The sequence below is a fragment of the Botrytis cinerea genome, chromosome 2 (assembly GCF_000143535.2).
Source record: "Botrytis cinerea B05.10 chromosome 2, complete sequence".
NCBI lineage: Eukaryota > Fungi > Ascomycota > Leotiomycetes > Helotiales > Sclerotiniaceae > Botrytis > Botrytis cinerea.
Genome location: NC_037311.1, coordinates 495685 through 1509538, shown reverse-complemented (window position 1 = coordinate 1509538; position 1013854 = coordinate 495685). Strand labels below are relative to the sequence as shown.

Here is a 1013854-nt window from a genome sequence, read left to right as displayed (position 1 = left end):
TCAATTGATCAGGATTCTGCCCCACCGGTATCCTTGACACCACATCAACATCTAAGACCGGAGCCCCCCTTAGAACCTGCAGCCAGTGAGGAGGAATCGTCTCAACAACCCCCCGTCACGGATCTTCCTCCGGCGTTGAAGCCGTCAATTCCTAACTCTCAAAATATTCTTGGTCAATCATCAGAAGAGGAAGAGGAAGAAGAGCGCGAGACAGATCGGTCTGAGACTCGAAAGCAATCACAAATACAATCACAATTGTCGTTGGAGATACCTGATTCATATGCTGTGAGCGATACACCTCCCAAAAGGTTAGTTTATCGGTCCCTATTTTATGGAATTGTGTTTCGCATTATTCTTTGAGACACGTTCATGCGATCAAAACTTACAACATCATTTTTAGTTCTCAAACCCAAGGCGTGGACGCGCACATTAGTAGTCAAGACCGTGCTTCTTCTTTGCCTGCTGGTCAATCTCAACCCGAAATTGTGCTTTCCGAGTCTCAACGTTCTCAATCACTCCCCTCGGCCCCAAATAATAACTCAAGTTCAGAAGAGACTTGGCAGGCGGCACAAATCGTCACTCAAGTTCCCAGAACTTTATCTCAAGACCATTTCTGTGGAAATCCCGAGTCACAAGGCTCTAAAGACCACGTGCAGGTTGACAATACCCAAGTCTCGAATCTTGCACCCACGAGTCCGGAGCTCAACCATCACTATCTTTCAGAGTCTAACTCTGCATCAGGAAACCAGAGCAACAACGGTAACCGCATTGCCCTCATTGAAGATCATCAAACGCAGCCATCCGGCTCCGAGCCTTCCGCAGGGGCGCAAGTACTAGAGAGCATCGAGTTCGAAGCAGGCCTTTACAACGCCCAGTTAGAATCTCAAGAACCGCTATTTTCGCAAGATCAGGCAGACTTGGCTTGGTCTAGCAGTGGTGACTTGCCAGCGATAGCTTCGCCTTCCACTAAGATGTCAGCTGTTTCTCATCTTGCCGTCGGTGAGAGGAGGGCGAGGTCAACAAAGTCTAGATCTCCATCGACCTTGCCTCCACGAGTAGCAACTGCACCGCCAACCTCCTCATCTAATCTTCCATTACCCATGCGGGATAACATTACTGATGTACCGAAGCCGCGCAATCGAGCAACTTCCATGCCAAGAGCTTCAATCGAATCTCCAAGCATGAGTCCAAACATTTTGACTGTACGCAAACTGGGACGAAATGAGTTTATCATTCCGCTGCCAATGATGAACCAAGTTCGTGACGTATACGATACTACCGTCAGAGATAGAAAAAATGATATTATATCTTTCCTGGGGGAGTCGCCAACAGCAGCAGATTCAGAAACCATGGATTTGATGATCGAGGAATTGAAATTAATATGTGATCATCAAGATTTAATAGTGGAGGAGTCTTCGACTCAGAGTCTAGATGACAGTACTCAGGCTAGATATGCTGTAACTATCAGCACCAAGTTCTTGTTTGTTCAACAATTCTTGGACTCACTTCGATCAACTAAGGTTCACGTGGTGATATTAGCACGAGAGATGATCCTACCGATTCTCGAAGCACTCTTCAGATTTAGGGAGTACAATTACAGTCGCCCCGATATTTCTGGGACACCGGAAAAGGTTACAAAAGATTCAATGCAGATCACGCTACTTCCCACATGGATTGATGTTCGTGATTGTCTTGTCGCTCCTGCTTCCGTGGTTTTGGCATTTGATTCGTCGTTTCCGACCTCTGAAGTAAGAGATGAATATCACCAGATTCTGCCTCTCGACCCCAAAAATCCAGAAAAGCGCGTACCTTTACTATGGCTTGTCACCACAAACTCTGTCGAACATATTGAACTGTGCATTCCTACTAGAGGATCATCGAGACGCAAAGATAAATTAGTTCAATACATCACCCAAACTCGAAAGGTTGTCGGTCGTTTAGATACGACTATCTACCCTGAACCACAACAGGCCGCCATAGCAGCTGCGGAGTACATTCTTGAAGATCCGATGGAAGTTTCCTGGCCCATAGTACCCATGCCAGATATCGATATTCCCTTGCCTGGCTATGGAGCTTTCAACCGTCAATCGGACTCACTGACACAATCTTTGTTCTCGCCAGCTGCACCAACAATACAACCTGGTTCCAAGCGACCGTCTGTAAGTACATTCTTGCCTTTCTTATCTCATAACACGATACTAACTATTTCAGAATTTTGATGCTGTAGACGAAGATACTGCGTTCAAGCGCCAGCGACTTACACCCACAAGACAGGGTAGAGAGCTTGATTTGAATACTATGAACGGGAACTTGGTGGAACTCAACAAGGAGTTAAAAATATTGCGTAGTCGATGCGAGGATTACGAAGGAAGTATAAAACGAATTCAACCAAAATTCCAGCGAGCTCTTGACGAGAGGGCCCGATTCGAACACGAAAACGCTCAAGCCGTGAAACGTCTATCGGAATATGAAAAGAAACTCGAAATACAAGGTAGTGCAGTCACAAAACTTCGTGAAGAAAATGCTTCACTTAAAAACGAGCTTGCCGTTGCCCAAAACTCTCTTGTCACCTCTGCTGTTCCCTCCGTAGCTGAACTTCAAAAGACGAAAGACGAACTTTGTACTGCACAGGCTGAAATTGAACGTCTCAAGAAAAATCACATGAGTGCAGAAAAACGTGCTGACTATGCAACGTCTCTCTATCAAGAACACTCCCAACAAAACCATGAAATGCGCAACCAACTTGCAACGCTCCAATCCGAGCGCAAGGGCCTTCAAAGCGAGGCCTCCGCCGCTCGTGTCGAGATTCAAAAAGTCAATCATGATGGAATCATACAGCAACAACTCGATTCCATCAATGATCTCAAGAGAGAACTTGCCGAACGAGAACGAATGCTGGAAAGCGTCAGTAGACAATTGGAATCATACCAGAACGGACGTAGAACAACGCGCGGTACAAGTGTTCCAAGAAGTCCAAGAATGAATACCATGAGTCCGAGACCAAGAGTAATGGGCAACATGGCACCGGGAAGCAATACAGCTAGCAGGGGAAATAGCCCCACGCCTGGTGTTTTTTCCGGCGATCTGTTTCCAGGCGGTGATGCGGGGAGGAGATTCGGCGCGCATTTGCAGTAAGATGGATGGATGATTTGCTCAGGAATAAGTCTTCAAGTCCGCCTTTAGATTTCGCGCACAAGATCTACTGTTAGTGATGAGAATATACTAGATATTACTCAAACCAAGCTTTGTACATGGAGGACACTAGAAGGGGAAGATAATTTGCAGCGCGGCATGAACTCGAAATTCCGAGATGAAAACACAAATGGGCTGGAGGAAGAAGGTCTGAGATATTTACACATGGCGTCTTCTGCAATTTCATGATATTTGTTTCTATTTCTGTGTGTTTTTCTATTTGCTTGCGATTTGGTGGAGTGGGAGGAAACATTGTTTTCGCATATGCTTTTGCGTTGCATGTATCGGTAGCTAGGGACGTATACCAATACTTCATTGGTGTCAGTTAGTCAATAAGATAGCTGGGTGGACTGGATATAATGAGCACCTTTCATAATCACAATACCTACTCACATACCCAACTTGAACTTTTGGCAAGGGGGTAAGTGTTTGTTGGTGCTTTGCGATACTATACGCTGCTATGGAAAATTTCAGCATGTGCGAGCTCCAAAGTTTCAGGATATCCAATAATTCAGACTGCAATTCAACAATATAAGGTTTCGGATATTCAAAAGCAATTAGAAATCTGAAAATAATTCGATGTTTCAATCAAATTGAATATCTTAATTGGTTTGGAGATTGGATAATCTTCATTATTAGACTGCAGTCCGGACTATTGGACACTCTGCTTCCAACCCGGTTACATAGCACGCTCTTGAACTGACACTAAAGCCCGTATACATTATTTATTGTCCCAATCTACCATGGCAAATTGTTATGATTTGCCCTAAATGTCTATCTAGCCACGCTAATTCACCCCCAGTAAGCTGCAGAGATATTATTCTTCCCTCTGATCCTGTACTGAAGACCCAACCATCCAGCCAATTGTCCCAGTCCATATCAATAATTCTCTTTCGAAAAGTCCCTTCCCACTCCGTTTGTATCCGCCGTACCAACTCCGACCAGCATAATGCTATCCTTTGCTCACAGCGCCATAAAAAAAAACGCCTATCCATCAAATTGAAAAGTGATGGAGCAATACAACCCTAAGCAATTGTAGTATGAGATGAGCCGAAAGTTAAAATGCAAAAAGACTCATTGGGTATGCCATAAAAAAATCTAGAACGCCGTCGGCTCCCGAAAAAAAGAAACGTTTTGTTAAGTCGTAGTAGAACTGATGATGTCTCAACGCCTACACTGAGCAATCATCTTTATTTCTGCAGGATCTCGCCCAGTCAATGATTTATTGTTTAAAAAGTTTTCCATGGCAGGATCTTGAAAGCGTTTTAAGGAATCCTTTGTTTCAGAGCTAGTATTTCGTCGAGCGAAGTTTGCCAAGACAGGTGTTTTGGTTTTTGAATGATCATGCTTTCGCAGACTAATTGCCGGCGGGGAAGGCGGAAATGGTTCAAGATTTGAGAAACTATCTTCAGGCTGATCCGAAGGCATCGGGTCATCACCAGTCAGATCCACCGCGTTCTCATTGAATTTTGACCCTGTCCATGGTGCCAAATCCGAACCACGCTGCTCTGACGATGGGGAACGTAAAACTGTTCCATTTCGTCTCAGTTGTATATCACTTTCCAATTGTCGAGGCGAATTAATACCAGAACGCGATGGACTTTCCATAGCTTTGACACATTCCTCTCCGCGGGATTCGCGCGCAGGTAGAAGTCTGGACACTTCGCCTTGTACAGCTGCCTGGCCCGTCGGTTTGCTGATCAAGTTGCAAAAAGCACCAACAACATTAACAGCATTGCCAAGCAAACTTTTACCACTTCGAGATTCTTGTCCAGTCGGTTCCTCGCCCTTATGAGACTCTTCTTTCTCGAGATCAATGACAGAGGCCTTCCTCCGTGGGGTTTTTGCCAACAAGTGATGAGCCATAATTTCCTTTAGTATTTCTTCGTCTTCTTGGGAATCACGGATCTCAAGGGGCATAGGAGACTTCGAAGTATTAGCCACAGTATGAGTAGTTTGGCGGGGTTCTCTGTTACGACCTCTTGACCTAGATTGCTCTTCAATTGGCTTATCATGTATAACTTTAAGAGAAATTGATGTAGGACTCTCTTGAGATTGTTCTTGAAGAGTATCCTGGCTGTCACTAATATTGATAACCTCCTTGGCTTTTGACAACGATTTTGGAAAATCCCTCGTCTCTGTCAAGGTATCATCACAATTGTGACGTTCATTGATAGTAGAGGTGTTGGCAATAGACTTTTGTTGGGCAATACTTGACTCAGATCCAGAGACTGTTTGTGGCTTTGACAGCTCAGTCTTGTTGGCAGTCGTGAATGGAACATCCTTCCCCCGTTTAGCCTTTTTGGCCAATTTAGCCATTTTGGCTGCATGTGCTTCTTGAACTTGCTCCTCCTGAAGCTCAAAAAGAATATTGCGGATCTTAGTACGAAATGCAGGTGTATCATTCCGATCACCATCAACTTCGTACTTGTTCTCCATGATATCTTCGATAAAACTATCAGGACGTTCAAAGAATTCCTCAATGTAGCTTAGCAGGTACACGCCACAATCACAAAAATTGCCTTGTACAGGAAGACCTTTACCCAGATATCTTCCCGTAGCATTGTCTTTGTCCTGTGTTTTTGCCGCCATACCAATGGGTTTAGGGGGTGTGATTGACATTTTTTTCTTCGCTTTAATTTCGGCGACCATGTAATCTTTTAGGTTGCTACAGGTATTGGGGTGCTTCAAAGCAAGCGAGTCAAAGGTGATGATTCTAGGCTGCTTTGGGTCATATGCGCGAATTGGGGGAATTCTTTTGCCCTTTGCCGTGAAGTTTGATTTTGCCGGTGGCGAGCTCGTTTGTGCTAAATCAATCACATTTTTGCCAGACTTGTCTACAGCGGTACCGTCCCGATCCATTTCCAGCGAAGTAGATGGCAATCCTTGGTGACTGGGAGGGGAACTCTTTGCATTTTCGAGATTTATTGGAGCTCCGGTCTCCTCGCCATGTGCTAATGACAACTCTCCAAAGCTATTGTCTACACTAGTCTCATCTTTATCACTTACAGATCTCATGGGGGTAGACTGCGGTGATTTCGAGGGTGTAGTGAGTTTGCTTGCGTTGCGAGACTCTATTTCTCTATCGTGTTCAGATTGCGCACCATTCTCGGTAGGTTGCGACGACTGCCTGATCTCCAGGTTCAGAAGTCTGGGTGCATTGCATATGATCGCCATATACCAATGAGCGTTCTCATTGACGGGAACAATAATATAATCGTAAGACAGGAGGTCAACTTTCGCTGTCCATCTCTCAACAGCCTCATAGTTGATCCCTTTCTTGCCTTTTGCAGCCTTGGTTAAGCTTGCGTAGAAAAACGTGTTATGAACATAAACACGAGTAGCCAGCTCAGGATGGTGCTGCTCGAGCCAGAGAAGATAGAACATGATAAGATTATCGTTCAGAAACTCTCCATCGTCAAGCCTATGAATGTCTTGCTTATCAACGGTAGCAGTCTTCTTACCGCTCTTAGGATATACCACAGATTTCTCCCATTTCTTTCCCCAGGCCCTATTGACATCTGACCAGCGTTCTGGGCTGGGGGTTCTTGCCTCGGGGATCGGGTTGTATGACTTTGGCCTGTCAGAGCTTCGTAATGAAGCACGAGTTTCATTAGGTTTGCTCGATGGTGTGTAAAATTCAACGGGTTCAATTGAATCGGAAGTATCATTCTTATTTTGTTGAGAGGGCGGCATCTGCATCTTTTCATGAATTTTCTGCCTCTTTGCTCTTGAGAGATTGTGATGTTGATCATGCTGATCATGCTGATCGTCGTGCTCGAGAAATTGGGTTCGCTGTGCTGTTCGTCTGTCTTGATTTGACGACAAAAGTTGAACATCTTCAGGCTGGCTTTCGGCTCTGCTTCGTTTTTTAGCTGCTTGGTCAGTTCTCTTGTCGAGGTTTTCGCGGGTACGATGAAACCTTTGATCAATTTCAGAACTAAATCATTCGTTAGCTTGGGATATCAACAATGAGGATCAAGATTACTAACGATTCCACCCATTTGACTTCAACGTGTTTTATGAATGGCTTGACCAACTTAAGGAAATTATCAATTTCCTGATTTCCGGAAAATTCTATGAGCATGTCGGCGTCTTTCATGGGGCCAGACTTCTGAGGTTTTCGGATGACCAATTTACAAGAATCGCGTCCAACTGTTATTTCATGAATAGTACTTGCTTTGATAGAGAAATCTGAAATTATCCCCTTGTCATTCACAAGACTAATCACTCCAGATTTATCCAGAACCACGCACCACTTCTGTATTTTACCTGGCCGATGCCAATAAAAAGTTGGTGAGAAGACACTTCGAACTCCAAACGATTTCCCGTGGTCCCGTTGTTGTAATTTTTTGTCATCAGATGTACCATTGCCCCATTGGGTCATGTCACCCCTTCTATCAAGGCTCGGTTCCATGTCGATATCATCCTCAACGTCGTAGTGATTGACTTCCGGGGTTTGCCGTGATCTATCGGCCTGTTTTACATGCGAAACTTCGGGTGGGTTCCCTAGCGAGAGCTCATCCTCACTGCCGTCCGCTAGTTGCAACTCTCCCAATACACGTCTATCTTGTACAGAATTGGGTGGAATGCGCTTTTCGAGTTGCGAGTTTGAGGCATACGACGATTTCTGGGGCTCGATTGCTCTTACCTGTGGAGCTTGGTGTGCGGCTGCAAGGTGTGAATTGCCAATAGGCGGAATTACAACTCGAGGAACGATTTTTGAGGTAGAGTGTGGAGCTTGCAGCTCATCTTCTTCATTAGCTATAGGGTCTCTGATGTCCTCCAGATGTGAACCGTTTGTAAGTCTCTTAGCGTTGGCGGTCTGTTGTGCTTTGAAACCAGCATTTCCGTGAGTGTGAACCTGGCTTTCTGAATGGTGGTCAGAGTTAACTTTATGCCTCTTTCGCTTTTCCTTCCGCGGCTTCACTAAGTTATTGACCGCTTGGTATTCAGCTACGGAGTACTCCTGAAAAGACTTGAATCTTGGGCAAATGTCATTTTTTTGGTGAGGCGAGCTATTGTACTGACTCTGTGTAGGTGTCTGGCTCACAGGTCCCTGACCCTGATTTGCTTCATGCTCAAACTGATCTGGCCCACCGACTGTTCCATTGCTTAGAAGTGTTTGTTCTGTTCTTTGCTTCTTGTTGGGTCGTTCGGGTTGAAGATTGAAGGGCTCGAGTGACCGGGCGTGTGAATGTGAAGGAGTATTTTGTGCATTTCCCAGCCTATTCACAGGTTTTTTGCCTCCTTGTAAAGCAGATTTGGTCTTCTCATTGTCAGCTAGAGGGCAATACAATTTCAGCGTGCCAGAACATACCATCTTTGCACCGGTCTCTTTGAATGCTTCGGAGGATTGCGCCGTTCGAGAACTGTACATTTTCTTCATTAGTAAAAGAACGAACACTAGACGGACTGCCGAGGAAGTCTATACATTCGGGTGCTGGTATTTTTCCAGTAACGATTCGCAAACCTCCTATACATTATTTTAGCACGTACTCAACTTGAAGTGTGTTCGTCTGCTAAACTCATCATACCACTTGACCGGCTGCACAATCTTGCTTGAGTCCGTACTTCCCTCCTTTGGCGCATCATCAACCAAAGTTATTGGACTTCAAGGATTAGTTATGCGCCAAAGCAAAAAAGGTGTGACTTATGAATTATTCAAAGGGGGCATACCTGTGATCGTCTAAGCTATCAAAATCATTGATGTGCTGAATTGTTGGTTTCTCGTCATTCGCATTACATATTTCGATGTTCGCAAGATTGGAAACTTTTTGGAAGTGGATGTTCTGCAGGCGGGCGCGCGCATCAAATGTTAGCTAAAAGCAGCGGGGCTAGCCGGGAGAGTTCAATGATAGTCAGATAGCGTGTATGTGGTGTGGTAGCCTTGTGGCTGAAATGCGATAAGATCATGGCAAAAGAAGACGACATGAGCAAACTTACACTTGTCTCTGGCTCTCCCAAGTCATCTATATGGGAGATGGCAGTATTCGACCCCAATTTTGGCTCAACCCTTCTTTCCTGAAACGTTTTGTCTATCCTAACCTCATAGTGTCCATCTGTCTCGGAAACATGCTGAAGATTCATTCGGGGGTGATGGATTGCTGAGACCGTTGATTTCGAGCTGACAGATTCAATATCGTCGACGAATGATGGTCTGGGAAGTGATATATGCGCTCCTTCACTGCTGCGCTTTTCATAGATACACCGTTGCTGGCTTGGCTGGTGGATGTTGTTGTTGGTAGTGGAGACTTTTGAGTTTGATTCCAGAGGTTGAATATCTTCATATTTAAGTGAGGTACTGGCAATAATCAAGGCTCGCTTCTGAGTGGTCGTTTTTGAAGTTACTTCGGCGTCATCAGATTCCGAACCATTCATGACCACAAGATTCATCGCCTTCTTCTTGGAGGCTGGTGTTTCGTATTGTTTAAGAATACTATCTATTTCGTCCGTATCTGAATTCGGACTCGAGATGGTGCTGTTGTCTGCTTCTCCAGAACTTCTTGTTCTGTCACCATTCTCGAATTTCCTCCAGATTGGCGGCTTGAAAATGGGATCCATACTGCCCAATGGTCGTTCACCTCCTATTTGTAGATTTTCTTTTGGATTCCTTGGACAAGTTGTTCCTCCTAAAGGAAATTTGTTAGCGGTGAGCCCATACTCTTTGAAGTTTGAAGGAGATGCACTTCTTCCTTCTGCATATATCGCACAAATGAAATTGGTTGTCATTCAAGGTATTGGCTTGACAATGATGTTCTCTCCAGTAGCCCGTTGTCTTTCTGGAGATTTCGGGCAGGAAAGTGCAATTTTTGCTCTTGCAAACCTTTGAAGTGGAAGGTTGTAAGGTAAAGGAAGGTGGGAACAACACATGCTGTCGCAAAAGACCGCCCTCCAGAGATAGACAAAGTTGAAATGAAGAACTTACAGCCAATTTCTCGAAAGGATTTTCTATTCTAGAAATCAAATACCTTGCGAATGCGTGGTCCTCCAAGACCGTCAAAAGATACTTGAGACGGAAAACAGCTAGATATTTTGACTTGTCGCAAAACACAATATTTCTGAAGTTTGTGAAGTTGAAGATCAAGCAATTAAGAATGGCAGTAAACCCTTCCGGCAAATATTCAGAGTGAATACTTGCTGTCACTCGACCAACCACCACCGTCTCTTGGTTTAAATGGTCCAGATGGGAATATAATCAATCCAACACCCCTTATCATCTGACGGGACACTTTTCAACTTTCGATATCTTTAATAATTTAATTTTCAGTTCTTTGATATCAAAATCTGTCTTTTCACTGTTCAAATCTAATAAATCATTGTGATGATTCCTAAGATATTTGAATCAATATCTTACAAGGTATTTCTCAGTCCATTTTTGTAGTGTCCTGTAAAAGCGCAGTGAATGACTCTAATTCAATAGCTACTCTATCATAGTCCTTAACGAATATGAAAGAGGCTAGCTCTTTTAGGTAGCCCTTATATAAGGCCTACTATTTCCTGTACATAGCTAGCTCTTTAGACAGAATGCAGTATTGACAGTTAGGACCTACAATCGTAGGTGCTACGTCATCCATATCCTTCTCATACAAATAGTTCCATTAGTCCGTACACCCACTGGTGGAACAACCAAACACAGTTCCTGGTAATCAACAGAAAATCGCCAAGCTGCACAACCTGTTGAAGCATTTTGCAATACTGTAACTGAATCTAATTGCATTTCTTGCATCATATACACATTGCGCGTAGAGGAAGAGATACAGAGACAACGCCCCATAGGTCAATACAATCTCACGAAATATGTGTTGAACGCAAACAAGTTAGCAAGCATGAACTGGTTGACCTTAGATATATAACCACTAACCAACAGTAGCACGTCTAGGTTGAATCCTCATGCTTGAAAATGAGAACTATGAAATGAGTCATTTATCTATAAGAATATTCATGTATCGAGTCTCTAAAATCGTTTTGCTTGACCTGTCTAACAATGTCTCCACACCAACCCTAAATCAGGTCCCCTATGGACATCTGTAGGATACATCTTTGAAGCCTAACTGCTTCATATAAGGTTGCCTGTACATAGTTCAAATTTCAAGAAGTTTAAGACCGTCTTAAACTCATGGTCTAGCCTTCCATAAGTTTAGAGCTATCTTGACCTTGAGAATTATGACCTGAGCCGAAACTGTTTCTGCACAATGGTATGACTTGATGTTTTCTGAACAGCCCTAACATTAAAGCTCCCTAATCCCCTCCCCCATCCTCAGCCACCATCTAATCCATAGTTTTTCCCCCATAGAATTGTAGACTGGTATTAGTAACAAATATCAAAATCCTTCTTATCACTGAATACGATGGCAATTGACAGGTCTTTTCCAAACTGGTGGGTGGTGGATTGTGATTCTTAATACAGCTGTACAGATAAGAAAAGTCGCAATTCAGAGTCATGAAGCACTCCGTCCATCTATCCTCAGCATCATTTTCCCTCCATCTACAAAAGCTCTTCCGTCCTTCACCATTATCATCATCTATTTAGACTCTGGGTAGAGGTCCTCCTTCAAGCTGACACCCAACTCCTCACGGAGAGGCTTAAGTTCCTCCAAATATTGGTCGTATTGGCCACGGTTCTCGACCTTTGCCTTGATACCTATGTATGATGATGTCAGCCCTATACCCCTCCTCAACTATGCCTAGCATCCACCCCACTTGCGAAGTACAAAATAAACAGTACATACCCTCGAAGATTCGTACGGCTGTAGGGTAATCGTTAACTCTTCTTGCGGCTTTCAATGCGGCAACGACGACGGATGGGGAAGGCACGAGATCGTAGGCAAAAGCGTTGTTGAGGTTTCGCTATACAAGAAAGATCATACGATAATTAGCACTCTGTAGGTATACGTGTAGAGAACGTGAGGAAGAAATAAAGTGATGAGGACTGCACATACCTGGAGCTCGAAAACGTCTTGAACTTGCTCGAATTCCTTCTCATATCTATCCAGTCATTAGCCAATTTTGGAACTTCATGTTGATCTCCCTTCGGCTCGTTTCGGTTGTGCAGAAACATGCTCAAATACGAGCAATATGCACCTCCAATTGAAGACCGACATACCTAGCTGTAAATTCCTCGAAACTCTCCTCGTGGTGACCGGCTTCTTGCCCGTCCTTATCGGCAGACAAACTACGGCTTGTGGTGCTGAAACAGTTGGCAGAGGTTGCGCTCATTGTTGGGGCAGCACGAGGAGTGAAGCTTCGGAGTCCATTGGATCTGAAAATGGCCGATGGCTGCGCGCGCGTAGCAATACGCAGAATTCTAGTTGACGACATTAGGAAAAGCTGTTGTGGTGAGGTTATTCGGTATTTCGTGGACTTTCGACGGGTTTGAAGTCAAAATTGCACAGTTTCGACAATTTCCAGACCAAGTCAATCCATGTGCTGTGATTGGTTATGAATATTGCTTAGTCATATGCTCAGCACCCGAGGCCTTGAATAATGTTGATGTCAGGTCATTCCGTCTTTCGAGTATCCCACCTCTGCTTACCTACATGTCTAAGGTATATTTTTGCTCTTTCTTATATGTCATATTACGTGGTGTTTGATCTTCAAAGTGATCAATTCGAATTCATAAGAATCGTCAGGGCTTGACATATGACTGAATAGCACTTCTCGGGAATCCGCGGCACAGGTGACAGATTCGACTAACTCATAGTTATCCAACTTGACAGATTAACAAGGCATCAATACCATGGAGTGTATGGCTAGATTGCCAGCATCAAGGTCATCGTCTTCATTTTTGTCATGACACAGCACGGCTCTTTTCCTTCATCGAACCAGCATCGGGTGTTTATTTCAATGGCATTTTTGGAACACACTCTGAAGTATCGAGACTATTCCCCGAATATCCCGGATCTCCCATCTCGGACAATAGAAATACGTGATCTTTCAATCCACACTACTTAGTCTCCTCCATTGACAAAATGTTGATGTCTTTAACCGGCTATTGTGATGAATAGTAGATGAAGTTTATGATGGGCCGAGGCCACCATCAACACACAGCAAAGCGACACATTCTGTACGGGCTTTTCGGTGCCAAGGGTGCGAATGTTGTTTACAAGCTCAAGCTCCATAGCACTCCGAGCATCTCCACACGACGGAAAGCAAGGCGACTTGACCGATTAGCATGGGGTCTACATCGGTGAATGATTGAAGTGTGTGGTAGGAAGGTAGTGACTCGCAATCGATGGTTCTCGAGCTCTTACGCCATCTGAAGCAGCTTCTACGAATTTTCTCAACCCACGTCCTTCCCAGGTAACAGAGATTACCAGGGCGCTCGTGATGGCTTTCTGCTAATTTCAATTTCTAATGTTGTATGCTATTAACCCAACTCCTATCGGGGTTTCTAGGAGCTCGGTAACTCGCGAGAGGAAGGGTTTGGGACACTAAAGTTTACTTGAGCCGCATCAACTGCCACATATGTGTGATGGTAACGAGATTACAGCTAAGTAGACAATAGAGAATCTATGAGATCTGTTTTCTTTGGTACTTCTGAACACAGGGTAACCTAGGTGATTGCATTCGTGTTATGACACTATTTTTAAACTGTCGCCAGATTGTTGATCTAGCTACTCGCTATGTATATGTATACCCTCTAGACAGCCAACTAATATCACCAGATGCCACTGTCGGTCTCTTCTATAGCTAAATCATGCGAATGCCATGTGACAGATGGAAGCTTCTACGGAGTCAACCAAGTGTCCACCCTTGTTCCCTGAATTCTGAGGTCGACTGTCAAAGTTTCAACGGCTCTTATACGCGGACGGAAATCCAAACATGAAATTGCGAAAACGCTGTTGTTAACATGAATTGGCATTCACCAGCCAGTCACAGTTGACGGTGCATTCCCACCTATGTAGCTTTTGACAATTCTAAAAGAACCATTGGTTACAGCCAAATGCTTGGAAAAGTCGGTGATGAAATGATACGTAGGAAAAAGCATGTAGCATGTGAAATTCTTCCAAATCCAATCTCGGTAATGTCTCCCCGTTCCCGACCCCTTTAAGAAAAAAAGTGAACTAGTTCTAGTTGACAGTTCTTCATCTGTTTTGGCAGGAACACGTCAAAAAGGAAACTTTTTCTTTCCCTTCACTTCCCTTTACTTCAATCTTAAGACAGTTCCTATTTCTCTTTAAGAAAAGACTTTTCTAGAATTGATTCTCAAGATCCTTTTGACCGTTTCTCCAACATTCTGGTGCATCGTTATTCTTCTCATTAGACGGGGGTTTCTCCTAAAGGATATTAATTTATTCACTTCTAATCCCTTCATTCGTCATTCATTCATTCATTGGGTTTTCTAATACTTTTATGTCTTGAATTCGCCCAGAGATACTCAATTCCTCGTGGTCGTCGTCCTAATTGATACAAGATCATTGTTTATAAGTTGCATTTTCGCGCTGTAAATAACTTCTCTAGCGAATTTCCACTTCTTCGAAAAGAACACGCGACATCTACATCGCACTGTCGCAGATTCAATTAAAGTCAACATCCCGTCCATCACAATCGCAGTTTTGTCGCTATGTCGTCAAGTGGATTAGATATGAAGGCATTTCCCTTCCCAACAATTGACAAGCCATTCGGCGTGGAATTATGGCCCATCTTCGATAAGGTATTCACCGCGGTGAAAGGTTACCATCCCCAAGACTTCGATTTCCAACCACGAGTTACACCTATGTCGACATTGAAGGAGAGTGGCTTCACAATTCTGGCATACTATGTAATAATATTCGGTGGAAGGGAGTTAATGCGAAATCGACCAGCCTTCAAACTCAATGGTCCTTTCATGATTCACAACTTTTACCTCACGGCTATCAGCGCCATCCTTTTGGCACTCTTTGTTGAGCAATTGGTACCCACAGTCTACAACCATGGTCTTTTCTACGCCATCTGCGATGTCAGAGGTGGTTGGACTTCTCCCTTGGTTATTCTCTACTATGTAAGTTCTGCTGAGGACGAGATCGAATTGATGTGAATGTGCGGCTAACATGGAGTAGCTCAATTACCTCACAAAATACCTCGAATTGATTGATACCGTTTTCCTCGTCTTGAAGAAAAAGCCATTGAGTAAGTACCCGCGGCTCTGCGATCTATACCTGGTGTAAATGCTAATGTTTTGTGCAAAGCTTTCCTTCATTGCTATCACCACGGTGCCACTGCCCTCTTGTGTTACACTCAACTCATTGGATTGACTTCGGTGTCGTGGGTCCCAATTACTCTCAACCTCATGGTTCACGTTGTTATGTACTGGTACTATTTCCAAAGCGCGCGTGGAATCCGCATTTGGTGGAAGGAATGGATCACCAGACTCCAAATTATTCAGTTTGTCATTGATCTTGGTAAGGCTGCACAAATCCCCAATCAGCCACAAATTACAATTTTCAGCTTGCTAACAGACTCTTCACTTCACAGGCTTCGTTTACTTTGCATCCTACACCTACTTCACATCAACTTACTTCCCCAACATGCCAAGTGCAGGCCACTGCGCTGGTGAAGAATTTGCGGCTTTCGCTGGTATGGGTATTCTCAGCTCTTACCTTTTGCTCTTCATCTCCTTCTACTTCGCAACCTACAAGAAGGACGGAAAGCGCCCCACAGGTCGCAAGGCTGCTCGATCCTTGGTCGATGCCAAAGTTCCGGATGTCGCCACACTTACACACGGAAAGATCAATGCAGGCCCTGCAAATGCTCGTGCAACAGGTGTAAGCCCAGCTCGTCCAGCGACCCGCTCCCGCAAGGCATAAATCTGCACTTCGGGATACGACTCTACACAATCGGTACGACCGCGATAGTCGATCCGATTATGCGATAAATGATAATGGATAGTCAACTCGCAGCCTCTTTTGAAGCGAGTGCACAAACTTCTTTGAGAATTAAAAGTTTCTCCTTGTATAATGGTTTTTTTTGGGTGGCACGACACATAGTGAGACGTGGCGTCGCTTCTACAACCTTTTTTTATCTATGTTATGGAAAGAAATACACATAAGTAACGAATGCCATTGCCGAGCAAATGACAGGATGGGTGGCTTGGGCGGACCTAGAAAAAGAGCAATTCAGATTTCAACAACCCTATTTTAAAACTTAGTACTCCCTTCTTAATATTCGTTTCTTGTATGTTGTAGGGCAATGGTTGTTGGTTGTCATTCAATGAGTTAAGACATCGGCGTGTGGGTGCGGTGAATGGGAAAATGAAGTGAACGATAGCATAATAGACAGACGAAAATTTCATGAACCATTTACTTGTGTATGGGTGTACTTGTTTATATTTATAGCTTGTGATTTTGAATTTCTTGATGGTCAATGAAGATGATAGATGAGTGTGGGAACACAGTGAGGGGAAAACAGGAGATTCAAGGAAGTCAGTTGACTTGACTTGACTTGGAGGTTAGTATGCGTTGTGGGTAAGTTGCAAGCTAGCTGTAGGCTGTTATCTCTATTATATATGTATGATATGGTGGGTATATATTGAATGTGCTTTCGTGGGTGTCTGCTGTGTATTCTTGCTTGATATATGGACGGTGTTGGATTATGGATGGGGGCCATCGAGGAGGTGTGTATTGTCTAGGTGAAGATTTTGCTGCTCAGTGGGTGTTATATATGATTTGTATGCAACACGGGGGTCGTTGGTCGTTGGTGATGAGTGATCAGTGATCAGTGATATTTTGGATGTGAAGGGGGCGAGATGTATTTGGATGTGTTTGGATGTGTTTGAATATTTTGATATCATGTTGAGTTGAGTTGATGATTTGACGGGTTGAGGTGAATCGAATAACCCACATCCAATCCATCTCTAATGAAAACCAAATGTTCAAGCACCATTCATCCATAAACATGACACATCATGATCAAATATTGCAACTCCCCTGTGTGGGGTCTGGGAAATCCTCGCGTGCTAGAGGGGATTTTCATGTGGATAGATGGATCTTTGGGAGTTGTGGAATAGACTTGAGGATGGGCGGTGGATGGAGAGCTTGTCATTGTTGTGGAGATGGATTATTTTGGGATCTGGATTGGGAATATTTGAAGGCGAATGTGGGAGGGGGGAGGGTCTACAGGTGGATGCTTGGAGGGAAATAACTTGACGCAATGGGGGAGCTTGCTAGATTAAAGTGAATTGGAACTTGCAATGTAGAGGATGGAGCGGTCGAGGACAGAGCGCTTTGCGCGATGTTGGTTGTTGTTATTATGACGTGCGGTGGTTGAGCGGCTGATTTGATTATTTATAGATATTTGGTATGAGGGATGTGAAAGCGGGACGGAGAAGAGTTGGGGTTTGGGGTTTGTGATTTGGGATTCGAGGTTCAGTAATAACATGTATCGTTCTACGCTGAATGAAACGTTAAACATCCCTCGTAAACCGTATATACATAGCAAGCTCTATGGAGACATATTCGACACGGTGTCCTCTACAAAAGACATATGTCCCCAAAAAGTATAACCTACGAAATCATACTTAAGCTATCAACAAGCTCCTTCGCAGTGCCGCATCCAAGTAAGCACATCTTACATCAAGATCTAAGTCCATCATCCCAGTACCGTGGTTCGGGTATATGTATGTAAAATCATGCTTGAGAAATGGCTGCTTATGGTTTGCATTCACGGAGATCATTTTGCCATCTTACTCTGGAGTCTTTCTTAAACTCCGCTTATAGCTGAGAGATGGTGGCGGTATAAGCGAGGTGTGCTTACACACGATAAGCATAATGATAATGACGCTGCTGATGCGATTCAGATCTTATTTTAGTATCTTGTCCTAGCTAGTGAAACTGTATAACATAATGAGTGTGGAGGGGTAATTTTTGTAAGAGGATTTGTATGTTCGGCTCAGCTCGGTGGTATGGGGTAAGGATACATGGTGAGAAGTCCGAAGGAAGGGAAAAGAATTTGAGATGCTGGGTTGGTGACGTTGAAGATAGAAAGATCGACATGTGAAATTAGATGTTATATTATGTTACGTTGGACGGCAAGCTCGAGGCTCGTGTTGGTAAGGAAAGACATGGAGGCAGTGATATACATGGAGATACGACGATCAGAAAAGAACAAACTGTTCCCCTCGCAAGATATTCATAACACTGATAAGAAAAAATTGGAGTCTACGGACATGATGACAACGGCCAGTGACAAACGAACTAACCATGTCTCTGTTGAATTGTGATGAGCGTTGGCTCCAAAAATACCCCATGTGTATTCCCAGAAACGTTGACGTCAGACCGGGGCTATTAACGTCAATGTCTCTTATATTTTTCTCAAACTGTTGGAAAGTCTCAGAAGCGAGATCTATGTATAGTTACATAAATCCCCCGATTTTCAGCCTGTTGTTCGTAAATTTGTGCCTCTCCATCAAGGTGGGCTGACAGTGGTGATAAAACATGTAATACCGCATGCGAAAAAAATAATTCAGGAAATTCAAACGTTGTATCCATGAAATCCACAGGTACTGATATCCAATGAGAAACAAATTCAGGCTCAGGTTCAAAGTCAAGCAATCAAGCACTCGCCCGTCATCTTGCATGGATTATGTTAGGTTTAACCTCTGCTTTCACGTCCCGACGCTCCATAATGTGATTGGTGAGTGTATTGATGCAGGCCCTGCGTACAGTATATTGCCGAAGCCAAGGCGATAAGTCGCAAATGCATAGAGTAGCGATATAATATCGGAATGTATTTTCAAAGTGGATGCTCCACGCTTCCAACGTGGACACAACACGGTGGACTCGTGCTGTGGTGCGAAGTGAGTGCTCGTGGGTAGAGTGTGAAAAGTCGGTTTGTGTAGCATTGAGAAGATTGACTCTATCGCCTTTAGTATGGAATGCCGAACTCTCAAAAGGTGTCTAGTCAGGTACTAGTGAAGAGCAAATCGATTATCGCAATTATAAAAGACGATCACCATTTACTACCGACTGTGGAGAATAGATATCCATAGACATCATCCATTAGTACACAGACAATTTGGAGCGATTTCTCATCATCTCATGACAAACCATCAAGTCTGTCCAGTCTGTTCTCCTGAATCCCGTGACTCGCGAGTCGTGAGTTCGTATTTGATAGTCAGTGAGGCTGTGAGCGTGGGTGTGAGTGTGAGTGAGAGTGTGAGTGAGAGGGAGAGGGAGGAAGATGGAGGAGAGTGAACTGGATGCATTATGATGGATAAAGCTTAGCCCGCCAGGTCTATGCTATGATCCAGGGGTTCAAGCACTACTAGAGTTAGCCTTGTAACAAAGTTAATCTAGTGCCACGAAGTATAGTATCTACGTAGGGTCCCGTGGCTCCATACGGTCAGAACCTTAACCTTTTCCTTCTTTTCTTTTCGTAAGCGTTGGAAGGAAAGCTGTCAGTGTGATTTTGAGGTTGGCTCAAGCATCAAAACGTACATATTGCGATATCTGAACGATAGGGGTGCACAGATTAAATGCAAAGGAAATGCTCAAGGTCCACGGACTTGGGGCTGTATGAGACTCTGATAGGAATCATTGGAACGTCTCATGATGGGTTTCTTGGATACGGGAGTCGCATTATTATAGAGGTTCCATTCAAAAAAGAGAAACAATTCTCGTAGCGAAAGTTTAGGAACAGAAACCGTATCGGTATTGGCGTTTACTTCTCTCGAGAGGCATTTGCTGTCAGCCTGTTGCTCTTGCTCTTGCTGTTTTGTTTCGTTCCGTTTTGCATTATATGCACCAATGCAGCACGATTATGTGCGTGCTGTATGTACGTGCGCTGAAAAGTGCTGTGCGATTCGATGAAGCAAAGAGCAGAGAAAACGGCGATCGGCGTTATTTAATCATTTATGACGATGAGGTTGTATGTGCGGATTCCTCAAGGAAGTAGGAGTTGGTGTGTGCTACTCTAGAAACTGGAGTGTGATGATAATCCTACCTCCCAAGACACCAAGACTGGCTCTGCATGTATAGATACCTGGGTATGAGGTAGGTAGAGATCTAAATCGTGGAGAGCATATCTATGCAAATGCGAATTTGAATCAATACGAAACAGTCAAACAGATGAATATGGCAAAACAAAAACCGTTCAGCTTGTTTAGCCTTATCTTCAAGCGGTGTGGGATATAAACTATTGAATGCATGGTGATTTATAGAGAACTACTCCCAAGCTGCTCTAGTACTAAAGAAAATGGTGTGGTCCAAGAAAGCGGCGGTCTCAGCCTGAAGATTCACCAAATCTGAGATTCACCAATCAAAGCTTATTCGAGAATAGTCTTGAGCACCCAGTAGGTGGTGAGGAGGTAGTCTGAAGAAGGGGCTAATAAGATGCTTCCTGTAGGAAGCTGGAAAACCTGGGTGATATGGGAGGATACGACGTACCGACACAACTTATGAATAAAGATCCTAGAAACGTGCTCGAATATTATTTATTATATTCCATATAACGTTACTCCGTATGCTTGCAAAATCTCATAAATAGTTCATGGATTTCAACCAGTCATAAAGAGTAGATCGAATACTGATATCACACACTCCATGAATCGTCGAACCAGGGAGGAGGGAGACGGGAGATGGATCGAGTAAGATGCTGTGGAGCGGGATGATGTGTGGATGTGTGTGGAAGTGTGTGATATCCTGTTGTGAGTTTTTTGGTGATTTGGTGGCTGGTGGTTAGTTGGATGGTTGGGTGGTTAGATGACTGAATGGTCGAATGGCTGAATGGATGGAATGCTCGCAGTTCGTTCTAAATTCAAAATTCCAAAATGTAAATTCCAAAATCTAAAATCTAAAGCATAAATCGTAGTAGGATAGATGTGTCGCAAGCGTCTGTGTGTACGAAGTATAAGCCCACAGCCCACAGCCTACACGCCCCCGAGTGAGGATTCTTTGACTTTTGATTCAAAAGGATTAATAATAATCATCATGCATCTTGTCCATATCGTGGACATTCTCGATATCTCAATTGGCTGATATGCGTGTACGGAGTATGAAAAGAGAAAACTTTGATGAAAGCGGAGGGAACGAATGGTAGCTAGGCGAGCGTAGGTAGATATCCAAGAAGCCCCCTTGCAAAGTATGTCTGTCTACTCTGTACTGCAGATAGAGTATGAGGATGGAGATGAGGATGAGGATGATAAGTACTATGAGTAAGAGTGCGAGTATGAGTATGAGTATGCACACAACACACACAATTAGCATTATCAAGCCCCCCTCCCTGCCCCCCAGACCACAGGCATATTTGACATTTGGATTTGGTGTCTACTTTTATCATCTTGCATGAACAACAACCACGCAACATACAATCTAAAAAAACTTGAAATATATTATTATTTTTACTTTTTCCTTGCCTCTTTTCTAGCTAAATCGGTCTTCTTCCTTGACTTACAAGTTGCCAACATTCATCATCCAGTTTCGATGATAAATTACGGACGGTACAGATCTAAACACTCATCCGCGTCTATATATATATGATGTGCAAATACTTTTCAGCGACTAAGCAGGAAGTCAAAATATCACCTCATTATAACCTCAGCAGATCAATTCAAGACTTACTTATGGTTAGATATATTTCTTGCACGTTTAGTAGAGCCTAGTTGCTACTTGCATTGCCTATCATTATCATAACATTGTCATTGTCACGGCTCTCAGCCTCTGTCGACTCCAATTTTATAAAGATTCAATTACCCCATCTTTGAAAACAAATTTTAATTTAGAAAATCCTTTTGTGTGCTCTTGAATTTATATCTATCGTATCCTCCTCCTACTCCTCCTCCTCCTCTTTATACGGTACTACCTTGGTTGGATACCTCTCAAGCATACTCCATATATACGCCTCGTTATATACCTAGCACACACCTCTCCTAAAAATACCACCTACATACATCATCATTCGACAAACTTCATTTGAGTACTTCGTACAATATCAATACTCGAGGTAGAAATATATTATCGAAGTTCACCCAAAGTCTTTTTCCGGGTCCTCGACATTGCCGCCCCATTTATTTTTAAAAAAGAATTTCCAGCTATCCTTTTTTTTTTCTTGGTCTCCCCCGCGTTGGCCGCCAATTACATATCGAGGTTTCGCCTTTTGCGAAAGGACATAAACTTGAAACGATGTACGTTCTCAACTACCACCCAAGACCAGGTATAACCACTGGTCTTCCCTCCTAACATAATTTTAATGATAAGAGAAGCCTTTATCTGACTGGACTTTCATATATAGCTTGACGTATCCCCAGATAGACAAACTTGCATATCTTTTATTCCAATATTACAAGAAGTTTCACACGTATACACATACACACACACATACATACATACCGATTACTTAAATTTACTTGACTCTCCTGCCAATTTTATTATATAAAGCTTGCATGGAATTAGAGTATTCGAACGTCGCGAACCATTGAACTATCCCTATCCTTTCATATCTCCTCAACGCATCGACCTAGCTGTCTACCCTACCTCGTCTATTCAAAAGTACCAGGGACGAGGACCCACAGAAGCACTTTATATCCTAGACGAATAAGGATATTTCGTGCCGAATAATAAAGACGTTTGATTCGTTTTAATAATTTAGTCCCTTTATTTTCCCGAATTCAACATGCCTCTTATGAAGAACTTGTTCCCATCTAGGGAATTGGAAATCGAAAGACCAAATTCAAGAGCTTCACAACCCTCGAATTTCGCAACTTTCGAATACGACGACGATTCCAATCTTGAAAGCGAAATGGAAGCTACACTGATGAGTAGGCCAAGGCCAAAGAAGAAGCCTAGCATGCCTAAAGTACCTACTATACCCCAAAGAAACAGCAAAAGAACTTCCAAGATGATGAACAATGTTGTGTCGGAATTGAAGTGTCTGGATGGGTTTGAAGCTACCAAAGAAGTGGTGGAAGAAAAAGAACCCGAAACTTCAGATCCTCATGAATTATACCTTTCGAGCGAAGAAGATGCTTCACTGTCAGACACAGACTCGCTGGTCGATTTCGAAGCTACTCCTCCTTCTGATTATGATGCTTCTCGAAGTTCCTCCCGTGCGTCTGCTCAAGTTACTGCGAGAGTAGTCTCCTTTACTCTTGTGTCAAGGCCACGAGTCATAGAAATCCCCCGTCCTTCAAGCTTTCACTCGAATCCTACGTCTCGTAATATTTCCCCTGTGGCCGACTATCAAATTCGTCATTCAGTCGCAGATATCGCATCGTTAGCACCACTCCCTTCGCCACACCCACCACGCCGAAGCTCTAGACAAAACTCGCCATTACGAAACTCCGCCCGTCGCCTCTCCATCTCCTCTCTTGGTTCCCTTTCCAAGCTCAACACGAATCATCCCAATGCCTCCAGCGCAACCCTTTCACAACAACCCTCCAAACTCAATTCCAGCACTACCTTCCTGCAACCTACCTCTGCCGCCTCGAATTCCTCTCCACAGCACGCTTTCCTCTCGTCCGATCCATTCCCCTCACCCATACCTTCTCCACAAACCGAAGCCCTTCCAGTCCTCCCCGAACCAGAACAAAGCTTCCAAGCTCGTCGCCCAAAATCAATGCATCACGAACGGCCCAAAACACCCAACAGTCTCATGGAAGGGCTCCAAGGGCTCACTCGCTCCTTCACCAAGAAGCGACCCAGTATGCCGAAACTAAATTTGTCATACACTGCTAGTTCCGTGCCACCCGCTCACAGCAATACTTCAAAATCATCCTTAACCCACAGCAATGCGTCTAAGACAAGCTTGCTCACAGTTGAAGAGCGGACACCTAGGGATAGCAAATTCGGCAATATGAAAAGATCCTCCACAGCACCTTTATATGTGCACGAAGAAAAAGAAAAGACAAGGAAGGCACGGGAAACACAATCGGCAATCGACGAGAGGGCACCTGTAAGATACGAAGATATCATGAAGAATGCCATCCGCGAAGCCCCGCCCAAAACTCCAAGTACTCCACAAAGTACAAGTAGTCCAGGCTTAAAGGGCTGGATGGGCATGGGAATGGGAAACAGGAGGAAGAGTGTCAAGAAATAGACACTCAAATCTCTCCAATCGACTACATTTTTTTTTGTTATTTTTTTTTGTCCTTTCGACACCATGATACGCTCCACTATACGATACGATCTTCACATTCGTACACTCGTTCGCCCATAACAATAAATTGGACGATCTCTCTTTTTTTTTTGGCAACCGGAGTTATTAGGATGGGATTACCGGTACAACACAATGACCGCTACGGAGGCTATCTAACTATTTTGCTATTTGTTTTTTATTTGTTTTCCGCAAGGCGTTCAAGGTTGGGATTTTGGGAGGGGATACCTTTGCTTCTTACTACTTGACTATCTCTGCCAGCGCGCATTGCATATGTTTACAATATCTCGTTCCTGTTTATTTTATTACAGTTGATCGATTGATCTTTTTTGGATGGATTCTGGTGTTGGGGAGGCAAAATCCTAGATGGAAGGAAATGTGTAATTTTTACTCGGGTTGGATAGAGTCCAAGAGACTTTGGGAAGGAAGGAAGGAGGGAGGGAGGGAACGAAGGAAGGGAAGAAGGAAGCAGAGAGACGCATGAGTTGAGATGAGATGAGCTGAGATGAGATGAAATGGGATTAGCATAGCACAAGCATAGCATAGCAAAGGAGTAGCATGACAATTTACAACTGCCATTCATTCATCGAATTGAGCAGGTTTTTTCTTCGCACACCTATGATCACCGTTCCATTTACCTATTCCATATACATTTCAGAAAATCCCACGAAATCTTCCGGTCCACGTGGTACCAACACACCCAAATCCCATGCTTAAAATGCCACGACGACATCAACACCCAAGGAGATGCGGACCGCAACTTCGGACATCCGGTCGGTCAGCTCGAGGAACATGGAACGAAAGTCACACCAAACGTGAAGACGACCCCACGTTCTCAAGGCACATTGCAAATGCATATCCAACCCGATTTTCCTCGAAATCCTCGGAGAATTTGGTTCTCGTGTTGTGTTTTTGCGTGTGTGGATGTATGTATGTGGATTCTTGTACCTAATACAGCATGTATGTACCGGTACAACATCATGCCATGTCGTGTCATTTTATGTCATGCCATGTAATCCTCTGCTACGGTGAAGATATTCCTCTGTGCATTTTTGTACTTACACATATTAATGTATGTATGGCACAACACGAGTTTATATATATATATATATATATATATTTCCCCCCCAAAATCATGTAGGTACGCAGGTAGGTAGTACGACACCCTCCCAACGCTGTTGCATCATGTGTCTCAGAATTTGACAGATGCATATTACCGCTGGTGTACTATGCATGCTGTGTGTGTACTATGTAGGTACTATGTAGGTACTTCAAAACCACGCCTCCATCGTACCCAACCAACTATTCGGAATTTGGTGTTTGCTCTCTTGTCATCTCCTCTCCTGTCCTCTCCTTTCATCTCATTCTAATCCAATCCTCATTTGCCCTCCAGCTCTCATCTTCCATCTCCCGTCTTCCATCTTCCACCTCTCATCTCTCCAATCCATTCTCGCGACTCGGGGTTACACCCCACCCCAGCACACCCCCTTGTAAGTATATCAAACCTCAACTCCATCCGTCTCCTTTACAAAGAGAAGAAAAAATCCCATCATCGCGAATCGCCACCCCCCATTATCCATTGCGTTCAACATCACAAATGCCAACCCTTCTATTCCCTCATTCTTAACCCCCAAACCCTACACCCATAATTTCCTCTATATTACCACACAGACCAAACACGGTATTGCTCTTAGACTTTTCGCGCACGTTCTCTTTTCCTCTCTGACGCTAAAACGAGATTCCCCCAGTCAGGTACTCAACAACGTGTGTATGCAACTATACAACTCGACATATAGGTACCCTATCTCTACTCTACACAAACAAATTTATGTAAAATGGCAAACGGCCGAATCTAATTGGACACCCGCAGTAAAATGAGCCAGGACGAAAAATATATCTCCGCATCCCATTCCGCCAATCACATAAGCCTCTCGTTTTCGTGAATAGAATCTTCGCTAGTTTCATGTGTATGGATGAAGTCCCCTGGTAATAATGTGGGGAGCTACAGTATTATCTATGAGCATACTTGGCTTACATGTCTGCATGTAAGCTCATATCTACCAAGGTATCGCTCTCTTTGGACAAATGACCCTCCTTTTAAGTGGAGCTCTCGAAATCGATATCTCAAATCTTAAGCCTCCTAAATAGAAATAGGCGCTTCACTCGGAGAATAAATTCAGAAGCCTCTCCTCCCTTATTTAAAATTTTCGTCCGATCTTAAATGTGATGTGCATCTACGCGTCGATATATCGCAAAAATTTGCCGCTTCCAGTCTAGCTGCTAGATTTAGGTTTATGGAGACCTTTTCTTCACCGACGGAACGCAATATACCTGAAGCGTGATGTACCCCAGGATTCAGGGATGGCGACGAAATTAGACGTCTGACAATCAGGAGGTTTGGGAGGTTCTTCCAGAAGGGTTTCTCCCAGTCCCAGCATCGTGTCCCACTGTTCAACGGTTCATGTGGGTGATCGTATGGTGTGCGGCCATTATGCGGGTGATGTGATGGGTTGCTGTATCGTATGCTGGCCATCCATCCTTGCGACGCTGGGTGGATCGAAGCGCGATGTGAAATGACAGATCGGACTCTGAACCACAGAGCCACCCATCTCAAAGTTAAACTTAAATAGCATGCGTCATGTCTATGCAGGTATTATGCTCGTACGAAAAGATGATGTCTAATTTTTCTGAAACAGTTGTCGATGGCGAAATTGGGAAGCCGTGGATCTGAGATCTGTCTGAGATGGGTATTTCGGAATATGGCTGTGTGGCGTTGGAATCAGGGGTGTGATATACTTCCCGGCGATGTATGTGGCACGGTTGCGTGGGAGATACGTCGTTTCCGCATTTACCCTATGTCCCTCGGTTGGGTTATTGCAGAAGGGATTTCGTGAAGTGTTAGTCAGAAACTCATTACTTCTACGAGAGTCTTCCTCAGATTTCAAGTCATTCCTAAACCACCAACGGCGATCCGAATTGGAAACCCTTTCACTCGGAAATTGTGATCCCGACAGTTGGAGATGTTGACATGGGCCCATTACGCTGAAGAAAGCTGGGATATTCTAATCTACTGCCGAAGGACGCTGAAGTCTGCAATCTATATGTTCATATACACAATGCGAGGGAGTATATGGCATGGTACATATGCTATCGATAGTGATTTTCCCTCTATTTGGCGTCCGCTGTAGTGCTGGAGAAGTTAAGCGACATGCTCTAGACTCAAGTACCGCACACAGTATAAAGAAAAGCTCGTGCTTGCTCAACAACCTGATCGAATAGTCGTTCGTTCTCATGGCGCGCTGATATATTTCTGAGCCGCATTTTTTGCTTGGGAAGAAGTTATCAATCAATGTGTCCAACATCAAAATTGAGTCGGATTCATTGAATTCCACGAAGACGATCAAGGTGACTCTGGTAGTTTAGCAATGAGAGAATACATGTTCAAGATAGTTCTACCAAAAGTTTCAGATTCCATAATAATGTTATTCACTGATCAGTAGCCAATATCACAAACCGTACAATACAGAGATCCATTTGCGTCTATTCACACTGTTCTATCGATAGGATGTATCTTCTTTGCTCACTCTTGAGAAGAGAACCCGGAACTTTACATGGACAGATCCCTCTATCCGTTTATGATTCCAGATTACAGAAGCTGATTGAAATGCTAACTTGCGCTCTAGACCAATTCCATTCGGCGACGAACTCTGCTAGAAAATTCGCAATTGTATATAGTGAAGCTCGAGGCTGTCCTCCCAGCGGTGCTGGAAACATGCTCGAATCCACGACTCTTATTATTTGGAAGCCCGTCCCACGTAAAATGGTATCGAGCACCGTTTCCACTGCACAAGTTTGAGCCGTGTGGAATTGCGGATCTCCAACAACACGAATCCGATCTTCGAGCTACCTATCGCTACTTTCGACAGTTAAGGGTTCTAGTTCTGAAGCAGGACCGACCAACGTGTTCAATAGTCCGGACTGCAGTCCAATAATAAAAATTATTAAATCTCCAAACAAATTAAAATATTCTAATCATTTGAGATATTGAACCATTTTCAGATTTCTAATTGCTTTTGGATATTCAAAACTGTGTGAACGAAGTGAATAACTTCAATTCAATTACCACTGTAATATAGCAACTGTAATAAAGCCCTAAGCGAATGCGAAAGAGACTAGCTCTTTCTGTGAGCCTTTATAAGGCTTACTACTTTCAATACGTAGCTAGCTCTTTAGACAGAATACAATTAGACATACAGGACCTACGATATTCGTGGGTGCTACGTCTTCCGTATCCTTCTCGTACCAACAAAAACCTTATATTGTTGGACTGCAGTCCGGAATATTGGATACCCTAGAACCAATCTCGATTTCGACAGTCTTTATCAATTTCAGTTCCAGTAAGACATTACAGTAATCGATGAGCTCCATGAACTAACATCGCTCGGCCTGTTACTGTGGAAGAGTCGTACCCGGTTATTGTAGGGGGAGTATTGGGTAATGCAGACGACAGCTCAAGAGAAAAAACCCAATATGCCGGAAGTGTAAGCATGACCGAGGCGCTAACGAAGCTACCATCAACGGGTACGCCAGAGGCAAGCGGGATGTATAATATCATGGTTTTCACATGTGTCCTTCTTGCTTCGCTCATTCACCCCACATTCGACAGGTCTTCATTTTTAGCAAGAGCCTTCTCGAGTATCAATGACATTGACGACCCAATCGATAGGCATCCCCTTGAGAAACGCTAGATCCGAAAGACCGGGACGCTCAAGAGAAAGTCCACACTCTGGGTTGCACAGCCTAGACATATGGAAAAAATGCAAAGTGCCCAAAGAGGTTTTGGCCAACAGCTCGTATACGCAACGAAATTCGACAGGGCTGATGCACATATCGGGGTGTGTAATTGATGATTGAATGGTACTCACGGCTTTCAGAATAGGCTCACGTAGCAGATAGTTTATTTTTGGATCACTTGCACTAATTATAGTCATCTTCGTGGGGATCATCTGAACCATATTAATTCGGACTTGCTGCTGCATCATGGACTCATTCGCCCCCCACCCCCCGAAAATATGGCAGAAGACCTGTGCAGCCCCAACAGTCACACCTTACAATACGGGTCAAGTTATTGTAGGCCCTTCTGTCACCGCGAGCCCACACCAGAATTGAGCACGCTTTCACCGCATAGTGTTTTTCCTGAAGCAAGCGTAATAACGCGGTTACCAAGTGCAGAATTTGGTGCTGTCTGATAAGCCCCATCAAGTTCAGATCCAGGAAGGGCAAACTCCCAGACTCGTCGAGTTTGAATTCGATGTAGGCTCTACACCAGCTTCGAAAACAAGGATGGAGGAAGACGGGTCTTGAAGCTCTGCAAGGCGACTCGCAAGCGCACAGCCTGGAAGACCGCCACCGATAATAATGTAAACTGATTCTGTGGAGACCCCCATAATTCAAAACTTATGACAAGACACAAAGAACTACTAGCTAGAATAAAGAGAGGACATGTGGAGGAGATGTATAGTACATCTCAGCTAGAAGCTTAAGATTTGACGCATGTGGCCATCTTCAGTAATGGGGCATTATTGTTCTCCTTCGAGGTTGGTGCTGAAGCTTTGAAGAACATTCCCATCCTGCAATTCTGCACGTCCACTAGTACATGCACGTTGTATTGCACAATATCGAAAAGGCGCTAGAAAACCATACAATATACCATAAACTGAGTAAGACACAGTCTCTTCGGCAGTTTTGCAAAGAAATTCCACATAAGCGAAAGTTTGACTCTATTGGGGACTAAATTGATGTCGATTCTTTTCATACCAACTATCCAATCTGCATGGACACTTTGTTCCTAAAGCGATGTGGCACAATAGGGTCTCTTAATTTCTTAAGTCATGTTTGCGAAAGAAAAAAAAAATAACAGATAGCCTCCATTTGTTTTTCCCAGCTCATGCCATTGTATTGCCTGCTCAATGCATGTGAAAAGAGATAACAAAGGCAGGTCCGGTTTGATCATCCGAATAGACCTTGAATTTCCCTCCTGCGCAGAGAATTTTACTAGTATATTCATTCGATAGCTCTTGTTCCCGCAGATAGCTTTAAGAGTAACCTTCACCGAGAGGTCTTTCGAAGGCGTGGGACGGATAGGATATCCACCACGTGATACACAACTCGCTTCCCCTCTTCTTCTCACGTGATTCGCCTCACGACTTCGAGAAAAAGAAACCTCAAAAATGTTTAAAAACGCAAAAATAATCGCATGAGATCAGAACTCTCTGACGGGGAGTCGAACCCCGGTCTCCCGCGCTTTGTCAGATGATGACAAGCGGAAATCATGACCGTTAGACCATCAAAGATGTTGTAATTGTTGAAGATGGGAAAGGTTTTTAGAAATATGTTCCACTGCGTGTGGGGCAGATGTAAAAAGACATGATGACTAGTGCGTTTAAACCCCACGGTGATAATGCGCCAAGACCCAGAGAGATGTTGGTTGTTATCACCGAAGGGATTGGATGGGATGTAAACTAGAATAGACCCACAGGTAGTTCAATCGCCGCTAAACTGGAACTGCAGTACTGGTGGTAATAGCTATTAACAGTCTGGTTGACGACAACTTGTTCCAAGTCGTGACAATATGTAACAGACGCTGGATCATTGAGCGGAACTCAAACATAGATGTTTGTCATTGACAGTGAAAGTTCCAAGATATTAAAGATAGTATTCGATATGACGTGCTCAAGAAACACTGACATGGCCACAAACAACAAGAACCGAAAAACGAATGTGCTGCAGTGACTCTAGGGTTCAAATGATGATGGGTTCCAGACAGTGGTCAGATCCTCTAAGCGTAGGTATATACACTGTTGGCCAGACATCATCATGTCTTTGAACTCGAGGCTGTATTGCGAGGGGGTTAACAAGAGGAAGTCGCATAAGACTCGATTATAGTCCCATTCATATCCAGAATCTAGTCACTTGGTGCTATCATCATGCTCAGAACATGCAGTCTTCAATATATGTCGACGGTAATAGGATTGAATGTGTGAAATCGTAATTTTGGAATTTATAGTCAAAGTAGGGGGATAGATGGAAAAGCTTATCATGACAATGACAGTCCTGATCGTCGTGCTTTAGCACTCAGATGTAATACCTCGAAATGAATAATTTGGTACAGAGTGATTCTTGGGTGGTGAAAGACAATAGTGATCAATGAGGTCCCCGCAATTACATTTGAGAAAGGACAATATACGCTAGCGCATATTCGGACTGGCTCGTACACTGGGTAGCTTATCGTGGCCTCAGGCCTTATCAACGGAATTCGCTAAACGAATTTCTCCCACAAGTTTTTTTCGAAGAAAATTAAGTTCGAAGAACATCAACACCTTTCCGACAACCAACGACAACCACGACACAGGTCATCAATTCGTCGAGATGGCTTCCAGACCTACCGTTTCCGTTTTGTCTGCCGATGGCAAGGCCACCGGCACCACTATCCCTCTCCCAAAGGTACGAATACCTCGATGCGAAAGAATCAATATCAATTTTATGGAATTTGGCAATAAAATATGGAACATTTGGAGGATTGAAACTGACGGCAATTGAAAATTAGGTCTTCACCTCCCCAATCAGACCTGATATCGTTCAGACCGTCCACACTGGAATGGCCAAGAACAAGCGTCAACCATACGCTGTGAGCGAGAAGGCTGGTCACCAAACCTCTGCTGAGTCCTGGGGTACCGGTTAGTACAAAAATTTGATAATTATGGATGATTTTGGCAATGGATATAATTGGGAGAAATGCGCGCGAAAATTTGAAGGACAGAGTTTTTCATATTGGGAAGAATCGCTCAAGCTAATTGTGGTCTCTACTCAGGTCGTGCTGTTGCCCGTATTCCTCGTGTCTCTGGTGGCGGAACTCACCGTGCTGGTCAAGCTGCTTTCGGTAACATGTGCAGATCTGGACGTATGTTCGCTCCTACAAAGGTCTGGAGAAAGTGGCACCAAAAGATCAACCTTGGACAAAAGTGAGAATTTGCTCTTCAAAAAATTTCCCGGCTTTAGCTAATTTTATACAGGCGATTCGCAACCGTTTCTGCCCTCGCTGCCTCCGGTGTCCCAGCTCTCCTCTTCGCCCGTGGTCACCAAATCTCCGAAGTCGCTGAAGTTCCTCTCGTTATCAACTCCGAGGTCTTCGAGGGTGCTAAGATCGCACGCACTTCCGCCGCTGCTGGTCTCCTCAAGACTGTCGGTGCTTTGGCCGATGTTGAGAAGGTCAAGGGATCCCGAAAGCTCCGTGCCGGTAAGGGTAAACTCAGAGGCCGTCGTCACAGACAAAGACGTGGACCTCTCGTTGTCTATGACGGAAACGCTGATGGAAAGGAACTTGTCCGTGCTTTCCGTAACCTTCCAGGTGTTGAGACCTGTGACGTTTTCTCCTTGAACTTGTTGCAATTGGCACCAGGTGGACATCTCGGACGTTTCATCATCTGGTCTTCATCTGCTTTCAAGGCTCTTGACAACATCTATGGTACCACCACCGCCCCATCTGCCCTCAAGAAGGACTTCCTCCTCCCATCCAACGTTGTCTCCCAAGCCGATATTGGACGTCTCATCAACTCCTCCGAATTGCAATCCGTTATCCGTGCTGCTAGAGGATCCGCACTCACCAAGCGTGCTGGTGTTCAAAAGAAGAACCCATTGCTCAACAAGCAAGTTCTCTTGAGATTGAACCCATACGCTGCCGGATACTCCAAGGAGAAGATCGGTACCAAGGGATTGGATGCCGGTAAGCCTGAACGTATTAACAAGACTCAATACGCCCAGGTCTTGAAGGAGGATTAAGCGTTTGTATTTCTGTTTTCAAATTTTCAACGAGGGATGGGACATTGTAGGCGCTTATGATAGCTTGATGGCTTCAAGCGGGGTCTTCATAAGTAATAAAAAATATTACGAATGCCTAAATTAAAATAATGACACCTTTATTCCTCTTGGGTTGACTTCTACTGTGATTTCTGTAATGGCTTCTGTAAAGTAATTTATTGTGAGCAAGCGAAAGGAATAAATGCTCAAGAAATCCTTCTTCTTTGGCTTCCCAAAATTTCCATGCAGACGGGACTCATGTTTCAATTAACATTGAGAGCCGTGAGAGCCACATGCTTTCGCCTCTTGGCAGCCGCCTGCGCTCCACTTAAAACAAAATCTCAAGTGCCCTCTCACACAATCCCTCCCACCTCTCGACAGCCTCTCCCCTTTCACCCATCTTCGCCCTCTATTTCTTCAAAAAGTTTTCTTATCAATGTCCTCTTCCCCCCCCCCCAAGTAAACTCTCATATCTCGGTATCACTTTCCCATGCCCGTTTGATATTTACAGCCAAACATCATAGCTAGATAGATAGGAACTGGTTGTAATCTACTATCAAATTGGGCCAATCTATTGCCCCCCTTCTATTCACTGAGCTCGTCGTACCTACTGAGTCCGCTACACTTTCTGGGTAGGATGCGAGAAATCCATTGAAGAATGTTATTAGATAGCAAATACTACAGCGCAGAAAGAACCTTTGGGATCAAAGGGAGCGGTCTGAACGAGTTGGATGTTGGAGGTGTTTTGAGCTCAGCGGCCGCGAATGAAGCAGATGTGCCTTACTCCTATACTTATCCAGGTTAAGATGCCAAGTGAGGTTATCACCAACATGGTTTTGTGTTAGAATCAGTATATATTGAGCGTAGATTGCGAAGTTGCATGAGGATTTCAGTCTTCCTACGGCCGATGAGATTGGACTGTTTGAAGTTGTGATGATGTACTAAAATGGCGTAAGTTAGTTGTCATCTAATAACAAAACAACTGGATTTACTAAGCTTGAAGAAATTGTTCCAGCCTTGAGCAAACTGAAAAGAAGGGCCAACAAATGGGTCGGCAAATCCAGTGATGGCAAATCCAGTAAAGCGGGAAGAGACAGGAAGCCCACAGCGAAACAAAAAAATGGATGGAAAGAGAAATGTGAGAACTGGAAGAAGACACACATCAATTTTGACGAAAATGAAAGAGTCATTCACTCACATGTACTTAATTCTAAACTTTACATTGCATCCCGGGGAGTCAAGCCACCCGAGAATCCCATGCCATCTCAAATTCTGCGCTATCAGCCCCTTTCATCCTTTCATTTTGCCAAGCATCACAATGTCTTTTTCTTATGAAGATGTTCATTCAATAGATGCTTTTCGTGAACTATCACGTGGATGCCTAGTACACAGACAAGGGTTCCTTAGACGTCCTGCACCCCGCATTGTACTGCACATCATATGCATGCACCCCTCCCGCCATTTGGTTCTTATTGTCAGGTATTGGATAGGTTAATGGACTGGTAGTGAATGAACCATCAACACACCTTCAAAGAGTTTCATAGATCCATACGGGTAGATGCATATGGCTAGAATCTGCCCGTGTTTCCCCTTGAGGAAAGGCCGGAAAGATGGTACACTACACTAGTCTGAGGAAGCGACCCCGAATACTATTCTTAAAGCTGGGGGTTTGTTCGAAACACAAACACAAACACAGTCACAAACTCCAATATCACACACACATATACACATATACATACACCACCAAACCTATCCATCCAATATTTTGACAACCTTGCCATCCTCGTCTCCGTTACAGATAGTCATCAGATTTCTCACAATTCATTCAAGAACTTCATAGTTCATTGCAGCCAAAATCATTCGCCAATCACCAACCCGGCCTGATCGAAAATGCGTCGTTTCTACAACTATACCTCTCCAGTGAAGTGGAGTCGGAGTAGTCAACAACCTCACCAAGGTTCCCACCTAAGGGCATCTATTTTGACTCTGAGATCATTTACGGTTGATGCTGATAGTAAATCACCAACCAAGGTACATCCCACCCTGTCCTTAGTCTGTCCCTGTTCCATCCCCACATGTCATTACTCTACATTACACTCTTTCCACATCACCACATCACCACACTTTTCAATCATCCATCACTACTTGCACATCATTGTTCATTGTTTCCCATGTAATACTATTTTATACCATTCAAACACGATCATGAGTTTATATTATACTAATAATCATTTTAGAACAACTTCGAACAAGATTACCTCCTTAAATATCAAGGTCGGATCCCTCTTCCACGCAAAAAGTTCGAGAGAGTCCCAGCAGGGCAAGGCCTGCTCTTTGAGATGTTGCCGGATACTTCCAAAATGATTTCCAAGAAACTATTGTTGGAAAAATGGGATAAACACGTTGATAAACATTCAGGTGAATCATATATTACAAACAATTCGGAGCCATTTGATGGTCAAAGCGAAAGATTGTTCAAACTGGAAGAGGAGTTTAGAAGAGAACAACAGAAATCCACAGAAGCACAAGCAGAGTTTAAAAGAGAACAACAGAAATCCACAGAAGCACAAGCAGAGTTTAAAAGAGAACAACAGAAATCCACAGAAGCACAAGCAGAGTTTAAAAGAGAACAACAGAAATCCGCGGAAATGAAAAGAGCATGGGATAAGGAAAGGCAGGAAATCAATATGGGAGAGTTTATCAGGGCCAAAATATATCTTGTCAGACTATCGCATGAAAACAATACGAAGGTTCGGATAGATCTATCACCACTAGAAAAGAGACTAGCAGAGGAACGAAACAGAAATGCTCACAGACTTGATTTGTCAATATCAATCAAGCAAGTCACCCAGCACAAGTGCTTGAATTTGGGTTTGATTTTCCAAGCTCTCTATGGAATTTCTCAGGAGGAAGTCAAGAGCCTCTTGGAAATGGACAAACAATGTGGTGGAATGTTTCAAGTGGAGAGTATTGTGGGATATCATGGAACGCTCTATGCTCGAAAAATACCCAGCGGATTTCTCCAACCATTCAAAAAATGGCTGGAAGCAGTTCGAAAGGTGAAATCCCAAATCGATGATACAATAGGACTAGACGCCTGTCAAGAAGACACTGTAACAGCATGCTCGGCATTGATTTCTAGAGTTGATGATACACTTCTCCAGGAAGTCGGAAGACTGGGTCAGATTTGCAAAGAAAGATATGAGGGCGACAACAATCAATCAGGAATTAGAACCCATGGCCACGACGAATCAATCATGGAGGACTTGAAAGAAAGAGGGCTTTTGTCAAAGTTTAGGGCGATCTAGGCCAGGGGGAAACAGGACAGTGTGAGTGTGGATGTGGAAACATATTTGAAGTAGGAGAAAGTAGTTCCAATGAGTCTAGCTGATGGCGTAGAGAATAAGAAAGGGGCGAGAAGGGTGAGGTTAAAGCATCTGGTGGCATTTTAGCTTAGGGTACTTTGAGTAGTGCGATTTGACAGATCTAGAGAGCAATTCCATGGACCATGGGGAGATGCAATACTTGCCTGCCAAAGGGCTTTCATACACACAATCTCAAATATCCAGATAAATCATTATGACGAAAGTAATTGTTGAATTCAAGGTCCATAGTGATGTGATATACCTAAGTACTTGTGACAGAGAGAGCGGCTAGCATATAATGAATAGATTACACAAAGATTGTCTATACACACAGGCAATCTACAAATAACCTAGCAAAAATATTGCTCTACTGGTATCTGAAAGACCCATGCCTGCTTTGCAGATGCCTATTGTGCACCCTGTTCATGGAAGTATCAATACCCAAATTCAACTTCGTGTCTCAGCATTCTATATCCTAAAGTCTAATAGATTACTTTAAGAACTATGACAGTTTCAACTTGTCAGTACACATTATTAAGCATGATATGAATGGCGTCTTTAAAAGACCTTTGAAACTCCTTGAATTACTGTTTCGAATAGCTTGCATAAAAGCACAAAAGTGTTTGATGCCATTCTCGCCAGCTTGGTAGCACAACTATCAGGACCTTTCATTTGAAACCCAGACTCTTGTGTGATATTTTGCCTGGAAGCATGTCTTTTGTATTTGCGTTACAAGCGGATGCCTCTGACATATTTCTCAAATATCCCTAGATAGTGCTATGAGTGCACAAGCTCCAGAGCATTCAGACTAGCTTGGTAGACCATACTTTCCACTGTAGAGTCACGGCCCATTTCTTTGTCCGTGAGTGAGTGAACCTTGTTCTCACGACAAAGGGAGCGAGGAAAAGTACTGAGCAATGCATTGTCTCTTGCGGGACAACAAAGAGGATAAAGAATACAAAGGAATATACAGAACAGCCCCAAATTTTCGTCAAGTGTAGGAACATTGCGAGAACAACTCAACGAGGATGCCTATAAATGTAGTCTTATTATATATCTATCATATGTCTCTCCATCCACTCCAGTTCAAACTCATCGACACTACAACATCAAATCTCCCAACAACGCCAACCAAAGCTTCAACATCATCTTTAGTATCATTATTTCTGACAGGAAAGATCTAATCAACCAGCAAGATGTGTATTCACAGACGTATGATCTTCACTCAATGCGGGCACACCCGCTGGGGCAGTGAAGTAAAAGTCTGTAATCAAAAACTCGCTTTTGACACATCGCCAACCACATCCATTGACTGCGACACGATGTATTCTCACCCATTACATACTATCAAACTTATCAAGGTGTGCAAGTCATGTCAGATCAAGAGAAGTAATACAGATAAAATCGCGGAAAAGTTGAGGCAGGCGTTGAAAGACATCAGAGAAAGTGTCGAGAGAATGGAGAAGATGCAAAAAGTGGTTGCGACCGCAAAGAAAGCAGAAGTTGATACTGATGTTGATGAAGATTTGGCGTCCTTGGAATCATGGGATTGAAAGGCCTCTGGCAGGTCATAGAATCATAAGATTCAGTCAGATCGCTGGCAGATCTTGTAAGATAGAAGAGGAGGATCGGTACCCACCGCAAGTTCAATGTCTTGCCGAGCAATACAAAATTACATTGAAAACTAAAATGAGAACGCAGAATGTTACAGTGCAGATGGATATGAAAGTGAATGGCATGCGGTCCTGGACGTGAGAAACGCATTGATGCATACTGCATGATTATAGATTCGCCTTTTATAGAGGATTATTTGGGTGTGAGAATGGAAAGGCCCACCCAGGTGACTTCACATGTGCTCTGCCCAATGTAGGCCATGTTTTGTGCATAGGCCATGTAGTTGAAGATATTGGTGTATATTTCCTTTTGGGATTCGCTTCCGCTGATCCAGAGTCTTTTTGATATAGTACATTGATCCCATCCCAACATATAGAACAGGCTGTGTTACTAATGACAACAGCTTGCCACATATATCTGCAATATAATTGCAAAATAATCCCACAGTGGCCTTCCCTCAATCCTAAGACTACTCACACTATAGCCTTAGTCGCAATTCCAGACAACCGAAAAGTGTACATGATCTTAATACCAGGAGATTGAATCTAACCCTCAATTTCCTCCACCGTCTTGACTTTGAGCTCGGCAATTCTCAATATGGTGTACTTGTGCTTGCTCTTCACGGTCTTTGTTTTTCTATTTCTCCTTTTTGTCTTCTCTTTGATCCTCATTGGTTCGGCTTCGGTGCCCATAACTCTCGCTCTGCATTCAAATATCCTCTCATCAAGATAAGGCGTTCCTTTCAATGTGTAATCTCTTGATCCAATACTTGAAGCGGTGTTGAGTCGGAGAACATCGCCAGGAACCACGCCGGGCATACGGAATGGGAGTCGTACTGTATCTCCTACAGTCACAAGGTAGGGCCGACTGTAAATGTGTGTGGTTATGAAGTGTGATTGTTGGGCAGTGAGGAGAGGAAGCATCTCCTTGACTGAGGGAGAAAGCGATAGCGGGGTGACGCTGGGGGAGGGCGCAGCCGGTGCCGAAGATGCGATGGAGGATTTCTCTGGCTTTAAAGATGCCGCGGATAATGGGCTAGCATGGCTGCTCTCGATGGGTGATTCGACATGTTGTGTTGTAGAGTTGAAGAACCGTGCTCGGCTTGGTAAAAGGAAGGTGGGTGGAAGTGTTGCACTTGGTATCCGTATGTCCAACAAGGACTTTCTCATCGTTCTGCTAAACATCTTGAGGTCGAGAACGTTGCAGATTCAATCAAGTCTTTTGATACCTGAATTCTACATTGCTGAACTTGTTGAAGCTTGAAGTTCGATGACTAAGCGAGATTTTTATTTTTGCGCTAAGAAATTTGTTATCGATAATCATGAGCCTCGACTTAATAATTTTTTTGAACCCGTAAAATTCCACGATCACCCACTATAATAATTCATCATGGTATGTCTGTAACTGTGTATCAACACTGGAAAATACTAATTGACCATTAATAGCCTCAAAATGAGTATATGGAAAGATGGCGCAAGCTACATGGTCGCCGCCTCGACCATGAAGAGAGATCGAGAAAGAAGGCAGCAAGAGAAGGTCATAAAGCATCTGATGATGCCCAGAAATTGACTGGTCTACGTGCGAAATTGTATCAACAGAAGAGGCGTCATGAGAAGATTCAAATGAAGAAGCAAATCAAGGCTCATGAAGAACGAAATGTGAAATCTTCTGCGCCAAACGAACCTTCGACCAAACCCTTGCCACAATATTTGCTCGATCGATCGAATCCTACCAATGCTAAGGCTTTGTCGAGCGCAATCAAGAACAAGAGAGCAGAGAAGGCCGCTAAATTTAGTGTGCCTTTACCTAAAGTCAGGGGTATCGCAGAGGAGGAAATGTTCAAGGTGGTGAAGACTGGAAAGAAGACCGCAAAGAAGAGTTGGAAGCGTATGATCACCAAGGTATGCTATTCTGACCCATTGATGTGTAGCAATTTGATATGTGAGGATGTGCTGATTTTGATTCCTCTTAGCCAACTTTTGTTGGACCAGACTTCACAAGAAGACCTGTCAAATATGAGCGATTCATTAGACCTATGGGTTTACGTTACAAGAAGGTATGTACTTTCTAATGCGCTCAACCTGACAGAGATACTAATTATGCCTAGGCAAACGTCACTCACCCAGAGCTCGGTGTGACTGTGCAGCTACCTATCATCAGTGTCAAGAAGAACCCACAGAACCCAATGTACACCCAACTGGGTGTTCTCACCCGGGGTACTATCGTTGAGGTTAACGTATCTGATTTGGGTCTAGTCACAGCTGGAGGAAAAGTCGTTTGGGGTAGATGGGCACAGATTACTAACAATCCTGAAAACGATGGATGTGTTAACGCGTAAGTTTATATCTATCCAATAGAGTTAACAGACACTAACTCTTCTAGTGTACTTCTCGTCTAAAACTTCCTTCTGTCATTAAATCTGCATTCACGCATGGTGTTTAGGCGTTGTAAAAACGGAAATGAAAAAAGGCTAGTGTGCTCGCTTTCAAATTTAGATGGAGGAGGCTGGCTGTGCGCCGTTTGGTCAGCGAAAACCAAGTAAAGTTAACATTATAATAAGAATTTATTTTCAAATGATTTTAACATCAAATCTCACTCAGTCTATCGATAAATTATGTGATAGATTATGTGACTGTTGACATCAGGATTTAACGCGTAACCCCTTTAGGCAACTATCGTAAGGCCTTTATTATATCCCAAACATAACTTTCGCAAGGCATTTTGTCAATCTTGAATATAATCTTCATCCCAACATACAATAATATGTCGTTAACGCCAGCACAAATTGAGGCAAGGGAGCTTCTAGCACCTATCAAGTTCCACCAAATTTTCAAACTACCGGCAACAGAAAAGCACGCAGAGCTCAAGGTGTCCTATGCCGTCGCAGGACCATCAGATGAGAATGCGCCGACTATTCTCTTTGTTGTGGGAATGCTAGGAATCAGATGGCTGGCATTCTCCTTTGATCATGTGGCCATGGAAGAAGGAGTGAGAATGATTTTTATTGACAGGTGAGTGTCATCGCTCTTTACGTTGCAGGGTATCTGTGTATCGTCTGATATTGGTTTCGCTCATCATTGCGTTGTCCAGAGTTCAAGGAAATATAAATTTGTGCGAATATGTGGCCAGGCTATTGAAGACACCCTCGTTCCCAATTTGATACCCCTAGTATCGGTGAGCCTAGTGGCGTGTAGGTGATGAGTCGTAATATCAGTCAATTGAAGAATTCAATAACAGCATGCCTATGAAGCTACAGAATTGTCTAAACTAATGCCTCCCTAGACCTGGTTTCGGGGGCTCTACTTCCGTTCCACTCCAAGATCGGTTGCCCATCTATCTGGAGACTGTTCCTCTTCTCCTTAAGCATCTGAACATTGAGCACGTTTCTCTTGCAAGCCATAGTGCTGGGACTATATACGCTCTCAACATCATTGCCACCCTCCCTCATATCATTTGTCCGAAACGTCCCAGGATCACCCTGCTTTCTCCTTGGGTTCATCAAAACTTATCATCGACGACCTTTCTTCAGATTGCTTCAAAGCTTCCCAATACTATGATCAATCATTGGGGTTCGGTTATGAATTTTGTTCTGAACAGTGCTACGCCGATGATAGCAAGTTCAGGGTCGGTTTTTTCTACTTTGAAATCTTCTTTTTCTCCTGCGGCAACTGGGGTTGCAATTCAGGAGGCGGCCGAACAGAAGGTTCGAGAGGCGTATGGTGTATCGAAAGAGACAAAAAGAGAGATGGATAGTCTGATTTTTAAATGGGCATTTTTGGAAGATACGACGGGTCTAAATGATGAGGCTCGATTGTGTTTGAAGAAGACAGATGACTGTAGCTGGAATGCTTGCGAGAACTACGAAGAAATGGTCAAGAACTTGGTAGAATTGTGGACCCAAAGGGTTGAAAGGAACCAGAGTGCTCGGCTGGATGTCAAAATTTACTTTGCCGAAGAGGACATAATGATTGGTGAGAAGGGAAAAAAATACTTCCGGAATTGTTGGACTAGCGAGGATTGGACTGCGGGAATCGCAGTGGACTGCGAACAGTTGAAGGGTACAGATCATGACAGTGTCTTGGACCCTCTCAGGAGTCTACGGGAGATTGCAAAAACAGCGAGGCAAACATTAGATTGAAGGCCGATACTGGCCCCTACGACAAATGGCACTCTCACCTGGCATTGTCATAGAGTGTGGGCGCTATAGGCATCTTGTGTATCCGTATGCACATATCATTAGACTTTGAAACAAATTAACGCATGGGAGGAAATGTTTTCGTCGACTATGGCACAGGTGTATTCTATTGAAAAAATAATAGAGTTAAAGAGACGCTCAATGGGCTATGACCTTTCTCTAATCTATTAAGCCTTGGATGCAACAATCTCTGTAGAAGGATTAGTATTTGTCAAATGTCAACGGTGAAAAATTACATACTCTCAACATCAGCAACACTTTGCTGTAAGATTTGTTGCAAGACCTTGGGGTTCTCGAGTTCCTTCTGGATCTTGGAAATGATGCTTTCTGAGAGTTCCTTTTGTTGACGGATCTTGACTTGTCCCTCGTATCGGACCCATGAGTCGAGAACAGACTTGGCCTCAGCAGCGAGAGCGGTTTGTTGCTCGAGTGCGTAAGCCTTGGCCTCGAGTTGGGCAGTTTCCTGTAAGTTGCGTTAGTTAAACTTCCCCGCAATACCCCATTCTCCCCCGCCCTACATACCTTAGAAACCTCGAAAAGAGTCTTGGTGATATCAACAACGCTGCCCAATTGCTGGACGCTCTCAATTCTAGTCTTGACGGCCTCAGTGTGGTCTGCACGGGCAGCATTCAAGATGTTCTTGATCTTATTGACTTGGCCAGTGGCCCACTCAGAGTACAACGGTCCACCAAACTTAATGACGGATCCCCAAATACTCAAAAGACAGAACATAGCAACAGTTTCTTCGTTGACGACATAGTACTCGTTGCTGAGGGCGTATAGGGAAACTCCTCCAGCTGCAGAAAGAATGGCAGTCTTGGAAACGAGAGAGTTGCCTGGGAGAGAGTCAAGGAGCGATTGCGCCTTCTTCTTAGGGTCCTCTGCTGGTACATTGGAGGAAGATGATCGCGAGCTCGAGATCGATGTGAGGGCCGGGAGGGTACGGGAAGAAAGAGCTGGTCGAAGACGAGCGGCCCCTACGTTGTGTCAGTCAATTGCGGCCAGCAGCAATTGTGGCGTATTTCTCATGTCCATATGTGCCACATACCTAAGGCGCTTCTTGTCAATAGTCTTGATGCCATTTTGATATGAGGGGAGATATTGTACAGCAGCTCAAATTACTTGAAAGGCTTGAGACGAGGTTCTTTCGGAATTCGCTTCCCACCTCACTTTGAAGTTTCTTATGTAAGGGTGCCTGAGGACCCAACAAATAGTTCGGATTTATCTCGATAAGAGAAATAAATTTCTAGAGAACTGGTAAAAGTAAATTTCGTCACATATTTAACAATGCCTGGCGCAATTCTTGAGTCGAAACGCCCTTCAAAAAGGAAGAGAGCTGTGTCAGACAAAGGGCCTTCGAAACGCGCACGATCTGAAGATAGTGAAGAAGATCCACAGGCACAGATTCTCCTCCTAGAGAGCGAAATCTTCGAGTCGAAGAAGCATTATAACAACATTGCAAGGCTGATTGGCATTGCGCGAGATGATTCTGAAGGTGCCGATGCGTCGATCCTGTCCGCGGTATCGTTATGCCGGGTTTTCACGAAATTGATAGTAGTTGGGGGTTTACAGAAAACCAAAGAGAGTTCTGCGAAGGACGCAACTGTGATCCAATGGCTCAAAGAAAGATATTCAGAATACAAGATTATCCTCCTTGATATGTTGAGCCAGGAAGATACTGCATCTACAGGATTAACTCTTTGTATGAGAATGTTGAAGATTGAAGGGCAGCACCTGCGAAACGGTCAGGATTACTGCTTTCCTACAGGCCTTCTTACGGATATGGTTCAGGTTCTCATTCGTCCTGGGAGTGATAGTACTGTTAGGAAAGAGTTTAGTGATAAGTTTGTTGAGGAGTACGATGATGTTAGATTTTACACGCTTGAAGCTATAGAGTAGGACTGCCTCCTATTTACGTATTCCTAATTGCTGACATTTTCAGGAAACTGGTTACTTCCCTCGAAGACAGAACCTTAGGCAATGATTCATTTGATACCGTCTATGAGATTTTAACATCGATATCATCAGTTCCTGAATCCAAGGACGAACTCGAAGATTTTTACATTCCCGCACCGAAGAAAAAGTCCCACGCACTCTACTCCTTAACGGAACATAAGAAGCGAGCGCAAGGAGCATGGTTAGCCTTGATGAATATGGAGATGGTGAAAGAAAGAAGGAAAATGATCCTTTCGAAAATTACCGATTTCATTGCGCCATGGTTTACTAAACCCGAACTTTTAATGGACTTCCTGACCGACTCATACAATTCTGGAGGATCAACTTCGTTGCTATCACTCTCTGGCGTCTTTTATCTCATCCAGGAGAAGAATCTAGACTACCCATCATTCTACAGAAAGCTTTATTCGCTACTAGACACGGGCATCTTGCACTCGAAGCATCGCTCAAGATTTTTCCGACTTTTGGATACCTTTTTATCATCAACACATTTACCAGTAGTACTGGTCGCAAGTTTCATCAAGAGGTTGTCCAGACTCACGTTGCACTCCCCTCCATCGGGAGTCGTTGCGGTTGTGCCATGGATCTATAATTTATTGAAGAAGCACCCAACGTGTTTATTCATGATCCACCGAGAGACTAGAGGGGCTGAAGCGAAGAAGATTTTAGAGGAAGAGGGGCTTTCCGATCCATTCCTGATGGACGAGGAAGATCCAATGTTGACCAATGCAATCGACAGTAGCTTGTGGGAAATCGTCACGCTGCAATCACATTATCATCCCAATGTGGCAACACTTGCCAAAATCATTTCGGAACAATTTACCAAACATTCATACAACTTGGAGGATTTCCTGGATCACTCTTACGGAAGTGTAAGTCAACATATGCCTAGTGTGCAGCAGATTTACTAACAATGTGATATAGATGCTTGAATCCGAGTTAGCGAAGGATGTTAAGAAGGTGCCTGTTGTTGAATATGAGATACCCAAGAAAATATTTATGAAGCATGATGCAAATGCTGGTTTGGAAGATTCCCTACCTGTGAAGTTGTGGAACTTCAGTTAGATCCTGCGAATTTCAGCGTTCCTAATTCTACATCGAAGTATCTTTGCTCAAAGCTATCGTGAGAAATGGCGTTTCTCTGTGTAATCACCGAGAACAAATTGAAGGTGGAGCAAAACTAATGAAGGGGTTCATATAAATCTCACATACAATTTCGAAGCTGGGCTTCCTCGTTCAACAATAATAATGGGGAAAAAGCTCCTTTTACCCCTCAAATGTCTACGTTTTCCGAAAACTATATGAATAGCGAAGTGTACATTTCAGGTATCGCGAACAATTACTTGACCTCACTAGATCATTTGTATAGAAAGCTCTAGATAAACATGTCCTTGCGTGATAACCTTGCATAGAAAACTAGTCCAAATGCGCCCCTTTCCACGGCATAAACAATTCAAGCATAGACATCCAGGAACTCAAAAGATCTACGGCAGCGACAATCTGCTATTCTGCGACAGAATAGGCCTTGCATGCCTTGTAATTGAACATTGAGCAATACTTAATGGCAGCGATCCTTGGCGACCGTTGCGGCTGGAAAGCCACACACTGCATATTCATTCAGTCGTAATTTCATTCAGTCATCACAAGGCTATATACGCAGACAACGCTGTTTCTATTCCAAATCACAACCTCAGATCTTTGAACTAACATGACAAAATGCCTCTTCTTGATTTACTAAAGAAAAAAGATAGAACCGCAGGAAATGATGCGCATTCTCCACGCGCCGATCCAGAAGCTGGTCCAGTTTTCACATTCATGAGAAGTGTAAGGCTGCTGCTACACACAGCGTACCAACTCATACCTTACTGCTACAACATGGCTAACATGACACAAGGATACAAATACACAAGAAGTAATATCACCACCAACTTTCTCTTCTTCGGAATCATCCCTGCAACCCTCGGTGTCAGTGAACAAACCGAATAATGAATTGCGAAGTAGTCGATTGTTTGGAGGTCGGCCCAGGAGTAACTCGCGCGAATCTGGAAACTCCGGCACATCTGGCGCATCGGTTTCTTCACATGTTAGTGATAGATCTACGTCGAGACCAGCACACAATAGCAAAAGAATATCAGAACGTTTTGGTTTGCGCAAGCATGAGGTAGGATCGTCGCATGTTCCTAGTGATTTACCGGAGATTACAGTGGAAGAGGCTGCGATAGGTGATAAAAATGCGGAGGTACAATGGGAGAAGAGAGCTACAATATTGGCACAGCAAAATGAGAGGTCAATAAGCCGACCAGGCTCATCTTGTGGCAGTCCACCAGATCGTAGGAACAGGAGTTCTGGCGAAATCCCGAGGGCATTAATTCCGGGAAGAAACCCTTCGGGCGTGGTTGCCAGCAGAAATGTGGATGATGATCTCCAGGAAGCTATTCGACTTCATGAGGAAGGGCACTTAGAAGAAGCCACAAAGCTATTTGAAAGATTGGCAGACCCTCATGGTGCCAATAATGCTCTTTCTCAAGTCTTATATGTAAGCTCTATTTGGTTCATTTCTATCCCAATTTCACCTGACATAGACTTGGTGAAGCTTAGCTAGCGCATCAACTCGATCAACTTTGTTTTCTTGGAATTTGCCGGAATTCCCAACAAAGATTTTCGATCAGGGGCACACTCCGGTCCAATTGCTAATATTTAATACAGGGTCTTGCTCTCAGGTACGTCAAGACGACCCTTCATGCGGCCTATATCACGCCGCCTGATCAAAGAATCAGTCTCTTCTGAATCTTTATTGCTACCATTTCGGGGCTTAACTAACAGTATAGACATGGCTGGGGATGTCAAGCCAGTCCAGCCGAAGCCGTCACGTACCTTTCGGCAGCAGCATCAAATGCAGCAGCAAGTATGTACCTACCCTGAGTATCCCGTCACGTTTCACATAGGTTCTTTTCTGTCATGATCTCTCATATTGGCATAGCGCTGACTTCGTGGACAAGTCGAGGAGCTTGCGCTACAATCCGGGAAAATGAAAGGGGGAGCTGCCAAGGGGGAGCTTGTCATTGCGATCTATGAGCTAGCAAACTGCTTCAGAAATGGTGAGGATATTCCACTGAGTTGTCAGCTTTGTTTCTGGTAGCTTCCTGCCACGATTCAAACTATTTGTTGATGATTTTTATACGCCCTTTGATCGTCAATGATAGCATCAAAAAATGAATTCCCTAATCAAGCAATACTGACATTTTTGGTCTTTACTAGGCTGGGGAGTCAAAAAAGATCCAACAGCAGCTCAGAAGGTAAGTGGACTCGAATCATTGGGTCGCGGAGAAGCCCGCTTGTACATTACTAACGTCGCTGTAGTACTACCAAACTGCTGCAGAACTTGGAGATACAGGTATGCATAAATCTTTCGCGAAAACTCAATTATCAGGCCATTCACTGACATTACCATAGATAGTATGAATGAGGTGAGCCTACCAAGTTGTCCTTCCAACTTGGAATGCAAAAATCTGCCGACAGCCATGTCGGGCTAAAATGTTGTGGTACATAGATTTTGATCTAGGCAAACTAACTATTCATCACAGGTTGCACGATGTTACTTAGAAGGATTTGGTAAGTGTCTTTATGTCTCCCCAACAACCAAGACCTTGAGCTCGTAATCTTCGCGTTTGCCTGATCTATTATACTGACCACTGCGCTCTCCAGGCTGTAAAAAAGATAAAGTAAGTTCGCCCGTGGTTCGCCAAAACTTCATATCCATCCACTCAGACACCAGTCTCGGATCCAACAAACAACTACTGTGGCTTGCGCTGTACGCATGGTTGCTTTACGTCGCATTTTGGGCAGCAATGGGGCAACCTTTCATGCAACTTCAACCGAATGCTCAACCCCTTGCAAACTCTTGAGATATTCCTAGCCAGTCATAAGATGAGGCTGATGGTTCTTTCTGGGTATGGTTTGCGTTACTATTGTCAATGCTAACTCAAATTTCTTGCAGTACCGAGCAGCGTACTATCTTCGCAAGGCCGAAAATGCGGGTGTAAAAACACTGGGTAATTCTTGGTGAGCTTTCCCTTTCCCTTGTTGAATCCATTATTTGCAGAAACCCCTTCTGGAAAATCTCCGCTTTGTGTGAATGACTTGTCCCAGCCTGGTTATCTTATGGTCTATATTCTTTTCGGCGGCAGTCCCGCTCCCCGTCATTTAGTGATGGTTCGTTCGTTCATTGTTTTAATAAGTGGGGTACGACGATATGCGTCCACCACCTTCGTGCATTTTAGAGGTACATTGGTACGGAAAATCAATTGGTTCTCATTGTCTCTTGGGCAATGTCGGTTATAAATGTACCCTTGTAAAGAGATGTTTGCTGATTTTTATTGGTTATAATGAATGTAGGATTTGGAAGGATAAATACAATCCTAAGAAGTAAAAATCCAGTTACGGAAGTTCTAGATAATAAGAACTGGGAGTGGGGCAACCCTTTGGAGATACTAGATACCTTTTTGGACGAACGACTAATGAGTTTGGTTCACGCGTTCTTGCTTGTTTTGCTTCGCTAAGCTTCGGGTCGGATCGAGAAAACGAACGGTTTTTAGTTACTTTAGTTACTCCAGTTGGATTAGGGGCTTTTCATCGTGTACGGGCCTGGCATTGGCTAATATTATTCGTTGATCTTTTATTTCCATCAGAATGCTAACGGTCACATTGGATTGGTGTCTCGGAGATCTTGACGTATCGCATGGTGTCTGAAGTGGGCTGGCTTATTCATGCCTCTATTAATACTAGTTCTTTTAATAAAATTTCAACATTCATCGACTAAACCTGATTTCAACTGTTCTCTTTTTTCACGCCTTGATTTATCAGGGTCTTGACTTAGCTCGGTTTGGCTTTGGTTTTAGTTTACTTTAGTTGAGTCTTGTGCTGCAGTCAGCATTTACCTAATTAAGTAATTAAGCATGAGTACGAGTAAATTCATCAGACAACCCCAAATCAACGCAGGTCAGGTGTAGTCATGACTGAGACATACAGGAACTGGACTCGTACGCTCACGAGGTTTTGTCTTAGCAGTCTCTGTCCTGCTGAAATGTCCACAGGTGGCACAGCACAGCAAAAGGCTTTGTGTAATCCATTATGGCGGGGCGTCGAAGCATTGGAGTGGGAATTTTTCGAGCTTCAGTTTCAGATCCTGTTGAGCTGCCTTATCTTATGCCTTATTTATTGGTATGTAGCTGTAAGTGGGTTGCATACTGTATGTATTTACATGATCTACAATGGGTCTTGGCTCCTTTCTCTCTCTCTGAATTTTCTCATTCGTTCACACATTCAAAGTATGATGTATTAGTTCGTTCGCACATGGTACCCCAGGATCAAAGTTAGGACGTTTCATCTTGTCATGTATGATGTAGAGATCCAATCCGAAGAGTCAATTCGGAAGAGTTTTCACTGGGCTATCTACGTACGTATGCGAGGCTGCGAGCGATGGGAAAGGCGTCATATACGTATGTATTTTATGTGTGGCACGACAACTCAACGCCGCAGTGCAAATTGTTGGGTTGCTGCGTAGGTGGGCTGGACGCTAAGTGCGGGAAGGATGGAGGATTTTCATAGCGTTGTTGGAGGCTTGGAAGTGGCCCGGGTGTGAGAAAATGTGATATGCCAGGATGGAATATGATATAGTATGACGGCAAGGCGGTGCAGCGAGCTTGAGTGCTTAAAATAGCCGCAGCAATTTTTCTTCAAAGGGTTTCGATTACATTTTGGGCTCTTGTATCATATTGGGAGCACTAATTATGAGAGTACTAGAACCATCTAAATCTCGGATCGGTTTATTTCTTGGGATGGATGGGGCCCGACTATGAACGAATGAACGGTATGTGGCTGGAATACGGCACGGATGTCCGTCTACTTTCGTCTGGTCTAGCCGTTATGTTTTACATCAACAATACGTATAATTCCACGTGATTTAAATTGAGTCGTTGAAGAATTTTCGCTGTTGCAGGTTTTTGTCATTTGTGACATGTGTAGGCACTCGTGAAATTTTGCATGGTGCATTTACATGATGGTATTCGCGTTTGGATATGCATTTGTGGCGAACTCTATGTCAAGTTGAAGAAAAAAGGGTCTTGCATATTATGTCATGTATATGTCATGTACTGCTATGCTATGTACTGTCATGTACATGTCAAACTTACGGCAAAAGTCCATGTATTGTGATGTTATGTAAATGTAAGACCTAAAGAGGTTATAATTGAAGATACAAATGTTATGTCATGTTAGTATGTGGAAAAGAAATCTATATGCTATGTCATGCGATGCGATGCGATGCTATGCTATGCTATGCTATGCGAATGTAATGCCATGCGATGCGATGTATACCGGATTCGACCGCTGCTAAACACTTTATCTCTATCTACTAGTGTAGACCTGCGGATCTTGGTCGAAGTTACGAAGCTGCGAAACAAAACTTTGCAGTAGCATAAACCTACAACTCCATATTCCCTTTGCCACTCCATCTTAGAGGTTAGATGTGATCCCATTGTAAGCGGTGAAGAGTATCTACTGCACTCTACTGTGATCTACTGCAGATGTATTCGCGATAGTGGGGTCCTCGATCCTCTCGAGTCTTGAGTCCTGAATCTTGACGAGGGAGAATGGGAGCATTGACTCGGCATTAAACGGAGGGTAATGCGGCTAGGGTTAACTTTTGGAAAGTGATAGTCTAGAGACGATGATGTACATGTATACTATACCATATACATGTGAGACGGAATCCGAATTGGGCGACACACCTTTGCATACATACATACATACATACATACATCTACATACCATACGGCACTAGTCTCCGGAGCAGAGTAGTGGGGTCACTGGTGGAAATCATGAAAGACACTACCTACCTAAGTAAGTCATCAGAAAGATGTGGGGAGAGCTCACACATGCAGAAATGGAGTTCCACAAACTAACACGACCCTTGGAGCGAAGAATTTTTACTTTTTGTTTTGAAAGATGAAACACCACGTATTTCACGGGGTAAAGAGTATGGGGCGCGATAGAAACAAGTGTGTTTCAGAAATGATGGGGTAATTATTGGACGAACGTTTTGAGAACCTGGATGGGAAAGGGAACGGAATACTTGGAAGGGAGTTTGGATGATTGGTTGGTAGTTGGTGGTTATTGGATCGTCTGATTCACGAGTGGAGTTGAGGGAAGATGGAATGCGGGTAATATTGTGGGGCATGGAAGGAGGGAGAGAAGGAGATTGGTTGTTGCATTCTGAGACAGATCATGCGGATTTGAATGCTGTTTGGTGGGTAGATGGAGTTTGGCACGGAGATCGATGGATAGAAGGAACGATAATCGGAACATGAGTAAACATACGAGAAAGGCACGGGCAAACATGGAGACAAGACTCAAGAGAAGCTCCACTATGTCTGGTCAAGTACGTGCCCATTGAATCCGGGGGTGAGACCAGAGGAAGAAACACAAGACAAACCTTGAAGGTCTTTCAAGCAACACAATCTACAAACACAGCAGTAATCAGTCACAAACAAGTATCCGTATCACTGTCACTAACTAGGCATCATTATCACAATCAAATCACGCAGGGGGAAGAGTTTGAACATGAAATCTTATGTATTATTGACCATTTTCTTGCGTGTTTTTTTCCTATCTGATTGTTTCATCTCATCTCATCTCATCTCATGCTACGGTATATGTGGCGTGAAGTAAAAATTAAATACAAAAAAATGAGTTTCTAGTCAAGTAACTCATACCTCCCATTCCACGATAGACAACACAAGCCAAAAGCAACAGATAGGACCGTATTAGGTACAAGAAAAACAGCCCCTCGAGATATAGAAAACGCTGCACCAAAATGACATATCTGAAATCTGTAAAAGGAGATTTTTAGAAGGAAATCCCGATGATCTGATCGTAATCGGTCGATGTGGTGTGTTTTAGATCTTTCGATGTCTCTTCGATAATACCGCGAGGCAGAAGTTTCATTCATCTTCATTCATTCATCAGTCATGATTGCATGTCATTGCTCATCGTGAGTGAGTCTTGGAAAAGAAATCGCGAGTAATCGTAAAACGTAAAACATTTTGAATTGGTATATGGATAGTACTGGATAGGATTTGTGTGTAGGTAGATGCGAAGATAGTCATCGATCGTGTATTTCAAAGCAAACGCTTCAATTTGGAACAAGCTTGGAGAGGGGTATGTATTTGTATTTGTATTTGCGTAGAGTGTATCTTTGTCGTTGTAGGTAGGTATTGATAAAATAATATTCATGAAATAGTTCGTGATAACGTAGTCGTAATGAAACTTTTGAGTGATAATGTATAAGGAAAATTGGTTGCTAGTAATAGCTTGTGGTGTGCGATGTGTAATGCGTAGAGTAGCCACCCCCTTCCGTTCCAAATGCCCGTTTCCAATCCAAATAGAGATCCATCTCCTCCGAATACCCGTCCTCCATCCCCATCCGCCCAATTTGCAAAATATATGGATTCCCATTGCTGTCCAGCTGCGACCTGATGTTCGTCTTACGCCTGGCGAAAATAATAACAATAACCAATAAGAAATTAAGAAAAAATCCCAAGTTTGATGACCCGTCGCTAACTATGATCGATGATGACGATGATGCAGTAACAGAGAGAGAAAAATAGGAGAAAATGAAAATGAAAATAACAAGAACACGATTTGGAGACCATCCGTAAACCATAAAACCATAAAAACCATGAGAACCATTAAGCCATAAAATAGAAAATTCAAACGCTCGCTGTTTCGCTCATTAACAAATTGAGACATTAAGAGAAGATGCGTGAGCAACAAAGTCTCTGTTCGCAATGAAGCCGTAAAATCGTAAAAGCCGTAAAGTTTTTATTCGAAAAGTCAAAGAATTTGGATTGTCGAAGTAGAGTTTTTTTGGATGACATATTTAGGTTGAAAACTTGGAAAAGTTTAACCCGATGAGGTATCGCACTCTTCTGGACCATTCCTGGAGTTACATTCCGAGACAAGCTTAGCAAAATTCCTGACGACCTCACTTGGAACTTGATCCCACAATAATGATCGAGTGTAAACCTCTGCGGCCGATTTCTTAGAATTCGATCGCATGGCAGCAAGTGATTCACCGAGATTCTTTCGTCCTTGAGATGTCGATCTTGTGGCGGGAGAATTGTCGAGGAAATCTTGAGAAGTCAACCCATTGTATTGTGCTGCAGACAATGAAAAGAGTTGTTCGTTGTTTTGTTCTTCTGTTGGTTGTGAAAGACTGTTGGCAAGATCTCCAAGAGTTGATGATGTGACGCCGACCATTTCGTTGCCTCCCAAAGAAGGATTTTGAGTAGTAGACCAGGATCCAGATGGGAGAGGTGCAATTGCGTTGGCAACATCAGAGACAGCAGAAGCGGATTGTTGAATGCCAGCATCCTTAAACACGTCTTCGAGGAGTGTTGCAGATGCAGCACGAACGTCATCCGACATTCTGGGAATGCTGGGAGAAGAACCCTTTGAAGCGACAAAAGCACCAACAAGGAGCAACATCAAGAGGAGACCTTGGGCAGCAGGCTTCTCTGGCTCGCTAAGAAGGGAAGTGTCGACCTTCTTGGCGGAAACCAGTGAATTCTCAACCTTAATCTCACTTTCCATGGAAAAGTCATTCAGGAAGGAGATGTTGTCCCAATTGCCATCCATGTTCAGACCATCAATGTCAGAGTAGTCGGCAGAGAAGCCAGTCGAACTGGGAACAGTTGACATGGCAGTGCTTTCCATCTTTTGCATGTGCTCTGTGAGGACGCTCACTTTCTTGCGGAGGTCGCCGGTTTCGAGGGTGTGAGTTCGCACCATCTCTTCCTTCTCCATCTGCAAGCTCTCGATGTATTGTTGGTAGTGTTGCTCTTTACGAGCCCACTCATCCAATGCAAGTTTTGCTTCGGCCAAGTCCTCCTCGAGATCGTTAATCAAAGCAGTATAGTGCTTCTTTTCGTCCTCAAGGCGCTCAGTGTGCTGCTTCTTTCGCTGACGCGAGTCAAGACTATAGTGATGATTAGTCAATGGATGTGAAAAATTGATCAGATGATGCACTTACGCTGCTTGTCGGTTTCTCAACAAACGTTTTTGCTGTTTGAGCTCCTTAATCTCCTGTTCATCTGTGGATTGAGAGATGAGTTGATCGATGTTGGTGAGATTTCTCTCGGCTGGAATATCGAAACGGGCATTCTTCTTTCGGATACCATCACCCCTTCTGGACATCTCAGGATGCGATCGAAGAGTTGGGCTGTGTGGGCGCATGCGCTTTGGAATACGATGATCCATCTCTGAAACGGACCAGTCCTTTTGTGGAGATGGATGACTTGAGCCATTGGCGGAGAAGAGGGGCAGTTGATGGTTTCCAGGGTTTGTGAATGGTGTTTGAACGGGACGTTGAAAGATAGGAACATTGACCTCATAATCAGATGGAAGCCCATCGTGACCTTGCATTGGTGTGCTCATCCCCGAACCATTTCCCATGCCCCAGCCGTGATTTGAATGTCCATATGTTGCGTTTTGTGCAGCCTCGATACGCATGAATGGGTTGTTGCTGTTGTGCTCGACAAAGGGATTGTTGGATGCCATTGGTTGCATGTCGACGTGTTGCCATTCATCAGCCTTGGGGGAGAACAATGTCGAAGATACTGCAAAGGATTCTCGCCTGCTATTGTCCATGGGTGGAGACATTTCTAAGCCGGAATCTAATGCAGAGTGATCGAGGATGTTATCATCAAGAATGCTTCCTTCGTCCTCTTCAAAGTAGTTATGAGGTTGAGTATCGACAGATAATGACGATTGTCTGTAGTAGTTGTGCATTGGGAAGGCAGCCATAGCAAAGAGGTTCCTGCTGTGGTCTGTTGTGAAGGTGGGTTGGTATTGTGGTTAAGGAAGAGGTGGGTTTGAGTGAAGCGAAGTTATTTTCGGATGAGATGGGGTAAAACAGATAGATAGTGGCGGTGAGAAAAGATAAATGTTATCGATAGATCGTTCAACAATCACGAAAACTTGAATTATCGGGGTAGGGAGAAGATATGAAAAAGATGATTTCGTTTTGGGCGGATTAATCAATGATATGATTGAGTGAAGGGTCAAATCACTTGTTGTGTTTTTCTGTCAAAGAAAAAGACAAGAATAACAAAAGAGGTGACTGTTTATGAGGATGGTAATGTTTGATATGAATATTTGAGGTGGAAGTTGGGTGGGAGATGCTCAGTTGATATGTGAGGGACAAGAGTGGTGGGTGTATGAGTGGGTTGAGTCTGGGTTCCGATGCAATTCGGGCGAGACAAACAGTGGGAAGGGATTGTATGGCTTGATCTGAAGTGGAGAATGGAGGGAGGCACAAAAGACTGTAAGAAGTCTAAGTCTGTTGGGTCCCTTTTTGGTTCGAGTGGTCGTATGGGTCGTATGGTGGTAGGAGTGGTAGTGCAGAATTGCAAGCAGTTGCAGTTGCAGTAAAATGTGCAGCAAGTAGTAGAACTTGAGCTTGCAGTCGGTGCAGCAGACAAGAGAAGTAAGAAGCACGTTAGAAAAGTAGGTCAAGTATGCAGGTAGAAATAGAAGAATGTAGTTGGTAGATATGCGTTAGATAATGTGGATATCTTGGGAGAGGGGTCTGGAAATCTGGGAAACGGATAATGAGGTGAGAGCATGAGATGAATGGGTCGTCGCGGGTGTTTTTAAAAATAAATAAATAAATAAATAATAGTAATAATAGTAATAATAGTAATAATAGTAATAATAATAATAATAATAATGATAATGAGACATATATGATAATATCCTTCAAGGGCCTAATTCTTCTTATTCTTCTTCTAGCTCTTCTTAATCTACATTAGTGCGATGCTACGATACTACGACACTACGATACTAACTAACGTATTACGAGAGCTTGTTTTTGGTTGTTTTCTTTTTACCCAATCTTTCACCCATGATATGATATGATACTAGGTATAGCTACTTTTGGAGGGGAATGGTGAAGGGGTGAAGGGTGGAGTGATGCGATTAGCATGGTTACAATATGGACCCTTCTCTCTCCCTCTCTCTTCCCATCGTACTACACTTCTTTGAGTAATGCGTGAATAGATGAATGGGCCAAATAAAGTATTTACCTTATAATTGAGTAATAAGTGGATGAAATGATGGGCAATGGGCCATGACGGCGGGTGGGGAAAGATTTGTCGTATTACCCGAAAGTCGAAAGTCTCAAGGAACCTAGAGATCAACTTGTGGAGACTTCTAGCCTTTTGATTTATGAGATGCTTTATGCTATTCTGCTTTATTATTTCATTTGATTATTATATACGTTACTATAATTTATTCTTATTTCTTTTCACCCCCATTACTCCGTCCATCAAGTAACACAGTATATCTTCATGGGTCTGTATAGGTCTGTCTAATCACGTCTTCAAGATCTCGATGATCCATTGTTCGCGATACGTAGATTTCCAACCCTGTGCACCCGGAGGATATCATTCACCATATGGAAATTGTGTGCATGGGGTCGTACTTTACGGTGCGGTACACTCGCACACGCCAAAAACAGAAGAAGAGAAAAGAAAACAAGACGGCTTCTTTCCCCTTTCGACTAAGTTTCAATTCCAGCGGTATGAAAGCGGGAAAGGCAAGGCAAGTGCGGGTGCTAACGATTAGTGCTTGCATTTCCATTGCATAGTAGCATGATAGTGCCTACTCTTACATCTTAGATGTAAATCTTAGATGGGGAGAAAAAGAAGTCCAAGAGATCCAAAGAAGATAATTGATTCTCCATTAAGCATTCATTACAAAGTGCATTTGAATTCAAGGCAATCGAATCTTAAGATTTCCCGCTCAAAGCCTTGAATAAATTGCATTTGATCAGTGATCAGTTGAACCCAGGCAAATCAAGATGTTGCATACGATACGGGAGTGAGGGATGATATGATGAGGGAGGGGTTCAAGCTTTGATTGGATTATTCATGCTCTGCTCCGAGGTAGTGGATTAGATCTGACAGGCTGACTGATTACTTAAACTACCTAGAGTAGATTACCATCATTAAGGTTACTTTGACAAGAGATGCTCGACAAGATAGAAAACAGTTCCACTATTAATCGGCATTCGGTTATCTCTCTTTTCTTTTTTTCTTTCGAATATTCCAAAAGGCGACGGAAGATATTGCAAAAAGGCAATAGACCCGTTAGAACTTGGCCTCAGAAATTTCTACTTTAGAATGCATTTACTATTACAACTTACATTGGTAACACTGTAGTGAAAAAGATTAGCCTGCCATTTAAGCTTGAGGGGGTTTGTCTTAGAACCCTGAGCTAATTGTGAACTAACCATAAGAGAATTCAGATGATTTTTCTCCATCAACCGCTTCCCGCTCTCAAATACATCGTGCCTAACAAGTTATCTCGTGTGGTTTATATAAAAAATGGGCACTGGATCAAAACAATCCATCTCTAATTCTCTACAGCTCTTTAAAAAGTGCCCATGGGAACGCAAAGTCAGCATGGTTGTCTTGGCTCCTTCCTATTCCCTGCTCACATCAGGTTGGGCATCTATGGAGTTATGCTTGATTCTGAGGGCTTGCATCAAAATCCCCAAAAGAAAGCCGCCGATAGGTTATATCCTCACGTTTTGCATACGATTGTTTCTTTACCCTTGTTCATCGTTTCTACACTTTCTCATCATTGGAATAATCTGTTAAACTCCGGCTTCCCGTTGATACTACCAGGGCTTGGCTCGTAACGAGAAAATGATGGTCCTTGGACACCAATCAAATGTTTTGAGGCAATCGGTGATACCCTCGAAAATGGTCACTTCGAAGATCACGCGTCTTGCTCTTGTGGGAGGAAAAAAGCCCTTTGGGGTATCATTTGTTTACTTTCATCTTTAACCAAAGGAATCGCTAATTGATCCTTCAATTGTGGCATTTTCCCTTCGCTTAATCTTAAGATTCTCCTTCATGATCATCTCACTCATGGTCGCTGCTGATCAAACCGTCTAGATCATGAGGAAAGCACGGGTAATGGATGGTAACGAGGTAAACCGTAACATACGTTTAGATGACAACATCAAATTAAATGCCTTCTTCGAATCTCATCTCATACCACCATCCCCACCTTTTTCCCAGTTCTTGGGCCTTGTCATTCGGCAGCAAGTCCATTCATCACGACTCATGAATACTTGTACTGTCACCATACTAGGCCTCCTCAAACGGTCGCAGAATGCAGTATCTTTGTAAGAGTGTGAATGTGAAGCCTCAAATGATAGGTGATATTCCAAGGTTCACTTCTACCTAATCTACCTAATCAAATGATCGTAAGCTCTGCGTGCCCAAGTCAAGGTAGGGCAAGCAATTCATTGGCAAATCAAGCCCTCAAGTCTTTCGGTAGCTTTCCATGACACAGATTCAGACCATTCATTACCGCACAAAGACCCAACCTCATGGCCTCGTCTCCCGCTACCTGGAGCCTGCCGGCAGGCACCTTACGGAAAGATGGACGGGTACGAAACCGATTTTTACTTACTGCTATACAAAAGAAGGCCGCAGGGTTTAATCCGGTACCCTAGTATCTGTCATTTCAATCGGTGTGAGCCCGAGAGCCTAGCAGCCCAGTTCCAGCCCTTCCTAAATCGAACTGCCGTTATTATACATCTTGCCTCTCATAGTACGGAGGTATCGGTACATCACCTACCACCCCTAGCATTTAGGAAAAATGATCTCTTAGGGCGCATGAATGAATTGCGCGTATGACGGCATTTTCAATTTTGTTTCATTCTGGATATTTTCCCTTGAGGAATAAATTTCCCGATGGACCTTCAGAACCTCCTCTGTGAAGTGGGTTTGACCTAAGGAACTCTCCAGGATGAAGGGGATCTAAAGTTTTAACCGACTACGATGATGCTAGTACAGACACTTCTAAGATTTCTTCTAGAATGTTAGAAGAAGACTGAATAAACTTCGGATAAACAATCATATTTCATACATATCCTCTTTTTCTTAAGTGCGAAGGAAAATGCTCAGATGCTATTATGCTACATACAGCTGAATCCCATCTACAGTACCTGGGGTCCTGGATGTACCTGAGTGGGGTGCACTTGGCTTCTTTTTCGGAGTAGGCGTTCCAGGTTTTGCTTACACTGGCAGTCGCGCCATGGACGCGTTACAATTGAATCATGATCTTATTGTTTTTTTCTTTTAAGGTTCGATTGGAAGAATTGAGGGGGCTGGGAATTTTCTTACCCATGATTCATGATTATCATATCACAACAGTTATGATTTTCACAAAAGTGTTTGTTTGGTGAGATAGTGGTGGAAATGGAAATCGAGATTTCATTTGATTCAAAATCTTCTTCTTCCTTCAGAAACGCGGTATCCTCTGTAATTCTCAGCCCACCTAAAGTGTATCTTTCATCTTGGCTTCTCCAGACATTCAAACCTGTCAAATGGGGCTACCCGCGCAGCCGCGGCCGACTTCCTCCCAAGCTACAGCCTCTTATTACTACACAGCTTTTCAGTCTTATATTTACCAATTATCTAATATTTACCAATCACCAGCTTCCAAGCCTTTCCAAAAGTTTCAAAGATGTCAAGGTTGAGGCAGAATTTTCATATAATTTTCATACGAATTTTTGTCTTCACATTCTTCACCGCTCATCTATTTTAGGACCTGATGTCGAGATCCGGATGTTCCGCCTAGGATTCGGGAACCGAACATCCAAAGACCCAACTTTGAAGGAAGAGAAAAGAAGAGCGAAGCCACTAATTACGAAGTGTACCAAAGTACTGTCCCATGAGTAACTTGAGAAAAGTGAAGCCTGATCTGAGAAGGATTGTCGGTCTGTGTTTCAGACTTTGAGAAATGATGCAAGTGAGAGTCAGTATCTACTGAGAGTCAGGTTTTATTTCTGAGGGATAGGCGTGAGATGCTGTTGAGAAGGGTCTTCTCGAGGGCCTCGTAAATCTTTCCACTTGATATGAACATGGAGGGGAGCCAGATACAGGTCTATTGAACCGTTAGAACAATGCAAATTTGTCTAGCATGAATCAAAACATGCGGTTTTAACTTACTCACCAGGTATGTTAGCTTCTCGCCTCTCCCTGGCATTCTCAATCATCAGATTTACCACCTCCCCAACTACTGTACATACATGTGGATCTATCTGCCAACCCCATAACAGACGTCCCATATTGTAACAAGAGCTCCTATACAGACCAATGACGTACTTGCAATATAAGTTTATTGTGTATAGATCGCTGGAACCCTCGACGGATAAAGTATAATTCGACAATTTCACTAAATAATAGAGCATGAATGACAAGCAAATTGCGAAATGCTAAAGTGGGTTCATCCGATCTGAGAATTTCGAGAAGAAGCTCAAAGCTCGAAGAAAATCCCCGAGATTCGCCGATTAGATTAAAATTGATCAGAGGATTTTCGGATTTTCACGAGTTATCGTATCGTATCTACCGATATCGTACTTGTCGGCTTTAAGTGTTGTGGGTCGTGTTGGTTGGGGACGGATGTCAATTTTCTTTCCCAATTGAAATGATTGATCGATCTTCCAAGTGGAATGCACTCTCACCCCAGCCAAATCCATTCAATTGATATCCATTTCAAATGAAGCTAAGAAATTTTGCACATAATTTTCCAGCATTACAGTACCGAGTACGGAGCACAGTCCTAGATGCAAGAGGAGTAAACCCATATGGCATAGGTTGTCGAACTATGAAATGATGAGTGATGGTGCGGTGAAGACATCTCGGTGCAGATAGCCGTTCGCTACTGTTTCGCTACTGTAGTGTTGATGGGAAGCCGCAGCTCCACATCGGGTCTTCTACTTTCTAAGCTACCAGAGTTACCAAGCTACCGGAAACGTGATGTGTGGGTTCCCGGTGTTGACCGCTTGGTGGCCTGTCTATCGCCGCGGGGTTGTTTTTCAACTTTTGTTTTGTTTACTTTGGTAGTATAGTGACGATGATGATGGTGGCGTGAAAATTTTGAGTAACTAGAATGTATATAGGCGAGGAGAGGGGAGGGGTATTCAGCTTAGGGGGGTCTAACCGGGACTAGGTTTGAGGGGAAAAGTTCCGGTGTTGACCGCTTGCCGAACTGCGAACTATGGTTTACAGTATGTCTTGAATTTTACCTCATGCTTTACTGTCGCGGGGAAAGTCTACTTGGGTGTGAGAAAACTCTTCACGAATTCCTGGGATTTTGATGCTTGACCGCTAAATGAGCCGTCCTCAGCCGGCACATACCTCTGATTGAAACCAGAAAGATTCAAAACTGTATGGGGTCTAAATCAATCTTGGGCTTAACTTTTTAGAGAATCATCCACCTACTTTGATTACTGATCTATTGACTGAAAACATCCATAAATTCGTCTAGGCAACTAGAACGGGACCATCAGTCAGCAGGCTGTGACAAGATTCAATGAGCTATATCAGGTTGGGGCAGGTGATTTGACTGTGACCAGAAGTAAATTAATGGTATTCATCGGCGCATGACATATCTCCAACGCTAACATTCGAAAGATCACGAAGGAACGAGAACCGTGGTATCCGATGAGCGCATATTACGGCATCTTCACCAAACAGAAATGAAACCTCACGAGTGCGAGGAGTTTGGGATCACCAAAAGCTGCTCCAACGGTCATCAGGGTCTGAATCGGTCCAAAGCTTATGGATCGTATGGATCGTATGGAGAGGATGTGGAACATGTATTCAAAAATCTCGAACCCCGTGTATCGAGGATCAAATGAAGATGGGAATAGGAGGGGCTGTGAGAAGACCGAGTTAGCATTGACAGAAGAAATTTTTTTGAAAAAGATCACAAGAGATGAACTAGAGCGACAAAGCCCGAGCAAGCGCTACGATCTATAGGGACTGGTGGATGGATCTCAAGGCTTCGAGGTCTGGCATATGAGTATGGGTGCTGGAACGAAAGGAATATCAATGCTATGGGTGGCGGCTTAATGGGCTGTGCTACTTAGAGATAGATAGATCTAGAAGCGGCGACTTGTATTTCTAGGCACCCATACTATTTCAGGAAATGAGCATCAATCTTGATCTTCAAATTTGCCTCTTGATGCTATGAGCATATCCGTATCACAAACGAAACCACTGTTGAGTGTTCTGACCGAACTCAAACGGAGCTGGGGTGAGGGGTATGCACCGATAATTCGCTTGGTGATCTTCAGTCGGTGCCAAACAGGATAATTTTCGTTCACCATACGTCTCTCTTGTATTTTGATAATGAGACCTTATGATCCCCAATCGTAACGCTTACGGCTTCTTCTTTCTTCGTTATTCGACGATACCCTCCTTTCCAAATCGATCTACGCAACTCGGAGAGCGGTGAAGAAATCAGAAAAAGCGCTTGGCGATTGGAGCGGGGAGAAAATCAGCTCCACTCCAATCCACGAGCACCGATCAAGGTAAATTATCTCGTTAACAGACTGTTTTGAAAGACTCTTACCCATAATGACGAACTGCTGTACGTTATGGAGTTACGAGGCTTGTTGAGTATCGTACAATAACTTGCAATAGAGTTTGCTGTGTGTCAGTCTGGTAGTTGGATTTTGATAAAAAGATTGGAAGAATAGTTATCAAGTCTAACTGATTTTGAGACCTGCATGTACTATAGAGTGAAGCATAACGCGGAACCTCACAATCATGACAAGAAATGGTATGCGAGGACCCTTGAAACGTGGGGGGGAGCCTCAATTCGGATATCCGAAAAAAGACCACTGCATTGGTACGCTGCAAATTCCTGCAATAGTAAGACATGCACATGCCATAGGCGCAGAGATCACTAGATAGTGGCAATTTGCCTTTCAACAGAGAATCGCATCGCTCCCACGCACGGATAACTTCAGTGGCATGAAAATGGGGTCCAGCCCAGAACTGCGTGCTTTTTACGAAAGTATGTGCGACGTACAGTACAGTGCATTAGCGGTGGCGCTTGAAAAAAAAAACTCACTTTATCCATTGCCACTTCAATATCTTATCTTTTTATTCAACAGAGCCCGTACTGTATCATTTCCGGAGTGCAAATACAGCCTCGAGACAGCCTGAAGACAGCATGGTGGAAGTCGCAATATTGAAGTAGAAGTGGAAATCCGAACAGGAATGGAAAAATAAAAGAGCTTCACCGCCACCACTAGATATGTATGCGGTATGCAACATGCAAGATTTTGCGAATGGGTCTTGGTATCTGCCAGTAATTCTCGTGATCGGCCGAGGTTCGGTTCGCATTGGGACAGGGTATTAATATATTTGTTACATTGTTTATGTACTGCAGCTGTGTCGAAGTGGAGTATGTCCTGACTTTCGCCTATGATTGTACATGACTGAAGCATGGGAAAGAGGAACATTGGTGCAGTATTTTGGATGTCAGAAATAATTTCAAACAGCATCCAACTGAAATTCAGTCTATAATAAGTTGAGACACCACCAAATGTATACGGCTGGCGAGGTAAGGTTACCCTACCAGTGCTTACTGGGCACTCTCTCAGTTTCATGTTACTTCAGGTGATCTTTGCATACATGTAAATCGTAAGTCTTTTCATGGCGTATATGTCACAGGCAATGAGAGATTCGTAAAAGCTGTGTGAATGAGGAAATGCTCTTCCTTGGCATGATTTTCGTGACTTTCTCTGGCCAGTTGAAACGTACAGTCAATCGATTAGAGAGATGTTTCTTGCACGTGGATGCATCCCAAGAATCAGATATTGGTAATATCCTCAATATCAACTGAGACTTCTCCACTACGAAATGTTCTTTGCACACTATTGCGTACAGTCTTGAGTACTTTGCTCCGCTCATATCTTTCGCTTTTGCAGAACTGCAGCTGGGCAAAGGATTTTCTCGTCGAAGAAGCAAGTAAATCATAATGGGTGCACAAACCAAGGACTTGTGAAATTCTCACCACTCCAATAATGTAGATGCATCAACCATCGAATGATTCGCCAAATGAATCAATAGATCCTGTTGTTGGTTCTCAAATCGGAACTAAAAACCGAATATCGCTTTGGACAGATGGAAAAGATAACAGATCATGGCGAAACAGATCAGGCAAGGATGAATCAGCAGGAAATCGAGATCAACAATGGAGACGGCATTCATGTAATCTTGTATGTATTTTTCTTTCCTATTCTTCCTTTAACACTATTTTGAGGTCCCAGTCCGATTAGCTGAGACATGAGAATCTTGAAGTTAGAAACACAAGGAGATTCGAGTCCGGGTATCCCAAAAATGTTTTCGACGCCTCTAATAACCCTAGTAGCAAGAGACAATGTAGCTTCGACGCTGCTAGCGGTTTGGAGACGACAGCAAAAAGGAAAAAATAGAAAATGTTTTGAAGATCTTCGTAATGAAGAGACCACGCGGGTCATTGAAAGGTGCTCCAGAATCGAGCCTTACATTTGTTAGTATCAGGAAAATTGCACGTAATCTTGCTGTGCGAGAATTCCAGGTTCCTTTTCTCCATCTTCGTCGCCAAAAAACTCCTCATCAATGGCATCTGAATCAACGTCATCGCTATCTACCTCATCTTCTTCATCGCTCGAAATATCACTCGATTGATCACCGGGAGAAGATTCACCAGTAGCTGCATTCCTACGAATAACACTAGCCTTGATGCGGTGGGGAAGTTTGCATCCTTTCGTAGTGCAAGTACCTGTGTTGCTGAAATCCGGGCATTCGTGAACGTGTCGCTCTGTGCAAGTAGTTCCCTTGTCGCAATATCCATAGATTCCGAAAGACCGGCAAACCATTGCTGTCGGCGAAACACGAACATGGGTGTAACGACAATCCGAGTTTGAACAATTGCCCTTGGCAAAATGCAAGCAATTCGGTGTTCTTTCGGGGGTAAGGTCGTGAGACAGGTCGCATGAATCTCCATTAGGACATTCACCTTTGAGAAGGAAAGCTTTACATACTCCAACTTTTGAAGGGTCGTGAATATATCGGCATTTAGGACCTTTGTTACAAGTACCTAAACAATATGTGGTTAGCTGTAACCCAAGTCGCTCCTCCTCCAAAACTCAAAATAAAGGAACAATTTGAAATGTGGGAAGAAAGGAGGTACCCGTATTGGTGAAGGATTTGCATGGCTCATTGATCTTAACAACTCCGTGCTTCCTGCGACCGAGTTAGTGATTTCACACAAGAAATGCAATTGTGGAACCGCATTCTATTGAGCCATACCTAGTGGCTTTGATTATCCCTTCACGATACATATTTCCATTCTTGCTTCTATAGAATTTGACACCTCCAATTAAAGTAGTTTTGGGGGTAGTGTTTGCGGAAGTAAGATCACCTGAAGTAAGTGAGCATGGAACAAAAATTGGTACCACCTTGTGGCTTGCTACAGACGATGAGTTCTCACCAGGGGCTTTCACAAGTTTGCTACCGTTCTTTGTGACAATGAATCGAATTCCGTTGACCGTAACCTCATAATTGGTTGTTCCAGTAGGTTGAATCATAGAAGAGCCTGAACTCGCGCTTAGGCGCTGCAAATGTCTGCTGAGCTTTAACTTCTCCCGCTCATCCCTTTGTTTAAGTTTCTGTTTTCTAGTTTCCTCAATGGCTTTAACGCGAATCTGACTATCTTTCTCAAAATATGACTTGTTAATTAACTGGAGATGGCGATCGGTTTTTGTGATGTAGCCAGCAGAGGATGATCGCTCGTTCTCATCTGCAGATGCAGTTACGTTTGATGAATCCGATTGCGATGATGGAACGGAGGTACCACCGTTTAACACAAGCGTTCGATGTCGCACGATACCAGCACCGCCTCTTCCGCCTCGATATCCTCTAGCAGAGTATGCGCCCCTATGACTACCTCGACTACCTCTCCAGCTACTGTTTGCATAGGGATGGTATGCATAAGCCCCATGACCTCCTCGATTATTTGATTGTGGATGGTAACCATTTGTAGGCGAAGGGGCATGTGTTTGATTATATGGATCGTTTGACTGGTTATTCTTATGTTGATTAATTTGACCTAAACGTTGTATTAGCTTATGCTCAACTCTAAAAAAGAAACAAAGAATGTTTGTCTTAATGACATTGATAATGGGGCACTCTACCAGCTAGACGACTGATTTGTTCTAAGATGGCTTGATCTTCTGAAGCCATGGTTGAATGTTCCTATCGGTTAGTATATGAATAACTCTCTGGTGTATTATCGAGGCCTTGAGATAGTATTATATCACAAGGCTTATTAAATCGTCAGTCAAATGAACCTCTGTTTGTTCAAGGAAGGATTATTGTAATCAGTAAGAAGATAGAAGAGTAGTAGTGCCGTACAAGGTACAGGATTTGTCATCAAACCACAAACGCCATTGCTAGCGTCAATCGGCAGTCTGGTTCAATTATCCGACAAGGCTGCGACTTTTCAATATCATCATTGATTGAAAGGCAAGTAACAAAGAACTGTTGATCTAGTATTTGTTCTTCCTAACAACCAAAAACTCCCTACCTACCAGTAGAACGCAAAAGGAATCCTCAGTTCCAGAGAAGGACGGCATCCCGTTTTGGCGTTTAATAATCACCACATACATACAAAATGGCAGACGCAGTCATCAAGCCCGATCCAGAGGCAGCGGTCGCATCACCCAGGTTCATGGAGGATGATGATATATATGAGGATGCTGGTGATATGGCGATCAATGAAGACCCTAGTTTCCAAAAGTTATGGTTAGGTCGTGTTCCAAAGTACGTCTGGGATGCATGGAATGGAATGAGCGAAGATCTGGACGAGGAGATACAGATTGGTACTATTCGCAATTGTCGAGAGAGAATGCCTGATGGTACTGTTAAGGTATGAGAACTATAGTTTACATTCAGAAATTGAGCTAATATGAGCTATAGGACTCCTATTCCATGTTACTAAATTCCAATCTTGCACAGCACCAGACTGTTCCTAAGGAATACAATCTTGATATTACCAACTCGAATGTTAAGAATACTTTCGTTTTCTCGGAGCAAGATCTCCCAGGATTCAAATCGAAATCAAGACAAAAATTCGCTTTGGAGACTGCAAATATGCCAGCAAGACTAACCCGTGGAAAGATTGAGAAGCCGGCAAACAAACAACCATGGGATCCCAATAAGAAATTCCAACCTCAATTTCGGAAGGCAATCCCAAGTATGTTGACATAATACTCATCAGATCGGACTTCACTGACAGAATTCTGATAGAGAGAACAAATCTTTCCGGCAGGGTTGTGCATGAATTGAGTTGTATTGCCGTACAAAATGAAGAATCAGACCGTCTTCTAGCCATCAGAACTTTGGAAGCTATGAAACCCAAAGTTGGTACGAAATTTCTCAATGAGGATCTTGATGTGGGTCAAGGCTTTATTCAGCCTGGTACCATCAAGGCTTCCGATGCTTACAGGAGCTTCATTGTAAGATATACGATTCATACCTACACTACCTGGCAAAGTTTGTGCTAACTCAACTAGAAAACTAAGAGTTCCACTGCTAGTGGCAAGCCACAACTTACGAAGGCCGCTCGTATGCCAGAAAATGAGCTTCTTGATAAGATCTTCGAATGTTTCCGTGAGTATAATTATTGGTCTATGAAAGCACTTCGTGCCAGACTGCAGCAACCAGAAGCATATCTTCGTGAAACACTCGAGAAAATCGCTTTCTTGGCAAAGACTGGTCGTTTCGCAACACAATGGTCATTGAAGCCTGAGAACAGACCTGACAACTATGAGGTTGCTGCTGGCGATGCCATTGCACCCGGTGAAGATACAGACCTTGGCGACGATGACGAAGATGATGATGAGGATGTCAAGTTTGAAGATGTCTAGTTTTGTGACTGATCTTACAGTATGTATTCTACGGCGTTTTAAAGGGGTAGGTCGCATAATGACGGTGTCATTCACATGGCCAGGTTGACGTACGGGAGAGCATAATGATATGGCGTTACAGTTGTCCTTGGTGAATTTAGGTTAGTTAATGGAGGAACTCATTTGTGAGCAGAGATCCTGAATTGAGTTGTAAATTATCATAATAACAAAGCAAAATTTACGAATGATTTATGTTCCGAGTACTGACCTATTGAAAATGATCTCGGAGAGTATCGTTCTGGATAATCCGATGTGGCATTCGATGACGAACGAACATTGAGTTTCTCAAAAACCCATTATAAACTTGTAACAATTTCTACATAGCTGTCTATAACCGTACATTTGAACACTCACATAAGACTTCTATTTTTTCACCATTCAATTGTAAAAGTATGCTGGTAGAGGCTTGACCCTTTCTTTGATCTGCCAGATTGCAAGCCATTGGCTTTCGCATTCCGTAATTTTGCCTGGCATCCACCTCCACTCACATCAATAAGAATTTCAAAAAATGGTAAAACTCACAGAAAGGATTGCTATCAAAGCAATTACTCCTAGTCCGCTCTGGAGCTTCAATAGAGGGGTTGGAATCTCGGCCAGCTTTGCTATACCCCTGCGACGATACCAATCTTCGTTATCAATGGCGTCCTTTCCCCTCAAACGCTCCCTTCCCAGGCCGCCGTCGCGTAACTACCAAATACCTATACGACTCTTCTCGACAACTCGACGTATCGAATCGTCCCCCAAGTTTACATACGGTATATCAGCATCGTACTGCGCCAAAGAGAACCGCTACGACCCTACCAAGAACCTCACACCCTTCAATTCTCATAATCCTATTCCCGTACCTCTCAAGCCTGCCAGCCGCCGGCCAGCCTCGGGCCAAGATGCATTTTTCGTGGCGCCCATATCTAATACCTCAGATATTGCTCTCGGAATCGCAGATGGGGTAGGGGGGTGGATTGATTCGGGTGTCGATCCTAGTGATTTCTCACACGGTCTATGCGAGTACATGGCGCATACGGCATCGGTGTCCAATACAATAGATGAAGTTCCTATTTCTGCGAGAAGGCTGTTGCAAAAGGGTTACGATTTAATTTGTGCTTCAGGCAAAGTGCGTGCGGGGGGAAGTACGGCCGTTGTAGGACTTTTTAACTCTGGGGGGAATATGGAAGTTGCAAATTTGGGAGACAGTGGATATATACAATTGAGATCGGGAGCTGTGCATTCGGCGTCTGGATTTCAGACGCATGCTTTTAATACACCGTATCAATTAAGCTTGGTGCCGGAAGCGGTGATAAGACAGGCGGCGAAATTTGGGGGACAACAATTGATGGATTTGCCAAGAGATGCAGAAGTTATGAGTAAGGAGTTGAAGCATGGGGATGTGGTTGTTTTTGCTAGTGATGGGGTTTGGGATAATCTGAGTGGAGGGGACGTACTGAGAATAGTGAGCAACAGAATGCAATATAACGGAGTTTGGGTCAATGGGGCAGGAGGGAAGGGGACCGGGGTGGGAGAAAAGCTTGGAGAGACAATAGAAGAGAGCGACAATGCATCGGCAAGTCTGAGTCTACAGAGTTCTTTAGCTGTAGATATTACCGGGGAAGCTAAGGCGGCAAGTCTTAGTTTGAGGAGGGATGGTCCATTTGCAAGGGAGGTCCAGAGGAGATATCCGGATGAGAAATGGAGCGGTGGGAAGTCAGATGATATTTGTGTAGTTGTAGTGGTGGTCGCAGAGGAAGGGAAATGAGCGCAAGATTAAGATGACAAGAGATGGAAACAGGAGTTTCAGAAACAACTGTTTGTATGATATGGTGGCGGTACAATACGAGGGCAATTAGAAGGATGGGGAGAGACTGACATTGTGTTGTATATATACCTCTTGCATGGACACAGGCGGGCGGCCGACATCCTTAAACGGTCATTTAGATTGTAGAATGCTACACAGCGTGTAATGATTTACAGTAATGGTCTACATACAATTGCCTTACTACCGCTTCCAACCTGAACTGTTTAATAAGTTTGGGAGATGGCTAAGAGGACTGCTAATATGTAAATGTTGTGATGTTTGAACTTTTTTCCTACAGTGCATTCCCTTTTTTGTTCACAGGTTTTATATATTCCACCAGACAGTCAGTATGTTATTCCATCACCACCACCAGCCACATAGTCCACAAACCCAGCATTTTCACCCTCCCTTCTCAATAGATATCCGAATCTTTCACTGTTGTTACCAACCCATCCCGGGATATCACTATTCGCCATCAGTATTTCATAATCCTCACCCTTCCTATCCCATAAATCCAACCCTTTCCTGACTCTATCCACTATTCTGGCTTCACTCCTAAATACCTCCTGGTTCAAAGTTGTATGCGAAAAGCTTGCCATCTTATTCAATATCTCCGCAATCGTTGAAAAGCAACTCGAACAATGCCAAGATGCATTCGCCAGATTTCTCTTTTGGAAATAGTTGAAGAGCCTGAAACCTCCTTCTCCATTTCTCAGGTCGGCTGGGAGAATGGTTTTTGTAGGACCGGCGTAGATTGTTGCTTGAGGATGAGGCCACTCGGGACCTTTATGTAGAAACTGAAAACCATAGTAGTAGAAGCGACTGCTAAGCGTGAGCCGCTTGTTAAAATCACAAGCTCGTAGGAGGTCAAGAGTCTCGGGACGTGGGATCTCGTCAATGTCCGAAACGAGGAGGACATCTCCAATGTTCGCAGTTTCGGTGCCGTTGAGCCGTGGTATCACTTGTGTAAACATAGCGTTACGTTGGTGATCTTCATAGTCCCATGTTCGTCGAGAAGTTAAGGGTCGGTTCTCAAGGAGATGGTAAATTATCTTCGGAGAAAATTGAGAAAAACGTGACTCGTTGTCGAGAAATAGAAGAGGTTTGGAATGCCCGGTGAAGGTCATATTAGATTCAACTACGACAAAGTAATCGACATGGTCTGCAAGAGTGTGAAGACGGATCTCGAGCCAGTCAAGCTCTGAGCTCAGCATGAATAGATCATAGACCTTTCGGGGTCTTTCAGGTTGGTATTGACGCCAACCTTGCGCCTCACATACATTGTGGCGTGAGTTGGTTATCTTAGAAGAAAAACCAAGCTGTGTCAGGTTTAAACTGCTGTAAAGGAATAAATTCAAGACTAGCACAATCGCAACACAAGATATTAATTTTCGAAGCAAAGCTCCGGGAGTTCTTCTCACGAGAGCTACCATGATCCCCTAGGTACCGAATGATGCTGATCATTCATCCTCTCAAGTTGAGAGAACTGCAACTGATGTATCAAAATAATACCTATCGATCGAATGACTGAAATAGAGCAGGTAGACGTACAACAGTCTACAATAGTCACCAACAAAATAATATGGCGACGCGCCGGAGACGTTTGCGCAGCAATGTAAAGAACCGAAAACAATAGGGAAAGAAACCAACGCCTCCAGTAATGGAGGCCTTTGACTGCGCTTACCTTTTATCTGTTAACTACTTATGATGGAAACTGGAAATTGGAAAGAACAAGTTAAATTGGATTCACTGCCTCCTTTCAACAAATGATTGAGACAGGGGAAATAGAAAACTCTAAAAACTCGGTTGAAGAGCTACTTTGGACAACCTAGTGCAAAAATCTTACTAATCTCATCTCACCCATGTTTCTTGAACCACTACGTACCGGGAAATGCTTTCGTATCATCAGAAAATCATTCGCTCATAATTGAAACCTCTATCATGGGCTGTCCACAGCTGGGCCTCTCAGCTCATTGATTATGCCGCTGTTGGTGTATTTCTTTCATCTTTTGAAGACTTCCTGAGGAGGACATTCAATAGTCCAGGTGGCAATCGATCCGACTGGTCGGAAGGATTGAGTCCGCTGAAACAATGAGTCTGTTCAAGTTGTTTAGTCAATCTTGTACGCTCACAGGTCTCCAAACACCGAAAGGTTGCTTTCAGTATGCCAGTCTGGGGTATGGGGATATTCTGTTCTTAAATTATCCTGTGAGGCTGGAATGAGTACTCCAGCATGATCTAAGATCATATAGGCGGCGGTTCCATGGTTTACATGCCTGATTATAATCTCTCATTTGGCAGTGATTATTTTTCACTCGACCCAACCTATTCGCTGGTATTGCTGTTTCCTCTTTGAAGCTCGTATTTACCACCCCATGATGAGCAACATTGTTGCAACTCAGTGTTTGCCGTCTAGAATCTCGAATGATATTCTTAGGATCATCTAGAAGCGTGGGTATATATATCTCAGGCCAACAAAAACTGTGCAGCAGTCTGTAGTACCTGATGGCCAACTTCTGAATCTGTGCTTTGAGATGTCTTACAGACATTTTTGGCGGGTGTTGTAGAAAGGCAGAATTCAAAGATGCATATAAAGGTTTCTTGTGTACTTGCTCCATTTTGTTTCAGCAATTATACCTTTGCCAGTCCTTCAATATGCAAAATCAGTCCACATCTCACTTACTACCGTGCCCCTCTCAACCTTCCTTATCTCTCAGTACAATCGGAGATGCATCTAAGTCTTCGAGAGAACTTTCATTCGATTTCGATTTCACGGGTGCATCATAAGATTCTTTGACCCAGGTGGATGCAAGTCAGCCATACCAGCTGGTAGAAAATTACATCAGCTACAAAGGCGGGTTATTTTTTTTCTGATGGGAATCACGGAATCTTTTTCCCTCTAAGCCTTTTTGTTTTCTGCCCTTCTATGTATCAAATAGCCAAGCATTTGCAGGCCAACATCGGGTTGTTAAATCATCATTTCAGTCTATATGTGTGTACCTGGACTCAGTCCAGCAATCGCCTTGGGCCTCGCCGACAAGATTGGAAGACGGGGCATCGTGGCCCAGAAGCTTGGCTGGCAATACATGTTCTATATCCTCAGTGTTCCTGCCTTCTTCTGTCTCGTTCCAGTTTATTTCTTCCTTCCCGAACCTCTAGACAATCTTCAAATACCAACAACTCCTTCTCCCAAATTGAAAATCCAAAAAAAGAATCTATTGACTCTCATCCCTCGTTTCCTTCTCGGTTACTTAATCCAACGCATATTCTAAGAACGTTGGGTAACAGAAATTCGATGTCAGTTGCCACAATTAACGGCATCCATTTCATAGCTTTTGTTTATATGCAAAAATCTATATCGTACTCTTTCGTAAAAGTGTATGAATTTAGTCGGATACAGGCAGGCTTGGTATATATATTCTTCGCATCAGGTTCTGCAATTGCACCTTTTCAAGTGTCCGATCTAGAAAACAAAACTCGGGACCATGTACGCAGTGATTGGGGTACCTGTGATGGGGATCATTAGATATTGATGGAGTTTGAATGGGCATTGAGTATGAGTTTCTCATCTTCTCCCCTAATGAATGAGTTGATACTTGAATTGCTGAGAATAGTTGAGACATCAAGATGTTTTATAAGCCAACCAATGTCCTGAGAGAACTGTTGCTAATTATGTTTTGGCTACAGTGAGTCTCGGCCCCATTAACATGCCAATTCTTTATCGGAGCAACGATGACCATAATTTTTGTTGTGTTTTGAACTCCATTACTCATTTGTGTGAAAGACTACACATAAAATGATTGCAATTAACATCTCCACAGACCTGCCTAGTTCTCACCATTAACCTCAAACCAAAATAAGCTTTAGCAGCGCTAGCCGCTGTCCTCATGATAAGGTATTTCTTAGCGGCTGCAGGACTAGCTGTGGTAGAAACTCTGATCAAAGGTAGGTATTTACATACCAAGCCCATCTCTTACCTATAACCCATAAACAAGCAATTGATCACGAAGCTCCCAGATCTTGAACTGGGCTGGGACCTTCTCTATTTTTGCAGGAGCCTGCGCGGCGTGTATGGAATTAGTGTAGATGGAGATGCGGCAGGGGTTGAAGTGAAGAGAAGGGAATGTGAGGATAATGGGAGCATAGAAAAAAAAATTGGATCCAGAGGAGAATATAGAATCAGACAGAACGAGAAGAGCAAAGAACAGAAAGAGTGGAAATCGGTGTTACTAGCTGAGAAATTTTAATGATAGACGATATCAGGAGCTTTCTATTTTATATAGTTAGATGATATCATGTTACTGATCTTCTCGGGGTTATGAAAACTTGATAGTAGTGAAAGTTCGTTGGCTGAGCTGTAGCTATAGTTTTATCATGTTGTTTTCTAGAACGGGGAAAGTAAGCCTGGGGACATCTAGCATTACAAATTGCACGAGAAATCAGTGTCCAAGAATGTTTGTTGGAACTGGCTCATCTGAATAGTGATGATTAGATAATCATGATGTTTTGCACGAGGATCCTGATATGTGGCTGAGAGCATAGAACTTCTATGATAGAAGTCGAGGTAAGTATTGATATTTACCGATTGCCGAGTTAAAATTCTAAGAGTGTATTAATTCCGAAATGTGAGTTGCGGATGGGGCACAGGAGGCGCAGGAGAGGTATTATTTGAAGTTTTCTGGTTGTTGGACAACGTTGCTTTGCCCCGTACCGTGCCGAGAGTATGCAATGTTAGTGATCGGGAGTTAGACATTTGGAAAATTCCGAAACAGACTGAAATCTGCCGAACCATAGTCTATGTCGTACAGATGCATGCACGGATCGTGGCTGTGATATAAATGGGTGCTAATCAAAATGGGTAAAGGCATCCTTTGAATCTCTCAGCCGAAAATGATGAGTTTTATTTGAATTCACGGAGATGAGGATGAGCTTCAATAAACTTGGAGAATTCTATTCATATACCTGCAATGAGAACTTTACGATGGACAAACACTGCAGATTACGCATGACTGTGAAGGATCAATTAATTCTACTGAACCCCGGATATCTCTAACTTAGGTGCTTATGACAAGCTTCAAAAGAGGCGAAGACGTGCTATGAATAGCGTGAATCCTGTAGTACACCATCAGGTTACACTGACCTCATGATATGTAGTGGCGATGTGACGATATTGATGATGCTGATGTTTCTGGGAAATTATGATGACTTTGATGATTCCGGGAAAATTGAAGGGTGCGTGGGAAGTTGCAGAGGAGTGGAAGTCTGGGGATTGATCTATACGGCACAACAGTATTGGGCCGCAATATAGCCAAGCCTCAATTTGATAGTGGGAGACTACTTTGACCTGCCTCTTATGGTAATAAACGTCTACAGTGTTGATATTCTTAAGAAACCACGTAGAAATAGTGCTTCCCATATCATTTGATGGGCTGTGATACACACAGGGAGAAGGAACGGGAAGGATGTGAATGCACGATTTGTCGAGCTCAGATGGTGAGAATGTTTGATGTTTTATGTATGTGAAGTGCTACGCGTTATTGGCAAAAAGGAGAAGGCAGTTGAGTTGAGTGGTTGAAAGTATCAACTCATGGACGTTCTACAAGGCAATTGTCTACTAGGTTGATAGGGTGACATGGATTGATAGATATAAGGCACGCACGGTGTTTTGTTTGTGTGGTGGTTGACAAGATCTTCTGGGTCTCATCAAAGGATATCAAGTTTCATGCATCTATGGTGGGGGCTCATCTGGATGCAAAAAATACATGGGCAAACACATATGCGACTCGTGTTGTAGCTGCCAATCTGTTGGCGTTGAGGGATAGGCTTACGCGGAAAAGACCAGATGGAAATGCGAAGATCAAATCCGAAATGTTTGATGTTTCCATCAGATCTTGGTGTTTCAGAAGAACGTGACGTTTTCCTTGGATGTTTGGATGTCTGGATCCTCTAGATTCTGATTGGAGCATGGAGAGCGAGATGAAGAAAAGGATCCTGGAAGTATAACTTGTTCCGTACTTTTTTCTGGCTTCATTCCCTGCATGAGAGCAAGCCGATATGCTCTTTTGACTGGGAAAAAATTGAGGGATGGAGCAGAATCATAGATTCTGAGTAGACATACGAATTTGTATGTATGCAGATCAGATCCCGCAAATCGCTCACATGTTCGACGAACCCCCCTTTTCTATGATAAAGTACCACGTTGCCGATAAGATGTGCATGGGAACAATCAGAGAGGAAGTGATACTTTCTTGCAACATCTTTCTACTGGTGATCATTCCACCTTTAGCCTTGCATATATTTGATTTTCCTTAAGCAATCCGAGCACGATTAAAAGATTCGCTTAATCCCGACCAAGAAATATCTTGGCGGCTTACAAAGTTTAATTGGTCCACTCCTTCAGGAACCATCACAACCTCAAACACTCTTGTCAAGCATCCGATTTTTGACATGAATAAAGAGTCCTTACTGGCTGCGCCATCCATCTCCCTATTCCCCTGTCACAACAATGTTTCTCGAATCTTGAGCTAAATCCCACACTTCAGATCAAATCATCCCAGTGGATCCTGGCTTGCCTGGGGAGAGGGAATCTCGCTCGCTATGAGAGTGATCCATCTAGTGTGTTCCATGCCAATCTTCATCATCCACTGAATCCTCCATCGGTTTCTCGCTCGCACATACATGCCCTTTTCACTCACACCTCTACAGTCTACCCCTCTCTGCTCCTATAAGTGTCCAGGATGGCCTGGTACATTGACCACCTAGTTCTCGAAGCTTACCCCCCTGCTATGAAGTCTACAGGGCATTGACTATCTACGGAAACGCCATGAAAGAACTGAACTGTTTGGGACAAAGAGCTCTAGAGACATTGAAGGAGAATCCTTCACATGCGTGCTTTTCTTATAATATCTCTTACCCTCTTTCTTCAGTCGAAGAGCTTTCGCGTCGCTTTGTCAAATTTCAAGCATTCAGCATCACCGTCACTCCTTACGCGGTGTATTTTCGTTCTATTTCTGTCATCTTTGTTCTTGTATTCTTTACCTCACCTTTGACAATTGTGTGGCTTATCTGATAATTTCCATCTATTCACTAAAAACTTTGTTGAACAGCAACCTTTCTTTGTGCAGTCATTGTCGAGTCACAATATACGACAAAAGCTATTGTCTTCGTGCCTCACAATAACATAAAGCAAGAACAATTGCAATACAAACTCAGGGGTTTCGTTATAATTCATGATATCCGTTTGATTCAAAAGCATTTCAGAAATCACGTTCAGATATTCTACAAACCACTTCAATACTTCCATTCACAATTCCACAAATTTAACCTTTCAAGTTTTTTTTTTGGAACAACCACACGAAGTACAGTCAATCTTTACAAACGCAATCATGCCTTCAGCTCAAGTCTTCAGTCGTATCGGAGCTGCGTTGATTCTCGCTGCCGGCAGCGTGAATGCCGCATACACTCTTGCCGATTCATATGACCACACAAACTTCTTCTCGGAGTTCAGCTTCTTCTCTGGCGCTGACCCAACCAACGGTCTTGTCGCATATCAGAGCGCTTCATCTGCCAACAAAACTGCACTTGCTGGGTATACCAACAACGCTGGTGTCAATTCTGTCTATCTCGGAGTAGATCACACCACCTCACTCTCAGGAGCTGCCGGAAGAGCTTCAACTCGTGTTAGCTCAAACAAAGCATACACACATGGCCTGTTCATTGCCGATATTGCCCATATGCCAGAGGGATGCGGAACTTGGCCTGCTCTTTGGAGCTTCGGGCCCTCGTGGCCTACGAATGGAGAAATCGACGTGATTGAAGGAGTCAATGCCGGAACTACAAATCAAATGACTCTTCATACCTCGCAAGGGTGTGTCATGAGCAACAGCGGATCCGATACTGGGACAACTCTCGTTGGTTCAGATTGCAACGCAGGAGGCGGAAATACAGGTTGTGGCCAAACAGTCAAAAACACAGCAACCTATGGTCCAGCCTTTAACGCAGCGGGAGGTGGGGTCTATGCTTGGGAATGGACATCGTCCTACATTGCCATCTACTTCTTCTCCCGTACAGCTATCCCAGCAAACATTCAGTCTGGCAAGCCAGATCCCGCCGCTTGGGGAAAGCCGATTGCTAAATTCTCTGGCAGCGGTTGCAATATCGACAGTCATTTCAAATCGCACAACATCATTCTCGACACCACATTCTGCGGAGATTGGGCTGGGCAAGTTTGGTCAAGTGGTGGTTGCGCAGCTAGTACCAAAGCTGCCACCTGCAATGCTTATGTTTCTTCCAATCCAACTGCATTTAAGAATGCTTACTGGATCATCAACTCGATCAAGGTCTTCTCAAGCTAAGCTGCCAAGGAAGACGTCACTCCTATGGCATCCGAGTTATGGAGAAGTTGATACCTCGGAGATGCTCTTTTTCTAATTCAATCGTTTCTTTCTTTTCAATTTTACACTTTGATACTTGTCCCTTTTACACTTCACACTATGTTTTCATGAATATACCATGTACTTTAGCTTGCATTGATAGATTCTCTGGCGTTTAGCAAGGAAATACCACAATTTCATTTGCACCTTTGGCAGTTTTGGCAATCACATGTATGTATGAGGCGTAAGGGCGTTTTGGCTCAAAATTACCTACGGGATTGATAAATGGTTTACTCAAGATACCTATCGAAATTGGAGGATACCTTTTTTTACGTACATGCATGGTAGAATATATATATGTATACCACTATTAGCACAATGCCGTTTTTTTCTAGTCATGATTCCCTTGTGATATTCCGTGATATGTGATTATGAAAACCTAGATTTAGATCGATACTATTACTTACCAGACCAAGCGAAACAAGAATCAGATGAATATATAGACAATTTCAAATGTACGATTTTCTCTCCATCTTCATCTTCATGGAGGTGCCAAGCTTTTCCATCCAAAAAGGTACAGGCCAGAAATCTACAGGGTAGAATTAGACCTTGATCCAAGCTCTAGGCCTTCAAGCATCAGAAATTTAGCGAAGATCGTCACTAATAAACATCACTGAATCCTTGACCGTAAAGCTTCACTCCAGTATTTATTTTCCCTGTGTGTGCGAAGTAGACAACAATCTTTACTTTACCTCACGCCAACCGCATTCATTCGAATTACAAATTCTTTACCACTTGCAGCTTGTAGAATTCCTTGGAAGTTATCACAATGCATCCTTCCAGACAAGCTTACGTGGAGGAGGCCAAAGAAGTAAGTTGTACCCCTCCAACCTATAATCATGCACACAAATGAACCTCAGACAGATGAACAATTGCACCTTCACAAGCGGCAGCTAACCTCCACTTCTCTTCACGCAGGATACAGGTATAGATCTTGCAGATGTCCCTCTCGATCGTGACTATGATATGCCATCTGCAACCGCTGGCATTGCTCCCGAACGTGCCAGCGCAATTCTTTCTCAATTCGATCGCAAACGTCGCGCAGCCGCTATAGCGGTCCCAACCGACGATGGGCGCGTGCGCGCACGACTTCGAGAGATGGGCGAGCCTATCACATTATTCGGAGAAGGACCAGGTGACAGGAGAGACCGATTACGGCAGTTGTTGACGATTGAGAGTGAGATGAAGGCGGAAGAAGATGGAGAAGATGAAGATGGTGATATCGAGATGGGAGAGGGGGGTAAGGATGAGGAAGCTGAAGAGGAATTCTATACTAGGGGGACGAAAGAATTACTAGACGCGAGGATAGAGATTGCGAAGTTTTCGTTGCCGAGAGCGAAAAAGAGGATGGAGATTCAGAAGATCGAGAAGGATATTCCATTGAGGACTCATATTAAGTTCAGACAAGGAGTGAAGGAGAGGCTCAAGGACTTCGAGCTCCAGGGAAGTCAGATGGCGGCCGAGAGACCAGTTAGTATTGTGAGAATCTCGCCGAATGGAGAATTGGTCGCTGCTGGAAATTGGGGAGGTGGAATCAAGCTACTTGGAATACCGGATCTAGAAATTAAAAAGTCACTGAGAGGCCATACAGATAGAGTGGGTGGAATTTCTTGGGCACCAGGTGCCACAATAGAAGGATCGAATGTTTCCCCTGGAAGCGTCAACTTGGCATCAGGAGGAGCAGAGGGAAAAGTTCATTTATGGAATCTGGAGCAAGATACACCTGTTTCAACACTTGCGGGACACAATCAAAGAGTTTGCCGAGTGGAATTCCACCCATCGGGGAAATATGTCGCATCCGCATCCGAGGATACGACATGGAGACTATGGGATGTTGAAACTACTACAGAACTTTTACTTCAAGAAGGACATTCAAGAGGTGTTTTCTGTCTGAGTTTCAATGGCGATGGATCACTTCTAGCAAGCGCAGGAATGGATAGTATTGGACGTATTTGGGATCTCCGAACAGGCCGTACAGTTATGATCTTAGATGGACATATCAAGCCCATCTACGCGCTCGACTGGTCTACTGATGGCCATCGTGTTCTATCTGGATCTGGCGATGGCTGGGTCAAATGCTGGGATGTGAGGAAAGTCGCAAGTACCGGGGCAGTGGGTGCACATCGTAGTGTAGTTTCTGATTTGAGATGGTTCAAAGGGATGGATGCAGAGTCATTGCCCGAGAATGATGAAAAGGGAGCAGTGAAACCGAGAAAAGCGGGAACATTCTTTGTTTCCAGTGGATTTGATAAGGACGTCAAAATCTTTTCGGCGGATGACTGGGCGCTGGTACAGAGTTTAAGCGGACACACAGGGAATGTGCATAGTTGTGACGTAGGTGCAGATGGCAAATGGATCGTAAGTGGAGGATATGATAGAACGGTGAAGTTATGGGGAAGAAATAACGGAGAAGGTGTTTGAACGGCTACTTCATCAAGTACGAAGGCGTTCGGAGACAAAAGTACAAGATTCTTTTTACGCATTCAACTTGTTAGACTGGTTAGGGATTAGCTTCCTGCATACAAGAACGGCGCATCGGTGGATTGCTTAAAGCTGTAAGAGAAAATAGCACAAGGCGTTTTGGTTTGGATACCCGGGATATGCATGCATGTATATGGAGAGAAAATGAAAATCAGAAGAGCGTCATGGGAGCTGTGAAGATGAAAATGTGCGCTATACCTAACTCTACCTGAGCTTGGTATCCAAGATGACAGATAGTGTTTGATCATGGATGGCTTTCTTGAACGAAAGTATCCATTTTCCTAGTCACTGCACCCTAATAGGTCGTTTTCAAACATTCACCAGATGGCGCTCCATAGAATTCTATACTATATACCTACCTACATCTTCGGCAATACTGAAAAAAGTAAATAGTCTAAGACTTCATCCGATGTCTCCAAAGAGTATTTCTCAAAAGCTGCATCAGTTCATAGAACATAGAAGGTAGATATCCATCGTCGCTGCCAGAATTACCACTCCGCTGTGGATACCCCATCCGATATCATCTCGACGAACAGAACATGATCACTCACTGAACTCGCTCCAACCCACTTTAAACAGAAACAACGGTGCCAGTTTTCTGCAGTGAAAACATACCTCACATTCTTCTCGTCCAGAATTTGAATACCTTGTCATTCAAGCGTAGTTATACGACTATTTAACCCCATGTAGTATTCACGTATAAAAGACAGTACAAATAGCCAATGAAAATATATCAATATTCATAATACATGTAACTATATGGTAAAATGCAGTAAGAAACCCGGGTAAACCTTATTATATGCAAATCACTATCCTTGCAAGATTGCCAACCTTAAAGACTCCAGATCAAAATGGGTATCGATCGCATCGCTCATCCCATCGAATCATTCCCATCCATCGAACCGGAGAATCCTCCCTCGAGTTTACTCCTTAATGAATCGAACCCGGAGCTTACCCGCAAGTTTGCTTAAGTTTCCATAATGCGCCCTATTTCCCTCCTGGCAGTGCCAAATCCCAGTAAATATTTTCCCACGCGCACAAAAATTTCAGCTCCCCTCCATTCTCAAGCATCCTAAACACAGCACATCTCCCTCGGTTCCCCTCTCCACACAGCATCTGCTACAGATCATTCCCCTATGCGTCATTCCCTTCTCTCCCCAGTCCTCCTTTCCTCCCACCTCTTCCCCCATCTCCGTATTCCCCCACCCTCCAAGACACTCCCTGATACACACCCAACAAGCTCTCTTCCCACAGCCCTCACAATTCGCAAACGCATCCAATTCCTTCTTCACAGTCGGTTTGCGTCGACATATATGACAAGCTCGTAGATCCATTCCAGATCCACTCTTCTCTTTCTCCTTTGCCTGTTCGATCCTAGATTCGGGCTCTGAGGGCAAATATTCAACTCGAACCCGTTTGTTCAGACTCATTTTCGAGCGGGGAATTAGGTGTCTGCGTTCGGGTTCGTGGTGCGTGGCGTGTGGATAGAGATTGTGTGAATGTGAATGTGAATGGAGGTTTGAATGTCTAGGACTACTTCAAACATTAGCTGACTGCTCACAACTGCCCTGCCTCTAATACGCTTGATATTGTTGATATTCAAAGAACGACCCGAAAATCAATCCGCAAACAAGTAGCACATACCTATTAATCTTCATCTGCACCTCCTCATCCATCACATCCGCAAAATTCGCAACGTCCCTCCGTCTCTTCAGTAGATTCACAGCTCCATTTGGACTCATGTGGAAATCCATAGATGGAACATCCCAATCTTCTTGTGCAATGGATGGCATGTTGTCTCTCTCCTCGAAACACAATCTGTAGTTCGCCCAAATCTTTATACAATTCCTCGAAGATTCTCGAATCGCAAATGACAATCGCAAGTGGTTATCAGTAGATAAATCTAGGCGGCAAGATCGGTTGCTGTGCGATAAAAGATGATGAAAGGCTGAGAGGGAAAGAAAAAATGAAATTAAAGATGGTGAGAGGGCGTAATAAGCTGAAGGTATTGTAGGTAGATCGAGATCAAGAAACGAATGTAGTTTGTGTAATGAAGGGTTGAGATGAGATTCCGTTGTTTACAATCACAAGAGAGCTTCATCGGAATTTGATCGATACTCGCCGACCCGAATCGACAGGGATCACTCACTCTATATATTTTTGCCTTCATATTGTTTCACTGTCATAGATACTGTCTAGTACCATTGTTCATATTTGGCAATTGAAATATACATTAATTGTAGGAGTGTTCCTGCATAGGTAATCCCTAACTTATTCTGGTCTATCATCTACTCTGCATTTCTAATGTAGTAGTTATTCAATATTCATAACCCATGCTACTAAATTGTGTCTTCTTTCCTTTCCTTTCCTTTCCTCTGTTTTCCCTATACCTGTATCCATAATATCATAAAAATGCATCATCGTCATCTTCTCCTTCACGTTCCTGACGCACTGATGAGCTCCTGAAAGTTACTCCAAGCACAAGAACAGCCGCCTGTTCCTCCATCAAAACCTCCAAGCGATGAATCACTAGTATTCAAGAAAACACTCGGAGCCGGATTGATAATCTGGCCTCCAAATGCTCTATTCTCTCCATTGACCACTCCACTGGTCGCTATAATCCCTTCCCTGTCATTCATACTATAACAGTACAACAACTTCCTCCCAGGATCCCCTCCATGTCGATCGGTGGTAATAGTGATCGGATAAGGGAATGATCCAGGCTGCGAGAAGTCCTGTCCGGCAATGACAGTAGAGGCACCCGTCGAACTAGTAGCATTGTTGAGTCTAGCAGTTCCATTCATCCTGGTCCACATCTGTACTAAGAAACGAGTCTCGCCCCATGTGCAACGGAAATTGGCTTCCCCTTCAAGAGCCCCGCCATTCTGATCAGCAGGAACTTCACCGTTGGAGGTATTAGTATCGTTGAGTAATGAGAGAGACTTGAGGAAGATAGTACGATTGAAGTAAGTATAGAATCCATAATGCTCAGTAGGAAGCCCTCGATCATATAAACGAATTGGCTGTTGAATGGGATATGGAAGAAGGTTTGCTGGAGCCGCAGTGCCATCGGGATTCAGACTTGGGGCCGGGATACCAGTTGTGATATTCGGGAACAGATTTGGATCGGTATTGTTTGAGTCTGCACGCTTCACACGATTGTTGATTGGTAAAGTAGTGTTTGTAGTGGATAAGAAGGATATATAGAAAGGTGTTGATTCTCCAGCTTTATTGGACGAAACTATCCCATCTGTGGTATCTCCCAAAAAAGCTTCTTCGGCATATGATGGTGGCGGCGGCGAGGGGTTGAAAGTAACTGTTTGACGTGCTCTCAATATCAAGTCCCTGATGAATTTACCAGCAGAAACGGGATTACCGACAATACTGCGTGTAGAGAGGTTCTTGTTCCCTGTAACATTTGCAAAGGTTGCATTTGCTGCACTACTATTGTCCCATTGAATCTCCAAAAAGAAATTGGGCTGATTTGGTAGATTTGGTGCGACGGAAGCTTGTTGCTCTTTTGGTAAAGCACAGCTCCATTGCGTAGCAGGGAATACGCAACCAGTATTCGCCACAATGTTCACTGGAGCAGCCACCGTCGAGAGCCCAGCGTAAATAGGAGGAAAGCCAGTGAGGTTCAACCATTGAGATGGTAAAACAACATGTTTTGGTTTGCGGGTCAACGTCGTAGCAAGGGCTACAATAATGATGATCAACAAAATCAATGCAATGGTTCCGCAGCAATACCATCTCCGTCTTTTTCGGCCTTCAGGGCCTTGCCTACCTTTTTTAGGTATGCATTTCTTGAATAATCCACCCAATTTGCTAGCCATGCTGTCTTCCTTTTCGTTTCTTTGACGTTTCGATTCTGATTTTTTGGCGGCCTTAAGAGCTGCTTTATCTGCCATTTGCTCGAGATATTCTTCAGTCATAATCAAAATTGTTGGTGTTGTCTGCCTAGCAGGCCCGGGGTATGCAGTGCTCTGATTGATTCTACCACGCGCAGGACTCAGTGGAACCTCTGACAGCTGAATACCGGCTTGAGGAGCCATCTTTTGCTCGCTTTCTGGGGATATGGGACTGGGAGAAGTAGGATATTGTAAAGTTGAAGCTACTGCTGAAGCTTGAGCAACCGCTGGTGCATGTGCTGGTGCTGGTGCATGTGCTGGTGCTGGTGCTGGTGCTGGTGCTGATGCTGGTGCTAATTCGCGTGAAGAAGGAAAAAAGGCTCGATATTTCCTGACTTTCTTTGGTGATTCAGTGTAAGGTGGTGGTGGTGGTGGTGGTTCAGTAGTGTTATTCACAATAAGTGTTCTCGATTTCAACCCTGAATCACTTGAGTCCCCATCTTTAATCATTCCCGAGTCGTTGTAAAGATCAATGTTACTATTTTGGTACTTGACAAAGGGATTATTGCTTCTGAGTTCTTTTGTGCTATCGTTTGAAGATGACAACGAATTGTCTTTGTTGACCAAAATAGAACCTCTTTGTATTGAATTTGAAATACCCGAATGGTCATGAGGCATTGTAGAATTCGTATAATACTTAGAATCCGCGGTGGCAGTCATACCAATGGCGCTAGCCAATGAAGCATCTCCCACATCGCCCGAAGCTGAACGAACAAAGGGCAAAGTAGCTATCGACGGCTTCACTGGATGCCTCGTCTCTTTGTAAACTAAACCAGGAGAAACCTGCTTTTCTGACCTGAAACCCAAGGGAGTCACATCCCACCAAGCATCGGATGCATTGGAATTCGATCTTTTGATAGAAAGAGGGGAAAAAAGCTGTTCCCACGACTTTCGCTCCATCTTTGATTCCTGAACTCTGGCTGCTGCAACGTTTAAGATAGGTACCTCCGGGATACTCGAAATCTTCTTCTCTGGATATACCACTGTGTTCGACCGCGAAACGAATGGCGAAGTGATGTAATTCCACCATCCAGAACGAGTCCGTGCAGCAATGGTGTCGATACTTTCATGGTTGTCCACTTTCAATTTGTCTGCAACATCGATTGCACGAGCACTTCGCACAATGATTGGATGCTCATCCTCTTCATAAATAATACAAGACGACAGAACTCGGGTTGAATCTGGTTCGTCATCCCATTCAGTAGTGGCATCCGAATCGGGAGAGAAGTAACTATGCTGGGCAGCCACTCTTCGCTTCTCCTCTTCGGCTAAAGCCGCTGGCATTTTCGGCAATGGTGGCGCCCCCTCTTTGAATGGGTCATTAGGGCTAGTTACTGAAAAGGATGTTGATAAAGTTCGTGCTCGTGAAACATTTGATGCAGTACTGTAAGGCGACCACGCAGAGACCTCGTGGGCAGGAGTGATGACGATAGATGGCGTTACCAATTCTCTCCCTATCGGTGTTTCATGCCCGTAACTTCCCATCATTGTTGAAGCGATTGAAGTTGATGTTTGCGGGGTGGTTACATGATGAGCTAAACGTGCAGATGGGATTGAGATGCCGATAACAATTGGTCGATCGTTAGGAGACAAGTCGTCCTCCAACTTCAGGGCTGCTGGTCTCAAAGACCCTCGTCGCTCTGCCAGCGGATATACATTCGGTGTTTCTTTCTGTACTGTTTCCAGAGCCTCAGTCTTAGTCTCCTCGGCAGAGTTTTCGATGGCTTTGCTTTTCTTGTTCTCCAAAGATTTCCACAAAGTTCCGTTTGGATGAGCCGAAACATTTTCCAGTTTCCTGAGGGTGGCCAAATCAACAAAAACTCCATTGGATCGAGACGGCTGTGAAGAGATCGCTTGAGGTTGAGGTCCATGGTGTGTTGAAAAGGTTGTTTGGACTTTGAGGCGGAGATTTGCATGGATCTTGCGCTGTCTTCCTTTTGATTTTTCTCGCATCGATCTCGATATGGAGTTTTTTCTCTCCCTGCGGCTGATTGTGCGCGTCACGTTTCCACTACGACTGGTAGTGATATTTCTTGAGGGTCTCGACTGCTGTAGCTCCTCCGATGAAGCGATCGAATATACATCCTCGTCTTTCCAAGAATCATCATCTTCGCTTTTCCCGTCAAATATGGTTTCAAAAGGATTTTCTGTCAGTACTGTGGAAGGATCGTTCGTAGATAGAGCTGGCGGTCTCTCAACAGGAGATTTAGATATGATCTTGTTTTTGGTATTCATGGCGAAATGGTTGCAAAAATTGTCAAAATTGTGGTGAGAAAATGGATTGAAAGTGGAGACAATGGGAAATGTCTTGATTTTTAACCAACGATGGTCGTTCTTGCTCTAGGTGGTATAGTTGCAAATAATCTCTCTGACTTGAGGAAGGTCGAAACGTCTATTAATTATACGTGAAAAAGAAAATGCCCAAGGTCCAGCCTCCTCATGGTCATAAATAAGAGATGATCTGAGAATTACAAGGCCAACAATAAGATTCGGACAATAGGAGAATTTAGACAATCGCTTTTGAGGACTCAACAATAACAAAGAATGATGAACGAAAGTGAACGTCTCAGAACAGACAATAAGCAAAATAAGAAGCGAACGAATCTGTGACAACATACAATAGAACTACACGTATGAAATGAATGTATGAGTAGGCAGGAGACGGAAGGATAAAAAGAACAACGAAACGGGAGTGATGTGATGATACTTCCCATATGAAGTAGACCTACAAATTAGCCATGAAGCACGACCTACAATCTAGACTCCAGACTTGAAATACCGAAATAGCAAACTTTTCTAATTCGCTCACAGTCGCCACGATTCGTTACAAGGCTTAATGGTAAAATCAGGTATGGACCAGTCGATTGGAAATTGTGATCTCTTGCTGTAACTTTACGCGCCGACAAGAAAAGTTTGATATGTGGTGATTGGCTGGCGCGTTAAATGAGAACCTATCCATGGAATATTGCATGACGATAACTATCTGATCATTGTTACGCAACGCAATGATGTCTTCTATGATTGGAAGGTATTATCTGGAATTCTCGCAAGGAAATAGATGGGCCTCGCTCAACGTTTGGAGTTGTTGAAGGATGGAAAAAGAGGAGAGAAAAGATGGGGGAAGGTGATGATCTACTTGGATTATTTTTTAGCAATCAATAAGGTGCGTGTTTATCGATATCAATCATTACCACATGATGAAGCTAACTATTAAAGTGCCGAATTTACTAAAACCACGACGCCAGGATAATATCACCCCATCACATCTTCACGACGAACTTATGCACCCCTTCATGCGGAGGTTTTGATTATGAAACCTATGGCACTCTCTATCTGAATGATATCTACCTGATGTGTGTATCGATATCTCATTTCTGTATCTGAATCAGTGTAACTCTTCGTTACAATACAAGTTATAAGACCTCGTCCTCCATCGGTTGGAATACATGCCTTTACCAAGGTTTGAAACCTGTGTACATAAAGCAACGGGTCTCAAATTCATATGACATGATGTCTCTGATGACAGCCGTTTGGTAGAACTAAGTTCATATCGGAACTTTACAATTCGTTTTCTGTGAAACAGAGGTTCTCAGGCAATGACGTGTAAAACATCGACGGGAGAAGAAGTGTGGTTGCGAAGAATGGGAGGAAAAGTGTACTGTCCTTTACCTTCTGGATATTTGGTACCTTACTATGTAAGTCTCAGAGTTGTACTACCGGGGTTCCTTCCTCTTATTATCACAGATCACAATATCTAAGAGCAAGAACTCGGGATCGTTTTGAGCACTTAGCTGGCTAATCGTCCCTGATTGATGTATAGAAGATAGGATATTAACCTCGAAGCATTTACTGCTAAAATTGCAAGATTATTATGTTGTCAAGTTGATCTAGCATATCAAAGCCTCACTTTCAAGTTGCAACCCTCCCTCTACTCCCACGCAAACACAATGTGAACAAATGGAAGTATTGTTCGTGAAATAGCTATAGTCTGTCCATATTGTCCTAACTATCGAACCCAATTCTTCAGCACCAAGTTTCCAACAAGCTTAGTCTAATAAGCACGCTTGGGTATCGCTACCATGGAAATAATCTGTGGCCCGTTGTAGGGAGGAGGTGGTACATCATATCGACTTCCCACTTTAAAGAAATTCCCGGGTGGCGTATCAACCACAGAGCACAATCCTTGCGCAGGCCAGAAATTGGCCCCATTAGATTTCCCATTCGCTGCGCAAAATTGTAGACACGTTTCAAAGTCATTCGTCATCAACTCAGGGCCCTGCACAGCTCGGTATATGCCATGGGAAGTGGTCGTCAACCAAGGATGGGTGTATACCATCACTGAACGCTGGCAGTAAATTCTGAAGTTTTGCCCATTGCGATTCACAACTTGCTGGTTGGAAGCTGGGCAAGAAATCGCGGGAGGAGGAGGTGGTGGTGTGATGCAAGAGGGGGACGTGCCTGAATTGGTGATCCCGTGTTAGATTTGCAACGGGGACAAAAGGAGTGGGCAAGGAAGATAGCATGAAAAGGGAAGAGGAAACTTGCCATCCCATTTGAAATTTTGACCTGGTGGGCAACAGCCTTGCTTTCCACTAGCAGATTGGACCGTGTTTGGTGGCAGGCAGCAAGTTGTAGCGCCGGTCTGAGCTTGTGCATATCTTCATTGCCTATGTTAGCTTTTCGTATTTTTTCTCACAAGACTGTCTTGTAGCTTTCTCTAGCTAGGATAGAATTAGAATCTTACTCTGTTCCAAGACAAACTGTATTCGAAGTGTTAGATATATGAAGGTGAAGATAATAGGCGGAGATACGCACTACTTATAGCTGCAGTTTCGCACTCGCCCTGGAAAACACCATTTGCATCATTTTTAGGGACGTAATTTGGTCCCGCGGTTCTCTTGCAGAAATCCTGGATTGAACAAATGTCAGATCATTCTGTTTCTGTAGCACAAGTGCATAGATTTATATTGTCTGGAATAGAAAGGACTGGTATACCTCAGGCGTCTCCAACTGAGCAGCTACGAAGCTTGCAATGGTGAAAACACTAAGTATCGAGAGCTTGAATGGTTTCATCGTGAAGTAGTAGATGAAGTCAAAAGATAGAATCCAAGTAAATTTGGAAGTTCAATCAGTCACCAAGGGCACGCAGGTGTAGAAGTATGTTTTTTCTCTCAATATTCTTGATTAAGAACAAGTCAATCTGCTTGATATGATATGTATGTACCACATGCCCCGATTTCTGCACTTTGCAGGAAAGAGGCGGGACCAAAACAATGCACCGTAATAAAGTGTCACCACCTTCTCACTTGAAATGAGTAGCACGACGCATTTGATTATTGACATGATTCGCAACCCCGCAATGTATGTAGGGAGACTATATCGAGTCCCTGCCTCAAAAGCATTCCTATCTCACAGTTTGAGGACCTCGCCGACCATAACATTTGTCTGCGAGCTGCACCAAGCGGCATTTTACAGGCCTCTTGGTGCAACTTTTGCTGTTTTGGCATAGCTGCACTATGTTGCTCTGTCTTAGATACAGCTTTGGCGCAAATATGTTGTAGCTGAAGATGCTGTTGTGGCTGCCTGCAATGTTGGAATCGGTAGTTTAAAATACGTAACATCTAAGACCGCGTAATGAATGTTTTCACAAAGTAGTACAGACGTACGGTACAAGTATGGGGTAGCGTACTAATTTCCCTGTACGAAGAATGGCATGCATTATCTGTTGCACCAAGGCTTGGTACTTCGTGCCGATCCGGCGCGTTCCTCGGAAATAGGTTGAGACACTAAAGATATCATATATCTGGTGATACTTGTGTGACTCAAATATGAAATAGATGTGTAGCTGAAGTCAGAGAAATAAGTATGCTGTATTTATGTGCTCACACGGAACTAAGAAGCGAGGAGTAAGTAAGGGGGTATTATTACATTAGTGTCCTCCTCCCGCGAGGATCGGGACGATCATGAGATGGCTGTTGTGATCGATTTGAGACGGTGGCACATATGCATGAAGATGCTTTTTCTCCGAAAACCACTATGTGCAGCAGAAATTTAGGTGATGTTGGGAACGAAACGAGGCGCTTTTCCCGTTGGGGCGAGGCGTTTTCTCTGCAAGCGAGATCTCGTGATATCTAATTTTCACCTCACCTCTCTACGTAGGCGAAAAGACCCGGTCAGAATTGGGTTACTGGCATAGTTTCAAACAAAGCGGTAAGATGGTTGTATCAACTTCAGATTATCATTGAAATTCTAGCCTGAAGTAACCCTCATCTTTCGTCTCCAAAGATACGACACCAATTGTCCCTACCAGCCTGGCCCTCCCCACTTCCCGAAAAGCTTTCATAAGCCAAGATAGTAGCTTTTCACTAAGTCCTCTTTGTAACAGGAATAGCACATAAGAAATCACCTCCTGCAGGTGCTGCTCCTGTTGGAGGACTCTGGTGTATAGAAGCCCAAACACAATTATCGGTGGGATTGCCATCGTCATAGAAGTTGACACCTTGACAGAAAGGTGAGGCTTTGGCAGCTAGATATCAGAAATCAGTATTTTATCTCACGGTCCAAAAAGATAATTTGATGACTCACAGCACTGCTCCATGCACTCCTTGAAATCTTTCGCACTCGAAACTCCCAAGTTTGCATTTGCAGCTGTATGACCCAACGTACAATAAACCTTGTACTCAACTCCGCCCACCGTGGTTTTCTTGCCTTCAGCAGCCGGACATTTATCTGGGAAGGGGTCTGGTGTTGGACATGATGGGCATGGGCAGGGACAAACTGGCTCCTCGATTAGATGAGCACTATCAAATGGATCAACTGTTACGGGTACGGCGTTGTTGCCATGAGTTCGTAAGTAGCAGATACCAGTAGCTTGATTCCAGATTGCACGGACACAGGTATCGGTTCCAGAGCAGCGAGTCATGCAATCGCCCAATGAAGGTGCGGGTGCTTGCCCCAAGTCGTTTAATCCGTGATTAACAATAAGCTTGTTAGACATTGATCAAAGATGAGGTGAAGAAATTTACTCACTCAGTTTACAATAGAGCTTGTATTTCTTGCCTCCGGCTGTGAATTCTTTTCCGTCACCCTTAGGGCAAGAAGGTGTCGGGTTCTAAGACGTCGATTTCAGTCTAGAAACTTCACTACCGTTATCTCCCAGAATGAGCACTTACCGGCTTGCAAGAACAATCACAGGTAAACACGTCATCGTCATTTGCACAGCAGCTACCTGTTAAGGTCTTTGGATCGGCATGATAGAATTTACCTGGAGCGCAACAATCGCCTTTGTTCGTCGTGGCATCGAAGGAAAAAAGACCTGGAGCAACGCAACATGCTCCTTCTGTCTTGACCACGGGGTCAACAATGAAAGTTCCCTATAAAATTTTCAGTGAGATTCATGTTTTATAAAGCCCAATTTAAAAGAAGCCTACCTTGTCTTTACCGCAGCATCCAGGCTTGTTCGTTTTCGGATCCTAGAAGGTTTAGAACGTGAAATCACGACCATACAGAGACATCATCTCTTACGGTGTATGGTCCCCAATAACAGCTTGTGACTGGAGGCGCAACGCATTGTCCAGTCGGTTCTATACGCCCAATAAGAACAAGACTGATAATTCATCTAGGGAGAACTTACTGCCAGTCGCATCGAACTGCATGGCTGAAAAGTTTGTCAGAGAGCAAAAATTGAGGTTATTTTACCAACTCACAAAATTGAGATCCGGCCTCTGTCATAAATTAGTCTATCATTGTCTGAGAATCTTGAAGTGATGATCTTACTTTGCTTGCATACAGCATCCCATTTTGCCTTATCAGCTGGAGTTGGGTCGACAGCAAGAACTTGACTTGTTAGGAAAGTAAGAGGAAGCAAAAGCTTCGCCAAACTGTGAATCAACATGTTAAAATTGAATATTCAGTCCGTGAAGTTAAATTAAACTGTTAACAAGATCTTTTGTAATTTTGAAAAGGAAGAGAATATGTCAAAGTCAACTCTCCAGAGACTGGTCATAGGCTATACAAAATAGAGATGGAAAAGAAGGTTGCCTGGCCAATAATCTATCAAAAGAGTGTCTTTCAACGCAAGTCTCAAAGTCCAGACTATGAACTGTAACATGGAGATGCTTGTGGAACATTGATTAATATTGCATCTTGTAAAGCTCCGAGAGAACCCAGTTGTGGATGTATGAAGACAGAAAAGGGAACCGAGTGTGTTTTACAACATGAAAGGCATGCATGTTTCTCCTAAAGTTGTTCGGAGCGACATTCCGTGGAAGCGATAGAAATCGTGACATGTTGACTTAGAATTGAAAAGGTATGTGGACATACGTTGAGCTACTCCTTACTCTAATTATGTAGTCAAATATTGATTTTCATGTATTTCGGTGATACTACTTGTGCGGTTCCAGCTCAAGAAATGGGGCGTACCTGAACCAACCTTGTTGTGCGACAATAGCAATTTATGGCCGGCTGAAGGTGTCTTGAATTGCAATGCGGGGAAACATTATCCTCTCGGCTGGAAAAGTGATACCTTTCATCGGAGGATAAACTTGTACCTGGTTTGGAGAATATAGTGGCGTCACGGATGAGTACAATGATGCATGAACATATATGGAGCTAATCTGAAGAAGAAAACGTATTTACCTTAGAACAGCTGAGGTCCATGTTCCATTTCTTTTGTCATTCGAACAAAACAAATACTCTTATTCTTTAAATTTCCATCAAGTCCAACTTTGAAGCTGAAGTTCTGATCTACACGCTTGCGAGATATATCCTCGCCTTGATCCTCTTGCCATCTTTTTTGAGTCATATTTCATCGACAGCCATGATGGGCCTCAGTAGAAGTACGCTCGTTGTACTCTTTTCCCTCTTTTTCTTGTTCCAACCATTCGTGAACGCTCAAGATCAGGCTCAAGGACGACCAGGAGCAGCAGCTCCTGCTTCAGCACCCGCGGCTGGCCGACCTGGCAGCGCACCTCCTCCTGATCAGGTGCCAATTCAACCAGCGGCTTCAGACCCTGCTCCTGCTGCTGGCAGACCTGGCGGTGCATCAAGCCCCGCGGCCGGGGATCCTGCAGCAGGGAGACCCAAAGTCTATGCCTGTCCGGCAGACAACGGAGCAAGATATACAACCGCAAATGGAGTAACTTTCGAGTTGAAATGCGATCACGGTACAACTGCTAAGCCTCTTGATGCTACGACCACAGCCACACAAAAGGAATGTGCAGATTATTGCTCAACCCTACCAAATTGCCAGTCTGCCGATTGGAATATCAATAGCAAAATGTGTGCAACAAAGCAGGAGGTATGTATATTGCTGAAACTTTGAGTATGATTGCAGTCCGCTAACTTTGATGATAGTACATACCGGTGAGTAGAACTACGCCAGAAAGAGGGTATCCTTTGCCTTCATTTACTGACAAGAAAAGACATTTCCCCTTCCAGGAACACACACCTGGTTTCCTCTCGAAGAGCGTAAGCAGCGTCCCGACACAGAGTACCGCACACCGCCCGAATGCCCCGTGCCCAAGGTAGCCCTCGCAGAAAGTGTGACCGCCAGCGCAAGTTTCACAGTTGATGGCGAGTGTCCAACCAGTAAGCGCATACTTAAATATACATGAATCATCTTATTCACTGACAACCTCAGATAATGGAAAGATCTTTTTGACTCCACAGGGCACGTACTTCCAGGTAAAGTGCGGCTTCGAGAATACAGCTGAGATCAAGACCCCTGGAAGCCGACCACTTCATGACTTCGCCGAATGCATGACTGCTTGTGCAGATATTCCCGAATGCAAGAGGTATGAAGCATAGTCCAAAACAGTTTTAGGATGAGACTGATTGCAATAGTGTAACGTTTGCTAATGGAAAGCCCGACTGGGAGTGTAAAATGTTTGAGGCTGGCGTCGAAGCTTTAACTGCAGATGCGACGAGTACTTAATCCTATTACCTGTCTTAATTTGGTGGAAGCTGATTATTCTTTACAGGCAAGAAAGCATCCGCAGTCGTCATTGACCCACCAACATCTGCAAAGCAAGACGACCTGACATACCTTTGCTCAACAGAATGCCCAAATGCTGATGGACAAACATGGGATTCTCCAACAGGTCAAGTGAGTGTCTAATGAGAGAAGACGAAGTTTAAAACTGCGACTGACTATTTTCAGCGATTCCGTATGGACTGTTGCAAGCGCCATGGAACGATCCCTATCGGTGATACACAGGCAGGCTCTTTAGAAGAATGTATGAAGATTTGCGGATTCACATTGGCATGTCAATCTGTCGATTTCCAAAAGGACACCGGAATGTGTTATTTTGGGAAACATTCGGGTGCACCAACCATTGCTGCATCTGGATGGGCTTCTGCCTATGCAGTTGGCTGTGCTGGTGCTTGCAAGAAAGAGGGACGTTGCATTGCGTAGGCGCTTGAAGTTGAAATTGAGATAGTGTTGTTTCCAGATCCCTACCGTGAGTTTGTTGTCACTGCTGGATGTAGAGACTGAAGGGAAATGGTCAGTTCAGATGAATTAGAGTTCTTGGATGTAAAAATTGATGAAGTATGATCATCCCACAAGGGTATGGAGGTTTGGCTATTATCATGTCACGTGAGATCATATGATGTGCATATTAGTGGAAACAAGCCTGCTCCTTGGCATGTGGCCAGTGGGAGATCATTTTTGAGAAGCCCCTGTCCCCTCTTTCTCGATTTTCGTATTTGAGTATTTGGTGGTAATCTTCTCGACCTCCGATTTGCCTATCCAGCTGCAAATAACCTTGGGCTACTCTCTCGTATTGGGTGCTCTGGAAGATAAGAACAGATGGTGGACGTAATGACAAGCTTAGCAACACTCTGGGTGGCGCATCATCTGCGACGGTGACGGTGACAGTGTTATAGACATGCTCGTATTGTTCGCAGTTGCCGTATCAAGCTCACCATCTCGACCGTATGGATTCTGGATTCTTCACCGTTGAGATGCCAATGTGTCCAGCTCCAAGACCCACTGAACTTGCGAGATACACAGACTGCTTTGGAAATTAATAACGGATGCTGTGTTGACTTTGTATCCATTTCCAAGACCTGCCTCGCCAATGTCAGCCCTAGGACATGTCGTCGTTCTGTTGCTTTAGATGAGTGAAGTATTAAAACGGGTGTAAGGCTCAGCTCTAGATGTAAAAGATCCCATCATCACTTCGTCGTGTCTTCAGCAACAAGTGTAGCAAGCTTCGCCACAGTACTCCTATGCACACCAAGGATATCTGTTCAGATATTCACCGCTTGCGTATCCGAAGTGCAGAGCGTGTTTCCATAATTTAAGGTACAATAACCTTTAAAGGAGAGGAATAAGGTTAGCCTGCCTCCCCAGCACACAGTCGACAGATGAGACGAGGATAGCTGCACCAAGGCAAATGATAAGAAATTGCTATCGGATCTCCAGTTTATCCAGCAGCAGCAGGGCCACCAGTGGATCTAGTCGCAGCAGTCAAGATATAATAAGGCGCAATGTAATACTAGATTAATACTAGATTAACACTAGATTACCCCTATCAACGAAGCGTAATTACCCAAGACAAAATTAATTTCAGATTTGGGGCCATTTCATTAATAACTGGAGAAAGAGAAAGAGAAAGAGAAAGAGAAAGAGAGAGAAAACGAGAAAGGATTGTGAGCTGCAGGAACAGAGGAACAGCTACATATATCTACTTGGGCAAATAGTCCAGCACACGGTGTAATCCATCTCTACTCTCCTTTCCTTCTTGCCATCCCATCTTGACGTCTTGCTGCGCATCTACTCAGACTATTCACACGTACACACATGTATATCGTATCCAATTCTTCCACGTAGGACTGCAAAACGCAATTCAACAAAACGCTCAAGCCAGTCGTTCTCAAAGCAGACACAAATTGACATAGAGTACACCTTCCCTTATCTAAAAACATAACACGAGAGAACGCCAGAACGCCAAGAACCTCAGGACACTTTGCATTCGGCCAACGAATTCAATCAATAGAAGTGGTCGCGAGTCGATTTTTTTTGGAAAGCTCGAGTAAGGCCTTAGGAACGGGCTAGTTATAGTGTCTCAGTAAACTTATTGTTTATTTATTTTTTTTGACTTTCTTGGGTCACTTCGTCAAGCTGGCGTCCTCCGGTCTTTCTTCTTTGAAATCCTCCCACCAACATCATCGAAAACGGTCATCAATACACATAAAGACGGGAATTGAGCCTGAAGAACGAACTTCCTCCCATACCTCCACCCGGGTGTTATCACCTATACCTGGAACACCGATTGGTTCAATGTCACTATCGCGAAGTCCATCTCCAAGACCTGGAGGAGGATGGGCTAGTCCAGGCCTTTCAAGCCCTTATGCCAATGTCAGTGGAAGATCCAGCCCAAATAAAATGCAAAGGACAGGCGGAAATGGAGGTTCGGTGACTTGGGAGTCTGCGAGAGCAAAGAGCGAGGAAGTCAATGGTTATCCTTCATTTTCAACCAAAAACAATGGCTTCTTCAATCGACACATCAGAAATATATCAAACAGTCTGCCGCATTTTCACATGGGAGGCGATGGCAGTTATGCGGAAAAAGAGAAATTGGGGCGCGGACGATTCTTAGGTTCCTCAAAGCTGGCACGCATAAGAAACGCTCTTGCGAGAGTCAGTCGCAAGATGAGGATGCGATTTATGATTGTTTTGGGGTTTGTAATGATGATAATTCTTTTCTATTCTACACGTAAGTCAATTCATCGAGCAGGGGAACCGCGAGAAATTCTGACCTCGAGATAGCTTTACATTACTGGTGGCGCCGAGCAACGCATCTTGGAGGGGGCAAAAAGTTCGTTATAATACTGGCAGCAAATCAAGGAGGTGGAGTTATGGAGTGGAAGGGACCAAGGGAATGGGCAATCGAAAGGGACAGCGTGAAAAACAAACGCAAATACGCAAACAAATGGGGATATGAATTGGAGATCGTGGACATGAGCACCAAGAAGAGATACGCACACGAATGGAGAGAGAGTTGGGAAAAGGTTGACACTATCCGGAATTCCCTGAGGAAATATCCTGAAGCTGAATGGTAATTTGGACTCTGATATGCAATAAATGAAGGTTACAAGCTAACACTGCGCAGGTTTTGGTGGCTCGACCTCAACACCTTCATTATGGAACCTTCCTACTCCCTCCAATCCCACATCTTCAACAGCTTAGCCAAAAACACCTACCGCGATATCAATGATTACAACCCACTGAACATAACACACCCTCTCGAATCTCCCTATCTAGATCCCGAATCGCGTAGCAAAGTCGGAGACGGTCAAACAAGCTCTATAAACCTTATAGTTCCACAAGATTGTTCTGGTTTCAATCTCGGTTCTTTCTTCGTCAAACGCAGCGCATGGACTGACCGCCTCCTCGACGTATGGTGGGACCCTGTCGGCTACGAACAAAAACACATGGAATGGGAACATAAAGAACAAGACGCGCTCGAATTCTTGTACATCAACCAACCTTGGATCCGTCCTCATACCGCATTTATTCCCCAGCGCAAAATCAACAGTTTCCCACCTGGAGCATGCTCGGATAATGGAAACGATACGCGCATTCATTATGATGAACATGATCGGGATTTCTTGGTGAATATGGCAGGTTGTGAATGGGGACGTGATTGTTGGGGTGAGATGTACAATTACAGGGAGTTGAGTAACTTCTTGAACAGAACATGGTGGGAGAGGTTCAAGGAGGATCTGGTTATCAAGGCATGGCAAAAGATCATGGGAAAATCGAAGCCAAAGGATGCCGCGAATGGCAGTTCATAAGATTATGATCGAATTCGGATGGAAGGATAATTGGCGGATGAATGAGTTTGAACGGGAATGTCCCATTACGGTTACGAAAACGAAAAGACAAAAATCACCCTTTTCTCTGGATATACTATATTGTCTTTGCGTCATGAGGAGATGCAATTAACACCTTTAATGAGAGCATTTGTAACGTGAGTACTGCTATCTGCCCGTCTGTGGCTAGCGAATTGGCGTCTGGGTCTTCTTCCTCTTCTATAGATTTTATTTAGGCATATGCTTGTCTTTTTATTCTTCTTCTTCTTCTTCTTCTTCTCTTCACCGGACTGTATAATTGTCTGTTGGAATTGTGAAAAATTGGTGGGAATAGAAAAGTTTCTGTGTATATTTATTATAGAAACACAGCGAATATTACCCACTTTTGTTGATGCTCACCATCATTTTGTCTGTGAAGATGTCGAACGAGTTTGTTCCATATATGTGATGCGTATTATGCGCGGCAGTGATAAAAATTTCTAGAAGTGTGTTTTTATATGGTTGAAGTAGGTAAGTTGATGGTTCATGGAATTGCCGTTGTGTTCGTGTTGGGATACTATGGAGAAGCTTGGCATGTCTAGGGATATAGAGATATAGAGGTGCAGATGGTATGCACAGAGAACTTGGGTTGTAAGTGAGTTGTGGATTCACACCATGTAATGTAGGCTTGGAGATATAGGGAGGTTTCATAGGATTTGAGGTAAGTGAGGAATAGGGGAGACGATTTGTAGACGATGGAGAAAAAGGTCCGTGAGAATTATAGAGGTTTGTTGGGGAAGGAAGTGCATGTTGATGAACAGCATAGCATGGTGTATATGGGATGGGGTCTATCGTAAGATACATGCGCGCAGAGTGGCGAGTGTGAGTTTGATGGGAGTTTCGTTTCTGATCATCTATACATATCCTCTTTCTATGATAATAATAAGTGTCTAGACGAGTATATATTGAACCATCAAGGCGCAGCCAGATTCACCATATAAATATTCGTCAATAGAAGTACTCGCAAGACTTTAATTCAAGCTCCCCCGGGCCACAAGGGACTAGAACTACCAATGTGCCCAAGTCCCAATCATATATACATTACGAACTTCTTTCCAACATGGCTATTCTTCTTACCAAAGAATGAAAATCCCACATTCAATGAAACATCCGCAACAAAGGCTCCTCCGCTTCCTAAACATGTGGTCTGCGCTAGTCATCGAGGTGGCTGCCAGTGGGGTGTGCGAACCAATGAGGTATTCTTCGACTTTGGATAATTTTGATTATTGCATTCTTCAACTGTGTGATATCGGAATCTATCTTTGCATTATTCAATCTCGAATGAATCATTGTAGCAATTCTTAAAAAATGAAAAACCGATATCTCAAACGATATTTGTGAGTCAATTTTGGTAGTGTCCCGTCAGTCAGTCCATACACCTACTGGCAGGCCTTTGAATGTTCCTGGGAAGGCTTCAAACCTGTTGACGGAGGAGAAAGGGGGGGGGTTACGTATGGAGAAAATACGGATTGTAGGTTGGTTCGGAATTGGAAGATGCCGGATAGAGTTAGCAATAGGATGTATGAGAATTCGAGGTTATAATCTGAGAGGTAGAATATGGGGGGAGGGGAATTAGTGGATAGGGTTGGGATTTAAAAAGAGGGTTTGGGGGGAGGTGATGATCAAGTAATGGAGGAAAGAATCGGGAGTAATATGGGTTCAAAACAGAGTTTGGAAGGGCGTGAGAGATTACAAGGACTGCAATCTACAGATTGATCAATCGCTCCATGTTTTCAATCAAGCTATCGAACCTCCACCTCAAATTCAATATGAATATCGCTGCCAGTCGACACATTAGACGAGTCAGCTCCATTTGGAACATCTGATCAATTAAAGATTATAGAAGACATAAGTTCTCATGGCGATATGAACAATTACATGGCTAGATGGGACAACAGTCTATGATTGAGATACCTACGTCTTGAAATAGTTCGCCATGGCGACTGATGCTGAAACTATCATTAGTAGCCTCTTCTCGATCTTCTGTTGAACAGACTGGTTAGGTTCAGAGCGCCATTTCCACCCATACGCAAAAGAACAAGTAGATGAGAACGAACCGGAGTTGTGAATTTTTTATTATACAATAGGGAACTGTAAAGAGGCTTCGTTGATTGCTCGAGCCGGGTATATCTAAATTTTGGGCATGATTTACCCTCAAAATGCTTTTACCTTAAGTTTCCGCCTCTAATCTTTTTTTAAATGTTCCTTAAGAACATGCGTTCAAACTTCTAGCATAAACATGCAGGTAGCGCTTTGTATTCTCGGGCCGCTGCGACCTTGTATTGGAATCGTTGAGAGGAAGTGGAGGAGCATCCTTTCGGACTAGATGTGATGTGTTGATTTGATCGATTTGGGTTGATGAGGCAGTATTTTTGCCACATCTCAGCCACCTCATGAAAATAGTTTCTGAGTTGAGCCAAAGCCAACTTCATTTGCCGTGTGTTGAACGACTGATTCAGCCCGACGCAAGTACTATCGCCTGATGTCCGTGTTGGGAATATCTCAAAGTCGTAGTCAAAAACGATATAGAATGCGAAGAACCCATGGCTTCTACCCACTTCCCAATGCCCGTCAAACTTCCTCAATGCACCATAACAACCGGCTTGCCCTTCTCCCACGCATGCAAACTATCCCTCACATTGACCCAATATCTCAACCGGACCGTCTCTCTCCTTGCCGTCTCCATATCCCCAGACTCCAAAGCCTTCCCTACCACATCCTCACTCTTAACAATTCGCTCCTCATTTCGAGCCTTCAATCCATCCAAGTCTCCCTCTTCCTCCGCCTCCTCCATTTCCTCTCTTGTCTCCAAAACTTCCATCAATAACTCATTATCCCCCTCTTCCCCTCCTGTCTTTCCAGTCTCATCATGTACATCTACTCCCTGAAGTCCCAACAGATATTGCGCACGCAACAGAGGCGATTGTAATGTTTTGTATGCCTCGTTGATTAAAGCACTAGTAGCTTCGGCGCGGGCTTTATTCGATGCTGAGTGTAAGTCTGGGTGTGCGCTTGCCTGTAGACGGAGAAATTCGTTGCGCAGCGCACGAACGTCGACGTGGAAGGGGCCGGAGGGTGGCGGGCCGCGAGGAAGAGTGAGGGGGAAAAGATCGTAGTGGGTTTGCGGGGTTGAGGCGAAAGGAGGAGTCGTTTGTTCTGGCGAAGCAGATGGCGAGGGGTTCGTGGACGAAGATGCGTTTCTGCGGGAGGAAATTGCTGCCGCAGCTTGGAAAAGAGGGTTGGATTGCTGGTGGCAGGTTTGGCAAACGAGAGCTGTGTGGCGAACGATTGCAGGTCGAGTAGAAGCCGTCCTACATGAGCGCATAAGACTTCGTGGTATCATTGACGATCGCATGGCAATTTGGTGTAACTTTGCGGGGATATGATTTGTTTGCGATTCTCAAGATTTGAGAATGTCAAGTGAAGTTGACCTTTGATGATTAAACAATAATTTGGTGATGACGTAATGAGCCGTGCGCTCGTCTAATCTCCCCACCTTCCCTGAGTTTAACCTAAAAAACCTAGAAATCCCATGTCCCCTCGTCCCCTCGAGGTCCCTTATTTGTATTCGACCCCTCATAATTCACACTCAATGTAATCACCTTTTACTCGAACCCATGTTAAACGCCATCAGCCGAGTCGGACTAAATGCCCTTCAAATTACAAATATCTCTCTCTCCTGTTTTTCATATATAAGAGGAGATTAAGTATTCAAAGAGAGAACCGAGCTATAGAGCCCCATTCAGTCAAATCTAAACACCTTCGCAATCCGAGCAATCTTTGATACAACCTTCTGCATTTTCGCCGCAACGGTTGATTTACCAACTGCGTCTCCAGATACATAGCTATATTTTCCACTCCCCATTTCCCAAGCAGCTCCCTGCATTATTCTTCGCCCTCCGCTCTTCTTCGTACCCGAAGTCTCTAAAAGGGGAGACGCAAAGCCCCTAAAGCACCCAACGCATCATCTGACTCCAAATCTCTTTCTCTCCATATTCAACATCTCAATATCCTTTGCAATATCTTCATCAAACACCCAGCCCATTACGTTAATCACCAATTCAAGTTGGACTCTGAATACACAATGGCTAAGTCATTTCATAAGTTAGCAAGAAGGGTGAGGATCCACCAAGAGATATGCGGATTAGCAGGATACTACAAAAGTTGACTTGGAAATATCTTGTAAAATGTTAATTTACATATTGTACAAACCAATATAACGATTTATCAAAGTTTGAATTATGAAAAGGCAGAAACTGGCATCAAACAACTGAAAAGGTAAATTATTAAAAATATCGAGAATTGAAAAGTGTTCTGTCAATCCATACACCTACTAGTGGACTTGGATCAGAGAGAAGCCGTGTATGTACATGAAGTAATCTATGAAGCCGTAAAACAAATGGATGTTGGTGAAAGGGGAAAGCAGAAGACTAGACTATGTTTTAACTCGAATAATAAAGTAATCCAAATAAGTAGAATCATCTTATCACTACCTTTACACAACCTTTTCGGGAACAGTAAAAGACAAAAAGCACGAATAAATTCAATCAACACCGAATCATGGAACGCAACTCCAACTTCACATCACGAAATTCTTGCACAAGACGCAGGATTTGAAATTTAAAATTCTCATTCATCTCTCCTCCCTCCTCCCCTCCTCTTAAATTGATAATAGAAACTAAAACTGAATTTGGTATATCCTACAAACTCCCAAACCACAACCAAGGGAAAGAGAAAAAAGATACCCAAAACGCCATTCTTTTCCTATCCATCCAATCATACAATACTTTAAACACATTAATTACCGCCTAATCTCTTTTTCTATGATGCCACCTGTCTCTGAATCTTCGAGCAAGGTAATGACAATAATAGTAAACGCCGAACACCTTCTATCCAGCTCACAAACTCCATTTGCTTGCGTTAATCATCATGATCCGTTCCAATTCGTATTTTCAATGTGTTCAATGAAAATCATGTCCCACCTCTCTCGGCCTTCCGTAAACTTGCGAAATAGCCTTTAGGCCAGGAAGTCAAGAGTTCTCCTTCACTAGGCACTCTTCCTAGTGCTTCGCATTTTTGTATAACATTTTGCAAAATTCTGCCTAGCAATTCTTCTGACATGGGAAAGTGTTTATCCAAATCGATTTCTAACGGATTCAAAAATGTGTCGTTGTCCCCTAATAGTTCTTCTGCCGATGGTCTTTTGTGCTGATCTCGGTTCAGGCAGTTTTTGAGGGTTCGAATTAAAGAGCTTGGAACCAAAACACCACCCACACCGTATGCTGGATATTCGATCTCATAGCTGAAGTTTATGATCGCTTGGCAACGCTGCAGTTGGTTTTGAATATGACCAAATGGAGCACGACCATAGGTCATTTGATAAAGTATACAGCCCAGACTCCATATATCGGATGGTTTCCCGAGTTTCATGAGTTTTGGTTCGTTGCGATTCCTCCCATCAGAAGCGTTTGAGTCCATGAGGGATTCAGGGGACATATAATTTGGAGTACCAATTTGTGTTTCACGATGGACGTTTACAGTTTCTTCTGTTTGGATTGCGTTGGCGATTCCGAAATCTATCAGCTTGAGGCGGCCTTGAACAAGCACAAAGTTGTGAGGCTTCAAATCAGAATGAACAATATCGTAAGCGTGAACAGCTTGGAGACACTCAAGCATTTCTTTCCAGTAGTAGCGAACAAAATTGATGTCCAACTTGGCCTGCTCAGATTTCATGCGCAGATTTAAGATTGTGTTCATATCCAATTCTCCCATCTCCATAAGCTGGGTGAACGTTAGTTAACTTGCCCTATATAATAAATGCGAAGAACAAAACCTACCACACTAAGGACTCCTCTCTCATCATTCAATTCGTAGTCATATAAGTGAATTACTCTTTCTACTGAGCCTAGCTTCTTTAACAAGTCGATTTCGCCCTTGAAACCACGTATAGCCGATTCATCTGCATCTTCCAAGGAAACACGCTTCAATGCGAATATTTTCGAGTTCTCTGCCATCACTCGGTATACTTTCGAACTACCCCCACGCCCAATGACATCCAAACGTGTGAATATTTTCCCATTGACCTTCAGCCTATTTCTTCGGTTATTGGCGTGAGATGTAGTAGCGGCACCCGCAGTACTGGTCGCGGCCTCTAATACCGACATCTTTGGTGGGGGTGGTGCAGGTCTTCGAGGAGTATTCTGACTCCGGACAGCCAGAGGACGTCTCTCCGGAGACCCATTGGCACGTATATCGAAGCTTTCTGGCCGAGTTTGCTTTTCCGCACTATTCGTGTTTGTTGAAGGCTGTTTATTCCGCCTAAATGTTGGAGGCGCATCATTTTCTTGATCATAAGTTGCAGGAACACCTGGACGTGGAGCTGGTATCTTGAACACGGGTTGTTGCTTCGACGCAGAGGGAACGGAGCGAGGATCAGATCCGCGAGAACTAGATAAAGTGGGGGGTGGTGGCGACCTAGAATGCAGGGCTGAATTTAAGCCGTTCTTCGAGCTAGGACTGCCTGAAGAGGCGTAGTCTCTGTACGAGGAGATGGGAGCCCGCCTAGCTAATTCTAACTCTGGCGTTGGACTTTTATTCTGGCTTTCTTGTTCCCCATATTGCGATTCCTGACTTTGAGGTTCTTGATTAGATCCGACTTCATTGCTGTTTGCATTCTCCTCCATTGGGCTCTGTTCTTCATCTGACTGAGATATCCGTGGTCGTCCTCTGCGAGCCGGGCCTCTCATGAATGTTCCAAAAACTTTGGGAACTGCACCCCTCTTGACTCTCATCGAACTTTGCAATCCTACTTCTTCGCCATACCTCGAACGGCCTACGGTAGAGGGATTGTATCTCGATACACTTCCCTGGCTCACAGCTAGATGTGACCTTGTAACTGTTGAAGGATATTCATATTGCCCTTCATTCTCATACTCGTTTTCCTGTTGTGGGGATTCTGATCTACCAGAAGGTCTTCCGGAAGAGCCAATTGAAGTTCTACCGATAGATACTCGTACGGTTCGAGGTACTGGTGCTGGCGTGCTAAGATCTAATGCGCCTGCTTCCGTTTTTGGTGCTGCTTGCTGTTCATTGTGCTTCTGAACCGCACTGGATAATGAAGGACCTCTCCGTAGCGATGTAGAGCCAGGCGTGCCACTCACTCGCACAACTCGTCGTGGATAGGTAGGGCTATTTTCACGGCTCCCAAGCGGCGATTGCTTCCCCCTGGTAGATGACCCCAATATACCCGCACTCTCCACTCTTGTGTGTGATGTTTGAGGGTGCTCTGGTGTCGTACGAGCAGCGATTGGGGTTTCAACAACTGAGGCCTCGTCGTCTAGTAAAGCTTTGGTTAGGGCACTCAATTTCATCGGCATTGGAATTTCGTCGTCGGAGCTGTCGTTGAGCGAATAATGTCGAGCTGCTTCTGTATCTGGACGGGTAGAAGACGGTCGGTTAGGAGGCTGTTTGTATGCATTCCGTGAGGCAGGTCTTCGGATAGCTGCGAATTGACTCGACCCCATTGGGGTTGGTGAAGCTGTCGCCATTGAGGCGATGTGATGGAAATTCAGCAGTGAATCGAATGTCGATATTTGGTCGATATGAATCAAAAATTATGTAATCTGGCTCCAATTTATTACATCCTCTTTTCAAGCAGAATAATGACAGAATCGGGGGAAGATGCGCGTAAAAATGGCGCGTGAAGTTTTTAAGATGAGGTTGGGTATTTCTAGGTTCTTTTTTCGCGGGTGAAATTAGATTTGATTGTTTACATGGCAGGGCAACCGTAACCCGGGTAGGCAACCGGAAGATCCCGCACACTTTAGAGCTTCCTTCTGTTTTTGTACACATTTGAACCACGCTCCAAGCTATTGTTTGATTTATGAAAAACAATTAGAAGCTGTAAGTTGCTTTCAATACATCTGTGAGGAAGTCTTATCAATTTTCTACTTCCCCAGCAGTCGTTCCATCAAAGGTTTCCCAGACTCGTCGTTACCACTGTCCGCATCCTGCGAGTAAACAGAGACACTGTCCCGGTAACAGATACACTCCACAAAATACTAACAAGGCGGGGTACTCGACTGATCCTCCTATCATCATCATGCTCATTATGAGTCCGGCTCACATCCTGTGCTTTGGCAATTCATTGACACATGGGTGGCCATCCAATCATCCATACGCCCTTGCATTGGAGGATACTTTCCAAACCTCCTCGCCCTATATCTCGATAAAAACAGATGTTCGAGGATTGCCTGGAGATCAAGTTGTCAGTCCCCCTGGACACTACTTACCAAGACTAGATATCTTGTGTGAGTGACTTCCTGTTCTATATACTGGCTGTGTTTGTGACTGTGGTTCTCTTGGCGGGGTTGATGCTGTGAATACCTATATGCCCATATAACATGACTAACCGGGCCCAGATAATGAGATTGAAATACCTTATAGCTGGATGGTCATATTAGGAGGCACGAACGATCTGACTCAAAATCAAGATGTCGATATCGTCTTTGAGTATCTGATGAAAGTCTGGGATTACGCCCTTGCTCGAGGAACTCAAGTCTTGGCATTGACTATCCCAGAATGTGGTAGTTGTGGACCAGAACTCGACCAGCGAAGAGATTACCTAAATGGTATGATTCGTGCTCATCAAGCTGAAAATTTGTGAGTGTGTACTTTGTGAGACCCTGAGGTGAATGCTGAATCGCATCTAGTCATGTACTGGATCTTCATGATGCTATACCATATTGGAGAATGCCAGAAGAGGAACGTAGACGAATCTGGACCGATGGCTTACACTTCACAGAAGAGGGCTATGATCGGATGGGGGCTTTGATTGGTGTTGAACTTCACAGATTGATGTCTGTTGAAGAATCGATAAATGAACAAGGGCAAAAACCTCTGATGCTCCAGAATAGCTAGTATCCCGAGGAGCGGTCGATAGGTATACAATATCTTGATGATCGATGAGGCTAACGACTTGAGTCAAGAGGCTCAAATGTAAAGAAAATGCACCGTTATAACTGAAAAGGGTAGACAATGTAGTATTAGTCGTGCTTTTAATGATCATATTGATCTATCTTTCATTATTATCATAAATGTCATGGTGAACATCGTCACTTTGAACTCCTCTATTGGTATGCAGTGACCACACCTAACGCCAGGCTTGTATCGTGTAATTCATTTGCATCATCCCTATTCTCATACCACCAGATTTGCAGCGACAAAATCCTAAACCAACATTAGCGGTGCCAACGGATGATGTACAATTTTACTCACCGGATAAACTAGCTGCAACTCAGAAGTCACTTTCTCAACTTCTTCGGCCAAATTTTGAACATTAGCATCCCATCTTCTCAGTTCCCTTCCAACAATCCCTTCGGATCTACCGCTACCTTTCTCCCCAGTAGCTTCTCCACCCTCGAACCAAATGACCCTCTCTACTTGATCAATCCTACCGACTAATCGACCTTGTTCAATCATACTTGCGGTAGTTTCCTCGGCCTTGTCTCCATCAAGATCCAATATCTCTCCAAGAGCCTCGAAGCGAATGTTGTTGTATAATCTCGACGCAGCCCTTAGATTGTGCTCCACAACTGCCCTTTGCAAGACAGTGGTACCATCCGAGGTCTTTGCGAGTTGATGTGTAGCCAAACCTTCTGCAAACTTAGATACTTCTTCGGGAGACAATAAGCGATCTAGGAACATCTTCTCTAAAATACTAAATTCGTCTAATCCAGCAGCTCGCTCATCCTTATACAACCTGCCTAAAGCACGGCTTCGAAGGGGACCAGCAGGTGCCAGAACAGCACACTTAATGGCCATACTGAGAGTGTGCAAACGCTCTTCCTCGGCGATGACAGGCAAGAAACTGATATCCTGGTAACCTTGAGCAGCGGCTAAGAAATTCCTCCTGGCATCATGGATACGTGCTTGACTGAGTTGAAAGTGCAGGTTCAGATCACGGTCCTCGACTGTATAAATAACGTTCTTGGCTTTGTTCAGGTATTGCTCTGCGAGCGTTGTATCGTCCACCTCGAGATAGTTGCGAGTAATACGAATCCAACAACGAACTTTCTCCTCATTTGTGACTTTTCGTTGCGATGATTCCAGAACGATGCCAGCTAATATTTTGGCAGCTGCAAGGTTATCTTCGTCGTCTTCGTACGCTGTGGCCATCAGCTCACGTATTTGCGCATTTTGTTCTTCGAATGAGGATGCTTGTTCACTAAGTGTCGATAAGGCATGTTGACCGACTGTGACCTTGGCTTCATTGTCATTGATGGCTTTGAGTGCATCGACAAATGACACGATAACAGATCGCGTAGCAACTATGCCTAAAGCATCTGCAAATATGGCATCGAATATAGCGATTAAGTCGTCAGGTAACTCTGCTGGTGTAGATGTGAATTGAGCGTTTGAAAGGAGGGTGGTGTAGCCTTGTTGCTTTTCCTCTGAGCTTGCAATCTGCTGCAGAGCTTCTGCTATCTTTTGAGATACCATGATCAATAAAGTTACCTTGATTGTCTTAGCACTGTGGAATTGTGCCAGAAAACTTTCAAGTTTATATTACTGCTCAAGGCTGAGGATCTGATGGTTGTTAGGTAGATGAAGCTTGAGGTGGGGTAGCCGGGGAGCTTCTGGAAGGGTGGAGGGTGGAAGGCTACTACTGTTAAGCTCGGATATTTTATGGGTTCGCCTGAGACAACGAAAGGACCTATCTAATCTCTATGCTCTCGAGATGCTGTACTAAATTTACTTTCTTATTTTCTTATTCTCTTATTTTCAAGAAGACCTGCGAGACTGGCACTACAACAGAGAGAAGTTGGGTTCAGATAAGTCACCGAGTATTGTGTTAATTAACACAAGTCAGATTCCTTTTTGATGCCCAATAGCCTCAGTTTGGAAGACCACATTGTTACAAGTGTAGACAATATGATACAGACGATATTTTGCTCAATGTCAATACTCCTGACTACTTCATAGATCGCTCAGTATGTTACTATAGCGGCAGGCATAAGATACCGGTGTTAGTAGAGCTTCATCTGCTTCATTGGGCGAGAAAGATGATTTCTTAAGATACCACTGTCTTGATTGTTCGATGCTAGGGATCGAGAATGGCGACGGACAAAGCACCATCACAAAGTGGTAGTTAGTCCCTATAATTTTTCAATCTCCATAACTGGTCATTTCATAGTTGATAGACCGTTCACGATAATCTGCGCCAAAATATCAAGGAAATGACGTGGATTTGATGGAACTTGGGCTGGTAAGGAAGATAAAGCGGAGAGAGAAGGATAGAAGAAGAAAATGGAAGGACGAGAGAGGAGATTAGAATTCAGAAGGACGCAGTGAAGTTTGAGTGGATGAGGTTGTCTGAATGATAGTATTTCCTTTCTGCAAACTTTGATGTCATCATTCGTGCGTTTCATGATGCGGCTATGATCACCATACTTTTGACTCTGTAGATGAACGGGGTGTTTTTAGTGAGGCATCACTTTTGATCCTCTTTGGAAATCCTGCCCTGGACGTTTACAAGAAGACTACTTTGTTTCGTCAAAGGGATAAAAGACGAAAATTGAAAACGTGTCTGTGACTGATCAAGTGGATGAGTATCATATGAATGGAGTTTATGTTTCCGATTCCTTCCTTCATGCTGATCGCCATTCATTACACGATGGATCGATAGCTAATGGGCGAGTATCCGAACCTGCAGCCAAGCGAAGTTTTGTTTAAGTTGATGGAACAATATTCTAACGGTTTATGCACCACCTTCTGGATTCACGTTGGCTCCGTTTTCCACCCTTATGATTGATAAGCTAGCGGAGCGTAAGACTTGAGTAGAATTGAGGCTTTTCACCCTATGCGATATTGAATGATGCTACTGCGGGGTAGAGAGGAGAAGGGGGAAAGGGGCGGGATATAGGAGCAAAGTATGTAAAGCCATTATATTTCACATCATCAAAGGGTTGTGTCAAACCGCATCTGTCTGTTTCGGTTTTCTTCTCACTGTCGTCTTTCAATCATCACGATGGCCTCGATGTCGGTTTTCATATCAACAAGTCATGCAGAGAAGATGAACCACTTCTAGAACTGGTGATGGAAAACAACAATAACACTAAAACCGCAGCTCGACCTACACTAACGGGTGATGAATGTTCTATCATCGGCGAAGATGAACCACTTCCCTTCGCTTCGATGCTTGACCAGAACAACAACAATTCCGCCGCCAACTGTGCTATCAAAAATGTTATCCCTGATCCCTTGGATCCCCGGAGGAATTTTAGTTTGAAGATGAAAAACGTTGGGAATGAGGATGTAGAATATATCTCGGTCACTACCTCGTTAGTACATGAAATCAGCGATGATGGTCGACTTCTTTTCTGATTTTTCTTAAACAACCAGAACAACAACAAAGGGATCCGTCCTTGTCAGAAAAACGTTCAATCATGTCTCGATATCTTGTATCCTACGAATATTGCTCTTGGGCCCAAGTTTCCTGGGAAGGATGCCAATGATGATATGGATAATATAACCTCAACAGTGATAGGGGTCGGAGACAAATAAAAGCGAGTTTGAGAGATAAATGGTAGTTGTAGATTAGAATTATAGATACTAGATTAGAAGCAAGATTTGAAGATGCTCTTGTGGGAGTGGACCTTGATATTGTAGAAACCAAAGGTTTATTTTGAAGACATAGGAGCCATTTTTGTTATTTTGAAGAGGGGATTTTACCAACTAGAATTGTATTCTCCCAGAAGAGATGATTCCAATAGTATTCTCGTCTTCCTGAAGGTAAATCTTGAGGCTTCAAAGGGTTAGATATTAGCATTTCTCCGAGGCTGTTCAAGAATAGTTCCTGTGATTATATCTATCGAGAGGGATCTGGAAACACGTACAAATAAAAAGCTGGGGGATGTCTCTTGATATGCTGTTTTTAACGAGGCTGAGAGAGATAGTGGTGATCGAAGCAATGAGTTATTGCAGTTTTTGGAGAGATGATGAACGAATCCCTTGTTATCCTAGGAAGAAGCCTTTAATCATTTACTAGTCTAACATGCATGTTAAGCCTAAAAGCTCATCGGATTCGATATTTTTATATTTGATAGATACAATCCTTGGGATTGGGTGATATGAATTAAGTTCAATATTGTGTTTAACAAATAGCATAAACGTTATGAAGCTTACCTACATAGATATTATCTCCAACATGTTGAGTATGGTATGAGACATTCAACGATCAGGATGCACCCTAGATAAGTCGTTTTGTCTATTGAGATTCGCTCGTACGTAGCCGCGAGCTTGTAATACAGCTTCTTCTACTCTTATTCTCGGGGCCATGTTATCTGAGTCCATCATCAGACAGAAACCGGAATGTAAAGTTCAAGAACAGCAAAGAAACGAAAACAGTCACCCGATTGAAGGGTTGATAGTTGGATGCTATTTTATATCATTCTCTCATGCAGTGACAATGAGTGTGCTGCATGTTACTTGTTGTGTATACACTTTGAAGAATACTCCATAATGCAATGGTATAGGAGAGGTTGTTGTTCGGAGTCCCGCAAACGACTATAGAATGTACTCCGTTCAGCACGAAGTATACAATCAAAGCGAGCATTAATCCCCATATATAACTCATCTTATTGATTTCATCACAGTCTTGCCCCATTCGCTGCTCTGAAACATAAGAACATATCCTTCTAGCTTCCCTGGCGCATTTGACGTGCAGTAGTACCGTTGCTAGGGCAGTGAAGTGTGAAAGACTAAATCTCATTGGGCAAAGAGGAAGCAATGTAAACAAACAATCCGGATCAATCCAAACGTTTCCCCTCACAGCCTTGTTGAGTTCCCCTGAATCTCCAAGAGCCTTGCCTTACCTACCCACCTATGCATGTGTATATCTGGTATATACGAGTACAACAAATGTGATTGAAAGAGTGACAAGCAATAAACGTAACACATATAAGTTATATACTTATTGACATACATATATACCTACCTATACATCGAATCTCAATGTTTGTATGGAAAATCTTGTTTTTGTTAGGCGAAACCGTATTCATCATAATAAAGTGAACACGGCAACGATAATGATAATAGAAATCGCGAATCTGTAAACATACAACTATCCATCTACTCTCTTCCTTCCTTTCCATCCTCTCCCCTTCCACAGGAAACCTCCTCTTCATATCCACAATTTGCCAACAACAATACGGTACCGGATTCATTGAAGTTCACGCAATCTGAGACACCTCCATCCCTCATAGTCGACCACAACTTTCTTCTTTGCATCAACCTGCATCTGTTGTGTATTCCAACAGAAACCATCGCAACCTCGAAAAAATGTCACTACAATCTGCTTATAAGCAGTTTCTGGCTGCCCCAAACCCCTCCTTGCTCACAACTGATGCTTCTCTCCATTTCATTACAACTCTGATCACTGTTCATGGAGCTTCCGATGTCGTCAAGCATTTAAATGGACAAAACCACCAACTGGAGAAGAAGGAGGAAACCTTCTTAAATACTGTAGAAGGACCCTCCTCCATCGCCGCAGAAATCCACACAACCATTGAATTCAAAACCTCCGGAGGATCCTATTTACCTGGACTGGATGACAACTTTCTCGCTGATCGCACCGTCACCTTTCCAATCGTAAGTTTGGTGCTGGATGTTTTTGGTATACCGCATACTAATAGTGGCAGATCCATATCGTGAGTTTCGATGCCAACGGAAAGATCCAGCAAATTCGACAAAACTGGGACCAGGGCTCACTTCTTAAATTAATTGATGTTATCGGAAAGACTGGACGAAACTGGCCAATCCGGGATGGAAAGGATCAGATCAAGCTCATTGCATCAAGCGTCAAGAATACTGGTATGTCAGACGTTTCTTCGAACATGGACCCGCTCGCTCGCGCCAGAGGTAATTCCAAGAACGTGTTGCGCGACCCGCACGCAAGCCTTTCCTTGTTTACTCCCCGTGAAGATACTGGATCAAAGTCCCGTCCGGCCGAAGTCCCTGCCAGTGTATCCGCAAAGCCAGCCCCTCGGGACTATCATGATCTTTTTGTTAACAAGAATTCCTCGACAGTAGACGATGGCCCTTCTCCCCCCAAAGCAGGCGCTTCCAAGAAATTCGCACCATCTCGACTCTTCGATGCCGATGAGGAAGAACATACACCAGATAGCCCTATCCGTGAGAAGTCCAAGGATGTCATGTATCGCCCAAATCCAGCTAGGTATGAGCACTTCGATTTCACCGATGCCCCCGAGGGAGAGGAACCCGAGCGACCACCAACTGGCAAGGGTAGCAAGGGTCAACATAAAAGTCAATGGGGCTTTGATGATTTCAAAACCCCACAAAAGGTTGTTCCTACTAAAGTTCTTCGTGCAGCTGAAGTTCGTCATTGGGGTAACAGTGATGATGAAGTCTTGGATAGTCCAGTCAAATTCAAGAAAACCGAGAAGCCTCGCAAGGATGCTCAGACACATTTTGAATTCCAAGACGAAGCCACTCCTCAAAAGGATCGTCGTATCGTTGAAAGACCTCGTGGACAGGGGAACAACAATGGACTTGGGCTTTACAAGGACATTCTATTTGATGAGAATGGAAGTGAAACGCCAGCAAAGAAAAATACTACAGGTCTTGCAAATGCCAAGGACAGAACCAAGGACTTTAATCCGCATTTCAGCATGGCTGATGAATCACCAGTAACTGGACAGGCTCCTCCTACTCACATGGCAGAAGATAGAGCCAAGGCTGTGAAGATGATGGGTGCTAACTGGGACACGTACGATCAATCACCTATTGAGAAGAATGCCAAAAAGGAGAATGATCCTGCTTCACCAAGTCGCTCCACTTCTACCAAGGAACCATTGTCTGAAATCAACAAGACTTCCCAGCGCAATCAGCAAAATACTGGCATCAAGACAATGGGTGATGGAATGGGCGGTAGCAAAGGTGCAGGCAGAAGTTGGGGTTTTGGAGATGATTCTGATGGCGAGGAAGCCGGTGGCCTCAACGGTGTAGGAAGCAAATTCCGCAACGGTCGCCCTGGCAAAGCCCAAAATCAAAAGGCTACCGGTGGTGGTTTCTGGGACTTCTAAGGTATAAACACCGGAACAGAGTTGAGCTGTTGGTTGGCTCGTTGAGCACGTGTTACGAGAGATGAGATTCATGACCAGACAATATTGGCTTCGATTTTTCTTTCTGCTCTTTGATGCGGTAGAATTAGGTGTTGACAAGGTGTTTTCGATGTTTGTCTGGTTTCGTTTTTTTTAATTTGCATTTTTTTGAGTGTGTTATCTTCTACTTTGAGGGAATGGGGAATGGGGAATGGGGATTGGTTTATTCGTGTTTCCTTTCAAATACGCATGGTGGGTTCATTGCAGTTGAGGAGTAGAGGTGAGGCGAGGCGAGGCGAGAGCATATCAGCTGGGAACGAAATCCGTTGAATGTACATGTTAGTATCGTGTATTCTTTTGGTAGCTAGGTTCGTGGCGAAGATATCAAGAATGCAATGGATCTTTTTATTAATTTTACGGTGATATTCTGATTGGGTGGGTTTGCTTGTATTGGATGCTGGATGTGCATTCGTTCATCGGGTGTCATGTAAATCAAACGCAAGTGTAATAACAGTGAAATTAAGATAATTCATTACTCTTAAGCTCGTAGGTACGAGGTAATTGTTTACCTGCCCTGCCCTAAGTGCCTTCTCTCTATCGTCTATCGTGCTGTGCAAATGGCAATGCCAATGCAAATTTCAAAATCATCTATCGATCTATCGATCATAAATTCGCCCGCCTGTAGGATTTCTTCCTTACTTGACTTCTTGAATCTCGTTCCTCGCTATCTATGCTCAACGCTCGTTCGCAATCAAATACCATCTTCTATATGCACGCACGCACCCGCTAAATATCATGAATTCTCCTTTTCTTTCTCTCCCCTCCTCTCTATTCTATACAACCCCCCCTCCCCCTCTTCCCAACCTAATCTAAATTCCCGTAAAGGCCCGTCGAGGCGGTCCCCCAATCTTCCCCGCCGTCGGCAAATCCCCCCTATCTCTCACACTATCACTCTGCACCGCCTGCGAACTCACCACTCCGGACCGCGGATCAATTCTCCCCCCTGGACTTGCGTTTGCCGTCGAATATCCCGATGCTTCGGGGATATCTCTCAATTCACTACTGTGAATGTCTCGACTATGCATATCCCTACCCTGCGAATGCAATCCCGATTCCAGCTCATCCAAACTCGTTCCATCTTCATCCACGGGTCCACCTCCACCGGAAAATTTCCCTCTTCCGCGCGAGAAGAAGCGATTCCGATGCGTGCGCGTGCTATTCGCCGACGTGACCTGTGCGAGTTGCGAGTCGCGGGACTCCCGTGTGGATTGCCGCGCAAGAGACTCCTCGCGGTCTCGGGATTGATTTTCGCGGCTGGTTCGTGAGTGAGGACCGGGAGAGGCAGAGGTGAGGGTTACGTCGGGGACGCGCACGCGTGGTTTGTCGTCGAAGACGTCGCCGAGGTCCATGCCTGAGGACATGCCTTGCATGCCGAGGGAGAAATCGACGCGTTTGTTCATTGCGGAGAGGGATTCGCCGCGGCGACGAACGTTGGATTGGGAGCCCGAGACGTGGCGTCGGAGGATGGAGGGGTGTGTGTTGACGCCTGGGGCGTTCTGGGGTCCGGTTTGAGGTTCGTGTTCACCCATGTGTGAGTTTTCGCGGGCGAGAGATCCTGAGCGGGGACCTGGTCCAGATCCTAAATCAGAGGGTTCGGGGTTGGGGTTGTAGGGAGGTGGATAGGAACCATTGAGGAAGACGGGGTTTTCTTGAGTGAAACCTGCGAGACGTTGGCGTGGACCTTGGATTCCTATATCTTCCATTGCGCAAATCATGGCGATGATGAATTTGTTGCGGCGTTGGAGACGCAATAATTCGTTTTGCCAACTAGATTTGTAGAAGAAGACGACGTTGAAGGTGATGGAGTAGTTTTCGTAGATGGTTGTTACTTCGGTGATGATCTTGCCTTGGTACTCGCGCTTTTCGGATTTGACAAACTTGACGAGTTCTTCGCGCAGTTGTTCGAGTTGCTCGATGGAAGTGCCGAATTTGACGGTGATAGGAACCGCTTCGGCGAGACCTCCTGAACGACGCTGATTGAGGATAAAGAGAGTGTTGAGATAACTGTTCGGGGCTTGTACAACATGACCTTCCATCTTTTTGAATTCGGTGAAGAGAAGTGAAATTTCCTTCACGAAATAATCATCTCCTTGTAACTTGGCCCCAGTATTTCCGTAGATTGTAACTCGGTCACCAACATCGAAAGGATGCTTGACGAAAACGAAGATGATGGATTGCAAGAACTCTTGGGCAGTTGCGGTAAATAACCAAGAAAGAGCCAAGACAGTAGAGCCAGCTGATGTCAAGACACCAGATGCAGAAGTAGAAATCAAAGAGACGAATACCAAAATGGTAATGACAACAACGATGAATAAGAGTATATCGTCGAGTTTGCTGACGACTGAGTCCAGATCCTTGAGGGAAGCGGTGATTGCTTTGCGTTCTCGTCCAATTTCAACGCAAACTGTTTCGAGTTCCTCCATCGAGATATCACCGTTCAGATCTTTATCAAACATGGCAAATGCTGCCTCAGCTTCTTCTTCGTTGTCAAAAGCTAGTGTTAGATCCTCCGCCAGGATAGTGTCCATGTCGTCGTGCACAAAGGTTCGGTAAAGTCTTCGAGCAAGTACTTGAGATCCGGTTGTCGTGTTGAGAAGTTGAAGAATTCTAGAATGTACAATCAGCATAGTCATAATCTACAGCCTTAAGAATTCTTACACTTGATGTGGGTGAGTACTTGATGTTACAGCTCTTCCCGTAAAGTCTCCGGCTACTTTACCAGCTACGTCTCCAACCTTGGTAAAGACATTCTTCGCATTTTTCTGAGCCTTGTTGACATAAGCCATCGGAGTACGCGCACCCGCTGTGCCACCTGCGTTCCCACTACGGTCCATGAAATCCTCATCTTTCTCAAGAATCTTTTCCTTGGAATACTTGTACAACTTTACTAAACTCTGGATTTGAAATTTGTTGATCTCGATTCTGTCGGCGTAGGTTCGTAAGTGAAAACTGATGGCAATGAGTTGAATGATGATTTTCTCGACAAAGTTCAAGGTGGCTCCGACAAGCACAGATACAATGATCTTGTTGCAGGTGTTTTCCCAACTGCGAGTGCCCTTGTTTCCATTAAGATGGTGGTTCTTCATGGTTGGGAGAAAGGAAATTTCAACAGCCAGCCACCAAAAGAACAAAGTCGCTGGAACCTCTAGTGATTTCCCTAGATCCCTCCATTTCTTGTTATTATTTGTAAATAAGCTAGAAACGATTCCCATTGGATAAGGAATGCATTTGGCAATAATCTATTCAGGGGTAATTAGCGAGGTTCGGCTTTGCAAAGTATCTATCGATCACTCACTCTTGCAAGCCATAATGTCAACCAAACAATCTCTAACCAGATACCAAACCAAAAGAGCTTGACACCCCCAACCGTGGCATTTTCGAAAAGAAGGAGTCCAAACAAAACAGGGATTAAGAGGAGCAACGTCAACGGCGTGATGTAGACGAAATATCGAACCAAGACGCTAGAGCCGTGGACCTTTTTGAAGAACTTTGCAAGTGATGTGGCCGGATGTGCTGGCGGTCTGTATATTTTCGTCTTCTCATGTATAGGGGTAGTATCAACGTCGAAATCATCAATAGGTTCTCTATTAGGCCCCCTGGATCTCGACCTCATTGATTTACCCATACTGCTGCCATCACCCTTTTCTTCATTCGAGATCACACGTTCTACCCGAAGCATTTCAAGGTCATCGTCAAGTCGCCGTGACTGCTCCCTTTGTGCAGCGGCAGATAAGGGCGATTGATCTCTTCTGCTCAGGTGTTCCGGGTCATGGGAAAAACTCGTGGCAACTTTCAAGTGATTGTTGTCAGCGTATTGATCTTGATGGTCATGATGGTCATGATGGTCATGACGATATTCGTATGGATGTTCGTCTCCCAAAGTTCCATCTTCGTCAGACGAGCGACGTTCCTGGCGAAAAGGTTCCTCGTGGTGAGTTTGGTGAGGGTCGGCTGGGAATGCTGGAAAGGAGAATTGTTCCTTTTCTTGGATTGGCGTTGACATGATATTGAGAGTTTTACTGGAAACAGAATGAACGTTGAACAGATTTCCCAAAAGTCGTGCTATGGGGTAGATCTGTTTACAAAACTGGGCCCAGGATCAACCCCACGATCTCATGGAAGATAAGGGGATTCGATCAATAACAGATCTGTGAGGGATCTTGACGTGGTGCAGGTGATTCCAATTCAGGGATTGAAATCTCCGTAGGCAGATTAATTGGAGTTGGGAGAATCGAAAGCTATACCAGACGTTTGTTTGGTCCCAAGGTCGATCTGAACAAATTTGGCTGAAGATCGTACGTTCTCGACGAGGCGATAGGAGTTTATGAAGAATATATGGGGATTCGAAAAAGAAAAGGGAAAGTATATACGAAGGAGGAAGAGAGAGAAACAAGAAAAGGGACCAAAGCGAAAGTGACGAGATGATGATGACGATGGAAGTGAGCGTGAAACTGACAATGACAGTGGAGAGAGATTCGTCGACAGTGGAGAAGAGAGGTGGAGGATGTAACGAATGGAAGAGGGAAGGGAAGGGAAGGGAAGGGAAGGGGAGGGGAGGGGAAAGGTTTGGATGATTAAGTAAGGTATGTAATTGAATATGAATGTGAATGAATGAATGCGAATATGAATGTGACTACCTATGAAATATGAACCAAAATCGGAGCAAAAATAGAAATGGACGATCGGAAGTTGATGATTTGCCTTTCAAGATACATAGTACAATCAATCAATGCCAGAAAGATAGACTAACAAACAGAGCGTGCAGACAGACCTACCCTTTCTACCCTTTCTACCCTTTCCACCCTTTCCACTCTTTCCATACCAACCTACCTGGGTATCGAATATTGAGATTTGATAGGAAGATCTCCTCACAAACGCATTTCCCGATGTCCTCAATCGGGGAGTGTCCATAAATACCAATATCTATCTTCTCTTGATTGGGCGTTGCGAGTCTCTCCCGAGTCCCGAATGGAGTGAAGGTTTTTTTTTTCTTTTTCTTTTCTTGCGCCCGTTCGTCTGCTTCTTGGCAATGGGTCGGGTTCTTGTCAGCTACGTCATGTTGATGCTAGGGGTGTGCGAGGGATGTACGAGGGATGGGCATGCGAGGGTGCTTAGATAGGACTAGCGCCCCCGTTCTCAGAATGAATGGATGAATGGATGAATGGATGAATGAAGGTGTTTGTTCATTCAGAGGAGAGAAGGGGAGAAGGGGAGAAGGAGAGAAGGAGAGGAGCAACGAGGCAGGCGAGTAGGATATCGCATCACATCACATCACATCATCATATAGCAAGACTCCATCCCATTCATTCTACTCCCTCCCACCATTGTATCTATCCATCACAGCATTGCTGCACACACCCGTCTCACTCTAGCGCGTCTGTCTGTCTCACGACACACACAAGATAGACATGAAAGTCAATTGTGTTTCTAGCCGAAGGGACCCCTAATTCCTACACCAGTCGTCGTTCGTATACATGCTTTCCCAACACCCTGAATCATGAAAGGTCGATACACCACCAAGCACAGAGTCATCCAGTCTCCCAATCCCTCCCTTGAGCCTTGAGCCTTGAGCCTTGCGCCTTGGCAGAGATTGAACGTCCAGTTAAACGTTAAACTGGTCAGTAGCAAACCCAATTCCAGATCCCGATCCATTAATAACCCATTCCCTACCCAGCCAGGGCCGAATAGGTCGCACTGTGGAATCAAATGTTTCATTGAAAATCCCCTGTCACCGTCTCGTGTGTGCCTTGAATTAATCAACCACCCTGCCCACTGCCCACTGCCCACTACCTCTCCAGGGCCCCGGATTGAAACTGGGAAAGTCAAGCGTGCCCTGCAATTCCTTATCTTGAATCCACCCCCTGAATTTCCCAGCCGGAGAAAAAGTCAAGACATCAAAGGAAAATAGATAAGCAACAAGGTTACCTTTCAAACAAACTTTGATATCAAGAAGCCAATTAATAAACAAATGTATCAATTAATAAATAAACATATCCATCCATCCATCAACCCATCCATCCATCAACCACTCCCTCCCTCACCCCCCATTCCCAGACCACAAACCAAACCAAACCAAACCAAACCAAACCAAACCAAACCAAACCATGGACCACTCGATTGAAGATCGCATCCCAAGAAACACTTAGCACAGCTTAGCACGACTTATTAGCACGACCTAACAGCTTAGCAAAAGCCATCAATGCAAGCCTCCATCACATTAGTCTTCTAGACTCCTCGTCCGTCCGTCCCAGCCAACCAGCCATGGCTTAAGCCAAGCGAGCACTTATGAACGGTTGCTGGACGGCCCGGTATGTACGATACGATACGATGGGATGAGATATGATTTTGTGAATGAATGAGTGAACGCTGCAAGGGGGTTTGATTATACCATACCATACTATACCATACTACTTCGTGTACGATCTCGTTGGATTCTCTTCTCTTTGTCTCTTGTGATTTCTTCTCTCTCTTTCCTCTCCGTTCTCTCAACATCATCCGTCATTACCTCCTAGGTACCTCCTACCTAGCTAGACCTAGACCTAGTACCATCCCTTCTTATCGATACACCATACCATACCATACCTACCATACCAAACCAAACCATTCATCTCCAATCTCCCACTTCCAATCTCAACAAAAACTCTCACCCATCCCCTCCCATCCATACCCTCCACCCCTACACCTCTCAAATTCCCACCTCTCAAATTCCCAAATTCCAACACCCCCCGAGCAGCCTCCCCCTCTCAAAGTTGGGGGATCGATCAAGCCCCCCTCCCCTCCCCTTCCCTCCTCGGCCCGTATAAATCTGTCGATCAGTGCGTTGGCTCGCCTCGCTTGCATACCATACCATACATAGGTACGCCATACCACATACCACATACCACATACCACCATCCATACACACACACACACACACACACACACACATACGGAGAATTCGGACACAGAGAATTCGATCACGAAATCCATCTCTCCACATTTTCCTTTTCCCGTTTCCGTTCTCTTCTCATTTCGTGATTTCCCACTTGCTCTTGCTCTTGCTCTTGATCATTATTGGAATCAATCGATACCGGCGGTATCGATAATGCGAGACCGAGACCGAGATCCAGACCAATGGTAAGTGGAGAGAGATCTACTAGCTATTATTGATTCAAGTGACTTGCTATCACTCGCCCCCCAAAAAATGCACAATCTAAGATTGGGAAGCGTGCATGCATAGGTACCATATAATGGGCAAGTAATTACTACAATGTCAATTCTGTAGTAGCTGTAATTTTTACTTTGAAACATCACTCAATATCAATCTCAATCTCAATCTCAGCTTCAATCATATTCACATGAGGATTCTTTAGACTGCTAAATCAATTGCGTCTATCATTGCGGCTTGACAAATCAGCTATCTATGCCTAAAAAAAATGCTATGTATGTGCTCCCAGACTTCCTTAAACGCCTTCTGGCCGTAGCCAGTAAGTAAAAGCTTCATCATAATTGATTCCGCTTGGTCGCGAATCTCTATTACACTTTTGTCCAATCCACCTCCACACCTCCTAAACCCATTTCTGCACAGCTGTACCTCCTCTCTTGAATTCTGGCATTTCACCCAGGACCTGACTCTTCTCGGTATGTTCTTTGTTTGGAAAAGTGGTTGCAAGTACCCAAGCTCGCTCATTGCTACCAGCATTTGCTTGTGCAATGAAGTCATATACATCGCCTACAGTTTGCGTAGTGTTGAATCGAGCTGGAATACGAGTGCCATTTGCCAACTGAAGTCTGAGGGTGAGTGTTGGTTGTGATTCATCGACCTGGACTTCTGGGGTTGCTGTTGAGCCGGCAGTAGGTGCAGGCGCTGGCGCTGGAGTGGATGCCTGCGGAGTGCTGGAGCCGCCCGGCGTAGGGCTACCAAGTCTCTGGCCTGATCCACCAAAAGGCTTGTAGACTTTGGGTGGAGCTTTGTAAGGTCCATCATGTTTGTGCAATTGAACATCAACAGGTTGAAGATGCCTAACATTCATCAAGTGTAGAGGAGCACGGCCACTTTGTATCGCCTGCAGGTCTTGCGCGTTTGCAGGGTCGTCGAATCGGCGAAGTGGGCCATCTTCAACACTGAAACCATCCTCCCAAAGGTGTAGAATTCTTGTCACAAGCTCGGAAGAAGCTGCAGGAGGATGAGGATCGGGAATTACTTGAGAAGGAGCATCATCACCACCGAGAGTTTGCCCACTGCCACGGAATCGAGATGGTGCAGCTGCGGCTGGTGCAGATGGTTCTCCAGTCTCTCTCGAAGAATTTCTGTAAATGTTAAGAAGGGTAGTCTAGAAGATTCAAAAGGGAAACTCACGCTTTGGCTTGCTTAAGAATATCACCAACAATTTTTCTCGCATCGGGTTTTCTCGAGGGGTCTTGAACAGCTAATCCTGACTTTTCACCACCAGCGAATAAATCTCTTGGCTGTTCATCTGGTTCATAATCTGGATCACTGTCGTCGTCATCGTTCATACGATCACCATGGCTCGAAGATCCTTGATTTAAAGAACCAAGAGTTGTGATGCCTCCACGTCCCCCAGCTCTACCGGCTGCGGCAGTTGGTTTTGCAGGTTTCTTGCCATTATCGGGAGCAGGTCTGCCATCGAGTGTTCGTGGCCCAGTATAGTTTGGTGGAGTTTCAGTTTGATCGTTGTTACCGACTGGTTCTGAGGCTCCTGTATCTCCTTCCTCTTGAGCAGTGAAGAATTCTGTCATAGCTGATGCATAGTCCCATTGATTTGCGGAAAGGAATTGTTGAGCCTAAAATTCAAAAAAGAGAGTCAGCGACATGAGATCATTATCGATGCTTGAAAGCATAATGATTTTGGGGGGGTTTCCCTGGGTCTATGATCGTACCTCTGATGGGGAAGCATTGGTGATTGCGCAAAATTGAGAGATCAACTCATCATGATTACTGGTGTCCGCCATGATTGTTTTGAAGTATTGACGGCGATGATACTTGAAATAGGTAATTGACTGAAATGTAGACGTTTTTTGAAGAAGCGTCAAGGGATCCTGTGAAAGTAGAAAGTAATTCGTAGCTTGATGGTGAAATATTATAGAAAGAAACAAACCAACGAGGCAGCTTGGGATGACGTTCTTCTTTGGCGGGCGAGGCGGGGCTGAATCTTCTACATTTATAAGAAAAATCGTCAAAGCTTCGGTCGGCATTGGATTATCATGCTCCGTGATACCAAAATTAACGCTTCTGAGCGGGAAGCAACGACATTGTCAAGCCCCTACATTCTCCAGTACAGCAGACATATCAATACCTATAGTTAAAGACTATACGGAAGAGAATCTATTGTGCTACTTGAAGTAATACTTCTCATTTCGAAAAAATGTCTTCAGAGGAACAGCTCAACACTCTCGTTGAATCCGGGATAACGATGCCCTCCGACTCAGAGCAATACTCTCGCAATGAAGATGAAAGTTCTCCTTCACCATCCTCATCAGATTCTCCACAGATGATTCTTTACTCCCCTCCTACAATCTGGGGATTGCTTCGAGGTGCCGCGATCAATCTTGTCTTGCCATTTGTGAATGGACTAATGCTGGGATTTGGAGAGCTATTCGCCCACGAAGCTGCGTTCAGGTTGGGATGGAGTAACACCAAGGTATGACTTTTCCATCGTTACTTTTCTTTAGATTCAAATATACGTAATATAGGATTGCGTTCTTTGCATTGAAAAGACTGTGTGTTATCTCATTGTATTCGAAGATTTGTGCTAATTACTTGATTCGTGTAGGTTTTCCCACTCACACGAAGATCTGTAGGACCAGGGATTGAAGTCAGAGATAGTCCAATTGAACGCAAGAGCAGAGAAGGCAACTTGGACGACTTGACAAGCTTGGAATGAAGGAAAGATCACATAGAACGTATACAAGACAATGGCGTTTGGAGTTATGGCCGACGCTTTTCTGGAAAGAAGAGCAAACAGGGCATGGCGAGCATTTCAAGAATGGAGAGATGCAGCAAGCTCAAGCAAATCTAGCAGAGCTGCTGAGGAGATCTGACAGCACATAGATGTGATTCTTGCCGGTTCATGGGAAACGAATAAAAGAATTGGGTGAAAACTGATCGTACATCAATCTATCCGTAGCCCATCTCACAAACCATACCACAAACTCATAAATTTACCACACAGATAGATCAATTTATGACAGCAAACCCAAATGTATAGTTCTACGAGTGAATATCTTGACATTAGATCTCTGGGATCATTACTGTGGTTGTTGCACCTAGATTAGGTGGTAAACCATCCAGGAATGCACTAAAATGTTATTCAATTTATGCAAAGACTTATGCGAGTTTTCGCGATCAATAATTTTTGCGATACTGAATCTTCGACTGACGAGGGGAAGAACTAGCCATCACCATCCACATATAATAAAATGATACCCAGCAGAGGGCTAAGGTGTTCGAACCAGGCGGTGGCCCTGGGTAGACGGCGGATTGAATCATATGGGATTAGACAGGTATTTGCTTTTCTCATAGCATAACTAAGCACAACTGGGACTTTGCTGATTTCTATAAGTTCTCTTCAAATGTACATCGCCCCATTAGAAATAATACATATCTCTCGAACAAAGGGAACAGCACTTTATTTTCGCAGTCAATTACTCGATCATCCCTCTCAAAAACCAATACCTTGGTTCGAAATGCCGCCTCCATACGTTTCGCATCAACCACGCCCTCCGCCGCACCTATAAATTCCTCAATCCCCTCAGTCGAAACCTCCACACCCGAGTTCAGACCTACCCCGCTCGATGTCACCCCGGATGTCAATCCTGATATCCTTTCCGCGCCCGAACACATTGGTTACCTCCACTCTCTTGGTCTCGACTATGGATGGGGTCCTACAGCTGTCATGGAATGGATGCTGGAGCATATCCATGTCCTCGCCGGAACTCCCTGGTGGGTATCTATCGGTCTCGCGGCTGCCGCATGGAGGGTTATTTTGTTCAAGCCCTTTCTGGATGCCGCAGAGAATGCATCTCGAATGGCTACAATCAAAGAGTTTACTGCTCCCGTCCAGGCTCTGATGATGGAGGCGAAAAAGAAGGGAGACACAGCGGAGATGATGTTGCATAGAGCAGAATTACAGCGCATATACAAACGAGCGGGGATTTCGATGTGGAAAAGTTTTGTGCCGGCAGTCCAGATTTTCATTGGGTACGGAACGTGGAAATTGTTGAGGCAGATGTCTGATGTGCCTGTTCCGGGGCTGTTGGATGGAGGAATTCTGTGGTTCTACAACTTGAGTATCCCAGATCCTTATTTCTTATTGCCATTGGCTACAAGTGGAATCTTGCATTACGTTTTGAAGGTTAGTTCAAGTTTTTATATTTCATTCTGCTCATTCGCCCATGCCCCCCTCCTCTTGAACGTTACCCCCTGAAGAATTGACGAGCTAATTGGGGCCATAACAGAAAGGAGGAGAAACCGGTGTCAGTACTCTCACACCCGGAATGGTGACTGCAATGCAATGGGGTATGCCTCTCCTCTCTATGATCTTCACATCGTTTATGCCCGCTGCTGTTCAATTGTCGTTCTTGGTATCTTCCTCGTTCTCCTTTGGCCAGGCCACACTTTTCCGCAACCCTAAGTTCCGATCTTGGGCAAATATGACTCCTATCCCAACCCAGAACCTATCAATCCCCCAAAGTACCCTAAGGATGAGAGAAGTTCCAGAAGCTGGGGGAGAAGCTACTCCCGGAAAGAGATTCTCATTGGATGGCAGTTTGGGAAATGTAATGGACGGATTCCAGAGCGCCAAGAAAGGTGTTGTTGATATGGCAAAAGAAAGAAGAGCAAAGTCAGATGATGCATCAGCGAAAGCTAGAGCTGCTGCTTACGAGGAAAGGAGAAAGAGAGAGATTGCGGAAGAACAAAATGCTAGAAGGAGAGAAGAAAGAGAGAGAAGACAATTGGAGAAATCAGGGGGAAGAAAAAGGGGTAGAAGAGGGTGAACGAGCACAACATACCGGGCCATGTTGATCAACTTTTAGATTAGTGATGTGTAAACTTCACCAGTGTGATGATGAATGCGTCAATGTAAATTATGTCACAAAATGTTTGCAGATTGATTGGACTGAGGAGTTTCTCTGCTGATGCCACAGCATTTGTATCTATGTATCAAAATGGCAACTACTAAAGGATAGCAAAGTGGTACGGGTCAGCCTTGAACTTTTATGTGCACCGGAAAATTTACGCATATCAGATTTCCAGAACACAGTCTAAGTCCAGATTGAGTGTGGAGTTTGCTGTCGAACAATGATTCTGCGATAGATATCGTTGGTTTAATAGGGGAAAGGTTAGATATCATATATCTCTATGCACGCGTGGAGGAATTACATGTGTGACTCGAAAAGCGAAGTACATATAATTACATTTTTAGCAGAGCCTAGATCAAAAACCACCTACTGACGATCACTTTGGATCCGTTGATTCGGATTTGCCTATATGAGATAGATGAAACTTATGAAAATGTCTGGAATAGGAAATACAAAGGATATATTTTTCTAAAGAATATCAAAATTCGAAGAGTAAGGTTCGGGCGAGGATGATGTGGCTGGATAGTTAGATGAGAATCAGGTGCTGAGGAGAGAAGTTAGAGTGAATGGAAGGCTTGACGAAGAGAAGAAAGCTACTGCGTCTCGAGGAAGGACAGTAGTGTACCAACAGTACGGGCACTATCCTCACTATATCAGAAGATACTTCAAGTACAAATGTGATTTTGAATACCTACCCACAAGCCCTTCCTATTCTCACCTGCCACCCGAACATCTAAAGCCCAGCTATGTTTGCTTTGAATTTGTAGAAGTTTATTCGGATATGGACACGGGTTCCGCTTGAGCTATGCATACAGTCTGCATCTTGACTGAGAATCTGGTTCTTAGCATTTTGATCAGTAAACACTGGCTCTCGGGTGACAGTCTGCTGAATTTCCCTTGGGCACGGTGTGGGCAGTGTTAGATGAAGCCTTTGGTGTTCGAGACTGAGCGGAATTGAGCTATGCCCCTTTGTGATAATATTGAGCAATGGAATGATTGAACTGTATCTATCTGTGCACATTTATGTTATATGGGCGATACTCGATCAACCTGGTCCATTGCCCATCTATGCCCGTCCATATTCTTTGATTTGGTGCAATAGCATCTGAACTAAGTGGACTGGAGATGCTCGTGTGCCTTTGGTTCACTAAGTAAAGGCAAAACTGAGATTGTCCGAATATGAACTTCCAGCTCCGCGTTAATTCGGTGGGGTGCCAAAGTAAGCAGGATATATACAGCTGTCTGCTTGAGATTTCAGGGGAGTGTAAACGAAATGATACGTGGATGAATCGAAATGGAAATTGTGTGAACGCAGTGAATGGCTTCAATTCAATGGCTACTGTACTATAATCCTAAGCGAATGCGAAAGTGACTAGTTCTTCCAGTAGTTTTTATTTAAGATCTACTAGTCCTGGTACATAGCTAGTTCTTTAGACAGAATACAACTTGAAATTTAGGACCTACCATCGTAGGTGCTCCGTCATCCGTATTCTTCCGTTACAAACAGAAATGTAGGATGTAAAACTATTAACATGCCTAAGCAGCGTAAAGTTTACATGACCCGTCATTGAGCACATCTTGATTACGACCGGGAAAAAAGCTTCATGATTAAGACAAGGCGTTTGTCTATATGCTTGCCGAGTTGTTAATGACACAAATCGCAGAGTGCTGTTCACGCATCTTTCGATTTGAACTTTGGTGGGAGAAAAAATGGGACCCCTGAAATTGATCTGCTATATATGTTAGTCTTATAACTGGTTTGTGCACGGCAATTGAAATATCTTGTCTTCATTCACATCATACATCATACAATACTGTCCTCCTTTTCAACAATTTCTGTGCCCAGTGTACTACAATTCGATACTCTCCACTTGAGGGAAGACGGAACTAGTTCTTTAATTGCTAAAACTTCGCGGAATGGGCGTATGCCGTGTGAGAAACTACATGGAAGCCCCGAGATTCAACATGCTTCATGTTTAGTCTCTAACTTGTGGCCGATCCAAGCTCCTGGAGGAATAGCCTCCAGAGAGCACTTGAACATATCTTTTACTTCACCTTCCCATCCATGTCATATAATAGAGTACAAAGCTTGTAGTTTATATGATTGTACATCGTCTCAGCTTGAAGTTAGTTCGTCTATGGATCAAAATATCAATGCCGCGGTGACATGCCATAATCTGCACAACAAATTCAAGAATTCGATAGCATGAATGTTGACTTACTAGACGGCAGTTCCATAGATCAGGGTCCTCAATTTGAATATTGTGAGGGCAGTCTTCTTCCTTTGGATGCTTGTGATCATTATGTGATATGAAATAAAGCTCTGAAATGACGGCCAGAAATAGCACCTGTTAAGATGTGATCTGACAGTGTACTTCCGTTTGACAGTAGATATTGTTATTTCATCTCCAGTCAACTCAAACTGTCCATTGTGAGGGAGAACTAGCGCAGTGACAGTATAATTTTTGGTCCCGTCTTTCAGGTTCATCAAATGTGTGTAACCTGGGGCATGAGAGAATAGTGGGGGTGATGTGTAGGAACTATTCTATTCTTGTTTCAACTAGAAATTATATTGCAAATACAAAACGAAACCCTGGTCGTTCGCGATGGTATTCCCAAGAAGGAGCGGTGTCTGTGATTTGACGCAAGAGTATCCATTTCTAATATTGGACGCTAATATGAAAAACCAGGCCATCTAGGAGACGAGGTGTACAGCCAAAACTTCATAAATATCTACCAACAACAATCCTGTTGTTGAAGGGTGAAGAAGCCACAAAAGCCTGCCAAGAATTGTGCTTCCCGATAGAAGGCTCCCAAACTACTAGAAGGAATCCACTTGTATCCTAGGCCTGGTAGTGTAAAGGTACTAGATCAAAATTGAATATTAGATCTATCTATGTACGTACATCACTTATACCGCTCGCGGGTATATTCAGCCATCCATCCACGAATTTCCTGACATTGGAATGAGAGGCTTATACTTTTCTGCTCTTTCTCTGTTCAAGTCCGCAACGTCCGGTAGGCCAATTTCCTGATCATTTTCTAACGGCAGGTCTAGATTATGCGAATCCAGAAAGGGTATAGATCTCCTGTGACCTACCCAATGGGTACCAAGGTACTGCGAAATGTGAGTTTGTGATATCTTGGGCGATGCTAGGCGAACGCCGCCCGCACTTCCGGTCTGGAAAATGTAGCAAGATTGACATTGAAGGGCCGTTACCACGAGGTCGGGAAGATAATGCTTGCATCTGCAAGGAGAGAAAACCATAATTTAATTTCCATCTTGGTGGAGTTTTATGCCAGCTTCTCAGTGGATAGAGGTGGGGCTAGTTAGGTTTGCCAATTATTCATCATCAAAAGGGGAGGCGGCCCCAACCCGTATCAAGACACACCCAGCATCCGCTAAGTCTCAAGTAGACGTAGTACAGAACAGTGCATTGAGATACTTTTCCAGAAGCTTTGCGATTGAAAGCCGATCGAACTATCATGGAACATATTGCCAAAATCCCCGAACTCAAAAGTCCCACGAGACGCGTGTTGAAGCCCCCGCGAGCCGTGTACTGGAAGCTTTCTCGGAACTTTTGCAAAGATATCTGGTTGCAGCACGTATGGGACGGCAACCAGGGGATATATCTAAGGTATCAAACCAGTTGATTATACAGTCCTCAAAAATGGGCCCTGAAATGTAAGGGAAGGGTGTTAATGTGGACTTCCTAATTCGATTGTGACACACATTTAAAAGAGCTATGTACTATATCTCCGGATTTCCTCATTGACGTTATCCCTGAAGCGTGACAGCAATGGGTGAAACATTCGTAGTACATTATGCAACATGTATAAGTTACCTCGGCTGCTTACTCTAGACGAATTACAAACAGACGATCATGTAAGGAGCGGGAGAAAAAAAGACGAAAAATTACCTGTTTCCGCTTCCCCTCGACTTTGCACAATAGATCTGCTGGTGGTTCTATCAACCCCTGTCTTTACTGAAATAAAGAAGCGAAAACTCTGTCTCCAGATTTTCTCGCACTAGCAGAACTGCAAGGTTCACATCTTGTGACTGCAACTGGATCCGGATCCGGAAAACATTCGCATGAGTTCTATTGAATCAAGAGATGATATCAAGGCAATACCTAGGATTCAAAAGATCTGCTACTCAAGTAGTTGGGAATCATTCAGGCCAAGAAGGGGGACGGACTCGTTGTTATCAGCCTCAAGAATCTTCAAGTCTGTGTGCCAAATCTGCAAATGGTGAAGATACCTAGATACCTAGATACCTCGGAAAGCATGGAAATGAAACGAACCAAATCTCGTATTTACCCATACCCTTTCACAATGCGGATTAGATCGGAAATACGATCCGCACAACGGATAATACCCCGATCCGCGAGGGGCGAATTGGAAGTGCATTCGTAGGGGTCCACGTAAATTTTCAATCTACCCTATGCTCTATTTCTCTCGACGGGTTTAATATGCGGCATGCGATGCTTCTGAGTCGTAATTCTCCAAATTTTCCAGTCAATATGACTCAACATTACAAAGATCAGCTTGTTGACGAGATATTGTGGCGGCATGGCAGCTGTCACCCAGTAGGTCTCCCGTCTCCCGTCTGGCACCAACCGTGCGATACCCAAACAATGGCCAAGAGTCTATGGAACTCCAGACAAGAGAGATAAATGCTCGATTGGCTCACCGCAACAGACCGCACATCAGATGGCCTATAGGAAGTCCCAAATCTTATTTCGACGCTGACGGACTGATGGGTTCCCTGGGGCAACGGCATAATTTATGCCTCTGTATTAGGATATTGGTAATCACTTACGGCAGTTTCTCAAGGCTAAATGCCAGGAATTGATCAGCCAAACAGAAAGCAAATGCCGCGCAAAGTAGCTGGGTTGATCTCTTGCCAGTTGCGTCCTATCAGAAAGCTTAAGAGCCTGTCATTTGGATCAATATAGTAATGATGTGGCGCACTAAGTAGGTATCGCTATCGGTCCCTATTACATCGAAGATTATGAAAACGATTGATATAATCCAGCAAGCAAGCCAGCCAGCCAGCTTTTGATTTGGATGGACAAACCTTGGTGTGATCATTGCACAAATTGGTGATAGCTCAAGCTAAAACTCATTATATCTCTGGGTCCTGGTTCATTCAGTCTTGCACCTCAAGCACAGGCAAGCTACCTTGATCCCTACATTTGGATGCAATTGTCATTAGAGGTAACGCATATGAACTTCCGAAATCGTCACTAAATTGTGGCTGACGATTGTAGCATCTAGTTGAGTGGCCTATTGACAGGTGGAACTACCCTGACTAGCCTTGACAAGCAGGTCGGTAGCACACTATTCATTTGCATAGGACTTGAGATCAGCGTATCAGATTGTCAATTCCATGTCCAGTGCCGATACCTAGTAAGTGTTACCACATGTTACTACACAGCGATGCCAACAGAATCTAAGAACAGTATTGTCTTCCTATTTGGGACGTCTCCGAGGATTAAATGGTAAACTCTGCAACGCTTTGATCACGTCTTGCTCTCCCGTCTTTCCATGCACAATAGCAGATCTACTTTCCCAAATCCACTCTGGGGCAAAGTGACCGAGAATCTAGATGTACACCTGAACTTCATTTACATACCTGGTTCCTTGTGTTGAAAGGATCATGAATGCTTCAAATGTGGTCGTGGGTCCCCCCGATCGAAGGGTTACACAAATAAAATTCATTCTTTTGGGTCCTGTACACCCGAGGGGTTCATTCGGATTTGCCAGACGCATATTATCTACTAGTCACCGCCCACATTAGGGTTCGAGTTTTGACGTTCAATCCGTCGTCGTGTTCGTGGAGAAATTGGGGGAATCTTTGGAGGCCACATTAGCTGCCAGTGCTACTTTCAACACAGCGGGTTGTTGCTACTGCCAACTGAAAAAAATGGAATCTTTGGAGTTATCGGTCCGGGCGGAGTCACATCAGGACAGAGGGTCACAAATTCAAGGAGTCGTGATACTGTTTATTGTGTTAACTACACTGTCCGTTTGGATGCGAACATATTGCCGAGCGGTTGTTATCAAAAGTTTTGGTTGGGATGATACGCTTGCTGTTGTTGCTTGGGTTCGTTTTCTCTTTTGGTTCTGATACATGCTTGGAATGGCTATGAGGTGTCCTGCTTGCTAACTGGTTTTTGAAAAGGCATTTTTTATGGTATATTCTACATTCGCCCTCTCGGCTGTAACTTATGGAAGTGGTAAGCATATTTGGGACATTCCAACTGAAGATGTCCCAATCGGTCTCAAGGTAATTCAATTCCTCAATTCTTACTTGATTATGATGTGGCCCCTCTTTCCCATACCAACAGATCAGGCCTTCGGCATCGACTACGAAAACAGCAATGGGGCCCCTTTGTTCTGAGAACATTCACATAACAAAGATATCCCGGACTCCTAAGCTCACTTGGCTAGGCCTCCTTCCAAATGACACCGTTCTCTTGTTGAGCTTTTTCTGACATCTGAACAGTATTGGTGGCTATGCGAGCCAGTCTATGTCGTCTCCAACATGGCCCTTAAGCTCTCTATTGCAGTTTTCCTCCTGCGCCTTTCGAGCGTACCACTCCATCGCTACATCATTCTCGGCACTCTTGTGATGTGTGAAATCGGTGGCATCTTCTACTTTCTTGTCTTTATATTTCAATGTCAGCCTTCAAACTATTTCTGGACGAAGTATACGGGCGGAACAGGAAAGTGTATAAATGCCAACGTTCCGGTCGATGCGGGATATGCATATAGCGCTATAACCTGCGCCACGGACTGGATTTTGAGTTTGATCCCGATATGGGTAGTGTGGAATCTTCAAATGACGCCTAGAGATAAGATCAGTGTGGCAATTATTCTATCCATGGGTGCTATGTACGTGCCTTTTACTTCTTGTCACCATCCCAAGCCTCGTTTTCACTTAGGGTTCTGGAGGATTAGCATGAAACTTACATGATTATCACACAGAGCCTCTACCGCAACCATAGTTCGTATTCCATACCTTCACGATCTTTCAAATATAGCCGATTTCCTCTTCGCAACTGTCGATGTAGCTATCTGGTCAACTGTCGAAACAGGTATCGGCATTACGGCTTGTTCAGTCGCTACTCTACGTCCTCTCTTTCGCAATTTCTTTGCACGCACCAGGCTTTTTGGTAGCTCGACTAAAGGTCCCAGTAACATTAGCAAAAACTGGGGTGGGTATGGAGATGCTAAAAGCGGTGGATACATCAAGCAAAAAAGCCAGAACACAAATTTGGGAGGTTCGAAAATGGGTAGCACAGGAAGGGATGCCGACGATTGCAAACTCAGAGACGACATTCCTTTAAACTCGGGTGTTACAACAACTATTGCAACGGGGAAGCAGAACGCGACTAGCGATGTCTACGATTTTTCCTCGGATGAACAATCACAGCATCAAGATGATGGGAAACCGCATGAGATCGATTTAGAACTTGGAAACCCTCGGGGAAAGCCACATAGCAAGCGGATATCTAAGCATGTAGGCAAATTCAGTGGAGGGAAAGGGGCAAATAGAGACACAAGCGATGCGAGGAGTCTCAGTAGCGAAGAGGATTCTGTTTGGGGAATGGGCATCACGAAGACGACCAATACAAAAATCAGCAGTGTTCGGATGAGTAAAATACATGGGGGCAAAGGATCGTCAGCATTATAGTACCCTTTTGGTTTGGGTTGGCGATGTAAGATTATAATATAATGATGATGAGCAGATACCTCGACAGGATCGAATTGGACTTAACTCTACGAATTTTGATACAATAATACAACACCATTAGACCGACTGCGAAGTCATTGCCCGTGAAGCCTGTGCGCCTTATAGTTTCAAACCCCCGGTCGTTAGTACTTCTGAGAAGTAGTTACACTGACTAAAGTGGTGCTACATTGAAAAACTTCAATTACACCGGTACGGCAAGCGGGCAGTTTGAGATAGATTTTACCTGCAGGCAGTCTTCCCGCATGTAAGCGGTCCTCAACATACTTAAGAATTGCTGTACCACCAGGTTTATGCCTTTTCAGTACCGTTGTGTTCATTGTGGGTATCTTGGCCCGAGTACACAGTGGTGCGGGGAATACAAGAGGCCAATTACATCGCTGTGTTCCATCACTTAATGCCACAAGGAATGTTCAGCTGCGGATGAAGATATGCTCATTTGAGGGGTAATGAGTACTTGCTGACTTGGCTTAAATGGTGAGGTTTTCCTTTCGAATAATGGTGTTTCGTTAATTGTATTCGCATTGAGCTTGTTCTTTGAACTCCGATTGAACTGCTTGGTTTTTTGTGAGGATTGAAAATGGTGTTAAATAATACAGACAACAGGATGGATTTTGTGGTGAGATTGAATTTCATCTGGTTATCGCTGAAGTTGATGATAAGATATTCATAGCTGACATCACCCCAGACCTTCCAAAACACAATTGATGGAAAATTGTGCAAAACAACACAAAATAGACATGGCATCAATCCAGCTACTGGCGAGCCCAATCCTGCAGTTCCACTCTCCACCATCACGGAACTTGATGAAGCTGTGCGTGCAGCGAAGACAGCTCAAAAGTCCTGGGCTCGTACCTCCATCACAGAGCGTCGCGCTATCACCCTCGCATTCGCTGATGCGTTCGAGAGCTACGAATCGGAATTCGTTGATCTAGTTATCATGGAGCAAGGAAAAGCTAAATTCCTTGCTCATGACGAGTTTGCTCGCGGTTTAGCCATGATTCGAGAAACCACCGAGCTCTTGCTTACTGAGGAAGTTGTTGCAGAGACCGACACCATGGTCGCAAGTGTGAGATATGTCCCGATTGGAGTAACGTGTGGAATAGTACCTTGGAACTATCCGATTCTGCTTGCGATGGGAAAGCTAGTGCCTTCGGTATGGGCCGGGAATGCAATTATCATAAAGCCTAGTCCCGACACACCATATTGTGGGCTTAAGATCGTGGAATTAGCAAACAAATTCTTCCCTCCAGGAATAGTGCAGGCCTTGAGCGGTGGGCACGAATTCGGACCCATGTGTACAATTCATCCTGGTATTGACAAAATTGCATTTACTGGGAGCATCGCAACGGGTAAAAAGGTCATGGAAAGTTGTTCTAAAACTTTGAAGCGAGTTACCTTAGAATTGGGTGGGAATGATTCGTGTATTGTGTGTGAAGATGTCGATATCGCATCCGTGGTTCCTCAGGTACGTTAAGGGCATCCTTTTCTGATAATGTCATCTACTCCCCTCCCTGAGAGGTTTGAATTTGAATAATCACAATGTGAAGGACTTGGAGTAGAAAGAAGCCGTTCTTCCACTCCAGACTGAGCTAATAGATGCATCAAACAGGTCGCTCATCTCGCATTGATGAATTCCGGTCAGATTTGCATGGATATAAAGCGTTTATACGTCCATGCAGACATTTACGACGAGTTCATGTCGGCCCTCGTAGCTTATATTCCCAAACTAAAAGTTGGACCTGGGGCTGATCCCACAAGCTGGGTGGGCCCGTTGCAAAGCAAAGCGCAAATGGACACTGTACAAACTTTCTACGACGACATCGTAAAGAACGGACTTAAAGTCGCTCTTGGGGGTTCAAATGATGGCATTAAGGCGAACGAAACATTGAGCAAAGGTTATTTTGTCCAGCCAACCATCATCGATAACCCGCCCGACACCGAAAGAATCGTACAGCTTGAGCCCTTTGGTCCCATTTTCCCTGTTCTTAAATGGAGCGGCTCTGATGAGGCTATTGTAGACAGGGTCAATGATACCAATACAGGATTGGGCTCCTCGGTCTGGAGCAAAGATGTCACGAGGGCTGAGAAGATGGCTCGGGAATTACAGGCTGGAAGTGTGTGGGTGAATGCTCATTTTTATCTTAGTGCAAAAGTTCCGTTTGGAGGATTCAAGAACAGCGGGATTGGAATGACATGGGGATTAGTGGGATTGAAGCATTGGTGTAATACACAGAGTGTCTGGTTACCCAAAGCGAAGGCCAAGATTTAAACGATTCAATAGTAGAAGACAACAAGAAAGTTGATTCGGAGAAGAGACTAAGTACGTAGAAGCAACACCGACTCAACTCGCCTGCTGCTATATACTCTTGTATGCCATGCACTTTTCTAAGGTTCAATTTATGTAAGATTTCTGAACTTTTAGAAATAAGACCCAACGCGGCTTTTCCATGCTATATCTTGTGGTTTGTTGTTATCCCTACATTGGGGGTTGACTATATAAACATTTGTCACTTCTGGTACTTGTCTAAAAATCTTGATTTACCGTTGGATGCAAAGATATTCTTCTAGACATTGAATCTTTAACTAGATATGTGCAACGGCTCTTTATTCATGTGAAAAACAACCGCAGCTTCACACAGGAATCTTGGCTGTAGTGATACGCAGGAACTGCAGGAGGAGATAAGGAGCCGCATGTTTGTTAAGAAGTCGAACTTGGCGCAATATCTAGGTATTATCCATTAAAATTATACCAAAAACGTTCCTCAAGAGCTGCGAATTAAATAGAAGTAAGTTGAACAGCCCCCAAAAATGGCAGGTAGCGAACGAGTTCACGGAATCTGATCTAGCAACTGATTTTGAGAAATTTATTTGTCATGCAATTTTTATGCTACCTTCAACTTTGGACACCAGTAAGCCCGCTAAACAGATGCCACATAGCTGACTACACAGTCATTGTGTGAACGCAGTGAATGACTTCAATTCAATGGCCAATGAATTAAAAGCCTTAAGCGAATGCGAAAGAGACTAGCTCTTTCTAGTAGACCTTGTATAAGGTCTACTATCCCCTGTATATAGCTAGCTCTTTAGATAGAATACAATTAGATATACAGGACCTACGCAATAGTGGGTGCTACGTCTTTCTTATCCTACTCATACAAACAGTCATGTATCTCAAGTGAAATGTTTATTTCTCGTTCGAAAGCTCCATATCCCTTTCAGAGCACTTACTACGAACTAATAATACTGCTCATTAGTCTCAGCGTGTATCATTGAGCTTAGAAATTTGCCTCAGCTTTATTTCTATACAAATGTGCGTTTACTGCAATTGTGCGCAATGCTATCTTACACATATTCAGGACTATCAAGCAAAAAGCCTGTGGGCTATTGGTATTTTCTCGATCTCAATCTAACAAAATATCTCTTACAACTTCAGCTTGGAACCAAAAGTTGCGAGCGAATCAGCTTCTCCTGGCCACAACAACATATACAGATTAAAGATTATATTTTAATAAGATCTTGTGTCAAAAGCGAGGAGGGTTTTGTCATAGAAATCTTCTCTTTATTTTTGGTCGTCTAATTCTGCCAATACAACGGGGTTTCACTTCCAAAGTGAAGAGTAATCGTTATGGTTCAAGCTCACTTTCGACACTAGGATATTTTTGCCTCTCAATACTATTCTATAAAGTTTATAGTAAACGAGAGCCTACCAACAGAATAACTTTTCGCCATTCTTAACTCTGGATATCGCTTAGTAGCTTCTGTTGGTAACTTCGTTTCAATTACAAGACTGTGGTTTTCGACACTCACTTCCATCCTAACTCTCGCTGCCGTATCGCGTTTTCTTTACTCCTCAAAAAATCTCAATTATACAGTAGATTCTTTTATTCAACTTGCGCTATTAATTGAATGACCAAGATGATTTAACTATCTGCACAACCTTTCAATGTTTGACAACATTTGCGCACTTATTCACCTTAACGATTTATCGATCGATCATGAATTGATTGAGCTGACTGCTTGAATTCACCCAATCAAGGCAAGTCTCCTCTTTCCCACTTTGAATGAAGCGAAATATAATCTACAAATGCCTTGCGATTTTTCAATATCTTGTTTCATTTGGTTATTTCGAAAAGGTTTCACTCTCTGGTGAAAAAGGGAATATTTCATCCAAAGGTCACTTAAGCAGTTATTCTCCGCTACTTTTGTTGTCATCGACAGTTATTGCAAATTGCAATAGCTTTTAGCAAGCCTTGTGCCTACTGTTGTTGAGTTCTGGCGACGGGCAATTGATGGTTGATTGGATGTTAGTACTCCATGTCCCGCTCTTTTGCTAGTGCGGATGAGCACACGCCTCTGAAAACACATTGTTCTTACTTAGAATACTTCACAAGAGTCTAAGATTCAGATGCAACTACAATTTGGACTTTTAATTGATACTATAAGAATTCAGTAGAGCGGCGTGGTAGCAATATTTGATGAGCTCTTTCACTGTCGAAATTTCGTGATGCCGTTTTCGCTTAAACAAGGAGAATCTTGCTGGTGTCGTGCTGTTGGCCCGGGGCTCCTACTTGAGTGAGTACGCCCTGTTGTTGAATTTCTAACCATGAAACACTATGGGATGAAGATTTCCCATATTATTTACTCTCGTTTCACATATATCGCCTTTTAAGAAGTTCTTGATAATGACAATAATTTGAACTTACGTCTTGCTGTTATCCTTCGGGTCTATGCTTATATCGCTGTCACCATTGTCAACACCATCGCAGCCGAAATAGCGGGGATGTAGTCATTTTGTTGATCAGGGTGAATCAGAATTCTAGCGGTTTTCTTCAGCCCCACTTTCATTTCCTCTTCCCTCCTCTCTAAGATTTCCTAAGCCTCTATTTAAGGATCGGCTTTCATCCTGAGAGGGTGTGAGTCTCTGAGAAGTAAAACCGTATTCCAGCACTCAGAAGTCTTCGTCACAGAAGAACAACTTAAGCATCTATCCTTATATCTTACCATACTCATGCGAACCAACTACTGCCAAATTTCTTTTGGAGATAACTGCATCCTGATTGTCTTATCCTTAGACCTGCGCTATTCAAGTCTTCGATTTTAAGCCTCTTATCTCCTATTGTTTTGTTACACCCACCATTCTGAGCCTTTGTTGGCTATCGGTTTCAGGAAACTTGCATTCTGCAGCACCCTCGCTTCATATTGCAAACAAAAAGTTGGCCGCAAACACGTATATTCACGTTGTATTGGTATTGAAGATGTCTCTTTCGATATTTGCTTCCTTAAAACACTATCTTGTGTTCCTCCTATGAGCCATATCTAATCCATTTCTATCTAGGTCCACTCCAACACTCAATATTACCTGACACACTCATATATTGTTAGCAAACATACCGATTTCTCTTCATTACTTGGTCATTTAATCATCTACCAACTCACTCCCATCATATCATTTTCAACTGAAATTATATCAATAATGTCCGAGCAGACCACCCCACCTTCTCCTAACAAAATCGACTTCATCGACACTCCTCCCAACTCCCCATGTGGTCACGAAGCCGTTATTTCGGGTGTCTCTCCCCTCGTAGTCGGAATTTCGAACCCCGAGAAATTCAAGAGGAAAGTGGCGCTGATCTTTGCGTCGCTTTACGATGAAGAGCCTACTTCTAAGTACAAGGCAGAGCCTAAGAAGACGGTTGGACTCGCTTCCCCACTATGGAAAGATCCAACTCTTGAGCTCATTCCTGTGAATGAACAGAAAGCTGCAGACAGCAGGGAAGCATTCCAAAATTCAGAAGTTGATCTACTTGAAGTGATCGACGAGCATCCCAAAAAGGATTTGCCCCAATCGCTGGAGCCTACAGCGACTGAATCACCCGAGAAAGCCGCAGAGGTCATGTTAATGGCTATTACAGAACCAGGACTCACTGAAGCAATGACCTCTCCTTCAACCAATCCTGATACGGGCCTTACAGTATTAGTTGATCCAACCGAATCCATCCATAGCGCCAACTACACTTCTGTGACTGAAGTCTCGCAAATGGAACACGCACCTAACACCATCAAAGGGGAAGCCGAGAAGATTAAAATCCGTCACGAATGGACTGGAACATGTCAATTTGACCTTATCACAGAAAAATCTATTGGACTTCAGAAAGAGGCAAGTTTCACACAAAATGTTAAGTGCGGCAACTAATCATCCATTCAACAGAATTTGCTCAACGGTCTCATTCTCTACCGCAAAGCACTTGTTCATGACATGACCATTGCGCCCCATGATCCCTTCATCTACATTGATCTTGCTAATCTAGACTCCACACTTGCCTTCAAAGACACTTCATCCCATTACGCGTATCGCGCTCTTATTCTTATCAAGGCTGGGCTTCAAACCGTCACTCCTCAACAATCCGAGCTCTCTCGCTTAGTATACACAGCTGTTGCAACTCGGCTTTACACGAGCTCGACGGTAATAATTATTGACGAACTACAATCGATGTGTCTTCGAGCTTATCGTTGTTTGGTCCAAGGATTAATGCATTGTGCGGCATTTTGGGATGGCTTGACGGTTGTCAAACTTGGCCTGGAGGATTTTCCTAACGATTTCGAATTACTCGATCTGCAATCATTGTTGCTTGAATCTTTCCAGAATAGACATGAGGAGACAGTGGAAGACGCCAAGAATGCGTCAGTCGTCAATATCATTGCAAGTAGTCGACCAGGATTAATTTATCAGAAGAAATACCCGTGGATGGCCCCAAAGCTCTTTGTTCGAACACCCCGTTTGGTCAGACAAGTCAACTCTACATTCAACTCTCTCAATGCAGAAGTCCGACCTGTGGATTTCGGATCTCCAGGTATAGCATCCAAATCCAAATCACTTTCTGATCTTCCTAAGAACGCAGACGTTGGGCCCCTGGGTATTTTTGCCACACGTGATATCGAAGAAGGAGAATCAGTCTTAGTCGATAAGTCATATGCATGCGTTTCAAATATCCCACCTTCGACTGGACAATTTTGCGACGCATGTCATGCTCATCTTGCTCCCCCTTTCGTACAACCAATCCAGATCTGTCGACCATCATGCGGATGTAACATATCATTCTGCTCCAAAGGCTGTCATGATCTCGCCATCGGAAGTTATCACAAGATTCAGTGTGGTATCGATTTTTCTTGGCTCTACAATACTGGCATGTATCAGAGTGAATGGGACCCTAGGATGTTTTTGCGCGTAATGTGTATCGTTCTAAGCACACCTGGCTGGTCGAAAGATTCGAGCCCACAGAAGAACCCTTTGCAGCATCCACTACTGGCAAGGCTGACAGCTAATTACGCCAGTGATGACGAACAAGCCATTCATAGCCAGAATTGGTGCTACCAGGAAAACATAGTCGCACCCACCCGTATTCTCTGTGATCTCGGTATTAACATTTTCTCACCAGTCAAAAAGATACATGAAGGAAAAACCAAGTTTCTGGCAAACATCTGGACTCCGGAGCTGATCCAGACAATGTACTGGCGCATGTTGAACAACGCTAATAGTAGCTCAATTGACATTCCTGGTCTTCAACTGGATGAATCATTCCGTTCCATACGTACACCCCAATCGGGACCTGTAATATCGCATTTGATCGTAGTCAGTCCCAGCTATTCGTTCTTCAACCATAGTTGCAGACAGAACGTGATCTGGAGAGGCACATGTTCAAACGGAGCTGAAGACATATCAGCACTTGTGGCTGGGGATGGACCAAACCAAGAGGTGCTTAAACCTGGAAGTAGTAGTGTGAGTTGCAGGGCCATGAGAGATATTAAGGCAGGCGAAGAGTTGACGATCAGCTACGTGGGTGATTGTATGGGGGGTTACAGTCCCGAGGAGATTGAAAAACAGCCCAAGTTAGCTATGGGACAATTAGCAGATGGGGCCATAAGTCATAAAAGAATGGCTGTTCGTATGAGCTTGACAAAGTGGTTCAGTGATGCTGGGTGTGGCTGTGGACAATGTGCCGAGGAAAATGACTCGGGAAGAATGCCAAAGATGGTAAGGGTTTGATGAGGAACAGGATATCGGAAGGAATTGCTTATGGGGGAGTTACTAATGGGAATTTATTACTTATGGGAGCGGTGTTCATTGTTTCGATTAAATGGCGGGATTGACATGAAACTTGCGTCGGATCTAAGATTGAGATTGCGATCATCGAAATTGCGACTATTGAGCGATGATGTTGCAGATGAATCAGAATAGCAAACCCAAAATAAGCACCCTGAGATAAATTGCGTCCTTAAATAGAGTATGAAAAGAATGATTTAACGAAAATGGCGATTAAGTTTTGATACGCGTGCTTATTAAACGCGGTAAATTTACGCTTAGGGTTACTAGTCTGATAAAATGCAACTTTCAAGTGTCTCCCTTAGCCAAAACTTCTTGTAGGGGACGACAGCAGAGGCTCTCTCATAAGAAGTGAAATTGACTATAAAGATTCACCCTCGCCCTTCTGTTCCCGTAAGAGTTGGAAAAACGACAACGCTAAGCACACCCGTGCATCCAGACAAATGGTTTAACATACAAGAAACGATGAGGATGCAAACCGGTTTGTATGCCTGATTGTACAGAACAACACACAAGTTTTGTATGTATCATGCTACACAAATCTCTGTTCAACACCCTTCTTGAAAACTCTCTACTTCAAATCCTAAGGCAGTTTGACTGCATGGCTAAAATGAGATGCATAGCTTTTGAGAGGGATCATGCGCACATCAACGTTCTATCAACATTCTATCACCAATAAATTGCGTTCGAAGAGCGAGTGTTAATCCGTGATCGCTGTTTATGTATCAAAATGGCATTTTCAGCTCTTATTTTCTTTTGAAGTAGGAACTAGCCATACGAGTGAGATCTTTAGTCAAGGAGAAGGAAAGCCATTCACCAGCGCCCGCAGGGAACGGGATAGATTTGAAATTTTTAGAGGGTCAGAAGTGGAGATGAACTGAATGAGGAGCATTGTTGAAAGTAGACTAGGGTGACAGAGAGAAGCTATCAAAAATACAAAAAAGCCAATGTGCAACTCTAGAGTTCTTGGCAATTCAGACCATAGTATCAGTGTTAATACAACGTGCTGATGGTACCACTAGCGCTGAATTACCCATCATCAATATTCTGCACCGGCAAGTAGTATACACTTGTACTGCTACTCAGAAAAAGCAGGCGTTACAACGGGTTCCACGGAAAAGTCAGAAAAAAATGTTGTCAATTTGAAGTAAAAATCGCGTGATCTTCTCTGTAATGGGTATGATACATGCATTCTTATTATACACCCTTAATTGACGCCATTAAGCCATCTACCTATAGTAAGCCTTGCTTTTGTAAATCATAGTAAACCTTCTCAGGCATAACGTTTCCCTCTGCATCCTCCATTTGAACAACGCCAGTTTCTTCAGCCTTTCCTTTCTTCTTTTCTCTTTGCAATTTATCCCACAGCTTCAACGCATCGTCAATTCCCGTGATCTCGCGGAACAATGTGGTATTTGTGATTCCCAAGCACTTCAATCCAAAAATATGACGAGCCTCATTAAAATGCTTATCAAAAGCTCTTCTGCCCATGTAAACATAGTCTCCACAAATCTCACATCTGAACTCAACACCGAGTCCATGAAGTTTGTAAAGCCAGAAAGGAATAGGTTTGCCATCCCAGGCCAATGGTAGCTTCAGTGGGTTGTAGACCTTGTCATCACTATCTGATTCGCTGTCCGAATCTCCCTCTCGAGGTGTTGCAGCTGTCTCGGAAAATAACGCATCAAGCTCCATTTGTCGCTCACGTTCGGTCATACCCTGCTTTCGTTCGACGTTGACTCGAGTATCACTTCTTTCCTGTGTCATGGCAGCTGCGAGACGTCTTACTCTGTATTCTCGCTCCGCTATGGCACGTTCCTTCAGACGGGATGTGGATAGTGTTGGTTGTGTGGCACCATTGCTGTCCTCTCCTGTTTCGGCCATTCGCGCTGCTCGCGCTTCTGCGGCTCGAACATGCTTCTTTCCTGGTAAGTGACCCTTATACACGTTTTCATTCTTAAACTCCTTCTCACAATCTGCGCACCATATTCCAGATGCACTTGATCCATTAACGGGTGCTGTAATCTCAAGTTTCCATCCGGGAACATCATTATCTTTCCATGCCTTTTCAAAATCTTCCTCAACGCTCGCAAACAATTTTTCCAAATTCTCCAATGGCCTTGTTCGGCGCATGAAGCTTTCCAGATAATTTGCTAGTTCCCCAACGTATGCGAAGTATTGATCGGTCATCTTATCTGGACGTTTCACGGGACACGTTGGAGGTGCGAACGAATCGAAATTATCCAGGTATTGTAGATAGGAAAGACGTTTAATATTAGGGAGATTTAAGAATAATTCGTGAATTGTAGTGAGATCTAGGAATCGACCAAATGCTTCCTCTCCAGTGAACATGTTATCGATTTCTGATGTAGCAGTCTCCCCTTCCATAGGTGCTTTCTTCTTGTAAGCCTTTTCAAGGTTCTCAACAGGTTCATTCGGGTATCTTTGATGGAAACTCTTGATTTCCCCAAGCTGCTTGTAGAATTCTTCCAGTGGTTCGCCGGTCGATATGGATTGGATCTCTTTACTTCGTACTCCATCTACATCTTTGTATATGTCTAGTAAACGTTTGGACTGGTCTTGAATTCGATCCAGGAAGTGCCCGACTTGATGGTCTCGATTCAAACGTTCTCGAACCTTGATAATAAGTTAGATTGGTTGACTGATGAAAGGCAAATGGCTTCAATTCTTACCTGTTTTGGATCTTCAGCTACTCTATCAGCGATACCTTGCTCAAGCCTCTCAAGATCCTCGTGGAGGAATCTTTGCTCTTCTAATATCATTTCGAAGGATTGGTATCAAATCAACCGTTAATGGTGGTTCTGTTCCTGCCGCGAAAGATTGATAAGATAAACGGAGGAAGATCAACGACACGATGGATGAATGTTCAAGTTGTTTTCGATGATTCTAGTTCAGGTTCTTGAACTTTTTGCGCCAACCAATCATTTCGCGTGAGTCCACACACGGCCGCTAACTTTAAATTCTGACGCTAAAATTTCAGAGCTTTGTCGCATCTTCTGAAGGCGGAGAAACCTCAATGACTTTCTAAGAAATAACTTTGGAATTTCATCCATCGACCTCAATCTCAATACCCAAGGGAAAAATCAAACAGCAATCATGGCCGAAGGAATTGATAGAAAGATGGATGATCGCATGGAGTTTACAACTTCTGCAGATGTTACCGTCGCGCCAACTTTCCAAGATATGCACCTTAAGGGTAGGTTTATGTGTATATAGATCTGGTCATCAGGCTTACAATTATATAGAGAATTTACTCCGTGGTATCTACGCATATGGTTACGAATCCCCTTCAGCCGTTCAATCCCGTGCGATTGTTCAAATTTGCAAAGGTCGCGACACTATTGCCCAAGCCCAATCTGGTACTGGTAAAACTGCAACCTTCTCTATCAGTATGCTTCAAGTCATCGATACAGCTGTCCGCGAAACTCAAGCCTTGGTTCTGTCACCTACTCGAGAACTTGCGACTCAAATTCAATCCGTCGTTATGGCTCTGGGAGACTACATGAATGTACAATGCCACGCTTGTATTGGAGGTACCAATGTTGGAGAAGATATCCGCAAGCTGGATTATGGACAACATATTGTTTCTGGAACACCAGGTCGTGTTGCTGATATGATTCGTCGAAGAAATCTCCGCACTCGTCATATCAAGATGTTGGTTCTTGATGAAGCCGATGAGTTGTTGAACCGTGGATTCAGGGAGCAGATTTACGATGTCTACCGTTATCTCCCACCTGCGACACAAGTCGTTGTCGTTTCCGCTACCCTCCCATACGACGTTCTCGACATGACTACGAAATTTATGACCGACCCTGTTCGCATTCTTGTCAAGCGTGATGAGTTGACTTTGGAAGGGTTAAAACAATACTTCATTGCCGTAGAGAAAGAAGATTGGAAATTCGATACCCTTTGTGATCTATACGACACACTCACTATTACTCAAGCCGTTATCTTTTGCAACACGAGGAGAAAGGTTGATTGGTTGACCGATAAGATGCGCGAGGCCAACTTTACTGTATCCTCCATGCACGGAGAGATGCCTCAGAAGGAAAGAGATAGCATTATGCAAGATTTCCGCCAAGGAAACTCTAGAGTCTTGATCTCTACGGATGTTTGGGCTCGTGGAATTGACGTTCAACAAGTTTCATTGGTGATCAATTATGACTTACCAGTTAACCGTGAGAACTATATTCATCGCATTGGTCGAAGTGGTAGATTTGGAAGAAAGGGTGTTGCGATCAATTTCGTGACCAGTGAAGACGTTAGAATTTTGAGAGATATCGAGTGTAAGTACTTCCCGTCCTTGAATCCTGCCGCGCAGTGCTAATTTGTTTGAAACAGTGTACTACTCTACTCAAATCGACGAGATGCCAATGAATGTTGCGGATCTCCTTACTTAATTTGTTTAGCCTAATTTAGTCGAGGGAAGATGAATGAAGAGAACGACGGTGCTTCATAAGCACGTCAAGAAATAAACTTGCGTGGAGGAAACGGGATATGTCCAATAAAGTGAGGATTCTCAGCGCCCGCCATTAGAGTGTACTAAGCTAACATGTTGAGTATAGAAAACAGATTGACACAAATTCACAAGCAATTTCTTCCAATGGATGACAAAAGGAAAGCTTTTAGATAAGGCACGAATTCTAAAGTTCTACTAATTTCGATGTAATCAAACTTAACATTATGGACATCACTATGCTTCGCCCCCTCCTTGGCCTGTTCGTATCGCAATAGATTTGAAGGAATGGTCACGAACGTCGCGATTGCTCTACCCAATGGTTTCTAACACCAAGGCAACCAAGGGCTGGGGGCAATTTTTGTTAGTCGCGTGTAGTAGACTGGGGTCGGCTAAAGATATCTAGCCATGAAGGAATGATTCATCGTCCCACCAACATGGACCGATGGGACGGCGACCTAGTACAAATGTCCCCTCTTCTCACCTACCTACCTGCCTGATGGCTGCATTATCGTACCCCTCCAACACGTATGAATTGTATGTGACGCATGTGATGATGCACCCTCTATCCTACACAGCCTAACGTGAAGCGTGCAAACATAGACTGGATTGAAGTGACGGATTGAGTTGCAGTGACTGTTTCACGGGTTACGAACAATTTAAAATGACGACGATGCAGACGAGCGTCGAAAGCTTAAGATGTAAAATGGAGAATGATTGATTCATTGATTCATTGATTCATTGATTCATTTCCTCTGCACTCCTAAATAGGATGTACCCTGGTCTGTTTGGTCTCTGCTGTGGACGGATTTCGTGCATATAAACGCTTGGCAATTTCGGACATTATGGGATTGGTGTGGATGTGGATGTGGATGTGGATGCATGGTGAGTGAGTGGTAAGTGGTAGGTAGGGTTTAGGGGGATTGAGGTAATGAATGATCATGTAATGTAATTTCCAGTACTATTTTTTACTTTTTTTCCTTTTCCTGTTCAGGGATGAATTTCATCCATTGTGAATCTTGTTCTTGACATGTGAAGTTTGTGAGGAGGGTGGTTTGGTATGAAGTCTCTAGGTGTTGGGGGTGTGGAGAGTGTTGGATGATGATGATGATGATGATTGTTTGATTGTTTGGATGATTGGTGGCTGATGATTGATATATGGATGTATTTTGTGTGATTCATCGGTATACTGTGTTTTGGAGGGAGGGAGGGAGGTAGATAGGTAGGTGGGTGCTGAGTGATAAGTGAGAAATGGATGAGTGAGATAGATGTACGAAATATATAGATATATAATTATATAGATATATAGTTATATACTTATATAGTTATATAGTTATATCAATTCATGGAGATTGTGATGTGATTCGATATGATATAATGGTCCGGAGAAAAGTGATGATCGATCATAGATAGATAGGTACAGTGATTGTTTGAGCTGCGAGGCTTGGCTTGGCTTGGCTTGGCTTCTATTGGGACTTGGACTTGGACTTGGATTTTCTTTGGAGGGTCGCTTGGCTTGGATGAAGTAAATAAATATTTCAGATGAGATTTCAGATGAGATTTCAGATGAGATTTCAGATGAACGGAATGGGAATGGGAATGGGAATGGGAATGGGAATGGATGGACGGAGGGAGGAGATGATCATTAGGTTACCACTTGTCTCTGTGATTTTTTATTGATTTTTTATAACTTATATATTTTATTATTTTTATTATTATTTTTTATCTTTCTTTTTTTCCTTTTTTTAATATCATCCGATTTTGATGTTTGATGTTTGTGATTTGATTTGATTTGATGTGCTCGCGCGTGCAATGCAATGGGATGGGATGGGATGGGATGGGATGAGTATATTTAGGGTCGGTAGGTACTAGGTAGGTAGGTATCTACGCACATCTCAAACGTGGAAAGGGGTTTGCAAAGGGTTTGTTTGGGCTTTGCAACCGCCGGCCGGGGTGGGCCCGGTGTTGTGTATCATAGTAGGTGGTGGGAGTGAGTAGTGTGGTGAAGGAGAATCGACGGAGCAGGGGAAAGGAGAGGATGGGATGGGGTGGGAAGAAAGGGACTGCGACTGTGAGGGGAGATATGTGAAGAATGGAGATGGAGAATGGAGAATGGAGAATTGATTTGTCGAAGAGGCTGAAGAGGCTGGAGATGCATGTTTGGTTGTTTGTTTGTCGGTTTGCCGAGGAGGTGGAAATATTCTACTGGCGATATCGATAGATAGGTGGCTGCGCCTTTGTTACTGTACTGTACTGTACTCTGAGGGTCTGGTCATTTATATGCTGTTTGGTAAAATGTCCAAAGTCCACAGTCCACAGTCCACAGTCCCGCGGAAAAACGTCAAAACATCATTCATTCGGTCACAAGTTATAGATGCAGATGCAGATGCAGATGCAGATACAGATACAGATATACCATGTCGGTACTCGTTCAAGCCTAATCCGGAAGAAGAGAAGTGCAGTCTGTGCGGAGAACGATGGACGACGGGATGGGTGATCTGGCTTGCTTTGGGAGCTGATTGGTCTTGGGGATCGTTTCAGGTTGAATTGCGGTGGGAGGGGGAGGGAGGGATGGTGAGGATGGTGAGGATGGGAAGGAGAGGATGGATGGATGGCTTCTAAGGTTCTTGTTGGAGAGGTTCTGATGGATAGTGTGCAGTTGTTTGCTTGGTGGTTTATTTTGTTATTTTGTTATCTTCATTCTCATTCTTATTCATTCTTATTCATTCTCATCCACATCCACATCCACATTCCCTTTCCCATTCCCATTCCCATAATTCTACCGATACCGGTTGGGTAACAGACATCAGAAAATACAATCCCGCACACTAATAAGTCTCGTATAAACAACCCACCACGTCGTCGGAATCGTCATCGGAAAAAAAAAAAACAGTCCACGCAGCAGAACAGGAAGAAGGCATTTCTCTCGATATAGAAAATACGATACCATCTCCACACAATTTAAACGGATGGAGATCCAAATTAATTCCAGGACACCCACGCCCAAGCGGTTTAATGCATGCGTGCAAGTGAGAGCGAGGCGTTTTTTTCGTTTTCCCCTGAAAATCACTCTATCCTTCCGTCACATCCTGCTGCCGATTGGTGTGTCTCAGGCTAGGGATGAACTAACAGGAACCACGTCCAGGGGTCGGAACTCGTTATTTATTTTTGCTATTGGATCCAATTGATTCATGTCAATCCATTCCTATCTGTGAGAGTCTAATTACAGTGTATACTTGGGATTGGATTGCGTGTGCCGGTCTGCCACGGGTGGGAAGGAAAAGAAGAAGAAGAAGGAGCAGGAGAAGGAGAAGGAGAAGGAGAAGAAGGAGAAGAGAAAAGAAGAAAAGAAATATCATGCCAGCGTTCAACCGCCCGAACTTGTCGGTCGGTCCCAAAGGTGTGGATGGATGATTGATTGCACACGGTTCGATAAAATGGTACCCTATCACACACATACATGCATGCATGCATCCATCTGTCTATCTATCTAGTACGCACTCGTCCTCCTCGATCATTGGATGCTTATTGGCGAGTCCTTGTAAAAACCCAGAGAATATGCAACGACGACCGACCCCTACTTTTCTTTCCCTTTCCCTTTCCCTCTACTCCTGCTCCCACCGTACGTACCGCTGCACCACGGTGTCGCCGCACAACATCCATCCACGCATAACCAATCGTCCAGCTGCTGAGGATCGAAGAGGCCACACGCGTAATTGACACGATCTTACTTTCGGTCTATTCTTCTCTGTAATTACCCAAAAGTGCCGGATCCATCTGTAATGTTAGGACGATGGAAACCTCCCCACCTCTCTGTGCAATTTGAACCGTTTCGCCGTTTTGGGGCGTGCGATCTGCTCATCCGATGCCCATCCGTGTTGGCCATTCCTCATCACCCACCACACGTGCACCTGCGCATTACTCAATCGGTCAATCGTTTCGTCCATTCGCCCATTCGCCCATTCGCCCATTCCGTTGCGCGGTCTGTACGAAGCAATGCAATCATGGCATCCTCGCTCATTTCTCCATCGAGTAATATCCCCCTTCTCCCTCCCCCTCCAACCTTCAAATCCCTCACCCTCCCTCCCTGCCCCCCTTGGCCAATCTTGCCCGCGCTATCCTTGGCACGCAAGTGGGCATCTCCCCCCTCGTAAGATCTCTGTGCCTGCTGCTATGGGTTGGGTGTATGGGCCTTGAGTTGACACTTGAGATTGGATTGGGTAATGAATCCTTCCACTCTTCTTCCTCGACCAAACTGCCCCATCCGGCCTAGTCCCTTTCCACCCGCCCCTTCGACCCTTTCTTTTCTTTTTATTACATCCCTCCTCCTCCACGTTTTTTCCTTCGCCTTCCACTTTTTGTTTCTTGCCTCGTTCTCCACCGTCGAAAGCTCACTGTCGTCCGTCTCGACAATTACATTCTTTCTTTTCAGGAAACATACTTCACGCTCCTTACCCTTTCGCTTTATCGACTCTCGCTCGTGGCAAGGTACACGTCTAGAGATTCTTTGTGTGCATACCATATCATTCGTTGCTTTTGATTCCTGTACTTTCCTCATATCGCATCGCACTTCGACATCTTGACCGCATTCCTGTGCAATTCTGCGCCGTCAGAAATTGGTCTGTTTGCTTATCGTGAGGTGGGACGGAAGAATTTCGAATTCGAGGTTATTCATCAACGACTCCAGTTCGCAAACTGATTGAAATCGCCAACCCTGCATCCTAGGGAAGAAGAAGAGACATCTGTTGGATTTATTGAATCAATATTCATTGGAGAGGGACAAATATTGTTGTGATTTAAAGTGAATCATCTACAATCAAACGGTTTGATTTGAGGAATCCACTTGTCGCTGCGCCAATTTCCGACCGGAATATCAACTCTACCAACAAATCCCTCGACCAGGAGACCAAACAACAACTACAGCCAAATACTCAACCACTTCCCAAGAACGTCTCTGATCTCTAGAATCTTTCGTTCTGCACATTCTTTTGTGGTTCTTCATTGCTTGCAAGAAGTAATCATTTACATAACGTCACGAAAACAAAAATAAACTAAACTAAATTCGATATCGATTTTTTGGATACATATATTCAAAATGCGTGGACACTCTTTCGTCGAAAAGGCAGCCATCTTGGCGGGGTTGGCTAGCAGCGTTGATGCTTTCTGGCGTTTGCCATGTAGGGCTAGAAGTGGATTGGCAAGAGTTGATCCCTTGGTCAATCCGGGGACTGTCTCTCCCCATGCACATGTTGTTCATGGATCTAACGGTATGTTGACAGTGACCTATTTGGCAGGGGGAATACTGATTTGATATGGCGAATAGGATTTGGAGAGTCTTCAGGTTACGAGGAGTTAATGGCCGGAAACTGTACTTCATGTGAAGTTTCTCAAGACAAATCTGCATACTGGACTCCCTCACTCTATTTCATTGATGCGGCTACGGGAGAGTATAAACTAGTTGAACAGGTTGGGGGTATGCTTGCGTAAGTCTCTCACTTTCATTCTTTGCGCCTTGAAGATTGCTCGCAAATCTTGTGGCTAATCCTTCGCAACAGGTATTACCTTCTTTATGGAGATAATGTAACTGCTTTCCCCAAAGGCTTTGCTATGATTGCAGGGAATAATGATCTCCGTAATTTCTCCGACTATGTTGTTCCTGATATTGAAAAGTCACTCTGGCAAAGCACGCCTCCATACAACACCCAAGCTTTCCTTCGACAAGCTGCTCTCGGCTTCAATTGTTTGAACTATCCACTCAACAAGCCCGAAGGATCTCTTTACCGTCATTTCTTGCCAGATAAGGCTTATCTCGATACAAACTGTCCCGATGGTGTCCGAATGGAACTCATGTTCCCATCATGCTGGAATGAGACCGCAGGCGTAACTGCACCAGATGGAAAATCCCACATGGCGTATCCTGATCAAACCATGACTGGTACTTGCCCAGAGGGATTCGATACTCGTCTCGTCTCGCTCTTCTACGAAACTATTTGGGATACCGCAGCCTACAATACAACTGATGGACAGTTCATGCTTTCTAACGGTGACCCAACTGGTTACGGATATCACGGAGATTTCATCATGGGCTGGGACGAGGAATTTTTGCAAGAGGCTGTTGACACCTGCACTAACGCTTCCGGAGAAATTAGCGACTGCGCAATCTTCGATATCCAAGATGTAAGTGTTTATGGATCTTGTAACTTTACACTTCCATCGGCCTTGGATGATGAAGATGTTGTTGGACCTATGGCGACACTTCCCGGAAACTGCCCCATTCAAGCAGGACCTGGTTTAGCTACTGCCATGGCTGGCACAGCCACTACCGCTAAAACATCGTCAGCAGCATATGGAACTTCGTCTGCCAAAGGATCAAGCGCGACTACTACAACCAGCTCATCAGCTGTGGTGCCAACTCTTTCCTACTCGGCCGGATCAACCATTGGTAAGCTTACTAATCTCACTGTTTATGATTATCATTACAACTATCGTGCCTAATCTTGTTTTTCGATGCCAACACTTAATTCTTTTTGTGCATCCGTTCTATTTCCTATTTCCTAATCTAATTTCAACTTCTCGTCCTCCAAAACTCTTATCTGTTAGGCAATTATTGACCCTCCGGTTTTACAGTCGCTTCTCTCGGAGAAACCTACGCACCAGGTGGTGTCTTCGCAGCCGTCGAATCCGGAGTTTCATATTCAGCCTCTAGCTCATCTACTGCCGCCGCAGACGCAATTGCAGCAGTTTCAAGCCCAGCAACTACTCTTCTCACTACCCCAGCATCTTTCTACTCGACCTCTTACTCAACGACCACCGCTATCTCCCCACTCAATGAAAAGGTAGAAGTTGATGAAGTGGTCTGGGTCCAAGAAGATGTTACCATTACTGTTACCGCGACTGCAACCGCGACTGCAACTGGCGTTGCTAGAAGAAGACATTTGCACGAGCATCAACATGCAAAGAAGAGAGGAGGTCACTTTGCCTAGACGTACACGCTGTTTTTGATTTGATTTTGTGTTTTTATTGCGTTTTTTGTATTCTCTCAACGCAGCAATTTTGCTTTTTTCATGACGGATTGATAGACTGGAGGGGAAGGGGTTCGGGGACATGGACATTGTAGCGGGGAGGCAGGCCTAACTGATAACATGATATGTCCTTGCAACTCTTGACATTTTTGGCGATTTTTTTTGACATAGATAGAGAAAGAAGGATGAGATACCATTTGCATGCAAATTTCCATACGATATCAGCGATACCAAAAGATGGTGAGGAGGGAGATCGGTAGGAGGAAGAATTGGGGGAGGCGATGTTTTTAAACTCAACAATACCATTGCCTGAGATGAATCTCAGGATATAGACTACCTGCTTATTATGCACTGTTCAATGAATGCTTGACTGATGAATTGAGGGGGATTGGAGTATGAATAAATCACTCCTCTGTAAATTGAATTGGGCCTTGAAGAACTCCTATTAAAATGGCTATTCTATCCAATAAGGCTTTATCATTCAAGGGAGTCCCGAGTTGGCAGCCTACATAGCAGGGGATAATTCGACATCCCACCACAGGCTTGATTAGTCAGCATTAACATCATTTCATATACTTTGTACACTGTATGTGTCTTGTTCTTGTTACCTTGTCGAGATTCTAAGTGAGCAACATTGTAAATGCTGATATTTATCAGGGAAATAGAATTTGATTATTTGCTCTTTCTCTACCTAGGTATCTCTTTCTCTTCCTCTTCGGGGGCTACTGATGCGGAGAGACAGACCTTTATATTTTTTATATGTGGATAGATGGATGGATACTTCTGGCGGTGAAATCGCCGTTAACCAGTTTCAGCCGGTTGGGCCACCAGTGAGTGTACGGACTGACGGGAAACTGCAAAGACGGACTTGGAAATCTCTTTTACAATATCGGTTCGCACATCTTAGAAATCGTTACAATGATTTATTCGAGATTGAATAATCGAAAGATAGATTCTAACCTCAAACAATTGAAGAGTGGAATTGTGAAAAATTTCGAGAGTTGAAAAGTGTCCCGTCGGTCCATGCACTCAGTGGTGTGGTGGATACAGAGATTGCGGAGAAATGGAATTGGATAAAATCCGCCGTATTAACCTTACCCCGCGCAATTTGTTGATCTTTAACACGCCGGATAAAGTATCTCTCCAGTTTAACCTTGCTGGGAGGACTCCGAGTGGAGGACTGGCTTCTTTTTGATGATATTCCTGGAAAGAATGATTCTAACAGACTGGGGTTATGACGGTCGAAAATCTTCACGGAGAATCATGGCTAAATTCAATCGATGAAGCTAAGTTTGTGGAGATGCAATCTGGGAGGTACAAGATGCCATGCGATCCCATGGGTTGACTTGGTGCAGTCTTCTCACGATGTTTGTGTTTTCACGTCTTCAGCATCTTTCTTTCTTCGTCTCGGTGGTCTTCCCATTCGCATCCGCGCTTTCGAATACGGATACCTCGTTGACGCTCTTGTACCAGAATAATCTGAATGCTTCGGATGATGTCAATCATGTGGGATTTATTCTTCTAGATCCTTACTCCCCCAAAGATGCACCCGCCGCATGTGGCGCGTTGAACGAAACGCTGCTCACAAGTCGCACTATCAAAAGCCATACGTCGGATTTTCTCCTCCCGCTCTCATATCAAGCATATCGTGGTCGCTCGTCGGCTTCTCAGTTGTACATTATTGATAATGGAGTTATTTCCTACGATGCAGTTCACGGATTGAGCTTCCCGAAATCGACGTCTGGTAATGCTAAACTGCCGGTTCTCTGTACTCAGTCTAGCGAGGAAAGTCAGCCCGGAACAGCCGTTGCTACAGACGCTAATGAGGTTTCGCTTGCCGCGGGTGGGAATACATATATTGGATTCCGCAACCAGAAATCGTTCCGCTTTCTCGGTATCCCGTATGCGGATCCGGCCGCGAGATTCGTCTACTCCACGCCGTACTCGGCGACCGGCAAAACGATCCAAGCAACGGAGTATGGGGCGCAGTGTCCGCAAGCTGGGGGCGGGAGCGAGGATTGTCTGTTTGTCAATATACAAACTCCGTATATCCCCAAGGCGAAATCGACAAAGTATTTGAGACCGGTCATGTTTTGGATTCACGGTGGTGGGTTTGTGGGGGGGAGTGGTGCTGACCAGTTGAGTGATGGGGGGGATTTGGCGAGTAGAGAGGATATCGTCGTTGTGAATGTTAACTATCGACTTTCGGTTTTTGGGTTCCTGGCGATTCCGGGGACTAACATTACGGGGAATTACGGAATTGCGGATCAAATTAATGCGCTGGAGGTAAAGTAGCACATCTGATTTCTATATATTGTTATGGAGCTAATGGAATATCAGTGGACAGTGAAGAACATTGCTGCTTTTGGAGGAGATCCAAAAAGAATCACAATCATAGGTGAATCCGCCGGTGCAGGATCTGTCCGCACACTTCTAGGCTCACCACCCGCAATCGGAAAATTCCAAGGCGCAGTAGCCATGTCCAATCTGGGTGGTGGCGTCGACCTAGGTCTTTCCGGCGACTACGCAACCACCTACTCTACATATCTCAGCATCCCCGAATCCTACGCTCTCGCCGGGCAAAACATTTTCCTCGCAGCAGGATGCAACCAGGCGAGTTTGTCTGCTCAAATTGCGTGTTTGAAGAATGTGCCCGCTTTAGCTTTAGTCGCGGTCGGTTCTGAGGCACGATATGTCGTCCAGGATGGTCACTATGTCAACACCTCCGAACTCGACCTCGTGAATCGCAATGGAAGCACCGCGCACGTCGATGTGATATTCGGCGTTACGGCCAACGACGGCGCGTCCATCGGCACCAGCTACCCGTCCACCCCCGTCACATCCGAAGTCTCCGGCATCGCGGCCTCCCTCGGCATCTCATCTTCGTATGCGCAATCCATCATCGACAGCGGCCTCTTCCCCTTCTACGACACGGGCAATCTCACGCTGGACGCCTTCAACGTGTCGCAGCGCGTGGCCACCGATAAAGATTTCCGCTGCGTGGACCAAGCGACCGTGTACGCAGGCTCCCACAACGGGGTTTTCAAATCGAGTTACTTTTACGAGATGGGTCGCACGGTCGCGGGCTGGGATCCGAATGGGCTTGGGGGGCCGGCGCCCTCGCCGGGGTTTCCGGATGGAAATCCCAATTTGCCGTATTTTCGATTTCATGGCGCGGACATGCCGTGGGTGTTTGGAGCGTTTAATACTGGGTTGCGGTTTAGAGATGAGCGGGATTGGTGGAGTGTGCAGTTGAGCGTGGCGTATTTTGGGGCGTTTGTTAGGAGCGGGAATCCGAATCCCGAAGAGGGGTTTTTGGAGAGTAGAGGGTATGAGGTTGTGAGGAAGGGGGTGGAGGAGACGGGGAGCTGGAAAGAGGTCGCGGTGGGGGGTGAGGAGGGGAGCATGATGGTGATTGATTGGCCCGCGAGGGTGGAGGGGTTTGCGGAGTTGGAACAGTGTGGTTGGTTGGGGTATCCGGTGGATTATTATGTCAAGGGGGGGATTTAGTTGATGTATTCTTATTCATTGTTGGGATTGGAATATGAAGGGATTTGAAGATTTGGTGGAAGTGATATATATATTTGTGTGTGTGTATTATATTATATTATCTCAAGTGCTCTAGCACCTCAGGAAATCCCGATATCTTTCAGACTAGCCTGATGGTTTTCCTCTCCCATCCCACCCCGTCGAATTTCTCCTGTATGGACACCTCATCAACCTCCGATTTCTCAAACGCTGTAAAGTTCAATCTCAAAAGTCCTACTCTTTCATACGTTACAATTCCATCCCTGACAATAACCTTGTTTCTATCTCCATCTCCATCTCCACCCCTCCTCCCCACCATTCCCCCCTCCGCCTCTTCCTCCACCTCCACCTCTCTCAAAACCAGCAAGTCCGCAACCCGACTCACCTTCCACTGATCCGGATCCTCGGACTCAAAATCCAAGTCTCCCGCGAGATACATGGCGAAATAGTGATCTTTCCGTTTTTCAAATTCGCCCATGCCGGAATTCTGCACGTCGTCACTTCGGGGTCCGCAGCATGGACAATCGAAGATGGGGGATTGTTCGAGCGCGAGATTGATGGTGTATTGGGGGAATTCGGGCTGGAAGTATTCGCAGAGGTGGAGGAGGCTTGTGAGGGAGGCTTGGAGGTGAAGCGAGAGTGAGATTGTGTTTGTGGGGGATGATGATGATGATGATGGATGGGAGAGCGAGGACGAGGGATCATGTGGTACAAGGTGCGGGGTATACGTATCGATCCAAGAAGAATGAACAGCGCGTCTATGCAGAATCGAAGGGGGGTAGCTAGTATACATATGCGAAATCGATCCGTGTACACTAGCCCAACTCCAGCTTGGGGCGTGGACGTCCCGATCTGGAGTGAGCAGAGAATTTACGCGGGCCCATGCGAGTCCGTATGCGATATCTTTTGAGAAGACCCCAGAGAGATTGTGGCCGAATGTGTCGTTGTCTATGATTTTTGCGAGGAGTGAGAGGGCTGGGGATTTGTCGAGGGGAGAGCGGAAGGTGCTGCTGGAGAGGGTGGAGATGATTTGGTACCAGGTTTCTAATCTCTGTGCGTATTCGTCTAGGTTTGAGTGCTGGGTATTATCTCCTGCAGTGGGTTCTGAGAGATGTCCCGGCGCGCGAGAAAGATATTCCGTCACGTAAGGTTGCGTGAGGGGTTTCTGATATGTGCCTCGGATCATGCCACTTCCGTACTGTTTATCTTCGACATTCGACGCTTCGAATTTCCAGCCATCGGCACACTCCCAGATCAACTGACGTTTTGTGAAATGCAACACTCGGGGTGCGAGCATTCGCTCAATAAGTGCCCAGCCTGATGTTGAGAGAGGAGAGGAATCGAGATCTGCGTGGTTGCGGAGACAGCTCAGGCGGAGATAGCGATCTTTGTTGATACCGAGGGGAGGAGAATTGAATATCGCTCTTTCTTGTATCAAGCCTTCGGCGGGAGATTGTACGTTATCGGCGGATAGAAGGAGAGTTGCTTGGCTGAAGATTGATATGAGAGTGAGTGGATCGTCTGACACGTGACAGAGAGCGGCGATGTAGATGTACTCAAATCCTAGGCCTCGAGTAATAGTAAATGCATCTGCAAAGGCTTTAGGAAGCGAACTTGGATCTAAAGACTTTCCTGCTGTGTCTAAGATAGAGAGGGTTTCCAATGTGGGACCTTCCCTGGTGTTTTGCGTCTCCTCAAAGGAACGAGCGCTCAATGCGAGATAGTCTATAGATGCCAACCCAGAAGTCTCGACAAGCATCGGAGGAACTTCAACATCACTTGATATCCTAACAAGTCTTTTCGGTAGAATCTCAACCCCATTTCGAGGAGAGCGACAAACTTCGTGATTTCTCCCACAATCCCTCATCCATTCTTTAATCCCATCCAACCCATCTCGCCCATCCAAACTATGCGGAACCTTCCTCACCCGATCCACAGGTAAATGATCCTGTCCCTTATTATCCAACCTTCCTCCCCCCAGTTCCCCCTCATAGTCCTCTCCCGCACAAACATCAAACCGCATATCCATCCTCCCCCACCTCTTCTTCTCAACTCTACCCACATCCCTCACATCCAAACCATGCATATACAAAAACACAATCTTATTTTGTAATTCCTCTCTGCGATTCGCGTAAAGCGAAGAATGATGGAGGATAGTTATGAAGTAGAGACATGCTTCACAATGAGTCGAAGAAGAAGAAGAAGAAGAAGAAGAAGAAGAAGTCGCAGGATCAATAATCCGCTGACTTTTCTCGAGCAGGGAAGTATAAGGACCGAGAAGTATATCGGCATGCGGGTCTGTGAGATCGATGGAGTTACATTGGGGACAGAGAGACATGGTGGTTTTTGGATTTGGTATCTATGGAGTTGGGATGGAGATTGGGATTGTGTGAGATGGATTATTGATGATGTGGTGTTCGGAAGCTCTAGGCGTCAGTCATGCTTACTTTGATGCTGCTTTAGGTCACTAGGGGAGTGGACAAGTAGCCTCGCTTATATTGATCAATTGGATTGTTGTGTTTTTATACATTGTATTTGATGGGTAGTGAGTGATATCCATTCTGTTGTGGGAAATCGAATCGGTGCTATCATACCATTGGAATTCGTATGAGCATTGTCTAAGAAGAGAGAGAGATCTCAAAGAATATCTGTAGAAAGTCAGTGTGATATCACTGATCAATGAGATGTCTATTCCCCGCATTTTGAGAGGTGGGAATCCTCGTGATTGTCGTGGGAAAACGTGACAACACTATTGCTTACGTGGTACATCTCACATATCTTGACTAACCCCAGCTAATCATAGTTTTCTTTGCTAAAGAAAATCAAAATTTGGCAAACCATTCCTCTTCTTTAAAACCTCTCTATTGAAGGCGCACTCTGTAATCTGTACTGTGAGTCTGATTTCTCCTAGTTGGCCACTAACAAGAACCGACTATTATTTATGATTGCTAGTCAGGAACGCTCAGGGGCACAATGGCCTAACTAAATCGAGCCAAGTGAGGGACCCTGCCCACTTATCTTCACGTGGTTGAGTCACGATTATTTTCTTGGCAAGCCGCATCTATTTCCACAACCCTTTCCTATCGTGGATAAAACTATTGAAATGTTGCCCAGTCGAACCAGTCGAGCCAGTCTCAATGAGAACACAGGAAACGTGTTAGTCTTACCAAGTTTAGGAAGTGCATCGACAATATTTTCATTGAAGATTTCTTTACTGTACCACGCTCCAGTCACATAAAACTTTGCGTCTGTCGAAGTTGACGGCTAACGCACGATACCAATGCCTCTCTTAACACTGAAAGTGGCGTCTAGAACTTGGGTCTGGCAAGAGGCTAGTGTGCTTCCATCGCTATAGTACGGACTTCATTTTTACCCCCAGATTTCCCGGTAAAGTCCCAGTCCCATTTGGGAAGCGAAATCGCTTGTTTCTATTTTGACTGTAGCTTGGATGGTGTTTTTATCCCACTCACATCACCTTCTTGAGCTTGTGTCTGCAAAATTTTCCTATTCATACGCCTTGTCAGTGCGTGCTCGATTACACACACGGGTTGCTAGTGTAGCATTTGTGAAGTGTTCCTAGATCTAAACTCTTAGTTCTAGCTTGACAGACATAAATCGCAATTAAGTATTTCAAGTCTTAAGGTCTGATAGACTACGCTTGCAGTAGTAGAGCAAACTAAGATAAAGCCACTCGTCAAATCTTCCCTCTATCGAATACGCTATGTGTGTCCAATTTGGCGATGAAAAGCTTCAATTGGAGGAGGATGTTTTCGATATGGGCTTCAATCATTTCCACATTCAAGTTATCGAATCTCCGAAAAATCTATCAGGGCGCCCATTTCATGGTTTGTGTCCACCTGCACGTTATTTCGAAGTTTATTTCTGACTATTGACATATTTTGAGGGGAAAACGGATGATAGCATCGAGTCTGAGCGGCAGGAAAGTGAAAGAATTTTGAGATTGGTGATAGACGCATTGCCGATTGCTATCTATCACAGGTAGGAGGAAGATTCTATATATTAATGCTTCAAACCAGCCAATCTTTTCCCCTTTATACATAATTTCATGTACATTCTATAGATCATTCATTAAAATTTCTTGTTATTCAATATGCGGTCTTCCTTGATAACAGTTGCTGCCCTGATGGGCATGACTTTTGCAACACCGGTGCCACAAGATATCGATTTTGCTATGGTCGAAGCCGCGCCTGATCCCGTTACTACTGGCCCTCCTGTTGGTGTGACTGCTCAATCTGTCACCTACGATGCTTCGACCGCCATCGTTGCTGCTACTCAAGCTGTTGCATCTCAATCCGTAGCAATCAGTGATGCTGCCAATGCCCCCAAGATTAAAAGAACAGCGTGTCAAGCTCAGCCAGCAGGTGCTACTGGAGCTCCAGCATACACTCCTGATTCCCCGTCTGCTTTTTTAGGCAATCCTGGATTCTCTGATGCTGCTTCTGCTGCTTCCACTCCAGCTGGATACACGCAATCTTTCAGAAATCTCAAAGCGTCCAACAAGTAAGTACGCAAACTTACTATATCTGAGAAACAACCTAATGGTCGCTTAGTGCCTATGGATATATGGGTTTCACTACTCTTGAAACCTATGATTCGGAATTGTGTGCATCGAAATGTTCTGATATTAATGGATGCATGGCCTTCAACCTTTGTGAGTTCACATGTTCAATTCGAAAGAATAATTGCAGCCACGTGCTAACATGCATGTAGACTTTGAGCGTGATCCAAGTGTTGAACCTGGAGCATCATGCGAGGATCCTGCAAGTGTTACAATGATCAAATGCGTGTTTTGGGGTGGCCCGGTCTCTACCGAAAATGCCTTGAACTCTGGACAATACAGAGATAACTTTCAGGTTGTGATTGCTGGATCAAATGGCTATACGAATAACAGCATTGCTCCTATCCCTGGTTATGGAGATGCACAATTTCTGGGAAATGCTGCTATTAATGCGCCATATGATACACAAGGGTTAGTAACAAGAGAAAATCTCTCTTTAAAATTGTTGCAATTGTCACAATCATCGCTAACGTTTTCATAAGATGCAACACGTACATGGGTTCAACAATATTTTCTACTGGCCCCTTCGATGCATCTCTCTGTGCCGCTTACTGTAGCGCACAATCAAAATATAACCTTGAGCACCCTCCGTCTGATGGAAGTCCAGTAAAGACTTGCCAATTCTTCAACACTTATCTCCTTTATGTCAACGATCTTTCTCACACACAAGGCCAATATTGTGCCATTTACTCCGAGGCATGGGATTCCAGCTACGCAACCAATGTCGGACAATACCGTGGATCTGATCATTATCTCATTGGACTGTCATATACCTACACTAACGCAACCAACCCAGGATTGACATCTGGAGATAAGACATGTGCTGTTGCTCAAGCATCAGTTGAGATCTCCTACTCATCTCTCCAACCTTATTGCAGCACCTTGCTCGGCTTCGCAGCTGATACTGTCACCGCATCAACTACCATTACCTCGATATTTACATCGACCGTGGTCTCTCAGGCTACTATTACGGAAGCCAATAACCCTCTTACAGAAAGAGCCGACGCCCCAGCGCATCTAGTTAACGGCACCCCTCTCATACCTTTCATGGCCGCTAATAACACCATCACTCCAGTAAAGCGCTCCGTTGCTACTACGCCAGCTGGACTTACTAAATACCCTGGAACTGTTATCTCATCAGCATGCTCTGCACAAGCTACCAAACCAACTATCGCTGTTACCGTTTACATAACTAGCTACGTCTCGACAACCACTTCAACTACCACCACCTCTACCACCACCGCTACCGCTAGTCCTATCCCATCATTCGTTATTGCCTCCGGATCCGATAAATCCCAATTCGTAACTTACGAAGACACGGGGAGTTTCAAGATCCTGAAATTATCTCCCATCACCGCAAGCACCGCAGCAAGCTTCTACCTCGATGGTCAATCCCTCTACTCGTCAGACAAGACCCGCATCGCCGATACCGACGGTGGTTCCCGCTCATCATACATTTTCATGGACACACTCAGCACTGTCGGAAATTTTCCATTGATACAATGTACATTGGGAACATATGACGCATCGGTTGGTGGATATCCTCTATCGTGTATTGGCGGGGGATCTACTCCCCGCCCCGTCTTGCAAGTTGGCGATTCGAGCAGGTTGGTACTTGCGAGTAGTTTGCAAACTAATGGTAATATACCCACTCTATATGCCATTCCAGCTCGAGCGAGCAAGAGACAATGCGCGAAGGCGCGAAGGAGCACGAAGGTGTAGAGATGATGTTCTTAATGAGGAGAGTGGATTTTATTGCTCGCAGAGATTCGGAGCTACAGGATTTTTAATTATTTTTATTCATGTATCTAGGTACGGGGCTGTGATTTAGTCATAGAAATTTCCTTCCATTGTTGGGATTACAATTCAGACTATTCGAAGACCAGCAACTTGTTGTTTCCCAATTCAAATACAACTATTTTCTCGCATGCAAGAACTCATATGATAATCTACTTATTGAAGTGATTGAATGTATCCACTTGCATATCGACTCCCAGCCCATTTCATGCCTCCCAGACATACCCTAAAACGCCCATGATGCGAAACGCAGCTCCATATATTACAACGTCTTTAATTCTTCTCTCGCTTCCAAAATTGTCTTGTTCAATTTATGATCCCCCGCATTCCGAACCCTTTTCCCGATGGTGGGCCCTAGAAATTCTTCAAGCTGCTTTCCTTCGTCGTCATCTAGATCCATCATTCCATTCACTCCATTGCCATTTGTACCGTTTGTACCATTCGTGAGTGTTTCAGTTTTTTCAGAGAGGCTCATCACCGCTTTCATTATTACCGCGATTAACATCTGTATCTCCTTATCATCACCAGTCCTATCGGTTCTCAACTTGTTCAACACATAATCAAATGCGCCCAAGTTTGGTAGAATCAGAGCTCTAACACCATCGGGACCTCCAATTGCTAAAAGTCCACTGATAGCTCCATAATATTCTCCGGGAGAGCGTGTTGGATCTAGGAAGAATTTCAGACACGATCTTGCCAACCTTGCTCTAAGTTGTGCGTTTGATTCCGTGTACTTCTTTGAAATGATGCCTATGAGAGATGCAGCCGTGTCTCGCAATTGATATTTTTCTTTCAACTCTTCTGGAGCTCCGGTGCCAAGTTTACGGCCAACAAGGCATGTAAGAATAGGCGGGCAGAGACTTGATATGTAAGGCTCGACGAATAATTTTTTGTTTGATACAAGGACATGTGCCAATTTCAACATTGTCTGTAATACGAAGAGATTGCTCAAAGAATGAGTGACCTTCTCAGCAATGAAGTGAACGAAGTATGGGACCAGTTGTTGAAGACCCGTATCCGTTTCCACACTTTTCAACGCGGCTTCTCGTAACGTTACGACTTCCGGATCATCGTCATCATCAAGAATAGCTTCGCGTATCTTGTCGAAGAAGAGTATTAATTCTTTCGACACAATATGTTTGACTAAAGGCTTGACCGTGACATTATCGTTACCAGCCAGAGCTCCAAGATTGGGATTCGCACCAGGACCTTTAGGCACAAGGTCATTTGCACGAGCTTCTGCTGTTGTAGGATTTTGTGGAATTGATGGTTGAACGCCTTCAACCGCAAGCCAATGTGCTGTTTTCATTAGCATCATGCCATACCTAAGCTTTCCATGATTTCTTACCAGTAAATGACATATCTCTGGGGACCTTTGGCAAAGGCGCATTAATCAATTTCTCAAAATCGACTTCCTCATCCTCAATGTAGAAGAGCGGTTGGCCAGGACCTAAGCTTGCCTCCCCAAATCTCAGTGGTCTTGTAGATTCGTAACCATAAAGTGGCTCGACGTCCAATACTTTGAGTGCTTGTGAAATATCCTGTGTGCCCAATACTGTTCTCTTCCCTTGATGCATAAATCGCATTGCTTCGACAATGACCTGGCCGACTCGGTATTCAACTTCTTGCGACAATGCCCTCACTGCCTCTTCGCCCAATTGTGAGATGCCGACTGATTCGGCAACATCGCGAACGTTGTCCGGGTTCCATACCAATTTAGGATCCGCCATGTTGACTTAGTGAGCTACAAAGCTACGAGGAGGATGGGACGCCGACTTCTGTTGAATGATGGATTTGTTGCGACTGGCAGTAGAATACTGTGTACCTACAGCTGGAAGTTTATAGGTGCAGTTAAAAAGAATAAGAAATCGAGAGGTTGTTGAGATGCTAACATCCGTACGAATAATTGTTGTGGTCGGCGCATTCGTTGATACGGTTCGTGGAATATTCTTTGACAGCTACTTGTAGTTCAGATAGATTGTCAGAGCTAAAGCACAAGGCTGACCTCTTTCGCGAGGCTACTCATCTAATTCATTCTACTCATTTCTGGTGTATTATTCACATCACTTCATTGCATTGAGTTGTGACCACCCTATCTTACATCAAAGGTTGGAATGGGTTTTTGATATGCTTTTATCAAATTAATTCGGTGACAGTGACAGTGACAGTAATACTTTTGCGCGAAGGACACGCCCCCACATCGCTCCCCAGGTCGCGTCGTGCAACACGTACCCCGCTGTCTTCACCCATCCATCACAATTTATTTACCTTCTAAGCCTGCATCCTCTTTCTCTGGCAAATATCTTGCAATATGGCAGTTGCCAACATAGACCCCTATCCTTACCGTGTGTCTGCAGACCCAATCTCCCGTGGCTCGTTCATATTGATTGAAGGACTCGACCGAGCTGGAAAAACAACCCAAGTAAAGAAGCTATGTGATAAGTTATATGCTTCTGGGCGAAATGTCAAGCTCATGCGATTTCCTGGTATGTACTATATCAATAATTTACAACTGTAGCAATTTGTTCCTAGATCATCACCCTTCCGATCAAAGGGAAACCTTCAAGCTCATAATTTAAGACAGAACAACCGCAATTGGGCAACAGATAAATTCCTACCTACAATCCTCTACTGCTCTCCCAGATCAGTCAATACACCTTCTTTTCTCGGCAAACCGATGGGAGAAAGCCCAAGAAATTCGAGATTTGATTGCCCAAGGGTACACAATCGTTTGTGATCGTTATTACTATTCCGGAATGATTTACACCTCCTCCAAATATTCAATTGATTCCCCAAATCATCTTTCCCTCGAATGGTGCAAAAATCCCGAAATAGGACTGCCGATGCCAGATAGGGTGATATTTTTGGACTTAGAGCCCGAGGAAGCGGAAAAGCGAGGCGGGTACGGGGACGAGAAATACGAAACAAGGGAAATGCAGAGAAGAGTCAGGAATGGATTCCTATCATTGCAAAATTCAGCCGTCCCAGGGTTCGAGCAGGAGCAACGTATAATGAAGGCCATCGATGCAGGCGATGGTCTAGACGAGGTTGCAGAGAAGATATGGCATGCCGTGAAGGATATAGTAGAGCAGATAGAGAAAGGAGAGCATGGAGAGTTGGGTGTTGTTCGATGATAAGGATAAAAGAATGGGGAGAAATTAACAAATTATTGAACGAACGAATTCGCATTAAAAACAATAGATGTAGACAGCGATGTAAACAATTTGGAAGGACATACTGGTAGAATGCCAGTGCAAGTGCCCTTTCAAGTCATATTTCTTGATTTGAAGGTCAAAGACCCAGGATAGATAAATATCCAGAATAGACGTAAATGGCGTTAAGACCAAAGAATGAACGCCCTCCCATGATGGTGTTGAAGACCATTGTACCTCTTTCCAAAACGCCTAATTATGCAAATGCAAATGAATGTGCCACCCCTTTCCCATCTACCTATCGTCTGTTCAAACCCACCAAACTGAAAAACTCATTTCTAGTCTTCTCTCTCTTTTCTATGCAACCCAGAACACAACTTGTAATGGTTGTAGCACTTGTTTTCTCAACTCCTCGCATAACCATACATAAGTGGCTCGATTCCATAACAACTGCTACACCTTGTGGCTTGAGAATTTCCATCACAGCATGCGCAACATCTTTTGTAAGTCTCTCTTGAATTTGTAATCTGCGCGAGAACATATCTGCAATTCGGGGTAACTTCGAGATACCGATAACATTTCGATCCGGAATATAGCCAATGTGCATCTACATTTCGAAGGAATTAGCTTTCATTCCTTCAAACGCTCTGCTGAGAGTAAACATACCTTTCCGGTGAATGGAACCATGTGATGTTCGCACATACTGAAGACCTCAATGTCTTTGACAATGACCAATTCATTGTGATCTTCATTAAAGATTGCATCATTAACAATGTCCCTAACATTTTCCTGGTATCCTTTTGTGAGATACAGCAATGCTTTTGCATAACGTTCTGGCGTGGCCAAGAGACCTTCTCGATCTGGATCTTCACCTATACATTCGAGAATTGTGCGAACTGCGCCGGTCAATTTTGTCATTCGGATGGCTGCTTGTTCCGGGGATTCATCAAGACGCTCTCGTGCGCCTTTACCTGGGATAAAGTTAGCTATGTGATCGAAAGAAACCCGGCATTCTCGTCATTTGATGCATGCCGTGAATTAAAAGATGACGACATACTAGGACGGCTTAATCCATCAAAATCGATGACTGGACTTGGACTTCTGGAGACTTCAATTGGAGTTTCTTCTGGAGTATCTGCAGTTGCCTCATCTCTTGGATCTCGGGCAGGTTTGGAGCTGACGCTGTGTCTTCTGTGTCCATGGCCATTGGCCTTTGACTTCTTCTTCTTTTTCTTGCTCACTTCCCCGCCTTCCCCATGATTCTCCAATTTGCGTTTGGAGCTTGCGCCATTGAATTCTTTATTCTCCTTCTCTGCTTCCTCCTTGCTCCCCTCTAAATTGGCGAATTGTACCATTGCGAAATGTCAGGAATTGAATGGAGAAATGCGTTTGCTTGTATTTGATAAGGCGGGAAAAAAAAGTCGATAATAATATGTGTAAATGGGGGTCGATTGGAATCAAAGAAAATTTACCCGTGAGAGATTAGGTATTGTTCTCCGAGATAGGCTCGATTGGCTGTGCGACGTAACGCTAATAAGTATCTAGTAATTTTTGCTGCAGCTTAGAGCACAGATACATGGAGGCAGGTAGGGGTTCGTTCAGCCTTGCGTGAGCTGAAATGTTACCTCACCAATCTTAACAAAAGGAACAACGGAAATGTCTTATTATTAAATATCTAGCAATCGGGTCTCACTCTTATTCATACCTGCATTTACAATATTTCCATCCTCGAACAAATCTATACGTCTTCACGAGAATTTATACAACTCCAACCGTTTTCCTGTGTATAACACGCAGGACTTATCAAGTGTACGGTGCCGATAAGAGCTTCAGTTCCTACGGCTACTTACGACTTATCAATTTAGCACTGGTTATTAGCTCAAGAATCAAGTGCGCCAGTCAATATGGCGTCTCCACCAGGACCGACAGAATTTCCTCACAATTCCCTTTCCCTCGCAATACCTCCTAGTCCACTGCCACTATCTACAACTACGACATCGCATACACGTCGGGCTTCCGAAGTTATATCGATCAAACGCCGGAAAGCAAGTATGATATCTACTACCTCAACGCACTCTGCGCATCCTTTGCGCCAAACTTCGTTCCCTCCCGAGTCTACTGTTTATACGCCTGGCTATGAACGCTCTCCAAGTGTTGATAATATGTCTCTTGTCAGTGGAAGCGTCGCGGGTGGCCAGTCGAAAAGAAAACGCGCAAAGAAGTCAAAGGGTGGAAAGAGTGATTTTGAAGGATCCAATGTAGGCGTGGGAAAATCAGAAGGTCCTGCCTCAAAGAAACGTCGGACATCCAACGGCAATATCGAAGAAGAGGAGGAAGATGACAATAATGTGGATCAAACAATGACATCGATGACGTCTAGTATAGAAGAGAAGCAAAGGGACATTCAACGGAGAGCTTTATTGGCAAACCATTTGGATCCAGAACAATTCGAACGTTATACCGCTATGCGAGCTGTAAAATTTCCCGATGCTACCGTTAGGAGAATTGTGAACCAGACTTTGTCGCAAAGTGTACCGGGCACTGTCATTCTGGCGGTTAAGAGTGTAGCCAAACAGTTTGTTGGAGAGTTGGTTGAGAATGCAAGAAAGGTACAGGACCAATGGATCGAAGCTGGAGAACCAAATTCTGGATTAATAATTCCGCCAGCGGAGAACACGACTATGGTGAATGGGGAAGACAATGCCAGTCAAGTAAACGTAACCAAGGAGACGAGGAGAGCACCTTTGCAGCCGGATCATTTGAGGGAGGCATTGAGAAGGCTGAGAGAGGGAAATGAAGATGGATTGGCTGGACAGCTGAATTTATGGCAATTGCAACAGCATAGCGGAGTTGAGAGGTTTGGTTCTAGGGTCAGGGGGAAAAGGCTGTTTAAATGAAGAGTGTCTGCGTATCCGACTGAGGGTTTTCATCATGCATTTGAGCGATATGGAGTTGGGGCTTCAGGGAGCATAAGAAAGTGTTATTCATTGGAGTTAAGGATGAAACATGTCATCTGGACGGATCACAGAGATAGACCATGAAAAACGAAATCCAATACAAAATTCTACTAATCATATCAATCACAAGCGCTCCTGTTATGGCTTGTGAACCCACAACTTCATTTGAAAGTCAATTTGAAGTAGCAACAAGCAAGATAGAGAATGATCTCAATATTTGACTGTGGGAAAGCCATCCACTAAAAAGTGTATTGTAATTGATAGTGAATGTCCAAGGAGTATGCTCATAGACCTAGGTATGATCTTACTAAAAGATTCCTACAGAACGTTGTGTACCTCGACTTGTCATATATAACTGTCACTTGTTGCATATCTGAGTCTCGGATAATTGCTTTCAAGTTCTCATGAAATGTCAATGGACCGACCACCAATCCCCATGGCTTGGCTCGCATCTGCCGATTGATTTGATCACATGAAGATAAGAGGCTTATCTTACATCTTATCAAGACTGGAAGCAGCTTCCCTTTTGAGGTTCGAGTGTGTAAAGCTATGCGTAAGTGAATTGAAGGCGTAGTTCACAGGAACCCCGCTCAATCAAAAGATGAATTCACCCGGGAGAGTTTTAAGGTATTTTAGGACCTCGCGGCCTGCAAGTCTTTCTTCAATAAGCAAGTTCTACAGTCTATTTTGAAAAACATCAGTAGCTAAGATCTATCAAAGACAACATACGACCCCTCATAAACCCCATTCCTCACCCCGCGCCAATTCATTGCACTCGATCGAGAATCGCATCCTTCAGTATGGCAACTAAGGAAAAGCAATTGGAAACAAGTGACCTGAAAGGTCTAGGTGGAACGACTGATCTATCACCAACTCCGGAGCCTCACCATGAAATCAATGCTTGGTCTGGTCCAGGACAAGCAGCATTCGATTTCCGCAGTAAGAGCTTCACCCATTCTGTCCAAACTATTACTGACATCTTTGGCAGGCGATGTGGTAACTACTCCAACCAAATCCATGTTAACAGCTATTCAAAATACTACCCTCTTTGACGATGTCTTTGCTGAAGACCCAACAACCAATTCGCTCGAATCCTATCTTGCACAGATTACTGAGCATGAGTCTGCCATTTTTGTTCTCTCCGGTACCATGGGCAACCAAATTGCTCTCCGTTCTCACCTCATTCAGCCTCCCTACTCTGTACTCTGCGATCATCGAGCCCACATTCTCGAGTGGGAAGCTGGCGGAACTGCATCTTTGTGTGGGGCTCTTGTGAAGGGAGTTGTGCCTAGCAATGGCGTATATTTGACTCTAAAGGACATAGAGAAATCTGTCACTATCAGTGATGACATACACTCATGTCCGACAAGGGTTATAAGTTTGGAAAATACATTGGCTGGTACGATCATGCCGCTCGAGGAGGTCAGGGCGATTTCAGGATTTGCGAGAAAACATGGCATCAAATTACATATGGACGGAGCTAGAATTTGGGAAGCTGTTGTTGCTGGAGCGGGATCACTGACAGATTTTACGAAGGAATGTGATAGCGTTAGTTTGTGTTTTAGTAAAGGATTAGGCGCACCAGTTGGAAGTATGTTAGTGGGCAAAAAAGATTTTATAAAGCATGCTAGATGGGTTCGGAAAAGTATTGGAGGAGGACTCCGCCAAGCTGGTGTTTTGACCGCGGCTGCGAGAGTTGCGGTTGATGAAACATTTGGAAAGGGTCCAAATGGAGAAGGGGGTCTCTTGCGCGAAAGTCATAAGACAGCAAAAAGAATCGCGGCTTTGTGGGAAGGATTAGGTGGAAAGTTGCAGCAGCCAACCGAAACTAACATGGTGTGGCTGGATTTGGCAGATGCGGGTGTTTCGGCGGAAGAATTCGGAGAATTGGGAAAGGAGAAAGGCTTAAAACTTTTTGCTGGTCGATTGGTGGTGCATTATCAAATCGGAAATGAGGCGGTGGAGAAGCTGGAGGAGATTATGAAGGTTATTCTCGAGAAAAAAGGAAAGGGAACTATTGAAGTTGCGAATAAGAAGCGAAAAATCGGAGAGAAGGATTATGGCACCTGAGTGCTGTTCATGCATATAAAATGTCTTATTGGGATTTTTTGGAGATATAGGCAGATGCCGTTCTCGTTATATATCCCCTTCATATATCTGATGGTCGGAATACCTATGTATGCAAGATAAATAGTCTGTAGCTAAGCTGGGCTAGTGCAGGCGAAATCTATATTAGACAGAGAAGATAATTTGACGAAGAATTGTCAAAATGAAAACAACAAAAACCAGAAATTCAATCAAAGATTGCCATGTCAGTTTCTCTTTTCTTCTCTCCTCGATCTTCCTCGCGACGACCACAGGATTGCGTTGGATATCTAGCTCTGTAATTGACAAGGTTCCCGGAGAGAGAATGACGGGATGTGATTTCGAAGTATCGGAATTTGGATGAGAATAACATAGTCTTGGTCTAGCTTTATGATAATGGTTACTATACGCAAAGAGATACTCATCCGATTGATGGTTGGAGTGGGAATCTAGTAAATACTGGAATTATGTGAGATGAGAGAGACGCAATAGTGTCGTGCCCAAAAGTGCTTATATGTAGTTTCAAGTCCAGGGAAATTGAGAAGGTTGAAGTAAGGTGGATGCTTTGAGCGTGCTGAATCTAGCTTGTGAATACGAAACGGAGTACATGGCACCCTATTGGAAAATGAGGATGTAAAGACTAGGAACACGCTGGGAGTTTGTTGGGTTGACCCTTTGTTGGGAATCACGGAGTTGTGATTGCGTGAGGGAAGACATATGTGCTTCTCATACTGCATCCCTCATGCTGGGGTAGATCGAAAAAGAACAACCCGCTCTCTGCTCGGAGAATGTAGGGTTAAGAAATAAACATTGGATCTTCTGAATTGTCAAAAGATTCCATTCTTCATATAAATTGACATGCAATCATATCTTTGTTATACAGACACCTTCACTGGAGAGGTTTGCGGTGCCACTAAATGTCTTCCTGGCCATGCCCATTGGTATACTGTCCAAGTATAAAACACAATTTCGCACAAATCCTCTCTTGACCTATCCATTTGTTGCTAATTCGAGACTTGCTCGAAAGTCTAGGAGCGCTTCTCCAGGATTATGAGAAGAGCTCCAAAGGAATTTGTTTGAGAAATTCTGAAGCCTAGCTTCTGCTCAGTGATCCAGGCAAGGAATATATCACATGAGCTAGTATCTTCAAACAGGTTCAGGGAAAAGACCAATCTTTCAGTTCAAGATAAATATCCGGATCACACAAAGTCATCAAGAGGGATCGTCGAGATCTCGCTACAAGCGAACTGAAATTATGACAATATCATGCCTTCATACAGATGCAATTCGAGGATGAATATACACCTAGGGTCCAAAAACCGTTGTGACGCTCGCCGCTAAAGTAAGTACAGCTGCAGGAATAGTAATATGAATCATTTTGTTGTATTTGGGAGAAGCTAGTTGCCATTCAAAAGAGAACTTAGGGAAATCTTCATTAATATATGGATTTCCTCAGGTAATCAAGTCGATCAAAACAGCTGAACATCAGACTTGAGTGGTGATAGTGTTATGAGTGTGTACCTGAGTACCTGAGTACCTATGTTCCGTTCCGAAAATGGGCAAGCTAACTTGATTCGGTCTTAGCGTAATTTTACTCCAAAGCCTCGGTCCCAGAATCGATCGGTATAGATTGCTCTTCAGGTAAAGAAGAGCTCAGAAGACTATTGTAGATTTTATTTTATTTAATTATTTGGGAGTACGATTATTCTATTCGAAGTATATTGTTAAGTTATTTGGAGAGAACTGAAAGAAGGGAGAGAACCAGCTGTCAAATACGACAACTAATAAAAATAGCTACCCAGCTCAAGCTACCAACCCTATACCGCAACATTTACGACTTGACAAAATAATTGATTTAGGATGTCAATCGCAACAAGCTCTTCGAGCAGTGCAATGGGGCTCCCGTTGAAAAATAAGAAACGGAAAAGAAGACATCAGAACAAACCGGCCATCTCTGCGAGATTGATTCTGGATGAGCATGTGAAAGGGGATATCGGAATCATATCTGGGGATTTGGCAAAAGATCTGTGTCTAGGACAGAGCGGTGTACCTGATGATACCGTTCATTACATTGCGATCTCTCCTTGTAGCCCCTCGACAGCAGTTGAAGACTCGACGTGGACTGTTGTTCCTGTTCGGTCCTCGAACAATTTGGCAACTTCCACTGTGCAATTCTCACCCGAAAACCCAACTTTACAAGCATTCGCGGAAACTTTGCAGAGGGTCGCGCCTTCCAAATTATCGAGCAACAGTCGAAGCGGAATTGAGATACGCGTCCTAGACATAGTACCTTTACCCTTAGAGACAGTGTTTGTTACGATCGAGGCGGAATCTGCGAAGAGATTAGAAAATGGAGAAGGGACATTTCACGGAGAACATCCACAGATGAATGGGCATACAAAGTCACTTAGCAATGGAACAAGACCTGAGGATAAACTGACCAAGGCAATTCGAGAAGCCTTAAGATCGCTGAGAGTTGTGCACACGGGAGATTATGTTCAATTACCTTTACAACCTCATCCAATCACCCACGTTCCTCCCCCTCCAGCAAAAGTCACCCTTAGCGAGCCTGTAGGACAAGGACTACTGTCACCTAAAACCAAAATAATCGTCACCCAGACTGGACACTATGCAAAAGGTTCACGGAAACACACAGTCATCCCATTAAATGGAGGGTTGAACCAAGTGACGGAAGAGGACGAGGATACAAGTAATGACCAATTCTATTCCGCTGCGGAGGACAGATACAAGACCGATACTGCTTTTGAAGGCGAATCTGATTATGTTACAGAAACAGACACCGAGATTGAAAGTAGTGCCGACAATGACAGTCTTTCGGATGACTCCATGGAAGATATGATTTCTCTTCAAGTACCCGTATTACCATCTCATAATGCCAGCGGAATCTCGACGATACAGCCCGGATCTCCCCAGACGGTTATTCCAGGCGGACGAAGAGCAACCGGTATTGCTACCCCCGGCTCTGTATTCTCCTCTTTTACCGCGACTACTCGTGCAGGTGGACAAAGTGGAAGATTGTTCAAAACGCAAGGATTAGCAAGACCGCTCTCTGACGAAATGCTGCACCCAAAGCCTAATAGTGATGATGACGAGGAGGCAAGAATATTCGTTGATATTAATTCTCTAACTAAAATCGGATGTTTCTCAGGAGACTGGGTGCGGTTAGAAGCAGCTGCAGAACCACCTGCCAATGGCGTTGGGCTTTGGGGACTGGGGAGCTTTGGAGATGTAGAGGAGGAGAAGCCCTGGCGACCTGTGAAAGTTTTTGGTCTACCCGAAAGCTATTCACATCGCCCCATGACCAAAATACCACGTAGCAAACAGGAGGGCCGAAGGTTGTCGTTCTTTGAATCACAAGTCCAAAAACCAGCAAGCCCACTGGCTTATATGTCTCCTCTACTTCTTGCGAACTTGGAAAACACATCATACTGTCGCATTGCACCTCTGAAACGATCGCCGCAAATATTGAAGACACCATTAGCTAAGATCAATAGCTTTTCGAATCCCCCCATAGCAAAAGATTTAACTCTCATGAAGATTTCAACACCTGCTTCAAATGAGCGCACTTTGCAAAACGCTCTCTTTGCTGGACTGAAAAAGTATTTCTCTCAAAAGAGGAGAATCATAAGGAAGGGTGATCTCATTGCCGTTCCGATTGATCAAGGTCTTGGGCGAACTTTACAATCGTCAACAGGCGAAGACTTTGAAATCGATGAGATGTTTTCACATGCATCATTGGCTGAGGCAGAACCAACTAAATCGGCCAAGACTACTGCTGCAGCTTGGTACAGAATAAGCTATGTTGGTTTGACAAAGGATAGCTCAGATACCAATGATGAAGACGATATATGGGGTGGCGTTGTCTCAATCGACGCATCAAACACACGTATGATGCAATCGGGTAGTGAGAATAGTCGATTACCTGCAACTATGGAGAACTCTTGGGAGTATTATCTTGGTCTGAAGTCACTTTCTAAGACTGACCTCGAATCCAGCGCAATACCGGAAGTTAAAAAACCACATGTCACAACTTTACAGCGGCGTTTGAGAGAGTTGATTGCCGCGGCTACAAGCCCTAGAGCTATGCATCTGAACTTACCACCGCTTGCAATTCTTCTTGTCTCCACCCAACGTAGCATTGGAAAAGCAACGCTAGCAGCTAATGCGTGCGCAGATATTGGTTTACATACGTTCAAGCTTGATGCTAAAGATGTTATCAACGAAAGCGGCGGTGGAAGCGACGTTAAAACTGCTGGATTTCTAGAGGCACGCGCTGAAAGAGCTATGAATTGCGGTCCCGCCTTCTGCGCACTTCTCATACGCCATATTGAATGTCTTACTGCCGATAGAATGGTCACTACATTGAAAGACATTCAAACTGGAACGAGGGTTGTGATTGCAACTACAACCGAGGTAGACAAAATCCCAGACGGTATTCGAGGTTTGTTCACCCACGAACTCGAAATGACTGCTCCTGATGAGTGGGAGCGGGAGGGAATACTTCGTGCTATCATTGAAGACCAAGCAATTTCTCTAGCACCAGATGTGGATTTCAGCTCCGTCGCCGTAAAGACCGCTGCCCTTGTAGCTGGCGATTTGCATGATGTTGTGGATAGAGCTCTCGTGGCGCGTAACTCTCGGATAGAAGCACTCGCAGCTGCATCCACAAATTCTGAAAATGTTGTTACAGTTCGCGATATTTTACTTTCTGCTGGGCCAGCAGGTCGTTGCCTTACCAAAGTCGATTTCGATGTTGCAGTAGATTTTGCAAGGAAGAATTTTGCTGATGCGATTGGTGCACCTAAAATTCCAAACGTCGGTTGGGATGATGTTGGTGGACTGTCCAATGTCAAGGAAGCAGTAATGGAAACTATTCAATTGCCTCTGGAGCGACCTGAACTATTCGCCAAAGGCATGAAGAAACGATCTGGCATTTTGTTCTACGGTCCTCCTGGAACCGGAAAGACTTTACTGGCAAAGGCCATTGCCACGGAATTTAGTCTCAATTTCTTTAGTGTTAAGGGACCAGAATTGCTGAACATGTACATCGGTGAATCCGAAGCCAATGTTCGGCGAGTCTTCCAGCGTGCACGTGATGCACGACCCTGTGTTGTTTTCTTCGATGAGCTTGATTCTGTGGCACCCAAGAGAGGTAACCAAGGAGACAGTGGTGGAGTGATGGACCGTATTGTATCACAATTATTAGCCGAGCTAGATGGCATGTCCGATGGAGACGACGGTGGTGGAGGAGTCTTTGTCATTGGTGCAACAAATCGACCGGACCTTCTCGATGCAGCCTTGTTGAGACCAGGAAGATTTGACAAGATGTTGTACCTGGGAGTAAGCGATACCCACGAGAAGCAAGAAACTATTCTAGAAGCTTTAACGAGAAAGTAAGTTATCTAACATTTCCTCACCTTGAAATACACTAACTCAGACAGGTTCACACTTGCTCCTACGCTATCTCTTGCTCGTGTTGCTTCTACGCTTCCTTTTACATATACAGGTGCCGACTTTTATGCACTTTGTTCGGATGCTATGCTTAAAGCTGTGACTCGCCAAGCATCCTACGTGGATTCACATCTCGCCAAACTTAACTCCGAACGCGGAAGCGAGGGTAAAGGAAAGGTTTCAACCGCTTACTGGTTTGACCACTACGCAAAAGAAGATGATCTTCGCGTAGTCGTACAAGAGGAAGATTTCGAAGCTGCAGGAAGGGAATTGGTTCCTAGTGTTAGTGCTGGAGAATTGGAGCACTATGCGAGAGTTAGAGGCCAATTTGAAGGCAATAAAGATAAAGACAAAGCCGCGCAAAGACCCAGCTCATCGAGTAGCTCAAGGAGCTCGAGGAAAGGAAAGGGAAAAGGGAGGGCAGATGTCAAAGGCAAAGGAAAGGCCAAAGATATGGGTGACTGGGATGAGAACGCTGAGGATGGTTATTATAATGGCACTGACGACGAACAACTTAATGGTACTATCAGAGTGAAGCCAAAGGGAAAGGAATCTGTGCAAGGATTGTTCCAAGATGGAAGCATGGAAGATGAAGAAAATCTATATTAACGATGTATAAGGATACACAAAAGCGTATGCATTCGGAGAGGAAGATAATATATAATAGATGTAGGACAGCCAAGTATATGCCTTCAACCGTGAAAATCGAACTGAAATCACACTCAAAGTCTTTCCTGGGCATGATGTTCTCTGTTTTGCATGCTCAGATTGTTTGTTGTGGAACTCAGTCCCTTCAAACATCTCCATGGTTTTGAAAATTGATTCCTGTCATGATTTCCAAACGTCTCCCGATGCGAAGAGATAACTCCAAGAGCACTGACCCCCTGTCAAAAACATAAGCTTTATTTCAACATGTCAAAACGCCAATCCAAACGCCACATAACTTTGCTTATCCAACTCTCGAGCCACTCATGCACATATCGGTCATGCACGGTTCATTGAGTACTCGGTTGGTTCAGAAACATGAATTTCGCATCGTTTTGTAATTGTAAAGGTAAGGGTATCGCATTTCCTCCTTTTGTTTCACGAGCATTTCTCTCTTTGCGTTTGTGAGGCTGTTCTCTGTTTCGACTTGCTATTCCCTGTTCCTTTCTCTCCATTGTTTTGCAAGGCATTGCTCGCATCTCTGGGTTTCAATTGGTAGGTTGAATTGTTCGAGTTGGTGTTTGTAGATTACGAGAGACGGGGGCAGGGGATATAAGGATCGTCGATTTCCATGATTTTGAGAGCTCCACTCGAGCCAATAATTTGAATGACTTCGAGGTTCAATTCGAAGAAATTCGAGTACGTACGATATTCTGCCATGCCTAACGAACCGGAACCCGAATCCGCCTATGCGGACCAGGCTGCGAAGCTCTCTCATGTCGACCCTGAGGACGATCATGATGGCGCTGGAACAGCGATGAGAGCGGACTATCTGACGGCAAGAGATACAGTGGTTGTTACGGAGGGTGGAGGTCGATTGCCTGGGCCTCCGTTGGAGGAATCTGAGAGATTGAATGGACTCAGGAGGCAGGCGAGAGGAGTTGGTGGTAACATGATTAGTGAAGTCGAACGGTCAGAAGAGATCGTAGGCGAAGAGAATCGATTGGCAGCGGGCGAGAAAGCGAAAGATTCGCATGATGTTGGAGGGAACGACGGGCAAACAACAGGCCAAGGCTCTCTTCAGAAGACTATGCCACCCTCGCAAACACATCCTTTATTCCCACCTCTGCCGCTATACGGCCCGTCGTCATTCACAAGAAATTTACAATGTTGGACATTCAGGACTACTAGTTTTTTCATTACCTGTGCAGTTCTGGTAACTATTATGATGGGAGCGGGAGTTATGACTGTGCCAGCTATTTTTAGTTATTTATGGTGTAAGGCTACATTCAGGGATCCATGGCAAGGGCGGGTATTCTACGAAGAAGAGAAATTACGAAAAAGGAAGAGGCAAGAAGAGGAAAATCGTTGGAAGAAGAAGAACCGCCAAAAATTATCCAAGGAAAAAGTGAATGATATTGAAGATGATGCGGGGCAAGGGGATTTCGTACCAACGGAGGGAGGTAAAGATCCGCTGGTTTGCGATGTGGGATATTATGCACGAAGGGTGGGACTAGACGTCGAGGAACTAAAAGTTCAGACAGAAGATGGATTTGTCATTGTCCTTTGGCATGTATACGACCCAAGCGAATATACGCCCATGACGGCGGAGCAACGAGCGGCTCGGGGCCCAGAATTGTTCACTGGTCGGGGCCCAAGTCGACCACTTTCTTCAGATCATAATCGCCAATCAAAGTATCCCGTCCTAATGATTCACGGTCTCTTGCAATCATCTGGTGCTTATTGTACCAATGATGACCACTCCCTGGCATTCTATCTATGCAAACAAGGCTATGACGTTTGGCTCGGCAACAATCGATGCGGATTCACGCCAGAACATACACTTCTTGACTATGCTGATCCTCGCATGTGGTCTTGGAATATTCGACAGATGGGTGTTCTGGATTTGCCAGCACTTACCTCTCGGGTTTTATCCGAAACTGGCTTCCCCAAACTAGCCCTCATTGGTCACTCTCAAGGGACAACTCAAACATTTGTCGCGCTCGCAAAAGAGCAACGGCCTGAACTGGGTGAAAAAATCAGCGTATTTTGTGCATTGGCCCCAGCCGCATATGCGGGACCGCTTATCGACAAGGGTTATTTCAAATTCGTGCGCCTGATTTCTCCTTCGTTCTTTCGCATCATCTTTGGCATTCATGCTTTTCTTCCGTATATGATGGTCTTCCATAAGATTATTCCAGGAAAGATTTTTGGTACTCTAGGATATCATGTATTCCACCTTTTGTTCAGATGGAGTGATGCTAGATGGGATAAAGGAACCCGAGATCGATGTTTTCAATTCGCTCCTGTGTATGTAAGTGCGGAGAGTATGCGGTGGTGGCTAGGGATGGATGGCTTTGCAAAGCACGGGTGTATATTATCAACGAAAGAGGAGAGTATGCAGGAAGATGAGGAGGACAGATTAGAGACATTGGAGAATGAAGGAAAGAGAGAACCTAAGAGGAGTAGAGCTTGGTACAATGAGCAGGTACCCCCGTTTGCATTATGGGTGTCGGGATCCGACGATTTGGTCGATGGAAGAAAGCTACTCCAGAGATTTGAAAAAGGAAGAGAACCGTGTCTGAAGATCGTGCATCAGAAGGTGATAGAGGAGTATGAGCATTTGGATGTTATCGTATGTACTCCCCACGATTTCCTCACTTTTCATTTATTTTCACCTGATAGCGTACATTGTCTTTCATATTATTTGTAGCCTAAACTAACATATAAATTCGATAGTGGGCCGTGGACGTCCTTGAAAAGGTAGGCCGAGAGGTCAAGGAAGTGATTTGGAAGACGTGTTCAGCACCGGACCGAAGCAACTGTCGTGTTCCGCTTGGATGTGAACGAGTAGGAGTTTGGGATGGCGTAGAGAGGTCCGGTATTTTTGAGAGTCGAGATTTTGCAGAGAGTTGTCAAAATCAAAGTGACAGTGACCTTACCCTGTGAGCAGGGGTCGAAGACTGTTCGAGTATATATGACAAAATTAAGGCGACAGGCATCTATGAGAACAGCTAGGAGAGGGGGGGGGTCATCTCTTGCATAAATTATGACGGCGTTCTCGGTACTACTACTGTATAAACATACTAATATAATGTGGATGGATAGAAATGGAAAGAAGCAAATGGCGCAATTGTCCTCGAGACTTATACTATCTATATTTAAAGATCTATAGCATCATAAATCATTTAATTGGCGGTATTTTAATAGAATGTATTTATTAACGAGGATAGTCTTTTCATACTTCTATTTTTTGATTAGTGTTTATGTCTTATGCAAAACATGACACATTTATATATTCTGGCTTGCTGGGATTCTCAAGGTGTAAATTTTTACTTATGCATGAACCACACAGAGGCGTGCTTGGAGAATCAATACTAAAAACAAGACTAACCAAATGCTATCACAGAAACAAATTTTACTTTCGCACAGCAAAGCTCATCACCTATCAAACATCGGGTGGGAGGTTTGCAAAAAGTCTGATTTGAAGGTTCTCGCTAAACATTACTAGATCGTATCGTCTCGATCGTTTACCAACCACCTCACTTTTTTATAAACTTTCATCTTTCGCATAGCATTGAACATCTGGGTTTTTATTATAGAATTCGGCATTGCTCATTTTGATATGTTGACTTTTGCCGCTTTAGCGTATTTATTGATGGTTGACGCGGTCAAGCAGTCGATGTGAATATTAATGGCCGATGAAATACTCGATGACTTTTATAGAAGATTTTAAACTGGCTCCTGAATGCCGATAAAAGGGTATTGTTGTATTTTTGGACAGAAATGCTATTGTCGGAGTGGATCTAGATTACTGATTGATACATATTGATGCCACTCACTTCAAGCTTACAGCTAGTCAGTTATCTAGGCGGGCTACTGGTGCGCGCGTAACACTTGATTGGAAAGTGATCATTCTATATTGTCTGATCAGTAAGGGTGTTGAGATATAGATTTTTCATATCGATGGTTGATATGATAGTTTTTTGATGATAGTGCAATTCATTTAATTGAAAATAGCAGAGTAAATTGAACATTTTGACTTTGGTCTTTTGGTACCCATACACCATCTGTTTCCTTAGATTAAGCTGTATGCGATGTATATTATATCTAATCGAGCAACGAAGTGAATATCTGGATTTTGACACGATTCATGTGAATGGTGTCTGAAAAATCCGGCCTTCGAAATTTAAAAACACGAATATCCGGGCCCCCTTTGTTCTCTCGCTAAGGAAAAACAGAAACTTGAGATTGTCGAATATTGTTGCGGTCATAGAATGATTGGTCTCAAGGTTAATTATCTCCATAGAAGGGTTTTATTCTTTATTAATCGAGAATGACTAATCGATTTTATGTTTTGAAGATGAAGATAATTCTTGTGGAGAGTGCGCCTATATTTCTTTAGTATCTGCAGCTGTTTTCAACCCGGTGGACCTTAATGCAAGGAGATTAATTTGTGTTGGAAATCTTTCGTGAAATTCTGGCTCTTCGGAATAGAAATTTAGATGAATGAGGTCATGCTTCGTTCGCGATTCTCTCTGTTTACTTGCCTACACTCGCTAACGTTGCGAGGCTATCAAATCTGGATCTGATACGAAAAAAATCAAATTATGTAAAGAGGTTTTGAATATACCAAGCAACTCTATTTGTCATTTCTTCTAGATCTTAGCGTTTTCACGGAAATCAGCACTTTTTCTTGCGGTATCAATAGTTCGCCATGCCACATTGTCTTCATTTTGTTGCACGTCTGAAACCCTCTTCCAAAATCCTCTTCCGAAATCCTCTTCCGTATTTCTGTAAACGGTCGCTGGCACGTAAACAAACGCCTAGTATTTCTCGTTCGGTCTCATTTTATCAAAACAATTTTTCCAATACATAGCGATAGAAGCGACAGGGTAGAACTAACCCAGGCTACCTGATGTGAGTGGGCAGAAGCTAGTGTACTCGGGCGTCGATTTATGTTCTGCAGAAGTCCGGGTGCTTGTTACAACACCAACGCATTCTGCATCCAACAGTTCATCAAAATCGCGGATGTGAGGATTAGTTGATTCTTCAAGGGGTCAAGCTAGAAGAGGATGGGACGGCCCTGACTCAAAATCGACGATTTATCATAAAGTCTTGCTTCGCCCGAGTGCTCAATTCTTGGCACAAACCATGCAGACACCTTTCTCGAATGTTTGTAACAAAGTAGCCGTCACGGCCAGTGGCAGCGATTCAATACTAACATCGATGCACAGCAAGGTTATTTCTCTCGAAATTCAAAGCTTATGTATTATCAAATAAAGATCTAAGTACCATGGAACATTAGTTTTGTAGGGGGGGATTAGGGCAATATGAAATCAGAAACCCTACAGCTTTTCTTATACAGCAAATACATAATCAAGCTTGTGTAGAAGAGGTTCCGTCACTATGAATAGCCACATTTCTTTACATTATCAGTTAGAAGAAACCCGTCAATGAGAAAACTTAATCAAAAGCTCGAAATTTAAATCATGCATAAATGTGACGCCATACAAAGAATAATTACTATTGTATAATCACGTGGTCACATGGATCACTATCAGAGAATAGTCCACTTCAGATACGTTTAATTTAGGGGAAGTTTACAATATGCTCGATGCAACTTGCATGTACCCCATATTTACGACGGGAAACATCGATGTTCACCATCTTGCAATATTTTTGATCTATCTTGGAGAACACTTTACACAATCGGCGTCACCAATCTCGGTCAAAAAGTTTGTAAATTTGGTCTACAATTCATCATGGAAGCATTTCTTTATTCTGTATGCAGGCAAATTCGCAAGTTTGCTTCATCTTCTACAGAGAAATATTTACAGAAAGGTTGAGAACGCTATCTACTTGAAATGTCAGGAATCCGGCCTCAAGACTGCGGGGTCTCTTCCATCTAGCAATAAACCAGAACTCGCGATTCCTTACTTCACGAGAGTATATCATACCAGAAATCTCGGTAAAACTTCAAATCATCGAATTGGAAGTAGCAACGCAATATGACCGTAAGGTACCACTAAAGGTCTTCTGGTGTCATCAAAAGGAATGAGAAAGACGTGAATCTGACCCCATCTGACCGGAACTTTTTTTCTGCTGCCTGTTTTTCTAAGATACTCCTAATACGAAATTTGGTTGGAGATATCTGGTCGGCTGCTGTGTATTGGTAGATAAGGTGAAAACAACTTGGTGGCGTAACATTTGGACCTGGATTGAAATCCGAGAACTTCTCTGAGAAATCTCGTCTTCTTGTATTGATGACTACCTGCCATCCACGTTAGATGAACTATATTTCCCATCCTTGCATATTTTCTGGCCTATGTGTGTAGTCGGTTTGTGGTTGCCATGGAGAAAACGAAGGGCTGGCCCATGATGACTCGGAGGATGGGCCACTTCTTCTTTCAGACCCGAAAGATTCGTGTAGAGACAAAGGAAGTGCGGTTGTATAATTTCCATCTATCGCCTAAAAGAAGTTAGTCGTCGCGAGATTGCTGATCTCAAGTTATATATGTGCTTACAGTTGTGTTCTGCTGAGTTTCAAAATCCTGTGTTTGAACAGCAGGCATTTGAAATTCATAATGCGACTGATTAGGTAGATTGTCGGCTTCTCGAGGTATCCATAAGTTTCTCTCTGGGAATAACGGCGAGTGGGGTTCATCAAGAACTGATGTATAGTTGAAGGGATATGAGTTCCAATCATAATATGTATGGCCCAGTTGCTGGAAAGAAAGGCTTGGCTGTTGGGCATTTATGCTTGGAGGTGACAGAAGGGATTGGTAATTGTAATTGAACTGTTGCACTTCCTGCGTGAATAGGTTATCCATTGCCTGGCCCATTTGCTGGAAAGATGTTGTTTTTGGAGATTTCTGTCCCATTTGACCCATCTGCTGGAAAGAATTTACACTCTTATGCTGTTTTTGTGCTTGGCCCACTTGTTGGAAAGAATCTTCCTCTTCAGCCATCTGGAACTGAGCTTTTTCATCAAAATCAAACTGATATCCCTCAGGGGTTTCAGATGTTCTTGATCCACTGCGTTGATCTTGGCATTCTACCACATGTCCTTCCCAACTTCTTGAATATTTATGACCCTTTCGTCTAGTTGGCTTCTTCTGAATGACTTTAGAAGCTAGTGGTTTTGGATTGGCGTGCCCGACTCCCAACTTTCCAGCATGTTTCTTATGGTACTCTTCAATTATTTTATCAATGCTATTTTTCTCTCTGCCAGGGTAGGAAGTTCTCGATTTCATTGTAGAAGATGGAACCTTCTTCCTGTGCTTGTATTCATGCCTATTGTCCCTAGCTAATAATCCAGAGAACGATAAAGAAGAAGATCGTTCGGGCACAGTTGGTTGTCTTATGGTATCGGTGAATATGTTGAAAGGGGGCGATGATGTTGCATAGGTGGAATTATTCTGTTCATATCGTGGTGACATGCCAGAGGAAGCAACAGTAGGATATTGAGCCAAAGATAGTGATGTCTGCTTAAGACCATTAGCTGCTTGTAAGTTAAGTGAAAACAGGAAGTATTTTGTACAGTAGAAAATTGAATTTTCCCAACACTCCCCTCGACTTCTGTAACAATTGGCACTACCGACAGAGTTTTTGCCTCTTGCTCTCTTTCCTTTCTCCCATATGAGAAACAAACGTTTTCAGAGGGTTGATCTTCGTCATAGATCATGGAAAACTCCTCATCTTCCTTGGTGTTGTCTTCTGGAAGAACGAGGAGGTTTTCTGTTGACAGGTTGTGGAACTCATCATCGTTGTCTGCTTCTGACAGATTCAAGAATCCCTTTTCTCCCCAGATATCATCAAAAAGTTCCATGGCTTTTTGAGAAATTCTAAAGTTGATCACAAAGAGATTTTTGAGGGAGTGGAAGCGGAATTACTTTTGACGGTGGACATCCAATGAAGATAGAACTGATGCAGGCTCAATCTACTAGCTAAGGATGGAAAAAATTCTCCTCTCTCAAAAACTCAAGAAATTCACCTTTATGACAGTGATTAATAAACTTTATTGAAGGATAGTTCATCTCATACATCATCGATTTTCTTTGTGAGATGACAAATGACCCCCTGACCTGGTGGAATTCTGTCAAAAATCAAAAAATCTCAACTATCAAGCGCTTTTAATTCGAAACATTAGTCTCATTAGACAGATCGATTTATATCTAATTAAATTATAATTGTGACTTTTAGCTCTTGAGAAGGCAATTAGACTAAATTTGAGACCATTGGAGAGCCCCCATATAAATGAAATCCACTCGAATTAGCTCCTGCCATTCATCCAATCTTTAAATAATCCTGAGTTCAATTCTTTCATGTAAAAATGTATAGTCTCTGATCCACTCTCCTCTTTATTTTCGCTTTCTCTCCAAGGTATTTCTTCGTTGTGATATCATTCATGCTTGAATCATGGACTGTATCAGACATTTTAGTATCACTGAGACTCATAGCTCCCGTCTAGATTTACCAGATTGTGACAACTTCTTAGTAGATTCGATTGGAAGTTCGTCTGTTTTATTCATGCTATCTTTCTTCACTAAATTAGCTTTGCTTGGCTCGTTTCGAAGTATGGTCCCCTTAGACTCACAATGGCTTTTTTTCTCCGTGAACTGATTGTCACTGTGCTTTTCAGATATGATCATTATTATCGAGTTTCAGATCACGAGGCTTTGTAGATAGTTTCTTTGGATTTACTAGAGATTTCCTAGTGATTTCGAATGTTTCATTTGTATCAGACATTAAAGAATTTAAAAATACCTCTTCCAAACTATCTCTAAGTGTACAAGTATCTCAAATATACATTCTTTGTGTCTAGACAAAAACAGACCCACACCTCAACCTTTGTATATTCTAAAACGCAGCCACATACCCATGGCTTAACAACCTGCTGCCCGAACCCTTAGAACTGAAACCAAGCATTTAACCAGCTTCTTCTTTACATGATATATAACTCCAGCAGTATCTCAATGGACTAGAAAACGAGACATACTGACCTGCTTTACGATGTCTCTGATGTCGCAATAGCTCGGTATCTCCTCTAGTTGGTCGTGCACCATTTACGTTGATTCCTTTCATGAGTAGAAATAATGCATCCCCGCTGGATGGATATATATATCTGCCAGGTCCCCTAGGCTTGCGGTGTGGTCTGCTTTTATGTTTCTTGGCCAGAAAGCGTGTGACCCAGGTTCTGGATAGTTTATTTGGTGGCTTGTTTGGCTTGGTTGAGTTAGGCCGACCAACATCAACACTATTCTCCCGGTCTTCAAGCGATTGCAGTGGATTGCTGAATAGATGCACTGCAAACTTAGACTCGTCTCCTCCAGAACTTCGCCCTGTCTGGTTGTTTTGGTAGCCAGATAATTCCTCTTGGAGAACTCCGTCGTAGAAAAAGTAATCCTTGTCGCTCAACTTCTCTTCACAATCGAAATATTCATCCCAGTCTTCGTCTCCATCCTCGCCGTCATCTTCAATTTCTTCATCGGAGTCTTTCAGAAAGGCAGCTTCCAACTCAGACTCTTGATCATTCGCCTCCATTTCTGCTGTTGATTCCACTTGACCTGCACATGTGCTGGCATTGTTTCTTTGACCGCCAGTGAGAGCCTGCTTGAGGGCATGCTGAAGAGCTTCAAAGTTGAATCTGCTGTACGTTTCTAGACTCCCCCATTGTCCAAGAATGTCTGGCATTTGAGATGAGTTTGATCTGGCTATTTGCTGTGGTGATTCTGATGTTTCTGATGCTGCTAGTATATGTGCTTGGCGCGGTCGCGGTAGTGAAATTGAGGTCAGGAAATTTCTCGGTGATTGCGTTCTGCCAATCTAGTAAATAATCAATATAGATCCACAATAATGAATTATGAGGGCACGTTTTTTTTGCTTACCGAATTTGAAACTTGCGACAGACGCGCGTCGTCTCTCATCTCATTCTCCTCCTTTGCGATCAGTTGTTTGAGTTTTGCAATTTCTCTATCTACCCACTCAGCTTCCAACTCAGTATTATGGGACATCGATCAAATATAAAAATCTTGAGTAATAATTGCCTTTTCTCTTAAATAATTTGGTCGGTTAGAAGGGGGAGCTGTGAAGCTAACAAGGTCTCTTGAACCTCAGAGTTAAGCAGCTAGATATAGGTAATATCGTTGCTCACTGTACGGCTCTATAGAAGTGGCTACGGCTTTCATGTATTAATAGCAGGAACACAATTTTTGAAGAACTTGACCGTACCGGTGATTCTCATCAGAGTTCACTGGCCCCGAGGAAGGTAAAAGACAATAGCAAATGGCATCAAACTTTTAAGCACTACAAGTCATAGACAAGAACATGAAAACTGTAACTCGCTGGTTGATTGAGCTAATATTTAAGTTTAAAACTGCATAATTCGCTTTGTGTACATGCACAACTGATCATGAATATCCTTGAAACTGCAACTCAAACTCCAAGGCACAAAGCTGCAGCGCGTACTGTACTCCAACGAGAAGACCACTGCTTATGATCACATGTCCACGAATTTCCAAAGTCAGACACTGTATCTTGAGCCTGCTTGAGATACGTCAAGCAATATCGTAGGTTAGAGTAACCTGGCCTAGGCTTCCTCGTATTACCAATTCTCGAATCCGCGGCCAAATGATTTCGTGGCTTCCCCTCTGCTATCTTCACCTCCGCATATGACAGTTCCATCCCCAGATCTCTAAATTGCAACTTTCTCCAGACACGCTTTCCAGCGTTATCTTTTTTAGATTTTGCCTTGTGCTTCTGTCTTCGATGAGGGTTGATTCCCTTCTGAGAATCTTTGAAACGGCTCACCCAGTTTTTAGTGGGTCTTTCGGCTGTGAACTCTTCATCGCTGAATTTACTTCCTCTTACAGTTCTGAATCGAAGAGAAATCGAGATAAAACGATTTTCATTTGCTCCGCTGATTTTGCCTGTCACATTTACTCCCCCTCGAATTGCAGGATTTGCGTGCTTTACTGGATCCGTAATTTTGTTCTGCATTATCAGTTAGTCCAGAATTCTATCGAAAACTCAAGCATGAAAGTTATTTCAGAGCTCCAAAGTTTCCACTCCATCTACCAGCTCATACTATTGAGCATTATGAAAGCATTTGAACATTGTACCTACCAAACTTTGCCGAACATGGGGATCATTATTTGAATTTTCTGTATTGTCTCCAGCTAAGATGCCACCTGCACTTGTAGCGTTTTCCGTCTTGAATAGACCGTCTGAAGTCGGACTTACTATCGAGTTGAAGTGATTCAACGTGTTATTGTCGTCGTCGGACGATAAGTCATAGCTTTGACCGGTGCTAATTGTCGACTGCAAGTTTAGATTGTCTTCGATTGCCCTCTCTTGTCCTCCCGATTCGTTCGGCACATTGGGTTCGTTGCTGGAAATCGAATTAGAACGTCTCGGACAAAAACGGCGAAACCATTTTAATTCTAGACGTTTCAATATCACAAGAGGAGCCCACCATGGTGACGGCACTTCGTTTGGACTGTATGAATGAGGTAGCGCTCGATCTTCCTTGGGAACATGCTGACGGCGAATGAAACCATAACGCGACATATTTTACTAGACTGGTAGTACTCTGCGCTTTTCGGTTGCTCTTAATAAATGGTGGATGAGTTGTACTAAAAAAAGTTGAAGCTCGAAAACTTAACAGTAATTAGTGATGTAAATAGGATAATATTACTCTTGGTAACTAAGAAGATTTGGCTTGAAAATCTGAGATCTGTACATAAAATTCCAACTGTCGAGCTTTTGGCAATGACGATGGAAGGTTGTTGCTCTTTCAAGGCTATTTATCCACCATAACCTGGACATCATGCTCCTGCCGTATTTGTTGTTAATGAGTTGGAGTGATGTACCAATAAAATGACTTGGCTAACATAAAAGCATTGTCGAGAAGCCGTGTTGGATTAGATATCGATTTGTTGTACAGTAAACTCTGGGCAATCAAGCATTGGATCCGGTTATATTTTGTGCTGTAGAGAACTTCGATACATTTGGCCATCACGATCTACCTAGCTTGGTTGATATGCAGTAGAATTCAACTGGTATCATTGGTACCAGGAACTTTGATATTGGCAATACATGTAGGTCTACAGTTATTGAACTCTCCCAATTTGATGCGTAGATTTGTCAGCAAGATATCCTCGTACAGGCCTTTCAGATTGTTGGAAGGATGTTGTGTGACACGTATTAGAAGAACTTTCTTCAACTTTACTTGATTCTCGAGCGAAATTGTGCAAATTCAATACCCATTTTCGGGTTGATGGTAACTTGATCAAACTGCACGTCGTCAGATAAGGGGATGAAATCATTAAGCGAGTTAAAGTGGGTCCATTGAGCTGCTATTCGACTAGTACAAAAATGGCCTCCGGATACATGTGATGAATGCTGATGAAAAACAATCAAATAAGTCCCCCACCCAATCCATGTCTTGTACGAACGAGATTTCCTATGAAATTACCAGTATTTCAATCACTTTCTGACATCCATTTGTGTACCGACGTCAGCCTCCGCACCATAATCATTTACCGCTACCAATGTATTCTCCAAATACTCATCAAAGATATCATATGGAGTCCAGCATCTTCGGAGAGATGATGGAACTTTTGAGATCCGTCGCCACCATATGCCTGGCAATTCTCTTAATGTTTCTTCCGCGCGCGTAAAACGTGTGTCATGCATGCGAACCTTTCTAGCGTTGATCCTGGTTGCGTAACGAGTTGGATCATCGAAAAATGGCATCTCTGAGGCTGAAGAGATTCCAGGACTTAGAGTGAACATTGGCAAGAGTTTCAAGACTGGTGTTGGAGGTGGTGAGTATGATGGTGGCGATGATGGTGAGCGAAGAAGTAATGGCGCCACATCTTCAGTAACCCTCAAACTGTCTCTCATATCCATATATTCCTCGTCAACATACTCGGACTGCGATGTTACCTTATCTTCATAAACTTCGTTGCGATCTGATGAAGACATGATGAAATCGTTATTGAAAATGGAGTCGGTGTCACGAATGGGATCCATGTTGAAAATGGAGTCGGAGTCACGAATGGGATCCATGTTGAGAATGGAATCGTCGTTGCCCATAAACTCGGAAATATCCATCAAATTGATACCCAAGATATTTCCAAAAGCTCCTCCAACGCTACCAAAATCATGCGCTTCCACTTCTATCTGACCATAGCCCTCATTTGTATTCAAAACTTGATTATCATTGGCTGCCTCAACTTCTGCCGTTGGATCTTCGACGTTTGATTGCTCAAGAGATGGTTCGAGTGATAGTTCTGGATTGATACTGGAATTGTTGCGATCGTTGTGCGACATGATTCAAAGGAAGGCTCTGGTAAATTATCGGGTTTTCTTCAAGAAAGTTCAGTTTGTTGTCCTTAACTGGCAGCATAAGACAACCAAGTTATCTGTCAAACTTGTTAGCATAATACGACGACGATTTCATTAGTGGGTAGTTTTTGCACCTTATGTTCGCCAGCCGTCTTGTTGATTTTGTGGGTTTTGCTACTTCGAGGATTCAGGAGAGTTTAAAAGAGAATATTGAGGGGTTTGTGCGAGAATCAATATGTTTATTCAAATAATTCTCGCTTGATAATGGAGTGAATATGGAGAGGTTAATTGTAGTCTGTAAATCATCCCTGTGATATCCTGCTCCAAGTCGGTGGAGTTAGATCCCTCTTTATGATGAACAAGATTCTTTCTGTAGTCTTATATTTTGAGAATAATGCTTTATTCACATGATGGAAATGATTGCTTGGATTGATGCAAGACATAGTTTGTGGTATTTATGAAGGGATTGGAAAATTCATAACAATATTATTGAAAACAGCACCACAAAGACACCAAAGTAACAAGCCATATGAAAGTCAAAAGTCAATACACTATGTGTTTGGAGGAAAGATTAATGGAGTGAATTGAAGTTTAAAATTCTCAATTTCCTATCCTACTGGCTTAATCCATGAGCATCATTACAATCCGAAATATCCTAGAATAAAATTTCCATTTTTTTATATCTGTGCCTTATGCCATCACCCAATATCTTCCTTGAAGTTCTTTTATCCAACATGAATTTTGTAGAAAACTATCATCCAATTTGCATCACGCGGTGCACTCTCACACCAACCACTCCTCCAAGCAACTTTTCATGCCATCAAAGTTCATGTAGCTCAGCGTATCTTTGCGACCATCGAAGTGGGCTGAATTTATGGCATCGATGCCTCAGTGACTTCTCTTTTGCAGTTGCTAAATGAACGCTTATTGTGATCCCGTAGCGTAGAAGCCTTCTATTGCGAGCGAGCAAAGTATTTTTTATTAGGAAGTTTCTCGAGGGGCGCGCTTTGGGGACTGAAGCTGGTAATGGTAGTGTTTCTCCGCATTTTTTGGAAGTTAAGGACTTGATTGGCGCCGATGGGAGTGGTGTTCTGCCGGTTGTGTTGGATGTCGAAGGCGGAATTGAGGTTGCGTCGCATGGAGATTCTAGAGGATTTTGATTTTGTATCTCTGCTTTTAGCTCTTCTATGATGTTATGTAATATTGTTTGCTGCTCTCTGAGCTTCTCTATCTCTGTCGCATTGGTTCGATCCATTTTCGATTTCGAGTTCAAGTATGAGTCTGACTTGTGCTTTGGCGGTTTCTTCGAATTGTCGTGGTGGGAGAAATTTGCAAATAATTTGATCAATGAACTATCTATTGAAGACTATCTTGAAGAATACTACCAGCTTCTTATATATCTAGCATTATTAAGTCTATGCTTGGTGGGGTCATCTACGGCTAGCTAGGTAGTCTTTCTAGTCGATGACCATTTAACACTAGGGGTTAGTTCACTATTTGCTATCACCACAGTATAACTTATTTATAATACGAGCTAAAGTTGTTCTATCTAGTCTGAGATTTAGTTTGTGGTATTGATGATCTAGTCGGGTGTCTTCACACGACATCGATCAATTGTCATAATTTATGGGATATTGAGAAAGCATGAGCACACATATCTCAATACATCCCCGTAAACCTATCTATGATTCAAACTCCTTATCATATATGTTGCAAGTCTATGATGTGCCAGTACGAAGTTATGTATATTTTTAAATTGTCCTAAGCTAAAGGATGCCTCCCCTTGGATTAATTTGCCCCAATTTTCCCACGATACCTTCCTTCAAAACTAGCTGTGCTACCCAATTTACTGGAAATTCCATCAATCCTATTGTAATACCCCGTCTAAAAGAATGTAACTTCTACTGAAGGTAGGAGTGAACGCCCATCTCCTAGTCCTGTTAAGCTTGAGTTTACTCACTCTCTTCACTTTATTAATCTCTCTCGCCTAATAAGTATCCTTGACATACTTTCCCCCACATCCAAATTTTCTTCTCACTTTTCCGCTGCCTTGCTCTCCGGCTTTCGGTGTTCCGTCACACCATTCGCAGTAACAATCTTCAAACATGTGGGAATCCTGGCTAATAAGAAAACGGCATCTAACCATCTCCAGACTCACTTCCTTCTTTGGGATACGATAGTAGTTGGAAGTATCAATCAAAGTAGCAGCATAACGGCTCTACGTAACGTCTTCGATGAAACTTCGCTGTGCCTATATTCGCGCTCAGCATATTCTTCCTTGAGTTTCGTTTCAACAACATAGCCAGATGACTTGGTCATAGATTCAGGCTCTTTATCTATAGCCATATTCTCATCAGTGGTTGTGGAATTCGTTGAGGATCAATTTCTCGTTTCAAGGATATGATTGACTGATTACGAGAGTTTGTTTGAAATTTTTACAGTTGAGAATACCTCTGAAAGCCCTTTTTGTTTGGTATTGGAGCTTGTATACTATTCGGGCTGACTTTCTGATAGAGCTAATGAGTACTAATCACTGAGCTAGACTGGAACTATTTAAAACTTAATCTGACAATCACGTGTGCAAAGATTTTCGTGACGTCCTAGTGTTCAACCCCATATTTTGACTATTTATCCTCACCAAGTTTGATGAAGCAGTTCTTTGAATCTAATTGACCAAGGAAGACATAATGAGGCTTTCATGAAGAAATCCATCTGAAGTAGACTGGTTGGTATAGTTTTAGTCTACTTTTCTGTCATAGGCAACCATTAGATCATTGTCAATTTACAAAAGGTATCACTATAACAGTCAATATCAGAAGTTTCACAGTTATGATTCTCGAATATTGAATAGATCTGTTTTTATTCAGTATAATTATTACTTTTTGGTCTCTCGCTCTCATCCTGAATGCTAAATGATTAGATTAAATTCAAATTGCAAATACGATTAGGAGCCACCCAGCTATTGGCTCAGGATTAGGTAGATCTTGGTGAGAAGCTCATAGTCTAATCTTCTTGGAAAGAGGATATAGACTTATGATAACGAGCATGTTTCTGAGTGCCATATCTGGCCTCAAAGTTCGAAGTCTCTTCGATTCTCACAAATTCGCCGAAATACTTAGACCGCTTGCCAGCTTCCCGGTCTAATGATATGTGGACGACGTGATCTTTCAAAAGGTCTGCAAGCAATCATTGATCGCCAAAGTCCTGGTTGAGCCGCAATGACAGTCCGAGCCGAACAACCCGTCTTTTCAATTCCATTCAAGCCATGCATTGTGTTTGTATCGTCGATCTTGACAAACCCGGAGTCGCATCCACAAGAGCTACCTCCTTTGCAAGTTTCATTTGATGAAACCATAGCTTCCTCGGTAGCCATCAATACGAAGCTATCTTCGACAGCAGAATCAAAATCACTATCAGCATCCTCTTCATATGTGCGAGCGCCCGAGTCTTGGCTCAATTCGGTCGCCAATTTTACTGCATCCCATTCGTAGATATCAGCATCTTTTTCTTCTTCAATGGTTTGTCCCTGAAAAAGACTGGGATGCTTCAAAACATTGCCAGATTTTGTTCCACATGCACCATCTTCTTGCTGTAAAGGTCTTGAAAACCAATCATCACAGAATTCAAGTGGTTCATCACTGCCCTCGACTGTATAGCCCTCTTCCTCGTCTTCCTCAATCTTTCCAACTGCCTTATCAAGGTCGACATAGTTCGCGTTGTTTTCATAATTAGAGATCCCTAAGATTGAGGATCTACGAGCAGCTCTGAGCTTTTCTTGTTTCTTCTTCTTTTCTTCTGCTGCAATAGCTCTTGCGCCTTCGTGGGTATACTATTTGTTGCGAGATTAGTTAGCTTGTGATCAAGAATGAGACCAATCGGCTCTTCCAAACATCTTTAAAAGAATTAACTTACTGGACATGGTTTTACTGGTTCAGGGTAGGACCAAGAGTCGTGTTCTTCATCTGGATCCCCAAAATGTCTGAGTTCATTTTCTAAACCTCCAACAAGAACTGCGCCATCGTAGTCTGTATTTGCGACAGTGCGCCATCCAATAGCGCGCAAGATTTGAGGTGCGAACATTTGATTGGTATGTTCTTTTTTGAATGTGGTTTGTTTCTAAATTGTTTGCGCCTGGAGTTTTGTGGATAGAAACTGAGAATGAATGAATTTTTTGGAATTGTTCGAGGGTGGGAAAGTAGCTTATATATGAAGAAACATTTCGTACATTCAAGGTGATGATATTGGTACATTGGTAATAAAAAACCGTAAACACCGCAATAACAGTCAAAACCGTAAGCGCACATTAGTGTCCAGCTTTTAAATCTACAAAAATGAAAAATAGTGAATGAAAGTCACCACCGTACGTACGCGCGATATTGTTACGGTCAATCTGCAGGAGATGAGATAATAAGCTAAGAGGAATTGCAATGATCGTTATCAGCTAGGAAGGAGCAGATGATAATGGGAATTTCTCAAATTACAGACTTTCTCGAAAATCATAAAACTAACTATATCCATCTTCACCTAAGATCCTAACTTCACCATGCCGTCGTTCTGTCTCTGTGTTACTGTCTCCCAATTCTAAGGAACTTGAAAATTGGCCTTTGTACTTATTAATCAGAAATACTTAACTGGAGTTCATCTCTAACTCCAACGGTGAAAATAACTGCGCCAGACAAAAAGGCTTCTCGTCACATACCATCTTCCATGTACACAGCCTAAATATATCATCCAGATTCTACTTCGCGGATGACTGTCAAACAGTATCTTAAGTTTGATGGTGTCCAACCCCAAGTTGTTGGTTCCTATAAAACCAGAGTATCAGTACTATGTATCAGGGCGAGTCTTCAGGTGAAATGATGGGAATGGATTGTTGTGAAAAACTAAGGCAATGGAATACGTGAATTTAGTTTACGAAGTCAAGAAAGATGCAGACTTACCGTGCTACGATAGAAGACTCTTGAAGGATGAGCTTCATAGTCGCTAGCCTTTACTGTTGTGAAGGACTTCTGAATGCGAACGACATCTTTTCCCATCAATGGGTGGTCAATTTGAACCTCTTCCTCAACCACCTCGATCTCGGTATCACAACTGTAGCACGACTCAGTGTCCCAGAAATTCATGCCATCCAGTTCAGGAATGCTTTGATTTGAATCGATACTTGGGTCACGATTGACCACTTCAACAGAGGCATCGCCCTGCCAGTTATCAAGAGTAATCTCTGTGACTGCGGTAGTTTGGCTATGATCTTGATCCTGCGGTTCTTCGTCTTCAGGAATGGTATCGAGAAATGTGTCCGAGTAAGATTCTTCGGCAGAGGAAGATACTGCTCTAGGAAGTCTAGATGTCATGGCTGCACCTAATTTCTTTCTGTTCTTGGGCAAGAGTGTCTCATCAGGAGTAGTGACTACAGCGGCGCTATCATCATTCGACACTTTTTCGAATTTCAATGCATAGTCGTAGGAATCGATTGCATATTCGTCGTCAGAGAAATCAAGAGTCTGGGTCATCAAACGTTAAAGGCGCATTCAAACAGTTTGTGGATCATTCTTACCTCATAATCTCTGAAATCATATGCTTCTCCCATGACTGTGTCTCTGTCAAATTTAGATGTATCAACAAAGTTTATAGTTGCTAGATCATCGATGGATTGCTCTTCGAATTCGTCGTTGGCTTCGTCAGCCCAAGATTTGGTCATTGGTGGTAACAAGTTCGCTAAAATTAAAGACATGGGTGTAAAGCTTTTATTTGGTGGGTTAGTGGTAACGGATGAATATATCTGCGTTAGATATAGTGGTAGTTGTTGCGATGTAGATTTTTGATCTACTAATCAGCTGTGGTAAGTTATTGTAATTAGTTGTTTGAAAGTAGAAACTCAGTGGCCTGATACTTTTCTTTTAAAATCTTTGATTTCAAAACTTTGGCTTGTTAGTGAATTATCTTATGTCTATTTATGATTTGATTCACGTAATGAAAAATTTGAATATGTACAGGTAGATGTGAAGCGGCACATTAACACTCAACCCTACCAGCTGGAATTCGTAAACCTTTCTACTTGAGTGGTCAAGGAGCTGCATATCTACAACTTATTGGTAGGCAATTTATGTTATGAGACCGTATGAAGCAAATAATCATATATATGGAACGGCTTTATGAAACCATATTCATGATTCAGTATTAAGGAATGTTCTACAAATCAATGTCAGTGAGTATACGGCTATGATTTCAAAAGTCTTCTAAAAGCTCAAGGTACGGTTTTCTTAAATCACAGCAGATGCTTACTGAGACTCAAACAGAAAATGAAGAAAGTATGGACCAAATTCCGCTATCTGACTAATAAGGTGGCCTGGAATGCGTCGTAGAATGTGATAAAATCACTGATAATACACATTGTAACCGTATATTCACATCTCCAATTCCATCTCTTTATCCGGTACCATTTTCAATGAATTCTCATCCGTGGCCTTGTGAATTCTTTCCACATTCTCTCCATATTCTCTCCATATTCTCTCCTCTCCGTATTTTTTATGCCAAAATGACGTTCCTCAACGGAGATTGGGTCTTTACTCTCCACTTTCCATCATCTGGCGATGATTTCGCTTCTTGTGCCTCAAGTTCCGCAACCTATTACACTGTCAGTTTCATTATGCGTGGCTATTTTTTGTCATAAAAAGCTTACCTTTTCTTTTGCGGCCATCTCTCTACCCATGTTTTGAATTCCGAATTTCTTGTAGAATAAACATTTGAGTAAGCTGATTCCACAATCTATCATTCCACTGATGTTAACCTGAAAGTCCGTTACATCATTGAAGGAATTATTGAGATTGATTGCGTCGCTTGCGAGGTCTGGCAGCTCGCCGGCGGCGACCTAGTTCGTCTTCTGTTAGTCGCTTTGCTTCAATGAGATAGTAAGACTTTTACCAGCTTCCATGGAAGCTAGCGAAAGACAGATGAAAGGGGAAACATGAAAGGCTCGAGTAACTTACTGCCTCGTTGGTATCATCTACCCAATTGAACGTCATCTCTGCCCTCCGCTTCTTCGCTTTTCGTAATTGTGTATTGATGAATGCGAAACTACTATCGGAAATGATTGTGAAGTAGAAATCTGAAGGTCTTCAAGAAAATGGGAAACAAGGGTTTAATATATATCACTCTTTTACTTGAAGTGATAAGACTTGGCCAGTCTAGTTAATTAGTATCACCAAGAGTTCGGTTATTGGAGCTTTTTCAAGGGGCTAGACAACATTAGTGGGAAAAAATGTTTTCGCTTATTGATCTAGTATACACACCGACAGGTCTAGTGTCGTGCCTATGGAATTAATATAGTATAGAGTCAATGAAAGAAATGACATAATGTGGAATTCTTGTCGCTATTGTTCCGGTAGACCGGCGCTCCTTGCCCCTGCCATTGGAAAGCTTTGGTTCCTGCTTGGTTACTGCGGTTCGAGGATTAGAGTCTACAGCATGTTGAAGGGTAATCCTTCACTATCCAGTGATTTCATGACGTGTATCTTGTATTTTGTAGATTCTCCAAAGGCTTAGCATACAATTGAAAGTCTTTATGGGACCGGGTGGGTCTCAGGTCTAGCTCGATTTCAAACAGCTCACTTACACAAATTATTGTCCAACGTCTCAAAACAAACCCACCTAAGCTCATGCATCACACTTCATCAAAGCTTCCGAGCGTCTATTGAATACCACTATAGACCAGTAAAGCCCATCAGAGCCGGCAACAAATGTTGACATGAGAATGAACAGAACCCCCAAAACTGAGAAAACTGCAGACGAAGTGCTCAATTTCTGCAGCGATGAAAGAAATTCGAGTGTTTACAAGTCTTCAAAGATATATGAATCTTAGATATAGATATAATAAGAATACTCCGAGAAAACTATATAAACCGTGAAGAGATACGTATGAGTCGATGGGTAGATAGCTACCTATGCATATTTATTTCCGTCACAAAAGGTCGATTTCCATTAGCAAACATATCAAGCACAGCACATCCATGAACTATCTAAGTCTTGAACAAAGCTTGAAATGCTTCTCAAATTGAGTAATTCTTATCTTTTGTGCCAGCCTATGCCTTGCTATACCCCAACCACATCATCAATCTTCTCATCTGTGTCCTCGAAATCCATCTCCAGCCCTAACCGCCGAATCTACCGCACCCATAAGATCCTCCAAAGGATTTCAATTACTAGCCCCGGTCTCACCACTACCCTCAGTTCTTGTTTTTCTGTCCTCCTCAACCAGAGTCCAACATTTCCTCAACGGACTCGGGTCGGCACAAAGATACATTCCATATTTTTCATCCGCTTCCGTTTGCTCCGTTTCCGTGTTCACGATCCCATACACAACTAACAGAGCCTCATTCTTTTTTCTCACTCGTATCTCCTGTCTTTTTTGTCTAGCCTTATCGCGGTCTGATAGCTTTACGTTTTCTGGTGTTTCTGGTGTCGACTCGCTACTCTCGGGCATAATCAATTGATCTTCGAGCGATGCCATTGCCGTGCTAGTTTCGAGCTGATCTCTCTTACGTTTGGATGGGTTTGGTTTGGATAGATCAGGTTCTACGAAGAGAGGAAGCTTCAGCATATTTTCGTCTTGGATGGTGATTATGGTGAGTTCTGACTGGAAATTGATTTTATACCAGATGAAATACGAGAAGTGGATGAAAGCCCACCAATTTCCGGAAGTCCAATCTTTGTATTAAAAACGTCGAGTTCTGTGAATCAAAATGATGTTTTGGTGAAAGTTTGTGTTTTTTCTAAGTAACTTGCCATGTACTTTTATACCCCGTTCTTCGACATTCGAGGCTACTGTACTGCAGCTCAAATTCACTACTCCCATTAAGTAACATCTCATCCCAATCTTCTAATGTCTTATTAGATTTGCCATAGTTTTCTCGAACCACTCTCTGGTAGTGAATACGGTTGCCAGTGATTTGAAGAGAATGATTTGGTGAACTCTGGGGCACTAGTTGCTGTACACATCCACAAAGAACTTTCCAATTTTGACCTAAACCTATCTATAGTACATAAATCTGTTGTCCCATACAACTTGGTTTATCTATGGCCTGAGTAACTTTATGAAATTCTAAGATCAAAGAATACTATAAGAACATTATTCGTTGTATTCAGTTGGTATACTGGGGGATCGTCAATTGGAAAAACCTTGAAGGACTATAAAGTGGGAATACTTGTTCATTTATACAGTCGTAACAAGTAATATATAATAGTTATTATGGAGAGAAAATAGATACAGCGCTTCTGATCATTAACTCATGACAATTCCACCATCAATAATCAACGTCTGCCCTGTCATATAGTCACTATCTGGACTTGCCAGATAACTAACACATTTTGCAACATCTGTTGGAACGCTCGTTCTTCCAAGTAAGATAAGTTCATCAGTATACTTCTTGATTGTCGCTCCTCTTTCAACACCTTTTGTCTTTCCCAGTTCCTCGTCAATCAAATCCCACATGGCAGTTCCAACTATGCCCGGCGCATACCCATTGACAGTGATCTTATGTTCTGCCATTTCCATAGCAAAAGCTTGAGTGAAACCTCTCACGGCAAACTTTGAAGCACTGTAGTGGGAAAGCATGGCGAATGGCTTGAAAGCAACGATACTAGGAATTTGCTCAACAAATAATCAGGTGGTTTAGTTTCCGTTTGCTTTGAACATACCTAGCAGCACCAATTATCTTTCCACCTCCACCTTGTTTAATCATCTGCTTTGCAGCAGCGCTGTAGCAATTGAAAATCCCAAAGACATTGACGTCGAACATCCTCCGAACTTCATCCTCGGATAGTGATAATAGCGACTTAACCTGTGCAATTCCGGCATTTGCAATCATGACGTTCAAGTTTCCTAGATTCTTGACTGAAGCCTCAATTAGACCTTCGACCTCAGAGAGCTTGGACACATCTGCGGTGTGCCCGTAGGATGCTCGACCCATGCCCTGGATCTCTTTAACCACCTTTAAATCGCTTAGTATTGTGCAGAGCATCAAGAGTTTCTCGAATACCAACCTCGTCGATGCCCGCTTGATTTGCAGGAATATCATTTATACAAACGTCAAAGCCGTCCTCAGCCAGCCTAATTGCAATGGCCTTGCCACTATTTATCTGTTAACTGATTGAAACTTCCGGAGGAGCTTCTGAGACCTCACATTCCCCTTGCAGATCCCGTAACAATCGCCGTTCTCTTTCCATAATCTCTGGTGACTGCCGTGCTGCTTGCCATTTTAACTCAAAGCTGTGGTTCGAAGCGAGTTCTAGGGATTGTATAGACAGTAGATGTGTTTCGCTGAGAAGGTTGAAGGAGGACTTTATGATCTATCTGAAGTTCCAGCAGGAGTCGTGAGCAACAGCGCGGGGGAGCTGGTAATACAATAACACCACAAATGCATTCCGTACGCCCATGAAGTGATTCTGCCAGATGTAGAGAGAGGGGTAGATAAGATACGCGGGGTCAATTATCTACCCCACACCAGCCCCATGTTACATTGTAGCTTCCTATTGGTCATTAGCTGTCGCACTGCACCTGTGCGTGGTATATCTCGGATTACTTTGTCAGAAATGCGAGCACTAGTCATCCCTTGGAAGAGTGTATGGCGCCGGTCAGCTGAAAATAGATGACTTGTGACGATCCTATCTTCCAATATTATCTTTTTAATTGTGGAGGAGAGGCGCCATTCTCGAAGCTAGAGAAAGCCCACATGTACTCATAGAGTAATGGGTTTGAACCCAGATGCAATAAATAAGACTGCCATGCTTCCCTTGCATACCAAGAAAACGAGAGTTCACCAAGCGGTTACCCATTGTTCTACAACTCATTTGTGCCGCGAAAGTCGTTACACCGTCACCTCGAGGTTCTCAACTCCAATCATTACATTCTCCACGTACCAACGACACTCCATAGATCTGACTCTTCTCCCAGAGTCCAGATTCACCTTCCAAGTTACCAATCTTAGTTCAAATAGCAGTATCGTACCCTGTGTTTACTCTCACGCAAGACTCGATATAATACCACAATCCTCTCTCGAGATGACTTCACACTTTTCTTTACCCTATACTGTGCTAACCTCGCAGCTTTCGTAACGTCCAGCAACACGCACCCGCCAATCGACAAGGCTTCCAGAGTCCAGTTGAAGACTGACGAGAAGGATAACTTATACACGAGCGAATCCACACCGATGGTATACCATCAGCTGGGTCGTCGACGGATCCAGCAAGCGGAGCAAAGATGCCAAGATCTCACTCAATCCAATAGTCCATTATTTACTGAAAGATGCCTTCAAATTCTCAGATAAATCACTTTAATGCCAATGGGCAATAAGTGAATGAATAGATACGGTGCCCTACAATCTTCTTATAAATCTTTGGTGCAGGAATTCTCACATCAAACAGATGTAGGAGGATCTTTCCGGCAACTGGGCCATGGTCCATAGACACCAGAGAGATGACGCACCACCTATCCTCAGCGTTTTAACGCAAACTAGGGACCGAAAGGCCTAGGAATTATTGCTGAGAAGAGTGAGATGAAAACACGATGAGAGGGAAAATATTGATTCGACAATAAATATTAAGTATTGGACAAAATCTTATTGTCGTTTTGTAGTTTCTGCTGTTGCGTTCTTCCTGTTGTTGCTTACCCTGATCGTCCCGTATCATTCTCAACTTCTGCCAATGGTGTTTCCAAGAATTTTGGAATTTTTCTCAGACAGTTTTCACAGCTGAGATATATATATACATATACATAATCATGCAACAAATTCAATATTGAGCAGCCTTCAAAAGCTCCACGGAACAATGCATCCGAGAATAAGCAAAGGCAAGCCAACTAACTGTACATACATACCCAAGCAGCTTACCCCCAACTCTCCAGATCGACCACTCACACCCCACCGGAAGAAATAAAACCCATCCACAAAAGCGTTCCCAAAATTACAAGGCTCTCCAAACATCAGCCGACATCCACGCCACACATCACGAAGTTTCATCTCATCGGAAGCCAGCCTATTGGAGCTCACCCCCAAATCCGAACAGGCACACCCTTGAAACATTGCCAGCCCTGTTTCAACCCACTAAAGAAACCCGGACCCCCTTCCGTGAGAGGCTGAGAGACTACCAACCACTCTTTGGGGATGCTAAACCATGGAAGCTAAGTCAACACTATCGAGAGGCCATCGACATCATTGTGCAACCCTTTTTCCTTTATGGGAAGTTCTCGCATCCGTTCTGCTGACCCGGCCGGTACTGGTCCTTTCGTTGCACGTCTGTAATTTAGCTCCATCTATTTATGTACTAGTCTCGCTATTCATTCGCTCGACAGCTGAAAGAATGATTCAATTCTCACCCGTCTCGCACGTGCATGGTTGGTTAAATATACTATATTAATCTTATATATTTTCTTCATCTATAACTTGGCAGCTGAGTCATCGGAATCGAGAAGATTTGTAAATGCGGCGTATACTTCTTCAGTAAGATCACTGGCTTGTAGACTTCTACCCTTTTTGGCGAAGGCTAGCCTCGAGCATTCCTATCATAAATTAGTATTTGCCAGTGGAGTTCCTTTCTGGGGACTCTTACTCTTGTGATACTACTGCCTCCGAACGCCGCCAATGCTAATGATTCAATGTCATCAATGTCTCCCTCGTGGTCCCATAATCTGTCCAAATACGCCTTCCTCCACCCCAAGAACGTTGCCAGGCTCCCAGTCAACGTATCACCTTGTCCACCACTCCTCTTCAGTCCTCCTTCAATATCACTTACATACGTCTTCTCCCCATTAGAAATATAATCCTGCGCCCCTTTCTGCATAACTGTGACCCCTCCAAACGCCCTCGCCAGCTTTTCCGCCCCTTCCGACCCATCCAATCCTTCAACATTTATGCCCTTGCTCTTACAAAGTCTCCCAAACTCTACAACATTCGGTGTCAATATACACTCCTTATACCCTTGCACCAGTTCCGGTCTCGTCTGCACCAGCTGCAGCCCATCCGCATCTAGGACAAATGGCATGTTCCTCTCCCTCGCCGCCTGAAGAACCTTCGCGCAAGTTTCCTGCATCAACTTATCTCGTCCCAATCCCGGTCCCACCACTATCACATGTAATCTCGGTAACATATCAATAACGCTCTGAGCGATCGAGCTCGCCGATTCCGTCATCTTCGCATGCGAGGATTGTCGCATCAGCGGGTGGACCATGAGATTCGGAGAGTAGGTCTTGATCACTTGTGCGGCGCCAGGCTCGCAGATCACATGGCTCTTTATATATCAATGTTAGTTAGACCGCCATCGATGTGAGAGATGGTATGGAAACTCGTACCATGTCTGCGCCGAGTCTTGCACTAGCCATAGCAGAGAAATATGGCGCGCCGGTGTAGTCCTCACTGCCCCCAATAACAGCTATCCTGCCCATTTGTCCTTGCATGTGTTAATTAGTTATATATTTACACAATAATAAAGATGTAAGTACCTTTGTGAAATTTACTCAACATTGGTGGCACGATCTTCTTGACTTTCGCCAGAAGGTCTTTTGTCGCTTTCGACATGGCTTGTTTGTCTTCTGACATTTGAATCTTGAGAGACAGTCACAAATTTTTCGTAAGTAGGTCGATTGAAATGTATTGTCGTTGCAGAGATCGAGATTAAAAAAGGTGGTGGTGGTAGGAAGAACGTTGAGGAATGGAAGAGGGGTGGAATGCTCTCTCTCTCCCTCCATTTCATGATGACGTAGGTCGTCAATTATCTCCTTATCGCCAAAATTTCCACACTTTTCGGCACCCCAAATGGTAACCTCCTCCTCTATGGCAACACCACCTATATATCGTTCCACTCCATCTCCTTTTCACATGACCAATGATTCTCTTTAACACAAGGGGAAGTTCGCAAGCTGGTGCCTCGTGTTGCAAGATGCACTCTCATCTGTTGAAATCGCTACAATTCAGGTGGGTCATGATCACACGATTTATCTATTTGAGCACAAAAGACGACGGAAGGTTATTTATTTACTTTTCTGCTTCTGCAGTTGGTGTCAACAGCCCATATTCGAGCTTGTTATATTATCATATCACACGGGAGTCGATTATTGCCTGCTTAGTGAGTACTATTGCAAGCAAAATGAAATGCTTAGATAATTTAGCAAGCGTATCTTGAACCTTTATATCGCCTCGAAGAATATAAAGTTTCTGTCAATGTTTCAATGAAGAAGCAATAATAACTGATATCACCGCTTATTCTATGATCATGCTGCTATCCTTCACTCCAAACAAGCCAATGCCCATCATTTTTCCTCTCTAGGCGCAAAACCACACGCATTCAATATCTAAAGCAATGAAACCTCAAGATTTCATTCAGTAACTTTCAGAAATCGCGGCATAATTGGATCAATATCTAAGACTTGAGGACTTGACCAAGAGCTTGGCCATCGTTATAAAACCCAACACCGTCCATCTGTGCTAGCATGGTTAATGCAGGCTCGATGAGAGTGTTAGAAACCTTCTTTGCTGCTAGGTCCTGAAGTGTCCATTGTACTTCTTCGCCAAGCTCGAGTGTCATGTTCTGTTTAAGAAGGTGGTTCATCGCCATAGATGTAATGGAAACTTCTTGCCAGTTCGTCTCGACGTTAAGATCTTTTTTCTCCTCTTGGAAAACATACACCAAGATTTCTTGATCTTTAGCCTGCAATTCATGGCCACGAGATTTATCCACCTCGGTGATATTCAGTGTAGAGTTGCCATCCGGACTAACATAACTTCTAGTCTTGCGAATTTTAAGATGATAGATAATGAATTGGTCCATGATATGCTTTGGGAGTTTAAGGGCGTGATTTGGTTTGTCGTTTCCAGGACTGAAAATGGACGTCAGTTTGATTCTTAATCAACTGGCATTTCAAACTTACGGAATATAAAGGGTTCGTTGTATCTCTGTAGCTAGATCGTCATAACCAGGCCAGTTACTTCGGATATCTTCTTCGTCTTCGACTCCCTCGACATTAAGCTGCAGATCCCAGTGACGCATTGTACCATGGACATACGTTCTGCCGTATCTTTTCAACACCACAATATGAGCTTCAAAGGTCTCTGCGTCGATCTCAAGGGTGAATAACTTGTCAGTACGTAATTCTAGGCATGTGAACTCGTAGGTAACTTTCCACTCAGAACACTTTTCGGACCAGAGACGAACGCCTTCACTGTTCTTAAGATTAGAGAGGAAGGTAGTATCGGCTCCCAATGATGTCAGGATATTGGTGAACGTAACTTCTGGGCCATCTCCCTCTCTAATTTTGCCGCCAGGTATGGGATACAGATGTGAAATGATGAATTCCTCGTCATATGGTTTGTTCTGATCCTCTTTCGAAACAATCTTCACAGGCAAATTACCCAGTAAGATTCTACCAAAGTCTATATGCACCTTAACCTCGCCCCGAAAACCTCTCGCTGGCGACATCAAACCACCAAGCATTACCTCGAAATTTTTCAGGAATAACTCCTGCGATATTGGCACAACAGGCGGATTTGATACTTCTTTTTTGATTGATGCTTTTTGGCCCATGGTCTTATGGAAAACTCGAGTACTTTTCTCATCATCTTGTTGACGGCGAGGTTCTGTCAATTGGGTTTCGCGACACGCATTTGACCCTGAAGAGCCCACGCTTTGGGGAGAGGGTAATATTGGCCAATTGTTAGGAGACATCAAAGGAGGCCTCGAACCTGGGAGTTCGGGAAATGCCTTTGAGTTTGAGAGGTCATTACTGGGAGTCGATGGGGAATCTGATATCGAAGCAGGTGCCATATCTATCAGGCTCTCAAGATCCTCGGACGGAAGCTGTGGCAATTCCAGCGACCTCAGCGAGGACAAAAGGGCCGGTGGCTCTAAGGCTGTAAATTGTTGAGCGTTTAAAGCATCAAAGCCCTGTACCTTATCAAATATCCTCAAATTAGGGGACCTAGTTGGACTTGAGCTGATGTCAACAAGCGTGTTCTCTGTAGCGTTGTGTCTCAATGCGTTCCAATCAGAATTCGCCAATTCCGCATCAATTGCAGAATCAAGAAGACATGAATGCATAGTGCTAGGCTCGGTAGTAACTCTATCCGGCGAAAACGCCCCTATGCATGAATTAACCCAGATCTTGGCTGGCATTTCGAACCGCACGTACCGTTTGACAGGTTTACCTCTGAGTCTGAGGGAATACCTCTAAACTTTGCCAGAGTAAGAGGCATACTAAGGTTGGCTGTTGTCTCTTGATGAATCCTGCCATTCCAGCTTTCGGCATTCGGTCGCTCATCTGCTACATTCGAATCTAATTCTGAAGCCATTGCTAAGCGAGCTAAAGAATTCAGGCCCGTGTCAATGGTACTTCTCCAGTCTAAGACGTCCAGCCCTTTCGAAGCATCGGTAGTAGTGGTGGCATTTGCTACCCAGCCCTCAATATCAACGCATGTTGAACTGGTGACTTCATTATTTGACTTCTCGTCTTCTTTTTCTCGTCTCTCAATTTCCTTGTTATATCCACCAGGAAAGTATTTCACGGGATCATCTCCTGAACCTCCTCGAGATTTCCAAACAAACCCAGCCCATGGTTTTGTTGCGGAAATTTGTGTACCTGTACTTGGGACTGTAGGAGTGTACTTGCCAATTTTGATCGGAATAAATGCTACTTTAGCTGTATTCCATGGACAAGCTCTGACTGTAAATCTTGTCAATAGATATCCAGCAGGATGCTCCTGTTCAAGGAGAGTAGTTTCGAGGTATTTCTTCTTGATCTCTGGAAAGGCTTTGAGGATAAACTTGCACGATTCTACCTCTTCTGTATAGAAAATATGATGCTGCGAGGCATATATTGACTGCGCATGTGATCAGCTTCAAGATAGTCAACGAAAGGGAATATCTTGGGATTTCACTCACAATGTACTTCGCAATATTGTCGAGTTTATTGATAACTAAATCAACACTGCCACGCTTGTCCGATCCTATATAAACCTTCGATTGGCTAGGTGACTTCACAATCTTGCTGTCTGTCATGGTCTGCAACTCCAGGACTATGGCCAGTTTCAAAAACTCATCAATCAGTTCTTCTCCGTGATAGATCCAAATGTCGCGATAAGTATACTTCTTGATAGCATCTGGATAAAACGTGTCATCTGAAGCTGGGTTGGGCGAGCGTGTGTGTTGAGACGGTTCGTACTGATCGACTTTCACGATCAAATCGCTTTGAAACTAACAGCATCTGAGCAATTATCACGATAGCATATCGTATTGGAATGGTATACCTCAGTTGACCAGTCGCTATGTGTATCATCTTCATCATCGTCATCCTCGGAATCTGCTTCCCTGTCACCACCCTCCTGTACAACTATCGCCTTCGTGATCTGATTCAGCTCTTCTAAGAGGGGTATGAGATGTCTTTCTGAAGAAAGCTTGAAATAATGATCCTGGTCGAGCCATTGGATATAACCGTCCTGGTCTTTTATCAGTGACAATCTCTTCAAATGCCAATGGCCGCAGTGTATTGATGTAAGAAAGCATGTGAAGCCTTTTAATAATGAAACTCATCTGCGCTAGATTTGTAGATGGGAAGACATTCTAAAGACCACACTTCGAATTCATCTCGAAAGCTTGTTGCTATATGAAAACGAACTTTTGAATACATGGCAGCATAAACAGCGCGGTAAAGTATTTTATATAGATCAAGAAAGGAAGCCACCACTTACTGCGCGCATTCGATCTCTTTTCTCCGCGAAACGCTTCTCAACTTCCATGACTCCTGCTGGCTTGAAGTGCCACTCCGAAGCAATAATGACCGTTGAGATTCCACTTCTCGCAAGAGTTCCTAGATCACTGGTATCTGACATAGCATCAGTAGCAGCTGAGCTGCGCGCAGCACTTCCTTTGATATCTGCGCTCATCGTTGGAGAGTCGCTTTTGGCGGTAGACCTTACTTTGTTTTCAGCAAGCAAACCCAGAGTCCCAATAACCCCGTCGAAAGGAGGTGAGGGGAGAGCGAAACTGAATGCGAAATCAGATCCACATGACAATTATTTTGAAGATGAATTTGGCCTAAGGGAACATGTCGTTTTTGTGTGCGTGGGGCAATATTGGGACGGGAAAAGAAACAAATTTGGCGAAGTGAATGAGGTAGGAAGGCAGACAACAGACGACATCAAGAATCGAGCTAGTGAGAAAAAGCGACCTCGTCAAAGGAACTGAGGCGTTAAAGATGATGCCGCAGAGCATTTATCAGACGAACAATGACAATGGTTTAGGTTCGTGTAATTTTTACATAGATTCGATTGTTTGCTTGCCAGTGACACGGGTACCTGCATGCGCCAGTGGCTGCACGACTTCACGCTTTTGTTGCAGGCTGCACACAGTACCAAAGTAAGACGAACCGTCAATAGAGATAGAAGAATTGGCAAAATTATACTTTCCTTCTGCATCAAGTTATGATTTAAGATCAGAGCAACTATTGCACAATGGCATCATTAAAAAGAAAATCTAGTTCATTCAATCATCATCAATAACCCTGGCAAATCTAACTCTGATGAACTTCCCAGTGTTTGCCCCAATGTACAATTCCTAGATATGATGATCTGATGTAGACACAAGAAAGAAACTCCTTAACACCCTGGGCTTCGTGGCCCAAGTTCAACCCGAGATACCCTAACCACAGTGTCTAATGTACAAAAGCGCAGAAAATACAACTGTATCCTGTTTCTCCAATGCAATGCAGTCTCTGATGTCGCTGGATCGCTCGAAGAGAATATCGTAATTCAATGTAATTCGAAAGTAGATGGATGATATGAGTATGTGTCGAGATCGCGGGGTTCAAGTGGAAAGAAAGTTTTTGGAGTCAGTGAAATCTTTACGAATCCGAGACTTGAAATTGGTAATTGAGCTTCTTATTCAGCATCTTTGACGTGTTTTTTGACATTGAGGGCCCATCTCAGCTCCCCAAGAACCTTTTGCGTCTCTGCCATAATCTCCTCGTTGGCCTTCTGCTGTTTACTTGCATTTTCTTTGATATCTGCGAGAGACTTCTCCTTCTCTGCCTTGTACTCCTCATATTTCCGATCGACGTCATCCTTTTCTTTCTGCAGTGTTTTGAGCTGCTCGGCTTGCTGTTCTGCGAGGCGTTTGAGCATGGTAATCTTCTCATCGTCGGCTATCCTTTCCTTCACAATCATTTTGATCTCCTTCTCTAGCTTCGCTACGGTCCGATTGGCGGACTTTTCCTGGTCCTTCCAATGGTTGGTCATGACATTGTTTCTTCCCTCGTATAGCTCCGCCCGGCTCTGGGCTTCTTCGACCTTTTCTTTGCATTCATTTTCTAATTTCTGCATCTCAGTCTTCCAGAACAGCTCACCCTCAGTCGCTTTCTCGGCCTTGTGTCGTTCCGCATCAATTTTTTCTTTGGCATCCGCGAGCTGTCGCTCCCTCCTCTTTAGAACCGTTGAATTCATAGCAGCATCACGCAACTTCCGCTCCCATTCTTCGTTTTCTTGGACGAATCTGCTCTCGGCCAGTCTTGCTTGATCGAGAGCCTCTTCAGCTCTCAGCCTCTCAATCTTGACATCGCGCTTCAACATGTCATTTTCCTTTGTAAGTCGCTCGATCACTCTCCCCGACTTTCCCAAGTTTGCCTTCCCAATAGCTGAATTAAAGTCTTCACCATCGTTCGCGGGGATATCTTCCACAACATGTACATTGCTACTCGAGTACTTGGTAGGGCCAAATTCGGTAGATATACTTCTGACAACTCCTCTGGGCATTCCTGTCGCGGATGGATTCTGTCGACTAAGTGGTGGTTTCGAACCATTTATGGAATTATAGCTAGCTTTTCTTGGGGTGGTAGGTGTAGTAGACTCGTTTTGTGATTGAGGTTGCGCAGTTGGACTATCGTCGTGAGAATTTGGACCAAGTCGAGAGTCATCAGAGGGTACGGATCTAATTGTGCCCGTCGAAGATTTGAGTAAGGAGGGATCCGTGTTTAAATGAGGCATGTTCATTGCGCTGGAAGAAAGTATCGTGAGAGGGGCATGTGTAGGACTTTGCATCCTGCGAATATGGGGGGACTCGAAATCTGGGAAGAATACTGGTTAGTCATTGTTCAAGATTGCAATGAGTAGCAGACTTTTGTTTACTAAGTCGAGAGAGGTTTGCATAAAGAGACCAAAAATTATTCAATGGGCCAACAATTGTTACCCTTTTCCCGGCGTTTCCAATTCTTCATTGACATGTATTAAAATTTAAGGTGCAGATCATGATATCTTGCGATAAGAACTCTGGATCATAATTAGAAATGCAAGCTTACCAGTACTTGGAGATTCCGTGTGAATATGGGTATTCCGTGTCGAAGATGTATCCACTGGAGGAGTTTCTGCTCGAGTTGGCATTGCTCATTTCTCCTTTTCGCAATCTAGGATAACCCTATCAAACCATACACGACTTCCATGAGTTGTTTGGAGTTCTATGCAGTCTTTTATGCGTGCAACGAAACCGATCCTACGAGTGAGCGTCTCTCCTCTCGTGGGGTAATGAATGTAACGAATGGTGGGAAGAATGAAGGTTCTACCCAAGTGGGCTGCTGGGTGTTTAATTATAAAAGATATCGACAATGCAATGTAGTCAGTCGCCTTGTAAGAGTTACGGCCCGTTATGTTTTCGCAGTAGATGCTCTTCGAGTTTAAGTTTACCAGATAGTGGATGGAAAGCCCGTATGGCAATCAAATCTCATCCAATGAATCTGGCTGACCGAGCAACGGCTCATAGAAGCCCCAGTAATGAAAGGATGAAAAACGGCCTAACCTGTCAATGCCGGTAGGGGGTTGAGAATGCCTCGCAGGTATGGTTCCATCTGCTCGCCATGCTACTCGTACTTTGGCTACTTTTGCAGTACAGTGCTAGATGCTAGCATGTACGTCAGAGAACATGAAGTGGAGCGAAAAAGCTATTTTGATGTCGGGATATGCATGGCGGAAGGGATACATGCTACTGGCACCTGGGTAAATGCTCTTCTTTTATACTTAGCTCTGCTCCTGGGATATCTGTCAGTGTCAGTCAGTGCCAGTGTCAGTGTCAGTGTCAGTCATCCAAAGGTTGGTGACTGATATTCCCCGTAGGTGATCCTGATGTCTTGACTCTGAGTCGCGTTTTTAACGGGTAGCTAGCTAGGTAGGTACTGGGCAGGTGAAATTGGGATTTCCCTTTCCCCTATCATTCCATTTCGTTTGCCTAGAGCTGTATTGCCCTCCGGATGAATAATCCTTACGTGATTACCTAATCAAAGCATGAACAGATAGAGGTCGGGTTTCGAATAGATCTATCATATATTATCATCAACTATGAAGCTTCCTTGCCATTTATTTCCAAAGTTCGGTGTTTGAAACTGTGGCACCTTAGGAATTTTAGTGCATTGCTTCCAATAAGTGTTCTTGCGTTCTAATAAGCCTCAATATCAATAGCCTCTACCTGAGTCGATAGTTTTCCGCTAACAAACCTTTTACAGACAACCATCAGTATTTTCCAATGCCGCCCGGGATACTCAAAATGCTCTTCTGAGAGTCTTGTTTTTCTTTCCTTTCCTTTTCTTTTCTTCCCCCTCTCTTCTTCCGTTCTTTTATCCCGTCGATCTGAACCAAGAGTCGTGATATCCATCATTTTCAACAAGATGAATTGGGGGGTTCCAAAGATTGAGCACTACCCGGAACGTCTTGATGCACCCCAGATTCTACTTCAAAATCCAAAGATACCGCCGGTACTCGATTGACTATGTTGCGGGTACTCTGGTCCTTATATGGTATCATTTCGAGTGAAGAATGTGCGGATTGAGGTCAACAGAATTGTCTAGAAGTATCATGGTGGAGCGTGAAGGTTGGTACAAGCTAAAATGCCGGTGCTCTTGGGCATCGGATATTTTCGGATATTTTCTTCCTTCACAAAACCGGATATTTAACAGCTTCACCATTGGCCCAGCGGCCCAAAAATTGAATACCGCCACTGGAGTAGGAGATCTCTTCCATAGATTTACTCTCCAGTATCCATTACCAGGCTGTCGTGTTGAGATATTCCGCAGATTATAGTGCTGTCTATGCCCTACATTCGTCATGCTAGATGTTGTAATCAATCTTTTTGCTTTGTTGCCCGGATATTTTATCACTTTGTAAGCTTTGTATCATCGGGCATTTTCTCAACATGATATATACAAGCCAGTTCATTTCCAGTGCGAGCTATCTTAATACGTTCCTATCAGTCTTTCGTATGTCTATTTTCATTGACACATTTTGGCCTTGGATTCCCACAGGATTTGCGTGATACGATGAGTTCAGGATATATAAGCGAGGTAAGTAAAATCTATCTTTTGTCTGGCTTAATGTGGCCATAATAATAACCTTATCCTTTTCTCGACTCAAGTCAACTCAACGAAGAGTGACTAGAAGAAATTCAACTGACGGCTTACTCTAAGGGTGAGAAAACCAACAAACAAGATAAACCGTTGCAAAAGTTACCCGTATATCGTCCCGAAGGACGTTCACTTGGAGTCCTCTTTGAGGACATCACCGTTCATGGTTTTTCTGCTGGCGAGCAACGTGCTCAGGACCTCTTACGAATCTTTCAAGATGTTTTCATTAACTGGCCGACAGGCTTGCTGCGCAAAGCAATACGCCCGGGCCGTCCCATGCATGCCACAAGAAGATTGATACAAGGAGTTTCTGGTGTTTTACCCCCCGGTGAAACTCTCCTGGTTCTTGGGCGTCCTGGTGCTGGCTGTTCGACTCTTCTCAGTGTACTCGCAAATCAGCGTGCGCAATACGTAGATGTTGAGGGTAGTGTGCAGTATGGCGCAATCGGGTCGGATGAGATGAAAACCCTTTACGGCTCCGAGGTGGCTCTTAACAATGAGGACGATATTCATTTTCCTATATTAAAAGTTGAAGATACCATGCAGTTTGCACTACGTCTGCGCAGGCCAAAGTCCAATCGGGACACAGATGCCGAGTTTGCCGAACACTGGACTGACGAAATCCTCGAATCTCTTGGCATCAAACATACAAAATCCACAATTGTTGGTAATTCTTTTGTTAGGGGCGTGTCTGGTGGCGAACGCAAGCGTGTATCATTGGCTGAAGTTCTCAGCGCTGCTCCTGCTGTCGTTACATGGGACAATCCGTTGAGAGGTCTTGACAGCTCATCTGCCCTCAGCTTTCTACGTCTTCTGAAAGGCATGTCGAAGGCTACTGGAATGTCCAATATTGTCACAGCTTACCAAGTATCTGAGAGTATTTACAGCGAATGTTTTGATCGCGTTCTGTTATTGTATGATGGGTATCAAATTTATTCGGGCCCTGCTGGCGACACTGCTAAGCGTTATTTTACCGATCTCGGTTTCGAATGTCCTCCCCGTCAAACGACACCAGATTTCTTGACAGCTATTACTTCGCCAGATGAACGCCGTGTCAAAGTTGGGCATAGTCCCCCGCCACCACTTGATCCTGCTGGTCTTGCTAATGCATTTCGAAAGAGCTCACATTGCCAGAGTCTGCTAGGAGAGATTGGCCAATTCCGAGAAAAGCATTGTGACTTGCTGAGTGCCGCAGCCTTCAAGTCCGAAGTGGCTGATTCCAAGCACAAGTTTACTCACCCAAAGGCCCTCGCGCTCAGGTCGTTCCCTACTCAGGTCATGGTTGCTATGCGACGACATTATCAACTGGTCTGGGGAGCTCGGAAGTCGCTCGCCATTATTCTTGCTCTAAATGCAGTCAACGCTCTTATTACAGGCTCCGCATTCTATAAGAGATCTTTAACAGCGACTGGAGCATTCGAGCTTAGCGGTGCTGTATTCTTCGCCCAAATATATTTCTGTCTTAACGCTTTGGGAGAGACAGTTTCCACGGTTCATTCACGAACAATTCTCCAAAAGCAGCACGCACTAGGCATGCTACATCCGGCTGTTTCGGCAGTTGCTCTCAATATTGCCGAGTTACCGGTGTGTTTCGCGCAGACTGTTCTTTTCACCATTCCATATTACTTTCTTGTCTTTGCGAACCCAACAGCAGCAGGATACTGGTTTTTCGAGCTTTTAATCTTCGTGTTCTATGCCAGCCAGTTGGCGCTTTTCCGAATGCTGGGTGCATGGTCCCCGAATGTACCGGTCGCTCTCTTATTGGGTGGTGCAGCCATGCCTGTCGGGTTGAGTCATTCAGGTTATGGCCCAACGTGGCCAACATTGTTGAAGTGGGATTCTTGGATCCGTCGAATCAGTCCAAGTCCATATTCACTGGAAGCAACAATGGGATTTCTTATGAAAGATGACACTCTTTACTGTACCTCTGACCAGTTAGTCCCGAATGGAATAGGATACGATGTAGGTAGCAAATACTCTGAAATATCTTCTGTTTATTGGTTTTTTTTTTTTTTTTTTTACAAGACAGAAGCATCAAATGAAGCTAATAATCTTAATAGAATATAACGATCGCCAACCAAGGCTGTCCTATCTCAGGGAGCACCTCAGGATCTTCCACTGTACCAGGCTCAACGTATCTACTTACCCATTTCGGTTATCGACCATCCAATGCGTGGCGTAATTTTGGGCTCGTCTTAGTCTTCTGGGTTATCTATACAGGTTTAACAGCTGTTGGTTTGACTTTGATGACGAAGAATCGGGGCGGAGGTGGCGCAAGTCGTGTATTCAAGCGAGGAGCTGTCATCCCTGACGCTGTTCGTGGCGACGAAGAATTGCGCGAAAAAGAATCTGATCTAGAATCTCAAGGAAATCCAGTTGCTATTCATCCTCAGGGAAATGCCCAGAGTCTCAACGACTCTAACAGTACTCTGTCCATCAATGCCGCTAAATGGACTGAAAATGCAAAAAACAGTTCTAGAGTAAGTTATTTCAATTACCTATACTGCGAGAAAAAGAAAGTTTCCTCTAACACGAGATAAAAGCCTTCATTTACCTTCTCAAATGTCTCGTATCACGTCCAAGTCGATGGAGAGAACCGACAGCTACTCACGGATATAAGCGGATATGTCAGGCCTGGTCAGCTTACAGCCCTTATGGGAGTGTCTGGGGCTGGGAAAACAACTCTTCTCGACACTCTTGCTCAACGCAAGGATACTGGTATCGTGACCGGCGACATGATGATTGGAGGTCAGCCTGTCGCCAATCTAGGAGCAAGATTCTCTCGGGCTTGTGGATTCTGCATGCAGCAGGATGTTCATGATTCAGGAGCTACAGTCCGCGAAGCTTTGATCTTCTCGGCGATGATGAGACGCCCATTGTCGGTATCGAACCAAGAGAAGGAGGCGCATGTTGAAGAGGTCATGGACCTGCTGGGGCTTAAATCAATCGCCGATGCCTTGATCGGCGTTCCGGGAGAGGGAGGTCTGGGAGTCGAGGAACGGAAGCGAGTCACGATAGGTGTGGAGTTAGCCGCAAATCCTTCCATGTTGCTATTTCTTGATGAACCAACCTCTGGACTTGATAGTCAAGCTGCATATTCGCTCGTCATGTTTCTGCAGCGTATTGCAGCTTCTGGAGTACCTATCATCTGTACAATCCATCAACCTTCCGCAGTTATCTTTGAAATGTTCGACCATGTCCTTCTTCTAACAAGGGGAGGACGCACTATATATTTTGGCGAAACTGGTAGTAACTCAAGCGTTGTTGTAGATTACTTTGCTCGCAATGGCACTGCAATGGATGAAACTGCCAATCCAGCCGAGTTTATATTGGATACTGTGGCTAGTCCTTCGGGAAGTGATGAGTGGTCCGGAACATGGAATGTTTCACCCGAACGTCGCAATTTACAAACACAAATAGAACATCTAAACTCTTCGGTCAGTAGTAATCTGGAGACCTCTACTGCAGACGAAACACTTCCATGGATACATCAATATATCACTCTCACATCTCGTCATTGGTTAACTGTATGGCGCAACGGAGTTTACAGTTTTAGCCGTCTGGTAAAAGCTATATTCATGGGTCTCTTTTTATCATTCATCTTCTATCAAGCTTCAGACACAGAGCAAGGAACCCAAAATCGTCTCATCGTTCTCCTACTTTTGCCATGGGTCATTCCCGCTTCCGCAGATGATATTCAAGCAATCTGGTATTCCAAATGGGCACTCTACACCGCACGTGAGCGCTCTGGTGTTGGTTATCATCCACTTGCTCTATGTGCCGCTCTTGTCACAGTAGAGATTCCACTCGCCATAGTAATCTACACAATATACTTTCTCTGCAGCTGGTTCACTATCGGCCTATCGGGGCCTGGGTTCGGTTACCTCTTATTTCTTGCACTCGGTATATACGGACTCGGTTTTGCCTTGGCAATCGCCGCGCTGGTTCCAAACAGCGAAGTCGCTGGGTTTGCAAATAGTCTTGTGTGGTGCGTCCAAACAACTTTTGGTGGAATGGCTCTTGTGCATAGCGATATGCCTTCATTTTATTCGGCGTGGCTTTTCTGGGCCGATCCACTACGCTACTGGCTGGGATCTGCCATTTCGAATGGAGTCCATTCTGTTCCTATCATTTGTTCTGCCAGCGAACTGACGATTGTTCAGCCACCTGCAGGGCAAACATGTGGTCAATATCTCGCGACCTATCTCTCTGGAACCGGGATGGGTGGCGCGAGCATGGGATATCTCTCCAATTATAATGCGACAGAAGACTGTGGTTATTGTCCTTATCAAGTGGGAGACGATTACGCGATTTCGTTTTCGTATTTTTATAGCGAGAGAGTGAGGGACTGGGGCATCTTCACCTTGTTTTGTTTTAGTACATTAGCGATCGTCTTTTTGGCTAGTTGGTGGAGGTTTTTAGATTTGAAAGGTCCTTCGCTAAAAGGTTTTGGGTTGGGGAAGAAGAACAAGTGAATGAATTAGAATGGCATGAGTTAGAATGGACAATAGAAAGGTGTCGGCGTTAGGAAAGAGGGCTAAGTTGGTCAGGATAGAATATGAACATTAACAGATAATAGAAGTATATAGTAATTAGATTTCCTTTTTGTAGAATTTCAGCGTATCTGACAGTAAACCTGGTATTATTTCACGAAGTGAAATAATAATCTCCAATTCACTGTTATCAACCCAATGCTAATGATGTCGCCCCGCAGAATGAAAACTCGCCCGATACTTAATCGCGTACATGCGAGGGTAATGATGAGATCCCACAAATTATAATTATATTGTGAGCTACACACCTTTCTTTTTCTTTTAAGAGCCTGCCCTTGAGAATCCTCTTTCTTTTTTTTTTTTTTTTTTTTTTTTTTTTTCATCAGCTTCTCCCCTTTGCGTCACTGAAGGAGAGAGGGGAACATTCCTTCCTTCCTCCCTTCTCATCCCTCTCCCCAATATCAAGGTGTTTCAAAAGCATAAACTATCCATCACTCTAAACCCCGAAAATCTGACGAATACGGTAAATCCACCACCCTCTCGCAATACGGAAAGCCCCTTCGAAACTTACATGTAATCATTTAATGCAATACCTAATATTGACAGATCATCCAAGAAAAAGTCCCATGGTATCAAGGAGCTCTTATTGAGTTCTACAAATTTACAATCCGAAGGTTGTATTTTACTTTGACGATTTATGTTTTTGATTCGTATAAAAATAATGTGAGCTGAGTGTACGACAATACTCTTACTTAGTTTGTTATATACAGATAAAGAAAATTCAAATTTTAATGTCCATTCTATACTCTATTTTGTATGCTAATTGAAGATGCAACTTAAATTACATTGTTAATCCATAGATTTATTGCAGTATATCCACATTATGCCAGAAAGATCATGTTGTTCAAAAATAGACGATAGATATCTCTCCTTAGAATTTTCATAATAAGTGGATATATTATTCGAATAGCAGATACAGCAAGCCCCCAATTACATGATCCATGCCCACATCTCACAGCAAGCCCCATGGTACACCATTCCCATTCGACATGCCATGATCCGAAAAGATTTGACCGCTGACATCAGCCCACTGATGCGCACCTATATTGACATCGTCGCTTGCATTCTCATTGGCCGCAGCTTCGTGCGGAGGTACTTGTTGCGATGTTGATCCATCAAAGCTATAGAATGGCATAAAGAGAAAGTCTGAGTTTTGTGGAAAAGCTTGAGTTGGGTATTGCTGAGGCTGCTCAGGTTGCTGTATACTCTCATAATCTGAATAAGTGGGGAAATTGACATCAGAAGCATCATCAACTGGACCCGAAGCGTTGGCTAAAGGTGTTTCGGTGGCAGAGTGAAAGGTCGGTGTATTTGCAGTTGTGTTTGCGAGCCATGGAAACTGTCCAAGTAGTGTATCCAGCTCATTATCAATAGCACTTACAGTCTCAGTGCGCTCCTGAATAGGGTTGTACAATGGCACTGTACTATAAGTAGCTGCTCCGTTGCCATTAGGTCCATCACCTGAGCTAGGGCCTTGTGCGGAGCGAAAAGCATCTTTGGCCACACGCATTATGCGTGAACTTAGAGTCCCCCCAATCTTAGGCCCAGGATGCTCCATGAAACTCAAACAACGAAGACCGTCTTCAACAGCTTTAAATGTATCTGCGACGTTACCAGCGCAACTCTTTTTAGGTCCACCAATAACATCATAGAGCAAGGTAAGACAAGCACCCACGATATTGTAGGCGACTCCAGAATCTTGCCTCATCGAAGTTGCACGCGTATTATAGGTGTCAAGCGCGAGGGCAATGATTTTTTTCGATGCGCATATGGCCTTTTCGACAAAGCCAAATATATCCCTGTAGCCTAACTCCTGGGCTGCAATTAGAGCCTCGGCTTTTGATGCATGTTTGGATAAGAAGACTAGTGCTGGACGATGAATAAGAATAATGCAATGATAGTAGTGTAACCCAAGATGTGTACGTTGAACTTCATGCCACAGATGAGGGCTCGGAGGCATTGTAGTGTCAAAAAAGTGCAAAAAAGGGGGAAGGTCTCCCATTACTTTTTCTAGGGCTAATTCACACTCGCGGGTGACATCGGGTATGTTGGAGGAATCAGTTGCAACTCCGCCGTAAAAGTATATACCACTATTGATACGATCGGCCACGCGACCTAGGGTGGCCATAGCACGGACATATGCCATGTCTGTAATTTCTCCTGGGTTATCATTCTCCATCTCCGAGCTTGGTGGATCTTCGGGAAAGGCAGTGTCAATGAAATCATCTCTTAAGCAGGATGCCCGACCATGAAACAGAGACACAAGCTTTTCCGTCGAGTAAAGATTCCAAAATGTTACGCGGAGACGATGCATGTTGGGGCGGGTACCGTTGGCGACCTGGGCCCTATTCATGCCTAGTGCAAGTGCATTTAGGGCTGCATGACCCACGTAGAGGTAAGAGTCATTGGGACGCATTAATTCGATAGCATATATAGATTTCAAAAGAAGTAGGTGAACACCCTTGAGGGAAGCGTCCTCGAAAGTCGAGCCAGACAGCATCGCACGTGATGACAAGTAGGATGCCCATCTAGCCATAACCTTAGCATCTTTGTCAGGTGAAAGACTAGACATTACGGCACCAATCGCAAGAACCATAAGTACGATGTTTTTCCGAGTTAACCTGCTACTATAATAGGCGTCTCGTTCTGGTGGTGGAGGCTCCCAGAACGATTCCCAATCTTCGCGAATTTCGCGCAATTGAAGGAAAGGCCATTGTGGATGAGCAACTTTGAAGTAGGTTCCAATGAAACAATCTCCAAGATCCTTACTTAGATGGACGGGCAGAGATGTACCGCTCTCATTGTGGTGTTGGTATTCAGGACGCTCGGGTGGGAAGGCAAATTGGTCCAAGCCCCAAACGCGCATCGCCCCTAGCCGCTCATTATTTGAATTCTTGGTGCGATAAATACACTGATAAATGCATTGAAATAAAGCCAAGTTGGATGCCGGTCCATAATACTGAAATGCTCCTGAGCCAGTCTGGCATACTCCAATACCAGACGAACGTAGCTCTCGGCGTCTCTTGACTGCAAGTGGTCCGTTGTTATCAATCGCCAATGGACGATGAGTTCCTGGACGTATCACTATAGGTGACGCTGTTCGACCATCTCTCGATCCCGGATTTTGTGTCTCCTCAAGAGAGTCCAAATCAAGGCGAGGTCTCTTTTTCTTCCTACCCCGTGACTTCAGGGGCGTATATGAGCACTCTCGATTGTGCTTAACACACGAGTTGCATGGTCTATCACCAGAACATTTTTCCTTTCTATTTCGGCAGTTCTGGCAAGTATTTAGAGTCAGTAAAACAAAGCCAAACGAATTGACTGCGGATATACTTATGCATTGGCTACTCGGTCCACTGCCCCCTTGTCTCTTCCTCTTTCTATACTTGTACCACGATCAAGGGATGTATCTGCAGACGAGGCGGCCTGTATTGTTCCATTAGGCGTTGACAGACTTCTTGGTGCTGTGGAAATTCTAGTATCCATCTGATTGAGTTAATGTTCGGTTCGTGATACTCACGTCTGCGATTTTCTTCAGTTTTATCTTCTTCGATCATGATTCAGGACGAGCACAGCTTACTAATTATACACGTGATCCACGTCAACGCAATGGGTATCAATGGCTCCGCTTCATCTATTAGTCGTTGCGGTGAGGGAACACAACACAAACTTTATCGTTTATATATATACCAGAAAGCATGAGCCTAGGTACCTAGATAGGTATATCAACCTTGGTGAACTTCTTGAATTGATCATAGTTAGAACTGCGATCTAACTGAAATGTTTAAAAATTTATGTACCATCCCGCATCTGCTTCTGACTCCCGGGGAATTCCTGATCATACAATAATGCGCGTATAGCATTTTTTAACCCCTAGCCCAGTCTTAACTCATGTCCTGTGAAATCCTTTGTACGCCGGTTGATGCTGGAATGCGAGAATTGCTAAAGTACAAGAAGAGCATGTAAATTGAAATTAGAAACGTGTGCACCTAAGCGCTAATGATCATGCCATTCGATTTCGTTTCTTCGACATCGCTTTTGAGTCTCTCCTCAAATCCTGGGCGCCATTTTTTGAGGTACTTGGCGGCGATAGGTTTCGCATTGTCGTCTTCCAGGGTTATTAGTATGACTACAATGAAAGAAGGAAGGAAGGAATGAAATCTTACAAGTGTTCCAAATATCTTCAACTGCATCGAGAGCCAGGTCTCGAACAGGTGGCCGCATCATAACCAAATAAAGGAGACTGGTTAGCGATAGATTGACCATTGTTGGGTCTTTGCAAAGCCCTTTGATTTTGTTCAACACCTCGAGACTCAACCCGGGAATCTCGCTTAAGAACCGAGTAAGGACTTTGTCCTTCGCATCAAGATAGATTGAAATTCCATCTAGAACCTTGAGTGTCCATTTCTCATAATGTAGCACCGCTGAACCATCTCCCAACTTCATTTGTACTTTATCATTGTACCATTCTTCGCACAGCCAAGCGACAGCGATGTCGATTCGCTTTCTAAAGTCTTCCAGAATGTAAACAAGCAGTGATTGTCGAATAGTGTTACTCAAGGATAATCGCTCAGTATCTGCCGACTCCAACTTGACAGGGCTAGAGGACTCTTCGAGACCGGCCCCAGCACGCGTTGCGAGACGGGTAATGATAGTAATCCATGCATCTCGATCATAAGCACTAGCTGCTAGTCTGTTTATTCCAGCTTTTGCCTTTCTTGCCGCGGGCTCTTCTAAGGTCTGCATCACACCGAAGACTCGAGACACAGTACCTTGGCCAACCAGAGTCACTTCCTCGGCATTTAGAGACGGAGGAGTGGGCAACGTGAACGGTCCAAGTGCTACATTTGCAACCTTTTCGATATCCACTTTAAGTTCTTCAGGTGGCGAACTGTCTAATTTGTTCAAAATTTGTTCTGTATCTTCGGCATTGTAGAAATCAGGTTCGTAGTCATCGTCGTCCTCCTCTACGCCCAGTGGAGCTGTTTCAGGGTTGATTTCTTCGGGCTTAGGCTCTGAGAGAGCTTGAAGTCTTGCTTTCACGCCCTAATTGCCAGTTGAGTAATCGTGCGAACATATCATTGAGTTTGGGGAAACTTACGCTTATAGCCTGTTCAATAGTGTCCGTATCTATCCTCTGGAGAATTGTTATACCGATCTTGACGACGAGGTCTTCCGATAGAAGTGCAACGTCAAAACCCTTTAGGGCTTCATCAGTCGTGATAGTAAAAAGCTCGGCGATTGTGTGATTTCCAGGTGCTAGTGGTGGTATATGTAGTGGAGCAGATTTAACTTGCGCGCCTAGCTTTTGACGTTTGGCGAGATCTTGGGCGTCCACAGGTTCTGGAGGTCCACGCTTTCTATTTCCCTCGTCAAAGATTTCCGTTTTAGAGCGCATCATTCGTTCGACATATTGCTGGATTCGCCCATTGAGTGGATTGTGAGGGTCCCTACAACCATCAGCTTAGAACAAGCATATTTCACAGGGACAAAAAGACATACCGCTTGCTGATATGGATAAGTAATGATCTAGTAGTCTTTTCCATAGATTTAACCATAACACGCAATTTGGGAGTCATTGGAGAATTGGCTAGTTTCAGAGGATTGAAGTTTAGAAGAACATTCAGGATTTTATTTGCAACATGGGGACGGGCTCGGATTAAGATGGAAAGGGAATTCAAAGTTGCATCAACAAGTACAGCATCGCTAGACATGTCAGTTTTTAAATGGGGGGAGGGGTGAGATGCAATGAGCTCGACATACCTAGAGTTCTCTTGGAAGACGCTGAGGAGTCTATCGAGAAGACCTGACGCTTCAGCTTCAAGGTTCCGAGGGGGGAGAACGGTATGGTTCGGAGGCACCATAGATAGTGATACCTGAAGAGGATCACCGCGCTATACAAAAAACAACATTAGCATCTTGCCTTTTGGGAGGTGCTAGGTACCTCTCATACTCTAGAATCTGCATCGGGTCCTGTTGTTTGAACCAACACAACTCTCTGCGCAAATTTAATGCAGCATATCCTAATTCCTGGCTTCGCAGTATCCCACATTCGAAGTATTCGAGTTTTAATTGCGACCATGCGATCCCAGGTCGGTATGTCGTAGGAATTGTTGATACTATTTAGACACACTAGTTAGAACCAGCTCTAGATTCCGCAGCCATTGCTTGACGCCATCCAAAGATGTGAAGATGGGAAAATGGCAAGAACGTTAAAATCTAAGTCATAGCTATGAAGGGATAAAAATTCAACATACATCCATCGAACGACAAGCGGGTAGATGCTAGCTGCTGTTTGCACTATACTCTTAACTACTGCACTGTCTTCGTGCGGATTCTCAATCATGTCCTTCAATGTATCAAGTACAACCAGGCTCAGTGTTTCTTTTTGTGACGAAGGTATGGTTGGACTTGAAAATGTCTCTGCCAGGAAATCTGCGCCCCATCGTCGTAATTCTACTCTCGCGGATGGACCAATAATTGGTAGTATTCCTTGAATGATCTGGGTGTAGTAGTTGGCATCTGAGAGCACCAGTTTTCGAGCATCGTTCAATTGATCGATTTGTTTTTCAACAGTCAAGGTAGCCATGACGATGATGATAACCTTTAGAAGCTGCGGGGAAAGAAGTCGAATGTGATCTACTATAGATTGTACTGTGCAAGCTGCATGTGAGAAAGACTACACTGATATCCACTATATTGAGCTGTTGAGTTTGTAGTCGAATTGACTCCAAACCATTCTGCGAAGCTGTTGTTGAGAGAATCAAGGTTGACAAACAAATCGTGTTTCTTTGATGTGATATTGGCTGGAGGTAAACGCGACCCTTTTTAAGTTGCGCGATATTGGCAAGCACCAAATCTCAGTCGCACTGTACTGTGCCTACCTAGTACCTTCTAGGCATCTTCCAAGGTAGCCTTATCGATAAGGCTGGATCTCACAAATTCCATCACTTGGGAATTTCTTTTTGGAAAGTGGCGCCATTGAACAATATCAATATACCAATTGACAAAAGATTACAATCCAAGATGCCGTTGTGAGTTTATATATTATTTCTAGAAAGTCGAATGCGTCATATTAATAAAGGGCCATTATAGAGTTCCCAAGTCTTCCTACTACGATAAGAATTACAAACAATCTGCTGCCCTTATTCGAGCGCGAAGACCATATCTTGTTAAGAATGCTTTGACAGGGGCGGGCATTGCTGCATTTGCTCTTGGAGTTTGTAAGTGTCTGCGAGAGTGTTCTAAGCCAGTTCAGAGTAATGACTATCTACAGTTGCTTTCACTATCAGAGCAGTTTCGCAAGACGACTTTGAAGATGTTAAAGTACCAGCCGCGCCAACCACGCGGGATTCTTGAGTGGAGTGTGACGATATAACTGAGACCAAGAATGGCTCCTGTGGGCTAAGTTCTATAAACGTGGAGGCAACTTCATAGTGCCAAAATCGAGCGGACTAGGGGCTACAAAATCACAAGTAGATGCAATGGTTATCACAGGTTCAATGGGAGTTGTTTGGATGAAGGAAGACTCTTGAGGATTTCAAGGGCTTCAGGTCTGTAGCTTTTTGGATTTGAAGCCACACGTTATAATTACAGATGTAGATAGTATTATTGCAATACTGCCTAAAGGCTGAAGGGAATCATATACCATCAATGGTAACCATCCATATCCCAGAACGCCGAATCAAATAAAAATGCTTTTCTGCCGTAACACCCACCATGCACCTTGAACCATATATTTGCGCCCTCGTAATCATTAAAACTTTACTTGTAAAACTCGAAGCCTGAGTTTGATTTTCTGGAGATGCGCGAGTCACTCACGGTGGAGATATGCGGGTCATCTCTTGTACCACGTCCTGTAGTCCGGCGCGTGGTGTCTGGTGGATTTGATTACTGGAGACGGGAGGAGCATGATGGTTATGCTGCTCGTTGGAGATAGATAGCAGTGGGTGAGGAGGTCTAGTTTGCTTTGGCGACAAAGATGGCTGTCGACTGCCCAATGGTGATGGTACGATGGTATGTGAGTGTGAAGTATTAGAAAAAGGATTGTGTGGAGAAATTCGACCACCAGACGTCATGTATCCATTAGTATGCTGTAGTACTGATGTTGACATATTAGAGAAGGTTCCTGAAATAGGGCCGCCTTGTTGATGAGAATGGCGACGGGGCTGTACTTGAACTTGCGACAAAGGACTTGTGGTTCTTGGTGTATGCTGGGCTGAAGTCTGACGCTGTATTAAGTGGGAGTGAGAGGGATGCTGCGGGTTTGCCCAAGGTGTTTGCTCAATGAATTGTTCTTCCGCTGGCCTATACCGCGATGTTGACCTTGCTGTTCGCAATGCTGCAAACTCTTGCAGCGAAAAATTTGCAGGTTGGTGCACATGTCTAGTCCCCTATGAAAAGCCCCGTCAGCTTACCTGTCCCATTTTGGACAAAGGATTCCTTTCTGGACTAAATCCAACCATGGCTCCCAAATAATGCACTTACTCCCATTGCATTAGTTACACCCATCTTCTCAAAGTCCTCTTCAAGCTCCGCAGGTGTGGCTTGTGACATTGAAGGAGCGGCTGGAAATCCGACATGTTTTGCGATGCCTGAGAGAATAGAAACCTCGTTGGAGTATGCTACCTGGTTCTGAACCTGTTGCGATCTTCGAGTGGGATAGTTTAGAGTGTACTCGGGTACGCCGGTTGAGTAATTCCTTCGGTCATGTTGTATTTCGTACCATTGTTTACCTAGTTGCTCCATCTTGGTTTCTCGAATTTCTCTTGCTTCTTGTCGATATTGAATAAGAATCTGGCTCCTCCTCGCAACAGCATAAGTTTTGAGAGTCTGTAACTCATATTCACGTAGTTTCTCTGCGACACGAATTCTCTCATCTCTCCGTGCCTCGACAGGCTTCATCTGCTCAAGAAGATCGGGGTGCGTTGGATGGTCTTGTCGGAGCATAGCCTCTTCTCGACTTATTTGCTCGAGGCGCGCATCGTATAATCTAGAAATATATCAGCGAATGAAACAGTGATCAAGAGTGTAATCTGACCTGTCCCTAAAAACTGCGAAATCCTTCTCAATACCTCCAAGTTGATCAAATGCGCTTATCTTTTTCTCCACTGTTCAAATCTGCGTTAGGATAATTGTGCATATTTAAGTCTAACCAGCTGCGACACACTCACATTCTTCTTCTGTCTTTAATACGAGATCTGCCTCATCATCTTCCTCATTGTCTACTTGGTCCTCTTCGCCGTTTCGTGTATCGTCTTCGCCATTAGTTATGATGCCATTCTGCAAGCTGTCTGACTCGTCTTCAATATTTGTACCATTCTCCACAGCCTTTTTCTTCTTCCTTCCTCGTCTTTTAGGTGACGCCGGTATGCCAGCGGTTTCGATGGTGTCGTCATCGGGAAGCATGGTCTGTGTCACATTCACAGGAGCCTGCTCCTGTGGCCCATCACCCTCTTCGCCTGATATATTGCCACTTATTGTATTTGATGCATCTTCTTCTACAGGTAATTCATCGTCGATCGCAAAGTCGTCGCCTTGGTTGATTATAGAGCCTGTTCGCTTGGGTAAAGGTTCATCAAAATCATCTTCGAGTCCGCCGCGGCCCATTATTGATCGTTTGCGTTTTCTTGAATCAATTTCAGAAGTCGATAACGCTCTTTTTCCTTCGCCCGCAGAATCTTCTAATGACGTACGAGCTGTCGCTGACTTGCGATCCAGCTCACCATCATCATGGTGAGAACTTTTAGGGCTATCATTGGAAATTGCAATATCCTCGTCAGATAACTGATCTGCGTCATCTTCGTCATCTTCCCCCTCATCTGCCATGATCTGGTTGTGTAGTTTGCTTGGGCTGCGCTCATTCGAATCGGCGCCATTACGGGAATTAAGAACCACATTCTTTTGCACTCTCAGCTTGTGCGGGGATTCTTCCAATCGCTCTGTCTCTGCTTCAGAGTCGTCATCCTCAGAAGGGTTACTAAGGTCGTCTGATGCTTCGGCATCGTCGTCATGATCTTGCTCGCCATCTTTGTCTTCAATATCACTCAGACTGCTAGAGCGATCTTCTTCCACCTCGAGATCACTAAGCTCGTCGTCAACCGAAGCTTCGTCGGGTATGATAGAATCAACCGCTGGCTCAACGTCAATTTCACCACTCATCTTCAGAGTAAAATTATTGTTACAGAATTGTTGTGGTGATTGTATTGCCATTGTCGCAAAACGAAGCATTAGGAATCAAGGTATAATTATCGGTAGATCCTCGGAGCGTGGAAGGCGGTCACCAGCTGGTGGCAGTAACAACCCCACTGATCCCTGCAAGCTGCAGCATTTTTATTTTTTTATTGAATTCCCGAAATCTCATTATCTCGGGACGACGAAAGGTAGCATATTACCTGCACCACTTATTTCCAACAAAAAAACAACTCAATCGCAATGGGCAAGCGTAGTCGGAACGAGAATACCAGCGTGGCGGAAAAAGCCAATGGTAAAGAAAGTGCTGGTAAATCAATTTTCACTGAAAACAAGGCTGTCGACCCTACTCTAGCCTTGCTATTTGCATCAAGTGTAAGTCTTGAAAATTCTGGCACCGCGCAATTTTGCTGATAAATTCTAGGCTGGTCCAGTACAAGCTCCTCCAAAATCTAGATATCAAGAAGCACCTTTGCCTCGTAGAAACGTCGAATCGCAGGAGGGAGAATCGTCCGAGGTTTCTGACGATGATGAAGACGCCGAAGATGTCGAAATGGGCGAAGGTGACGAGGAATTAAGTAGCATCGATGGCGATCTCGAAGATGCTGATATTTCGGGTCTATCTGCTGAGGATGATGATACCAACGAAATACATGACGAGGTACCCGAATTGGATAAATTCATCGAAGCAAAAAATGAGAAGCCCGAACGAAAACGTAAAAGGAAGACCGATGAGCCAGATCTTGAAGGAAAGTACCTTGAGAAGCTGGCCAGGGAAGAAGAAAAGGAAGAGGAAGAACGCCAAGCCGAAAGACGATTGAAACGCCAAAAGTTAGCTGCAGAGCAAAAGCCGGTTTCAGACGAAGAGATGGAGAAAGATGGCTCTGATGAGGAGGACGAGGATAATGCTGAATCTGATAGCGAAGCTGAAGCTGAGGATGATACAGAAGAATCCGGTTCCGAGGAGACAAGCCACAAGAGAAAGACGCCATCCGATGTTCCTCTACATGAATCCCTCGTACCAGATAAGGATGCTGCCGAGCTTGAAAAGGCATCCCGTACTATTTTCCTTGGAAATGTAGCAAGTTCTACTATATCATCCAAAGCCGACAAAAAAATACTTATGTCTCATCTGTCCTCTTTCATTGATGATCTCCCTCCTCCCCCAGCTGGCAAACCATCTCACAAATTGGAATCCCTCCGCTTCCGTTCCACTGCCTACGCCACTGCCGCACTACCAAAGAAAGCTGCTTTTGCTAAAAAAGACATTATGACTGCTACAACAAAAAGCACAAATGCCTACGCAGTCTACTCTACAGCATTTGCAGCCAGAGAGGCCGTTAAGAAACTCAATGGAACTATAGTACTAGATCGTCATCTTCGCGTAGATGGCGTAGCGCATCCTGCGAAAACCGATCACCGCCGATGTGTCTTTGTTGGAAACTTGGGGTTTGTAGACGATGAATCTCTTCTTGAACAAGATGGAGAAAACAGCCGCAAACGTTCGAAAATACCTTCTGATATTGAAGAAGGCTTGTGGAGGCAATTCGGGAAGGCTGGTGAAGTAGAGAGTGTACGTGTTATTCGCGATGAGAAAACTCGCGTTGGAAAGGGTTTTGCTTATGTACAATTTACCGTAAGCTTCTTTCATCACTCAAAAATATTTGAGCTCTTACTAATGCAGAGATATAGGACGCAAATGCAGTTGAAGCTGCCCTACTTTTCAATGAGAAGAAGTATCCGCCGATGCTTCCTCGTGTCCTTCGTGTTGTCCGCGCCAAAGCTCAACATAAACAAGTCTCATCCCGACCCACAGCTCGTCAACCTAAGTCGTCAAAAACCTCCCAAATATACAATCCAAAAGTTGATCCAAATCAGGCCTCTTTGCAGGGTAGAGCTACCAAACTATTAGGGAAAGCTGGTGGCGCAAAATTCAAGAAAACCGGGGCCAACGACACGACTTTGGGCTCCAGGGGAGACAAGCAAGTCAGTGGAAGCGGAGAAGCCAAGGGTGGAATGGCCGGTATCAAAGCACCTGAGAGTTTCGTTTTTGAGGGTTATAGAGCTAGTGCAAGCAAGGGTAAGCCAAAGGATCTAAAGTTGGGAGGAAAGGGTGGTGGAAAGAAGAAGGGTAAACCCAGAACGAGATCGTCAAACAGAGGTGCCGAGTGGAAGAAGCGAGGATCGAAGTAAGCTTATTAGATTGTTTAGATTGTAATCAGAATAATGATGTAGTAGAGTAGTATCAGTGAATCAAATACTTATGAGAATTGCAACTCTTCGGTTTAGTCTTGACGTTCATCTTTTGAATACAAACCTATACATGTAAAACCCACCCAGCCAAAATTGAGAGCTGCTGCACCCAAAATGTTGAGTGCTCAGATTGCGACTTGCACGATTTGCAATGAACTGCTATTCAATCGTCACTCCAACTTCTCTTGCTCCAAAAGTGCGGGGCATTGTCTGTGATGATACAACACACGTGATACCAATCAATTTTCATGGACTTTTTTTTTATTAAATAACACAAGATTTTCTTTTCCGCATCCACATTCTTCTGAACCCTGATCTCAAGATGTCTGGCTTCAGCTTCTCATTTGCAGGCGATGACATAGAGATAGACTCAGCCCAAGATGCTCTTCCATCCGTCTCCAAACAAGCTGCAGAAACCGGTTCCCTAGCACCGCGGAAATCCAGCGGGGCATTTCCGGTAGCAGGACAACCACTTTTACCTCCGACTTATCACACTTTAGAGGAATTTCTAAAGACATTGCCATCTCAGATTGCTTATTCTACGCTGGTTGTTAAGTTGGATGATGGTAAGGAGATTGGCATTCCAAGGAGGGAGTTATGGGATGTTAGAGCGCAGTTGATGGCGGAGGATGAGGGAAGTGGAGACGGTCTTCTGGGTTTGGGGAATGATGATGTGAAGACTGGGGTCTATGAAGGAGGGTTCAAAAGCTGGGAGAGCTCGGTGGATTTGGTCAAGGTTCTTAGTGGGAGGACTATTGTTGGGGAGGGGAGGAGGAGAGTTCTAGAGGTATGTGTTATTTTCATTGAGACTTTACTTGCGGCCAAGTTATCACGAGTGATTATATTGACAAACCTGATAGCTTGGTTGTGGAACTGCTCTTCCATCTCTAGCAGTCTTCCAATGGTTCCTAGAAAACACAACTTCTTCCACATCCGGGTTGGAGCTTGGACTTGCAGACTACAATCCTACAGTCCTACAGCTCGTCACTTTACCCAACATTCTCCTTTCCTGGGCGCAAACCACAAAGTCCGAGTCTTGGGAGGCAGAAGGCGAACTCGATATCGACGAAGCACTCATCTCTGAATTCATCTCCGCGCTGACTTCTCGCAACATCAATATATCGCTCTTCTCTGGTGCTTGGTCTCAAGACTTTGTCTCTCTGGTCACTGATAAGCTTCATCTATCATGCGAGAACACAATCATCATTGGAGCAGAAACCATATATTCTCCTGTTGCTTTGAAAGCTTTTGCTGAAACGTTGATGGCATTACTTGATTTAAGCACAGGGCCGAATAAGACGGCGTTGATAGGGGCCAAAAAGGTGTATTTCGGAGTTGGCGGGTCAATAGAAGATTTTATTGAAGATGTCACAGCGCGTGGGGCTCAAGTTACCCAGGTTAGGGAAGAGTCAGACGGTGTTAGAAGAGCTGTTATAGAGGTTGAAAAGGCAGGCTGAAAATCAAATTCGTAATCAAACGTTATATTCATCAAGTTCTCTAGCATTGGTGACAAATCCTCTACGTGTTGATAGGATTGCGTAGTAATTTTTTGTTAGTATGCTCAAGTAACTTTGCTACTCGCCTAGATCATATTCTGCTATGATGGTGACTTATATTATCACATTTCTCAATAGATACCGGGGTGTTTCAAAAATCCGGATTGTTTTAACCACCCTCTATTCTTCTTACTTATCATCCCCATTCAAGGCCAGGTGAACCTTAGCCGTGCTCGAATAATAGCCCTGCTACCAAGTCCTCCAGCCCTTCGATGCCATATCATAATCTTCAAGTTCCAAAATCTTACTATTCGGAGCAGTTCCAACGCGGACCTACTCCGACTTTATTTCGACCTAGAGTCATAATGTCGATAACTCGATATTGTATTCCTCAAATGCTTCGTACATAAAGAGAGATCAATTATGAAAGGTCTTTTCCATTCATCCAATTCCACAGGACACATCCAATTATCCGTTTTGAAAATAGAACACTTTTGTCAGAATCCAGAAGAGCATCAAATTCCAAATTACATGCTATATCCCCAACTAGCCCATAGGATTATCCTCGACACATCCTACACCATCAGCAGTACAATGGAATGGATCCGGTTCGTCCAAGCGATACAAGCCTATAGTAATTCACAAAATAAGAAGCTCTTCTAGATTAGCGACCATATATGCCCATGCCTCACTTACAAAGAAGGGAGATCTCGAGGCAAAACAAGCAACGACAGAACATAGAAGTGGAACTCCAATCGTCAACACCGACGTCAAAATGGCTTCCGCCAAGTGAATCAGCCTTCAGGAGAAGAACAAATCCAAATCCTCCAACAAAATATCAAAATATCAGAACATTTAACTCAACGCTTATCAGGCGCTGAGATGTTCCCCACATCATATGACTATACAATACAAGTAATCTACACACATGGCTCTGCTTGGGCCCAAATGTACCTCAAGAGTCTGGAATTGAACCAATGAGCCACGATCAAACCACTTGCGTCGGTCGGTTAGTATTCTAGTTCTACGTTTTATTCGACACTTTATAGACTTGAATGAGAATTCTCGCCTGTGTTCTTGTTGGGTAATGTAAGTGTATCTAGTACGGGAATTCAATAGCAGCAGGCGGATGGGTTGAAGAGCCGTTTGGATTTCTTGTTACAGATGAATGTTTGTTTTCGTCATGATTTACATCAACCTTTAGTGGTTTCTGCTTCGATCAATTAAAACGCCATCCTTGTATTGTGCAGACAGCTGCGACGGGAAAGGGGTAAAGAAAGGGCGGGGTATCGTTAGCAAAGATAATGAGGATTTGAAAAGTGAAGAGCTGATACTCGCACTGATTATGATTCCATCAATTGTAAAGAGCCGGTTCACCCTGCGATTCAAGCCCATGTCCGCAAGTAGATTATTGACAGCAAAAATAGTATCCATCCGCCGTTATATGCGACAAATCGGTAGAGCCGCTTCGAACCACTCTCAAGTAACTTTCAGCGGCAGATGGGCCGCTTCAAGCACGAAATGACGGGTCCTTATCAGAGGAAGATTCCCAGCCCATGCCGCATATCCCTTTCAGCTCTCTGTTCTTGAAGACAGACAGATATGCGATGGCAATACTGTCGCATCACGGGTGGATATTTAAGTAAAGCTCAATGAGCACTTACCTAAGTAATAGGTATTCGCATGCTTTTCCTCATAATCTCACAGCGGTACCAGCGCGCTTTCACCGCTTCCACCGCTTTCAAACTTTTCATCCCACATCGATCACTATCAGTTCGAAGAATCTTCCTCGCCATTAATACATGGATCATATGCATGATTGCGAATGCTTCTCTTCCTGCATTCTTCACATTTGTGGTCCGAACTGTCTTCAAATTTTGCGCATCTTTTCGTGCGAGGGGTCCTCCGCATTGTTGAGGTCGTGAGAGAAGGGCACTGTCAAACGCAGACTGCAAAATTCTATGGCTCGTTCCGTGAGAACAACATCCGCCAATAAGGAATTAAGTTCTGCCAGTGCAGCTTAGATGAAGATTCTAAAGCAACTCTCATCGGCCACATTTTTCACAATGACGCTACTTTGAATACATCTGACCGGAGTTTGGCTCATCTTGTGGAAGCTTTAGCTTCAGGCAGAAGAAGCGCATAGCCCTGACAGACGAAGTCACCGATCACTTGATATATCTGAATATAATACCATGCGGATTCAATGGGAAAACCCATTACTTGACATGAGTAACTTGCGTCTATATCAACAATTCGATTCGTCAAATAACAATTGACGTCTCTCGCTCAACTGCCAAGCATGTGGGCGAGGGCCAAATATGAGACTGCGGAGAATAAGCTGCCAATACTTCAAGCTAACGTAACGCACTGCAACAATGCATATGTACAACCTACAATTCACGCAATACAATGCATGCAGTACTCTATTGCGCTGCGCATTACTAGCAAGCGCCCATGCACGTTGGATGGATAAACTAAACCATATAAGATGTGCTATCTCGGCTTGAACGGCACATCACAATAACGTCGGGCTCATCAAGTGCTAAGGATTTGAAATTACTGCTCAATCCGCTGAGGGTTCATTTCATCCTTCATTTCGCACACGCCAATCGGAGAGACACACCCCCGGATTGGGTCAGCTACTTGCGATAGGCGTACATACCCTCCAGGGCCAGCCTTATGCATGGCTTGATGTCAGCCATTCATCGCCAAGAATGCCCAAACGTGCCATGCCCGCGATGTGCTCACGCCACTGAAGTGATGGCGCAAATCATGGATGGAAGGAAGGAGCCGCCCTGTCGGGACATGCGGGTATAGTATACGACAGCAGGCATCCACCTCCGTCATCTTTTGTGAGACAGTTTGATAGACGAGCAAAGTATATGCTTGATGGACGTCTCCCACTTCGAGGTCTACGCACGTGGGAGACAGTGGTTCGGAAGGGTTGTCGAAGCGAGATTGGATCAACTCAGAGGAATGCCTAAGTAGATTGGTGTATAAGCAATACAGTTCAGGTGATGGATAGATTATTGATCTATTTGCAAGCTCTTACCAATGATGTATGTCACAAAACATCAAAATTGCAGGAAAGAGAAAAAGTCGGTCCCCGTACAAATGCAGGGACTACAACCGCCTCACCGATATTATTCCCAGAACATGCATTCATCCAGATTATCGGACGCCCCACCCGGCCGCTAGAGCCAACGCTTAATCCAAACTCCGAAAAACCTGTGAAAAGTTGAGAGACAAGAACGTGTTGCTTTCTCGCTACATGATTGGTTGAATCTAACCTCATCTTTCAACAATGAAGGGGAAACACCAAGATATTGAACGCGAGTCCAAATTTACACTCGAGACGAAATCCGCCAAGTTCTTCTTATGCACGACAGAAAAACTTTTATCTGACAGATTCCTTCGATGGAAAATGTACCGGCTTGGAAAGCTTGTGCTAGTTAGAACTCATCCAAATGCGTAAGGGGGGAAAATATCGCGACAATGACCATCCACGGTATCAAAAGACCATTGCAAAATGATAGCTATAATATAAATTAATTATCTGGGGCACCCGCACATGGTCTCTGATGCCACTCAGTGGGGGATAGTCACAGTATGAATAATAGTGCACAGCAGGTAAGTGGAGAAACATGCCGTTTCCATTCTTGACAGGAAGAATGACAATAACAATTTAGTATGAGACCCCCATGAACATTGATTCCAAGCTAGGGTATTGGTTAATAGATCCGAGGAAGTGTACGCTCACTGCTCATTCGTGTCTCAAAGCAGACAGCCTTGAAAAGCTACCGTGGCTCCGTGTTGTCCGATTTGGATATTCAACTCAGGACCAGAGTGGGGGGACGTGGCCTTAACGTTGACGGATTTATCAATCAATATCACAATTGATACCTTCTAGATAGGATATACGTATAGGATCATCGACAAGCTTCTACTTACAGCATCGGAACTCTTCAGCCCGTCAAGTTTGAATCCAATTATACGTTTGCTATGAAGTATTTGGTATGACAGCACTCGATAAATTCCGAGAAATTTCCCTAGCATTGGGTTTCATGGCAAACTAACTGGTTGTTGGAAGTAGCGTACAGAGTACGGTACCGATCTGGGTAAGCAACTCATGAATTACAAGCGAAAGTTACCATAACAATCTAGACCAACAAGTAGCTGCTCCATCTCGAACCAAAGAAGCAGTTATTGCATTAGCTGTATATGCTCCATAACCTTAAAGCGATTCTAAACGGCCCAAACTATTAGAATTTACTATACGAGTAAAGGCAATTTGTCACGAAAGTCTGTTGCTACCTACCCCGTAAGTAGACGCCACTAGACGGTGCATTGATTTATTTCATTATCGATTCTCAAATAATCGTCTCAACTCTCCGTTCTCACGCGACTTTATTTTATCTCTAGCAAGCAAATTCCTTAGCTCAATTGATATTCGCATCACAACCCAATCAAACGGCATGCCCCTTCATCTTCTTCGTGTAATTCCCTGTTCAAACTCCAAGCCCGCCTTGAAAATTTGGATTCGACTGGCACGTGACGAGACATGGCGTACGCATAGAAAACCGAAAACAAAGGTCTTTCAAAGATGCCTGCGATGCAGCAATCACTTTGCTCTCCAGATGGGAACGATCATACATACCTGCGTAGGGAGGTAATGGACATGTGGCAAATTCAATCACCGTCCCACTCCCGCCCCAGCCATATAATAAAAAATGAACAGCGAAACGGCCAGAACCACAAAGACAAGTCAACTCGATCCGATAAAAATAAACCCACCGGAGGGACTAAGCCCCTCTGAGCTACATTGATTTTCCTCGGTTTCCTCCAAAATCCCACCCAGATTTCTGAAGAATCCACTTTGCCCCGCCTGAAAGTTTGATGACCCACTTCGGAGTACTCCTACTTTATCCATTTTTTTCATGCTACCAATCTAGGATACCTACCTACCTGGTACATGAACATGGACCACCGTAGTGAAAAAAAAAAGGTAGGTTATGATCTAATTCTCTTATTTAGTCCATCTCCCCCTCCATTTGCTCTTCCACTTCCTTTTCTCTACATCGACAAATTTCTTCATTTCCCCCTTCATTGCCCAAGCAATAAGGGCTTCGTCGTCAAATTCCTCAGAACTCTCACCATTTGAGGTCTCTGTCGCCAATCCTCAAAATGGCCAATCCTGTCCATGCCCATGAGCATCACAACCCTACCAACATGGGCATAATTGGTCTTCCTCATGGCCCGGAAACCGGTGATGACCATGTGTCGATATACGATCTGGGAGCTGATGAAGCTGTTTTCAACGAATTTCTTTACCCTGATGATATTTTCACCGCAGAGCATGTTTATTGGGCAGATCTCAAATTAACAGACAAAATCTCCTTCATCACTAGGACCGAGGGAGCTGATGCGAAGAAAGAGGTCAAGGCAATTTTGGCTATGATGAAAAAGGACCCCCTCAGTCCTGTCAGTTGGTATTTCAGCAATGCTGTTCTCCCTGGTGCTGGTTTGGGTCTTGAAGGGTATGTCAACTCTCGTGATTCATAATTTCAATACTAATTATGCTTTCAGATACGTTCTCTTCTCTATCGGAAACTTAGGACCCCTCTTCTCAGCTGTCTGGCCGCAATGCTGGAAAACTTTTGAGGTTTGTAGTGAGCAATGGACTTATGCTGTCACTTACTTGGAAATTATTGGTATCATTGTTGGTCAAATCTTGGTCGGATACTTGGGTGACAAGATTGGCCGTCGTTGGGGTTTGATCCAAGATGCTGTCATTATGTTTCTTGGTCTGGTCATGCTCATCGCTTCTTGGGGTACGACTCTTAATGGTTGGGTTATTTGCTATGCCTGGTCATTATTCTTCTACGGTATTGGTGTCGGTGGTGAATATCCAATGACAGCCACTGCTGCTATGGAAAGCGCTACTGCATCAAACCGCCAAACAACCAAAATGGACAGACTTCATCGTGGCCGCAAGGTAACCATGGCCTTCCTTATGCAAGGTTGGGGTCAGTTCTTCAATCAAGCCATTCTGATCCTCTTGCTTCTCATCTTCCATCATGGAAGCGGAAACCCACCTTACTCCCAAGTTTCAGCACAATGGCTTTTCAGAGTCTCGTTCGCCATCCCCGCTGTCGGTACTCTCTGGCTTGTCTACTACCGCATGTACAAAATGCCTCTCATCTCCAAAGGACTCGACATTGCCAAGAAGACCACAAACGTCACTGGATACGACAAGGAGTCTCTGAGCTTGACAGTTAAGCATTTCTCGGGACGCTTAATTGCCACAGCTGGAGCCTGGTTTTGCAACGATGTCTTCTTTTACGGCAACAAACTCTTCCAGTCTCAATTCATCAAGGTCATCTCTCCAGGCTCAACTTCAATTATGGAAGGATGGTTATGGAACTTGTGTAACGTCGGAGTATCTCTTGCCGGTTACTATTGCGCATCATTCCTCATCGACAACAAGCTCTATGGACGAAAGTGGATGCAACAAGTTGGATTTGCCTTGGATTTCATTCTTTTCGTTATCCCAGCTTTCCATTACGCCCACTATACTAGCATTGCGGGTATCAAGTCATTCCAGGCCATGTACTTCTTATCGTCCTTCTTCAACCAATTTGGTCCAAACAGTGTCACTTTCCTCGTCGCTGCGGAAGTTTTCCCAACACCTATCCGCGCCTCCGCACATGGATTTTCAGCAGCTGTTGGTAAATTGGGCGCTTTGTTCGCATCGGTTCTCTACAATTTCATTACAACCCAGCAAAAGTTCTACATTGTCCCATGGTTCGGTCTTGCTGGTATGCTTCTCACTGCCGTCTTCCTTCCAGATACCACCGGTCTCGATCTCAAGGAGCAGGAACGAAGATGGAAGTATATCAGATCCGGTAGGGAATCTGAATATCATGGTATTGCTATCCATCCAGCACATTTGTCCTTATGGGAAAGATGGATGAAGGCTGGCAAGAACTACGATCCTAAATTGGATGCCGGAGACAAGATTCTTGAGATGCGCCAAGAATGGGAACTCAAGCAAACCGAGAAGGGAAAGAATGAGGAGGATGTTGGAACTTACGACGATGATTGGAGCCAGGAAATTCACCAATATTTCCGTTCTGATAACAGCCCGAGAAGAACTCGCGCGCCGACTCGTGTAGAGCCAACCTCTGAATCTACGAGTGATGAAATTACGAGAGAGAAGTAGCTAGACATCTGTTAATGTCTTGAGTTTTTTACGGCGTTTTGGGTCGGTATTTGGAAGGGAGATTCCCCAGAAACTTACACAACTTGATGTTGAAAAAGTTTTTTATTCATATAAATATTTACTTATACGATCATACTGGCTTACACGCCTTGGGTGGGATGAGATATATAGAACCTAATGATAAAGATTTGAACTTACAATGATTGCCGTCTTTCTTGTATCGAATAGATGTGATTTGTCCTTCACTCAAGCTTAGCTAAATGTCATGCATGTTTTAGGGCTCATTCGGATCGTTCTATATTTGATCAATATTTCAAACGGCAAGGACATTTAAATTGTTGAAGCTGATATAGTTGGAGCAATGAGGACGCATTGAGTTGAGTTGAAATACCCAAATATCATCAATAACATCTAGAAAGCTACCATTGACTACAATATAGGGAAAATTGAAGTATGTACCATTTTGAATAACTACATGAGACTCATCAATATTGTATTGAAGGACATGAGAATTTGGGCCGGCGAGTGCACGGCCCCGTTTGGTTTGTGCTGATGGCCTCTCTACATGAAATGGAGCCTTTTTGACTTGACTTGACTCAAACATACAAACACTTTCTGAAGTTTAAAAACCGGATGATAATTTGACTTTCTTCTGTATCGACTGGACTCATGGAGATCAGTAGTGTCATCGGGATCGGGGCTTGGTCATCTTTCATGTATGAGATGAAGATATGCAGCCACAATCACGTATCGCCCCCAAAACCTCACGATAAGCGTTCGAAGTACCTTCTGTGTTTGTTTGAACATACATGATGGTGTCTCCATTGAGATGATATGGTTACCTCTATTGGCTTGTTGTACACGTATGCATGTAAGACTTACATTACATACCATCAGTGCTTCATCGAGTACCTGTTTGTGCGGCTCTGGGCTACAAGTCGTATGTAACCTGGAAGATGGTTACATACCTATTTAGCCTTACATTGAGGCTGCTCACGAGATAAGCAAGAATTCTCAAGACTTCTTCTGTTTATCATTGCTCTACAATTACTGTTCAAATCTAACCAAGATCAATCGATTAAGAGCATATCGCTATATTTCTTTACATATGGGTCACTTGTATCTTTAAGTACGTCAAAGATGGCGACTAATGGTGGAAGTGATCGGCCGAGGAATTTGGAAATCCCATCGGTTCAATTGAGATCGGTCAAGACCTCGATTGGCGACAATGAGGCTCAATCACTGAACTTTGTGCCACATAGCAGCGCCGGGACATCACAAAATGACCATCTGGGATCAGAGATAGATAATTTACCATTCAAACGATTTCCCTCTGTAGAACGGGGGCCAAGAACCACAGAAGTCGAGTGAGAAGATTTTCTGATCCCCAAAAATGTTCATGACTAACGAAACAACAGCATTGTCGGAGTTCCTGCCATTGGAGGAGATCCAGAGATGACATGGATGCCTGAAGCTAAATTCGCACAGGACGGACCCTCTCCACTTGATAGTGGTAGCGATGTGAGGTCGGCATTTATGAGCATGACGCCTGTGTCACCAGCTTACACGATGAAACATTTGCCTCCGTGGATTGTCCGCGATATTCGTAGCCGAAGGGATCTGAGCATGGCTCGAGTTCTTTTGTATGACCATGGGGACCCGAAAGACGGTGATACATTGAAGCAATTGGCCACTAGGCTGTTGGATAGCATTAGGAAGCTGAGGTCAATTGAGGTAGGAAGAGCACGGTATCGGTCGATACCTCAACTCGAACTGTTGCATCTATGTATTTACCATAAACCCTTACCTGACATATACACAGGATAAAAATCGTCCCCTTTTTTTCGTCTGTCACAGTACCGGGGGGCTAGTGCTCAAAATGGCTTTAACCGATGCTGGGAGACCCAGAGATCTAATTCTCAATGATTGTTATGGTATCACTTTTTTCGGTATGTCCAAATAAGAAACCATCTAGGGGCTTGCCCATTTATGTAGCTAACCTCGATCATAGCAACGCCACATAGAGGCTCAAGTTACTTATCACATCCAGGATTTTCTGGCAGTATCCGCACGATCATGGGTCTATCACGGGAACTCCCAACATCCATAACAAAGCAGCTGGAACTAGATCACCATTCCCTGAAGCAAATCGGGAAAGACTTTAAAGCTTTAGCCACGGAATTCAAAGTGTGGACCTTTTTCGAGACAATAGATTCAAATCTTACCGGTCTAGATCAAGGCAAACCTTTCCATGCACCTATCACATCTATTAAATCGGCAATACTTAATCTACGTAACGAGAGTGTATATCCATTGGTGAGCAATCATAAAAAGTGTGCCGCGTTCGGCTCCGCAAATGGGCATACTAAAGAAGATTATTTGGCGGCGTTAGCCGCTTTGGTCAAGCAGGCTTGCAAATTGAGCAAAATCGCCCACTTTGAACTGAATCTCAAACAGAGAGTGGAGGTGGAGATAAATGGTTTTTATGAAGGCACATCTACAATCCCAACTAATGAGCCCCTAATCAGAGTCTGGTCAACAAACAAATCTATGTACGATTTTAGACGAAATGGTCCGACCAAGCTTTTGAAGGAACGAAGGGAAGAAGTATCAGATGCCCCAAGGGCCGGACAACATTTACGTCACAATAGCCGCGCTCCATATTTGCCTATAGATAAAATCACTTCTGATGCCAAGGTTAAGGGTGATACATTGACTCCTAAATTTTCGTCGAGATTGAACCCTTTTAAGAAAGGTTCAAGCCCTTCTCCCCAGACTCGACGAGCGTCAAAGATCAAAGCCAAAGAATTACCAGATATCATCGGGAGTAGAAAAACAGGATCAGTTCAGTCTCCACCGGCTTTGGTAAATGATACTTTTACCTTAATCTGTAAAATTAGACTAACAATTGATATAGATAATGACCTTGGATGTGGAAGATAATGCAGGTACCGTTCCGGAAGAATTAGGAGCGTCTATAAAAATGCACAATTCGCCCCCAACCGTCCAGTTAAATTCAAGCGATCCTGATATTACTAATGCCACGTCTCGTACATCGTTCGAACAGCACTCAACATCTCCCGACCATGAGTTTAGCATTGCGCGGGGCTCACAGCCATCCATTCGAAAGTCGCGAACTGAGAACGACGAAATAGCGACCAGACCCGGGCCTTTACGCAGGCACAGCGAATCTCTGACGGCTCAAAGTTCTTTCTTGAGTCCATCCCGTGCCGGTCTTCATCAAGATAAGTCCTCGTCGTCTGCAGAGCGTGAAGGAAATGAAAGCTTTCTTTCTCCCATCGCGCCTCATTTACAGGACCCCAATTTCTCAAACCTCAAGCTTACATGGATACACGTACCTTTCAACAATCCTACATGGGTTCCAGTAAGCTCTAGATTGCCCAAAGTATCACCATTTACTGACTGGAAAGGATGTTCTTGAAGCAATATCATTCGAAAAGGGGCCAGATGTCCACAGTAAAATGTTAGATCACGAGCACTGGCATTCAAAGCATGTGCGTGGAAGGCATCAAGAACATCATCATTCTTGTTTCTTAAAGCCTCATTGTTCTTTTTTTGGTTTAGAAAGTGGGAAGTCTATTTTCCTATGTTAGATACGTCTACTTAGGCACGTTTGAACTAACATTACCATTAGCACCGCCAGGCATTGACTCTGTTAACACGAATCACATTCAAATGTGCTTATATTTGCCTTATCTTCACTTCGATACCTATAAGGTCCTTGTGAAAAGGAGACATTTCGTAAAACAACGAATCGAGCAAGGTCGATCGAGACCTGTTCCTCAACAAGTGTCAAAGCTTGACTCGCTAGAGATTCAAGTCCTCTGGCAGTATCTGGGGCACGACCCTCCAATAAATGCTCGGAGGACACTAGATCAATTTGGATATCCAAGTCTTCTCGATACAAGGGCGAGAGATGATGATCAGATGTTGTATAAGATGACTAAAGAGCGACATTTTAAGTCAAATATTGGAACAATTAACACTGCTGACGGACAGGGCAATGCAGCTCAGATGATGAGGCCAGCCCAGGGAAATGAAGAAAAAGATGCAGTCGATGGAAATAGTGACGATCCCGACAACCCAAGCGATAGCGATCCAATGCCTGGTGACGACCTTCTGGATGGGAATGTTCTCATGGTTGATCAGCTCTGGCTATGGGTTATTGATGGTATGTACATCTGAGGGGTGGAGCTTCAGAAACTAAATATGGCGATTAGGGTCTGTTGTTACTTTCTTTCCTAGGGTAAGATACTTTCACACTGAGATTTCTGATGTGTCAAGCATTTCACTAATTTTAACCTAGATAACTGGACTGAAGACGGACGGAAGACTATTTCAACAAGCCGACCTTCGAGACAGCATTTTTAATGAAGTCAACGCTGATCTCACTTCTCGCTGTGAAAATGCGTATGACCTTGCAGCCTGTGAGCAAATTTTTTCTGTTTTAATATTGCCCAAAATCCAAATTTTGTCTGAATATTTGTTATCTTACGAACTCTCTGTGTTTTAAGCAGCCTCATGTCCCTTGCTACTTGCCTTAGAGGTTGTTATTCGTAAATAGGTAATTACTGACCCCTAAATTCGTCAGTGGTCGCCCTTCATGCAGTCACTATCTTGTTCGAACGAACTTCACATCCTAATCTGGAGGTCTTCCGAATATTTGAAGAAGCGATCAGTATTCTGGCAAGTTTTCTCGTGAATGTCTTTATTCTTCTCTCTCTAATTAGACAATTAGACAGAAAAAATGACAACATCCTTCAAAGATTTCCGTGCACAAGGTTTCCGGGCCAAAGTAGATGATAATGACGACCTTAAGACTAGCTCTATTCGTGCCAAGCATGTACTTGAAGGGAAAATTGCGGAGGAGCAAAATCGTGAAAACACGTCCGCTCTTCTGGAACTGCGGGATATTGAAGATGAGCTGAACACTCTAAAGACCTTGTTCAACAGTCAGATCACAGAGATTAGAATCATGTTAGATGTTTACACGAAGCAAAATCTGACGACAAATGGGCTGATATTCTTGAGGAGTGCTGAGGAGTACCTCGTGGAATACACTCAGCATGTAGAAAAAATGACGGAAAATGCAAAGAACACCAGAGATGATGTACAGATGCATCCCCTTTTATTGAAGAACAACCACTAAGATGATACAGTTTGACAAGCTGCTCGGCATGATACAGAGACAAGCACAGGTGAGTGAGGTGCCGCAACTATCTGATCAGAGGTACTAATTGTCAATACAGGTGGATGAGGTACGTCTGGCAAGATACCAGGCTGATCTTGCCAGTGCGCAGAGTAGATCTGTCATGATATTCACAGTGGGTTCCTCCATATATTTGTGATGAGCTGAATTAATTTGTATTGAGAATAGATCTTCACAGTCATATTTGTATGCTATATACAATGACATCCATAATTTTTGAACTAACCTCTTGCTATTAGCTGCCACTTAGTTTCTTCACAGGTCTTTTTGGGATGAACGTCCGGTGGGTTATTCTTTCCCTCTCAACTCATAATTTTGGCGCATCATAGGCTGACATCACATTAGAGAATGGGGCGGTGGTGATTACCTTCCTCTTCGCACTGTAGGCGCAATCGCAAGTATGAAAAATTCTCCCCATTCGTTCCACAAGATAGAATTAACAGAGGACCACCCCAACAGTCCCAACATCCTCTGCTCTTATAACGCTTGCACTTATCATTGCCTGGAGCATCCGGATTCGTCATCTCTTTGATTTTATTGGACAAAAACTTTCAAAAATCTACAGTAGTATACGCGTAAATATCAACAAAGCGATCGACGGAAATCCTGAGACCGAGAAGGACTCCGGAAAAAGAAGCAAGTTGAAAGTGTTAAGGGAAAGGAAAAAGCAGAGAAAATCGGAAAAGGAGCAGACGCGACTGCATGATGAAGATTGGGATTTCTGGGAAAGTCATAAAGAGCGTAGGGAGAAGGACTATAAGATACCGAATAAAAATCGGAAGAGTGGGTTCAGAGCGGAGATTGGTAGTGAGTAAAAGCGATAGTTAATTCATAAATCCTTATATACATTTCATGCGTTATCTTTGTTGGCAAGATGCCATATTCAAACGGAAAGGACTCTCGTTGCGCGAAAACTCGCGCCCTTAGCATTTCAATGCAGTTACTTCAAATCTTCTCAACTTTATCTAATGATATTACACCATCAATTTTACTCAGCTTCAGGCCCAATCATTTATCTCAAGCATTTACTCCACAGTAGTAATTCGCCATTGTGTACGACCATAAACCTCCGGCTCATAGCATCTCCTCCGGCAGAGGAGGACAACCAAAGATAGCAGTACATTAAAAAGCTCCCACCTTGGAATACACTTCCTTTCCAGCATAGCGTTATGTAGCCCTGAATCAGAAGAGCCCAAGTATACAACAAAATAAGTTGTTAGATTAGTGACGCATTTACAACATGACTCGATAGAAAGCGCGACGGACTTCTATGTTTTGAGCTATCGTCTGAACTATTTACATATATTTATATGAGATCGTCTGATTTTGAGTAATGAATTTGATATCATTTGATACATGATTCAAGAGAAGAATTAGGATTGAGATATCAGAAGAGCCATCGAGTATCAAGATATACGGCAAATTACACTCATGTCCTCCAAAGGCCATTGGATTACTCTTATGTCCTAAAATTGAAAGACAATCTACTCCTCTCGTTCCACCAAGATTGCAAGCATGCCGGAAAGATTCTCGTTTTTTTTTTTTCGCACCCACTCTGTGTGGAAGATGAAAAGCTGCCAGAGTAAGTGCATAGAGGATCTATAGCTGGAGTCTGATCACATATTTTTGACAGTATTTCATGAAAATCCCACTTGGTGTATGGATGTCGGGGGCGCATGCTGGTCCAAGAATGCAGCCAGTACAATGGCAAATGGCTTGGACGGAAGTACGGCAGAACATGTGCTTCCAGCTGATTGGAATAGAAGCATAGTCTCCAGGTAAATGAGGGCAGACGCACGGCGAATCAGCGTCTCATCTTCCACAGATGACAACTTCTCTTCCCGACCAATAATTTGAGTCTTTGAAGAACCATCCACAGTGACTGGCGGGCAAGACGTATGTGGTTTCAAAATCGCCATCATGAGATTTCCCAAGACTGTGTGACCACGATCGCTGATGAAGAGCTTGCGCACAGAGTTGAAAATGCCCATATGGTTTTACCAAGTCGTTGAGAATATTGCAACATGTCTTGGGCCCTTCTGAGAAGCTGGTTGTCAGATGTAAAGGGTAGGAATTGCGGTTCTGCAAGACAGTGCTTTCCATTCTGGGTAAAATCTTCCGAAAGAGAGCCGGGTTGCTGGTGTTCTAAAGAGCATAGGAATTCCGCATAGGTACCTTGAAAAGCATAGGTATTGTGAGATATCCTGAAAAGTGCAGGTGATTTGAAGAGCAGAGATCCTGTAAAGTATTCTGGAGACCAAAGAAATTCTGAAGAGCGTAAGTATCTTGATGAAAACATATCATTGGCGGACGCCACAAATAATGTATTCATAACGCTGAGTAGGTGAAGAATCTGAGGGGTTAAGCAATGGATATCCTACCATAAGTAAAGAATTCTGTACATTGTAACTTAGACTGTATGAAACCAATTGATCCGGAACATTTATGTCAAACGCCAGTTTTGAGACTTGCCAGACATATTGTCCTTTCTCATTAAAGTGAAATATGCTCCGAGACTACAACCCCTGGACGCAACTACTAATTATTGTATATAGCTATCCCATTCCTACCAGTTCTACATATGTTCAGCCTTCTTCAATATCTTTGTCATTCCCAATCCAAATTCGAAGACCTTAGTTGTGACTTGCACTAGCTATAGCACAATGGCTCCCGTGAGAGTTAAAGACAAAACGAGACCAGAGCAAGGTATGCCACTGCCATGGTATGAGTGGCACACTAAAAAAGAAGGCAGAAGCTGTTCCAGCGAGGTTTATAGAAGAGGTCTTTCGACAGGTGTGTGCAAATTGACAGCAGGAAGTCGATGCTTTCGCTGTTCAGATAATGTGACCTGATGGACATTGAGGCGGGGATTATAGATACGGACAAAATGGCAATGGCCACCGATAGGATATCACAAGTTTGTAGAAGAGTTCCATAGAAAAAAATGGGAACTGCCCAAGATCAAGCATAGTTAAAGTGTATTTCATATATTTCACAGCAAAGCAATGAAGAAGGTTGATATTCTTGACGTAATTTCATATTTGCCCATTGCTCGCTATTTATTATAGCTGTGTTTCGACCGTAGTCAAGCAGTAGGTTGGTATCTCAGGCTTATGTGCCATAATATCCCATGCAAATATGTGAACCATCCATCCTTGATAACCGGTATGATACAGCGTAAATGTATCCGAGTAATTTACTTAAGAGGAATGAAACGGGAAGAGTGGGTAGCACCGATACCTGGTCTTCCGTGCTTAACTGGGCGGCTGTTTTGATGTCAGTACATGCTTCCAATGCGAACATCTCCAAGCTTTCGCACAGAACGTAGTAGGGATTAACTTACTAAGAGATAGAGAATTCGGCCAAGTAGTGACCAACCATCTCAGGCTTGATTTCGACTTGGTTGAACTCCTTTCCGGAGTAGATACCGATAACGCTGCCAATCATCTCTGGGACGACGATCATGTCTCTCAAGTGAGTCTTGACCAAATCAGGCTTCTCGTTTGGCTGAGCCTCTTGCTTGGCCTTGCGGAGCTTCTTGATGAGACCCATAGGCTTGCGCTTCAAACCACGGTTGAACCTACGGCGAGCACGGGCGTGGACGACATCGCGGAGTTGGTCGGAGGAAAGGTCGAGGAGTCTATTCGAAGAATATAGGGTTAGCTACTATGAGATCCCCTTTGATATTCATGTTGTGGATTTGTTAAGGTAGGCATACTGGTCGAGGTCGATTCCACGGTAGGAAAACTTGCGGAATGCTCTCTTTGCCTTGATCTCGGCAGCCTTTTGGGCATCCTATTGAATTGAGAAAATTGATTAGCCATCCATTCTACTCAAAATCGCCTCCATAATTCTGGAGAACTTGGATTCAGAAAATCCCAAACAAAGTAATTAATTGCTCACATATTCTTCGTCGGCCATCTTTGCGGTTGGGTTCTTTCAAAGGTTGTCGAAAGGATGGAGTTGTCGTGAAGGAGTTGTTCGCCGCCAACTGAGTCCAAGTGCCAGAAAGTTTGCAAATTTTGGTCTCGCTTAGATTTCGGCGCTAAAATAGGGCAAATATCCCAGATGACCTCTCAGCCTCGTCCTTTTCCCATGCAAATATCGATACCGTATCAAATCAAGGATGGCAAGGGTGGTGGAGGGGTGTCAGATAGTAGATAATAGGATTATGGATGGCCTTGATTGGCCTCTGAATTTTATGTAGATTATAATATGGGGTTTTGGTACGGCTTCTAGACAACCTTGATTACAAAAGTGAAGACTTCCGAGTAGTATATTTTGGCAAGCAGTCAATCACAGATGTTCAATGAGATTTTTTGCATTTGCATTTGCATTTACATATCACATCGCATCAAATCACAGCACAGCACATCACACGATGTAGATGATTATCCTGCTAAGACACTGCTGATGTTTGAAGAATCACGTCTTTATTGCTCTATTTTGCATGAATATATGCTTGTCATGGGAACCTTCGCAAGATAAAATCCATCCCATATGGCGTGCAAATAATGGGCGTAGCCCGCACGATTTCTCCCAGAAATCTCGAAATGATGTTCCGGCAGGTCGAGAGCGTCGAGTTCGTGGGCAAGTCAATTGACTGCTTAATCGAAAAGACCGAAACCCATGTCCTCGTCGGACTCTTCCTTCTCTGTTTATTGTGTTAGTGGCTTTTTTATTAATGAGAATATAGCAAAACATACCCTCAGCCTTCTCCTCAACCTTCTCCTCAGCAGCGGCACCACCAGCGGCGGCAGCTCCACCAGCAGCTGGGGCAGCACCGGCACCACCAGATGGGACGGATGCCAACTTGGAGGAACCCTCAGCGATCAACTAGATATCACGTCAGTTACTGGTAAATGTGCGCATTTTTCTCGACTGTGCTAACCTCGTTGATGTCCTTTCCGTCAAGCTCCTTGATGAGAGTGTCGAGACGCTCTTGGTCGATCTCAATTCCAACGGACTCGAGAACGGTGGTGATGTCCTTAGCGGAAGGGGAGGCCTTTCCACCGATGGTGAGGAGGAGGTATGCTGCGAGATACTTCATTTTGAATGCTATGCGCAAATCTTGTCAGTCAACTATTTCAATGATCTTGGTGTGCGAAACAATACTGTGAAGTATTCAATGTGAGGAGGATCTTACATTTATTTGTTTCGTTAAAGAACAGGTATATCAATCGATTTAACCGCAAGAGACGGAGACTGAAATTTCAAGTTCTGAGAGTTTTGAAGTTTGTGAAAGATTCGATTGTGGATCTCAGATTCGATTAAAATCAAAAAGTTTCTTGTGTGGGCGACTGGCGTGGCGCTAAGCTACTCCTGTAAAGTCTAACACGTGATAACGAAATGGACTTAAATCCTTGCGATTGTCTGCCCGTTTGCTTTTCACACGGCCTCAACAACAACTCAAAGGAATAACACGAATACAACGATTTTACCTGAAGGCGCAGTTATTTTTTATCTGGCGCTTTCAAATTTTATTCCTGCTGTTAGCACCATACTTATCAATTTGCATGTGCTGATGCACTACAAGAAGTCGGAAATCCACGCGATTAGCGTTTGAGTTGTTCATCCATCATCTTCTGATTCATTCTTTCAAAATTTCAGTGTATCACAAGCACATCATTCAAAATGCCGGTACGTCTGCTTTGCGCATTTGCTTATACTCTAGATGACCATTATACTGACTTGATCAAGATCGGTGATCTTCTCGCCCAGATTTCGGGGGGGCCAAGTTCAGATTCAACAATGACGATGCCGACCGCCACTCTCCCACCAAAGCGAAAAGCAAACGATGATTTGAGGAAGCCGGTTGACAAACTTCAAAGGCCAAATACTGCTACTATATCGAGACCAATGAACCAAGCGCATCGTCCTACAGCTGTTGATACGAGTATGGGCAGGATGAAGATCGACACGAAACAACAAAGGCCAACTCCGAACTCGGCTAATACCGCCAACACCACATTCAAAAACGGTCAGCCAACACCACCTCCATCTTCCACCGAATCAGGAAAACCTCCCAAGAAAGGTTCATATGCGGAAATTTTGGCACGGGGAAAAGCTGCACAGGCTTCTTTGGGTCAGGTTGGAAAGATTCAACACAAACGCATCGAGAAAGCACCATCCAAGCGAGAGTCGGATAAACTAAGGACCCAAAAGGGGAAGACCATCCAAAAGGGACTAGAACCAAATTCCAAATTTCAAAGGACTGGCCAGGTTCCCGCTCGGAATGGACAGAGTGGCACGAATGGTACGAATGGTGCGAAGTCTGTTGGTGCCAAGGCTCCGCCACCAGCTGTTGAAAAGAAAGTCAAAAAAGCTGCAACAGCAACAACTGGATACACCGGGACTGCTCGCCCAAGACCAGGAGGTGGCGGTCCAACTGCTAACAAGCCCAGTGCACCTTCATACTCATCTCGTAATAGCAACGACCGATATAAAAATGGTAGAAAGAATCTCGATCGCTACTATGCTACTGATGAAGATGAGGAAGAAGACGACATGGAAGATGAAGTTGAGGAGGATGACTATGCATCTGATGTATCATCTGATATGGAAGCAGCTACGTTTGAAGTAGATGAAGAAGAAGAAAAGGCTGCTGCTATCGCCAGGAAGGAGGATGCTGAAGCTCTTGCCGAAGAGAACAGACTCAAGAAGGAGAAAGCTGAAAAGCGAGCACGACTTGCAGCTATGGCCAAGTCCAGAAGATGATGAATCGGTTAGGGGTAATGGCTATGGTTCTTGGGGATTTCTACGGGTGGGAACTTGTTTCAGGAATGCTATGGATGGATGCATTGTTTGAGTTTAGCGATATGGAGTTTTGGGGATGGGAAGACGAGATATACAGGCATTGCAGGCGTAACATACTTGGAAGCTGCTTTGCTGCTTTTCCACTTCGGTGGTAGTCCTACTTTCTATGCTTTTCAGCGCATTATGGTCATTAGAGGAGCCTATTATAATGAGGGACACCAATAGCGTGTACATGATTGTTTACTCTAATCCATCAAAAATCATGATTATCTCTAGTCGATCGAGCTTGAAACATGTGATGGCATTCGATTTCAAGATATCACTGCCAAATCAATCCATCTTTCCACTCAGCCACGCATACACGAATTGGTGGGCCATCAAATGCAATTTCAGTCAGCAACATTCATATTTCAGTTTTGCTACTATCTCTTCTATATGTCATCCTCTTCATTTGTACATAAGTTTGTATTTGTCCTAGCGTTAACACCCTACGCAGAGCTCGCGGTTTACACTCTTCAACCTCTAAGGAGATCAGGGCTAGACAACAAGCACAAAGAAAGTACACAGTTCTCAATGACAAAATACATATATTCATTGTACCATAAAAGACGAGTCAAGAAAACAAACTAAATTGGTATCATAATGCCCCTTCATCTCTCTCCTCAAGACTTCAAAACTTAAAATCCACCATGTCCTCCTCGTCCACCACCACCGTGTCCACCTCTCTCTCCTCCAAATCCTCCTCCGCCATGGTGTTCACCACCTGGCCCGCCAAATCCACCTCCACCTTGATGGCCGCCTGGTCCTCCAAATCCACCTCCTTGGTGTCCGCCTCCGTGGTGGTGCTCGCCACCGAATCCTCCTCCTCCTTGGTGTCCGCCCGGTCCGCCAAATCCACCTCCTTGATGTCCGCTACCGTGATGTTCACCACCGGGTCCTCCGTATCCTCCTTGTGGACCACCAGGACCGCCAAATCCGCCCTGTTGGCCTCCGTATCCACCTTGGGGACCTCCGTTACCGCCCATGTGGTGTTGTTGGGGAGGAGGACCTTGGTTCTATTTACATGTTAGCATTTGTATCCCAGGAGTCCTCAATACTCTTGGAGAGAGGGGTAACGAACATGCTCGTGCTCGTGCTTTCCCTCGACCTTGTGGATTACTTTGCTGATGAGTCCCATTGTGATTTATGTATATATAATTGCGAGGTTTGCGTAGGATTGGTTATTGTATAGCTGAAGATGAGGAATTGAGTTTGTATTTGTATTTGTATTTGATGAAATAGCTAGCAAAAGAGGAGGAGGTATACACTACTTTATATACTGTGTACCTCTCTCCGTTCCTCCAACCCACTTTAATAACCAGATCTCAGCCTTCCAAGATTCATCATACATACCAGGACCAACTTCTTGAATTCCTGCTTTTTGGCTACTTGTCTACGCACGCATAGCATACACTCATTTCTTTCTTCCCATTGACCCTGATTGATCGAGTGATTGATTGCACGCAAGCACCCCTGCCACAAAGCTTAAAGTAAAGTAATAAGGCTAGACGCGAAAACAGGACCCCTCAATCCCCATGCAAATCCGGCTAGCAGTGCCGCAGAAGCAGATCCAGACATCCTCATCCCAGCATCCAGCTCTCGTGCACCCCCAAACACAGCTTTCCTGACTAATAAATACGTATGGTACAGCCACAGAGAGTTAAGCCTCATGACACGACGGTGTCGTGGTTAGAGTCGTGCAAGTGTCTTGGCGGTGGGGATTAACGCGCGGCCGAATATTCTGCAGAGCAAGCTCTGGAATACGCCGCGCACAGCACGAGTAGAAACCGAGGATCCGGCTGAGAATCGGCAAAGGGGAACGTCATTGTCACGTTTTGAGATCATGGAAAATGTTACGTCATGCATTGAGTGGTTGCTTTTTGGGTCGGACGATCAGATTGACGATGAAAAGTTACGCTTTGACATTACGAAGTTTCGATATATGTAGACAGACAGGTATGTGCAGAAGACAAAGTCGTGGATTGAATTCGGAAGCCAAAATATATGATATTATTAATGTCTAGCGATCAAATATCGGTGAGGCGAAGAAGTGGAACAGATGGGCGAGGTTTCCAGCCGCGACAGTGGACGAGAATAGAGTCTTCGATGAACAGGAGTTTCGCCTGGCGAGACCCGAAGATCCATTTAACAGGGGACAAAATAGTTGTGCCAGTATATGGATTAATAGAAGCATCCCTTGCGATTAATATATGTAGATGTTAATTTTAGTATTACATATTAAACCCTCAACTCGTGCCCGAACGACCGTTCATTCCTACTATACATTTACCATAAAATGCCGACTATGTTTCTAGGCCGTGAAACTGTGTCGTAATTGCATTTGGTATCCCAAAAGAAAGCTTGCGTTTTAAAGATGCTTTTTCCCACTAATTCCTGTTTCCGAATACGCCAACGGCCCCCAAACTCCACGATACTCGAAACCATATCGTATTCCGATACTCTCAATTTTTATAACTTCCAAAAAATTGACTTTTAGTCTGGTGGCGGTGCAGCATTCATAATTTTAGCCAACATGTCGATGTGTGAGATGAGATTGCCATTGAATCCCTCTTCCCGCTTTGGCGTCCCTTCTGTATGCCAACAAGAACCCCATGTATCCTCATCTAACCTTCCCTCAGAATATGCGATCCGCATTGGCCAATCCATCTTTGGCCACCACTCTTCTGGCAGTAAATTGAAAATTCCTGTCACTTCTCTCTTGGCAACACCTTGGAGCCACCAGATATCATCCACAATACGTGTCATAGCAAAGAAACACGACACAATAACCAACGCACGAGGATCCTGTCTCTTTAGTAGATCAATATAACGACGTGTTGCAGTAGCCGCAAAACTGAGAATTCGTGCTCGCTCTGGTTTTTGATGAGACCAGTTGAGCGTAGCAACAGCATGTTCGTATGCCTGCTTTGTATCTGCATCCATGGAAGTATCGTCCGGGCTAGATACATGGTCGATACCCTCGAGTAGAAAAGCAAAGAACCCTCGGCGCTCAGGATCAAAATCTAGTATTAACGGAGGCTGCCCATTGATGATCGGAAAGATTTTGGCCGAATTTCGTAGCCAATGCCAGGAAGTTATAACAATTGTCTTAACTCCCTGGAAAGAATGAAACCAAGCGAGTGGTAGGACGTAACCACTGTCAGAATCGCCATCAATTCCATTTTCGACACAACGAGACGCCGATGCTTGGAAAGCGATGAGAGCAGCTGTGCAGAAAAGTGCTTCTGCATTGCTTTGAGATGGGCCTTGGCTCAAAAGAGACGAATATTGAGCGAGCGCTGATGCCATATAACTATGTGATGCACGTGCAAGACTTCGATCTTCGGGCTGCAATATGCGTAAATGTAAAGCAGAAACAGCGAGGATAGCATCCATTAGATATGGGGAGTCATAAGCGAGTGATGGTACGTCCACAGACCAGGCAACGTCCTGACTTTCATCATTAGAAAGAGTTTTCGAGGTCGTTGCAGTGTAATGATGCATTAGCCTGAGCTCAAGTGATCGATCACGCATCGAGTTCCCGTGAGCTCTGACTGTCATGGTAGGGGACCGGTAGAAGGGCGTTAGCGAAGAAGTGGTAGACGCCGGTGATGAGACTTGGTTGAACGAGCCTTCGGAACTTTGATGGACAAGCGTTGGAGGTTGGAAAGCTGGTGAATCAGGTGATGAGGGAGCATCCCCGAAATCGCAGGAAACGCCTGATGGTCATTGTCAACATGTATTCTACTCTTCAGTGAAGATATACGGACCATGCTTTTTACAATTTCCACACAAAGGATGTTTTTCGTCACACTAATTCAAAATTAGCACGTGTTCATGACTGTCTCTGGAATCCAGTGAGTGTGGTGTGGCTGGTTACTTTGATTTTCCTGTGCTTGCATCTCTGACAGCCAGCTTTGGATTTTTTATGCGATCTTCTTGGTGGCATCTTGTATTTTTCTGCTTGTTGAAAGACTAATACGGAAGTTGTAAGTTATCAGGGGTGGCGACCAAAATGACTATTTCGACAAATGTTCATATTGAAAACGGATGGTCTTGGTTCAATTGATTCAATGGAAGGATGTGTGAATCTTTGTTTGGTGGGTGTTGGAGAGATATTGGTCAAAAGCAAAAGTAAGTGACTGATAGATATCGAAATTTCATCCTCTGGTGTTCCGATTTGCGATTTGCATCAATTGTTTACCATCGAGCGCACCAGCGGTTTAAGTGTTTTAGTGTCGGGGCTTCGGAACATCGAAGATTGAGGGCACCCCTGCTGCATCTGGCTTGCTCGATCGTCTATCGACGATCTAATTGGTTGCTGGCGGAGGTTAAGTTTGTCAGCATCTCAGCCTTCTCCTGTATAGAACAGTTCCGACAAGCACGGGACATCAGGTGATTGTGCTGAGATGAGAGACAGTCACGTGGTAGTACAGACAGACAGGCAGGTAGTAGGAAGGGAGGTAGATGCAGAACTATGCTTGACTGGGTGTGTCTTTATTGAATCTACTCACCAAACTGTCATTTGACATCATTGAGCGACAGTCAAGTAGCGATAAAAACACACCTTGATGATTACTAAAACCTCAGAGATAGATCGCATCTCTCCTTTCATCCTCTACTCTATCCCTCTCTCCATCCATAGGCATCACAAACGACTTGATCCATTACATCTTTCGTCGTTGACTATATCTTCAAACTCAACATCTTTACACGACACAACACACACACACACAACACACAACATCCAGATCTCATGTCCTTTGCACTCGAGTATTGTATTCTCGTCTGACTACGTAACAACCTCAACGACCTCCCTAATTGGGATTCCCATAACCTAAAAGGTATATGTGCGTACCTTGGTAGCAACACCACGAAAAAGATTGACAATTGCTAGCGGCTGCATATAGAGTAATACAACATCAATTTGTCATGATATCTTCATGGCATATGCATTCTTTTCATTCCGAAACCCGCACATAAGCAGCCAAAGAACCCTCCTGCCTCTTCTTACCTAAACCTAGATCTTTTGGGAACATATGGCACATTTGGAACATTCCTCCTCTCTCATCTTGATGAATTGCGTGCTTTAGCCTCTGATTCAGCATCTATCTATATCTACGCCCTTTGTTCCTTACAAATGAAGGGCTAGCTCTCGTCACGACATTCATCCTTCGAACATTATTACCAATTTGACCCCATTACCAAGACTCTCTTACATATTTTCTTTTTTTAACCCTTTTACTAAGTACACTAAAGGAAAATCTATTAAGTCGGAACTTCCCCGCAATTTTTCATCTTGTATTTTTTTATACTTTTCCATCAGTCTTCCATCAAACTTCTTTTTATCTTTTTGTTGTGTGAAATTATTCGAAAAAGAAGAAAAGGAAAACGCAAAATAAATTCTTCACCCCGCACTACCCCTCCAAAATGACTGTCCCAAGCTTCGATCACCCTATTGAAACTCCTCCACGAGCTCCTTCTCCAGTTCATCGATTTGGTACTCTAGCAGTCCATGCTGGTTCCCCTCATGATCCTGTCACCGGTGCCGTCATCGAAGCCATCTCCCTCTCTACAACCTTTGCACAAACCGCCGTCGGCAAACCTGTAGGCGCATACGAATACAGCAGAAGCTCCAACCCCAATCGTGACAACTTTGAAAAGGCTGTCGCAGCTCTCGAACACGCCAAATATGCGCTAGCTTTCTCCTCTGGCTCTGCTACCACTGCCACTATTTTGCAGTCTTTGGCCGCCGGCTCGCATGTTATTTCAGTCTCGGACGTTTATGGTGGAACCCACAGATATTTCACACAGGTTGCTAAAGCTCATGGCGTGAAGGTTACATTTACACCAGAGATTGAGGTCGACGTTGTGGATCATATCACACCCGAGACAAAACTCATCTGGATTGAAACACCCAGTAACCCAACTTTGCGACTTGTGGATATCAGAGCCGTAGCTACAGCAGCACACGAACATGGCATTATGGTTGTAGTTGACAACACCTTCATGAGTCCATATGTCCAGCAACCATTGGACCACGGAGCTGACATCGTTGTTCACTCTGTTACTAAATACATCAATGGACACTCCGATGTCGTGATGGGAGTAGCCGCTTTCAACTCTGACGCTATGAAGGAAAGATTGGGATTTCTACAAAATGCCATTGGTTGCATCCCTTCGGCATTCGACAGTTGGCTTGCTCACCGTGGCTTGAAGACATTGCATCTTCGAGCCAGAGAAGCTACAGTTAATGCAACATTAGTAGCAAAGACATTGGAGGCCTCACCACACGTTATTGCTGTCAACTATCCTGGCTTAGACTCCCACCCACACCGAAAAATTGCTCTTAAGCAACACAGAGATGGTATGGGTGGTGGTATGCTTTCCTTCCGTATCAAAGGAGGTTCCGCTGCAGCAGAAAAGTTCTGTCAAATGACTAGCATCTTCACATTGGCAGAGAGTCTGGGAGGAGTTGAGAGTTTGGTTGAAGTTCCTAGCAGTATGACCCATGCTGGTATTCCCAAAGCTCACCGTGAGGCCATTGGTGTGTACGACGATTTAGTCCGTATCAGTTGCGGAGTTGAGGATGCAGAGGATCTGAAAGCGGATGTTCTGCAAGCCTTGGAGAAAGCTGTTGTTTGGCCTAAGATCTCTAACGGCTTACAAAGCCATGCTTCTTAAGTCCTGGATTGGGGTTTGAACTTTATACTTGTTAGAAGAGCCGCATGCAAATGGATTTGCGAATGCGAATGTGTGGGCGCTGGCGTTGGGGCATATTTCGAATACCTCTTATCTCTCGGAATGCTACATCTAGATAAACAAATTTACATAGATTTATTTGCATGATTTAGTCTCGTGGGTTTCCTTTTCAAGGCTTGGAAACTAGACAAAATAAAAACTATAACACAATCCTAGCTACCATCATCAGACGAATACTCCGTGAGCAAATGCAAACCCTTCAACAGATAGGACATCTCTTGACCTAGATACCCAGAACAAACTTCACCCCTTTACTAACATTATCCAAAAATTCATCTCCACCCTTAATACCGGGAAAAAGCCAAAAGTAATGCGGTACCCCTTCATAATAATCACTCTTTGTCGTGACACCCTTATCCTTCAACATCATTTCCAACACCTGACCATCATCCCGCAACGGATCCTTTCCACACGTAGCGATATAAGTCGGAGGAAACTCATCCAAATGACTCGAGAGCGTCACAACTAATCCCCAAACAAATTAGTCCATCTCCTCGCATCAAATCAAATCAATCAAGCATCCCAGAAACCCCAGAAATACATACAAACTCTCGGGTCCAGCGGATCCGCATCCACGGCTCCGAAAAACGTATTCATCGTATCTAAATCTATAATGGGCACGTCGTGCGCATTCTCATCGTAGGATTTGTAGTGATTTTTGTAGGCTGCGGGAATAGAAGATGGGTGTGCGGTTACGGGGACCATGGCCACGATGCCTTTGATTTGTGATTTTTTACCTGCGCCGATGAGGTCGTGTGCTACGGTAAGAGCTAGACCGCCACCGGCGGAGCTGCCAATGGTGAAGAGTTGGGATTGGGAGGCGTGGAGTTCCGAGGCGTGTTTGTAGGACTAGTGGAGGGGGAGATGTCAGTTAGGTTGGGTTGAAGAACAAGAGTGCGGAGATCATGGATAAAAAAAGGTGGGAGCGAGGAGAGATAGAGATAGAGATAGGGATAGGGATAGGGATGTTATATGCATACCCATTCAAAAGCCTTCACGCAATCATCCAACATAGTCGGAACCTTGTATTTCGGACCCAACCTATAATCAACACTCACGAGCACACACGGAACACTCTTTGCAATATATCGACACCATACATCTTCAGAATCGAGGCTTCCAACACAATATCCACCTCCGTGAAAATATACTCCTAGGGGAAGGTTCCCATTCTGAGGGGCGTTTGAAGGCGTGTATATACGAACCGGAACGCCGTCTGCGGAAGTATCACGAGTCTGGACTGAGGAATCGGGAGGGGGTCTCTCAGCGTCGAGCGCTGCGAGTAGGCGGTTGAATTGCTCTTCGATGTTGGCTGGATCACCTACGAGAAGAGGACGTGTACCGAGGGACTTTTCAAGCTGCGAGAATCAAAGTTAAGTATGGAGTTGAGGAGGGCGAGGGATTATCACAAGGAGCTTGTCATGGCGGATATAAAGGGTCAATTACCTCGAGCCATTCCGGTTTATAATCTGCACCTGATGAATCTCCCATTGTGTGGCTTATCGTTGTAGTTTGCAAGTTCAAGGGGGAATGGGAATAGGAATTTGAAGGGTCGAGGAAGTCCTAGGGTATGAATAGAGCATCTAAAACATCACAACAAATGATCCATGAGCAATGTAACATATTATATACCTGTAGGGTTTTGTAAATTACAAATACTTGAGTTCAAAGACGGGACGAAAGAATCTATAAGCATTAGTTACCTGCCATGCAACCTTCCAGCGTGTCACATGCTGCTGGTACCCCTCCAAGAGCTTGAAATGCAATGCAACCATTCAGTTACTCGGACTAGCGCAAGACAATATAGCCGAGGTGAGAAACTCGTTGCACGGACACATAGATGTACTTCACTTCACTTGACTAACTACGAGGGCTTGTTTTTGATGAATGCCGGGTCCGTGCACGAATACATTTCCTCACCAAAGCAAGCACAAATTCACCTATTTTGAAACTCAATAGTAATTGAATTAAAAATAATATTCGCAAAATGTTTCCGAATTTGAGTAATTTTTCATATCGAAATTTATATATAAATTTGATAAATTTGATAAATTTCAATTCATAATGCTCATAAAGTTATATATATTATAAAAATCACATAGTAAATATTGGAGAGTTCGGTTATTTTGCCCGGTCTTCATCAAAGACACGCCCTCGTATATACACACTTTTAGATGATTAGTACCTAGCTGCAAGCTGCTCAGTGCGGGGTAATTTAGCGGCAACCTTACAACTACAACTCTGTGCTATTCAAGTTCAGAAGTACATCTCGGAATCGTGGTTATTAGTGATATATTCCATAAGCCTTACTTTGATTAGTTGCTTGGGAGAATTGGCCAGTTAGTCCCAGGGATCTAAACCCTCTGAGTTATCTGCCTTCACTTCCTGCGCCAAATAAATTGCCCTAGCGTGTAATTTGGTTCGGCTTACACCCAAAAACTCCCAATTATTTGAGTTACATAAGCCTTCAAATGCGAATAAATGGTCTAGCTTAGGAAAGTCTCGAATATAGCACCACAAGACACATCAAAGTGATAATTTTAATTATTTATCTATATTGAAATCATACAATTCGGTTTCCGCCGCCACTGGGCTTTTCTGACTTTATCCCGAGTTGATTTTGCCTCTCAAGTAAACACGTGAGACAACAGGAAAATGGAAGATGTTCATTTCCTAAGGGAGCAATCATAAGAGGTTAAGCACCTGTGTTCGAGAGGTATACGGACAAATAAATAACTCATTTGGAAAGCCTTTTACTAAGTGCCGGTTGTATTTCTCTGAAAGCTCCATCATTCGACATTCCCAAGCTTATTGGCCCCCTTGCATATTCAAGCATCTTCACACAATTCTGAGAAATGTTTTTTGTTTTGTTTTTGAAACTCACGTTCTAGCCTAATTGATTAAATTGATGCCCACCGACTCTATTACCATCCCACAACACCACAGAAACCATGATACATTCAATTTGTTGACTCTCAGCAAACTTGCCATCGATTTCGTGCCCGTCAGCATGTAAAACTTGCACAAGGGTATCAAGTACTGTGCTTCGTGTGGGATTTGATGAAAATTGTCATGATATGAAAAAAAAGTTTGCTTTTCTGGAGTGAAATGTAACTAATACAATGAAAAGTCTGCGCGAATAAAGAAATCTCGAGGGGCCAACGAAGTCGCGATCTCGAAGGACTGTAGAAGTGTACAGGTGAAAAGAATAAAAGGAAACCCCCCTCAACTCTCTGTCGGTTCCTCCCCAATCAACTAAATTGAAATACAAAGCAAGAATTACAAGGTATAGACTACCAAGCATGAAAGTTCCGGGTATCAGACTTTTGATGAGTACTTGCGCTTTGCCGATAGTGGTGGATGAAAGTGAAAACATCAAACTCATCAAACAACGACTTTTCCCTGATCTCCTCAATCTGCTCCGTCACATTGACTACCAATACATATCGAGTAGGTGCTGAGTGTGCATGATATGTGACAGATTGCAACCGACTGAACCCAGAAAAAAATGTCTCCAAAAAAGATCAAACCTCTCCATATTCGGGTGCGTCGGCGTAATCATTTTCCTCAGTTTTGGTTTCGCTTTCTTCTGCTGGTGGTGCACCAGCAGAGGAGTTCTCTGGCATCAAACCCTTCTCCTTGAGGTACTTGATAGACTTCAAGATTGTCAAATCATCCTTGGCGGTGTCGTTAAGAATGAGACGTTGAGCAATAGTCATCTTACCACCATTCAACTCCTTCTCTCGCAAAGCTTGGTTGCGGACGTCTAGGTCGTGAACGAAGCGGCACTTGCCCTTCTTGCCGCAGGTGCCACCAGTAGAATAGTACTTGCAGTGACGTTGAAGCTGAGCTTTTGTTGGTGGCGCTCGTGCGTGCACGATACCGGTAAACCCATTGTTGCGCGATGTCATCGTTTCCGGCTTCCCCGAGTCAGAATTAGATGAAGAATCATCATCATCACTCACTTGACCACGATCTTCATCGCCCTCGTCGCCATTTTCACGCTTGCGCTTTCCACCGGACATCTCCTGTTTGATCTTACGTTCAGCTTTCTCAAGTTCTAGTCTGAGCTTCTCGGCCTTGCGTTGCTGTTTTTCGAGTTTGGTCTCTCCGTCATCCTTTTTGATGGGCTTTGCTTCAGGCTCTTTCTTGAACTTGTGATTCTTGTTTTGTTCACGTTTCAAGCGAAGCTCCTCAGCAGCAGCTTCTCTACGAGCTTTCGTAGGGAAGCGGCTTTTACGCTCAGCGAGCCATGCCGTGAGATCTGCAGGTAACCTAAAATTCATTAGCAAAAAGAACAAGAAGAACTAATCTTCTGGCCTGCAAAAACATACTGTGGAGTATCGGGACCAAGCAAAGTAACCAAACGAGCTTCTTCGTCAACATCATCAATCTCATCATCGCTATCCTCATGATCCACACCGTTTGGTGTCAAGCCAAGAGTATTTGTTCTGCGCTTCTTCTTATTCTTCTTCGCATTGTCTCCTGCACCTGCAGGCTTGAAATGCATTGGAGGAGATTGTGAATTGCCATTGAAAGAACGATTGTTGTCGCGACCGCGAAATTGAAAATTATCACCGCGACCTCTACCTCTAAAGTTCCCATTTCCTCTGCCCCGATTAGAGCTCGAGTTGAATGAATGAGAATCATGCGATGGACGCTGTCCTCCATGACCTCCATTAGAGAAGTTTTGTGGGGGATATGCTTGATAAGCAGGCTGAGAAAATGGAGCAGGGGAAGTCTGATGATTGGAATATTGGGGAGTAGGAAAACCATTGCCCGCTTGAGCCATATGATCTCCACGTTCGTTCTCAAATCCCATGCGGATCGGAGGACCCATGAGAGGTGCTTCATGACCGCCACGGCCATTGTTGAAACCGCCACGACCACGACCTCTATTACTATTATTATTGAACTGATGCTGTCCTTGGGGTGGACCTTGCCATTGTTGGGGTGGGCCACTAGGGTGTGGTTGCTGAGAAGGTGGTCCGTAAGGTTGTTGAAATGGTGCAGGCTGCTGTGGACCATACTGTGATGGTGGTTGTTGATTGAAGCCCTGTGGGGCATAATTTGGATGGTAGTTCTGCGCAGGGAGAGGAACTTGAGGTGGTGGCTGGTGTGCTTGTTGAGGCGGACCGTGATTGTGCTGAGGTGGACCATGCTGACCCTGTTGTTGCCACTGCTGAGGATAATTATTGGGAGGGCCATTATGACCAGGGCCTTGAGAGCCACTTGGTGGTCCTATATAAGGTGCTGGATTATGCGGATTGTATTGGTCACTTGGAGGACCCTGTATCTGTGGAGGGCCATTGTAACCATTTTGATGTGAGTGAGAAGGGCCATTGTGTCCGCCTCTCGCGCCACCTCTTGGAGGGCCGTTATTGCGCGTCTGCTGATATGGAGGAGGCTGTTGATACCCATACTGAGGGTTTTGTTGAGGATATCCACCAGAAGGTGGTCCCGAAGGAGGAGGAGGGGGAGGAGGAAAGTTGTATTGCTGCGCACCAGCCATAATGACGTCGGAGTTCGGGTTATGGTTGTTGTGTTGATAAGGCTGAGGTTGATCTGGAAGTTGACTTAAATAATGTGAAATCTTCAGAACATGAATATTCTGTGCAGGAGGGGCGTGGTTGATTACAGGGTGACTGTACTGAACAGCTGTTGGCCCCGAGGTTGAAAGTTGTCGCAAACCGTTTTGTGCTGGTGGTTGGATCTTCGTTGCACCGTATCGCCCAAAAGGATTGCCGGGTATTGTAATGGGGGCTAGTACGTGTTAATTGATGAAACCCGATGGCTCCAGGAAAGAATTATTGAAAAGGGATGATGAAGCAAGATGGAAAAGAAAGCTGCCTCGCGCAATTATGATTTGGCCGGGAGGACATCTCTCTTATTATTTAGTGTGGAAATTGTCGCACAACATGAGCCAATAGAAATTCTCCCAAACTAGGGGAATCTGGGCTGGATTATGTAAGGCGCTTTTGCATCGATCTCTCGATCATGAACTTCAGAGCGAAAAGGTGTTGAATGGATTTTGGAAACACCTGAAGAAATAATAACATACCCATTTTGAATATTTCCTCCGTTGTTGAGGATTACTTCGGAACGAAGTTGTCAAGAATAAAGTTGATCTGGTAGAAGAAGAAGAAGGAAAAATTGAGGCAGTCGGAGAAGATCCTTTATTTAGATCCGAGTTGAATTTTGTTCGATTTATCAACTTATATAAAAGTGAATATTCAGAGGCAGCAAACCACCTTGATCTAGGTAGTCACGTTACATTACTTCATTCCATTCTATTACATTGTTCTATTTCCTCATAGCATCAGTCGTACAAAAGGAAAGAATCATCCTAGGGGAAGGAGCAAGGCACAGAAGCAAAAGCATTTTTTTTTTACCTAGCCAATAGCCGGGTATATCATCATGTTCATTCTCGTAAGTCTTTCTTCTTCAACCAGATGGGGAAATCAAATTCTAACTTTTCCAAAGACCAAAATTGCCGATTTAGTTCAGATCGCGCCTCAAGATTTGGGGAAAAATGCTAGTCAAGCAATTGAGGATAACATCAACCTTAAATATGCCAACAAGGTGATCCAGAAGATTGGTCTTTGTATCTGCTTTTATGATCTTCTCTCGGCTTCAGAGGGTTTGATTGGTCATGGTGATGGTCTTGTAAATGTCAATGGTATACTGTTCCTGGGAGTCATCGCAGTGTTTTATGTTTTGCTAACCACCCGGCAGTTGAATTTCGCATCGTCGTGTTCAGACCTTTCAAATTTGAAATCATGACAGGAAGAATCAGCAGTTCTATTGAGAGTGGTATTAGAGGTTAGTATATACGCGGGGCCGCCGATCAAGCTTCGCTGACAATATCAAGTTCGCACTCACTTCTTTGATGAAATCTTCGTTCCCGCAAAAATGCTACCAGAGGGCTCACACTTGTAAGTCGGCCGCGCTCGTTCTTTCTCCAATTGGGTTACTAATAATCACCCAGTAACCACAACGAGCAAGTTTTTGTCTGGGAGACTGAAGAAGGTACACAACTTTACTTCGACAACCAGGAAACAGTGCGATTTCGGGTCGACTCTGAGCAATGGAATGATCAAGCACCATTGGGTCCCGAAAAGCAAGATGACAGTGAGGAATCACGAGTAATTGAAGCGCCTTACAAGATAGTAGCTTCGATGGAAGAAGTTGGATTGGGACCTTGCTTATGGTGGGACTAAGGAGAAACAGATGTTCGAGAAGTTTCAAGGGGGGGCAAATAAGTTGTGTGGAGCAACATCATATGCATTTCTGGAGTTTAGGAAACAGTCTAGGGTCTGGAGTTCATTGAAAATCGATAGGCTCTTAGGGCTGCCTTCAGGTATATTAGAATTTGGAAAAAGAAATCCCGACAACTAAGATTGGCGCTGGTCCAAGAACTTTTGAATTCATTGTAGTGACACTGCCTTCTACATAATAGGTTGTGCAGTAATATTGTTCAAAATTCTGCAATACTTTATGGCTGCCAAAATATAGAGTCAGATTTCACCCCGCGCATAAATATGCTTTCGTGATTGCAAGAAGTTTTGTCACCATCTTGGTAACCGTAAGACAAGCACGCATACGAACTTTATACAATGAAAAACTTTGTTTGGAGCAATATGTACGGGTATTTTGTAATTCGGTCTTCAGCGCTTCTTTTCTTCGTTTTCCTTGTTGATCTTCTCATAATGTGCTACCAACTTCTCCATATCTCTAGCTCTGTGGCCTGCTGGGACATTCCATGGGGATCCTGTGTTAAATTGTCTGTAGCAAATTAGCTTCTAGAGCAGAGGGATCGGAGATATTGAGACCAACTCAGGGAATCTAAGATTGACATGTGCACTGCCCACATCACTTTGGAAAAGGTTGCGGTCGAAAGCAGCTTGCTCGAGCATAGAAACATGGAGCGCATTTCTTGCAGCCCACTTCTCTTTATAGTGTGAGTAGCTATCGATCAGCTTCGCGAGACCAGAAGGAGATCCGTCGGCGGATGGTTGGGCGTATTGGTAAACTCCAATCGAGATGGGAATAGCTGCGAGGACAAGGAAGAAGCCGGTCTATATCGTAATTAGTCGTGTGACTTATATAGGAGACAATCGAAAGCTCACTCCGAAAGACTCGTTTGTTGGGCCAGCATGATGATGCCCATGTTCTGTACTCGATCCAGCGAAGTGATGGACTTCATCACCAGTCTTTCCATGTTGTGCAGACGACCATCGTCGCGGAACTCGAGTAGACACTCTTCCAACTCGATCGGCAGATTGAACTGCCTTTCTCCTGAGCGCAAACATTTTGTCGTGTATTAATTGACGTTTAATATGTCATTCCTGGAGGTCGTTATGTTTGGATGTGCCTCCAAATGATGACCTTTGATGACTAATAGGGCCTCAGGCATTTGCTAGAAAGACCCCACAAAATTTCCTGATTGACCGGCGCGGCGAAACAACTAAATGATAAATCTGTACTTATTTGAATGCCACTTGTCCTTACGATGACTACAAATAACCCAGCAGGTCACCATCTTGTTCTCATTGATGCTTTAAATCTGGAAAGTGAATCAGAAGACTCAAATTCAGCAGAATCTCTTGCTTCATTAGAAAGTGATTCCGAAGAACGACCACCCGAGAAGATACTCGCTGAAATAGTGGGGAAGAACAACCACATCTGGTATCTCGTCAAGTGGAGAGATTGTCCTCTTTTATATTCCAGCTGGGAAGGAGAAGCGTGTTTTGAAAATTATCCTTGGGTTTTCGATCAGTGGCTAGTTAATAAGCAGGGCCAAAAAGAAGGAAAAATTCAGCCTTTTGACTTGCAAGCTTTCGATCAAGCCTGCAAGGACCTCGACCTAGCAGAGAGGCAACGAAGAATTCTGAGACGGTTCAGAAGAAAAGCTAAACGACTTCTATCGATTGTAGCTGATTGAATAGCTCATTCGAAAAGAGTTATTATTCTATTCGATATACATCTCATAATCAATTATAAATTAAAATGGTTAGTGTAGGAATACGCAGCATACTGGGCCTAGCATGGCTCAGTCTTCCAATATTTGCGAGGGCATTCTCGATGGATCCAGAAGCCTCGCCATCCGCAAATACCGAACTCATATGTCCTACAGACAACCAAGCTGAATGTTACCCTCGAATCTTTCAGCCAACGAGAGACTTCCAAATCATCAAGCCTGGACAAGACATTCCACCAGGCCTCCACGTTCGGCTAAATATATCTTCTGGCTTGAAGGAAGCTCGCTTAAATATTCCAATGGAAGGGGATGATGTCACGCTGGAGCTTGACATACCTACAGAACAAGCCATGGTCGTCGTTGAAGATGTCGAAGTTGAAACCTCGGAAGATCCCCAACCACCCTCAGACGCACCAGCCTACAGTGGCCATGGGAAGATACAGCCCCCACCACCCTCATCATCTGACTTTGAATCATTCCGAACGTCTCTTGCCTCATTGAAAGGGCAAGATGCTTCCCTCGACTCGGCTCTGATTTCTCTTTCGGAACTGTCACACGACATTTACTACGGATCTGAACTTATGGCCGATGAGGAGGCAGTTTCTGCCCTGATATGTCTCATGGCCATGGAGTCCTTGGGATCTGGAGATGAAAATGATCATTCAGCTTCCGCCATTCTCTCCGGCTCCCTACAAAACAATCCTACTGCCATCAGCTCCCTTTCCCTGTTTCACGATATCGTCATGAAACCTACTTGTCCTATCCTTCGTGAAATTGGATTAAGTCTTATTCCCGCACTCCAGAAAAAGCTGTCAGCCTCCACAACATCACCTTCATCTCTCAAATCTCAAATTTCAGCTCTCAGTGGCCTCTTGAAATCGCCAGAAATCCAAAAGTCTTTCCTTGAGCAAGATGGTACTTCATACCTACAGTCGGTCTTCTTGAAGTCTGGATCTCAATATGACGTCGTTCGAAAACGTATTGTACAGCTTCTGATGGACAATTTCCTAGATGAAAGCATGGGGGCGCGGCTGGGAGTTTGGCCGAAGATGGATGTAATCCAGAAGGGGAAGAAGGATTGCAATGGTGATGTTGTCAATGATGAATGCTGGGCTTGGTATGGAAAAGAGTTTTACGGAACGGAAGGTGGAAGAAAAGAATGGGTAAGCGAATTCTTGGAGAAGATAGGTCAAGGTAGTCAGGGTGGGGAGAGGGATAGGGAATTATAAATACAGATGTATTACACTCCTGTTTATGTATGACTTTATATACAAATTTTAATTTATGACCACTCCACTTCCAGAGGAACCATAGCTGGCAGTCTCATCATGACAAACAGTCACTTGTGCTGCATTGCATTGTGATGCAAGCTTTTCCTCCTAATGTGAAAGATATGCGAAGAAACCGGCTTTCTAGCCATCGGAAGTAAAAGGATAGGAAAAATATCACGATATACTCACTTTGGAAGTGACATCTAGCATACTCACGCCCCAGGCCACGCCATGTCTTGCGGCCAATTGATTCTGAGATTTCACAGAACTTTCGAACAGCTATACATGATAGGTTATAAAAGTCGAAGATGATTAGAGGATATCTCTAGAAATTCATCTTTAGTGTTTCAGATTATGGTTACAAGACAGGCTGCCTCCACCGCACTCAAGTAGGAATATTGTCTCTATCATCGCTGATCGTTGTTTGTTTCAGTGCAGAGCTCCTGGTGAGGAAGTTGACACTCGCACTCAATTGGATGTTCTGGACCGTGCCCATTCGATTCATGTGCCTGAGGCATCAAATGCGACATCATCACTTTTGGGTGGTGGTCAACTCCATTTTCGAGACTCTGTAATTTACAAGCTCTCTACGATATCGAACCTTACTTATCAGCTGCCAGTCTGCCAAAATGTTGTTCTTCAGGTGAGTGCGATCCCACAAACAGCTTTGGAGTTGCAGCAACTAATAATTCTCCTCTACAAATAGCTTCTTTAAAACCTTAGTAGATCACGAAGTTACGGTCGAGCTCAAAAATGATATTCAAATCAAGGGCATATTAAAGTCGGTAGACCAATACCTAAACATCAAGCTGGATGACATACAAGTGGTTGAGGAGCTGAAATACCCACATCTGGTCAGTAATTCAACATGGACGACAGCAACGCAATGAAATGCGACGGGCTCTGTGCTTCGAGTTTTGTGATGCTGATGATGCGCGCATAGTCATCGGTCAAGAATGTTTTCATAAGAGGAAGTGTCGTCAGATACGTACATCTTCCTGGCGGCGTGATTGACACAGCACTTTTGGAAGATGGTAGGTCTCTATATTGTCCGAATACTACGTGCGGAGACTAACGATCATTCATAGCTACTAGGAGAGAGGCTGCGCAACAGGCGACCAAAGGAAAATGAACGCATACACTTAGAGCGGAAGATAATAGTTGATGTGAATGCTTTTCCTTCGTGGGAAGAATATACGCTACAGATGATATTGAGAGGGCGGATGGGGAGAGGGGCTTGATCAACAGGATAGGCACTGCAATTGGCCAACTCAGACCATTCAATGTGTTAATGAAGATTTATGAGAAAGCAAATACGGAAAAGCAACTTTGGCAATACGTTGCTTCGAATTGCTTGGGTTGCAAGGAAAAAACATTAAAATCTCATAATTCACCCCAACTTTGCTGAAAGTCCCTCGAGAAAGACAACACAGACAGCTCGAGATGTATTATATAATGTGTGTTTGTGCTTCCATGAAATTCAAAAATCCAAGGGAATTTATTGGTTCTGCTGCCCCTCCAAATAAGTGAATATTTTGTCGCTTTGTGTCAGGTGATAGCGTGGACCGCGCACTACTTTTCGTGATTTCTTATCAGACCAACTCCAGATGAATCGCCTCTAGACAATCTATCTTTCTTCGGAAATACTTCTACAGGTTCAAGTAATCCGCCAATAACTTCTGGCCTATAGCAATTAATTTAAATCAAGTCGGGACTGCCTCATTTTTCAATGTCTTAGACAAAGCAGCGTCAGCCTTGCCCTCCACACTGCGCTGCACTGCATCTTGAAATACAAACGAGCAACCGCCGATGGCAAACGTTGACAGTTCACACTCCTGGTACCGCACAATTGTAAAACACTATGTTTCGGAACCCTCGAGAGAACTTAACTAAATCTACAGAATCCCATTTGAAACCCTCCACAGGTAGACCTCCTACGCCACCCGGCACTCCCTCAATTCCTCGACCGGTAATTACAATGGCCCCTCGAAGTACGAACAAACCGGCCACCCCGCGACCTGCCAAAAATTCCATTATGTCTGCTTTCGACAAGCAATCATCGAAGAAGAGTGCGACAGTAAAAACGCCAGTGAGAGCCAATGGCACCATCCTGAATTTCTTCAAGAAAGTAGACAACCCACTCAAAGACGATGACTCTCTTTTTGTAGCGCAAAGATCTGGCGTGGCATCACATTTTCCTCCTCGCGAACTCAGTCCAGGCCTGGATGAAGACGATTTGTACGGAGCTAGCGAAGAATTAATTGGTGAACGTTACAATGAGACCGAAAGGTCGGTCAAAAAGCGTAAACTTTCAAACAGTTCGAAAATTGAAGACTTCGAAACCAGTCTCACAACACCTTCAATACCAACTGAGCCATGTAGTCCTCCAGTCGAAAGTCCTTTGCCAGCTGAAAAATCGAAACCTGCAATCAGAGCACCACGTCGATCCGGGCCGTTCTTGGATGATTCCGATAGCGATGGAGAGTTCATGGAAGCCCCCAAGACTGAGAATCAAAAACAAGGACGAACACACGTAAAGGACAAGGAAAATGGAGATACTTTAAAGAATGGCATTGCAGGATTGAACATTGAGAAGGAGCCGATTGTCAAAGATGCCTCTGTCGTATCATCTACCGAGATACTCATACCTCTAGAAGGTAGCGTTTTCAAGCCCAGGAAGAAAGTTCCGGTTGCGAGAGCTCAAGCGAAATGGGAAGCATTACAGCCAAAAAGCACAAGGACCATATCATCATCGGAAGATGAGGAACCAGAAACGTTGAAAGGTTCAAAATACTTCGACGGCACGAGCAAAGAAAAACTAGAGTCGGAATCAGAGTACGAGGAGCCCGAAACAGTACAAGTCTCAAAAAAGGCTGGTAGCAAGGAAAAGAGCAAAGGAAAACGAAAACGGAAGAGCAATCCACTTCCAGAAGTTCCAGCCTTAAAGCAGGAGAATAAAAGTGTAGATACATGGGCAACCTTTGAGGATATGGGTGAATTTCCTGATGAAGATCTGAATGGTGAAGAATTTTTAGAGCGCAAATGGATGGAGGAACAAAACAACCTAGAGCCCGATGAAGCGCAGGAAGATGAAGATTCATTCAATGGATTCGACGACGATGATGGCTTTAATAGCAATGCAGGAGAAGGAAGTGTCTCCGCTTGTCCTCTGTGTGGTGCGGATTTGAGCAGTATTACTCCAAATCAAGCCTCAATGCATGTCAATGCGTGTTTAGATGGAAAACCCATACCTCTACCAACAAAAATCAAAGCAAAAGCAAATTCAGAATCAAGCGGTGCAAAAGTGGTAATGCCCGAAGTTGCTAGAAACCGTTTTGCCAGGAAAGCAGCAGTCCCAAGACCAGGACAGGTGAACCCAATTGATCTCAACAACGAGGGAGGATCTGCATTTTCCAAAATCATGTCAGGCCACGCAGAAGATGCTGCTTGGGCTAACGCTGCAGATAGTGAAAAGTCGTCTCGAGGAAAACCTGCATACCAGAGGACTTGCCCATTTTACAAGATCATGCCTGGGCTATTCATCTGCGTTGATGCATTCAGATATGGCGCAGTTAAAGGCTGTAATGCTTACTTCTTGAGTCACTTTCATAGCGATCATTACATTGGTCTAACTTCTACCTGGTCACACGGTCCTATATATTGCAGCAAAGTTACTGGCAATCTCGTCAAACAACAACTGAAAGTAGACCCAAAATGGGTTGTATCCATTGAGTTTGACGACAAGTTAGAAGTGCCCAATACACAGGGCGTTTCAGTAATAATGATTCCAGCTAACCACTGTCCTGGAAGCTCGCTTTTCCTCTTCGAGAAGACTACTGGTGGTGGCCAAAGGCCTAAAGTTCAACGCATTCTTCACTGTGGCGACTTTCGAGCTTGTCCGGCGCATATTGCCCATCCCCTTCTAATGCCTAACGTTGTTGACTCAGTCAATGGGAAGACCAAACAGCAAAAGATTGATGTCTGTTATCTTGATACTACATACTTGAATCCCAAATACTCATTCCCATCGCAAGACGACGTTGTAAAAGCTTGCGCAGATATGTGTGTCAGCCTCAGTAAAGAAAAGGCAGAAGAAAGTGATGCATGGGAGACAGTCAAGAGAGAAAGAGCAGGATCCAAGATGACCAATTTCATCAAACCTTCTCTAAAGATTGAGGCTGAGGACTCTGAAACCCCAGATACATCTTCTAAAAGCAAGGAGAAAGCTCGAGGCCGCTTACTTGTTGTTTGTGGTACCTACAGTATTGGCAAGGAACGCATCGTACTTGGTATAGCTCGCGCTCTAGATTGCAAAATTTATGCAACTCCCGGGAAAATGCGTATCTGTGCCGCTTTAGAAGATCCCGAACTTACAAGTCGCCTGACATCAGACCCTCGAGAGGCACAAATTCATATGCAGATGCTCATGGATTTACGGCCCGAAACTTTACAAGACTACCTTACTGGCTATAAGCCTCATTTCACACGTGTTGTGGGGTTTCGACCAAGTGGTTGGAGTTATAAGCCACCGAATTCTAGATTTGTAGATTCTCCGCCGATTCACACGATTCTTACTGCTGGAAATTGGAGATCGGAATACAACATGGGAGAGTTGGTACCGCAGAGAGGAAGTACAAAGGAAGCGCAATGTTTTGGAGTACCGTATTCTGAACATAGCAGTTTCAGGGAGTTGACGATGTTTGTTATGGGTTTAAGAATTGAAAAGGTGATTCCAACTGTCAATGTCGGTAGTGAAATTGGGAGAAAACGAATGAAGATGTGGATTGATAGGTGGCTTACGGAGAGGAGAAAACATGGGATACTGAGATTTGGAAATGGGAAGGAAGAGGGAATGGTTCAGTGGTAGAGGGCGGATTATTTGGATATTAAATAGCTTCTTCAAGATTTTAGTCCCAAGTTGAAGGGTCCCAGGATGAATTGTAGCAAGCTGTCTGATGTGTATTTTGGGCAGACCTCGACAAACAGTGCTTAGGTAAAAGTATAAGAGGTCAGAGGGATGAAGAATTGTAGTGGGTTACTTGGTTATGAATTAATGACAATGATAGATTAGATGATCTTGTGCACATTTAGTTGTGTGTATTTTTTGGCATTTGACTTTGCTGCCACAGGAATCATCAGCCTTTTCCCTCTTGCTTAAAGTGCTAAATCAATTAGGTATATTTTTGGTGATTAGGGGTAGCGAGCTCCTCTCACATCTCGAAGAGCCAATGAAAAAAATGCAACCACAATCTCTTTACGAGTATCTTGACTTCTTGGCCAACTTTTAGTTATATTCCGATCGATACAGGAGCTTTCATTCTTAGTACATACTACACAGTTGCGAGTTGAAGCTGATAATATTGTTTGGTAGTATTTCAATTACCTAGATATAACAAACTAGCTGGTAACATAATTTACGAAAAATACTAGATACAGTCGTTTCTATAATCACTGTTTACTATTAGTATTACTATTTATTAAATCCGAGTGATCAATGACTAACCATCTATCTATCTAGCTAACGTACATTTATCGAATTTCACAACTCCAACAACAATAACAATATAAAACTGTACATGATATTATACATAACCATTACCTATCTCCATTCCCGAATTGATGATATAAAAATCGGTCCCTTTCATAAAACTTCACCAAAAAAAAGATCACGAACCTAGGTACATACAACCCAGCAAGTTCCATTACCCGAAGCCTCGGGATCCCCCTTGTTTCTCACCCCTGTGTTTCTCCCAAATTTCCCCCCACACAGCCATCTCACGGCATATTTTCCCCATCTTTTGTGATGCCATGATTTTCGCTGCGGATTTTCAGGGTACGCCGCGATCGGCGGTCAGATGCATACAGATGATGGAATGATTGTCAGGAACTGCGTTGGGGATCCTGGTATTTATGGACCGTTTTGTTCGTTGGATTCGGGGGTTTCATGGGAATGGGTGATTAGGGGTATGGGGGTATGGGGATGGGTGGCTAGATGGATGGAGGGATGGATAGAGATAATGTGGATGAAATTTGGAATGATGGTGATGATGACGATGATGACGATGATGATGGCACGCATATGTATCATGTATTATGTACCTATGTACTATGTACTATGTACTATGTACTATTGATGTATGTATGTATGTATGTATGTATGTATGTATGTACCCTTGTCTGTTGATTTTTGGATGATTGATTATGTGTGGAATTCTGGTTTGAGCTTATAGACGATTTATTACTATAGCCACCTGGGTAGGTAGGGAGATACTAACTAGATGCGGGGTGATCAGATGAGAAATTCTAATTGCCAATTTCTATGCATATTTCTTCTCAGTACATGTATCGATACCCGTCAATCTATTCAATCGCCATCAATATGCATCTATAGCTACGCAGCAACTCCACATATCAAACGCAAGCAGGAAGCCAAAAAAGGGGGGGTTCTAATGACAAGTAGTCCCATGACCAATATTATAAATCATATATATACATGTATATTTGAAAAAGCTCTGATAAAGTGGGGGGGGGGGAGGGAAGGGGATTTTGTCTTAGGTGTCCGGTACGGAGTGTTGTGTCTTGACTCTTGGACCCCGTCTAGTCCGCCTCATTTGTCGATCGACCTAAACGTTTCAGGACATTTCTTGGGGTAACGTGGCGTGCATTGCATGGGAAGGTTGGGATGGAGTAATCGACGAGCTTACGAGCTTGCGAGCTTGCTTACCTATCTGTGATGTGCAGAGTGCTCGTAGGTCGGTGTGCTATGTATGTATGTATGTATGTATGTATGTAATATGTATGGCACGCGAGTCCAATTTGTGGGGTTGCAATTGGGAATGCGGATGTGGATATGGGGTGGTGGTCAGATGTCTCATGTGTGTGAAAAATGAGGGGAGCCGCAGGGAGCGAGGGGGGGCTCGAGAGGGAGGAATGAATGGAGGAAGAAAAAAATTGACATGTCAAATGAATTCCAATTCCAATTCCAATAGACAGACGGATGAGCACGATTTGGAATTGATTATAGAAATGCTCGACGGATCGAAAAGGAGGCTGAGCGATGCATCTCCCTGCGTACCGAGTTCGCTAACGGGCTAGCGCGCTCTCTAAGTGAGCGAGTGAGTAACAGAATGGAGAAAATATCTACCTCCGAGCTAGGTGTCTCCGTATGCGCGCGTCTTTGCCATGCCGAGGTTGAGCTAGCTACCTAGCTAGTATCGGAATGACTGGCGCTCTGGCGCTCTGGCGCTGTTCTTAGTACTCTACCCCGGATTTGTAGATACGTGATCATGTACGATTGGATGCGACGAAGAGACCGACTACAAGATAGAGATAGAGAACGAGAACGAGAGCAAGAAGAAAAAGACGAAGAAGAAGAAGAAGAGCATCAAAGACAAAAAAGCAAAACAAAAGCAGATGCAAATGCAAAAAAAGAAAAAAAAAGAAAAGAGGAATGAGTATGCCTTTACGATTGTTTCTACATGTCCTTTCTCCCTATCAATTTCTTGATCATATGCTCCATGTAGTCTAGTATAATCTCATATATACATACACATACACATAAACACAATCTTGCTTGCTTGCTTGCTTGCTTGCTTGCCTGCCTGCCTGCGTGAAATCTCTCCCCAACTCCCATCTCCATATTCCATCCTTCCCCCTCCCCCTCCCCCTCCCCCTCCCCCTCCAACTCCAACTCCAAACCCAATCCCAATCCCAACCCAATCCAACCTTTCATCTTAAACACCACCAAAAGAAAAAGAAACCCCAACCCCCAATCAAAAAAAGACCAACCAAAAAAAATCCCCCCTAAACAGGACCCCTAAAATCCACACCTCCCTCCCAAAATCGCCACATCCACATCCACATCATCAACATCAACCCAGCCAGACAGACATAATCCTAGTAATCCCAGCACTGCACTGCACCCTTACTGCACTAAACTACACTACACTACACTACACTATACTAACTACACCGGACCATCAACACAATAGAGTCAATCAATCAAATCTTCAACGTAGATCAGCATGCAGAGAAATCCAACAGAAGAAAGGGCGCAAATGCGGGATGCAGGATGTGCGCATTCTAGAAGTATAGGAGGCGACAAAGGAAAAGAAATTAGCACAACGTACTCAGGTTTCGATACTCAAGTCTCATAGGATGGACCATAGAAATCATAGGGGAAACTCTAGGAATGATTGTAAAAGGATGAATGAAAGAGGCTGCAAAATTTTCTCATCTAGTGTAAAAACATGACGACACTTCATCAAAGCCGATTTTATTCCTCACATACCATCAAATCACAACATAACCAACCAACCACATTACTTTGCATCACATAGCTCAAGAGATTATTTGCTTTGTATATTTTTCATTATTGTTGACTACTGTATTGGTGTATATACTCAATAGTTCGCCAATTTCTTTCTCTTCTCCTTTTCCTCCCTAGGCATGGCGTTTGCCAATTCGCATTATTGCGAAAATGCAGTGAGGTGTGCATTTATATAGTGTACTTGCGCACAACCCATGGTCCTCATCGTACAGTGTAAACCCAATTTTTTCCTCCTCGCCAAAAGACAAACCAGTCTCTCCTATACCCAGTGAAAGCCCATCCCCCCAATCGTTATGAATTTGCCCAAGCCCTTTATGTGTAACCCATTGCCAAAGTACAATCTTGGTCATCATCCCCAAGCCCTGACCCCATTAAGAGCAAAAACCGTTCCCAAGCCAAAAACGCCGACCAATCCCAATTGTGGTTCCTGAACCCGGTGTGTAAATGCAGCATCTATATGTGCTTTAATATTATGTACAAAAGTCGCCGTATATACGTCGACATTATATTTCGATCAATAATTGTATCGTGTGCATGAGTTGACCCTTGGAATGACAGTGAGACTTTCGAGAACCGTTGTGCGCTTCTGAAAATTAACGCCTCCATCCGACATTCCAGATGACATGTGCGATGTCCTTTGCTGTATTTACAGTATCGACAACTTTTCCAAAAAGTCCTTCAGATACAGCATCATCTTCGTCTTCTTCATAGGGCATAAACATGCCAGATGGCGTCCTTCTCATACCGGAAGGCTCCTCGTTACCGACAGAGTCCGAGGTGCTCAGACTGTGGAATCGATCTTGCGCAATGGATACGCTATCTTTTCTATGGGCAAAGGAATTGGGTGGTTGCCAATCGATATCATCATCGTCTTCATCATCACCTAGAAGCATTCTTGTTGAAGGTTTCGAAGGCTTCAATGTATCTTGAGAGGGTGACGGTGACAACTTTCCTCCGTGAAAAGAGCCACTGTGCTTCATGGCTGTTTCCTGGGGCTCGGGGGTGTCTGCTCGGTATTTGAGCGTTGTGGACGGTAACATTGCAATGGTTTTGCTGTCAGTCATGGAGTTGACTCTTGAAATTATCCTCTTCCTCATTGGTGGAAGTTGTCGTTTAGAAGTGCTTTTCTTCATCATGATAGCTCCATCATCGGAGTCACTATCGTCAAAGTCTTGGGTACTGTAGTCCAGCTCGTCGTCATCATCGCCCTTGACTTCCAAGGCTATACATTGCGATACTTGTTCATTAAAACTAATGTGTTTCTTTTCAGTACCAGGGGTGATTAGTCCTGACGAGGTAACCGACGAACGCATACTTAAATCAGTTTGTTCTGATTGTCTACTTGCAAATTCATAGGGAACGTAGTCAGATGAAGCTCTGATTATACCAGGGCGCGTGTCTCCAGATTGTTGTGCCTGGACTGCTGCTGCAGCTTGTTTGAGTAATGAAGATGATGACAGCGACCTCTGGAGCATGATTTCGGACATGCTTCGTTTCTTGAGAATTGGCTTCTTTTGCAAAAAGGAATTTGATTTCGATAGCCTGCTGCTGCTCACAGGAGAAGTATCTGGGGCGTTGAATGTGGTGGGTCCAGCTTGAAGTGGACCATATAGCCAGGTCACGTCACAATCCTTCAACCTACAGAATGTTAGTCATTTTTTCGATTTAATCTGTTCACAGTAGTAGGAGTGAAATCATGGAAACCTACCAATTAAGTGTTTCAGGCGAAACAGTCTTGAGTTTATATTTTGCCTTCATCCAAGTTCTCCACGAAGCATTTTCTAGTCGTTCATGATTAGAGTATTCACCCCCCTTTGACACAATAAGTTTCCACGATGCCCATATATCCTCTTCTTTCCAATTGTGTGATAAATAGTCAACGTGCCGCGAAGGTTTCGCTTGTAGTGCAGTGTCATCCTCGGCATGTGCTTGTGGTACTTCTGGGGACCCGGGTCGAGAGATTACAGAGGTATCATTTGAAATGGGTGAGACAGCATAGGAATCGCCGGTGTGTGGACTGGTCGGTGGCTCTAAATCTTCAATTTGATCGCAATATCCTGTATCTTCATAGGTGGGAAAGTACATTCGATCTTCATCGTCTGCATCGTCGCAATGATCGAGCGACAAGCTGCTAGCTGGTGTTGACGAGTATGAAGGAACGACAGAATCGGCATGTAGGGTTTGTGGAGACGACGGTGCCGAAGAGGCTGAGGAATTACTGGGTGAAATTACTGGGTTGAATTTTACGCTGTTTGATCGAGATAGGGACTGTGAATATGGCGACGGTTGTGTGACGAATTTGGGCTGGGAGTGTGATCGACGAAGAGGACTTGACGAAAAGTAGGAGTTTTCTTCCGAATTGAGGACGACCGCCATTTCTGCGATAATACCTTCCGGTAGAAGCGTTGGGGTAATTGGTGGCGGAGTGTGTGGTTTAAGGTCAGAACGACCTGTGGTTGAGATGGATGGGCTCCTCTTCGTTTGACTTCTGTACCGTTTCCAGATTTGCTGACTTTCGATTCCGTTGATTCAACGGTTGTATGATAGCTGTGGTGTCAATCATAAACCCGAGGACGTCCAAAATAGTGAGAGGTTGTTTGCGAAAGTATGTGTGGTTGGGCGTAGGTTGGTAGTTATTATAGTAGGCAGGATTGAGTTGCAGTCGGAACTCTCCACAATTGATGTTTCTGTCGATGGATTGACGCGAGCTGCAATTGATTTGGCGGTATTCCAAGGATACAGCAGGCTATCGATTGGAGAGGAAAACGGTTGCTTTGGTGTTTGTTTAGGTTTGGAGGTGATAAGAGAAACGAGTGAATGTGGAGAATGGGGGAATGGAGACTGGAGGGTGGAAGAGGGAAGAGGGAAGAGGGAAGAGGGAAGGTGGAAGATGGAGATTGGGAAGTGCAAGTGGAAGTGCAAAGTAGCGAAATGAGAAATGAGAAATTGATCGAGGTGACGGAGGAAAGCAAAGCAGAGCAAAGCAGGAGAGGATTGATTTGAGCAGAATTTATTAGTTGGAAAGTCTTTTTCTTTGGAGGAAGTTTATTCTTGTACTAGGGATAGCAGCGTAAGTAAAGACAAGAAAAGCAGAAGTTCTCGACCCTTGGAATTTAGGAACTTGGACGCTCATCAAGTGGCTTTGGTACGGAATTTTTCTAAATTGAAAAGTGGGTGGGAGGTGGAGAGTGCGTGGGTGGGCTGCGAATGGAATGAGTGGATGGGCGTGGAGTGAGGCGTGCGGCGTGGATCTAGTAACCGTCTGTGGGTTTTGATAATGCATCTGACGAGCGTGCGGGCGAGGGGGTGTGTGGAGCGAGGAGCGAGGCGTGAGGAGCACGAGGTGGTAAGGAACAGGCAGGAGTGATGTGACAGTTGATGTGAGTGATATGAGATGTGCCATGTACAAAGTACAGAGCGGTGTCGTACAGCGCAAGAACAAGTGCGAAGGAGCAGCAAAAGTGGCAGCCAGCTTCCAAGGTTGGCTGTGCGTTTGTCTGTTCGATTAGGCACTAACGAACCCAGTCAAGCCTTCTGTACAGTGCAGTGTACATGACGAAAGACGTTAGGTCTCTGTCTCGTGCCAAGAAAGGTTAGATCTGCTACATGGACGAGAGGACGCCGTTGATATATCATATGCCTAGGTCGGGAGGCTGTATCGCATCGACTGTCTACGGATGAGCAGGACTGAGAGAGAGCATCGAGCAATAGTAGGGTAGTGAGAGCTATTGCATACACTCTGCATCATCATCATCATCACCAGCATCATCACCATCGCCATTCACCCATTCACCTGCCTCCAATTGATTTCATTACTTAAGATTAGGTAGGTACATGATGATACATACGGCACCACCAAGATACAGCAACGCAAAATTACATACGTAACTACGACCTACGACCTACGACCTACGACCTACCCACCCACCTAGCACCTACACGTTCCAGAATTCCTTCTCTCTCACCACCTGACTTTCATTCCGCCCAATGAGGAAGCATCTATAAAGAAAGGAATGTTAATTTAAGATTACCAATTCCATGATGAATATTCGCATTCCCTATCCTAATCTTGTGGAATCTGAGACAGAGAACCCAAAGAAATCCGCTGTGTCAGAGCATTCCCCTCTGATATACCCAGATATCTCTCTTCTCGTGAACTTTTAGCTTTTGATTCCTCCGCAAGAACCTTGCCATCAGTCGGCTATAGGCCTAGGCACATACCTAATCCCCAATAGCATCAACTCTCTCCGTCGTTTTGTCTCTCGGGAGGTATGGACTCTAGCCAGAGGCTATCCTATAAGCTTTTTGATTCCTGGAGAAGAACCTTGGAGGACTGGGGAAACGAAACACTTTCAAACATTTATCATTTGATGTTGCTTCTTGATAGGTAGGATGGGCCAACAGACAGTCGCCTCGATACGAATCCAGTCTAGAGAGAGGGGGAGGTTGTCTCGATTGCTATCTAGGCCTGAGCGTTGTGAGCGAATTGATTCTCTCGGCCTTGTCCATTGTTTCTACGCAGTAGTAGCTTATCTATTAGATAGTCTCGTATAATAGCTAAGCTACCCATTGGGATGCTAGCAAAGCTGCTCTTTGATACATCGATCAATGTGTGGAATGAACACGTTTTGGGATGCTTTGTTACCTTCTGCGACACAGGCAAATTCCGGTAGATTACGTGTACTTGTGCTACACTGCAGCGACTCTACCCAACGAGTCTTGCTGAGTAAATTCTATACTTTGGACGCACATTGAACTACATGCTGATATCTCTCGTCTGCTTTTGCATCGCCCGCATAACCGCATCAAACCACTCACACTCCTCGCACCTCGAGACCTCTCACATTTTGCATCCTGGTATCTGACAGGTAAGAAAACGCCTATAGCGTTGTAGACGGGGACAGATCAATCGGACAGATCAATCCTTCCAGACCGATATGGTGGAAGCGCATGCTCATCCACGATCAACCACCAAGGATTCCATGTTCATTTGCTACCAGGTTGATGAGGTATCACCTCACTCTCAAATGCTTAATGCCGAACCGTTGCTACAATGATGGAAGCTCAATACCAGAAGATAATGAATCCGGCCGCTACCTCCTGCCTGCATCCCAACATACCAAGCTCACTAATCTCACTAGGCTGGCGCTCAAGATGAGGAGAACAACGACAGACAACATACACTTCAACTTACGAACCCGATTTCCCGAACCTAGAATTCTCCGTGGTTGTGCCCATCCGCCAATCACATCTCGTTGCTCATCACTCTGCGGGACAATGTGGGGATCATTGGAGACGAGCAACGCCGAAGACTCACTGGCTGCAGCAGTAGGCTGGTGGCTCGGAGAGAAAATTCTCGTTGCCATTGCCACTAAAAATGCCAATTACCCCATGAGGCGATGGCTCAGATTCAAGATAGCCCGGAACGACAGGTTAGTTTTCCAGTTCCTAGATCTCCCCTGGGAATATCAAAAAAGAATCCATGTTAAAACCTCTGATATTGCGAGTGTTTTGCCGAAGTTCAGTCTTATTTGGGGTCTGCTGTCTATAGCTACCAACCATGCTTCAACTGTCTCTTCGAGCAGCACAGCAAATATCAAGACAATGCTGTTTGGCCTCGATTGCTCCAAAATATATCAGACCTGTTAGAATCAAGGTTACCCCTTATTTCCTATTTCCAACTTGAAGAATGTACAGAAATGTCCAGCATTCTAGTCAAAGCTTGTTCCATGATGGGAAAAGTATGTTTTGGAGTAGTTAAGTGTATACGGTAGGTTATCCCAGAATTCACTCATACTAATTATATTCGCCGGAGTAGCTGGAGCAGCTGGAGTAGTTGGTCACGCAATAATCTTATCTCAGAATACTTCATTCGCTCGCTTTGACAGAAACCACATGCAATGGCTTTAGAGTGGCAGCATGTAAGAAGTTAGAATGTCGGCTATCTTCAAACTTGGCCTACACGTATATACCTAGGTCCATTGCTAAGGAATCAAAGTGCAAAGTATAATTCTTCGTTGGTCCGGAGAAATTGCCAACGTGGTTTCAAACAGTTCTGCTTCGTTGACTGTGTTGTAATCTTGGATTCAGACCGTTCTTTCCTGCTTCTCTCCACCACACGCTGCAAGTATATTGTCGGCATTGAGAGTTGATAATTTTAGATTGTTCCTTTCGGCGCTTCTTCTACAAATATGGGCCTAGAATTGACTGATAGGAAACCGAGCCCGACGGGAGATCGTCCATTTCCAACTTCCAAGAAATATGCAGCCTGTTAACTGCATCACCAAGGAGCCATCAATTTTACCTCGGGTTTGGCCGATGAAGTATTTCTCAGATCGTAGTTGTCCGAAAACAATCACATAGTAGTAGTTTCACTGCCGCATTGCTGTACACGAAGGTCAACGATGTCCATACCGAGCCGGTACGCATTGTTTTTTGCTGATGATCTGGACGTGCAACCCGTGCCGTCGACCAACTTGCGCTGTCATCTCTGCACAGCCCTACCCAAATATGGCATCTGCATGATCATTGACATCTATGAAGGATCCCCCGGGGCTTCTACCGCCCTCATATGTTTTGTCGGCCCCTTCGACATCAATCCATCTAACTATGGTGAAGCAAAATCAGGTTTCAATCGTTCTTTTCCACATGACTTAAACACTAGAGAAAGTTAATAGATATGTGGACACCTGTGAAGGGTTTAGAATTATCAACGTCTGGATCCCGATCAGGACGTCAAGAACAAGCATCAAACTTCCTGCAGCAAGTATTGAATGCTCAAGGTGATGAGAGCTCGATATGGAAATACGGAGTGAACATTGGACGGGCGTATACAACGTGCGGCACTTTGTCATATTAATAATCGCTTCATACAAGTCGTCAAACGCGAGTTGTATTTTTGAGTATTCGTAGTGACATACACACATTGATGATTGCACATCCCGCATTTCGAAAAAAAGTGGTTCTAAATTTAACAAGTCCCCTACAAAGCTTGAAAATTGGTTCTCAGCTACTCTATGGGCAGCTTGTACAAGCCACCGCGTGGACTCTCTGGATGTGATTTCTATACAAAGCACAACTTTACGCGTGCCGAGAAGTCTCTCTCTCATTACGTTCTACGATATACAGCTTATCAGTTTATCGGCTGTCCGTTAACGACGTCGACACAGCTGCAACTGACAATATCCAATGAGAAGAAGGAGAGGCGCCCAAACCTAAACTATAACGTCGTAGAAGCAGCTATATTCTTCCATTGGCATTTCAATGCATGTTCAGACACAACCTGACTCATATGCCCGAACATCTTTCGCCATCAGTCCGTCGGTGCAGCACATAGCCAGCAATCAGAAGTTGTGGTTATGTTTGGGGAGGGGCGAACAATCAACAGAACAGCTGACCTGGACGACTTTTCAAGAAAGACTGGATCTGAACAGGAGTCCCTAGCAAGTCCATAGTTGTGAATGAAAATTTCAACGGTTGTGCTGCAAGATGTCGGGAGCCCGGTAGATTTGAAAACTTATTTTTAAAATAGAAGAATTGCAGTTACATCCGCCCGATGATAATCTCAAAGTGGTATCCCGCACGCACAGCACAGTGAGGAAAGAGTTAAGAAGAATTTATCCGGCCGAATTGTGGAGTCTTGGGCCAAAATCTCATACAGTAGTGTAGTACGGAGGACATGGGCGACATGGCGCAAGTGTTTTCCGTCTCATTTCTATATACAGCGCGACAGAGTCGAGGGTCGAGGATTGAGGATTGAGGATTGAGGATTGAGGGCTGAAGCAGGGCATTCAATGGTTGCATGAACAGACTATCAAGGGTTCAGAGGGCCTCGACGAGTCCACGGTCAAGTGGGGGGTTCGGTTTGGGGGGTTTGAGCAATTGAACCAGTGAACCAGTGAGCCAGTGAGCCAGTGAACCATTGGCCAATCGATAAGTCGCTCAGAAGCTCAGAAGCGCAGAAGCCATCCACACCAAATGCAAGAGCAAGGTTTCGGATTCACCTATCTAGGTACTGTTTTTCCACAATTCAATCAATACCACCTTGATACCTTGATACCTTGGGTCCTCGGAGACTGTGTGAACTGCGCCGGTAGTGTGTACATTGTACGTAGTCGGGAGACAAGGCACATGAAGTAACTGCACTCACACGTATACACACCAGCATGTACGCCTTATCTTCCTCCTCTCCTCTCGCGTGATAAGAGTAAAATGGCTGTTATGGTGTCATCAAACATGACAATTGTGTGGATTAATCATTCCTGGTGATCTCCCCAACAAGCAGTAATGCCGTTCATAGCATAGCTTACACTCGAGCTCTCGACTATCTCAATTGCTGCAGTAGTAGCCAGCCTTTTCCATGCAGCTTCCACACTACAGCGAGGTAGTTGCCATTCATGATTCATGTGCTTTTGTGCTCTTGTGCTCTTGTTTACAATCGCAGACACCTGCCCATTGCGACCCCTCGCCCACACCGCGGATATATTCTGAGAGAATTAATCTAGATGGCCTCGCAACCCCAGCATATCAATCTGGGTGTCCTCATACCCCCAGTAGGCATATCAAGCCCGCGCTGATCTGCCCTTACCCGTCACACATCCATCATATGATAACGGGTTCGCTCTCTGCGCCGTGCTACGAACTCCTGGCAACGACACAATCAATATAAATCCCCTGGAACTCACCATGGTCGTGATTTGCAAAGACGTTGCACGCCAAATGTCTTGCATGCACGTTCACTCATTTGACATATACAGTACTGGAAAGAGTCTCTCCTGGATTTCGTATGTTTGTAGAGAGGAACTCATTTACACACCGCATGTGGTTTTAAGCAACCGACGACGCTTTCGGCAATCAGTCCCCTACCATGTGAGAGAGGTTTCTTGGAATGCAAGTGGCTTGCCTATCACATTTTGCTTTGATGGCTTGATAGATGTCAGTTTAAAAGGCAGTTCCTTCGGGTTTGTCCCTTTTACCCCACTGTCTGGAAGTAGTCACCCTCGCAATCAAAATCAAGCAGCACAATACCACCAAACGATCTCGAAACCACAAACTCAACACCAAGTATTCATACACAAACACAGTCCTCAAATATCTATACATGAAATGGAAGGTTCCAGCCCCCTCCCCCTCACCCCCTCAAATCTTATCTCTAATCTCCTCACATCAATATACCACCTTCATCCATCCACAGTCGTATCCCACCCCCCTCGTATCTTAACTTCTCCTCACATCATTCCCCAATCGTCCATCGTCGCATCGGGAACACTCGGAATGACACGTTATAGTACATGCATAAATTAATGACGGCGTAGTAATGGCGCGAAGCTTATGCAAGCCCTCTCTGTCTGATGCAAGCCGCGAAGTATCGCTGCAGCCACTTTCACATGATACGGGCTCTGGAGACGATGAACGTCGTTTCTGGGACCATCGTCCTCTTTCAGAACCGGACACGGATCTTCGGGATATAAGTTGGTTCATCTTGCTCAGATTCAATTGTCATCTGCATGGATTATCAAAAAAAGATCTGGGTATATGCATATCAATGTTCCATCGATTAGGAAAGCAACGTTTAACTTGCCAATTCCCATCAAGATTGAGTAGGTAGGTTCCAATAACCAAGTTTCTCTTTCTGTATGTGACCGCACCACTTATTTGATCATCTTCTGAGAAGTCAATGGGACTCTATCAAGCATCTCAGTGAAGTATCAAATACATCTCATCTATCACGGTGTGGTATCCCAACCCTACCTGCTTCAAGGGCTTTTCTTCAGGGGCTTTTCTCCAAGGGTCCTTATCTCAATACATCGTCTTCTCCTCGTCTATGTACAATGATGTACATGATACATCATACATGGTTCATGATACCATATCTTGCATCGGGCAAAAACAGCAGTCGAACATGTACCGAATAGACGAGCCAGGTACCTTGAATGTCACAACATACGGATATACAGGTACCTGTTTCCCCGGGTCCCAAATGAGATTGCGGACAGTGCAGATGCAGGACCGGGATGCCGAAGAATCGGATTTGGAAAATCCATTGATATTTTGCGGTCGTGGGAGGCATATCGCAATCTCTTTTGCTCTGGATGGAGTTACATATTCAATATTGGTCCGTCTACTCATCCCTATCCCTGTATACGATTCCGTAATCGACCCGTGAAAGGCTTTGGGTCCAGGAAATATCGAAGCCATAAGACACGTTCTCCAATAGAGCAATAGATGTCGAGATAAATTGCAAATACACGTGAAACACAACACACCACAACACAATACATCATACCATACCATACCTCACCATACCATACCAAATCATCCCACATCCACAATCCCACATCCACCCAAGAAAGATCACACAGAAGATCAAAACCGACAAAAGAAAGAAGGCAACAAATCAAGCCAAACCCTCAAAGAATACGAACAGCAAAGCCACACACACTGTATCTCCATGTCGTGCTCCCTCCACACTCCATAGCTATTTCACCTCCACTACATGCTATTCCGCACATGCATACCTAAAATACATACCGATCCATGCTTACATACCTACATGCTAATATACCTACATACATACATACATACATCTATACATACAATACCACCATGCACACACACACACACATAAAAACACACAAACAATATTCCCCATCTACACACCCACCCGAGCCATAACAAATGACTAACACCCCATCCATCCATCCATCCCACGCTGCCGAACACCCACACCGTTACACCAAGCGTCTACGCAGAAATAGTGGTCTGGCCATTCCCTCGCGTTTGATCTGTAGATTCCGGTTGGTGAGTGCAGGGAGGAAATCATGCAGTGCGATGTGACACGCGAAGTAGGTACATAGACTTGGTTTCGGACATTAAAAAATCTTAAAATGTACACTGCATGTCTTCTGTTGCATATGTACATATGTGTATGTTTTTAACCGAGAAGGCGTGGTCTAATAGTGTTATTGTTATTATAGGTAGGTGAGCAGTGCCCATTGTATATGTATATTTTTAACCGAGAAAGCGGGATATTGTTATTGTTATTGTAGGTAGGTGAGCAGTGCCCATTCCATTGTATTCAAGAGATGTAGCCTCTACGAGTCTGTAATAGTTTTTCTCTCTTTCTCTCGTTCGATTCTCATGCTAGACCCAGATATGTAGAGTCTCGATAGGTAGGTCGATGACCCATTTCCTAAAAATCTAACTCGCACAGCTAGTTCGCTATATTCAACTACCGTCTACCCCCTCCTCTCTCCAAAGGCTACCTCTTCTGGAATTCTGAAGCTAACACAGAACATTCTCTTCTTCGGTGCCACATCTCTCACATCCCAAACCTTGGTCTCATACTTATCGCCCTGCTCAATCTTCATACCCAATTTCTCGCTCACCCTTTCACAAATTTCTATATTAGCCGCCTCGTTATCTTCGTTCTTGGCCGCAAAACAATGGACATGCACCATTGGTAATTTTGTTTCGGTGTGTGGAGCAAACAGGTGTTGAGATTTATGATAGACGCCATGGAAAGAGGGAAGGAAATCTATGGCGGTGGCAGGGAGGTTCATTACGAAATGGGAGATGGTGTTGGGAATAGTGAGGATTTTGGGAGGTGGAGGTGGTTGACTTGACGGAGGAGCACTACGCGAGGGACGTTTTGGAGCGATAGTAATGGTGTTTTGGTTTGTGGCGGTGAGTTGGAGGATTTCGTCGGCGGCTTGGTGGATGAATTTGTGGCCGTCTTCGTTAAAGGGATGAACGAAATTTTCGACCTGAGAATCGTTAGTTACATGAGCTTTTGTGATTTTCAGTGAGATTGAAGAATGGTGTTTTGATCAGATTATAGCGCCTTGTCAAAGGCATTCTCATCAAATTAGTCCAACTTGTGGTTTATGTTGACCGTCGTGATATTGAATCATCATGAAAAAATGAGGCAAGATCTTCAGCAAAAGGGAGACATACCTTATTCCTAATGACCGCATCTTTCATAGCCTTATAACTATCCGGATTCAGATCGTTTGCCCACACAAAAACCCCTTTCTTTCCCGCTGGCAAGGCGAATGGACCCACCCCCGCCATAACGTCACAAACGACATCCCCAGGTTCAAAAAGATCCACCAGTCGCTTATGTTCCGTTTGCAATCTACTATTCCAATAAACTTTCGAGTAATCGAATCGGAACGTGCAATCCCCTTCGCGGATTTCAACATTCATGTTGTCTTCACCAGCGAGCACTTCGTACGAGAAAGTCCGATATTCAGACACGGTGCCCACGTCATCAATTTTGTTGATGACCGTACGAATGGTGGGATTTTTGTCCATAAGAACTGCCGCAACGAGAGATTTATATGGAAGATATTCATCGTGTAGGTTGAGATGGGCTGATACTGTTAGAGAAGTTCAGAAGATTGGAAAGAGGAGTATTACCAACATGCCCGACGATGGCGAAGCCGACTGGAATTTCTCCTTGGGCGTCTTCAGGAAGAATAGATTTCATGATATCGACTGTAAAGATTAATTCCTATAACTGCAATCGGAGACTAGAAAATGGCATACTATAATTCCAATGATCGTAACCCAAAGTCAAATCAAATGGGATGACTCCCAACTCCTGTGCCTTTACAGCTTCGTGTAAAATTGGACTCCAAGTGGTAGGATCTGCCAAATAAAATCAGAATCCCGTTCTGCACTCTTTGAGAAATCTGAGGTACTATACCATCATGTTTTACTTTAGGATTCAGAAGCAAACACTTTCCACCTTTCGCCGCAAAGTCTGGATCTGGATCCGATCGTATAGGCGCGACTCTATCTTCCAGCAACATTTCTTTGCTTTTCGTCAATTGCGATCGGCATTTCGATATAATTTTATTATTCATAAGTCTCGCTGCAGAAATTGATATTGTTTTGGAAAAAAGAGCACGATCGAGTACTCCCGCTGCGGAGCGCACAACGGGTGGGCGAAACAATGACATTTGGTCGTTAGATGTTATTGTAGATTTCTATATAAAATATCAGTAAAGCCATTTTTCAAAAGGAATGCATACAAACCTCCATAATTTCATATCGTTTTGTCATTTCTTGTGAAGGTTTTGATTTTGTGTGTAGGCGATTCATAATTTCGCACAAGGCTGAAGCGAGATATTTTAGATCATAAGCTAGTGATCAGGCTGCGCGAGGCTATGATCGAATCAGGTGGTGATGTCATGAAAGGCTATATTCATTGAGATTTCCCGACGCGTTGAGTGCTGTTGTGTAGCTCTATAAAGAATTGTATCTCAAAATGTCGACAGCGAAAAGAACGATAGATTCCTTCTTCAAACCGCCGGCAAAGAAACCACGAGTATCAGAATTGACAACAACAGAAGAAACGAAATCAACAAGAGAACTTTTGGTAAGTATCATACAACAAAACAGCTCCATTTTTGCCACTAATCGTCGAAGGAACGCGAATTCACGCGTCACTCAACGTATCCATTTCCAATACCATGTCTTCCTTCATCCATATCTTCGGAGCTGTCTTCGTTTCCATCTACGATTGGCAAAGAGATAAACGATCAAGCTGATCTCGATCTTCTTTACTTCGAGCCTTATATTCCCAAATATCTTGAACGTCAGGTGTTCCAATTTCTTCGTTCAGAATTGCCCTTTTACCGTGTAGAGTATGATATCAAGCGAGGAGGTATATCGACACATATCAAAACTCCAAGGTAGACCTTCCATTTTCTGAATGCAAGTCAATCACTAAGACTCGAGAAGGTGGACCACGGTATTCGGTCTCGATGAAACATCTAAGTTCAATGACAATGGGGAACTTATTGATGCTAACAGCGGCAAGAAAATCGAGAAAGAGCGATGTTACACCAAATATCCACCTCGCCCAATCCCTAAATGTTTAGATGATTTACGACTTTCCACTGAAATGGCGACGGGCTGCAAGTTCAATTTCTGTCTTGTCAACTATTATGCATCTGGATCGGATTCGATCTCATATCAGTACGTCAACAGTACACAGGTTTTGCTGTCGTCCACATCTAATTCTATGCTCTGATCTCAAGGCCCACTTTTCCTCTTCACCAGATATACCGTTTTCATTTCCTAATGTAACTTCTGCTCCTCATTTTCCTTCAAAACGCTTCTTTGTTAGGACATACTGACTCTCCGACTTTCAACAGTAGTGACGATGAAAGGTTCTTGGGCCCATTGCCGGCTATTGCAAGTTACTCGCTTGGAGCCAGGAGAGATTTCCTCATGAAACATAAACCTATCCCGCCAAATGATAACGCCCCGCTTCCGCCGGAAACAAAACCTATCAAGCTGCCACTTGCAAGCGGGGATATGATATTGATGCGAGGTAGGACGCAGGCAAATTGGCTTCATTCTATCCCCAAGCGTACAGGGAAGAATGCTGATGATGGGGGGAGAATCAATATTACCTTTAGACGTGCTATGATAAAGGGTGGGACAGAGAACTACTATAATTATAATGTTGGCACTGGACCTGTGTATAAATGGGATGACATCCTAAAGGAAATGAGAATATGGAAAGAACTATGATTGGATTTATTAGAAGTAAACTTCACCCACCATCCGAATTTATATACTCTCTCATTGTAATGGAATCTAATCTATCTTCCGAACCTCATCTGTGCGTTACCATAATTATATAACGCTTGCAAGAAAACTTGATATCCAACTCCGTGATTATCTTGCACGTGGAAGATTTCTGTGAGTCGCAATTGCCATGGTGGATATCCGGATAGTTCGATCGTTGGTCCAAACAATATTAAGAGATTTGGCTCTCCCATGATGCTTTCCGTAATTTCGGCATCAATGAGCTCTTGGCTAATATCATTTGACTCAATTTTGCCTCGTTGAGACATCTCTGTTAGCGTTTTGGTCAAGTCAACCAATGAATCCCGGCCATCTTCATTCGAAAGAAGTAACACCGAAATATGCTGTAAAGAGCCAGGAAGTGTATCAGACGTCGACGTAGCTGATGAGGATTCCATGGATGGTACATGGGGAGCTCTCATAGACAACGCTGGATGATCTGGTCCAAAATATGAGGCCAATTTTCTCACTACTGCTCGATGCGTTGCTGGTATATAACCTTTAAGGATTCCTGCACTCCATCATTAGCACGCCTCCAATCATATCCTTCTTTCCATAATACAATCACATACCAGTCTTTTCATACACCGACAACATTGGAATTCCTACGCATGCACACCATGCTGTGATCTCTGCTACCTCATCGACTAGAGCCTCTAACCCCGCCCCTCCTCTTGCACCGTCTTCCAGATTCAATATGACACTGACATGCTCGGGTAATCTCTCTAGCCCCTTTACATCCTTCTGTATCAATCCTGGCGTCCGATGATGGTAAAATAAGATCGCAAATATGCGATCCTTAACCGCATGATATGCTTGCCTCAATCTAACATATAACGAGAATACTGCATGCACAACAGCGTATACTAATCCGTGCAATTGGAAACGAAAGAAATTGCGAATGCCAAGATGAGAGCGGGATTTGGGAGATGACGACTTGGACTTGGACTTCGATTTAGATCTACTTTGGCTTTTGATTGATGAAGTTCGCGAGGGTAGATCGGAAGGGAGCAATGGCTAAAATATAATTATAGCGTCAATGTGTGGACGAGTGAATTGAATGGGTACCTGCAGGTACACAACGACAGGGCGAAATCAAAACTTACCTCGATAAGCTTTCTTCGTTCTTCTGCCGTCAATAAGGTGTGACCACCTTTTGCATCTTCGCGGTACGCCTCAATTGCTTTAGATTTACTAGTCATGTTGATAGTGACACAAGAAGTGTAAAGAATCCCAAGTTAATGGATAGAAAATTGGGGAGCGAAGTGTCCTAAAATATCTCTAGAACATTTGAAAGGCTGGAATTCATTACGAGGCCACGATTTTTGATGGTCCACAGATCTTCAAGGTTCAAGCGAGGCTGACCTTTCCGCGCCTCCGACCCATGTTGCTGATACATTGTTCCCATAAGTCTAAACACACTTCACATACAAGCTTCATGAAATTCAAGTATGGCATCTCTTAATAGTGGCTCAGTGAGATCACTATATCCAAAAGGGCCAAGCTTCACTTTGGAAAACTTCTCAAGTAAAGACTTCATAGTGAGAGATTTTGTGGAAGAACTGTCCGAAAGTGCGATTCCGATAAACAGGCGCTCTGGTCCAGCTCAACCTGCATTTGATGCCAAACCATTCATAAGGACATTTGAAAGTATTTATGCTCACTTTCTCAATGATCAATACTCCCGAATGCTGATGAGAATCCAGGTGCCCTGCAACAGCTTGCGACACTTTCAGATGAGCTAGAGGAGAAGGAAACTGACCTCCTGACATCTGTTCGGCGGGCCGAGATACAGCATGATCAAACATTAGACACTTTAGGGCGCAAGCTGGATGAGTCAATTGATTCCTTTGAATCGCTCGATATAACACTAAATAACCCTAATGGCACGAATGGCGCAACTACAGATCGATATGGGCGACCGGAGGCAGGGGGAAATATTGCGGTCCAAATCGGAGAAAGACTCGAGGACTTAGACAAGCAGAGACGGCGTGCGATGGATGCCAACTTCTTAATACAATGCTGGATAGAAGTCAGCGAGAATGGGTCACTCATATCTTTGGAGGATATGATTAGACGGCAAGGTGGAGGGGAAAACAAAGTCAGATCTGCTGTTATCGCCAGGCAGCTAATGCGCATGAGCCAGAGATTAGATCCGGCATCTTGGGCTAATGGCTCGAAAAAAGCCAATGGAATTACAAACGGCATTGTCGGATACAAAGGCCATAATACTAGGGAAATTATAGAGAAATTCTCGGAAACTTTAGAAAAGGATCTTTTGAAACAGTTTGACAACAGTTATCGGCGCCAGAACTTTGATGATATGCTCGAGTGCGCAAAGGTCTTGCACGATTTCAACGGTGGATCTAGTGTTATTGGTACATTTGTCAATCAGCATCAATTCTTCATCGACCGAAGTCAACTTATTGCAGAGGAAGTCACAACCGACAATGAAACGTGGGAAATGTTGGCCGATCCCGACTCTGAGCCCCCAGGAGTTGAACCTAGCTTGCAATCTCTCATTGATGAGATCAGAGCTGTCATGCAAGAGGAATCTTTCATTATCAAGCGAGCATTTCCATTCTATGAAGTTGTTCTCATCAAATTTATTCAGCGCATTTTCCAGCAATCTATACAGCAGCGTCTAGAGATGGTGCTTGAAAAGGCCGACACTATTTCTTCTTTAGCCTTCCTTAGGTCGTTGCATGCCTCAAGAACTTATATCAATAGCTTAATCGAAGACCTTAAAGCACATGGTCTTACAGAGCACCCCGAACCTTGCACAGCTCAAACTGCACAAAGTCTAGATCAGCAATTAGACGAACTATTCGTTCCATATCTGGTTGGCAATTCATATATTGATCGAGAGAGGAAGAGTCTAGAGGAGCTCTTCTCTTCATTGCTCTTTAAGTTTACTATCTACCATTCGCGGCGAAAGAAGGTTCCAACAGGTTTCATGGCTTCTTTAGCCCAGCAGGGAAGTCAGCTGTTATCCTCGGCAAAGGATGCATACATCGATCGTCTCGACTCGTCTGAACTCACCCCCACTCAAAAGGCTATGATGTTACGTGTTGCTGGCCTTCGAGACCTTGATAACAATAAGAATGAGATTGAAGTCACAGATGAAGATGGTGTGATAAGTGTCGCGAATGCCAAACGTATGCTCAAATGGCTTGCGGAAGGTGTGCGACGAGCGTTGGAGATGGGAAGTGGAAGCGACACACCTAAAGATGTCTCGGCTCTTCTAAACCTCCTACTTAGCAGCATGGGTGAGGTGTATATCGAGACAGCACTTGAGGCTGCTGCCGATCAAGCTGCCGCTCAAGAGAACATCAAAACTGAGCCTGATTTGGCGTATCTTCCCTCAGTGCGACCAGCAGTCATAATTACAAATGTGATGTCGCGGTTCATTAATACGGTACTCATACGCCTTGCAGAAACAAACACCACTGTTCGACGTGGAATGGAATCACAGACCAAAGCAAGTGTGGAGAGAATCGAAAAGAAGGCTAACGACATCATGCGCAGTACCATTACTGTGGTACTGAACTGGATTACAAGGCTGTTGGCAGGCCAGAAAAAAACGGACTTTCGACCGAAGGATAGCGATCTCGGTTCAATTGAGACCTTACAAACTGCGACCTGTCTTGCTATCTGTAACTTTCTCCAGCGTGTGGCTAAGAATGCCGCACAAGCTGTTGATGGGCAGAATCTCGAGGTGTTTAGCTGTGAGCTCGCGATCAGCATTCGAGACATGCTGTTTGAACACTTTAAAAAGTTCCAAGTGAATGCTACTGGTGGTTTGATGGTTACGAAAGATATGTCAAGTTATGTATCCGCGCTGAAAGACTGGCCATTAACAAAGGATATCACGAGCGAAGTGGAAATCCTTGGTGACATTGGCAACTTGTTCATCGTTGGAGCAGAAGCTCTTAAAGAAAAATCGAGAGCCGTGCTTGCAAGTGGGGCCAGCAAGAAGTTGCAGAAAGCAGACTTCAAAGCTTTTGTATTGAAGAGAGACGATTCGGGAAGCGTAGGAGTTCAAAGTGTGCTTGCAGGATTATGATACCAAACTCGAAACGGATGTCAATTGGAAAAGTAGGCGTTCGGGTGTAATCGGGAAAATATGGATGAACAAGAGTCATCTTATATGAGAGGACCTTCTTCGCCGTTCACCATTATCTATAAAGTTGTACAATATTACAAGATAAATATGTTTGCCGTACGTGATTTGCTCAAATATAGAGTTGAGAGGTTCTTCGTGATCATACGAGATCCGTAAAAGGATCCTTCTACGTGACCTTTCTTGGCCCATTACATTTATCAAATCCCGCCATATAACGCCGTTGCAATGCCCAAACTCCATTGTAATCCTTTAATATCGTACAGGCGGTCTTCGCCATTGACTCATGGCAAATTGAACCCAAAGCCAGCCATACAACTCTTGTATTTTTCCACCATACTTGCGCAAGCTACTTGCGGATCCTTGGCCGTGCTGAATAGCATACATTCGTCTCGAGCAGCTTTCTCATCTTTACATACACAGCATGGCTTTTCCAGAAACTACTTAGCTAATGTTCCAAATTGTCAATCATGGAAAGAAAATGGGTCCGTACCTTGGGCTTTGCAGAAACTTCGCCAGTCGGTTTAAGATCTACGCCCATGTTTGCGCTGGTGGCCGATGTAGCTAGTTTCAAGATCAATGACTTGCTCACTCCAAATGGGGCAAGGAACTTTGAAGTAGAGAAAGAGACATACGCATGTTGATTGCAGATGCTGACATGTTCATATGTCGAATATCGTCTTTTAGAAGGCTTTGTAAATAGTACATGTACACTTGGTTGTAATTTTGCCTCTCAATTTGTTGTGGTTCGTGGAGCGTTTGTATATGGATTTATATATTTGGATTTGTATTTGTAAGAAAGCTCCAAAATTCCATCTCTCACATCACATCACGACATTATCCCGGGTCGAGCGGCCGTCTGCGGCCGATATGTCGGTGAAAAGTCTAACCGATCCGTGAATCGACCAAATCGAGATTAGCCTTTCTTAACCCTGAGCATTTGAAGGCCTGCAGCTGCAACCCCCACCACCTAAAAACATTGCCGCATCCATCAATTTCAACAATCTGCAACTAGATCTCTTACTTGCAAATTTTTGTTTTTTTCCTATCTCTTTCGAAACTTGTTATACCTGTGCAGCGTTAAGACTCAAGATGACTACCGCAACAAAAATCTTCTCGCTGGAAGGAAAGGGATTGAAATTGGATTCCGCCGCCGATGTCGAGCCGCATATTAAGACACTGAGGGAGATGAAAGATGTGGAGGAAGTGAGATTTTTGGGAAACACCTTGGGCGTTGAGGCTTGTAGGGTGATCGGAGAGGTTTTGGGAGAGAAGACAAATCTGAAGGTACGTCGGGTCTTCCATCATCAATTTCCGTCTTAATCCCCCAAAGCGGCAGTTTAGATGCCTAGAACGAGTGGACAAATATAGTTGCTGACCTCTATATCAAGATTGCAAACCTGGCGGATATATTTACTGGACGATTGCTTAACGAAATTCCACAAGCTCTTTCATCTCTCCTTACTGCCCTGCTCAAGCTCCCAAATTTGCATACGGTCAATTTGAATGACAATGCCTTTGGACTCAATACTCAAGCTCCACTCGTCGCATTCCTTTCTTCGCACACTCCACTTCAACATCTCATCCTCAATAATAATGGACTGGGACCTCATGCCGGTGTTTTGATTGCAGATGCACTTAGCGCATTACACGCAAAGAAAGTCGAGGCACGTGCGGCAGGAAAACAAGTTCCAGATTTGGAAACTGTCATTTGCGGACGCAACAGATTGGAGAATGGAAGTATGACTGCTTGGGCAAAAGCATATAGCTTGCATACCGGTGTAAAGGAAGTCAAGATGGTACAGAATGGCATTCGACAAGAGGGAATTAGTCACTTGTTGAGTGAAGGTTTGAGATATGCGAAGGGCATTGAGATTCTCGACCTACAAGACAACACTTTTACAATTACGGGCTCAAAGGCTTTGGCTAGGGTCGTAGGAGGATGGGCCAATATCCAGGAGTTGGGTGTTGGAGATTCCTTGTTGGGTGGAAAGGGAAGTGTCATTTTTGCAGAGGCTTTGAAGAAGGGCAGAAACACCAAGTTGGAGATTTTGAGGTTACAGTTCAACGATATCGGAGTAAAGGGTCTAACAGTCTTCACCGCCGCTGCGAAGGAGGCTCTACCAAAATTGAAGAAGATTGAGTTGAATGGGAACAAATTCGACGAGGATCATGACTGCATTGTGGAATTGAAGGAGTTATTAGAGGAAAGAAAGGAGAAGTTGGCGGGTGAGATAATCATTGAGGATGATTGGGGTCTTGACGATTTGGAGGATTTGGAAGGAGAGAGTGATGAAGAGAGTGATGAGGATGAAGAAGAGGAAGAACAAGAGGAGCAAAGAGAACAATTAATCCACGATGCAGAGGAAGCTCAAGAAGGAGAACCTGTTGCACAAAGAGAGGACAAGGATGTCGATGACCTCGCAAAGGTTCTTGGCAAAAACCTCCAAGTCTGAAACTGGTATTACGATTATGAATCATGGATTTTGGACGATTTTGGCAGAAATAGATATTCAGGGTTGGTGTGGCCAAGAAATGGTTTGGTTAGATGGGTAGAACACGTTGAGGCAAAGGAAGGGGAGAATTCTGGCGGAGCTCTTTGTGCATACCCCCACTCATGTTACTGAAGTAGAACCTTCGGTTTTCTGTTTCATGCACATATGCATAGCATGGTATAATTGCTTCTTTCTTGATGAAAGTTGGCGTTGCAAGCATTCCCGTAGATAGATACTTTTAGACAGGTAAAGAATTGAACATTTCTTTGCCATCCAAATAAATATCTTTCGTTGTTAATTCAATTGTCTTGTCATCCGGGTATTGTAGTGTTACAAGAAGCTCATATCTCGATAAGCCTTCAATACCTCAAAGATCATCGAGGCTTTTTCACATCATCTTCAATTCGCCCGTATGTAGGCATGTATGTCATGTCTGCTATCGAATTCCGAACTCGGTAACCAATCAAATTGAATACATCTAATTCGTTACCGAATTGACTTTTTCCAATACAGTCATCATTTTTCAAGCCTCCATCTAGATCTTTTGATTATATATCAAAATTCCATAAAAACCTCCAGGGTCTGATTACTCATTTCATGTGGAAGGAGAACCATTTGAAGACTTTATGCGATATAACGTGGTTTATCAGTGAGTGGGTCATATCAGTGAATGGGTCATTTGAAAATACATCAAAATTAGGCCTTTTTCAATATTCTTATTTTAATAACTAATCATTATTTTGAAAAAAGAAAAGAACTTTCAATGATAATAAGAGATTAGCTTCTTATAAATCTAATTTTTCTATAAATATTTTTATTATATTCTAAAAAAAAGTAGAAATTGTCACGATTTTCTGTCAGGGTTCTGTAGTAGGGAATATGTCGGATAGATTCTCAATAAGGGATAAGGGCCTCAGGCAGTTAAGTGTGTTCCAATTTGGTCAAAACTAATCATATGCCCTGGCCAAACCCGGGCATATGCTGGGCTCTATATAGTTGCCTATTTACACTAATTCCTCTTTACTAATTAATTCAATGATACTTCGATTTCTTTATATTGCATTATTGATATTTAACTTTTCAAGTTAAATCGTAGCTCTTTTGAATAAGAGTTCTATGCTTACTTAAGCTGTAGATCCTTGGCCCTCGTCCCGGGCTGGTCCGGGCTCACCCCGGCTTAGTAAGTGTGTCCCCGTGACATAAATAAAGAAAGTGCACGGTTACGCACAGACGAATTTTGTATATAAAATGAGATGACCCATTCACTGATAAACTACGTTATAATACAGATTCCATATTTATGTGATGATTAAATCGCTAGGCAGAGCCAATAAATTCTAAGTTTTAGGAGGTACCTCGGCCTTTACTCGCAAAGTGGGAGACTTGACTACTTTTTTTTCCTTTGTTGATATATTTATGACTCCAAATTCTGAACTTGTCAATCTCTTTTCTTTCCTATCTTACTTTTTCATCTTGTTTCACTTCAATTGAAGAGATGGATCCTTCTGGTGCAGGAACATGTGCGCAGATTGCTAGGCAAGATGCTAATCGAAAGCTTGATGATATAAATGCGATGCCCGTTTCTCATGAATCAGGTGGCACGAAGACTTTTGATCCAGTGGATGTAGAGACATCGAAGCACAAAAAGGGATGGAGGAAGATTGTCAGGAATTTCACTCCCTCGTATGTTATTTTCTTCCATGGCATCGGTATCAAAGGAAAAACTCTCAGAGCCAGGACCTTTGCCACCTTCTTCTTCTTTCTTCTCACATTCTAACATACCTCTAGATGGTTCTCTGCAACAATGGGCACGGGAATCGTATCTATCCTGCTTCATAACCTTCCTTATAATGGTGCTTGGCTAAAATATATCTCTGTCATCATCTTTGTATTCAACATTTTTCTTTTCTGTACATTTCTTGCTATTTCGCTAGCGAGATATATATTGTATCCGCAAATATGGACGGCCATGATACGGCATCCCGCGCAATCATTATTTCTGGGAACGTTCCCGATGGGACTAGCGACGATTATTAATATGATTGTTTTTGTGTGTGTGCCGGCTTGGGGAGGATGGGTAGTGTATTTGGTGAGTTTTACTTACCTTTTACGATCGTGAGGGACTGGGGCAACATGAATGAGAACTAACTTTGTCTGTGAAGGCTTGGACTTTGTGGTGGATAGATGCCATTATTTCTGTAGCTACTTGCTTCTATCTTCCTTTCGTAATGTATGTTTCCCCTTTCATTCTAATTCTCTGAATTATTTGACTAATCGCTCTTGTAGCATGTCTCTCCATAAAGTTGAACTTTCAACTATGACAGCCGCCTGGCTTCTCCCAATTGTTGCCCCTATCGTTGCAGCTGCTTCAGGGGGCATTGTCGCTTCCGTCCGTAAGTCCAATTTTTATCTTCTCAACTACACAGTTCTTGATATTTCGATCCGTCTGTTTAGATTTTGAAATCTCCTGAATTTTCTTCTAAATTTGGATTGCAAAAGTTCCCCCAAAATCCATCGCCTAACAAATGAACAAACAAAAACTTACACCTCCCAGTCCCCAATCCTCAACACGCCCTCTATACCGTCTTAGTCTCCTACATCCTCTTCGGAACCGGCTTTCCCCTCGCAATGACAATCCTCGTAATCTACTTCCAACGTCTCACCGTCTACAAGATCCCTCCTCGAGAAGTAATCGTTTCGGTCTTTCTGCCCCTCGGTCCCCTCGGCCAAGGCGGTTTCGCACTCATGCAACTAGGAAAAGTTTCCTTGACCCTTTTCCCCCAAACCAACACTCTCCCCGCTATCCCAGCCCCCGGTCCCGGTCCCATCTTCTATACTCTCGGATTTCTCTTCGCTCTCATAATGTGGGGCTTTGGTCTCCTATGGTTATTCTTCGCGCTGGCGAGTATTTCCCGATCGCGATTTCCGTTTAATGTGGGGTGGTGGGGATTTACGTTCCCGCTGGGGGTTTTCGCAACATCGACTGTGATGATTGGAGCAGAGCTTCCGTCGAGATTTTTCAGAGTGCTAGGAACGGTTTTTAGTGTTCTGGTGACGGCGCTGTGGGTAATGGTTGCGGTGGGAACGGTCAAGAGGGCGTTTTGGGGAGGGTTGATTTTCGCGCCTTGTTTGAAGGATGTGGAGGGGGCAGAGAGGGAGGCGAGATTACATTTTGAGGGAAGTGGGAAGGGGGGGAAGAAGTCGGGTAAGGAGAGTGGAGATGAGAATGCGAATGGGGTTACACAAAGGAGAACAGGGAATGCAAGTGCAGTTTAGGGTTAGCGAGCATTTGGCTTTTTGCATACCTTTTTTAGGGGGTTTTTCTCTCAACCTTTTTTTTTTTCGCATTAGATTGGTTGGTTGGGATGAAGCTCGCGCTTTTTGTATGGATATTTTATAGATGAATTTTATTTCTAGAGAGCCAAATCAATGATAATATATGAGATATCAACAACTAAATATACACATACCCACTCTCCATACCCATTTTCCGGACCACGAAATCAAAATCAACATAAGTAACAAACGGATTCGATCTGACAAATTGAACTCGAGTATACGGAAGATGCGACGTGAGTAATGTCTATATACTTTGTAATATCAAGATATCTACGTATCTATCTCTGCGTGGGTATTGATTGAATCTCGAATGAATACCAAATACCGAATACGTGTAAAGAGAAAGAATTAAAAATACTCTGAATTGAGCAGTGGGATTGTACATCTCTATCCATTCTACCTATCGATCCATCCATCCATCCATCCACGTATCAAATCCCATCTACCAACCATCCAGAACCGGAGATAGAAATTCCTTTTCTCACTATTCATCACACGCACACACATATATATATACAGAAGCCCACACTGCACATCATGTTTTTGAGACTTGAATTGATTTATATATAACATAACATACCATACCATACCATACCATACCATACCATACCATACCATACATTACCATACCATACATTACCAAATTCCAAAAAGCAAAGAGGCAAGCAGACTCCAAAGAGACAAGAGACAAGAGACAAGAGACAAGAGACAAGAGACAAGAGACAAGAGACAAGAGACAAGAGACAAGAGACAAGAGACAAGAGACAAGAGACAAGAGACAAGAGAAGAGACAAGAGACAAGAGACAAGAGACAAGAGACAAGAGACAAGAGACAAGAGACAAGAGACAAGAGACATATAAGGACCCCCCCCCCCCAAAAAAAAACAGAATACAAGAATTGAAAAAAAAAGAGAGAAACCCCAGGATATTCTACATATCCTCTTCCAACCCACCATATTATATCACATCCTACTTCCCAATACCACCCATCCCTTTACTCACCTATTCGCCAATTCATCCACTAACTAACTAATTATACTACATCTATCTCTTTCTCTTACTTATATATATCTATCTCTTTATATCTTTATATCTATAAACGACTAAATAGATATACATACCTACAAAAACATATAATTTCTGCACCTCTTTACATCATTATCTCATCTCATCTCATCTCATCCCATCTCATCTTATTTCAAATACGATATAATATATATATATATGTATATGATAACTATATAATAACCGTGCTAACTAATCCCAATATACATACACATATACATCTCCTATATTCAAAACACAGTCTATCTATCTATCTATCTATCCATCCATCCATCTACTCACCTACTCAATAGCACATTGATTCCCACTCGAGTAATTTATATCACAAATCTCTACTTTCCATTTCCATATCCATATCCTCACATCCCTCTCCCTCCCCAACAAAAATTCGACAAGTAGAGAACCCATCCATCGAAAAATCAGAAAAGTAGCAAACACCTGAACCCCCCCTGAAATCTATCAAATATCCAGATTACAATTAAATCTTTCCTGAAAACACACAAAACATACAAATGATACCCAATAGCACACTACACTACACTATATCAATCTCCCGCCCAAACACACACACACACACACACACAAACAATAAAACTGCACAAAACCAAACAAGGAGGATTCACACAAGCAGCACAATCACAGTAACAAGAAATCCTATTATCCATGAAATATAGACTAGCTGACAAGATCCTCAGAATCCTACACTGAAGATAATAAATCAAATATACATCTCTAATTTCTATTCACGCATCCCTCTGCTTACCGTCTACGTCATTTCCCTAAATGTTTCCTCTTATTTGTTCTATTCCATTCCATCTCTATCTTCCCAAACTCGTATGTGTCCACACTCACCGAGATAACAAAACACATCCATTTCCCATTTATAGATTAATAGTGTAGTCAGAAGACATGGCTACACTCGAACGATTCGTGGTATTTTGGACTTATTAATGTCCTTCTGGTATTCCACTGCTGGAACGCGAAATCGTATGTTTCTGGGTATGGTTGAGAGGAACTGGACTGCGAGTAGTTGTTTTGCTGCTTCTGAGATTCGGGTACTCGTGGCTATAGCAGAGAGAAGATTGACATGGGGTGGGAAGTAGATATTTCAAAATGAAAAGAACAATGAAGGGTGAAAAAGAGCTGGAGTAAAAAAAAGGGGATAGAGAATGAAGAGATAAATGAAAAATGAAGAGCAAAGACAAGAGAGAAATGAAACGGGGGGGATTGAGACGAACAGAAGTGAAGGGCAAGATGAGAATACACTGCGTTCAAATCACAATCGACCGAACAAGCCGAAGGAAAGTGAACAGTTGACTACGACGGATCACCTAACCACCTGGTGAAGTTTCTCGGTATCATATCGTCGATGTAACTATCAGAACATCGCTTGGAGATTAATCATCTATTCTGGCATGGCTGATAAACAACCTCGTGTATGTATTGCCACTAAATTTCCGAGCCAAGTTCAATATTCGGAAATAATCAAATATTTTCCGTATCCAATAACACGTTAATCGGAGGAATTCAGCATGCCATTCAAGAAAGTCAAGGAATCTATTCGTGCATATCATTCGGGTGAACTTGCAAATGTAAAGAAGTCTGAAACAAATTTCGAACATCATCAAAGTCCTTTGGTGTACGTTACTTTCGGACACGTACCGAGTGATTGTGGTTGACCCAATATCATTGATTAGATATTGTCTCGCTTCGAGACTTGTCTAACATTGATAGGACCAACTGCTGTGATCTAGATTTAATGTCCGTGGCGTTGAAGAAATCACAAACACGTGTAATTTAACTTCTACTCCAATCGGAGCAACTTTGACAACTTTGGCAGCGCACTGTTGTACAAATCGATCTCCATAATGAATTAGAAGCAGTAATCTGAAGCCACTCCCAGGTCAACTTCGATCGACAAAGGGGTGACGTTAGGATGATGCGGGTTACTAGTCTCGACTATCAAGAGGCCAGGTTAAACCGGTAAAAGTACCAAGAGAACTCAAGATTGTTTGCAGCATTCATGTACCAAGCAATAAGAGATGTGGACAGAGTGGTCTGGGCCCTCCACAATCGTGAAGATGTGACATCAACTCCTATTCTTTATCAAACTTTCGGACAGTATGAAAAGCACAGATAAATTAGGGATTAAGCGCCAGGTACCCGGAACGAACCCAATAGCTTCTGTATGATTCATGAGACCTAACCACAGCGCGTATTGCGATATCAGATATGTCTTGTCTTAGCCGCCGAATAGAAAGGGAAACAGAGCCATATTGAATGATGATTGGCTCTCGGCGGAACCGAAGCCATTGGAAATTGATCTGCACTAGTCTTTTTATGAAACTAGGTGATATTGCAAGTGAGAAATGGATAGTACGTTTCCAGATAGTACATAATTCTGCGAACGAGTGGTGGTGAACTTGCATCTACTGGACGCTTGAACGATGACACGACATTATGCGGTGATGAGGGGAGACTACCGGCAGAGGCGTGGAGACCGCAGGGAAGACATTGCATGGAAGCGCTAGAAGATTAATAAGGGAAATAAAAAAATATGTGCACTCCCGTAGGCCGTACCGTTAGGTACTGTGCGAGAGGAGTGGGATTGGCATTGGGACTTTCCCCCGAGGATACCTCACCTGAACAACAACGGAACGTTGTATTCTCCATATCACCAAAAATTCAATAATATTACGAAATCGTACACACGCAAGGAGGTGGGCATGAACAGAACAGAAATAATCGGATCTCCTAACCATCGGGATTCGGAAATGATATTCAATGAAGAATGCGGAGTGTAGTAGCATAGCATTGTAGTAGTCATGTAAAGTAGTGTGCGATCCAAATTGGTAGATGATGTGTTATCGAACTTTCAATAAGAGGGACCGTGAAGATGTTTGGTTCAAGATGGGCAAGTTGGGTAAGCGAAGCAGCGGACGCTGATATCCAGGATGATGCTAATCTGATTGATGTAACATTAATCTATGTGGATTATGGATATCATTTCCTTCAACCGAAATTTCAACATTTCTTCGTCTCAACCAGGACGGGATGCGTGTAAGATGTCAAATAGGCTAAAGGTTGAAGCATGACAATGTCACACACAATATGCCATTGACAGCGGGGAACTTACTGATATGAGGATATATGGGGAGGGGGGGAGGGGGGATAAGGAATGCTAATAAGGACCCCATACCTATAGCAATGGGAGATGGGAGATAGCTGTTGATGAGAACTCAATGGGGGATGTTGATGCGGGACAGTGGCCGGCGTTCCCGTTTGCTCGTGATGTTTACCAACGGGAAGGTATTAGTTGCGTAAGAGCGAGAAGAGCGAGAAGAGCGAGAAAAGCGAGAAAAGCGAGAAAAGCGAGGCGACACCAGGCAAGATGTGAGGCAAGAGGCAAGAGGCAAGACGAGAGGAAAAGAGAAAAAGAGGAAAGAGCGTATGGGCAAGGATACGAGACCAACAGAACGGTCACAACTTCCGAAAGAAGAAGGAGTCACAACCTTTCGGCCTTATAGTGGCTTCACACGTGCAGATAGAAAAAAAAAATAACCAGGAAGAATGATTGGGGAAGAGGGTTTAAAATGTCGAAAGCGAAAAAGAAAAGGAGAAAGGGCTTGAAAGGGCTCAAAGAGGAGGAAGATTAATAATTAATACGCTTCTCCACCAGTAAGAAAATAGTATGCAGCCGGATTTCTTGATTGATTGATATTTTTAAATTGGTCTGGACTTTTTGATAGACGAAAACACAGTATCATGTACGAGTGTGTGGTTTGTGTGATATGTATGGCATGATTTTGGTCGATGGATACCTTTGTCTTGCCCGCATCGGATTGTGCAGCAACTGGAGTAGTCGACCTTCCCTCTCTTCACGAGATGCATTATCATGGATAGATAGAGAGATGGATGGATACATACATACATACATACATACTACATACATACATACACACACACACACATACACACATACATGAGGTACCTAGGTACTTGCGTCGCATTGCGATGTGAAACTATTGAATCTGTTGACATGAAGAGAGAGAGACCATAGATCATCGATGCCAGCACTGCATAATCTTTCCCTCCACGTTGACGATGATACCATCTCTTTCTTACCAAGGTACGGACCAAGCTACCACACTTCTCGTTCCTTGATACCCAACGCTTCCAACCCTCCCAACCCTTTCAACCCTCCCACGGGGATTTCACCCGTTTTGACCTTCAAGGCTCACGGACGGTTATCTACACTCCGGACCACCGAATGTCCACACCGACCGAAGATTGCAGCAGGATCCGACCCATTTCCATTTTTTTGGGTGCTGGCCCCTCATGCCATGCTTCATTCAATATTGCAAGGCTTCAATGACTGACAGACAGATACGCACGCACGCACGCACGCACGCTCACACATTACACACATATACCACACGCATCCTTTCTCTCGTAATACGTACCGTACCGCACCGCACCGCACCACCGTACATACCATACTCCACCTACACCGACTTTTCTTGATCCTGATTCGTCATCATACGGGATCATGGAACAAGCAGGGAGGAGAGGAAGGGTGTCGTCGATTGAATGGAGACTGGAAAGTAAGATTGAGAAGAGCACGAGATTATTGGCAATGTCCCATGCGAGTTGGAATTGAAGGTCGAATGAATGTGCTGTGCCTGGCCCAAGGTACCTGATGTCGTGGGTGGATGGAGTTGTGATTACTATCGTCGTATCAGGTCATGCCATGGCCGTGTCGCTGAGCAGCAGTCAACGGTTGACGGTTGACGGTTGACGGTTGACGGTTGACCAGCCATCTCTTTTGTTGATGTAGAAAGCATTTCCAATTAGATGCAAATAGAGTTTTGATTAAAGCACCTAGAGAGAGACGGACGTTTACAGCCGCAGCAGACATCCATACATACCTACGTGCTCTGTACAGACACACACAGGCACATGCGGGTCAGCTCGAAAGATGGCGATAATGTCACGAGTCAAGAATGAAGATCATTTATTCCCGTTTTCCCCCTCTCTCCGGCTCTCCACCACTGAGTCTATCGTTTATCTCACCCCCACCAAGTACACATGCTACCTTTTATTTCTCTTCTCACATCAAGTCAACTCAACAGCCATGAGAGCTTTCTGCCGTCCGTCCTTTGCACCGTCGGTGGTGGTAATAATAATAATGGCAATGGCAATGGGGGCAATGTCAATCATCATAAATAATAAGTGTGAATAAAAGTACGGGATACGAATGGCTGTACCCAATCTAACCCCCAAAAGAACCAACTACTCCCAACCACCACCCACCAACCATTTTATTGCTTTTGATTCCCTCTTTTCCATGCACCAATGGGAGCTAGGGAGTTAACGGCTCGTTCCTTTGCCCTTTGCCTTTACCCATTTATTATCCATTTACCATCCATCGCCCTTCATAATACGAACCCATGGTGGAATGGCTGCGTCGATGTTTTTCAAGCTGGGAGGCTATCACTATCACTCCAAGTGACCCCGAAAAGATTGCATCAATGGAAGCCATTCTCCACAGCTGTCTGTGCAGTGTGGTCTACGATGTATGCCTGTTGCATCTCGACAGTCCCAGGCCGGTCTGCAGGTTGCCGGCCCTGTTGGAGAATCACCTCCAAGGCCAAAGGAAAAGAAAAGCGAAGAAAAGAAAAGAAAATGCAGCAGAGAGATGTTCTGGCCGAGGAAGCATGGCAATGACGGACCTTGGGATCTCAGACCTTGGCCCTTGGATGCACCTTGGACTTGGACCTTGACCTTAGACATTAGACATTAGACATTAGACCGCAGACCGTAGACCAGAGACCAGAGACCAGAGACCAGAGACCATGCCCTCATGCCATGCCTCACACCTTATTAGACCTTGCAGCCTCGATGTTGGCGTGCAAAATATTACCTCAGACGATAATCACAACAAGCCAAATAAATCAAAATAATAAAATCAAATAACTTATTAAAGTAAAACTCAAGAAAAAAAGAAAATGCTGGAATGTCAACCGCACCATGCCCGATCCGCTCTAGCTTCCTTTTCTCGCGCCATCCACTAAGTTGCTCATATCTCGAGGTCCCCAATCAAAACCTTTCATCTCCCCCTTCCTTCATCATCAACAACGAATCAAACAATTTCAACGCAAAACCACTCTCCAAAACGACCCATTTTCATTTTCATCGCTGTTACCCCAAGAACACCAAAGTGCGCAAGATACCAATCAGACGTATTCGAGTATTTTCGAGTCCCTTTTTCACGACAGCGAATCATTTCGCTGCAATCCCCTTCAATTTCTGGCGATTTTGCACAATTGGATCTTCCATCCATACAGATTGTCGCATCGCATCGCAATTGTACACAAAAATCCCAAAATAACCTTAGCCATCGACACAACATAAAGGTTATTAAAGAAAGAAGCACAAGCTTTTGGCGAGTTTCCTTTGCGTCAATCCAATCCAATCCAATCCAATTACGCTCGTGCTTTTCTCTCCCGTTGTTCTTCACTCGGTTTATTGACGTGAATTGGTATTGGCATTGGTATTGGTATTCGAATATCACTTTCTACCTGTCTATCTGATGTGTATGTGCCGATAGACGCGCTCGATTCCCAAGGGAAAACAAAGAAAGACTCCAATAACGTGTCAGATACTACTACTACTACTACCACTACCACCACTACCTTGTATCAAACATCGTGGGATTTTTTTAAAGAGGGGTGGTGACAAGCCAAAGCAGAACACTGCCAATCATTCATCGTCTTCCTCCACCAGCAATATCATCGCCATAGCCCTATCAACAGCTCCAGAGACCGCAACGCCAAAACAATTGGCCATAGCCCCGATCCCGTGATTCATTCTACCTGCGGGAAGGATTAAACAGAGCTTGCCATTGAATTGATCTGAATTGATTCCACGTCGCGTATTGGAAGGTGAGTTTCTTCTCTAGTCAAACAATTTGATACTTCAAATTTCACATCCACCGTCTAAAAGTTGTTTACCCTCGGCTTTTGCTCTTGATTTGTACTCATTGTCGCGGCGGCGTGTCACACTAGCATCAAAGCTATGGGTACACAATAGAAGCTAAAGCTAAAGAGTACTTGATCATTCGAAGCAAAGCAAAGGAAAGTAGGCCAAAAGCAAAGCAAAGTGGGAAACTGCTTATACTATATATATACAAGAAACTTCTAGGATAACTAACTAACATTTACTTTGTCAACTTCCTTTAGCCAGTCAACTTGAAGAGTCACACAACACTCACACACACACACATTCGCACACACACACACACACATACACACACCACACGCATTAGATCGATCTATACCAGGATTCTGATTTCAAATTCACGTATCAATCCACCTCACTACTGTACTTGCTTGGTTTATGGAACCGACCCGACCCGAACTTTGGTACAGCAATACGATTCACTTCCGAGCAAAGTTGAGGTTACCTGCCGAACACTCGACCATCCAACCCAGTTTAGCTCATCCCAGCCCCCCCCCTTCCCATTCAAACTCATTAACCTTACCAATCATTGAGTCAATATCATAAGGTACAGTACCCCTCAAAAACATTACAGCCGCACTGCTCTACTCCACGTCAAAGCTCTCTTATCGCAACTTGCAAGGAAGAAAAGCTCTTCTTTGCATTTATTTATACATAATACGTACAACTTACCTACTTACACATACACTTATTAGGTACATCAAGGGTCCAACGCGCAACACAAACCACCAGTTTGTTACTTGATTTGAATTTTTCAATTCAAAGTACGTCACGTCGCCTAAATTAGAATAATATTCCCAATTATTATTCCATTATTACCGGTAAAGCTAAAGAAAGCTCATACACAAGGTAAGCGTAGCTCTTGCATGACCTCCACATGCATTGCCAGCGCATCACTGGTCAAAGGCAAAAAAATCATTACATCGGGTCCCAAACCCTTCCCCTCTCTATTATTCCAATCATTCCATCTCATTCCGAAGCTTGATTCAATTTCGACCATTCATCATAACTAATTTGTTTGGTTGGATAGTCCTACATTGCCAAAAGTCAATATTTACTGGAGAAAGCTTCCTTCCTCTACGAGTGGCTCGCGAGATAGCTAGATACCACAAAAGGTTGTTCAACGTCCATCTTGAATAACTTCAACCCGATATTCTCACGTGGGGTGACCAACTTTCGAGCCTAATACGCCGCACGCCTCACTCGAGCGCCTTTCGTTTACATCAGCTTGCATATGCTGTGCTGCGGTCAATTGCGGTGTACACCTACCATATTGCTTGCCAGCACATCCACGCATACCAAGTCGACGGTTGACGACCAGGCTTAGGCACTAGCTCAGTGACAGCCACCTGGAACCTTTGCGACAGCATTGCCAACGCGTTAATCCGAGTCATCGAATTTTCGGATTTTCATCATAATACTCAACTCCAATTCATAACGTACTCGGCGAACTCGATAGCACTTCTTTCGTCGCTTTCTACACCTATCAAGAACTATACCTTATTGCCTCAACGCGCCCCAAGCTTCACGCAACCGCGACCTAGACAGTCGAGATCTCCACTTCTTTACCAAAAATCTCTTACGGGATCAAATCTGTACAAATGATGGAGTACGCGCATTATTCACAACCGCCGCAAGGCCAGCATAATCATACGCAGGCGCATATTCAAGGTGGATATCCAAATTCTGGTCAGCACCCAAATTCTGGAGCTCCAATTACTTCACCATCTCAACAACAACCAGTCCATTCGCAACATGCCGTTCAACAATCTCCAATTCTTTCTTCGCAATCGCAGCAAGGAGGTCCCAATGCGGGACATATGCAGCAACACACACTGGGATATCAACCAGCATACGTACCGCAGATGAACTTGCAATATGGAAACAATCCCATGAATACCCAGGCGGCAGCGATGGCAGCAACCAATGCTGCAGTTGGTGGTAACTACCCTTACAGTATGCCGGACTCAAGCTTGCCGCAAACATCGCCAAGAGTTGGTGCCGGTATAAATGTGAAGAAGGAAAGAGTACCGCGGTCACCGACACAGGCTGCCATTAACAACCAAGTTGCTCAAAATCGACGTATGAGTGTACAACATGTTGGCAGTCCCGCTGTACCCAATGCGCAACCTCTCATGAACCATCGGGCATCAATTTCAGGACCTCCTATGCCGGCACCTCCACCACACCCTCAATCTCCCGAACTCGTTTCCGGAGCAGTTGAAGAGTCACCTTTATATGTCAATGCAAAACAATTTCATCGCATTTTGAAGAGACGTGTTGCGAGGCAAAGATTAGAGGAGGCACTTCGATTGACTTCAAAGGGCAGAAAGCCATATTTACACGAGAGCAGACATAATCATGCAATGAGAAGACCCAGAGGTCCTGGAGGTCGATTCTTAACAGCAGATGAAGTTGCAGAAATTGAGAGAACAAAGGGCGATGGTGGAGATGAAAATGACAAACCATTAGAAACGCCGGCTAAGAGTGTCTCTAGTGTGAGTGCCAGTTCGGGAACTAAGCGAAAGGCCGACTCCGACAATCATACTCCTACTAAGAAACCTAAATTGGTCGCTGCAGCTAGAAGCAGTGCTGAGGAAGATGATGAGGATGAAGATGATGCAGAAGATGATGGATGAACATGAGATTTAAATGTCTTTTATAACATTCATCATTTCATCCACAGCTCCAATTGTTTATTTATGATATCACGACAGCGATTGTTTCTTGACCTGCTACTGTGTTCGTAACACTTCATTACTTCATTTTAGCGATTCTAAGGGTCTGGTTTTTTTTTGTTTTTTGTTTTACGTATGGGTCATTTCCTGCTTTTCTTTTTGGATATGAACAGGTTTTTCATGTCACAATGTGAGGATGTGCCGGCTGGCAGGAGTTTTCTCACAGATTTTCAGTTCGGATCTCTCGGGTGGCTTTTACATTTGGTGGGATGGAAGGAATGGAAGGGATTCATTGGGAGGAAAGGGATATCATATGAGGGAGTGGTAGGATGGACACAAGACGAAAGTATGAGACAATTGAGACGAGGGAAAGAATTCAGATAAAAATATGAGGCAATTAGGGGAAGGACTGCATATGGACGGTTTCTCTTGAGAGAGTGTGGCTACACGGGACATTCGCTTCTCTTTACATTTTTCTTTTTGATTCCCAATTTTATGAACGTACAGTACAGTGGAGCTTCCCTTTTAAACTTCAACCTTGCGAGAGACCAAAAAACCAGCGAAATGTTACTTGTTTTTTACCAATTTCTACCAATGTTATTTTTTCTTGTAATTTCTGACAATGGGCGCTTTTTGATATGTTACTTACTTATGGTTTGGTGTTGGTGTTGATGTTGATAGGGAAGCTATGTGAAGGTATCTTCCCTTGTTCTTTGCAGGATGTTTATATTGAATTTGAATTTGATTGATGGCTAGGCTATACAGCGTATATATTTGCATTTCGCCCATTATGTGTTGTGTTGTGTGACATTGCGGTTGCTAGATTTTCTCAAAGTTTTAGGCTCCTGATGAGGGGTGAGATAGTTTAATATTACACTTTTTTTTGGTGATTGTTATGAGCTTTCTTTTTGTTTCTGGGTTTCTGAGACTTGATGGTGATGGTGAGTGTTGTGAGAGTTGAAATAGAGATAGTATAAATAGGTAGTTGTGGAAAGAGAAAAGAGAAAAGAGAAAAGAGAAAGGAAATTGGGATGGAGGTGAACGTGGAGAGAGGAATTATGTATGTGAGGAGATGGGAGTGAGAAACGCTAGTTGCGAGATGTGGAGAGATGGGTGGGGAAATCATAGGGGAATGGTATGGAGAAGAGGGAGGGAGGAGGAGGAGGAGGAGGAGGAGGGAGGAGAATTGTGGTGGATTGGTGATTGGAATGAGATGAGATAAAATGGTATGGGATGGGATGGAGGGTGAGAGGTAGAGGCAGAGGGCTTGCTCTTTTGGATCTTTTGGATCTTTTGGATCTTTTGGATCTAGGATCTGAGATATGAGTAGGAGTAGGAGTAGGATTAGGAGTAAAAGCAGGAGCAATATCTCCCCGGATCTCTTCATTACGCGTCGATGTGAGCAAGTGAGTAAGAGATGAGATGAGATGAGATGGAATAATACAATACAATACAATACAATACAATACAATACACAAAAGAGATACCAACGACTGTAGTTAATTACTCAATTTTATTTTAAATATATAGTCTGAGTGAGATAGTTTACGAATGAAGAAAGGAGTGATGATGATTTTTTATCTTGGATTTTACTTTTTTTGATTTTGATTTTGATTTTTATTTTTATTTTTATTTTTATTTTATTATATGTAGATAGATATAGATATAGATGTGGATGTGCATGTATTTCAGTTACTCACGCCTACACTCTCAACAATTTTTGACCGTTCAAATTTCAAAGTTGAATAAAAGCTAGAAAATAATAAGAAATGCAAATAAGTCATCATATCTTATCTGATCGATTATCAAAATCCTATAGATTTTATCATCTGCGATTGTAGCCGAGTTCGAATACCACTGCGCTGCATGGGCATTTGTTGATTCATTTATTCATTCATTCATTCATCGATCCATTCATTTCTTTTTTCCTTCCAGCTTGGGAAAACTTCCTCTGTCTTCTCTCCTCTGTTTTCCCCTCCCCGTCCCACCCCAAAAAGAACCAAAAACCCCCAATAAATATATTCAATCACAAACAGCTAATGTGATCGATCATTCATCTACACCACCCCCAATTCCCATCCCCATCCCCATAACAATACCATGCAAGTCTCTCAATTCAGCTATCTCACCCTCTCAGGTCCATTCCGCCCCGTTCATTCCATAATCCAGCAATATATTAACATAAAAATATGAATGAAGCCTCAAGCCTCATATCGCATTCCATGACTAATCCCGTCAAGGATAAAAGCCAGAGTTATCTCACTCTCCCTACGATGACGGAATTTACAACATCGCCGAATGGGTCCATGCGGACGCAGATATCGAGATGTTGGGTGACTGCTGGGGTTGTGACGTCGAAATCCTATATATTTTTAAAAGGTGATTAGCTTGTTGAAGACAATCTTCTTTCTTCTGGATTGAGATCGTGTGTCTTATATCCCATGTTCCATAATCCATGATACCAAATGGAATATACAAATCCTCAAGTGAGGAAAAGAGAAGAAGAAAATGACATACACAATAAAGCACACTTCTAAGCCCCCACGCCCCCCTCATAACTAGCAAACTCCCCTTCCTCATCTTCCGCACCACATTTTGTAAAATCTTTTCTTTATCCTCCTGAGTGCCTCCCACCAAAGCCGCAAACCACACGATATCATAACTCGAGAGATCGAGATCGTTAGATCCAGCCAATGACGTAATAAATTTCATTCCGGTGGATGGAAGTCCACCGAGTGATTTGCACAGGGCTTGAGCTTGGGTATTGGCAAGGGGATTACTGTCGATATTGGTGATGGTGGTAGCATGGTGTGAGGTAAGGGAAATGGATGAAGTGGGTGTGATGTTGTATGTCATGTGGTTTGATGAGAGTGCAGATAAGATGCAGAGACTAGTGAGCGGCATTGGACCCGAGCCGATAAATGCAATGTTGGTGGATGGGGAGAGGGTAAAGCCCGTTGAGGAAATAGCAGCGAGTTCGAAACGCGTTAGGTGCTCGTAGTTTTTGTCGTAGGGGAAGGTGGAGAGGATGCGATGGGCTGGTTGCTGTTAGTTGTGGGGGAGGAGGTTACGAGACACATGAGACTTGCCGTCATCATAGGTTTCAGTTCCACAGATGGCTTTTGCCCAGTGGGACTCCATACATGCTTCAGCGGTCGAACAGATGTCTCGGAGCGTAGGTAAAATGCTGGAAATTCGTGGGTCATTAAGTACCTACATATCTATTAGTCGAAAGCTGCCATTCAAACCTTAGTGACAGAACTAACTAGTTTTGAAATCAGGTCAGGAACAACGGTGATACACGTTCCCACAAGTTCCGAAAACAAAACATTGGTTACAGGAGAAGGGCTGAGATCGGTAAGTTGGGATAGCTGTGTATAAAGAGAGAGAATTTTCAGGATGTAGAATTCGGCTTGTGGATTTGGGACGCCGTTGGTGACTTCCGTTGTTTCAAGAACGGGACTGAAGGAGGTACTGCTGCATTTTGAGGATGGGGGTGTCTTGTTTTCCCGATAGATTGAGCGGATGGGGGATAGTAGAGAGCAGATGGAAAATTTGTTCATGATCGATTTTTCGGAATTTCTTGAAAACAATTACTTGTGCGTAAGATCTGGAGCTGCAAGATAGTTGCGAATTAGAATGTGGCAACTTAACAGTTATTAAGGTGCCAAGTATAATAGAAGGGGTATTAGAGAGTTAGAGCCGATGAGGAGAGCTCTTGGAGGTACGGGGTGACCATCAGCTTCAATATTATTCGTCGACTAGTAGAATTGTATCTGATAGGAAGCAATCGAATGTAGAGCCATGTGTCGGATATTCACATGTCTGCGTATGAAAGTATTGAAGTGTTATTCATTTAATGTACTATATGTGGGAAAGAATCTGAATCGAAAGTGGTGATTAGGAGATATTGCAAGATTACATTACCATGAATTTCTTTGCGTAGTTTATCTTGGACAATGTTCTTACAAAGTACTTGATTTTGAATCATGAGATTAAAAGAACGCAGAAATGATTTGAACTCGTAGATCCATAGAATTTTTGCTTGTACTTTTAAGTAGCCATCAAGGTGTTTCCGGGCTCCATTTACATGTTTAACCGGGTAAGGCGACGAATCTAAAGCGTTGGATTGTTAAGATTATGGTAGTAAACCCACTTGATGTGCTGCTAGGTAATTGGGAAGATGTGTGAATCGATTGAATTGGAAGACTTTTAATGTGAATGTGATCTTTCCATTTGCAGCTTTATGTGGAGTGAATAAACAACGAGGGGGCATGATCGCCCAAGCCATGCCAGAAGCTGATGGATTTTCCATGTAGCAAAGTTTGCACAATACCCTTGTATTGTTTCATTTATGAGGAAGGTATGATAGGTTCCAGAACTTGGAAAATGTTCGTTGTAATAAGGGCAGGCGCTCCCATGAAAAGGAATTTCGAAACTCAAGGCAGCATCCTAATTATCGAGATACCCAAGCGGAAAGAGTGTCAACATCCAATGTCTTAAACACTCGTTGGATCTCTGTGCAAGTAACAAGAGACGCAAGTACACAGTGAACAATGCGTTTCTAGCACTGGTGGACGGTTGATGACATGGTCACTTGACCCTGAAAAGGACGTTTGAAATTCCACGACCAAGAGCAACATTGAATGAGGGGCGATGAGAAGAAGTTGATGATCGTCACGTCCGTTATCCTTCCCATACGATGTGCACATCTGGGTCATAGTTTCGTAGTTGCTTTACCTTGCTCCAAGATACTTCGTCGTCAATGTGATTTTTCATCTCTGCCATCGTCTCACCTGATTTGTGCACTAGCATGGATCTCTTCGAGTTAGCCCGAGGAAGTTATTAGGAACTTGTTGCCTCTAGTCCTGGTCGCCATTTCCCAATAAATTATCGACATAATTCATGTCGACGGAACATATTGATCAGTACAACTGGCGCGAGTACTCTTCTTCAAATTGAAAATCTTCACATCAAGCGATCTACTGAAAACAGCATGGATTTCACAGCAGGATTGGCATCGTGCTATTGCTTTGAATGCCCATTCCTCATTGAATCGCCTAGCTGAGCACTTCGGACACTGTGAAAGCCAGAGGTAGTATAAATAGCAGCCTGTAGAGCCAAGAAGCCATAGATACGTGCATGATTAGTCTCATGTATTGCAATATAAGAGGATCGAATTGCTTGTCGTGATTGCATTGCGGCGGCATCCTCTTAGGTGGAATTATCAACAGGCGAGCGACCCAAGTACACCACACATAAAGCTGTTGCTCAATGAGTTTGAAATACTTCGTTAGAGCTAAACATCTCATTGCAAAGAGGGAGATATTACATCGGCCTATTGTAAATGGGCGATCCAAATGACAGACATTTGATTGTAGGCAGAGAGCACAATGATTTGGCGCAGGCTACGTAGTGTCTTGCGATAAAGCGTTGCGACCATGTCTTATACTCATTAGAATCCTATACAAAGTAGATGTGGTCCTTGGATTACCAGAGTTGTTCTTTGCCTGGATTCCAATTGCAGACCTAGTAAGTTTTCATCTAATTTTTGAACAAAAGAGGTAACGTAACAAAAGATAAATATCAACTCACACAAAAGTAAAATATAGACATTTTATAATCGCGTAGTACTGTGAGCTGAGACACATTTGATTTGTAGAGCTATTGTTTGCATTTCCTAAGGACTCAATATTCCGCTTTTACAAAAAGCTGAAGAGGGCAACAGTGTCGCAGCGCTTGTAGTTTGGATGGGGGAATACTTTATCTCTGTTGCCAGTCTTGTTTCAATTTGAAGGGGTGACCAGTTTAGAACATTCTATTCGATTTTAGGTGCCGAATCGGTCTCATTGATAACCTGCAAGAGCTTCGCAAGGCTTTCAGATTTCCAACACCGATGATGATGATACATCGAAACGCGGCCCAAATTCTGCATAGATGACTTGCTTTTCCCTTCTTTCCTTCAGACCACAGAGATACAATATCAACCATCGTCCATCAATTGGTGTACAAGAGGGGAAAGTTCGAACTGTACAGAGGAAACATTCCATGACTACCATTGGATTTGATCCACGCTGGGAGTTTGGGTCGAAATGTCAGAGTCAACATAGATATTTCGTGCGATGTAGTACTTTATAATGCTACCAACTTACTCTACTGCGTCAACGAACCCTCATTCTCAAGCCCGGCTTGCTAAAAGCATAGGGCTGCGGCCATATACATAGAAATTACTTTCATTTGTATGTATTAAGACCGGGTGTAGACTGACTAAAAGTACCAGAAAGTAGGTTACTGGAGCCGCAGAAATACAAGAACTCTCTTGGACTGGACATATAAGCCAACTTTTCTGACATGCTGATTTGACTTGACTTTCTGATTGTCTCCTTCGAAATAAATGTTTGACATCGCAAATAGTAATGAAAAAAGTCTTATACCGAACATTGTAAGTCAACTCCCACGACTTGATGGCCTGATAGGTACCTACAGAGTACATAAATCAGAGACTGATAGATCACGTGGATCATAAGGCTAACCTCACTAGAAGCTTCAGCCAATCATACTGTCAAATTCTACTTCAGCTTAGCTTATATAAGCGCTCGGGGTCTCTACGATTCCCCCATCCAAAAAGTTAAGCCTTGTCTGTAGAAACAGAAACCATAGAAATATCAGAAGTTCAAATCAACCAGGACGAAGAACGTTTTTAATATTTACGACATCACGACAGACCTTTCATTTCGGAACTTTCTATCATTCGAAGCCCTCATTGTCTCTCAACTATTGATTAAATAGTTAATTTAATATTCTTCTATAACCGCTATACTTTGCCAGCCTTTTCTCGGAAGCCTTCAATTCAAGACGCGAACTACTTTTGGGAAGCACGCCGGTTCTGTTTGCACATAAATACCAGTACTTTTCCAGCCTGACGATAAATTCTATTGTAATTGGTGTTATATTCTCGCGCTGCATGAAGTAATTCCCGCAAGAGGCTTGCGCCAATGCGAATTTCGCTGCTATTGCAGCTATGGCTTCCAATAATATAGAGGTCCTCGTTCAGAGGTTGAGCTCTGCAGACACTGGTATGCTTCTGAATCCCTAGACTATTTCTTGACGCCATACTACTGAGAATATTTCGCTACGCAATTTGGATATTCTCTTGCTAATTACAATGCGACAGATCTCAAACTCAAGGTCGATGCTGCTGTCCAATTGCGCGATGGCCTCGAGCATTACATCACCGGTCCCATATACCCGGCATTCTTAAGGAAGCTCATGCCAATTTTCATAAATTGCTTGAAGGGTCCTCCTGTATTTATTAGCACTAACTTGGAGCAGGTAGGCATCATAGTAACGAAATGTGTGACGCAATGCTCATTTGGAATTTTAGAAACTTAGATGTTGCGTCCTGGAGATACTTCATCGACTACCAACAAACCCCCCGGAATCATTCGAGCCATATGCGGTGGAAGTGGTGGATCTTTTGATACTTTTAGTTCGAACAGATAACGAGGAAAACGCTACACTATGTGTAAAGACTATTATGGACATCATGCGAAGTCAGACCAAGGTTCTGCAAGACAAAGTACAGACGTTCCTCGGTCTCATCCAAGATCTGTTTGACCAGATGGATTCAGTCGTTCGTGACCAACTCGATAATGTAGCCACTGGATCTAACCCGACTGGTGTTCCGTCCACACCTGGAAGTTCGCAGACATTCCAGAATTCCCCTCGGCCTGGCTCGCCTGTTACCACTGGAGACATTGGTCAAGATCCACAACAGCAGACGCGCAAGCTACTGAAAGGCATGCAATCATTCAAAGTCCTTGCTGAATGTCCCATCATTGTTGTATCGATATTCCAGGTTTATCGCAATTCCGTGCCTCAGAATGTCAAATTATTTATACCGCTCATTAAAAGCGTGCTATTACTCCAAGCCAAACCACAGGAGCAGGCTCATATTGAAGCAGCAAAAAGAGGTACAATATTCACAGGTGTTAGTCCGGATATCAAGAACCGAGCGGCTTTTGGTGAATTCATTACAGCGCAGGTAAAGACTATGAGTTTCCTAGCCTATCTTTTGAGAGTTTATTCGCAACAGCTCACGGATTTCCTCCCCACACTACCGGACATAGTAGTAAGACTGTTGAGGGACTGCCCCCGAGAAAAATCTGGAGCTCGAAAAGAGCTACTTGTGGCGATCAGACATATAATCAACTTCAATTTCAGAAAGATCTTTCTCAGAGTAATAGATCAACTTCTTGATGAAAGGACGCTTATCGGCGATGGCTTGACTGTGTATGAATCGATGCGACCCCTAGCCTACAGCATGTTAGCCGACCTTATCCATCACGTTCGAGATGCATTGGAACCCGGTCAGATTCGGAAAACAGTTGAAGTTTATACTCGGAACCTACAAGATAGTTTTCCTGGAACAAGCTTTCAAACCATGAGCGCAAAGTTATTGCTCAATATGGCTGAATGTATTGCAAAAATGCCTAGCAAGACAGATGCTCGCCACTATCTAATAATGATACTTAATGCCATTGGAGATAAGTTTGCAGCCATGAATCGCCAGTATTCCAATGCAGTCAAGCTCTCGAAGCACTATTCCCAGCATACAATCGATGCTGCCCCCGAAAATTATTTAGCAGATAAGGATAATCCACCAGACTGGGACGAGATTGACATTTTCTCGGCAATGCCTATCAAGACCTCGAATCCTCGCGACAGGGGTGCAGATCCAGTAGCCGACAACAAATTTCTGTTCAAAAATCTTATGAATGGCCTAAAGAATACATTCTACCAGCTGAAGGCCTGTAACGGCGGTTCGCCAATTGAGCTATCAAATGCTCCTCCGCATTGGGCAGAGGTCTCGCACGGTTTTTCTGCGGAAGAAGTTCAGGTCATCATAAAGCTTTTCCGAGAAGGAGCTTACGTATTTCGATATTACGAGATTGAGAAACCTGCGACAGAATCGCAATACTCTTCGCCTGTTGAATTCATGGCAAATCATTACATGATATCTAGCAGCAAGGAGGAAAAGGATCTCCTTGAAACTTTTGCCACAGTCTTTCATTGTATAGATCCGGCCACATTTCACGAAGTGTTTCATGAAGAAATCCCCAAGCTTTACGAAATGATCTTCGAGCACACAGCTCTTCTCCATGTTCCCCAATTCTTCCTCGCTAGTGAGGCAACTTCACCAAGCTTTGCCGGAATGCTATTACGATTCCTTATGGACCGCATTGATCAAGTTGGTACCGCTGATGTCAAAAAGTCATCAATTCTTCTTCGACTCTTTAAGTTAGCTTTCATGGCCGTGACTCTCTTCGCGAACCAGAACGAGCAGGTTCTGCTGCCACACGTTGTTAACATCGTAACAAAGTCCATCGAGCTTTCGACAACTGCCGAGGAGCCTCTGAACTATTTCTTACTTCTGAGGTCACTCTTCAGAAGCATTGGAGGAGGAAAGTTCGAACATCTTTACAAGCAAATTTTGCCTCTTTTGGAGATGCTACTAGAAGTCCTCAATAATTTACTTATGGCCGCTCGCAAACCAGCAGATCGGGACCTTTACGTAGAACTTTGTTTAACAGTACCAGCACGATTAAGCAACCTTCTGCCTCATCTCAGCTATTTAATGCGACCTCTCGTAGTAGCTCTACGCGCAGGCTCTGATCTCGTTGGTCAAGGTTTGCGAACCCTGGAGCTATGCGTGGACAATCTTACAGCAGATTACTTAGATCCAATAATGGCGCCAGTCATTGATGAACTGATGACTGCATTATTTGACCATCTTCGACCAAATCCATACAGCCATTTCCATGCACATACCACCATGCGTATACTTGGAAAACTGGGAGGTCGCAACAGAAAATTCATGACTGGTGCCCCCAATCTTAATTTCCAGCAGTTTGCGGATGACATCGCGACCTTCGACTTGAAGTTAATCGGCTCCAAGAAGGAGAAAGCTTTCCCTGTCGAGATAGGAATTGACCTCGCAATCGGGAAATTGATGGAAGTTCCCAAGGGTGCAGCTGCTAAAAAGTCAGATCCCTATTACAAGAAGCAAGCGCTTGCTATGGTAAAAGCCCAGCTCAAGTTGCGACTAGGCGCAGATAATCTTCCGGAGGACTTTCCTCGTCTCGTAAGGCTCCAGGCACAAGACCTTCTTTCAAAAAAATCGGATGCAGATCTTTCACTTTTCGAAACACCCGTCAGGGACCGGTCTGAAACTAAGAAGACGCAACAAGATGTCATGCTAAAGAAACTTTTCAAGGCTTGTATCTTCGCAGTGTCCCTTCCCGACTTCTCGACAGAGGCTACTGCTCTTCTGTCCAACATTTGTAAACATGTTACGATTATCGAAGTCGCTAGATCATTAGGTGACATGAAAGTGAGAATGAAACCGTTTGATGTTAATGCAGGAGAAGGCCCTCCTTGCATTGACAGCAAAGTTCTGGGAGATGCCATCGTCGAATCTCTTGCTTCCGATTTGCCTGCTGTGCGTGATGCCGCCAAGTTTGCTGCCCAAGAGGTTTACGATTCGACAACGACCATCTTTGGGTCCAATCGCTTCATTTACAGATTGTCTTTCTTTAGCCATTTGAGTAATGTCTTCTGCCACAGCTGTTACCAGGAAGAGTGGTTCACCAAAACCGGTGGTAGTTTGGGTATTAATCTCATGCTCACAAAATTTGATCTTGGTGATAGCTGGATGTTGGAAAAACAAGTTGAGTACACTAAAGCTCTTATGCATGTTGTCAAAGATATGCCCCCCGATCTGCCAGCGAAGACTAGAATTGCTGCCCAGGATACACTAGAGCTCCTTCTGAAACGATGCGCCGGCAAATCTTCTAAAGCTGATCTTCAACCTTCGTCACAGCCTGGACAACCTTCACGACCGTCCAAGCTACTTCAACTGTGCAATTTTTTCAATGCTGAAGTCTACCACATGAATGGTCATGTTCGTGAAACCGCGAGGAAATCCCTCGAGATTATCGCTAAGGAGATCGGGGTTGAAGTGTACGAGCTTCTTGCCCACCAGCAGGACCGAATCTTGGCTCCAATTTATAATAAACCCCTCAGAGCCTTGCCATTTGCAACCCAAATTGGATATATCGATGCCGTCAATTATTACATGAGTCTGAAGAACGACTTCCTTGCCTTTGATGACACTTTGAACAGACTGCTTATGGAGTGTCTAGCGTTAGCTGATGCGCCAGACGAGTCGCTAGCGCCCAAGCCCACCGAATATCGAACACATGAGCATATCGTCACTCTCAGAGTCTCTTGCATAAAGACATTAACAACTGCCATGGGATTCGATGACTTCCAAAAAGGCCCGGCAAGTCCTACCCGAACTAGAATTGTCAGTGTATTCTTCAAATGCCTTTATTCTAACTCCAAGTCGACTATTGAGGCGGCCAATGATGCGCTAAGAGTCGTCTTATCACATTCCAACAAGCTTCCCAAGGATCTTCTTCAAAACGGCCTCCGACCGGTATTAGCAAATCTTCAAGATCCCAAACGATTAACCACTCATGGTCTCGATGGGCTAGCACGATTGCTACAACTTTTAACAACATATTTCAAGGTTGAGATTGGTGCTCGCCTGTTGGAACACATTAGAATTCTTGCAGACCCAAACTCTTTCCAACGTATTTCGTTCACTCTTGTAGAGCAAAACGAGCAGATGAAAATTATTGCAGCTGTATTCAACATTTTTCATCTCTTGCCTCCTGCAGCCGAGCAATTTAAGGAGAAACTTATCGAGACTGTTTTGGAGTTGGAAGAAAAACTTCGTAGGACACGCCATAGTCCTTTCAGAGAACCACTATACAAATATATCAATCGGTATCCTAAAGAGGTATGGGCCATGCTTCTTAGCAAGATCGAGGACCAAAAGTATGGGAGGTTTTTGGCGCAAGTTTTAGGCCATCCCGATAGTGCACCGCTACGAGCAGTCGTGGTTCGTAATATAGACTCTTTAATAAAGAGCTGCGGAGATATGGGCGCAGAGAACAGAGAAACTCGATATGCAGCCGTCATTAATGCTATCAATGTCATGCACTCTATCTGTAACTTCAAGGGAACCGAACTTTGGATGGATAAAAAGGAGAACTTAATGTGGTTCAGGCTAGTTGGCAAGAACCTTGAGCAGCATCTACGCACCAATACTCTCCCACAAAATCTTCGACTGGCAGCAGAACAAGCAGGTCAACAACTTATGATCATCTTTACAAAATTCCTGGAATATAACCCTCGTGATCTAGATTCGTTCTTCAATCTAATCGAGTCCGTAACAGCTGAAGATTTCAAGCCTAACCAGCCAATCTTTGATTTCATTTACAAGTCTATAGTTTGCAGCGAATCGATCGACTACCGTAAATCCATTGTCCTGCGGAGTCTGGAAATCTACGTCAGTAAGGCTGCAACGCAGAGAAACAAGACGTTCCTCCTGCACAATCTTGTCAATCCAATCATCGCCATGGATATCATGCGCAACTTCCAGCAGCCATTATCAGCCAAGAGTCCCCGTCTCATAGACAGGACGATTATCGAATCGATACATACTAAAGTTTGGAAGGTCGGACTGCCGGATCCCAGTGATGATCTCACACAGCCAGGAATCGATCATACTCGGATGGAATTGTTGCAATTAACAGCCATGCTCGTGAAATACAATCATTCCATCCTTCAGGAAGCCAGGAAAGACATCATTAAGTTTGGTTGGGGCTACATCAGACTCGAGGATGTCATCAACAAGCATGCCGCATATGTCGTTATCGGATATTTTATTGCACACTACGAAACACCTGCCAAGATTGTTCAGCAAGTGTACTTTTCTCTTCTCAAGACAAATCAAAACGAAGGACGAGCCTTGGTCACTCAAGCATTAGAATTGATTGCACCAGTCCTGCCGAAACGTTGCAATGCTGTACCTGGAGATCGCAACCCCGTATGGGCTGCCGCCCCACGTCGCATACTGGCGGAGGAAGGCAACAATGTGCAACAGATGACAAGCATTTTCAATTTCCTTGTGAAACATGCAGATCTTTTCTACGAATCTCGCGACAAGTTTATCAATCTCATAATTGGCTCTTTGCGAAAAATTGCGTTACCGCAAACAAATCCAAATCCATCTAACGAGAGCAAAAAATTGGCACTGCATTTGATGACATTGATATGGCAATGGGAAGAGCGCCGCGTCCAGGGCAAGTCAGCTTCTCCAGAAAGATCTTTGTCCGAATCTCCAAATACAAAGAAAAGAAAGCTCGACAGTCTCAACGAGGCTCAGACTTCGTCTCCATCACCATCCAGACCTGGAGCTGCTTCTGCGAATGATAAGCCTGAGTATCAGATACCTTCTGTGATGCGCGCAAAGATGATCAAGTATCTTGTTGAATTCATTGCCTCACTCAATGAAAGATACCCTCTGCCATCTGCCCGAAGCCGAGATATAGCAACGTCTCACGGACCAGCACAACCAACTCCTTCTGTGGAAATCTGCAAGAAATCTCTGGCTTTACTTTGGAATTTTTTACAGCCTCAGTACTGGGGTGATCTTGACATTGATCTTTTCCCAAATGTTACGAAAGAAGTCCTCGCAAGTGACAAAGCAACAGCGGCACTTGCAAACGAACGCCCTGATAAAGACAAGCCGGACGATAAGTTCATCACGAACATTGTCAATACACTGCAAGTTGTTCGGATTATTGTCAACGTAAAGCCTGTCAAATGGATTCTCGAGAAAGTGCCAGAGGTCCAGCATATTCTAGAGAAGGCACTGAAATCTGATAACCCAGAGATTCAAGATTGTTTGCACGCTGGTAACGAGAAAATTGACGATGGACGGAAATTGAGTCCTCTGCTCAAGCGTATTTTAGAGGCAGTTCCCGATGATACTCCAATGGAAGACGCAGACGCAGAGTCGGAACCGGAAGCCTCAACTTCTGAGATCATAACTTTCCTATCTGCTATCGCTACAGAGACGCTCCAAGCTAATAACTACATATCTGGTCTGAACATTCTCTGGACTTTAGCGCAGAGAAAAGCATCGGAAATGGATCAGCATATTCAGCAAGTCATGAAAGCTTTGCAGCAGAAATTGGCGCGTGAGCATGTAGGCCACTACCAAGCACTAACGGGCCAAGGTGCAATTCCTGCCGCGATGCGACCTGGCGAGGTTGAACCTGTTGGTCTCATGACACCGTATGACCTGGAGATTCAAACTGGGCTTACTCTCAAAGCCATCGATATAATATCCTTACGTATGGATACTCTTGCTGACAATCGTCGCCCATTCCTGAGCGTTCTCGCAACTTTGGTGGAAAAGTCTTTGAGTAATCCATTATGTCTCAAAATCCTAGAAATGGTAGAAGGCTGGGTTTTCAAGTCAGATGGCTCCTGGCCTACTTTGAAAGAGAAGACTGCTGTACTGCATAAAATGTTGACTTTTGAGCAGCGCACAGATCAGACGTTGCTAATGAAGTTCTTGGAACTCGTCATCCGCATCTATGAAGATCCGAAAATCACGCGCACTGAGCTGACTGTTCGCATGGAGCATGCTTTCTTGATCGGCACAAGAGCGCAAGACGTGGACATGCGAAACCGATTCATGGCTATATTTGACAGAAGTCAGTCCAAGACGGCAAGCACAAGACTGAATTATGTCATCATTGGACAGAACTGGGATACTCTTGCAGACTCTTATTGGCTAGCGCAAGCTTCTCAATTGCTTTTAGGTGCTGTGGATTCTAATCACTCCATCCACTTGCATTCGGATGATTTCAAGATGATGCCTGCTTCAGTACTCTATGAGACTTATGCCAAAGACAATCGAACTCCTACTTTGCCACAAGACAACAGATTTGACAGTCTAATGGCATCTCACAGGCGCTTTGTTGCGGAACTGGGAGATGTCAAAGTAAGAGATATTGTTGAGCCTCTGAGCCAACTTCAGCATCTTGATCCAAACATGGCTCATGAGATATGGGTAGCTCTATTCCCAATATACTGGATTGCCACGCCAAAAGATGAACGAAGCGAACTGGAACGAGGTATGGTGACTCTACTCACAAGAGATTATCACTCGCGTCAAATCGATCGACGACCCAATGTAGTGCAATCTCTCCTGGAAGGTGCAGCTAAAGCATGGCCCGAGTGTAAATTACCACCTCACGTACTCAAGTTCTTGGCAAAGACCTACGACGCTTGGTACACAGCCCTCGTACAACTTGAAAAAGCTGCTATTAAACCTGAGATTGAAAGTGAATTGGTTCGGGAAAGCAATCTCGATGCCCTTGTAGAACTGTATTCTGGACTCCAGGAAGATGATCTTTTCTACGGAACTTGGCGCCGCCGCTGTGCATATGTCGAGACTAATGCTGCACTCTCATACGAACAGAATGGAATGTGGGATAAAGCTCAAACTATGTATGAACATGCTCAGATTAAGGCACGAACGGGCGCACTTCCATTTTCACAAGGAGAGTACATACTGTGGGAAGACCATTGGGTTTTATGTGCCCAGAAACTTCAGCAATGGGAAGTTCTTCAAGATTTTGCAAAGCACGAGAATTTCCCAGACTTGCTTCTTGAGAGTCATTGGAGACAATTTGACATTTGGCAAGAGGCTGAGAGTCGTGAATCACTAGACAATATCATCAAGGGTGTCATGGATGCTCCGACGCCAAGGAGAACGTTCTTCCAGGGTTTCATGTCTTTACTCAAGCTACATAAGAAGACTGAAACGCAAGCAGATTTCAACAAAGTTTGTGACGAAGCTATCCAGCTTTCAATCCGCAAATGGCACCAGTTGCCCAAACGCATCACCAACGCTCACATTCCATTACTTCAAAATTTCCAACAGCTTGTGGAATTACACGACGCCAGTGTTATATGTCAAAGCTTATCGCAGACCACCGCTGCCAATCTGGATGTCAAATCGGGCGAATTGAAGCTTTTATTGGGAACTTGGCGTGATCGACTACCAAATGTTTGGGATGACATCACAGCTTGGCAGGATCTTGTCACATGGAGACAGCATATTTTTGCTCTAATCAACTCAACCTACTTGAACCTTCTTCCTCAGCAAGCTCCGAATGCCAATGGTGCGTCATTTGCCTACAGAGGTTACCATGAAACTGCCTGGATCATCAATAGATTTGCACATGTAGCCCGCAAGCATAATCTACCAGAGGTTTGCATAAATCAACTGAGTCGGATTTACACATTACCAAACATAGAGATTCAGGAGGCTTTCCTCAAGCTCCGAGAGCAAGCAAAGTGTCACTACCAGAACCCTAACGAGCTGAACAATGGCTTGGATGTCATCAATAACACCAATCTCAATTATTTTGGTCCTACCCAAAAGGCCGAATTTTACACTTTGAAAGGCATGTTCCAGGAAAAGCTCGGTTTACGCGATGAAGCATCCGAGGCTTATGGAATGGCATTGTTTTTTGAGATCAAGCTTCCAAAGGCTTGGGCTGAATGGGGTTATTTCAATGATCGCTTGTTCAAAGCGAATTTAACTGACTACACGTTTGCCAGGAATGCGCTAAGCTGTTACTTGGAAGCAGCCGGGCTGTTTAAGAATGCGAAGTCTAGAAAACTTCTGACAAGAATTCTCTGGTTATTGAGTCTCGATGATGCTGAAGGTACACTTTCGAAACAATTTGACGAGTACAAGGGGGAAACACCGGTCTGGTATTGGATTACCTTCATCCCTCAACTTCTTACAGGTTTGGGACATAAAGAAGCTGCCAAGGCACATCTCATTTTGTCCAAAATTGCAAAGCAGTACCCTCAGGCGTTGTTCTTCCAACTCAGAACAAATCGTGAAGACATGCTTGCAATCAAGAAGACACAGGAAATGAAGGAGGCTAAGAACAAGAGAGCCCAGACTCAAGCCCAAAACCAGGCATCGAACGGCACCTCTAGCATCAAAACGGAAAGTGCCAATGGCGCAAGATCTGAAAGTGCCTCCGCATCACGGCCTGGGACTGCAAGTGCTGAGGCTGCTCCTATCAAAACAGAGCCTGGAGAAACAAATGGAAATGCTGCCAGTACAAATGGTGTTCCGGTCAACGGGGCTCCTGCTAATGGCGCGGCAAATGCTTCACAAGATGTCACAGCATCCCAGCCACCTCAAAAGAGACCTCCTTGGGAGTACACCGAGGAACTGTTGGGAACTTTGAAAACAGCGTTTCCATTATTGGCACTTTCCATGGAAGCGATGGTTGATTCTATTCAAAAGAACTTCAAATGTCCACCTGACGAGGATGCATACAGATTGATAGTAGCCTTGCTCAATGATGGGCTCTCTTATGTTAGCCGTACTCCATCGTCGTATGCCAAGGACACCAGACTGCCGCCAGCGACAGAAGCAAACATCACTCGCTTTGCAGAAACTATTCTCCCCCCTCACATTAGAACGTCGTTTGAACAGGATTTCGTTAAGCATAAACCTACAATGTTCGAGTATATTCACAAGCTTAGGATATGGAGAGATAAATTTGAAGAGAAACTGGATCGTCGCACCCTGACAATGCCGCTTGAAGGGTACAACTCTTATCTTATCGATTTCCGTTTCCAGAAACTTGATGAGATAGAAGTCCCAGGGCAGTATCTTCTCCACAAAGACAAGAACCAAGACTTCGTTCGCATTGAACGATTCATGCCTGATGTGGATCTTGTGCGTGCAATTGGGGTCTGCCATCGTCGTATTAGGATTCGTGGCCATGATGGAAGTCTGCACCCCTTTGCTATACAGCACCCTGCGGCACGACACTGTAGACGAGAAGAACGCATTTTGCAGTTGTTCAGACATTTCAATGGTAGCTTAAGCAAACGAAAGGAAAGCAGAAGACGCAATCTGAACTTCCATCTACCATTGATGATACCTCTTGCACCCCATATCAGAATGGTGCAAGACGACCCAACCTACATTTCGTTACAGGGAGTGTATGATGATCACTGCAGGAGAAATGGAGTTACTAAAGACGCGCCAATTGTGTTCAACATGGAAAAGCAAAAGCTCTTATTCGATCAGAAAGTAAGTTTCATGGAGGACGGTACTTTCCAAGTTTCTGTAACTGACTTTGCCAAGCAAAAGACAAGCATCGAACAATCCGCCACTGCTAAGCTTGAGACTTTTGCTGCTATTCAAGAACGATATGTTGGCCCAACACTTGTTCTTGGATATTTTACGAAAACCTATCCATCGTTCTCCGAATTCTGGCTGTTCCGAAGACAGTTCTCTTATCAATATGCAGCTCTTACATTTATGACGTATATCCTACATATGCATAATCGTTATCCTCACAAAATCACAATTTCACGTGCCACAGGAAATATTTGGGGATCTGAATTGATGTCGTGTATGGCAGCAGGCAAAGCACTTTTCCACAATCCCGAGCCTGTACCATTCCGCCTCACTCCCAACATTCAGACCCTTATGGGACCATTGGCTACTGAGGGTATTTACAGTTGTGCTATTATGGCTATTGCGCGATGCCTCACTGAACCTGAGTTTGAACTCGAACAGCAACTCTGTCTTTTTGTACGCGACGAAATGATATTCTGGTTCACGAGCAGCCATAGAACTACCACCAAAGACACTGATTTGAGGGACGCTGTTCAGATAAATAGCGACATGATCGTTAAGAGGGCATTGAGTATAGCAAAGTCGCCAGAAGGGGCGTTACCTGCTAACCAGACGGTCATTGATTTGATTGCCAAAGCAGTAAATCCTATGAACCTTGCGCAATGTGACGCTTTGTGGATGCCATATCTATGATCTTAAGGGTTGGGATTCTGAGATGTGAACACGAAGGGGAAGGAGAAGGAGACTGAAAGGGATGGGCTCTGTTTATTTTCTCAAACGTTTTAGGCGTTATTGGCTGGTGTGTGTAGGAATAGAAGCTTGCTTGGCTAGTGAGTGTGGGGGGAATCTGAAGGTTTACTTACGGTTGATTTAATCGTTTTTCGGCGTTCATCTTGGGACAGATGCTGGCGAGTTAACGGGAGGCATAAAAGTGATGACAGTATAAACTTAAATTAGGGTGGCATGACATAATATTCAGGAGAGTGTTTTTTTTTTTAAATTTTTTCAGTAGGAAAATGCACATGTAGATAGTATTTTCGTAGCCCTTGCCATGAACATAATGACGCTTGTTAGAAGCGACAATCAATCAGTTTTATTTTTTGTGACAGTGACGTTTCATCCACTTACTATCGAAGCACGACGCTTCAATTCCACGCGCACAGTCACCAAAGGCAAAGTCGCCTTCCAAGACTCCAGACAATCTTACATTGCTGCTAAATAATGTCTCATCATATGTAATGAACCTATGCCCGATCAAGTCACATATAATTGAATCTTCTTCTTTTTCCATACCATGCTTTCGCATGAAAAAACAAAAAAACAAAAAAAAAACATATCACTTCATAAGCTTCATTCATTCAGTATCAAATTTTATCTTCATATTCCATCTTCATTTATCCATCCTATCTAGCAAGGTATTCAACCGAGCGAACAACATCCAGAAGTTTCCTAATCCAATTACGAGACTCATTGTCATCTCATGGGATGTGGAGTTTACCAATCCCTCGTCCACCGCCCATGCAAGCTATGCAGACAATCCCATAAAATCCCATCAATTCGCCCCATGACTCCCAAGTATTGATATTTTAAATATTCCCCATCACGCCTTATCTATCGTCCTGGCATCTTTAGAAGTTATACCTCTTCGTGGAATTTATCGTTTCCGTTATACAAACTGTTTGATTGTGTTTTCTTTTCTATTTCCCATCATTGTACACATCACATACATGTGTGCAAAAAGCCCCTCAGATTCGTGAATCACTTTCTCCAAGTGATCTAGTACTTCATCGTCTAAGCATATATCCCAAATTGGGCAAGCCACCCACGATTCTCCTTACAATCTCATCCTGCTCCATTTCAAACTTGGTTTTTGAGTCATGACTTGTGTAGGCAGGGGCCAAAGGTGAGGGTGTAGATTTAGGAGGAGGAGTAGAGAAGGTAACAGTTTTAGGTTTTGGTGGAGCTGGATAAGATTGTGGTCTTGGTTTTATGGTTTGTTTGGATAGTAATCTAGGGGCAGGTCCTGTTGCGAGTGCGGGAGAAGGAGTTGGCGCATCAAAGAAAGAGAAATCGACTGACGCCCATGGATCCTGCACGCTAGTTGAGGCAGGTTGTATCGAAGGACTCGGTGGCTGTGACCAAGTACTTGTGGTGGGTGGGGCTGATACAGAAGAGATGCTAGGGGGAGGAGGTTGAGACCAAGTATCTGTAAAGCTTGTATTTAATGGTGAGGACAAGATCGGTTGGGGCGAGCGGTCAGAAAATGCTGTGGCTGATGGTGCCGGTGACGGAGGGGGTAGCGCAGTTGATTGAATTGGCACTGGAGTACTGGCGGGCATAGACCACAAGTCTACAAACGAAGGATTTGAAGATATAGGAGATGGAATAGTACCGGATAGTTGTGGGGACTGCAATGTTGTAGGGCTTTTAGGGAGCCCAAGAATTTGTTCGAGTTTTGATTTTCGATTTAGACCAAATCCAGATTGAAGTTTTGTAATCTGAGGATTTGGAAGAGTAGTAGAGTTGGTAAGCGAATCTCCAAGGCTCATCGACTTCTTATGCCTCAAGCCTCTGGTGGGAAACTTTGGAGCCTCAGTAACAATGGGCGAGGAGACCATTTCGCCCCATTCATCATCGTCGTCATCGTCATCTGAATCTGAATCGGTAGAAATGAAGGCTAAACTGGCAGGTTTGCCGTTCAAGCTGTTTGTAGATGGGGGTGGCATTGATATAGGTCGGGGTTTCTTAGCCGCTTGGGCAAAGCTTGGAGGTGGTTCTATTGGAGATTTGGGTGCTGGGCTTGGTAACGCAGGACTTAATTGCCCGAAACTTCCAAAAGTAGAGTTCATCGGGAGGGTGAAGGTCTTCATAAAAGATCCTGTGTCTGGGGGAGTATTACTAAAGCCAGAAGCGGCCTGCGTTGCTGGTGACGAAGCCCATCCAAACTGTGCCACGGGAGGCGGTGGCGGTGGTTTTATATTAACACCTGAGTCCACTGAATCCGTCGAGCTGTGTTCTCTCGGTTTCGATGATGAACGAGACTTGGACCTGGATCGATCTCGAGTAACCTCTTTCGACAATTTCTTAGGAACATCAACTGATTCCTTAGCAGCTACCTTCGCTTCGAGCTTCACACTCTTTCGTTTTGAGCCAAGAATTGTTGCTAATGGAACAGGTGGTGCATTTGGATCATTCCAGCCAAAAAGAGAACCACCTTTGCTTGTACCCCCAAGACTAACATGCCCATTGTTTCGATCTTCTTCCATCCATCTGGCCACTGTCTTTTGAGTCTCTTGCTTAACCTGAGATGGACCCCATGAGATCCGAACATAGTTTTCATCGTCTCCAGTATTGTACCTTCGCATAGTACCATACCTTGATACTCTATACCACATCTTTCGTTCTTCGGTAGATGCGAAAGTATCAGCAATGATAGTATCGGGTATAAAAATCTTTTCAACTGCTTCGTCGTAATCTTCATTGGCTTCCCCGAACAACGTCTTCACAGATGTCAGGTCGATAGAGAAGTCAACGGGTCCTGTCGGTCTTTTCGGTAAGTCCGAAGATTCGTTTTGTGGTGTAGCCAATTCGGAAGAAATGGGCTGCTTAATCGAATCGTTATTTTCCACAATTTCTTCACCATCATCCGAAAACCCCTCCTCAAAATCTCCAAAATCTCCGAATTCGTCATCATCTGGCTCCTCGGCATTGGAGCTCCCTTCTACTTCATCATCCTCTGAAACTTCTGACTTTGTTATAGCAACATGTTCGTTATTTTGCTCCGTCGGACCTTCGATTTCCTCCTCTACTTCAACATCTTCCACAACAAGCTCGTCTTCTGGCTTGGCTAGGTCATCTAAGTCTTCGACTGGCTCCTGGGTAGTCGGCGACACAATTTTGGTAGTTCGAGACCTTTTCGGTTCTTCATCTAGAGATGTCCGCGGTGACTCTGGCAGAAATTCGTCATGATGACTTATATCAGATGGCGAAGAAGATGGTCGCGAAGATTCATGCTCGAGCACCTGTGTCGATGGCAGAACAGTGTCGTCCGATCCATGATGTTCTTCCTCGACGATTTCGGTGCATAGATCACTCTTGGGTTCTAAATCAATGCCGAGTCCAATTGCTTCCTCATTAATTGTATCAATTCCACCTATTGCCACTTGAGCTGTTTCATCAACGGGAAGTTCTTCTGGCTCGGATTTTGTCTCGTCGGAATTCTCGGGTTGCGGCACAATTGCCTCGAATACCTCGGGAGACTCTACTTCAGAGTCCTCATCAGTGGCTTCTTCGACGACCTCTTGAAAGGGCTCTCGATTTGTAGTCGTAGCCCCTGAATTAACCTTGTCTTTAACGGTCACAGACTCCTCAGAAGAGACGGCGGTTGCCCAGGGATCCGGAGAGGGTTGTCGAGCAATTGCAACAGGTTCCGCCAGGAGACTCGGTGATAATTTCGGAACTTCACGCGCAGGACTCGGAGAAGAATTGCCCCAACCAGGCGATAATGATCCAACATCATCCTTTACTACCTCCAGCTTTCTTCCACGATTCGGTGTATCCCATTGTTCTGCTGCGCCGTCCAAACCCAGACCCCCTTTCTTTTTCCCCGTGTCCTCTCCCCAATCCCCAAACCCATCGTCCGAAGTACCCCAAGTCGCGTTAACGTTATTTCTTAAAGCTTCACTCGCCTTTCCAACCCGACTTCCATCTGCTACATTGTCAATGCTCCGAGTTCCCAATCCATCGTCATTGTTCAATTCGTCGGCCCACGGTGAGCCCCAAGGGTCGTCCATATCCATTCACATCCCCCTTTGAAAGCCTCTTTCATATTGATATTCTTTCGACCATCATCCGCAGATCCGTCCGTATATAGTATTTATGCTTATGTTGACTAGGAGAGCGCAATTTCGTGTATTGTAGTATTGTTACTCGTATTAATTTCGAGCTCCAAGGGTTCAGGGTCATCAATTTGACAATTCATCCGTTGTAAGACCCGGCCCCGTAACGTTGCTAAAGCCTAGGAATGCACGCTAAAAGCGTCATGGACCCAATGTCAGGTTAGTGATGGGTTTTCAGCGGATCAACAGTAATTGATTAGCAACATCGGATTGATAAGCGATAAGAATTTCATCATTCTAACTATCGATGTCTTGATGATATTTCAAATGTTGCGACGATGACTAGAACCATACATTTTGCCATTTTAATCTGATTTTCATATATCTCCAAAGATGTCTCTAGATAAAGTGAAACACATTGTTCTTGTAAGTATGCTAATACAATCACAGTACTCATCATCAATTAACAACGAACCTCGCAGGTCCTCTCCGGTAAAGGAGGAGTTGGAAAATCCTCCGTCACAACCCAACTTGCCCTCTCCCTATCTCTCGCCGGATCCTCTGTCGGGATCCTCGATATCGACTTAACCGGACCCTCCATTCCCCGTCTCTTCTCCCTCGAATCTGCCAAAGTAACCCAAGCACCCGGCGGCTGGATTCCCGTCCCCGTTCACCCCTCCGACCCCTCTTCCTCCATCGGTGCCCTATCATGCATGTCTCTCGGCTTTTTACTGCGAGAAAGAGGCGATGCAGTAGTATGGCGCGGACCGAAGAAAACAGCTATGGTTAGACAATTTCTCACAGATGTGCTATGGGGCGAACTTGATTACCTTCTCATTGATACCCCGCCTGGTACCTCGGACGAACATATTTCGTTGGCGGAAACACTTCTCAAGAATGCATTTCCGGGTCAAGTCGCCGGTGCGGTGATTGTGACGACGCCGCAAGCGGTGGCAACGGCAGACGTGAGGAAAGAATTAAATTTCTGTACGAAGACTGGAATACATGTTATCGGAGTAGTGGAGAATATGAGTGGGTTTGTGTGTCCAAATTGTTCGGAATGTACAAACGTATTCAACAGAGGGGGTGGAGAGGTTATGGCCAAAGATTTTGGAGTACAATTCTTGGGAAGAGTTCCAATTGATCCTCAATTCGGAATGTTGGTAGAAGCAGGCAGAAAACCAGTATATCCGGAAGGAACGCTGGTAAATGGAAAAGACATGAGTGGTGCCCAAAACGATGCTAATGCTGTCGGGGATGACGGGCTTTTGGTAGAGAAATATCGGGACTGTTCTTTATGTCCAATATTCCAGGACATCACTAAACAAGTCATGGATGCTGTAGAAGGAAAAGTTCCAAAAGAGGCATCGAGTGCTTGAGATTTAGTTTGGCATGGTAGGTGGCACAATTGCTGGTGTTGGGGATTTTGAGCATTTACACGGCGGCCGCTAAAAGGACAAAGCTGGCGTCCAAAACGGATGGGTTCGAATGATTACAATGAGTGCCTAGGTATTAAATGATTATACGACCGGGATATTATGATATGAATTGGACTATCACGGTAGATATCGTCATTAACGTCAAAATAAATTGTCATTTGAACTATGTGCATCCTCACCTAAGCCTATTCAGCGGAATAGCAAGTTATTGTCCGATCGTATCACAGACATTAACAATTCACCAATCCGAACTAATCATTGCGGATTTCTCCCATGCGCCTACCAGCTTGTGTAACGTATCGCTCGGGGCTAAATGCTTAAATTCATAGCAAGCACCCCCTATGGTTCTCGCTTAAGAGACACCTCGTGGAAAGACTCGGTCGGCTTGAAAAGGGTAACATCTCTGATTTGCTCTTGAATCTTCTGTAATTGTCTCAAGACTTCACAACAAGCACACGTGAATTATACCCTGTAACACTATCTTATATTATGTGTTCGAATATCCAACCCAAATCCAAAGCGCCTCTTCATGTTTCAACTATCAAATATACCACCCCCTATATTACCAAATCATCATGAATCCAACCATCTAGCAAGCCATATTCATGCCCAAATTTCTCACTTCACCCTCCATAGCCCCCGCATTATTTGCCTCGACATCAATATCATCCAAATCCTCCTTCTTCTTAATCATCCAGAAAGCCCTGACTGCCTCTGCAAATCTCAAACTACTCTTCTCCACCTCCTCTTCCTCCACAGCCGCAAAGCACAATCTGAAATATTGCCAACCCCTCTCCTCCGCAATCTCCGGAGTGGGACTAAAGATCGTGCCAGGAGCCGAGAGGACGAGATGGGGTTTCATGGTTAGGAAAATCCACAACGCTCTAGCCAATTTGGACCCAGGCACTTGTTTGGCCAATGGGTGAGTGTCGAAATGCATATGGATCCATACGAACATTCCACCGCGTGGCCAGTCGAAAGAATACATCTTGGTCTTGGTAATGACCGCCCATTCGGAATCGGAGATGGCTTTGGAAGTACCTTGCTTGACAAGGTAACGACCATCTTCTAGAGCTGCACACATTCTATTCATTCGTCTTTCGTAGGTGCCTCTCAAGCCCTCTAACCAACGCACCCAACCGTCAGTCTTCCAGCCTGTGAATGCAAGTTGTTCACTTCTGGATTTCTTGCTGAAATCAGCAGAAGCAGCTTGAGGACCCATGACCAATTCCGCGATCATTGCTTGAACGAACCCAGACGGCGGCGAAGTGGTGCATTCCGTGATGCGTAGAAGACGCTCTACAATAGCTGGCTGTGCCGTTATCCAACCGAGACGACATCCCGGAGCTACCGTTTTCGAAAATGTATCGAGGCGGATGACACGTCCGTCGTAATCGAAATTTAGGTATGATGGGACGAGACTGTCAAGATATGGGTAACCGGTGGAGTTCTTGAACGTGTGCACTGGTTCTGGCTCGGGTAAAGTCTCATTGCGAGCTTCTGCTTGCAGTCCGACGGCGGATGGAAATTGGAGGTACCAATATGGATCATCTTCAATAATCATTACATCATACTTACTGCAAATGGCGTAAAGTTCTTTGCGTCTTGGAATGGACAGAGTACCACTGGTGGGGTTTTGACCAATGCTATTTTAAATGGTGAGTATTAACCATAACAAGAAAAGTAGGACGGTACTTACGTGATGGTATACATCATGTGAGGTCTTCTACCCTTCGAATCATCCCAATTCTCAAGTACATCTTCGAGACTGCCAGGGCCCGTGGGGATCATGCCCTCAAGATCGATCTTAACCGGAACAACCTGTATACCCCCTAAACCACGTATTAGTACAATCTCCCCATTTTTGCGCCTCGTGAATACTGACGTGGTCTACAAGCCTGAACCGCAGTCATATAAGCGAACTCTTCACAAAGTATCCCCGGCCTCTCTCTAACCCAATCTCTCTCCTCACTCCAAACATTACTCAAAGCCTCAATCGCCTTGGAAAACCCATCCGTCGATCCACACGTCAAGAGAATCTCGGCCCCGCCCTTATAAGGAATATTCGGATGCAGATTCTCGCGCGCAAATTGTCGGACAAAAGAATACAACGGCGGATATCCCTGCGCCTGACTATATTGCAACGCCGTCGTCAAATCAATCTTCTGCAGCGGATTTGGCGCCGTCGATAAGTGGGGAATTAGCAAATGTCTCGAAGCTTCCGCCGACGACTTTTTGATCGTCGTCGCGGCGAGCTTCTGGGAAAGCTCGTCCGCCCCATGGGGCTCATTCGGACTGGGCGTGAATCTTTCCGGCTGTGCTATCTGGGCTTCTAGCGTATCGTATGGGAAGAATGCCGCATTGGGGAGACCTGAGACAATCGATTAACATATTGGTCGACGTGCAGTAGCTAGCAGCGTTGTAGTGGCGAATGCCAGCGTGAACATTGAAGCTTACCTCCCGCCAAATTTCCTATTCCGGGGATCTGAAAGAACTTGTAGAAACTTTTCATGGTGCTCTCCTGACGTGCCACCGTCACGCGCGAGAAATGATGGCTTAAATCCAACGGAGGCCTGGCGTCTTCATCTTGCTGGGACATGTTCTTGATTCCATTCGCAAGAAGGAACTCCGGGGTTTCCATTCCATTCGCCATGATAGATATTGGTAAAGATGCAAGTATTCACAATCAGTTGTCAAAAAAAATCAGTACTCACAACAGATCATAAGATACGATCTATGAAGAAAAGGAGAATGTACTTTCGAATTCTATCTACCTAGATACCTCCTACTTCGTACCAATATTTGCTTACTGATAACGTATCAGTGAAATCCACAGGAGTTTACAAAGCAAGATCTAGGGGTTCCCACTATGATTAGTTACACCGAATCGATAAGCTTTTCCGAAAGACCGTCCCTTATTCCGTTACTCCGCCGAAGCTTAAAGGTGGAGAGGCAACATTGGGGCATTTAAGAGAGATGCTCCTTTTCATAGTAATCCATTGAGATACGTATAAGTCCCGAACTCTAAGTTATACGTTTTAGACTACGACAGAGCGACTTGGAAAATCAGTAAGCAAATCTAACACATCAATTCACAACCTTTCTAACAAGAGCAAATGCTGTCTAAACCCCGAGTTTCTTAATCGTCACTTTCGATAAAGGTGCTATGTGGTGATTGCTCTATCTAACCCTGTCTATTCGCAATGTCCAAATGTCTGCAAACGGCGAGCCACAGAAAGACGCCATTATGAAGTGCAATCATTTAACCGTTCTTTCGAACTCGGCATCCATGAATCTTGGTGACTCCAATCCAGCCTTACTTAACAGCGATGCCCCAAGCAGTAGCCAGTGATCGAATTGCTTCACGATTGTACCTTTTGCCATTCTCGAGAATATCATCCATCATCATGAAAGTATCTAGAACGGCCGACCGTCAGTGCTTTCCTCGTGTGTAGTCGAAGACCAAAGTAAAACCCAATTGAGGAGTGAGAAGGATGTAAAAGAAACATGCAGATAGACTGTGAAAATAGGGAGTGCACGAAAAGAACCGATTATACATACGAGGCATTCCCTTCATACAAATAACTTCAGCATGAGAACCTGCAGTGATCATCTTTTCCCCATAAGCTTTACCTTCATCTCTCAAAGGGTCCATCTCCGCCGTCAAAATGAGAGCCGGTGCCAACCCCTCAAAGTTAGTCGCTAGCATAGGGGAGACTTTCCAATTCTATCACCCACTCGTTAACGTGTGAAACATTAAGGGGTAACGAAAACTTGCATTATAAGTATCCCGATCCCTCTCTTCCCCCAGAAATTGTGCCGCAAAATATTCCATTCTAGCCACTGGCAACGGCACTGTAAATTCCATCTCCCTATAACTAGGGTACCTATTCCATCCCTCCTCCGTCAGCTTTCCATTCGCCCCATATCCATCCAAGTCCACAGCCGGCACGCCCAACAACTGAAAACTCAACGGCATTCCCTCATCCCTACAAACAAGGCTCACGACCGCCGCCAACATACCCCCCGCACTTATCCCTCCCACCGCAAACCTCTGCCTATCCAAATTTCGCTTCTGAACCATCTCATCCGATTCAATCCATTTAAAAGCCTCAATACAATCATCCACCGGAATGGGCCATTGATATTCCGGCGCCAACCTATAATCCACATCAAAGACCACACAACCCAATTCCCCAACCAATCTCTTACAAAACTCCATATCCGTTTCCAAGCCCCCGAAAACCCATCCCCCACCGTGGAAATTGATATACACGGGTCTTGGCTTTCCTTCGTTAATAGTTGGAGCTGGTTCGAAAATCCTCACTGTGATGCTGTTCTTTCCATCGCTAGATGGTGTTACTGGACATTGAACATCAGTGATAGAATGTACGTCAGGTGCTATAGCACGCCCGTAAACGATGTTGTATTTGCGAGGATTGGCTCTAAACTCCTTGATTGGAATTTGATGGGTGGCCAATCGTCCCGCTGAGTAATGCGCATGATATTTTGCGAAGACGGGGTCGAACCGGGGAAGAAGATCAGGCGGAATACTGTTTATCAGAGGTTGGGATATGGCTGCTGGTTTAATGTCTGTGGAAGGTGAGATATCTTCCCCTGGAAGATGAAAGACGTTTGGGTAAGGCATCTGTGAATGAGGCTTCAATTGTCTTGGAGAACACTGGGTATCATAGAAAACGGTATACAGAATATTAACTGAGTATCTATTGGTATATGAGATTGATGAAGAATGCAGTTGTTGCCTCCTCCCCGCGCCACAGATGTGTTGTCGTTATCAAAATGTTCCCCGCAGATGCTTATCGGATGGTTCGGATGATTCCGCCACTAAAGCAATTCTGCATGACTGCCGGTTTGCATGCATCGGAGGTTATTGATGCAGTGAAATGACACATCCAATGTGTTGTATGTAATGGCCTCACGATTTGTCAACACTTCGCTGTCAATAAACTGGAGCCATGCTTTAACTTTGACAACGGAAGAGAATAAATCTCTGTCTGTTCCCAATAAGCCGCTGAGCTCAAAACGAACTACACTTGACCTGCGCTGTTGAAATTCTTGGCCGAACAAGTGTACTGCCTTGCTAAGGAATGGTCGTTTCCCCCGGGGAAGAAGGGTGCATGGAGCTTGGCGGCCGACTTCATCCTAGAGCCTGTGTTAGATGGCGGCATTCTGAAAAGTGACTTTGAATTGCCCATATGGACAAGGGTTAAATAGCACAATTTGACCAACACATTTTGAGCTCATGACGGTCCGAAAACTGTAACTATCCCGTCGGTACCAGCACAGCACCATTGGTCTCCTTTGCCATTTTCTTTCCAGGCAATGGCACTGATAACGTTCGTACGCTCTTTCTCTTTGCCATCCCGACCAATCTTTTTCTTGCCTTCGACTTCCGAACCCTCAACTTTGATCCTGTGCAAAACATTTCCAGTCAAGGTTTCCCAAACCACCACTTCTCCATCCGGTCCCTTGACATTCTCATTCCCCGACAGCACCCACTTCTCATTACCCCCAAAGCAACTTCTGACTCTGAACTCCTCATTCTTAAATCCCTCATCCTTATAAGTCTTCAAACATCCTCCACTCTCCCTATCCATCAACCTGACACACCCATCCAAGCTCCCCACCAGAACACCCCTCCTATCCCTCGTCCTCATCAAGCTCGTCACACTCCGCCCAATAACATCAGTCTCCAGCCTCCCAGCCCTAATATCATACCACCTGACCCTCTCATCCACACTCCCACTAACAATCTCATACTCCCCACCCCCATACCCCTCATCTCCGCCCTTCCCCGCCAAAACAACACTAACACTATCCCTCGCATCCTCCATAACCATCACCGGCTTCATACTCCCCGCTCTAATATCCCAAATCCTCACGCTCCTATCAAACCCTCCACTAATCAACAAGCTCTCCTCGCTGCCCGCAAACACTACACTATTAACCCGAGACGTATGTCCATTGTTCCCCCCAAACTTTCGAATCGTCTTCGCAGTCTGAACATCCCAGAGAAACACGCTGCGGTCACCGCCGCATGAAGCAAATGTAGCGTTTGTGGACGCGACTGCAATAGAGAGGACTTCATAGCCATGCGCAGAATAGGTTTGGATCAATTGGCTAGGTTTGGGAGGTTGATGGGGAGCGACAGGTTGAGAAGAAGCTGCGGATCGCAAAGGGTTATATAATCGGATATTGCGATCAGCAGAGCCCGTGAGGATATACAGCGAAGGAGAAGATGAGTATGTTAACGCGTGCACCGGTCCTTTGGTAATTCATTAGTTTTGACGATTCCCTGGTGGATGCGAAGGTTCTACACACCATTGGATCCAGTAAGTTGCGTCAACGGCTTGGAAGGAAATTCCATTCTTGCTGTAGAAGGTTCATCGCATCATGGTGAATTAGATATCAAGTCCTGAGGTCATGCACAAAAAGATTCAATACTCTCGTCGCATGTCATGAAAGCATCATGAGAAATTCTGATACTACAAGTTCATTCTGCCTGCCTGTTTCTCACCGCCAAAATCTAGAATTTTGATGCCTCGTATGCAAGGCTTCAGCATTCACAACGACATCCATGGATGAATTACTGAATTGCTAGATTTCATATTTTAATGTTTGCCTCTAATTTATAATCTAGACTAACGTGTTTTATCACCGAGTGGATCATATCACCGAGTGGATCACTTTCACTTCAATTGTTGATCTCTCACTTCAATACGCGTTTTATCAATCAATTGAAATGCAATCGAATAATAAAGAAGCTTGAATACTCTTAACTATTGAAGCTATTCAAAAAGATAAAAAACTTAATATTCGAAAAACTACTAAACTATATAATTTACCATATACAATACTCAATTATAGAATAAATAGTTTTACCCCCTGCATCGAAACTCAAACAAATTGTTATAATCTTATATAATTAAAAAAGGAAATGATTATTCAATATATACTTGATATAAATTCAAAAGGATTTCCATTTAAATTTAAAATAATAAAAGATATAGTAAATCATATTCTTGAATCAAAGAATACAAAACGTGTTAGAAAGTTTTGGATGTATCGATTTGTAAAGCGTTGAATCGAATTAAAAACGTATTTTAATCGTATTTATAACTTTCAAAAAGCTTTTTACAAAAATCCTAAACTTATTGAGAAATGGTTTCAATTAGTTTCAAATATACAAGCGAAATATAATATTCTCGATTGTGATTTCTACAACTTCAACGAAACAGGCTTTATAATGGATATAATATACCCCGGAATAGTAATAACTAATGCTGAACAAAATAGTAGAAGTAAAGCAATACAACCAGGCAATAAAGAATGGACTACAGCGATTATATGTGGTAATAGGAAGGATAAAACTATACCCCCATTTCTAATAATTCAAAAACAGGTCCATCTTTCCAATTGATATACCGAAACCGATTTTCCTGCGGATTGGATTATTAAACCTACATCTAATAAATAAACAAATAACGAAACGGATTTAGAATGATTGAAATACTTCGATATCACGGGAATAGCTACGTCACTTGGTATCACTGTGGTAGGGAATAATAATAATAAGTAGTAATATGCTAGATTGACTTGAGGATTGATCAGAAGGATCAAGCCTCATATATATACCTAGAATAGGCGATGGGATCACCTGAATTGGTAGTTGTGATCTCCTTGTAGATTGTGGATATGATCACTATGAGCGGAGCTCTTAGTGATTAATTTGATAAGAGTGTATACGTCTACAAGGGAGATCGTAGTGATCAATATAACTTTGCAAGAAGTGTGCGAAGTTACAGTCACGTGAGATCCACGTGGTATTACGCGGGATATAGGTTTTTTCCGTGACATTCGATAAATATACTAAGAATCGAAGAAAGGGCAAATATCGAATGTTAATACTAGATGGGCATGAAAACCACAAATCAAAAACTTTTCAAGCATACTATAAAAAGAACAACATCATATATTTATATTTACCACCACATTCAAATTATCTAATTCAACTATTTAATATAAATTGTTTTAGTAATCTAAAACATTCATATAATAATCAAATTGATAAATTTATCAAGGCACATATCAATCATATCTCAAAGATTGAATTCTTTATAGCTTTTAAAACTACATACAAAAAATCAATTATCTTTTAGAATATAAAATCAGGGTTTCGAAAAACAGGTTTAATATTATTTAGCTTTGAAGTTATACTTTCGAAGTTAGATATTCGAATTCGTACACCTACCCCCCCCTCTTTCAATCTAGATCAATAGATCTCTCAAACCCCTCGCAACCCAATTGAAGCTCTTTCTCAATCAACATTAATTAAATCTCGAATAACTTGTTATCAATCAAGCTCTCCTACACCTATATTTGAGACTGTACTAGCTCTAGCTAAGAATACAGAGAGATTAGCTTATAAGAATACACTTTTAAATATAGAGATTTGTACACTTCGGGTAGCAAATAAGGCATTAAACAAACATCAACACACGAAAAAAACTCAATTACATCAAAAAGAAATACTTACTAAATAAAAAACTCTTAATATATTATCTCAATAAAAAATTGATATTCAAATTCAACACAACAAACATCAAAATAAAAAAAATCCTATTAAAGAAACATCTTCTAATAAATACTATAATAAATATAGAAAATCAAATCATAATTCAAGAACTTATCAAAACAATATAATAGATCCTAGATTATTAGATTCTTAATAGTTTTAATCAATTGATTCAATTGTTATTGAATAATATAAATTTAAAGTAATAAATTGAGGTGAAAGTGATTTACTCGGTGATATGATCCACTCGGTGATAAAACACGTTATATATAATCTATAGTAAAGTTTTGGATGTAGCAGGGGTTCTCTCAAATTAGACTTCCATCAAGTAATAACATTCTCACAATATTCTGTCTAGTACACCGCACCTGAAAGTTTAAATGGGTGATTTCCTTCTGGGACCGTCGCTATTGAAAAGGGTTGAATCGTATTTTCCAACCATCCATGCGGCAAGAGGTATTCAGTGCAAAGTGAATATCGAGCGAGTAGGTAGTCACTCCTTGATACATCACTTCTAGACTACGCCATTTCTCTCACCAGCACTCCTCCATCTTCTTAATCAAGAGCTCGAACCTCTCGGGGTTTCTCCTTCGCATATCCGGCAATCATCAACAAAGTTCGTTTTGCAGCATCACCTGATCGGCACTCAAGCCGCTCCCTCTCCTCTATGTATGGTGCGCTACCTGCTCCTCACATCTAGCTCCATCCTAACTCCCGCCTCATTAGAGTCAATACCCACCAACACCAACACCCACGCCAACGCCAACGCCAACGCCAACTCCCTATCTTAGCCTCCTCTCTTATCTACCCGACTGCACATCCCAATCCAGCTCTCCCTCGCCTTCCTCGTGTTAAAAAAAAAAAAAGCCCACGTCAAAACTCCGTCTCCCAACTCCCGTCCCCCTAACCTTAGCACCTCATCTACCGCCTAAGCGTCGGCACCACTACCGAGTCATCTGCCCTGCCCCAATCCCAGATCCATACACCCACCCATCCCAAACAAACAATCCCGCTCTACGTGTCCTCCTTCCCCCCCCCTACAAAAATCCCAGCCCACCGGTACACACTAACCAGCATCTCCACCCTCACTAACCCAAAGCGCGTCGCATTCTCGCAAACTCTAAAAACGAAGTGCTTTGCCATCGCTTCCGCGCTCCAAAGGCAGTTAGAGCGTTCAGCTGCCGAGCGGCTCCTGCATATCCCATGCTCAGCTCGGCATTTCTAGAAGCCAGATGGATATTGGTCTAGGAGATATTTTGTTTCTGGTGTGTACCTTAGCACCTTGGCTCATCGGTTGCATTTATCCCACTGGCAAACGTCAGAATCAGTCGATCTTGACGTAAAGCGTATAGACACGGATGTGAAACTCGAGGGACGTAGGAGTGTGGCAGTGGTACCATTAGTGGTGTACGTAGTGTAGATAATTTGTGGGTTTGTGGGGTGCTAGGGAAGTTGGCTCTCCACATTGAAAGATCATCGATTTTGAACAGATTGAGTTGGAGAGGGACGGGGTGTGCTCGGGTTTGGACGGTTAAATGTTTGAAGGGTGGACAGTGGAAGTGTTTGAGACGGTGGTGGAAGGATCAGATGTTTTGTGAGAATATTACATGAACTGGTGAAGATGTGCTCCTAGATGTTGAGTCGCCGTAATCGAGAATGAATACTGTGTTGTCAGTTATCAGTAGCCAGGTTGAAGAGCTGAAGAATGCAGAATATTATGTAGTTTGTATATACACAATCCATACAGAGTATGACTATTGGGACAAGATGAAACAGATTTCGATGTGAAAAATAAAATGCTATTGATGTAAATTGATTGAGAACTAAGAACCCGGTATGTACTGTATTCCATACCTATGCCGCTGCCTCGCTATGCAAGATGCTTTCATAACCATCCAAAATGCAAAATGCAAATGCATAGCAATCCCAAACGCCTCTTGGTATCATTCCATTCTCCTTTAAAGGACCCATCATCAATATAATAAAAATGTAATAATGTACAAGAACCCCTCCTAAAATACATTTATGTTTATGCATAAATGCCATCGTTCTCACGAGAGAAAGTTTTCTCCAACGGTTCTCTCATCTCAAAAATTCCAGCGCTTGATTGTTTAGCAGAAGCCGACCAACTCCTGCGATCAATATCCATCAAGTCACTCACTCGTCCCGAGATGAGTGCTTCCTGTATCCTTGCCATCTGCCAAAACTGTGCAATCTCGGAAATAACCGATTGTGCACCAGAGAAGGAGTCGATGATGGAGGGTAATGAAGCTTTATGTGTTTTAGCCGAGAGGATATCGACTGCAGAAATAATAGCATATCCCACGAATGGCGAGGAGAATTTGATGGAAGTAGTTGAGCTTGGCGATCTCATGCCGGTAGATTCACGACCATTCGCCACAAAATCCATGACTTTCAAGAACTTCTTCGCTTGCTCCTCGGCTATAGAAATGTAACGAGAATGTTGTGACTCGTCAAGGTTGTAAGGTTGAACATATCGATGGAGCTTCATGAATGTGTTGTAATACACTGCATGCATCGTCATGTAGATGCCCAGTTCTCCACCACCGGACATTCTTTCCATCGATTCCGCTGGGAAAGCAAAGCGGTTTGGCAATGTGCTTTTCCAACTTGAGAGACGTTCCATTGTAGATCGGTAGAACTCATTGAAATCAGAGCCCCTTATTGGTTGCGGTCGTTGTGAATTGCTGTATATGTTGGACATAACATCACCCCAAATCGTTGCAGCATTTATTAGATATGCCATTGGGTTCAAAGTCCGTGGATAGTCTAGAGATCGCGGATTTGATACCTCAAAAAGAGGATTTTGAACATTGACCTGGTTCTCAAAGCTCTCCTCATCGCAAGGTAGACGAAGGTATACGTGTTTTGGGTCAATCATGCTTAGGTGTCCAGAACAGAATCCGTTGAATCTATCCATGAGATAACAACTCCAAAAGGTTCGTCTTCTGCATTCGGCGTATCCACTGAAGTTGAGCCCGAAAGGAAAACTCTTGCGGTAAGCATCGTCGCTCTTCTCTATTTCTATGTTCAACTTCAAACCTGTCGCGGCTCTCACAGCGGACCCACAGAAATCCCATGAATCGTTGGGATTGTTGATGGCAAAATAGTATAAAGCCAACAACAAGCGAGCCTGAACCAATTGAATTCCAACGTGGCGCCTGTCGCATGCGTATCTGGCGACTTCAGCATATCGTGCAGCCAGATGCTTGTGTTGAGATCGAGGTGAGAAAGCTGCTCCAAGGGCAAGTATGGAATATATGAGCATAACATCATTCAAAGACTTATCCTTGGTAGAACGAGCCCAGCTTGTGAATTGATTTTTTGGAAACATGAAATAGGCTGTCTCTGGAACATATTTGAAGAAAATCGACAAAAGCTCGACGGCGAGATCTGTGTTTGCAGAGTGGAACGGGTCATTTTGCCACTCTGCCTGTAAGGTATGATCACTCAATCGATTATTCGCTGGCTCCGCCCACGCAGCCCTCGGAGATGTTGGGTCTTGAACAGAAAGTCGTGGTGAAGCTTCTGATGCTACTGGAGTGTAGTCACTATAGCCGTTGCGCTGTCTCTTGGTATGCTGCTCTACTTCCGGGCTCGCTCGGCGTAAGTTTTGTCGCGGCGAGACTGAATGGCTTTCTTCACGTTCCTCGACTCTGAAAGATTCACCGTCAGTTAAAGAAGAACCTGGCCTAGGTAGGCTATCTTCCGAGTCAGCTGGCGGCGTGTCTGGAGAGTTGTGACCTCCTCGGGGACTGTTGAAAGACTACCATCAGCAAAAGTGGGATAAATTATGAGGCAGAATTAGATCTGCACAAGTGACATCAATGCTACTTTGATCATGGTAACTTACGCATTCTTAAACTTGCACACCCGGCCAAACTTGTCACATTGCACACATCTAGGGTAGTCTGGATCGCATTTGATCTTCTTTTCCCTACAAGTGATGCACGCAATTGCAAGTCTCTTTCTTGGCTTCCCCGCTTTGGTGACTCCCCAATGAGCATTCACATTCTCTCCATCAATAACTGTCTTGCAGTGAGTTCCATCGTCGTAGAAATAGCACATTCCTTCACCCGCAACGTCGGCTTGCCTAACGAAACGAGGTAAAAATTGAGTTCCTGTCCAGATCTTGGGTCCAAGACCATCCTTGACCGTCACAGGCTCGCCCATTACATTACCAGCAGGTGTGGGAAGGTAGTTTCGTGGAGCTGGGGCATGATCACGATAGAATTGTCTAGACTCGTGTTCAGATCTAGAAACCTGATGTTGATGCCGGTACTGGTCAGGATGAGCTCTCAGAGCTGGAAACTGATCCTGGCGAGGAGACTCTGAGTGAGGTGACCAACTATTGCCCGAAGGCATTTGACCTTGTCGTGGGTCATGGTGCGGGTATTGAGGTGCGTATCGGGGAGATTCTGGCATCGATCCCACATTGGGACGGTTAGATGGAGCAGGATAGCCTAGCCTGTCGAGCGAGTCTGGTCGAGAGGCGTGTGTGTACTGTCGTGGAGGTGCTGAACGTTGAAAGTTTGCATCAAATGAGCGGTCTTGATGTAGAGGTGTAGTAGGTAGACGGCCATCTTGAGGGGATGAAGATGGAAAGATTGGACTCTGTCTTTCAGAGTATGGCGACTGCGCAGGTCTACTTGGAGGTGGTGCACCGCCAAACAGACTAGTTATTGATGGGAGTTGCTCTCGAGGAGCTGCACTATGGGCTGGTTGGTACATGTCACCTCTCCTTCCGTGGTCGAAAGGTCCTTTGAGATCAGAAACGGGAGAGCGTGATAGCGTAGTGTTATTGTCACTTCTCTCGCGCAAAATGTTTACTTGCTGCTCAGAAGTATTGTGAAGGGGAGGGTAATCCTTGGCTGTGTTTACCAGTTCGTGAGAAGGTGAGGTGGGCGGTTGGGAGAATATCATTCTTGAGAGTGTATACTCAAGCTTGGGATTAGACGAGGGTATATGGTTGGTCTTTAAAATTTGTACAAGGGCGGTATAGATCCTTCCCTTTAAGGTAGCAATGTGGCACAGACACGGTTTGTGTCAAATATATCAGGATGCTGTAATTGCTTCGATACTGAACCAATTCAGCTGACCTCGAGTAAGGGTCGTCGAGCTGTTTTCAAAACGGCAGTCGCAACGAAGCACCGCCAGTCTTATTTGGAGAGGCAGGGACAGTGATTGGAATATATCGTGGGTTTGGTGAGGAAGCACAATGTAACAATGACACGAGGAGGACCCGAATTGAGAGTTGAGATGTGATAGGTATCTTGGTATCAATGAATCCTGTCGGCAATGGAAAATTGAACGTGTGGCTCATGCTGTGACCACAAGTTCGGACAAACCCATTATTCTGGAAGCAAAAGCTCGTGCGAGGGTGGTCGAAGTATGCTTGGTAGTGGTGGTAGTGACAGCAGGTGTGTTGTAGCAGTCCTGTGGTAGACGGGTGGTATTTGGAGCAGGACGGACGGAGAGATGTATAGCAAGCGTTAAAAAGATGGAGTCAAGGATTTAAACCTGGTAATTGCAGAAGGAATATGCAGTTCAGAAAGCCGGTCCCAAAAACAAGGGCTTGTTTGAAGAGCGGGCCTTTATAAGTTATGTGTATATGTGGGAAGAGGTTGAAGGGAACGGGCGAAAAAAGCGACGAAGATGCTCTGTGAAAAAATTGGCGTGCAAGAAAAGGTGGATTGTGAATATATGTGACAATTAAAGATTAATTATCTGCTGCGTAGATTTAAAGGAAGAGACCAAGAAGAGGCTAAAAAGACTAAAACGACTAGGGGACCAAGACTGAATCGATCTAGAAATCCACACAATCTCACCATCACATCGAATCCAAGCTTTTTATTTTATTTTTATTGAGGAGGGAAAAGCGAGCAGAGTGGTCGCATGTCCGGAGCAGTGCAAGGAGTAATCAAGGAGTAATCAAGTCCTTAGTAACGAATAATCCTCTAGTACCGGTAATCGGGCCAGGAGTCAGAAATTACCAGCATGCTAGCACGGCGGTAGTGTGGGAGTGTGGGAGTGTGGTAGTGTGGTAGTGTGTTCGAATAAGTTCTTAACCATCTAGCTGCTTTTCCTAGTCCGAGATCACAGTCCATTCCATCGCCATGTCCATATCCATATCCATATCCATACCAGTCCATACCAGTCCATACCAGTCCATACCAGTCCATACCAGTCCATACCAGTCCATATCCATATATCAATCCACACCCACACCCACACCCACCCTCATCCATCCAGCCCGGTTGAGCCAATTTGGACGCAATAATATATCATTCGTCCCCTCGCGCGGTTCGGCATCAGGATAACTGGGTCGCCCGTCGACAGGATGAAGGGAAAGGGCCAAAAAAAAAAAAAAAAGACGGTGCAAAACTTCGAACTTGTGGGGTATGCAAAGGCAGTGATCCCTTTACGTCCACGGAGCTAGGGTTGGATCCATGGTTCCGTGGCGGCTCAGAGGTGCTGTGCAATGGACAAATGGGAAAATAACAACAAGAACAATGGAACAACAGAAAAATAAACAAAGAAACCATCCAAAGCCCCTTGCCCTTGGTCTCTCATTCGGTGGTCATGGGCGATGGGTGCTATGGAGCTTGGGGACTAGTTCCAGACTTAGCGGAATCCTCCATTCAGATTAAGTTTACACGGATCTGAGATTGAATGTGCACACGAATACACCTGATAAATGCGAATGCCGAATGTGGAAAAAATGATATTGCAAACTTTATTTGCATTTGGGGCCACCGCGGTGCCATGTTCTGCACCAAGCTTCTTGAGAGAAATCTGAGATAGAGTGGTATTCAATTTTGGGAGGGGGGCGTAACCGGGGGATGGGTAGTCTTGCACAGCAAGGAATAAAGCGTGGCATGGCAAGGTATGAGGGAGGCCAGCAGCAGCTCGCAAAAAGGAAGAAATATTGGGAAGGCCAAATATATTGATTTAATACCGTCCAATCAGGGAGGGAAGGCTTTCCTAGCTTTCTTGCTCCCAATCTATCAATCTATCTATCAATCTATCTATCCATCTATCTATCCATCTACCCCTTCCTGTGTATGGTGGCATGTCTCGACGTAGCATCGGGCGTGTACACTCACACCAAAATAGACGTGCTCACACGAAGAAGAGTCAGTTCGTTGGCTACATTGCCCACACGAGACAGATAAACGACGGCGCCAACTTCAAAAAAGGAACGTGTCTTCCGCATCTGTTTGTCTGCCGGCAGTGTTCACATTGATTGTCCATTGTATCATGGTCGGTCTACCGGTGCACCCACTGTCCACTGTCCACTGCTCATCACCCATCGCCCATCGCCCATTTCTTGCCCAGAAACTGATAAGATCGTTTAGCGTCTTATGTCAACTGTAACGATTGGCATGCACATACACTTTGCAGCTGGAATTATTCAAACATGCATAAGTCACTGGTGCGTCGGCTATTAGAATGAAGTTTGACTCATTTAGTGCCGTCTGGTAAGCTGTGAGCGACATGATCAAACCCACTGACGCCGGCACCCTCTTAAACTTTCTCGTAGTCGGTAGCTGGCACACTTAATAGTCCGATGCGCGTTTGGCTTCTCAAATGGCAAGAGGTCTGACACACTTTGTCATCAACTAGTAGCAAATACCGGCCGATGCACGCAGGGGATCCTTATGTTGAAGTCCATCCATCGTGTGAATCCAGCCGTACGTTGCTGTGGCATGGCGAGATCTCATTACATGACAATTTTACTGTGTGTGATGGATGCACTCGTATCGCGGACGGAGGAGACAATGTGCTCCTCGGCGCGAGAGGGATCTTCCGTCATAATTAACGAGTGGTGATACTTCGATGTCCGGTACCAAATAACGGCACGCGGTATATTAATTCTTGCCTGTCATTTGGCGTGCTCGTTGCGGGCTCCAGAAAAAAGCTGCAAGTACCCAGCTACCATTCCCACTGCCGTCCGTCCCCATAAATTTTGAGTTTGTCAATGTTCATCTCCATCCATCGCCATCTCCATCGGTTTCCACTTTCCCCTTTCGCACCATCATCTGCCAAAACCCCGGGGGAGAGCAAAGTGGAAGGGCAAGTAGTGGAAGTGGAAGTGGAAGTGCAAGCGAATGCGAAATTAGTGCTTGCGCAGGTGCTCTTACAAGTTAGCAAGTATTCAGGTTCATGGGGGAAACGCCATCCACTTCCCGTCGCCTCACGTCTCCATATAATGCTTCTACCCGACCTTCTTTGGCACGGGAAATCGGTACGCCAGGATTTCTTACGGCCGTTGCATTTCTAGATCTATGTGCATTGTACTTGCCAGAGGCGACGTGGATGTCTGCCTACCTAGGTAGGTCATAAGATGGGGAGTATTTTGGGGAAGGCGGAATGGGCACAGGTAGGCAGGTGGTTAGAATGGGCTCTCGCTCCGTCTGTTCTTCTCTATCGTCCTCGACCACTATTGATTTTGCAACATGCCTCTTCACTCTTATGGATTGTCATGCAGAAATCGCTCGGTGATGGCGAAAAGGGAAACCTGGATGAAACGTTTGGCTACTTTGGGCAGACACCAAGGGACCTCTTTGCTTATTGCTCATGATGGGGATTTCTTCCTTATCCAAGTTGAGTAGTACATTTCGGCATCTTGCTGCATTGGGATTAACAATCGTTCTACAATCGTACCACCTGCAGGTTTACCCCCCTAACCACCAGGACGGACGAATCCACCAGCAACCAGAACGGTTGGTTCTATACGACGTATAACATCCATGCCGCCCACAACCCGCTACCATGCAATTTCCAATTTACGAACGGAATGTACAACGTAAGATCTTGCAAGTTGCAACAAATCCCCTGGGGCTCATCTCCAACTCCAACTCCAACTCCAACTCCTACTCCGTGCCCGTTCCCTCGGTACTTAGAACGCTCGGTCCCGACTGACTATTGGGAAATAATGAGTAATCCGCACTTTATCTTTTGGGTGGAAGTTCCGAGATTTGCAGTAGAATTCCACGCAGTCTTCACGTCTGGACGAGGGTGCCATACCTTCTCGCACGGAGGAGACAGGGAGGAAGGCTTCCAAGTTCTCACACATGCCTGGGTAGGAGGCAGTCTGTTCAAACTTCATAGTACAACACAATACAACACGATACAACACAGCTCCGTACATACCCACTCACTCATTACAAAATCCTGACAGCTGCTGTTCAATCTCTTACTCAGGGTCCTACAAATGACATTGGTCGCCGACTGTCCGCTTTTTTGTCGTCATTGCACAACCTTTCCTTTTCTATCCACCGATCCCACTCGTAGTCTTGTAGCACACATGAGTAATCACCGGTCATCGTGCTTCCGAAATGAATCTTGAAAGAGCCGTATAAAACAGTGCTGAATAATGATAGGCACGGGTAAGTAGGATCTACCAAAGACATGGTGGAAAGATCGTCGCTGAGCAGTCTGAATGCAGCCCTTCCTCTCATGGCCAATAGACAGTGTCGCGCACACCTATCTCTGCGGCCGTATATCACCTATGCGATCACAAGAAAAAAGGCCACGACATTTGATTCACATGTTCCGTTTGACCTTTGACAACAAATCTCGTCTCAAACATTTAAAACAATATCTTGCTTCCCAAGGCAACGCTTCGATAACTTGGAATTATGCAGGTGATGCCCTTTGCCCTGATCAGGGACGTGCTCCGACGACCTCCAACTCGTTTAGGCTTAATGTACTTGGTAAAACTTGTCTGGATTCTACACGCAAACGAGAGAGAGGAAAAAGAACGTTTGACTGATCCACCCAAGTGCTCAAAGCCTCAAACATCCCATCCATCAGCTCCCGGCTGATCGTCACAAATGGTGAAATGTCAATCATGAGTACAGGTAGAAGCGAGCAAAAGAACAAGAAGATGCAAGCGTGAGATACCAGAAGAGCCGCGCTTCAGGGGTTTCGCAGGATCATCTCAAGCCACCAAATGCTAAAAAACGCCAACGGTGAAAAGAGTGCCAAGAGCGATTCGTCTATTGAAAAAAAGCAACCACAGTATTTCATTTCGGTACATGTCCCCTGTTCATATAGACAATTTCCTTTCTTTTCCTCTCCCAAGAGCCGGACGAGACGCATATTTCACATTTCCGGATTCGGATCCGAGTGCATATCTCTACAGTGCCGCAAACGGGCCGCAGCATGACCCCCCTCCCCATATTGCTTGTTGCCTCCTCGCAACCATAACCTGTTCGGGTAATCTTCAATCTCATCCTGGGACACGACCTTCGTGAAATTCCAACGACTCGTTTGGTGTAGAACGTGGTATTCCCGCAAGAATCCGTGGAGCCAACGATAGCAATCTTACTCCAACGGCTAAGCGCGGTCAGCAAGAAGTATGCTCTGTTCTGAAAATGATCAAATCCATCCATGCCAAAGGAATATACCGAAACTGATATCCAAAGAACTGGTAGGATGACCCGACTGTGCCTCTTGCCTGCAGGGACAAGCGCCGAGGTTTGGTACCAACCAAAATTATCTACACTCCTCACTGCAGATAATATGGAGAAGCAGTTCGGGTCTGGTGCCAAGCCTTCAGGGGTGGGAAATGGCCCTCCATGGGTGCCACGAAGTCAACGATAAGGCCAGTCACAATGCCGTCGGACGTGCTTGCCGAATAGCCCGGGAGGGGTCTTTGAAATACCGTTGTAATTGAGTTGCGGTACATCAGAGTGGAGTGGAGAGTGAGCCATGTGATTTTGCTCATGACAAAACCAATATTAATGCCAACATCGAGAAGGAGCACTAAGAAGGCATAAACATTTGGCAATCTTCCTTCAGTACGTAAGTTTTCCTCAAGCACCCAAGTAATACCTTCCACAAAAGTTCCATCTCCAACAGGTTCCATGCCTTTGGGCTTACTTTCTCTGGGGCTCAAATCGCATTCAACGAATTAGGTTGGGCACAGCTCGAAAGAACAGTCTGGTCGGCCTTCCACAAGGACTAGCATTGCATTCCTGCTGACTGCGAGACTCTTGGCATCCATGTGCCGCACACATCCAACGTCACGAAAGGTCACACATATTGTCTCGGGATTCTCGAGAACGATATATTACCATAAGCCGCCTAGCGGGGCTCAATACTACTCGCCTAGAAGAAAAATTCGTGAGGAAATTTGATTGGTCCAATTACGAATAGCCGGTGAGCCTGTCAGCTTTGAATCTTCAGAATCACCCTTCCGTGTCATGCAATATTCTAAAGATAGTCCCCAAATTTCCAATCCATCGAACAGACCCAGACAATGGGTAAACAACAAGTGGTGCAGATCGAAGGGGGGGGTCTCATTACCGGCCGTTGCACGAAAAAAGTATGAACTTTGTGCAATCGAAACCGAGAAAGGCAGGTCGGTTAGGTGTTACCAACACCTTGGGTCAGCTTCAAACAACACCTGGGTATTTTATTAATTGAAGTGTAATTAACATGGATACCATTGGGACTCTGTGATTTATTTAGGTTTCGAACCAGGGGTGACGCAACTGGGGGTGAATAGACGAGAACAAAGAAGCCCTGGGGAGCGGAAGAATATCCGAGCTCTCTACGCGGAGTGAAGGCCGGTGGGTAGGTAGAACTCCAGGGAATCCAAAGTCTAGATCCTGATACGCACATCGCTTATTAGCCCCAAATGCCAAAACAATACCAGCATTCCACAGGCCACTCGTTAAAATTTTCCTCAAGTGGGAAGATTAATAGCTGATCCCACGTTTTTCCTTTTGACTCCATGCGGATCGTGAGGCAGATGGAGAGGGGGGGACGACAGTTGTAAGCTGGATTCGAGGGTGGTCTAGCGTCATTGAGGCTGCAAAGTGTAACCCAAGACTGTGCAATCTGCACTGCACTACCGATGAGGGATTCGGATATGCCGTGATTCGTATAAATCCTAGAAAAAGAATAGCTCATTATTGGTGCGAAATAACGCAGCGTCATATTATGGGCGAGCGGCCAATGAAAGAAAAGAGCGAAGAGCGAGATTATGGGGAAGTGCTAATCGAAATTTCTGGTATCCTTGATTTAGCGATGGCAATTTTACGCCTGTGAGAGAATTTCATGTCGAAGAATGGAGACAGTGACAGGCCAATAGTTCAAATATGGGACGAAAATTCCAGGAACCTAAACTTCTCGATACTGCACTGTATCGTATGGTTTCGTGTACCTACTTTCGGGGGGAACCAACAGTTATCCTCGCCGAGATTATGGATGGGGTGGGTTTGGGTCGTTAGCAGAGAGAATCGAACGATTATTGCCTTGACATATGGATAACATCATGCGAGTCTGGGTGAAGAATGGGAGACATTGGAGACATTGGAGAAAATGGAGAAAATAATTCCGGGAATGTGTAGATGGTTTTTTCCTTTCTCCTCCGGCCTCGACTCATGAACAATAAAGTCACAATGACATTACCGTATAACTCATGCATACATACATGACATCGTATACACACACATATTACATGTCTAGGTCGCACATATACATGTGATGTATCTCACTACTCATACATATTCATGTTATTCATATTATTCATGTTGTGCCCCAGCAGTCAGTGCCTACATCCGGTTCTACACGGTGTGTTGGGATCGGCTCAGTCTATTGTCCGAATTTGCATAAGCATGTTTATCTGATGGCTGGGCACGATGCTGGGTGACAGTGGGTGAATTATTATGTTATGCATTAGATGGAATAGTATAGTTTTTCTTTTATCCTTTGGGGGGGTTTTCCTCACTTCTGCTAATAAGGTCCAGGATGAAGTCCTCCGGTAGTAGGCAAAGCTACATGGTTTGTTTTCTTTTCTTGGGTTTCGATGTCGGTGATACCTCGTACACTTGCAGCTCGCAGCCGGCATAGTCATAAAATCGTCTAATCGTCGCTTTCGTTCCAACTTCCCACACACCCCTTCCCAGAGATAGCAGAATAATAAACATCGCTCATTAAATTTGTATGGCTCAGGAGGGTCCCAAGGGAGTGGTTACATTTATCCATCAATATTCTACAGCCAGCCCACAATTATTTGAGAATTCTTCCTCCGCTTCGAGCTATTCTTCCGTTTTACCCTCCATTTTCCAACCGCGCGTTTCAATTCGATCGTACCCTATCGCATCACTCGGACGTTAGTAGCTGCGGGTATACAGATACGGCATCGACTAGGAAGGTCTATCTCTTCTCATGCCGTGCCACTAAAATGCGCTCCAGCCTCTCACGTCTCTGTTTATACTGCTGCCTTGTCATGTTGGTACGATGATTCTTGGGAGGGCAAAAGTTTGTGGAGACGAGAGACAGCCCGGCATCTACTCCCGCGCTGCAAAGACCACTTACGGAGCAAGCCTCATGATTAATTTAAACCTGTACCTACCACCTACCTTCTTGATTGCCTTCTGATTAAATTGCCATCTCTCTATCTGTCCACCGTGTCCGCGTTCGCCACGAAATCCACCCCTCCTCCCCCCCCCCTCAAATCCATGTTCCGTGTAGGAACCGGGAAACTCTCTCGTGAGTGCAGAGTGGACCTTCATTCCCTTACAAACATGTTCGTCCTTCACATGTTCATGTTACCACCGATGGGGACGTGGCCCGTCATGCCACATGGTTTTTACGATCTTTAGCGGCACGGCACAGCAATAACAATCTTGCGTGATGCTGTCAGCTGCGTGGCAGTCGAACGGCACAGCAAAAGTGGTGTTTGGGAGAATGGGCAAGCCTTCCCTTTGACTGGTGATTGAGCAGCCCACGATGACACAATATTGCAATCCTTCCTCATTCGATTTTTCATTCTTTTCAAGGATTTTTTTTTTTTTTTTTTTTTCCTAATTTTTTTCTAATTTTGTTCCATGTTTTCGGGAAATTGTAACGGTGACGGGGATGGGATTCTAATTGTAGTGTTTTCGAGCATGTCATGGAGAGGCAAGGGATCAATAGTGTATAGCATAAGCTTCATTTCGACCACGCTGTGATGTAGCATTGATTAAGTACTCAGGAGGCACAATCCAGTTGATTTGACGTGAGATGTTTATATTTACGATGCCGTAAGCACGCGTGCATTACGAGGGGGGAGCCCTCTCTGGTTCCGAATTAGAAACATGGGGGGAGGGATCCTTCCAATCGAGAGAAAAATCACAGAAGTTTTCTAGAATATCCTGCGCCGCTCCCAGAGGATTTTCTTCTTCTTCTTCTTCTTCTTCCTCCTCTTTTTCTCCCAGGTTTTTGGGGTTCGGTAAATGCTGGAATGCTAACGAGGGTTTCACCGCTCCTTGTTCCTCATTCGCTGTCCCCGGGAAATAGAAGGATTCCTTCGTGTATCACTGCATTCCATCTATCCCTCCCCTCGCGTGCAGGCATGCTATATGCATACACCGCTAATATACGGCATACAAAAGTGTAAGACGGCACATTTAACACACAAGATGGAAGACAAGGAAGTATCGTGGTCTTCACGGGGCGTTGGCCATTCTTCCTCGGCACAGTCTGCTGATGGGAAGGGCATCGCGTAGGCAACAGAATGAAGGATTCCTCCACCTTCCTCTTTCTCTCATGACTGCGTTTCCCTCATATCGTGGTATTCTCGTGCTGCCCTTGTCGGTTGCATTCTGCTCCCGATGAAAAATCTGCGCCGCATGTAGATCGTGCTGAAACGTAGACATATATATATATATATACATACATGTACGTGAAAGCGGTTACTAAGATGGTTTGAATGGATGGCTACACGGAGATTGTATGGACTACATAATCTTCCTTTGAGAATATTATTTTTATTTTTCAAACGACATTGTGAAATCCTCTTCGGCTTCAACTAATGACGAAAATAGCTAAAGCCTGCGATCATAGCAATTCAACGTTTGTTGTATCCACAGTGATCTACATCCCTCACAATGTCTCTCCTGTACGCACATATATTATGTATGTACACTGTATGTAGAAGGGCGATCGTAAAATTTTCTATTTCCATCATGAACGCATCAGCAGGCAAACTAATTTAAGCCTCGTCAATCCCGATCTCCACCACGTTACCATGTACCGGATCTACCAGTTGCAAGCCCTTCCAAGACTCGCTTCATTGCCACGTCCTCTGTCGCATGGCGGTTGGTTCTTGCTTTGTGCTTTGAGTACCTGCGATCATCACTCCGTTTCAGTCATCTGGTCTGGCTGTCGGTCAATCTTGATCAATCCCATGTGTCGTCGTGCACGCAGATCATCGTTCCCATTGATTTTCGACGCTCTTCCGATCCAAGCGCTGCTGCGCCTAGAATGGCTGAGACACCGTGGAAAGTTTAAGTTTGGGTATGATGCAATCATGTATTGGCTGATGATCTAGAATCTCTAGTTGGTAGTTTACGAACCCCCTCTTCTGCTCACTCCTGTGCCGCACTCCCACGTCATAGATTTCAATCTCGTGGAGCCTCATTCTTATTGCGTATCTGTATGTATGTATGTATGCTGTGGGTTATCTGCTTAGCCGGTTTAACTCACATATATACTCTACGCGCTCGCCCACTCGCATAATTTCTTCTTTCGTTGCTGAGTGCATATACATACGGCCAATGATGAGGTGAAGCTTTGCTGTGCAAATCATCATGCACTACTATTTTCTCTTGTGGTGTAGAGGGAAGCTTGGATATTGGACCTTCTCTGAAGTAGATACTAGATCTGTGGTGTTTAATTTGCAACATTTGTTCGTTTGCAGCGTTCGATGTCAAATCGGCCCTGGCTCATTCATGCAGTGCGCTGCCCCCTCCCTCTCCCCTTCCTTGCCCCTTCCATCCCATCATCGTTCCATCAATGTCTCAATTTCGTTCTAGACGAGACTTGCGTGTCAGGGAGGAATACACCCTTTGCTTTCGCTTTCGTGCATGGCTTTGGTTTTGCTGGGGGTGTACGGTCCGTAAAGTGAGTCAGTCAGTTAGTTGGTCGGTACGGTACGGTACGTACGGTATGTTGATAACGTGTTGGAAATTGGCGAGCAACAGGAGTCGTCGTATATTCCTCCGAAGATCACGTTTCGGAATTGGGTTGAGCCACTGTCTCGCTGATACCTGGAGGAAGATGCTGACAGTGGGCGAGGGATGTCATGGGTGTTCGTGTTGGGCATGTTTCCTGATGGGTGTGCGGATTTACGGTGGATGTTGTGTAGAGTATGGGTGTAATAAGATGCTATCTGTATGTTCTTGGAGGAAGTAGAGAGGAGAGAGACCCTTCCATTTTCTGATCATAAATTTTACCGTAGTATCTTAGTTCTTAGGTTATTGGTTTAAATTGTGCAGATAGATATTAGGAATAGTAAATCGAATGACGTTCATCTCAATCCGCGAACAAAGAAATGTGTTTGCTCCATTTCTCTAGCTTCTTGATCATTCAATTCAAGCTAGAAAATTACATCAATGTAATTCTGACTGTAAGAACTTTCAGAGGCTACCTTCTCGTCTCGTCTTTATCTTCACATTTCAATAAGTGAGCTCTCGCTAGTGAGTAAAACTTGAGTGAATATCCTCACATCAGCTTCGTATATACTGAATTTTTGTATTCTCTCCTCATATTTCCAAAGTGGAAATCTTTCATCGAGATAGCAAGAACCCTCTGGTTTCTGATTTACTAAATCTGGCTTCCTGTATGCTTTTGCTATGAATGTCGACTTAGTTTATTGCATTGCACCACGGTCTAACCACCACACTATCAATAAGTGATCTCAAAGGAATGAACAAACGAGGCCTAGATCTATAAGTGCTCTGGATTATCTGCGTATCTCCTGTATGACGAACGAAGTATAGGGAAAGAAGTTTGTTAGCGATCAGATGATAGTTCAATGTATCAAGATTAGGAGAGTTTTCAAAATTGATGTAATATCTCTTTACTACACCTTCCAGTGAGCTCCATCAAGCTTCAATCTTTCCAATTCGCATACCAAGTTTTGCCGTCACTAGCACTGCCATCTACATTTCCATTCCCATTTTCTTCGTCTACTCGTCCGGTCTATCTTATGAAAAGATGTAAAAAGACATAGGCACAAATAGATTGCAAATATATGTATCTTGAAAACAAGAATATGTACTTCGTCATCTGATATACCCCGTGCCTGTCTACTCACTGCACAGCAGTTATTTGAGCTCATATATAGTTTCAAGCCTCTTCTCTTGTAACAGCATCATACTCTATTCAATACCATGGGCAACAGACGAGAAACATTCCAACTTATTGAAATCCTCCATTCACCTAAATTGTCTCCATTCTCTAGCTTTCTATCAGTGACATGTAGGCACACAGACACAAAGATAGTGTCATCAATTCATCAGCAGCCGGTTGTTCTCGTCGAGGTTCATATGTATGAGGTTGAACTCCAAAACTAGCTGTGAAACAGATTATTATCCCGAGTGATACGTATAATATGAAGGACTGAAGTTGGCTTCTCGCATAGTCGAAAGGATCAATGTTCAAGGCGGAGTCAAACTCACAAAGAATTCATACAGACATGTGAGGAAAGTTATTGTACCATTTGCATTTGGAAGAAAAAAGATAGAATATTTTGAAATCATCCTCTCATGCCCACACAGAACCTTATCATCAACTACCCCAATCATCCCGAAAGGGGGAGAAGTTATTCAATAATTCACTAAACCAATCCTATGACGCAATCGTTCAACTTTAGACAAACAATAATACCAATCTCCTTCCTCGAACCATGTTCTAACATTTAACTCAATCTGCATACATCTCCCCGAAGAAACCATCATCAGCAGCAGGAGCAGGCTTCGGCTGAGTCTTTGCCGGCTCCTCCACCACCGTCTCAGTTTTCTTCACCTCCGAGTTCCCACTCTTCGTGCTCTTTGTCGGAACTAAACTCGAACTTTTCCTCGCGTCCGTCGTAGCGACTTGTAGCGTACTAGCAGCCGATGATTGTCCTTGAGCCGCCACTTTGAAACACATACATTCACAGGGGCCCGTATGTCCAGATGCTTTCTCTGAATCTTCGACGGGATGAGCGTGCATTTCACCTTCGGAAAGCTGTGCGGTTTCGTATTCGAGTGCTTTGATTAGTTTGTAGATTATGCTTGCTAGGCCGGCGCCGGCAATAGGGCCGACCCAGTAGATCCAGTGGTAACTTGGGAAACTTAAGGTTACGACTGCGGGACCGAGGGAGCGGGCTGGATTCATGGAACCGCCGGTCCAGAAGACGCCTTGTTTTTATTAGTATGAGTCTGGTAGATCTCTTGGGATAGATCTGGGCCAGCATACCGGCTAGTTCCCCTATGAACACAGATAGTCCGATACCCAGAGGTGCCAAAAATGTCGCCTCATGCTTTTCGGCTGCGAGCATCAGAACTGTAAAACAAAGCTGACATGTAAGTATCATCTCAACAATGACTCCCTGTGCTGGACTCATGCCAGGCTTAAGTGTAGTTGCCGTATGTAGACCTCCATGATATAAACCATAAGCCATTGCAGAAGCAGCAATTGCACCCAAGCATTGTGCTATACAAAGTAGAACACATCGAGTCAAATCGATTGCACCGACAAAGAATAACGCGATAGAAACCTTTCACAGTCAGTATAAATTCCACAAATTTAAACTTAGATCACTATCGTACTGCGGGATCAAACAACCCTCCACTAATACGGAAGAAAGTCCACGCGTTGACCACCAGACTTATTCCAGCCCCAAATGCTATAAACAATATCTGAGTTGTGCTAATCGATTTTGTCTCGTAGCTAACTTTGTCGCCTTTATTATCATTTGCCGACGCGAGAGCGACTTCGGCTGCGGAAAATGCGATGAATAGAAAAGCAGTTGTGCCAATAAGTTCGCCGATCACAGCAACAACATGACCTCTTACTTTCTGCGGAATGGAGGAAAAGAATTTGGTGAAGACTTTTTTGAGCGGATCAAGACGGGAGAGAGCGGTCTGGCCGGGACCGGAAATATTAAGTGTAGGTTGGCCATTTAACGTCGTGACAGACATTTTTATGGGTGATAGGTTGGTGGATAAAAATGTAGCTCATAGGTCTGCGAGTTGTAGAATTCACAAGTAGTTGAACTTGGAGAGATTCAAGATCTGAGAATTTCATTTCTTGCTCGTGTTTGAATAGATGGCTCCTTCCTATTTTCATAGGGATATCCCGAGACCATAGCAATGGGTGTATATTCACAGGACTGAGAAGGGAAAGAAGGAAATTATGTAAAAGTTGAAAGTCAATCTTGCATTTGTTTTTGGTCGTCTTCAGAAATGAATAATTCTGTATAAATGTGAACTTTGGAATGCTTCGTATGTAGCACTCTTCACGAAGGAAAATCCCTTCTGCACCAAGAAACACCATCATCATAAGATACAGTTTGTGACTTTCACTTGCTGGAGAAAGAGATAGGATCCAAACATACTGACCTGCAACAGGCTCCAAATAATTACTTACCAAATCAACCCTCGAACCTCACAACTTCTCCCGAGAAACACTCACCTTTCTATACATTTCCTCCTCAAAAGCAGTAACCAATCGATTTGTCTTTGGGTCTCCAGGTGGAATAAGCTGTGAGCCCCATATACCGCACATTCCATCTTTACGGTTGATCCACCATTGAAGATTTGGATATCCTCCCCAAGCAATTGAGCCTTTGCTTCTACCACCAATATCTTCCAGATTCATGATACCTCCGAGACCCCAATCCGCTTTCAACCCCTTGGGAAATGCACCAAAAACTTCATTAACTTCTGGGACCGAAAGGGCCTTCATCAAGCCTTTTCTTGAGGCTTCACTCAGCTGCGGCTTGAACATCTCGTCAACAGTTTCCGATTTTAGTAGTTTCCCATCATTGGCACAAATACTTTGCAAACACTTGAAATAGTCGACGGGACTTCCGAATGTCCCAGCGCCTCCTTGGCAGTCTTTGGTAGCTGGATCAAATGGTACTTGACTGGTATATTGGGCTTTACCCGTGGCATTGTCCGTCGTTCCATACCGAGTGATGCCTCCTTCTCGTTTACTCATTGCGATTAATTTTGAGAAAATCTCTGGGTGCTGGGTCGGATGAAAGGTTATGTTTTCTATGCCAAGAGGCCCCCATATGTTCTTTCTGAAGTATCTTTCCAAGGAGATGTTGCCATTGACTCTTTCTACCATCTGGCCAGCCCAATCAATACCAACTCCATAGTTCCATGACTCACCAGGGGCAAACAGAAGTGGGAATTTAAAGCGTTCTTTGACTAGAATTTCTCCGTCTGTGGGCATCGGCGAGCCTTCACTGATATATTCTGTGTATCGTGATAGCAACGGATCTTCAACGTACTTAGTTATTGCCTTCAGCCTCTAAGACTTAGATTGCTTACCGAAAACATCGTATGAAAGTCCGGATGAGTGGGTTAAAAGATGTCTTAGTATGATCAGTTTAATGCCTTGTATTGATTTAAGATACCGCGAGGACAACAAACCGAAGTGTTATAGTTTTATGGTTATCTATTAAGACTGGCTTCCCGCTTTCTTCATCAAAACCTGTCAAGATCTGTACACCTTTGAATTCCGGTAAGATCTCAGTGATATCACCATCGAGATCCAAAAGTTCTCGCTCAACACATTGTAATGCCGCGATGGTTGTGAATAGTTTTGTGCAGGAAGCAAACCACATGACACTGTCCAAATTCATGGGCTTCGAGGGATCTTTAAGAGACTGAGACCCGAAGGCTTTGGCATAATAGAATTTTCCTTGGACATGTTAGTCACTGAGATATATTGACTTCAAAACGAAATGAGAAGACATCAAATGAGCCTTGAAGACCATATTGAATAGGTATTCGAAGACTAATGTGCTCGTGTCCACACTAATGAACACCAATTACCAACTAATTTGTTGAATCAATGAGACATGCATACCAGAGCTATCCCCCCCTACTAGAATTGCACCTGCAATATCTCTGCTACTGCAAGCTTCTCTGATTATGTTCTGAAAGTTCGACATCTTGTCGTCGAGCCTAATCAGATGAAATGCGGCCCAAGAGAGTAGGAGACCACGGAAACAAATACTGCAGACAAAGATCGGTAGATGCAACGAACAAAAAATAGCTCATTCGGGATATAAGAGAAGAGAAAACCGGTGTCTAGATATCCTATATACAACAATCTGTCGTTTGATCGGCACAAGGTACCTCGGTGTTGCTGCATTTCTCCATAAACAGCCCCGCGTGGAGACATCCAGGCCTCGGAACCAGACACGAATGATACCGAAGAGGGTGTCGCCCAATCTCTTAATCTGATTGAGACATAGGGAGAGGGAGAAACCTTGGCACCATTTGCTGGACTTGGAATATTCGCCCTCGAGCGATAACCACTCAAGTCGGGCGATCTTGCGAAACTTCAGGAATAATGTTTCAAAAACTAATCCGTCGGACCGTCAATAGTCGCCACATTAGGCATCGTAAAGAACCAGTTACCTACTACACAAACGAAGCGGTCTCCCGTCCGATGAAGCATTGGAATAATGCTATACAATACATATGCTTGGAAGGAATTGAGGATAATGTAAACCGATATTCTACCTGGGTGTCGCTTTCCAAAAACACTCCTGTTGGTATATGTAATTCATGAGCCGTGCCATATTATACTCTAATAATTTGTCATGTTTCCCAAAATCCTACCAAACGCCCTGCCAATGCTTGCCTGCTTTAAACTTTCAAACATCATAAAGACACTTAAATACAATATGTCAACCGTTACCGCCATCTATATTCCTTTTGGTCCTTCCCAGTTCCATCCTCGTTCAGCCCATACCGACATATTTGAACCAGTTTGCCCTGCAATCCTCCTTGTGTAGCCAAGCTTCTCCGTCTGTGAATCGTCCCGCCTGGCAACCTTTGCATTTTGGCGAATTAGGGCAGTTGAAGTAAGGGATGTGCTGGTAACCGATATCACGGAACCTGTGAAGAAGGTCAGTTATGGACACAAATTTCACGTAAAAGGCTCGAAACTTACCAATGAATTTTGCTTGAATCTTCAAAAAGTGCCAGAGCAATACTATGGACTGGAGCATCTCCCCATCGCTCATAGAAGAAACCTCCAGCACGATCCAAATGGTTGAAGTAGTCCTCATATGCTTGACTGCGCCAGAAATCCATGTTTGCAATCTCGAAATTACTCCAGAAATGGCATGTAGAGTAGCCATTTGCATTCCGATTATGTTCTGGTCTGCGCTTACTATCTGTAACCCAATTCATTGCATTGTTCTCGTGTATGTACTCTGGATGTGCGGCCAAAAATTTTGTGGTCTCGGGCCATAGGGATGGAATTGATTGAGGCGCATCGTAAAGATTGATGGTAAATCCGTAAGTTTTGTTTTGATCTTGCATATATCTGAACACATCATAGTCGACATCGCAGAAAAAATGGACCTTTGGCTCGACACGCCAGTAAAACTGCATATCTGCCATGGCTGGATGCTTGTAGAATAAACCACTATTCCATCGGCACATCTGATGGTAAGATGCCATGCTGGCATATTGAATATCATTCTCCTTCAGTATCTTTGCCGATTCTTCGAAAAGCTCTGGGTCGATCCATGAGGGCATCTCCCAATGTTCTTTGGGGATTTCTTCTGTTAGGACTGTTAGAGTTGACAGATGTCATCAGAGGCAGGGCTGCGTACCATATCTGCATTCTGCCTTCGTTTCTGCAGAAGTTCGACGTTTGAACTCCTCTGAAAATGGTACGTCATTGAAAAATGTCCACGGGTAGTTAAACTTGTGGTTCCACGTTCTTTCCAAATCTCGCATAGCCTGAACCATACCATCAACCTCTTCGTTGCGAACCAAAGATAAAAGAGTAGCGTTGATTCGACTCGTTCCCTCGATGCCTAGTCCATAACCCTGATCAGCTCTCCATAACACACCTTCTGGCTCTCCAGTAGCTATATAACTTGTTAGCAAGATGTTTGAAGCAATTGGCATTGAAGGAGATTCGGCGCATACGATCTAGGTTAGGATCTCTCTCTATGTTGGCAAGTGTGTCACCAGGCCCAAGTTCTGGTTTTGGTGGACCGAAAACTTGATATAAGAAAAACATCCATAATCCTATGGCTAATAAGCCTAGGACTCGAATTGGGCGTGCTACAGCCATATTGATGATTGTTGGCTTCAAAAAATGTGTCGAAATTCTAAAGTCATTGAAGCTCCAGTGCCGCGTAAGATCATGGAAAATAAACCGACTAATAACTAAAGACCCTAAAAAAGGGGATGGGATTTGCCTTGTCACACCTGCAGGCTAATAAAACAAGACACCAGGTATATTCGAGCAGGTAAGGTTTTGGCTAAAGCGATAACAGCCTTGTATTCAAGGCTGAGTGGTTATCGCGTCTTCCCTTTCTGAAGCGCGTACGCAATAATAAATATATACCAGCAATATTTATGTGGATTGTAACATTCGATGAACCTCACCAGCGAACATCATTGATCGGGAGTGTATAGATTTTAGTGTCACTTACCACTTTGAGTGAATCTTCACCCAGTATAACATTGATCAAGAGTTTATGACTGATGTCAGAGACAAGCTTGCTAATCAACTGATACAATGGCACATCTTGCAAAGCTGGGAGCTTTAACGGATGAGCTTGTCACAATAATCACTTCATTCTCCCCACAGGTAAACATCTTCGTTTTTGTTGGATCGTCTTCTTCACTGCTTCAACATTCTCAGAATCAAGGGGCTGACCAGTTTAGTCTGATCCTGCGAGGTTCAATACTTGTCGAGAAACTGCTCTCCGAGCACTCAGGCATGGTAATTACAATCGAACGAATCAATTTGATATTCAGGATAGACTTGAAGGTCTAGACGAAAAGTTTCGAGTATACAATGAGGATCCACTCGCAGATGCGCTCAAGGAGCGTTTGCAAAAACTACCTGAACTAAAATTGAAATGGACATCCGAAATTCTACATTTACTTCTTGAATTATCGAATAAGCCAGTTTCCAAGTCGAGGATTGAAGATCTGGAGTTGATCAAAGTATTTGATCCTGAAACTGAACCCCCTTTAAAATGGCGAGATCTTGTTGCCGAGGACCCTTTACTACGCGAAAAAAGTATCTGGAGGAATGTCGATTTCGGGGCGGACAGTTCTGATGATGAGGATGATGGCTTTAGGGATACTCGATCACAATTGTCAGAGTCAACTAGATCAACAGGGGAATTGAGTTTGGATGATGACAACGCTAGGAGACCTCAAGATTTCATTGTGAATACGCTCGAGGAGGACACCTTGAATAAGTTGAAGAAGGCACAATTTTGGCAGAAACCACCGAGCGTGAATGGCGTCCAGCTAAAAACTGTTAGAAAACCTATCACCGAACTTCAAGGGGTCCGAGAAATTCTCTTCATGTTTGCTGGATCATTGAGTTCTCTTTTCGAACCAAGCCCTCGTGATTCTCAGGTTATTAAACCCCTGAAGGGTTATACCTTTAAGCATTTGACTCCGGAAGGTTATGATATGCTAATGGAAACCTTCGCGGTTCAAGGCTCAGCATTAGCTGTTCTTCGGGCCTGGGTAGAACAAACTCAAAATGTGCCATTGTTACAGGTTCTGCAATCGTCTATTTCACAGCGGCTTATGGATTTGGACACTAGGCTATCCAACATCCAGAGCAGATTTGTCGCTCCATCTAAGGATGTTGTTGTGAGTCTTCTCAGTCTACAAAAAGAATTGGCAGATTTTACCAAACCTCTTAGCAGACTGGCCGATATTATCAAGAGAGTTGAGCATGATCCATATGCCCATGCTTTTCGGTATCTTGAGTTCCTATACGACGAAACTTGTACCTCGCAAATGGCTGGAGATGATAATATGTACTCATTCATGGGTAAGATGTTCTTTCAGTGCTTTCAAATCTACCTAAGGCCAATACGATCATGGATGGAGGAAGGTGAGCTCAGCAGTGGGGATAACGTATTCTTTGTCTCTGAAGTTACTGGAAACTCAGATCCGTCTTCAATTTGGCAGTCTCGCTTCAAGCTACGCAAGACTCAAAGTGGCGTACTACATGCTCCGAGTTTTCTTCAAACTGCCGCAGAAAGAATCTTCAATACTGGGAAAAGCGTTGTTGTTCTGAAGCAATTAAATCAATTCGAATCGGTACGATTGAAGAGGAAGATAGAACCCAAACTCGACTTCGATTCAGTATGCAATACCGCGAAATATTTCTTGGCACCTTTCTCCGAGTTATTCGATGTAGCTTTCGAAAAGTGGATCAGAAGCAAGCATCATCATACCTCAAATAAATTGCGTCAAACTCTGTTTGACTCTTGCGGTTTGCATAATGCCCTCGATGCATTAGCTCATGTCTACTTTATTGCCGATGGTATTTCTTCATCCAGCTTCATGACATCTATTTTCGATAAGTTAGATACGTTAGATTCTTCCTGGAATGATCGTTTCCCATTGACAGAGCTCGCACAAAGTACAATTGGTTCCCATCCATCCATAATCCCAGAACGACTTCGATTGCGAATCCGGCCTCTTTCGCAAAGGAGTCGAGATATCAATAGATGTCGGAGATCAGTCAAGGTCCTCTCCATAATCGAACCTATATATCACCTCTCTTGGCCTGTTCAAATAATACTTACCCCACAAACAATCCCCTCATATCAAGCAGTCTTTACTTTTCTCTTCCAAATTCGTCGTAGTTCTCACATTCTCTCCAGAGAACGTCTAGTCTCCGATCGTCATAGTTTAACCAGCACCAACGATGAACGTTCCCTCTACTACTCCCTCCGAACCCGTCTTCTCTGGTTTTACTACACTCTATACTATTACCTCACATCCTTAGTAATAGAACAACGCTCTCAAAAAATGTATCAAAATCTTCGAGAAGTCGAGGATATTGATGCAATGATTCATGTCCATACATTGTTCATCAAGCGCGTCACCGATGAATGTCTCCTCGGTAGTAAGCTTGAGCTGATTCACAAGACTATCATCAAAATACTTGATCTGGGTATTAGACTAGAAGATGCACAGGCCGCAAATGCGGCTGTTAGTAAAGAGACAATGGAAAGACAACAGGAGATTATGAACCTATCACTAGCGTCCCTAGATTTGCCACCAACACCGCGAAAATCGACAAATATGAGGATGAGTATGAGGATGAGTCTTGCAAAGCCAAGAGACGAGGACTCAGAAGATGAAATGGAGGTGGATTTGAGTATTTTATCACCTGGGTTCGAAGATCGTGATGTCGAATCGTATGCGCAGAAGTTGAGGAGTATGAAAGGAGAATTTGATAGGTTAGTTCGGTTCGTAGGGAGTGGATTGAGAGGGGTGGCTAGGGCGAGCGGAGGGGAGGAGGCCAAATCTTGGGATGTTTTGGGGGAGATGATCGAAGGGGGTCTGCATACATAGGTCTGCATACATAGGTCTCAATTCATGCACTGTCTGGTAAATGTTTACTCGTGTGGTTAATGTTGAAACCGGAGTGAAGCCCAAAAAACCATGGATATTCGTTTCCGTCGATTAGGTAAGCACGCCTGTTATGTACACCAGGTGGTACACCAGTGCTCTTTGGTGGGGTTCGCCGCTCAATTTGGTAAGTGCGGGGCAGGGGAATGCACACCAACCGTACCAACCCAACCCAACCTTATAGCAAGTTACCTGGTACAGACAGCGATTGAACCCACCCACCGACCTCCCTATGCTCGCTATGCTCTTTCCGCCAAGGAAGCTGTTGCTGCCCATCGTCAAATGATCGAGCGATCTGATAATTGGGAAAAGGATCCATATAGTAGTCGTAGTCGTAGTCGTAGTATCTTATCTCCCCTTTCTACGGTGAAGAAAAAAAAAACATATAAATCCCGCATCCTCAACCCTTTCACTTCTGTCTTCGCTGTCTCATTCACCTCGCCCTGTCTTCTTCATTTTGGATGCAGCTATTGTTATTCTCGTAGAGCTTCTATAAAAAGTTCTAGAACTCCTGGTAGGTCGTCGAACCGTTCATGTCAATTAAATACGAGCGCTGGTGCGGAATAAACTGACCAATGACGCATGATGTCTTAGACCTTACCTATACCCAAAACAAAAAAAAAAGTTTTCCAATTCCAAGCAACCAACGCAACAAAATCCACACTTCACCTGCTGAAGACCCATTCCAACCACCCCAAAGTCTTCGCATCTGCTACTTTGCTATTCTTTGCAATTTCAATGAATACGTATCGTTATTGAAATTGCAATCTTTGCAACCCAAGCCACAGTCAGTGTTAGGTACACTTGACTGCGAACACAATTTCCCTATCAGTACTTTAACAATTCTCTATGAGCACCAAAGATCTACTACGCTTCCTTTCCAAACCAGCAAAGTAAGAATTTCCGTTTACCTCTTCTATCTGCGAGTATATTCCTCACCAGTTCAATGCCTTCTGCAGCTTCTATTCTGAACATTGGCCTATCATCGCAAATGTACTTCCCCTGTGAATGGAGATGTGAACAGCCAGATGATTTGATTAGTAGGGTCTAGTGACTCGTGAAAAGCAATTATTCACTTGATAAAGCGGAGATTGATTAAATTTTCTTTTTGAATCAAACCAACCTTCTTTCATTCTGCTAATACTCTCCTTTCTCTCCTCCAGGCCCAGATAACACCAGCCACGCCCCCAAGCACTCAAACAAATTCCAATACTCAAAACTGCAGATACTACTCGTCTGCTAGACCCGATATCTTTTCACGGTATCGGCATCTATCAGAGCGAGCTCACCGAATCCAACATTCCTTCGGTTAAGGACTTTTTCATCCCTCTTTGCACCCGACCCCCTTAACGTCTCCTACGTGACGTCTATATTCTGAAAATCTTGCTGGCTTCGCCAGCACATCTCATATCCCACGGTTCTGTGGGCCTTCTCTTCTCAGTCGAACACCGCAAGGTTCGTCTGGGTGGCAGATAGTGCTTCACAGTACTTTGCCAATTAGCAAAAGCACAAATATCCTATCATTACCAAACACAAATCCAATATTACGTGCATTATCGCACCCTCACGTTAGAAATGGTCAACCTCGAAATCCCATCCCAATATACATTTTCACCTTCTGAAGCTACACCTCAGCTCACTATCAATCGCGATGCTACTATCGATCTCGATTCTAGCAATGCTTTTGAAGGTCCGTATTTCGAACACTATTCTGGAGGAGACATGAGCTGACAAGACTAGGCCCAGAAAAGCTTCTAGAAGTTTGGTTTGCTCCCTCTCCAAAGGACTTGCCTATTGGTGCTAAAGAAGATGGACTCAAATCCGTCTCAGCCGAAACATGGACAGGAATGCTAGATCTTGTAAATTGCAAGGTCTTGTCAGTCGTAGAGTCTGAGCACGTTGATGCCTACCTTCTCTCTGAATCTAGCATGTTCGTTTTCCCTCACAAGCTTATTCTCAAGACTTGCGGTACCACTACCTTATTGCTTGGACTTCGTCGAATGTTACGAATTGCGGCCGTCCATGCAGGTTTCCCGGCCCAAGATTGTAAATCTCCTGAGGACGTTAAAACTGCTGCCAAACCCTACCGAGTCTTTTACAGCCGAAAAAACTTCTTATTCCCTGAGAAGCAGCAAGGTCCACATCGTAGCTGGAAGGATGAAGTCAAATATCTCGATGACATGTTCTTGGGTGGTAGCGCCTATATGGTTGGCAAGATGAATGGGGATCACTGGTATCTATACTTGACTAATCCTAATACCGATCTTACACCACCTCAAACCCCGGATGCAGAAAGATCGATCACGGAGACTAAGGTCTTGAACATGCCCAATCAACCTTTTTCTTCCTTGGATGGTGATTCTTCCCAAGGACCAGATGAAACCTTAGAGATTCTCATGACTGACCTTGAGCCAAACAATGCCAAACAATTCTATCTTGATCACGCAGTTGCAGCTGCGGAGACTAAGTATGCCAGCCGGGCCATTGCAGCGCGAAAGGATGCAGAAGACAGTCTTGGTGAATTGAGTCGAACCGATTTGAGCATCAGTGGTACAACAGCTGGAAGCACCAACACCGATGAAACTTTCGACGTTTTTAGCAACACATCTTCCGATCACAACGGAGGTCTTGTCACACCGGATGATGAGGTTTCTTTCCCCGAAGAGCTTGGAACTGAGGGTCACGCTCTTGGTACGGTAGTCTCCGAAGCTTGCGGTCTATCGGATGTCTATCCTACCTCGAAGTACCCTGATGCACGTGTTGATGCTTATCTCTTCACTCCGTGTGGATTCTCAGCCAATGGAGTCATTCCCGCTCCTGATCAAGCAGGTGCTGCCACGCACTACTTCACGGTCCATGTTACGCCTGAGCCTCAATGCTCATATGCATCATTCGAGACCAATGTTCCTGGCTGCCAAACTGGTCGTGAGACGGCTGACATTATCGAGCACGTTGTTGATATCTTCAAGCCAGGTCGTTTCAGTGTCACTCTGTTTGAATCGAAGAACAATTCAGCCGAAGGAAGAGAATTGACATTACTTGGTGATTCTGCCTCGGCCATGAAGAGTGCAGGCGCCGCTCGCTTGAGAAGTGCCAGAATGGAAAACATTCCCGGGTATCGTAGAGTTGATAGGATCGTACACGACTTTGACGGCTACGACCTCGTCTTCCGTTATTACGAGCAAGCTGGTTGGGAAGGTAAAGCTCCACGATTGGGAGAGGTTGATTAAATTGCTGGGGGATTGCACGACCTATAAATTGTTATTTTTATCACTGGTTTCAGTTCAATGTTTATTCTTTTCATCTCTGGCTAGTCAAGGTGCTCATTGGAGCCTACACGTCAACTATCTTTACCCTAGCAACCGTCGACATGCATGCTGGCATTGAACAAGTATATGATTATCTCTTAGCGCAAAATGAATATACAACCTTTCACTCAGAAATCAAGAATCAGTATGACACATTATGCACACCAGAAAATCAAGCACAACATTAGATAGCATGGCATCTGTGGCAAATGAATGAACACCAATAATTATGCATGCATAACGTGAAAGGGCGAGAGGTCGCAGCAATTGCGACCGTATTCTTGAGCAGGTGAACGTGAACGCGAACGCGTAGAAGGAATATTGATTCTGATTCAGTAGCATTAGTATAGGAACGGCATGTTAGTGATGGAGGAAGTATCCAACTCGAGTATATCAAGAAAAAGTAGAATCATTTAGACAATCAATTGATGGAAATGAAGAATTGATCAGATGTTTGATGATGCGAGGAGAATAATATGATTGCAGCCAAAGCTAAAGCTGCAGGAGTGTAAGAATAGAAACCGCCATTTTCGTTACTTTCACGGATCGCGTTCTCATGCAAGTCATTTTTCACGATTCGAGAACGAAAAGAACACGAAGAATCGCCATTTCTCTCCCATCTCTTAATTGAAACGCGAAAAGAATCTTAGACTTTGGGTGAGTCGTGTTTTCTCGCGATGGAAAAGGTTTCACTTGGATTGTGCTATGATGTGAGATTTCCCATCCCTTTCCCCCCTCTGGCGTGGAGAAAGAAGCACTAGTTCCGACGGGCGGGCGAATGACAGTGCGGGATTGAGATTGCATGATTGAGATGTGTCTCGCTTGTGGATTGGTGATCCCAGCTGGGCTTACGATTCTCACGGTGCTATCCTGGTGGGAACTTGGGAGTGCGAGGGGTTTGGGAGGGCTTTTCGGAACGTTTTCGAACCTTTTATCAGGGAGGGGATGCGGATTGGTCGGTTTTCGCGTGGGCTACGCGCTCTGGTGAGGGATGCGTGGTTGAGTGGTGGGAGGTATTGGATTTAGATTTAGATTTGGTTATGCAGAGAAGATCTGAGTAGATGGGTGATTGCTGGAGCTAGGTAGAGACAAGTACGTATCGGACAGGTTAGTGCCGTGGTAAGGTTTGGAAATGAGGATAGGTATGTGTGTGCTCGTAGATGTAAGGGAAGAGGAGATGCTCGAATTGATGAATTGAGTGGGTATGTATGTATGTGTATGTATGGACGTATGGATGGATGGATGGATGTGCTAGGTGTTCGAAAAGGGCAATGGAAACGAGGGGCTTTCCAATATAGACCTGTACCCCCCCTACTCTTCTTCTCTTTTCGTGTCCCTCTCTATCTATCGTGTTTTGATCTTCTTGATTGTTTGGATTCCGAACTCGATCAAAGTTGTCGTGCCTGTGTGAGGGGAAACCATACTGTTTACTCTCCATCACCTCTCGAGCCTCTCCAGAGTCCATTGTACTCTTCGTGAAAAGCCATTGAGTTGCTGCTAGCTCAAGTAACTTGACATAATAACCTTCACCTACTACATCGTAGCACCTTTCCAAACAGGACGAAACGATCCAAGCAAGGCTAAAGAGCTTTCGAATCTCGAATCTCGATTTGCCGACACAGACACAGACACACTCTGCACACCCTGCACACACACTGGATTCCCATCTCCACTTTATTCACCACTTTCACGAACGCGACTGGTTTCTTTTTCTTCCTTTTCCTGCCACCACCTTTTTTGAAATCCTTCCTACGAAATACTCGAAGCACAGCATCATAATTAATTATCTACTTCTATCCAAATCTTGAGAAGAACATTCTACTCACCTACTCAAACCCATTGACAACAATTGCTTTACATATCGTCCGAGAAGGAAAGAATTCAAGAAAGATAAACAACCGGAAAACCCGAGTTCAATCCCTGTTTCAACAGAGCTCGCAATCATGACTTCACATATGCCAATGGGAACGGCTAGACAACCATTCGCCCCGTTGAATAGTTCACGTCTCCAGAATATGACGAGCATCAAGAATCGTCAAAATGGTATGCCTAAAGCCCACTTCATCAGAATAGCAGTACCTGTCTCTCGACTGCTACGATTCACTCTTTCTTACCTACTTGACATGTATGAACACTATACTTACATCCTACCTAGCTCCATCACCCCATAATACCTCTCCTAAACGCAAAGCTACATCATTTGAATCCGATGATGATTCCGAAAATGTTGATCCTATATTCTTCGAATCTCCCAAGCGATCCAAGGCTGTTGGAGAACCTAAAGATACATACTCAAAACCTCCAACCTTTTTCTTAACCAAAGCACCTCCCTCTCCTACCGAAGCAACACTCACCTCTCCTCTCAAACCTACCAAATCCACCACTCAGCGAAAGATTCTACAATCTCGTACTCAAACACCAAAAGTCACTGCCACAGCTCCAAAATCTACACCCCTTACCGCTCCAGCAGGTCGTTCACCCACTAGAAAGCGCGTCGGAATCCTTAACAATCACCGTCGTGCTTCCAGTGCAATAACCCGCGTTGATCCTCCCAAATTCTCCACCTCAAAACCTAGCGGTCTCAGCTTCTCAATCGATGCTGCTCTCTCAGGAACAATTCCATCCTATGGCGCACGCCAACGTCAACGTCAAGCTCTCTCTTCCAAGGGCACAAAGGCCCAAACCTCTCATAAAGAAATCCCCTCCTCCCTTCATGCACCCGAAGGCAAATCATCCTGGTTCTTCCAGATTCACGAAGACACTGAGGAGGAACATGCTACCAATCTCATGGAACACAGTACTGGCATTCTCGATATCTCCTCCGACGAAGAAACTCTTACGAGATTGAGAGATGAGAGAGGCAAAGAAAATGTTCCACCTCTAGACGATATTTCTCAAACACGCACTTCGCTTACTGCTTTCGCTTCGAGTTCTTCCACGTCTGTGTCTCGTAAAGATGAGATGGAAATTAGAGAAATGAAAATGAGGATTAAGATGCAACAAAAAAAACGAAGGGAAATGGAAGAGGGTGCTATTGATGTTGATAGAGCACCATTGGGAGAGATGAGGAAAGAAGATTTTTACGCAGAAGGTTGTGATGAGAAGAGTGTTTTTATTATTCTTCCAGACCCTGAACCTGAGGCATCGGTCGAAGAAGAAGAAGCTGAGAAAGAGGCGGAGGCTCCTTTAGAAGAAGAAGAAGAACAAGTCCCAGAACCACAATCCACAATCCCATTGCCAGAGCCGGTATCCAAGGCTTACACGCCTGGGAAAGGAAAAGGAAAAGGAAAAGGAAAAGAAATTGATATCGAGTTTCTCATGCAGAAGAAAGTGGTGGAACCGATGGAGAAACCTGAAGCGGATTTCGTTGTTTGGGAAAGTGGAAGCGCGAAGGATGAAAATGAATGAGTTGAGTCGTTGAAAAGGGATTGTGTATGAGTTTATGAGGTTACGTGTATGATTTTCTGCGAGCGCGCTTTGGGATTGTACTTGGAGGAGTTAATTACTTGTCTGTAGGCATGTTTGGTTGTATATGGATGGATGGGATGGTTGCAGGTTGCTTGTTTGCGTGGTTATATTTACATATATTGGCTTCTTATCGTGTTGTTTCTATCTATGGTTCGGTCTGTGTTTGGGTTAAGAAGTTTGGGATATCTAGGAGGTGGATTCACTATATGGAAAGCTATTTGATATTGCTCCTGCTACTACTATTGGAAGAACCAAAAAATAATAAGTTGATCTTATACGTACAATGTTTATTCAATTTGTTTGTGTGTGATTTCCAGATGTGATATTTGAAAGGTAGTGAGTGAGTGCAGTGAAGAAAGGGTATATGGAAGTATAGTGGGATTTGTACCTGTAGAAGATGTATTGTGGTTGGAAGGGGATAGGGAGGGTGGAGGGTGGGTGCTGGTGTGTATGTTGTATGGTATAAGCGGAAGCGAGATTTTTGATGCGTTGTGGTTGTGGGTGTGCTGGGGGCGGGGTATGGATTCGCTTGGTGATAGGGGGAGGGGTATGGAGGGGTAGAAAAGAGAGGGGAAGAGGGGTTGGCGGGGTGGAGTGCGGTGGATATAGAGGTCTAATGATATGAGGGTGTGGAGATGGGAGGATGTGAGGATGTTGGATGTGTGTACTTGTATGTTTGTGTATGATGCAAGAGATATATTGAGAGGGTGTGGATATGGATGGATGGATGAATATGGATATGAATAGATGGATGGATAGGGTAGGAAATAAGGAGATTGTATGATGTTGTGTTGTATTGTGTTATATTAGTGTAGGTATAGCTAGATATGATTTTGCAGTTGTGGTTCTGTAGCTGGCGAGGGGAGGGGAAGGGGAAGGGGAAGGTTAGGGATGGGGGGAAGAGGGTTTTCTTTCGTGCTTGTATGGGAGTTAGAGTAGATAGTAGTAGTAGTAGTAGTAGTAGTAGTAGTAGTAGTAGTAGTAGTAGTAGTAGTAGTAGTAGTAGTAGTAGTAGTATTGGGGGTTGATTGGATATTTGGTTTTGGAGGGATGGGTATTGGTGTTGAGATTGAGATTGTTTGGATTGGATTGGATTGGATTGGATTGGATTGGATTGGATTGGATTGGATTGGATTGGATTGGATTGGATTGGATTGGATTGGATTGGATTGGATTGGATTGGATTGGATTGGATAGGATGAGTATGGTGATGGGTGGGGTGGTAGACTGACGAGGTGAATTCTGGAGGGATGAGAGAGAAGGGGGTGAGTTATTGATGATTAGGCGGCGTGGTGAGTGGGTTATGCTGGGTAGGTAGGTAGGTAGACATGGATGATTGGTTCTGGATGGTCGTTTAGGGAGGAACTTTTGGGGAGCAATACTACACTGTACTGTACTACATATCTTCTGATTTGGAAACATGAGATAGCTTATGAGAAAAGCTAGTTCGTATACGAGATTCGTTTTCTCTCGGAGGACTTGGGGATGACGGTTCTGTGTTTCGGTTGGTGGATGTGTGGATGGATGTGTAGGTGAGGTGGTGGCTAAGCTGATGTAGGATTAAAGGATGGATATGGTATCCGGACATTGTTAATCAGCAAGAAAGAGCCTGTGGCTATCTGTCTTTACTGGATACTGGATGCTGGACTTCGTTCTGAGTGTTGGAACCAAAATTCTTCGAGTCATTGCTGTTGCGATTGTGGATGTAGGAGATCTGAATTGTATGTTTTGAGGGCTTGACGGGAGGTTGTGAAAAGGCTGGCTACGTCTAATTTCAATACTTGTAAAGCGGGCTTGCATATAATTTCTCCCACACGTTTCGAACTGTTTGCTCCACGGTAGAATGCTGCGTTTGCCAAAACAAAGGTGCGATAATGATGTTAATGTACGGATGTTTGTGTGTGAGTTGCAACTGGTCTGTCTCCTCTTGGTATAGCTCATGGACTGCTTGCTTATTTACTTTCAACTCCTCAATTCACTCAGAATCCACTTCCGAAACTACACTTTCATCCCATGCGCTTCCATCCCATCCCGCCATCTCCATTTGCATCCGCATCCACAAAAACGATGCAACTCTTCGATCAGAAGTCTTCTTGCTTCTTCTCCCACCAAAAACAAAATGAATTGCAAAAACCATAACCGGTAAAAGGTTCAGCCAGAAGCTTCATCTATCTCCCAATGGATTCCAATACGTAAAGTAGGATGTGGATCATTGTACCGAGTCACAAAGCTGTCCATATTCAATGATATTCAATACCATTGCGCCACGGACGTTGGTATGTTCAAATATTGGGGGGGAGTGGTGTTTGGGATTATATTTGAGGAATAAATGGTTGGGTGATGGGTTACTTTGTGTGAAAGGAATGAGGGTAGAGAGTGTATTTGAGGGAAATAGTAGAAGAATGGTGAGAGGTTTTAATCATGATTTTCTACTAAGATGGTGTTTGAAAAGTGATTGCGAAGAGGGATTGCTTGAAAGGCAGTATTGTAGAGATTAATCTAGTTCTACTAAGGATGATTATAATCCACTTGACAATACATCTTACAGTCTGCATTTTACAAATTGATGCAAGGATTTATTACAAATTTGACAACGAAATTGTACAATTGTGGCTTGATGATATGAAGATTGAATTGACTGAGAATTTTGGAGGTCGAAGCAGTATTTGATGAATTTGTACACCCATCGTTATGTGTCCCTGTTCCCACAGATGCACCGTCAATGGTATGCAACACACAACTTGTGAGTCTTTAGTAAGTATTTTACAATATGTATTCTACATCCGTATCATTCACACATGTGATATACACATCTATGATATACCAAGAGGCTTCAATATTCTCTCCCGCGCCACTCTTGTTGCAACATCACCCCCCTTCTGTAATGCGATTGCTCCAATAATAGCGTACAATGAAGTAGCTAGTACAAGCTCAAGACCAGACTTCTCGAGATTATCCTTCTGCAAAGGGAATTAGTAGCCATATGGAACACACTTCGTAAAATAAGACTCCAACTTACCATTCTAGGTTCCCATCGAATAATATCTGGCATGCCCATCTGAGTACCCAAATTCGCCAATCTCTCCTTGCTTAAAATATCATCCACCTTAACATTGGTTAAGTTTGGCAAACCGTCCAGGGCAGGGTGTGAGAATGGCACCTCGACTTCTGTTCCCTGGCCGTCTGTTTCCTGGGGTAATTGAGTTTTTGTCGCAACCGGCGATTGTAATAAAGCCAAACTTGTCTGTAAGTTCAATATCCTACGTCCTGCACATTATAGACTCAGTATAGGTTCAGCCATTCGCAACGTAAATCAGGATACGCACCGAAATATGCCAGTCGATCATTGAATCCTCTTCTTCCTTGATCAAAACTCTTATGTGTAATCGCAAGCCATTTTACTTCGTCTGTAAGTACTTCATCTCCTCCCCGACCTAGAAATTGGATATAAAATCGATTTAACCTTTCTGGATCGCTGTTGACTTCCCATGTGGGTATGTCGTGGTTTGCTCTCGGGTTGAATGGTAACTTCATCTGTGGTGGTGTGTATGACCATCTTGGTCTTGCCCCTCGTTCTTCATTATATTGGGTATCTGATCTCGAGGCGGATATTGAAAATTGTCGGGCGGTATTTGAGCGGGAGGATATGGGAGTGGCGCATGAGCATCTTTGACCTGCTTGCCGGGTCAGGGATCGAAGCGATCGAGTGGTAGTTTTGGAAGCCATTGCTATGTATAATTCGTGGTCAATCGTCGTGCAAATACCCCCCTCCTCTAGCAAAATAATTCCTCGATGTTGAAAGCTCAAGATTTCTGGAAACTTTATGTAGACGCTAAACCATTTTTGGTATAGACTACGCTTCACGTCCGTCAATGTGCCGACTCGCCGACGCGTCTTACGAGAAACGACTTCATTTAAAATCCCATGAGTTCTTGAGTGATTTAACGCTGTTACACTCTTAAATTTATGATCATGAAATTCACGAAATAATTTACAATATCATTTTGCTATGGCTACTCGAGGGAGTTTTGGTTCAAAAGAATCAATTGTGTCTTCCGTTCTCATACAACGACTTGCTTCTGTCCTTCCCAAAGACGTCACTTTTAAGATCTACCATCTATCTACCCCTCCAACCAAAACCTCATCATTGTATTCTGCACCACCGAATAGTCGACCAGATAGAACCTATTGCGAAAGTCATTTCCTTACAGTGTCAATCCGAACTCCCTCAAAACACGATGCATCTGAATTACTCGAAGTGTTGGTTTTTGCAATAGAAATTCTGATTTATTCCACCGCATATGATACTACATTTTTTGTTTCAAAGGCCGATTCGACTGGTTATCTTCACCTTCTAAATCTACCCAAAGGAACGCCTTCTCCCATAAGGGATATCAGTGCTACATTCTTACAACACTTAGTCGAGCAGCATCAAAGGGAAAATATTCGAAGCACTGTCTCCCTTTTCGCACGAGCTCAAGATCAATATCTCTTTCCAGGGAGCATCGAATATAGCGGAAAGCATGTGTTGGATGACAGAGGCTTGGTGCGCTGGTGGTGTCGTGTTCTTGACCCACTGATAGAGAAGACGGAAACCTCGAACGATTTGCGAAAATCCCAATGGGATTCGGTAAAAGGCTTTTTAATTGTGCCTGGGCAGGACAATTACGAGACCAGGTCATATCTTCCAGCAAGAGCAAAGGCACAGACTGCGCAGAGCTCATGGACCATTGGACACCCACTCCGACAAATCTCAAGACATTCAGATGATGTTCCTCCACGATGTTTGGTCCCACATTATCCTGACGACCCAAAAGCAAGATTCTTAGACGAATTAGATGATGAAATAGGAAGAGGAAAGGATGATTCGAATGGACAATGGAAGAGTGTGAGAAATATTGATCAATTTTGGGAAATGATGGCATACAGGCAAGAATGCTCAGCCGGTCGACTTGTTGGATTCATATGGATTGTTTTTACACCACCGGTTCGACATGATCATGGAGATCTTGTAATTGGCAACAGCCAAACTTCAACATTAGCTAACGATAGCCAAGAGCTCAACTCATCGTTTCTATCCGTTCCAGACACTACACCAGCCGTTTCCACTCCAACGGCATCTTTGACTAGCTCGAATCCAGCTCAGCAGTCACCTTCGAAGCAAAGTGATATTTTTTCAGTCATTGAGGAACCTAATCAATTATTAAAGACTTCCGTCCAACGGAAGAAGAAGAAATTATCTGGGCTTATCATTCCCAGACAGCCACGAATTAAGACTGAGAATAAAAATTACTTGTTAGAAAGACCTGAGAGCACCGCATACTATACCTGGAAACCAGAAGGTCGTGGTCAAGTTATTGTTGACGAAACAGATTATCATCGAATCAATGAATTACTGCTTCGACTCGACTTTGCAGATCTAGACCTAGCAAGTTCGAGCTCGAAAAGATGGATCAATGAGGTTCGTTCAGGTGCTGGAAGCATGGGCGATGCATGGGGCCAATTAGTCACAGGAACCAAATTAACAGAGATTACAAATAAGACGAGTGGCGCAGGAGTAACAACTCTTAATGTAGGACTCGTGCGAAAGAAAAGGAAATCAAGCACAGATGAGCCTCACGAGCCCACTCCCCCCGTGACAACGACCCCAAAGGTCAATGTTCTTGGAGCTGGTATGATTAGAAAAAAGGTAAAGAACTAACGTGGTTACCAACGCGCCTGGTGTGTGCTTGGTATAGTTAAAGGTCTGCATTCAAACGGAGTTGGATACACGTGGTGTTCTCAAGATATGAATACCCAGGATAAGGATCACGGATAATAGAGGCATTTATCATTTCACACTTTTATACAACACTCACGTGAATTCGAAACACAATCGCGAAGTACTGATGCAGTAGCTTCCTAACAGCTCTAGCCAAATGCGCCAGCCCTGTAGATCTACGTTCCCCCAGGTCTGGCACAGCCTTCCCCTTACTTTATTTACGGATCCGTAAAGAAGAACCTTAAGAGTAGCTGATGAACTTCGGGATTGCAACAAAATTGTCGTTTCATCTGACCCCATTTTTGAAGCGGTAAAGTATGTAAGCGAGACCTCCTTTACTTCGCCACATAATTCGGGTGCACAATTGGTTCATTCGTACACGGATGCCATGTGACATTTAATCTTTTCTACGCTCCAACCAATGACAGATTAAGACTTAATTAGTCAGCTACACTTTCTATCTCGAGGAGGGTTGTAGTATCTCACAATCTGCTTAGACCATTGCTGTTCCCTTCTTCGTATATGAACCTAGATTTCTCGATGATTTTGACTTTCCTAGTAGCGAACATTTTCTCCATTCTTTCTGTGATACCCCGAAACATTTTGTATTGACTTTCCTTGGCTATTTTTACTTATCCGCGTTGATTATACCATCAAACTCTCCGTTGTCTGAACAAAGACGATGCTATTCTATAGCCTCATATTCTTAACATCTACAGTCTTTACTATTACGAATGCCCTCGTTCTGAGTGCAACGACTACACATTCAAGACCTATTGCGGCTCCAACGATTTTGCAGCGTGATGCGACTACCACTGCTTCACCTACATCCACAAGTTCACTTTACTTCCTAACAACGAATTATATTACCATTGCGGGGGTAACAAATGCACATGTGACTATTCCAGCTAAAACGGTATCTTTTGCAGTTCCTACCTGCATACAAACACTTGCGCCGGACGAAAATGGATATCTGCCTCCGGGTACATGCAACGCTCTTTATGACTACTATCCTAGTTCTACATCAGCTGTAGCTTTCGCTGGCATCTTTGGGGTTCTTACTCTAATTCACATCATACAAGCATTATTTTATAAGAAGGTATTTGATGTTTTATTTTATCCCAATCCTTAACACTGAAATTGACATGTCACACAGGCATATAGTTTCTTCATAATTTCAGCGTCCATATGGGGTCTCACAGCCTTCATACTTCGCATTGAATCCACTTACAATCAACAAGACAACGCTCTTGAACTCATGTCTTCCATTTTCGCTTTGACCATCTCGCCCATGATCAACGCCTATTACTTCATTCTCTTGGGACATATTATACATCACTATCTCCCAAGTCGCTCTCTTCTCAGTGTTCGTGCTCATTTCATCGCACTCCCGTTTTTAGTATTCAATGGAGCAGCCTTTGTACTAGAAGTTGTGGGTGCAACAATGATGGAAAAGAGGAATTTTGAATGGGAACGGAGGAATGCCGATCATGTTCATATTGGAGGCTTGGTTGTGCAGATGCTAGTTGTTTTTGTGTTTTTGGGCGTGCTTGTGAGGTTTTGGAGAGAGATGAGTGGGCTAAAACGAAGAGGTGTCATGGGAATGGGGTGGAAAGGTCTATTGGTAGCAATGTTTGGAGGCTCAGGTCTCATTTTGGTAACTTCTCTATCCTTACTTTGAAATTATTTTATCTAGATGGTAGTACTGACACAAACCACACAGATCCAGATATTTTTCTCCCTTGCTCGATTCTCTACTGGAGATAAGACATCCAGCACCCTCTCCACCCATGAATTCTATTTCTACATCTTTGAAATAGTCCCGGCAGTTTTAGCTATTAGCACTATGAATGCACTTCACCCTGGTCGAATCATGATCGGAGAAGAGAAAATGAAAAGCCTTTGGAGTGGTCTCACGAGTTCTTTGCCTTGCCGTAAAGCGAGAAGTAAAGTGGGAAGAAACAAGGATATAGGCTCAATAACTGGCTCGAGGGAATTTATTGGTTTGGGTGAGGCGGAGTTTGAGGGCAAGTTTGAGAAGAATGATGAACCGCCGAGGTATAGTCTTTTGTGAGCTGGAATTCACTTGGTGTTTGCAAAAACTTGTAGAGACATTGCTTTTATTCTTCTTTTTTATTTTTTGTTTATTCGACTTTTTGAATTCTCTGCAGGATTGCGATATATTTTATGGCCTAAGGAATATTCAAGGAATGCTTGCAAAGTGATCCGTGAAAAACGAGTGATGGTATCATATATTGGCCCATTCATGTCATAAAATCTAAATTCGGAATTTACTAAACATCCTTGTCCTACAGTTGATCACTTGTATGCCCACCAGCACTGAGTTCTTTGTGTATCAGACTATTATATTTCAAGCAAAGTCCCATTATATTTTGTAAGCTCAATCTATCATCTACCCGTGAAGTCGAAATGCCGAGCATAAAGAAAAGGAAGACTGGCAGTGTCTATATCGAGTCTGATGAAGACGCCGATGACTTCGAAGTTGACTTTGAAGCCATGTTTAACTGCAGCGGTTCCAAAGAACCTCGAAAACCTATCATCTTGAAGCCAGAAATAATGAATTATATAGTGAACGGTAACGAAGTCACTCAGCTATGGGGACTCCCGAATCCCTGCAAATGTGAAGCCCGCCACAATACTGCAGACGTCATAGTCTCCGCTATCGAGTTCTGGAATCCTTTCGCACTGTTAAAGCTGTTGGATCTTAGCGTATCTCAGTTTCACTGGAGGGTATCTGTTGCTGGTATGGACTTTTGCGTCAAAAAATCATGGCAACTTGTACAGGTATGTGTCCTTCCAATTACTACTTGCAGCCTTTTATACTGAGAATAAGCTAGGTCAGGTCAGACAAACTGGTCCTATTCTATCTCGTTCATAAAGATCTTAGATGGCAGCTATTGGGATCTGAGAACGAGGGCCTTGAGAAGATTTACATTCCAGATCGTAGTGAAGAAAACTGGCAAGAGTGTCAAATTGCGAGAAGTTACTGAAGATTGGCTGATATATTGGGTAACCACCTCCCCTGGCACCAAGAAAATCTTAAGGAAATCAAATACCGTTGCTACACCACTACGAAAGATAAAAAGTGTATAGAAATCCACGGATTAGAGGCTGCTGGTGAAAATGCAACTGTGGCGGACAAATGCTCGACTCCAGAGCAAATACCTATACAGTCAGACACCGATACCAAAATCAAGACCGTGACGGCGAACACCACTAACACCGAGAAAACGGATCAAGCCCATCTGCAAGGAACAAAGAAGAGAAAGTGTGCAGTGGAATGATTGGCTTCATGAGCGGACTTCAGCGGACATATCCAAGATAATCTGCTTAGGAAGTAATCTACGGAATGGAATGGAATGAGACAAAATCATTATGCGGACCTTCGTTAATATCTGGTAGTATTCAATCAAAAGTTGGGGATAGTGAGCAAGCTTTGATTTGGCATTATAATCTGTGACATCCATGACCATTTTTGCCCAGCTTTGCACATTTGATTATTGAAGACCGGCTGTCGCGACGATGCTAATCCACTCGGGAATGTGCATGTTTGAGTCTTGAGGTTCTTCAGGCACCAGTAAGGTAGATGCTCGTTTGTTGTTTTTCAATCTGTGTTACGTCCCCTTTGAGCGTTTTTACCATTTCATGAAGGGCTTGATTTTTCATGACTCACAAACAGGGCTGGGCTAAAGGTAGTACTGCCTGGATTTCTGTGAGAATATGTGTAAGAGAATAATTACATAAAGAATATGGGAATTTTAGAGAACCGAAACCAGCTAGAATCAATGTATATGAAGTGAATCATGTGGTCAATCGATCATCCCTGGATTCAACCTATCAATAGTATCATTTGATGCCACAATAGATGAATCGGAAGCATAGAGATCTCCAATGTGAAGATGCTTCGTTTGTAGAATTATGCCACTTAGAAACTTTGGTAAAGGGATGCACTTTACCGAGATGAACAGGGGTTTCATTGGTTGGATATCAAGTCACTGCACTCGACACTATCTGTAATCGCAGTTGGCAGAATTCCTTTACTCAATATGTCGATGAATCCCACCTGGACTCTTCCGATTATTACAAGCAACGTAGCCACAATGTGTCTCGCCGAAAACGTCTATAATGATATATGAACCACACTACAATCGGGGAGGTTGACCAAGGCCCATGAGTATCGGTAGGCAAGAATGCTACAAATAACATCTAGAGGAGTAACGAGAACAGAGTCAATCGTAACCTTCACCGCGTTTGCCATTTCTTGTTTGATAATACGAGGAATATTCTCGGAGCCATTAGCCCGAAAACTTGGTTAAAACCTAAGCAGTCTGTGTCATCTATATGCTCAAATTGAAAATCAGTTGCCCAGCTAAAGGCATGTCGAACGGCCGGAAGCCTGCATGGGCACTGCGACCAATAGGCGAAAGCATCTCGCCAGTAATTTGCGCCCAGTACTCAAAGCCTTCACCAAGATCGATCCATCTGTGGGATCCCGCAGTTCCTCTACCTTCGGAGCGCAGAGCGACTTCCAATACCCTGGCCGTTTGTATTTTGAAACCGTTATCTAGCTAATTGAATGTAAACCAATATATTAAGTCTTCAATGACTTGGTGCAATTTGTTCCTTTTCCTGAAACAAAGCTCAAAAAAATTCAAGAGGCTAAGGAATATTCTCCAAATAAATTCTTCGGAATTCTTTAGTGATATAAAACTACATAATACCGCCACGTTGGTTCCTTTCTTTCATTTACCATTCACATTTAAGACGGCGTCCTCCATACTTCATTTCATTGATCTATCTCACGCAAAGCCCAGTCTAACTATGGAGGACGAATTTTGTAAAAAGGTTGACCTAAACCTCAGTATAAACATCAACCTCCTGGCAGATGCTCCTCAAGGTCATCCTCGTCTCCTCAATGTCAAAAAGCCTCAAAAAAATCCTATCGCCCCAAAAATCGAGAAGCACAAATCAAGGCGGATTGAATTCCCAGAAGGTTTGTCTTTGGTCGATGTCCTGGTAACTATACTCTTCGACTGGAAGCCGGCAGCACTTCATCACCTCCTTAACGTCGAAGATGAACAATTTTATTGTGCAGCTAAATTGGAACGCACTTTAAGATATGAATCGTGGGATAGATTCATCGTAAACCGCTTGGCCAGTATGTTCGAATTGTAGTGAGTCCCTTGATGAGTAATGCGGCGAAGAGATTTGACTAATCGCAAATCCAGACTGTGGGAATTGTTCCGGGTACAGAGGTGTCTTATCGTATTTGCAATAATAAAAAATGGGAGATTATAAGCGCCCGAAACTACGACACCGACAAAAATTGCACGTACTTGGTTCCTTCAGACCCCTTAAAGAAATGTGCCTGCGAACAGATTGAGAAGAAAATGGCTCAGCTTATATTTCAAAAAATTTTGGTCGATGTTGTACTCCAAGATAGGATCTTTCCAGTTTTGATCTACGAGCCTGAAGCTAAGAGTAAGAAGGGGAAGGAATCTAAAGGATGTACTACAAGTGAACCCAACGATGTCGAGCTGGAGCCAAATACTGGGAGCAGCTCTGATATTCTGATGGAAGGAAACCTAAATGCAAAGGTCGCCGAGCTCGAAGCCCAGGTATCGGCACTGCAGAAATCGATCAAGGAGCTGACTGGTCCAGCAAGAAAGAGGCGTCGGGAAGATTAACTGGAGAGTGTTCAGAACATCAATTTAGAGCGGGAATAGTGTCTAAGTTGTACCATGTAGCCATAATTGAGCAGTGATATGAACGTGCATGGTCCAAGAAATGTAGATTTTAACCGAAGGAAGGTTGCCCATGTGCTAGAAATTCTTAGTGGTGTGGATACACAATACTCACCAGGATGGATCTGTTATAGATTATGTTTGGCTACCCAAGACTTGGAAACATATGCTTTAGATCCCAAAGAAATTCGCCTAGGAAAAAGTAGGCCTCACAACAATTTTGCAGTGTCCTCGATTATCTCCAGTACCCTGAAGGTTCAATTACAATTTTGTGTTTGCTGTGATAACATGGTAGGGACAAAGATTTAGGGCAGGAATATTACATTGAAAAAAGCTTGCGCGAGGTATAGTTTTTGTGGGAACTCGCATTAACTAGAATTCAATAGTTACGTGATATGGAATACAGACCGAAATTAAAGAGGTCCGAGATAGAGCAGACGAACCCCGGGAATGTCATCAAGGGTCTGAAGTTATGGAGTAAGATATCACAGGCAATAAAGACAATTTCAGCAGCGATAAGAATTCAGCAGTTTCAGTCTGTGAAAAATATCAGAATTATGTGGGAATCTATAAACAAGATATTGAACAAACATCCAATCTATATAGTGAAGACTTCTCCGTTCAGTGATCTACTTTTGACCTTACTTGGCCCCTTTTTCATTTCTGTCCAGGTCCCATTGACATTCCAAGTGCCTGCCTTTGTGTAATCCCAACTTCTAGACCCTTGCATATATCCAAATCTAAAATATTCAGGATGTAGTAAAGGAGAATTTTTATACCAAACGAAATGCTTATCACTTGCGAATCCTTCATCTGTGTATCCTCTGAAACGCTCTACATCGTTGACTAGCACACTGATGCCATCAAATGGGGCAGGTGGTGGAAGCCAGGTGAAAGATATAGAAGAAACATTACTACTCATTGAAATCTCTGGAGATGAAATATGTGGTAGCGCGGAATTGTGTTTCGCATCTCCCTGAAGTGCAGCAGGAGTTTGAAGCACAGGATCAAATCCCCACCGTGCAATGCCGTTGATGAACAAGCCGACCAACAATCCTTGGTAGAGAAGTGCAGGTCTAGTCTGCATGGAAGTTCCCGGCAGCAGTAAAAGAGCAAGTATATAATGATGTATTCGAAGGCTAAGGCCGGGTAGTAGGAGAGATATGAGTATAGCGGTAACAAATATCCCATACAAGCCGAGAAAGCGAATTAAACGGCCCTCCATACGAAAGAAGAATACTTGTTTCACGATAATAATGATAAGGAATATGATGATAAGCGCCAGAGCAAGTTTGGCACCTGGCTGTTGATTGATATCGTGAGCATTCAACCGTTGAATAGGGATCCACTCAAAAGTGTAATTTGAGAGTGTTCCAACCCAGCAGCCCCCGAGCCATAATATAGTCTTCTCAATTTGAGCCGTGAGCCCAGTCAAGGCACGTTCGACGCCCATATATTTATATATGACAAAAGCGCAGAAAGCTGCAGGTAGGAACTTCCCTAATATATTTGAGACCAGTTCAGTCATGGTGTTAAAATTAGGTGGATCAGAGCCGAGACCAGTATGAGCAAAAAGCCCAGTGAAGATGGAAAAGAAAAAGAGACCGGGTGATGTAGTAAAAAGCGATAGCACTACAGTGAACGTGAGAGAAACAAATAGCAGTGACCAGCGCGAATCTTTGGCCTTGCAAGTGATTCCTTTCTGGAAAGCAAATGACGATGGGAAGGTCGAATCAAAACCAATGCTTTTAATCCCATGCCTGTTCGAGCTTTGATAGTTGTTGTGTTCTCCAACCAGCAATACGACGCCGCAACCTCCTTTGGAATTGTCGATAACCCCAGCATGGATTGCAGATCCGCAGATGAAGCTGTCACTGCGGTAAATTGCAGTAGTATCATCGTCTGTAGGTCCACCAATCACCAATGGCCTGTAGTTGATTTCTTGCGCCCCAACAGCTCGCGGATTTAGCACCTTTGCGCTGGCGCAGTTTGCGGGACATTTAAATGCAAATCCACTTCCGTTGAAGGGGCGACAATCGTTTCCATTCAACCCACACTGGTTCCCAGCTACCCAATATGTATTGCCACATCCAATATCGCTAGGGACTCCCCATTCCTCTATCGCGGTAGCAAGTGTACTCTGGCGTAAGACAAGAGCGAAAGTCAGAATCCAACAAAAGTAATATGCTACGAGAAGCGATATCCTATGTCTTCTCTTGGGTATGTATTGATCTAAAAGTCGTAATGGTGCTTCCTGTAGCCATGGAAACCAAGGCTTAATGACGTTTATGCGGGGGGGATCTGGCCCTTTCGCCCAAGTAATGGCTTGTTTACTGACACGTCTGACCGGAGTAGGAATCCATTTAAGGTACCGATAGGAAGACTGATCTTGTAAAAACCGAGGGGTAGGAGGAGAATCATCATCTGATATTTCGTTCATGGGCAGAAGCTGAGTGAGTGTAGGGTCTTCAATGGGATCATCGGGGTGGTCATTGTCGGTGAAATGCTGCCTGTTATCGACGCGACCATTTCGGTCTCCCATGTTGTCTTACTTGAAAACCCAGAAATGAAGGTAACTTGATCCGAAATTCCCGAGGGTTGTGCCTGCTCGACTGCTTTTCCTTGACTATTGTAGCAAATTGGGTATGTTAGTCCTAGGTTCAAATAACAACTGAATGCTTGTGATAATCTGAATTCATTCAAAAGCGGAAAAAAGCAATGCAAAAGAGAGTCAATGTACGATGAGTGCCGCAGTAATGGAAGTATGCTTTCGAAGTACTCCTCCCTTCCCGTCAGACTTGAGAAATGTAACATTTATCGCACGGACATATGTCCGATAAGGATAAGCTGCGGTGACAATAGGGCTAACCACTTGAAGACTAGTGTCCATATTATGTGCTAGTACCGTTCAAGCCTTCAGTGTGGGAAAAATTATATTCTGGTCAGATAATGTGATATATCTGTTCTCGACGCCAATATACAGTTCTTGTCCAAAATTACACATTTTGAGATGTTTATGAAACCTGCAAGTGCTTGTCTCAAATTTACGGACGCTCTGTATATAATCTGAGGGTTGCTGGCCTGCAGAAAACTCAGTATCTTGGCGATATCTAATCGACCTCTTTGCTCATACTACTTATTTCACTTGACGAAATGTCCGCCATCAATATGGCTCCCAAAAACCCTACGAGGCTCGGATTTCAAATTTTGAACACTTTGGATCACAATGCCTCTGGACCAAGGCTCGGAAGAATTACTCTGGAAGGACGGAAAGATTTGGAAACCCCGGATTTTCTAGCAATTACCTCTAGAGGTGTTATACCTCATATGACGCCAGATGTAATTGCAGCACATGCAAAAGTACCGGGTGTTCATTTTGCATTGGAAGATTGTAGGTTTCACATCATGTTATCACGTGTTTATATTCGTTCTGATCTTTTCTAGTCATAGAAAAGAGTAATAAAACAACCATATCTCCTATCTTGAACTGTCCTGGAGCAGAACCACCTCTTCATGCTTTTACGGCCTTGTCCAGATCTACCATATCTCTTTTGGCACCAAGACGGACACCTGCCGTTACAGCCCCTAATGGCAACAGTAATACAGCTATTTCTGTATTTACATCCACAGGATTTCAACCTCTGTCTAACAAGTCCTACATCGATTCAATCGCAACTTTACGCCCAGATATCGCTATTGGGCTCGCGGATGTCCCCTATAGCACCATAGCAGGTGCAAAACGCACCGCTAAGATGGGCGATAGAAGTGGGCAGTGGTTGGCTCAGCTCTTGGCCGACAAAGTCGAGGAACAACCCGTTTTTGCACCAGTATTGCCCATCGATTATCAAAGCCAATGGGAGTACATAAATTATGTATCTGACGAACTGGTGGATGAGGTCTCGGGTTTAGCTTTCTATGATTCAAACTTACTCCCAGAAATTCCAGAGACTACAGCCATGTCTTTACTCCCTCGCCTCTCGTTAGATGAGCCATCATCTCCTCATCATGTACTTCGTCAAATTTCGCTCGGAATGGACATTTTTACCATTCCGTTCATCAATTTTGCAACGGATGCTGGGATCGCATTAACCTTTGAATTCGCATCTCCTGCCAACTCTCAATCTCCAAATGAAACCGGTTCAGTCCTTCCGCTGGGTATTGATATGTGGACTGCAGCTCATGCTACTTCCTTGCTTCCTCTTTCTGAATCTTGCAAATGCTACGCATGCACTTCCCACCACAGAGCATTCATTCAGCATTTACTTTCAGCCAAAGAAATGCTCGGGTGGGTCTTACTCCAAGTGCACAACCATTATGTTCTTTCGGAGTTTTTCACGTCGATACGAAAGAGTATCAAAGAAGGCACATTTGAGAAAGACTGCGAAGAGTTTGCCAGGAAATACGATAGTGAGCTACCAGAAAAGAGTGGACAAGGACCAAGAATGAGAGGATATCAGTATAAAAGTGAGGGGGCGGGAGAGAGGAAGAAGAACAAAGCTGCCTGGAATAATCTGGGATCTGACTCAAAAGCCACTGGCTCAGAAGTTGCGCTGGTGCCGGATGAGAGCTCGAAAGAGCTCGAAGAAAAAGGGTTTGCGGAGAAATTGGAAAATTAGACAGTGGTTGGCATCATAATATTTTCAGTCTTGTATCGATCAATAAATAGATATCTGAATACATAAAAGGCCATCAAGCATTCTCTATTCTGAATTGTATCTTTAATACATCTCTTGGAGCTCTAGTCAAAATGTTTCTTCGTAACATTTCCAGAGCTACCCGCACCTAACTTAGCTCCTCCATGGGCATCAAACCAGTCCAAGAACTGGAACATGCTTGCCTTTGGAATACGTTCCATAGAAGTCTGATTCAACCACTGCAATCCAAACTTCACCTTACTTCCCGAGAACCACTCAAAATTATCGAAGATAGCCCAGCCAAATGCACCAGTAACATTGACGCCTGAATTCCATTAGTAAAAGTCAGATCAGGCACCAGCAATGGGAAACTTACCATCAACAACCTTTGCTGCAAGAATATTGTCCAAAAACCCTCTATAATAATCTGCTCGGCGTAAATCCCACAGGACCTCACCCAAAGTGCCCATCTCCCCTTCAAATGGCTCGGCAAACCCGAACTCACTAACCACGATATCCCCTACTGTTGGGAACAACTCTTTCGTGATAACATTCAAGAACTGACGGATAGCAGCTGGTGTACTAACCAACCAATTGACTCCTTCATCGGCGGCAGGTCCTAATGGGAAGCCATCTGCGGCAAGTGAACTCGAACCTGCGCATTCTGGGAAAGAAGGATGCGAAGAATTCGACGCGCAGGCTGCGGAACCTCCCGGAATGGTGGTAGCGAGAAAAGCGGTATAACCATCTATAGCGAAGAAATCACAACTTCCTTTAATCAAATCCTTTTCTTCCTGAGTGAATTGCGGAAGTAAGTCTCCCAATGTTTCTTTTAACATGGAAGAATAATCACCGTCGCGCCAACAGCCGTTGAACCAACCCAATGCAAATTCAAAGTTGCGGGCTACGGAGTCGACGTCTCCTTCTGAGGAAGTGTTGTTGGGTGCGTAAAAGTTGCCGGAGTTTTTGAAGGTTATGCGACCGGTACCGTGGAACTCCTCGTGGTACCATTTGGCTACTTTTGCATGAGCGAGGATGCTGTAGTGTGAGCAGGCAATGCGAGCGGGGAGACCGCCAGTGATGTTGTGGTAAGCGGGGTAGTTGCCTTTGGTGTTTCCGGCAGGATAGGAGGCGTATTGCCAGTTACAGTATTGAGCTGAGGATAGAGGTCAGTAAGAGAGATGTGACTTTCGAGAGGGCACCATACGTTCATTGAATGTGTACCAAATTGGCACATATTTGTCATATCTGGTGATGACAAACTTAGCATAATTGAAGAAGTCGTCCACGATTCGCTCGTCTGTCCAGGCTCCATATGAATTGAACAGGGCGAGAGGTGTTTCTGGAAAATTATTAGCATGCTAAAATCTGATCTTTGCTATCATGAATTACCCCAATGGAACAACGTAACGACAGGCTTGATCCCATTAGCGACCATGCTAGCAATAACATCGTCATAGTGATCAACACCCTGTTTGTTTACAGGTCCGTTTCCGAATGGGAAGAATCTCGGCCTGGAGATTCTCGCATTAGCAGCCAAACTCGTCGTGAGTTCTGGATTACACCTACCAAGAGAATGATGGAGAGAAGTATGGAACTCCCAAACTAGCAAGACGAGCAAAGTCTTGTTTGTAAAGCCAATAATGACTAGCCACGATATCACCAGTGGAGTTGTCTACGACGGCCCCATAATCACGATGTGCGATCAGATCCCAAATCGAGGGGCCTTTACCTTCATCTTTCGCGGCTCCCTCGATTTGATACGAACTGGCTGCTAAGCCCCAAACGAAATCGTCAGGTAGACTTTGGTTATTCATGGATGTATCGTAGGTTGGCACCTGCAAGTATCAGATATGTGGTCTTCAATGGCGACTAACTAACATACTAAAGGGTGAAAGGATCCTGGACGAGGATACGATGAAGGTTCTGGTGTTGGCTCCACTGTCGTCGTGATTGGTCCTACAGCAATGGATCCGACTTGGTTCCATAGCATAGCCAATTCCTCATTAGTGTACTCATAAGTCAATGTTGTCGTCGCGGCGGAGACATTGTAGACCTTAGTCGACCAGGTATTGGTGGCAGTGGCAGTTGGAGAGCTTGTACAATGCGCCAACTGAACGAAAATTTGAATGCCAAATAGGCAATTGATCTTAGATGAAAGCATCATTGCAAAGGAAGTGCATTCGCCTGGCGTAGAAATTCACATCCTTTCACAAGCTGCGAGATTGAACTTTATAGTTTCTTCAACCAGCATTTCCGGAGCTAATGATGATCTCATATCGCCCGGTTAAATACATACTGCAGGGGGGACAGCAAGCTGAACACTTTGTTTCTGGTACGACTTACATGTAGTCCATGTCTAGATATGAGCCGATCGATACACGATGGACGTTTAAATTATTTCAAAGCAGGGGGTTAGGTGCATTCGGGATGGCGGAGGGAAAGCCCCCGAAGCTTTAATTGAATCAAAGTTCATAGTATATTAACACGCAGGAGATGCAGCCATTCAAAAGTCGACGTGATGATTTAGATAACCCCGCACATATCTTGGCATATGGACAATAGTTTTTCCAAGTTGAAGCAAGGTTTGAGGAGCCACTGTAGCCCCGCCATTATATACGGTGTAGAGAGATTTATACTAGCTACAGATGTACACATCAAATTTTTGCGTGGAGACAATCCACGATGTGTTCGGTGCTTTGAAATCTAGAAAATCGTGTGCAGGAATTGAAAAAAACAACAGGGAATCAACATGTCTTTCGGCATGTGTTATTGAACAGTAGTACGATATTGGTCAGGAGTTTCCAATGGAAACTCCGCATCGTACGCAAATGTTCTTAGCAACCAGCTTGAAAGCTGACATATATAGATCATAAAATGAAACAACAACGAGATTAATTTCCTCGAGGTCGAGATTAACGACAGATCCTTCCTTCTCAGAACATATGGTATGACGATACCAATAGCATAACGCTATCGGTGTGCCATGTCCCTAGCGCTACCACTTTGAAGATCAAGCAGCGTTGTGGATTGATGCTCATGAAGAGGAAAGAAAATTATTGTCGCGAAAATTTCGTTGATATAGGACCCGAGTCCCTGAATCACGTGCCAGATTTCCTTAGTCAGAGAAGTCTTTGAAATTCTCGAGCTTTGATTCGTTCAATTTTCGTAAGGACATAACCGAGGCGCCGGAAACCGATACCTTCCGCATCAACGACGATAATATCAAGATCCTGGTGTCATTTTATCCTTTGTGCAATTCATCCTTTTCAATTGTTCTGTGACAACTTCAAGGACATAATCAATTTAATCAAAATGTTTTCACAGAGAGCAACTCAACAATCGCTGCGCCGGCGTAAGTTTTCCCTGACCAATCTGCAAACCACTATCCACCTCATACCCCAGATTCTATATTTTGCTCATCTGCTAACAATCTTTAATAGTCGCTGCTGGCCAGCCATCACTTATCTCACAATTGGCAATGAGGAAACTCGCGGCACCTGCAGCTATTGGCGCATCAATGCAAACTAGGTTTGCCTCCCAAGACAGATACCGCAAGCTTGACAACAACTAACATCTTGCAAGACCAGTAGCCACCCAAAAGTTAACCCCAAAAGATAGCTACAACATCCTCGTCGAGCAACGCAAACTCCGACCTGTCGCACCTCATCTCACAATCTACCAACCTCAAATCCCTTGGATTATGTCTGGTCTCAACCGTATTACTGGCTGTATTCTTTCGGGAGGTTTCTACGTTTTCGGTGCTGCATATCTTGCTTCGCCTTTATTTGGATGGCACTTGGATACTGCCAGTATGGTGGCTGCGTTTGGAGCTTGGCCCCTGGCGGCAAAGTTTCTGGCCAAGTTCACATTGGCCATGCCATTCACATATCATTCTTTCAACGGATTAAGACATTTGGCTTGGGATATGGGAAAGACTTTCAAGAACGCTACAGTTGTTAAGACAGGATGGACAGTTGTTGGTTTGAGCGTTGGTAGTGCTTTGGCGTTGGTTGCTTTCTTGTAGGTTAAGGTTGGGAGGGGCAATTTGGAGGGCTTGTAAGAAGAACAAATGAAGCATGGGCAACAAACATTGGTCTTTATGAGGCACTTGCAGACATATGTTGAACATTAATCGTGTTACATATACGTTAATGTCCTACTGGCCTGGGTTGCATCAGTCACCAAGCTAACTTACGCGTTTGAAATAATAAAAGACATAACCCCAAGATCCCACCTTCATCAGCAGTCATTCTTTTTAGAGCCATCCGTTCAGTAAGATAAGAATAGGGTACTATCACATTCAGAGTCCAGCGACCTATACCAGGCAATGATAGCATTGTCAAGTAGCAATTGGGTTGTGAAATTTGCCTCCCTCTCAATATTTCTGGAGACCAATGGAGGCCCATTCAACGTCAGAAGGCACAATCCTGAGACCCAGACGTTTTGCATCGTTCAATATAATCTCGGGCGAGAACATCGTTATCAAAATGACTAGGATCCTTCTCCTTCACATAAAGTTGTAGAATAAGATCTGTGTGTGCTTTATGAGCATTCTTTGGTATTGGTTTGTTCTCAGGGATGGTAGAGTTGGCTTTTTGATTCCGTCCAATTGAATCATCCAAGCAATCAATCTTGTATTGCTTCTAAATCCATGATCCTTCTCCTATGCCATGCTCGCTTACAAGCGTTGATTTCGATAATAGATGTATCGGGGGAGTACCCATTTCTATCTTCTCTCATTCCTCGCTCGTCCCTCTCAGAGCCTCCCGCAAACCTCGTGGGTCGGCCGGTCATGGGACTGTAGTATCGCACATCTCATCGTTCCTCCTGTTCCGATTACTCTCATTCCTCGTTTGCGCTGGTATTTTGAATGAAGCCTTCATGATCACTAGAGATGCAACGTCTCCATCTTTATTTTGAGGTCGTGGAAAGAAAATTTAATTAAACACCTCAAAAGGAAAAAAGTCACCACGTCTCATAATATTTAAAAATGACTGTAAACCCACAGTTTAATTACTGGAATTTAATCGGCACTGCTATCTATGTAGTGAGTGTGCACTAGAGAAAAGCTAGATTGCGAGAACCAAACCATTCGTAAAGTAGATCGACGTTTATTTTCCATGCTACTTGGTTTCCAAATTCTTCGCTCTCTCCTTGAGCTAGATCGCTTATTTACCTAGCTATTTGCAGCAGAAAAGAAAAGAAAAAAACAGACCGGAATCGAACACTGGCGAAACCCATTCAGCAATCAAACTATATTCCATTTTATTTTTTAATTTTATTTTTTAAAAAAAAGATCAAAAAATCAAAAGCTTGGATAGTATTACATCTGAAGACTATTCGAGGGATCGTCTAGTACCATTATTTTTCATGGTCATATTCGTAATGGATTTGTCACAAAGGCAACCCTACCATTTTCACTATCAACCGCATTATACCATATCTCACAACACTCTAATAGGGAGAAGATTGGCTCAACTAAACTTACAAGTATCCATCGGTATCTGTCGCTAGATCTATCTATCTATATATATACATGTATATACATATCCACATAAAACCCTTGACGCGCGCGAAGCACAATTTGGGAAATAACGAATGGTGATCAATACACATATACTCGTGCAGAAATTCAGCCTCGCTTCAGATCACATCTCATTTTCCCGCTGAAGAGTCATTCACGTATCTAGGTTCCGATCTGTGGAATCCGACCAAGCTATTCGAGAGAGCACGTAGATTGATATCTTGATGTAAAGTATTCCTGTGTTTCGTTTTCAGTGATTATTCGGTATTTACTGCGTGTAGTCGAGCTCGATGACAACTCTCTCTCTCTCTCTTTAATAGCAACATCATCCAAGCAAACCAAATGAAAACAAGGATCACTAATATCAATACCAACACCGACACCAGCAACCAATCAATCAATCGATATACACGTCTGGCGAGAGCAACAATAACAACATCCCACACCCCCTCGGAAAATCACGAAATCTACCCTCATCTCATTTTTCACAAATCTAGATAGATAAGACATGAAGATTCCCAGTGCTGCTAGGAATAATTTTATCGTCTATCCCTTGTCTTCCAGCTCAGTCATACGACCAGATTTGATTGTACATGGTGTTGTGTTCTCAAGAGGAAGAGAAGGGAATTGAGGTAGATATTCTTATATTCTTTGATTTTATTGTTAACGCAGTGGAATAATGCATACTTATGATCCTTGAGGTACCGGGTTTATCAATGGTATATACTATCAAGTTGAGTGTGGCGTGGAGAGCAGAAGAGGAAGAGAAACCAGAGACAGAAGATGAGATTTCAGACAGGGAGTTTAAGTTTGTTTTTCCTTTCTTCAAAGATTCCTAGAAAAGATCAATTCTTTACATTTAGTTTCTCGTCCGCAAAAGAATATATCAATTGAATGTTCCTGGGGATATTGGGCGGAGACTGAAAGATTATGTGGGTATTGTGTATTTGGCTTGAAGGGTTTCGATTGAGGTTTGGTTGTTGTGGATATGGATTTGATGGATTATTGGGGTGGGAATAGGGATTTATAGAGTACTTGATTGAAACTATCTGCATGACGATGATGAGAGTCGAGAGGAAACGGATAGTGAGAATGTTGGGTTTGTAATGATAGTGATATCAAATATGTCGTATCTGCTATATAAGAAAGCAGAAACAAAAAGGGCGATGGTAAGAATAATCAATGACAGTAATAAATCTCACCTAGAAAAGACGAGAATAAACGACAAACAGCTTAAGAGAAATTTCATAATTTAACCAAGTCAAATGGATTGATTGGAACAGCTGATAAAATAGGGTTACTCTGTCTTCTGCTTTACCACAGCTTTTGGTATAGTTTCTTTGATCAAGACAGGATTGTTTATACCGAGTTTGTCGCTTTATAAATCTTTCCAAATCCGTCCTAGGGGAATTGATGTGCCAACTGCGAGTCATCTTGTACCGGTAAAATTGATAGGACATGAAAGGCAGAAATATCAGAGACCAGAGCCACACGATGCGAATCCAAGGAAAGATAGCATTCTGTTGTAAGTTCAAAAGAAGATCTTTTCTCTTTAGAGGAGATTGGAATTCCACCTGCAGGCGATAAAGTTCCTCCATAATACTCGAAGAAGAGTATCGTATTGAATTGCAGAAGTCTCTCGCTTGAGGGCGTCGAGGTTTTTAGTACACTTACTTACTCAGTTGGCCTCTCATTCCCCGAATCATCGTCTTCCCCATTGACAATCCATCATACTATGGGTTGTCGTTGGAAGGTGTAGAGCACACGTCCTTCTACTCAGATCATGACGCCTCCAAGATATCAGATTCATGGGATGTGAACATATAGGTCAAAGTCGAGGTTTGACGCCAAGCCATCACGTTATCAATTTATATGATAGCGTACTTGTAAGCTTTCAGACTTAGACAGCCCACCGTTGCGATGATGTAGTTTGAAAGCAAGAATGAAATCCAAGATGTGGCACTGAGGTAATTACTAGGTAGGTGGTGAAAGTTGGATGATCTCGAAACCTTTGGTTCTCGAGCAATTATGAATAGAAATCACAAGGCTTAAACCCCCAAACTAGATTCCTACAAATTAGGAGAGCATGAAGATCCATAGAAATCGAGAACAAAAGCTGTTCCAAAGGTGGCTCGACCCTGAAGCTGTTGCGCGTTTCGATTTTCGGTGGAGAAGTACCAAAACCGGCATCGCAAAATGACGGTCGTTGGATGAAATTCGTGCTCTTCCCTGTTGATGGAATCATGCATGCGCTCCCGGCCCTTGAAACAAATGGAGCAGGGAATTTCGAGTTGCAGGATTGAATGTGTTGGATTGTGCATGTTTCTATGTCTATCTGCCTAGGTACACTTTGAGTTTGCCTATCGTTCAAAAGTTGGAGTAAATCCGTGATGGGAGTGTATACAAATTCATGCATCCTGTGAAATCTCTCGGCAGAGCTTGAACTTCAATGCCATCAGATCTTCAGAGTCTGGACAATCTCCAGCTTACCCGTTTATTATTCATCATGCTAGTCAGTGCAGTGAGGATCAGCATGCGATCTGTGAGTGATAATATGGAGCCATCATTGCGTCCACTTTTTCAGGTTATTTTTGAAGAAGATCCGTGACGCCGTGTCTCTACGCTTGAATGGATGAATGGATAAGCATAAACCGACCACTTTTCGACCCCGTCGAATAGATATATATTTCGTATGGAGTAGAGGATGGCGAGGGGCTTTGAATGGGATCTCGGGAAGTAGTGGGCTGTTGGTGCACTCTTCCCATTATCCAACGATGCCGACGTAGCAGCAAAGCATGAAGTAAAGTATATTAAAGTACCAACTCACCCAGTAGATATATATGATGAGGTCAGCCAAGGGGCAAGAAGAGTCCTCCTTCCATTTTGAAGCCATCTTTCTACTCGCACAATGTAAGTAGCGGCTTAAGATTGCAACTGCACCTTCCAGATCATAAGAATTTCCCTGTAGATCTCGCCAATCCTTTCCTTCCCATCGGGTACGAGCGACCTGGTTGCTTCTATTTGAAACAAACTTTAAGGTTACCACGCCCTTGCTGGATACTCCCCGAGAGAGCAGTCGGGCTGGTGAAGCCTCTGATTTTTGCTGCACTGCTCGGTGCCCATCTGGAAGAAATCTCCATTCTCGCCAATTGGATTGTACTTCTTAACGGCATATCGTTTGAGTGTATGCATGTATGGATGCCTGTGGTCGCAGTGGCGCCGGGAGGATTCAATGGCTGCACGAATGGATGCTTGAAGACGGGAGACTACCTTCATAAATGGCTGATGTTGCTGCCACCTGGAATTGCCGCCGACGAAAAAAAAGAGAATGCGAAAAGGATGGGAAGAGCAGCAAACCAACCGTTGAATCAAATTGAGATCGCGAGCTGAGCAGATCCTTTACTCAAAAGGAGTGTTTGTGAAATGAAAGGTGACATGCATATGGCTGCAGGCGATATCTGATAATGCCCCCAAGTACACACACAGTAGGCAGCTAGCTGTATGACACCCAACATCCCAAAATTCGGATGTTTGAAGAATTGTATCGCAAGGCTGATCGTGCCAGCCAACATTGTATTGCCATTGGCTTTTCCGAGGGATTGACGATGCTATGTTCCCTTGAAACCGGCTTGATTGAGCTACCGCTGCCTACATCTACATCTACATCGTGGTGACTTTGACTTTTGTTAGCTGATTCCCCACTGAAAATCTTAAAAGGTCCCTGAACTCTCGACATCATTCACGAATCACGAATCGCGAATCACGACTTGTCACTCAGAACTTGTCTTCATCTTCATCCTCATCCTCATCTTCATCATCACAACACAGATACAGCAGAGTAGCTCTTTCTCCCAACCTCTCAATCGCTCAACCTTCTCCTCAGGCTTTTGTTCTTGCTTCCCGTTTCTAACCACACGGTGCCCCTCTACTTCCCATTGCTAGCATAAGTTTCGCTCGACATTTCTTGGTGTATCTACGACTCCACACGCTGATCATACAAACACCCGTTTGGTGGCGATCCAATCTCTCCAATATTAGATCTTTCAATCCATCTCGTTACAATTACACCTGGAACGCCAATTCGATTCCATATTATATTGATCCTCTCCAAATCTCCTGTACGGCTTTGTTTGTTTTTGCACCCATCTCAGACTGATTGAATTGCACGTATCACAATCGTCCCATCCCGTACAGGATCTGAAATCGGGTGGCGTCAGTGTCCTCACTTGGGGTGCATTTTCCCCTGCAGCAAGTTACATCGATCCAATTGCGAAAATACCTGTTTGAAAAGATCCGCTGGTCCAATCAAAAGCACTGTCGCCGGGGATTCAAACAATCTATCCAGTGTTCTACAGATCTGATTTAGAAGGATAAGTACCATCCATTGACCAAACAGAACAGTACATAGATGAATTATTTCTGAGTTCTCCCTTGTTTTGTTTGGCTCCAATACACTAAAGCTACAGTGAGGTTTGTGAGGTTACCATGTTAAGACCACTTCGAGGTTTAGTGGCGGGCCTGTTACCAAGTAGCAATGAACCTAATTACGAATTGATCCATGCAAATGGAACTGCCAACGACGATACGTTTTCCCATTTAAAACTATCTTTCACGAGATTCCTCTTCTTCCTTATACCTTCGCCAATACAACGACGACTTCAACCGGCCCATTTCAAGCCTCAAAGATTGTACGCAACGTCCTATCTCGATGGACTTCGTGGAGTCGCTTCCTTGATAGTGTTTTTCTGTCACTTTACTGAGGGAAATGTGCAGTTTATGATACCTTCATATGGCTTGCCCATAGGTGACCCGGTTCCATCCTCTTTCATGCAGCTGCCTTTTCTTCGAGTGCTTTATAGCGGACGGCCCATGGTTCATATCTTCTTTGTCATATCTGGATTTGTTCTCTCGTTGAAGCCGTTGAAGTTAGCTCGAGCCCATAATTATGCCGATCTTCAAACGACCTTGTCATCATCTGTCTTTCGTCGAGGAATGCGATTGTTCTTACCTACCACCGCCTCTACGTTTTTGGTAATGACATTCATTCGCATGCGTTTGGTTGAAGTGGATGGATTTGAGACATTCTCACAACAGTTTATGGATTGGCTGCATGCAATCTGGACGATAGGTTATTCATGGGATTGGGATAAGATATGGTGGCCAAAGTACGATGTTCATGTTTGGACTATTCCCATTGAAATGGCTCAGTCCATGTTTCTCTTCGTCACCATTACCGGCTTGGCGAGGTGCAAAGTATGGGTTCGCCTCTTTATGTTCGTTGTCATTATGCTATACAGTCTCAAGTGTGGCCGATGGGCTGCGTTTGAATTCATTGGCGGGGCGCTGGTGGCAGAAGTGGGACTTATTCAACAAGCGCGGGCTGAACGAAATCCCAACAAAGAGATGCCAGACTCGGACGAAGAATCTTCTGGTTCATGGCAAACGTCAGTAGTTTATGCATTCTGGAGTATGAACTTTGTCTTTGCCATGTGGATAGCGGGATGGCCAAACAATGATGTACTAAGAACTCCTGGGCTCAGTGAGATCGCACCTTATACGATGGAGCCATACTGGTCTCAGAGGCGACAGGAGGAGCAGGCATTCTCTTGGTTTGCATTGGGGGCCATGCAAGTTGTCTTTGCTTGCCAACAACTTCCTTTATTGCAAAAGTTCTTCACATCTGGCCCAGCGCAATATCTTGCAAACATTTCATATGCACTGTACCTTATGCATGGGCCGTTCCTCGACATATTCGCTCACCGATGGATGCCAGTTGTTTGGTGGGTAGTAGGTGGGCGTGAGAATAGTGGTGTGTGGACACGAACGTTTGCTTGGTGGGGTGGAATGCTTGGGTTAGCAGTACCTATATTTTGGGCATCAGATGTATTTTGGAGGGCCGTGGATATCCCTTCTGTGGAATTTGCAAAATGGTTAGAAGGGAAATGTATTGTGAAGGAAGATTGAGACTCATTGCGATACGGAGTGGGATTGAAAGACAATTTTGGGAGCATTTACAAGGCGTCATCGATAATATTCTGGGATTTAAAACGGGCGTGTGATGGGACGGATGAATGGATGGAGAAATTCCAGGGATTTTGGGGGGGGGGAGATACGGAATAGAAAGTTTAAATGTCGGCGGTACCTATCACAATATGTTTCTTAGCGGGAGTTGGGGGTTACACGGTAGAAGTCGATCTGGATTCGCCTCAAACATGAATATCTAAGAAGAAATAAAACTTTATCAGAGAGCAAAGGTGTGAAGTGCAGTGAAGTGCAGTGAAGGTGTGACACGGCAACTCGGTGAGACATTTATTGCTTCTTTCTTATTTGGAGATAGTACCGAGGCTTATCGGTCAGCTGAAAGGCACAGAAGCTTATTCTGATTGTGTGACGATCCGTCCCGACACGGGCAATACAGCTAAGGCGGGGATGCTGGACGGCTCGTGATTTTATGCCGCTGAAGATGGCAATCCAGGTGATTTGTGTACGCCACCGATCAGCCAATGAACACGAGTGCGTATCAAATTAAGATTCTTCGCACAGTTGTTAATTTATTTTTTTCGTGACCAACAACCCAGGCAATTGAAGATGTGGAATCAGCTGAGAATGAATGGAGGTGGATGTAAGAGGGGCTCTTGAACACGAAGCTAACTCAGCCAACTCCGGACTTTACTTTTACTCCTAGCGTTGGCCGGCGTGCAGATTTTGACAAGAGGTGAGAAGGGTCATTTTCGGTAGGTAGCACCAGCGATACAAGCGGGGCGATCATCAATCGTACAGACTAGGGAGGTGATGGGTTATGTTACATTTGCATCACGCCTTTGCAATCCTACATACTTGTCTCACAGGGAACAGACTGAGATGATCTGGACCTTGGGTTGATCATCAATTAGTTTCTAGCTGAAAGTCGCAGTTCTGCGGCAGCGATGGATCGGTATGTGAGTCGTGATGGGTGGATAAAAGGGCTGAGATACCTGGCCATGTTTGTGTGGATCATGATACCTTGCTTCTGGGTCGTACGGGATTGTGTATAAGAGCTCTAGTCAGGGTTATTATAGGACGAGTCCAACGGGGTTTGCATCTACCATTACGCACTGCATCTTCGGGTATTCTTTTCTTGCAGTAGTAACACGATTGGTGTAAGGCTGTGAGAGGGTATATTCCTTTGTTGGGAGAAGTGCATGAATACCGGGCACCATACGGCGGCAGGGTATCAAATTGCTATGTCATCTAGAGGCGAGGGGGATTTAAATATGGAGGGTGTCAACGCGGGGAATGGAGCGGACGAGAAAAATTTTGTGAAGGGGAAGAACAAGTTGGGTTCAAAATACAGAAATTATTTTACAGGGAAATTTCAAGGGAAATCTAAGAAAGGTGAGAAGTTGGATCAGAAAGATCCACGAAAAGAAAATACTCGATCGAATTCAGAACCGACACCGAGACTAGTACCAATATTGAAATCGACGCCTGGCTCAACGTCAGAACCAACATCAGTACCAACACCTCAATCACAGCTTCAATCACAGTCACATTCTCAACCAAAATCTCAACCAAGAACCATAACCACAGTCACAATCATGCCTCCTAAATCATCTCCAACCCAACCACGTTGGATCTCCGATATTTCCAAAACAACACCGACGATAGTCTCCGATATCGAATCCGCAACTCATAGTGTCCATTCCATCTTTCATGACCTCAAAACCATCACCCCAGAAGATGCAAACACACTTCTCCAACTCTTTTCCTCTCAGATCAAGGGTGTCCAAAATGACAACACGCTCCTTCTTGAGAAGACGGTGAAACTCCTGGCGTCTCAACCGGAAGACTCACAGATTGGAAAAAGTCTAACAGCAAGTTTTGTTAATACGCTATGGGATGCCTTGCCGCACCCACCTGTGAGGAGTTTAGATAAGAAGTTTATGTATAGAGATGCGGATGGAGGAAATAACAACATTCTGATGCCGGATTTAGGAAGAGCGGGGACAGCATATGCAAAGAGTGTTAAACCTGAGAGAATGAGAAAGAAGAACCTGCCGGATCCCGGGGAGCTTTTCGATGGCTTGATGAGGAGGGGCGGATTGGATGGAGAAGAGGACTTCAAGGGAAGCCAGACTGGGATCAGTAGTCAGCTGTTCTATCTGGCTACGATTATTATCCATGATCTTTTCCTTACGGTATGAACATATATTTCTTCTTGGAATTCGTTATTTGGCACTTTGGGAAATAGATTAAGAACTGACAAAATGGCAATAGGATCATGAAGATATGACGAAATCGAAGACTAGTAGTTACTTGGATCTCGCACCTCTCTACGGCTGTAATCAAGAAGAGCAAAATGCGGTCCGAACATTCGAGGATGGTAAACTCAAACCAGATTGTTTTTCTTCGAAGAGAATCTTAGGATTTCCCCCCGGTGTGGGAGTCTTCTTGATCATGTTCAACCGATTTCACAATCATGTGGTTGGAATGCTTGCTCAGTCAGTACTCTTCATTTATCCTGACGCCCCTTGTTGGATATAAAAACTGACTAAAACCACAGAATCAACGATAATGGCCGTTTCACAAAACCCAAAGCAGAGGCGGCAAAATCTGCATTCGATAAATACGACAACGACCTCTTTCAAACAGGTAGACTCATTACTTGTGGCTTATATGTCAATATCGTTTTGAAAGACTATGTTCGTACGATTTTGAATCTCAATCGTACAACTTCAAAATGGGATTTGGATCCAAGAGTCTCTGAGACTAAGACCCTCTTGAACAAGCCTGCTGCGGAGGGTGTAGGAAATCAAGTCACTGCTGAGTTTAATTTGAGTATGTTTAACCTTTTTGAAGCGTTCAGACCCCATGATAAATATACTAATTCGGCAAAAAGTCTACCGCTGGCACTCGGCTATCTCCCAAAGAGATGAGAAATGGACCAACGCAGAATACGCTAGACTATTTCCTAATAAGAACCCGACTGATGTCACGCTTCCCGAACTTCTCAGGGGCCTCCACTCAATGGAAGCAGACCTTCCTGTCGATCCATCTCAACGCTCTTTCGCAGATCTCAATCGTTTGTCTAATGGGTCATACGATGATGAATCGCTCGTATCAATTTTCGAATCCTCAGTAGAAGATCTCTCTGGTGCCTTTGGGGCCACAAACGTCCCACCTATCATGCGCTCTATCGAAATCCTCTCTATTCTCCAAAGTCGCTCTTGGAATATGTGCACCCTTAATGAATTCCGTTCATTCGTCGGATTATCACGTCATACATCGTTTGCGGATATAAATCCCGACCCTGTTATTGCGAAACGACTCAAAGAATTCTATGGGAGTCCTGACGATGTGGAATTTTATCCGGGAGTTGTGGTTGAAAAAATTAAACCACCGGTGGTACCAGGTAGTGGTTTATGCACTGGATATAGTATCAGTTATAGTATTTTGAGTGATGCAGTAGGGCTGGTTAGGGGAGATAGATTTTATACTACAGATTACACGCCGGAGAGTCTTACTAATTGGGGGTTAGTTTCATCCCCCCCTCTCTCTTCTCCCGTTCTCATTGTCTCCTATTTCTAAGAAGATCAAAACAAGTTACTGATATGATAAAACAGATACAATGAAGTACAATTCGACACAGACATCGACGATGGTGCTGTACTTTACAAATTAGTCCTTCGAGCTTTCCCAAACCACTTCCAGGGGAACTCTATATATGCACATTTCCCATTCGTTACACCTGAGGCTAATCTTAAAATCCAAAAGGATTTGGGGAGAGAAAATTTGTATAGCTGGGATAAACCTAAGAAGAAGGCAGATACGCCAACAGTGGAGAGTTGGGAAGAGTGCAAGAAAATCTTGAATGATAAGGCTAATTGGAAGGTTTGTTTTTTCTTTCAATCTCAATTTTTGGGATTATAAACATTCGGAAGGGTTCATAAGAAGGATAAATATTAATTATGGATAAAATAGGTAACATGGGGTCCACCAATTGCCGTCCTAACTTCACAATCGCCCTCCGACTCAAAGACTACAGGGCCGCCAAAAATACCTCCGTTCTGTCTCGCAGGAGATGAATCCATAAATACAACCTCGCGCTCTCTTATAATATCATCTTTCCACGATCTTCCAACCGGTCACGGTAATAAGAATGATAAAGAACATCCTGATTGGCAATCTGCAGTTGCGCAATTCTACACAGTTAACACGGCCGATTTATTTGATAAACATAAAGTTCTCATTCCAACTGTTAATGCGTACAGCAATGCTAATGGCAACGGAAGTACAACAAAAAATGGAGCTGCAGCACCCAAAAAGACGTATAGAGTGGACGTCGTAGCTGACATATGCAATCGTGTCTTCACTCGTTTCGCAGCCGGCGTGTTTGATTTCCCCCTGAAACTCGGAATGGGCAATACTGTCGACGTCAACGTAACTACGGATATTGAAGACGGGTTTACCGAAGAGGAACTGTACACGGCGCTTTCCACTGGTTTCATATGTATTTTTAACAATTTTGATGTTACAAAATCTTTTGTGGTGAATCAGGAAGCAAGAGCTGTGGCTAAGAAGTTAGGTGATATTTTGATGGAGAATACGAAAGGAGGCGGGATTGGAGATGTGGTGGAGGGGCTGAAAGATAGACTGCACAGTATAGTTCATGATGACGAGACGGAGAGACAGACTGAGGAGAAAGTTCTAAAGGAAAAGGAAAGATTGGCGCTGAAGGGGTATGGGAAGGCAATGCTCCAGAGATATGTGGACAAGGGAAAGAAAGCTGGATGGGGAGTTGAGAGGGTAGTATGGGAACAAATGTTTGTGCTCCTGTTATTTCTTCGAAGATTCATTTATCTTCCGCTTTATTATCATGCTAACTCAACTATACAGTCTTCCCACCTCGGCAGCTATGACGGCCAATCAGTCACAGCTTCTCTCCCAAGTCCTGGGCTATTACCTCAGTGATGCCGGATCATCACACCTACCACAGCTCTACACTATTGCCCATGAAACTACCAAGGAGTCTGATGATTTACTCTTGCACTAGTATGTTCCCCTTTCCCATCTCTTTATCCTTCTTTTTCCCTTAAAATAGCCCCAATCTACTCCCAAAAAATGATTAAAAAAAAAAATTGAACATACACTAACACGATCCAAAGCTTCCTCGAAGCAGCCCGACTTCGCGGCACCGTCGCACTTTTCCGTCTCTACTCACCCTCGCAATCCACTTCTCAAGCCACCACCACCACCAACCCCGCCCCAGGAACCGTCGTACTCCTCAACCTTCCCCTTGCCCACCAAGACCCCACCGCCTTCCCCAATCCCGAAACCGTGGTCCTCGACCGAAGTCTCGACTCTTATCTCATGTTCGGGCACGGCCCACACGAATGTCTCGGCCGCGATATCGCTTTAGCGGGGATGGTGCGCGTGTTTAGACTTATCGTCGGGCTGAAGAATTTGAGACTCGATGCGGGGTCGAGTGGGTATAGTAGGAAGAGCGTGGCGGGTGAGGCGAAGGGAATGAAAACTGTGGAGACGGAATATGGGATTGCGTATTTGGATGACGAGTTGTCGACTTTGGGACCGTTTCCAAAGGGGTTGAGGATTTGCTGGGATGAGTAGGAGAGGGGGTTCGGGTTTATTGTTGTGTGAGGTTTTGGGAAATCATTTGTCTGTCTATTGATCTATCTATCTCTTTTTTTATTCATTTTCTACTGGGAAGGAATCGGGAAATTGGGAATAAGGTTATCATAGTATCCATTATCTAAGAGTATTCTGTCTTTGATTTGATTGGCGAATTGTCAGAAATTCAAGGGATTTCTCATTACTATATTCTTTTTCCTCTCTAGAGTACGTATCCGCGCCAGTAAATTTGATTTCGGGATTTTGTCGAGTAGCCTGGATATTCATTGTGTGCAGCATTTATTGGAGTTGTGTTGAGTTGTGTATACTGATTTTTTGAACGTGTGTAGATGTGGATGTGGATAGCTATTTATAGGTAAGTAGGTAGGTAGGTGGGTAGGTATCTTTTGTATTCATTCTGCACACTTTTTGATGACACGATACAGAAAGAGAAAAATAGAGGAATAGATAAATCAGTGGTTTTTATCACTTGCTCGTGTTTGTGTATCTGTAGTGGAGATTGGGGGGATTGTATATCAGTGGGCAGAATGGGTAGAATTTACGAGGGGCTCGGCTGTGGTGGAAATATTTTCCATGTTGAAATTTTGTTCTGCTGGTGATGGTTGTGGTTGTTATTTATATCTGTTGTTGCTGTTGTTGTTGTTGTTGAAATACGTAGGATTCATCGATCTGATTTATGAGTATTTTTATCACTCATTCATTCATTCATTCATGCATTCATTCATATATTCAAACCATCATCATCAGCATCAAGAATTTTCCACACCTCTTTATTCATACTCATATTAATTTAATTAATAAACAATTTCAATCCCATAGAATCCACGCGCATGATCTCTATACCCTTAACTTAATGTTCATTTCCCAGGCTATAAAAATCATGGTTTTAGATTCGTTCGGATGGGGGTAGGTAGGTAGTGCTTATGAAGAATTACTGGGGTTTGAATTTGTCGCTATTTACTTGTTTGTTTGTTTGTTTTTTTTTTTTTGCTTGCCTGCTTGCTGGGCTTTTTATATAGGGATAGAATGATGTAGGATTTGGTGGGTTTGAATTTGAGTTTGAGTAAGTTTTGATGTGATAGATGAGAGATGATAGCACTTGTGTATTCCGGATGCGGGATTAGATATAGCTATATGCGTACGTATGCGGATATTTTCCAATTGGAGTCATGATATGTGTTGAGATTGTATAATAAATATGTTGTTCAATTATGGATGAGATTCTTCACGAGTGACTTTTTGGGAAGAGGCCATAGCTATATGGGGATTACGCAGTCATATTTATTACCCACTCTTGAAGGTTTATTGGAATCAGGATTGTTTGTCTTCAGGACTGGAAGTACGGAAGTTTTTTCCTCTCCAGATTTTGTTGATGACGAATGAGTGTTGTGATGATTAGTGTTGTCATTTTCGTGGAGTCTAATCGCAACGACGATATTCGAAGATATCTTTTCATTGTCATCTTATGCGTCAAGGCTGTGCTGAGAAAGTGTATGTGTCTATGATAGAGGGATATTGCAGATTCTGTTTTACGCCAGAGATTATATACGCTCGTATAAGTATAGCTGTTGATGAAAAGATCCTGATTTTCTCACCCATAGACCCATTTTTTGTTGTGTTGAAATTTCTTGAATTGGTTTGCTGTTTAAGGGAGCTGGTGTTTTTATACTTGGCAAAGTGAGTGAGAATTGATGAAAAGAGGTTTGGTGGAAGTTTGATATATTCACTCAGTTTGATTGATAATATCGAATTGAAACTAATAGTTAAGTAAATATGTGAAAGAATAATAGAGTGTTCGATTCGTGACATCTTTTTTTTTTTCTTTCTTTATTGAAGCAGTGAGTTTTCTTATCGACGGGTTGCTGGGGTTTTAAACCCGAATTCTTTGAAATCGGGAGGAGTATGAGCCCTCGAAGAGAAAGGGGGAAGGAATGTTCGGGGGTGTGATAGGGTGAGCAATGAGCAGTGAGTTGGGAAAGGGTAGGTGACTCTTTAGCGAGATGAAAACCAAGCGTCATAGAAATTGAGGATGAATTCTTTTCCGCATGAGGCAAGTACTAATAGTTAGCATCATTTAACCAATCTACTTCTGAGTACCTAGATAGATCAAGCGATTGCGATTACTGTAAAAATGAAATAGAGAACGGTTACCAGAAAATACGATTTTGACATAGATTCGTCAATATTATATACATTATAAGTAGTAGCCAAGCCCATTTTAGATACCATAACCTCTAAGTAAAAACGCCACTCCCAAACAAAACCCGCTATAAACATGCGCTCTTAAATTCATTTTTGGTCATAACTCATTAGGCGTTACTCATAAAGATTTTCATCCCAAGCCTGTGCACTCGGTATCCAGTAGTCGGCCTCATCTCTAGAATTTAACATTCAATTTCCATCCACCACCATAACCTCTTGCACACGCCATTGCAACTGCGCTAGAAGCATAGCACAGACCAGTAAACAAGATCAAGCCCCAGTAAGAGCCTCCGCAAGCCTCAATTAGAGCGCCAGCGATTGGAACACCGGTCAAACATCCAATACTGACAACTGAATAACAAGTTGCGTAATATCTGCCATAATCCTTGGTGTCGCACAGTTGGCCTACGCAAACTGGGGTTAAACCGACATTGCTACCGCATGCAAAACCAAGTATTATGGCGGTGCAAATTAAACCCGCGTAAGTGTTTCCGAAAGGGAGCCAGACTACAAAGCAGGCAAACACGGTAAGAGAGAGTGCCATAATAATAGTGTTGAAACGGCCAATGATATCGGCTACCAAGCCTGGGAGGAAACGGCCGACAACAGATGCAGCAGATAGTATGGACAGAGATTGATAGGAAATACCTGCATCAAATCCTTGATAGAGAGCGTAAGATGTGATATAGGTGACTGGGATAAAAAATCCCCATTCAAGGAGGTATACACCCAATACTGTGAAGGCGAAATCTGGCTTCTTGAATATTTTGATATCTGGATGAGGGCTTTGAGCGGTTCGAGAACGTGGAAGACGAGGCTTAATGAGGAGGTTGGCCAGAGTGGTGATGAAAACGAAGATGAAACCCATTACACGCATTGTCCATGAGAACTAAATTGAAATTGCTTAGCGATGTACTTTTTAACGTGGGAAAGTTTGGAGAGATTATACTTACACCAATCTTTGGAATAAGATTTTCCAAGAGAAGTGGAAAAACAATGCCACCGACAGCACCACCAGTGGCTGCAATTCCAGTCGCATTTCCACGTTTTTTATTGAACCAGTGGCCAATTACTGCGACTGATGGAGTAAAGGTCAGCGAACTTGCAAAACCACCGAGTATACTGAATACAGCGATCCAATGCCAGTACTCTGGGAACGGTTAGCTTTGCACCATCTTATTTTTTGGGTTCGAAAACCTACCAGTACACTCCCCAAAGAGGAAGATTGAGAGAACAAGTAGAATGCTTCCTGGCAGAACCAAATATCTTGGCCCATAGACGTCGAATGCAGGTCCAATGTAAATACCGCCAACGAACAAAATGAATGAGTACAATGAGAAGATCCATCCAATTTGCGAATCAGAATAAGATGCCAACTGGTTCGTAGCTAAGTAAGCTTGAAATGAGCCTGTGGAATTTGCAATGCCGAAACTGCAGAACATGCCACACCATGACCCAAAGACAACTAGCCAAGCTTGCAATCCGCCCTCAGGGTACTTATAATCATCTTCAGAATCCGAATCAGATTCATCTATCAGTGGATCAGGGAGTGGAGTAACAGAGACAATGACTGTTTTCTCTTTCTCTGGACCGAAGGCTCCGGCTAAGGAGCCCTCGTTTGCATTCTTCTCAAGATCTATTGTTGGAGCGGAGTCTTGTTTGACCTGAGATTGGTCCATGGTATACCGGTCAAGATGTTTCGAGGATTATGTGATTGTCTATGGATCTTGATTTGAAGAACTCTGTGCCTAGCAACAGATATAGTGCTTCAATAATCCAATGCAATTAGAGAATAAGGGTACAAGATCCAAGATAGTGGTAAGAAGTATGAGGCTGAGAGACGTTCTGTGTGCTTTTGATGAGGGTGTGATGATTTATAGTAAAAAGACAAAGGGGACAACGACTTCATATATGAAAGATGCGCCAGGGTGATTTAGATTGAGTGAGTATGCTTTTTGGGTTGTCCATGCCCAACGTTACCACTGGGCTTGACTGACTGCCATACCTTTCGAGATCTAGCCCTCTTCCCCAGAGCCGACGGCAAATATGTTCATGGTGTGTGATCACTACAAAGCTCCATTATGGCACACACTAATAGCTTGATGATGCTAGCTTGCGATGGCAATACACTCAAAAAGTCTTGCCAACTCAAAATCTGGAACAAAGTCCGCAGTGCCGACGCAGTACTTAGAACGCTCTGGAGCACAGCGTTGGGCTTATGTCACTCGTGATACCCAAGAATAACGAAAGGAGTAGACGAAATTGCGCAAAGGAGAATAAAATTTGAAGAAAAAAAGAAATGATGCTCCACCATTTTGCGGTCAACGGGGAACCTCTACTAGCTCACCGTGAAACTTGAACTTGTCAGGCGTTGCGGGGCGGAAAAGGTTTCCAAATTTGGAAAAACAATGCGGATTTCACTAGATCATCTCCATCTTGACGGTACCGACGGTATCCGTTTTCTGATGGACAAAGTCAAAAAGCTGATGTGAAAATACTGATGTGCTGGAGGTGACAAATGGATTGTTGTTTGAAAATGGAAAGATCGTGAAGGGGGAAAGTAAAAGAGAATGATTTGGCGACGCAAACGAGAATTAGCGTGGAAATTCTCGGCAGAAGTTTCTCCGAAGAACCTTTTCTACAATCTCCACCTTCACCTCAACTCCATCTTTCCTCATCTTCATTCTTCATTCTCAATCACGAATTCCTTCGATGCTCCAAAACATTCGCAACTCTAAGAGCATCTGTTCAATAAAATCCATGAACGTGTCGATCCCCTCTCATGATCTCGATCAAAGCGTCGTTTTCCTGAATGTCTCGTATACCAACGTGTTTGATAAACCACCACACCGAGGGACAGCGTTCTCAATGCAGTACCTCGAGTACATGCAGGGACCATGTGAATTCGTTCTAGAATGATTCGATTGGGCTGGAAAGCTTCTTTGCAGATGAATTTGGAAGCAATTAGCAAATGGAAATTACATATTCCATCTTATGAAGCATTAAGATGGATCCGAGTCGTGCACAGAGCGTTCTTCTTGTGGGGATAATTGACATCCCGGTTGTCATAACTACGGTTGGATCCGAGATGTCTGTCTTCTCCACTTGTCCACTTAGCTCTGGGCACATCTATCACCTTGAATGCGAATCCAATGTCTGAATATGCTCACATGGCACGCAAATGACCCTATCGGTGTAGCATTACTTACCAGTGTAAGGTTAAAGTTGCTTAGTATAGTGGAGAACAATTTTTTTTTTTACCAGCAGAAATGCATATCGACCGGCAGGCGACCTGAACCTTAAGAGAAATATGCAGGAAAATGGAGTCGTTCTTTTTTTCATGGTTTGCTACAGCCTACAGGTACGGAGGAAGCGGACGGGTACCTGGTCAGTTCTCATCTCTACTTCGGGATTATAAGTCCCAACTGCAAATCCACAATTTCCACAGCTCACTCGCGCATCTAAATATATATACTGAAGCTTGGGCCAGGTGAAGTTGCAGACTCACGCTATCCACGGAAAGAATCCAAGCTCTGAAACGTTAGAAACGGATAGGATATCTCAAAGCTGGATGGTGACATGTGCTGTCAAGTTCTCAGTACATGAACAGTGCCATTAGTCCTACTTAGTATTTTTGATGTAAGTAGTCAAAGTGAAATGTTGATGAAGGAGATATGTTGCATATCTCAAGGTCTCTAGAAACCTGACGTTAACTTTAGTGGGCGTCGTAACACCGTAGTTGACGAGCTGTGCAATTTTCAAAATATGGGCACTACTCATATCTTCAATCGTGCAAACATCTCTTGATTCTGTGTTCCCTCCAGCCTCATACCTTCTAACCAACCGTTTGATGAATGAACCGAAATTCTTCGTGCAGAATCAAGCCCCTTTATTCGCCAACTCGACTTTCGCATAATTTGTTGTATCTCCAAATGCAGATAATTTAGGACAAAGAAGACCTTACACAGTATGTACTATCAGTCAAAGAACAACAACCCTTTGAGTAGAACTATCATCATGAAGAATGATAAAAGTTTTACTTTTCAGATGTTCGATTCTTGTTCATCTTCATGTTTGCAACTTATGGTAATATCCATGATCAAATTCAACAACAATGAAAAAATCAGCAAAATTTAACGAGTATGCAAGCAACCGAGCAAAGTTGATCGCTGATGAACATAAGTACAGAGGGGGTGAGTCTTTCGTTCACCTTTCAAATCAGATATGATAAACTGACGTTGTAGACCATGATTTCATTACATCTCTTTCGCCTACAGCCCAAGCTGCCAATACTATAGTTTCTCGCATTCAACAATTCAACCGGCATGTTCTTTTTCAACCAGTTTGGCAAACGCATAGCTTACGTCCAGGTTCTGGTTTCCCTCATATCAAAGAATCCATAGCAAGGACAGCTCTATTAGAAATAATCAAAAAGTTACCAAAGGGAGCAATTCTTCACGCCCACCACGTTACTTGCGTCTCGATGGATTTTATCATTGACACGATGATAAAGACGCCGGGCATGTATATTAGCGCCACAAGGCCCCTTGACTCATGGTGGGCGAAAAGAGAGAAGAGGATAAAAATAAAATTCACATACAGTTCTTCGCAACCTAGGCAAACTAGAAACTCGGCGAACAATCTTTGGGATCCTGATTATGTATCCGACTCACTTGTTCCAGTCTCTCTAGCAGCGTCGACATTCAACAATTACACACCCTCTATGGAGCATTACGAATATCGTATCCCAGCTCCTTTCCAAAGACATCCTCCTAAGGGCAAGTCTTACTTTATTACCTGGTTAAAGAATCGATTAATGGAGACAAAGTCCCAGCGTAAAAATGTCAGTGGAGGTGTCAATGAAGCTTGGAATACATTCCAGAGTGGAATAAAGCTACTTAATACGATGATTCATAACGAGCCAGTTTTCAGACCATTCCTTAGGCAAATTTTTGAAGGATTGGTCGAGGACAACGTTAAATGGATAGAGATTAGGATGATTTTCAAGGTTGACTTTCAATTGGAATGGAGTGACGCACCGTCTGGAGAAATTGAAATGGCAAGAGTAATTTGGGAAGAAAGAGAAAAGTTTGCAATTACGATGAAAAAGAAAAATAAAGAATGGTGGGGGCTGCGGGTTATCTGGACAGGCTTTAGACTATGGAAAGATCAAGAAATCAAAGCTGGCATGTTTCCCTCCTGCGTATCTCTAGAAAAATCTAATTCCACCCAATAGATATGGTGGCTTGCATGCGTGTGAAGGAACGATATCCAGATCTGATCTCAGGCTACGACCTAGAGGGACAAGAAGAACTCGGTCGTACGCTTGAAGATCTCATGCCTATTTGCCTCTGGTTTAAGGAGCAATGCAAAAACCGCAAATTAAACATTCCATTCTTCTTGCATGCTGGAGAATGCTTGGGTAATGGTGATGTAAATGACCATAACCTTTAGTAAGTATACTTGAAGCCTATTTCGCGTCCCCGAATGCTCATCATTGGTTTTTTTTTTAGCGATGCGATTCTTCTTGGCACTCGACGTATTGGTCATGGATATTCACTTCCTAAACACCCGCTGCTCGAAGAAATTTGCAAAGAGCGACAGATTATGATTGAGTCCTGTCCACTCTCAGATGAAAGTTTGAGGTTAACCCATTCTACGAGTGCTCATACTTTACCAATGCTGTTGGCAAAAGGTGTAAATGCTAGTTTGAATTGTGATGACCCATTTCTATCAGGTCAAGAAATGGTGGGTGTTTCGTTGGAATTCTTCATGTGCCTTTGGTCATGGGATAATCTAGATCTGGGAGGTCTGGTACGTGTAATTCCTCTATGGACTGATTTTGTCCCTACATAAGAGCGTGCAAGCTAATTTATTATAAAAGGGTCATTTGGCACAAAACAGCGTTAGGTGGTCACAGTTTGAAGATCAGACTGACAAAGATTGGCAATTGGGCATCCGATTAGGTGAGAGTTCAAAGAAAAGATTAAAGGGCCAGAGAATGCGAGAGTGGAAGGAAGACTGGGAAACATTTTGTGCTTGGATTGTTGAGAGATACGGAGAGCCTTGGGGAAACGAAGATGCTTTTAAGGCTACCATGAAAGAGAGAGTGGCAGTGGTAGAGGAAAACAAGGCGTATGAAGATGCGGTAGAAAAAGACCTTGATATAAGAGAAAGGCGATTCAAGAAGAGGAAAGAGGCGGTAGTAGAATGGAGAGAGAAAAACACAAAGAAAAGGAAGTTCATTGCCAAAGCGAAGGAACTGATGGTCGAGGAAAATTTACAGAAAAATATGTCTAAAGGGTTGAAAACCCCTCCTGACAGTCCTGATAAGACTCCAAAGATGGTGTTGAGGAAGCTACCCAAAAGTTAGAACTGCATCTCGGAAGTATGATCAAAGCTAAGTGCATTTGAGTTCCCGCTCAACATGTCAAAGTCAGGAAATAGTAGCAGGTCAGTGGTAGCTTTTGTGCTATATATCACTACACATTTTATAGTTAAATTAGGATACACGCCTAGTCAGAAGGAATTCCAGCAATGAAAATACGTGATCTTGCACCATTCGACGACCATGGAAAGTAGGAGATAGTTCGAGCAAAGGAGTTCGAAATGGATACTTTGCTTGATCTGAACAAGTGTCAATATAATAAACACTAGTGCTATTCATCGAGTATCTACCCAAATAGCTAGATCTTAGGGCAGGAACGGGCCGGAATTTTAGCTTCCTCATCTAGGTGCCGTTACTTATCATTGCGGGGTATTGTGGGTTGTTATCATTGATATGATCCACACAATTTGATTTCCAAGCCGCACTCCAAAATTGAGAGAGTTTCATTTGATACATGTAAGGCAGACTTTGATAATGATATCATTTGATTTCGTAAGTAGATACTTGTAAGTAAATTTTCATTGTATTCAAAGTACAGATATGACGACGATAGCGACCAGGAGCCTGGTAATTGTACTGTTCCAGCAGAACCTGCGACGCCTAAGAAAAAGAGAGCCTCTTCATCTTTTCAAAGGAAAGCAGCAACATCCAAGACAAAAGGTGTCAAGGTCAGAACCAAATACACATCCGATTGATGAATAGCTGGTGGACGCATTCCTGTAACAAAGTCGACGGCTTTTCACTACAAGATAGGACATCTAGGGAATGTCTGTCCTTAATGACTGGCGAGATAATTTCTGTTAATTTCATAGTTTACTACAAATTAGCCAAATACATCAAGCCTGTGCCTTCAGCGCAGCCAATGTACTCAGCATCCAGATCTCCTGATTTCAAAACACACAGTTCCACAAACAGAACCGACTTTCCCTTTTCTAATTGTCCCCCGGGTCCATAAAGATTCATAACCGTTTTTCTCAATTCCACATGACCCTTATGCGAACGGCCTGCTTGCTCAAAATGGGATAGGTCCAAAAAATAAGCAAGTTGATTCGTCTCTGCAATAGCTTCGGTGTCAAGCTCTAAATCTGCTTCGCCATCAAATTTTTCATTCAAAATCTCTGGGGTGGGGTTCTCATGGCTTATGTGTGTTGTAAATGCCACTACGCCATTTTTGTTGCGCTCAGTGTCGAGATGAGATATCCAGGACTGGGCATGTGGATTTATTTTCTTGAGCCAGGCTTCTGTTTCTGCGGGCGGGACATTTGGTTGGCGCTGTCCTTCACGGACGAAAACGAGATTGTCGGGTGGACTGGAAATGGTTACTCTCCCTAATTTCATTTTGGAGCTACGGGTGTTAGGTATCTCGATAGTTTTTCTCGTGTCGTTTGGTTTCGCTTTGGTAGGGGTGATATAAGCAGAGGTAAATGTATCTTTAGGATCAGTGTGGGAATCTGGTGTTTCGGATAGTCGATGACGATATACGCCCCAATATCCTTCGTCAGAGCTTTGTTTTAGGGGAAGTAGAGTGCCCATCGCTGAGGCGACCGGCTGGCTTGAGGCGAACATGAAGCGCGATTTCGGGACGGTCATTACTTCGCGCCAGACGCCTGCGTCTGGGGGGAGAGAGTTCCAAAATTCTTGAACTAGAGAGGAGGCTTGGAATGATTGGTAGGAGGAACAGGACAGCCAGTAGGCGATGAAAGTTGTGGATTTGGGACTATGACGAGGAAGCCCGTGACTTTCATCTTGAAGGTGGTCGACACGGTTGGCGGATGAAGAGAGCAGTTTGTAGAGGGTGGAGACGAAAACTGCTTTTTCTGGCGTAAATTCTTCGTGCTGCACGCCGAAAATTCCATAAGTAAAGACATAGTCTTTTTCGTCCATATCAACAAGGAAAACCATGATGGGCAATGTTTATGAAGCTAATAGTAGTAAATGGTGGCGTGGGAATTCACACTTGTCTCCAGAAATCATGCAAAGTCTTGGCTTTTGAGCATCCAAGAAAATACTAACATGAAAGAAGTATGGAAGGGCCTGAAAGACTTCTTATATTTTTTCACTGCACCTGAGAAGATTCCAGCATATATGGGTGCCCCTTAACTTCAGCATGACTGGCTCTTATCTTCATGTTGCGGATGTAGTATCCGCCTGGATGACATGGCCGTGTAATGATGATGACATTAGTTATATAATAAGGCCACTTTCGGGCCAACTGATCTCACTTAACTGCCGAGATAGCCTATTGCGATTGAGCGTGATCAGTTCCGTTCAACACACAGCGTCGAATACGTCAATTCTGCGATGGTTTCTTTGTTGGATGCAAGAGATCAGAAATCAAAAAAGTCGTTCGGAATATGTGCGGCAACGGCATATTAGTCGTAGGAAGTTGCCGGTTCGCTTCAACACCATTGCTGTCTAACTAACCACTTTTTGCGTAGCTCGAAAGCTCAGACCTTAAGTTTATTACTACCTAGTACCTGACTGACACCGGCACTCCGTAGATAACAACAACGACATGAAAAGTATTCATAGTTGCAACAGTCAATGCTATACATTCTCAGATACCGGGAACCTGCTTTAGAATCCAATGCCAAGAGAAGGGTCTCTATCAATCATTGACCTTGCTTGCTGACCGCGGAAACAATTCCATTGCAAATTTCAAACGTAAGTTCAATCAGGGGTAGGAGACAAGGTCATTCTCCTATGCATGTCGTATCGGTTACTAACAAATTTTATTCAGTCCATTGTCCTGCGTAGCATATTCCAACTTGCAAGAACTCTATCCTACGTGCGGGTTTATGTTGTGTATCCGCAATCATGGAATCCATGAATTCCAATGAGCAAACACGTCTCCGAATCAAGATTGCTTGTGAAGAGTGTCGGAAGAATAAACGAAAGGTATCTGTTGACACCCAAATATGTACTGGGGTACTCCATAGCATCTCGTACTGATTGTGATTAGTGTCAAGGCCAGAGACCAACGTGTGCCTTATGCGAGAAAGGAGGGAAGCTGTGCTATTATCCCCCAGAGATCTCGCGAAAGTATGTTCCCAGTAGATCGAATCAGTCAAACCACAAGCCTAACCAATGTGTATAGACGCAAACATTGTGATGATGTTTATGTCCGTAGTCTTGAAGACAAAGTGAAAGCTTTGGAGGCTCAATTGGCAGCTTATCAGAGTTCGGAGTCTCAATCTAAAGAGTATATGGGTCACGAGATTTTGCCCATATCCAGTCCTGCTACCACAAGTTCTCTTGCTTATGAGTCTGAGGCCATAACTCCAGAGAACATTGATGAGCCCAATGATCCGCGCTCGCAGGTTGCAATGGAAGAGCTTGCTTCATTGATGTTAACCATGGATATCGAAGAGAAAGGTGAACCGTCATTTACCATCCCAAGGAACAAGTCCACCTCTAAACAAAATTCAATTCCTGGTGAGATCTTGACTCCTGATATCAGCAGTCATGATCAAAACTTGAGTAAAATCGGATTCTACACTGAAACACGAACACACCTCGTTGAATGTTTCATGGCTGCATTCAATATTTATCATCAGTTTATAGAACAAGGAGAGTTGCAGACCATTCTATTGGAGACCACTTTCTCAATAGAGTTGGATTTCGGCTTCCGTAATCATGCTTTACTTTCCGTGGGTGCCTTTCTTTCTCCAAAATCGGATGCAAAGGAGTTGAGTAGTCACCACGCCACATCTGCTGAGAACATCCTATTGAGATCTATACGGGAGTATCCAAGTGACTTGGTTGTTCAAGGACTTGCATTGTTATCGTGGCGAGAGCTGATGCTGGAGAATAATAGCATGGCCTACACTTACATAGGTATTTATTCTCTTATTTTTGCTCGGACATTTATTGACGGAACCATTTTAGCCATGGCCACAGGCTTGATATTACATCTTGGACTCCATGTAAGCAGCCTCGGATCAGGGAAGTCGCCGGACTTGACATTGAATCGTAATTCCTCGGCCGATGACTACGTTCGTAAGCGCCGAATAAGGTCATTCTGGGCTTATTTCTCGGTGGATCGGTAAGTCTACTTCAACACAGACTACAATATACAATGATGATAACATATATTTGTAGCATGGTAACCTCAAGTCTTGGAATGAATTGCACCATACACTGGCAACGTATTCGAATTTCCTCATTTTCCAGTGCCTTGGACCATTACCCGTCGCCTGATGAATTAGCTCATGATAAGTTCTGCCAGCTATGGCATCTTTGGGACTCTTTCATGGATCAAAGGCAGGTTTTTGTATCACAATTAAAGAACAATCAGCTCACACTATTAATTAGGTATGCGTTTGAGTGGACCGGTTTGAAAGCCAAGCAACGGCAAAATCTTTTGAAGCGCGCACACCAAGCACTCACAGATTTCTATGCCGGTACCGATGATAAGCTAGCTCTGAGTAAGACTAGCATGCCTCAAACTTTTCTTCTTTTCCAGTTAGCATATCACACTGCAATATTGCTCATTCATCGCCCCTTTTTAAACGAGCCCAAAGGCTCAGAAACTCTAAGCTTTGCCCTAAGATCAGCGACAAACGCTGCTGCCTCCATAGCTCGAATTATTCGAGCATATCGAAAATTTTGTGGTTTTGCTGATGTTAATCCCCAAGTTATAGATTACATCCTTAGTGCTGCCGTAATTCATTTACTGAATGCAACATCTGGCCGCAACTTTCTAGGGAGACAATCTGCCAATAGCCTGCAAAGTTGTTTGGATGCCCTAGTCGAGATACAGAGTACGTGGATGGCACAAGCAAGCAGAGCGATACGAGAAATTCAAGAGCTCGCAGCCAAATGGAAAGTGGTATGGGCGTTACCATTACAATTTAGCCAGCGCGTACCAGAAAAGGAGATTCGTCAAGATCGCATTCAAATTATGGCACCGATGCCAGAATGCACAAACGTGCTTACTAGTAACGCTCAAATGCCCTATGTTTTTGATACGGGCGAATTCGCGAATAGGCACATACATCCTGGTTTCAATAATGATTTTGGGGCTCTGTGGGATCCAAGCTTGTTTGAAAATGCTTTGGAGCATGTCAATCTACCTGAGCACATTGCGTATCAATCGAGTCTTGAATGGCTTTTCGACGAAAGCAATCCTGGTTTTCAATAGTCGTCTGGGAGATGCGAAAGATAAGAAATTCCCCGATATGTAGCGAGAAGTCAGGCGAGGCAGTCATCAATTGTGCTTACAACCAACCCGAGTAACTTATAAGATATACAGTTTGGTGGTTTTGCTTCTCCAAGGAGAACGTAAATCTTCAAGCGGAATTAATACCGCGGAATCCCTATCTTTGGCAGCACATTAGCAGCCAAGCTACTGTCTTATCGGCTAGCGGGATCTTCATCCGCATGATAAGCACTATCGAATGTGGGGAAAGCTAGGTATATTGTATCTGATTGTGCTTTGGAATTTCTTTTTGGGGTATTCATGTACAACGTTACCTGACACAATCTCACCAAAGCCATGGGGTTCCGCGATATCATAGGTTTCAGGCGTGGGATACATAAGGACAAGGAGGATGCTAACGGTGGTATTCAATTTCTTCGTCTTACAATCTCTTTACCAAAATTTTCCATAACTCTACTCAGACCATGACTATATCAACCTCCACCAAATATCGCGTAGCTGTTACTCAGCATGAACCAGAATGGTTTGATTTACAGAAGTCGGTGGAAAAAACATGTCGTATTATCACAGAGGCTGCAGAAAACGGTGCGCAACTGGTCACATTCGCAGAAGCATTTATTCCAGGCTATCCTGCGTGGATATGGTGAGAAGTTCTGATGTCTAAAATTACATTCCATCTACGATACTAACTGAACAGCAGGACTCGCCCAGTTGACCCAATACTCTCTACCACATACATTAAGAACTCCCTAGTCGTCGATTCTGATGAGATGAGAACCATCCAAAATTGTGCTGCGAAGTATGGAATTGTCGTCTCTTTAGGATTCTCCGAAAATGACAATAACTCATTGTACATTGCGCAAGCTATCATCGATGGCGATGGCACTATAGTCATGAAAAGAAGGAAGCTAAAGGCTACGCATATGGAGCGCACAATATTTGGGGACTCTTCTGGAGATAGCCTTATGAATGTTGCTTCGACTCGCGTTGGAAAGGTTGGAACTCTAGCTTGCTGGGAACATTGTCAACCGTTGTTGAAATATCATACTTTACATCAAAGGGAGCAAATTCATTGCTCGGCATGGCCACCCATTGTTAATCATACTGGTGGACCTGAGCTATGGTCAATGTCTCTGGAAGGTAAAGAGATATAATTTCTCAATTGCAGGGTGTCGCTAACACATATTCTCTAGGGTGTCAAGCCCTTTCTCAAGTATATGCCATTGAATCTCAAACTTTCGTTCTTCATACCACCACTGTCATCACAGAAAAAGGAGTGAGCGCCAATTCTTCGGAAGGAGGATTGTTGATGTCGGCGCCAGGAGGTGGTGCTTCGGTCATTATTGGACCCGATGGACGAGTCGTTTCGACGCCTCTCGAATCCACAACTGAAGGAATTGTCTATGGAGATATCGATCTTGATCAAGCGCTATTTGCGCGCAGCTTCTTGGATATTTGTGGACACTATAGCAGGCCGGATCTTCTATGGCTTGGTTGTGATACTCGTGAACGCAAACTGAGGGTCGAGGAGAAGCTTGAAGTTACGGAGAAGTGGTGAATCCTTGCTGCACTGTCTTTTTAAATGGAAATTCTTCACAAATGATTAGCTAATATTTATTTATGTTTACAACTAGTTATATAACTGGGTTTAAGATGATGTGATCTCCTATTCAATGCTAATCTGCAGTCAATAACTCGCGATGGGTTGAGCGTGACATTTTTTCTCGTTGCCATCTGTTACAGGTTTTAAACACCTCTCTCTCCTAATTACCGAACAAATGACGATTTTTATTAATATGAACCGATTTCTTGACTAAAGTCAGATGTTTCACGGAATACTGATCATTTACCTCCCATTAACTAGGTCTATCTCATGATTGTTCGACATGCTGAGCTCGTAATTCAGAATATCCCCACTGTCACACATCTCTCGCTCTTTGGAGACTAAAAGCAATTGAAATACTTGAAGAGTTATTGGTTTATTTATCAGGATCAACTGTACGACACTCTCTCTAAGATTTGAAAATGTGGTTTCCGCAAATGGACAGCTGCAGTTCCAAAAAGCGGGATTATATGTCTAAAGAGCTCTTGAGCATACATGGCAATATGTACAGCTGCTCATACCCAGATTAAAGCAATCAATTCCGATGACGTCCATTTACCTGGTATAGATTGTCTCTCGTCATTGGTTTGTGGCCTCTCGAATCCCAGCTAATTTCTTCACACATGGAGACTTGTCGTATTATTTATCTATTCCAGGCCAAACGCTCCTCTTACCGAGATTCTGAATATTTTGCTCTTGGTGTTGTGTTCAAGTGGCACTGATAATCCAATGGCGATTGGTGGATGGTATGCAGATGCATCGTAACAACGCCAGGTTCATGCCACGGGCTAATTTACCCCGCTCCCCCTTGTCTACTTTTGTGAAGGGGCAATAATGAAAGAATACCTAGCATATCAATCAACTTTCTACTACGCTAGTTACACCTCCGTATATAAATTGTTGCTCGTCTTCAGTCTTTCGTTATCTTTTGTTTCTTTTATGGTCAGTTGACCATCAAGCCGAGTACTCTCAATGGCAACACAAAGCCCCACGGAAACTACCCCACTACTCAACCCACCACCAGAACCCCAATCTGAGATCCTCTATCCCAATGGCGATACCTCGACTACCAATTTGGCTGTCCCAGACGATCCCTCTACCCTCTATGTATGGATCCTCATGATCGGACCCTTCCTGTCCGCCTTTGTAGCAGCTGTTGATTCCTCCATGATTGCTACACTATCATCACCTATAACCTCCTCATTTGGTTCATTATCTCATCTTCCATGGCTTGCTTCTGCCTACTTCATAGCCAATGCTGCGGTTCAGCCTTTGTCTGGAAAACTTACTGATATTTACGGGAGACGGAGCGGTCTTGTACTCGCCAACATTGTGTTTGCATTGGGAAATTACATGTGCGCAAGTGCGAAAACGGAATGGGTATTGATCGCCGGTAGAGTGGTAGCAGGATTAGGGGGAGGAGGAATTATGGCCATTGCCACTTTTCTCTTGTCGGATCTAGTACCTCTGAGAGATAGGGGTATGTGGCAAGGCATTGGAAATATGATATTAGGCGTAGGATCCGGTATTGGTGGTGTGCTTGGAGGATGGATTAATGATTCTCTAGATTGGAGAGCTACATTTTTATTGCAGATTCCCGTCACGCTGTTGGCTACGATATGGACATGGTTCACTATACGTATACCCACTGTAGATGATGGAGAGGGAAAACCAAAGCTCAAACGGATTGATTATTTGGGTTCAATCAGTTTATTCACAACACTCGTTACATTGCTTCTTGGTATGAGTGCTGGAGGTAACACAGTATCCTGGACCAGTCCTATCGTTCTAATCAGTCTTCCTCTATCCTTGATATCCCTCTTGGTTTTCATCATCACCGAACTCAAATACGCCAAAGAACCAATCATACCCCTTCCTCTCCTCTGTGATCTATCCGTTGCAGGCGGCTGTCTCACAAATGCCTTCTCCTCCGCCTCCCGCTTTGCGATGATATTCTATCTTCCCCTCTTCCTCGAAGCCCAAGGCTACACCGCCACAAAAATTGGCCTCCGTCTAATCCCCGGCTCAATCGGTACAGCCATCGCCTCTATGATTGCTGGAATCATAGTGAGAAGTACTGGGAGGTTCTACAAACTCGGTATCGCATCCCAAGTCATCTATATTCTGGGAATGGCATTTATCTGTACATTTACATTACGCACATCTGCTTGGCCACCCTTCGTCTGTTTCTTCATCATTAATGTTGGATATGGAATTACGCTTACTACCACCATTCTCGCGCTTTTGTCGTCGGTGACAGCGAAAGATCAGGCGGTAATTACATCCGCACTTTTTGCCTTTCGTTCAACTGGAACGGTACTGGGGATTTCAGCGGCGGGACTCACGTTTCAAAATGTGTTGGGCAATTTATTGTGGGAGAAACTAGGGGGTATAGACAATGCAACAGAATGTATCCAGCGAATCATGGATGATTTCAGGGTCGTCAATGGCCTTGAGGAAGGCCTAAAAGAATTGGCTTTGCAAGCTTATATGGGCGCTGTGAGAGCTGTTTTCTTCTTGATGTTGGCATTGGGAGGATTAGCTTTGGTATTTACACTGTTAATTAGGGATCGAGAATTGTCCCAGAGAATGGCACGATGAGTGGCTACTTATTTCCCGAACCTGATTGCAATATTGAATTCATCTGAAAGTCAACATTGAATCAGACACGGAGAGCTCACATCTAATCTATCAGTCTAGAATATCAGACAACAATACCAATCTATCCCCGTTTATGAAAGCTGGGAAATATAGATATCAACTGTTTATTACAGCCGGGAATAGCGGTACACATTATTCAAACTCAAGTCTGAACCACAAATTATTAAATCCATAAATCTAGAACCCCCTTTGAAATATCCAATAGCATTCATATGAAATAGTCCCATCTTATGCAACATTTTATATAACCAGAACAGCATTCTTCGCCAGAGACCACCAACTCTGAAAGGCAGAATCTCTATCCCATCAAATGCGTCACGTCAATTAAATATATCCATCTATCTTCCAAAAACTTCCACATCACATACTCCAGTCAAACTGATCTAAACAACAAGCACACGGCACATTGGCAGAATTCCAAACATGAGAATCAAGACACATATCATGCTTCTCCAGCTGAAAATTCTCATCCGCATAGCAATCATCTTACTATACTCAATTAAGCAGGCCCATGCAGAAGTTGCAGCAGGAGAGAAAATTAAAAACTCCCCAAAAGTTTCCTTGCTTCGGAGGAAGGAACTATTTGGGAAACGCATGGCGCGGGGGTAGGTTGGTAGGTACTTCAATCCGGTCTTCGTGGTATTCCAAACATGCACATGGGCTCGTGAGTCTTCCATCCATCCCACTACAAAATGGAAGCAAATAGGTAGATGATGTATCCCAGATCTGTGAAGCACAGTTTCTAGCAATCAATGAATCGGCTACTGAAGTTTGAAGTGGTCGAACCCCACGATTTGGCTGGAGTAAAAGCTAGATATTCATAATCATGCCCTACTGATCTTGATTCACGCATGCCTAAATATGTGATGCTGCTATTCATCATACTAATAGCCATAACACACATACTCGTGCATCTATGCAATTGTAAGACTTGATTCTTATCCATACAAAAGTAAGGAATAAGAGCGATGTAACACTGGTCGTAAATGATTCTCAGATTATCACGCTTAAACCTACTTCACTGAGCAATGCGAAAGAGTTGGCTTAGGCCCAATAGAACACGTATTGAGAATTTCGATGGATAGCAGTAAATTTACTGTGGATAACAAGCAGAAGATTGAATAGTACACCACTTAGTACCATACGAATAATAGATATGAGGCAAATACATTGCTTTTTTTTTTTTTTTTGAAATGCTCGCTATGCTGCATTCGACACAAGTAACTTCCGTCATCATCATAATACATCCCTGTAATCCACATGCCAATATCTCACTATATAATGTAGCATATACCTAAAGTATTCGCTCCATAGACTTCTTATTGTATTACACTAGCAGCGGCTCTACTCTCAAAACTTCTCGCAGATTCGAGAATGCCACCACTAAATACTATTAAATGGGCATGTGCCGCCCATCTGATCAAAGTTTTCTGTGCCGCTTATTTCCAAATATGTCTATTTTTGGGCCCATCTCATATTCGAAGTCATCATCCGCTTCGAGCTGTGCCCTATCCTCCAATAATTGCCTGCGAGTCATTGGTTCCAGCATGTCAAACTCAAGACTCAGGGATAAATTATGCATATGAGTAATAAGATCTGAGCTTCGTGTAAGGCTCGGTATAGTTGAAAGGGGCTGGGGCGCCATGTTTATATGTAGATCATGCTGCTGTCGAGCTTGGAAGTATGGTAATAAGGCTTTGGTGCTATCCTGATCTTCGTGTGCATCGAGACGATAAAGATTAGTCTCGTGATAATTTGGACCCTGAACTGCACCAATAGCAGGATCTGGATTTATAGTTATAAATTTACTCTGAACAAAATGGTTTGAAATCCCAACCCCTGTGTCGGGGAATTCTTGCACAACGTGGTTTTCTGGAGGATCAGGCTCCGGATGGTGCTTGATTAGCCGGGGACCTCTGAGATGTGAAAGAAAATGATTATTTTTGCCAGGCTGGACCCTTGATGAATCATCAGGCTCTTCGATGTCTGAATTCTCCAGTTCAGGATCATCCTCGCTTCGTGTCAATAAATGAACTTTTCCTGTAGCATCGCCAATAATGAGTTTGGAAAAGTCCGAAGAAAATGCGCCGGCACCTATTCCACCAGAAGCCGCGAGTAATTCACGAACAAATGCCTTCCCGGGCGGTCTCTGTATGTTCCAGGCTTTGACTCTGCCATCAGAAGCACCGGTATAAAATCGGTCAGAAGTTTCTCCCCAAGCAGCAAACTTAACGCCGGTGTCTGCAAGTTCACGAGGAATATCATGATAGGGATTATCAAGCGATTCTTGAATTGGTCAGCAGATGAATTATAAAAGGAAGTTCCAATTCTCACCTCCATGCGGAAGAACGTGAATTGCATCGTCACCAATTGCTCCAGTGTCCCAAACATAAGTATTGCCATCCGTACAGCTAGCCGTTACGTAGCACTGATGAAAGCTATTTGGCCTGTGATTATGTTAGTCGCTGGATTGAAGATTGGAAACACATATTTACATGACTGTTAATTCGTTGATATCCATTGCAGGACAATCAAGAACTCTAATTGGATAGAAAGCGGTATAATTATCATTATCAGTCCTTGCTGCGAATAATCTAACTTGTGTTTTTGCCTCGCTTTTGAAAAGGCCGTAAGACGAGGTGGCGGCGATAAAGGTTGGTTTGGTAGGATGCCAGACAACTTCAAACACATTCTGGGCACGGGCAGAAGCGATAGGAACCTTGGAACCATCAGAGGCATTCCACAAGCATAACTCTCCGCTGTTTCTCTTATCTTCTGGGATATCAATCTCATCATTACTAAAGGAACGTGGTGAGTAGCCAACGAGTAAAAGATTTGAAACACTGTCTGCTCTGCCCCATTGGACAGTAGCAGGGTAGTATGCCCATAAATTGTTATCGTGCAACTCACGTGCTTGCTCGGCGGCTTTCTCGCCATTGTACGTGTGGAATGTCGATTCACTTATATTTTTTGTATCGAGGCGATAGATACGAACAGCGTTATTGTAAACATCAGATGCTGTAGCAACGAAATCATGGTACTCCGAGGTTGTGACAAAATTGACTTTTCCTTCGTGCGGCCAGGTCCCCAATATATCCATGGAAGATCCAGTATCAGATGGTGACACTTTCCAGACCTTCACAGTTCCATCAAAGCTTGCAGTGAAAGTGAGACCACTATTGTGACTGTGAGATATTGCTGAGATAGAGGTATAGATCCAAGGATCCTGAGTTTGCCTCATAGAGTCAAGAGCGTTCTCAACATTGTCTCTCACATTCACGATTGGCCGTGCAATCCGATGATCTGGCATTGCATCCAAGGTCTCTTTGGAAACAGAACCAACTACCAAGTTACCTGGTTTGTTGTATTGCATATTGTGGCTATCAGAATGTGCAGTAGCACCACATACAAAAGCGTCACTACTTGTCCAACTGATGGCCCAAATGTCACCGCAACAATCTGTCCACTCAACCTTTCTTTGCAATGAGTCCTCCAGTGCAGAATTGATCTCTCGCACGTATGATTTATGACCGCCGCAGGATCGAATAGGGGCCATGCCGTGTATTTCACGTTGACCTAAAAGCGCAGAAAACTGTCTAGAGGACCTTTTAGGACCTACCATAAGGGTTCTTGAATTCATCGATACTTCGCCGTTGGCGGCATCTCTGAGAAAAGCAGCCAATGATTCTGGTCCACGACTCTGAATGAGGCTCTGACTGGGATCTTCACATGGTTGCGATATCAATAATGAGACCAATTCAGGCACTTGCAGAATTTGCTTTTGCATTAGTAGTGCCATGCTTGGCTTCCCTCTTAGTTGTGTTTGAGATTTCAAGAATTTTCGGACAATCGATAGTTCTTCCTCACAAAAGTCAATGTGGTAGACGCGCCCGACAAGTACCTCTCTTTCTTGTTCAGAGACGCGTTGGAGGCCACGACGGATTCTCTCACGAGCCCTAGCATCGATATATGGTCGCGGCTGTCCATCAATAGTTAGGCGAAAAAGAGCTGTCTCATGAGAAGATGCCATATTAGCTATATCAAGGTCTGCTTCAACATGCACATCGCTCCTGTCAACTTGCTTGAAAGTAGCAAGTTTCCCACTGTCTGTCTTGGGTAGAGAGCCATCTTGCAGAAACTGAACATCTATTGAAGGAGAATCTAACTCTGTTTGAACAGGTTGAGTTCGAGATCGCGAGCCTCTTTTCGGAAGTGAAACATTATTTGTTCTCTTGGCTTTTCGGTTATCCCCCGGAGTGCTAGCAGCATCAACATCATTGCTGAAGGATGTTGCTGGGCCCAGACTATATGCAACAAACTCGTCTACGTAATGCTTTACTTTCTTTGATATCACATTCTCATCCTCGCGCGACAATCCATATCGATTGAGGTGTTCAAACATAGGACTGTCCACAAGTACGCTAGCAACTGAAGTTCCAATCTCATGGAGTTTCTTGGGGTCTATTGTTTGCTTGTGTCGCACCATCGCAGCATTGATATGAATAAATACCTGATCATGTATTGTCTCCAAAAACCTATCATTGGCCTGTGAAGATACAGAAGTAGGTTGAGAGACGGGAGATTTCGAAGACTCGCTGGTGCTTGAGGTGGCTCGTTTAGGAGCTAGTATAACTGACATCGAAGCTCGTCGAGGTGTAAATTCTTCGTTATCCCCAGTGTGTCTGTTGTAGTGATGAGTAGAGTTCCGCTCTGTTATTCGTCTTGTCGACCGTCGAACATTGTGGGCATTTTCAATCGTAGGGAGCAGCTCTTGATAAGAGATGGTTTCTTGGAGTTGTCCGTCGAGATGTTGAGCGTAGTCCTGGTCGGCCATTCCCCTCTTTGTCCATCGCCTAGGGGCTACATCTTCAATTGTGGGCTGCAGAACCTGATTTGAACTAATCTCCTCAGGGGCCCTCGAAATCCGCCTTCTCTTCGGAGCATGTTCTACTTCAAAGTGTGGCTCTTGTTTAGACAGTGTGCTAATGTCTTTGTTCCCTTCCCGATCCCTTCTTCTAATCGCAGATACATCGGATGATAGTGTCATATTTCTGGACGGAGTATATCTTGTTGCGACTGTAGCGCCTGGTAATATCGGCGCATAAGTGAATCCATTAGAGGTAGGCATTGAAGCTCCTTTTGACTCTGGGTTCTTTGGTAGGATTGGCGCAGAGTGTCTGTCTGAATGAGAGTTCATATACGGTCGTGATTTTCCAGTTGAAGGCGCTGGAAATGTCCCAGGGATTACGAGGCCATGATTTGACGGCAGCAAAAGAGGCGCACCTGGTATTTCCTCGTCGTCTCCTGTCAAATCGATCACCTTGGCACTAATCTTTTATAAGTCGCGTGTGCAAAGTTGGAAGGAAATAATGACTTACGGTTGTCGCGTCATCGGAACCGTGGCCACGGAGCAAGAATCAAGACGCGGTCCGAAGGGAGATGTCGAGGTCCCATAATATACGGCAGAAGCAACAAAAATTGGTGGAATTTAAGAGTTGAATCCGAATTCAAGGGTGTTTGCGGATGTACATCAAACAATAGAGCTAATACTGTTTCTTAGCCAATGCCTTATCGTTATCGTGGGATATCTCTAGCAAAGGGAATGGAATCACCGAATGCGGGGATCACCTGATCTTAACGAAACTCAGCCTTGCTTTTACAGATGCAAGGCTGACACATCATTAATCTCACCACAAACTACTAGGGATATCACCCACTAGGTATTGCTTGCCTTCCGGCCAGCTTGATATTTCCATGCAAGTTTGTCGATTTGGTGACATTTCACTGGCATCATTGTACACATACAAACGTTGACGCAAAATAAAGTCTTTATACCATGATGCTACTTGGCTTGGCTTTACGGTTTCCTTGAGAGACATAAACTTGCTGTTAGAGATAGATAAATGTAGCGACACATTCACAACTGATCCCTTTTCAGAGCTGCTTATGATCATAAGGTTAAGTATAGTCTACATTAGAGATAGAAGTGAAGGGTTTTTGTATAGCACCAAGAATTCGAACATTGACACTCTCATAGATCTCACGGGATTGACTCACCAATCAGAGCCTGTAGGCTCAAGGTAACGATTAAAGCGTCTCACTGTCATAGTTCCATTGCATTGGTATCTCATGGTAGATAGTTCTAGTATCTGAAGAGTTCTAGATTACAAAGCCAAGGGGTGTGCCCAGCTGTCCTTGTTCTGTATTCTGGGAATGATTTGAGTGTCGGATCAATCCTTTAAGCTGGAACCTCAACCTCCTTGCTAATGTCCAATTCCTCATGTCTTCGGAGATCCATTGGCTTTCCAAGGAGTGGGACGACGTATGGGTCGAAAGTTTGCCAGTATGGGTTCTCGAGATGGTATTTTTGGCTCTGTAATTGTAGAATTAGTATCATGTTAATAGAGATATGGCACATGGGACTAGAGTGCACATACACTTTCTTGTTCGAATCTCTCTACAATGGTAAATGCTCTAGGGTCGTGGACATCTTGCATGACAATCCAGTCAACTGTTTCCTTGTCCTGCTTGTAGACTCGGGATGCTTCAATGAGCTTGGCCTTGATGCGGGGTATAGACTCTGGGTGCTCGTTGGCATAGAGGTGAACGGTCAAAGTGTAAACCATTTTGAAGATGATTCTTTGTCAAGGCTCTGCGGAGTGATTGACGAGATATAGCCTGTGGATGTTTTTGAGGTTAAGAGTCAAGTTGTCAGTTTGTCAGTTGGTAAATTTAACACTTCTTGTAAAGGAAAGAGAAGTTTTGGAGGGGCTGCATCGATTAGGCTTGAGCTTGTAGCTTAAATGTGGAACAAGAAAGGAAGGGCCGATGAATGGAACCCAAAATCATGTATATAGAAAGTATATGTATCCACCAAGTAGACGTCAACCTGAACGCTTTTTGCTGTCCCAATTCGAATTTCTGGCGAGCTGCAATTGATCAAAGCTCCAAGGAAGCGGCATATATAACATATCAAAATCATGATTCACGCTTTCCAAACTCCTGAGACAATTTTGAGTGATATAATCACGTGACAAACGAAAGCTTTGTCCCTCGTCATCGTTGCCGCTGATACTCCGTAGGGCGTGCTAAATTGGTCCAAGTACCTTGTACCGTTCGTTACTCGACGTCACATACACATAGATTCCGAATCCACAAATCGCAAATGTAAAATCATACTTCTCAGACAAGTACCCAGAATTTACCTAGATATCTAAGTAATACGTACGGCGAGATTATTGATATGAAGTCCAATACTTCTCAAGTACCAGAGCTTCCTGGATACTATTACGGTACCTTAACCTTATCCGAATATCTTCGCTTTACACTCAATTGACTAAAAATACTCTTAGATAGCGAAAAGAAGAAGTATTTTAAGATACAAGCAAATGCACCATCAGGTTCTGCATATTCTTCTCACGACGTGAAGAGACGCAAGCTTGACGACGAGAACAGCAAAGCCGAATCTCTAAGAGTCCAGCGAAATGTTGGTCGTATCAAGAGAGCAAAGATTCTTGAGTCTCCAATGGCTGGTGCTATTTTGTCTAGGGAATTTGGAAAGCCTTGTTTAAACACTGTTGCTGCCTCCCATTATGCTCAAAGCCTCTCTACAGCGTTTGCGGTTGATTATTACCCACAGGACAACCGAGCAAGCGGCGCCTACCTTTTCGACGTGAGCGGATATACTAACGTGTCTGATCCTAAAGTTCTCATGTCTTATGGTACGTTTAATTCTTCAGCGTTCCGATTCGAATTTGACAACTGGATGGCCGTTCGGGCTTGAATGCTTTTTTCTTCGATATCCCAAGCCAAATTGATATCCAAACTGTTACTTTGGCGTGCGCTGTAACCTGTTCATCGTGCAGAGCTATTACAATTTCATTCATGAATTACTTCTCAACTGACAATTCCTAAGCTGCCAATAACACAATTTTACACCTTTCATACGACTATGGAAGAAAGGCAAAAGACAAACAACGAGTACCAAATGTATTCGGTTCTCATTTTAGATTTCAGAGGTCCTACAACCTGGGTTTTCCACCGGGCCAATCCACTTCCATCAGTGCTAATGAGTCAATTGGGCACGTTGTGACGACGTGGTCAGGTGTACCTGCCTCTAGAGCAGTCGTAGTTAGTCCGTTTCCCCCGCCCGAACTTCGACGTAAGTCATTCCAGAATTTGTTTGCATGTGAATAGATTGAAAGACCAATATATTCATTACTCAAGTTTGCTCACCCAGACTTCTACTCTTGATATGTAGGTTATATGCGGACACAGTTAACATTACCTCAGCTCATCCTATGAAATCCGACATCCATCTCAGTCCTGGGACCAAGCGAGGTCCAGTCGATGTCCTCTCATCTGCCTCAGCGCCTGCAATTTCCCCGGATGCATTTGTCATTGGTACGAGCAAAGGTATTCTTCGGATCAATCAAAATATGGACATGTCCTGGATTCGGACTTTCAACACAAAGGACCACTATTACAGCGATGTATTCGCAGTGCAATACCATTTAAATCACAAGGATATCATCCTAACGGGTGAACGAAGAGGTATTCTCAGTCTTTTAGATCTCCGAACATCCCAGTCTGGGCCCATCGCAAAAATTCAACACACAAGCGGCATCGCGGAAATCAAGTCTCTCGATGAACACCGCGTTCTTGTTGCGGGCTGTGCATCCGATCTTTGCCAATACGATAGACGATTTATCAAGCCAAATACTCACCTCTCTCACACATTAAAACACACTAAGAACACTACAGCTCCTACAACGCCTTATCTGACTTACCCCGATTACCGAAACAACGGCCGGCTGAACATTGAGCTAGACATTGACCTAGAGCTTGGTATCATTGCAGTGGCAGACGACGTTTCGCCAACCGATGCCGAAGCAAGGATCAAGATTTTCTCTCTACACGGTGCGCAAGTTTTACACGAACACACGATTCGAACCGATGTTCCCAACATGGGTTGTGTAAAATTCGTACAGGATACATTCAACGAACCCAAAAGTATCTGGGCAACGTTTGCACAGAGGATCGTGAGGCTCTCCCTCGATGATAATCATAATATCCCATCTTTCAAAGCGAGCACTACTTGGCTATCAGGAGTATGAAGAGTTTCGAAACTTGCTCAAAAGATTGATACATAGAGAAAGGAGTGATGGAATATCTGGAAAATAACACGAAGTTCTATTACTGCACATTGCACAGAATACTCCTACACATTACCTCCTTGGATACCCGGAGTTTCAGGAGTTGCGGAGAGCATCGGAGCCTCAAAAAAAAAGAAGAGAATTAAATACGGAGTTCTGCTACTTCATCTATTCAATTGTTGGACACACTACTTGCACATCAGATGCGATATGTTCTACGGAGTTGCAGGAGTTGCTACTAGTTAATTGCTTACTTAGAGAATTGGGACCTTACGTGTAGGAATATGGATTTCCTAGAGATTATGGAGAATACCTATTGGAGTTCTGTCATTTCATTTCATTTCATCCACGTCCATGTTTCTTTCACATTCTGTATATCACTCACTAATTTCCTCATTGGTAAGATTTGACGAGGAGAGGAGAGAAATGGGAAGGGAAGGGAAGGAAACAATTAAGAAAGGTGGGTTTATACGCTGGCGTAATCTTGATATTTCCTGGCTCCATGGCGGTACATAACTTTGTGTATACCCCGCATTAGAAGGGCTCCCATGGCCTACATACCTCTATTACTCGTTAACTACTTCCTATTTGTGGTAATATCGAATGGAATTCTTGACAAACTATGCAAAAATCTCCAAAAATTTTAGTAGTAGCTGTAATCATTCCAACACCACGGCAGAGAGCACAGTAAATCCGACTCACACAAGTCAAACATAGGCATCCAATAAAACACTTTCTTACGAATATGACAACTATAAGATCGTGAGAAATTTCCAATCATCGCTATTACACACTTTTATTTCCATGCGTTTGCATGAAACGCTGTACCCAGTATCCATGTCCAATGTATGATAACCATAACCGGTCCCAACCATCGTGATATCTTCAACTTTCCATATTACTTTCTACGTCACTATCTATCTCTTCTCTCTGTCTTGTCCTACGTACACCGGACTTCCATCCTTTATGCAAACTATCATCTTCCACAGACGCTTGCTGTAGCCATCAAACAAAAGCTTGAGTTGATCCAAGTCTCCAAATTCCTCCTATTCGTGTTCCTATACACTGTTTCCCAATGTCATTTCTGTTTCTGCACAAAAAATTTAAAGGTCAAGAACTCAACATCCACCCAACATTTTCAACATACATGATAAAGTCGAAGAATTTAAACCGAGGGGCATCACCTCGCTTCTCCCATATCGTTCAGTTTTGCAAAATAAGTGTTAGTATTCGAAATTATTGAAGACGTTTTCTTTTGCGATCTTCTTCCCTTAACATTTCTTCCTCGTGTTCTTCTGCGCGTTCTGCAGTTTCGGCCGGGTTTAGAATATGTGCCATACTTCCTCGCCGAGTAGGGGGTCCCGAGTTATCTCTGAAAAGACCTGGTCTTTCTCTATCCTTAGATCCGCCCCAGGACCAGCTATTTAGATGTTCTGCTGGGTTTCCGTTTGTGTATGGAGGAGTTGTTGGACGAGACATGCTGTGGCCATGTGTTGCTCCGGCGAGTGAGTACATGCTAAAACTATCGCGAATTCGTTGATCCTCGTTGGCCATGTGTGTTGCTGTTCTCTTGGGAGACGATGGATATTGTGACGACGATTGGCCTGACGCGAAAGGGGATGAGGTGGGTTGCCATCCGACTACGTTACGAATATCAGCAGAAGTGTGGCGGCGTGACAAATTAGTTGGTGGTGATGATGCATTAGCGAGTGGGTGGGGTGGGGGTGCGGGTGCGGGTGCGGGTGGTGGCGCTTGGGCTCTCAGTGAACTTGGTGAGGGTTGTCCCGTACCTGTACCTCCAATCGAGCCATACCCTCTACGGGCAGAGAGAGACAAATGTGATGGAATAGGAGGTCGATGGAAATTTTGGCGAGGTGGAACTCCAAGGAATGACGAGCGACGAGGGTCATCTTGGGGTACCTGGCGAGGCGATGGGGGATTGTCCAATGTCAAATTCGAGAAATATGGTCGGCTACTTGAGGTGGGGGGTTCGTTCACTTCTTCCATGCCTCTGATGGTTCCCAGTTGTCGCTGGATTTCGTCTTGCATAGTAGCAACTGTAGTGTGTCAACAATCAAGACAGTGGCTTGGAAGTTACAGAATACATACCATCGCGATGTAAACCTGAATCTGCACCAGATAAAGAGGCAATCATCCTAGACATCTCATAATTCATCTATTCAAAATTAGTCATCGCTCCTTCTTGTTTCAACGCCGATAATAGTTACCTGTAGGACACGAGTCAGGATGTCCATTATACCCTGGTGCCTAACGTGGAAAAATTGTTGATTCTCGGCTTCTCTCGCCTGTTTAGCATGCATATCAAAAAGACCATGTTCCAATTGTATCAATCTAGACTCTGTTGATTCCTGGATTGGTTGAATTGGCTCCCCTGGAGTTCCAGGCTGCGAAAGCGGTGGTTTAGGGGCAGAGTATGAGTCTCGATGAACGAGAGATTGTCGCGAAGCCCGTCGTCTAATCTCCCTCAAACCAACGACATCTCCGCGCTTGAAACTGTTTTGTCCATGTTTAAATTCCCATAGCGGCGTTTCCGGCGCATTTTGGTGGAAGACATCGCTGACTGCATTTCTATTAGCGAGAATAACCGATGAGCAAATTGGATAGCCAACCTTTGTGAAATCCGTACATATTGAGCTGGCGTACGAATGAGGAGATGTTGGTATGTTTAAAGTATTGCCTACAACTCATGAGCAAAGGATACAGCCCGAAGTGCGTCCGTCTACTTACGAAAGGACTTTTGAAAAGTCGCTGGATGGCGACATTACGAAGCTATCCTGGGTAGCAGACCAGGAGATGAGATGTCGAATATTAACATCTTCCAACATACTGGCACACAATCAGTATTTGAAAACTAGTGATAGGTTCTCTTGAGCTCCAACCTGTATAGTTTGTGAATAAACGCAGTTTGCACTACTTTTGGCTGAATACCTCCCCCAGCTGCAGCCGCGGCAGCTGCACTAGGAGTCGCCAAGCTGCCTGAGCTGGGTTGATCATCCACAATCATGTGTTCTTGCAAGCCGTTTGCTTCGTTATCGGGACTTGTCCTTGAGGGGGGTCCCATTATCGCGCTACCGGGAGGCGTAACATCCATTGCGTCGCCAGATGAAGCGGGGGGTTGTAGAGTGGGTTGTTGAATGATTGGGACTGTTCGAGCGGGAATTTGGCCTAGACTGGGGCCATTGATGTAGGAGTGTTGCTGCCCTCGATCATCCATAACATCCATCTTCGCGATATCTGAGTACTGCAATGTATCTCAATCTCGTGTGTAATTAATAGGAATCGGGCTTCTAGACACGTCGTGCTTGATTAAAACCAGAACAGTAAGGCGGCGCAGGTGAAATGCGATAGGGGGGAAACACACCTCATCGCATGCGAGAGTTGACGGAGCTCTGAATTGGCAGAAATTCAGATGATGATGTTAGAAATGGCTTCTTTGTCCGATGCTACTTGCTATCCTGCAACTTCCCGAGACACCTCAGCCTCGCTGCACGCTCAAGTGGTAACAGATGGCAGGAGATGTGATCTCCGGTGATATGCGAGTCTTATCGAAACAATCTTGAGTACGACGACAATTAATCTGGATGCTATCAAATAGAAGTTGAGCAGTGTGCGGGTGGACTATCTCATCTGGTGAGTTGTGGTGTGAAGTCGTAGGGAGGACCGTTGAGCAAGTGCCGATTACAGATAATGAGATCCGAACCTCAATGTGAAGAGACTGCTTGGCTGATTGAGAGTCCAAGTGCGAGGACGGCAGGCGAAGAAGATGTCAACAATGGATGTATATAAAATGCTACAGCCGAAACTCGGATGAGCGTCTGGAAAGGGATTTGGACGTGAATAATCGTACGAAGCGTAGGAAATGGAATAAATGTGATAAATGTGATAAATGTGAATGTCAAATGTCATTTGCAGATCTGGTAGAGCAGATGTGGATGTGGATGGTAAAGAACATTGAATGATGTTTAACCAGGATAAGCTATACCGGATATGAATGAAGAGCCCCGCTGGGAATTTAAAAAAAAAATACTTTAGTTCCCCGATATCGTCTTGGGTCGTTCTAGGTATTACATTTGATGGGCCGGAGGAGAACTAGTCGTTTTGCAGTAATAAATGCGCACATGCGGTAAATGCAAAGCAACGCTGGATCCATTTGTTGACGGATGCAATAAATGCAATATGTGTGATGAATAGGAATCTCGCGAACCTCAAGGGTTATCCACACCCTGAACATTGAACATTGGGAAAGAGAAGAAAAAAAGGGGGGAGCGACGAGCAACCTCGGCCAAAAGCGTCAGTTGCGAGAAAAAGAAAGAAAAAAGGCAGAGGTACGATATACGATACACGGAGGCGACACCAAATATAATATGGTGCGTATTGGCTGTAGGGTGCGTCCCATGCACGATCAATCATTTCACGGGGCGCGGTGGTGACGGTGACGGGTGACGGGTTACGGGTTCTGGGTTGCGACTATCATTCTCTGCTCTTGGGACCATCGGCCATGCCATCTCATGAGCATGCACACGAGTGTCCTGCCATTCTAGAAGCACACAACCCCTTTCGAATGCTACATCGTACGGGACATGGAAGCAGCAAAGAAGGAAGAGGGTGCGGCGGCTACGGGAGATGGGAGCTAAACGTTCAGAGCACGGATGAATAAGGGGGCTGTTGTTCCTAGACTTGCATCGCTTTCTCGACATGGAGCTCTTGGTGCGCACGTATAGAAAAGGTGGAAAAGGTGGAAAAGGTGGAAACTGTGGAAAAGGTGGATCGGATGGAGACGGCTGACGGAGAACTGATCTTAGCCATACTAGCACCACGCTCTCCTTCCGTAAGGACTCAGGAGTGCGTGGGTAGCATGAGATGGCGCGGTGGAGAGGATTTCCAGTCCGTAGTCGTAGTCATGATTCGAAGACAAATAGGGGGATGCAAATTCCAATCCTTCAACTTCCTGGCCCCCAAAGCATAATCGACTCGGGAATCTACCCAGGATGCCTCGACCTTTGCGGTAAGATGTTACGAATCTGCTAGCTGGAGCTGCCGTGTTGAGTGCGTGTGTTCCTACAACACACCACACATCTCGACTTGCAATCTGGACAAATTAACTTTCAAGATCTGTTCGTCCTACGCTCCAATCCCGAATAGCGCATTGGTCATGAAACAGCTTGGGCATCACAAGCACGGCCATCATAACGATTCCTGGAGTCCTGGTAGACTAACACATGTTTTACCAAAGTATATCTAACTCGCAATGATATTCCAATAACTCTAAAGAACGGCTGGCAGGTCATCTGCGGTCATCTGTATTGCCCAGACCTCGAAGCTTAATGAAGTTCAGACCAACAGGTCTCATATCATGTTCGACGCGCCGCAATTAGAACAAAATGAACTTCATTCGAAGTATCAACTCGGTCACATGTGTGAAACGACACAACTAGGTACGAAGTAGTCTACATGCTGTGCTAAGATTTCTGCAGGTCCAGATAAAGGCTCCGGATGAGATCGATACCTATGAAAGGGCCTATCTAATACACTGTGCCATGTGAACTAATATGTAAGCCTTGTATTTCTCACTCGCCCACTATCAGAGCTATCAGCGATAGAGTATGTTTGTCGGAAGTATCAGGAGCCGTCTTCACATCTCGATCAATCGTGTAACATCTTTCTGGCGCGGTAATATGTGGAGAGTGGCTCTCCCGTCATCAATTCATTCGGAACAGGAAGCAATGTTTCTGCCATTCTCGTTGGTGGTTTGGCCTGATTCAGCTGATTCCTGATATTACATGTACTTGACATTTACAGTGCTCGTCCAACAGCCCCTGGGATGACGGTGATACTGGAATTGATTTGAACGACCGCCCTGAAGTTTGAAAAGGGGTTATGCGTCAAACATTGGTCGAAACATCATGATGAACGTGTTGTAGATTGAAGTACCAATCAACACGGTGAAAACACTAACTTCCAGAGCTCTTGACCCGCGGCTTGATGTTCGGGAAGCTCAATTGGAAAAAATTAATCTCATAAAAGATCTCAACTCGACATCCACCCTCTCGCTGTAGCTTGGTATGCGTTCACCTAAAAATAATAAGATGTTGAGATGTACATACCTAGTACTTCCATCATCCGCTTCCAGCGAAAGGAATCAACTGTGGCTGGTGTGATATTGTGGCTCTGTGGCTGCTGTAGGTGCCAAGACCACTAGTACAATCTAGCACGTGCTCCAAACCACCTCATCGTCATTAACATCTATCAAGTGCCTCATTAGTACTCATGCAGCAATTTTTTTCTCAATTTAAACTCTTGCATTACAAGTGTTTCTAGTGCTTATGTGTCAACTACCTTATTTATATGCTGTGGAAAGCATTTGGAACTTCCAAGCTACTTGATCCTTGAATCTTCTTAGACATTCAATATACTTCAAAACCCCAAGGAGTCTGATACACCTATCAATTTATATAACATTAACTCTGGGTTGAATACAAACCTTTCTTCATCAGACCATCTTCAATCTCCTCGGTTGAACACTCTATCATGGTAAATTGTTTGAGCCAGGTCCTCGACGACATGAAACTCGAAGATGGCAGGCCAGATGTCCAGTTGCGCGCATCAGCGTAAGTCAAGCAGTTTGTCACTATATCATCAAGAAAAGCGGGGAGTCCAGTCAAGTGATGTGGACTAGGAACTTTATATCATTTGGAGGTGTCCATAAAAAGATGCATATGCTCATATTGCCATAGCATACAACATTTCCTCAAGAGCTCAACCTTGACATTCGGAGAATTGCGATTATTCAAAGCGCATTTTGATGGAATTAATCTTCATCATGATGGCATCGTCCGACTGCCAGACGAGCTTCTTGCTAATGCCATGGAGCATCTCGATCTCGAGGATTTTATGTCTATGCGTTGCGTTTCGAAGGACTGGAGAGAAAAATTATCCAACGAAAAACTTTGCGCGTCACTACTCAAGGTACACTTCCGTAAAGATTGGGAAGTCATGTTTAGGTCATCAGGAGACAATGACAGACAGCTGAAGCTTGATATCTTCATTGAACTGTGTACGGGACGACTTAAGAGAGACCGTGGCATGTATGATCAAGTAATGCACTACGATTATTTGTCAGACCCAGACGAGGACAGGTTCTATTCAGAATGGTGCCACGAAACTTGTTATAGAAAAAGGTTTCAATATAAAAGCGGAAGAATAGCAATGAGAAAGGATCCTACCACCATTCAAGTCAACAATCTCAGGACACATGTTTCAAGACGCTATGTGCATGAGTCTCGATATAAATTTGATAACTGGTTCCTCTCAAATCAAATGCTCGTAGCCTATTTTGACAAACCGTAAGTCAATGACCACTTTTAAGAGCCGTATAGTCAAACTTTCATAGATTTTATGTGTACGGGAAAATATTGAAACATGCTGAAAGTTTTTGTGAACAGAAAACCACGACTCAATGTATGGCAGCTTGATGAAGAAGATGACCCGAGAGTTATTCATCTAGACTGTCGTTATTCGATATTGGCCACCCATAACAAAGAAATTGCTTTCTCTGCCACGAAACCTTCTGCGGACCGCTCTGTTTACGTCTGGAATGATGGTCATATCAAAAAGCTTGCCCATCCGGAATTCAGCGATTCGTTTCCCGATCATAAGGTTAAGTTCTGCAAAATCTTCTTCCATCCCACTAAAGAGAATCATCATTTCTTATTCTATCATGCCTTTTGTTGGCCTTTTGGTGGGACTTCACGCGAAGCCGGACACGATGTAATCATTGTTCAGGAATACATCGCAGGAGTACCATATGGGCAGTGGCATGAAGTGCTTGTATCCTGCTTCACGAGAAATAGGCTCGCGTTCGAAACTATTAGCGACGATGGCCTTGTTGCAATTCTACCACGAATGATTGCCTCGCCAGAAAGAATAGCTTCCCTTGATTTGCAACGACCACCTTGTAACCATGCTATGCCATCAGCTACAAAGGCCGGTGCTTACATCTTCGCGACCTTCAACATCATAAGGCAAGAGTTTGGAACGATTTCAAATCACCTGGAGCAGTTTATGGATATCTACCCTCAACGTATAAGCCCGCTGTTTTGGCGTGGCCAGGGTTACATTCCATACGATATTAGAAATCCGGGCACCGACGCCGAACGTAGGAGGCCCGAGAAACACGATAGACCTTATGTTCTCGTATCCGCCAGCATCTGCGATGCAACGAAGAAACATCTCCAATGTGTGGGAAAACACAGCTTTACTCCAGAAAGCGGTTTGAGCGCCTTGGCAGCCTTTTGTTTGCCCATCGACATACAAGCGACTACAACCTCAAATGAATTTGAAAAGGGATTTATGTGGGGCGATGATGAATTTATCATCTTCAGTCACTCCAAAGGATACATCGTATGGAGTTTCAACCAGAAGAAATCGTTACCCATGCCCGTCTCTCTGGGCAGAGGAGAATCCACCCAAGGAAGTGGGAATCGAATGAACTCGAATCATTATTGCACGGATTCTTTAGAATAAATGATGAGAGTTGCAATGAGAATATCTCTTTGGCAATTGACACCTCGTCTTCGTTCTCAATACCTTCTTTTTTTTTTTTTCTTCTTTTTTTTCATTTTTTTTTTTCATTACTAATCCCAATTTAAATCTCAATCTTCAAGGAAAGAGGAGAGAGGAGAAAGGGCTAGGTCTGAATTTGGTTGGGATATAAATGTGGTTCGATTTGAAGACTTGGGAGTTACTTTTATGTGTATATTGGGATTGGGATTGGGATTGGGATTGGGATATCAACATTTTGAATGAACTACAATAGGATGTGGAAAAAGAGAGTTTTTTGGGGGAATCAATCGGAGGGATTGTTCATATTTCATTAAGACAAATAATGAAATAATATGTGTACACCTGTCTTGCACTGTTCATCTTCGTCTTCATCTTTCTTTACTACTTCTCTACTTCCCATTTCAACCTTTCATCTCTCATTTCCAACTCCCCTCCACCCCTCCTAACAACTTAAACACCCACCTCCTTCAAACTCTTCACCAAATCCACAATACTCTCCTCCAAGCCCCTAAACTCCAATCCCAACACACTTCTCGTCCTCGCATTATCAAACTTATAAATTCCTCCCTCCGGATACCCACCACCCTTCACCTCTTTCCCGGGCAACTCTCCCCCATCCTCCGGGAAATTCTTCCGAATAATCTCACAAATCTCTTTATTGCTAAAATACCCCTCCGTGATGAAAAATCGCTTCCCCGCCGCCTCCGCAATCTCAATCGCTTTCACATGCGCCAATGCCAAATCCCTCACGTCGATCCAGATAAATGTTCCCGTGCCCGGGATTTCCTCTTTCCATTTCCCTTGCAGGACATCGCGCACGCGTTGGTTAGATGTGTTTAACGCATCTAAGGAATTTAAATAATGCACAATAGGACCGAGTACCAAGGGAGGGTTCATCGTGCTAAGGGTGAAATTGGGGTTCTCCTTTTCGACGAACTCCCACGCGGCTTTTTCGGCAAAGGTTTTGGAGGCGCGGTAACCGTTGGATGGGTTTTCGACGGCTTCGGAGAGCGTGATGGGGTTCCAGTCTTCTTCGGTATATGTGTGGTCGGGCCAGTTTCCCTTCGAGGCATCGATAATAGAGGCGAAGGAAGAGGTCACCACGACGCGGGTTACAGAGGGGGCGAACTTTTTGATGGCGTGAAGGATGGCGGTTGTACCGATTATGGCGGGGTCTAGAAGGTCTTTCTTGGTGTCGGTTACATTGAAGTGGAACTTTGGGTTGTGTTAGTATGTATTTCTTCAACAAGATCATATAACATGTATGTAATCATCTCTCCACCATCAACCATCATTCCCATCCGTCAAAAGTGAAAATACAAACATACCGGACTAGCCGTATGCAACACGGCCTCCAACCCCTCCCCAAACTTCTTCAAGCATTCATCAAAAGCATTTTCCTTTGCAATATCTTCCACGATGAAGAAATCTAACTTGGAAGCAGGAACATCTGGATGAGCAGCTTTGATGGCATCGATTTTTTGCTGGGAACGGACGGTTGTGATGACTGTGTGACCACGTGAAAGAAGAATATCGAGGATGTGAGCGGCGATGAAACCGGATCCACCTGGACGAAGAGGGAGATGTTAGTTGTTTGGTTTGATGTGGTTTCTGCTGAGGGGGTGGGAGGGAGAGAGATAAAGAGATGATGGAAGATAGATAACGGAGAATAGCTGAGAAATCGGAGGAAGAGAGTAAATCTGAAACTTCAAATATTCATCTCTCATCCAAACCAATTCCCTCCAACCCTCCAACCCTCCAACCCTCCAACCCTCCACCAAACCCCGAATCCTGAATCCCCAACAACGCCGAGCCACCATTCAAACCCATCCAACCCCATTCAACCCCATCACACCCGAAAGAAAATAACATGACCAAATCCCCCATATCAAAAAAAAAAAAGATAGACAGATGGATATACACACCAGTAAGTAAAACCCGCATAACTGCCACGCGAAATTTAAACTTCGATCTCTATCTTTATCCTTATTATCCGTGTTAATTATCTCGAGCAATTCAACTCTTCAATTCTTTCAATTCGGCAAGACAAAGAATCAAATGGCGAAACAAACTTTCAACTTAGATAAACAACTGCGGGGATCCGATGACGTTTATATATCGAGTATCGAGTATCCACCCCACGTTCTATCCATCCCTTCCTTTCCTTTCCTTTCCCTTCACCACTTTCCACATCCGACGGAATTTAGCTTCGGTCTTAATCGGAGTTTGTGATGTCGTGCGAACGATGGGGTAGCATGTCATGTCATGTTAATGAATTGGTCCCTATGTCCGAAAGGAATATATATATACACACATATGTGTGTGTGTGTGTGTGTGTTTATATCGACAATGCTTTCTCGCTTCATTATCAATAATATTATTAATAAACATGTGTGAAACAGAACATCTCGTCCACAATGGTAGTAAGCGGAGATACACATTAAATCATTCATATACCTGATTTATCTACCTAGGTACTTTCTAGTCCCCTTATCCCATCCCATCCCATCTCATCACATCTCATATGACCCAATCTCATCTTTACTCACTATTTGTACAGATGGGACTTAATATACTATCTACGTTGCCACGAATGAGCTCTCCAGAGCAGATTCTCCATATGAAAAAATAGGCGAGTTTGTGCAAGGAAAATGTAATATGATATCAACGCTCACGAAATAGCTCTTGAAATTTCGCGCGCTGCTACCATGGCCATATCCTTAACGCCGGCGCTCAAAGATGTCTGAAGAGAAGCAACTTCAAGAAAAGAAATGACAAAACAAAAAAAAAAGCAAAAAACCATATTATCCATCTCCAACACCCCACCCAATCCTATCATTATTTTCTCCGGTAAACCCCTGTAAATCTTTACAGAGAATAGTTATTGCTGAAAGGCATGTCCTGACTTGCCTCTCCCGATAGTTTTGAAACTGCCACCTGATTCCATGATATCGAAACGACTTGCACCCATAGCTTCGAGATCTGTCATTCCCGAGAACCAAAAGCCGACGATGACAACTAGATAGCTAAGAAGAAGAATAGAACCTTTGAAGTAGTTGCTCTTTCCTTCGCCATACATGTAACTGAGCAAGAATACACAAAGGATGACCGTCACCATGTCCCATTGTGGAAATATGAGGCTGAAAGATTTATCGACGAGCTCGGAACCTTCTAACCATTGGCCATTGATGGCACTAAACAAAACCAGAGCCGGAATTTGTAGTAGACACACTTGGAGTGCATAAGCAGATCCGATCTCCATAGACAATGCGATGTTGCCATTCATTGCAAATGAAATGGCGTTCTAGAAAATGAATGTTAACTTTTTTCATACAAGATTGAGAGTAGAGGTACTTACAAGAAACTCGGTTGTATTCGGAACGAGTGCGAATAATGTGATACCAAGGAACTTTTCGTCAATCGCTACATTTGAAAGAACTACATCGACTGTATTGACTAAAATTTCTGCAATGAGAGCATAAAGAACAGTAGCACCACACAAGATCACTGAACTCTTCATTCGGCTCCAATTTGGCGCATCATGGCCACCACTTGTGGCATGAGCCTCTGCGTGAACAGCCTCTTCAGGCTCTGTATGCACAGCAGCTGTTCTCAAAGGAGGAAGTTTGTGAGCATGTGTAGATGCCCTTCGATGAGGTGGTCTGGCTGCATCTCGAGCTGCAATTGTGGCAGCGGTTGCAGCCATTTCGGCGACTTCGCGAACAAATGTCGTATTTTGAGCCTCGGAGAATCCAGGTATATGAAAATCGGATTTCGCACTATCTCCTGCAGCACTCTTGGGTGGAACTAAGTGGGGCGTCTGTACTGAACCATTGTGGTTAACGTCTTCGGGAGCACCGTCCTTAGGGTTGATGCCGGCTTGCTTCAAAGACTGACCAAGAATGCGTTTATATAGTTGAGAGTCTCGAATTTCATTTCCACGAGAATCGGCAGCAGCCTGAGCAGGTCGTTGCGCGCGTGTTTGTGGAGCGCCGCCTGAAGGTTGTTGGGGATTAGTGTTATTGACTTCTGGCTTTTGCTTATCTTCTGATTCATTATTCCATATGACTGCCGCATGAGTTCGAAGGGTAAACCATAGCCCAATGACATATGAAAGAAACAAGAGTACTGCAGCAAACCAGCAGTATGGGCGGACAGCTTCGAGGTAAAATCTGTCGTTCAACGCTGGCGATTGTGAAAAATAACAACGACGACAATCACGACTTGTTGACTCATACGTGTCCGTGCATGAGAGGCAGTTGAGTTCGTGCTGAGCAGAGTAGTTAGCGAGGGGCCCACGGCTATGAAGATATTTATTAACTTACGGTTCCATATATTTGATAGAACAGAGTAGGACCAAATGCGGCAAGGACAGCAAAGAGCAGCATTGTCGAAGTCACACCAGCAGACTTAACGTTGAAACGTTGAGTTTTCCTCTTGATGGCACCAAAACACATGGATAAGCCAGGTAAGAACAAAATACCAGCGAAAATACTTCCGATGATACTCCCTTCAACAAGCTGCCCTTTACCTTGATTCAAGGCGATGCAATACAAAAAGACCTCTACCAGCGTAGAGAAGAAAGCATTGATCGCAGCGCCAAGACCCATGGAGGATTGAGCAGAAATAGAAGCTACAGCTTGTCCTATGAAGTAGGCAAGAGGTATAATGGAGAGTAAGGCCATAGTGAACAAAAATGCCGGATGAGTGATTGTGATTTTCATATCAAGCATCTCTAGAAGAACCCAATAGTCAAAGATGACGAATAAGACGACAGCCATCAGATTGATCAAGAAGATATTCGTCCCATCAACTGTATATTTCCAGTACTTGCTGCCCACTGCACGGTATGTGCAAACGAGGATCGAAGAATTTGGAATAGATCCACGAGAATAGGCTGAATCTGATTGGAAAGACAAAGCTAGGGGATGTCGACGTAGATGGTCAAATAGTAGCATCGTAACCTTACCCATGGGGATCCAAAAGACAAGGAACCAACATATACCAGAGGCGATAAAAAGTAGCGGCGTGATTAGTCCATAAAAGAATAAAAAGAAGATAACTCGTCCAGTATTCCACTGACCCCTTCCAAAAAGTCTTCTTTTATTGGGGCGTGCTGAATCTTCTCGCTGAGTACCACGTCTTGAACGACCGAGCAAACTGTCTGTCTCGCTACCACCAAATGAGTCAATGCTTCTCCTTGATCGGCCCACGATTGATCGTGGATGATGAGGCCCAAAGAATAATCTCCCATCCTCGATATCTCCACTTTGCCATTGTTCATATTCCGTGATGGTACGGCCCTCTCCTTCATCTTCGTGAGCATAAGCTTCGTCTTGTTCGAGTCGAACGAATTTTCCAAAAGGATAGAAAAGATAGCCAGCCAGATCCAAGAGTACGCGACCATATGCAATAGCACTTGGCGCTGCTCCGAAAACGAAGCATACGAATGCTCCAGTCAATGCTGCAAGTGCCAACCACCAGCCAAAAGCAAGTGTCCAGATAATGTTAAAGAAGATCAGCCACTTGTTGACGCGACCACCAGGAGATGAATGAATGTCGCCTTCTGCTGTCTTCTGAACTGAACGGCTCTTTTTATACAGCGCAGGCTTCCAGATTCTTATACCGAAAGGATGGGTTTGGTTTATTGCCTGTTGACGATCTTTGAGTGTAAAACTTTCCGCATCACTTAGGGAATCTTCTTCTTCCTCCTCCACCTCAGCGATACCATCTTCTCCCTGCAAAGTATCTTCACCCGACGTAGTCATTTGGTCATCTTTTGTCCTTTCACCACTGGTGGAGGCCGCCGCTTCAGCTTCCGCTTCCGCTTCCGCTTCTTCTTCGTGGGAAGAATCTAGTCTTGGTAAAGTTGGTTGAGTTGGAGCAGGCCGTCTCCTCACGGTTCCAGGAACATGTCGCGAAGGTCCAAACCCGGATGCAATACCTCCAATTCCAAGCCCGGCCTGTTGCTTGTTCATCTCTTCTTCCATCTCAGCCACATCATCATCTACCGAGAATTCTTGCCCTCTATGAGGGGCTTGTACATTTGATGAAGCTCTACGAGGCAAGGGAGGTTTCTTTGGTCGTTGGCCTGCTCGACCGCGATCGGTAGGTCCTAGCATAGGAGACCTGGCTGGTTGAAATGACCGCGAAGATTCTAAACTGACAGGCTGAGGTCGCTCGCCCGTCATGGACGATTCGCTATTTCTATGGCCGTCGCCAAGTTGCGGAGTTTGAGGAGTCGATTGAATGGTTCCTATACCTAGCGTTAGTAAATCTATAATCTGGCAAACCTGTAACCAACAATAACTCAAGGTAGGAATTGGATGTGCGGGTCAATTTTGGAGTGGCGTACCATATCCTCCAGCGTTATCTGGTCTCCGTCGTATTGTGTCCGTGGACTGAAAGCTTTCCGCCAGACCATCATTTTGTTGCGAGATAGATCTTGATAATGGATGCCGCGTATCTGTGGGACTCGTTGGAGTTGACATGCCGGAAGGAATTGGAGTTGAATCTTGGGCATCTTTCCCAGATCCTGAAGGCTCGCCGGGAGTTCGAGACATTTTGTAACTCGAGGCGTGTACACCGACTTAAGTTTTATCTGCCAACCAGTCAAAGAGTATGATGCGATCAGTCGCACATCGGGCTATGGAAACAAGCTTAAGGCTTGGATTAGGTTGAGTCCTCTGGTTAGTATAATTGTTAGTTCCCGCGTTTGTGGAAGCTTGAGCATGCGAAGAATACAAGAGGAGTAAGCAGATGACGATGATGCATTCAATACGAGAAAAAGTCTTGGGTGAATTATCGAAATATGTTATTATGTTTACAGATGTATGTGATTGGAGTGAGGAGGAGGTATCTTCAACTAATTGAGAGTGAGAGAGAGAGCGAGAGAGAGAGAGAGAGGAGAGCGACAAGGGAAAGGGAGCGAGGTTGGGAGGATGAGCAGGTGAGACGATGGGACGATGGGAAGATGGGAAGATGAGAAATTCCCATGGAAGATAATTGTTATATTATTTTCTCCAGGTTGCGGCGCTTGGGTTGCCAACTTGTGCTTAGATAGATAGAGTCGCAACAATTTATTATGTGAATCACATCCATCCTTCGAGAAAAAAAGATCAGGCGGATGTGGAAAATAGAGTTTGTTTCCTGGGGTTCTTATCGAATGGAATGCGACTACATTACATGACATTACATTACATCGTACTTCCAAATTTTTGGCTGAATTGTATGTGGAACCCGGAACTCCTTCATGGGCGTGTTTGTACAATCAAGGTATCTCTGGTCCTGAAGACAAGGAAAGACAAGACGTTTTCATGTGCAATGATGATAGCAGTTGGGCGATAACCTAGTAAGCGTGTCTCTCATTGGCGGGTGTTGAGTTGTACATTATTCATTCCCCTCCTCTCCTCCCACCTGCTTCTGTGGTCAAACGTCGATACATGTCATGCCATGGTGTGTGTGAGATGATGTGAGATGTGGTCGTTGTGCTTGGATATCTATACCGGTCAATAGCATCTAGCAAATATACCGATGGATATAATATAATATATGCAGAATGTATATCCTTGGATATCTATCCTCTCTATTTATCAATAGTATCTAACAAATACACAAATTAATACAATATAATATAACAGCATCTATGATATCTAGAATTGATACTTGAACATCTGCTCCTCATACCATCTAACAAATACACAAATTAATATAATATAATATAACATAACAGCATCTATAATATCTAGAATTGGTACTTGAACATCTGCTCATCATACCATCTAACAAATATTATAAAAATCATCGACACATCTAGCAAATACACACAAGGCGATAACGTGATATAACAATACCTAGCTCCGACGAAGGATATGGATGACCGTGATAATCATCCCCCCAAGCTTCGATGGCGGTTCTTTCGCTCTGATTACCCAGAGAACATGAACGTGTGAATTTGCTACCTAGGGCGAGATCCGACGCGTCTATGCTTGCTACCTAGAAAAATAAAGTGCCGACTGTCACAAAGTGTAGTAAGCCTTACCTGACCCGAGCGAGATTCCTAGCGTCCTAGCCTCGTGTGTGCACTGTGCACTGTACTGTACTGTACTGTACTGTACCAGCAAGACGAGAGACGTACACTTGTGATACCTTAGGACCCATCAACAAATTATCAGCCTTGAAGAAACAACAACATTACAAACCTTCAAGCCACCCATAGTTCCATCACCATTCCATTTGAGATTTCTTTTCCGCTTTTGAACTTCATCTCAACCCCCGAACTCATCCATCATGGCGTTGGATAGCTTCTTTCACAATAAGATTGAGAGCATGAAGCTCGAAATCATTCAAGGTCAAGCGGTTCTACGAAGATTAGAAGCGCAACGCAATGACTACAACTCAAGAGGTACTTTTGCAGATGCTGTCGCATAAGAAAGAGTAGCAGCTAACCATCGTAGTGCGACTTCTACGAGAGGAGCTCGGCTTACTACAACAGCCGGGATCCTATGTTGGTGAGGTGGTAAAGGTTATGGGCACAAAGAAGGTGTTGGTCAAGGTGCACCCAGAAGGCAAATATGGTATGGGATTTCCCACATGCGTATAAATCTTGACAACACTAACTTGGGGTGCAGTCGTCGATATCGCGGATAGTGTCGACATCTCAAAACTTACCGTTGGAAAGAGGGTTACCCTTCTATCGGATTCCTACAAACTCGAAAAGATGCTCCCATCATCCGTCGATCCTCTCGTTTCCCTCATGATGGTCGAAAAGGTTCCAGATAGTACGTACGATATGATTGGTGGTTTAGATCAACAAGTAAAGGAAATCAAGGAGGTCATTGAGCTTGGTCTTAAGCATCCCGAACTTTTCGAATCTCTTGGTATAGCACAACCTAAAGGTGTTCTTCTTTACGGACCCCCAGGAACAGGAAAGACTTTGTTGGCAAGAGCTGTCGCACATCACACCGACTGTAGATTCATTCGAGTTTCTGGTTCTGAACTGGTTCAAAAATATATTGGTGAGGGTTCAAGAATGGTCAGAGAGCTATTCGTCATGGCAAGAGAGCACGCTCCTTCCATCATCTTCATGGACGAAATCGATTCTATTGGATCTTCGCGTGTGGAAGGATCTTCAGGTGGTGATTCTGAAGTCCAAAGAACTATGTTGGAACTACTGAATCAATTGGATGGTTTCGAGCCAACCAAGGGAATTAAGGTCATCATGGCTACCAATCGTCTAGACATTTTGGATCCGGCACTTTTACGACCAGGACGTATCGATAGAAAGATCGAATTTCCACCTCCAACTGTTGAGGCTAGAGCCGATATTTTACGAATTCACAGCCGCAGCATGAACCTGACTCGTGGTATCAACTTGACGAAGATTGCAGAGAAGATGAACGGATGTTCAGGAGCTGAGTTGAAGGGTGTTTGCACGGAAGCTGGAATGTACGCCTTGAGAGAACGCAGAGTTCATGTCACTCAAGAGGATTTCGATTTGGCGACAGCGAAGGTATTGAACAAGCATGACGACAAGGAAGTCAGTTTGGGCAAGTTATGGAAGTAGATGGTTGGGTAATGGTCGGAATGGCATTTGTACAGTACAACAGCATGAGCAGCAAAGAGATATCAATTCAAACATATTTGGTGTTTTAGCTTCCCTCGCTCAAGCCTCCCGAGCCAATCTGAAGCTGCACGATCTCGGAGTTCCCTTTTTAGTAGTCCGATCCGAATAGTAGGAAGCCGGGAAAGTTGCCGAATCTTGAATTTTGTGCTTCCTCTTGAGCGATCCTCACCTCATTTTCCAAATGACAAGCCCCGATCTGCGTTCTACCGTACCCTGTTGCTGTGAGATTTTTTGCCACCAGAAATGTAGAGGATTTGAAAATGCTGCACGAAGGGTGCAAAGAGGTGGGCCCAAGTGAAAATCGACTGGCAGATTGGCCTTTTTTGTTGCCCTTGAGACCTTGTGAGCCCATATCAAAAATGGCAATACTCGTCGACTGCCTAGAGACCCAAACACATAGATGCCATGTAGTAGAATTGATGTTGTTGTTGATGTTGTTGTTGATGTTGTTGTTGCTGTTATGGATATGTTCCAGATCTCAACCTCACAAGATGGAATTACTCGAGCACCCTCGAGTGTTATATACTAATTATTCTAGTTTGGATTCTAGAATAATGGTTGGAGGATGCAACGGCCACGATAAGGTTTGGGCCCCAGTGATGAGATCCATGAGAATTGCAAATTTTCCCTCTTTGGGCAAACGGTGAGCCATTCCATACTCTATTTGGTAGATTTACGCTTTTCGGTGGGGGGAAGGAAGGTCAAAATGAAAGTGGGGTCCTATGACGATGAAAAAGCTGGAGCTTCCAACCAGGAGATCAAGCTTCGGAGAGGTCTACATCGTGAGCTACAGTACGTACCGGGGACTTTCAATATAGATTGGAAATTTCTTTCCTCTTTTCTTTCCTCCTCCATACCACCATACCACCATACCACCATACCATTCACATTTCAACTATCTATCTCGCCGCGACGACATCATATTGATATATTTTGAATATAGAGCGTTCGATTTACGTTTCACCCTCGCACATTATACCAACTTGTGTCCGTATTCCCCCTCTTTACCCCGCCGTGCCCAGCTCTCACGCTCTCGAGACTATTGGCATACTCAACATTCTGTTCCATATCCAATGGAAACACCTGCCACCGAGGACGTCAAACTTTGTAACACGTACTAATCGGGATTGTGCAGACAAATAGACAAAAGCATTTCGTACCAATACCGGCATCATGAATCACTCATTGCCTTTCCGTCAAAACTACAGGAAGTACGTGAACTCCTATTCCCTCTCAACAGTTCTTACGCCAATCCTCCTTGGATTTGCGCATCGTTAGAGCTTTGTACTGATTATATATCCTTTAGGCCATCGCGTCAAGCGAGTATGGAGTGAGTACTTCTCATCATATTCTCAGAAATTTCAATCCATTACCTAGCATATTCAAATGGTTGTGCCGAACTCGGGTATTGGATGTGGTGGATGCCCAACACATCTTTTGATTAGGACCCAACCAAAGCTTTAATATCTCGAATTGAGTCCAAAAAACTGGACATGGTAATATAAATTCAATGGGTCCCTCAAATTAACTCGATGAATGAGAAGTTTGAGGGTTGAATAGCTGCCAATTGTTGCATCAAAGACAAGCATAAGTGGCATTTCATACTGACATGTCCATAGTCCACACAACGATTTGAACCCTCATGTAGACCATTTCAGTAAGTTTTCCTCCATTTTCTTATTCAATTTGTACTCTAGTGTCACTCGAGAGACGTTTCTGCTACGTTTAACACTTCGATTCTTTTCACCCGTTGACATAAGCTGATTTTTGTGATAAACAGTCGGAATCGATGTTGGAACTGGATCAGCAAGAGCATGCATTATCGATGCTTCAGGAGATATCAAGGCTTGTAAGTTTTGCACTTCGAGAACACATTGTAGCAAGTCCTAACGTTTGATAGTGGCTACAGAAAACATTGGTTTATGGCAACCGGAAGTTGGATACTATGAACAATCCACCACAGACATCTGGAGATGTATTTGCATGTGTGTGCAAAGAGCACTCAGCCAACACAACATTGACCCAACAACAATCCGTGGTATCGGTTTCGATGCTACCTGTTCCTTGGCAGTATTCTCAGAAGATACCGACGAACCAGTACCTGTCACCGGTCCAAACTTCGCAAATGATGGCAACGATCGCAACGTTATTTTGTGGCTCGATCACAGACCAGTCGAAGAGGCTAAGAAAATCAACGACACCGAACACAATCTATTACGATACCTAGGAGGGAAGATGAGCATTGAAATGGAAATTCCCAAAGTTCTGTGGCTCAAGAACAACATGCCTCCTGAGCTCTTTGACCGCTGCAAGTTCTATGATTTGGCAGATGCTTTGACGCACATTGCAACTGGCAATGAAAGCAGAAGCTACTGCAGTACTGTCTGCAAGCAAGGATTTGTCCCAGTTGGTGTTGATGGCAGTGTAAAGGGATGGCAAGAGGACTTCTACGAAGCTATTGGTTTGGGTGATCTAACCAAAGATAACTTCAAGCGAATGGGAGGAGTAGACGGAGTAGTAAGCCCGCTTCTAACTACGACTTATGATTTTCAATCATCCGAATTCATGCTAATATAATTGTATAGAACGGCAAGTATCTCAGCGCCGGTGAACTTGTTGGTACTCTCAGCGAAAAGGCTGGTAACGAACTCGGCCTCCCAGCTGGAATTGCTATCGGAAGTGGTGTCATTGATGCTTATGCTGGATGGATCGGTACTGTTGGCGCAAAGGTCAACCTAGGACAAGATTATCTCGATACCGGAGCACCCAAGAACGATATTTCCCAAGCATTCAGCCGTCTTGCAGCTGTGGCTGGAACCTCTACTTGCCATTTGGCTATGTCTCGCGAACCTGTCTTCGTAGATGGAGTTTGGGGTCCTTACCGAGACGTTCTGCTTCCCGGTTACTGGATGGCAGAAGGTGGCCAATCTGCCACCGGTGAACTTCTCAAGCACGTCTTGGAGACTCATCCAGCATATAACGAAGCCATGTCCATGGCAGAATCATTCAACACCAGTATTTATGATTACCTCAATTCCCATCTTGATGAACTAAAGGAGAAGGAAAATGCTCCAACCATCTCATATCTTGGACGTCACTTCTTCTTCTACGGCGATCTCTGGGGTAACCGTTCACCAATTGCCAACCCGAAGATGACTGGTTCAGTCATTGGTCTTACCAACGACCGTAGCATGGACGGTCTAGCCATTTACTACTACGCAACCATGGAATTTATCGCAATGCAAACGCGTCAAATCGTCGAAACCATGAACAGTGCTGGTCACTCCATCACCTCCATCTTCATGTCTGGTTCCCAATGCCAGAACAAAATTCTCATGGAACTTATGGCTACTACATGCGCTATGCCAGTTCTGATCCCAAGATATGTACACGCAGCTGTTGTTCACGGTGCCGCCATGTTGGGTGCTAAAGCCGCTAGTGCAGATAAGGAGGGCAAGACAGAAGAGTTGTGGAGCATCATGGATAGAATGAGCAAGCCAGGCAAAGTAACCAGACCAGGAAAGAACGCTAATGAGAAGAAGTTGTTGGATGTTAAGTACAAGGTATTCCTTGAGCAGTGCAACACCCAACAGGTATACAGAGATCAAGTCGATGAAGCAATTGAAGGCTGGAGCGCTGATTAAATGGTCTTGATATGAAAAGCCAAAACTTTGGATTACGAATGAACGAAACTTTGGGACGGATGGTTAGGATTGATGAGGGTAGATAGTTAGGTAATAGGTCAGCGTATTGTCTGCACAGGATCTGCAGTAATACATTACGATATTAAAATAGATAGTCTTCCTTTCATATTTCGCTCCCCGTAGATTGAGTATGTGAAAGAGAAAAGTGAAGTAAAATAATGTTGAAATTACCGGTCATCCTGATACATCTCATCTCAAACTCAAACAAACTGTACGCTATTAAGTGACATCATCCCAACATTATAAGTGAATAGACATCACTCAGCAAGTCCAATTCTTCGCGTGCAGAATCCAAAGTTGGCACTCATTTGGGATGATCTAATAATCACACACAAATCCCCATCCTGCTCCCCCGCTCGTTCATTTTCTAATCATCTAGAAGCTCTAAACCATCGAACTCCTCTAATCAATATTGAAATATCGAACTCTATTGAAACATTGAACGCATGCATTACATAGCGAACTCGAACTGTCAACCCCAGCCCAGCCCGTCTACATGAGATTTATCTCTCTTCATTTCATTTGCGACCATTAGTACGTGCGTATTCTCAACACTCACGGCGCATGTGCATTATATTATATTCGCAAATTTACTCATTCATTCATTCATTCATTCATTCATTCATTCATTCATTCATTCCTAGGATCTGCGCTGCGCTGCGCTGCGCTGCTCTGATCCTGAATCTGAATCTGAATCTGATGTGATCTCGCTGCCCGGCTACGGCTAGGAAGTCGGGAATCTGGAAATCTAGATATTCATCGGTTATATATATATTATAATATACCATACCATACCGTAACATACCTATGTACTCAACATATTCATATATATACACATATATACACATATACAAGCAAGCAGGAGACGAAAGTTCCATCGTTCATTCATTCAATATTCAACCTCTTTGATGACATGATCGCTTGACTGATTACTCCCTATTTGTGTATGAATTACCCACATCGCAATCATAATTATCATCTAGATACTTGCATCGTTGCCCTTCCCCTCTTTCTATCTCTCATTTCCCTTCTTCGTTTCTATCTCCTCGCCATCTGTATCTGTATCTTTGTCTCTATCTTTTTTAGCGACCATGAAAATGAAAAAGAAGAAGAAAGAAAGGTGGAATAATATCCACTAAAATACTGATATATGCCGACGATGTGTATCTATCCATTTTTTCGTTAAGATGCTTGTTAGAAAGAAAAAAAATGCACACGTATTCGTGTATACGCAAACCCAAATCCAAATCCCATCTCCAAACATACCACCCGACCCCCAACATGTAGAACTTCTTGCAAACGTACAGACATATACAAATATCTAGTACGCCGTTAATTTCATAGTTTTCCATTCCCTCCCATTCCCTCCTTCTTACCACCCAAGTTGAAATTATACGATGGGCCAATTTGATACCCAATCATCTGATGTAACCCTTACTCCCAACCTAAAAACATATTTATACAAGAATCTTCCTTCCACCTCAAAGCATTTCCATTATCCGCTACCTTCTATCCCCCTCCGTCTTAACGCGAAATGTATCCCTCAACCCCGGAAACGCACTCGCAAATTGTGGTCCCAAACTCCAATTTTCCAACCGTCTCAAATGTCTCTCAAAAACTGGATTGATCAACAACTCTCCCTCCTCGCTAAACCCCAGACCCGATCCCCCATTTCCACTCCCAGAATTTAGAAGTGCATCTGTAGGTTCATATGGCCAATTGAGACTCAATGTACCCGTAAAGGGGATAAAAAAGTTATCAAACAGATAATCCCGCGGATTGTAATCTCTCACGAGGATATCTCGCATTTTTGGCCAAGGGAGATGATCGATCCATGCTGGATGCGGAGTGAAAAGCTGAGAAGGACGAGGAGTTATCCAGGAGGGGAGACGATCATAGTTTGCTTGGCTGGGATGAATTTGCCAGCGCATCAAGAGAAACATTATATAGAGTACTGCCACTCTTTCGGGAAGAGTGGAAAGGTCTGGGAAAGTGGCGAGTATATCAGTGAAAACTTTTGAGACGGGATGGGAAGTAATGCCACGAGAAGGATTTAGGAGGCTAGAGACAGATGGATAGGCTGGTCCTACGAGTTTGGGCGTGGGTAGACCTTCGAGGGCAGCGGCCTGACGCTCCTGGAGAAAATCCAGAAGGAGATTATCTAGAGGACATGTAGGAGGACCGTTTCGAATAGGAGCGCTAAATCCGTTTAATTCTGAGCCTGAGCCTGAGACCGAGGAAGGATTTGGAGTGTTGTAATTCGTTGTACTACTGGCAGTTGAATTGTTGCGCTGGTGTATGGGACTCATACTTTCAGTCGATCTTTGGATCTGTTGAAATCCAGTAGTTTCTAGTGGACCAGGAGGAGGGATGGGTATCTTCCCACGCTGTCCTTCGTCAAGGAGGAAATCTAGACCAAGTCTTTCGGGGCCCAATTCAAGATTATGTGCCATTTCATATCGCTGTTGTGCTAATTGTTGGGTTTGTTGCGATTGGATAAAGGGTCTAGAATCTTGGGCAGGGGCAACTGCCATTGATGCAGAAGAAACTGGCCATGAGGGTCCTGCACCGGTGTTGGGAGAGGTTATACTGTTAGGCGTCGATGCATTGCGATTCGCGGAATTTGGTCGATTGGGTGGAGGATAATTTGGCTGCGGTGGTAATTGAGGAATTTCAAATCCTGTATCACAAAGTTAGCTATCGGTTTAGCTATTTCTACGAATTTGTTGAGCCACAAACCCAATTACTGACCATGAGTACCAAGTATTGGTGTGATAAGTGCAATGACCTGCGATAGCCTCTTCTTGATATCCAAGTTCTCTTGCTCTACCATTTCCTTCTGCCGTATTACTTGCTGTAACTCCTGATAGGGTTGTTGGCTAGTCAATTCCCTAATCCTCCTCTCATACCCCTCCATCTGATTTTTCGTCCTCTGCCTTATACTCCTCTGCGCCTCTCTATCATTCGCTCTCTTCTTCGCCAACTGCTCTGGCGTTAAATTCGCAACGCCTCTTGCACTCGCTCTTCTCTCTTCCGTTGGAGGAATCTTCCTCTTCTTCGACGATTCCCCCCCACTAGTTCCACCTCCACCTACACTCCCCTCTCCGTGCTCAACCGGAGTGCCTCCCTCCCCACCATCACCCGTCGCATTTGCATTTTCGCCCTCCTCTCGATCATCCGAAGTGGAATGCGCGATGCTCACATGTCGCTGGGCCGATGATGGAGATGTAGATCCCTGCTGAGTTGCATTTGCATCAGGTGTCATACTGTATCTGCGGGAACCACGGGTTCTCGCATGCGATGCGGCCTTCCGTGGTACTTCCTTATCTCAATGTTCTAGTTTTTAGAACAGACACAGCACGATTCGTCTTGTTAGCAATAGATAAGAGACATCAAGTATATATTTTGCGTTTGGTGAAGTGAATGGGGTCGATGAATGGAGGGGTTCTTTCATATATGTATCGTCATGTATATTTTAATATCAGGGTTCGCTCGAGTCATGTAAATTGAGGAGATCAAGCAAATATACGAAAGCTCGGGGGAAACCATGGAGAAAATCTGGGAAAATACCGGGAATGTTGATGTAAAAAAAAAGATCGTTTTGGAAAGAGCTTACTGGGCATGTTGATTAAATGTCAATCATTGCGGAAAGCGATCCGCAATCTAGCCTTTATCTCCATTTGACAAATCTTTGCACATCATTGTCTTTTGCGTATTAACATGACAGTTAGCGGTACTGTACCATTCTAGAACGCGTGTGCACTGATCTGTCATGAAGTGTTCGCTTGCATCTACTATCAGGGCTCAAGAAGGGGTGAGGGGGTTTGCTTCTATCAACTGCCATGAGCTCGAGCTTGCTATCAATGTTCCCAAACCACATTGGAACTGTAATAATCCCCGAGTCATGGTGTCACCATATAATCAGGGGACGGACAAAACCCAGATCAGTTGCTAGTGAAGAAGTGTTCACACAATTACGGGAAGATGCCCCGATTAGTATTCATTCCCGCATTGGCGTTCCAATCAAAACACCACTTTGGTCATGTACTTGGAAGCGAGATCTCGATATTCTGTATTCATTAACCACTCATAATTAATCTTCTAATAGACAACACAATACATTCTTCATCTATGCACTTGTTCATGAGAAACTGTAAAAATCAACTACAAAAGTAGTAGACAGACCCCCAATGTTTTCATTTCGTTCCGTCCAGATAAAAACTCAAAATGCCCTTTTAATCTCTTCCCACTGTGCTGTTCTAATATACATTCAAGCTCATAAGCTCATGTCATATGTTCATCCCTTACTCCGATTGAGCCCTCGCAAGAGCTTCATGAAGAGACGCAGGGAATCTGTATCTTAATTGACTGGTATAAGTCGTTAAGTCCATGTTTTGTTGTCTCAATTGATTAATCATCAGTCGTCTGGTACCCTCATTACCTCCGTATTGGGCATTCATGAGGGAAGTTCTTTGGTTGTTGCAACACAAGACTGTCCATGTCAAAAGACTAGGGATAGTGTTTGCGACCTCTTGGGAGAGTGATGAAAATTTGGTGGCATAACTTCGTACTGCACTTGGGTTGCCCTCGGCGCTCAAGGGAAGAATGTCAAGATTCTGCACAACCTATAGTGAAAAAAATTAGCTCGTGATCTACAAAATGCCAAAGGTCAGAACTTACATCTAATGCTTCAGCCCATTGTCTATTTTCAACAAATTCCTTAGCACGGCAGATATTTAACAAAGCCTCACAAGCTGCGCGGTTTTCTTGCTTGATCTTGTTGAGATACATGCGATTATTTGAGTAGAGCTTCGTCATGATGGTAGCCAATTCGAAAGGATCATCAATTGAGGTAAGACTGAGACTGGTATGGGCCTCTCTTCCGGATTTGTCTCCAGGCCTTGGCTTGAGTGGTTGTAATCGCAACGGGCTATGGCCTACAGGCACGGCAATAGCTTCGCTAAGGGCTCTGTTAAGGATAGTAACGACGTTGTCATACTCTTCTGCTAAATGATAAAGTAGGACTGCATCAGTGGTTCGCCCATTGTCATCCGCGACACTTCCTGCCTGTATCGTCACTGTTCTCATGAAATCATCAGCGCTGCTGAGATTGATGAGTTCCAGGCGTTCTTCGATAACTCCCTTTAGGCGCTTTCCGTCTTGTCTGATATCTCCAAGCAACAAAGCAAATTCTCTGCTTTCCAAAATCAGCTCTTGGAGAGCTTCGTGGCACAATGCGACTTGTTTTGAGCCAGCATCGCCTTTGAGGTCACTATTAAGGCAGATCAAGGTGAGATAATCCACGGCAGCGCTGACATTTGCAGCTCTAAATTCTGCAGTGTAAAATCCCATCATTAATCCAAATGCTATCTGAGGTTGTTGTCTTATTGTGTAACTTAAGAATCCACCCTCTGCAACATCTGGATCTGAGACTCGAAGCAGGCCGTAAAAGTCAAGTGCCGTGGCGAAATGAACACAATCAGAAATACTATGGCGATAAAGAAGGTCGATTGCGTCTTCGAATAGGCCTGAAAGTACCAACAGCACAAAGTACACACTAAATGGTCCACTATTTTCATTTCCCTTGGAAAACATCCGGGCGCCAATATCTTTGAATGTCTTTTGTACATTTGCGAGTCCATATGCATCGCTGGCAATTTCATCGACTCGGTTGGCTTCGCGCGCAAGGACAAACTGTATCCAGACAAAGTCATCCTGGTTTTGGACAATGTTTTGATCCAGAGCGCGAACGTGGAGTTCGCAGCGACCAATTATCTTGTAGCATGCCATTCTGAAAGGATCTATAGAACCCTCAGGGGAAATTCGATTTCGCTGACTGTATTCGCTTTGAATGCGATTTTGAAGGTCATGTCCTAATTTTCTGTCTGGGCTATTGGCATATTCTGCGATGTAAAACATGAAGCTGCGGTCAATTACCCGGAATGCTTCCCTGTTCTCTTGGACATAAGCATTGGCTTCCTCAACGTGGCCAGATCTCAGAAGATAAAAGACTACTGCCCAGACGTAATCGTCATTAACAATTTGTAGAGCGGAGATGTCTGTAGCAAGGTCTTTACGAGCTGAGCGTAGACGAACATAACCCTGGATCTTTGTGAGAGGACTAGGCTTACCACCCACAAGTGCTTCCCTGGGGTTTTTGGCAACAATAGTTTCTACATTCTCGAAAAACTCCTTTTCAAGAAATCGAAGTGATCCACTGAGTATCCGCTTTTTCAAATCGGCCGCTTGAGCTGAGTTTGTATTGTCATCCAGGTATGCGGCTGCAAACTGTCTCTGTTTGACCGCGCCAGGGAGTTGTAGTCTGTCCGGGTCAGGATCTTCACCAACGATTTCCATCAAGCATCTGTATGCCCTGTAAACATCTGCAGAGTGCTGTTCGCTACCTTGGGCTACAACAGCTGAGAATTCGTTCGCAATTGGGTAGTGAAGGTTCTTTAGTCTAGCACCATTTAGGTTCTGGACTTTCTCGATATATCGAGCCTGCTTCTCGCGAATGAATCGGTCACTTGGACCTGGTGCTGACCCATTCGTATCTGCTTTCTCTATATCAGTAAAAAGTGTGCGGTTTGCGGTTCCTCCTGGAGTAATAGCTCCTATAACAGATCTCTGCATGCTTGATTTTCCAAAAACGCTAGCCCGCGGGATTCCAGGCCCTTTAGATGCTCCAGGAGCGAGTCCTTTGCCGCGTCTTGATCGACCAAAACCGCCCATAGGTTCTGTAGCTGTAGCTGCAAAGCTCACTGATGGCCCTGTTGTTTGTTCTCTTCTGGGCTTAATTCCAAAATGTTCATATATTCTCTTGCGCTGTGCACTCCATTCCATAGCAACATTCTCCTCGAGGAAATCATCGAAATCTCGAACGGATCGTGCCAACCCTTCAGATATCATGCTCATTGTGGTTTGGGTTTCCAGACGTGTAAGGTATGCTTCGACATCCGCATCAATGGGTGCTTCTACAGGTGCTGTCCTATCAAGTCTTCCTGTGGCAGCGGTGAATAGATTCAAATCTCTGAGCGCAGCGCCTGGGTCCACGCCAGAAGCTGCCAATAGGTAATGAGCTCTTCCATCGACAGAGCCATCTTGGGTACTAGGAGCCAGCCTCTTCATGCGCTGTCGAATATCCCCCAAACCTAATTGTAAGCCCAAGGAATCCTCATCGTGTGCCCTCTTACGACTCTTCTCCAATATAGCATCAAAATAGGCACCGCTGGTTCCATTTTGTTGTCGAGATTGCGAGAGAGGCTGGATTTGTGGAGTAGGACCGAACATTGATCCTGAAGGGTTGGGTTGTGTAGTTGTGTTTCCAAAAAGCCCACCAGTACTTTGTTGCGGCTGCTGTTGTGGTTGTGCCAAAGAATTACCAAAGAGACCTCCAGTTGTGTTGTTTGTAGTTTGGGGTTGTGTAGTCGCACCAAAAAGACCGCCTGTTTGTTGTGGTTGGGTTGCTGCTGGAGTTGCTCCAAGTCCTCCAAATAAACCACCGGATCCTGTCCCTGATTGTTGTTGAGGTTTGGCTGCTCCAAAAAGACCGCCAGTCGATTGAGGTTGGCTTGTAGTTGTTCCGCCAAAAAGGCCTCCGGTTGATTGAGGTTGGCTTGTAGTCGTTCCTCCAAAAAGGCCTCCGGTTGATTGAGGTTGGCTTGTAGTTGCTCCAAAAAGACCGCCAGTCGATTGGGGTTGGCTTGTAGCACCCATTCCACCGAACATTCCTCCCGTTGATGGAGCCTGGCTAGTCGCAGTCGTTCCCAATCCACCAAAAAGACCTCCCGTGCTAGCACCTGTAGACGCTCCTGTGGTCTGCGGTGCACCAAAGAGCGACGGCTTGTTTTGATTCGTGTTCCCGAAGAGCGACATTGTGACCGGTTTCAATTCGTTCCAAGGTCCTGAGGGGAATAAAATTGAAAGGGAAAAGAAAGACTCTCGATGATGAGTAGTAGCAAATCAAGAAGGAGCGCAATTTAATGCTTAATGCTCTTGGAGAGAAAGGAAGTTAAAGCTTACAATAAGCTTATAACTTATAACTTTTTGGCAGAGACGCGACTTTTTTTGAAGCTGTTGATAGAAATTAAGTTTTGCGCTAATATTTACAGGCTCCAGCTTCCTGCTTACCCTGAACCCGAGATCTTTGATTGATTGGTTGTCGCCAAGGAAAATGAACTGCCATCAATATAAATATAAATATAAACATCAATCAATATGCACAACTCGCTCGCAGACTTTGAAACTCGCCAACGGTATCGACTGATGATATTTCCAATACGATGTTGAATGTGGAAATTCACGTTATCAGAAAGTTCGGAGAATTCTAAGTTTCTTATACCCGTCTTTCCTAATTTACCATCTGCAGTAAGTAGTAAGTGGGTGGTGGTATACAGTTCCAGGGAGAACCGTACTCATAATCTAGGGCAAATCCATCTCGACTTCACAAGACAACCCAACTCCAATCCAGTCAATATATTTACACCAAGGCGTGGCAATGTTCCAAGTTTGCCTCCTACCAAAACGCCAAACAAGTCTCAAGACAAGAAACCCTATCCTAAAAGATTTCCGTTCCTACTGAGCTTCCAAACCATGACCCAAGCTCATCCGTATCCTTATCTTTATCCGCACTGAAGAAATCCGTCAACCTACTGGTCTCATCATCCTCCTCAATTGGCCAATCGACTTTCGCCGCAATACCTTTGAGATCTAACATGTCCTTCGTCGTCCCCCAACTAAAACGGCATTCACTACCCCATCCAAATATAGGATCCATGTTGCGTTTTAGCCATGTAGTTGCTCTAGCGTCAGATGGATATCCCGAACCCCAACTGTCCTCTTCCGTTCCGCCCATCTTCTGATCCCCGTCTTTATTCATGTAGCTTTCATACAGTGACTCGAGAGCAGCATCTCTAGTAACCTTTGCACATACACTTGCCGCACTCACACATGGATACAAACTATCCGCCTTTTTCGCAACTGTGATTTGAGCTGTAGGGAAGATCCGTTCCAATTTCTTCTGATATGTAACTGTATTTCCCAAGGCATCGATGTAAATTTCCTTCACATTGACACCTTTATCCATGACTCCCTGAATCAATGCGATGGTGGAATCCATAGCTTGGGCATTCAAATTGTATGTTGCCGGTTTCATCATGTTGGCACCAATATCTCTCGCCGACATAACGTCGACCGCCCAACCGCATTGCGTATACAGATCTGAACCTGGCGTGCAAAGCTTCTCCATAAGCTCGGATCGAACGGTCGGTGTAAGGACTTTACTATCATCGAAGTGATGTGTATTTCGTAGCAATGGATCGGAGAGAGGTAGTGGTAAATAAAATAGTCCGTATACCATAGGACCAAGAACAGGACCGCGCCCAGCTTCATCAATTCCTAGAGCACATGGTGGACCAGGGGCTGGAGGCGCATCAGGTTTCGAAGTGTCGGTGTTGGGTAGAGGAAGAAGCGACGGAGGAACATCTGAATAATGTTGATATGAAGCACCGGACAGTAGTAAAGATTGATTTATCGAGGGGGCTATGAATACGTCGGATGCGGGGGTCTCGAGAGCAACATCTACTTCCATCTGGGAGTCTGCCATATCTGAATTGTTTCTGGTGAGTTGCAAAACTTTGTCAATTTTTGACCTTCTTCCGATTGGGAATCTGAGGAAGACGCGTTTCGCGACAATTTCGCGTACATTACTTTATTTCATGAATCTACAGGGGTTGGCGAGTGAACAACTCCCGGTGCGCAGCTTATGGGTTTACATTGATTTAGCCTACGACCGCCCGATGCACCCATTAATCTCACATTTACCCTAACATGATGTCATTATAGAACAAACGAGGTAGTTATTATGTGAGACGTTTCTAAATTGGATAAAATCCCTTCATTCGTTACATAGATACTCCAAAGGATGAACATATCAACGTGCACACTTGATATCCATATGAAAATGCTATCGATGAATAAGAAGCATGGTATCATCAAAAACCCTTCAACAGTTAACTCCCCAGCCAAGCGTGAGAACATGAGCCCATTTTTCCACCTTATCGTACCACCAACAGGAAAGCACAAGTTGTAAAAATACGAGAGGGAAAACAAGTGAACACCAATTACATTATTTGTACATTATTGACTTGCAGGTGGAGCTGCGCCGCCTTCCGAATCTCCAAGTTCACAGCCTTGAGCGAAAAATATTCTCGCTGGCTTGTCATAATCGTTTGTGATGCTATAAAAGTTTCCTGCATTGTCTTAGTATCTGAGTGGATGAATATTTAGTCAAGTTGATGCTTACCTCGAGGAACTTGCCACATTCCACCTTTGCCAATTCTGAAAGTGGTTTCGTTGACCGAAACTTCAACTCTGCCATAGAATACGAAAAACACCATCTGCATTTTTCTCGAATTTTTCGGTTTCTTGACAGCGCCAGGTTCGAGGTCGACCATACCTGAGCCGAAAAAGGGCAACGTGAGAGTTTTAGCAAATTTGAACGAAGCATTTGGAATATCACGAGTCTTAATTGCAGCTGACGAAAAAGCGACCTCTTCCACTTTCTCTGCAGCATTTTCTCCAACTTGATCTTCCGGGTCCCATATTCGTACTGAACCCTCAACCCGACCAGGTTGGGATTCCCATTCCTCTGTTTCCGAATCTTCTTCCAATTCCTCTCGCGCCCTTTTCTTCGATTTGCTTTTGCTGGATTTTTGATATTTCGATCTCGAGCGCTTTTCTTGCTCTACTTCATCTACACGGACAACCTCCTTGATGCTAGGCAATAGAATCTTTGCACCGTGAGTTCCATCTGGCACCGCCCCGCCATCGTCATATTCGACGTGTTCACCCTTCCAGAACGCAAGAGGCTTCATTGAGTTTCGGCCAGATCTTGTTCGCAGCATACCAGTGCCACCCAGTGTCGTCTCGCGTCGAAGAATATAGAGGCCATTTTTTCTAGGAATAGGGGGACCACGGTGAACTAGAGGCGAGCCCGCCTCAAGTATTGGGGCCATCTTTGGTCGACCTTTTGGTTTCGCCGCTGCTTTAGGTACAGTGGTAGATTTTGTGGCATTGCTCGGTCTTCCAGGTCTTCCAGGTTTTTTCTTTGTTGCTTCGGGTGCTTCGACAGCTTCTGCGGATCGTCGTGCTTTTTTTGTAGGTCTTTCTTTAATTTCCTCTCTTTCTTCCTCCACAGGTTCGATTCGAGCTGTATTCTTCGGTTTCCTGCCTCTACGCTTTGGCGCGGGCTGCTCTGGTTCCGGTACTTCCTCTGGCTCTGGCTCCTCAATTACTTTACCTTTCCCTTTATTCTTACTTGCCACCTTTCTGGGCGGGGAAGGTTGCGGTTCTGGCTCGTCCTCCTGTTCGATCTCCTCTTCCTCTTCTTGTTCCTCATACTCTTCTACCAAGTCTGAGTTTCCCTCGAGCGCATCGACAGCAGCATCATCATCATCGTCATCCGGAGCGTTGTATTGATTTGAATCATCCTCGAACTCTAATGCACTCTCATCTTGATTCTCCATACCATCGCTACTCTGGTTCAACGTTTGCGGAGGACGTCTGCCAGGTGAAAGTCTAGTGCCATTCGTAAGACTGCCTAGTGCTGGGCGTCCTGGTTTTCCTCGTCCATTTGGAGCACTCGTTGCCTGTTTCGTTTCGACTGCCACGTCTTCGGCTGAGAAATCCAACTTTCGTCGGACAGGGCCCGTATTATCGGCTTCACTAGATGCTTCTTTGGCGGGGGAAGATATGCCGAATGATGGATGCCTGCGGGCTGGCGACTGTAGGTGTGTTTTTAAAGGCGACCTAGATCTAGGTATAGGCAGAGCCATTCGCGCATCTTGTCTTCGTTGATTCAAGACTTCAGTAGGTTCTGGGGCTGTATCTAGAAGAAAATCAATATTGCCAATCGCGCGTTCCTGGTTGTGTAGACATACTTTCTCCATCCATATCCATATCCTCCTCACTAGATATTGTCGCGTCTTCCAGCGCGTTTCTCCGCGGTCCATTTGCGCTTCTGCCTGTCTTAACACTTTCGGGTTTATCGGGAGAGAATAAATCGTCCATTGGCTCCAAGCCATTTGCATCGCGAATTCCAGTATCCGGTAGTTCAACACCAGTTTTCCTAGTCCCATTTTAATAATATATAAACAAATGAACAATCAATCACTAACCTTCCCTTGACTCCTAAGTTGAACAAATATTGATTCTCCCTATTTGCACCTGTTCTCCGCCTTCCTGGCGGTGATGCGGATTGTTCGGGCGCCATCTCGAAATCAAAATTGAATGCTACGCGTAAACAGACGAAGGGAAGAGAACGCGTTTTTTACTACCGTCAATGTCAAGGTGAATGGTATCAAATTGCTATATAGCCATACGCGACAGCGATTCTGTGTGAATTTCTTAAGATTGAACGCCTTTGAAGGGTGTGTGGCGTGAAGTATCTTGTTGATGAGGGGGAGTTGTAGATTGAAGATATGCCAGATTCCTTAGTGTCCTCGAGAAATAAATCCCGGCTAAGTGACCCCAGATTCCATGGGAAAATCACCCAACGCCTCCTACCTACCTGCCTCTATAACGTAACCTTATGTATTATTAATGGTTCATTTATCTTATATATAAATTTATTATGATTATTGTCTATATATACCTAGGTGAGTTTGAGATGATGAAGTCTTATAAATTTTTATATCTGATAATAAAAAATCACTTGCTATGGTTTATTCCTAAACTTAACTTTATTAGTTGACAACAAAATATCTACTTCCACCCAATTCTATCGATCATCAGATGACAAGGCTGTGATCCTGTCGATGTTGATAGTAAATGGTGGTTGATGATATATCGTCGCAACCAATGAAATGTGTGTATGGAAATGAAGACAGCCAAACGGTAGCATTTCCATATTGGAGTGTGATATTGAATCTGCTGAAGTGACAGAGTAGCTCCTGGGCAACACGTGCATTATACTCTATCCCAGTTTGGGACTACTGTGCGAGCATCTTGCGAAGAGAGCTTTGCACTTTCGTGGAATCTTGGATCCTTAGTAGTATTCACTACATAGGTAGCCAATATAGCCTCATTTCTACCATGTCAGCTCCTTGAAAGGCCGAGAATCGACACCATACTCGTAGAGCTGTATCAAAGTATCGATATTCTCGGTCGGTAGCGGCAATGGAAGGTACTTCCTGAGCCGGCTCTGGTCACCACACCTGCATATATGCACATCCCATGAGTTTGTGGTTGTCGACACATCCGAGAGCCGTGAGCATATCAAGAAAGTTGACTCTGGCTGTTTTGACTTCTATGTCAATCTCCATTAGACCTAGTGGTTTTTGTTATTTTCAAATCATCCAACATCAATCACAAGAAGTTTCCCTGCAAGAACTCAATCTGCTCTTAGCCTTCGAAGAACTAGGAGCAAATTTTGGGCCTGAATACACCTCAAATTGCCCATCTAGAAGCGGTACAAGCTGTTTGGACTCGCGAAACCTCTGATAAGCAGCTAGAGGGATATCAACCGGCGTGGTGGTATACTCTCTTGCAACCACCATAAGCAGTGGAACACGCCCAATAGAAAAGAGATAAGCTTGGTAGACCCTTTTGTCTGCGATTTTAGTTGGGTCGGTACGACTACCTTTTGATCGGGATTGAGAACCAGGGCTGGACTCTGTAGCAATGATCCCCCCCCCCCCCTCTCCGTTTTGTCTAGTAGCGTAGCCTGAATTGTACCAGCCACTGGCTGAAACTGCCTAATGTTTACTGTATTTTCTATCCGAGGAACCATATCGGCAGCTTCTATGAATTGTTCTACAGAGGATTAAAAGATGACAAAAGTTTCGTCAACAGGCCTGCGTACGGTCCTGAGTAACATGAATAACTGTAATTTCTTGCTCGCGCAAGATGCCTTTCCGCCCAAACAACTTTTTTGCATAGAAGTCTTTGTAGTTTTATTCATAGCACTGAAGACATCATCCAGGAGCAATATTGCGGGTCGAGTTGCAATCGCAAGTACCAGAGCCTGAATTTCATAAGTCGAAGTTTCATGTATGCAATAGAGCGACTCACTACCACTTATTCTAGCTCCACCACTTCCAGCAGTCTTGTGTGCACTCTCTATACCCAGTAATCCGCCGAGACCACAACTATCAGAAACCAAATCCAATCATAATTTGTCATTAAGCGCGCCTCTAAATACATTTTTGTGTGCGTAAACATTTTCTAGCCACGGATTCTGGCTGTAGTATCCGATACCTATGCTTTTAACATGTAAATTCTCAGCCTTAAGTTTGACTTCACCAAGTATTGCTTGTAGCAAGAGCGACTTACCGCAGCCGACAGGACCAGTAACGGCGACGTGTTGACCTGCAGCAATATCGAAACTGACATCGCGCAGAATTGACTCAGTGCCCCAGCCAAAGCTTGCATGTCGCATGGTTAATAGTGAACAATCTTTCGGCTTCACCGGATACTTTTCTTTTCTTGGTTTAATACTTCTTTCTCACCTACACATTCAGTCTTGTGGTCATCCTTCCCGTGCTTGGTCGCATCAACTATAATTACTTTGGAGTCAATGACTTCTGACTTCAGCAAAAAGTCTTCTACGCGAGAGAAGCATCCAAGCGCGGCTTCAAAATGCGGAAGGATTTGTAAAATGCGTACGACTTTGACTGACAAGCTTAAGGGAATACAATGTACCCCCGTCGAACTATGAAAGGCTTGTTATGAATTGCAAACACTCTTATAGCGGCCAGGGTTAAAAAGAGACATGATGGGAGCAATGTGAAAAAGATTTCCTCGGAAAGAAGAGTGAAGTCAAAAGGTCTGCGACGCTGAAGAACGACGGACCCGTATGCTAATTCCTCTGTGAATGAACACGCCGTTGTGACAATAAACTAATAAAATTGGCAGTTGACAGAGTATACATATTGTCCTGCGTCCAACTGGTTGCTTGTTTATAGTTAGTCAGTTGCTATCTGAAGCTTATCCGAAAGGGGATCACACAAAGCTCGCTAAAGAAATAAGCGGAGTTTGATCATTTAATTCTCTGTTGAAATCTTCCAACTTAATTGAATAAAAGATCATTCACAAATGATTTATATAAATACAAGGAGACCAAAAGAAATATTAGCTGCTTATTGTTTACATACTTAATATTTCGAAGGTCTATTTCACATATTATTGGAGGGAAGTAATTGAATCATAAAAGATGTTGTAGAAATGGTTGAATTCCGCCTGTTTTTTCTCCTGCGAATAGATAGCATGGTAGACGCGAAGAGTTCTCGCTTGTACCTGGCAGCTAATGAATCACTTGGGGCCCGGCAGTTTGGTTCTTATCACTGTCCAATGGAAATTGCAATACTACCTGCCTCTTGTAGAAAGTCGCATCAGGTTTTGTTGGTCGCTTCTTTTCGTGCCAATTAATGATGTGCGACAGATATGTAAGAAGTATGAACGTCAGGATTTTCACATCTGAGCTGCTATGAAAGCTCCAACATAAGAAAAGATGCCTTTTAGAATTTACTTCATAAAACATGTCATAGCGGACAAAAAACGGGTGTTGAACGTGTCGTTTACGGCGCAGAAAGTGCAACAAAGGCGGTCCGCCGTTAGTATCACCTGATATTCAATACCGATAGGCCAATAACCCATTCTCAGTGTCCATCCCTTTAGACACAGAAATGTCGACAACAAGTCCTGCTTCGATCAAAATTTTATCTATGCTCGCGTTCTCCTCTGGAATTTTACGACTGCTATGCAGCTACATGGTTCTCAGTAAACACCCCTTTTATATCTCTTTGAAGGTGTCAAATATTTTTCTGGAAGTCTTTAGAGTATATGTGAAATATTTTTAGTTAGATAATAAATTATCACTGCTTGAGTATGTATTTGACTCGTAGTATCAAGTTTCTTCTCCATACTTCTTCAAAAGTTTCCTCATGATGTTCACAGCACCTCCCTTATATCCACCCCCAAACATCGCATAATGATTCAAATGATGATACCTAGATCACAAATCAGCACCTTTGTTCCATTCCAACACACAAATCACAAATTAAATAATCACCATACTCACAATTCATACAACAAACATCTATCCTCCCACTCCTCTCGCGGTTCATCCTTCGGTCTAACCTCATGATATTCCCTCCAAAACGCACTCCCAAACCCTCCAAACATCCTCATGATTCCCGCCTCAAACTCCGCATGACTCCAACTAGCACTCGAATCATAAACCACCTCCTCTACCCCTCCTTCCCCAATCCGTCCAGTTCCGTGATTCCCACTCCACAAATCTCCATGCACAACCACCGGTTTGATCTTCTGTCCATCACTCCCTCTCAGATTTCCATCCCCTAGCAATCTCGGCACAACAACTTCCACAACCTCTTCTACCAACTTCCTCAACTCCCCGTTCTTCCCATTATTTCTCTCCGCCTCCTTGACAATCCCCCTCAGCCTATTATCCCCATAGAACTCCGCCCAACTCCCCTTAAAACTATTATCCTGTTTCGTCTCTCCACAGCACGTCGTAACCGTAAATCCAAACTGCGGTTGCTCATATCCTTCAGGAGTCGGTGCAGACACACTATGTAACTTTGCCAGTTTTCTCGCTAGAGATTCCCCCGAACCAGGTGTAGATTTTGCATCTCGTGGGTTCAAATCCAAGAAATCTGTCGCAAGGAAAAATCCTTCTCCGCACTCCAGGGGTCCATGGGCATAGGATTGAGGACAGAGGCTTGGAACAATGGAGTGGATCGCATTGAGAGAGGCGTGTTCTCCTTGGATGAATTGTGAGCAGATGATTGAAATACGCATCGAATCATTTGGAAGTTATGAAGTTTGGCACAGAGAACAGAAACAAAGTAGGGAATTTTCATACATACCCGTAAACATCTCTTCACTATCCTTCTCTCCAGTCTTTACAAAGAATAACTTTTGCCTTCCATCAACTGTACCACTTATCCTGAATGTTTTGGCGAATCCACCGCCGCCATGCTTTGATATCGTTGCTGAAGAAGGATCAAGAGAGAGAGCCTTTAATATGGCTGGATCGACTTTTGAGGACATGATTGTATGAGTTGTTGACATGCTTTGATCCCCGAAGCTTAGAACTGATATTGAAATCACATCATGTGAATATGACGTCATAGGCCAGTCCAATTTAAGGGACCGGATTGGGTACAGTACTCGCACATCTTTCACGTCTAAAGTCTGTTGAGAGTAACTCAAAGTTCATCGCAAGTTACTTGCGACGGTTACATGTTAAATATATACTATTCCTAGCTCTAGCTATACAGGCTATATGTTCCCATGTACTATTGACCCTAGGTTCTAGCTCTCCTAGGATCCATCGCGTCACCCTTTTTGTAATCTCTAACCTCCTTAGTGCCCATACTTCCCATTCCACCTTCAATTCTTCTCTCCCAGCCTCCAAGCCTAACAACCAAGCACGTTGCATTATCTCCTTCTTTACTCACTTCTGTGGAAAAACTAACAATATCTCTCGCCCCTTGTTCTGGCGTCTTAGCCTCTTTCACAACATCCACAATTTCTTGGTCACTCAATGTGCCACTAACACCGTCGGAAACCAAGACCAAAAAGCTGTATTCAGCTGGAGATATCTCTACACGTCTAATTTCCGGCTCGGCAGAGACGCCTATGCGCTTGGAACGCATATCACCGAATGCTCTTGTATTAGCCAATCCAGACATGCGCTCTTCACCAAATGAATCTGTGACAAATGTCGCAGCATATCTTCTGAGTCTTCCTCCTTCAACTGGGGAACTTGGATGATGATTGGTTGTCACAGGTTTGGCTAACCCGGTCAAAGTCTCACAAAGTATTATACGAGTGTCACCAACGTGGGCGACCATCAATGTCGAAGGAGAGGATGGGTGCCAGAAAGGAGTCGGTGTTGGGGTAGATATCATAGCAACTGAAGCAGTTGAGCCGCCAACAAAGCGCGTCGGGCCTCCAATGCGATGTGGAGAGGAATAACGCGCTGGCTCTCCTAAGATTTCATCCGCATTTAAAGGCGAGTCGGTGTTGTTATCATCCGGGCTAGGTTTTCGGGCTTGTGCTGATATAAAATCTAAATCTGCCTTCAAGAAAGCATACATTAGGGCCGCCTCGATGGAAACAGGTTTCCGTATTGGCTCTCCTTCCATAGAATCAAGAAGATCGAAATATTCCGGTTTAAAGCGGCGAAAATATCCACCAACTGTTATTTTCCAATCTGAAACAAGTGATTTTTCCAACTCAATTGCTTTGATTTTATTAGAAATTTGCTGAGAAATCGGTGTCCCTGATCCATCATCCTGCCCTTCCTTGCTTGCCACAGAAGTCCCCGAACCGGGAACTTTCACCTTCTTGTCTAAACTTGAAGGAAGCTTAAATGTTTCTGCTGTCGTCTCGATATATTTGTGTAGCTCCTCCCTTAAAAAATCACTACACTCGTTTCCCCCATGTCCATCAAACACTCCAAAATAGAAAACTTGCGGATCTCCGCTTGCACCATCCGCCGATGTACCACCGCTTGAGATGCTTTTGGAATTCGAGCGACTTAGACTTATAGGAGCCCGCTTTGCAAATGCTGGGATCTCTATTGTTCCTGCCTGGTATGCATCTTCATTGTATGGCCTCGTACCGCGGGAAACAGAAACTCCAAAATGATGTTTCGCGCTTCGTAGAGGTATTCGCACAACTGTAAGTTCTCTAGACGTTCCAATAGTTGGTGGGGCGGCAGCTGGAGAAGGTCCTGAGCCGGGAGTATGTGGTGTTGATGCCGATCTTGGCAATTTGTGGTGCGGGCCACTCGACCGGGAATCAGGATGAAGAGATGAAGAGGGAAGATGCGTTGTGAAGTAGTCGTGAAACCATCTGTTCTGTCCTTCCTGATGCAGGCCTGCTTGTTTGCCTGATCTGCGAATTTTCATACGATGCCTGGGAGATGAGTGTGACGTGCTGAATGCCAGTCTTCCAGCTTGTGTGACAGAACTACGGCTCGTGGTCGAAGGGCATCTGCGGGCTATGGATCTGTTGAGGAAGGTGGATATGAAGTCTGTAGATGCAGGTTAGATGTTGTGGTTGGGAATTACACAGAACAGCAATTAACAAACATACCATACGAATCTGCCAAGGACCATGGGCCCCGAGCCATTGGTTTCATTCTTCCCATGGTCCACCGTCAAGTTCTTCGAAGCCCAAGAGACAATTCAAGCACAATTGATTGATATGTTGACACTCTACACCATTAAACTAAATCAATGATGTCTTTTGAAGAGTTAAAAGGAGCAGCCGAGGTCGGCAATATGGTCATATTTAGGCACAATCCAACAATAGCACCTAATTTCCCAAAATCGAGTATTTGATGTTTTCCGATGAGTAGCCCAGAAACGGAGCCTGCAAGAAAATTGGAATAATATTTTGGGATATCTTATCGAACTTGCTCAAATCATGTTAAAAGAAATTGCTCTTTTATCAAGATCTTGTCGAGCAAATGCAACATCATCATAATATTCATATGCTCAAATTGACGATGGATGGACATAAAGTTTTCCCCACAATTTCCGGGTTGGACCAGGGTAGACAGGGGTCCGGATAAGTAAGTAGTAGCCTTGCCTTGTGATTCAATCATTTCATGCCAGTCACGTTACTCATATTTTCAAATAAACAAACAACACCTACCCAGCCAGGCCAGGTAATGTTCGATATTGAGAATCTTACGATGTGATCTCGAAGCAAACATGTTGGTTGCAAAGCGCAGTGGTCGTCTCATTGATGTGACGGTACGATCTTGGTGAGCTGTCGGCCATATATATGGTGTTGGCACCAAATGTCATTTGACATAATCGATTTTGAGCCCTACCTAGTACGTGAACGCCAATGGACTTTTCGCCCATGGAGAGTATTAACATGCGCTGTATTTCATGCTGAAGGTATTCAACTCGAAAACATAAATTGAAGAGCACCAAAGAGCGGTATATAGGTATTCATAGGCAACTAATTCACAACACGATATCTAATGCAACATTTGTACTCTACCCTGTGTCTTCCTCTCACCTCCTCGAATCTAAACCTACCAACTCCTCTAGCCGTATACCGAACAGACAATCCTGCCAGGAACAATAAGGCACGTTCGAAACAGCTTGAATGTCATTTCATCTTACATGTAAAGTGATTACTTTGTTCTTCCCACAATATCAAATAGTCAGCTTACCTCGCTTACCATCGAATCCCTATCCTACACACACCTAGCAGCAGGGAGGTATTCTTAGGTTTGACATGAGGCTGAGGTTTCCTAACTGGTGAATGTCTGTCACCCTCCGCCTTTCACGTCAATAACTCTCTCTTGCATACTTTTATCAGTTTTTGTGGCACTGTGCCGTGTGCAGTGTGCAGTGTTCAGTGTGCAGTGTGCAGTAAGCACAAAGTGGAGAGTAGCATGTTGTCGTCTCTCCCTGCCAACCATCTAATCAGAGCTATCTATCGTCCAGTGCAAATACACACAGTGTGGCATTTCCAAGTACGACAATGAGTAAAAAACTTATTACAATCTCACAAACATTTCTTTTCTGGTCCATCCTTCAAGCAGGAAGCCGAGTACAATAATCAGGGGCTCATAATATTCAAAAGCAACCCCAATAAATGATTGGACCCTCGATCCTTCGCTCCTTCGCTATATGCACCAATCTCAGCCCCCGCTACCGTCTCTCCCTGAAATGAGAACGAGGCATTGCTTTTCAGCCTTAATACACCTTTCTAACTGTTAGTTATATTCTTTTTATAACTCCGCCCTTGTATGAGATAGGTATAGTAATCTGGTGGACATTTTCTTTTGCTCTGATTGTGAGGTCCAGTGCATCAGCCATATTGTATATGGAAGTGAATCCTTCGCGTAATGCTTGTATGGGAATGTATAGATGACTTCAAATATGACCTGTGATCCTCCATCTTCGATTTTTTTTCAATCCCTCCAGACAATTTCTTCGCAGTACATAAACTTCTCTTTCTCTATCAATCGCTCGTTGATATTTCTTCTATAACTTTACGTACAACTTTTAATACAACCTCCACATCACAACTCTCCCATTACCACCATGCCTACCGCATACAAGAACTCTTTCTGGGCTTGCTGCTCCCCATTCGATCTTTGTACGTTTCCCAATCTCAATTCCAAGTACCATTCCAAGTCTACATACTAACAACCCATTCTAGGCATCAAAACATGCTGCTGCCCTTGTTTCGTCTCCGGTCGCAACCATCACCGTATTGAACACGGGAATGATGATGATTATTCGACATGTAATGGCTGGTGCTGCGGTTGGTACAGTCTTGCTACCATCGGAGGATTCTCATTCATATTGCAAATGCTTGATCGTCAAAAGATGCAGCAGCAACATGGTTAGTACCTTCTTATTCGCATATCACACTTCACTCATAGCTCTCCTCTCCCATTCCCACCCTCCAACCAAGAAATCAAAATTAACACAATCCCAAGGTCTCGAAGGAAACGCCTGTACCGGCTGCATGGGATCCTGCTGTTGTGCTTGCTGCGAATTGATGCAAACAAGCAAGGAATTGGACTACATTCTCCTCGAGAAGAACGCCGGTGCAAAGGGCTATCAACCTCAGCCAGGAATGGTTGCTGATCCCCAGACTGGTGCTTTTAACTGAAATTCTGATGAGTGAATGGTTTTTTGGGGTGTTTCTTTCGGGTCCAATTCTTCTTTCAGCTGGTTTGGGTTAGGGACTGATGGGTCAAATTCTATTCGGGATAGATGAGGAGTTTGTTTATACCATAATTTTATTACACTGGAGTTCAAACCTATTGCATAAAAAATGGCTGTTCGTTGAAATTGAAGTATGAAAGAAAGACTAACCTATTCATAATTAAATCGATATTAATGCAATATAAATCATAGGTGGAAAAGTGTCTTTATGTATAGGGTAATTCTAATTGGAAAGAAGCCTGAAGACTCTCGAACACAGAAGGATGAAGTTAAGTACCACGAACTCTCGATGCACTCAAAAGAGTGGAAGCCCTCACAAACGCCAATTACCAGTTGTTCAAAACCGTGCAATTCTCCACACTCTGACATATACACAAACAAAACTACGAGACTGCCGCAATTGGCTCGTCTTCATCTAAGCCCTTTCGTCTACGAACCTCACTCTCTTCGACGCTGATCTTGATTTTGCCATTAGCACCAGTGCTCTTCATGGCAATAGCTTTGTCCTTCTGTCTGCCTTCTTTGGCAGGCTGGAATCTCTTTCTGACGGCCTCAATCATTTTTCCGAACCAGTAAAAGTTCAAGGTATTGAGCACAAGATTGCTTCCCAAATATGTGAACCCTAACCAAAGAGGAATAAATTCGTCGTCGGCAAAGCGCATGATGTCATTTTTGAGTGGAGCTGCACTGTGACCTGCTGCTGCGTCGACTGCAGAGGCAGTTCCATTTGTGAGTGCATCAATATTGATAGAAGCAGAAAATGCAGGTTGATTATGCATAGACCTCCATACATCTTGGTAAACACGAACCGACTGATATGTTCCCCACACAAGTCGGCAGCAGAAGAAGGTAAAGAGGAGGGCAATTCCATTGTAAAGTTGGGGCTTGGATCCGGTCATATCGAGTTTGTCGAAGAACCAGTGGAAGTTGAGGAAAGGCGAGGAGAGCTCGTAAAGAATAAATGTGCAACCATAAAAGTTAACAAACGGTCTCTGTAGGGAGTTTATTAGCGATGTTTGTTTCTTGGGAGCTGCATGGACTTACAAAACCAAAAGAGAAAACCAAAAGAGCACTAGTCGCATGTGCCAGCATTCCTATTCCAAAAACTCTGAGATTCTGGAGGGTGATCATCAAATCCCAGAGGAAATAGCCAGTCGCCAGACCTTGGATCATGCCAGCAGCACCCGTATATCCATGAACACGTTCCTGTGCTGTCATGTTGCTGCGCTCCTCATCCGCAAACATTACCCAGAGGGCTAGGACATTGATAAGAGAACTCTGGCACAGTGAGACCACATGCACATCCCAGTTGAGCTTTCGTTCGGCCGAAAATTTGGAGTACTTCTCGGGGAACAGGAGCATGGAAACTTGTGGTGCGACGACTTTATTGATAAAAGTGTACGCTAGAAATGACCCGACAACTTCGTGAATATGGAGAGGTAGCGTAGTTAGGTGGAAGTAGTCGGCAAAAGGCTGAACGGCCTGGCTAAGCCATTGCCATGGTGGGATAGGAAATGGATCATGCATCGCAGAATGATATGTCGAAAATTAGGGTGTGTCTGGAAGGGACGAGAAGATAACGATCTTCTTGTCGTAACACACACCGAGTGTGTTTAGGAGCGAATCTAACTCTCCTCGTTGTAATGGAGGAAGTCGAGATATTTATGTATTCATGTATGTACGATGAAGTAGACAGGTCTATAACGACCGACCGAGGTGTCAGATATTAATAAGGTTCCACTTTCCTGTCCCAACAAATTGAACGTGTATTCTGTAAGATGCGGGAGAATTAACCAATTACAGTTTAAAGTTAGATCTAAATATCCTTAACCGAGACAGATAAGTGGAACAGGGGTGATGTGTATAATATCTTTGTATGGGGTATTTATATTGAACTTGCTCGAGAATACTGCAAAAGTGCATTTGATCTTTATATTACGGTTTGTATTACGGCTTGGATCAGTTTTGAGAGACTCATAATCACGTTGCACTTGATGAATCACTGCTTTGTATTTTTATCATGTTTCAAATTCCTCTGAGATCCCATCATGAATCAATTGGGGTCGGCAGCAAATGTCTTGCACGGTTGTACACGTGAATGCAATGAGTGATTAAACTGCCACGTGGAATCGATATACACATGATATGATAACGAGATGAATGATCCGTAGTATCATGTAGAGCTGACCTCCTTTCCTTCAAAGATGGTTGTTCGTTCAACACCTGCATCGTACACCAACTCCTGGATTGACTTTCTTGCTCTGAAATCCCGGGATCCGTTCTTACCGAAAATAACAAAACTCGCAGGACTTCCAACCTCCAACTTAAGGTTACGCGTGATATCAAGGCCTATCGCTGCTCTTGCTCTTGTAGAGACGCATTCCTATGTTCCTTGATTAGTGTTATTCTGAATGTTGTGGATCGAGGTACCATTACCAATAAGACCTCAGCATCTGCCTTTGTGCCTGTTTGATAAATGCCCATACCCAGACTTGTGAGACTCATAGGGTCACAACTACCGTAGGGGGTGAAGGCATTGCCGACGTTGTTAATTCCTATAACTGCGTTGAGATCGTATTTCTTGATCATTTCAATCACTTGGAGGGTGCCCCTTGCTCTGCTACTCCCACCGGCGCCCTTTGCAGGCCGACCCATCATGAATAAATCCGATGTAGGCAATCCAACGAACGAGATAGGTAAATCTCCAATTTCAAGACGAAGATTCCGCCAGGCATCCTCATCAAATAGTGTGAGTCTGGTGCAATGACCAAGCACAACAGTTCGAAATTTTAAGCCTGCGATATTTCTGTCGGTGAGCCACTGCGCTTTACGGAGTTGTTCAATTACCGTATGAACGGCAGGCTTTTGGGTTGAATCTAGATTGTAGTCGAGGTGAAAATCCAAATGCAATGTGTGCAATTTCGCCGTTTCAATGGCCCATTGAATGTTTTTCTCTTGAAGGGCAAAACTTTTTTCGACATATGGGGTACTTCCAATCACCTCGACTCCTGGTCGTTTGATTGCCTGCTCGAGCAAATCTGTCATTGATCGAGATCCATAGTCGTGACTGAAGACTGGGTCCTGGGCAAATACGCAAATCTGAATATGACACTTGCCATGAAATTCAGTTTTCAATGCTAATCCAGCATCCAAGCATTTCATGCCAACACCAAAGTCTACTTCGACAAAAGCTCGCATATGGGTGACGCCGAATCGAATGCTCTCCTCAATCAAAGCCCTCCCCCTTTCCATGAGGTCATCATGTTCGAAACGTGACTTGGCTTCACCTAACACATATAGAATTTAGAACAAGTTAAGAATTCATTTATGATGGCAATATCAGCTCGATGATTGACGAAACATTCAGAGAGAGACACACTAGTTAATTTCATCGCCTCGGAAAAATCCCCGTCGTTGATTTCTAGATCTGCATATTTTGGATGTGATAACAAAAAGCATTTGTCAAGATGTATGTGAGGATGGCACAAGCCAGGAACTATAAGACGATAGTCCTTTTGCTTCGCGGAATCTGATGTAGAGTTGTCTGCACTTGTAATTGAGCGAATAGAACCTGTCAAACAGTTGACATCATGACATGAGTCTGAAGGACCTCCAGGAATATGAACATCTCTGAAGCTTGAGATTTCATTCTTCTGCAACGTCTTCAGTTGCTCGACATTCGGCATGAAAGTTTCTGACATTCTGAATATATTTTGGAAGTGATGATTTACTGCTCCCCATTGGCAATCCACGAATTTAAAGAAAGCGATGTGGGGAATTGTGAAGATCCCGCAAGGTCTCGGAGTGCAGTAGCGTACTTTTGGAGCTCTTGGGGTGAGCATTAATCGTTGCTCCTAACATTTTATTTTATTTGACTTCAACCACGAAACAAAACCACAAAACTACAAAACTACAAAACAACCTCAGCCAGTGTCGTTTCTGGTGTCAAAATGGCAGATCCGTTATATGAGCTCCTCATTCCATATTTCGATAAACCGTCTCCACGACCGGCACCACCGTCGACCGATCCCACAACTGCCACCTATTTGAATCGACTCTCTACCCTTCCCCTCTCTTCACTAAACACTTCCGAACCTCAATCGCTTTCCCAATCCTCCCACTCTCTTCTCCTATCTCTACAATCGTTATCCAAGCGCTCTCATAAATCAGTCATCGCGTCTTCTGACCATTTATCGACACTCACTACTACTCTTCCTACCCTTGCAAAAGCCACCGCAGACTTACGAGATGCCCTTCCCAGGCTGGACGATGCAGCTATTCACTTCAGCGAAAATTATAACAATCGGACCGAGAATGATGTCCTCGACCGACGTCGTAAAGCTCTTTTACTATCACGGAACGTAGACAGGCTCGCGGATGTTCTCGACTTACCTACCTTACTTTCTACTGCGATATCCTCTTCGAACACAATTGCTAGCAGCACGACTGGTAGAGAAAACAACACATTAAATTATGCTTCTGCATTAGATCTGAATGCACATATTAGACGGCTCCACACATTATACCCTACTTCCCCCCTCATAACGAGTGTATCCTTACAAGCGGAGGAGAAGATGCAATCTATGGCCACAAACCTCATATACTCCCTGCGACAACCCTCTCTTAAACTTGCGGCTGCCATGCGCACAATCTCTTGGCTACGGCGTGTTGCCCCCGAACTCGACCCTTCTACATCCATGCCAAGTTCCTCGCAAACACGAGAAGGAGCGTTAGGCTCTTTGTTTGTCGTTTGTCGCCTTGCCAGTCTTACAGCTATGCTCAATGCACTCAGTCCTTTGCGAGATCTCGCTGATCAGGAATCATTGCGGTTAATATCATCAACTGGAAAGGCAGCAGGGAACAAATTCGATACAGGGCAACAGACGGAAAAATACTTAAAACGCTACATTGAGATATTTCGGGAGCAGAGTTTTGCGATTATTTCCATGTTCCGCTCTATATTTCCACCATCCACGGCTCCGGTCATAATAGAAGGACTTAAAAACAATACGAAAGGGAAGGAAGATAACGATTTACTGGGTCCATTACCCAGTGCTCTGACTACTTTTCCTCTTCAATTGGTGGGAATGTTGGAGGAAACCTTGAAGATTTATTTGCCTAATGTTAGGGACAAAAGTGGTAGAGATAGTTTACTTACTCAAGTTCTTTACTGTGCCGGTAGTTTGGGACGATTGGGAGGTGATTTCAGCCTTGTTCTTGCGGGCATGGGAAGTAAAGTCAACCAGGAGGAACTAGCCGAGGGAGAATCTGATGAGGATGAGAGTGACGATGAAGAATGGGCAGAGGTTATCAAAAAGCATCGAGTTTTGGCCGGCAAGCTGGAATCTATGGTAGGGTCCAGAGGAGACTAAAGACCATGAGATATGGATCCAGGGCATTTTGATCAAGTTTATGATTTTATATTTTGCAAGATACCCAAATAAATTAGAATTTTCGCGTTTAATATTTTCACAATGTACACTATTAATACATCAAACCGATAACTACCTAGGCATCTCCCAAAATGAGTGAATATCAGCATCTCAAAGTAATAATCGCCAAACTGCTCGGGACCGAGACCACGCTAAGCACGGTATTGGCCAATTAGATAATCCTTGATTGTCATCCCTCAACTTTCAAATAGTTAGATCTCTTGCTTACCTACTCTGGGTTCCCAAGTGATCCCATATTGTTCACAGAATCTTTCCCTCTAATCGGTTATTCAAGGTTAAAATATTGCATACTATATATACACATACGATATCCATAATGGTTCTTTGAATCCATGAATCCATGACTCTTAAACTCTCGACGATCGATTAGCCGCTACTTTACCTCTTGCGTCTCGTTTGGCTTCCTAATGTTATCACTGAGTGAGTATTAATGCTGAGCTCTTGATTCGGGTATGTGTATATACATACATAGCGTATCTGACGAGCATTCTGATAGATATCTTGGAAGAGCAGATTTGCATTCGGAAGATTCTCATGCGCGGCAGGTAGCTTCATTGAGGATAGTGAGAACGCGGGCTACATGTTCAAGCAGGCTCTTTTCGGGCTAGACCCACGTCTGAGGATATTGACGACGTATGCGAGGACTCGACAGCTGGAGGAGCTTGAGAGCGAAAATATCAAATGAATAGGTTTGGCAATGAGTGGTGATGCTCATGTACTATGCAGCTCTCACTCAATCTTTCAGAAAAACAAAATTTTCAGCACAAGCATGTCATGGAGGGTTTCAATGATAACATGTTCATTCATCTTTGAACATGGTCCATTATGTCATTACTATTCCTGAACTCATCATTTCAAGAATGTGTATCCGAGAACTTAGCTAGTGCTATCAGATCCAAATTCCATGCATTGTGGCCTTTGTACTCTATCCCAGCCAGCTAAGTCGTTCAGTCTGAAATAGTACGGACTGGTACCTCTCTTACTGTATCTAAAGCCTTCTCGGGATCTTTAGCCATTGATGACGTTTCACTGCTGGTTCTTCCATGTGTTTGAACCTCATGGCTTGGTGTGACCTTTTCATCCTTGTAAATGGCCCGTTGCTTCATGTTTGCGACATATCCCTTGGCAGTTGTAACGGGTGCAAAATAGGGTTTTAGCGTTGGAGCAAGTGGGAGATGACCCTTCACCTCCTTATATCTCATTACAAGGAATCCAACAATGACCACAAGCCAGTAGAGGTTGTATGAAATGACCGAGCCATAAGTTGCAGAGTTCTGCCAGCCGAGAATGGCATTGAAGATTCCCCATCCGCCACCACCATTTAATTCAGGGTTACCAAACTAAAATTTTTAGTAAAGGCATATGATGATGGTGTCGATTTGACTTACGTTGACATGCCACACACTCTGCCTAATATCATAAGAGCCTGGTCCTGCTCCAGTCTCTGCTGCGTCGCCTCCGGTAGCATTGTTCCAGTCTTGTGCTTGGAAGAACCAGACTGCTCTCGAGAACAGACTGGCAGCTACAAGATACAAAAGACATGTCGATATAACTAAGAAGACTTGAAGTTTCGATGTCGCTCCACCTCTGTACCGTGTTAGCCTGACCAGCAAGATTGACCAGGTTGACTTACTTATAGATGACATATCCCGCTGCTAATCCGGCAATCAGTCCAATAATGACTGGGAGTGGAATACTTGTCGCAGGCGTAGAGAAAGAAACACCTGCCACAAAGACGACTGCCTCGAGCCCTTCTCTAAGGACGGTAATAAAGGGAAGAACGAACATGAAGTGCTTCTCTCCCCATGTCTTGAAGTCAAGCCAGCTAGCATACCATCTTCGTTTTCTTGTATCTTCTGATGGCTCTAAGTGTTGGCGAAGCTTAACTGTCCACTTTTCTTTCATTTTTGACACCCGGAGTAGTGCAGCTCCCATCAAAGTGATGATAACAGAGGCGACAATAGCAAATGATCCTTCCCAATAGTATTCGGTGGTTGACCAGGCATCTTTACCAATTCCATAGAAAGCTCCAATCAAACCACCACCGATGATCAAGCATAGGAGAAGTCCTGATAAAGCTCCCCAAATGACCTAGAAGCTATTCGTTAGCATTATATTCAAACATGCTAAATCAACATGGAAAGATTAAGAGGAGGGATGATCAGATGTCTTACCTGCCGGAACAGCTTCCTGCGCAAAGTCGCATCTTTATCAGAGTTGCCCAAACTTTGCTTGATAAATGCGAGGAGAACGGAAACGATGACGACCGTCTCCAAAGACTCTCGAAATACGACGAAGAATACTGGTACCGAGAAAACACTGGCAGTCATATTCGCTATGATTCCTGTGATTATTATTTTTGTTTCTCTAAGGGATTGTGGAGTTGCAATTGCACACTGCAACAAAAAGAGAGAAAAGCTAACTTTTTGAAGAGAAACCAAAACTCTCAGATCACGGATGGATAATGCCGTTTATCCTATTTTCGTCAAAATTGAAAGAGGGAAAGGGAAAGGGCGGAAGGATCTGATAAGAAAGAAACGAGGATCTGATAACAGTTAGACCTTAGAGAGGGTCTGAGCCATCAGGTAAAGTTCTTTAATTTTACGCTAGCTAGTAGCTAGTAAATTGCTTTAATCCTTATTCGAAAAAGAAATCCCGAGAAAAAATTCAGGGTTTGGTAGGAGGAGACGGGAACTTTAAAGTTTTCTAGCCTGGTATTGGCAGGTTGTACCGATTTGGAATGACACCCAAGGATCTTGATTGGTTGATATAAAGAGGTCGAGGTCAAAATGTCATTCTTACAGTTACCCTTGATTCAAACTCCTTCTATATACGAGGGCGAGTACGGCTTGTTGCTTGTTACTTGGTGCGAAGTTCAATCGATCGATATCTACATAGGTGTAAGACTGAAGAGAGTGAAGCAACATACGAAACCCCAATTCTTCACCACCTCTCCTCTCCTCTCGTTTTCCTTTGTCGCGGAACACAACCTGGGTAATTTCCGCTGGGAGGCTTTTACTATTAAGCTTTCTGGTCAGATAATTCTGTGCGGCCTGAAAGCTTAGACTGATAGATAAAAGCTTGTACACCCGTGGGGTCATAGCTAAAAACCTAAAATCCTGGCTGGTCTAACCTTTTTGGGACTTAGTCGCATGAGCTAGGTAACGCGATGAATTTGATAAAATCAATGGATTCCGAGTCTGTCTGTCAAGTGAATTTTTGGTTGGTTGTACGAGGGGAGATGTGGTGGGATGTTTATCAGATCATCAGATCATCAAAGATTTAATAGATAAGGAAGGTAGTGAAGAAGCCGCCTGGACTGAATTTATTATTAGGTTTGAATATACCTAGTAGACGGACAGCACTTTGCATCAAACATCAAGGATTTTTGCCTGTAGCTATTTTTTCTCTTTCTCTTTTCACTCTTCACTCTTCACTCGAATTTGCCTCCACTTCTATCATACATTCCATGCTAATTAATAGTTTGGAGCGTGGAAACAAAAATCGTTGATCTACCAAATCATACCTACCTATCAACTGACACTTCCTTAATCTCGTCCCGTCTCTTCTCTGCTCAGATTGTCTTTTAAGTTTTGACCTTGCATGCTTGCCATTCGGATCGAACGCCGCTGGATTCTGTAAACCAACCAATACGTCTTCTTCCTATAACCTATGTTTGGTTTCTAAAGCTAGTGCTAATCTCTTCTTCTTCGAGTTACATTTTGGCGTAAGTGGCTTCTAGGATATCGGATCATATATCACCAAATTCGGCTCTAATATCGATGATTTCAGTTTTTCTTTCGCACACGTATTCGGCTAGAACTTTACCGTATATATTAATATCTCTTGTCATTTAATCGCAGTCACCCTTGGAAGAAAAAAAGCTTCTTGCAGTTAAGAATATTTGCTGCGGCTGGGTATTCAAAGCCTAGATTTTGCTTCGCTTGATTCTTTACTACGCCTGCCTTGATTCGGAACATACTCCGCTCAAACTCGTGTCACTACCCAGTCAATTACAATAACAATAACGTTTGATATTTTATCAGATCATCTAATCAGTCATCTAATCAATCATTAGCTTTTATTAGCTTTTCTTAGCTCGCCTTCGGGTATCCACTTTCTCACTTCACACCATTCATCCGTCAACAGCTACCCTTAATACCTGGGTACTTTTCATTCTCGGTTTTGGGTTGACATTGGGAGCTCTCAATATTCGCCCACAAAACAATTCAAAGTCTCGAGAAAATTGTCTCGACCAAAGTTTAACCTCATCTTGTTGAAACTGTCACTCCTTCCTCAATTTGAAAATGGCAATTTCTCTATCATTTTTCCCCATCTTATCGGCGCTGCTTCTTGCGTTATCACTCCTTACAGAAGCAGCGACTGTTACTTATGACTTCAACATTACTTGGGTACGAGCGAATCCCGATGGCGCTCATGAACGTCCAACCATTGGCATCAATGGACAATGGCCATTACCTATCATGAGGGCAAATGTTGGGGATCAAGTAGTTGTTAACGTTGATAATCAACTTGGCAATCAAACTACAACCCTTCATTTTCACGGTCTTTTTATGAACGGCAGTACTCATATGGATGGACCTGCACAAGTATCTCAATGTGGAATTCCCTCGGGCTCACAATTTGTTTACAATTTTACTGTAAGTTTGCTGTAATATATCAAGAATACATAAGATTATATTATGAGCGTCCGCTAAACCTACCTCAGGTAAACCAGCCAGGCACTTACTGGTATCATTCACACGACAGAGGGCAATATCCAGATGGACTTAGAGCACCATTAATTGTTACGGATCCAGACTTTCCCTATGCGGATGAGGTTGATGAGGAATTTGTCCTCTCAGTCTCAGACTGGTACCACGAAGAGATGCAAGTTTGGATTCCTAAGTTTATAGGGGTTGCAAATCCAACCGGAGCAGAGCCTGTCCCTCAAGCCGTTCTTCTCAACGATACTCAAAATCTTACTGTATCGGTGCAACCCGGGAAAACCTACCTGTTTCGCATGGTCAACATTGGTGCTTTTGCTGGCCAGTATATCTGGTTCGAAGGCCACAACATAACCATTGTTGAAGTTGATGGCGTCTATACTGAGAAGGCAGAGGCAGAAGCTATATATATCGCTGCAGCTCAGAGGTACAGCTTTTTACTCACCACCAAGAATGACAGCTCAACAAACTTTGCTTTTGTCACAAGCATGGATACGGTAAATACAATGCTTTATATGTATCAGACCTTTGCTAAATCATTCTAGTCCCTGTTTGATGTAATTCCTGACGGTTTGAATTGGAATGGGACTGGGTGGCTGGTCTATGACGATACTAAAGCCCTTCCGGATGCCGCATTTGTTGACGAGTACAACGATTTCGATGATTTCAATCTAGTACCTCATGACGGCATGGCGCTACTCTCAGAGCCTGATCAGATTATCAGCCTTGATGTAGTCATGGATGTACTTGGAAATGGTAAACCATAGTAGGTAATTTCTTACCATTTCTATATCGCAATTCTGACTCTTGACAGTGCATTCTTCAACAACATCACATACGTTTCCCCCAAGGTTCCCACTCTATACTCAGTTATGTCAGCTGGAGAGGATGCTGTGAATTCTGCCGTCTATGGAGAGTTTACTCACTCTTTTGTCCTTGATCATCAACAAACAATAGAAATCGTCGTAAACAACCTTGGTAAGTACAAATCCACCTAGTATCCATCCTATCGTCGTAAGCTTCATCACCAAGTACTTCACTAACGCTCTTTAGACTCCGGCAAACATCCTTTCCATCTCCACGGTCATAACTTCCAAGTAATCCAGAGGTCCGATGAAGATGCTGGCACATTCGATTCTACCAACACAACGGAAACATCATATCCAGCTGTTCCCATGCGTCGCGACACAGTTGTTCTTCGTCCAACCGGCTACCTCGTTCTTCGTTTCCAATCCGACAATCCGGGAGTTTGGCTTTTCCACTGCCACATCGAATGGCACGTCGACCAGGGTCTCATCGCCACCATGATCGAAGCACCTCTCGAGCTCCAAAAATCTCTCACTATCCCAGAAAATCACATCGCTGCTTGCCAAACTCGTGGTGTACCATATACAGGTAATGCGGCTGGTAACACGGAAGATTACTTGGATCTGAAAGGTGCTAATGTAGCGCCTGGACCGTTGCCTGCGGGATTCACGGCAAAGGGTATTGTAGCCATGGTGTTTAGTTGCTTGGCTGCGCTTTTGGGTCTGGCTACTATTACATGGTATGGACTTGCTGAGATGGGGGATGCGGATAAGGAGGCTGAGAAGAAGCGGTTAGAGGGAAATGGAAGCGAGAGTCATGAAGGCGTCTTTGTTCCAGAGACTGTTAGGGTGGAGAAGTGAGTTGATTTTCTAGAGGTGTGTGATTTGGCTCGTGATGCTCCGGATGGAAACATAGTGGGAAACGAATACAGACTCCGAAATGATTTTCGGGATAAAGATTGATTTTATGGAGTTAATGAGGAAATGTACATATGATAAATGATAATACCCTGTTGATAGCAATGATTAGAGTTTTTCTCTTAACCACTCTCGGATTTCTAGGGCGCGGCGAATGGTAGTTGGAATAGATGGATTCTATTATGCTGTAGTTATTGGATTATATGAAGCGCATCTATGTCACCGTCAACATCATACTTTATCTCTTCGCTGTCGAATGAACATTGATCAGAAAGCAGAGGAATGGAGAGTTTAAGTATTATCGCTGCCATACAAAAATGACTGTTGCTGTGGATAAACATCAATGACGACCTTTCGAATTTGACGGCAAGAATCCAAAACTACATAACCAAAGCACTAGCTAATCTGTGATATGATCATTTTCGTATGGGTCCTGGATTCGGAATTACATGCCCGCTCCTGTATCGTTCGCCTTGTCGTTCTTTGTGAGATTATGGTTTTGATGAGCATCCGACTCAATCATATATATAGCCTACAGGGAAGGAAAATAGATTTTCCTTTTACCGCGAGTGAATCCATTGCGATGTCAGTGTGGAGAAATCTCCGAATTTGGGAGGGTAGGATGGATTTAAGCGGTGATGGAAACCAGATCCCACAGAAACTTGGTGAAGAAAGCTGAATTCGTGCTCATCCATTACATCTAGTAGATAGTAAATAGTAAAATGATGCCGATATGAAAAGCTGGTCACAATACAGGTCTAGAAGGCATGGATGGGAGTTGTGGGGATGCAAGTTAGGGCTCTGAATCAATTCCTGGGAAATTAGCTATAAAAGGGGTCGAAGTTGTAGCTTTTTCTTTCTCTTTTTTTTCTGGAATAAACAAATCAGAACGTCTCCCACACAAACTGCCAAAGGAATGAAAAGAGGGTACGGCAGTCTGACTGTAATAAAATGAATGCATTCAGAACATCTCCTTGAAAGGCCTTAAATTTAAGCAAAGTATGCAGTGGCGATTAGACTGGAATAAGTTGTATAAACGACAACAGCTCAGTTTTCGGTGAGAGTTCAATCTTCGACGATGAGAACCAAGCTACAATAAAAACACATCTATCTTGCTTCGCTGGAATCTAATTTGAGATTACCTTTAAACACAGATCTCTTGAAGGTTGATGATGGAAGGACGAGGGTATACGAAAGATCTCTGGAAAGATCGTCGTGTCCTATCATATCAGCCATATGATGTGTGTATTACTGCCGGTATGGCACAGTGGTGAGTATATTTAATGACAATCAAATTTGCACTCTTGTTGTTTCCTTCTTCACGGCGATGCACTAGACAAGCTTTGCGGTAGTCAAGGTTGCAACCCACACGTGATGTGTGGTTTGGAATCCGAATCCAGTCAGAGATCCCAAGCTCCCTTGCAATAGTAGCAGGCCATACACCCGCCTTTACCTTTCCTACTATTTTTCTGCGCATATATGAACTGAGATGAATATAAGGTACATTATTATGATCGATTTGAACTAAGGGAGCACGTTGTGGTGGTATAATTAAATAAATCAATTAGTTGTAATAAGAAAGAAGAAACTGAATTGACGCGTTTTTCGCGTTTCGGCAAACCCTGTGGTGACAAAGTTAATACTTTCGACGAAAAGAAATTCAATATAATAAATCCCTATACAAATTTTATATATATATATTACATTTATAATATATTCAATTCGTTATTAACAATATAATTAATTCATTAATAACGAATGGAATTGATATAAAATGAGATCTGTTTAGTATTGACTTTTAATAGAAAAAAAGAAAATGGGGATTTTGAAGGATCTTAGAGATTTCAGAATTCGATGAATATTAAAATTGGAGGAAAGGTGAATGGAAGAGAAGCAAGTATAAGAATTAAAAGGAGAAGGGAAGCAAGTGTAAGAGTTATGAAATGAGTGAAAGATATTAGTTGAAAGTTTAAAGGGGAGGGGAAGTAAGGGGTAAATCATTCACTTATTTCATTTTCAATTTCTTCTTCAATCAAAAACTTTATTATTGTATTATGTTATACAGAATGTATTGTTTATATATATTATTTACGGCAAATTACTCTCATACCCCTCAAATGTCATTTAACTACTCTCATGCCCTAAAATTCAGAAATAATTTACTATTATGCCCCTTAGATTCTATAATAGAATCTATAATAGATTCTATAGTTAAATAAATAGATTCTAGCTTTTTGAGGCTAGATTCTATATTTGAAAAAGATACAAAATTTATAAATTACTTTACTATAGAATCTACCCTCCCATCGCCTATCATAGAATCTATACTTTTAAAATCTAACCTAAAATGACTAGATTCTATGATTTTAGGCTAGATTCTACAATAGATTCTATCATAGAATCTAAGGGGCATGAGAGTAATTTTTTTTCAAATTTTAGGGCATGAGAGTAGTTAAATGACATTTGAGGGGTATGAGAGTAATTTGCCGTATTATTTATTTAACTCTAATCTATATATTTATATTCATTTCAATTATTAATCGAATTCAATATAAATAAAATATTGATCATTTAAAACTAGAATTCAAACTAGAATTCAAGAATTTCACTAAATCCCTTTGAAATAAAAATTTCTAATCATTTATAAAAGAAAAAGCCCCCTAATCAATACTTTAAAAACGCTTTTTTCAATATATTATAAAAATATTGAATATTTTCTGGGGCTGACAAAGCGGCCACTTCGTCAATCGCGGATTCTGCCACCACAGAGTAAACAGCTCCGCTTGTTGGGCTAGTATCCTTTATGATATAATTATCCATTATCATATTGAACTCTTCTTTTACAATTGAGCTAGTATCCTTTATAGTATGATTGTCCATTATCATATTGAACTCTTCCTCCACAATTGGGCTAGTATTCTTTATGGTATAATTGTTCATTATTATATTGAACTCTTCCTTTACAATTGAATTAGTATCCTTTATAATATAGTTGTTCATTATTATACTAAACTCTTCCTTTATAATTGAGCTAGTATCCTTTATTGTATGATTGTTCATTATTATGCTAAACTCTTCCTTCATAATTGGGCTAGTATCCTTTATAGTATGATTGTCCATTATCATATTGAAACCTTTTCAATTCAAATAGAATACAAAGTTGAATATATTTCGCAACTTAACCTTGAATGAATAAACTCCATCGGCTCCATTTGTCAGACTAGTATCCTTTATAATATGATTGTTCATTATCATACTGAAACCTTTTCAATTCAAATAGAATGCAAAGTTGAATATATTCTACAATTTAATCTTGAATGGATAAACTCTATTGACTCCGTTTGTCGGGCTAGTATCCTTTATAATAAGATTATTCATTATTATACTAAACTCTTCCTCCACAACTACTTATATAGCTGTTTCAACTCAAACAGAATGCAAAATCGCGAAATTTAAGTTGAATGCATCCCGCAACTTGACCTTGGTTAGACAAACTCCACCAGCTAGTATCCTTTATGATATGATTATCTATTATCATATTGAACTCTTCCTTGATCTTAGCAATTACTATATCAATACTCTTGAAGAATTCATTTGGAAATATAATACTAAGCTTTTGAAAAAGCCTACAAACTACTTTGGAATAGTTCTTATATATAAATCAATCTTTTTTCTGAATAAACTCAATATGAGTTTCTATATTACAATTGAAATAATCTTAATATTGTAATCATATAAATAAACAAATTCCATCGACTTCGTTTGTTGAACTAGTATCCTTTATAATATGATTATCTATCATCAAGTCTATATGAAAAATCATACTATTGGATTTATAGATACGAGCAAGCTATATACGGTATTAGAAATGACAAATCATGCTGCTTCTGAATACTTTCTTAAGGAAATCAAATCTAAGAAAGAAGTTGAGGAGTATTATACTATTTACGAACAAATTCTCTTTCCGTAAGTGAGAGCAGGAAGAGATGAGGTTAATTGAATAGATCAAATGTTTAATTGCGAGTTGACTTGTGAAGAAACTTTCTAGACAGATTTCAAATTGTTTAAAGTTGGTGTGGAAATGTATAAGACTGAGGGCCCGGTTAATTAAAAAGGAAAGTAATAAATGTACTTACCTTATTATATTGAACTCTTCCTTGATCTTAGCGATTACTATATTAGGGCCCGTTCGGATCGATTTTTTAGGCGATGTAGAGCTATATTTGTTAGTAATATAGATTCAAATTAGCATTTACCGAATGCAAATGTTGCTCAACAATCTATATTGATAATAAAATTGAAAAAAAGTGATTTATCGAATACTAATGTTGAGCTACAAAAAGCTACAAAATGTGAATTTACAAATTTTGAAAATTTATATGATAGTCTTACTAAACCTTATCAAATCTATAATACAACTTTTATTAGCATTTGATAACATTTATCAACATTTGTTACTCTACATTTTATAGATCTATAAAATTTAGGCTAAATTATTAGTCAACAAATTAAAAAAACGATCCGAACGGGCCCTTAGTACTCTTAGAGAATTCATTTGGAAATGCAATACTAAGCTTTTGAAAAAGCTTACGAACTACTTTGAAACATTTCTTATATATAGATCAATCTTTTTTCTAAATAAGCTCAATACTAGCCGTCGGGGAAAAAGAATTTTTCAGACTGTGGATTCATAGACGCTTTTTTTTCTTTTTTTCAAGATATATAAAATTTTATTTTTATTTCTTTAATCCTTATGGGGGTCAGCCTCCAGACCCCTGATCCTCGCTACGCTTGAGATTTAATTATAAATAATAATAATAATAATAATAATAATAATAATAATAATAATAATAATAATAATAATAATAATAATAATTTATAAACTTTAAAATCTTAAAATCTTATAATTCTCTTTTCTTTTCTAATTCTCTTTTCTTTTCTAATTCTCTTATTCTCTTTTCTAATTCTCTCTCTAATTCTCTCTTTTATTCTCTTTTTTATTCTCTTCTTTTATTCTCTTCTTTTATTCTTTTCTTTTATTCTTTTTTCTAATTCTCTTTCTAATTCTCTTTCTAATTCTCAAATTCTAATTCAAATTCTAATTCAAATTCTAATTTAGATTCTAATTTAGATTCTAATTCAAATTCTAATTTAGATTCTAATTTAGATTCTAATTCAGATTCTAATTCAGATTCTAATATTGAAAAATGTTTAAGGCAATTATACCTTAGGCATTATATATTTGCTTACAAATACATCTTTAAATCTACTTTTATCGATCCTTTCAATTCAATCAATTGATTCCATCATTATTATAAGGCTTATTCTAAAACTAATTAGACTATTAGAAAACTCTCAATTGCTTTAATCTAATTACTTCTTTTTTAATCGAATTTTTTTTCTTTTAAGATTATATATTGAATTAAAGAAAATTTATAAAATTTATTATCCTATCCAATTAAAAAAACTAAACTCTATATAGTTTTTCCTTTTATTTGATCGAAAAAACTAAGTTTTAATTAATAGAAAGTTTTATATATTATTTATAATCAATTAGAAGAGGTTTTATGAATCTACAAATATGAAAATGATCTATTATATAGATAGTTATATGAAGTACATATTACGGGAGCTGCCTTTAGAGTCATATAGAAGTATCTAAAGATCTCTCGAAATGATTTAGATTAGATTTCAAATAGGAATTCAATAAAATTGTAATTGATTACAATTCTTATAGTTATAATAATGAAATTAATAATTGTTTTTAAATATAAAGCTTTACATTATAATGAAATCCATTTCCTTATATAGATTTTTATCTTACTTAAATAGCTAAAACAGTCAATCGCTTCTAAAGCACTATCATTTCTAAACTATCTATTATAGAATATTAATCTTATAACTCTTAATATTCTAACTTATTCTTTTATTCTAAAACTAATCTTTTAGGATATTACTAATCCTAATAAAGTTTTATTACTTATTATATTCTATCTTTTCTAAAACCTATTATCCTGAGAACTATATTCTAGATTTCTAAAGTATTCTATAACTAATACTATATACATACCTAAGGCTTTCCTTGAGTACCTAATATCCCCCGGTATACTACAGATGAATTATTGAGGCCTATAATACTATTATAAAGTTTACTCTAAAACTAATTAAACTATTAGAAAGCTCTTAATTGCTTTAATCTAATTATTTCTTTTTCAATTGAATTTTCTTTCCTTTTAAGATTGTATATTAGATTGAAATAAATTTCGTATAGTTTTTCTCCCTGTTCGATCAGAAAAACTAAGCTCTATATAGTTTTCCCTCTGTTCGACCGGAAAAACTAAACTCCAATCAATAGAAAGTTTCGTACATTACTTATAATCAATCAGAAGGGGTTTTATAGTCGCGCATTATGAAAATGACCTGGTTATAGAGATAATTCTGCTTATGTAATGTGATACAAATCGGTCTTCGTTAATTCTGCGAATCCATTATAACATAATTAAAATTCATTTCAATATAGTTTTCAGTATTTGATTAGGATTTTCTTTTATGACATTTCAATTCAATTTAATATCTCTAATGATTTAAATATCTCTAATGATTTAAATATTTCAAATGATTTAAATATTTCAAATGATGGATTCGTAGAAGCAAACCAAGTAATTATATACTATTACAACGGATTAGTAACAGGCTGTAGAATCACTAATGTATAGGCTATAATAGTAATAGAATCAATAGATTGAATGAATTGAATTGAAAGGAGGTGTATTCAGAGGTGTATTAGTAAGCAGGGGTTGTAAATGTCTTAAGTACAATTGCCTTGAACGTTTTTCAATATTAGAATCTGAATTAGAAGCTGAAAATAAGAAAGAGAATTAGAAAGAGAATTAGAAAGAGAATTAGAAAGAGAATTAGAAAGAGAATAAGAAAGAGAATTAGAAAGAGAATAAGAAAAGAGAATAAGAAAGAGAATTAGAAAGAGAATTAGAAAGAGAATTAGAAAGAGAATAAGAAAGAGAATTAGAAAGAGAATAAGAAAAGAGAATAAGAAAGAGAATTAGAAAGAGAATTAGAAAGAGAATTAGAAAGAGAATAAGAAAGAGAATTAGAAAGAGAATAAGAAAGTGTTAGGATGAATAATAGTAATGAATCAACTAGTATATTGTGGCACCAAGACTTTTCATTGCTTTTCTATAACTATGCAAATTATACAATTTATACATATACAAGCCCCATTTGATATATAATAGACCCAAAAGGTTTATTATCATATACCTAATTGAACTAGTTATATTTTGTTTCGTAATAGAGCCCCTCTTTTTATATTTCGCATTTTGAGAAATGTTTGTTTCTTTTCATATTGTTTATTTGGAATATAAATTATATCATCACATCACTGTATACCCAACCCTACACCACATTTCAAAAGCAATTTCAATTTTATTTAAATATTACAAATAATAAACAAGCAAATAACAGTATTCTTACACACCTTACCATTTTACTAACAAATTATTAATAATTCTATAAAAGGAATCTTCTTACCTTTAATATATCTTCCACAATCAAATTATTCCCCCTTATTTATTTATATAAAAATAACTATATTGTAACCTATTACTCCAGCTATTATCACTAATCAATCTGCAACAATCCCTTCCGTATTAATTATCTTTACTTGCTTTCAATATTCTAAACGAATTGCCATTTCTTTTAACAATGAATTTTGCTATTTTAATAAAAGTCCTGTTATTAAATATAATTATTGTTACAAATAAAAAAAAATCTGCCTTTCAATACCTCCTCGCTTTATTCCCAACATAAACCTTTTATATTAGATTTATATCTTTTGATACCTTATTTTAAATAATAGTCAAAAAGATAAGGATACCTTCGAAATAATGATTCATTGATATAATCGATATATTAAGGTAATGAAGGCTTTTTTTCGAAAAGAGATTAAACAAGGGGGGATTCATAAATTGCAATCTACAAAGGAATTAACTCTTCTTTTAATATCTAAATTAAATAAAATTAATAATCTTATAAAACGCATTGTAAATTCATATCGATTCATTATCGATTGTTTTACTTTTGCCCTTTAATATTATTAATAGTTGATTTAATGATTCTTAGAATAATCTACCTACCTTAAACATTGCTGTTACAACTCCTACTATACCATTAATCACCGCTTTAAATTCAAACGAAGAAGGGGAATTTATAATTTCGATTATATATTCTCGTACTATATACACTATTGCCAATACATTATAAAATATTCAAATTCCTTCAGGATTCCCAAATAATAATCAAGATTTAAATATAATAATTGATTTCTTAGATTGTTATTATACTTTTACTTTATCAAACCAAACAAACTTTGCTATCTTTATAATAATTCAATAAAATCTCCAAAAAGGTTTTGCAAAATTGAAAAGAAATATAATTATAAATCTTAATGAATTTGAAGAATTTGTTTTTGAAAAGAATAATATATTGAATCAATTTTATTAGATTACTAATATCCTGCATTACCCTTTAAATAAAAATATACCAACTTTATTATTTAAAAGTTTGAATAAAAAGAATGCTTTTTCTATTATGCTTTATCATTCTCGATTCGATAAGCTTATAACTAAATCTATCATTTCCCTTTCTGCTTTTAAATTGTTGTAATTTGCTTTTTGCAATATATTAATACTTTGCTTTTATTTTGTAGGCTCTCTTAAATCCCGAAAGAGGGCTTTCAATATTATTTAATAAATTTATATTAATGAATCTGATAGTTAAGTAGATTTACTTTAAAGGTTTTGTTCTGAGAATTCTGATATAAAGTGGATCTTCAAGAGGCAATGGGTTGCTATTGGTTTTCCGATAGGAGCTTGCTTTGTCAGTGAGATTCGCAAGAACGAGGAGGAAGGAGTTGATAATTAAGATAAGATTAGTAGAAGAGGTAAAGTTGATTAGATCGGGTTTGCAAATCCCAAGGGATATGCCAGCAATATAGGTTCTATCCTTTTTAGCAATCGAGATATTGCAGCTGATCTTCTAAATCAAGCAAATAAATTAGAGAATTGATTTCGATTTTCTAGAGTTCTCTTTGTGTAATGGATCATTTGGGTTTGGTTGTTGATATATTATGGGTTCGGAGGAGTTGTTCTTTCTGGTTTCTTTATTGAATAGTCCTTTTTGGGTAGCTTGGTGTAATGTATACGTTCTAAATGTGGATTTTGTGAGGTCTTTTTGTATCAAGTATTTTTAAGCTTTTTTCTTATTCTCTTCTTTTTCTATATTAATAATACTTCTTCTTTATAATATTCTTTTATTACTACTTTCATATTTTCTAGATTATAAAATACTTCCCACATATCTTTCACCAATTAGTAGCCTTTCTATTGTATCAGATATTGTATACCTCTGCCTCTTTTTCTATATACTAAAATCCTTTCCATCTTATATTTTATATAATCATTAATTTCTTTTAACGGCGGTAGATTGGTAGTACCCTATTATTCATATTATAATTCGAATAAAAAGATATAAAATACATTATAGATTTTATAAATAAACAATAATCTAAATTCATATACTTACCCATTAATTTTTATACCTGTTACAATAAAGAAACCTATAAATCAATCAAAGAATTTTTTTTTAGGTTACAATTATTTAATATTCTTTATACTTAATATCATTTTATCCCCAATACTATATCGTTATAATAACCCCTTCATAATATTCTTGTTTTTCTAATTAATTACCGATTTCCAAAATTCTTTCAGCTTTTCTCTTTCTTTCTCTAAAACATTGATACATTCGCATACTGCCAACGCCCTTCCCTCTAAATCAACATCCTTACCGATATAATAAAATATAAATTAGAATTTATACATAATCTGAAATGGGTTTGTATTAATTATACTATACCATATTGCATTATATATGAATTCAATAAGGAGTAATAACAATGTTCAATCGTTTTGTTTATAATTGATATAGCAATTTATATAATGAATTAAATTTTGATTTTGTTATTCGATTTGATTGTTGATTTACAAATAAAATATTATCAACAATTTATAACGGATTTGCAAATAAAATATTAAACTACTCCAAAATTTACTAACAAATTGCAATCCCCTATCAAAGATTATATTTTCTAATATATCAAAATCTTTAAATATTATATTAATTATAATATCAACTAATTCAAAAAACAATATCGTTTTGTTAATAACAATATATCGGGCTAGTTTTATAAATTTATCAATTATTATTAGAATAGAATTGTATACATATTTTCCATATTTCGAAGGAAGTAAATCTATAATAAAATCTATAATTATTTCTTTTTAGGATTCTTTTAAAATAGAAAGGGTTTGTAACTCATTATATAACTTATATTTTTTGATAGTGGTTCGTTAGTATACCGCATATATTTTGATATATTATTTAATATCTTTTTTTATTAAAAATTAATAATATTTAGACTTCAGTATTTCCAATATTTTAGCAATACTTCAATAACCTTCAATAAGATTATTGTAATATATTTCTAAGATTTCTATTCTAAAAATATTATTTAATAATATATATATATTTTCTTTATATTTAAAGAGCTTGTTAGTGTTTATCTATTATAATGAAGTGTTTTTGGTGGAATATAATCTTTATTTTAAATACTCTTTATTTTTTATAAAATCGTTTTCTTTTTAAAACTACAATAAAACTTTTCCTATTGATTTTAATATAAATTCGAATATTGTTTTATTGAATACAAAAACACTAATAATCCAATATAATATTGATTATTTGCAATCAATTTTTATTAATAAAATTAATTATTTATATAATAATAAATTATACCCTTTTTTTTATAAGCGATTAATAATAATACATAGAAGTTCCGTTTTCATAATAGATTTATAAAATAAATTTATAATAATTATAATACTTTTTAATTTATTCTAGAATATGGATAATATATTATTGATACTCTCTATATCGATAATATAATTGGGGCGGTGTAATAATCTATCAGCTGGATTTAATTTCCCTACCCTATATACTATTTCGAAATTATAGATTACTAATATTTCTACCCATTTAACTTATCTATTATTGAAGATCTTTTTTATTATAAAATATTGTAAACTATTATAATCCGATTTCATCACAATTGTGTATCGATTATTTATCAAGTAATAATATTATTATATGAATATAATATATATTGTTAATAATTCCTAATTGTAAATGAAGTATTATTGTTCTGTAGAATTCAGTTTTCTCGAATAGAATATAATAGAATACTATTATTGTATTAGTACTTTTATAATCCTTTCTTCGAATAATTGCAATAGAATGTATTCTAGAATAAATACTGATGAGTTGGTTTCGATCATAATGTGGAGCAATAGTTCGAAATACTTGAATATCGATGCTATAATAAATGCTTTCTTTAATATCTCAAATATATTTTGGATTTCCTTTATTTATATAAACTTCTCTATTATTTTATCTTTCTTTATTCCTTTTATAAAAGCGGTCATTCTATAAACTATTATCGAATAGGTTCTAATAAATTATCAATAAAAGTTCACAAAGTCTAAAAACATTTATAACTCCCTAAGATTTATAGATATTAATCATTCTATAATAATTTGAATACGGCTAGATTCTATCATCATTCCCGTTCCCGAAACAACAAATCTTAGAAATTCAATTTTATAAATATAAAAGATATATTTTTTTAGTTTTGTAAATAACTTATATTCTATAAGGCATTCAAGAATCTTATAAATATTCTGTATATAGTTTTTTCTATCCTCAAAGTAAATCAGGATATTATCTAGATACATTACATATATAGTATTTATCAAATCTAATAATACTTGATTGATATATATTTAGAATGTTGTTGAAGTATTGATTAGACCGAATGATATAATTAAATATTCGAATTGCCTATACCATATACAAAACACCATCTTCCATTCATTGCCTTTCCTAATACAAATATAATGATAGGTATTTTGCAAATCCAATTTAATGAAAACGATATCTTATCGAAATCGATTTAAGGACTTATTAATTAGGAATAGCGGGGTTCGATCCTTTTTGGTTATTCTATTTAAATCCCGGTAGTTAATACAAAACCAATAGCCTTTCCCTTTTTTAGAAACAAATATAATTAATACTTCTATCGAACTAATGGATCTTCTTATCTATCCCTTTTTTTGATATTCTATTAAGTATTTCTTTAATATTATTAATTCCTTTTTAAATAAAGAATAGATTAATCCCCAAAAAGGTTTCGAATCAACTTCGAAATCAATACAATGTTTTATTGAATAGTATTCTAATAAAGTATTGCTTTTTTTTTTGAAAAAGGCTTATTGATATTCTTAATATTCTTTGGGGATATTTAATATAAAGAATATAAATACCCAATGATACCTATTATCTTTACAATAATAGAACTAAATTTTTAATAATATAATATATATATAAATACCCTTTTTCATTTCGTTATAAAATTCGCTTACAGAAATTATTTCGAAATTATTAAAAAAAGGGTGATAATAAAAAGATATCGATTTCTAATCGATATTTGGATTTACTGCTTATAGTTAGGGTAATCCAAATATAGTATCGATTTTGGGTAAATCTAATACAACAACAATAAACTTATAAATAAAGATTCTTTTCTCTTTCTTTTGATCTTTTATTTTGATAGAGAATTGATGATTATTATATAATAATATTATAATATTATTCACAAATATTAAAACTGTTTCTTTTTTAATAAGCAATCAATTCCATTCGATATATTTGAATTATTAAATGATATTGATTTGTACTCCTGAATTAATAAAGCATCGAAACACTATTGGTTTATTTTTTGATTGGAATATTATTATAATAATAAAGATAATATATTCTTTTATTTGAAGACCCAATGTTAATAGAATACTTAGAATAACAACTAGATTTAAACGTTTCCTTATCGGAAAGGCTGTAACATAGTTCTTGAGTATTCTTTAGATTTATAACTTTTTTTATAATATTAATATATAATAAGGTTTCGGTAGTTGAAAATGTAATATCTCTTTTGTTGATATTTATAATAGATAATATTCTTTATATAGTTTGTATATAATATCACAACGGGTTTGATATTGACCAATTCATTTTTTTGAATCTTTTTTTAAATTAATTCTAAAGGTTTTGTAGCGATATTTGTTTATTATCCGACTTCGAAACAGATTTGCTTTAATAAGTATTATAAATTTTAAAATGATTAGGTTCACTTACAGAACCCTTGTGATTTATCAATGTTTTGTTTATAATAAAGTTTATCTATATTTTCCAATCTACAGGTTTATTTTATTAATTCGCTTTTGAATTCCAATTGTTATAAAGACTTCAATATTCTTTTAATTATATACAGGCGTAATCCTACAAAAAACCTTTCTCTTCAAATATTATCCATCTTCAACTCAATATCCTCCTTTAGACTCTCCAAATAGTTTACAAATATATTTACTGATTGCTTTAATTATTGTTTTGTATAAATAATTCGCTGGATTGCTTATCGCTATCAATTCCCCTTATCTATAATAAAGTTGTACATATATTCCTTGAAATCGAGCCAGCTTAGGCCGGTATTGGCTGATTCGTTTTTGTATCGATGCTATATCAATAGAAACTGCTTTTCAAAGTATTGGATAATATGGTCGATCTTTTTTTCATTTATCAAAAAGTAATATCCATCATCGCTTCGAAATATAATCTCTACCTAAAAGAAGAAGTTCTTTGCCTTTCCAATATTCTCGCCTGCATATTTCTTTAGTCTTTATAGTTTTGAGAGTTTCCTCTAATTGAATGCAATAACCTAATAAATCGATAATAATAAAACTACAACACTATCATCATTAACCAAAAGGAGAATATATAAATTGCATTCTATAATCTTTTTATAAGTTTGTTTTACTCTCTCCATTTCCTTTATTATTTTATTAAATATCTCTTCTTAAATTAAACTATTTACAATATCGATTTATTATTATACTATTACTTGAATATCGATAATCATTTTTTGAAGGCTTTGATTATCTCCATTAATAAATCATTATTGTTTCATTGCTTGACTTTTGTTATTATCATTTTGAAAAAACCCTTCAATATCTCCTTCTAATTAGCTTAGGGTTATACTAAGGAATTCTCCGTTATCTCTTTTAGATATTCTTTTTATAAAAACTATAATAATATCGATGGTAATTCACTATTTAGATTAATTAATGGATTATTTCTTTTTTTAGAGAATAAAAAGAATTGTTAGGATAAATAATAGTAATGAATCAATTAGTATATTGTGACATCAAGACTTTTCATTGCTTTTTTATAACTATGCAAATTATACAATTTATATGTGTGCGGGCCCCATTCGGCACGCAGTAGACCCGAGAGGTCCACTGTCACGTGCCTAATTGAGCCGGTCACGTTTTGTCCCGTAACAGAAAGAGAATAAGAAAGAGAATTAGAAAAGAGAATTAGAAAAAAGAATAAAAGAAAAGAATAAAAGAAGAGAATAAAAGAAGAGAATAAAAAAGAGAATAAAAGAGAGAATTAGAGAGAGAATTAGAAAAGAGAATAAGAGAATTAGAAAAGAAAAGAGAATTATAAGATTTTAAGATTTTAAAGTTTATAAATTATTATTATTATTATTATTATTATTATTATTATTATTATTATTATTATTATTATTATTATTATTATTATTATTATTATTATTATTATTATTATTATTATTATTATTATTATTATTATTATTATTATTATTTATAATTAAATCTCAAGCGTAGCGAGGATCAGGGGTCTGGAGGCTGGCCCTCATAAGGATTAAAGAAATAAAAATAAAATTTTATATATCTTGAAAAAAAGAAAAAAGAAAAAAAAAGCTTTTATGAATTCACAGTCTGAAAAATTCTTCTTCCCCGACGACTAGCTTAAATATTCCAATTAATTTGAATATATCAATTGATTTAAATATCTCAAATGATTTAAATATTCCAATTGATTTAAATATTCTAATTGATTTGAATATCTCAAATGATTTGAATATCTCAAATGATTTGAATATCTCAAATGATTTGAATATCTCAAATGATTTAAATATTCCAATTGATTTAAATATTCCAATTGATTTAAATATTCTAATTGATTTGAATATTCCAATTGGTTTGGAGATTTGATAACTTTCATTGTTGGACTGCAGTCCGGACTGTGATGGCGCACGTGCCTTATGAGACACGTGACCGAATATACTAGCCATACTAGCTAGTCTTTCCAAGTATAAGTTAGGAGCGAAGCTTCCAACTTCCCTTTTAGATCTTCATCAATAACTACAAATTCTACGATACTACCTTTTCTCCAGTTTCCAGTTCGTCACACGGACTATTGAACACCCTGCCGCGGGCATGGAGACTGACATCTTCCCTCTCATCTTCAATTATCGTATAGATTTTTAAATAACCACGATTGCCCAGTGGTTTTATTCGAACGAGTCGTTAAAGAGTGGTTTGTCAATAAATTCACTGAGGTATACGAATCGAATAAGAACAGATATATCTTCAAGACAAATGGAGTCGAGGTATGTATTACTGTCTAGAAATTAAATTGATTTTTGGAAGAAATCTAATATGTAGTCTCTAGCGCTCCGCATATTGTTTGGATCGCCCGGGATACCTTATAAGATGGTGTTCAAACGAACGTTTCGATTACAATATGAAGATCATAGAAGATATTGCAGTCACACATGAAATACCTGTCCAAATTAGCCACAGGAAAGACAATAAGGAGGCCAAGCAGCTTGTCTACAAGCGGACAGTCATGTCAGAAATCGCAAAGAAAGACAAGGAGGAAATGCTGGTTGTATGACAGAAACAAGCGGAAGCATTAAGGAAGGCAAGGAGGGTCGGATGGGAAAGATTATCGGAAGCAAGGCGAGCGGAAATCGAGAAAAAGAGGAAATCAAGCAGGGATGGCTACGTGTGGGAGAGCAGGCATATGCTTGGTGGAATAAGAGTGCAGAGGAGAGAGCGATAATTACGGAAAAGCAGAGGGCCACGAGGAAGGAGAGGTTTGTGAAAAATGGACGTCTACCAGAAATAAAGCGAAGACAAGGCGAACGATACCGAGCAACAGTAGCTGCCAAAACCGAGGAGGAAAGACGAGCTCCTATTGAGATGCAAAAGGCTTGGTTGGCAGGTCGAACACCATTTCTTTCCCATTCTGCCCTCCCCCCCCTCCCCCCCTCCCGCCCGGCCGCCCGCCGCCGCCGCCGCCTCCTCACAACCACCACCCCCCTCCCATCCCACCCTTCTTTTCTTCCTCAATCCTTCCGCTTGTTGTTGTCGCACAACCAGAGGAGGAAAAATTAGTAACTCGGAAGCGCAGAGCTGAGACTGTAGCTATAAAAGGGCGAAGTCAGTGAAGAAAATGGTTGATGCTAAAGCAAACAAATCTGAGGAAGAGAAATTGTCACAACATCTGAGGACTAAGGCTACTTGGACTAAGGCTACTTGGGCTAAGGCTACTTGGGCTAAGGCTACTTGGGCTAAGAAGTCGAAGGAAGATATGCAGAAGAAGATTGTAAAGACAGCTGCAACAATAAAAAGTATGAGTGTGGAGGATAGAAAAGCATCTTTAGCATTAACGGAAGTAAAGAAGAAAGCTACTGCTGCAGAAAAGGAATGAAGAAAATCGCTTGGATTACCAGATCTAACTCAGTTGCTATTTATGATTAGTTACGCTCAAATACTGTTGGTCTTTCTCTCTCTTGAGTGTAGTATTCCTGTCATTTTATATGTACCATACTATACCACGGTACTCAATAATTCAATAATAAAGATTATCAAATCTTCAAACCAATTGAAACGTTCAAATTATTTGAGATATTGAATTTGATTGGAACATTGAACCATTTTCAGATCTCCAATTGCTTTTGGACATTCAAAATCTTATATTGTTGGACTGCAGTCCGGACTATTGGATAAGTCAACCACTCTATTTTCTGGCCACCCTTGTTTTGGACCACACTTTTATATCAAAAGTCGCATTTTTGGCCTATCAATATCTCACTCAAAATTTAATATCGATATATAGATTTATTATATTAAATTTTGAGTGAGATATTGATAGGTCAAAAATGCGACTTTTGATGTAAAAGTGTGGTCCAAAACAAGGGTGGCCAGAAAATAGAGTGGTTGACTTACCCTGCTCTACACAACAGACTACTTCTCTTCTGATCATGCAATTAAACATCCCAAAAACTTGACGGCATCAGCAGAAGTGGTATTATTCCTACTATTCTCAAGTCATATTATAATCGTTGGATCCCATCTATCTCCTCTCGTGTGTGATTGCCACATTGACTCCAAATTTCGAGAGCGGAGTGTCGAGATTTCAACTCCCCCTTCCTCCACCCCTCCTCCATGTCTCATTTTCAAAAACTTATATGAACAATATGAACAAAACAAGGACAGGGATGGACGGATAAACCCTATCAAATACTAGACTACCTTTCTAGTCCCAAGGCCAAGGCCGAGGGAACGAGCGAAATGAATGAGATCCAATCTTCAATGAGATAATCGATAAAGTAATAAGATAGCAGTGACAACAACAAACACTCATCACTGCTATGTCGACCGTACTCTGCTGAGAGTAATAACCACAAAATTCTCGATAGCGAAAACATACAAATGGTAAGAATATAAGAAACAGGCACTGATGTTCCTCGCCCGTACAGGAGACTATCTGCGTTGGGTCGTATTAACCACTGAGGATACACGCAACAGCCGAGCAGTTCATTTGTTATTCATTGCTTTGGTTGTTCGCTGCTGTCTGTTTGATGAGTCGTAATTAGGAAAGCTAGTCTCATGTTATATACCACCGGCGCAGATATTTCAGAACGTAAGGGCTCCGCCGTCCCTACCGCTCACCAAACTTTTACAAGGCTAGCTCATTGGCCTAGAATTTCACAGGCTCTTTCATTAAATCAATATAGCACATAAAAGTATTCATAAATTTGGGTATTCGTATTAAGTACATATCAGAAAAAGGCAGCAAGCTAGCTACGCATTTGAGAAAGAAGAAGAAAACAATAAACGCAAGAAGTGTACATCTGTGACGTGTCGGTCACCCAAATGATGCATTTCCCTAACTTGCTGATTACTATAGTGATCCTGTTTGCTCATGAATTTAAAACCCAAAGTTTTTTTTTTCGAGGTGGCAAACCAGAGCCATGATCGAGGTATCTTGTACGCCCAAACGCCACAGAAATGCGTGATATGAATTGTGTGAAGTAAACCGTCAAGGGGATTGTTGTGCGAAAGGCCAACGTCATGAAGTTCAATATGTAACATGAACTATGTTCCTGGTGGAGGTGGTGGAGGTGCGCCTGGGAAAGTGAATCCTGGGGGAAACATTGGCATACCATTAGGAAGTGTTGGGAGAGGATAAGGGAATGAGCCCAATGGGAATGGGGGCATAACCGGAGGAACTGTATTGGCAGGGAATTTGTGACCTTCGTCCCGATGGTCATCCCGACGGTCATCTCGATCACGACGATAACGAGGTCTCTCATCCTCCTCGTAATCACGAGCGCCAGATTTTGGACCATTCTTACCACCGCTGTCGGTTTGCATGCGACGGCTAATTGCCTTAGACGAAACACCTTGACCAATTTCAATATCAGGCTCTTCGACAACCATACCAGGTTCAATTTCTTGGCCACCACTGCCACCAAATTCTGCATTAAGCATCCACTTTCGGTCGGCATCCGTGAGTTTGCTAATCGGAATGATGCTGATACCTGTTTGATAATCACTGCAATCACGTGGTCCGAAGCCAACACCCCAACGAGTCTAGAATTGAAGAGTTAGCAATCAGTTTGAGTGTGGAAGGTATTTATATTTAATGTACATACTCTCAATGAAGAATCGGGACTTCTGTTCTTTTCCATGGCCTCTTTAGCTTTAACAGCATGCTCACGACTGACCATCTTGACGAAAGCGTGGCGCTTTTCTTTGTTAACAATGCAAGTTTGCACATCACCATATTGATTGAAGAGTCCCTTCAATTCATGCTCAGAAGAACTATAGAAAGTCAGTATAAACGATAAACTTTCGAAAAGGACAATTTGAATGATCAAGAACCAAGGGGTTTGACTTACGTAACTCCACCAACAAACAAAGTGCGACTGAGAACTGTAAGTTTTGTTAGAATAAATTCAAACATGAATGCAGACAAATTGATGAATTACCTTTAATGTTTCCTTTACCAATCGAAGCGTCGTGTCCAACCCACTTGGGTCCACTGGTGTTTGTTCTGGGAGGTGTATTGCTGCGACGGCGTTGGGGGCTACGTTGGCGGTAATCATTACCTCGGCCGCGTCCACCTCTACCGCGATCCTCAGAACCTCTCATACGTGCTGGAGATTCCCTATCAAAATCATCACGACGGCGAGCAGTTGGAGAATCACGACCACCCCAGCCACGTTGAGGAGATGGGGATCTAGAACGACGACGGTAACGTCCAGGTGGTGATCTCATAGAATCGTGGAAACCATTTCGGTCACGTGCATCATCTCTGACACTCCAATTATTTTGAGCATGAGTATTTTGATTTTGAGCAAATGGAGGTGGTGCAGCGGCTGCAGCTCCTTGGTTACCCATGGCTGCTAAGATACCAGCAATTTGCTCAGCTGGAACACCAGTAGCTGCAAGTGCCTTGATTAAAGCTACCTGTTGTTGCGTAGCTGGATCGAGATTACCGGGAGGATTCATTGGTGCTGCACCTGGGAAAGGACTTGGATTACTGGCAAAGTTCGGCATTCCATTACTTGGACTCTGACCATAAGCAGGCATCGAAGTAGCCGGGGCATTTACAGGTTGAGGAGCAACTGAAAATGGCAAGCTTTGGGTTACTGCTTGAGGTGGTTGAATGGGATTATGCTGCGCATGTGATACATTGTATGAATTAACAGGTGGGGTAGAAGCAACCGGCGTAGGTGTAGCATTTTGACGGGCAGTATTTGACATGTTTGCGAGAGCTGCTAAAATCGAAGATGTGTTAGGGGGAACGGAAACTTGTTGTGGAGGTGCCATAGTCGAAGTTGCTGAAGATGGCTGTAAACCTAAGGCTCCTTGAAGATCTTTTGGAGGACTTCCTGGAGGTGTTGTAGATTCTACATGGCCGGTGACATTATGGTTAGATATGCACAACATTGTTTTCTCTCGGGATTTTATGTGATAATCTTACCAGCATTCAACTTGTCTTTGAATCCATTCAACATTTGCGCAGGGAAGGTTTGTCCCTTTTCCCAAATATCAACTAGTTTTTTAATCTTGTCCTACAAAAAACAACAGATGTCAAGTAAGTAGGAATTCATTTGGAGGATTGGTAAATATAGAGAAGGTGCACAATGATATCTCGGTTGAGGAACATATATGATATCTTGGAAGCAAATTTTCACGCAGACATAGAACATGGCTATGCTGGAAACTACTCAGTTCGAGCATTTTGAATATACTGGGCGTACCTTTTGATCATCGGGAGCAGATTGGATTATGTCGTTCATAAAAGCGGGGAGCAATTCCTTTACTTTATGTACACCAGCAGCATATGTGCCATCCGGGGCAGAACTATTTATGGTTTGTTGAGCAAGTTTGGCTTGTTCGGTCCATTTTCGAGTTACAGAGTCTACGACGTAGAGGGTGCCAAGCTTGTGGGTGCCAGGTGTCTTTTTAAAGTGAACATATAATTTCTGAACCAGAGCGGATTCTTGCTGCAGAGAGGATGAGATGTTAGTGAGAGCTCGCAGGCAAGGAGGGAGATGGGGAAAGACGCGGCGACGGTGGCAATGGGAGCAGGAGAACATGAGATTATCGCATACCTGGATATTTTGAGTGCAGAGGTTTGTAAGGCCTTGAATTCGAGATCCTGATACACCAGGAGGTTTTAATTGTACCATGGCTTGAAGGCCGGCTTCTAATTCTGCTACGGCGGAAGACATAATGAATATGACTTCCCAACCACTGAAGATATGGACTCAGTTCTTCAAATCAACGCGACGAATTGATATCGACGAGGTGACAATTAAATCTAGATTACTCTCTATGATTTGACTTTTCACCAGCTCGATTCCAGATTATGGGCTACGATGAAAATTTGATGAACGAATCTATCGCGACTACGGATCTGCGACCGTCACGTAAAGTCTAGAGCTCTTATGAACTCCGATAATATTTTGGAGAGAGTTGTGGCAGAAGGTAGAAGTCGCTACGAATGTAACGAGAATTTGATTACTTTGCTTTACCTCGGGTTCAAGTAGATGGAGATTAAATGAGTTAAGGGAAGTTCGAAGATGTTGAAGTTGTCGAAGTTGTCCGAGTTGAAAAAGGTTGGGGCTTATGTGTAGTAGCTTCGATCATTCGACCAGTCATTGAGGTAAAAGGCAAGGTCTTGATTTTTACGACGCTAGTTAGTCATCCATCAGCTGTACTGTCACGTGCAGGACACGAAATTATCCATTTATCAGATTACGATTCCTTTGAGAGAATCTCATTTCTTGTTTCACTTTCCCCGAGGCAATGAGGGCGAATGGAACACCTGATTGGCTAAGTGGGAGGAAGGGTGTGAAAAGCAAGACAAAACAACCCAGAGCGAATTCTTCCATTGGTTGGATGGAAGGCCAGAAAAACAACAGATTGAAGACAAGGTGGCTTACCTAATTAAGTGTGGAAGAAGAAATATGAATTAGCTAATTGAATGGTGAATCTGTTAACTAGCTTGTCAACATATCGATTCATTATACTTGACGTGCATTATGAATCAATTGCCGCCCTCTCTCGCCGGCACCGGTGCAAAGGGCACAAAAGACTTGAGAACTGGCGGGGAGTTACCGATCGGGTATTGCCTGGGTGTAGAACATAGCCGCCCTCGAGCCGCCCGTATCTACTGTGCCTACTTGTACATGTATTGGCACAACGTAGTACTTTGTTAATTTCGCCCCGCCATATCTATACAATAAACCAGATCCCCAGTTGACTGGAGAAAAGCAATCAACGCTGTTCCTTGGCTTAACCAATTGAAATAATACAATTATTGAAATCTGTGGGGATTTCCGTCTTACATTCTCGGGATAACTCGCGTTTATCAAATACCAAGGTTGACGTAGTTGAGGTAGGGGAAGCTTTCTGCGTGCATTGGTGCATTGGTCGGCCTCAACGCTAGCGGGTCTCCGACCATTTTTTCCGTCCACGAGCCGGAATCTGTTCTTAAATTTCTATTCTATCATACCTACATTTTTGCATTTCTACTGGAATTACTACACATCTCTCATGATGGCATCCCTTCGTATTGGTCAAACTGCTCTTAGAGCATCAATGAGAGCTCCAACTTTCGGTGCTAAATCCGCCGCCTTCAATGGCTTGCGATGCTATTCATCGAAGACTCAGGTATATTCAAAACCTTTCTCCATGCGGCACAAACCAGCTTTACTGACTACTCTTCTTTCTAGACTTTGAAGGAGCGTTTCGCCGAGCAACTTCCAGAGAAGATTGAGCAAATCAAGGCTCTCCGCAAGTAAGAAACATCTTATCGATTTCAAAAATCGACACTCACTTGGCATCTACATATACTTATTTTCGCAGGGGTTATGGAAACAAGGTCATCGGCGAGGTTACTTTGGACCAAGTCTACGGTGGTGCTCGTGGTATCAAGTCCTTAGTCTGGGAAGGTTCAGTCCTCGACTCCGAGGAGGGTATTCGTTTCAGAGGAAAGACTATCCCAGAGTGCCAGGAACTCCTCCCAAAGGCACCAGGTGGACAAGAGCCTTTACCAGAAGGTAAGACCTCATATGACGCCCGCTGCTATCGCAATCACTAATTTATCCTAGGTCTTTTCTGGCTCCTTTTGACCGGTGAAGTTCCCAGCGAGCAACAAGTTCGCGATCTCTCTGCCGAGTGGGCCGCTCGTTCCGACGTACCAAAGTTCGTCGAAGAGCTCATCGACCGATGCCCAAGCGATCTTCACCCAATGGCACAATTCTCCCTCGCTGTCACTGCTCTCGAGCACGAGTCCGCATTCGCCAAGGCTTATGCTAAGGGAATGAAGAAGAACGAGTACTGGGGTCACACTTTCGAGGACTCCATGGATTTGATTGCCAAGCTCCCAACTATTGCCGCTAGAATTTACCAAAACGTCTTCAAGGGCGGCAAGGTCGCTGCTGTCCAAAAGGACAAGGATTACTCTTTCAACTTCGCCAACCAACTCGGATTTGGCGAGAACAAGGATTTCGTTGAATTGATGAGATTGTATCTTACCATTCACACTGATCACGAGGGTGGTAACGTTTCTGCTCACACCACTCACTTGGTTGGATCCGCTCTCAGTTCCCCAATGTTGTCCCTTGCTGCTGGTTTGAACGGTCTTGCTGGTCCTCTTCACGGTCTCGCCAACCAAGAAGTCTTGAACTGGCTCACAAAGATGAAGGCTGCTATTGGTGATGATCTCAGTGATGAGGCCATCAAGAACTACTTGTGGTCTACTCTCAATGCCGGTCAAGTCGTTCCAGGTTACGGTCACGCCGTTCTCCGCAAGACTGATCCCCGTTACATGGCTCAGAGAGAATTTGCCGAGAAGCACTTACCATCGGGTAAGTTTAACCGACCACGTGATTTACATTTTCATATCTAACAACACAATCTACAGATCCTATGTACAAGCTTGTTAGCCAGGTGTACAAGATTGCTCCAGGAGTATTGACTGAGCATGGAAAGACGAAAAATCCGTTCCCAAATGTGGATGCGGTGAGTGATCCTATGAGATTAAAGATATATAATTTAATAGCTAACGTTTTTCACAGCACTCTGGTGTCTTGCTCCAATACTATGGTTTGACTGAGGCCAACTACTACACCGTTCTTTTCGGTGTTTCCCGTGCCATTGGTGTCCTCCCACAATTGATCATCGACCGAGCCGTCGGTTCCCCAATTGAGCGCCCCAAGTCCTTCTCCACCGAGAAGTGGGCCGAGATCGTTGGAGCCAAGTTGTAAAAAGGATATCAAAGGAATAGTGGGGAGGTAAACTTAGTGATACACACATGGACGCCCTGAATTAATGACCAAAGGTGTAGACTGGATAGAGCCAACCATTATAAAATTGTAGAATCGTTTTTCCAAGAAGTTGCAGTGAAGGAAACCTAGAGCAGGGATACGCACACATACTTCTCCTCATGATGATCCAGTGTATAATATAATGATTTTCGCAGAAGAATAAAGACGAAGAGACTCCACTATCAATCCGGTATATCATACATCCTGCTGCTTGCTGACATGTGTCTCATGCCCTTAACATTTTAGATACACAAACGAACACATACGCGGATTGGTTGGAAAGGTTCGGTTCATTCCAATGATTCAAATTCGTCAGGACATTCAATCTCTTTAAAGCATGCAACCTTTCTCAACTGCAACCCCCAGCCTACACATAGCAAAGAGGCCTCAAGCGATCAAATACTTAGCCCATCCCAACCCCAATCCAGATGCAAATATCAACCTCACCCCAACTTCGTTATGCAAATCTGACTAGACATTTCACTTACTCATCTTGCTCGCGTTATATCACTGACGAGTCATCACTGATTTTTGACTAAATTAACTTATTTCACTGAGGTTGCAGTGTGTGGGTTTATATTTATTTATAGGCTGGGAGGATACTCTTAGGCTGGGGGTGATTGATGAGTTCGGCATGTGAAGGGAGGAAGAGGCAGGAGAGGGTGGAGATGTAAAATGTTTTGATGATAGGTTGAGATATTTTTGGATTTGAGGGTAGAGAGATATAAGAGCGATGGGTTGGAGAGTTGAGGATAGGAATCAAGAGCAGTATTGGAGTTTGCCGACGAAACAGGCCGGATTTGAATGTTGACTTAATTGTGTTTGCAAATCAACCACAAATTAATACATAAAGTTTGAAAATATTTGATGAAAATTTGACTTCCATTTATATCAACGTTTTTTTTTTAACATTTACAGATGGTGTTTATCGTGAGACTCAACCGTAACAAGTAATTATAAATACTTTCCAAAGGCCCTCGAATTCAGCCATTACTTCGGCTACGTAGAGGGGAGGGGTTAGACGAAAATAAAAAGTTAAGAGAACATGCCGATGTAGTACCATGCTTTTGCAACCTAGGTACTCGACGCAGTCCTGAAACCTAAACATATTTGGGGGAAAGCGTGAGATCCTGAGTCCTGACACTGCGTACACAGTAGAGAGTCGTTTAGAAAGCAAGGGATGTGCTATGGGGCTTCAGAGATAAGTCGTCATCTCGCATCGCAAGACTGATGTGATAGTCTGAGAGTGTCTGATTTCAATCAACTCACCAATCACTCGGGAAAATAATGGCGATGAGATCATGATAACAAACAATAAGTGTCCGAACAGAATCAAACAATGTCCGAGTCAAGAATGCATACAACGTACACATGTGATTGACAACAAGATGCCGTACTAGCAAGCCGATCAATTCAGCTCAAGACTTCATCCAAAGGGAAAAAAAGCAATATCGATACCAAGTTGCAGACCGCTTTTAAAATCGGACCGGACTTCCCCAATGAATCAACAACACATGCAATTCGTTGAGCTTGAACTTCTCAACAAATGGCCGAGGCTTCCAAGGTTGTTCCATTCTTTTTCTTTAGGGTCGCCCAAAGAGTATCTAGCAGACTTTAAATAGCAGTAGACCCTGTGTCGACAAGAAATAAGGTTGTCAGCTTGTTAGGTGGACAATGATTGAGTATATGTATGTATCAGGAAAGTTGGACCCGAGTAGGAGTGCTGAATGATTTGATAGAGACGGAGAAAGTTTAACTTGCTCGTGCTGGTGGTGGTGCTGGTGGTGGTGGTGAATGACATTCTGCTGGCCCCGATTCATTTTCTTGAAGGAAAGAATGTGGTGGTAAGCAATGAAGACTTTGGCGATTCCAACAGCACAGTACTTGTGTAATTCATCGAGTGGTTTCTTTAAAGTAATTTTTATATAATCTCCTGCTGGGTGAACTTGGGTAACCTTTTTCTTTTCTTGCTGTCTGCACCTTCACTCCAAACAAGAAGTTTTCAGCATTGTCAACAAATTCCCACATGCCCCCCTCCCCCCCCCTGTATCTTATCGGGGCCCCATACCGACCACCGCTCCAAAAAATTAGGGTCCACCTGGTCTTTCATTAGCTTCCTATCTTTCGCGAATACTGTGGCAGATCAGCTAAGCTCTCCTTTCAACAAACACATATCTCTCCCCTCCCTCTCATTCCCTTTTCCTTCCATCCATCACATCTTCCCTTACTTAGGTACTTTTCATCCAACAACAACAACAACAACAACCCTCATTCTCACCACCCTTTCCTTTGCGAAGAAGCAACCTATTCCCTTGGTCAGGGCCCCAATACAAACACCATCAACCTTATCATGTCCGCTGTCGCCGCCAATATGCCCATCGTCGGCAAACCCGCCGTCCCAGAGAAGAAGCCCGTCAAGTTCTCAAACTTACTTTTGGGTGCTAGTTTGAACTTGTTCGAGGTAACCACTTTGGGCCAACCGTTGGAGGTTACAAAGACTACTATGGCTGCTAATAGAGGGGATACTTTTGCGGGTGCTCTGGGTAGAATTTGGGGGAGAGGTGGTGTTCTTGGATGTGCGTTTTTTTCTTTCTCTCAATGATTTTCTTGATTTCCAAGTCGATCCCATTCTACGATTCGATTTATGCATTTTCCTATATACTCCAAATCTGCCAGAATAACAGCTAATGATAACCCCGCTACAGTCTACCAAGGACTCATTCCATGGGCCTGGATCGAAGCCTCCACCAAAGGTGCCGTGCTCCTCTTCGTCGCTTCCGAAGCCGAATGGTACGCTCGTTCCTTCGGCGCTGGTGATTTCACCGCTGGTATCAGTGGAGGTGTTATTGGAGGTGTTGCTCAAGCATATGCTACCATGGGATTCTGCACCTGCATGAAGACTGTCGAAATTACCAAGACCAACATGGCAAAGGCTGGTGTCAAACCTGACGGTACCATGACCACTTTCATGAACATCTACCGCAAGGAAGGTATCAAGGGAATCAACAAAGGAGTCAACGCCGTCGCCATTCGTCAAATGACCAACTGGGGAAGTAGATTCGGATTGAGTCGATTGGCAGAAAGCGGTATCCGAAAAGTGACTGGCAAGGGTGAGAATGGAAAGTTGAATGCTTGGGAGAAGATTTTGGCAAGTGGATTGGGTGGTGGATTGAGTGCTTGGAATCAACCTATCGAAGTTATTCGTGTCGAGATGCAGAGTAAGACGGTTGATCCTAACCGCCCTGCTAAGATGACGGTTGGCAATACTCTCAAGTATATTTATAGTCAGAACGGAATTTCGGGCTTGTATCGTGGCGTTGTTCCTAGAATTGGGTTGGGCGTTTGGCAAACTATTTGTATGGTTGCTATGGGTGATATGTAAGTTTTCTTCCCTCCCATCATCCCTTCACTACTCCTCAACATCTATCCAAATATAACAAATACTGACACAATCAACAGGGCAAAAGCTTACGTCGAGAAATTGACGGGTGAAAAGGTCACCGCTAAGCATTAAGGCGTTTTGGGAATACCTGGCTTGCATGCATACACACATATATCTGGCATTGTTTTGGTTCTTCTGGTTTTTTTTAACGGAGGCTTGCTATGATCTTCTCAGAATAAGAGTAGAGGATATGATTTTAATGATCTGATATACGATGAATGCGATTGCAATTGCAATGCGAATTAATAGACTATTTTCAGGGTGGTGGATAGATGATATGATGGCGAGTGTCTACTTGCGTGGACGAATTTAATTGGAATCAAAGTTTTTCAATATGCGTTAATGTCTTTATTCGCCTTTTGATTGTATTGATGAATAATTTTGCCTTTTGGATTTGTTTTTTTTTAGCCTTCCATCCTTTTGAATTGGGATCTCTTTTCGATGAGGTCATAGCAACTTCCGAGGTCTCGGGTGAATACGCTTCTCTACATATATAGTACGAGTGTTGACCTTATCTTTTGTAATTGGATGCGTTTGTACTTGAGGTTTGTTTGGATGGGGTGGGTGATTAGCTTGGTTTGGAATTGGAATTTGGAATGTGGGATTGTGACTGGAAATGAAGATGGGGATGAGAGTGGTATTGAAGATGCTGGTGTGAGGATGGGTATAACGACGTGTATATTTACAAGTATATATATGAAGATAATGATGGGTAATTAAGGTATGAGAGAGGTACGAGATGGGAAGAAAGGGGGTGTTAAATGCATCGTGTGGATCGTTTGTATAGTATTCTTCTAGATTTGGGGAGGGATTAAGGATGATGGAGGTGTAAAAGTGTAAAAGTGTGTGTTCGCTGGGGTTTGAAGGAGGGGGTGGGGTTTGAAGGGGGGAGTTGAGGGAGGATGATGGTAGTTGTCAGGTGCCAGGTGCCAGATGCTAGATGGAAGGTTTGAATACGAGTAGCAGTGAGGCAGGAGTACTATGTGTTATATGTATTTGGATCCAGATATCCTCTATTAACAGTATTCTGTGGAAGAACCAGATTATTTCCTGAATATGATTAACAACAAAGTCAAGATTCGATAATCAATAAGAATGTTGGTGCCAGGGATCACAAATGTTACATATTATAAGGAGTTTAAGCCTGTACGAGTAAAGTGTGCTATAAAAGTTTATTTAAACAATCAAAAGCAAGGGAAAACGTGATGGGGAGAATGAGAATAGTCTGCCCAAGCTGGAGGAAGATAATGCAGAGACGGCGAGACGTAGGTGAAAGTACTAGAGTATAGAACCTAAGGTGTCAGAGCTAACGAACAAGATGATGCGGATGAGCAATGCCCACAAGCCACCAAGTGCTCTGGTAATGCAAGCTAGTGCACAGATTGCCGAGAATGAGATTGAGCTAACATCGTGGAAAGCTCCATTGACGCAGATGTATTAAGAGAAGAGGAGACTGTTATGCGATGTTATAATAGAGTTTCTAAACTGATTCTTGTTTGGGGCAAGCTCATGCTGGCTTCGACACCTGTTGCTATACAATACAGTGAGTGTTAATCTTCGTTGAGTTTTCATACAGAGGGAAATATGCATACCCGTTCCGTCTTCATGGAACTCAGAGTATGGACCAGCAGCTCGATCAAAATTGGCCTGTAGCTCAGCACGCTTTTACTCTTCAGGGCCAGTGTGGGAAAACAATGATTAGCGCGGGGTCATCCAACGGCGTCGCTACCATGTCTGGAATAGAGCAAGGATTTTACTCAACTTGAAGAGTGAGGAATTACATCATTTACACTTTAGGCACAAACATTGTGGTAGACTTCAACCGCTCGTTATGTGTCCTCTGCTTATTGGTGATATTACTGTTACACAACATATGAAATTGAATTATCAATTAACCGCCTTGAGCATCTATCGCTTCTGGGTTAAAAGTGTGGTATCGACAAACTAGTTTCTATAAAATATCACCACCTATTACTTTTAGTTTAGTTGCACAGTGTAGCCATGGGAGTTGACGCCGGTTTCGATATAGTTCCTCGTCTGTCTAAAGGAATTGTAGACAGACAAAAATGGGGACGATTTATCGACTTCATCAAAGAGTATTACAAAGATGACAACCAGGTCGAGATAAAGCCAAATTACATCGACTTCAAAGCAGGGGAACTGTGTGAACGGAGTGAATAACTTCAATTCAATTACCACTGTAATATAGCAACTGTAATAAAGCCCTAAGCGAATGCGAAAGAGACTAGCTCTTTCTGTAAGCCTTTATAAGGCTTACTACTTTCAATACGTAGCTAGCTCTTTAGACAGAATACAATTAGACATACAGGACCTACGATATTCGTGGGTGCTAGGTCTTCCGTATCCTTCTCGTACCAACAGGAACATCCCAAGCTTCCCTTCGAGGGACACAAGTGTCTGCGTTTCAGCTCAAAGGTATCGGGGTCTATCGCAGAAGAAACGAAGGCAGAAAGATATATCAACACTGTGACACGTATTGCACAAGAGCTCTTCGGTTCTCGTATCCGGTGTTGGCACGAGGGTGCCGATCAGTTTGGCGTCTACAACTGGACTGAAGTCCATGAATCAATCAGGCCATATGAGCAGGTCGATGGTGCCTCCCCGATATCGTGTCTGTGCTCGATAAACAATGTTTAACATCTCAGTTGCAGCCAGATGAGCTTAAGACTCCGTCCAGCATCTCCCAACTGCTTGGTGGCACTGACCCTATCGCGGAGCTGGGAATTGCGCTTTTCGAGATTAAGGATATTCCCGGAAAAGGCAAAGGTCTCGTTGCCCATTTCAACATACGTTGCCCATTTCAACATACCTCAAGGTACCCGAATCATTTGTGAGAAGCCACTTCTTAGGGCTGGACCTATGCCTCGTGATGAGCTAGAGGGATTCCTTGGGACAAAGTTGAAGGCCATGTCCAAAGAGTCACAGCGACAGTTCCTGTCTCTTCATAACAGCTTCCCGGCGAAGAAACCATTCAGCGGTATCTTCAGGACGAACGCTCTTCCGTGCGGCTCTGGGTCTTCCATCGGCGGCGTCTACCCAACATCGTGCTTAATCAATCACAGTTGCATGCCGAATGCCCACAATAACTGGAACAGCGATAAGGAGCACGAAACTATCCATGCAATTCGATCGATTGAAAGAGGGGCTGAGATCACAATATCGTACGACCATGGCGGGACGTCAAGTGAGCGGCAGGCATTTCTTAAAGAAAGCTTTGGTTTCTCCTGTACTTGTAGTTGTTGTGCCCTCCCCCCTCTCTCGCTCCAAGCTAGCGACAATCGCCGCACACAGATCCAGAATCTTGATTACGCTATTGAAAATCCATTCCGCATGTAAAGCAACCCACAAGAAAGCTTGAGGGACTGCTACTCGTTGATTCAAGTCCTCGACCAAGAGTTCGACGGGTGTGCTGGCGCATTAATTCCTAGACTCTACTACGACGCCTTCCAGATCAGCATTGCGCATGGGGATCAGGCACGCGCGAGTATATTTGCGGAGAGAGCCTATAAAGCTAGGGTGACCTGTGAAGGTGAGGATAGCTCTGAGACGCTGAGAGCGAAGTCTTTTGCGTTGAAACCAGCGGTCCATGGTAGCTTTGAAGTATATTCTAGGAAGTGGAAAAGCGTGAGAGATTCGGTATCGAAGGGTTTGGATACGGACGATTTTGACAAGCGGTTGTTCAGGCAGAAGAGTTAAGCACCGCACCTCTCATACTAGTGTTATTCTGAAGATATGCGGGCCTGTGATGAAATTTACAGTGGTATTTGGACTGCTGTCTGATCTTTTCTTTGTCCTCAATATCAGAATGTTTATTTTGCAACTTAAACATCCCAGTACGACATGCGATCCCTAATCACTTATTAGTAAAGGATCACTTATTCAAAAAGATTGTCGACGTAAAGCTAAGGCGCGTTAAAATCACTTGTGCTCGCCATTGTTATGCCTTTATTCTGTCTCTTGGGGAATGTTGCCTCTTATCCGCGCACCCCAGCATTGTGACAGACCACACTCTAGCCGCCATAACAGTGGTGGTAGCATTTCAGTATCATGATAGAATGTGGATGTCTACATTCATTCGACTTCCATGTTTAAAAAGGCAATGAAAACCTAATAGTATTGTTGGAAATTAACGGATGTCTTATTTTCGTATTGAAGGATACCCTCTGTAAATTCAAAGTGTAGTAACGATGCAATGATAGATTTTTGGAATTAACAGGTCAGCAGATCTGGGGAAGGTGCATAATGTAAATGAGATGAAGCGGGCAAAATTTTTAGGGTATTTGTAGATTTTATGTAGCATAAACTCGAGGAACCTACGATTTGTCTCGTTACAAGGAGCGTCTCGGTACTCTGGAATAGACGTCATGCACAAAAGTAGAAAATAACCAAGGTTACATATATGGTTTGAATGTTTCTAGGGGACGAGTAATTTGAGAAATACGTGGGAGCAAATAAACTCCAACGCCAGGGATGGACTTCATATCGCTTGCCTATCTCACGAACCCTTCATTCATTATGGGGATTGATTCACTTCTCTTCCCAATCACAAACGAGATCGATCTTCTGCCAGCAGCAAAACTAATAGCAAAACTCACCAAAAAACATACAACAGTAGGGATTCGCTGGTGGTCACCCACCCAACTACTAATCTACCGATCTGAAGCTTGTGTATGGCAGAGCGGACGGGATGCCCAATTCTCTTCAGTCTATGGTCGTATGTGACAGATCATGCTTTGGTTGAAAGTATATACCACTGAATCTGTCGACGACACCGTTTCGAACCCAGACCCCCACGCCCAGGCAACAAGCGAAATGAGTGAACAACAAATATTGTTTACTGAAACATGATTTGGTTGAAAGATGCAATCCCAAAGAATCTGCGATTGCATCCAAATTAACGTCGATTTCCATTACATACAGGATATGATATGAAAATAGTTGACAACGTGGGTTGACGAACAATAGCTCTACGATATGAGACCACTTTTGGGCCAAGAATCGTTGGCCGACGGGCAAAGTATGCTCATTTGGATGTGTGCCCCATAAATCTATGTGGGTGGATAAGAAAAGTTGGGGGTGAATGTTCTTATCGGGCTGGGGAAAATATTCCTCGAAACAACAGTTTGATGATGGTCGAATAGTACAAGTACTGGAAATTGAGGAATTACTTCAGTGTTTTGAAGTGCAGGCATTCGACTCAAAGGCAGATATAACAGTCTGATATAGTGTATTGCGACTGCTTCCCACAGTTGGAATCGCATTGTTCCCCCAGATATCTTGTATGGCAATGCCAACAGCTAGCCAAATAGTGTTGACTTATTTCACCACATCATGAGTAATGAGTGTATGCCTGATGAGTTGAGACAAATGAATCTCTGCTCAATATTACCAATTCTTTTGATACTTAATATCTTAGATATCCCATTTCCAAAGGGGATTCACTCATGATCCTTTTCCCTTGGCATCCAGAATTGGTACTGATCCTTAGATCTTCAAGGTCATACTTGCCATGATTTTTTATGCTGAATATATCCAACTTATTCGAAACATTAAAATCATATGAAATCGGGAGAGCCGTTCATACATGATGGCAGCTCTCTGCGACTAAACTAACGCCGCTATTTTATATTTTCTATAATGAAGATTCGATAGTTATAAGGATAGATGAAGAACAACTTCATTTTTTCGCCACCAATGGTTTTCACACCACCATTTTAATTCAAAAGATCATTCCGCAGTTCAAGACTTTAACATCCAGACTCTTTGTCGGGTATATCCGTACTGTCAGAGACTTGCCCACGCCATATCTAATCTTCAGTTGGGTTCAGATGCAGACTTCTACATCTCTTCTTTGAGAAACTTCTCGCAGCATTCTATTTGGAATACCTACGGAAGAAACGGCTTCTATTTATCACCCCAGTTATAGTCTTAAAATCGAACACTCGTTCGTCGCCTAACACATGAACGAGATAACGCTATTTGATGAGAAATCCTGCAAAAATTCGAATGTCTAGACACAGCATAGCTAGGATAGACTATAGCGATGCACAATGAGATGGAACTCTATCGCCGAAGCCGAAGGAGTTGAATAGAGGGACTGCGACTTCACAGTACAATGAGCCGAAAGAGTACAAAACAGCCGACAAACAAACGTAATACCATGAATTCCATCCAGATTGATAATAAACATCTTCATGTTTGGCGACAATGGGCCGAGAACACTTGATAGAGGCCACTAGATCTCCCAATCTTCGGCGATTAGAGGAAAGCTGCGACGAAGAGAAAGAAATGGAAGGTTAATCGCGTCATAAAAAGCTTAGAAACAGCTGAGGACATTCCATTTATTTGAATATTTCAATTCATTGCAGCCAAGACCTCCCCGGACTGTGCCATTCTCTCGTCAAAGAGATACTTTTATCCGATAATTCTCACGCTTCTCAAAGTAAACTCCGAAACGACTAGGGATGGTTCTGACCAGCATTGTAAGCACAAGGATGTATTTGACTTCACTCGCTGCATCAACTGCACGATGATAACACGGGCAACTCCTTTTGGCATCCTTGGCCGTCTTCTCGGATGAACGTCGTGGGAGGGAATGTGAGGAAAGGAACAAGATGGGAAATATTCTGGAACGTTGGATACAACGCCATCCAACATTCAACGTCCAGAATATTGGGATAAAGACAAAACTAATTCCGGTTGGACATAGTCATGAGTGAGATTCTAATGCAAATCTCGAAGAACACCCTTACTATATATCATTAAAGAAAAGAAATATCTCCTGCCCGCGCGGGGAATGAATCGGTCCATTTGATGTTCCAAAGACTTGTTGTTGCATTCATTATTATTGTTTATCAGAGGCGATAAGGAATTTCTAAGGGTCATTTAGTACCACCAATAGGCCTGGCTCCTAAAGTCCTCCCCCTTCACTCGATGGATCCTCATAATTTCCAAACTTCACTTGCTTCCAATGAATACTTCAACGGAGCTGCAATTGATTTACAGTTACCTCAACAATTGAACAACAATCCCATTCAACCAGGCCCAAGATCCTACAAGTCGCGCAAGTATCGACCTTGTGATTTTTGTCGAGCCCGTCAAGTAAGATGTTCGATATCTTCCGCCCCGCCTTGTCAATTGTGCATATCTCATGGGAGAAGCTGCACATTTGTCGATCGGCCAAAGAAGAAGAGAAGGCCAAATCTTGCAGCAAGCAATGGTGATCAGAGCAGTGGATCTACAACGTCTACTTGTATGTTACAACACATTATACAGCCATGCAAAGGTCGTGTGCATATCTTGAGAGAGATTCGCTGACTTGTGTGTCTGTGAAGCTACTGCTCCTTTGCAACAATATGATGTCTCGGCGGCCCAGCTTAGTCCCAGCTTTATCAGCCAATATAGCGAGCATAGCTTTCAGAGCTTGACGGGACATGATGTCTTGACTGAATCGACTTCGTCTCCGGACCAGCAGATTCTCGTCCAAGATGGCTCGCCTATATATAATTTGGATCCTTACCTGAACATGATGCAAAACACACGAATAAGGCCCCTCGATTCCCAGCGTTCTACAAAATCGGCAAGATTTGTTGGAGAAATGGGTGAATCAAATCCATACCTGCTGCGTCATTATCGCTATAATGAAAACGACGAATGTACAATATCAAAGTTAACCTACCGGCGAATCAAGAACTCCTCGCCACAAAATGACTTTTCGACCCAGAAAGGAGAACCTCCTGTGGTCTTTATGCTAGCAGATGATAGCTTTGCGCAAAAAGGGGAGCCAAGGATAGATGACGATATTCTCAGTAAAGCTGAATCAGATCTGAGGGGCATGTTCACAGATCAAGAAGCCCTTCGTCTTATAGGTCTTTTTTTTCGATTTGTATACCCCTATTTTCCTATTCTATCCAAAAGCCAAATATTCCAATCACCAGGGGTACTCTCTCCTGCGATTCTACATACACTACCATTTTCTCTGTTGTCGGCAATATACGCTACAGCCCTACCATTCATACTGTATGATGATTTTCTTGCTACAACTCTTATACATTCACCTCCGACATCACATGAACTATTTCGTTTGTCCTGGCTCTTCATTCAGCAAGAACTACACATCCCACGACTTGCAACAGTACAAGCGTGTCTATTGTTACTACAAAGAGCGCCCACAAATCGATATACAACCGACACACCTTGGAAAACGAGTCTTGTGGGATGGACAGTGAGTCTTGCCCAGATTCTGGGTTTGATGAAGGAGTGCAGTGACTGGAGTAGTATACCAGTATGGGAAATGAACTTGAGAAAAAGGCTTTGGTATGGGGTTTTTGTCATGGATAAGTGGGCGTCTTTGGGCGCGGGAATGCCAAGCCATATACACGCGGATGATTTTGATGTTCTCCCACTTGAAGACAACGATCTTGAACCATCAAGTCCCGGTCCTAATCAACCTATCGCAGAATCAGAACCGGATTTAGAACACTTTCGGTTACTAACCGAGCTGACCGCCATTCTCAGCGACATTATTGATTCATATTATACGTTGCGAGCAACACAACGTACATCCAAAGATTTCTCTCTGTCCCTTGAACTAGCAAGACCACTCCGCACGCGGCTTAAGACTTGGAACGATTCATTACCTCCTTCTATGTCTCTCCGTCAAACAGAACATTTAGATTCGCGCGGTCTAGCCCAATTAAGTGGAAACCCATCACTTTCACTCGCCTATATCATCGCAACCATGACACTATTCAGAGCTCTTCTCCGACCTCTCGAAAACTTAACAAGCGTAGAAGAAGACGCAACAATAGGTAGTCGTCTAGCCGTGCGAGCTGGGGCGAGAGAATGCGCAAAAGAAGTTGTTGAATTTGTAGAAAATCTTGGGAGGGGATCTTTAGATGCCTTTTGGCATTCTTGTAAGTTTTAACCACTCTTCCTGTCCACAATCGCTAATTGAATATCAGGGTCTCGTGCAAACTTTGCAATAGCATCATCGTTTCTGATGCAACTACTCGTCACATCCGATAACGAAACCGAATCGGCCGAGATTCACGAGCTTGTGACTCGTTGGAGATGGGCCATGAGGATTGGTAGTGGCAATACTGGCAATGGACTTATGAGTTTGGGTTTGCTGAGATTAGATGGCTTGTTGCTGAAGAATGGTGGCGCGGAGGTGGGTGTATGAATTCTGGACAATGCTCCGTATAATTTGTTGTGATTCTCTTGCGGATATTTTGGAAATATCTACCTAATATGTATCATAACATCTGAGAACGTCATAGTTTGCGCTATGTAACAAATATCCTGATAGAAGACGAAGGTTTTCAAGGTAGTAATATGCCTGGTGTTATAGGCTTTGAGGAGAAACAGATGGAACAATGAAAAGAGGCGAAGAGAAATTGGAAAGGGGAGGAGTTACGATTCAAATATCGGCGCAGCGGTGCACGAAGGTATCTTGGCAGTCGTGACCAAAGGACCTGGGGAATAAATGAATACTCGATCGTTCCTGAAATGACAAGATTACTAAAACAAATACCAGAATGGGAATACTACAACTTTATATCTGCCACCCAGTACAGATTTCTCAACCCTCGGACCATCTATTCCTTTCTCTCTTTCTTCTTCTCATGGCCATTTTCTCCTTTCCCATCCTTTTCCTCTTCTTCCTTCTCTCTCTTCCTCTTCTGAATAGCTTCAGGAGGACTATCTTCGATCAAGTCACTCTTATCGTTTAAGCCCGTCCATTTAGGTAATCCATCAGGAATATCTACTAGACGTCTTGAATAAAACATATGACATCTATATCACCAAAATCAGTTAGCAAATCCTTCATATCATCCCCCCCCCCCTTCACACAGACAAAAGAAAAACAATAACTTTCAGACAGAGGGAGAGATAATTAAGGAAGGGAACTAACGTAGGATTAAATTTCTCCTTCTCCTCTTGACTCTTAAACTTAATCAAGCTCGGGAACAGCAATATCATGTTTCTGCCCTCGTCCATGATGGGCGTACGACAGTATGCACAGCTCACTTTGCAGGGAAGCTTGTGACGGGTAGTTTTTTCTTCGGATTCGTACCTAGCCGGGGTGTTAAGTGGTGGACAAAATGGCAAGGAAAATAATAGAGATGCTTCAAGCAAGGGAAGAAGGGGGAGAAAGCAGTCGAGGAGGGAATCGGGAGATATATGTACGTACCAGCCTAGATCATGATGTCCATGTGTGAAATTGATATCTTCTTTATGGAAAATTGCAGCCCATTGGAATGGCGCTCCTACGGATCCGTCGTATTAGTATCTTCTCTCTCGTTCTTATCCATTCCCCTTTCCTATCTCCTTCTTCCCCTCCCCCTCTCCCGGAAAGACTCACCATGCAAAACTTGACAAGTCGTACAATGACAAAACTTGGCACTCAAAGGGCGCTCCCTACTCAACTGATACTTCACCCGTCCACAGTGACAACCCCCCTCATACAGCACTTTAAAATCCTCATCATTTTCGTGCACTTTGTACGGGACTCTGAATTTCCAATCATTGTGGTCGCCTTCGATATCCTCGTCTTTGTGACCTTGGGATCGGGCTTCGTTTTTGGCGTTAGAGGTGGAATTGTTTGAGGAGGGGGACATATTGCGGGTGTGGTAGGATTGAGTGGGAGTGTGGGATGTGTGTTGATGGGGGTAAGAGGAAGATACGGGCTTTGATTGGAACGCAAATGAGAATGCGAACGTGAGGTAGATGGAAGATGATTGAGAAAGAAGAAGGGGCTTGTTGATGTGAGTTCTACGTCTTAAAAACATCCAATCGTTGAGAAACAATTAGTATTATACATGGACAGAACAAAAGCAAAAAAACACCCAACCATTTTAGGACAGTTTAAGTTGATATTTACATACTGTCTCAATTAACTTTTCGAATTCTCAATGAGGTACATACCTGCATACCTGCATACCTACGTGCCTACATACAAGTTGCCTCCTAGCTATTCTTTCTTCTTCATATTCATGTTCATATCGTCATCTGTTGTATCTATGATGGAAACACTTTCTATACTGCGGGGATTGTACCTGAATAGTGGGGCAACATTGAAAGAACCACCAGCCATTCGAGCCAGGCTTGTACATCATGACGTGCGCTACTTCATTAGTCCTCTCAGGACTATTCATCACGTGTCCATTCCTAAACCACACGAAATACTAGATGATTTTGCTGGCACATATTCCATATCCCATGTTCCATATCTCATATTCCATGTCCAATATCTTGAGCTGGTAACCTCTAAGGGGTATGAGGTCTAGCCTTTCTGCTCCTCGCATTTTAATACTTGACTCACGGTGAAGTATAATCTATGTCTTTTTACTTTGTGTGTTGGAACTTCTAGCCTGGAATGTTGATGAAGCTAATCAACGGCCCCCATAAGTTCCCGGCCCCGATGAAACTATCTGTTGACTAGTCGCCGGATCGAAACCCAGAACATTGGTGAGATAATCAAGTCTAGATATCGATTAGTGTCGGTAATTGTAATGTCGTGACAACCGATTAAGAGCCAGAGGAAAAGCTTACCTTGCTTCCGATCCAAGCTTTTCTTTCAAAATTTTAAAGTTTTGTAAACATTCTTCCCATTTCACGGCACGCTTCTGGGGTGAAATGGATTTAATAACCATGTGAAATAATCCAGTTACGGGTCTATGATCAGACACTCGAACCTCATGTCGACGGTAATCGAGCTGCTCCACACGATTGTGTCCACGGTATAGTAATCGATCACACCACGCGGGTGCTCTTTTCTTCTCACTCGTGTCATAATTATCGGTCCCTACATCGTATTTATAGGTCGGCGCGAAAGTGATGGGTAGTTCGTGAAAAGCGCGTAATCGAAACCATGGGTTTTTGCGTTTTGAGGCAAGAAGTTGATCTCGCTCAAGAAGTTTTGCCAAGTTATTAGCTTTTACCGCATTAACCACAGTATCTCTGCCCATTGTATCGATACGGTAGTTCAAATCGCCATTCAAAATGCAGATTTCATGATCGAGAATCATTGTTCCATCACCGCCTCCCACAAAACTATCTATACGGACACTGTGATCGCGTTCTGCAGGCAGAACCTGGCTTTCGAGAATCATACTTATGTCTGTGTTTCTATCTTTCGTTTGGGTCTGTCCAGCAGCAAGATGGCAGTTGATGAAGCACATCGATGTATCATCCAGCGTAAATCGAAGAATCAATGCGCCCTAATACACGTCAGTTAACCATATTATTAGCAGGGATTTTCGAAGACTCTTACCTTGTTCCCATGGAGTCCGCCCATACCTCTCTTAATTTCAGCGGCATTGATATTCTTGATTCGTGGTAGAAGTGGAGATCGAACAAATACGCATGTGAATAGGCCAACTAGATTTGCGGTGTGAAGCAAGTGGTATATCTCACCCTGGACATAATCATCTAAACACCGGGTAAGGAAGTCTCGCCAGTTTCGATATTGGTGGCTCATGTGTTCATGATCGGAGTCCTTCTCCTTCTTCTTCGATTTGAAAAAACTTTCTACCAGCCAGTTAGAAGGATATTGTTGAAGTTAGCAGCGTACTTACTAGCGGTAGTCTTTTTGTCTTCTAGATCAACCAATTCCTGGAATCCGAAGACTAAGATATCTGGTCGATCGCTGTCTTGAAGCAGTTGAGGCAAGAACCTCGAATCCTGATCGGATTGTTGAAGATGATATGGAGTAGACGCGCCCGCGTTCCACGTCATGACTAAAGTCTTGATTGGGCTAAGTTTGCAGAAATCTGCTTCTTGAGATTGCATCTGTTGCTCCATCCAATCATCCTGAAGCAGGCCATCCCATGCTCGTACCATATTGTCCTGGCCCAAGGAGATGACATGTTCCCGATCAAGCATCCAAAAGCTGCTACGGTCAACAAATAGGCCAATAAGTGGATCATGATGAGCACGCCAGTCCTTCTTTACGATCCATGGAGTGTGAGTGGTATCATATACATATACCATGCCCGTACTAAAGCCAGCCCAAAGATTACTACCTACACCGGCAAGAGATGTGATTTTATAGACGCTGATATTTACTATTCCTAGGCATGCATAATCATGTCGAGAATATATGCTTACTTTTCCATCAACATGACCAAAGTATATACGGTCAGGCTGAGAACTTATGACAGCACCCGATGTTATTTCACCAGCATCTGGTTGATGAATGGGGCGTTGTAAAACCTGAAACTGTGAGCTTCCATCTAGTGTCGGGATAAAAACTCGTATATCTTTGCCTGCTGCGTGCCACAATTCACCATCGATAACCAGCGAAAATGTATGACCTTTCGGAAGTCGATAGCTTTGTGATGGATTGTTGGTCAAATTAGGTTCACCAGTGTCGTCTGAAGCCCATAAATGCAATGTTCCACCATCATCAAGTGTCCATAATTCGTTCAAGTGTCGATAAATTTTAATTATCTCACGACGAGTGTGGGCGTTGGACTTGCTCGCGACAATGCTTCCGCTTGAAATATCAACCTCAGCCAAATCTCCAATGTTGTTACCTAACCATAGCCTTGTGCCCTCATTTTGCACTTCCGCTGCTGGCTTGAAAGCTACAGATACGAGTTTAATCCCCTCGGTATGGGCTAGGTTCATGACTACACTTCCGTCTAGTAGACTCCAAACCTTAGTTGCGTGACCAGTGGTGCATACGTATTCTCCGCAAACATCTAGAATGCGAGTATCATACTTCGTTGATATTTCGTATGCTCCCTTGGTAAAATATGGAGGTCTACGGTTTGAGTGAGAGGTATCCGGATATTCGCCTGCCTTGAAAGATAGACCTTCCCTGGTCACTGGTGTGGAAGGCACATCACTCGAAGGACGATGGTCGGTTCTAGTTGACACAGACACCATCGGAGTTCTGAACTCAGCCGGCGTTTTATCGCTTGTCCTATCAACTGTCATAGATCTCCCATGGGATCTAGGTGGAGTCTGTAACTGGGCCGTAGGGTTTGAAAGAACTCTTTTTGGAGGGGTTACGAAATGTGGTCCGTTGTCGACCGGCATAGCATTAGTCACTGGCGGTCTTGATCTGTCAACGGGAGGTCGAGGAGGTGGTGGCATTGGGCGGCTAGGTAACGCAGGTCTTCGGTCTCCCCCCGTAAATTGCGGGGATATTATAGCTCGACCTAGACCATTGGTCTCCTGATCTCTCTGTCTACTTGAAACGGAATGATGTCTAGGGGGTGGCTCGAAAGATCTAGATGAAGGAGTATAGGAGACTGGTCGTGGCCTATTTCGTGGTAATGGTGGCGCTACTGGATATTCGTTTTCGACACTTCCTCCACTACTTGGAGGGGTACTAAATGGAGATGTCTTTTCTATAGGTATCTGAACGGATATAGGAGCTAAGTTCACACTTTCTGCGCTTGAACTGAACCCTACTGGTTTACTTGATATCTTAGGTTTGTCGGCGCGATTGATCGGCGGGGGTCCAGCCTTAAAAGATGAATTCCTTCTCACCTCACCCGATCGTCTAGGAGGAGGTGGCGAGGGCGGAAGTGAAGATGGGTAAGAAGACGAGTTTTTGGTCTCCGCCAAAGGTGTATTCGACCGACTAGGGATTTTAAAATGGCCCTGGGAGGAACTATTGAATGAGGCCGAAAAAGGTGCATCTGTCGATAAGTACGCAGAGGTGTTTGCCAATGAAAGATTCAGATTCTTTAACTTTGGAGGTGATTGAGGTGGCTGAACAGTGACGGCGGGAGGGGCAGTTGATATTGGCCTTGGAGAAGGAGTAATAATACGAGTAGGTGAGGGAGATAACTTTCGACCGCCATTCGCACGCGGAGGCCGCAGTGTAACATCAGTTGCTTCTACATCACGACCTCTCACAGACTGAACTGACTCCGCTAAATGCGTTACTGACTCCGGTCGATTCGGTATGGTTGGCGCTACTCTGACAGGATCTCCAGGACTAGCAGTATTCCTCAAACCTTTTGGGGAAACTCCTCTTGTAGCAGTGTTGTTGGTCGGTTGGGCATTCGCCATTTGTTCGAAATGGGACCGCAGAGACGAAACTGGTTTCTAGACAGGTAAAATATTAGCAGGCCATTCGCAGAGTTGTATATCGTGTTCCTACTATGGACGAGCCATCCAGGCTCTCTTTCTCTGGCTCCTCCATGATGTATGCTTTGTGATTTGCAAGCTAAGAACAAATGTCGCATGCGATTGAATATAACAATTCTATCCTCTGTTTCATAAGAGGAGCCTCTGGTATTAGAGGACCAATGTCAAGCTCGTCGTCATTGGAAATGGGACGTCTAGCCCGTAAACTGTAGCCTCGCGGGCCAGTACTGTTGTGTCTGGAATATCTATGGGATCCTCTTCCGTTATCGTAAACATGAAAGGAAAGAGACTATTAATAAAGATTGAAAGTAAACAAGTGAATGGATGTTTAAGAGAGTGTTGTTGGTTTCCTCGAAAGAAGTTCGAAGTAATCGAGAGGGGTCAAATTATGTTGTTGGTGTTGTTCTGTGAATGAACAATACTACAACCGGTACCTGGGTAAGGTTATGTGAGTTCAATTGTTCATTTCCAGTGTGAACATCCCTCATTGTGGCTTCGCGGCAATGTGCAGGGGTCAGGCTGGATTGGCTTGAGAGTGTTTGTATGTTTCATTGATCCGCAGACAGATGCTAGAGGCAGAGGTGCGCAATTATCTGATTTGGTCTGATCTGACGGGAAGAAGGCGACAAGGCTACCATTTCCATTATCGTACCATTATGATGATGGCATGTAGAAGATTTTTATATATTAAATAAAGAACCCAGAGTCACCAAAACCACTTTGTCTTTCTGAACCATATTGCAATCGAGAGCCACTCTGTGCGTGAGACTACTTCAGAATCCAAACATCTCTTCAATATGAACACTGTAAGTGATTTAATTGCCACTGTGGGCAGAAACCAGCCTGCAAGCAAGTATAGCTGACATAGTTTAGGTGAAATCGTTCTGGTACTGTTCCCACATTCCACGCCTCGGTTTACAGTACATTGAAAGCAGTTCTCGACTAACATAATCTATTCAGGGTTGGATGGGGCTCGTTGTGTGTCGGTATGTTTTGAGAGGTGGAGAGACGTCCCCAGTGATCAAGTACTGACAAAGGAACCCAGCCGGTGGGACAGCATACTATTTCGCAAAGCAATCGATCAACGCAGATAGAGCCGCGCGGTTCGAGGCAGATCAGAAACGCAAGAGGCAGCAGGAAGCCCTAGAATATTCTGGCAGAACGGGTGGTTATGCAGGGTCAGGAAGTAATGGCGGACCAGCAAAATTGGACTCTGCCGGCTCTCCAAGCCAGGAAGTATCGACAACTGAGCCTGCGCCAACAACACATGCACCAGCGAGCGAGGGACAGCGTGTAAGGGAAAAGAGCAAATATGAGCCGTCGGAACCATTCAGATCAAAGAAAGGCGATAGGTTCAGTTAAATTGAGGCACGCCATTGTCGTTCAGTAATGCAAATCTACTCACGGCAATTTTGTTTGGTATTGGAGTTGGCGCTGGGAACTGGGTGCTCCTATGTATGTGTATACGTTAATCTCACGAAACTCTACTCCTATCGAATTCTCGGATTGTGTGAGCCTTTTGAAACATGTCGTCTCTTTCATCATTGTTGCTACAATCGAGCACACCAACTTATTCGCCGCAGGCAAGAAGACAGGAACAGCCATTACCCTTCGGGTCAATTGATGAATAAATCAGAATTCCCCAACCCTCCAAAAATCGATAGAGTAATAAATGTAAAATGCAAAGTAATAAATAACCATGATAAAAGGGAAGGGTTTGTATGGAGAGCTTGCTGTATCAATTGATGATGAATTTATCGAAGGGTGATCAAGCATATTCCCTTAGCACGCTCTAGCGAATCTGGACCTTTCGTCGCGAAGCTTCATTTCAATTTCATTGAATCATCCCACTTCAACAGGATAATCAAGGTCACACCCAAATTTAACCACGTCTTAGATCAATCCTCTTCCTTTGGATCCAATAAATTCAATCGCGAATGGCGAAGCTTCACAATAAATATTGAGTCTGCTTTAAACAACTTTTCAACAATGGCGTCGCATCAGCTTGCCATAGCTAAAGCCTCGTTCTCTGCAAGTCTCCTTCGACGCGATCCAACACCAGTTTCTAGGGAAGCTATCGCAGAGTTTCACAGCCATCTGAATAACGTCATACTACAATGCTCGTCAATAAATGTCCAGGTTTGATCATACACTCTAATGGATGTGGTTATGCGATAACTAAATCGTGCCCGAGGATAGAAATGCAAGCAATGGATATTGGAACATATTGTACAATCTGCAGCAAGATTTACAGCGCTGGGAAAATATTTAACAGTTCTTACGACATCATTCACCAAATCCTTAAACGGCGAACCTTCGGTCAAGCGCAAGCGCATACATATACTCTACCTTCTTAACGACATTCTCTACCATTGCAAGTACCGAGTCAACGATGCATCTGTGTGTGGCAAGATTCAGCCTGTACTAGTTAATCTACTAGGAAGCACTGCTTCATTTAAAGATTGCCCAAAGCATCAGCAAAAGATTCAAGATCTACTAAATATATGGGAAGAGAGAGGGTATTACTCCCATGAATACATCGGAAAGCTGCGTGAAGCAGTAAAAATTGCTTCAGAAGTCGGACAATTCACCGAAGAATCAACTGGGTCGGCAGAAAATGGAGAGCAGGGTCTTGCGCCAAAATTGAACAAGGCCGCGCCATTTGTCATGCCAGCAACGCATGGAGACACATCGATGCCTTGGTTCGATTTACCTGCTGGAAATTTGATGCCGCACATCGTTCCCAACTCAACCAGACCAATAAATCCAGATATGGTTAAGCCATTGCAGTTCGTTGCCGGACCCGCGGATGAGAATCTCGTTATTGCTGTGAAAGCTCTCCTAGAGGATGTTCAAACAATTTTTGGTGCGGAACCTGGCCAAGACGAAAGAACTGTGTCTGATGTGGACGAACTTGGTCAGCCAATCATCCTAGATGAGATTACTGGTGAGATACTCGACGGAGAGGGTTATTACGGATGGTCAAGAGTGTTCTGTGAGAGGATGAAGAGACGCCGCAAGGGACTGGATCCATTTGGTGAACGTGGTCAACACAGTCAAAGTGAGAGCTTAAGCCCACAGAGAAAACGGCGCCATAGTGAATCAGAAGATTCAGAGAGAAGCTTCGCAGCAAGGACTCACCGGCAACGACGCTCATACAGCTCTTCGCGCTCACCATCCCCAGATCACGAAAATCGTTCCAAGTACAATGATCGTTCCAGGTCACCGTCAAAGGGCAGGCGACAAGACTATGGCGCATCGGGGGACAACGAGAAAAGTCATTCTTTGAGCGGCTCTCCCAATCAATCTATAGGGAACGGCAATCCACCAATACCTGAGACTTACAATATGGCCGCAATACCTGCCCAACATGGTGGTTTTCCCTCAAATCAGACATACACTAATCCACCAATGCCGTATCAGCCGTACCAGCAAGGTTTCAATCAAGGATTCCCTCCAAACCTCGCTCAACATCAAGGTTCAATGCCGTGGCCACCACCTCCTCCCCCAGGACCTCCACTCTACCCAAACATGCCTTTCAACCCTGTTAATCCACAGTGGCCACCACCACCTCCTCCTCCCATGCCTAATGTTTCTTCAAATTTTCAACAAGCCCCGGGGGGCTATCCTACTGGGCCTACGGGTTGGCAGCCGTCGGCACAGGGAGGTCAGGGGAGAGGCTACAACAAAGGATGGAATAATTCTTATGGCGGGCAGGGTAGGGGCGGTAGAGGAAATCATAGGGGTAGAGGAGGTTGGCCATGATTCATGAAGTTTTCACACATGATTAACATTTTATTTCCCGTTGAATGTATTGGGAGGAAATTGTGTGGTTATATGAAGCCCCCACGCATCGTCATCAAAAAGCGGAGTACCCTGCTGCAAAAACAATAGCATATAAAAATTATACCATGATCCAACAAATGCTAATATTGCATTGTCTCCTTGTGCACCGCATCTAACCGATGAATGGTCAATGCGCATGATTCTAGGAGGGAGGCTCGCATAGATTTTTCCGAATTGTAAGAAGTGAATGCGAGAAGTGATATGATAACAATCAAGTGTGACGTAGACCTAAATCATGTTATTCAACATCTGATATGTTACCCATTGACAGCTGATGGTTGAGAAACCTGTTTGACCAAGCCTCAAGATAATGTGTACGGGCAGAGGCGATAGCCACCCATTCTAGGACTTTCGGTCTCACTCCCGGGACAAAGATGTCGGGAGGACAAATGAAACCATAATGCCTCCGTTTTCCCTATCTATCAGCGGGGCGGCAATTGCGTTGAGAGAAAAAATAATGTCAGAAGTTTCAGTCATGGTTTTTCACGGGCATTCTCACAACATCAGGGTCAAGCAGTGATAGGTAGAAGTTTGTGTCGGCAGTCAGATCTTTGTCATCAGACTCGACGCTTTTTTGATTTCAATGTGTGGCCATCGAGATTCAATTTTTTAATGGTTGGACTGTCGGCAGTAGCAGCGGGTAGTATATGCCTTGGGTTGTACAGTTCCCATTCCACCAATATACACATATCCGAATATGCTCGCGCATGTTGTGATGGCTTTCGTGGCGATGTATTGACTGACCTGGATGGCATGGAGCGTGGGGATATCATCCAATTTGAATGTGGTGATACCGTGACAAGTATCTGGCATTACCATCTTGTCCCCTCGACATATAATCGACGCCGCGGTTGGACCTATCTGTAGACTGTAGCACTTCCCCATATTGTATGCAGCAGACTATGATGTTTTGAGGTGGGCGTACATGTAAAATCTGTATGCCGTCTATTAATACCTGGATACGTGCTACTCGTGGTGTACACCATCCACTGCAAAGCATTATCTAACGGGTTTGAATTGCCATCATGCTTGGTTGGGTAGGCATGGTGTGCGTGTGTGGTGTGGTGTGGTATTCACATGATATGTGATTCTGATTCTGTCCATGGGAAGGAGATAGTTACTTGGTACCTTTGTCCTGCGTCTTTCCTCTTTCCTCTCTTTCCTCAGCCTTGTGACCAGCTTACTCACGCCGTCTCACGTAGTTGAGTATCATGATCCAAAGACTTCTCGCTCGTGCATGGGGCGAGAGATGATGTTCTTGTTCTTGCGAGCGAGGATAGGATGGGAGGAGCTTGGCTATCCATATCTAGAATCATTAGTTCCAACCACCGAGGGCCCAATGTCCCAATGAAGGCAAACTAGTTCTCGCAAGGGAGTGACAACTTTTGGCCTCATCTAATCTCAGCCATCTCCATCACCTCAATTCAACCACCCATCCCACTCTAGTCGCCTTAGTACAATCAATTAGTGAACGAATGGAGATATCATGCTTCACTAAAGCCATTCGTGCTACTTCTCTTCCTCCTTATCAACGACCCAAGGCTCAAGGGACCAAAACGATTATGGACCGGTCCCGCTTTCCGGCTCTTTACAATCCGCTCCATTTGATAATGTCCACGATGGATGATTGCAAGAATGAGTCTTATTGTCTTGTCCAAAGTTATCTGATGACTCGATGAGAACAAAGAGAGCAGATTTGCATACGTTCTTCACTTGGACATCCTATTTGCCAATTCATTTCTGCTTCCCATTTTTATTCGCATTTTTCCATTCTATCTGAGCTGGCAATTGCTGCAGGAGAGCCAATATAAGAGTTTTCCTCCCCCTTCCATAGGACGCCAGTAACCTTGACAAGCCATCTTGCATATCCCGTCGCATTCTACCACAATACCAATACCAATCCTCGGAACGCACTTACACCAGAAGGACCCAAGGAAGACGTTGTAGAACCCACACACCAGTACCTTGCCCATATACCCTTGGTGTACAGCCGACCGTCCACGCACTACACATACCAAGTTCGTACAATTCATAGAAAACTCTCCGCTCGGGAAAGCATCTTATAAGTCCCCGCCCCTCTACGCATGCAAGCAAGATTGCTATTACTACCAACCATATCCATACTTGCCACATCCATACCTGCCATACATCCAGTCCCGTCCAATCCAATCCAAGTCTCGTCTTTATATTGAGCCTCCCCTCTTGCCTTTGGTTCGGCTTATTGCAGGAATTTTGCAGCTAAAAAGTGCCAAAAGAACCGCTCCAACAAAATTTATATCGTCCGAAGGCACCCCCACATCATCATTTGTTGCTTCATTTGTGGCTCATGCAGGAGATAGAGCTTCCAGTTAAGCACTTTCAATACCACCCTAGAGTCCCTGAATAACTACTGTCTTTTTGCGAAAAGAATAAAACCCTCCACCGACCCCCCAAACAGAGAAATTCACACTTTTGGTTTTGGCCAACGTTCAGCTGAATCGAGACAAAGGTTCTGCATTTGTCTTATTGCGCGTGGAATTTCGACTGTATAGGAAGGGGGATGCATTTGTGGATAGATCATCTGAGTTGTTGACCTTTCTCAATTGATTGGAGAAAGCGCCTCCTTTGTTCGTCTCATTTTCATCTGGGAACATATTCTCTTCATTCAATTTCGAACATTAAATACATCAACCAATTGATTTGAAGCCCCGTCAACTCAAAACAAACTCTCTCGATTGAGGACAGGTTTCTTTCGGGAATTCGAAACTTCCAAGTCTCGTTGTCTTGCTTTGGTTCTCTTGCTTCGGGTGGCTGCAAGGTACTATAGCCCACGAGGGTCGGCTTGCATCAATCCCTGGCATTGTACCGACGGCGGGGAAGCCGAAAACTGGAGAAACGAAAAGCATTATGAATGCTCAAATATCATTTATTGTGAGTACACTTTTATTCAATTAGTTCTTGGAAAGTCAACAGAGAATGGGAAGTAGCATGTTATTGTCGGGTTGTCGCTTGTATAGGGGCTGGAGGGTAAATACATCTCAATGGTGTCTCGATGCAAAGCTATGATGTACTTTAGTCGAGAGTCACCACCACCCGTTTTCAAATTCACTTGAGATTTGAGGAGAAAGCGATTATTGTTTCTCTCTCCTTCAAAGAATATGAATACTTTCGTCCCGAGATCAGGTTCGAGATTAACTTCAGACAATAACAAAGCTCTCGCATAAATACCCTTCTTGCTTTCTTTCCTTATCATCTACACCTCCTTGTCAATGTAGCTATCACGGAATTGTTCAAACTCTATGATAATGACACTCCAAACAATCCACGCACTCTTCAAACAATTACTAATCTATACCAGAAAGGCGAATTCAGCCTAATCCATATACCACTACCTCTATACTCTTTGCTGTTGCAACCAATCTTGAGAGTTTTGCTGCCATATAAGGAAGCAGACCCAGCAGCTGAGAATGAAGATGAAGGAGAAAGTATAGTGTTTGATGAAGAACATGGTTTTCTTAACATCAGTGTAACCCCAATTGAATGCTCAGTTGTCTGTCATAAGTCTTGGGCGGAAACTGTCTTTCAACCAATTGTCGATGCTTTGCCCAACGATGAAAACAATCAGGTTCAGATATCAACAGATACCTACATTGTTTTCTCTGTAGACAGCACTGGTACTGATGCAGGCCAAAGGGTCATGGATCTCACCTCACCTCTCGGTAAGTTCATACCATATATTCATTCTTTGACTGATTGTTTGGCCCTATCCAAATACTAATATATTGTCAATAGCCATGGCCGGCGTTCCCATTTTCTTCATCACAACCTACTTCACAGATTTCATCCTTGTTCCCTCCAAAGACCGCCATAAAGTTGGCCAAACCCTTCTCTCTCGCGGCTTTGAATTTTCCGAAGAAGAATCCGCCTACGTCGTCCCAACCCCAACATCTCACTCCCGAGGCCCTAGTTCCAACTCCAACCCGCCATCCACTCCTCCCCCCTCCAACATCGCCGAGCTCCAAGCCCGCACCTTTAAACATCTCAAGCGGAGAAACGTAAAACCGTTCGTGCAGCCTGGACTCCACCTCATTCAATGTTCTGGTCGCGACCGCGAAATGGAAGATCGTCCCATCTCAAACGGGAACGGAAATGGTACGCATACCTCCTCCCCCCTCGATAAACTCAACACCCGTCTCTACATCTCCATCATCTCAGCGCTGTTACATCAACCCACTTTCCTCTCCCTCACCATCTCCCTCGAAGAAGGCTCTTCTCTCCTCCTCGACAAATCTCTCCTCCCTCTCTTCGGAAACTCAATTCAGGGAGATACGGATGGGGATCTTGTGCCGATTTTCCTTGATCTGGTGGATTTACCGTTGGAAAGTACCGGGATTGTGTGTGGCGTGGCGGGGAAGTTGGTCGATGAAATGCGCATGAATGATCGCCCGGAGGAAGAAGGCGGATGTGTATTTGGAAGAGAATTATCGTATTTAAGTACGGCGCGGGCGGGCGCAGTGGTGTTAAGTGTTGAGGGGAGTGAGAGAGCGTTAGAGATGCTGGGAGGGTTACTGGATCGGGAGGTTGGGGGGTGAGGGTATCCGTGAGGAAGGAACGGGGAGGTTGTTATATATGTGTTCTAATTCTAATTTCGGACATGGAAGAATGGAGTCGCATGGTTACATGGGTGCATACTACAAGGTCGGGAGAAAATTGAAAAGAAGCAAGCGAAGAAGTGCATACTTACATAAGGGAGGCGAGATTTGTTATTTACCTACCAGGCGAGGCGGGTGGCTGATTTGCTTACTTGCTACGTGCGATGCATAAAAGGAGTTTTTTTTTGTTGTTACTTGCACTGCACTGTACTTTCGGGATGGGATAGGGAAGGCAGAGGAAAGAAAAGGAATGGATGAATGGAGTAGGATAGGTTATTAAAAAAGTTGAATGGGTTGAGATAGGAGTGTGGAATATTAATTTAATTTAATTTGGTCTTGTTTGTTTGTCTGTTAGTATGAGATAAATGTGGGTGTTGGTGTTGGGGAGCGTGAGATGAGAGAGGGATGGTAGTTGAGTGGGTGGGTTTATGTAGGAGATGAAAGGAGAGAGAGAAGATGAGATGAGATAATAGGAAAAGAGGAAAGATGTGAGATGAGATGAGAGAAGCAGAATGGAAGTAAAGGTGGGTGGTGAAAGTACGGCGAGGGTTATGAGATGAATCAACGAATGTAGATATATAGTGTATACCATACAATCTATACTCACATCTATCTATCAATCCTCATAGTTGAAATAAGATGAATCCTCCTCCCGAGTTATCTTTACATGGCTTTTGATTATGGAGATTGTAAAAGGAGGAGCTTATGGGTTATGAATATGGATATGGCTATGCGAGTTCGAGAAAGAAAATATATGTAATTGGATGGGTGTATCAATCAATGAAGATCTTGAAATTGGAATCTTTATTTCTTTTCTTCTCTTCTCTTCATTTCTTTTCCTTTATTCTTTTCCATTCATTCTCATGCTCTGTAGTAATGGGATTAGACGGAGAGAGAGAGAGAGATAAGTATGAACATGAACATGAACATAAATAGAGACACCAAATTACAATCTATAATAAGTACATTCATTACGTAAATACGTATTGGATTATATTTATTTTATTATGTCATATTATATATAAATTGAAATCGAGGAAGTGAGAAATATTTCGCACTTCGAATTCTATCTAATTATAAGATCTGAGCATTAGATGGTTGGTATTTGGATTCCGCATTCCGGATTATCAATATAGAGATGAGATGAGATGAGATGAGATGAGACGAGATGAGATGAGATGCGAGATTCGTGGGACTTCATCATGGGGGGATGGGAGATGATTGACGAGAGGCGAGAAGCGGGAAGCGAGAATTGAGAGATGAAGAAGATGAAGAAGAAGAATGAACAAAAGAGGGGTGGGGACGGGGGGGAAGAGAGAGATTCCGAATACAGATCTGATCTTAAATTAAGTATTATTAAATATTGAGTATTGAGTATTGAGTATTGAGTATTAACCAATCTCTTAAACTTGTGTAGGGTGAGATTAGATAGATAACCAATAATAATACTTGATAGTAATACGAGATTCGTAGTGAGATTTTATATCTTATACCTTATATCTCCTTTTTTTTTCCCCCTCTCTCTCCTCTCCTGCTATTTATTCATCTATTCATTTAATATCCAAAACTGGATTGGACTAAACTGAACTATACCATACATACCAAGCATCCCATATCCCATATCCCATTCTACATCTCAAAGTGCATACACACACACACATACCTACACATACAAACTAAGCTTCCATACATACAGATACAGATATGTAGCTATCCAACGTACATATATATTCACACATCGACCTACGATCTACGATCTATCTACCCGAAGAAATCTATATTCCCTTTCATTCCCCTTCCCTTCCCTTCTATTTCCCTCACCTCATTCCGAGTTTGTTGTTTGTAAGAGATGAGAAGAAGAAGAAGAAGAAGAAGAAGAAGAAGAAGAAGAAGAAGAAGAAGAAGATGATGATGATGATGAAGTAATGAGGTAATGAGGTAATTATGATATATAATATATTTCCATTCCCATTCCCATTCCCATTCCCATTCCCCTTCAAAAAATACGATACCATCTAATCAAATCCAATCTAACAACTTCTCACATCAATCCTGCTGCAAAATTTCTACACTTCTATTTCTTCTCACAAACATGAAGATGAAGATGAAGACCAAGACCAAGACCAACATCCACACACCTCCTACCTATCCCCATACACTCATCCCCAACATTCCACTCAAAAAGAAACCCCCTATCATCTTCTCGGTATCTATCCAACTCGAATCAATTCGCTCTTCTCATCCACTCTCCCCATTCACCTACGAGTCCTTCTCCAGAAATCCCTTTGTCAATTTCCCCCTTAGCCAACCGTGCAATTCTCCATCTACAAAAATCCAGATGATCATTTACCATCGCCGTCATCCCATCCATATCACGCCATCTACATATTCTTATTCTTTGACCCTTTCAAAAATGACTCTTTAATCTTTCTGCAGCTATCAAAATCTACAACAACTGACTGATGTAGCGATTTCTTCGAACACGATACTCGTGAGATGGATATCGTTATGATCATGCCCACTCAGTGAGTTAAGATGCATAATACCCACGAATGTTCCACACAAAGACTGTTTTGTAGAATGATGAATCGTCAAATGCTAGACGGCCACGGAGAAGAAGCTCGGATTTGTTTAAATGACCTAGATCAACCTTTTGTTGACGTGTTGATTTATATGTAAATCGTATGAAACAAATACCGATACTCGTCCGCTGGCGTCTGGATGTTCTTTATACAAGAAAATGATTGAGGTATGTATGAGGTTTGAGGAGTTCACTTATATCTACTCCGTGAGTATCCTCGTATGCCCCAGGACTTGGTGCTTTGATGTAGAATTCTTGTGGAGAGAGAGCTGACCAGATTGTTCTTATTCGAGAACCTTTATCTTTTGTGTTCGATGGCTTTAGTTCCTTGATGTTGGTCATATCTAGATTGTTGCCACCCGGGAAACGGTCGAGACATCTTGCCTGGTATATTTGATCGTTGTTGCGTACGAGAAGTGTCAAGTAAGCAAATTGGGATCAAAATCTCGGTTCTCAAGAGATTCACACATCACATATCACAGAACTGTAGAACTCTCCTCAAAAGTTATAGTAGGGGAACGGAGAGAGAGGAAGAGATGGGTCGCGTGAGTTATTATAGAGAACATTACAGCTTTGTAATCACACTCCTCAGGCGCAATCAAGCGAAATGCTTATGCAGACATTGTGATAGATTTATGTATGCAAGTACACATTTGTGCATTGTGTTAGGAAGTATTGAGTTGTAATTTGCAACATCATCGATCACGTGCTGTCACACCCTCATTCACTTCCAAGCCTTGCAACACACCACACATGCATGTATACTGATGCTGTGGATAGTACCAACGTGGATTTCCACTTGAACGTGTAGTCAGTAGATGGAAGAGCAGCACCAATAAATGGTAGCAGCAACTGTAGCTTTGGCTTACCTCACACGATGCAATCAATCACTCTGTCATTCTCAGTCACTCACTCTGTCACTCTCACTCACGCACTCTCAGTCAATCCCACAAAGAGAACTGCTTGCCCGACGTCGAAGTATGACTTGCGGGAAGCAAATTAAAAAAGAAATGATGTGCGACCGCACAAGACATATTCTGATATACGTGATACTTCACTTTCTTTATTCGAACAATGGTGTATCAAATCAAATCGGCGCACTCCCGATGCACGTTGTTGCAAAGCGAGAATGGGGAGGCAACAACTGGTGATATATTCATTTATTAATCCGCCACACGGTTGGTGTTGATGATGTGATGTTAGACCGGGTATATCCGTTCTGAAACAGAAAGACCAAGTTATGATCGGAGCTAGTCCTCCGGCCGCGCATAGATCATTACTACTGCCGAGCTAGGGGCAATACGTGATGTGACTGTATCTGGCTACACGATGGAAAGAAACCCAAAGAAAGAAAGAAGGAACGAAAAGTTGGTCAAAGGATAAAAGATGCCCAGTCAGGTGATGTAAGCACGAACACTCCGCACTCGCCGTCGCATACAGAGGAACACGGTGGAAGGACGATGCAAAGTTGATGCGGCCCTCTCGATCTCCCATGGGAAAGTTCGATTTGCCATGGCCGATTGGAGGAGGGTGGGGGAGAGATGTAAGAGATGCAAGAGATGATTCTTTCCCCAGAGCTGATCCTTGCGTGGCTTATGTAAGCAGCATATGCATGCTGGAATTACGAGAGCTTTGACCTCAACACTTAGCTAGCTCCACGAGCCAATCAAACCACAAAGACCTCTCGCCTTTCGCCTTTCGCCATTCCCTCCTCACTCCTCACTCCTCACTCTCACTCCTCACTTCCCCATGTTTCGATGTTGCGATGACATCAATACGTCATCAGCATCCTGACAAACAAAAGGAACGCGGAGATCATATTCTTCATTCGTGCGAGTGGCTGAGATGGGGCGGCTGGGTAGGGGCTGAAAGATAGGTAGTAATGTAGCTACTTCTCTCGCTCTTTCTCTGATCCAAGCCATGCCGTCTGGATCTGGATCTGGATCTGGATTTGAACATAATGCTCATGTGTGTGTCTGGTACAGCGTAGAGTGGATGAATCTGGATTGTGCATCGTACTTTCCGATACCATCCCTCCTCCTCCTCGTCCTCTTCCTCTTCCTCTTCACTCCTCACTCCTCACTCCTCACTCCTCACCCCTCCCAGCCAATCACACAGAACGGTCTAACCACAATAAGATATAACAATATAATAATAATCACCGCTTAAACCTGAATGGGGCATATTTTGGATCGCTTGCTAGCTAACTAGACCTTGTTATGTACCTGCGACCAACTGCCTGCCTGCTTTACTCCTCTTTCCTTCCAAGCTTCGTCATTCGATCTCTTCTCCCAACTTCTTAAAAGGATTCGATCCATCTTCACCTCTTCACCTCTTCACCTCTTCAATTCTTCAACATCATCCCACAACATAACTCTCTTAACTCTTGGACTTGAATACATCCATCCATTCATACATACATACGAGAGATCCCACTATCCTATCAATCATCAATCAATATGATTGATCCAATGCAGGTTCTCGAGATGGACATTATGAAGAAAACCACTGCTCTTCTCCCACTTCCAACAAGCACCGCGACTGCTACTCCCTCGGTCGCCCCAATTCCCACTGTCGTTCCCAATGTCCCAACTTATGAAGTTGCCGGTCAATCGGGCCAGAGAACATTATGGGTAAGTTGTCTCAATCACTCTCCTGATACATGCAATATCGTTGGCTAATTTGTATCACTTGTTAGGTTGTCTTTGTGATCATGCTCCTCTCAACTCTTACCTTTTTCTACTTGGCTTGGAGAGTACCAGTGGTAAGTGTCTCGCAGATTCTAGAAAACACGCAATCCATTTACTAATCTATCGCCTTGTAGCAAAAACGCCTCTTCCATGTTCTTACTGCATTCATCACTCTTTTCGCCACCCTCTCATACTATGCAATGGCAATTGGTGACGGAAACGCTCTTACACATATTATTCTACGAGAAGTCCACGAACACACCCCAGATACTGTTGAGCACGTCTATAGACAAGTTTTCTGGGCTCGTTATGTTGATTGGAGTTTGACTACTCCCCTTCTCCTCCTCGATCTTTCATTCCTTGCTGGTCTCAATGGTGCTAACATATTGGTTACCATCGTTGCTGATCTCGTCATGGTTTTGACTGGTCTCTTTGCTGCCTACCACAATGATGGAGCTGCCAAGTGGGGATGGTATGCTATGGGATGTGTTGCATTCTTAGTCATCATCTATCAACTTGTCGTCCCTGGTCGTCGTGCCGTTTCAACCAAGGATGCCAAGACCTCGAAGCTTTTCGCTGCTATTGCAGGTTACACTTTGATCATCTGGACCCTTTACCCAATCGTCTGGGGTATTGGTGATGGATCCCGCACTTGGTCGGTTGATGCCGAGATCATTGCTTATGCTGTCCTTGATGTCTTGGCCAAGCCTGTTTTTGGTCTTTGGCTCTTGTTCGCTCATGACGGTAGTGCTTCTACATCTGTTGATGGATGGTGGAGCCATGGCTTGTCCAGCGAGGGTGCCATCCGCATCGATGATGATGAGGGTGCTTAAATATCCTCTTTACTGTAATCTGTATGATACTAGTCGCGAACGATGTGAAGACGATGTACCAGGAGATTAAACAAATTGTTAAAATTGACATGAGGATAGGAGGATTGTACCAGACAATGAAAGAAGTGAGTTATGAGATAGTTGGGATGGAAGGGATGGAAGGGGAGCTATTACTGGCTTTTTTCTTTTACTACTCGGAAGGCATTCGGCATTTGGCATTTGAGCATAGGAAAACCTCTTGTAGTATAACTGCAGTGTAGAGGATAATAATCAATCAAATTACTTTACAACATCCTTGATCTTTTGGGGTGCTCATTCCAAGTGTGTCGATATTTGATGACGTGTGAATATGTTATACATTCTGTGCTCCCTTGATAATGATGATAATAATAATAACAATAATGGTGGTATACAATAAGATTTAGCATGAACACATCGTCCGTTTCCTACAGGCTTGACACGGATATTAATTCGATGGTCCAAAGTATACAAGTATACAAGTATTATACAATATGATACACAAAAAAATCAAAGGAGTCATCTCGACTCCATAACAATATGCAGCAAAGAAGAGAGAAGAACAAATCAAGCCAAACCCAACCACTTCAGCGCCTTCCGACTATTCCCCTTGTGGATCAACCCCCTCATCTCGAGCTCCTCTCTTCCCCTCACGTTCCCGGTTCCAAACGGACCATCCGTATTAGTATTATTAAGATTATTAGAAAACATGCTCCTTCTCCTAGCGCTGACGGGCGAATAACAGCCCATCACCATGCGATCGTAGGCGTCGTCGTCGCTGTCTTCGTCGAAGTTGTAGTCGAGTTGGGAGTCGGCGAAGGAGAGGTTGGGGGAATGGGGATGGTCGGGGTACGGGGGAGAGGGCGGTGTGCTGGCCGTGGTGGGGGTGGAGATTTGGGGGATGCGAGACTGGTTGTGCGGGAGGACGTAGGCGAAGTCGTCTTCGTCTTCTTCTTCTGCTTCTTCTGCTTCTTCTGCTACTTCTGCTACTTCTTGTTGATGGGGTTGTTGGGATTCTTGGATTTGGTTTCGGGCGATGGGTTGGGGATGAGGAGGAGGAGGAGGAGGGAGAGAGAGAGGAAAAAACTCGGAGTTTGAGAGTGAATGATTCGAGAGAGGGGAATAGGGATGAGCGGAAAGTAAGGATTGACGCTCAATCGCAATAGGAATATGACGGATCGTCGAACTACTACCGCTATGCCCGCTAGAACTCGAATCTGCTTCGATAAGCGATGGTATTCTCGCCGTTGATCGATTGCTATTTGGGTATTGAGATGAGGGAAATAATCTTGTTGGTGGACGTAGAACTTCGATTTCGGAATCACTCTGTGAATCGTAGATAGAAGATGTACGATAGGCATCTCGGGAGAGGGTTAATATGGGCACATGTGTGTTGGAATCTGCACGTGGTAATTCTTCGTCGGTCGATGTTGATGCGTCTTGCGTAATGGTAGAACTGGGTGTTGGGGAAAGTTGGAGGAAGTCTTGTTCGGCATGGTACCAGGATAATCTCTCAACGATATTTTTGCGGATGAGGTTTAGGAAGTTTTGTATCTCCAGGGAGGAGGCGGTGGAAGGAAGATGATAGTCTGCTTTGAAGAAGAGGGAGTAGGAGGATGAAGGGCAGTTGAGTGTTGTTTCCGCATCTGTCTCATTGGAAGTGCCAAGAGTGGATTTGAGGATATTGCGATCTGAAGTCTCGGGACGTCGACGATTCGTGGAAATGGCGAAATCGTATGAACGATGCGAAGAATGAAAGTTGGAAAGAATGGGTTTAGCGAATAAAGGAGGATCAGACGAAAGCGTATCTAAAACACCCGCGACTTTGATGAGATCTGAACCTAGGAGACTGCGAAGAGCAATTACGGTTGCGATTTGATCAAACGGGAAACTGAGAACGAGAAATCGAACGAGAGAGTTCGTAGCTAGATATAATTCGAGATGGGGAACTATCAGATCGGCAAGTAATCTGGGATCGCTCATGGGATCTAAACCTTTGCGTGCAGGAAGTGGTTGAGACATGAATGTTTGCATGGCACTTGCAATGAGAAACCTAGTTTTTGTTAGTTCATGAGGAGTCACGAAAGTCAGAGTCAAAATACCTGAGATCAATTCTACCACTTCGGCTCTCGCCACTTTTTTTGACACCAATGTGCTCTACTTGTCCAAGAAGTTGAGCACAGAAAACATTACTTATTCCCTTCTCGCACCCAACTGCAAGAATCTGATCAACAGCAGGTCCCTCGTAACATGTTGAGTTACCATTACTAAACATATCTTTCAAGAATGGGCCCAATCCAGACATTAACGAATTTTGGTGTTTGCTAAGTGCTGCGGCTTCATTTGGGAAGTGAAAATTTAAAAAGGAGCGGAATTCATTTTGGATATCCATTGACTTGTTGGTATATGCACCCGAGAATTCGTAGAACTTATCCATTTTGTCTTTGTGAATAGAAAACGTAGCTGATGCGGGCGTTGGCAAAGATTCATTGGTCACAGCATCGTCATTCTCTGACGCCCTCTGTTGCTCCATCTCTTCGTAAGCAGGCGATCCACTTAATTCATAAATAGGCGAACCGCTTAGAAAGAATGGATCAACTTCGACACGTTGTTGATAATCCCATTGACTCTTAGATCTCCCTTGGTTTGTAGATTGTCTTGAATTCGAAGATTCATCAGCCATTGCTGCTGTACTGGGAGGCGTGGGTAATGGTCGCGGTAAAGTCGATGGAGAGATTGGGAACTTGCCGCTTCTATACCCTGATATCGATCGCATGATCTCTCCTGGAGAATTATCCGTGAAATGAATTACTACATCCTCAACGATATCGAATACCGGCCCATTTGAATTGAAATCCTCCTTAACCTCATAATCACTACCCTGAATTATGCTGGGCATACCATTTGAGCTTGAGCACATCGAATTCTCTGAGATAGGAGTGCTTGCATTCGAAGGGCTCCTGATCATAGTTCTAGACGCCTTTACAAATGCCGTTTTGGGCAACTTCTTAAAAGTTGGATCCCTAATGGAACTCTTCCTTGATATATTTAAGGCATTCTTAAGATCATTTGCTGATGCTGCACGTTTGAATTTCTTTAGATCTTTTGAGCTATCATCCAACAACAAATCGCCTGCAGACTTCGTCCACCCCGAAGGCGTGGAAGGTGTTGGCAACGCAGATTGCATATCCACAACACATGCTTCACCATAAACAACGTTGGGTGTAGTAAAAGAGGTCTCATCGTCTTGTGAGATATATTCAAAGTAATCCTCATCCTCGTCAATGTCCGTATTTTGCTGCGTTGAATATCTACTTCTCGGCACGGGAAAAGCTGGCTTGGAGCTTGAGGGAGGTTGAGGGCCGAATGTGCCACTGTACTGACTAAGTCGGCTGCCTTCTCTATTGAGTTGACTTGGCCTGGTCTCATGAGGTATCGAAACGATCGTCGTCCGGATATCGTCTCCATTTTGGAATTTCCACGTTGATGGTTCTGGTGTAATTGTTCTAGATTCTCCAGAGATGTGTATAAATTGAAGGCCGCTATCATCCCTAATTCTCAAATTATGAGCTCCATGTATTCCTTTCCCCTTAACATTGTTCTCGTGCTCTGGTAGGTCTTTTGCGCCTAACGTCGTTGCGCTTTTCGTACTTCTTAACTTCAGCCTCCTCGGTAACTTCGCGCGAGATTTGACTGATGCTTTTTCCGGTTCTGGATTAGAAATAGGCTTTGAAGACTCGACATTTCTAAAAAGACCTGCTACTCCATCCTTGACAATATCATGGAAGATAGTCTCTGCTTCTGCGAAGTTTCCATACGTGAGCCTTTGAGATATTCTAGCAACGCATATTGCTCGGGCACTAACACTTCCACCGTTCAAAAATGCCAATTTCGATTGAGGTGATGATCGTAGAAATGATCTCGCTTCTTCATTTCGTTGTGCGAGAGCGATATAAACACCGCGGACAAATGCTCGAGCTTCAAATGGTTCTTGTTTGTAGTCTTCGCTTAGATAATGATCGAGAGGCGCAACGATGAGAATCATATGCGAGTGTGGAAGAAGTCGCAGTTGTGTTGTAATGGTATTTATGTTACCCTCTAATGCAACCAGCTTTCCAACACTCATGTTCTCGTCCGAGGTGATTGGTGTCATTTTGGAGATCGGATGATAAGTCTTGGGATTGGTCTCCTTCGTTGATGATGTTTGCCACACATTCATTCAGGAAACGCGAGGTACAAAATAGTTTGTGGGCACAATTGAACAAGAGATGTATATAATTTCCACCGTTGATGGTAGGAAATGAGATAGCTAGCCAGGTGAAAAAAAATTGAATGAAAGTCTGTGATAAATTGGAATTTGGAGATCTTGAAGGCCACTAGACCTGTTACCACTGCCACCATCCGAGGACGGAATCACGCGCTACCAAGAGTGTAAGGGGCCCGGCGTTTAAATGGCGTAAGTGATACCGAGGAGATACATTTCGACTATTTGAGTCCATCTTGATTCCATTTTGGTACCAGTTGCGTCTTGACTGATCTCCACCAGGATGTAGATTAAGGTTTGGAGGTCTGATATTTTGAATGTTTATTGGCCAATCATTATTTATTGGTAGATCGCTTCTCAAACTCCATGCGCTAATAGATTGGATCGGCACGGAACCAGAACTAGCTGGAACGCCCCGTATTGGTGGGATTTCACACGCACGAAATCTTTGGTCGCTGCGGGTGCTTTTTCGATAGAGGTGGACAATGCTGACAAGACTGGCAATACCTACTTTCACTGCGCATTGATGGATATACAAGGTTAGGTTGCAGTCTTTTGCGAGGTTTCTGACAATTGCAATTGCTATGCACACTTCCAATCTAACTTGAGCGTCACATCGGGCACACGAAGCGAAAGGGCCAGCAGCGAGAGACCACCTATAGATAGATACCTCACTAAGTCTGCTACGGTGCTTCCGGTCGTGCGCAAATGTCTAGGTTATCACAATACAAGGACAAAGGACGCTAATCGTACACCGAGTGTTTTCTTGACTCAATTGGGGGAAGGTTCTCCCCAGTAATGCTACAGTTGACCGACTGAAGGAGGATGAGTCCAGTCTCACACCATTTATTGGTTCAAGTAATGAGACTAGGGGCAAGGGTTAGAAATCTGGAGTACATCAGTAGCTCACATGTTTTACAGCTTGTTTGCATATCATGACGCAGGGGAGTGTTAAAAAGGAATTATTGTGAAGTTGATATGGATAGCTAACGGTGAAGTGTAGCCCTATGATAATGTAATAGCGTGAGGTGTTGGACATATTGAAATGATTTATTCCACATCTGTTAGTAAGAAGCATTGCCTCTTCTCTTTCGCGATGCCAGGACTAATTAATCAGAATTGCCACCAATGGTTCTGCAATTGTCGTATCGTAGAGGAAGTATATAGCCGTTGACCAATATGGAACAAAGTACACAGAATTAGCCATCAAGCTTGCCAAATAAACTTTTCATCACCAAAGTAAATACTACTTAGCCTGAGATTTCAGAACTTGAAACATCCGATCTTGACTATCTGGAATACTTAGTATGCAGTCGGAGATTTTTTAAACAAGCGACAAACTGGATCCATTTGACCTAGCCGTTCGATAGTATTTAGTCCTCGCCAGAGTCTAATAGCTCTGCTAACTCTGCTTCTTCTTCTGCAGTCATTAGGCCCTTTTTAGGCTCGACTTTCTCTTCCTTAACGACTCCTTTGGCTTTCTCTTCGCTCTCGAGGCGTGCCTTTTCGAGCTCCCCTTTAGTGAGTCCCCAGATTCTTACAGTACCATCGATACTGGTGCTAATGGCTTGCTTTTCACCCTTAAGGATCACCAGACCCGTAACTTCCTCGTAATGACCATCGTAAATATGCCATAGTTTCCCAGTTGCCTTGTCCCAGATTTTCACATCTTCGTCTCTACCTGCGGTAACAACCCACGTATCGGTGACAGCTACAGCACGGACATAGTCTCCATGCTCGTATGTTTCTTCTGTGCTCCAATTCTTCGCTCTTGATAAACATTTAGCCGTCCCATCGGCACTTGCAGTCCACAGATCCGTCTCTTCTTCATCGCCAGCAAATATGACTTGGTAGACGCTTGTTTCGTGCTCAAGAATCGTATCTCTAATAGGCTTGCTCTGTGCCGGAACGTCTTCGGTAGTGTCAAGTATTTGCGATGCAGATGTCAGGCTAATGCGCCATCTTCGAATATGGGGGTCGCTACTTGAAGAAACGAGAACAATGGCGGAGCTGGTAGAATCTTCGGGGTCCAGGGCGAGGTCTTGTACTGCCATCATGGATTCACTCTTATCCCGCAGGGTATGCAATCGTTCACCAGTAGCAGTGTTCCATACCATGATTTTGGCATCAGCTCCACCAGATATTAAGCACTTGAAAAGGTGTCAGTAGGCACACCTAGTCTCAAACCAAGGCGAAGAAGCTTACATCCGTTCCATCAATATTCACGCAGACAATTGCTTTGACAAAGTCTGAATGGCCCTTGAATTTCTTGCCCAGATCTTTACTTTCCCTATCCCAACTCCAAATTTGTTTGTCCCAACATCCCGCAAAAAGTGTATTACCACCATGGCCTCCGATGGCTACTGAAGTAACTGGCGCAGTTGGCCCTCGATAAACCGTTTTTGTATCTCTAGTCTGATAATGATATTAGATAGTGCTTAGAATATGGCATCACCTTAGATAATCATCGTACCTACTTCAGTATTGACCTTCCGCACACAGCCAGCACTTTCCGCGATATAAATGCACTGGGAGGAAAATGGGTCTGGAATTAAGCTCAGAATCTTTGATTGTAAAACAATGGGGTTTCCATTCTTGTTGCCCGACTTTGCAGCTCTGCGTGCTCGTGTAGATTCGGATGCGTCAGTTTGAAAAAAATGACCTGGATCTGTTGATCGAGACATGATTGATATAAAATGCAATCAACGAGCAGTTCATATGTTATATGTCCATATTGATACAGCTAATATAGTGGGGGTTCATTATTACTATGGGCATTCGAAATTCAATCCTACAAGGGTAGCGACGCGTAAAGTGGAATTTACGCTGATACGCGATTCCCTTATCCAAGTCGCGTAATCTATTCAGTATTCACAACTTCATAGCGGTCCATTTGATCCATAACAAATGTTCTGAAAACTATCCTGCCTGCGACAACTCAATTAAGATGGCTTCCACGACCCAGATCAACCTAAGACCCAGGCCGGCTCATACTTCTGGGCCAACTTATCTATCATATACTCCAAATGGAACAAAATTGGTTACAATTGGTTCAAATAACACGATTAGAGTATACAAGACTGGGTCTGATGGAGAACCCACGAACATTGATGACTGTCAAGAGCAGAATATGGCAGTTGACTCAACGGTAGGGCTCCAAAAAATCTGCGAAGAATATCATGCTAATTTTGCTTCGAGAATGAATTTTTCGTTGCAGGCTCTGAAGATGGAACTGTTAGCAAATATTCCCTCGATACGATGGCATTCGACAAGTTCCTTATGCGCTGTTCGCTGCCAGTTCGAAACATTGCGATATCCTCGGATGGTAGATGGTGTGCCGTGGCCAGTGACGAACTGACCGTCAAAATCGTTAATACAAACGATGTAAACCATACAATGTACCTCAGAGATCAGCGGAAGCCCGTGAAGCACTTATCCTTCGACCCAAGCAATAAAATCATAACTCTATCATGTACGGATGGTATGATATACGTTTATTCGTTATTAAACGAGGACCCTGAACTTGTGAAGACAATCGATGGAATTATCAGGGCCGTTGAGACGGATGACGAGATTAGTTCAAAAGTCGCATGGCATCCGGATGGCAGAGCATTCGCTGCACCTACAGCAACAAGAGATATTCAGGTCATATCCAGGAATGACTGGGAGAAACAGCGTATCTTCGCCGATGGTCATACCGGAGATATCACAGCATTGGCTTGGTCCCCAAATGGAGCAATGCTTGCATCGGCTGGAAAAGATAAAAAGATACTACTTTGGGAAACCAAGACACAAAAGATTATCGCTACTTATGATCATGCAAATGTTATGGATTTAGCCTGGCATCCCACAGACAACTTGCTCTCATTCACAAACTCGGATGGAGAAGTCTATATATTTCAAGATTTTGTACCCAGTGAGCATGCTCATCTAGTCAAATTAGGACGCCAACAAGCCCCTTTTGTACATGATCCCTTGTCAGAAACATCAAATAATGCACGACGACCGAACGCAAATGGCACAAAGGATATGCCCCTTCGGGGCGTCCGGCGTGGCTCCCCTGACAGCTTGGATGATATCCTTGGCTCTGATATTATGGGGGATGAAGATGACTTTGTTATTGATGACGATGGCGCTGGTTACGCACTCGGGTTGAATGGTAATGGTAAGAGACCTGCGGACGATGTGGATTCTTACGGGGTCTCTAGGAATAAGAGGCACGCACAGTCATGGGAGCCACAATATCACGAGTCATTTCAACCAGGTAGTACTCCCTGGCGGGGAGACCGAAAGTATCTTTGTCTCAATCTTATTGGGTTTATCTGGACAATTGATCAGGGTGATTATCATCAGATTAGCGCAGAATTCTACGATCGCGAAACCTACCGCGATTTTCGCTTCACGGATCATTTACTTTATGATAAAGCCTGCCTAAATGAGAACGGCTCTCTTTACTCTTGTCCTTCCGGCAATGGTCATCCGGCGACGATATTATATCGCCCTCATGAATCCTGGACTAACGGTACAAATCGTGTGGAATGGCAAACAGAGCTCCCTAAAGGTGAGGAAGTGAGTGCTATTGCACTTAGCGATTCTTTTGTTACAGTCACTACTACCAAAAATTATGTGCGCATATACACACTTTTCGGAATACCGTTCAGAGTATATAGACAAAAGAGTAGTCCCATGGTTACCTGCGCGAGTTGGAGGGACTATGTTCTTACTTTGGGAAATGGTCCTGTAGGTGCGGATGGTAATACCAAACTACTGTATACCATACAAAACATTAAAAGAGATGAAATCTGCCAAAACGAAGATGTTGTCGCCTTGCCAGATGGCGAGACAGTCAAAAGTGTTTTCTTTTCAGACAACGGGGTAAGTACACATTCTGGGTCAAGATTATTTCACTTAATTGACTCAAATCTCCAGGATCCATGTATTTACGACTCTACCGGAACACTACTAACTCTTGTTCACTGGCGTGAGCCATCACAGGCAAGCTGGGTTCCTCTTCTTGATACCAAACTTCTCTCTCGTCTTGCAAGTGGGCGCAAAACGGAGACCTATTTCCCCGTGGCGGTGTCAGACAACAAATTCCATTGCATCATATTGAAAGGTGATGACAAATATCCTTACTTCCCTCGTCCCTTGCTCTCAGAGTTTGATTTCCAGATACCCATATCCTCACAGTCAAAGCCTGATAATGGGAATGATGACGACGATGAGATGGGTGCAGATGAAATGAAGAAATTAGAAGGAGAATTCGCTCTCAAGAGCATTCTATCAATATTAAAGTCAGATCTTGTCAAATCCACTGCAAGCACAAGGGCAGAACGAGAAGAGTTATTAACCATGGATGTCGAAATTGACAAGACACTTTTGAGGATGATGATGGCGGAATGTATAGAAGGCGAGGAAAGAGGTATGAGGGCATTGGAGATGGTGCAATTAATGAAGGATAGGACAGGGAAATTTATCGAGGCAGCGGGCAAAGTAGCAGATAAATATGATAGGACAATCTTAGGAGAAAAAATCAGGGAGTTGGGTGAGGAAAGACTCTTGGAGATGGATGAGGACTAAATAAGTAATGGGTTTATGAAGGTATCGCAAGTGCACTTGCACAAGTTATAAAATGCGGAATGAGTTGAATATCTAGAAAGCTTGATGCACAATTCTTACGACAGCCGGACGGGAGCGGATACATACCTCATGGTACTCTTTAAGGTCCGAATTTGAGTTCGACGATTGCATGATCGCTTAAGCTTAGATGCTCCGTTAATCTCAGCCCACCGTCTATGGATATAGAAAGTATTTGGAGTAGCCTCTATTTGACCGGAAACATTCAAGTTCATATCAGTTAGTCAGCAAGTGTCTAGATTCAGCCATTGTGCAGGTGAAGTTGATAAGTCCATATTGTAGAAATATGTACACTGTATTGATCTCATTGGTCATGTTGCTGTTGTCTGTTAAACGTGGGGTACCTCGCGTTCTCGCTTGGGTACGATCCACCGTCATACGCATCCGTGATAACACAACACTCTTCATTATTATTTATGAAGATATTCATACGGAGTATGTATGCATGACTTGTCTTATCAACCGCCATGAGAAAAGCCCTATGGTAGGAATTGTGAGGCCTTATCGTTCGTATATGTATGGAGTGGAGAAGCGAAGAACGCAATGCCAACAAGATGGGGTTGATCCATATGCTGGTGATATGGCATTGGATCGACTAGATTCTAGACTAACCAGACCTTTCATAAGAAGACAGCAAAGCATGAGAAAAAATTTGATCTGTCCAAAATGGAAAGGTGCCCCAGTACTAGAAGAGAATTTTTGAACAAAAGGCCTTGCATTAGCTGTTGACGAGAAAGTTATGATATTTCATACCCTGTCTAGCACTGACTGGATGGAGGGAGGGAGAGCACCCAATGAAATAATGAAACAACATTCATATCTTCATTCATAAATCGGTTTTGCATTGTGTACTTGAGTAACTGTGAATAACTACCTAGCAGCATAGTCAAGAAGGATCAGACGAAATGGAGGGGTTGTCTGGGTGTGAAATTCCTAGTCGTAGATTGGAGAGACGATTGAAGATTGATGAAGATTGAAGATCGAAGAGTGTACGTACCAAGCGATGAATGGTATGATGGATTGGACTGAATGAATGAGATGAAATGATTAGATCAATTGCGTGCCTGTGGCGCATCGATCAATAAAGCCACACCACAATCGATGTATGAATGTGGCTAAAACGTAACTGTAGCCGATTCTTTTCGATGCATTGCCTTGGTAAATTATATGAATGAAGTGAACCCGGGAAAGAGTAAATAAATTCTATTTTCAACCTCAAATAGCTACGAGATCCCCTGCTATTGGGTCTTGATATACCACAGAGCCTCCTCGAATCTCCTTGGTTTGGATATTACCATCACGCGCCAGAATCAGATATCATCTCTCTATCCTGTGATCGTCGACGCCGAACGCGATATCTCTTAAAAACTTAGCTTCAACACCTTTCCCCTCTCGGCACATCTTGGTTACCCCTCGACAACAACGCAATGGCTGCTCTTGGTGAGGATTTGCTCGGGATAGTGAACAAGCTTCAAGATCTTGTCTTTAACACTATTGGCAATGACAGCTTAGATCTGCCTCAGATTGTACCGTCCTCTTTTCAACATGTTGCGAAAACTGGCACTGATATCAATTTCTAGGTAGTCGTTGGATCCCAATCGTCTGGAAAATCATCCGTACTCGAGAACATCGTCGGTCGAGATTTCCTTCCCCGTGGTAGTGGGATTGTTACTCGTAGACCCCTCATTCTGCAACTTATCAATGTACCATCAGAGGAAGAAGATGCACCAGAGGCGCACACAGCCGCGAGTGTAGCTACACAACCAGAATGGGCCGAGTTTCATCATATCCCAAACAGGAGGTTTACAGAATTTCAGGATGTGAAGAGGGAAATCGAGAACGAAACGGCGAGAATAGCTGGAAACAACAAGGGGATTAACAGATCCCCCATCAACCTTAAGATTTACTCGCCCCACGTTCTTAGCTTGACTTTGGTCGATCTGCCAGGTTTAACCAAGGTAAATTCCTGCCATTCCTTATGTTGCAAGCGAGAGGGTGAGGTTTTGACTGTTTGCAGGTTCCTATCGGAGATCAACCCACAGATATCGAAAAGCAGACCCGAAATCTGATATCGGAATACATCGCGAAACCAAACAGTATCATTTTGGCTGTATCTCCAGCAAATGTTGATATCGTCAATTCAGAGGCTCTAAAACTTGCCAGGCATGTCGACCCTCTTGGCCGAAGAACTATTGGAGTTCTCACAAAAATAGACCTTATGGACCATGGTACAAATGCTATGGATATCCTGTCAGGCAGAGTCTACCCCCTTAAGCTGGGATTTATCGGTGTCGTCAACAGATCACAGCAAGATATTCAAGGGAACAAGACCCTTTCCGAGGCCTTGAAGTCAGAAGCGGACTTCTTCAAACACCACCCTGCATACAGAAATATGGCAACCCGATGCGGAACCCAATTCCTGGCAAAAAGTCTCAACACTACTTTGATGGCGCATATTCGAGAGAGATTACCTGATATCAAGGCTCGTTTGAACACCCTCATGGGACAAACACAACAAGAGCTTGCTAGTTATGGAGATATGCATTTCAGTGGCAAGGAACATAAAGGTGCATTGATTTTGCAATTGATGACTAGATTTGCATCTTCATTCATCGCATCCATTGATGGTACCTCAACGGAGATCTCGACCAAGGAGTTATGCGGAGGAGCCAGAATATACTATATCTTCAATTCAGTATTTGGTAATTCATTAGAAACTATAGACCCAACGACAAATCTTTCCGCTTTAGATATCCGAACAGCAATCCGAAATTCGACTGGTCCACGACCTAGCTTATTTGTACCCGAGCTCGCATTCGATCTTTTAGTCAAGCCACAAATCAAGTTATTGGAGGTTCCCAGTCAAAGATGCGTGGAACTAGTTTATGAAGAGCTGATTAAGATATGTCACACTTGCGGCTCAACTGAACTCACTAGATTTCCCAGGCTCCAGACCAAGCTTATCGAGGTGGTCTCTGACCTGCTGCGCGAACGTCTTGGCCCAGCTTCTCAATATGTGGAGTCTCTTATCTCCATTCAAAGGGCATATATCAACACAAACCATCCCAATTTCCTGGGCGCAGCTGCAGCAATGAGTAACGTTGTTTCTAATAAACAAGAAAAGGAGAGGAGAAGGTTGATTCAGGAAGAAAAGGAGAGAAAGGAGCATAGACGCCGAAAGGAGCTTGAAGCTGCAAATGGAGGGGAAACTCCAGAAGAAGAAGCGGATGCTGTTCCAGAGAAGCTCGAAAACTTACCCCACCGAAAACACCTCCAAAAAACATCTCGAAGCATGTCACCTGCAATCCGGGAAAACGGTACAAGCGCCATGGTATCATCAATGAATGGACTTCGTGGAGGATCACCACCAAGGTTCAACGGCCAAGCAGCCGGTGGTGCTCGTGATTCGTTCTTGAATTACTTCTTTGGCAAAGACGGTGGTTTACCAGGTGGAGCAGGCGTCCCACAAGCATCTTCGTCAGCGCAAATGATGGGAAATCCAAACCTCGGCAGACACGTGAGCCAAAGCGCAGAACCAAGTATTACACAAAGTATCAGGCGGCAGGAAGAACGTCCTGTTCAAAGAACACCAGCCCAACAAGCTCGTGAGGATGATTACGAACTTGGCCGTGCACAGAGAGATTACAATTATGATTCTCCCTTCGTAAGTTTCTCATTTTATTCTGTACCACTAAATTATAAATCAAATCTAACACCAAACCTCAGGGAAATAACGCCGAGCCAGCACTCACAGACCGTGAAGCTATGGAAACCGAACTCATCCGTGCCCTTATATCATCTTACTTCAACATTGTCCGTGAATCAATAGCAGACCAAGTCCCCAAAGCTGTTATGCATTTACTTGTCAACCACTCCAAAGACGTGGTCCAAAACCGTCTGGTTAGCGAATTGTATCGTGAAGACTTATTTGGTGAGCTACTCTACGAAGATGATGCAGTGAAGAAGGAGAGAGAGAAGTGCGAGAAGTTGTTGAGGACGTACAAGGAAGCTGCCAAGATTGTAGGAGAAGTGGGCATTTAAGAGGTTGGGGTTCAGAGCGCATGATAAAAATATAGATGGATGTGACGATGATACGCAATGCAATTTCATGACCCTTTCATGATGGTTTGGTGGGCACAAAGGATTGGTGATAGGTGATGAAGGATAGGCTTGGTGATGGATATGAGAAGAAAAGAAACCCCGGCGAGATCAGTACTTGTAGATTACACACACAGCTCTTACTCTGCATTGTCCACACTACTTATGGAATATGGAACGTGGAACGAAAAACGAACTGTAATCTTTTCCTACTCCAGAAGCATTATTCCTGACTTCTTGATACTTGTGTCGTTACACTCACTGTACTTTATGCAAGCCATTGTATTCCGGTTCTTTTCTCTTTTACTTTCTCTCGTTTCTTGGGATTCTTATATTAGATGATTATTTATAACAATGAATCCAATGGCGATGATTGTCGAATGATGAATGTTAAATTTCGCTTTTGATGCGAACTGTGATCGCTCCGCGATTGACGTATCTTGAATACAATGTGAGCTTATGCTATCCGATTCCATCCACGATTAGCCAGAAGATAATGGGGTCTGTCAGGATATATGAAGGATAGGAGAAACAAAATCTGAATCAATAACACTGTTGAGTTGTTTTGCTCTGCTCTGCTTTGCAACGAGATGAATAATTGAGAAGGGGGCGCTTCCATATACAAACAGTATGTTCTGAGACTGCACTCACTCTATCATGGTATTGGTGCCCACTCAATAAAGAGAATAAATGGCACTGCAAATGAAATCCTCTGGTAAATATCTAAGTCTGAACATGGCTCAGCTTTTGAGCAGGTTATCAGGTGGGTTATGAGGCCAGATACGTCTGGCCTGGGTGTGGGGAGGGGGGTTTCCGACCATTAAGTGATGCTGTGTAGATGTTCACGAGAAGAGATACTAAGATGTTTGTCACAATCATTGAAAGCTCAGAGTCAAGACTTGATACGTTGGAAATCAACGGAATGGAGATACATCTAGTACAGAGGCCACATATGACATGCATCGAAGCTCTCTAAAAGAAAGCAGAAAGATATCTTAGAAGATGATCAATCAACAATCTTGAAACTTGTATGAAATTCAAAACGCCGCCGCATAAATCCATAGATAGAGAAAAGAATCCCTGAGAGATAATCTATGATCTATCTGAGAATGCAGGAAATCGTAAACCATAAAAACAACTATGTAGTATCTTGAGTCATTATCGTAGCAAAATAGTATTCGTCCACTCCAAACCCAAAGCTACACGAGGAGTGTTGCACAAATCAAAGAGACCCTTAACAGAACGTTGAGAGAAGATCTAAATAACAAGTCAATCATGGCCAACAATGTATACAGAGCGTTCACACCCACGGTAATGTTGCAGCACATTAAGTAGCAGATTGAAATTCGAAAAAGATGCACTTTTAGATGCCTCGAGCCCACTCATGATCACTATAACCACCATACTCAACACTGAAATAAGAGTTCTCAGAACGGTCCAGGAGTTCCAGGCGCAGTTCAATAGTAGACTCCTTGATACGCTGTGCAAAGTCAGCTAAAAACCCAGAATTGTGACTGTATGTTGTGAACCCACGTGGCGGCACAGTTCTGGAAACCTCTTCAGAATGAAAGAGGTAATCTCGCGGGTAGTATACCGAGGTTGAAGCGACTCTTGCTTGGGAACTTTGCCTTGAACCAACGGAGCATGAGTAGACATATACGCAATGCAGCGGTCATGCTTGTCGGACCATCCTGATGGCAAGCCACAGCTAGGGACGCTCTTGTTGACGAGTTCAGGTCCAGGAATACGAAAATGGGTGAGAAGGTTATACGTCTTATCCTAAGCAGATATAATTGTAAGCGAGGGTTACTCCCACATCAAATGCATAACAAATACACCTGTGCTTACCTCAGTTGGTGACAGATGCAGACCAGGTCCAAGTGACATTGATGGATTCTGAAGGAGCTTCTCACGGGCTTCGCCAGCGCTAGCTCCGTTGTACGTAGCTTCCAGGGCTCGTCTGCGATCTTCAGGTAAGACAACGGCGGCTGCTGCTGCTGCTGCTGCTGCTTCGGCTTCTCTCTTCTTGCGTCTGCTCAAGGGACGAGGGGGGGTGCCATTCTCATTTTCTGTGACAATATTAGACCTGGTTTGCTTATCTTTCAAAAACTTGATTATGGTGAAGTGCTGATATGATTGTGGGTAATTAAAGTGATAAGGATACTCACGATTGAATGGTGTCATCTGAATTTGCTGCTAGTGATCTTAGGTATTGCACAAAGGATGGAGAGCAACATACTGGCATCATAACTTGCGCCATGATGTAAATTTGTACTTTGTATTGTTGGTTTAAGGGACTAAGATAGTATCAGATACGTTTTAAGCGCAGGATCATTGTCTATTAAAATCATGACCGAGAGAGAGCCCGCATACCGAATAAGAGTGTTTTGAAGGTTCGAGTCAGGTAGAAAAGAGGAAATATGATCTAATACTATGCTTCAGTATGCTAGACCAATAAACAATGAAGATGAGGAATCAAGATAACATATCCACGTATGTTATATCAAAACTGGTTCTGCTTTTGATGAATGGCAAAAAACATAGTAGTGGTGGTGGTCAAAACCAAAATACAAATTTTGAAGAAAACTGGGGGGCAGGAGGAGACTTACACAGTTCGAGATATTCTTCACGTATTATTTGTACTGAAAGCCGTGATCTTTTGGTAACAAAAAGGAAACACCCACGAGGTAAACCACAACTTTAAAAGAAGATTGGGTTTAATCAAGACAAGTGTTGTGGGAGAACAAATCTGCTTGTCGGAACTGGAAATTTGAGAGGATGAGCGCGGCGGGTGGAAAAGGAAGCTAAACCGTGTTGATACCAAACACGGCAATAATATCAGATATCGGCCGACGTGGAGGTATGTGTTGGAGAAGAGTATAGGATGAGGGTTCAGTGAAGGTCGAATGTACAATCTTGAAGTAATGTAAAGGCAACGAGGAGTTAACTTGAGGTACCCTGACGTTGAAGGTCGTAATCCACTGCTACCAATGATCAGATTGTGTTTGATACAGTGTTGAGAAACCAAGCACAGTGGATGAAGGTAAACAGATTTAAATCTGGGGGTCAAAACATAAAGAGGTGAGAAGTAAATTAAGAGAGGACATTCAGGTCGGCATGGCAATGCAAAAAAAGTTCTTCCAACATCCTCGAGCAACAACCTGGACACTCAATATACCTTGTTGATCACAGTGGTGACTTTTTAAAAGTAGTTCTGGAATGATCCCCTGATAAACAACAATGAAGAAGTCAAGATGAATCCTTTAATCTCATGGTAGTATTCCAGGTATCAAAGTTGTGTTTTCCTTCCAAGGTCCCACGGAAGGATTGCAAGAACAGAGATGAAGAAGGTAAGATACTCCATGAAACAAGCTATATATTAGGACGCATACTACACGCCGATAAGCGACTCGAATTCCGTATTATGGAAAGTTCGAACCCTTCCAAATTACTAGAGTTGGAAAGAGCGATCTTGCTTTGGGGTTGTCTTTCCAAAAGGGGTAACCATCCCCATCCAATGAACTTCGAGATAGAATCGGTCCAATTAACATTCTAACGTAACACTTTACGCCTGAATACACTAGCATTCATGCTCATTGCTTCACGATTCCCTCTCATGCAGATACAGAAGGACCTAGCATAGTAATTGCTCTCGAAAACCTCTTGAAGCTGGAAATAATGAACTTTCTGCCAGAACATGGCATACCTCATACATATGATGCAACTCTCTTGCATGTCCAGTCACCACAGTAGACAGCTTACTCTCTCTGTATTCAATCATTGTCAGCCAAACTTCTAGTCTTCTGGAAATTGACTTGTCTTCATTGTTGAAAGAAAGCAAAGGAGATACAGATCCAAGTCGAACACAGAGGAAAACATACACACCATCGGCCTTTCCAACCTCCGACCTTCCTTGACCTCAATTGTCCACAAAATGGACACAGCTTAGCTGTGAATCTTGATCTAGCAAAGTCTTTCCTTTCTACTGCAGATACTCCTTTCTTTACCGAGTAGTTCTCCAAAATACCTCAATAGTTTTCTCACTCAAACAAAATATTGCACAAGAACTGCTGACATGACCATATATATTCATTACTACACTTTCTTTACCACCTGGATAGCTATCCTTTCCTTAAGGACTTCCGCAATGCGTCATCAACTGGTGAAAAACACGAAGAAAATTTGTTTAGAGCTACACATGTATTCCGCGGCTTCATGCAGCCGTAACACTCATCTATCGGCGGATGCAACCCAATTTCAACCACCCAACCATTTCCCATGCCCGCCTTATGCTGGGGAACCGTGGGGTTTTGCCAGTTTACTTTGGGGAATTAACATAGGGCGCCCTGGGGAATGTAATGAATGCATGGCAAATGAAATTGTAAAATGTGAGAAGATTTTGACTTTATTTCTGTGGAAGATTGTTCATTGACTTCATTCAATTTGAGCACTTTCTAATAAACTTAAAGTGCGAGAAAACGCAGTGCATATAATACACAGAGCCTCTAAATTGGCATGGCCCCCATTGCATGTCTTTGGTTGTACAAACGCCTTCCTTCAAGAAAGATTGCAATTATGCCTACTAACTTAAATGCAATTACAACTTTTTTAGAACTCTATGCAAAGCTAACTTATCACCTTTATTCCTATGTCTTTCTAAGAGCGACCGGTAATTTTGCTAAGTATCGAACCGTTAGCACCCTTTTGTTTGTCGAATACACCCAAGAGTGACTTCCAAACGGCGCCAGGCTCTTGTGAAGCGTCAATTCCACTCCAGATGCCGGTCTTTTGGTAATAACCAACGACAGGGGCAGTTTGAGCGTGGTAGGTAACAAGTCTCTTCTTTAAAGCGTCGGCGTTGTCGTCGGATCTTGAGACCAATGGTTCACCAGTGATATCGTCCTTCATGTCTGCCTTAGGTGGGTTGAACACTCTGTGATACGATCGGCCTGAGGCTGGGTGCACCAAACGTCCAGTAATGCGGGATACAAGAAGACTATCGTCAATTTGAAGTTCAACGGCGTGTTGTAGCTTTTGGTTGCGCTCTGCAAGCATGGCGTCCAAGCGCTCTGCTTGCACGACTGTACGTGGGAAACCATCAAGAATGAATCTATGTTTCACGTCAGAACGAACTTTTTCCTTTTGTAATCTCCGGCAGCACTTACCCTCCCTTGCACTCCGAGTTGCCCTCAAGTTCGGCCTTGATCATGCCAATAACAATTTCATCGCTGACGAGACCACCTTGATCCATGATCTTCTTAGCTTCCCGGCCCAATGGTGTCTTCTTCGCAACTTGTGATCGCAACATATCTCCAGTAGCCTAAAACTAGCATTAGTATTGCCTTTCCCCCGCAAGTAGAGCATCTTACCAAATGACAGCATGAGAATTTCTCCTTGATCTTAGGAGCTTGAGTTCCCTTGCCTGCACAAAACAGTTTAGCCGATGCCTCCCATTTGCTTTCACAACACGATTGCAAGACCAGAAAGCTCATGACTACGTACCGGCACCTGGAGGACCCATAAGAATCATTCTAACGCTCTCAGAAGCAGCTGGTGCTGGGCCGCCAGCTGCATGCGCAAGCTTGTCTTCGAGCTCCTTGACCCTCGACTCGAGTTTGTTGACCAAGTCATGGAGGGTCTGCGAGGCATCATCGCCAATTGGTGCCATTTTGAATTGATGGGGTGAAAGAAGGCGGAACCAAGGTATGGAAATAATCCAAAATATACAAATTGTAGAGTGGAGAGAGTTAAGAGAAAAAGTTTCGCAGGCCTTGAACGCGAGGGAATGGGAATGGAAATGTTACAAAGTATATGGAGAGCACTGTAAATCTAGCTTGTTCTGCCGAGCGGCAACCGGAGGGACGGAAAAAATTCACCGGGATATCCCCTCGGTGTATCAAGTCAGGAATCACTCAACAAGAAGAGGAACGAGAAGAAGATATAAATATTCTAGGAGGGGAAATCGATGAGCATTTATATCCCAAGGGACCCGAGTGAGGTCTTATCTTTCCAGCAGCTATGTAGAATATCGAAGTATGTCTGGCTGGATATCTCAGCGGACCTTTACAGAGTCGAGCTCATGGTAATACGATTTGGACGTTCACGCTCCTGGAACTCCTTCTGTATCTACAACGTGAAGTCCGTCCGAGGTTTCTTCTGATGATACGGGGCATTGTGCGTAGCAAAATCTCACAATTGTCTAAGACAGACATGCAGAACTGCACAGTTCCAACCTTGTAATGATCCGTCGCCTCCTACATCCGATCTATCCTTCCTGTCCACAGTTTACATTTACCTCATCGTGCCTCACTGCGAGACTAACTCCCGCCCTTCCGCCCGCCACTAACCCAGGTGCCCGCCGTGTGGCACGTGATAGCGTCTCGATTCGGTTTGGAGCTAAGCACCGGGTGCCAGGCAAGCTCTGGCCGCGAATACCTAAGAATATCAGCCTTGTCAACAATTGTTCCATTATTCCATAACAACCAACCTACAAATCAAAATTCATCATGCCTGCTACCACAGCAGAAACCCTCTCACTCGTTTCGAGAACTGTATCAGTTGCGCCGCTGGTATTACTTTCAGCAGCAGATCACTATGGACGGTCAGAGGGTAAAGGCACGCGCAGAGTGGTTGGGGTTCTGTTAGGACAGAATGAAGGAAAGAATGTACGAGTGTCAAACAGTTTTGCTGGTATGTCGACTCTCTTCAGCATGCTCATATGAGCTTGGCTTGATGTTTTATACCATACTGATAGCCATCACAAACAGTTCCATTCGAAGAAGATGAGAAAGACCCATCAGTATGGTTCTTGGATCACAACTACGTCGAATCGATGAATGATATGTTCAAGAAGATCAATGCGAAAGAGAAGCTGATAGGATGGTACCATTCTGGGCCTAAGTTAAGAGCTTCAGATTTGGAGGTCAACGAGTTGTTCAAAAGATATACACCCAACCCATTACTTGTGATTATCAATTGTCAACCAAAAGACAGTGGCGTACCAACAGATGCCTACTTTGCGGTAGAGGAGATTAAAGATGTAAGTTCATTATCTTATGAAAAGGCAATTGGTCAAGCTCTAATATCACTCAAGGATGGCACAACTACTTCCAAGACTTTCGTACATACACCAACGATCATCGAGGCTGAGGAGGCTGAAGAAATCGGAGTTGAACATTTACTTAGAGATATTAGAGATGTGGCAGTTGGTACACTTTCAACACGAATTACAAGTCAAGTACAATCATTGCAAGGACTACACGCACGATTACGAGATATCGGTCAATATTTACAAAACGTCCTCGATGGAACTTTGCCAGTCAACCACGCCATTCTAGGCAACCTTCAAGACGTTTTCAACCTCCTCCCTAATTTATCTACACCCAAAGCCTCCTCTCACATCCCTAATGGCGCCGATGCACCTGTTGAGAATAACAGCGAATTGGCACATGCTATGAGCATAAAGACCAACGATCAATTGATGGCTATCTACTTAAGTAGTTTGATCCGCGCCATTACCGCCTTCCACGACCTTATCGAAAACAAAATCCAAAATAGACAACAACAAGAGGAGAAAGATGCCAAAAAGGATGAAGCCAAGGATGAGAAAGACAAGAAGACTGAGGGGGCTAATGGTGTAAATGGGGATGCTAAAGAGGGCAAGGAAGCGGAAAAGGAGAAAGAGGATAAGGAAAAGAAGAAGTGATGATGAACAATAGGGGAGTTGGTGAATATCTTTGGGTGTTTATGAGGCACGGAAATACAGATCGGGGCATGACATAGGACATTTGAGATGAGCGTGAGAATTGATATGTCATTGTATCATAAATGCATAGCTTGCGAATAATAGCAGCCGTGGAAAGTTTTCAGCGTGATTTTAGCACTTTGCAAGTGCTCATTGATCTTCTTTCTCAAATCCAGAAAGATATCGAGCTCTCTAATTTCTTTTCTGCTTCTATTGTTCGAATTTCCACATTCCTTGTGAGAGATATTAAACAGTTACAACTCCCATGCGCCAACCGACACTCAAATCTTACCTTAGGCGACACATCCCTCGTCACACAGTTCTATTTTCTACCGCATTTTCTCTACATCTCCCCCGCCCCTAACGCCTCTCTTTCCATAGCCCATCCCAACCTCCCCTCTTCCCCGTTCCCCTCAGACAACCAGCCCACCCATTTCCTCCCTCCCCACAACCCTCTCTCGTACACACGTCCCTAGTACATCGCCCCACCTCTCAACCAACAAACACGCCAATAAATGTTTACAGATAGGTACGTGGGATGTTTTCGTCCAGCCTCCATATCGCCACGTTTCCTCCTGCTCTTTTTCCCTTTGCTCGGGAATGGGATGCTCTTCGTCCGGAGAGACTTCCGAGTCCCATGGAAAATAAGAAGACGCGAGGGAAGTAGAAGTGGAAGTGGAAGTGGAAATGGAAGCAGGAAAAGCAGCAAATGTAAATGCGGCACAGCTGCAGTTCCAGGCGCCGAGATGTACGGCGTATGTATTTTCTGCAGCTGCATGTGCATGCGCGGTCCCTGCTCCTGCTCCGCACGCGGAGCGCGAGGAATGCCATTTTGAGGGCTGCGAGGAGCGCACTTGGTAGAGTGGTTTTTGTTTTTGTTTTTGTTTTGATTTTGGGGGAGGCGGATTCGGAGAGGGGTGACTTGGAGAGGGGTGGAGAAGAGAGAGTTTATGCTTGTGGGCGTCGATATCTGACTCTCCTACTTCTATATCTCCGCCTTCCATATCCCGACTACTCTCTTGCTCTTGCTCTCCCGCATCACTAGATTTCTTCTCCGTACCCTTCCTCTCCCTGCTATTCCTCTGCTCTACACCTTCCCCAGTACCTGCTCTCCCCCCTATCTCCCCCTCCTCCCTCAAAATTACCCTCGTCACCCCCCCTCTATCCAACAAATCCAACGCGTGCAATAGCAACGGCGGTGGGAAAATAACATGTAGCGTCATCAACAATGCCTTTTTCTGCGCATCCAATTGCTTGAACGGATTTTGAGTTTGCTTTCCATCATCCCTCTCATTCTCCCTGGAAAGCCGCTGTGGGTGTGCGACGGAAGCTGAATTTGAATCCGAATCTGGATTTGGATTTGGATTTGAGGTTTGTGTAGGCGAAGCATTTGGAAAAGTAAGACTGTTGAAGAGAGAAGTCATGAAGTCACGAGATGGAGGGAGTGAGGGGAGTGGAGACGAAGGGTGGCTGGTGGACATTGTGATACGGTAGTATGAGAGTGTTTACATTAACGACATTTAAGAGTAGAGGAAATGGGATACGAACTCTATGACAGAAGGAAAATAGATATTGGATATACAGAGTTGATTCTGCTTGAGTAACAATTAAGAAATTTCCAGAAGAATTGAAGATCTAAGTGGTGATAAGATAAGATGTTGAAGTGTGCTCGATGTGCAATGGATGAGGTTGGATGGGATAGAAAAGGAGGGGTGGATCCAAGCTCGCTTGTCTGTTCGTTTGCCTAAAAGCACTAGGTATGGAAGCTACAAACCCATTCTTTTAAAAGTCACTGGGACCTTCTTTTATTCATTTCTTTCAGTGATATCATACATAAATTTCTAAATCATATATACAGCAAAAATGTGATCAACATACTATTTCTATTCTCACACTTAACAATTAAACCCATTCCCTAGGTTCCTTCAAAACATCCACCAATCTCTGTTCTCTACTTCCCTTCTCCGGTTCGTACATGTACCTCCAGCTAGCCGTCAAAGGTAAACTCATCAAGATGCTTTCCACCCTTGCACTTGGTGTATTCAAACCAAAAGCTGTACCTCTATCATGTACCAGGTTGAATTCTACATATCGACCCCTCCGAATTTGTTGCCACTCCTTTTCTTTCTCGGTGTATGGCATATCCTTCCTCTTATTGATGATTGGAAGATATGAAGGAAGGAAAGCTTTCAAACAACTTTGCGCAAATGCAAACAAGTTTTCTTGATCCTTTCCTTCTTCTAAATCATCGAAGAAAATCCCTCCAACGCCCCGTGTCTCTCCTCTATGTTTATTGGAGAAATAGTTATCGCACCATTTCTTGAATCGTGGATAGTATTCTTTGTCATGACTGTCGCATGCTTCTTTAATTGTCTTGTGGAAATGAATAGCATCTTCGTCGAACAAGTAACTAGGTGTGAGATCCGTTCCACCACCAAACCACCATGCGGCAGGTGAACCATCTGGGTTTTCGGTTTCGAAGTATCGATAGTTGAGGTGGACAGTCGGCGCCATTGGGTTGACTGGATGGAGGACCATACTTAATCCTGCAGCGAAAAAGTCAAGGGATTGAACATCAGGGTCGATAGATTTGTGGTTGGCTCGCATTTTGTCAATTGCCGCTCGAGGTAATGTTCCATATACCACACTGATATTTACTCCTGCCTTCTCAAATACATTACCGTCTTGCAGTACGGAGGAGATTCCACCTCCACCATGTTCCCTAGTCCATGTATCAACTCTAAACTTCTTGCCATCGACTTGTTCTAATTCGTGTACGATTTCCTTTTGCTGTTGTTTAATGAATTCTTCCATTCGCAATCGCATGGGTGAATTCTCCGTAACTCCAGATTCACGCTTAGTGAGAGTGTCCCGTTCTGCAATGGTAGGGGCATCCAACTTGGCCGGTTCTTCTGTTGCCTACTGAGGTGTAAGTGAAGCTCGAATCTTATGTCTTGATCGCATACTCCATACCATATTGTAAATCAAAGCACCAATAAAGACAACGCCAACAGCAATTCTAGTTTTTGGTGCCCAAACAGTGGGCCGCCCAGTGCCTGGTCTAGGAGGCTTTTGATGATCTGCGAAAGTCCTCCGAGGATATAAAGGTAAAGAAGGTCTGGAGAAGGAAGTTCTTCCCAAGCTCGAGAATCGAGCTCTTCTTATGGGAAGAGACATTGTGAAAGGAAAGGAAATGGTCAGCCTAGAATGGAAGAAGATTTGAGCACTATAATACAAGAAACATGCCACAAATAAGGAGATATTGTTGTGGGAGTGGCTGTTTGGGAGGTGATTGAAAGAACTAGATTTATCGATATAATTTTCGCTCTTTGCCGTGGTACGATTTCTATGATTATGACGGCGATGAATGGTCAACTTTTAGAAAGGGAAGCAAGCACTGGCCATCATCGGAAGATTTTGGTAAGGATTTACCGGTGGTAGCAGGACAAGACTTTGAATATACCTACCTGTCTAGAGACTTACGGTATCTACTCATTTGAACTTAGGACTCATAAGTTATTAGTACATAGATCCGTAAGGTTACTTTTCATCAGTTGAAGAACACTCGAAAGAAAAGGCTGGGGAGAAAGCAAGAGAGAGAAGGAGAGCGAGAGCGAGAGCGAGAGCGAGAGCGAGAGAAGTCAAGATGCTCGATACATATATCCAGGTGTGAGATAATGGATTACTATGTATACCCCGGGTGCCCGGGTAACTTGCTTCTGGCAGAACGACTACCTACCTAGGTATACATACAGAATAGACTGCAACAAGTATATCCATGCACGTCGTATACGTCAACGATAGGAGATCATTTGACAACAACTATTGGTATGTTCTCCTGTTCTCCTGGTAAGGATGTCAAGGTCCGCCTCCAACAGGATACCCGTGACCGTCCCGAGTCCATCCCTAGCCGCCTCTTCTGCCTCTATCTCTAGTGGGGTTGCTGTCTGGGGTTTAGTTCCATCCCTCGAGCGTGTGTGCAGGAGAAAGAGCATTGGCCTGGATGAGAACGACGGGTCAAAGAGAAACAGGCATGACAAAGAAAGGGAGGCTTAGGTATGGGGTATGAGGGAGGGATGAACGAGGGATGGATGGGTGAATGAATGAATGAACGAGTGAGTGAATGAGTGATCAGTCGTATCGTGGTATGAGGATATTCATAATCATGTGCCCGTGTGCCCTGAGGAGTAATGTGAAACAGTCATGTCATTCATGTCCAGTATTCGCTCTTCCCTCTTCACTGCCCATCATCGTCAGCTGCTGTTGTGCTCCTTGCTCCTCACTGCACACCTTGCTAGCCAGCCATCTACCCGTACAGTGCACACCCAACTACCGCGATATCAAGTTCGATGAACGAGAGACGACCCTCACCCTCACAGTCACAGTCACAGTATCAGTATCAGTATCAGCATCAGAATAAGCATCTCATTAGCTGGCACAACCCGTGTGCCCGTAGACCTTCTTATCGCTAGGCAAGAAGTGTGATTCACAATCAATCCCTCACCGCTTACGCTACTTAGCCACCTGCACTTAGGCAGGCTTTATAGCCTTTAATAATACACCAATCCCTCTCTCCCTCTCTCCCTACCTACTTGCTACCTTTCCCCTCCATCATCCTCCATTACATCAACAACACAACACAACACAACACACAACTCCAACACTTTCACGTCTCTTTCCCTCCCAACAACAATCCAACGACTTTTATTCCACCAAAACATTCCATACCTTATTTCAAAATGCGATCCAAGTTTAAGGACGAGCACCCATTCGAGAAGCGCAAGGCTGAAGCTGAACGCATCGTACGTCGCATTCCAACCTCCTAACCATTACCTCCCCTTCCCCACCATCACCATCGTATGCCCCAAGCCCCCAAACCGACTTATTGCACTGCACTCCGTTGACCAACCGACTAACTTTGCCATCCAGCGTCAAAAATACAACGACCGCATCCCCGTCATCTGCGAGAAGGTCGAGAAATCCGACATCGCCACTATCGACAAGAAGAAGTATCTCGTTCCCAGCGATCTCACCGTCGGTCAATTTGTATACGTTATCCGCAAGCGTATCAAGCTTTCCCCAGAAAAGGCCATCTTCATTTTCGTCGATGAGGTCTTACCGCCCACTGCCGCTTTGATGAGCTCCATCTATGAGGAGCATAAGGATGAGGATGGGTACGTTCTCCATTATCTACTTTTCATAACGTCATACCGCTCTATCGTCACTCGTTATCGTGATTATCGCGATTAAACCAAATCGATTCCAACACGACGCATTATTTATGCACGAACAAAGAAATCCCAAATGATTCCATGATACACATGCTAACTTCGCTACGAAATAGATTCCTATACATCTCATACTCGGGCGAGAACACCTTTGGTGAAGCTTTAGAAGAAGCCAACTAAATCCCGCTTCCTTAGACACTTCAGTACAACACATCATAGGCGTTTATAAGGCGAGGCGGTGATGGATAGGCAGGGCAGTGTGACTACATTACAACCTGGGGCAGTTTTTCTTTTTTTACTCGTCGACTTCCAAGTTTTCTCCCACAAACCCCTTGGAGCGTACCGACCAACCATTCATCATCTACCCCTTCGATCATCCTAAGCGACTCCCTTACGGTTCGCCGCACAGGAAATCAGTAAGAAAAGACTGATTATCTGTATATGGGATAATGGAACAGTTGTGTATGCTCTTTGGAAGTGCAAATTTCGGAACTTCGATGTTGTGAATTATTCATTGGGGTTGTTCTCCTTTCCTTGTTTCATGCTATTAGTGGGAGGGGTTTATTGGGAATAGGGACAATATGATACGGTGCTTTCTGCCAACACATGCATGGTTTCACAATGTGCTAAGTACACGTGAAGTCGTTGGATTCGTGATTTACTGTATTTGCCGTTTTAATGAGACTGTGATTTGAGGAGTAATTGAACATGCTTGGATTCGATCGTGAAGTTTAAGAGGGTGAAGGCCCTTCACGATCTTCAACATGCATTGATGATGTCATTTGATTCGTGGTTGATCTCTTGTAATTCTGACTATCTCTCCGTCCTATACTAATCTAACTTTTAACGAATGTGCAATTATCTCTCCGTAGACTCAGAGAGCCTGGTAATGACTTCAAGCTATTTGATGACCAACCATACTTCGATACTCGATTCGAACACTAGCAATATGAGTTGATAATAGAGCCCTGTGATACTCCTTCATAACCATGTTTCTTTCATTGTGATTCTCCATCAAACGAGCACCTCGCATGCCTTGGGCACAATATGCGACCCTTCCGTCCCAAAAAAATTTCCTTGAGTAATAAATGATGCATCAGTATGGGCAACTAGTACCAGCAACATCTTCGAAACTCAGGCAGTCGCTTCTCATTGCGTGCCTGATCGCCCAGATCTTCCGATCGTTCCGAAAACCGAACTCAGCTTCTTCTTGATAGCTTTAGGGGAGCCTTCGATTTTCTTGCCAATACTGGCGAATTTCTCACTTGCTCCATTTGCCCGGCTTCCTTCTGCCTTGCATGATTGTTGGTTTTGGCAGGCACTATCACCACTAAGAGTACCTGTCAGAGGGGCACCACCGACAGAACTAGCTCCGGAATTGTGTGATTGTGATTTGGAACTTAGAGTGCCACTGCCGCTATCACTAGAATCATGACTTGAGTAGCTGGAGGATTCAAGGCGACCAGGTTCGGGTTGTGTAGTTTTGAGAGGAGTCAGAGAAGGAGGATCTTGGAGAGAGAAGAGGACGTGAGAGTCAGAATTCTTTAGTGGAAGAACAAAAGAGCTTTGGTAAGGATGGCTCTTGGCAGCTTCGAGTGGTGGAAGTGGAGATTGGCTCATGCAAGCTTTATCGGTTTTATGGGTATGCTTAGTCTCTTGACTGATCTTGAAGTGCTCGGAGCCTGCACCAGATTGTAGAAGTGAAGAGGATGGTCCAGACTCAATACCCTGAGAATGTAAAATGTTCTTCAGACACTCCATAGAAACTGCTTCGCCGTGAATGTTGGGGGCAGTTGGAGATTGGTGTGTTTGCGAAACTGGCGTGCTGCAGAACGGAGAAGGAGCCTTCTTGCATGTCGGAGAAGCCTTCTCGTTTTCATCATTCCAGAACTGGTTCTCAAATTCTTCAAGACTAAGTTTGTCGACCATGAACGAGTTGTCAATGTCGGAGGAACAGTCTCGTTGAATGCAAGACCCGTCAACCAGCTTTGTATGTGACTTGCCAATGAGCTTCTCCTCATCCTCCGAAGCGAAATTGTCGATATCCTCAATTCTCATTGAAATGCCTTGTTTCTGAAAAGAGACCTGCAACTGGAGCTTCTGCATAGTCTTGATAAAGTTATCTTGCTCAATCTTATCCATCCATTCAAAAGACTCCAAATACTCTTGAGTTAACTCGAAAGGGGAAATACCCGCCATGGAAAGCTTCTGACGTGCAGCACCCGCTTTTTGAAGTGCTCTTCTATGTAGAATTGGAATATTGATATCCATCCACTTGGTTGTATCGTTGCCTTGACTTAACACCAACTTTACAAATTCATCCTCTGTAAGATAGCTTGGATGAAGGCCTTTTGGTACAAGAATTTCCCAGGCGCAGTCCCAAAGAGGTCCTTTGCGTACAGCGTATTCATGTACCGCCGAGTTCGAGTTAACAGTAGTGATGAGCTGACTATAATAGACGTGCTGATCTGCGTAGTCGAACTCATCGATGTCAGTGAAAGGAGATGTTTCGAATTCAATCGCGGTGGATGGTTTCTTGAGTCTCATTGGCAACACAATCATATCTTCAAAGTTGAGCTGGAAGTCCGATGACTGTCTTCGAAGGTTGTAATCCGAAGACCCGTAGACTATGTCGGGATCTTGCTCATAAAGGTCAAAAGCCATACAATCATCATGGTTGAGTGGTCCAACGGCGGGAGCGTCCACGGATTTTGTGACACTAGAAGAGGCACCAAGTCCAGCCACTACGTTGCTCTTTTGACGGTGAGGTTTATGCGAAGGCGAAGCAGGTATGGTTCGAGTATCCGCGCTGGGCTTCTTTGGAACACAGCTAGATGGTGATTTGCCAGAAACGGCTTCTCCATGGACAAACTCATTGTTAGCCTTTGAATGGCTTTTCATGTACAGGTAAGAATCTTCGCTGCCTTCTGCCATTGAAGCGTTTAGAGATCAAGATTGTATGAATATTGTAAAAGTCTTTCACTATCCAATGCAAAGGAACTGCGTGAAGGATAGGAGATGGAGTGAGATTAGAGTGCTGACAGTTGCACTACTGCTATTCCAGGAATGCAAATTGGTGAAATACTTGTTGTTGTATGATGAATATCTATTTAAATGGAAAGAAAGTCTTAAGATATAGAGCATGACATGCGCCTTCCTTGAAGCATTTTGTGCACACCGACCGATCGAGAGCTCCTTCCGCAACTCTTAATTCTTCTTCGCCAAAGGATCATCCGAACGAGGAAAGCCAATTCTTCTATATGGCATGTGTCATTAAATGCTCAAGAGGGATAGACTTCCAGATTACATACCTGAATGCCGAATCGATTGTTTGCTGGGTGGTGCGTCCTTGTTCCTTTTCTTCTCTGTTGATACGAGTCACCGTTGCCCCTACCCCAATGAATAGGGCAAAGATTGGATCACCAACTCTAGATATGAGATATGTTGGAGTAGGCATGATGATACTTTCACGTGTAAATTATTAACAGCGTGTGTATAGGAGATTTGAGTTTGTGGAAAATTCATGGGTTAAATAAGTCGAAATTTGTGGATACAAAAATCCCCGGCTAGTGCCGAGATGCCATAGCTTCTTCATGGAGGGGTAATAACCGATGGAGTAGAAATCCTACTATTGCTCTTCTACCCAGACATGTATAAAACGAAACTTTGGGTTTCTCAGGACAAAATCGTTAGACAGTAATAAAGAGTTGGGAGGCTGATAAAATTGTTAATTTGAACACCATTTGCAAAATACTGCTGGGCATCATACAAAATGCTCATCAGCCCGAGTTGTTCCGTCATGCAATGATTCACAGCAAAAAATGTAACAGCAATAATTTAGGTATCTATTCCGTTTATCATTGTCATTGTCATTTGAGTCGAGTGATTTGCCCTCCCATATATCGACTCCCAGCTATCTACAAGGAGGGTACAATATATCGTTCTATATCATTAAACGCCAGTTTTCCATCCCATCCGTCTTGGTATTATTACATTATGAGACTCCATTGCACACGAACAATCTATTTGGAAAGAGCGATATCAAAAGCAGGGATTAAAGTTTGTGCAAGCCAGAAAGAGAACACCAATTTTGGTCCAGTCATCAATAGCTATTAGACGTTAGTGTCATGACTTGAAAATGAGTGAAGAACTAGCATACCTTTGGTGTTAAACCCTTGAAGAAACTAGTCATGCCCTCGTTCTTCATCATGCTTGACACAATTCTGAAACCACTCTCTGGGTTTTCGAAGTTACGGTTTTGAATACGGGTCTTGATAACATCGAGAGGCGCGGAGACGACAAGAGATGCAGAGGCACCGGCAATAGAAGCCACGAAGTTCTGGAACCAGGTGGCCTTGTTGTAATCATTCAAATTGAAAAGGTATCCTTTAGCAAAGGCAGATCCTCCGAAGAGCTTTGAAATACATTAGCAGCTGTTTTAAGGAAGAAGTGGAGGGGAACTCACAGCAAAGGATCCTGGTGCGTTTCTCGCAGCGGTCCATTGCCAGCCTCTGTATAATCCAAACCCTTCATCTCTAACGATTCTCACAACTCCTCGTCCTCTGAAAGCCTCAGGGTTTGTCTGACGCTTGATCTTAAGAACATCGAGAGGAAGGAGGACAATCTCTCCGATTCCAACAAGACTTCCTGCTACTGAACTCATCATAGCCTTTCCAGTCTTTTTGCCAAATGTGTTTTCGAATGTACTACCGTGGTGTGTAGTAAGATAATCGCGAACAAATGGTTGTCCACCATACTTGTAGACTCTTTGCAGAACCTTGTATCCTGCAGCGTATCCAAGACCCGGGAAGAGAGAAAAGAATTTGGTGCCGACAGATGCTGTTGCCTTGTCCTTGAAGATAACTTCTGCCAATTTGCCCTTGGTCTGCAGTGCAAGTAATTAGCATGGAATGGTAGAAGAGTGTATTAACGGGGGTTTGTACCGATCCCTGATTGCTCATCAATCTCTTTGCGATTGTGTCGACCTTTGATGGGTCAGTAAGTTCATTCTCAATGAGGGGTCTTGGTGTGTCTATACAGGGTGAAAGACAGCAAGCTCAGCAATACCGGCAGATCCTACGCATAGTGTAAGTAATGGCTCGTATTTAAACTAATCTGAAGAATCTAACCTGATCCCAACAATCTAGCCAATGTAGATTCTGACTTGTAGCCTTTAGAAGGCGATGCGGCAATTGGAGACATTATGGCGGCAATGACAGAAATAAATAGTAAATGCTTCAAAATCAACTAAATGAGTGAAGAATTCAAAATTGTCTGAGGCTTTGAATTGTTCTATTCTTCAAAGATTGTCGAAATAGAAAAATATTTCGTCTGGTGTGATTCCCAAACTTTTTTTTTCTTTGGACCTTTAGAAAGCCTTTGTGAGTTGTCCGTGCGCACCAGGGACAATTAGCACGAAGTTTGCCGTGGGGTATGAAACGAAACGTTACTGGCGAAACTGGACTGGTTGATAATAGCTTTTAGATGATCAAAATGACAGGTGGGAATTGTGCCTTGGAGAGATAGACGTTGTATGATAAGACTTATTAAATGATTAACCAAAAAGTTTAGTAACACTCCCAATGAGTTTTATGTATTGACTGGAGAATATTAGGTAATTAAGTAATATTGTATCTATTCAAGGGGAGATAATCAGAAGCGAAACAATGGCATTAAAAGCTTCATACCTACTTTACAATCTGTAAATTTGGAGAATATTTGCCTGAGCAACTAATCTAGGCTACGAAATAAACCTATGGTATCTCAAAGTAATGAGTCAACTGGAAATAACCATTGCTGCTCGACTATACTAGAACGCCTTTCTTTATGCAGTAGATGGCGCCGCCCCAGTGTGAAAAATCAAGAACGCTAAAGCCCCGAACCAAAACCTTCCCTCCATATGAGTTAATAATCTTGAAATATGCCGACCAATTCGTCGAGTCTACAAATCTGTCCTAATAAATCTTCCTCCTTCGCCCGGATCTCACGCAACTGGTTCATCTGTTCTGGTCGAAGAAAAGCCTCTTCTTGACCTTGAACATCTGTACGCTCTGACAATGCAATGATATTTGCTTTGCGTCGCTTCTCTACATCGAGTCGCTGGAGACATCTTGACATGGCCTTGTAAGTTCGATCCAACAAAAGTGAGGTAACCCGGTCTTCATCACAAAACCACAAGTGTATAGTACGCACAATCATACGACCAGTATCCCTGGGGACTTCCTGGATATCAACCATACCATGCATTTGCATGTTCACAAGTGTAGTACGGGAGTCCTGCTGCTTGATCAACGCCAGCTTGGCAATATGCTTTTCTTCAAGCTTCCCCATCTTCCTCATGACTCGTACAAGTCGATGACCAATTTGGCCAAAATTCTCATAAATGATGGAGTCAAGTTCGGATTCTCGAAGTCGGTCAATCACACGCTCAAAATCTACCGTCCACTCGCCCATTTGCCGAGCACCGCACTTTCGTAGTAGTTGGCAATCATCAGCGGCTAACAACTGGAGATGGCTCATTACATGCATCATTCGGGCCTGGCGACTCTCTGTTGGAGGAGGAGTTCTGTCCCGGTCTTTAAAAGTGACGGCTCGTTTGCTGGTGTTAGCCCCGGGTTGATCCGAAAATGGATCATCTTCGTCAACATCCATTGCATGGCCGTTTCCATTCGTGAAAGGCTTGTGATCATCTTCTGACTCCTCGTCAGAACTTGCCACACCTTCTACTTCTGCTTCATCCTGAGCCTTTCTCTTTCTGCCGTTCTGCAGTTTGTCAAGTCTGGAAGTGTCGATCTTTTGGCTCGTAGCTTTGCCGATTCCAGTGGATACGTTGATTGTCTTACTTAAAGCATCAGTCAACTCTTGTGTTGTTATTATGATTGAAGGCCCATCAGCGTCGTCCACAGCATCGTCAATTCTAGGATCGGGTCGACACCTAGGAATTTGCTCTGCCATGAGTCGAAGAAGCTCCGCATAGATATACGATGTGGTTACGCCAATCCGGGAATTTGCAAGCTCAACAAGTCGTCGATTTCTCATAAAGACAGTGCATTTCTCATGGTTGATTCGTAAAACCAAATTTCCCTGGAAATATATTAGCATGTAATCATAGACAGCCATAGATGATGCAAAAGTCTCACGTCAAGCTTGCTACTTTCGTCGTCGCCAAAGTCATACCCATTAGTTGCACCCCCGCTGTGAGAGAGTCTTCTTCGTTTCGAGGCAATGTCGTTCGTATGGCCATTGGTAGATGAGCGATTGTAACCGACAGGTTTCCAATTTGGAACCTGAGCTCTCAGTTCTTGGAGCTGTCCTCGGATTCTCATCCTCAACTCGTCTTTTTGCTTCGTGCCTCTCGTGGCTCCCCCATAACTATCTTGAAGAAGCGCCTTTTCAACCGCGTTATAACTATCTGTCGGACTTCGAAACATATTCTGGCCAACAGGTTGAATAAATCCTTCCTCCAATAATTGGATCAATGTATGGTTCAATTGCCCTGAGGGATATGAATGAACACCATTGCCATTTGTCGCGCCGTTGGTTTCGTTGCTGTTGCCATTGGCGTGTGGTTCATGGTTCTTGTTTAACTCTGCGATTATGTCGGATATTTTGGCGTGGCCCAAAAGTACCAATTGTCCCATAATCTCGGCCGCAACAGACCCAAATCGTTCTTCCGCAATTTCTAAGATTTTCCCAGATCTAACCAACGCATATGCGGCATCGATATTCGCTTCATAATGGGTGTCACTGCCTTCTGAGTTATGGTAAACCAAATTTTGTCGTACTAAGACCGTTAATCCAAGCTTCAATTGTCGCGTTGTGAGTTGAGTGTGTCGTTTGAGCGCATTCATAGGTAACCTTCCCCGTCTGAGCAAAATAGTAAAAATGCGCTACATGATGTCAGACTTTACAACGGCGGAGATATTTTCTTCAGCCTTGCCATTTATGCAAGGCTTGATTCAATATATTTTGGATAGATGGAGTGAGCGGTGGACTTACAGACGATAGTTCGCCATAAATATCATCAACTAGCAGTGAGCAAAGCTCAACCGCATGTTTGGACTATCCATTGAGTTAGCTGGTTACAATAGAATTCGCAGTATTGTAGCATGTATCTTGATGCGAATGGCAGGCGACGGCGGTGATTCTGACTTAAAGCAATTGAACTTACTTTAGACATGATTTTTGTTGCTGCTAGAGGATGATTTCAGAATCCCTAGAGCTTCCACAATTACTACCGATATTTCATTGACAAAATGGAAGATGTTAAATAAAGTTGTAGAATAGGTAGAAATTCCAGATTGTCGAATGCTCAGATTATTACTTAGAAATTTTGAGGTGGGGGACCAATTGTCGAATGGGCAAATCAAAACTGGAGGGGATTGAATTACACAAAACACTAAACCATAATGAGACTAGCCTGATTGTTCCGAGATCTTCCAGCGAAAAGAACTGTAGGATATTGGTGTTATTGAACGTCTTGATCTTTAAAAAATACCGAGTCTCCCCTCCTTATCCCAATATATCCAAACAATGATCTCACGGTCGGCGATTGGAAGACACGCACAGCTTGCTGTTCGCAGGCAATGCTGTGCTCAGCCAGCTAATCGTCGTGGCCTTGCTGCCGTTTCCTCCGGATCGACTTCATTCTCATACGAATCATCTGATGTTGCTGGAGTCAAAGTCGCAAGCAGAGATGTCGCTGGAGCCACCACCAAACTTGCTGTCGTTGCTAAGGCTGGAACAAGATACCAGACTGCACCAGGTTTGACATCAGGCTTAGAGCGATTTGCATTCAAGGTAAACTTCAAATACAAGCACCAACTTTCGCATTTTATTGTATTCCGCAAGATACTGATTTATGTTTTACAAATTAGAACACCTTGAAGCGATCCGCCCTTCGTATCTGCAGAGAATCTGAACTCTTGGGCGCACAATTGAACGCTTACCACACCCGCGAGGCACTCGTTGTTGAGGCTAAGTTTCTTCGGGAAGATTTACCATACTTTACCGAGCTCCTTGGTGAAGTCATCTCTGCGACAAAGTATACTTGTAAGTCTGGAGTTGGGAAAGGTTCATAAGGATGCCAACTGACTGTTCATAACAGCACATGAATACCACGAAGAAGTCGAGCACCAGATTAAGTTGGGCCAAAAGAAACTCCTTGGAAGCGTATCCGAGCTTGCTATCAACTCAGCACACGGTGTTGCATTCCATAGAGGACTCGGAACGCCTCTCTTCCCATCTTCATCTACACCTCTTACAAAATACTTGAGCTCGGACTCCGTCAGCGAATTTTCAACCCAAGCATACTCAAAGCCAAACATTGCCGTTGTTGCAAATGGTGCCAGCCAGGCAGATTTATCGAAATGGGTAGGAGAGTTCTTCACTGGTACTCACGCCGGACAAGCTCTCTCTGGTCCTGGTGCCACTAAATACTACGGTGGCGAGGAACGTATTGCCCATGGCTCGGGTAACTCTTTTGTTCTCGCTTTCCCTGGATCTAGTTCCTTCACAGCAGGAGGATCATACAAACCTGAATTCTCCGTCCTTGCATCTCTCCTCGGAGGAAAATCCAGCATCAAGTGGTCCACTGGATTCTCAATCTTATCCAAGGCTGCATCTTCATTCCCAGGAGCCAGCGCCACAGCTACCAACTTTGCTTACTCCGATGCTGGACTCTTGGCACTTCAATTCAATGGATCTGCATCCGCTGTTAGATCAGCTGCTATTGAGGCTGTCAAGGCCCTCAAGGCAATTTCTGAAGGTTCTATCAGTCAAGAAGATTTCACAAAAGCTGTCGCTAATGCTAAGTACAACGCATTGGAGGAAGGCCAAAATGTTGAGGCTGGCCTTGTCTTAACTGGCTCTGGACTTGTCCACGGCGGAAAGGCATTCCAAATCGATGAAGTTGGCAAGAGCGTCGAATCTGTCAGCATTGAGAAGTTGAAATCGGTATGTACCTCTCGATTGCTCATACGACGTGATACTAATGTTTATCATAGGCTGCAAAGGCTATTTTGGAGGGCAAAGCTACAGTTTCGGCAGTTGGTGATCTTTATGTTCTTCCTTATGCAGAGGAGCTTGGTCTTACAGTGTAAAGCTAGATTTAAAGATGGGATAAAGGGGTGTATTATCAAAAGCTCTTAGAGTGTATTGTAGATGTGATGCTTGCTGTGAATATATGATTGATTTCCTTTGATGCGGATGAATTAGACATTGAATGCATATCAAGTAATCTTACAATGCTAGACTTTAAAGAAACTTTGTAGTCAGCTCATTCTGCTATGAGCAGGCCGGCTCGGAATATCAATATCACGTGATCTCGGAAATTTCTCCAATTCTTCCCGCGTTCTACGGAAAGTCAAAGGCACGGCAGCAACCTCTCTTCATATTACATCGTCCCGATTCACATATCCCTCATCTTACAAAATGGCATTTGCGTGGAAAGCCTCAGGTCTCACGTACGTAGTCGCAGTTCTGCGACCTCCTTGCAAATCTTTTGTTTGGCGCAATGGAGGGCATTGGGCGCCGCACCGGGGAAGACTTTTACTGACATATCTCTGGATTACAGCTACAACAAGTACTTGTCCGTCGCCGCACGAACTGTTCGAAGAAGCTTGAAAGATGACAAACGATTGGCCGCTGAGCGCAGAGGAGAGATGGAATTGAGATTCGCCAAGTGGAACGTAAGTGACTCCTCGAGTCGCGGGATTAAATTGTGGGAGGTTGACTAACGAGGATCGTTGGAACAGAACGGCAAGCAAGGCGAGGTCAAGAACGTTGCGGATGCCAACGCAGCATCAATGGCAGAGGCTACTTCATCTTCTTAAATATGGACACAACGCCATTAACGCCCCGGAGGGAGGAGGGGAAAGAGCTGTGCGAGAAATGAATGGCAGAGTGGACTTGTACATTTGTATCATTCAGGGCTATTGAGCCAAGGCAATCGAAAAGTCTCATTACTCTCGCAACTATTCTAGTCTATTCTATATTCTGCATGATATCGTCTGGACGGCTTGACATCTCCGAAGCAGTTTATATTAGCATCTCTCATACGCTATCACATTGAAATGTTTGAACCCCCCATAAACTCTTTCCATGATGTATGTAGGTGACAGTGTTCTATAGTCTGGCCTAAGTAATTATACTCAGTCCTCATACATGTTGTAGCACATATTTAACCCATCACCCTAAAGTTGAAAACTATAATCAAGTAGTACAGAGACGAGATTGATGTGTGTGAAACAAGATGAGATATCTAACGTCCTCCGAAATCATGAATTAGCCTCAATAAAATGTAAATAAATAATTTTCCAGTGTTGAAACTACTTTTCTGCATTTACTCATTGTCCTTGAATATGGAATACTACACTCATGCCACTTTCCGTCACAAGCGAGAACTCTATCTTCCTCGCAACATTGAAACAAAGGCGACGAATATTCCTCATAAGATATATTTCGATGCTTTGAGTGACCATTCACAACAGCTACGGTAGAGCCATGCATAACAACGATGTAGCTGCTATCACGCAGCGTAAGTACCCTCTTTCATATGATAATACCTATCGCTGACGGCCGCTTGCAGAAGTATCAGACCTTGACCTTGATCAAGGTCCCAGTGACCCAGCGGCAATGATGGCAGCGCTCAATCCGGAACTAAGACCCGCCCCCAAGTTGTACAGCAAGGGAGTTAAGATCACTGATATTACTCAAATCTTCACAAATGCTGCTCGCCGTGTGTTACCTATCACAAAACCGAAAGACTTTTGTGTAGATCACGTGCTAATTGCCTGCCACAGAGCTCGAAGTAGGAGATCTTGTTAAGGATCCGTTTTTCACATTATTTGAGGCTGTTGCTGCTCTAGAGGTTTGTCTTTCATTTCTAACAAGTGGCTAAGCTGATCTTCGAGTACAGATCATGGATCCAAAAATGGATAGTGGTTATCTAGCTCCTGGAGAAACTATGGAAGACAATTACGATTTCTCTCAGGCGTTACTGCCAGAGGAAATTTTGGGCATCATCGATCAGCTTCTTTGCCATGAGGTATGATAATGCCAAACACAGCTAGAATCTCAGCAGTCTGACTTCGAATAGATGGCTTGGCACATGGGACACCCACTTGCTCAAACGATCTTTACCAGTTTATACATTGATCGAATTCTACATCCTTCACCTTTAAGTCTCAATGAGACCCGGTTTGACAGAGAAGAGAGCTGCGCCGAAGATGAGCCTTTAATGCTGCAAGTTTTGAGGGCGTACTGTCTAGGTCTTATCAAAACTTGTTGGTATGTCAATAATCGAGTGAGGTCAGAGCATTTTTACGAGGTATCTACCGCTTCTCGTGTATTGTTTTCACACCACACTAATGCGCGTTTAGGAGGAAGATTTTGCGACACACACATTCCATAGAAACCTACTCGAGGGGATAGAATATGATGAAATTCTTGGTTTCATGAAAGAGACTGTAGAATTAGTTTTGCAGGCTCAGAGCATACCCGAGGATATGAAAGAAGCTTTGTCGACTCGGCTTAACTTTCGGCAAGCTTTTTTGAAAACCGTTGATACGATAGAATCAAGATCTGTAGATGCAAAGCAGTCGTGGCGTGAGACGCTTTCATTCATTTCCGATCTGAAATCATCCAGCAAACTTGCAAAGGCCGTTCCCCAGTCATTTAGTGTGAAGTTACAGAGGAAGCTCGCGAGTACGGTTCCGCCACGTCCAATTGTTGTGGTGGGTCAAGAGAGTGCCTACGAACATCTAGAGGGGATGTGCAAGGATGGCGAAATTGCAGTTGATATACTTGACTATACAGATAGTCACAGTCTCATGGTAAGTGCAATATCAACTATGAGAGATATCTACTCGTTGGCTGATTATACATCTGTAAGACATTCGTTTCATTATTTCAAGCACGAAAACCTCAACCATCTGTGTACATTCGAACTTTACTTCAGTATTACATGTTTGCAGATATGGTAATACTGGGTAAAATGTCTATTCGAGAAGTTCTCGATGATGATCTAGCTAGCCTTACCTTACCCGCAAACCAGCTTCTAGATCGTATCAATGATGAAGTTGAAGTTACTCATGATCCAAGATTTCACATGGCTCAAAGAATGGAGTTGTTTAGATCACGCGCGGCCAACACATATATAGACATCCTTCGGACCATGTGTCAAAGCCGATGTCGCATACGCCGAACACTTTGTCACACAATTGTTGACTGGGACAATCTCCAACTTGATGGTGAAGAGATTGATCAAGAATTGAGAGAATTCACAAAAGAAAAACCATTCATAGATAAAACCTTGTCACATGATCCAATTTACGCTTTTCCCCTATCATCATGGGCGTACTACTACAAGCTTCGTCAAATGGAATGGATAGTACAATTGGGCTTTGAACTCCAGGTTTACCAACCGGATGAGTTATCAGGGATGTATTTTTACCTCAATCATCTTTGTAAAACGAGGAGTCGTCATCTGGAGCGTATCCGAAGCGAGGTCATGCGATCCTACTCTGCACGTCGCAATGAATCGCAGCTTGATCCTACTCAAAGAGAGGAATTTACCAACGCGATTTCATTCATCAACTTCTCAATGTTGGAAGTTACCTCGACGTATGGTTTCGCAGATGCACTATCCTCGTTGTTTGAAGCACTTCGTCGTCTGGATCTTATACCCATCCCTTCGAGACCATACGGCAACGATGTAATGCGTTACGAAGTCCGCATGAAACCGTTTTCTACGATTGGCCTTCCTGCCCCCTTATCGTATGAATCGTTCACGTACAACGTCACGCAGCCCAATGAGACGACTCTCGATTTACTTTTGATCGCTGGAGAGGCCACTGCTGCTGCTAAGAAAGGATTCGAGATTCTGAGCAAACTCAATCCTAAAGATGCTTATTGTCGTGGATCTCATGAGAGTTGGCTGAAAGATATTAAGGACTGCTTGAAAGCGTGTATCTTTACTGGAATCTCGATTGCAGCGGTCAAAAAGGCCATCGAAGCTGCAGGCAAGGACGGTAAAGTGAAGATCCAGGTGGAGATACCCGTAACGGGTAAAGGATATCACGATTGGTGGATCGTGCCTAAAATTCTCCCCAATCCGAAAAGGTAATGATTAGTGGTTGGTTTTCGTGTTTCGGGGACTCGGACTCTACTTGTTCGGAAGGGTTCAGAACGTCAGTCATGGACTTTGGGGCCCTCCCTGAAACCTCTGAGAAGGCGTCCGACAGATGCTAATCGGACATGTCAAGATGCAAGCCTTGTTACATCTTACGCAAGCCCATCGGACTGAGCTTCATCCTCCGCGTCTCGTCTCTTCTCTTCTCTCGAGATGTTCAAATAGTCTTAGTAAATTAGACTGTATGACACAGGAATTAGATAGATACTTTATACACATAACTTCCGAATTTCGTAGCCCGAGCACCATGATGAAATCTCATATCTCTGCATCAACCTGATTCGCCTAGTGACATCATTCCACAACGTCGAAAAAGTTACACAGAAAAGTCACACTAAAACGCAGATTTGGATACCGACCCTGACTTAAATAATCGGAATCTACTTGAGATTCCGATTCCGATGTCTTCCCAAATTCCGATTGCCATAAATACGAGCCAATCGCAGCGCGTGAGTCTGAAGTAACGATTTGCAGACATCACATCACGACCCCTTTTTCCTCTGCACCAATCCCACCCCCCCTCCTCTCCAAACTCCCACCTCACAACTGCCCCCAAAAGGAAAACAGAAAATCTTTTGTTGCACATCTTAAATCTCGTCGGGCAACTCGCCGACAAAAGCCTTTTTTTTCGATTCCAAAATCTTTTCGCGGTACGTGCTTTCTTCCATGTATCTTTTCGGGCGGGAAAGGAGCACATCGTTCGATGGCCTGTTTTGATGGGGGGTCGAATGACGGACGCGGACAGAGCGCCGATATCCATGTTCCAAGCGACCGATGTGGATGTCCATTTTACGCCTTGGGTAATATTCTGCTGGGTTCATGTTCTATTTGTAAAAACCTCGCGCCATGCTGAATTCTTCATGGACTGGTTTATGTGTTGTTGTATGCCATCGTATGGTTTTTGATTTGGCTCAGGGTCTGTTGTGGTGACATGTTTTCTTCAAGAGACGTCATGGGAAATAAGAACCATGGTTCTATTATTTATTTCGAATTGAGCTCTCAGCCATCTCTAAAAGCACAAAGAGGAAACGTTGGCAGTCGAATGGTTGAGGTACTGATCAGATCCACCATCCATTCTGTTACATAAAAAGCTGGAAGGTTACAAACGACTTTGTGGTGTCGATTTTGCATCGATTAAGTATGATGAAGCGTTCTAAGAAATGTACATATATGCATTTGTGATATAGAATGCTAATCAACTTTTGTTCAGACCCATAACTTCGTATTGTATAAAAGAGGGGGAGGGTATACGCAAAAGCCCCAACCAAAGAGAATCGCTCGATATTCATCCCTAATCAATCTGCAACCCCAATCTTAGACATCTCTATCCATATATCCATAAAATGCTGCCAAGTTGTAAATGCCAATTGCCAACTTGTTCTAAACTTTCAAAGTGCGTATTTGACTGTCTTTCTTGCCCCCCAATAATGCATACGGAATATTCAGATCATGAATTCGTTCTCTCATCCAATAATCCATCAAAAATGCAGATTCACGCTACCCATGCAACCAATTTCTCCCTATAATGCTCCTGTTTATGTATACTACTACCACCACATCCCACATTTCAAATTCAGCGTCTTGGACCCGAGTTCACAAGTTGTCGTTGTTTGTTTAGCCAAGTTCTGGGCGCATCTTGTCTACGCTGTAGCACCACATGATTGCTTTGCAGTCTGTTGGCAAGATCATACCAGGCAGTGGCGATCAGGGTGTTCTCGCGAGTAAGGTTCTTCACCAAAACATCATTTGCAGCCTTCACACAAGTTGAATCAGTTTCCTGCACATACATAGTTCACATAAACGATAATATGACTCTCAATATGGACACAATCATTGATTGGAATAAGAGGTATAATATTATTTATGATGATGGTTGTGAGAATAAGAAGTCGATACGGTACCTTCTGCGCTTCTGGGTCTTCTGCCAGGACGAGTCTTCGTTGAAGCTCTTGTATGGTTGATTCTTTCTTTTGGAGTTGCTGGAAATCATATTAGTCGATGCCTTTAGATCATTTTGTTGAAGTTGATAAGGTGATGGGTTTAGTTGAGAGAAGGATGACTATGGAGGTTGTGCTACTGGCAATACACCAAATGCTGCCTGCTCTCTAGCAAGTTCTTCATCGTGCTGACCATGACCTGGAGCGCTTGACGCAGGCTCCTTGGGCCTTTTATTACCGAACAATTTTCCGATTCGCTTGATTGCGGATTGTTTCTTTGGTGAAGTTGGTCTTGATGTAGAAATGTTGTCCTCTTGACTTACCTCTTTCAAAGCATCAAGTGCTGTTGCAGGCTCAAGGTCGTTGCCTGCTCCTTCGATAGAACCTGATGGCTGTTGAAAGATATTCTTCAGTTGTTCCGAGAGTTTATCTTTGGATTTTAATGCTGCAAGAAGGTGAGACTGCTGGTCAACAAATTCTGTTCTCAAATCATTATGCTGTGCTTGGAGAAGCGTCAAATCCTTCTCATATGATGAAGCTACTAATTCATTGGCCTCCTTGAGCTGTTCCAATGCTGTGATTTCATCGGAATCCATAGCACTCACTATCTTCAGATTAGCTGATGTCACACGCATACTAGAAGCTTGATCACCCACAATCTGCTCGTGCTCTCAACAAATCTCGCTCGCTGCTTGTAAGCTTGGCGTTAAGCTCGTTTATTGCCTGATTCAATCTCTCGATCTCTTTTGTGGCATCGCGGTATAGTGATTGTCCAGAGGACTTCGCTCGTTCTCTGTGAAAATCATCGAGTGTCAGTTGAAAAGGTCCAATATTCATCATTTTGTCGACTGCTGTAACTAACGCTTCGTCTGTTGGGAGGAAAGATGTGTCGCCCATGATAGTTGAGATTTGATCCTGAGAGATGGCGTGAGCCTCTTTCAACTCTTGGGTCTTCTCGCGAAGTCTCCGGATTTCCATTTCCGCTTTCTGCAGCTCGGCTCGAAGTTCAGCATTAGCTTTACCACCTTCATTACTTTTCAGAACCTGCAACTCCGCTTTCAGTCTGGATATCTCAAGCTGTTGATTCGGTTCATTTGGACTATCACTTCGATTAAGCTCATCTTCAAGACTGAATCCACCACCCGAGGGCTCTTCTGGCGAATGTGAGTCTACGCGTTCTTGGAGTTCGTTAATATACTTCTCATCATGTCGTTGTCTTTCAAGATGAAGTTCTATCTCCTCCATTCGTGACCTGAGCTCTTCTTCTAAAGCCATACCCTTATTTTTAAGGTCGGTTATGGTATTCTCCTGTCCTTCGAGCACTTTCATATATTCTCTGCGAGTTGTTTTGAGCAGTTCATTTTCCATGTGAACTTTGTCATAATCCTTTTGGTTTTCTTGTAGCACATCTAACTGCTCACGCAGTCTTGCGTTTTCCTTTTCAATAGCGTTTTGCTGGGCAAGTTTCTTTTCATAATGATCGACCTTGTTTGCTCTCTTCGACAAAGCAGAATTCTCGACTTCTAGTTCTTTCAATCTGTCTTGAGTTTCCAAATCCCGGGTGTGTTTAATCGATACTAATTCTTTGTTCTTTAGTTCTCTATTTACCCGAGCGTCTTCAAGCTGCTGTTCCTGGTTGGCAATTAATTGTTCCGAATCTTCGAGTCTCTTTTCGAGTCTTGATATATACTCGCTTTTGCCTCCATGGTTAACCGTTTCTTGTAGCTGTTTGATTAGTCGGTCTTGTTCTTTAGTCTCGTCTAGTAGATGATCTCGGCTTTCTGATAGATTTTCCAAACGTGTAATCAGGTCAGCATTACGTTTCTTCAATGCTGCATGTTCCATGGATACGGCAGAATACTTTTCTTCAAGATCCAGGGCGTCGTATGGCTTGGCGATGCGATGAGGGTCTAAGTCCGGTAAAGCGATTGAAAGATCCTGCTCTATCTATGTAGCATCATATTCAGCGGCATCCAATAAACCATACGAACAAATTAACTCACTGTGGCTACATGGTTCGCGATCACTGATTGCATATCATGGCTTAGCTTCGTTCGGACACGATCGATATATCTCAACTGATTAGGACCTTTCAAGGCGACCAACAGGAATATGGTTATAAGCTGGAATACCCTGTTAGTTATGGCGATGTTGTCTCTGGTTCTCACTCTTCCTACTACCTTTGTCGATTCGGTGGGATCCGAGTATTGTGCCAAAGCATTGAAGTCGATTGGATATTCGACAACCGCTGCCTTTACCCAGTTATCACAGTGCTCGTGAGAATATTTCAGAAGATTTTTGTAAACGGCCTCCAAGGTCTGTTTGGCGGAAATCCATTTTGTAGAGCTCGTTGTTTTCGAAATATCCTTAATGGCATATGCGGGGTCGAAGTCCTCTAGAACAAACAACATCAGCATCCGTATCGAGGGCTTGCATAGAATGGTGGATAACCTAGAACGTACCCAGCATATCAGAAAATATAAGGCCATCAGTCAAGTCTTCTATTGACTTGACCTTGTTCAACACGGCAGGAAAGGTCTTGATCTGATCGCGAGTAGATGTTAGTAGGGAGGGAAGAGGAGCGCGTGAAGAATAGTGTTGAATCACATACCCATGCCAATAGAACTGCCCTTGTGGTGTCATCGGGAGGCTCCAAACTGGAGGGCATTTTTCCTGCGTTGACAGAAACCCGTTGTGTTGTGGATTTCGGCGGTGTAAGGAGATGCGAAGAAGTTGAGTGAGGTTTGAAGTCTTATCGTGCGTGCAGGTGCAGATGCAGGTGCAGGTGCACGTAAATTTCCAGATTACACGAACTTGTATTTTTAGTGAGGGACCCTGGGAAACTGGAGACTGGATGGAGACTGGAGGTTGGGAGGTGTGGGAATTTGGAGGAAAAGGCTCTGCTTTGCTGTAGCCGTATGGAGTGTCGAAGTTATCAGCAATTGAGAAAGGAGACGCTTTTTCAAATGGATTCTCGCAACGATTTATGCCATTTATTTCCCATGTTTCATTGTCTCCAAGTACACTTTTATCCAACGGCACTTTCTTCTTGTGTTGCGAGGCTAATAAAAGTCCAGGCTCGAGTCCCCCCTGTTGAACATCTCTTTGACTGTGGGGTCAATCAACAGCAACAATCGATGGTTTTGCGGGGGAATGCATACAAAGGAAAAGGAAAAGGGAAAGGGAAAGGACATCTTCAAAGGATGTTGAGTGTACGAGTAGTGAAGAGCAATGGTGGAAGACCGTTTGCGGCTACACATCAGCGGACAAGAATTTGGTGACATCTGAGCATCTCCGCATGTACTCTAGCCCATGAAAGTATTGGTGAAGTTTAACTATGGAAATCTGCACAATTGGCCATGGCCCAAGACCTGAGTAATTGATACTAAGTAGATGAGGAGATCTCGATCAGGTCGACTGAAGATATGAAATCTGCATAAATTTCTAATATGAACAGGAAATTGTGTGTGATATAAAGTCAGACACTCATACTGCTCGGGGTTGTCTAATTAGACAGCATTTGATTCACCCCTTCATATTCAGATTATCTGAAAATGAGCCCCTTAATAAATGTACATGTTGTAAATATGCATGTGAGTGAAATATTATGAGATTTCTTCTGTAATGACGCTCGAGTTCGCTGCCCTGAGTTTGAAGTATGCTGATGTTGTCCAGCCGATTACCATTTCCCCAAATCATTTTATATAAAAAATATCGCAAGTCCATTTTGACTCCATTCCCAGAACAACCTCATATACATAGGTCCTACCAACGAGGAACCACCAAACTCCTCGATAATACCCAGCATCCCCTATGGACCTCATATATATATAACCCGTCGATGGGTAGGATTTCCTGAATGCGCCTGTTTCCAATTTCATCTCATTTCGTCGTCAAACCCCTCTCTTAATCATTGGCATTTACAACCTGATCCTCTTCGATAACAGCATGATAATCGCTTCCCCATGCCTGAACAGTAACGAGGACTTGAGCTGGAGCTTTGGCAGCGAAGCCTCTGTTGAACAAATCAGATACAACCATAGACCATGGGTAACAAGCACGCTTACTTGATAAGTTTGTATTCATGTGTAATAACACCTCCGGCATTTTTGATCGCATCCATCGCTTGCTGCACTACATTATTTGGAGTATCATCTGGATACGAAACAATTACTGATTTTTGAGGTGCTGCTGCACTCAAGCCAGGAATCGAGAATAGGGAAATGGCGAGTAGAGCGAGCTGTGTGAATTTTGTAAAGATCATCATGTTGACACAGCTTGGATTCTTTCGGTATGAATATTGCGAGGTTTCGACTGTTGATTAATGATTACAGTCGGAAGACAACGAACGTGGTGAATATGGGACGAGGTGATATGATATGGGAATGGATGTATGACGATATCGATTAGGCGTGGCGCTAGCGGACCGATACCTAGCGTGATTAATAAGTAATTGATGATCTCTTATTAGTGCCTCAGCCATTCACTAGTTCAATTTGCCTATAAACTTTCAGGTCAGTAGCGTGAGTGCAAGACAGCTAAATCAACATCGTCGCGTTTCTGCAAACAAACGTCTCTGCTTTTCAACTTCAAAGCATCTTGAATCCCCGATCAATTATCAAGAATACAACCAATTCGACCTTCCACATTATCTGCAAGGGCGACGTCGGCGGAACTGACTATAAATTGCGTGAGATCTGACTTGGGGATTTGGATAGGAGGATAAAGGCGTGGGGCATCAAGCTATCTATAAGGACTGGGCCTCATAGGAAGAGAAAATTGAATACAGAGAGTTTGAGGGTTACAAAGGGTTTTCAGAGAAATTGGCAATCATCAAATACACACTTCTAGTTCTTCTCGAGTTGAATACTTTTGCATGGTACTAGTTAGCTGTTGTTTAAAAGCTCCTTCTTGTTTAATCGAGTCGTGGAGCTTGGTGGTTTTTCACGACAAAGACCTTTTTCTTTTCTGTGGCTGTCTTTCATCATCAAGATCATCATTACAAGTCTACGCACCTTTGCAACGTTCTGCGGCTTCCCTTCTAGCCCACCATGTCGTTTGGAGTCCCTTCTGATGAGGTAGCGGAGGACTACAAAAGAGCCCTTGAAGATTTGACTATGAATTCGAGATATGAGATCAGCAATCTAACCGTTATAGCAAAAGAAAACACCGAACATGCTTTGGCCATTTCAGAGGCATTGAAGAACCATATAAAACAGGTAGGATAAATATTCTCATTTCGTAATACGAGTAGAGTCTAGTAACTATAGTCGTGCTTTGCTTTGTGCCTACACTTTGCTTCCATTACTTACGAATCATTGACAGACTTCTCCGCAAAAGAAATTGCCCGCTTTCTACGTCCTCGATTCCGTAGTCAAGAATGTTGGAACACCTTATACCCTCTTCTTTGGTCGGCAACTTTATTCAACTTTCATGGAGGCGTATGCTTTGGTCTCTCATGATGTGCGAAGAAAAATGGATGAGATGTTGAAAACTTGGAAAGAGCCTGTGCCTGGCTCTATAGATACACGTCCTGTGTTTCCTCCAGAAGTAACTCGTCCCATCGAAAATGCTCTCATAAAAGCCAGAACCTCAGCTCTCCAACAAGAGCAATTGAGAAGTCAACAGCAGTTAATGAACCGAGGCCGATCTGCCGTAGGTCAGGCTCCCTATCGTAACACGCCAACTCCCCCAAACCAATCTCGTCAACCTCTTTATCCACCTCCCGGACATTCTGGATACCCTCAACAATACCCTCCTCCAGCGAATGGCCAGCAGTATAACAACCAAGCCAATGGTCATCTGCAGCTTGGACTTCCTCAGGTATGTGAAGCATTCTAACATTACTGCTTGATACTAATATTCTCAAGCGACCTCCTCCAACTCAATATTCTCAACAGCCAGGCAGCTCGGCATCCTGGCAGCAGTCACAGCCTCAGGTTTATCAACCACCAGAGGCGAGCGTAGATATGTTGAACAGGGATATCTCCAACCTCATTGTTTCTTCAAAGGCAGAATTTGCCCAGAGTCCATATGATAGTAGCATACAAACAAGACTGAAAGCCTTGCTTGATTTACAGACCATTCTACAAACTCAAAGGCTTCCACCTGATCAAATAGCAATGATAAAAGAACAAGTTGCACAACTATCTGGTCCCCCCCAGCCAGCCCCTAAAATTCCATCCCCTAGGCCAGCACCTGTGGTAGCTACGCCAACACCTCAACCTCAGCCGCAGCCAACCTTGAACTCTTTGCTAGGCCCTGGTGGATTGGCTGCTCTTTTAGCACGCCAATCTGCTACACCACAGATTCCCACGCCCCCTCCCCCCCAAGCCGCTGTTGCAATCCAATCTCCTCAACCACAACTTGCACTACCTTTACAGCTACCCTTTCAGCAAGCTTCTTCGGCCCCTGTTTTGGCATCTGTTTCAAAACCTGCAGCAGATCCTAACTCATTATTGGAAAGACTTCGAGCTGCTGGTATGCTACCTGGAATACCAACAGTGTCAAGCACACTCACTCAACCGCCAAGTGCTTTAGGCAGTGCTAATCCTCCTAGCTTCCCCCCATCTCTGCCCTTCATAAGTGCGCCCCCCGTGTCAAGGACGCCGCTTTTAGAGATTCCCAATGATGTCGTTTTAAAGCCAGCCTCATTAAAAATGTAAGAACGTTTGCGCGATTCAATATTTAATCTCCTGCTAACAATCACAGGTTTCGCCCGCATCTTATCTCCAATCTCTACGAAAAGCTTGGCGCGCCATGTACACAATGTGGACGACGCTTTCAATCAGACACAGAAGGTCGAAAGAAGAAAGCGGCACATATGGATTGGCACTTCCGTGTTCATCAAAGAATGGCTGAGGCTGAGAAGAGGGGCCAACATCGAAGTTGGTATGTTGATGAATTGGTAAGTAATCATGCCACTATTCCAATTCCACAATCTAATACTTTAAAGGACTGGATAAAATGGCGCGAACCAGAAGATGACCAGGTGAATGATGCATCGGATACTACCCAAGGTGCTGCTGGTTCATCTTCGGCTACGAATGCTAAGCCAAAGCTTCAATATCTAGCGGTACCCGACGATCCTGCTCTTGCTGGAAGTGTTTGTCCTATATGCCAAGAAAAGTTTGAGATGAAATGGTTAGATGATGCACAAGAGTTTGTGTGGATGGATGCTAAGAAAGTGGGTGATCGTATTTATCATGCTAGTTGTTATGCCGAAGCCACGAAAGACAGAGGCACGCCTGAGCCAACGGTTCTGGGCAAGCGAAAAGCAGAGGTGAGTTCTACGTTTTGTTCTTTTTAATCATGATTAATGATGCTAACTCCTGGTAGGATCAGGAGCCCCTCTTACGGACGAAAATCAAAATGGAGCCTTAGTCAATGTAATTTTTATATTTTTCTATGAACCAGCCACAGGCGTACAATAGGGGTTGTAGTGGATTTTCTGCATTACAAAAGATTTATTAGATACATTCATCTGCATAAAGAGTGTGCTAGGTGGGAGATTGGCTTACGAAAAGGAATAGCACACGAGCAATGTGCTTCAGATACCAAACATTTGTTGTTCGCAGATGGAATCAATATAAAGATGAATTTCAAACGAGATTACCAAACAACCATGTTCAGATGTATTCACATGACATTGTGTATGTTGCTTATGAATGCCTAGCAATTGATATTTAACAATATGCTAAAATACACTTCGATTTTTTTCTGTGACCTCCTTACCCTACTCTTCTCTTTTCCCTCCCCAATTTCACGACTTAATCAGAAACAATATATAACTGTGAAAATTGTAATTTCTAACCGCATCACTGTCTCGCAGTCAAAGTGAAGCGTTTTGTGATGATATCTAAGTTCAATGTTAGAACCTGGAAGGTAGGATTTTGTTCTCCTCTACATACGTCATCAGAACTCGCTATATTCATCGAAGCGAAGGACTGAGGGTCGACCATAAAGATCCGGATAGGTTATGAGCTGCACCGTTGAGGTGCGCCTACACGCGCGTTCTGGACTGGACTATTTTCAGAAATGTCGTTTGCAATAAACACTTCGATGAACATGGAAAGGATAAGATACTCCTCATCCAACGGAGTTTGATGATGTTCAGGCGAATCTAAACTCATGCCTCGACGAAAACACTCAAGATAAAGTCACATAATCTACCCTTTGCTAGGTAGCCAATGTACTGTTACTTGAACTCGAGATTTCATACGATTTAAACACTGTGGCGAAGAGACATGGTCATCATCACTATTGAATTCGTTACACTAAGCTTTGTCTACAACAGCTACCTTCTTGTGAGCTTCGAAATCCGAAGTATTCTCCTTGCGCAATGGGCTTCAAATTGTCAACGAAACTAGTCATAAGTACCACGATCCAAACTCCGAAATAACACCCCATATGACACCAGACATTCATCGTCAAAATCCCTACAACCCACTCGTCTTCAACCAGTCACCGAAACTTTGGAGTCCCGGATGTTCCTTTCTCAAAGCCTTGATATCGGCTGCATACCCCCTCTCTTCGAACCAACTGAACATCAATCCAACATCTTTGATCGCCCAGAGCAGAGTAGATCCAACGAAATTGAATGTTCTCGGGATATCCTTTCCAAGTCTCGATTCAAATATTTCATTTGCTTCTCCGAATGTTAGTTCGTCGCCCGCTAGACTGATAGCGCGTCCATTATAATCCTTCGGGTTGAGCAATGCCTGAGCCGCAAAGTATCCAATATCGGCAGTCGCGACGAGCTGAAGTTTGGTAGTCGGAGCTAAAGAAGCACACCAAGCGGTCGGGAAAATCTTGCCTACGAGTCCAGGGGCAAAGTTCTCCATAAATGCGACAGGTCGCAGAATGGTCCATGACATTTGGGTCCCTGCACTTTTCTCCTTCAAATGTTTCTCGATATTGGCTTTGCTGATGAAATGTGGAATGTTCGTTGGATCATTATCGGAATCTTCGCCGTGACGATCCACAGACGTGAATACGAAATGTTCTACGCCATGCTGTATGGACGCGTCGATAAAAGCCATGCCTTTCTCTTCTTCGCTCACGCCGGCATTGCCAAACCCCATGTTGGGCATGGTAACGCAGAAGACGCTCTTGATGGGCTGAGGAGCCGCTTCGAAAATTGCAGGACAGTCATTTAGATCGCCCTGAAGAAGTTTGATCTTGTCGGATTTCTTGGCTAATTTCTCTGCTGCTGGTGATTCGACGTTGCGAGTCAGAGCAAATATGGTAATATCAGACGAGCCAGTAGCAGAGAGAAGAGCATCAATTGCTGCTCCCCCTTGTTTACCGGTCGCTCCCGTGATGAGAAAAGTGTTTGTCATTATTTCGATTTACTGGCTTATTGACTTGATTTGAATATCTCAAGAGTGTTGTTGATGTTTAAAGATTTGGTTGTTTGTTTTCATGCACATTTCTTTGTTGTTCCCTAGTTTGGTTCTTTGGTATGTTTTGTGTCACAAATGTAGCATGACGCTCAATCAGAGCTCTGGACAGCCACTAGCTCATGGCCTAGTGCACCAGTGATGTATCATGCTTGTCTTCACCATAAAAACATCAGATTAACTTACTCGTATCTTTAAAGACTTAATCTTTCCAAGCTTCTTCGACCTTATCGGACACAGTCAACGCAGCTCTGACGAGCACCGATATTTCAATATCAAGTACACATATGAGCCGAGACATCGCAAATGCATTGCTACATTCCCTCCCCGATCCCAGATGCGGGCATCACGTGTGAAACAACTTCGGAGCTCAAAAACTTATTGGGTAGCCACTCATAGCTATTATTTCAGCTCAAATCCGATGGCTTGCAGAGAGGCTTTGCGGTGACCTTGGCGTTAATTAGATCAGAAGGCAGAAATATATCTGTTACTATTTTAAATTTGAAGGCTTTAGGATTTGCAAGCTGCCATTATTTCCCCCTTCTGAGACGAAAGATATTCGCCTTTCTAGTGAAGGCGCCGAGATTCGTTGCGGTCTGCCGCCAAGAGGCTATCTGATTATCTTGAAAGTATATCATGAAGCATCTAAGTCTGAGCGGCTGTCTGATTCTTGAATCTCATTTTAGACATTGGAGCTTTCAGTTCAATATGCCACTAACATACTTCATCGCATGTTGTCATTTGCTGTTTCAACTGAAGTTTCCGCGCTTTGGTATCACATTAATCGACGTGATTGAAGGTTGCCGCCCAGTGTGAATCAACGGCGTTGAGTCCCTACTCCCTTCATTTTATGACCGGGCACGCCCAGAACACATCTTATTAATGAAGGCTCAATACATACTAGAATCCTTGCCGAAGGGAAACAATTCGCTGTAATATCTCAGCCATGTTTTCAAAATTGTGATGCTTCGCCTCCACTTTTGAAGCTACCATGTCAACGAGAACATTGACAACAGACATAAAAATCATGGTACTAGAGACCCAATACAAGGAGGTATATTTCATATAAGTAGGCAGGAATCTTCGTACTTTGATAGTGTCCATCGAAGTCGTTATTAGATATCTCATTCTATCGTTTTCTATCACCAAAGCACTTTTTATTCCTACATTTGCTTGAAACCAGGAGAGTTTTTATACATAATCTCAAAATGTATTTGAATAATATCATCGCCGCTTCCATTCTGGTAGCTTCTGCTTCCGCAAAAGCATCAGAGGCTATACCTTACAAGTTAGCAGCTAAATCCCTCAACCCATTTGGTAACCAAGCATATGGTCTCACCAAGCGACAATCGGGTTATCAACCCTCTCAAACTTTCTGCAGTGGCTACGGCACTTGTGCAGAAGCATGCGGAACAGGCTATGAAACTTGTGCCTCGAATGATGGAGATCTTCATTGTTTTGACCCTACGGTCAAGGAAACTTGTTGTCCAACTGGAACTGGTGGTATGTCTTCTCAACTTACACATATCTACCCAGCTTATAACTCCGTACAAAACTGACTTCGAAAAAGACTCCTGCTCCGAAGGCTACTACTGCACCCAGGCCACCGACCTCACCGTCTGGTGTTGTCCAGATGGCATGGATCTTACCGCCTGCGCAGCAATCTACTCTCTGACCGGCGTTCTCCAATCCGTCACTCCTTCATCTGTCGCATCTGCCAGTGCTTCAACTATCCCAACTACATCTGCAAGTGTTACGACTAGCGATATCGTCAGTCCTCCAGCCTACACAACACCTACCACACCACCAGTAGCCTCGCTTAGTGCGACGAAGACAGGTGGAGGAAGCAATGCTACATTCACGGGAAGTACCACGGCTACGGCTACGCTATCTGTATTTACAGGAATGGCTGGAAAGATGGAGAAGTGGGTTGGAGGCAGTGTGTTGGTTGCGGCGGTGGGAATGGGATTGCTTTTGTAAAGCTCAATCAATACATTGTGCATAGTTTCCGGAATAAACGGCAAAATAAGTGCGAAAACAAGAGCTGGTAGTGCTCTTTCTACAAAGGGGTTGAATTCGGTTTGTTGGATATAATACAACATGATGAATGGTGTTGATTGAAATGGTGGTGGTTAAGTTACTTTCGACTGGATGATAATGTTTTACGGTATATGTTGGATCATTAGGTATAAATATACTATTTTCTACTTCTGGACTTTTTACCTCTTTCTCCTTGGCTGTGGTACCGGAAATGTGCAATTCTTCAAATATTCGATAACTATTCAAATGGCAATGATTTCAAAAATGTTAAAATATGTTTTACTCATTACGTGCATTTTTACAGTTTGCATTTCGATGCAATTCAGTAAAAGCATTATTAAAAAAATGGAACACATGTTTTCTCAATGGCTACATATATCGACTTTAGATACTTTGTCTTTGAATAAGCACATTCGGCAGGAGTGTTCCTCTACTTCTCAGTAAATCGAGGTAATGATTGAAGATGCAGAATTATCTTTCGAAGAATGAAAAATACTAGGATAATATTAACAGCTGCAGCCGATAGGTTGATGCCATAGAACGATAATTAGAGAATTATCAATGAGGAAGCCATTGCAATAATACCCAAGGCACTATTTCTAATTACTTTCTATAACGTAGCCACCAATAACTAGACCGAGAGCAAAGCTGAGTCCTGCAACAATAAAGAAGCTACTATTGTTCTTTGCATATTCCTTCAATGATACCCCATTTTCTAGAATGGTTCGCACAACAGCATTTATACTACCAACTGAAATCCTCTGAATAGAGCGATCTGGGATACCTAGGCATGGGAATGTAGTAGTAGGTGCACCAGTATACCAAGCGCTACCGAGGAGTATCAACAATAAGGTAATCTCCATCGTGACGAAGTGACCAAATTTATCTGTCGTTTGACACCGGATGGGAATTAATATAGCAGAACAAAGACTGAAAGTTCAGATGATGCAATTCATTTATGTTATCTTATCTGTGATCAAATCAGAATTCTTCAAATGCTAGAACGAGTGGAAGTGTATAGCGATTTCTACTCAAAAACTGAATGTGAGTTGTCTGATATTTAAAATTAGCACAATTTCCAAAATCAATTTAGCAGTCCAAACTATTTGGATCATCTGAATTAGTTCAAATTTTGAAAATTCTAATCATTGAACTGCACTCCAGACTACCTGAAGCCTCGAGATAACTCGACAAATGAGCCTACTAAAATCAGAAGCCATCCTATGGCAATGGAACTAGCAATAACAGCGATATTAAGGGCATGGATTCCAGAAGAGAGAGAAGTCTAACGGTAATTTTGATACGATATTTCCGTACTGCTAGCTTTTCGTTTCTACATTTTTGGCATGGCTGAACACCGTTGCTTAATTGATACCGTTGATCTGGTATTATTTCGCGTGAATCTGGATTCATCACGTCCTAGCTTTGTATTCGACACTGAAGGTTCGATCCTTTCGCCTGTCGTGGCTCCAATAATCATAACCCCAGAGCTGGGCACAAGGGCGCATTGCCAGAATGACTTCTACTTGGTAGGCCGTTTCGATGGGTTCTCAACTGGATCGGCTATTGGCTCTCCTGATGCTCCTTAAATGCTTCTCGTGTATTTTTCTACAGTCTCTTAAATTTGAAATGAAAGTTGACGGTCAAGCTATTGTAAATATTATTGTCTTGACCTGAAAATTAAAACTGGCAGTACAAATTTTGCATTCTTGCGCTGATATGAGGATAGATAAAGGGATTTAGAAATGCAGCATGAACAGGCACAAATTGAATTTTCACTCAGAATTAACGACTAATATAGCGCCTTTCTATACTGTGCATTAAAAAACTAGAACAGTGTGTCCAATATTCCGGACTGCAGTTCAACGACAAAGATTATCAAGTCACCAAATCAGTTAGAACATTCAAACCAATTGGAATATTTAAACCATTTGAAAAATCCAATTTGATTGGAATATTGAACCATTATTAGATTTTTAATTGCTTTTAGATATTCAAACCCTTATATTATTGAACTGCAGTCCGGACTATTAAATAACCTGAACTTGAAAACAGTGAGAGAAGCATGTAATGTTGAATTATGTATATTTACAAGTAAGAATCTATATAGTACATCACTCTACGTAGTGAAATCACACAGTATATTTGCAACTAGATCGCGTTGCCATTGCTGTCGCCATCATGTTGCCGATGAAGGCCACCAAACTTCCAGTACAGTCCAATATCTTCCTGGCATGTCTCTTACCCCATTATATCTTTCTTAGCCTGGTCAAAGAAGGCCTAGGCAAAGGCAAAAGCAGGCATGCCATGAGTTGATTAGTAGATAGGCGTGCTGTAAGCATCGAAATCGTAAATCCAGCTGTCCCACGAGGCTTGGTCATAGACACAATCGAAAGAAGTACCATTGTTAGACCACAATGGGCGAAGAGGCCACTTGCAAAGAGTAGGCGCGGCAGTGCCAGTGTTGTTGAGAGTTGAGGGCGCGATACCGTTCTCGACCCATTCGATCATAGTCTGTAGTGTTGTTGCGGGCCATCCGCCATCTGGCTGTTCGGTGCTTACTCCGCAGTGGGCACCACCGGGAACGAGGAAGAGGCGGTAAAATTCATCCATAGCCTCTGTGCTGGAGTCGAAAGTCATGTTGGGAAACATGACGTTACGGACAGATTCGTAGTAGTGAATTGATGAAGCAGTGGGGATGGAAGGATCCTGTTCACCATGGATGTGGATGACCTTGCCACCGGCGTTTGCAAAAGCGCTAACATCAGGCTCAGTGGTCTGTAACGAGTCGCCATACTTATGCATTCCATAGATCATCCACTCCTTCAGAGTATCGTAAGTAACGTTGTCCAGGGTGCTCAGATTATCAACCTCCTGGAGCTGAAGAAATTGTGCAACCCATTGACCACCAAGACCTGTAATAGAAACCTCCCATTCTCCAGTTTCCGAGTTATATGTAGTACTTGCGTCACCAAACTCGGCACCAGGTTGGTAATATATGTATGCACGCTTTCCATCGGAGTCGTGGAGCCCGTTCCAGAGGGTCTGGACAAGCTCAGCAGCTTTAGCCGTGACAGTTCCATTTTGTTCAGGTGTGGTACTTGAACCACCAACCTGACGTTTGCCTGGAACAAAAGAACTACCTGATGATGCAGCGCAGTAGTAAGATTCGCCGATGGTACTATTCACGTCGAACTGTAGCTTGCACAGATCTGATCGCGAGACAACACCATCAGTCTTCCCGTCTAGAGGATCACAGAAAGCGATGGTCAAGTTCAGGATCTTCTCCATTTCACAAGACGATGGGTAATAAGCTAGAGTCTGCTCGGTCACAGCTGCGGTCAAGTGGTTAACCTGCTGCTGGCCGTAGCGAAGAGCTGGTGCACCGATTGTAGCACCATCGAACAGATCGGCGAAACGCTGGAGCTGACTCCAACCTTCGCGGCCACCCTCAGAGCATGCTTGGTAGTAAGAATAAACCTTATCCGAAACATTGAAGAAGTTCTTAGTAAACTCCTTTCCCAAAGTGGCGAGTTCCCAGTGTGCCTGGTAACCCATCATATAGACAGACTGCCAATTGATGGTATCATTAGCAAGGAGGAAGACCTCATCCCAAGATGAGTCGAAGGTACCGAAACCACCGTCCGTATAACCAGAAACGGCGCCAACAATAACACCAGTAGGGTTCGACACCGCACCCTACATATTGATATATGAATTAATGACTTATCCGTATGATCCTTAGCTTGAAAACTTACAGCGTTAATAGAAAGACCACTGCCACCAGTTGTGACGTATCGGTTTTGGAATTTGTCTGGCTCTGGTACCCAGAAGGATACGTGAACCAAATCATCTGCGATACCGTTGTGCGAATAGGCAATTGTAACGTTACAGTAGGAGATGGCCTCGGTGATGTACCAATCGTTTGAACTTGTAGAGTTTGTAATAATGGCTGTGGTGACTGAAGATGCGTCGATAGTAATGCCGGGCAAGAAGTCCGCCGCAGGAATTGCCTCGCTCGCGTAAGCTGTGGTGCAGACATCGCTTAGCGAAAGCGCTTGCGCAGCACCTGCGATGCTAAGAGTAGCAACCACGGCCCGATGAACGGAAAACATGGTAGACTAGGAGAGTTGTCAAGATCAATTGTGGAGGAATAAGATAAATAGTAGAGAACTTGAGAGATTGTTATTCAATAGGATCGCGAGGTCGAATGCAGTAGAAGTAAGTGGTGTACTAAGGTTCTATATATGCTTCATTTATTATGCTATCAAAGATTAGTAAGTTGAAGTGAGGAGGGTTAATTTCTGTATAGAGTCCTCTTCTTGATGCGATACGTAATCGAAAGAAAGGCAATAGTCTAAAATGGGTTGTTGTTCGCAGTGTGAGTTACGTATGCCTACAAAATAAGAATCCCTGTACGGAGGTTACGGTGATTTTTTTCAAATAAAAAATATGAAATAGGCTCTTTCAAGGTGTAAATGCTTGGAGGCCTTCATGCAGGTACAGACAGTGTGTGAGGATCTCTGATCTATATCAGACTACCGATATTACCCCAATCATGTACCGGTGAAAGGCCTGTATTGCTTGTTCTCAGCATAGTGTCCAATATTCCGGACTGCAATCCGACAATGAAGATTATCAAATCTCCAAACCAATTAGAACATTCAAATCATTTGAGTTATTGAATTTGATTGGAACATTTACCATTTCTAGTTGCTTTTGGACATTCAAAACCTTACGCAGTCAGGATCATTGAATTCCCTAGGTCCCAGCAACCCTCTGATCTTCAATATTGCTACCTTTTCTACCTCTTATTTTCGACGCGCAACGATCAGAATAGACCTATGCCGCGCAACCTTAACCCACTGGACATGCGTCAGCACGTCTCCTTGATCTTGGCGGTGCGATGAGCTCTCTATATCTACTTATATGTCGTTCAAGTCGCTGTACAAATGGCACAAACGAGTGGATAGCTATCTCATACATCGGAAATCCACAACCCATTCTTTCTGATTCTTTCTTTCTCCTTCAGTCACAGTTCTTATTCATGTCGTGCCTTCTGCCGTCCCTGGTTCCCATCGCGGCTCTGCTATGCACAGCAAGCGCCGCGCTGTACGACCAAAAGATCACGACTAGCTATGGCCCAGTGCAAGGCTACGCTGCTTTCAACAGCAGCCCTGCTGGGGTCAATCTGGAGCACTGGAAAGACATTGCAGTCTGGAAAGGAATTCCTTTTGCTGCTACCACAGGAGGGAATAATCGCTTCAAGGCCCCTCAACCAGTCACGCCATGGAATACAACTTTTGCTGCCCAAGATTTCGGTCCTGTCTGCCCTCAGACATTCCGAGCCGTGCCTGATGGCTACACAGATTCTGAAGACTGCTTGAGCCTAAACATTTGGAGTGCCGCCAACTCGACGGATGCGAAGTTGCCTGTTGTCATGTGGAGTTATCCAGCTATGTCAAGTGCTCGCGACGCTCTTTTCGACGGCGGAGGAATGGCTGACAAAGGCGTTGTCTTTGTTAATTACAATTACCGGAACGGTATTTTTGGCTGGCTTGCACACCCCTGGCTCTCAGCCGAGATGAACGAAACGCATAACACAAATAGCTCCGGTAACTGGGCCATTCTCGATCAGAATGCTGCTCTTAACTGGATTGTGGAGAATATTGCGGCGTTCGGAGGAGATCCTGAACATATTACAGTGATGGGCCAATCAGCCGGTTCGGCCGCCACCTACCATATTGTGAACAGCCCGTTGACGAAGGGACTCATCGTTGGCGCCATAATTGAATCTGGTGTTCGCGACCCCAAGGATCCTATGAGTGCCAGCCTTGCCGAGAACTACCGTAGTCTCGATTCGGCTCTGGAAACTGGCGTAAGCTATGTATCGGATTATAATGTCACTTCACTTGCGGAGCTCCGTGCGTTGAACTACACTACCTTTGCTCAGGGAGATGGTTTCGGAGCGGTTCTGGATTACTACGCTGTGCCGGATACATACATGAACACCCTAATTAATGGAGCAGCCAACAATGTGCCCATTCTGACTGGAAACACTCGAGATGAGAGCGGTGCAACGTACGGCCTTAATATCTCGCTCGCTACCTACTTAGCAGACATGAACACCACCTTTGGCGACTGGGCAGACGAGTTCTTGACTATTTACAGTGCGAATGATAGTACCTCAGCTTCGGCAGCATACAATCGACAATGGTCAGACCGCTCTGCCGTTGGTACCTGGTTATGGTCGCAGCTGTGGGCTACGGCTTCCGACAAGCCGGTGTACAACTACTTCTGGGATCATGCGCCACCTGGACAAACCCAGGGTGCTTACCACGAATCTGAGATCAATTACGTGCTTAACAACCTGTACGACACAGATTTACCCTGGGTTGCAGAAGACTATGAGATCGCCAGTACCATGAACGCTTACTGGGTCAACTTCATCAAGACAGGCAATCCAAACGGGGGAAACCTCACATATTGGCCGGCCAGCAACGCCAACAACAGTGCTGTCCAGGAAGTTGGTGATGGCTGGGGCCAGACATCCCTGGCCATATCCAAGGAAGCGGTAACCCTCATTGAGAAGTGGTTTGATTCTTTAGAGACTGTGTATTAATGTGACGAGTTCGTGTGTGTTGTTGCACCACCAATCAATAGGTACAAATCGCAAATCAGGGGCTGTGCAATGACGCGCTAGGACTGATCCGGTACGGCACGTGACTTTGGCGGATCGATGGTTCCGCCTCCAAACAAGGTCACGGGGCGAGGATCACAATTTGGTGTGGCCACAGTCATGGATATCTAGACAAATCGCAAAGGTGTGTGTAGCTCGTAGTAGGCATAAGGAGAAGCTAGTAGATAGTAGACAATTTCATGTGTAGACAGGGACTGAGATTCGTACTCGATTTTAATTAAGATTGTTTGTTTCCTGTATGCATCCCGTACCAATTGTTGTTGACGCTGCCATATTTTTCTCCATCATAAGTCGGCTGCATCTCTAGGAGGTACGACACGAACGATTCATCAGATACGTTCAAAGGTATCGTATCGTATCGTGTGAAACGACGAGAAACATTTACTGAGAAGCGTTCACTAGTAATACATCTTGCCGCATCAAATCCTGCAAACGGATGAATGGATTTGGAAGGCATCTTAAGCTTTCAAAGGCACGTCATTTTGCAAAGTTACCACAGGATAAGCACAACGAGGCTTCAGCCTTTTGGCACCCCACTTCTCGACCCTACTCAAACCCCAACATCTGTTCTATCCCATCTGGTCATCTCCATCGATCCGTAAGAACAGAACGGGGAGACTTGCGGCGCCCAGTGTCATCCTGCAACATATTTGAGATATCCTCTAAGCCCACGAACCACACCCACTCTTTCTCATCCGCTTGACCGAACTGACCGAACTGACCGAACGTTTTGAGCTGCTTGCATTATCGAATCCCTTTGTTCCAGAATACTGATCACACTCAGGATTTTCTCTGGGATAGTGGTATATTTATCGTTTCTGACCCACGCCTCTTTCACATGCTCCGACATTGACGAAGAGATCCACCGGGCCTGGTTCCGTGGTTGAGAATAGAGTATCATTCACACAAAACTTTTTACCCTTGCACTTGCATCGTGCAACGATCTTTTCTTCCTTGTTCACTGAAGTCCTCCCACCCCCAGGGAAATTTCTGGAGGCAAATATACACACGATAAAAGTAGACCGAGGCATGAAGGTATGCAAAGCTTTACTGATACCATACTCCGTACCGTCTCTTCTCACTGTCATTTGGACTTCAGTGCCAAGCTATCGCTTCGGCGTTGCGGATATCATATAAGCTCGGAATATCATCCTAACTAGTGTACGGGGGTGGAGACCTGAATCATGCATGGGCCATATGGCCGGATCAAGTTATCCAATGATATTCTACGTGAACCAATGCACAAGGCCGGTCGCGGGGATATGGGATTCCCATCATTGCTTCATGATGATACCTCTAGATATAACCAAGGCTGTTGATGGCTGCTTACCGTGGGAATCATTTCTTTCCCATAAGAATACCTTCCCCCGCAGAGGATTTGATGTCTAAAATAATGCCGTCTTACTACCTTTACGATTGCCATTACTTCTATCGCACAGCACTGCGAGGATTAAATATTTGCACTTCTATCTCTCCATTATTCGCATAAATTTAAGGTTCTAGGCTAATCAAGATGTCTACCTCAACAACAGTTGTCCGTACATTCAGGATGCCTAAATCTTTAAATGAATCCCTGATCACAGCAGGAGAACCTCCTGTCAATGCTGCACCCGACCGAAATCGATCAATGGAAGGAGCAAAGAAGGTCAGCGAAGGCTACTCAAAGGACCAAAGAGATCCTCTTGCTAGCGATCAGCCAAAGCACGAGCAAGGAATTACTTTTGCTGCCCAAGACAAGTTACCAAAGCTACCGATACCAGAGTTGGACAGCAGCATGACGAAATATCTGACAGCTCTAAAGCCATTGCAGTCACCGAGAGAACATGCAGAGACCAAACAAGCAGTGGAAGAGTTTTTGAAGAATGATGGACCGGAACTTCACGAGAGACTAAAGAAGTATGCAAATGGAAAGACTAGTTATATTGAGCAGTTTTGTACGTTATATACCTAGGGGTCCATCATGACTGTCATGCTGATAAACATCTAGGGTACGACTCATACCTTAACTTTGACAACCCAGTTGTTCTGAACCTCAACCCCTTTTTCTTACTTGAGGACGACCCGACGCCTGCAAGAAACAACCAAGTAACTCGTGCAGCCTCATTAGTGGTATCTGCATTGTCTTTCGTCCGCGCAGTTAGAAGAGAAGAATTACCTCCCGACACAGTAAGAGGCACGCCTCTCTGCATGTACCAATACTCGAGATTATTCGGAACTGCACGCGTACCTACTGAGAATGGATGTCACATCGGACAAGATCCAGAATCAAAGCATCTCGTGGTCCTTTGCCATGGTCAATTTTACTGGTTTGATGTTCTCGATGATAATTCGGACCTGATCATGACTGAACGAGACGTCTCGATCAATCTACAAACAATTGTCGATGACGCGCAGCAAACCCCTATACAAGATGCCGCCAAAGGTGCACTTGGTGTTCTCAGTACCGAGAATAGAAAGATTTGGTCGGGTCTTAGAGATGTGATGACCAGGGAAGAAGGATCAAATAATGCAGATTGTCTTGGAATCGTAGATTCTGCCTTATTTATACTCTGCCTTGATTACACAGAGCCCCATTCCCAAGCAGATTTATGTCAAAACATGCTCTGTGGAACTAGTCAAGTTGAAAAGGGTGTTCAAATTGGAACATGCACGAATCGTTGGTACGACAAATTACAAATTATCGTCTGCAAAAATGGCAGTGCAGGTATCAACTTCGAACACACCGGTGTAGACGGGCATACCGTCCTCCGATTTGCAAGCGATGTGTATACAGATACAATCCTCCGTTTTGCTCGTACAATCAACGGACAGGCACCTAGTCTCTGGGCATCGACCAGTCCAGACCCAGCTAAACGTGACCCGGCTAGTTTTGGAGATGTAAGCACTACTCCTCACAAATTAGAGTGGGATATGATACCTGAACTCAGTATTGCCGTTCGCTTTGCGGAGACTCGTCTTGCAGATCTCATCCAACAAAATGAATTCGAAACGCTCGATTTCGCAGCGTATGGAAAGAATTTCATAACGAGCATGGGATTCTCCCCAGATGCTTTCGTGCAAATGGCATTTCAGGCTGCATATTATGGTTTATACGGTAGAGTGGAATGTACATATGAGCCAGCAATGACGAAAGTCTTTCTTCATGGAAGAACTGAAGCTATACGATCCGTAACACCCGAATCACTTGATTTCGTACAGAAATTCTGGGCTGAAAATCCCCCAGAACAAAAGGTCGAGGCGCTGAAGAAAGCATGCCAGAAACACACAGCTAATACGAAGGAATGCGCGAAAGCCCAAGGTTGCGATCGCCACTTATATGCTCTCTTTAGTGTGTGGCAAAAAGCAGTCGACGAAGATGGTGCAGAGGCGGCTAGTAGTAATGGATTGAGCAGCAATGGATACTCCAGCCCTGTTGAGACAGGTTCATCTAGAGGTAACTCGGTAATTGGTAGCCCAGGCCGGAATTCAATTTTGAGTGATAGCGATGAAATCGAGCGTCGCTCATCTCGTGCTCGAGGCAATTCCACCCCAGGATCATTGAATCATTCCATGCCTCTTCTTTTCGCAGACAGTGGTTGGGACAAGCTCAACACAACCGTCCTCTCAACCTCCAACTGCGGTAATCCATCCCTTCGCCAGTTCGGATTCGGTCCTACTTCCGGTGACGGATTTGGAATCGGATATATTATCAAGGATGAAGGAATCAGTATCTGTGCCAGTAGTAAGCATCGCCAGACAAAACGCTTTGTAGATGCTATTGAGAGTTATTTGCTCGAAATTAGGAGAGTGTTGAAATCTACGAGAAGAGGCACAAGTCCAAAGGCTAGTAGAGCGAGAGAAACTAGTACTAATAGACCGACTGCGGGGAAAAAGTTGAAGAGCAGAGGAAGAGTTCTTAGAACTGCAGAGTTGGGTAAGAAAACGCTCGGGACGATGACGCCGGGATATGAGAGTGCGGCTGCTAGTGATGATGAGGGGTTGGGTGGATGTATGTTTTTTTTTTTTTTTTTTTTTTTTTTTTTTCCTTTCTTCCCTTTCTTGACCACCACTACGATGTCCTTCGTATAATCAAAAGATTCAAACTAATACATAAATCTAGATGGATTCTTCGACGCAGGCATGCTTCTTCAAGCTCTCAAAGCAAGAGGTGAAGGCCTAGATGATTCAAATACGAGATCTTCCGAACGCGCCAATGCCAATGCGAGAAGGAGGGAAATTGGAAAGAAATTGAGATTGAGTGAATACTAGGTTTGGGATTTAGCAAGGCTCTCAAGAGATAGGCAAATATGGATAAGGTGATATGGGAGGTTCTTGGAGTTTTTACATTCTAAATAAACGAGGGTCTTTGGAGACTTGGATGGAGACTTGGAGGGACCCTCGCATTGACAAGACTGGAGTTTTTATGTATTGCAACATTGTTATGTTATTTTTCTCGGTACACATACCTTTTTTTTAACGAATAAACGAGGAATTTGAGAATAATCAACCTAGTATAGTATCACGAATGCTTTTAAATCGAATACGTTTTTGTGTGGTTAGTGGGTGAATTAATTGTATATTAACCATTCAACCACTCTCAATGTACACATAATACAAAGGTAAATTCAAACTCTCAAACCCTCGAAACCAACATTTCAAATGGCAGGAAACGAATGTGACTCGCCATGTCCTCTCTCTATTTTTCAGACCTATCTCCAACTTCCAAGTATATCTATCCCGCAAATTCTCGGCATACAAGTGATCGTTTCCCAAGCTCTCCCATCGCGATCTTCTCAATTTTATAATCACTTCTCTATCCACACCACCACCCTAACAGTACTCCCCCTCTTCTCTCAAGCTCTCTTCGAGAGCTTACCACGCACGATTCAAAAATCCGCTCATAATAAGTCATCTCTCCATCCATCTATCTCTCCATCTCTCCATCCATCCATCTCTCCATTCATTCATCCATTCATCCACCTCTCCATCCATCACCCCTCCCCCCCTCACCCCCAAGATTCCAAAATCCTCCTCGCTCTCCACGCCCAAAATAGCATCATAATCATTACATCTCTAACCTTGATAATTTCGATATTTATATCTACCCACCAACCTTACCTTACCTTACCTTACCGTACCTAGCAACGGAGCTTGATGTCGTATTCGTGAGATTCGGATTCAGATTAAGATTAATATTTAGATCCATCGTTATCATTATCATTTATCATTTATCATCATCATCCTTCGACTACTACTATACTACTACTATACCATACCATACCATACTATTTACAACTGTCACCTCTAATTAGCTAGCTATAATAAAAGTAACAAGCTCACCGGGTCGCACGTTGGAATTTTTGAATTGGGTGAAATTTTTGGTGGTGGTTGATTGTTCTGTATTGAGAATGATATGATATGATATGATATGATATGATATGATATGATATAACAATAGAAATCCAAGTTCTCGAATCTAGACCACCAACGACTCTCGATCCGAAATTGGGGTGTTCGTTCGGGGAGGCGAGCGAGCGAGCGGCCGTGTCTTGTCTTGATTGCCGGACCGCCAGATCAGATCAGATCAGATCAGACTGACTGACTTATGTGTAATAAGTAAGATCTTATTATAATCATTTACATCTAGCCGGGTCTGTTTCATACTGATGATTTGAGCATGGTTTATTGTTAGTTGGTAGGTAGTTTTTAAGATTTTTTGGGGGGGGGGGGGGGGTGGTGGTTGTTGAATAGATAGATGGGTATATTTGGGGTTTCTTGGGGGTTTCCTTATAGATAGATAGATGGGCAGGGATTGATATGTTACAGGGCATACCGAATAAGTATATCTCCAATTCGATTCCTCGGGATGATGAATTCACAACACCATATATATATATATATAGGTCCTAGATAGGTATTTCGTTTCTTTCCTGTCTACATCTATTCCACAGATTCCCTGATGAAGAAATTCACAAGAATAAATAAATAATTCCCAACATTATATCTTCCTCCTCTTTGACACAACACAACACAACACAATACAACACAGCACAGCACAACACAACAACAGCCCAAACCCCAAACAAACCACAAAATCAAAGTAAATCGCAACAAGAAATCAAAAGGATCCAAGTCAGATAGATTGAGAATTAAAGAGAAGACCCCGCGCGTGTACCTACCTACATCAATAACCACACGTGCATTCCATCGTAGACGGAGTACGTACGGTGTAGCGATATGGACGTGTGTGTGTGTGTGCAGTATTGAGATATAGTTGACGCGCATGCACATGTACATGTATGCGTATGCAGGATTTGGGAAGTAGACAGGATGTGATGTAGAGAGATAGGAGAATGGCCAGATAGGTGGCCAGATGGAGGTTAGAAAACTATCTGCGGAGTATGTTGTTGTTGTTGTTGTTGTTGTTGATTGTAGATTGTAGATTGTGGATGATGGATGATGGATTGTTGAGAGCGAAACGCGGGGTTTGCGATTTGGTCATGTTTTCGTTTTTCTTTTCTTTTTTTTTTTGTTTTGGATCTGAAACTAAAACTTAATTTGGATTTGTATACGTAGTATACGATATATTGTAGTGGTGGTGGAAGTTGGTTGGGGATATTGGTGATGTTGGTGATGGGTAGCAATATGTGTATGCGAATATCACATGAAGGTCGCTGGTTTTATGTGTCTATCAATCTAGGTCATATTAACTTGTAAGGACTGTGTAGACACTTGACCTGCAAAAGTCCATAATTCGAATGTAGAGGAACCAACGGGATATGCATGCACAGAGTGTCTCGAATCCATCCATCTATTTAGTATACTCAAGTAATATATATATATATATATATATATGTATGTATGTACACGCATGCAAGGAAATCCATATCGAACCATCGACACATGATATATATATAAGCACAAAGAGCACGTACGAAAAAGCTCACGTTTTCAAGATAGAATATAAATTAAGATAGTGGGTGTGAAGAAGAAGAATGGACGCACAGAAATATCATGCGCGCCTCCAAAGGTCCAAAGGGTTTCTCAAAGACTTACCTTGCCTCCCTTGCTTCCCCCCCCCCTTGCACTCGAGTCTTCGTATCTCTGTGGCTTGGAGTCTTGGAACTCTCGCGTCGGAGAATACAAAGACCGGGAGGATCGGAGAAAAGAAAATGTGCAGACGGCGTGTGGTGGGCATCGAGAGAATCGAGAGATGAAAGGAGTGGATTGGGGATTGGGAAAGGCACCAAGTAGAGAGCAGCGCCAAGGTGAGGATTGAGGGATTGAGTTGAGGCTTTGCTTCTTGGATACTTTTCTTGGTGAAGAGTTTTGATGATGAATTGTGTAGTTTTTGAGTTCTTGTGGAAGTTAGCATGATAGTATGATAGTATGTACCCACCTCCTCCGTAGCTATTAATACCGAGCTCGAGGTCTAGATTCTTTGCATGGAAAGTTTTCGTGCACTAGAATCCGTGACAATTTCCCAAATCTTCTTTTTCCCTTTTCTTTCCCACATGGGAGAATGGAATGGGAGAATCAATGTTGCCGGCCCGGTCGGTTAAAGTATCAGTCAGTTAGTTTTGATTCGTAGCTCGTGGCCCCGTTTTGCTCTGCAGGCGGACGATGTAAGCAGGTCCCAAGCCCGTCGCCGCGGCAAAGCAAAAAGCCAAATTGTTCTACGCTCCACTTGTACACGCACACGCATACGATACCGTGGACTGATCATTACGTCTCCGGGCCCATTTTGCTTACGCGACTTTTCCTTTTCCTTTGATTGTGAAAATTCATCCGATGTGTCATTTGCGTGTTGTGTGAGCGGTATCCTCAGAAGCGCATACAGACATGACTTCTGCTGTGCGGTATGAGCACTCTATGTATGTGTCTATGCCAGGGCTGTACGGAAGCAGTGTCGGTTTCGTGATGCGCTGTCTTGTTTGGATTTTCCTTCCTGCATATCAGAATTCTGCGGGCGTTCGTATCTTCCCTTCTTTTCCCCTCATCAATTTCCACAAATGGTCGAGAAACGGAGGGATAAAACAAGCTAATTCATCGGATCGTCCAAATGTCTTGGTTAAGCTTTGGAGAATAGATTAATGGAAGAGGTTACCCCTGAATCATCGATTGTGTGCACAAGCATTTAGCATGGGCCAGGGAAAGGAACTTGGACTTTTTGGCCTTAACGCTGGAATCTGGACGATGGGACGGATTATGGATCGATCGTGAAGGAACTGTGAAGTATCTGAGTGGATGATATGGAGTATGGGTATTTGGGTAAGGATTTTGAGGATCCACGAGCGGAAAAGAGTTCATGTCATCCATCTTCTTGCCCCTCATGTGAAGGTGTTTTCGGAGCAGCGGCTGGATAGATATCGGTGAAACGTGCAACTTACAACTTACGAAAGAGGCTCAATGTAGCTCAGCCACCATGATGAATGTGAATCAAAAAAGGACTGAAATTGCATTATCTGGGGTTATTGAGAAGGACGAATTTGAATTGAAGTTCGTGGCCGGTTGTGCATGGCTCGAGGGGCCGAGAAAAGAGAGAAAGGGATAGAAAAAGATAGGAAAAGATAGGCAGAAAAAGAAAACAGCGCAGAAAATAAGTCATGTCGTGTTTACATGATCAAGATAAATCCCAGTATATCTCAATACAAACAGACTCTCTCGATATGCTCGAGCCATGCAGTGATACTCTCTCGCCCCCTCTCACTCACTGTGTACAGTCACGAATTCACAATGGCTGCGAGATGAACAGAAAGAACATTGGCTAGCCAAACCATCAAACACCGGTACCTGACTAGCTTTCATACTTTAGGAGAAGAGACAGAAAAGAGCCAGTCAACGTGAACCTAGATCCACGATTATCTAATTATCCGCTGAGCGAGAAGTCTGACTATGACTGAAAGCAGTTTAGCAACCACAAGTCTTGGGAATGCCAATAAGCTCGGTCTTTGATTCTTGGATTCTGTACCTGAGAGTTAACCACCTGCACAATGCACAATACACATCTGCACGTCTGCACGTCTACACGTTCCTGACTAAATGAAAAGTATCTATCTAGATGCTTTCTCCACCAATCGATAGCCAGTGAGAAGCTCCAGAAAGTGTCTATCACACCTTAGGTAGCATCGCCATTCCACATGGTCCAATGGAACGCGCGAGAAAAAAAAGTGCATGGATAATACGATGCTACGATGCTACGAATTGATGTTGTGGATTCCCAAAGAAAAGAAACACCGGATGAATTGCTAAGCTTTCTTTTCCATCCTCTTAACTCTGGCTCGACTGTGCAATGTGCAGAAACATCATTTACCCTTGTACAAGTCGTTCATCACCCCGTTCCCACCCCCCTTGTCGTTTAAAATCCCATGCGATGTTTCTGTCCTCCTTCTTCCGATTCGTCGGTTAACTACTGGCTAGGTTTTCAAACTGGCCTCCCGCTTTCTTATCTCACATCACTAGAGTAACTAGTTCGAAAAAAGAGAAAGGAAAGACAAAAAGATGTTGTCAAAAGAATTCACTTGGGTCATGGAGGGTTACCATTGCCATTCACTTGGCAATCTACATATAGACATAAGGATCAACTTCCTCCCCCTCGCTCTTCTTCTTCTTTCCTCTCCACAGCCTCACGTTACCTCTCATTTGCAACGTCCAGTCTGGCACATCTCGTCATTTCGTATCTTTGAAAGATAGCGCAGGATTTCCATCATCAAACTCCTCAATCTCAAATTTAGAAAGAAAAAAACATACTGCCTACTCCTTCCAATACGCTCATTCATTTTACCCATTACGACTTGACGTGATATTTACGAAATCTTAAGAAGACACCACAATTACGAATTCGCCCCTACCACCAGGAACAACCTTAAAAATTGTTCATTAACCTCGTATATCCCGCCCCTCTCCTGTCTTATTACCCTCACAACCCTCCCTCTCTGGATTCAAAGTAAAGTCGACCATCTTGTTCTTCCTTACATTCATTGGTTGAATCACCACACTCCTTCTTTTTCTATCAAACACTCATCGAGATTGTTTGCTTAGCAAGACCACATTCTTTCTTCGATTCAGTCATTTGGATATCAGTCAACAACACAGTTCAAGTCATTCTTTACTGTCAACTACCGATTCAGGAACACACACACACACAACAAAAATCGAAATACACCCGGTTTAAACCAAAAAAAAAAAACACATCATGCGTTCTTTTGAGATCAAATCCCTCGCCATCTTGGCTTCTTCTTTGCTGGTCAAAGAAACATTCGCTGCTCCCATCTACGAAACCGAAATCCATGTCGTTACAGAAGAAGTTACCGTTACCAGGGAACTCGACGGTTCTTACGCAACTGGTCATGCTCATGCTGTAGGAACTTACACTCAACATCATTCTGCTGCCGCTTCCTCCGTTGTCGTTGTAGCATCTACTCCAGCTCCAGCTGCAGTAACAAGTGCTGTGGTTGTCCCTACCAGTTCTACCACTAGTCATGTGGCTGTAGAGTCTAGCTCTGCTAAGGCTTCTTCTTCTTCATCTTCTTCAGTAGCCGTTGTTAAAGCTTCCACTGAAGCAGCTGCAGCTGCAGTCTTGGTTCAAAGCAGCGCCAAAAGCTCCTACAAGCCCGCCGCCACATCTACCAAAGCAGCAGCAACCACGCTCGCTACTTCTGCAAAAGCTAGCTCTGCCGCCGCAGCTTCGTCCTCTTCCAGCTCCTACAGCTCTTCCTCGGGTGGAAAGCGTGGAGTTGCATACAACACCGCAGATTACGTCAAGCAATTCACCGGTTCTTCCAAAGTCGCTTGGGCTTACAACTGGGGTTCATCCTCCGATGGTCTCTCCGCTTCCGGTATTGAATTCGTTCCTCTCCTCTGGGGCTTGAAGAGTACCTTCACCGGTGCTTGGTCCGCCGCTGCCTCCAGCGCCATCTCATCCGGCTCCACACATCTCATGTCCTTCAACGAACCCGATCTCAGCACCCAAGCCAACATCGGTGCATCCGACGCCGCAGCCGGTTACAAGACATACATGCAACCTTTTGCCGGCAAGGCCAAGCTCGGTGCTCCCGCCGTCACCAACGGTGCTTCTCCCATGGGACTCACATGGTTGAAGTCCTTCTTGTCTTCGTGCTCCGACTGCACCATCGACTTCGTCTGCATCCATTGGTATGATTCGGCTTCCAACGTGGCATACTTCAAGCAATATGTTCAGGATGCGTACACAGCCGGTGGCAACCGTCCATTGTGGATCACGGAATTCCAAGCCTCGGGCTCTACTGATGAGCAAAATGCGTTCATGAAGGAGGTTCTTCCTTGGTTGGATGCTAGCACCATGGTGGATCGCTACGCGTGGTTTATGGCTGATACTGCGGCCGGTGGCTTGATGTCTTCGACAAGTGCCTTGAGTACTTTGGGAAATACTTTCAAGACTGCATAGGTTTCCGAATTGATTGATTATGGGGGCGGAGTATTGGATAGCAAGGTAGGGATGGATACACATTAGGATACTCGATGGACAATTGGATACGTGAGGAGGGAAAAGAAAGAGGACTTACACACCGGAAGGATCTCCTGATGGAAAACAAAAAACAATTGGAAAAAAATATGCGGATCTTCGTTGTAAATATATACTTTACCTTACATTTAGGTTACTTATTCGTGGAGAGCTGCCAGACTGGCGCTGTGGTGGTTAGATGGCGGTGATATTTGAGTGGAATGAAATGCGTTCTGCGTACTTGTGTTGTATGGTTTGAATGCTTGTGAAAGTGGATAGATATTTGTGATGTTTTGTGTAGATTCGATAGTTAAGTGTTTGCATCATAACCATAAGTACTAATAAGTAGTCAATGATAAATAAATCAAGCAAGCAATCAATCAATCAATCAATCAATCAATCAATCAATCAATCAATCAATCAATCAATCAATCAATCGAGAAACCGGTAGTCAAATTTGTGATACCTACCTACCTACCTACCAACCTATGTAGTCGGTAGATGACAAGTATAAATACATCGCGAGGGGGTGGGTACTCTTACATTAATAATAATCATAAAATAGATCAAATCACTAATAAATAACTATGTACGAACGAGTATGTAAGAAGTAATAAATCCATTCTAGCCGATGCAATATAAGTACGTAGTGCAGATAGCTATCTATCCCTTCTTCCTTCTCTCTCCGGGATATTTTTTATTTTATTAATATATGTAATTAATAGTTATCGAGATTTAATATCGGAATATAGTGATTGCTGCTGGGTTGGCTTTGATTTTTTTTTATTTTGATTGCTGATTGCTGATTGTTGATTTTTACGGAATATGACGTGCATAGATGGGGGGGGGGGGGGGGGGAGAGAGAGGGAAAGTTCTTGGCATTGGATTGGGGAGGGGTTGGGCTAGGTGTCTAGAGGTCTCTATGTAGGAACTTGGTAGGGAGTAGGGTTTTGCATAATGATTTTTTTGTATGGAGAGAGGGAGAGGGAGAGGATGAGGAGGAGGAGGAGGAGGAGGAGAGGGAGAATGCATGTATCATGAGTTCTGGGTGGGGAGGGGGGAAAAGAGGAGGAGGGGAAATTGATATTGTCGAGTTTGGGGATTGATAGGTAGGTAGGTAATGAGAACGTTTGGGAAAAATTGGGAATATTGATTTTGGGAGGGTATGTACTCATTTCCATGCTATTATTTATTGAGTTATGTGTGTTTGAACAAAATACACAATCTTTATACATATATATATATATACCAACTGCCGATTACCTACCAACTTCGCATATCAGACGAAAAAACACCTAGGTAGGCATCTACAAAACATCCTCCCCATCATCATCAACTCCCTTTCCATGCTTAACGGCAAACATTCCCTCGCCCCTGATCTCAAACTCAACACTTCCATTCAATCCCTCTCCACTTTCAATTGCCCATCCCGCAAAAACAATTTTCATCCATCGTCTCCATCTTTTTAATACTGGTTCTCCTCTCTCTCCTTCCTCCATAATCTCATTTCTTGCTCGTCCATAGACGGGCTTCTTAATGAGTGCTATTCGACATGCTATTTGCGTGGTCCATATTAACCCTAAAGAGGGTGTCTTGACATTTTTGGATGATGTATAAGAAGGGTGCGGATCATCACCCCAGCCTGTGAACCATCGTTGTTGATGATCCAGTGACATGGGATCTGGTGTTATGATGGAATAATCTCGAGATCCTACTCGATTGCCAATGCTACTACCGGGAATGCTTGACATGGGAACATTTATTGAACTTGATGGTACTGGCATAGCTCCATTTGAGCCTAAACTCCTTTTCGCGAGTGGACTGCTTTGCATGTCTCTTTCTCTTTCCCTCTTTTGGCCATAAGCCATTGGACTTGCTCTTCCACTTCCACCTATAAATCGATCAGCTACTTGATTGGCGACTACAATAGCCACTCCGTGTTCCCTTGCCAAGTCTCTTAAAAGTTGCCCCAACTTGACTAATTCAGCACTTCTCTGTGCCATATTTCCACCCCCCTTAGTCACACCGGGTCTTTCAAATTCAGCTCTGTAGTTTGCGGCTACGCTGTCGAGTATGAGTAAACGAATACCATGGCGTTTGATAGCGACAGGGACTTGGAAACGGAGAATATGATCTTGGGATTCGAGATCAGGTGTCGAAATGGAGATAACTCTGTCGAGAGAAGGTGGTGATGGATGAGAAGCGAGAAGAGGGTGAGTGCGCAAGAGTTGGGAGAGTCGCGTTATGGGGAGAGAAGATTCGGTAGATATGTAGAGAGTGGGAGAGGCGAGGCCATGAGGTGCCGGAAGTTGAGCAGAGAGAAGAAGGGTTAGGAGGAATTGCGTTTTACCTGCGCCGCTGAAATTGTGTTTTAGTTAGAAGACCCGGCAGACAAGGCAAAGCAGAGAAAGGCAGCAATGTAAACGAGGCATACCTTTCGCCTGTAACCTCCGTAATATAGCCTGCTGGAATACCGCCTCCCAATGCGCGATCCATATCATCATCCAATGTACTTATAGCCTCCCACATATTCGCAACTTCCTTTCCCGACTTCCTCAGCTTCTTCACCTCCCCCTCCCCGTCTACATTCTTCTCATCCCCTTCAGCACCCTCATGTCCAGGATTTACCTCGCCTATCCCAAGATCTCCTCTTAAATGTTCCAGCACATCTGCACATAACCTTTTAACATCCAAGGGTGGTAAAGTCGCTCGTTTGGCTATCTCAACACAATCAAGAGTGAGCAGATCAGCTACGGTGACGAGACTCTTCTCCAGTGAAGGGAGGAGTCGCACATGTTTTTGTGTGGGGAAGTTAGGGAGAATATCTAGGAGGTCGGTCATGGAGGCATTTGGGAAGGTGGGAAAGCGTGGGGATAAATTGCGAAAAGGAAGACAGGCTGGAACACGAAAAGGATCTCGCGTCGCTTGAAGTCTCGTGATCACGTGACTTGGCATTGTGACAGGCTTTTGATTTTGTCACAGTTCGAATGGTTCAAGGTCTCAAACTTGGGATTATTTAGGAGTCTTAGAGTAGCTTGAATCGCTGAAGTTCTTGCTAGTACTTAATGAACATCCGAAACTTTTGTGTGTATGTATTCTAACAAATATGGAATTCTTCCTGATCCTTTGCTTGCTTGTTTGATTAAGCAAGTGTTCTTTATCTTATCTGATGTTCTTATCGCTGACGCTTAATGCGATGATAGCTTAGCGCTCTTTGGTTCTTCGGAATGTCCCACTAGTACCTGGGACCTATAGGCGGGGAAGAATCTATCATCTACTCTGCAGCCACCACTTCTACATCGTTTCCCTTTGCCGATTTTTCGGGCTCTGAGAATAAAATCTAGGTGTAATTAGCACTATTGATACTTCGCTGCTTCAATTGTTCTACTTACAACTGGTATTGCAACAGTTGCAGTCAAGATTCCAAGACTTGAAACGAAAAATATCCAGCCTCTTTCTCCAAAGGCGTAACTCGTCCAGGCAGGACCGGCAAGAACTCCCGCTGCACTGGCACTAGTATATAAAGAAAAAACTTGACCGCTAGCTCCCGTTTTACCGAAAATGCCGGGTGTTTTCTTCTCCATACTTTCTACAGCTCGACTCAAGTCAGCACCCAATGGTGATGAACCGAAGACTCTAGCGACGCCTATGGTTTATATCAGTAATTACGAAAAGCAATGATTATATGATTGCAACAAGACAAGCTTACCATAAAGTGTAAGAAGGACAGCAAGCCCAGCAATCTGATCAGTGCTATTTCTGTGTATCAAAACGAGCAAGACAGTGAAGACAGCAGATATGATGAAGTATGATGCAGTGAGCCATCTAGAAGGCCAGACATCAGAGAGTCTACCAGCTATGGGAGCTAAAAATATGGGGAATGTTATAGCCAAAAAGATTAAGCCAGCACCGGTCGAGTCCCAGTTGAACTTTCGTTGCACAAAAATTGGGAGAGCTGCATCGAAACTTGCGAGTAGAAATACAGTCACCCAAACGCCGTATAAATCAGCCCATATGCGTGGGGATTTTAACAGAGTTACTAAAGCTATTGGATGCTTCTTATTGTCTGCTGGTGGAGGCTGATTTTGGTTGCTCACAAGCAGTGGCTCGGAGGCTGTGTTGCTGGTGGAAGGTGTAGACGGATATTGTTGTTCGAAAATGGCATTGTCAACACTTTGCTGAAGGGTCCCGTATGTGTGTGTCTCGGCTACAGTTTTATCTTTCTTCAGCCTTGCGGCAACTTTTTTCTCGATCATAAACAAACGCATGACGATATCGATGGCAATAAGAATAAACATTACAATGAACAATGATCCGTATCCAAGTCCTGCGTACATTATGCCGCCTATAGTTGGGGAGATCAGCATTCCAATGTTGAGACTCGAAATCACGTATCCCATCCATTGTCCGATATCCTTTGAGCCGACTGTATCTGCAAGCAGAGCAAAGCCGACTGTGTATACCACAGCTGCTGAGAGTCCCTGGAGAAAACGGCTGAGAGCCAGTATCCAAACGTTCTGTGCAATATACAAGACAGCCGTGGCAGCTGCATTGGAGAAGAATCCCAGGAGTAAGGGTGTTCGTCGTGATGAACTTCGATCAGCATAATAGCCAAACAGTGGACTCGCTATCAATTGGGCAAGGCCGAATGCTGTTAAAAGCATAGAATTCCAGAATTCGACTGTGAGAAATTAGCTTGATATTTTGGAATGCCATTTCTGAGGCGAAGTATTCTATTCATACGGTCCTCGTCTTTAAGTCCAATCCGACGTTCCAGTTCGTTTGGAAGAACAGGAATAACCACTCCATATATGAAAGAATCCTAGGATTTGAATGTCAGCCCTTGGTTTCTTCAGATGCTCGCCGGTTTCAAGCCCACTTACACTGAAGGATGCCACGCAGATTGTGCTAACAATGAACCATTTGGACGAGCGTAGTTCCAGAAACTTTGGTTCTTTACACTCTTCCTGGATTTCAGCAGTCTGGGGTTTCATTGGCCACATAATTGGAACCGAAATCGGAAAACTTTGGCTTTCTCGGCCGTTTGGAGCTTTCAATTGTGCGGATTGTATAATAATGTATGGCCGGAGCACTTCCAGGACTGAAATAGGGGAGGCCCTTTTTACCGAATTGTGCTGGTCGCTCAATTTACCACTTATAGAGTTGCATGCATACAAAGTTTGCATGAATGTAAAAGTGGGTAATAGCTTTAAACCGTCATACTCGAGGTTGCTTATCCTAAGACTTTCTCCCTCTGTTGCACATTGCAGGTGGCGATGTTATTCTGATTCGGTACGACGCTTTAGTTCACGCACCAGCCCGCACAGAATCTATGTACGCCCAAGGTCGGATTTTTGGCTTCATTTTGTCGCATTTCATTAATTTGCCTGAACTCGCTGCAAAAATGTTCTGGTTTTTCGCGATTATCACTGTATATCCTGACTCAAGTTGATTAGACCGCATGACCAAGTTTTACGGTCTAGAGTTGTAGATCGGGAAAGAAAAAAAGAAAAGATAAGAAAGAAAGAAAAAAACTTCTATGTTATGGGCTCGTTTTCTTTGTGTGTTATGATTTCCTGTTTCAATTTACCAATTGCAGAGGCCTTCAGTATGCCCGCTAGATGCGGTGCTCTATCTCTCCAAAGTCGGGTGTACAAGCGTATGAGGATACAATTACGTAAACTTGCGTCCAACGGATCGAGCTTCCCGGGAGTTGATCGTCGGCGGGATTATGTTTGTCTTACAATGTCATATGCCCATCACCATTTCTGGAATTTTAGCCAAGTAGATGGGAAATTTTACGATCAATGTTGATCCGTACATGGGCAAGTTACACCAAGAAATTGCATTAGTTAATTGCGATTTAAAATTTCCACTTCCGTGGTATTATAGCTTTTGGGAAAGTTTTTTAACATGACGACACTCAACGTAAGTGTTCTGGAATCTATTCATCGCATATGATGATGTTTTCGTAATCTTACATAATTCCTTCCAAAACAATGTTTTCGCTGTTCGATGAGAGAATAAAATGCTCGTTTTCATTTCATTCATAGGAAGTCAGATTAACTAGAAGTCATACGGTGATTGAGTTCCAGAACTCTTACAATTTAGTTCATTTTCTATACTTTTTCAGCCCGTGAATGGCATCACTTGATAGTGCCGAGACAAACAATGGAGCTATTTGAATAAGTGCAAGGGTATGGACCGTTCCGCCCTTGTCTTAGATCTCATTGCATTTTGCGGAGAAACTTCCTGGGTATGTAAGCTACTTAAAACGTACGCTCTGTGCTCGTCTATGTCTTGATACAGTGGCATATACACGCTCATCTTTTGCTACTAGACAGTTCAACCTCAGAGGAATTTGATCCACGGTCTCAACGTGACGTCATTACTTCCTCATGCGGAAACGACTGCACTAGAATGTAACACATTCGCCAGAAGAAAGAGGAGGGCCAATAAGTCATGTTGTTATTCAATCATGTACGATCCTAGATGTTTTGACTTGATCTTTCGGCCCCTTTCCTATATGATATAATGAAAACCGGTTCAGTCGGCTATGCAGCGACCAGGTAGGAATTCTACGGTGCGGATGGGATCAGGTTTAACGGATTGGAGTTACTGGAGATAATACGAATGAGCTGAAGGAGCCCAGCGAAAGTATTCTTTCCCTGTTGAGCTGAGACTCCATCGATGGTTGGGTTCTGTGTTGTCAAATCTTAATATTGATGACGAGAGCACATCATGTAGAATCAACGCTATGTTTTGAGGCCATTCGAGGTAATTCACCCTTAAAGCCAGGGCGTGTGTCAAACCGGAAGTGATACTCTCCAATCCTGTAAGCTGCAAGCTAAGATGGCATTCTATGGCCCGTTAATCTATGTGGATCAGGTTTGAAAATTTTGATGGCTGAGAACATGCAAGGGGGGCGGTGCTCAGGTAAATGCTTTATAGTCCAGGTCCTATACTTAAGAATAGAATGATATCAAAGAATAAATTTCTAAGATACTCAGCTGTATTCAATATTGAAGCTCAGTTCGAATATTATAGTCTACAAAGGTCAAAAACGCTTCTTCTCCGTCTCTTGCTATGTTCTAGGTAAGTTTTCTACCACTGAGATCTTTTCGCACCCACTAACGAATTTGAATTGCTTAGAACTTATCATGGCATCAACAGCTAAGCATTTCTCTCCCGACATCATCCAAAGGGACCAACGCCAGGCCAAAGAAGACCATGTTGAGAGATCAGACTCTGCGATAGATTTGGATCTTGCATCTAAACACTATCTTTCAGACCTTCTCCATAGCAAGCGTCGGCCAGCGCAAAGCAAGGACACTGATGATTACCTCAGCCAAAGGGAAGTTTCTGTCAAACCATTCTCTCTTCTGAATCCTACGCAAAACCATGATGAAATTCGAAGACAAATGCCATCAGATGCGACATTTATCGATGCCTACCCGTGCACGGCTCTTCAAGAAGGGCTGTTGGCATTATCGATGAAGGAGTCTGGTAGTTTTACTCCTCAAATCATTTGCAAGCTCCCCAAAAGCATTGATTTGAATATGTTCAAAGCTGCTTGGCAGAATGCAGTCAATTCAAATTCGACACTCCGAACTAGTTTCGTTCAAACACAGAATTCAGGCCTACTTCAAGTAGTTCTGGCGCCAGAACCCATTCTCTGGTCAGAAGAAATCGATCTAGAAAGTTACTTGAGTAACGACAGGATCATCTTCCCTTCATTTGGAAAGCTTCTATTGAGATACGGTCTCATTCAAAAACACCCATCTGATTCATTATATTTTGTTTGGACTTTTCATCATGCCATTCTTGATGGATGGAGCATGCGCTTGGTGCTTCGACAAGTCGAAGAATCATACAGAGGGGAGACTTTTCAACCACTAGTCGAATTCAAGCATTTTATTGCCCATCAAATGAGACTTGAGAAGCAATCACAGAAAGCAAGCGAGACGTTCTGGAGTAATCATCTAGTAAATTCTTCCGGGGGGCAATTCCCTGTTGTCCCATCGCGACATCATTCGCGTGCGAATGGCTATTCGGAAAAATTCATTCCCGTTAAAGAAAACCTATTGGCAGGTGCAACGGTCTCTACAATCATACAAGCCGCATGGGGAATTTTGGTAGCACGACGTACCGCTTCAACGGAAGCTACTTTTGGTCTCGTTCTTGCAGGGAGGAATGCAGAGATTTTAGGATTCGATATGAGAAGAGTAAATGGTCCAACATTTAATTCCTTACCGATGCGAGTGATTATTGAGGATGAAAAATCTGCAGAGGATCTATTTGCTTCTGTTCACGCTTCTCGAGTCGCAATGAAACCCCATCAGCATCTTGGCCTACAAAATATACGCAGACTCGGAGCGGACTGCACAAAAGCTTGCAGCTTCCAGAATCTACTCGTTGTACAGCCCAGATTAGAGAGCGATTCCACCAGTATATTCGGGGCCAGAGAAAATACTAGTGACCACTGGGCAAAGTTGAATGCTTATCCTCTCATGATGCAATGTGATTTAATGGGAGATGGCTTCACTGCAATGGCCAGTTACGACTCCCACGTATTACCTGATCAAGAAGTCAATATTTTGCTGCAGCAATTTGAGAACATCATTTCTCGTTTGTCCGATGCAAACACACCAGTTGGCAATATAGGGCTTGCAATGACAAAATTGCAAAACCAATTAGCAATGCAAGAGACCGAAGCTGAAGAGGTTCATTCTTGTGTCCACGAAGTCATTCGACAGATTTCACAAAACCGCGGGTCTGATGTAGCGGTGACATCTTGGGATGGAGAATTGAGTAATTCGCAATTACAGTCCATATCTGATCGTCTAGCATATTTCCTACAACTCGCTGGTGTTGGGCCTGAGATTAAGGTTGCACTGATTTTTGAAAAATCTCTGTGGGCAGTAGTCGCCATGATTGCAGTGATGAAGGCAGGAGGAACTTTTGTACCTATGAACCCAGACCATCCTGAAGATCGGATCAGGAAGTTGGTAAAGCAAATAGGTGGCACGATGATCCTATGCTCCGAAAATCTCATCTCCGCTTTTACGGGCATTGCAGACCAAACATTTGCCGTGGGAGAATCAATGCTCGAAACTTTACCCAGTGGAGAGCTGAATACGGATGTTCAGCCAAATAATTCTGTCTATATTATTTTCACTTCTGGCAGCACTGGAGAGCCAAAGGGATGCGTTATAGAGCATGCTACTTGCTGTGCTACCATGCGTCACCTCTCTAATTTCTCCAAATTGGATTCACGGAGTCGCACTCTTCAGTTATCGGCATACACCTTTGATGGCATGGTTTTTGAGATCCTTACTACTTTAGGTGCTGGAGGCGTTGTTTGCATACCATCAGACGACGAGAAGATGAACAACATTACATCAGCAATCAACCGAATGCAAGTCAATACTGCATTCATGACACCTGCATTTGGGAGATTGATCCTTCCGGAATCTGTGCCAACTCTAAAAACTCTTCTTTTAGGGGGCGATAAATTGATTCAAGAGGATTTAGATCGATGGATTGGGAAGTTGCGGCTATTACAAGCATATGGACCTACTGAATGTTGCTGTAAGTTTGGTGATGTTATTCTCCGCCATACTCATATTTACGTTGATTTTCTATCCAATCGTTGCTGTGAACTGGTTACTGCATCATTATCCATTTGTTTCTTATTTTCCTATAAAATTCTTCTTGGTGTACAGCTACTAACTTAGGAATGTTGCAGGTATGTGCATTGCTAGTGATATCACTGAGAAAGGTCTAAACCCCGCCAAAATGGGGCCTGGTTTCATTGGAAGTTTTATTGTCCTTGACCATAACGACCAGTTAGTCCAACGGGGTGTTGCAGGTGAATCATTGATTGGTGGACCGCTTGCGAGGGAGTATCTTAAAAATCCCGAAAAGACGAAGGCGTCATTTGTGCCTACACCTTCATGTATCCCTGCCGAGACGACTCGATGGAAAAGATGGTATAGAACGGGCGACTTGGTCAAAATGGATGTCGATGGATCAATTATATATATTTCACGAAAAGATGCGGTAAGTGATATTTCCCTTCTGAGTCGAAACTACTCCTCCTGGACTTCCTTGGAAAGCTGTTCGTTTCAACCTGAATTGATAATGCCTAGAGACATAGTTCAGCTGGAGCATTCCAGCAGGTTCACACTTGTTAAGGATACTCCCTATCAGGCTGAAGTCTTCCGAAACTCTGCCCACAGCTGGTAGAGATTTACCATTATGTGATCAAGTAGTAACTGAGATGCCGTATACTAACTATAACTTAGGGTGCGCAAGTCAAGCTAAACGGCCAAAGAATTGAGATAGGTGAAATCGAAAGTCATCTTCATCAAAATCTAGACAATGTTATAGATCTTGCTACAGTAATAGCAACCCCTGCGGACGGCAGGTCGTCATTCCTAGCAGCCTTCTTGTGTCTTAAAGGTGATAGCAACAGTAGAGAAAATGGAAAAAGCTCCCTTTTCAAGAAATGTCTCGATGAGTCAACCATCCGATCACTTCTTGACCGCTTGAGTCTCGCACTACCACAATACATGATACCAAAAGTGTATATACCTGTATCATCGATACCGCTTACTGTCTCTCAGAAGTGGGATCGCCAAACCCTACAGACTCTTGCAGCTGGCTTAACTCCTTCGGAATTTGCATATTTTTCTGGACAAGTAACTACATACCAAGCCCCTTTCACCGACAATGAACTTCAAATGCAGCATCTATGGGCCACTATATTGAAAATTCCAACAGGTAGTATAGGCAGAAACGATAGTTTTACACGACTTGGTGGAGACTCCATCCTTGCTATGAAACTCGTTGCTGCTGCGCGAGAAGATGGCATAAACTTGACGGTTGCAAATATATTCCAAACTCCGGTCTTGTCAGATTTAGCCAAGACACTGGTGGATGCCAATATCTCTACAGTTGTTGCACAGAGGAATGTCTCTGCATTTTCCATGATCGGAGGACGTGGTCAGCTGCTGAAAGGAACCATTGATGATGTTATCGACCCAGACCACGTTGAAGACTTGTACCCATGTACTCCTTTTCAAGAATCTATCATGGCACTATCAATGAGCCATCCTGGCACGTATGTTGCACAACACGTTTTCGAATTATCCAAGGACATATACTCTAATATTGACAAGTTTTGCGACGCTTGGAATGAAGTTGTACGTTCTAGTCCAATTCTTCGTACTCGCATCAGCGAGCATGAATCAGCAGGTCTGATTCAAATGGTAATTAGAGAAGATATCTCATGGAACATGCGAGATAACCTTCAACGGTATCTGGAATCCGATAAAGAGCAGCCTATGGGCTTAGGAAGCCCTCTCAGTCGTTACTGTATTGCTGAAGAGACGAACTCAACCGATCATAAATATTATTTCGTCCTTACCTTGCATCATGCAGTATACGACGCCTGGAGTATAAATCTGATGCTTGAACAGGCGGGGAAAGAGTACGGAAGACTCGTGAGCATTCCTACGAACGAAGCAAACTCCGTTCAACACCAAAATATTCCATTCAATCGTTTTATGAAAACTATTGTCAATTTAGATCGACTTGCAGCAGAAAACTTTTGGAAATCAGAGCTTGCGAGTGAAGGCGCAAAAATCTCACATTTTCCAAGTATCAATTCCGGGTACCAGCCGCAACCAGGTGCAATAGCAATCAAAGAGATCAAATTAGTTCGAGAGGCTAATTCTGACTACCGGATCTCAAATGTTATCCGAACAGCCTGGGCAATTGCCATAAGTAACTACTCCAACTCCAATGACGTCATCTTCGGCGAGGTCTTAACAGGACGTACTGGCTCATCGGCCGATCTAACTCGAGTAGTCGGGCCTACATTAGCTACCATTCCGGTGAGTAAATCTTTCAAATTTTTGGTTATTGATGAGATAGAATGTGGGTGTGGTTGACTGGTCACTTTGCCAATTCATGGGCTATTCATGTGACCTCAAACATGCCTATCCTATTTCCCCTCAAAGTTTCTGTTCAAGAGAGAGCTTGGTATGGTCTTATCAATTCGAGAATTAGATGATTGCCTTTAAAAAAAATTCTTATCACCCATTTGCTAGAGCAGAGCGGGAGTAATGCAATTTCCTGCGACTATATACTGACTTTTCAATTTTATAGGTTAGAATCACATTGGACCCGCAGGGCACAGCTCTTAATTTACTCAAGGAGGTTCAGGCTAAAATGATTCAGATGATGCCCTTTGAACAGATTGGTCTATCCAATATTCAGCGACTAGGCGAAGGGCCGAGCAAGGCATGCCAATTCCAGAATATCTTGGTCATACAACCTAGAGAAAATTCAGCTATCGACAACTCATTCATAGGAAAACGCCGAATGGATCTTGTGGACGCAACTGTATGGGATACAAATGCTTTAACTCTAGAATGTCATCTTACTGGAGAGGGAATGAAGGCGAAGGCAATCTTTGACTCGGAAATTATAGAAAGTCGACAAATGGAGAGGATACTTTCACAGTTCCAGCACATCGTTCAGGAATTATGCCGTGAAGATGCAGGAAAATCTGTCCAGGACATCAATTCTATTAGCGAAGCTGATTTAGAGCATCTTTGGGAATGGAATTCTACATTACCAGAGGTAATGAAGTCCTGCGTACACGAAGTCATCGACATCATGATAAAGCACGATCCTAATGCTCCAGCAATTGCCTCTTGGGATGGCGATTTGACTCGTGCCGAGCTAGAAAGTCTATCATCTCGACTGGCGTCTCAATTGATGAATCACGGAATAGGACCAGGAAGCAAGGTACCTTTGTTCTTCACGAAATCAAAGTGGGCTATCGTAGCTACACTGGCCACTATCAAGTCCGGAGCTGCATTTGTACCCTGCGACCCTTACCATCCTCGGTCACGCCTTACTTCAGTTATTCAACAAGTTAACGCTCAAGTAATTCTTTGTTCAAGCGATATCCGGCAGTCGTGTTCAGACTTGTTTCCTTGCGGCAAAACAATTGTGGTGGGAGAAAGCGAGATGAATCTGCTACCAACGCGGACAGACATTGTGAGCAATGTTAGCCCGATAGACCCTCTCTATATCTGCTTCACCTCAGGTACTACTGGAATTCCCAAAGGTACAGTAGTAACCCATGAAGCATATTGTTCGGGCGCGAGAGATCATGGTAAAGCGCTACACTTCGGACCAACATCACGATTTTTACAATTCGCGTCCTACAGCTTCGACACTTCCATCGAGGATATCTTGACAACCCTCATGACAGGAGGTTGCCTTTGTATACCATCTGGTAAGTATTACTGATCGCGTTTTAATTGAGAAAACTAACCGAAACACTTATAGAGGGAGAACGGACCTCGGACATTGTGGGAGCGATAGCTAGGATGAATGTCAATACAGCAGACCTGACACCTTCTTATATAAGCTCGATCTCGCCTGACTCGGTTCCGACATTGAAGAGAATAACTCTTGGTGGAGAGCCTATCACTGCTAATGTCATCAAGACCTGGGCAGATCGCGTTCATTTGATTAATGCTTTCGGAACTACCGAATGTTGCGTGTAAGTGTATACCTAATTTCGAGATTCTGGATCGGAATTGGTAGCCCATGTTCCTGTTTTACTCTCGCTAGAGGTGTAGTTCTTATGTGTCAGCACGTTTAAATTCAGCTTTACATCATACTGACCTATCTACCTTCTAGAACAAGTGTAGTGAACGCAGATATCTCCCCCAGCACGTCGCCTACCAACATTGGACGTGGAGCAGGCGCAGTGACTTGGATCGTCGATACTGAGGATTCAAACCGTCTTCTGCCAATTGGTGCAATCGGTGAACTTCTAATTGAATCACCCGCCATGGCTTTAGGGTATCTTGGCGACGAGGTAAAGACTAGAGCCGTTTTTATCGATAGTCCCAAATGGGCTCGCAATTTCAATTCGAGTCACCGTCCTGGACGTCTTTACAAGACTGGCGATCTTGCCCAATACAATTCTGATGGAACAATCAATTACCTCGGCCGCAAGGACACTCGAATCAAACTTCGTGGACTTCGTATAGAGATCGCTGATGTGGAACATCACATACTTAGTCATCCGCAAGTTAGAAAAGCTATGGTTATATTGCCTACTTCTGGGCCATATGCTGATCATCTTACCGCTATAATTGAGCTCGAAACGTCAGCAGACTCGGAGATAGCTAGTGGTATTGCGACAGTTTCTCATTTGGAACTTGAAGCTTCCGGATTCAAATGGTCTCGAATTGCCAATCATCTAACAGATAACCTACCAAGCTATATGGTCCCTTCTTCTTGGGTCGCTATGAAAACCATACCACTTCATACCTCCGGAAAGCTGGATCGTCCTAGGCTTACCAAGTGGCTTAATAGTCTTCCGGTGATCCAAAAAGCTGATAGTTATCCCAAGAGCAGCGAAGCACCTTTACTGCCATCAGATGACCATATTGCATTTGAAATCAGTGATAAAATTGCACAGCTTGTTGCTACGAAGCCCTCTTCACACTTCAATTCGGACATCATAGGTCGTGATGTTAACCTTGCTTCTATTGGAATTGATTCCATCAAGATCATGTCTCTTGCAGCTTCCATCAAACGATCGTATGGAATTACTATACCTATGCCCAAGCTTATCAACTATCAGACCACAATCTCGGATGTTTCAAAATACATTCGTGTTGCGACTAATGTTAAAGGCGAGAAACCCATAGAATCAGCACCTGCCCTTGATTTGATGCAAGAAATCACAGACCTAGACATACAGTTAGCCTCGATGCAGCATCATTTTGGAGTTGTCTTCCTGACAGGCGCCAGCGGTTTTCTAGGTACCCAGATACTTCGAGAACTTCTTGAAAGACCTGGAGTCAAGAAGGTCATCGTACATGTACGCGCTTCATCTAATGATAATGGCAGACGACGGATCATATCAGCAGCTAAATCCGCAAGATGGTGGCACAACACTCTCGCAGCGAAGCTCGAAATATGGACGGGAGACTTAGCCAAATCATTGTTAGGGTTGAGTTCTGAAAAATGGCAAGAACTAAGCACAGTCGATGCCATCATTCATAATGGAGCTTCAGTGCAATGGAATGCGGACTATCAAACCCTCAAAGCTGCCAATGTCAAATCTACCTTTGATATTCTGAAAAATATTACAGGGGCTGTTTCGCCTCCGCGATTCGTCTATGTATCTGGAGGTCGTGATTTTGAAGGAGAGCTTGATGATAGTACAACCGCCATGAAACTGAAGGGACTTGATGGTTATAGCCAGACGAAGTTCGTTTCAGAGCTAATGGTAAGAAACTTTGCCCAGAGAGCTACATCTTTAGCCCAAAGCAATCATGTCTCTATCGTCAAACCGGGATTGATCATTGGCACGACCCGGGAAGGAGTTGCTAATACCACTGACTTCCTATGGAGATATGTAGCTGGCGCCATAAACGTCGGTGCATATCCTGTCCCTGACAAAAACGATTGGTTGACTGTTGCACATGCGGATTTCGTCGCAAATTCTACTATCAATGCTTTGGTCAATACTCCCAATAATTCAAATTATACATTGGATATAACTGGCGGAATCTACATGCAACGATTTTGGGATATTGTTAATAACAATATGGGACATCGACTTCGCCCGATTACTTCGTATGAATGGGCAGGGTTGATTAAGAAGGATATGGAGAAGAAGACAGAAGCTCATCTGCTTTGGCCGGTAGCTCATCTTATCACCGAGGAGGGAAATTTGGGTAAGAGTAGAAGACCAAGGGAATTAGATATTGTGTTTGAGAAGCAGATAGAGGAGGCGATCAAGAAGAATGTGGAGTATCTGAATGAGATTGGCTATTTTAGGTAGGGGATTTTGGAGGCTGTGAGGCAATAATGGCAGGAAGCTGTTTTTAATTTTTATTAAAAGTTTGAATGGATTTGACGCTGGTTTTTTCTAGGGCACCTGGATGTCTGCTATTTGTTCATAAGTTCACGTTCTTTTAGCTCCAAAGAAATTTTGCCACCACTTGAATCTCTCGTGCTTGGTTCTTTCTTTCTTTCTTTCTGACGATGATGATGATAATGATGATGAGATATTGAAATTATTGAGAATGGGTCACTAAAATGAGTTTCTTACTATTAGATGTTGCCTGCTAAAACATTGATAAGCCACTCAAAAGGTCCACAAAATGCTTCGAGCAGATTCGAAGGCTCTAGTAGCCGATGATATGTGAATGGCACAAAGACCCCTGGTTTCAAAGTACTTAACCTCCAAGACTATCTAGTCTTTATATTAACCTGAATCTTCCAAATAATATGCAGCCTCTAAATCCTTTCCCACAGCACCCTTAAATAGATTGCCATACCAATACAGAGGAAGGACAACGCGGATGCAAAATAGGAGATTCATGAGATGAGATCATGTTGGAAGAAGATGGGAATTAGAATGGAGACGGGGAAATATCTTGGCGGTCTGCTGTAGAGTTTTTGTATCTTGATGAATGGTAATCAATGATGACGGGAAGATGTATGCTGAGGATATAGCGATTGTTTGCTGTGGTTCATCTATTGCATGTGTTAAATATACTAACATGTAGTGTAGGTACATCATTGCCAATACAATACTAAAGAAGGACTATTTGCTACAAGTAGAGGATAAAAATGCTAGGAAAGGATGCGAAAAGTCTATGGGAAAATCGTGGTCCAATATATAATCGGTGTTCTGATGTTTATTCTTAAACATCATGATATTTTCGATGGGCCTACGCGTAAAGTACATATAATTCCTGTGGGCTCCCGGTGAGCTGGCCAATCCATCTGAATTTCTAAAAATTCGCCCATGTAAATAGTTATATAGGTGCTCATCAATCATTTGCATCATTCAAACTGTTAAATTTGTGGAAAATTGTGTTCCCTACTCTATTTTGAAAACACATTTACTCCCCTTGTTGAGCTCGCATTGGTTTAGCGGACTATTAAAAATAACGAGCATCACTCACGTTGGACCGCAATAGAATCATCCAGATAAAATGTACAAATTGGGTATCTACCTATTGATTCTCCTTCTTACTAAAAAGATGCAAATTCTTTTAACTCCATACCATCTATCCCTACATACAATAACTTTACAATTTATACATATCTCGTTAAACCACCGGAAACTTTTTTTCTAATCCTTCTGCCCATCGAGCATACAAAACATCAGCAAGTTGTTTTGTATGTTCCATCCCTGGCACTATTTGACCGGGTAGGTTTGATTTTTCCTTTGCATCTACTTCGGGCATTGCGCTGGATTGTCGTCGACGGTGATTTTTAAGGTGTGGATTACTCGTTGCCAGTACTAGTTTTCCGTTTGCGCCCTTTTGGGGAGTTCCTTGGGGAGTTCCATCTCGAAGGACTAAAGCTCTGCTTGGAGACATGTGTGAAGCAACTTTGGGTTCTTGCTCTACTTTTTCTATCAAGAGCTTCAGAAGATGATATTCGCCCTCTGGATCAACAGCGTCAAGGGCAGCCCAAGCATCGGCTAGACGAGACAACGCTTGTCTTTTGGCTTGATCTCCTGTTTGTGCATGCATTTCCTGAAATACTGGATCCACGACTTTTGTATATGCACGTCGGCCAAGATATGCTTCTTTCGTATTCGCCTCTGCTACTTGCACAAGTGCTTTGTTTTCGTCACCCTGACGAGATGAAATGTCGACTGAATCTTCGGGGCTGCTTGGTCGAGATGACATTGAGTTATTTGATACTCGGCGGAATAATCGGACTGTTGAACCGGTATTTCCAAAACTCATGTCTGGTGCAAGTGGAGGTCGCCTCGTTGTACCAGTTTGACTCTGTGTACTATCACCCCGTGGCCTGGTTGGTGAAGAGTGCTGTACCGCTGGTGGTTGTCTTCTAACGGTGCCTCTATCAGCTGGTAGTGACGGAGGTGAAGAATACTCCAAGGGTGAATCCTTGAGATCTAATTTCTTGAAAGCCTCTTCAGGAGGAGCTTGACTACCCTGACCATTTGCATGGATGGCAGAAAGCTTTCTTCTCTTACTCCCATTCTTTCGCGATGGCGCTACAGTAATTGTGGAGGCCTTAACTGTATCAAAGACCCATCCGTCAGGCTCATATTTTGGAGTCATTGTATTGCTGCGATTTGTCAGTTGATGATAATAACAAGCTTAGATAGCTTCGATGCTTACAGTGTTTCTTCATAGAACTTAGGATGTGAAGGCCGAGTCCTTGATCCGTCCCACTCCTGCCTCCTCTCCACCAACTCCTGCAAAGCCTCAACTTTTCCTGCAGAGCGTATGAACTTATGCTTCAACAATTCCTTTGCTGAAGGTCTACGATCACAATCCTTGACCAAACATTGTGCCACAAAATCCTTAAAGTCCTTGCTGTAATTGGAACCTTCTAATCTTGGTGCCGGTGCTTTAGGTATCTGAAATAGAACCTTCATTGGATGTATTGACGCATGCGGCGGTTCTCCATTAACCATTTCTATTGCTGTGATTCCGAGAGACCAAATATCTGCTTTGAAATCGTATCCCGCTTGTTGGATAACCTCTGGCGCCATCCAGAATGGGGTACCGACGAAAGTATTCCTTTGTGATTTGATATTCGTGAGCTGTGCTGCAACTCCGAAATCTGCCAACTTAACCTTGCCAGCAGTCGATAGTAATATGTTTGCTGCCTTTATATCTCTATGTATCTTGCCTTCTTGATGAAGATACTCGAGACCCAACAAGATCTCTCGACAAACAATCGCAATATGGGCTTCGTGAAATGGAGCAGGTTTCAGCTGCTTCTAATTAGCAATGCAATTATTTTCCCAAGTGAATATAACCCTACCAAGTCCAAACATGATCCGCCGCCCAGGAACTCCATGACAATCCATAATTTATGGCCGCGCAGGAAGCTTCCCTTATATTGAGTAACGTATGGACTGGCGCAGGTGCTGAGGACCGATATCTCTTGCTGGATTTCCTGTATGTCATCTTCACTCGACTCTAGGTCAATCAGCTTAATTGCGCAAATCTCTCCCGTCGCCCTCTCAATGGCTTTGTAGACCACGCCGAAACTTCCACTTCCCAGCTCCTCGAGAACTTGGTACTGCGTTGTTGACATAGTTCTGGAAGAGAAGTGATATTTTATCACAGCTGGTTGTTTCCTTGCTATCGGCACCCTACCCAAACAAAATGCGGTTCTTCCGAGAAAATCAATCAATCGCGCTCCAATATCAAATGAAAAATGAGGATGAAATTGTAATTGATATAAATATTAAATTAAAAACGGCCGAGACCTTTTTCTTCTATTTAAAATGTAAACAAAATACAACTGAACGTGATCAATGTCTCTTAACGAAATCGGATAAGGTTCTTTGTTTACCCAGCTCAGCCATTTCAGCGTTGCCGGGCTAATGGTGAGGTGCCAACAAACCAAAGCTATTATATGTACCTATTCATATTACTGGGAAGATTTGCAAAAATTCAAGAATCTTTAAATTGTCTTGATCCAAACGTTTGGATACTTTTGCCATATCACCAAAGTCCTCCATTTCTTCTCCGATGCATTGATCTCGGACTTTGGGAATATTCCAACCCCAATGATTCACCGATAGAAGTCGCAACACCTCAACCATGACGCCAGCCCCGGGTACTTTGCCTACTCGCTTTCCATGCTGGTGCCGAGCCATATATTCATTCAGCGGAGAGGTAAGTCCAGTGCACATTGCGATTTTCTACAGTCTGGAGCTCTAACCATACGATTGCGCAGTCAAAACGCGACTTGGGCTTTATTGAGGGGGATTTGATAGAATGCTTGAACGCAGGAGATGGATCATGGTGGATGGGTCGATTGCGGAGGGACAAGAGAGTCATGGGACTGTTTCCTTCGAATTTCGTACAGGTGCTGGATGACAGTTTCCGGCCAACAAGCAGAACCTCGAGTCCATTGCCGGATCGAGGTCCCAGTCCAAACCCGTTCAAAAATCCAACAGCTCCGACGAAACCCAAGACAAAATCGATGCGAAAACCATTCCAGGCTTATGCCGCGCCAGATATGGGGGCAATAAAGAGGGCAGAAGCTAGGGAAAAGGAACGTCTCGCGGGTTTGAATTCTCGAATACCATCGCCAGCCGCCAGGGGTGGTCATAATGAGGCAAGGGCGCCTTCTCCTCAACCCCAGCCTCCTCTATATCAGTCGCGGATGCGCTCGCCAGCACCATTTTCTCAGTTTCCAAGCCATGTATCTCGCGCACCCTCTCCAGGTCCAAGCCATTATACACCCCGCGCACCATCTCCAGGTCCAAGCCATTATACACCCCGCGCTCCCTCTCCTGCGCCGAATCACTATACATCTCGTGTGCCTTCTCCTGCGCTCAACCATTATACTGCCCGTATACCTTCTCCTGCGCCCAATAACTATTACTCCCGTGGGCCATCTCCTGCGCCAAATCACTACACATCTCGTGGGCCATCTCCCACTCCTAACCATTACATATCTCGTGGGCCATCTCCCGCTCCCGACCATTACGCATCTCGTGGGCCATCTCCCGCTCCCGACCACTACACATCTCGTGGACCTTCACCCATTCCTAATCAATATGGATCTCGTGCTCCTTCTCCTGCTCCTTCATTTGGTTACCAAAGTTATTCTCGAGGTCCATCTCCCGCGCCTCAGTTCGACAGAGGGGGTACCTCGTCTCCACCGCCACCTCCACCGCCTCATCGGAGCACTTATGCTCCCCAAGCATCTAGAGATACATATGGCAACAATTCAGATACTTATAATGTACCATTGGCAGTATCACCTTGTCCACCATCGCCGGCGGGTACAGGACGCACCCCCTCCCCTTTGCGAAGTGCAATGGATGATGTAATGCTATCTTTAGCAGATATGGGAGTAGCTCGAGAGTCGGAAATTCCGGAAGCACCAATCGATCCATGGTCCCCTGAGGCATTTGATCAGACTTACATATCATCAAAACGTGCACCTAGATCTAATACAGCTATTGCAATTCCTGAAGAATATAATTCAACAAGTGCTGATAACTACGTCAATAATATGCAACCTTACCAACCTACAAATACTCCCCCACCTCAACTTAGCAATTACGTTCAAAGAATGGAGAATAGACTAAGTAAAATGTATTCCTCGACCCCCCGTTCCCCAAATGATGATGCTCGACCAGCAGTTCCTCCTAAAGCGAGTTCATATGCTTATGAGAGCCGACCAAAATCGTCCATGAGTACAAATACACAGTCAAGCAAGCTTCGCCACCGGAAATCTGCATATGAAGTTGGTAAATCCATGCTGGGGAGGACTTTCACAACAAGAACAGACAAGACCGATTCAACAAGCTCTTCCTCTGGTACTCGCAGTACCACTACAACTGGAAGCTCGAGTACTCAGATGACTGATAAAAGTCTCATGAGTGGGCCTTCTGCCAGTGGCTTCTCTTCAACTAGTGCCGGAAGTCTAGCCAGGAAGCGGGAATTGCTGTACGGTCGAGCTCAGAGTGCTCTCGGTTCACGGAAAGATAACTATCTGGGGATGAATAACAGCCAACCCGATTTCTCTACTGGTCGATCTCAGACGCCAATGACTGGCATTTCATATCATAGTAGTCATGCTTCGGATCCTTCTCGTATGCAGTCGCCAACTGGCTGGCCAGGTACTGCAGCAGATTCCAATGCTGCTCTTGGTGGTCTCATGACACCCAAATCCAAGAAAAGCGGGTTCTTCAAGAGAATGGTTGAGTCCGCAAAAACAGGTGCTGCGAGCGCTAGAAGCAGTATCGCTGTTGGTGAATCCTCCAGACCACGAGTTCAGGCTCATGGTTCATTTCCAGCAGGAACTACATCAATAGGAGGAGGCGGTTTTGGGAACACACCGAACCCAAATCCCCCGAATGAAGTTGGACCTGGAGGTAGTACGGTGGGAGTTGATTGGGTTCAGGTACGACGAGACATCAACAGATCAAATTCTTTAAGTAAGATTGAGCGAGTTGAAAGAAAGGAGCGATGCCAGATGATGGATTATCCCGCGATAAGTCCCGTGGAGGAGCTTCTTGAGGGGTGCGACGGTGACGAAGGAGTTAATGGTAACCCAGTTGCCGAGCCAACCAATTTCCAAGCTGTAAACCTCAGCTTGGTTGATAAGAACACAAGATTCATCAATAGCCTTCCACCGATGTCCAACCCTATGAGCCTAGCCACAGGCTATGTGTGTCGACCATATAGAAGCGATATCCAGCGCCTACGAGCAATTTTCACATGGGTCAGCGAAAAGATCACATGGGAAGAGGGCTTCGATAATGACACTGCCGATTCAAGAAGGGTGATCCAGACCAAGCATGGTTCATCCGAAGAGGTCGCATTCCTAGTTATGGATATGTGTAAAGCTATTGGGATACATGCAGAGGTTATCAGAGGGTATCTCAAATCGCCTGGCGAGGTACCAGATATGGGACCCATGCCTCGACCTAATCATTTCTGGAACGCAGTTGTTATTGATGGAGAATGGCGAATAATGGATTGCTCTTTAGCAAGTCCTTCTCATCCTCGACGAAGCCAATATACTAGTGCCAGTAGCCAATACGCGGAACCCTGGTGGTTTCTGACTCGACCAATCGAAATATGCTGGACTCACATACCTGAGCAGCATGTTGACCAACATCTCTGTCCTCCCATGGCACATGAAATTCTGCTAGCTCTGCCCTGTGCTTGCCCCGCATTTTTCATTAATGAGATGGAAATGGTGGATTATGATACTAGTCTCATACGTATTGAGGATCTCGAGCTGGTTCACATCAAAATTTCTGTACCGCCTGATGTCGAGTGTGTAGCGGAGGTTGAAGCACGCGCCTTTGAGCGGGATGCTGATGGCGATCTATTCGAGACTGGCGAGATTATCACGAAGCCTGCTTTGGCGCAAGCCGAGTGGGTGGGTAATCAAAAGAGATATACGATCAAGGGTTTACTGCCTGGTGATGAAGGATCAGGTATTCTTAAAATCTATGCTGGAAAACGTGGTCTCATGCACAGTATCAAGGATATTCCACATCCGTTGGCGGTTGCATTGCCTATTATTCACTCTGGTGACAATCCTCCATACGATTTCCTGATCCGACATCCAACACCTCACGCGCAACGCCATGACCTTTATGTCGCCCAGCCACAATGCCAGCGGTTAGCCATCAATAATACTTTCGTGTTCGCTGTGCGTCAGCATCCTTCCTCGCTATCATCAGGGTCTCCAGATCCTGGGAGAACCTCGCCTATTCCGTTCATACGACCAAACTCGGCTATGTCCATAACAAGTTCCTCGGCTTCTGGTTCGGGCACTGGCAAAAAGCCAGCCAAGTTAGCAATTCAAGCACCTGGTGGGAAGATCTTGAGATTAATGCGAAAGGAAGAGAGAAATGGAGGTGTCAATTTAGAGGGTGGAGATGGAGGAACTTGGGAGACGATAATTAAATGTGGGGAAAGGGGTGTATGGAGAGGATTAGTTTTAGCCGATCGAAGTGCTAGATGGTGCGTTTTTGCTGAATGGACTTGCGTCTAATACTACCTATATATCATCAATTCGAGATGAAACGAAAGACACGATCAAAGAAAAGATTGGGAAGGACGAAAAAAAAAAGAATCGACATGAAACGAAATGTATGCATTTTATGGCGCCTTGCGGTTGTAATGGACGATTTATAACGAATAATTTGGGTTGGATTTGGCGGTAATAAATGGTAGGCTTAGGCTGGATGGAATGGATGGTTGGTCGGTAGGTCGGTTGATCGGTCGGAATAATTGTATAAAAGAATCGCATTTGAAGGCGTTTTTGCAAATTGGGAGCATGTAGAAGTAATTTGGAGGATTAGTCGTCGCCAAATATGTTTATGCATCTTTTATCAAAGATGCTTGTAGTTCTAGAGTAGTGCATGCGATTCAAATTACAAAAATATATTTTATATATTGATATGTGCGAGTGTTTATTGTGAATCTTGATGCTTCTATTACAAGGCATTTGCTTTCTGAATGAAGCAATGGTGGCTGGCTATGTGGGAACATGTAAGTAACGCTCTCAAACGCCCTAACTTAAGCATACTTCGTTCCACAACTGAAATTTAGGTGAACGTCTGGTTCCCCGATTGAAAGTTGGAAGACAATTGAAGGGTAAGATTTGCTCAACATGAAGGTTCTGTTGAGGAATTACACAAACGTCGAAGAATGCAAATAGAGCGTCTGATGCGAAGTATCTGTGTCATGAACATGTCAATCGTGTTCACTACCACAAGTTCACTTGCGGTAAAATAAAAATTTGTTAGGATATCGCCTAGTTACACATCCATTTTTTGTTGGATTTCCTCAATATTGCCACTGGGGCCGCCCCTAATCCAGGCCCTTTCATTCATGTTCCCATAACAAGACCAGATGAATAGATAATCATACACCCCTTCTCCTTCCCCTTTCCTCCACCTCGCAATTTTCATTTCCCTTTCCATCTCTCATCTATTTCTTCTTCCTACTCGACAATCCCCTCTTCTCCGCATTCTTCGTCTTCCTCGCATTTGCCTTCCTCCAAGCCGTCCATCTATCTCCCGGCTTATACAACCTGACCTTAACCTTTGCTCTCTCGGCCGCTCTTCCAATCTCCCAATTAGCTTCCCGATACATATATCCCGGTCTTAGCTGCAAATTTCTACCCTCCTCTCCCTTCCTCTCCTTCTTCTTCTTCTCCTTCTTGCCCTCCTTCTCTGCCCCCTCCAAACTAACCTCCACCTCTACCGCTTGCTCCACCTCCGGCTCCTCAATCTTCGCAACCTCCATTCCTAATCTACGTCTCCTAATCGTATTCCGTGGCAAAGGGAGAACTTGTTCGCGCTTGAATACCACACCGATGTATTGGCGTTTGGGATGTCTCTCGGGATCTTTGTAGTATTTCACGAAACCCGGTTGGGTGGCGTAGATAGTGTGATCGCGACCCATGGCGCAGTTCTCACCGGGGAACCAGTGGGTTCCGCGTTGTCGGAATATGATGTTGCCGGGAATGACATATTGTTCTGAATTTTGTTAGGAATTGGAGAGGAACGAGAGAGGAAGTAGGAGTGGGAATGGGAATGCGAAGTATATTTTGCGGAAGAATGGGAGGGAATTACATACCACCAGATTTCTTAGCACCCAGTCGTTTGCCCGGGCCGTCTTTCGCTTTGTTCACGGCTCCTTGCGCGGCGTGCGAGGCATGACGAACGGCGATGAGAGGGGCAAGTGGAGAAGAAGATTTCCTGAACGAGAGATGCGCGAGAGCTTCGCAAAGATGTGTTTCTGCGGCCGATGCGGACGATGTCCGCGAGATGCAGGTTATGGCGCCTCGCAATGGGGGCTGGAGGCGTGGGAGTAACATCTTGGGATGTATGGGGTGGGAGGTGAGGAGTGCGGATATTTTTGTGATGGGATGGTTGGTGATGCTTTTTTTACGGGGACCGAGAAGTACGGTGTGTGAAGTGGTGATGGGAGTGTGGGATTGTGGGATTGTGAACGCAGAGATTGTGTATGGATTGTATGAGAAACGTGAGAATCATCTAATCAAAGCAGAAATAAGAATTTCCATTCTCTCATCTCCTATCAGATTGATCCTCCTTTACCAATCCCCCAAAATTCAATTCTTCCACCAAACCCCCCCAATTGTGTCATCCCACCACCCTATAGGTCCCCGTAAACTTTTCTACCACCTGTCAATATCCAGCTGTCGCTATCTGCTATCTATCTCTCAACCAGCATCACCTTTCTACTTCACCATTCCAGTATCACTTCCATTCTGCAATTGAGCTCACCACAACCAACCAGTAGCACAATGGCCAAAGTACTCTTTTCCCTCTTCTCATTTCTCTTCCTGATCATAGGCGTATCCGCACAATTTCAATTCTTCGAACAGATGTTCAACGGTCAACAGCAGCAACATCAACGTCAACCACAAGACGTCCCTAGCGATTCGCAATGGTATCAAGATAATTACGATCGAGGTAATCATCCCCTTCCGCATTCTTCCCCCATACAAATCCATCTTCCCCCCGTCCCATCCTCCCCCCCAAAACTAACACACCCCTCCCCACAGCGCACTGTACGTCCTACCTCTGCCCAGGAACCCTCTCCTGCGTCGCCTTCCCACACCACTGTCCCTGCGCGCACCCAACCTACGAGGAAAAATTCGAGCTCGCAGACGGAAACGCAATCTGCATATCGAAAGGAGGATTTAAAGCCGGAGAGGCAGCGAGGAAGGTGGAGTTGGCTAGGAAGGGGTTGATTTGATTTTATCTGATTTGATTTGGTTTTGGAGGGAAGAGGATGAGGGATTGACGTTATATTACTTTTACTTCTGAGTTTTTGCATGGGGTTGGTTATGTTGGAGGTGGGAGATGCGGAGGGGAGGGGATGGAGTAGGATGGGATATCGAAGATTGGCAAGCAAGCAATGGAGTTGGTTCATTTTGGGGATTATTTGGAGTGTGCAAGTGTGCAAGTGTGCAATTGTGTAAGATGAGAGATGTGAGATAGATGAGGGGAGGGGTATGAAGATAGCTGTGGGAATGAGAACGAGCTGTGGGTTCACGTGTACAACATTGTACTGCATTACCATTCATGGAAAAGTCCGTGGATTTTAGGAGGCTGAGGGAGGGTTTCCAACCTACCATCTGCAGAGGAAAAGTTTACTTCACAGTTCATGCATTACAATGCTTGTTCGCATGGTAGTCAAGTATTAGCGTCACACGGGATCATCGATTACGACAGGCATAGTATGATATTTATCTAGCCCATCTCGCGTAGAAAGCAGTCCTGCAAAATATATTACAATAACAAAATATTGTAGCCACTGACAAAAGTCCTCCCTAGCTTCCGCGACTCCCGATTTTACCAGCACTGCGCCGCCCCATATCCTCCGATCATCCGAAAACCCAAGTACTTGATAAAACACCGCTCAAAGTAGACCAGTCCCAATCCATGCTCCATTGTACTTGCGAAAATCAAGGGTAAATAATCAACACCAAACTCCCATCTATTCAGACCCATCCTTTCCAATTGTTCGTACCATTTCATCCGTCATTCATTCATCCGTCCACGCTAATCAGTTCCAATATGATGTACTCTGATTTCACAATATTGTAGTAAAACGTCGGATTTGGAGAGCCACTATTTAAGGTCATAAGATATAAATATAAAAAGTCGTTCGTTACGCGAATCGCTAAAAAATACTATGAATTAGTGATCATATCATGTTGTTGTTGTTGTTGTTGCTGTTGTTGTTTCAGGCTCAGTGGATGCTTGTGCCCGTGTTCTTATTCGGAGAGTGGTTCGTAGTCGACCTGCGAGGCTAGCTCTTCTGCCTTGTTCTTCGACTCCATCTTGATTTGGCACGGCGACTTCTTGCTGGGATTGCTCACGTGCATATTCGCGAAGGGTAGCAATACTCTCTTCAGGGGGGGCATTGCGAAGATGCATGAGACGAGAAACACGACTGCGAGAGCTGGTCTCTCCGTTTTCAGAAGTACCAGCTGTGTGTTGACTAGCTGTTTCTCCCTCACGTGCATCGAGTGGAGGTGCAAGTTCGTCATCTGCAGATTGGGCATGGGTTGCTGTGGGTCGGAGATCATGACGACTGTGAAAGTTAGTATGTGTTTTTACAACATGAAATAAATGAGCTTACCATAATGGACAGGTTCCTGAAACGTTCAGTAGCCAAGGATCTATGCAAGCGGGATGATATTTGTGATGGCATGGAAGCACTCGAACGTCTTCGCCCGTAGCGAAGTCTTCTGTACAAATCGAACATTGTAAAAGCTCGCCCTCTTTTGTGGCTGTCGACGCTTCGTTGCCTCCGGACTCAGGGTGTGCACCCAAGCCCTTCTCGGAGTTTGCTGCCGCAGTAACCGGAACTGTTGATGTGTCACTGGTCGTGGCATCTGTTGTAGAAGTAACAGGAGCATGATGAACACTGCCGTTCTCCAATTCAATATCGTCACTCCCTGGTTTCCCCGGTTCTGGATCCCCAAATTTCACAATAGGTAGAGTTTCCAACATGGCTCGTGCAAGACCCTTTGCTCGACTTTGCCTTGGTCTCCCTGGGGCGTTCCGTGGCCCGTATCTTTCCGGGTGTCTGTGAGCGCGAATGGCTCCCGTGGCTATAATTATCAAGAACAGCAAGGTGATAATTCCAGTGATACTGTATAGAATGCTCATGGCAACAGCTGTAGTTGGTGGCGGCCCTCCATTATTACTAGTTTGCGAGCCGGTATCTGACGAGCTTTCGTTAGGTACGAATCTTGCGACCAATGACGAGCCGTTAGTATAATTATCCAACGTAACAAGTAAAGCCATTGAGTCGGAGGCAGACACCATTGTATAAAGTGAGCCATAAGTATAATCGCCGCTAACACTGCACTCCTGGGAGTATATGCTAAATAATAGTATGGCCTTTGGCTGCGCATTTCCTGCCATGATAATAGCCTGTGTTGAATCGATGTTGGAGCTTTCATTTGGATCACAACTCATATATACTATATCGTCGATGGATAGATTACTCGCATTTGACGCATCTGCATGGATAATCGTTCCGTTGATGTTGATTTGCTATGCCATACAATGTTAGTGGTCTGCCTCGCATTATACATATACAATGTAATTAGGAATGCGTTCCTTACATTTACAGCAGTCTCACTTTGTCCTATCCCCGCCTGAGCAGTGAGTGGGGCAATATTGTACGTATTCCTGACCAAGAGAGCATTGGTTCCAGACGTCAAACTCAATTCAATATCCGGGTTCGTCATGTTAGATGGCAAGGTATCATTCGAGGGCGCGAAGGAAGCGGTGGAAGTTTGGCCAGCGACCAAAGCGACGAAGAGTAGGAGGGTCGCAAGGCATTTCGCCATATTCCCTCCCTTATCTGAAAGAAGCATGATTGAGATGATGGAGTTGAGGAAGGGAAGAGAGAATAGAGAACAGGACAGGACAAAAATCCACGGAAAATGGTCAACAAATAGCAATCTCTCCCAAAGCGATTTCACATATCCATTAGTTTAAGAGGACGAAATACTTTGTAGTTTTATCGAGGGAGCATTTCCCACTCACTCCTACTAAGTTGAAGTGAAACCCTCTTCTTGGCTTGGAGCTGTTTGGGAGATGGTGATAGTCAGGCTTGAAAGGGATTAGCGTGGATGGGATGTCGGCAGAATGGATCTCCGTGCGCTGAAACTGTACGATGTGTGTAGTTCGGATGCTGTTGGATCGACTGTTCGAACACTCTGCGGCTTGGATGTCTGATGTGGAAGGAATTTTCAAGATTTTTTTCCGGATTTTTCGGTTCCTTTGTGAGCAAGAGGAAGGGTCTGGCTGGTGGCGGGATTGAGGGAAGAGTGGGAGGCGAGGAAAGAGGGACAGAGAGACAGAGGGAAAAAGTATATATGTGATAATGTGGGGGATAACGATAAATTATACTTTGTGCTGTAACAGTAGTTGGAAATGTCAAGTACGTAGATAGGTCGCCTTAACCTCGAGAGATTATTAATAATAAGAGGGAAAACGGGAAACGGACAACCCTCGCGAATGCGGAGAAGGCGAGTGACAGTGAGCAGGAGAAAGACTAAATACCGGTAAATGCGACTAAATGCTGGTAAATGCTGGTAAATGCGACTAAAACTGCTAAATGCCTCTATCCTATCCTAAATACTGCTAAAACACCTGCCTTGGTCCCCGTAGTTCCGAATGATTCCAAAGCGTATTTGGATTAATCATTGCAGTGCCGCCCAGCCCAGCCCAGCCCAGCCCACCACGATGCATACCACGGTACATTCCAACATCAACATCTGGCAGCTGCCAATGAGAGGGGGCATCCTCTCGACAACTGCCACGGATGGAGACTGCCGATGTGACCATCTATCTGGTGATATCAAGGCTTATCAAGATTCCACAGAGTCTGGAGAGATTGTGGGTGTGGGTGTGGGACAACGAACAAATGATAATAATCAATACAAATACAAATACAAACACAAATACAAATACAAATCATTATTCCGCGCCCCCGCAGTTCATCCACATTGCACAATCATTGATGTTGACGTTGACGTTGATGTTGATGTCGATGTTGATACCAGTGCGATGGACCAACAACCATCGATCTATCTATCAAATTCTATCTGCTCAGTAAGGACTGGCTAGCTTGATATCTTCCTTCCTCTTTAGAGATAATCATCGTCATAGACATCGCCATCCAGCTTTCCTCTCCTTTCCTTTCATTCGTAATCGACTAGGGTCGCTTCCACGATGAAACCCATATTCTCCTTTTTATACCGTTTGCATGTTTACTCCAAACACAAAACATCATGCATGCATTAATTGAATAATGGGAAACAGTAATCATTTCTCTCCCAGCTTTTATTCATGAAAAGCCGAGCGACAGCCAAGCTTCCCAAGAACTCTAAGTCGTGTCGTTTAACTGTCTGATCCAATAATGTCGCTAATTGCCACGCCTCTCCTTTCTCTTGGAGGTCTTGGGCATTTCATTAATTGTCAATAGTGCTTCTTCATTTCTCTCCCCAGGACCCAATTCTAGAACACAGCCGTGTCCTCCAAACCTTCTTTTGATGTGATTTCTGCTCAGCCCCCCTCTTCGCCGTCGAAAATTGTACGTCAGTCAGCCATACGTGAAAGAGTAACCTCAAGTAGTGCTCATGGCACGTCAGTTTCCGGCTCATCCAGATGTTCTACATCTCTTATTCGGGTTCCTCGGGAGAACTTTTTTTCTCAGCTCTGGTCGGCTATCAAATCACATGAAAGCTTGGTGATCACTTGGTAAATCAAAGCTCACGGCTTGGCTTACTTGGTCCCCTCTCAATTTGTTCTCAGCCTCGTCGATGCCAATAGGCTTGGTGTTTGGGCTTTTTTCTCACTTACGTTTCTTCATTTCCTTGGTTAACTTCTTGCCCGTCGCCTCCCAAACCTTCTAGAGCTCGGCTTTCTTGTCTTGATTGACACATTACGTGCCGCATGCAGCAGCACGAGCCTTTCAATAAAAGTCGGTCTGGGGTAGCGCAAACTCTATCTCCGCGAATCCAGGGGAGTGAAGTCACGTGTCGTCGACATCTTGCCATATCTTGAAGTTTCGAGATTGTTCGGTGTCGAGGTTGTTCCAGTGTGGAAGTTGTCTTGCTGTCAACTACTAGCTACACTCACACGTTTTCTTGTTTCTTTTTTCTATTTTTAATGTGCATACCACTGCTCAGATCTTTTCCAATAATGCCTCATGCGCATAAGGCTAATGTCTCTAGTGAGAGGCACACATAACCTGAGACTCCAAGAAAGATCAAATGTCGGTATGTTGATATTCGTCGGGTTTGTTTCAAAAAACCGTTGTTCAAACACCATCATAACTCTCGAGTTTATTTTTCGGAAGAATGTTCTTGCATGGTGAATAAGAATGCGGACAGATGGGTCGTCGTTGCGCATTCGCTTCCAATCGTCAAAACATTCGAAAATATTCCGATAACCATCCATATCAAACTCCATCAAAACCACCATAGAATGACCCCAAACTTCAAACCTCAAGCAACATGCCAACAAAACTTCAGGCGTACGTGTTTGGGGAACATGATCATGTTTCGTGGCGTTGTCATTCGTAATACTTGCCCGTTTTTGACATTACCCACTTCTGAGCTCACCAACGACAGCGGAACCAAAAAAAAAAGGATGTCAGAAGGTTTGAACATCTCAAGGTAGAAATTGAATTGAGACCATGAGAATGTGTTCTTGCTTCTTTCTTATTCTGTCATTGGATACATCTACCCATCACCTATCTATCCACCGCCTTCCAACTCTCCTCTCCGTCAACCATCCACCAATCACCTAATTCTAAGCTATCTATTATTTTGTTTTTATTGCCTTAATTTCGCTATATTCACACAGGCATGTCTCACATTGAGCATACCGACGGGTATTATATTCGAGTGCCACGGCTCGGGGGGAACTTCTAAGGGAAGAAGTCGGGTTGCACTTCTTAACCACTCTGCCAAATTGTTTTCGTTTTTATTGATGCGTATAGGTATGGTATCTCCGCCCTTGCGGATTGCCGCGCGAGCCCGCTTTATGCCGAGATGGATAGTGATAGCAAGATTCACTCAAAGCTGCCCCATTTCATATTCTTTTCAAGACAGCAAAGGCTTTCTTTCATATTTTGGTTGTTACTGTAATTTGGTTGTTGCCGAGTACGTGTATTGAAGATCATTACCTATTAAAAGATATCAGATGGCCTTCGGTCCAAACATGAAATGCTAACCTTTGATCATGTTGATATTGAGATATGTTATACTTCGTAGTTAATTGGTACTTGCTTGCTATATGCACATAAAAGCCCTCCAAGTCGATCAAATTAAAAAAAAATTATTAAAAAAAAATTAATAAATTTCTTTTAGAAAGAACATGTTAAGAACCTGTGACACGTACTCCGTGATTTCTCTTGCCTCAAATCTTCAGTTCTTGTCTTGCTTCGGGATTATCATCTCACCGCAAAAGCGGGAGATGACATCACCAGCAGATATCACCACCTATATTGTAGTTCCGCCTGCTGTTCTGGATATTTCACCCACCCTTTACACCTTTAACATGGCATCCTTTATCAAACTGAGAGTAAAGCGATAGCTAGATGCAGTAGACTTATTTGACAATACCGTCATTCGAAGTCCATTCGTCCATGTAGTTATTAAGCTTGGAAACTAGAATTAGTTTCCAACTCTCTGAGCTCAAATTTGAAGGTCGATGTTTGTATGAGATGGAGATGGAGATGGAGAAGAAGAAGGAGATGGACGATGATGTATCTACAAAGTAGATCCCAAATGTCAAAGTTTTACTCTGTCTAATAAGAGTGAGTTAGCTGTGTATAGGATAGGAAAAAGCAGGCCTTGAAATTGCACATAAGGGCGGGCGGGCGGGCGGCTGAAAGAGCTCGTCTCTTTTACATTCGCTTAGGATTGTAATGTAGGATATATATATATGTAGTTGTTAAATTGAAGTTGTTCATTATGTTTATACAGCTGTTTAAGTATGCGAGCTAGGCTTGTGCTATCGTGATAGAAGGTGCTAGGTATTCAGCTCTCTCCCTCTATATATATTTGGAAAGGGTTTCCTAGATAGAGTGAGTGCGTGCATGATTAAGAGGATTTGGTTTCTCTCGCTTGCGTTTTTTTCTTTTCTTTCCTATCTCTCCCTGTTGAATCTGTGCTCTTGCTTCTTCTTTTTACCCGTTTAACTTTCTTGCTCTTTGGCTTCCTTCCTTATCTTCTTCTCTCTCTCTCTCTCTCTCTATTTTCTATGCGGATTTGTTCCTTGTAACGCGTAAGCATTATTTTGTTCTTCTGGATTTGCAGAACAGACATAGTCTATAATGCATACTATATATGTAGTATGTGATAATGTGACGAACTACGCGATTCCAACACGAGGCTGTTTGTAACAACTGTGTATTTCGGATCTGTGGTGGAATTATTCACTGTTGACTCTGTGTGGTGAATTTGCTTGAACAGAGTGAAGGGGACGGGGTGTGGATGTAGTGAATGGTTTTGATTTCGTGGCGACTGTGTTATTATTATCGCACTGAAGGGATATGAAAGAGATGAGCTCTTTGAAATAGAATCTACTGTTACAGGTGCTGCGGCATCTGTATCCTTCTCGTACAAATATTTGTACTTTGATTTCAGGATTAGGGGGTGAGCAATGGAAACTACCTCGTTTAGATGGTAGGGGTGAGGAGATGGCGTGGTGCTAGTATCTTGCGCTAGTAGAGTGTAATATAGATTATATCCAGGGTAATCAAGGATCATAGACGGGATTTTCTAACGTCTAAGCGGCATCGCCAATTTATATATTCATTCTTCGTGACCAATTATCGAATTCAACGACGATCCTATCGTTCGCATTTCTAAATCAAGCCTTCCCATTCAAAGCACTGTGTTCATGAAAAATATCCGACTCGATCTCCTCGCTATATTTCAAACCTCCCTGTCTTCGAACCTCATCCATAACCCGCATAATAACCTCACTCTCCCTCCAATCCAATCCCTCACTCTCCTGCAACCCATCCCTCAAACATCTACCCACCTCGTCCGCCTCCCACGCCATCCCATGTCCCCAATTCCCCCTCTCCGGATCTTGCGGAATCTCACAATCCACCGTCTTGAAATCCCCAGCCCCATTCGCATTCTTCAAAACCTTGTATCGCAAAGGTCTATACGCAGGTCCAAAGACTTGGATTTCTCCCTTGGTGCCTTGGATTCTAATCGTGGGAGCTTCATCTTTACTCGCCTCCCCATGTGCATCGGGTTGAGTCGCCACTCTCATCCCCGTAGTTGCAATACCCACACTCTTATTCTTGGGAAATTGTAACAGAATACTGGTTTGCTCATCCACACCCGTCTTATCGTATTTCTGCACGGCCGCGAGAACAGAGGGCGCTTCGCGCTCGGTAGAGGGACACGATTGACAGTGGTAGAGAATCTGAAAGACCCATGTGATAGCATAGATACCGAGATCGAGGAGCGCACCGCCCGCCAGATCAGGATTCACCATGCGGTTTTCGAGGGGAAAGCTAAGAGTGCCATCTTCTTTTGCCTCGGCGATCGAGAGATCTGCAAACACCCGATGGACCTCTCCGATTTCTTTATTCTGCACCAGCTCCCGGATTTGAATACTTAGCGGGAAGTAGCGGGTCCACACCGCTTCCATGAAAAAGAGTTTGCGCTCTTTGGCTGTCTCGAAAAGCTTGCGCGCTTGCGAGGCATTTACTGTGAGAGCTTTTTCGCACAACACGTGTTTGTTTGCGTGCAGTGCTAACATTGCGTTTTGGAAATGGTGGGAGTGGGGAGTGGCGATGTAGATGACGTCGATGTTGGGATCGGCGACGAGTTCATGATAGGAACCGTAAGCTTTGATGCCGGGAGGCGCGTTGATTTCTTTAAGAAATGTTTCGGCGCGGGATGCAGAAGAGGAGGAGGCGGCTGCGACGATGGTGTGCTTGATATCGTGGACGTCGCGGGTAGTGGGGTTGCAGAGGATATCTTTGCAGAAGGCTGGAAGGGGTTAGTTTGAGGTTGCTTGGGGATTGGGGGGGATAAGGGAAGGTACTGGTTGCAATGCCGCCGGTGGCTAAGATGCCCCATTTTACTTCATATGGTTTGGATGCCATGATGTTGTTTGCGTTAATTGTGTTCACGTGAGATCGATGAAGCGGACAGGTGTATGAGCATGAACAAGTAGAGAATTGTCGAGAGATCAAGAATTCAAATGAAATCTGGTATGAAGGAACTTAAGAAGGAGCTTAAGAAGTAAACAATGGGTAATGACGTACAAGATGCAATTCTGGCGCAATGCAGGTGTTTATAAATATTTCCTACCCCGCCATCTTATCTTATATGTCAACGTTACACCACTTCCGCCACCTATATCAAACCCCGCAGTGTGCAATATCGTCGGAGCTACTATATCAAGAAGTCCGACGGGACAATACAAACACATCCGGATTTCAAACAATTGATTCGCATGCCCAATTTAACCATTCAACACAACATAGGCATCAAGTGATATCAATGCTTACCAATCGCCGCATCTCTCCACTCTTGATTCTCCAAGCTGGTCTCCCAAAATTTAGAGCTAGAGGTCTCTTCCTCAATACACCTCGTCTGTCTACGGAGAGCGTGAGTACGGAAAGGCAAAATTGGTTGATAGTAGGCGGGGAAACGTGAAGAGGTCAACGAGAAAGACATTCGCTAGTGCGGATTGCAACGGGAATGACAGGGTGAATTTGGATGAAGAAAAAAAAAAATGATCGTATGAGTGAAAAAGATACCAATGCTTCACGAGAATGGAAAAAAAGACCACAACCCGCCCTTTAGAGGACATCTTTATAAGCAATCCTCGAAATCCAACTAGTCATTTGGATCTTTCACAAGATAGGAGAGGGAAAAAGGGAGGAAAGAAGATAGGATCAGGAATCTGAATAATAAAATGGTAATAGATGACTTAGTCTAACAAGGCGCTAGTCCAACGAGGATTCTAGAAGTGAGTAAGTGGCAGGAGAGGGAGAGAGGGTTTGATAATGACCGGGAGAAAGAAAACGTGGAAGATGTGGAGTAGAGGGAACACGATGGAGGAGTGGGAAATGAGCAGAAAGAGGGTGATAGAGAGAAAGAGGTAAAGGAGATAATTAAAGAGGGCATTGAAGAAGGGGGGGTGGCGGTCTTGAAAGGGGGGGTTAGTTAAGTTAGACGGAAACATACGAATGAGCAAGAGAGATTGGAAGTATGACAGGAGAGAACCAACACAATACCTTTTCCTTGAATCTTCTCTTTCTGAATCCGGCTGGGAAGGGTTTTCGATTTGAACTACATAAAATCATATGCAAATTTCACATGTAAATGCCCTTCCGCCTTTATAAAAACCCAATTGCAATAAACGATCCGAACTCCTATGAGGACACTAGAAAGAATGTGAAAAGGAGCGGAAAAGAACAGAAAGGGATGAGGAGAAAGTAATTACAAAAACAACGGATTCAAAAGTAGAGAAAAGATTCGCATCAGTCAACCCATCTCAATATCCAACAGTGCCATCAACATGGCCGAGACGACCCTACCCAACACATGGAACTCACAGACCACTCTCAGAATAAGATTCAATCGATGTATACATAACACAGTACGATGAACTACTCTCAGAATACTCGGCTTGAAAGAGAAAGAGAGAGAGAGATATATATATATTCACCGAACATGTGAGATATATTCATTTCGGCGGAAGAACATGTAGCTTGTGTGCGCACATGAATAGATGGATACCTAGCCACGAATGCAATTGCAATCCAAGATAGTAGGAAATTGAAAACGGGAGGTTACAAATGCACGCTCTCTATATGTGTGTATGAAATCTAACAAAAGAACAGAACGTAGTGTTATAACGAGCTAAAGAGGTAGATAGATGGGCATCAAAAGATCGGACAGAAAATGGCATGAGTAATACATGAGAGAGAAGTATTCCGAAAAGACAGAGAGAGACAGAGAGAGAGAGAGAGAGTGTGTGTGTGTGTATACTCTACGAAGTCCGAACGATGATGAAGGTAGGTTAGAGAGGAATGAGAAAGCAACATGGTTAATGAGAGGGGTATCTTTTACTTTAGCAAGATAGGGGTTAGGAGATAGATACATGTTTTTTTTATAAGTCTGCGAGAAGATGGTTGGTTGTGCTGAGGATATTGCCTGAGGGATTCTCTATACCTATACCTATATCTTAAGAGTCATGAATGTTTTATGTTGAGCTATGTTATGTGGTTATGTAGTATTGAACATTTATCTGCTGTATTCGTGTTGTATAATAAGTTTTCTGGTGCTGGGAGAGGGGGCAGTGTACGTCTTCTCTGTGGGTGAATTTTGGAATAAAGGGGGAGAATAAAAAAGCTCCAAAGAAGAAAAAGAGGTTTGGATAAAGCAGGTTTAAAGCAAAGTACAATGTACACCCCAATCAGTACGAAGATATATGTTATTCCCAAATGAGAGGATGTAAGCTCCAATTTCAATGCGAAAATACGTCAGCTCGCATTCAAAGGTATCTAAAGAGGTGATATCGTGAAAAACACAATCCCAATACAGATGAGTAACACACTTTCTCACATTTCCTCCATGTCCTCAAAATCATCCATTACTGGAAAATCTCCCACCGTAACTCTCTCAGGTCTGACAAAGACACCAAATTTTCCGTCACCTTCTTTACCCCAATATCTCTTTCCAGCTATACTGCCATCATTCTTTCCGACAGGTTCATCTAGTTTAACTCCGATCCATTTTCCTGCCCCACCAGGGATTTCCGCAACGTCACCTACATACATCACTTCACCTCTTCTGGAATCATCTTCTCCGACTCTACATCTCTTTCCTACAGAGATACCTTTTGCCTTGATCTCATTATCGTAGACAGCGAGCTTGGCATCAAGGAGCGTTGGAGCATCAGGATTGAATCGTCCGAGCTTTTCATTCTTTTTCCACGCAAGAACACTGTCGGTGCGTTTCTCATAGGATTCTACGGGAAGGGTGTATTTTTCCACTGCAGAGACATCGGTATAATTCTCACGGAGACCAGGGGCGCGAGTATCAGTCACCTGGGAAGAATTGTGTTAGCACTTTTGATAAATAAGCAAGCCTAATTGGCGGAAGTATCGCTACATAAATTTGTTGGGAGAACCCGGTGGGAACGACGTAAATTGATACGTGTCCTCCAAAGATGATTGCCAGACTTAACAATGGAGAACAGTAGGCTTGTGCTTGCAAGTATCAGGTGCTTGTTAAGTTTTGGAATACAGCACACCGTGACTCAGAGTGAGACTAACGATAATGCAATAATATATCCACTTGATGGAGCTCAGACTGTGGCAAATAGTTCATGGACAACGAACAAAACTTGTCGTGTCCGTGATAAAATACTCCACTCTAAGTAACATGGAACACTTGGCCTAGCTGTAGGGCAGGAAACTAATCCACAGAAAGCAACACCAGCGAGTTGAACAGACTATAATTTAAGATTTATCATCTCAATAGCCCAAGTATCATGGAATGAACGATTGGGGCAACCTGGTAAACATCGGCATGAACTATCATATGATGCTGAAATGAAAACCTTGACTAGTATAGATACGATACCGAAGATCAAGTCTCATGTCAAGTCGAAAATAACATCCGTGAGATCGAGGTGGACAGACAGCCTTGCAGAACAACAAGGTCTTAGAGTACCACGACATGTTTCGCTTTACGAAGCTAAAGAAATTTCCGAACTCACGTGAATAACGGCGTGTGGTGCCAGAGGAAAGCTTGTCAGTTGTGTAGTCTCTTCATCCAGAGCTTGGATCTCGACGGATTGCTGATTGTTGATCCACAAAGTGAGTTTTTGATCTGAGGAAGGGATACCGGTCACGGGTACAAGTTTTGATTTTAGTTGACCAATAGACCAAGACGGAGTAATACGACGCTCTGATCCAGAGTTCTCTGATTTAACAATCATGGGGATATCCCCTGCTGTCTGCATACCACTCATGGTTGTTGAAGTTGGAGGGAATGTAAGGCGTAACGGATGAGGCTGTGATGGTTGAAATTTTCCGATATAGGGCGACCAGGTAGGAAGTTCCGGTTACACAATTAATCAATCTGCGAGAAACCTCAAGGTTGATGTGAAGTGCGAATGGGATGATGCTCCAATAGGGTTGGTTTGCGTATCGATAAAGGATTAGAAGGTATGTATTATGTGTGTATGTGTATGTACTTGAAATGTGCCACCAGCCAGATGGTACGGACGTTTCGGCTTTTTCTTTGCCTTTTCTTAGCCTTACGATTCTTGAAATAGAAATCTAACCTATCCCAGTTGACGGGTCTCTGCAGTTTGCCAGGCGTGAGATGTCCAGGTTGTTGCTACCAGGTTCTGTTTGAACCTTTGAAGGCGGGAGGAGCAACTGCCGTTCTCTTTTCGTATGCTAGAGTGCAATGAATGATAAATTGTCCGATGAGCGACGATTTGATGGGGGGTGCTCGAGGGGTGCAAATTTCAAGGCCGAGCCCGATGGGGAATCCGAAAGCTGGATTATGGAGACAGATGAGGTGTCACTGTAGCTTTCTTGGTAGAAGCAGGATGATTATGGGGCAAAAAGGATCAGTTGAAGCGTTCATCCATGATACATCAAGTTGTTGTCGTCGACCCATAGAAAAACTGGTCTGGCTGCCACACGTGACGCAGCCCCCCCCCCAAGTTGTACAGAATAGGAAATAATATCTGGCTAGGGGTGTTATTTCACAATCCATCAGCCACAGCTCTTTTCTTGAATGACCCATAGTTGACGTTACAACACCTACATACTGGGTGGCAACGCAAATTGCAAGTACATGCAACACGAACAAGAAGCAAGGAAGGAGCGTTGAACGTGTATTTCCGAAAGATATTACATTGACTGTCGAGGTCGGCCTATACTGTCTATATGTGTATGGAGCAGAGAGTGGCGGAGAGCCAACGAGCAACCAATGGAACCCTACAATGGCATGTGTGCATCAACTGCAACTGCAACTGCAACTGCAACCACACAAGACAGGCACGAGCTCGGAATGCATCTGTTGATTCTGTTCTGCTCCTCTATAGTAAGTGAGTGCTACTGGTCTGGTGAAACCTGGTGTTTTCCGCGCAAAGAGACAAATCAAATACCATGTTGGTCTCTCTATCTATCTATCTCTTTCCATCACACGCATATCGCAATCGGTCAATCAAAATTAATGTGGTGGATGGATGTGATAGAAAAATCTCTTCTTCTTCTCCGTTCTCCAATTTTTTCCATCTACAATCATCATCCCTTGAGCAAGAGAGAAGTATGACTTAAAATTAGCATACTCTTTATCACCACATCTCTATTCTTGAAGCTTCATCTATCACCCACTGCAGCAATTGATACGCCTTCCATTCTTCCTTCCACTCCTGGGTGAGCATTTTCTTCCAATCCCCCACCCATTAGATTGAAAAAGTCAATGCTTTACACTTCATAGAAGTTTCAAAGGGACGTTAACCTTCAGTCGATCACTGGTTTAACCTATTGCAGTATAGCAGGATGAAGTATCTGAGTCTCTGACCCATTTATGGGTCGTGGATTATGGCTTGTGGATTGTCTTGTCGCAAGGCTCAAACATGATGAGATGTGTGAAAAATAACAAAAAAAAAGAGGATCAGGAGGAGATCTCTAACAGTTCTTGTCCCAATTGGCTAACTTTCGTTTGCAGTCTGGTTGCTGGTTTGTTGACTTGTTGCCTTGTATCAATGTCTTCTACACCATTGGACACGCCTCCAGAAAAGATACCGGAACTCAGCATGAATAATTCTAAGCCCTACATTGGATTTGGATGAGAGGTCATCCTCGAACTCCTCTCGGCGCGATAATTCCTGTCAAAATGACTATAGTTAGTGCTATTGTTCTTCTCTAGGATTGCATAGCATACTACACCGCTCAAACAGACATGGGTTTGGACTTTTCTGAGACGAGTTCTTTTCCAGAGCCCTGCCCTTTACAGGATACGCCACTCACCGAAGTGCCACGCGACTTGCATCTTTGCATCTTTGAATACCTATCAAACCAAGTTAAGCTACGCAGTAGGTACATGCTTTTGACTTTGGTTTGGTGGTTCGCAAGATCTACCCCCACAATGATCGGACTACATTTGATTCGGGACGAGGGAGCGATAAACACGATAGCTGCATTACTAATCTTCCCATCTTGGAAATTCTACACCGACGGCTAGAGAACTCACGATGAGATCATGCTTTCATGGCATAACATCGGCACCAAACCGAAATACGCTTAAATCCACCTATACTTGTGCATGAGGCAATTAACATAGCGGCTATGTACTAATTTGACAACCGCCTTACTCAGGCTTTGTTGGGTGCAGCATGCTCCTCTTCTACAACAATGACCATTGTAAATGGAAACAAACGGGCACAGCTACATGTCGACGGATATCTGCAGAATATGTATCCTACCTGAGACACCGCAATCAACAATGACAGCACAGCCATACTATTGTTGTCAAGTGTTGCTAGCATGCTAATGCACGCAATTGGGCGAGGGTGCTTGAGGCGCTATTTTCCAAGGCCGTGCGACAGCGATTTTCTGGTACTCTCGTCTGATCTGACAACTTTCTATTTTTTTGAGGCTAAGGCGATAGCCAAAAGCATGAACTGGGCATTCACCGCCCCCAATCCTCTCGGATGAGATTATCAGGGCTGAAGGCGAACTGCAGAAAGCTTTGAGTGCTCGCCGTACATGCCATTTGAGAGTTAGTCATTTATACTTTGGGCTGTGTTCATGGATACCATGTTTCCGAAAGTTCTGAAAAAAGCTCTACTGACTCAAACCGTCTACACGATTATGGCGCCGTCTCACATGACAACATGAATTTACACCGCCAGATGTTGGTATCCGAGGGTGTGCTAGAAGGAAAGGACTGGTATGTAATTGCGCTCATTGTAATGGCTACCGACAGATACAAACGCAGAATAGAACAACGCAATACATTTCTGTCGATTAGGCCTCAAGGGTTTGGACTTTGGATGAGGCACAACCGACCTAAACGGTCGCGTAAGCTTTCTTTTCAGCCACCAATGACCCAAATGAAGGGAATTTAACTCTGTGTGGCTTGATATATTTATTCGGTCTTTTCGGCTTGCTTGCCCCACGGAAGATCGTGGTTCATCGAGGACTTAGAGGCGCTGCAAGCCATGAAGATCATACATTATAATCCTTGAAGCAAAGCTCACATTACCCTTGCAGAAGCAGACCGCCAATTCCTTCATCTCAGACGTCAATCTTGGATCTACAGTGTTTGGCCGATTGAGGCGACGACAAGCAATCCATATCAAATCATGCGTCTTTTCATTATTGTGGCATTCCAAACCTTCATCCTAAATATAAATTTGGTGAAATGCAGATAATTACAATCAAAGTCAAGTTTGATCACGATTACGCACAGACATGTGTCTAAAACAGCTTCGAGGGGTTGAAGGAGTATAAATCAGTTTCAAGCGCCAGCTCCCAGGTTTCAACTGTTCTTCCATAACTTTAACAATGGAAGCACTAGAATGCAACATTTCTAAAAGCATTACTATGCTCACGTTCATGTTCATGCATGAATTCGTGGCCGGCCTTCCTCCACACTAGCATAACCCTGGTTTGGACCCCCCCCACTAAGGACTCTATTTGCATCTCGCATGCTCCCGACCGACTGTCCAACATTCAACCTAGTTATTTCCTGTGGGGATCAGTTCGAACAATGCCCTTGTTTTTAACAAGCTCATTAACAAACTTGACGTATTCTTCCGTTGGCGTTGGCTTCTGCTCTTTTCCATTTTCCATCCAATCTACCGCGATTGGCTGCATCAATGATATATCTTTACCAATCAGGTTTATGGCCATCAAAATATAGGCGAGCCACGCATTTCCCTCTACTATGAAGGCCTGAAATAGGATCGTGGTCCTCCCGTTAGAAATAGTCCAAATCGTCTCAAGATAGTTTTTCTCGAACAATCCAAGCTATCACTTCCTAAAGAATAATCTAGTCTGTTTCACGCCACTACATACTCACATCTATCAAAGACTTCTATTCCCTTTAGCATTTTATCTTTCGACCAACATACTACTCTTTTTTAATTCTACAGTGCCGATTCTCAATTAAAGCCCCAAATCACCAGTCTTTGTGTCAAATTTGATGATCTACAACTCGAAAATCGATACAGAAACAAACCGTGCACCACTTCTTCGCAGATCATCCGTCGACCTTGACGGTATCAGGGACTTCACCATCACCGTGGATATCTCCCTCCTCCTCAAGGACCCGGACTCTAATGAGTCCCAGACCACATCACCACCCGACAGAAACCAAACAAGATCTACATCCGTTCAATCATCAATCACACAACCCGAAATACCAAACTACGCTGCTGTCGTTTCTGCAGCCGGTGGGAAAAGAAGTATGGGTGCCCATCCATCAGAATCTCCTGCTAAGAAGCAAAGCAAATGGTCGGCGGACGAAGATGCTTTAATCATTGATCTAAGAGGCAGTGGAATGAAGTGGGAGGATATCTCTAAGAGACTACCGGGTCGAAGTGCTATTAGTTGTCGGTTACATTATCAAAACTATCTGGAACGTAGGAGTGAGTGGGACGAAGAACGAAAGAACAAACTTGCTAGACTCTATGAAAGGTATTACTTTTTCGAATATTAGGCCGATAATAGGGTTATTAACATGGCTATCTAGATTCAAACAAGAAATGTGGTCAAAGGTGGCCGAAGAAATGGCAGTTCCATGGCGAGCAGCAGAAGCCATGCATTGGCAACTCGGCGAAAACGACATGGCAAGACGTGCTGGTGTCGTTCCTTTCTCTCTCTCGAGCGTAACTCTCGATGCCCCATCTTCTGGTTCGAGAGCCTCGCCTGCAAGGGGTCATTCATATAGTCAATCCACATCTAGCACGATGAATTCAGCATCTGGAGCATCTCGATACAGTAGACCTGGCACCGCACAAGGAAACCCAAATCCAAGAGGTGTTGGAGCCACCCGTACAATCGCCGCCAGGAGAGAGAGCACACCTAGATCAGTACCACCTACGAGCCCAACAGATGGCCTAGCCTTAGCGGCCATTGGAGGTGGTAGTGGCATGATGATGGGACAGGGTAGAGGAGGATATCTGCCTAGTTTGTCGGAAATGACCACAGGTATGAGCCCGTATAGTACGCCTGCTTATGCGATGTCAATGCCTGCGCATTCAAGTGGTTACTCGAGTGGATATCCAAGTCCTGGTCCTGGGCCGCTCTTACCGGCTATCGGCATGTTGGGGCAGAGGAACGATGGGAAGAGAAGGGGGAGCCCGGAGGGTGGGACGCGGGATAGTATTAGGAGGAGACAATGAGGGTTGTCGCTATGTTTGATGAAAACTTGTTATGTGCAATGATATGATGGATAGATGGATGGATGGAAACGTGTGTAAATGCGATTGGCGTTGAGGAAAAAGTTAATTTTTGTTTCTACACCTGTTTTCTTTTCTTCTGGGGTAAAGTAGGGTATGGATGGGATGGATGGGTAGAGTGAGCATATGGGGATGGACCTTGCATATTGGGATGGCGCGATGATTTGAAAAAATATCCCTTGGCTTTGGATCAGGGCTTTATGAATTGGAATTTACATTGAATGGGATGGAATGGGGTTGAGATGGGGTAGCGTAGCACGCATTGCTTGCAGGCACGCATGGTGTTCGAAACTATACCTTCTAGATTGTATTATGATTTTTTGTATCTTAACCCTTTTATATTCTTCTAATTGCTTCTTTGATTTGTCTATCTACCTATGCATGTGTTGATATATCTTTCACGGGAACATGTACAGACTCTGATTTCTGGACATAGTCTTCAGGTCCAGCGGGTAATGGTGCAGTATTCAAGTTCTCATGGTGCATTAATACCAACAGGCTGAACTTTATTTCTCGGCTGGCGTCTTGGAAGAAGTGGATATTGACCTCCCGGTCCATTTTGTACGACACTGGCGCTTCCTCGACTCGGGTCCTGCCACCTTCTCTGTGACCAAAGCGACGCCGATCATGGTTTTTGCATGTATGTATGTGTGCAGTCTGACGCATCAGCGCATATTCAATCAACGTCTCGGTTCAGGAAGATCCCGAGTTGCTGCTGATCTCCCGTGTTTATCCCGTGAGAGCAAGATCATACTATGGGTTCTGATGCTCGGGGTGTGGGTGAATCTCGCTGAGAGCAAATGGCCCACCAATTATCCTTTTCATACCCACTTTCTAGTACCGTGCCTCCTACAGTTTTGATATCCTCCTCCAGTTCGCCGGCCCGATACAGATGGTAGTAGCGTTGAAAGGTTTTTTCTGAAGCTGGTTGCGTAATACTTCCATCTGCGGCGACTTTTTTGCCGGTACGCATTACCCATGGGACCATTACATCTTGAGGGTTTGTTTCGTCCCACCCCCGTCGAGAAGAGGACTGTTCGAGGGCCCAGACGTAGATGAGTGCTTTTCCTGAAGGAGAAAGAGTGGCGAGGATGGATTGGACAGCTTCACGACGACGAGCTGGCGTCGATAAATGATGGATGACCGCTATACTTATCGCGAAGTCAAAACTACCTTCTGGATGAGGTAATGCTAAAGTATCGGCTACGATTGCCGAATGGGGTTGGTGAGAACTAGCTATTTTTGCTAGGTTTGTAGAGCGATCGGAGCCGATGATGAAGACGTCAGGGTTTACGAGGAGATATTTGCCGTTGCCGCATCCGACGTCGAGACCTATTGACCCGGGCGCGAGACCTTGGAGGAAGGATTTCACGATGGGCCAGGCTTTGTAGCGGGTGGAAGAGAAGTGGGAGGCGATTTGCTCGTAGACTTCATGAACGTTGGTTTCTTCGTAGGTTTCGGGGGCGGCGGGAGGTGTGGTTATGGGTGTGGATTCGGGTGCGGAGGCGGGTTTGGGAACTTTAGGGTGGGTTTCTTCTGGTGGTGAGGTAGTCATGATTTCGGAAGTGAGAAGGTTGGTCTCGTGACCAGAGTTGGATTGATAGGCCTTTGTATTTATAGATTCGGTAGATGAGCGATAGTTTATTCCTCCCTCTCAATTAGCCTGCGTATCATAGATTCCTTTGCAAAGTCTCAATTTCTTAATTGTGCATAAGGTCTTGTCAATAAGATGTGTAATGCAGATCTCCCCCTGTAGGTGAGAAAGGGGTGCTGAACCTCGTGATCAGATTCTGGTGTGTAGGTCGTGTAATGTGCCGGGTAAATTCTGGGATATCAGGGGCAGAGTTTTTAATCGTGCTTCTCTCTTATATCTCTTATATCAGCGTCGGTGATGAGTAATGAAAGAGAATCCAGAATCCAGAGGTCAGTTTAAGGTTTAAATGTCTCTGGCCAAGGGCTGCTGTTTGAAACAAGGGCTTCGATGGAGACAATGGTTGAATACGACTGTGTGATATACTTTTTGCACTTTGCAGCGGGGAAGTAAACATCCAATGTGAGATGTCGGATGAGTAAGATGGTGGGATGCCCGGTTAGTGTGGTGGAGGACTCAACTCAGATTAGATAAGCTCGATAAGATAAGCTGGTGAGCTAATCGCAAAGTTGCAATAGTTAATCCGGGCTTCCGGAGTTATCGGAGCAGTCGGCCGCTCAGTCCTTGGAGACCTCCAGTGGATATGTAGATCACTCACGGGTGGATGATGCTTTTTCGAGAAAAAAAATTATGCTCTTCTGCAATTCACACCACACGTCCACCGCGCTCCGACGTGAACGAAGATACAACAACAACGATACATCTTTATTGTATTGCAGAGAGTCCAATTGAAAGATCCTGCATAGTGAATATTTCACACAACAAAATAAAACCACGCCGACCGCAATTGTCCCGCGAACGAGACACAATTCTATGCTCCGGACTCGATGTACAGTTCGAAATTCAACGGTTTAGAGGCATCGATCAAGTTCCAACGAGAACTCCAATTTCTTTTGCAATATACACAGATTTTTACTACAAATTTAAGAGGAAGCTGAGGCGGAAAGCAAGATACAACCTATACTTGGAAACATATCACCTTCACCTACAATATCGAACATCAACACAATATCAGAAGAGACTTATAACCGACATAAGTTGGACTCCTTAGCAAAACTGAGTCCTTTTGAAATTTGGTTAGCCAATCGAGCTGTGTTGTCGTCGTTCACAATACACGCTTGCGTCGAGAAATAGAAAGACAATAAGCGCACCGTCAAAATTACCCTATCGTTGAAAATTAGCAATTTGACCGCGTTTTACGGCCACCTACCCAACCAAGAAGACAATAGAGGATTGACTTTCTCCAAAATGGAGACTAAAATTTTGAAGATGTACAAAACACCTCTGTTTCCATCATTCGATTCCTCAAATACTCCGGCATACAACTATACGGGTGCATTCAAGTACAACCCAAGGTCACTCCTCATGAAGAACCCACGTCAAAACAGGCTGTACGCACAGTACTTCGCTCAATCAAAGAATTATAGAAGGAGATCTGTGCGTAATAGGAAAATGTCATCTCCCGCAAGATCAGCATCCTCTTCTACTTCGAGCTCGAAATCATCGGTTTCTCCACCACCATCAACCAGATCTTCTATCTCTCATCCCGCAGCAAAATCCAATTCTCGTTCAAAAGCGTCTGTTTCACCCCCGAGAAAGATATCTGCTTCTCCTCCACCAATTAAAGCAGCTGAAACTACTGCTCACGTCAAGAAAGTTGACCCTCCGTCACCAGAGGCATTTGCTTCTGTTCCTTGTTCAATAACTTCTGTTTTTCCCCGGGAAAATCCATTTTCACCCTCATTTTTGTCAAGGAACCCTGAATATATAGCTACTTCATCTGTTTCTTCTCTTCCAGTAATGGGATCTCAAATCACACATCTTTCATTTGTTTCTTCCACCTCTTCAAAATTACCACCATCTCCAACCCCTTCATCCGCTGTCTCGGCTAGCGCAAGGACCCCTCTACCTTCGTCTTCATCGCCCGCTATTAATGAGATACCACTGCCCTCGCCTCCAACATCTGCAGTCTCAGCTCCCTCGGAGCCAGCCGTCTCCTTACTAAACAAACCACGTCCAGATGATAAGAATGAGATAACCACAAAACTTGATCCTCTTAAGGAAGCACCTTCCGAGGCGAAGAAGAACCATATCACTATCAAAAGTGTTGACCCATTGAAGTCTTACTCTGTTGCTAAAGACGAAAAGATTGTTGCCAAAAGTGGCGTCCCCAAGAGATTACGGCCAGATGATGAGAATGAAGGAACTGCTGCTCGGAGCGAATCACTAAAGAAACGACGAATTGCCAAAGCCTCAAAGGTCGCTACCGAGAAAGCTACTACTCCCAAGCCGGTTGCAAAGCTCTCGAAAGAAGAATTGGAGAAGGCACGCAGTGACTCTTTAAGAAAGCGAAGATACTTGGTATGTCCATCAACTGATATTCCTTTACTTATATTATACTAATTCTCAAATGTTTAGGCCTCAAAAGTACGCAATGACTCATCACGCATGCCATCAAATGCACAGAGGGGGTTGTCCAACGTTACTGGATATGCGTGCTACAGAAATAGTCTGTTACAAGGACTTCTACATCTTCCAAAATTCTTCAATTTCTTAATTGACCAACATCCTGTGGAAACTTGTAAGCTATTTCCCATTTGGGAGTTTGTTGTTCATTGGCTCACAAAGATTACTAGGCGAGATATCCAAAAGAGATTGTTTGGCCTGTTCTCTTAGCCTTCTCTCTTCAAAGTATTGGGCCGTTGATGTTCCTTCCAAGGATATCACGCCAATTCTGAGAAAACTCGAGGTTCAGTGCAAGCGTCTTGGGTGGTATCCTGGACCCTCTGGTCAAGGTGATCCCCATGAGCAAATTACCTGGATGTTGGAAAAGATTGAGAAACAGATCAAGGCGTCGTGAGTTTAATATCCTTTCGGTCGTCTACAGGTAACATGATACTGACCATGTCTATTCAGGAGCGTTGCCAGTATGCAGTCGATAATGCAGCTTGTTCTGAGCAGCAGAATCAAATGCGATCACTGTAACAACGTCTCTGTGGGTGACTTACAAGATGAACTAGCCTTATCCATACCCCTCAAGCCGCGTATCCGAAATGGCTCTGTTTCCTCGTACTTACACAAGTACTTGGATGAGACCATTGAAGGTTACAAGTGCGAGAAGTGTAAGGTAACGGGGGACGTTCATCGCGTACAGTCGATCAGTCACGCACCAGATATCTTGTTCGTCCAGCTTAAACGGTTTGGTTATGACGGAAGAAAGGATAAGCTTGCTATTCCGATCGACCATACCCTCGACCTCAGTCCTTATCGCGACCCTAGTGGAAGCAAGGACTCCATGGAGTACGAGCTTGTAGCATCTGTTTCGCACTCTGGTAGCCTCGACTACGGACATTACACCTGTGATGCTCGTGGACCCGATGGTCGCTGGAGTTGCTTTAACGATGCACATTACAATGCTACGACTTTGGCAAAGGCTTTGGGGGGTAACCAACCGTATATGCTGCTCTACCAACGCAAACAGACTTAATTGTCGATCTGAGTTCGTATGCTAGCCGCTTTGGAGCGCGCTAGATCCCTCTAAGTTTGCGTTTGGATAGAAAACATCAGTTCTTGGTCATTCTGCGAGTAGTCGCTTTGTTGGCCTGGGTGTCCCTGCCTCAAACCTTTCTTGAAATGATGAGAAAGAGTCGGCGATGGGTTGTTGCGCTCTTCCAGATCTAAATAATGGAGTTTAGCTCCCTATTATAATTTGGATGTATGCTGCGCTGGAGTTATTTTATAGATTATGGTTGGATTATTTTGTGATTCCTACTTTGTGGTTCCACGGAGTTTGGGGTTATGTTGAGAGAAAGAGATACCTCCTCGGCAGTTTAAGGTGGCGTTAATAGCGCACGATACCAACTTTATTTCTATCTACATCACGATTTAATAGGATGAAAATGTTTGAACTTTAATGAATTTATGAGAATTTATTGGGTAGTGATTTGTGAGTCTCGCGTGACTGTATTCTCCTTTCCACTGAAGCCAAAACCAAATCCCAATATTCAATACAATCCGAAATCAGCAGCTTTTTTTCTGTCTCTGGGCAAAGAGCCCAAGCTCTTCGGCTCTACGGGAGAATCATGCTTCACATCGTCGATAGATCGTTCGGTTACTACAAGCCCACTCATACCTTTCTCGATCCTTTCGGCCTCATTCATAGATGAAGTAGATAAGGTTTCTTGGGCGCTCAATTGTATATGCATGTCTATATCGTCATCGTTATCGATCATTTGAATTCCTCCGTCGTCTTCGGAGCATGAATAATAAGAAGGAGATGGCGAGGAAGGAGTGGTGGTATCTGGTGTGGCGAGTGTGGTTGTGGTTGTGGCAATGCTGGGTGATATGGCGACGTTTGAGTGTGAAGCGAAATGAGTATCTGGGATACTTTTGGTTTTCATGCTTGTAACAGTTTCTGTAGGGGTTATTGGCGAGCCTAACAAATCTTCCATATCGTACGAAGCGCCAGTAGACGAAGAGACATTGGGATTCTTGTTATCCAATTGTCCAAATGACAATGGAACATCGGCTTCCAACTCCGCCACCTCTCCAAAATCAATCAATAGCTCTTCCTCTATTTCCTTCTTCTTGACCTGGTTGTCGCCATCAATCATCGAAATTCCCTCTTCTCCTTCTCCTTCTCCTCCATCGTCCCATTTCTCCCCATCAACATTGCTCATACTGGGAAATACATAGGTTCCCAAAATCTTATCAATGACCCCTTCGTATTTTAGATGCGAGCTGAGTTTAGAATTTACGTCGATATTGGTGACGCCTTCGATGTTCTCAATTGGTTGCAGACCGGAAATACCGTACTGCAGGGAGGTAAAACGGTAGAGGAAGGCGAGGAGGAGATCGGAGGGGTTATAGACGTTTAGGAGGGGGCCGGAGATAACGGTGCGGAGGGGGAGAACTGTTGAGGTATTAGAGGGGGAAATAAGGATGAAAGAAGGGAGGACTTACGGGAAAGAGTTGATGAGGGAATTGGAGAGCCGATTAGTACCACACTGTCTATGAGACCGAAGGCGTGGCGTTCGGCTAGAGAGCGGAGACAGGAGTATATTACCTGCGAGGGGAAAATTAGCTAACTTTGAAAAATATTTCCTCAACATTTTCCTCAAAGTCTCGACCAGGCTGAACATCTAGAAGTACAATAGAGACTGAAAGAGAAGCTGACACATACCCGACTCCCTAATGAGTATCCAACTAGCATAACCGGACGTTCTCCTTGTGCTCTATTGATCAACGCATCGGCAAGGACTTCTCCAGCTTTCTCAGCCCTCCTCTTAGCTCTCGCAAAGGGATTATCAATCCCGGTAGCCATTTTCAATAGATAAACCGGCCAGAGCGCTCCCCATAAAGTAGCCAAAACGGTCCGTTTCAAGATCTCCATCTTAACCATCGACCATGCATAACTGCCAACCGTGTCCTTTAAACTACTCCCCAGTTCCACCAACGCATTAGTCTCATACCTTAGCGCAAAAACCTCACATCCATGTCCACTGTCCTCGTCTCCGTCGCTGGTAGCAAGTTTCCTCCACGGCTTAACAATATCCCTCTCCTCCCCCACCCACCCATTAATCCCAATTAGCACCCTTAATCTCCTTTTCTCTACCTCTTCTTCCTCTTTCGTCCCAAATTCCCCCCACTCCCCTTTAATATCCAGAAACTTAAAATCCTCCACCTCCCTCGCATACTTATCCATCATTTCCCCCGTCATCCGCGCACCATACGCTCCAAAAAACGTTCCCACCAGCGCGCCATTCATACAGAAAACCCCCAAGAAAGACGCCAAGCCACCTAAGCCCACCGAGCCCATGAGCCCACCAATAGCACCCGCAACGACGGGAGCCGCAAGCCCGCCCGTGACACCGATCAAAGCGGCGCCTGCTACCGAGGCAAGCCCGACTTTCCAGCGACGGGAAGACGTATTCTGGGTTGCACGCGCGGCGGTTTCGGCGTCGGCGTTGAGCGCGGCTTTGGAGGCTAGGAGGAGGGTGCGCGAGGTTTGGATTTCTTCGTGCGTGAGGATGGAGGGGGGAAGGGAGAGGGAACTGGTGAGGTGGCAGAGGAGAACGCGGGAATGCGCGGAGTAGGTTCCGAGGGAGAGGACAATGATTAAAAGACTTGAGACTATATGGATACGGTCTTGAAGGGAAATGGTGGTTAAGCGGGTGGGGATTGGGGGGTAGAGGGTTTGGAAAGCTAGGATGTCTTTGCTAGGTCCATTGGCGTCATTTGAAGCGGGGCTATAAGGAGGCGGCGGTCTCGAAGCGAGAAACTCTTTTCTTTTTTGATCTGCACGAGGATCATCTGGAGAATTCAAAATTTTGCCTAATTGTGTGATGATTGAATCACGCCAAGAATCGAAATAATTCAGAGCTGCTTTTTCCAAAGCGTGTAGCTTGGGCGTCGAAAGGGTTTGATTTAGACGAGCTTCGAGACGGCGCTGCTGGGCTGTTTCTAGATCGATTTCTGCAGTCGGGGTTGAAGAGGGCGAGGAGGTGTTGGAATAGTGGGGATTTGGGTAGGGGGAGACATTTGGATTGGGTCCTGGGATGTTGTTGTTTTGATTGGAGTTTGGTTGATTTGAGGGGTTGGAAAAAGAATCTGTAATTGTTTTGCGCATGTGTTCTGTGACGGATCCGATTAGGATGTTGAGGGCTCGTCGGCGTGCGGGGTTGAGAGTTAGTTTGAGATCTTTTGGATCGGCCGCTGTGGGCGCCATCTTTGCAATTGGGTTTTGGGGGCTTATGGTATGTAGTGATATAACATTGGGACTGATAGCATTGGCTGGATTGGGGGAAAAGTTAGAAAATGGGTTCGATTCCGAGATATATAAGGAGAGAAAATGTCTTCAACAGAATCCTGGAGCCTAATATGACTTGCTCTGAGATCTAGATCTGACTCAGCCCCACTGTGGATTTTTCTTGGAGATGTGCCTCTTCCGTGCAGATTAGAAATGAGAGCCAAGAGGTAGACAATCCGACTTTGTATTTATATTCATGAAGGAAGTTGATGTGGACGTAAGGAAGACAGGAAGCTTCCCTTGCGCTCTACTGCCACGGGGAGTTGTGTCAGCGTGGGATCATAATACAGGGGTAAAAGTGGATCAATTCCGCTTGGCCATCCATATCGGTGTGTTATTGATGTCCCATGTATATGAGATAGTCGAGAATTAGCTGATATAGAAATGAATAACAAAAGAACAAAAAACCAAGTATGTTGATTGTTAACTAGGGTATATTCAACGCAACGACGCCATATCTATCAATTGCAGCTATCCCATCGCTTTAACAAGTATCACCCCCTCTAAATCTTAATTACAACCCATTGATGCCATTTACATCATGAGCATTTTGTGCCGATGACTCCATTCTAGCCACCAATTTCTTGACATTCGCCCATTCCTCACTTCTGGCACTATCCTTGCCCCCAAGATCCGGACCAACTTCAAATATTGAAAGCACGCCGTCAATACCACCCGTTGCGATGCGTTTTCCTTCGGTTTTTTCCCATGCGAGTTTGTTCAAACTCTTGGACATTATGCTTCGACCACCCTTTCGGCCGCTTGGCTGGACTTTAGATACCGGCACCTCGGTGTCCACGGTTATGTCCCATACTTCTAGATTACCTGCTCCATCCACGAGTGAGAATACACCAGGTTTTATAGGTGACCAGGCAGCATCATAGACAAGATCCTCTCGGGTGAAATCGAATAATGGAGCGACTGCCTGGCCTTCCCCTGAGATAGAAGTGGTTGCTGTCGCAGTTGGAGCCCGGACTTTCCATAATTTTACGGTCCAATCCAAGGAACTGGTAAGAACAAGATCGCCGAGATCAACAGGGCCCTTCGCTGGATGGAAATTCAAAGACATGACAGGTGCTGCATGACCACGGTAACTGACTCTTTGATCAGCACCTGCCTTGGCACCTGCTCGATCGTATCTATGGCAAGAATATACAGTTCCTTCTTCTGAACCAACAAGAAAATACGTCGGATCTGTTTGTGGGAAAGCCATACAGGTCGGGCTCATATCTTCGGTTTTTGCGGGTGGGGGAGTTGTTAATGTGAGTAGTTCTTGTGGTTGCGCAAGCATATCTACAGTCCATCCACACATAACACCGTCCGTCGAGCAGGATATGATGTTATTCGCGTTTTGAGTTCCTACGATATCGACAGAATAGACCGGGTGGGTGTGTCCTGATCCAGTCAAAGGCGTCTTTTGAACTGGTGCTGATTTTGCTCTTGTGTCCCAGAGTAAAACTTGACCACTGTAAGCACCACCAATGATCAGATTGGGGTGGAAAGGGGAGAATTTTGCGGCGAGAACATCTGATTGTGCATGAAACACATATTCTGGTCTATCGTGAAGATGCATATTCCAAACCTGAACCAGTCCGTCAGGATCATGTGGTGCGGATGGATTCTTTGTATATGCTGCGAGAACGAGCTCGGGAAATTTGGGTGAGAAATCGATGGCACTGATCATCCTCTTCTTTGACCATCGTTCATCGTAGAATTGGGCAATCTCCTTTATCTTCCGTCGGCCCCTTCCGCCTGTATTACCGTATTCATCGTCGTCCCCGACTCCATTTGCGCCACTTAATCCGTAATCTGCAAGCACATCGTATTCCTGATCTAATGCTCTTTCGATGACCTTACTTGATCTTTCAACAAATTCCATAAAGTCTTCTGACGATGTCACAGCATTGAGCTCTTCGTTTGTCAAAATTCTCGCAGGGAAATTTACTGTGGATAAATGCTGGGACTCTGGTCTTACAGCTCCATCCACAAGGTCTCGAGTTGCCTTCAGCTCTTCCTCGATTTCCCGGCGAATGTTCTCCCTTAGTTCTTCCTCTCTATTTTTTTCTCTCCTGCTTAGCCGTTTGCTTGGCGAGTGAACTCCAGGAGGTTTGTCAAGTTCATCTTCCGAATCGTCGAAACCTCGAGGCCTAGAAGTTTGTGTACCCCATTCTTCCGTTGTTTGTACCCCTTTACTGTATGAGAATACTTCCTTGATTGGAGATGGCGGAAATTCATAGACTGTAGATAATGGAACCGTGGAAAGAGACTGGGGAGTCGATATGGATAATGGCTGGGTCTGCGAGACTTGGGCATTCGATAGGGTCGATTCGGAAGGCTCATTACTTAGTTCACCGGCACTTAATACACTGTTTGGTCGACTCCCTCTCGCCGGCGATCCTGCTCCGCCAGGACCAGTCGATGAGGGTCTACTATCTCCAACTAAGCTGGAAATTAGATTGTCAAGTTCCCTTCGATTATCGGCTCGTCCTGGTGTCGGTGATGCAAGCTATGGCTTGTAAGTTTAATTCAGGTATGAGGGTAAGTTTAATTACATCACTTCCACTTCCTATGCTCTGTCTGCTTACGGAAACTTCTCTCGCGCGGAGTTCTCTTTGCCTCTTTAACTCTGCAAGTTTGGCTTTCTTCGCCAGAATTTCATCTCGTCGTTGCTGCATTTTGCGGGAGTTCTATGCCCATCTAATGGGCAAATACCTTTATTTTACCGCAATGTTGTTTTGTTGAAACAACTTAAAGCTCGCAGATGGTAGTTGAGTATTCCAGAAAATGTATGGGCCTGAATAGGAGGTTGTGTTATTACAATTCATACATACAAGTAGACACGCATAATAAAAGTCGCGTTTGTTGAATGCGCATTATTGTAATTTAGATATCACGTGGAAGTCTGGTCCCGCAAAATGCCGCTGAAGCTTGCTCGCGATATTTCATCCGACCACCTTGAAAAAGTTTATCGCCGACAACAATCACCCTACCTGCCTTTCGTTGTGATACCGAGCTCAATTGGTATTTCTTAAGCCACTACTCTTCTCACCATATCATCCCCGGCATATTCTTACAACTGTTCCCGATGGCTTCAACTGGGGTAAACGTACGTTTTAAGACTTCGCGCAATCCTTAACCCGGAGACTTCATTCCAAGTTGGAACTCTTTCTCCGCAGGTCTATTGGTGAAAGAAAGTGCTAATATGGATTTTCCTATAGGTTCTGCGGTGGTCAGCCCTTGGTGCCGGTGTATTCTACGGATTTTACCATCAAATGAGCCTATCTTCTGCAGCAAAAGCAGCAGCAGCAAGCAGGGAATTCGAGCACAAGCAAAAGTTAATTGAGCAAGCCAGAGCAGAGTACGCAAAGAAGAACTTGCCTGCGAGCCAGAAAACCGGAGGTGGTGACAGTACGTGAAGTTTCATTAGATTTCGATCTCTACCACATTTACACCTGCCCAAATCCGCAACAGAATGAGGATTTTTGAGACCATTTCGAGAACTGCAACCCGAACTTCTCGAATGAAACATTACTGACGCTCAAAAACAGTTATACGGGATCCTATGGACAAGAATTTCGATCTCGAGGCATACTTGAAGGTTCTAGCAGCAGAGAACTAGGGACAGTCGTGGGATGGGGGTTTTAATTTCGGGTAATGATAGAGGGGCATCGCTGAATGAGACCATCTGTGGTAGTTGTTATGGGCTCCGGCGATGTTTGGAGAGGGTTTCTAGGGTTTGAGCAAACACACAAAAGCCTTTAGACGTCACTTAGGTGATACTTCTTGTACATTGTACTATAGACGACCAATACAGCTGGGAGCTTCTGTTGTTGGAGACCCAATTTTCACCTACGAGCACCACAGAAGGAAGTACACGTCGAATGTTTCGAATTCGGATGATGAAAGATTTCCCAAACTTCCTTTTGTTCACACGGGATGAGTATATTGAGATATTCATCCCCCCCCCCTTCGATCAGCCAGCCCAGTCAAGGACATATATTACCGCTTTACCTACAAGAAAATTATAGAGGAAATAATTACACCTCGGGTTTTTACTATAGAGCATAAATCCTTCGCACTGATTCGCTTGACAATGACGGGATCAGAGAATAAAGCAAGGAATGCATTCGTCTCTTTAACCAGAGCCATACAAAATCAGTGTGCGCCCCAAAACAGTATCACTTAAACACTTCTTGAGATATTGAGATAAGCATCCTACATTTGTTACACATCACAAACAGAGAATAGCCATTAATGTGTTGATCTATTCACGTGATATCTAGACTAGTGCGGCGGGTCACCGAACTTAATCCCTGCGAACTGACGCGGAGCTCTGAAAGTGTGGCATTGCGAACAGATATGTGTTAATCCAGAGAAACTTTCAAACAGCGACAACTTTCCTTCTCACCATAGCTGCCATCAACATGGTTGCAAAAACTCAGGAACCGTTCTTCCAAGGGAGTACGGGAAAGAATTCTCGTGGGGTTTTAAGAATTGTAATTCTTTGCTTAATTGCTGGCGCTGCAATTGCCAGTCGACTATTTTCTGTGATTCGTAAGTACCTCAAGCTTTACACATAATGCTCCGGGCATTTTGCATTCTTTATGGCATTGAAGGACACAGCCCTTTTCGCCATTCTTTCTGCCAATGCCCAAGCTATGCAATAAACGCTAATATCATTGTGTATAGGATTCGAGAGTATAATTCACGAATGTTAGTACCCAACGAACCCCTCAGTGGGCGGAGCTCTCTTGCTCCAGATCTACCCCAATGAATGCTCGGGAACTAACTTGCATTTAGTTGATCCTTGGTTCAACTTCAGAGCTACAAAATACTTGGTCTCGAATGGATTTTACGATTTCTGGGATTGGTTTGACGACCGAACATGGCATCCACTTGGTCGAGTTACGGGAGGAACTTTATACCCAGGTCTTATGGTCACCAGTGGTGTCATCTACCATGCTCTTCGGGCTCTTACTATACCAGTCGACATTCGAAACATTTGTGTGCTTCTTGCACCTGGTTTCTCTGGTTTGACTGCCTTCGCAACCTACCTCTTCACCAATGAGATGTCCACATCCCCTTCCGCCGGTCTTCTCGCAGCCATTTTCATGGGAATTGCTCCAGGTTACATTTCGCGATCAGTTGCAGGCAGCTACGATAACGAAGCCATCGCAATCTTCCTACTAGTTTTCACGTTCTACCTCTGGATTAAAGCCATCAAGCTCGGATCCGCATTCTGGGGTGCTCTTTGCGCCTTGTTCTATGGATACATGGTATCAGCCTGGGGTGGATATGTTTTTATCACCAATTTGATCCCTCTCCATGTCTTTGTATTGGTGTGCATGGGAAGATTCAGTCCAAGAGTCTATGTCAGTTACTGTACTTGGTACGCACTAGGCACGTTGGCAAGCATGCAAATTCCATTTGTGGGATTTTTGCCAATTCGCAGTAGTGAGCATATGTCTGCTCTCGGTACGTTCAACCTTATTCTGAAATATCTATGTGCTAATCTGTTCAGGTGTTTTCGGCCTTCTCCAATTGGTTGGATTCGTCGAGTTTGTGCGCTCGGGTGTACCAAGCAAGCAATTCGCTACTCTTCTTAAAGGGTTTGTCCTTGCCGTTTTCACTATCTCCTTTGGTGGTTTAGTACTTTTGACCGTCTCTGGCGTCATTGCTCCTTGGACTGGTCGTTTCTACTCCTTGTGGGACACTGGATACGCCAAGATTCACATCCCTATCATTGCCTCTGTCTCTGAGCATCAGCCAACCGCATGGCCAGCTTATTTCTTCGATCTTAACCTTCTCATCTGGCTCTTCCCAGCCGGTGTGTACCTTTGCTTCTTGAAGCTTGCTGATGAACAAGTTTTCGTTGTTGTGTACGCAATCCTTGCCAGTTACTTCTCTGGTGTCATGGTTAGATTAATGCTTACTTTGACCCCAATCGTCTGTGTGGCTGCAGCGTTGGCATTGTCCAACATTTTGGACACTTACTTGACCTTCAAGTCACCAGAAGAACCAGCCACAGCTGCTACTGTAACTGATGGTGCTAGCAATGGTGCCATAAAGAAGGCCGCTAAACAAGAGGAACTCCGTTCCATGCGTCAACCCCTTGTCGGTATCTACACTAGCTTCTCTAAGATTTCTGTTGTTGGCGCCATGACAACATATCTCTTGATCTTTGTTCTCCACTGTACTTGGGTTACATCAAATGCCTACTCATCTCCATCTGTCGTGCTCGCTAGTAGAATGCCCGACGGTAGTCAGCATATCATCGATGATTACAGAGAGGCTTATCAATGGTTACGACAAAACACGAAGGAAGATGCGAAGATTATGTCCTGGTGGGATTACGGTTACCAAATCGGTGGTATGGCCGACAGACCCACACTCGTCGACAACAATACCTGGAACAACACCCACATCGCAACTGTCGGAAAGGCAATGAGCTCTCGTGAAGAGGTCAGCTACCCTATAATGCGTCAACATGAAGTCGATTATGTTCTTGTTGTCTTCGGTGGTCTCCTTGGATACTCTGGAGATGATATCAATAAGTTCTTGTGGATGGTCAGAATTGCCGAAGGAATCTGGCCAGATGAAGTCAAGGAACGTGACTTTTTCACTGAACGTGGAGAGTACAGAGTCGATGATGGTGCCACTCAAACCATGAAGGACAGCTTGATGTAAGCAACGCTAATCATAATACTTCTGAAAATTTGCTAATTAGTCAACAGGTACAAAATGTCATACTACAACTACAACTCCCTCTTTCCACCCGGACAAGCCCAAGATAGAGTTCGTGGCGTAAAGATGCCAGAAGTTGGACCAGTTCTTAACACTGTTGAAGAAGCATTCACTAGTGAGAATTGGATCATCCGAATCTACAAGGTGAAAGACCTTGACAATGTTGGCCGAGACCATGCATCAGCCGCATCATTCGATAAAGGAAACAAGAAGAAGAAGACACTGAAGAAGAGAGGGCCAAAAGTTTTGAGAGTTGAATAAAGAGATGAACTCTGCTTTGTATCATATTTCCTTATCCTGGGTTGGGCGCATTGAAAAATAGCACGAGTCCAATGTTATGTATAGAAAATAAAATGTACTCGTAAATATGGCCCTGTGTTGAATTCAATTGGCTTCAGGTATTGATGTGACAGGTATGAGATCCATTTGACATTCAGTTTCATTAGTTCATAGCCTCCAGTATGGACTCCAGGGTATAGCTAAGAGGGGTTTTCAACATCATGGTTTACTAACAGTAATAAGTCACTTCATCATAAAATACCGTCTACCTACCTATCTATCTAGGCAGTCATTGCTAACTTTATGTTAGCTGGAACAAAACACCTGCTCCTTCCCATGATACAACTCGAAGCATTGTTTCTCTTCACTTTCCCATCCCACGTTGTTCAACCTTTGGACAAGAGAGCTCCCTCACCTCACCTTCAAAGGCCGAGATGAGACTCTTTAATAGCCGATGAGAACCCGAGAGAACGATATGTGCCACTCATCCATAATTATGGGTCGATAACAGTGAATAGCATCTTTTGGTTTATCTCTGTTTGTGAATCTACTCATAATAGACTACCTAGGGAGAGCTCGAGAAACCATCATAACATAGATTGACAACCTCGTTTCTCCCATCTTCTTTTGCGCACCTATACAACCAAATATTCCAAGGCAAAATCGCACTTCAAATTCTCCTTTACTTCTTTCGTTGACTCGACTTGACTTTGTATTCAAATTTTAACAATAATTGCTCAATGGTAGGCAAGAAGCTTGTGATTTTGTGCTACCACTTTACTTCAATTCTTTCATCTACTTTCGAACGTTTTTACAGGACTTCCATCCGTGTGTTTGTGTCGGAGCAGCAACAATAAGACAACGTAAAAGCCACAGACAACAATTCTAGGACGGTCCTCGGCTGCCAATATGCTTACTATGTAAGTCTGTTCTCCTTCATTCGAGTTGAGCAATTCGATTGAGGTTCTTTTTCAACTTTCTAGTTTCTAATCAACAATCTCAGGTTGCGAGCTGGCTCTCGGAGCGATGGTGGCTCTGACTCTACCGAGGAAATTGTAAGAGATGGATACCCCTATTATTTCAAGAAAAACAATGGCCGCATGGTCATGGCGAGAAAGATCTCTAAAAATCATGGAGGCAAGAATTTTAGTTTGTTAGGTCAAACTTTCGGAATTCACGAACCCAGGAGAAAAGCTTCTATAGAAACCTTGAGGAAGAAGAAGAAACTGGCGCGTTTTCCTATCCCACGACCTCCTTTTTCGACCGCGCACCCACCACAACACTTTCCCACATATGCACCACCACCAATTCCCTATGCGCCAACCATCCCTCAACAGCCTTTTCCGAATCCAAATTTCTTTGCTCAGGCAAACCCTGGATTTCCTCCTTTCTACCCTGTTTCTGGATTTCCTGCGGCACCGGCACCGGCAACAGCACAGCAACCCATGCGATGGGCGTTTCCACCAAAGACATCAAAGCCACCAGATTTTGAAGAACTTCGAAAAGTAGAATCTGATTTTCTCCAGAGAGCAAAGTCAAAGTCAAAAAGAGACGGAAACAATGATGACCATACAGAGATAAAGACAACCACAACGACCGTCATCACCAAGCATATCTGTGTCAGCTGCCAGAGAGATCGTTCTTCTAAATACCATCTTGAAAATCCAATCAAGGCTGGCGAGACTCCTACTCCTGGGTTTTGTCGCAGGTGTCGCAGAAACGCTACTTCTACTAGTGGTTCAAGTAGCGATGACAGTGATGACAGTGATTACAGTGGTTCGAAGATTCATAGTCATAAAGGAAGAGGAAGAAGAAGAACAAAGGTGAAAGATTCAAAGGTACGTTAAATTCCTCAGTCATTTTAAAGGTTCCCTCGCTAATATCTTGCAGAAAAATTACAGACGCAAACCCATATCTCGAGTTCGTTCTATTGAGTTTTTGAGCCGAGATAATGAGAAAAGAGACAATGTCCACTCTAACGACCATCGGCATGAAGTCGTCGTTGAGGAGGAAGTTACATGCGAAAGTAACCCCGCACCTAAGGACCCAGCTCGACGAAGTGAGAACAACTCGAGACAGTCAGAGTCCAGAAGCTACACTCGTACTCGTGAAAGAGATCCTTTTGAGGAAGACTCTACTGCAAGAGAAGAGCCAAAGTTGAGAATAAATATCACAAATCGGTCTTTATCGGTCAGTCCGCCATCAATTGTCAATGAAACCCGAGAAAAATCAGTCCACTTTAACCAACCGACGAGAAGAGCAAACACTACTGCTCAAGCTGCCTCTCAAAAAGATCTCCATAATTCATACAGATACGTTGAGCCACTTCATTCTGCTACTCGCCACGAATCTCTGCCAAGATCTGTTCGTTTCTCAAAAGAATCTCTCCCGAGCTTGCGCACAAAAGTTCATTCTCAGAGGAGACGTTCTGAGCGTGCATATCCTGAGCGTACTTATGATCATGATATCCATGAGCAAGTACATGAACATGTTTCTCGTCGTCGCTCCGATGAAGATATTATCGTGGTTGAAACCGAATATGAACAACCTGAATCACGGACTGGGCCAAGAAACCTGCCTCGCCGTCGCCCGCGCTCTTCTGACGAAGATTTCATTGTTGTCGAGACGGAACATGAACTTCCAAGATCCCGAACCGAATCTAGACATGATCTAAGAAGACCACAGGAGAGACATCGAAGTCCCCCACGTACCCCCATCAGGACTCGAGAAACCTACATTACTTCTGAAATGGATCGGCATGGTAATGAGACGCAGTATAAGTGGACTACTACAAGCCGAACTAGTTCAAGCTTAAGCTCTTTGATGAGTTCCATGCCAAGTGTTCGGCGTACTTCTTCAGATATCCATCATCCTCCAAATGCCCGTCACTCTCCAGATTCTAGCGAAGAGTTTAATAGAGCTTGTAAGTATCAGACTATCTCTTTCAAAGCATTTGCAATCAACTTGACTGACTGTGTCTAGATGAAATGGCTCATCAGAATTTGCCAAACCCAGGACCTCGTCGTCGTCAACGTAGCTCATTTAAAAGTTATGGAAGTTTTATGGATGGCACCAAGACACCTCCTCGAGCACCAGATCCACCAACTGAGAACGGTATTTGGGAGCCTAGAAATATGCCCAGAAGTGGAAGTCGTTCAACTTCTCAGATCAATTTACCTCAAGTTCCTCAACATCAAAGCACTCCTCGAAACAAGCAGGCATGGGTGAATGCATCGGCAATTGATCAGCTTGGGCGATGCTTGGATCAAAATCTAAAATCACGGGTTCGTTCTCGATCGTCTAATTCTCAATCTTCAGGCTCAATGGTCACTCAATCCGATTCCTTCACAACAACAACAACATCGGCAGGCCAATATGAACTTAGTGTTTCGGATTCTACACGTTCATCAATGGTCCCTCAACCAGTCTCAATCCACGATACCACAGACAGTGGGAATGAAGTTGAATCCACTCTTGCCGCACCAAGTACAAAGGCAGTTCTTAAAAAGAATCCAGCTATTGAGCCTAGTCGTCGTCGTTATGGACGTGCTGAGATTACAAGTTCCAAAGTCGACGACAATGGCCATGTTATCCGTTCAACTTCACAGAAGTACAGGGATCAAATTGGAAACTATACATCATATGTTGAGTACGGCAACGGAGCAGTGGTTGGTAGCGAAACAAATCGTCTTAACGCCAATAACCGCAATCGAGATGCTGCAGGTAAAGATGATAATGCTACCATCGTTGACGACGCTACAGATCTGACTCTCCGAACAGTTCGTTCAAAGGCTGCTGTGCTTGATCGTGTCAAGCTTCGACGCCGAGTATCTTTTCAAGAGAACCCTGAGTATTCGACTACTCCTAAACCATCTAGAGAGAACTCTTGGGCCGAGACTACCGGTTATGATGCAGAGCAATCATATGGTGGAAATACCTACACCAATGATCAATCTTGGGATGCCAATGCAGATCAATCCTATAGTGCTACTACTAACGACCATCAATCATGGGGAGCTCAAGCCACCGAAAATAAATCTTGGCGTGCCAATACTAAGACCACTGGTGATGACTTCTGGTCAAGTCCTATAGATACCGAGACCGTTCTTCCAGACATAGGCGGTTACAGTGGTTTCGCTGGTGCCAAGTGCAATCCCTTAGATTTCAGCGGAGGCGCTTATGCATCTACTCCTACACCCAAGTCCAAATCTGGTCCTGGAGGGAATGGTAAAATTGGTGGTGATGGTAATAAGAAGAATAAGAAGAGAACTGATGATGTTGATGATGATGATGGCTGGGGTCCCATCCCTACCTTTTCTTCTCTCAATCTCTAAGCTCTTCTCAACATTTCTTCACCTTATTCTAAGACACTACAGCACAAACAAATGGCTCGGCGAATTGGGAATCGGTCAACGGCGCACGATCATCGCTCATATTATGATACTCATGCATACACATGCTTGCAAAAGATATACAAACGAAAGATGTTTGGGTGTGTAATTGTTCACAATCAATCAATCGATCACTCGCTTTCTTTTGATTTTTCTCTCGAGTTCTCTTTCATCTCTCCTTTGCTTTAATTATTTTTCTTTTATTTTCTTTGGTTTAGGTTTAGGTTTCATTGGCTTAGGTTCTAATTTGAATGGAGATAGGAAGGCCGGCTTTGAAGGAGTTACATCTACGGGCTAATTTGATTTGCATTCGTCCTTTGTTTTTTCTTGCGTGCGAAGTTGACAGAGTTGGTTCTTTTACTTCTTTCCTTGATTTCGTTTTTTCTTCTTTCTCACACTCTCTCTCAAATTGAACGGATACATACAATCGAGCCGTGGGAACACAGTACCAGTACCAACAACACAGACTACAAACTACAGACTACAGATTACAAAAACCAGTCGTTCAACAATCACATCCAGTATTCTACGAGAGATTCTGATCGGGTGTATCATGGGATGCGCGGGGAGATATTTTATGAGAGGGTTTACTTCGTTCCTTGACTTGCACGCTGGGATACTGCAGGGGTTAAGATGCACTTATGGGGGTACGTTACGGGATAATGGATATGAATATGGATACACAGACTTGGGGATTTCGAGAATGCATGCATGCAGTACTGCTAGCAGGTGGATGTTATGACTTAGGTTATTTTAATAATTGCTACGATTCGCTTAGGAAGGAAGGGACTTGGTGTTATGAGACGATATAGAAAAAATTGAAAAAGATGAATAAAAAAAAAGATTAAAATAATATGCTTCCCGTATCGATGTTTGGTGTTTGCTATTTGCGTTTTATCGTGTGGATGGGCTATCTAAGTATGTCTGTAGGTAGTGCGAGGAGCCTTGAGCAATAGTAGGTGGAATTATATATCAGTGAAAACACCCGTATCTTTGGCAATGTTTTCAGAGTTTATTGGTATGCACGTTTGCTGGTGTACATCCGAATGCTTCCTGCAGACAAACCAATCCGCTTTAGATAATATATCACAAAAATATTCTAGCAACTGCCAATATGAATATGCTTCCTACATTCCACTCCACAGAAAAGACAAGCCACCTCCTCTTTGGAACTTGAATTAAATAAAAGAACCTCTTCCCTTAACGCTTCAAGACCTGTACAGAACATCTTCATAACATTCACAGGTAGAGATAAACTCTACAGTTGACTTCCAATAGATACAGATATTTGGACCTCGTCATTATGGGTGTTAGCACCTAGCCAGCCCAGTCCATCACCTTCCCAAGAGTTCCTAAAATCCCATAATATTTGAAAACTTTCTCACTCTTCTATCCATTCTAGTCCTCCCGCGAAATCTTCAACATCGATATCCATCCCCAGCCAACCAAACCACTCATCCTCTGTGTTTATCATATCTTCGAAATCTTCTGATATGATAAATAGTTCTGATAAGATATCGGACGTGGCTCTCGGTGCGCTATCTTCTGGTTCCGATAGGTACTCGATAGTCGTATTAGGTGAGGATATAGTTGGATCGATCAAATCTTCAATGTCGGTATCAATATCAGTATCCATTCCTAGCCAGCCAAACCATTCATTTCCCATATTTATGATTTCTTCGAACTCTTCCGACATGAACAAAAGGTGTGAGAAAATCTCGGAAATAGCCCTAGGCCAGATATCTTCTGACGTATCCTCAATCATGGCGTCAGATCTCAGTGAAGTCTCTTGCATGACTTCTTCAGTTTTTGTGCCGTACCGCCTCGTATTGTCTAATATATCCCCAATGTTTTGGGATATGGGAAATGATTTGGTAGCTTCTTCCTGGTCTTCATATTCAATAACAGGGTCTGTTTCCATGTTCAAATTCTCCGGTAGAAATTCAGTATCTTTCAGTGCTGGAAGGGGTTCCCCGTCTTCCGCCATTTCCGGGGGGAAAGTCTCTTGCTCACGCTCAAGTTGTGAAATTTTTCGACTTCCATCACTGTGTAAAGAAGAATTTTTCTGCCAAGGGTTTTGAGAGGCAGAAGGTGCGTGAAACGATGAACTATTCTCCAAAAATGCAGCTCGTTTTGGCACTCTCGCTAAGTTTATCTTCTCCGCGACATCGAAAACCTTGATAGGCACGCTCCTCGATTTGGTAGTCTCTATTAATAATCTGATGCGTTCCGGTGCCGAAAGCTCTTGGTCCTGTTTTTCTTTTCTCTTTTGCGCCAACCCAATACTATCTAGTACCGATGATCTTTGTCTTCGCTCCTCTCTCTCTATCAACACTCTAATTTCGTTTGGTATTGAAGTACTTGGTTCTCGATATTTATCCACTGTAGCATCTTTCTCCTGCTGAAGTGAGGTTGGAGCATTGTTTTCATGACTTCTACAAATAATCTGGGAATTGTTTTGCGTAGACTGAGGAGGGAAAGTTGCCTTCCCATATGTTTTTTGTCGAGCCAATGTACTTTGTTGTATATTTTCTCTCATCTTATCCCTCAGCTCTTGTAGCCTGACTTGATATGTTTTTGGGCTCTTCATGATATGTTGACTTGGATCCTTCTTCTGTGGGCTGGATCCGGAACCGAGACTTCCAAGTTTCACTCTCGAGAGAGTTTTCCGTCTTCTTCCCTCTTCCTGGAGGTTATGAGGTCCAAAGATGTTGGCTTCGGTGTTATCATCTTGGAGAATTCGAATAGAAATCTCTTTCGCATTTTGCCGAGAAGGGGATACAGGAAGTAGACCCTGTGTTTGTAGCAAAGCTTTGCGTGCCATTATTCTCTTGCGTAGATCCGCGATTTTGTTCAGACGCTCTTGCTGCAGAGTAACTACTCCAGAACCGCTTCGCTCCATAGTTATTTCCCTACTAACTTCCTGCTGGTTGTTATTTGGCTTGGGACGAAGAGCCGTATCATTATGATGCAAAGCCGTTCCAATTGATTTCTCCTGTAGAGGTTGCAGAGAAAGAGGAACAGGGACAGGAAGTAATCCATGGGTTTGTAGCGAAGATTGAAGCTCTTTTGCCTTCTTCCTTTGTTTTCTTCGATTCGGTTTCTTCCGTCTTGTACGCGAGAGACTTTCTGAAACAAGATTCTCTTCATGTATATCTACATTCGCGTCCCAATAACAATCGCCATATATATCCTCGTACGCATCCCCATAGATTTCATCGTGGATATCCTGCTCTGCTTCTTCTTCTGTCCAACCACTCATCTCAGAATCCATGGATCCCTGCCGAGTATTACTACACATTGAGTCCTGGGGCGATGGCGAAGGGGTGGAAGAAGTAAGAGGTACTTCCGCTTGAAGCTTTCGTGTACATGTCGCTTTTTCCACGTTTCCAATAAGCTTATTCCGCGCTTTCTCCCTCGTCAAATTATCCTCCCATGTTTCTGTTTTGGCAAGACGATCTGCTTCATCCCTGGCTTTAAATGTAGCGAGCTTAAATGCTCTGAAATTAGGGATCTGCGGCGGCCCTTCAATCAACTCTCCCTCTTCCAATGTATCTTCTCCCATCCCACAATACTCAAAGACACATGTATCCTAAGCAAAATGCATTGAGTAACGACGAAATCTGTGGATTCTACGTTAGCAACACTTACAGTGGTATTATGAAGATCCTCCATTTCGAGATCCATGTTGTAAGATGACAATCATGAGTTCAGGAATCTGGTGAGAAGGAAACAAAGAGAGCACGATTTGCTGTTTTGCGTGGGGTTTGATAAATGTATGGAAATGCATCAAGGTGAAAGAAAAATAAGGTTATGCAACTAGGAGGGAGGCACTTCCTTCCCTCCTTCTGCATTTGAACACAAACAACTTTTACGCAATGAAATGGTTTTCAAGCGTCATCAACTAACTACCTAGGTACACAATGTCCTAAATTGAGATCCAAATTCAAATATTGAGTGGGATCTTAAGGTTGAAGAATCTTTTACCAATCATAGAGAACCAGAGCAATTTAAACTCATTTGCTCATTCGCTCATATACTCCATACCTCAGCCCACAACTACCCCGAATTCCTCGTTCAAATGCGTGCAGATACTCATCGCTTGTGGTGTTTTCATAACTCGTGGGATATATGCACGAAGAGGTAGCCTCAGAGATAGAATAGCCAAGTATCTTACAACGATATCAAAAGAAAGCCGGTGCCCATATCTGCTAGAGATGTGTTCGTGTACATCGATCCTCAACTCATGATACGAGCTTGGTAGTGTAAGCTGCTCAACAAGCAATCTTCATTGAAATACACCAAAGTTGGCTGTATTTTCAAATGCTTGGTGAGTGGATGGTTGATCTCCCCTGAGTGGTCTCTTGCTCTGAATATTGGGAAAGATATACCTCTTGTATTTGTTCACTCAAACTCGTTATCTTTTGATTATCTTGATGAGCTTTAGCGAAACAGAGGGTTCAAATGGATGTTTCAACTAGTATTGAATATTCATACTCCGACTTGAAAGTAATCAATACTACCATTTTCCCTACCAGAATGATCATGCTATCCGTAGCTACAATCTCACCATGTCCGCTTCCGACCATCTAACATGCCAAAATAACTTGACAAGTACCGGACCGCTGCTTTTCTACGGGTTTCCAAGTACTGATATGTCACTGGAAACGCCAATTGAAATTGGAAGCGAAAAAACCAACTTCATCTTCGTCGTATTCATTTTCTTTCATTCGGGATATCTCACAGGAGAGGAGGCGTCTCAGATACCTTGAATTAAGCATCCTCCCTGATACACCTTTTTTTCCTTTCCACCCACTCAACTCGAAGATAGAAATTTCGACGAAAAAATATAGAGCCACTCCAACAAGGAACAGAGTTGACCCTCGCTCGAACAGCTCTACAATCACGTGAGTTGGCACTTGGCACAATCACTCAACTTCCACGATCTCGTATTCGCCACTGGTGCGGACCCAGTCGTTCTTCCGAAACATTGATGGACATTCGCAGAGATTGTAAATGCAAGACACAATGCGGAGGATGTGTTACAGTAGTGTGTATGGCCACGAGAAGGACCCCTCCAAGATCTGTGTGGAATTTGTTGATGATGCAATTATTGCGGAGTTTGATGGATCTATGTTTGAGAAGAAAAAGGCTCCGCAAGAACAATTTTCTGTTTTGGTGGTCCTTGGAATGTTGTTGTCGAATCTCTTAGAGCAACGGAGCCAATTCAATCATTAAGCCTTTTTGTGATACGCCGGACTACCGCTATGGCTTTCGGTGTTGCTAGACAGGAACGAAAGAAACCTTAATAATAAACCATGATAGGTAGCTAAATCACCACGCATGGAACCTTTTCGCAAACGCTCAAACTTTATATCAAATGTTATTTCAATCCCGAGCCTCGCGGTTCCCTTGGTTGAAACTTCGATGCCCATCTAGACTTTGGAAAGATTTTTGTTCCGAGTATCGAATCACTATTGAATCGTTTGAATGCATCTGCAAAATGGACACCCCTTTCGATCTAGGCGACTGGTCAACAAATAGAGCGGGTTCGAGACTCCGAGACGATAGCCCCAATTGATTGCTAAGAATGAGAATTTACTTTACAATAATCACAAGTGTCAATGTTATTTTGGGATGTGGATATGGATAGACTAATAATATTGTAAATTACTCCTTTTTCGGCGCTGGATTTTCTTGGGCGGGAAGAGAAAGACAACCAAACGCCACGATCTTACATTTTTCTCACTATACTGCAACCAACGACAATTGCAACTACGCCCAATTTCCCTGGGAACGCGGAGGAATGGGATGTGTCAGAAAATCAAGGCCGAGTTGGGTAGTCATGTTGATGTTTTTGAATGAGGGGGATATGTGTGGTATGGCATGGCATGGTATGGGACTGGGACTGGGACTGGGGGACTTGGTAAACTCTTTCATGATTGTGTCTTATGTAGAGTGAAGTCTCCAGTGAAGTGAAGACGAGAAGGAAGGGAAATCGATTGTCCATTGGTTCTTTCGTACTTTTTCCAGCTCTGTGATGGTTGTATGGAGTGAAGACTGAAGTGAGCGAAGACTGAAGTGAAGAAGAAAAGAAGAAAAGGAACGGAAAATCAATTGGTGATTGGCTCTTTCGGATCCAGAACCCCTGAACCAATTTTTCCCCGTATTTTTTTCAATTTCACTAGCCGTTGACTTCATGCATGCATCCATGCACAAAGAACTCAATTAAAGTGCGCTAGACCAATTCGGGTATGATACGGCAGCGAATACACGTTTAGCGCGGAAAAGCAGCGTGAAATAAAATGAGCATAAGCATTATTATCCTTGAACAGGGGAGTTGATGATCAAATAAACATCAACCCTGCCCCGCCTGTCTGCCTACGATGGTACCATAGTGCCCGTTAGCAGCGCGGTAGCTTCCACGACAATAAGAAGAGCCATGGACCCCGTCTTCCAACCAGTTTCCGTTCCTTCCCACCTTCATCTTCATCTTCATTCCTGCTGCTTCAGACAACAACACCATCGTTTCTTCTCGTTATATATATACATACATTCCTTCTTGGATACTCACATTCGCTGTCGTTCATCATCTACATCACAGCAACTTCATCAAAGCATCATATAATCTTATTCTTCGGAGATTCCGTAAGTTCATTCACTCGCAACGTAAGTCACACACATATACACCTACCCTCACACAATCTTTCATCTGCACTTCCGCGTTCGATCTGCGCAACTATACCTTGCCAATCCGTACAACCAACAAGCTGACCGCTTTCTTCTCTCTCTATAGTCTTTCACCGTCAATCAATCGTCTTTAAGAACATCCCAATAATCAAAATGCAATTCAGCACTCTCTTCCTCGCCGCTGCGGCAGCAACTCTTGCCAGCGCGGTCAAGTTGACCAACGCCGATTTCGCCGTCACCGCCGGTTCTCCTTTCAACATCACTTGGGCAGATGCCGAAGGTCCCGTCACTCTTCTCCTCAAGAATGGTCCATCCACGTCCCTCACCACTGTCTCCACCATCGGAAGTGGATTGACTGGAACATCTTACTCCTGGACTCCATCATCCAGTCTTGACTCCAGCCTCTATGCCATTGAGATTCAAGATTCCACCAACACACCAAACTACAGTCAACAATTCCAGGTTTCAGGTGCTACTGCCGTTGCTTCAACCGTGACTGCTTCTTCTACAAGTGCTTCTTCCGCTTCAGGATCTTCCACTTCAGGATCTTCCACTTCTGGCACTTCCACCTCTGGCACTTCCACTGGTTCCTCGACCGGTTCCTCTTCCACTGCCTCTTCCACTTCTGAATCTTCCACTTCTAACGGTACCTCAACTTCTGCTTCTTCTTCCCCTACTGCTAGCGGCAACAGCAGCACCACTCTCAGCGGTTCTAGCTCAGCTTCAAGAACCAGTATGTTTCCTTTGAATTGACCTGAACAATGAATTATAACTAACATATCATAGGTTCATCCTCATCCAGAACTGCTTCATCCAGCTCCACCGGTGGTACTTCTACAGCAACCTCGGCCCCAACCTCAGCAGCTGCTGAGTTTGCTTCCCCACTCGCATTCATCTTCCTTGCATTTGCAGCTATCGTCACCCTTAACTAAGAATACTATTTCCAAGTTATGGATGTATGATATTTCACTTCGTACCCGATTACTTTCGATTTAATTCAAGTTGTCGACAGTTTTATTTTAATTCCTATAATGTACTTTACGCATGAACGATGATGGTTTGGAGGTTTAATTTTTTGGGATGGTTTCTTGGTGAAGAATGGAATGTTGCATGAATGGTATGGTCATGAGGATTCTTGATTCTTACCTTATATTGAAAATACATCATGTATGATTGATTCGAAAAGACAATGTGTTTGAAAGGCGTTTATTTTCGTCTTCGACAGTTGCGGATTATTGAGTTTTGAGAGAGAGTAGAGTTCATACAGCGGCTAGAGAGAGTTGAGTTGTGATTCGAGACTATGGATTTCGAAGACGATAGATTAATGGAATAGAAATATCCATTCATACAAACCATGTTCTTCACTCAAGTGACATTGATTGTGACTAATGAATTTTAATTGATCAGACATGATTTTTTTTTACCGAGTTACGATGTTACAAAATACGTCGGTATTTGAGCCTCGGCTTACACAATAGTTTCACGACAGTCTTGTCAATCAGTGGTTATGCAAGATCTATCTGTCTATCAATCAATCTATAAACCGGGATTGGGATTGGTATTGGGATTAAGATCTCCCTCGTGTTCACGCGATGCGATGCGAAGTGATGTGAGTGAAAATGCTTATGTATATATAGATAGATGTATGGATGTATGTATATATGTATGAATGAATATATTGTGGTTGCTCGTGTCTGCAGATGTAGATGCATGCAGGTGCAGGTAATAAGTGCAGGTAAGTGCACGGCGTAGCGGCTTGGGAGGGTTTGTACGATGTACAATGTTGGGTGTGGAGTAGAGTGTAATTATGTAGAAGCTGTAGTGCATGATGTAGAATGGGTAGTGAAGAAAGGCTTTGGGGGGGGGGGGAGAGAGGGAGGGAGGAATGGATGGATGGATAGATATGTCAATAGATATATAAACAAACAAACAAATAAACAAACAAATAAATAAATAAACAAACAAACAAACCTCCAGCTTTACTTTTTTTGCATTCCATAGATTTGAATTCCTGGGTACTGACTGGGTTCTGGGTTAGAGATGACGAACTGATTGTTATCTGAACTTTTGAGAACGGAAGAATGATTAGATGGAAAAATGGAAAGATGGAAAGATAAAACAAATGGAAAAGATAGGATGGGGAAACCCTTGATCCTCTGAGAGATAATTGATTGACTATAACAACCTTGGGTTTATTGGTTGTTGGAATGTATGGATATATGAATATATGAATAGATGAATAGATGAATAGATGAACCGATGAATAAATGAACCGATGAATGAAAAGGCGAATTTCAAACTTCAGATTTGGTTTATTAGTTTGGACTGGATTGGATTGGATTGGATTGGATTGGAATCCAGTCATGGGAAATCGTGAAGAAAGCTCAAATGAATGAGAATGAGAATGAGAATGAGAAGGAGAAGGAGAATGAAAAGGGGAATGCAGAAAAAATACAGGAATGCCCAACTTATTAGAACTTCAATCCTTTGATACTTCAATGCGAACTAAACTACATCCAATACAGATATCAATACTCCAACTATCTAACCTCTAACCTCTAACTCCATCTTACCGAGATCCGATTTGGAAAATTACGATTGCTATAAGGACAAACGAACATCGAAATCCGATCTTCGAATCGATCTTCGAGGTACTACCTAGGTAATCAATCAATCAATCTATTCAGGAATTCGATTCTATCGTTAGGTAGGTATCTAATAATATCTGTAACTAGACTAGTTAGTTAGTTATCTGAATCGCTTAACTAAGGTTAACGTTATCAATTGATCATTTGTACTAACTAGCGATTCTATTTATATAATATAGTTGTCTAACTGGTTAGTAAGTAGTGTATCTCATATCACATACTATCATCACCATATATATCCTCACCAAGAAAAAAAAGAAAGAAAAAAAAAAGTAAACTCAGGATTTCTTATTCTTGTATTCATTATCAGGATTCAGTACTCCGTGTTTAATTATCCATCTCCCTACCTATCCGTCCGTCTACTCACATACCTACCTACCTGCCAAGGTATAATTTTCATACAACATAACATGATATAACACAACACAACACAATACTTATTAACTACCTAGGTCTAGGTACAAGCTAGCTAATTATCTACATATGAAATAATCTATCTACTCTATGAATATATCTACCTACCTACCTACCTACCTACCTACCTACCTACCTACCTACCTACCTAAGAATTACCCGCGTGAATAGTACATACCAATCTAGACAAAACCACGATATTTGAAGCGAATCGAATCTAATTGAATTGAATCTAGACCTTTATTAAGCTCCTACAGTTAGAATCAAAATTAGAGTTGAGCGAGTGAGTGAGTGAGTGAGTAAGTGAGTATTCATATTTTATTTTCCTCTTTCCTCTTTCCTCTTTCCTCTTTCCTCTTTCCTCTTTCCTCTTTCCTCTTTCCTCTTTCCTCTTTCCTCTTTCCTCTTTCCTCTTTCCTCTTTCCTCTTTCCTCTTTCCTCTGTCCTCTCTCCTCTCTCCTCTCTCCTCTCTTCTCCCCCTCTCTTCTCCCCCTCTCTCCTCTACCCATCCACAAAATCAATATCCAGCCCTTTCCCATTCCCCTTCCCATTCCCCATACTCATCCTCAATCAACCACTCCATCAATCAATCCACAATCTCAACTACAATATCCACAATAATCCACACTCCACCCCATCAAACTTCCATCTATTCATCCATCCACCCACGCACACACACACAATCCATCTCGATCACCATTTTACATTTTACAGCTCATCATCAAAGTCATGCATGCATGTGGAGTTAAATTTACTAATCACATGATGTCCATGACATACTCGTAGAAATATAACATGGAATAAATGTGTCATTGTTAAACCCCTCTTGCTTGATTTGTAAGTTAGCCAAGGATTTAATCTAGTGGTATATACCTATCTAAAAAGCTATAGGCTGTAAGAAATAAGGGGACTACTCGGTAAGAAAATAGCTTCTTCCCTAACAACTAATGATAGGGCCGCACTTATGGATAGCGTCAACTGCTGCCCATGTAGTAAAGCTAGAGGGAAAGCTAAAGGAAAAGCTAGACGCTAGCTATTCATAATTTATGTCATCAACCATACATTTAATATGTTTTTTGTATTTTTTCGAATAATCTTAACTATACTTTTCTCTACTACAACGTACTGAGTTCGCCCATGGTACATATCATTCATATTCCCATTCATATTAGAAACCTGCAAGCCCAGCCCAATCTGACTGTCTCTCCGCCATTCGAATAGTATCCACCCAATATCATTCATTCAACCGTCCCATACATCCATCTTTCATAATTGCAGATTATCCACCTCACTCTTTTAAAGCACCTAAATAAATTCTTCACCATCCCAAAATCTCATACCAGAAGAAAAATTAGCTCGTATGTAAACAAGCAAAGAAGTAAAGCCATTCAGCCAAGGAAGAGGCAAATAGTAAAAAAAAAGAAAGAAAAAAAAAAGTTAAGCTAAAGTAGCTAGAAAACTCTCGTGTGGAATGTGTATGTAAAAAATGATTGTACAAAAGGAAAAAAATAGGTCTCGTGTGTCATAAGAGTACAAAAGGTTGTGCTGGAAAAGTATCCCATCGAGGTATCCGAAGGAGTATTATTGTGAAGTTGAATTGTGAAAGACCAATGGAGATCAAATGTCCACAGATTGCGTCCTTTGACGTTTTAACTCCTTGGCTAACTTTTGCTCCTCAATCATCTTCTTGGTACGCTCCTCAATAAAGGAAGTTTCGAGCATGGTACAAACTCTATCAACCTTTGCAATATGATCTTCTTCTTTATACAGGAAGAATTTCGATTCGTGGCGGTTGTATTTGCCCATACCCCAGAAACAGTCGAATTTGAGCTTCAAGAACATGTTCTTTGTAGCACTAATTGTGATAATGTCGCCATTACGAATTTCTCCCCAAAACTTCGATTCAGCCCTTGTTTCACTAATATTATGACTTGGAAGTTTATGACCATTGATCTTGAGACCTGCCGAGGACTTGGTAGAGATCAAGAATCTGAAGCCTTGCTCTTCTTCTTCACTATGGCTCTGATTCCATACTTCTCTATAGTTTTCACCGGGGTGATAGAAATCATTTTTGAATAGTATCAGCTTAAATGCGTATCGAGGAACACCTATTCGGACATCTTCACGAGTTGCATATCGGATAGTGTTCGAAAATCCGCGGCCCCAAGATGTGAAAGCTTCCGTAATATTGAAAGCAATAGTTGGTAAACAAGAATCTGGAGTTGCGGAAAGCTTCGCAAGTACGCGCTTAGGGACTTGAAAATTGCCTCGTGCAGGTGCATCGATATTTGAGATTATAGCTGATGTACCTTCCGTCGCGGCTTCAATGGAAGAAATTATTTCATCATCATTTGTCGCGCCTATCTTAACTGGTGAAGAAGGTTCTGACTTATGAGCTACTTCAAGCAAAAGGGCCTCGGTGGTGATGGACAGATTTTCCCGAGAAGCGATGCTCTGTTGAACAGAAGCATCGTCACTGAGCCTTCGTTCGTCGCGCGCCAATGGTACATATCGTTTTATTCCTTCAACCAAAGGTTCGGATTGAGCTCGAAACGATACATTCGAGCCAATTGAAGGAGTTTTGCTATTGCTTCTGAAGCTAACCATTACATTCTCAAATATTGTGCAGCCATGCTGAAACTTCTCTCCTTTGGACTTGGCAAGCTCAACATATCGATTCCAATCCGCCGCTGACATCGGCGGATAATCTTCATGATGAGTCGACTTATCTCTAGGGTTCCAAAATGCTTCTGGGGGTACCATAACATCAATTGTGCGAGCGGACTTTCGGCGTTTTTGTGGTGGAAGCTCCTCAGGGTGCCAGGCACCTACTTCTCGAGGTCTTCGGAGACTGGTATTGGCAGTCTGAGCATGCGATAGGGTTGACAAATGGGGAGTTGTAATTTCGGTTGGTGAAATCAAGGGAGAATTCATCTGCAGATGGCCTAGTTGAGACACAGCACCCAGAAGGCTCGAGTGATTTTGAGCAACTCCATTTCCGAAGTGCTTCGCAGCTGGAGTCATAAAGCGAGGGTGAGGTGGAGGTGGAGGTGGAGGTGGGAGAGGTGTCCTTGGTGTGGCGCTCGCAGCTTCAAGACGACTTTTGAATTTTGCAACTGGAAGGGTGTCGTCTTGTTCCGAAACCTGCTGACGTTTATTAATGTGCTGGATCGGAGTTGGAAGATCTACTGGAACGGCCCCAGAACTTCCCAAAGCAGACGAATTTACATTAACTTCGCCGAACAAGCGGCCATTGTTTACAGGATTCCGGATGAACTCATAGCTTTCGTCTCCTTCGATTTCCTCGGCGGCTGTAAATTTTGTTCCCACACCAAAGTCACTCGGAATTGAGCTTGCGAGCTCCACAAATCTCTCGTCCTCCGAGTCATTAGTACTGAAGCTGGCCGGCATCTCACGAGGTTGAAATTTAATCGTCTCCTCGCCGAAGTCGTCATTTTCACCATTATTTTGGGGATCGTCCAGCAAACTCAACTGAGAAGCGGGCGCCTCGAGCTGTCCAACTTCTTCATCCTCTGTTTCATCAAGATCTTGGTCGTTTCCTGTCAACCAAGGACTTTGCTCTAGATCCTCAATAGTAGCACGATGCTCTGGATCGGTGTGAAGCATTTTTATAACGAACCTAATTGCATTAGATGACACTCCACAACGTTGTAAGGGCCTAACATCTAAAGGCACTGTCATTATTCTTTGAAGTATTTGCGTATGATGCGAGGCAGCTCCAACAGGAAATGGTGGAGTTCCACAAAAAGAATAAAACAGCACCCCGGCCAGCGACCAAACGTCGACAGCGTGATCATATCTCTGTTGTGTTGTCGAATCTTCAATGCGACGATTGGTTCTTTGGCCCGTACGATCATATTGCGGATATTCGTTGTAAACTTCTGGCGCACAGTACAGCAAGGTGCCACAGAAAGTGTGCAGAAATGTGTCCTCCGTATCAATCATCTTCGACAGACCAAAATCTGTGATTTTAACATGGAGTGGATTTCGATTTTGGCAGAGAATATTATCAGGCTTAATATCGCGATGCGTAACATTTATCGAATGAAGATATTTCAATGCGCTTAGTAGTTGAACAGTCATATCCTTGACTGCATGTTCCGGAAGGAAATGACACATTGTAACGAGGGATGTAAGGTCCCCTTCAGGGACAAACTCCATGATAATGTATAGATAATCATCCCAGTCGATACATTCGACAAACGAAACCACATTGTCCTGAAACATGTGAGCGTGTGTATGGAATACCAAAGGGGCGAGAGCGAACTTACATGATGAATCTTGCTCATGATTTTGATCTCCGAATCAATATTTTTGGCTCCATTCTTCAAAAACTTTTTCTTGTCAAGCTCCTTGGCAGCGAATGGAACCCCAGTTCGTTTATCAGTCACCCTGTAAACAACAGCAAAAGCGCCTTTGCCAATCATGTCGAGCTTGTTGTACTTTGAACCACCTCTCCATTCTCGCTTTCTGAAAATTAACGAGGACTCCGCACTACCTCGATTGGCAGCGTTTGGGAAGAGATTAAGCTGGAAACTTTTAGTTGTTGTGTTTTCCTTCAAGTAAAGAACAGTCACTTACTGGTTGTCTCTCTGCAACACCCGCAACACGACGCCGAATTTGCCTTTCTTGAATTCGACGAACGTGAACGGCAAAGTTTGTTTCAAAAGCCTCTTGAGCTTCATCACTACGTCGAGGTATCCGAACAACAAAATTGATACTGAGAGCAACAGGCTTGTTTAAAGCAAGGGATATAATAGTCCCGTTTTCGATAGTTTGTCGATACGGTTTCCCATTATTTTTCTTCTTGAGTCGGAGTATAGTACCATCAACAGAGATACCATTAGTAGACATATCTTCTACCATGAGAAAGCCATGTTCATTGAGGTAAATACGGAAGTGTTGATTGCTTATCTGAGGAGGTGTGCCATCTCTTATCATAAAGTCGCATCGTTCCTCACTTCGACCAAAAATCCAGCCTAAATTGACGTCTTTCAGATTGGCCGATAGTCGAAGGGCCAGGTCGCAGGGAAGATAACCTTCTGCTGCTAAGTAAGAATTAGCACCTTCAAGGCTGATTGTATTCTTGGGGTGTAATTTGTTGATTTCGGAACAAGCTTCGCGCGCCAGATCGGAGTCAGGATGGAGAATGCAAACAATGTCTGAAGCATCTTCGTCGGTCAAACCAGAATTTCTGTTAGCAAGGCGAATTGCCTCATCGGTAGGTTGAGTAGCTTCATAATCAGGATCATCAGTAATCGAGCTAAAAACAAATGCTGGAGTCTTAGGAGGAGGAGGATAGGTAGAAGGAATAAAGAAGGGATCTTTACAGGGCTGGGTTGCATATTCCTCCATTTTGAAAAGAGTGCGGAGAAAATTGTTGATTCAGCAGCAAAGTTGTGTGTTGACAGACTTTGGGAAGAGGAAGAAGAATCAATCATCCAATGGTGGCAGTATAAGTGAAGTATGCCGAGAAATGTTTGCCAGGCAACGGTACTTTAAGAGGGGTATATCATCTAATGTGAACTGGAGTAAACCACACCAATTATTTCTTTCAGATCTTCAATACCGAATATCCTTCTCTGCCACGGAATAAAGCTTGTTTCTTGATGGTATAGGGTATCGTCCAAGTGGTGAAAAGAAGAGGCAATAATCAGGTTCTGACGTTTTCTCCAGCTTAGAGACGAAATGAAGGATAAAGATCAGACGAAAGGGATTCAATGAATGACAAATAGCATAAATTCTTCTAATATTCACACAACCTCATGATAATCGCAGAGAGTGAAGCTTGACTATGGGAATAATGAATGGTTCGTAGGTATTCTGAAGGTACTCGAACATCAGTAAACATCTCTCACAACAAACGCATGATAACCTTACATAGCCGTACCTAAGACTCGCCTGCCCTACGAGGGCCCACCAATATTCCGTAGATCAATTCAGAATACTAGAAAATCTTCACTCATCTATATGGATGGTTGGCTCATAAGATAATGCATAAGGTCATGGTAAGAAAAGTTCCAGACATTTTCCTTCAGTCGTTGCATACCTCGAAGCTTTCGGAGCGGATTAACATTTGTCCTGGCACGCTACACTGAAAATGATTTAGCGTAAGTGGGGGTTTTGGCTGATGTCTCCTTTTTTCCAGGTCCCATCCACCACCTTCTCCAATTATATGCATTTCATCTATTACGTGCATTGCATCAGTTCCACACCACAATACAGCATTTTGCCGTGCGTTTCCCCCATTCTTTGTCAGAATTCGATTTTGCTTTTAAGTTTGATTATATCTTCGAAATGTGTTCCAGAAGTGGGGCGCTCTGAAGGTCTAATGTTATTGTGGACGTCAGAATGCTATCTTCTATCCAAGACACACCCACCTGGTAATATATATCACGGGGCGCGCAGTGCGATCAGGTGTAAGTTTGGGCGATAAGTATCAAATGATGTGCCTCGAGAACATCACAGAAACCACCATTGTTGCTTTCTCTTATTGAAGCTACTCGACTCGTCACACAGAGTGACACAGTGTTTGAGACATGTGACTCGATCGTTACTCATATCACACGAGATCTGTGTCTTGCCGAGATTCCACCCCTCCCACAATGTTGCTCGAGGACCCTTCACAGAATTTTGTGTGACAAAGGTAAAGGCTGCTGAAATGAGCAGTCAACCCAGATAGCGTGTTCAATACACAACATCCCATCTCATCGGTCTTTCTAGCACGCTTCGAATTCTGAAGCTATTGCCAGTACAAGGAGCAGTGGAAGACTTAACCTTATCCGAGGCTATGAAAAGCATGATGTACTTCAAACTCAATTAATACTGTCTATCTTTAGCGTTACTTGCCATTCCTGATTGAATTTGTCTTTATTGTTTCGTCCTTTTCACAGTTCCTTAATTTCTTTTCCAAGTCGACCCTCCACCTTCTTTGCTTTTCTAGAAGCTTACTAACGAGGACGTCGTCAAGGTCTACTTTCCTTTCCCTATTCCTCATTCCTAGTTTTCCTAGCTCAATCGTCTCGACGTTTCCATCTTTATTTGTCCATGAACCGAAATCACTGCTCTTCACTTTACCTCGAACCGCTTCTACACAAAAACTTGCGCAATTTTCAAAAGCAGTTCTTCCAGCTTTGTTCCACGGCATGAGAGCAAAGCAATGCGGCATACCCACGTACCCATCGAATATGACTGTCCCTCCGGCCTCGTGCAATCTACGCGCGAAAACCTCTGCTTCATCTTGCATGCTCTCCCAACCTACACTTACGTAGACTGGTGCTATACCGCGCCAGTGCTCCTTTTTAGCTGCAAGTGGACTGACGAGAGGATGGATGACCATTGATGACTCGCAATAAGTCTCAACGCGAGGTGACCTGGCTGGCCAGACTGAATCTTGGGGAAATTTAGGGTGAGGCATTGTGTAATCTGATGAAGGTGGTGCTATCATATCGTACTGAATGTTTCTCAATACGGACGGGAGAGATCGGGAAACGTCAAGCCAAGGCGAGGTGATGGCAAGGCCAGCAATTTCGGTCGCATTGATTGGAACATTGACGCCATGGAAACGAATCTGGTCAATGCCCATACGATTCAAAGTTGCTAATAGTAGCAAAAGAGATGTCGCTAATCCTGCCCCTGATGAGTCACCCGAGAAAATAATATTCTTGGAAGGAATTGGCTCATGAAAAGAACCAGGTGGAGGTGAGATCAATGAAAGATACGCGACGAACGCATCTAAAAGTGCCGATGGAAATGGGTCTTGGGGTGCCAGTCGATAGCGAACTGAAAAACAACGGCCACCGGTTTGTTGAGCCAACGCAGATGTTGTCGGCCGGTGAGTAACAGGATCCATGAGACTAGACGTTGAGTTCAGTTCGAGACATTCAACATCATGATTCCCTTACCAGAAAGCTCCGCCATGGAAATAAAGAATCGTGGGACTGTTCGGTGCCACTTCTTTCATCATCATCTCATACTGCTCATCCTCGGGTATGTCTGGTCGACGAGTAGAGATTGAGACTCCACTACGATATCCTGTCCACTCAGCTTGCACATCGATAATTTCTGGTAGATCAAAAACATTATCTTCGGCTCCAAGCTCTTTTATTGCTTTCACTAAAGCATTTCTAACACCACAGACTCTTTTCTTGCCATGACAATCATCTCCAGGCTTTGGTACGGTACACTTTGCAATCCAGATTGGTCCCCATACTCCCCAATCTATTTGAGATTGTACTTGGGATTTCAAGATAGCTGCTGGAGTGCTAAGCAGAGGTCTTGCAGTCACTACTATAACCTCAGTGATAACATCCTGGACTGAAGCATTTGGGGAACGAGAAAGCAATGCTAAAACGGCAGTTTTTATTACCAGCGGTAAATTGGGAATAACAGCCTTGGCAATTCCAAGAGGGCTAATATCCATTTTACAGGAAAAGCAGGAATTGAAATAAATGGAGGGAAAAGTAAGAGTTGTGGAAACATTTTTGGTTATAGTTATTCAAATTTCCGCTATGACGACATGACTCTTGGAACATTGTTGGTTTTGCAAGGGGGCTCAACGCAACAACAGTATTTGAGTAGTAAGGAAGTGGTATCCGTGCTTTCTTTCTTTATCTGGGCTTGCTATGAGACGATGATATATCTCTACAATTCTCGAATCTAGGAGAAAATGCACATCAAGAGTTATCTACCTATTAGATAGAACAGCAACGAGCCCTAGGTGCTTGGTTGCTTGGCCACTTTGGAAGACAGCTCCAGCTTAAGCAAGAGCCACAAAGTGACATGAACACATGAATCTCCACCAAACTACACCACTTTTGTAAGCGAGGAACGATATACGGAGCAAGTTACCATAAATACAACCAATCCATAAATACCGTAAATACCACCTAATAAGAGAGTATCCTTTATGTAATTTCATAAGTTAATCTACGAGTGTTGTTTCCATATTTACCCCATTTCCCCTGACTCATATAAAGTACATACCTAGGTACGTTATACATGTATCCATTCATTTCCTACAACCACCTGCTCCGTCCTTGATATATTTTGTTCCAAGTTCAAGCACGTACCGAGCACCTTTATTATTACTTCCAACCTCTTTCAACCAAAACAACACAACCAAAACAACACAACTCAACCCAACCCAACCCAACCCAAGTTGATCGATTATAAAACAAAACAAAGCAAAACAAAACACAACATCTCAGACTAAATATCTCAGCCAAGCAAATAATAATAATAGCCAATCAAAGTCAAATACCCCGCCAATCATTGCCCCCCTCGAACCCCCACGCAACTTCAAAGTTCCATTCCATCGAAATATCCCGACCTCCCGTATTTATTAGAAAGAACAAACCCAAAATCGCGGACAAAAGTAATCCGACTCCGCTGCCTCATATCTCCAACGCGCGCGGGCGCAAGCAATTCGCAATGCCCATCCTCAAGATTAAAATGCCTCACCCTACAGCCTCAACTTCGAATTCCCCTCCTTCTGCAGCCCCGACTCCCGCACATTATACTTCTACTCCGACTCCCATTCAAGGAACTTCTCCTCCATCGCATACTCTCAAATCATCCAATTCGAGATCCGCCAGTCCGGAACGCCCTCCCGTTTCTCCCATCACTCCTACATTATCGGCGGCGAGGCTAGCCTCAAACTCGAATGTAAATCCGAATGCAAACCTGGGAGTCGCCGCGAGAAATGGAACGGCGGGATTGGAATCGCAATCGTCGGGTCACGCGCAACGAAGTCACATCGGAGGAAAGAATATCGCAATCATGAATAATACCATTGCAGCGCAGAATAGTAGTCCGCAGCACATCCCAACCCATCCAGCCATGCAAGCGCAAGCTCACGCCCTTAGAGAAACATATACGCACACGCAACAAGCGCCGCAATCATCGATGCCGCAACCGAAACCGCCGCCGCAAACGATTGATTTGAGTCAGAATCCAGATGCTCTGGCCGTGAAGAGTGCGATTTCGATATTGCAGTTGCAGATGAGAAATGCGAAGAGAGATATGGTTACGCTGCAGAGGATTAAGGAGAGGGCGATGGAGGATCCAGAAGGGTTTGTAGGAAGTTTGAAGGAAGGGGAACAGAGGGAGAGAGAGGAAAATGCGAGGAAGAGGGGAAGAATGGTTGTGGATACGGAAAGTAGTAGTGATGAGGATGAGGATAAAGATGAGGAGTCTGAGGAAGGTCAGCAGACCGAAAATCCAAAGTGGGAGACACTACCGACACCTCAGAATGTAGTACGGTGTCCACCCGTCAATTGGGCAAAATACGGAGTTATGGGGGAGAGTTTAGATAAGCTGCACGAAGACCAAATCCGAAGGCCCAGTCAGGGGATACCGGCTACCATCAATGCGGATTGGAGCACGACGCACAAATATGGAGATGGCCCGAAGAAGGAATATGTGATGCAGAAACCACTGGGGATAGGCGAGGTGGTTGCGAAACCGAAGAAAAAAAGATCGCCTGCTAGTAAGTAAGATTGAGCGGACCCGAGACGAGCTTCAATACCAAACAAGGAACATATCACATGGGAAGGTGTTTTTGCATTTTATACATTTCAGCATCGGGATTGGGATTGGGGTGGGTCTTAGAATACATGACATTATGAATACGAGGTTACGAATGGATTTTTAGGATTGGAGATGGTATAGCATGGCGTTTTGGTCAGGTAGCAGATGCATCGCAGCTTTGGGGTTCTCTCTCTCTCTCTCTCTATGTGTGTGTGTGTGTGTGTGTGCGTGTGTGTATATTGACTAGATCTGGGTTGCGCGGCTACTCTCGTATGAATGACTAGCCAAGCTGCTCTTGTTCTCTTAATTAGCATAAATAACACTTCGATCTAAATTCATCAATTCACTTCATTCTCTCCCTTTACATTGATTACCCTGTCCCCGTTTCTTTCCTCCTCTTTTATCTCGATTCGTCTTTGTTTTTCCCTTTTCGATTCCCACAGAGCCATCCGTATCCATCATCTACAAAACATTTCCCTCCCTTTCCTCTCCTCCCCCATACTCATTTCTCTTTCCTCCATCCAAAGTTCCGAACCTAACTCCAAGAAATCCCTACTCCCTAGCAGCAAACAATCGAACCCTCGCCTCATAAGGCGACATGGTCAAACTCAATTTCTTCCCCAACATCCCATCTTCTCCACTCATATCAACCGCTTCGATCCTCTCGTATTTTTGAAGGAATCGCGTGAGGACGAAACTGGCTTCGTTGAGTGCGTATTGTTCTATGGAGAGGAGAGGTGGAGTGTTAGTAGAGTGTATCGTTCTGCGTTGTATCTGCTATTTATTCTTTGGAGTTTGAGTTTGATTTCATGTTGATCTTCTCGTGTATACAGATCAATTCGTTAAATCACAAACGATGCAGAAAGCTGCCTCATGCGGAGAACCCAGGACAGGAGAGAAAGAAAGAAAAAACTCACGACCAATACACACTCTTGCCCCACCACTAAACCCTCCGAATTCCCACCCCAATCTCCGCCCCTCCCACCTCTCAGGTTTCCACTCCAACACATCTTCCCCCCATATATCCGCCCGCCGATGCATCACATACGTACTGTAAGTAACCCTCTCACCTTTCCTGACCACGATCGGTTTTCTCCCATCGCTCCCACCACCAACCGGTAACACGGTGTCGCGGATCGCGACGCGCGAATTCATAGGTACGAGAGGATAGAGCCGGAGAGTTTCGTAGAGGATATGGGTTAGTAGTTTACACGTTTTGAGACTGGTGAAAGATAGAGAAGAGGAGGAGGATAGGGGGCCGAAATGCAAGAGGATTATGGAACGGTATTTAGTGTATCGTGTGGGATTACGGGAGAGGAGCAGGAGTGTCCAGGCGAGGAGCGCAGCGGTGGTGTCGCGGCCCGCGAGCAGGAGATGGAGCATCTGATCGCGGAGTTCGGTGGGATTACGGGTTTGGGTGGTGAGCGCGTTGAGGAGGATGTATTTTTCTTTCTTCTCGAGTTTGAGTTCGAAAGGTTTGGGAGATGGAGATGAGGGAGTTTTGGGGGAAGGAGAAGAAGTGGAAGAAAGAGCCTTCTGTACGAAATTGGCGGAATAATCTTTACATGTCTGGCACGCATCTCGAAACTTTTGAGAACGCGCCAGCCACCAGAGTTTGGAGAGTCTGATGCGGAAGATGATGTAGTCTTGAGAATCAGACATTGCTTGCACGAATTTCTCCTCGGCCTGTAATTCTGCATTATTGCCCGAGTCAATAGATTGCAGAGCGGTCGTTTGACTATTGACCGATTTTCCAAAGAGGAATTCAGTACTAACGTCCATTGTGAAACGGAGAAGAAGAGGGAGCAGATCCACCTCTTCCGAGTTTGTCTGGGGAAGTGCTCGATACAGAATTTGGAGATGATGATCTGCGGCTTCTAAATCACTCACTTGGTCTCTAGAGAATTGAGGCTTGAGTTGTTGGCGATAGTGCGCCCATGCTTCGCCGTCCGCGGTGAATATGCCATGGCCGAGTAGTTCAAACATGTTTTGGCTTCTGCTAGGGCCGAGCTCGAAATCGGTAAACTTGGTGGCGAGGATTGCTTGAATGTTTTCGGGGTCTGAAGTCGATACTAGGGAGTCGAAGGGGTTGAAGATTCGGTAGGTGCCGACGCCCATTTTGAGATAGCGCGCGCGGATGTGGTCTTCGAGGATGTCCATACCTGTGTATGATTAGACATGCGAGCTAGTTGATGAATAGAAGACCAGATGCATGGGAGATCTATGGAGACCTATGGATTATGCAGAAGAAATTTAAGCTTCTTGAAATGCCCTATTAACCTCAAGATTGACAGAGAATTGCACAATGTCAACGAGAGAAAACTTTGACTTCAAAGTAAAAGAAATCAAGTCTCTTCCATTCCTATCCCACATCACTTATACCTTTCTGAATCATAAAGAAGTCCACAAAATACATACCCTTCTTAAACTTCAATGTCCCATAATATCTTTCTATTCCACCAGGCAATTCATTTTTCAACACCTTCGGCTCTTCACAGCCATTCTTCCTCCCAAACCTCCTCAATCTCATCCAACTCACTTGATTCTTAACCCACGAATATACTATCCATGTCGCCAGAAACAGAGCTGTCCCACTAGAGTACGACAACGTCATTGTCCTTGAACGTTTGGCGATTCCAAGTATCAGAATTCCAGAAAAATCCACAGTATATAACAAACAGAAAGACAAAAAAACAAAATAAAGTGCTAATTCCAGACAGCAAAAAGAATGAACCACTGCTTGTTTATATGCTTGTTACAAGACAACTAAAAGCCGCAATCTAACGTCCTTGCGTCAGTAATCATCTCACAAATGCGCAAGTTCCACGCGCAACGAATCCCTTTCTCTCCTACAAATCATTCTTCTCCACTTCTCACCCAATTTGCATCTTCGTGTATAACCGTACCACGCCGCCGGAGTGAGAAATGTCAGACGAATCCGAATGCGAGGCCGAGCTAAAGACCTTTATGAGCGGAAAAGGAATGGATATTGTGTCCGTTCCCGTTCCCGCTGCCGCTGCCACTATATTCATTGTGTTTCTTATAGATGAGAAGAAGTTCCTAAGGCTGTAATATATCCCTAGTCAAAGCCAAATGCAGGTCGTAGATCTCACTATGATGGAGAACTATCCGATGTGATGTGCATGTGCATTTGTATACACCACGGAATTCGAAGTGGCTGAACTGTCGACGTCTCTCGTTCATATAACCTCAGTTACAGTCTTCTTATTTCAAGAACAAGGTGTGAGCCGGATGCTTCATCCCTCTCATCCTTCCCGTCTTCTCAAGTATAAAAGAACATTCTCTCCCTCCCAATAGCAATGAATCCTTCCTCGCTCCTCCTGGGTAATTCCCACACCCTCTCCCCCATCCGGAAATAACATCTCGGAAATAACATCTTCAAAATCACTCTCCATCCCAGCTAGCCTCTCCAACTTCTCCACTTTTCTCTATTTCCTTCTTCAGTTGCACTTGCGTCGATCAGATTTCGCTCATTCTCGTTCGTGTAACCGATATGCAACAAAACACTTTGTCACTCGTCATCTTCACGTGATATTCGGTCATATACGACTAAATTAGGACAATGCCGGCTCCTTCGCATTCGCTAAATTTGGCGATGCTGATTGGATATACATTTGCTAGTAAGGAAATAAATGGGAAGGATAAATGAAGATATTCGTAAAAACGCCAATGGTAGTGGGTATGAAATAAAACGGTGTGGATATGGAAGGGAGGTAGAATGAGAATGAGGAGGCAAGGCAAGAAAGGGATATGGCATTTATTTTCCTCCTATTTTTGTTTGCATACATAGAAACTAGTAGGTAGACTTATTAGCAAAGGAGCAATTGTAGTATTGTACAGTATGCTGTGCTTCACCATTCACGGATACCCGCATGCATGAACTGCTCGCACAAATCTGAAAGTTTACAGATCCCATGCAGATACCCTCAGCTGAAGAACCATCCCCCTCTCAATCAAACCTAAAAACCCATCTGTTTCGGCGTTTCCACCAGCCTAGGACACATTGGCTTAGCCACTTCCCAAATAGAGCCATTAGACTCCACGTAGCTCAAATAAACGAATGCGAAATGCATTTCGATGTGCAACAAAAAAAGTTGAAACAACATTTCCATTCATATGATACGCTGAAAAATATCAATGCTAAGTTGACACGAATCTTGTATTCGCAGTAGAGTACAATTATCCATATATGACCCACATATGACTGCAATATTTCAAGATGTAGTGGCCTGGACCAGTGATAGGTATTTCTTTTCCAATAAAATAAAATGAACAGTCGCATAGTCCTTATTAAACTAATCCGAATCGCTATCAGGGTCCGAGTCAGGGAACCCATTAAAGGTGCCTTCTTCATCTGAATCTTCCAATGAGACTTTCGACCCCTGAGATGATTTCCCTGAATCTTCCTCTTCTTCCTCTTCATCGTCCTCGTCATCTTTAACACCGAAAGCACCGCTGATATCCCATCGATCGCCTTTTGCGTTTTTGCTAACGTATTTGACGAATTTCAACACACCACTATCTCTCAAAACAATGCTCATCTTATTCCACGAAGCCGGCATTGTGAAAAGTACTCCATCATCTTCTTCCTCTCCTGCAGCTTTATAAATTGCTGCATCTTCGTCATTCTCATCATCGCCTGCCATGAACACTAAATGACCTCCAACATCATCTTCTTCCTCAGGTTCTGGCGTAGGTTCCTTCTTGGGCTCTGGTGCCTTTTTCTTGCCATTTGACTTTTCTTTGCCCTTTGATTTCTTGGATTTTGGTTTAGGCTCTTCCTCCTCCTCCTCCTCCTCCTCCTCTTCCCCCTCCTCATCGTTATCCCCATTATCTTCATTTTCTTCGTCATCATTAGCATCGTCGCCCCATCCAGTTGTGGGCGTCAATCCCAAGTCAACCTCTAATCTTGGCTCTCCTTCGTAATTCTTTGCAAGAGCATAATCTGAACCTTTGCGAAACCTGCGTGCCAAAAGATCATAATTCTCAACCTGACATGATGTAGCAATCTCAAGCCATTTGCGGAATTGAGGACTTGGAAGTAGAACATTGAGAATTTCTTCAATTGGGCTCAATTCTTTTTGACCATCTGAAACTTCACTGGATGGCTTTTGATAAAGGAAACGATGTTTGTGAGGTGGCTTAGCAACCTTCCAAGAACCTTTCTCGATTTCGACGCTGCTATCTGGCAGACCTGCAGCTTCTTGTGCTTCGACATATTCTCGTACCTTGGTTAAGAATTTGACAGATAGAAGACCATCAAGAGTAACGTTTGACTCCTCCTCGAAGCGTTCGGCAATTTGCTCCAAGGTATCCGGTGTCAAGTAGGTGGGGGCCATATATTTGAGTAAGAAGTCCAAATCTGCCTCTTCAAGACCATTCTCATCAGCATCATCGGCCGTAGATTCCGTCACAGTGACTGGCTCTTCCTTCGGGAAGTCATATTTATCTGGGTTGCCCTGCAATTGCATCAAACTGCTATTCTTCCCCCATTTTTCTTCAGCCCCCTTAACGTATCCTTCTTCCCCAATTTGGGGAATATGAAACCATCCACTAACAGCCATCCTAACTCTGCCACCATCTTTCTCCAATTCTTCTTTGTTTGCGGCATGATATACCTCTTCAACATCGTGGAAACTCTGACCTGGTTGAACAGCAAAGAAACTCAATTGATTCCATGCCGGTGGAATAATCTTCGAGGTGTCAGGACTAGGAGTAACAGTTTTCACACCATCATCCTCGAACTCTTTAGTAGGGAACAACCTTAAAGCTCCACCCCATTCTTCCTTCCAAGCCACATCCGGATCAGTCAAATATAAAATATAGCTGACTTTCCGACTTCCAATCACATCATCGTGACACAAGAGATGACAACCCGGAGTATAAACGTTGATAGCCATATCTGTTTTCCTCCCGCTCAATTCTCCAGAGCCTGTAATCTTCGCAACATATTTTCGAAACGAAGACGAGTACAATGCATCTCGTAGCCTGAGCAAAGAAGGCAATTTTTCCAGCGCACCATCATCCAACCCATCCAGATTTGCCAAGTCTCCAGATTGATGAATTTTATAGATATCCGTTTCCTTGGGTGTGAAATGCACATTTTCTCGGATTTCGTTGCGAACGGCGCGGAGCAGAGCATCGTCAATCAATGGGCTGATAACTTGATGTTTATATGGTTCCGAGCTGGCATATTCTTTGGTATATTTCTTGAGGACCTCTTTATCGAAAAGACCTTTTCTGAAAGACTTCCTTGCATCTTCATCCGACAATGCTGTTACAACAAGATTGGGTCAGTTTGTGTGGCAGATGAAGAATAGGTGCCGGAAAAACATACCTTTCTTTGCACGTTTCTTCAAGATGCTTTTGCCATTCTGCCCATTAGACTGAGTGTCTGCCTTGCGCTTCATCTTGAATATTGTAATAATTTGTTGACGAGAGATATGAGAATAACAATTCGTGCTTGGGAAAATAAAAAGATTTTCGGGATTATCAGCTCATAATAAATTTGAAGCTTGCTTCTCCAATGACGATTTTGCCAGGGCGGTGAATCTATTTTCTATGGGGCCATCAGCTCGAAAGGCTGAGGTTGGACTTAGAATATATAACGATTTTTGGGACTTGCACAACCTCACTGGTATATTGATCACAAGTATCTACCATAAAAAGATTTGAATCTACGCGCTGTGGATGCATTGCAGGAAGGTCTTCTCGCTATGAGAATCGTCTCAAGTTTGAGATTGGATATCAATACCTCCATCAGTACTCCTGCATTGTGTCAGGAAAAGCAGTGAGCAGATACCTCATGTCAATTGGCTTGCGAGATTCAACGATTTTGATAGATTGGCCAGTGTGGAAGCGCAAGCTCCTCGAGACTGCATTCGGGTTATTTGCGTCCGCTATTTCTGAAGAGGAAGCTCGATTGGGCAATCCTTGATTTTGGCCCCTCCACCCCACGTTGCTATCCATGCCGATGATAACCATGTTATCGTGAAGTCATAAGGACATGTCAACAATCTTCTTGCTATTCCAAGTCACTTCTTCTACTTTCACATCTACAAGACCAACTATTCAAAGCATAATACAACGACAATGAGCTCCTTCGATATCACAGCTACAAGAAAGTGCTTCCCATCATTGGACAAGAAGCAAGTGTACCTTGACAATGCCGGTGGTAGTCAGACCTTAGGGACTGTTATAGACAGGTATAGTGCACCTATCTACCGAATTGCCTTATTCTATGGGATGTACAATAGATAATCTTACACGTATAAAGCATCTATGATTACCTCATCAATTCCAATGTTCAACTCGGTGGTTCATACAATGTGGGCAAGAAAGCAAATACAAGTTACTCTGCAGGATATGAAGCAGCGGCAAAATACATCAATGCACCCCCATCTAATATTGGTAATTTTGTTCTCCTCATTCTCCTCGCATGTTGAGTGATCTGATCTTTGACGTTACCTCTTAGTCCTCGGTTCAAGCACAACTCAGAATTTCCGAAACCTTTCTCAAGCTTTTGACTTTCCACCGGATTCTGAGTTGATCATATCATCTATTGATCATGAATCCAACATTGCCTCCTGGGTCGCTCTCGCTGCATCTCAAAAGTTTACTATCAAATGGTGGACTCCACCTGCGTCAAGTAACCCAATTCTGACTCCTGAATCACTGTGTGTTTAAATCTCCTTTGGTTTCGTATTTGCAAATATCAACCCCTGGCTGCATATCTTGTTCCGCCTTTTGTACTCCCCTTGCTGCGCAATAGACGCCATCAGCATCTACCTTTGTGATCCATTCCGATTAGACAGCTGATTGATTTGCATTCTAGTCGCCCCCTTCTCTCCTCCAAGACCGCTCTTGTAACCCTCACTCACGCCTCCAACATTCTCGGTACCATCCACGACATCCGCGGCAGTAAGTGATCTCATTCTTTCACACGGCACTCTACAACCTAATCTCGACTTGATTGCATATCCCCTAACCCAACCCAACTCCTTTTCCAAGTCCTCCCAATTCCCATTTTCTACCCACTAAACTCCCCTCCAGTCTCCGACGTCGTGCATACCATCCCAGGTGCACTCCTCTGTGTCGACGGCGTAGCCTACTCTCCTCACCGTCCCCTCGATGTCCAAGCCCTAGGCGTAGACTTCTACGCCTTCAGCTGGTACAAAGTCTACGGCCCTCACATTTCCCTCCTCTATGCCTCTCCTTCCGCCCTCTCCTCTCTAAAATCCCTCGGCCATTTCTTCAACCCGAGCAACACCCTCGCCGATAAACTCGCTCTCGCAGGCTCAAATTACGAGCTCACAGGCTCAATCCCAAGAGTTGTCGAGTATTTCGAAACCCAATCTTGGGAGGCAATTTCTCTTCATGAAGAAACGCTTCAGAAAACTCTCCTTCAATATCTTCTATCTAGATCTGAGATCCAGATTCTTGGCGAACAATCTTGGGATACGAAAAAGAGAGTTTGTACGATCAGCTTCCTCGTACAAGGGTTTGGAAGTCGAGAATTCGTGGAAAAGGTAGATGAGAAAAGCACGGGGGAAGTGGGGATTAGATGGGGAATGTTTTATAGTAATCGATTGTGTAAAGACGTGTTGGGATGTGGAGATCAGGGAGTGGTGAGAGTTAGTTTCGTGCATTACAATAGTTGTAAGTTCTTGCTTTGATTTTGTCTTGGTTGGGGAGAAATAGTGGTGCTAACATATGTGGCTTTAGTGGAGGAAGTAAATCGCTTGATTGGAATCTTTGATGAGATCCTGGGGAAGGCATAAATATATGCACGTACATACACGAGGAAAACAGTTGATTGTGCTTGCATGCTAGCTAAATAACAAATTCAAAGAACTCGATATCAAAATCCACTGAAATACCAAGCATTAATACCTTACCACTGTTTCCTACTTCCAATCTCCATAAACCTCATTAACATAAATATCCAGTTGCAGATTCCAAATTCAAGTCCAGGGTATAGTACTCCGTGCCATTTCATTTGACCCATTCATTGCACAGAAGCTTTCTTCCCTTGTCTTCCCGATTACCGATACCAAATCATTCACAGACACGAAAGAGGAACAAAACGTGCGCAAAAAAATATCAACCTCGTCCCCAGAACATTCCATTATTTCTCTTCGGTGGTCTGAATTTCCCAAAGGTTTGCTCCAATTCTTCTTCCGACCAGCGACGAAAAGGTTCGGTGCCTATGTATTCACCACTGTGACCTCGAGCGAAATGTTTTGTGTACCTTGTAGAAATTTGTTAATCAGTGGTTCATAGTCCAAGATTGGCACTCTGAAAATAGCAAGGAAAATGAAGCATGACTTAAGAACGATTCACATACTCTTTCTTCGGCATGTAGACTACCTTTGTCAACGTCTTTTCCTTATGATCTCCACCATTTTTGCCTTTGTCTTTCTTCTTCTTCACGAGTCTTGAGACTAAACCTGTTCTATTTTTCTGTGTAATGGTATCGTTATGGCTATTGTCTGAGCCAGAAGAATCACGTCTTTCGGCAGGAATAACATCGACGACGATGGCGGGGATGATAGAATCTTCGCTTACAGGGGCGCTGTGAAAGGAGGGGGCCGCATACATATGTTCAGAGTAAGTATGTGAGGCATAAGGAGAAGTTGAGAGGGCGGAGATGCGATGGGAGTGAGAAAGAAGAGGCTCATTGTCGGAGCTAGTGATAGGGAGATGTTGTTAGTTTGAAAGATAAAGTACGTGTGAGAGAAAAGGAAATTTGAAGATTTGCGTCATGGAAGTGTGCAGTGGGTTCTTTCTTCCACCCAAAGAAGTTCTGATTCATGACGATATCGAACATGAGCAGAGAAGATCGTGCCTTTGGTAAGGCGAAATATGAAGGAGAATGGAAGTGAGCGCTTACTCATAGAGATTGACGGAAGGATATGCAGCGGAACTGTAACGTTGATACGGCACAGCGAGGTCGGCTGGGTATCGATAGTATAGAAGCATTGGGGCGGCAGCCATCATGGTGGATGAATCAAACGATTATCAAGAACACTGGCGAACGCCTTTAAATAAGTAGAAAAGAGGTTTCTGGTAGGACTCTGGTAGGACTCTGGTAGGACTCCCTACAATGAAGAGGCCGACAACGGTGCCGGAAGCTTGAAGACTTTTCAAAATGACCTGGATGAAGAGGCGGTTGAGCAATTTATGCCCTCATCCGAGATCACATTGTACGACTGGGTGGCCACGATTTTCCACTGCCTCGAGGTACTTTTGCCGGTTTGTTTGATCGATCGATAAAGAATATATGATCAATCACAACATGTCAATACAAACATGAGGTTATTGAAGTTATAGTGACAATTCGTATTCCCCGAAATGTGAGGAAGACAAGATACACAAGAAATCACTCAGAGTCTAGATGTATGAAATCAAGGTTTAGAGAGGGTTTGGTGTATATGGGAAGGTTTTGTTGACCGGTAATCGGAATTCCGAATGTTTATATTTGTATTTGTGCCCAGGTGAGACAAGAGAGAGTTGCTTAACTTGTATTTCCCCGCATCTCTTATCTCTTATCTTAGCGTGTGATTTGTGGATTGATGACGGCATAATCTCTTCTAACTTCAGCCCAATAACCGATATTCCTAATATACACACATCTCTATTTTATATACACACTCTTATTCTGCTATTTCGATTATTTTAAAATTTAATAATAATTTCAATTTCATGAAATATGAAGCTGGTAATTGAAATGATATATAAGAAAATCTAATATTATTGAATAGCTGTAAGAATTGTAATTAGTTGTAATCATATTGAATTCCTATTTGAAATCTAGTTTAAACTATCTCGAGAGATCTCTAACAACTTTCATGTGATCCTAGAGACAGCTCCTATAATATAAACTCTTTACATAGCTTTATTCATAACTGAAAATAATTCTATTAATTATTACGAACTTACTTCCAGAAATATTCAGAAGTTATGTCGCTAAGCTAAGTAGCCCAAAAGACAACCCCGAGATAGCGTGGCTATATACATATTGGAGTCGGGTGCTGACTCATGAACTGGTTATCAGGAGTCAGGTGGTTGGGTATTGTCTTTGGATCGCAGTATCCCTCTGGAGATCAGCTGTTAACCACAATATCTTGAGCTCGGGATGGTCTCGGGTACCTAGCTCCCATTAGGGTATCCACTAGTTCCGCGATATGGACCATGGGAAAACTTGACCTGTTTCCAACTGTATCATAAGAGAGGCCATCTGAGAGCGATATTGAAGAGAGATATATAGAGTTCGCTATCTTAACAGCGGTTCTTGTTAAAAATCCCTTGGTACGTGGGTCTGTGTTGTAAACAGCATCAAGATACTTGGCACTTGCCCAATTATCTTTACTCGAGAAAGCAGTGATGGCCCCACTACCACCTAAATAATCCTCGGCGCAAAAGACAATACGCTGATGGGGATAGCGGTCAGGAGTGACGTTAGCATCGTAGAGGACGGATGTATAGTTCGATGGCAAGTTCGAGATTGTGATGGGTGTCGGAACAGGAGAGTGAGATTTGGTGTCAAAAGTGACGAAAGCGCCTCGCTGAACATCGATGATAAGGAGATTTCTTTGTGAAGGTAGGAAGACCAGGCCAAAGTAGAGGTATGGCGAAGCTGTCGCGTATTTTGTCGTTTCGTTTGACATGAAAAATGGTGTTACCATACCATTAGGAGCGATTTTAGCAATACTATAGCCACTAAAACTTGCTGGAGCATAGCTGTTGCCATTGCTATCCTCAGCAATGTCCTGGAATCCAGCAGTGACGTGTCCGAAGGTACTTTTGTACTGTTCCTGGAAAGGTGCCAGGTCTGCGATATAGACTGCTTCCATCGCTGCTGTGTCCCACTTTATCACTTCTGCGGACCAGAAAGATCTACGCCATTGGCTTCGAAGGCAAGGCCACTGGTTGCGGTAAAGAACATAGCGCCACTGTGAACATCACAATCAACGCCTGCCATGTGATAAGGCTTGGTATGAGTAATCTCCGGAAAGGTCAGAACTTGATGGTCGGCAGTAAATTGATCATAAACCGCAACCGATGTGTTGTAAATCGAACTGGAAGAATGTCATGTAAGTCAAGTTGTACTACCAGTTCTGAGAATTAATAAGAACTTGCCTTAAATAGAGCTTACATCGGACTGGATTAAAAGCTAAATTTTCAGGATATAGCTGAAAAATATCGAAGGAAAAGCTTCCGTTGATGGATGGACACCTCTCATTTCGAGGCCGGGAATGACCAACTGTAGCCGCATCTGCTACGGCAGACAGACTCAAAGCGACAGAAATAGCGGTGGTCCAATATATTTGGAAGGTTTGATGTATGTATGAAGTAGATTTGTTGGAGAGGTAATAAGACAACTTTTAAAGCATGTGTTTTGAGGGAGAAATTCCATGCTGAATATATTGTTAATAGTGTTAATCTCTAGGTTAATAGACTAACACTAACCAGTAAACATTTTGAAGGTTTCTTCCCAGTGCCTTATAAGCATATAGAGACCGGATTGGATGTGAATAGGATCAAAATAAAGAGGTTTGAAATAGAATAGGATTGGTTCGGTTTTCTTTTTTGGGATCGCAGGAATTAATTGTTATACATTTACAGCCTTGATATTTCTAATTTTGATAATAATAATATAATTAGCTACTCTACTATTATTCAATCGCCTAAGTATCTAATAAGACTGAACAACACAAGAATAAACATAAGTCCTAAAAAGTATGAAAAATAACTCCGAATAGCGTGAGTAAGCTCGTTAATATTCTTAGCCCCGAAGGGCCGAGAAAAAGCTCGTTTATTTATAATCGTTTTCAGATATTCAGATATTACCCTCTTAACACACAAACCTTCACAGTAGTTTGCTGTAAGAGTCGCTCCGCTCGTCGGGAGAAGTGATGATTATACTAAGAATGGGACACCGCGATGTTTCCGTGTTCGCGTTGTGGGACTCAATGCAGGGTCTGCAATACGATCTATATTCATTTGGAGCAAACTCAAAACATGCATATGATTAGGTAATAATCAAAGAAACAAAATCTTTAAACCTTAGCAATGGTATCCGGACATTTCTGTGAGTCCGGGTGTAGCCCTGACTGCAAAAATCATTGTATAAATGGAGGAACGGCGAAGTGTAGGAAAAACTCTCATCCACAGCAGCATCGCTTCACTATATTCCACGTGAAAATCCAACTGTAGTTGCTTGACACTTAAAGTAGGCGTTAAAATTGGAAAAGACTTCGAAGCCCCCAGACCATGGTTCAAATCTTCCACAAGGCCGTACAGGCCTGGTTGCTCATGGCTGTTCTCATCCAAGCTGCACCAACAGATGTGCCGCATAGAAGTCCTCGGCAAGACCTTTCGGGTCCTGGCTCAACGAACTGTACCAGCGATACCCGCTTAATGCGACGAGAATGGTATGTCTTTTTCTGGATTCTAGATGCGAGAACGCTTATTGACAACATTACAGGGGCAACATATCTGTAGAAGAACGCCTGGCCTATATCAATAGCGTTAAATGTTTGATGAAAGCCCCATCTCGAATTCCCGAAGGAATAGCACCAGGAGCTCAGAGCCATTACGACGACTTCGTTGCAACGCATATCAATCGCACTGCCAACGTACACTTGAATGGAGCTTTTCTCCCCTTCCACCGCGAATACATCTATCTCTTCGAAAAGACTCTTCGCACAGAATGTGGCTACCGATACGCCCTCCCTTACATCGAGTGGTCCAGGTGGGCTACTGACCTTGCCGGCTCCCCTATCTTCGATGGCAGTGAAACCTCACTCGGCGGTGATGGAGTCTTCAGCCCGAACGCCTCTGTTCCGGTGGTTCCAGGAACCAATAATACGCTAGCGAATGGAAATGGTGGTGGTTGTGTAGTCACCGGTCCTTTCACCAACTACACTCCGTCTTTCCAGTTGTTCCCTCAGGTTGCCAGTTTTAGCAATTTGCCAGTTCTGAAAGATCCTTTAGGCTACTACCCACACTGCTTGATCCGAAACCTGAACAACGCAATCGCGACAGCGACGTACTCAGACCCGGCGAGCATTACCAACATAACTTCAGCCACCGACTACACGTCTATGGAAGCGGCATACAACAGCGGCGGTGCCAACGGCATCTACGATCTAGGAGTTCACGGTGGCGGTCACTACTCAATTGGTCCGCAACTGTGGGATTTCTGGGCAAGTCCCTCCGATCCAGTATTCTGGCTGCACCACAGTTTCGTCGACAAAAACTATGCTGTTTGGCAGGATGGTGATTATGCCACACGTGTAACTGGAGAAACGGCTGTTTCCGGCACTGACGCTTTTTTTGATGACCCATCCGGCAACAAAGTCACGCTTGATTACATTGTGGATGTGGGGTTCCTAGCAGCGGCCAAGCCTGTTAGGGAAATTCTCGATGTTTCTGGTGGAGACTACTGCTACGGATACGAGTAAGCGTTGAGTTAGATCAAGAACAGCAGTGCCACAAACAAGCACATCATCTTAACTCCTCACTCTCTACGGATTCTTTTGGTGATCATTACTAGTGATAACCCTACCTCTTATGCCGGGCGTGTTTTATATTATAAAATGCATTCTCAGGCCCCTGTAGGGTTTATACTAGCCCGCTCATTCCATTTCCAATCACGAAAAACAAAACAACAAAAAAAAAAAAGTTTTCATTTCATTACATCTCTCATCATTCTTTAATATATTTTCATCTTATCTCATATTATTTTCATCTAGCATAGCAATCGATTTTATAAGGAAAAAAAAAAAAAGAATCAAAAAAATATTTTCATTTTATATCATCTCTTATCATTCTTTAGTACATTATTATCTTATTTTATCTTATTTTCATCTAGTATAGCAATCGATTTGATATATAATTGTTGGAAAATATATGATATAGTTCATTATTACGAGAGCTGTCTCTAGAATTATATAGAAGCATTTAGAGATCCCTTAAAATGTTTATACTAGACTTTAATGTTACAACGGATTAGTAACAGGCTGAACAATAACGAGCATTATAGGTTATAATAGTTGTATATATAGTAGGGACGTGTATGTATTAGGAATATCGGTTACTTTAAGTGCCTGATATTTCAGTTGCTTACTGAGGTGAGCTCTCAGTGAGGGGACGAGTACGGATATAAACAAATACCCCCACCATAAATACAACGTTGTCTGACGTACTTTCAAGATCCCAATCTGCAGGACTTATTTATAATTTCTTACTCTTTCTGCCATTATATCTACCGAAAGATTATTATCAAAATGTCGCCTCAAGCTATTATCGCTCCATCTATTTTGTCTGCAGATTTTGCAGAATTAGGGAAAGCATGCTCTGATACAATCGGCCAAGGAGCAGATTGGCTCCATGTACTTAATACCAAACCTCTCAATGTTGAAACCATGCTAACCGGTGATTTTGTGATCTGCAGGTAGATATTATGGACGGGCACTTTGTGCCAAACATTACTTTCGGTGCACCCGTCGTTACGAAGATCAGAAGCCATGTCGATCGACCAACAGCCAAACACGGAAAGGGAACATTCGATTGCCATATGATGATTGCTGAGCCAAAGAAATGGGTAAAGGAATTTCAAAAGGCCGGGTGCGATCTTTACTGCTTTCATTACGAAGCTGCAATTTCAAGCACTGCAGCAGAAAGTCCGGAATCAACGAGCGAGTCGAAGACAAACCCAAAAGAATTGATCAGATATATTCATGACAATGGAATGTTGGCAGGAATAGCGATTAAACCAGATACAAAGGTCGATGTGCTGTGGGATATTCTTGAGAACCCAGAAGAAAAGGAAAGACCAGATGTGAGCATTTCATAAAGTAAATATAAGAGAACGAATCGCTGATGATTGTAGATGGTGTTGATCATGACGGTCCACCCCGGTTTTGGCGGACAAAAGTTTATGGCATCTGAATTACCTAAGGTCGCCGAACTCAGGAAACGATACCCAGACCTCAACATCGAAGTTGATGGTGGATTGGGTCCTGGAACAATTGATCAAGCCGCAGATGCTGGCGCAAATGTGATTGTTGCAGGCAGTGCTGTTTTTGGAGCCAAGGACCCCTCTGAAGTTATTGCCAAGCTGAGACAGGCTGTTGATAGCAGAAGGGAGAAGTTGTAATGACAATGCAATGTGACATACAAGTGCGTACACGGCGGCAAGAACGGGACATGGACGGATACGTAGAAGTCCATATATGTGTTCAGTCGCACCGCACGCACCAAAACCCTAGAGCAGGCGGATGTGAATATAGAAAAATAGAGATAGATTCCCGCTCATGTGCGTCCAATGTAACGTCCAACCTCAAGAAATTTAACAAAAGGAGTTCCACATAAGAATGCCATGCATCGCAAATCCCTTCGGCTTCGAAGAAAGGGAGTTGAAGGGAATAGTCTCACAGTCAAATACCAGTTTTGAACATCCACTTGAAGCAAAATCAGTATAGAGATTCCGAGAGTTCGCCGGCTGATGACTTGTGCCCCCTCATCATTGGCTGCTTGTGTCGATTTGCTAAATTTAGCGTGGACCCGAGAACATGGGGATGCGGATGTGCCAGAATGAAAGTTGCGGGGTGAAGAACGGATTTCACAGTCGGCAGTTTTGAAGCTTCAACTATAATTGAACTCGATGTCGCTGTCAATTTTATATCGAAGTTCTCTATATTTCAATTGAGGTGTGCACAATTGAACAACAATCTTTTTACTAGTAGTGTCGCGAAAGACCCCAGAAGCTACTCTTACCATTTTTCCCGGTGTTCAAATCTTGCATCGGACCCTGCAGCACATCTTTCCGGCAAAAGAACCGGTGATTGATCGTCGTTCTAGTACACAATGACCGTTGTCGACTTTCTTCTCACGCCGTATACGATTCCAATCGCATTGGTGCTCTTCTTTGCTGTTCCGTACTTCACATCCAACACAGCTATTAGAGATGTCCCAGGGCCTTTCGCAGCGAAATTCACAAGATTGTGGCTACTGCTACAAGCTCGATTGGGATACCGATATCTGAGTGTTCATGATGCTCATGCCAAATATGGCAAGATGGTGAGGATTCAACCGGATCATGTCAGTATCGCAGATGATGCTGCTATCCAGCAAGTTTATGGTCATGGCAATGGGTTCTTGAAGTCGTAAGTCTCTGGTTGGTCTGTGAAAAAATCCAATTGCTAATTCGGTTCGGTGCAGAGATTACTATGATGCTTTTGTCTCTATCCAGAGAGGTCTATTCAATACTCGAGATCGTGTCGAACATACGAGAAAGCGCAAGACTATTTCGCATACTTTTTCGACAAAGAGCATTGGCCAGTTCGAACAATACATGCATGGAAACTTGGATTTGTTTGTGAATCGATGGGATACATTGTCAGATAATGCTCATGGCCAATTCGCAAAGATTGATTGTCTTCACGTATGTCTAATTCTTCACTACAAGCTTTCTCGTCATATACTAACAAGTTTGCTTTTGTAGTGGTTCAACTATCTTGCCTTTGATATTATTGGCGACCTTGCATTTGGAGCTCCATTCGGCATGCTTGAAAAGGGAAAGGATATCACGGAAATTAGAAAAACACCTGATGCGCCAATCACTTATGCCCCTGCTGTCGAGGTTCTGAATCGTCGAGGTGAAGTTTCCGGTACACTTGGTTGTCTACCACAACTCAAGCCATATGCCAAATACCTCCCAGACCCTTTCTTTAGCCAAGGTCTTGCTGCGGTAGAAAACTTAGCTGGCATTGCTGTTGCTCGTGTGGGCCAACGTCTTGATCGTGAGAAAGAAGATGGCCGCGTTGACTTACTCGCAAGACTCATGGAAGGAAAAGACGAGACAGGTGCCAAACTTGGCCGCGCAGAATTGACCGCAGAGGCTCTCACTCAACTCATCGCTGGCTCAGATACCACATCCAACACATCTTGTGCAATTCTCTACTGGATTTGCAAAACTCCAGGTGTCCTTCAAAAGCTTCAAAATGAGTTAGACGATGCTATTCCTGCAGGCGTCGATGTCCCTACTTTCGACATGGTAAAGAATTTGAAATACATGAATAATGTCATTCAAGAAACCCTCCGTATCCACTCTACCTCTTCCCTTGGCCTTCCGCGTATTGTCCCCCCTGGAGGAGCAGAAGTATGCGGAAAATTCTTCCCCGGCTACACTGTTCTTTCCGTACCAGCTTATACTATTCATCACTCTAAAGAAATCTGGGGAAGTGACGCAGATGAATTTGTACCAGACAGATGGTACAACTTGACGGAGAGACAAAAGAATGCTTTCATTCCATTCAGTTATGGACCAAGAAGTTGTGTCGGAAGAAATGTGGCAGAAATGGAATTAGCACTTATTGTTGCGACGACATTCAGAAGATATGAATTTGATTTGTACCAGGATGTATTGGAGACGAGTGAGGGATTTTTGAGAAAGCCGCTCGAGTGCATGGTGGGGATTAAGAAGAGGGCAAATATTTGATGAGATGTGTGGCACGAGGGGTTCGTGTATGTTTAGCTTTTTTGTCTTGCATTTGGATAAGATAGAGTATCATTTGGTGTATATTATTGGGATATTGTATTCATTCACGAACATTGAAGAGATCTTGGTGGAAGTCATTTGCTTACATGCGTGCAATTGTTTTGTCCATAAACACCCAAATCACATCAAAATTATTTATATAAACACAAATATTCCATCCACACCACGTAAATCACCACGATACACTCATTACAACTCTCCTGCAACCTAATTCCTCCTTAACTTCATACACATACATACATAAACGCACCCCTTTCCAATTGACCCCAAAATCACTCTCAAAAATCTGAATTGGTATATGATTTTAAAAAGCCTAACTCCCCACATCAAACATACATCCGAATTAGTGTAGGGGTTAACATAACTCGCTTTCATCATCACATGATTTCACAACCATGTGATCTGGAGCCGAGTAGCCCCGGGTTCGATTCCCGGATTCGGAAGATTTGATTTTTAATTTTTTTTTTGGTTGGTTGGTTGAAAGAGGGAAGAGGAGAGGTGAGAGATAATACTATGTATGGATGGATGGATGAATTGAAAGGATTCATTTTGAGGTTTCGTTCTGGGTTTGAGAATTTAGAGGGCTCGAGGAGAGGTTCTTGCAAAGTTTTGTCTGTGCGTGCGATGGGATCCGCATTATAATGGATCTGTGCCGTGTGTGGTGAGGGGCGAGGGGGGCACCGATTAATGCTTGATGAGGGTTTAAGCCTAGGTGTATGGATATTGTAGGGCTTTCTTTAAGCGTCGATTCTTCGTTCTGCTGTTGAAAAATGATGATTAGACTTACGAAGTCTAATCATTTTCTTGAATGAACTGACTTAGATTCGTCTCATTCCAAGTACGACACTAGACACAATACCATTGCGTCCGAATAGTTCCCTGAGAAATTTCTCTTTACCAATATCTTTGAAAAAACGAGAGGATCGTGGAGAAGTGGATATCAAGGACGACTTTTGCTAGTGAAAGGGAAGAACAGAATTCTTGTAGGAAAAGTGGGGTGAAGATGGACTCCGGGGAAAGCTTGATAAGATTTGAAAAGAACTATTGCCATGGCTGGACAAAAGCTCAAATTTAAACACCTCCCCATTCCGGATCTAATAAGCATAGAACTCGGTTTGGATCTATGTTCTTTTCCATACAATTGATGAAACTATTATCCTCCTCTGGTCCAATCTCGTATGCGGTGTTTGAGTGTTCAGTGGCTGGTGAATTCGAAAGCACCACAAAATTCTTTGTATACATGAAATCAGATGCGAAGAATTCTTAGCAGATCTAGAGTCTAGAACCCAGGAATTTTAATTTCCGTTAGATTCAGCCTGTGGCAATATCAATGAACCATCCAATCAGCATATGATACAATCTGTCGGGATTCAATCTGTTGGGATCCAGTCTGTCGGGACCCAATCGATTTGTTGAATTCCGCAAATGCAAAAGCAGCGATTCGTAACTATTTCTACTTTATGTTTTCACCACTGAGCTTCCTCGGTCAGCTGCTTTTATTCTTTATATACTGAGCTCATATAAGTCTCACCTTTTGGCCTTATTAGGTCACCAGCGTCACATATCCAGTTCAGTATGAACAGAATCATAATGATTTCCAGGCTCACTTATACATGGGCCATGAAATTAACAAGTTTAGAAATTCCTGCAAATTTTCGGTATTATAGGTATCTCGCACCCCCATTTTCGGCACCCGACGTGCTGCGCAAGTGCATGAGTTTCACGCATCTCTACTCATAAGACTTGGTGTCGTTCAGTGGAAGTAATATATAAACCTCAGGAATGATTTGACAAAAGATCATAGGTATCTTCAACGGGCACCATTTCAACTTCCAGAGGCCAAGCATCGCTTAGTATATTTCTGCTCCTCATTTCTCATTCTAGATCTAGTTCAGATATGACCGTGAGGTTAAAGAATGTTTCTGTTGGATGTGATGGAGGCACAAAAGGTTGAAAGTTAACCGAAATTCATGTCAGGGGCAACTAGAGTGTTTAGATTCTCACTGAAACAGAATGCTTTTATTTAGAATGAGATTTAGCTGATTACAAGTACTGGATTTAAGCAAATGATACAAGGCATAGTAGTTTAAGAGGATTTTTAATCTTAGATGTAAGAATTGATAAACATTGGTTAGTTGATAGTGAGAATCCAAGTGGCTGTGTCAGTATAAGTTTTACCCACATGGACATGATTCTACATGCTCTTGTACTGAGGTAAAATCTGAATCTAGGAAGAAGTGAACGTTTGAAAAAAAATTCAAAAAAAAAGATAGCAACTCATGTATAAGAAAATTTCTTACGACACCCACCTACAGGCTGCCAATGTGCAGTACTTTTTCATTTCTCTCCATGTCAGTAATGAGTCGAAGCGTTCATCTTCATTTTGGTATCTAGGTCACAAGGGCACAAAGGTTACATTGTATTGGTCATCATGTTCAATAAAGAAAATATCCATTTTGTTCTTTGTTGTATTGTTGCTTTTGTTCTGTGGTTAAAAGTCAAAATGTTGTTGCGAAGAAAGACTTTCACTTGACAATTCCTAAAAGACTAAACGCCAGCAATGGAAACTCTGCCTTACCTGTGCGAGGACCAGCCTCCAGTTTATTGTCATGTATGAGATGGTTAGTACGAGAGAGAGAGAGAGAGAGAGAGCGCTCAATCGTGTCCTCCCATTTAGTGCAAGTTATTTCTATCTTCTCTAAACTTTTCGAATTTCTGCATCCAATGAATCCGCCAATGTGAACTTGGTTGTTATCAGGTTTCCACCTGAGAGAAATGGTCTTTTCAAACAACACCCGATGCTTGATTCTCAATATTTCGATATCTGTCTGCATAACCTCATTCAAATCGATGAATTCGAAGTAATGTGCAACGAGTTCTAGGAAGCAGTCGGCAGCAGACGCATAATTTGGATGGACCAAGGGACCGAAAATCGTTGTGGTTGGAGTCCCGGCATTTCGCTGGCGATAATTTGATGGGAGAGCCTGTGAATTGGCTGAGTAAATCTGTGTAGATTCGATTCGCCCTTTCGTGCTCTCGTGCCAAATGTCACCGTTCATCTTCTAATTCATATTGCACGCCGCGGAGGGGCGCCATAAATTTCCGAAAGGAATTGTGACGGTCTAAGTGGTCATCGCTGTAGAAATAATCTCGGTGGTTAGAAGGATTGCAATCGATTTGTACTGGATCATCGTCGCTTCCCCATCCGCCATTGTACAAATTTCTAGGTGCTTCGAATAAAAATTCAAGATTGCATGATACATGAGATGATTGAACTGCTACTCTTGATGCTTCTTCGACGTGTGATCTCGAGACTTTAATCTCTCCCATATCATCATAATGTCCCAGTCAATGGGCATTTTTGTCCACGTCATGCTAGCGGTCTTCGTATTTATCTTCTTAACTGGATGAATAATCTCTGTAAAGAAGTTCAAATTCAAATTCTTGATGCTAATGTGAGTGTTAAAAGGTTAGAGGTGAATGAACTGAAGTATAGTTAATGTGAGAAACATTGCTTGAATAAATAGTCTGGGATTGTGATTGTTCAGGAATTGTGACTTGAATATTCTGCAGCTAAATTCTGAGGTCTCATGGTATCTGGTTCCCAAATTGCAAATTGTTCTAAATTATCTGTATGAATAGTCTGGATTATCATAATATTGTTTCCTTCACCACAATTTCATTGTACTTTGAACTCACAATCCTTTGAAGCAGTTTGAATTGAATTTCAAATTTTCCCATAAAAGCAACATTTGAAGTCACTTAGTATAGTCAGCCGCGGAGTGAGGGAAATTTTCGACTGGCTGCAAAGTCGCAGATCAATGAGAATTGCCGTGATCAATACATGAAGAAAGCTTTCCCCATTTCTTGTCAATTATCCCTCATCATATGTATTTCTGCAGATATTTTGCGGTAAACTTATGGGCAACATTCAATTAAATAAAACCATTTGATCAGAGATAAGCAAAAAAAGTAGATTGATATAGTGAAAAGACATCAACTTCTCGTCACCGCCAAAATAAATGGCCGTTACCGTGGACTAGCAGCAATATACCACCGCGGGTTTGTCTTTCTGACCCCATTCCAATTTTGCCCCAAATTTTCATCCACACACTAAGTAACAGCTCGTCAGAATGGCTCTACAGCGTCCTTGCCCTTGAAGCCTGTCTAAACACCCTCGAATCAATCGCCGACCAACAGAATCGCAATATCCCATATTGGAAGATGGCGGAAGAAATATTCTAGAGTTGCTCCAGGTGAATGAACTTTAGCTGTTAGACGGCATGGCCCAAGTGAGAAATGTGCAAAATTGCGGTATCCTTTTGTGAGCGCTGCTCCTCTCGCTAATACTGAAGATGCAACTCTAGACTCATATGTTCAGAAATTTGTTTTCTGGGATTTTCGTGGATGCTTCAACGGTTTTACCCCTGATATGTCAGATCAGAAACAGACATCGGATATCTGGAAAAGAGCTGCGGTACCGACTACTTCAAGTTTAGCCTTAAAGTTGAGTGGCAAACAAGAGGTAGAGTCACTGATTCCCGAGCTTGTGTATCCGGTGAACGATGTAGGATAATGAGGACATTCAGGGAATGCATCGTCAATATCAACAGATTGAAACTTGGCTAATAATCTAAGTTTTTTGGAGATGGGGAGGAGGTGAGATGAGTCTCTTGAGTTGGAAGATGATCATAATGTATCCACACTTGCTAGGTCCGTTCACCAATGAATTGCGAATGTCTCCCTTTATAAGCCATTCGAGAAATTCTTTTCACTAGCGACCAAATACTTTAATTCGAAGGAATATTCTCTTCTGATACCTCCCAATGAGCATGGAACTGAACGCAACTTTGGTATCTAGTTCCTTTTTATAGGGCAAACAAAATTCTGCCTTTATATGGTCTAAGCATAATGGTGTATCTGTGTAATAATAGATTGATCCATCTTGATTGATGTGTATACAGTGCACCCAATTACGTTGGGCGGCGTTTTCATGGCCTGTTTGAAATACCCTACTGAATGTTCTAAAGTGTTGTCCGTTGGCCATGATGATGATTATGATGATATTAGGATCTCTCGAAGTATATGAAAAATAGAAACTTGTGAAACTTTTCGAGTCTGTGTTGCCGCCTGTCATCAAATGAACAGGTATTTGTGATAGGGCGACGCCACACTGGTGTCTGAGGATCAGCAGGCTGAGTCTATAAGCCGGTCACAATGTGTTGGCCCGGTCAGATGGGAGGTCGGGACTCAAGAATATGACAAATATTCCCGGCCATAAAAGACAAGACTTGAGTGTGATACATGAAGTCTCAGAAGCATCTGACTACCACGTGAAAGAATTTGTGTCCCAGATACTCAAGTGTCGGTCGAACCATCTGCCTATTCAGGGTTAGCCGTGCATGCATAAATATTGCTTAGATGAATGCATTGCCTGGTACTCAGGATACACAGTGTATGAGTCCACAAGAACTCTACATTTGCAATGTGAAGTTAAAGTAACTCAATACATTAACGTCGCTAAACACAGAAATCGGATTATGTGGTCGAGTATAAGTGATATCGCCCCAATCCAACGTGGCTCGGTGCACAGGTTCGGATTCTTCGGGTACTTGTGAGCTTATAGAAGCACCAATGAAGTAAAATTGATGATGGATATAACAAGGAGGGACCGTGGCGATGTCACGTGACAGATACTTCCATCTGGCTTGTAGAAACTGTCCGGTGTTTAAGATCTCTCATTTATTCGTCCATCAACATCACCTCAAGCATCCATCGAAGACAGAGGATCAAAGGTGTACGATATGATGCAATCGGCAGACGCCAAGATATATACATGTATACAGAGTATAGAAAGTTTTGCCCATTGCTGCTTAGCTGGCAATCTTTAAATGCAGGTACCTCGATCATACCGCCAGCAAATATGAGCTCATACACTGCACCTATATTTGTGCTGCACACAATCAGGTTAGGATGACTAGCTGGCATTATTCATCGGATGATACTTCTACTTACAGAACTTACAGAAAGTCAAATTATATATAGAGAGCCCGCCTGTCACCTATTTCTGTCCTCATGGCATGGGCTCTACATGGGTACTGCACGAATCAATTGTGTACATCAAAACATCACATCCAGTCGTGTGAAGTTGAACTACGATCAAGTCAAACCCAGTCTAACTCGTGGTGCATGGAGATTCATCCCCATAGGTCAGTCTTTTAACCATTTCTATTTTTACGCGCCGAACTTGTGGTGTTCCCGTAAATCAGCAAGGTTCTGCAGTCGATGAGCACTTTTATTGGCAGATGTTGTATGCAAGCGCTAACGGAAAACCTACCTTCTCAATTAATCGTTGCGCGCGCAATTTGCTAGAAAAATTGATTTTCTTCCCATTTCAGTCCTTACTTGCCAACTATTCGCTGCGGGGTCGTCATTGCCATGCATTATGGTTGAACAGCCACATGTTCTATTGGCTATACGGTCGTGAACCGATGTTGTAGTACCTTAGTCAATCTCAATCTTTCACCCTCATTTTGGATGAATCTCTTGACTAGTGGAGATCATATTGGTCTTGACGCTTGAAGAGGCTTGTGAGTCCCTTTTGGTCGGTTCTTCAATAAAAATAGTTTTCCATTGGTGCCACACCTGCCAGCTCCCCCGGTCAACTTTTGACGCTATCCAGTGACGATTATACAGGCAATACAGGTATCGTCGGTATAAACCTTTGAGCCGCCCAGTTACCAAACGAAATTTCTTCTCGTCTCATTCTTTTTTGTAGTGTAGGAGGTGTATTGTTCTCGCCGTTGTTAATTCCTCTCTTTTTTGCCATTGTGTTACAAAGTCTTCGTTGATCGAAGCATACTATCTTTTAATATCTCATTTTCCTTGCCTCACGAGACGCAGCGCGTTTTCGAAAATTAATTCACGATACCCAGTCGATCAGGAACGTAAACAAAAAGATCACGTTTTTTAGGTCTACAAAATGGCAACTCTAGATTATCTACCTGCCACAACATACCGGCCGCCGACTTCACCTGTGCAGGCACAGACAAGAAGACGGCTACTTAATACAATAATGGAAGATGAAGAAGAATCGGTACGGGGTTCAAAACACATGGAAATGCGAGGTCGAGATAGATCCCCCCTCAAGGCAGACTTCCTTTCTCCCCTCAGCGATCACTTTCCAACGCCTCGAGCAAATCAATTCATGCAACAATATCGTCCAGCTTCACCATCCTGCTCAGACTCAAGCAAAGACTCTACTTCCGCTCCTTCATCAGCACCATGGACAAGAACAAGTTTTACAACCGACGCTACAGACTTCGATGATCTTTATGATGCTTCATCCGACGACGATACTCGAAGGAGCAGCACTATGAGGCAAAGAACTAGTGCTGGGCAGTTTTCAAGATCAAACAGGTCATCCATGGGCTCAACCCGAAGTAGAAACTCGCTAAGCTCATTGCCTTCACTTGTGATCCCTTCAAATGAAGATCCATGGGCTGAAGTCACCGCCTTCAAACGTCAATTAGCCTCTCCAGTACCACCAACACCACCCCCGAGAGTAGCAATGTCTCCCGCTCTTCTCACGTTTCTCAAGAACCAAGAAAATCTATCAATTCCATCATCATCGACTCCGCCTTCATTGGATGGAAGCATGGATTCAGAGCAGATGGCCCAAATATCTGCTCCACCAACTCCAGATGTCGGCTATGACAGTGAAGAGGATGGTCCTCGTGCTAGCTGGGGTGTTCAATTGCAACCTGCTGCTATGGCCACCTTGGAGGCGATCTCAGGACCTTCAAATGACTACTTTGATGAACAGCAGCCGGAACAGGTCATTGATTTGAGTACTGCACCACAAGAAATTATATCTGGTCAAGAAATGCAGCAAAGCTTGCCACCATTGCATACAAACATTCACCGCGCTAACTCGTTAGTTCTTACTCCAAGTCAGCAGCGAGCTATGGAAAGTTTAACAAATTTGGAGATCCCATCTCCTGGTGGCTTCTTTGCTTCTTTGGGCCATGGCGCAAGACATACCTGGCACCTTGTACCCATTACGCCAGACGAGCCTCTTCCACCTTCGTCAACCACCGCCGAAAACTTTTACAACACTCCGTGGGCACCTCATCCAGTTGAGCGTATCATCGAAGTTCCAGAGCCCGCTGATACTGATGGGCCACCAACTGCTAAATTTATTCGACCCGAAATCCGCCACGACAATTCTGATGAAACGATTGTTCCTATCAGCTCTCCACCACCGAACAAGACCAATTTTGAGGAAGAGATTGTAGCTGATGAGATCTTAACGGATTACGCACCTGGATATATCAACAAGCTTGAGGACACTGCAAGTGCCAATGTTGACCGCACGGCACTGTGGCTTGCAGCTCAGCATGACTATCTCTCGGAACTCATTAACCCTACAGAGGCTCGTGATGATGAAGTTGCCTTGTTGAAGCGAGCTGTCAGTGTAAGACTTTCGGCAGCAGAAATGAACATCTCACCAATTGAGACTGAGCCACTGCCTTTGCAGCGTAAGAAGATTGTTCGATTTTCTACAGACCCCATCAATCATGATGTCTCCACTCCAGCAGCCGCTACTGCTACACTTGCCACGCTAGCCGGAAATGCATGTCCGCTACCCAAAGCCATTCCTCAGGAATCGACTTATCATCGTGCTTTCAAGCGTTCAGTTCGTAAAACACGTCGTCGCGATGTCTTCGTTCATCGTGTGCCCAGGTTTGAAGCTATTCAATCTCAACGCGTCTCATTCCCGGCAGCTCATCGTGCCAGTCTTCTCGGTAAATACCAATTGAGCGTTCTTCCCATGTCTCCAAAGCGCCGCATGTCTTCCAACGTGGCTCGTGGTGACGATACTCCATTTGAAGATCCCGAAAAGCTCCAGAATGACAAAGAAATCGAGGCTCTTGAACAAATGTCACCTGCAGCCTGGAATGTCTCAGCAACTAAAATGCTTAATGGAGGTCGCTTGATCGCAGCTCCGGTTGCCAAGCGTCTCGCAAGACTTTCCTCAATGGGCCCCACCATTAGCGGCACTCCTCGAGACCGTGCTCGCATTCTCGACCTCGGTGGACAAGCCACATGTGATTGGGCATGGCATTGTGCTACCGAATATCCCAACTGTAAAGTCTACACTGTAACCACCAAGGCTCTCCGTCAACTTTCAAACTCCAATATTCGCGGTCCCAAGAATCTTCGTCAGGTAGCTGTAGAACGTCTCGTTAAGCTTCCATGGAAAGATAACCAATTTGATCTCATTTCCGCTCGCGAAGTCTACATGATTCTCAAGGAGCGCGGCGAGAATGGCGAAGATGAATGGGAAGCTTGCCTCAATGAATGCATGCGTATTCTTAAGCCAGGCGGATATCTTGACTTCTCCATCATGGATTCTGATATCGTGAACGCGGGCCCAATGGGCTTGGCCAAAAGTGTCGAATTCGGATTTAACCTCAAGACCCTCGGTTATGATCCCTCTCCAACTAAGCTTTGGCTTGGTCGTCTCAAACGCGCGGGTTTCGTAGGTATCAAACGCGCGTGGGTATTTTTGCCCATGGGTGCAGATCCTGAGCATAGATTGGATGTGGAGAGAAACAGTGTAGGTGATCCATTGGAAATGGAAGCAATGGTTAGCGGAAGCACAGGAGATGCAGCTTGTGTCACCGGTCTAGTCGGTGGTTGGGCTTGGGAGAAATGGTTGTTGAGATGTAGAGTTCAGACAGTGGGTGATGAGGGCACGTTGGAGGGTGTACAGAACCTCATTGAAGAGGGTAGAACTTGTGGTGCTGGATGGAGAACTTTGAATGGATGGGCTAGAAAGCCATTGTGAGGGATTTGGGGTCAACTGCTTTTAGTGGAGATGGAATGTGCAAATTGGTTTCTTTAGATTGTTTTGGTTCGATTTGGTTATTTTGGTGACGGTGATGGGGGCATGATGATGAGGATTATGACGGGATGAGCGAATGCCTGATTTCTTTTGTTTGGTGGATGGCGATTGTTGGATGGTTGATGAGTGATGAGTGATGAGTCTGTCGGTAGTGGGGGTTGTTTGAGGGGAAGTTTGGTGGAGGTTGTATATTATCTTTCTCTTGACATAGCAATCCATGTGTTTCAAACCCATAGTATTATCTCATGATATATTGAGTGCAGATTGCGCATTTTCTCGTGTTGTTCTCAATGCATAGGATACGAAAGTTCGTTGGAAAAGGATTTTGACACTTGAAATCCGTCGTCGCATCTTCTCCGCTGACCCATGCTTTGTAACCCAGATAAAGGATTTAAGTTCGAGAACAATGAGATTGTTACCTTTGTTATTCTTCAAAAAGAAAAACATGCATGCCATACATGGAACAGGCTTTGAACAAATCTCATTTTTCAACTATATTATACTTCTGGTTTGACTTATGTTTCTCATTTCAGTACAAATTCCCATCTTCACTCAATACTCCAAACATCTAATTATAAATCTAAATCCTCGATTACACATCCAAGAATTAGATATAGTAAGCAAGATGAAGTGGACACCAATTTTGATCGACTGGGATACCAGCGACAGAACTCAGATGGATTACACCCAAGACAGTACCAAACCAGTAAGCATATCAACCAACACAGAAGCTGTTTCTACCGGAGAAGCTCACCTTGATACGAGTGCCGAGATGGTTTCGGGAGATGAGTTAGTAATGTTCGGTAAATTGATTTCTTCGGCTCATAAAGAGTGCATGGAGATAGGAACTGACCTTAAACTAGTCCCAGAATACTCTAATCTTGCGCACTATTTGGCATACAAATACAAAGCTTCCATTCCTGGCAGTCACTGCTATTGCAATCGTTGCATCGGATATTTGGAAATGGCGCACTTCAACGTTATCAAGACCCGGAATATATTGTACAGTAAACTCGTTGCTTTAGCAAAGAACAATTCAACGTATCGCGAGAGATATTCAGCTCTTTACTACAAACTCACTGGCTCCAGTGTAAAATTTTCGGATATGCCTTTGGATTTGCCGATTATTGATAATTCTTGCTACGATTATCAACGTCCCAGTCCTCTAGTTCTTGGAATCTGCCACTTTCGTCGTCGTTATGAAAAATTAGAGGCATGCCATGTCAAAATTGTTCAGACTAAGAATGCTATACGTCAACAAGTCGATGATATGACCGTCATGAATGAAGACTTACTTGATAAATGCGATCGATTATTTGCAATTATGCGAGAGAAGCTTTCGGCCAACTCAAAAACATTCGAAAAACACTACGAGTTCGACCCTGAGGATTGTTGTCACTGTCGTCATAACTGCAGCGACTGCAGCGAGATGATGGAAAATCAACTCGACGAGGCCTACCATGAACGATCCAAATTCTTTTCCGAGTGCGAAACAATGATGGAAGAATACAGAGAGCTTGAGGCCAAATACGAAGCTCTAGTCCATCGGGCTACCAACTCTTCAAGATTTGAAGTTTCCAGCAGACCATTTAGTGTCCGACAGCAGTATGAGTGTTACGAGCATCTCAAATCTCAACACGATAGACATATCGTGGAGCAATACAGAGTTGTTGAACCTTCTCTTGCGGACTCGGATCCACCTCGCGATCGTTGTGGTTCGTGTTCTTACTGTGAGTTGGAGTTGAAACTCATCAATGCTGTCAAAGTCAACCGAATTTTTCGTAAAATCTTTAAATTCGAGCAGCAATATAGCGATTTGTTCGAGGAGTATGCAAACTTCCGAAATAGAGCCATGGGGGGGTGGTAGAAGCTGGTCTTCACGAATATTTTTGGTTTCCTTTCTAGTTTTCCTTTGTTGAGATCTAGGAGTTGGGAAATAATGAATTAATATAATTTTTTTTTTTTGGAATAATTAGAATCTTGTATGGGCTGCAACCCTGTGAAATGAAAGTGACGGTTAATATGTTGAGAAGAAGGTTGCCATGTAATTTGAGGTGATGAGTTGTATACGAAAATACTAGCCATTCGAGGTATCAGAGTCGATGTGGCTTCTCATTGTTTTCTTGCATGGATTTAAAGGAAGTGTCAGTGGCCCCTTTACGAAGCTGATGTATCGTATAGACGATTTGTATCTTCGCAGACGTCGAAGTAATGAAAGTTTTATTTACTTCATGAGCGTACTGGATGCATCTATGATTCGCATAGCCTTTGAAGTATTATAGGTTTGGTCCAAAATATAAGTCGAGTGTGTGTAAGAATATTGAATAAATGATTGTTGTCAAGAACGAAGCGAGCATTATCAACGCATGCATAGTTGAGAAGTGCGGCGGAACTTTTCTGCTCATTACTATTTCACACACCAGTCTAATATTGTCTTGAAAGTCTGTCACTAGATTCAACGTAAAGCAAATATGGTTGCTTGATAAAATGCAAGAAAAATTGTGAGTTCGCAGCTACTGTGCTAGAGTCATGGATACAAGTCAGACAAAGGATTGTGATGAGGATAAAGAATAGCGCCTCCCCAACAAAGAACTTTGGACCTGCCTTCTTCCAGCCCAAGTACAACAACAAAGCAAAGCTCAAGTAGTATGAAACAACATTTGAATAGTTCACATGCTAGTTGGATGACGGAGAAAGTTATTGCCAAACCGGCCTTGTCGAATTTCTTCAAGGAGGCAACCATGGAAATCAAAAACAACAGATTCCAAACAGCTATGCCTTCTAGATTATAAAATCATGCAATATCTCCCTTATAAACCAAACTCCATCCTCATACTCGCCATCGATTACTTCTCACATTATACAAGTATCAACAGCTCCGATCTTCCTTAGACCTACTGCTTCTCATTTCAATTGTAACAGAAGGATTTCAGCTAATCGTTCAGATTAGACGATTGAAATTGCTAACATGGACCAAATTATGATGATAATTGATAGAGACCTTGCTGAAGTTGTTGAGAGACTCGAGGAAATCACATTGACTCCAGAGATCGATGGAATTATTGATCTTATTGATAGAACCATTGCAGACATCGCGGAAATTGCCTTCGAACGCGAAGGCGAAAATATGTCAGACCTAGAGACAGATCGATATCTTGAGTCAAATGATGGGGATATTGCGGGTGTCATTGACAACTCGAGCATTATCCCATCCGGTGTGGAGACTACACCAACTGGGGTACCCGAATTTGACGAAGACCATTTGGACCACGAATCGGATAGCAATTGCAGATTGCTTGACTGCTACGAAGACCACTATGGATACAGGTATATGTTAGAACATCAATCTGAGGTCGTCAAAATCCAACATGCTCTACATTACGAACTCGTTGCATTGGATAAAGAAACTCAGAAAATTCGCGAGAATTACGAAGCTCTGGTCCACCAAACTCCCGGCCTTCTAAGACTTTCTCTTCCACCCAAAGTAAAGTATATTTATCTCTTCGATAGTTGGAAGTGTTATAGTCCGGGAGGTAAAATTTGTAAATGCAAGCACTGCTTTGACGACCTCAAAGAAGAACACGTTGATTCACTTGAAATCAGAAGAAACACCCAAAATGCGCTCAAAGACTCGAGGAAGGAGCATCGCGAGTTGCTCGAGGAGTATGAAGCTTTCAAAAAGTTCATGAGCAGGGACTTATGAGATTCAAAACTTAACCTGAAGGCTGGCCCTTATGGCAGGTATGCTTGCACTCTCCTTTGTCGGTGTTCGTTTTTGACGTAATTGAAAAACATTAAAATACAATAAAAATACATTTGCTCTATGATTAAAATATGATAAATACCATAGAAACTATGAGAATGGAAGTGACAGTGATAAAAAAAACCTGTATGGGAAAGAGCCGGTGTGTTTATTTAGGACATAATTTTGTCTCGACTTCCATTCTAAGGAAAATCGACGTGCAGAAATAGCGCTTCGTGTTTAGAAAACATGAATATTCGAACTGCACATCTGGCCAACCTTCAAGAAACATTACTTCCTGCTAGAAATTTATATCTGAATAGTGATCCCGCTTTTCAAGCTCAAGCAACGAAACACAGAGAGCAATATGCCCTCCCCAAATTTACCAGACCAGTTTCTCAAGGAGATCATGTTGTACCTCGAGTTTGACAGTTTGATGGCAGATCAGGATGGAAATCCTCATAAATGGTTTCTACCAATCACGACATGCTCTGAACTTCTGACCGAGCTTGCTACTCTAGGATTATACCGTGTGTTTTGGGCAAAAGACATTTCTACATTTAAACTTTTCTTGGGCACTTATACCGTGTGCTGAAGAGGACACAAATAGCGAAAACATGGATTCCTCTGAATTGGAAAAGGGGGGTGGGCGGGTGCTAGAAAAGAAGCAATCAGAGTTGAAAGGATGACTGAAAACTTAGGCCGGTGTCAAAACGAGAACATGTAGCTGTTAAAATTAATCACAACAAGCCAAATGTCAAAATCTTTGGCCAAAATGACATGTGAATAACATCTCTGCGTATGAGAAAGAAACTCTAGCTCACATCATGAAAAGCTAAATATTTAACAGCCCCCCTTCCTAGATAATTCTGCACCAGAAAAAAAAGTCTTCGTAAAAAGGGGGCAGGATGATTGATATTTCAGCTGCTTCAAAGTCTAGGAGATCAGTAGAGTTCAATTTGAAATGATATACACATTCTCCAACAGTATAGGGACAGAGTGTCCAATAGTCTGCATTGCAGTTCAATAATAAAAATCATCAAATCTGCAAACCAATTAGAACATTCAAATCATTTGAGATAATATTGAATTTGATTGAAATATTTACCATTTCTAATTGCTTTTGGACATTCAGAGTTTTATAATGTTGGACTGCAGTCCGAACTATCGGATACTCAATACTGGTATCTGAGAAAATAAGAGGAAATTAGGAAACTATGTTAGTTCAAAAAATTCGCATACTCAATCTCTTGGTTAACTAGTCCTACACTCCTAAAAGTCCAGTTGAAGTATATAACCAAAACCCATTCCTGTGAAATCAAGTTTCAACACGAGCCCAACGGTGGGTGTATGAACTAACGAGACTACCAAAACTGACTTATAAATGTCTTAAGAATTGCCATAATGATTTATGTAGAAAAAAAGAAGAAACAAAAAAAGGCATCATACAATTGAAGAATGAAATAATCAAAAACATCGAAAGTTGAGGAGTGTCCCATCAGTCCGTATACGTATACCCACTGGTGGTGGTCTATTACGAGAAAGCTACTCATATCATATCGGTAACTCAACTTGAAATTGGTACTCCTCGGAAGTTCTTTGCTTAATTTGTTTCCTTCAAGCATTGGAAGATTACAAATGCTAAATTTTTCAGGAGGCCATCCTGTAAAAATATCCAGGTATCTTGATCAAGCTCACAAGATATTGCTCCAACCGATAGTCGTTGTTGGTATCAACTTGATTGATAAGTGTAAAGTACTTTAGCCTATTATTCTTGTAATCATTCTTGATATTTACTTATAACTATGGGAAGCTATGTACATTTATAGGTACTAGCTAGCGCCGCGCTAGCTCATTCAGTGCCGTCTATGTGATCACATGATCGATGTCCCGACAGTTGTTCTTCAAATCAACAGTCATCAATCCACGATAATTACTATGTCGAATCTTTCCAATATTTCCGAATTAGGGGGAAAGAGATAAGGTTTAGCACCTTGTACCTGTTAGTTATTTAGGTACTCATAAGAAAACCATAGATCATCATCACGTGATTATATTTAGGCGCTGCGCTTAACATGATCTGCAGAACCAAGGCTAGGCTGATATCCCGAATACATTCACAAACATCATAGAGTCCTCCTTGTGATTTTGCATCTTTACTTAAAAAAATGTCACTTCTCCATCTACCTCCCGAAATTTTCCATAAAATCGTGTCGCTTGTATTGCCGGAAGGATTCGAGAGTCTGGCTTTGACCTGCCAAGGAACTCACGCATTGTGCACACCATTCCTTGAAGGTCACAATCAGCTTCGCTCACAATTCCATAGACTAGCATTAGGATCATCACAACCGACCAATACATTGCTGGATCTCATACTACGGATCGATAGCGAGCCTATAATTGCCCGTTATATTATACACGCAGACTTTGGCTTTGACAGATACCATTCTTACATTCAGGATGTTTACCGTAGACATCATGGACCTCTAAAAAATCTACTCGCTGATTCTCCTTATTTGAAGAAAGCCGGATTGGACTGGATGGAGTATCATGAGTTAATCAAAGCTGATCTTAGAAGGAATCGGTACTCTAGGAACTATTCACAACATGTCACTGCTTTCGTCTTGACACTGCTACCCAACGTCAAGACTCTTGTGCTATCTCCTTGGCAACCACTCGAAGCCCCCAAAAAGCTTTTCGAGACCATCCTTGCCGAAAGCAAGCTATCGACGTTTCCATGTGAAGCCCCTAGTCTCGCTCAACTTACTAAGATTAAGATATCAACCTACACTAGACTCAAATTTGACTTGTGGCAAGACTTTCCGTTGTTAGCACTGCCAAATTTGCGGTCATACCGCGGCCCCAACTTCGTAGCAAGAGGTGACTTATCCACTACACACCTGTCTAAGCCCATATCGGATTTCCGTTGCGGCCAGAGTCTCGAAACAGTCTATCTTAAAAACTGTTGTATTAATGACGTAGCCATTGCCAATTTCCTCAGACATGCCCCGCATCTCCGGAGTTTTAATTACGACCATTCGGTTGAAAAGGAAAGCGATAGTGAGATCTGGAATATTTTCAAATTCATAGCAGCAATCGAGAGCGAGGCAGGAAGTTATCTCGAGGAGCTTTCTATCAGAATTTGTGCGCCAACGTCCACCGAGGACACCTCTCTCAAAGACAGACCAATAGTTTCAATCGCCCCTAACAATTTGTTCATGCGTGGCTTTAAGTGTCTCCGAAAGCTTGAGTTGCCTTTGGAAATTGCGATCTGTGATCATGCCGATGCTGCATTTCGAGCTATAAAGTCAAAACGCATTCTAACGAATCAAGGACCCAGAAATTTTGAGATATTCATCAATGAGCTTTTACCTGCTTCTGTCACCCATCTATCGCTATCATCAGGTGGAATAGACATAGGTGCAAGAAGTAATATTATCAAGGCCATTGGAAATCATTTTGTTGCAGAGCAATCTAGGTTCCCTTCCGGCAAAGAAATTCAACTTTTATTGCCAGGGGATAATAGTGCAATCCATTTGTACAGAGAGAATAATTTAGAGGCTGCTAGAGAGGTCGAGAATCTAGACGTCATCCCGGACTCTACATCATGTGGTTTCTCTCTCGTCTATTTCATTTAGTCGGCGTCGCAATTAATTCATTACCATCGCTGCTTGTTTAAGATCCTATAAAGTACAATGCAAAATACTGGTACTAGTACGATCTTCAGCAAATTGAGGCGAACATCGATTAGACGAATTTTAGTTGCAGAAATGATAGTGTGCGAAGTTCATTAAGATGCTCGTAGATATGGTATAAGGCATCAAGCGAGTGGTTTTCAGGAGAGAAGAGAAGACTGCTCAACTGATACAGATCGCTCCTTTAATGAAGATTGTGTGAAGTAGCCTTCTGTATGTAAGATATAAGAATACCCGATAAAGGGAAACATCTCTTGCAAGCGGTATCCAGAGTCTTGAGTTGTTCATGAATGATTTTAATGTTATGTTGTCTTGGTGGAGCGATGTTGAATGTTAGTTGATTTGATTTGTCAACGGGTAGGAGAGGAAACCAGCTGATGGATCAACGATTACAATATTCGCAGTACTATATATATACAGAACTCTGTGATACACATTCTTATTATCATTTACTGATACTGGGATAATAGATGTTTGGTTATACGGTAAGACGAACTAGAGGTGTGTGGCTATAAATCAAAGGTCATAGATCAAATATCATGCCTTCCTCCAGCACCGACCTAGACATGATTCAAGAGTCAATTCTGCCTGTGCCGTCCCATTTTCCCAATTCCCTAACCAAATCGTCCGTCTCAACCAGTCTAGCATAGGAACTAGCCAAGATACTCATCGCTACTTTATGCACTTCCTCTGCTCCTACCTTCTCTCTCTTGAAGTAATCGACCCCAAAAGACGCACAAGCATCTACGACAACCACCATGTTTAATCCTAGATCCTTCGCACCTCTCACGGTGCTGTTGACGCATTTTGCACCTTCCATGCCAATTACCACAATCTCTCTATCCCCACAGTGTAATTCCGGTAGAGTTTCCTTCAGTTTACTAGATGCAAATGCACTTCCAGTGTTCTTGATAAAAATCAGCTCATCCGGTAATGGAACAGCGCAAGCATGTGGTGCGATGAAGCTAGCGTTGGCCTCAATTGGGTAGAATTCATCGCTGGGGTCGAGCGAGTGGTGATGAACATGAAGAACTGGAAAAGATTGCTTGCGGAAGGCATTGATAATCGTGGACACATTTGAAGTGAGATTGGGAGTAGAGCGTGGGCCCCAAGAAGATGGCGGATCGACCTCAATTTGATGGAGGTCGATGACCAGGAGAAGAGGCGGTTTTGTGGGCGTGAAGACCATGTTTTCTTTTTGCTGATGTGTAGATTCTACTCTTATTCGAGTTGAAAAAGTTTACTTCATTTGAAAATGAGGATTGGAAAGCCTCATCGGGTGAGTCAGACATGCCGAGATTCACGAAGATGGGTCATGGTCACGTGAAATTCACGAGGAATTTGTAGTGGCAGGATGATAGAGTAACCAGTTTAATGAAATTATATTATATGGAAATAATTTGGTAACTTCATGCATTTGTAACTTGTTAATATTATGCCAGTGGTCGTGAGATAATCTCAAGGACTTGAACTCTTCAATCGCTCAAAAGCATGCCGTTTGACTGTGACTGGAAGATTCACCGTGAAGAATTCACTTCCATAGATTATGACTTGAAAGAAAGGACAAGCACGTATAGTATATTCATTCAAGTCTCTGGAGGACTCTTTTAGGTTTCAACGGTTTTAAATAACATGAATCGAGCACCAGTTTTCGAATGTTCAGGTTTGCCTTCCTTGGTTCCGCGCTTGCAAAATGCTGATGACGTGAATTCTTCGATGATGAATGGAACGTATGAGTATTTTTACAACAAGCTAGGCGTTTTGCTGCTCAAAAATTATACCATCCAGAAATTCTGATAATTTGTAGTCTTTACATTGGGATTTATCACCGGAGCTCAAAGAAAGCTCATGATCATTCAGATAAATTTTCTAAAAAAATTTCCAGCTCATTTCAATCAACATTAATCGACATTGCAACAAACTTCCTACAAGTTCAATCCCATGAGATTGAGTATGAAGCAGATGTTCATGATACAAAGTGCGGCTCTCGACAGGCAGAAAGAAGGAATATGATAAGAGTTGCTGCAGGACGCATTGCAACCTTTTGAACCTTATATTTTGACGCATTCCACTAGATATCTTGCAGCTTTCCTCCGCTTTCGCCTATAACTGCTAGCTAAGCTTATTATTATACCTAGAAGCCACCCGAACTTCATATCCAATATCCACAATAACCACATTCACTTTCCCTCGCTCCCTTTCCCCGCCAAAAATTCAAGCACTCGCTTAACACATAACAACAAGAACCAAAAGAGGACAGGAACAACCGCATCTCTAACAATTAAATGACTGCAATACTATTTCCAGTCCAGGGCACAAAAAGGAAAAACAATCATAAATGGCAAAACCTTGCCGCCCCACGAGAGGGGCGGGAGGAGAAACCCCGCGACGGAATTTTTTCCGATTCGAACCAGGCGTGCTACCACTCCACCACCAGACCGTATTTGACCTGAACAAACAGGACTGTTTGTCGCCTTTGCGATCTGGATGAAGAGGCTTCAATTATCGCGGTATATATAGTCGTTTAAGGTTGTCTATTGTATTTGACAAGGTGATGAACTTTGCGAAATTGTTGGGCGGTGGGTGTTGAAGTTTTAGGATGGTCTGGAAGAACCAGAAATATTTGATGATTGATGCGCCTAACTAGGGCTTCAGAAGAATGGCTTCATCTTCTTTTGACTACGAGTATGTTATGGTAAGAATATTATTGTTGCAAAGTGGACCTTGAAGCTCAAAATTGCATTGGATATTGGGAATGTCTTTCGTTCTTTGCTACATAAAGCCAATCGTTCACCATAACATACGACATATCCCCAGTACCACCATGTCAACATCAATTTCCAATATCTTCCTCACCATCACCTCTCTCCCTCCTCTCTCAAAGCTCAACACCTATGCCTTCCAACCCATCACGAAACAGTATAAACACCAGTCGCGCTCGCGGTTGGTGCAGCAGGTAGAGTTTGTGTAACTGAGATCGCACCACTGTAGAGAGCAGGGCCAGGAATAGTATAACTCGTAAGTGTGCCATAAAGACTGAATTGTATACCCGGATCGGTTGGAGTATAAAAGCTAGTCGCAGATACACCAGCTGGTTTTGCTGTACCAGTACCCTTGATTGCAAGATTGACACACTGTGGATAATTTTGGGCGCCATTCACAGAGCTAGCGGAATGGAGAGCAATGATCTCGTGGCGGAGAACATAGTTGCCAGTTGCAATATCTGAGGGTATTGTGACAGTCCAGCTATTATTGTTGGCAATCAATACATCAGTGCCCCACAATCCACTGGTCTCTGCCGTTGGACTGATCAATCCAACTTGATCGATCTTGAACCATTGCAGTTTTGTTTTGTCGACAGTCTCGCATGGTCCATTGCAATTGGCTAGGTAATCAATGACTGGACCTTTATGAGATACGGGCCATGGTGTCCATTGAAGTTCAACCTTTCCACCTGCTTTAACAGGAGCCTCGATCTGGGCTGGTGCTGCGTCGACGTGGCAGATGATATCGGAAGTCGTGTAGGCAGCCGGAGAGATGAATCCATTGTCGAGATCTTTAGGTATCAGCCAGCCGACGGTTACGGGGGCGGGTGAGGTATATTGATAGCTTGGATTGTATCCATCGTAGCTTGATATTGTTAGCTCGGTTTCTAGAGAGATGCAGCAATTCTAAGGATGGAAAATCTTACTAAATCCCATCGGCGACGATTCCAGAGACTGTGCCATGGGCCTTTACGGCCGAAACGAGAGCTAAAGCTGTGATTTTCTTGGAAAACATTATAACTGTCTTGATGGAACAGATTTGAGTCGTTGTATACTCGGAGTGTATTCAGGAATTTGGTGACTGATTTATACTTTGATTGCCAAGCGTCGACATCTCCCTTTCCTCGTTGATAGAAGCAAACACTGCATAATTTACAAATGAAATCACAGCGACGAAAGAAACGTTGCCAATCAAGCTTCTGGTCACAGGAGCAAATAACTTGTCTTATGATCGATACTGACAACCTCTATGTGAAGCAGATCGACTTCATATTAATATATTGAGTATTGGTCGTCATGTAAATTCCGCCTATGAGATTGCATATCTTGAGCGACCCTCCTTAAATCTTGCCTTGAAACGCCCCACACACGCGGTGTTCCTTCGGCAGTGTTGCCACATACCCCGGATTTTCATTTAACGAATTTCAATTTCCCGGCGAGCCGTCGGGAAGTGCATGTTCACATTTTATCCGGAATCTGGACTATGCAAGGGTACGGGTAATACGGCATATGTGCATTTGGGCGATAATGTCATCTCATGATCTTTGATGTAATAACAAATGGGTTTTCAAGATAGGAGAAGAATGTCATGGGTTTAGTATACTGGATTGAATATGGCCTGTATGGTGACAAATATGGGAAGGAATGTTTTACTGGCATGGGAATAATATACCGAAATGCTTTGCAATGCTTTAGATTGATTTTATTTGGCACCAGGTATGGAATACTCTTACGAAACCATTGCTATCTTTCAAACTTAGCAGGGTAGAAAAGCGAGGGGCTGCTAGTCATTGAATCATTAGAAATGCACCTTCGCCCAACTCAGATGCACCTCCTAATATATAACAATCAATCGGCATTGAAGCACTGCACTTTGATTTGTCCGTCCAGTTCGATGAACACCAACATCTGATTGGATTTATTAATAGCACTACAAGGATACAACTTTAGCTCAGATACACAGAAATTATCCATACAACGTACCAAAAGTTAAGAAGAACCCTATGTCACTGCAAGAAGTAACTATTCCATAGGATTTCTGGGTGGAATGCGAGCCGCTTGGTCGGTCTCAAGAGTTGCAAACAATACTAGTGATATCTCAACAATGTTTTGTTTAGACCTTCCATTTCGTAAAGGTAGAATAAAAGTCACAGACCATTATGTGGAAAAGACTATTCCAAGCAGTGAGATATCTAAATTTAGATTAGGAGATGCTCCACAGATCTGATCAAGAGGTTGGGTGCAATAACCGTGTTTACTATTCAGCGCCATGTATTATCATGCTTTGACACCTTAGGTTAGTCTGCAGTGTCCGAAAGCCAGTACTTATGTCCACCAAGCAATGGTCTTGGTTTCGATTATTGAGGAGGTCTTTGTTGTTAAATTAATTTGAAATGGTCTATTCATCGAAATGGTTCATAAATTATCATTCTTTTTGAAAGTAGAATCTCGAATGCGACTAGCAGCCCTAATACTAAATACACTGCTCTTTCGCCTTGATGATCTGATTGCGGAAACGTTTGAGACACATAGAAGAATAAAGTGGAAATGTAGAATTGATGCTTTCTTAACCTTTACTCTGGACCAGACGTTCGGCCAAGGCTGGGATTTTGCTTCTACGTACCAGTCCTCAATTTGAACCCGGAAACTACTATGCACTCATCCACAGAAACGCTTTCACTTTATATTTCTCTTCGCTGAGTCGGCATGGGCGCACACTTTGCAGCGAAGGTTCTCAGTCGCTTCGCGTGGAAGCAAGACTTCTTCAAATTGTAATAGACAAAGTTCAATGGTAAGGATACTGCACAGATTTACACAATACAACCTTGCACCTACTCAAATGGAAAACTTTTCCAGGTAGCTGAAACGGATTGAAGTCATGATCCACTGATAGTCTAGCTTTCCGTGATAGTTTTAAAATCTCGCACGTGTGAATATTTCAAGAACTGGCAGACTTGTTTGTTCCTAGATCATAAAACTACAAGAGAAAAAGAAAGCTAACATGCTTGGATGAATCGTATGGACAGTAGTGAACAAATTGTTCAACCCATATTGCCGGTGCCAGGTTGCGCACCACATGCCGAGCAATAGTAGGAGAGAAGATCGTAGAATTTCCCACTCCCACCCTCAGCATTGGATAACTTGAGACATTGCAATGAAAACCTCATCCAATTCTCCAAGGCCAGTTCACTAACAAGAGCCTTTCAAAATAACTTCATGCGCTTATGAAATGCCGTTGAAGTGGATATAAAGTTGTCGTTCAGCTCCACAGCGAGGTGGATCAAAAGCGAAGCTACGTCAGCCTCAGGCCAAAAGATAGCTCAACCAGCCGACACCTCTCCTTGAACTGACGCAGCTTCAAACCCCTCTACATTAACAACTCGTACACCAATCCCCATATCTAGAAACACAAATTGTTCAATATGCCCGTAAGTATTTGATAAAGTTTTATGCTTCAATTCTTTCAATCAAAATATAATCCTGAGATAAACATTTCAAAACCACTCTAACCTTCAGACACCTCACCCGTCATACCTTGGATAAAGCTAACACACCACCTCCCCTAGGCCTACAACAGCATATTCAACGAAGACTCCTCCACTCCTCTCCACCTAATTGGAAACTTTCCTCTCCTTCCCCTCCGCACAAAAGTCCGCGGACCCGCTTACACACTCCCTCTCGATCCCTCTCTCCCAGCACATCTCTCTCCAGAGCCCGATTCCGAATCCTACGATGCATTAGACGAGGTACTTTCGCTCTTCCGCGCCAATACATTTTTCCGCAATTTCGAAATTCAAGGGCCCCCAGATCGTCTTTTGATTTATGGAATTCTATGGGTTAGCGAGTGTATCGGGAAGGTGAGACCGAAGATGGAGTTTAGGGAGGCGCAGAAGGAGGTCCAGAATATTGCGCTGGATAGCAACTTTGCCATTCCCGGAGAGCCAGGATTTCCTTTGAATCAGGTTGGTTTTATTTCCCTCTTATTTGTGTTGTTGGTTTTCTAGATGGGGGCTTGGAATTGGGAATCGTGTATTGGGATAGGAGTAGGAATAAAATTAGGGAAGCTAACAGGTACTCCAAATAGATGTTCGAAGCACCTGCCTCAAGACAAGAAGCCGAAACCCTCCGACAGTATCTAGGACAAGTGCGTCAAGAATTGGCAAGTAGATTGTTAGCACGCATTTACGATACCGAGGATAGGATGCCAAGTAAATGGTGGTTGAGCTTCACGAAGAGGAAGTTCATGGGGAAGAGTTTGTGAGGAGATCTGTAGATATGAATTGGAGCTGCTTGAAAAATGGAAGATGACGTTGCAAGTTGAGAGCATGCATTTGTTAGGGAGTTGGCGGTGTTATTATGGGCGATACAAAGATACAGTTGTAGTTACGAAACGAAGTTAGGTGGAGGTGAATAACCGAGAGAAAAGGATAGGCAGGCGAAGCTCACCAATCTTCAAGACTACCTTACCCAATACAATATCGATTCTGTACTTCAACTATATGCGTGTAATGCAAGGAAAGTGCGATATATTAATTGCATTGGAGTTTAACTCTATATTCCCATGATTACATCTTGTTCGCCATTCGATTGAACCTCCAGACTTCCGGGTTCCAATTTGATTTTCTTATTCGCACTCCCCTCAATATCCTCCGTAGCTCCCGTACTCGTTTTCTCTCCTTCAGCTACCTTGGGTCTTTTTGAAAATTTCCCCCTGGCCGATACTTTTCCCTCCGCAGGAACAACTCTCGTTCCCGTAAACAGATATCCCTCAGCACCACCCTTACTCGTCATCAAAGGATGAGTTCTTCCTGGTAGAACTTGCCATTCTCGTTTTCTGCAGCTCTGTACCGACGTATTTAATATAAGCGAGGGGTTGAGAGGAAAATCTTCATTTCCTTGCCATGTGGCTATTTCTGCTTGTGACAGTCCCTTTAGCTCTTCTGGGGGCGATTGGATGAATGCTGTTCTTCTGCTCGTGCTGTAAAGATCTGCAAGGGCAACTAGGGGTTCAATAGTGGGAGAATATATGGTGATGGTAGCACTGGGTCTTAGGAGGTGAATGGTGCGACGGATGATAGATATAGGGTCCATGTTAGAAGCCACTACTAAGCCGGTGAAGTCGCCGTGTTGTGTAGTCGACACGATGTGTCTGATTCTCTCCCAGCGACGCTTCTTTCGAAAATGGGTTCCTCTCTTACCTGAACTCCATTTTGATAATTCCTCTGGAGTTGCCGAAGGAGGCGGAGATGCATATAAGCTATCGCTTTCTGGCGAAATGAGTTGAAGCCAGGATATAGGTAGGAGTCGTCTAGTCAGAGGGTGCGATGCTGCAGGACTATCAATATTGAAATTGAAGTATTTTAGGAGTGAAAGATTGGGTTGAGAGTTGGTGTGTATTAGAGTCAAGGTATTAGTACTGGCATAAGGTCGATACTGGCGATCGTGCTGGTGTCGAGGAGTTGGTTCTTTATCAGCTTGGGCTTCTTCTGACGCCCCTGTGAATTCCGTGGGTAGATCCTGATCTTCTTCTGGGTACAGTAGGCCCATTCTCTCGGCCATAGCTGCAACTAATAAACCACCAGTCTCATCCACAACTAATAATCGACCACCACCACTTGTATTGAGAGGGTCATCGGTATGCTCGTTTTCTGGATCCTCGGAGAAATGTACATTTGCCCAGCTTCCAGCCAAAGCGAGCATTTCGTCTCTACATTCCATGATCTTGCTAGCATCTTTCTCTTTCATCATCCAGTAATCCATCATTGCCACATCCATTGGTAGGATTGTGAATTGTCGCAGGTATTTCCTGGTTTTCAGTAGCTTGTATTTTGCCAATGAGAAAGACGTCTTTTCGTCGATGGCAGTGTGTGATAGCATGAGTTTGGCAATCAGGTCCTTTCCTGCTGCTGCACCGTCTCTTTTTAAGGTTTCAATCTCTTCTTGAGTTAGGGTCTGCCTGGCAGAGTCATCAATAGTTTCGCGATTCGAGCGCATAATAACTTCGCCATTTTCTCCAACAAGCTCGAATTCGACCCCATCTCCTCCAATTATTACATTTTCATCTGGAACAGGATTCGCTGCTGCATTTTCCTCTGCTATGGTGTCGGCATGGATCTCGGAAGCAGGTACAATCCTCAGATCCGAGTATTTTTGATCCTTTTGTCGGTCGATAAGTTCGTACTTTAGGTTATATGGACGATCAATTATGAGATTGCTTGGAAATGTCCCATATTTTCCCAGAGAGATTGGACTTGTAACAATATCAGCAAGGAATTCCCATCAAACCCCCTAGAAAGTTGGAGACAGGAGAAAATTCTCCGCCAACGCTATCGAAACTCACTCACGTATTTGGAACAACTTGTAAGACTTTGAGGTTATCTGAAGGTAGTCTTAGAGCTACCCAAGCATTTGCTTTGACGAAGTTGTGCATATTCTGAATATTAAGAACACTCCTTTTCGTGGAAGTATTCAAATGTACCGGTATGTGCAATTGAGTACCGATGGTTATCGTTGCCTACCGATCAACATTTATTTATTTTCTGAATACTCGTGCAGATGAATTTGGTAGCCTTGCGTTTAACTAATTTTTTTCTTCTCCACAAAAGCTCACATCATTGGTCAAAGCATTTGCTTGGACCCCTCAGCCTTCTATTTGTGGCGACGCTCAGCCACATCTTAAGCCACACTGAACTTCCAAGTTTGAATAGCAGTAATAAGCTCTAAGACGCGCAAGCAATTCCTTTTGATCAATAAGTTGAATGAAAACTCACTGTCCCCAATACCTCCTTCTGTGTCAAACATCTTTACTCCATCTCTTGTGAGGAAGAAACATCAAAGTTGTCGCAATTGCTTTAACACGATTGATTCCCCAGCCGCATACATTCCACAGCGAGAGCGCAGATACGGATACGATACCCACACATCTTACTTATCGATACCATCCATAGTCTTTCGAGCTTTGGAAGTTCTATTTAGACAGTTGCTAGTAGTTTCCACGATCAAACCCTTTGGAAGGCCTTGGGGAGGAGCTCGATTGCGTCCTTCTACAAAACTGAAAGCTGTATAAGACAATTTGAAAAGCAGAGCTGTGGTTGGATGCTGTTATCGACTTGTTTTGAATTGCTTATGACCTCATGGTTCTCTGATACCGATATTTGAGGAATCCAAGATATCAATCTTACCCCGGATATTCATTCGACAGGAACAAAGCTTCGTCCCGCTCCAAATAATACCTCTTGCCATACAAAAATCGTCATTCACGATGGTCACTCGAAAGCCCGTTCCCCAATCTAGCATCCCTTCCAACAACACCTCATTGCCGCCATACCCCATATCCCCAGTTTCTTCCGATCCACATCATATTTCACACCCCGAAAGGAACCACAATGCGATTTATGATAGCTCTACAAATGACCTAGAGCCTAATGTTTGGAATGAAGAGGAGCATTCTCATCCTGATCCCAAAAGCCTACCTAACGCTTTAAGAGTTGGCCCATCGACAATCCCTCCCAGGCCTTCTCAGGATATGTTAAAACCCAGTCCCTCAACCACGAACCCATTTTTAAGGAGGCAGCAATCGCAGAGTTCGCAAAGTGCAGCATCCGATGGGAAGGAAAGTAGCGCAGATATCTGGAATGAGCTCACAGAGAAACCCACACAGCCGGCTTATCCACCCCCTCCTCCTCCTGTATCTCAAGGTTTGTCAGCACCCATCTAGCCTGACCTTTCGCTAATATTCTTTATAGTAACTCAACAATTTTCGACCATGGGAGTGTCTGGCCAAGACACGAACCCTTGGCAACCCACCGCGAACGAAAAGCCGCCATTACAAACACCCAGTCTTCAACGCGAAGATTCGGGAAACGAAGCCTGGTCAGGCGCAAATCCTCCAAATATCGTTACCTCTTCTGGCTTGTCTCAAAATTCGCAACATCCAGTTTTAGTAGATATTGATGAACCTGAATCTCCAGCATGGGATGAGGATGATTATGACGATGGTGAAGAGGAAGAAGGAACGCCAGTCAGCCCCAAGAAGTCTACGCTACCTACGCACGAAACGCAGGAGATACTAGAAGACCAACATGCATGGGATTCTACTCCTGGTCAAAGTTCGGATCAATCGCAAACAATGCCAGTTCAGTCCTCTGGAAATACACAATATTCGAACCCTCCTACGGAAGGGTGGAATTTGATTGATCATGATCCTATACCGGGGAATTTTCAGCAAAGCGGAGTAGTCGGAGCAGATGGCACAGAGATTTCCAGAATGACCCCTGAAGAAGTTGCTCCAGCACTTCCACCGCGAAACTCTCAAGAACATCCTCCTCCTCAGCCTCCGCGGCCAGTCTTAGTCGCGACAAACACAAGTACAACACCGGCTATGACACCTGATTTATCAGCGGCTGCTCTAAGACAGAAGAAAGAGACGTACGAGATCAAAAAAATATCTTGGCATGACATCAACGCCCAACACAACCCCAGAATTTCACCTGTTCTAGTGCAAAATGCAAATGGACCTTGCCCTCTGTTGGCTCTTGTGAATGCTCTGACTTTATCGACACCCGCAAATGTGGAAACTGCTTTAGTGGAGACACTCCGGTCGCGAGAGCAGGTAAGCCTCGGGTTACTGCTTGATGCAGTTTTTGATGAACTCATGTCCGGGCGACGTGGAGATGCTGCACAAGAGCTTCCAGACGTGGGTGATCTCTATTCCTTTCTCCTAACGCTTCATACGGGAATGAACGTGAACCCTCTCTTCTTTCCTGTTGATCCTATCCTATCAGTGAATGATCCCAGGAACTCAATGCCACACATTCATCCTGCGCAGCGTGAGAGCTCACTTCCAGGCACATTTGAGGAGACTCGTGAAATGAAATTATATGGTACTTTCTCTGTGCCTTTGATTCATGGTTGGCTCCCCGAGGAAGAATCGCCTGCATACATGGCACTCAAAAGATCCGCCAAGTCGTATGAAGATGCACAGAACTTGATGTTCCATGAAGAGGTATTGGAAGAGAAGTTAGCCGCTGAAGGCCTCAGTTTCGAGGAACAAGGGATTCTAGAGGACATTTCGACTATAAAAGCGTTTTTTATCTCCGCAGCAACTCAGCTTACAGCTCATGGCTTAGATCTCATAACTAAATCTATGAGTCCAGGTGCTGTAGCCATTCTATTTCGAAATGACCACTTCTCCACAATCTTCAAACACCCCACAACACTTCAACTATTGCAGCTCGTGACAGATTCTGGTTATGCAGGACATGCAGAAGTTGTATGGGAAGGCCTTATTGATGTTAATGGAGAAAGGGCCGAGTTCTATTCTGGTGACTTTCGTTTAGTCGGCGGATCCTCTACATTACACCAGGGAAATGAAGAAGGCAACTGGACCACAGTCACTGGTCGTAGAAATAATAACCGTGTTGAAAATTCACATGATGCACCATTAGGGAATCAACAAGAATCGCAGAATCACGAGCAAGGTACGAATGCAGAACAGGAGGATCACGATTTTGCCTTAGCACTGCAACTACAGGAAGAAGAGGACGAGCGGAACCGAAATGAGACCGCCCGAAGGCGAAGAGAATCAGAGCTCTCACAGCAGTACATCGAGCAACAGGGTAGTAGCAACGACACTGGTAATGCCCCTGTCAGTCAGCGAGGCGGCAATGGACGAGGTAGTACCAGAGGCCGTGGAGTCAATGTACCAGTTCGAGGAGGGTCAATTCGTGGTAGTGCTAGTACCCGAGGTCGTCCCGCGATTCCACCTCGCAACAATAATGTTGCCACTCCTGCCGCCGACCCAGAAGCAGGCATCGATGCACCGCCTCCTACATACGAGCAAGCCGCTACTGAACCGGCTTACCAACCTCCAGATAATCATCCTGCACATCCAAACGCAGATCCAAGTCGGAGAACAAGTGCTTACACGGCAACCGCTAATAGTCAACAACGTCCTCCAGCTAATGCCGCAGGTCGCCGTAATACGACTTCCCATAGTGGCATTGGAAGGGGCAGTCAGACACTCATAGATCAGGTTCCTGGGCGCAGGATCCAAGCCCCAAATCAAGGGCTACCGAACTCCCAGCAGCCAGAAAGGCAGAAGGATTGTATTGTTATGTGATTATTGCGTTTTATGAATATATGGCAACGATGGATATGCAATTGGGGCACATTAGTTGAGCGGAATTTGAAGCTAGGCGTTTAGGCAATGGGTATATTGATTTATAAGAAGAAACATATCACGAGCTACGGTCGATGAGGGGACTTTTCATCATGTACTCATACGCTTTTTTCAAATGGTTAATTTGCGGGCGATAAATAGGAGGATAGACTTGGAGGGTGGTTTGGTGGTTAATAATCAATTTATTAGTATACTTTGAAATTTATGGACTTCATTTTATGGCAGTATGCCTCTCTCCTGTTCAGACCATATCTTTAATTGATCGAGATTGGCAAATCAGACGTATTCCTTCCAATGCTTTAAAACTACTTATGTTCGAACTGGATGCAGGGGGCTGTACTAGGAGTTGAAACATGTTGCAATCAATAATTGGGTCTTGCTGTACCAGTGTACTCCAAGGAATAGAATTCCTCCGTCAGCTTTGTCGTGTCTGGGAACGATTTTCACACCAAGGTCGTGTATTCTAGGCCCAAAAGCATTTTTCAATGTTTTAACTTGTGTTCAATCTTTCAGGCTTATCAGATACTTTGGTTCTCACATTGCCACGCAGTTGATTTCTTAGATGCTCCAGATTTTCTGTGTGGCCCCTACATATCTATCTATTCACCATTTTAAAATTATTTTCCCCGTATTGTTGATGTCATTTAGATTTATGATCGCCAAGCTTGTGTATTCAGCCTACGAATCAGAATGGGCGAATGGACCAACTTTGAAGATATTTACCCCTATTTAACCGCAACTGAACTAACTAACCAGTATTGTGGATAAATGGATAAATTCAACGAGCCCCCACCACAACCTGTGCCTGCATATAATACCCCCTCCTGTTCCTCATCTCTGATTTTCATTTCTCTTAATTGTAACGTCTGAATCTTTCATCAATTGCGTACACAATGTCTGAAAAAGAACCTCTTATCACTCACATCTACACCGCCGATCCATCGGCTAATGTTTTCAACAACACTCTATACATCTACCCCTCACATGACATCCCAACCGATATCCAGGACAATGACAATGGAGACCAATATGCAATGGAAGATTACCACGTCTTCTCTATGTCCTCGATCCCGGGCGAGGTAACCGATCACGGCGTTGTTCTCTCCAACTCTTCCGTTCCCTGGGCCTCCAAACAACTATGGGCCCCAGACGCCTGCAGTAAGAACGGGAAATACTACCTCTATTTCCCAGCTCGTGACCATGACGGTATTTTCCGTATTGGTGTTGCGGAGAGCGATAAACCTGAAGGTCCTTTTACTCCCGATGAGAGCTATATTCCGGGAAGTTACAGTATCGATCCTTGTAGTTTTGTGGATGATGATGGAGAGGCTTATGTTTATTTTGGAGGAATATGGGGTGGTCAGCTTCAGTGCTGGGGAAATCAACATGAAGTTTTCGAAAGAGAAAAATATAGCACCATGGAACCTACTACTGGATCTGCACTGGGTCCAAGAGTGGGGAAATTGAGTGAGGATATGCATTCATTCTCTTCTCCTGTCCAAGAAATATCTATCTTGGATGAGAAAACTGGCGAGAAGCTTGGTGCAGATGATCATGATAGAAGATTCTTCGAAGCATCGTGGGTGCATAAATATAAAGGAAAATACTATTTTTCATACTCAACGGGTGATACACATTATCTGTGTTACGCGGTAGGGGACAAGCCTGAAGGACCATTTGTGTATAAGGGAAGGTTATTGGAGCCAGTGGTGGGATGGACCACCCATCATAGTATTGTGGAATTTCAAGGACGGTGGTGGTTGTTCTATCATGATTCTACTTTGAGTGGAGGAAAGAACCATTTGAGATGTGTCAAGGTTAGAGAAATCTTCTACGATGAGGATGGTGGAATGAAGGTTGAGTAATTGGGAAAAGAGGGTGTATACTTTATTGGTAGTAGCTACCTAGTACGTAGTATGATATGAGCAACTTCTTTTATGGCTTGCTTCTTCGTAAGCGTCGAGATTCGGGCAAAGAAAGAATTGAATGTCACCTTCCTCAGTAACCTTTAAATTCTTTTGCAGTGTGTGTTATTTCTCCCTTCGACTAAGAATATGTTTTTATGATCGTTATCTATAAAAAGTTACTTTTCGACTAGCATTAACCTGTCTACAATCGAATTAACTCGCGGTAGCGCCTTCGCATTATCAATCTTCCTCTTTTCACTGTTTTGTTTTTGTGATGTCTTCAAATTTGTAAGTCGTTATCCAGTGGCTTGGGTATGTGGCTCCTTATTTATCACTTTTTAGCTAAGAAGTTCTGTTGATCGTAACTGACTCTTCACGGTGTGTCTATCGCAGAAAGATCTCACTGCATCTGATAAATCGAGAATCTTTTGTATGTTTATCAGAAAAAAGTATTGAATATTCACAAGTTATTAAGTTATTGCATATTTTCATTTCTTCTGGTGTTAGTTTATGTAAATGGGTCCTATATCTGGATATCGGGTGTATTTGTAGATCTTTCTTTTTTTTTTCAAATTTTTTGCCGACACTCTTATTATAGTAATCCTGGCGGACTTCCCATGGTCCTGTAGCCTGTAGACTGTTGGAGAAAAAGAACTTTGGACAATGGAGCTATGTGCAAGCAACAATAATTACATGGCATTCAATTAATGAGATTATTAGAACAATGGATATCTTTCTCTAAGCAACAAAAGCGAAAAGCAAAACCGTCTAGCTAATCTAAATTTCCTCCAAACCTGATGGCTCCTCATGTGCTACCGTATCATCTATTTATCAACCCTGCGATCATAATTCCCATCATCTGTAGCCCCCTAGTTACAGATGACGGCCACTTTGTTCTCCCACTTCTTCCTTTCAGCCAATTCCACCATGAATCCCGCAACACTCTTCCTCGTACATCCCGGCAAGTGACCCATTCCCTTCCCCTCGGCCCCATACTCCACAACACTCTTCTTTTCTCCCTCCTTCAACATCGCACTTCTCACAACACTGTACTCCAAGCCCGAAGCCTTCAGAACTTCCTCCGCAGCAGCGTGATCTTGAAATCCGACCTTCCCCATTGTCGAATTATTGATAAGTAAACGCATCGGTAACCACAGCGCACCATTCGAAGAACCCACTCCAAAAGCAGACATATAAACTATCTTCTTGACACCATGCGCAGCCATTGATTGCGTAACCGTCGAGATGACATTCTTGAGGAAATCAGGAGGAGAAGTCGAGGCTGCGAAGGGGGAATCCGAGGCCCGACTAGATGAGAGGGTTACGAGGACAGCGTCGATTTTGGGACCCGTAGTAAAGACGGTTGTGAGATCGGAGGAGGAGGATGGTGTGCCTTTTATGACTGTAAGGCCGGGGGCTTCGGGGATGGAAGAGGGATTGCGCGCGAGTGCTGTGACGGTGTGGTCTAGTGGGGTAAGGGTTAGCGAACGGGGATTCTTGGGATGCTTTTATTTATGTGTGTGGGGTGGCTGAAATGCTTGACTTGGAGGGCTGGGTTTTAAGGCATACATACTTTGTGAGAGAGCTTCAGCAAGTACAAGACTTCCTGTTCTTCCAGATGCGCCTAAGATGAGGAAATGCATTTTTTCGATTATGGATTTTCTTTTTGTGGTTGTTGTTTGTGTGATGCAAGAAATAGTGGTTTATATGTATGAACTTAGGAACGTCGAACACAAAGAAGTAACAGTTGAATATTGCGATTTTCACTTTCTCCATTGCGAGACCTCAAATATATGTATTCGTTTCTCACAATAAATTTCTGAGTAGCAAGAACGAGGCAGTGAATAAGGAGCCTCGCCTTCCATTGTGATTCGGATCCGGAGCCCGGACCGGAGATAACAGCTCCACAGAGCGAGACCTCTTCGCGAATATCCCGATTTTGAGATTATGAATCAGCAAATTAATCGAATTGGAGATAAAGAGTGAGGACTCACTGCAGCTGACAAATATCCAGAGCTGAGTTGGCCTCTCATAAAAGAGTGGTTGGTATGGATGTTGTGTCCTGAGTTTGATGTTTGGGGGCGAGGGAGGTGAGATGACTGTGTCACGATCTCCAGATGAGGCAAATTTATATTAAGCTGGCCAGGGCTGGTAAATATCTCCTTTAATATCTTTCTTTCATATAGATAGATGATTCCCCAACGCTTACGTCATGCCTCATTAAGAAGCTCGTGGAACGCAGGTTACCGGCCCCAGCTTTTGTGTGGCTGCGAAAAGGGACATCGGAGGAAGGCACCAACATACTCTGAAGATGAAGGTCTTAATCTTCGCAATCTTCTTCTCCGAAAAGGGCAGTCACAAAAGACAATGAAGATCAGCATTGTTTCGTGCAATTTCTTGTTTCCTGCGAAATCTTGAAAGATAATAGCTGCGTAGGCCAATTTTTATAATTGAAAATTAGATACAATCTACACTAGCTCTATAGCCTACAACTAGCTCTTCGCTTGCTTTAGGGAGGAGTCTATGAACAAACATAACACAAAACAAATATACGTGATCGACTCATCGCCACAAATTGCTATCCACTTCTTCATCTCTGCTATATATCGTAAATCTTTTGGTGGAAAATCTGAGACCCCACTGTATTTCGTAAATTCACGAACCGGGTGTTTTCTGAGGCTCAATAGCACTATAGCACACCTGCATGTATCTTTACCTAAGTGATGAGCTAATTTTGGTATCCGTAAGTTAATCTAAACGACATTTGGGACTTAATGCGTATATGCATATGAAACACCATTCGCTAGTAGCCGACAAAGCTCGATATAGAAGAACAACAGGAATGATTCGCTTCCTGTTCCATTTGCAATTACTTTGAAAACATATTAAATCGACTCCTGAAAATTTGAACATTCAAATCCTCACAACACAGTTATGGGGACTTTTTGAAAACGAACGCAACGAATAACCGGAGAGAAACCCAAGAGAAATAGACATACGCACTCCAAAAATACTGTTATTTTCCAGTTCCAGTTCCATTAATTCCAAGAGACCTATCTCATACGAACCACCATACAAAGATTATATCCATCAGATACTAGGCAGGAGCGATAAGCTAGGCAGGAACAAAAAGGGACAGATCAAGTTACTTGACTTGTCACAATGGCTCATGCCGGCTTCTATGAGACGAAACTAGCCGAAATAGAAGTTTTCATTCTCGTGGGTTTCAATGGTACTGCCTACGGTGAAATTTGCGGTTGCAAGGAGAATGGGGAGCTTCATGTTGAGTGGTTTGAGATTTTGAATTGGAGCATCTGTGGTGTTGAATTATTCGACAGTATATCTCTAGGCTTCAGGAACTCTTAAGCAAAAGCATCAAAGTCTAGTGAGATATTAGTGCATACGCTTTCATGTCTTGCTAAACCCACGGCCATCTTCTCTGGTTTCTCATTCACTACTAATTAATATACATGCTAAAGTACCAGCGGCAGCTTGTTCGAAAGTCTTTTCTAACCTTCCAAGTTAGTAGATTGTTCATTGAACTAAAGTCTTGAAGCATGAATCTTGCCGTAGTTTCAGACTTTCTGAGACAAATTGGACCTGTCTGGGTGGAGCACCTTTGATTTTGCAAAACCTATTAGTCTATTGTCACATTCCCAGCGGCTTGTCTTATTGAGCATGGGTGAACTAGTATTATGGTCATTGTTGTACTAATCAGATTTCTCCTTGAGAGAGAGCGTGAATTAAGCATCTCAGGTGACAGTATCATAGTTAGACAAAATAAAAAATGAAAGAGGAAGACGTTTGGAAGAGGAAAGCATTCAAGAAATCTTTAAATTTAGATGTAATCTAGAGGATCCATATTTTTTTTTTACAAATCCCCATCGCTAATGTCAAAATTCCAAATCACACTCCGATTTTGACCATCCATCCGTCACCTACACCTCCGAATATCGTTACATTGTCCCAATTATCACCTAGCCCCTTGAATACTACTTCGAATTAACCAATTATTTGGCGAAATGAAGATCATATCCTAGCCATTTTCTCGCGTTGACTTCGGGGACGCTAAGACCTGGGTAGCCATATGTCAATGGTAGGAAAAAGTACCATCCGAAAAGCACGATGGAAAGAATGACTCCAACTGCAGCCCAGGACATCATCAAGTTCTGTCCAGCGAGCTTTTCACGTGCTGGAAGATGCTTCTTGACTGCACCTGCCTTCTTTGCGACTCCTGATGGAACATCATCCACGATAGGCTCTACGTTGAAAATGAATTCAAGGAGTGCACCGGTGATCAAACATGATGCCAAGTGAGCAGGTAAATAATGATGCAAGAAAAGTTGACGGCCCATGAGATAAAATGGTAGATAATGTGTTGCCCAAGCAAGGAAAAAGAAACCAGTTGAATTGTAGAGACGGGATCGGGTACCTAGAATGATTGTTAGCTAAGTCTTTCAAAGGCTAGGCGAGGATAAGACTTACGGTTATCTAATGCATCAACTCCACGGCGTAATGACAATTGGTCAGCGGCCCAAATTCCAGCATAAACTGCAAGTAAACTGCTTGCCAACCACCAACCAAGTGGATTTCCTAGAAAGTAGATTTGTTGTCTGGTATCATTATGAGTCCAGAAACTGACACCTCTCAATAGAAATGGCCAAACGAAAGGTTCGCTAGCATATGGATGGCTGCTAGTTAAAGCATTGTTGTGATAGAACATTGCCCGTTGTAACTCGAACCATTTCTTCAAGAATGGAACGCTCTTAACCTTGCGTTCCTCCTTAATCAAACGTGGAGAGTCCTTTGGAATGGATGGTATCTCATCCACATACCAGATGTTAGAGCTTTGAGCCAAGTTTTTATTTCCGTTGATTTCTTGTTGTTTGTAGGCCCAGTCCGGTAGAGGGGTTGTGTGTGTCCACATAGCAACCTTGCTTGGCCAATGAATGAGCTTGAATTGTCCTTGGAGACTCTTGAAATCTTGGCGTGGTTTGCCGTTTTCAATTCGAAGTTCAAAGAGAGTATCATTTAGACGCTCACCCAATGCATCTTCAATGGAGACTGTGGTGAATTCTTGGTTTGTTGGGTAGTATGGAGAAGCAACATCGTGGGACAAGAGCATTGTATTTGTGACAACATGTCTCAATCTAACAACTTCATTGTTCTTGACAGGGCGGCCTGCAACTTCTTCAAATGTGCCTGCTGGAATAACTTGCCAGTGGTTGTTTGCATCAGCATAAGGGTAACCAGTAACTTGTTGACCTTGACTGGAAACTCTACCATCATCATATCTAAGAGGATATGTATCAGGATGACTGTGAAGGTATCCATGTGTTTCCTTGTGCTTGATTTGAATGTTATCAAAGTAGTTGATAGTAACAGCATTTGCGGTCATGGCATTGTCGCTGAGAGTCTCTTGGAATTCAGGAGACATGAAATCATCACCTGGACCAGATTTGGTCAAGATCGCGAAATGAACCTGGAACCAAAACAAGTAGAACAGGAAAGGTACCACAATGAGGGCAACGGCGCGAGCGGCGAAATGCTTGCCAAATTCTGGTAAGCTCAAAGCGCCCTGGCGGCGATTGATATCCAGCAAACTCCAGAGATCAATTGCGACTGCAGAACCAATTGTAACGAATGCGAATGTACCAACGTATTTGGTGGAAATGTCGCAACTCAAGGCGAATCCGGTCAAAAGGAGCCACTTCCACCACTTTCTCGAAAATGGAATATGTCTGAGCTTGTAAAATTTGATATAGCAGAGAAGACTGCATGCCATTGCAAGAACAAGAGTGGCATCCAACAAGATCAAACGGGTTTGTCCAATGTGCGCATTATCGAATAGCACCAACGAAGCAGAGAGAACGCAGGCAGGTAGAGTGTAACCAGATTCCCACATGATGGCGAAGACAGTTGGGACTGTCAAGGCCCCTAGAAGAGCAGGCATAGCGCGGAAAGCCACATATGGCACCTTGTTGTCGATGTATGAATCCCCAATGTTTTCGAAATGGAAATGTCCGTCGTATCCTACAAACCAACCCATCAAGGCGAAAAGAAGCTTTCCAAAAGGAGGATGAACATCGAAGAAGTAGGTTCGCTCAAGATAATATGAGGCAAACTATTGAACAATGGGTCAGAAAAGTTACAACTTTGAAGGGAGGAACATAATGCAAATTACCTTGCCGAAATGGACTTCGTCAAACACCACCTCATTAGGATGACTGATTCCCCAGAATCGTGTGACGAATGCCAGAATTGTGATGATCGCCAATGCAATCCTGTAATCCCATTCTGGTCCGGTTTTGGCTTGTATGTCTTTCACCAGAGCGTCGAGCTCAGGATGCGGCGCGGCAACTGTAGAGGCATCTTTTGCTTGGGGTGGAACTGAACCACCTTTCCGTTTTCGAACGGAACCTTGAGAAGACATGTTGAAGTGGAAAGGGTATAAGAAATCCTAAGGGACGAAATGCAGGTTAGACATATATACCTGGGGATGCGGGATGTGGTTGCAGGAGCTATGATAAAACGATGCAACTGTGTCAAAACTGGGAATGGCTTACAAGAGTGCTTCACAGCAACTGTTTTTAGAGAATGTAAGAAGATAGCATTGATCTCAAAGGAGACCAGCAGGAATGAATTGTTGTCTCTCGTGTTGACTGACTTTTTACAGAAATCGAAGCCCCCTTACAGAAACGGGATGGGTTGAGATTAATACTCCAAGTTTATTTAAGCCGCGTAAGAATAGGACACTTTGTTAAGAATCTCGCCTGTTTAAAGTGAGCTTTTAGCTTCATCATCATTTGTTTGATCAACTCAGGGGTATAACATAGATTTGCTCTTGAAACGGAACATGTTTATATTCTTTTTGCACATGTAACTATCCAGATATACAGGTCGATATTCGAGATCAACATTCACATTTTTATATTCACACCAAGCAATTGACCGGTACTAGACCTTGAGACCAAGTGGGAAGGTACAAAAAGAAATATGGGAGGCTAAAATTAGCCCAGTCACGTGAAGATAAGCGACCGAGATAAGAGCTCTGACAACTGCTCCGATCAGAAGTCAAGGGTCTCAGCATTTAGTCACAATAACAGAAGTAGAAAATACTGCATTGCTATACTCGACTCCCACTTTATCCCAAACCCCAATTCGAATTATATCCATATTCCGGGGAAGAGATGGCTTCAAGAATTGTGCTCAGATACGGTGCTATCCGGCCAACCAGTCGTCCCTCGTTGACCACAACTCTTACGACCATACCTCAGCGAAGGACGATTTTGACGACACACACTTTGAGCCCTTACAACACAATCTCAAGTAGAGATATGTCATGTCTGAGATATGGCAGACATAACTATGCGAAGAAAGAAACAAGTCTATGTGGTCGGTCTAAGAGGTTTATTGCAACGATCAATAGCCCAAATCTTCCAGCTCGTAAGTGTTTAGATTGACTTCCCAACATCGAATACTAAAGCCTGCCGCAGCAATTGGCCCATACGTAAGTCAGCATTGTTTAAACAATATTTCAATATTCATCCGTATTGATCAATTTCTCGGAACATTAGTCCCATGCTGTCCAGACGCCTTTCGGTATCTTTGTTTCCGGTCAACTCCCTGCAGATTTCAACGGAAATCTTGTAGAAGGGACAATGCGTGAAAAGACGGAAGCAGTTCTCAGAAACCTCCAGGAAGTTCTTGTCACTGCCAAGTCCTCTCTCGAGAAGATTGTTAAGGTCCAAGTTTTCTTGACAGACATGAACGATTTTGCCGAAATGAACGAAGAGTACGAAAAGTGGATCACTCACAAACCAGCGAGAAGTTGTGTAGCCGTTAAGGAGTTACCAAAGGGTGTCAATATCGAGATTGAATGCATCGCCTTGCCCTGAACTATTGGACCTAGGGAATAAGACTTACTGATTGTGCGGCGGGATTGTGTTACTCTCATATGATACCCATCAAGGTACAGTGCAAATACACAGATTTTTATCCCACCTTGTGTTATTTCTAGGTTGGTGACCAGGTTCTGGGCTGTATGAAAATAAGATGCGAGCTAGAGTAAAGACAGACATTTAAGACATTCAAACGATAGTATTACTTTCTGCTTATCTAGTTGGATAAGTGGCATTGGCATAAGTTTTTTACGACTTCGAGATTCAGAGTTGCCGTTAAAATAGCCCGGTGTCAACGTTCCGACGAGATTCAGTAGGAAATTTGGTATTGTGGTTGGCTGTTACACGGTTGAGGTTATAAATCCGGTGAGTGGAGTATAGATAAGACGAATTATCTATGTATACCCTGTAGACTGCTCTTTTGATACACTGCTGGTGTATCCATAAAATCCCGAATAATAGCTTGGGACTGGCTTCATTTCTACTTCGGGACTTCAAGAACTGACGGCCTTACATATTCACCCGGTAGTTCCGTTAGCCTTCGAACTAAACTATATATGATGGCGGCCATGTGATGATAGATTAAAATGGGTATTAGAAGTCTCCATATTACCTTGAGCATATAAAGTATATAACCCTTCAAGCGACACCATTTTCTCACTAGTCAATACGTGGCATCCGCGTAAAATCCACTAGCCTCTCAACTCCCGTTCAAGCGAACCGGGTAAATTGAGGCAAAATCACGAGTTCATCAACTTCATTATTTCACGGCCCGTCATTTCCTAGTATTAATAACAAATCTGACATATGCACCCCAGATAGTTAAAGAATAATCTGGGGAATATGTAACCATTCAGGTTAGGTGGCGTCGATTTCCGGAAACGTCTGCGCATATTTGGAGTTTTGCAGGGTATGTTGCTGGGGTGGTTTGATGTTTTGTATTCACCAATTTTCGTATAAATAAGTTCCCCCGAGATTCTTGTATTGCCTTTGAAATCAGTGTGTGTTCTTTCTATTGCTCAAGTACATTGCAGTCCGACTTTTAAAGGGTGCAGAGCTTTCCAGATTGTGTTGTAATAAGAATACCGCACCGAGTTCACGTCAAGTATATCAACAATGAAGGCCAATCTAGTTATCTCTGCTCTCTTTTCCTCTCTTCTTCCCACAATCATTCACGCTCAATCGTCCGGAACTGGTACAACAACCCGATACTGGGATTGCTGTAAAGCATCCTGCGGTTGGTCCAAAAAAGCTACTCTAGCCACTGGTTCCAACCCCGTCGGTTCCTGTGATATCTCAAACAACCCACTCACCGACTACAATGCTGTCTCTTACTGTGCTTCTTCCTCTGGTACTGCATTTATGTGTGGCGCACAAACACCTTGGGCAGTCTCAGATACACTGAGTTATGGCTTTGCAGCTACGACGATCTCGGGTGGAACGGAAGCTAGTTGGTGTTGTGCATGTTATCAATTGACATTTACGAGCGGACCAGTGGCTGGTAAACAGATGATTGTTCAGGCTACTAACACAGGTGGAGACTTGGGAAGCAATCAATTCGATCTTGCTGTATGTCTACATTTTCCCCCATACCATCACCGAAACACGTGAACATCTAACTAAAATTTCCCTCCTAGATTCCCGGAGGCGGTTTCGGTATTTTCGATGCCTGCACGCATCAATATCCATCAACCCCCGCATCCGCCTGGGGCGCCCGATACGGCGGTCTCTCCGACCGCACGCAATGTGCCTCGCTCCCCGCCGCCCTCCAACCAGGCTGTTACTGGCGCTTCGACTGGTTCCTCAACGCCGACAACCCCGGCGTCACCTTCAAACAAGTCGCATGCCCCGCTGCGCTCACCGCCAAAAGTGGTTGCGTTCGTGCTAACGATGCTATCGATGAGACCCCCACAGGCCCAAGCGCAGTACCTACTTGGACGAGTGGCTCGGGCGGTTCTGGATCTACTTCTTCAGCAGCTGTTAGTACGAGTAAGAGCACAAGTGTAGGTGCAACCATAAGCACCAGTTCGACGACTACCAGTGCTGCCAGTGGCGGAACGGGCACACCAATCGCGCGCTATGCACAGTGTGGTGGTATTGGATATTCGGGTTCCACAACAGTGAGTTGAAGAATTCTTTTTCTGCGTCTTATATTTGTTATTTGTTACATGTTATGTTGTCTTGTATTGTTGCTGCGCATTTTATGGGCATAGCTAATTGTTTGAAAATAGTGTGCGTCCCCTTACACATGCTCGGTTTTGAACGCATATTACTCGCAATGTGTGTGAGGATTTGCTGGGATGGAAGGAAATGGAAAGATAAATAGTTATTAGGCATGTGAATGGATGGGTGGTTGGCTGGCTGGCTGGGAAGCATATCAGAATTGTATATATTGCGATGGTTCTCTGCACATATGGAGGAGGGTTTTCAATACTATTACATTGTTTCGATACTGTAACTTCTGGGATGTGCAATTGGATGTTGACCTCAGTAGGTATGAACTAGTGCTTTAATTCATTGGGATGGGAAACTTTGTGTTCAAGCTCATGTGATCTCGAAATTGGAGTCTAGCCCATGCTCATCAACGGGATCGATGTATTAGTTTCCAACGATTTCAATGTCAATAATGATCCATTATAGTACTTCTACTTGCCAGCGCAGATCAGATTGTCTTCAACGCCATCAAAGAATTGGTTCAGGACTTAAGTCCACGAAATTTCCTTTCTTATGTGAATCTAGATTATACAGTAATATTATACATATACTTGATCCTCCCACAACCGATCAATCCTATTAATCCATTGCCTAAACAATAATATTATCCTCATCATCAGACGGAGTAGGCTCATAACCATCAATCTTCGAAACATAAGGAGGTCTACATGAAATCCATCAGCAGGCTCCTCACCCCTCTTCCACCCACAAAATAAGCACTCACCTAGCCCAATTTCTCAAACCCACCAAGCCCGCCGTACCCACCGCATAAACCCCCAATAAATTACTCCATCCCGTCTCTCCAATCTGTCTCTGACCTACCGCCAACGCTACCAAATCATACACTAAACACCCTCCGAAAATCCAATCGCTATTGCTAGCCAACATGCCAAATCCCAATCCTGTAACTATTTTGACAGCGGTTGAGGGACCCTCATGGTCAAAATAGGCTACAGATCCATTGTGGAGAAGATCCAGAACACCGATTCCGGCGAAGGTTTTCGAAACTACATGAGTGAGAATCGAAGAGGTAGACTGTGTGTTCATGGCTGGCTGACGGGCAAATATGTAGTAGAGCTGTGTGAGCGAATTGATAAGGACGAATACATTTGCGGTTTTAAGGGATGCGGAGTTCCAGAATACCATCCAGGCTATTTGGGTCAGCATTAATATATAATTATATCAATTCGTCTACTCGGATATTCATCCCCTCCCAGTTCCCCTTTGTCTTTTGTAAAAATAAAAATAAATACTCACAAGCAATGCACAAATTCCCCACACAATAAAACGGTACGAAATCCACCATCTTCTCCACCTCCTCCTTCTCCTTGATACTTTTCTTCGGATCCAATTTCCACAGTCGATACAACCACACCAATTGGAAGATCTGTTGCGGGAAAAAGAACAGTGCAATGGCGTATGGTTGTGGAGACCAGAATGAAAGATGCGCGTCGTGGATATCTTTCATGTTTGGGGAGGATAGCATGCCATATTGTTGAGCTGCGAAATCGATGAGGAAGGAGAGGGGGGCGACGTATCGCGCGGTGCTGTGGGAGATGCCCATTTTGAGTTGGGGATTGGAGATTTTTTGGTGGTGTGGTGAGATTGGGGTTGGGCAATGGGAATGGGAATTTGATTTGCTGGGAATAAGTTGATAGGTATAGGAAAGTTGTGAAGAGGCACAAAGGAGATGGGAAGGTAATATATAAACGGTGGTGTTCTATCGTATTTTGTCTTGTTGATAATGATGATGATGATATCGAACTAATAGCTCAATCCATCCGGATAATCCGCCGCAAAGTGATGATGTCAACGATCTAACTAAGTTTTTAGGTTCGTTCCGGAGGCTTTGCCCCGCATTCAATAATTTAGTTTATATTCCATGTTTTAGTTAATTGACTAATTATATAAGTTATACATATGTTTATCAAAAATTTGTATAAATATATTAAAATTCAAGTCGAATATCCATTTATATTGATCGACCTCGCGTCTCGTTCATTCATGAGGGGGATAGGAGGGGTCAATTTTGTGGGTACAAAGATCTTCGAAATAGATAGACAGGCCCCTGTCGTTCATTTGTCTACCTGTGGTTTACCTTAGAGAGTTGAATTTGTGATTACTATGGTTATGGTAAAGATCTAGATTTGATGTATATATATAGTACTATAGTTCCAGTCCATCAGATTTGATGTCCTTGTTATCTCTTTGGCATGGCTAGTCCGAATTCGGACAAATTGATAAAATACTGTGCTTTATACTAGGCTCAAATGTCAAATCCTTCATTATGTCATTGTGAGACATTCGAAATCTCCTTGAATCCGAACCAACATCACAGCAACTTTAGTACCGGTACCATCATAACCTTCCCCTAAACACTACTCAACTCAATCCTCATCGGCCCTAGACCACTAGCATCACTTCCGCTTCCTAATACCACGCCTTCCGTATGTCTCTCCAGTCCAACCAAAACCGGTCCCTTCAATAGTCTTCTCAACCTCATTCCACCATTCAATTTTCCACCAGCATTCTCATCATCATTACCACTCTTCGCCGTCAGTCTTTGAAACCCAGCTTGGATATCCTCTAGAGACCTCAATCGCGTCTCTGGCATCCAGATAGCCATGACAAAAACAGCCAGCAATGAGAAGCCCCCGAACAAGAAATAAGCACCGTAACTAGAATGAGCCAGAAAAATCGGTGTCAAAAACGCTACCAACCAATTTGCGAACTATGCAGCCATTAGTCAATCATCTTCATGCCCTAATATGTTCAAGACTTACAAAGCTCACCCCCTGAGCCAGACTATTCGCCTCATTTCTAGTCTTCATAGGTTGAATCTCACTAGCATAAATCTTTCCCATAACCGCCCATGTCGCACAATACGTTAGCGCAAATATAAAGATTAAACCCACGACAACCCAGCGTCCAATCCCATAGGAATGGACAGAGTCCGAAAGATATAATGCACCGATGATAAACATCGACGAAGACAGTATGATACCTCCAAAAATAGCGGATGTACGACGCCCCCATCGATCAACGTAAAGGGTAGCTGGGATGGTGATGGCGACCATAAGTATGGCACTCACACCTGAAGCCAGAAATGTGGACGTTTTTCCGGGTAGACCTGCAGTTTCAAAGAGAGTTGGCGCGTACTATTTCATGTCAGTAACCTGCAATCTAAAAATCGGTGAAAGTGATTCCACACATATAAAACCCCATCAATCCCACTTAACTGTAACGCCCCCAACAGAAAAACTGCCAAGAAAGTCCTGCTCCTATACTCTCTCTCGAAAATTCTCAAGAAACCCCTGATTCCCTTCTTTACATCCACAGCAACTGGAACTGGAACCAAGATATCTTTCTCCGCTTCTTCCTTCTCGATCCCCAATCTTTCCAGTGCCTGCAAAGCTTCTTCTCTTCTCCCTTTATGAAGTAGCCATCTCGGTGAGTCCGGCAAGTAAGCACAGAAGGCCGCGAGCACAACAGCAAGTAACGATTGGATAATAAACGGCGCTCGCCACGACATCGAAGACTCCAAACGCACAGAGCCAAAACAAGTAAAATATCCCGCGCATACACCGGCTGTGCACATGAATTGTGGTAGCGAAACGAGCATTCCTCGTGATGCACATGGTGCTGTCTCTGTGATGTATCTAGCTTGATGTTAGAAATACCTCATATCATCCAGTCCAATCCCATTCGCTCAATCAAACTCACACACTAACACACCCTAACCACAAACCCTCGCCTAACCCAGCGAGCGCCCTTCCCGCTAATAGAACGCCTAATCCTCCTGCACCAGCTTCCATCCCCGTTCCTAATGCAAAGAGAAGCGATCCAGCCATAATCACATAAAGATGACCGATTTTCTCCGCCATTTTCCCTCCGAAAACAGAAGGCATAGCACCAGTCATCATGATTAATGAAACTGTGAAGCCACGGAGTAGGGGCGACAGATCTCCGATTTTCGAGGTAAAAGATGGCATACTGGTGATTGCACCAATGGATCCCGTATCATAGCCATTGAGGAAACCGCCCAAGGAGATAAGAGAAGCAAAGATAGTGTAGCCTTTGGGTTTTGATAGAGTGAGGGGCTTGAGTGAGAACATGAGGATGGATCAATATTAGCTTGCAAATCTGATGAAAGTCTTGATGAGGTATAAAATGAGACAGAAAATTGATGATTGCTCCTCTTGAAGACATCATCAGATATAAGAGTTAGGAACATTGTCTCATTGCAATGCGTTAAAGCTAGTGACCTTGTCAATACGCCCTTTACTCGTCAAGCCCTTCACATGTCAAGACATGTAAGATTTGACATATATGATCGGCAAAGAACATCCAATCCCATCATTTGCCATCATTTCACTGCAACCTCTCCAAAATCAGCAGATTTTAATCTGGTAACATTGTTCCACTTACTATGAGCAAGTCCGCAACCCAAAAAGAAGAACGAATATATAAATTATACATAACCATAGTCACAAAAGGAAGAGAATGAAAATATTTTCATACTTAAATAATCGTCCAAAACATTTGAAGAAAGCAACCACAGGCTGCCTTTCTGTAAATTGGACTGTGAATAGCTGATATTGGTGGAGGAGATAGAAAATGCATATTGTAGATCCAATATGCGGATTGAGAATATAAAGTGTTGACGGATGCATTAAATTAACGCTTGGGGACCTACATGGGGGTAATATCATCGTTTATCCCACCACGCCGCCTCGTGTGCTTGCAATCGTCGACTGGGCTCACTTTGGATGGTATCTTGATTATTGGGAATACTGCAAGACAAATTATACATGTTCGTATGAAGAGGACTGGAGGAGATGGATCGAGTCGTTTCTGACTCCAAGAGCTGAAGTGCATGAGACGTTTTTAGAACATATATCTGCGATGGGAGCTTTTTGAATTTGAGTGCCTTTTCTCCATAGTTAAGTTATCTTTGGTTGAAGCTTTGTAGATTTTTATCTTGACCAAAGCTATCTGGCGTTGATCTTTTCGAAACATTATCTCAACTATGTCGAGGGAGTCATTTTGGGGCCGAAGTGAACCATTCATTGTCTTAAGAGGCGGAATGTTGGTGCAAACGTCGAATCTCGAGATTAGGGGTTTTTTTTTACAATTAGTTCATGACATCCCAAGATTTGTACAGTGTTTCTATCTCGTCATTAATCCCACAATTTCCTTCTCCAGTATAAACTCATACACTTCTCAGCCCAAAAGTCGGGCTTTAGCCAATTTCTCACCCCCATTTCTCCTGCACCAATTAGCTGTGCTAGCTTTGATTATAATCATTTTAAGCCAGTTTTCATTCATTGAAGGAAAGGTTTTTGGAGGGCAAAATTGAGGATACAATGTTGTTAGTATGAGGCAGACGGGGAAACGAGGGTGCAAAGTGTGTGGCTCTTCGATCTTTATTTGCACGTCCTGCGTGTACATAGACGTGTGGCAAAATTTGACGTTTTTCAAACGACTTTTTATTAAATCAAACAGTAATATAAAACGAACCGGTGTCAACTAAAATCACCAGGGTATTCCCGAATCTCTGCAAATGTGACGAGCTGAAAAATCTCATGGCTTGTTGCTCAACTAATGCGAAGTGGATAATTGCTTTAAACAGAGTGGTCATGAATATTTGATTCATTAATGCTATCTTATACACCAACGCCAGCTAATATACACCCCTCTAGTCTGTAAAAGACTTCTAGTTGTATTGCATATAAGTGGCAGTGGAGTTGAACTTCAAGTTGCCCTTGATGACCTTGTCAACTGCGCTCAGGAAATCCTTTTCTGTCGCGACCTTTCTTCTAGCACGAATGGCGAACATTCCTGCTTCTGTGCAAACACTTCGAAGTTCAGCACCGGTAGAGTTAGGGCAAAGACGTGAAATCAATTCCCATCTAATGTCTCTCTCGACAGACATACTCTTGGCGTGGATTCTAAGAATGTTTGCTCGTCCCTCAAGATCTGGTAGCGAGAATTCGATCTTTCTATCGATACGTCCAGGTCTCATCAACGCGGGATCCAGGGTAGAAGGTCTGTTTGTAGCGAACATGACCTTGATATTTCCTCTTGCGTCGAATCCATCAAGTTGAGTAATCAATTCCAACATGGTTCTTTGTACTTCGTTGTCTCCTCCTGCACCATCATCGAAACGAGCTCCTCCGACCGCATCAATTTCATCGAAGAAAATGATACAAGCTTTCTTCGTCCTCGCCATCTCGAACAGTTCACGAACCATTCTAGCACCCTCTCCGACATATTTCTGCACCAATTCACTACCGATAACTCGAATAAATGTAGCATCAGTTCTGTTGGCGACAGCTCTAGCGCAAAGTGTTTTTCCAGTTCCTGGGGGACCATAGAGCAAAGCACCTTTGGGTGGATCGATACCAAGGTTGACGAATCGTTCTGGTGATAACAGTGGCATTTCGACGACTTCTCGTAGCTTTTCGACCTGTTCCTTGCATCCTCCAACGTCACCATATGTAACATCAGGCTTCTCCTCAACAGTCATCATCGTAACGCTAGCATCGATCTTCGGAGGTAAAGGTAATAAGATTTGGTACTTGTTGCGGTCGACACTATTCGAGATAAGGTTAGCTTTGTAAACAATTGTGATCGCATCCAGCATACCCAACTCTCATTCCTTCCTCAATATCCGTAGGACTGACACGGTCGCCAAGGTTTACTACAAATTTCGCAATCTGCTTAACGTTGATGACATATTTGCTCTTTTCCGTATCCTTCTCGTCTTGAATAATCTTCGTACATCTTGCAACTTGTAAAGGTTGCTCTTCTGACATTCGTTGTCTATCTGCTGCTACATCCCACAAATGAGGTGGCGCCAATCCGGTATCTGATTCCTGTTGAATATTTAGGCCCTGTTTTATATGCTATAAATCCTACACTCCTACCTTTACGCCAATCTTCTCATTCACACTTGTTTGCTTTTCTTTGATCTGTTGTTCGAGTTTCTTTAGCGCGGCACCATATGGAGCTGCGCCATAAGTCTTTAGGACTTGAATATCTCTACGATTCGTTAAATACTGGGAAAATGCGATAGTGCGATGACCTGGATAGCCTTACTCATCTGATAAAGGTGTGATCTTCTTCTCTTCAACCTCGTCGTCGGCGAAGTCCTGTGAATTTGTCAGAAGGAGTCCTAGTAGCATGGGGAATAATACATGCCTTCTTGTAGTTCTCCCAATTTTGCCCCTTTGCGCTGACCTTCGAGATTGTTAGTCTAACATGTAAATGCCAGGCAATGAAATACGAACCATGATGAGAGCTGAGTGACGAAAGGTACGATGTTGTAAGGTTGCGTTTTAGCTGAAGACGCAATGAGTGAAGCTTCGCAGAAATGGTCCTTTGCGTAGAGATTAAAAATCCAAGGGTAATATCCTAACCCAAATTCCTTTCAATGTGGTGGAGAAAATGTGATTGTGAGAAGTTTAGTTTGTTGTGTTGATAATCCTCCCATAGCTCTTAGGTATCCAAAGGTACGTCGGCGTTGCTTGATAAGCTAGTCCAAGATAAGGTTAGCCGATTTTTCAAAATTCGAAATCTCAAGACAGACGCGCAGTAGGAGTAGAAACGCGACGACGTCACTTCTTAACATATTCTGAGATTAAACGTTCCAGATTTCCTATAGCCAATATCAGATACTTCAAGATGGCTCTTACACAATCAGCAGGAAATTCTACCAACAATGCCTTCAAGGTGGGACATTTAAGAAGCTTAGAGGGGTTGTTCAATATAGCTAATGTGGTCTATAGGACAAGGAAAAGCCTATGGCTGTTCGAAATGCCAACATTTTGGCTGCCAGAGGTGTGTTTGGAAAAGAAAAATCATGCGGAAGTAAAGCTGACAAAATACAGCTGTCGCAGATGCTTGCAGAACCTCTCTCGGTCCCAGGGGAATGGACAAGATGATTCAAGACGGCAAAGGAGGAACACTTATTACAAACGATGGAAGCACCATGATGAAGAGTATGGCAGTTATGCATCCTTCTGCGAAGATGTTGGTCGACCTTTCAGCAGCACAAGATGTAGAGGCTGGAGACGGAACTACTTCAGTTGTGGTTATCTGTGGAAGTCTGTTGGGTGCTGCAGATAAATTACTAGGAAAGGGAATCCATCCTTCAGTTATCGCCGAATCATTCCAGAGAGCTGCTGCAGCTTCAGTTCAAATTCTCCACGATATGTCGGTCCCAGTTGCTCTCAGCGACACCGCAACTCTTTTACAAGCCGCCAACACATCTCTTTCATCCAAAATCGTTTCACAATATTCAAATCTTCTCGGCCCTATGGCAGTAAATGCCGTTACAAAGACAATCGATATCAAGACTGCGGAGAACGTGGACTTGAAGAACATCAGAATAGTTAAAAAGTCGGGAGGTACCATCGAAGACAGTGAGATGGTTGAGGGTGTTGTTTTGACTCAGGGTGTTTTAAAGAACGGAGGTGGACCTATTAGAATGGAGAAGGCAAAGATTGGACTTATTCAATTTCAACTCAGTCCTCCAAAGCCTGATGTAAGTCTTGTTGGGAAAACTATCGATAGAATACTGCTAACGTATTTCAGATGGAAAACCAAATCGTTGTCAACGACTACCGACAAATGGATAAGATTTTGAAAGAAGAGCGAACATATTTGTTGAATTTAGTTAAAAAGATCAAGAAGGCGAAGTGCAACGTCTTATTGGTATGTTACGTTATAGTTCTTTCCAGACATGTCTTTTTGTACACTCTATTTAGCATGGGAGTGCTAACAACGTCCTCTAGATCCAAAAGTCTATCCTCCGTGATGCTGTTAATGAACTCTCCCTCCACTTCCTCGCCAAACTCAACATCCTCTGTATCAAAGACATCGAGCGTGATGAAGTAGAATTCATCTGCAAATCCACCGGCTGCAAACCTATCGCCGACATTGACTCTTTCACCGAAGATAAACTCGGCTCAGCCGACCTCGTTGAAGAAGCCCAAACTTCCGGTTCCAGACTTGTCAAGATCACCGGCACAAAGAGTGCGGGCAAGACCGTTTCCATCGTATGCCGTGGCGCCAACTCCCTCATTCTTGACGAAGCCGAGCGCAGTCTTCACGATGCTCTTTGCGTCGTTAGATGTTTAGTCAAGAAGAAGGCATTGATTGCCGGAGGAGGAGCTCCAGAAATTGAAATCGCATCGCAATTAGCACAACAAGCACGAGAATTGACCGGTACCGAAGCTATTTGCTGGAAAGCATTTGCTGACGCCATGGAAGTCATCCCTACCACACTTGCCGAGAATGCAGGTCTCAACAGCATCAAAGTCGTCACCGAACTGCGCCACAAACATGCAAATGGAGAGAAAAATGCAGGTGTCAGTATCAAGAGTGGAGGTGTTAAGGTTGACATTGCGGATGAAAATGTGTTGCAACCACTTTTGGTCAGCACCAGCGCTATTGAGTTGGCGGCTGAGACGGTGAAAATGATTTTACGTATTGATGATATCGCTTTATCCAGATAAAATATCCGTATCTAAAGCAGAAATTTAAGGAAAAGTTGATGATTATGATATGAGATGTATATTAATGCATGGTGGGCGAGTGGGATATCATTACAGAGATAGATATTTCGCTTAACCCCTTTTGGCATCAGCTCTAATGAATGAATCATGATTGTCCTAAGGAACCAATCTATGTTTACTGGTGCAAGTCTGAAGGGACATGAGCTTGTGACATCCAAGGTGTTTGAATTACTGTGAATCATGAAATGAAGACCGATTCCCAAGTCTTCAAGCAATTCGCTCTGACTTCTGTTTCAATTGTAATCAAAATACAGTGCAACTTTTTTTTGTTTCTCAATATTTATACTAACCGGTCCATTCACCACATCCTAGAGAGTATGTAACTTTCTCTTATGACTTCGGGGTTTGAAAGAGTTTAAGAGGTCTTTCTAAAGCAATGAAACTCTATTTCTATTTCCTTTCTATACAATCCACCCTTTTTTATTTTCCCTCCCAATTCCAAATCTATTTCACACCCACAACTACCAAATTCCTCGGACTCATCCCGTATTCAAAAACTCCCTCCACCCACGCATCCCTACACTCTCCCCTCTCCACCGCCTCTCGCAAAAACACATATCGATCAACTACAATCATCGACTCTATCACTCCAGCACTAAACGCCATCAGCGACCAGATAATACTGAGTTCTTTTTTCCTTGCCAAATATTGGGTTTCATAGGTTTGGATTTCGGCATCGGTGATATGGCCGACTTTTGCTTGCACCATGGACGAGACGTCGGAGCGAGGGACTTGTGGTTCCTCGGAGGAGGAAGCCGGCGTGGCGGTTAGTTTTTGAATAGCGCCCCGCACGTAGCTGGTGAAGGATTCGTAGCAGGATTTTCGGAGGGAGCCGATTATTATGGGGGTGGTGGTGATGGGCTCCTCTTCTTTGTCTTCACAGCATTCTGTCGTGTTGCACCCTGTGGATGTCCGTTTATCGAGATGGTCTGATGTGTCTAAGGGGATGGCTTGTACAACACCGTAATCTAGGAATAGCTTTTGGAGTAAAGCGCGGTAGAAGTGGCGTGTGAAGAATGAATCACTGTCTTTAGCAGTCCAGTTTGCAGGCGCTTGGACACCCATCATTCGAGAGGTTATGTTGAGTGTGATGCCGTGTTCGTTATAGGTTGATAGACGGTTAGACATGGGAAAGCCGTGGGGATCTGATGTGGGGGCTGAAGAGGAAGAAGGGGGTGGAAGATTCAGAGCGCGGAGATTGGGACGCAGGAGAGGATGTTTGTAGGATGGAGTGTTGAGGCGTTCGGAGAGAAGATTGTAGCAGCAGCCTACGATGGCTATGGCGTGAACCGAAGGATTGAGGAGCAGAGAGCGAATCCCATGATGTGAGAGGTTGCCGCAGGAATGGATAGATATGGCCATGAGATTTATTTCCGAAGGTATTGCTTCCGAGACGCGGGATATGATATCTTCTTTAGCAAGAGCGGTAGCACCGGGCTCGGAGATGATGTTGAGATCGCCATCTGGGGCTGAAACTTTCAAATCCTCAATTTGAGATACCACATCTGATAAATCTCCATCTTCAACTCGATGTTCCACATATTGAATATATCCCTTTCCCACAGCCGGGGTATAAATTGTCTGTAAGGCCCTCGCCGGTCTCAAGTCTGCCTCTTCATCTCTATCCACTTTCCCCTCTGTTCTTTTAGTCTTCCCTACCTCTCCCATGATCTTCTCTCTAAAAACCTTCTTGTTTCTCATAACCTTTTCCCTCTCCGCCATGCCCGCCAAAATATCCATACTCTTCGCCCCCTCAATATTCCCCCCTTTACTCTCCACCGCCACAATCCATCTATTCCACGGCGGACTCGCCAGCGTCCTCCCCAAATAATTCTGGCCACTCCCAAAATCCACAAAATGCGTAATTTCCTTTCCACTTTCCTCTTTCACCTCATCCGCAACCCGCGTCACATAATCCGCAAAATTCGTCACCTCGTGGATCTTTTTCGGAATCATCCCCACAGCCACATGTCTTGGTAATTTCCGGGCACTGAGATTCTTCTTCTCCACGCTTCGGATCAGAGAATGTTTGCGGATATTGAGGATATATGTGATGAGAGATTCTGGCGGCGGATGGGCCACATCACGTGGTAATGAGAGATCATCCCGCATGAGCAAATCTAGGAAATCCATCGAGGGATAATCGAGTAACCAGGCGCGCCATTCTTCGGGGAGAATCTTGTGATAGAGACTGGGCTCTCGGATGAAGAAATCGAGGATATGAACGCCTCCGCACAGGGTTTGGAACAGAGTGGATGTGGTTGCAAAGTCTAGGAGTGAGTCGACGTATTCATCTGCGTTGGAGAAATCGTCTGAATAGGGAAGTGGCTTTTCTGGAGGCATTGTGAGATATGTTGGATGCGTTTTTATTTGGTTTCTGATTTTCTGCGATTTTTTCAAGGGGAGATCATATTAAACCTTGAATTTTTTTATTTTTTTTCTTCTCACGACGATACAAGCACAATGTGCGACTAGTGTTAAAATTTCACGAGCCTCATCCTCATCTTCCTCAACATTTGAAATTTTACAAACACATACAATATAATGTCATTTTATCAATACGCACGCACATATTTATGTATGCGTCTTTCTACCTAGGCCTATATATATATACATATATCTATCTATCTATCTATCTATCTATCTATCTATCTATCTATCCTTACATAGGCCTTGATATATACCTAAATATCTCTCGATACTTGTTACAATTGTAATTATCATTACAATCATCGATGTTTCATTTGTTGTTCCTGGGATTAATATTTATTAGAAATTGTTACATCAATCAGCATTTGAAGGCCGCTCTCAGATCCCAATCTGAACTCTTATTATTAATCCAATTTTCACCGGACAGCGAAGTGAGTGCGTCCTGAATCATGATGGTATAAAAGTATTAATAATCCAAAGATCTCTGGCCTTTTCCCAAGACCCGTCGTGGCATGGCAATTAATGAATGGATGAATGGATGAATGGATGACATCTCAAAAAAGCTTATTGTAGTCGGTACCAGCACTAAGGTCGCTCTCCCCCCCACATGGGAATCCAACCCTCAATTTGATAATCGTTACTTCAAATTATGAACTCGGTCACTCCTATTCGAAGGTGACATACGCAGTAATTGGTGCGCTGCCATGGATCAAGATTCGGAACATCCAAAGAATGGATCTTCCTCCACTACCAAGACTCCGTCATCTGGCGGCCGTCGACATGCCTGTGATCGTTGTCAGAGGCAAAAATTGAAGGTTTGTTCTGGTCTTGGATAAGTAGTTAGATCATGCTTCATGGTGCTGGGGATTATATGCTAAAAACGTCTAGTGTGATATCGAAAAGCCGTGTCTGTTATGCGTTCGTTCAGGGTCTGCATGCACAACAACAGCAAGAACAACAAAAACAACATCTGGAGCCTCGAGGTATGTGCTATACAAGCTTCTGGATGCGATGAAAGCTGACCAGAACGCTTGTTGGAAGAAAATCGAAGCAGACCCGGAGAAAAGCGGCCCGCCAAGGTACCGCTGCCCCTAGTGCTTTGGGGACGCCCTCGGCCACGCCTACAGACTGGGACTCTGGCCCTTCAAATTCACGAACTATAAATTTTCTGGATCGTCTTCAAACCCCTAATCATGATGAAAAGGGTCTGCATTCAGAAACAGCTTTGTCAAACTCACTGCATGACGATGACACAATATCTCGGCGAACTACACCCTTCCCGGAGCCGCATAAGTATGCCGAGATGTCTGCGATTGGACTTACAAGTAAGGTAAATAACCACCATACCTGATAAGATGACTCTTTTTGTCATATGCAGGATCTGATTGCTAAACACGGACAGCTTTTTCACATTCACAAGCAAGCATCGATCAACTCTTCGGTAGAAAGCTATAGTACAAATGCTATTCCGGGAGGCAACTTCGTGAATACCCAAAACAAAGATCGCCAGACAGTCGAGTCTGTTAGTTTAGACTCACTGTTTCCGGGCTTTACCTTTCCACCGCGGCCAATTTGCGATTTTCTCGTAGAATCCTACAGAAAGTCGGTACATTGGTTTATGATGCTCTTCCACGAAGCTTCTTTTGAAAGCGAGTACAAGAAGGTAATGGATAGTCAAGTAGCTAGTCCTCGTCAACTTGGAATCGTGGTACTTTTTCTAACGGTATTCACTATGGGAGCGCGGTACACAACTGATGACGAAGCTTTGGAAGCCTGTGGACCAAATCTGGACCTGGGATCACTCCAGCAGCAAATGCTCAAAGAAGTTCAAGCCCACCTTCTTGATGTTATCGATATAGGTGGGGTTGAGTCGGTCCAGATTTGTGTTTTGCTAAGTTCGTTTTACATGTACAATGGTAGACCAAACCTAGCTCTGGCTATTTTGGGAGCAGGAGTACAAAGCTCACAGGCAATTGGACTACACAAGGAGTCTTTGTGGGGACCTCTTACCGAAACCGCCAAGGAGGTTCGTCGCCGTGCATGGTGGGCATTGTATGTTTTGGACAGGTAAGTCTAGAGCCTATATCTTATTGATTCCTCGAATGTCGAATTTTTTGGGTTGCTTCAGAGCTTACCACCCTCTCAGATTCTCGTCGATTACATACGGGCGGCCCTTATCCATCAACGACTCTGACTGTGATGTGCGTATGCCGGGTAAAATGGATGATGTATCCAAAGTTCACCCACTGTTAAACTCTCTAGAACATGTCGACGCAAATTCCCCAACCCAAGTTACCCTAAACTCGTACCATCGATTCAAATTTGCTTTGTATACTATTGCATCTCCTATCATTGGTGGCATTTATAATTTGAAAAAGTCGAATCCCTCGAACATGGTACAACAGGCTATATTAATCAATACAAATCTTGTGAGGTGGTTTGATCAGCTGCCGCCAGAACTAAAGCTAGATTCGAATACAGATCTCGATGTTACCAATCTTCCAGCTTCTGAGGTCAAGATCTGCAGGTTATTCCAACTACAAGCTCTTGCATTACAGCTAGCGTATGACAACATTCAAATAATTCTTCATCGACCATTTCTTCAATATAATCATTGTTTAGCTGTGCTTCCTACATCTGCCACGTCTGATTTACGTCCCACAAGCTTGGAACAATCCAGACATTGCGCCAGACGAACTTGTAACATTTCGCCGCGCTACGCGAATCTTCTCCTAGCGGCTCGGGACACTCATGCTGTTGCATACGTCGCCATTCAGAATTTTACTGCAGGAGTCACGTTAGGCATGGTGGCTCTGTCAGACCCAGGTTCGGAGCAAGCACAGGATGCAAAAAGAGGGGTGTCGAATTCAATATCCCTTCAGAGAATGCTCGCGGTTTCATCAATCGTTCCATTACAAACTGTGAAGGTTTTGGAGGAGCTTTTCCGGCTTATATTCAAAAGAGAAATGGAGGTAATGCTTGGTGGTCCTCCATTAAATCTGGAGCCTGGCACAGTCAGTTCTAGCTTTTCGCAGCACGAACAAGGAATCAACGAGTCACCTCGTCATCCTGTACAAAATAAGACAGCACTACCCAAATCTCCGCCCTTGCAGACTTCACAAACGGTTGTGATGGACCCCTTACAAGCTTCCTGTGAAACTGGAGACAAACAATCGCAAGCAACTGAAATGAGGTCAGCGCAAGAGCTTGGTAATGGCATGGACTGGGGAAATTGGTCTTTTGACTCAGGGATTGATAACGCTTTAGAATCCATTCAACAAGGTATTTCGAACTCAATGTGTCAATATCCTCCGTTACCTGCCAGATATCTTCTCCTAGCTGTCATTTTACATTTTAAGGAACGATTTTTGCTGAGCTAACAAATTGACTCACAGTTCTCTGGCAAAATTCACATCCGACGACAAGCTCAGAAACGTTGTCTATGAATACCACTGGTTCATGTGGTAATGCATATGGGCCGCAAAGGCAGGTGGCGGTTGACGATTCTAAAAATTCGACCACTCTTCCGCCAGAAGTTCAATCCTTTGGCATTAACGACACTTTAGGGCAGGGCTCCTGCGATCTATATGGGCAGAGTTGGATGTGGAATTGGGATCCCTCTGCTGGTGATAAGGGACCCAACTTCGGGTAAGCAAAGGCTTGGCTACCTGTCAAACGATTTGAAGAAAATTTAAACTCACAGGAAGCGACCTGCAATAATCAAACATTCTGTTTCCTTTTCGGCGCTTTCGCATTTGTCATGTTAAGATCACTCGCATGAATTTGTAATTTTCGGGAGATTTTATTGTATCCAGGTATCGAGGCGTTGTACCAAGTGTATATAGTATAGGTGAATGGAGATAATCCGCAGCAATAACAACGCGGTCTTCGATGTTGCCTTTGGGATATATATTCTGTACGGCTCACCTCACAAATTGATCAACGAAATCTGCTCCCAGCCCAACCTTTTCATAATGAGCTTTTGCGCTCGAAAGCTTTGAGAAAACATCCTCCACTCCTACAGGATTACCCGCAGGATCAACGTAAATATAAGCACCCGTAACATGGAACAGCGTAATCATCTCCTCCACACCTTCCGGCACTTCTAGTGTATGGATATCTCCCGGCGGCTCAAAAGCATGGCTTCCTTCCGTAGCCCACCAATCATGCTCCAAATAATGCCATTTTCCACGCAGTGTAGTGGCATGCACAGGGCCGGAGTGCCGATGTCGCGAAAGAATCCCAGAGCGACGGACACGTAGGATATTGACAAAGTAGCCCTGGGAAACGCAGAGCACGAGAGGACGAAACCAGACGTTGGGGGCCTGCGGAACCCAGAGCTTCTCGTCGCAGTCGAAGGATAGCACATTGGGGATTACAAGATCCGAAGCAACGTGTGGTAGCGGCTCGCCTTGGTAGGGAATGGCTTCGGTGTCTGGTCGGACGTGGGCTGTGCTGGTCATGGTGTTGTGAGGGGTGTGTATGCCGAGAGGTGGGTGGGTTGGTTGGAATGATGGATTTCTTAATCCCCCTTTTTTTTTTTTTTTTGAAGACTCTCGCTTGATCAAATTTGAATTTGAGTTTGAGTTTGAATTTGAAACTGATGTTCCAATCGCAATCTACTCTATATAAATCCCCCTCCAAAATCCCTGCATCTGATCTCGTATTTAGAACAGGTTTTACTCTGTAAAGTTGAATTTCGCTGCCCGGTGGACACTAGATCTTCCACCGGACTCTATTACGAATGAGCCGGGGAGATAATTGAGGCTCGTCATATAAACTGCCATTGTCTCTTCTCGATATCGACATTCAATATCAATATCAATATCGTCAATACATAGAAATCTGATTTGTTCCGTAGACTATCTACCGTGGTCTCCGAGATTCTAGCTTCAAACTTAAGGAGGAGACAGACCCCCTCTAAGTTATCGTTAACTAGAATCGAGGAATAGGGTTATTTCTCTTGCAATAATGTGCCATTGTATAGGTTTGTAGAGTAAGGGCTGTGGGAACATTGGGGTATTCTCGCCCACAATTGACCAAGTTTTTGAGGGCATCGAGGTCGCAGATCTGGCATGCAGCCCAAAAATGCGGAGGTACATCGCCGATGGAATGTCGTAAAAGCTCGAGCAGCTTGACTCGTTCTGGACTGGGGAGATTGAAGTCCTCCATTATGTTGATGTTTGTGTATTGATTTTTGATAGTCGAGAGTTTAGAGGTCCAGGAAGAATCGTAGGGTCGACAGACTAACCTGAAGGCTGGCATTTGTGGCAGATATACTTGCACTTTCCTTTGTCGATGTTCATTTTCAATATAATTACAAAAAAAACATTGAAATACAATACAAAATACATTTGCTCTATGATTAAAATATATTGTATTTCGAATTTAATAAGATAATCATATATTAGAATAGAAATCTAAATCCCCATCCAACCTGTTCTATAAACTCTAGTAAATTCATCACGCTCTACAACGACGACGCAATCGTGGTCTCGAAATCTTCCGGCTCCCGTCCCAACAATTCTCCCAACAAAGGCGAAACATACGCCGCTTCGCCTCTGCGGTACGCTTCAAACGTCGTGGTCCAAACCATGGAGTGATCAAACCCATGATAGAAAAAATTGGGCGAGACCTGCGGCTGCTTCGCAAATTCTTCCTCCGACACCTGCCGAATTCGCACTTCTTTCTTTGCAAGCTTTCCGAGAATTTGCACCGTCTCCTGCAACGTGAGGACTTTTGCCCCCGAAAGAAGAACCGTTTGGAAACGGTACTGAAATCCCGTGGGATTCTTCACAAAGCGGGCCATAAGTTCTGCAGTGCCTTCTCCGAGCTCCTCGCGCTTGACCCATGCGATTCCCGGTGCGGATCCGTCATGCGGAATGCGAATCTCGTCAACGGGATTCTTGGGGTCGAAAAATGCAGTATAGAGAGGATAGGACTCAGAATAGAGTCCCTCGCGCACAACTGTGTATGCGAATCCGGGATGGGTGCGCGTGCAATCTTCGAGGTATTTCTCGGTGTCTAAGTGAGCCTGCATGACGTGGGCAACGGACTCTTTGCTGGTTTCTTTTCCGGCAAATCCTAGGGAGCCGTAGAAGATGTACTTGACGCCGCTGCGGAGAGCATGGTTGATGGCGGTTTGGTGACGCTGGGATCCGTTAGTTCTGGCTTTTGAGACGGAAATTGATTGTTGGAAATTTATAGGCCGTCAAATATGGAAGCTTACCTCTACTCGGTGTTCATATCCTACCGATGCGTATGAAATTAGAAAGAGGGTGTCGATTCCTTGGAATGCATTTTGCAAGGAGTTATCATCGTCATAGTCTGCCTGACGAACATCCGCACCGGCAGACTTGGCAGACTCTAATTTTGCGGGATTCCGCGCAATGAAAACTAGATCTTGTGCTGGAAGGCGGGGAAGCAGATGCTTGACTGTGCTGCCTCCAATGCCTCCCGAGGCAGGGAAAACACCAACTTTATGTCCAGACATCACGGGAACGTTTTTAAGAATAACGGGTTTGTATGATAGAAAGTAGTAGATCTTGGGAATGTAGCACGTCAATGAAATAAAACTGATTGGTTTAGTTCTGAGTTTGAAGTTAGGAGGCGAGCGCACTTATATTTCTCTCGCAAAGCAGATGATTGGACATCTAACCTTGGAATTCAGGTATGCTTTGAAATCAGATATTGACGGGAGAAATTTGATTGATGAAGAGAAACTTCAAGAAGTCGAGCTACCTACCTGACGTCATGTCAATATGGTTGTGGGTTTTTTGAAGAAATAAACAATCTGTATCATCTACATCATAAACCCTCCGAAGATCTCAGATTAAGTTTTCCCTATTGCAGAGCCAAGTAAAACCTTAATGCTAACTATACCCTGTGAGGGACCGAAGCTTGAATAGCTTTTAGATATAAGGAAACGAGGGGAAGTAAACATACATGCCAATCTATCTATGGCTTGGAAGTCAGGGATTTGTCCGTTCATGGTTCTCTTCACCATTCGGTTGCCCCCTATTCTAGCGACCTTCAAAACCTCAAGATTTCCACGCTTCAGAGATTTTGAAATCCAAACAATGAAGAGTACTTTACTTTACTCCTAAGGGCAAAAAAGCATGTTGTTTGAATCTATCTATCACATAAGTGTCAATTGTACACTGCGCAGAATGCAAGATGAGGGAGGGGAGGCGAAATGAACAATTGAATGAATGATTATCAAGCAAATGTCAAACCCCATACTCTCAATTGAAGAATTGAACAAATCAGATATCAAACTTCAGATAATGACACTAGCTGGTAATCTTAACTTATTAGGTAGTGACCGAAGAATCAAGCTACCTAACAAGTACCCATCCCATCCCGTCCGTCCTCGGGACTGGATCAAAATCGACTTTCCACACAGGACGTTCGTTGTACGTGTGTACGATATCAAAACATCGAATCCCCAATGATTTTCCAACCTGACCCCCACCGGAGCAACGAAAATTGAATTCGCCCCACATATATAGCTTGACGCTCGAGATACTAAATGCTTTACTAAGCAGTCGGAAGTCCGGTGGACATCTATCAACATCACCATCGTGCACGACACTCCAAGAGATAATGAGACTCCACTGCAGAAGCTGTCAGTTTCATCTGGCTTATAAATACAACACAATGCACTGCACTGCACTACAGTACACTACACTACACCACACTACACCACACTACACTCCAAAAAGTCATGACGAAGTAATCCAGTTGACAAACTGCAAAGTTTTCAATCCGACACTGGCATTCTCATTCATTGAGACTGCATTATGAAAGCAAGTGGCCGTGGCAAAGCCATCCACTCCTCCCTCCGTTTCCACTATAAGAAACGAAGATGACGTATGTGGTGATAGCTTATGCACTTTCCTTCCGGCTAAGCAGATTTGGATTCTATGTAATGTGTAGAAAGAAATATCCGGTAGGTACCAGCGCGAGCTTCAGATGATTCTATATTCCCATGTTTGTAGAAAGAAATATCCGGTACTAGTGCGAGTCAGATGTTGATGATTAATACCACTAGTTGATCGTTCATCGTTCATCGAACATCTATCTCCAACCTCATACACACACATATACATATATATATATAACAGGTCTTGCACTCCCAGCTGGAGGGAAAATCACTCAGTATAAGAATAACTCCTTGGATCTTTCCTCGCATAGTTCTCGTTTCTAGCAAAGCTTCACATCTCATCACGTTACATCTTAACATCCACCTACGAAATCCATATCAATCACCACCACCATGGGTGCAACACGCTACGCCAACATCGACGACGAAGCATCGATCATCGAGATCGTAAACGAAGCCGCTCCAAACGTCAGTGTTCCCCCTCTCCCAAACTCTCACTCGTCAAAAAATTAACATGACCCAGACTCCCTATTTCACACCCAAACAAGACCCCGTTTCAGGCACAGCCATTGCCACCAAGACCGACGGGCAAGAAATTCCTCCTCTTTTCACCCCCTTGAAAATCAGAGATGTAGAGCTCCAAAACCGTATTCTGGTACGTATTTTCCATCTCTTCCGCTCTTTAAACCCACATCCAGATTACCACATCCAGATTACCACCTCCTCACCTTCCCCATCACAGCACACATAACTAACCCAATCCCGCAACCCCAGCTCTCACCCCTCTGCCAATACTCCGCCGAAGACGGCCACCAAACAGACTGGCACCTCGCGCATCTCGGGGGCATAATTTCACGCGGCCCCGGGCTTTCCTTTATCGAAGCCACGGCCGTGCTCCCCGAAGGACGCATTACGCCTGAGGATTGCGGGCTTTGGAAAGATTCTCAAATCGCGCCTTTGCGACGCATCGTGCAATTTGCGCATAGTCAGGGCCAGAAGATCGGGATCCAACTTGCGCATGCTGGAAGAAAAGCAAGTACCGTGGCTCCGTGGTTGAGTATGTCACGAGGTCCGGCGGCTCCTTCGAAAAATGTACGTATCAGATGACTTGGATGTGATGTTTGAGAGAAAAAAAGAGATGCTAATTTTTAAAGGTGAATGGATTTGAAAATGATGGGTTCACACCGGTAAGAAGAACGAAGTCCAATGAACCCGCTTGAAGGAATGTGAATCACTGACATGGGATTACCAGGCTCATGGATGGCCAGATAACGTGAAGGGACCTAGTCCCATCGCCTACAAAGACAAGAACATCATCCCCCACGAGATGACCCTTGATGATATCAAGTCTCTAGTCCAAGCCTTTGGAGACGCAACTCGACGTGCCATCGAGGCCGGATTCGACGTAAGTTCCCCACTCCCATGTCCATAAATCCAAAGCCAGCCAGTCAGTCGATGAACAATAACCAACACATACATACAGGCCATCGAGATCCACGGTGCACACGGCTACTTACTCCACCAATTTCTCTCTCCCGCCTCTAACAAGCGCACCGATGACTACGGCGGTAGTTTTGAGAACCGCACGCGCGTCGTCCTCGAAATCGTAGATCGCACCCGCCAAATCATGCCTAAGAACATGCCCCTATTCTTCCGCGTGAGCGGAAGCGAATGGCTGGAACACCTCGCCCCCGAACCCAGTTGGGACATCCAAGAATCCATCAAACTAGCCAAGATTCTCGCCACGCGCGGCGTCGACGTCCTCGACGTTTCCAGCGGTGGAAATGATCCCCGACAAAAGATTAAGGGGGGCCCGGCATACCAGACTCCATTCGCGCGCCAGATTAAGTTGGCGGTGGGAGATAGTCTTCTTGTGGGAACTGTCGGATCTATCACGTCGGGTGTGCAAGCGAACGATTTGTTGAAGGATAACGGGCTTGACATGATCTTTATCGGGAGAATGTTCCAGAAGAACCCAGGCCTAGTCTGGACGTTTGCGGATGAGTTGGGTGTGGATATCAAAGTCGCAAACCAGATTCAATGGGGCTTTGGTGGACATCGCCGAAAGTGATTTATTAGAAGAAGATCGATAGAATATCAGAGAGGAAAAATAGATGATGTTTGGTGGTTATAGATTTTGATTCAATAGATACTGAGGAATTCAATTAGACAATTACATTTCAGGCTTCTAAATCGTTACTTTAGTTGTGTTTGTCGATTTTGTTGAAGAGCTGATATAAATCATTTCCCTCCCCCCTTTCCTTTTTTTCTTTCTTTACAGTTTTCGATGCGGTTGTAATGAAGAATATATGTTGGAAATATAGAACATATGACATAAAATGATACACACATAATTTAGCACGTATATTTACATTATATGATTAGTTACAACCATATTGAATTCCTATTTGAAGTCAAATTTCAACCATTTCGAGAGATTTTTTTTCACGTGACCATAGAGTCAGCTCCTGTAATACAATGTTGTATATATTAGCGTTCCTCCCAGTCATACTACATCACTTGAATTTCAATCTGTTTCTCCGATATCACTCTTGCAGTCTCCACTGCAAAACGTCATCGAGTAGAAAACCCCTCGACTTAGTTGGAAAGAGTGTGAAAGTTATGGCCTAAGTATGTGGAGATTGATATACAGTTTGACTACAAAGGCATGCGAATATGTCTCTTCGGTTAGCAATAATCAAAATGCGCATATTACTTTTGCTACTTTCATAAGCAGCATTTGATGACGCATGTCGTTATGTCTGCGTGGTTCTTGGCCGGAATAGGACATTGTAAATTATCTCATCTCTTGTCTACTACGCACACGCCTAGATGTTTCTTTTGTGAATTAATACACATCACATCGTCATTCAGCGGTTGGCATCGTGAATAACCTCTTGAGTGACTGTAGTCCATGCATCTTGTAGATTACTATAAGTATTCAAACTGTAAGTTGAAAGTTTGTGCATGATTGAACGGTAATTATGGTAATTGTTTAAGCTTGCCATTTTCAGGCGCAGATACAAAATGAAGAGACAACCATCATTGGGTATATATAGCGAACTAGATAAACACCTCGTAGTAGAAGCTTTCCTTTCCCCCAAAATCTTTCAACCATATCCTACAATCATGAGTACTATACTGTAAAACATCACTTTGCATCCTTACATATCATTACTATTTACACCCGCTTCTTTATTATGCTTTCAATATATCTTGGGTGCTATTCGAGCAGCTCGATCGGTTCTCTCACGCCTACCAGGGCCATGGTATGCTTCTCTGACAACTTTACACCTCAACTATGGATTTTCAAGAGGAATCATATGGAAAAATGTAGAAGAGTCCTATAAGATCTACGGTCCAATATTTCGCCTTGGCCCGCGCCAAATTTGGATCTCCGACAAGGATGCAATGAAATGCATCTTGATGGCAACCGACCTACCAAAGGTGACTATGTACCCCGAAATTTCGCGGGACCGTTTTAGTCCGGGGCTATTTGGAGAAATGTGAGCTTTCCCTTGTCGAAGATGATTTCCAAAAGAGTATTTCTAATATGATTATCCAACTCCATCAGTCGACGAGAACCTCAAAAGCGCTTGAAGTGATTCCTATCGTCGGCATTTTCCGTGTCCTATGTTGACATTCTCGAGTTTCTATTCTCCAAATACCTTCAGGATCTTATCCACCGATATATTGCCTTGCCCAATTCACCATCATCAGAGAGAAAAAAAACAAGCCGGCAGTTACAGACATGATAAATGATCTACATAACGTTGCTCTTGACATGTAAGGGAAACAATATTGTGGGAAATATATAAATACTGATACTTTCTTAGCATGGGTGAATGCTCATTTGGGAAAGGCTTTGGACAAACGAATCCAATCGAGAATATCGATTTCGATCTCGTTAAGAGTACTTGGGAGAGAATCGCATCTGCCATATTCAATGGAATGAGCAAAAGATATCAGGCATGTCTTCGTTTTTTGACTGCACCTTAATTGTCGCTTTCAGCTAGTATCTAGCTAGTTTCTCTACGTGAAACGCTTCCTCAGAAGGATTGGTTGTAAGGTAGAGTTTGATTGGCCGAAGAAAATGATTAGTGTGAGTAGACATCTATGTTATCGCTAAATTGCTGGAGTACTAATCAGAAAGGCGATCAAGGCAGTGACAGAAGAAAGAGAAACTAATCGGGAGAAGGTCCGGCCAGACCTTCTTCAGCACCTGATAGATGAGGGTCAGAACCCAGCCACGAGTATGAAAACGAATGTTAGAGATGCCGTTGATCAGATGTCCGAGATACTACTCGCCGGCTCAGAGACTACATCTGGCAGCATTGCCTGCTTCTTCTTAGAGATTACGAGAAACACAAGTGTCAAAAAGAAGTTACTGAAAAGTCTTCTGATTCTCAGGCCAGAAGATCTAATTATTTCTAGCAAAGTCGTCAGAAATGGAACCGAATATGAGTATCTAGAGGCATGCGTCAAGGAGACTCTGCGGATGCACCCGATTGCATCTGAAATGGGTCGTAGAACAGGGGCAGAGCCAATCGAGCTAATGGGTTATCTCATACCTCCCCATACGGTTGTTTCGGCTTCTTACCGCGAACTCCATCGCAATCCAACTCCCTGGCCTGAACCAATGCGGTTTTGGCCCGAGAGATGGCTAAAGAATCGACCTGAGAGCGTTCCACCCCCTGCGTATGTCGCAGAGTTCTTGAAAATGAAAGCACACGCTGAATATCTTAGTCTGCAAGCATACTATCCATTTTCCACAGGCAAGCATTCCTGCGTTGGTGTAAAGTAAGTCAGAACCTCTTTCTGCAAGACCCTTTTGTCACTTGGCTAACCGAGCAGCATCTAGCTTTGCATGGGCAGAAATCAGAATGGTTACTGCGAATCTGCTCACTCGGTATGACTTCTGTGAGCTCCCGAGACAAAACATTGATTGGCGACAATACGTTACTATGCAATTTGAAGGAGGGTCTTGGAAAGCGTCTCTAATGCCACGTTACGAGGTCTAAACCGTGAATTTGAAATTTAGACTCGTCCATACAGCACTGGTATCTTTCGTTTTGGATTCGTTTCTCTCTGAAATTTTAACAAGTATTTGATCAGTCGGATCCGCAATGTTTCTTAAAATCTGATCCCACTCTTCCCAGTCAGTAGAAACGGCTTGGGTCTAACAAATATGATTATCTTGTCAATTTATACACGTAAAGAGAGTTTGATTTATGTCGTTACGCAAGCACACGCGGTTTACACATTAATTCTCGTACTAGAACATAAAAAGGATAGAAGTTACCGAGTGAATGTAACGCAGATCAGCTTGAGCGCTCTCCCGGCGATTAGTGTTCTGTCTTGAGTTAGATATACCCCAAACTTTCGTTATTTCGAGCAAGCCTTGCAATCATCTAGACAGGAGGATGAAACTGTTGAGCTAGACAGATCACAAACAATCTGCAAAGCTTGAACTGCCAAAAAAAAAAGTTTCAATCAACTCACTTCGATGGATTATATCATGACTATTACCGCTGCGCCTCGGAAATTGACTTAGCTTCATTAATTGACATTTTCACCCGGTTGCAAAACTTGGTAGAAGTTCGATTGGCGGAAAGGGGGTCTTAGTGACACAACGGTACAGGAATGGACACGTTTTCGTATTGGAATTGAGCCAATCAACCCAGCTTCAGCAGCCAAAAAGTGCATGAACAGCTACATTGACTTACATTATCGATATATATATTTAGATAATAAAAAAACGCTTGATTTGACACTTTCGCCAGCGCAGAGATCGACCAATTTCCCAGTTTTCTGTAGAGTAGCTCAGTATCACAGCCGATGAAACCTCTAGATCTCTGTACATAAGTCCTGTCTTGAAGAACTCTAATGAACCTAGAGAGAGCTGCAGCAGAATGTGTACATGATATGCGAAATGATAGCGGCTCAACGAATGCAGTCGGTTATGTGCCATTTCCTAATGTTCAACACCCTAATCGCAATGTTTGAAAGACTCCAACAAGACTGTAGCATCAAAACTTGACTTGGATGGCATAGTTTTTCATCGAATCATCTAAGTCTGTCATATGACTGCGAACACAAACTTCTGTAGGAATATATACTGGCCTGCAAGTGATGTGGGAGCTCCCAGCTCGCCACGACAAAACATGTAACATCAACACACTTGAATCGATTGAGCGTCAGAGAACTTCTTTATTCGGGAGAACACTGTAGGCCCCGCCTTTCAATTCATTCTTTTTACAATGGCGAAAAGAAACTCGCGAGATGGTAGCACCAATTCAGCTCGGCTCGGTTGAATCAAAAATTTCCCTTCAATCTTATCGTTTGTATATGGATTTGCTCAACGCACTCAATCCGTATGTCATATTTAAAACAGCGAAACGAATAGATTGAAAGAGAATTCTATAGGACTTTTCTCCCGGTCACCATATGAGCATTATAAGAAAACCAACCTTGAAGGTTGTCCAAATCTTCAGTAGCCGCGTTTCTACTTTCCATAACTTCATCTTTTGATTGTATCAAGGCCAAGGGACCCAAGTCAAGAGCTTCTATCAGCCCATTTTGAATTCCCTCGAGGATTGCAAGATTGAGGGCTTCTCGACCAGCGGGATCGATGAGAGGACAAATTTGCTCCTCACAGTCTTGAAGATTGTTCCTTTGAAACATTCCGTGCAGAGCTGCTACACTTTTGTTTTAGGATTCAATCAGTTTGAGTTTACTTCCTCACAGGGGGAGAATACATACTTTGGAGTTTTTTTGAAAAGCATTGGCAGTCATATTGAACAGGTTGAGGTAACTTTTGGCACGGCTTGGTGTTATATCACCCACTGTATCCTTTATGGTAGTCTCGTGTCCTGCGCAATCTGCCCACTGTAAATAAACCCCCGACCCTTTAAAAAAAATCAGCATGTGTGATTGACTTGGATTTTGGAGTTTTTATAGAGCAAAGTGATGAGGGTTCGAACTGCAGGCTCCCATTGATTGAAGGATAGAGCCACTATCATCAATCGGGCATTAACCACATCATATTTCCCTATGAACTCTTCTGGAAATGCATCTAGAAGATTGTGCTCGTAAAGTGTGATGTTAGCTGGTATTGCCGCTCTACTCGGGAACATAGTATCGGAAATGTCGAACCCATGGAGCTGGCAGGTCTGTGAAAGGATTTCTGAAAGATCCCGCAGCCATATCCTGTATTAGCTGTGAGTCATTTACCCTTCCTGAAGATTCTTGGCAACATCTCCAACGAAGAATAGAGACTTAATACTAACGCAGTCCCTGTTCCAACGTCTGCTATACGTATTTTATCATGCATTTCTATATTTGGATGCAAGATATATTCAATATCCATCTGCCAAGCACGATATTGCCTCTCCAACCTAAATTTAGACGATTTAGATCTTCTAAACTGCTGGTCTTGGTTGCTTTGAAAACCGACATTTTGGTGACATATCTTTGAGCTTCACCTGTATTGCGAGTGAGTATATAAGTATCTGAGGACATGATCGCATAAAAGTTGTGAAACATAGAATCACTTTGTCGGAGAGGAGTATCCACCATTTTATCTATGTTGGCTGACATTACTAGCGTAGCATGGAAATTTGTGAATTAATCTGATTTTGAGTTCGTTGCGGTGTATATGACAGCATTTGTTTCATTCCCGGTAGAGTTGGAAAATACGAAGTCTAAAGCTATCCAGCTGATCTGCTGTGGGCAGGACACTACCCGCCAGGAAGCAGACTTTCAAATACCTCAATACTTGTTGTGACCGATTTTGTAAAACCATTTCGAAAACAAGTAACTGAAAGTATAACTATAAATGTGCTAGTACTAATGTGTTAGCTCAAATTGGAATCTGAAAAATCTTCTCCAACTCTTTGTATTAATATAAGAAAATACGAGACGACGAGCTGTAGAAATTACATTAATATCCAATGCATTACTCAACTAAGTAATTAATAGATTTATAAAACGATTACAGAATAAGTCTAGACATTACTCTAGAGGAAGAAACAATAAGCAGATAGATCAAAGTAAATCGTTCACATATTCCAAGGTTCTCACTTTATACTGTTAAAGATCAAAACACACCAACGCACCCAACTTGCTAGAACTATTAAACCAAAAATAATCTGATAATGTCGATAAAAATGCATTCATTGTCTGTGGTATCCTTCGCTCTAACATCGGCTCTTCAGGTATTTTTCTCTCACTGCTTTTATTACAACCATTCGACCTTAGTATCAATTAACTCACAAAGATCTTCCTAGCCTCCCATCCTGACCAGCACTGATTTTGTCCCAGAACCAAACTCCTCCCCAGAGATACTTGCTATCTATATTCAGACAACATCTCTATTCCCAAAACCACTCTATTCAGCAAGTACACCTCTTAGCATACTCAAGAATCCCTCCTTCAACTTGTAAACTTCAGTCACTTCCGGCTTAGCAGGTTCACCCGCAGTTCTCCTTAAATGATCCTGTTTCCTTGCTCTCCTCTTTCTTTCAGCAGCAATGGGATCCAATTCATCATCTTCCTCATCCTCATCACTACTGCCTTCGTCTTCCCCATAGTTAATATCCTCGAGGTCTCCTTCGTCCAATCCAAAATCAGTACTCTTGAAGGCTAGTGCGCCAGGTATCTGCTCTACGTTACCTGTGCCTTCTGCCGCCATCTTTTGTCTTGTTTTATCAGAATGCCACTTCTTGCGTGCTTCTTGCCAAGTAATCAATTGATTTATTTCATTGATAGCAACTTCTTTGTTTAGTTGATTCACGCTTACGGCACCTGTGACAAGAGCGTTGATGTCAAGTTTTCCACCCTTGGGACCTTGACGGAGGAACTCGAGGATTCCCTCTATCCAACCCATCAGTTGAGTAAAGAGTCCATTATCATGTGTATGTACTTCATGAACGAATTTGTAGAAATTGTGCTCGTGTCGCTGACATAAATCGATAAATGCTTGAACTGTTTGATTAGGGTCTGCTGAGAAATCTTGCTCTCGACACTTTTCAACAACCTATTTTAAGTACCGTTAGTTATTTTTGTCCGTTGATAAGATGGAAAGACACTCACTCTTATCGTATCCTCAATAAATTCGGCAAAATCAGTGACACTGTCGTACACATTTGCTGATTTATATACTCGTACCAAAGGCTCATAGAAAATTGTGAACAAGTCTCGAAGAAGGCGTAATGTAACCGGTTCCTCAATCATGTTAAGCATCATGGCCTTATCCCGCTGTCTCGTGTACAATTTGAGAAGTTGCTTTAAGTATGAGAATAATTGTGCACCTTGCTTCATCTCTTCATCAACATTCTCCACAGCATTATTCCAAGCAACATAAGCGTTATATATCTTGCCGATTTGAGTCGAGTTCAGGGGCGGTTCGATGTCTTCCGACCTCAAGATGGAGACAATCAAGTCCACTCCACTTTCTTCTGCATCAGCTCTTATAGCATTCTTGAAATCTTCAGAACTACCAGAGAACTTCTTCAATTTCTCACAGAAGACAGGCTCATTGATCTTGCTCTGGAGGCCATCGATAGACTTCTGGAAACTTCGGATTCCATCATTTAAGGTCAAAGAAAAAATCCTCTGCATAAGCGATCTCGCTCCGAAAGGTTGAGCAAGGAAGATGTCTAATATGCTAGACATAACAGCCGCAGGATTAGCTATTCGAATTGCATTCTTGATAATTGTGTACGGTATCATCGAATGTATCTTTTTAGCTTGCGCAAATAATTCCGGAGAGTTGTCTTCTGCAAGGAACAAATGATAAAGAGTTGCTGCTACTTCAATTCGTAACCATTCAGCAAACTTCTGGTATTGAATGCTAAGATCTTGAATGGTTGGCTTATCCTTAATTTCTTTGAATAGTTTGGTTAGACCATTGCTTTCCACGATGTCGCGACGAAATCTAAATTGGTTAGTGGACACATAAATAGAGGCTAAAACAGGAATACGTACTCTTCCATGTATATGTCTAGTTCAGCAGCGCGCTTTCTGGCTATTTCATAAAATTGGTGCTGCTCTACAACCCTCTTTTCGTCCATTAGTCTCCTTCTCTCGACGTCTTCTACATCATCATCGCTTAGTTTGATAGGTTGTTGTGATAGAAAATCTTGCATCGCTCGGGTTCCAGCAATTTGAGGATTGGCAAGAAGGCCACGGAGGAACGCTCTCAAGGATATGCGTTGGTTTTCTCGCCATAGAGTTATGCCCTGAAAGGAATTAGCTCGTGTTATTACAATCTATTAGCATAACTGACATCTGAGTCTGTAACAGGGGTTGAAGGAGGTCTGAGAGTCCTATCTACTGATGGTCGTGGGGATGATGTTGATGGTCTCGGAGATGACCTTCCAAATGATGCTGCTGACCCAGAGCGACGATGATCTGATCAAATTAGTTGTGGTACATTAAAACATGGCAGAAAATTCATTAACTAACCACGGACAGATAAGTTCTTCAGACCAGATTCGGTACCCATGGTCCCCATTGTCGAAACTGAGGACATCGAAGACGCATCGGAATCTTTGCCACCCGTAAGACCACTTATTAGATTCGATGCAGTTGAACTCTCCTTGTTTTTCCGAGGCATTGGTGGAAGAACTTTGCCAGGAAGTTCTGTTCGTAGCCTCTTGTGAAGTCTACTGAAGTCACCATATCGGCGACCGATGAAGTATGGGATCTCCCCCTTCTTTTTAACTCGGAGAACGAATTCCTAAAGTATTATAAGTAGTTGATCCACAAGGTACAGCCATAATTAACTCACGGCATGTTTGTGGTATCTGATGTTTCGTTTGACTTTTGTCGTTCTAACACCCGCCACATTGACATCCCAACCGTGCAAATAATGACCTTCTGGTAGACTCGAAAGAACTCCATGCTCGATAGCACCCGCATCGACAACTTCGAGTTCTGAGAACCTAATTCTCTCCTCATATCCTGAAGCCGTAGGCACACCAGATACCATCATCAACTCCACAAGCTTCTGACATTTTAGAGATAACTTTCGGCGCTTTGTTTCTTCGAGCCTGTCTTCGGACGACGAGATGTGTTTCTCCGCGAAAGACTGTAGGAACTTGCATAGCAGGTTAATTAGTCTTGTTTCCTCAAAAATCTAGAGACTATCTCTTACTCACCACTTGCAATTTATCCTGCCAGAACTCCTTCTCCTTCGCCTTGTCCAAAAATGGAAACTCACGAACATGGTGTACAAATATGTATCTGAGGATAGGCAGCTCGGAATCTAAAGGAGATACTTCCCCGCGATCGGATTTGAATGGGGCGCCGAATCTCTGTAATGCCGTGGGAGAATTCAACTCAGTGATTTCGAACTTCACTTGTTGCGAGATTAATTCGCGTTTTAGATCTGTAGAGAATGAGTCACTGTCTATGCCAGAAAAGAGGGCAGGGTTGTCGAATACATACAATGCTCTTGCTTTCCAGTAAGCGCTTGTCCTTTATCATCTCCAAAAACGCTTCTTGTGGGCGACAGTACGGCACCATTTGCTGCCATCTTGGAGGGAGAGGAAGGAGGAATAGTAGGATTTCTCCCCACAATCGTATTTTCGTCGTTCATCGAAGTGTTCCTTTTGGGTCTCTTGTGGATATTTATGAAGGAAAGAAAATTGCGCGACTCCTAGATTCTTGTGATGTTGTTGCGCGGTTGAGGGATTTCAGTGTTCCAAGATGTTTTAAGTTTTGAGGTCGGATGCGATGGGCTATGCAATGCGTAGTAGAGAAGCTTACGGTGCAGCGGGGTAGTTCATGAATGTCACCACGATGAACGATTCTAAAAATAAGTGACGATCAGATAGAAGTCAAATCACAAGCATTGCCTCACTCGACATTCACAGCAGAAGGAAATGCCCCGGTATTATATAAGGTTCCCATGCACGAGTACGCGTATTGGAAGTTTGGAATCTGTTGACAATGACAATGACAATGCAGGGATATTTGATGAGTGGCTTGTGGAAATGACGATTGATGTCTATCGTGTGCCGGTCCACGGCCCACGGCACCATGCCACCATTCTAGAATCCATAGACTGCATCGAATGCACAGCGCGAGAGGGATTCCAAGGCTGGGAAGGGTAAAGCATTTTCTTCCAAATCTCATTGGACGTGAACCTTGTACAATCATCTCGGCATTCGCCCGTCTACCCATCTACCTAGTATCTACATACGCGAATCGTCAAAACGACCTGCGAATACCTCAGTGCATATGAACGTCACTCCTATTGCGTGCGGTTAATTTGCATGACATGCAACTGTAAGGTTCAACAAAATCATGCTACAGAAGAAGATGGGTAGCTATATGGATTGCCTGGTTGGTTTTGACATCTACCAGCATCCGGTTGCTCGGCATGTCAATATCGTCAGTCATGGGACCGTCGACCCACTGATTTTTTGGTCCCATAAGGCGTAGTATACTTGGAAAAGTGGTACTATTCACAATGAGACTTGGCCTGAGAGATGTAAGCCCCTGTGAGTACATTTTGTGCCAATCAATTATAATTCGTCGAGTACTTTAAGTCTTGGGTCCTCTGCCAACTGCTCTGCTTCCTTGTTGACTTCACTCCCAGGCGTCGAACTTTCCAATATATCGAGAGCAGGCTTCAGCATATTTATGGTCTCATTTTTGGCCTTTTCCAACTCTCTCAGCGCGGTCGGATTAGAAATGTTGAATCTCACAGCCCCATGACCTTGGCCTTTGGAAGGAATATATGCCAAAACGACGATGGAGAGTAAAATGGCTGCGCAAATCGACATCAGAATCCACATCATCTTTAGTCGCTTTCGTGTTTTGTCTTGCCATTCTTCCTCTGCTTGTTCCCAGCCTTTGACGCGCTTTCTCACAACGTCTACCCGCCCACTCAGTGTGTTGATTGTATTTCGTCCTTCCTTCACACGTTTCTCCAATGCTTTGATCTTTTGTTCCTGTGCTTCGAATTCTTCAAATCCTTCCAGTTGTGCTCGACTTTCTTGGACAAGCTCTTCTCCCTCTGTGCTAAAATCCTCATTTAACTGTCTAGTCATTGCCGCCAACTCTTTAAGAGATCCAATCGTCTTGTGCAGATCCCCTAATTTCTCCAAGACGGAATAGTATGTTGCATCTAAATGTCGGGAAGTATTGTCCGCCACGACGTTGACATCCGTCAAGGTATTTCGCAATTCTCTAGTTCAGCGCATTAGTATAAAAGAGTAGAGGTGGCAAGTAAGACAAACGTGGCCATCATGGCGCCCTTTTGTTTCTCAGCCTCGAGTTCGCCCTCCCTTAGAGGTCTTCTCTCGTTGTTCTTAAACAAATCGAAACCATCTACAGCAGAACCTAAGATGCTAGGCCTTTGACTTCCATTCTGGCTCCCATCCGGTGAAACTCCGTCACTTTTTGATTCTCCGGATGGACTGAGACTCTTCTGCAAAGTAGATTGAGATGACTTTTCGTCTTTGTCTCGACGATGTATATGTGGATGGTGATGGTGGTGGTGGTGATGACGATGAGATCGGTGAGGTTTCAGGGGAGGGGATGATACCTCAGATACCGACCGTGTGACTTGGTGACGAGATTTGTTTGGAGAAACATATTTGGATCCCTCGCCGTTGGAAGACATGACTCTTTTAGTTTGTGATCAGATGTTGTTCCGTTTCATCTTGAGATTCCCATGGATGCATGTGCTATGAAGCTTGTATGGCGAGATTTAGTGACCATTAGCGCAACCATAGGGCGGCCGTTGGCACATCGTCGTACAAATTCGTTCATAAAGTGTAGGCACTGTGTACAGATGTTGAAAGGACAAGCTAATCAGATCAATGCAGGAGATTTAATGGAAAACTGAGTCCTTTGATTATTTCTGATAGTATTTATCATCTATTTGAAATAGCTAATATACCCGAGGTCCTTACTCCTGATTGAATCTTGTTGAATCGTTGTTGAAGTTTCTGTTTGGGCAATATCATACATAGCTTCCTCCAAGAAGCTTCGCTCAGTCCGGATTGACTTCGTCCTCGATGATAGGAGATAGCCCTAGTTTGTGCTGCTGTATCCGACTTTCAGTAGCCATCTGTCATGCCGTCAATAGCTGGATATCGCTCGACGTGCTATATGTGACTTGCGCAAATCAACCATGCCACCCATATCAACCGACGCTTTCAATGTGTTCCAAGTTATTCCATGCGCCATACTCCGTCCAGGAAGATTATCTATCATGACTTCAACATCTTGTTTCTCTTCTCTCTTCTCTTCAATCTGTCAACACGCTTCTGATGCATCTTTTCGGCCATTTTCTCGTATCGTTCTCTCTCCTCTTTGTTGGCGCGCTTCTCCTTGATTTTGGTAATATGGGCCTGTGACAATGATTAGATTCGATCAAGATAGAGCTGAAGCGGCGCTGACCTGTCGTGCAGCTTCTTTCTCCTCCTTCATCTCCTTTTCTTTGGCCTTGGTGGCTGCTACAGCCTCATCGTTTGCCTTTCTCTTTTCATATGAGGTATTTCCAGCCTTTGGTCGGAAAGCTTTCTTCACAGGATGCCATTGTTTGCCTAAGTATCTTGAGTTAGAAACGTGAAACCCGGGAAGGAATTGGGAAGTATCCATTGGAGCGCATGCGTACCATTCTTGCGCATTCCTTGTGGAAGGACGGCCGACTCAGGTGCAGGAGCGGAAGGGGCCACTTCTGTTGACATTTTGATCTATGAAATGTTGAGCAGATATTGAGCAGTGGTCTGGATATTCGTGTGTGAGGACAAAGGTTAAGGGATTTATTTTGGGGCGTTATTGATCGTCGTATACCAAATGATTCGTCGATAGGAAATACAAAATCCAAGCATACAAATTATCAATTACTGTACGATGCAGGAACTTTTTTTTTCTCGTTAACCTTACTGATAAGCGTGATTGACTTGCTTATCAGCATCAGCCGTATGGATGGATGGATGGATGGATGCATTATTGCCCACTAGGTACTAGGTATGTATTATAAGTTAATTAGGTCGTATCTATAATTTGTTATTACATTGTGCTAATAATAATAAAGTGACTAAGCTAAACTCATCTGGACTCTTCTCTTTCAGCCCGAATCCTTTGCGCCATTTTTTTCATGATTGCCTAGTAGATGCAATGTATATAAAATGATATAAACCTATGTAAACCTGTATAAACCTATATAAACAACGCAATCCGTTCCACTCGAGTCAAAGTCCTTCACCAGATCACCGGTAGATGTACGATTGTTATCCTTCCTTTTCATCGCCGGCGCCTCCCCTCCGTCCACACGTACTGATCTTGTCTTGTTTCTCAAATCCCCAGCTTTCTTGCAACATCAGGCCGGAACCGACTGCCAACCTGCAAGAAAAAGTTATTTAGATTGTGGAGACTTTCGCAGATTTTCAATCTGATAAAAAAATAGCCCCATCCTCCCCCCCACCTCTCTTGAAAGTTGACAGCCCTCCCAAGATGATACTACGATAATCGGACTTCGCTTTCCTATCCACGACATTCAACTCTTCGAAATAACTCCACTAGTACCACTCTCGAGCCACTGCATATATCTATTACCTTGGCACATCCGGTCTACACTGTCTACCATGTTCTTCTAGCAATGTGGTTGGCTTGTTGGGGATCAATTCTTCCTTCTTCGTTTGTGGGCCGCACTCTGATTTCATAATATTACGAGTTCACGGCAATAAATTACGAGAGAGTAAGAGAGACCTGGGCGCAACCCATTGTTGCAGAGAAAATCTTGTCCGTAGAAGACTGCAGATATCTTGCAAACAACCACGCACATCAACTGTTTCCTTCTTATTTTGCAACTGGTATTCATTTGCAGCGTGGAGCAGCACCCTCGTTATCCACACAGCGCACAAGGAATCCCAAATCTGCCGTGTCTCCTCAACTTATAAAGAGCGATCTAAAGCCCCTTTCGCCTTTTCGAACTCACTTCTCGACAGAAGTAGCAGAAAGTCGAGCCCAAAGAATACACACATTGACATAAGCAGTTAACGGTTTCTTACTCTACTGGAAACATATCCCTTTGCTTTCGCATAAGAAAACTACGATCCAGTCATAATGGCAGCAACTATGACAGCGGAATACACTCCCGACACACCCCAGAAAGCAGTATCCAAGGGAAGAGAGGCTCTAATGAATTCCGTCGAGGATTGCCTCTTTGGTTCCGTATGTTACACCCGTACAAGCTGGGCAGGATGATTATTAACAATTGAATAGATTGCTGGAGTGGCTGGGAAATATATCGAATATCCTTTTGACACAGTGAAAGTTCGACTACAATCACAACCCTATCATCTTCCATTACGTTATACAGGACCTCTCGATTGTTTTAAACAATCAATTCGCAGCGACGGGTTCTTGGGGTTATATAGGGGCATTAGTGCTCCACTAGTTGGTGCTGCTCTAGAGACTAGCAGTCTTTTTGTTTGGGAACAAGCCAGTAGAGAAGCGCTTCTCAAGGCTGGAATATACAAGAGAGATCAACCACTTCCTCTGGAGGCATTGTGGATGACTGGTGCACTATCCGGTGCCCTTACATCTTTAATCCTCACTCCCATTGAATTGGTTAAATGCAAAATACAAGTTCCGGCGACCACGCCAAATGGTTCAGTTCCCGTCGCTGCAAAAACCGTCTCATCCGTTATTCGCGAGGTTTGGCACCACCAAGGTATTCGCGGATTTTGGAACGGGCAGCTAGGTACTCTGATCCGTGAAACGGGTGGATGCGCCGCCTGGTTCGGTAGCAAAGAGACTGTTACTTCTTTGTTTCGAAAGCTGAACGCTAAAAATGCCCCCCAAAATTCTTCCTCCATTCTATCTACTGAACTAGCACCTTTACCTTTCTGGCAACAAGCTCTCGCTGGTGCCTCGGCAGGCATGTCTTATAATTTTCTCTTCTTTCCCGCAGACACCATCAAATCTCGCATGCAAACCGCCTCTACTTCATCTACAGCACCACGCACCACATTCATGCAAGAAGGTGCTCTTCTTTGGAAACAGCATGGTCTGAAAGGCATGTATCGTGGTTGTGGTATCACGGTTATGCGATCAGCACCTAGCTCTGCATTCATATTCATGATTTATGATGGATTAAAGAGCCGTTTCCATTTCTCTTAGTACTTATTCCCCATTTGATTACTTACGGCACGACGCGCATGTACATAGGATTGGAACGTTTGCCGCTTTCCACTTTGCACATCACATTTTATTATACTAGGTGGCCGGATATACAAAAACCAAACTCGGGTCTGTCATTTTGGCTTTCGGTTATGAAAATCTTGAAACTTTATTGGGGGCGGGCGTTGGAGAGGCGTTCAGGGGTATTATATCATAGATCTGTGTAGTCATTCGGTTGACTCGGAAAGTAGGGGGTAGGAGTGAGAGTGAGATAAGCCGAACTCGGGTAAATCTCTGATTAGCATGAAGGATTCAGAGCTACGATGTCGAGTTAAAAAAAAACACCTCGAGAATTGAGTAAGTCGGTTTAGCGTTGCAACTTTTATATATCATAGACGGGACCAGATGAGATAGCATGGAGTAACGTGGTATTATAGAACTTAGAATTTGGAACTTTGTTTTGAGAAAAGGTGATTTTGTTTAGATTGAATGGATTTCTCTGTGTGTTTGATGTTCGTTTATTTCATGTGCTTTGGTTTGGTGATGGTGATGGTGATATGTGGATGTTTGTTTCTTTGCTTTTGCTTTCTTTATTAGTATAGCTAATATTAGCGGGTGGGTAGGTGGATAGGTAGCTAGGTGGATAAGTTTGGTTGGTTGGTTGGTTGGTTGGTATACTAGTATTTTGATACTGGAATGGGAATAAGTGGTATTTATACTATATATCTAGCTGGGTATTTAGATATTTATTTATTTGTGTGAGATGTATTTATTAGATGGGTGGATGAATGGATGGATATGGATATGGATATGGATATATCTATACATGGTTGTGTATTCATTCAAGTAGATGCAGATATGGATATAATGTATGTATGTATATATATTCTTATAGATGATTGTGTATTGAAGTAGATATATGTGTGTATATATCAATTGAGATTATTATAAATAAATAGACAAATAGAATAACTAAGTTGTAGTTATAACACCCAAGTAGAAAGAGTAAGCGAGACAACAATGACATCCCTGATTAAGAGGGTACTTTTTCTTCCCCGTGTTATCCACGAGATGAGTCGAGGTGGAGTTCAAGTTCAGTGTTATATGGCGAGTGAGATGTGTATTGGTTTATGCATATGCATCGGTGTGTGTATAATCAAAAGCCAAAAGAGAGAGCATGGAGCATGGGGTATGGAGTATGTAGCATGGGGGATATCGCAGCATTGTTGTTACTGTGGAAAAGAAATAATTCATGATTAAAAGCTATGGTATATTATCTGAAGACGATTAATTCAACACCGTGCGAAAAGCTGAGTTTGGTGATAGAATCGGAGCGTGTTGAATATGCGATGATTTTCTCGAGACGATGACGGACGCGTTTGGGGATTTCAAGGCGTGCTCGTTCGTGACATGTATCCCTTACTCTTCCTTCTCGTCCACGTACTTGGTTCCCTTGCCCTTGGGACTCTTCGCGACTTCCTTGTCGCTGATGTTCCAGTCGTTTAAGTAGCCGACGCCGGCGCTGAGGTATGTGGCGAATCCGAGCCAGCCGACGTAGGGAGCGAGGGCCCAGGCGGCGACGGAGTCGACTTGGCTCCAGATGTAGGTGAGGTAGGAGACGGTTCCGGTGAGGGCGACGATGTCGACGGTTGCGAGGATGGGGCGTTTGAGAGAGAAGAAGAGGGGCATCCAGATGAGGTTGAGGCCGAGTCTGTGGCAGAGGGAGATGAGGGGTTAGTGACGGGGGTTTGGGGAGTTTTCATAGATTGATGATGGTTGGAAAGGGGGGGGGGGGGAGGGGGGTATTTTTCTTTTGGGGAATGCCGAGGGAGCTTCACTTACTGGATGGTGTAGAGTGTAGCACCTTGTTTGAAGAGGAGATGTTTTTCGGTCGAAGCTAGAGGAGATAATCCGGTGGAGTAGGCGCGGTAGGCAGAGTATCCCATGAGGCCGTAGAGGAGAGTCCAGGCTGGACCGAAGACGTATGGAGGGGGGCGGAAAGGGGGTTGTTTAAGTGCCATGTAGGTCTTTTGAGTTTCTTTTGCTGGAGAGGGTGTTAGTAATTTTCTTGAGTGGGGAACTGGCTTCACATAGTATATCATCTCGTCTAGAATACATGAGGAACAGGTATTTAGGAACTATGCACTCGTTGTAGATGAATCCACAATGAAGCGGCAAAAGATCAATACTTACGTCTAACTGCGAAGCCAATTGCAGATCCAAGAGCAACGGGTAAGAGAACCGAAGCAGTTGGATTGGCAAATATGGCTGCCGGCAGCGTTAAGCTGGGAACGAAGGTCGTCATGGTGGATGGATTGGGGTTTCTGATGGATGATGGAGCGGGTTGTTGATGGCGACGTGAAAGGAAGCTGGGAGTGTGAATTGAGTGTACGTTGTCTTTATATCCTTTGGTGGTGGAGAAATCAGTTCATCCCCTCAATGACGTACGCCGCTTGTTATGCGAAAGCAGCACTTGTGTGTGGAGAGAGAAAGCTGCGAAACCTCGGTTTGAGGGGTGGGAGTGGATTGGAATGGAATGGAAGGGGACATTGGGATGGTTGCATGTAGCTATTTATTGCTTGCTGGCTTATTTACTGGCGAACGAGATGCTGTGTAAATATATATATATATATGTATATGTATATGTGTATATGTAATTGTATATATCCCGACTTATTACAGCCGTGCTTCAATGAGATCTGAGGAACAAGATAGCAACTGCTCGTGCGAGTATGATGATAGAGATCTTCGCACCTACTACCGAGCTCGAGCTGGGCACCTACCATGCTACCTACCTACCTCAGAGCTTGGTGAGTTCAATTAATTTGCACGTCGTATCGCACACGAGGAACTCCATACAAGATCTCAATATGGAGAACTGCATCTGGCTGCTTGCGGGAATGGATTGGATGTGATTGGCTCTGGTGCACCCCTGGCTTGGAATCCTTGCTGCCACCATGTTCTCGTGAACCCGTGCTAGCGATTGGCTGTGGCTTCACGTATCGTGGGTGTGCAACGAAGAGTGTCACATGATTGGTCTCTGGGCCGGTCTTTGCATTAGTCACACAGCTTCCCCGTTGCGGCCGTGCCCACATATTCTGGATCCTAGAGCCAATCACGAGCCGTCACCGTCGTGTCATGTGCTTAGCCGAGCAAGCTAAGCCGCATTTGCAGCCCCAATTCCGCCAGTGCGATCCCCGCTAGTCTCCTTCCGATATGGACTGTGCTGCCTGCCCTAGTCCCTCTTTGGGGAAAGTTTCTGATCAACGCCAACTCCTCGCGCGGCTAGTCCAATGTCCTACTTACTAGGGAAGCATGTCAAGAAGCGCGAGAGCTCCCTTTGACCAGTCGCCCGAATCCAATCCTCCGACACTGCCCTTTATTAATCAACAACACCATCTATCCAATATTGATTTGGTAGAGGAGATTTCTTCAAAACAACCGTTGATCATATCTGAATCTTGTTCGTCAGTCCTATTCTTCTACTCTTCTTACACTTTTGTCTCCCTCCAAAAGAAAATGAAAAAACACCACAACACCATCGCACCCAGAATCCTTCTTCTGCCCCCATCATTATCATTGCGATAACATCTACAGCAATTGCTTTTCTTCTTCCTCTTCTTCTTCTTGATCGATTCATTCAAAGTCTATCTTGAAAGCAAATCAAGTTGATAATATCACATCATATCACATCACATCAAAATCAATTCCGAATTCGCATATCCATCCATCAACAACAACAAGTTGTCGTCGTTTTTTATCTTGCCATCTATAGGCACTGAACTTTTTTAATCTTCTTTTCTCTACTCTGCCTCTTCTGCCTCTTGTCTCCCTGTTGAACGTCGCATTTTTACTTCCCCCATTCAAACATGCACTTGTTGATTCTATTACATTTTTGAACAATCCTCTAACGGGCAATCATGTTATCAAACAGCAGTAGCTTCGTTGTCAACACCTCCTCCCGACAATCACCAGGTGTCACTTGACAATCGCAATCGACAAGAGCCGATTACCTACTTCGATTTCGTCAAAAGAGTCTCTGATAACGAAACTGTCCTACCAGAACGGCCGACCGGTCCATTACCTGAATATCGAAAGAAGGGCAAAGGTGGAGTAATTTTGGGCGGCACCAATTACATCATGGACGGCTACGGAAATTACAGTAGAGAGCCACCGCTCGCTCGTTCACCAACTGAAAGAACAAATTGGGCGGGGCGCGATGATGGCTTCAGAAGTGTTAAGATTGAACGCGACGATGGTTTTAGAGGTGCCAGACCTGACCGCGACCGTGAATCTTTTCACCGCGGCAGATCTCCTGGTATGTCGCATCTTTTTCTTATCTTAATGATTTCACCTCTCAATGCTTCGTTACAAGGATGCATGATATCTCCTGAGTTGACATCCTTCTTTTATTTGCTCTCCTGCTTACATAGTTGTTCCTTTAGTCGGTGGTGATAGACAACGTCGAAACACACGCGACCGCGACCGCTCCAGATCTCCAGTAGACCGTTATGAACCTGTTGGTAGAACAAGAGAGAGAGAACATGATTACCGATCATCGAGAGACCGCGAGGACCGAAGACGAGTTGCTTCACCGGCTCCAGCCAATATTGATCGATGGGTACCTGGTCAAGATTCAGGTCCCCCTCCTCCAATTACTGTAAACCCACTTGCGGATCCAGTCATCCTACCTTTTCAGGTAGGCTTTTCGTACTATGGAGAATGGTGGCGTACAAACGAAAAGATCAAGGAAGAAAAGGAGCGCATCAGATGTCACAAGCGTGGTGAAATCTTCAGGCCTCGCGAAGAAGACCGCGATACTGAAAAGGGTCGCATCCAAGTTGCTTATGACGCGTATAAAGAAGAGCTCCAGGCCAGGATGGCACGTACCTTTGTACAGGAGCACAAAGGTGAACAGTGGTTCATGGAAAGATACGTACCTGAGATGCGAGACGCTCTACGCCTACAAGTCAATGAGTTTCGCCGCGGCAACTACAGCCAATGGGAACAAGATCTCGAATCCGGGACTTTTGATGAGTATTCTTTAGAAGGCATCCCAAAGAGCGAAAGTAACGGAACGGGCGGAATCATTGAGAAGGAAGAGGGAGAAACAACCGCGGCCAACGAAGTTCTTGGTGTTGGTGACCTGGTTCCATCTAGAGGCGGTGATATCCGAGACGAGAATGCTTTCCAGCCTACATTGCTCATCAAGACGATTGCGCCACATGTTAGCCGTTCAAATCTCGAATCTTTTTGCAAGGAGCATTTGGGCGAGGATGAAGGCGGTTTCAAGTGGCTTAGTTTGAGTGATCCAAACCCAAGCAAGCGTTACCATAGAATTGGCTGGGTTATGCTTCACCCTGCACCTGATTCGGCTCCCATTCTCGATCGACCTGAAATCAAAGATGATGAGGAGGAGGGTGATGTCCCTGCGGAACCAGCAGTTCCACTCACCACTGCCCAAAAGGCGCTCGAGGCTATCAATGGAAAGACCGTCAAGGATGAAGTCAGAGGGGATTTCACCTGCCATGTCGGTGTCCATGTACCTCCCAACCTCCCACGTAAGAAAGCACTGTGGGATCTGTTCTCCGCTCCCGAACGTATCGAAAAGGATCTCGATTTGGCCACCCGCCTGGTCAGCAAATTCGAAGAAGATTTTGGTTCAGACTTCAATGCTGTATTAAAGATTGAGGAGAAAGTAGATGATTTAAAGAATCAAGGTCGTCTTCAGCCACCGGTCACAGCCCCTACTCCAAAGAAAGGCAAGACATCGAAAAATGGACTTGGTCTTGACGAAGCAATGGATGAAGGTGAAGATTTCGAGGAGATGGAGGAAGGGGAGGAAGAAGAGGAAGGTGCTTTCGATTTCGAGGACGTCGACGACGATGAACTTCTCGTTAAGAAGAAGCAGCTTGATCTCATGGTTGAGTATCTGAGACGTGTCTTCAACTTTTGCTTCTTCTGCGTTTTCGAGAGTGACTCGATCCATGAACTCACTCGAAAGTGCCCTGGAGGACATCTCAGACGACCACGTAATACTCTCACTACTTCTGCTAAAGCAGCTGCTCGCGCTAGTGCATTAGGAGATGTATTCCCAGGAAAGGTCAAAGTTGAGGACAAGATGGATATGGATCCCTCTTCTCCGGATGGTGAGCGCAAAATTAATCCCCGAAACAATATTTCCAAAGCAGAACAACAACTTCAACGCGCTTTCAATTGGGTCAGAACGTTTGAGGATAAGATTATGCAAATTCTGGATCCGGACAATGTGGATGTGCGAAAATTGGGTGGAAAGCCAACTGAAGAAGCTCTGAAGGAAGAGCTGGTCAAATTCGTGAAGCAAGAAGATGACCACAAATTCAGATGCAGAGTTCCAGAATGTACCAAATTGTTCAAGGAAGAGCATTTTTGGAAGAAGCACGTCGAAAAGAGGCATCCTGAGTGGCTGGAAAGCATTAAGTCTGATGTAAGTTATTATTTCTACCCTTGACAACGACCTAAGCTAATCCATGTGTAGTTCGATCTGGTCAATACCTATGTTCTTGATCCTGCACACATCGCTCCATCGAGATCAGATGCCAATAGCAATGGGCATTTCCCTCCTGCCAATGGCCATATGCCAGCGGGTACTCCACGAGGTTTCAATCTTCAAAACTTTGGAATGAATGGAATCAATCCCATGACAGGCTTCGCGCCTTCTACCGGTTTCCCGCCATTCCTTGCCGGACATGCTGTTCAATCACCCATGGGATGGGTTAGTGGCTCTGATAATCGTGGTCCAGGTCCCATCAGAAGAGGTGCTGGTAGATATCAAACAAATAATCGAACTGGCCCTTATGATCGCCGACCCAATCAGAATCATCAAAACCGCGGGGATCCAAATGCTGGTAGATTAAGCCCTCTCACTGGTGGCGACCGTGGCGGTCGTGGAGGAGCACACCGTTTCCCGGGAGTTAGTGCTAATAACCGATGGGGTGACGGAGCAGCGCCGAGTGGTACAGCTACCGGACCCCGTGAAGCAACCGCCGGCAGAAGCTTGAAATCTTATGAAGATCTTGATGCTGTTGCTGGAGCTGGATCCGGAGAGCTAAATTATTAAATTCGAGAAATGAGGTTAGGGTGGTTTAAAGTGGTTGACAAAAAAATTGATATCTGGTGCTCATGGTAAATGATTTCCATGAAATGTCCGATTGGGGACAACGGAGAAAATTTGGTAATGGAATGTAGCAGTGTGCGTTTGCTTTTTCAAAGTTTCCTTATGGCGTTAAAACACAGTTTGTGCAGGAACAGTTGCTTTGCATTTTCCAAAGCTTTCATTCTTCAATTGAGATTTTTTTGCTGTTTCCCTTCTTTGATGTATACTAAATTACGGACATGGGCTCTTTCGTATGCTTGTATTCTTCAAAATTAATGAGATAAGTTTGCAACAGTGTAGATGATTGCCATTTATTGAGGTGTTTTCAAAAATCATATTAATTATTCTTTTCTATTGAGGTGAGTTGTGAAGACTTCTGATTGATAGATAATCTGAGCTTCGAGCGTGAAGATGATTTGATATTAATATTGATTTACCCCAAATCATCAGAATGGGTTCGACGAGTGGGATGATCAAAGCCATATGAAATTACTGTACATCCCTACGATTTTAATATTAAGATTTACCGATTGGGATTTGGACTGGAAGATGCCATCTGCGGCACAGCATATTATTAGATTGCAACGGGTGTAGGGGGCAAGGGGGCAAGGGGGGAAGATTATATAGTATAGGTAGTTAGTTGTAGTTTGATTGGAGGAAGAGTTGGGTGAGTGGGAGGTAGTAGGAGGGTGTAGTGGGTAGTTGAAGGAGAACATGTTATGTGTGTGCTTGCTTGTATGTGTATATAAACAGGATAGGTAGGTAGGTAGTCTTCAATATGTGTAGTATATACTTGGATTGCCTTGGATTGCATTACAATGGACTGCAATGTGATGGATTGTTCTAGTGAGAACGCATAATGCTTGATATTGATGTTGATATTGATATTGTGTATCTAATTATACGTGTATATATATACATATACACACATATATACATATACATACACATATATATACACACGCACACATGTAAAACACGTGATATCACCCCATGGTAAATATCCCCAATCCGCTCTAGCGCTGTCCCAAAACGTCCAAATGCCAAAATTCTCAGGTTCATAATCGTTTTTCCCCCCTGAAACTCGACTTACACCGCCGCGTTATCTCCCTATACAGACGGCCCCACATTCAAAATCAACCAAGAGGACTTTGCGAAATTCGAATTTGAACACTTGCCAGCAAATCCACTCTTTCACCCAAATAATACCAGCATTGCTGAGAGAGATCGCGCAAAGGGAACATCTTTTGCCATAGCTCAACGACGACGACACCTTCAACTTAACTCTCTTCCCTCATTCTCTGCCATTGCCCATTCCCATTTACTCGAGAAAAGGATAATTCAAGATGACTCGCGGAGAGGTAAATAAACAATTCAATTCTGACTTGAACAACGCACTACACTGCCTCCCTCACACACCAATTGCTTCACTACTTCCCTCGAGTAGCATATCTCGTCTCTGTCTACTGATTCAATGTATTCGCGTCGCAATGATATGATTGGTAATTGACAAAGCATTCATTATAGATTCTTCACCTTCATATCGGTCAAGCTGGTACTCAGCTTGGTAACAGTGCTTGGGAGTTGTAAGTGGATTAGATACCTCGACTCGAGTATACTCGGTTGTATACTAATCTCCTTCTTTTTCAGATATCTTCTGGAGCATGGCCTCTTACAAGATGGTCGTCCTGACCCCGAGGCAAAGGCCGTCCACGAATCTGGTGAACTCGATACAGTCTTCACTGAAACCGGCAATGGTAAATACGTACCTCGATCCATCTTCGTCGATCTCGACCCATCTCCAATCGACGAAATCCGAACTGGTGATTACAGATCCCTCTTCCACCCCGAACTTTTGATCAGTGGAAAGGAGGATGCTGCCAACAACTACGCTCGTGGTCACTACACAATTGGAAAGGAGATCTTGGATGGTACTTTGGACAAGATTCGTCGCGTTCTGGTGAGGGAATACTTTACATGATGTTTCATGGGCGCTGCTAATTTTCTGCCCCCAGGATAACTGCTCTTCCCTCCAAGGTTTCTTGATCTTCCACTCTTTCGGTGGTGGAACCGGTTCTGGTTTCGGATCTCTCTTGCTTGAGCGTCTCTCCACCGATTACGGCAAGAAATCCAAGCTCGAATTCGCAGTTTACCCAGCCCCAAGAGTTTCTACCGCTGTTGTTGAGCCATATAACGCTGTTCTCAGCACCCACAGCACCATCGAAAACTCCGACTGTACCTTCTTGGTCGATAACGAGGCTGTTTACGATATCTGCCGTCGCAACTTGGACATTCCTCGTCCTTCATTCGAGCATCTCAACAGATTGATTGCTCAAGTTGTCAGCTCCATTACCTCGTCACTTCGTTTCGATGGTGCTTTGAACGTCGATCTCAATGAGTTCCAAACTAACTTGGTTCCTTACCCAAGAATTCATTACCCATTGATCAGTTACGCTCCAGTTATTTCTGCTGCTAGAAGTTCCCACGAGAGCTTCAAGACTCAAGAATTGACCCTCCAGTAAGTTTTTCTACTTTAGTGTTGATATATTATACTAATTTCACGTAGATGTTTCGAGCCAAACAACCAAATGGTTGTCTGCGATCCCCGCAACGGAAAATACATGGCTGTTGCCCTCCTCTACCGTGGTGATGTCGTTCCCCGTGATTGCAACGCCGCTGTCGCTTCCCTCAAGGCCAAGACATCCTTCAACCTCGTCGAATGGTGTCCAACTGGTTTCAAGCTCGGAATCAACTACCAAAAGCCTATGTCCGTTCCATCTACCGCACCCAACGATGGTGCCCTTGCTTCAGTCGATCGTTCCGTCAGTATGTTGTCCAACACTACCGCTATTGCCGAGGCTTGGTCAAGATTGGATCACAAGTTCGATCTTATGTACAGCAAGCGTGCTTTCGTGCATTGGTACGTTGGTGAGGGTATGGAAGAAGGAGAATTCAGTGAAGCAAGAGAAGATTTGGCTGCATTGGAGAAGGATTACGAAGAGGTTGCTGCTGACAGCTTTGATGCTGAAGAGGGTGAGGCTGAGTATTAAGTTATTCAGTCCGTATATGACATTTTGAGCTTTGCGTCATTTTGATCCATATGGGGTGGTTTGTGTTCTGCGAATATCCGAAAACGAGCGTCTGATTATTCGGTGAGGTTGATAAATGAATGGAGGGATGAGATAGAGCGTGTCTTGTTGGGAAATGAGAGATGAGATGAGAAGAGATATTTTAGCTTGCTAGATGATATTATGAATAGTCGATATGCAATATAAATATGATTCTCCATGACACAAGTGATTTCAAAAATCATGTAGTGCGCTGTGCGGGAACTTTGAATTGATCTTGACTGAGTAGTTCTGGGCTCCAAGCACTACTAGGTGTGTGTTTCCGAGGTATTAAGTATTGCCTCGTTTGTCGTCTATCAATACAACTATCTACCATTCAAGACATTCAATTACTCGCTTATTATAGAGCACTAGATCATCCTTCTTCTGTATTCGTTTCCACACCTTGATTTGAACTAGAATAATGAGTATTGTAACTGTGTGACAATCATAAGTATGACTTCTGGCATAACAGTACAGTTAGTTAGTTAGTCGCATGGAAAGTAAATGTTCTACATCCATCATTCCATCACATTGGAAGGAGTCGCGAAATGTTGATGTGATGATCTTTTTGGGGGAGGGGGGGGGGGGGGGGTTTGGAAGTGGATGTTTTGATTATTTGGTGGGTGGTGGGTGATGGGTCGTTGAGTTGTAATATGTAATATATGATGTGAGGCTAGAAATGGTGGTGGGGATAATTGGGTTGGGTTGTTGATGGTTATTAGTTAATTGGTTGGGTTGCATTTTGCTTCGGCTGTTTTTTGGGGTGAAGGGGTTTGTAGATGATTCGTTTATTGAAGGAGAGCTCTCGAAATGAGACGAGTGGTTTCTGCAATGGTCGTCTGGAAAACTTACTCAATCTCGCTGTCGTCCCGTTGTTACTTGCTACTTCGAAACAGCCAGAAATGGATCGATCGGAAAAACGTAGTTTGGCAGAATGATAATCGTAGTTTGGCAGAATGATAATCGCATTTTGGGGGGGGGGCGGGGGGGGGGGGGGGGGTTTAATCGTTTGGGATGGGTTTCTTGGTGTAGGTGGGAATGCCTTGCGATGGAATATTGTTGGGCTATTGCTAATTATTGTACCGACTTCGGATTAATTCATGGAATCGGAGGGGGGGGTTGAGGTGGCTGTTCAAGGTAGCTCGCCCTCTATTGTGTGACGCTCTCTGGTATGTCCGGCTTTGGGAAGCAGCTTGTGGCGTTCATGTTATACTTCATAGAATACTTGGAGTTGGCGGTGCATATCTTGCCTTTGCTTTTTTGCTTTCGCTTTCGCTTTCGTCGGTATTTGTTGGTTTGAGGAGCGTACGAAAGACGTATTGTAGGTCCTAATTGTCTATATTGTATTCTGTCTAAAGAGCTAGCGATGTACAGGAAGTATTAGGTCTTATATAAGCCTATTGAAAGAGCTAATCTCTTTAGCATTCGCTTAGAGTTTTACTGAAGTAGTCATTGAATTGAAGTCATTCACTGCGTTCACACGGTATTGATCTCTGAACTTCTGAAGAAAGTTGAAAGTATTAATCGCTCATTCAATTGAAGAGCGGGGAGCTACATTATGGCTAGCACCATTATGTTTATCTTTCTGCTTGTTCTCGGTATCTGCCATGTCGCCGTCGCTGACAACGGCATGATTGGCTTTGGTCTCACGATGTTCCAAAACCTTTGTTGTCAAGCATGTCAGGATTCTTTATCCGCACTTCAGCTGAGTTGTACCGCCTTTGGAAAAGATGATGTTTCATCCATGGATGTGTCGATGCCTAAAATTACGGCTATGGAGTTAATGGCTAGTGATGAGTGCCACGCTACGAATATGCCATGGTTACAAACAATGGCATGCTTTATTCGATAAAATTGTGACGCCGATGAAAATAGCACAGAGAAGCAAGCCAAATGTTTTAGCACACAAGTAGCTGCGGGCGCTTCAAGTACAACTTTTCAAGGGGGTCTACGTGCTATGGCTCCGATGGTTGGATTGGCGGAAGATGCGATTTGGTTAAATTTCACTAGTTTGGTGAATAAAAATACGTATTATGCAACTCATGGTACGGAGAAAGAATTCGCGAGATACTCGTAAGTTTTCTATCCTTTACTTCCATTAGTCTATATCTTTTTCGAGACTGTGTACTCATCAATCAATGTAGGGTGATTCTTTATCTCACAATTATTGGCATCTGCATCGGAAGTGGAATCTTGGCACAGACTGGAGCTTTATTTCCTGCATTTCAGAAACGAGTGAACAGCTCGGTTTCCGGTCCAACCTTCAATAAGATATATTCCTTACTGCTCTATTTGGTTCTCGACATCTCGGACCTTTACCTGGCAATGTCGGTTGCTTGCCAAGCAGAGCACTCAGCATCTCCATCGGCATCTACGTTGTCTTCACCGTGGTTCTCTCTTCCATTTCCTTTCGCTCTTTCTCGCCTAATACCTTCTTCGCATCCCCTCAATTCGAACTCTGCGAATATGTGGAAAATCGAACGGGTACTTCAGGTTTCGTCAACATTAGCATTTCTATTTTGTTCGCGGGGAGGAATAACATCTTGATCGCTTTGACGGGATGGAGTCGAATGACTTTTTTGACGTTGCATCATTGGACGGCGAGACTGGCCGTTTTGCAAGCTGTGGTTCATTCGATTTGTTATACTATGGAGTTTTTTGAACCGGGAGTGGCGGAGAAACGGCTTATGCTGCGGATGCGGCAGAACCTTTTTTATGTATGTATGTTCGTTGTTTTGTCGTTTTCCTGTTAAGTGTTTGGGTTCGTTCTGTGCATTTACGGGAGAACAAGAAAAATCCCGAAAAACGGGAAAATTGTCAACTTTAGACTCGGGTTTACTAACATCTTCTATTGTAGTGTGGAATTATTGCAACAATAGCACTTTCATTAGTAATCGCCTTCTCCGTTCTTCCCTTCCGCATCAAGTTCTGTGAAATCTTTCTTCTAGCCCATATCGCTCTCGTTTTTCTTACGCTGGTTGGGTGTTGCTATCGTATAGTGGTTCATTTCGGATATATCCTCGGATACTGTGAAAGTGTAGAAGATGGTAGAGGTCACACAATAAAAACCTTCACATACATTGTAGTCAATCTAAACAGCTATGTATAGTAAATGGAATTAATCATTATATAGTAATAACGAGATGAGATAGCATATTTGGGCAAAGTATACAAACGTAGAGGATCAAGTAGAAGAGTGGAATATCGATTCTCTTCTCAAGTTTACAGAAAGAGAAACTATAAATATAGGCTTAAGATGTTACATGACACCCAGATCACGTTTTCCACGCACAATACCAAGTATGACTTTACATCTGTTTTGCTTTTTGGTCTGCAGATCATTTCGCCAGATTATTTCGCGTATTTTATTCTAATCGCTTGGGTAATTCAATAGGGTTTGTAGAAAAGATCCCAGGTGGTGATATCATGCAAATTACTGTTTTTTTTTTCAAGATTGGAGTGGGGATTTGGACCGGGACAACATACTTTTCTCTATATTACTGAATTGGGGAGGGCTTTGGAAAGTCATCCTTTTAGTATTGCGGGGTGGAGAAAAGAGGGGATATGGCAATCGTATGTCTCTTCTAGTCTCTCAGCTTCTGATGTTTTTCTAGGAGGAAAAGGAGCTAATAGAAGAGTATCAATTGTGACGGAATGGGGAGGACAAGATATAGCAAAGCAATCACAAGACTACTCGCAAACTCGCGCATCCATTCAATTCCTCGTTCGTTCACATAGAGGCATGACGTCTGCTCTTCGCAAACTTCTATTAACCTAGCGATCTAATGCGGGCATGAAAACTTCCATCTATAGCGGAGGTCTTGGTGCGGGTCATCGAGAAACTGTTCAGCTGTCGTTGGTTGCGGATACGATTCTTTGTATTGTGGGTAGAATCGGTTTTACTAATGCTCTTGGCTTTATCCAAGAATACAGCAACGGGAACTTTGGGAATGGAAGAGAAGGAAGCGAGAGTTTAGAGAGATTAAAGAGTGAGATTGTGAGGAAGGCGAAATGTTTTATACTCGCTTGGTCTGCTTGAGAGATGGCTCTTATCGAGCATGTTCAGGAGAAGTTTCGGGGGGGGGGGGATGTTAATGGCGTCTTGGGTGTTGTGGAATTACATTTTTGGTGTACGGGATTGAGACAGAATGGGGAGTCAATTGGTGTGGAGGAAATAGCAAGGAGATTTCGAGGTCAGATACATCGGGAGTGAAAATGGGGAATATGGATATAGCAGGTGTGATAGGGGATATGGTGGAAAAATAACAGCAGACAGCTGTGCTGGTGTGTGGGCCTGGTGGTATGGCGGATGAGGCGAGAAGGGAAGTTGTGGGGGGTGTGGCGAGGGGGTTTGGGGTTGATTTGCTGGAGGAGAAGCTTGTTTGGTAAGGGTAGGGGTAGGGGTTGGGGTTGGGGTTGGGGTTCTGTTTTTTTCTTTTTGAAGGTTGTGGGATTAGATGATGGAGGGTTTTTCCTACTTCTTTAGAGTACTTTAATGTTTGGAGAGGAATTGTATGGCGAGATTGAGTTTAGAAGGGTTTGTGGATGTGATGATGACTTGGATTATGTTTTGTTGAAACACTCGACTATCTTAAGCGTAATCTAGTCCGATGATAAACACGGCCCGAATTGCCCGAATTAAACAGATTAATTTTTCGTCATCAAGTCCTCGCATTTTTCAAAACTCTTCTCGTCCCTTTTCCGCATCATTTCAGAAGCGAAGTCGTGCTGCGGACCCCTGAACCCGCTTCTTGGCTTCCTTCCACATTCGGTTATCTTGCTATAATGTGCTCAAAAACGCTCGTACTGGCTCATGTTCAATTTGGGCTCCTGCATTTTATTCAAATACCTGCATGCTAGTTGATTACCATGTGAAAAATGGAATTATGAGATTTCAACTAAAGATATAATCTTGTAGAATAATACATAAATATTCCAGAGAACCGACGGAAAAATACAAGAAAGTCAAACATACCAATCATGGCCGAAACCTCCGAATTAGCAAAGGGCTACACCCTCGTCAACGACACCCAATTTAAAGCAGGCTTATATCTCCTCCAAAAACTCGCCCTCACTAATACCCCCAACACACAAATCCTAGATATCGGGTGCGGACCCGGTAATCTCACCGCGCATATATCCTCGCTGCTCCCCTCGGCAAAAGTAATCGGTATCGATCCCAGTTCTTCCCGTATCGGGCTCGCTCTCTCGACTTACAAAAATCATCCGAGTCTCTCTTTCTACGAAGGCATCGCGGAAGATCTCGCACGATTCGGAAATGAGAGTTTCGATGCGGTGTTTATGAATAGTACGTTTCATTGGGTTGTAGAGCAGCAGGAGGCGCTGAGGGAATGCTTTCGGGTGTTGAAGAGAGGGGGGAAGTTGGGGGTTTCGGGGGGCTCGGGGGATTTCGAGGCGGTTCATGAGAGGATCAAGAGGGAGGTTTTGGGGAGGGAACCCTATGTGAAGTTTGTGGGGGAGAGGGAGAGTGCGCCGAGGTTTGTGAAGAGGATGGAGATGGAAGAGATGTTGGGGAACGCGGGGTTTGAGAGCTGGGATGTGGGGGTGAATAAAATTGTCAAAGAGGCGAGGGATGGGGAGGAGATGCTGAGGTGGTTGGATGCTAGTTCGTCGGGAAAGACTTATGGTGGGATTCCGGAGGAAATGAGGGAGAGTGCGAGGAGGGAAATGTTGAAGGAGTGGGAGGGGGTTACGGGAGTGCATGGAATTAGGATGGAGATGGAGTTGTTGGTTACGGTTGCTGTTAAGGGGGAGCCAAGAGAAGGGTTTGTCGCTTCTTGATCGTGGGATTTGCGAATTCTAGGGGGTTTTTTTTTTTGGATATACACTTGAATATTAACATTAACCTTGACATATAATGTGGTATTTATCACATAACGTGCGCACGAGTATAGGTATTCTACGATTCAGTATCAGAGACCTGTAAAATATACTCATGAATCGATCTAATGTATCCACAAAACCACTTCATCAAGTAAAAACTATTCTTTGAAACAGATTCGCACGTGTAACTTTCACTGAGCAGGAAAGAGCATCCCGAACTTGAAATCTCCGCATACTTTCTTACAAGCAGATCTTTCCTCTCCGATTTTCCATTTCCCATAAAATAGAATATACATGTACGTATACGTATACCCCTAACGCAATATGTGCTATGCTGCATACATCGTAGCAACTTCCATGCGTGGCTTCAGTACTTACAGGGAATAGAGGCATTTGGAGCATATAATCTTCGACCCGCAGATAATCATCGATATTACAGGAGCTTTTGAAGGAAGACTGATTGCCGAGTCTTCAGCAACACAGATACTGTTTAACCGACGAGCCGAGCTGCAGGTGAGCACGCCCCTGATGTTAGTAAATAGATCAAATGTGCTCATGTGGAGAAGGGATGTTGGTTGTGAGAGAGATATGGGGAGATGGATGATGGATGATGTATGGAAAGAAGGGTTGTGTATATATGGGTTTTGTGGTTTTGTTTTCTTCGTGCGGGATTTTGGATTTTTCGGTTCAATTTTCTGGAATAGATATCTTGCTTAGATATATACTCTTGTATGTTCTGCAATTCTATCTTAGCATCGCATCACATCATATCATATTGCATTACATTACATCTCGATTATATGACACCATGCAACAGCGAGTTTCCATTCTCGGCGCCGGTCCCGCCGGCCTCGCACTCGCAGCCGATCTCTCCCACAACGGCACAAATGTCCTGATATATTCTCATCCGTTGCATAGCTCACACTCCTCTTCCATCCTCTGCAATGGCAAACTCGAGCTCTATTCTCACACATCTATTGATTCTGCAAATCCCAAACTCACATATGATATCCACGATGCGGTTTCGTTTTCGAAGTTTCTAATTCTGACGGTTCCTTCTACGGGCCAGGAAACAATCGTGAATGAATTGCGCACTTTTGAGTTGGAGGCTCATACGATTATCGCTATTCCGGGGAATTTGTTCTCGCTTGTTTTCCGGGAGGCGATTGGGGATATGAAGGTGAAGTGTGTGTTGGAGACGAATTTATCGCCTTATTCGTGTAGGATAAGTGGAGGGAAGTTGTCTGTGTCGGGGAGGAAGAGCCGATTTTCTATTGCGGCGTTGGGGAGGATAGATGGGGGGTTGAGGGAGGAGATTAGGGGGATTTTCCCGATGGAGTTATGTTGGTGTGAGAATGTGGTGGAGGTTTGTTTGGGGAATATCAATGGCGTGTTTCATCCGGTTATGATGTTGATGAATGCTGGCCGGTGAGTTTGTTGTTCTTTTCTAACATGCTTTTGTGTAGTATGAATGTGAGGAGGCTAGAAAAAAGAACTAAAACTACCTAGCATTGAAAGTCCTGGATCCTTCTTTCTTTATAAAGAAGGACTTACACGCTCAGTAGCCAATGTTATTCAAGCAATTGATGCTGTGCGTCTTCAGATTGGGAGTGAGTTAGGATTTAAACTCGATTCTGTCCTGGACGTTTCGAATAAATGCTATGATCAGCATTTTACAGATTTAGTTGAGCTGGCGAGAAAATCGGAACCGCATAATGGACTGCAAGCGCCGAGTGAAATGGAGAATAGGTTTATTGCGGAGGATGTGCCGGATTTGCTGGTGCCGTGGTTGGTGCTGGCGGAGGGGCTGGGGGTCAAGGCGGAGAAGGTTAGAGCGGTGGTGGAGTTGGCGGGGATGGTGGTGGGGAGGGATTATTTTGAGGAGGGGAGGGGATTAAGGAGGTTGGGGTTGCTGGGTTTGGGGAGGGGGGAATTGGTGAAGAGGTTTGGGAGGGTTGGATGATGGGAATCATGAATCATGACATGCAGGCATGTGGTGACTGTGAAATACACTTGTATGTTGATGAATTGAATGAGATGGCAGCGACTTTGACTGTTATGGAATGTTTGATAGAAAGAGAAAATGAGAGATAGGTATAACATTGCGCGATTATGAGATACATTGACACTTATCAAATACTGAGAATCGTTTGCTTTCTGGATGCCACTTGACTGTTGTTTTTTCAGAACGCATAGCTTGAACATTTGAGATACCTTCACTTCAATATGGAACGAACCAAAGAAGAACTTCCGCCCAATAACAGAACAAAAATGTAAATATTGTACAGTGATACCAAAAGGAAAAAGATAAAAAGCGTCGAAGTGCATAAAGAAGTTATCCTGGGTGTGTGTTGGGAAGGATTGGACTTTGAATATTATTAGTACGTTCTTATGAGTATATAGTGTTCAACCTTATTACACTCCACAACAATCACTGAATCATTCATGGCTCAGTGGTATCCCGACCTGATCGAGTTCACTCGATTATCACTCTCGGTCGTCTAGTTGGTTTATGACGTCAGACTGTAATTGTTCATTGTAATCTGGATGTCGCGTGTTCGACTCACGCCTGAGAGACTTTCTTTTTGCATTTTTTCCTGTTTTGGATTTGGATGGTGTTGTTACAGCATTCTTCGTTTTTAGGTGAGATGGTTGGTGGTGGGGTGGGGTATTTTTGGGTATGGTGCGATAACATGGGTCACGTGTTGATAAGATAATGCTCTCGAATAGGTATGATCCTACTCGCGGGTACTCGCGGGTACTCTTGGTCAATCATCTTGATTTTATCGTATATTGACTATTAACGATTAACTACACTCACCTCGAACTAGCCATATCTCCGACAACGCTAGCAATATTTTGCGATCTATGTGCAAGAGCTAAATACAATAAGAGCTTGAATACTAATAAGCCGCTAGCGTGGTGGTGTGTATTGAAATGATTCCACATTCTCCCAAAGAGGTTGGAGCATTGTAGATCATCCGACCTTCACCCGTGTATGAGTCGCACTCATTTCAAGGGCGCGGGGAAATTGAAATAATTTTTTTGTTTCCTCTTTCATCTCCAACCCCGCCATCCCCTCCAATTATACATCGAAAATTCGAACAATTCTCGAGTTGTGCTTCATCGCACAACAGGCAGAGACAGGATGGAATACCTTAAGTTGCCTGGAGATTCTTGCTTCACTCCAGCTGAGGCGACGAAGCTCGCGGCCAGAATCAATGATCTCCATCAAGTGAAGGTAGAACTTACGGGTGTTTGGATTCACTATGCACATTTGAGACACGCGGATCCAGAAACCGAGGCCAAGATTACGCAATTACTTCCAGTCTCAGGAGTGGATTTGGAGGCTAAATTGGGAAGCAAGATTTATTGTAAGTCTTCACTTGTTCATTGCCCGACACAATTCTGGGCATTGAAAAGTGGTTGTCGAGGGCTTCAATGCGCGCACACAATGTCCCTTCGTTACCTTTGACATACTGCAGTGCAGTGTAGACAATACTAACTCCTCAATCTACCAGACGTTACTCCAAGAAATCTTTCCCCATGGAGTTCCAAGGCTACAAACATCGCACATGTCTGCGGTCTCGAATCCCAAGTTCAAAGAATTGAAAGAGGTCGGGCTATATTGATTAAATTCGCGGATCCATCTGAGGCAGAGGTGAGCACCAGTCATTTCATCTCAGTACACATTCCCTGATGTGGAGATTTATTTGGAGATTCAATTCTATCTGGATGCTCAAACCAATTACTGACTTCCTGATTCTCAAGAGGGAGGATTTGCCATTCAAAGACATCCTTTACGATCGCATGACCGAGAACATGAGTGCCGAGGAACCAGATGTGCACAAGATCTTCGAAGAAGGAGAGCCAATTCCCTTGGAAGTCATTGATCTTTGGGTAGAGGGCTCAACACCAATCGAAGTCTTGAAAGCATACAACGTGAAGCGTGGTCTCGCTCTAGACACCCCAGAAATGGAATACCTTGTCGAAAAATACACCCAACATGGCAGATCGCCCACCGATGTCGAATTGTTCATGTTTGCGCAGGTCAACTCTGAGCATTGTAGACATAAGCAATTCAATGCGAACTGGACAATCGATGGCATGGGTATGGATATGAGTCTGTTTGGAATGATTCGAAACACCCACAAGAAAAATCCAAAGTTCACCGTGTCAGCTTATAGTGACAATGCTGCCGTCTTACAAGGAGAGATGGCCAGTCACTGGGCCCCCGAATACTCTACTGGTAGTTGGAAACAGACCCCCGAGGTTGTGCATATCCTAGCGAAGGTGGAGACTCATAACCACCCCACAGCAATCTCACCTTTCCCAGGAGCAGCGACTGGTTCGGGTGGAGAAATCAGAGATGAAGGTGCCGTGGGTAGAGGATCCAGCCCCAAAGCTGGTCTTTGTGGATTCTGGGTTTCAGACCTTTTGATTCCAGGACACAAGCAACCATGGGAAATGGATGTTGGCAAGCCAGCACATTATGCTAGTAGTTTGGACATTATGTTAGAGGCACCAATTGGTAGTGCCAGATTCAACAACGAGTTTGGCAGACCATGTCTTGCTGGAACCTTCCGTACTCTCCTTACAGATGCAGATGCCTCAACAGACGAGGTCCGTGGATACCATAAACCTATCATGATCGCCGGTGGACTCGGTACTGTCAGACCAGGACATGCCATCAAGAATGGTAATGATGTCAAACCAGAAGCTCATGTAATTGTTCTTGGTGGCCCAGCAATGCTGATTGGTCTTGGTGGAGGTGCAGCCTCAAGTAATACATCTGCTGGAGAAAGCTCAGTTGAGCTTGACTTTGACAGTGTTCAACGAGGAAATCCCGAAATGGAAAGAAGAGCTCAGATGGTTATTGATCACTGCAGAGCCTTGAAGGATGAGAATCCTATCGCGTTCATCCATGATGTAGGAGCCGGTGGATTATCCAATGCTTTACCGGAGCTTGTTAACGATGCCGGATATGGTGGTAAATTCGAACTTAGAAATGTCGAGAGTGCGGATGGAAGTATGAGTCCTTTACAAATCTGGTGTTGCGAAGCTCAAGAGCGTTACGTCTTGATTGTCAACAAGGAAGACCTTGGTAGATTTACCAGCATTGCCAGTAAGTTTCGTCTCAATCGGTGGTAAGCTTCATACTAATCATTTACAGAACGTGAACGATGTGGCTTCTCCAATGTCGGAACCGTTGTTCCCAAGGACAAAGATGGTGTTGTCAAACTTGTGGTAACTGATCGGGACTCTACAGAGCACCCTACACCCATTGATCTCCCTATGTCTACCTTGTTCCCCAAGGACAGAAAATTGGAAAGAATCGTGCAGTCCAGGAAACCACAGCTTCTCCCATTCAACGCGGAGAAATCTCTCAAAGAAGCATACCCCCAAATTCCCGACCACGATCTCTTAAGAATGGCTATCGAGCGTGTCCTTTCTCTTCCGTCTGTTGGCTCCAAATCTTTCCTCATTACTATCGGTGATCGTTCCGTTGGAGGTTTGACCGTTCGTGATCAAATGGTCGGACCATGGCAAACCCCTGTCGCAGATGTAGCTGTTACAGCTAGTGCTCTTAACATTGGCGGCAAATTGAAGACTGGTGAGGCTATGGCTATGGGTGAAAAGCCTACATTGGCTTTGATCTCGGCTGCAGCTTCGGCTAGAATGGCTGTTGCCGAAAGTTTAATGAACATTGGTGCAGCACACCTTCTCGGCAACTTGCCTCGTATTCGTTTGTCCGCAAACTGGATGGCTGCAGTAAACCAACCTGGTGAAGGTGCAGCTTTGTATGAGGCAGTTCAAGCAATCGGAATGGATCTCTGCCCTAAGTTGGGAGTCAGTATCCCTGTCGGCAAAGACTCAACATCGATGAAAGCTTCATGGAAAGATCAGAAGAGTGGAGATTCTAAAACAGTCACAGCTCCTATGACTGTGGTTATCTCAGCCTTTGCACCGGTCGCAAACGTCCGTAGCACCTGGACACCCGCACTCCGAAGACTTGAAGATGTCGGAGAGACTACATTGATGTATGTTGATCTTGCTCAAGGTCACAAGGCTATGGGTGGATCAGCTCTTGCGCAATCTTTTGGTCAAGTTGGAAATGAAGCACCAGATGTCAGAGATGCAGATCTCATTATTGACTACTTTGATGCTTTGCAACAATTACACGAGTCAGGAGTTGTGTTGGCCTATCATGATATCTCAGATGGTGGTTTATTGACTACCATCGCCGAGATGATGTTTGCTGGACGATGTGGCGCTGAGATTATGCTTGATGGAGTTTCTAAGAGTGCATCCCCATCTCACGTCATCGAAGCTTTGTTCAACGAAGAACTCGGTGCCGTTTTCCAAGTTCGAAAATCGGATGAGGTCAACTTTATGAGATGTTTTGCTACCTGTGGTCCTCCCCCAGGACTCATCAGAAAGATCGGACGAGTACCAGCTGCATCGAAACAGCAACTCGCCATTCGCTACGGACAGAAGCCAATCTTGCATATGTCAAGATCTGAGCTTCAACAACAATGGGCCAAGACATCCTACCAGATGCAACGTATCAGAGACAATGTTGATTGTGCTGACGTTGAGTTTGAAAACATTAAGGATGATCGCGATCCTGGTCTCCACTACACCCTTACTTATGAACCTAAGGAGAACATTCTCCCATTGACAGCATCAATCACATCCACCTTCGCTAAGGCACCTCGCGTAGCTATTCTCCGCGAACAAGGAGTTAACGGTCATGCCGAAATGGCATTTGCTTTCAAAGCTGCAGGTTTTGATGCTATTGATGTACACATGACTGACATCATTTCTGGACACTATTCTCTCGCTAACTTTGTTGGTATTGCTGCTTGTGGTGGTTTCTCTTATGGTGACGTCATGGGTGCTGGTCGTGGATGGGCAAATTCCATCCTTATGCATGAACAAAAAGCTCGACCAGAGTTTGAGAACTTCTTCAAGCGCCCTGATACCTTTGCATTGGGTGTCTGCAATGGATGCCAAATGCTTAGTCGTATATCTGAACTTATTCCTGGTACTTCTCATTGGCCTGTCTTCACCGATAACCAATCTCAACAATTCGAAGGCAGAGTCAGCATGGTAAAGATCCAAGACAATGCCAAGAAACCATCCGTTTTCCTCCACGGTATGAATGGTAGTTCCTTACCTATCGTCGTTTCACATGGTGAAGGTCGGGCTTCATTTAAGAATGATACAGACTTGGGAGCCTTGAACTCTGATAATCTCATCCCAATCAGATACACAGACAACTTTGGCAAGCCAACAATGAGATACCCATACAATCCAAACGGAAGTCCTGAGGGTATTGCAGCCGTGAGAAGTTTGGATGGAAGAGTTTTGGCTATGATGCCTCATCCAGAGAGAACTATCATGGCAGATGTCGGTAGTTACGTGCCAAAGGAGAGTGCAGAGGAGTGGGGAGAATTCGGTCCTTGGGTTAGAATGTTCAAGAGTGCTAGAAGATGGGTGGGCTGATTGGATTGTTGCGATATGAGATGATATGAATGGGATATATGGAGAAAAAATGGCTAGAATTGGGTTAAGATATCATTGCATGCATGCTTGCATTATTAGTGTCGATGGAGTTTAGGGGTGGATCTTGAAATAAATAGATGGCTATCACGCGAATATTGAAAAAATTGGGTTCTCTTTTTGCATATTTTTGATGTATCGAAATTCGATGTGAGATCTGAAGTATGTCTAAGATAATTGCAACTATTTGCCGAGAACAGCCTATTCCGGGGCTTTCTGGACGAGGGAACCATCATCCGATGCCTTTTATCCTTATTTGAATGCATCGCATTGCCATATCTTCTCTTTTAATACCCTAGATTGGAGTGAGAATGCGATTCCCATGCCTGGTATTCGAATCAATCGTGGGTACATACTGTGGCGTGTTATAGGGGCGAGAATAGCCACGGCATTGCGCCTTCTTGCCAACAATCATCTGGCGTTCTAATAATCGCTATGCTCGCTTTGTTAAGGCTAATTGTGAATTGTATTATTTTCCAGCCATGTTGACAACTTTAAAGGGCGGGCTATTTGCTAATTATAGAGCTGAGAGCTACGAGGGATATACATAAAAATAAGATGGCGTGATGTATGTGTTAGAGCATTAGATTCGTGAGAGGGTTCTGTGAGTGAGGGATCTGAAATTTTCCTTCGTGGGTTTTGTCTTTGGTGGTAATTGGGGAGGCTCAGTCGCTAAGATCTTGAGATCTAGAGTCGTATATAATGGTGCTGTGTGGGATATTAGACGTGTTAGGGAGGCTGTCGTGGAGAGCTAAATGCTGACTCCCAATGCAAATGATACTCGCATCGGGGATATGGAGGGTTGATTCGCTCGATAATCCCTGGAGTACAAATTCCCCCTCGTGCCCAAGCCAAAAGAATCCTAGCCGGCATTTTGAGCTCTGAGACGCTTGATAACTGATTCATCCATATTATGTTGATGTTCGAGGTGAGCAATTTTTTGTTGAAGCTCTGCTATCTTTGCATCTTTGGTTTTAAGAGCTACGCGTGTGATGTCCCGACCTTTCACAATACCGGATATTTTAAGTGCATGCCTGGCTAACATTTGACGTAGTTGAGCGGAGACACCATCGTCGATATTTTGATCCTTGAGGAGATTCACAATGTCTTCCGTCATGTCGTAATTTTGCGGCGAATCCCCTGTGCCACTTTTTGATGGAGAAGCCATGAACTTGGGAGGTGGACCCATTGTAGCATCCTTGAATCTCATGGGAGAAGGTGTTTCCGCGGGACTAAATAAAACGGATCGTTCATTCCCATCCCACATCCCACCATTTATTCTCTTGCGGCTTGTAGAAGGGGTGCCAAAAATGTCTTCGTCCCTTGTACCTTTTGTCGTAGGCGTAGGATACATGTTGGCACCGTTACTTTCTCCTTCTCCCCGCTTTCTTTTGCTTCCGGGTGTCACTGTCTTAGCATCCATCGCCCCCTTTCTTGGAGTCTCTGGAAAGCTTCCAGGATCCGTTCTCTCGACAGTCTTAACCACTTTCTCCTCATCCTCTCGAGTTAAAGGCCATACCCCAAACTCATCATCTTCCTTCTTCGCAATATCTTCAAGCCATTTATTACTAGCGATCGCATGCCCTTCTAACGTCCTTTTATCCTTCGATGGAGTCACTGGTGAGCGCGATTCAGGCGTATGAGGCTCCGTTCTTGTATTGTTCAGGACTGCACCCATCTCTCTTACTTTAGCTTTATCGTCCCATAGAAAGAATCCGCAGCTAGACTCTTTCGGTTCTTGACATGTGTAGAACCATCGACCTTTATTTGCTCCGTCTTTCTTGACTTGGAATCTTACGGCCGGTAGTCTGGGGTTGCAATTACCTGTCGCGATATTAGCTTAATGATAAATGGACATGTCACTTCGGGGTAACTTGCACTGCCAGTTGCCATCGGAAAAGAGTCCATTCAGAGCGACCTTTGTTGGTGATGCTTTGGATGGTGATGGTCTGGATGGTGCTCTAGACGGTGTTGATTTAAATCGTGGTGGGTTAGATGGTGTCGCTTTGGATGGTGATGCTTTGGATGATCCCGCGCCATTGCGCTTTTGAGGTGTGTTGAATACACTGTACATTGCTTATTAGTGTGGTATGGAATCAGGTGTAGCAAGTCGTTCAAAGTATCATCTTCATTTCAAGAACTGGTAGTGATGAAACACTCCCCCTCTTGTTGACATGGTCACCACCGCAACCATTGGAGGGACGAATAACTTTATCCGTTATCTTATCGGAGAACTCGATCTCGAAACTGCTTTGATGAATATCGGATTCCGGATAAAGTCAAGTGCCGACATCTAAAATAAGGCTATTATGTCATCAATTATGGGCTTCATTAGTTATCTCCAAATTAATTATTGTTGAGTCTGTTTATTTGAACTTTGCGCGTCTAATTTAATTCTTTCCAGCTGTCATCGTGAAACTTCTTTTCTGTTTCTATGGACTTTGTATTATAGAATATATTCACATCTGCCATTGCTGGCTTCGAATTGTCATAACTACCACTGCCAAAATGGGTCTCGTTTCATTCATCACTGGCTATATAGCCCCTATGTTTATCATAATATCTCCCATAACGTCGTATGCGGATCAGACATACTCGATACATAGGAACAAGTCTAGTGCAGGATTTTCTTTGGATATTCCTTTGATCATGCTTGTAGCATCATTTTTGAGGTACGCTGTCCTGTAATGAGCGTTGGAAGACTGATGCTAATCCTCATTGTAGAGTTTTCTATTACCCTGGAGCACATTTCGATACCTCCTTATTGATACAGTCGTTCATTATGATTGCGATGCAAACCATGTTATTGAAGGTTGCGCTCGATCATCGGCCATCACCATCGTCGAAAGGGGGAGATGCGGCTATACCATTTGCCGGGCACAGAGAAGGGGATGGAGCGTCAAGACCATATAACTTCTGGCAATGGCGTTCCCCAAAACCGTACGCCTTGATCCACTGTGTCGCTTGCCAGATGATTACATGATGCTAATGAAAAACTCGCAGTTACTGGCAATTCCTCCTTTACCTATTCATAACTCTCATCGCATGCGAGCTCATTCTCTCTCCAGCTCCATGGTTCTATTCCGTCTACTCTGACGCAATCGGCTACATTGGACTTGGTGTAGAAGCAACCCTCCCAATTCCTCAAATCATTGCAAATTACAAATCTCGATCCTGCAAAGGTTTCCGTTTTTCAGTCATGGCCAGCTGGATTGCCGGTGATGTAATGAAGATGTTTTGGTTCTTTACTGCCACAAGTGCTATACCGTGGGCTTTCAAACTCTGCGGAATGTTCCAGATGTGCTGCGATTTGTTCTTGGGCTTGCAATTCTGGATGTATGGAGACGGTGATGGAAAGAAGAAGAATGACGACTTCAGAGCTCCAATTGGGGAGAAAGATGCGCGATTCTCATGAGATGAAAGAGCCACGGATTGAAAATAGGAGGGAAGCCGAACCAAATTTATTGATATGTGTTGATGGACAAGCGAGACGAACGAATGAAATTAGAGACGAAAATGATGGGAAATATGAGTTAGAATACATAATGAAGTTGTAGGATTTCTAATCTCATTAGAGAAATGTTAATGGTACATAGAAATTTAATCAAAACCCTTTGTTTATGGGCACCTTCTGAAATTAATTCGGACCCCTAATTCTCTTGAAATCACAAGAGCTTCATTCTGGACTTGTCATGAGAAGTAGTTTCCATGTTGGTGACATGATTGACTCTCGAGAGCCCGCCAGCGTGTATCAAAAAAAACCTGCCAAGTGAGAGAGGTCATCGAGAACCTAGGTAAACTTTCACCCTGGGAACACTATTCCGCTTGGCACAAATGCTTCGGTTCACTTCTTGGAAGCTAGACACGTATTGAGCTAGTACACGGGGGTGCTCGAATATTTTCGTTTAATACACATTCTAGTTCCATTTCACTTACTGGAGTTTTTACTTTAAAATAGATAAAAATAGAGGGAAAAGTTTCAATCGTCAACTTCATGTTCGAAGCTATGTCCACTAGGTTGCTGATCGTTCTGATATCAAAAGAGCAAATGAGAATTCTACCATATAAATTCATCAAATGTTTCTTTATCGATGTAGTTCAGTAATTACTTTCATATCTCAGACAGATGCTTCGAAAGGCCCATAATAAAACCAAGCAATAAACAATCTACGTTGGTTAATCTTCTTCATTATAAGATGGGATATCTCTTAACAGTTTCACAAAAAAACTTGGACGAAGCTGGTTTCTGTCCACTCGAGTTTCCTGCAATTTTTTATTTTTGTTGGGCCACTGCGTTATATATTGATGCGACGGCCTTCAAAAATCAGAGCAGTACTCGTCGATTATGATTTTGAAGATATGACTCCGTCACTAGCTCTTTCAAAAAATCTTCAGTTTTTATTATTCACAACCGATTTTTACATAATTTGTAAAGGAGAATTAAGAGATCTGTTCCCAAAATTATGATCTCCTTTGCTTCGACTCGTTTATTGACAGATAATAATCAGTGTATTGCTATATTGATGACTTGAAGCGAGGGACTGGATATCTGAAAACGGTTGGAATTGAATCGTCTTGTTCAACTTCTCGCAAAACTACATGGCCACTCAATCTTGCTTTCTCTATGCTCTCAGCTACTTGTTCATTTATTACTTGTCAAACATCCATTTGCTATCACTATCATCTTCACTTCTATCCTCATTTTCGTTTCGCGGGTTCAGTCACACAATTTTATTGCACCCACAGAACAATTGTCAGCGTCTCTTAAGCCCACTCATATAGCTCAAGTATTCATATTGTCTTGCACTCATATTTCTAAGCACTCGTGCCATTTGCTACATTCTCTGTTCTTAGTTCTAAATCAAATTCGGAGTAGTTTGTGAACTATTCATTTGATGTACGTCAAATTCACCTTCTACTCGCTAGCATTCACGAATATTCTTAATCGCAATATGAATAGCAAAAAGACTTATTGTTAATCTGTAGCTAAGCGATGTACAAGACAGTACGCCACTTCCCGTTAAAAATGTTAGTGGGAGTGTATTTATATCTTTTTTCCTTTCCAGCGCTGAGATACTGGTCTCCCCGATTCTTGTCGCGTAAGAATTATCTGGGCAAGAAAAGGTCCAAGATAGAGAAAGACAAGAGCAAGAGACTTCAGGAGCTAAAAGTTACATTGGGAATATCGAACCTTCAAATGATTTACAACAAGCCAATGCACGAACCCCTCTGGATATACACAAGGTTAAACAAAACGCAACCATCCAATTGGCGGTCTCAATTACCAAAAGTATAAAAGCATGCTCGTACCCCTCAAAACCTAACCAATCTAACAACATGGATATTCTCTAAATGTAACACATTCAATTCTCTAAAGGCTGAAACTCTCACATTCCATTGGCCACAAAGATTCCCGCCAATAAACCCCCAAGCCTCGTCTGTGCGAGCTCAAATGAGGGGTAAATTTAGCGGGAATGTAACAAAGGAGGGGTAAGCAACATCAGACCATAAAATTCAATAAATGTTGCTGAAGCTCTCTACACAATCGAAATAGCTCTTACTTTTATTCATCGCAACTCCAAAGCCTTAATAAATCTCTATCGTGAAAAATTCGATTAAACCATTGCCAGAAAATGAGAGGCGTAGTAATCAAGGACCGTAATTCCTCCTGGGAAATCTCCAATGATCTGGAGAGACCTGTTCCAGGGAAACATCAGGTTTTGGTGAAATCGCTCATTACGGGTATCAATCCTTTGTAAGTCTTCTATTTCTCATACCATTTTCTCTTCTTCGCCAATCTCCCATCTTACCAATCCTCCTCACGAGCATACCACTAACCCAAAAATAAAGGGACAATATAATGCGACAGACCGGTTCCCTTATCCCTTCCTACCCAATAGTACTCGGTTGTGATGCCTCAGGAGTGGTTGTTGAATTGGGTCCTGGCGTAGAGAAATTCAGAGTTGGAGATGGCATTTTTGGCTGTGCGACGAGAGTTGGGGAGGAGGGCTATGGCACTTTTCAGGAGTTTGTATGTTTGAGGTTTCTCTTACTTTCGGACAGGACGATCTGAATGGTGGGTGAGACGGTTAGTCTGAGAAATGAAGTTGAGTTGGAATGAGGAATGGAGAATGGTGGCTTGAAACGAGAGAGGCTAACTATTATCTTTTTACAATAGCATTTAATGGATGAGAAACTGGCGTTTAAGAGACCAGAAAGAGTTTCAGTTGAAGAAGCTGCGACGATTGGAGTGGGACTCTTGGTGAGCAGATCTTCTCAGTTATCTTGCTATGCAGTTCGTGGATAAGCAATACTGACTGCAATAACCATAGACGGCAGCAATATGTCTAGATGAGGGAAACGATATTATGTATCCTGCCACTCGCGAAAATCAACCAGAATGGTTTATTGTTTTGGGAGGCACGTCGAACGTTGGACAATATGGGATCAAGGTCGGTGTATCTATACTGCAATCTGAACATATTGGCATTGACAAACACCCAGCTTGCAAAATTATGCGGATACCAGGTCCTTGCTTCATGCTCGCAAGCTAATGCTGAGGTGAGCTTCGCAGATAGGGAATGAAGTCAAAATGATATTCGTAAAGTAGCTAACCTATCTTCCACTGCAGCTTGTCACATCTATCGGTGCAGATGCAACATTTGATTACAAACAGTCTATCGAAACTCAATTGTCTGAGATCGAGAAAATTACATCGGGAGAGTTCGCCGGTATATTCGATGCATCGGCTGCCAGTTCCGCAGTAGGCCTAGCTGCTCTGAACACTAAATCAACAGCCACAACACAAAAAACATTCTCCACAACAAATGATTGGTATGTAAAATCTTCGAATCTCTCCATACCTTGAGAAAGAACTACAACTGGATAAATAGGGACGAAATCGACGAACAAAAGGACATCAAAATTTATCATGTCCACCTTGGACAAATGGGCAATTTTGGAGAGCCACTAGGCGATGCAACAAACAGCAGTGTAGAAAAACTAATTCCAAGACTTGAAAGCTTGCTCTGGAAAGGATTATTGGAGCCAAATGAAGGAGAAGTAGTCGCGACCGGGTTTGGAGGGGTAAGTTTTGGCGTTGATCTCTCGACGAAGAATGAGATTGCGGGAAAGAAGATATTGGTTAAGCTGCAAGATCTGTAATTTAGAGGTGTATTCATCAATATGGTAATCTTATGATACCACTTATTGGTCTTTAGGTAGATCCTCTTCGGTAGTGATGACTTATTAGTTTATCTGATATGCAGTATTAAACAGATCGAAGCGCAGTCACGTGATGAAAAGTAAGCGTGGATGTACATCCAGAGCGCGTTTGAGCACGAGTTGTTTGCTCGGGCTTACTTAATTATGACGGTCAGATTACTTCGCCTTCATCGAAGGCCAATAAACTTCTGAGATTGGAAATAAGGTATCCAGAGAACGCAAACCTTGTTAACGATAGTCTTAAGTTCGGGGTTCTACTAACCGTCGGTTCTACAGACGAGAACTCTTCATACACAAACCTAGGTGTATTGGTACAGAACTGGAATATCGCGGCGTGGGTTGATTCTTCGTATAAACGCTGTATTGCCGTTGCTCGTACGCACGCCTGTGGGGCTGGACCCATCCGGACCTTGCTAGACTTGTCTGTCATCTCTACCAGATGAAAGTGTTTTGATCAATGGCAGATCGATTCGATTGACATGTAAGGGGAGTATGAGAAATTCCATCCAACGATTCCTCAGCTGAGCTGTCATGCAGCAGCCACGAATATCCTTTTCTCGGATAACGTTCCACCCAGACCAACCATACGCACAAGTCAAAAAGCTTCTTGAGCCTTATATCATACCATGCCAATGAAGGCACAGCTATGGACATATCTCAGCTGCAGGGTCTACACCGTAACGTCTCACATCAGGCGAAAGTTACACATGAAACATGAAGAGTACCGGTCAAAACACAGATTCTCTCCACTAGTCTCCAAGCTTTCTTGACAATCATATAACGCCACTCCACAATTTGATGAGCATTAATACAGATTTACTGCGATCCAATTCACTCGCAGCATTGTCGCCGATATTAACGGTGAACATTCACCAATCCCATGAGTTACAGCCTCTGATTTACCCCACCAAAACCACTCCACCAGCCCCCCACTATAGCTACGAATACACTCGTATCTAGATACATAAACAAGGCTCTCCCTCAAAGATCTTTTCCAATCAACATTTATTCCAAAATATCTCTCAACATGTCTCATTTTTTCCATGATGCCAAAGCTGCCATTGGCGACTTTGTACATGAAGTCGAGGCAGAGGTTTCGAAGGTTGCAGGAATCTCAGACGGCGAGAAACACAGCCACACTCATCTCGGAGAGGCATGCCATACACTTCACATCAATGGAAATGAGAACAGGTTTGGCAGTTTCGCTCCTCAAAGAACTGGCCACGATATCAAATGGCATATCGACGGATGTGCATATATGTGGGCTGTATCTGTTGCCTTGGAAGAGGCACAGGAAAGCATCTGGATTCTGGATTGGTGGCTTACCCCTGAGCTTTACCTGAGAAGACCTCCATCAGCAAACGAGGAGTATAGAATCGACCGCATGCTTTTGGCTGCTGCCGAGAGAGGTGTCAAAGTCAACATCATCATTTACAAAGAGGTTACTAAAGTCTTGACATGTATGTTTTATCCTAATTTCTGGCCACATATCACGTGGACTAACCCCAATGTCCAGTATGCTCTGAGCACACCAAGAAGGCTCTTGAGGTTCATCCTAATATTTCTGTATTCCGACATCCGGATCACGTTCCAAGTGGTATTCACGTCGAATCGGAACTTATTACCGACTTGAAGAACTTCAGCTTGAAAGATTTTGATCTTGCACAACTTCCTAAAGAGGGCATTGAAGCTTTATATGGAGCCCGCAATGATGTTATTCTTTACTGGGCACATCACGAAAAGCTCTGTCTTGTTGATAGCAAAGTAGCTTTCATGGGCGGTCTGGACTTGTGCTTTGGGAGATGGGATGTGAATCAGCATCCAATTGCTGATGCACACCCAAGTAACCTAGACAATATTGTTTTTCCAGGTCAAGATTTCAACAATGCAAGAGTGTATGATTTTGAGAATGTTACAGATTGGCAAGAGAATAAACTTGATCGGACGAAGTACTCTAGAATGGGATGGTCGGTATGTTTTTTGTGAACATCCAACTAATTGTCGGACGACGAACTCTAACTATTGTTGTAGGATCTATCAATGTCGTTAACAGGACCAGTTGGTAAGTTAATTAGAGATATTGCCACTATTCCACTCCCAGGTTTCAATGACTAACACTTCGTAGTCGAGGATCTCCGGGCTCATTTTGTCCAAAGGTGGAATTTCATTTTCCGAGAGAAATACGACACTCAAGATACAAGATACACAGCATTGTCCTTGATTCCCAATGATATCCCTGATGGTTATTATAACGAAGATGGTACAAATGTCGGTTCATCTACCGAGGGTACAATTTCCGACACATTCCGTAGAGCAGGTACATTCTTTGGACGCTCAGGAGGAAATTCTGGGTATGGGGATGATCAAAATGGCGTTTCTATCCAACTCGTAAGAAGTTGTACTGAGTGGAGCAATGGCGTAGCCACTGAGGTAATTCTATCATTCCAAAAATCATGTCAAAGGTTACTAATCCGTATAGCACTCGATTGCCAATGCCTACATTGAGGTTATCCGACGAAGTCAACATTTCGTCTACATTGAAAATCAATTCTTCATCACCGCCTGTTCCGATGAGCAACATCCTGTCGAAAATAAGATCGGAGCAGCGATCGCGGAAAGAATCATTCGCGCTTATCAAAATGGCGAGCAATATAAAGTTATTGTTTGCATGCCATCAGTCCCAGCTTTTGCAGGCGATCTTCATGGAGATGATGCTTTGGGAACTCGTGCAATTATGGAGTATCAATATAGTTCAATCTGTCGTGGTGGTAACTCAATTATGGAAACAGTTGCTAAAGCCGGAGTACCTGATCCAAAGGATTACATCCGATTTTACAATTTAAGAAACTACGATAGGCTTAACGACAACGGCACGATGGCTCAAACCGAACAAGAAAGTGGCGTCAGTTATGAAAATGCTAGAAAAGAGCACGACGATATCGTTGGTGCTGGGTATGGCGGTTACGGTGAAGAAACTGGTGCTCGTCGGGGCCAAGAGAATTACGAGTATGATCAATACCAAAGAGCCGCCCCTCGTTCTCAGGAACACGACACAGTAGCAGCATGCTATATGGAAGATGGCCCATCTATTACATCCATTCCTTGGAATGGTACTCCCGAAGCTGAGCTCGATGCCTTCGTCAGCGAGGAACTTTACATCCATACTAAACTTCTCATCGCCGACGATCGCGTTGTAATTTGTGGTTCAGCTAACCTCAATGATCGCTCTCAACTCGGCACTCATGATTCCGAAATTGCAATCGTAATTGAAGACACCGAAACCGTTGATTCATACATGAACGGCCGCGAGTTCCGAGCCGCCAAATACGCTACCTCACTCCGCAGACAACTCTTCCGAAAACATCTCGGTATGGTCGCACCACAAGATTGGACCAGACCAGATGCAAACTATATGCCCATCAACAAAGATCCTAACGATTATGACTGGGGCTCTGACTATGATATCGCTGTCCAAGATGTGTTTTCCCCCGAATTTACGGATCTATGGAACGGTCGTGCGAGAACAAACACAGAAGTTTATTCAAAAGTTTTCCACGCAATTCCGGCGGATAATGTGAGGAATTGGGATGATTATCATGAGTTTTATGAACAGTATTTTGTATCGCCTAGTGATAAGGACACAAAGGAAGAAGACAAGGAGCCTGCGAAGTATCTTTATGGACATGTGGTAAAAGAAGAATTTCCAGGTGGTGTGGAGGAAGTCAAAGAGGAGTTGAGCAGGGTTAGGGGCATGCTTGTTGAGATGCCGCTATTGTTTATGGACGGAGTCGATTTCGCGAAGGAGGGTTTGAGTTTCAATGCTTTGACCGCTACGATTTATACTTAAATGGTCGTTTGGATAGACGTCGAGACTGGAAACATGAGTCCTACTTGGGTTGATCATTGACAATGTTTTTGAAAGCTTCTGAAATATTTCAATTTTTGACTTTGTTTTGGTTATTAGAATTAAATACAAGAAGTAGAAAAGCCTGCTCGGTTACAAACTACATAGATGACTCGTGGTTGATCTGTAATCCTATTTTTTCTCCACTTTTCTCCATTCCATTCCAAGGCTACATACAAAAGCCATACCAGCAGCCGCAATAGGAAGAATAAGAGTCCGAGACAATGCATAAGTATATGCATCAAGAACGCCATCTAGGTACTCTGATGGCACGGTACTTGTCAAATTCTTAGCGCCTAGCGCTATAATTTCGGAGCTATCCAAGCCAGGTATCATTTTCAGTTCTTGGGAAAGCGTGTTAGTCAGTATGTTTTGAGCAATGCTAATTGCTAACGCACCACCCAAAGCTTGGGAAAAGACTGGCAGTGAGTTTCCAATAGGCACGTCTTCGGTAGGAAGCACTATTTGAACGGCAGTATATGGAACCTGAAATCCGATGCCAAATCCGAATCCAGTGAGCACCTCATACCCAGCCCATTGCGCGGTTGTGCTGAACCTTCCAAGTGTATGGAGAACTCCGCAGCCGGCAGTGAAGATGATTCCACACATCCACATAAACGGCACGTAGTAACCAAAGCGCGAAACGCTCGCCCCACTCACGATAGTGGCAAGAATGTTGGAACCTAGATATGGTAACATTCTGATACCTGATTGTTCTGCGGTTGTCCCACGTACCGCTTGGAAATATATAGGTAGGTAGTAGATATGTGTGTCTATAGCCATATTGACAAAAACTGTAAATAAACAACTGGCTGCGACGGTACGCTGAGACGCGATTCGAAACGGAATCATAGCTCTAGTGCAGTGTGTTAGCATCATATAATTATGATGAACTGAAGATTTAGCTAAGACTTGCCCATCTTTTAGTTTGAACTCGACGGTAAGGAAACAGAATATCATGATTCCGAATCCGAGAAGACATCCCCAGTTCTTTGAGTTCGACCAAGGTGAATTTATGCCGCCGTCTTTCAATGCCAGTAAAAGACAAGTCATTGCACCGAGAAGTAACACAGCACCTAGAAAATCCATGTGTTTCAGCTTCTGTCGTATCGATAGTTCTGGTTGTGGGCGTGGCGGTACTTTGTATTGTAATGCAACTATAAGGATTGCCAGACCACCGAATGCTATGATATATAGTGTCAGTATCTCTGAAGGCTAATCATAGAGGAGGTTTTGAGACTCACGTAGATTCAGAAAGAAACAGAAACGCCAGGTAAGACGTTCGGAATCTGTGAATACACCACCAAGAAGCGGCCCCGCAATTGCTGCGATGCCGTAAACACTTGTGACGATTGAAATGTACAACGGGCGTATCTTAGGTCTGACCAAGCCATGACTGATAGTTAAACCCCCGGAAAAGATGCCAGAAGCACCCATACCTGAGATTGCTCGTCCTGTGATCAGAAGTTTGGAGCTGGTTGCCGTTGCACAGATTGTAGAGCCAACCTCAAATATCGCAAGAGCTGAAATGAATAACCACTTTATATTAAAATGGGTATAGAATCTTCCATACGTGGGTTGAAAGGACATCAGAGTTAGAAGGTAAGCCGATCCATACCAGCCAACATCATTGAGACTATGGAACTGGGTGACTATCTTGGGAATCGCCGTCCCTATTTTATGATGAGAACAAGCATCAGCAATGGTAAAGCACTTGGAGGTATAGAGTTACCTATAATGTTAGTATCCAAAGCAATCATGAATATGGAAATCATGAGTGCAAATGTTAACGGAACAAGGACGAGTAGGCTGGGATACTGAGCCTCATCTTCATGAGCGTCTGGTGGGATCGGCCCAGACTGTCCTGTTGGTTGATCTGATGACAACCTTTCAGAAGTTTCTTTTTCGTTTGCATTGTTTTTATCAGACGAAGAAGTGTCGTCCTTCAACTCTGAATCGTGTTCGAAATTCATTACAAAGATAGTTGATATAAATCTTGTTGACTCTGTAGCAACTGAAAGAGAAAAATGGCAAAAGCTACTGTACAGAAATTAAGCGACAGCTAGAAAATATAGGCATAGATTGATTAGAAAAAAGGGAAATTGCGGAGCCTCAAAAGATTAAAAAGTTTGCGAACATGCACGATACAAACAAAATTTCCTTGGAGTGGCGTGTTTATTTCTGTTGCTGCTATATGACTCTGGCTTGGCCTTGCCAACCAGCCAAGTTTCAACACATGGTGTAACATGAGCTTGCGGCGTAGCAACCGACGTACATAAATGCCTCAAATTAGAATTTGTTCTTTTTTAAAAACAAAAACAACAGGATGATGGCTGGGTGTAGGTCATCATTATTGTGTGACCTGAGCTAACGGATGTTATTATGTCCACGGTACTTTATTAGTGAATCTAAGCGAACCCGGCAGGTACTCTAGTAGCGTTGCATCCGAGTGTTGTCATGCACATGAGTTACAGGATATCAAGCCATTCAGGGCAAAGCAGTATCACAAAATTATGGCTTTGATTGATGAAAGATCGTATCTAATACTGGCACCCTACAATAAGCACCGTTGCGCCTCCACGTCACTCCCTCCATCCACCGAGTAACTGATTTCTGGGCAAGTATGGCCTGTGATCACTTGATAAATTGCTGGTTGGATTTCAATTGGCTCCTCCAAAATTTGCCTGGTTGATTACGCAAAGTTACAATCCAGATATGAACAACCTCACTTCAATGAACCGCTGTTAGTCGGCGCAATTTCGTTCCTGCTGACATACTGGACTGATGCCTCCAAATCGTTTTTAACCGGTCGAAGCTCGAAATGGCCATTTTCACGGGAAGAATCCGCATGATTTGAAGCACTATCTCCTCGTTGCCGAAGGATGGTGACACTACCGAATGGATTGTTTGAATCGGGCTTTTGCTCTTGTCGTGAGTCTGTCTTTGTATCTATCTTAAGGCTCGCATATTGAGACCAAGCTAGCCAGGTTCGGGATATGAGCTTTTGAGGATAAAGATACGACATTGCTGGCCTAGCAGCAATCATACAGGCGCATATCAATGTGACATTAGCCTCTACAATCTGCCAGATTGCAATACCTGGACTATCATCTGGAAACTGTCAGCACGAACTGCACACTGGGTACAGCTGCATTCTAGTGAAAGAACTGTTCTTACAAGTAACATCTTTGATGGTCTTGTACAACTGAACATATCTGAGAACGCTAATAATGCATGTGCTATATTTTGATTCAGTTAAGAGTTTCGATCTAACAGGAAGGTTGGGAAGTTCGCTCACATTCCACCGAGTAAGAAGAGTAAAATTAGCCCATATCTTTGAGAGGGCGGCAGTCGAAGGCTTTTAAGCACAGGTATTGGAGCGATTAGAATGGCAAAGTCTGTGAGTACCCATGGTATAGGGGCTACTATCAACAATATGTGCTGGTTTCCACAATGTCCGGGGGTCTGAGGATTCCATTGGGAAGAAATTGGGCGGCAAATAAGAAGTTCGCATAGTTGGTTTGCAACAAACCATAAAAGCAGTATAAGACCTAGAATGCGCGCGGTGATCTGAAAGCCTCTAATGATGAATATCCTATGCAACAAAACGAGTACTGATAGCTTGGCTGCGGTCAGGGTAGTAGGTTGTAGAAGTGTTCCTGCGAAATATGCCTGTGATTTGAGACATCCAGTGAGCTATTGGAAGTGATAGAATAAGTGAACTTGAAATTACCTTTGCAAAGCTGATATTGTCTTCAAGAGATACTGTGATAAAATGACGACCCAATCCGAAATTTAGTGCTATTGGAATGTAGAGCGTCAGAAAATCATTATCTTGCTAGCAAAAGTCGGATGCTTACCTGCTGCCACCATAGCACTTTGACCTATGCAAAAAATCTGTGGAAATTCTACTTGTCAGTAAAGTATGACCTTTCTTGAGATTAAAGAGGAGACTAACATAAGATATAACAAGCAAAGCATCATCTATTCCAAGACCAGACTGTCGAACTATTTTCGCAGTCAATCTAAGGGCAAGCGCAATGGTAGACAATATTGACCAAATGATTACGTTCTTAAGTATGGGTGCATTTTGATTGGCATTAACATAGGCCGGATCAGATAGAAGGATAGTCAAATTCTGTGAAGACATAATTGTCAATTTGAGCAGTAGAAGAGCTTCCTCTAAACACACAAATCCAATGTCAATGAGAAAGTTGAAGCAACGAAAGCAGTAGATCCGCGATACTGTTTGATATTCTTGACAATATTGACGTGCTATAAGTATCCTGAGTCCATTCATCACTTCATGGGATTGTAGGCTGTAGTTGAAAGGCTGCCAGAAGAAGAGAAAGGGGGAGATATCAAGTAACGCAAGATGCAAGACTGTCCAATCAACTCCTCGTTTGTAAATAATGGGCAAGCATATCCGAAGTAAGAAAAAGCTAAAAGCTTGGTAAGTCAGCAAATATCTCACATTCAAAACCACAAAATGGAAGCTGATGATAGTCAATGGAGGCGGAAAGGGGCTCAGCATAAAGAGGATAGATTGATTATGAGTTCTAGAACACGAACTTTGGCACCCAATTTGCATGGCGGGAGCATGATGCTTGTTGTGCAGCGTGTAATAACGATTTAATGTTGGGACACCACACCATTGCAAGTAAGATCAGCAGAGAATAATGCAATTGGGAAGAGTTTCTTCATTGATTTGGGGTTTCCAAATTGTCTGTATACATCCAAGAGGCACGTTCCTGCAGAGTCACCAAACATTTTTCCAATACAACACAAGTCTCATCATTAGATTTGTTTTAGTTCCTAGTTGTAGCTAAATTTATCAATAAGCAACATGTCATTCATCAATTAAGCAAAATAAGAGTGCATTAACCGAGCCATTAAACACATATTACCGCTATGAACTGACTGTGCAACCACATTGCTGACCGCACCGCTTCCATCTGACTGTTAAAGAAATTCCACCTCCACTACATTGAAATGAGAACCTCGTATCAGAAACTAGACGAGTAGTTTAGGAAGTGTCAGATTAAGGAGTTTGGTAAGGCTCAGTGGCAATCCCAACAAACCAATTCAGTTCTGGTGCATAGGCAGATGCGGGCCTAGCGAGAACTGCAGTAGATGTCGAGTTCTCGTTGAATGACTCCACTTCTAGTCCAGAAAAACGATCAGCTATCCAGTCCATCCACACTCTTTGCGAACCAGTAAGAGCCGGAACATGCGAAGTATTTGGGAGGCGCAAAAACTCAAGCTGGGATGAAGGATAAAGAGAAACAGTAGCATTCACTGCATTTACAGTGAGTTCAAACTTAAGAAGTGGGTCGTCTTCTCCATGTACAACCAAAAGGGGTCCTAAGATTCTTCGTCCTCCACTTTTGGTGATCAAGTTGTACTTCTTGACCCAAGGATTAGCTTTCCAGTTCGGCTGTAGAAGATTTCCCGTAAGAGCTGGTCTGATGAGCAAATTGTTCCCAACTGCGCTGCATCCTTCAATCCGCAGGAGGGTTTGCATGGTTTGTAATCCTTCGGGTGTGAAGATGTCTTCAAATCTAAAATCTGGGAACGCGGAAGCAGTACCTGGAGCCATAGCTGCACCCAGTATTGTTACTATGGGATCGGGATTTTCAAGAACATTGGTGGCAGGGGAAACTGCCACAGCACCGAGGTAACCAGTAATTGGAGACAATGCATTTTTCTCCGCAGTGGCCCATGCTGCACCGCCTCCTTGTGAGTGACCGACCACCACGAAGCTTTGAGAGAGCTGTGGAAAGGCTTGTCTTGCAGCTTGAACGGAATAAACAACGTCATTTGCTGCTGCAGGACTTGCCATATATTCGTGGGTGATGTGATTCCCCGTAGCATCTTTTTCCACGCCCAAACCTGCGTAGTCGGTGGCTACAACAACATAGCCTTGAAGAGCCAATTGAAAAGGGGCCAGGAAGTGCTGCCATAGATTGCGGAAATGAGATGGTGCGCATTCTTCAGACAGCCCAATAGTACCATGTGCCCACGCAACTACTTGATAGCCATCCGATTGATTTCTTGGAGACATAGGCCACAGTACATATGCCGAGACAGGTACCAGATTGCCATTGAGGCTCTTGGACTGGTAAATAAAACGGGACAATGCGGTATTAGGAGGCAGAGTGTACAAGGAGGAATTGGCATCCTCTTCAACCTTGATGAGTGTACCCGCAGAATGATTTGCTGTGCCGTCAGGAACTTTGTAGAATGCGTCGGTCTTGATCGAGCCATTTGACCAACTATCTTTTTCATAGTCCAGAGCGGCCGTGGCCGCATCAGGCAAGTGTGTCTGCTGAGCTGAAGGGGTGGCCCCAGATGCTGATTGGGTTTCCATTGTGAAGACCCAGGTTGATGATGAATTTGCTGAAATTGCAGTAAAAAAAATGATAATGAACACAAAAATATACATAGATGTTGGATTAGAGACCAGTATATGTGAGGATCATTCACCAGTATCCCAGTAGAATGATGATCGAGGTTGTGTGCCAAGAAGGCGTATCAAAATTCTGTACTGCGGAGGTGTTGAGATAACGCGTTGAACGGCTGGAAGATGTGTTACACCTACGGGATATTTATCCAAAACATCAATATTGCACAGCATAAACGGGCAACAGAGCGACTAAATACACTTATGTCGTTTGCTGAAGAAGTCGATGTGCGGCACATTCATGCAGTTGCTGTAAAGCGGCGAGGCATTTGTAGCCTGCCATCTTTTGATAGCGAGTAGGAAGAATAGATCTAAATGTGACAGTTATCCGCTTCTAACTACTGCATTCTGTGCTCGAATGATTCGCTTGGATGAATTGGCACCTCAAATCTCACTCCTAAGATTGTTCACTCCTTCTCTTCTTCAGTAGCACCGCTCACAACTTTTGGAGACTATTCTGATGTTTGAATTTATTCGCAACTACGCCGCATCCTAGTTTGCCATGTACCTGCATCCTCATATCCGGTGAAGAAGTTTTCATCGAGCAGAATGACATCCACTGTGCTAACAAGGGGGCTTGGCCTGACCGACGAAAGTAAGATCGGGGAAATCGGCACATCAATATTTCCGAGTCAAGTGAACGGCGCAGTAATTACACACGAATGAGCCGGACGACAGTCCTGTCTAGTGATAGGACAATTGCTCCCTCGCTATTATGGACGTGTTCATTCCGCCTCAAACGATAGATTTCCATTCACTCTCCTCGTATCAGCCCAAAGAATGAGTTTAGCAGGAGACTGGAATGGTTAATGAGAGACGCAGTCAGGCAAGCCCCTCATGGATGGTAGCACCCACTTCATCTGAAAATTCGAATCCATATTGGGGTCAACTTTCTATAAGAATTATTAAGTAGCTACCACCTTTTAGTTATAGTTACATATTCAATTGAGAGCTGCTCAACACTGCTCGAGTCTGATATTCTATCTTACCAAATATTTTCATACCTTGAGCTGTCTAAAGAACCACCATTACAACTACAGCACCCATTGTGTACGAGATCTATATTGAAAAGCAAGAAAAATGACTCAAAATGACTTCGAGCCTATTGCTATCGTCGGTATCAGTTGTCGATTTCCGGCTGGCGCTAACAGCCCTGAAGAGCTTTGGTCTCTTATTTCTCAAGGAAAGAGTGCTTGGTCAGATGTCCCCGAGGATCGTTTCAACTGGAAGTCCTTCCTACACCCATCTTCCGACGTTGTGGGTACGATTAACTCCCGCGGTGGTCATTTCATCGACCAAGATATTCGCACTTTTGATGCCGGCTTTTTTGGAATACCGCCAGCAGAAGCCAATGCAATGGATCCCCAGCATCGCCTTCAACTCGAAACGGCGTACGAAGCGCTAGAGAATGCTGGGATCTCACTCGAAAAAGTTCGAGGCTCCTCGACATCAGTATATGTTGCCATATTTAACAGGGACTATGATCGAATGATGTTCAAAGATACCAATGACATCGCGAAATATCATCTACTTGGTTCCGGCGAAGCTATTGCATCAAACCGTATCTCGTACACATTTGATCTCAAGGGTCCATCAATGACAGTGGATACGGGTTGTTCTGGAAGTCTGGTAGCTTTACATCAAGCATGCCAGGGACTCCGTTCTGGAGATACAGATATGGCTTTGGTGGGAGGAACAAGTTTGATCTTGAGTCCAGATACCATGGTTCCCATGAGCCGTATGAAGTAAGTGCACGTTCAGAGTTCTCAATCCATTAACTAATCTGATAAACGCAGTGTTCTTGATCCTAGCGGTAAATCTTTCGTCTTCGATGATAGAGGAGTTGGCTATGGACGTGGAGAAGGAGTCGCTACCATCGTTCTGAAAAGATTGAAAGATGCTTTGAATGCTGGAGACCATGTTCGAGCTGTCATCCGGAATACAGGCATAAACCAGGATGGAAAAACATCAGGCATAGCTCTACCCAGTCAAGTTGCGCAACAGGCTTTAGCAAATCATGTTTTCAAGCAAGTGGGGCTCGATCCATGTAAGATCAATTACGTAGAAGCACACGGTACCGGAACAATAGCCGGGGATTTAGCAGAAACGAAGTCTATTGCGAACGTATTTTGCACGGAAAGAAAGAAAACTCTTTATATTGGGTCTATCAAGTCTAACATTGGCCATCTTGAGAGTGCTAGTGGTGCTGCTGGACTCTTGAAAGCTATCCTAGTACTCGAAAAAGGCCTCATCCCTCCTAATGTCAACCTGAGCAATCATAAGAAAGGTCTCGATCTGGAACAGTCAAACATTGTCGTTCCTTCAAAAATTGAGAAGCTTTCTGTTGATGAGGACGGAAAATCTCGCATAGCAATAAACAGCTTTGGTTACGGGGGTACTAATGCCCATGCGATACTTGAGACTGCCCCTCTGGTGAGCACTTCGAGTGACTTTGTAGGTCGCTTTTCACTTACCAACTCACTGTTACCACTCGAAGCTTTATCAGAACAAATAAGCAAGCTTGGTAGTCAAGGCTCTATGGCATCAGCTAAACTATTTTCTCTATCTGCGAAATCCAAAGCTTCTTTGATTGAGAATATCAAAAAGCTTCGAATTTGGGCTTCGGAATTCAAGGCTACAGCTTCGAACAACCAATTGGAAAATCTTTCCTACACATTGAACCAACGACGATCTGTCTTTCAATGGCGTTCCAGTATTGTAGCTTCAACGTTTGAAGAGCTTATCCAAAACTCAGACAAAGCAATTTCTGAAGTAACTAAAGCTTCGGCCAATGTCAGTGTTGCCTTTGTGTTCACAGGACAAGGAGCTCAATGGGCGTCAATGGGACTAGAACTATTTCTCAGCAATCCTACGTTCAGAAAAAGCATGCAAACTTCAGATCAGATTTTGCGAGATCTTGGATGTTCCTGGAGCTTGATTAAAGAGCTGTTTGGAACTGATCAGGCGCTTTCTTGTGTAGATCAGAGCATTATTGCTCACCCTGCAACTACAGCATTGCAAATCGCACTTGTAGACCTGTTTCGTTCTCTTCGTCTTACCCCATCAGCAGTATTAGGGCATTCCAGTGGTGAGATTGGAGCGGCATATGCAGCAGGAGCTTTGAGTCACGCCGTAGCCATCGCGATATCATACTATCGTAGTCTTCTTTCTGGGATTGGAAAAAAGACTGCTGCCACCAAGGGCGCTATGCTTGCTGTCGGTCTCGGTGAGGCCGAAGTAACTCCATTTATACAAAGCTTGCGAAACGGAAAAGTGGTAATTGCATGCAGCAATAGTTCCATGAGTACCACAATATCTGGAGATGAAACTGCAATCATGGAGTTGCAACATGCACTTGAGAGTCGCTTTATTTTCACGAGAAAGCTCAAAGTTGACACTGCTTACCATTCACACCATATGGAGCTTGTGGCAGGTCAATATTTCAACATGCTGACAGGACTTACCCACAAAGATCCGGACCCAAAAGTTTTGTTCGTATCATCTGTCACTGCTGGAAAAAAGACCACGGGATTTGGGCCTGCTTACTGGGTCGAAAATTTAGTTTCAAAGGTTCGGTTTTCTGATGCACTGGAATATTTGTGCCAATCGCAGGCTTTAGTGACCGGTACATCCTCAAAATATATAATTTTGGAGATTGGACCACATTCTACTCTTTCCGCACCCATCCGTCAAGTAACAGCACAGCTTAGCCACCAAAGCACTATTCAATATCTTCCCAGCTTGATACGTCACCAAGATTCAACACGTTGTATTCTAGATTCAGTCAGAAGACTCTACGACTGTAGCTATACTATCAACCTAACTCCACTCAATGATTTTTCTAAAAGCGGTATTCAGCCTGAAGTGGTGGCTGACCTTCCCAGCTACTCATGGGACCATGGTACACCGTACTGGCATGAGTCGCGTCTAAGCCTAGAGCATCGCTTGCGTAAAAGCCCATATCACGATCTTCTAGGAGTTTGTATTGTAGGTGGTACGCCGTATACTCCTCATTGGAGACACTTAGTTAGCATTGAAAAATTACCATGGTTGGCTGATCATGTTATTGATGGCTCAATCATATTTCCAGGAGCTGGTTATTTATGTATGGCAATTGAGGCAATTAGAGGGCTTTTGAGGGAGCAAGGACGCCATCATGACACAATTCTTCGATATGTTCTCCGAAACATCTCTTTCTCAAAATCTCTGACGATTCCTTCCTCGTCAAATCACGTGGAGATCCAACTTGGTTTTGATTTAGGCAAGAACCAGAATGACAGGACGTTAGTGGATTGGATTGGCTTTGATGTCAGTTCCTTTCAGAACAATAGCTGGAAACAACATTGTTCTGGCAATATCAAAGTGGAGTTTCATATGCCAGCAGATGAAGTCGAAGAGCTCAGGGAGGCCACTTTTGTAGCTGCCTCCGAAACAGAGATGCTACAAGAGTGTTCTGATGGTGGCGCTGAGCCTTACGAAGCTTCTGAGTTTTATGCCAAGATCAAGGCACTGGGTAACGATTATGGGCCAAAATTCGCCACTATACGGAAACTGATGGTTGGAGACTTCCATTCTACTGCTACGATATCAACTCCAACGATAAGCGAATGCATGCCTTCAAACTTCATGCAACCACATGTTATTCACCCAGCTACAATGGACGCTATATTTCAGGCTGCACTGCCCCTTTACCTTACTCATTGTATTAACGGACCAGTGATGCCAGTCTATATTGATCAGCTCACTGTCAACTCCAATGTGTCGGCAGCTCCCGGTCAAGAATTTTGTGTGGCAACTAAACTCAATCCAACCGGCCCAAGGTCAGCAATGATAACCAGTTTGGCATTTCAAAGAGACTTAGATAATGAGCTGAATTGCGTCTTGAAATTGTCAAATGGCGAGCTGAAAGGACTTGGGGACGCTCATCCTAATGGGAATTTTGAAAAGGCATTGCCACGAAGCTTTACACATACGATACAATGGAATGTTGATGTTAATTTTATGACAACTAGAATATTTAGACAGTACCTCTCACCTGCTATGAACGAGGCAGAGATAGCAAAACGCCAAGCAGCAATCGATAAAGTAGCCGCCCTTTATATTCACGATTTTCTTCACGATGCCAAAGATACAAATGTCCAATTACCGAAACACTTCTCGCTGCTACTGCAATGGATGCAAAAGTATTCGAAGACAAAACAGTACTATAAGCTTATCTCGAATAACTCTGTAAAGAATGTGGATATGATATTATCTGAAGCACGAACTGGGATTGAGGGGGATTTTCTACGACATTTAGGGGAGAGACTGGTATCAATTATGTCTGGATCATCCGATGCGCTCTCTTTAATGCTAGAGGAGGATCGTCTTGGGCGATATTACGCAAACGAGTGGCTCTCAAAAGCATCATCTCATTTGGTTAAATATCTCGACTTATTGTCCTTCAAGCGACCAAACTTAGTCGTATTGGAGATAGGTGCTGGCACTGGGGGCACTACCTTTCCTGTCTTGCAACAGCTAGGAAACGGGAATAACTCAATTTTCAAGAGATATGACTATACGGATATTTCTTCTGGTTTCTTCGAAGGAGCTCGATCAAAATTCCAAAACTGGTCGAATTTGCTCGAATACAAGACTCTCAACATAGAAATCGATCCCCTGGAACAAGGTTTCGAAGAGGCTTCGTATGATGTGGTGATTGCCTCAAATGTATTACATGCCACAAAGAATGTCACTCAAACTCTGGAAAATGTGCGAAGGCTTCTAAAGCCAGGAGGAAAATTGGCATTCGTTGAAATTACACGATTCTCGCCAATGCATAACATGACTTTTGGCCTTCTACCTGGATGGTGGGCAGGTAATTATTCTCTTTATTACTGAAATCATACATGAGCTGACTGATCCAACAACAGGAATTGATGATGGACGACAAGATACGCCGATCCTGTCGGTAACACAATGGAATGATGCATTACTTCGATCTTCATTTAACGGCGTCGAGGTGTCGGCGAGTGACTTCGATGGCCCTGCTAGTTTATGTGACCTCTTAGTATCAACATATACCCCAACATCAGTTGAACCAGAACTCGAGATCGAGATTCTTGTAGGGGAAACACTAGCAAAAGTGAATAACCCCAGCCATGACATCCAATCATTTGCCTGGGATATATATCTCCGCCTCCGAGAGCAAGGATTCAAAACATCATTTTCCTCATGGTCCAAAAAGAGGGTTGATAGTTCGTGTCTATATTTGATATTGGATTGTAGTAACAATCCAGTCTTGGCACATCCGACTCAAGAGATGTTTCAAAACATCACCCAGCTTGCAGCTCGAGGGACCCGTATTGTTTGGATTACCGTTCCTAAAGATACAGGCAAGTTCTCAGCCAATGCTGAGACCTCTTTGATCAATGGATTTGCCCGCGTTGCAAGAACAGAGAACGAAGGACTGAAATTCACAACACTCGATATCCAGCAGGCTTACTCATCCCAAAAAAAAGAGATTTTAACGATTATTTCTGACATCATAAAAAGCCTGGAAGTTACTGACAGAAGTACCTCTCAGGAATCCGAGTATACATTTCGTGATGATCGTGTCTTTATACCACGTCTAATTCCCAACGCTTATTTGAATAGCATAGTTACATCAACCTTGGACATCACCCGACCCGAGCCTGTTAGATTTCAACAGTCACAACGCGCTTTGAAACTTCATGTTGAAGTACCTGGACTTCTTGATTCTATGATCTTCCAAGATGACAAGTCAAAAGAAACTCCACTCGAAGATGATAAAGTAGAAATTGAGGTGAAAGCATGCGGTGTCAATTTCAAAGACGTATTTATCGCGCTTGGCCAGATGAGATCAACTGATCAGATGGTGGGCGAGTGCTCGGGTATTATTTCGTCAGTCGGTGCAAATTTGAATCACAGATTTCGAGTTGGAGATAGAGTATGGTCACTTGTTGCTACACCATATGCCAATTTTGCAAGATCTCTTGGATGCACTGTCTATAAGATCCCAGACTCTATGTCATTCCTGACTGCAGCGTCCATTCCCGTAGTCTTTACTACTGCTTATTATAGCCTTGTCAATGTTGCAAAATTGAAAAAGGGACAGACTGTCTTAATTCATGCTGCATCTGGTGGAGTTGGTCAAGCAGCACTTATGATAGCAAAGAGCATTGGGGCTGAAATATTTGCCACTGTCGGAAGTCTCTCTAAGGCAGAAATGCTTATGGAAAGATACAATATTGCCAAGAGTCATATATTCTCTAGTCGGTCACTGAACTTTAGTTCGGGTATCCGCCGACTCACGAACGGTGGGGGAGTAGACGTTGTGCTGAATTCTCTCGCTGGGGAGGCAATGCAAGAATCGTGGCACTGTGTCGCCCCAATGGTGAGTTCAGATGACAGAGCATGATACACAGGATAACTAACAGCGTTAGGGTACATTTGTTGAGATTGGTAAAAATGACATATACCGCCGAGGGAATTTAAGTTTAGAACCTTTCGAGAGAAACATTACCTTCGCATCTGTCGATATGACCCTTGTGGTTAAACACCAATCAGAGAAGCTTCAACCTATATTTGAGAACGTAATGAAAATGTTCAACGACGAAGAGCTTCGCCCTGTCTATCCTCTTATGGATATGCCAATCAGCCATGTTGAACAGGCATTTAGACTTATACAAGCTCGGAAGCATATGGGTAAGATAGTCTTAGATGCTGATAATTCTAGTCCTGTGACTGTGTCTTCTCCCATTAGCACACCTGTGCGCCTTGATAGCCATGGCACTTACTTGGTAGTGGGTGGTTTGGGAGGTCTTGGAAGGGTCATCATCAGGTTTCTTGTCTCTCACGGAGCGAAACATGTCCTCATATTATCTAGAAGAGCCCATGAAGAGAAATCAAAGCCTCTCATGACGGAGATTGAGTCACATGGTGCACATTGCAAGATTATAACCTGCGATGTCTCTAACAATGAAGACTGCATACAGGCGATTGCTAATGCCCAGCGAACTATGCCTACTATTCATGGAGTTATCCAGGCTGCAATGGTTCTTCAAGTAAGTAGCTCCAATTTCGACGTTTTTCCATGACACTAAGACTTCCAGGATCGAACACTCGAAAAGATGACAGCTGAAGATTATAAGGTGACCATAGATCCTAAGGTTTTGGGCACCCAGAATCTTCTGTCTTCTTTGGACGTCGACCAATTGAAATTCTTTATTATTCTTTCATCGTGCTCTACAATTGCTGGAAATGCATCGCAGGCAAATTATTCAGCGGCATGCAGCTTCCAAGACGCAGTCGCTCAATTACATAGCCAGGCATACTCCGATCCAAGAATTACGTCATTGAATCTTGGTATGATTGAAGGATCAGAATCTCTAGAAGATGTCTCCGATAATGCCATTGAATTGTTGCGACAGAGTTGTGTGCCTATCAAGATGGAGGAATTTCTCTCGCTTCTGGAATTTTCAATGCGGCCGGAAGCCCGTGAACATCACTTTGTCCAGATTGCGATAGGTTTGGACAGGGAATCGATAAGCAACAGGAAAGACATCAAGCTGCAATTCGTTTTCAATCATCTTCCAGGTCGTATGATTGATCTCGATTCTGCACCTGTAAGAATAACAAAGACTATCGGGGAGGAGCTATCCGCCGCCCGTAGCATTAATCAGATCAAATCCATCGTTACCACAGCAATTGCTACAAAGCTATCTGCACTTACTGCGTCCGATGCCAGCGAATTGGATATTGATGCTCCTATCGAGAATCTGGGTCTAGATTCTTTAATCGCCATTGAGCTGAAAAACTGGATCAACCGTTCGCTTCGGGCAACGCTACAAACCTCAGACATTCTTGATGCACCAAACATCAGGTTCATGAGCTCAACCGCGTGTGAGAAATCCGAGTTAGTCACGAAACATCCTCACTCAAGAATCACGGAGGATGAGACCAGTAACGGGAATGTCAGTGATCCCAAGATCAAGATCCAAGGCGGGGCCAGTAGTCTTCCCCGACTGCCATTACCAGAATTAGCAAGTACTCTCCAATTCTACGAAACATCTGTCCAAGCTTTGTGCTCTGAAGAAGAGATTCAGCAACTACGCACCGCAATCAAAGAATTCCAGAAGACAGGGTCCATTGGCGTGAAATTACAAGATCGTCTGCGTGAACGACAGAGTAATCCTAATCTTGAGTGCTGGTTAGCTGATCTGTACTGTCCACATGTTTATTTACGGAACAGATTCTCTATATCGCCATACGGAAATTTTATGACGGTGCATGCCGAATCAATCATTCAGCATGGACAAGCAGAACGAGCTGCAATTGTCACTTTGGCGGCGATACAATTCAAGAAAGATCTCGAAGCTCAGAAAGTCTTACCAGTGCTGCTAAATGACCAGCCGATCTGTATGAACGCACTTGAATGGCTGTTCAATGCAATTCGAGCACCATGTTTAACGGTCGATCAAATGCAGAAATTTCCCAGTCAAGATTATGTTGCTGTCTTGAGAAGAGGCTGCATCTACAAAATTACTCTCCACGATGCTAGCGGCCACAAGATAGAAATCGATGAACTGAGAGATATATTTGAACTGATTATTGAATTTGGTAAAGTAGAATCGACTCGTAAATCAATAGCTGGCTTGACAGCCGACCGCAGGGATAGTTGGTCTCAGGTGAGTGTCCATCGTGCTCCCACCATTGTTGATGAAACACATTTTAACGAGTCTAGATATATCAAACTGTTCGAAATCAGTGTTTGGAGAACTCCGATACTGTTGATATGATAGAAAAATCCGCTTTTGTAGTTTGTCTCGATGATGGCAGTCCAAATACCACAACAGAACGAAGCAACCAGTTTCTGCTAGGTGACATCTGCAACAGATGGAGCGATAAAACATTACAGCTAGTTGTCTGTACAAATGGAGAATCAGGGCACATTTTTGAACATTCAATGATCGATGCTCTAGCTGTCTCCAGGTTTGATGAATCAATCCGAAAAGCCATTCTTTCTTACGGTGAGAGTTCGTCAGACCTAAGCAAGGGGCAAAACGGCATCAATGGCAGTAGCCACATTAATGGCGCAAGCTTTATCAATAGCAAGGGCAGCGAAAATGGTACAAACGGAATTAAGCACACAGACGGTGGAGAATGGCTCAAAGAGTACCAATATACTACAACTACCGAAATAGAATTGCATATTGCAAGTCTCGAAGAGAGATACTCGAAATCTTACTCACCAAGTGAAACCTACAGTTTCACCGGAAATCAGTTTGGCAGCCTATACTTACGCAGCCATAATGTGTCCCCAAAATCTGCCTACCAAGTTATCATACAACTTGCATCTTTGATGTATTTCGGTTACCATCCTCCCTCTTTTCAGACTATCTCCATGGCCTTATTCAACAAAGGTCGTGTTGAGCTTATGCAAGCTGTGCTGCCTGAAACCTTAGCCTTCACCAACTCAGCATTCAATGAAGACGTGTCCATGCAAGAACGTCGCGAGCTTTTCATAAAGGCAGCAAAGACTCATGCGGCTACCACGACCAGAATCTCCCGTGGCCGTGGCTTTGCAACACATCTTTATGCTCTTCGTGAGGTATTGGAAGATGGGGAAGAGTCTCCGGCACTGTTCAATCTTCCTTTGTACTCGAGAATTCGCCCCGGGAAACTCATGACGGATAATGCAAATCGAAGAGAAGTGATTCGCGAAATGGCGTTCACAATGCCCGATCCCGAAAATGTCCTTTTGCATTATGAACTAGATGACCACAAGTACGTAGCACTCCCCATTCTTTCTTTCTTCCATAGAATTCATCCGTGAGCTGACTCGTCTTTGGAATATAGATGCGACTTCGTTATCAAGGCTCCTCCTAAACAATCAAAGATTTTTTTCGAAGCCATCGAAAAGGCATGCGTTCTTGTTCGAAAATTGCTTGGAAATTCGTAAAGGATGTATTCTCAAATGACTAGCTTATCACATGTCAATAATTCTATTCCAGGTAATAACAAAAGAGAACATGCATTCAATTTTCATGCAAGTTTTTTGACAACGGTGTGAAACAAGATTCTGCATATGCGAGTGTGGTTCCTATTGATGTCCTCGACTGATATCTTCCACAATCAAAGCTGCAAATTGATTTGATCCATGATGATCTATCACCTTGCTGTCAGTCTAGTCAATAGATCCTCTTGAGAAATAAATAAACCAGAAGCAGGTCATCCACATAAAAGACTTAAGCAAATCGTATTTCCAACCCATCTTTCCGGGACAAACCCATCGAAACCCATCTGATTCTCCTCGCACTCCATACATTTCCCAACTCCCACTACCACGCACGTGCGCTCTGATCTGTTCTCATCGTCTTCAACTCCTTCCAATCCGGCAGTCTACACATTACCCAACTTCTCTAAACTCCATACCTTCTCCGATGCACATTGTGTAATGAAAGCATGGGATTTAATATCTGATATCCACAATAACTATCCTTTATATCGTGAAGAGATGAGGAGCTAACATTAAAGGAGTAAGTAACTCCGTTGCTACAAATCTATACATCGGACAAAACTATTTCTCTCCACATTCTATTATTTACTACACTTTATTATCATACGTTAGACGAGTATTCATCAACTCATTGACGAATACCCAGTATATAGTATCAGCCTATCGATATGAGTTCCAATACACTCTCAAGACTCTAGAGAAGTAGATAGTAAATACAATATGTTCAGATACAACACAGCTATAACAACGAGTATGTAATTAATTTATCTCAAATTCTCAACTCAGGCAGGCAACTGATATGCTCCTCTCTTCGCAGTCACCTTTACGAAATTTCTTTTTTTTTTTTTTAAAAAAAAACAAGGACTGTTAACGAATGACCAAAGCAAATCCGTACGAGGTGTGAATGGGAGAAAAAGTCAGTTCTACAATGAATTTGATCCAGAGAGAGTGCAAAGGACTCAGAGGGTTCACGAGGTATTGTATAGTTGTCAGAACTGTAATGATTCATACTATGACAAGGTAGGTAGGCCATCGAGGGTGGCTTGGGTAGGAAACTTCCCTCAACACCAAAATTTTAGGATATCACTACAGACAGAGCACAGCCAACTCCCTCTCTCATCTTCATGTCTAAGAGACATCAAATTCTATAAGAAAAACTATCATCCGATTCAAAATATCTAGCTACCATCTACACAAACACCACATACTCATCCATCCATCCGACCAACTGACCAACCAACCAACATAATCAGTCACCAACAAAGTTCCTCTTTCTTCTCTTACAAATTTACAAAATTCTATTTCCACCCATCATCCATCATCCATCATCCATCTCACAACCCAATAAATCCAAACTTGTCAAACCCACCACAACTCTCTCTTTCTCTACATTATCCATCATCGTCCCGACCGATAAACCCAAATGAAGCCAGCCCCCCAATTTCAAAAAAAAAAAAAAAAAAAAAAAAGTACCAAAACGCCAAAAAAAACTGATCACTGGCGGTTTCGAACCGCCGACCTTGGCGTGCCAAACCCATCTGAAAGAACAAACCAGATATTAGCACCACGCTCTAACCAACTGAGCTAAGCGACCACGATTGTTTTTATTGAAAGCCACTGAACTTATTCCTCATAATATACAAATTCCCCCCCCACACACCCTCATTCTCCATCCACGTCCCCACTAAGTGGAGCCAGCAGGCCAAACAAGGAGATATAATGAACCCCCCAACACACCCCGAAAACAAGGATGAGCATCCCCACGCTAGCCCACGCTACGGGGCCTACCGCATCCCTCCCCTACGAAAAAACCCGGCGGCTCGCTCGGAGAAATCCATACATATTACACTACACACACATATGCACAAATGACAGCGGCACAGAGTGGGATGCGCACCACCCTAATGACAATCAACAACATGCATCACGACAAGCCAGAGGAGAGGAGAGGAGAGAAGAGAAGAGACGAAATGAGGGGAAGAACACGCTAGAACCATTCTATTATGTACACGGTACATTAGGAGATGAGGAGATCGGTCATGTGTTACGTATACTTCGTGGAGTGCATATATGTGGTGTAATATGGTATGGTATGGTATGCCATGGTGTGGAGTTGATCATGTAGATGGAGTGGTGCTGATGATGTGTTGGGTATGGTATGGTATGGTATGGTGTGATCTGGCGGGGTATACTATACTATACTATACTATACAATACAATGCAGGAAAAAACAGTTCGGGACGAAGGCAGGGAGGGAGGGAGGGAGGGGAGGAGAACAATACAAAGGAATTTAGAGTTTAGATACCTACCTACCTGCCTACCTACCTACCTGCCGCCCCAGGTACATACATACATACATACAAAATGAAGATTCCGGGGTTTTCTTCTTCTTAGCATCGCATGCATGAAGTTCCTCAAAATCACTCCGTAGATATCCGAACAACTGGTTTCCGTGCGTGCTATTGTGCATATTCATATTCATTCTCTCTATGATTGATGTCTATTCTTTTTCCTCTGCTTCCTTCTTTCCTTCAAGTCTGTAGGACGAGGGAAAACGCTGCTGCTGCGTGCGAGGTCCCGCTAACTAAGGAATCTGATTTTCATCTCATCTCATCCCATCCCATCCCATCCCATCTTGTATTGTATTTCCCGCTCTCAAGCCTGATCATTATATCCTCACATACAATCCTGACATTACAAATTCACTATTTTTCACCACATCTAATTCGCTCAAAAGTCATTCAAATGAACCAATCTTCATTCTTTTATGTAATTCAATCATCACACCATAATTCTCATCACACCATTACCCGTTAATATACAAAAAAGGTCATTTCCTGCTCGACCCCGTGCGCTCATTCAAAAGTGAGAATGCCCCCTAGCCCAAAAGTAGTACTCCCAAAGTACATACATACGCGCCCAAGACACCCGTTTGCCCATATCATATAAACCGAATATCGATATCATAATAAAAAATGCCTCCACCAATATAAAACCCCCTAGTGCGTAACATGCTTTTATGCTTTTATGCTTTTTGCCTTTTGCTTGCTTTTCCCAAGAAGAAAAAAAAAGAGCCCTCGCAACGCAATGCAATGCAAATGTTATAATATAACCCCAAGATAACCAATTAGTTTTGGTTATCCGCGCAAGACCAAGCACCGTGAGAACTAGCGGTATCCAATTTCATAGAATAACCGCTCGCGTATAAACCCGCAAAACACATAATACACGCCAAAATAATCAAGATAATATTAACGAAACTCAAGAAGATTTTCTTGGAGCCTTGAGTGCAAGATCCCCAGTTGATGTAAAACCAACAGATACCAGGGAGACCGTAGGAAAACCAAGATGCGAAAAGAGCAGAAATGAAACCGAGGAGATCGGAAAAGACGGGAATGGATTCAGCAATAATCCACGCGATAGCCCATGTTCCGAAAGCGAGAGCGACCCAAGTTCCGGTGGCGACAAATCCTCGGCTGTTCAAGTGTTTGGTTCCGGAGAAAAGTCGAATGTAAATGTATTTGACAGTGACGTGAGCGAAGATGACTCCTGCGATAATGATTGTTGGTAGAGCGATTCCCCATGCGATCTTGCGAACAAGAGGACTGTTGCTGTTAAGAGCTGGACTTGCGACATCTTCACCTGCATATCTGTAGATGACAAGAGCAGCGACGAAGTAAAGACTGATGTCGACAGTTTGAAGGAGAACGAGAGACTTTGGGAAGTCCTTTGGATCGCGGAGTTCAGCAATGAAGCTGACCCAGGCAACGTGACCACCATATGCGAAAACGACGTTGGAAATACTGTTGAAAGCGGTTGGGAATGATGGGCTGTAAGTTCCCTTCATATCTGCAGCGTCTGCTTTTGGCGAAACACCCAAGGCGACCATGGTGAGGACAACGGCGGAAAGAATACTGGTGAATGCTATCACAATTATTAGCGTATTCGGTAAAAGAGGACTTGGCAAAACTTACAAACAATGGACAAGAACGAGACATTCTTGAGGGTTCTGTTCAAGGAGAGGAAACTGAAGACAACCAATCCAACGACACCCCAGAGAATAGTACAAGTTGCATGGTTCGTGAGAACATTCATGGCAATGGTAAAAGTCAAAAGATGCGATGCCATGCAGAATATGCAGTAAATGACGTAAGCAGCACCGAAGATCTCTCTTCCCCAGCTACCCAACAAGATTCCACCAATGTCTACATAAGTTGTAACCTAAAAGTTGAGTTAGAAACTGGAAATATTTTCAATTGCATCTCCTGAAGCTTAACATACCTGAGGATATCGCATTTTGAATTGCCACAAGATGTAACCAGAGTATGTGGTGAAAACACCGAGAGCAAGAATGGAAATGAGGCCACCAATGAGACCAACATTGGCCAAAACAGCTGGTAGAGAAAGGATACCAAGTGAGATATTTTCAGCAATCATAACAATTGCTCCTTGCCACCAAGTCATGGTTTTGTCTGATGATACTGTCAGCGAATTCCATCACCAACCAAGAGTAAAGAAGCTTACATTGAACCTCTGCGCCTTCCTCATTACCAAAAGCATCGAGTACCTCTGCCACCTTCATGTCGGAGGACTGATCGTCCGCCCTGATGTTACCCCGAACATTGTTGGCGGCTGTGATATCGTCTTTGGTGGCTTTATTCGAAGTTGCCTTTTCGGGATCCATATTTGCAAATTTTGATGATTCGTTCGCAAATTTTTGTCTTTGGCCTTTTCTCAAGGTCGTTTGTCGATTTTAGATGCTAGTGATTGACGTTGGAACAAGAATGAAGGATTGAAGCTATTAGTTGAGGAAGGAGTAGCTAAGTGTTGAAAGAGAGTTGAAAGATGGCAAAAATAACATCAAGATGTGGACACGAGACGAAAATATGTAGGGTTTCTGGACGGGGCTAGACACGCTCGACACCGAGATAAGCCAAAGATTGACAATCGATTTCTATTGAATTCAAGTAAGTTCGATGAGGGGAACGTCAGTGCGAATGGTAAGACCATGTTGGAAGGTGGTTCCTAAGACGTAAGTAAAATTCTTTTATATGGAGTTTCATCAGTGACTGTGGACCGTTTGTTCCTCTGTGACTCCACTAAAAAGTAACTATTATGTTTTGGCGAGGCGACGTAAACAACGGTCTCCATGAAATCGCCATAACTTGACAATTTTCCAGTGTGATCTCGGTATTGACCATGTACGTTTTGACTAATTCAGGGTATTGAATCTGGGGTAGTGCGTGGTATTGCATGCCAAACCTCGAGGATATGAATCTTGCCAACAATCTGAGTTGGATTGGACTTGATCATTGCTGCAAGTAATCGACACGATGTTCACAAGTCAACGTGGTTGCCTCTTCTCTTCTCCAACATCAAAATCTGGAGTAAAGTGATGCTAAAAATTCGAGCAAATTGAAATTTTCAAGCTTGTACCTGACTGATTCCGCCTTACGTTGCAGATCATGCGAGTCAGTAGCTTTATTCGACAACTCCCGCAGCCTCTTCGGGCCGCCTTTAGACGAAAGTAACCTTAAATGGGTGAAGGCGTATTTTTCCATCCATTCACCGTCTTGTATCCACCCTTCCCTCCCAATTGACTGAGGCGAAAGTATAAAAGGGCACCAAGCACGCACTGTATTCGTACTCCCAGACTCCGTAGATAAGAAAACCGAGACGGGATCCTGAATTGGTAAACAGATGTGATCATCTATCTTTGAGACATAAGCATATCTATCTACGGGGTAGAGTAGATAAAAATGGTCTCACATTTTCCCAACCCCTCGGTGCCTTCACGCGATATCCGCAGCAGCGCGAGAGATTGTAATCCCCCCCCTCATTTTGGAGAATCATCGGAATCGAAGTCGATGCGTGATCAAGGGGGGGGAGGAGACCATTGAGGTAAAGCGTGGGTGCTTCCATCCGGGATAGTCGTCTGAAAGAAAGCTTCGTATAAATTATACTTTTTCCTTAATTCCGTGGTATAAGATTTCATGGGACAATGCCTTGGTAAGCCTTACCAAGGCATTGCTAGCTTCTTGTTAGCAGCGAGGCAGCATAAGATATTCATTTGAAGACGTTAGATTAGAAATGATATGACGCGCTAGAAAACACGACGAAAACCTTTTTCCATGAAATCTACCTGTGGAAGAGTTTATTTCGAGCGGAGCGAGGACTGGGGGGGGGGGGTTTGGGGACTTGCCCGCATTTGGAAGAATGTGTATATCGTAGGTGTATATCGTAGGTGTATATCTACGATATAGTAGATATACAGATATAAACATAAAAGTCAAGCACGAACTTTCACAAACGTGTATTGTAAGGATTCATGACCAATGGTGGGTGACTGCTTATTAATCTCACACATGGACACCTCAGGCTCCCGCTTCTCCAGATCGCGGGTTGCAACGGCCTTGGTCATCTTTTCCTTTTTCTCCATCTGCCGTTGAAACTTACTTTCTTCTTTTGTACCCAAGCGTGCTAGGTTCGGATTACAACTCATAGTGCCAGATAGGAAATCGTCACATTTGCACGAAGATTGGTGGACGAAACTCGGAATAACTTTGCTTTCTTCATCTCTTCCTTTGCCTTTACCGTTTCCATCTACGTAGTGCGTCGACCTGGGTGTAGGTAAATCTTAAACCAAAAAAAAAAAAAAAAAAAACTTGGAATCTCATCTATCCATCGCTCATCAATCCTCCGGACTCCCCGGACTCTGGAACATATGACGATCCACGAGAATGACAAGAATGACAAGATTGACAGGATTGACAAGATGACAAGAACACCGACAAACTGGTTGATGGGCACCAATGATGTCAATTCCGATTGTCGTGTCGTGTCGTGTCATGTCTTGTCGATGAGCTAGCTAATTTGATTGATCTTGCATTAAACCGCTCACCCCTTCTGTGCCGAATTCTGGCGTTTCAACTTTCATTTTTCATTTCAAAATCAACTCATTCTATCTTGGGATGGTGGAGATCATAAAACTAGGCTTCTCCAGAAATTGGAGCGACTCAAAAGTAGGGTTAATGCAAGCAGGTCTTTAATGCACTGCACTCATTGACGGACGACAAACATAATTAAAATAACTCCATCGTCATTACCATGCACAAGATGTCCCACTATAAGGTAGGGTGGTGAACATGAAAACGAAACAGAAGACGACGCCAGTATAACGATCTGTAAGTAAGAACACCATTTTGCGTTCCATCAACGAGTCAAACTGGAGTGGACATGCATTACACTATTTTGTAATGCTTGAAATCTCTCGTCTTGACACCTCTTGCGAACATCAGATCCAATTCTTCGTACGTCCTTCCTTTGGTTTCTGGAACTCTCAGCCAACACCAGATAAGACAAAATACCGAACAGCCACCTATTCAGTTATCAGTCACTATACTCTTTTCGATATTTATAGTTGTGAATAATTATGACCGATACCTCCATGGCTCGGTTTACTTCTCTGTTGTGAAAAATGATAAAAGCAAAAGACTCTACTCACCATAGAAAAACCCAATCTTTCCCCTCCAATTCGCTTGATCCGGATTAATCATATAAGGAATGGCAACCGTCATGACTATCCCAACAAGCGCTTGCATCGCCGTAGCCACAGCGATAGTTTTCGAGCGAACCTTAGTCGCTGAGACCTCGCAGAAAATCGTATAGCACACGGGTCCAATAGTAAGATCAAAGATACCATTCCAAACGATCATGAGGGTCGATTGTGCCCAGATGACACCGGGACGATTCTCATAATTTGGTACGCAATCCAGAATCCCGATGATAAACATAATGGTCGTGAGTACCGCGAGTCCGATGTTGTAGATGCGTCGTCGTCCGTATTTTGATATCAAAATCCACGACAAAAGGGTTCCTACGAAGCCAACAGCTAGAAATCCTACACTCATATCAAATGCTTTGGACCCAGCAAGACCGGCAACTGGAACAGGAAGTTAGTAAACCATTGTTTAGTTTCGCACAGAGCATTCAAGTAACAAGGACGGATGAGCGTCCTGGCAAGTCCTCGAATATTCCCAAGAGAGAATCAGCACACAGCAACGGAAAAAAGAAGACTTACGTTGGAAGAAATAGGCCGCATAACCGACCAAATAAATCCCACTGAAGACCTGCGTCACAAAAACCGCAATCGCAATTTCCGTTCTCCTAATATTAGTCTTATTAAAAACATCCCAGTAAGTTGTTCCTGTCTCCATCTCCAACTCCAATCTATCTGTCTCAATCATCATGGCCAGAACCAATCTGTTATCAATTTTCTCCGACGACAGTCTATTCAACGACTTCTCTGCTTCTTCGAGTCTATCTTTCCTGACTAACCACCAGGGTGACTCAGGCGCGAAAGGGATACCGATCAAGATGATGAGAGGCCAGAGCCATTGAATCGCAAAGGGTGCACTATATGCCCAATGATTATCGAGATGAGATGTTCCAGCAATAACTCCATTTGCGATAAGTTGGCCCATCACGAAACAAAGATTGACATAGGAAGTTAGATGACCGCGAAGTGCTATGGGACATACTTCCGATGCGTAGGTAGGGGCAATGGTTGTATACGTGCCTAGAATGAGACCGCCGATAAGTTCCCCAACGAGAAGAACCGGGAGAGAGCGCGCGAAGAATTGCACGAATATAAGTGCGGCGGTACCAGATACACATGCCATATATGTCTACCAATTCCAAGTTAGCTTCCAGCTCACATCAAGTCCTTCGAGATTGTAAAGATTTCGAACACCCACCCATTTCCTTCCATACCACTCCATCGGAAATCCAATAAGCAACGCTCCCACCACCTGTCCAATCGGATTCCCCATTCCCAACGCTGTCTGCCACTGCGCGCTCACGATATAATCTCCCTTGTATTTATAACCAAAATCCCTCTGGAAAGCCGGAGTCGCATACAGACTGCCCAGTAATTGGGGATCAAAAGCCGTCATGATAATTCCGAGCGAGAAAAATGCGGACCACGCTATTGCAGCGGGGTAGAGACGGAGCCCATCGCGAAAACTCATCGAATGCTCGATTTCGGTGGCGGTTTGCGCATCGAGGTGGGCTTGTTTGTCGGGCACATGCGGGGAGCTGATGGGGAGTGATACATCTTGGACGTGTGGTTTTGTGGTGGTGTCGTGTAAGATCTGCATCTTGATTCTTGGGGGTTGGTGATGATGAGTAGACGAGGACTTTCAAGATCAAACCAGTGTCCTCAGAAAGTAACAACCGATGTCGTAAAATACCGTCGTCTGATGTGCAATATCCAATATCCAGTATCCAGTATCCAAAATTCGTAAAATCGTCACCCACTAATAAGTGTCCTCCAACACAGCACAGCCGTCGAAATCATGCCATGGCAAGAGCAGAGGAAACCCCTCATTAAATCATCAACGCTTATCGCACCTGCAAAAGTGGAAGAAACTCAATCCGTCCATCCATTCTTATCGATGATAATCTGCACCCCCGGATTTTGCAGATAGATACGCAATGCGACGTTGTGATATGATATGATATGATATCAGATTACCAAAATGGGGGTTGGTGCTCCGTTTCCTTGATGTGGATGGGAATAGAGGTAGGTTAGGTAGGTTAGTAGCTCGCTGTGCATGTATGTGGGGAACCCTGATAAACCTCCGCGGTCTTGGCACGCCCGACACTTTGATAACTATAGATAGATGGATGCCACGGAACGGATATCTGCATTAGGAAGGTAGATGGAGATGGGGGGTTTTTACAATGTGGGAATGGTAGGTGTGAATTATGTTGAGTTTGTGAGTTTGTTGATTGGTTGGCTGGCTGCTTGGTTGGTTGGTTGTATGTATGCAGTCTGGGTCTGGATTGAGAAAGAATGTCTTCGTAACGAATGGGATGGCGCTGGTATGTCTCCAGGGCCTTACCTATCTCATACATGGAGATATAGATATAGTATGTATCCTCGCGACCCGAGCTTGGTGCTCATATCGCTAACTTGCATTCCTAGCTGAAGAAGATTGATCACCACGGATCCATTCGATGATACGTTACAAGCGGTATCGGGCATTGGCCATTTCGTCGTTGCAACATACCTGCCTACCTACCTACCCATGTGGATTATTGATAGAACGACTCGCAGTCGATACGGTTCTTGGTATCGATTTTTTCTGCAGCCAAAATGCACGGGGATGTTCAGCCGCAAGTGCGGGGTGCTGAAGGTGGATGGCTGGAGAAGGGATGGCTAGCCATTATATAGAGAGTACTCTTGGCTGTTCCTTTGATATATGTTGTATGACGTGAGAAGGATTGCGGGGTAGATATTTTGATTTGTAGGAGGTTTTCGTGTTCTTCCTGCGCATGATCTGTTTGGGCTGTACTCTTCTGCGGTTGATTTATATATGAGAAGTCTTGTATCAAGACAGAGAGGGATATATTGGTAGAGTGGATTTAAAGAGAGAAATAGATTTTCTTCATACAGTCGTGAGATAGTTGTGCTAGAGCATCGTTCAGAGTGAGAAGGAAGAATTGTTGCAATGCATTTTCCCGCGAAATTCATCATCCCTTGGTTTCTACAAACAGCATCTCTCATCCATGTTCTTGCTCTAAACACATCTTCATCTTCTCAAACCTCATCAACAACCTCCCCAGCCGCCCAAGAATGCTCACCAGGTCCTGACCCCCCAGTTTCCCCACCCTTAAACAACAGCCTCGCGCTCACGCCTCCCATGGGCTGGAGTTCCTGGAACCAATTCGGCGATTTGATCGACGAGAACCTCATCAAATCCACCATTGATGCCATGATATCCAACGGTCTAAAAGATGCCGGATTTGTGTATGTGAATTTGGATGATGGCTGGCAGCGATACAAAGGACCTCGATCCGCCAACCCTCTCGAAGCTGATCCTGTCAAATTTCCAAATGGTATTAAGGCTGTGGCCGACTATGCGCATGAACGAGGTTTCAAATTAGGTATCTATTCTGGTCCGGGAGATGAGACTTGTGCTGGGTATACGGGGAGTCTTGGGCACGAGGAAGAAGATGCAAATATGTTTGCTAGTTGGGGGATTGACCATCTAAAATATGATAGGTGGGCCTTTTTTCTTTCCAGGTATACCTTTGAATCTTTCTAATGGACATAGTTGTTGTTCCCACGAAGATGCTCCCAAGTCCGTGGTCCAAGAAATTGTATTGAAAATGTCTAAAGCTCTCCTTGCAAGTGGTCGTCCCATCGTCTACCACGCATGTCACTGCGGTTGGGCCGATATCTGGGAATGGGCCGCCGATGAAGGAGCAAACCAATGGCGCATTGGTCAAGACATATCTGATGAGTTCAACTATCCCGGAAATCGGGAAAAATACTATTTCGACGTGTTAGATATGATAGATCGAGGAAATGAATTGGTGCAATATTCTGGTCCGGGTCATTGGAATGATTATGATATGTTAATCATTGGGCTCAATGGAAACTCGACTCAGCTTGTGGGGACAGGGGCGTCGAATATTGAATATCGGACGCATTTTAGTATGTGGGCCATGGTAGCTTCGCCTCTACTCATCGGATCCGACGTGAGGATTCTGGATACTTATGAACTTCAAACCCTCACCAACAAAGAGATTATTGAGATAAATCAAGATCCGCTTGGGATATCAGCCCAAACAGTGGGCGTAGGCTACGAAGCTGATGGAGATCTTCAAGTATATGCTAAAGAAATGGCGGATGGGAGTTATGCTATCGCATTACTCAATCGTGGAACTTTCACGGCGGAAATGAGTTTTAGTCCTCGTCGGGATATTCTCATGACTTGGGATCATTATCGAATTCGTGATTTGTGGAAACACAAGGAGGGTCTTTATGATGTTCCTTATACTGTGGAGGTAATGCCCCATGAAGCTAAGATTTTGAGAGTCTGGGAGGTGCAGAAAAATGCGTCCATGTGCTTTTTCCAGTAATCAGAAGTAAGATCTGGGCAAGTGATCTTTGATTAAAGCTCTTCATACCTTTAGGCACAATTCGATATCAGACCGCACAGTTATCAGAGGACTCTCGTCTCAACGTGATATACACGTGTGTGCCATTTGAGAAATACAATCGATGGGTTAGATCAACTGTCTGAGTAATCGTTGAGGGGAAAAACAAGATTGTTCAAAAGACAAAAAATCATTGAAAAGAGACATCGTTGGAGGTGGCGAGGTTGATCAAAATGGATTTCGATACCATTGTCTACAGCAGTTGATACTTTCCTCGCTGCCAGTAGACCCCATGAACATTAAAACACCATTTCTAAGACCTCGTACAAAACTTATAGTAATCAAACTCCATTCAACGCAGCCTCATTTTCAGGATCATGGTAATGATGCATTTCAAATCCTCTACCTTCATAACCGCACTTTTCATAGAAGGGTATCTTTTTAGCACCGCAGTCCAGTATACTCTGTGATATGATCAGCTACTGACGTATTCCAAAACTGAATATGGAACACAATCTACTCACCTTGTAACAACCTCTTTCGGAGGCAATATGATCCAATGCTTTAATAAGTTTCGTTCCAAACTGCTGTCCCTGATGATCCGCCGAGATACACACATCTTCCACATGACCCTGTAGTCCCAGATTTCCAAGGCTTCACCAATAATACATTAGCTCTTCTGCTCTTCCCACCACTGTCTTCTCAGAGTGGAAAAAAACACTCACAATTTCATCTCCACAACCAATGTACCAGTCCCCATGATAAACTCTCCATCGTTTTCACCCCCTTTCTCCTTCACAATCACCAACACATAATAGGTATCCTCACACTTCTTCATCGCATCGAATCTTTCTTCCCATTGTTCTTCTGTAATGGGTCCTACATATGCTAAGTCTCGAAGAACACCCAGATATCCACGATGGAAATCCGAGCGTTGGAGTGCACGGAATTTATAGCCTTCCGGGAGGGAATTTTGGCATTCTTCGGAGATTAAATCGTTTGCGAAGAGTGTTATTTCGGAGGAGGCCATCGTGAACGGAAAGATGCGTATTAATTAATTAATCAACAGTGTGAAATGGAAGTTGATTATGCGACGAAGTTGTTGGTATTTCACAAAATAAATCGAATGTCATATAAATGGGGTGCATGGAAGTCACGAGAAAGAGAAATACGTGGCAGCTCACGTGACGTCTGTACCGATTCACTCGCACACTGTAGGTGAGGTTTCCACTCCGTGTGAGGCGCCAGATGCGCGCCCTTTTAGAGGTTCCATTTGCTTGTAATCTCGGCGGTATTCACTTGGTGATTAAATGCTATAGTGCTGTATAGACAAATAATCTAATAAGTTAGCAAAATCCGTGGTAGATTTCTGACAGTGGATGATTGGTCGATGCGTCGGATGCAACGTATGTTTTGAAGCTTTGAAGCTTCTCATGAGTGGGATATCAAACACAGACGGATGGATATATGTGACACTATCAGTTCCTGGTTACATCGTGATATCCAAGATGCCTTTCGATATCCACCTTCCTCTTAACGCCATCGATACCATCAATCAACCTCCTCTCCATTACCTCCAAGTCCAAGATGCTCTCATACTTTCGACGGGGCTTTTCTGGACCATTGCATACATTCTATACATCCGACAAGCGTACCGAGATGAATCTTATGGAATGCCCATTGTCGCACTGTAAACATTCTGATTCCATATGTCGCTCCAACTAACAACATATGATAGCTGTGCAAACATAGGTTGGGAGATAGTCTATGGCTTCCGCCTTCCATTCACTCTGACTCAAATCCTTGTCTTTGTTCCCTGGCTCATTATAGATGCCTTTCTTGTGTATACTACGATGAAATTTGGGCCAAACCAGTGGAATCATGCTCCCATGGTATCTCAAAATCTGAAGACGATTCTTGGAGGAGGTATTGGAACGATGGTAGTTCTGCATTGGGCCTTTGCAGAGACATTCCGTGACGATATGGATGCAATGTTTTGGTCGGCGTTTGTTCTTCAGATGGTCCTTGGGATTTCCTCAGTTGCGCAGTTGATGGAGAGGGGACACAAAGGTGGCCATTCTATTGAAATTTGGTGAGTTGTATGATTGATTATTTGGCATTCTCTCCCTACTGATCAGGACACACAGGTTCTGTCGTTTCATTGGTTCAGCATCTGCAATTTTGACGTATTGCTGGAGATATGTCTACTACCCAAAGGACTACACGGTGGTAGGCACACCTCTAACAGCATTCCTTTTTGTGGCGGCTGAACTGGCCGATTTGTATTATCCTATCGTGTTCAAACACCTGGGAGCAAGGGATGCCAAAAGCAAGGTATTGTAGAATGAGTGCAGTAGAATGCGTTAGCTGGGGGCCATGGTTCTCAGCGGAAATGCTTTTGATTGGCTGAACACCGCGGCAACATTTAGATAGTCGCGCACCGGGCCCAGACTAAGGCGAGATTGTTCGAAATTGGTAATCTTTATTGCTCTGCTCGTATGCGGCCATGACAGTGACAGTGATTGATAAACAACAGGAGCCAGACGTAGGTCGGCATGATTCAATATGAAGCATATGAAGCATATGAAGCAAGACGGACTGTCCGTATATAAATAGGTTCACGCTCGAGTGGTTGATTAATCCGTGCCCCGCGAAGGTCTTTCGCCAGTCTGAGAGCGATAACGATTCACTATAAGAAGTGCCCATCAACCCTCCCTTCTGGTAAATATCGCTTCTCGAGGTCATCGTCTTCAAAAGCTTCATCGACGGAATCATTCAAAGGACGTCCACCAGCTGAGAATATCAGGTACTGCTCTCCTCCAACTCTACACTCTTCACTGAACGGGTATCAAATGGACGTTAAGGTTATCTCAGCAGTCGAGAATCAATCCATATTAACCCACAGACCCATAGTATAGATAGTATAGGCCCATAGACCCTGGATCTCCATCACTAACGGAAGCCCTTCAGACATCCAGAGCTCAACCACAGCCACAACCACAACCACAACTTGACCCATCCCGTCGTCCATCCACTTTAAAATACCTTCACAATGTCCTCCAACTCCAATGCCCACGAGATAGTTATTCTAGGTGGAAATTTTGGCGGAGTCAACGCCGTTCATCAATTGCTTCGTCAGACTTTACCTCAGCTCCATCGTCTCGAGCAAACAAAATCCTATCACATCACCCTCATCACCCCCAACACGTCATTCTTCTTCAAGATCGCCAGTCCACGAGCTCTCATTAATCCAACCTTAATTCCTCAAGAGAAAATATTCGTCCCATTGTCCGAGGCCTTTTCAAGATATGACGCCTCGCAATTCGAATTGATTCAAGGCGTGGCTTCCGCTTTAGACCCCGCAGCGCGAACAGTCACCGTATCAACAGGCGACGGAACTACAGAAACCACACGACAAGTTCGCTACGACTCCCTCATCATCTCCACAGGTACAACCTCCAAATCCCCACTCTGGACACTCCACGGTTCAGAATCTCACACAAAATCTGCATTGAGTGCATTACACACTGCTCTCCCCACCGCCAAGACTGTCCTCGTAGCCGGAGGCGGCGCAGCTGGTGTTGAAACCGCAGGAGAAATTGCACAAAACTACCCAAACTGTAAAGTTACACTTCTCTCTGGTGCAAACAGAGTTCTTTCGAGAGTCAAACAGGCAACTAGTGCACGAGCACAAGACTATCTCGAGAACATTGCTCACGTCGAGGTTATCAATGATGTACGCGTTGAAAGTACAGACCCTGCTGAGCCGGGTGTTTCCCCTACTACGTTAACCCTCAGCGATGGTAGTAAACGCGATGTCGATATATACATTGACGCGACTGGAGGAGCACCCAACAGTGAATTCCTACCAAAATCATGGCTTGATGAATCAGGCCGCGTCATCACACGCGATGCCTATTTCCGTGTCAAGGGAGATAGTTCAGACGATGTAAAGGGTATCTACGTGTTGGGAGATATCGTAGCCGGAAGTTCCAATTCAGCCATAGATCTCGACCCTATGCTTGTAACATTATGTTCTTCTCTAGCAGTAGATATTGCCAACGATCTCGGCGTCAAGAAACCTGCTGAGCCAACTCCTGGATTGTTGGGCTCGGTATGGAAAATGATTGCGGGCGGTTCTGGAACTGGATATCCCGTGCAACAGGAATTCAAGCCCATGAAGGAAACAATTTTCGTACCCATTGGAAATGGAGGTGGTGTCGGACAGGTTTTTGGTTGGAGAGTTCCTAGTTTGTTGGTCAAGATTGGTAAGGCAAAGGCTTTCTTGATTGAACTTGTCGGACCAATGATCTCAGGAGAAAAATTTAAGAAGGCTTGATTCGATACCTCGGCGAGAATAGGATTACGGAAGGGTCTTAGGTTCAGATAGCAGGTGCACTGGTGGTTAGGGCGATATCCTTTTCAAGATCTTAAATACTGGCGCAAATGGAAATTCTTCACATTGTATCTCTCAATTTCTAATTCAAATTCACACGGGTGAGAATCCTTTCCTCAATCTTTCCTTGCGTGTACCCCCAAACCGAAATCTAAATCCCACGCAGTTCTCCATATGATTTTTGTTTAATTTTGTGGCCTTGTAAGAATTCTCCATTGCCACTTGTTATGATTCATACATACCCTTTACACGAACATTTAGAAAACATTAATGGCTTTAGAAGCGAAAGGGGGGGAAATGGATGTGAACGAGATCCCAATATCTCTATAGCTTATGTTGAGCTGTCAAATTGCAGTGTTCAAATAAAATTGCATCCATAGCGTAGACCCTCGCCCAATCTTGTATTATTCCTCAATTCTTCCCCACACTCTATGTAAATACATATATATATATATATCCAGTATCCATCCCGATCTCCAGCCTTGCTATGGAACAAAACAAAACAAAATCAAATGAAGCAAAATAAAAGCAATATCCAACCCCCGCCCCGAGATGACCATCCTCCCTACCCTCCCCCGTGATCTCGCCCCTCTCTTTAAACTCTTTTGATTTGCATACCTCTGCTTCCTCATTTCTATTTTACATTTCTGTTTCTATTTCTATTTCCCCTTTCCATGACTGCTCCGAAGAGGTGCTTCGCGAGGGGACTGGTTATTGAAGAGCAGGAAATGAAATTTACGGGGACGCATTTTACTCGTTGTCACAATTATACTTCCTCTTTCTAGATTGGCCGGTTCTTTGGGATTTTCATGTTTCACATTCGAGATGTAGATTATGTTATTATTCGCTCCTCTTGCCGGAATAACGATATTGTGATGCAACTTTCTCTTCGATGTCTTTGCGTTTTAGACGAGGCGGGGCTTAAGCTTCTGGCTGGGGGTTTCTCACTGGGGCTTCTCGTGTAGTGTAGTATAGTCTGTATGAATTGGAAATATAGATATAAGGAAATAGAGAGTAGGGGATTGGATTTGGGAATGTGGGATTGGGGAAGAGGGGACTTGGTATATGTTATTATTGTTCTCTGGATATATCTGATGTGTGTCGATCAGACTCTAGACTAGCACTATACTTTCTATCCTTCATTCCAACGGAGATTAAATCGAGCCTGTGTTGTGGAAGATATATCATCTGATAGCTTGTACTCTGTATTCTGCAGTGTCAGAAGGTAATTCGCATCTTTCATTCATGGCAGTAGCCACGTGATAAGATCGCATGATAATTATTTGAAATTGGATAGATGTGTTTGAATTTGTGAGGTCAGACTAGATTCATCCATTGTCGCGTTTCTGTTTGAAACAGCTTTTCTGAGTCCTCGGCATTCTTCAATCGGTAAACTCCTACTCGGCGATAATGGTCGCGACCTGATTCTACAGCAGGTTGTAGAATCAAACCGGAGATTGGGCTGGACTTGGCACCGAGTTTGCAAAAGTTCAAAAGCCAGAGGTCGTTTCTGTCGATTGCAGAATGATTTGTTATATCGGCATGTTCTAGATCATAGTCGTGGCCCATGATTGAAAATTTGACGCTCGCGGGGTACGATTTCTTCCATGTGAGCTTACCTGGGCCTTTTGCAAATGCGTGAAGACGAAGTATTGGGGGTTGGGAGTCGGTTGCGGGTATGTATTCGTGATTGGATTCGTGGGAGAGCTCTTGGTCTGTATTGTGCACTTCGGAGTCTTCCATGTGGAAAATCCCCTGGTAGAATGAGAGGTGTTGGTGGGAACACCATGACCAAGAGGGCCAGCTTGAGTCGAGGGTGGAGTTTCCGAGAGGGATCCACATTAAGCTGTAAGTTATGTTAGCCTTGAGGGTGATGGAGGGAGTTGAAGAGTCAGAAGTCGGACTGTGTAATCCTGATCAAAAATGAGAAACAAAAAAGTTACTTGTGGCACTTGATTCGGATTTCGAGCACCGACTTGAAGAGGATAGTTTAGTGAAAAGATAACCTACCATCTAGGAAGATCCTCGAGAAATGTGCCAAAAACATTTGTATGAAATCCGAGGCGTTTCTGAAACAATGCAGAACAAGCTGCAAAAGCAGCTTCTTTATCTGAAGAATACGATAAGTCGCGCTGACAGTACTGATCCACCAGATTGTAGTAAAGCCGTACAAGTGCGTCGAAACTAAGATTATTAGAATCGAGTTCAGTCGCATGTCCGAGGCGTCGGGCTTTTATGAAGCCAGCTTCTACTCGTAAGCCTGCAAGATCATTCTCTGTGAGTTCTTGTTCGGGGCTTGTCTCCATGAAGAATCCCTTTGCACATTCGAAATACATCCTCCCGCAGGTAAAGTGTAGAATCCGGGGAGAAAGAACACGTTCTTGTAACGTCCACGCCCTGGTATTCCAGATGCTCCTTTGATGAATGTCCCACACCCAATCAATGGGGAATTGATTTTGTGACTCATACAGATCTTGACTGAACAGAATGTAGGATCCAGGCTCGTTATTCATCGAGTGGAAAGGTAGTTTGACTGATGGCTGCAATGATGGATAAGGGGGCAGGAAGCCGGACTTGCTATTGATTCCAGACGTGGCGCAAATACATAACGCCGCATTTCCGTATACATCGCCCATCCGTGCGATTTCTACAGACTTATCAGGAATGGAGTCTTGCAGAATACAAATTGAATCGATCCACAAATATTGAAATCCCAGGTCACGAGTAGCGATGACAGCGTCCCTAAACGTGGCGGGCAAATCTTCCAAGAGCATTCCTTCCATTCGAGACGACAGAGTTGATGTTTGACTTGTATATTGAGCTTCAAATGGGTGTTCTTTGGATATTCCCCAGCAGTGGCTCAAGGTCACATATTTACCGATAATTCCATTGCCCATGACAAGCTTAGGAGGCGAGCTTTGGACATCTATAACCCTTGTGGGAAGGATATTAGGCGTCGTATCTTGACAAGTATCATGCTTGTCACACATTCTCAACCACGTATTTGCAATGTTGATAGCATCATAACTCCATGTTCGTGATCCTGGACGAACCATGAAGTATCTCGAAGCAGTGTTTCCACCATCGCCTAGTCGCGTTAGAAATTCAGTCGCCCACAGGATTAGATCTTACCATATTCTGCATACAGGACAAAAGTCGCCTTAGATTTCCATGCTCCATCCACTTCAAATGTCAGGTTATTGTAAATCGGTAGTTCCAACTGACAACCATAACTTGCGGAAATGTTTACTTCTGAGAAGAATAGTACGGTGAGCGATTGCCGCACAAGTAAGATGAATGTAGATATTTACCTCCGTTCTTTGGAGAACGACTTTCTGCGAACTTGAACAAGAAAACATTCCTCAACAGCCCGCAGAGGCTGCAACCATTATTCAACGAGGTCAAAAGACCTGGGAAGTCAGGTGTTGTATCTTTTAGATGGTATGGCACGTCAATCTGAAGCACCCAATCTTCCTCACTGCGTCCGGGTAAGCCACGGTCGACAGTGAGTTTCTGGCACTGTTTGCAAGGAGTGTTGACTAAAGCCATCTTGTCATTGGACGCTGCTTTCGAAATCTGCACTCGTCGTTGAGATAAAGAATCTGGGATCCTGAAGAGTGAAGGATGGGGTGGAATCGTGTGGGTAAGCTCGTTTGGATAGCCAATGATGTTAAACCCCTGCTGTATCCACATGTGAGTGTAAGGAGAATGAGAATGATGTGTACTTCTGCGATCAAGATTCCGGTAAGCATGAGTACTTCAACCATATCGAGAGAGATTCTTTTTAGTGCTAGCCAGCAAATGTATGCAAAAACCATTCGAAACTCTTAATTTCGTTTGAACTCTTATTTCGCGCCCAGATTGACTACAGTGTATATGCATTTTACTAGCCAAATAAATGTGCAAGCAGAGTGCTAGAAATACTGCCAGATACAATAAATGCTTCTACAAGATGCATCTTTATCCCTGTTCATTTTCCATAATCAACTTTCCTTTAGCCATTCCGATTTCAGCCCAGTCGTTTCATTTATAGCGAATTACTTCTGATTAGAATAGGGGGAAACGCGTAACAACATCTACTTTTCCTTTACTGCACTCCGAAATTCATAAGTAAATATGCATGTGTATTCAACAGAGGCTGAACTCATGCCATTCCTATTGGATGATCGTTTCACAGACGAGCCTTTCTAAACCCGCAGATCGTCTAAGCGAAAGTCCGCGTAAGTAATCCAACTTCGAATGACTTTACAGAAAATTCCACTTCTGCCTATTTATATAACAGCTTGACGTTTAACACAATCCATTTTCTGCTTCAAGTTATCTTTTCCCTTTTCTCCTCCTATATTCGCCTATAGATTGATATCATTTCGAAGCTGTCATGCCTGTTGTAAAGACTTGTTGATACACCACGTGCACATACCTGACGCTTTTTACACCGAAATAAATCCTCACATTGGTCTCATTCAAAAACAGTGGAATAGTGATCCTATAATCCGAATCTAAACAAATCTGTTCTTTGTGCGATCCCACTCGCTGCTGTGCTTGGGGCACAGTACAGTGTGTCGCTCAATAGTGTCATCTCAATATATTGCAATGTAAACCACCGACTAACACATACGACCATAGACTGAAGAGAATTGGGCATCCCGTCCGCTCTGCCATACACAAGCTTCAGATCGGTGGATTAGTAGTTGGGTGGGTGACCACCAGCGAATCCCCACTGTTGTACGTTTTTTGACTTTTTCTTTCTTTTTAGCTTATGCTTCGATTCTTATAATTTGTGTTTGCGAGGATGTGGAGCGGCGAGAGGAATGAAGGTTTGGTGAGATAGTTCTCGTTGACGAGATCGGATGGGATCAATAATCCGAGTTTTTGTATAGTATTTCCTCGAGGTCTTTGAAGACAGCTTCCAAGTATCTGATTTTCGTTTCATCCTCTATTTCGTAATTTCTAACATGAATGAGTTAACTGTTTATGATTTACTTTACGATCTCGTATCAGATCTAACGTAGTTTATCAGCATGTGGCCCATATCAGCATGTAGCCCATTTCGAAAATCACCTAAATCAAGCTTTCTAAAATATTCATATTTTAATAACTAATCAATATTTCTTGAAAATAAAAGCTTAATTAATAATATTAAGAATTCAAATATTCAAAAATGCAGTTCTTACTTTTATATTTCTATTATATCAGAAAAAGAAATGAAATTGTTACGATTTTTGTTACAAAAAAATCATTTTTATAATAACTATTATATAAAATTAGATTTTTAAAAATTGATTAGAAATTCTTATTATTTATATAAATAATTATAATATTTTTTCAAAAAAATCAAATTATATTAATAAATAAAGAAAGTGCACGGTTACGCACAAACGAATTTTGTATGTGTTTTGAGATGGGCCACATGATGATATAGGCCACATGCTGATAAACTACGTTAGGCTTAAATTGAGTATGGAAATACATATATGGTGTAGGGTAACGTGATATTTTATGACTAATGAGCTGTGAGAAAGAAATTTCAACGCAAAAATACGGAAAACAGATCTTGAGTGTAACGTAGGTGGAAGTAATCGGGGTGTAGATATATGATGATATTAATAAGTATTGACACAAGCTGTGTAAGTTGTTCTGGATCGTCAGATGGTGGAGTATTGAGCGGAGAGTATATATAATTGCTAGTGCAAAAATGATATAATGAAACGTCAAGGATGTCAGCAACATTGACAAAATTCTATACCAAAAAAAGTCATCTGCCAACGATTGTATTCTCCTACTTCTCATGTGTTTCCAAGTAATCATTACATTCTACAAGCGTATGTCCTTGCAATGTGATTTTACTACGACATTTGCTGTGAAGTGGTGAATAGCTTCTAGGAACATCAAAATAATATTCACCATCTAGATAAGTTATGCAATCAGGCTCTTGATAAATTGTGTTTGTTTCATGGCATATTCCTATGACTTCCCTGTATCGTCGGCTCTCCTTATAAGAACAACCTATCCTAAAAGCTCCACGGGAACCTCAACCCACTTATCCCTCAAGTAATCCGCAAATCCCTTCCCCAGACAATCCAATCGACTACTGCTACTAACACCTCTCCCAAGATACCCATAGATCACAAAATGCACCGCCATTATTGCCGGAAACTCAACTCTTTCAATCGCGTATCCTTCTTGCCATTCTTCGCTTAACAATTCTTGCATTTTCGAACGGCTGAAATAATTCTGAAGCCAGGTGTATAGTTTAGGGTTAGAGGATAATGGTATAAATATTCCGCAGTTGAGATTTGCGCCTTTATCGCCGGAGCGAGCGAGTGCTATATCGCCTAGTCGAATACTTCTTGTAGGCCCAAATGTGGAGAGAGGTTGGGGGGAAGCCGTGTCGTATGTAATACGAGGACTGAAAGGTTGATATTTTGGTGGGTGTCCGCATTTAAATGTCTGCACTTCATTGTCAGAATGGATGATGTGCATTTTTTCATCGAGTTCATCTTGAGAGAAAAGCGCCGGATAGTATGCGAGGAAGGGTTTGGGGATTGCAGTACGCATATCGAGGGATGCATGGAAGCCTGAGAAGTGTTGGAGAGATATTTCGGTGAGGGCTTTGATTAGGCCGTGAAGGGCTGTAGCTTCGATGGCTTCGGCGAATACACGACAGTAAGTTGTGCTGCTAAGTTGTGTCGAAGGATTCGATTCGGGTACACCGATACTATATTATTATTAACTCGTTTACTTCAAAGATTGCAGGTATAAAGAAACTCTTACGTTTGAAATTCTAAGAGCTCAAAAGATTCATCGATTCCAGCAAGCTGTAATTTTCTTCTCATCTGTCTTTCAAATAGAGCCCATTTCTGTTTGGTTCCATAACCTGTTGCATTTACTAGAATTTGGCATTGGTATCCGGCGTGATAAAATATTGCTGCTTTGGTTGTTGGAGGCGGCGGAAGACCAGTAACACCGGCAACTTTGACACTTTTATCATCCATTAGGACCAAAGCTCAGAATGGAAGCAAATTTGTGCCACTCACCGGTTCTCTGATAACCGAGAGACAGATATATTATCAAGGACCGCAGTCACATCACTATTCAGGTAATGATTGCCTTGTATCTCATAAAGAAATTGAGCTACGACAGTACTTGGAGTAATCATCCCACCAGTAGCTTCATGTTTAGTGATTGTGCAAGAACCATCCGCTTCGATTTCCGCAATAGGGAATCCTGGATCGATGAAAATGTCCTGATCATGTTCAGTGAAGCCAGAAAAGTTGGCTCCCGTCACATAGGCTGAACATTCAATTAAATGGCCGGCGATCAAGGATCCGGCAAGAGAGTCGTAATCAGTTGCTGACCACGAGTGCCAATACTAGAACATCCAACAGTCAGTAAGTGCTTATGATCAAGACGATTTCATGAGACAAAACAACGGCTATTCCATAGGAAGCCGAAATGGAAAAAACGTGAATGAAATCGGAAATATTATTAGACTTACCCATGCAGCGGCAATCACAGGAGATGCGTCAGAAACTCGCCCGCAGATTATGATATCGGCACCTTCACGCAAACCCTTAACAATAGCATGAGCTCCAAGATAAGCACTGCTCAAAACAATGGGAATCGATTTGCCTTCCAAAAAAGAGAATGTATTGGCCGGTAGTTGTAGGTCCTGGTTCCATGAATCAAAGTGTTTCGGTAGATTTCCCTTTAAGGAAGCCATATCCGGTCCGGTGTAGGAAATCAGGTCATCTCCAGAGACCCAGCCAACTTTGAGAGCAATGCCACGTTGTTTAGCAAGTTCATCAACTTTTCTTGCTAAGCCTTCGGGATTCAAAGCTCCTCCGTTGATGACAACCTTGGTCTTTTTCTCGGCTAGCAACTCAAGAGATTGAGACAATCCCTCTAAAGCGGTTGAGATATATCCTGGATGATCTCCAGCTTTATATGCCTCTGCATTCTCGGCCATATTCATCTCTTCCGGGAATTAATCAGTTTGGTTCATGTTCTTTACACATCCATGACATACCTGCGAGGTAGTCACCGGTGACGAAATCAACATCTCCTAATGAAATCTGTTCGTACATCCTATATGCGGGATCACCTCAGGGTAAAATTAGTGTCTTATCTCCGGAACTCAAATCAGAGATTACGAACATAAGTAACCCGAACAATTGGCAACTCTGACGGGTCTTCTGGGCTGAACAGCCCCATGGTTTGGCGTTTCATTTGTCGTCGCCATAGCATCGAAGTTGGGCTCTGTTTGACAAGGGATTGATGTGTGAAAGTACTGACAAAGCAGATTAAAAAAGAACAGGCTATTCTGGAGGGATGAATTTCACAAAAGTCGTTATTTGAGTTTGGCTACATAGTCTTTATCAACCTCGGTGACTTGTAGTTAACCTCGGGGTCTGAGACTAATGTAGGTGATGCTGCATTGGGTAATTCTTATACGAGCGGATGAGTAGGATCTGCTGTCAAGATTTGCAGCCATGATCACAACTATTATGTGTAGTGTTTGCCATACAACGCATACTTCCAGCGATCATTGTGAAACGAACAATGATAAGTCACTGCGGTAATGACGGTAATGGCGGGTCTTCTTTTACTGTGGTTGATACTAGATTGTGGGGTAATAGCATGCGGCCGATCTGCGGCTCATATTGAATACGCAGAGTCTATTCCATCCCAATTCCTAAATAGGAAATTTCTCGTGAAACTATTATCGACCAAAAAGACTCAGACAACAACACAACAGCCCAGAGCTTCTTTGGCATCAGTTAAGTCGCTATCTGAGTGTTTCTTATAGTGAAAATATGGGTAATGCGCGTCACTTAAGCCGAGGCCCGGTTGATGGGTTCCCGGGCTAAAATTGCAATCTGTTAAAAAGCTTGATATAGTGGCTACCACTTTGTCAGTATGAGCTCTCCTATAAAGAGCTTCCGGTGGGAGGTACCTTTTCGAGTATCACTTGTCACTCCATCGATATAACAAGACGATCATGTATTCAGTACCAGAAGAGAGCAAAAAGGTTTTCCAACGAGGGATATTGGAAAACCCCACCATCATTCCCAATCTGCCAAAGGACTTTCAAGATCATGCCAAGAAGATCAAGTTTGAAGGAGAGGATGCTCCAACTCTACCAATAAACTGGCGATTCGCTGAGAGTATATCTTCAATCAAAGCTTTGGAAGCAACGGTGCTTTTATCGCTGTTGAAAAAGAAATATGGTGTGGAGCCGAAAGAAGTTATCATCAACACGTGAGTAATCATTTTACTGTAGCCTACTATAGCGACACCATCTCGTCTCCTAAATTCACACCCTTACCCCTTCATCTCATGCCACATCCGCCTTCGCTTTCGCAACGGCAGTTAACAAATTACAATAAATACAGCGATCATGCACAACTTTTTATCATGTCTACCCTATTGTGGGAGATCAACCACGAAGGAGCCAAGGTGACGCTATTCAATGGCACTGATCCCAATTCTGAAAATGGAAAACTTCTTGCAAAATGGTTCCCTTCAACCGATATTCACAGATTACAAGGAACACACCATCGTGCCTCTTGTACAAACATTTACAAGACAAAAGATGGAAGGTACTTTCATCTACATGGTAAGAGTGCTTCTAAATAATTTCAGACATGACATATTTGCTCACTCCTTCCAGGAAGCATGAATCCAGATCCTAGCCTGGATAGTATTGGACTACCTCATGAAATGGATCAGCCAAGCATCGAAGCGTCTTGGAATCCATTCATAGAGAAGATAGGAGAAATAGAATCGGATGATATGCAAAGAATAGCATCAGATGAGTACAAACAGGCAGGAACGATTTGTTGGACAAAGGAAGAATATAGAAATAGCGAGCATGGCAAAGCCAATGCTAACACTGGATTGTTTGAAATCAGACATCATCCGAATACCAACCAAATCGCGAGTTGGTGGCCAGAAACGGAGCAAACAAGCCCCAAACGACCTTTGGCTGGCTTGAAAATCGTTGATATCACCCGAGTCATCGCAGCTCCAGCAATTGCAAGGGGTTTAGCAGAAATGGGTGCAAGTGTCATGAGGATCACTCCTCCACATCTACAGGACTACTCTCAACTGCATTGTGATCTGAACTGGGGAAAATGGAACACCCATTTGGACTTCAGAAACGAGGATGACCTTGAGAAAGCCAAGGAATTGATTCGAGACGCAGATGTTGTTGTTACTGGTTACAGACCAGGGGTCCTTGATAAATATGGACTCGGGAATGATGGAATTCGAGAGCTAGTCAAAGACAGAAGTCGAGGTATCATTATCGCAAGAGAAAATTGCTACGGATGGCATGGTCCTTGGTCATACCGAAGCGGATGGCAACAAATTAGCGACGCAAACTGTGGTGTCTCTATGGAATTTGGTCGAGCTATGGGTAACAATGAGCCTGTCACACCTATCTTACCAAACTCGGATTATTGCGCTGGAGTATCAGGTATTGTTGGAATCCTTCAAGCACTGATACAGCGCTCAGAGACTGGAGGCTCCTACGAGATGGATGTGGCTCTGAATTACTATTCTCAGTGGCTTGTCAACTCATGTGGTATGTATCCACAAGAAGTTTGGGAGGATCTTTGGTCAAGGAACTGCAAGCCTGTTTTCCGACACTACCATAATATGAACTATACAATGCCCAGGCTGTTTCAGACTCTAATAAAGTCAGGAACTGGCAAAACTATTTTACGCGATGAATTCTTCGAGAATAGAGAAACTAAAGCTGTCGGAGTAACTATTAGAACTGTAAAACCTATCTTGAGGTTCCCGAATAAAGAGGTGGACTTGAGGTACAACGTCGGTACCAGATCAAACGGTATTGATGCTGCGCATTGGCCGACTGATCTGATGACAGAAATAGTAGTATAAATGCCTCACAATTTTGACTATTCACTTGTGAGTAACAAGACCATATTTTTGCAACCAGAGAAGCTGTATCGAGAGGCTGTACTGCCAAACAAACACTTTTAGTCAGTTATTAGTATGATATATCGCTGCACCGCAATACGTTGCAGATTTCTCGCAATGAGCTTGGTATTTGGTTTTTTGTTAATCTTGCACATCTCCACTTCCCTATTACTTCTACTATTTGCATAACTTCTATCACTTCAAAAGTATCAGGTAGTAATTCATCATCAAGATGTCTCACCCTGAATTAGTTTTCAGCTCTCAAATTCCACAAGCAGAGCTTGCACCCGAGATACTCGACGCTCTCGACCTCAAGCGCTCCTAGCAAGCCAATGGTTCTGTTCATACCGATCCCTTCTACACTGTCCCTCTAAAAACAACTTCAGTCCACTCAATACCAGGAAGCCTCCTAAAGTTGAAGAAAGTGCTGACCTTACCTTGTACTCTCTTTCTCCTGCCTCAATCTCGCGTATCATCTACCAGTCTCTCAATATTATCGGAGACCCCGTTCCTGTCTTCGCATATATAATTTGACCTCTTCCCAAATTGTCGCCTATGCTACGATGTGGTTGCCACTGATTATACCAGTCTAGGCGTCTCCCATTGTTTTCGGTCGCAGAACAAACCAATCATCCACCGCTGTTCTCGCTAACACTGCTGGTGCGAATGATGTGATATATTAGATTGTTGCAGCCTGTTCCGCATTTCTCTCCCTAGAATCAAAGTTTGTAACAATTATTGGTTCTCAAGGCGGAGGTGTAGTTTGGGTCATTGCGTAATACCATGCTAAGGAAAACATTGAATAGTATCTTTGAGGCGTTGCAATCAGTCCCACGAAAGATATCAGAAGTAATTTTGACCCAATTGGAGCGGGATCATGCAAATTTTGAGAAATATGATACCTGGATCCAGTATCCGGGCTTTTCTTACCGAGTGACTCGCTGCATTGAACACTTATAAAAAGTTGAGGGAAGTCGCGCAGTGGGAATGGGTCTATTCTTACCATTGGCATTAGAGGGAAAGTTGCTAAGATACGGGTAGTGAGATAATGAATGGGTTATCCAATATAATGATTTGGTAATAAATGGGCGCAAGGAAACCAGCGGACCACTGGTTATCCATTGGGAAAAAAATCCGTTCATCGATTTTACCCTTACGGAAAATGCTGTATACAATACAGCTACGGATTGTCCCGACTCTGAGTTAGAATCTATAAGACTACCTAGTATGCATGACTCAGCTATAATAGGGAATCGGTGGATATAGATGAACTAGATTAGAGGTAGGTTTGGGGGTGGGGTGATGGAGAGTTGGGGAGATATAAACACAGTAAAAAGAAAAAATAAATCTAGAGTGAGTTATTTCTTCAGGGAGACCGGGGGAGAGTTATGGGTTTGGGACCAACTGGTCCATGGTACGCACAGCTGAGTCTTATCACAAATCTTGACCGAGATACTTGTGGGACAATGGGATAAAGTTTTCAATAGTCAAGTCTAGAGTCTGAAGACAAAAATACCCAGTCAAGCATTTTGGACTCTCTCATTCACTTCACGTAATTGGTTAGTTCCCCGAAGTTGAAAGTCTATATCTGATTTAGAGTTTCAACTTCCTTGTACAGATAATACAATCGCTTGTATTTTGGGAACTATGACTGCAATTGATCAAATATCTGAACCTGCCTAGTATTGACCAATAATACTGGAAAAGACGTGCTACTAGACCGGGTATCAGGACAGCTCGCTGACGCCGACGGTAGAAGATAAAGTCAACGACGCCTAAAACCCTGGCCCACGGCATTGCCTTCGACTTTGAGAAGCATACGATGCTATATGTTCTAAAGAGGGGAAGATAATATACCAATCTCAAAGATTGGTCAAAGTGAGTTGAGGGGTAAGACCCCTGCTCAATACTGAATATCCCACAAGTTCAATTATTGGTAGGACAACGAAAGTCTTTTCTCAATTCAGACATGGAATCCAACTCGGGACATCATATATCTCATGCCATCATTCTTTAGGGAATCTGAGGTTACATCAAGGGGTTTTTAGTGGTGGCATGCATTATCGCTGTTGATAACGAAATGCATGTTACCTATGACGAGCTTACAAGATTAGATCCACACCAACCACATAACTACTCTATCAACCCTGGTATATAGCACTCTCTTTACTGCCGATTGCAACCCTAGTAATGGCGCAATGAAACGGCAGAGTGTGGGATTTTATGCTGCTAGACAATTGGTCGCTCCAAACGTCGTACATTACCACGGCTGTGATGCAATATTTCGCCAATTGTGCGAGCTTAGACATGGAGTTATTGTGGCTATCGGTAAGCTGCTTGATCTCTGTACTTATCTATGATGCTCGCCGTGGGTAATGAAGAGTCAGTTACTGGCGGCTTACAATCAAGATGTCGGAGACCAAAGATTCAGAAATCGTGATAAACCGCCATACTGGAGAAGCGGAAGTTAGGGAACTTGGAGCGCTTGAATTCGTTCACGAGTATGGAGATAATGGATCGAAACCAACGTATCAAGAAGCTTCCGGGGCACCAGTCGAGAATGAATCGCCTCTTGGTTTGCAAGTTACGTGGTTTACTACAATCTTTTTGAATATTGGTATTGTTCACCCCATTCAAAGAGTGACAACAAAGTGCTAACTGTCCATAGGTCAGATGATTGGCACAGGTGTCTTTTCGACTCGTAAGTCCAACATTTATCACATGAAACTCAGACTAATACTTTCCAGCCGCAAGTATCCTGTCAGGAGTAGGCTCAGTCGGTCTAGCTTTGATTTATTGGACACTCGGTTTACTCATCTCCGGTTGCCAATTTTCAATCTACACCGAGCTTGCCAGTTTCTTCCCGAACAGATCGGGAGCTGAAGTGGTGTATCTGGAGCAAGCGTATCCGAGACCAAAGTATCTTCTTCCGACCACGTTCGCTGTGCAATCGGTTTTACTTTCTTTCAGTAGTAGCAATGCTATTGGTGAGTGCTTTCTCAACGCTGCACTGAGTAACAATGAAAATTAATAAGATTGTTAGTCATGGGTAATTATCTGTTTGCCATGGCTGGTTACACTCCCTCATCTTGGGAGCAGAAGGGATTAGCGGTTGCTTGTATAACTTTCATTACCCTTTGTTAGTAAAAATCCACTCCCATGAGATTATAAGCAGCTGACGTAGTGTCATAGTGGTAATATTTAGCACTAAACATTCTCTGCGAATATCAAACGCGATAGGAGTGATCAAGCTCATAACGCTCATATTGTAAGTCAAGAGATTCATTTTGTTATCGCCATTTATACTAATATAATCTTTCAGCATCTCAATCGCAGGTCTCGTGGTGCTAGGTGGCCACACCAAAGTTGCAGATCCCACAGCAAACTTCAAGAACGCCTTTGCCGGTACAACAAATAGTGGTTATGGACTTGCAAATGCACTAGTCAAGATAAATTTTGCCTACTCTGGATACGCAAATGCATTCAATGTCATTGCGGAAGTCAAAGTGAGATTTTAATATCCCGCACCAAATTTAGGAAAATGCTAATATCCCCAGGACCCAATAAGAACCATAAAACGTACCGGACCCGCTTCGCTTCTTATTGTGGCTATTCTCTATATTCTTTGTAATATCGCTTATTTTGCAGCTAGTATGCAATCCCTCTAATCAACTCTATATCCCTACTAACACGTCTTCTAGTCCCTAAAGAAACCCTCAAAGAATCAAGTCAACTCGCCGCCTCTCTTTTCTTCACCGCAGTATTTGGTTCCGGAAAATCCGTTCGCGCCCTCAATTTTCTCATTGCTCTATCAGCGTTTGGAAACATCGTTTCAGTAAACATAGGCTCATCCCGCATCATCAGAGAATGCGGCCGTCAAGGTGTACTTCCCTATCCCCGTATGTGGGCCTCTACTCGACCTTTCGGAACTCCTCTCGCTGCTTATACTCTCAAATGGGGTTTGACTGTTCTCATGATTTTGGCTCCACCTTCAGGCGACGCTTTCAATTTTATTGTGGATTTGTATAGTTATCCAAGTAATTTGTTTTTGTCCGCATTGACTATTGGATTATTCATTATCAGGAGAAATAGAAAGAAACTCGGTATCGTGGACGAAGACTATAAAACATGGGATGTAGCGATTTATTTCTCACTAGCGGTCAATGTCTTCCTACTGGTTATGCCGTGGTATCCTCCCCCCGGAGGAGCTAATGGTGGCGATGTGAGCTTTTGGTATGGTACTTATTGTGCTGTTGGCTTAGGCATTATGGGTGTCTGCATCCTCTATTACGTATTCTGGATCTATATCCTGCCTTATTTTGGTAAATACCAGATCCGGCAAGAATTGATAGTTATGGATGGTGAAAGCTCAAAGGCTCATCGTCTAATCAAAGTACCGAATGCTGAGTTGGAAGCTTGGGATAGAGCACATGACGCTCTGGGGAGAAAAATTGATTCGACTACACCATCGGAAGATGGTGGGGTTGAGAAGGTGTTGGAAAAAGAGTGAACTCTCTGAGGGCAATTGAAAGACTTTGGGATGCAGGGATGCAGTCACAACATGGAAGGCCATGAGACGAGAATGTTATTTGTTATTAAGGCTTCGGCAATTAACCGAGCCTTAGGAAAAATCAGGTAGCGCCAAAAACGGCCTCCTAGCCTAGTTATATAAAGCCGCTTTTGGAGTATAAGGCTTGTTATTAGGAATTTAACCGCCTTTTCGATGTTTGGACTTTACTGGTAAATGTATGTATCGAATAAAAGTCACAAAACACATTTAGTAATTTCTCAAAGTCGAGCTTTGATCACGTGGAAGAAAGTAATGGAATTAGTGGCCTTAAATCATCTTGAATTTGGAAAATGACATCATATCCTAAAATGCCAATATCTTAAGCTCAATTTCAAAATCAACGGCAAAGGGCTGGGTCCGATTGCGAATTCTTATTTTTTCCCGCTTGAAGTATTATCTGCTGTAGAAATAGTTCTTACAACGATCTGTTCCAAGTCCCATCGATGGTCTACGAAAAACTCCCATCATTTTCCCTAGACTCGGGGGGTTCGAATGCTCACGCCTGTTCTCTATGATGCATGTAACTTCATGAATACGCGTGATATATCAGGGTATCATATCGGAAACTTTCGTCAACAAATAGTGTTCTGAGTACCGGTGGACGAGACAATCATGCAACAACAAACACTTTAATAAATACACCTACCCCCATCCGACGTGCAGCAAGCGAATGTGCAGCCTTTCTGAACATCTATCAGATTGAACCCGCGGAAACAGTGACCTATAATATATGAAGAGAAAAAGACGAACCCGATTGGCTTCTAGTTTTCAATCTCTCAAAACAGATTGCATGGAGTACTCTATCATCACTATAATTCCACTTGAGATATCACGGAGAAAATTTCCAGACTGTTGTCAGGGTTGCACCGAAGCCTATCTAGAGTCAAATAAGGCTAACACGTCGGCTATCGCGAACTAACATTGCATCGAGATCAAAGATGGAATTCCAAATCTACGAAATGACCGATATAAGAGAAATAGAAAAATTTCTGGCTGGATCCTCACATAGTAAGTAACTTGTATCGAGGTTTCCTAGAATAGAATAGGAAATCAAAAGAGAACAAGAAGCGCAAATCATTACACCGTCAGACGTCAAACCCAAAATAGCTCAGGACAACAAAAAGGATAAGGGTAATTATAGGAGAGGGATTGCAAAAAGGGAAAAGCAGTCTACAATTCGAGGATAGATAAACCGTACCATGAATTAAAGAAATTGACGCTATCAAATTGCAAGAGAAGACATGTCCACGTCACTTGTTACCTGTCACATGAAGGAAGAATATACATGTGTGCGCGCTATATTGATTTATATTGCCTATCGCATAGTCGTGTTAATATGGTTTTAGCTACTTGAAGAAATCCTCCAAGCAGCGAAATGGGTATTTATTTGCATAGCTCTTCTCCGACAATGAACGTTAATGGCTCAGCGAAAATGTCCAAAGTGACCTTCCTAGAGGTTTGGCTTCAATTATGGAATTTCGAGGCGTCTGAATATGTGATATAATAGGCTCAGTCGGCTTGGAACCATGTTACGTAACTGCAAAAATCCAAAGAGTTGTCTCCTTAATCGGTCCTTGGACGTTTGCTAGCCTCATCGCCCTCATCGTGGCCATTCGTTTCAGCCTCTCCGTCAACCTCATCGTGTCCTCTTACCCTTCCAGCGCCTTCACCAAGTACTTCAACAGATTCTCCACCCCCAATCCAGTTTCCATCTGCGTCAAAATATTCCGAAACATTCTCCGCTGTGATCCAGCCGCCACTACCTGGAAATGGAGGCGGTAATCCACCATCCGTAACTCCTTGTTGTACTCCTGGAAGTCCGCTAATACCTTCATATCCAACATTACCCTCGAATTGAAGTTCAGGACCTCCTTCCATATCTTCGTCTTCTTCATCTGGTACGAGATTTGAGCAGTTCGTTAAAGCTTCATATAATGTTTGTGTAGAATCTGCTTCGGCGGGGATAAGGACCAATTCGATAATTGATGGCGTATCATCTCCGGCTGGAGGAGGTGTCTCTAATTGCATGAACAACCCGGTTACCTCTCCTTTCGATGCATCTGTAGGATCAGGCAGACGTTGAGTGGCATGTAAGGATATAGAAGTATAGGGTATTGCGAGTCCAGCGGAGGTAGTATTATTGAATATAGTGACATTCCTGGACGAAGAAAATAAGTCAGCCTTTGCGCAATATGTGTAATGGTGAGAGATGAACAATTACTCAGTGGAAATATAGGCGTCAACTGTCTCTACAACAGCTGCCTCTGAACTCTGTGCTGGACCATCTGCAAAAAATGGCAATTCTTTTATATAATCTCCATAGGCGACTGCACGCGCAGCTTTGGCATGATAATGTAAAATAGGTCTAGCATCGTAGAATGTGCTTGGTGTTTGTGTTTGATGTTCTACTAGAGGTGTGAAAGAGTCCAACGCTGGCGCCGAGTGTATGGTTGATAGAGGCATGTTGACTTTCGATTGGAGAAAGCGAAGTAAGAGTATCTACAGCTTCCACGTTCCTGATTTGTCTTAACTGACTCTGAGTTTACAATTTTCGTGAATGATGACAATTGATTGATATCCAACAAATCCAACAGACCCCTCTAGAATTGTTTCTGTAAGGCTGAATTGAGGGAAAGTGTCCGGAGAAAGCGGCCGCTCGGGCTAATATTTATCCGCAGGAATTCCCCAACTATCAGGACTTATGTAAGTTTTCGTTATTTCTGTTCTTCTACCTAGGTATGTCCTATGGCATGTACTATTGAGTCTATCTGCGATGACAAGGAGTAAGTTTGGGTAAATTGCTTCGATCGACATTTATCACTTCTTGGGCTTCTTGAACTGCGTATTGTATTTTCGATGTACGTACGTTGGTTATCAAAGCGGAGCAGACACGAGCGATCTATCATATTGCATTGCTAACCTTACTATTCAAAACATTAAACTCTCAACCATGGAAGGATCTACCAAAAGCAAGAAAGTGAAGCTAACTAGTCCAACAAACGAATATCTGACAGAAGTCTGTGGTATATACTTGGAACCCCAACGAGTCCTATTCGATTCCACGCAACAAAGCAGGATTGCAAATGTCATTTTCTTTCCGCATTCTTCATGTATGGCCGTGCCTATAGACACCAGTTACTCCGTCTTTCCATCATCCTTATACTTCTTCTCCTCTTCGCTATTTCCTTCCTCGTTCTCTCTTTCCTCTTTCCACTTAATTCGGCCCATCACCAATTCCTTTAAAAATCCGTTTTCGCCTTCTAGTTCCTTTATCCTACATTCCATCATTTCAATTCTCTCTTTCTGTTCTTTCACATTGACTTCTAGGCTCTTTTCTCTCTGTTTCTTTTTCTGGCGAAATCGTGCTGAGGCTGCAGTCGATGCATCGCGCTTTGCATTCGGTTCCCTTGGGGAAAGCGACTGTGTGGGCGAGGAAAGTGTTTTGGCATATAGAGGTGCTGATGGTGGGGGCTGAGTGTGCAGATATGGATGCATAGGCATGGCTAATAAGAGTTAGTATCTCGAAATTTATGCATTATAATGGTCTGCGGGGAAGTTGGGGTATGACGATTGCCTTTGTTCTGTCCGAACAATTTGTTCTAGAACGCAAGTACCTTTCCAGTCGACCGCGAATGCATGCTTCTACCCACAGAGCGAATGAAATCAATAAGAACAACTTACTGGTATTCTGTCTATCGACCCAATTCATCACACCTCCCCACATATCCATCGAACCCTCACTACTATCCGAGGCAGGATATGGCGCTATTGGGGTATCATAGCTCGGATTTTGCGCCAGCCCTCGAGTGAATACTCTTAGATCGTGCTGGGCTAGGGCAGGATCTAAATATGAATGTTGTTGCTGCTGCTGTTGCTGAAAACTGGGTTGTGATTGAGGATCGAAATGCTGCGATTGGTAGAGAAGCTCTGATTCTGCTATCGGAGCGATAGACGGATATATCTGCGTGGCCGTCATGGCGACGTGTTATATGGTAAATTGTTGTGCTAATTCGATCTGACAGGACGACAAAACAAATACACCAGAAATGCAGATATCACACAATCTTCAGGGTATTTATTATAGCACCCCGCCCAGTTGACTCGAGCTCAAAGCTGGAAATCAAAGTTCGACAAGTGGGATATGTTTGATTTATGGATGTCTATTGGCGGCAGAGCGTACGAATATTATGTAAGTATGCTCTATCTATATGCGATAGCGTGGAGAAAATTCCAGGGTCGTGCCGTGGAGATGGGGTGAGGCGTCGTAAGGCGCAGGTGAATGGATCCCAGGTATGCGGAAAGGAACGCCCGAGACCAGCATCTACGAAGGAGGCAAAAATATGCGTGGGATTTCCTCATTCAGTATGTGTTTGCAGATGTAGAAGTGAAAAAAGAAAGGCCTGATTTGATTACTCGTTCTGCGAATGTGTTTCAAACGAACAATTGTACCATCTAGCGAATGTGCGTAAATGGAGTCCTAGCCTGCAGTGACACAGACTCCAGACTGATAACGAATGATGAAAATGAGATAGATGGACTATCGAGTTTTACCCGAATACCTTCAACCTATAAAGCTTTATATGTTCCATTCAATCAGGCTCTCTCGATTACCGAGCTATAACTTTATTCAACAAAAGGACCGAAGAAAACAAAGATATTACGAAATTTTGAACCTCTGTGAACAGACAAAGAAAGTCGAGATCGAAGAATTTTGAACCTCCTCTCAAGTAGCCCACTTTACTAACCAAGTTGACATTGACAGGCCGTATTCAAATCCAATCACTTCTTCGTATAGTAATTAAATTTCCGATTGCCGATTGGACTCCACTTGAGTTGATGGCGTCTTGCATCAAAAACGACGATAGAGTGGATGAAGTGGACACGGTAGCTAGGAGCTTTCATACCTCGCGGACTGTTCCGAGTCCAAGAGCTAAATTCATGATATATAACCTCTTCAAATATCCGTTATTTTCCAATCAATGTTTTCGAATGCCTGGCCTGAATAAGCTACGAACCCCACTCATGCAGCTGAGAAACATCAATAAAGCCACCAATGTTGCCAGAAAACCACCAGTGTCACATATGGTGAAGGGGTGAAAAGACATCAGTACAAATTTGTATTTCTCCCGAGTTGCTTACCCGGTCGAGTGGGGGTTCCACAAAGACTTGCTAGCATGCATGTGCATTGTACAAACAAGTATTTCTACGGGAATTATCATTTTGGGCCATGCGTCGCTGAAATCAAAACGTTGATATCACTCTCCCGCCTTTCGCCAGCAACACTCACGAGCCTCCTATCAAAGTAATATATAATCCTCTCACATAACCCGATCTAATTTTTTCTTTCTTTCTTTTCTTCTTATATTCGATCTATGCTGAAATTCGAGCTTTCAAGATGCACCAAAGGAATGGTCGAAAGTTCGATTTTCCGAGGTGTATTGAGCACGCAATACAGGGGTTCGATGAGCTCTTCGATTTACGCGAGATGGACGGCTGGTAGACCAGATTTTCGAAATTTGCATCTCTCTTAAGTTTCGGCGAATGCACGCTCTTTCAATTCATGAAGGAAACCATTTCTTGGAATCAGGACATTCTTCTCATCGATGATGATGATGATGATGATGAAGATCGTCGTCAATGAATGAAATAGGAGTTCGCTTGGCAAAACTCCCGATATTTCTCCGTCAGTACCCTCAGATCTCAAGTAGAGGTTTTTGTGGGAGGATTGAAATTCGAGGCGTGGGGTAAGGAGTGGGAGGTGCGCCGATTTCTTTTATGATATCATAGGGTGGTATTATGTTATTGAAAGGAATTATTATGCTGGGATTTTCTATGGATATTTTCCAAAACATATGCGCAGGTTCTGATTAACAGGGAAACATCACTTGAGATTTTCATGAAGCAGTTTCATTGCGTTATCGTGCAGTTGAGTGGTCATTGTGAGTGATGATCAATCGCTTTCGAAGCTCCTTGGATACTGTGGATTAATCAGTGCTCGAGCACTTAAATTGAAACGTTTATTTGGCGGAGACAATCTCAGCCAGTACCATTCAAACAGGTAATTTTTTTTACTGATGCTGCGTTCAGAAACAACATCAATTTCTTGCACAATATCGAGCCGCAGAGTTTCATTGAAACGATAATGAAGCTACAAGTACGTTGTATCTTTTCAAAAACACAAGTTTCCAAAAACAGCAATATTAGATATCAAGCCATCAATTCTTATTTTACATGTAGAAAACACTCTTACCCTGCTCAAGACATGATCTTTACGCAAGTTAGATTATCACTACTCTCATAAGTCTCGAATAGAATAGACTTTCTTCAAACAATCATGTTTATGAACATGGATTTATTTCGACGCGTAGATTTTTCAATCATAGGTGGCGAAGCTGGATGTATTCTATGTTGCCTTCTTTTCCACATCTGTATCCATATCTACCTACACTAACACAAGCATCAGCATAAGCATCAAACTCTCCCACGTGTCACTCACGCACGTATGCACTTTAACAGAGTACGTAGCTCCTCATCCGCATCCACATCCACGCACACCTCCACACAAATCTTAGTCGATAATAATAATGCAATGTACTCACCTCCATCCCCATTCCCATCTCCAACTACAGTTCCAACTACTGCTTTATCTCCGACTCTTCTCCACACTATCTTGTATTTCATCCCAGCGGTGAGTATGTATGATAGATAAATAAATTTTCCACATCAGCATTGCAACCACACAGCAGCAATATGAAAGCACAACCCAACACAAACTGTTTCGTGAGAAGCCAAGAAGAAGAAAACGAAGAAGTGTGGAGAACGACACATATAGCGGTGAGCATTGCGTATTCAAATCTTCGCATGCATGTATCTTTTATTCCCTTTCAACCTATTGAAGTGGGTGATAGATATGTATACCCCCATCCATCTTTATTATTGATACACGGAGAAATCAGATTTCTCGAGCATTGTGTGATGGTTATGGATCAATAGACAATGTATCGCGGGATGACTAATATCAGCTAGCGTGTATGCATATTCATGTAGGAAAGTGAATTCTTTTGACATGTGGAATGATGTAAGATACCTAGTATCTAGTATCTAGTATCTAGTACCTACATCTATAAACCCATCGTGATCTCTTCTACTACACAATCTATATGTATTTTATATGTATCCTCAAATTATACCAAAAAAGAGTCCATTCATTGATCGATTCGTTGATTCTTTCCTTCTGAAGAATAGATGGGAAGAATTCTTGATAATTCATATCAAGTCAACTCAGACCAGCACAACGCAAGTCAGCCTCAAGCGACTACAAATACATCGCATATCTTCTACACCTCTTCCAAATTCACAATATAATATAAGAGGAAGAAGTCACTACTCTATTTCCATCTTCTTCAATTCCAAACTCCAAAGTGTATTTCCATATCCTCACGTCTCAATATTCAAAACCTTCGGAATTAACTCCTCAAGTATAGAATAGCTGTTTCCTGGATACAAATCACCTTCTATATCTAAATATCCAAGTATCCAAACATTCAAGCATTCAAGCAAGCAAATATTCAAATACCCTTCAGATCTTGTGATCCTAACGTCCCAACATACCAAAATACCAAAATCTCATCATCCCAGAACCAACTCCCAACTCCCAACTCCCACCTAACCACCCACCAACCCAACTAATTAAAAAATCCAGATCCAAACCCATAGCCCAAGCAAGATAAATATCAACAAATACTCGCGCCAATCTCCGAGCATCATATCATCAAATACTCCCCCCATATCCACCCTTGTTTCTCCCTCCCTCTTTACATAACCCCTCATCCCCTCATCCCCTCATCCCCTCGGAACACTACTTACACCCACACGATCACAACCACACGATCACAACCACACGATCACAACCACACGATCACAATCATACAATCACACACACAGATCTTCATATACCCAGTACCTATCTACCTAGGTACCTACTTCCCTTTCCTCACTATTCATATCTCTACCCACACCCACTATACCACACCCACTACACCAGAAAAATAAAACAAAATAAAGCAAGAGCAAAATTTACCATTTTGCACAACACAACGCAACAGAATACAACCAAATAACCAACTACCCTCCTTGAGAAAAATGAAATGTTCATTACAATGCATCAGACATAAGAAGAGAAGTGTACTGATTTTGATGTATATGGATATTATGGGTATTGCCTATTTAGGATAAGTTAGCAGTACTGCGTACGAAGAGGTGACGTTACCTGTAGCATTCTTCTTTAAAGATAACATAACAGTGCCTGATTTCATACATACACTGGACAAAAGGAGCCTCAACGAATCAAGTAATGACTCAAATAATAACGAACATCACGCTTTAAAACTTTCAAATATAAATTTAGACTTAACATTGTATGCAATTGATGCATCAACAGTCTAAGTACGCAAATCATTGATCAAAATGTATCTATCGACTTAAATCGATCCCCATGGCAGCTTCCCAAAGACTATCACTGAGATGACCTCCAAGACGTAATCGATTATCATAATAGCTTCCCAAAGTGCTCCCGATTCCCTACCTCCCTTTGTATATTTGTATCTTATTATTTCTTACGATCACTGCCAAGGCGACGAATGTTAGCAATGACTAGTTGATTGGGGTTTAGATTTGTAACTCACGTGCTAAGCCTTCTGGAAAGCAATTGTAACCCCTTATCATTATCAGCCTCCCTCTTTGCTCTCTCCAATGCTTGCTCTCGTCCCTCTTCGTTCTGTCTCGTGACTTCTTCGTGACTAGGTGGGAGACGTTCGTTTTGCAAATCAACCTTTCGTGCATCCTCAAAATTAGTAATCGCGTTCTTGATACCTTCTGCTCCAAGCATCAAAGTTCCAGCAGGAAGTCTACCACCAGCTGCAGTCTTCAGTTCGGTAACTCTCTCGGATTCCTCTCTTAAAACTTGGAAGACTCGTGAAAGACGACCGATTGCAAGAATTTTGTTCTTGATTGCTCTTCTCTTGTACTCGATGGATTCCGGATCCATTGGAGAATTGATTGGAGGCGATATAGGACCTGGAGAAGTGCTTGATGGAGTTTGATCATCCTTGAGCTCATCCTCTGAAGAAGTGCTAAGAATTGCGAGTAACATATCGGTAATCTTCTCTCCAACGAAAGGTAGAGACCAGGTGAAAACGTCCATGAAGTTTGGTAGCCAGTAAGGATGAGGAGTGCAATTGAACTGTCTGATGTTCATAACGTTGTTCTCATACTTTAGTACAGCGGCCTTGTTGTTATAGACATCGAGATAATTGGGTGCCGAGAAAATGGTCATAACACTAGGAAATCCGGTTGTTCGAGTCTTCCTGTACATTCTGTAACCAGCATCTTGTGCCTCATGTGCTCGGATGATTGAAAGAAGGTTATTTTTCTCAAGGAAGTTGCATGCAGCAGGGTATGAGAAGAAGTATGAGCAACCTCGGACGTGATTATGAATGAAGAACTCGGAAGTTTTTTCCTGTCCAAACTCCTCCAATGGATCTGCCCATAAGATATCGCACATAAGACCGTGAGTGGGAGGTTCGCGGAATCGATCAATCTGCCAACCAAAGTTAGTGACGTCTCAAAAGAGGTAACAATAGTACATACGCTCTTGAGATCATCTAAGGTGTGTAACTCAGGACTCAAACCTCCATGAATACACAAGAATTGTTTGTTCATAACAGCCGCTAAAGGCAATGCACAGAATGAATCCATGCATGCTTCGTAGATTCTCTCTGAATACTTGTGCTTACATTCAAGCTTGAATGTGAAGTAATCTGTCAAATGCCTACATTCGTGGTTTCCTCGAAGTAGCCACAAGCTGTTTGGGTACCAGATCTTCAAAGACCAAAGATATAACACACACTCAATACTGAAGTAACCTCTGTCGACATAATCTCCCAAGAAGAGGTATCTGGTATCAGCTGGATCTCCACCCACTTCAAAAAGCTTCATTAAATCGTAATATTGTCCATGAACATCGCCACAAACAGTGATTGGCGCATCCATCTCCAAAAGGTTAGGCTCTTGCTTCAATACTTTTGTGCCCTCCTCGAGAATGAACAGAGCTTGTTCTTCGGTCAAGCGACCTTCTCTGTAGAAATGTTGCTTCAAGAACTGTAAATTTGGCTTGGATGGATCTTGTGGCGAGAAGAATTGTTGATCTGTCGGTGGGACCATGGCAGGTGCTTGTACATCTGCAATTATATAGATTCAGCATCGCGCTCTGGCAGTTGCGCATATGAATTCAACCATACCTTTGCACACTCTTTCCATCGTGCTCACTTGACTTCCATCTTCCATAGTATGCAGAGTAAAATCAATCTCTGGCACAGGTTTCTTCTGATGAATTGCTCGCAAGGCATTATCAACTTGCATCCTGTTCTCAATGCCCGCTGGCGCAAGTGGGGTCAGCGGGGTTTTGGGTTGATCCTCGCCGTCCATGATGGCGAACGGTGTAAAGGATAAAGGAATATGGTATTTTCTGGCGACGGTAGTGTCACAAAAGGGATCAGTCGTAACTGGATATTTGCGATCGGGATAGGTGCGTGGATGGCACGAAGAAGCTGAAGAAAAGGGGAGTCTTTGCAATACAGGCGAAATGGACCCTTAAAGTAAGCAGACAAATTAAGTCGTGAATAACTTGTATGAGCTCCTGAGCAGATTAAACAGATCCAAACGAAGGCTCCGAGGAAGCTGTGATGGAAATCGAGGGAAAGGCAGAGTATCTTGACCTCGCTGTCGTTGGTGACTGTTGTCAATAAGGCTGACAATCAGATAAGTTGTGAAAGGGTTCAAGTTGTTTGTGTTTCGGGGAAGGTTAACCTAAAGCTGGAGGTGAAGTTTAATAAAAAGGCGGCAAATCCCAGGGTATTGCCAGACTGCGAGACTGCCTAACAAATTTGGTAAGGGTGAAGGGCCCATTCACTGCCATTTTACTGCCATTCACACATAAGCAAAAACGATTATCTGTGGGGATTCTTGAGCCTCGACCAACTTTCTGCTCTTCTGCCCATCGATTCACAGATTGGTTCCACATCTCTTCACTCGTATTATACTCTCCATTCCGTGCAAGGACGGGACACACGAGGAGAGAGCAGAGAGAACAGAGAGAACAGAGAGAACACCAGAAAGTGCAAATACCTGCTTGGTGCAATCTACATCCATCCCCGTCTAGGTACACCTATCGCACTTCGCTTCGTATATACGTATGTACATATATACATACACATACCTAGCGCGTATATACATATCTACATACCTACATACCTACATACACACACGCTTTCTCGTCGCGAATTGCCAGATCATATGACTGCATCTATTGTACGAGAGAGGAAAGAACTATCTACCAACCAGACCCAACCAATCTCCAAAGCAAAGCTATCTCCAAACTCCAAAGTCCTCGACCCAGAACCTGAGCCAGAGCCAGAGCCAGAGCCAGAGCCAGGGGCTTCATCGATATCGTGTTTCCAAGACTAAACCAACCTTCTTCTCTCCTAACTCACCCTTCGAGAACAATACACGCAACCCTTTTATCGGAAAAAAGACAAGGGTCGCCAACTATTTGGTAAATCTTATTCCGATTAATTGTCTATTATTGCTTGGAAGAAACGAAGACCAATTGATAGAAGATTACGGGTCATAGCTCTTTCCCAAGATCCATTTAAATCATGGACAACCGTTGAGTGCCCCCCTGGTACAACTTCACCGATAGAGGAACTCAAGAACTAACAATGCTCAGGTACCCATCCACTGTTAGCGCAGGTACCTCTAACGGTCTCACCGTTTGTCTCTCTTCCTACTGCGACTACTCTCCCATACACATATAAAACTCTTCCCTCAACGTTGCCACCATCATCTACGGCAGCTTCAGCCTCGTCCAGCGACGGGAGATCTCAGTACGTTGTATCATCGTCGGGCCATGCAGCACATCCAGATGAGATTATCTCATCTTGCAAAGCACTTCAAGCTTATATACAGAAAGTACAAGACGATGCAGACAGAGAGTTGAAGGCGTGGGAAGATGCGATAGCTGCAAGAGAATTAGCAGAGAAGCGTAGAGTAGCTCCCGGATGGCTGGACAGTGATGCTCGAATACTGGAGCCAGAGAAGAAGACAATTGCAGGAGGTGAAAACCTCATGGATGTTGATGTATCAAATAATGATGCTTCACGCCTCGCACAAACACCCGTGGCTGTACCAAGTCAAGAAGGTGACGAACTCGATAGAGCGTTTGGAGGAATGGGATTAAATAAATCATGATTATGAGACGACTATCAAAAGACCCAAAGATAATTAATATACCAGATACTACCCTTACTTTTTACTGTGCAGCAATTTGTGACGTAACTGAAGCTTCGAATATCGCGATGTTAACCTTAGATATAAGGCACAGACATCAACCTTCAAGGTTGAGCTTCCCAAAATCTTCAATCTTGTCTCTCTTGCTTCGACCATAATGCCTCCACGAATACCTAGGGCGAGAGCTGGCTGGAAAAAATCCCTTCGAACGCCAAACACTTTCGAGAAATCGCATGTTTGTCCGATATGCACTCTGTCTCAATATTCTGAGAGGCCTCGAAGTCAACCTCGACAACGCAAACTTTTAACTACCCCTCAATCACCAGTCCGGCAATCATCTTCTGCTTCTACAAAATCTATAAATAGTGGAAGGATTGGCAACGTCTCTAAAATAGATCGCAGTTCTCTACGAGAGGCATTGCTCGAGGTGCAAAAACACGCCACGAATTATGTGAATATCTCCAGGTTACAGCTTGCCTTGAGAGGTTTAGAACAACCGGAGGGTCAAGAGACAATAAGAGTTGCAATATTAGGACTTGCAGATGGTGGAACCTCTCTTCAAAAAGCCAAAGAGCTCCTGAGGCTCATTTTGGCCGATCCATTGAAAGCGGAGGAGGAATGGGAGCGGCGTATAATCCATGGCGACGACATGAACCGGCCATTATTGATAAGGGTGGGACATAATGAGGAAGAAAGCTCGGAGCGGAATGGTAGGCTGGTACACGAAATAAACATTTCTTCGCCGATGTTCAATGCGCATAAAATGGAGATATTGGTTTTGGAAATGGAGCCTCCAATAAATGACGGAACCGGACTGTTCGAAGAAACGGTTTTAGTACCGACGATGGAGATACCATCTAGTGCAGCCCGTTATACTCCAGTTACAACGCCCGTACACAAATCGTTTCTTCTGGGCCAAGGAATCATGGGAGCAGTTTCTCTTCTTTCGTATCCTTTGCATGCAAACAAAGAATCTATCGGAAGTGCTGTTAACGTTCCAAACTTTGAAGCAAAATCTCTACCTATACCATCTGTCGATATTTCATCTGGCAATGAAGCTCTACAAACATTCCGTAAGAGCATTGAGAATGCGATGGCTTACGAGCATCAATGGCTCTCAAGCGGTATTCCAGAAGTTATTGATTGGATGAAGTCAGGTGCATCCTCAAGTCAAGATACTATCAAGGAACCACTCCTCAGACTGATATTATCTATAATACAAAACGCGGATAAAAGCTTGAAAGTAGAACAAGCTAGACAATTGTCCCTTCTTTTGTCTACCAGAATACCATCGGCCCAGATGACAACACTACGTCATGAGCTCTCTAGTTGGTCTGAACGTGCTCACACTGAGCTTCGGGATCAATTGGATGTAGCATTTGGTGGTCAGAGATGGCGTAAGCTGGGTTGGTGGAAGTTGTTTTGGCGTGTTGATGATGTTTCTATGATCACGTCTGATATGTTGAGTCGAAGTTTCTTGACCGAGGCCGAGAAAGAGATTATATATCTAGCCGGACGGACGGAAGAAGCTGGAGTTTATCGAAACATACCTCTTGATTCTGACTCTGTACAAAACTCTGATTGGGCTTATACACCTGTCCAGGAGGTCCTTCCAGAAGGATTACCCCCTCCACCAAAACTACGAGATGTTATCCCAGTCAAAGCGGATGAGGATACACCAATGAAGATACAGCCTCAGCCTTGGCCTTTACATATTCCCATCGCTAGGTCATTCTTATGTACTACTACCATTCCTGCTCTTCAAGCCTTGGCCCAGAAGCTTGTTCTACAAACTCTCAGTACTTCATCCTTGACTTCGGCTCTTGCCGGTCTGATGTATGTGAGTAACATGTCCACGACTGTATACGAAGCAGGAGCAGTCGCCGCCTTTGGAATAGTGTGGAGTATGAGGCGGATGCAGAACAAATGGGAGACTGCGCGGGCATACTGGGAAGGCGAAGTTAGGGAAGAGGGTAGAAAGGCTGTGAGAAACGTGGAAACGATTGTTGGTGAAAACCTGAACAAGGCAGAGGAAGGCAAAGGATTAGATCCAGTCATCGAACGAGATCTGGAGAAAGCACGGGAAGTCATCAGGTCTGCGCAAGATATCATACGTTGAGAACCAACGAATAATTAGCATCGATGTAACATTATTGTATTATGAAACAATACTAGCTAATTGTAAATCAGCAAATAATTATGCAACATCATTTGAAGCTTGTAGTAAACGGGTTTCTTATGGCAAATGCACTGGACAGTGGACACTCAAAATTTGACTTAACGAATTTTCTCATTGCATTTTTATCATAGTATTGTCGCACGACATGCAAGAAAGAGAACACTATCTGAACATCTCCAACAGTTTTCCCTTCTTTTACCCCCTTTTCTCTCATTCAATTCACATGTCAACGTTGTCGCTGATTTGCTCAATCACGTGTTAATTGTGTGCACATTAGCCTCAGGCATCTATACTTCACTAGCGCCATACTAGCGCCTGGCCGCTCCAAGGCTCGAAAGCCATTGGTGATAAACTCTTGAATCTTCAACTTTGCGACATCAATTAACATAAATTTTACAACATTTTACAATTACTCTACTCCGCAAATCATCTCTTGTAGCAGGCCATTCCATTTCTTTTGTCAAAAGCTCTTTCTGATGCATAATAGATCCAGTGCAATATGTCTACTCCAGATTCAGGTACCATAGATCCTCAAACGGCGAACTCGACGAAAGCCGATGTCGAAAAATCTCCAGACAACGAGAACTCATCAATCCACGATAAGACAGAATTGAAGCATGCAGAGATTGACGGGGAGTCTGCAGAATCTGAGAAATCAGAAATCAATGCGACATCCCAAGATTTATCAACAGGTACAGAAGAGCAAAGCGTCGCATCAGATAATGATACGGATTTGAAAGATAATCAAATTGGTGAAAGTAATCCAAGCGAAAAAGATATTGCCACAGAGGGCCCGCCATTACCAGAAGAACCTCTTCCACCCCTTCCAAATGAACAACCTCCAGCTGTCGCACAAGAAGATGATGGTTGGGCACCAGTCTGGGATGAGACAAATCAAGCCTTTTACTTCTACAATCGCTTTACGGGAGCCACACAATGGGATAATCCTCGTGTTCCAGAGGTATCGCAGCCTGGTCCTCCAGGCGTACCATCTATAAAATCTGCTGTTGTACCTACAGAAATCGAACCAACTTCTCGTCCAGCCGGTGGCTATGACCCTGCCATCCACGGAGATTATGACCCAACTGCCTGGTATGCGCAATCATCGACAGTCGAAGAGTCAGCAGCTGTTGGTTTGGATCCAACCGCCGCATACGCAGCAACTGGCCAATTCAATCGATTTACAGGACGTTGGCAAGCTGCAGAGATAAATCCAGAGAACTTCAATGATGAGAACAAGAGTAAAAGGCAAATGAACGCTTTTTTCGACGTTGATGCAGCAGCAAATAACCATGATGGTAGAAGCTTGAAGGAAGAACGTAGTGGCAAGAAGTTATCAAAAGCAGAACTGAAGCAATTCAAGGAGAAGAGGAAACAGAAAAAGGAAGAGAAACGAAGAGCGTGGTTGAGGGATTGAATATACCCCGATTTTTTGCATGTATTAGCGTTGCATTGGGGTTGCACATGGATCAAATCTCGGAGTTCTTGGATGAATTTGGGCGGAAGGGATCCCGGAAACAGATTTCAAAGCCAAGGAAGGCACAAATCAAAACCATATTAATCTTTATGTTCCGCATATTTTCTTCTTTCCTTTTACAAGACAATTGGAACGGCTACCGAACTATGGAGACTTACCCCTCGAATACTCCGAGTCCAGCGATCAGATTTTCCGATTGTATATTTCCAGGAGTTGCATACATGAGGTTCGGACTTTTGCCTTATTCGTTGACATTGTACAGCGGTTTCGAATTTTTGAATCCACACCAATAGGGATGTGAAGCTATTATATTTTTGTTCAAATGCGCCGCTGTAGAATAGTCAACTCCAACTCTTTGAACGAGCCATAGACTACTATTATATTCCACTGTCTGCTATACAATGCCTATTTATTTTACATTTGTTTTGAAATCTTCAACGCTATTGCAGATTTCAGCCTTCGCGAGACGGAATTCTCCATCATGCGGCTGGCTTCGTTATCAAATCCATTAGCCTATACTTGATCTCATGTTGATCCGTCGAATGCTACCCTGGAACACGAGATCATCGTACCACTCGTGAGCTACCTACTCCACCCCCACGAAGAAACCGAAGTCTGGAAGTAGACGCAACGGCCTCATCCAGACAGTCTTCCGATAGTTCCTCGATTGATATGCGACTTTCATAAACGTGATGAAAGTCTTCCTTAGTATAAGCCTTCAAACTTTGTAGATCCTGCAACAATACCGACGAGGATCTTTCGGCACTTTTTCCTTGTCATTTTCTCCAATTGGTTTTGATCAAGTTATTGGTAGACTCAAAAACAATGGTATTCGCAACATTTTTGTAATTGCGTTGAACGCGGGAATCAGCCGCCAATGCTGTAGTTGAAAAGATAAGGCAGTGTATCATTGTCCATGCATAACAACCTATAGACCAGCAAGCCAGATAAGAAGTTGTCCTAGTCGTCTTACTGCATACTGCGGGGTGTAGTAAAAACAAAACAGCCCCTTGGCGGAGTATCAATCCTTAACCATGAATATTTCTTTTCTTCCGGAGTCGCTCTTCCAGAGATGAGGATCGACCAATTGGTGATAATAGTTGAAAATTTGGCAGATTCCTCGTAGTTGAAAGATATTCCATTATCAATCCTTGCTTTCATGTACTAGTGTCATGTCTGCAAGCTTTCGAACCATTTGAGGAATCACAGGATGAAACCTAGATCTCTTCCGTAGAAACTGTTTTCTGTCCGCGACTCCACTTGTTGATATTGTCAAGGGTGCAGGAACCCACTAGACAGAAAAAATGTTAGATAACTTTGCATTTCATATGAAAAATTGGAGAGATGTCGTCTACTATATATGTTCCGTGGTACTCCTCTCTTCTCCATAAATTAAACATTGCACCATTCTCCTCCCAGCTTCGTCATCGCCTCACGGCGCCTCCCATTAAGCATGTCAATCGCAACCAATGGAATGATTCAAAGGTCGAGGCATGATGAATTTACCCCTCTCCTTTCGGACGCGAAAAATTCACAAATCACGAAGTACAATGGGCCTTCCATTCGCAGCGATGAGGAATCCATTGTATGCACGATACCCCTTGTTAATCCATTGCCGGAGACCTCGCGTAATATAGCGAGCGTCATTTCGATTCTTCTTTTGGGTAGGTGTAATGATTTGGACTTGTTGTTTAAAGACTCTCTGATCCAGAGCATATTATTCATCCATTTTCTCGTTCTCAATATCAATCAGTATACCCAATCTCACAATTCTCTAGGCGTCTTTATAGCAAATGCAGACGGATCGCTCGTTCTCGCTACGAGCGGAACAATCAGTAGCGAGTTTAATGATCTGGGAAATGCAGGATGGCTCATCTCATCGTATATGCTGGCTATGTGCGCGACTCAGTCTTTGGTGTGTTGTCAAGCTTGCGCTCAAAATATAGGATTTTGTCTAATTAGCACTTAGTATGGAAATTTGAGTGATATTTATGGGAGGAAGAGTACGATATTAGCCTCTTATGTGTTTTTTGCCTTGGGTTGCGCGATTTGGTAGGTTGGTTTTCTTGTGGAAAAATCTCGATTGTTAATGGTGTTTGTGAGGGAGTGAATATCTTGAGTTTTTTTTTTTGCGGGGCATTATTGCTAGCGCAAATATATATCTATATGGTATGGTGCGGCATTACGGAATTAGTCATCGGACTTGATGTTTCTCGCCCAAAAGTGTGTCTGATAGGTTGATCGTAAGAAGCTAACACATAACTCAGTGGATTGGGATGGAATCTCCCAGTAGTAGTAGTAGGACGACTAGTCGCAGGCGTTGGTGGCGCTGGTATCAATTGTCTAGTATCAATCGTCATTGCAGGTGTGTTCCTCGGACCTTATTGTGTACAAAGCTAATTTCATATCCGCAAGATATGGTTCCAATTAGAGAAGTCGCGAAATGGAGAAGCTATGTTAATATTGCAGCTACAACTGGAAGATCATTGGGAGGTCCAATTGGAGGGTTCTTGACTGATACTGTTGGGTGGCGGTGGTGAGTATCTGATGCATGTGGAGTATTCTACTTTCTGATTTGTTTGTGTTTAGGTCATTCTTAGGACAATGTCCACCTACTATTCTAGCCTTGATTCTAGTGATCTGGAAGCTGGAAATCACACCGCAACGAATCTGCAGCAATCAATCACACTTCTCAAAATTACGCCGTATCGATTTCCTGGGCTCAATCTTCCTTTCCGTCTCGATTGTTTGCGGGCTCATGGTTCTTGATCTTGGTGGTCATCGAATCCCTTGGACCGATCTTAAACTGCTATCGCTCTTGGGCATTTCAGTTGCTGGAGGAATTTTGTTCTTTCTCGTCGAGTGATTTTGGGCTAAAGAGCCTATTTTCCCGCTGAGATTGTTGCGGAATCGAGACGTGCTTACCAGTTATATCAATTTGGGCTTTCAATCGGGTGCTCAGATGGCGGTATGTGGTTTCTTGAACATGTGTTTGGTTTCAGTGACTAATGGTTGGATAGATGATGATGTTAGTTCCAATCTATTTTCAAGTCACCGATCATGCGACTTTCACAACTGCAGGTGCACATCTCATGCCTTCTGTAATCGGAAATGCAATAGGAGGTCTCCTCGCTGGATACATCATCCATAAGTAAGTCTCCCAGTCTCTATTTCTCCTTTCGGGAAAATCCCTCTTTGACATCCCATAGAACAGGACACTACAAACCTATCCTCCTCCTCGGCGCCCTCTCCTCTCTAACTTCCTATACCCTCCTCCTCTTCCGCTGGCACGGCCATACTTCATTCCTCGAATCTCTCTACATAATTCCTGGAGGTTTCGGTAACGGAATCGCGCTTTCAGCATCATTTATAGGACTCACAGCGGGAGTAGAACAGGAAGAACTCGCGATTGCCACGAGTGGACTCTTTCTGAGCGCAAATATAGGGTGTGTAGTTGGCGTTAGTGCGGCAGGGAGTGTGATGGAAGCGGGGCTTGAGAAGGGTCTTAGGGTTGCGCTTGAGGGGTGGGAGGGGAGACAGAAGGTATGTGGATTTCCCCTTCTCTAATTCTCTTTTGGAACTCGCGAATCCGAGTTGCTAAAGCATTTCTTCTCTTCGCTGCAGATCATCGAACAAGTGCTTTCGGATATTGAATACGTGCGGAATCTCGATGGCAAATTGGGAGAAGTCGTAACGAATGTTTATGTGAATTGTTTGTCTTATACTCATGGTATGTGGTTCTCTTCTGTGTGGTTTGATATTGATGATATGTGACTAATGTGATGGATAATCAGCTGTATCCGTGTTCGCGGCGATTGTAGCGCTCATTGCGGCGTGTTATGTGAGACAGCATCGTCTTTGAGAATTTTGAGGGGGATTGGGGGTGGGGGTTGAGGATGACAAAGCTGAGAGGCAATAAGAGTTTAGAGATCATATATTGAAGAAAAAGAATAACGGGGAACTCACAGAATAAATCATAATTACAATTTCTACACATTTTCAATCTTATTTCAGTTTCAAGATATGATGAGCATTGAGTTGTAGTCAGATAACGAGGTTTCCAAAGTCACGTTCTCAAAAAAATCAAAAAAATCGTCGCAAGAACTTCTTTCATTCAAAGCATGGGGATTTGAAATATTCTACTTTCTACATTATTCGCTTAAAGTTAGTCGATAGAATTGCATCTCGACGTGCCAGGCCCGTCGCGTGTTAATACGCTGTCTATCGCGAACTCGTACACTCCCGTCGGACGCTGTCTCTGGGAAGGGGGTTGAAGAGATTGATGGGGAGGTGAGGTGGGAGGATTCTGTTTTGGATTGAGAAGTAGAAGATGAAGGAGGGACTAAGCATGATTGGGAAGACTTTTGACTCGGGGAAGGAGGATAGTGGTACATGATCATGATAGAAGTGTGTGAAGTACGGGGAATTTTTGCCTCTATTTATGTGTCAGGAAGTCAACACGAGTTTTGTTCGGGAAAATTACAATTATACACTTCAAGCATCAATCTGGTTGAACTAAGTAGTATACGATCTAAATTACAAGTAGCTTAAAACAAAAGCAATCAAGCCAACACCAGTACTAATGACTGAAGAACATGATTAAATGGGTATATAAACTAGGTAAAAGTATGACAAAGGGTATGAAGAATGAAGTCTAATCGACAAAACTTCAAAGTCTAACATCGCTGAACGCTCCAAATAAAATCAAATGCCATATAAAGAAGGAAAAGAAAGCCCCTTCACAATCTACCAACGCCTATATTCATAAACAGACTCGGAACGCGAACGGACTTGAGGAAAGTGGACTTCTCTAGAGCCTGGTTGTTTCACTCGAATCCTTGGTTGTCTAATCTCCCACATATCTTGACATGGCGCTTCGGGAGCTATGGGAGGTAACAAATAGGGATCCCTCTCTTCTAGTTCTCGCCGCGTAGGGTGGCGTCTTGGGTATTCGCCCTGTCGATCGACTAGTACAGGATAAGGCAGGATATGCACCTCTTCAGAAGTAGGTGCAGGTGTAGCTGCTGAATCCTTCTCTCTTTCTTGTGTCGGACCATGACTCTTCGTTTCCTCCACCGTAATGCCCTCTTTCTTCCCATCCTTCTCCTTTTGTAATTGTATTTCCAGATGTGCCTTCTCGTACTCTTTCTCCATCATTCTTCTCTTGTGTATATGATGATGCCATTCATGTCGTACCTCTAGCCCAGCAAGGATTAACGGGGCACTCCAAAGAACAAGCTTGCCGAGCTTCTTCACTGGATTCTCGAGTTTCTCAACTGTCTTATAAACGCGCTTCCCTACGCCGACTACCCCGTCTTCGACATCTTTCTTCTGTCTATCTTCTCTATCTCGTGTATGATGTCGTTGTGATCGAGAGTTCCTTGACATTTTGTGCGAACGTTTTCGGTTGCCTGATGAGCGTGAAGATTGGGTAGAGCTAGAGGAGGACTCTCGAGACAAAGTTGGTTTTCGGTGATTGTGAGGCATTCGTAGAGCTTCGGGTGCCAGGGCGCACACTGCAGCTTCGTTCTCAGAGTAGACAAAGAGGAACAAAAACGGTGTCAGAGAATGGTGAGCCAAATCTTTGCAGTAATCTCGAATAGTGACCTAGTAGCAATGAAGTTTCGCAAAGCAAGCACTCCCACTTATGGGAAGGATCAGGCTGCTATATATTGCCATTTTAACGTCTGCGACAACTTGAGGCAGTGATGCTCAGCAGTTAGAGTCATGTGTGATCCATGACCAGCTGACCTACCCTATGAGTCTTTTTCCCGACACAAATACGTTATGAGACGATGTTTCTAGAAAAGGTGACTCTTATTCATTATGATGCACAATCAAATGATCTTGAGGAAGAAGAAGTGTCGGATATTTCATGAGTTGTGGAAAGTTCATAGTTGATGAGGACCAGAGGCGCGACGCGCTGCTAGTTCACGTATCCACGTGCGCTTATATAAGCGACATATCAACCTATAGTTTCCGAGGTCCCCGACGCAGTCGCCATTTCAGTCGTTTGTCGAACAGTGTTGTATTCTATATGCAAGGATTTCTAGTGAAATATTTTCGGGCATGCTATTCGATCTTGAGCAGGTGTATCTCTAGAGCAGTACCACTCATATGGTAACGCTCATGATATTAGCCAGATGATTATCTTGCCATTCGATTCAACCGATATTTCGAAGCTCTAAGGAGTATCACCTGTGCTTTTAAGTTGAGCCAGGCTTGAAAATATCACCTATTTTCCATTCGCAAGGGTACTTCCATATCTTATCTGTTTTTTCTGACATTCGTTTACTGTTTTCTGGCCCATCAACAGGCCCTGACACTACGTCGCGTTTTTGATCTCTAGTGACTATCACCGTGTAACTTACTGTAAATGCAACATGTAGACTTGCTAAAGCTATGAGATTTATTAGCCATCTGACATAGTATCTTACTTGCTTGTACAAGACGCTTCCCCCAGCGATGCGATACGTATTAAACATCTACTCCTCGTAAAGCGATATTCGTCTTTTATTGGATAATTTGGATTTAGATAAGGCACTCAAAATCATCCTTGTAGAGAACACTTACAACTTCTCTATTGATTCGCCCGAGCAAGGAAAGGCTTTTCTTGTACGCATTAGAAGCCCAATAATGATTTGCCGTCTAAATTTAAGGTATGATTAGGGCGCCTGGAAGTGACGCCTACCTACCCCGCCCTCAGCATATGTGGATATTTGATTTCTATTGCATTTGCCGGCAATAGTGGCGCCTAACAGTTTAAGACATAAGGCTCTACACATTTCCCCACATATGAAATTGATACTTGGTCAACGTCGAGCAGACAACAACAGCACTGAGCTCAACCGTCTCAAATACTCCAGTCCTTATATATTGAATCTCACGTCATGTCTCAATACAGTTATTCTACGGACCCACTGGATTCTGACAGTATTCGCTTGCTCGGTTTAATGCCAGACAAAGACCTGACCTCTCCAATACATTGCCGACTTCATGATTATTCTCTTCGAGAATCAGACAGGGGGATTCATCTATATGAAGCTTTATCCTACGTATGGGGTAGCCTGGAGAACCTTAAAGTTGTCTATGTCAACAATCGTTCTCTATCTGTTACAGCAAATCTTTATGCTGCACTGTTACATCTTCGAGATCGCAATTTTGAAAGAATCATATGGGTGGATTCTATTTGTATCAATCAAGAAGATAACACAGAGAAGAGCCACCAGATTCAATTGATGGCGAAGATTTTTGGCCTAGCAAACCGCGTAATTGTTTATCTTGGTGAAGCGACAGATGATAGTGATCAAGCACTCGAAAGTATACGTGTTGCGGCAGAAGATGAATCCGCAGAAGACGAATCCGTAGAAAGCGAATCCGCAGAAGACGAATCCGTAGAAAGCGAATCCGCAGAAGGAGATTTTGTAGAAGCTGAATCTGTGGAAGTTGAATCTACACGAGGTGAATCCCCAGAAGCTGAATCGGAGGGAATCAATGGAACGAGCCAGAGGGGAATTTTGGAATTGCTCAAACGACCATGGTTTCAACGTATCTGGGCAAGTTAATTTAACTTCGATGATGTTTAAGAAAACTACTAATAAAACTCGGTGCAGGTTCTTCAAGAGGTCGGCTTCGCTCAACAAATCCTGATAATGTGCGGTTCTGCATCAATAGATGGACATACCTTCAGCATAGGTTTCGGTCAGCTCTTCTATAAAAACCATTCAGAACTGCCAAATTTGATCCGTCCAGTGATTTACCTGATAAGAGGAGCAATTTTCCGGCCGAAATATGCAATTAGGTCATCAGGCGCACTTTCTCTAGGCGAGCTGATAGACATGTACCATACCCGCATGGCCACTAAACTCCACGACAAGATATATGCCTTACTTAGCATGAGTTTTGATACTTCTAACGTAGCTGGTCTATCGCCTGACTATAGGGTTACATGGACGACACTCTTGGAGCGACTTGTTAAATTTGTCCTCTTCAAAGATGTATCTGTAAAAGCTTGGGAGGACAAGGAAATAGTATTAATTGAGAGCAAAGGCTATGTCATTGGCCATGTATTCTCAATAGATGCTGATAGTACCAGGTACGATAGACAATACGTATCTATCGTTTCCAACAATCAGTCAGAATTCGACAACAAAGAGCACACCACTCGCTGGCTTCTACATGCTTCAGCAAAACCTATCCGACAAGGTGATCTCGTTTGCCTTTTACAAGGAGCTTCAAAACCATCTATCATCAGAGCATATAAGGATCACTTTTCTATTATTGTAATTGCAGTTACTTTGCAAGATAAAATACAAAAAAAGGGCGAATGGTTTAAGTCTCTGCGTCCCTTACTATCGATGAAGGGATTTTCGCGTGATTTTCTACTTATCTGGAACTGGGAGAAAGGCCCAGAGAGCTTACAAGGTCAAGTGGAAGATGAAGATATAACTGAGAGGTATACCTCAATGCTAGAGTATCCAAAGATGGATACAAACAAAACAGTCAATTCAATAAATGTAGCACTTGCTTTAGGAGACACAAGAAACTACGAAAAGGCAAAAAATATACTTCAGATACAGGTAGCAAATTACGAGGGAGTTCTTGAAAGAGAGAGTTTAGATATGTTGGCATTAAAAGAAAGCCTTGCATGGATATATCGTGAGAAAAATAAACAGATGCTAGCAGAGAATCTTTTCTTGCAAGTAATAGAAACAAGAAAGGGTTTCCAGGGGATAAATCACCGCGCTACATTGAGCAGCATGGCAAGGCTAGGGTTGGTTTACATGCTAGCGGAATTGTCCCCACAAAATCACAGGAAATTTATCACAAGACTATCGAACCAAATCGAAAACAACGATCAAATAAGCGAGGAAGATATGATAAAAGTTGGAAATTTAAGTAGTCATAAAATGATGAAACTTTTGTTGGAACTGAAAAGGGACAATGTTGAAGTTACAGAAGAGGTGGTAAAGGCTGTAGCAAGTAATTATTATGGAGAGAGTATTATGAAACTTATATTGGAGAAACGAGGGGAAGAAATAATAATCACTGAAGAGGCATTGAAGGCTATAGCAAGCAATGAATATGCAGGAGAGGATATTATGGAACTTATATTGGAGAAACGAGAAGAAATTATTATTACTGAAGAAGTATTGAAGGCTGCAGCAAGCAATCACAGTGGAGGGAAGATATTGGAACTTATATTGGAGAAACGAGAAGAAATAATAATCACTGAAAAGGTATTGAAGGCTGCAGCAAACAATTATTATGGAGAGAAGATATTGGAACTTATATTGAAGAAACGAGGGGAAGTCATTATTACTGAAGAGGTATTGAACGCTGCAGCACACAATTACAATGGAGGGAAGATATTGGAACTTATATTGGAGAAACGAGAAGAAATAATAATCACTGAAAAGGTATTGGAGGCTGCAGCAAGCAATTACAATGGAGAGAAGATATTGGAACTTATATTGAAGAAACGAGGGGAAGTCATTATTACTGAAGAGGTATTGAAGGCTGCAGTAAGCACTTGTTATGGAGAGAGTACTATGAAACTTATATTGGAGAAACGAGGGGAAGTCATTATTACTGAAGAGGTATTGAAGGCTGCAGCAGGCAATGGATATTATGGAAAGGGGATTATAGAACTTATATTGAAGAAACGAGAAGAAGTCATTATTACTGAAGAGGTATTGAAGGCTGCAGCAGGCAATGGATATCATGGAAAGGAGATTATAGAACTTATATTGAAGAAACGAGAAGAAGTCATTATTACTGAAGAGGTATTGAAGGCTGCAAGAAGGAATGAGAGACTTGGACAGGAAGGAATGAGGCTGTTGTTGGAGCACCAAGCAAAGCATACCATCATTCTAGAGGAGGGAGTCAAGACCGCTACTACAGATGAGTAATTGTCTGTATGTAGGTGAACGTCCTTTAGTCATTCAGCCTAGTATAGAAGATTGAGCGAGGGCTGTAGAGTCCTAGAAATATTCTTAAACGACTGCCTATTCTTGTATATAGCTTAGCTCACTAGATAGAATACAATGTTGGCAAATGAAAGACTTTCAATCAACGGCAATCACAGAGCCTACTTAAACTTCAAGTTCAATAAGATCCTCTACAACCTCTCCTGATGTCAAAATTTCCTCTGCCCACAGGATTAACGATGAAGATTGCTGTAGGCGTTGTTCTGATTGCCTTGGTTGCCTTCTTAGCATTTTGATTCTTTGTTTCAAAGCGAAGGCATGTGAAATTAGAGCCAGCAGATCACAGTACCGACTATCACAATATAGGATTTCAAGCCGGGAAACTATCTGCTAAGATTATTACAATTATAAAGGGGGTTGGGTGCGCATGAATTTGCAGAAGCTAATTCGAGTGAGGGGCAGAATATATAAGTATATGAACTAGATGCGCGTCGATTCATATCTCGAACATAGACGTAGGCACCGAACATTGGAAGTTGGGCATTTTAAAATGCCTTTGATGCTAGTCTTCAACAATTAATGTGCATCTGATTCTTCGATCAGCCATCCATTAGCGCAGAACTCTATTTCGATACTGTACTTTACGTTCTCGAATATCTGCAAGATCATACAACTTCTTTCGTAATTGAGGTGAAGTGATTTCCTAAATAGCAAGCCAAATTTAATGGCATTTCGTTGTAGTAGTTTCAAAGCAACCAAATGTGTCAAAGGGGGCTGCAAGCTTTACTTCCGAGGTTTGTCGCGTCACAGTCCGGAGCTAGATGTGGTTATTAACAGGCGGTTTGATATCTACTCATACACGCACTTGGTGTACTTTGCAAGTATGCTTTTGCAATTATATGTATTAAGTACACTCTCTTATACTTGCAATGCTAATATTATTTCCAATTTAGCATTGAAGAATTCCGCATGTACCGCAAGACCCGAAAATCCGCATCGGGTATGTCGACGCTAATGAAAGTGGTGACGATCGACATACCAATCCTCATTTAAAGAGCAAGTATTAACTGCAAGTCTAATACTTAGAGGATGGAATTACATGGATGTTTATGCCAAGATTACTTTAGTCTAGATAACGGGATCTCGTTGTGTAATAATTTTCGAGCGTGATTGTAGATCGTAGTGTGTAATATTCAGGAAAAAGGAAACTCGCTTCAACTAAAAACTAAACAAATAACCCCCCTGTTGCGAGTGCATATACGAATTGCCATGATCATAAAATTCTGCCCCTTGAGAGTTTGACTTCGTGTGTGTTCTGTGCAATTTATCTTATGCCTCGCTTATATTGACAGGAACTTCCTCGTTACCACGTTTTCCTGCAAGTACTCTTCTGACTGCACCTAAGCCCCTCCGAGGCCATTTGCTAGGACTAGACCTGGTTGCCTCAGATTTTTCAGGCGCCACCGTCGTTGCATGTCTTGTTATATCATTTCCTAAGCTATCAGAAGAACCGTTCCTATCTTGTATCGGTACTTCGCTTTTCGCAACTTTTCGCAAGCGGGAGAAAATCTCGGTAGCTTCACTCACAAAGAACGCTAGACCAATCAATGGAACAGAGACTGCGACGGTGATACCAACTAAAGACCATTAGCAAATTGGAGTATCTGATCAAAGCCCTCACCTTTTGCACTTACGCAATCTTGAAAAGGCCCATCCAGGACTATATGAAAGATTCCCGGACTCATCATGGGGGAAACTGGAGATGTCCAGCGCGAATAACGATGTAAGAAATGTTATTGGGAGCTGTGCTCAACATTAGCCCATTACCATATTAAGCCTGGGCTGGAAGAAGAGAATCACTCACAAATATAATTGTGACGATAGTGAATACTAAAATCGTCTTGCCTTGTTTCGCTGTATCTTCAGACTCTTTACGAGTCCACTTAGCCTCAGAAATGTTTGCATCTTTCTGTCGAAGTTCCAATAGATGATTAATCTAATCAACACGAACTTAGCTAGGCCACTCCATAAACTTATTAGAAAGACTCACATTTTTGTGGACTTCATTGGCATCATAGATAAGTTTTTCCACCTCTACAAGCACGATTTCAATACCACACAAATTTCGATAGTACGTTATAACATCGTAAAGATGATTGGCCTCTCCGGAATTTTCTTGTGAACGCCGACGTTCAAGAAATTTAAATGTATCAACCAAGACCTGGTTCTGATGTGTGAGTACTTTTTTAATGATATTTAGCTCATCTTGTATGTCTTTTACTTCTTTGAGGAGATTGATTTCGTTTCTGATATCATAAACTAAATTTCGATCGGTATGGCTTTCGAAATCTAAAATTTCCATAAATTTTTCGAACAGGCGTACTTCTTTATCTGCCTATAAACGTCAGTATACCTTAGAACTATGATTGGCGAATATAGTATCCGTGAAATATCATACTGCTGAGGAAATCGCAGATGCAAAAATATGTAGTAAGTTTTGTTTATCTTGCCCAAGGATAATTTCTCTGTCAATTGACTTCCTTGCGCACAGGGCTGCAACGAGAACACTCATTTCCAAAGAAGAGGAAATACGTGGCCGTGTCTCCTTATCGTTTATAAAATGATCAGTGATGGCTTTCTGTAAGTTTGACTCGTCATCCCATTGCGTCCCACATGACGTGATGATTGTTTCTAAAAGTAAGATCTCATGAGCGATGCAGGCTCGCAGACTCGACGAGGTAGTTTACTTACCATCATCGACTACATAGACCCATAGTTGATTAACCATGCATAAAAGATAGTCACATTCTTCAAGAGCAGTGGGAGCCATTCGCTTTTGATGCCGAAATAAGACTTGGTCAATATTTCTCGCCTGTACGTCTTTCAAAGAGTGATAATAATACTGATCCAAAGTAATTGGGACATGAACAGACTCACCTCCCGCTAGTCTGTAACACCTTATCATTCGATTTCCCCAAAGTTTTCGAATTTCGAAAGGTGTCCCAAGATTGGAACTAATCTCTCCCGTAAACGCCGTGGTTTGACTCTTCGACAGTGTCATGACCTCCTGCAACTCTCTTTGGTGCTTCGTTGTGGAAAAGCAAAAGTACGGTATCTGGAACTATGGTTAACATCATGGTGTGGTCATCGAAGCAGAGTAGAGTACCGATATTCCAACTTTCCAACCGGAACCGAAAGATTTATCGTAATATGAGCGATCGGAGATACTATCCGACGGACGTAAAGACTATTTGTTTAGTAAATTATGTGGAAACTTGTACTGAGTCCTTACTTTAAAGAACGGCTGGAGATAGCGTGCACTATTTGATCCGGCATTTTGTGATAGACAGTCTTTGACAAATCCCTTCACTTTGGAATACTCCTTGGGTGCATCCCTACTCTCTTCGAGGTAGGTTACACCGCGGGGCTCGCTAGTGTATGATAGCACGTGCGGCGAATGAGCTTTCCACTCTTTGGTAGCCTCTTCTTGCATATTATGAGACGTCTGTAGAGGTCGGCTAGACGAGGACCGACTAGAAGATGTTAGGCTTTCTTTGGATGATTTCCTTGAAGCTCTAAGTTCATTGCCAGCTATATCATAATAAACTGCCTGGGTTAGGTCCTATGATGGGTCAAGATCGGCCTTAAATATGATACAATGTTCTCACCTTCAGCCACTCTTTCTGATTAGAGTAATGTTAATATCTTTGTTATCATTGATGATTTTTTGGGTGTAGACTCACGTTGTTAGAAGGCAGGTGTATCCATTTAAATTCAAGAGCGTCGTTAATGCGGTAGACGTCTGCAGAAGCTGATATAATCCTCTCTGGCCCAAACTCGTACAGAACATTGTAGACAGAGAATGTAGTCCTCACTATCACATCCTTGGGAAACACTGCCATAACATATGCTTTGGTGTTCTTGCATATATCTTCGGCGCCGACGAGGCACAGTGGATTGCTCAAAAAGACGGGTGATGAACGCAGTGTAGGATGCCGCTCTGGCAAGTTTAGCCACTCCATCATTTCAACAAAATGCGGGCTGGTTTTTTTAACAATATCAGCGGCTCTTAGTCCTGATGCATCTTTTCCTTCGACATCCGCACGATTGATGACCAGCAATTTCACAACATCGAGTCGATCATACCAAGCTGCCCAATGCAACGCAGTCCAACTTTTGGTGTCCATATCCGTAGGTTGGGCTTCAATGCCATACTGACACTTCAGAAAGCACAAGAGTATACGTGTCTGCCGAGCTTCTGCAGCACAATGCAGTGGACTATTTCCAGACGCATTAATCTTTCCAAGCTTGATCTTGAATTCTTTGTCGTATGAAGCAAGATGTTCAACTACCTTGATAAGGCCATGCTGAGCAGCCCACTATATCACCGAAGAGTCAGTATCATCACCTTATGATATTTCACGAAAAATATTCTATGCATGTCATCAAACATATTTCTTACGGGTACAGTTATACTTACATGCAATGCGTTTCTTCCAGCAGCATCGATTCCGTCGCTCTTTCCTCCAGATTCCAGAAGAGACAGAGCAACGTGCTCATGTCCATACTCAATGGCGTTGTATACCACCGAACAATCTTGATCCAACTCTGATAAGGTTTTAAGAAGATTATTTTGGTTCTTCAAATGATCCAGTATCCTTTCCACGACCTTGATGCACCCGTAACGTGATGCAATGCGAAGTATGGAATGGTTGTCAGTATTTTGTACTGAAAATATCTGATCTGGCTTCATGCGTTCCAGCAAAAAGTATGCCAACTCATCATGCCCTTCCATACAAGCAATTTGTACAGGATTATACCCAGACATCGTTAGAGCCATCAAGCTGGCGTGCCACTTGACTAGACACTTAGCAACTTCTATTTTACCGTGTTTTGCAGCAAAATGTAATGGTGTCCAATTTCGTTCGTTTGTAATTTTCTGGTCCACCTTGAAATGAGATAGAAGGAATCCAGCTATTTCGTTTTCGCCCTCCTGAGATGCAATATGCAGTGCAGTTCGACCATCACATGTTTTTTGTACAGAAAGGAAATTGTGATGTTTCAGTAACTCGACAATAGCCAAATTGCCTTTCTTACAGGCGAAATGAAGTGCATTCCAGCCATTTTCATCCGTAACGTTAACGTCGACACCATGATCCAGCAGGACAAGTACTATTCTCATAGCGGGTTCCTTGATGCTATCGACCCTCCTGCAAATACGAATTGCATCAAGAAGAGTCACTTTATCTTCTTTAAACAAACATTCAGCCGCCGGCTTGTCTTCTTCTAACGCAGTATAGAGTGCAGTTTTGCCTCGATGATCACGGAAATCGATCTTTGCATAATTTTCTAAAAGCAACTCTGTGATATCAGATCCGTTAGAGCTGACTTTCACTGCATAAAATAACGGCGTACATCCAAATTCATCTTGTATGTTAGGGTCAGCATGCTCAAGTAATACACGAACCATGTCAAGCAAGCCAAGTTCGGCAGCGTGGTGAAGAGCTGTTCTTCCAAGATGGTCTGTATCATCGATCGTGGTGTCAACATCGGATAAAATCTCTGCCACCATAGTTATCGCATTCTTCTTGACGGCACTTATGAGTCGGGAATCTCGTTTTTGATGTTCTAATGAAGAGGAATAAATATGAGCCAGAATGTTCTCGAAAAGACTGAAATCTGAAACTTTACTCACGCGGGTCTTCGGACCACCTCGGAGTCCTTCTTTCCATCCTTTCCCTTAGCCTTTCCCTTTGCCGTTCCACTTCACTTTCCCTTTCCATTTCCCTTATTCTTATCCTTAGCCTTTCCCTTCCTCTCTCCCCAACCCTTTCGTCTATTTCTATCACGTTTACAGACATGCTATTGAGAGCCAGAATCACGAGGATTCCTAGTCGGAGAGTTATGTCAGAAACAGTACCAAAGGCACATCAATCTTCATAAATATATGTGATGATTTCGAAATAAAGACACTCATATTCTCTGGGAATCTGCTATTAAATGCGGCGCACGATAGTGGCAATCCTACTAAAACGCTGATTTCGGGAGTCCTCGAATTATATCACTTTTATGTAGAGGCTTGCAGATTCTTGATTAAGAGAATGCCAGTTTTGTAGAGGTGCATGATAACCCTGAGAGTATTGGCCAGCACATAGTTTTTCAGCGTTCGTATGGTTAAAGTCTGGGAATTCCTATTCGCCCTTCTCACGATTATCTCCAATGGTATAGTGTATAGTTTCAGAGGCATGGGTGATATTTTGTTCAGCCGCACCCAATGAGGGTATAGAATCTACACATCCGGCGATGCATCAGGTCAAGAGCAAGCGGGGTAAATGGAGATTGATGCTGCATTCATGTGAACTTCAGCCACTTAACTTTGTGCATAGCATCCGCAGTAAATGAGCTTGTAAGAATGTTCAGCTACGAAGATGAATCAGATAAACCCCGGGCAAGAAATCAAGTGATGTACGAGCTAACATGCACCGAGAACTATGAGGATCACAATAATGCCGTTTTGACCACACAAAGGCTTTGCCCAAAGCTAAGTCCAAATGGCGATGAAGTCCATGGTCAGGTGACCATGCTCGAACATCTTAGTTCCGACTTCCGACTCCGCAGAAGAGTTTACTTCCCAACTGAATCCTCCATGCACACTGTTCTTAAGGTGCTAATGCTGAGTAAGTTTTGATATATACAGCATATGTATCCGTCCATAAACTCGAAAAGCTTTTAAACACTCCTACCTTAAGTGTCCGGATTGAAAGATCACTAAAATGAATGTAGCCGTTCAGTTAGCCAGCATAGCGGGTGAATTCTTCTTACCGAACCCCAATTTCAACCTCAAAATATTTATGCTTCACTTTGGGTTTAATGTCAAATCATCAATATGATGAATCCCTTTGAATTTTCAATAATTTTTCAGCTCTGCTGCTTCTGTACACACCATATTAATGTCCACCAGGTCCCCTTGTAGGGCTTTATGTAGTCTGTGTCATGCAACACACTCAATTGCTATACAATCGCACGTGAGCGATCACGTATACATAGCTAGTATAAAAAAGCACTCTACGAGCGATTAGATCATAGTTTAGTACTTTCAGATTCTAAGGATGTTTTGTACCCGATCTCGCAGTTCTTGTAAGGAAAAGTGTCAGAATCTCAAAAATTCGCTACGCACTTTCAAACAATAACTCTAAAACAAATCTCAGTGAATTACATTCTAAAACCCCCTCACGGTAACCTTGCCTACTTCCTTTAATGTATCTACTCTCGCCGATTCGTCTTCCAACCCCCGATTTCAATCACAACAGCTAATTTCAATCTCAGAACTTTCAGCATCCAAGTATATATTTCACCTCCACTTGAGGTGCTGATGAGTTCAATCTCAGCCTCACGTCTAAGGTAGATTCATTTAGTTTGTCGGCAATTTCCTCACCATCACTCTGGTGCATGCACTTGCATGTGTATCGACTACGTATGAATAGCTAGTATGTAAGAGTTAACTTTTTAAATTTTGATTCTTGGCTCCAAGGATTGATTGAGTATTATCAGTTTAATCAATATGTGATCTTTGCGTCACAGATCTATCACATATGTAAAACATTACATCATCCACAGGATAAAGAAACGCCCATCTTTTGATTTACAATTTACTCTTCCTTACATTTCCGCTCTCCTCATCTTCTTCCAACTCACAAACCAGCACCCCAACCCCCACATCCTCCCCCTCCACCTCCTCTTCCCAACGATCTTCCTCCCCATCCCCAAAAATCCACCTCACAACCCCATTCCTTGGGCTCCTAACTTCAACTTCCATCTTCATCTGTCTAATCACACAGATTGTTTGGCCAGCTACTATCTGATCTCCTTTCTCGACGTTAATTTCAATAAGTTTTCCCGGGAAAGGTGTTGTTATATGGTTTGGATTTTGGGGGTTACCTAGACGATGGGAAGATTGTTGGGAGGTAGGGTTTGAAGAGGAGGTAAGCGAGAGTATGTAGGGGGTTGATTTTGTGGTGGCGGAGGACGGAGAAGTGAATAAGATGTTGGCTTTGAGAGATGAAGGAAAATTGTTGGTGAGAATGCGGGTTATTTGCATGTGATATGGAATCGGCGCCAACTTCGCCGATTTATCACCCGAGGTGGAAGATTCATCAGGACTAAGTTCGATATTCCACGCATCTCTCGGACGGAACACTACACTCGATGAAGATGGTAAAGTTGGTAATGAGCTCGTCAACACCGGTACTGCCGAACGCTTCGAGCCCTCGCTTATCTTCTTGGCGGATTTGAGCAACACCGGTAATTCTTTCTCTAACCATCTCGTATCGCATTTTTGCTTTCTAAAAGCATCACTATCGATAATTGCTCTTAACAAATCCAAATTTGTTTCAATGCCAATGATATATGTATCATCTAATGCTCGTTTAGCTTTCGCAACAATATCTTGCCAGGTAGGTGCAGTAATAATGAGCTTTGCTAGTAGACTATCGAAATCCGTGCCAATGATTGCAGGGGTTGAAGGATTTAGATGAGTATCTACTCGAATACCGTTTCCAGAAGGAAAATAAGAGGATGAGATTTTTCCGGGGCTGAGTGAGAAATTTTGAGAGGGTGATTCGGCTGTAATGCGCAGTTGCAAAGAGTGGATTTGTGGTGGTGTTAATGGAGACGAAGGAAGAGATGAAGAGATGAGAGATGAGAGAGTATTTCCTTGAGCTAGAAGAAGCTGGACTTTGACGAGATCGATACCAGAGGCCAGAGATTCGGTAATTGTATGTTCGACTTGTAAACGAGGATTGATTTCCAGAAAATAGAATTCCGGCGGCTGTGATTGGCGAACGAGAAATTCGAAAGTTCCAAGCGAGTAATAGTCCACCTTCCTGGCCATCCTCAACGCACTTTCGATGACCTTCTCCACAACCCCCCTATCCGTGATCGAACAAGGAGCAAACTCCACTACTTTTTGAAATCTTCTTTGAACGCTACATTCCCTCTCCCAAAGATGTCTTACTCCTCCTTTACCATCGCCAATAATTTGTACTTCTACATGTCTATATCCATCCACGGCCGCTTTCTCTGCAAAAGCTTTCTTGCTTGGACTTTCTCTTAACGCTGCTTTTAGCATCTCTTCTAGTTCGTTTTCTCTTGTCACAATCCTGATACCGCGACCCCCTCCTCCATCTACGGCTTTAATAATAATAGGATAACCGAACTCTGATGCAAAACTCTGGAGTTGAGACACATCATCTGTAGGGACTTGAAGAGCTGGGAGAATAGGAACGTGACATTCCTGTGCAAGATTTCTCGCCATTAATTTATCACCTGTTCTTTCTAAGATTTGAGATCCAGGCACAATCACGATTGCATTAGCTTCTCTCCACATTCTTTCTGCAAACTCGGCAGATTCGGAGAGGAATCCATAGCCTGGGTGAATAGTATCAATATTGTGTTTTTGAACAATAGAGATCAGAGTTGAGATATCGAGATATGAAGAGGGAGATGGGAGTTGAATGGAATGGGTTGAGTGGAGAGTATGTGACGAGTCGTTGGTGGTGTAAAGAGTGTAGGTTTCTATGTTCAGTTCGCGTGCTGTGGATAGAATACGCGTTGCTATTTCTCCTCTTTTGGGGGTTAGTTTAAAGAGGAATAAGAGGAGGTTGGTAATTACCTGTTGGCTATGAGAAGACGCTTGATACGGCGGAAGGGTTGTGACATTTTTCTGCCTTGTGATGGTAAATCGGAATTATGATGAGCTGCGTTCTTTGAACGGAATTGAAAGCAAAATAAATTGTAAGCTCTTATAATTACTGAAGCTTCCTCGATGTTCGAGATGTGGCCGAGCTCCAAGATGTGGTCAAGGTTCCCCACAAAACACGGGGTAGGGGGTAAGCCGAGGTCCAAATCATGTCGATCATTAGCTCTCCATCAACAAGCTTTCGAATGTTTACTTGGACTTTTATAAATGGGTATCAGTTAATGGAATTTGAGAACCAAATATCACCTCATACATCATGACAAACGATAAGAAAGAGGAAAGCTCTTCCAAAATCGCGTCAGATCGAATATCTCAAGTCGCTGGCCATATCTCCAACACATTCAGTAAACGCCGCGGGCTCAAAACAAAAAATGACCTACCAGCTGATTATTCAGATATTCTCGGGACGATATCTTCCTTACAGAAAATAGCTCAAACACCTGATCTCACAAATAAAGGATACATCCGACAAAAGCAAGCCGGTAAACTCTGGGTCCGGGAACGAGTTCTTCAGTTACTCGACGCGGATAGTTTTCGCGAAGTAGGTTCTATTTCCGGGACCGTTTCGTGGAAAAAGCTAGACCCTTCGGAAAATAGAGGGAAGAGGGAAGAGCCAATTTCTTATATACCGAGTAACAATGTTCAAGGGTTTGGCTTGTTGAGAGGAAGAAAAATATTATTTACAGCGGATGATTTTAGTATTCGTGCCGGACATGCAGATGGTGCATTGACGGAAAAAACGATTTATATGGAAAAACTGGCTGTTGCATTGAGATTGCCTATTGTTAAATTGGTGGATGGTTCTTCGGGAGGGGGATCGGTAACAACTATTAGGAAAGAGGGATTTTCATATATACCGCCAATGCCATCATTCAATCATGTGGTCGAACAGCTGAATATGGGGATACCAAACCTAGGTGCTGTCTTGGGACCAGCTATTGGGCTTGGAGCTGCGAGAGTTGTTTCGTGTCACTTTTCTGTGATGGCTGCAGATGTTGGGGCGTTGTTTAATGCTGGACCGAAAGTTGTTGCTGGTGAGTGCATCGTATTGGCGAAACGGAAAATGCTAATCATTGACAGGTGCAACTTTTGAGGAAGGGCTTACTTTTACGGATCTTGGGGGACCAAGTATGCACTGTACAAATGGCACTATTGATAATATGGCAGGGAATGAACAAGAATGCTTTGAACAATTAAGGACGGTTTTGAGCTACTTACCAAACTCCGGTGCTTCTTTGCCTCCGATTCTAAGCACGGAAGATCCAGCTGATCGACTTTGCGAAAGTCTAAGAACAATCATTCCACGCCGAAAAGCGAGAATGTATGATCCTAGGAAAATCATAACGACTGTAGTCGACACAGAAAGTTGGTTCGAAATTGGAGCACTTTGGGGAACTACTGCAATTGTTGGTCTTGCCAGACTTTCTGGTAGGCCCGTTGGAATCATATCTCTAAATTGTGAGATAAATGCTGGAGCACTTGATGCTGCTGGAAGTCAAAAGATCACACGGCACCTCAAATTTTGCGATGTTTTCAATATACCTGTACTCCAATTTGTCGATATTCCAGGGTATGCAATTGGGACGGTTGCCGAACGGACGGCGACGATGAGACATGGGGTAGCACTTGGGACAACATATTATTCTACAACGACTCCAATTTTTAGCGTTGTAACACGGAAAGCATATGGAGTTGCTGGTGGGATCATGCTCGATTGTAGAGATCCCCGTTTCCGAGTAGCGTGGCCAAGTGGAGAATGGGGAAGTCTTCCATTAGATGGAGGTATTGAAGTTGGACATGCTGCAGAATTGAAAGCAGCAGAAGCCAACGGGAAACGAGAAGAAAGGTATAAAGAGTTGGAAGAAGAATATACTCGGTTGATGAATCCAGTCAGAACAGCCAATGCGTTTGGAGTCGAAGAGATTATAGATCCTGCTGTCACAAGACAAATAGTTTGTGAATGGTTGAAGCATGTGTGAGTACCTCTTCCTTCGCTGTTTGTGGTATTGACTAATGGCATGTAGATATGAGGAATTGTTGCCTATCAGACTTTTGGATCGTGCGAATGGGAAAATCCACCCAATCTTTTACTGAATTGTTACTGAATTGGAACGTCGCCACTGAGAGTTCATTTCTATTCCAAACTGCCCGAGTACAGACCCGGCTGAATCGAAGGTGGCCACACCTTAATTATTGATCAATTCTTACACAGTCCAGGTTCTCATTCTTTATTGGTCGTCGAGAACAAATTACCAACAGGAATGGCTTAGAGCACGTGCAATGACCTTGCCCCTGCATCGAATATTCTTCATTTCTTCGCTGGCCCACACGCTCCCATGCATTGGTGGCGCTGGTTGTACATAAGTGGCTTGCCTGTCCTGCTGGCTGAAGGAACAACGTATCTTATGAAGATCATGACCAATAGAATCTGACTCATCTTGTACAAAATCTGTTCTGGATATGTTGTTGTGGCTTAGATTTGACGTTGTAAAAATCTGATCGACGTGACCATCTGATATTATCGCCAACGCATTGTGTATCAACCCAAAGTAGACCACACCAAGAAAATCAAGGCCAACCAGTCTGTCCCTTCCATCTATTTATCAAGAATGAAATTCGAAACAGGGGAAAATAGAAAGATTACTATAAAAAGAAATCAATCATTTCTGTACCTGAATCCTGATATCGGTCGTCCAAGGACTATCTAGCATACGTCACCTATGTTAAGCGAGTGAGGCAATTCCAAGATCTATATCCAAGTCCCGCATCTTAAAACGTGAATATTTATCCCCTCCACCAAGCCGTTTTTCTCCACAAGAAAAGCAATCATACTTTGACATATCTTTGAACCATTAAATTTTTGAAGTTATTCCCAATTTTCTGGAAAATATTACAGTAAGAAGAGAATTTATACAGGATAAATTCGCAAAAATGGGTGCTGTTTCAATGAGTGGGTTTACCATAACTATATGTTTCTTACCAACAATATTAAACGGCGGCTAACAAATTTCCAAAGTTCTTTTGCTCCTAATCACAATCTTGGTCCCTCCTGTCGGTGTCTTCCTAGTATCAGGATGTGGACCGGATCTCTTGATAAACATATGTTTAACACTCCTTGGGTACGTTTCTTTCTTCACTTTCCCCAGGCCCCTAAACTAACAGCCAAAAGATACATACCAGGACATATCCACGCATTCTACATCGAATATGTCTACTATGAACGACGAGAGGCAGGCAGAGAAGGAAGATTCCAAGCAGCGAGAGCTCCGGGAATTTATTCGGATAGGGTGCAAGGAGGTGGCTACGGTACGATCGTTGAACCTACGCATTAATGGGGGGTCATTGTCTGAGTTCAGCTTGTTTTGCAGTTCATGAGGCGAATCCGTAAATCGATTGGGGGCTCGAGAGCGGGGGAGGAGGTAATGATTGGGTACTTTGGGGGATCGAAACGAGGATAATCGGGGTTATAATGATGGGGATGATAGACAGTAGAAGCTGTGCCATATATTCAGAGGGCCTGGGGAGAGACTTGGGGAGTTCATGAACAACTACTTGGGATACCAGTTTGTCTTTCGAAAGCTATATAAAAGTTGGGTTGGGTTGGGTTGGGTTGGGTTGGACTGGCAATACCAAATTTGAATTTTCGTTTCACTTTTCCTCCTTGGTGTATTGCAAGAGACAAATCATAGATACACAAATACTTTGCGTGCAAAACCTCTCTTGATGCTTCTACAATATCAAACACACGATATCAATGCACCGCCACACCATATCACAAGCTTCAGCCACATCTTACCCCACGATCCACTAATTTAGCTCAATCATGAAGCTTTCAGATTGAGACGTGTTAAATCCGAAAGTCCAGATTGCGATAATATCTCTATCTATCGAATCCCGTCCACATTCGACGGAACCTCGACCACTACACTACGATCAGGACCCAGACAGCAACGGCGCATGTAGCAAAGGACTTCCGCCGCATATACCACACCCTATTGGACGCAAGACAATACAAGCCAGCATGCATTCCTCCGTCGTGCGCATCCAAAATGTCTTTGGATTCTTCACCACAGTGGCATTCGTCGTCGCAGCTTTGATCGCATGCACAGATATCATTTCGCCCCGTACACCCAGTGCCAAAGTAGACGTAAAGGATATCCAAGTGTACGTTTCCTATGTCTCTCCCTCTCCCCACTCCCAACTAATCCCCCTCCAGCGTAAAAGGACGTCCGCATTACTATTCCACGAAAAAAGAAGAATACGCACATATCCGTTTCTCTCTCAACGCAGATTTCTCCTCCCTCTTCAACTGGAACACTAAACAAGTTTTCGTCTATGTTTCTGCATCATGGCCTTCCAATTCTTCGGAGCCTCAAGTTTTGAATAACGAAGCGGTTATCTGGGATACGATTATTACGAATCCAAGCGCGGATCATTTGCAGAATATTGGGCCGGCTGCGATGAAGAAATTGGTTAAGAGTAGTAAGGGAAAGAGTATTGATCCTTCAAGGTTGGTTTTCTATTTTGATTTATCTTTGCAGGAGCTTTCGCACTCCTGAAACTTATGCAATAGAGAGATGTACTGACAATCACCATTTACAGAGGCATCCTGAAACTCAAGAATCAAAAAGCAAAATACCAAATCACGCAACCGGGTGGAAAACTTGCCTCAACAGAAGGAGTCGTATTGAAGGTTCATTATAATGTGCAGCCATGGGTTGGCGCACTTACTTGGACTCCTCAGATAGAATTTTTGGGTTGGAAAAAGGTCAAGGGGGGTGTGAGTAAGGTTTTTGGATTACCGGCTCTGAAGGAAAAGAAGAAGGCTGCAGAGGAGAAAACAAAGCAGAAGGGTGTTTAGGGTGATCTACAAGGGGATAGGGTCAATGAATTGGTGGTAAGGAAATGGGATTTATGTATTGTTATAGAATTGGACTGGAGGGATGCGGACGCAAAGTATACCATGTTGGGTTTCGGCAACGAACCATTATTTTCCAAGCATCATTGTGCTGGCTCCATTTCCTATTCGTTTCCATTGAGCTATCTTCGTCATTCTGCCATTCCCAAGTGAAAAGATCATGCCGTCTTGGAGGATTTGTGCATAAATATTGTACACGACAAAACGTGATGTGAAAGTCGCGTGACATCAATAGCTAATATTTCTACTTCCTCCTTCTGTAGACTTGAAAAGACAATCGATATTCTACCATCTAGTTTGACCCTCTACGTTTGTATGCTTTAGTCCTAAACGTATCACCTCACCTCACTACCGCTATGTAGTGATTCACTCTATTTACTATACATAGCCGTTTAAACTATCTATAGTATATGCGAGGGCGTTTTTTGTGTGACCTCTATCACCTTCTACTCTTTTACCTTATCACTTCAACGACTGTAAATTATTCAACCTTGACATTGACATATATGATTTAAATTTCCACCATCTAAGTGTCTGATCGCTCTTAACATCCGGTATATGATTTTCTCTATATTCAGATGGGATTAGTAATGGTAGAGTTGTGGAAGCAATCGAGCATGTAAAGATGTGAAAATACAAAAAATATGAGATTCCATTCTCAGTATTTCCCTGGCTGGTATTGTGCATTATATGGTAAGCTTTATTCAAGACAATCTTGGATGTCAGATTTCCTAGTAAGAGTGTTATGATGTTGCAATCAAAACGCTGCTTTGGAATCTGGTTTCGATTCTTTGTTTTGGGAAGTGTATAGGTATGTACGAACGGATTTCATCAGTAAATGGGATGGTTATGATGTGTTGCGATTCTGGTAAATTTGTCACCATCTTGATGAAAGCATCCGGCGATTGATTGAGACAGTAACGAGGGCTAGTTAAGTGATAGTGAAACTTATTCAGACAGGTCAGCCGATTTTTATATTTTTTTTTTGCTGTCAAATCTTTTCTCGTATTCTCTCATGGAAGTTACAGAGACATTGAATGCAATTCACTTCTTGCGCACCGCTTTGTAGTTTCTCTCTGCCGGAAAGATGCAGAATATATAGTGATGAAGTGAATGTGTTTCAAGTATGACTCTCTGCAGGATATGGTGGAAAGCGTAGGCTAGAGTATATAAGCATCTTGATGTTGTATTATTCAGTGTTCTAGCTAGCTATGGAGATAAGAGCTCTAATGTATATATACTAGAGCTCTTATCAAGATGCGTTGGGACTAGCTCCCCCTGATCTTATCACCATGGGAACCTTACTTCTTAACAAAATGCTACATTGCAAGATTGTGTTTGAATATATCAAATGCAGAAGAACTCGATATTTTCCCTGCCTATGAAAGCAGTATTCTACAGCCGAGATTGGGAGTAAGAGATCACGCAAAAACATGACAGATAGTAGATGTAGTTTTATTTGACGAAAGATCTAAGGTATGCATGATATGAGTTGAGATGAAAAGTATACCCAAAACACGGAATAAACACAATGTTTTTCAAAGGCAATGCCAAATAGCACTAAACGAATTGGTGGGAAATCGCACTCCATTAGCGAATCTTGGTATTGATTTGGGGGAAAGTTAAGATGATAAGAAAGCTGGCAAAAGCTAAGCGAGTAAAATTGTGTTCTCTTGGCTTAATTGACTTTGGGTTCGGGGAGACTGATTACCATTGTCTGAAATCAACAAGACTTCTCAGCGCAACCAGCAAAATACTGGCATCAAGACAATGGGTGATGGAATGGGCGGTAGCAAAGGTGCAGGCAGAAGTTGGGGTTTTGGAGATGATTCGAGATAATATTTGTATCATATTATCTGGTCTATATACCAGTCTTCTGATATATAACTTATAATCAAGATAACCTATTCTTCCCTCTTCAATAAAAAAATATTGAACATTAGAATAATAGTGAAATAGTGAAATAGTGAGATATTTAAAATGAGTTATCAAAAATGAGATGGCTAGGTAAATTAATCTCGCTTGAAGCTGCAGTGAGCTGTAGTCATAACTCTTATATAGCTTTTAGAAGAGCACGCTCTTCACTCAATTCAAATTGACAACTCACTATCACGAGTTTTCTAACTCTTCTATATCCACCGAAGCTATGTCCTTTGAATCACATGTGCCATCAATCGTGTGTATAGTGTATGTATGATTCACAGAGTTAGACGTATATATATCCACAACCACCTCCTCCAAAAAAGAAATCTCAAGAAAACAAATCTACACTTCCTTTTCCGATTCCAAAGATCGCTAATCTTCTCTCCTTTCCCTTTCCGCCTTCATCCCCATCTTTCTTTCCCCTCCAACCTCCTCTCTACAACCCACAAACCCCACTCCCCACCAACGCAGCCCTTGGGTAAAAAATTCTCGGCGCACCTCCCGCCATCGCAACCGCCAAATTTCCACTCCCATCCGTCGTATACGACCCACAAGTTAGGATCTCTGTTACCTGCAGATTTGTCGTAAATCCCGTTTGGGAACTTGATAGGGTGAGGGTGTATGCTTTTTTCTTTGGTTAGTTTGGGGTTCTTGGTTTTGGTTTTGGAGGGGAAGAGAAGAGAAGAGAAGTGAAGTGATGGTGGGTGAAAATATTGGAAATAGATGGAAAAAAATCCAAAGAAAACACCTGAATTGGACTCGGGATATCATCACTGAGGATAAACAGAGAATAAAAAAGTAATTCCAAAGACACGCAGTGAACAAGAACCTCAATAGACACCAGAAAAGAAAGAAGAAGAAAAACACATACCACTCCCCGAAGCCCCCAAATTACTAAACACAGCAATAATTTGTTTTCCCGTAAATCCCTTTCTCATAACAATCGTATGCGAATCGCTATAGACTGGATACGCTTTATAAGTGAGATAAGTAGGATCTACATAGATTGCCTGATTGCGGATTTGGTTTACGGAGGCGATGACTATGGTTGTGAGGGAAGAAGTTAGTGGGGGGGATTATTTGGTGAGTTGATGCATTTTTGAGGGAGAATTGGAAAATGGGTTTGGGGTGAGAGGGGATGATTGGAAGGAGAAACTCACGTTTGTAGTATACTCCGGTTTGGGAATATGAATTGGAGTTGAGCCAGAGGGCCTCGCGGTTATTGGGTACGCTGTTTCCGGATAGATGTTGTTCTTGGCCTTGGTATACTATTGAGAAAAATCCACGGTTAGTATTTCATTTGGCATTTCAATGTTGAAGGTACTTATTTTCTAAGAAGAAAACAGAAAACAGAAAACGGAATAGAATGAATTTGCTTACTGATAGGAACTCCATCCGCCAAGATCGTAAAAGCAATAGCATTTTTCGCAAGCGAGGCATCAGATGTCAAAGAGGGAAAGCGCGCTACGTCGTGATTTTCTATAAAGGAACCGAGGAGCGTGGTATCCGAACAGGTGGATTTCATGGTGTTGATTCCGTTTGCGAGATTGGAAATGCTACCGCTTGTGGATTGGAAGGCTTGGGTTATCCAGTAGTAGCTGAGTGAACTGTGTTAGTGGTGATTTTTAAAGGAATTTTAATAGAAAGAGAAAGAGAAAGAAAGTTGGAAGGGGAAATTGAGCAGAAAAGAACTTGGAAACTTACGCAGGATAATTCAGAACTCCATTCATATAATTTTGGTACGGACACACATATGTCGGATCACCGTTAAAAATTTCTCCAACAACATATACACCCGCTATATTCTCTTAGCTTAGCTCTTCCATATCCCTCCAATCTTCATCCTTTTTCAAAACCCAAAATAAGAAATAACTCACCAGCATTTTGAAAACTCGGGAAAAATCCCACGCCCGTCTGTTGAGCACTATCAACTCTCAGCCCATCAATCGAATAATTCGCCACCAACTGTCCAATCCACGTATTCCACTCTGCCTGTACATTTGAATCTTCAGTGCGCAAATCGGGGAGTGAGACGATGTTATCGCCTTCCCAGCAGACTTTAATTGATGTGGCATTGTTATAGTCAATGAGACAGAAGGGATGGTAGTATGATTTCTGTTTGTGTTAGATTTGGACCGTATAGAGAAACTTTATGAAAGCTATTGGGGGGAGTTGAGAGATTGGGTCCAAGGAAAAAAAAAAAAAAAAAATAGAACTCACGGAATTAAAAGGTGTATAAATGCTGTAATCCACACTCGATCCACTGCCCAAATATGCCATGTGATTTGTCACAACATCAACCATCAAATACATACCTCTAGCATGTAACTATTTCACAATTCTATCAGCAAGTCACTTTCAATATATATATCAGGAAAGACTCACCGCTGCAGATAATGCTTTAAGATCCGCCGCAGTACCGAAATTGGGGTTTACTTGGTAGATATTCTGAGCCCAGTAGCCATGGTAACTTGAGCCGTCCTAATTTTTTTGGTTAATATATTTCCCATTTCACTATAAACTCGGGAAATGATTTCAAAATCCATTGAAATTTCCTCACTTAAAAAATAGGAACAGAAAAAAAGAGTGATTAGAACTTACCACACTGTCTCCCGCAATATTTTGCACAATTGGGGAAATCCAAATCTATAAAAATTTCGTCAGCACTTTTCCATTGGATTTTTCCATTCTCATCTCCATCCCTTCCCATTTCTTCTCTTCCTTTCCAATATGATCCCACGCTGGAAATAAATACTCACTGCCGTAAACCCCATGCTCTGAATATAATCCAACTTTGCCACGATTCCCTTCCACGTGCCTCCACAATACTCGTTCACATTACACGACGCTGTTGTCGATCCATCTGTGTGGGCAAACCGATCTGTGATGACTTGGTAGATAGATTGTGCGCGCCAGCTTGCGGCCGAGAGGGCGGTGATGGGGGATAGATTGAGGGAGATGAGGAGGAGGTGCTGGAGGAAGATGATGGGTCTCATTTTGAGATGAGAGAGGGGAGGGAGAGGGTGGTTAGGATAGTATGAGATTGAATAGGATGGGATACGATGGGATGGGAAGAGAGTCAGATATAGAAATCTCTCGAGCACGGAAATTGAAGCTTCTTCCGCTTTCGAGGCAGAAGAAGAAGAAAAAAATATTGGTACTGATAATTCCGAGACACTAAAGTGAAACACAAACTCCCTGTTCGGAAATTGAACTAAAAGTCAAGAAAAAGAAAGGAAGGATACACTTATCACCAGAAGATTCATGTCATACTTATACCCTCAGAAACACATGCGGTTGACCATGAAGTGCATATGGATGTACCCCGAGTCTGGATATATTCATGTGTATATTCATGTGTATGTATGTGTATGCGTGTACATATGTATGTATATACCCGTCCCGTTCTTGAAACGGGCTAGTAGAAATTCAAAGTAATGACATGCAAGCACGAGAAGTCTCCCTCAAGGATGATATTATAGGCTGATTATCCCAAGCTTGTTCGTTTCGAAAGATCACATTTGAACTTTGAAGAATACTTACTTCCAAAGTCGACATGATAGAAAGCAAGGTGCAAGTCATCCATTCTCTCGCTGACTTCTCAACGTGATGGCTGGCTATATAAACTCAAATAAACTAAATTTGAGTGCTGGAAATTAGAGTTTGAATAAGATATACATAATCAAATAGACTTTTCAAAACGGTGGTATAGAAAGTATAAAGTTTGGCTCACATGGCAATGCCTGCCCAATGTTAATTTCCATCAAATGTCCATCAAATGAACAACGTACCATTGCAAAACAACAATATCATCCGTGAACGCACATGATAACGATGATGATGATGCCAATTGAAGACTTCTCCAATTTCACAATACAACATCTCTATCATTAGACGTATTCGGTCCTTTCCATCTCAGGATTCATCATCGATCGCATAACCGTTACGAATGAAGTTAAGACCCAGACTATATAATCCCAGCCAAGTCTCCTCCCTCCCCAAATGCATTCCAGACCCCGCAACCCCTGAAGAGGAAAAAAAAAGAGACGTGATGCACCCCACAATGGCGGGGTAACAGCCAAAAACGACAATCAGATGTCAAAATGTAGTGTAAGTGTAGTTTAGCTGTATTGCATGTAGACTTATACAATTCCTCTTCTGTATTCTTTTCAAAAAAATAATTACCTGCATTAAAATCTTCAATTCCAATTCCAGTTCCAATTCCAATCCCAATTGCACAATGATTTATATCTCTTTTGAATTCCATTCCCAGAATCCCCAATCTCCAATCAATTCCCCTCACATCCCCTCCCCTCCCCTCCCCTCTCCCCCCTCCCGTCTTCCCCACTCCCACAAACGACCCCCGAAAGAAGCACTGAAAGCCGAGGAAACACCTCTTCCGCACCTTCCGAAACAAGGTTATTGCGCCGCATCTCCCAAACCATTCGCTCCGGATCACCAGAGTTCCTGATTGAAGAACAAATCACTTGGGTCTCCGAAACGGACCGAATAAACTTGGTCGATCTCCCATTCCCATGCCTTTGTCACTGACATTTGCAGAATGCACACGCACGATGGTACCTGATCATCCTGATCACAAACCACGTGTTGGGACAATGGAAATGCCTCGGAAAAGATATTCCGTTTATGCGCTGCAATCGGGACTTGGTTACATCGTGCATTAATTGGATTGGGATTGGAAGAAAGTATGTTAGTTGTTCCTTTTGTCCAGAATTATGCACGCGGCATTGGAATTTATAGTCGAGATAAATCGTCGCGATTTTGGAGCTTTGAACGATGTGAAGGAATCAACATCGACTTATTTGTACGTCTCGGAAAAAAATCTTTCACTCTCACTTTCCAAAAAGAAAATGAAAAATGAAAAATGAAAATGAAAAATAAAAAATGAAGAGAAATGTGTAAATAAATGAAAGAATTCCAAATTACAAGATATCAATATAAATAACTTAATAAAATGAAATGAAAAATAATAGTCAAAATCTTATAAATATATAGGTAGCCATTTAAGAAAAAAGATCTTATTGAATTCGAAATAATATATTTTATAAATTCAAAATCGAAATCTAGGAAGAATAAAGATTTGAAGAAATTTTCTATTATTTAAACAAGACTTGATGTATAACGTGATTTATCAGTGTGCGGGTCATATCAGTGAATGGGTCACCTCATTTTATATACAAAATTCGTCTGTGCGTAACCGTGCACTTTCTTTATTTAATAATATAATTTAAAAAAATCTGAGAATATTGAAATTTAATTATATAAATATTATAAAAATCTAATTATTTATTAAAAAATCAAATTATTATAATAGTTATTATAAAAATAATTTTTATGTAACGAAAATCGTGACAATTTCTATTTTTTTTTTAGAATACAATAGAAGTATTTATAAAAAAACTAAATTTATAAGAAGCTAATTCTTTATTGTTATTGAAAATTCTTTTCTTTTTTCAAAATAATGATTGGTTATTAAAATAAGAATATTGAAAAAGGCCTAATTTTGATGTATTTTCAAATGACCCGCACACTGATATGACCCGCACACTGATAAACCACGTTATTGAAAAAACATATTCGCAATTGTGTTATCTCATCTTCATTAGTTATACATGTATAGACATTGGAGCCCCAATAATCATCATACGACACCATTCGACTTATTTTTACATCTCGGAAAAAATCTTTCACTCTCACTCTCTAAAAATAAAATGAAAAAATGAAGAGAAATGTGTGGATAAGTGAAAGAATCTCAAATAAAAAAATATCAGCATAAATAACTTAGTAAAATGGAACGAGAAACAACAGTCAAAATTCTACAAACACACAGCCACTCAAGGAAAGAGATCCCATCGAATTCGGAATTCCACATCTCATGAACTCACAATCGAAACCTAGGAAGAATAGAGACTTGGAGAAACATTCTGTCATCTAAACAAGATTGATATATATTGAGAAAATACATTCGCAATCGTATTATCTCATCTTCACTAGCTATACATGTATAGACGTTGGAGTCCCAATAATCATTATACGACACCATAATGCGATCTTTCATCCATGCCACTGAGCAATGGAATAACATAATACAACAGGAACAATATCATGCCTGTACCCATACTTTCCACCATTCCATCCATCATCCATACAAACAGAAGTGAAATATCTGCCTACCTACCTACTCCACCAGATGAAATTGAATTGATACTCCTTGGAGCGTACTTTGTTTACCTCATACCCATTGCTTCTCACCTCTCACCTCTCACCACACACCAATATCCCATATCTTCCAGCCCAACATCCCTCCGCATTCCACCCATCCATCCATCCATCCATCCAAACATACTCAACCCCTCACACCGCGAACAAAAGCCGAAAACTCTCTTCACAATTCGCAAATTCCAGCATCTACCCCTCCTCACACCCACCTACTCTCCTCTCTCCCCTCTATTCCATTCTTAACCAACCCCACAAAAGAAATACAATGAAACCTACTCCACACCTCAGCATTCCCTCAATATTCACTCACCCTCTCCCATACTTCTTTCCCTTTCCCCTCCAAGAAATACACACATACGTTACACATCTCTGATTCACCCAACCTAATAATCCCCCTAATTTCCACACAGCAAGCAGCATTGGCTGTCATTCCCACCCCCCTTACACCCCCGATTCAGCAGCTCCATTCCCTCATTTCCCACTATACAAAACCAAGCCATGCCATATCATACCTGCCACACTACAACTCTCAGATATCCATCTCCGCTGTACATCACTCATTTACCTCTTCTCAGATAAAACGAGCGAATGCGTAAAATTTATATTGTTGCATACCACAGACCACATCGCACTATTCACCTGCTTCCTTCCTTCCATACGACTTCCCGCCTACTTATGAGTTGTGTGATATTGCACATATCCACATACATACACAATCATCGCACCTCTTATTAACTCACTAGATCCGTATGCCTCATCTCGTGCGATACTAATCTCTCATATCTCAATCAAATAACAGCATGCATACAAACCGTCATGAAAAAAGCTTCATCATTCATTCTCACCACAATGCTACTTCATCGAGAGAGAAACAGAGTACGAAGTTTGAAATGAAGCTCCTCGCAGCGAAGCGAATGCAGACTCAAACCCGAGTAATCCCAGGCTACTCATCCTCAAAATTCCTGGCGCTTGCGCAAAATGGTAAAGGCGAGAACTTGTATCAACAGGTTGTAGGAAAGCTTGAGTAGGTATTCATGGTGCATGTAATTTTGGAGCTGGGAGATAGATGATATAAGTATTGAATTGAAAGGAGGAGAAAGCTTAACGCGTGCGTGATCTTTCTTCCATCCCGGGGGTTTAGCTGATAAAACTGATCGCCACGAGGATATTCGTCCTGCAATAAAAACCGATATGATAGCCAAGTAAAGCTCCCAATAAACCACAACCCAATTTCGAACAAGAGATAAATTCACCACATCAAAGCGAGCAAGCAGTGCATCGAACGCCGAACTCACAATCGATTCAAGAATTCCGTTGCTAGAGCAATAAAACACACAACAAGCTAATCCATGAAACCCTCCCAATCCACCATCCTAGAACCAGCAACCCATTGACGAATCAAAATATGGCAGCTTTTCGTATTTCGGCAACCGCCCATTTATAGCCGGAAGCTTGGGATTCCCAGCGCGAATGTGCAAGGATGATCCAAGTACGAATGTTTTAGGTATTGAGAGGTTCGTTCGTTCGAGAGGTACAACAGCCGAAATAGTGATCCCCTGGTTCCTGTATCAACGTTGTTGTTCATGGGTTGCTTGGATAGACAGAAATGAGGCTGTAGTGCTGTGAAGATTTGATGTTGAGAGTTGGATTGTCAGCCTTAGACATGCGATATGCATGGAGTTTGATATTGAAAAGATCAATGTATTGCAAGCTTCTTCTGGGCTTTGATTTGCAGATTTGCTGCTCTGGAAAGATAATATGATGGTCAAAGTATACTTCATGGAACGTATTCATGGAACGTATGAGCACATTCACTAATTTCAAAGTTTCTGTGTACCGACATTTTTCCAATATGGTGCTGGGGTTTGAATATGTTTGTGATTCAGTTTGTGCGACAATCGATCTCATGCTTCGAAAATTGCGCCCCCAAAATGTCCACATGGTGAAATAAGGTTGACGACTCTCAAAAGCGTGCATGCCACACACAATATTCAGAGTGTATAAAACAATAAGGAACACTGCATTACCACTCATGACACGAACCATATCGGTTGCTGCTCCTTCCTCACTGAATTGCAAAACACTTGGTTCAAAATCCAGGTTTCCCTTGAACTGACATTCCGAATCATTGATCTAGTAAGGAGCAACGCAAACACTCGATTGCTGAACTAAATGGCTTGCTAATGAGAAATTATGGATGATGAACATGAGAAGTGTTGAGATCCCAATCCATCACCATCATCCGCAAAGCACGGCGTCTCCGAACCATTGATATCTATGTTGCAAAAGAACCAAAACCAATATTACATAGGTGATACTATCACCATGCAGATATCCTTAGGGAGATATGTACTCTCTCCATCGACTGGTAGAAAGGAATCCAAAAATCTCGGAGGAATCGGATTGTGACAAGACTACAACACAATCACCACTGACTCGTAAGGTTGTATTTATCACACCAATACTGTATGGTCCGAATCTGCATCTTTCATTGGCCAATTGTGAGTAAAATCATCGGAATCGATGCTAGAAAGATGATGCCAAGGCAATCCATGTAATCGTTTGGGTTGGAATACGGTATGGTGACGTGATTGATGGTTGTGATATTCATTCGTTGTGTTTCGGCCAAGTGACAGGACAGGCGCTTTCCATATTCTTGGTTTGACGGTTTTATTGGTGACCGAAATCATTCGTGATAAGAATAGAATGACGAAATCCCAAAAGCTTCGTTTTTGAAGCGAACAACTCTTGAAAGGCAAAGTCTAAGACAAGATCAAGATCAAGATCAAGATCAAGATCAAGATCAAAATCAAAATCAAAATCTCACTGCCAGATCCAATCGTAAGCTGTGAGGGACGAAGGGTTCATCAAATCATGATGTCTGCGGAAGACGGTGCGAACCCGAACTGATGGTAACATTAACAAAAGGGACAAGGCGAGAGTCTACTAGGTAGTCAGGGGGTCTAAATATCATGTAGGCAATTCCATTTTCATCATCAATTCTGTCCAACTGTCACATAAAATTTCCCCTCATGAAATATGGGTGGAACGGCGGCTATCGCGTCAAGGTCAATTTTATACGTTCGTTTGTTGTTCCCTTGATCAAATCTCCGAGCCGATGTTGTATGCCGTATTCTGCAAATAGAAATATGTGATTATCCGTTTGGTGATATCAGACCTATCGAATCCTTCACGATGTGGTGGCAACGAACGAATCGCGGTTACAGGAAAGAATCTAAGGGCATCTCTCAATCTCCAGCCATTCTTTTTCTTACAAAAGGTATTATTAACTCTTATCGAGAACAACGTTTTCTGGTAAATAGACCAGTCATAGTTACGAACAAGTGGCGGTGGATTACAACGGGTTTGGATGGTGATCATTCTGAGTATAGTGGCACTGTGGTTCCTCATCGTATGAGAATGGGATGGAAAAACTATGGACCCCCACGATGATGTACTGTTGAATGGATAGGGGCTTCAACAGATCTTAATCACTTGAATGGATGGCATTGGACATTTTCCTTGGGTAATATTACCCTTTGCGTTACCGCTTGTTTTGCACATTTGATATGCTGTCCTTTCCGATTTGCTAATGGCCATTGGCTGATCACATATTGTTGGTTGATATGATGACTATTTGGTGAGCCCGGATGGAGCCCGGGTATTCAAATATGATGATGCGGTTGCACAGGTACGGTACCGGTATAGGTCTTCTCTTTGAAAGACGGTGTACCAGTTGCGTATTTTGGGTTGCTTTTGGATGCGGTGGAACATCTCAGCTGATTAATCAACGGCAGCCAAGCAGGATAGAAAGCCGTTGTAATTCATCAATTAGGCAAGTGTTGAAGACCGATTGGTTGCAGAAGAGTGAAAGGACCGACAGCGGTGGATGATGATAGAGGTGACTCGTGGCATCGTGGCTTTCACGCAGTGCATCGTGTTTACCACGGCTTGTACACCTACTTCGCTGAAATTCCACTCTCACACAGATAGAAACGAGGAGTTCACAGGAGAAAGCTTCCGTCGCTTTGGCGGCCCCTTGGTGATACTTTGTAGAACTGTGGATCCCCTTTTTGTTCCCGATGCTACAAGAAAAAGATATGGGTCAATTCCAGAGAAGTGGATTGAAAAAATCATCTGATCGATGCCGGTATATTGGATATTCCCATGTAAATATGGTCCCAAGCTTCATTCCTCTGTGCTCCGTGAATTTGGGTCAAAGGGTTGAAGATATCTGACCGGTGAATCGGAAGAAGGTGGTATTTCGAGATACCATACTTTGCACCTGGGTGGTAACTCGTTGGCAACTGGCTGGGACCTGGTCTGGTTTCTTATGTGGGTGGTAATGTAAAGCGATGACTCGGTAGAGATGTGCCCCCTGGGGTTGATGTTTGGAACAAAAAGAAGATGTATATTTGAGACAAGGACCCATAAAGTTGACAGAAATCAATAAATATATATTTACTTATCCTCCCACCCCTCCTCCCCCCCGGCCCTTTATTTAGAAGACGGGATGGAAGAACCGTGCAAAAAGCATAGTACGGTACCTACATACATAGTAGGTTAGAAGAGCCAACGAGGTGTAGAAGCTGTGGTAACGGTAGGTACGGAAGACTCACCGATCAATTCTTTAGGGCTAGAATAGCCGGGAAACTCAACCCTTTTTCCTCGTCTTCCCCATACTTTTTTCAAGTGAGACTGGCAGGCAGGGAGCTGGAGAAGGAGCCAGAATTGACGCTTTCTCGAAGACGAATCTGAATCATTTTATATTCCATTTGGATTGACAGGTACAAACGAATCCGTCGTCGACCGAGCCTGATCAGGTAAGTGCCAGCCAGTATCAATACCCTCAATACCTATCCGGGAGGCACAGGGCACTAGGTAGGAGTTGTTGTTGACATACATGAGATACTTAAGTAGGCAATGATCGGTCGCAGCTAGCATGATGTAGGTAGAATGGCCGGCACCAGAGAGGAAAATAGTACCTACCTAGGTTAGTAAGGGCCAGAGTGAATGCAAGTGCGTGCGAGCGAAAGTGTGTTGAGTGTAAGTGCAGAGTATAATTCTCGAGAACCTCTTTCCATGAGTAATAAGTAGGTATAGTACAGGCACTAGACGGCGCGATTTTCACCCATCTGGAAACCCTGAATAGATGTCTGGCGCGGAACCGGTTGCTGAATCAACAGATAAGCTTCACACTACGACCACATCGTGTGTATTGTGAGTGCGTGTGGGTGTGCCTGTGAGCCTATGTATATACATATGTGTCCATGGGTCGAGTTGCCGCTGGGCCGGCGTGCAAAGATAGACGTCAACTATACTGTGTAGGTCTTAGAGACAAGCTTAAGAGTCATCTAAAACCCTGAGGTCATAAGCAATCCAAGAAGTAAATACTGTCAAGGGCCAATCCGGGAGTCCCTGGACTCTTTCGTCCGTAAGGCACGATCTCAAAAGGAAAGTCTGGCTAGGAAGTAACCGGATGTCGTGAAGTTGTCTGGATACTACCCATTCGAGCAACTATCCCTATCTGGGCTGCGTGAGCGATGGACTGCGCTTGTTAAACATATATATGCGTGTGTGTATGTGTATGTGTATGTGTGCGTGTGCGTGTATGTGTGTGTGTGTGTGTGAGTGTGAGCGTGTACTCATATATGTATCTGATACGTACATGTCGTTGGCGGTATAGTTATCTATATAAATAATTATGTATCTATATATTTAACACATAATCTCCCCTCGCGATTTACGATAATTATAATATTTATACCTCTCCCGCGCTCTCTTGTCTCTGTCCTCTCTCCATATATTGTTATAATCCCCAAGCTTCTTCTTGGATTCTTCGTCTTTGCTCGTCCCGCTAAAATATTCAATGTTCCCTGCCCGTCAAATTTCAAACTCGCTGTTTACCGTTGACCAGATTTTTTAGCTCCACATCCTCCTTTCCCTCTTTTCTCCAATTCTTAACCCAACCTTCCTCTCCGAAGGTTAGATATTGAATACCTAAGGTTCAAGGACATTTCTTGACACTTTCTCTTCTTCTTGAATCTGGCTGCGAGCACCTCTCTACTCTCTTACCTCTTAGCCTCGTCCGTACCTTCCTATTTGTTTTCGGAGGTCCCATCGATTACATCAACTACCCCCCTCCCCCAACAACTCATCTCTCAATTCGGAAGAATTGTCCAATTCGATCCTTCGCACACCTTTCAAGCTTCCCAACAATGTCGACAGCTATTCAAGGCCAGCAAGGCAACTTAGATCGATATGTGGTCATCCACGTTGCTACCACTTGTGATGAGCATGGCGTTTACGTTACCAAAGATTCCGCGGAGGTGATAGAGCTTGGGTGGATTTTACTCGACGCGAAGACTTGTGACGAGGTGAGTTTTCATCTTAATCGAGCTTCCATCGATCTGCGGAAACCAACTTGCTAATCAATTCAATTCTGCAGCTTCACCGAGAGAGCGTTCTTGTCAAGCCCATCAACACTCCAATTACTCCTCTATGTAGTAAGTGCCGAACGGAACCATCTTATCAGATACGGACCAATCCTCCAAGACGACCGCGATACCGATCCTTCCGAGCATTGACTAACTAAATATCAACAGCGAGCTTGACTACTCTTACTTGGGAACATGTTCGTACTGCAGGTACCTTCCGCGATGCGATCAACCGATTCGATACATTTGCTGCCGAGCACCTCACATCTCAAAATCTCGACTTTTCTTTTGTTACACTTGATTCATGGGATCTTCGAGTCCAGCTTCCCCGCGAAGCTCGTGACAAAGCTGTTGTGCTGCCTCCATATTTACAGCATTCGAGAACTTTTGACCTTCGAACTGAGTACCAAAGATGGCAACAACATCACCCTGAATCTCTGCCATTCGGACCATCTATGCTTTCAAATATTTGCGCGGCGTTGGAAGTTGAACCTGTTCAAGCTAGTGCTCCAATCAAGCACAACCTTCCGTTCCACCTCCAAGCTTTGGCCCCGGCCTCCCCTCGTCGTGCAATGGAAGAGGCGGTTACACTTGCTAGAGTCCTCAGAGGGTTGATCCGCAAGTCACAACCTCCTCATGAACATCCTGATGTCCTCACTAGACCTATGGATGCCCGTGCTGATGTTAGAGCTTTTCTTTCGGAGCGCAGCAAAGTTCTCCACATGTCAGGACTCCCTCATGACACCACTCAATCTGAGCTCGAGAGCTGGTTCACCCAATTCGGTGGTCGTCCCATTGCTTTTTGGACCCTCCGAACTCCAGATCAACACAAGCCTACTGGCTCTGGATTCGCAGTATTTTCATCCCATGAAGAGGTCAGCCAAAATTCCCCCACTCATCTTTCCCTATTTTGTGTGTTGTGCCACGAATATCAAATTGTGGTTTCGGCTTCTTATGAATACGTTCTTTTACTCTACGATAAATTGCTTAGTCTATCTGTTTCTTCACTTATCAAATTTTTCAATATTCGTGGTCATTCTCTAACACATTTTCAGGCCGCCGAAAGTCTCTGCATGAACGGACGAGCTCTCAATGAGAAAGCTATCGAGGTTTCACCATCTTCAAGCCGCGTTCTTGACCGTGCTGCAGAAATTCTTACTCCTTTCCCACCTAGCAAGAACAGACCTCGCCCCGGAGATTGGACATGTCCATCATGTGGTTTCTCTAACTTCCAGCGTAGAACTGCTTGTTTCCGATGCTCATTCCCAGCCATGGGTGGTGGCCCAGCTGCTGAGATGGGTGGTGGATATGGCGGCGGCGGTGGTGGTTACGGCTATGGTCCACCAGCAATGATGCCCCCTCCACAACACATGGGCCATCACGGAGGTATGGGAGGGGGCCACGGAGGAGGAAGAATGGGAGGTGGTGGTGGTGTTGTTCCCTTCCGTGCCGGTGATTGGAAATGCGGATCTGAAGGGTGTGGTTACCACAACTTTGCCAAGAATGTCAGCTGTTTAAGATGTGGCGCAAGTCGTGCTGGTGCCGCTGTCGTTGCCGATTCTGGTTATCCTTCCCCAATGGACGCTGCGAACAACTATAGCATGGGTTCCAACTCCATGGCTGGTACACCTGGTCCAGGTCCTTTTGCCTCAGCTGCTGGTGGCTTCGGTCCATCCGGTGGTTATGGTGGTCAACACTTTGGTGGCCCACCTAGCACTTATGCTCTTCCATCCGGTCTCGGCGCACCAACTGGTTCATACCCATCATTGAATACTCACTTCGGTCCTGCAACTGGCGTTCACTCTGCAGGCGCAGGAGGATTTGATAGCCGATCTGCAGAGGCAGCATTCCAATCAGCCAGCAACGGTCCAGCATCCGCAGGGCCTTCAAATAACTTCTATGCTAACCAAGGTGAAAGTGATCCATTCGCTTTCCTTTCATCTGGAATCAACAACTTGTCTATGGGTAGCGGTGATGCTCGTCAAAACGGTGCTGCTGCTCCAAGCAAATCTCCAGCTTAAGGCGTTCTTGATAATTGCGCTCATCTTTTTCCATTTATGCGTTTCGACTATCTCTTCTGTGACTATATTTCAGGACGGCTTTGGGGTTTGAATGAAAGATAGACATTTATCGGTCGGGGCTTTGTGGATTTGTTACAATGGTTTATAAGGTGGATTTAGCGCATACATGGGTGGTTGGGATGGGTAGTCGGTTGGATCGGTAGCGGTATAAAGAAAATGGTAGGGAAAATTTACATGATGTGGAAAATTGACATGGAACAAAGTTTGGAGGGCGGAGTTCTTTTAATGCGGAAGGTGGAATCTGACTTCAGGGCTGCAAAGGGAAAGCGAGCAAATGGAAACGGATCGAAATATGCTTGATGGTGTATAAAGGGACGATTTCGACTTGAATCGGTTGGATCTTGGCTTGGTGCATAGCGAAGGAGTGCTGTCGTTAATGTGGTTGGGGTGTTTGGACGGGGTCCTCGGTCTTCTCTGTCTAATATCTAGTCTAATCTTCCTTCTTCGTACCGGAGTATGGAGATACGACGAACGCATTTTCGATCAAATAACAAAAAGCATGGCGATGGCGATGGTGATGGATATTGGCAAAGGGGATTTTTCGAGAAGGGTTAGGATTTCTGCATGTTGTTTTCAAGTTTCTTTATTGCGCTTTCTTGTATTTTTCCTTTCGTTTTGTGTGTGCTTGCGATGAAGTTGTCTTTACCTTGTTTCGGCTTCTCCAGCACTTCGTGTGTCGAGTACTTTGAGTCTCTTCTCCTGTCTATTTTTTCCTTCGTAACATTTCTGGGAGAAGGGAAAACACATACTAGCATTCAAGCATTTATCGTTTTCTTTATTGATACGATAATTGGTTAGTTGGGGTGGGGGTTTAGGTGGATATTTAGGACATTTGGGGCTGGATTGCTAGAAGGTTTGATGGTTTGGTCGCTAGGCTGGGGGAACTTGGGCATGGATGGGGTGGACGGATGGATGAATGGTAGTTTATTAGGAAGGTGTAGATCGTTTTGATGACGGTCGATGGTTAGGGGATGGTATGCATGGACGGATGGATGGATGTGATTAGGTTGTTATTATTTCTTTCATTGTAGCAAGCTTACTTTTCCTCTCGTGTTTACTGTTTCTGTTTTGCGGTGGTGTTGTTAGGTTGTGCAGTGAGATGTACTCTGTGGTGGGGGATTGAGGTGGTTGGATCTAGAGGAGAGGAGTGAATTGCTGGATTGGTAAAATCAGTAGTATAGTAGATAGGCTGAAGGATGCAGATAACACTTCTCGTTTTTTCTGCTTCGCCAATGAATACATATGGTTGAAGTTGAATCTTTTGGAACTTTATATTTCGCTGTGATGGTGAATTTGTGACTACCACATACTACTATGGTTGGTGTTTCGTGAACTAAGAGAATCTCAGATCTGTCCGTGACGATAAAGTTCTTCGATTCTGTTTGGTGCTTATGAGGCCTGAACTGGAGGTATTGTCATACTTATGAGAGATGGCGATTGAAAATTTGAATGGAGAAAGAGGTATTTCTTGCGAGATTCGAAGGCTGGGTTGATGATCCTGGGTTTGTGTTTTGGGAGATTCATGTGTGTAAGGAGAAATGGCAGAGGCAGATTGGAAATGCACTCGAGCCCTCTTATAGTGGTATTTGTCATGTTTCTTTGACTATTACTGGTATTAAATTCTTGTATTTACATGAGTGTTTCCTACAGTTCAATATGTTACAAAAAAGGCATGTCTCTTTTCTGTTGACCTAATGTAATGATAGCATCAAGCTATCCATTCTTTCTCGAAGTTCGAATTCCCATCTTTCCAACTCACAGCCAAGGATCGTCTATTTCCTGAAACCCTGCGTCGATCGTTTCATCTTCAAATTCATTGTCATCCTCCCATTCTTCTTCTCCTTCCTGTCCATCTTCATCTTCATCTTCATCACTTTCCTCTGCCCTCCCTAAAACAACTTGTTCCAATCTCTGCATATTCATCCCCGTTCCCTCCCATGGATCTCCCTCGCTCTCCAACTCCTCGCCTTCTCCGTCGCTCATATACATCTCCTCTCTACTCGGCTGCAGATTCTCCCCCGTCACCGGATCTACATACCCCCAGAGTAACATCATCATAATATGTTCTTTGAATCCCAATTCTCTGCGCGTGGCTTCACGCATCACGAGCTCATCGATCCGCATTAGATGTTTCGTTCCCTTTCCCCAGCCCTCTAGATGCGCGGTCCCGATTTCATGTTCGGGAACTCCAAAGAGTCCGAGATGCAGATCGGGCGCTGGAGTAAGAGGGGTGTAGGAATAGCGCACGCTGTAGTGGTACAATTCATAGAGATCTGTAAACGCGGTTCGAGTCAGCAAGCGGAAAAGCGGAGTGAGGCCCCGCTGGCCGAGCATGAGTTTGCGCAGGAAATCAGAACCCGGTCCGTCGGTGGGACAGTTGAGTCGCATGTCGAGTTTCACGATGAAGTGCTGGATATTGTATAGATCTTGGTTGGTGAAGAAGGCTCGGTTGTGGATCAGTCGGACGCGGTCGAGGGTTGTGGAGAGATCCATGAGGAACCAGACTTTTTTGAGGGAGTGGTTTGTGCCGGGGGGGCAGCGGAGATGCTGGCGTGCGAGGCTGGCGAGGATGTCGCGTACGACGCGACAGCGGTGGAGTACCATTTGGTGGTATTTGGGGCTGGGGACCCGACGGATTTGGCCGGAGTGATTGAGGGTGCCGAGAGGATCGGGCATGCTGAGTTCGCGGTAGAGGACGAAGGGGTAGATGGTGTAGGAGTAGGGGGCTTGGTGTTTGACGATGGATTTTATGGCGTGGGCCATCCAGCGGGAGAGAATGGCGTGGAAGGGACGAGAGATGGAATAGAGAGTGAGGAGGTTTTGGGGGGAGAGGTAGCGCACGAATTCGAGGATTATTTCGGGGGTGAGGAGGAGTGACTGGAAGATATTGAAGGGGCCTAAGTTGCGGAGTGAAAGGTAGGGTGCTGGCTGGGGGGGTCTTTCGAGATCGGCTTCAGAAGTGTCGTGTGAGGGGGCGGGAAATGTGACTGGGAGGATGATACCGGTTGCAGCGAGCTCTGGATCTGCGGTCGCGGATTCGTTTTCAAGTTCGTAGTTGTTGGGATATCGTGTGGTATTGTAGCCACTTTGTAAGGTATCAGTGTCCTCGGAGATATGGTCGTCATCATCTCCATTCATTTCCCGTTCATACCCAAAAGTTTGAAGACCCAAACCCTGTGCTATTCGAGCCGTTTCTGCAGAATCTCCAAAAAGGTAATCTTCAACTCCCTTTTCCTTTGCAAGTTCAAACACTTTTGTTTTCCCCGTGTTCTTATCCCTATCTGCGTATTTCCTAGCCACCTCTCGCTCATCCAATTCTTCATCTGAGTCCGCGGCTCGACCTTTTCCTTTCCATTTCTTAACTGGCGATCCTTCATCGATATCATCTTCTGGATCAATAATTCTCAATTTTCGTTTCCCTTTACCGGTTGACTCTGGATCGAATTGATTCACATCATACCCCTCACGATTCTCTGCATCATCGAACAATGACTCAATATCCATCGATCCAAAACCGCTATCAAACCCAAATCCTGGAATCTCTCCTCTCTCCTTCGCTTTCTTCCTGGCAAGTATTTCTTTCACCTTCCGTGCCATCATCGCCCGATACTCTATTTCTTTTCTCCTTTCCTCATTCTTATCCAATTCCGGTCCATCAGTCAAAGCCTGCTTGACCCATTCCGGGACTCCTCTTAACTGTTCATCTTCCTCCCATTCATCCCCATCCTCACTTTCATCTTCATATTCATCCCCATCTTCATCCTCACTTTCCTCCTCACTACCCTCCCCTTCTACTCCATCACACCAAACCCTCTCTCCATCACACCCATCTACATAATAATACCCCTTCCCTTGTTGTGGTTCTTCTTGTCGTGGGGGTGCGAGCTGTTCTTGTTCCTGTTTTTGTCCATGTTCGCGTTCTTGTTCTGCGGCCTGAGACGAAGACTCAGTGCCTGTTACCTCCTCTTGCTGTTCGTCGTCTTCCTCGTGCTCTTCAATTATTTCTGGGGGTGGAGCTAGATGGAGATTTTGGTCAGCAGTGTTACTTAGATATGGATGGGAGTAATGAGGGGAATAACCATGAAAGGATCTGTACTCAAAAGTTTGGCCATGATGATGGTATTGCTGTGCTTGATTCGCATAATCATGGTGACTGTATTGCTGTGGTGGACCACCATTGAATCCGACATCTTGATACGAGAAATCCAAAGGTCTGTTCATTCCTTGAGCCATGGATGAATGGAATGAATTGCTTGGATGAATCAATGGATATCCTTGCTGATTCTGCATACTGTAATGTGACGAGAAAGCTTGAGGATGAAAGTGTTGAGTAATGAGAGGTGGAGGACGAAGTTGCGAGTTGAGTTCTTGAGCTGACAACTTATTACTTGAAAGGATCCTTTGTTCCGAGCCTACTGGTATGAAAGATCTATCATCTGGTTGATGCGAGTGGCCCTGTCCTACGAGGCGATAGTCTCTTGGATCCTGGCCAAAGATTGGTTCTCCATGGTCGGAGGCAAGAACAAAATAAGGCGATACTTCTGGGAATGAAGATGTAGGCTGTAGAGAAGGCTCATCATCTTTTCGAGATTTTTCATTCTCTTCAGGTGGAGGAAGCTCAGGCAAACCAGCTTCTGCTCGAAGGCGTGCTTGTTTCGACTTGAAATTCGATTTGACTGACTCGACATGATCCATGAATTTTTGGATATCCTCAGTGCACGTAATTGGCCAAATTTTCAATCCTAGATACTGCATCATTGTAATGACAAACTCTTGCTCGCCAGGAGTGAAGTGTGAAATACATGATCCAGGCAAGATGTTCTTAATAGCATAATCTTGAACAGGCCACATTGAGCGGTATGTGTCGAATCCATTCCAGTATCTCTCTTCTTCGGGCTCTTGGTCTTTCCGTGCGGGAGCGCGACGAGAGGATTTGTTGCTGTTGCAGTTGCTGCTGCTGTTGCTTCTCATGTTATTATCGTTTGAGATTCTGCCTTGTCTTCCAGAAGACAAACTTTGACCTTGATCGCCAAGTTGATTTCCTTGCATCTGACTTGTGTTGTTGTACATTGGACGAAATCTGCTGAGCCTCAAACAACCTGGCTTTGGCTGAAAGCTCAAACTATCGCTCACTTCGCTGAAATCTGCCTGGTTCCGGTACAAAGTTCGATAGGTCTGAAGATTATAAGATGGAGGATGACCAGAATGTTCTTGGTGTTGCATGTTTGCGGAAGACATGTATTGTTGATTATTGTTCTGTGCAAGTTGTTGAGATTGCAAACCAGAGTTTTCAGAACCATGTTGAGTACCCATTCGGGTTTGGTTCGACATGTTCTGGAAGCCATACTCAGAGTGACCATGGCTATTGAACTGCGGATCTCCGCCGAATTGCAAAGATTGAGGGATTTCTTGGCCACGGTTGTTATGCGAAGTAAGAATAGCATTCATGTGACCCTGGAGATGTCCATTGTTTTCCAAAGGATGAAAGGGATCGCTCGGCTGGCTGTATTGATGTGGTTGACCACAGGACTGAGCTGGTGCACTACGTGAAGTTTGATTGATGGGGGTGAATTGATTTTGGTAGGAAGAGCTTGGTCGGGGAGTGGCCTCAGGGTCAGCAAGTAAAGACTCGAACGATATTTGTTCTTCTGCAGTCTCTCCACTTTCTTCCATCTTTTGACCATGATGAACTTGACGATTCTTGCGAGATTCATTTGATTCTTCGTAGTTATCTTCACTTTCTCCAAAGTCAGAATGGCTTGTGCCAAATGATATCCCAAGACCGTTGCTGAAGTCCATTTTGTATGATTTGTTTGATAGACAGTTCGAACCTGGAGGTTGAGGTGATTTGTGTTGAGTGAGAAACAATTTATTGCACAGCAAAGATTGTTTTTCTTTTGTCTGAAGAACTTGGAAAAGAAGTGAAAAGAGTTTGAGGGTTGTTGTGAATTTTAGAAGATTTTGTTGCTGTTTTGTCTTTTTGAGGACTTGTTGGATTTTGCAACTCAGAATATAACTCAAGGTCACAAGGACTTCACTCGAATTGGTTAATGACGCTAGTACAAAATATAAAAAGCATGAAAAGCTTTTAGATGACCCCGGACTTTTCAGTTTCATCTGTTTTCAATCAGTAAATTTGAAAAGTGAATGTAGTGAAGTTCAATGTTCATGTTGACCAATCAATATCTCCCCTTAAAATTTCACTCAAACTTCGCCTATTTTTTTTTTGTTTATTTCTTCCTTCTCTACCACAACATAGAGATGAAAGACATCCATACATAACAAAAATGAATCTGAACAAGAAATGGTAAGTTTTGTTCAGAAATGAGTGAGATACTCATCACAGCCACCCAGAGACAATGCATTGATATATATACCTATTTTTCACAGCTCTGTAGACTAGCTTTTCAGTTCAGCAAGCAAGGCTTTGACTGTCAGTTACTCAGACTACCTATTCAATACATCTGCATAAGACGCATACTAACGTCATAACAAGTTTTAGGGGTAGATCCATCTAGCCAAATGATTTTACTGGCTTCTTTCATTATTACATATTTTCCCAATCTTGGCCTTTGGGAATCTGACAAATCAGGAAGATACTTGACATCAAGATTCATATTTTAACATCAAATTTTCAAGCCTTTCGTCTTTCGTGATAACCAAGATTCACTGGTTCGAACCAATATAATAGCAGACCTGGATGTGGTGGAGTGTTAACAAGAATATCTGTTTCAGTTTCTCTTGCAAATTGCTCTCCATCACAAGACCATTCATTCCTGTGAATCTCACATAGTTTCCATGTATGTTTCCCCCTCCCTCAAAGAAAATTCGAATAGATATACATACCTCATCCAACTACAGATATATATAAAAAACCCCTGCTAGAATTCGTGTTATCTATACCTATTCAAACCAAACAACTTGTTTGAAACAATTTGAGACCCGAAGTAGGAGGGCAAAAGCTAAGCCACTTTTGTTATTTGAAATATTTTGCAAGTCTCTGCTGCCGCTAAATGAGTATTCTCAATTTCTTAGGTATCCTGAAATCTATGTTGAGAAAACGTTAGTGAATGTGTATGCCTAGTAGTATATACTACTAGACATACAGATTTGCAGCCTACTTTTTTTCTACTATCAAGCTCGAACCACCTGATCTGCCCTCATCAACTAAGAATCCATTAGAGTAGTAATCGAATGAGTTCTACAGACCCAATCTTGACTGCTTCAAATGACCCCAGTACATTATCTCATTGAGTTTACTTCCATGCCTTGATGCTTTTTGATTTCTTACAACAGAAATCCTAGGAAAAAATGACAGAGCCTGAAAATTTGAGATTCAAAGTTTCATACTCAAGATTTCCAACGGAATCTTGTTGTAAGTGTCTCAGTACCATTGTTTGAGCCTTTATTTGTGGTTTTGAGATCATTCGAGGAGATCAAGAGATATTCTCACTTGAGACTATCAAATAAACAGATTAAAATTCCCAGATTGTTTGTTACTATCCTCTGAGTTTTCATGTTTCTTTACAGCAGGCGAGTAGAGGAGATCATTTGAAATCGATATTCATTACTCAGGAGTTTGCTGATCTGGATTCCAGTGAGCTCCTCACCATGTCTTTACTACCCGCGAAAGCAAGTGGTCCAGCATTTCAACGTGTAGAACTCACGTCATGATTTGACTTGCTTCCTGCTAAAATCCATCTGTGTATCTTTGTGCATCATTGAAATTTTGGACGTCTCAAGTTTGGCAACATGATAGGATCGTATATGATGGTCGGTTGCAACGATATCCGTACTGAGATGGCTCTCCTTATGTCAACAAAAAGATACACGACAGGTTCGAAGACTTTATCTATGGCCAAGCTAGGCTTCGACTTAGTTTTTGTGTCGTACACATATTTGAACTTAAGCTCAAGTCATGGTTGGACAAATCTTGGTGGTAAGAAAGTGGACGCCTAGTATGCTCGTTGATGACCTAGAAACAGTCCTGCATACGTATCCACCACTCTGGAGGCGAGTTCGAAACATTGAGGTCCAACTTGAATTCTCGGTCCGGAGAACAATAGTTCGAATCGACGAGCAGCAGCGTCAGAAACTCAGACAGCCCCGAAGATTGGCTGAGGTCGTCACAACCTCGTTCCCAGGTCTAGAATTACCAATCCTGGGCAAACTAGTGGTTCACTTGCATGCTAATAATTCTTCTTTGGAAGATCTTGAGGTGCTGATACCCATCTTCCACTCGAATGTTTCCCACAAGGAGCCATTCGAAGTAGGGTACAAATAGAATGCAAACTTTACAATTGGTAAGAGGGATTGCGAGGATCATCGAATGAATTTCGAGAACGGAAGAGGTACGTGTTACATGTCGACTAGTAAAATCCCTCCTTCTGCTGAACTAAGTTGGTGTATACCATTCAAAAACTTATAACTAGAAGGGAAGCTGTCATTCCATGGCCGTCGACATATGTCGGTGATGTAAAGCAAATTTGGTATCAGCCTCGGATAAGTGGTGTGAAGACGGTACAGACGATAGACGTGATGCTCTTATTAATGGTCATATTCTATTCAACGCAAGGGACGAAGTACTATCCTGGACCAGTTGCAGAGTTTGAGATCTCAGCAAGTTATACGCTCCAAATACTGCAATGGACGTGCCGAAGATCGTCGAAATAAGATATTCCGTAGATTTGGAATAGACAATTTTCCACTGCCATTCGCGCAAAGGTCTTGATGAACTGTGTTTACTGCTGTGGCATACAATAAATTGTGAGGAAATGAGGTTCTTAAGACAAACAAGATTCTGGCAGCCACAACCAGAAGCAGATGTGACATAGCGATTGATTTTGTGAAAATAGATGATGGCCAAACCAATAAAAGAAATCACAACGATCAAAATGATGTACGGCAACAGATCGAAGTCAAACCACGATTCAAAGCTAGGTAGATGGTCGTCACCACATCCAAGTCATGACGACTACTCAATTCTTAACAATTCATGCCGTCGACTTGGATTCATCGACAGCGAGCAGTGATATATATATTCTCAAGTAGTATGTAGCAGCCGGCGGTAAGTTGCGCATTCATAAAGCTTTTTTGTAAGAAAAGATTTCATTTGCATCCATTCCAGCGCTCATTATATGTTCTTCTAGAACACAAGATAGAGGAAGACTCGATTGATTGTGAATTGCTTCACTCAAGTACACCCACAATAAAAGTGTCCATTACAATTTAAATGAAGAAGAAAAGAAGAAAAGGTTAGAAAATTTCCAAATGTGAAGAGCTTTATAGTGTGGGATCTTAGTCAGCGCGGACGAACCAATCACGATGACGGGGAACGGGATTAGTAAATTCCACGATATACGCTAACAAGTTACATCCGAACGACGAGAGCTTCAAATGAATTTGGGGTAAAGAAGTAGATAATTAATCAATTGAAGGGTTTCCCCTCGCCACCTCTTTGTCCTGCGCAGTTTCTTTCTTTCTTGCTGTTCATACCCAGATTCTACATACACACCATGCTGAGGTCAACTCTATCGAGATCCGCTCTACGAAGCAGTAGGCAAAGTTTATATGTTGCAAGATCATTCGCGACTACAAATAGAAGACAGGCAGAGGTTACTCTTACTGTTGGTAAGTAGCATTGGATCCGCCAAGGGTATCACAGGAGATTTGGCTAATTTCTATGCTAGATGGCAAACAGGTTTCTATAGAAGGTATGCTGGAGTGGTTACAATTGGGATAGGAAAAAGTTGTTGACACGCCACAGCTGGTTCTGCTTTAATCCAAGCATGTGAGAAGGCAGGAGCTGTAGTACCAAGGCAAGCTTCCAAAGGGAATTATATCTGCTGGAGTTTTCTGCTAACACTTTCATAGATATTGTTATCATGAGTAAGTCGACACGAGTGCGCATGTTACAAACGAACCCCACTGATCCGAATATCTTACCACAGAAAACTTATGATTGCTGGAAATTGTCGTATGTGTCTAGTTGAAGTTGAGAAAGCACCAAAACCAGTTGCATCATGCGCATGGCCGGTACAGCCCGGTATGGTCGTCAAGACCAATTCACCCCTCACACACAAAGCCCGAGAAGGAGTTATGGAATTTTTATTGGCCAACCATCCGCTAGATTGTCCTATCTGCGACCAGGGGGGAGAGTGTGATTTGCAAGATCAATCTATGAGATACGGAGCTGATCGTGGACGATTCCACGAAGTTGGTGGCAAGCGTGCCTCCGAGGATAAAAATATTGGACCCCTCATCAAGACCTCGATGAACAGATGTATTCAATGTACAAGATGTATTCGATTCGCAAACGATATTGCTGGTGCACCGGAACTCGGATCGACTGGACGTGGAAACGATTTGCAGATTGGAACATACCTTGAGAAGAACCTGGATTCCGAGATGTCTGGAAACATTATAGATTTGTGCCCTGTTGGAGCTCTGACATCAAAACCATACGCTTTCAGAGCCAGACCTTGGGAATTGAAACACTCCGAATCTATTGATGTATTGGACGGTTTAGGATCAAACATTCGAGTCGACTCAAGAGGTCTCGAAGTTATGCGAATTCTCCCTAGGTTAAACGACGACGTCAACGAGGAATGGATCAACGATAAGACACGATTTGCCTGCGATGGATTGAAAACTCAAAGACTCACTACCCCATTAATCAAGAAGGATGGCAAATTCCTTCCAGTCAGTTGGGAGCAAGCTTTGGTCGAGATTGGTGCAGCATACAAAGATTTTGCTCCAAAGGGTAACGAATTCAAGGTCATTGCCGGAGAATTAATTGAGACTGAATCTATGGTTGCCATGAAGGATCTTGCCAACAAGCTTGGCTCTGAGAACTTGGCCCTTGATCAGCCATCTGGAAACGCCCCTATGCCACACGGAATCGATGTTCGTTCGAATTACTTATTCAACTCTAAGATCTGGGGTGTAGAGGAAGCCGATGCTATTTTGATCGTTGGAAGCAATACCAGACATGAAGCTGCTGGTCTTAACGCTCGTATCCGCAAACAATGGTTACGTTCTGACCTTGAGATTGGTGTCATCGGTGAAGCATGGGAGTCAACTTTCGAGTTTGAGCATCTCGGTACTGATGCTGCCGCCTTGAAGGAGACCCTTGCTGGACCTTTCGGCAAAAAGCTGGCAGAGGCCAAGAGACCAATGATCATCGTTGGTTCAGGTGTCACTGACCACGCTGATGCCAAGGCTATGTATGAGACTGTTGGTACTTTCGTTGAGAAACACGCCTCGAACTTCTTGACAGAGGAGTGGAATGGATACAACGTTCTTCAACGTGCTGCCTCAAGAGCAGGCGCTTTTGAAGTTGGCTTCACCACACCTTCCCAAGATGTTGCCGAGACTAAGCCTAAATTCGTTTGGTTACTTGGTGCTGATGAATTCAATGCTGCTGATATCCCTAAGAACGCCTTTGTTGTCTACCAAGGCCATCACGGTGACCGTGGAGCTCAAATCGCCGATGTCGTTCTTCCAGGTGCCGCATATACTGAGAAGGCCGGAACTTACGTCAACACCGAAGGACGTGTACAAATGACTCGTGCTGCTACTTCATTACCTGGTGCCGCAAGAACTGATTGGAAGATCATCCGAGCAGTCAGTGAATTCTTGGGTGCTCCATTACCATATGATGATGTCGCTGCTCTGCGTGATCGTATGGTGGAGATCAGTCCTTCATTAGCTAGCTATGATGTCGTTGAACCAGTTGCTTTGAGAGAATTGAGCAAGGTTCAATTGGTGGATCAGAACAAGGGTAGCAAGTCAACGGGGGCACCTTTGAAGAAGGTTATTGATAACTTTTATTTCACAGATGTTATTTCAAGAAGGTTAGTTTATTCACATCCCAGTTCCCTACTCCCCTCTTTCTCTCTTTTTATCCCTCAGCCACCGAAGATCCAAAAAGCTAACGCAAACTACAGTTCCCCAACAATGGCCAGATGTTCGGCAGCAAAGGAAACAGGAAACCCCGAAACTAATTTCCTGGCCCCAGGCTACTCGAGCCAAAATCCTCGTGGAAGAGTCGCTTATGGTCCTTGATCTTGATCTGGATGGGTTTTTGTATTTGGGTTTCTTGCGTGCGTCAAACAATGGTGTTTGTGTATATATGGGTTGTAGGCAGTCAAATGAAAAAATGCCAATTTAAGAAAATGATGATGTCTATTACCGGGTTTCGGGGGGTTAATGGAATGCGTGATAATGTGAAGTTTATGAAATAACATGAACTAGATAAAATATATTTACCCTTCCAATCACTTCAAGGTGTAGTTGCACTTTTGATGGGTCAGAGAACATACTCTATGCATGCATTTTACAAATACTGTACAAAATTGCCGGAGAAAACCTGTGAGCCTCGTTTCCCTACCCTGCTGTGCCTCGAGACCCGTCTCCATCCAACGCCAAGCCATGCTCATCATATCTTTATTTTTTCTATGGCTCTCCTTCGACAAAGAGCCATTTGTCGTACAGGTGTTCCCTTTTTTCTGTAATTCTTTCTCTCCGTCGCGAACCGACTCGTCTGCGCATCCTTTTTCGTCCGTTCCTCTGGCTTCGATCTCTGCTTTAGTAAAACAAAGCTTGGATTCAATAAATTCCTTCAAGAAGTTTATACAGGCAAAGTAAATCTCTTTCCCTTCATAACCTTGGTGTAATAAATCCAAAAGAAATCCGAATAAAGAACTGTCTGAATCACTCCCGCAAACACAGCAATTCCGTCCCAGTGGCTCTCTTGGAAATATCTCCACAACCAATTCGGTATATATAACGCTCTGTAACTTCCCAATGCGAAGAGATAGTTCGCAGTGATTGTCTCGGCTTCTCCTGTTCTTTGGAGCAAGAAGAGTTGTGGGAGGATAGCAACGGATTCAAGCCAGATGCTGAAGGCCCAGAGGATTTCAGAGGGGGTATAGGCGTAGGGGTAGATGAAAGCGAGGGCAAGGGAACCACCAAGAAGATACTGCACGCGGAATGTGTCGAGGTTGGGGTCGTGGGTGGGTTTGAAGGAGGTGGTCATTAGGTAGATTGTGTAGCCGGAGGAGCACAGGAACAGGAGCTTGAAGGTGGTGTTGTAGAGGGAATCGGTGAAGGTCCAGAAGAGATCGAGGTAGCGGGTGACGTAGACGAGAAGGTAGAGAGCTTGAGATTTGAAGGATATGCCGGCGCAGGACTGGAGGGGGTTAGATGGTTGGTTGGCTGGCTGGAGAGGGGAAGGGGTAGGGAACGTACATTTGTTTGGTGCATTTTATGGAGCAGAATCAGGATTGAAAGAAGATGGGAGAAATCCCCTAGAAGCGCAATGGATCAGCTCTTGGACTTCAATGTGCGAAGGCATTTGGGGAACAGCATACCCAGGATTCGAAAAAGATTCATGATGGGCAAGTCAAGGGAGTTTCCCTACACATGCGCACTCGCAGATACTTTATTTCAAAGACCCAAAGTTTCAAAGAAAAGAGATTTAGAACCAAGTCAAGAATTGAGCAAAACAATTGAAATCAATAAATCAATTGTTACAATAGAAACATTCAGTCGCACAGTTGGAGTTGTGGTTGATGGACGGGATTGAGGACACGCAACTTGAAGCTTAGCTAAGTGCTAACTCTGAGTCTCGATTTAGCCTTGTAAAAAGGTACCGCCAGGGATGATGAAGTAAGGTTATTGGCGGCGGCGGATCGGAAAGCTTGGCAAAGGACGGTGGTGGATTATGTAATCTATAGTTTGACTTTGTGGCAAGACGTCTGGTGAGCTTGGAGAATAGAACACTGTGATTACGAAGCGGCTTTTTGCCTAGAAAGTTCTAATGATTACTATTCTATTAAACTATATATCGTATATAGCTCTCAATACAAAATCATACACTCTTTCTACAAGTGCCAGTATAGCTATTGCATCTAGTCCTTCATTCATTCGCATTGTGCTGTGAATTCTAAATTTGGAAGAAGTGGAAATCGCAGAGATCATGGATTCCACCAACGACGACATGTCTACTAATCCTCAAGATCTAGTCTCCATAACCATCACTCATCATGGCAAACCTCACATCTTCTCTCTACCCCCCACAGCAACCATCACCGATCTATCCGATTCCATTTCCACCACCCTCTCGATCCCGCCTCAGAACCAAAAACTCATGGTCTCCAAACTCGGTCTTCTAAAACTCCCCTTCAAAGACCCTTCCCTCCCCATCCCAACCCTCGCCGACAAAAAGATAACCCTCATGGGGAGCACCATCGCCGAAGCATCCTCCGTCGCGGCCGGGGCCCTAGCCGCCTCCCGCAGCGTCAACGGACCCAGCACTCGTCCCGCGCCCAAAGTCTCCGCCTACAAAACCCGCGATTGGAAGCGCGAACAAGAAGAAGCACAATACACATTCCAGACTCTGCGACCGCTTCCCTATCTGCCCAATCCCGGGAAATCCCTCCAATTTCTGCAGCGATTGAAAGACGACGCGGGCATCAAGGCCGCGATGCGCAAACATAAATTTACCGTGCCTCTCCTGACGGAAATGAATCCGATTGAACATACCGTTTCGAATCATGAAGGAACATCGCGCACTTTGGGTCTGAACAGGAATCAGGGGGAGGTGATCGAATTGCGGTTGAGAACGGATGCGTATGATGGATATCGAGATTATAAAACTATCCGAAATACGCTATGTCACGAATTGGCGCATAATGTCTGGGGACCCCATGATCGAAATTTCTGGAATCTGTGTAAGGAGATAGAAAAGGAGGTTGAGGGGAATGATTGGAGGAGCGGAGGCCATGCGGTGGGGGAAGAGGAGTATTATAGTAGAGAGGAAGTGGATGATCATGGGGGGTGGAGCGGAGGTGAGTTTGTACTGGGAGTTGGAGGTTCAGGGGGTGCGGAAAGCACGGGTGTGAATTCGGGAGCAAATTCGGGACAGGGAATGAGCAGGAGGGAGATTTTGGCGAAGGCGGCGGAGGAGAGAATGAGGAAGGTGAGGGAACAGAGTGGTGGTGAAGGGGGAAGTGCGGGTGATGGATCTGCTACTTCATAGTTTTATGGTTGAGTTGGGGGTGCATCCTTTCAGCGATGGCGTTTGGCATGAATGGGTTTCAGGAGTCGAGTAGTTTTCAAGGCGTGGCACATAGGTATCTTGACGCAATGCATTAATCAGTATCTGGCATTGATTTAGATAATCGATAGACTAATTTAGGAAATTTCCAATATTGAGTTACATGGGATCAAGAAGACATGCTTCGAAAATATTTCAATGGGATTATTCACATGCACATTTTTTCAATATGCAATCATTGCAATGAAATAAAATGACCGGCACAATCTCAAGCTCATTGATATCTCTAGAACAGGGTCCTATTCTTTACTTCACCCATTCGAGCCATTTTATTGGTCGCAGATCGAAACTCCCAATCAACTCCGTAGAAGTGGAATATGTCTATTTATTTTATCATGAAGTGATCTAATAAAACCACACACCCATCACCTCCAAATCATGGACCAAGCATACAATCGACCAGCCAGTCAGAGGCCAGTGTACCAGCCAGCCACTAAGATACATGCCCGCTCACCATCAAGATCCCTCCATTAGAGTGCTCAAAGTCCAAATACAGTCGATGATGAAAAGGCGAAGAAAAATCTAAATTAAAATCTAGGTATCTATCTATAAACTCCCTGCTCTCGAGAAATATGATGAAATCACCAAGCACATGCAGTGCAAAACAACACAACGCAAAATCCTCCCACTTCCTTCTACACAGAAAAGAAGTCAAAAACTTTTGACGCCCCAACCCCAATCCCCGTGTGAGTATTTTTTCTCGAGAATCAAAGTTCCAAATTCCATTTATGCCCCAGATATGTACATCCCCTTGGTCGAATACTCAATACTTTTCAACTCAACTCCACTTCTGCATTCCTATTTTTCTCCGTATCGTACAATTCTCACTTTGCTACAAAATTCCCCTGACATGTGACGAGTTACGCGAAGCCCCCTTGATCTTAAACCTGGTTTTATCTAATTGTTCTTGTTCTTGTTGCTGTTGCTGTACACCACCCCCAAAACTACCTGGCGTTGAAATTTTACTAATAGGCGAATCAACATCCATACGGTTTCCATTCACGCCATGTAGAGATCCATCAGCAGCCTCGATGTCTTTCCAATAACCATCCAACTTGACATTTCCGGATTTACCCCTCGTGATGTTGAAGCAACGAAAAGTTAAGCCGGAGACGAACTTCTTAATTTCAATCATATCACCTATGGAGATCGATAGCGTGACATCCAAAGGCCCTCGAGGACCCTGGACACTCGTTGCTGTGAAAGCTTTATCTATATAGTTGAGAGGCGAGAAATCATCTTGAATTCCACCAGTCGAATGGTTGTAGTTGATATCGTCCTGGATTTCATCGGCAAAATGGCGATCGTTGTTTGCTCGGTTCTCAACAATACCAGTATAATGGGCACGTTTGACATCTTCCCGAAATTGATCAATATAGAATTTGCCTCCCGTTTGTCTGGTACTTAAATTGTTTCCCGTGTACAAATCTAGTCCTATGATGTTTGTGATTTTAATCATATCACCGTGATTGATATGTAGAGCACCAGAGTCCGGGTCATGCAAGCTGCTTGTGGCTGTGAAAGTCTTTCCAATATGATCAACAGCATCGATATCTCTCTGAAAGAAGTTGGCTTTGAATCGGCCAGTCCTCTGAGTTCTGGTATTGTAACCCTCATAGCTTTCCCCAAAGTTGTGACCGATAATTTCAACAGTATCGCCATGACCTATTGCTAGATCACCGCCATCATTGGGAAACCAAGAGTGTGATGAGATGAAAATTTTGCCAACATGTACAGCGGATTTTATTTGGGGATAATCCTCGTAGTCGTCGTTGCCGTCGATCTGTGGAATACTACTACCATACGAGTGATTCTCGGTACGTCGAGACCTCGTTGCCGAGAAAGGTTCTCCAATCTTATCAACAGAATTGATGTCTTTCACAAAGTATGAGATGTTGACTAAGCCCATCCTATCTGTTCTGGTATTATAACCCTCAAACACGTCACCAAATTTATGCTTGACAAGTTCGATGGCATCTCCAGATTTTATAACTAGATCATCAGCTGCACCACTTCTTGGGAAATAGGTGTGCGATGAAATGAAAGTTTTGCCAACATGTGGATTCATGTTGTTTTTGGGGTTTTTCTTAAACGTAGATGGTCCGTCAACAGATTCAAAATTTGAAGTCCTAACATCCTTCCAGAAAACATCCATGTCGAATTGGCCCGTCTCTCCCGAATTTTCATTAAATCCCATATAATTAACTCCAGAGGCATACTTGGTAATGGAAATCTTATCGCCAATTCTAATTTCCAGACTAGTCACATCTTTGGCACTTTTCGGACCGAAGGTACACGTTGCTATGAAGGTTTTACCGATATGTGAAAGAGGAGGAACGTCATTATGATTGTGACGGGGGCCAGATAGCATGGCGGTTTTGTTGATTAGCTCGGTGTCTTTAATGTCCTCTAGATAAAATTTGGAATTAAATAGCCCTGCTATTTTTGTTCTCGTATTGAATCCTGTATATGCCTTGCCGGAGTGAAAACTCGTGATTTTGACTTTATCACCATAATGGATCTCTAAATCGTAGAAGCTATTGGAATATCTTGGAATATATCGGATCGAAGATATGAAGGTTGTGCCAAGCAGTCCGATGGGCTCGATATCCTGCCAGAAATATTTGATATCGATGTGACCCGTCTGTCTCGAAGTCCTGTTAAATGCAACATAATTGCTCCCTGATTCATGTTTAGTAATTTCAATCTCATCCCCAATTAGAGTTTTTAGATCAAAGGGATTACCAGGCTTCGGAAGCCAGGTAAATGATGATATGAAACTTTTGCCAGCATGGGAATCTGTGCTTTTAGAATCTGTCGATGGCGTGGAAATCATGGACGGCGAAGCTAGACCACCTCGCAGACTGGCATCAGATAGCCGACGAGGAGAAGAAGAATCCTGTGGCGCACTTCGAGAATGAAGAAGACGGGGCGTAGATACATTGAAACTCGAAGAGCCGGCGAGGAAAGCTGCCACATTGGGACTCTGCAGTCGACTCGAAGAGCTTGATGGACGCCTGGAAAGTTTAGAATTTGATGGACCTGTCGAAACTTTAGGCGTACTAGGAGTATGAGGCCCATCCGAAGAATTTGAGGGACGCCTGGACTTTGCTGGTCCCGTAGGAGCATTCATTGGGGAAGAAACCTGGCTCTGTGCACTGGCTGGATGATTCATAAACAGCGGACCTGAACTTGAACTTGAACTTGAAGGGCCATTCCAGAAGGGATCATCAAGACGAACTTTCTTTGAAGCGCTACCAGTAATTTCCTTTGGACTTTGTACAAGTGGTCTTCCCGAAACTCCATTATGAATATTGGCTGGTATTTGAATCGATATAGGTTTCTTTAAAGGACTACCATCATTCTCTGTTGAAGATTGGATTGGTACCGGCTTCTTCAAAATGCTATCGCAATCAGCCCCGCCCTCCACTGGGGTCTGGATCGATACTGATTTCTTCCGAATACTGGCTGGCGAGTCTAAGGAAGTTGACATTAAAGCAGACTTCTTTTTAAGTATACCCACATGAGGCACGTATGGAGTTGGTACATTGATCTTCGACCCTGTGTTCTTCAATTGTTCACCCTCCGTTGTGTCCATTCCAACACCGTTGATAATATCTTGCGCCAACTTATCTTTGAAATCCTTCAACGAGTTGTCCGCATGAACATCATACTCCTTTATCTTTTTGATTCCCTCTTCCAACAATCGCTGCAGGTCTCTATCAAGCTTTTGTTCGAGCTCATAAAGCGTCGTCGTGGTAGATGGAGTACTGAGTTCTGTAGGCGACACACCCGATGAATTCAATCCTCCCATCACAACATCTCCTTCACTATCCCTACTAAAATCCTTTTCTTCCTCTGTCTCACTATCTGGCGCAGGACAACGGAAATCCTTAGGATTCCACTCATACTCTTCACTCTTATGCCCCTCCATCTCCTTCCTCAATCTCCTATCCCTATACTGCAGTACCTGCTGTGAAACATCATTGACTCCCCCATTCCTATCCTGTGCTTGCAATTCCAACAACCATTTCGGACCTCTCAACCAAGAGAGATCTTCAAGTTCCTTTTCACTCTTCTTCTGCCTCGCATCCTCCTTCATGGAAATTGCGACTCGATTAGCTCTTCCTCTTTCAATAGCATCTTTCTGCTTCGCGAAATCATCCTTAAATTTCTCCAACAACTTCTCTTTTTCCGCCACGAAAGCTTTAACAATGTTCGCACGAACAAGACGATTGTGACGTTTGAGATTCTTGATTTTAGCATCGCGATCGGTGGATGCAGGGGGGACAGTTGGAATTCCGTTGAAGGCGACAAAGATTGATGCATTGATCGCGGTATTCAGAGGTGTCTTATAATTTATTAGTCTTCACTCTCTCGAAGCAAAGATTGAATACATGTAAAAGTGAAGATCAATTAGAGGACGAGTAGGAAGAGTAGGAAGAGTATTAAGGACGGGAATGTGATTAACATCACGTGTGAACGTGATATTCAAACTTACATGTTGTGGACGCGTTCCTAGTTCAGATGTTTGCCCCATTGTGAAACGCGGGCTTGGAACTATTCCAATAGAAAGCCTGGAGTTATTACTCCGATGTCCTGGACCATGGATCTCCGCTCTCTGTGCCTTGATGGTTTGCTTCAGAATGCATGAGTTGACTCTGGATAACGCCGAATGCTGTGTCCAGGACTAGAGTTGCGTGGTGATGTAAGGTTACTCTGTAATTGTGAGTTGTGGGGAGGGAGGAAGATAACCTAGAGGGGTCAAAGACTGCCGACGTGCTTTGTTAGATCAAGTTTGCTATCTATCCTTGCTGTTCTTACAGATAGCTACTGAATTTTACCACCAATTGAACATTAATAAAGTGGGTTTGATTAATTCGGTGCTAATTTCATATTATGTTGCCAGAGATTTCTCAAATCGAAATTCACTTCTATTCGATTCTGTTGATAGTTATCTACCAGAGACTTCGAACCCCGTGAACCATCCCATCTCCTCCTTTCATCCAGTGTCACAATATCCTCAGACAGCCGAGACAGTATCTAATCGTCCAGCTCACTCCATCTCACTAGCTGCACACTGGCATCTCACATCCCTCCAAATCCCATTCCAAATATGCACCGCTAGACTCCACAGAAGATCTCCCGTCTCGGAAGAAAGGAATGTTAACGCCTAGCTTCATCTGCTCCGCGCCCTAGCTCGAGTTTTGACCTCCACCAACCCCCAATCTCTTGATAGTATTGCTGCTGAGATCAGGATGGGTGGAACCAGGCAGGTAGATGATTTGTATTCATGATTTGGAACTTTGGAACGAGGTATTTTGTAGGGGGAGAAGGAGGTATATATATAGTTCTTAAACAAGCAGCCAGCATTTCATATCTATAATCATCTTATCAACTACTTAACATTACGTCTATTCTCTCCTAACTACGATAATACTATTAATTCGAAAATGCCATCAGGAGGATGTTTCTGTGATGCGGTATTTTACCCCTCTCCCCCAATACCTATCTATCTCATTTCATTATAAGATTACAATATACATATTACAACCGCTCACCCCCATCTTATATTCCTTATATGCTAAATACGCAAATCTGATAGATCCGTATAAGCTACACTGGCGAGCCAGGAGCACATCTCCTATGCCACTGTACCGATTGTCGAAAGATTACCGGTGCTACTTATAGTAACAACATCGTATTACCAGAGGGACAATTCAAGCTTGAATCTGGTTCGTATTTCCCACCCCTTCCCGTATTTCGCCATTTCCCACCCGTTTCCCGTCCTTCTTCTCTTTCCATTTATCACTCATATCCCAAATTCCAAACCCATCCACCATTTAACACCTCCAGGAATACCCAAATCCATCAGCAAAAAAGCCGATTCCGGCAATCAAGTCACCTCCCACTTCTGCGGTGATTGCGGCACTACTCTCTACCGCACTGGTGAATCTTTCCCCAATCAAGTGGTTGTCAAAGCTGGCGTTTTGGATGATGACAGCTGGCCGAATGAAAATGTTCCTAAGGGGGAAATGTTTGTTACCGAGAGGGTGAAGTGGCTTCCCGAGGTCCCTGGAGCTGCGCAGATGGAGGGTATGCCTTCGTAGATGCCTCTGTGCGAAGAGCGACTTGAAAGGTGGTAATAATATATGCACTGGGTATTGTTTGTTGGGTATAATGTAATTCTATATTTAGTAAGAAATCTTGGACCAATTTGTGAGTATTGTGTCGTCCAATATGAAGCGAGAACATCCGGCGATTGTGATCGCCCTTGGTCGTTATTATGAGTCGCAAGATTCAAAGATCGATGTATTATCACCGAGAGGGTAAGACTTTCCTCACATATTCCCTCCCAATCCTCAATCCTTCTCTTACGAGATCCTCTACTCTCCTGTCCTTCTTTCGTCTCATCCATAACAGAATGAGACCCATAAGCGCCATATCCACCAAAAAGTGTTTGATGGCAATCCACATAAACCAAGCCATCCATTTTCTTGGAGACCTTGACTTCTTGCCTTGATATTCTCTTCCCGTAGCAATCTGCTCCCTTAATGCTGCAATCTCAGCTGTCATTTTCACTAGCACTTGTTCCACATTCTTCCTCCATTTCGTTTTATTATTTTTGCCGTCGGTATATACCTCTTCATCTTCACCATTGTCCACCAATCGTCGCTCAAATTCCCTTTCGGCTTCATCGTCCTGGCTCATTGGACTTAATACTCTCATTGCGCCGTCGGTCCCTGACGCTGGTTCTAGAAACTGTCTCGTTTGAGTCGTATACGATGGCATGCGATGGCCTGGCGAAGATCCCGTGGATGATGGAGTATTGTTTTTGATTTGGTCCCAGACAAATTCCAATTCTGCAACCAATTCTCTCGCATCTCTGAATTGGCACATCTGAAATTAGCTTATTCTCAATCCCCACAGATTGCGCTCCAAAGCAGGAGATCCATGACTTACGCAGTAGTACTAGCATACTTATGCATAGTATCAATCAATGCTTCAATGTACCTCCTCTTCGCTTCAGTCCTACTAACTCCTCTCTGCGCATCCCACGCATCCCATTTATCCCTTTCCCTCTTCAATTCCTCCCCCTGTAATCCCGCTTCACCATCTTCCCCGTCGCCTCTCGAACTCGGCCGCATCATGACACCATCCACGTCCCCTTCCATAGCTTGTTTGTATAATCCATAGAGACGCAATCGATCTGCAGGAGGCGGCCGCGACGCTCCAGTCTTGGGTATCTTTTTTACTGTGTTGAGCGCATGGACGAATACTCGGTCTGGCATTTTGGAAAGAGTCAGACTTGTACAATTGGGAATCTCTGCAGCAGCTCGGGGCAGATTTGGTAGGATAGGGTAGATATGCATCGTCACCGTGAATCGACAGCGCATTACTTACCCACAGAATCCGCCATCTTATCTCCAGAACGTTCCTTCCTCTCTCATCTATTCAGCATAAACTGTCCGGCCCAATGTTATTTATCAGTGACTGGTTGTCGGTCAGGTAATGCGATCTTCACAAACTTCGAGCAAATGTTTCAAAAAGCAAAGGAATATTATTATAGATAGCAAAGTGGGAGATCTGTAAATGAAAGGAAATGCAAATATTAAATGATAATCATGCGCATCTTTTCGCGTTTGTACCTGCAATTGCCCAACCGAGGCTCGAAGAAATGGAGTAATTACATGGATTAGCGGTGCCGGAAAGGACCGCGCTAGTAATATTACCGTGAGATCGTTACATACACCCCTGACTCGGAACTTGTTATATATGCTAATGTTGTGAAAGAGTGCTTTGAAGTGACAATTTTGAAGAACAGAATATATTGCGATTCCTGAGAGACGGGAACATGAGACATGTAGAACTGTCAATTGACAAGTATTTGTAAGGATATTTGAGGGTTTTCACTCAATGATCCACAATGATGTTTCCAGCGCAAGGGGAACAACCAGTAAAATGATAACACACATTAGGTGAGTGCTTGAGAATGGATCCAAGGTCGCTGGAAGTATGTATGATGGATGCATTTGCACACCTCAAGAACGCCTTCACACAAGTAGCTCATGAAGAGGCGGATATGTTAATTATTTCGTGTCCTATGTGGAAACTTAATTTGGATATCTATTCCCTGCCATCATGTAACTCCTAAGCAAATGCACTGTGATGAACCCGAATTCACATTGACTGCTGCAACCCAAACGATCCTTATCTGTCGATCAATGTCCCTCAAGATGAGAGTCTTCGCTGACTACCGACTCAAAGTTACAATTTTCCCGTTGAGCTGTTGATCATGAACAATTTTCTTCTTGTTTTTGAAGCGCCATCCTTTCTCTTTCCTGTTGTGCATCGTAGATCTTCTTCTTTTCCGAGTATTTCGCCATCAATTTCTTGTTATTCAACGCCATCTCTGCGGCTTTGAATCCAGCCTCTTTCTTTCCATTTGCACTTCCAAACCCAATCTGCTTGTCAACTTCACCCCATCCGTCAAGAAAAACACCCACTGTAAATACTGCAAGTTTAGTATTCTTGTCCTTCTTGGCTGTTCCAATATCCTTGTACGTCAGTTTGCTGACTTTCGAGTTGAGCGCCATTTGCAATTTCTCTTTAGGATTGAGTACAGTTTTAGTTTTTGTCTGAACATGGTCAACATTTCCTCTCAGTCTCCATAAGGGGCTATCCAATTTATCTTCGTTCCGCTCTTCTTGTTGAATTTCTTTCGACAATACCATGGCCCAGAGACTTTTCAACCATTCTGATGCACGTGAGACTCCATTTTCTGGATCTGCGAGCACAATAGCTGCGACATATGCCTCAAAAATATCTCCCATTGCTTTGATTTTTTCCGGTTCTTTCATAGGATGGATAGTATCTTCTGGCAATTTCGCGCGCTTTTCGAAACCGTATTTTCGCGCGAAATCAGCCAAAGTGACATTCTTGACAAGCCTTTCACGAAGTTGGGAGCATTTTCCAGGTAGCAAGGCAGGGAATGTCTGTGATATGAGAAGAGTAGAAATGGTGTAGATATATGCATCTCCTACCCATTCTAAGCGTTCATAGCTCAAATCAGTAACGCTACCATTAGTACGGCCATGGTGAGTGAACGAAGCCAGCTCAAGGGTAGGATCATACACTTCTGGGAGGGGTGGAAGTTCGGATGGAATGGAAGACAAAGTCCATGGTGTAATTTGTAGAGTTGTTAATATTTTTCCTGGGTTCCGATTGACAGGCTCTTGAGGTGAGCTTCCAACATTATAGTCCCCAGAACCACTAGAGCTGGGAAGACTCAAGCCTGACTGTACTTGGTCTCGTAGTGTGCTCCGAAGCTCGGTTGCCCTTGAATATGCTGGACTGCCTATTAGGGCCTCAACTTCGCCCACGCCATCTTCCGCGAGAAGCTCTTCTAATGCAACCAATAATTTGGAGATTTTCTTATGTGACAAAGAATTTATCTGAAATTCGAATAAGCTTTGTGGATTTGTTCAGGAAATTTGACTTACGTTTCTTTTCTTATGCTCCTTACCGCTGTCATTCTCGAAGGGAAATGGACGTTTAGATGGCATTTCTAGCTTGACTGGTTTTCCCAAATTTGCTTCCGAGTCGGATGCATGCACCATTACAATGGCTGAAGTAAAAGTGATTGTTTACAATGAACATCAATAAAAGAAAGAGAGATTTGCTGAAAGGTGACTTAATCGATCAAAGAAACAAATGGGTTCAGAATCTTTGATTGAAAACTGTAAAAAATGACAATAATTACCTGTATGATAGAAGGATCACAAACTCGCGAACTAGAACTTTGAAGACCTCACGTGATATGCGGATCAATTAAAGCCCGAAATCCCGGACAGCACCACTAAAATCCATAGAATTGATGAACAACCAGACTTGAATCGCTAATCCAACTCCATATCACTGAACATGTCAGTCGCGAAGTCAAGAGTGCTGGAATTGATGAAGGTATTTATCTGTGTAATTTCAAAGCCGGAAACTTAGGGCTAATATCAGTTGTGCAGGTCCAATGCCGGATCTTCTCAACCACATTCAATCCTGATAGACTCCGAACAGGAAATAAGATTCTTCGACAGAGATTAAAGGGACCGGCATTGGCTGCATACTACCCACGAAAGATGGCTACAATCAAGGATCTGCAGAAAGCTTACGACGAATATGACGTTGAGACTTATGATGATGCTGAGGAAGATAGGTTTGAACACATTACAATGTATGTGTATCATCTATATCAGCGTTGGGGGAGTCGTGCTAATAATAATTCAGTTTGAAAGCGAGAGGAAAGGGAGCACCAAAAAAGAAGAGGACTGCAGAAGGTATGTGGCACACTGCTGGTATAATGGAATGTACTAACAAATTCACTCAGATTCCAAGAAGTTCAAGGGAAAGAAGAGGTAGATGAGGATAAGCTTTATATCCTAAACATGACTTGTACAGCATTTTATAACTGTAGCATTACTGGCGTTTGGGATGGGCTCTTAGGGAGGGGCTTGGTGGAGGGTTTCCTGAACTATTGCCAGAACCTTGAACGCAAATTGCAGAAGCTCAGTCAAATGAGAAAGATTATCATAAATCTGCATAAATTACTTCTGAAGGCATTGAAATCTCGGTTCAAAGTCACAACACTGCAAGTGATGCAGCCCTGGAATGGACCGGTTCCTTGTATGGCTACGAAGTATTGAGATCACACGGATTTCGATTCCAACTCCCTACCTGCCAGCTTTGGCTTAAACTTTCAAGGCCATCATGAACCTTTGAGCCATAGATGGCTTCTTCCTATTGTAAGGTGGAAGTACACAGTAATAAAAGAAGGCCGTGTCTGTTGAGCACTATTCATATCTACTACCATATCGAGACATGATTAGAGGACACAACAATCTGTCGTGCTTCTTACAATTCTATACAAGTTGCTATTTCCTTATACGACCATCATGGGAAGACAGTATTCTCAAAACTAATCTTGGTCCAGTACTTCGGCTCGAAAGGTAATTTAGACTCATCGAATGCAAACTTTGGAAGTAGCTAAGATTCTTTCGAAGAAGCTATCCTTGTGGAAATCAAAGTGTTATGAGCACTCAAGAGAAGAGGCAAGAGCGACCATGTTGGGACTTTGCACTCGTCGAGCTCTCTGGATTTTCTCTCTTGCAGTGCTTGATCTACTTTCCTCTTTCATAGAGCGTCTGACTCTACTTGCGTCTCATATCTCCCTGGTTGATAAAAAACAGCTGCCCGTCCAATCATGCAAAGACTTTAGAGTTGAAATATGCGAGACGATAGAGCGTAAGGTTCCTTGAGTGAATATAAAGCTTGCCGAACGCGCGCACAAAATCACTTTCGACCTTTTATTTTTTCATCCACGACGGGACCTTCATTCTTTCTTCAATCCTCAATTCCAAATACTGTGAACCATACTTTCGTTTCTTGCATGCCATTTGATAGAAAGGATAGAGCAGCTGCAGAGGATAGACGTTACTTCTCTATCTGAACCTCCTGGGAGCTACGAATCTTATTTGATTTCTTGATCTTTAATACTTTCATTTCTCTTCATCTACTTTCAACTCATCTACGAGTGCGCCATTCAACAATCATTTTCGATCTATCAAGTCAGCACAATCTGCATTGGACCATTACTTTCCCTTCAAAGCCACTCATTAAGATATTTCACAAGCAACATGGCTTCCTCAGTTGCTTCCAATGGATCGCCAACCCTCCGTCGTACAATTGACCGCAGCAGCCATGAGAACTCTGGATTCGGTGACGATTCTGTTGATAAACTAACGACAAGAATGGTGAGTTTACCTCTTCTCTACCTTTTGCCGCTGCTTTCCATGTTTATTGCCGTTTCTGTGCATCTGTCTACCATTTCTCCTTGAGTGAGCTCACTACCAGAGTCCTCGCTGCTTAATTTTCAATCAAACATCGTTTCTGCAATCTCGTTTTCTAAATATCTCGCATATCTTACTGACCAATGATGATTCAGGACAATGCTAATACTCTCAAAAAGGCCGCTACAGCTCTTTCCACAAACAAGTTGGGCAACCAAGCTGCTCCCAAGGTAACAATCCCATACACTCAATTTTTTAATGCATACTAACGGATACAGAAGATGAAGTTAAGCCACGAGACTTTTACTGCCCCGGCTACTACGGCCCCTTCGTTCCAATGTCCCACTTTCAACACCTCGCCAAATCCTGTTGATAAATTATTGGCCAAGCTTTCCGAGCAACAAGCAGTTCTCAATCGCCAACATGAAGCTTTGAGGAATTCGGACGATTATGGCTCGAACAATTCACGAACCCTCGACTACTGTTCAGCTCCTACTTCTGTCCCAATTACACCTGCTACGGAAAATTTTGACTCTGGCACAGCCACGACTGCTCCAACTACTCGTCCTCAGAGTCGTGGTGACGGCGATAGCCAGCCTAGTGCTGAAGAGGTTCTACGTCTCAAGATTGAGTTAGAGGCTGCAAAAGGAAGAATCGCACGCATGGATCAAGAGCTTGCACAAAACCGTATTACAAAGCACACTATCGACCAAGCTATTGGTAGTGTTTCTGAAGTAGACTTTCCTCTTGGAAATGTCTCAGATCCCTCTGCCGGCATTCCTCCAAACCATTTCCGACCTCATGTCACTCGTGAAAGCTCCTGGACTAACCAAGAGGATGCACATTCTGACCACAGTGATGCTCTTTCCGCAAGTGGCTACAACCGTACTCGGGCTATTTGGGGCAACAACAAACCAAATTTCCAGAGTGCTCCACCAATGCCTTCCTTCCAAACTTCTGATCCACATACTACTGGGCAATGGATGGGTCGTGGTGGCTGCAATCAACCATTCGTTGAGCCAAACTTGGCATTTGGTGGCCCACCCCCAAATTCCTTTCGTGGCGAGAGATATGAGCATGATATGGCAATTCCCGGTGGTGGAGTTCGTCGTACCAATGGCAACAGATTCAGCAACAATCGCAATCTAGGTTCCATCCCCTACTCGAGCAGCTCAAGCTCCTTCGAAGGTTTCACACCCGCTTCAAGCTCTTATGGATCAATGGGGGGAATCCCAACTCCATTGGGCAATCAGATGAACATGAGTATGAACATGGGAAGTGGAATGTACCCAGGCTATCAACCTCAGCCGATAGGCACACCTCTTTCACCACACGCACCAGAGTTTACTTCAGCCAGTGGAACATGGAAGACTGAGGTAAGTATCAATCAATTGATTCGGCAGCATTCACTAACTTGTCTTCAGTCGGTTGCTAATGAAGGTCACCAAACATATCTACCAACCACTGAGCCATTGAACTATCGTCGTCTCCTGGACAGAACTGTCAACTGTAACTGGAAGTATATTGTTGATAAGATTGTCTGCAACAATGACCAGCAAGCTTCGATCTTCTTGCAACAGAAGCTCAAGGTTGGTACAACCGAACAGAAGTATGATATTGTCGAGGCTATTGTTGCACAGGCTTACCCTCTAATGGTCAATCGCTTTGGCAACTTCTTGGTTCAACGATGCTTTGAGCACGGTACTCCAGAACAAGTCATCAAGATTGCAGAGGCTATCCGCGGCAATACTCTCAACCTCTCTATGGATGCTTTTGGCTGCCATGTTGTCCAAAAGGCCTTTGATTCTGTTCCAGAAGATTACAAGGCTATTATGGTCCACGAATTGCTCCGTAGAATTCCAGAAACTGTCATCCATAGATACGCTTGCCATGTCTGGCAGAAGTTGTTTGAACTTCGTTGGACTGAGTCTCCCCCTCAGATCATGAAATACGTCAATGAAGCTCTTCGTGGTATGTGGCACGAAGTTGCTCTTGGTGAGACTGGTAGTTTGGTTGTTCAGAATATCTTCGAGAACTGTCTGGAAGAAGATAAGGTATGTCTGCAATCTGCTTCATATTGAATTTGGTCTAATTGTACCGTAGCGTCCTTGCATTGAAGAAGTTCTTGCCAGCATTGACATTGTTGCCCATGGACAGTTCGGCAATTGGTGTATTCAGCATATCTGCGAGCATGGAGCACCAGCTGATCGTAGCCGGGCTATTGACCATGTTATCCGTTACGCTTCCGAATACAGCATGGATCAATTTGCTTCTAAGGTTGTTGAAAAATGCCTTAAGATTGGTGGTGTCGACTTTCTTGGTCGTTACCTTGATCGTGTCTGTGAAGGTCGCCTGGATCGTCCCCGCATCCCTTTGATCGACATTGCCAGTGATCAATATGGCAATTACTTGATTCAGTATATTTTGCAGCACTCCAACCCACAACACCGGGAAATTGTTGCTTCTCATATTCGCAAGCACATGGTCTCCCTTCGTGGCTCGAAATTTGGTTCCCGAGTTGGTATGCTCTGCACGAACCCTGCCCTTCAAACTCGTCCAGGCCCAGGCTCTGGTTCTACAATCAGCAGCGCTCCACCACCACGTATGCCACCAACCAATGTTCGATATGGTGGTACCTACCGCTAGGCTCCTTACAATTCATCATTTGCTTTTCCTGCATTGTCATATTGCCTTTCGTGTTCGGGGTCTTCATACGATCTTCACAAAGACATTATTTTATGCAGCCAAGATAACAGTACAACATATCCTCCAGGGCTTTTTGTTTTCCGGCTTTCAGTCTCTCATATCTATGGACACCTTACATTGGTTCTACATCATTCAGCAGATACAAAGTCAAGCTTGTATTGTCCACACTCTCGCTGTAAATTGGGATTTCCCTTCGTCGAATTAGGACATGTTCATTCTGTTTAATCAACATTATCTTCGAAAAGCTATTCTACCATAACGAGTCATCCTAAGCTGAGGATTATCTTCAGTACTTTGGACAGATCATAGTTACTACTTTTGCATTATGTTATGCGAGAGGTGATATATTTTCGAGGCTCTTATCGCCAAAAATCTTCTCTTTTTATCGACTTTTGAATCATCCATTGTGTGGAGGTTTACTCCGCTTTAGTGTTTGTTCTCAGATCGGATATACTGCCTCTCCCTTCTTTTTTATCAGACAAAAATGTTTCGGCGTGGTACAGATTAATGTGGTGGAGAGGTCTGATCATACTCATATACTTCATTGTGCTCTTTCTGCTTGTACTTAAACAACTAAAGAAACACCTAGAGCTTTGTTATATAGTCACTCATTAGTAAATATAAAGCCTTTGGTCAACAAAATCAAGGCAGTCATACGTGCTCATTAAGAATACTGTGTATAGAAATAAGTAGTTTGATATTTTGTAGAATGACAACGCGCAAAAGAATTGAAACGCGGTGAAACTCGATGTTAATTTTGATTTTCAAAATACAATACAAAGAAGTAAATACCAAACCATCTCATCCCGGATCATAAAAAACACATGCCTTTCATCCACGAACACCTCAAGCATATCACCCAAAACCCCCATATTCATCAAGCGTTTGAGGCCCCACTCCCAATCCAGATTCCAATCATCAATCAATCATCCTCAATATCATCATCGCTCAAAACAAATTTCTGCTCCAACTGCTGCATGGGCATTGCTCTCTGATTACCAATTCCCTTCTTCATAAAAACCCCCATATTCCCGCCTTGCTTCTTCTTCCGAGGTGTATCCATACCATTACCGTTTGGTTTATCGGTGGCCCAATTTTCAGTATTGGGATTGGGAGATTCGTCATCGGAAAGGGAGGCGGGGTCGTCGGAGGTTTGCGCGGGACCGATGCCAGTGAAGGTTGTTATTTTAGAGAGGGAGGCGAGAAGGGGGTTGTTTTGGAAGTTCGTGATGGCGGAAGTGGAAGAGGAGGAGGAGGAGGAGGAAGAAAATGGGTTGCGCGATTGGTGGGATGATTTGGATTTGGAGATTTGGATCATGTAGGGGAGACGCTCGAGGAGCATTTCTGTACGAGCGGAGACGCCGAGGGTGAGGAGGGGTGGGCTGTCTTCTTCTTTTGGAGTGTTGAGGCTGGATTTGGATTTTGATTGCGAGGGCAATGGTGCGGCGATTTTCACTTTCCAGCTTTCGACTGTGCCAGCTTTAGGACGAGCGAATACTGCAGCGCCAGATTTAATACTTGACGCATGCGTACTCGTGGGATCAATTTCTCCTTTTATTAATCGTGTAACCCAGAGATCTAGTGTACTTTCCATTTCCTCTTTCATGCGCCAGAGTTTGAGACTGGTGGGATAGAACATTTTATGCGCATCGCCTGTTTTGCCAGTTCTGAACCCCGCTGCTGCAGGTGCTTTACGAGATACGGGGTGAGGGAGTGAGAAAAGGATACCGCGGACGGCAATTTGAAAGGACATTTCGTCTTGGCGGAGAATGTCGCCTCCGGTTCCTGTTATGCCACCACCGAAGCCGGAGGATTGGATGGAACCGTCCCAAGAGGGACAGAGGAGGTCACTGTCAGAGAGGGCATCGATGCAGCCATTGACGTGATCAAGAGATGAGAATTCGAAGGAAGAGGGTGGTGCTTCACATGAAAGGATGTAATTTTCATGAAGGGCAGCTATGAAGGTTGGTGTGTCGGTGCCAGTCTCGTCGATAAGCTCGTTTATGCCTACTTCAGATTTCTTAGGACGTGATTGATGAGATATAAAGTGTGGCAAAGATTCCACATCGCCTGATACCTTTCCTTCGCGCTTGTTGTAAACAACCTTCCCAACGGCATGGAAGATTCCCAAGCTAGCTTCGCGGCGAGTGATCAGCTCCAGCGATTCCTCTTCCATTTTTGTCAAAGATGTATCTTTGCTTGTTTTCTTTCCCTTGCCGAAAACAACTTTGCCTCCCCAGTCATCGACATCCCCTCTTAGACACATAAACTCCAAAGAGCCAATTGCACTTCTAATATCGCCCACCTCCCCAAGCTTTTTCAATACCTGGGGTCCTGGTGTCTTTCTCCTGCCTGATTTTCTCGACTCTTTTTGTACTACAGTCTCGAGAGCTTTTGCCAATATGGTCGGGGCAATAGAATTGAATTCTATCACTCCTACTCCCGGGTGCTGAAGAATCTCTGGCCCAAGAAGACGATGAGCAGTGAAGCTGTCTGCAGACGCTGATGTCGTTGTGAGCAATGTTTCTGATACAATCATTACCACAGGAGTGATGGGATCACTTTTAAAGTGAGGATTGTGTGACATTGAAAGAAGAGGAGTATTAGATGCAAGGTATTGAAGTATCGCAGATCGAAATGATTGCAAGGCACTTGAAGAACGCGTGAAAGTGTTTGGAAATTCTTCGACTAGTATAATTTGCTTCCTTTGATCCAACGGTTTTACTTCTGCTTCTGCTGGAATATCTCCATGATCGTCGGAAAATAAATCTAGTTGACCAAACTTTCCACCCCGCCCCATGAAATCCTCAAATTGTGCAGCCATTGACTGAAAGCCGTCTGAGGAATCGATTGATCCAACAGGGTTCCTCCATTCTAGAACATCACACCCCATATCTTTCGCTAATAGCTGCACTGTTGTCGTCTTTCCGGTTCCGGCAGCACCCTTTAAGATCAATAACCGTTGTCTCATCCGCCCTCCTATAACATTATCAAGCCAGGTTCGAACATCCATTACTTTCTTCTTGTGAACCCCAAGCTCTTCCAGATTATTTGGCCCAAAGCGTTCAGCCCAAGGTCGTATATCCTCTTCCTCGACCATATGTTCTATTGTAGAAGCCTGAGACGGTCTTACAAATCTTTGACTGGCGCTGGGTGTGTTTGTACCTGAATTTATGAATACGTTCTTTCCAAGTCCCCGTTTGGCGGCCTGCCCAACAATGCTAATTGCTTGCGCTTGACCCTCTCCCACATCGTCATCATCTGATATTAAATCGTCTATTAAATCGGTCTCCTGCTGAATATCTCTCGAATTAAGAACCTTGATTCTTTGTTTGGGTATCGTCTCGCCTTCCGTTTGTGCTTGCTGCCTCTGTGATTGTCTTGCAAACAACGTATGAATATCTGCATTCTGCCGCTTTTCCTCAACTCTTCCTTTACTTCTTGGTTTCTCTGGACTTGTGCTGGGACTCTTTGTAGTGGACTTCTTACGGTGGTTTGGTAAGTAGACCGGGGCAGCATTGTGAGGATGAATGGCCGCTTTTGCTGGAGGTTTCAAAAAAGAAGAGGATCTCGTAGAATTACTGGACTGCGACATAGACCTTGGGGCAGGCTCAGAAGAGCTCGATCTTGGTGGAGGAGAATGTGCCAAACTGCTCAATCGACCTTTGAACTTGTTCACCTGAATTGATTGATTATCCTCGTTCTCAGAGGAATGGGGAGAGGATTCAATGGCACTACGCTTCCGTCTCTTCGCTGGAGGTGCCATGACGGCAATGATATATTCTTACCGGGAAACATAACCTTGCTCATCAAAAAGCCGGAAATATGGTGGGTCGACGTAATAGTTGCCTAGAAGATGGAATGGAATCCCAATCTTGAAATGCATCCAGTTAAGCATCGCACATCAAACATTAAGCTTATCTTATCGAACCGTACAGTCACATGACTTCGCGATCGCTGTGTAATCTGTCTCACCCAGCACGGAAAACCCGGGACACTAAGAAATGGTAGTATCTTCAATATTCATTTTTAAACCAACAGACAACTATTTTTGATTTTAAATCAAATACAAAATATTAGAAGCTCTTCATTGATCACTTGTCTCTTTTTTTCCAGCTTATGATATCTTTCCAAATCTTGATTCAATTTTGAAGTAAGAGTGTTTTAAAAAGAGTCTTGATGTTGACAGGTTAGGTGTCCCGGGGTTTCCGCCCAGGGTGCGTCTATGTTTAACTCGACCTCAGCCAATTCCTGGTAGACCTTTCGGACAGGTACAGTAACTCCTCACCCAGTCTCGTTGCCCTTACCCATTACCCGTCCACCATACTACCGTAAGTTCAAGTAGCTGCACGTTTGTTTCGTTATGCTTTCGTTAGATTAGATTCAAATTCGCTTCCGGGCTACTCGTTCGATAGTGAGATATACCTTGGGCAGCATAACGCACGCCGCATCATGGGAGGGTTTGAGAGGAGACTTGAACCATTCTGAACTACAGCCAAGATTACTGTGTTTGGACGAAAGCCGAAGAAATCTTGATTAAGATGGAAAATTAACTCTTCTACCTGATTTTGATTCGAGGCAAAACGACGTTTTTTATGAGGATTTTACGTATTGGCGGTCTGTTCTACATGTTTTGAATGGTTGAGTCGCATGAGGCTTGTCTTTTTCCTTGACTTCTAGTGTGGTCAGCAATCACTAGGCTATGCCAAAAATAGAGGCTTTTGAAAGCCAGAGCTGTGTCGTGGAAATCATGCCTCGTGGTTCAGTTACAGTGTACCACGAATCGTTGCTTTACACAGCCTAACTATGCATACTTGGCGGGGCCCCGCGTTGGGGGATATTTGTGCTGTTGCCTCCATGCCTCCAGGGGCAACAGCATATGATTAATTTATGCGAAGAGAGACGGGATAGATGTCAGCGCAAGCGAAAAAGCCATTTCGAGGTTTGCGTTTTTTATATACTTCCCCTTACAGGATGGGCCTGTCGCTTTTAATTCTTACTGGGAGTATTAGACACGCGAATTCATTGCCCACCCGCACTACGTAGTGTCTTAGAGGTGGTTGGTCTGAAGTCTAGTGACTTGTCAGCCTCAACTTCTAGAAGCTGATCCTTTTCCTTTGATTCAAGGGGGGTGCTGCATTTGTAATGTCAGATTACATGGAAAGTGTGCCATTTGGAATTGCAGCGCAGCCTTTTCGTGCCTTCCGTTCACGCACACTGATGATGGTTTATCCGTCAAGCAAGGATTAAGTAGGTTCTTTGCATACTGGGACAGCCATTGTTTCTCGAGGTCGCTTGAATCGAACAGAAACGACCAGAGGCTGCATCGCCGGTGGTATATATGTATCTCTTATCCCCGCTTTTTATACATCATCATTTCATCGCCCACTTCAACTCATTGAATGAAAGGTGTCTGCAATGTCTGAACCAAAGTACCTTGAGGAACATGTAAATTTTGTTCATCCGGAATGGTATGTTGCATTAGATACTCATTAGGGCAACTTGCATATTGAATGTTCGCTGACGAAAGTTCAAGGACACGGTCGCAGGCTACTAGTAACAACTTAGGTAGTTATACCGTCGAGATCGAAGCGAATCAGCACCATATCAACCTGAACAGCAACTTGGATGCGAAGTGAGAACTGCTTCGGATCCTCGCAATTCTTTAAGTTTTACTAACGCTCTAAAACAGGATCCAAAATCCATTATCTGGAATTCCAACGACTTTACTATACGATCAGGTTAAATCATTTGCAACTAAGCATCGATTGCTCTTTGTCCTTCCAATATTGATTAAAGGGGCGCTGGTGGCACAAGATCCAACCAGTTACGAAGATATTAGAGGTGAAAATGCCCTAAATGAAGAAGAGATTGAATCCTTGAGGGACGAGATTCTACATAGATGGAAACAGCCATGGGCGTTATATATCACCATCATTACATGTTCCATTGGGTATGTCTCTACCGGCCTTAGCACTTGCTTCTCGAACCCTCTGACTTTCGTCGCAATAGAGCTGCCGTTCAAGGATGGGACCAAACAGGTGGGTTAACTATGATCTTTCATGCTCGCGCTGAAGATGGGATTTGAGAGCAAGAATTAAGGTGGTTTTGTACAATCGAAGTTGAACCGAATACAAACCTTACAACGACTCAAATAGGAACAATCTCTCCTCGCGGTCCTAGTGGGCTCAGATAAACTATAGCTGTAATCCATATACTTCCATTTGTCATATAATGATTAATTGATAAAACAATGCAGGCTCAAACGGTGCAAATTTATCGTTCCCGGACCTCTTCGACATCGGGGGAAAATCTACCCGCGATACAATGCTAGTTGGACTCTGTAACGCCGCCCCATATATCAGCAGCGCATTCATAGGTTGTTGGATTTCTGATCCTCTCAACAATTACTTTGGTCGCCGGGGAACCATATTTGTCGCCGGAAACTTCTGCCTTTGGAGTGTAATTGGTAGTGCGTTTACAACAACATGGCAAGAGCTTTTCATATGTCGCCTTATACTAGGACTTGGGATGGGTGCAAAAGCTTCGACGGTTCCGGTCTATGCGGCGGAAAATTCACCTGCAGGTGCGTTTGCTCTCTTCTTGTCTCAACTCAGTATCTTGAACTCAAAGCTGACTTTCGATTAGCTATTCGAGGTGCGCTCGTTATGTCCTGGCAAGTATGGAATGCTTTTGGGATCTTTCTTGGCTTTTGCGCAAACTTAATAGTCGCCAACGTCTCTCGAATAGCCTGGCGCCTTCAACTCGGCTCTGCATTTATACCCGCCGTACCTCTCTGTATCCTTATCTTCTATTGTCCGGAAAGTCCCCGCTGGTATATGAAGAAGGGGCGATATCCAGAAGCATATCAATCTTTGTTAAAACTCCGGAACAATCCCCTCCAAGCTGCGCGTGATCTTTACTATATACACTCACAGCTTGAGCTGGAAGCGGAGATTGTTGGAAACCATACCTACTTGACACGGTTTACACAGTTGTTCACAGTGCCTCGGTTAAGAAGGGCCACACTGGCTACCTTTACAGTTATGTTGGCTCAACAAATGTGTGGAATCAATGTCATTGCGTTTTATTCATCTACTGTATTTCAGAAAGCTGGTGCTGGGAGGATCAATGCACTTCTGGCTTCATGGGGGTTTGGTCTAGTCAATTTTATCTTTGCATGGCCAGCTATATGGACAATCGATACTTACGGCAGACGAACGCTGTTATTATTTACGATTCCTAACATGGCTTGGAGTATACTTGCTGTGGCACTTTGTTCATTGATACCTGAATCCAGTCGAGCACATCTAAGTCTCATGGCCCTGTTCATATATGTTTATGCTGCTTTCTATAGCCCCGGAGCAGGCCCAGTTCCATTTACATACTCTGCCGAGGTGTTTCCGCTATCACATCGTGAAGTTGGAATGGGCTGGGCTGTTGCTACGAACTTCTTTTGGGCCGCTGTATTAAGTATTACTTTACCTAGAATGCTTGATATATTTACTGTTGCCGTACGATATACTCTCATCTGCACCACAGTCTTTCTATTATCTTGGTAGCTAATTGTTCATACAGGGAACTTTCGGCTTCTACGCTGGATTAAATATCTTATCGTTATGCATGATATTTTTATGGGTACCAGAAACCAAGCAACGTACACTCGAAGAACTAAACTTCGTGTTTGCTGTTCCCACACGCACACACATGCATTACCAGCTCACGAAGGCTCTACCGTGAGTTATCTATTCTCTCTACATCAGATAACATCATTGACTGAGCCAAATAGATGGTGGATAAAACGATATGTATTGCAGCAGAAATATGCAACCCTCGAACCACTATACAATTTTGAAAAACCAATAGGTCAGCGAGAAATCAACGAATTATATGAAAATGATAGGTTGAGAGCCCAGAGGAGACAGAATAGTGAGTGGATGGCGAAGCGTCAAAACCAAAGTTTTATTGGAGGGGGGGATGCTCCGATTGGAAGCACTCCAATAGGCAGGAGGGATCTATGATGTCTCATCATAGAGGTACTGTACATTATGTCAAAAAAGATTACGGCGTCCAATTTTTCTACTGAGATATTTACCTCTAATCTCAATCAATTTGCTAATCAAATCGATCTTCCATATACCATTCCAATGAAGAGAATGGAATAGAGTTACGTACTCTTTAACTCTATACTGTGAATCGACCTAAGATCTTTGGTTTCACTGCTTCAAGTTGACTTGCAGATGTAAAATTGCGCGGAATAATCAACGGTTACATTAACGTAAGTGTGGGTTTAAACGAGTGCATGTTGAGGTGCCTGGAAGTTTTCTCGTATTAAACCACTCTTGTTTTCATATCCCCGCATTCCAAGTGCCGCTCCAGCTATCCGTGCTCTTCGGGGAAGAAACAAGCGACCGAAAATGAGTACTGTGCACGCCACCAAAATAATGCGTATTTTTGAATCTTCAATTTCGACCTGTTGTCTCCTCGCCGAAGAGCCATGTCTTACAAACCGACATATGTCCGAGATCTGTTCATGTAATTCACTATACAACGCAAGCACTAGGTAGGCATTAGTTCCCCGAGTTCTTCCAGTTTTTACATTAAATTAAACTTGTTTTTATATCCCCTTGCGCGGTGACCAGAAAAAACAAGGGTTCTTTAAGGGGAAAGAATCCTGGAATACAAAGTATTACAGTTTTGAGCTATAGTTGGCTAAGATGTTTGGGACACGCATCACAAGGGGCAGTATGAGAATAGTCTCAAAGATCAACAACCAGATAAAAGAACTATACTAAGGAAGAAAGGTCTTCCTGTGAGATCAAGACCTATATAGGAATTTAATCACGTGACTGTTCATTCGTCATATTCTAGAAAAGGGTCTAGGCATGACACAATAATGGCTTTGAGAATTTCTTGATGCAATTATATTATTTGTTATAGTTATCAGAAATCACATTAAATGTTTTTTGAATTGAATTTATTATATCATTGAATCATAATATATTTAACGAAATAATAAATTAGAAGTAAAATAAGAATCGGACTATTGGTGTGTCGTTTTTTCCGTTTACCGTGTGAACAGCATTAGTTCTCCGAATTCTCCGAGTTCCCCGCATTACATCACACTTGGCTTCATATTCCCTGTACCACTCAAACTATTTATATATTGGAAGTCAGTATATATACACAGAGTTTTTATAAAATAGGAATATACATCTTGCCATCTCTTGTCGCCATCTATTCTTGTCCAACTCATATCTTTCGAGGACTATAGAATAGAATGCTTCAAGCAATATATTCCCTCCCAATATGGGCACTCATTACGATCCCAGTATCCGTTTACATCCTATATATCGTCACCCTCGCAATAATAGACCCTCTCCGCCATATTCCAGGACCGTTCCTCGCACGCTTTTCTCGAGCTTGGTATTGCTGGGAAATATACAAAGGTCATTTTGAACGTACCAATCATCAACTACACACTCGCTATGGCCCTATTGTCCGCATTGCACCGCATGAATACTCAATTGATGATGTTGATGCTGCCAAAGTCATCTATTCTATAGGTGGAAGCAATTTCCCAAAAGCACCATGGTATCGGGCATGGCAGCCTACGAATGTGAATACAGATGGGCTATTTAGTGATCTTGATCCACATCGCCACTCTGCAAATCGACGGAAGGTCGCAAATTACTATAGTATGAGTTCTATGGTTGGGTACGAATACTATGTGAATAATTGTACTGAATCACTCTCACGACACTTCATGAAATCGGCAATTTCGGGAGATTTGATAGATATGCAACATTGGCTGCAATGCTATGCGTTTGATGTTATTGGAGAGATTACATTTGGTCAACCCTTTGGCTTTTTGGACAAGGGAGAGGATCGGGATGGTGTGTTTAAGGCAATTGATGCTGGAGGATCGTACTCTACATTTGTCGGGATTTGGAGTTGGCTTCACGCTTGGATATTTCCGTTATTGCCTGCTACTGGCGGGTTTGCATATATAGTAAAGTTCACAGCGGACAGAATTTTGGAAAAGGAAAATTTGTTGAAAGAACGAAGAAGTGGCGACAAGGAAAAAGAGGGCACTGCGGATTTTGTGACGAGAATTCTGTCGGCTTCTGAGAAGGACCCAGGGAAGATCACGAGAGGCGATTTGGCTGTCACTTGCCAGTCCAACGTTGGTGCAGGAAGTGATACAACAGCTATTACCCTTTCGAGTGTGCTCTACCATTTGTTGAAGCACCCACATACTTATCAAAAGCTGCGAGACGAGATCGAAATTGCGGCAAAGGAGGGAAGAGTATCAGATCCTATTACTTTCAAGGAGGCTCAAGGACTACCGTATCTGCAGGCGGTCATCAAAGAAGGATTAAGAGTCCATCCTGCTGTTGGTCTGGGGCTACAACGAATCGTGCCAGCCGGAGGCACTACCATTGCAAATCAATTCATACCAGGTGGCTCGACAGTTGGCATCAATGCATATGTAGCTCATAAAAATACTTCTGTCTGGGGCTCGGATGCGGATCAATGGAGACCCGAAAGATGGCTCGAAATTGCGGAGCAAAGCCGAGGCGGAGAGGTAGAAAAGTACTTCTTCTCTTTTGGCATGGGATCGAGAACTTGTATTGGCAAAAACATTAGTTTGTTGGAACTCAGCAAATTGATACCGCAATTGGTGAGAAGATTTGATTTTGAGTTGGATGCGGATGTGGAGAGAAATGGAGGATTGTATTCTTTGAACAGATGGTTTGTCAAGCAACAGAATTTCAGGGCAAGGGTTTTGAGAAGAGGGAAGGATGGTGGGATGGAATAGGATCGAATTTTCTCTTATGTTTTCAAAGTTTTGGTTAGGATTGTTGATTTCCGAAATTTGGTACTTGAAAATCAGATCTCAAACAATAGGTGGTAGGGAAATATTTAGGATATGATTGGATAGGGAAATCATCTTGGAACAAATCATTTATCTCAATTCAGATTCAATTGTTCTGTGGTTCTTGATGAAAATTGTAAGAATTCTACGATACTATCAAACAATCAAAATATTTGTATCGACATCGATTCTTCAGACACGATTATGTAAATCCACGCTAAATATAGTTCCCACTCATAAATCCATGACCTCACTATCTTTCCAAATTATCTACTCCACCAGGTCTTCCATTCCGCCTCAAAACTATCATCCATTTCATATTCCTCTCTCATATTCAAAATGTCTCAACCATTCATTCTGACTCTCCGCCTTGATGCCGCTTCCGAGAAACTCCTCACAGCCCTCCGGACCCGCTATTTTCCTTCTTCACGCAACTACCTCTCTGCACATGTAACTCTCTTCCATGCTCTTCCCTCTTCTCAGTATTCTCTTTACAGATCCATTCTCACCTCCCTCTCTTCACGAGAACAAAAATTTAAAGTCAGGATCAAAAACCCTTTTCCGTTGGGAAAGAAAGGTGTAGCGCTCAATATTGCATCTTTCAAATTACGGAAGATTCATGAAGAATTATTGGGAGAATTTAGAGAAAACGGCGTGCAATTGACGGAACAGGATGAGCGGAAAATAAGACCCCATGTTACGGTGCAGAATAAGGTCGGAGAGGAGGAGGCAAAGAGAACGTTGGAGGAGGTGAGGAGGGAGTGGATAATGCACGGGGATGGGAATGAAGGAATAGGGGGGATGGCCGAAGCGATTAGTTTGTGGAGGTATGAGGTTGGTGGGGAGTGGACTCATTTGGAGGATTATGAGTTTTCGTAATGGACAATTGAACGCAGGAAAAATGGGAAGAGTCATTGTACAACAAAACCTGGAAGATATCATTCATGACAAATGATTGAGGAGATACTTGTTTGTCTCGAAGTAAGGATATTCACGCAACACATGGCCTCAGGTGTAGAATGGTCATTTTTTCCATTGAAAATTCAATTTCAAAAGCCAGTTATGATATACTAACATAGGGAAGTTCTTTTCCGGCCACTCTTCTATATGACTCTCCAGAGCGTATTTTACCCATGCTACCGAAAGCCTGGGAATTTTGATTTCCAATATTTCAAAAGACAAACTTCGAGCATAGTTCGACACCCCAACAATTAAATCCTACGCAGTACTCAAGATCAAAGGTCCCTGCCCAGAATATTAGCACCTCCTCATCACCATCACTATTATTTCCTTCTAAACTCACAATATAAACAAGATTCCGATTCATAATCTTCCAAGTCCCGTTCTCTTTCCCCCACGTATCTTCATACCTCCCCGTCGCAAGAAGGGTATGGCTACCATCTTCCACAACCGGCACCGTGTCCAGCAAGAAAAAATGACTAGCTTTAAGATAAGTCACAGAGATAGCTGAGGTAGGCGGACATATCGCTATATACTGGGTACCATATCTATGATGTGTCCACGAAAATTCTTCGGTTTTGCCTGAAATGGCATTGGTGATGTTTTGCAATCCGTAGAGAACAGGGTTCTGAGTAATTTGCTCGGGCATCTGAGGCGAAGACCCGGGAGAATGCTTGCCACTGGATTGAGAAACAAGGTGTTAGGATTCAGATTTCTGGCATTTTGGAGTAGATTTTGAGAAGTTTTACGGAAATTGGGGGTTTTAATCTTTGTCTTACATTGCGTCCGTCGACCGCAAATGCGTATAGAGATCATGTGTTACGAATAGTTTCTATGGCAATGGGATCTGTGGGAGGGAATAGGGGGAGGAGTTCTATGAGTTGAAAAGAAGACGCTGGACCTGGAGAGATATTGGGACATTTTGAGGATTCCGAGGACACAGTTCGAGATATTAGTCCGGCTAAAAGGACAAGAAACCTAAAAAGTCGCATTTTGAAGAAGAATTAATGTTAAGAAGAGGGAATAGTATTTAGTTGAGTTTTTAGAACATCGCTTTGGTTATAAAGCAACATACTCCGGTGCTTTACCCCTCATTCCATCTCACGCCAATGTAACTATGAATCTCAATGTAACTATATAATCCATAGCTTCTGGGCGCAGCCAATGATATCCATGTAGCTTTCTGTGTAGCTCCCCATGTACTCGAAAGGACAAGGCGGGTGAATTCTTCATTTTCTACACGGAGTTTGTGAGATCACACAGCATCGCTTAATGCAGAATGATAATTGATTGGTTTTGAGTTGCTGGTGTTTACTTCTGGCAAGACAATTCCTCCGTCTACACTTTTTTTTTTCTCTTGAAAAATATTATCGGGAGAAGAAATGTTTGAGCTCCCTGTTCATATAATAGTATGTTCGTCCCGTTTTGATCCTAATTTCAAAATAGAAGATTATGGATAGCTGTGAGTTCCAATTTTAGTTGATGAATCTTTGACATTTCAAATAGGGGAACATTGAATCGAACCCGAATATTTTACGAAAATTTACACTTAGACTGAATAATGAATCGCTGGTTCTTGATCACCACTCGAGAATTCGTTGTAAGATTCAAGGTCATTAAACAACTCACATGTGAGGAATAAGGTATCGATCGACCAGATTTAAGATATCTTATGAGTAGACAATCGTCTCATAAAGGCGTATATTCGTAAGTTGATTGTATTAAATTAGACAGAAGCGATACAAATACTATAATGATTCAAAAACTTGAATGCACGCCCTTCAATTCAAAAACACCAAATAAATGTGCAAATTTCGACTTTCCTCCACTTCCTCAATTCTCATCAACAATTCCACGCCTGCGATTAAGAAATCCTCTCTTCTAACCCCTTAAAAACATCTCACTCTGCACTCGATGATAATAGTATGGGTTTAAATTCCAGAGAAAGGTCTACACTTATTCGCAGCACAGAATCCATCGCAGCATGCTCCGAGGAATTGTCCATTTGCGTAGCAATCGCCTATTATTATGAGATTAGTACTTTGTAAAAATTTCCCTTTCACCTCCTTTTCTCAGGTCTCTCGCTCTCTCTCTTCTCGTTTATCACTTCTTCACTTCTTCGCAGATAGCTTTCCAAACCCAAATGCTAAACTTCGGAAGAGAAATAGAAAAACTTACTATAATTAGGAATGCACCTCTCATCTGTCACCTGACAGCTCACTCCCGTAATTGGTGTTGGGGGACCCACGCTGACAATCCCTCCATTGTTCACTAATGCAACAGCATTATCATGGTAGAAGGTGCAGAGATTATAGACGTCGAAGTTGGAGGAGCGGATGAGAGAAATGGAGAGGGGGTTATCTGGGATTACAAAGTTAGTTTTCCTTGGGACTTAGAAGTTGGAAGCGAAGGAGGGTCAGGGGAGGATAGGAAATTAAGGGAGTGAGAAAAGGGAAAAGTACTGGTAGCATGAAATTGTCCATCCGCAGGAACAGTCAAACTATAACTCGCTGGACCCCCGATAAAAGTAATTTCAACATCGAAATAACTGGTCGGTGCAGCTGCGACTCCACTGATAGCTGCGAGACCAAGAGTCAAGAGGGTAGAAAATTGCATTTTGACTGTTTGAATATGTTCGAAAGCTCAAATTGATGATTGATGATTGAATATATGAGATAATGATGGTGCTGTTGAATAAAAACTCCAGACTTGAGGCAAGTATTCAGAGTTTATATATTCGACTTCCCCAGACTATCATGTCATCTCTTACTTACGTATATCCTACTAGTTCGTCTCCGAGATACCAATAAGCATATCCCATAAGCTTAATTCCATTAACCCGTTGTCGTTGCGCTGTCAGATCATCGTTCGTACCCGTCCCTCGCCACTAGCTATCCGAGAGCCCAAGCTCTCTCCATATTTCACTAACGTGTTCAAATTCCGTAAAAAGATCATCGATTTTGGAATACGAGCGTCATCACTTGAACCCAGCTCTCCTCCAAAAATACACAAATATCGTAAAATATACAAACTAGTAAGATTCCTCAGTAGCCAAAAGCTAAAAATCACGAAAAGATTTGAGATTGTTATAAATAGGTTGATAATCCACGCGCTATGGCGCGATGTGGAGAAACCGCTCTTCAGGTGATGCGGGCGGATTAGTGAGGTTCGTGAGATTTGGTTAAGCGATGAAGTCATGGTCTGATGTTCCGCTTACCGCCAAGACGGATCCGCGTTGAGGCTGAAGCTTGCGGTGCTACGATACGATATGGCTCGTGATTCACGTGAAGGATACGAGATTGGGTTGCTGATGGCTTGGAGAATGAGGAGATAAATACGAATGGCGGTATTGAGGTGGAAGATGGAGATTGGGCGGTCAAAAACTTTCAATTTTTAGATCTGCTTGAATGACTCGAGAAGTTTAGAACACTGCATTCAATTTGAAAATTGTACGTATTGAGAAATTAGTGGATTATCATTTAGCGTTGTCGTTTATGGTGGAATTGAATTTATGAAGCTCTCTCAAAAATTGAAAATTAAACGCGCGTGTATTGTCCAGAAATATCTTAAACTTACTAGGGCCGAGGCTAGAGACTCGTCAAATCTACCTCCTATGATCCCAAGCTGGTACCAGACCATTCAGAACATGCACAGGAATATGCATGCATACTTAATTCCCCTCCACGCTCATAACGGTTCAAATGTGTTCGAGCTCGAGAAACTCGCCTTTGTGACTACCTCGCGAGTAACTTAGCCGTCTTCAAGACATTCTTAACTTGTCTTCCATTGATGTTTGAGTCCGCCAATTTTTCAACCTCAATATCAGTAATTTGATGATATTGTTCGTGACCTTCAAACGATAGAAAGTTTTTCCAAGTTTTCTCTCTAGCATTCTTGTCCAAATCCTTGTAATCCATACTTATTAAAAATGAATGCGTGATTTGAAAGCAAGATCAATATTGCTTACACGATTTGTGGTCATGAACAAAATTCCTTCATAATATTCCAGCGTTAGTAAGAATATCGAAACGATCTTGTTGCGCTCAAGTGGTTTTGAAGTTCGTGCCTCAAGGAAAACATCACATTCATCCAACAATAGGGCCGCATTCCAACAGGTGGCCATTTGAAGGACTGAACGCAAATTTGACTCAAAATCTTGAGATTCTGTGCCCAAGTCCCCGGCCGAAAGCATATAGAGTGGAAACTGCATTTGCTCGGCGACAGATTCTGCAGTCAAGGTTTTCCCAATACCAGGGCCACCCGAAAGTAGAAAAATTATGCCTTTGCCCTTGCCGCTAATCACACCATCGAACTCCGAAGAGTCTGAGATCTGAGAAGTTGCGATGGCGTGAATCAGTTCCTTTTGTGATGGCGGAAGAACTAGACTTTGGAATGCAGAATTGCTCCAGATAATGTCGGTAGGAACATTAACCAAAAATTCGAGCCAGAGTTTCTCTTTTAGCGTGCATCCTTTGAGAAGAGGGGAACAGATGATGAGATATTCTGGGGCGAGGGATTTGATGGTAGAACAAGTAGGATCCTTATTGGTGTTCAAAGTTGAGTTCATGAGAGAGTAATTGATTTAGCCCTCATATCTTGTACTCATCATTTTCACAGTCTGACTCTAGATCAACAATTTCAGAAGCCCTCTTATGGTCAAGAGCCTTAAGGGACGAAACTTCAGGATTAAATTTGCAATATGCATGGGTATCACTGATGACAGTATTAATTAGTGATTGTCAACTGCGATGGAAGTAAATACTTACACAATGATACGACTATCAACGGTTACTTTGATAGGGCAGCCACATTCAGGATCTTCGCCAATGGCAAAATACTTATAATATCTAAAATGATAACCACGATATTGTTCAAATAGCTTTCCACGTTTGAAAGGCTTAGCCTTGATCTTCCTTCCATCTGGATGAAACTCAAGTGGAAAAATAGGAAGTGTACCAATCTCGGCAGTGTCTATAAACTCTAAAATATCGTAATGAATCGAGTCAAAGCCAAATCTTTCACCATCTCAATTCACCATCAGGCAGTCAACTCGATAAAGGTGACGTTTTTTCTCATTGTTGATAGCAAAGCCACCAGCAAACTTCACAGCAGAATCACGACCCCATATTTGCTTGTATAAAATGCAACCTGGTTGTAGAATTGTCCACAGGTGATCGTAAGTGATAACTTTGTTTTCGATATAGTCGATTCTGGCCTCGGTCACGTCTTTGAGTTCTGGTTCAAGAACCTTTTGTAGAAGAACGATATGAGCTCTTGTGTCTTCATCTTTCTCGTTATCGATGGCCTACAACAGCTGGATCCAGTGATGAACGAATGGATTAAAGGGGGACTAGAATCCGAGTCTCCGCAGATTTTTAGTTACACCCGGATAATCCTTCATGACTTTGTTCAACTTTCTTGAGCAATGGGCTCTGGATAATAATACTCTCCATTTCAATTTTCTTGCGAGAATATTAGCTTTTGCTGTAGTACAAGAATGGCATAACTGGCGATCTCCTGATTTTCAGCAGCATCTTCCACATCATCGGGATACTTTGCCGACCAAGTGATATTGCCCATACGATCTCGCTTGACCTCATAGATCTCTTTAGTATCACACTCCATGCCGTCATTGATAGGAGTAGAATTGGGAATGTCCTGGCTCTCGGCTTCCGTTGACATTTCGAAATGAGCTCAGTAATCTCAAGACCGTGTAGACAAGAGAATAAGAGAAAAAGAACTAAGAACGTAGGGAGGAGCGGGTTCGAGGAAGAAGGAGGGTAGATTGTGGATGTTTGGAGAGAAGAAGAAAGAGGTGAGGGACTGTGAGGTGATGAGAACACATAGTGGTTCGACTCGATATGAAAGACTATCGACAACTAGGAGGTTTCTGATCAACGGGGTAATCAGAAGCTTCATAAATATGTCTCGGATATGCAATGTGGTCCCTACTTGTTGATGTTGAGAAGTTGAATACAATGAAAGAATTCATGTACCGTAGGTGTCCTGCATTGTTCCAATAATCATGATTTGTCCAAATTCCCTTGTAGTGTTAGCTGAACAACTGGACTATTGATTGATCACGTGTTGACGTACCAAAATCTTAAAAGGTCGTCGCGTCTTACTTCTTTCGCCACGACAATCTTATCTCACAGCATCTTCTCTTCGTCAATCTGCTCAAGTCAACATTTTACTTATACCTCGACCTCAAGTACCGATATAGACTGACCGCCCAATTTGATCTTGAATATGAGAATATCATCATGTTTAAATCTGCTAGTTTGGCCGCCGTTGCGGCTTTGAACGGAGATGGTGCAGAGGAATTTGACACGCAGAGGTGTCTGCAACTGCAAGAAGAAATAATATCGGTAAGCCACATATGTACTGATATGATTGATCTCCGCTTTCACACTTTACAATCACCATTCAACAAATCACAGCATGGTAAGAATTTACAAGGGCAGCACTGACATTTTGTCTACACCAATAGAGTAGTCCGGAGAGACCTGCCGCGGATAACGATATGTCATTTCCCGTCGTCGCGTCAAGCCATTATAATTATGATATCGACGCGACAAACAACGTGCGTCATGATACAGGAAACGAGAAACAGCACAATAAAGGCCAGGAAGTTTTGGAGGAGATGAAAGCCGCCAGAGAATCTGATGCCAATTCTCAAGGATGCGAAGAAAGTCCATTACATCCAAACTCTGTACAATCCAAACGAACGAGAGCTGGTCTACCAGTATTGCCAACAGTGAAACCAAACAATGGAAATACATTGAGGTCATCCAATATTAACGGCAACCCAATTCCCTTGCCTTGTGCCCAGTTGAGAGCAATGGAGGGCGAGGAATATACTCAAAAGAGTAATTTATCTTTGACTCAAGAGAATCCTGAGTCTCTTTACGAAGCCTTAGAATTGCAAAGGTTAAGGGACCAGGCTGTTCTCGGAACAAATGCCGAATTTTCCTCAAGCCTATTAGTACCAATCGAACAGGACGATCTGCCAGGTCCACAGTCAAACGGCATATATGGAGACCCCAATTCTACGCACACTGAGTCGACTGCACGTACATACGAGGAGAACGACATGGGGCACATAAACTTTGATACATTTCAGCCAACATCGGCACCTGATGAAGGTTATTTCCAATCAGAAGATCCGCCTGCTGTCCATAGTACTCAAGATCCTGTGCAAGACACTCTTCTTGACCCTCAGACTCCGGCTCCGTCAGTCAACCCATTTTCCGAAAAGGGTAGTATAATGAAACAGCATGAGCTCTTTGGCGCAACACAACCATCATCAATTGGACGACTTGGTGGGAGTCCTACATCCTCCAGGCCATCGCCTAATATTTATGGGGGATACCGATCCTCACAAGAAGCTGAATCCTCACCGCTTGTACGACGCTCGGAGGCGGCTAGCGCAGCTACCCAAAAAACTAGGCGATCAATTGTCCGCTCAACATCTACTGAGACTCCTGCTTCAATCGAACCTGCCCCAGTACCAAACAATGTTCAATCTTTTAATTCCGCTCTTCGAAAATTGGCGTTGGTACGTGAGCCTCAAGATACATGGATATCCATGAAAGAGTCTCAAGAGAGAAGAAATAACTTGATTGAGCGTGAGGTATCTTCTGGCTCGGAATCGGATTCTGATATTGAGGCACTACCTAAGAAATACCAAAAGGCGGCGAGAGAGAAGAAGAGGTTACGCGCTCAGACAGCCTTGATTGGGAGAAGACCAAATTCATCCGGGAAGCCGAATTCCGCAATAGAAGTCAATCCAGTTGCTGCCACAGCTAGTACACATCAAAGGTCACTTGATCATCAGCGCAAGTCTTCAGAAGTGGCATCTTCTCATGTAACTCAAGCCTTCGAATCCACTCCGATAGCCGTGGAGGTTCCTGCTAGTGGCCGACGTCGAAGTATGCAGGAGGACTACGTAGCCCAGTGTGAAGGTTTTGATGCACGGGACACCCAGCCAACACAGCAGGATATGGTTGCCGATTCTCAAGGTGTTCCCTTGTCAAGTAACATTGTTATAAGTTCTCCAGTGCCAGGACCACGAAATCGAGTGCCAGCCTGCTCTAATATTGAAAAGACAGGCCCGGAATCAACGAGCCCATCTCAGACGCTACCAAATATACTAGAACGGCATCTAAGCCAGGACCTGAGCCAGCCTTTGGGAAGCAAAAACGTCAATAATGCAGATGGAAACCAAGGGAAAGATCCCACTATGCCTGCCCCGTCCGACCAGAAAATGACTGCATCATCCAATGAAGTACCTGCCAGCAACGCTTCTAAAAACCATGTCACCCAAATGCATAATGAAATCTCGGACAGCGTCACTTTCGCTGTCCCGGAGACTAGCCCAGCTACTGATCGATTAATCCCCATGACTGAGATCGCAGAAATCTCTCTCAGCATAGCGAACAATGATGAGTTAGATGACTTACCAGGATTTAATATGGACGATGAGTTTAACGAGGTTATTGGTGTACCTGCTCATCATACCCCGAAACGCCAGTCCCAGTTTCAACCATCGCTAGCCGCTACGCCTAGTCGTCTTGAAATCGTCCCTAACGGCTCTGCTGCTACACCCTCGTCGGGACTTTCATCGGCTCCCAGTACAATAGAGCCTCCCACTCCTGTTGCAAAAAATCTTTTGACTTCTGTATTTCGAGATGTCTCTGAAGTAGAGGCGGTTGATGGTAACTCACCTGGAATAGAACTGTCGACTGAGTCTTCTAACTTGGGATTTCCAGCAGATACTTTTAAGGCTGCTCCGGAAGACATTTCTTCTCCGTTGGCTTCAACTGAGCATGATGCGAGGCCTTCCCAAACAACTCCGAATGAGGAGTCACAACTTCCATCGGCCAAAGCCGAGCAAGAAATCGTACACCAAAGCACGCCACGCAAATCTACCCGGATCTCGAAGGGCCAATCGACAAAGCCGACTATCACGCAGCCACAACCAAAAGTTGCTCGAAACACAAGACTTTCGAGTGTGTCGTCGACAATTTCGAATCCTCTTTCATCCACTGCTGAGTCAGATTTATTATCTCCATCTGTTTCTTACCCTAATCCAAATACAGGAGGCAGATCAAGAGGCCGAGCGAGAGGCAGTGCTGCTACTAAGGCCAAGGGATCAATTGGCGGAACTGCTTTGCCAGCTATGAAAAAACATCGTACCCGTAGCTCTGTGGATCCAGAGGAGCAAGAAGATGCTATTTCAGCACCCCTCTCAAATCAAAAATCAATTTTGTCATCACAAGGAGATAGTGAAGATCCACTGGCGCTATCGACACCGCCTTCAAAAATCTCGTTGAATAGTAAGAGGGCAATGAACAGTCTATTTGAGGGAATGGCTTTCGCTGTCTCATACGTCGATGCAGAGAAAGATAAACAAGTTGCTATCCATTTAATCAAACAAAATGGCGGTCGAATATTAGATGACGGATTTGAGAACTTATTTACTCCGATGACTCCACCCTCCAAGTCTCGTACTGGATCCAGTGAAACAGCAGAGGCGGAGCTTGAGATTGCCTCTTCGGAGATAAAAATTGGTTTCGTGGCATTAATTGCAGATGAACATTCGAGAAAGGCCAAGTATATGCAAGCGTTGGCTCTTGGGCTCCCATGTATCTCCGGGCGATGGATTTCTCATTGTGTTGACAAATGTACTATTATCGATTGGTTACCATATCTTCTCTCGGCTGGGAACTCTTCATTCCTAGGTGGAGCTGTGAAAAGTCGTTATCTACGCCCGTATTCTGCTTGCAGTGCAAATCTTAGCGATACTTTCACTCAGAGACCAAAATTACTCGACGGGAAATCGATTTTGATCGTTACTGGAAAGGGAAAAACTGGCGAGAAGCGGAAACCGTACACGTTTTTGACCCGTGCTCTTGGTCCAACCCACCTTGGCCAGGCACAAGATCTCAAACAAGCGAAAGAAATGCTTCTCGATGCAGAAAGCAAAAACGCTAGCTATGATTGGCTTTATGTGGATGGAAAGCAGGATGTGGAGGCAGCTGTGTTCGAGAATACACCGGCGAGCACTTCAGTTGGTGGCCGAAAACGAAAGCGAGCCTCGATCCAAGAAGAGCACGCGACACCACCATTGCCCAAACGTATCAGGATTGTCAATGACGAGGTCATGATCCAAAGCTTGATATTGGGTCAACTTATCGAGGATTGAAAATCCTCAGATTTCAGTTCAGAACTTTTTGGGGGTATCACATTACCATGTAACGATTAAGATATGCAGAATTCATGTATAGCAGGACAGACCATGGGCATATAAATTAATGGATGATTTGGTCACAAACGGCGCATAAAAAGGTGGGATTGTATGGGAGAGCTTGCTTGTATCAATGGATGAATGGGAATACCAATTTACTTTTGGGGCGTTTTGCTAGAAGGGCTATAGAGAATTGATACGGGGTTGAAGTGTAAGATATTTTGCGAGCTGAAGATTGCTAGACACTAGTCAGACGAATAATGCAGTTGATGTTCTGATTTCGCGTAGTTTTGAGGGTGGTATAATGCTTGATGTGTAGGTAGTGTTGATATCTCTAGTGATGATGTAGGCTCTGTTGGTCTTTGTGTATAGTGCATGAGTATGAGTCTTATTCAAATTCCATGCTTCAAGCACCTATTCATCAATAACATACAGTTTTTCAATATAACAAGTGGTCTGGATGAAAAGTATCTCAAGGTAAGGCTCCAATGATTCTCTGATAAACTATTGTGGTTTTGTTTTATTTACCACTTACCAGCTTAGCTGTAACGGTAGGATGATGTTGATTCAACGCATCGGGGTATTTTTTTTCGGCCATCTCCATGTATATGCAATCTCAATCGATCAATTCCAAGTATCATAAACACCAGTAATTTTTTTTTCAAGTCTGTGAGCTCTTTTCTACTTTATTGTATACCTTTCAGAATCCACACTTGTAGTCTTTACAACGAACATTTATCTCCAGGATTATATAATGCTTATGTAAAATTCTGACGTCAAGCGAGAGAACCCCAATATGACTTCAACGTTGTATAGCTCTGGCTTTCTTGATGGAGGATTGTTCTGTACAGTAATTACTCAGGTAAGGTACGCGCGCTCTTGCTTCTAGCTCTATCGGGATGGTATATAGTTACTCTCATAGTGCAGAATTGTGACATTTTTGTAATGGAGAGTAGTCCCAGGTACTTTCTCTTTTTGACATGTTTAGCTTAGTGGTTGAGCTTATTATTCCGTATCACAATATCTGATTAGATGAGCTCTTGCTATCATATTTCCTCAACATAGTTCCGTGCCGACGTAAGCACCTGCTAGATTTCAAGTTCACGCGACGCATTTAGAATTTTTCTAGTCGCTTCTAACTCATGTCACTTTTAGCGTGGTGGACTACTGTTTTTTTTAGCGTCATTCTAGGTAGCTTTTGAAAGTCATTGGAAAGAACCGGTCCCTTTAGAAGCTAGACAATCATACTTAAGGGTTCGAGATATTTTCGATCCTCCGGATTCAGCATGTGGATTGTACTTCTTTTTGGCAGGAATTAGGTGTGTGTATACGTTAATTTTTGCAATCGTTAGGAACGAGTATGCATTATCATCTTTAAATTATTTAAATCGAATTATTAGAGTGAGCTTAAATTTGAGGAGTCTAGCATTACATACTAAAGTCTTTCTTTTATGCTACGATGAGAATCTCCTAGTGTACTGAATGGTCTCGCAATTCATCTCAGTTTCGACAGCCATCAAAATTATGATACGCAAGTAGATCTCACTTTTACTGACAGCTTGGGATCTATAATTGTATCATACATGGGTGTACTCAATATTCCTTAAACTCTAGAGAAGGTTTAGCTGCTTGAACTAGGGATACAAATATCGACCGAACATCTCCAAGTGCTTCTTGTCAATTGCAAGAATGTCATGAATTTTAATTTGAACTAGCCAACTATCACTATCGAAAAACGGTATTCACTCTTGCGAAGTTTCTTTTAAGTTTTTTTTTCCTATAGGCCCACCCACTGGACGATTTGAATTGACTTACTGGTACAGGAAATCGAATCGATAGATATAAATTGATGGTATATCTTGAATCAATGATCAATCAGTGAACAAATGAAAAGGTCAACCAAGTAGCAAACGTTGTTTTCCTTAATGGACTATCAAAGGTGAAGGCTATTTTGACTATCCGTCGCGTGACAAACGTTAGCGTCGGCCCAGTAGCATGAAACTAACGAAATTATACTTTCCATAGTCCATCGCGCTGTCAACAACCGTCTTCCAGTCTGGAAAGTCAGAACCTATAAGTACTCATCTCCCCTTCAGTTTTTTTGCTCTTCTTTTCTTTTTTCTTTTTGGCCCGATCTCGATTTTCAAAGTGTACGTGTCTTCCTTTTTCATTGTTCCAAATCTCTCTGTGTCATTTCACTTTACTAATTTATATACAGAACAGTCCACGACAACCACAAAAGAACCACAGCAACCATAAATCCACTCCATCATGCCGGGATCAGAGGTAAGACACCATTTCATAATGTTCCTCCCTTGGTCTGCCAGCCTTCACTTTCTCTATATACTTGGCGTAATATCCCCAATGGGAGTTGCATTACCATTCCTCCTTCTTGAATAACTTGGGCATGTACGACTCCTATTGGATCAGTGGGATCATCAGACCAGCCTACTTTGGTATGGGGGAGTCGTCCTCAGACTTTTCAAGGAGCAGTTGCCTCGTATGAAACAGTTGTTCAAAAAAGAAGCGAAATCCTACTTTTAAATGTAGGCATAGTTGGACGCTCGGGATGCAGTTTCACCCGGGCGGAGCGTCAGGAGCTTGCCGAGTACTATGGTCCTGTGCTGCGAGTGTTTCACCGGCCAGTCCGCTTCCGTTCTATCCTTTGGGCTGTGAGTGTGTCACCGGCTCAAAGACGAACTTGAACACTCTGTTGAGATGCTGGGCCTTGGGTCAGACATTGGTGTCTTACTCAGCATTGCACATTGCTGACAGTTGTCTTATATAGAATCGTCAAAGATACCAGCCTCGCTCGGAACGTCGTCGAGCCGCCGCGGCGGAGGTTCCCTCTCTTCCTCTGACCCTCACCAACAACCATCACCGCATACATTTGACGAACCAAGGTGATGGTTGTTCCGTGGAGGAGGAGAGGGACCTCCTTTTATTTGTGAGTTAACTTTTATGATCCACCTTTCAATGTTTTAATCCATTTGGTTATCTGAATACTTGTTATTGTCCAATTTGCTCTGAGGCTTTACAATCAAGTGATTGTCTACGTGGGTCTAATTCACCTCAGTCACTTGGTTGTTTGAAACGATTTTATTGTTTGAAATTACTATACTTTTCCAAATGATCAAATTGTTCCAAGCTAACAGTACATTCAGGAACACCAACTGCGGGAGGGGGAGACGGTGCGGGCTGCCGGGCTCCAACTGGAGCAAATGAGGCTTGTAAGCAAACTCTTCCAAATGCGCCCCTGAATGTCCAATTTCTAATTGTAAAATCAGAGCCATTACCTCCGTATAACGGAGATGGAAGTTGGTGTGCGCCTCCGGGAGCGAGAGATGGACCTTCGGGAACGTCGTTGGCGCCTTCGGGCACAGAAGATCATTTTCTTCTCTCTTTTGGCGCTCTTCGGAGCTTATGTCTTGGTTCTGTTTCTCCGCCTTCGGGCAAACAATTACATCTCGGGGGGAGAGGAGGGGGAGGGGATTGAGTGGGCGGATGGGGTGGTGGAGGTGGTGGCGGGATGGGTGGAGGGGGAGATGGATCGGTGGTTGGGTGGGTGGATTGATATGGATGTATAGTGTTTTTTTTTTTCTTTTTGTCTATTCTATTTGTTCTATTTGTTCTTTTTTGGCGTTTTGGAGTTTGGCGTTTGGAGTTGGGCTTTTTGCTTTTCTTGTATTTAATTTTGCTCTTCTTTTTTCTTCAATTGATTATTTTCCTAAAAAAGTGAGTTCTCCAAGGTTCCACAATATGACATCTCAGATAAGATCTATGCACTATCAGAATTAGGTTAGAAAAATCAATTCAAGAATTCAAGCTTCAAAATCAATATCCTCTTTTCTTTTCCACAGAACATTTTCATAGATTCTATCAACTCCCCATATCTTCCCCTGACAGCCATTTTTCCAATGTTACATATCTCATTCTAGCCCAGGACTTAACCTTCCTCTTCTCTCACTGAAATGCTTGTGCTAGTAGCCTGACTTGGCGCCGCCAAAGTTTCCCTCCAAGTCAACCCCCCATCATCAATTATAATTGGCGAGAAAGTCGACTGAGTAGGTGTTGGCCAAAATCCATTATCATCCCAAGTAGTAGTACTTGTCTCTGTTGTCGTAACTGTACAAATTCCACCCGTTACTGTCTCGGTAGTTGTATGTTCGATGGGTAGAGGATCAATTACTAAAGTTACCGTTGTTATACTCGCTGGCTCACATGTTGCGGACGATGGAGGCAGCAATGGGAGACCGGCAGTAACAGTACTGGTTATTGTAATAATATGTTCGGATATTTGATTACAGTATGGTGTGTACAATGTAACGGTAGTTGCGCTCGGTGATTGCCAAGGTGTAGTATCACATGGATAACGACCTGCTTGATAGGTGGTGGTGGTTATATAGGTGAAATAGTCGTAGATGGCTGTAACTAGGGTTGTAGTTAGGACATTTGTCGTAGTGGTACAAGATGCTGAGAGATCTGAACGCGTTATAAATTGCGTGGTTGTGGTAGTAATCTGATTTGGTGGTGGTGGGTCGACGACTAGTGTCACGATAGTAGTTATTGTTTTGACACTTCCATCGGCAATTCGAACAATAGTAGTGGTAGTGGGTACAGATGTTGTGACGGTTTGCGTTCGGATTGATGGACAGGTAGGACAGATTGTTACGAATGCGGTGGTTGGAACTCCGGGGCCAGCGTAACATGAACAAACTGATGAGATGGAGGACTGGATGGCAGCATTGCCAAGACCTTTTGTGCATGCGCCTGCGGGTCCTCTACTGTCAAATGCAAGGGTATTTCTGCGTCCTGAGGAGGTAAATGAGGAGCAGAATGATTTTACGTAGGTATTAGACGACGTGAAAGCTGTTGCCCAGGCACTTTGGCAAGCATTTCCTATTAGAGAAGGTTAAAAACTGCTGGAGAAGGAAAGAGCTATTGCGTTTTGAAGAATAAAAAATAAATGAGTGTCAGAAGTTGAGATAAAAAGATAATCAGAAAGCGGATATACATACTTCCACATCCTATACTAATGGTCGATGTAGTACATGTTATAGGGGTAGGATCTACAATTGGAGAGGGACGAACTGTAGGACGTCTATCAGGTTGCAATGCTTGTGGAATATTAGCAGCATGTACTTGCGCCCCAAAAACGAGCGCGCAAAAGAGCTGAGATAAATTTGAGATCCGTGTCATATTGAAGGGGGAAGATTCTGGCAGGCACGAATGTGTATATCTTCATGATTGAAGGATACAGCGCGATATTTATATGCTCAAGCTTATGGCATGTACGCAGTACCGAAACTTTGGACTTAAATTCCAAAGTCATCCGGAACGTTGTTGTGGACTTTTGCTGTGGCAGCAACGATGAGACAATACCAACCTCAAGAGTCTCCAACCCCGCCATCGCTATATCTTGAAATGATAGGTAAATTTGGCGTAGTAACACCCCTTATGAATTTGGTGGAAGTCAGGAGAATACCCACATTCCTTTTTCAACCTTGGCGGAAGTGTCTCACATATCTAGAGCTTGTGGATAAAAGCTTCCCAGAGGCTCTCACTCATTATAAAGAATTCATGACGTATTATATGAGACATCTGGGGTTCATCCGTTGGATGAATATCGAATAGTGCTACAATATCCTCGACGATTCAAAAGGAAATTTTATTCGGATATATTTGAGAAAACGAGAGGTTGAATGTCTGAAAATCTCTGGGCACATGTATCTCTTTCTAAGTATTAGAAGACGCGGCAAAACGTTCGAGAAATCATTTTGATGATGTTCATTGGAGTGGCTAAAGAATTTTCATCTGGTATCATATAAAATTATGTGGATTGATCATCAAGAAGAGTCAATTAATTAATGAAACTGGACATCTACCCAAGGGAACTTTTTTGATTCGGTTAATCAACACAACTTCTCTGAATTATATTAGCCTTTGAGAAGTATGGAATAGTGTTTGAGAAAGTTTTTTCACGTCAATGTATTCAGACAGGCGAAGGAAAATGTCAAAATTTGTTTAAGCTCATCTATAAGCTGAAGTCAAAAAACCTATTCTATTTGCCTTTCTGTGAGAGTGCACTTCTTACTTTAAGCACCAGTACCATATCGTCCATCCTTCCATCGATCAACGTATCCATGCATCCCTCTCTCTCCTTCGCCCCAATTACTTCTGCGTTCGCTAAGTCCACTTCTACACCCACCACCGTCAACCGAGCTCGCAGAAATACGAAGCTCTGAAGAGCACCCAAAAAAACACGCGATACAATTTTCTTTTTGCTTGAAAGCGCCATTGACCTTGAGCAACGCCCACTTCTTGCTCCGGAAGGAGGAGGGTTTTCTCACCAGTACAAAATGATTCTCTCAACTCCGAGTTCAGAATTGTGTGGTTAGGATGATGTACAGTCAGATATAGGACAGTATAACACCACAAAAAATTGCTCACGAGGATTGGTTTCTCCATTCGCAGGCCAAAAACTCGTTCAGTCTCCCGTGAAGTTTACTGTACCGATCTAATATCGAAGGGACCAGGATTATCGGTGGACGATGTCAGCCACAGGGTCATCAAGAAATCTTGTACAATATTGATTATGAGGTTAATTCTTACAGATGAATTTATCATTTTGATCAAAATGCTGAATATCGTACTTATCTAAACTAGCTTTAAAGCTGTTTTAAATTATAGTTTAAGGATTCACATTCCCAACAATGTATACTTCGCCCAAATGACTATTCTCATTCTCTAGGATGTTTAATTCTCGGCTTTAATGCCCGAAGTCAGTCTCCCAGAATCTAGGTCGCTATTCAACATCACCTCGACGTGAAATTAGTTCTCATGATTCAATGTCTAGTCAATGTGCCGTCTATGTCATCATTTAATTATGTAGAACTCCCAAAGATGGATGATATTCTTTTTCCCCCATCCCTTTCTTCCCTGTCTACGCCATTCTTTGCCATTACAAATTTCATCTTCTCAACAAATCTGCAAAATCCAATAACATCCCAGATGTAATAACTCCAATATTGATGCCCGAAAGATTATTGAGGAAGAGAAACATATCTCTATTGCACTAGATTTTCACTTGCCTTTTTGAATTGTCATTTTGTACCCTGCGCTCTCTCCACCTGAGAGTTGCATAGCTATACTTCACACACTTCACTTCACATAGACCTCACCAACACAGTCTCAATCGACAGAGCAACCACCCCATCCAGTCCAAAATCATGAATCTATTCACACAGAAGAGATACTCGAACACCCCAAAGAATTCATCTACGGGGAAAACCCTATATGAATACGCGAGCCTTCGCATCAAGTCAAGCTAGACATAAACAAATCTCTACGCCTCCCAATCTTGTATTTCCTATCATCCATTTGTGGCTGGCTAGATGCAAAACCTTTGATATCCGTACGGCGTACTTCAAAAGCATGATTATCCTATGAAATGTAATTTCACTCCAGGAATTGCATTTTCTACATCACAGCCTCGGGTTTCCGTTGAAATCTTGAAAAACGTGAATGAGACTAGATAAATGATTCACATTCCCATTGATCCCATGATAGCTAGAAGTTCTATTCGGTATCCAAATAACAAAACAACTATTTCTGCGTCACCATGACATGTTTTCATAACGATTACATACTATCTTCCTCTTGAGTCCATTCCTTCCGCACTTCCACACTATGAATTCTTCTACCCCCACCCCGCCTCGCGCATCCTAACTCACCCCTTTTCGCTCTAAGTATAATACGACATATCCCTGCAAGACCAATCTCCCCAGTCATTGAAAACCCATACTTCCCGACATCTCTTCTATCGTTTCATATAGAATCTACATATAGAAGTGTGAGAGAATAGCAAATGGAGAATCAATCTCAAATATTCTTCACGAAGTTTCAAAACTGCAACGTGCGAGTTGCGTGAGACGACAAGGAAGTGGTAGCTTCCAGAGCACACACACGAGCCTAGTGAGTCAGTATAGTATTATTGATCGACAGAAGAAGAGAACATAGTCTATAAATAAAAACAATGCTTTTCGTGTCTGATGACCCAGACGATGAGATATGAGGCAGTGGATGCGATGACTACTTTATTTTCGCGCCCCGAGCATAGTCCCAATAACGATTTTCAATTCTAAACAACGTTTTGAAATTGACAATTTCACCAGTTACAGAACTGCATCATCAAAGCATGTACTAGTCATCTTCGTCATCCGCGTTTCAGTTTCAAAAATAGACCAATAAATTTCTAGGATCTGACAATTTCACTACTCGATCTCTAAATTCTAGCTCTATTTACGGATGGAGATGCGTTAGTATACTAATAGACACGAAACCCCAAGCGCGCAATCCCAAAGAGCATTCTAGCAGTCACTACCTTGCCATTATCACGTGTACTGTATCCCGCTCGCTTCTCATCCACCCCCTTTTTCCATTTTACTTCATCCCCATCCATGCTTACCTAATAACAAACTCCTACCTCCACTTCAACATCCAGTTCCACCTACTAGCCACCAAGCAACCCCACCCACAAACGCGTTGCCACGACACGACATCATAATCCACACCTGCCATCCACATCGGCACGACTTTCCGATGCTCATTCTCCGAACAGAAATCCTTTTTATGGGGCAGCAATGCCTCGTCCGCGGAATAATGTTCCGTGCGCATACATCGGGCTATGATCAAAGGAGAAAGGGCTCGAGGAAATTTTACATGACAGACATGATGTATATACACGCGGAAGATTGTAATAGGTAAGAAGCGTGGGATTTGACGCTGGACAGCGGGGCGGAGATGTGGAATGTGAGATGCATGCTGAAAGAGATCTCGGCAAATGATCGGATTTTGTGAGATGGAAATTTGCGGGGCCAGAAAGATATCAAAACATTGGCTGTGAGAGTACTACTCTCGAGCTACTCTGTTCCGTATACCATAGTATTGTCTATGCAATTTCCTTGCTTGTCGATGACCTTGCTGGATAGATATTAGGTAAGAAAGAGCAGAGGGACGGGCTAGCGGGAGCCAACAGCAATAAATGAGGTGTAATTATTTAGTCCCGCGCGATACTTTATCCGCGCAAATAACAACGCCTCCATCCATTCGAGCGAATCAAAATCAACGTCATCAAACTCTCTCAAGCAAGCGCGAAACTAAATCTCTAGTATTGACCAAGTCCGTAAATCGACGAATCGGGGACGATGTTGCTCAAGGCAGACATATTTCAACCCGCTAGAAACCATCACGAAGATCTTCAAGACTCGAAGAGATTGTGATCGTATGGGATGTGGATCAGAAAGAAAAAAAAGAAAGAAAGAAAATCGTATTCAGTTTCAGGAAATAACCATCGGGCGCCAAGAAAAAGCGCCTCGTGTAGATCTCTCGTCGGAAGATATTTTATACGCAGCCCTATGATTATATGCAGAGACGCCATTCGCAGGAACCCGGTCCAGCGGCAAACGACCTCAACTCAACCCCCGAGACGACCGATCAGGGAATGTATAAATGATATGGGATAAATGGAGATGAAGTGCTAATTAAGATGCGACCTCGCCACCACTAGGATGATGAAGGAATTCAGGCGACGCTCGATATACTTTCCACTAACGAGTGGAATGTAACGTTAAAGTTGGAACCATTTTTCGAATTGATAGACAAGCGACGGATGGAGAGCATGTGAAGTTTGAAGGATGGTCGTCGTCTTGCCCGCGCGCCTAGTGTAACCATTGGAAGAAGATGTGGATTTGATATTATCGTAGTACTTGATGAAGAACAAGGGTCAATTCCGTATATAAAAATCTCTATCGATCCTTCGACTTTAGTGATATGAAAAGGCCAACCAAAGGATTAATTAAATGAATGAATAAATTCGTTTCTTTGCTACTACGGCACAGAGCCTCAGCTCATCAGAAGATATTACAGAATCTGTGAAGTACGTTTCACATGAGAAAAACACCCGCCAAGACTGAAAATCGTCCAAATCCATTAACCCATAGGTATGCCGCCAGGATGCAACAAGTACATCGAGGCTGAAGCTAATTCGGCATCAAGTGAACCGCACCACAATGCATTTATGATAAAACGAGTCAAAGCCCGCCCATCCATTACCGAGTCTGCAGAGAGGAGAGGGGCTCCGATCGATAAGAATGTGATATTGTGATAATGTGATAGTAATGTGGCTTTTGTGGCAGACGAGGGGTTGGATGTTGGTGGTTCGATTCTGGTTTCTGATGATGAGGGGTAGAAGAACAGATAGATATGATTTGTCACTAAAATGGAATACAATCCCAAATTTTGACTTGATAAATACGTTCAAGCAAAAATATATAACTTGGAAAGACAGCATGAAGTACAGCACAAGTATACGGAGAAGAGAGAGTACTTCCTACTTCCTACTTCCTCGCCCACTCTCTCCGCTACCGATTCCCACTCACACATCTTACATTATTAGTATTTCAATTTTAGCATCTAGTCAGTCATAAGAGCTTGAAAAACAAATATAATTAGTACTTGGATAAATAGAAGATACCTCCAAATATTAGCTCAAGAAATACACTCCCTGCATAACCAACCATGCAAAACGCAATGCAAGTGTCGAGAAAGATCCTCCTCCCTCTTCTCCCCGCCCACCCATCAATATCGGTGTTTCGACTTCTTGTTCCTGATGATAAGAGTTGAGGGGTAAGCAAATAAGATAAGGGGACAAGCGAGTAAGCACCGATTTGCACAAGACAACAATCTCCAATCAAAACAAAGCAGAGCATAATCGATAGCACAAACTATAATGCTCCATCTCCCAGCCAAACCAACAGAAAACAAATTCCCGCTCTTCTCTACCCGATGAGAGGTATTAGCATGCTGATATCTCCATCTTACATATACCTATCATAGTAGACATTTCCAAAACGAAGGCAGGATTGAGGAGAAACCCAACAAACAAAAACGTAAGCGACAATCGAGAATTCGGCGGCTGGAATGAGGGGTATGAGGGGTATGAGGGGTTAGATATGCAACATGATTTTTCCGAATCTGTGCTCCCAGCACGAGTACAAGTGCAAGCCGGCCTGGCCAAGGATGAAAAAGCCAAAGGTCATTCTTTTGCTTCTAGAGAATAGTAATGTAACGCGAGGTACACATTGCGGTATAACCCTAAAAGAGGAGGACAATCTGATATTACGCATAGTGTCGAGCTCGATATCAATCCGAAGGTTACATGGAGGAAATCCCTTCCCAGCACACGCTCTTATCCCTACCTACCTACCTACCTACCTACCCATCGAATGACGGGGTTGGATATGCAACAATGCTGCTTCCATCATGTGCAATTGTGAGGAGCAGGAAACACACATCTGCAGCGCGGGATATGTAATCCCAAAGCACCGGTATTGGAAAGCAAATCTTCTCTATCCATATCATACATACACATACACATATGCATATACATACACATACAAACACAGCTGACCGGATGACAATGCATTCGCGCCTCTGAGCACCATCCAAATGCATGTGTCGATACCGGGACTCCATGCATGCATGCATGCATGTATTCCCCTCATTATCAAATTCCTTGGGATCCCTATAACAATGCATTGGGGAATCTTGGCTTCAATAGATAGATAGATATCCGTATGGCTTATGCTCGCTCGGTCCCTCGCACCGCTGTCGCTTTCCCCGATTCCCTGAAGCGTTTCTATCGCTCGCAGGTAGCCGATAATGCACATGTTATAATTCCAATTCCGCATCGAACTTACAGATACTTTTCCTCTAATCATCCATGTCATCCATACACACAATTACATATCCAGACACCCTACCGCTAAACATCTCATCAAGCCTTTCCCCACCTCTGTAATTTTCTTGGCTCCTCTCCTCCGAGTCGAGGTACTCAAACTTTAGGTAGGTAGGTAGGTAGGTAAGTAGGTATCGAATCCACGCCCTAAAAAGCTTTGTCTTTAAGAACTCTCCGAGCTGGATGTACTAAGGTTAGCCTACCTCGTCCATCTCCATCTACACATATCTTCCTATGTACTCAGAGCCCATACATACATACATATACAGTCCCGCACAGCCAACACCCACCACCCAATTACCCACCTACACATTCACCAATCCAAATTCCCCGTCTCTATCAGTATACAACCTTACCTCTTCATCGCACCCAGCCGAGCGCACCCACCAACCCACCCACCAACCTACATATCTAAACCCCCATCATCCATAAAACACACTACACTACACTACACTACAGCGCGCCCACGCCCGCACCAGGAACGGACCGAATACCTCCGCAAAAACCCAACCCAAGCAAAGCAAAGCAAAGCAAAGCCACGCCACGCCCACCCATCGGACAAGTCCTAGGGCGATTTCCTAGCGTACCGCCAAGCCGACGACGCGACAAGCCAAAACTCGCGAAATTCCGGGTGTTCTCCCTACACATATTTATTTGAGATGTTGACGGGTAGGGAGGTAGGTAGTGGGCGAGTGAGTAATACAAGTAACAAGTGAGTAATAAGTAAGGATACCTGTGCACTAGATAGGATGGGCAGGGAAAGAGAGACAAGCGAATGGATATTCTCGTGCTTGGAGTTAGTCGTTCGTTCGTTCGTTCGTGGGTAGGTAGGTAGTAGTAATAATAATAGTGTTGACGCTATCACAGTGGAGTGCGCGAGTACACCTAGATAGGTAGATAGATAGATAGATACATTTCAGTATGCAGTATAAACAAATAGCTCTAGTGGTTTAGGTTTATTTTTCTCGGAGAGGGATGCTTGTATGTGCACTATATTACAGTACAGTACAGTCAGTACATTACCTAGCGAGATACTCACTCAGCACGGAGGAGAAAAGAAAGACAGTGAGTGGAAAGGTCAGGGCTAGCTATGATGTAAGAATGAAGTCATCTGGTTTCACAATGTATCGTTTACTGGACATGCAGAGTAGGTTATCGTCTGTGTGTGTGTGTGGGAAGCTTGGATGTTTCTGTGGTGAATTGCTTGATCGAGCCGAGGAGCTTGGATGGTTACATCGCGATACATACTATGGAGTGCTAG

General features: G+C 43.6%; 310 protein-coding genes across 362 annotated transcripts in view, besides 1 other annotated feature; 157 read left to right on the top strand and 153 right to left on the bottom strand.

Annotated features, from left to right (window-relative positions):
- BCIN_02g04270 (hypothetical protein) overlaps positions 1-3586 on the top strand; it is a 4847-nt gene extending 1261 nt beyond the window's left edge. The window contains exons 2-4 of the mRNA XM_001552831.2: positions 1-308; positions 401-2159; positions 2212-3586. The exon at positions 1-308 is cut by the window's left edge and continues 738 nt beyond it. Of these exons, the coding sequence (XP_001552881.1) occupies positions 1-308; positions 401-2159; positions 2212-3135 (2991 nt within the window). The 3' untranslated portion in view covers positions 3136-3586. The remainder of the gene's footprint in view (positions 309-400; positions 2160-2211) is intronic.
- Positions 3587-3804: 218 nt separating this feature from the next.
- Bculp2 lies at positions 3805-10429 on the bottom strand. Of its 2 annotated transcripts, none has more exons than XM_024691302.1 (8): positions 9882-10429; positions 9139-9824; positions 8872-8984; positions 8730-8804; positions 8627-8668; positions 8513-8564; positions 7185-8461; positions 3805-7132 (listed from the first exon to the last, which is right to left on the bottom strand). In XM_024691302.1, exons 1-8 carry the CDS (start codon positions 9922-9924, stop codon positions 4357-4359), a joined length of 5064 nt encoding a protein of 1687 aa, XP_024547072.1. In that variant the 5' UTR covers positions 9925-10429; the 3' UTR covers positions 3805-4356. The 2 variants fall into 2 exon arrangements, with proteins under 2 accessions (XP_024547072.1, XP_024547073.1); XM_024691303.1 differs by having other exon boundaries at positions 10121-10429.
- Positions 10430-11110: 681 nt separating this feature from the next.
- Bccox6 lies at positions 11111-12774 on the bottom strand. 3 transcript variants are annotated; one of them, XM_024691301.1, is made up of 5 exons: positions 12728-12774; positions 12299-12670; positions 12135-12180; positions 11925-12042; positions 11111-11836 (listed from the first exon to the last, which is right to left on the bottom strand). In XM_024691301.1, the coding sequence occupies exons 2-5, from the start codon at positions 12511-12513 to the stop codon at positions 11718-11720; spliced, it is 498 nt and encodes a 165-aa protein (XP_024547070.1). In that variant the 5' UTR covers positions 12514-12670; positions 12728-12774; the 3' UTR covers positions 11111-11717. The 3 variants fall into 3 exon arrangements, with proteins under 3 accessions (XP_024547070.1, XP_024547071.1, XP_024547069.1); XM_024691300.1 differs by having other exon boundaries at positions 12732-12774; XM_024691299.1 differs by having other exon boundaries at positions 12299-12774.
- A 1516-nt stretch (positions 12775-14290) lies between these two features.
- Positions 14291-16471, top strand: BCIN_02g04240 (hypothetical protein). Its single transcript, XM_024691298.1, has 4 exons — positions 14291-15175; positions 15234-15303; positions 15363-15575; positions 15649-16471. The coding sequence occupies exons 1-4, from the start codon at positions 14759-14761 to the stop codon at positions 15978-15980; spliced, it is 1032 nt and encodes a 343-aa protein (XP_024547068.1). The 5' UTR covers positions 14291-14758; the 3' UTR covers positions 15981-16471.
- A 5158-nt stretch (positions 16472-21629) lies between these two features.
- BCIN_02g04230 (hypothetical protein) lies at positions 21630-24873 on the top strand. 2 transcript variants are annotated; one of them, XM_024691296.1, is made up of 2 exons: positions 21630-22291; positions 22399-24873. In XM_024691296.1, the coding sequence occupies exon 2, from the start codon at positions 22780-22782 to the stop codon at positions 24199-24201; it is 1422 nt and encodes a 473-aa protein (XP_024547067.1). In that variant the 5' UTR covers positions 21630-22291; positions 22399-22779; the 3' UTR covers positions 24202-24873. The 2 variants fall into 2 exon arrangements, with proteins under 2 accessions (XP_024547067.1, XP_024547066.1); XM_024691297.1 differs by lacking the exon at positions 21630-22291 and having other exon boundaries at positions 22332-24873.
- A 6709-nt stretch (positions 24874-31582) lies between these two features.
- On the top strand, positions 31583-33373 carry BCIN_02g04220 (hypothetical protein). Its single transcript, XM_024691295.1, has 4 exons — positions 31583-31761; positions 31865-31994; positions 32129-32279; positions 32331-33373. The coding sequence occupies exons 1-4, from the start codon at positions 31687-31689 to the stop codon at positions 33094-33096; spliced, it is 1122 nt and encodes a 373-aa protein (XP_024547065.1). The 5' UTR covers positions 31583-31686; the 3' UTR covers positions 33097-33373.
- A 1225-nt stretch (positions 33374-34598) lies between these two features.
- Positions 34599-36705, top strand: BCIN_02g04210 (hypothetical protein). The gene is made up of 2 exons (XM_001553683.2): positions 34599-35145; positions 35352-36705. The coding sequence occupies exons 1-2, from the start codon at positions 35005-35007 to the stop codon at positions 36420-36422; spliced, it is 1212 nt and encodes a 403-aa protein (XP_001553733.1). The 5' UTR covers positions 34599-35004; the 3' UTR covers positions 36423-36705.
- Positions 36706-38377: 1672 nt separating this feature from the next.
- Positions 38378-39352, bottom strand: Bcmrpl49. Its single transcript, XM_001553685.2, has one exon. It carries the CDS (start codon positions 39275-39277, stop codon positions 38639-38641), a length of 639 nt encoding a protein of 212 aa, XP_001553735.1. The 5' UTR covers positions 39278-39352; the 3' UTR covers positions 38378-38638.
- A 64-nt stretch (positions 39353-39416) lies between these two features.
- Bcnsa2 lies at positions 39417-40678 on the top strand. The gene is made up of 5 exons (XM_024691294.1): positions 39417-39485; positions 39539-39994; positions 40066-40149; positions 40201-40427; positions 40476-40678. Exons 1-5 carry the CDS (start codon positions 39483-39485, stop codon positions 40489-40491), a joined length of 786 nt encoding a protein of 261 aa, XP_024547064.1. The 5' UTR covers positions 39417-39482; the 3' UTR covers positions 40492-40678.
- Positions 40679-40692: 14 nt separating this feature from the next.
- BCIN_02g04180 (hypothetical protein) lies at positions 40693-42362 on the top strand. Of its 2 annotated transcripts, none has more exons than XM_001553687.2 (2): positions 40693-41104; positions 41376-42362. In XM_001553687.2, the coding sequence occupies exons 1-2, from the start codon at positions 40857-40859 to the stop codon at positions 42229-42231; spliced, it is 1104 nt and encodes a 367-aa protein (XP_001553737.1). In that variant the 5' UTR covers positions 40693-40856; the 3' UTR covers positions 42232-42362. The 2 variants fall into 2 exon arrangements, with proteins under 2 accessions (XP_001553737.1, XP_024547063.1); XM_024691293.1 differs by having other exon boundaries at positions 41184-42362.
- A 2-nt stretch (positions 42363-42364) lies between these two features.
- On the bottom strand, positions 42365-43458 carry Bcatp4. The gene is made up of 4 exons (XM_001553688.2): positions 43337-43458; positions 42811-43265; positions 42529-42751; positions 42365-42478 (listed from the first exon to the last, which is right to left on the bottom strand). Exons 1-4 carry the CDS (start codon positions 43368-43370, stop codon positions 42456-42458), a joined length of 735 nt encoding a protein of 244 aa, XP_001553738.1. The 5' UTR covers positions 43371-43458; the 3' UTR covers positions 42365-42455.
- Positions 43459-43544: 86 nt separating this feature from the next.
- Positions 43545-45604, top strand: Bcnoc4. Its single transcript, XM_001553689.2, has 3 exons — positions 43545-44183; positions 44231-45116; positions 45169-45604. Exons 1-3 carry the CDS (start codon positions 43576-43578, stop codon positions 45307-45309), a joined length of 1635 nt encoding a protein of 544 aa, XP_001553739.2. The 5' UTR covers positions 43545-43575; the 3' UTR covers positions 45310-45604.
- Positions 45605-45738: 134 nt separating this feature from the next.
- Positions 45739-49062, top strand: BCIN_02g04150 (hypothetical protein). Its single transcript, XM_001553690.2, has 12 exons — positions 45739-46068; positions 46139-46780; positions 46951-46964; positions 47073-47149; positions 47244-47342; positions 47503-47540; positions 47605-47638; positions 47698-47711; positions 47829-47856; positions 47950-47966; positions 48242-48306; positions 48640-49062. Exons 1-12 carry the CDS (start codon positions 45961-45963, stop codon positions 48671-48673), a joined length of 1170 nt encoding a protein of 389 aa, XP_001553740.1. The 5' UTR covers positions 45739-45960; the 3' UTR covers positions 48674-49062.
- A 2797-nt stretch (positions 49063-51859) lies between these two features.
- BCIN_02g04140 (hypothetical protein) lies at positions 51860-56044 on the bottom strand. Its single transcript, XM_001553693.2, has 2 exons — positions 54335-56044; positions 51860-54280 (listed from the first exon to the last, which is right to left on the bottom strand). The coding sequence occupies exons 1-2, from the start codon at positions 55105-55107 to the stop codon at positions 53206-53208; spliced, it is 1848 nt and encodes a 615-aa protein (XP_001553743.1). The 5' UTR covers positions 55108-56044; the 3' UTR covers positions 51860-53205.
- An 8331-nt stretch (positions 56045-64375) lies between these two features.
- Positions 64376-66546, bottom strand: BCIN_02g04130 (hypothetical protein). Its single transcript, XM_024691292.1, has 5 exons — positions 66359-66546; positions 65656-66273; positions 65475-65586; positions 65356-65408; positions 64376-65262 (listed from the first exon to the last, which is right to left on the bottom strand). The coding sequence occupies exons 1-5, from the start codon at positions 66405-66407 to the stop codon at positions 64700-64702; spliced, it is 1395 nt and encodes a 464-aa protein (XP_024547062.1). The 5' UTR covers positions 66408-66546; the 3' UTR covers positions 64376-64699.
- Positions 66547-66654: 108 nt separating this feature from the next.
- Bctfg2 lies at positions 66655-68334 on the top strand. Its single transcript, XM_001553698.2, has 4 exons — positions 66655-67092; positions 67143-67419; positions 67473-67681; positions 67739-68334. The coding sequence occupies exons 1-4, from the start codon at positions 66838-66840 to the stop codon at positions 68090-68092; spliced, it is 1095 nt and encodes a 364-aa protein (XP_001553748.1). The 5' UTR covers positions 66655-66837; the 3' UTR covers positions 68093-68334.
- Positions 68335-68392: 58 nt separating this feature from the next.
- Bcptc7 lies at positions 68393-70167 on the top strand. Its single transcript, XM_001553699.2, has one exon. The coding sequence runs from the start codon at positions 68640-68642 to the stop codon at positions 69879-69881; it is 1242 nt and encodes a 413-aa protein (XP_001553749.1). The 5' UTR covers positions 68393-68639; the 3' UTR covers positions 69882-70167.
- Positions 70168-70191: 24 nt separating this feature from the next.
- On the bottom strand, positions 70192-71677 carry BCIN_02g04100 (hypothetical protein). Its single transcript, XM_001553700.2, has one exon. The coding sequence runs from the start codon at positions 71351-71353 to the stop codon at positions 70265-70267; it is 1089 nt and encodes a 362-aa protein (XP_001553750.2). The 5' UTR covers positions 71354-71677; the 3' UTR covers positions 70192-70264.
- Positions 71678-76357: 4680 nt separating this feature from the next.
- Positions 76358-78670, top strand: BCIN_02g04090 (hypothetical protein). Its single transcript, XM_001553702.2, has one exon. It carries the CDS (start codon positions 77306-77308, stop codon positions 78272-78274), a length of 969 nt encoding a protein of 322 aa, XP_001553752.1. The 5' UTR covers positions 76358-77305; the 3' UTR covers positions 78275-78670.
- A 297-nt stretch (positions 78671-78967) lies between these two features.
- On the top strand, positions 78968-81225 carry Bcprp4. The gene is made up of 2 exons (XM_024691291.1): positions 78968-79163; positions 79271-81225. The coding sequence occupies exons 1-2, from the start codon at positions 79122-79124 to the stop codon at positions 80771-80773; spliced, it is 1545 nt and encodes a 514-aa protein (XP_024547061.1). The 5' UTR covers positions 78968-79121; the 3' UTR covers positions 80774-81225.
- Positions 81226-81458: 233 nt separating this feature from the next.
- Positions 81459-82984, bottom strand: BCIN_02g04070 (hypothetical protein). Its single transcript, XM_001553704.2, has 2 exons — positions 82478-82984; positions 81459-82366 (listed from the first exon to the last, which is right to left on the bottom strand). Exons 1-2 carry the CDS (start codon positions 82624-82626, stop codon positions 81880-81882), a joined length of 636 nt encoding a protein of 211 aa, XP_001553754.1. The 5' UTR covers positions 82627-82984; the 3' UTR covers positions 81459-81879.
- Positions 82985-83025: 41 nt separating this feature from the next.
- Positions 83026-87397, bottom strand: BCIN_02g04060 (hypothetical protein). Its single transcript, XM_001553705.2, has one exon. It carries the CDS (start codon positions 86974-86976, stop codon positions 83269-83271), a length of 3708 nt encoding a protein of 1235 aa, XP_001553755.2. The 5' UTR covers positions 86977-87397; the 3' UTR covers positions 83026-83268.
- Positions 87398-88521: 1124 nt separating this feature from the next.
- On the bottom strand, positions 88522-89914 carry BCIN_02g04050 (hypothetical protein). Of its 2 annotated transcripts, none has more exons than XM_024691290.1 (5): positions 89737-89914; positions 89557-89650; positions 89486-89501; positions 89287-89408; positions 88522-89199 (listed from the first exon to the last, which is right to left on the bottom strand). In XM_024691290.1, exons 1-4 carry the CDS (start codon positions 89812-89814, stop codon positions 89402-89404), a joined length of 195 nt encoding a protein of 64 aa, XP_024547059.1. In that variant the 5' UTR covers positions 89815-89914; the 3' UTR covers positions 88522-89199; positions 89287-89401. The 2 variants fall into 2 exon arrangements, with proteins under 2 accessions (XP_024547059.1, XP_024547060.1); XM_024691289.1 differs by having other exon boundaries at positions 89287-89399.
- Positions 89915-90957: 1043 nt separating this feature from the next.
- Positions 90958-92755, bottom strand: BCIN_02g04040 (hypothetical protein). The gene is made up of 9 exons (XM_024691288.1): positions 92518-92755; positions 92448-92465; positions 92375-92398; positions 92266-92324; positions 92172-92213; positions 91914-92114; positions 91771-91852; positions 91327-91689; positions 90958-91267 (listed from the first exon to the last, which is right to left on the bottom strand). The coding sequence occupies exons 1-9, from the start codon at positions 92633-92635 to the stop codon at positions 91107-91109; spliced, it is 1068 nt and encodes a 355-aa protein (XP_024547058.1). The 5' UTR covers positions 92636-92755; the 3' UTR covers positions 90958-91106.
- Positions 92756-93382: 627 nt separating this feature from the next.
- On the top strand, positions 93383-95515 carry BCIN_02g04030 (hypothetical protein). Its single transcript, XM_024691287.1, has 7 exons — positions 93383-94039; positions 94096-94104; positions 94164-94329; positions 94382-94535; positions 94585-94667; positions 94722-94846; positions 94901-95515. The coding sequence occupies exons 1-7, from the start codon at positions 93560-93562 to the stop codon at positions 95153-95155; spliced, it is 1272 nt and encodes a 423-aa protein (XP_024547057.1). The 5' UTR covers positions 93383-93559; the 3' UTR covers positions 95156-95515.
- An 862-nt stretch (positions 95516-96377) lies between these two features.
- On the top strand, positions 96378-98963 carry Bcmnn10. Its single transcript, XM_001553709.2, has 3 exons — positions 96378-97463; positions 97517-97805; positions 97860-98963. The coding sequence occupies exons 1-3, from the start codon at positions 97028-97030 to the stop codon at positions 98542-98544; spliced, it is 1410 nt and encodes a 469-aa protein (XP_001553759.1). The 5' UTR covers positions 96378-97027; the 3' UTR covers positions 98545-98963.
- Positions 98964-100424: 1461 nt separating this feature from the next.
- Positions 100425-102103, bottom strand: Bcjac1. The gene has a single exon (XM_024691286.1). The coding sequence runs from the start codon at positions 101954-101956 to the stop codon at positions 101183-101185; it is 774 nt and encodes a 257-aa protein (XP_024547056.1). The 5' UTR covers positions 101957-102103; the 3' UTR covers positions 100425-101182.
- Positions 102104-103215: 1112 nt separating this feature from the next.
- On the bottom strand, positions 103216-106331 carry Bcmps1. The gene is made up of 2 exons (XM_001553712.2): positions 104439-106331; positions 103216-104382 (listed from the first exon to the last, which is right to left on the bottom strand). The coding sequence occupies exons 1-2, from the start codon at positions 106146-106148 to the stop codon at positions 103573-103575; spliced, it is 2520 nt and encodes an 839-aa protein (XP_001553762.1). The 5' UTR covers positions 106149-106331; the 3' UTR covers positions 103216-103572.
- Positions 106332-106468: 137 nt separating this feature from the next.
- Positions 106469-107633, top strand: BCIN_02g03990 (hypothetical protein). The gene is made up of 3 exons (XM_001553713.2): positions 106469-106910; positions 107022-107262; positions 107313-107633. Exons 1-3 carry the CDS (start codon positions 106703-106705, stop codon positions 107518-107520), a joined length of 657 nt encoding a protein of 218 aa, XP_001553763.1. The 5' UTR covers positions 106469-106702; the 3' UTR covers positions 107521-107633.
- A 5-nt stretch (positions 107634-107638) lies between these two features.
- BCIN_02g03980 (hypothetical protein) lies at positions 107639-109239 on the bottom strand. Its single transcript, XM_001553714.2, has 2 exons — positions 107878-109239; positions 107639-107829 (listed from the first exon to the last, which is right to left on the bottom strand). Exons 1-2 carry the CDS (start codon positions 109099-109101, stop codon positions 107800-107802), a joined length of 1254 nt encoding a protein of 417 aa, XP_001553764.1. The 5' UTR covers positions 109102-109239; the 3' UTR covers positions 107639-107799.
- Positions 109240-112564: 3325 nt separating this feature from the next.
- BCIN_02g03970 (hypothetical protein) lies at positions 112565-115223 on the top strand. 2 transcript variants are annotated; one of them, XM_024691285.1, is made up of 3 exons: positions 112565-113250; positions 113301-113472; positions 113689-115223. In XM_024691285.1, exons 1-3 carry the CDS (start codon positions 112942-112944, stop codon positions 114702-114704), a joined length of 1497 nt encoding a protein of 498 aa, XP_024547055.1. In that variant the 5' UTR covers positions 112565-112941; the 3' UTR covers positions 114705-115223. The 2 variants fall into 2 exon arrangements, with proteins under 2 accessions (XP_024547055.1, XP_001553766.1); XM_001553716.2 differs by having other exon boundaries at positions 113301-115223.
- A 2-nt stretch (positions 115224-115225) lies between these two features.
- Positions 115226-119600, bottom strand: BCIN_02g03960 (hypothetical protein). The gene is made up of 3 exons (XM_001553717.2): positions 118078-119600; positions 117441-118021; positions 115226-117389 (listed from the first exon to the last, which is right to left on the bottom strand). Exons 1-3 carry the CDS (start codon positions 118783-118785, stop codon positions 115592-115594), a joined length of 3087 nt encoding a protein of 1028 aa, XP_001553767.2. The 5' UTR covers positions 118786-119600; the 3' UTR covers positions 115226-115591.
- A 2536-nt stretch (positions 119601-122136) lies between these two features.
- Positions 122137-123924, bottom strand: Bcshp1. The gene is made up of 3 exons (XM_001553720.2): positions 123663-123924; positions 123121-123566; positions 122137-123071 (listed from the first exon to the last, which is right to left on the bottom strand). Exons 1-3 carry the CDS (start codon positions 123732-123734, stop codon positions 122330-122332), a joined length of 1260 nt encoding a protein of 419 aa, XP_001553770.1. The 5' UTR covers positions 123735-123924; the 3' UTR covers positions 122137-122329.
- A 69-nt stretch (positions 123925-123993) lies between these two features.
- BCIN_02g03940 (hypothetical protein) lies at positions 123994-125013 on the top strand. Its single transcript, XM_001553721.2, has 2 exons — positions 123994-124423; positions 124556-125013. The coding sequence occupies exons 1-2, from the start codon at positions 124148-124150 to the stop codon at positions 124664-124666; spliced, it is 387 nt and encodes a 128-aa protein (XP_001553771.1). The 5' UTR covers positions 123994-124147; the 3' UTR covers positions 124667-125013.
- A 74-nt stretch (positions 125014-125087) lies between these two features.
- On the top strand, positions 125088-127228 carry Bcoxa1. The gene is made up of 3 exons (XM_024691284.1): positions 125088-125285; positions 125345-126136; positions 126240-127228. The coding sequence occupies exons 1-3, from the start codon at positions 125202-125204 to the stop codon at positions 126777-126779; spliced, it is 1416 nt and encodes a 471-aa protein (XP_024547054.1). The 5' UTR covers positions 125088-125201; the 3' UTR covers positions 126780-127228.
- Positions 127229-132565: 5337 nt separating this feature from the next.
- Positions 132566-134735, top strand: BCIN_02g03920 (hypothetical protein). The gene is made up of 4 exons (XM_024691283.1): positions 132566-132972; positions 133051-133155; positions 133375-133763; positions 133857-134735. The coding sequence occupies exons 1-4, from the start codon at positions 132793-132795 to the stop codon at positions 134563-134565; spliced, it is 1383 nt and encodes a 460-aa protein (XP_024547053.1). The 5' UTR covers positions 132566-132792; the 3' UTR covers positions 134566-134735.
- A 363-nt stretch (positions 134736-135098) lies between these two features.
- On the top strand, positions 135099-137073 carry BCIN_02g03910 (hypothetical protein). Its single transcript, XM_024691282.1, has 3 exons — positions 135099-135241; positions 135311-136090; positions 136235-137073. Exons 1-3 carry the CDS (start codon positions 135203-135205, stop codon positions 136892-136894), a joined length of 1479 nt encoding a protein of 492 aa, XP_024547052.1. The 5' UTR covers positions 135099-135202; the 3' UTR covers positions 136895-137073.
- Positions 137074-138499: 1426 nt separating this feature from the next.
- On the top strand, positions 138500-142737 carry BCIN_02g03900 (hypothetical protein). Of its 3 annotated transcripts, none has more exons than XM_024691281.1 (3): positions 138500-138661; positions 139961-140782; positions 140834-142737. In XM_024691281.1, exons 2-3 carry the CDS (start codon positions 140099-140101, stop codon positions 142667-142669), a joined length of 2520 nt encoding a protein of 839 aa, XP_024547051.1. In that variant the 5' UTR covers positions 138500-138661; positions 139961-140098; the 3' UTR covers positions 142670-142737. The 3 variants fall into 3 exon arrangements, with proteins under 3 accessions (XP_024547051.1, XP_024547050.1, XP_024547049.1); XM_024691279.1 differs by lacking the exon at positions 138500-138661 and adding an exon at positions 139791-139871; XM_024691280.1 differs by lacking the exon at positions 138500-138661 and having other exon boundaries at positions 139791-140782.
- A 1110-nt stretch (positions 142738-143847) lies between these two features.
- Bcprp9 lies at positions 143848-145626 on the bottom strand. The gene is made up of 2 exons (XM_001553727.2): positions 145420-145626; positions 143848-145363 (listed from the first exon to the last, which is right to left on the bottom strand). Exons 1-2 carry the CDS (start codon positions 145507-145509, stop codon positions 143960-143962), a joined length of 1494 nt encoding a protein of 497 aa, XP_001553777.1. The 5' UTR covers positions 145510-145626; the 3' UTR covers positions 143848-143959.
- A 100-nt stretch (positions 145627-145726) lies between these two features.
- Positions 145727-148468, top strand: BCIN_02g03880 (hypothetical protein). The gene is made up of 4 exons (XM_024691278.1): positions 145727-145943; positions 145993-147033; positions 147089-147256; positions 147313-148468. Exons 1-3 carry the CDS (start codon positions 145844-145846, stop codon positions 147145-147147), a joined length of 1200 nt encoding a protein of 399 aa, XP_024547048.1. The 5' UTR covers positions 145727-145843; the 3' UTR covers positions 147148-147256; positions 147313-148468.
- Positions 148469-151549: 3081 nt separating this feature from the next.
- On the top strand, positions 151550-154642 carry BCIN_02g03870 (hypothetical protein). The gene is made up of 4 exons (XM_001553730.2): positions 151550-152470; positions 152527-152686; positions 152759-153645; positions 153831-154642. The coding sequence occupies exons 1-4, from the start codon at positions 152299-152301 to the stop codon at positions 154184-154186; spliced, it is 1575 nt and encodes a 524-aa protein (XP_001553780.1). The 5' UTR covers positions 151550-152298; the 3' UTR covers positions 154187-154642.
- An 827-nt stretch (positions 154643-155469) lies between these two features.
- BCIN_02g03860 (hypothetical protein) lies at positions 155470-157808 on the top strand. The gene is made up of 2 exons (XM_024691277.1): positions 155470-156511; positions 156566-157808. Exons 1-2 carry the CDS (start codon positions 155552-155554, stop codon positions 157733-157735), a joined length of 2130 nt encoding a protein of 709 aa, XP_024547047.1. The 5' UTR covers positions 155470-155551; the 3' UTR covers positions 157736-157808.
- Positions 157809-157816: 8 nt separating this feature from the next.
- On the bottom strand, positions 157817-160629 carry BCIN_02g03850 (hypothetical protein). The gene is made up of 2 exons (XM_024691276.1): positions 160514-160629; positions 157817-160401 (listed from the first exon to the last, which is right to left on the bottom strand). Exon 2 carries the CDS (start codon positions 160089-160091, stop codon positions 157875-157877), a length of 2217 nt encoding a protein of 738 aa, XP_024547046.1. The 5' UTR covers positions 160092-160401; positions 160514-160629; the 3' UTR covers positions 157817-157874.
- Positions 160630-161476: 847 nt separating this feature from the next.
- BCIN_02g03840 (hypothetical protein) lies at positions 161477-164096 on the top strand. Its single transcript, XM_001553733.2, has 4 exons — positions 161477-162274; positions 162325-162425; positions 162485-162743; positions 162815-164096. Exons 1-4 carry the CDS (start codon positions 161865-161867, stop codon positions 164052-164054), a joined length of 2010 nt encoding a protein of 669 aa, XP_001553783.2. The 5' UTR covers positions 161477-161864; the 3' UTR covers positions 164055-164096.
- Positions 164097-164119: 23 nt separating this feature from the next.
- Positions 164120-166079, bottom strand: Bctaf6. Its single transcript, XM_001553734.2, has 2 exons — positions 165478-166079; positions 164120-165428 (listed from the first exon to the last, which is right to left on the bottom strand). The coding sequence occupies exons 1-2, from the start codon at positions 165857-165859 to the stop codon at positions 164392-164394; spliced, it is 1419 nt and encodes a 472-aa protein (XP_001553784.1). The 5' UTR covers positions 165860-166079; the 3' UTR covers positions 164120-164391.
- A 174-nt stretch (positions 166080-166253) lies between these two features.
- On the top strand, positions 166254-167326 carry Bccdc8. 2 transcript variants are annotated; one of them, XM_024691275.1, is made up of 2 exons: positions 166254-166615; positions 166714-167326. In XM_024691275.1, exons 1-2 carry the CDS (start codon positions 166441-166443, stop codon positions 166737-166739), a joined length of 201 nt encoding a protein of 66 aa, XP_024547045.1. In that variant the 5' UTR covers positions 166254-166440; the 3' UTR covers positions 166740-167326. The 2 variants fall into 2 exon arrangements, with proteins under 2 accessions (XP_024547045.1, XP_001553785.1); XM_001553735.2 differs by having other exon boundaries at positions 166710-167326.
- Positions 167327-167331: 5 nt separating this feature from the next.
- On the bottom strand, positions 167332-168755 carry Bcfol2. The gene is made up of 3 exons (XM_001553736.2): positions 168339-168755; positions 167948-168252; positions 167332-167888 (listed from the first exon to the last, which is right to left on the bottom strand). The coding sequence occupies exons 1-3, from the start codon at positions 168634-168636 to the stop codon at positions 167580-167582; spliced, it is 912 nt and encodes a 303-aa protein (XP_001553786.1). The 5' UTR covers positions 168637-168755; the 3' UTR covers positions 167332-167579.
- Positions 168756-168866: 111 nt separating this feature from the next.
- On the top strand, positions 168867-170525 carry BCIN_02g03800 (hypothetical protein). The gene has a single exon (XM_001553737.2). The coding sequence runs from the start codon at positions 169186-169188 to the stop codon at positions 170176-170178; it is 993 nt and encodes a 330-aa protein (XP_001553787.2). The 5' UTR covers positions 168867-169185; the 3' UTR covers positions 170179-170525.
- Positions 170526-170722: 197 nt separating this feature from the next.
- Positions 170723-172548, top strand: BCIN_02g03790 (hypothetical protein). The gene is made up of 3 exons (XM_024691274.1): positions 170723-170906; positions 170959-171177; positions 171227-172548. The coding sequence occupies exons 1-3, from the start codon at positions 170840-170842 to the stop codon at positions 172306-172308; spliced, it is 1368 nt and encodes a 455-aa protein (XP_024547044.1). The 5' UTR covers positions 170723-170839; the 3' UTR covers positions 172309-172548.
- Positions 172549-173969: 1421 nt separating this feature from the next.
- Bcpex6 lies at positions 173970-178520 on the top strand. 2 transcript variants are annotated; one of them, XM_024691272.1, is made up of 3 exons: positions 173970-175033; positions 175115-177737; positions 177786-178520. In XM_024691272.1, exons 1-3 carry the CDS (start codon positions 174184-174186, stop codon positions 178402-178404), a joined length of 4092 nt encoding a protein of 1363 aa, XP_024547043.1. In that variant the 5' UTR covers positions 173970-174183; the 3' UTR covers positions 178405-178520. The 2 variants fall into 2 exon arrangements, with proteins under 2 accessions (XP_024547043.1, XP_024547042.1); XM_024691273.1 differs by having other exon boundaries at positions 173970-177737.
- A 317-nt stretch (positions 178521-178837) lies between these two features.
- On the top strand, positions 178838-181672 carry BCIN_02g03770 (hypothetical protein). Its single transcript, XM_024691271.1, has 2 exons — positions 178838-181075; positions 181180-181672. Exons 1-2 carry the CDS (start codon positions 179108-179110, stop codon positions 181387-181389), a joined length of 2178 nt encoding a protein of 725 aa, XP_024547041.1. The 5' UTR covers positions 178838-179107; the 3' UTR covers positions 181390-181672.
- Positions 181673-184261: 2589 nt separating this feature from the next.
- Positions 184262-186423, bottom strand: BCIN_02g03760 (hypothetical protein). Its single transcript, XM_024691270.1, has 3 exons — positions 185984-186423; positions 184968-185927; positions 184262-184912 (listed from the first exon to the last, which is right to left on the bottom strand). Exons 1-3 carry the CDS (start codon positions 186269-186271, stop codon positions 184736-184738), a joined length of 1425 nt encoding a protein of 474 aa, XP_024547040.1. The 5' UTR covers positions 186272-186423; the 3' UTR covers positions 184262-184735.
- Positions 186424-187294: 871 nt separating this feature from the next.
- Positions 187295-188618, bottom strand: BCIN_02g03750 (hypothetical protein). Its single transcript, XM_024691269.1, has 2 exons — positions 188331-188618; positions 187295-188268 (listed from the first exon to the last, which is right to left on the bottom strand). The coding sequence occupies exons 1-2, from the start codon at positions 188454-188456 to the stop codon at positions 187372-187374; spliced, it is 1023 nt and encodes a 340-aa protein (XP_024547039.1). The 5' UTR covers positions 188457-188618; the 3' UTR covers positions 187295-187371.
- A 165-nt stretch (positions 188619-188783) lies between these two features.
- On the bottom strand, positions 188784-190162 carry BCIN_02g03740 (hypothetical protein). 2 transcript variants are annotated; one of them, XM_024691267.1, is made up of 3 exons: positions 189917-190162; positions 189568-189832; positions 188784-189435 (listed from the first exon to the last, which is right to left on the bottom strand). In XM_024691267.1, exons 1-3 carry the CDS (start codon positions 190009-190011, stop codon positions 188878-188880), a joined length of 918 nt encoding a protein of 305 aa, XP_024547037.1. In that variant the 5' UTR covers positions 190012-190162; the 3' UTR covers positions 188784-188877. The 2 variants fall into 2 exon arrangements, with proteins under 2 accessions (XP_024547037.1, XP_024547038.1); XM_024691268.1 differs by having other exon boundaries at positions 189685-189832.
- Positions 190163-190760: 598 nt separating this feature from the next.
- Positions 190761-192275, bottom strand: BCIN_02g03730 (hypothetical protein). The gene is made up of 2 exons (XM_024691266.1): positions 191928-192275; positions 190761-191870 (listed from the first exon to the last, which is right to left on the bottom strand). The coding sequence occupies exon 2, from the start codon at positions 191776-191778 to the stop codon at positions 190930-190932; it is 849 nt and encodes a 282-aa protein (XP_024547036.1). The 5' UTR covers positions 191779-191870; positions 191928-192275; the 3' UTR covers positions 190761-190929.
- A 211-nt stretch (positions 192276-192486) lies between these two features.
- BCIN_02g03720 (hypothetical protein) lies at positions 192487-193164 on the bottom strand. The gene has a single exon (XM_024691265.1). It carries the CDS (start codon positions 193046-193048, stop codon positions 192614-192616), a length of 435 nt encoding a protein of 144 aa, XP_024547035.1. The 5' UTR covers positions 193049-193164; the 3' UTR covers positions 192487-192613.
- Positions 193165-194676: 1512 nt separating this feature from the next.
- BCIN_02g03710 (hypothetical protein) lies at positions 194677-196165 on the bottom strand. The gene is made up of 2 exons (XM_024691264.1): positions 195706-196165; positions 194677-195622 (listed from the first exon to the last, which is right to left on the bottom strand). The coding sequence occupies exons 1-2, from the start codon at positions 195871-195873 to the stop codon at positions 194909-194911; spliced, it is 882 nt and encodes a 293-aa protein (XP_024547034.1). The 5' UTR covers positions 195874-196165; the 3' UTR covers positions 194677-194908.
- A 172-nt stretch (positions 196166-196337) lies between these two features.
- BCIN_02g03700 (hypothetical protein) lies at positions 196338-197677 on the bottom strand. Its single transcript, XM_001553751.2, has 3 exons — positions 197348-197677; positions 196734-197294; positions 196338-196598 (listed from the first exon to the last, which is right to left on the bottom strand). The coding sequence occupies exons 1-3, from the start codon at positions 197522-197524 to the stop codon at positions 196521-196523; spliced, it is 816 nt and encodes a 271-aa protein (XP_001553801.2). The 5' UTR covers positions 197525-197677; the 3' UTR covers positions 196338-196520.
- Positions 197678-198227: 550 nt separating this feature from the next.
- BCIN_02g03690 (hypothetical protein) lies at positions 198228-198823 on the bottom strand. Its single transcript, XM_001553752.2, has 3 exons — positions 198780-198823; positions 198473-198661; positions 198228-198417 (listed from the first exon to the last, which is right to left on the bottom strand). The coding sequence occupies exons 1-3, from the start codon at positions 198813-198815 to the stop codon at positions 198319-198321; spliced, it is 324 nt and encodes a 107-aa protein (XP_001553802.1). The 5' UTR covers positions 198816-198823; the 3' UTR covers positions 198228-198318.
- A 1021-nt stretch (positions 198824-199844) lies between these two features.
- On the bottom strand, positions 199845-200592 carry BCIN_02g03680 (hypothetical protein). Its single transcript, XM_024691263.1, has one exon. It carries the CDS (start codon positions 200387-200389, stop codon positions 199985-199987), a length of 405 nt encoding a protein of 134 aa, XP_024547033.1. The 5' UTR covers positions 200390-200592; the 3' UTR covers positions 199845-199984.
- A 392-nt stretch (positions 200593-200984) lies between these two features.
- Positions 200985-202275, bottom strand: BCIN_02g03670 (hypothetical protein). The gene is made up of 4 exons (XM_001553753.2): positions 201972-202275; positions 201832-201919; positions 201487-201779; positions 200985-201428 (listed from the first exon to the last, which is right to left on the bottom strand). Exons 1-4 carry the CDS (start codon positions 202043-202045, stop codon positions 201071-201073), a joined length of 813 nt encoding a protein of 270 aa, XP_001553803.2. The 5' UTR covers positions 202046-202275; the 3' UTR covers positions 200985-201070.
- A 1901-nt stretch (positions 202276-204176) lies between these two features.
- On the bottom strand, positions 204177-205511 carry BCIN_02g03660 (hypothetical protein). Its single transcript, XM_024691262.1, has 4 exons — positions 205283-205511; positions 205133-205230; positions 204394-205071; positions 204177-204343 (listed from the first exon to the last, which is right to left on the bottom strand). The coding sequence occupies exons 1-4, from the start codon at positions 205377-205379 to the stop codon at positions 204221-204223; spliced, it is 996 nt and encodes a 331-aa protein (XP_024547032.1). The 5' UTR covers positions 205380-205511; the 3' UTR covers positions 204177-204220.
- A 272-nt stretch (positions 205512-205783) lies between these two features.
- Positions 205784-210061, bottom strand: BCIN_02g03650 (hypothetical protein). Its single transcript, XM_001553756.2, has 6 exons — positions 209520-210061; positions 209079-209267; positions 208714-209025; positions 207965-208652; positions 206708-207914; positions 205784-206656 (listed from the first exon to the last, which is right to left on the bottom strand). Exons 1-6 carry the CDS (start codon positions 209712-209714, stop codon positions 206200-206202), a joined length of 3048 nt encoding a protein of 1015 aa, XP_001553806.1. The 5' UTR covers positions 209715-210061; the 3' UTR covers positions 205784-206199.
- Positions 210062-210218: 157 nt separating this feature from the next.
- BCIN_02g03640 (hypothetical protein) lies at positions 210219-212552 on the bottom strand. Its single transcript, XM_024691261.1, has 2 exons — positions 212120-212552; positions 210219-211888 (listed from the first exon to the last, which is right to left on the bottom strand). Exons 1-2 carry the CDS (start codon positions 212199-212201, stop codon positions 210708-210710), a joined length of 1263 nt encoding a protein of 420 aa, XP_024547031.1. The 5' UTR covers positions 212202-212552; the 3' UTR covers positions 210219-210707.
- Positions 212553-213908: 1356 nt separating this feature from the next.
- Positions 213909-218893, top strand: Bcpdr11. Its single transcript, XM_024691260.1, has 4 exons — positions 213909-214147; positions 214271-216169; positions 216268-216687; positions 216751-218893. Exons 1-4 carry the CDS (start codon positions 214124-214126, stop codon positions 218680-218682), a joined length of 4275 nt encoding a protein of 1424 aa, XP_024547030.1. The 5' UTR covers positions 213909-214123; the 3' UTR covers positions 218683-218893.
- Positions 218894-219398: 505 nt separating this feature from the next.
- BCIN_02g03620 (hypothetical protein) lies at positions 219399-222286 on the bottom strand. Its single transcript, XM_024691259.1, has 2 exons — positions 222098-222286; positions 219399-222044 (listed from the first exon to the last, which is right to left on the bottom strand). Exons 1-2 carry the CDS (start codon positions 222244-222246, stop codon positions 219713-219715), a joined length of 2481 nt encoding a protein of 826 aa, XP_024547029.1. The 5' UTR covers positions 222247-222286; the 3' UTR covers positions 219399-219712.
- A 206-nt stretch (positions 222287-222492) lies between these two features.
- On the bottom strand, positions 222493-225608 carry Bcpta1. Its single transcript, XM_001553761.2, has 7 exons — positions 225018-225608; positions 224714-224879; positions 224524-224654; positions 224263-224466; positions 223862-224210; positions 222927-223806; positions 222493-222868 (listed from the first exon to the last, which is right to left on the bottom strand). Exons 1-7 carry the CDS (start codon positions 225347-225349, stop codon positions 222750-222752), a joined length of 2181 nt encoding a protein of 726 aa, XP_001553811.1. The 5' UTR covers positions 225350-225608; the 3' UTR covers positions 222493-222749.
- Positions 225609-225713: 105 nt separating this feature from the next.
- Positions 225714-226473, top strand: BCIN_02g03600 (hypothetical protein). Its single transcript, XM_001553762.2, has 3 exons — positions 225714-225794; positions 225856-225983; positions 226037-226473. Exons 1-3 carry the CDS (start codon positions 225787-225789, stop codon positions 226117-226119), a joined length of 219 nt encoding a protein of 72 aa, XP_001553812.2. The 5' UTR covers positions 225714-225786; the 3' UTR covers positions 226120-226473.
- Positions 226474-226480: 7 nt separating this feature from the next.
- Bcdep1 lies at positions 226481-228970 on the bottom strand. The gene is made up of 4 exons (XM_024691258.1): positions 227934-228970; positions 227801-227870; positions 227248-227752; positions 226481-227153 (listed from the first exon to the last, which is right to left on the bottom strand). Exons 1-4 carry the CDS (start codon positions 228919-228921, stop codon positions 226578-226580), a joined length of 2139 nt encoding a protein of 712 aa, XP_024547028.1. The 5' UTR covers positions 228922-228970; the 3' UTR covers positions 226481-226577.
- Positions 228971-229129: 159 nt separating this feature from the next.
- Positions 229130-231382, top strand: Bcnop12. Its single transcript, XM_001553764.2, has 3 exons — positions 229130-229326; positions 229376-230587; positions 230644-231382. The coding sequence occupies exons 1-3, from the start codon at positions 229195-229197 to the stop codon at positions 231142-231144; spliced, it is 1845 nt and encodes a 614-aa protein (XP_001553814.1). The 5' UTR covers positions 229130-229194; the 3' UTR covers positions 231145-231382.
- Positions 231383-231391: 9 nt separating this feature from the next.
- Positions 231392-232854, top strand: Bchpm1. The gene is made up of 2 exons (XM_001553765.2): positions 231392-231991; positions 232065-232854. Exons 1-2 carry the CDS (start codon positions 231527-231529, stop codon positions 232659-232661), a joined length of 1062 nt encoding a protein of 353 aa, XP_001553815.1. The 5' UTR covers positions 231392-231526; the 3' UTR covers positions 232662-232854.
- Positions 232855-237694: 4840 nt separating this feature from the next.
- Positions 237695-240124, top strand: BCIN_02g03560 (hypothetical protein). The gene is made up of 2 exons (XM_001553768.2): positions 237695-238240; positions 238290-240124. Exons 1-2 carry the CDS (start codon positions 237888-237890, stop codon positions 239923-239925), a joined length of 1989 nt encoding a protein of 662 aa, XP_001553818.1. The 5' UTR covers positions 237695-237887; the 3' UTR covers positions 239926-240124.
- An 819-nt stretch (positions 240125-240943) lies between these two features.
- BCIN_02g03550 (hypothetical protein) lies at positions 240944-246387 on the top strand. Of its 2 annotated transcripts, XM_024691257.1 has the most exons (18): positions 240944-241292; positions 241344-241659; positions 241748-241874; positions 241937-242790; positions 242843-243310; positions 243357-243513; positions 243581-244117; positions 244167-244192; positions 244253-244373; positions 244538-244632; positions 244685-244923; positions 244981-245056; positions 245106-245144; positions 245196-245270; positions 245324-245341; positions 245395-245438; positions 245501-245553; positions 245615-246217. In XM_024691257.1, exons 1-18 carry the CDS (start codon positions 241066-241068, stop codon positions 245968-245970), a joined length of 3828 nt encoding a protein of 1275 aa, XP_024547027.1. In that variant the 5' UTR covers positions 240944-241065; the 3' UTR covers positions 245971-246217. The 2 variants fall into 2 exon arrangements, with proteins under 2 accessions (XP_024547027.1, XP_024547026.1); XM_024691256.1 differs by having other exon boundaries at positions 244685-245056; positions 245615-246387.
- A 1720-nt stretch (positions 246388-248107) lies between these two features.
- Bcrps15 lies at positions 248108-249272 on the bottom strand. The gene is made up of 4 exons (XM_001553772.2): positions 249059-249272; positions 248874-248950; positions 248499-248795; positions 248108-248421 (listed from the first exon to the last, which is right to left on the bottom strand). The coding sequence occupies exons 1-4, from the start codon at positions 249074-249076 to the stop codon at positions 248352-248354; spliced, it is 462 nt and encodes a 153-aa protein (XP_001553822.1). The 5' UTR covers positions 249077-249272; the 3' UTR covers positions 248108-248351.
- A 186-nt stretch (positions 249273-249458) lies between these two features.
- BCIN_02g03530 (hypothetical protein) lies at positions 249459-250433 on the bottom strand. The gene is made up of 4 exons (XM_024691255.1): positions 250302-250433; positions 250047-250213; positions 249862-249991; positions 249459-249809 (listed from the first exon to the last, which is right to left on the bottom strand). The coding sequence occupies exons 2-4, from the start codon at positions 250203-250205 to the stop codon at positions 249763-249765; spliced, it is 336 nt and encodes a 111-aa protein (XP_024547025.1). The 5' UTR covers positions 250206-250213; positions 250302-250433; the 3' UTR covers positions 249459-249762.
- A 105-nt stretch (positions 250434-250538) lies between these two features.
- On the top strand, positions 250539-252186 carry BCIN_02g03520 (hypothetical protein). Its single transcript, XM_001553774.2, has 2 exons — positions 250539-250795; positions 250856-252186. The coding sequence occupies exons 1-2, from the start codon at positions 250790-250792 to the stop codon at positions 251870-251872; spliced, it is 1023 nt and encodes a 340-aa protein (XP_001553824.1). The 5' UTR covers positions 250539-250789; the 3' UTR covers positions 251873-252186.
- A 299-nt stretch (positions 252187-252485) lies between these two features.
- On the bottom strand, positions 252486-253270 carry BCIN_02g03510 (hypothetical protein). Its single transcript, XM_001553775.2, has 2 exons — positions 253032-253270; positions 252486-252966 (listed from the first exon to the last, which is right to left on the bottom strand). The coding sequence occupies exons 1-2, from the start codon at positions 253086-253088 to the stop codon at positions 252589-252591; spliced, it is 435 nt and encodes a 144-aa protein (XP_001553825.1). The 5' UTR covers positions 253089-253270; the 3' UTR covers positions 252486-252588.
- Positions 253271-253659: 389 nt separating this feature from the next.
- BCIN_02g03500 (hypothetical protein) lies at positions 253660-256155 on the bottom strand. The gene is made up of 3 exons (XM_024691254.1): positions 255831-256155; positions 255721-255763; positions 253660-255669 (listed from the first exon to the last, which is right to left on the bottom strand). The coding sequence occupies exons 1-3, from the start codon at positions 255897-255899 to the stop codon at positions 254444-254446; spliced, it is 1338 nt and encodes a 445-aa protein (XP_024547024.1). The 5' UTR covers positions 255900-256155; the 3' UTR covers positions 253660-254443.
- Positions 256156-256594: 439 nt separating this feature from the next.
- On the top strand, positions 256595-258861 carry Bccys3. Its single transcript, XM_001553778.2, has one exon. It carries the CDS (start codon positions 257381-257383, stop codon positions 258632-258634), a length of 1254 nt encoding a protein of 417 aa, XP_001553828.1. The 5' UTR covers positions 256595-257380; the 3' UTR covers positions 258635-258861.
- On the bottom strand, positions 258783-260365 carry BCIN_02g03480 (hypothetical protein). The gene is made up of 4 exons (XM_024691253.1): positions 260159-260365; positions 259693-260070; positions 259258-259561; positions 258783-259177 (listed from the first exon to the last, which is right to left on the bottom strand). The coding sequence occupies exons 1-4, from the start codon at positions 260201-260203 to the stop codon at positions 258936-258938; spliced, it is 969 nt and encodes a 322-aa protein (XP_024547023.1). The 5' UTR covers positions 260204-260365; the 3' UTR covers positions 258783-258935.
- A 1608-nt stretch (positions 260366-261973) lies between these two features.
- Positions 261974-264584, bottom strand: BCIN_02g03470 (hypothetical protein). Its single transcript, XM_001553780.2, has 2 exons — positions 263047-264584; positions 261974-262987 (listed from the first exon to the last, which is right to left on the bottom strand). Exons 1-2 carry the CDS (start codon positions 264222-264224, stop codon positions 262237-262239), a joined length of 1929 nt encoding a protein of 642 aa, XP_001553830.2. The 5' UTR covers positions 264225-264584; the 3' UTR covers positions 261974-262236.
- Positions 264585-264719: 135 nt separating this feature from the next.
- Bcrpc25 lies at positions 264720-266105 on the top strand. The gene is made up of 5 exons (XM_001553781.2): positions 264720-265141; positions 265196-265391; positions 265448-265534; positions 265584-265647; positions 265701-266105. The coding sequence occupies exons 1-5, from the start codon at positions 265130-265132 to the stop codon at positions 265930-265932; spliced, it is 591 nt and encodes a 196-aa protein (XP_001553831.1). The 5' UTR covers positions 264720-265129; the 3' UTR covers positions 265933-266105.
- Positions 266106-266119: 14 nt separating this feature from the next.
- On the bottom strand, positions 266120-267120 carry BCIN_02g03450 (hypothetical protein). The gene is made up of 3 exons (XM_001553782.2): positions 266842-267120; positions 266549-266790; positions 266120-266497 (listed from the first exon to the last, which is right to left on the bottom strand). Exons 1-3 carry the CDS (start codon positions 267022-267024, stop codon positions 266380-266382), a joined length of 543 nt encoding a protein of 180 aa, XP_001553832.1. The 5' UTR covers positions 267025-267120; the 3' UTR covers positions 266120-266379.
- Positions 267121-267156: 36 nt separating this feature from the next.
- BCIN_02g03440 (hypothetical protein) lies at positions 267157-267728 on the top strand. Its single transcript, XM_024691252.1, has one exon. It carries the CDS (start codon positions 267207-267209, stop codon positions 267654-267656), a length of 450 nt encoding a protein of 149 aa, XP_024547022.1. The 5' UTR covers positions 267157-267206; the 3' UTR covers positions 267657-267728.
- On the top strand, positions 267690-269003 carry BCIN_02g03430 (hypothetical protein). Its single transcript, XM_001553783.2, has one exon. It carries the CDS (start codon positions 267722-267724, stop codon positions 268919-268921), a length of 1200 nt encoding a protein of 399 aa, XP_001553833.2. The 5' UTR covers positions 267690-267721; the 3' UTR covers positions 268922-269003.
- Positions 269004-269503: 500 nt separating this feature from the next.
- On the top strand, positions 269504-270484 carry Bclsm2. Its single transcript, XM_024691251.1, has 4 exons — positions 269504-269606; positions 269670-269817; positions 269907-269997; positions 270052-270484. Exons 1-4 carry the CDS (start codon positions 269593-269595, stop codon positions 270093-270095), a joined length of 297 nt encoding a protein of 98 aa, XP_024547021.1. The 5' UTR covers positions 269504-269592; the 3' UTR covers positions 270096-270484.
- A 100-nt stretch (positions 270485-270584) lies between these two features.
- On the top strand, positions 270585-274211 carry Bcpso2. Its single transcript, XM_001553785.2, has one exon. The coding sequence runs from the start codon at positions 270825-270827 to the stop codon at positions 273828-273830; it is 3006 nt and encodes a 1001-aa protein (XP_001553835.2). The 5' UTR covers positions 270585-270824; the 3' UTR covers positions 273831-274211.
- Positions 274212-277290: 3079 nt separating this feature from the next.
- Positions 277291-280441, bottom strand: BCIN_02g03400 (hypothetical protein). The gene is made up of 2 exons (XM_024691250.1): positions 279001-280441; positions 277291-278930 (listed from the first exon to the last, which is right to left on the bottom strand). The coding sequence occupies exons 1-2, from the start codon at positions 279666-279668 to the stop codon at positions 277886-277888; spliced, it is 1713 nt and encodes a 570-aa protein (XP_024547020.1). The 5' UTR covers positions 279669-280441; the 3' UTR covers positions 277291-277885.
- A 7799-nt stretch (positions 280442-288240) lies between these two features.
- On the bottom strand, positions 288241-290470 carry Bctrm5. The gene is made up of 6 exons (XM_024691249.1): positions 290334-290470; positions 290002-290284; positions 289842-289943; positions 289713-289790; positions 289248-289666; positions 288241-289057 (listed from the first exon to the last, which is right to left on the bottom strand). The coding sequence occupies exons 1-6, from the start codon at positions 290397-290399 to the stop codon at positions 288530-288532; spliced, it is 1476 nt and encodes a 491-aa protein (XP_024547019.1). The 5' UTR covers positions 290400-290470; the 3' UTR covers positions 288241-288529.
- Positions 290471-290476: 6 nt separating this feature from the next.
- Positions 290477-291893, top strand: BCIN_02g03380 (hypothetical protein; the record flags this gene model as incomplete). 2 transcript variants are annotated; one of them, XM_024691248.1, is made up of 5 exons in its annotated part: positions 290566-290676; positions 290727-290992; positions 291042-291278; positions 291341-291385; positions 291458-291893. In XM_024691248.1, the coding sequence occupies 5 exons, from the start codon at positions 290566-290568 to the stop codon at positions 291837-291839; spliced, it is 1041 nt and encodes a 346-aa protein (XP_024547017.1). In that variant the 3' UTR covers positions 291840-291893. The 2 variants fall into 2 exon arrangements, with proteins under 2 accessions (XP_024547018.1, XP_024547017.1); XM_024691247.1 differs by lacking the exon at positions 291341-291385 and having other exon boundaries at positions 290477-290676.
- Positions 291698-293178, bottom strand: Bcnus1. Its single transcript, XM_024691246.1, has 4 exons — positions 293003-293178; positions 292469-292913; positions 291870-292407; positions 291698-291757 (listed from the first exon to the last, which is right to left on the bottom strand). Exons 1-3 carry the CDS (start codon positions 293096-293098, stop codon positions 291911-291913), a joined length of 1038 nt encoding a protein of 345 aa, XP_024547016.1. The 5' UTR covers positions 293099-293178; the 3' UTR covers positions 291698-291757; positions 291870-291910.
- Positions 293179-293282: 104 nt separating this feature from the next.
- On the top strand, positions 293283-296149 carry Bcsec10. Its single transcript, XM_024691245.1, has 2 exons — positions 293283-293546; positions 293603-296149. Exons 1-2 carry the CDS (start codon positions 293348-293350, stop codon positions 295960-295962), a joined length of 2559 nt encoding a protein of 852 aa, XP_024547015.1. The 5' UTR covers positions 293283-293347; the 3' UTR covers positions 295963-296149.
- A 54-nt stretch (positions 296150-296203) lies between these two features.
- Positions 296204-296825, bottom strand: Bccox17. 2 transcript variants are annotated; one of them, XM_001547594.2, is made up of 3 exons: positions 296655-296825; positions 296513-296583; positions 296204-296447 (listed from the first exon to the last, which is right to left on the bottom strand). In XM_001547594.2, exons 1-3 carry the CDS (start codon positions 296725-296727, stop codon positions 296304-296306), a joined length of 288 nt encoding a protein of 95 aa, XP_001547644.1. In that variant the 5' UTR covers positions 296728-296825; the 3' UTR covers positions 296204-296303. The 2 variants fall into 2 exon arrangements, with proteins under 2 accessions (XP_001547644.1, XP_024547014.1); XM_024691244.1 differs by having other exon boundaries at positions 296513-296825.
- A 150-nt stretch (positions 296826-296975) lies between these two features.
- On the top strand, positions 296976-298828 carry Bcrna1. The gene is made up of 2 exons (XM_001547595.2): positions 296976-297306; positions 297411-298828. Exons 1-2 carry the CDS (start codon positions 297112-297114, stop codon positions 298473-298475), a joined length of 1260 nt encoding a protein of 419 aa, XP_001547645.1. The 5' UTR covers positions 296976-297111; the 3' UTR covers positions 298476-298828.
- Positions 298829-299802: 974 nt separating this feature from the next.
- On the top strand, positions 299803-301994 carry BCIN_02g03330 (hypothetical protein). The gene is made up of 5 exons (XM_024691243.1): positions 299803-300197; positions 300303-300603; positions 300677-300744; positions 300801-300907; positions 301069-301994. Exons 1-5 carry the CDS (start codon positions 300010-300012, stop codon positions 301788-301790), a joined length of 1386 nt encoding a protein of 461 aa, XP_024547013.1. The 5' UTR covers positions 299803-300009; the 3' UTR covers positions 301791-301994.
- Positions 301995-309048: 7054 nt separating this feature from the next.
- Positions 309049-313754, top strand: Bchap2. The gene is made up of 4 exons (XM_024691242.1): positions 309049-309862; positions 310160-310485; positions 310634-310787; positions 310969-313754. The coding sequence occupies exon 4, from the start codon at positions 311540-311542 to the stop codon at positions 312575-312577; it is 1038 nt and encodes a 345-aa protein (XP_024547012.1). The 5' UTR covers positions 309049-309862; positions 310160-310485; positions 310634-310787; positions 310969-311539; the 3' UTR covers positions 312578-313754.
- Positions 313755-314337: 583 nt separating this feature from the next.
- Positions 314338-316648, bottom strand: BCIN_02g03310 (hypothetical protein). 4 transcript variants are annotated; one of them, XM_024691241.1, is made up of 5 exons: positions 316539-316648; positions 315883-316232; positions 315706-315829; positions 315134-315654; positions 314338-314978 (listed from the first exon to the last, which is right to left on the bottom strand). In XM_024691241.1, the coding sequence occupies exons 2-5, from the start codon at positions 316177-316179 to the stop codon at positions 314871-314873; spliced, it is 1050 nt and encodes a 349-aa protein (XP_024547011.1). In that variant the 5' UTR covers positions 316180-316232; positions 316539-316648; the 3' UTR covers positions 314338-314870. The 4 variants fall into 4 exon arrangements, with proteins under 4 accessions (XP_024547011.1, XP_024547009.1, XP_024547010.1 ...); XM_024691239.1 differs by having other exon boundaries at positions 316544-316648; XM_024691240.1 differs by having other exon boundaries at positions 316586-316648.
- A 2605-nt stretch (positions 316649-319253) lies between these two features.
- Positions 319254-331833, top strand: Bctra1. The gene is made up of 4 exons (XM_024691237.1): positions 319254-319692; positions 319791-319948; positions 320001-330674; positions 330729-331833. The coding sequence occupies exons 1-4, from the start codon at positions 319638-319640 to the stop codon at positions 331416-331418; spliced, it is 11577 nt and encodes a 3858-aa protein (XP_024547007.1). The 5' UTR covers positions 319254-319637; the 3' UTR covers positions 331419-331833.
- A 236-nt stretch (positions 331834-332069) lies between these two features.
- BCIN_02g03290 (hypothetical protein) lies at positions 332070-335779 on the bottom strand. Its single transcript, XM_001547605.2, has one exon. The coding sequence runs from the start codon at positions 335522-335524 to the stop codon at positions 332510-332512; it is 3015 nt and encodes a 1004-aa protein (XP_001547655.2). The 5' UTR covers positions 335525-335779; the 3' UTR covers positions 332070-332509.
- A 51-nt stretch (positions 335780-335830) lies between these two features.
- Bccfd1 lies at positions 335831-337168 on the top strand. Its single transcript, XM_001547606.2, has 2 exons — positions 335831-335989; positions 336046-337168. Exons 1-2 carry the CDS (start codon positions 335957-335959, stop codon positions 336940-336942), a joined length of 930 nt encoding a protein of 309 aa, XP_001547656.1. The 5' UTR covers positions 335831-335956; the 3' UTR covers positions 336943-337168.
- A 220-nt stretch (positions 337169-337388) lies between these two features.
- On the bottom strand, positions 337389-339788 carry BCIN_02g03270 (hypothetical protein). Its single transcript, XM_001547607.2, has 4 exons — positions 339460-339788; positions 338888-339373; positions 338702-338834; positions 337389-338648 (listed from the first exon to the last, which is right to left on the bottom strand). The coding sequence occupies exons 1-4, from the start codon at positions 339653-339655 to the stop codon at positions 337592-337594; spliced, it is 1872 nt and encodes a 623-aa protein (XP_001547657.1). The 5' UTR covers positions 339656-339788; the 3' UTR covers positions 337389-337591.
- A 294-nt stretch (positions 339789-340082) lies between these two features.
- Positions 340083-342025, bottom strand: Bmr5. The gene is made up of 3 exons (XM_024691236.1): positions 340781-342025; positions 340564-340729; positions 340083-340419 (listed from the first exon to the last, which is right to left on the bottom strand). The coding sequence occupies exons 1-3, from the start codon at positions 341648-341650 to the stop codon at positions 340319-340321; spliced, it is 1137 nt and encodes a 378-aa protein (XP_024547006.1). The 5' UTR covers positions 341651-342025; the 3' UTR covers positions 340083-340318.
- A 37-nt stretch (positions 342026-342062) lies between these two features.
- Positions 342063-343530, bottom strand: BCIN_02g03250 (hypothetical protein). Its single transcript, XM_001547610.2, has 2 exons — positions 343345-343530; positions 342063-343288 (listed from the first exon to the last, which is right to left on the bottom strand). Exons 1-2 carry the CDS (start codon positions 343388-343390, stop codon positions 342264-342266), a joined length of 1071 nt encoding a protein of 356 aa, XP_001547660.2. The 5' UTR covers positions 343391-343530; the 3' UTR covers positions 342063-342263.
- A 3826-nt stretch (positions 343531-347356) lies between these two features.
- Positions 347357-350778, bottom strand: BCIN_02g03240 (hypothetical protein). Its single transcript, XM_024691235.1, has 2 exons — positions 349473-350778; positions 347357-349374 (listed from the first exon to the last, which is right to left on the bottom strand). Exons 1-2 carry the CDS (start codon positions 350540-350542, stop codon positions 347628-347630), a joined length of 2817 nt encoding a protein of 938 aa, XP_024547005.1. The 5' UTR covers positions 350543-350778; the 3' UTR covers positions 347357-347627.
- Positions 350779-352765: 1987 nt separating this feature from the next.
- BCIN_02g03230 (hypothetical protein) lies at positions 352766-353158 on the bottom strand. Its single transcript, XM_024691234.1, has 2 exons — positions 353015-353158; positions 352766-352960 (listed from the first exon to the last, which is right to left on the bottom strand). The coding sequence occupies exons 1-2, from the start codon at positions 353116-353118 to the stop codon at positions 352810-352812; spliced, it is 255 nt and encodes an 84-aa protein (XP_024547004.1). The 5' UTR covers positions 353119-353158; the 3' UTR covers positions 352766-352809.
- A 9941-nt stretch (positions 353159-363099) lies between these two features.
- Positions 363100-364696, bottom strand: Bcaqp5. Its single transcript, XM_024691233.1, has 3 exons — positions 364216-364696; positions 363863-364163; positions 363100-363804 (listed from the first exon to the last, which is right to left on the bottom strand). Exons 1-3 carry the CDS (start codon positions 364585-364587, stop codon positions 363326-363328), a joined length of 1152 nt encoding a protein of 383 aa, XP_024547003.1. The 5' UTR covers positions 364588-364696; the 3' UTR covers positions 363100-363325.
- Positions 364697-364811: 115 nt separating this feature from the next.
- BCIN_02g03210 (hypothetical protein) lies at positions 364812-367045 on the bottom strand. Its single transcript, XM_001547620.2, has 4 exons — positions 366488-367045; positions 366049-366319; positions 365947-365990; positions 364812-365895 (listed from the first exon to the last, which is right to left on the bottom strand). The coding sequence occupies exons 1-4, from the start codon at positions 366570-366572 to the stop codon at positions 365054-365056; spliced, it is 1242 nt and encodes a 413-aa protein (XP_001547670.1). The 5' UTR covers positions 366573-367045; the 3' UTR covers positions 364812-365053.
- Positions 367046-367064: 19 nt separating this feature from the next.
- On the bottom strand, positions 367065-368884 carry Bcktr4. Its single transcript, XM_001547621.2, has 4 exons — positions 368575-368884; positions 368253-368513; positions 367583-368201; positions 367065-367527 (listed from the first exon to the last, which is right to left on the bottom strand). Exons 1-4 carry the CDS (start codon positions 368720-368722, stop codon positions 367371-367373), a joined length of 1185 nt encoding a protein of 394 aa, XP_001547671.1. The 5' UTR covers positions 368723-368884; the 3' UTR covers positions 367065-367370.
- A 116-nt stretch (positions 368885-369000) lies between these two features.
- Positions 369001-372060, top strand: BCIN_02g03190 (hypothetical protein). Its single transcript, XM_024691232.1, has 2 exons — positions 369001-369244; positions 369322-372060. Exons 1-2 carry the CDS (start codon positions 369173-369175, stop codon positions 371992-371994), a joined length of 2745 nt encoding a protein of 914 aa, XP_024547002.1. The 5' UTR covers positions 369001-369172; the 3' UTR covers positions 371995-372060.
- Positions 372061-372416: 356 nt separating this feature from the next.
- Bcspe2 lies at positions 372417-375593 on the top strand. The gene is made up of 4 exons (XM_024691231.1): positions 372417-372565; positions 372646-372944; positions 373215-373741; positions 373792-375593. The coding sequence occupies exons 3-4, from the start codon at positions 373627-373629 to the stop codon at positions 375279-375281; spliced, it is 1605 nt and encodes a 534-aa protein (XP_024547001.1). The 5' UTR covers positions 372417-372565; positions 372646-372944; positions 373215-373626; the 3' UTR covers positions 375282-375593.
- Positions 375594-376661: 1068 nt separating this feature from the next.
- Positions 376662-379121, top strand: BCIN_02g03170 (hypothetical protein). The gene is made up of 2 exons (XM_024691230.1): positions 376662-377402; positions 377515-379121. Exons 1-2 carry the CDS (start codon positions 377303-377305, stop codon positions 378765-378767), a joined length of 1353 nt encoding a protein of 450 aa, XP_024547000.1. The 5' UTR covers positions 376662-377302; the 3' UTR covers positions 378768-379121.
- Positions 379122-381435: 2314 nt separating this feature from the next.
- BCIN_02g03160 (hypothetical protein) lies at positions 381436-382618 on the bottom strand. Its single transcript, XM_001547035.2, has 3 exons — positions 382154-382618; positions 381847-382094; positions 381436-381787 (listed from the first exon to the last, which is right to left on the bottom strand). Exons 1-3 carry the CDS (start codon positions 382551-382553, stop codon positions 381641-381643), a joined length of 795 nt encoding a protein of 264 aa, XP_001547085.1. The 5' UTR covers positions 382554-382618; the 3' UTR covers positions 381436-381640.
- A 135-nt stretch (positions 382619-382753) lies between these two features.
- On the top strand, positions 382754-384667 carry Bcrtt109. Its single transcript, XM_001547034.2, has one exon. It carries the CDS (start codon positions 382837-382839, stop codon positions 384526-384528), a length of 1692 nt encoding a protein of 563 aa, XP_001547084.2. The 5' UTR covers positions 382754-382836; the 3' UTR covers positions 384529-384667.
- A 469-nt stretch (positions 384668-385136) lies between these two features.
- Positions 385137-386889, top strand: BCIN_02g03140 (hypothetical protein). Its single transcript, XM_024691229.1, has 3 exons — positions 385137-385687; positions 385745-386245; positions 386312-386889. Exons 1-3 carry the CDS (start codon positions 385271-385273, stop codon positions 386660-386662), a joined length of 1269 nt encoding a protein of 422 aa, XP_024546999.1. The 5' UTR covers positions 385137-385270; the 3' UTR covers positions 386663-386889.
- A 74-nt stretch (positions 386890-386963) lies between these two features.
- On the top strand, positions 386964-387660 carry BCIN_02g03130 (hypothetical protein). The gene is made up of 2 exons (XM_001547032.2): positions 386964-387393; positions 387447-387660. The coding sequence occupies exons 1-2, from the start codon at positions 387019-387021 to the stop codon at positions 387597-387599; spliced, it is 528 nt and encodes a 175-aa protein (XP_001547082.1). The 5' UTR covers positions 386964-387018; the 3' UTR covers positions 387600-387660.
- Positions 387661-389298: 1638 nt separating this feature from the next.
- Positions 389299-390392, top strand: BCIN_02g03120 (hypothetical protein). The gene is made up of 2 exons (XM_024691228.1): positions 389299-389783; positions 389838-390392. Coding segments are annotated over exons 1-2 (354 nt in total). The 5' UTR covers positions 389299-389430; the 3' UTR covers positions 389839-390392.
- Positions 390393-390891: 499 nt separating this feature from the next.
- Positions 390892-393144, bottom strand: BCIN_02g03110 (hypothetical protein). Its single transcript, XM_001547029.2, has one exon. The coding sequence runs from the start codon at positions 392893-392895 to the stop codon at positions 390952-390954; it is 1944 nt and encodes a 647-aa protein (XP_001547079.1). The 5' UTR covers positions 392896-393144; the 3' UTR covers positions 390892-390951.
- A 130-nt stretch (positions 393145-393274) lies between these two features.
- Positions 393275-395032, top strand: BCIN_02g03100 (hypothetical protein). Its single transcript, XM_024691227.1, has 2 exons — positions 393275-393744; positions 393798-395032. The coding sequence occupies exons 1-2, from the start codon at positions 393507-393509 to the stop codon at positions 394967-394969; spliced, it is 1410 nt and encodes a 469-aa protein (XP_024546997.1). The 5' UTR covers positions 393275-393506; the 3' UTR covers positions 394970-395032.
- A 10-nt stretch (positions 395033-395042) lies between these two features.
- On the bottom strand, positions 395043-397282 carry BCIN_02g03090 (hypothetical protein). Its single transcript, XM_024691226.1, has 6 exons — positions 396873-397282; positions 396557-396825; positions 396380-396501; positions 396195-396329; positions 395364-396143; positions 395043-395312 (listed from the first exon to the last, which is right to left on the bottom strand). The coding sequence occupies exons 1-6, from the start codon at positions 397152-397154 to the stop codon at positions 395092-395094; spliced, it is 1809 nt and encodes a 602-aa protein (XP_024546996.1). The 5' UTR covers positions 397155-397282; the 3' UTR covers positions 395043-395091.
- A 912-nt stretch (positions 397283-398194) lies between these two features.
- BCIN_02g03080 (hypothetical protein) lies at positions 398195-399466 on the top strand. The gene is made up of 3 exons (XM_001547025.2): positions 398195-398342; positions 398431-398518; positions 398573-399466. The coding sequence occupies exons 1-3, from the start codon at positions 398303-398305 to the stop codon at positions 399012-399014; spliced, it is 570 nt and encodes a 189-aa protein (XP_001547075.1). The 5' UTR covers positions 398195-398302; the 3' UTR covers positions 399015-399466.
- A 4764-nt stretch (positions 399467-404230) lies between these two features.
- BCIN_02g03070 (hypothetical protein) lies at positions 404231-406765 on the top strand. The gene has a single exon (XM_024691225.1). It carries the CDS (start codon positions 405000-405002, stop codon positions 406476-406478), a length of 1479 nt encoding a protein of 492 aa, XP_024546995.1. The 5' UTR covers positions 404231-404999; the 3' UTR covers positions 406479-406765.
- Positions 406766-407353: 588 nt separating this feature from the next.
- BcppoA80 lies at positions 407354-412408 on the top strand. Its single transcript, XM_024691224.1, has 8 exons — positions 407354-408691; positions 408771-408994; positions 409057-409331; positions 409393-410026; positions 410117-410384; positions 410475-411316; positions 411390-411545; positions 411659-412408. Exons 1-8 carry the CDS (start codon positions 407696-407698, stop codon positions 412119-412121), a joined length of 3858 nt encoding a protein of 1285 aa, XP_024546994.1. The 5' UTR covers positions 407354-407695; the 3' UTR covers positions 412122-412408.
- Positions 412409-414290: 1882 nt separating this feature from the next.
- On the bottom strand, positions 414291-416602 carry BCIN_02g03050 (hypothetical protein). Its single transcript, XM_024691223.1, has 3 exons — positions 415546-416602; positions 415298-415494; positions 414291-415233 (listed from the first exon to the last, which is right to left on the bottom strand). The coding sequence occupies exons 1-3, from the start codon at positions 416021-416023 to the stop codon at positions 414520-414522; spliced, it is 1389 nt and encodes a 462-aa protein (XP_024546993.1). The 5' UTR covers positions 416024-416602; the 3' UTR covers positions 414291-414519.
- Positions 416603-418330: 1728 nt separating this feature from the next.
- Positions 418331-420905, top strand: BCIN_02g03040 (hypothetical protein). Its single transcript, XM_024691222.1, has 5 exons — positions 418331-418537; positions 418589-419530; positions 419581-419797; positions 419858-420158; positions 420229-420905. Exons 1-5 carry the CDS (start codon positions 418459-418461, stop codon positions 420715-420717), a joined length of 2028 nt encoding a protein of 675 aa, XP_024546992.1. The 5' UTR covers positions 418331-418458; the 3' UTR covers positions 420718-420905.
- Positions 420906-421237: 332 nt separating this feature from the next.
- On the bottom strand, positions 421238-423053 carry BCIN_02g03030 (hypothetical protein). Its single transcript, XM_001547015.2, has one exon. The coding sequence runs from the start codon at positions 422632-422634 to the stop codon at positions 421549-421551; it is 1086 nt and encodes a 361-aa protein (XP_001547065.1). The 5' UTR covers positions 422635-423053; the 3' UTR covers positions 421238-421548.
- Positions 423054-423244: 191 nt separating this feature from the next.
- Positions 423245-426053, top strand: BCIN_02g03020 (hypothetical protein). The gene is made up of 7 exons (XM_024691221.1): positions 423245-423396; positions 423473-423630; positions 423695-423774; positions 423830-424569; positions 424621-424777; positions 424834-424995; positions 425047-426053. The coding sequence occupies exons 2-7, from the start codon at positions 423550-423552 to the stop codon at positions 425873-425875; spliced, it is 2049 nt and encodes a 682-aa protein (XP_024546991.1). The 5' UTR covers positions 423245-423396; positions 423473-423549; the 3' UTR covers positions 425876-426053.
- An 82-nt stretch (positions 426054-426135) lies between these two features.
- On the top strand, positions 426136-427579 carry BCIN_02g03010 (hypothetical protein). The gene is made up of 3 exons (XM_001547013.2): positions 426136-426536; positions 426594-427033; positions 427087-427579. Exons 1-3 carry the CDS (start codon positions 426358-426360, stop codon positions 427449-427451), a joined length of 984 nt encoding a protein of 327 aa, XP_001547063.1. The 5' UTR covers positions 426136-426357; the 3' UTR covers positions 427452-427579.
- Positions 427580-428306: 727 nt separating this feature from the next.
- Positions 428307-430368, top strand: BCIN_02g03000 (hypothetical protein). The gene has a single exon (XM_024691220.1). It carries the CDS (start codon positions 428469-428471, stop codon positions 430095-430097), a length of 1629 nt encoding a protein of 542 aa, XP_024546990.1. The 5' UTR covers positions 428307-428468; the 3' UTR covers positions 430098-430368.
- Positions 430369-431351: 983 nt separating this feature from the next.
- Positions 431352-435752, bottom strand: BCIN_02g02990 (hypothetical protein). The gene is made up of 4 exons (XM_024691219.1): positions 435536-435752; positions 432653-435484; positions 432492-432604; positions 431352-432443 (listed from the first exon to the last, which is right to left on the bottom strand). The coding sequence occupies exons 1-4, from the start codon at positions 435547-435549 to the stop codon at positions 431578-431580; spliced, it is 3825 nt and encodes a 1274-aa protein (XP_024546989.1). The 5' UTR covers positions 435550-435752; the 3' UTR covers positions 431352-431577.
- A 500-nt stretch (positions 435753-436252) lies between these two features.
- Positions 436253-437126, bottom strand: BCIN_02g02980 (hypothetical protein). The gene is made up of 2 exons (XM_001547010.2): positions 436595-437126; positions 436253-436530 (listed from the first exon to the last, which is right to left on the bottom strand). Exons 1-2 carry the CDS (start codon positions 436781-436783, stop codon positions 436396-436398), a joined length of 324 nt encoding a protein of 107 aa, XP_001547060.1. The 5' UTR covers positions 436784-437126; the 3' UTR covers positions 436253-436395.
- A 126-nt stretch (positions 437127-437252) lies between these two features.
- BCIN_02g02970 (hypothetical protein) lies at positions 437253-439930 on the top strand. The gene is made up of 4 exons (XM_024691218.1): positions 437253-437449; positions 437510-437878; positions 438073-438318; positions 438450-439930. The coding sequence occupies exons 1-4, from the start codon at positions 437401-437403 to the stop codon at positions 439271-439273; spliced, it is 1488 nt and encodes a 495-aa protein (XP_024546988.1). The 5' UTR covers positions 437253-437400; the 3' UTR covers positions 439274-439930.
- Positions 439931-440058: 128 nt separating this feature from the next.
- Positions 440059-442885, bottom strand: BCIN_02g02960 (hypothetical protein). Of its 4 annotated transcripts, XM_024691215.1 has the most exons (8): positions 442695-442885; positions 442213-442620; positions 442061-442159; positions 441943-442010; positions 441541-441893; positions 441422-441488; positions 441103-441369; positions 440059-440952 (listed from the first exon to the last, which is right to left on the bottom strand). In XM_024691215.1, exons 2-8 carry the CDS (start codon positions 442554-442556, stop codon positions 440549-440551), a joined length of 1602 nt encoding a protein of 533 aa, XP_024546985.1. In that variant the 5' UTR covers positions 442557-442620; positions 442695-442885; the 3' UTR covers positions 440059-440548. The 4 variants fall into 4 exon arrangements, with proteins under 4 accessions (XP_024546985.1, XP_024546986.1, XP_024546984.1 ...); XM_024691216.1 differs by having other exon boundaries at positions 442213-442885; XM_024691214.1 differs by having other exon boundaries at positions 440059-441369.
- A 2720-nt stretch (positions 442886-445605) lies between these two features.
- On the top strand, positions 445606-447950 carry BCIN_02g02950 (hypothetical protein). The gene is made up of 3 exons (XM_001547006.2): positions 445606-445941; positions 446068-446676; positions 446776-447950. Exons 1-3 carry the CDS (start codon positions 445862-445864, stop codon positions 447854-447856), a joined length of 1770 nt encoding a protein of 589 aa, XP_001547056.1. The 5' UTR covers positions 445606-445861; the 3' UTR covers positions 447857-447950.
- A 10-nt stretch (positions 447951-447960) lies between these two features.
- On the bottom strand, positions 447961-449984 carry BCIN_02g02940 (hypothetical protein). Its single transcript, XM_024691213.1, has 3 exons — positions 449821-449984; positions 449224-449462; positions 447961-449110 (listed from the first exon to the last, which is right to left on the bottom strand). The coding sequence occupies exons 1-3, from the start codon at positions 449837-449839 to the stop codon at positions 448346-448348; spliced, it is 1023 nt and encodes a 340-aa protein (XP_024546983.1). The 5' UTR covers positions 449840-449984; the 3' UTR covers positions 447961-448345.
- A 261-nt stretch (positions 449985-450245) lies between these two features.
- On the bottom strand, positions 450246-455045 carry Bcvnx1. The gene is made up of 4 exons (XM_024691212.1): positions 454251-455045; positions 452221-454151; positions 451254-452165; positions 450246-451199 (listed from the first exon to the last, which is right to left on the bottom strand). Exons 1-4 carry the CDS (start codon positions 454456-454458, stop codon positions 450777-450779), a joined length of 3474 nt encoding a protein of 1157 aa, XP_024546982.1. The 5' UTR covers positions 454459-455045; the 3' UTR covers positions 450246-450776.
- A 792-nt stretch (positions 455046-455837) lies between these two features.
- Positions 455838-457715, top strand: Bcrpt6. The gene is made up of 3 exons (XM_001547003.2): positions 455838-456299; positions 456352-456471; positions 456526-457715. The coding sequence occupies exons 1-3, from the start codon at positions 456185-456187 to the stop codon at positions 457458-457460; spliced, it is 1170 nt and encodes a 389-aa protein (XP_001547053.1). The 5' UTR covers positions 455838-456184; the 3' UTR covers positions 457461-457715.
- A 500-nt stretch (positions 457716-458215) lies between these two features.
- BCIN_02g02910 (hypothetical protein) lies at positions 458216-461401 on the top strand. 2 transcript variants are annotated; one of them, XM_024691211.1, is made up of 7 exons: positions 458216-458507; positions 458664-458731; positions 458827-458850; positions 459140-459177; positions 459301-459369; positions 459421-460037; positions 460106-461401. In XM_024691211.1, exons 2-7 carry the CDS (start codon positions 458694-458696, stop codon positions 461162-461164), a joined length of 1845 nt encoding a protein of 614 aa, XP_024546981.1. In that variant the 5' UTR covers positions 458216-458507; positions 458664-458693; the 3' UTR covers positions 461165-461401. The 2 variants fall into 2 exon arrangements, with proteins under 2 accessions (XP_024546981.1, XP_024546980.1); XM_024691210.1 differs by having other exon boundaries at positions 458656-458731.
- Positions 461402-461965: 564 nt separating this feature from the next.
- Positions 461966-464992, bottom strand: BCIN_02g02900 (hypothetical protein). Of its 2 annotated transcripts, none has more exons than XM_024691209.1 (2): positions 463964-464992; positions 461966-463904 (listed from the first exon to the last, which is right to left on the bottom strand). In XM_024691209.1, exon 1 carries the CDS (start codon positions 464487-464489, stop codon positions 463968-463970), a length of 522 nt encoding a protein of 173 aa, XP_024546978.1. In that variant the 5' UTR covers positions 464490-464992; the 3' UTR covers positions 461966-463904; positions 463964-463967. The 2 variants fall into 2 exon arrangements, with proteins under 2 accessions (XP_024546978.1, XP_024546979.1); XM_024691208.1 differs by having other exon boundaries at positions 463976-464992.
- Positions 464993-465273: 281 nt separating this feature from the next.
- Positions 465274-469298, bottom strand: Bcnic96. Its single transcript, XM_001558745.2, has 2 exons — positions 465905-469298; positions 465274-465849 (listed from the first exon to the last, which is right to left on the bottom strand). The coding sequence occupies exons 1-2, from the start codon at positions 469097-469099 to the stop codon at positions 465529-465531; spliced, it is 3516 nt and encodes a 1171-aa protein (XP_001558795.2). The 5' UTR covers positions 469100-469298; the 3' UTR covers positions 465274-465528.
- A 166-nt stretch (positions 469299-469464) lies between these two features.
- On the bottom strand, positions 469465-470915 carry Bcrnh201. Its single transcript, XM_024691207.1, has one exon. The coding sequence runs from the start codon at positions 470826-470828 to the stop codon at positions 469782-469784; it is 1047 nt and encodes a 348-aa protein (XP_024546977.1). The 5' UTR covers positions 470829-470915; the 3' UTR covers positions 469465-469781.
- A 163-nt stretch (positions 470916-471078) lies between these two features.
- Positions 471079-473708, bottom strand: Bcmif2. The gene is made up of 4 exons (XM_024691206.1): positions 473401-473708; positions 473164-473351; positions 471528-473111; positions 471079-471474 (listed from the first exon to the last, which is right to left on the bottom strand). The coding sequence occupies exons 1-4, from the start codon at positions 473493-473495 to the stop codon at positions 471362-471364; spliced, it is 1980 nt and encodes a 659-aa protein (XP_024546976.1). The 5' UTR covers positions 473496-473708; the 3' UTR covers positions 471079-471361.
- A 1573-nt stretch (positions 473709-475281) lies between these two features.
- Positions 475282-475804, bottom strand: BCIN_02g02860 (hypothetical protein). Of its 2 annotated transcripts, none has more exons than XM_024691205.1 (2): positions 475556-475804; positions 475282-475485 (listed from the first exon to the last, which is right to left on the bottom strand). In XM_024691205.1, the coding sequence occupies exons 1-2, from the start codon at positions 475659-475661 to the stop codon at positions 475481-475483; spliced, it is 111 nt and encodes a 36-aa protein (XP_024546975.1). In that variant the 5' UTR covers positions 475662-475804; the 3' UTR covers positions 475282-475480. The 2 variants fall into 2 exon arrangements, with proteins under 2 accessions (XP_024546975.1, XP_024546974.1); XM_024691204.1 differs by having other exon boundaries at positions 475282-475480.
- A 1221-nt stretch (positions 475805-477025) lies between these two features.
- Positions 477026-478373, bottom strand: BCIN_02g02850 (hypothetical protein). The gene is made up of 3 exons (XM_001558748.2): positions 478114-478373; positions 477303-478008; positions 477026-477231 (listed from the first exon to the last, which is right to left on the bottom strand). The coding sequence occupies exons 1-3, from the start codon at positions 478295-478297 to the stop codon at positions 477129-477131; spliced, it is 993 nt and encodes a 330-aa protein (XP_001558798.2). The 5' UTR covers positions 478298-478373; the 3' UTR covers positions 477026-477128.
- A 104-nt stretch (positions 478374-478477) lies between these two features.
- Bcptc6 lies at positions 478478-480766 on the bottom strand. Its single transcript, XM_001558749.2, has 2 exons — positions 480353-480766; positions 478478-480290 (listed from the first exon to the last, which is right to left on the bottom strand). Exons 1-2 carry the CDS (start codon positions 480405-480407, stop codon positions 478555-478557), a joined length of 1791 nt encoding a protein of 596 aa, XP_001558799.2. The 5' UTR covers positions 480408-480766; the 3' UTR covers positions 478478-478554.
- Positions 480767-482109: 1343 nt separating this feature from the next.
- BCIN_02g02830 (hypothetical protein) lies at positions 482110-483043 on the top strand. Its single transcript, XM_001558751.2, has 3 exons — positions 482110-482383; positions 482447-482632; positions 482730-483043. Exons 1-3 carry the CDS (start codon positions 482329-482331, stop codon positions 482903-482905), a joined length of 417 nt encoding a protein of 138 aa, XP_001558801.1. The 5' UTR covers positions 482110-482328; the 3' UTR covers positions 482906-483043.
- A 119-nt stretch (positions 483044-483162) lies between these two features.
- BCIN_02g02820 (hypothetical protein) lies at positions 483163-484832 on the bottom strand. The gene is made up of 2 exons (XM_001558752.2): positions 484006-484832; positions 483163-483953 (listed from the first exon to the last, which is right to left on the bottom strand). Exons 1-2 carry the CDS (start codon positions 484486-484488, stop codon positions 483345-483347), a joined length of 1092 nt encoding a protein of 363 aa, XP_001558802.2. The 5' UTR covers positions 484489-484832; the 3' UTR covers positions 483163-483344.
- Positions 484833-484953: 121 nt separating this feature from the next.
- On the bottom strand, positions 484954-486713 carry BCIN_02g02810 (hypothetical protein). Its single transcript, XM_024691203.1, has 3 exons — positions 486341-486713; positions 485398-486248; positions 484954-485344 (listed from the first exon to the last, which is right to left on the bottom strand). The coding sequence occupies exons 1-3, from the start codon at positions 486660-486662 to the stop codon at positions 485135-485137; spliced, it is 1383 nt and encodes a 460-aa protein (XP_024546973.1). The 5' UTR covers positions 486663-486713; the 3' UTR covers positions 484954-485134.
- Positions 486714-486834: 121 nt separating this feature from the next.
- On the top strand, positions 486835-488507 carry BCIN_02g02800 (hypothetical protein). Its single transcript, XM_001545171.2, has one exon. It carries the CDS (start codon positions 486912-486914, stop codon positions 488331-488333), a length of 1422 nt encoding a protein of 473 aa, XP_001545221.2. The 5' UTR covers positions 486835-486911; the 3' UTR covers positions 488334-488507.
- A 682-nt stretch (positions 488508-489189) lies between these two features.
- Bcfth1 lies at positions 489190-491071 on the bottom strand. 2 transcript variants are annotated; one of them, XM_024691202.1, is made up of 5 exons: positions 490838-491071; positions 490589-490749; positions 490048-490505; positions 489803-490001; positions 489190-489754 (listed from the first exon to the last, which is right to left on the bottom strand). In XM_024691202.1, the coding sequence occupies exons 2-5, from the start codon at positions 490742-490744 to the stop codon at positions 489362-489364; spliced, it is 1206 nt and encodes a 401-aa protein (XP_024546972.1). In that variant the 5' UTR covers positions 490745-490749; positions 490838-491071; the 3' UTR covers positions 489190-489361. The 2 variants fall into 2 exon arrangements, with proteins under 2 accessions (XP_024546972.1, XP_001558805.1); XM_001558755.2 differs by having other exon boundaries at positions 490589-491071.
- A 1484-nt stretch (positions 491072-492555) lies between these two features.
- On the top strand, positions 492556-495135 carry Bclcc13. The gene is made up of 5 exons (XM_001558757.2): positions 492556-493075; positions 493144-493638; positions 493687-493907; positions 493956-494119; positions 494195-495135. Exons 1-5 carry the CDS (start codon positions 492722-492724, stop codon positions 494806-494808), a joined length of 1848 nt encoding a protein of 615 aa, XP_001558807.1. The 5' UTR covers positions 492556-492721; the 3' UTR covers positions 494809-495135.
- A 15128-nt stretch (positions 495136-510263) lies between these two features.
- Positions 510264-511805, top strand: BCIN_02g02770 (hypothetical protein). Its single transcript, XM_024691201.1, has 2 exons — positions 510264-510526; positions 510589-511805. The coding sequence occupies exon 2, from the start codon at positions 510810-510812 to the stop codon at positions 511314-511316; it is 507 nt and encodes a 168-aa protein (XP_024546971.1). The 5' UTR covers positions 510264-510526; positions 510589-510809; the 3' UTR covers positions 511317-511805.
- Positions 511806-512936: 1131 nt separating this feature from the next.
- Positions 512937-516345, bottom strand: Bcnrd1. Its single transcript, XM_024691200.1, has 7 exons — positions 515831-516345; positions 515477-515722; positions 515197-515287; positions 514199-515122; positions 514109-514142; positions 513863-514031; positions 512937-513800 (listed from the first exon to the last, which is right to left on the bottom strand). Exons 1-7 carry the CDS (start codon positions 515948-515950, stop codon positions 513303-513305), a joined length of 2082 nt encoding a protein of 693 aa, XP_024546970.1. The 5' UTR covers positions 515951-516345; the 3' UTR covers positions 512937-513302.
- Positions 516346-517171: 826 nt separating this feature from the next.
- On the top strand, positions 517172-519254 carry BCIN_02g02750 (hypothetical protein). Its single transcript, XM_024691199.1, has 6 exons — positions 517172-517394; positions 517457-517521; positions 517590-517783; positions 517835-518593; positions 518650-518747; positions 518804-519254. The coding sequence occupies exons 1-6, from the start codon at positions 517278-517280 to the stop codon at positions 518990-518992; spliced, it is 1422 nt and encodes a 473-aa protein (XP_024546969.1). The 5' UTR covers positions 517172-517277; the 3' UTR covers positions 518993-519254.
- A 1854-nt stretch (positions 519255-521108) lies between these two features.
- On the top strand, positions 521109-522836 carry Bcyhm2. Its single transcript, XM_001558760.2, has 3 exons — positions 521109-521628; positions 521758-522430; positions 522512-522836. The coding sequence occupies exons 1-3, from the start codon at positions 521403-521405 to the stop codon at positions 522564-522566; spliced, it is 954 nt and encodes a 317-aa protein (XP_001558810.1). The 5' UTR covers positions 521109-521402; the 3' UTR covers positions 522567-522836.
- Positions 522837-529160: 6324 nt separating this feature from the next.
- BCIN_02g02730 (hypothetical protein) lies at positions 529161-531775 on the top strand. The gene is made up of 3 exons (XM_024691198.1): positions 529161-529767; positions 529850-531430; positions 531479-531775. Exons 1-3 carry the CDS (start codon positions 529449-529451, stop codon positions 531697-531699), a joined length of 2121 nt encoding a protein of 706 aa, XP_024546968.1. The 5' UTR covers positions 529161-529448; the 3' UTR covers positions 531700-531775.
- A 246-nt stretch (positions 531776-532021) lies between these two features.
- Positions 532022-533237, bottom strand: BCIN_02g02720 (hypothetical protein). Its single transcript, XM_001558765.2, has 4 exons — positions 532882-533237; positions 532711-532786; positions 532432-532593; positions 532022-532313 (listed from the first exon to the last, which is right to left on the bottom strand). The coding sequence occupies exons 1-4, from the start codon at positions 533135-533137 to the stop codon at positions 532115-532117; spliced, it is 693 nt and encodes a 230-aa protein (XP_001558815.1). The 5' UTR covers positions 533138-533237; the 3' UTR covers positions 532022-532114.
- A 138-nt stretch (positions 533238-533375) lies between these two features.
- Positions 533376-538203, bottom strand: BCIN_02g02710 (hypothetical protein). Its single transcript, XM_024691197.1, has 5 exons — positions 537640-538203; positions 535097-537584; positions 534793-535049; positions 534072-534739; positions 533376-534002 (listed from the first exon to the last, which is right to left on the bottom strand). The coding sequence occupies exons 1-5, from the start codon at positions 537679-537681 to the stop codon at positions 533912-533914; spliced, it is 3546 nt and encodes a 1181-aa protein (XP_024546967.1). The 5' UTR covers positions 537682-538203; the 3' UTR covers positions 533376-533911.
- An 8-nt stretch (positions 538204-538211) lies between these two features.
- Positions 538212-539383, top strand: BCIN_02g02700 (hypothetical protein). Its single transcript, XM_001558767.2, has 4 exons — positions 538212-538432; positions 538500-538513; positions 538587-538612; positions 538672-539383. The coding sequence occupies exons 1-4, from the start codon at positions 538424-538426 to the stop codon at positions 538986-538988; spliced, it is 366 nt and encodes a 121-aa protein (XP_001558817.1). The 5' UTR covers positions 538212-538423; the 3' UTR covers positions 538989-539383.
- Positions 539384-539465: 82 nt separating this feature from the next.
- BCIN_02g02690 (hypothetical protein) lies at positions 539466-541717 on the top strand. The gene is made up of 2 exons (XM_024691196.1): positions 539466-539765; positions 539826-541717. Exons 1-2 carry the CDS (start codon positions 539616-539618, stop codon positions 541389-541391), a joined length of 1716 nt encoding a protein of 571 aa, XP_024546966.1. The 5' UTR covers positions 539466-539615; the 3' UTR covers positions 541392-541717.
- A 729-nt stretch (positions 541718-542446) lies between these two features.
- Positions 542447-546746, top strand: BCIN_02g02680 (hypothetical protein). Its single transcript, XM_001558770.2, has 3 exons — positions 542447-544382; positions 544810-545170; positions 545244-546746. The coding sequence occupies exons 1-3, from the start codon at positions 544359-544361 to the stop codon at positions 546041-546043; spliced, it is 1185 nt and encodes a 394-aa protein (XP_001558820.1). The 5' UTR covers positions 542447-544358; the 3' UTR covers positions 546044-546746.
- A 3638-nt stretch (positions 546747-550384) lies between these two features.
- On the top strand, positions 550385-552499 carry Bop1. Its single transcript, XM_001558772.2, has 3 exons — positions 550385-551317; positions 551383-551448; positions 551509-552499. The coding sequence occupies exons 1-3, from the start codon at positions 551144-551146 to the stop codon at positions 552205-552207; spliced, it is 939 nt and encodes a 312-aa protein (XP_001558822.1). The 5' UTR covers positions 550385-551143; the 3' UTR covers positions 552208-552499.
- Positions 552500-552529: 30 nt separating this feature from the next.
- On the bottom strand, positions 552530-556769 carry BCIN_02g02660 (hypothetical protein). Its single transcript, XM_024691195.1, has 2 exons — positions 554328-556769; positions 552530-554278 (listed from the first exon to the last, which is right to left on the bottom strand). Exons 1-2 carry the CDS (start codon positions 556442-556444, stop codon positions 552793-552795), a joined length of 3603 nt encoding a protein of 1200 aa, XP_024546965.1. The 5' UTR covers positions 556445-556769; the 3' UTR covers positions 552530-552792.
- Positions 556770-557438: 669 nt separating this feature from the next.
- Positions 557439-559276, bottom strand: BCIN_02g02650 (hypothetical protein). 2 transcript variants are annotated; one of them, XM_024691194.1, is made up of 3 exons: positions 558963-559276; positions 558695-558904; positions 557439-558639 (listed from the first exon to the last, which is right to left on the bottom strand). In XM_024691194.1, the coding sequence occupies exons 1-2, from the start codon at positions 559171-559173 to the stop codon at positions 558900-558902; spliced, it is 216 nt and encodes a 71-aa protein (XP_024546964.1). In that variant the 5' UTR covers positions 559174-559276; the 3' UTR covers positions 557439-558639; positions 558695-558899. The 2 variants fall into 2 exon arrangements, with proteins under 2 accessions (XP_024546964.1, XP_001558824.1); XM_001558774.2 differs by having other exon boundaries at positions 558967-559276.
- A 66-nt stretch (positions 559277-559342) lies between these two features.
- Bcctf4 lies at positions 559343-562419 on the top strand. Its single transcript, XM_001558775.2, has 3 exons — positions 559343-559637; positions 559688-561364; positions 561419-562419. The coding sequence occupies exons 1-3, from the start codon at positions 559437-559439 to the stop codon at positions 562067-562069; spliced, it is 2529 nt and encodes an 842-aa protein (XP_001558825.1). The 5' UTR covers positions 559343-559436; the 3' UTR covers positions 562070-562419.
- Positions 562420-563295: 876 nt separating this feature from the next.
- Bcdnm1 lies at positions 563296-566604 on the top strand. Its single transcript, XM_024691193.1, has 4 exons — positions 563296-563652; positions 563707-564084; positions 564144-565790; positions 565853-566604. The coding sequence occupies exons 1-4, from the start codon at positions 563554-563556 to the stop codon at positions 566165-566167; spliced, it is 2439 nt and encodes an 812-aa protein (XP_024546963.1). The 5' UTR covers positions 563296-563553; the 3' UTR covers positions 566168-566604.
- Positions 566605-567251: 647 nt separating this feature from the next.
- On the bottom strand, positions 567252-570442 carry BCIN_02g02620 (hypothetical protein). The gene is made up of 10 exons (XM_024691192.1): positions 570106-570442; positions 569931-569991; positions 568834-569208; positions 568598-568649; positions 568464-568521; positions 568393-568408; positions 568073-568293; positions 567758-568003; positions 567535-567704; positions 567252-567481 (listed from the first exon to the last, which is right to left on the bottom strand). The coding sequence occupies exons 5-9, from the start codon at positions 568482-568484 to the stop codon at positions 567588-567590; spliced, it is 621 nt and encodes a 206-aa protein (XP_024546962.1). The 5' UTR covers positions 568485-568521; positions 568598-568649; positions 568834-569208; positions 569931-569991; positions 570106-570442; the 3' UTR covers positions 567252-567481; positions 567535-567587.
- A 169-nt stretch (positions 570443-570611) lies between these two features.
- Positions 570612-572174, bottom strand: Bcadk1. Its single transcript, XM_001558779.2, has 4 exons — positions 571727-572174; positions 571594-571646; positions 571390-571544; positions 570612-571334 (listed from the first exon to the last, which is right to left on the bottom strand). The coding sequence occupies exons 1-4, from the start codon at positions 571890-571892 to the stop codon at positions 570881-570883; spliced, it is 828 nt and encodes a 275-aa protein (XP_001558829.1). The 5' UTR covers positions 571893-572174; the 3' UTR covers positions 570612-570880.
- A 479-nt stretch (positions 572175-572653) lies between these two features.
- Positions 572654-574163, top strand: Bcrpn8. Its single transcript, XM_001558780.2, has 3 exons — positions 572654-572914; positions 572992-573263; positions 573318-574163. Exons 1-3 carry the CDS (start codon positions 572731-572733, stop codon positions 573927-573929), a joined length of 1068 nt encoding a protein of 355 aa, XP_001558830.1. The 5' UTR covers positions 572654-572730; the 3' UTR covers positions 573930-574163.
- A 128-nt stretch (positions 574164-574291) lies between these two features.
- BCIN_02g02590 (hypothetical protein) lies at positions 574292-575646 on the bottom strand. Its single transcript, XM_001558781.2, has one exon. The coding sequence runs from the start codon at positions 575447-575449 to the stop codon at positions 574382-574384; it is 1068 nt and encodes a 355-aa protein (XP_001558831.1). The 5' UTR covers positions 575450-575646; the 3' UTR covers positions 574292-574381.
- A 115-nt stretch (positions 575647-575761) lies between these two features.
- Bccpd2 lies at positions 575762-577577 on the bottom strand. 2 transcript variants are annotated; one of them, XM_024691191.1, is made up of 3 exons: positions 577436-577577; positions 576942-577170; positions 575762-576887 (listed from the first exon to the last, which is right to left on the bottom strand). In XM_024691191.1, the coding sequence occupies exons 1-3, from the start codon at positions 577462-577464 to the stop codon at positions 575871-575873; spliced, it is 1275 nt and encodes a 424-aa protein (XP_024546961.1). In that variant the 5' UTR covers positions 577465-577577; the 3' UTR covers positions 575762-575870. The 2 variants fall into 2 exon arrangements, with proteins under 2 accessions (XP_024546961.1, XP_001558832.2); XM_001558782.2 differs by lacking the exon at positions 577436-577577 and having other exon boundaries at positions 576942-577420.
- A 535-nt stretch (positions 577578-578112) lies between these two features.
- Bcatg8 lies at positions 578113-579905 on the top strand. Its single transcript, XM_001558783.2, has 3 exons — positions 578113-578770; positions 578898-579142; positions 579313-579905. Exons 1-3 carry the CDS (start codon positions 578708-578710, stop codon positions 579374-579376), a joined length of 372 nt encoding a protein of 123 aa, XP_001558833.1. The 5' UTR covers positions 578113-578707; the 3' UTR covers positions 579377-579905.
- An 81-nt stretch (positions 579906-579986) lies between these two features.
- Positions 579987-582200, bottom strand: BCIN_02g02560 (hypothetical protein). The gene has a single exon (XM_001558784.2). It carries the CDS (start codon positions 582128-582130, stop codon positions 580346-580348), a length of 1785 nt encoding a protein of 594 aa, XP_001558834.1. The 5' UTR covers positions 582131-582200; the 3' UTR covers positions 579987-580345.
- Positions 582201-582215: 15 nt separating this feature from the next.
- BCIN_02g02550 (hypothetical protein) lies at positions 582216-582735 on the bottom strand. Its single transcript, XM_001558785.2, has 2 exons — positions 582508-582735; positions 582216-582452 (listed from the first exon to the last, which is right to left on the bottom strand). The coding sequence occupies exons 1-2, from the start codon at positions 582651-582653 to the stop codon at positions 582404-582406; spliced, it is 195 nt and encodes a 64-aa protein (XP_001558835.1). The 5' UTR covers positions 582654-582735; the 3' UTR covers positions 582216-582403.
- A 283-nt stretch (positions 582736-583018) lies between these two features.
- Positions 583019-584563, bottom strand: Bcggc1. The gene is made up of 6 exons (XM_001558786.2): positions 584326-584563; positions 584235-584272; positions 584140-584181; positions 583662-584081; positions 583356-583610; positions 583019-583305 (listed from the first exon to the last, which is right to left on the bottom strand). The coding sequence occupies exons 1-6, from the start codon at positions 584396-584398 to the stop codon at positions 583219-583221; spliced, it is 915 nt and encodes a 304-aa protein (XP_001558836.1). The 5' UTR covers positions 584399-584563; the 3' UTR covers positions 583019-583218.
- A 216-nt stretch (positions 584564-584779) lies between these two features.
- Bcrpc82 lies at positions 584780-587509 on the bottom strand. Its single transcript, XM_024691190.1, has 4 exons — positions 587367-587509; positions 587195-587257; positions 586336-587085; positions 584780-586279 (listed from the first exon to the last, which is right to left on the bottom strand). Exons 1-4 carry the CDS (start codon positions 587373-587375, stop codon positions 585101-585103), a joined length of 2001 nt encoding a protein of 666 aa, XP_024546960.1. The 5' UTR covers positions 587376-587509; the 3' UTR covers positions 584780-585100.
- A 128-nt stretch (positions 587510-587637) lies between these two features.
- Positions 587638-589513, top strand: Bcqcr2. Its single transcript, XM_001558788.2, has 4 exons — positions 587638-587995; positions 588073-588247; positions 588303-589150; positions 589201-589513. The coding sequence occupies exons 1-4, from the start codon at positions 587729-587731 to the stop codon at positions 589294-589296; spliced, it is 1386 nt and encodes a 461-aa protein (XP_001558838.1). The 5' UTR covers positions 587638-587728; the 3' UTR covers positions 589297-589513.
- Positions 589514-589564: 51 nt separating this feature from the next.
- On the top strand, positions 589565-590488 carry BCIN_02g02510 (hypothetical protein). Its single transcript, XM_001558789.2, has 3 exons — positions 589565-589659; positions 589770-589884; positions 589951-590488. Exons 1-3 carry the CDS (start codon positions 589628-589630, stop codon positions 590026-590028), a joined length of 225 nt encoding a protein of 74 aa, XP_001558839.1. The 5' UTR covers positions 589565-589627; the 3' UTR covers positions 590029-590488.
- A 96-nt stretch (positions 590489-590584) lies between these two features.
- Positions 590585-593635, top strand: Bcmak10. The gene is made up of 7 exons (XM_024691189.1): positions 590585-590732; positions 590784-590933; positions 590998-591065; positions 591114-591242; positions 591294-591524; positions 591577-592029; positions 592089-593635. The coding sequence occupies exons 1-7, from the start codon at positions 590699-590701 to the stop codon at positions 593319-593321; spliced, it is 2298 nt and encodes a 765-aa protein (XP_024546959.1). The 5' UTR covers positions 590585-590698; the 3' UTR covers positions 593322-593635.
- An 864-nt stretch (positions 593636-594499) lies between these two features.
- On the bottom strand, positions 594500-598050 carry BCIN_02g02490 (hypothetical protein). Its single transcript, XM_024691188.1, has 9 exons — positions 597936-598050; positions 597787-597868; positions 597505-597719; positions 597328-597447; positions 596187-597271; positions 595981-596117; positions 595648-595928; positions 595289-595366; positions 594500-595140 (listed from the first exon to the last, which is right to left on the bottom strand). The coding sequence occupies exons 1-9, from the start codon at positions 597990-597992 to the stop codon at positions 594961-594963; spliced, it is 2235 nt and encodes a 744-aa protein (XP_024546958.1). The 5' UTR covers positions 597993-598050; the 3' UTR covers positions 594500-594960.
- Positions 598051-598684: 634 nt separating this feature from the next.
- Positions 598685-599786, bottom strand: BCIN_02g02480 (hypothetical protein). The gene is made up of 2 exons (XM_024691187.1): positions 599392-599786; positions 598685-599339 (listed from the first exon to the last, which is right to left on the bottom strand). The coding sequence occupies exons 1-2, from the start codon at positions 599589-599591 to the stop codon at positions 599231-599233; spliced, it is 309 nt and encodes a 102-aa protein (XP_024546957.1). The 5' UTR covers positions 599592-599786; the 3' UTR covers positions 598685-599230.
- Positions 599787-600294: 508 nt separating this feature from the next.
- BCIN_02g02470 (hypothetical protein) lies at positions 600295-603001 on the top strand. The gene is made up of 6 exons (XM_024691186.1): positions 600295-600543; positions 600650-601147; positions 601195-601985; positions 602036-602231; positions 602280-602606; positions 602663-603001. Exons 1-6 carry the CDS (start codon positions 600376-600378, stop codon positions 602705-602707), a joined length of 2025 nt encoding a protein of 674 aa, XP_024546956.1. The 5' UTR covers positions 600295-600375; the 3' UTR covers positions 602708-603001.
- A 570-nt stretch (positions 603002-603571) lies between these two features.
- BCIN_02g02460 (hypothetical protein) lies at positions 603572-604781 on the bottom strand. The gene has a single exon (XM_001558798.2). The coding sequence runs from the start codon at positions 604663-604665 to the stop codon at positions 603763-603765; it is 903 nt and encodes a 300-aa protein (XP_001558848.1). The 5' UTR covers positions 604666-604781; the 3' UTR covers positions 603572-603762.
- A 980-nt stretch (positions 604782-605761) lies between these two features.
- On the top strand, positions 605762-607026 carry BCIN_02g02450 (hypothetical protein). The gene is made up of 2 exons (XM_001558799.2): positions 605762-606228; positions 606296-607026. Exons 1-2 carry the CDS (start codon positions 605934-605936, stop codon positions 606703-606705), a joined length of 705 nt encoding a protein of 234 aa, XP_001558849.1. The 5' UTR covers positions 605762-605933; the 3' UTR covers positions 606706-607026.
- A 1794-nt stretch (positions 607027-608820) lies between these two features.
- On the bottom strand, positions 608821-610939 carry BCIN_02g02440 (hypothetical protein). The gene is made up of 2 exons (XM_024691185.1): positions 610524-610939; positions 608821-610464 (listed from the first exon to the last, which is right to left on the bottom strand). The coding sequence occupies exons 1-2, from the start codon at positions 610878-610880 to the stop codon at positions 609082-609084; spliced, it is 1740 nt and encodes a 579-aa protein (XP_024546955.1). The 5' UTR covers positions 610881-610939; the 3' UTR covers positions 608821-609081.
- A 519-nt stretch (positions 610940-611458) lies between these two features.
- Positions 611459-613467, top strand: BCIN_02g02430 (hypothetical protein). Its single transcript, XM_001558803.2, has one exon. The coding sequence runs from the start codon at positions 611813-611815 to the stop codon at positions 613385-613387; it is 1575 nt and encodes a 524-aa protein (XP_001558853.1). The 5' UTR covers positions 611459-611812; the 3' UTR covers positions 613388-613467.
- Positions 613468-613655: 188 nt separating this feature from the next.
- On the top strand, positions 613656-617978 carry BCIN_02g02420 (hypothetical protein). Of its 2 annotated transcripts, XM_024691184.1 has the most exons (5): positions 613656-613810; positions 613868-614500; positions 614998-615399; positions 615453-617453; positions 617565-617978. In XM_024691184.1, exons 3-5 carry the CDS (start codon positions 615015-615017, stop codon positions 617711-617713), a joined length of 2535 nt encoding a protein of 844 aa, XP_024546954.1. In that variant the 5' UTR covers positions 613656-613810; positions 613868-614500; positions 614998-615014; the 3' UTR covers positions 617714-617978. The 2 variants fall into 2 exon arrangements, with proteins under 2 accessions (XP_024546954.1, XP_024546953.1); XM_024691183.1 differs by lacking the exons at positions 613656-613810; positions 613868-614500 and having other exon boundaries at positions 614861-615399.
- Positions 617979-622858: 4880 nt separating this feature from the next.
- Positions 622859-625333, top strand: BCIN_02g02410 (hypothetical protein). Its single transcript, XM_001558808.2, has one exon. It carries the CDS (start codon positions 623640-623642, stop codon positions 624867-624869), a length of 1230 nt encoding a protein of 409 aa, XP_001558858.1. The 5' UTR covers positions 622859-623639; the 3' UTR covers positions 624870-625333.
- Positions 625334-626057: 724 nt separating this feature from the next.
- Positions 626058-627824, bottom strand: Bcrad57. Its single transcript, XM_001558809.2, has 2 exons — positions 627361-627824; positions 626058-627284 (listed from the first exon to the last, which is right to left on the bottom strand). The coding sequence occupies exons 1-2, from the start codon at positions 627765-627767 to the stop codon at positions 626234-626236; spliced, it is 1458 nt and encodes a 485-aa protein (XP_001558859.1). The 5' UTR covers positions 627768-627824; the 3' UTR covers positions 626058-626233.
- A 109-nt stretch (positions 627825-627933) lies between these two features.
- On the bottom strand, positions 627934-630645 carry BCIN_02g02390 (hypothetical protein). The gene is made up of 5 exons (XM_001558810.2): positions 629810-630645; positions 629670-629748; positions 628636-629607; positions 628319-628572; positions 627934-628266 (listed from the first exon to the last, which is right to left on the bottom strand). The coding sequence occupies exons 1-5, from the start codon at positions 630110-630112 to the stop codon at positions 628201-628203; spliced, it is 1674 nt and encodes a 557-aa protein (XP_001558860.2). The 5' UTR covers positions 630113-630645; the 3' UTR covers positions 627934-628200.
- A 1094-nt stretch (positions 630646-631739) lies between these two features.
- Bcnrps4 lies at positions 631740-640974 on the top strand. The gene is made up of 7 exons (XM_024691182.1): positions 631740-632021; positions 632079-634517; positions 634675-634988; positions 635234-636826; positions 637101-638241; positions 638295-638511; positions 638652-640974. Exons 2-7 carry the CDS (start codon positions 632087-632089, stop codon positions 640813-640815), a joined length of 7860 nt encoding a protein of 2619 aa, XP_024546952.1. The 5' UTR covers positions 631740-632021; positions 632079-632086; the 3' UTR covers positions 640816-640974.
- Positions 640975-641973: 999 nt separating this feature from the next.
- On the bottom strand, positions 641974-644280 carry BCIN_02g02370 (hypothetical protein). Its single transcript, XM_001558812.2, has 3 exons — positions 643794-644280; positions 643142-643743; positions 641974-643088 (listed from the first exon to the last, which is right to left on the bottom strand). Exons 1-3 carry the CDS (start codon positions 644067-644069, stop codon positions 642095-642097), a joined length of 1872 nt encoding a protein of 623 aa, XP_001558862.1. The 5' UTR covers positions 644070-644280; the 3' UTR covers positions 641974-642094.
- Positions 644281-644347: 67 nt separating this feature from the next.
- On the top strand, positions 644348-648919 carry Bccyk3. The gene is made up of 2 exons (XM_001558813.2): positions 644348-644656; positions 644718-648919. The coding sequence occupies exons 1-2, from the start codon at positions 644582-644584 to the stop codon at positions 648507-648509; spliced, it is 3867 nt and encodes a 1288-aa protein (XP_001558863.1). The 5' UTR covers positions 644348-644581; the 3' UTR covers positions 648510-648919.
- Positions 648920-649131: 212 nt separating this feature from the next.
- On the bottom strand, positions 649132-650478 carry Bcmrp7. The gene is made up of 2 exons (XM_001558814.2): positions 650102-650478; positions 649132-650001 (listed from the first exon to the last, which is right to left on the bottom strand). Exons 1-2 carry the CDS (start codon positions 650340-650342, stop codon positions 649451-649453), a joined length of 792 nt encoding a protein of 263 aa, XP_001558864.1. The 5' UTR covers positions 650343-650478; the 3' UTR covers positions 649132-649450.
- Positions 650479-650493: 15 nt separating this feature from the next.
- On the top strand, positions 650494-651808 carry BCIN_02g02340 (hypothetical protein). The gene is made up of 2 exons (XM_001558815.2): positions 650494-650961; positions 651054-651808. Exons 1-2 carry the CDS (start codon positions 650793-650795, stop codon positions 651245-651247), a joined length of 363 nt encoding a protein of 120 aa, XP_001558865.1. The 5' UTR covers positions 650494-650792; the 3' UTR covers positions 651248-651808.
- Positions 651809-652096: 288 nt separating this feature from the next.
- Positions 652097-654609, bottom strand: BCIN_02g02330 (hypothetical protein). The gene is made up of 3 exons (XM_001558816.2): positions 653634-654609; positions 652640-653562; positions 652097-652591 (listed from the first exon to the last, which is right to left on the bottom strand). The coding sequence occupies exons 1-3, from the start codon at positions 653886-653888 to the stop codon at positions 652207-652209; spliced, it is 1563 nt and encodes a 520-aa protein (XP_001558866.1). The 5' UTR covers positions 653889-654609; the 3' UTR covers positions 652097-652206.
- Positions 654610-658660: 4051 nt separating this feature from the next.
- Positions 658661-660394, bottom strand: BCIN_02g02320 (hypothetical protein). Its single transcript, XM_001558819.2, has 2 exons — positions 660100-660394; positions 658661-660044 (listed from the first exon to the last, which is right to left on the bottom strand). Exons 1-2 carry the CDS (start codon positions 660158-660160, stop codon positions 658903-658905), a joined length of 1203 nt encoding a protein of 400 aa, XP_001558869.1. The 5' UTR covers positions 660161-660394; the 3' UTR covers positions 658661-658902.
- Positions 660395-662488: 2094 nt separating this feature from the next.
- Bcalf1 lies at positions 662489-664946 on the bottom strand. The gene is made up of 2 exons (XM_001558820.2): positions 663793-664946; positions 662489-663118 (listed from the first exon to the last, which is right to left on the bottom strand). Exons 1-2 carry the CDS (start codon positions 664045-664047, stop codon positions 662630-662632), a joined length of 744 nt encoding a protein of 247 aa, XP_001558870.1. The 5' UTR covers positions 664048-664946; the 3' UTR covers positions 662489-662629.
- Positions 664947-667859: 2913 nt separating this feature from the next.
- BCIN_02g02300 (hypothetical protein) lies at positions 667860-669829 on the top strand. The gene is made up of 2 exons (XM_001558822.2): positions 667860-668740; positions 668796-669829. The coding sequence occupies exons 1-2, from the start codon at positions 668247-668249 to the stop codon at positions 669445-669447; spliced, it is 1146 nt and encodes a 381-aa protein (XP_001558872.1). The 5' UTR covers positions 667860-668246; the 3' UTR covers positions 669448-669829.
- Positions 669830-669832: 3 nt separating this feature from the next.
- Positions 669833-671592, bottom strand: Bctrm9. The gene has a single exon (XM_001558823.2). The coding sequence runs from the start codon at positions 671057-671059 to the stop codon at positions 670253-670255; it is 807 nt and encodes a 268-aa protein (XP_001558873.1). The 5' UTR covers positions 671060-671592; the 3' UTR covers positions 669833-670252.
- Positions 671593-671764: 172 nt separating this feature from the next.
- Positions 671765-675068, top strand: BCIN_02g02280 (hypothetical protein). The gene is made up of 4 exons (XM_001558824.2): positions 671765-673516; positions 673574-673736; positions 673792-674011; positions 674072-675068. Exons 1-4 carry the CDS (start codon positions 672404-672406, stop codon positions 674640-674642), a joined length of 2067 nt encoding a protein of 688 aa, XP_001558874.1. The 5' UTR covers positions 671765-672403; the 3' UTR covers positions 674643-675068.
- A 1-nt stretch (position 675069) lies between these two features.
- BCIN_02g02270 (hypothetical protein) lies at positions 675070-678203 on the bottom strand. The gene is made up of 3 exons (XM_001558825.2): positions 676338-678203; positions 676118-676220; positions 675070-676067 (listed from the first exon to the last, which is right to left on the bottom strand). The coding sequence occupies exons 1-3, from the start codon at positions 677880-677882 to the stop codon at positions 675160-675162; spliced, it is 2556 nt and encodes an 851-aa protein (XP_001558875.1). The 5' UTR covers positions 677883-678203; the 3' UTR covers positions 675070-675159.
- A 45-nt stretch (positions 678204-678248) lies between these two features.
- On the bottom strand, positions 678249-680820 carry BCIN_02g02260 (hypothetical protein). Its single transcript, XM_024691181.1, has 2 exons — positions 680516-680820; positions 678249-680469 (listed from the first exon to the last, which is right to left on the bottom strand). Exons 1-2 carry the CDS (start codon positions 680636-680638, stop codon positions 678478-678480), a joined length of 2115 nt encoding a protein of 704 aa, XP_024546951.1. The 5' UTR covers positions 680639-680820; the 3' UTR covers positions 678249-678477.
- Positions 680821-680910: 90 nt separating this feature from the next.
- Positions 680911-681824, top strand: BCIN_02g02250 (hypothetical protein). The gene is made up of 3 exons (XM_001558827.2): positions 680911-681069; positions 681182-681371; positions 681512-681824. Exons 1-3 carry the CDS (start codon positions 681049-681051, stop codon positions 681580-681582), a joined length of 282 nt encoding a protein of 93 aa, XP_001558877.1. The 5' UTR covers positions 680911-681048; the 3' UTR covers positions 681583-681824.
- A 433-nt stretch (positions 681825-682257) lies between these two features.
- Bcstt3 lies at positions 682258-685104 on the top strand. Its single transcript, XM_001558828.2, has 5 exons — positions 682258-682517; positions 682653-682676; positions 682764-683438; positions 683485-684646; positions 684698-685104. The coding sequence occupies exons 1-5, from the start codon at positions 682388-682390 to the stop codon at positions 684966-684968; spliced, it is 2262 nt and encodes a 753-aa protein (XP_001558878.1). The 5' UTR covers positions 682258-682387; the 3' UTR covers positions 684969-685104.
- A 575-nt stretch (positions 685105-685679) lies between these two features.
- BCIN_02g02230 (hypothetical protein) lies at positions 685680-690224 on the top strand. Its single transcript, XM_001558829.2, has 4 exons — positions 685680-685906; positions 685990-686824; positions 686877-687909; positions 687969-690224. The coding sequence occupies exons 1-4, from the start codon at positions 685896-685898 to the stop codon at positions 689318-689320; spliced, it is 3231 nt and encodes a 1076-aa protein (XP_001558879.1). The 5' UTR covers positions 685680-685895; the 3' UTR covers positions 689321-690224.
- Positions 690225-690377: 153 nt separating this feature from the next.
- Positions 690378-693246, bottom strand: BCIN_02g02220 (hypothetical protein). Its single transcript, XM_001558830.2, has 2 exons — positions 693029-693246; positions 690378-692969 (listed from the first exon to the last, which is right to left on the bottom strand). Exons 1-2 carry the CDS (start codon positions 693062-693064, stop codon positions 690759-690761), a joined length of 2247 nt encoding a protein of 748 aa, XP_001558880.1. The 5' UTR covers positions 693065-693246; the 3' UTR covers positions 690378-690758.
- A 2465-nt stretch (positions 693247-695711) lies between these two features.
- On the top strand, positions 695712-697435 carry BCIN_02g02210 (hypothetical protein). Of its 2 annotated transcripts, none has more exons than XM_024691180.1 (3): positions 695712-696025; positions 696174-696800; positions 696854-697435. In XM_024691180.1, exons 2-3 carry the CDS (start codon positions 696221-696223, stop codon positions 696997-696999), a joined length of 726 nt encoding a protein of 241 aa, XP_024546950.1. In that variant the 5' UTR covers positions 695712-696025; positions 696174-696220; the 3' UTR covers positions 697000-697435. The 2 variants fall into 2 exon arrangements, with proteins under 2 accessions (XP_024546950.1, XP_024546949.1); XM_024691179.1 differs by having other exon boundaries at positions 695712-696046.
- Positions 697436-700176: 2741 nt separating this feature from the next.
- Positions 700177-705147, bottom strand: BCIN_02g02200 (hypothetical protein). 2 transcript variants are annotated; one of them, XM_024691177.1, is made up of 5 exons: positions 705031-705147; positions 704481-704973; positions 703732-704384; positions 703422-703679; positions 700177-703368 (listed from the first exon to the last, which is right to left on the bottom strand). In XM_024691177.1, exons 2-5 carry the CDS (start codon positions 704503-704505, stop codon positions 700747-700749), a joined length of 3558 nt encoding a protein of 1185 aa, XP_024546948.1. In that variant the 5' UTR covers positions 704506-704973; positions 705031-705147; the 3' UTR covers positions 700177-700746. The 2 variants fall into 2 exon arrangements, with proteins under 2 accessions (XP_024546948.1, XP_024546947.1); XM_024691178.1 differs by having other exon boundaries at positions 705041-705147.
- Positions 705148-705868: 721 nt separating this feature from the next.
- On the bottom strand, positions 705869-707629 carry BCIN_02g02190 (hypothetical protein). The gene is made up of 2 exons (XM_024691176.1): positions 707055-707629; positions 705869-707006 (listed from the first exon to the last, which is right to left on the bottom strand). Exons 1-2 carry the CDS (start codon positions 707570-707572, stop codon positions 705992-705994), a joined length of 1533 nt encoding a protein of 510 aa, XP_024546946.1. The 5' UTR covers positions 707573-707629; the 3' UTR covers positions 705869-705991.
- Positions 707630-708045: 416 nt separating this feature from the next.
- Positions 708046-710026, top strand: BCIN_02g02180 (hypothetical protein). The gene has a single exon (XM_001558839.2). The coding sequence runs from the start codon at positions 708583-708585 to the stop codon at positions 709645-709647; it is 1065 nt and encodes a 354-aa protein (XP_001558889.1). The 5' UTR covers positions 708046-708582; the 3' UTR covers positions 709648-710026.
- A 71-nt stretch (positions 710027-710097) lies between these two features.
- On the bottom strand, positions 710098-712345 carry BCIN_02g02170 (hypothetical protein). Its single transcript, XM_024691175.1, has 3 exons — positions 712099-712345; positions 710598-711842; positions 710098-710402 (listed from the first exon to the last, which is right to left on the bottom strand). Exons 1-3 carry the CDS (start codon positions 712292-712294, stop codon positions 710233-710235), a joined length of 1611 nt encoding a protein of 536 aa, XP_024546945.1. The 5' UTR covers positions 712295-712345; the 3' UTR covers positions 710098-710232.
- Positions 712346-713450: 1105 nt separating this feature from the next.
- Bctpa1 lies at positions 713451-716186 on the bottom strand. The gene is made up of 2 exons (XM_001558841.2): positions 716039-716186; positions 713451-715975 (listed from the first exon to the last, which is right to left on the bottom strand). The coding sequence occupies exons 1-2, from the start codon at positions 716109-716111 to the stop codon at positions 713997-713999; spliced, it is 2052 nt and encodes a 683-aa protein (XP_001558891.1). The 5' UTR covers positions 716112-716186; the 3' UTR covers positions 713451-713996.
- Positions 716187-716538: 352 nt separating this feature from the next.
- Positions 716539-718616, top strand: BCIN_02g02150 (hypothetical protein). The gene is made up of 6 exons (XM_001558842.2): positions 716539-716906; positions 716978-717111; positions 717176-717377; positions 717536-717621; positions 717754-718359; positions 718426-718616. The coding sequence occupies exons 1-6, from the start codon at positions 716794-716796 to the stop codon at positions 718479-718481; spliced, it is 1197 nt and encodes a 398-aa protein (XP_001558892.1). The 5' UTR covers positions 716539-716793; the 3' UTR covers positions 718482-718616.
- Positions 718617-718642: 26 nt separating this feature from the next.
- On the bottom strand, positions 718643-720169 carry BCIN_02g02140 (hypothetical protein). The gene is made up of 3 exons (XM_001558843.2): positions 719594-720169; positions 719048-719389; positions 718643-718951 (listed from the first exon to the last, which is right to left on the bottom strand). Exons 1-3 carry the CDS (start codon positions 719698-719700, stop codon positions 718804-718806), a joined length of 597 nt encoding a protein of 198 aa, XP_001558893.2. The 5' UTR covers positions 719701-720169; the 3' UTR covers positions 718643-718803.
- Positions 720170-720621: 452 nt separating this feature from the next.
- On the bottom strand, positions 720622-721778 carry BCIN_02g02130 (hypothetical protein). Its single transcript, XM_001558844.2, has one exon. The coding sequence runs from the start codon at positions 721554-721556 to the stop codon at positions 720807-720809; it is 750 nt and encodes a 249-aa protein (XP_001558894.1). The 5' UTR covers positions 721557-721778; the 3' UTR covers positions 720622-720806.
- A 588-nt stretch (positions 721779-722366) lies between these two features.
- Positions 722367-724479, top strand: BCIN_02g02120 (hypothetical protein). The gene is made up of 2 exons (XM_024691174.1): positions 722367-723137; positions 723191-724479. The coding sequence occupies exons 1-2, from the start codon at positions 722977-722979 to the stop codon at positions 724167-724169; spliced, it is 1140 nt and encodes a 379-aa protein (XP_024546944.1). The 5' UTR covers positions 722367-722976; the 3' UTR covers positions 724170-724479.
- A 306-nt stretch (positions 724480-724785) lies between these two features.
- Positions 724786-726098, top strand: Bcrpe1. The gene is made up of 3 exons (XM_024691173.1): positions 724786-725099; positions 725162-725548; positions 725600-726098. The coding sequence occupies exons 1-3, from the start codon at positions 724995-724997 to the stop codon at positions 725864-725866; spliced, it is 759 nt and encodes a 252-aa protein (XP_024546943.1). The 5' UTR covers positions 724786-724994; the 3' UTR covers positions 725867-726098.
- Positions 726099-726312: 214 nt separating this feature from the next.
- Positions 726313-728430, top strand: BCIN_02g02100 (hypothetical protein). The gene is made up of 3 exons (XM_001558846.2): positions 726313-726875; positions 726931-727153; positions 727214-728430. The coding sequence occupies exons 1-3, from the start codon at positions 726577-726579 to the stop codon at positions 728207-728209; spliced, it is 1518 nt and encodes a 505-aa protein (XP_001558896.1). The 5' UTR covers positions 726313-726576; the 3' UTR covers positions 728210-728430.
- A 6575-nt stretch (positions 728431-735005) lies between these two features.
- BCIN_02g02090 (hypothetical protein) lies at positions 735006-738441 on the top strand. The gene has a single exon (XM_001558851.2). The coding sequence runs from the start codon at positions 735252-735254 to the stop codon at positions 738120-738122; it is 2871 nt and encodes a 956-aa protein (XP_001558901.2). The 5' UTR covers positions 735006-735251; the 3' UTR covers positions 738123-738441.
- A 137-nt stretch (positions 738442-738578) lies between these two features.
- BCIN_02g02080 (hypothetical protein) lies at positions 738579-740083 on the top strand. The gene has a single exon (XM_024691172.1). It carries the CDS (start codon positions 738697-738699, stop codon positions 740044-740046), a length of 1350 nt encoding a protein of 449 aa, XP_024546942.1. The 5' UTR covers positions 738579-738696; the 3' UTR covers positions 740047-740083.
- Positions 740084-741118: 1035 nt separating this feature from the next.
- Positions 741119-741973, top strand: BCIN_02g02070 (hypothetical protein). Its single transcript, XM_001558853.2, has one exon. The coding sequence runs from the start codon at positions 741148-741150 to the stop codon at positions 741880-741882; it is 735 nt and encodes a 244-aa protein (XP_001558903.1). The 5' UTR covers positions 741119-741147; the 3' UTR covers positions 741883-741973.
- Positions 741974-744052: 2079 nt separating this feature from the next.
- On the top strand, positions 744053-745866 carry BCIN_02g02060 (hypothetical protein). The gene has a single exon (XM_001558855.2). It carries the CDS (start codon positions 744090-744092, stop codon positions 745557-745559), a length of 1470 nt encoding a protein of 489 aa, XP_001558905.1. The 5' UTR covers positions 744053-744089; the 3' UTR covers positions 745560-745866.
- Positions 745867-745994: 128 nt separating this feature from the next.
- Positions 745995-746984, bottom strand: BCIN_02g02050 (hypothetical protein). The gene has a single exon (XM_001558856.2). It carries the CDS (start codon positions 746803-746805, stop codon positions 746188-746190), a length of 618 nt encoding a protein of 205 aa, XP_001558906.1. The 5' UTR covers positions 746806-746984; the 3' UTR covers positions 745995-746187.
- Positions 746985-748334: 1350 nt separating this feature from the next.
- BCIN_02g02040 (hypothetical protein) lies at positions 748335-749623 on the bottom strand. The gene is made up of 2 exons (XM_001558857.2): positions 749308-749623; positions 748335-749246 (listed from the first exon to the last, which is right to left on the bottom strand). Exons 1-2 carry the CDS (start codon positions 749394-749396, stop codon positions 748526-748528), a joined length of 810 nt encoding a protein of 269 aa, XP_001558907.1. The 5' UTR covers positions 749397-749623; the 3' UTR covers positions 748335-748525.
- Positions 749624-751711: 2088 nt separating this feature from the next.
- Bcarc18 lies at positions 751712-752875 on the top strand. The gene is made up of 3 exons (XM_001558858.2): positions 751712-751809; positions 751948-752343; positions 752466-752875. The coding sequence occupies exons 1-3, from the start codon at positions 751804-751806 to the stop codon at positions 752640-752642; spliced, it is 579 nt and encodes a 192-aa protein (XP_001558908.1). The 5' UTR covers positions 751712-751803; the 3' UTR covers positions 752643-752875.
- A 15-nt stretch (positions 752876-752890) lies between these two features.
- On the bottom strand, positions 752891-754900 carry Bcgcd10. Its single transcript, XM_001558859.2, has 2 exons — positions 754726-754900; positions 752891-754631 (listed from the first exon to the last, which is right to left on the bottom strand). The coding sequence occupies exons 1-2, from the start codon at positions 754809-754811 to the stop codon at positions 752933-752935; spliced, it is 1785 nt and encodes a 594-aa protein (XP_001558909.2). The 5' UTR covers positions 754812-754900; the 3' UTR covers positions 752891-752932.
- A 204-nt stretch (positions 754901-755104) lies between these two features.
- Positions 755105-758855, top strand: BCIN_02g02010 (hypothetical protein). Its single transcript, XM_001558860.2, has 2 exons — positions 755105-756078; positions 756127-758855. The coding sequence occupies exons 1-2, from the start codon at positions 755643-755645 to the stop codon at positions 758499-758501; spliced, it is 2811 nt and encodes a 936-aa protein (XP_001558910.1). The 5' UTR covers positions 755105-755642; the 3' UTR covers positions 758502-758855.
- A 532-nt stretch (positions 758856-759387) lies between these two features.
- On the top strand, positions 759388-760584 carry BCIN_02g02000 (hypothetical protein). Its single transcript, XM_001558861.2, has one exon. It carries the CDS (start codon positions 759455-759457, stop codon positions 760424-760426), a length of 972 nt encoding a protein of 323 aa, XP_001558911.1. The 5' UTR covers positions 759388-759454; the 3' UTR covers positions 760427-760584.
- Positions 760585-761140: 556 nt separating this feature from the next.
- BCIN_02g01990 (hypothetical protein) lies at positions 761141-762403 on the bottom strand. Its single transcript, XM_024691171.1, has 2 exons — positions 762042-762403; positions 761141-761933 (listed from the first exon to the last, which is right to left on the bottom strand). Exons 1-2 carry the CDS (start codon positions 762109-762111, stop codon positions 761338-761340), a joined length of 666 nt encoding a protein of 221 aa, XP_024546941.1. The 5' UTR covers positions 762112-762403; the 3' UTR covers positions 761141-761337.
- A 1870-nt stretch (positions 762404-764273) lies between these two features.
- Positions 764274-767192, bottom strand: Bcpmt4. The gene is made up of 4 exons (XM_024691170.1): positions 767035-767192; positions 766653-766928; positions 764954-766592; positions 764274-764900 (listed from the first exon to the last, which is right to left on the bottom strand). Exons 2-4 carry the CDS (start codon positions 766899-766901, stop codon positions 764479-764481), a joined length of 2310 nt encoding a protein of 769 aa, XP_024546940.1. The 5' UTR covers positions 766902-766928; positions 767035-767192; the 3' UTR covers positions 764274-764478.
- Positions 767193-767546: 354 nt separating this feature from the next.
- Positions 767547-768557, top strand: BCIN_02g01970 (hypothetical protein). The gene is made up of 3 exons (XM_024691169.1): positions 767547-767914; positions 767965-767978; positions 768046-768557. Exons 1-3 carry the CDS (start codon positions 767659-767661, stop codon positions 768364-768366), a joined length of 591 nt encoding a protein of 196 aa, XP_024546939.1. The 5' UTR covers positions 767547-767658; the 3' UTR covers positions 768367-768557.
- Positions 768558-769350: 793 nt separating this feature from the next.
- Positions 769351-770944, top strand: BCIN_02g01960 (hypothetical protein). Its single transcript, XM_001558867.2, has 3 exons — positions 769351-769938; positions 770007-770489; positions 770601-770944. Exons 1-3 carry the CDS (start codon positions 769486-769488, stop codon positions 770655-770657), a joined length of 993 nt encoding a protein of 330 aa, XP_001558917.2. The 5' UTR covers positions 769351-769485; the 3' UTR covers positions 770658-770944.
- A 52-nt stretch (positions 770945-770996) lies between these two features.
- On the bottom strand, positions 770997-772405 carry BCIN_02g01950 (hypothetical protein). Of its 2 annotated transcripts, XM_001558868.2 has the most exons (3): positions 771841-772405; positions 771308-771734; positions 770997-771247 (listed from the first exon to the last, which is right to left on the bottom strand). In XM_001558868.2, the coding sequence occupies exons 1-3, from the start codon at positions 772145-772147 to the stop codon at positions 771175-771177; spliced, it is 807 nt and encodes a 268-aa protein (XP_001558918.1). In that variant the 5' UTR covers positions 772148-772405; the 3' UTR covers positions 770997-771174. The 2 variants fall into 2 exon arrangements, with proteins under 2 accessions (XP_001558918.1, XP_024546938.1); XM_024691168.1 differs by having other exon boundaries at positions 770997-771734.
- A 268-nt stretch (positions 772406-772673) lies between these two features.
- Positions 772674-774854, bottom strand: BCIN_02g01940 (hypothetical protein). Its single transcript, XM_024691167.1, has 4 exons — positions 774307-774854; positions 773795-774242; positions 773367-773741; positions 772674-773314 (listed from the first exon to the last, which is right to left on the bottom strand). The coding sequence occupies exons 1-4, from the start codon at positions 774696-774698 to the stop codon at positions 772955-772957; spliced, it is 1575 nt and encodes a 524-aa protein (XP_024546937.1). The 5' UTR covers positions 774699-774854; the 3' UTR covers positions 772674-772954.
- Positions 774855-775995: 1141 nt separating this feature from the next.
- On the bottom strand, positions 775996-778072 carry Bcrpt1. Its single transcript, XM_001558871.2, has 6 exons — positions 777876-778072; positions 777787-777825; positions 777685-777737; positions 777513-777627; positions 777232-777461; positions 775996-777179 (listed from the first exon to the last, which is right to left on the bottom strand). Exons 1-6 carry the CDS (start codon positions 777876-777878, stop codon positions 776300-776302), a joined length of 1320 nt encoding a protein of 439 aa, XP_001558921.1. The 5' UTR covers positions 777879-778072; the 3' UTR covers positions 775996-776299.
- Positions 778073-778188: 116 nt separating this feature from the next.
- Bccct4 lies at positions 778189-780345 on the top strand. Its single transcript, XM_001558872.2, has 5 exons — positions 778189-778317; positions 778374-778425; positions 778476-779131; positions 779182-779301; positions 779382-780345. Exons 1-5 carry the CDS (start codon positions 778270-778272, stop codon positions 780102-780104), a joined length of 1599 nt encoding a protein of 532 aa, XP_001558922.1. The 5' UTR covers positions 778189-778269; the 3' UTR covers positions 780105-780345.
- Positions 780346-780386: 41 nt separating this feature from the next.
- On the bottom strand, positions 780387-782610 carry BCIN_02g01910 (hypothetical protein). The gene has a single exon (XM_001558873.2). It carries the CDS (start codon positions 782505-782507, stop codon positions 780609-780611), a length of 1899 nt encoding a protein of 632 aa, XP_001558923.1. The 5' UTR covers positions 782508-782610; the 3' UTR covers positions 780387-780608.
- A 613-nt stretch (positions 782611-783223) lies between these two features.
- BCIN_02g01900 (hypothetical protein) lies at positions 783224-786321 on the top strand. The gene is made up of 6 exons (XM_024691166.1): positions 783224-783409; positions 783483-783577; positions 783636-783924; positions 783997-784661; positions 784741-785876; positions 785990-786321. The coding sequence occupies exons 1-6, from the start codon at positions 783299-783301 to the stop codon at positions 786244-786246; spliced, it is 2553 nt and encodes an 850-aa protein (XP_024546936.1). The 5' UTR covers positions 783224-783298; the 3' UTR covers positions 786247-786321.
- A 57-nt stretch (positions 786322-786378) lies between these two features.
- BCIN_02g01890 (hypothetical protein) lies at positions 786379-787126 on the bottom strand. Its single transcript, XM_001558876.2, has one exon. The coding sequence runs from the start codon at positions 787055-787057 to the stop codon at positions 786518-786520; it is 540 nt and encodes a 179-aa protein (XP_001558926.1). The 5' UTR covers positions 787058-787126; the 3' UTR covers positions 786379-786517.
- Positions 787127-787926: 800 nt separating this feature from the next.
- BCIN_02g01880 (hypothetical protein) lies at positions 787927-789320 on the bottom strand. Its single transcript, XM_001558878.2, has 2 exons — positions 788824-789320; positions 787927-788745 (listed from the first exon to the last, which is right to left on the bottom strand). The coding sequence occupies exons 1-2, from the start codon at positions 789085-789087 to the stop codon at positions 788065-788067; spliced, it is 945 nt and encodes a 314-aa protein (XP_001558928.1). The 5' UTR covers positions 789088-789320; the 3' UTR covers positions 787927-788064.
- An 873-nt stretch (positions 789321-790193) lies between these two features.
- BCIN_02g01870 (hypothetical protein) lies at positions 790194-792683 on the top strand. Its single transcript, XM_024691165.1, has 7 exons — positions 790194-790545; positions 790648-790947; positions 791003-791134; positions 791254-791571; positions 791634-791666; positions 791732-791884; positions 791963-792683. Exons 2-7 carry the CDS (start codon positions 790873-790875, stop codon positions 792548-792550), a joined length of 1299 nt encoding a protein of 432 aa, XP_024546935.1. The 5' UTR covers positions 790194-790545; positions 790648-790872; the 3' UTR covers positions 792551-792683.
- A 795-nt stretch (positions 792684-793478) lies between these two features.
- On the top strand, positions 793479-795701 carry BCIN_02g01860 (hypothetical protein). 3 transcript variants are annotated; one of them, XM_024691164.1, is made up of 6 exons: positions 793479-793985; positions 794054-794265; positions 794316-794581; positions 794642-795177; positions 795226-795279; positions 795341-795701. In XM_024691164.1, the coding sequence occupies exons 3-6, from the start codon at positions 794573-794575 to the stop codon at positions 795498-795500; spliced, it is 759 nt and encodes a 252-aa protein (XP_024546932.1). In that variant the 5' UTR covers positions 793479-793985; positions 794054-794265; positions 794316-794572; the 3' UTR covers positions 795501-795701. The 3 variants fall into 3 exon arrangements, with proteins under 3 accessions (XP_024546932.1, XP_024546933.1, XP_024546934.1); XM_024691162.1 differs by having other exon boundaries at positions 794642-795279; XM_024691163.1 differs by having other exon boundaries at positions 794642-795279; positions 795334-795701.
- Positions 795702-798602: 2901 nt separating this feature from the next.
- BCIN_02g01850 (hypothetical protein) lies at positions 798603-802374 on the bottom strand. Its single transcript, XM_024691161.1, has 8 exons — positions 801931-802374; positions 801642-801871; positions 801272-801580; positions 800947-801220; positions 800768-800892; positions 800467-800720; positions 799573-800416; positions 798603-799516 (listed from the first exon to the last, which is right to left on the bottom strand). Exons 1-8 carry the CDS (start codon positions 802079-802081, stop codon positions 798869-798871), a joined length of 2835 nt encoding a protein of 944 aa, XP_024546931.1. The 5' UTR covers positions 802082-802374; the 3' UTR covers positions 798603-798868.
- Positions 802375-802471: 97 nt separating this feature from the next.
- BCIN_02g01840 (hypothetical protein) lies at positions 802472-804174 on the bottom strand. The gene is made up of 2 exons (XM_001558884.2): positions 803730-804174; positions 802472-803679 (listed from the first exon to the last, which is right to left on the bottom strand). The coding sequence occupies exons 1-2, from the start codon at positions 804113-804115 to the stop codon at positions 803013-803015; spliced, it is 1053 nt and encodes a 350-aa protein (XP_001558934.1). The 5' UTR covers positions 804116-804174; the 3' UTR covers positions 802472-803012.
- Positions 804175-804290: 116 nt separating this feature from the next.
- Positions 804291-805448, bottom strand: Bccgr1. Its single transcript, XM_001558885.2, has 3 exons — positions 805115-805448; positions 804898-805043; positions 804291-804848 (listed from the first exon to the last, which is right to left on the bottom strand). The coding sequence occupies exons 1-3, from the start codon at positions 805185-805187 to the stop codon at positions 804708-804710; spliced, it is 360 nt and encodes a 119-aa protein (XP_001558935.1). The 5' UTR covers positions 805188-805448; the 3' UTR covers positions 804291-804707.
- Positions 805449-805557: 109 nt separating this feature from the next.
- Bcort1 lies at positions 805558-808138 on the top strand. The gene is made up of 2 exons (XM_001558886.2): positions 805558-806676; positions 806728-808138. The coding sequence occupies exons 1-2, from the start codon at positions 806569-806571 to the stop codon at positions 807625-807627; spliced, it is 1008 nt and encodes a 335-aa protein (XP_001558936.1). The 5' UTR covers positions 805558-806568; the 3' UTR covers positions 807628-808138.
- A 386-nt stretch (positions 808139-808524) lies between these two features.
- BCIN_02g01810 (hypothetical protein) lies at positions 808525-810423 on the bottom strand. Its single transcript, XM_001558887.2, has 3 exons — positions 809821-810423; positions 809470-809671; positions 808525-809338 (listed from the first exon to the last, which is right to left on the bottom strand). Exons 1-3 carry the CDS (start codon positions 809930-809932, stop codon positions 809047-809049), a joined length of 606 nt encoding a protein of 201 aa, XP_001558937.1. The 5' UTR covers positions 809933-810423; the 3' UTR covers positions 808525-809046.
- Positions 810424-810906: 483 nt separating this feature from the next.
- Positions 810907-815106, top strand: BCIN_02g01800 (hypothetical protein). Of its 3 annotated transcripts, none has more exons than XM_024691160.1 (4): positions 810907-811090; positions 811565-811945; positions 812073-814093; positions 814145-815055. In XM_024691160.1, exons 1-4 carry the CDS (start codon positions 810943-810945, stop codon positions 814724-814726), a joined length of 3132 nt encoding a protein of 1043 aa, XP_024546929.1. In that variant the 5' UTR covers positions 810907-810942; the 3' UTR covers positions 814727-815055. The 3 variants fall into 3 exon arrangements, with proteins under 3 accessions (XP_024546929.1, XP_024546930.1, XP_001558938.1); XM_024691159.1 differs by having other exon boundaries at positions 811562-811945; XM_001558888.2 differs by having other exon boundaries at positions 810907-811945; positions 814145-815106.
- Positions 815107-815841: 735 nt separating this feature from the next.
- BctubB lies at positions 815842-818093 on the top strand. Its single transcript, XM_024691158.1, has 5 exons — positions 815842-816123; positions 816290-816348; positions 816413-816722; positions 816778-817280; positions 817329-818093. Exons 1-5 carry the CDS (start codon positions 816109-816111, stop codon positions 817810-817812), a joined length of 1371 nt encoding a protein of 456 aa, XP_024546928.1. The 5' UTR covers positions 815842-816108; the 3' UTR covers positions 817813-818093.
- A 4659-nt stretch (positions 818094-822752) lies between these two features.
- BCIN_02g01780 (hypothetical protein) lies at positions 822753-823852 on the top strand. The gene has a single exon (XM_001558891.2). It carries the CDS (start codon positions 822853-822855, stop codon positions 823672-823674), a length of 822 nt encoding a protein of 273 aa, XP_001558941.1. The 5' UTR covers positions 822753-822852; the 3' UTR covers positions 823675-823852.
- A 539-nt stretch (positions 823853-824391) lies between these two features.
- On the top strand, positions 824392-826012 carry BCIN_02g01770 (hypothetical protein). The gene is made up of 2 exons (XM_024691157.1): positions 824392-825144; positions 825226-826012. Exons 1-2 carry the CDS (start codon positions 824525-824527, stop codon positions 825677-825679), a joined length of 1074 nt encoding a protein of 357 aa, XP_024546927.1. The 5' UTR covers positions 824392-824524; the 3' UTR covers positions 825680-826012.
- A 751-nt stretch (positions 826013-826763) lies between these two features.
- Bcade6 lies at positions 826764-831407 on the top strand. Its single transcript, XM_024691156.1, has 4 exons — positions 826764-827090; positions 827238-827377; positions 827488-828841; positions 828890-831407. Exons 1-4 carry the CDS (start codon positions 826865-826867, stop codon positions 831223-831225), a joined length of 4056 nt encoding a protein of 1351 aa, XP_024546926.1. The 5' UTR covers positions 826764-826864; the 3' UTR covers positions 831226-831407.
- A 584-nt stretch (positions 831408-831991) lies between these two features.
- On the bottom strand, positions 831992-833492 carry BCIN_02g01750 (hypothetical protein). Its single transcript, XM_024691155.1, has 2 exons — positions 833161-833492; positions 831992-833106 (listed from the first exon to the last, which is right to left on the bottom strand). The coding sequence occupies exons 1-2, from the start codon at positions 833354-833356 to the stop codon at positions 832145-832147; spliced, it is 1158 nt and encodes a 385-aa protein (XP_024546925.1). The 5' UTR covers positions 833357-833492; the 3' UTR covers positions 831992-832144.
- Positions 833493-833637: 145 nt separating this feature from the next.
- Positions 833638-834952, top strand: BCIN_02g01740 (hypothetical protein). Its single transcript, XM_001558895.2, has 3 exons — positions 833638-833954; positions 834007-834222; positions 834286-834952. Exons 1-3 carry the CDS (start codon positions 833791-833793, stop codon positions 834695-834697), a joined length of 792 nt encoding a protein of 263 aa, XP_001558945.1. The 5' UTR covers positions 833638-833790; the 3' UTR covers positions 834698-834952.
- Positions 834953-836766: 1814 nt separating this feature from the next.
- On the top strand, positions 836767-838603 carry BCIN_02g01730 (hypothetical protein). The gene is made up of 7 exons (XM_024691154.1): positions 836767-837037; positions 837133-837313; positions 837461-837544; positions 837615-837734; positions 837787-837843; positions 837914-838116; positions 838176-838603. Exons 1-7 carry the CDS (start codon positions 836916-836918, stop codon positions 838444-838446), a joined length of 1038 nt encoding a protein of 345 aa, XP_024546924.1. The 5' UTR covers positions 836767-836915; the 3' UTR covers positions 838447-838603.
- A 66-nt stretch (positions 838604-838669) lies between these two features.
- BCIN_02g01720 (hypothetical protein) lies at positions 838670-842452 on the top strand. The gene is made up of 5 exons (XM_001558897.2): positions 838670-839966; positions 840023-840477; positions 840538-840568; positions 840632-840936; positions 840986-842452. The coding sequence occupies exons 1-5, from the start codon at positions 839534-839536 to the stop codon at positions 842351-842353; spliced, it is 2592 nt and encodes an 863-aa protein (XP_001558947.1). The 5' UTR covers positions 838670-839533; the 3' UTR covers positions 842354-842452.
- Positions 842453-842460: 8 nt separating this feature from the next.
- BCIN_02g01710 (hypothetical protein) lies at positions 842461-844487 on the bottom strand (the record flags this gene model as incomplete). 2 transcript variants are annotated; one of them, XM_024691153.1, is made up of 5 exons in its annotated part: positions 844143-844487; positions 843655-844083; positions 843327-843594; positions 842809-843266; positions 842461-842754 (listed from the first exon to the last, which is right to left on the bottom strand). In XM_024691153.1, exons 1-5 carry the CDS (start codon positions 844381-844383, stop codon positions 842543-842545), a joined length of 1608 nt encoding a protein of 535 aa, XP_024546923.1. In that variant the 5' UTR covers positions 844384-844487. The 2 variants fall into 2 exon arrangements, with proteins under 2 accessions (XP_024546923.1, XP_024546922.1); XM_024691152.1 differs by having other exon boundaries at positions 842543-843266.
- Positions 844488-844911: 424 nt separating this feature from the next.
- BCIN_02g01700 (hypothetical protein) lies at positions 844912-846748 on the bottom strand. Its single transcript, XM_024691151.1, has 6 exons — positions 846369-846748; positions 846271-846307; positions 846144-846211; positions 845709-846082; positions 845588-845649; positions 844912-845521 (listed from the first exon to the last, which is right to left on the bottom strand). The coding sequence occupies exons 1-6, from the start codon at positions 846558-846560 to the stop codon at positions 845136-845138; spliced, it is 1119 nt and encodes a 372-aa protein (XP_024546921.1). The 5' UTR covers positions 846561-846748; the 3' UTR covers positions 844912-845135.
- A 349-nt stretch (positions 846749-847097) lies between these two features.
- Positions 847098-849042, bottom strand: BCIN_02g01690 (hypothetical protein). The gene has a single exon (XM_024691150.1). The coding sequence runs from the start codon at positions 848853-848855 to the stop codon at positions 847452-847454; it is 1404 nt and encodes a 467-aa protein (XP_024546920.1). The 5' UTR covers positions 848856-849042; the 3' UTR covers positions 847098-847451.
- A 260-nt stretch (positions 849043-849302) lies between these two features.
- On the top strand, positions 849303-859938 carry Bcpks2. Its single transcript, XM_001558902.2, has 7 exons — positions 849303-850618; positions 850670-854730; positions 854786-856269; positions 856319-856939; positions 856988-858562; positions 858619-859661; positions 859734-859938. The coding sequence occupies exons 1-7, from the start codon at positions 849954-849956 to the stop codon at positions 859834-859836; spliced, it is 9552 nt and encodes a 3183-aa protein (XP_001558952.2). The 5' UTR covers positions 849303-849953; the 3' UTR covers positions 859837-859938.
- Positions 859939-861570: 1632 nt separating this feature from the next.
- Positions 861571-862134, top strand: BCIN_02g01670 (hypothetical protein). Its single transcript, XM_001558903.2, has one exon. It carries the CDS (start codon positions 861644-861646, stop codon positions 862016-862018), a length of 375 nt encoding a protein of 124 aa, XP_001558953.1. The 5' UTR covers positions 861571-861643; the 3' UTR covers positions 862019-862134.
- Positions 862135-862599: 465 nt separating this feature from the next.
- On the bottom strand, positions 862600-864743 carry BCIN_02g01660 (hypothetical protein). The gene is made up of 4 exons (XM_001558904.2): positions 864418-864743; positions 864175-864365; positions 863868-864114; positions 862600-863817 (listed from the first exon to the last, which is right to left on the bottom strand). The coding sequence occupies exons 1-4, from the start codon at positions 864575-864577 to the stop codon at positions 863021-863023; spliced, it is 1395 nt and encodes a 464-aa protein (XP_001558954.1). The 5' UTR covers positions 864578-864743; the 3' UTR covers positions 862600-863020.
- A 1628-nt stretch (positions 864744-866371) lies between these two features.
- BCIN_02g01650 (hypothetical protein) lies at positions 866372-869455 on the bottom strand. Its single transcript, XM_024691149.1, has 4 exons — positions 868650-869455; positions 867974-868580; positions 867398-867835; positions 866372-867271 (listed from the first exon to the last, which is right to left on the bottom strand). The coding sequence occupies exons 1-4, from the start codon at positions 869049-869051 to the stop codon at positions 867135-867137; spliced, it is 1584 nt and encodes a 527-aa protein (XP_024546919.1). The 5' UTR covers positions 869052-869455; the 3' UTR covers positions 866372-867134.
- Positions 869456-870317: 862 nt separating this feature from the next.
- BCIN_02g01640 (hypothetical protein) lies at positions 870318-871903 on the top strand. The gene is made up of 2 exons (XM_001558907.2): positions 870318-870961; positions 871014-871903. Exons 1-2 carry the CDS (start codon positions 870408-870410, stop codon positions 871822-871824), a joined length of 1365 nt encoding a protein of 454 aa, XP_001558957.1. The 5' UTR covers positions 870318-870407; the 3' UTR covers positions 871825-871903.
- Positions 871904-871940: 37 nt separating this feature from the next.
- Positions 871941-873113, bottom strand: BCIN_02g01630 (hypothetical protein). Its single transcript, XM_001558908.2, has 3 exons — positions 872568-873113; positions 872367-872496; positions 871941-872306 (listed from the first exon to the last, which is right to left on the bottom strand). The coding sequence occupies exons 1-3, from the start codon at positions 872870-872872 to the stop codon at positions 872184-872186; spliced, it is 558 nt and encodes a 185-aa protein (XP_001558958.1). The 5' UTR covers positions 872873-873113; the 3' UTR covers positions 871941-872183.
- An 89-nt stretch (positions 873114-873202) lies between these two features.
- BCIN_02g01620 (hypothetical protein) lies at positions 873203-874341 on the top strand. 3 transcript variants are annotated; one of them, XM_001558909.2, is made up of 3 exons: positions 873203-873532; positions 873581-873934; positions 873990-874341. In XM_001558909.2, exons 1-3 carry the CDS (start codon positions 873351-873353, stop codon positions 874183-874185), a joined length of 732 nt encoding a protein of 243 aa, XP_001558959.1. In that variant the 5' UTR covers positions 873203-873350; the 3' UTR covers positions 874186-874341. The 3 variants fall into 3 exon arrangements, with proteins under 3 accessions (XP_001558959.1, XP_024546917.1, XP_024546918.1); XM_024691147.1 differs by having other exon boundaries at positions 873581-874341; XM_024691148.1 differs by having other exon boundaries at positions 873203-874341.
- Positions 874342-874344: 3 nt separating this feature from the next.
- Bcnde3 lies at positions 874345-876524 on the top strand. 4 transcript variants are annotated; one of them, XM_024691144.1, is made up of 2 exons: positions 874345-874648; positions 874813-876524. In XM_024691144.1, exon 2 carries the CDS (start codon positions 874895-874897, stop codon positions 876179-876181), a length of 1287 nt encoding a protein of 428 aa, XP_024546915.1. In that variant the 5' UTR covers positions 874345-874648; positions 874813-874894; the 3' UTR covers positions 876182-876524. The 4 variants fall into 4 exon arrangements, with proteins under 4 accessions (XP_024546915.1, XP_024546914.1, XP_024546916.1 ...); XM_024691145.1 differs by having other exon boundaries at positions 874748-876524; XM_024691146.1 differs by having other exon boundaries at positions 874717-876524.
- Positions 876525-877273: 749 nt separating this feature from the next.
- Positions 877274-879822, bottom strand: BCIN_02g01600 (hypothetical protein). Its single transcript, XM_024691143.1, has 4 exons — positions 879550-879822; positions 879371-879490; positions 878249-879326; positions 877274-878084 (listed from the first exon to the last, which is right to left on the bottom strand). Exons 1-4 carry the CDS (start codon positions 879785-879787, stop codon positions 877556-877558), a joined length of 1965 nt encoding a protein of 654 aa, XP_024546913.1. The 5' UTR covers positions 879788-879822; the 3' UTR covers positions 877274-877555.
- A 2205-nt stretch (positions 879823-882027) lies between these two features.
- Positions 882028-884553, bottom strand: BCIN_02g01590 (hypothetical protein). The gene is made up of 6 exons (XM_024691142.1): positions 884396-884553; positions 884268-884342; positions 883737-884215; positions 883276-883610; positions 883013-883219; positions 882028-882956 (listed from the first exon to the last, which is right to left on the bottom strand). Exons 1-6 carry the CDS (start codon positions 884478-884480, stop codon positions 882245-882247), a joined length of 1893 nt encoding a protein of 630 aa, XP_024546912.1. The 5' UTR covers positions 884481-884553; the 3' UTR covers positions 882028-882244.
- Positions 884554-885139: 586 nt separating this feature from the next.
- BCIN_02g01580 (hypothetical protein) lies at positions 885140-887339 on the top strand. Its single transcript, XM_024691141.1, has 3 exons — positions 885140-885499; positions 885634-885857; positions 885912-887339. Exons 1-3 carry the CDS (start codon positions 885240-885242, stop codon positions 887144-887146), a joined length of 1719 nt encoding a protein of 572 aa, XP_024546911.1. The 5' UTR covers positions 885140-885239; the 3' UTR covers positions 887147-887339.
- Positions 887340-889482: 2143 nt separating this feature from the next.
- On the top strand, positions 889483-891954 carry BCIN_02g01570 (hypothetical protein). Its single transcript, XM_024691140.1, has 8 exons — positions 889483-889802; positions 889854-889886; positions 889933-890172; positions 890229-890324; positions 890378-890453; positions 890508-890691; positions 890743-890836; positions 890887-891954. The coding sequence occupies exons 1-8, from the start codon at positions 889595-889597 to the stop codon at positions 891693-891695; spliced, it is 1740 nt and encodes a 579-aa protein (XP_024546910.1). The 5' UTR covers positions 889483-889594; the 3' UTR covers positions 891696-891954.
- Positions 891955-893043: 1089 nt separating this feature from the next.
- BCIN_02g01560 (hypothetical protein) lies at positions 893044-894356 on the bottom strand. Of its 2 annotated transcripts, none has more exons than XM_024691139.1 (2): positions 893971-894356; positions 893044-893913 (listed from the first exon to the last, which is right to left on the bottom strand). In XM_024691139.1, the coding sequence occupies exon 1, from the start codon at positions 894216-894218 to the stop codon at positions 893973-893975; it is 246 nt and encodes an 81-aa protein (XP_024546909.1). In that variant the 5' UTR covers positions 894219-894356; the 3' UTR covers positions 893044-893913; positions 893971-893972. The 2 variants fall into 2 exon arrangements, with proteins under 2 accessions (XP_024546909.1, XP_001558968.1); XM_001558918.2 differs by having other exon boundaries at positions 893977-894356.
- A 158-nt stretch (positions 894357-894514) lies between these two features.
- On the bottom strand, positions 894515-895864 carry BCIN_02g01550 (hypothetical protein). The gene is made up of 2 exons (XM_001558919.2): positions 895437-895864; positions 894515-895258 (listed from the first exon to the last, which is right to left on the bottom strand). Exons 1-2 carry the CDS (start codon positions 895729-895731, stop codon positions 894891-894893), a joined length of 663 nt encoding a protein of 220 aa, XP_001558969.1. The 5' UTR covers positions 895732-895864; the 3' UTR covers positions 894515-894890.
- Positions 895865-900138: 4274 nt separating this feature from the next.
- Positions 900139-902739, bottom strand: BccnA. The gene is made up of 4 exons (XM_024691138.1): positions 902054-902739; positions 901404-901993; positions 900440-901353; positions 900139-900379 (listed from the first exon to the last, which is right to left on the bottom strand). The coding sequence occupies exons 1-4, from the start codon at positions 902238-902240 to the stop codon at positions 900364-900366; spliced, it is 1707 nt and encodes a 568-aa protein (XP_024546908.1). The 5' UTR covers positions 902241-902739; the 3' UTR covers positions 900139-900363.
- A 20-nt stretch (positions 902740-902759) lies between these two features.
- On the top strand, positions 902760-904118 carry BCIN_02g01530 (hypothetical protein). The gene is made up of 2 exons (XM_024691137.1): positions 902760-903479; positions 903541-904118. Exons 1-2 carry the CDS (start codon positions 903470-903472, stop codon positions 904059-904061), a joined length of 531 nt encoding a protein of 176 aa, XP_024546907.1. The 5' UTR covers positions 902760-903469; the 3' UTR covers positions 904062-904118.
- A 69-nt stretch (positions 904119-904187) lies between these two features.
- Positions 904188-906393, top strand: BCIN_02g01520 (hypothetical protein). The gene has a single exon (XM_001558925.2). The coding sequence runs from the start codon at positions 904258-904260 to the stop codon at positions 906217-906219; it is 1962 nt and encodes a 653-aa protein (XP_001558975.2). The 5' UTR covers positions 904188-904257; the 3' UTR covers positions 906220-906393.
- A 243-nt stretch (positions 906394-906636) lies between these two features.
- On the top strand, positions 906637-908175 carry BCIN_02g01510 (hypothetical protein). 2 transcript variants are annotated; one of them, XM_024691136.1, is made up of 2 exons: positions 906637-906714; positions 906767-908175. In XM_024691136.1, the coding sequence occupies exon 2, from the start codon at positions 906779-906781 to the stop codon at positions 907694-907696; it is 918 nt and encodes a 305-aa protein (XP_024546905.1). In that variant the 5' UTR covers positions 906637-906714; positions 906767-906778; the 3' UTR covers positions 907697-908175. The 2 variants fall into 2 exon arrangements, with proteins under 2 accessions (XP_024546905.1, XP_024546906.1); XM_024691135.1 differs by having other exon boundaries at positions 906637-908175.
- Positions 908176-908810: 635 nt separating this feature from the next.
- BCIN_02g01500 (hypothetical protein) lies at positions 908811-911769 on the top strand. The gene is made up of 10 exons (XM_024691134.1): positions 908811-909420; positions 909535-909671; positions 909726-909808; positions 910024-910121; positions 910172-910292; positions 910346-910724; positions 910777-910907; positions 910966-911299; positions 911381-911486; positions 911551-911769. The coding sequence occupies exons 1-6, from the start codon at positions 909210-909212 to the stop codon at positions 910620-910622; spliced, it is 927 nt and encodes a 308-aa protein (XP_024546904.1). The 5' UTR covers positions 908811-909209; the 3' UTR covers positions 910623-910724; positions 910777-910907; positions 910966-911299; positions 911381-911486; positions 911551-911769.
- A 494-nt stretch (positions 911770-912263) lies between these two features.
- BCIN_02g01490 (hypothetical protein) lies at positions 912264-913631 on the bottom strand. Its single transcript, XM_024691133.1, has one exon. It carries the CDS (start codon positions 913241-913243, stop codon positions 912503-912505), a length of 741 nt encoding a protein of 246 aa, XP_024546903.1. The 5' UTR covers positions 913244-913631; the 3' UTR covers positions 912264-912502.
- Positions 913632-914553: 922 nt separating this feature from the next.
- BCIN_02g01480 (hypothetical protein) lies at positions 914554-917836 on the top strand. Its single transcript, XM_024691132.1, has 2 exons — positions 914554-915312; positions 915370-917836. The coding sequence occupies exons 1-2, from the start codon at positions 914647-914649 to the stop codon at positions 917665-917667; spliced, it is 2964 nt and encodes a 987-aa protein (XP_024546902.1). The 5' UTR covers positions 914554-914646; the 3' UTR covers positions 917668-917836.
- Positions 917837-918785: 949 nt separating this feature from the next.
- BCIN_02g01470 (hypothetical protein) lies at positions 918786-923679 on the bottom strand. 3 transcript variants are annotated; one of them, XM_024691130.1, is made up of 13 exons: positions 923381-923679; positions 922166-923313; positions 921429-922064; positions 921354-921368; positions 920978-921307; positions 920852-920932; positions 920623-920800; positions 920437-920518; positions 920144-920376; positions 919736-920080; positions 919550-919681; positions 919380-919488; positions 918786-919322 (listed from the first exon to the last, which is right to left on the bottom strand). In XM_024691130.1, the coding sequence occupies exons 1-8, from the start codon at positions 923544-923546 to the stop codon at positions 920496-920498; spliced, it is 2577 nt and encodes an 858-aa protein (XP_024546899.1). In that variant the 5' UTR covers positions 923547-923679; the 3' UTR covers positions 918786-919322; positions 919380-919488; positions 919550-919681; positions 919736-920080; positions 920144-920376; positions 920437-920495. The 3 variants fall into 3 exon arrangements, with proteins under 3 accessions (XP_024546899.1, XP_024546900.1, XP_024546901.1); XM_024691129.1 differs by having other exon boundaries at positions 920437-920800; XM_024691131.1 differs by having other exon boundaries at positions 919736-920076; positions 920437-920800.
- Positions 923680-925206: 1527 nt separating this feature from the next.
- Positions 925207-927514, bottom strand: Bchfa1. The gene is made up of 2 exons (XM_001558935.2): positions 927356-927514; positions 925207-927308 (listed from the first exon to the last, which is right to left on the bottom strand). Exons 1-2 carry the CDS (start codon positions 927400-927402, stop codon positions 925328-925330), a joined length of 2028 nt encoding a protein of 675 aa, XP_001558985.1. The 5' UTR covers positions 927403-927514; the 3' UTR covers positions 925207-925327.
- A 111-nt stretch (positions 927515-927625) lies between these two features.
- On the top strand, positions 927626-929887 carry BCIN_02g01450 (hypothetical protein). The gene is made up of 3 exons (XM_001558936.2): positions 927626-928476; positions 928523-929417; positions 929467-929887. Exons 1-3 carry the CDS (start codon positions 927699-927701, stop codon positions 929534-929536), a joined length of 1743 nt encoding a protein of 580 aa, XP_001558986.1. The 5' UTR covers positions 927626-927698; the 3' UTR covers positions 929537-929887.
- Positions 929888-930242: 355 nt separating this feature from the next.
- BCIN_02g01440 (hypothetical protein) lies at positions 930243-931188 on the top strand. The gene is made up of 3 exons (XM_024691128.1): positions 930243-930392; positions 930459-930561; positions 930612-931188. The coding sequence occupies exons 1-3, from the start codon at positions 930374-930376 to the stop codon at positions 930772-930774; spliced, it is 285 nt and encodes a 94-aa protein (XP_024546898.1). The 5' UTR covers positions 930243-930373; the 3' UTR covers positions 930775-931188.
- A 122-nt stretch (positions 931189-931310) lies between these two features.
- Bcspc3 lies at positions 931311-932651 on the top strand. Its single transcript, XM_001558938.2, has 3 exons — positions 931311-931606; positions 931659-931952; positions 932045-932651. Exons 1-3 carry the CDS (start codon positions 931464-931466, stop codon positions 932301-932303), a joined length of 696 nt encoding a protein of 231 aa, XP_001558988.1. The 5' UTR covers positions 931311-931463; the 3' UTR covers positions 932304-932651.
- Positions 932652-934414: 1763 nt separating this feature from the next.
- Positions 934415-937578, bottom strand: BCIN_02g01420 (hypothetical protein). Its single transcript, XM_024691127.1, has 10 exons — positions 937043-937578; positions 936885-936929; positions 936669-936764; positions 936504-936611; positions 936161-936398; positions 935988-936081; positions 935664-935881; positions 935444-935551; positions 935155-935325; positions 934415-934907 (listed from the first exon to the last, which is right to left on the bottom strand). The coding sequence occupies exons 1-10, from the start codon at positions 937277-937279 to the stop codon at positions 934720-934722; spliced, it is 1503 nt and encodes a 500-aa protein (XP_024546897.1). The 5' UTR covers positions 937280-937578; the 3' UTR covers positions 934415-934719.
- A 2285-nt stretch (positions 937579-939863) lies between these two features.
- BCIN_02g01410 (hypothetical protein) lies at positions 939864-940842 on the top strand. Its single transcript, XM_024691126.1, has one exon. It carries the CDS (start codon positions 940410-940412, stop codon positions 940764-940766), a length of 357 nt encoding a protein of 118 aa, XP_024546896.1. The 5' UTR covers positions 939864-940409; the 3' UTR covers positions 940767-940842.
- Positions 940843-941929: 1087 nt separating this feature from the next.
- BCIN_02g01400 (hypothetical protein) lies at positions 941930-942883 on the bottom strand. Its single transcript, XM_024691125.1, has one exon. The coding sequence runs from the start codon at positions 942567-942569 to the stop codon at positions 942105-942107; it is 465 nt and encodes a 154-aa protein (XP_024546895.1). The 5' UTR covers positions 942570-942883; the 3' UTR covers positions 941930-942104.
- A 3253-nt stretch (positions 942884-946136) lies between these two features.
- On the top strand, positions 946137-949234 carry Bcnrp1. The gene is made up of 4 exons (XM_024691124.1): positions 946137-946900; positions 946972-947029; positions 947129-947835; positions 948016-949234. Exons 1-4 carry the CDS (start codon positions 946742-946744, stop codon positions 948979-948981), a joined length of 1890 nt encoding a protein of 629 aa, XP_024546894.1. The 5' UTR covers positions 946137-946741; the 3' UTR covers positions 948982-949234.
- A 1387-nt stretch (positions 949235-950621) lies between these two features.
- BCIN_02g01380 (hypothetical protein) lies at positions 950622-954907 on the bottom strand. Its single transcript, XM_024691123.1, has 2 exons — positions 953121-954907; positions 950622-953057 (listed from the first exon to the last, which is right to left on the bottom strand). The coding sequence occupies exons 1-2, from the start codon at positions 954838-954840 to the stop codon at positions 950797-950799; spliced, it is 3981 nt and encodes a 1326-aa protein (XP_024546893.1). The 5' UTR covers positions 954841-954907; the 3' UTR covers positions 950622-950796.
- Positions 954908-958423: 3516 nt separating this feature from the next.
- Positions 958424-961288, top strand: BCIN_02g01370 (hypothetical protein). Its single transcript, XM_024691122.1, has 6 exons — positions 958424-958671; positions 958731-958754; positions 958808-958859; positions 958915-958929; positions 958992-960896; positions 960990-961288. The coding sequence occupies exons 1-6, from the start codon at positions 958557-958559 to the stop codon at positions 961105-961107; spliced, it is 2229 nt and encodes a 742-aa protein (XP_024546892.1). The 5' UTR covers positions 958424-958556; the 3' UTR covers positions 961108-961288.
- Positions 961289-961293: 5 nt separating this feature from the next.
- Bcerd2 lies at positions 961294-962673 on the bottom strand. Its single transcript, XM_024691121.1, has 3 exons — positions 962415-962673; positions 962293-962351; positions 961294-962233 (listed from the first exon to the last, which is right to left on the bottom strand). The coding sequence occupies exons 1-3, from the start codon at positions 962434-962436 to the stop codon at positions 961673-961675; spliced, it is 642 nt and encodes a 213-aa protein (XP_024546891.1). The 5' UTR covers positions 962437-962673; the 3' UTR covers positions 961294-961672.
- Positions 962674-962835: 162 nt separating this feature from the next.
- Positions 962836-964300, top strand: BCIN_02g01350 (hypothetical protein). Its single transcript, XM_024691120.1, has one exon. The coding sequence runs from the start codon at positions 963023-963025 to the stop codon at positions 964082-964084; it is 1062 nt and encodes a 353-aa protein (XP_024546890.1). The 5' UTR covers positions 962836-963022; the 3' UTR covers positions 964085-964300.
- Positions 964301-964605: 305 nt separating this feature from the next.
- BCIN_02g01340 (hypothetical protein) lies at positions 964606-968945 on the bottom strand. Its single transcript, XM_001558948.2, has 2 exons — positions 968664-968945; positions 964606-968513 (listed from the first exon to the last, which is right to left on the bottom strand). Exons 1-2 carry the CDS (start codon positions 968700-968702, stop codon positions 964995-964997), a joined length of 3558 nt encoding a protein of 1185 aa, XP_001558998.1. The 5' UTR covers positions 968703-968945; the 3' UTR covers positions 964606-964994.
- Positions 968946-969527: 582 nt separating this feature from the next.
- BCIN_02g01330 (hypothetical protein) lies at positions 969528-970359 on the top strand. 2 transcript variants are annotated; one of them, XM_001558949.2, is made up of 3 exons: positions 969528-969645; positions 969768-969897; positions 970019-970359. In XM_001558949.2, exons 1-3 carry the CDS (start codon positions 969616-969618, stop codon positions 970270-970272), a joined length of 414 nt encoding a protein of 137 aa, XP_001558999.2. In that variant the 5' UTR covers positions 969528-969615; the 3' UTR covers positions 970273-970359. The 2 variants fall into 2 exon arrangements, with proteins under 2 accessions (XP_001558999.2, XP_024546889.1); XM_024691119.1 differs by having other exon boundaries at positions 969768-970359.
- Positions 969616-969693: a sequence feature (Short protein (BCIN_02g01330, ATZ46771.1) was converted to a misc_feature.).
- An 11-nt stretch (positions 970360-970370) lies between the features above and the next one.
- Positions 970371-971801, bottom strand: BCIN_02g01320 (hypothetical protein). The gene is made up of 3 exons (XM_024691118.1): positions 971567-971801; positions 971126-971447; positions 970371-971048 (listed from the first exon to the last, which is right to left on the bottom strand). The coding sequence occupies exons 1-3, from the start codon at positions 971580-971582 to the stop codon at positions 970481-970483; spliced, it is 906 nt and encodes a 301-aa protein (XP_024546888.1). The 5' UTR covers positions 971583-971801; the 3' UTR covers positions 970371-970480.
- A 176-nt stretch (positions 971802-971977) lies between these two features.
- Bcrnt1 lies at positions 971978-973916 on the bottom strand. The gene is made up of 2 exons (XM_001558951.2): positions 973666-973916; positions 971978-973617 (listed from the first exon to the last, which is right to left on the bottom strand). The coding sequence occupies exons 1-2, from the start codon at positions 973780-973782 to the stop codon at positions 972457-972459; spliced, it is 1278 nt and encodes a 425-aa protein (XP_001559001.1). The 5' UTR covers positions 973783-973916; the 3' UTR covers positions 971978-972456.
- A 117-nt stretch (positions 973917-974033) lies between these two features.
- Bcrsm27 lies at positions 974034-975176 on the top strand. The gene is made up of 4 exons (XM_001558952.2): positions 974034-974125; positions 974182-974390; positions 974444-974493; positions 974544-975176. Exons 1-4 carry the CDS (start codon positions 974087-974089, stop codon positions 974573-974575), a joined length of 330 nt encoding a protein of 109 aa, XP_001559002.1. The 5' UTR covers positions 974034-974086; the 3' UTR covers positions 974576-975176.
- Positions 975177-975442: 266 nt separating this feature from the next.
- BCIN_02g01290 (hypothetical protein) lies at positions 975443-979372 on the top strand. Of its 4 annotated transcripts, none has more exons than XM_024691115.1 (5): positions 975443-975966; positions 976158-976232; positions 976281-977378; positions 977427-978056; positions 978106-979372. In XM_024691115.1, exons 1-5 carry the CDS (start codon positions 975850-975852, stop codon positions 978646-978648), a joined length of 2463 nt encoding a protein of 820 aa, XP_024546885.1. In that variant the 5' UTR covers positions 975443-975849; the 3' UTR covers positions 978649-979372. The 4 variants fall into 4 exon arrangements, with proteins under 4 accessions (XP_024546885.1, XP_024546887.1, XP_001559003.1 ...); XM_024691117.1 differs by having other exon boundaries at positions 976182-976232; positions 976284-977378; positions 978106-979347; XM_001558953.2 differs by having other exon boundaries at positions 976182-976232; positions 978106-979347.
- Positions 979373-979382: 10 nt separating this feature from the next.
- On the bottom strand, positions 979383-982596 carry Bcrad24. The gene has a single exon (XM_001558954.2). It carries the CDS (start codon positions 982472-982474, stop codon positions 979631-979633), a length of 2844 nt encoding a protein of 947 aa, XP_001559004.1. The 5' UTR covers positions 982475-982596; the 3' UTR covers positions 979383-979630.
- A 1401-nt stretch (positions 982597-983997) lies between these two features.
- BCIN_02g01270 (hypothetical protein) lies at positions 983998-986972 on the top strand. Of its 2 annotated transcripts, none has more exons than XM_024691113.1 (8): positions 983998-984179; positions 984245-984343; positions 984401-984661; positions 984721-984749; positions 984968-985294; positions 985357-986222; positions 986287-986444; positions 986498-986972. In XM_024691113.1, exons 1-8 carry the CDS (start codon positions 984127-984129, stop codon positions 986727-986729), a joined length of 2025 nt encoding a protein of 674 aa, XP_024546884.1. In that variant the 5' UTR covers positions 983998-984126; the 3' UTR covers positions 986730-986972. The 2 variants fall into 2 exon arrangements, with proteins under 2 accessions (XP_024546884.1, XP_024546883.1); XM_024691114.1 differs by having other exon boundaries at positions 984721-984913.
- Positions 986973-987851: 879 nt separating this feature from the next.
- Positions 987852-989851, top strand: BCIN_02g01260 (hypothetical protein). Its single transcript, XM_001558956.2, has one exon. It carries the CDS (start codon positions 987989-987991, stop codon positions 989528-989530), a length of 1542 nt encoding a protein of 513 aa, XP_001559006.1. The 5' UTR covers positions 987852-987988; the 3' UTR covers positions 989531-989851.
- Positions 989852-989868: 17 nt separating this feature from the next.
- On the top strand, positions 989869-990639 carry BCIN_02g01250 (hypothetical protein). The gene has a single exon (XM_001558957.2). It carries the CDS (start codon positions 989927-989929, stop codon positions 990464-990466), a length of 540 nt encoding a protein of 179 aa, XP_001559007.2. The 5' UTR covers positions 989869-989926; the 3' UTR covers positions 990467-990639.
- An 82-nt stretch (positions 990640-990721) lies between these two features.
- Positions 990722-991720, bottom strand: BCIN_02g01240 (hypothetical protein). Of its 3 annotated transcripts, none has more exons than XM_024691112.1 (3): positions 991297-991720; positions 990891-991227; positions 990722-990832 (listed from the first exon to the last, which is right to left on the bottom strand). In XM_024691112.1, the coding sequence occupies exons 2-3, from the start codon at positions 991194-991196 to the stop codon at positions 990806-990808; spliced, it is 333 nt and encodes a 110-aa protein (XP_024546882.1). In that variant the 5' UTR covers positions 991197-991227; positions 991297-991720; the 3' UTR covers positions 990722-990805. The 3 variants fall into 3 exon arrangements, with proteins under 3 accessions (XP_024546882.1, XP_024546881.1, XP_001559008.1); XM_024691111.1 differs by having other exon boundaries at positions 991327-991720; XM_001558958.2 differs by having other exon boundaries at positions 990891-991720.
- Positions 991721-992191: 471 nt separating this feature from the next.
- On the bottom strand, positions 992192-993366 carry BCIN_02g01230 (hypothetical protein). The gene is made up of 3 exons (XM_001558959.2): positions 993010-993366; positions 992726-992908; positions 992192-992567 (listed from the first exon to the last, which is right to left on the bottom strand). The coding sequence occupies exons 1-3, from the start codon at positions 993161-993163 to the stop codon at positions 992479-992481; spliced, it is 426 nt and encodes a 141-aa protein (XP_001559009.1). The 5' UTR covers positions 993164-993366; the 3' UTR covers positions 992192-992478.
- Positions 993367-994004: 638 nt separating this feature from the next.
- Positions 994005-995339, bottom strand: BCIN_02g01220 (hypothetical protein). The gene is made up of 2 exons (XM_024691110.1): positions 995310-995339; positions 994005-995260 (listed from the first exon to the last, which is right to left on the bottom strand). Exon 2 carries the CDS (start codon positions 995112-995114, stop codon positions 994470-994472), a length of 645 nt encoding a protein of 214 aa, XP_024546880.1. The 5' UTR covers positions 995115-995260; positions 995310-995339; the 3' UTR covers positions 994005-994469.
- A 1383-nt stretch (positions 995340-996722) lies between these two features.
- Positions 996723-1001209, top strand: BCIN_02g01210 (hypothetical protein). Its single transcript, XM_001558962.2, has 2 exons — positions 996723-996915; positions 997038-1001209. The coding sequence occupies exons 1-2, from the start codon at positions 996811-996813 to the stop codon at positions 1000752-1000754; spliced, it is 3822 nt and encodes a 1273-aa protein (XP_001559012.1). The 5' UTR covers positions 996723-996810; the 3' UTR covers positions 1000755-1001209.
- A 1858-nt stretch (positions 1001210-1003067) lies between these two features.
- BCIN_02g01200 (hypothetical protein) lies at positions 1003068-1004607 on the top strand (the record flags this gene model as incomplete). The annotated part of the gene is made up of 4 exons (XM_024691109.1): positions 1003068-1003082; positions 1003585-1003743; positions 1003961-1004026; positions 1004084-1004607. The coding sequence occupies 4 exons, from the start codon at positions 1003068-1003070 to the stop codon at positions 1004381-1004383; spliced, it is 540 nt and encodes a 179-aa protein (XP_024546879.1). The 3' UTR covers positions 1004384-1004607.
- Positions 1004608-1004649: 42 nt separating this feature from the next.
- BCIN_02g01190 (hypothetical protein) lies at positions 1004650-1006074 on the bottom strand. The gene is made up of 2 exons (XM_024691108.1): positions 1005815-1006074; positions 1004650-1005695 (listed from the first exon to the last, which is right to left on the bottom strand). Exons 1-2 carry the CDS (start codon positions 1005993-1005995, stop codon positions 1004743-1004745), a joined length of 1134 nt encoding a protein of 377 aa, XP_024546878.1. The 5' UTR covers positions 1005996-1006074; the 3' UTR covers positions 1004650-1004742.
- Positions 1006075-1010634: 4560 nt separating this feature from the next.
- BCIN_02g01180 (hypothetical protein) lies at positions 1010635-1011276 on the top strand. The gene is made up of 2 exons (XM_024691107.1): positions 1010635-1010797; positions 1010853-1011276. The coding sequence occupies exons 1-2, from the start codon at positions 1010745-1010747 to the stop codon at positions 1010959-1010961; spliced, it is 162 nt and encodes a 53-aa protein (XP_024546877.1). The 5' UTR covers positions 1010635-1010744; the 3' UTR covers positions 1010962-1011276.
- The last annotated feature ends 2578 nt before the right edge of the window (positions 1011277-1013854 follow it).

What these genes read in the sequence shown, in the direction of transcription:
- Bcpmt4 (XM_024691170.1), bottom strand. Translation starts at nt 766,901, where the DNA reads ATGTCTTCTCAAGGTTCCGTTCGAAAACGGAAAGGTGGTTCAGTTCCA. An exon ending in ACGAAGTCCATTTCGGCAAG is followed by an intron (nt 766,593 to 766,652) that starts GTAATTTGCATT and finishes ATTGTTCAATAG; the next exon opens with TTTGCCTCATATTATCTTGA. An exon ending in AGTTGATGCATTAGATAACC is followed by an intron (nt 764,901 to 764,953) that starts GTAAGTCTTATC and finishes CAATCATTCTAG; the next exon opens with GTACCCGATCCCGTCTCTAC.
- Bcnop12 (XM_001553764.2), top strand. Translation starts at nt 229,195, where the DNA reads ATGGGCAAGCGTAGTCGGAACGAGAATACCAGCGTGGCGGAAAAAGCC. An exon ending in CCTTGCTATTTGCATCAAGT is followed by an intron (nt 229,327 to 229,375) that starts GTAAGTCTTGAA and finishes GATAAATTCTAG; the next exon opens with GCTGGTCCAGTACAAGCTCC. An exon ending in TTGCTTATGTACAATTTACC is followed by an intron (nt 230,588 to 230,643) that starts GTAAGCTTCTTT and finishes GCAGAGATATAG; the next exon opens with GACGCAAATGCAGTTGAAGC.
- Bccfd1 (XM_001547606.2), top strand. Translation starts at nt 335,957, where the DNA reads ATGTCTCTAGATAAAGTGAAACACATTGTTCTT. An exon ending in AAGTGAAACACATTGTTCTT is followed by an intron (nt 335,990 to 336,045) that starts GTAAGTATGCTA and finishes CGAACCTCGCAG; the next exon opens with GTCCTCTCCGGTAAAGGAGG.
- BCIN_02g03130 (XM_001547032.2), top strand. Translation starts at nt 387,019, where the DNA reads ATGCCGAGCATAAAGAAAAGGAAGACTGGCAGTGTCTATATCGAGTCT. An exon ending in AATCATGGCAACTTGTACAG is followed by an intron (nt 387,394 to 387,446) that starts GTATGTGTCCTT and finishes AGAATAAGCTAG; the next exon opens with GTCAGGTCAGACAAACTGGT.
- BCIN_02g02010 (XM_001558860.2), top strand. Translation starts at nt 755,643, where the DNA reads ATGGTCACTCGAAAGCCCGTTCCCCAATCTAGCATCCCTTCCAACAAC. An exon ending in TCCTCCTCCTGTATCTCAAG is followed by an intron (nt 756,079 to 756,126) that starts GTTTGTCAGCAC and finishes TATTCTTTATAG; the next exon opens with TAACTCAACAATTTTCGACC.
- BCIN_02g01620 (XM_001558909.2), top strand. Translation starts at nt 873,351, where the DNA reads ATGCCTTTCGATATCCACCTTCCTCTTAACGCCATCGATACCATCAAT. An exon ending in GGAATGCCCATTGTCGCACT is followed by an intron (nt 873,533 to 873,580) that starts GTAAACATTCTG and finishes AACATATGATAG; the next exon opens with CTGTGCAAACATAGGTTGGG. An exon ending in GGCCATTCTATTGAAATTTG is followed by an intron (nt 873,935 to 873,989) that starts GTGAGTTGTATG and finishes CAGGACACACAG; the next exon opens with GTTCTGTCGTTTCATTGGTT.
- BCIN_02g02450 (XM_001558799.2), top strand. Translation starts at nt 605,934, where the DNA reads ATGTATTTGAATAATATCATCGCCGCTTCCATTCTGGTAGCTTCTGCT. An exon ending in TTGTCCAACTGGAACTGGTG is followed by an intron (nt 606,229 to 606,295) that starts GTATGTCTTCTC and finishes ACTTCGAAAAAG; the next exon opens with ACTCCTGCTCCGAAGGCTAC.
- BCIN_02g02980 (XM_001547010.2), bottom strand. Translation starts at nt 436,783, where the DNA reads ATGGTTTACACTTTGACCGTTCACCTCTATGCCAACGAGCACCCAGAG. An exon ending in AGAGATTCGAACAAGAAAGT is followed by an intron (nt 436,531 to 436,594) that starts GTATGTGCACTC and finishes CTACAATTACAG; the next exon opens with AGCCAAAAATACCATCTCGA.
- Bcctf4 (XM_001558775.2), top strand. Translation starts at nt 559,437, where the DNA reads ATGGCTTCCACGACCCAGATCAACCTAAGACCCAGGCCGGCTCATACT. An exon ending in ATATGGCAGTTGACTCAACG is followed by an intron (nt 559,638 to 559,687) that starts GTAGGGCTCCAA and finishes TTTTGCTTCGAG; the next exon opens with AATGAATTTTTCGTTGCAGG. An exon ending in TTTTCTTTTCAGACAACGGG is followed by an intron (nt 561,365 to 561,418) that starts GTAAGTACACAT and finishes TCAAATCTCCAG; the next exon opens with GATCCATGTATTTACGACTC.
- Bcpta1 (XM_001553761.2), bottom strand. Translation starts at nt 225,349, where the DNA reads ATGGCTACCTTGACTGTTGAAAAACAAATCGATCAATTGAACGATGCT. An exon ending in GACCCGATGCAGATTCTAGA is followed by an intron (nt 224,655 to 224,713) that starts GTATGAGAGGTA and finishes TTTTTTGTATAG; the next exon opens with CGCGGTGATCCTCTTCAGGT. An exon ending in TGAAGATATTTGGAACACTT is followed by an intron (nt 222,869 to 222,926) that starts GTAAGATTTCAT and finishes TAACCCTGGAAG; the next exon opens with ACGACAATGCGAAACCTATC.
- Bcdep1 (XM_024691258.1), bottom strand. Translation starts at nt 228,921, where the DNA reads ATGAGTGGTGAAATTGACGTTGAGCCAGCGGTTGATTCTATCATACCC. An exon ending in TTCGCAGTTTTTAGGGACAG is followed by an intron (nt 227,753 to 227,800) that starts GTCAGATTACAC and finishes ATATATTTCTAG; the next exon opens with ATTATACGATGCGCGCCTCG. An exon ending in GTGTAACTAATGCAATGGGA is followed by an intron (nt 227,154 to 227,247) that starts GTAAGTGCATTA and finishes GGCTTTTCATAG; the next exon opens with GGGACTAGACATGTGCACCA.
- Bcatp4 (XM_001553688.2), bottom strand. Translation starts at nt 43,370, where the DNA reads ATGGCATCAAGACTATTGACAAGAAGCGCCTTAG. An exon ending in CTCTTTTCGAGGTTTCTAAG is followed by an intron (nt 42,752 to 42,810) that starts GTATGTAGGGCG and finishes CGCAACTTACAG; the next exon opens with GAAACTGCCCAACTCGAGGC. An exon ending in AAGTGTTGCTGATGTTGAGA is followed by an intron (nt 42,479 to 42,528) that starts GTATGTAATTTT and finishes ATCCTTCTACAG; the next exon opens with AGATTGTTGCATCCAAGGCT.
- BCIN_02g01330 (XM_001558949.2), top strand. Translation starts at nt 969,616, where the DNA reads ATGCCATCAGGAGGATGTTTCTGTGATGCG. An exon ending in GAGGATGTTTCTGTGATGCG is followed by an intron (nt 969,646 to 969,767) that starts GTATTTTACCCC and finishes CAAATCTGATAG; the next exon opens with ATCCGTATAAGCTACACTGG. An exon ending in ACAATTCAAGCTTGAATCTG is followed by an intron (nt 969,898 to 970,018) that starts GTTCGTATTTCC and finishes TAACACCTCCAG; the next exon opens with GAATACCCAAATCCATCAGC.
- BCIN_02g03900 (XM_024691281.1), top strand. Translation starts at nt 140,099, where the DNA reads ATGTCCGAGCAGACCACCCCACCTTCTCCTAACAAAATCGACTTCATC. An exon ending in CTATTGGACTTCAGAAAGAG is followed by an intron (nt 140,783 to 140,833) that starts GCAAGTTTCACA and finishes TCCATTCAACAG; the next exon opens with AATTTGCTCAACGGTCTCAT.
- BCIN_02g01670 (XM_001558903.2), top strand. Translation starts at nt 861,644, where the DNA reads ATGAGCATCCCCACGCTAGCCCACGCTACGGGGCCTACCGCATCCCTC.
- BCIN_02g01440 (XM_024691128.1), top strand. An exon ending in ATATGTTTAACACTCCTTGG is followed by an intron (nt 930,562 to 930,611) that starts GTACGTTTCTTT and finishes AACAGCCAAAAG; the next exon opens with ATACATACCAGGACATATCC.
- BCIN_02g03670 (XM_001553753.2), bottom strand. Translation starts at nt 202,045, where the DNA reads ATGGCAAGCAGCACGGCAGTCACCAGAGATTATGGAAAGAGAACGGCG. An exon ending in ACGGGATCTGCAAGGGGAAT is followed by an intron (nt 201,920 to 201,971) that starts GTGAGGTCTCAG and finishes ACAGATAAATAG; the next exon opens with TGGCAAGGCCATTGCAATTA. An exon ending in ATCAAGCGGGCATCGACGAG is followed by an intron (nt 201,780 to 201,831) that starts GTTGGTATTCGA and finishes AGCGATTTAAAG; the next exon opens with GTGGTTAAAGAGATCCAGGG.
- BCIN_02g02200 (XM_024691177.1), bottom strand. Translation starts at nt 704,505, where the DNA reads ATGGAGGAATATGCAACCCAGCCCT. An exon ending in GGAATATGCAACCCAGCCCT is followed by an intron (nt 704,385 to 704,480) that starts GTAAAGATCCCT and finishes CTGATTATGAAG; the next exon opens with CTACTCAACCTACCGATGAG. An exon ending in GTGTTGCAGAGAGACAACCA is followed by an intron (nt 703,680 to 703,731) that starts GTAAGTGACTGT and finishes AAAAGTTTCCAG; the next exon opens with CTTAATCTCTTCCCAAACGC.
- Bcrpc25 (XM_001553781.2), top strand. An exon ending in TGGTCTTGTAAATGTCAATG is followed by an intron (nt 265,392 to 265,447) that starts GTATACTGTTCC and finishes ACCACCCGGCAG; the next exon opens with TTGAATTTCGCATCGTCGTG. An exon ending in CTACCAGAGGGCTCACACTT is followed by an intron (nt 265,648 to 265,700) that starts GTAAGTCGGCCG and finishes ATAATCACCCAG; the next exon opens with TAACCACAACGAGCAAGTTT.
- BCIN_02g01600 (XM_024691143.1), bottom strand. Translation starts at nt 879,787, where the DNA reads ATGGCTTTAGTCAACACTCCTTGCAAACAGTGCCAGAAACTCACTGTC. An exon ending in TCGTTCTCCAAAGAACGGAG is followed by an intron (nt 879,491 to 879,549) that starts GTAAATATCTAC and finishes TATTCTTCTCAG; the next exon opens with AAGTAAACATTTCCGCAAGT. An exon ending in CTCGAGGATCTTCCTAGATG is followed by an intron (nt 878,085 to 878,248) that starts GTAGGTTATCTT and finishes CATAACTTACAG; the next exon opens with CTTAATGTGGATCCCTCTCG.
- BCIN_02g01340 (XM_001558948.2), bottom strand. Translation starts at nt 968,702, where the DNA reads ATGGGGCAAACATCTGAACTAGGAACGCGTCCACAACAT. An exon ending in TAGGAACGCGTCCACAACAT is followed by an intron (nt 968,514 to 968,663) that starts GTAAGTTTGAAT and finishes ATAAATTATAAG; the next exon opens with ACACCTCTGAATACCGCGAT.
- BCIN_02g02090 (XM_001558851.2), top strand. Translation starts at nt 735,252, where the DNA reads ATGGCAACTCTAGATTATCTACCTGCCACAACATACCGGCCGCCGACT.
- BCIN_02g03600 (XM_001553762.2), top strand. An exon ending in TGCATTTGCTCTTGGAGTTT is followed by an intron (nt 225,984 to 226,036) that starts GTAAGTGTCTGC and finishes GACTATCTACAG; the next exon opens with TTGCTTTCACTATCAGAGCA.
- BCIN_02g01410 (XM_024691126.1), top strand. Translation starts at nt 940,410, where the DNA reads ATGCCTGTACCCATACTTTCCACCATTCCATCCATCATCCATACAAAC.
- BCIN_02g03560 (XM_001553768.2), top strand. Translation starts at nt 237,888, where the DNA reads ATGGCCAATCCTGTCCATGCCCATGAGCATCACAACCCTACCAACATG. An exon ending in GCTGGTTTGGGTCTTGAAGG is followed by an intron (nt 238,241 to 238,289) that starts GTATGTCAACTC and finishes TTATGCTTTCAG; the next exon opens with ATACGTTCTCTTCTCTATCG.
- BCIN_02g03290 (XM_001547605.2), bottom strand. Translation starts at nt 335,524, where the DNA reads ATGGATATGGACGACCCTTGGGGCTCACCGTGGGCCGACGAATTGAAC.
- BCIN_02g01750 (XM_024691155.1), bottom strand. Translation starts at nt 833,356, where the DNA reads ATGTACAGTGTATTCAACACACCTCAAAAGCGCAATGGCGCGGGATCA. An exon ending in TTCCGATGGCAACTGGCAGT is followed by an intron (nt 833,107 to 833,160) that starts GCAAGTTACCCC and finishes ATATCGCGACAG; the next exon opens with GTAATTGCAACCCCAGACTA.
- BCIN_02g03190 (XM_024691232.1), top strand. Translation starts at nt 369,173, where the DNA reads ATGGCACATCTTGCAAAGCTGGGAGCTTTAACGGATGAGCTTGTCACA. An exon ending in TCACTTCATTCTCCCCACAG is followed by an intron (nt 369,245 to 369,321) that starts GTAAACATCTTC and finishes TGACCAGTTTAG; the next exon opens with TCTGATCCTGCGAGGTTCAA.
- BCIN_02g01950 (XM_001558868.2), bottom strand. Translation starts at nt 772,147, where the DNA reads ATGGGCATCTCCCACAGCACCGCGCGATACGTCGCCCCCCTCTCCTTC. An exon ending in GGGGAATTTGTGCATTGCTT is followed by an intron (nt 771,735 to 771,840) that starts GTGAGTATTTAT and finishes TGACCCAAATAG; the next exon opens with CCTGGATGGTATTCTGGAAC. An exon ending in GGTTTGAGAAATTGGGCTAG is followed by an intron (nt 771,248 to 771,307) that starts GTGAGTGCTTAT and finishes GATTTCATGTAG; the next exon opens with ACCTCCTTATGTTTCGAAGA.
- BCIN_02g04030 (XM_024691287.1), top strand. Translation starts at nt 93,560, where the DNA reads ATGATGGGCCTCAGTAGAAGTACGCTCGTTGTACTCTTTTCCCTCTTT. An exon ending in TTTAACTGCAGATGCGACGA is followed by an intron (nt 94,668 to 94,721) that starts GTACTTAATCCT and finishes TATTCTTTACAG; the next exon opens with GCAAGAAAGCATCCGCAGTC. An exon ending in GGGATTCTCCAACAGGTCAA is followed by an intron (nt 94,847 to 94,900) that starts GTGAGTGTCTAA and finishes GACTATTTTCAG; the next exon opens with CGATTCCGTATGGACTGTTG.
- BCIN_02g01290 (XM_024691115.1), top strand. Translation starts at nt 975,850, where the DNA reads ATGGCTTCCTCAGTTGCTTCCAATGGATCGCCAACCCTCCGTCGTACA. An exon ending in GCAACCAAGCTGCTCCCAAG is followed by an intron (nt 976,233 to 976,280) that starts GTAACAATCCCA and finishes TAACGGATACAG; the next exon opens with AAGATGAAGTTAAGCCACGA. An exon ending in GTGGAACATGGAAGACTGAG is followed by an intron (nt 977,379 to 977,426) that starts GTAAGTATCAAT and finishes ACTTGTCTTCAG; the next exon opens with TCGGTTGCTAATGAAGGTCA.
- BcppoA80 (XM_024691224.1), top strand. Translation starts at nt 407,696, where the DNA reads ATGAATACCGGGCACCATACGGCGGCAGGGTATCAAATTGCTATGTCA. An exon ending in CACTGCTGAGTTTAATTTGA is followed by an intron (nt 409,332 to 409,392) that starts GTATGTTTAACC and finishes TTCGGCAAAAAG; the next exon opens with TCTACCGCTGGCACTCGGCT. An exon ending in ATGATAAGGCTAATTGGAAG is followed by an intron (nt 410,385 to 410,474) that starts GTTTGTTTTTTC and finishes TGGATAAAATAG; the next exon opens with GTAACATGGGGTCCACCAAT.
- BCIN_02g02550 (XM_001558785.2), bottom strand. Translation starts at nt 582,653, where the DNA reads ATGCCTACTCCAACATATCTCATATCTAGAGTTGGTGATCCAATCTTT. An exon ending in ACAATCGATTCGGCATTCAG is followed by an intron (nt 582,453 to 582,507) that starts GTATGTAATCTG and finishes CATGCCATATAG; the next exon opens with AAGAATTGGCTTTCCTCGTT.
- Bcrpt1 (XM_001558871.2), bottom strand. An exon ending in ATCACACCTTTATCAGATGA is followed by an intron (nt 777,628 to 777,684) that starts GTAAGGCTATCC and finishes AACGAATCGTAG; the next exon opens with AGATATTCAAGTCCTAAAGA. An exon ending in ATGAGAAGATTGGCGTAAAG is followed by an intron (nt 777,462 to 777,512) that starts GTAGGAGTGTAG and finishes AATATTCAACAG; the next exon opens with GAATCAGATACCGGATTGGC.
- Bcadk1 (XM_001558779.2), bottom strand. Translation starts at nt 571,892, where the DNA reads ATGGCACCAATTGGCGATGATGCCTCGCAGACCCTCCATGACTTGGTC. An exon ending in AATTCTCATGCTGTCATTTG is followed by an intron (nt 571,545 to 571,593) that starts GTAAGATGCTCT and finishes TGCTAGTTTTAG; the next exon opens with GCTACTGGAGATATGTTGCG. An exon ending in AACTCGGAGTGCAAGGGAGG is followed by an intron (nt 571,335 to 571,389) that starts GTAAGTGCTGCC and finishes CGTGAAACATAG; the next exon opens with ATTCATTCTTGATGGTTTCC.
- BCIN_02g02720 (XM_001558765.2), bottom strand. Translation starts at nt 533,137, where the DNA reads ATGTCCCCCTCCTCAAACAATTCCACCTCTAACGCCAAAAACGAAGCC. An exon ending in GGACATCATGATCTAGGCTG is followed by an intron (nt 532,594 to 532,710) that starts GTACGTACATAT and finishes CACCCCGGCTAG; the next exon opens with GTACGAATCCGAAGAAAAAA. An exon ending in AAGGAGAAATTTAATCCTAC is followed by an intron (nt 532,314 to 532,431) that starts GTTAGTTCCCTT and finishes TTGGTGATATAG; the next exon opens with ATGTCATATGTTTTATTCAA.
- Bcaqp5 (XM_024691233.1), bottom strand. Translation starts at nt 364,587, where the DNA reads ATGTCTGTCACGACGTTAAATGGCCAACCTACACTTAATATTTCCGGT. An exon ending in GAGGGTTGTTTGATCCCGCA is followed by an intron (nt 364,164 to 364,215) that starts GTACGATAGTGA and finishes TGACTGTGAAAG; the next exon opens with GTTTCTATCGCGTTATTCTT. An exon ending in GTTCATAGGGGAACTAGCCG is followed by an intron (nt 363,805 to 363,862) that starts GTATGCTGGCCC and finishes AATAAAAACAAG; the next exon opens with GCGTCTTCTGGACCGGCGGT.
- BCIN_02g02490 (XM_024691188.1), bottom strand. Translation starts at nt 597,992, where the DNA reads ATGCCCTCCAGTTTGGAGCCTCCCGATGACACCACAAGGGCAGTTCTA. An exon ending in TCGCGAACCATGTAGCCACA is followed by an intron (nt 597,272 to 597,327) that starts GTGAGTTAATTT and finishes GATGCTACATAG; the next exon opens with ATAGAGCAGGATCTTTCAAT. An exon ending in AAGACCCAGAAGCGCAGAAG is followed by an intron (nt 595,141 to 595,288) that starts GTACCGTATCGA and finishes ACTTGTGTGAAG; the next exon opens with GCTGCAAATGATGTTTTGGT.
- BCIN_02g02680 (XM_001558770.2), top strand. Translation starts at nt 544,359, where the DNA reads ATGAATGCTCAAATATCATTTATT. An exon ending in ATGCTCAAATATCATTTATT is followed by an intron (nt 544,383 to 544,809) that starts GTGAGTACACTT and finishes AATCTATACCAG; the next exon opens with AAAGGCGAATTCAGCCTAAT. An exon ending in GGATCTCACCTCACCTCTCG is followed by an intron (nt 545,171 to 545,243) that starts GTAAGTTCATAC and finishes TATTGTCAATAG; the next exon opens with CCATGGCCGGCGTTCCCATT.
- BCIN_02g03120 (XM_024691228.1), top strand. Translation starts at nt 389,431, where the DNA reads ATGGAGGACGAATTTTGTAAAAAGGTTGACCTAAACCTCAGTATAAAC.
- BCIN_02g02440 (XM_024691185.1), bottom strand. Translation starts at nt 610,880, where the DNA reads ATGTTTTCCGTTCATCGGGCCGTGGTTGCTACTCTTAGCATCGCAGGT. An exon ending in GTGGTCTTTCTATTAACGCT is followed by an intron (nt 610,465 to 610,523) that starts GTAAGTTTTCAA and finishes ATCAATATGTAG; the next exon opens with GGTGCGGTGTCGAACCCTAC.
- Bcktr4 (XM_001547621.2), bottom strand. Translation starts at nt 368,722, where the DNA reads ATGGCTGTAGCACGCCCAATTCGAGTCCTAGGCTTATTAGCCATAGGA. An exon ending in GAGAGATCCTAACCTAGATC is followed by an intron (nt 368,514 to 368,574) that starts GTATGCGCCGAA and finishes CAAGTTATATAG; the next exon opens with CTACTGGAGAGCCAGAAGGT. An exon ending in GATTCAAGCAAAATTCATTG is followed by an intron (nt 367,528 to 367,582) that starts GTAAGTTTCGAG and finishes CCTTCTTCACAG; the next exon opens with GTTCCGTGATATCGGTTACC.
- Bmr5 (XM_024691236.1), bottom strand. Translation starts at nt 341,650, where the DNA reads ATGCCTTACCCAAACGTCTTTCATCTTCCAGGGGAAGATATCTCACCT. An exon ending in GGGATCGGGATACTTATAAT is followed by an intron (nt 340,730 to 340,780) that starts GCAAGTTTTCGT and finishes AGTGGGTGATAG; the next exon opens with AATTGGAAAGTCTCCCCTAT. An exon ending in TTGTATGAAGGGAATGCCTC is followed by an intron (nt 340,420 to 340,563) that starts GTATGTATAATC and finishes CGGCCGTTCTAG; the next exon opens with ATACTTTCATGATGATGGAT.
- Bcsec10 (XM_024691245.1), top strand. Translation starts at nt 293,348, where the DNA reads ATGGCATCTCTTAATAGTGGCTCAGTGAGATCACTATATCCAAAAGGG. An exon ending in ATTCATAAGGACATTTGAAA is followed by an intron (nt 293,547 to 293,602) that starts GTATTTATGCTC and finishes ATGAGAATCCAG; the next exon opens with GTGCCCTGCAACAGCTTGCG.
- Bcnic96 (XM_001558745.2), bottom strand. Translation starts at nt 469,099, where the DNA reads ATGTCGCTCTTCGGGAACACGAATCAAAACAAGCCGTCGCTCTTTGGT. An exon ending in AATGGGCTGAAGCATTAGAT is followed by an intron (nt 465,850 to 465,904) that starts GTAAGTTCTGAC and finishes TTTTCACTATAG; the next exon opens with GTTGTGCAGAATCTTGACAT.
- BCIN_02g02180 (XM_001558839.2), top strand. Translation starts at nt 708,583, where the DNA reads ATGCCCATCCTCAAGATTAAAATGCCTCACCCTACAGCCTCAACTTCG.
- Bcvnx1 (XM_024691212.1), bottom strand. Translation starts at nt 454,458, where the DNA reads ATGTCTCGAACTCCCGGCGAGCCTTCAGGATCTGGGAAAGATGCCCAA. An exon ending in AGATAACGCTGGAGGATATG is followed by an intron (nt 454,152 to 454,250) that starts GTACGCCACTCC and finishes CGCTAGGTATAG; the next exon opens with GAACCATTCAATCGACTCCT. An exon ending in CGAATACAACCGAGTTTCTT is followed by an intron (nt 451,200 to 451,253) that starts GTAAGTACCTCT and finishes TTCATTTTCTAG; the next exon opens with AACGCCATTTCATTTGCAAT.
- BCIN_02g01400 (XM_024691125.1), bottom strand. Translation starts at nt 942,569, where the DNA reads ATGGTTCGTGTCATGAGTGGTAATGCAGTGTTCCTTATTGTTTTATAC.
- Bcprp4 (XM_024691291.1), top strand. Translation starts at nt 79,122, where the DNA reads ATGCATCCTTCCAGACAAGCTTACGTGGAGGAGGCCAAAGAA. An exon ending in ACGTGGAGGAGGCCAAAGAA is followed by an intron (nt 79,164 to 79,270) that starts GTAAGTTGTACC and finishes CTCTTCACGCAG; the next exon opens with GATACAGGTATAGATCTTGC.
- Bcpks2 (XM_001558902.2), top strand. Translation starts at nt 849,954, where the DNA reads ATGACTCAAAATGACTTCGAGCCTATTGCTATCGTCGGTATCAGTTGT. An exon ending in GGCACTGTGTCGCCCCAATG is followed by an intron (nt 856,270 to 856,318) that starts GTGAGTTCAGAT and finishes TAACAGCGTTAG; the next exon opens with GGTACATTTGTTGAGATTGG. An exon ending in TATGAACTAGATGACCACAA is followed by an intron (nt 859,662 to 859,733) that starts GTACGTAGCACT and finishes TTTGGAATATAG; the next exon opens with ATGCGACTTCGTTATCAAGG.
- BCIN_02g02700 (XM_001558767.2), top strand. An exon ending in ATGGGGCTCGTTGTGTGTCG is followed by an intron (nt 538,613 to 538,671) that starts GTATGTTTTGAG and finishes AAAGGAACCCAG; the next exon opens with CCGGTGGGACAGCATACTAT.
- BCIN_02g04100 (XM_001553700.2), bottom strand. Translation starts at nt 71,353, where the DNA reads ATGGTAGCTCTCGTGAGAAGAACTCCCGGAGCTTTGCTTCGAAAATTA.
- BCIN_02g02330 (XM_001558816.2), bottom strand. Translation starts at nt 653,888, where the DNA reads ATGCTTCTTTCAGATAAGGGAGGGAATATGGCGAAATGCCTTGCGACC. An exon ending in AAAGTGAGACTGCTGTAAAT is followed by an intron (nt 653,563 to 653,633) that starts GTAAGGAACGCA and finishes TGTATGGCATAG; the next exon opens with CAAATCAACATCAACGGAAC. An exon ending in TCAGGAACCTGTCCATTATG is followed by an intron (nt 652,592 to 652,639) that starts GTAAGCTCATTT and finishes TAACTTTCACAG; the next exon opens with TCGTCATGATCTCCGACCCA.
- BCIN_02g04230 (XM_024691296.1), top strand. Translation starts at nt 22,780, where the DNA reads ATGCCTCTTATGAAGAACTTGTTCCCATCTAGGGAATTGGAAATCGAA.
- BCIN_02g03430 (XM_001553783.2), top strand. Translation starts at nt 267,722, where the DNA reads ATGGTTAGTGTAGGAATACGCAGCATACTGGGCCTAGCATGGCTCAGT.
- BCIN_02g03730 (XM_024691266.1), bottom strand. Translation starts at nt 191,778, where the DNA reads ATGTCGCACAACGATCGCAACAATTCCAGTATCAATCCAGAACTATCA.
- Bcalf1 (XM_001558820.2), bottom strand. Translation starts at nt 664,047, where the DNA reads ATGAGTGGTATGCAGACAGCAGGGGATATCCCCATGATTGTTAAATCA. An exon ending in CACCACACGCCGTTATTCAC is followed by an intron (nt 663,119 to 663,792) that starts GTGAGTTCGGAA and finishes AATTCTTCCCAG; the next exon opens with GTGACTGATACTCGCGCCCC.
- BCIN_02g02060 (XM_001558855.2), top strand. Translation starts at nt 744,090, where the DNA reads ATGTCACTTCTCCATCTACCTCCCGAAATTTTCCATAAAATCGTGTCG.
- BCIN_02g02320 (XM_001558819.2), bottom strand. Translation starts at nt 660,160, where the DNA reads ATGGCATCCAAACCATATGAAGTAAAATGGGGCATCTTAGCCACCGGC. An exon ending in CACCGGCGGCATTGCAACCA is followed by an intron (nt 660,045 to 660,099) that starts GTACCTTCCCTT and finishes AACCCCTTCCAG; the next exon opens with CCTTCTGCAAAGATATCCTC.
- BCIN_02g02280 (XM_001558824.2), top strand. Translation starts at nt 672,404, where the DNA reads ATGGAGACTAAAATTTTGAAGATGTACAAAACACCTCTGTTTCCATCA. An exon ending in TAAGAAAGCGAAGATACTTG is followed by an intron (nt 673,517 to 673,573) that starts GTATGTCCATCA and finishes TCAAATGTTTAG; the next exon opens with GCCTCAAAAGTACGCAATGA. An exon ending in CCAACATCCTGTGGAAACTT is followed by an intron (nt 673,737 to 673,791) that starts GTAAGCTATTTC and finishes AAAGATTACTAG; the next exon opens with GCGAGATATCCAAAAGAGAT.
- BCIN_02g03910 (XM_024691282.1), top strand. Translation starts at nt 135,203, where the DNA reads ATGGTGTTAAATAATACAGACAACAGGATGGATTTTGTG. An exon ending in ACAACAGGATGGATTTTGTG is followed by an intron (nt 135,242 to 135,310) that starts GTGAGATTGAAT and finishes ACATCACCCCAG; the next exon opens with ACCTTCCAAAACACAATTGA. An exon ending in TCGCATCCGTGGTTCCTCAG is followed by an intron (nt 136,091 to 136,234) that starts GTACGTTAAGGG and finishes TGCATCAAACAG; the next exon opens with GTCGCTCATCTCGCATTGAT.
- BCIN_02g01480 (XM_024691132.1), top strand. Translation starts at nt 914,647, where the DNA reads ATGTCTCAATACAGTTATTCTACGGACCCACTGGATTCTGACAGTATT. An exon ending in CATGGTTTCAACGTATCTGG is followed by an intron (nt 915,313 to 915,369) that starts GCAAGTTAATTT and finishes AACTCGGTGCAG; the next exon opens with GTTCTTCAAGAGGTCGGCTT.
- BCIN_02g03160 (XM_001547035.2), bottom strand. Translation starts at nt 382,553, where the DNA reads ATGGCTTCCAAAACTACCACTCGATCGCTTCGATCCCTGACCCGGCAA. An exon ending in TGATCGACTGGCATATTTCG is followed by an intron (nt 382,095 to 382,153) that starts GTGCGTATCCTG and finishes TATAATGTGCAG; the next exon opens with GACGTAGGATATTGAACTTA. An exon ending in TTCGATGGGAACCTAGAATG is followed by an intron (nt 381,788 to 381,846) that starts GTAAGTTGGAGT and finishes TTCCCTTTGCAG; the next exon opens with AAGGATAATCTCGAGAAGTC.
- Bctrm9 (XM_001558823.2), bottom strand. Translation starts at nt 671,059, where the DNA reads ATGACTACCTCACCACCAGAAGAAACCCACCCTAAAGTTCCCAAACCC.
- BCIN_02g03700 (XM_001553751.2), bottom strand. Translation starts at nt 197,524, where the DNA reads ATGTCTTTAATTTTAGCGAACTTGTTACCACCAATGACCAAATCTTGG. An exon ending in ATGATTTCAGAGATTATGAG is followed by an intron (nt 197,295 to 197,347) that starts GTAAGAATGATC and finishes TTGATGACCCAG; the next exon opens with ACTCTTGATTTCTCTGACGA. An exon ending in GAGTCTTCTATCGTAGCACG is followed by an intron (nt 196,599 to 196,733) that starts GTAAGTCTGCAT and finishes CTGGTTTTATAG; the next exon opens with GAACCAACAACTTGGGGTTG.
- Bcrnh201 (XM_024691207.1), bottom strand. Translation starts at nt 470,828, where the DNA reads ATGGCAGACTCCCAGATGGAAGTAGATGTTGCTCTCGAGACCCCCGCA.
- BCIN_02g01890 (XM_001558876.2), bottom strand. Translation starts at nt 787,057, where the DNA reads ATGACCAGCACAGCCCACGTCCGACCAGACACCGAAGCCATTCCCTAC.
- Bcatg8 (XM_001558783.2), top strand. Translation starts at nt 578,708, where the DNA reads ATGCGATCCAAGTTTAAGGACGAGCACCCATTCGAGAAGCGCAAGGCT. An exon ending in AGGCTGAAGCTGAACGCATC is followed by an intron (nt 578,771 to 578,897) that starts GTACGTCGCATT and finishes TTTGCCATCCAG; the next exon opens with CGTCAAAAATACAACGACCG. An exon ending in GAGCATAAGGATGAGGATGG is followed by an intron (nt 579,143 to 579,312) that starts GTACGTTCTCCA and finishes GCTACGAAATAG; the next exon opens with ATTCCTATACATCTCATACT.
- Bculp2 (XM_024691302.1), bottom strand. Translation starts at nt 9,924, where the DNA reads ATGACAACCAATTTCATTTGTGCGATATATGCAGAAGGAAGAA. An exon ending in GATAGCTTAGACGATCACAG is followed by an intron (nt 8,805 to 8,871) that starts GTATGCCCCCTT and finishes TAATCCTTGAAG; the next exon opens with TCCAATAACTTTGGTTGATG. An exon ending in GAAGTCAAATGGGTGGAATC is followed by an intron (nt 7,133 to 7,184) that starts GTTAGTAATCTT and finishes CGAATGATTTAG; the next exon opens with TTCTGAAATTGATCAAAGGT.
- BCIN_02g01350 (XM_024691120.1), top strand. Translation starts at nt 963,023, where the DNA reads ATGGATTCCACCAACGACGACATGTCTACTAATCCTCAAGATCTAGTC.
- BCIN_02g01840 (XM_001558884.2), bottom strand. Translation starts at nt 804,115, where the DNA reads ATGTCTTCCAACGGCGAGGGATCCAAATATGTTTCTCCAAACAAATCT. An exon ending in AAGGGCGCCATGATGGCCAC is followed by an intron (nt 803,680 to 803,729) that starts GTTTGTCTTACT and finishes GCGCTGAACTAG; the next exon opens with AGAATTGCGAAATACCTTGA.
- BCIN_02g02650 (XM_001558774.2), bottom strand. Translation starts at nt 559,173, where the DNA reads ATGTCTCGATCAACAGATCCAGGTCATTTTTTTCAAACTGACGCATCC. An exon ending in TGCGGAAGGTCAATACTGAA is followed by an intron (nt 558,905 to 558,966) that starts GTAGGTACGATG and finishes TATCATTATCAG; the next exon opens with ACTAGAGATACAAAAACGGT. An exon ending in TGAATATTGATGGAACGGAT is followed by an intron (nt 558,640 to 558,694) that starts GTAAGCTTCTTC and finishes CACCTTTTCAAG; the next exon opens with TGCTTAATATCTGGTGGAGC.
- Bcspe2 (XM_024691231.1), top strand. Translation starts at nt 373,627, where the DNA reads ATGGTCAACCTCGAAATCCCATCCCAATATACATTTTCACCTTCTGAA. An exon ending in TTCTAGCAATGCTTTTGAAG is followed by an intron (nt 373,742 to 373,791) that starts GTCCGTATTTCG and finishes TGACAAGACTAG; the next exon opens with GCCCAGAAAAGCTTCTAGAA.
- BCIN_02g02990 (XM_024691219.1), bottom strand. An exon ending in ATCAACGAATTAACAGTCAT is followed by an intron (nt 432,605 to 432,652) that starts GTAAATATGTGT and finishes ACATAATCACAG; the next exon opens with GCCAAATAGCTTTCATCAGT. An exon ending in TCACGTTCTTCCGCATGGAG is followed by an intron (nt 432,444 to 432,491) that starts GTGAGAATTGGA and finishes GACCAATTCAAG; the next exon opens with AATCGCTTGATAATCCCTAT.
- BCIN_02g01940 (XM_024691167.1), bottom strand. Translation starts at nt 774,698, where the DNA reads ATGTTCTCACTCAAGCCCCTCACTCTATCAAAACCCAAAGGCTACACT. An exon ending in GGATTGATGGGGTTTTATAT is followed by an intron (nt 773,742 to 773,794) that starts GTGTGGAATCAC and finishes GACATGAAATAG; the next exon opens with TACGCGCCAACTCTCTTTGA. An exon ending in TGGCTCAGGGGGTGAGCTTT is followed by an intron (nt 773,315 to 773,366) that starts GTAAGTCTTGAA and finishes ATGGCTGCATAG; the next exon opens with TTCGCAAATTGGTTGGTAGC.
- BCIN_02g01370 (XM_024691122.1), top strand. Translation starts at nt 958,557, where the DNA reads ATGCTGAGGTCAACTCTATCGAGATCCGCTCTACGAAGCAGTAGGCAA. An exon ending in AGAGGTTACTCTTACTGTTG is followed by an intron (nt 958,672 to 958,730) that starts GTAAGTAGCATT and finishes TTTCTATGCTAG; the next exon opens with ATGGCAAACAGGTTTCTATA. An exon ending in CAAACAGGTTTCTATAGAAG is followed by an intron (nt 958,755 to 958,807) that starts GTATGCTGGAGT and finishes GACACGCCACAG; the next exon opens with CTGGTTCTGCTTTAATCCAA.
- Bclsm2 (XM_024691251.1), top strand. An exon ending in AGCTGAAATACCCACATCTG is followed by an intron (nt 269,818 to 269,906) that starts GTCAGTAATTCA and finishes ATGCGCGCATAG; the next exon opens with TCATCGGTCAAGAATGTTTT. An exon ending in CACAGCACTTTTGGAAGATG is followed by an intron (nt 269,998 to 270,051) that starts GTAGGTCTCTAT and finishes GATCATTCATAG; the next exon opens with CTACTAGGAGAGAGGCTGCG.
- BCIN_02g02170 (XM_024691175.1), bottom strand. Translation starts at nt 712,294, where the DNA reads ATGACGTTGTCGTACTCTAGTGGGACAGCTCTGTTTCTGGCGACATGG. An exon ending in GACATTGAAGTTTAAGAAGG is followed by an intron (nt 711,843 to 712,098) that starts GTATGTATTTTG and finishes AATCATACACAG; the next exon opens with GTATGGACATCCTCGAAGAC. An exon ending in GGCAAGAGTGTGTATTGGTC is followed by an intron (nt 710,403 to 710,597) that starts GTGAGTTTTTTC and finishes TCCTCTCCATAG; the next exon opens with AACAATACGCACTCAACGAA.
- BCIN_02g03750 (XM_024691269.1), bottom strand. Translation starts at nt 188,456, where the DNA reads ATGTCCCATAATACTGAGTTGGAAGCTGAGTGGGTAGATAGAGAAATT. An exon ending in TGTCGCAAGTTTCAAATTCG is followed by an intron (nt 188,269 to 188,330) that starts GTAAGCAAAAAA and finishes ATTATTTACTAG; the next exon opens with ATTGGCAGAACGCAATCACC.
- BCIN_02g01800 (XM_024691159.1), top strand. Translation starts at nt 810,943, where the DNA reads ATGTCAAGAAGCGCGAGAGCTCCCTTTGACCAGTCGCCCGAATCCAAT. An exon ending in GTTGATCATATCTGAATCTT is followed by an intron (nt 811,091 to 811,561) that starts GTTCGTCAGTCC and finishes GTTATCAAACAG; the next exon opens with CAGTAGCTTCGTTGTCAACA. An exon ending in TGGAAAGCATTAAGTCTGAT is followed by an intron (nt 814,094 to 814,144) that starts GTAAGTTATTAT and finishes ATCCATGTGTAG; the next exon opens with TTCGATCTGGTCAATACCTA.
- BCIN_02g04040 (XM_024691288.1), bottom strand. Translation starts at nt 92,635, where the DNA reads ATGTTGATTCACAGTTTGGCGAAGCTTTTGCTTCCTCTTACTTTCCTA. An exon ending in GTTATTGGGGACCATACACC is followed by an intron (nt 92,214 to 92,265) that starts GTAAGAGATGAT and finishes TAAACCTTCTAG; the next exon opens with GATCCGAAAACGAACAAGCC. An exon ending in GATGCTGCGGTAAAGACAAG is followed by an intron (nt 92,115 to 92,171) that starts GTAGGCTTCTTT and finishes AAAATTTTATAG; the next exon opens with GGAACTTTCATTGTTGACCC.
- BCIN_02g02810 (XM_024691203.1), bottom strand. Translation starts at nt 486,662, where the DNA reads ATGTCAGAAACTTTCATGCCGAATGTCGAGCAACTGAAGACGTTGCAG. An exon ending in CGAGGCGATGAAATTAACTA is followed by an intron (nt 486,249 to 486,340) that starts GTGTGTCTCTCT and finishes TATATGTGTTAG; the next exon opens with GTGAAGCCAAGTCACGTTTC. An exon ending in CAGATGCTGAGGTCTTATTG is followed by an intron (nt 485,345 to 485,397) that starts GTAATGGTACCT and finishes CAAGGAACATAG; the next exon opens with GAATGCGTCTCTACAAGAGC.
- BCIN_02g01320 (XM_024691118.1), bottom strand. An exon ending in AAGTATGCTAGTACTACTGC is followed by an intron (nt 971,049 to 971,125) that starts GTAAGTCATGGA and finishes GTGCCAATTCAG; the next exon opens with AGATGCGAGAGAATTGGTTG.
- BCIN_02g03690 (XM_001553752.2), bottom strand. Translation starts at nt 198,815, where the DNA reads ATGACGTTCAATTGGGTAGATGATACCAACGAGGCA. An exon ending in TAGATGATACCAACGAGGCA is followed by an intron (nt 198,662 to 198,779) that starts GTAAGTTACTCG and finishes AAGACGAACTAG; the next exon opens with GTCGCCGCCGGCGAGCTGCC. An exon ending in AGATGGCCGCAAAAGAAAAG is followed by an intron (nt 198,418 to 198,472) that starts GTAAGCTTTTTA and finishes ACAGTGTAATAG; the next exon opens with GTTGCGGAACTTGAGGCACA.
- BCIN_02g02560 (XM_001558784.2), bottom strand. Translation starts at nt 582,130, where the DNA reads ATGGCAGAAGGCAGCGAAGATTCTTACCTGTACATGAAAAGCCATTCA.
- BCIN_02g01990 (XM_024691171.1), bottom strand. Translation starts at nt 762,111, where the DNA reads ATGCATTTCCTCATCTTAGGCGCATCTGGAAGAACAGGAAGTCTTGTA. An exon ending in TGCTGAAGCTCTCTCACAAA is followed by an intron (nt 761,934 to 762,041) that starts GTATGTATGCCT and finishes TTACCCCACTAG; the next exon opens with ACCACACCGTCACAGCACTC.
- BCIN_02g02430 (XM_001558803.2), top strand. Translation starts at nt 611,813, where the DNA reads ATGTCGTGCCTTCTGCCGTCCCTGGTTCCCATCGCGGCTCTGCTATGC.
- BCIN_02g03710 (XM_024691264.1), bottom strand. Translation starts at nt 195,873, where the DNA reads ATGTTCGCACCTCAAATCTTGCGCGCTATTGGATGGCGCACTGTCGCA. An exon ending in AACCAGTAAAACCATGTCCA is followed by an intron (nt 195,623 to 195,705) that starts GTAAGTTAATTC and finishes CGCAACAAATAG; the next exon opens with TATACCCACGAAGGCGCAAG.
- Bcnrps4 (XM_024691182.1), top strand. Translation starts at nt 632,087, where the DNA reads ATGGCATCAACAGCTAAGCATTTCTCTCCCGACATCATCCAAAGGGAC. An exon ending in ATATTTCACGAAAAGATGCG is followed by an intron (nt 634,989 to 635,233) that starts GTAAGTGATATT and finishes ACTATAACTTAG; the next exon opens with GGTGCGCAAGTCAAGCTAAA. An exon ending in CTACATTAGCTACCATTCCG is followed by an intron (nt 636,827 to 637,100) that starts GTGAGTAAATCT and finishes TCAATTTTATAG; the next exon opens with GTTAGAATCACATTGGACCC.
- Bcrtt109 (XM_001547034.2), top strand. Translation starts at nt 382,837, where the DNA reads ATGGCTACTCGAGGGAGTTTTGGTTCAAAAGAATCAATTGTGTCTTCC.
- BCIN_02g01240 (XM_001558958.2), bottom strand. Translation starts at nt 991,196, where the DNA reads ATGCCCGAGCAAATTACTCAGAACCCTGTTCTCTACGGATTGCAAAAC. An exon ending in ATCGGAATCTTGTTTATATT is followed by an intron (nt 990,833 to 990,890) that starts GTGAGTTTAGAA and finishes TATTCTGGGCAG; the next exon opens with GGACCTTTGATCTTGAGTAC.
- BCIN_02g03040 (XM_024691222.1), top strand. Translation starts at nt 418,459, where the DNA reads ATGAAAAAATCAGCAAAATTTAACGAGTATGCAAGCAACCGAGCAAAG. An exon ending in TGAACATAAGTACAGAGGGG is followed by an intron (nt 418,538 to 418,588) that starts GTGAGTCTTTCG and finishes CTGACGTTGTAG; the next exon opens with ACCATGATTTCATTACATCT. An exon ending in ATCTAGATCTGGGAGGTCTG is followed by an intron (nt 420,159 to 420,228) that starts GTACGTGTAATT and finishes TTATTATAAAAG; the next exon opens with GGTCATTTGGCACAAAACAG.
- Bcrpc82 (XM_024691190.1), bottom strand. An exon ending in TTTATGGCGAACTATCGTCT is followed by an intron (nt 587,086 to 587,194) that starts GTAAGTCCACCG and finishes GACATCATGTAG; the next exon opens with CGCATTTTTACTATTTTGCT. An exon ending in ACGAAAGTAGCAAGCTTGAC is followed by an intron (nt 586,280 to 586,335) that starts GTGAGACTTTTG and finishes ATATATTTCCAG; the next exon opens with GGAAATTTGGTTTTACGAAT.
- BCIN_02g01560 (XM_001558918.2), bottom strand. Translation starts at nt 894,218, where the DNA reads ATGCCTCTATCAACCATACACTCGGCGCCAGCGTTGGACTCTTTCACA. An exon ending in GACGCCTATATTTCCACTGA is followed by an intron (nt 893,914 to 893,976) that starts GTAATTGTTCAT and finishes TTCTTCGTCCAG; the next exon opens with GAATGTCACTATATTCAATA.
- BCIN_02g01660 (XM_001558904.2), bottom strand. Translation starts at nt 864,577, where the DNA reads ATGGATCCCGAAAAGGCAACTTCGAATAAAGCCACCAAAGACGATATC. An exon ending in GGAAGGCGCAGAGGTTCAAT is followed by an intron (nt 864,366 to 864,417) that starts GTAAGCTTCTTT and finishes CAGTATCATCAG; the next exon opens with ACAAAACCATGACTTGGTGG. An exon ending in TCAAAATGCGATATCCTCAG is followed by an intron (nt 864,115 to 864,174) that starts GTATGTTAAGCT and finishes CTCAACTTTTAG; the next exon opens with GTTACAACTTATGTAGACAT.
- BCIN_02g02970 (XM_024691218.1), top strand. Translation starts at nt 437,401, where the DNA reads ATGAAGTCCAATACTTCTCAAGTACCAGAGCTTCCTGGATACTATTAC. An exon ending in TAAAGTTCTCATGTCTTATG is followed by an intron (nt 437,879 to 438,072) that starts GTACGTTTAATT and finishes ACAATTCCTAAG; the next exon opens with CTGCCAATAACACAATTTTA. An exon ending in TCCCCCGCCCGAACTTCGAC is followed by an intron (nt 438,319 to 438,449) that starts GTAAGTCATTCC and finishes ACATTACCTCAG; the next exon opens with CTCATCCTATGAAATCCGAC.
- Bcpex6 (XM_024691273.1), top strand. Translation starts at nt 174,184, where the DNA reads ATGTCAATCGCAACAAGCTCTTCGAGCAGTGCAATGGGGCTCCCGTTG. An exon ending in CTAGAAGCTTTAACGAGAAA is followed by an intron (nt 177,738 to 177,785) that starts GTAAGTTATCTA and finishes TAACTCAGACAG; the next exon opens with GTTCACACTTGCTCCTACGC.
- BCIN_02g03170 (XM_024691230.1), top strand. Translation starts at nt 377,303, where the DNA reads ATGACTTCACATATGCCAATGGGAACGGCTAGACAACCATTCGCCCCG. An exon ending in CATCAAGAATCGTCAAAATG is followed by an intron (nt 377,403 to 377,514) that starts GTATGCCTAAAG and finishes CATCCTACCTAG; the next exon opens with CTCCATCACCCCATAATACC.
- Bclcc13 (XM_001558757.2), top strand. Translation starts at nt 492,722, where the DNA reads ATGGCAATTTCTCTATCATTTTTCCCCATCTTATCGGCGCTGCTTCTT. An exon ending in CTTGGAAATGGTAAACCATA is followed by an intron (nt 493,908 to 493,955) that starts GTAGGTAATTTC and finishes GACTCTTGACAG; the next exon opens with TGCATTCTTCAACAACATCA. An exon ending in AATCGTCGTAAACAACCTTG is followed by an intron (nt 494,120 to 494,194) that starts GTAAGTACAAAT and finishes AACGCTCTTTAG; the next exon opens with ACTCCGGCAAACATCCTTTC.
- BCIN_02g03480 (XM_024691253.1), bottom strand. Translation starts at nt 260,203, where the DNA reads ATGGGAGATTCATCAGGTGCAGATTATAAACCGGAATGGCTCGAG. An exon ending in ATAAACCGGAATGGCTCGAG is followed by an intron (nt 260,071 to 260,158) that starts GTAATTGACCCT and finishes TGATTCTCGCAG; the next exon opens with CTTGAAAAGTCCCTCGGTAC. An exon ending in TCCGCTGGACCCGAGAGTTT is followed by an intron (nt 259,178 to 259,257) that starts GTATGTATTTCT and finishes TTTGGGGATTAG; the next exon opens with TTGTGACGCTCTCGAGTCAT.
- BCIN_02g04220 (XM_024691295.1), top strand. Translation starts at nt 31,687, where the DNA reads ATGGCTTCCAGACCTACCGTTTCCGTTTTGTCTGCCGATGGCAAGGCC. An exon ending in CCACTATCCCTCTCCCAAAG is followed by an intron (nt 31,762 to 31,864) that starts GTACGAATACCT and finishes ATTGAAAATTAG; the next exon opens with GTCTTCACCTCCCCAATCAG. An exon ending in TGCTGAGTCCTGGGGTACCG is followed by an intron (nt 31,995 to 32,128) that starts GTTAGTACAAAA and finishes GTCTCTACTCAG; the next exon opens with GTCGTGCTGTTGCCCGTATT.
- Bccyk3 (XM_001558813.2), top strand. Translation starts at nt 644,582, where the DNA reads ATGACGCCAGCCCCGGGTACTTTGCCTACTCGCTTTCCATGCTGGTGC. An exon ending in TATATTCATTCAGCGGAGAG is followed by an intron (nt 644,657 to 644,717) that starts GTAAGTCCAGTG and finishes ACGATTGCGCAG; the next exon opens with TCAAAACGCGACTTGGGCTT.
- BCIN_02g01870 (XM_024691165.1), top strand. Translation starts at nt 790,873, where the DNA reads ATGGGTGCAACACGCTACGCCAACATCGACGACGAAGCATCGATCATC. An exon ending in AGCTCCAAAACCGTATTCTG is followed by an intron (nt 791,135 to 791,253) that starts GTACGTATTTTC and finishes CCGCAACCCCAG; the next exon opens with CTCTCACCCCTCTGCCAATA. An exon ending in AAAATGATGGGTTCACACCG is followed by an intron (nt 791,667 to 791,731) that starts GTAAGAAGAACG and finishes TGGGATTACCAG; the next exon opens with GCTCATGGATGGCCAGATAA.
- BCIN_02g03800 (XM_001553737.2), top strand. Translation starts at nt 169,186, where the DNA reads ATGGCGTCTCCACCAGGACCGACAGAATTTCCTCACAATTCCCTTTCC.
- Bccdc8 (XM_001553735.2), top strand. Translation starts at nt 166,441, where the DNA reads ATGGCAGTTGCCAACATAGACCCCTATCCTTACCGTGTGTCTGCAGAC. An exon ending in CAAGCTCATGCGATTTCCTG is followed by an intron (nt 166,616 to 166,709) that starts GTATGTACTATA and finishes TCATAATTTAAG; the next exon opens with ACAGAACAACCGCAATTGGG.
- BCIN_02g01210 (XM_001558962.2), top strand. Translation starts at nt 996,811, where the DNA reads ATGTTTAAATCTGCTAGTTTGGCCGCCGTTGCGGCTTTGAACGGAGAT. An exon ending in TGCAAGAAGAAATAATATCG is followed by an intron (nt 996,916 to 997,037) that starts GTAAGCCACATA and finishes CTACACCAATAG; the next exon opens with AGTAGTCCGGAGAGACCTGC.
- Bcrnt1 (XM_001558951.2), bottom strand. Translation starts at nt 973,782, where the DNA reads ATGGTGCATGCATCCGACTCGGAAGCAAATTTGGGAAAACCAGTCAAG. An exon ending in AGGAGCATAAGAAAAGAAAC is followed by an intron (nt 973,618 to 973,665) that starts GTAAGTCAAATT and finishes TTCGAATTTCAG; the next exon opens with ATAAATTCTTTGTCACATAA.
- BCIN_02g03680 (XM_024691263.1), bottom strand. Translation starts at nt 200,389, where the DNA reads ATGCTGAAGCTTCCTCTCTTCGTAGAACCTGATCTATCCAAACCAAAC.
- Bcprp9 (XM_001553727.2), bottom strand. Translation starts at nt 145,509, where the DNA reads ATGATATTAGAAGAGCAAAGATTCCTCCACGAGGATCTTGAGAGGCTT. An exon ending in TAGCTGAAGATCCAAAACAG is followed by an intron (nt 145,364 to 145,419) that starts GTAAGAATTGAA and finishes CTTATTATCAAG; the next exon opens with GTTCGAGAACGTTTGAATCG.
- Bcqcr2 (XM_001558788.2), top strand. Translation starts at nt 587,729, where the DNA reads ATGATCTCACGGTCGGCGATTGGAAGACACGCACAGCTTGCTGTTCGC. An exon ending in CTCTGCGACAAAGTATACTT is followed by an intron (nt 588,248 to 588,302) that starts GTAAGTCTGGAG and finishes TGTTCATAACAG; the next exon opens with CACATGAATACCACGAAGAA. An exon ending in GCATTGAGAAGTTGAAATCG is followed by an intron (nt 589,151 to 589,200) that starts GTATGTACCTCT and finishes TGTTTATCATAG; the next exon opens with GCTGCAAAGGCTATTTTGGA.
- BCIN_02g02820 (XM_001558752.2), bottom strand. Translation starts at nt 484,488, where the DNA reads ATGCATGATCCATTTCCTATCCCACCATGGCAATGGCTTAGCCAGGCC. An exon ending in TGGTTTTCTCTTTTGGTTTT is followed by an intron (nt 483,954 to 484,005) that starts GTAAGTCCATGC and finishes AACTCCCTACAG; the next exon opens with AGACCGTTTGTTAACTTTTA.
- BCIN_02g03250 (XM_001547610.2), bottom strand. Translation starts at nt 343,390, where the DNA reads ATGGAATTTCCTTCCAAGCCGTTGACGCAACTTACTGGATCCAATG. An exon ending in GCAACTTACTGGATCCAATG is followed by an intron (nt 343,289 to 343,344) that starts GTGTGTAGAACC and finishes GAATTACCAAAG; the next exon opens with GACCGGTGCACGCGTTAACA.
- BccnA (XM_024691138.1), bottom strand. Translation starts at nt 902,240, where the DNA reads ATGGACGGCGAGGATCAACCCAAAACCCCGCTGACCCCACTTGCGCCA. An exon ending in GATGGAAAGAGTGTGCAAAG is followed by an intron (nt 901,994 to 902,053) that starts GTATGGTTGAAT and finishes ATATAATTGCAG; the next exon opens with ATGTACAAGCACCTGCCATG. An exon ending in CCTTAGATGATCTCAAGAGC is followed by an intron (nt 901,354 to 901,403) that starts GTATGTACTATT and finishes TTTGGTTGGCAG; the next exon opens with ATTGATCGATTCCGCGAACC.
- Bcrad24 (XM_001558954.2), bottom strand. Translation starts at nt 982,474, where the DNA reads ATGGCACCTCCAGCGAAGAGACGGAAGCGTAGTGCCATTGAATCCTCT.
- BCIN_02g02710 (XM_024691197.1), bottom strand. Translation starts at nt 537,681, where the DNA reads ATGGAGGAGCCAGAGAAAGAGAGCCTGGATGGCTCGTCCATA. An exon ending in AGACAAAAAGACTACCGCTA is followed by an intron (nt 535,050 to 535,096) that starts GTAAGTACGCTG and finishes ACTGGCTGGTAG; the next exon opens with AAAGTTTTTTCAAATCGAAG. An exon ending in AAGCTTGGATCGGAAGCAAG is followed by an intron (nt 534,003 to 534,071) that starts GTAAGCTTTTCC and finishes ATCGATATCTAG; the next exon opens with ACTTGATTATCTCACCAATG.
- BCIN_02g02750 (XM_024691199.1), top strand. Translation starts at nt 517,278, where the DNA reads ATGATGGCATCCCTTCGTATTGGTCAAACTGCTCTTAGAGCATCAATG. An exon ending in CGAGAAGCACTTACCATCGG is followed by an intron (nt 518,594 to 518,649) that starts GTAAGTTTAACC and finishes CACAATCTACAG; the next exon opens with ATCCTATGTACAAGCTTGTT. An exon ending in CGTTCCCAAATGTGGATGCG is followed by an intron (nt 518,748 to 518,803) that starts GTGAGTGATCCT and finishes CGTTTTTCACAG; the next exon opens with CACTCTGGTGTCTTGCTCCA.
- Bcrpn8 (XM_001558780.2), top strand. Translation starts at nt 572,731, where the DNA reads ATGCCTGCTACCACAGCAGAAACCCTCTCACTCGTTTCGAGAACTGTA. An exon ending in AGTGTCAAACAGTTTTGCTG is followed by an intron (nt 572,915 to 572,991) that starts GTATGTCGACTC and finishes CATCACAAACAG; the next exon opens with TTCCATTCGAAGAAGATGAG. An exon ending in CGGTAGAGGAGATTAAAGAT is followed by an intron (nt 573,264 to 573,317) that starts GTAAGTTCATTA and finishes ATATCACTCAAG; the next exon opens with GATGGCACAACTACTTCCAA.
- BCIN_02g01650 (XM_024691149.1), bottom strand. Translation starts at nt 869,051, where the DNA reads ATGCAGATCTTACACGACACCACCACAAAACCACACGTCCAAGATGTA. An exon ending in AGTGGTATGGAAGGAAATGG is followed by an intron (nt 868,581 to 868,649) that starts GTGGGTGTTCGA and finishes TGGAATTGGTAG; the next exon opens with ACATATATGGCATGTGTATC. An exon ending in AAAGATTGGGTTTTTCTATG is followed by an intron (nt 867,272 to 867,397) that starts GTGAGTAGAGTC and finishes ATAACTGAATAG; the next exon opens with GTGGCTGTTCGGTATTTTGT.
- BCIN_02g01580 (XM_024691141.1), top strand. Translation starts at nt 885,240, where the DNA reads ATGTATTCAGTACCAGAAGAGAGCAAAAAGGTTTTCCAACGAGGGATA. An exon ending in AAAGAAGTTATCATCAACAC is followed by an intron (nt 885,500 to 885,633) that starts GTGAGTAATCAT and finishes CAATAAATACAG; the next exon opens with CGATCATGCACAACTTTTTA. An exon ending in AAGGTACTTTCATCTACATG is followed by an intron (nt 885,858 to 885,911) that starts GTAAGAGTGCTT and finishes CACTCCTTCCAG; the next exon opens with GAAGCATGAATCCAGATCCT.
- BCIN_02g01720 (XM_001558897.2), top strand. Translation starts at nt 839,534, where the DNA reads ATGTCTCATTTTTTCCATGATGCCAAAGCTGCCATTGGCGACTTTGTA. An exon ending in ACTCTAGAATGGGATGGTCG is followed by an intron (nt 840,478 to 840,537) that starts GTATGTTTTTTG and finishes CTATTGTTGTAG; the next exon opens with GATCTATCAATGTCGTTAAC. An exon ending in GTCGTTAACAGGACCAGTTG is followed by an intron (nt 840,569 to 840,631) that starts GTAAGTTAATTA and finishes AACACTTCGTAG; the next exon opens with TCGAGGATCTCCGGGCTCAT.
- BCIN_02g04070 (XM_001553704.2), bottom strand. Translation starts at nt 82,626, where the DNA reads ATGCCATCCATTGCACAAGAAGATTGGGATGTTCCATCTATGGATTTC. An exon ending in GTGCAGATGAAGATTAATAG is followed by an intron (nt 82,367 to 82,477) that starts GTATGTGCTACT and finishes TGTTTGAAGTAG; the next exon opens with TCCTAGACATTCAAACCTCC.
- Bcnsa2 (XM_024691294.1), top strand. An exon ending in GGAAGCGTATGATCACCAAG is followed by an intron (nt 39,995 to 40,065) that starts GTATGCTATTCT and finishes GATTCCTCTTAG; the next exon opens with CCAACTTTTGTTGGACCAGA. An exon ending in TGGGTTTACGTTACAAGAAG is followed by an intron (nt 40,150 to 40,200) that starts GTATGTACTTTC and finishes AATTATGCCTAG; the next exon opens with GCAAACGTCACTCACCCAGA.
- BCIN_02g01700 (XM_024691151.1), bottom strand. Translation starts at nt 846,560, where the DNA reads ATGTCTTCACAGAATTTGACTATCCTTCTATCTGATCCGGCCTATGTT. An exon ending in AAGTGCTATGGTGGCAGCAG is followed by an intron (nt 846,212 to 846,270) that starts GTAAGCATCCGA and finishes ACATTCCAATAG; the next exon opens with CACTAAATTTCGGATTGGGT. An exon ending in CTCTTCTTACTCGGTGGAAT is followed by an intron (nt 845,650 to 845,708) that starts GTGAGCGAACTT and finishes ATCAAAATATAG; the next exon opens with CACATGCATTATTAGCGTTC.
- BCIN_02g02130 (XM_001558844.2), bottom strand. Translation starts at nt 721,556, where the DNA reads ATGGAAGCAGTCTATATCGCAGACCTGGCACCTTTCCAGGAACAGTAC.
- BCIN_02g03850 (XM_024691276.1), bottom strand. Translation starts at nt 160,091, where the DNA reads ATGTCTCTCTGTCCCCAATGTAACTCCATCGATCTCACAGACCCGCAT.
- BCIN_02g03870 (XM_001553730.2), top strand. Translation starts at nt 152,299, where the DNA reads ATGCGTGGACACTCTTTCGTCGAAAAGGCAGCCATCTTGGCGGGGTTG. An exon ending in TGTTGTTCATGGATCTAACG is followed by an intron (nt 152,471 to 152,526) that starts GTATGTTGACAG and finishes TATGGCGAATAG; the next exon opens with GATTTGGAGAGTCTTCAGGT. An exon ending in CAGGTTGGGGGTATGCTTGC is followed by an intron (nt 152,687 to 152,758) that starts GTAAGTCTCTCA and finishes CCTTCGCAACAG; the next exon opens with GTATTACCTTCTTTATGGAG.
- BCIN_02g02940 (XM_024691213.1), bottom strand. An exon ending in TGTTGCATACGGCTAGTCCG is followed by an intron (nt 449,111 to 449,223) that starts GTATGTTTGTAT and finishes CACAACCCAAAG; the next exon opens with TTCCACTTCAATGTAACCGA.
- BCIN_02g01740 (XM_001558895.2), top strand. Translation starts at nt 833,791, where the DNA reads ATGGGTCTCGTTTCATTCATCACTGGCTATATAGCCCCTATGTTTATC. An exon ending in CTTGTAGCATCATTTTTGAG is followed by an intron (nt 833,955 to 834,006) that starts GTACGCTGTCCT and finishes TCCTCATTGTAG; the next exon opens with AGTTTTCTATTACCCTGGAG. An exon ending in CAATGGCGTTCCCCAAAACC is followed by an intron (nt 834,223 to 834,285) that starts GTACGCCTTGAT and finishes AAAAACTCGCAG; the next exon opens with TTACTGGCAATTCCTCCTTT.
- Bccox6 (XM_024691299.1), bottom strand. Translation starts at nt 12,513, where the DNA reads ATGTCGTCAACTAGAATTCTGCGTATTGCTACGCGCGCGCAGCCATCG. An exon ending in TTCGAGGAATTTACAGCTAG is followed by an intron (nt 12,181 to 12,298) that starts GTATGTCGGTCT and finishes ATGACTGGATAG; the next exon opens with ATATGAGAAGGAATTCGAGC. An exon ending in AAGACGTTTTCGAGCTCCAG is followed by an intron (nt 12,043 to 12,134) that starts GTATGTGCAGTC and finishes TTTCTTGTATAG; the next exon opens with CGAAACCTCAACAACGCTTT.
- BCIN_02g01910 (XM_001558873.2), bottom strand. Translation starts at nt 782,507, where the DNA reads ATGCCTCCAGAAAAGCCACTTCCCTATTCAGACGATTTCTCCAACGCA.
- BCIN_02g01970 (XM_024691169.1), top strand. Translation starts at nt 767,659, where the DNA reads ATGGCTTCAAGAATTGTGCTCAGATACGGTGCTATCCGGCCAACCAGT.
- BCIN_02g03960 (XM_001553717.2), bottom strand. Translation starts at nt 118,785, where the DNA reads ATGTCAACGCCAATCCAAGAAAAGGAACAATTCTCCTTTCCAGCATTC. An exon ending in TGACATTATGGCTTGCAAGA is followed by an intron (nt 118,022 to 118,077) that starts GTGAGTGATCGA and finishes ACCCCTGAATAG; the next exon opens with ATTATTGCCAAATGCATTCC. An exon ending in AGTACTCACCCACATCAAGT is followed by an intron (nt 117,390 to 117,440) that starts GTAAGAATTCTT and finishes TGTACATTCTAG; the next exon opens with AATTCTTCAACTTCTCAACA.
- BCIN_02g01880 (XM_001558878.2), bottom strand. Translation starts at nt 789,087, where the DNA reads ATGTCTGGACATAAAGTTGGTGTTTTCCCTGCCTCGGGAGGCATTGGA. An exon ending in GATATGAACACCGAGTAGAG is followed by an intron (nt 788,746 to 788,823) that starts GTAAGCTTCCAT and finishes AACGGATCCCAG; the next exon opens with CGTCACCAAACCGCCATCAA.
- BCIN_02g02510 (XM_001558789.2), top strand. Translation starts at nt 589,628, where the DNA reads ATGGCATTTGCGTGGAAAGCCTCAGGTCTCAC. An exon ending in TGGAAAGCCTCAGGTCTCAC is followed by an intron (nt 589,660 to 589,769) that starts GTACGTAGTCGC and finishes TCTGGATTACAG; the next exon opens with CTACAACAAGTACTTGTCCG. An exon ending in TGAGATTCGCCAAGTGGAAC is followed by an intron (nt 589,885 to 589,950) that starts GTAAGTGACTCC and finishes TCGTTGGAACAG; the next exon opens with AACGGCAAGCAAGGCGAGGT.
- BCIN_02g02690 (XM_024691196.1), top strand. Translation starts at nt 539,616, where the DNA reads ATGGCGTCGCATCAGCTTGCCATAGCTAAAGCCTCGTTCTCTGCAAGT. An exon ending in GCTCGTCAATAAATGTCCAG is followed by an intron (nt 539,766 to 539,825) that starts GTTTGATCATAC and finishes GCCCGAGGATAG; the next exon opens with AAATGCAAGCAATGGATATT.
- BCIN_02g01520 (XM_001558925.2), top strand. Translation starts at nt 904,258, where the DNA reads ATGCCTCCACGAATACCTAGGGCGAGAGCTGGCTGGAAAAAATCCCTT.
- BCIN_02g01270 (XM_024691113.1), top strand. Translation starts at nt 984,127, where the DNA reads ATGTCTGAACCAAAGTACCTTGAGGAACATGTAAATTTTGTTCATCCG. An exon ending in TCAAGGATGGGACCAAACAG is followed by an intron (nt 984,750 to 984,967) that starts GTGGGTTAACTA and finishes AAAACAATGCAG; the next exon opens with GCTCAAACGGTGCAAATTTA. An exon ending in TTGATATATTTACTGTTGCC is followed by an intron (nt 986,223 to 986,286) that starts GTACGATATACT and finishes TTGTTCATACAG; the next exon opens with GGAACTTTCGGCTTCTACGC.
- Bcmps1 (XM_001553712.2), bottom strand. Translation starts at nt 106,148, where the DNA reads ATGGCGACAGCTTCACCAACCCCAATGGGGTCGAGTCAATTCGCAGCT. An exon ending in AGAGAGGAGTCCTTAGTGTG is followed by an intron (nt 104,383 to 104,438) that starts GTAGGTTTTGTT and finishes ACGTTCACCCAG; the next exon opens with CTTATGGAGATGGGAGAATT.
- Bcstt3 (XM_001558828.2), top strand. Translation starts at nt 682,388, where the DNA reads ATGGTTGCAAAAACTCAGGAACCGTTCTTCCAAGGGAGTACGGGAAAG. An exon ending in TGAGCATATGTCTGCTCTCG is followed by an intron (nt 683,439 to 683,484) that starts GTACGTTCAACC and finishes TAATCTGTTCAG; the next exon opens with GTGTTTTCGGCCTTCTCCAA. An exon ending in ACCATGAAGGACAGCTTGAT is followed by an intron (nt 684,647 to 684,697) that starts GTAAGCAACGCT and finishes ATTAGTCAACAG; the next exon opens with GTACAAAATGTCATACTACA.
- Bcoxa1 (XM_024691284.1), top strand. Translation starts at nt 125,202, where the DNA reads ATGATACCCAGCAGAGGGCTAAGGTGTTCGAACCAGGCGGTGGCCCTG. An exon ending in AATCATATGGGATTAGACAG is followed by an intron (nt 125,286 to 125,344) that starts GTATTTGCTTTT and finishes GATTTCTATAAG; the next exon opens with TTCTCTTCAAATGTACATCG. An exon ending in TCTTGCATTACGTTTTGAAG is followed by an intron (nt 126,137 to 126,239) that starts GTTAGTTCAAGT and finishes GGGCCATAACAG; the next exon opens with AAAGGAGGAGAAACCGGTGT.
- BCIN_02g03310 (XM_024691238.1), bottom strand. Translation starts at nt 316,179, where the DNA reads ATGAACAAATTTTCCATCTGCTCTCTACTATCCCCCATCCGCTCAATC. An exon ending in AACTGAAACCTATGATGACG is followed by an intron (nt 315,655 to 315,705) that starts GCAAGTCTCATG and finishes AACAGCAACCAG; the next exon opens with CCCATCGCATCCTCTCCACC. An exon ending in TTAGAAGTGTGCTTTATTGT is followed by an intron (nt 314,979 to 315,133) that starts GTATGTCATTTT and finishes AAAAATATATAG; the next exon opens with GATTTCGACGTCACAACCCC.
- Bctfg2 (XM_001553698.2), top strand. Translation starts at nt 66,838, where the DNA reads ATGGCAGACGCAGTCATCAAGCCCGATCCAGAGGCAGCGGTCGCATCA. An exon ending in TGCCTGATGGTACTGTTAAG is followed by an intron (nt 67,093 to 67,142) that starts GTATGAGAACTA and finishes TATGAGCTATAG; the next exon opens with GACTCCTATTCCATGTTACT. An exon ending in ATGCTTACAGGAGCTTCATT is followed by an intron (nt 67,682 to 67,738) that starts GTAAGATATACG and finishes TAACTCAACTAG; the next exon opens with AAAACTAAGAGTTCCACTGC.
- BCIN_02g01380 (XM_024691123.1), bottom strand. Translation starts at nt 954,840, where the DNA reads ATGGACTTCAGCAACGGTCTTGGGATATCATTTGGCACAAGCCATTCT. An exon ending in TGAGTACAGATCCTTTCATG is followed by an intron (nt 953,058 to 953,120) that starts GTTATTCCCCTC and finishes ATCTCCATCTAG; the next exon opens with CTCCACCCCCAGAAATAATT.
- Bcarc18 (XM_001558858.2), top strand. An exon ending in CAGGATTTCCTTTGAATCAG is followed by an intron (nt 752,344 to 752,465) that starts GTTGGTTTTATT and finishes TACTCCAAATAG; the next exon opens with ATGTTCGAAGCACCTGCCTC.
- BCIN_02g02220 (XM_001558830.2), bottom strand. Translation starts at nt 693,064, where the DNA reads ATGGATCTCGAAATGGAGGATCTTCATAATACCACT. An exon ending in AGGATCTTCATAATACCACT is followed by an intron (nt 692,970 to 693,028) that starts GTAAGTGTTGCT and finishes CATTTTGCTTAG; the next exon opens with GATACATGTGTCTTTGAGTA.
- BCIN_02g04130 (XM_024691292.1), bottom strand. Translation starts at nt 66,407, where the DNA reads ATGGCTTCAGAAGATCAAGCCATCTTAGAACAAATCAGTCGTCTAGCT. An exon ending in CAAACTTGTGAAAGCCCCTG is followed by an intron (nt 65,587 to 65,655) that starts GTGAGAACTCAT and finishes CACTTACTTCAG; the next exon opens with GTGATCTTACTTCCGCAAAC. An exon ending in CAAATCCTTCACCAATACGG is followed by an intron (nt 65,263 to 65,355) that starts GTACCTCCTTTC and finishes CATATTGTTTAG; the next exon opens with GTACTTGTAACAAAGGTCCT.
- BCIN_02g03400 (XM_024691250.1), bottom strand. Translation starts at nt 279,668, where the DNA reads ATGGCGGTCGTCCTCAATTCGGAAGAAAACTCCTACTTTTCGTCAAGT. An exon ending in TCGCCTGAAACACTTAATTG is followed by an intron (nt 278,931 to 279,000) that starts GTAGGTTTCCAT and finishes AACATTCTGTAG; the next exon opens with GTTGAAGGATTGTGACGTGA.
- BCIN_02g02850 (XM_001558748.2), bottom strand. Translation starts at nt 478,297, where the DNA reads ATGTCCTCAAAAGTCGATCCAGCCATATTAAAGGCTCTCTCTCTTGAT. An exon ending in TAGTGAAGAGATGTTTACGG is followed by an intron (nt 478,009 to 478,113) that starts GTATGTATGAAA and finishes AATTCATCCAAG; the next exon opens with GAGAACACGCCTCTCTCAAT. An exon ending in AGATGTTTGTTGTATGAATT is followed by an intron (nt 477,232 to 477,302) that starts GTGAGTATGGTG and finishes TTTGTGATCTAG; the next exon opens with GTATCATCATTTGAATCATT.
- Bcort1 (XM_001558886.2), top strand. Translation starts at nt 806,569, where the DNA reads ATGGCAGCAACTATGACAGCGGAATACACTCCCGACACACCCCAGAAA. An exon ending in AGGATTGCCTCTTTGGTTCC is followed by an intron (nt 806,677 to 806,727) that starts GTATGTTACACC and finishes ACAATTGAATAG; the next exon opens with ATTGCTGGAGTGGCTGGGAA.
- BCIN_02g01640 (XM_001558907.2), top strand. Translation starts at nt 870,408, where the DNA reads ATGCATTTTCCCGCGAAATTCATCATCCCTTGGTTTCTACAAACAGCA. An exon ending in GACCATCTAAAATATGATAG is followed by an intron (nt 870,962 to 871,013) that starts GTGGGCCTTTTT and finishes TAATGGACATAG; the next exon opens with TTGTTGTTCCCACGAAGATG.
- Bchap2 (XM_024691242.1), top strand. Translation starts at nt 311,540, where the DNA reads ATGATGGAGTACGCGCATTATTCACAACCGCCGCAAGGCCAGCATAAT.
- Bcmak10 (XM_024691189.1), top strand. Translation starts at nt 590,699, where the DNA reads ATGCATAACAACGATGTAGCTGCTATCACGCAGC. An exon ending in AGGCTGTTGCTGCTCTAGAG is followed by an intron (nt 591,066 to 591,113) that starts GTTTGTCTTTCA and finishes CTTCGAGTACAG; the next exon opens with ATCATGGATCCAAAAATGGA. An exon ending in GGTCAGAGCATTTTTACGAG is followed by an intron (nt 591,525 to 591,576) that starts GTATCTACCGCT and finishes ATGCGCGTTTAG; the next exon opens with GAGGAAGATTTTGCGACACA.
- Bcrps15 (XM_001553772.2), bottom strand. An exon ending in CGTGGAATCGACCTCGACCA is followed by an intron (nt 248,796 to 248,873) that starts GTATGCCTACCT and finishes TTCTTCGAATAG; the next exon opens with ACTCCTCGACCTTTCCTCCG. An exon ending in GCCGAATTCTCTATCTCTTA is followed by an intron (nt 248,422 to 248,498) that starts GTAAGTTAATCC and finishes ACATCAAAACAG; the next exon opens with CCGCCCAGTTAAGCACGGAA.
- BCIN_02g04060 (XM_001553705.2), bottom strand. Translation starts at nt 86,976, where the DNA reads ATGAATACCAAAAACAAGATCATATCTAAATCTCCTGTTGAGAGACCG.
- Bctpa1 (XM_001558841.2), bottom strand. Translation starts at nt 716,111, where the DNA reads ATGAAGCGCAAGGCAGACACTCAGTCTAATGGGCAGAATGGCAAAAGC. An exon ending in GAAGAAACGTGCAAAGAAAG is followed by an intron (nt 715,976 to 716,038) that starts GTATGTTTTTCC and finishes TTGTTGTAACAG; the next exon opens with CATTGTCGGATGAAGATGCA.
- BCIN_02g01420 (XM_024691127.1), bottom strand. Translation starts at nt 937,279, where the DNA reads ATGAGACCCATCATCTTCCTCCAGCACCTCCTCCTCATCTCCCTCAAT. An exon ending in AGAGCATGGGGTTTACGGCA is followed by an intron (nt 936,930 to 937,042) that starts GTGAGTATTTAT and finishes AAATTTTTATAG; the next exon opens with ATTTGGATTTCCCCAATTGT. An exon ending in GGAGTTCTGAATTATCCTGC is followed by an intron (nt 935,882 to 935,987) that starts GTAAGTTTCCAA and finishes CAGTTCACTCAG; the next exon opens with CTACTACTGGATAACCCAAG.
- Bcade6 (XM_024691156.1), top strand. Translation starts at nt 826,865, where the DNA reads ATGGAATACCTTAAGTTGCCTGGAGATTCTTGCTTCACTCCAGCTGAG. An exon ending in ATTGGGAAGCAAGATTTATT is followed by an intron (nt 827,091 to 827,237) that starts GTAAGTCTTCAC and finishes TCAATCTACCAG; the next exon opens with ACGTTACTCCAAGAAATCTT. An exon ending in CGGATCCATCTGAGGCAGAG is followed by an intron (nt 827,378 to 827,487) that starts GTGAGCACCAGT and finishes CTGATTCTCAAG; the next exon opens with AGGGAGGATTTGCCATTCAA.
- BCIN_02g01850 (XM_024691161.1), bottom strand. Translation starts at nt 802,081, where the DNA reads ATGAACGACGAAAATACGATTGTGGGGAGAAATCCTACTATTCCTCCT. An exon ending in GGCAGGATAAATTGCAAGTG is followed by an intron (nt 801,581 to 801,641) that starts GTGAGTAAGAGA and finishes CTGCTATGCAAG; the next exon opens with TTCCTACAGTCTTTCGCGGA. An exon ending in TCAGATACCACAAACATGCC is followed by an intron (nt 801,221 to 801,271) that starts GTGAGTTAATTA and finishes ATAATACTTTAG; the next exon opens with GAATTCGTTCTCCGAGTTAA.
- Bcyhm2 (XM_001558760.2), top strand. Translation starts at nt 521,403, where the DNA reads ATGTCCGCTGTCGCCGCCAATATGCCCATCGTCGGCAAACCCGCCGTC. An exon ending in GAGAGGTGGTGTTCTTGGAT is followed by an intron (nt 521,629 to 521,757) that starts GTGCGTTTTTTT and finishes ACCCCGCTACAG; the next exon opens with TCTACCAAGGACTCATTCCA. An exon ending in ATGGTTGCTATGGGTGATAT is followed by an intron (nt 522,431 to 522,511) that starts GTAAGTTTTCTT and finishes CACAATCAACAG; the next exon opens with GGCAAAAGCTTACGTCGAGA.
- Bctaf6 (XM_001553734.2), bottom strand. Translation starts at nt 165,859, where the DNA reads ATGGCGGATCCTAAATTGGTATGGAACCCGGACAACGTTCGCGATGTT. An exon ending in CAGAGATATGTCATTTACTG is followed by an intron (nt 165,429 to 165,477) that starts GTAAGAAATCAT and finishes TAATGAAAACAG; the next exon opens with CACATTGGCTTGCGGTTGAA.
- Bcmrp7 (XM_001558814.2), bottom strand. Translation starts at nt 650,342, where the DNA reads ATGTTACTCCCACGCCTCCAGCCCCCATTGCGAGGCGCCATAACCTGC. An exon ending in GGGTGCTAAGAAATCTGGTG is followed by an intron (nt 650,002 to 650,101) that starts GTATGTAATTCC and finishes AACAAAATTCAG; the next exon opens with AACAATATGTCATTCCCGGC.
- BCIN_02g01590 (XM_024691142.1), bottom strand. Translation starts at nt 884,480, where the DNA reads ATGGCGACGACAAATGAAACGCCAAACCATGGGGCTGTTCAGCCCAGA. An exon ending in CAATTGTTCGGGTTACTTAT is followed by an intron (nt 884,343 to 884,395) that starts GTTCGTAATCTC and finishes TTTTACCCTGAG; the next exon opens with GTGATCCCGCATATAGGATG. An exon ending in TCTCGGTTATCAGAGAACCG is followed by an intron (nt 883,220 to 883,275) that starts GTGAGTGGCACA and finishes GGATGATAAAAG; the next exon opens with TGTCAAAGTTGCCGGTGTTA.
- BCIN_02g02950 (XM_001547006.2), top strand. Translation starts at nt 445,862, where the DNA reads ATGGTAAATTGTTTGAGCCAGGTCCTCGACGACATGAAACTCGAAGAT. An exon ending in GTCCAGTTGCGCGCATCAGC is followed by an intron (nt 445,942 to 446,067) that starts GTAAGTCAAGCA and finishes ATATTGCCATAG; the next exon opens with CATACAACATTTCCTCAAGA. An exon ending in GTAGCCTATTTTGACAAACC is followed by an intron (nt 446,677 to 446,775) that starts GTAAGTCAATGA and finishes TTTTGTGAACAG; the next exon opens with AAAACCACGACTCAATGTAT.
- BCIN_02g02960 (XM_024691217.1), bottom strand. Translation starts at nt 442,556, where the DNA reads ATGGATGTTATGGATGATCGAGGGCAGCAACACTCCTACATCAATGGC. An exon ending in TTTATTCACAAACTATACAG is followed by an intron (nt 442,160 to 442,212) that starts GTTGGAGCTCAA and finishes ATTGTGTGCCAG; the next exon opens with TATGTTGGAAGATGTTAATA. An exon ending in TTCAGGTTTACATCGCGATG is followed by an intron (nt 441,370 to 441,421) that starts GTATGTATTCTG and finishes GACACACTACAG; the next exon opens with TTGCTACTATGCAAGACGAA.
- BCIN_02g03100 (XM_024691227.1), top strand. Translation starts at nt 393,507, where the DNA reads ATGTCCGCCATCAATATGGCTCCCAAAAACCCTACGAGGCTCGGATTT. An exon ending in TCATTTTGCATTGGAAGATT is followed by an intron (nt 393,745 to 393,797) that starts GTAGGTTTCACA and finishes GATCTTTTCTAG; the next exon opens with TCATAGAAAAGAGTAATAAA.
- Bcfth1 (XM_001558755.2), bottom strand. Translation starts at nt 490,744, where the DNA reads ATGACTGCCAGTGTTTTCTCGGTACCAGTATTCTTCGTCGTATTTCGA. An exon ending in GCGGGATATGTCATCTATAA is followed by an intron (nt 490,002 to 490,047) that starts GTAAGTCAACCT and finishes AACACGGTACAG; the next exon opens with AGGTGGAGCGACATCGAAAC. An exon ending in AGAGTGTGTGGCATGTCAAC is followed by an intron (nt 489,755 to 489,802) that starts GTAAGTCAAATC and finishes TAAAAATTTTAG; the next exon opens with TTTGGTAACCCTGAATTAAA.
- BCIN_02g02390 (XM_001558810.2), bottom strand. Translation starts at nt 630,112, where the DNA reads ATGCAAACTTTGTATGCATGCAACTCTATAAGTGGTAAATTGAGCGAC. An exon ending in TCTGCGTGGCATCCTTCAGT is followed by an intron (nt 629,749 to 629,809) that starts GTAAGTGGGCTT and finishes TTCAAATCCTAG; the next exon opens with GATTCTTTCATATATGGAGT. An exon ending in TGGACTTAAAGACGAGGACC is followed by an intron (nt 629,608 to 629,669) that starts GTATGAATAGAA and finishes AATTTCTCACAG; the next exon opens with TCGAATTCTGGAATTCTATG.
- BCIN_02g02410 (XM_001558808.2), top strand. Translation starts at nt 623,640, where the DNA reads ATGCGTTCTTTTGAGATCAAATCCCTCGCCATCTTGGCTTCTTCTTTG.
- BCIN_02g02270 (XM_001558825.2), bottom strand. Translation starts at nt 677,882, where the DNA reads ATGGCGCCCACAGCGGCCGATCCAAAAGATCTCAAACTAACTCTCAAC. An exon ending in GATACTCATTAGGGAGTCGG is followed by an intron (nt 676,221 to 676,337) that starts GTATGTGTCAGC and finishes TTCCCCTCGCAG; the next exon opens with GTAATATACTCCTGTCTCCG. An exon ending in TCCCTCATCAACTCTTTCCC is followed by an intron (nt 676,068 to 676,117) that starts GTAAGTCCTCCC and finishes ATACCTCAACAG; the next exon opens with TTCTCCCCCTCCGCACCGTT.
- BCIN_02g02830 (XM_001558751.2), top strand. Translation starts at nt 482,329, where the DNA reads ATGCCTACCGCATACAAGAACTCTTTCTGGGCTTGCTGCTCCCCATTC. An exon ending in CTGCTCCCCATTCGATCTTT is followed by an intron (nt 482,384 to 482,446) that starts GTACGTTTCCCA and finishes AACCCATTCTAG; the next exon opens with GCATCAAAACATGCTGCTGC. An exon ending in AAAGATGCAGCAGCAACATG is followed by an intron (nt 482,633 to 482,729) that starts GTTAGTACCTTC and finishes CACAATCCCAAG; the next exon opens with GTCTCGAAGGAAACGCCTGT.
- BCIN_02g03640 (XM_024691261.1), bottom strand. Translation starts at nt 212,201, where the DNA reads ATGCCAACTCGAGCAGAAACTCCTCCAGTGGATACATCTTCGACACGG. An exon ending in CACGGAATCTCCAAGTACTG is followed by an intron (nt 211,889 to 212,119) that starts GTAAGCTTGCAT and finishes TATTCTTCCCAG; the next exon opens with ATTTCGAGTCCCCCCATATT.
- BCIN_02g01810 (XM_001558887.2), bottom strand. Translation starts at nt 809,932, where the DNA reads ATGACGACCTTCGTTCCCAGCTTAACGCTGCCGGCAGCCATATTTGCC. An exon ending in AATTGGCTTCGCAGTTAGAC is followed by an intron (nt 809,672 to 809,820) that starts GTAAGTATTGAT and finishes CACCCTCTCCAG; the next exon opens with CAAAAGAAACTCAAAAGACC. An exon ending in GCTACACTCTACACCATCCA is followed by an intron (nt 809,339 to 809,469) that starts GTAAGTGAAGCT and finishes CCTCTGCCACAG; the next exon opens with ACTCGGCCTCAACCTCATCT.
- BCIN_02g03140 (XM_024691229.1), top strand. Translation starts at nt 385,271, where the DNA reads ATGCTATTCTATAGCCTCATATTCTTAACATCTACAGTCTTTACTATT. An exon ending in AAGCATTATTTTATAAGAAG is followed by an intron (nt 385,688 to 385,744) that starts GTATTTGATGTT and finishes CATGTCACACAG; the next exon opens with GCATATAGTTTCTTCATAAT. An exon ending in GAGGCTCAGGTCTCATTTTG is followed by an intron (nt 386,246 to 386,311) that starts GTAACTTCTCTA and finishes CAAACCACACAG; the next exon opens with ATCCAGATATTTTTCTCCCT.
- BCIN_02g01220 (XM_024691110.1), bottom strand. Translation starts at nt 995,114, where the DNA reads ATGAACTCAACTTTGAACACCAATAAGGATCCTACTTGTTCTACCATC.
- BCIN_02g02000 (XM_001558861.2), top strand. Translation starts at nt 759,455, where the DNA reads ATGTCTGAAAAAGAACCTCTTATCACTCACATCTACACCGCCGATCCA.
- Bcnrp1 (XM_024691124.1), top strand. Translation starts at nt 946,742, where the DNA reads ATGTCGACAGCTATTCAAGGCCAGCAAGGCAACTTAGATCGATATGTG. An exon ending in ACGCGAAGACTTGTGACGAG is followed by an intron (nt 946,901 to 946,971) that starts GTGAGTTTTCAT and finishes TCAATTCTGCAG; the next exon opens with CTTCACCGAGAGAGCGTTCT. An exon ending in TATTTTCATCCCATGAAGAG is followed by an intron (nt 947,836 to 948,015) that starts GTCAGCCAAAAT and finishes ACACATTTTCAG; the next exon opens with GCCGCCGAAAGTCTCTGCAT.
- BCIN_02g01260 (XM_001558956.2), top strand. Translation starts at nt 987,989, where the DNA reads ATGCTTCAAGCAATATATTCCCTCCCAATATGGGCACTCATTACGATC.
- Bcdnm1 (XM_024691193.1), top strand. Translation starts at nt 563,554, where the DNA reads ATGGCTGCTCTTGGTGAGGATTTGCTCGGGATAGTGAACAAGCTTCAA. An exon ending in GCTTAGATCTGCCTCAGATT is followed by an intron (nt 563,653 to 563,706) that starts GTACCGTCCTCT and finishes ATCAATTTCTAG; the next exon opens with GTAGTCGTTGGATCCCAATC. An exon ending in ATCTGCCAGGTTTAACCAAG is followed by an intron (nt 564,085 to 564,143) that starts GTAAATTCCTGC and finishes GACTGTTTGCAG; the next exon opens with GTTCCTATCGGAGATCAACC.
- BCIN_02g01730 (XM_024691154.1), top strand. Translation starts at nt 836,916, where the DNA reads ATGAGAGGCGTAGTAATCAAGGACCGTAATTCCTCCTGGGAAATCTCC. An exon ending in CGATTGGAGTGGGACTCTTG is followed by an intron (nt 837,545 to 837,614) that starts GTGAGCAGATCT and finishes CAATAACCATAG; the next exon opens with ACGGCAGCAATATGTCTAGA. An exon ending in GCTCGCAAGCTAATGCTGAG is followed by an intron (nt 837,844 to 837,913) that starts GTGAGCTTCGCA and finishes CTTCCACTGCAG; the next exon opens with CTTGTCACATCTATCGGTGC.
- BCIN_02g02260 (XM_024691181.1), bottom strand. Translation starts at nt 680,638, where the DNA reads ATGCAGCAACGACGAGATGAAATTCTGGCGAAGAAAGCCAAACTTGCA. An exon ending in GCATAGGAAGTGGAAGTGAT is followed by an intron (nt 680,470 to 680,515) that starts GTAATTAAACTT and finishes TACAAGCCATAG; the next exon opens with CTTGCATCACCGACACCAGG.
- Bcrpt6 (XM_001547003.2), top strand. Translation starts at nt 456,185, where the DNA reads ATGGCGTTGGATAGCTTCTTTCACAATAAGATTGAGAGCATGAAGCTC. An exon ending in CAATGACTACAACTCAAGAG is followed by an intron (nt 456,300 to 456,351) that starts GTACTTTTGCAG and finishes TAACCATCGTAG; the next exon opens with TGCGACTTCTACGAGAGGAG. An exon ending in GCACCCAGAAGGCAAATATG is followed by an intron (nt 456,472 to 456,525) that starts GTATGGGATTTC and finishes CTTGGGGTGCAG; the next exon opens with TCGTCGATATCGCGGATAGT.
- Bccys3 (XM_001553778.2), top strand. Translation starts at nt 257,381, where the DNA reads ATGACTGTCCCAAGCTTCGATCACCCTATTGAAACTCCTCCACGAGCT.
- BCIN_02g02800 (XM_001545171.2), top strand. Translation starts at nt 486,912, where the DNA reads ATGGCAGATCCGTTATATGAGCTCCTCATTCCATATTTCGATAAACCG.
- BCIN_02g01900 (XM_024691166.1), top strand. Translation starts at nt 783,299, where the DNA reads ATGGATCAAGATTCGGAACATCCAAAGAATGGATCTTCCTCCACTACC. An exon ending in GTCAGAGGCAAAAATTGAAG is followed by an intron (nt 783,410 to 783,482) that starts GTTTGTTCTGGT and finishes AAAAACGTCTAG; the next exon opens with TGTGATATCGAAAAGCCGTG. An exon ending in ACAACATCTGGAGCCTCGAG is followed by an intron (nt 783,578 to 783,635) that starts GTATGTGCTATA and finishes GCTTGTTGGAAG; the next exon opens with AAAATCGAAGCAGACCCGGA.
- Bcspc3 (XM_001558938.2), top strand. Translation starts at nt 931,464, where the DNA reads ATGCATTCCTCCGTCGTGCGCATCCAAAATGTCTTTGGATTCTTCACC. An exon ending in GACGTAAAGGATATCCAAGT is followed by an intron (nt 931,607 to 931,658) that starts GTACGTTTCCTA and finishes ATCCCCCTCCAG; the next exon opens with CGTAAAAGGACGTCCGCATT. An exon ending in AAGAGTATTGATCCTTCAAG is followed by an intron (nt 931,953 to 932,044) that starts GTTGGTTTTCTA and finishes CACCATTTACAG; the next exon opens with AGGCATCCTGAAACTCAAGA.
- BCIN_02g03240 (XM_024691235.1), bottom strand. Translation starts at nt 350,542, where the DNA reads ATGATATTCTCCCAACCGCCCACCTCACCTTCTCACGAACTGGTAAAC. An exon ending in GTGTGCAAGTTTAAGAATGC is followed by an intron (nt 349,375 to 349,472) that starts GTAAGTTACCAT and finishes GTCTTTCAACAG; the next exon opens with TCCCCGAGGAGGTCACAACT.
- Bcfol2 (XM_001553736.2), bottom strand. Translation starts at nt 168,636, where the DNA reads ATGGTACAATTCGCCAATTTAGAGGGGAGCAAGGAGGAAGCAGAGAAG. An exon ending in TGATGGATTAAGCCGTCCTA is followed by an intron (nt 168,253 to 168,338) that starts GTATGTCGTCAT and finishes ACTTTATCCCAG; the next exon opens with GTAAAGGCGCACGAGAGCGT. An exon ending in TGGTTCCATTCACCGGAAAG is followed by an intron (nt 167,889 to 167,947) that starts GTATGTTTACTC and finishes TTCGAAATGTAG; the next exon opens with ATGCACATTGGCTATATTCC.
- BCIN_02g03330 (XM_024691243.1), top strand. Translation starts at nt 300,010, where the DNA reads ATGGATCCTTCTGGTGCAGGAACATGTGCGCAGATTGCTAGGCAAGAT. An exon ending in GAGGATGGGTAGTGTATTTG is followed by an intron (nt 300,604 to 300,676) that starts GTGAGTTTTACT and finishes TTGTCTGTGAAG; the next exon opens with GCTTGGACTTTGTGGTGGAT. An exon ending in GGGCATTGTCGCTTCCGTCC is followed by an intron (nt 300,908 to 301,068) that starts GTAAGTCCAATT and finishes TACACCTCCCAG; the next exon opens with TCCCCAATCCTCAACACGCC.
- BCIN_02g04090 (XM_001553702.2), top strand. Translation starts at nt 77,306, where the DNA reads ATGCCTTCAGCTCAAGTCTTCAGTCGTATCGGAGCTGCGTTGATTCTC.
- BCIN_02g02770 (XM_024691201.1), top strand. Translation starts at nt 510,810, where the DNA reads ATGACAGAAACAAGCGGAAGCATTAAGGAAGGCAAGGAGGGTCGGATG.
- BCIN_02g02120 (XM_024691174.1), top strand. Translation starts at nt 722,977, where the DNA reads ATGGTTCAAATCTTCCACAAGGCCGTACAGGCCTGGTTGCTCATGGCT. An exon ending in CGCTTAATGCGACGAGAATG is followed by an intron (nt 723,138 to 723,190) that starts GTATGTCTTTTT and finishes ACAACATTACAG; the next exon opens with GGGCAACATATCTGTAGAAG.
- BCIN_02g02300 (XM_001558822.2), top strand. Translation starts at nt 668,247, where the DNA reads ATGATCTACAACTCGAAAATCGATACAGAAACAAACCGTGCACCACTT. An exon ending in CTTGCTAGACTCTATGAAAG is followed by an intron (nt 668,741 to 668,795) that starts GTATTACTTTTT and finishes ATGGCTATCTAG; the next exon opens with ATTCAAACAAGAAATGTGGT.
- BCIN_02g03860 (XM_024691277.1), top strand. Translation starts at nt 155,552, where the DNA reads ATGCGATCCCATGGGTTGACTTGGTGCAGTCTTCTCACGATGTTTGTG. An exon ending in ATCAAATTAATGCGCTGGAG is followed by an intron (nt 156,512 to 156,565) that starts GTAAAGTAGCAC and finishes ATGGAATATCAG; the next exon opens with TGGACAGTGAAGAACATTGC.
- BCIN_02g02730 (XM_024691198.1), top strand. Translation starts at nt 529,449, where the DNA reads ATGGATCCTCATAATTTCCAAACTTCACTTGCTTCCAATGAATACTTC. An exon ending in TGGATCTACAACGTCTACTT is followed by an intron (nt 529,768 to 529,849) that starts GTATGTTACAAC and finishes GTGTCTGTGAAG; the next exon opens with CTACTGCTCCTTTGCAACAA. An exon ending in AGATGCCTTTTGGCATTCTT is followed by an intron (nt 531,431 to 531,478) that starts GTAAGTTTTAAC and finishes ATTGAATATCAG; the next exon opens with GGTCTCGTGCAAACTTTGCA.
- BCIN_02g01230 (XM_001558959.2), bottom strand. Translation starts at nt 993,163, where the DNA reads ATGCAATTTTCTACCCTCTTGACTCTTGGTCTCGCAGCTATCAGTGGA. An exon ending in TGGACAATTTCATGCTACCA is followed by an intron (nt 992,909 to 993,009) that starts GTACTTTTCCCT and finishes TTGTAATCCCAG; the next exon opens with ATAACCCCCTCTCCATTTCT. An exon ending in GAGGTGCATTCCTAATTATA is followed by an intron (nt 992,568 to 992,725) that starts GTAAGTTTTTCT and finishes TCATAATAATAG; the next exon opens with GCGATTGCTACGCAAATGGA.
- BCIN_02g03530 (XM_024691255.1), bottom strand. Translation starts at nt 250,205, where the DNA reads ATGAAGTATCTCGCAGCATACCTCCTCCTCACCATCGGTGGAAAGGCC. An exon ending in ACGGAAAGGACATCAACGAG is followed by an intron (nt 249,992 to 250,046) that starts GTTAGCACAGTC and finishes CGTGATATCTAG; the next exon opens with TTGATCGCTGAGGGTTCCTC. An exon ending in GGTTGAGGAGAAGGCTGAGG is followed by an intron (nt 249,810 to 249,861) that starts GTATGTTTTGCT and finishes CACAATAAACAG; the next exon opens with AGAAGGAAGAGTCCGACGAG.
- BCIN_02g03920 (XM_024691283.1), top strand. Translation starts at nt 132,793, where the DNA reads ATGGAATCTTTGGAGTTATCGGTCCGGGCGGAGTCACATCAGGACAGA. An exon ending in CGCTTGCTGTTGTTGCTTGG is followed by an intron (nt 132,973 to 133,050) that starts GTTCGTTTTCTC and finishes GTTTTTGAAAAG; the next exon opens with GCATTTTTTATGGTATATTC. An exon ending in ATGTCCCAATCGGTCTCAAG is followed by an intron (nt 133,156 to 133,374) that starts GTAATTCAATTC and finishes ACATCTGAACAG; the next exon opens with TATTGGTGGCTATGCGAGCC.
- Bccpd2 (XM_024691191.1), bottom strand. Translation starts at nt 577,464, where the DNA reads ATGAGTAGATACCGTAAGTCTCTAGACAG. An exon ending in TACCGTAAGTCTCTAGACAG is followed by an intron (nt 577,171 to 577,435) that starts GTAGGTATATTC and finishes CTTCCATTCTAG; the next exon opens with GCTGACCATTTCCTTTCCTT. An exon ending in GTGCTTTGATTTACAATATG is followed by an intron (nt 576,888 to 576,941) that starts GTATGGAGTATG and finishes ACACCTCAGTAG; the next exon opens with GCAACAGAAGAACCGGCCAA.
- BCIN_02g03720 (XM_024691265.1), bottom strand. Translation starts at nt 193,048, where the DNA reads ATGGATCGAACCAATGCGACAGAGATAGAGAAGCTCAGAGAGCAGCAA.
- BCIN_02g01860 (XM_024691162.1), top strand. An exon ending in CATTCCTGCGTTGGTGTAAA is followed by an intron (nt 795,280 to 795,340) that starts GTAAGTCAGAAC and finishes AGCAGCATCTAG; the next exon opens with CTTTGCATGGGCAGAAATCA.
- BCIN_02g03760 (XM_024691270.1), bottom strand. Translation starts at nt 186,271, where the DNA reads ATGGAACTTTTTGATGATATCTGGGGAGAAAAGGGATTCTTGAATCTG. An exon ending in GGAAAATTCAATTTTCTACT is followed by an intron (nt 185,928 to 185,983) that starts GTACAAAATACT and finishes GGTCTTAAGCAG; the next exon opens with ACATCACTATCTTTGGCTCA. An exon ending in AAACTCAGCAGAACACAACT is followed by an intron (nt 184,913 to 184,967) that starts GTAAGCACATAT and finishes AACTTCTTTTAG; the next exon opens with GCGATAGATGGAAATTATAC.
- Bccct4 (XM_001558872.2), top strand. Translation starts at nt 778,270, where the DNA reads ATGGCTCTTACACAATCAGCAGGAAATTCTACCAACAATGCCTTCAAG. An exon ending in CAACATTTTGGCTGCCAGAG is followed by an intron (nt 778,426 to 778,475) that starts GTGTGTTTGGAA and finishes GACAAAATACAG; the next exon opens with CTGTCGCAGATGCTTGCAGA. An exon ending in TCAGTCCTCCAAAGCCTGAT is followed by an intron (nt 779,132 to 779,181) that starts GTAAGTCTTGTT and finishes AACGTATTTCAG; the next exon opens with ATGGAAAACCAAATCGTTGT.
- BCIN_02g03470 (XM_001553780.2), bottom strand. Translation starts at nt 264,224, where the DNA reads ATGGCTGGTGCGCAGCAATACAACTTTCCTCCTCCCCCTCCTCCTCCT. An exon ending in CTTGGTCCCGATACTCCACA is followed by an intron (nt 262,988 to 263,046) that starts GTATGTTTTTGC and finishes AATGAATTTTAG; the next exon opens with GTTACCTGCAGATCTCACGG.
- BCIN_02g02660 (XM_024691195.1), bottom strand. Translation starts at nt 556,444, where the DNA reads ATGAATGTGTGGCAAACATCATCAACGAAGGAGACCAATCCCAAGACT. An exon ending in AGTGGTAGAATTGATCTCAG is followed by an intron (nt 554,279 to 554,327) that starts GTATTTTGACTC and finishes AACAAAAACTAG; the next exon opens with GTTTCTCATTGCAAGTGCCA.
- BCIN_02g03450 (XM_001553782.2), bottom strand. Translation starts at nt 267,024, where the DNA reads ATGTTTGCGCTCAGGAGAAAGGCAGTTCAATCTGCCGATCGAGTTGGA. An exon ending in CAACAAACGAGTCTTTCGGA is followed by an intron (nt 266,791 to 266,841) that starts GTGAGCTTTCGA and finishes ATTACGATATAG; the next exon opens with ACCGGCTTCTTCCTTGTCCT. An exon ending in GTCAATCTTAGATTCCCTGA is followed by an intron (nt 266,498 to 266,548) that starts GTTGGTCTCAAT and finishes AATTTGCTACAG; the next exon opens with ACAATTTAACACAGGATCCC.
- Bcmif2 (XM_024691206.1), bottom strand. Translation starts at nt 473,495, where the DNA reads ATGGCGCCCGAACAATCCGCATCACCGCCAGGAAGGCGGAGAACAGGT. An exon ending in AACTTAGGAGTCAAGGGAAG is followed by an intron (nt 473,352 to 473,400) that starts GTTAGTGATTGA and finishes AAATGGGACTAG; the next exon opens with GAAAACTGGTGTTGAACTAC. An exon ending in TATGGATATGGATGGAGAAA is followed by an intron (nt 473,112 to 473,163) that starts GTATGTCTACAC and finishes ATTTTCTTCTAG; the next exon opens with ATACAGCCCCAGAACCTACT.
- BCIN_02g02470 (XM_024691186.1), top strand. Translation starts at nt 600,376, where the DNA reads ATGTCGTTTGGAGTCCCTTCTGATGAGGTAGCGGAGGACTACAAAAGA. An exon ending in TGCAGCTTGGACTTCCTCAG is followed by an intron (nt 601,148 to 601,194) that starts GTATGTGAAGCA and finishes AATATTCTCAAG; the next exon opens with CGACCTCCTCCAACTCAATA. An exon ending in GTTGGTATGTTGATGAATTG is followed by an intron (nt 602,232 to 602,279) that starts GTAAGTAATCAT and finishes AATACTTTAAAG; the next exon opens with GACTGGATAAAATGGCGCGA.
- BCIN_02g03230 (XM_024691234.1), bottom strand. Translation starts at nt 353,118, where the DNA reads ATGTCGCTCACAGCTTACCAGACGGCACTAAATGAGTCAAACTTCATT. An exon ending in AATAATTCCAGCTGCAAAGT is followed by an intron (nt 352,961 to 353,014) that starts GTATGTGCATGC and finishes CGATCTTATCAG; the next exon opens with TTTCTGGGCAAGAAATGGGC.
- BctubB (XM_024691158.1), top strand. An exon ending in GGTAACAGTGCTTGGGAGTT is followed by an intron (nt 816,349 to 816,412) that starts GTAAGTGGATTA and finishes CTTCTTTTTCAG; the next exon opens with ATATCTTCTGGAGCATGGCC. An exon ending in ACAAGATTCGTCGCGTTCTG is followed by an intron (nt 816,723 to 816,777) that starts GTGAGGGAATAC and finishes TTCTGCCCCCAG; the next exon opens with GATAACTGCTCTTCCCTCCA.
- BCIN_02g03020 (XM_024691221.1), top strand. Translation starts at nt 423,550, where the DNA reads ATGGAATCCATGAATTCCAATGAGCAAACACGTCTCCGAATCAAGATT. An exon ending in CATGGCCTACACTTACATAG is followed by an intron (nt 424,570 to 424,620) that starts GTATTTATTCTC and finishes GAACCATTTTAG; the next exon opens with CCATGGCCACAGGCTTGATA. An exon ending in GCTTATTTCTCGGTGGATCG is followed by an intron (nt 424,778 to 424,833) that starts GTAAGTCTACTT and finishes ATATATTTGTAG; the next exon opens with CATGGTAACCTCAAGTCTTG.
- BCIN_02g01550 (XM_001558919.2), bottom strand. Translation starts at nt 895,731, where the DNA reads ATGACGGCCACGCAGATATATCCGTCTATCGCTCCGATAGCAGAATCA. An exon ending in GGTCGATAGACAGAATACCA is followed by an intron (nt 895,259 to 895,436) that starts GTAAGTTGTTCT and finishes AACTCTTATTAG; the next exon opens with CCATGCCTATGCATCCATAT.
- BCIN_02g02070 (XM_001558853.2), top strand. Translation starts at nt 741,148, where the DNA reads ATGGACCAAATTATGATGATAATTGATAGAGACCTTGCTGAAGTTGTT.
- BCIN_02g03080 (XM_001547025.2), top strand. Translation starts at nt 398,303, where the DNA reads ATGTTTTCACAGAGAGCAACTCAACAATCGCTGCGCCGGC. An exon ending in TCAACAATCGCTGCGCCGGC is followed by an intron (nt 398,343 to 398,430) that starts GTAAGTTTTCCC and finishes AATCTTTAATAG; the next exon opens with TCGCTGCTGGCCAGCCATCA. An exon ending in GGCGCATCAATGCAAACTAG is followed by an intron (nt 398,519 to 398,572) that starts GTTTGCCTCCCA and finishes ACATCTTGCAAG; the next exon opens with ACCAGTAGCCACCCAAAAGT.
- Bcnde3 (XM_024691144.1), top strand. Translation starts at nt 874,895, where the DNA reads ATGTCCTCCAACTCCAATGCCCACGAGATAGTTATTCTAGGTGGAAAT.
- Bchpm1 (XM_001553765.2), top strand. Translation starts at nt 231,527, where the DNA reads ATGTCTGGCTTCAGCTTCTCATTTGCAGGCGATGACATAGAGATAGAC. An exon ending in GGAGGAGGAGAGTTCTAGAG is followed by an intron (nt 231,992 to 232,064) that starts GTATGTGTTATT and finishes CAAACCTGATAG; the next exon opens with CTTGGTTGTGGAACTGCTCT.
- BCIN_02g03660 (XM_024691262.1), bottom strand. Translation starts at nt 205,379, where the DNA reads ATGTCAGAAGACAAACAAGCCATGTCGAAAGCGACAAAAGACCTTCTG. An exon ending in CAAGACTCGGCGCAGACATG is followed by an intron (nt 205,072 to 205,132) that starts GTACGAGTTTCC and finishes TGATATATAAAG; the next exon opens with AGCCATGTGATCTGCGAGCC. An exon ending in GAGGCAGTAGTATCACAAGA is followed by an intron (nt 204,344 to 204,393) that starts GTAAGAGTCCCC and finishes AATTTATGATAG; the next exon opens with GAATGCTCGAGGCTAGCCTT.
- BCIN_02g03500 (XM_024691254.1), bottom strand. Translation starts at nt 255,899, where the DNA reads ATGCCACCAAGAAGATCGCATAAAAAATCCAAAGCTGGCTGTCAGAGA. An exon ending in GCAAGCACAGGAAAATCAAA is followed by an intron (nt 255,764 to 255,830) that starts GTAACCAGCCAC and finishes ATTTTGAATTAG; the next exon opens with TGTGACGAAAAACATCCTTT. An exon ending in TGGAAATTGTAAAAAGCATG is followed by an intron (nt 255,670 to 255,720) that starts GTCCGTATATCT and finishes AATGACCATCAG; the next exon opens with GCGTTTCCTGCGATTTCGGG.
- Bcggc1 (XM_001558786.2), bottom strand. Translation starts at nt 584,398, where the DNA reads ATGTCTCCAATTGCCGCATCGCCTTCTAAAGGCTACAAGTCAGAATCT. An exon ending in GGCTAGATTGTTGGGATCAG is followed by an intron (nt 584,273 to 584,325) that starts GTTAGATTCTTC and finishes CACTATGCGTAG; the next exon opens with GATCTGCCGGTATTGCTGAG. An exon ending in TGATGAGCAATCAGGGATCG is followed by an intron (nt 584,082 to 584,139) that starts GTACAAACCCCC and finishes CTTGCACTGCAG; the next exon opens with ACCAAGGGCAAATTGGCAGA.
- BCIN_02g02620 (XM_024691192.1), bottom strand. Translation starts at nt 568,484, where the DNA reads ATGGCGCAAGTTATGATGCCA. An exon ending in TGCATCTGTCACCAACTGAG is followed by an intron (nt 568,004 to 568,072) that starts GTAAGCACAGGT and finishes ATATCTGCTTAG; the next exon opens with GATAAGACGTATAACCTTCT. An exon ending in TTCCAGAACTGTGCCGCCAC is followed by an intron (nt 567,705 to 567,757) that starts GTGGGTTCACAA and finishes GACTTTGCACAG; the next exon opens with CGTATCAAGGAGTCTACTAT.
- Bchfa1 (XM_001558935.2), bottom strand. Translation starts at nt 927,402, where the DNA reads ATGTCACAACCCTTCCGCCGTATCAAGCGTCTTCTCATAGCCAACAG. An exon ending in CGTCTTCTCATAGCCAACAG is followed by an intron (nt 927,309 to 927,355) that starts GTAATTACCAAC and finishes AACCCCCAAAAG; the next exon opens with AGGAGAAATAGCAACGCGTA.
- BCIN_02g04140 (XM_001553693.2), bottom strand. Translation starts at nt 55,107, where the DNA reads ATGGCTGCCTTCCCAATGCACAACTACTACAGACAATCGTCATTATCT. An exon ending in TTGAGAAACCGACAAGCAGC is followed by an intron (nt 54,281 to 54,334) that starts GTAAGTGCATCA and finishes TCATCACTATAG; the next exon opens with TCTTGACTCGCGTCAGCGAA.
- Bccgr1 (XM_001558885.2), bottom strand. Translation starts at nt 805,187, where the DNA reads ATGTCAACAGAAGTGGCCCCTTCCGCTCCTGCACCTGAGTCGGCCGTC. An exon ending in ACAAGGAATGCGCAAGAATG is followed by an intron (nt 805,044 to 805,114) that starts GTACGCATGCGC and finishes CAAGATACTTAG; the next exon opens with GCAAACAATGGCATCCTGTG. An exon ending in AGAAAGAAGCTGCACGACAG is followed by an intron (nt 804,849 to 804,897) that starts GTCAGCGCCGCT and finishes TCATTGTCACAG; the next exon opens with GCCCATATTACCAAAATCAA.
- BCIN_02g03980 (XM_001553714.2), bottom strand. Translation starts at nt 109,101, where the DNA reads ATGGTATCTCAAAAGATAGCAGAAGCTCTGCAGCAGATTGCAAGCTCA. An exon ending in AGTTGCAGCTAGTTTATCCG is followed by an intron (nt 107,830 to 107,877) that starts GTGAGTAAAATT and finishes ATGTTGGTTTAG; the next exon opens with GATTTTGTCGCTGCAAATCT.
- BCIN_02g01690 (XM_024691150.1), bottom strand. Translation starts at nt 848,855, where the DNA reads ATGTATATTTTTGTGTTCATTATCATTTTTTTTACTGCAATTTCAGCA.
- BCIN_02g01450 (XM_001558936.2), top strand. Translation starts at nt 927,699, where the DNA reads ATGACAAACGATAAGAAAGAGGAAAGCTCTTCCAAAATCGCGTCAGAT. An exon ending in TGGACCGAAAGTTGTTGCTG is followed by an intron (nt 928,477 to 928,522) that starts GTGAGTGCATCG and finishes AATCATTGACAG; the next exon opens with GTGCAACTTTTGAGGAAGGG. An exon ending in TGTGAATGGTTGAAGCATGT is followed by an intron (nt 929,418 to 929,466) that starts GTGAGTACCTCT and finishes AATGGCATGTAG; the next exon opens with ATATGAGGAATTGTTGCCTA.
- BCIN_02g02190 (XM_024691176.1), bottom strand. Translation starts at nt 707,572, where the DNA reads ATGGATATTAGCCCTCTTGGAATTGCCAAGGCTGTTATTCCCAATTTA. An exon ending in TTCCATGGCGGAGCTTTCTG is followed by an intron (nt 707,007 to 707,054) that starts GTAAGGGAATCA and finishes CTCAACGTCTAG; the next exon opens with TCTCATGGATCCTGTTACTC.
- Bcrna1 (XM_001547595.2), top strand. Translation starts at nt 297,112, where the DNA reads ATGACTACCGCAACAAAAATCTTCTCGCTGGAAGGAAAGGGATTGAAA. An exon ending in GAGAGAAGACAAATCTGAAG is followed by an intron (nt 297,307 to 297,410) that starts GTACGTCGGGTC and finishes CTCTATATCAAG; the next exon opens with ATTGCAAACCTGGCGGATAT.
- Bcptc6 (XM_001558749.2), bottom strand. Translation starts at nt 480,407, where the DNA reads ATGGGAAGAATGAAACCAATGGCTCGGGGCCCATGGTCCTTGGCAGAT. An exon ending in GTCCTTGGCAGATTCGTATG is followed by an intron (nt 480,291 to 480,352) that starts GTATGTTTGTTA and finishes CTGCATCTACAG; the next exon opens with ACTTCATATCCACCTTCCTC.
- BCIN_02g02590 (XM_001558781.2), bottom strand. Translation starts at nt 575,449, where the DNA reads ATGTCCACCAGCCACCCTTCGTCTCCACTCCCCTCACTCCCTCCATCT.
- BCIN_02g03990 (XM_001553713.2), top strand. Translation starts at nt 106,703, where the DNA reads ATGCTCATTATGAGTCCGGCTCACATCCTGTGCTTTGGCAATTCATTG. An exon ending in ACCAAGACTAGATATCTTGT is followed by an intron (nt 106,911 to 107,021) that starts GTGAGTGACTTC and finishes AACCGGGCCCAG; the next exon opens with ATAATGAGATTGAAATACCT. An exon ending in GCTCATCAAGCTGAAAATTT is followed by an intron (nt 107,263 to 107,312) that starts GTGAGTGTGTAC and finishes AATCGCATCTAG; the next exon opens with TCATGTACTGGATCTTCATG.
- BCIN_02g03030 (XM_001547015.2), bottom strand. Translation starts at nt 422,634, where the DNA reads ATGGTTTTCCTTGTTGATATGGACGAAAAAGACTATGTCTTTACTTAT.
- Bcerd2 (XM_024691121.1), bottom strand. Translation starts at nt 962,436, where the DNA reads ATGAATCTTTTTCGAATCCTGG. An exon ending in GAATCTTTTTCGAATCCTGG is followed by an intron (nt 962,352 to 962,414) that starts GTATGCTGTTCC and finishes TTGCGCTTCTAG; the next exon opens with GGGATTTCTCCCATCTTCTT. An exon ending in ATAAAATGCACCAAACAAAT is followed by an intron (nt 962,234 to 962,292) that starts GTACGTTCCCTA and finishes AACCCCCTCCAG; the next exon opens with TCCTGCGCCGGCATATCCTT.
- BCIN_02g02140 (XM_001558843.2), bottom strand. Translation starts at nt 719,700, where the DNA reads ATGATGGCTGCCGCCCCAATGCTTCTATACTATCGATACCCAGCCGAC. An exon ending in CCTTCCGTCAATCTCTATGA is followed by an intron (nt 719,390 to 719,593) that starts GTAAGCGCTCAC and finishes CCCTATCACTAG; the next exon opens with CTCCGACAATGAGCCTCTTC. An exon ending in GTCTACATGCCGAAGAAAGA is followed by an intron (nt 718,952 to 719,047) that starts GTATGTGAATCG and finishes AATTTCTACAAG; the next exon opens with GTACACAAAACATTTCGCTC.
- BCIN_02g03550 (XM_024691256.1), top strand. Translation starts at nt 241,066, where the DNA reads ATGGCGACTAATGGTGGAAGTGATCGGCCGAGGAATTTGGAAATCCCA. An exon ending in GGAAGCTGAGGTCAATTGAG is followed by an intron (nt 241,660 to 241,747) that starts GTAGGAAGAGCA and finishes ACATATACACAG; the next exon opens with GATAAAAATCGTCCCCTTTT. An exon ending in TGCGTATGACCTTGCAGCCT is followed by an intron (nt 244,374 to 244,537) that starts GTGAGCAAATTT and finishes TAAATTCGTCAG; the next exon opens with TGGTCGCCCTTCATGCAGTC.
- BCIN_02g01770 (XM_024691157.1), top strand. Translation starts at nt 824,525, where the DNA reads ATGCAACAGCGAGTTTCCATTCTCGGCGCCGGTCCCGCCGGCCTCGCA. An exon ending in ATGTTGATGAATGCTGGCCG is followed by an intron (nt 825,145 to 825,225) that starts GTGAGTTTGTTG and finishes AAAACTACCTAG; the next exon opens with CATTGAAAGTCCTGGATCCT.
- BCIN_02g04050 (XM_024691289.1), bottom strand. Translation starts at nt 89,814, where the DNA reads ATGAAACCATTCAAGCTCTCGATACTTAGTGTTTTCACCATTGCAAGC. An exon ending in CTCAGTTGGAGACGCCTGAG is followed by an intron (nt 89,651 to 89,736) that starts GTATACCAGTCC and finishes TGTTCAATCCAG; the next exon opens with GATTTCTGCAAGAGAACCGC. An exon ending in TCAAAATTTCAAATGGGATG is followed by an intron (nt 89,200 to 89,286) that starts GCAAGTTTCCTC and finishes TCACCAATTCAG; the next exon opens with GCACGTCCCCCTCTTGCATC.
- BCIN_02g02370 (XM_001558812.2), bottom strand. Translation starts at nt 644,069, where the DNA reads ATGTCAACAACGCAGTACCAAGTTCTCGAGGAGCTGGGAAGTGGAAGT. An exon ending in GCGGATCATGTTTGGACTTG is followed by an intron (nt 643,744 to 643,793) that starts GTAGGGTTATAT and finishes AATTAGAAGCAG; the next exon opens with CTGAAACCTGCTCCATTTCA. An exon ending in AAGTTCTATGAAGAAACACT is followed by an intron (nt 643,089 to 643,141) that starts GTAAGCATCGAA and finishes GACAAATCGCAG; the next exon opens with CAATACAATGACTCCAAAAT.
- BCIN_02g02150 (XM_001558842.2), top strand. Translation starts at nt 716,794, where the DNA reads ATGAGCTCCTTCGATATCACAGCTACAAGAAAGTGCTTCCCATCATTG. An exon ending in TGCACCCCCATCTAATATTG is followed by an intron (nt 717,112 to 717,175) that starts GTAATTTTGTTC and finishes GTTACCTCTTAG; the next exon opens with TCCTCGGTTCAAGCACAACT. An exon ending in CATCCACGACATCCGCGGCA is followed by an intron (nt 717,622 to 717,753) that starts GTAAGTGATCTC and finishes ACTCCCCTCCAG; the next exon opens with TCTCCGACGTCGTGCATACC.
- BCIN_02g04180 (XM_001553687.2), top strand. Translation starts at nt 40,857, where the DNA reads ATGTCGTTAACGCCAGCACAAATTGAGGCAAGGGAGCTTCTAGCACCT. An exon ending in AGAATGATTTTTATTGACAG is followed by an intron (nt 41,105 to 41,375) that starts GTGAGTGTCATC and finishes ATGCCTCCCTAG; the next exon opens with ACCTGGTTTCGGGGGCTCTA.
- BCIN_02g03790 (XM_024691274.1), top strand. Translation starts at nt 170,840, where the DNA reads ATGAATTCACCCGGGAGAGTTTTAAGGTATTTTAGGACCTCGCGGCCT. An exon ending in TGCAAGTCTTTCTTCAATAA is followed by an intron (nt 170,907 to 170,958) that starts GCAAGTTCTACA and finishes GATCTATCAAAG; the next exon opens with ACAACATACGACCCCTCATA. An exon ending in AGCAGCATTCGATTTCCGCA is followed by an intron (nt 171,178 to 171,226) that starts GTAAGAGCTTCA and finishes CATCTTTGGCAG; the next exon opens with GCGATGTGGTAACTACTCCA.
- BCIN_02g03270 (XM_001547607.2), bottom strand. Translation starts at nt 339,655, where the DNA reads ATGGCGAATGGAATGGAAACCCCGGAGTTCCTTCTTGCGAATGGAATC. An exon ending in AATAGGAAATTTGGCGGGAG is followed by an intron (nt 339,374 to 339,459) that starts GTAAGCTTCAAT and finishes CGATTGTCTCAG; the next exon opens with GTCTCCCCAATGCGGCATTC. An exon ending in CACATGATGTATACCATCAC is followed by an intron (nt 338,649 to 338,701) that starts GTAAGTACCGTC and finishes CATTTAAAATAG; the next exon opens with CATTGGTCAAAACCCCACCA.
- Bcmrpl49 (XM_001553685.2), bottom strand. Translation starts at nt 39,277, where the DNA reads ATGTTTAGCAGAACGATGAGAAAGTCCTTGTTGGACATACGGATACCA.
- Bcrad57 (XM_001558809.2), bottom strand. Translation starts at nt 627,767, where the DNA reads ATGACCGACCTCCTAGATATTCTCCCTAACTTCCCCACACAAAAACAT. An exon ending in ACGGAGGTTACAGGCGAAAG is followed by an intron (nt 627,285 to 627,360) that starts GTATGCCTCGTT and finishes ACACAATTTCAG; the next exon opens with CGGCGCAGGTAAAACGCAAT.
- BCIN_02g01190 (XM_024691108.1), bottom strand. Translation starts at nt 1,005,995, where the DNA reads ATGACACGGATCTCAAATTTATCTCAGCTCTTTTGCGCGCTCGTTTTT. An exon ending in CATTAGTATAGGATGTGGAA is followed by an intron (nt 1,005,696 to 1,005,814) that starts GTATGTATATCC and finishes CTTCTCTAATAG; the next exon opens with GAAATGCTTGCCAAAGTGCC.
- BCIN_02g04240 (XM_024691298.1), top strand. Translation starts at nt 14,759, where the DNA reads ATGTCGTCAAGTGGATTAGATATGAAGGCATTTCCCTTCCCAACAATT. An exon ending in CCTTGGTTATTCTCTACTAT is followed by an intron (nt 15,176 to 15,233) that starts GTAAGTTCTGCT and finishes AACATGGAGTAG; the next exon opens with CTCAATTACCTCACAAAATA. An exon ending in CTTGAAGAAAAAGCCATTGA is followed by an intron (nt 15,304 to 15,362) that starts GTAAGTACCCGC and finishes TTTTGTGCAAAG; the next exon opens with CTTTCCTTCATTGCTATCAC.
- BCIN_02g01470 (XM_024691129.1), bottom strand. Translation starts at nt 923,546, where the DNA reads ATGTCTGTAAACGTGATAGAAATAGACGAAAGGGTTGGGGAGAGAGGA. An exon ending in GGTCTATGTAGTCGATGATG is followed by an intron (nt 920,377 to 920,436) that starts GTAAGTAAACTA and finishes TCTTACTTTTAG; the next exon opens with AAACAATCATCACGTCATGT. An exon ending in CATCTGCGATTTCCTCAGCA is followed by an intron (nt 920,081 to 920,143) that starts GTATGATATTTC and finishes TGACGTTTATAG; the next exon opens with GCAGATAAAGAAGTACGCCT.
- BCIN_02g01500 (XM_024691134.1), top strand. Translation starts at nt 909,210, where the DNA reads ATGTCAATCGCAACCAATGGAATGATTCAAAGGTCGAGGCATGATGAA. An exon ending in AGTATCAATCGTCATTGCAG is followed by an intron (nt 910,122 to 910,171) that starts GTGTGTTCCTCG and finishes CATATCCGCAAG; the next exon opens with ATATGGTTCCAATTAGAGAA. An exon ending in GATACTGTTGGGTGGCGGTG is followed by an intron (nt 910,293 to 910,345) that starts GTGAGTATCTGA and finishes GTTTGTGTTTAG; the next exon opens with GTCATTCTTAGGACAATGTC.
- BCIN_02g04150 (XM_001553690.2), top strand. Translation starts at nt 45,961, where the DNA reads ATGCCTCTTCTTGATTTACTAAAGAAAAAAGATAGAACCGCAGGAAAT. An exon ending in ATCCAACAGCAGCTCAGAAG is followed by an intron (nt 47,541 to 47,604) that starts GTAAGTGGACTC and finishes ACGTCGCTGTAG; the next exon opens with TACTACCAAACTGCTGCAGA. An exon ending in AAAACACTGGGTAATTCTTG is followed by an intron (nt 48,307 to 48,639) that starts GTGAGCTTTCCC and finishes TAATGAATGTAG; the next exon opens with GATTTGGAAGGATAAATACA.
- Bcgcd10 (XM_001558859.2), bottom strand. Translation starts at nt 754,811, where the DNA reads ATGCACAACTTCGTCAAAGCAAATGCTTGGGTAGCTCTAAGACTACCT. An exon ending in TTACAAGTTGTTCCAAATAC is followed by an intron (nt 754,632 to 754,725) that starts GTGAGTGAGTTT and finishes TATTGTTACAAG; the next exon opens with TCCAATCTCTCTGGGAAAAT.
- BCIN_02g01630 (XM_001558908.2), bottom strand. Translation starts at nt 872,872, where the DNA reads ATGGCCTCCTCCGAAATAACACTCTTCGCAAACGATTTAATCTCCGAA. An exon ending in TTGGTTGTGGAGATGAAATT is followed by an intron (nt 872,497 to 872,567) that starts GTGAGTGTTTTT and finishes TTATTGGTGAAG; the next exon opens with CCTTGGAAATCTGGGACTAC. An exon ending in CCGAAAGAGGTTGTTACAAG is followed by an intron (nt 872,307 to 872,366) that starts GTGAGTAGATTG and finishes ATCATATCACAG; the next exon opens with AGTATACTGGACTGCGGTGC.
- BCIN_02g02040 (XM_001558857.2), bottom strand. Translation starts at nt 749,396, where the DNA reads ATGTTTTCCAAGAAAATCACAGCTTTAGCTCTCGTTTCGGCCGTAAAG. An exon ending in ATCGTCGCCGATGGGATTTA is followed by an intron (nt 749,247 to 749,307) that starts GTAAGATTTTCC and finishes AACAATATCAAG; the next exon opens with CTACGATGGATACAATCCAA.
- BCIN_02g02050 (XM_001558856.2), bottom strand. Translation starts at nt 746,805, where the DNA reads ATGGTCTTCACGCCCACAAAACCGCCTCTTCTCCTGGTCATCGACCTC.
- BCIN_02g01960 (XM_001558867.2), top strand. Translation starts at nt 769,486, where the DNA reads ATGAAGGCCAATCTAGTTATCTCTGCTCTCTTTTCCTCTCTTCTTCCC. An exon ending in GCAATCAATTCGATCTTGCT is followed by an intron (nt 769,939 to 770,006) that starts GTATGTCTACAT and finishes TTTCCCTCCTAG; the next exon opens with ATTCCCGGAGGCGGTTTCGG. An exon ending in GATATTCGGGTTCCACAACA is followed by an intron (nt 770,490 to 770,600) that starts GTGAGTTGAAGA and finishes GTTTGAAAATAG; the next exon opens with TGTGCGTCCCCTTACACATG.
- BCIN_02g01180 (XM_024691107.1), top strand. Translation starts at nt 1,010,745, where the DNA reads ATGAGAAAAACACCCGCCAAGACTGAAAATCGTCCAAATCCATTAACC. An exon ending in CCAAATCCATTAACCCATAG is followed by an intron (nt 1,010,798 to 1,010,852) that starts GTATGCCGCCAG and finishes TTCGGCATCAAG; the next exon opens with TGAACCGCACCACAATGCAT.
- BCIN_02g02460 (XM_001558798.2), bottom strand. Translation starts at nt 604,665, where the DNA reads ATGACAAACACTTTTCTCATCACGGGAGCGACCGGTAAACAAGGGGGA.
- BCIN_02g03440 (XM_024691252.1), top strand. Translation starts at nt 267,207, where the DNA reads ATGCCACTTGTCCTTACGATGACTACAAATAACCCAGCAGGTCACCAT.
- Bcptc7 (XM_001553699.2), top strand. Translation starts at nt 68,640, where the DNA reads ATGGTAAAACTCACAGAAAGGATTGCTATCAAAGCAATTACTCCTAGT.
- BCIN_02g02420 (XM_024691183.1), top strand. Translation starts at nt 614,979, where the DNA reads ATGTCTACCTCAACAACAGTTGTCCGTACATTCAGGATGCCTAAATCT. An exon ending in TAGTTATATTGAGCAGTTTT is followed by an intron (nt 615,400 to 615,452) that starts GTACGTTATATA and finishes ATAAACATCTAG; the next exon opens with GGTACGACTCATACCTTAAC. An exon ending in TGATGAGGGGTTGGGTGGAT is followed by an intron (nt 617,454 to 617,564) that starts GTATGTTTTTTT and finishes ACATAAATCTAG; the next exon opens with ATGGATTCTTCGACGCAGGC.
- BCIN_02g03650 (XM_001553756.2), bottom strand. Translation starts at nt 209,714, where the DNA reads ATGAGCGCAGATATCAAAGGAAGTGCTGCGCGCAGCTCAGCTGCTACT. An exon ending in ATAGCGACTGGTCAACTGAG is followed by an intron (nt 209,026 to 209,078) that starts GTATACCATTCC and finishes AGATGCTGTTAG; the next exon opens with TTTCAAAGCGATTTGATCGT. An exon ending in AGAGGTAAACCTGTCAAACG is followed by an intron (nt 207,915 to 207,964) that starts GTACGTGCGGTT and finishes ATTCATGCATAG; the next exon opens with GGGCGTTTTCGCCGGATAGA.
- BCIN_02g03050 (XM_024691223.1), bottom strand. Translation starts at nt 416,023, where the DNA reads ATGGACCAATCTCAGGTCAAACAAGACTCCGCTCCAACAATAGATCTT. An exon ending in CCTCTTTGGGGAGTGTACTG is followed by an intron (nt 415,495 to 415,545) that starts GTAGGTTTTCGA and finishes AACCGTTCCCAG; the next exon opens with AGTACTGGCATTGGATCGCT. An exon ending in ATCTTATTCCAAAGATTGGT is followed by an intron (nt 415,234 to 415,297) that starts GTAAGTATAATC and finishes ATTTCAATTTAG; the next exon opens with TTCTCATGGACAATGCGTGT.
- Bcnus1 (XM_024691246.1), bottom strand. Translation starts at nt 293,098, where the DNA reads ATGACTAGTAAATCTAAAGCAATTGAGGCGTACCGCGAAGATGCAAAA. An exon ending in AACGAAGAAAGCTTATCGAG is followed by an intron (nt 292,914 to 293,002) that starts GTAAGTTTTGAT and finishes ATTATATTTTAG; the next exon opens with CCATTGCTCCCTTCCGATCT. An exon ending in GTCGGTGTATGAAAAGACTG is followed by an intron (nt 292,408 to 292,468) that starts GTATGTGATTGT and finishes GATGGAGTGCAG; the next exon opens with GAATCCTTAAAGGTTATATA.
- BCIN_02g03880 (XM_024691278.1), top strand. Translation starts at nt 145,844, where the DNA reads ATGGCCGAAGGAATTGATAGAAAGATGGATGATCGCATGGAGTTTACA. An exon ending in CCAAGATATGCACCTTAAGG is followed by an intron (nt 145,944 to 145,992) that starts GTAGGTTTATGT and finishes ACAATTATATAG; the next exon opens with AGAATTTACTCCGTGGTATC. An exon ending in AATTTTGAGAGATATCGAGT is followed by an intron (nt 147,034 to 147,088) that starts GTAAGTACTTCC and finishes TGTTTGAAACAG; the next exon opens with TGTACTACTCTACTCAAATC.
- BCIN_02g04210 (XM_001553683.2), top strand. Translation starts at nt 35,005, where the DNA reads ATGCGTCGTTTCTACAACTATACCTCTCCAGTGAAGTGGAGTCGGAGT. An exon ending in ATAGTAAATCACCAACCAAG is followed by an intron (nt 35,146 to 35,351) that starts GTACATCCCACC and finishes TAATCATTTTAG; the next exon opens with AACAACTTCGAACAAGATTA.
- BCIN_02g02230 (XM_001558829.2), top strand. An exon ending in CAAAGGTGAAAGATTCAAAG is followed by an intron (nt 686,825 to 686,876) that starts GTACGTTAAATT and finishes AATATCTTGCAG; the next exon opens with AAAAATTACAGACGCAAACC. An exon ending in CGAAGAGTTTAATAGAGCTT is followed by an intron (nt 687,910 to 687,968) that starts GTAAGTATCAGA and finishes GACTGTGTCTAG; the next exon opens with ATGAAATGGCTCATCAGAAT.
- BCIN_02g03970 (XM_001553716.2), top strand. Translation starts at nt 112,942, where the DNA reads ATGTCACTACAATCTGCTTATAAGCAGTTTCTGGCTGCCCCAAACCCC. An exon ending in GCACCGTCACCTTTCCAATC is followed by an intron (nt 113,251 to 113,300) that starts GTAAGTTTGGTG and finishes TAATAGTGGCAG; the next exon opens with ATCCATATCGTGAGTTTCGA.
- BCIN_02g02080 (XM_024691172.1), top strand. Translation starts at nt 738,697, where the DNA reads ATGTTTCTCATTTCAGTACAAATTCCCATCTTCACTCAATACTCCAAA.
- BCIN_02g02910 (XM_024691211.1), top strand. Translation starts at nt 458,694, where the DNA reads ATGAATCACTCATTGCCTTTCCGTCAAAACTACAGGAA. An exon ending in TCGCGTCAAGCGAGTATGGA is followed by an intron (nt 458,851 to 459,139) that starts GTGAGTACTTCT and finishes ACATGTCCATAG; the next exon opens with TCCACACAACGATTTGAACC. An exon ending in TGGGAGGAGTAGACGGAGTA is followed by an intron (nt 460,038 to 460,105) that starts GTAAGCCCGCTT and finishes ATAATTGTATAG; the next exon opens with AACGGCAAGTATCTCAGCGC.
- Bcjac1 (XM_024691286.1), bottom strand. Translation starts at nt 101,956, where the DNA reads ATGCGATCGTCAATGATACCACGAAGTCTTATGCGCTCATGTAGGACG.
- BCIN_02g01510 (XM_024691136.1), top strand. Translation starts at nt 906,779, where the DNA reads ATGTCTACTCCAGATTCAGGTACCATAGATCCTCAAACGGCGAACTCG.
- Bcpdr11 (XM_024691260.1), top strand. Translation starts at nt 214,124, where the DNA reads ATGAGTTCAGGATATATAAGCGAG. An exon ending in CGAATGGAATAGGATACGAT is followed by an intron (nt 216,170 to 216,267) that starts GTAGGTAGCAAA and finishes TAATCTTAATAG; the next exon opens with AATATAACGATCGCCAACCA. An exon ending in ATGCAAAAAACAGTTCTAGA is followed by an intron (nt 216,688 to 216,750) that starts GTAAGTTATTTC and finishes ACGAGATAAAAG; the next exon opens with CCTTCATTTACCTTCTCAAA.
- BCIN_02g02210 (XM_024691180.1), top strand. Translation starts at nt 696,221, where the DNA reads ATGCAATTCAGCACTCTCTTCCTCGCCGCTGCGGCAGCAACTCTTGCC. An exon ending in TAGCTCAGCTTCAAGAACCA is followed by an intron (nt 696,801 to 696,853) that starts GTATGTTTCCTT and finishes AACATATCATAG; the next exon opens with GTTCATCCTCATCCAGAACT.
- Bcpso2 (XM_001553785.2), top strand. Translation starts at nt 270,825, where the DNA reads ATGTTTCGGAACCCTCGAGAGAACTTAACTAAATCTACAGAATCCCAT.
- BCIN_02g02250 (XM_001558827.2), top strand. Translation starts at nt 681,049, where the DNA reads ATGGCTTCAACTGGGGTAAAC. An exon ending in TGGCTTCAACTGGGGTAAAC is followed by an intron (nt 681,070 to 681,181) that starts GTACGTTTTAAG and finishes ATTTTCCTATAG; the next exon opens with GTTCTGCGGTGGTCAGCCCT. An exon ending in GAAAACCGGAGGTGGTGACA is followed by an intron (nt 681,372 to 681,511) that starts GTACGTGAAGTT and finishes GCTCAAAAACAG; the next exon opens with TTATACGGGATCCTATGGAC.
- Bcnoc4 (XM_001553689.2), top strand. Translation starts at nt 43,576, where the DNA reads ATGCCTGGCGCAATTCTTGAGTCGAAACGCCCTTCAAAAAGGAAGAGA. An exon ending in TACACGCTTGAAGCTATAGA is followed by an intron (nt 44,184 to 44,230) that starts GTAGGACTGCCT and finishes TGACATTTTCAG; the next exon opens with GAAACTGGTTACTTCCCTCG. An exon ending in TGGATCACTCTTACGGAAGT is followed by an intron (nt 45,117 to 45,168) that starts GTAAGTCAACAT and finishes AATGTGATATAG; the next exon opens with ATGCTTGAATCCGAGTTAGC.
- BCIN_02g03090 (XM_024691226.1), bottom strand. Translation starts at nt 397,154, where the DNA reads ATGATGCTTTCATCTAAGATCAATTGCCTATTTGGCATTCAAATTTTC. An exon ending in CAGGATCCTTTCACCCTTTA is followed by an intron (nt 396,826 to 396,872) that starts GTATGTTAGTTA and finishes TGATACTTGCAG; the next exon opens with GTGCCAACCTACGATACATC. An exon ending in TTGGTACACATTCAATGAAC is followed by an intron (nt 396,144 to 396,194) that starts GTATGGTGCCCT and finishes CTCTATCCTCAG; the next exon opens with CTCAATACTGTAACTGGCAA.
- Bctra1 (XM_024691237.1), top strand. Translation starts at nt 319,638, where the DNA reads ATGGCTTCCAATAATATAGAGGTCCTCGTTCAGAGGTTGAGCTCTGCA. An exon ending in GTTGAGCTCTGCAGACACTG is followed by an intron (nt 319,693 to 319,790) that starts GTATGCTTCTGA and finishes ACAATGCGACAG; the next exon opens with ATCTCAAACTCAAGGTCGAT. An exon ending in TTAGCACTAACTTGGAGCAG is followed by an intron (nt 319,949 to 320,000) that starts GTAGGCATCATA and finishes TTGGAATTTTAG; the next exon opens with AAACTTAGATGTTGCGTCCT.
- Bccox17 (XM_001547594.2), bottom strand. Translation starts at nt 296,727, where the DNA reads ATGTACTATTTACAAAGCCTTCTAAAAGACGATATTCGACATATGAAC. An exon ending in AGCATCTGCAATCAACATGC is followed by an intron (nt 296,584 to 296,654) that starts GTATGTCTCTTT and finishes TCTTGAAACTAG; the next exon opens with CTACATCGGCCACCAGCGCA. An exon ending in AAGTTTCTGCAAAGCCCAAG is followed by an intron (nt 296,448 to 296,512) that starts GTACGGACCCAT and finishes TTTCTGGAAAAG; the next exon opens with CCATGCTGTGTATGTAAAGA.
- Bcmnn10 (XM_001553709.2), top strand. Translation starts at nt 97,028, where the DNA reads ATGTCACTATCGCGAAGTCCATCTCCAAGACCTGGAGGAGGATGGGCT. An exon ending in AATTCTTTTCTATTCTACAC is followed by an intron (nt 97,464 to 97,516) that starts GTAAGTCAATTC and finishes ACCTCGAGATAG; the next exon opens with CTTTACATTACTGGTGGCGC. An exon ending in AAATATCCTGAAGCTGAATG is followed by an intron (nt 97,806 to 97,859) that starts GTAATTTGGACT and finishes AACACTGCGCAG; the next exon opens with GTTTTGGTGGCTCGACCTCA.
- BCIN_02g03210 (XM_001547620.2), bottom strand. Translation starts at nt 366,572, where the DNA reads ATGTCGAACTTTCAGAACATAATCAGAGAAGCTTGCAGTAGCAGAGAT. An exon ending in CATAAAACTATAACACTTCG is followed by an intron (nt 365,991 to 366,048) that starts GTTTGTTGTCCT and finishes GATCATACTAAG; the next exon opens with ACATCTTTTAACCCACTCAT. An exon ending in ACTTTCATACGATGTTTTCG is followed by an intron (nt 365,896 to 365,946) that starts GTAAGCAATCTA and finishes AGTACGTTGAAG; the next exon opens with ATCCGTTGCTATCACGATAC.
- BCIN_02g03840 (XM_001553733.2), top strand. Translation starts at nt 161,865, where the DNA reads ATGCGGTCTTCCTTGATAACAGTTGCTGCCCTGATGGGCATGACTTTT. An exon ending in AATCTCAAAGCGTCCAACAA is followed by an intron (nt 162,275 to 162,324) that starts GTAAGTACGCAA and finishes ATGGTCGCTTAG; the next exon opens with TGCCTATGGATATATGGGTT. An exon ending in ATGCATGGCCTTCAACCTTT is followed by an intron (nt 162,426 to 162,484) that starts GTGAGTTCACAT and finishes ACATGCATGTAG; the next exon opens with ACTTTGAGCGTGATCCAAGT.
- BCIN_02g02480 (XM_024691187.1), bottom strand. Translation starts at nt 599,591, where the DNA reads ATGATGATCTTTACAAAATTCACACAGCTCGCTCTACTCGCCATTTCC. An exon ending in CATGAATACAAACTTATCAA is followed by an intron (nt 599,340 to 599,391) that starts GTAAGCGTGCTT and finishes TTTGTTCAACAG; the next exon opens with AGGCTTCGCTGCCAAAGCTC.
- Bcshp1 (XM_001553720.2), bottom strand. Translation starts at nt 123,734, where the DNA reads ATGGCGGACACCAGTAATCATGATGAGTTGATCTCTCAATTTTGCGCA. An exon ending in CCAATGCTTCCCCATCAGAG is followed by an intron (nt 123,567 to 123,662) that starts GTACGATCATAG and finishes TTTGAATTTTAG; the next exon opens with GCTCAACAATTCCTTTCCGC. An exon ending in ATTCTTAAGCAAGCCAAAGC is followed by an intron (nt 123,072 to 123,120) that starts GTGAGTTTCCCT and finishes TAACATTTACAG; the next exon opens with AAATTCTTCGAGAGAGACTG.
- BCIN_02g01250 (XM_001558957.2), top strand. Translation starts at nt 989,927, where the DNA reads ATGTCTCAACCATTCATTCTGACTCTCCGCCTTGATGCCGCTTCCGAG.
- Bcrpe1 (XM_024691173.1), top strand. Translation starts at nt 724,995, where the DNA reads ATGTCGCCTCAAGCTATTATCGCTCCATCTATTTTGTCTGCAGATTTT. An exon ending in AAGGAGCAGATTGGCTCCAT is followed by an intron (nt 725,100 to 725,161) that starts GTACTTAATACC and finishes TGTGATCTGCAG; the next exon opens with GTAGATATTATGGACGGGCA. An exon ending in AAGAAAAGGAAAGACCAGAT is followed by an intron (nt 725,549 to 725,599) that starts GTGAGCATTTCA and finishes TGATGATTGTAG; the next exon opens with ATGGTGTTGATCATGACGGT.
- BCIN_02g01780 (XM_001558891.2), top strand. Translation starts at nt 822,853, where the DNA reads ATGGCCGAAACCTCCGAATTAGCAAAGGGCTACACCCTCGTCAACGAC.
- Bctrm5 (XM_024691249.1), bottom strand. Translation starts at nt 290,399, where the DNA reads ATGAATCGCCTACACACAAAATCAAAACCTTCACAAGAAATGACAAAA. An exon ending in AACGATATGAAATTATGGAG is followed by an intron (nt 290,285 to 290,333) that starts GTTTGTATGCAT and finishes TATTTTATATAG; the next exon opens with AAATCTACAATAACATCTAA. An exon ending in TCCTAAAGTAAAACATGATG is followed by an intron (nt 289,944 to 290,001) that starts GTATAGTACCTC and finishes TTTATTTGGCAG; the next exon opens with ATCCTACCACTTGGAGTCCA.
- BCIN_02g03510 (XM_001553775.2), bottom strand. Translation starts at nt 253,088, where the DNA reads ATGGGACTCATCAGCAAAGTAATCCACAAGGTCGAGGGAAAGCACGAG. An exon ending in GAAAGCACGAGCACGAGCAT is followed by an intron (nt 252,967 to 253,031) that starts GTTCGTTACCCC and finishes ACATGTAAATAG; the next exon opens with AACCAAGGTCCTCCTCCCCA.
- BCIN_02g02340 (XM_001558815.2), top strand. Translation starts at nt 650,793, where the DNA reads ATGGCCAAAGTACTCTTTTCCCTCTTCTCATTTCTCTTCCTGATCATA. An exon ending in TCAAGATAATTACGATCGAG is followed by an intron (nt 650,962 to 651,053) that starts GTAATCATCCCC and finishes CCCTCCCCACAG; the next exon opens with CGCACTGTACGTCCTACCTC.
- BCIN_02g03000 (XM_024691220.1), top strand. Translation starts at nt 428,469, where the DNA reads ATGGCAACACAAAGCCCCACGGAAACTACCCCACTACTCAACCCACCA.
- BCIN_02g01570 (XM_024691140.1), top strand. Translation starts at nt 889,595, where the DNA reads ATGTCGGAGACCAAAGATTCAGAAATCGTGATAAACCGCCATACTGGA. An exon ending in ATGTCATTGCGGAAGTCAAA is followed by an intron (nt 890,692 to 890,742) that starts GTGAGATTTTAA and finishes TAATATCCCCAG; the next exon opens with GACCCAATAAGAACCATAAA. An exon ending in TATCGCTTATTTTGCAGCTA is followed by an intron (nt 890,837 to 890,886) that starts GTATGCAATCCC and finishes CACGTCTTCTAG; the next exon opens with TCCCTAAAGAAACCCTCAAA.
- BCIN_02g03070 (XM_024691225.1), top strand. Translation starts at nt 405,000, where the DNA reads ATGTTAAGACCACTTCGAGGTTTAGTGGCGGGCCTGTTACCAAGTAGC.
- BCIN_02g03940 (XM_001553721.2), top strand. Translation starts at nt 124,148, where the DNA reads ATGTCTTCAGAGGAACAGCTCAACACTCTCGTTGAATCCGGGATAACG. An exon ending in TGGGATGGAGTAACACCAAG is followed by an intron (nt 124,424 to 124,555) that starts GTATGACTTTTC and finishes TGATTCGTGTAG; the next exon opens with GTTTTCCCACTCACACGAAG.
- Bcnrd1 (XM_024691200.1), bottom strand. Translation starts at nt 515,950, where the DNA reads ATGTCTTCCGCCGTAGCAGAATTAGAAGCCGGCCTTCAAGCCATGGTA. An exon ending in CAAAGACAAGTTGAATGCTG is followed by an intron (nt 515,123 to 515,196) that starts GTAAGATTATCA and finishes CCGGCCATGTAG; the next exon opens with AATCTACAACACCTCCAGGA. An exon ending in TTGTTTGTTGGTGGAGTTAC is followed by an intron (nt 514,032 to 514,108) that starts GTAAGTCAAACC and finishes GACTTTCTATAG; the next exon opens with TTCTTCTGAGCATGAATTGA.
- BCIN_02g03740 (XM_024691267.1), bottom strand. Translation starts at nt 190,011, where the DNA reads ATGTCGCGTTATGGTTTCATTCGCCGTCAGCATGTTCCCAAGGAAGAT. An exon ending in AACGAAGTGCCGTCACCATG is followed by an intron (nt 189,833 to 189,916) that starts GTGGGCTCCTCT and finishes TTCGATTTCCAG; the next exon opens with CAACGAACCCAATGTGCCGA. An exon ending in CCCATGTTCGGCAAAGTTTG is followed by an intron (nt 189,436 to 189,567) that starts GTAGGTACAATG and finishes CTGATAATGCAG; the next exon opens with AACAAAATTACGGATCCAGT.
- Bop1 (XM_001558772.2), top strand. Translation starts at nt 551,144, where the DNA reads ATGATTGATCCAATGCAGGTTCTCGAGATGGACATTATGAAGAAAACC. An exon ending in CGGGCCAGAGAACATTATGG is followed by an intron (nt 551,318 to 551,382) that starts GTAAGTTGTCTC and finishes ATCACTTGTTAG; the next exon opens with GTTGTCTTTGTGATCATGCT. An exon ending in TGGCTTGGAGAGTACCAGTG is followed by an intron (nt 551,449 to 551,508) that starts GTAAGTGTCTCG and finishes ATCGCCTTGTAG; the next exon opens with CAAAAACGCCTCTTCCATGT.
- BCIN_02g03110 (XM_001547029.2), bottom strand. Translation starts at nt 392,895, where the DNA reads ATGGGAGACCGAAATGGTCGCGTCGATAACAGGCAGCATTTCACCGAC.
- BCIN_02g02100 (XM_001558846.2), top strand. Translation starts at nt 726,577, where the DNA reads ATGACCGTTGTCGACTTTCTTCTCACGCCGTATACGATTCCAATCGCA. An exon ending in GGCAATGGGTTCTTGAAGTC is followed by an intron (nt 726,876 to 726,930) that starts GTAAGTCTCTGG and finishes GGTTCGGTGCAG; the next exon opens with AGATTACTATGATGCTTTTG. An exon ending in CAAAGATTGATTGTCTTCAC is followed by an intron (nt 727,154 to 727,213) that starts GTATGTCTAATT and finishes TTGCTTTTGTAG; the next exon opens with TGGTTCAACTATCTTGCCTT.
- BCIN_02g02860 (XM_024691204.1), bottom strand. Translation starts at nt 475,661, where the DNA reads ATGCGACATGCAAGCTTTGGCTGGGGCACTGAGTCAATTCTGCGCGAT. An exon ending in TACTGGTCCTGTCGGCTGCG is followed by an intron (nt 475,481 to 475,555) that starts GTAAGTCGCTCT and finishes TTAAAAGCATAG; the next exon opens with GTATCGGATACTACAGCCAG.
- BCIN_02g03620 (XM_024691259.1), bottom strand. Translation starts at nt 222,246, where the DNA reads ATGGATACTAGAATTTCCACAGCACCAAGAAGTCTGTCAACGCCTAAT. An exon ending in GTGGACCGAGTAGCCAATGC is followed by an intron (nt 222,045 to 222,097) that starts ATAAGTATATCC and finishes GACTCTAAATAC; the next exon opens with TTGCCAGAACTGCCGAAATA.
- BCIN_02g02900 (XM_024691208.1), bottom strand. Translation starts at nt 464,489, where the DNA reads ATGACACCTGATGCAAATGCAACTCAGCAGGGATCTACATCTCCATCA. An exon ending in ACCAATACTTGGTACTCATG is followed by an intron (nt 463,905 to 463,975) that starts GTCAGTAATTGG and finishes TTTGTGATACAG; the next exon opens with GATTTGAAATTCCTCAATTA.
- BCIN_02g01490 (XM_024691133.1), bottom strand. Translation starts at nt 913,243, where the DNA reads ATGCCTCACAATCACCGAAAACCAACTTTGTCTCGAGAGTCCTCCTCT.
- BCIN_02g03770 (XM_024691271.1), top strand. Translation starts at nt 179,108, where the DNA reads ATGACTTCGAGGTTCAATTCGAAGAAATTCGAGTACGTACGATATTCT. An exon ending in ATGAGCATTTGGATGTTATC is followed by an intron (nt 181,076 to 181,179) that starts GTATGTACTCCC and finishes TAAATTCGATAG; the next exon opens with TGGGCCGTGGACGTCCTTGA.
- BCIN_02g03010 (XM_001547013.2), top strand. Translation starts at nt 426,358, where the DNA reads ATGACTATATCAACCTCCACCAAATATCGCGTAGCTGTTACTCAGCAT. An exon ending in GGCTATCCTGCGTGGATATG is followed by an intron (nt 426,537 to 426,593) that starts GTGAGAAGTTCT and finishes ACTGAACAGCAG; the next exon opens with GACTCGCCCAGTTGACCCAA. An exon ending in ATGGTCAATGTCTCTGGAAG is followed by an intron (nt 427,034 to 427,086) that starts GTAAAGAGATAT and finishes CATATTCTCTAG; the next exon opens with GGTGTCAAGCCCTTTCTCAA.
- Bcrsm27 (XM_001558952.2), top strand. Translation starts at nt 974,087, where the DNA reads ATGTCAGTCGCGAAGTCAAGAGTGCTGGAATTGATGAAG. An exon ending in GAGTGCTGGAATTGATGAAG is followed by an intron (nt 974,126 to 974,181) that starts GTATTTATCTGT and finishes TCAGTTGTGCAG; the next exon opens with GTCCAATGCCGGATCTTCTC. An exon ending in AGGTTTGAACACATTACAAT is followed by an intron (nt 974,391 to 974,443) that starts GTATGTGTATCA and finishes ATAATAATTCAG; the next exon opens with TTTGAAAGCGAGAGGAAAGG.